This window comes from Tauraco erythrolophus, chromosome 4 (genome assembly GCF_009769465.1).
Source record: "Tauraco erythrolophus isolate bTauEry1 chromosome 4, bTauEry1.pri, whole genome shotgun sequence".
Classification (NCBI taxonomy): domain Eukaryota; kingdom Metazoa; phylum Chordata; class Aves; order Musophagiformes; family Musophagidae; genus Tauraco; species Tauraco erythrolophus.
In genome coordinates, this window is record NC_141468.1 from 85,213,230 (window position 1) to 86,086,578 (window position 873,349).

The 873,349-nt window shown below is 44.6% G+C and overlaps 9 protein-coding genes and 1 pseudogene across 14 annotated transcripts; 6 read left to right on the top strand and 4 right to left on the bottom strand.

The window, feature by feature from the left end:
• Positions 1–59,745: 59,745 nt before the first annotated feature.
• FBXL14 (F-box and leucine rich repeat protein 14) lies at positions 59,746–60,992 on the bottom strand. Its single transcript, XM_009987079.2, has one exon. It carries the CDS (start codon positions 60,990–60,992, stop codon positions 59,790–59,792), a length of 1,203 nt encoding a protein of 400 aa, XP_009985381.2. The 3' UTR covers positions 59,746–59,789.
• Positions 60,993–81,530: 20,538 nt separating this feature from the next.
• Positions 81,531–96,764, top strand: WNT5B (Wnt family member 5B). Of its 2 annotated transcripts, XM_086610623.1 has the most exons (6): positions 81,531–81,580; positions 81,635–81,690; positions 81,927–82,104; positions 82,786–83,033; positions 89,016–89,308; positions 96,306–96,764. In XM_086610623.1, exons 1-6 carry the CDS (start codon positions 81,531–81,533, stop codon positions 96,762–96,764), a joined length of 1,284 nt encoding a protein of 427 aa, XP_086466749.1. The 2 variants fall into 2 exon arrangements, with proteins under 2 accessions (XP_086466749.1, XP_086466748.1); XM_086610622.1 differs by lacking the exons at positions 81,531–81,580; positions 81,635–81,690 and having other exon boundaries at positions 82,010–82,104.
• An 8,948-nt stretch (positions 96,765–105,712) lies between these two features.
• Positions 105,713–151,591, top strand: ADIPOR2 (adiponectin receptor 2). 3 transcript variants are annotated; one of them, XM_086609656.1, is made up of 9 exons: positions 105,713–105,748; positions 128,910–129,145; positions 141,598–141,717; positions 142,672–142,749; positions 143,575–143,746; positions 144,486–144,672; positions 145,739–145,926; positions 147,149–147,342; positions 148,850–151,591. In XM_086609656.1, the coding sequence occupies exons 2-9, from the start codon at positions 128,978–128,980 to the stop codon at positions 148,979–148,981; spliced, it is 1,239 nt and encodes a 412-aa protein (XP_086465782.1). In that variant the 5' UTR covers positions 105,713–105,748; positions 128,910–128,977; the 3' UTR covers positions 148,982–151,591. The 3 variants fall into 3 exon arrangements, with proteins under 3 accessions (XP_086465782.1, XP_086465783.1, XP_086465785.1); XM_086609657.1 differs by lacking the exon at positions 142,672–142,749; XM_086609659.1 differs by lacking the exons at positions 105,713–105,748; positions 128,910–129,145; positions 142,672–142,749 and adding exons at positions 130,562–130,623; positions 131,441–131,524.
• Positions 151,592–161,335: 9,744 nt separating this feature from the next.
• On the bottom strand, positions 161,336–287,342 carry CACNA2D4 (calcium voltage-gated channel auxiliary subunit alpha2delta 4). Of its 2 annotated transcripts, XM_086610630.1 has the most exons (40): positions 287,236–287,342; positions 281,140–281,221; positions 274,457–274,573; positions 272,905–272,964; positions 269,625–269,787; positions 267,293–267,424; positions 266,223–266,283; positions 265,463–265,613; positions 263,962–264,036; positions 262,860–262,949; positions 257,499–257,612; positions 256,325–256,403; positions 254,620–254,753; positions 253,298–253,315; positions 251,958–252,035; positions 250,552–250,632; positions 248,095–248,169; positions 246,593–246,679; positions 243,032–243,103; positions 239,146–239,207; positions 238,394–238,461; positions 238,083–238,128; positions 236,533–236,630; positions 234,776–234,869; positions 233,578–233,673; positions 231,857–231,984; positions 228,642–228,722; positions 186,315–186,376; positions 185,134–185,148; positions 183,149–183,193; positions 182,159–182,221; positions 176,987–177,057; positions 176,081–176,156; positions 174,148–174,200; positions 173,157–173,212; positions 171,746–171,766; positions 166,298–166,415; positions 162,743–162,855; positions 162,040–162,122; positions 161,336–161,422 (listed from the first exon to the last, which is right to left on the bottom strand). In XM_086610630.1, the coding sequence occupies exons 1-40, from the start codon at positions 287,340–287,342 to the stop codon at positions 161,336–161,338; spliced, it is 3,312 nt and encodes a 1,103-aa protein (XP_086466756.1). The 2 variants fall into 2 exon arrangements, with proteins under 2 accessions (XP_086466756.1, XP_086466757.1); XM_086610631.1 differs by lacking the exons at positions 161,336–161,422; positions 162,040–162,122; positions 162,743–162,855; positions 171,746–171,766; positions 253,298–253,315 and having other exon boundaries at positions 166,294–166,415.
• Positions 170,236–171,321, top strand: LOC104372175 (uncharacterized; annotated as a pseudogene).
• On the top strand, positions 203,347–210,352 carry LRTM2 (leucine rich repeat transmembrane protein 2). The gene is made up of 3 exons (XM_009989790.2): positions 203,347–203,413; positions 207,099–207,689; positions 209,898–210,352. The coding sequence occupies exons 1-3, from the start codon at positions 203,347–203,349 to the stop codon at positions 210,350–210,352; spliced, it is 1,113 nt and encodes a 370-aa protein (XP_009988092.1).
• A 20,254-nt stretch (positions 287,343–307,596) lies between the features above and the next one.
• Positions 307,597–355,317, bottom strand: DCP1B (decapping mRNA 1B). Its single transcript, XM_086610634.1, has 9 exons — positions 355,165–355,317; positions 353,629–353,669; positions 350,753–350,880; positions 328,839–328,905; positions 326,520–326,655; positions 318,027–318,155; positions 316,444–317,283; positions 309,586–309,834; positions 307,597–307,688 (listed from the first exon to the last, which is right to left on the bottom strand). Exons 1-9 carry the CDS (start codon positions 355,315–355,317, stop codon positions 307,608–307,610), a joined length of 1,824 nt encoding a protein of 607 aa, XP_086466760.1. The 3' UTR covers positions 307,597–307,607.
• Positions 340,754–834,082, top strand: CACNA1C (calcium voltage-gated channel subunit alpha1 C). 2 transcript variants are annotated; one of them, XM_086610632.1, is made up of 50 exons: positions 340,754–340,883; positions 424,155–424,478; positions 428,485–428,588; positions 634,358–634,497; positions 644,390–644,529; positions 666,259–666,420; positions 668,164–668,360; positions 687,032–687,135; positions 693,974–694,146; positions 714,732–714,806; positions 716,930–717,020; positions 725,948–725,974; positions 728,076–728,236; positions 729,046–729,271; positions 735,988–736,195; positions 737,041–737,161; positions 739,117–739,231; positions 740,348–740,468; positions 740,594–740,663; positions 747,277–747,409; positions 749,160–749,289; positions 752,949–753,008; positions 756,591–756,697; positions 758,201–758,288; positions 759,411–759,518; positions 760,210–760,262; positions 760,369–760,515; positions 761,084–761,285; positions 761,735–761,893; positions 763,980–764,090; positions 781,940–782,023; positions 782,645–782,728; positions 802,991–803,023; positions 805,870–805,998; positions 809,919–809,984; positions 813,031–813,122; positions 813,941–814,106; positions 815,001–815,128; positions 816,770–816,866; positions 818,861–818,963; positions 821,039–821,140; positions 822,576–822,703; positions 823,939–824,088; positions 825,067–825,419; positions 826,377–826,403; positions 827,786–827,914; positions 828,383–828,492; positions 830,447–830,550; positions 833,195–833,518; positions 833,786–834,082. In XM_086610632.1, exons 1-50 carry the CDS (start codon positions 340,754–340,756, stop codon positions 834,080–834,082), a joined length of 6,693 nt encoding a protein of 2,230 aa, XP_086466758.1. The 2 variants fall into 2 exon arrangements, with proteins under 2 accessions (XP_086466758.1, XP_086466759.1); XM_086610633.1 differs by lacking the exons at positions 714,732–714,806; positions 752,949–753,008 and adding an exon at positions 753,145–753,204.
• Positions 834,083–850,921: 16,839 nt separating this feature from the next.
• On the top strand, positions 850,922–867,145 carry IL17RA (interleukin 17 receptor A). Its single transcript, XM_009977576.2, has 13 exons — positions 850,922–850,936; positions 851,991–852,015; positions 854,800–854,946; positions 856,747–856,871; positions 857,935–858,061; positions 860,133–860,180; positions 860,275–860,432; positions 861,948–862,025; positions 862,467–862,542; positions 862,627–862,641; positions 863,486–863,587; positions 864,602–864,643; positions 865,243–867,145. The coding sequence occupies exons 1-13, from the start codon at positions 850,922–850,924 to the stop codon at positions 866,757–866,759; spliced, it is 2,475 nt and encodes an 824-aa protein (XP_009975878.2). The 3' UTR covers positions 866,760–867,145.
• A 5,344-nt stretch (positions 867,146–872,489) lies between these two features.
• TMEM121B (transmembrane protein 121B) lies at positions 872,490–873,255 on the bottom strand (the record flags this gene model as incomplete). The annotated part of the gene is given in 4 exon segments (XM_086610776.1): positions 872,490–872,826; positions 872,828–872,906; positions 872,909–872,993; positions 872,995–873,255. Coding segments are annotated over 4 exon segments (762 nt in total), but the record flags the coding sequence as incomplete, so codon positions are not given.
• Positions 873,256–873,349: the final 94 nt, after the last annotated feature.

An 873,349-nucleotide genomic window follows, 5' to 3' on the forward strand; every position in this document is an offset into this window, starting at 1 on the left:
TCTTTTTCTTTTTTTTGTTTGGGTTTTTTTTTTTTTCCATAAAAGCTGAAAGCCTGAATTTCATAGTGCTAAAACCAAACCTGAGTGTGCTCTGATTATGGCTCACAACTGGCCAGCATCAGCCAGCGAGCTCAGGTCTTGCTGCCTGTCTCAATGTTTCTTATGTTCTTAAATAACAGAGAGAGGAAAAGAAAGTTTCCCTGTTTGTTCCTGTTAGCCACTTTATCTAGCAGCTGGGAAACAAGGTAGGCATGCTGGTACTTTCTGTTTGCTTAACTTGGATTTTTATTGTTCACTGATCTGACCCGGAGTGCTGAGTGAGGCATTTTTTTTCAGGTAACTGTTTTCATCTGTTGATTTCCTGGGGTTTTTAGCTGAGGTTTCTCATCATAGGGCTGTGTGTCCTAAATTCTTATTTTATAGAGAGCACTCTCCCTTCAAGCAGGTGTGGTCAACAGGTCAGCTCCCAGCTTTAACTTGTAATAGTTTATCCATTGTCAATTTTTCAGGCCACAGCTTTGTTTGTGAACACTAGCTGCCATCAGAATAGTCTCATTAGGCATTTTGTAAATGAGAAAATTGCACCATTTGGCTTAAAAGTATAATTTTAAAGCTAAGTTAGGTAAATCAGTAACATAGTTCTTACTATAATTATAATTTAATTTATTTTGGTTTAGCTTAGGCTGACAAGGAATGAGCTTGAGTTCAGAGCAATAACCCATTCTTGTAAAGAGAAGCATCTCTGCTGGAGTTGGCACCCAGCTGAGTAGACAGGTATAAAATCACAGCTTTAGTTAAACTGGTGCAATTCTTATATGTACATGAGAGGCCTTAGTCTTGTTCCTATCCATCTTTGACACTCGTTAAAGCCCCTGCTGACAGGTAATATGACCTGAAATAGCGGGTTGGTTTGTCATTGTGGTAGCAAGTCAGCATCCTATTTTATGAGTAGGACTTGGGTGTTCATTCTTGGACTGTGCATTAATGGGGAGACACGTTTTTTTCCTGGCTACCAGTGGTTATGTGTGTCTGGGGGCATCTGCAGGACAGAACCCTTTAACACATCCCCGTGTGCTCCTTAAAGGAGTTGTTCCCCTTTAGCTTTCTCATATTACTTAAGAGAACAAGGAGGGGGGAGGGGGGGAAGGAGACCAAATATCAGCACAGCGGTGGAAGAAATCTTGGTTTTCTAGTCACTAGCCAATTATGAATCCTCACAGTAAACCTCCCATTCAGAGCCTGCAGTTTATTTCTATATGACTTGGTACATTTTGAGCTTAATCACTAAACTGTTATGCTAAGGAAAATGTTCCAAGCCCCTTCAGGAAAACTGCACCTCTTATGTCTTTCAAATCCAAAGCACAGCTCCCCTGTAGATACTTCACATCTTATTTTTATCTGAAGAAGTGACCAATTGCTTCCAATAGAAAGGAGATCAGGAGAAGTCTGAGTAAGGGTACCTTGTCTTTTTTTCAAACGAGCACTGAAAATTGGGCATAACCGAAACCTTATATACCTGTAGACTCTGTTGAAATTTAACTGATTTAAACTAAATCACAGCCCAATTCATTCTACTGTAACGATTCAGCAGAAGGAACTGGATCCATAATCATGGTGTCCACTAGGAAAAAATATATAAGTGTCCAAAGAAGAGGGGATTCGCACCTTTTCCATGTTTGGAACTGCCAGTGCTTTTGCAAATCAGGAAACGTAGCTTTAGTTCTCTCTGTAGTAGCAGCCTGTATGTGAAACTTTTTTTGTCGTGGATGAGGACAGTAATGGGAACCTGAATGTGTGCAAGGGGGGAACACCGGAAGGCGTGTAGACAGTGACTGTACATACCACTGAGCTGTGCCTCATCCCAGAACCACCCCTTTGGCCCCATTATTTGAGTCAGCACGTTTCGATAGGAGCTGTTGTTTTGAAATCTTTCCTCTTGCTTTTTCTTCATCACCCCTAATTACTCACTCAAGGAATTTAATGCCGCCTGTAAAAGCATCAGAGCCATCAGCCTAACATCATCGCACCACTGCCACCACTCCTGACTGTCTCATTAACTTATATGGTCAAATCTCCAGCTGCCCCGGTTCCCTGCTGTAAAACAATCCCTCCTCTGTGAGAAGCTGTGGAATTTCCCTTATCGATGGTTCGAATGACTCCTGCTTGTAAACCTCTTACTGAGATGTTCCTTGATAGTGTTTCTGCTGCAGGCAGGGGCAGGGGGAGGAGATGGGGACAAGGCTGTTGTTTCAATTCCCAACCTTTACCGCCGTGCCCACGCGTTGCAGGGAAGCTCCAAGTTTCAGTTCTGGTTCTTCTGTGTCTTTAACTCACCCACCAGCCCGTGGCTGCGTTTCTAGAAAGTGCCTGAGCCAAAGGTGCATCACCGTCCTGACAGCGCGAGCAGGATCCGTGCATCGGCAGCCAGTTGAATCTCACTGTTTACACATCTCCTGGCCTCTTCCCTGAAAGGATTTGTCAAGCCTGGCTAGTTTTCACCCTGGCCATTTGGTCTTTTATCTCCCAGCCACACACCTGCTGTTCGTCCCATCTGGATTGTTGGGTCTTTGCAATTTTTCTTGTTAACTGCTGTTATCTTCTAGGTCTTCTAGGCTTCCCATCTTAAACGTTGATCTTAAACCTCGGTAACGTGCTTTCAGGGAGAGGGCAGATCTCATTTAGGAACAGACTTGATCCAACTTGGTCTCCGTTGAACTCTTTCAGGTAATCTCTCTGATCCTGTGTTGACAGAGATCTTGTCACGGTGAATAGCTTGAGGAACGATGCGATCCCAGAGGTGCTGCTGGCCATGACTTAATGCCAAACGTGGCCAGTGAAAGCTTTTTCTTTTCCCTTGCATGAAGTGCCGCACCGTCGGCCTTAGGGCAACAAAAGGGATTTTGTTATCGTAACTCATCACGAAATCGTGTTATGGGGCACATGGCAGAAGGGCCATAGGTGTGCACGTACTGCCATGCTCATCCAGTTGCCCAACCCACCACTGCTCATGTAAAATCTCATAGCCAGGTGTTGGCAGCCAGGCAGATGCAGAGGGTTTCCCAGCACAGCACTCCTGCAACGCAGCAGTTGTAGGAAATTCAGAGGCCCTTCCCAGGGAGCCAGGGGAAACTTGCTTTGTCTTCTCCTGTTGAATGAAGTGCCGTTTGCTACAGGAGCTGGGAAAGTTTTGATTGCTTTAATTATTTTTTTCTCTTTCAAGCTGTCGTTTGTAGAGAAACTGAGAGATGTAAGGACTTGAGGAGCTGTCTGTAGAAAATTAAATAGGTCATTTTAGCTGGCTTTGGGCTAAAAAATAGCTCAAGCCTGAAGCCCACATACAGTGTGAAAGCTGATACCCAAACCATGCTTGTCCATGACATCCATGAGTCCAAGTACGTATTTGCCTCTGAATCCAGCCTCATGTAAAACACTAAAAGGACTTTACCACACTACAATTACAGGGTGAGGACATGAGCACTGTTTGCAATTGGAAGAAGAATTGCCTGGGGTGCTCCCAAACGAAGCTCTAAGCTTCTAGTATCCTCTCTCATTTTGACTGCCTTTAACCAGCTTTCCCTCTAGAAAATGCCAAACCCTCTTCGGAGTATCCGATTTTTGCCAAGTCCAGGGGACAGAAGGTGAAGGTCCGCCATGATGCACGAAACTGCGCGTGCCATTTCTGGTGGGACAGCTGGAACATTCCTTCTCTAGCAAATTTTCTGGTACTTTGGGGCTCTCGATATTTTGCACAGGGGAGCATTAATGTCATAAATCTCATAGGCATGACCTTGTTTTTTTTGAACCAAAGGGGCACCTCTTTTCATTTGCCCTGTAATTCTCACCCGTTCTGCTGCTAACGCTCAATTTGTTGGGAGATTGCTACGACTGGTAGAAGGTTGACAGGGTTGAGCCTCCACTCCTGTGCTGATTGCCAGTCGTTGCCACCGAAGGGGTCTTTACAAAGGACGTAGAGTCACGCGCTGATACCCATTTTAAAGCAAAAAATTTCACTACGTTAAGTAACACGTGTTGTTCCTCAAATGACTCCGACGAAATGCGAAAGGGAAATAGTACAATCAAGGTGTCTTGATATCTAAAGGAAGCCTCTGATCAGCTCAACATCCACATGGAAAGAGGGAACGGGAGAGGATGCAGAAGGCTGCGGATAACTAACACTGCCCCAGCGGAGCCGGCGGGGTGGGAGGGTCGGGCACGAGGCACCGTCGCGCCTGGCAAGGCCAACTCTGCCAACCCCTCTTGTCAGCGTGGTGAGGAAAAGGAGTATCGGGGAGGGGTTTTAAACAAAAGAATGTTTTGAATTGTGGTGTTTTTTTCCACATAAATGGAAGGAAGCTTACGCAACAGCAAATCCTTCTGAACAAAATGGCTGTGTCCGCTATTTAAAAAAAAAAAAAAACTGTTTCAAAACTTTTTAGTGTCAAAAGCATAAACACAGAAATCCTGACTTTTTCCAGTGTGTGTGGTGAGTGCTGTAACCCTGTCATCAGTATCTCTCCTGACTTTTTCAGGGGTGTTTTTTCCTGTTTCGTTTTCTGCTTGTCGATATTGTCTGTGTGGTCCTAAGGCTGGGGCAGTTACCAACAATGTGTGTCTGTTGTCGGATTAAAAAAAAAAAAAAAAGATAGTAGTAGAACTGAAAAAAGATGTGTTTTAAAAAATATATAAAAATAAATTGCATCGAAAGGAATTCAAGTAAAGAAGCAACAAAGCCATGGCTCCTCCTCTTGGGATTGTACGGAAAAGGATTCGTGGGCTTATAATTGTAGTCAGTTGCCTTTCACAGGCTTTTGAGGTCCAAGGCAGCTTGGCCTCTTAGGAAATGTAACGAACCCCATATAAATTCCTGCTTTCCCAGGTTTATACTGTACACATGTGATACAGAAATGGGCAGAATAAAACAGGATTTTTGTAATCAATGTTTTCTGGTAACGATTATCAGCACCAGGTCTCTCTTAAGATGGGAACTGCTGATGTAAATGGGCCAAATGCTTTGGCCAAATTGTCCCTGTCTCCTCGTCAATGCCAGGGACACGTGGAAGTGCAGACCGACTGGTGCAGGTAGTCAGGTGTAGGTCCATTATCAAAGTCGGATTTCTTTGCGTCCGGTATCGGCCACGGAGCCGCAACGGGTCATGGTACAGGGAAGGAAAAGACTTGCACTGCTTAAAAGGAACAGTGTGAGGCTAAACCGGCACGTTAACGTGAACAAAAAAAAACCCCACACAAATCACTTGACCTACGAGGTTAGATAAAGAATTTCGTTAAATGAATGGGTTTTTTATATCAAACTAAACGTATGTTGCTTGTCCCTGTTTTGCGCTTCTAGTTTGGATCCTGAAAATCAAATCAATCAGTTTTTTCTTTTAAGTAGATTTTTCCACTTTAGGTTCTCAGTGCTTTGTTTGGGGTTTTTTGTTCAAAACGTAGTTTTTCCATTTGGAAAGTGGCAAAAAAACTGATCTATCAGTCACCTGTACTCTTAATCGTTATAATATGTGGTTATCTAAAAGCCAAATTTAAAGGCAAATTTTATGAGTAGACATCGTTCCTTTAGTCCACCCATCTTCCCAGCTCTCCGTGGTCGTGGCCAAGTCTCCATCCTCCCTTCCTGCCCAGGGATGGCTGCGTTTGGGCCTCGCTGCCACACTCATTACAGTCGGTCTGGGGAGACTTTAGTGGCAGATGCCTTCATCTTCAGATGCTGAAGGAGGATGAACCAAACGGGACCACGCAGAGGGCAATAATTTCCGTGCTAGCCCAACATGCTGCTCGAAGCCCACTAGAAAAGTATTTTGCTGTTTCCCTCCAGGTCGGGAATGAGGAGAGCCGCACGCCAGCTTCGCAAACCATTTGTGGGTTAAAAAAAAAAAAAAAAAAAAAATCTGTGGGATGCTCCATCCACCCCACAGACACAGATCCCTCATTCATTTTGGGAAAGATGTGTTGCACTTTAGCAGAGGGGGAGACGGGCTTTGGGGATGGGATCTAGCAAACTTGAATTCCTTTTTGAAATAGCAGCAGCGGGAGACATTGATGTGTCTGTGATGCAAGCGCGCACGCTGCCTTCAACTTGTATGTGTTTTATTGCTGGAGTCATGTTACTGACAGGATAATGAAATTGCAAAGAAAATGTGTTATATTCAACTTTGCCTTGATAATATAAACACTTTGTTCGTTTTTTTTTTTTTTTTTCTTCTTTTTTTATTCACAGACTAAGTTCATCAGGAAATTATAAAATTATTTAAAAATTCTGTGCCGTCTCTTCATTTCGGTGTGTCTTGCTCGGTGTCCTCTCTGGCGTCCCTGGGATCGGAGGGCAGGTAGGAGGGCTGAGCAGCTGGGTGGCCGTTGCCCGAGACCAGGTTTGAGGTCCCATTTGATGCCCACCCTCACCACTGAAACAACCCTACTGGGGGTCTCAGCTGCACCGTGTGCCTGGCAATGCTCATGGGCATAGCTGGGGCTGCCTGCAAGGTGAAGGTGAGGGACTGTTGAGCTGAGGACTGTCCCAGTTACCCCAGCACCTCACAGGTCAGGTAAATGGAGGTATAGCAACTGCATTTACAGCCAGCTGTTTCCTTTATGTTTCCTGTTCCTGTTTTCCAAGTAAATGTGACTGACGCTTTGCCGAGTGACTGAATGCCAGACGTGCATCCAGCGCTGAGTCAACGTCAGGATGGTGTCTTAGGGAGTTAAATGCTTGGAAGGCCTTGCTGTGCGAAGGCCAGCGAGACTGTCCTGCAGAGCGTGGTCCAGGGGAGACCCGGACGCGGGTCTTGTCCCCAGGGGAGCGGAGGAGTCACCGCTTCGTGGGATCGGACAAGCCGTGCCCCCTGCCACGCCGGAGGAAACGGGCTCTACCCAGCATCCAGCCTCCAGCTGCGTTTTGAGGACACGGGAAATTGCCTGAGTAAAGTCGCTATGAAAATCTAATTTTTCTGCCCATTTTAACTGTTCTAAAGAGAACAGCATTGCAACACTGGGTCCCGCTGGTAGAACGATGTCCGTGGTAAACACTCCACCAGATTCTCTGCAGCTATCCTGAAGCCCTGGCAGGGCAGACCTCCCCGAGTCGGGACACTTTCTAACCAATTTCTCTCGAAGCCTTCCCATTCCTTGTTCCTTTCTCCTTTTGTCTATCTGTGCAGCCGATTTTTCTCTAGGCTTTCTTGCTGGCCATGTCCCTTCTGCTTTCTGTAGGTGTATTGTTTCCAGGGACCGTTAAGATCCCAACTCCCTGTTTCTGGACGAGTGACTGCATGTGTGACAGGAACAGGCGTCCTGATCTCAGTGCCTGGACGTTCCCCTCCCTCTACTAATTGGGTTTCAGTCACTTGGGCTTCACTGAGGCACGTAAAGCAGTGTGTGGAAAAAGGATACGTGGGGATTAAGGGTCTCGGGAGCATTGAAAGGAAGAGACCATTGGCCTTTTGGTTCCCAGTCTGTTTTCTGTTCGCTTGAGCGTCTTTGGCTGAGAAGGGGATTCATGATTCCCATCAGGCCAGGGTGTGCCTGGCTTTTGCAGCGCGGTCCAGATCAGCTGAACGAAACCACATGCCGCATAAATTTAACCGATTACTGTACAACGGGGTATCCGGCGGTCCGAAAGTGGTACAAATGCCCTTCCTGAATAGCTTGTCCTTTCGAAAGAGGAGGAGAAGCGAAAGGCAAGGGTCGCAGCTGCCGTCGGCGGGAGAGCACATCTGCAGGGAGAGCACATCTGCAGGGAGAGCAGCACATCTGCAGGCAGAGCCGAGCTGAGCCGCCGCAGCCCACGCCAGCTCTGGCTGCTTGGTGTGTTGCACCGCCGTATCCCCGCGGGCTGACTCATATTTTGGATGGCCCAGAACAATCACACTGTTCGCGCTACAAAGCGAAGATGCCAAATCCCTTTTGCGCGTTATCAGGTTACGTTTTATGCGTTGTGGAGTAAAACACAATGAGGCATCTGAATAAAATTGTCCGTGTTGTCTGCTGTTACTGGGACACAGAACAGGCAAGGCAGCAGTGGAAACGGCGAGTGGTCAACCCTGGGATCAAACACAAATTTAAAACGTTGCCCAGAGAAGTTGTGGCTGCCCCATCCCTGGAAGTGTTCAAGGCCGGGTTGGATGAGGCTTTGGGCAACCTGGTGCAGTGGAGGATGTCCCTGACCATGGCAGAGGGGTTGGAACTGGATGATCTTTGAGGTCCCTTCCAACCCAAACCATTCCATGATTCTATGATATTGCAAAAATAGGTTCATAGAGGTGTGCACAGCCCCTGTGTTACCCAGGCTCCCGATTAAACACGGGCCTTCTGCAGTATTCTAGCCAGGATGACTTTGTAAAACCTGCTTTTCTAAACTACACCAGTCAAGGAAACTCTCCTGAAACCACAACAGCGATCCACTGGGAAGAGCAAAGTATTTAGGATCTCCTATTTCCAGCAGGATCTGCTGTGCTTGTGCTGCACAGGTTCCTTCTGCTTGTGTGGACTGATGCTATAGGGATGCATCTCCTGTACCAAACAGGATTACCCAAAACAGTAATTGCAAACTAATTACCTGCGCTAATGAAGTGATCTGCACATGACTAGTGACCTTCAGAGTGGGACTTCGAGATATCAAGTAGCCGCTCTTCTCACTGGGCTTCAGGATGTCTAGAAATCTGGGGAAAATGGCCAAAGTCCACTTTTTTTACTGTCTTCAGAAACCCTTGAACTCGAGTAAGGGCATAAGCCCTGCAAAACTAGATGTATTGAGCGGTGTATAATAAAATTAATTGCAAACCATTTTTTTGCTTATCAAGCAAAGTCACACACCTTGTGTTGGTAGACTATTTCTGAATACACTGATGACGCATTATAAAACATAAGGGCAAGGGCTGGGACCAGCTTGGGTGCAGCGGTGGGGTTACAGCAAGTGATTTTCTGGGAGTGGGCTTTAAATCCCGCTGGTTTGAAGTACGTGACCGATAGCTTTTCCCCAAAGGGTTACAATTGCAAACATTAAAACTGTTCTAGATGAATCGCTGAGAAATTAAATGTTCAGGCCCAGGTTCCGCAGCCCATTTGTGTGAAGGTGTCACTTATCTTCAGCAGGAACTCAGCTCCAGGAACGTGTACGGACGCGAACCTTGTGACAAGGCAAATTAAAAAAAAAAACATTTGGTTTCTTTATGTGTTGGGGAAAAGGATGGGTTGCTGCTGTAGCTCAAAAACCCCTCCTAGAAGGACTTGTTTTGTTCTGCTCGAGCAAACCCTTCATTTTCTGTAAGGGCGCACCATTTTGGGGAACCACAAGTCTTGGAATGTATATGAATGCTCTTAAACTCTCTTATATAACGCATAGAAACTGTTTTTAGCTTTGAACAGTATATCATCTTGTAGCCCAACGTATTGCAGTGCACGTGTGCACGTATCTGTGTCTGTGCCCATCTGTGTGATAATATATATACATACTGTGGATGCCCCATCCCTGGAAGTGTTCAGGGCCAGGTTGGATGAGGCTTTGAGCAACCTGGTGTAGTGGAGGGTGTCCCTGCCCATGGCAGGGGGGTTGGAACTGGATGATCTCTGAGGTCCCTTCCAACCCAAACCATTCTATGATTCTATGATTCTCTCTATATATACACACAACTGCACACTGAAAACCATGTTTTGAGAATACTGAGGTTGCAATGCCAAAGGTCTGGGAATTAGAAAATCTACATGACTTCATACCTATTAGGTCCATGATGCAATTTTCAGTGATGTATCGTGTAACTTTTTTTTTTTTTTTTTCTGGATCTTTCCTCCATTAAGCGTGCAGGATGGACTGATTTCTTCAAATCAGTAATTGGATAAACCCTAGCATTGCTGCCATCCGTGCTTCTTCCAAGACCACCAGTTCTGTGTGGCAAGCCTCTCATTACTTTGATTCTGGAAATTGTCCCTCACGTTAGTGACCACTGAGACATCAAGGGGGCTGCTCCTATAAAAAATTCCTTCCATGTTTTTTGAGAGGCACGAGCTCGTATCTGCACTAACGTGACTCTAAAATGAACCAAATCCTGACATTTGGGAAGACCCAAACTGCAAACTCGGCAGCCCGCAAGCGGCCGGAGCAGGGCGTTTGGTCTAGCACAGCACACATATACATCCTCCCCATCCAGAGCTACATTTGGGTTCACGTCTTCTATCTGGACATGTGTTCCTTTGTTTACGTCAAGGAGAAAAATCTCATTATTCCAGGGATATGTGCATAAAGCACCTGTTTGAGTACTTAGCTCAGTTTAGTTCTACAAGTGTAAAAATGCAATCTAGTACCCCTTCACTGTGCTCCCACGTTTGCCCAAGCCTTCAGATCGTTTCTGTGCTCGTCCCCCTCTGAAATCTTCACCTAGCAAAGATGACTCCTGTTTCAGGCACGCACCTGGACATGAACTGTGATCAGACACCGTACACAGCAAAGACTGCCTGAGGCTTCTTAGGGAGTCAAAGACTTAGAGGGCGATCTGGTTTGACATTAAAAGGTAATGATGTGCTTCCTCTGCTTTTCCTTATTGTCCACAAAATGCAGTGCCTTTCTCAGCCAGGTCGTTCCTGGCAGCAGCACAAGTCTCCCACAAAGTCCTGTATAAATAATTTGAGACTCTACCTGACAGCTTGAGTGGCTGACATATCACAGAAGGGGCACGAGTTGGCAGGCGCTTGTAGGCTGCAGTTGCTAAGAACTGCAAGACGTTGTGTCAGGTGAGGGTGGTGAGGCACTGGAACAGGTTGCCCAGAGAAGCTGTGGCTGCCCCATGCCTGGAAGTGTTCAAGGCCAGGTTGGATGGGGCTTTGAGCAACCTGGAGTAGTGGAGGATGTCCCTGCCCATGGCAGGGGGGTTGGAACTAGATGATCTTTGAGGTCCCTTCCAACCCAAACCATTCTATGATTCTATGATTCTGTGACTTGGTGGACCTGTGGAATACATGCACGTGGGATTTAAAGACTGACTGCAAAGTGCAGAAGGAGGTAAATTCGATTTCAGCATCTCATTTTTTGGTCCCCATGGGACTTGAATCAGCAGTTCATGCCATTCTTCTAAAAATTAATTAATTTAGTATTAATAGTTACAATGATTATTTTGGTGGTGGTAGTCATTAAAGTTTGACAAAGCAAAAGGTGCAACTTTTGAGGACATGTTGACCTCTTGCCACTTTTGCTGATATCCTTCACTGCTGTAAAGTAGCATATTCTGGCTTCGGGGATATTTTCCCAATCCAAGTGGTAACTGTAAGGTTGTTTTCAGAGGGAGCCAGGGCTCAGCAGCAGCCAGAGCTGGAGCAGCTGGGGAGCTCCATGGGCCCGTAACACCCACCAAAGCCAAGGAAGCTTTATGCATCGCTTACCACTGAGAAGATCAAACATACGAGTCCAATAAAACTGGCAGCTCAACAACCTGAGTGTCATCAGCTCTTGCTTGATGTTAAATGTTAAACCCTCTCAGAGCCACTTTCAGCCGAAACAGAAAACACCACGATTTTTACCAGAGACTGTAAAATCTGTCCTCGTTTCTCCTCCTAGGAGACGTGGCTGTGTGTTAGGTCACTGTGGGTGGGGATCAACGTAAAGTTCTGGCCAGAGCGAGCAGTTGCCTGCGCTGTGCAGAGCATACCCAGCCCAGGCTGGGCTCCTTAAAGGCTGACGTTCAGCAGAAGACAGGAGTTGGGTCACTTGGTTCTCCTCTGCAGTACCAGAAATGGGCATCTTCATTGCTGTTTTGTGACCTGCTCTGACACAGAGGGAACAAACCAGCAGTAATAAATGGCTTTTTGTGTATCATTTTGACTCTGCTGAGGAGTTTACGTGGGGTTCTAATCTCTTACGCATAAATCCAGCAGAACTGGGTTTATGTGCTTGCACAGGACATCCTCTTTTCTTGTATTTTTTTAACACTTTTTAGCAGAATGCAGCTGAAGCGATAAGAGAGATATTAACAGGTTTGTGTGGAGCTTGGCTCTGTTCCCAAGTTGTCCTCTTTTACTGTGCTTGGCGAGACTGGGAAATACGTTTTTACAAACTCTCAGGGTTCCAGAGGTGTAAAATGAACCAGGATAAGTGGGAATTCGTGCTGTTATCTTGATTACCTGCATAAGAGGAAGCCCTACAACCGGGGATTGTATGGAAAACGAAGAATCTCCACTGAGGATGATACATGACCCTGGCAAGGTCTTTGTGCTGCTCAGCTAGGAAGGAGCAGACAACGGTAGCTGGCAGCTACTGTTTCAGCTGACAACCTTGACTTAGGTTTGCGTTGGGCTAAGAGCACCCATGCTGCCAACCACTAAAGCTCAGCCAACTTACAGCCATTTTTTAAGCCGTGGTGACTCGATGGCTTGAGTCGTTCCTTCAGACGACAAACTAGCCAAATGCTTTGAGGCAGTAGCGCCCGATGTTGCAGGATTGTCAACTTTCTGTGCGTCTCAGCAAGCAGCACCCATTGTTTGGCTGTCTTTATGTTCTTTAAATTCAAAACTGTTAAACACGAAGGGTTTGCTGGTTACTCTCGCTGGCCTGCAAAGTTATCCGATGGGCGTGACAAATCCGGGAACCGCTACCCCAGAGCACATGGGGCTGATGGTCCTTCAAGAGGAGACGGTAGGAACTCAGTTGCTCAAACCACTCTGCCTTCTGCAAAGTCCTTGGTGACTATTTCTGCTACAGTGCTGTAAGGTCCCTATTTTTCCTGCCCCAATGACGTAAGAAATGTGAACCACTTTTGAGCACAGATAAAAGAAACTTTTTCCCCTTGTGCGTTGAGGGCAGCATTCGAAATCCTCCTTCACCACGATGGCATTGCACACCACTAATCGTGCTTCCTACCAGTGCCCAGTGCCCTCTGAAGGGTTCTCTCCTGTCAGTTTGGCAGCAACATAACTCCTTGAATCTAGAACAGATCCCTCGCTAGACCCAGAGCGGGATGGGTACCACAGCCTGGAGGAACCTTGAGGAAAGGCCAGAACTGGGATTTGTCAGCAAAATGTAACGCAAGTTTGTGGCTTCCGTCAAGAATCCACATCCACAGCCATCCCTGGGGTGGCAGGGAGGGGTTCATGTCTTCAAACACCCACTCTCCATTTGTGACCCACAGTTCCTCCTGGAACCGAGGAGGCATTTGGCCGCTCACCAAGCCCAGGAGCCTGGTGTGACAGGGAGAGGTGGTGGCTGCTGGCTTCGCATGGAGCTGTGGGAACGAGCACTTTGCCAAACGGCGGACGTTGGAGGTGTTGTGTGACATCAGTCCTTACCATCTCCCCACGGTGGCCCAAGTCAGGCACCATGACTTCAAGGTGACTGCGAAAGGCCGCTCCTCGCCCTTACGGTTGGAGGCTTTAATGTGATCCTCTTGTTAATGAAGTGATGACTCTTGCAAACAAGAGCGGTAACGCAATTATTTATGCTCATCTGTCAGAAGAGTAGATCAAAGCTATCTATAGAGCTGTAGACGAATATCACCACGGATGACCCAGAGGCTTCCTTTGTGTGAAGCGACAGACTGGAGCATGACTTCATTGGGAAACCAGTCTTAGATCCATACAGCAAAGTCACCCAGCCTAACGCTGACCCAGAGCTTTCCTCTGCGTTTGCTTCCAGCTGAGTAGCGACAGGGGTTAGAGACGATGACGCCAACTTTCCCTGTTTTTGTTTTTCCGGTAAGAGACCTTATTCAGCACAACGGTATCGCTTATGCTCATCGTTACGTGTCCGATCTTAAGATGATATCTTGGCAAGTTCAGACGCGACGGAGGCCTTTGGGTTGTGTCGCTGCGGGGTGTGTCGCAGCCTGGCGCTGCGCCGCGAGGGTGTTCCGGATCATTTGGGAACCTCTGCGGATGTGTGAGGAGTCAGTGGCGTAGCAATCGCTGCGTGCCCAACTTGGAGCCAAACCCAACCGGATCCCTGCCATCCAGGTGTCTCAAAGCACACCCTTACCGTAGTGCCGACACCATTGACTGCTCACATCTTCCCAACAAGGAAGAGCCAAGGAAATGTAAGAAAAGACAGAGAGCAAATCAACCAAATGCCAAAGACCAGCTCCCCTCTTGCCTTCAGTAGAGCTCTGTTGGCATGTATCAGCTGTGGTTCAAGCCTCTAAAAGGACTATTGATGCCGTGTGCTTGGGAGGGTTCCTGTGACTCACTGACAATGAATGATGTGGTCACCCCTAAAGCCCAATTTTCTGTACTCGTTAAGGATCAAGAGAGGCACATCAGGGCTCTCTGCACCACACAAAAGCTCGTCCGCACTCCATAGATCCCTGTGCACAACGTTATTCATGCTACTATAAAAGGGATTCTATACAAGCCGTATCCTGGAGGGTGTTGAACACGTTTACAATCTTTCGTGATGTTTTGCTCCTCAAAACGCAGCCCCTGAAGCCCTGTGATGGAAAGAGGGTCCCCATCTGCATTTACAAACAAAGAATTCCAGCTCCCATTGCTGGAGGGAAACGAAGAAAAACGTAGCTTCAATGAACGCTGAAGGCTCAGAAACAAGAATGAAATCCACCAAAAAAAAGCATCCTTGAGTAAAAAAGAAGATTTTTTGCATGTGAGCAAACACGTCTTGGGGCATGAATCATGGTGTCTTCAGTTTTTGTGTGTTTTTGTTGTTGTTGTTTGGGTTTTGGGGGGGAGTTTTTCTTTGGATTTTTTTTTTGCAGCTGTGTATAATTACAGTCCCAGGATGTGTTGAAGCATTTGGTGATTTGGCTTAACTTCAGATGCCAGAAGCGGTGTCAGCAGGTAGGTGCTCTGCGCGTCCTGGAAAATCAGTGTCTCGAGCTGTAAATTCAGAGTCAGGACTTACGGATGTCGACCACAGAAAATACAGAACACAAACACAATTACACTTAAATTACATAGGGGAACTCTATGGCTTTAGTTTTACCTTCGCAAGAGTACGTGACAGCGATTGGAACTAGAACTCATTGGTTTACACATCTTGAGTGTCTTGCATGTGTCGATACGTACCCACACGCGCTTTTTTTCGTGGACGAGCCCTTGAAACGTGCCAAGGGCCACTTGTGCCACGGGAGCACCAGCATCCGTGTGCATCCCTTTGTCTGGTGGCCAAGAACTGAGAACATCTTCAACACAACAAGCCTGTATATTACCCACACTATATGTATTTGTTTAGAAGCCACAGTGCCTAAGAATTGTATTTATGTTCCCTTCGGCTTGCGCCGGGAAGGTGAAACCGTTCAGCAAAGGCATTTGCCATCAAAGGACACTTCAGAGCCTACAAAACACAGCGGTTTTTGTCCAAAGGCTTTATTGTCATCGGGTCGGTTTGCAGAGTGAGCAGCGAAGCCAGGAGCTACTCAGCCCATCCTGAGCCTCGCTTATGCTCTTCGGTTCATCCCTGGGCTCTGTGGGACCCAGAAATCAAAGCAGGAAAGGCGCTGTGGTCTCACTGGCTGTAACTAGTGACCGTCCCCCGGCTCTGCGAGATCCGTCCAAGGGCAGCACCTGCCTTCAGGCAGCAGCACTGGCCACCACGCTCCCGGCAGACGGATGTCACATCCCTCCCCGCGCGCTGCCCTAAGCCTCCCTCTGCAGCCCTGCGGTCCTGGGTGCTCCATCCCACCCTCCCGTTCCGCATAGTGATGTTCCCGACCCCATCCAGGCTCTGCCCACTGTCCCCACTCCCTGGTGGCATGGTGGCAGGGTGGCACTGGTCGCACCCTCCTGGCTTGGCATCTCAGCACATTTCGTTCCCTTGCCTTGCCACCTGCCACGCCGTGGAGCGTGTGCCACCCGCCCCATCTGGCATCACCTGCGTGGCCCCGGGGCTACCTGAGCCGGGAGTGCCCAAGCCAGCAGTGACACACAGAGGCACCGGACAAGCCCAAGGAGCGGCTCCCCCAGCAGGTTTGGGGGATTCTGCCCCCCATGCCCACCCGCAGGGGCTGGGCAGGGGAGAAGGGACTTGACCCTGTTAGCCCATCCATGGGAAAGCTGGATGTAACGTGTGAATTGCGTTTTTTTCCACCTTTAGCTGAAGTTGCTCTGCAGCGTCAACCCCAGTGATGATAGGGAGAATAATCCCCTTCCACCTCGTCGGTGCCGGATCCAGCCAGAGCCCTGTCTGACTTCTGAAGAAAGAAAGTATGGAAGAACATCGAAGCAAGTGGAGAAGGAAATTAGAAAGGGAAAAGATCAGCAAGAAGGAGAGAGAGAGGAAAAAGGGAGAGGGAGAGGGAGAGGGAGAGGGAGAGGGAGAGGGAGAGGAGAGGGAAAGGGAGAGGAGAGGAGAGGAGAGGAGAGGAGAGGAGAGGAGAGGAGAGGAGAGGAGAGGAGAGGAGAGGAGAGGAGAGGAGAGGAGAGGAGAGGAGAGGAGAGGAGAGGAGAGGTAAAAGAAAAAAAGAAAATAAAAATAAAAATAAACATAAAAATAAAAATAAAAAAATAAATAAATAAAATAAAAATAAAAATATAAAAAAGAAAGAAAAAGAAAAATATAAAAGACAAAGAGAAAGAAGGAAAAAGAAATAAAGAAAAAGAAAGGAAAAAATAAAGAAAGAAAAGGAGAAAGAAAGGAAAGGAGAGAGATTAAATGGCAAATTTAGGGAGCACGCAGGGGAGTGATGTAAACCCTTAGCATCATCCAGGATTGCTCCGGTGCCACCCTGGGGAAGGGGCTCTGAGGGTGGTGAGGCGCACCCCCTCCCAGCCCAGCTGCCACCCTCTGAGCAGCCCAGCTGCATCCTGGGTGGCTCCTGTCCTTGTGCTCTGCCTGCAAGTGGGCAGGGGTGCGCTGGCAGCCCCTGGGCACCCCCCGGGCACCCCCCGGACACCCCTGCGCCCACGCACAGACACACCAGGGAGGCCCGTTGTGTGGATGCTATCACAGACTCTCTTTAATTCCACTGTGGAACTCGTTACCGCAGGAAGCAGCAGAGGCCAAGGATTAAGTAAGCCTTCAGAATGGGATCGGCCGTTCGACCAGACAATAAGAATATCCACAGTTGTCATAATTCACACCGATAAAAAATTTTGGAAAGGATGTACAACTCTTCACCTCGGGGTTTAAGTCAAGGAGAAGAGACCAAGAGACTTGGTCCAAGAGGAGAGGAGTCAGAGGGCAGAGTACCATGCCCCTGCGCCTCCCCAGGCAGCACAACCTTGGTCTTCATCGCTGTCAGGGAATGGGGCTGGGTGCCCTGGGCTGGCCCCGGGGGCATCTCCTGTCCCCCTTGCCCGGCAGTGCCGTGCACCCATGCAATGCCTATCTGCCCGTGGGAGGGAGGGATGGGGAAGCTTTCCCACCTCCATAGGACAAAACCTAACAGGGTTCTGGTCCATCCCCATGGAGGACCTGGGGCAGCTCCCGCCACACCAGCCTGCAGTCAGGGCCAATCCCACGTTCCTGCCAGAGCCGGCGGTGAGAGCTGGTGAGATGTCGGTGGCAGGCTGGTCCTGCGTGCTGAGGCTCCTCGCTGGGGCTGCTGAGGAGGGCAGTTACAGTTTAACTCGCTCAGCCCACGGAGCCGGCTGTCGGGAGCGTCTGTCTAATGATTAAAGCGCTAAACGAGGAGGTATGAACTCTGCCTGCTCTCCCCAGCCTCGCTACCGAGCTGCATGGAGCCAGGCAAGTCAGTCTCCATCCGACCTCCGGAGCAGCCCCCCAGCCAGCAGCACCATCCAGACGGGGTGGGGGGGGGGTGGATCCCACCCAGGAACCCAACTAGTGCCTCGCCAAGGTGAGGAAAGGCAAACACACATCATACAGTTGCTGCGTTGCCCTTTGTGCCCTGTGCCAGCCGAGGGGAAGAACGTGCTTGGAGATGTCCACCTCCAGAGGCGGCAGCTTCTGCCCACCCCACAGACCCCATGTCTGGCTCCTGCCTCTTCTCAGCGGGGTGTCCCTGAGTCTAGGACAGATTTTACTTGGTGATGTCAAGCCAGATGAATCCTGGTTTAATTGACCGTGGGTGAAATCGTGCTTCGATGGTTAATGTTATACTCAGGGCTGGGAAAACTACTGCAAGATCGTAGCAATTAGAGCTGGAAATGATTCAAGTCATCTAATTTATTTCCTCTCTCCCCCCTCACTGTCTCACCCGGGGACAGAGGCAGTGAGGTTCCCAACAATAAGTCTCCCTGTGCGTTGTTCGGTCCTGTCTCCCTGACTCAAGGAGCGGAGCATCCACGTGTCCCTGGGGAGACGATTCCACCGCTTGAAAGACGTCAACATTAGGAAATGTTTCAGAAGTTTAGCCTATATTTCCTTTTGTGGAGTGCCACAAATTCTCAGGTCATGAGCTTTACGCCTCAAGGAAACTGGCTGCTTCCCACGAGGGCGGCAGCTGGGAATAAGGTGATGGTTTTCTTCAGTGTTTGCAGGGGCAGGTAGAGAACATGGGGGTGGGTCAATGAAAGTTTTCACACCTGCAAGCCAGGTCAGATCAGGTAACTCATCTGGAACAAGTCCTTCTTTGGCAGGAGCTCAAGATTTTTTTTTTTCCATTTCCAGATTTTTATTCCATAAATTCCACCTTGACTCATAAAAATCTCACTGCTGGAAACTTGTCCAGTTCCTCACTACAAATTCACTCCCTTTGACTTGCACCTACTACTGCTACTAACCCCACCACAGGAGTGTGGGGCGAGTGGTAATCAAAGGACAAAAAAAAGTCCTCCTCAACGAAAGAAGTGGAGTGAGTATTCCTTGAAAGCTGTCGCTGAATAGGCATCATCTCATCCTCGGCTCTGCCCTGCATGCGGAGAGGACACGGGACCCTTCAACTAGGGGGAAGCTTATTGCACAGATGCAACGGGGATGGAGGAAACTTCCCAAGAGATCGGAGCTTATGACCGCCACAGAAATGCAAGACTGGGCCTCCATCTACTTTAGGAAAAGCTGGAGCCACATGGCTGACTTTCTAGTGGTAAGGTCTCCTACTTCTGAATATATTCTGCACGGTTGTGCCATTAACTGAGAGAGACTTATGTTCCTCATACGTTTCAAATTGCACTTCCCCACTGCCAAGTGAGCTGAGTATTTCCACGTCTTAAACAGTTTAGGGACTTCCCCACCCTCTTCCCGCTCACCAGCAGCAGAGGCCAGCCAGGTGAGAGACACGACATCCATTACTGTGGTAGAAAAGAAAGAGGAGCGGGAGCGTGACTGGAGCCATAGGAATGTTTCAGCAAGAGGCAGAGAAGTAAAATGGCTTGAGGTGTCCAAGGGGCTGCATGGGTTAAGCTAATTTTCACAACTGATCAGATGTAACATCTTCCCTGGGTGTGCTGTGACACTCTCTCCCACCAGTATTAGTCACATCCAAGACTCTGGTTGCGGAGTAAAGTCCAAAACCTGCCCAGTTCCAGTTGTGGACACTGCTCATTATTAAATCAGTGAGGCTTAATCATATCAGGACATCTTCTAAAGAACATCTGAATGACATGTTCGGCAGCTGAGACCAGACAGGAGAACCTCCTACTGGCAGCTGGTGCCCCCAGTAACTACTGAGGCTCACCCTGGCCAGGTACAAGTGCCCTTTCCTTATCTGTCCTCTGCAGATGGAGGAATAGCTTCAGTGGACAAAAACTATGGTATGATATTCATGGGTCACTGTTTTGGTGGAGGATAAAGCAAACTTGTGGGGGAAGCTAGAAGAAAAGAAGGCAACCAACTTTTATCCTTCCAGGAGAAAAACATTGAAGACATTTCAGCAGAGAGGACAAAGTGAGGCAAAGCAAAAGGTGGTCTCCTGTCCTCACACATCCACCCACCCAAGCACTGTGACCAACTCATTCTTTGGTTTTTGTCCTCAGTGCTGGCGGAAGTGCCAAGTCCTCCCTCCCTGTGAGACATCCCCCTGCCCCTGCCCAGATGGGCCACGCACCTCACTACTGCTGGCTGAGGACCTCTTGCCTCTTCTCCAGCCCTTCAAGTGGTCATCCCAGTGGTGGTGGGTCATCATCAAGTGGTCAGCCCAATCCCACCCAACTTTTGAGGTGCACACCCCAAGCTGTCTCTCCAGCCCTTCCTGCCACCCATCACCACCACGGGACTGACACACGCCTTTGTGCCTCCCAACGGCTCTTCTTGTCCCACCGAAGCAGGAGCGGAGACAGCTAGGAAGGATTAAAGCTGCAGCAAGTCCCATCTTCCTCCTGGACAACACTGAAGCCATTGTGGTCTTTTGATGAGCCAGGATCTTTTCTGAATAATCCACACAGCTCAGAGCTGGAGGTTTGAAGGAGCACGTGTAGCCAGTCCTGCCCGTCCATCTCTACTGTTGGTCCTACAGCGGCTCTGCCTTCCCCTTCTGCCAAGCCCCAGGAGGATTCCTGTGAGGACCGATGAGGATCTCACCCGTTGTGGCCAGCTGTCCCTTGTAACATCGAAAGTGGAAAAGCCTGTTAGTTGACAGACCAAGCAACTTGTTACCAAGCCTCAGGTCTATGACACTCCCCTTCACACCTCCGGCTCCCAGGAGGGGACCCTGCCATCTGCTAGGTCCCTAAAGGAGCACCCTGCCCCCGCCCTCCTCAGCCCCATTGTGCAAGTTAGAAGTTCAACAGACAAGCAGGGAACAGCAGCCCATACGGTAAAACAGCTTTACCTTGGAGCAAAAAAGCTGGCACCTAAAATTTCCTGCAGCCAAGCTGCAATTTCAAGACTGCCTTTGCCCTCTAATTAGTTGGTATTTGCTGTACCAACTATTATCTTTCTGGTTACATAGTGCTGGGGACAATGGCTCCTTATTTCCTACCACAAACACCAGGTTACTATTTACCTCCAGCTGTACTTCCTCTATCTCCTATTCTCATTAAAAGAAAAGCATCATTAATGACTACAGTGATGGGAAACGCTGGAAGAGTGGTTCATAAATTAAGACACTCAGAGCTTTTAATTATTTGTACCATGGAGCCTGTATTCAAACGTTTACCTGCTCCTCTAAAAACGTTTACGTGAGTGTTTCTACTCAGCCTGAACGGATGCTCAGAGCTGTTTGAATCCAGGCACCCGTGTATGGGTGCACACCTCAAGCTGCATTAAGTCCCAACTTGGTACAAATTTGAGTAATTCCAAGGGGCCAAATGCCTCCGTGATGTAACTCCCTTCTAATCCTCATCTGCGTGCGGCCGTGCATGCGTAGGAGCAGCATGGCGCTTCTCGCGCTGCGCCCGAGGCTCTGTAGATCCTGCTGCATGGAGATTTTGGATGCTGTGGGGCCTGGAGATGGGGATCCCGACACGAATAAGTGTAAATCCTGGCTTCCTTGGCTGCTGCAGAGCTGCCACCAAGCTCGGAGGCCAGGTATGTAAATCCTGCCTCCATGCACCGAGATGCTCAACGATCCCAAGGGTTCGGCACCGCTCTCGGTTACACCGACAGAAATTTGCAGTGATCCTGCTAATGCCTGTGCAGCTACTCCCCGCTTCTGCCAGGAAAAGTGAGAACAGGATATGGCTGTGAATCTGTGAAGTTTTATGGGAGGAGAGGCAGGGGGAGAGCCCCCGGTGTGATTCCTGGTGTTGCAGGCAAGGGATGGATGCGCCTGTCGGAGAGCCAGCCCTGGCAAGAGCTTCACGCGAGCTGTGTGCTCCCTCCTCTGCCAAACTTTGCCAGTTTTAACAACAGCCCCAAACCAGGCTTCGCCTCACTCGCACCTTCCCTCCAACCTGCCCCTGCCCGCGCTCAGATACAGATGCCAAAAATCCCCGCTTCGATGAAGCAGCTGGTGACCAGGTCAAAACTCCTCTTGTGGCCAGAGCCAGAAACCCCACTGCCCACGCCGCAGGGGCTCTGCCTTCCAGCACGCTGGCCCCCAGGCCAGTAGCCCCCAGAGCAGGGTGCCCGCGGGCACCCACAGCGAGAAACGCACGGCACGGTGCGTCCGCCGCGCAAGGCGGTGGCGAGCTGGGCACGTCCGGGTGCCGGGGCCCGGCGACCGGGGCGGGAGCGACCCACGAGTGACTGCGAGCCCCTGCGGGGGCTGCGCTGCCGGGCACCGAGCGGGGAGCGCGGCAGGGACCGGAGGGCTGCAGGGGCCGGAGGGAAGGAGCCCGCTCGGTCCCTGCGGCAACCCCGCTGCAGGGTCGCGGCGTGTGCCGCCCCCTGCCCCCGCTGCCCTCCCCACCCGCCGGCCCGGGCCCCCTCCGACGGCAGCGGGCCCGCACGTCGCGTCCCGGCGGGGGAGGCCGCCGCGCCCCCTCGAGCGAGCCCCATCCCGGCGGCGATGCCCGCGGCGGGGCGGGCGCAGGGGGCGGGAGCGGGGCGGGGGGAGGCGGGGCGGAGGCGGCCGGAGCCCCCGGGATCCGCCGGCACCTCCCGGGCCCGGCACTCACCGCCGCCGCCAACTTCGGCCGGGAGTCGCCCTCGGTGCCGCCGTTCCCGGAGCCCAGTGACCGCCGCGGCGACGGGGAGGGCAGCGCCAGCAGCCTCTCCCCCGCTCCCCTCTCGCTGCCGGCGGGGGGATCGGCTCGGCCCGGCGCGGCGACGGGGCCGCGGCCCCCGGGGCAGGTGCGTCCCCTCGCGGTCTCCGGCCGCCGCGACGCCGCGGAGAGGGACCCCGAGCTCCGTGCCCACCGCGGGTGCCCGCTCACCTGCCGCCGCCGCCCGGGGACGCGGCGCCCGGGAGATGCAGGTAGGAGGCGGCCCCGGCCCGCGGCGGCGGGGAGGGCGGCGGCGGCAGCGGGAGGAGGAGGAGGAGGAGGAGGAGGCCGGGGGGCGGGAGGCTTTTCGCCGTCCCGGGTGGCGCGGCTCCCCGGGCAGCCCCCGAAGGGGCGCGGGCAGCGCCGGGGGGTCGCTGCTTTCTCCCAGCCCAGGAGACACGGCCGCCTTTCGCCGCCGACCCCCGGCAGCGCGGCCCGGGGGCGCCCCCGGCCCGTCGCGGCCGCCGGTTGGGCAGGGCAGGGGCTGCGGGGGGCCGCGGGAACGGAGCGGTCCGGGCTGCGCGGAGCCCCCGCGGCGGGCGGCCCCGGGCCGGGAGAAGGAGCCGTCGGGGGCCGCGGCCGCTGCCGGGCAGCAGCCCCAGGGAGCATCCCCGCGAGGGGGTTATGAAGTATTGGAACAGGCTGCCCAGGGAGGTGGTGGAGTCCCCATCCCTGGAGGTGTTTAAAAACCGTGTAGATTTGGTGTTGAGGAACATGGTTTAGGGACCCCGACAGTGCCGAGTGAACGTTTGGACTCGATGATCTTGAGGGTCTCTTCCAACCAGATGATTCTATGATTCTATGACACGGGGCGAGCGGGGCATGGGGCCAGGGCCAGTTGTGGGGGTGGCCCCAGGGTGGCCTTGCTGGTGTTACTGCGGTAGAGAGACCTGCTCTGGCAGGAGAGGTGCTGTCCGGTCGTGAGGGGCCGTCATCTGGCACGGGAGACGTTGCTGGGGTGCGAGGGATGCTCCCCTGGCGGGGTGGATGTTGAGCCGGTAAAACAGCTTTTCCTCGGACATGACAGACGTGAGTTGAGCGAAACAGATGTTCGTGCAGTAAGATGGACGTTACTCTGAGCGGAGGGATGTGACTCTCGGGCGAGGGCTTTTCCCTGCGCATGAGAACAGCGGCTTTCCCGAGGGCACCCAAACCCCCTGCCCGTGCCGTCCTTCTCACCCACGTGCCGGCGGTGTGGCAGCGTGCGCCGTCACGGGCCGTGGCATGGAAGAAGCTGCATGTGCACGTGGAAACGCAGATGAGTAGCAGCGGTGTGCCCAGGCTCACGGTACCAGGGCGTGAGCATCCTACTTAGGCCCGTAACAAACACACTGTTTCATGAAACTTGTCTTTTTTCTGGGAATTATGGTGCAACGCTTCCCTTAGTGGCATGGATAGAATAACTTCCCCAAATGTATTTTTTAGTGCGGAGATGCACTTTGTCGCCCCACGTTTTCTGTATTTGCCCCTGTCTGACTCCCTATCCAACTTTTACCTGTCTCTTAATGCTTTCCTGCCTGCACTGCAATGTTTGATCATCGTCACCCTTCCTCTGCTGCCCGCACCCACCTACTCACCTGTCCATCTTTTGAGCAGGGAAGGTTTTTTTCGTGACAGAGCAATGCTGTTTCTCACACACACCCCAGCCTTTATGTTCCTTCTTCGTTTTCTTCGTAGCCAAAAACTTGGCTGCATGTTCATTGAGTTCCTTGTGTGCACCTGCACGTTGCCAGTAGAATCTGCTCTACCACGCTTCACCTGCCTGCGTGGACCTTCTTTTGCACTGATGCCTCCTCATTTGCCTATGCATCAAGTGCTCTTTCCCGTTGCCTTTTGCTTGGGCTTTTGTGTCTGTTCAGCCTCAGGCACACACATCTAATGGACACACAATGAATCCCCTTCCTTTACACTCATCTTCATCCATCTGTCCCTTTGGAGCCTGTGTGTGCATATCTCTAAGGTCTTCCCCACCTTCTCCTGCAGGTGGGAGATCTGCAGGGTGGCACCAACACTCAAGCGTAAGCGTGTTGCTTCCCGTCCTTCCCACGATTGCCACTGGGCATTGACATATGGCATTGAAATATGACATCACGTTCAGTAGAGCTGAAGCAACTACTTCTTCTGGTGGTGGCAGACGTAACCTGCGGATGCCTGTCTTCTGTCACACGTGCAGGTGCTGGCTTAAATACAGAACCGAGTTTGGGGCAGGCTCTTCTTCCCAAAGGAGAAAGAAGTGGGCTTCCTCAACGTCGACAGGAGAGAGAGAGTCCTCTTAAACCATGTCCAGTGCATGGAGACCTGGGTTTATCCAAGGTGAAGGCACTGCAGGAATTCAGGTGGAGTTTTTTTACCCCAAGCATCCAACCTATGGGATAAGTTACCACGCGTGGCAGCAAAACTAGCCCAAGTACTCGAGGTTTTTTCCCTCTTAGCCAAGCCTATGAAGGGAAAAGCATGAGGTTGAACTGCCAGTGTGGGGCAGGAGGCAGAGCTGGGGAGGCGAGCTGGCCCCCTTCCAGCCGTGGGTTTCCTCTGATCTGTAACTCGCTCCTGTTTCTGTGCCCAGGACCGTCTGCGAGAGATTCTTCCCTTGTGGAAAGGAGTCCTTCCTTAGCTCCTTCTGTGCCTTCAGTATTAGCTGTGTCCTTTCCCCTGTCTCTAGTGCACGTAGGACAAAAACATCCTTCCGCGTGTGACTAACCCCTGTTTAGGGAAGGCTGAAGCTGAAATCGTGGCTGCAAGCTCACAGCCCTGAGAAGGCTTCTCTCTTGGCCCCTGCCCTCCCAATCTGCCAGAAATCATGACAGCAGTTGAAAAAAAAAAAAAAAAAACAGAAGTTTTGAAAGAGCTGAGTCTAAAAAGTTGGGGGGGGGGTTCCTGATTCTTTTCAGGTAGTAAGGTATGTCCCAGCTGTATTTTCCAGACTTAATCTGTGAAAACCAGAAACAAGCCTTTTTAAAGCGAAATTCACTTTCTTGTATAGTGAAGTCTCCAAGAGCTTGGACTTTTAGGAAGAAATCAAATATTGTGAAATTAAGAAAAAGCTAATAAATCAGTGCGGTCACCTTTGATGCTGTTTGTTCCTTTCTCTCGCCCAGTAGTCCTCTCTGTTTCTGAACTGCTTCAGATCTGGAGTCTTTTGTCCTGAAGTCGTTGCATTTGGATTTCAAGGCGTGCAGGGAAACCAGTTCTTTTCTGAAAACTGCATGATTGCTTATTTAAATGAATATAAATTGTTTCTATTCATAAGATCTTTTTTTCCTAATGGCTGATCAAAGTTTGAGTGAAAACCATTTCATCATTTCCAAATTAATTGGACACACACACAATAAGCATTTCAGAGAGACTTTTAAACACAGTACTTTTAAAATCAAGATGCGGATAGCCAAGGCATGTTGTCATGTAAGACAGGGCAGTCCGGGATTTGCTTCCATTTTTTGCAGAGAAAGGGACCTTTGCTTGGAAAAAAGGCATCCAGACTTCATTAGAATGGAAGGCAGCGCAGAGAAGAGTCATGGGAATTTTTCCTGGGCTGGAAAAAATCCTTTTTGAAGGGGAGATTTAAGGAATGCGGAGCTAGGTAGTGCTTCAGAAAGAAAATTAAGAGGTGCCACGGTGTGGTACCTGAGCACTTTCGGTAGCTGGTACTCGTAGAGCTTTCTAATTCAAGAGGAAAACTTAAAGCGTGTGGCTGGGCGTTCCAGCTCTATACGTTCTTGCTAGAAGAGGCAACGTTTTTACCAGCAGGGTGATTAGCCAGCGCCACAAACGACTGAGGGCACCGTTAGCTTCTCCAGCTCGTAAAGCCTTCACGTGAAGACTGAATGTCTTTTTGGAAAAGACGCTTTACTGGAGCGCAAGTTCTTGGGCTCCCTGCAGACAGAACTGCCTGAGACCGTATGGATGGAGTTACCGACAAGACCAGACCCTGTGATCTGCTGCTCCCTTCCAAGCTTTGACCTTGGTAAAGCTCACTCAAGCCTTCTCCTGCGCTGCGTGAGGCACAGACACCGCGTCCCTGACGGCAGGTTGTCGCTTTCCAGCACAGTGGTTTCCACGAAGCAGGGATGCTCTTGCGTGCCTCGGAATTGCGTGGCCGCTCTCCGCGGAAGCGCTTTGCAAGGGGGGCTCATTGCAGACGGCAAGCTGTCCGTACGTGGGCATCCTCCGCCTGTCCTTGGCAGCCGTGAAACGGGCAGTGAGGTTCGACAGCAGCACCGGGAAAGGAGTGCTGCGTGTCCCCTCCAGTCCTGGGCACCTGGATGAGCTGAGCTGGAGTTGGGCTGAGACTTGGGCAAGACTTTAACTCCTTGTTCTTGCATTTGGTGTCAATGAGCAATGGCCAAGCCTCTTCTGCTCCTTTCTCTCCTAGCAAGGGAGCTCATCAGGGCTATGGCACTCAAAGGGCTACACCGATGTCATGCTGCCCCTGTTTCTGGTTGGGTTTTCCTTGGTACCTTTCCTGTGCTCCATGCGTATCCCGCTGGTGGGCTTCTCCTGGCAGCTTTCCCACTTCCTGGGGGCACTGCCTGGCAGGGAGGTGCTTGGAGCAAACGATGGGGAAAAAACCCCCATGCAGTTGGGTGCTCTCCCACCTGCTCACCCCCGACGGCCCTATTGTGGGGTGCCCCAGCCCGTGGCTACAGCCCCCCAGCAGTTTTTTTGGGGGAGTCCTCCCTAGAGCCTGGCAGTGGCAGACGGTGAGGGCTGTGTGAACCCCATCTCTTCCCCTTGGCATGTTTACCTGTCTAAATTTAACTCCCCAGCCGGCTTCATCCATCCTAAGCCGACCTGTTCTCTTGTGGCTGAGCTGTGGGTCTGGCTCCTGCTGCAGCGTTTCCTGACTGCCTTGGGCTGGTGGTTTGCCGCTTGCTCCCTCTCTCCGGCGGATGCTGGCTCTTTCGAGGTCCCAGGCAAGCCAGTTCTCCCCGCTGGTAGGTTTTATTTTTAAATCTGGTTGCGCAGCCCTCGGGACTAGAGGGTCCCTTGTTCTCTCATCCCTGGTTGCTCTGAGTATTTACTCCGCAGTGGGCTTCAGGAAGTCTCCCCCTGTCCCGCTGCAGCCCACAACCATTTTCCTTCTGGCTGTGGTTGCTCCCAAATGGAGACCGGGCACGCTGAGGAGCTCCCTGGCCATCTCTAAAGGGACGGTGCCTCTTTGGGACCCCAGCAGTGGGGTCGGTAGGTGCTTCCTTGTGGAAGCATCTTCCTCATTTCCCTTTCTTCAGAGCTGGGCTTCCCCAAGCTGGCTTTCTTCCCAGTTCGTTTGGGAACTGAGTGATGTGCCCCTCAGCTTCAGAGGAGCTGGAGGGAGGGAGAAGCAGAGAAGAGGGAGCGCTCCTGTTTCTGTTGGGCTGGACATAATTTGCTTTTCTTCAGAGTTTCAGAGTTTGGGACAGTAAATCTGGCCCAACCTGGCAGGCGTCTTCGTCTAAATAAAACGGTCGGGATCAAACCATTCGTGTCCTGCATAACCCTGCAAAAGACCCCGAATTGATCTCTGCTTTTCCAGGCATGCCTGCTTGTCGTGTAGTTCATGCTGTGGTCTACCACATGAGAGGGAAGGTTTGAATCCTGGCCTCCTCTGTCACTCTTTGAGCTAACCCGGTGGCCTTCTGTTTAATGCTCTCGTTTTCGGAGAAAAGGTAGCGAAGGCCAAGGTTTTCAGCAATGACTAGTGGTTTGGGGTATCCAACTTGAAATGTTGTCAAATGTCCCAATTTTTTTTTTTCTTCCCAAGGTTTGGCTATTTCTGATGCTTAGGCAGGCTTAAGTAGCCTGGACTTGATTACTCAAAACGACTAGTCCGTTTTGCAAATCTTCATCCCAGGATCTGGAGTGGAATTAGGCAAAAGAAAACGAGATCAAATGGTGCACAATGTAGGTTTCTAGCAGGAATACTTAAATGAAGTGAGTCTTCCTTGGGTGGGAATCAGTTCCCGGCCACAGAGCTCATGGCCCTGTTGCGTGCAGGGGTTTGAAAAGGAGTTCTTGGCTTAGTTTAATTTGTGGTTTTCAACAGCTCATGGGAAAGGCTTGAAGGGTTTGATAGTTTTTCTCTTAGGGAAAGGAAAGGAGAGCAATGTTGTATCTGTATAGATACAGATATGTATGTATGTGAAGTTTAAATCTTAGTTTATTTGAAGCATTTGGGGAAAATACATTTTCTGTAAACTCTCCTCTCTCAGTTGGAGGTGAAGGAGGCTGGAGTGGTTGGGTGGAGCATGTGTTTCGGCTTGGTTTTTTCATCATTAAGGGCAGAGGGTTAACAAAAGTCATACCAATGCTAGTATTTCAGTGGTTTCCCTAAATTTATCTTCCTTTTCCGGTGATTCTCTGTTCAGTTTCTTGGCTGGTTTGGTATCATTGTTCCACTGAGTCCTGAAGCATTGTAGCACCTCTATTATGGACAAGTTTGAGTTCTTAAGCAAATTAAATGAGAATCTTGCTTGCTTTGCTGTTAAGACATTTCTGAGCTCTGTCACACATCAAAGAATGGTGAGAGAAACATATGAGCCCAAATATGTCTTCATTATTAGAACATTTTTCAGAAAAAAGAATTCTCTGTCAGGTTCACTACTCTCTGAGGTGTTCGTAAGTACTCCAAAGTTGTCTCTAATCATAAAAAATTGGTACTATACAAAAGAAGGAAACCTCTAGAATTGCTGTATCTGTAAAAAGAGCAGGAAAAAAAGGAACTTTAGATTAGATACAGCAATTCTAGAGGTTTCCTTCTTATATGGCGTGCCCCACATTTGGTATAATTACTGTAAATATTGGTGCTGGCAGAATGTCAGTGCTTTGTTTGGTAAATATTCCGCCATTATCATTTCCGTGTCACGAATGGGAAGGTCTGAGTATCCCGCGGCTTTCACCACTGTCAATTATGCCCGGCTTTGCATCCATGAAAACCTGACTGGAGCTTTACAATCCCGTATCGAGATGATGCAGATGCTCATGGGGTAGCCCCAGTACTCCACATGCTGGAGTGGAGGCTTCTGGTTTTGGACCTAAACGTCAGCTCTTGCTCCAGCACGTGGCGTGGTGTGTCCAAACCAGGTTTCTCAGCGACGTCGGCAGCCTTGCGAGTGGCTGCAGCTGTTATTCCACCTGCGGAGATTTCGCAGCCTGCCATACAGGTAGAGTGGGGTGAGTGCTCCCAGGAATTACGACCAATTACCTGTCTCAATTTCTCTTTTGTTTTTGTAACTATTTCCCATTTCCACCTATTCTCAGCGAGCTGTTCGGGAGTTTTGCCAAAGCACAAAATGAACTTCTATTAATTTTTTATTAATGGCGAGAAAGTTTTCAGCTGGGTAAGCTTGGTAAGGGCAGCACTGGTGATGTTCAGTTTTTACTGTAGCTGCACAGGCTCTTTCAGCGTCTCCGCTGATTTCCAAGGAGCCTGCACAATCCTGAAAGACTTGAGAGCTGGTTGTCTTCTCCACAGCGTGCCGAGATGATCTAAGAGCGGGTCTGTATTTCTGCACAGCCACGGTTGCGCTCTAATGGCATAAAAACCCCATTGCACATAACAACTGAAGTTTTTGTCTGCGAGGCGTGTTAAAACTTCTGTATCTTCTGAGAAAACGGTGACATTTAGGTCAGACTCGTGTATCGGTGACAATTACACTGACCAACCTCTGTCTGAATTTGGCTGCTTGTGTTAGGTCATGTCTATGGCTTTTCAGCTTGCATAGCTGTGACACCTTTCCAAAGACCATGAATGAAGGCGGCAACAGCTCCTTCTGCGGGCACAGCTGCGGCCCCGCGGGCATCTTTGTCGGCACAACAGCGTTCACTGGGGTTTTGGGAGGTGTGTAGTTTTATTATATTTTCTTTCACTCCACGAGCTAACAAAGTTTTATGGGGTAAACTTGATAGTCTGCACCAGGCTCTACTTGTAGACGCAACGTAATGCTTCCAAGTCAAGCATAAAAGCCAGTTACAGGCAATAGGAAAAGTGGTTACGTTTAGACAGAGTTGGTTTGTGTTAGCTAAGCCTGACTTTGGCTTATGGACAAGGCTGAACTAGGAAATGTGTTTTGAATACGTTGGAGATAAGGCTCTGTCAGTTCGTTGCTGCTTTTGGTAAACCTGTGTGAGATCTGAGTCGGTGAACCTCGTGCTTCATGCGATTGATCCTGAGCTGAGCAGGTTGAAGGTGACCAGGTGCTGCTCACCATCACAGCGTGCCTCTGAGCCAGCACGGACCACTTGGCCTGTCACCTGTACCAATTCCTGCACCTCCCTGAGGCAACATGGAAGATGTTGCCTCTTATTTCTCACCCGGTCCAGTAACTCATTTTTCCTCCTGGTAAAATCTTCACAGAGCCCAAAATCTTTGTCCATGGCCAGAGAAGGATTATCTAGCAGACCAGTGTGCCAGAGGACATGTGTGTGATGGCCCGTAGGGTATGCTGGAGCTGGACCAGGGGTAGGGGAGGCTATGGCCCTGTGGAAATCGGGGCTCATTCGCACTCTTGGGACAGGCGTCAGAGGGTGCTGTGGCGTGGGCATGGCTTTCCAAACTCAGCCTGGGGTTGAAAGAGCTCAAAAAGCAACACTCGTTCCCAAGCTATGGATTGCCATCCAGAGGGTCTGTCAGTCCAGTGGGCGCTGGTCTGATGTTGAAAGCTGTGGAGTCGCTTGGACATGAACCATTCCCCACTTGGGTCTCAGGCAGATGCTGCTGCTCTGCTCAGTCATGGCTGTGACCCCACCTAAATAAATTTTATTTTTCCTTTCAGCCCCTCAGCCCAGGTATGCAGAAGCCTTTGGCTTTTAACCCCACCAGTGTTAAATCCATCACTTGCTCCTGTCACTCTTTCCTTGGTAGTGCCTCCTCTCAGTGTACCTTCAGCATCGTGCCGAGTGGATCCTCCAGACCACCTTGATGACTTGTCATCTGAGGTCCCACATCTGCGACTAGGCACCGCAGATTGACTTGCTGGGTGGTTTTTGTGCTCGTAGACTTGCACGTTCAGGGCTGTTGTCCCGTGTGTTCGAAGCAGCAGATGTTAGTGGCGTAGTTGCCTTTTCACTCAAAGTTTAGGACCCTGTGTTTGGGATGTGCTGCTTTCTCTCATTGTCCCCTCTTCCGCAGAAAACGCCGCTTGATCATTTCCGCGCAGGGCAGAGGTCGCTGCTAGTTGTTCATCTGCCTAAAGATGAATTTCTTCAGAAATTTCTTCAGAAATTTTGTGGATTCCTAGAGTTCAAGTTAGGCTTTTCTTTGTGTTTTTCTGCCATTAATTATTATTAAATTATTGTATTTAATATAAATTATTATTCATGTGAAATATAAATATTATGAAAACTATGCATTATTAAATAAGTAACAAATTATTAGAGGTAATCTGATGTTTCCAGAGTCCCATCTGCTGTTTACTTTCCAAGGTTTTCCAAAGCAGACCTTTCTGTAACCTTGTATGCTGATGAAGAGATGCTGCTTTGGAGGACGCGCTCCTCATCTGTGTGCACAGTGGGTTTCTGTTTGCCCAGTACTCATCTGACACTGTGAACCTTTTCCCCTAAATTAAAATCTGTAATCTCGTTCCTAAATGAGTCTGGATGCAGGTATGCCCAATTCCTGGACTTCTGTAAGGAATCTCCGGTGTGTCCCCGGGGTGGATATGCCCGTTGTGACATCCATGTGTTTGGAGCAAATGTCCATCGTCAAGCAGCAGAACAAACAAACTTGGAGCTGGTAAAATAAAAAAGCTTTCATAAGAAAACGTGGTTTGATCCAAATTGAAATTTTCAGAAGAAGAGCAATTTTTTCCATAGTGATATTTCAAAACCTACTGATTTCTGTTTCCAACTGACATTCAGACTTAACTGTCGTTTTAAGTTGAAACCTGAAACAAGAGTTTAAATTTCAGGTCAGTATCTCAAAACCTCTTGTTTTGGATCAGCATTTCATTTTGAATGTTTTGCTTCTATCAATAATATCTTGGGTTCCAACTCTCCTCCCGGATGTCCAAATCAAAAGCATTTGGAATTGTTCATGACATGAAATAGTATAATATTTTGACCTTTCATCCTTATTCAGGACGCAGGCAAACGTTGACATCCCAGCCCTTCTTGGGGAACAGAGATTCCATTCTCCGACCAGATCCACAAAAACAGAATTCCACTGGTTTTGCTGGCCGGCTACTTCAATACTTTACGTGTGATGACTTGTAATTGCTGCGGGTTGAATCTGGAGGGGCTGAGGGCAGTTAATCTTTCGCGCTCTGTGCTGCACCTTCAGATTAATATCCAGATTTCTTTCCCAAGATAAATTTTCCTTTCTAACCAGCGTCTGGTAGGGCACTGCACAGCTGCTTGGTACATACTCCGTGCACGGATGAGGACTCTGGTGGTCTCTCAGTCTAACTACGAGCTCTTAGAGGAGATCAGAATGTTTCAAAAGTTCTTGGTCGCCTATTGTTCGCGATCTCGCGGACTGCCGTATATCTTCCTGCTCAGAAGTTACTTTTTCCCCTTCCCACCATTGTGGGGAACTTTTTCCTGCTGGGCTCTGAAGCAGTTTTATGGCGTTCCCCAGAAGCGTGCTTTTGTGTAGCTGCCTCGAAGCCTAATCCAGAGAAAAGTCTCTGAAGCAAGAAATGTCTTATTTCTGTTTGGCTTTGAGGTGTTATCTCCCCTCTTCCAAAATGCGGTTGGCTCCATCGACATCCCTGAGCTGTTTTGTTTGGAGCGAAGGGAGCTCAGAAAATCAAGGGAGGCCACACACATCAACAACTGTGTGTGAAATCAATTAATCTAAACGAGCAGGAGACATATTCTTGAAGGAGCAGGAGACATATTCTTGATTCTCACAGAAACCTCCCTTGTGTACGGCATTGGCGGGACCGTTACAAACATTACATCACTGGAACAACGATGAGCTAGGTGAATATTTTAAACTTTTTGGCTAGTATTAGCCAATATTTAGAGGAAGAGAGGTGTTTGGTTGCATTTGAAGAGCCTTCCGCGCTCTTTGCGAATATTTTAACGCATGATTTTCATAATAGCAATGCTCACAGATACAGTGTTGGCCTGCTAAAGCCAACACTGTTGAAGGGACCTGAGTTTTGACATCTTAACTTCAAATATTTGCATCATAAATTTGATTCCAGGAATTGCACTTACCCAGTCAGGAATACGAAGCCGTGCATGTCATTCTTGTGTGTCCGGGTAGCAGATATCGTCAGCAGCACGTACACAAGCAGCCTACGGGACAGGAATTATTTGCAGGAGTGTTTATCAACCATTTCTTTTATCTCAAATTAGAGGAAAATCTTACATTGATTTCAATATTAAGAATTTCAATTTCAATTTATTGAAATTCTGGTAAGAAAAAGAGGTTTCCTCGAGCTGTATGTTATAAACTATTATTCATCTCTGTGGTTGCAGGACTGTGAAGCAGGACAGGGATGCATAGGGATTTCTAAACCCTCTCTTGGGTTGTGGTCAGGCATCGCAGCCATGTCCAACCTTCCCTGCCGGTGGAGGGTTGTCCACGTCTCAGCACATTGTGGTGCTGTGCTTTAGGGTACCCAAGGGACAGTGATTACCATCATGTATATCCCGGTTCCTCTCTGCACCTCTTTAAATAATAGTCTCCTCTCTTAGCTGGCTGGCCTGGGGCAGCAGTAACAAGGAGCAAGGAGCTGGGAGCAAGAAGCTGTGCTCAGCCTTTCTTGGTTGAGGGAAGGCCATGGAAAGGAGGCCTTGAGAGAGCGCTCTTGAAGGGAAAGGGGTGAAAGACTGGGAAATGTGGGAGACAGCTGCTCTGCTCAACCTCCTAAATTGTCTCAGGAGAGGATGAAGAGTGCGGCTCTGAGAAACCCAAAGTCTTTGTGCTTGCAGTGTTACTCAGACAATGAAGTCTTCTCACGGTCATGAAGCTTCCCTGGCCCTACCCTACCTCCTGTTTGGGGATGAGGAAAATAATGCGAGAAAATGCTTTATGTTTTGCACTGAGATCTCCCTAATCAACAGCACTCTGCCTAGTCCAGCTCTGAACTGAAAGTTTGTCCTATGAAGTGAAAGGTTCCCAAAGCCTTGAACCAAAACCAGCCGCGTTAGGGAAAGTTGCAGGAGAGGGCTCTTGGTAGGATACTCCTGGTCATGCGACCTCGATGTTAGGTTTTGCCTTGATTTCTTGTTTCATTTCTAGTCTGTAGAGGATTCTTTTCCTAATCTGAGAAGAAAGTCCTTTACAACTAAGACTTTGGTGTGTCATTTTTTCAGTTGAGGTCAGGAGACTTGTCCAGCATGGAAGCCAAGAAGATGCCCTGTGTTCCTGTGCTGCAGCTGGGAGCCCTTCTGGAGAAGGCTGCAGCTTTCTGGGTAGAAGAACATCACCACCACGTACAACCTGCTGGTGCCATAACCCAACAGGTTGGCAGATGCTTCTGAGCAGCCACTGCCTTTTATCATTCTGATCACCACCGTTTGTTTTATTTGCCATCTGATTTGATGGAGGCTGAGAAGGAGATCATTTCCTAGGGCCCTCGGGGCAAAACCTGGGTTTCATAGAGCTAAGCTCTTATTCTGACTTTCCCACAGCCCTGAGGTGAACCTTTGGGGCATCTGTCCTGGGAGGTGTCTGCTGAAACACCCCAAGTCGTTTGCAAGTTAGCTGGCTACCCACCACGGAAATTCATCTCCCTCAGGCACTTTTCTAGATCCCAGAAGCAACCAGCATGCACCCAAATATCACCGTTAAAGTGGCTTATGGTCCCCAAGTTTCACAGCTGTGAAAGGAGAGTCTCAGCATGGTCACACTTCCGTGATGCCTGTGAGGTGCTTACACCATTTTCTCCCACAACAAGACCTAAGGAGGAAGGATAGATGCCGTTCTCATCCCCTACGTTCCAGTCTGGTGCTGGGATGGAAATACAAAGACCGTCTGATGACACAAATAAATTAAACTGCTGATTTCCAGGACCTACTAGCAGCTCTCGAGCTTTTGCTTCCTGACCCGAAAATAGAATCATAGAATCATAGAATGGTTAGGGCTGGAAGAGACCTTCAAAGGTCATCTAGTCCAACCCCCCTGCAAGGAACAGGGATATCTCCAACTAGATCAGGTTGCTCAGGGCCTCGTCCAACCTGGCCTTGAACGTCTCCAGGGATGGAGCATCCACCACCTCTCTGGGTAACCTGTTCCCAGATAAATAAAACTCCTCTTGTGAAATTTCCTTGTTTTGGGGTTTTTTTTGGTTTGTTTGTTTTAAGCAAGTAAATGACAGCCACGCTACGGAACAGGAGAGGATGGTTTGCCCCCAGTTCGTTTTCCTGTATTCCTACCTGGGTTCTGCTCGGCCAGTTGTGCCCCGTGCTGCACTTTGGGAGGGGCGTACCAGGCTAAATATATCTGCAGAGCCTGTGAAATGCAGTATGGGGTGCTGCGTCATTTGGTGGAGTTTACTTGGAAACTAAGGTGGGAAGCCAGCTTTTATTTTCAGCCTCAGGTCAAATGCATTGGTCAGTCGTCTCCCCCAGAGTTTTAGTCTCAATCAGGAGCTTGTCCTTGAAAGACAGACATGAAAGCTGCTCTCTAAATAAAAAGCCACGCTAATTGCAGCAGCAAAATAATGTTGGAGCCACCGTATTTTTCTTGTTCAGCAGCTAGATTTACGATCCAAGACCCTCTTTGGATAGGACACCTTAAAAAAAGAAAAAAAAAAAACCCAACTTGTAGATCAAATATCCTGGCTTATTGAGTAGAGGAGTTGGTGTGATGCTGCGTGCTCTAAATATATCAGAAAGAACTCCAGCACTGGCAGCACGCCGGCAACTGGAGTCCTTGGGCTTTTGCTCATGTTGGGACAGAAATGTGTATACCTCCAAGAAATGCGTGAGGAACGGATGCAACTTGGTGACTAAAGAGGGTTTAGATTTTGCAATTCTTAGTTCTCCTTTCTGGCTCATCTTCCTCTGCTGTTTCTGCCAGTGCAGTGGGAGCGGTCCCACGGGAAGGAAAGGTATTCCCGCAGCATGGAGATGCCCGGGGCTGCTGAATATGTTTTTCCCTCTTTTTGCTTATGCCACTAGAAGTGAGAGGAATGCCAGTGTCATTCCTTACTGAAAAAAGGAGATGAGGAAACCCTTCGGTATAAGGTTTGATATTTATCTAGGAGGATGACAATGGTGCGAAGTCATTTCAGCCTTGTGCTTTGTAGCACCTCGCACATCGGGGCCTCTGAATGTCACCGCGGTGTGAGCCGCGCGCTGCAGACCGAAGCTGTACGGCTTTGCCGGCACAGAGCTCCCTGGCACATGGGGATCCTGGTCTCTACGGAGGGATCCTAGAGCTTTGGGATGTGTGCTTCGTGCCAATGGCAATAAAACCTCCCATTTTTCTCTAAGAGGGTTCAGTTGTGAGGAGTAGGGCTCGGCACTGGGATTTCTGGGGTTAACTCCGTGACTTCTGGTAAGTCTGAGTGCCTCCTTTCTTTCATGGATTTCACCTGGGCACTGACAGATGTGAGCAGCAGAGAGTGTGGAGGATGACCATTGCCATTTGAACCTGCCCAGGTATAGCTTATCCTCTGTGTCATACAAAAGCGTTGAGAGAGCAGGTGGAAATTACTTTTCTGTACCTTCTGTCCTGGGCTCTGCGTCTGCTCCTGCTTTTTTGACTGTCCAGCAGTTCCTAGGAAGGCGGTAGGTTAAGTGGACAATCCTAGCGGATATTGTTGTAGAAGTTTGATAGCTTTGTATCTCCTTGATTTTCCTTGGTGCTTTACATCCGCAAAGTGATCCGTTCCCTTCCTCTTCCAGCCTGTCGGTACCCCTGCCTGAGCCCGAGGAGCCGGGACAGCTGTAGCTGGAGTTACCTGCTTTCAGCAATGGGAAGGGTTTTTTTTCTGGCAGGGGCAGGCAGAATTCCCAAATAGTTCTCCCACAGCCACGTGCTCCAGCTGCTGTACCACACGCTGTGGTGCAGACTTAATATTCATGGCTTGTATTCAGCTGTTGTGTGGAAAGGCAAGGCCGGCCGCACAGTGTGCCGGAACAATTCCTCTGTTAGGTGAGGAGGTGCTGGGTGGAAGCGTGAGTCTCTCTCTAGTCCACCCTGGGTTATTAACTAAACCATAATAACGTGTAATTAACGATTCCAAAATAAGTGTTGCTCGTGCATGTAAAGTTTGTTCCCTTCCTTCTTTCCCCCTTAAGCCCTTCTCCCTGTGCCCGTTATCGCTATGGATCGCCTCCCGGCCGGGCTTTTCAGCCATCTGAAGTGATGGGCAGGTTGTAGCGTGAGCATCCGTCATCTCGCCACACATCTGGCTGCGGGAGGCGAAATCGGCCGAATTGGTCGCTGTGCCCGTACGGAGGGCAGGCTGGGGGAAGGCGTCACGTTCCAACGCTGCGTCATGAGGGTGGCATGTGGTTTTTGCCCATCAATAACACTGCTGGTGCTCAAGCTGGAGCTCCTGAGAGCGACTCTGGGAGTGCTGCAGGGATGTGGTCTGTGTTTTGGTACATTAATGTCCCCAGTTCCTGTGTCCTGGGACTCCAGGATAGGAAGCGACCTGCAAAGGGCAGCTGTTTTGGAGATACTGAGTTCCCCAAGTGTAGTTCCCAGTGCCCTCCGCAGAGGAGTGCGAGGGAGCGCCAGAGGATGTGGTGAGTGGGGAAGAACGTGCACCTCTCCACCCTGTCGCAAGCATGAACATAAAGCAGTGGCCAGATCCCGTCCGTCCCTGCTCTCCCTTCGCCTTTTGCACGGGCATCTCGTTCCGGTGACCCAGCTAGGTTATGGCACAGGTTTTTTCATCCACTGATGAGGATGAAAGGAGGGCACAGGTTTGATCATCCACTGCCCAGGACTGATGCTACGCTGGTGTCCCCAGCACAAAATCTCATGTAAGCGATGGGCAGTGGTGTGCGGGGAAGGAGAGGATGTGATAACGCAGAAGACTCACCCCACTGCTGTGAGCTTTTCCTCTGTTGGCATCTACCTCCTGCTCTGTATTTTCTCATCCTTGCTTATCTGAGGGCTCTCGTCTCATGAATACAACCTGCCTGTGGCTCATGTTCTGCGTAGGAAAGGTGCAAAGAACCCACCCCACCCCCATAGCTGCAGAAAACAAAGTAGGCGATAACTTTCAATAACTTTTTTTTTTATTTCTCAGTCATTACTGAGCTGATGTTCCAGCAAAAAAAAAAAAAAAATAGGATGTTGTGTCAGGGGAGAAACAATCTTTCTCGTGGGATCTAAAACTTGGTGCCTGACTCGCAAAGGTCTCCTGGCACCGATGCTGGTCCTGCCCAGGTTTTACTGTGCAGTACGTAATGTAGAACACGTGATAATTCCTTCTGTAGTTTCAGCAGAAACTTTTCATTTCCGAAAAAAGTGTGCCGTGTTCCTACGTCCTGTGAAGCCGCCGCTGCGTGCCGCTCCAGCAGCCCTACCTTAGCAGCTCGGCGGCTTCGCTGGGCGTTTCGGAGCCTTGGGATGGCAGGCGCTATTTAATTATCAGCGGTGTTATGTTCCCGGAGCTCGCGACATGAAAGCCAAACACCGGCAGCCTGTAATTAATCTGAGCTAATGTGCCACTGTTTACACTCCATCTCCCAAACCAGATGGATGTAAGAAGACACCCAGCCTTCATCTGGGATCCTCCCAGGTTATTTCTGAGCTATCTTTGGAGAACTGCAGTGAGCGTATCTGCCCACCCCGCGAGTCCCTCAGAAATGAGTACCTTTAACTTTTCGGAGGAATGAGTGGGAGACTTTGTTTCCTAGCAGGGAGCGGGGTTAATGCCTTTTCGCTTGCATTACCACAGCAGACGCTGGCTGGCGTGGTCCAGGACCACATAACTCCTTCGGTGGTCAGGAATTTTGCAGCGTGAAAAGACTCCGATGCAATCGGCCTCACTTCCTTCGTTGCGCCCCTCGCTTCGGATGAGTAGGAGGCTGCTGGCCGTGGGGATGTGCTGGATCCCTGTGGTGGAGACAAGAGCAGGTCTCCAGGACTCCAGTCTTAAAAGCAAAATATATCATACCTTAATTTCTGATCGCTCTGCTACAAATATTTGGCAGGAGAAGGTGGTGAAAATGCTTAGAGCTGTGGAGAGAATGAAAAGATTACGCATCCTTAGTTAGCCTGAAGTGTAGTAAAAAACGTGACAGAATTGCATAGATTTTGAGGTACAGAGAAGTAAACCAAGCATTCCTGTGTGTACTTTTACATAATACAAGGTTTTCAAATGAATTGAAATAAAACATCTGACATATAGATGAAACTTATTTTTCCCTTACAGCATGTAAATAATCGAGATCAAGAACATAGGAGAATGCAGAAAGAATTAGATGGATAAAAATCTTACGTACAGTTTATTAATTTTATTCTAGCTGGTTTAGAAGGTATCAGGTCTCCTGCTCCTGGACAGTCGTCCAGCTGCAGCTGGTTCAATGCTCTTCCTGGCCCCATAAACCTCTAATACCATCCTTTGGAACATCTGACAGCGGACAGTAGCTTAGAGGAGTCCTCGCCTGAGCCTTGCGTTCCCAAACATCTCTGCATTGAGTGATTATTATAAACCTGTTTGGGACTAGAGGTGACGACAACTTTCTAATCACCTGAAGGCTGAAAGGTAGAACATGAGGATGATGTTGTCATCCTCCCGGACTATAGATTCAAGATGACAACTATTCATCTTGTCAAACCACCAACTTGGTTGTCTCAGTTACCTCTTTGCTAGTCACCCACCCCAGTGTTGCGGTGGACAGGTGACCTCTGCCTGCGGGTCTGAGCCATGGTAGGAAACGTGACAGCATCAGAGCCTGTACAGTTCCCATCCTCTTGGGGAACGATGCGTTTTGGGTGCGGCATGGGCGTCTTTTTTTCAGCAGTATGTTTTTGTTCAGACTGAAGTGAGTTGTGAACAGCTTAGTCGTGTGTCAAAGGCTTTTGTTGGGTTTGAGTCTTCCTTGTTACGTCTTTGGGCTCTGATTGTTTTCGATGAACATTGATTTATCCTGCTGCTGACATACTGGTTGCAGAGCAGTCCCTCCTCCAGTGCACTGGGCATGTTGTCCATTGGGGCATCTCAGGGGTACCTGGGCCAGGCTTCCCATTTCCCCACCCCAGTGTTTTGCTGGTCTAGCAGAGGTAGCCTCCTAGCATTGCTGGTCTGGAGGAAAGAAAAATGTGTAATATCCAGCAGAGGGTGCTCATAAACAGATATCCCAAATATTCAGGTACTGCTGGTACCTCTGCACTCCAGTTCTCCAGCTGCTGAGCCCCAGTTTTTGGTGACTGTGGCTGTGTTAGTAGGCAGAGTGAGCCAGGAGGAGAGGGTCTGGAGGGTGAACCAGTTGGTGCTGAAGACTTGGTGTCCATGCAATAGCACTGGGCGGGGGGTGTTGTTCTTTTGGACTAGCTCTTGTCTGGTCCCGTGGATGTGGAGGAGGCATGTGAGGTGTCCTCCTCGAGCGCTGGTCTCCTGTGCTGTTTCATCCAGAGGGAGTCCAGTTTGCAAGCTCGAAGGCTGCTCTAAGTTGCAAACCACCACACGGGTGGTGGGATTGATGGGGGATTTGGTTCAGAAGTGAATCCATATTTGAACTACAACACTGATGTGCTCATGGCTGTCCCAGTGTTGGTAGTGGTCAGGTCTGCTGTTGAGTCCTCGTCACCCGTGTTGAGATGATCCTTTTTGCTACGCAGGTGAGCACAGATACTCCAGCCACTCTCAATTCAAGGCAGTTTCCAGCCTCTGAATTTTGAATCGAGTTTATGCCTGACCTGAGCTCAAACTCTCCAAATTCATCCCAGTCAATGCTTCCAAGTTTGATCAGATTGTTTTTTCTTGTCTGAGCCACAAGGTACAACGTGAAACTGTAACTTGGTCCCAGCTGTGCTCAGAAGGGTCACAAACCTTTCCGTGAACCTGGGCTGAGCTTGTGCCAAATCCCAGAACCAGGTGTGTTTTTCCTTGTGTTTTTAGGACTGTGGGTTGTAAATGTCACACGGCTCTGAACTGGAGTCCCCAGAACAAACATAGCATGTGATCAGAGCACTGGGATTAGGGAAGAAGAGGAAGAATTTTTCTTCAGATAATTATAGGCAGCTGAGTTGCCTGGGGGGGGAATATCCTGCTAATGCTCAGCACCTTTAGAGTACTTACTGCAGAGTAGGCATCACGGAACTCCTCTGCATCAAAGGGGGAAATACCTGTCCGGTCTGTAATCCAAGGCACTCTTGGATTAAAGAAAGATCATAGGTCGTGATTATATCAAGTGCAGAAGATTTCACTGCTGTCTTTACAAACGACTCTTATTTTACCTGACGCCTTTTCTACTGGAAGAATCCCCAAGTGTTTGATCGGTATACCTAATTAATAGTGCCATCTCACATAATTCATCTTTCCAGTGCCTATCTTACTTGGGGGATTTTCACCAGTAGCTCTCAATGCATTTTACAGAAGAGATTCTTCTCACGATCCCTCTTTTGCCCATGGGGAAGGTAGAAGAGACAAGCTGAGGTTATGTGGCCACCTGAAGGTGAGGTCAGCACTAAAATTCCAGGTTCTTTTAGTTTTGGGCTCTGCTGGAACTGCTCCTCCAACCACCAAAGCGCGTTTAGGGCTGGGTGAAACACAGCAGCTATTGAAACAATTTGGGACAGAAAGTGGAGGGAGGCAGAAATGTAATTACGCTCCTAGGGAGCCGTCACGTAGCCAAATGCCGACGTCTGTGCGAAGCGACGTGTCGTGTTTAATAACCACAAGTGTGGTCAGGCACCCGTTTATTTCCACCAAAAGACAACACGCCGAGCAGGTTGGGGCCCTCCAGCATGGTGCTGAAACCCTGGGTCAGTGTTGACTCAGAGGAAGGAACTCTGCTCCCTGAGTCACTGCGTCGCTTCCCGAGGGACCCTGCTTTTCCCGGGAGTATCGGCGAGACCCAGCACTGGCACCCTGCTGAGATTGGGTGAGATCATGACCTGAAGCAGTCTGGCTGCAGTTGAACATAGAGATACCTAAAAAAACCCAAAAAAACCCACATCTCGCTCTAAGGGCTAGAAGGTTTGTGTGTTATTGGAGTTTGGGTTTTCTAATGATTTTTGTCTCGAATTGCAGATTGCCCCACTCAAAAAAAAAAAAAAAAAGAAGAAAAAAAGCCTTCTTTAACTGACTTGGTAATAATAGTATGGTTTTAAAAGTACTTGTTTAGCCAGTGCTGACTATATGCTTACACAGCTACCTCTGGCTGGGGAAGATGGAAACCACAATGGCTAAGTATAGAGGCCTCTAAAATATCTTCATATATACAGAGCCTGAATACACAAACAGAACTGGTCTCTCTTCTGTCTACAGGAGCAATGTTTTTCCATAGGATTTCTATTGACAGAGGTGGGTTTTTTTTCCCCTGGAGTTATGCATATTTATTAAAAGAAAAATCCTCCAGAACTGCATCCGTGTGCTGAGCCCCATTCCACGACCACCTTCAACCTGATATAAGACATATTATCTCTTCCTGAAGAAAAGTAAGCACTTTTTTTTCATTCTATGGTGTAGCAGGCTCCTGCCTAGGGATTAGGGTTTTTTTTTTTTCCTTGGTTGGTTGGTTGGGTTTTTTCTTTGCTTTTTAAAGAGAGCGGGGAGCTATTGCCAGGATTTCAGCCTTGGCTCCTGAGAACAGCTAGCACATGAAGGAGAGATGCTTCCATTGTTGTAGCGTGGTAGGATCCATGGACTAAGTGACCAGAGCCACACTAGATGTTGGGCATACTGAGATGTATCCGCCTGCGTAAAGAGAGCGTGTCCGCACACAACGTCGAGTTTGCTGCTGGAACAAACTCCTGTTCGTGTTTGGGGCTTTGCAGCCTCTTTTCTGGAGTGCAAATCTCTTTTTCGGAGCCTGACCCCTGACTTCTCTGCGTGCCTCCCTTTAAGTCTTGGACTTAAACTGCCGTGGTTGCTTCTGGGCAGCTGTGGGCAAAGCAGTTTTTCTGTTCCTCTTCTGTGAGTGCGATACCTCAAATATGTTCCTGCTGATTCCCAGCTGCGGGCTGGTTTTCGTACTGACGCAACATATTCTTGGGCAAAGGACAGATTTCTCTGAGCTGGGGTTGGTGCTACTTGCTCTGCACGTAGCCATACGCAGTGCGAGACGTTGTTCTGGTGGGAGCTGGGAGGTGGTAGGAGTGGCACGCTGCGAGCGTGCCCGTGTTATGTGCTCCAGGGAGCAACACCTGGTTTGAGACATGTGCAGATGTTGCCTAGGTGGTCCTCAGGCACTTGGAGATTTTCCTATCGTTTCTACCGTGATTATCTGTCCTGGCTCGGGATTGTTTGCTGGCACACCAGCAACTCTGGAAACCCCCCAGCTTTCATAATAAGAACTTGTCCTTCCTTTTTGGATACAGCAGCTTCTTTAAATGGTTGTAACAATGTGCAGCTGAATATATAGACAGTTCTTTCAACATTGAGCCCCTGTCTGACACAATATGTCTGCAGTTACTGCACTCGAGCTGTGTTTTGAAACCCTTCTGTCTACAAAGCCCGTTCTTCAGGGAAATAACATGGAAGGGGGCAGAAATGAACATGTGCTAGAACCTCCTCTGGTGTTGGGAGGCTCTGACAGAGGAATAACAGGCACAGGAATATCAGTGATTATATTTGAGATTTCTCTGATGACTTCCATGCAGAGATTGTGAGGATTTTTTTTGAACTTCCAAATCCAAGCTTTTCTGTTCTCATAGGTACGTATTGCTCTCAGTTTATGCACAAAGCAGCTGAGATGTGGAGGGGTGGTAGCTTTCCACAATCATACAGTGAGCCTGGAACAGAATCCACTCCGGTATTTTTCCTAAGAGGTACAAGTCTCCAGAAGCTCCTGTGGCATCTGGGATGTCCGAGTGCCTAGACTTTCAAAATGCCCCTTGCAAGATATGGAATTGCAATTTCCTGGATGAGCCATGTTATTTCTGTAGTGTGTTGTAGCTCAGCACTTCAGTGATGAACCTGGAATTGTGTCTCGAAAATAGTAGTGATAGTGCAAGCACGAAACCAGCACCTACCTGTGCACCATACCTTCTCTGAGCACAGCCACAGTCAGCACGTCTGCTCTGCTCAGAGCTGGAAAGGGAATCTTTTTTTCGGTCTGATGATTGAGGGACATCCTATACCAGTGACAGAATTGACAAGAGCCCATGATGTTCAAAGGTCCTGTAATGCTCATGCCAGGACAGTTTTGGTGCAGTATCCGACTCGAACAGGAGTGGTTTCAGTCCTCAGGGCCTCTCAGTCCCTTCTTTTCACTTGAAGCTACACTGGAAAAATAAGATCCTTCTACTTTGTGCAGCTGCGTGTGGAATGCTGGTTATCTTCAGGCTGAGCTGAGCGCGTCCCTCGTGTCACCGTCGGTGGCTGCTGGGCAGGGGATGGAAATAGGGTCCTTGTTGACTCCTGTGGGGAACGCTGCTGTTGGATAAAGGAGTGGGAGAGAATACCTGTAAGGAGGTAAAAGAGTGGGTATCTGTAAAATAAAGTAGTGAGGGTGCTGGGACAAGGGAAAATACTGAGTTATTGACATGTCTTGCAAATCTTTAACAATTTACAAGTGGCAAGTTGTATCTTATAGATACTATATTATGGTACCTATAAGGTACCATCTTTATAGATAAAGATACTATGATCTTTATACTAAATATGATAACAATATTGTAAAATATAATCTTTATAACATCCAGGTAAGCAAATCACTTTATGTTGTTGGGATTCTGGAGTCAAGTCTTGCAGGCCACAAACATTTGGGAGGATCATAATGGTTTCCAGACCTCTTTATCATACACCTGGAAACCCACTTGTAAGACGCAGCATGATAGTTGAGCTCTTCAGAAGGCAAACTCTGCGCAGGGGTGGAGCTGAGGCACGGTGCATCCGCAGGGAGCTGAGGACTAAAGGAAGAGAGTTGTGGACCAGGCCAGAAGAGGTTGCCCTAAACAGAAAAGTCCTCAACAATTTTCTGTTGCCAGTTGTGGAGAGCATTAAACACACAGCTTAACCTGGAAGAAAAACTAGAAGACTTAAGATGAAGAGGGAGAAAAATCATTAAACTGGAAGTGGTTGGGTGAGGGGGGCTGCAGGCTGTGCCTTCAGGGAGAGTTTTAGGAATGGGTAAGATAACCCCTTGCCAGGAATGATCCAAGTATACTTGATCCTGCCTCTGTGCAGAATTTGGACAGTGATCTCTGGAAGTCCCCGGTGTTTCCGTGACGCCGTAAGCAGGGCTTTTCAAGGTTATGTGTGGACAGGAGGCTGTGTATAAATAGAAAGACTCGGGACTCCAGGAGAGGCTCTCCTGTGGCGTTACGCCTGGTGCCCAGTTTATTAGGGCGAGATGATGGAGCTGACTCTTCGCCTGACCTTACGTTTCTAGTGCCACTAGTGAATCGCGTCCTGTGCTGCTCGTTCCTGGTTGTCATGGTTTGATGTGGGGGGGGGGTGGGGGTTCTGGTGGCAGGAGAGGGACTTTGCTCCCTGTGACCTCCCTGGTTTTGGAACCGGGTCAGACCTGGTTCTGGCCACCAGATCGGACTGCCATCCCCCTCGGGGTTGAGCCAATCAGCGCCTCTGCGAATTGCCCTATTTAAGTCGGGACAAAGGAACTGGAAAAGGTGCTTTGCCGAGGATCGAGCAGAGAAGGGAGGAGGGCACTGCCCCCGCTCCCTGGCTCCCGGCCGGCGGCTGCCTGCGTCGGGCCGGCGCCGCCCACTGAGGATGGTGGCAGCGGAGCCGGCTGGGGAACTCGGGGAGCATCCCACTCCTGGGGTGCCCACTGGGCTGAGTTCACCCAGACAGGACTGAGATCTGAGAGAAACAGCCGCATCGACAGCAGGTCAGTGAGGATGGAGCGGGAGGAGGTGTGCCGGAGCCGAGTTTCCCCTGCGGCTGATGGTGAGATGGCAGGCGGCCCCCCTGCAACCAGGACGGCCTCGGTGGAGCAGAGACCCACTCGCAGCCCGTGGGGAGGAGATGCCTGAGCCTGAGGATGGTCGTGTTGGGATGCACGACAAGGCAGAGAGGCATCTGGAGCCTGCGTGACGACCCACGCCGGAGCGAGTGGCTACAACTCCCTAAGAATCCGAGACTGTGGTAAAGCCTGCACTGGGGCAATCCGATGGGGAAGGATTGCTTCCTGTGGGCTGGACTCACGCTGGAGAAGTTTGTGGATTTTTCCTCGTGGGTAGGGGATCCACTGGAGCAGGAGAAAAGGGTGTAAGGACTCCTCCTCCTTTAAGAGAGAAGCAGCAGTAACAGCACGGAATGAACTGACCTGCACTCCCCCAGTCCCTGCCCCCTGTGCTGCTGGGGGGAGGAGGTAGAGCCGGGAGGAAAAGGAAAGAGGGCAGGGGGGAGAACGCAGGTGTCGGTTTTAAGATCTGGCTTTGTTTCTTTTTATCCTCTCACGTAACCAGTTTTGTTTCCCTTTGTCCTTTTAAGTAACCATTAATAAATTGTTTTGCTTTTAAGAAAGCCAAGTCTGTTTTGCCCAGGACCATGGTTGGTGGGTGCTCCCTCTGTTCTTGTCTTGACCCTCAGTCCCTTTATTATATTTTTCTCCTCTCCACTTTACTGGAGAAGGAGAGACTGTGAGTTTTAGTTGCTGGTAAAACCACAACACTGGTGATTCTGGGTCCCTTATCTTTGGATAGTGAAGGTCTCAAGCTCTCTTGGAGAGCAGGCTCATCCATCTTCCAGAAGTAAGTTAGACGCATGCAGGGTATCTTAAAGCACATCAGCCTTAACAAGCGATTATGGGCAAGCTATGGCATTTGTCTTTTTATCATACTGTCTTAAAACTCTGCAAAAACAGTGCCCGTGTGGATGGAGAGAAGGAGGCAGAGAGGGGCAAAAGCCCTGATCCAAGAAGAGAAAAAACAAACCAAATGACATTTAGGCAGTATTCAAAATTGCAAAATCAAAATCCCCAGCTTAGGCACCCCCGAGCTCCTGGAGGCATCTAAATTCCACTGATGCTTCTTTTGCCTCTTTCTCCGTGTTTGTTTGTCTGGGTGTTTTTAATTATTTTTATTTTAACACCCCTCGGGCGCTGAGTGATGTACTTACGTGTCTGCCCGAAACTGCTTGAGTCTGATCATGATCCAGAAAGAAAACACCCCGGCCCCTCAGCCTCCCCGGGCATTTTCAGAGCACACTTAGCCCCCACGGACACGATAAGATCAAAAACCCAGTGGCAGCTGCCACTTTCCTTTTGAAGCATCTCGCAGAGCAGCCGAGTGGTTGGAAGGCCCTGGGATCAAAACCTCCTGATGCGTTTTTATCCAACAGCTGCTTTATGCAATATGCCAAGAGGTTTCGGAAGGAGATGAGCCCCTGGAGTAAACACTCATGGTCTATGGCCATTGCTTCCCTCCTGTACTGTTTCTTGGACCGAATCCGGAATAATCATCCGTGCCATAGCGCGGATTGCGTGGGAATAGTGAAGAGCGGCCCTTTTTCCTGGCCCTCGCCTGAGGGCTGATGGTTAGTGCCTTCTCCAGGATGAGTAGGTTTAAAGTGCCATGAAGAGAGGGAGGAATTAAAGCAGGTCTCCCGCTTCCTTAGGCTAGAGTTTAAAAGCAGGGAGCACCACTGCTTCCTCCGGGTATGGCTCGCTCACTTTGTACGCAAGCGGGAGCGCGGCGATTTGCTGGTACAGAAGCACGTAACTTTGGATGACGGTGAACATGGGCAGTTCCCGGTAGCTCTGAGCGAGGTACGTGGCTCCTCAGGCAGGAGAGCCAGCAGCATTTCTCTTCTGGCCACCCCATGCTGTGTGTGATGACAGTAAGCGGCTCCGTGCCCAGCAAGAAGTTGTTTGGAGCCTTGGAGGTGTCTGACTCCTCCTGGAGGCTGCGAAAGCACCGAGGACCCTAACCCTGGGATCCACCCCTGGAGCAAGGCCCTTCAGAACTGGGTGTTGCAGCGCGCACGTCTTTGGTGCCAAGTCTTTTTTGGAGCTTGGTGCAAGTAACTTGTGCAAGACCTCCTGCATAATGGCTTCGTAGAGCCAAAGTTCAGGCTGTCCGGTGCACTGCATCCCTGCCTGCTCCTTGGTTTTTCAGTTTGGTGAGGCTCACAGGACTGGAATCCGTTGCTTTTTCTCAAGCTGTTATTAAAAAAAAAAATAAAAACCACAACCCAAAGACAAACCAACTTCTACTGTTGCTTCTGCGGAAAAGCGTTTCTGTTTGTTGCACGGCGCTGGAGTGGGACTTGTGTAACGCGGAGGCTGGGATCCGTCCCGTGGGACAGAGAGGAGGCATGCCGAGCCCTGGTTTTGCTGGATCCAGCTGCAGTGGTTTAGGTTTCTGGCTGAGTCTGTCTGAAAGCGGCACAGAGCAAAACACAAAGAGAGGGAGGGTCGTAAGTACCCCCATTCTCTCCTGATAATCCCCTAAAAAATAATTGCAGGCCTAAACCTCTGGCCTCCAGCAAATTTTCCACTCGATTAGAGGCTTTTGTGAAGCCGGCGAAAGGGACACGCAGACTTGCACATTGTGCCGCTGCCCGAAACTTCCAGCTGGGATTTTTTCCATCAAAAGGGGATTTTCGTAAAACCATTATAAGGGGCTTAGTCACAGAAAAGCAGTTGAGCTGAGACAGGGGTAGATTAGCTTTAACATGCTTGTTTTTGGCACTAGAGGCAGGGTGGAAGTTACACCCAGCCGCTCACACGCAGCCTCCTCCCGGCTGGCTGATTCCCCGGCAGGTGCCTGCTGGAGATGATGTCCTACCCCATGTGCCCTCCCGATGTCCCTCCGGCACGCCGCGTCTGAAACGGGCAGAGGTGAGAGGAAGGGAGCGGGCAGCCGGGGCGCGAGTCCTCGTGCTGTGTGGTCTGGGTCTGGAAACCGAAAGTCGCCGTCGCTTGGTGGGTCTTTGGTGTGGTCTGGGCTAAATGGACAGGTGCCTCTCGGGGAAGGAGAACCATCAGGGGTGACAGTATTTGCTGCCCGCGCCTTTGATCTGCATGGGTGGTCCCTGAGCATCGCTGCAGGGAGGGTGCTGGTGAAGGTGCAGATAGAGCAGCTGGGCAAGCTGCAACCCCGAGCCGTACCTGGTGTCGCGACGGGATGTCGGCCTTCGGGGCTATCAAGGGGCAGTGTGTTCTTGGCAGCTCGTGTTTGTTTGGTGAGACTTGCTGTTGCCTGGAATAAAAGCAGCGATGGCTGAAGAGTCCAAACGGATCAGGATGGCTTGTTGGAGCCGTTCCTGCCTGCTGAGGGCTCTTCCCGTGCTTGTACACAGCTGCTGCTGGGGGCTCTGGGTGTGGGAAGGGTAGGAAGATGTCCTCTGCACTTAGTGTTTCTTTGTCCTGACCTTCTCTCTCAGGGGCTACGTTAGGCTGGAAAACTCATTTCGATTTTCGCCGCTCTGAATGGCAGAAGCCAACAGGACTGGAGATGGGAGAGGTGGACACCGGGCACTGTTTGGCAGCTCAACAGATTTGGGACATAACCTTAGTTGAGTTGCTTATAGAATCATGGAATGATAGAATGGTTTGGTTTGGAAGGGACCTCGAAGATCATCTAGTTCCAGCACCCCTGCCATGGGCAGGGACACCCTTCACTAGATCAGGGTGCTCAAAGCCTCATCCAACCTGGCCTTGAACACTTCCAGGGATGGGGCAGCCACAATTTCTCTGGGTGACCTGTTCCAGTGCCTCACCGCCCTCAGAGGGAAGAATTTCTTCTTCAGATCTAATCGAAATCTCCCCTTTTTCAGTTTAAAGCCATTGCCCCTTGTCCAATCATTATATACCCTTGTCAAAAGTCCCTTTCCAGCTTTCCTGTAAGCCCCTTCAGGTACTGGAAGAAGTACCTTCCACCTCTCTTTCCCCATTAGCGATGATAATTCCCTTTCTGATGTCTGCGCGTGTAACGAGCCATGCAGAAGCTACTTCTTAATTCTAGTAAATTATTGGGTATAGCTGCTTCTGAAACAGACACCATTGCTGGATCTGTAGTAGTGGTCTGAGAAGTGGGTAAAAAAATGCTATTAAAATTTAGGCAGCAAAAAGGAGATGCGTGTACAGTCCTAAATACCTTCACCGCTGCGGACGTACCCCGCGGAGTGACTTTTGTGCGCAGCAAAGCCCCCCGCATGACAAAACTAAACTACAATAATCCAAGCACAAATTTAAGCGCGATCCTGCTCCGTTACCGCCTTTAAAAAAAAAAAAAAAGAGATAAAAATAAGCAAAATAATTTTCTTAGTGTCAAGCTAGAGATGCTCCAGGTGCCCCCCCGCGCGAGGATTAATTAATTTTCAAGAACATGGTGATGTTTTAATTAATGTGTGCGGTGGGGAGCCTTGGCTCGGCATGAGTCAACCCATCAGCCCGACCCGGGGAAGCCGGGGCTCCGCTGGGGCCCGAACGGGCCCCAGCGGAGCCCCGGCTTCCCCGGGTCGGGGGCGGCGGGACCCGGTACCGGGCGGGCGGCGGCACTCGGCGGGCAATAGTGCCCCCTGGCGGAACGGAGCCGCACCTGCAGGCGGAGCCCGGCCCGGCAGCGGCGACGGGTCCCTGGAGACGCTGCGAGATGGGATGGGGAGGGAGGAGGGGAAGAAATGTGGGGCTGCCGGTTGCCGTGAGGCTCCCGGGTAGGGGATGGGGGCGTGGAGAACGACGAAGATGATGCGAGGAGCTGGAGAATGTCTCCGGTGGAGACAGGCTGGGGGAGAGAAGGCTCCAGGGAGACCTTCTGGCAGACTTCCACTACTTAAAGGGGCTACAGAAAAGCTGGAAAGGGACTTTTTACAAGGGTATATAGTGATAGGACAAGGGGCAATGGCTTTAAACTGAAAGAGGGGAGATTTCTATCAGATCTAAGGAAGAAATTCTTCACTCTGAGGGTGGTGAGGCAGTGGAACATGTTGCCCGGAGAAGCTGTGGCTGCCCCATCCCTGGAAGTGTTCAAGGCCAGGTTGGATGAGGCTTTGAGCAACCTGGTGGAGTGGAAGAAGTCCCTGCCCATGGCAGGGGGGTTGGAACTAGATGGTCTTTGAGGTCCCTTCCAACCCAAACCACTCTGTGATTCTGTATTGGGGATGGCGATGCTTCACCCAGCCAACGTGGAAACCCTACCAGTATCATTGGGAGCATTCATTTTTCTGTCTTACTATGTTGTCTTACCATGTTGTCCCCATCTGGTTTTACTGGCAGACGAGGGATCTCGTTGTCCCCATCACCTCTGGCCAACCCGCATAGGCATCAGTGGCACTTAGGGCAGCTGGGGCAAGCAGCCGGAGATTTACCGGAGCTGAGAAGTTGGCACTGCATCCTGGATGGCTCCACAAGCCCGGAGGAGCATAGGAAGCCAGCTTGCTTGTGGCACGAGCAGCCTTACAGGACTCCTCCTTGACATACGTCAAGAGGAGTTTGTAGCGCTGGAGGATGCACGTGCTTCGTGCTGATGCTGGGATACTGTGGCTGTCATGAAATGAGATAATGACAGGGTTTTATGGCTGCTGGGTGCTTGGCATGTTGGCTCACCGAACAAGGAGAGAGGCTGCTGGCCCCAGAGCCACCATTGGCGTGCCCGTGTGGTGCTGTCTGTATGCCTTTGATGTCAAGCTGCCAAGCCCCTTAAGTTGCCCAGGGGTTGTAAAGTTTGGATGCTTTCAGGGAGAAAGAAGGGAAGGAGGAGGATGAAAAGGATGAGGATGAACCTGAGATACAAATGGTTTTGGCTTTTTTTTTTCAAGCTAGGAGGGGAAATTGCTTCATCTTCAAATCATTAAACTGTGCCTGGAGACACAAGATTCAAAGGAAGGGAAATAACTGGGAGGAGTTGCCCATTTCTAGATCTGAGTTCGTTTCTGCAGCAGAACTGCACTTTGGTTTATGTCTCAGTAACCCTCTCATGTGGAAATACTTGCTCAGGGCATGTGGCCAGGCCCTGGTATTAAACTCTTGACACCCTTTCCAAAACACGCCCTAGATTTTAGGAAATCTTTTAGGAAAATCCCATTTCCGTTCCTGTTTCTGTCATAAGGACGGATCGGATCCGGATCTTTTGGAATCTCTGCGGTGCTGTTTCAGGCTGGACTGCTGTTGAGCTAATGCATTTGATAGATTTAATTAAAGAAAGGGGAGAAGCACTAGCGTCCTTGCCAAATGCGGCTGGAGCCGAAGTTCTGGCACAGGAGCCCGATGAACCCTCTCCAGCTCTTTCTTCCGTGCGGTTTGGGGCTGGGGAACCGAGCGGGCTGGCCTCGCAGGCTGGCTGTGGTGGGGAGAGTCATGCAGCCCAGCCAGCAGCTCTGGCCTGGGGCCTCGCTGATGTCCTCAGGGGTCCTCACATCCAGCCCGCACCACCCGGTCGAGTCTATCGATCATCTTTTTCTTGCACAAGAGGTACTGCTAAAGAGGTGCCAGCTAAAAGAGTGGGATTTAAGGTAGAGGAAGGAGGGAGAGAAAACAAAAAGAGGCTCCACTTTGTAGAAATACCCTCCGTATATACGTAGTGAGGCTGCCAGATCTGAGGGACACCTGCTCTTGAGCTGTTAATGGCAGCCTGTGCTAACTTAGAATCGTAGAATGGTTTGGGTTGGAAGGGATCTCAAAGATCATCCAGTTCCAACCCCCCTGCCATGGGCAGGGACACCCTCCTCTACACCAGGTTGCTCAAAGACTCATCCAACCTGGCCTTGAACACTTCCAGGGATGGGTGCCCTGGTTTTAGCTGGGACAGAGTTAGCTCTTCTTTCTAGCAGCCAGAAGAGCTCCGTGTTTTGGTTTCACTCAGAGGCTCGTTCTGAGAAGAATGTTGATAGCAAGTTGATGTTTGTAGTTGGCACTGAGGTCTCAAGGACTTTTCAGCTTGCCACGTTCTTGCCAGTGTGCAGGAGCACAACAGGATGGGGGGGAGCATGGCCGGCACAAGAGTCCACGACTCTCCTTACGATTTGTACTTGAACTTAGAATTGAGGCCAAACTGGCCAATTAGTATTCCATATCATGCAGCGTCATGCCCAGTATAAAAGTGAGGGTCAGATGGAAAGAAGGGCTTTTTTTGCCCTTCCAGGACTCTCACTTTTGGACTCTCAGAGTGCTTTCTCTCTCGCTCGCTCTCTGTTTTGGGCCTCCCATTCATCCGGGATTGCGGTATCGGGATTTGTCTGCTTCGGGATTGCAGCTTTGGGAAGAGATGGGCCTCGGTCAAGGGGTGGTGAGCAATGACACCGTACATCACTCGTTTGTATATATTTATCCTTGTACATATCCGTACATACATATATTGGTAGTGGTAGTAGTAAATTGTTCTTATCTCAACTCACAGGTCTCTTTTCTTGTTCTTCTTTCTCTCCCTCACCCCTGGGGGTGGGGGAGTGAGCGACTGTGTAGGGTTTGGTTGCCAGAGCGGCCTAACCCACGACAATGGGGCAGCCACAACTTCTCTGGGCAACCTGTTTCAGTGCCTCACCACCCTCAATGTAAAAAGCTTCTTCCTTAGATCCAATGTAAATCTCCCCTCTTTCAGTTTAAAGCCATTGCCCCTTGTCCTATCACTGCACGCCCTTGTAAAAAGTCCCTCTCCAGCTTTCCTGTAGGTACTGGAAGACTGCCATAAGATCACCCCGGAGCCTTCTCTTCTCCAGGCTGAACAGCCCCAACTCTCTCAGCCTGTCTCCATAGCAGAGGTGCTCCAGCCCTCGGATCATCTTCGTGGCCTCCTCTGGACCTGCTCCAGCAGCTCCATGTCCTTCTTGTGCTGGGGACCCCAGAGCTGAACACAAGCACTTGCCTTCTAGCTTTGGTTCCAAAAACTTTGGGCGTCTTCTCCACCCTGCTTTCATTTTAACTCTCCCCTAACCATCGAAGGGCAGGTTCAGCAGTAAGCTCCATACTATCCAACACGGAGATCACCTCTCATCCTAGCACAGACCCCAGGCGGTTTGCGTGACAGCTGCCCCGTGACCCCGTTATTTATTAACCGGGAAACAAAGGACCCCGGCATCACCATGACAAACTGATTCAGCTGAACCTGCAGCGTGGGGTGGGAAGGTATAAAATGTATAAATCTGTCACGCAGGGACCTCCCACATGCTAGTCCAAGGGCAGCAGGACCCAGGTGGAGCCTCCTTTTCCTCCCCATCTCCTGGGGAGAGGAGCCAGCCACGGGCTCTGGCCAGGGGAGCAGCTGCTGCAGCAGGGCAGAGACCCCCACACACACAGGGACTTGGCCACGGTTTGTGAGCGAGCGTCCCCCACCCCTGCCCCTTGGTCCCTGGCCACCTCCTCTCCTGCCCAGTCCCTTCATCCCCTCTTTGCATCGCTCCCGCTCTGCTCTGCTTGGGAAGCAAGCAAATTTGAAGCAAGCAAAAACGCCCAAGCATTTGACCCCAGAAATGCCACTGCCTCTCAAGCGTGGCCCCTCTGTTCCCCATGACCACCAGACCCTAAAGCAGGTCTCCGGTTCATCCTCCGTGCCCCAGCTTGGGTGGCTGCAGGCAGGGCACCGGCGCGGCTGGCTGGGCTGGGAGCGCTTTTTCTGGGCACAGTGGCAAAGGCTGGCACCAAAGCCACTGCTGGGGCACCGTGGGCTGGCTGACACAGACAGGAGACTTGCAGCTCACTTCCAAATAGTGGCGGGATTTTTTTTTTTTTATGGTTTTCTACCCCGGTTGCCAACTGAGTCATCTTCAGAAATTCAAGAGCGGCTGGAGAGTGAAAATCAAGTTTCCTTGTTACCCTGAGGAGTCATATGGTAGTTGGTCTATGGTTGCTGGCAATGGATTATTTATTTTAAGAAACTCTTCTCTTTGCTAGTAAACACATGCGTTCCTTCAGCCCTGGCCCTGCTGGACAGGGGGGCCTCCATCTGTGCCCGAGGAGGTGCCGTCATGCTTGGCCATGAGAGGAAGGCATGAGGAGCACTTGCTCCATCTACGGGAACGGCCAGGCTGTGTGGGCAATGCTTTTGGCTTGGTTTGTTGCAGTGGGGAGAGGAAGTTTGGGGTTTTGGTTTTTTTCAGGGAAAAAAAATCCTGTCCTAGTTCTGATTACAGAACTTATGAGTACGCACGTTATATTTAGACACGGATGCCTCGCTATTATCCATGTGAACATGGGGCTTAGCAAGAAGAGATGCCATTTTCACTCAGATCCAGCAGAAACAAACCTACCTTACCGGAGACGTATCATGTCCCATCTCTGGCTGGAACTGCTGCCTACCCCAGGAACGTTTACATTTACAGCAGCAATGGGAACCTGATCTGAAATTCCCGTTGTTTCTAACATTCATCCATCCATCCATCCTCTTTTTCAGTTAAGAACTTACTGTAAACTTTTTTTTTTCTTAACCCACACCTCCCTCCAAGGAAAGGAAGATGGATATAGCGTCAGGCTCAATTAGATCCAATTGTGGTGGCTTTCCCGAAAGCGAACAATGCAGCTTTTGTGATGGACTCCAAGCAGAAAGCTTGGAAGTCTTGGAAAGAGGGGAGGAAAAACCAACACACACCTCAAAGTCCAAACCTTGAGACAGTCCAGGTCCTTAGGATGCAGAGGAGACTGTTTCTTTTTTAAGAGGTCCAGAGTTGGGTGCTGGTTTCTTCTTTGAAATGTGGCACTGACATAAAAAGGGTGAGGTGGTTTGAGTCGGCAACAAAGAATTAAGCCCAGTCCAGCGTCAACCCAAAAAAATACCTGTGGAGAAAGAGGCTGAGCATCCCTGGCCGCGGAGGGGACCGCCTTTGGTGGGGCATCCATCCGCCCCACCTGGAGCAGCACCCCAGCGAGGGCCGCTGGAGCGGGGAACAAAGTGGGCTGCTCAGCGCTGGAAGTGCTTAAAATGCAAATGTACAGGAACTTCAGACCATCCCCCTCCCTCCTCTTCGGCGCGGAGGAAAGCAGCTTAAATACAGCCAGGCCTGGAGAGGAATGTTAAAAAGAGGGGAAGAATCGCCCTCCTCCTTTCCATAGGGACCCGGGCCCGGCCGGATTGAGTATGCATGACTGAGCAAGCAAGCAAGGACAGCTCCTCTTTTAACTTTCCTGAACAATGGCTCCGGCTTCTTCCACCATTTCACATTCCCCCTCCTTGGAGGCAGGAAGGGGGCAGCGGGGCGAGGGAGCCCCGCTGCTGGGCTGGGGGCAGATGAGCTTTGGGGTTGCCCCATAAACACTGCTTAAGCTCCAACAACCATAAAAAAAAACCCCAAAAACCCACATTGCGGGAGGCTATAAAGGGACCCCCTCAGGTTAAAAGTCCATATGTTGAGGAGAAAGATTATGGCATAGGACAAAAGACACCTTAGATTAGTCAAACTTTTTTTTTTTTTTCTTTACATTCGCACTTTACTTTCTTTTTGATCTTAGCCCGGGCGGTGGAAACCAACCAAGACGTTTTGGATTTTCCAGGTCCTTGCATGCCAACGAGGGCAGGGTTTTTGGTGGTTGTCACTGCTGGGAAGTGTTTTTATTTGATGGGTCTTCCACCCAGGGTGGGCCTCAACTTAAGTAAATCACAACAAAACTTCTGCCATCTACCTGGAGGTTTTTAAAAAAAAAAAATATAATAATTAGGAAATGCAGCCCTTCTGTCCCCCCTCCCAAACCTCTTCCTCTACCACCGAACGCTCGATTCACTTGCTAGCGAGCTTCAGCACTTTCCGTTTGTCCGTCCTCGGACTGAGCTGGCACCTCTCCCCGACGGGCAGCTCAACTCGGCTCTTCTCCCCACGGATGCTGCGAGCGCCCTGGCAGCCAAGGCTGCGGTCCTACCCGACCCCTTCCTTACAAACTCTTCACCACGGCGTTACTCAATATCCTGCACGGGAGGCACGGGGCTCCCTTCCTTCCTCCTCCTCCTCCTCCGTTGTCACTGGAACAAGAGCAGGCAGCCCCAAACCCCCCGGCAGGAGCCACGCGCGGTCCTTGCCAAACCCAACGCACAAACACAGATCGGTACCTGTCTTTAAAAAGCACAGACAACACAGATACGGCTTTTTTTTCTTTTTTTTTTTTTTTTTCAAAAACATACTTCATATTTCCTCTTTTATTATATAAATATGTTTAACCTTTTACTGTAAGAATATAAAATGTTTTAAGAGGATCTTTGTTATTTTTTTTTTTTTATACAAATTCACAAACAGTACAATTAATCCATAGGGGTCTCTGGGTTTGCGTTAACTCCGTGGTCTGGCCTGTTACTATGGAGGATTTGAGATTTTGAACAGATGAGCAAAAAAAGAGCCAAGATATTTTTCTTAAAAAAAAAAAACACAACAAACCCAACTTACTCTTCCTCTTTAAAATAATAATTAAAAAAAAAAAAAATATTTTAAGACCCAGCTCCGTTTTATTGACAGAACAGAGATAAGACAGATGAACTTCAGTCTCCTCCCCTTCACATTGCAGCCTCGGGGCTTGCAGGCCAGCTCTGCTCCTCTCCACCTACAAACAGGAAGCCTCCCATCGTGACCTTTTGTAGGTGATTTGGGAGGGGAAAGCATTTGCATATATCTATATAATATTATTTTTTTTCCATGAATTTGCATTTTACACGTTTCTGTTAATAGTAGCCCAATCCTCAGGGTGGATTCTCACATGTTACACGTTTGTGCTAGAAGAGTAAAAATGCAGAAGCACAGTTCGAGTCCCCAGTGAAGAGGGAGGGAGAGGCACAACCAGAATGTGAAGGTGGGACACGATAGGGTAAACTTAAAAAGCAAAACAAAAATGGAAAAAAAAAAAAGGGGGGGGGGGGGGCGGGGAGCGGGCAGAAAAAGAAGAACAAACCCGAGGGGTGTTATTCCAGTCTAGGCACAAAAATGTTTCAGTCTCAAAATCTCTTTCCTGTAAGAATTCCAGGGCTTTTGAGGAGGAGGGGGGGAAAAAAAAAAGTAAAGTAACAAATTAAAACGAGGTAGCCAGACATCATATATATATTTATATATATAGAATATATTCAGCAGAAAAAAAATGTACTTAAAAATCCACAAGAACAGCAACTTCAAATGTCTTTAAAAATAAAACCATGTAAGAAAATGAATACTGTAAAGAGGAGAATGAGTGAGGAAAACTGGGATCAGTTACAGGACGTAAGCAAGGGATAGATGGGAGAGTAAGAGGCTGTTTTTGTAGCAGTAATTTTTTTTATGCATTTCAAAATAAAAAACAGGTCACAGTATCTCAAATGAAGCAGAAATGAAGCTGGAGATTCTTCCTTAAGTCCCCTGGGTAGAGAGGAGCTAGCCACCCCTCCTACCCACTCAGCCCCGACTGAAAGAGGAATGGATATGTAGCTGGATATGTCTATCCCTGTTGCCAAGAAGAAGGAGGGGAGAAAAAGAGCGTGATGAAAGGGAAGACGAGTCTCGGTAACTCTCAGTGTCCCCCAGTACACGGGAAGGCTTAAGAGCCTGGGGTCTGTGTCCAGTCCCCCCCAGAGACAGGAGAAGGAAGAAATGGTATCTTCATCTCCAGTAGAGAGATGGGGAGAGAGAATGGAGTGCCTAGGCTTTTCCATTTCCCATAGTGCAGGATGACATGAAAACATACTGACAAAACGAGTGGCTGTAGCTAGCCCTAGTCTCAGTGCAGTGGAGAACTGGAATAGTGGGAGGTTGTATCCACCCACAGCAGAGAATAACATGGAACTGGAGATTGAAAACAGATTTCAAAAAAAAAAAAAAAAAAAAAAAATCCATGTACCTAGGGAGCAGTATTTCTGTCACAATTCCCAGTTGACAGGGGAGGGGCAAGCGCAGAGGTGGAATGGTTATTTCACCAAAAGCTGTGTCTGCCCAGCGCAGGGTGACTGAGCGGCCGGGTACCTAAGTGTAGACAGGAAGCCTTTTCTGCCGTTGTTATTGTTTGTTCCCATCTCCATTCCCACTCTCCGTTACATAAACCAAAAATAATCTATTCTGAATACATGGCAGAACAAGGGTCTGTCTTTATCCATCCTTAGTGCACAAGGGGATGGAATGAGGGAGTGGGGATAAAGAGGGGTGTCTCTAGCCCCAGTGCATAAGAGTGTGGGCTTCTACCTCTTCCGCAGGGAAGGATGCTGGGGGGGGTGGGGAAGGGGGAGCTCTGTCTCCCCAGCATAGAGCTGGAGGCATGACCTGGAAAAAGGACAGGTGCTTTCTCTCTCTCCTCCTGCTCCCCCTTCCTCCTCCTCCTCCTGCTGCAGAGCAAGGGCAAGTAGGCAGCACCTAGAAGGGTTATACTCTCTATCTCTACGGTCCTCCCTCCAGTGCCGGGGTGCATGGGTAGCATAGCTCTGTGCGTGCCCCTCTCTCTCTTTCTCTCCTCCGTCGCAGCAGTCAGTCAGTCAGTCCGTGAGTCCCTCCAGAGGAGACGGAGGTCTCGGGGCACCCCCCCTCCTCTCACCTGACCTTCTCGCTCTCAGTCATTTCCCAAAGTCCCAGGTTGAGCACCTTGAGGCAGGGCAGCTGGGTGATGCGCTCCAAGCCTCGCTTGGTGATGCGGGTGCAGCCGTAGAGATCGATGCCCGTCAGCTGGCTGAGGTGTTCGGCGATGAGCTCCAGGCCCTTGTCGGTGATACGGACGCACTGGCCGATGTTGAGGGTGCGGAGCCCGTGCATCTGCCGCACCATGCGGTTGATGCCCTCGTCGCTGATGTGGCAGGAGCAGAGGGAGAGGGAGCGCAGCCCGTCCAGGCCCTGTGCGATGTAGGCGAGGCTCTGGTCCCCCACCTTGTCGCAGAAGGAGACGTCGAGGCCGGACAGCCGCAGGCTGCCCATGGCCAGGTGCATGATGCCGGTGTCGCTGATGTTGTCGCAGGAGCGCAGGTTGAGGCTGCGCAGGCTGCTCATGTGCGACAGGTGCAGCAGCCCCGCGTCCGAGATGCCGCCGCAGAAGCTGAGGTTGAGCTGGCGCAGGCGGCCCAGCCCGCGGGCCAGGTGCTTGAGCGAGAGGTCACTGAGCTTCTGGCAGTCCTGCAGCGTGAGCTGCTCCAGGCCCAGGCAGCCCTCGGCCGCGCTGCGCGTCATGCCGGCCAGGTGCCCGATGCCCACGTCGGAGAGGTGCCGGCAGGAGCGCAGGTTGAGGCTCTTGAGGCGCTGCAGGCCCCAGGCGATGAGCAGGAGGCCGGTGTTGGTGATGTTGCTGCAGCCCCCCAGCTCCAGCACCTCCAGCCCCTTGAGGTACTGGGCGATGCGTCCCAAGCTGCTGTCCGTGATCTGCTTGCAGAGGCTCAGGTTGAGCGAGCGCAGGGAGCCGATCTCCGCCACGAAGGCGTGGCCCAGCCCGTTGTCGGTGAGGTTGTAGCAGCCGCTGAGGTTGAGGCTCTCGATGTCCGCCATGCCCTGGATCACGTAGCTCAGGCTGCGCCGCAGCGACAGGATCTGCACCCGCCGGATGCCCCGCGCCGCCAGGCTGGGGAAGAGCGAGGGGTTGGCGCGGCGCAGGTGCAGCTTGGCCTCCACGCCCCGCCACACCGAGCGGTGGTAGGCGGCGTCCCGCCAGGCCGTGCACACCTGCGCCGCGCGGCCCTTGTCCCGCACCTCCAGGTACCCGAAGATCATGGCCAGCAGCTCGGGGAACAGGCACGAGATGTGCGTTTCCATCGCACGCCCGCGCCCGGCCGCCCCCGCCGGCGCCGCGCTCCTCCTCGCCGCCGGGCCCGGCCCGCTTCCGCTCGGGGCCCGCCCGCCTTCCGCTCCGCGCCGCGCCGCGCTCCTCCTCGCCGCCGCCGCCGCCCTCACATCGCCGGCCCGGGCGGCGCGGCCCGGCCCGCGGGAGACGCTGCTGCGCGACCGCCGGCCCGGCCCGGCCCCGCGCCCCGCCGCCGCCGCCTCTACCGCCGCACCGGGCGGGCCGCGCCGCCGCTGCTGCCGCCGCGCTGCTGCGGCCGCGCCGCCCCGTGCCGCATCGTGCCGCCTCCCGGCGGGCGGGCGGGTGCGCCCCGGCGGCGGCAGCGGCCCCCGCGCTCCGTCCCCTGGTGCCGGCCGCCGAGCCCCGCCGCCTCCCTTTGTCTCCGCGCTGCCGCCGCTCACAGCCCGCGGCCCCGGGCCGCCCGCATCCTCCGGCGGCGGCGAGAAGGCAGCGAGGCCAGGGGATCGCGCCGGCCCGGCCCGGCCCGGCCCGCCACGCCGCCGGTACCGACTCCGCCGCTCCGGGCCCGGCCGCCGCCGGCCGCCTGCTCCGCTCCGCCGCGCGCCGCTCGCTGCTGGGCCCCGGCGCCGCGCTCCGGCCGGGCGGGAGGAGGAGGAGGAGGGAGGGAAGGAGGGAGGGAGGGAGGGAGGGAGGGAGGGAGGAGGGAGGAGGCGGTGCTGGGCCGGGCCCGGAGACGGCGGCGCCACTCGCCCGCTCCCCCCCGCGCCGCTTGCGCAATGGTACGATCCGGAACACTCCGAACCGTCGCCCTGGCAACAGCGCGGCCCATTCGCTGCGCGCCCGCCCGTTAACCCTTGCCGCGCCGGCGGCGCCCCGCTGCACACCCGCCCGCCCCCGCCGCTCCGCCGCCTCCCAGTGCGGAGGGACGGGGGCTCCTGCTGCTGCGCGGGGGAAGCGGGCCTCGACACCGCGGCTCGGCCGCCGGGCTCCGTGATGGCCTTGCGGACCGATATTTGGGAACTCTCTGGCTAAACATCCCCGCGGGAGCGTGGCTGTAAACGAGGAGAAACGGAGAAACTCCTGAAAACGGCTTTCGGCTAACGGTCTCCCTGAAAATAGTTGAAGTACTCACATAAACAGAGCGATTCCCAGTGATTTCCAGCAGTTTCAAGAAGGAATGCTTGAAATCCGCGTTTCCTACGTGTCTGTAGCCTCGCGTAATGGTAATTGTGCCCGTTTCAACCCCGGGGAGTGTTGCGGCAGCGTTAAAAAGGGGTTAAATTCTACCAGAGATCAGGTAAGGCTTTTCAGAACAGTTTCAAAAGAGCAGGGCTGCCCTTCTGTGCCAGAGGGCTGTAAAGGAAAAAAAAAATAAAGTTCACATCTGTTCAACGCAACGGGGTGCATTTTTAATACTGTTTGGATTACTGAAATACTACTAAAAAAGCCTGGTTACCGACACGTTCGCTGTACCCAGACTTTTACTAACTTGCAGGAATAGGCTCCAGTTTAATCATCATCTAAATTTATCTGCTACAGGAACGCCCATGGCTCCGTCTTCACGTACGGATTCCGTATTAGTGGACTCTGTTGAGCACTTAGAGGCTCGACATTTAGATTTCATCCTGCTTTTTCCCTTCCTCTTTGCTTTGAGTTGGAGTCGGGCTGAAGTACTCGGAGACCCCGATGCTGCAACGAGACCCCTGTGCCTACACCCATCGCTATCGACGTTGGGCTGTGGTTTGGCAACGCAGAAAATCCAGCAGCGCGGCTCCGATTAATGGCTCGAAAACGGGGTGGCCGCACGATGTGAAGTGCTGACCTGGTATTCGTTCACTCTGCCTGCTCGTCTTAATTCAAGAAGTTTTTGACAGGTTAACTTTCTACCAGCAGACTTGATGCCGGATCAGGTGTCACTGCACACAACTCCAGCCGGATCAGGTATCGTCTGCACCCCTGTGGCTGGCGGACGGCCAGCGCCAAATCGGTGTTGGCTCCGGATCATGCGCTCATTCGGCTCATTCAGCAGAAGCGTGATCGCACACCCCGGCCCGATCCCCATCAAATTTGTCCTCCTGGTTGATCCAGCAATGGGTAGATCTGGTTTTAACCATTGTGGAGCTGCAGTCCCACACGTAACGCTGCGCCGGGGTGTCACCCGGTATGGATTATCTTTGTCGCATCGTTATTTTGTGCTGTTGGGGGGGTGGTCAACCGTCGGGTTAATAAGAAAAAGATTAGGGGCAATAGATTTTGCTGAGCTGCCGCACTGGAAAGCCACTATGCTCAGACTGGTCGCAGGGTATCGCAACCGAAAAGAAGCATTTCCGTGGAGTGAAGTGAAAGGCACAGCATCTCATGGGCCTGCCTTGGCGAGGATTGCTCGGCCGAAGACAGGGGGATCACTGAGGAGGAGGAGGCTGAGTCCAGTTGACGTGTGAAAGAAACGCGGTACGAAGGTGGTGGTGGTGTGTCTTAGTGGTTGTGGCATTACTCATAACTGGCAAAGCTACAAGCGAGTTACACAAGTCACTCCGAAAGAGTGCTAATGAAGTCGTCGACCGTGTTAGCCCAAATCCGACTGCAGTCTTACCATGGAAATAACGTGGTATTTCCTTTCTCTGAGCCTCTCACCTTCAAACTGCATTTGAGGGGGAGCAGGGAGAGGCGTAAACGCTCACCTGAAATACTTTTTTCTTTGTGTCTGTAGCGCCTGTCATTTGTAACCAGTAAAAGTGATGCGTTTTCCGGAGACCCTGAAGTTCCCTTTCTCACACGTTAGATACTTCGAGCGTCCGTGCTTCCTTGTGAACAATTAATTTGTATTTACATGTTAAATGGAACAGCTCTGAAATTCAGACTCATAATCCTGACCTGCTATGGGGTTGTGTTTTTTTGGAGGGGGACACAGAGTATTTTTCTAGTAGATTTTTATTGCTTGCCTTATCTAAGTGACAGATGTTTGGAAACAGAGGTTTAGAAAGACAAAGTAAAAGTGCACGAAAAGAGCCAATTTATCACATCGTGGTTCAGTTGATTTCGTGTTTCCAGGAGTAAGGAAATATATGCCATGTTTTTCATGATCTCATACGGTATAAATAGGAGGTGGTAATCACCCTGTGATAAACTGCATTTTATTAAAAATCCCTGCCTGCCTCCTATGCACTCTGACAGCTGATCCGTCCCCCTGGAACCGTCTCCAGCATTCCAGCCCCTTGAGCAGCTCCCAACAGCCACTTTCTCTTTTTGAAAGCACTTACCAGATAAATGTTTCATTCTTTTTTTTTTTTTTCCCCCCAATTACACCGGTGTTCAGTGGAGGCCGGACAGTTTTGCTTGGCAGGGGTTCAGGAGGATCCACGTCACTCACTCATGGCTTCTGAAATTGCAAGTAATTTGTGTGATAAAGCTGCACCATCATCTGTCCTGTAGCTTTTATCACATGTTTGGGCATAACATCCACCAGGTCCTTCTGCAGCTCCCATCTCAGTCTGTCCCTATTTTTTTTTTTTTTTTGGCTTCTCAATTTGCAGGGTAACTTTTGGCTCAAATTAATCATTTAAGAGATAACAAATACAGAGTCCTTCCCTACCCTTCCTTCTCCCACTCTACTCCATGTGCTTTCTGCATTTTAACAGCTTCGGCCATGAAATGGAAAACTCGTGAGTTTACCCACAGAAATCTACTTGGCTTTTTCTTACCTATGGGCAGTGGCCACTGGGACTGCAGGATGGATATGACAAAAAACCACTTGAACAATAAAACCTGTGCTCCGCTAACCCTTCTCTCTGTTTCGATCCATTTAACCTTAAATTAATTCCTAAAGCAATATGTTTCCCCGCCTTGCCTAGCTAACCGTACTCCTTTCCCTGAGCTGGCTTCTTGAGGGGACTGTGTTCCTTCTTGCCTTCTCCTGTGCCCTGCGGTCGCTAATCCCTCCGATCGCCCTATCTGACCATGCGGTCCCACATCCTGGCTCTGGAGAGATGAGAGGCAGCTTCATCCAAGGGAGCAGAGAAGGCTGCAGGGAAGGGACATGCAGACAGCTCGGATTCACGTGCTCCACTGGCTACAGCTGTGATGGTCAAAGGGCTGTGAGGTGGGTAGGAGCCCAGTGGGGTCCTCATTCACTCAGACAGCTCTGGAGGTCTGGGCTTTCATTTCAAATGGTGGTGCTTTACTTCCCACCCTTCAAAAAAGCAAGGCATGGGTGTCCTCAGCCTCTGTCATCCATTGCAGAGGCTGCAGGCTGGTGCCATTTGGGTGTAGCCTGATACAATCCGTTAGCTAATTTCCTGTGACTGGCCGGTGGTGGGTTTTCAGTCCTTTTGTCCAGCCCTCCACCACATTACTTCTGAATTTAAAGCGTTTCGCCGCAGTCTGAGCTACAGTGGGGAAATTTCTCCTTTCCAAAAAATGCAACTGGCTTAACGAGTAGTTCAGCAGACGCTGGTTTGGAGCTGGTTCAAGTTCTAATGTCAGCCATGCTCCAGGGGGCTACAGTTGTCCTTCACAAATTGGCTTCCAGACCTTCTTCATCGTATTTGAAGCGTGTCCACAAAAATCAACTAAGCCTGATACAGCCCAGGAACTTAAACTAGGTTTAAATTTTGTTTAGTGGAACTTCCTAAGAGTCAGTTTAGGGAATGATTTTTGTGTATGGATGAGACCAAAATGGTCCTTTTACACTGTTGACCCTCTAAGCCGCCATCTTCTGATGCTGCTCAGCAAAACAAGGATGCTGGCTTGTCGTGGAGAGGACTCCTGACTACTACTGTAGAGCTTTTCTGCTCTTAGCAAGGTGTCAGAGAAGCTGCGCTGGGGTGTTCTAGAGGTTCCTTTCCTTTCTTGAACGTAAGGCAAAAATGATCCCCTGGAACCCTTCTGGGAATACAACCAGTAATGACATGATGAAGGTATGTATGCATTTAAGTGTAGGCAGAACAGATGTGCAATGTGCGTGTTTTAGAACCATAAGCATATATATATACCTCTGTGTATATGCATATATAAATTAAGATAGGGCTGTTAAGTGAATGGATTCTCTTTGGGATTCAAGCTGGTCATGATCTCTTTTTTGACCAGAGATTATAAAGAAAACGTAACTAATCAGTGGGTTATTTGGAAATTTTAACATTAGGGTCCTCTTGCATGCAGAGCTTTGTGGTGAAGCTTAGGTCTCTGTGAAGCTTTCCTTAAAAATAAAACACTGGGGGGTTTTCTGTACTTTGCAGGTATCATGGCTCTAATAGGTGCTACGTGAGGCCGTATTTTAGGATTACTGGGTTTCTTCTTGTCGTGGGTTAGGTCGCTCTGGCAACCAAGCCCTACACAGTCACCCTCCCCCACCCCCAGGGGTGAGGGAGAGAATCAAAGAAGAAAAAGAAAAGAGACCTGTGGGTTGAGATAAGAACAATTTACTACTACCGCTACCAATATATGTATGTACGGATATGTACAAGGATAAATATATACAAACGAGTGATGTACGGTGTCATTGCTCACCACCCCTTGACTGAGGCCCATTTCTTCCCAAAGCTGCAACAAATAAATCCCGATACCGCAATCCCAGATGAAGGGGAGGTCCGAAATAGAGAGCGAGCGAGAGAGAAAGCACTCTGAGAGTCCGAAAGTGAGAGTCCTGGAAGGGCAAAAAAAGCCCTTCTTTCCATCTGACCCTCACTTTTATACTGGGCATGACACTGCATGATATGGAATACTAATTGGCCAGTTTGGCCTCAATTCTAAGTTCAAGTACAAATCGTAAGGAGAGTCATGGACCCTTGTCCTGGCCATGCTCCCCCCCTATCCTGTTGTGCTCCTGCACACTGGCAAGAACATGGCAAGCTGAAAAGTCCTTGAGACCTCAGTGCCAACTACAAACATCAGCTTGCTATCAACATTCTTCTCAGAACGAGCCTCTGAGTAAAACCAAAACACGGAGCTCTTCTGGCTGCTAGAAAGAAGAGCTAACTCTGTCCCAGCTAAAACCAGGACACTCCTGCACAAAGTAATTCTGATCCGCCGTGTGTTTCCTGGTGTCAGGGATGGCTTATTCAAAATACAGCAGGCTGTGAATATGTGGTTAGGTGCTGGGTCAAAATTCAGAGCTGATGTCTCAGTGCAGACTCCAGCTCTAAATCTGAGCCTTTGGGATTTGGGTATTTTCTTCAGGTTCTGATTTTGCTTGTCAGTCAACAGCTGACAAGATGTTTCATACCAACTATGCTGGTATGAGAAGGAATGGTGAGAGAATGTAAAGGGTGGGAGGCCTGGATTATATTTCCAGTTTTGCCATTAAATTGGCCAGCGACTGTTGCTGCTGTAACAGATTGAACCGAGCATAAATGAAAGGATCACTCGAAGAACTAAAATAATATATTATGGTCCAGGCAACTGCGCTCGAATGCCATGTACCTGTCACGTATGTCTCGTCTGCTCTTGTGCGACCGGACTGTCTGCTGCTCAGAGCAAGTGTCCTGGGCCCTTGGCCGTGGGCGATGCTCTGCCTCTGCCATCCATGTCACACCCTTCCTGGCTTGTACAAAGCTCAGTGCTCAATGGTTAAAATCATCGAAGGGAAAGTGCTCTGGGAGGGCAGGGTGTAAAATCCCAAACCTCAGCGCTTGCAGTTCATTGGCACTGGGTGCTGTTTTAAGTGTTGGGCTTTGTCATTTCTTTATTAGCAGTAGCAAAGAAGATGGAGATGGCAGAAAACATCTGATGTAATCGTAATTATTGAAAGCAGTGGCACAAAACCAAAGAGACCTTTCAGGTAGTAATTGCTTTCATAAGCCATGCCTGGGGATTGAATTCGGAGACCTCCACAAGTCGATCTAAAAGGGGCAGCCCCTGCAGCCACAGCAGAAACCTGTGCATCCGACGTGCTGTGTGGTACCTGTTACAGCAGCGGGCTTGTGAAATCCCGCCCCTCTAACAGCTGCTTAGTCCAAAACCCAGCAGAGACGGCCGAACGCTGTGTGTGTGCAGCTCCAGTGACAGTCAGCACGTTCAGCCTGGGACAGAGGAGATGTCCTGGCCTTTGGCTGAGGTTGGAGGGAAGAGTGGGTGCAGCCTCCCCTCTGCTGAAGGTTTCCATGCAGTCAGGGCAGATGCAGCAGTACTGGCTAGCTTGCCAGTAAGGGTTATTTGGCTATCAGGAAAGCTTGTCGCTGGTCCTCTTTGTTGGAAGCTCCAAGGAAAAACAGGCATCCGTACCTGGGCTCGTCCTTCTCTGGTCAAGCCTTGCCAGGGATTCCAGGATCGAGGTTCAAGGATGGGTAATTCATGTGTTCTTGCAATATCAAGAGTTACAGGTAAACTCACAAGAAGGTAAGCTTGGCCCGGGGAAGGGTGCAGATGTAGCTGTATGGTTCTTAAAACACAGGATTTTTGTACCCATGGATTACTCCAGCATCACTTTGAACTACTAACTCCTCCCTCTCTGGACTGTGGCCACCAGCACATTTTCAGGTAGTAAATGGCAATCTGAAATTGGCAGTTCACTAGAATTGGACAAAGTTATGTCACCTGCCCAACGAGCATTGGCTCTGAAGTAAGTTCTTAGAGGAAAACCGAAAAATAGGGCAGTACTGTTTTGGAAACGTTGTAAAAATTGGAGTCCCAGACAGAGCCTGGCACAAACCACGGGTGCGAGTTACAAAATACAGATTTATACAGAAGGCAGCATAAAGACACAAAATGCAGGTTCATACTCAGTGGAGGATTTGCATCAGTTCTGGCCAAACAAAGGTTACTTTAACATCTTGTTCCTAAAAGTAATTGTGCAGAAACTGTGGGTGCTAAATTTCCCTGACTTTCTGAAAGTTTTCTGGGGCAACTCCAACGGACGCACAGAGAAGTGGTGGCAAAAGGAGGTGCCCTTCAGAAACTGCTTTCGTTATTGTTTCTGTTCTTGAGTATGTGCAGATGCTCTAAAACCCCATTCAAGCTGTAAATTCACCACTGTGTGTGACCTACCTGTGCGTGACAAAAATCTTGAAAATCCTCTCTGAAAACGCGGAGGTAAAAGGAAAGGCAGACGCAAACGGGGTGGGAAGAAAGTATAGAGTTCAGCGTGCTGGAGGTGGAAATATAAATGGGTCAAACAGGATCTGTGTTTTAAACTAGTTCTTTCAACTTTTTTCTACACCATTCCGAAAAAAAACCCCACAATAATCTTTTGCCTATGGTGTGATGTAAATTCATCTTCTATGTGACCAGACCTTGTCATGTACAATGAGAACACAACTTTCTTTAATACAGATGGTTCCAAATTTAAAAAATAAATGTGTGTGCACAGGAAAACGTAAGCTAGAAATACTGCATCTACTCCTTCCTCCCCCCCCAGCATACATGCTGACTAAATTATGTGGAAAAGCTGCTTTCTTTCCACTATTTCACCCCTGAGATCTACTATTTTCCTAGTCTTGTCGGTGGTGTTGTTCCACACTTTTTGCCAGCAATCTCAGTCTGTATTCTTTATGTTCCTTTTGGAACAGCGAATCCTTTCGTAAGAAGATCACTCCTTGATGCCCTGAAGCGGGAAACAGAAACAAAAATCTTCAGATGTATCAAAACCTGTGAAAATATTTATAGAATAGCGATGGTTGCCAGGATGTGGGAAACAACGGGTGACTAAATAATACTCCTTTGCATTTCCATAGCACCGCTCCTTTGGCAAAATGAGATGTCTGTGTAATCACGTAATACCTGCAGCTTCGTAGCGTTTTGGGTTGCTTTGCAGGATTTTGTTTGCCCCGTTGCATCTGTGATGAAACCGAGCCCCAAAAACATATCTTCTGCGTGGATGGGAAGTCAGTACCTGCGGCTTAACTTTCTTTGAAATCCTGGAGGTGTGGGCTCACGCTAGGTGCCCAGGGGTATAGGCATGCAATCAGTTTTTGGAAATCTAGGGCTGAATGACTTTCCAGCGTCACATGCTGGGTTTGTCGCAGGGCCAGGAATACAGCCCCGATCTCCTGGCTCCCTACCCCACTGCCTGGACGGCCAGGCCAGTCCGCAGCTCTGTTTCCAGGGATCCTAGAGAGCACTGGCATTTTAGCAAGTCAGCTGGCAACTTTGCTGTGTTTTGTTTAGAATGGTTCACATTCTTCCATCTAATTCCCACACTGAAAATTTCCAGCTTCCTATTTTCCCGGAGCTGTCCCAGCAAGACGTATTGAATATGCAGATGTGATGGCACACACTCACACACGTGCTTTTCCTGAAGCAACCCCTCAAAGTTTGTTCTGGATGTTTGTTTTACTCCAGTTCCTCTAATCCCCAAAGTGACATTAAACAGATTTTTTTGCTTCACCTTTGCATGAAACGCTCTCTCTCCTTTTATTTGTAAGGATACGCGGGTTTTAGTTACATTTTGTTATATCCCCTTGTGCGCGGAGGAGACAAGGTGTAAATGAAAACACATTATCATTGTTACACACCACGCACAAATGTCTTCTCAGACATCTCCCATACCTGCCTTCCCTACAACATATTTCTGTACGTGCACGTCACTGTATTTTCAAGCACATTCATGTCTTAAGTAACTGCTTTCACTCTGTGAGTGCTCAGAGGTCTTGGAAATACATCTTAAAGGCAACGGAAATTGAGACCGAGAGCAGGAATAGCACCTAGGAGGCTTGGTACCCTGTTTCCTAGTGATGGATCTCTCAGTACAAAACCAGCACTGGGCTTGACCGAAGAACAGCACGCTGACAGCACGAGTAAAGACAATGAAAAAGCTGGCTTCTGCTTCAGGTGAGGAAGTTATTTTGCTGGAGCAGCATAAATCCTTAATCGGATTTCGTCCTTCCCCTGCAATACAGAAGCTCGGGCAATTCCTTCCCTGCTCTGCTGCAGGAATGGGTGTGTATATCCTCATACACCAACTTTCTGTGGTCCACACCTGCAAGCAAGCGTGCAAGACACCACGCACGTAACCCTTCTGTGGAACGCAGCATGCTTCCCTCACCTGCAAGATGAGCAATCCTTACCTTCTCTACAAATACACTATTTTTTGCAGGACAAACATATTTCTCACTGGAAGAACTTTGTCCAAAAAAGCCAAGATTGCATTCCAGCTGTACAGCTGTTCCACCTACAGAAACTCTCTAGTCCTATCTAGTCAACATATTCAATAACATATTGCCAGAGAAAATAAATATGTTCAAGATAGCGGGGAGGGAAAAAATCTCCGGTACTGTAAATGTCCTTTTGGATGGTAGCATAAGATAGATCATGTTAATTTTCTCTGTTTGAGTGGCAGTTGGAAACTTAACCCACTGGATTTCTCCCACTGGATACAGGTTTTCCCTTTAGCTTCAAGGGAAGAATAAACACATTTCTTCCTTCAAAAAAAAAAGACTGTTCTCTTGTGTTTGGTGAGTTCTGCCTGAGGTATCACTGTGACCATGGAATTAATAATAACTATTTACATGTTTTCACTGAAGGATCTTTAAATGCTTTAGAGCCTGTAACGTGTCACAGCATCCACAGACAAGGTCCCGACCATGAGCCCGTGCTGTAGTCACCGGACACAGGGTCAGATCCCCACCTTGCCTCGCTCGGCAGAGCTCCAGACGAAGTCGCCGCGGCGAGGACTGGTGGTGCCAAATCGTCGGCTTCGTACGTGCTCCTCACTGGGAATGCCAGTGCGCTGCAATTTAAGTGCCACGCATTATATGGCTAAAGAGTACCATTAGCATAAAGGTGTGATGTCGCCTCGGTGTGACCGGGGATGGGAGGCAGGCTGTCCCCGCAGGGGACCTGACCTGGTGTCCACCCTCTGCTCAGGGTAAAGTTTGGCCACGGGAGAGGATTTTAGCTTCCATCTTCCAAGCTCTGGCTGCTTCTGAAGACCCTTAATAGGGAAGACCCCCTTCCCTCTGATAAATTGGTGCATAATCGTATCCGTACGTGGATTTTCACCAGGAATGAGAATCATCCAGTAGTTACTTGTTTCCTTCTGAGGCCTGTTGACAATCTCACGCCATCTGACGCTGTAGGTGTATGATCATTGAAAGATGACATCGACCCACATTGCATCAAAAGGAGCAGACCTGCCCTCCCTCAGCTCTTGAGAGCGAACCGGATTGAAAAACTGGTTGGCATGAGATGTCAAAATACCCGAGTGCCTCTCTGAAATCTGCAGGATCGTGACGACCTGAATCGGGTCCCCTTATGCAGCCCAGCTGCACTTGCTGCAGGAATGGTGACTTTTAAATTGGTATTTGAAGGGCTGAAAAACTTTGAGTACTACCAACGGGGCTCTCAGAACAGCTTAGAGCCAAATTCTCTGGTGTCTGTCGTAGTTTGTGGGCTTGTACACTACTTTCTGAGTAGATGAGGTTTTAGATAAGCACCAACACTTTCCATAGAATTTAACCCCTTGATGAAGTTTTGTGGTTGCGACATTTTGCATCTCAAAAGTGGGAAAGGAAAAGCACAGTTTTCCACAGGCACCTCTGAAATCCGATTCCTTGTTCTGAAGCCCTAGGTGTGGGCTGAGATCTTTGGAGGATAAAGTCCTCACCGGTGAAGCGCAGGATGTGGTCGGAAAACCTCACGATGGGTGGAAAGCCGGTCTGGTGACAACTTGCACTGGCTGTGTTGATGTAAAGCGAGTTTTGACTTTTGTTAGCCCTGCTGGGCGAGCAGAGCTGTGGGAGGAGAAGGTGGGTGCTGTTCTAGTGTCTGTACCACCGGCAAAAATGTCGCGTTACAATTCACGTTTAGCAGAGAAGCAGGAAAAAAAAGCATAGCTCTTTTCTGGAAAGCTTTTGGGTAGCTTTGGCAGCTAAAATATCTATATAATATGCCTTGAAAACTGAGTCAAATTCAAAGTCATTGGAAAGGAATAAATTTGAGTAAAGTGCGCTAGCGATTTTAGTTACTTTTCCAGTTCTTTTTTTCTTGCCGCTCAGGGAAGGATTTACAAAGCATCAAATACTAGTTGGCACACCGGAGACCTCATCTGTTCCAAAGCAAGTCACCTTACACAGAGGTGTCTTTCAAATTAATGCTTCGTTACTAATTTTTTAAGACTTAGATTTTGAAATTACTTTTTTTTCCTACCGTGTTCTTGCACTTAGGCCTTGGCCTGATAGCACAGGGGCTTTGGCAGCAATATGGGTTTAAGCAGATCCTGCCCAAGCAGCTGATGTTCACCTTCTGCGCCATTGTGCCCTCAGCCCGTGGCAGGGAGCTGTCGATCCATCAGGGAACGGATCCACAATCAAAAAAACCTCCCAGGAATACAACTTTTCTTGCAGTGCCGGCGTGGCTCCGTGCGAATTTAACTCGGGTGAAGGTGGTACCGCTCCGGTTCAGCCCCCTCCAGCCACGCGTTCCTGCCTCGCTCCGCCGCGCCACTGATTCCCACGTGAACCAGCCCGGGCTGTTAAATAAATAAATCCCAGTCTTTTCTCTTTGTAAGTGTAATTTTGAATCTTTTCAACTCCTTAAATCGTCTTTCTAACTATGTATGTTGTCAAGGGGCTGGCTGCCACCTTGAAGGAGCAGTGTCCTGCAGCACAGAGCTGTGATGAGCCCCCGGGGTGGGAGAGGGGGGGTCTTTACTACCCTGGTAATGCTGCCAGCAGAACCATATTGTCAGGCTCCAGCCTCGGTTTTGGCATCCTGAGCTTTAAGGGACAAGCTGGCACACGAACAAATGGATGTGAGCTGACCATGAATAAATTTAGAGGGGAAATGAGAGAAAGAGTCACAGCTTTTTGCATGGTGAGATGCCAGACAGAGTAGGGACCCCAAATAAACCATGGCTTTCAAGATACTCACTGTTTATATATGGGATCGCACGATGTGTCACTGAAAAGAGGCACAAGCCCTTGTTCCCAATACTAAACCTTATCTACTTAAAAAGAAATGAAAATGCAGTGATTTAACAGAACGGTCTAGTTAAATCAGTACAGATCTTAATTTTGAGGGCTTTGCTTTTGGTTTAAAGGGTGACTCACCTACACAACGCTGATATGCTGCTATAACTCTTCCAGATTAGCTTTGCACAAATGCACATTTTGCTGAATTTTTTTTTATCTGCAAACTCTTTGTTTAAGGAGGTGATAATGTTACAACAGCGTTTTGCAAACAAGATCTTAAATAGCATACTTTATTTTCTGCAGTTAGAACTGCACGTATGTGATTGGTGCTAGAATGAAGGTGAGATATAAAATTATCTTCTTTTTGGTACAGATGTATATGCAGCCTATTCCCAAGACGGTCTGAACAGGTTTAGCTTAAATCCGTTGCATCCAGAATTAACAGGAAATTCCTGCACTGAAATGTGACAGCGTAGAAGATAAGTTCTGAAATTGGTTAAATCAGTGTAATCTTCAGATATAGGGCTTTATTTATAGTGTTTCAGCCTTTTCTATATATGTATATTTTAATACTAAAATGTAATAAGCATGCTTGGAAAATGTTTTTTCTTTGGTTTGGAAACTCTTTGTGATGACTATGTGGGTGATACAGCTGATACACCGGGGTGTTATTCCCCAAATGTTGCGTTTCTTAGTTGTGCTTTGAACGCACCGTATTTGAGCAGGAGCAACGTTTAATTGATGGCAGGATTATTAGTGGTCGAAAGAATGGAAAAGGCAAGCAGATTTTAATTTTGAGCCTGATTCAGCAAAAATGAGTAGGCATATGCTTACTTTCAAGCACCTGGTTTAATGCTTTGCTGAATGGAGGTAAATCCGCACCACAGATTTACTGGTTTGACCCTGTTGCTCAGCCCTTCCTGCACCTCTCTTTCCCTTTCTGTAAGCTAAGGGAAAAATAGTGGCTGTTAGAGTCGTAGAGGTTTAATGTATGGTGTGTATGTGCTTGCTTTGCAATTCTAGAGTGGAGGAGGAGATGATCATTAATATTATTTTCATTAGATGGGACTTTATAAGAACATCTTCGAAGGCTCTAACAGGAAGGAGAGAAATTAAATTCAATTTGAATTTATTCCATGGCTTACTAGTTCTTTTGGAAACGTCTGTATCAAGCTTTGCTGGCAATGACTTAACTGAAAGGAGGCTATTGATCCGAGCCAGTCTGACACCGGTCCCTGTGACCTGCACCGAGGTGTCCAATGTCGAAGACAGAGCAGTAACCATCCATCTGCATGCTTCCCCTGGACATTCACTCCTGGAGAGCTAAGAACCACCACAGCAGCAGCTTAACTGTATTTTAAATATTTCACTGTCTTTGCCAGCCAATGTAATTATTACAGAGTCTGGAACAAACTAAAAGCAATATATACTCTGAGCAAAAATGAGGTCCGGGCTTGTGAGATGCAGAGACATATATCCCTTCGGTTTGGGATGACTCCAGTGGGATTAGGGGAGCTAGACACCTAGATGAAGGGTGCTCTGTGCTTTGCAAGATCAGAGTAAGGAAGAAAACAAAGTCATCCAGCTCTTCCCATCCCCTGGCCTGTTCTGAAATCTCTGCAGGGAAGTTGCTTTGACTTGGATCGCCTTTCGCTGCCTCCTTGCTCACGCTGTTGGAGAACTTTGACCTGTTGTCCTTCCTAATCTTCAAGGAGGGCTGACGTACGTGCTCGTAACCACCATAATCCGGGTCCAGAGTTCTCATGCAAATCCTGCAGCCAGCATCAGCTCTCTGGCAGGACGAGGGCTGCCCTCCTATCACTGCTTGAGGGGTCCGTGCCGTGGTCGCCTATGGCAGGTGACAAACCAGCTCCCAGAGTTGGCCCCGGGAGAACAAATAAAGGAGGGATGTGCTTTCTTCTTTTCACTTTCTTCTTTTCACCTTCTCCATGTCTTATTCCCCTCTAAGATGGTTGATCCTCCATGTCAGCTTAACACTTGGGGAAGGTGTTGGCTAGATGGCCTTAAGGGTTGGAATCTTTTATTCCTAGAAACTCGCGATGTTGGGGAGCAGCATCCTAACCCTGCCTGGGCTTGTGTTCCAACCTGACCTCCCGTGGCTTCTTTGAGGGGGTCTGGGGAACAATTTCAGAAGAAGAAACTTCCGAAGAAGAAATTAGTTAGTTAGTGCAAATTGAGGAGATGGAGGTGCCTGTTTGGCAGGTGAGCTGTGACACCGTGGGCACGTTAAATAAGCCACTGAACGGTCATCAGAGGATAGTTCTTGGTGCTTTTTTTAAATAAATGCATTTAGTGATTTGCTAGATTATGACTACACATAGTGGAGCTGGTCTAATTTCTTACAGGGCTTGCCCTGTAAATGAAGGATGCTAAGAAGGTTGCAGTTTGTGATTTACTGCAGCCTCAGAAACCCTGGTATTGTAGTAGTCGTGGGAAAAGTGCAAAATTTGGGCCAGACACGTCCTGGTTCAGGTCTCTGGCTCCTGACTGAGGTGGCCAACATGCAAATAGAGTTTCTGTGGAAAACGGAAATGGATGGCTTGGATCCGTCCCTGGAGATATCGGAAACATGGAAGGTTTCTGCGCTGTACCAGCCGTGTACCTGCAGGGATGGTTCTATGTTGCTTCCTTCTGGATTTCAAAAAATCAAAATTGGTTTTGTTTCAGCACCCACAGCTTTTGCAGGTGCTCCACAGGTTGTTGCTGAGTCTCTGGCACTTTTCTTTGGGTCATCTGCTCTCAGTGAACCAGGTTGGCTCAACACTGGGATTTAATCTGCTGTAAAAGTACAACTACCATCGGATCACCTCGAGAGGGAGGAGGATCATGTCCAGGTTTATCCTTGGAGTTTTCTCCTGTTTTTTTTTTAGCGAGTGAGATGGTCTTGCTCCAGGTGAGCTTGTCGCATGAAATATTGTGGCATAAATGACAACATTCATAAGGATTTACATATATTCTGTATCTTTCGCTAATGAGAAGCTGTTTTATTCATAGAATCACTATCGTTTGTACTTATTCTGGTTTTAAATGGTGAAAATATTTAGAATCTGGCCTCTTTTGTTGTCTAATACTTCTGCTTTTCTTGCAACCTTCCTCTATTGCTCTCCTTGGGGAGTCACTTCAGGGACAGCTGCCAAGACTGGCAGGTATATCTTGGCGTTTGCTGCACTACGTGCCCTGGTGACAGTGAGACTGGATGTCATTGGCCAGGGGAGTCATGGAAAAAGGAAAGAGCAAGGTAGTGGTGAAAGGAAATCTGGATCTGTCAGCAGGGGTGACAGGTGATAGGATGCAGAAAAAGGTAGCACATGAGCACATCAGGAGATAAAACCGAGTGTGCAAGTACCAAAAGAAACAAGCAGGACATCAGCAGGAATAATCTGCCCTTCCAGCAGAGACAGCGTGTAACAATTCAATGAGGCAAGGCAATGCCAAGACAAAAGAGGGGGACACGAATGGCTGATGCTGGGATACTTTGAGAAGGCTTTATTACAGCTTCTGTAACACCCCAGCTGGATCTGGACCTATGGAGGTGACTCCAGTTGCTGTTTAAGTAATAACCGCAATGCAAATAAAATAACACATTTGGGTCTGGGAAGGTTGAGACCAGAAGAGCAACATGGTGGTACGGTGCTGAGAGAGGGACAGGTCAGGTTTCCCTGCCCACGGCAGGGGGGTTGGAACTAGATGATCTTTGAGGACCCTTCCAACCCGAACCATTCCATGATTCTATGAAACAAGTTGGGGTTGTGGTGGGATAAAAGATGATTTAGGTTTCTGGGAGAGGGCTGCAATTTAGCTTCAAGGGATGACTTTTTTTTTTTTTTTTTTTTTTAAATCTACACTCCCTCTAAAACTGGTTCAGCTGAATGGGCAAGTATGTGACTTTAATGAGATTCCTGAAGTCTTAGTAAGAACTGTGGTTAATACCAAGCCTGGCTGCCAGGAGCAGATGTATAGCAGGACGTTACAGTACATCTCTTGGTGCCGTCGACCAGGGGGTCCATGGCACAGAACAGGAGGGCAGGGATTCCCTTTTGAGCAGCGTATGTAAACCCTCCTTCCCAGCAATGCATCTCTACTGGCACCGTAAGCAGAGGAGACTCTACTTCAGTGAATATTTTTCTTGTCTTGGGTAAGTGTCTTCTGTCAGAGTAGAACAATAAATGTTTCTGGATGCACTGGACATTGCAAGGCATTAAAAACAAGCGTTGAACCACAGTCAAGTTGCAAGAATAAACAGGAACTTGAAAGAGGCTCTTGATCAAGAATGTTTTCCAGTTCTCCCCAGTCCAGGAGAAACTGGACAAGATGTAGAAAAGAGGATTATTGAAGTTACGTGGAAAGAGACTAACATTTTCTTTCGGCACTCCTATAGCACTTGATAAAGATCTGTGTCACGCTTGGGGACATCTCAAAGTTTTGGAAAACAATAAGGGTAGGACAAGGAGTTTGCATGAGTAACTCCTTTTCTAATTTATCAGGGCTGTCTTCCAGCCAGGGTTCAACTTTCTTCACGGTCTGCCAAAGCTTTACAAATGATCTCATGGACACGACCTCCCCTTCTCTCTTGGAGTCGTGCAGCTCTCCTCCAGCAAACGCGGCGGGGACGGTATTGGAAAAGCGGCGATAGCTCTCCAGCTGCTCCACCGTGACTTTGGAAACTCGATGTGTAAATTTGTGCTTCAGGCACAGTTGTCATCTCTGAAAATCGAACAAAGGCAAACACAGGTACTAATTTTAGGCAGCCAGGCAACACAGTAGACAGTTGCCTAGGGCAGCAGACTGTTGAATGCAGCAGAATGCCAAGGCTTTATGAAGACACAGGCTTGCTGCCACCGCTCTTTCCTCTAAGAAGGGTGCAGCTGGACCTAAGAAGGCAGCGTTAGACCTTTAATCTGACGGTTGGGATTCATGTCCTGTTTTCAGGCGACAGCTCCCTGTTTGGCCCAGGTGATCCTCAGTGGTCTGGGTGAAAGCACCAGCACTCGGGGTGCAGCGTGGATTCACTGCCACCATTTGAGTGAGCCAGGCCCACTCGAAGGGGTGGGATAGGGCCTTTTCCAGCAGAAGCAAGAGCAACCCTCAGTTTTGGAGGCCTTTCTACTACCCCTTCCTGTAGCAGGAGCGATGTGAGTTGGTATGAGTGGGCTGCTGCAAGGGAGGGACGGTTTGGGATGAAAGTGGAAGTCGCTTGGGTGGTGGGGAGTGGACAGGGGTGATGGCCAGGAGGGGTGGTCTGCCTGGGGTGAGGTTGGGCTCTCCTGGATCTGAGACAAGAGCTAACCCCCACCCAGCCCTGCTTTGGCAAACAGCCTCGCCAAAGCTGTTTGAACCAGCCCTGCAGTTGGACCTAAAAAATAACCCAAGCTTTTTATTGACAAAATCAAAAGCTCACTTCCAAGATTTTGGTGGCCAGAAGGAACAGGTGCGAGGAAAAGGGATAGACAGTGTTCTTTGGACCACTGGCCTTCCACTTCGGTATGGAAATTGCTGGCTGAGGCTAAATCCCTCCACCACCACCTTACCTGCTACTACCACTTTATCTGGAGTCATAAGCACAGCCAGTGAAGAAATTATTTCCAGGACCTTAAAAAGGACTCAGTTCCATAATTCACATCTTAGCTCTTGCCAGCAACAGAGTTTAGGTTGAATTCAGAATTTCAAACCTTTCTTGCTGAAGTGTCTCCTTCAGTTGCTGCCGTTGACAGGATATCGGGTTGGCTGGAAAAGCAATCTTATCCCAGACAGCAATTTTTATGTCTCGTGTTTCTAAAGAAGATCATTGCCTTGCTTGTGCTTGGTGGTGGTCAGGTTGCTCCTAGCAGTATTCACAACACTTCACCATTGTTAATCATCAGCTGCTTTTGAATACTGATACTTAAAATGAGATCTTTAATTAATGCCGTGTGTTTACGGACCAAGTTTCACATGAGCATCTCCCAGGCTTTACCTCCTGGAAAGGTCTTCATTTCCACCACGCCTCAGTGCTGGATGGAGGTGGACCACCAGTGCAGCGCTGCGTGGTGGTACGTCCTTGTTGCCCCGTGGAGCGCTGCAGCTGCGCACGCGCGCTCGGAGAGGCTCACACGAACACGGACACTGACATCACCCGTATTTGTGGAAGTGCCTCATCAGCTGATGCCATCTCACATTCCTGGCTGGGAGAGGCACCGGGGCGGCTTGCCACAGTTTACTCCTTTCAGAAGCTGCGAGGAGACTTGGTGAGGGCAAAGCTTGGAGATACACCTTTGCCATCATGTCATCTATTTACTTGGCACATGCCTTGTGTGTGCCTGTGAGACAGCGAGGGCTTTTTTTTTCTCTTCCCTGCCTTAGTTCTTCTGGCTGTGGTGGGATGGAAAGGTGGGGCGCTCTCTTCTCTGCCAGCAAGAAGGTTTTCTGTATCTGGGGCTGCCTTGGAAATTCTTTAGGTGACATCACACCATGTCTGTGCAGACTCATTGTTTGTCATGGAAAAGCCATTCATCCATACACAACTTCCTTCCTCCCCAGACTCCTGGAGATAAACTTTCCATTCTGTCTATTCCCTATAGAAACAGACCCAAAACATGTATGCGTGGCTACACACACATACACCTCGCCATCCCTCCGTCACGCTCAGGGCTGTGGGAGGGGGAGAAGGGAGGATATAGAAGATGTGAATAAAGTCACCCTGTTTTCTTCAGACATGGATCCTGCTGTGCCCGAGCAGTAAAACTCCCCTCCCACCGAGGTTCTGTGTCACACAAGGCTTTTTTTGTCCTGAGGCTAATTCTGGCACTCGAAGCCTCACATCTGCCTGCCAGGTGAGATGGGCCACCAGCTGCAGGTACAGCACATCTGGACGGGGGAGGCAGCGAAGCGTGCTGCAAACAAACACAGCAAGCCCACCGTGGCGGCTGCGAGGAATTCCATAAAAAGTATACTTCAGTGGTGGGAGCTGCTGAGTCTCGGGCGCTGCTCGGGAAGCAGAGTGAGAGGTTGGGTACTTGTGGGCCTCGGACCATGTACGCCATGGCAGCAAACTGGGAGTTGCTGGACGGGGACCTGTGTGTCCAGCCTGCGTTTAGGAGCTGCCGCCGCAGGGGCAGGGAGATGCCCAGCACGGAGAGGAGGCTGTGCGGGAGACAGGGCGTGGGGGCATCTGTCCATGATGGAGAAGCGGGGACCGTGTGGCGCAGGGTCGGACGGGACAGTGGGAGGCCGTGTAGAGATGGAGGCCACAGCGGCGGTGTCGATGGTGGGATGTGGTGGCTGTTTCCTTGCGGCTTGAGGGAGGCAGGGTGCGAGGAGCGTTTGTTACAAGTAGCTGCCCCGGTCTGGGATGCCTGCGTTTGCTCTCTGCCTGCGTCTGGGAGCGGGGGGGGAAAAAGGGCTGAGGAGTCGCCAGATTGCCCCCACCTTTGAGGTTCCCGGTGAGTCAAGCAGGGAAGGGAGAGGGGTGTTAGGCCAAGAGGAGCCTTTGAAGCTTTCCTCCCGTCGCCCTCCCCTGCCCATAAAGCCATTAGGCGCTGGTGCCAGCCCTATCTGCGCTCGCCGCCGGCAGCGCAGCCCCGCCGAGCCTCGCAGCCCCCTCGCCCGGGGGAGCGGGGCTGGGGTCACGGCGCGGGGCCCTTCTGGAGACCGTACTGGGGAGGGGGCAGCTCGTTCCCGAGCCGGCCCTGCATTACAAAGGCAGCTTTGATGTGCCCCGCCGCCTCCCCGCACACCTGCGCCCGCCACGGCCCGCGGGGGCACCGGCGGACCACGGGCGGGAAGGGGGGGTGATGCATCAAGGGCTGCCAAAGCGGGGGCGGCCCCGACGCCCCTCCTGACGCCCCGAAGGGCGAGGCCAGCCCCACGCTGCCCCCCCCTCCCTTCTCCCGGGCGGGACGGGGAGGCTCCGTCGGTGGCGGCGGAGCCCCGGCAGGGCGGGCCCGTGCCCCGGGGCCGAGGGCGGGCAGGCGGGAGGCAGGACCGCCGCCGGAGCCCCCGGGAGGCGGCGGCCGGGGGAGGGTCCTGCGGGTTGGGAAGGGGCGGCAGCCGCAGCCGGGCTGTGCTCGCCGCGCCCCCCGCCGCCGCACGCAGGCCCCGCTCCAGGGCTTCTCTCCGGTGCTTCTCCGCAGGGCGCCCCGTCCCGGCGGCCGGCTCCGCGGGGGCGGCCCCAGCCCCGCCGCCGCCGCCGCCTGCAGCCCACCATGAGCGGGCCGAGGCTGGCCCTCGCCGCCGCGCTCCTCTGCAGCTGCACCTCGCCGGTGGCCGACGCCAACTCCTGGTGGTGAGTGAGGGCGCGGGGGAGCCGGCGGCGCCTTTGTCCGCCGCCGCGGGCCGGGGACCGGCCGGGGGCGGGCGGCGGAGCGGGAGCGGGGAGGCTGCGCCGCGGTCCCCGCAGGAACTTTCCTGCTTCCCGGACTTCTTTCGCAGCAGCTCGCTTCTTTCCACGTTTCCCCCACCACCACCTCCCGCCGTCCCTGCACAGTTTCTGGGGACGCGGGAAGCAGCCCCCTCTCCTCCGGGAGTTTCTGGACTCCTTTTGTACGGGCTCGCTGAATTTAGGATGTGGGGCAAGCGTAAGGAGAGGATGGGTAAGGTTTCCTACCCGCTGCCAAAAGCCCTGGCAGCAGCTGCGGAGCCCCCTTCCCCTAAAGAGCGGAAAACGGCCGGGCTTGAAGGCAGGCAGCGCTCGCTTTCGTCTTTCGCAGGGAAAGTGCTGAGCTTTCTCTCTGCCCCCTCCCCATCCCGGGTGTCCCCAGTGTTTAAACTCGGGTTACAAACGAGCCGAGTTTCTCCCGCTAGAGCCCTGGGAAAGCCCCGCATCTGGCAGAGCCGTAGGGGGAGGCAGCTGGCATGAGAAACGCGCCCGGGTTTTGGGAGCGGGGCTGGCGGGGAAAGGTGCCGGGCGTTTCGCGGAGGGGGCCTCTCCCTCCAAACTCCCTTTGGATTGTTTTTCTCCTCGTAGGTCTTTGGCCATGAACCCCATCCAGAGGCCTGAGATGTACATCATCGGCGCTCAGCCGGTGTGCAGCCAGCTGCCGGGGCTCTCCCCCGGGCAGCGCAAGCTCTGCCAGCTCTACCAGGAGCACATGGTGTTCATCGGGGAAGGGGCGCGAAGTGCCATCAAGGAGTGCCAGTACCAGTTTCGGCAGCGGCGGTGGAACTGCAGCACGGTGGACAACACCTCCGTCTTTGGGAGGGTCATGAAAATAGGTAGGAGCAGGGCAGGTGCTGGGCACAGGCCGGCTGTCCCTCTGCAGCTTTCTCCCTCTCTTCAAATACACTCGCAGGAGTGATGAGCCCCATTAGCACCGCTCCTAGAGCTGCCTTTAATGAGCTTTTCCATTCCCTGGTGTTGCCTGTGTCTAAGCAGGCAGCCGCACACCTGAGCCACAGCAGGAGTTAGCTGGGAAGCGGGGGGCATGACACCCGTTCTTTGGGGGGGGGGCATGGGAAGGTCAGGAAGAGGGGGGCTGCTTTTGTTTTGTGTGCTTTTTTAAAGGGAGGGAGGGAAGAAGCTGGAGCGGGGAATAATGGATGCACGTTATCATTCTCAGCATCTTGGAGTGCCCTCGGACAGGGAATGCAGCCCTGAGATGTGAGAAATATGGACTCCTCTGGCATGGGATTCCCCCTCCCACCACCACCACCTGCCCCCCTCCTTCTTCCACTTTCTGTGTAAACCTAAGAGATGTTTATAATTCCTGCCCTATTGGCAGGACATTGCTGCACTTGAATTGAGGTGTGACCGAGCTACATTGTCCCAGCTCCTTTTGAAATGCAATCATCTGATGGCAAGGAACTGAGAAATCCGGGCTTGGTTTGATGTGTCCGACAACCAGGACAATAAAGAAAAGGTGTTAAAACCCCCGCTTACACACACACACACTCTCTCTCCAACCCCAGGTTTTGTTCCCACCCACAAAGCTCATCACTTACACTGAAGAATCCAGAACCAGCACTATTTTTTGGTTGTAAGGTCAGGGAAAACACTTGGCAAGGGATGGAAAAAGACCTCCGCCTCCTGTACCCCCAGCATTGCTAACACCTTTTGGGCTTCACTCAAAAAAACACATAGGCAGCAGGACACCAAGAGATGCATCTTTAATACCCTCTGGGGCATCAGGGTGATAGGGCACTGCGGTGACCAAGTCCTGTGATCCCTTCCATTTGATCCTGAAATTCTTGTGTGTCATCCTGGAGGATTTTATGGACTTTTTTACATGTGTTACTTAACCTTTTAGAATCCCTATTTCAGCCCACCAAAGCCATTCTAATTCTTCCCTTCCTACCCAGCTCATACCCCAACAAATCCCCACTCCTCTGGGACGCTCCCTTGGGAAAGGCTGTTTCCTGACACTTACTTTCAGCCTGACACACATCCAAGGCATCTGCACATCATTGATCTCTCACTTTTTGATAGCAAGGGTGGTGGCCAGATGAGGCTGCATGCAATCCCAGACTGTTAAAATGTGTGCTTCGGGATATGAAAACTAAAATTTCATCCACCAAAGGGAAAGGACAGAAAATACACCTCCATCTCTCCCTTCTGGTGTCCTTCCCTCACGTGTGACTTATCCCAAAGAACGGGGTAAGTTTCAGATCCTCAAAGAGATCCTAGTGACTCCACAAGGACACAAGAAAATAGGAATTTCCTCTTCTGGAGCAAACCTCCTCCTCTTTTTCAGTACCTTTCTGCAGCCTCAGGTTGGTCCAATGGGTGTGTCCACACCTGGAGAAAAGAAGTAAGGGTGAAGGATGCAAAGCAGTTGGAGAGGATCAGAGGGTATACAGGAAGAAGGGACTAGAGTGGACAGTGGAAGAGGCAAGATTCCTCCTCTCTAAAATGAATATGATCCTGTTAGTTTAGATTGGGAGTAGATGGGGGTTTTGATGAGGAAAGAGGTGGTGTGGCTATATAATGGGTACGTCCAGTAGTCCTGCCACTCTCGTTTGGTTTGTGTTGGCATGCTTCTGTTTGTTAGGAGCACTGTTGTATCTCTGGTGGGAATCTGCTGATGGTGGTGTCTGTCTGTGGTTCCCTGCTGTTTAAAAACCTCTCCTAACAAAGAGTTTTGAACCCAGCTTCTTTAGACACTCTGGTCGGTTAGAGCATGTTCAGGTGTTCATGCTCCAGCACAAGACAGTGCAAAAGTAAGAAAAATGTCACCGAAAGTGGCCTGGGGTGTTACAAGGTTTGAGATGATTCATCGCTGTTGTCTTAGGTTGGTGATAAACTGCTAGGGGGGGGGATGTTACCTCTATTCTCTTAGCTCTACCTTCCACTTTTATTTTTTCTTACTTTGTAACGAGGCATTCATTGCTCATCACTTCAGCAAGCCTATTTTCCACGCTGGAGAAGACGACAAAGCTTTTCAGTCTCTCAGGTCGTGTCAACTGTAAAGTCATTCTTCCCCGGGTTTGTACTGCGTGCCTGTCTCCTGTTTTCAACTTCTGAGCCCCAGTTCTGGACCAGAGCCCTTTTTCTGTACGCTGTGCCAATAGCAGGAGAAAGGTCTGGAGACCAGAATATCTGCAAGAGCGCAGAGGCATGCCAGAGTGTTGTGGAGAAGGGAGGGGGGAAAAAAAGAGATAAGAAGGACCCAGAAGGTGTGTAGTGTGCCAACAGTCCTCGGCTGCTGACCCACTGATGGCAGGCATGGCATATATTACATGATTTCTTGAGCTGCTCTAGATTGTGAGAGGGGAGGAGGATCTGCCCTGGCCAAATCCAAAGCCTGGGTGATCCTCGGGAGAGCGTGCACTCAGAAACCTGGAAGATTGGTTTCCTTTACCCCTCGCAGAACTTGGCTCAGCTCGGAAACGGGAGACCTGGTTGATCTGTGTTTAATCATTACATCTCCATTTTGTGCATTTCATGGAGGTGAGGCAGTCTGATGATGCAAAGCTTTTGTAGTGGCATCCGTAGGACTGGAGTTGGCTGGGTTTTTGGTTTTTTGTTTGTTTTTTTTTTTCCTAGTGTTTGTGTTGTTGTGAGAATTGCTTTTACATTTTAAATGTGGTTTATTCAATAATGATATCTGGCAATGTACAAAATATCCTGCTGAAGTTTATTCTTGTTCTGTCGGTGCAGATTTTTAGACTGCACGTGTGTGTACGTATATCTCTATACATTACATACGGACACATTCCTTACTTCTGCATTTGTGAGGGAGAGGACAGAGCACCCGAAAAGGTCATGTTAGACTTTCCTTAGGGGAGGAGAGAATATATCTCCTTCAGTGGAATCCTAAATGCAAGGCTGGAGTTTCCAGGTTAGTCCAGTCATTTCTGGAGCCAAAGATCTTAATCTCTTCTGCCTTTTAAAATGCAGAAAGGAGAAAAAAAAAAGTCATAAAAAAGAGAACAAAGAAATATTTTTCCTCGTTTTTCTTCGAGATTGGCAAACTTTACGGAAATATTTTTTTAAAAAATCAATTGAAACTATATCTTTTTATCAAAGAAATTCAAGTGACACTTTTTTGTTATCATTGTGTCAAGCCTCCCCACTGGGGTCCGTTCTCCTGTTTCCTTCTCGAGCAGCTCCAGAAAAGCAAAACGTGGGGACCGACCCCTTGCCTGGGTATTACTCCCACTGGCATCCTTACCGCTGCCCCCCGAAAGCCGCCGCGGCCCCGGGCTGCCCATCCCGCCGCCGGTGGCGGGCGGCCGGCGGGCACAGGAGGGCAGCAGAGCTCCGCGGAGCATCCCACCGGCGGGCACAGCCTCCCGGGGACCGCAGCCCCCGGCTGCCCAGGCGGAGCAGCCCGGGGTGACAAACCCACCGCTCCGGAGAGGGCAGGAGGGGGGTTGGAGCCCGACCGTCTCGGTAACCCCACTTCGCGTTTGCACAAATTTGGAGAACGACATCCGTGTCCTTTGAGGTGACGGCACAGAGGTGCGGAACTGGAGTGATCTTTGAGATGATGAGCGAAAATCCAAATACTTTCCCAAGGCTGGAAGGCGTGGTAAGAGAGCAAACTAGGATGTATAAGCCCACAATTATCATCTACAAATTTGCTTTCTGTTAGCGCTGGGTTTCACCCACGCGTCTGATCCCGCCTCTCAATCCAAATCGCAGTCTTCCAAAACCACGAGCACCGTCGTTTGTTCTGCTTTGTGGGCAGCAAGAGGGGAAAAAAAAAACCCACCCCGTCACTTGCTTCAGCCTCTCCCACCACCATCCTCAGCAGCCTAAACGCCTCATGCAGATCCGGGGGCTGCATGTTGAGCCGTTGCGCTGCTACGCCTTAAACGTGAAGGCGGTTGGAACGTGGGCAGCGGAAGCGTAAATCCAGCCTGTGCTTTCAGCGACAGGGATCTCAACCAAGCTGTGAGGATGCTAAACACCTGGAGTCATGCGGGCTCAAGTGCACAGGCTGTAACCCCGGGAGGTCCTTTCCATGTAGGTAGTTTAATCTCTATAGGTGCAGGGAGTGCTCTACTCAACGGAGCGGTTGGCGTGTGGGCAGGGCTCTCGCTGTACGGGCACAGACTGGCAGGGGCAAAACTGCGCGTTGGATGGTTACCTTCAAACACCCATAACGTGCAGAGCAAACTAGATGAGTAAGAGCCTGATTTTGGTTACTGCAAAATGACCACAGCTCCCTTATGGCCCAGTCTCAGCTGAATTACCTTAAGTAGGAGTCACTCCTCTTGACCTCTTGGATCAGGGAGGTTTGGGGGCATAGTCCTCTCCTTGTGACCTGCTGGAAAGGCCCCCCTTCTGTATTATGTGTCCCGGAGCACTTTATCAGCCTTGTGCTGTACTCTGGAGCAGAAGCCCTTAGTGTACAACTCTCATTACAGGGGTGGGGGAATCACAAATTGTTCTGCAAGGAGGATGCCATTCACAGCCTTGCCTTTGTCTTGGGTCATTACCACTAAGCTGGTGATAAGCTGCTATTAATTACAGATTGTCAGCACATGCAAATTTGAACAAGAGCATATCAAAAGCATCAGCTCAGTCCTGCTGAGGCAGCTGGCACTGAGAGCCTGGTGGGTTGGTGACAAACTGTTCCTGGAGGATCTGCCCTCTCAAGTTATTCAAATTTGCTTGAGAGCATTCGAGGGTCGCCTCTTGCTGGGGTTGGGTGTAAGTAGATCTTCCACGATCAGGTTGCTTATTCCAAAGAAGCTTTTGGCTGTGGTTCTCTTTATCACCTGAAAGTTTGGTGATGCACACAATGACTCCGAAGGTGTCGGTTTCGCTATTTATTACTCCGAGTGGTGACAGTGCGGGTGTGGATTGCCTCCTTCTCATCATCCCCCTCTACTCCCCCCCTTCAGACCCACAGTGCTTGCTGGTGCAGCACACTTGGCCTCATGCAGTGTTCTGGCTGCCTTGGTGCCCTGGTCAAATTGGGGCTGAATTGCTGCCAGGAATACATAGCTGGAGACCAGATCCAGCTCCTCGACTTAGACTCGAAGCTGTATAGAGCGTACGCTCCAAGCAGGGCAGTCTCTAGTAAACCTGCTAATGGAAAGTCTTTTCATTTGCTATTGTCTACATGGGACATTTACTTGTTCCAGCACTGCAGTTCTGTAGGCGTTGGGAGAGCCTCTGCTGTGATGCTTTAAGGTAAAAAATGGGTTTCCTTGAGTTTGTCTCTAAACAATTCTCAGCTAACCACAATAAGATCCATGAACTCCTAAAGAGTGCTTGTCCCAATTAAATAAAAACCGTTCCAGAGTGATAACTGGCTCAACCAGAATGCTTCTTTTGCACAGACCCAACCTCGTTAGCCGTTCTCAGCGATTATTGGCAGACTCAGTGGCTGAGACAGCAGCTGTATTTTCAGCAAGTGAGTAACCCTCTTGCTGCTTGAGAGTTCCCTTCAGGTTAAAATGAGAGGATACAGAAGGGTCACTCTCAGGGGAAGGAGTCTGAGCACTCCCTGCCTGTCGTGTTGTGCAGCAAGGCCTGGAGTTTCCTGGCTCTGGTGACTGGAGCTGTTGAATGAAATGAAAACAAAACTGGGATGCGAAGATGTGTTATGACAGTTCCCCCTCTCCCAGAATGAGGTGGTGCCCTTGTGCTCGACCACCCCGTTCCTTTTTCCCTGTCAACTCTGTGCGCCTTCTCCAAGCACACCGTGTCCTCCTGTTTGCCCATTTGCTTGCTCCTTGCCACGTGTTGCGTTGGCGAAATGAGATCTGTCTCCTGTTGATTTGCTTCTCGTGTGTCTCTTGCAGGTAGCCGAGAAACCGCTTTCACCTACGCCGTGAGTGCTGCCGGGGTGGTGAACGCCATCAGCCGGGCTTGCCGTGAGGGAGAGCTCTCCAGCTGTGGCTGCAGCCGGACCGCCCGGCCCAAGGACTTGCCCCGAGACTGGCTGTGGGGCGGCTGCGGGGATAACGTGGAGTACGGATATCGTTTTGCCAAGGAGTTTGTGGATGCCAAGGAGAGGGAGAAGAACTACGTGAGAGGTTCGGAGGAGCAGGCTCGCATGCTGATGAACTTGCAGAACAACGAGGCTGGTCGCAGGGTAAGATGGATGCTGACCCTTTCTTCTTTCTCACAGGCAGATTCAGAAGGCTTGAGATAGCTAAATACCAAGTTTTCCCTTGAAACGGTGTACAGTCCCATTTTCTGCGTTTTTGTTACAATATTGACGATACTATAGTCCACTTTCAGTGGCAGGCTCCCATTGCCAGCTAGAGCCAGTGAGTTTTGGGGTCTGTTGAGACACTGTATGGCACACGTGCCAACATGTAAGCCTGTTCCAAATAAACTAGGTGCTGTCATGTTTGAAGGTTTACATCTCAGAAACTGGCTTCCCAGAGCTGCCAAAGTGACAGGCTGGTGGTGAAGAGGAGAATCTGTTGGCGTGTGGAGTTCTCTTCTACTGCCATCATTCAGATTTTTGGGAATAGAAGGCCAGAAGCAAACATTGAATCGGGCTACCTGGCTATGTCTGAAATTTATGTGTTGCACAGTTACCTTGGTATTGGGCAAAAGAAATAATTTGCATCTAGGTGACTGACATTTCCTGAGAAGACACACAGTTTTGATCTGGAGACCCCTAGGGATGGAGAATCCATCACTTCTCTTTGTAGTATGCTACCATCATTAATCACCCTGTTTCAACACTGTGCCTCATTATAATCTGAATTTATCTGGCATCAGCTTCCAATCAGTTCTTTTTCTGACTTTTACAGCTAGATCAAAAAGCCCCTTAGTAATCAGAATTTCCTCTGCATAGACTTATTTATCTGCTATAATTATTCAGCACTCTTCCTTGATAAACTAGTTTGAGCACTGAAGACTCTCTCACTTTCAGATGTTCTTATGAGCCATCAAATCATTTTCACGTCACTTTAGTGTGCCCTTTCCAGTTTTCCCGTATCCTTTAAGAAACAGGATACCAAAATGACATGCTGGGTTCTGGTATTGGTCTCACTGATGCTGTAAGTGTAGGTGAAGTTGACCCCTTTGTATGTGTTCAGTGTCTGTAGTTGTTTGCTTTTTACACAATTCCTCTGCCTGTGATTAATAGCCTGGAAGGTGTAGCGTCATTCATACCTGGTACTACTGTGTAATCCTGCCTCTTGCCAAATGCAGAACAGGAATACTCCTTGAACATTTGTGCCTTTTCCACAGGGTGTTTAAAATTTTTATCGTTCTTCCCTAGTAGGGAGCTTTTCTAAGGTTAGTTTTATTTCTAATGCATATTAAAAAAATCCTATTAAGTGTACTTAGCCTTGCTCTTTTTCACATTCTTAGCTAATATCCTTATTTTCCTTATCAATTTTCCGCCCTTTCTTACTTCTCATTGTCACTGAATTATCTTTCCCTTTCCCATATGTCTGTCTTTTCTGCATGTAATTTTCTTTGGCTTCATTTTGTCACCAAAGAAGACTTGCTCTGTATTTTGATTGTGAAATCAGTGTGTCAGGTTGAAGCATTGCAAATACTCCATGCTGCTTTTGCAAAATCAAATTGGGGTAAATCTGCAGTAGGTGGAAAACTGTGGACTTGAAAGCTCTAGATCTCAGTGGGGTTTGGTTTGGGGCTGAGGGTTTGGTGGGTTTTTTTTGCTTGGAAGGGCAGAGGGGTCTGCATTTGCTTAGAAATGGGGAGGCATTCCTCCACGGAGTAGAGGCCTGGAAGTGACGTTTTTCTCTGCGTTACTTGCTTTGAACATGTTACATGTCTGGAGTCATGAACTTGGATTACTACAAATAATGCCCTGTCTAAAATAGGGGGTGAATATGTTATGAGATTTTTTAACAGCCAGCCCTATTGCCTTGAGAGATCCAGAGACAGTCAGAAGGTACTTGCTCTGTAGCGTGGGTAAAACACTACCCCCATCTTGTTATTCTTGTTATAGGGGCAAGAATCCAACTGAGCTGTCATTTCAGATGATGATACAGTTTGAGATGGAAGAAAGCTTTGTCCTGCTTTAAGGATAGAGCTAAAACCAGTTCTGCCTTGCCTTTACTGCAGTGCAGAAAGCTGTTTAAATTGTCCTTGGAATGCTACAGTGCCTGTGCTTCTTTGGACTTCATAGCCAAGCTCTCAAGGTGATTTCTGTCTCCAGTTAACCCAGGACCTGCACAAAAGCTTTCCAAAAGGCCCAGCAAAAGACAACATTATTTCAAGCTTGGTTTTTGTAGACTCTGTAGAACAGATGGCCATAGAAAATAACCTTAGATTAAATGAACACGAGTCATTTTAGATTAAATTAAATGGAAGTATAAACTAGTGTGTAATTAAGCCTGTGGATTTCAAAGAACAAACTCTGATAAACTGAAAGAGCTGGTTCGTAAACTCAGCCGAGGAACTTGATGTGGAGGAGGTCTGGAACTTTTTCAAGTCAAAGATGCTAAAGCCATTACAATTCTGCATGCCAAGCAAGAGGAGAAAGCTTGTAGGAAGAATATCCAGACCTCACTGAATGAATAACTACCACAGAGAAATTGTTAGGAACAGACTGAGAGCCTACTAAGAATGGAAAAAAAAAGAACTGATAGCAAATAAATAACAAAAAGCTTTGTCGTAGAGGTCAAGAAGTGTAAAGATGAAGTGAGAACAGTAAAAAGTCGTGCTGAGTCAGACCTTGCAAAGGGTAGTAAAATAAACAATGAAAGTTTCTTAAACTTTGTGAATTGGAGGAGATTGGAGGAAAGGAGGCTGCTAGTCAATGGAGGTGGGGCTGAGTCTAAAGACAGAGGAATTTTTGTTCCCAAAGCAAAAGAGTGCTTTACCTGGGGCTTCGAGTCAGACTCGGGGACATGGCTTGTGGGGAGAGGCACTGTATGTCTGCTGCACAACGGAGATGTCTTTTTCTGTCCTCAACATCAGGAAAGGAGATGAATATGAAAGGACCTGGAGATGAGACCTGGGACAGCTCTGAGAGATGGCATTGCTAGGGGTTCCAGGGTTGTCTGGTCAGGATGGTATTTGGCCAGTGCAGCCTTTCCTCTTGGCTCTCAGACATATATTAGCATGGGATCAAAGGAGAAAGGCTGGAAATTGAAATTATTGCCACCAAGGTGGACACAAAACTTGGGTAGCATACAGCTCTGAAGTCACAGGGAGTGCCCACTTTCTTTCCTGGCACTCTGAAAGAGCTGGTGCCCGGCAGCACAGGCAGCGTGAACTCGTCAGCGTTTACAGGAGGACCTGGGGGAAAGGATATCTCAGAGGAAGAGGCAAAATGGGAGATAATTTGAGAATAATTTCTGAAAATTGATCACACAATCATTTGGAACATCACTAATTTCCCAAAAAGCAAAATAAATCTGATAGGTTTAATTTATCAGAACTTCTGTGAGACATTTAATGTACTTCCCACATGGGAAACACTTAGTTAAATTGGGAAAGATAAGGAAAAAATGCAGCAGCTATGAGGTGGACAAGAAACTGGTTCAAGGAATGATGTCAGGAAGTTGTGTTAAAGGACATATCTTGATCTTAATTAACAGAGTTCTTCAACGACTTGACTCAGGGTCAACACTTAGTAATTTTGTTTCTCAGCCTCAGCACAAGGATTAGGAATGGGCTGATGAAATATGCTGATGATGCAAAGGTGGCAGGTGTTAGGAATGCAGAGGAGAATCCAAATTTTGTACGGCAGCTAATGACATCCAGTGAAACAACATTAAGACCATCATTTGAGGTCTTGTGTGAAAAACATTTTTAGTCATTAGGAAGTGAGTAGAAAAGAATTGTTCACAGCAGTCAGCTGCAGATGGCTGCAGATGTAATGTGGCTCGGAAGGTGGTAAATATCCTATAATGTACGAGGGAAAGTCTTTTCATAAAACATGGGGGAATACCAGTGCCATTGTGTTAAGCTCTCGTGAGGCCCCAAAATATTGTATGTTCTCATATTCCCAAGCAAAATGACCTCCGACTAGAAAAGGCTTGTTATTTCTGACCCAAGGGATAGGAATCTTTTCATAAGAAAGCGGGGTAGAAGAGCTTGCCATGTTTAGCCTTGCAAAGTGAAAGCTGAGAGAGGATATGACTGGTGTCTCTGTTAGTGGGAGAAATAATAGGGAAGGAAAAGTACTTTTTAAGCAAAAGGCAATTTGGCACAATAGCAAATGGGCATAAAGTGCGTACGTTTAGGCTGGAAATTAGAAAAAGATATTTTATCATCGGAATAGTGATCAGAATAATGGTGGCTGAAAACCTAATTACTTTTAAAAGGGCACTCTATACATTTGAGGAAAATATTATTTGAAGTTGTGCCTGCAATAGCAAGAGATCATACTTAATAACTGAGGAGGTCCCCTCTAGTCCTGCATTCCTAAACTTCTGAGATTCTGGTTTTGGAAGGAGGAAGGCGCATGTGTAACTCCATACTCCCAAAAGTTGGTGCTGAAAGGAAGGAGTACTGGAGACAGGGCAGTGAGCACCCCTAAGTGACCACCCAGTGCCATCCCACGTACAGCCTCGCCCCACTTTCCCAGCCAGTGCTTCAGTTGATGTCTTCTGATTTCTACGCAGACTTTCGGCGTGTCCTCTCACTCGGTTTCCTGTGGCTGAGAAAGTTCTCCTTGAACCCTGAGGAGCTCTGGTGGCAGGAGAGAAGATTGTCCCTGCTTTCTGTGGTTCTCAGAAGGAGCTGAGAGGGACAGGAGGGGACCAGAGGTCTTTTATCTTTCAGGCAGTGCTGACCCCATCACCCTTGCACTCTACGTCGGAGTCCTTGTGGTGTGGCTCCTGGCTTTATTGCCCTTGTTTGTTTGTCTTGGGCCATTATCTCAATACGTCCTTTCCTTCCATCTGTCTTTTTCTTCCGGTTGGTCTCCATTACCCTCTCTTATTTCCCCCCATTCCTTATCTCTCGCCCTGTCTGATGGACTGTGGCAGCCAGTCCTTTGGTGCTGTTTACCCAGTCGGCATATGGCAGGCCTCAGTCATCAGTCACTCAAGCCAGTGCCAGAAGAGCCTGGAAGGGGGTCTGGCTAATTGACCACGTAGGAATTCCCCAATAATTCTCTTCCTGTTGCCATTCTTGCAAGAAAAGAATTGGAAGAGAACTTGGGCTTATGGGAAGGGGCTTTAAGCCTTTCCATCAGAGGCATTTTCAACCCGTTTAAGTGGCACGGCTATCGATCAGACCGTGCCCTCAGAACTGCATGTGGGGTCTGTTATTCTTTACCTTGACCTGAGCCCGGTCAGAGAGGAATTCTCCAATTTCCTCTGCTTTCTCCCCATCCGGGCAGCAAAGGGGGAGAGTGAGAGAGCCGTTTAGCGGCTGAAGCTCTGGTTACCTCCACGGGACATTGATAGTGGGAGCTGCAGGGGGCTGAGTGGTGTCATGCTCACCTGTGATAACTGGTAGCGTTCGTGTTCCCCAGAACAGCTACTACCCACATGGGCCAGATGTTTTGAGCATCAGTTGCTTAAAGCCAAGTCGGAGTGAACTCAGTCCCATGACATTAACTGAGAGGGATCGAGTTGCAGTGTTTTTCTAAAGGAACAAAGCCCAGGATTAGGAAGAATCATAATACTTTATAAAAACACATGCAAGGGCAAGGGAGGCATGAGTGGCCTGGGATTTGACAGAACCATAACCAAAAAGTGCTAACGCAAGCTTATAACGAGCAGGCTGGCAATGCAGTGAGGATATAGTAAGTGTCTGGGGCTCGGGAAATTCAGCTGTAGCTCTGCCTGGTTATAGTACAGCAGGAATCCTGAAGTAACGGTGTGGTTGGTCCTCTGCAGTTGTAGTTCGATCCAAGACAAGTGCTTAACTCCCAGCCTGTAGCCGTTACATTGCGCCGTGAGGGATTGCCTCCGTAAATTGAGCTCCGAGGAGCAGAACTAAAGCTTCTCTGTTTTAAGGACTCACTCCATTGACTTTCTTGGGAGCTGCCTCAGCCTCCATGTGATTTAACCATTAAGGCAAATTGAATCTTCACTAGCTGTCAAAAAACTAGACGTTAGTTAGACCGGGAGCAAGCAGTTGTTGTAGAACTCTGACCTCTCGCTGCTGGTCCAGAACGTGGTTGCAGGCAGAAGGTTTTTGCTTGCAGTGTGCTCAATTGCCTTAATCACCTACTCCTTGGCAAGGGAATGCGGAGAGCTGGGGAGCTTTCTTCTGTGTCGGTGAGTGAGGCGGAAAAGCAACCTCAGAGTTTGGCTGCTTTCTTCGTCAGAAAACCTGGCTGGAAGATATATTGCCGCCTCCTTCAGAACGTCCTAGTTTTTTCTCGCGTTCCTTGATCTCCTCCACCAGACACAGAGCTGGTGGTTATTTTGCAGCTGATGCCAAGCAGCTCTGCTTGGCACGTGGGATCTGGCAGGTGGGAGCCTGACGGGGAGAGCGTGAGGAGCAAGGGCTGGGGAGGGGTAAGCTGCTGTAGCACGGCGTAGCTCTGATGGCGTGGGGATGCCAGCTCTTCGCTTCGCAAACTCTTGTCACCGCCTGCGAGTGCTGGCGGGGTCTCACGGAACATGTGTTGGGTGTTCATCTTTCACACCACCACCCCTGCCTGCTCCTCTCTGGAAAGCGGTGCCACCCCTGACACTGCCACCCCTGAACGAGCTCCTCTCAGCCAGAGATGGAGGGAAAGGGTGTGGGTCCATGGATTTATTTCCAGAGGATGCAGATGGGGCTGTACGATGAGAGCGTCAGTTCCTGGTGTGGGTGGTAGGAAATGGGGGGAGTTCCCGGGTGTTCTCTTTTCGCAGCTCTGGAGGAAAAACATGCAATACCACAGCGGTCCGTGAGACTGGGGGAGTTTCCAGAGTCCGCGCGGATGGGACCCTTTCCCTTCTTCTTTCCCGCTCTTGACCCAGCTGTCAAGTCAGAAATCCACCAGGGGAAAAGAAGGTGGGGTGGGAAGTCATGTTTGGAGGTGATGTGACCAGAAACAGAAATATTTCGGGAACAGGAACGCAGCAGTCACAACAGGAGGAAGAGGAGGCTTTTGTCTCTCCCGTAGGGCAAAGCAGCAGAAACTGGGGGAATAATCAAAGCAGTTACGAAAACGTGAGGAATTGATTGCGTTTCTTTTCTCACAGGCCGTGTACAAGCTGGCGGACGTGGCCTGCAAGTGCCACGGCGTGTCGGGCTCCTGCAGCCTCAAGACGTGCTGGCTGCAGCTGGCCGACTTCCGCAAGGTGGGCGACCTGCTGAAGGAGAAGTACGACAGCGCCGCTGCCATGAGGATCAGCCGCAAGGGCAAGCTGGAGCTGGTCAACAACCGTTTCAACATGCCAACGCAAGAGGACCTGGTCTACGTCGACCCCAGCCCGGACTATTGCCTGCGCAACGAGACCACTGGCTCCCTGGGCACCCAGGGCCGACTGTGCAACAAGACCTCGGAGGGCATGGATGGGTGCGAGCTGATGTGCTGCGGACGGGGTTACGACCAGTTCAAGAGCGTCCAGGTGGAGCGTTGCCACTGCAAGTTCCATTGGTGCTGTTACGTCAAGTGTAAAAAGTGCACAGAGATCGTCGACCAGTACGTCTGTAAATGAAAAGAGCCACCAAAGCAACAAATCTATATTATATAAATCTATATAAATATATTTTATATTTGTATAAATAAACAGATGATGATAATAATTAAAGAAGCTTATTTAAGAGACATTTTCGTTTTGAAATTTCCCCCGTCAGGCCGGCTGGTTTACCATTCCTTCAGTTCTGCCGGGGAGTTGGTCTTTGGGCGCATCTCCCCTCGGATGTGTGAGTCAGGGTGGGCAGGCTGAGGAGGTGCTGACAAAGTGAACTCCCCCCTGCGCACAAGCACATATTATTTCGTGACAGAAGCCAAAGCCGGCGAAGGAGGAGAGTGGCTTCCCTCTGCTCTCTCACCAGTAAATCTCAGAATTTTGCATAGCTATTCCACATCTGACATTACAGCCAGATGTGAGTGTGTCCTGGTTATCTTGAGTTTCCAACCTTGCCACCCCACTAAACCCTTTGGAACCAATTCTTGGTCGCTCTGAAGGGCTTTGTCACTTTAGAGGCAAGGTTAGCCAAGGCTTCTCTACAAGAGTACGGCTTCAAATTCTGAGTGGTGTGAACCGTTCCTGGATGCTGCACTGACCACAATGTGGTGGAGGAAGGTTTACAACCTGCTGTGGTGAGGAAGGAAGGTGTGACCTGTGGCTGACCAGTGCACGGCCTGGGAGTGCCCATGAAGTCAGCACCTAGCTCTTCCGTACCACCTAGGCCAAGGGGAAGGCTGTCCAGCTCAGACTACGTGGCTACGTGCATGAGGGAGACTTTTTTTTCCCCCTTTCCTTTTAATCCCATGCTGAAACTTCATTTGTCAATGTGGAGGAGAAGCTGCCAGTGCCCAGGGATGTTTGCAGAGGCAACACACTTCATGTTCTGTCCGTAGAAAGAAGTGTTGCCAGCACACACGTGCCCGTGACGGCACGAGCACTCCTCACGCTGCTGCCAGTTTTCCTCTTTGAAGCGGGTACAGGTGGTCGCCTCTATTAAACCCTCCTCACCACCATCCCAGATGTATAGCTTGTCTTTAACATTAAACACCCCTCCAGAAGATTTCTTTCCCTCTGTTGCTTGGGTGTACGTGTGGTTTCGGTTTATTCTTTCGGTGGGGTGTCTTCTATTTTGCTGCTCTGTGTTTGAGAGTCCAGGGGCCGTGCCCTTCCCTGGCATAAGCTAACCACGTTTGCTCCCAGAACGTGGGTGGATGTTCACCGAGGGAAGTGTTTTCTGTGTTTTCCATTGGTAATAAAAGAGTATAATAAAATCGTACTAGGGCAGAAGGCATTACCAAAGTCTACTAATCGGTCTTACCATGTTGGAATTTCAGTAGAATCCGATTCATAAAGCGGGGAACAAATGCTCTTTCTAGCACAAGATGTTTCCTGTGCCTCTCAGCATCTGCAGAGTTCATTTCCAGTCAGAACAATCAAGAGAAGCCAGTCCCCAAAATACAAGAGTTTGCTAATATACATCTTTGTTACCAGCATTCCAAGAATGTTGTGTTTTCTTTTTCCTGTAAATTTTAAAATGCACAAAATATTCCAATAAGCAAAGAACCGGTCGCGAAGATTATTATTTTTATATTAAACCTCTGTTTCTTATAAAGCATTGCAGTTTTACAGATTCCACCATTTCAACCACCAGAGAAGAATTTATATGTACCTCTCATACTTCGAATATTTGAGGACTGCAGAAAAGCGCAAGGAAGAAAAATTATGTTTAATAATTAGGAGCTGTTGTTTTTTTAAACCGATGTGTCCAGTTTTTATTTTATTTTTTTTAATCCAACAGGCAATATATTTGCTGGCATCCCAGAATGCAGTTTCTTGGAATATAAACAGTGGCCTAGATTTATTTTATTATATAAAATCCAAAGCCAGTGGTATTGTAATTCAAAGTAACGGAAATAGTTTTCCATGCATGGAAAAAATGTGAGTGCAACGGCCTGATCCAACTCCCATTAAACCTCAGTGGGAGCTGGACTGAGCCCAAGATCGGATCAAATGTGTGAGCTATTCACTCCTGGGATACTGTATGTTTCTAGCACAGTAATAAAACTTATTCTACCTTGGATACATCTAAAAAAGACCTTTCCTCCCACCACTCTCACCTCATGTTCTCGTCCATCCTTATTGCATCAGTACTTAAAGGTGTCAGCTATCTGTATATGACACCCCCAGGCATTGTTAAGGTGTCTAATAATTCCAAATGATTTCATCTGGCCTTCCCGATAAAGACCACACATCTAAGGGAGTCGCAACTCTCCTTGCCGTTTGGCACCACAATTAATTTTGCGAGTGTAAACAACTTTGGGAGTGGAAAAGTTGGCATTGTTAGGGCCCAATTCATCTGAGCGTCCCTGGATATATCCTTCTTTTTCCACCTAAAATTTTGTCTGGATGGAAAAAAGATGATTTTTGGCCTTTTGTCCCAGTACTCTGGACCTCTGGCAGCCTGGTTGAAGCCAACAGTTCCTATTGGACTGGGACCATATAGTGATAGGAGAGAAGTGACCGCTGGATTTCTCCCCTCCCCACCCTGTTAGGGTTTTTTTATTTTTTTTTCACAAGACCTAGGTTTGAGTCTTCTTGACTTTCTGGGAGTTTTGTATCCAAAAAGTTGATCCTGCTAAACTCTAGCTTAAAACTTAATTTCTGTGGCGCCCACACATAAAAGAACCTCCTTAGGGTGGTGGAAGTATAAAATAAGAGCTCAGCCAGTTTGGTTTGATGCAAAGCCAAAGAAAGTCAAACAGAAAGCCGTGGCAGAGCTGCTGCTTTACCATGAAAGTTAAAAAGTCATGGATTTTAAGTCGTGCCTCCTTAGATGTGCAAAGTGGTGGAGGGATGTGGGGGTGGGGAGCTCAGCTTGATTCTGAACTCTGCCAATTATCTGCTTTGTAATCTTCAACAAGTTCCTTCATTTCTTGGCATTTTTAGCCTGCAGCCTCCTCCTGGATAAAACGAGGAGTGGAATACCTCCTTTTTCTGTAAGGCTTTTTGAGGAATATGTCTTGAAAAAAAGGTAATTGAAGGCCTACCCTGTACGCTCATTAACTCTGGGAGGCAGACAGCTGTACCCCCATTGTGTGGGGACACGCTCGATTCGGGACAAAGCAGCTCAGCAGCACCTCGGAGGCTCAGATCCTCAGAAGTGGTCGCTGAGGGGCTCAGCGGGAGCCTCCGAGGGTCCGTCGCAGCTCTGGCACGATGCTGGAGAGAAGACAAAAGAGAGGTGAACTCGGGGCTTGTTTGTTTATGGATGTTGAATATCTGGTAGCAAGAGCGAGGCTCAGGGAGGTTAGCCTGGTTTCCGAATCAAATACCTGCCTGCTTAAATTCTTTTTTGCAGTTCCATATGGATAAGATATTCACCCAATATGGAATTATATAGTGAGTGCTGGTAACCAGCTGCCACATTCCAACCCTGAAGTCACTGCACTTGAAGGCTGATAGAAATGACCACCCATAAGCCAGGTAAAACAAAAATATTTTGAAGTTAAAGGCACTATGCAAATATATGGTTATTGCAAGTCAGTGAACATCAGGTCCTAAACGGAGCAGAACAGGATGCAAATCTGTCATCATTTTCCAACTGGCTGGTAATACAGAAGTTATAACGTGAATGAATGAGGCCTCAGTATGTTCTGCGGCAAGGTAAGCCAAGCAATAGCTGATCCCAAAACAAATGGAAATGTTAATCTGACATTAATTGTGGCCGGAAGATAGTGGCAGTGTTGTGAGAAACATTTAAATGAACCTTTTAACACTGCTGGACTCTAGGCCATTTGCATTGTTTGGAGGCTCCTGTTCGTTGTCCCGAAAAAGTCTGTGGCTGCCCCGAGCTCAGTGTAACGGAGCGACTGCTGCCTCCTGAAATTCAGGAACCGGCCCAGTTGAACCCAGACACGCAGTGTGAGCATAACTTACACCTTCTGTACGGACCCAGGTTTTGTAGCCCTGACAAAGCACAAATGAAGCAGATCTTGTCCGGTCATATAAAATCAAACGTGCAAGGGTTTCTCTCCACCCACTTGACTGTGTCCGGGGAGAAGCCTAGTAGGTTTAAATTACACTGTGGGAGCAATTCCTAATCACCTGTGGCCACAGAAATATAGACCGTATTTTCATCAGCTGACACAGGCACAGAACATCCCAAGGAGACCTTGGAAAATACCTTCCAGCGACTAAAGGGCATTTCCCAAGTGTCTGTCATAAAGTTTTTCAGAATCTACTGTTTATAGTCATTCACTTTCATTTAGCTTTTGTTTAACTACATTTCACAGAATCACAGAATCCCCAGAATGTCAGGGATTGGAAGGGACCTCAAAGGATCATCTAGTCCAATCCCCCTGCCAGAGCAGGACCACCTACAGCAGATCACACAAGAACACGTCCAGGCGGGTTTGGAACATCTCCAGAGAAGGAGACTCCACAACCTCTCTGGGCAGCCTGTTCCAGTGTTCTGGTACCCTTACTGGGAAGAAGTTCTTCCTCATGTTTAAGCGGAACCTCCTATGTTCCAGCTTATATCCATTTCCCCTTGTCCTATCATTGGGTGCCACTGAGAAGAGCCTGGCTCCATCCTCATGGCAGTCACCCTTTCCATATTTATAATCATTAATGAGGTCCCCCCTCAGTCTCCTCTTCTCCAAGCTAAAGAGACCCAGCTCCCTCAGCCTTTCCTCAGAAGGGAGATGTTCCACTCCCTCCACCATCTTTGTGGCCCTGCACTGGACTCTCTCCAGCAGTTCCTTGTCCTTCTTGCACTGAGGGGCCCAGAACTGGACACAATATTCCAGATGTGGCCTCACCAGGGCAGAATTCTATTTCAGGTTAAATAGATTCTAGAAGATAATCTATGAAATCGAGTTCATTGAATGGCAGGCTCTGAAGGAACTGTCATACGACAGACAGCAGATATAAACATAATATTGGATCTCCTGCTCCTCAAAGGTAGACTCTGGCTACGTCTAATCTATGGGACCTAGAGATGGTGTCCCATCTCCTTGGTTCAGATGCATATCCTGGTTATGTCTACTCCCTACCAGGTCAGTGCAGGCACCAATATGCATGTGTCAAGGCTGGTGGATGCAGAGACCGTCGAGCAGGTAGCATGTCGCAGCTCCAGCTCCAGCTCCAGTGCAGATAGCTGGTGGCTTTAGGACTGGGCCACGTCATGAGCATACCAGCTCTGAAGTCTAAATATAACCAGCCTCAAAGATAAGCAAAACAGATTTCTGTGGCCAACAGGACACATACCAGAAAGGACAAAAAGAATCATGATCAGACGTTGTATATCCTCAAATAACAATAATAAAAGCCCCAGTATAATGCAATGATGACAGCATGCTCATTGTCGATGTTCTCCTGCAGGGCCTGAACCTGTCACTATACCCTTTTCTTTCTTAGTTCTGTTTAAATGACAGTTGAAATCTATTTTTTCACATTAGAATTCAAAAAGGCATGACCTACTCATAGCATTTCCTCAAAGAAAGAAAGAGGGAAAGGGGGAACAAACAGTAGGGTCGGGAGTTCTCCCTGTGAGCAGGGATAAAACGTAGCAGCCATAAAATGGAGTACTAAATATTGTCCCGTGACACTCAAGTTGGATGCCTGCCCTAAAAGGCACAGTTCCCGCTCCACGCTGCCTGCCCAAAGCAAGCTGTCTCTGATGGCCCCATGGTACCGGCAACAGCTCTGGCTGTTTGGAATGTGGCTGCTGCAGCGAGCACCAGCCTTCGGCAGCGTTATGGAGCGGTGAGGGTGAAGACTCTGATAAGGAAGGAAATACAAAGAGAATGAGCAGGCATTGCTTTCCTGGGAAGCAAGGAGATTATAATGCCTCCCCCAGGCCCTTACCCCCTTAGCAATGTCCCATGGTGCTGTCACGTGGCGGCAGCCATCCTGGGAAATTCAGGAGGGAACTGCTCAAGTATGTTTGCCTCGAGAGATGAAGCAGTTTAAAGGCTTGCAGCAATAAGGTATGTCCTGGGGACACGCACACACACGCGACCTTCAGGCTCTTCCTTAACCTAGGGCAGTTTTCTTCTGAATCATGAGCTGTCTCTTGGCTCTTCAGAGAGTGCCACGTAGCTGTGTCAGTCCTTGGTGTGGCTGCAAGAGCATGGTGGTCACGCGGGATGGGCAGGACGAGGCATTGCCATGCAAGGACACAGCACAATCCTGCCTTTCCGGGGAACAAAAGGAAAAAAAAGAGATGTGGAGTAGGGCCAGTGTCACTTTATGACTGCCACAGTCGCTGTGCTGGGGCTAATAGTAGCCCTGCCTCTTTCACAGCCCCAAGGAGCTGCTCGAGTGCTTAGCGATTACTTTTCTTGGGCTGAGGAAACATCTCGACCAGGTTTTTAGAGTGGCAGCCCTCTGCAATTCACTGGGATGAGTCTGGCCAGTCTCGGTTTCATTAACCGCAGGCAAATTCTCTCTTGCTTGGGAACAACAACAGAGTTAACTAATGACCTGCCAACTTTCGCAAAGCACAGGGCTATGTATTTAGGACAATTTTTGGGGACTGTTCAGCCTGGAGAAGAGAAGGCTCCGGGGTGATCTTATTGCAGCCTTCCAATACTTAAAGGGGCTACAGGAAAGCTGGAGAGGAGCTTTTTACAAGGGCGTGTAGTGATAGGACAAGGGGCAATGGATTTAAACTGAAAGAGGGGAGATTTAGATTAGATCTAAGGAAGAAATTCTTCACTCTGAGGGTGGTGAGGCACTGGAACAGGTTGCCCAGAGAAGCTGTGGCTGCCCCATCCCTGGAAGTGTTCAAGGCCAGGTTGGATGAGGCTTTGAGCAACCTGGTGTAGTGGAGGGTGTCCCTGCCCATGGCAGGGGGGTTGGAACTAGATGATCTTAGAGGTCCCTTCCAACCCGAACCATTCTGTGATTCTATGATTCTATGATTCTGTGATTCTATGACAAAACCATTCAGAGATGGAATTAAGGCCATGAACATTTTATATTAATGCTATGATTTCTAGGAATGATCTATAAACGCCCAGGAAGTACATAACTCAGTTTTTTAAAATGTGCCTTTCTGAATATATAGTTTTCTCCGTACAGCAGAGCACAGCTTTCCTTTTTCCTTTCCAGGCTCTCTAACCTGAATAAACCACGCTGATTCCTTTTATGTAATATTGAATGAAACAGCATTCCTATCTCCATTTCCCCTTTTAATTGGCTGGGTGCATACTGAGTTATGGTGCCAGGAAATGACAGATAAAAATGACACACAGTTTTTACATATCTATTTTTCGTCAACGAAGCTCAAAATATTTTAAAATCATTAGTGCCGTTTCACAAATGAGATACTGAAAGACGGAGCAGGAAATACTTGGTCTGACAGACACGGGGTGGAGCTGGAGCAGGCGCTGCAGCTGTTACTCTCCGTGCTGCTGCCCAGCAGCTGTCAAAGTACGTTTTGATTTACAAGAGAAACTGTGAGTACACGCACTCGTGCAACTGTGATGTTCAGGAACCACTTTGCTCCCTTTGCAATTAATAAAGACTTTAATGAACACGTGAGACAGGGCATATTTTAAAGGAGACAACTGGGAATTGTATTTTTATAAATGTGGGGCAGTATGTGTTTAACAGGGTATTAGGGATCGAAACATTTCAAATGCTAATTTATAGGGATGATTTTGCTTCCATTAACTGTCTTGTTGACAGTCAAGTGTTTGAGCTGGAATTTCTGGGTGTGGATACAAGCCTATTGGAGCATGGCCGAGCAAAGCACCGAAGTGCATAGAGCCACACAAACTGGATAGACGAGTCCTCCCAGATCAGCCAATTGTTCTTCCTGGCAACTCAAGGTTGTCCTCTAACGGGATGGTGTTTCCATAGGGTTTTGTCTAGTCTCGCTGTACAATATGCCAGTGCAGAGTTTCCACCATTTTCCTCAAGGACATGATTTCAGACGCCCAGATCTCCATGCCACACAGGTTTTTCTGCTGTTCTGCCTACACTTCCCACCAATTAATAGAAGAATTTCTTGTTCTCTTTGGTGTCGCCTCTTTATGCCTCTACATCAGACACAGGTCTTTGAGCCCTGTTACGAGAGCCAGGCTTCTCAGACGCCACCAGCGACATCAGGTAATGCCGTCTCTTGTTTTCCCATCTTTCTGCTGTCGCACCGGCTGTGGCCTCCCTGCCCCGGAGCACACAGGTCAGTCCCAAGCGTTAAACCCCGGTCCGGTGGGCCCTCCTACCCCCTCAGCAGGACCTGTGGCAGCTGCCGCGGCCCCCAGAGACGCTCCCCATCTCCCCACCCCTGTGAGTTTCAGTGCCTCTCTCAACCTGGACGGTGCCCCCCCCACTTCTGGCCCCCCTCGGGGCCTCTTTCCGTCACGCCCGCGGGAAGGGCTGCGCGGCTGCGGTTTCCTGTGGCACCGCTTGCTGCAGGAGGGTGACGCTCTGCCGCCTGCCCCCGGCCCACAGGAAGCGGTGTCGCTCTCCGCCACCCCCGGAGCCCCGCTGGAAGCGGGGCGGATGGGCCGACGGGCCGGGCCCTCCCTGAGGGGCCGCCGGGCCCACACCCCGCCGATCCCCCCGCCCGCCACTGCCGCAGCCGCCCCCCCCCCCCCAAAAGCCCGCGCAAACATCCTTCGCTCCCCGCAGCCACTCAGCGCCGGCCCCCGCCGGCGAGGTGGCCACACCCCTCCTTCCCCTCGCCCGCAGAGGCGGGCGCCCTCTGCGCCTGCGCAGCCCGGCGCGCCTCGCCCCCCCCCCCCCGACTACATTACCCAAGGTGCAGCCGGGCCCCCTTCCCACGCTGCCTTCCGGCGCGCCGTGCGCAGGCGCGGTGGGGCGGCCCCGCATTGGCGGCGGCGGCCTCGTGCGATGATGACGCTGTAGGGCGGGGAGGGGGCGACACGGCCGGGGAGGCGGCGGCGGCAGCGGGTGCCGCAGGAGGGGCGGCGGCGGCGGCGCGGGGCGGCGGGCAGCACCTCGCGGGCGCCGGTGCGGGCGCCGGCCGTTGCCAGGTGAGTGAGCCGCGGGCCCGCTCGTCCCGCTCCGCGCCGAAGGGGCCGCGCGGCCTGGCCGCCGTCCGCGGGGCTGGGGGTCCCGGCCTGGGGCCCACCCGCTTGGCGGGGCGGTGAGGAGCAGCCGCCGCGGCGCGGGGTGCGCGTCCTTCCCTCTCGGCGGCGGGGTGGGGGTCCGGGCCGCGGCTGCCCCCGGCGCGGGGGGTGCTGCCCTCAGCCGGGGCCGGGTGTTGCGGCGCGGCGGGGAGCGGGCCCCGCGGGCGGCAGCGAGCCGGGCTTGTGGTCAGGGCGTTCGCTTCGGGGCACTGAGGAGCACTCCGTGCTCGGCTGGAGGAGGCGTTGGGCCGGTGGAGCGCTCTTAAGTGGGTCAAGAGCGCTGTAAGTGGGTCTTGTTTGCGGCCGTCTGTGCACCTGTTGCTTGTCAGGACACGGAAACCTGCTGCTGCTGCCGAAATGTTTTTATGGAGGCGATAAAAATAATAACCCCTGCGCTTGCACAATCTGGGAGCCGAGCCTGCCTTGCCTGCGGAGCGCTCCGTGTGTCTGTATCGACAAACACTGGAGTTATCAACAGGAGGTAACGAAAATATTCGGCACTGGTGTAACCACAACTTGGGTGTTCCCCAGTGACAATTAAATGAACTTTTTAAAAAGTTTGGTGGGGTTTATTTTTTTTTTTTTTTCCGGAGAGGATCAGATATTTATCTGTTGTTTGCGTAGGATGAGCAACAAAGACGCTGAAGCATATGGTAATTCGCTAGTAGACAAAGAAGATGTAACAGCTGTTCTTGCTGAGCTTTTCACGCAGCGTTGGTTTCTTTTTCTCTGTTTTAGCCCTACAAGTCAGTTGATTTGGTGGTTTTAGTAGATGTGTGTGTTGGCATTGTTTAAGAAAACCATTAATATTAAATTATAACTTTTTTAGCGTACAGGCTTTGTCATTTTGAGTGTGCATGCACTTGTCACATGGCAGAAAAGCTTTTAGCTATTACTCCTTATTTAAAGATACATTTTGTTCTTAGTGCAGCATCGAAGTTCGTGAGGCAGTTGAATTGTCTTGTGTATCGCAACTGTGTTGTATATTTTTTAAAATGGAGCAGGTTTTGTAATATTGGCCAGGTCCTCTGGGCAAGCCCCTCTGGTTTTCAAGAGCTGAGTTCTTAATGTGTAATTTAAACTCTTGTTTTCACTCCCTTGCTGTAGTTGGTGTCGGGGAGTGTGAAATTCCTGGTTGTGTCCTGGCTGTGATCTTTGGGAAGTCGGTGAGAAGCTGTGTACCGCACAGTCCTCTCTGAGCACTGTTGTAAAAATCCTCAGCTTTCAGAGGCCTTTTCGTAGCATTTCAGTAGCTTTCTACAGAACCTTAATGAGATGACGTGAAATTTGGTGGTAGCTGCTGTAACAGAGGAAAATATGTTTATGATCGACAGGAGTAGGTGTTGTGCTGTGGAATTAGAGGTGCAGCACGGTCATAAACCAGCCTGTTTTATGACATAAAAATTGTGATGTAATGCTGTTAAACATAACACAGCCTGTTTCCCTTGTTACCTTCAGCTATGAGCTAATATTGTTTATACAAGAAAGGAAGGGATAGTGTTTTGGGTTTGTTTTTGCTTTCCATGTCAGGGTACTAGCCAGTTCTGGTTCTGAGGATTTTATGCTGTGGCTCTTAGGTTATAAGGATAACTGATGTGTAAACTTCAGCTGTGCTGTGACACTTGGGAAGGCTCAGAGTTTGTGGTCACAGGCAACCTGGAAGAAGTTCATTGTTGTGTTGGAAGTGTAAGATTAGTTGATAATGTATGGAAATTACTCCCTGTCTGAACTGACAACTAAATACGGTTAGATAAACCTGTGGATAAGGTCGTTAGCAGCTTCGTGTTGAAAACTATGGAGCATAGTTGCTAATGTGGAAAACGGAATCCGAATTAGTGATGGTGGAGTTAACCTGGACTGGGTGAGGATGCAGCTTTTTTCAAAATGATGCTTTCTGATTATAAACCAGAAACACTCTTGTCCTTCACACCAGATTTTTTTTTTTTCGTGTTGTTGGCATGCTTAAGCAAAACCTTTCATGGTGAAAACTCCTTCAATAGATTCCCATCTATTATATGTATGTTCTCAAACATAAATATAAGATGTGATAAGTATAGGAGCTTAAATTCTGTCTGGTGTTCGAGAGAGCCAGACACAAAGGGCTTCCCCTTCCCCCCCACCCCAGTCTTTACACCAACGAGTTGTATCAGTGCTGTTGAACTGATGGCTTTACTACTAGTTTGCTCAAGTGAACTGGTGAGCAGTGGTTTTGGCAATGTGAGTGAGATTCAGACTTGAAGCCTGACTCCTGGATGCAGGGTAAAAAGGCTGGAGTTTGAAAAGCCTGTGCTTGCTCTAGGCAAGAGTTTCTGTTGGTTTGTCAAGAAGGAAAATTAATGGGAATTGGCATGCCAGTGGTTTTGATGCTTGGATTTCTGCTGTTATGTCTTCAGTTGCATGTTCAAGGAGCTGCATCAGGCATTGCTGTACAAAAGATTCTTAATATTAAGTGCTAAAAATTTTGAGTTTTACAGGTTTCTGGTTGTGTAACCAAGTTGTCCAAGACACTGTGCAAAGAAACAAGGCTTGCTTTCATCAGTGGAGATGCTGTCTGTGCAGGAAGAAGATCTTGATAAGGAAACTTCAGGAGGTCGTTGGGTTGTTATGCCATCAGCAATTCAAATGCTTAAACAGAAGTAGTTCTGAAATGGAAATAGCAGTTTTGAGTATTTATGGTTTGAAAGTGTCTGTGTCTGAGTCACTCAGTGAATTTTCTGGCAGACAGTGGTGGTAGATTTGAAAAGACGTTACACAAGATAATGGTGGTGATTACAAAAAAGTACTTAGGACAGTGTTTGATGGGAAGACTGTTACTTTAAACTGTATCATTCTCTGATAAAACTTGCTTTAAATGCAAGACATTGTATTTAACGTGATGACCGGCGCCTCTGCTTTAGAAAGTGATGTGTTTGTCAAGACAAGTTCAATAAAGAAACTCATTTTCAATAGTTAAGAATATGGAGACAAACAAGGTCCTAGTTCTGCTTCTTCAGAAAACAGACCTCTGAAAACATTTTTAGTTTTCACTTGTTGATTTGGATATGCTCCTACTACCAAAACATTGCACTTTTGAAGTAGGATGCTGCAGATCAGTATATAAACTACTAGGAAGCAGGAGATGAGTTTTTCCCATGTAGTTCCTGTTGCAGCTCTTTGAAAAGAACGACCTCCTGCCTTCTGTGTGGCAGAAGGAGAGATTCAGACTTGTATCATCAGCTGAAGAGTTGGGAGGGGAGAAATTTAATGAAATACAAGGGCAAGTGTAGAGTCTTGCATCTGAGTAAGAACAACCCCATGTACCAGTACAAGTTGGGGACTGAACTGTTGGGAAACAGCACAGGGGAAAGGGACCTGGGGGTCCTGGTGGACAGCAGGATGACCATGAGCCAGCGATGTGCCCTTGTGGCCAAGGCGGCCAGTGGCATCCTGGGGTGTATTAGAAGGGGTGCGGTGAGTAGGTCGAGAGAGGTTCTGCTCCCCCTCTACTCTGCCCTGGTGAGGCCGCATCTGGAATATTGTGTCCAGTTCCGGGCCCCTCAGTGCAAGAAGGACGAGGAACTGCTTGAGAGAGTCCAGCGCAGGGCCACAAAGATGGTGGAGGGAGTGGAACATCTCCCTTCTGAGGAAAGGCTGAGGGAGCTGGGTCTCTTTAGCTTGGAGAAGAGGAGACTGAGGGGGGACCTCATTAATGATTATAAATATGGAAAGGGTGACTGCCATGAGGATGGAGCCAGGCTCTTCTCAGTGGCACCCAATGATAGGACAAGGGGAAATGGATATAAGCTGGAACATAGGAGGTTCCGCTTAAACATGAGGAAGAACTTCTTCCCGGTAAGGGTACCAGAACACTGGAACAGGCTGCCCGGAGAGGTTGTGGAGTCTCCTTCTCTGGAGATGTTCCAAACCTGCCTGGACGCATTCTTGTGTGATCTGCTGTAGGTGGTCCTGCTCTGGCAGGGGGATTGGACTAGATGATCCTTTGAGGTCCCTTCCAATCCCTGACATTCTGGGGATTCTGTAAGTGTGAAACTGAGCCGGAGTTTTAAGTTGCCCAGCGATTACATATGTTTTCTGGGAAGTTCGTCTCAATGGTTTGACATAAAAATAAAATCTTTATCTTAATCCAGTTTGAAGATGAACCTCAAGGTTTGCTTTCAGGACACCGTGCCAATCTTTTTGTACACAAGACGACTGCTCACCGCATTGTGATGTGGCAACTAGTGTGGTGATAAGCAAACAGCCTCTCTCAGGAAAGGAGGTGCCCCAGCTCACGCTGCTGCTTGATTTCAGAAGTACCAAAGAACTTGAAGCGAGGAGATGTTGGCAAAATTAAGGTGCTCAGAATTTTGAAGAGGAAATATTAGATGTTCAATACCAATTTGCCGCTTGACTTAACATGATTTTCTAATTGGAACTTCTTTGGAATTTTCACAGCCTCGTGAAAATACCTCAGTCCTTCACTGTTTTTTTTTTTTTTTGTTGTGACATCTGTTTGAGTTACGATATGGCCAGGGTAGGAAGAAAATTGTTGTCCAGGTTTTGTTTGGGATTTTTTGTTTGTAGCTTAATGGTCTCTTGAGCAGATGAAGTATGTTGTGGGGATGATGGATACAAAATAAAATCAGATGGCACTTGTATTAGTTGTTGCATGTAGCCATGATTATTCTTATATTCTGGAGCTACATATCTCTGCTGCTCTGTTAGTGGAGGATAGATGCTCTTTTTCTGACCGTGCAGGATTCATTGGCCTTCTGTGAACTGTACGTGTGTCAGTGAATGTTTTGGGACTTCTCAGGGCGACCTTGTAGTTACATTGCTTGCAGAAAGGTGTCTTCAAATGTACAGGTATGTAGAAGGTTTACAGGACATGTAATTGTCAGTGCAGAAAAATTAGCAGCGTGGTTCAGATGGATTTCAGTAGCTGTGAAAACGCAGTGGAGTCTGCTGGGATGTGCCAGCTGCTGCAGCTTTCTGTGAACAGGACTAATTAAGCCCTTGTGAGGACAGAAAATAGTCAGGCACTATTTGCAGGAGGAAAGTGTTGGAACAGGGAGACCTTTAGACAGCAGTAAGCAGGAGTGTAGACAATTTACTTGGAGAATGGGTTGAAAGTCGAGTCTGGATCCTTAAAACTGGTATCGCAGTGTTCTGCCAGCAGACCAAGTAAATTGTAAACTTCTATTGAGACCTGCTGCAAGAAAGACCATTTCCTTTTTTTGCCCTGTCTTCTTCCCTTCTTTCTGGCAGTATTTTATCTCAGTGGTTAGCATTCGTGTTTCTTCGTCTCCTGCTGAAAACTAAACTTACACTAGATATAGATGTCAAAATGTTAAAGAACTTGCCTGCATTTGAATAGGTCGAGTAAAAGTCTAGCTGTCTTTACCAACCTGAATTGTTGTTTTTCTAAATGTAACTATGACCACCTGCATATATTCAAAGGTAAGGTGTGGCTGGGCTGATTTATAAGTGCACCAAAGCCACTTTTCCTATTTAATTGTCCCATTTTCCTCCTTCTCAACCAAATTAAATGCTTTTTTCCCCAACCTGCTTGGTTCCATCTGCTTAGAGGATTGCAGAGACTGGTGTACCTTGTTTGAAGCCAAGGTCAATTGTGCTGCTCCGTTTAGGTCTAGAGGATGACGATTTATGTGCTACAGATTTTGTTAGGGCATCACTGGGTGTGTTAAGCAGTTCTCCTACAGCGTTTAGGTAAGGGTCTTTTTGTTGGTGGGAGCCTTTAATGGGCTTTTCTCAGTTTTAATGACAGCATTCTGGTGAGGTTCCTGGTTTAACTCCTTACTGATGGACAGGTTTATGGCTTGACTAGTATGATTTTCTAAAAATGTTGTCTTAAGTGTGTTTTAGTAAATTGGATGTTTATGGATATTTCAATAAACAGGCTGTTCTTGCATGGACCTTCTAGCTGTATGAAATGTTTTCTTCATGTAATTCCGCAGACTTTATTAAAGGCGCTTATTTGTGCTCTTTTGATTTCTTGTGCAAACTATTTGGTGGGTGATACTAGGTTTTGAGACGTTACCATGATAAGGACTTCAAGCCAACTATACATTGTTTGAGGGTTTTTTTTTATGCAGAACTTTTGCTGAAAATGGAATAATTGAATTGAGGCAGTAAAAGCTGCCTTCTGAGGGCAAGTACCACCTCTGTCATCTTAGATTAAATCTGAATGGTAAAATTCCTTTAGCTAATCTTTAACTCTTGCTAGTACTGGAAATACTTAAATGTGTGTCTGCAGTGGGAGCTGTTTTTAAAAGCCATGCACTGCAAGGAGAAGCATAGCTGAGACTGGCTGCCTCTCCATCCTGAGAGTATTGGCAAGCTTTTATCTGCAGATAAAGGGATTTTAGCATTTGCAACAAAAGTGGATGACTAGTAGGAGTTGAGATGAAGAGCCTCTGAGCATGCATTTCGGCTTCTCAGCTGACTGTTCAGGTATGTTTTTGTTTTGAAGAATACTGCACTGCATTTCCTAGTGGGCTGCTCCTGGGATTTAGTGTTTGCCATTCCCTGGTGTAGACTGAAGGATGTACTTTTTTCTGTTTTCCTTCCTAATGCTTGAATTTATGTCTCGGTCTCCGTGGCTGGTGGAATTTGTGGGTGTATATTAGACAAATACTAGTGCTGTAGAGATAAGCCAGTGGTGGTGGAATCTGCTACTTTCTGGCATTATGGAATGATACAACCGGTTCACTTGCAAAGAACAGTGTGCTTTGGAAATGGGGATTGGACTAGATGATCCTTTGAGGTCCCTTCCAATCCCTTACATTCTGTGATTCTGGGTTTCTGTGAAATGGTGTTACTTTAAGCCATTATTTGTGTGTCTGTGTATTCCCAAGAACAGCATTGCAAGGCTGCTAACAGCAATGTTCTGCTCTTCTCTTAATCTTTTAGGCAAATACTTTGTTGTTTTAATGGAACATGACTGCAGAAATAAGAGCCTATTCGTAATTCTTTATTAAAGTAGCTGCGTGACAAAGTGCCAGCTGTTGGCTTTCTGCCTGCTGTACCTTCAGTGGGGAACAAAATGGATTGTTTTCTGAGGTGGGTGTCCTGAGAGTTGAGAAAAGAATAACAAAGTCAACAAAAGCTGTACTTAGTGGTTTTCTGGCCTTTATATAGTCCAGGCTAAGAGGATGCTAAAAAAAGGCTTGTGTCCTGATGATTCTAATGTCCATGGTTAATTGCAACTGCTCTTTGACTTCCTGCTCTGACTTTTTAACGATTGGCAACCGTGTGAATTCTGCAGCGTTACAAAAATAGTTCAATAATGAATATATTATAAAAATCTTTCCTTTTTGTGAGCTTCACTAATGCAGTGAAGGAAGTTGCTAGGTAGCTTAGGCTTGATTTGTGAGATATTTCTTAAGGGGCAATTTTCAAATACATTTTTGATATAGAAGAGGAATATTAAATTGATCACCTGATAATTATGAATTATTAATTTCACTGCTATGAAGGATATAAAATTTTTGGTGGTGTTTTTTTTTTATCCTCCAGGAACACAGCGTGATTTACCAAAACCTCCTTTTTCTTTTTATTAGGATTTTTCATAGATTTTTCTGGCTTTCTTATGTCAACTAGGACTGTACAGAAGGCAGATCAGTAATAAAACATTAAAACTTTCTGGGTTACAAAACCCCAATTTTTGATTCAGTAGGAGGTGACCTGTTGCTAAAATAAGTGAGAAGATTTGTATTGGTTTTAGCTACTGTATCTGTAAAATTCGTCTAATTTGACCTTGATCCTGTACTCCGGAGTTTCAAGGTGGGATATTTCCTGCCTTCTGCCATGAAGGCAAACTTGGAATTTCAAGTTAAGCTGGTCCTTGATAGAGAGCGAGAGAGACACTTGCATAAATGTTTCTGTCCAAAACATCTAACCAGCGTGTGATGCTGTTCAAAATGCCAGTTATATCAACTGATTTGGAAGGACTCTGTATACCTTTCCCTTTTGGAAGGATCAGCGTAGGGAAAGGGACATGATACACAAGGCTGTCGGACACGATGCTGAAAAATCTCAAATTCTTAGGTGAGGTTGGGGTTTGTGTAACAGTACTGCTCTGTGTGACTGTAGGTAACTTAGGTCTGCTTGGGTTTTGAGCACCAGAGTCTTAAAACGCTACTGGAAAAGTGGTACAAGATGCTCTCAGAAGGACATCAGTTTTTCATTCTTTTATGTAAGCCCTTCTCAGCTGACTTTTTTCTGTATTAGTTAATTGGTTCAAATACCGCCTTGTTACACATCACAGTAAAGTCATTGTGAAAAACAAAGCGTGATTGCAGAACCCATGACTGTTTTCCTCTGAAAACTCATGTCTTGGCTCGTTTCAGTGGTTAATTGTTATGTAAGTGCCTGAGGGCTTATCTGCCTGCAAGGTTAACATGAATGTTTTGTGCAGTCTAAGGTCATCCTCGAAAAGGTACACTTCCACATTCCTGTTATTTTAGCAGTAAGTATGATGTGTTCCAGTACTTCTTGTAGTACCACCTGAAGTCTTAGCACCTTCTTGAGAGGCTTTATCCTACATAGAGATTAAAACTCCATTAAAACTTGGTGCTTCCTTCTTGGAGATCCTGTTCTAAGGTAACAGAATGTTTGCACACTTTCTCATTTCAAGCCAAAGGGACTCCAGAATTGGGTGGTAAGCTAAGTTATGTCTTTGTAATAAATGAAGAGTTTATAAACATATTATTTGTTACAGCATTCAAAGTCGCAGGTAACAGTGGTGGTATTTGGGGTTGACCAAAGCATAGTTGCATAATTCCTATTGTAGAGTGACTTTTAGTCATACTAATGATGAAGTAATTGAGAATTACTGGCACTTAAAATTAATTACCAGGCAGACATAAAAAGGAAAGGTGTAGAAGGTATGCATTACTGCTGCTTGCATTGGAGACTGCTTCTTCGGGGGATGTGACAGGTAATAGACCTGCATCAGCATATCCTGCTGATGGTGATCCAGGTGCTGAGCAAACACGCAGGATGTGTGTGCTAAAAGTGCTTCTCTTCAGTGATTGTCCAGCTGTCTTGATCTGTCTTTGAACTTTCGACTGGATTGTGCTGAAAATCTTGGAGCGGCTGGTAAGTGGTCTAGAGAATGGGCTGTGCTAGGAGGCAAGTCATCTGCTAATGAAAACCAGTTTGGCTTTCCTTTAGAAATTGGGAATAAGGGAGCCATACAGTTTGAAGGCTTTAAGTTGTTGGGTATAAGAGTCCGTATAGAAATACTGCCAGCACTTATTGAACACTATGTAATACATGTGATGTTTGAGCCAACTTTTCCGCCTTGTGTACTACTTGTAGTATGGATGAAGTAGGTGGTGTAACTTACAAACCTTCCCTCCTGTGCCAAAGTGCAACGGATGTCAGTTTGGAGCTGGCACGTGAGTGCTGTAGGCTTTACAGCTCCAGCGACACGAGATCTGAAGACAAACTCAGCCTTCGTTTAGTGAAATTCTTAGGCTCCGACAACATGCCATGCAGCGAAGCAGAGAAACTGGAAATGGATTGCAGGAAAAGTCTTCTGTATTCCTTGCTGTTTTCATGCTGTAATATTTATGTCGTAGAGGATCTTGCCCAAGCTCTGATTTCAAACTCCCATGTGGACCAAAAGCAACGTTGTATATGGCTTGACAAAAGTACTTTCTGACTAACTTTAAGTGAGCTGAGGCAGATTAACATGCAGATTAATGTATTTGACAGTAATAAATCAGTTTTAACAAGTACTGAGGCAGAGATTTGTTTGGCAGAGAGTTTAAATAAAATATGGTATCTGACGTTACAGTGAACATTTTATGGAGAATGATGTGGCTGAGATGGTTAAAAAATTTCCTGCTTTCCTTGGTTTTGTGCTGATGCATCTTTATACAATTTAGCTGTAACTATGTGGAGTTTTGTTTAAGGCAAAGTTGTTATCTTGGTGAGTGAGCCTACAAAAATCAAAGGATTCTAATTTAAATGGAATGTGTGCGTTTTGTCATCCACTGTAAATGTTTAATAGCCGCTATACAGCACGCATACTCTAAGGATTGTTTTTTTTCTTCCCCTGTCTGTTTAAATTTATTCTCTAGTTTTAAGCTAACTTGGAGAAACAGCCTTCATGTTGATTTCACATCCTTCTTGTAGGAATCTTGGACTGTAGCCTTCCCAAGCTTGAATACAAACATCAAGAACCAGTGGCAAGTTTGAGGTGAGAGAAATTGATCTGTGCTTCCTCCTAGGTAGCACATTTATTTGTCAGAGAGCAGTAACAAATCAGAGATTAGGAATACTGTATGTTTTGGGGAAACCTATTTTAGTGGTTAAGGTAACTGCTGTGTGTTATTCCACAGGGAAGACGCCAGAACTTTAGGGTTCATTGTTCTGCAAAGAAATCTGTTTCTGAAACAAAGTGACACTTAATGTGACAAGCTTGGCTTCCAAATTGTAGTTGATAGTTGAGGTGAGTGCTAGCTAAGCGTGTGAGAGTATAAACCAGCAGACAGAACTTGAACCCATCATTCTTTTCCCCTTCAGGAGTAAAACTGTAGCAGTGCATTAGGTATCTGGTAGCATAGGTTTTTTGGATGGGTTTTTTTCAGGTTTGTGGTGTTCATTTTGGTGGTGTTTTTTTTGTGGTTAGGTGTTCTGGTTTGGGGTTTGGTGGTATGTGGTGGTTGGGCTTGGTTTTGGTTTTGTTTATTTTTTCCTTAAACCTTTGCTCTTACTGTTCTGAGTTTGGCAATGGAAATCAATGACATCACATTGCTCTGTGACAGTTTAAACACTATTCGTGGAAGAAGGTAAAAATCATGGTCAATGGTTAACAGATTTTCATGGAATCCTGGAATGGTTCGGGTTGGAAGGGACCTCAAAGATCATCCAGTTCCAACCCCCCTGCCATGGGCAGGGAAACCCTCCACTACACCAGGTTGCCCAAAGCCCCATCCAACCTGGCCTTGAACACTTCCAGGGATGGGGCAGCCACAACTTCTCTGGGCAACCTGTTCCAGTGCCTCACCACCCTCTGAGTGTAAAATTTCTTCCTTCTATCTAATCAAAATCTCCCCTCTTTCAGTTTAAATCCATTGCCCCTTGTCCTATCACTCCACACTCTTGTAAAAAGTCCCTCTCCAGCCTTCCTGTAGGCCCCTTCTGTATGTAAGAATCAAAATTGGGGCACACTTGTTTTGATTTCTTTGAGTCTCTAGAAAAAGGTGAGTCACTCCATTGAAACTTGGAATTCCAGAACAGCTATAACATAAACCCGGCTGAGTGAAACTAGAAATCCCTCTGGCTCAGGACCCTACCTTCATTGTGAAGCTGCTGCTTAAGCTTCTGCCCCATGAGACTCTCTGACCACCGTCTTGTATGGATCCCCAGTAGGATGCCTGATATCCACTCAGTCTGCCTCCAAGCCATGCCACAGAAACACCTTTACATTCTGGTGCCGCACTGGCTCAGTTTTTTGCCTTTGTGTCCCACCTGTGCACAAAGTGACAAGACCTGCTGCCTGAAGTGGAGACACCAAGAAGCTTTGGGCTGGCTTGTGCTCAGCAGATTCTGTATTTCACTGGGGATGATCTGATGGGTGGTGCTACGGGTATGTTCGTGGTACAGTTCACTTGACATGTCAGTCTGCTGTGGGGTGAAATCCTGGCATGTGTATGCCAGATGTGCCAGGCTGCAGCACCTCTTACTGAGGCTTTGGCTGTGCTTTGTCCCTAGCCTTTCTATTTATACCCTTTGAGTCTGAAGCCCGGCCAAGTTGCAGGACCACCTACTGGTCCCAGCCAAGCTGGCTGCTCAGTGGATGAGGAAGAAACTTGGCAAATAAGATTCTGGCAGTTATAGGAGGTTTGTGTTCTCTTGTCCTCTTATATATATATATATACAAGTCGCTGGCTAGAGCATCTCAGAGTGGTGCCTGCTGACTTCTTAGATGCCTTTGGGGAGTTACTGGCATTGTTAGGATGCTTTTCCTGGTGTCCCTGAGAAATGTTCTATTTCAATCCTTATCCTTTCTTCTGTGGGTTTTTCATTTTCCATCTCGTAATCGTTTGACTTCTTCCCTCTTGTTTAGATTCATTAGGCCCCTCACTGTTCTTCCTCAGAGAGAGCTCTAAGGCTTCAGTATGGATGCCCATCCTCTAAGGATGAAAATAGCTTCTAAGCATGAGTATGCAAGCAGTATATGATAGGCATGCACTGGTGTTCAGGACCATCCTGTGTGTTTGTCCAGTTTCCCTGTGAACTTCATCCTGTAGCAAGGAGTTCCAAGGTTTAGTTGTTCTTGACTCAGCAAATGGGTTCTTTCTGTGCTTGAGGTTGCTGTCTCCTGGCTCTGTGACCTTACTTTGGCTGACAGGCAATGCTTGGTATTTTCACTTTTTCTTGGTATTTTGGGTGGTGGTGCTGTTGTAAACACGAAGATTGGGAAACCTTGTGCTGTGTTGAACTCTTACTGCAATTTTGAGTGATCGGCTCTGGTTTTAAATGAAACCACCTTTGCTATTGCAAAGCAAATCCTTTCCCAAATCACTTAGTAAACGTGCAAAATGTCATGTAAAACATCTGAATTGTTACTCATTAACTAGGACATGATAAAAATACGTATCAGATTTTTTGTTTCATAAATGCAAAGCTTGTGTCACTTCGTACTCTTGTTGCCTTAGCTTCAGCTACTTGTTTGTCTGCATAGGTCAAGGCTTGCCTGGTTATCTGGGCAGGTCAGTTGTCCTCCAAGATTTTACTTCAGTTCTAACATACTCAATTCACAACAGTGATTATTGGCTTTTATTAGGACTTACGACTCTGTCAGTGTCTATTTTTTTTCTGAACGCACACATGCCACTACTGTGCTGTTGATACTGGAAGAACCTTTTGTGCTTTTCAGGATAGTATACCTGTGGGTTTTAGAAGCAGAAGAGGCAGTGTTTATGCTCTGTTTACATCTCACCCCCTGTATAGAGTTTTTGGTGAGGTTTCTGAGTATGTCTTTGGCATACAGATGGGTGGTTGGCTCCTGTGTGTAGTGCTCACTCTCTACTGAGAAGCTTGGCCTGCAGTTTCTCAGGATTGATGATAGCTGTCTGTCTGCACCTATCAGATGAATCTGAAGAGCTGTGTTGCCTTTCAGTCAGAACCACAGACAAGGTAGTCTTTGCATCAACATCATACTAGATAGCTTTTCTTACAGAAAGAAAACAAACTTACACTAGAAGGAGATCCCTTATTTGCTACCTTCAGTGACAGTAGGTATTGTGTCAGCATAAGGTATTTTTTCTACTTTCCAGAATAGTTTATCTGAATAGTTCTATATATATTAACACCCCTTGCAGATGCTGTTGGGCTAGAGGAAGAGTACCTTCAGTGAGTATTTGAAAACTAGGACAAATAACTATTCAGTAGCTTGCTGACCCAGTTCTTGCTCTCTGCTCGTGTTCTCCTGTCTGGGCCCTTGTCCAGGAAATCAACCCGAATTCCTGTCCTTCCTACTCTTAAGAGCATGGATGCTTATCAACTTGGCTGTGCTTCCTTCCCGTTCTTAGGGCTTCTTAAAGAAATTGAGTATCTTCTATGATGTCTAGAACTTCTTTCCGCAAACAGAAAGCGCAGACTGCTTAGCTCACTGGTTTTTGTGTGTAGGTGCTGTCACGGGACTATGTATACCTGTAGGAAAGGCCCTTTGGTACAAAACAACATTGACCGGGTCACCCTGGCACGGAGAGTTCCCTCTGGGGAAAGAATGTATTACAAGTTCATATGGCCCATTTGCTTGCTTCTCCTGTGGTTGTTTCAGGCTTTGTTATTATATTGTAATTTTCCTGTAAGACTTGAAAGACTAACAATGCTCTTCAAAGTTGCAGAATGGGAGAAGGAATGGAGGACTCCATTGGGGTCGTTATGTTCTCGTTTATGATGGAAGAGGAAGCACGCCTTGTGCCTGCGTGTACATAAAAATAACGTGTATAAGTAAAGTCAAGAATTTATTGTTAGTATAATGGAAATCTTGACAGTCTGACTCAAGAATAATTAGTCTAGATTTCATTCTTAAATAAAAATGAAGAATATTGCTGTTAGGGTACTTAAAGGAAAATGTTGCCAAGCACAGCTAAAATTGTAACTCCCTTCCATTGCTCCTCTGGGTCTTTAAGTCAGTAGCTTTGGACTGTTGGTGATCCTGGGCTGCATCCAAAGCAGCGTGGGCAGCAGGTCGAGGGAGGTGATTCTGCTCCTCTACTCTGCTCTTGTGAGACCCCACCTGGAATACTGTGTTCAGCTCTGGATTCCCCAACACAAGAAGGACATGGAGCTGCTGGAGCGGGTCCAGAGGAGGCCACGAAGATGATCCGAGGGCTGGAACACCTCTGCTATGGAGACAGGCTGTGAGAATTGGGGCTGTTCAGCCTGGAGAAGAGAAGGCTCCGGGGTGATCTTATAGCAGCTTTCCAGTACTTAAAGGGGGCCTACAGGAAAGCTGGAGAGGGACTTTTTACAAGGGCCTGTAGTGATAGGACAAGGGGCAATGGATTTAAACCGAAAGAGGGGAGATTTAGATTGGATATAAGGAAACTAAAAGTTCAGTTGGGCTTATTTCTTAACTCTCAACAATGATTATTTTAAACCCCACGTTATTCTCTGGCTATTGCATTAGGGAAGTTAAGATACGTAATTAATAAGTAGCTTTACCTGGCCTTGTGTGGAACTTGAGCCGTTTGACTAAATCTGTTTCTGACTCACATACATTAGGTGCAGTCTAGTTACACTAGACCTGTCTCTCTTGCTTGAGTTTTGGTGATTAAGAAAGTATCTGAAAAAGATGCTGCACTGCTTTTTTGGTCTTAGACTGATACAATGCCGTTGTTGTGTATGTTGGTTATTCCTACAATGTTCTTGTAAAATTTTTGCTACTGAAAAAGGGCAGACTGTGAGAGTTGTCTGACTTGTGGCAAAACGACTTTATGATTTTTGAGGAGAGGAATATATGCTGTTTTCAACTGAAGAAATGCCATTGTTGGACATTAAGGAAAGGAATAAGTTACAGGCTGAGAGAAGTGGGATTATTTAGCCTGGAGAAAAGAAGGCTCTGGGGAGATCTTATTGCAGCCTTCCAGTACCTAAAAGGGGCCTACAAGGAAGGTGGAGAGGGACTTTTTACAAAGGTATATGGTGATAAGACAAGGGGAAATGGCTTTAAACTGAAAGAGAGGAGATTTCGATTAGATATAAGGAAGAAATTCTTTACAATGAAGGTGGTGAAGCACTGGAAGAGGTTGCCCAGAGAAGTCGTGGATGCCCCATCCCTGTAATTGTTCAAGACCAGGCTGGATGAGGCTTAGAGCAACGTGATCTAGTGGAAGGTGTCCTTGCCCATGGCAGGGGAAGTTGGAACTAGATGATCTTTAAGGTCCTCTCCAACCCAAACCATTCTTACGATTTTTTTTTACAAATATGAGAATGCAAACATATTTTGTAGACCACACCTGTCAGCCACAAAATAAAACACTGATGAGCAAGCTCACAACCTCGTGCATAAAGCTTATAAAGATTATCAGCAGAACGAGGGAGTAGGTGCTTCTAAAAACTGGGAAGAGCGTGATGGTCAGCTTTTTGCAACCAAGCTTCGGAGATCCTGGCCACTGTATTGAAATCGGTAATCTTGGTATGTTGTCTGGTTTGCTATGCCAGGTATGGTCAGCAGCTGGAAAACAGGTCATAATAAAGGCTGTGGTATGTATATGTATGACATTGAAAGACTTGGGCCAACAGATAACTGTCAGTCCTTAACAGCTTAGGAAAACACTGCCTGTAAAATACATAAAGAATTAAAATCTTCAGTATGTGGTCTTCCCCTTTCTGTCATATTGTCCATGCTGCTTTACTGACAGTGTTTCAAGCCAATCCAGTTTGCTAGTTTGATAGAAAAGGATCATCTCATTCTCCTCCTCCTCCTTGGCTTAACATCTTTCCAGGCTGCTACCTGGAATGGGTCGTGACAAGCATCAGAGTGCCTTTGGGGGGCAGCGAGAAGAGGGACTGGGCTGTTTGATGCCCACCCAGGGAAGCGTGGGGCTGCCTCCTCTTGCCATCACTGTGCAGATTTAGGGGCTGGCTGGTGCCATCTAAGTGAAGAGATGTCCATGCAGGCCAGTGAGAAGTAGTGAAGGCAACTGCCTTAAGTGCATTCCTGCTTGAAGTTTGCAGCCTCAAACATGCATATCCCTCTGGTTTTAAAAGCAAGGTTGTAGTGTTAGTTTTTGTACAGTTGCTCCAGGCATTGTAGCATTTTCTTGAGTTGTAAAAGATCTTGCTCAAGTTTCTAGAGAGATTGAAGCCCTCACTTTCTAGGAGGAGCGTGCTGTACCTGCCAGGGTGGAGGAATGTTTGCTCTCTGAATTGCTGTTGTTGAACTTGGTGCCATTTACATTCTTATGTGAAGATCCTCCATGTACAGGAGTTAAAGTAACTTCAGTGTAGTAGTCTAGCTCTGGATTTTAGTGCCTGCTCCAAAGACTTTGGTTTTTTTTTTTTTCATATTCACTCAACAGTTCTTCTGTGAATCAGATGTCCTCGAGGCAGCAGTTAAAAGAATGTATTCTAAATTATAAATAAATCCACTGAAGAGTAAAGTAATGTCTAATTTCAGTCTTTTGCTTTTAGACAGTCTGTGATCCAAAGCGTTACTAACAAAACCCAACTGCATCTTTTTATTGTTGGCAACCGTGAAGAAAGCTGGTGTGAGTTGGTAACATGCCATAGAACTAAAGTAACAAAAGGGTACAAAGGTGGAATGTTTCTCTCTTGGAGAAACCAAGCCATTTAATGGAAAATGAACCAAAAGCAAGTTTTCCAGGTCTGGGCTGTGGATTTTTGCAGAACACAACGTGAAAAGGACTTGAACTTCTGTTCCTTGTTTTGTACTGCTTCTGTGACAAATCTCTTGGTTTTGGTTTATTGAAGAATAAAACTAATTTGCAGCAGTTATCCAGTCTGTAGTGACCGGACATTGTGCACGAGGAGTGGGCCAACCTCTGACATAACGCTTAACCCAGTCACAAAACTGGGGGAGGTCCAATTTGCAGTACAAATTGGACAAATGTTGAAACAATGAAATAGGATCCTCTGAAATGGAAGCGTTTCCTTCATGTAGGCAGGCTGCTGGCTCCTTCCCTTTCTTTGGATCCAACTGCATCAGAATGTGCTTTATTGTTTGTCTCTGCAGCCTGCTGTGAAATAGCTTGGGCTGAAGTGTCCAGTGACAGTTTACAAGTTACAAAGACAGCTTTTTGGCCACTGACCCTCCACGGGGGTCTAATCTTTGTTTTGTAGATGTCTCTCTACCTAGGGGAATTCCATCTAAGAAGAGGTGCTGAATTGCTTCCTCATTGTAAAAATTCTTTGGAGGTCATCTTTAACAAGCTGCTTTGTACTTTTCCTTCAGGATACATTGAGAAAACAAGGTTTTTCTATGATTTTCCTCCTTCCTCCATTCATACATACCTTTGTTTGCTTTGGTTTTGACTGCAGTTTTGGCAAATATTTGGAATGTTGCTGTGGATGTTTAACTCCTTAATTGAAAAAGACAGCTCAATCATTGAAAGACTTCAAAAAACAAACAAAAAACTACACAAAACCCATGTTATTTCAAGTTATACTCTTGAATCTTTCAAAATTACTGTTTTCTTAACTTTTTAGGTGGCCTTCTAACTTAGAGGCAATCCTCAAATCTACTTGGAATGTATGGATTTCTTATGTCTTCTGCTTTGCTCTATGCATAATGAAAAAAGCAGCCAACCAGTGGATTTTCCATATGGTTATTAAGTGACCCAACATGGGTTAGGTAGGCCACACGTAGTGGTGACACTCAACAGCAGTTTTAACTCGTGTGACACAGCGCTTGCTGTCTGACGTCCTCTTCTCCTTACCCAAACTGTATACACCTACCTTGTTTTGGTGTTGGTGCTTGCCTCACTTCCCCAGTAAACGGACCACAGTGCCATGTGTAGGCAGAAAGTCTAAAATGACACCCTCCCCCCAAAAAAAAAAAAACCCAACCAACAACCAACCAACAAAACCAAACAAAAAAACCCAAACAAACAAAAAACCCACAGCAAAACAGCAACTGAAAAACAATCGAAGCACAAAACCCAGCACCTTGCTGACAGCTTGCTGTTGATGAACTCAATTGAGCACCAGTACTGGTGCTAGGGAGTGTAAGGGAACCAGCTGGGCAATAGGATGATGCCAGTGTCACCTGAGAATAATTTAAGCTTTTGTGTGGTATTACTAGACACTGTTGGTGTTACTATACCATTCAAGATGGACTACTTGTCACAGAATCTTCCTACCAGAAGACAGCAGTGGAAATATTATATATGGAGAAAGCTACACTTTTAGTGTACCTAAATTCAGTTAAAGTAGAAAGAATCATCTATTTTATAGGCAAAAATTCCCCTCCATCACCCTCTGTAAGCTGTGTTCTTATCATGAACAATCTACCCATGAGTTTTACTGGAAGTACATTGCCATTTGTACCTGAATGGCAATGCTGTTGTAGCTGTGATGATACATGGACACAGGGAAGGCAAAGTTTGTAGGTTGAGATAGTACCTCTTACAAGGCGTTTCAGGCACTCAAGCCCTTCATTAAACATTAATGAATGTTCTGAGAGACGAATCAGCCTGAAATTTTCATGACAACCTGTTGTTCTTTGGATAACTAAACTCTTGTTAGGGAGAATGAGCTGATTTTATGAAGATTCATCCAGCGTGTATATGTTGTTTATGCTAGTTTAGGGTTGCTTTGAAGAGAATTGGCAAGGAAAGAGCATACATTGCCCTGAACAGGAAAGTTTCTATCAGAAGGGCTGTCGATCAAGGAGAGGGGAATGGAAGGGGATGCCATTTTCCTTCTTCTTCCAAATACCAGCTGCAGACAGAATGAAATAGCTTTGAAGGGGATGGACGAGGCTTTGAGCAACCTCGTATAGCGGAGGGTGTCCCTGCCCATGGCAGGGGGTTTGGAACTGGATGATCTTTGAGGTCCCTTCCAACCTGAACCATTCTATGAATCTTGTGCTGCTTGTAGAAGGGACATACTGGGAGGAGCTGGATGCTGGAAAGCTTGCTTTGCTTAAGAGTAGTGGTGGGTAGTCTGACTATCTGGGACTGTGTTTTATCCTAAAAAGAGAGTTACATATCTCTTAAATTTAACTACAAACACTACCCTTAGCATGCTTTCTTTGCTTTGCTACTGTGTGGCATTGTTTAGCTTAGGTAGAAAACCAGTCCTTGAATTCTGGGAGGTTGGAAGGGCTGTGTCACTTATGGTGGGGAATATCCAGGAAGACCTTATGAAGAATAGTAGCATCATCCCATGGTGCTTAAGTTTGTGTAAATACTCTTTCCTTGTCATCTTAAGGAGTGAAACAGTGTCCTAAACGTGCTCTGTAATTGTGGATGTTGACTCCTCTGACGTTGCACAATTGCGGTGAACTGCTGAAGTAGTTTTGCCTTCTGATTCAGAGTTTGGAAAGACGACGAGTACCTGTCTACAGCCTGGAATTGCCAAGGACTCTCCTCGCTGTGGAGTTGACTTCTGAACCGGGGTGGAGGGAGCAGCTGGGAGCGATGACCACTTGGGCTGTAAGATTGTAGGTCGTGGTGGCAGCGGCGTATCAAGTCAATGAATGGAGTGCTAGATTTTATCTTCATAAGCTGTGTTTAGAACTATGATGGTATTAAACTCGTAAGTCCTTTCGAAAAGCTGGCAGCCTTTAGAAGTGTTCTTTATTAAAAAAAAAATAATAATCTGACAAATCAGACTTTGTAGATGCTTTTCTCAGCTGATTTTAAACACAGCAGCAACTCACTGATTGATCTAGATGCTGATATTAGGCTTATTATTATATATAATTAAGTAGATTTTAAGTCATACATGGCAACTTCCTCTTTAAATGGAAGCTTATTTTAATAAAAGCTTTTAGTTTGTTGCATGCTGCAAAAAAGTTCAAGGACTTATAAGACTTATAATCTGAGCAAAGCATAAAACAAACTTTTCCAAGACCTCAAGTGTTCTATAGCTTTCCATTTTCCAGTTTTAGTTTTCATGAACTGCCTAGTCTTAGAATGAGAGAACAAGTCTCTTCATTCACAATGTTTCAACCACTGTCTTCTGGCTAGGTGCTACTGACCATACTTAGACTTACTGTTTTCTTAGGAAGAGGTCATCCTCGTCATTCCAGCCTTTCACTGAACTGTGTAGTCACAGAAGATGTATAATAGAAATTAAAGACCATTTACACCTTTTCTGTTCATAATCTGCTTTCTTTCACTTGTGAACAAATAGTTCTGGCTGTTGGCACCTCCATGCTGCGTTCAGGCGCATGGTTTTGGCTTTTGTAGTACATTTTTAAAGGACTGAAAACCTGTAGCAATGCTTTTGGAATATTTTTCGGCTTGCCTACCTTTGCATGCTCAGTAAGGGCAAGCATATTTAGCACTAAAAGGATCCCTCATGAAGGACAACGTGGAAACATCTTAGTTCACTGAGCACTTCCACTGTAATTTCAAGAAACGATTTCTATTTATGCAGAGCTCTAAAGTTCAACTCTGCTGCTGAATGCAAATCCAACTCACTGGAGGTGAAAAGCATCTTTTATTTTTAACCTTGGCGATGGCGCGGCAGCGGGTGCTAGTTGAGTACAAATCTTCAAGGGCTGATTTAAGTAGTCTCTTGGCATTCTTATACCGTGTTGTATTAGAAGAACCTTTCGCAAGCATCTTGGCCAAGTGTGGTTAAGCCTGTTGTGTTGGTGGTTTCTGTGTCTCGGAGCGTTGCTCCCACAGTGTCATAGAGGTGATGTAAGGACATGCTCTTAGGCAATATAGCAGGGCAGGCGGCACACAATGGCAATTCTATTGCTTAAAGCTGGTAGAAGGAAAAACTAGTAAAACTTGCTGGTTAAATGTCTAATGCAAATTGAACGGTCTGTGAAACTAACTATGGCTGTTTGGAACTAACCTGTTGGAAATGTTGGGTGGAATATCAGGCGGGGGTGTGTGCGTGCGTGTTTGTAACCGTTGTTGACAAACAGCTGCTCTGCTTGCATTTTTTGGTTTTAGCTGCAATTTCAAATTGGTATATTTTACTGTACTGAAATTAGTCTCTTATAAGTTGCCTTTTAAATTAAGACACCCAACAAGTTTGATTTTAAAGTGTAGTTCTTGTTACATACTCTTTTCTTCCTACTCTTTTCTTCCTTCTCTAGATCGCCAAATGGCCATGTGATGATGTTCTTCGTGTTTCTCGCATAAAAATGGAATTGTGAATTGGTTGCTTGAAATACAACAAAACCAGTCAAGTTTTCAGTTGTTCTGGGGCTTTCTAAATATTTGTTCTTGATCTTAAAATCCACTTGCTCAACTTCTTCATTGGGCTTCCTGTGTAATGTCATTAAACCTTGGCTCAGTTCTCGTGGGGCGATAGTCCTGTGGCTCCTGTGTTTACCAAGTAAACAGCTGTGGCTGTTTTAGATATGACTTCTCAGATGGAGGTTACTGACCCTGCAGTGGAGCTACCAGGAAGGTGGGCAAACCATCTGCTCTGCTGTCATATTGCAAACTTACCTTCTTGGGTGATTAAAGCCGTGTGCCATACTGAGCTCGGGCAGCCGAGGTGTCGTTTAGTTCTGCAAAGTCTGTTACCTGCTCATTAGCAGCTCTCCCCTCTGGGGATTGCCAGCCAGCTGAGGGGATATAATATTACAAACTGCTGCAGCAAAATCAGCTATAGCACATTTGTCAGAGCTGAGAATTATCTTGTGGTGATCATATATAAGTGAGATTAGTCTCTAAACAGAAGGAGTACATTATTTACGGGCTTTTCGGAGGTGACGTTTTATTACAAGACTGCTGATGTCAATCCTCTATCTTACACTTTTAGTTTGCCCTCCTACATTATGACAAAATTCAGCATCTTTTATTGGGCACTAAAATTCCAATCTAATAATGCACCCTGGAAAGTTAAAACTTGTTAGATGGGTTACCTGAATGTTATGTGTTAGTCACATCTAAGTACTCAGATGCTACAGTAGTAGAATGACACCAAGTGATTAGTACGAAATGAATAGATTCTCCTTCAGAGTGATTCTGAAGCCTCAGCTGAGGGCTAATTCGTTCTGATGGCTTCTGGCACTGGGATTTCAAAGTGCTCTGGCTGTTGTGCCTCCCAAGGCAGTGTCAAACAGGTATCTCTCGAAGTGACCACCACACAGTGATGTACAAGATGGTGGTCATAAGGTAATTTTCTGCAAGTTTAATCAATCTTTAGCATCTTGAGTTAAATTTACCCTGAATCCTTTTTGCAGTGTTAGAAGTGTAAAATATAGTTACTTTTCTAAGTAGAAAGCATGGGTTATCGTTTCCTGCGAGAATTATCTGTTTCTGATTGCTGTGATGGAATGAATGGTGTTTAAATCTGTCTGGTCTAATTCCTTATACAAGTGAAAATACAGACCCATTGTTAGCAGTAATTGTGAATGTGTTAATTTTAAGCAAAGGAGATGTGATCACTGGGTCACTACTGCTCTCCTTGCAGTCTGTCTAAAGTTTCTTGTTGCTTGAGCTCTGCTTGCTTGCTACAACCCGAGCAGCTGTACAAAATGCTGATAATTATTATAGAGGGCTTGTGATAAGTAGTTTATTTGTAAATAGTTTTAATGGCCCAGTGTTTGCAACTTTTTAAAAATAAAAATAATACTTAATAAAAACATCGCCGTGCTTTTGTGTATTTACTCTTTTATGGAGCTCACTTTCTGTTGTCTTTCAAAGTTGTGTTTAACTTGTATTAGGATACAAAAGTATTAGTATGAGATTAGTACAAGATGAGAATTTATTGTCCAGCAGTGCAGAAATCTATATAATTGATCTTTCAGGAGTTTGGGCACATCTAAAAACTGTTGTCATAGCTGTTTGGTACCTTTTTAAGCATGCTTGCCTTCCAGTCAGCTCTCTCAGTCTTCTTGTTAACTTCAGTTTAGTTATACAAACTGTTTGTCTTCCAGAGCCAGCACATAATCAGCCAAACCGAACCAAGAGGAAGCAGAATATTTGAGAAGGCTCCCAGCATCTCATGAATGAACTAACGGAACTCGATAATGCTGGTTCTCCAGAGCCAGGTCTACGGCTCAGGAAAGGACACATGTCTGACACTACAACAACACAGGCAGCCTTTGAAGAGGACAGCTCTGAGCAGAGGCTTCTTTTAGTGAAGCCACCTCTGTCTTCTGACCAGGAAAATGTAAGTTACACGAGTATCTGTTGGATTTGCTAGGAAAAACATAAGTTTTGTCTTAAGTGCTTCAGTGTCTGAAATAAGTTCCAGAAGTGTGAACCGTCAGCCTGCAATCTCTTTATGCCTAGTAAGTAATTGTAACCAAACCAGGAAGATGCCAGAAATACTCAGTTGAATGTATGGGAACTTGGGTGACAGGACAAGGCACAAGTGTAAGTTTAGCAGATTTGGTTTGTATTCCCTCCTCAAAGAAATGTGAGTTGTACTGGTTGTGTATTTTTTTTCTTTGCTGAGACGCCGCTCATATCAAAAAACTTTTGTTCTGTAACTTCCAACAAATAAGTGAAAGGAGAAGTTGTACTGACTCTGGCTGAATGTGATGTGAACCTTGGCTGATTGCTATTGTTTTAGAGATTAGGACAGGAAAATGTGTTTGCAAGCGTTCTTGGTGGAAGAGTAGCTAGCCATACTGGATTAGACTAAACATCTACAGTGGGCAATATCCTATCTCAGTAGCCAGGAACAGACTCATAAGGAAGAGTACAAGGATGGCAAGCATGTTGTGTGACTTGCCTAGGACACTTTCCCAGCCTTTAGCAATTGGTAGCTCACAGATTTCCTGAGCCAGTGGCAGTGTTTTTGAATTTTTGGTGCATGAGCCTTGGTAAATTTTAGCAGCCACAACATCCTGCGGAAAAGCATTCCACAGCTCAATTAGGTGTTGTACACAAGTAATGTCTCTAAGCATTGGGCAAAACTACTTTCTGGTTAGAGGGTTTCGGAACTTTTAATTGATGTTTCTCCCAGGATATGTACAGATGGATATCAGCAGAGTTAAATTCAGCTTAGGCTCACTATTAAGTTTATCATGACTTAATGAGTTTACTGTGTCTGCTCAGTTACAGCAACTGTGTGGTTTTAGCCAGCAGCAAAAACGTGCTGATGCTACTCAACGTGGCCTTCAATGCAGAAGAGTTGGCTTGTTGCTGTAATTGCATTTGCCACAGATTCTGGGTGTGTGCATGGACCACTGTCGTGGTTCAGCTGACGTGAGAACCTGCGTTGGGCTATCTCAACTTGCTTAGTCTGAGCCCTCACTGAATTTGATTTCAAGTGTCCCTGTGAGGAGAAGTCAGAACAGATATTCATGGCTAATAAGGCAAGCCAATGCACTTGTACACTGCTAAAACTTCTATAGGACGTTCTCAGGATCATGATAACGGGAAGTATGGAGTCTTTTTGTTTGCTTTGTGACCTTCCACGTAATGCATATGTATAAGGTGCAAAGTGTTAGCCAATAGCTGAATTTGCTAAGGTTAGAAAAGCCAACTGAGTTGTACCAGCAGATATTTTTGAACATACATATGTTTATCTGATAGTGTTTGAGGTACTTTTTTTTTTTTGAAGGCTATTTTCATTCTTGTCTCTGACTTTCCTGGTTGAATAATACAAGTTACCTGTTGCCTGCAGGTGGAATAGCCAAAGTAAGCCCGTAACTGATTATGACTTCTAATTCTTTCTGTACACTTGCTTAACTAAATAGAAATTATTTGGATGAGTCGAAGTGTGTACCTTTAGAATTTTGGAAATAAAATGGTTGAAGTACTCTCATTCTCTTTTCTGCTTTTTCAGGTGTTCTTAACACGTGTTAGTCTTTTGGTTTGTTTTTTTGTTTGCTTCATGCTTATGACGAAAGTTTGTGTTTCTTTTGTTTTGGCTCACTGGAAATGTTTAGCTTTCTTGTATTTGGTGTCTTATCTCTTTCCCAGTCTCCTGAAATACTGCCACAGAAACTTGTTTTTGCTGTTTGGCCTTGCAGTTCTGTCTTGAACTGCATCACTTTCTCTGCCTTATATGGCCTCCTGCTTCTTTGACCGTTTTTCAGGCTAAACTTTTAATCCTGCCCTCTGTGATTTCTTGTTTTTAATACTGTGATATCTTAAATTTTTTTCTGCTTAAAAGGTTGAATAATTGATGCTTCTGATGGAACATCCCAAACCACTCAGCTGTCAAAAGTACCAATATTAACTTGCCAAATGGCCTTTATGTGACATACTGCAGAGTTCTAAATCATCTGGAAAAAAACATGATGCTATATATCTTCCTCTGTCTTGTGTAAGCCTCAGCACAGCTGTTACTCAAATGCCAGCCAGGATTCACTCTTTTTCTCTAGTGTACAGTCTGGCTATGTGCAACTGCCTCAGTAGAGATGACTTATTAGTTCAAAAGTGTGATTTTGCTCTGCTTTTGAAGAGGATCTTGTTTAGAGAAGAGTCACATGAGGTCGTTATTCTTCCACAGATGGCAATAGTACTCGGGCACCCAGGTGAAACACAGCATTATAAAAGGACTCGAGTGGTGCCTGCTACACTAGTATTCCAGCAGGTAATTGCAACGATGTTGAAGCTGATGGTAACAAAGAAGGAATTCCTATATTGGAGAAGGAAAGTGGACGAGGGCTATATAGTGCTTTGATGATATGGTCATTTAATATGCTTTTAAATGCTTCTACTTTTGACAAGCTGATTGTATTGACTTTCTTGAATGTTGTAGTATAGATGTATACTAATAGATATGATACTTCCCCAAAATTTACTGGGCCTAGGACTTAAGGTATCAGTGTAAAAAGATGTGTATTTTTATTCTGTGATAATATTGCACTGTTTACTTTTCCTATTGCCTTCTGTTACCCTGTTTATATAATTGCAGCTTCTTTATTTATGTAAAATCTGCCTGAAACTGTCCCATACAAGATTCCTTTCCCTCTCCTTACTTGTATATCTGCTTTCTGCTCCACTCATAGGAGGAAGCAGTCTGAGCTCTTAAGAGGTAGTAGTGGCTTTTGAATTATTTTAATTGTCTTTTCTAAGGAGGTGTGTGGAAGCATACCATTGTATTGTTCAGAATTATCTTCCATCTCTCCCACAGCTTGCATTGTATACTATCTATTTCTTTTTAGAAATCATCTGCATGGGAAAAAAAAAATGGAGATGATATCAAGAAATCAATTTTAGTCCTAAAAGTTTTTTCTGAAGTCGTTGTCCCTGGCATCAGTAACCTACCTGGTTAGTTGCGTAGCTGTGAGCTAAAAATTAAAGATCCTACTTTCTGTAAATTGTGGAATTCACAGAATACATGTAGCAAAGATATTTACCAGCTGTATTGAGCATGCTTATCCAAAATAATAATAAAACAGCTACATCCTTCTGCCAGTGCTGTTAATCTGCCAGTTGTATAATGATGACTTAGAAGATAGGATCCTATAAAATCAATGTAATTTACACCTGAACCCCATAACCTCATAGCTGTATTTTACCCCATAACTCTTGTGTCTCTCCTAGAGTGCATATATGTTCCTAGATGATCCTTTCTTACAAGTATCTGTTCCAAGGAATATATGCACATCTTGCTACCTTTGTTAAAACAGTGGTAGATGAGTGGTGTACTTTCTGTGGCTTTGAGAAATAGTGACTGTTTGTTGGGATGTTGAGGATTTGGTGGTCAGAAGAGCATCAGTCGAGCTGCATAGTTCTTCTTTCTTTCAGCAGTTTAAACTTTTTTTCATTTCTCTAGTCGACATGTGCTGTGTATGTGCTGATGAGGCATTTTTCATCAGGTGCATCCCTCCTGTAGCATGCTGGATTGCCTAGCCTTTGGGACGTATTTTTTTTCTCCTGTCCTAGTGTTTCAGTGCCTCAACTGCCTTTGTAATTCCAGCATTGACAGTTCCTCAGGAAATCTCTTTTACTGTGGCTTTGTTAAGCTGACACAATCAAATGCATTCGACTTCTTATAACCTGATGAATGGGCTCTTTATGCAGCCCTAAAAACCTGTGCTTGACTCTTTCCTTTTATGCTTTAACCTGCCAATGGCAGGAGACAAACAAAAGAACTATTTTCTTTGCCTTTCCTGCAATCATCAGGCTTTTGTGTTCCTGAATGATGATTCCTTTCATGCAGTTGAGCTTGATTCCTTTCCTTGAGCAGTTGGCACCGGAATGTGCCCATAAAGTGGAGGGAGACCTGTTGCTCTGAAGTTTTGGAGGTTTGATAACCTATAGTAAGGGTTTGGGGGGAGGTATGCATAGCTCTCAAGTCATCTGAATGGACAGAAGAAATTTGGGCAAATACTCATCTGCATTGCTTCTCAGGGAGCATGGGTTTTGACTTCAAGTGGAACTTACTTCACCTTTGGCAAATGTCGTGATACCTGCATGTAGCTACAGTGTCTTTCTAGACCATAAATACCAAAGTGACTCGAAGGAGGGAGGCAGAAGGATGTACAGATTTTTCAGGTACAAAAGGAAAAGTTTTAGGATAATTGGAAGGTGAGCAAATGGCTTGGGGCTTTTAATGTGAATCATGGAACTTACTCAAAGCCTTTTCTGTTACAGAAGTGTACGTGTATTATCTACAAAAATAGACTATAAGAATAGTTTCGGTATTTGCAGAATGGTGCGTGTAAATTCGTGGAATTGTCAACTTATCTTTCTGGTGCATGCCATCTGAGTGAAAAAGATTTAGGTGAAGTCTTGAAGGCCAAAGGTAGACTTTGAGTCTTAAGAATAGTCTTTCTGCAGCTGATATTCATAAATTCTCATCACCTTAAATGTTTTCTTTATAGATTTACTTGCAAGTTTCTTGCTCGGTTTGAAGCCATTTAACTTAATTTCCGATCTAGCATTTTACTATTGTTACTTGGAGTTATGGTTAAAAACTTGGCATCTGCTTCTGTATTTGCCCTCTTCCTGCATTGCATTACAGGTTTGGTTGGTAGAGGTGGTCAGGAGTGTGGATGGGAGAGACCTGGCACAAGAGAATTTGAGCTCCCACCAAAACATGTTTGCTTTTGTTTTAAAGCAGGTTATGTTCAAAAATTATTTTTCTGTGGAGTGCTTTATCACTTCTTCCTTTCCTTCATTTTTGCTCTTGGGAAAGAATATTATTTCTTTGAAAGCATGTGAATTGGCATTTTACTTCAGGTCAGAAGATCTTAACTTCAGAATTTCTTCTTCAGTTGCTCTTCTAAGCACTAGAAGTAATGCATATTTTATTCAGACTGCTAGTCACTGAAGTAAGTACTTGGATCTAGTATCTTTCCCTACAAATCTGCTTTTTTGTTGGTAACAGACTTTTAGAGCTCGAATGCCTGCAGAAAAGCCAGAAACTGGTGACCTAGTCAGCCACGAGTAGTGTGTTCTGCACAGAAGGCTGGTAAAATGTGGGAAGGGGCCGTGTCTGTGTCTGCCCTGTCTCCCAGAAAAATCTGATGTGAATGAACAGGAAAGTTGTAATAGGTTATGGCTTGTTGAGTTGCATCTGGGTTCAACTGTCTCCTTTTATTCTGGAGAGCCTTAGCTCTTTAGGGGCAGCGTTGGTACTCTGCTGAGTTTGCTGCCTGCCAGCTGGTTTTGCAACCATTGCTTGCTGGGCTGTGTTGAAACTAGGAGAGGGAGGCAGTGGTTTTGTGTATAATTCACTGGCACAACTGTTTCCCTGGACAAGGGTTACATTTAGGGGTTTTGCCTTTGTTCTGAAGATCGTTATCTGCTGGGCTTGGATGGCAGTGGGGGACATAACAGCCTTTCACAGTAATATAAGAGAAAATAGTGTTGTACTAGTGGGATAACTTGCATCTTCCTCCAACTGTGTTAGATAGCTTGACTCTGTTTTTATTTTAAGTTCAGCAGTACATGTTCAGTCTTTTTATTTGTTTAACAGATAATTTTTTTTTTTCAGTAAGCCCAGCATGTTTTCTTTTGCTGGTGTCAGGATTATCAATGACAGAGGAACAGAAAATGGCACATGAGAATCTTCTGTAGTAGAAGCAATTTCTCCAAGCTTTTCCCCAAAGCTTGCTTGTGAGCACATGGGGACATTGAGGTCTTTGGTCCTAGTTGAGTACTGGACGTTGACAGAAAATCGGTAGTTGCTACTGCTTAGAGATTCAACAAACCCTTTTCATCTGAAGATACTTAACGAGGGAGCTAATTCTAATAAGGGTGTATTAGAAAGGTTGCTGGAGCCAAAATGTGACTTTGTCCTAGGACTTTACTAAAGGAGTGTTAAATGTTAGTGCATGTTTTTAATGAGTGCCAGCAAGCAGTCACCCGTGACCAGTTGTATAAAACTGTTTCCAAGTGCTATATTAAATGGAGTGCAGCTTTCACAAGAAGGTGACCTACAAAGGGAAAATACTAAACTCCAGGAACCTTCAAGTACTTAATATTTTGACCAGTAGGCTGAAAGGGTCTTTGGCACAGCACTAACGAAAGACTTTTTTTGGTCCAGTGACAGCAAAACCAGCTTTGTGCACCCTGCTTAGAGGGTGACTGTAGTTAACCTTTGGGAAACTGTGGTGTGTCTGTGTTTACAAGCCTGTCAGATGAAGAGAGAATGTAAACTCTAAATGACAAAGCTGTTATTTTAAAATAACTTGGTATGTGCAGAAGTTAGGGGAAGTCAGGGAAAGTTTTAAGGTGCTGTGCTTTTTCCAGTTAATTGCTGGAAAAGAACGTAAGCTGACGAAATTCTGAAAAATGTGCGACAGGCTTTTAGGAGAAATGGCATGGCATGCCACCACCTATTGCTGCTTCCCCTTACGAAAGACTGGTTGATAAAAGGTCAGTTGACAGAATGACAGAGGAGTTGCTGGAAGAAGCAATCTGACTAGCTGAAAAGGATGTTACAGGACTGCGATTAGAAAAATAGCATTTTTATATTATAGCCTTGAATGTATTTTGGCCATTATACGGAATGCTCTTGGGTTACTGAATCTGGCACGCTGCCCCAAGAAACATTCAATGACTTGAGTGTCAAGTTAAACACTAATCATTCATCTGATGGGATCAAGATAAAGAAGAGCAAAAACTCCAAGTCATGTCTAGACTTTGTGACTTCAGTTTAATATGGGGGATAACAGTGGTATTGTAAATGCAGCAACATATGTTTTCCAACTTGCATTTTAAGAAGAGAGTTGTATAAATTACCAAGTCGTAAAGCATCCCATGACTCAGTGTTTATGAAGACATTTGCTTCCTCTGAACTATCCTGCCTCTGGTACAATGATGTATTTGTACCGAGGCAGAGTTCTGTCAGGATGCAGATCAAGAGGAGAGTCTGGGAGCATCTATCAGTAGCTGAAGGAAGCAGCAAGAACGTTAGAACAGATTCAGACTGCATCACACTTTGGGAATTCCTGTGATGGTAGCTTTAGGGCACCAGTGGCATCTTGGTGGTGAATTGGCATCACAAACAGGTGAGCTTTGAAACATGGGGCTTCAGTAACTCCAGAGCTTAATGCTACATAGGTATATGTATGGTTGGTTGGCAGCTGCTAGTGTTAACGGTTAATGTGTGCATTTCTGGTTCTGCATCAAAAACTGTACGTGCAACCAATGAAAACCGTCAAATTTCCACAAGTGCGGTCCTGAAAACTGCTGGAAGTTCTAAGAATACAGCAGCCTGTTGAAGGGATCATTGGTTTAACTTTCTTTAATCCATGCCTGGTTAAGTTCTTAGGCTCTTTTCTAACTGACAAACACCTCAACAAGGGGGACTGGAGATCATTTGGCATCTGACTGATGTGTGTCAAAAAGAAACTTGGCCTTGCATATGATCCACAGAAAGTATTCCGGAGTGGATCTCAGTAAAATGGGAGCCGTATTCCTTTTGTTCCTATTGCACTAACTTGAGCTCCCTAAATCCCTTGGTTATCTGAACCAACTTTATTATCTAATAGGAAGTTCGCCTAGTGGAAACATGAGTAATTTCTGCCGGATTGGTACTGGATCCCCCTTCTCGTGGTGGGGACTCCAGAGCTGAGTGCAGTATTCCAGGTGGGATCTCACGGGAGCAGAGCAGAGGGGCAGAATCCCCTCCCTCGACCTGCTGCCCACACTGCTTTGGATGCAGCCCAGGATACTGCAGCCCTCAAGAAACTACACTTTTATCACTTAAAGTCCGGAGAGCACAACTTTCTGAAAAGTGGGAAAAGAGCTTCTGTAATCTTTTCCTACCTTTATGACTTGACTTCTGACAGACTTTTCCCTAGTTAAGGGCATTAATAAACAATGTGTATGTTGACAGGTTTGAGAGAGCATAAAACCTGTTAATCTAGGTGAGAAGGATAAGCTGTTGCAGTAGACAAGTGAAGTATATTGCATTTACTAGAGGAGGTTTTCCCGCAGTTTTGTCTGTAACAGGGTCTTTGGCTGTGTGATCTGGCTTTTTTGGACTGTATTCACGCAACAAATTATCGTACTAAATGTAAACTTTTTGAAACTTTTGTGCCATTGCTAGAAAAGAGTGAGATTTTGATGTTAAAATAAACTTATTTAATGATGGGCACTGTGCAGTTGGGCTCTTAAGTTTCTTACTCTTCTTTGCTGTGGTGCTCTCAAGCCTTGGTTTTGGCATTAAACCTTTTCTATCCCTACCAAAGCCCACTCTGAAATTCTTGTTTAGAAGATGATCTGTCCCTGGAAGTGTGTTGCCTGGAACTCTGTACACAAAGTGGTATAATTAAGTCTATTTCTACCTCTTTCTTTTACGTTCTCGTGTATCACCATTATCACAAAAGAATTGGGAAAACTGCCCAAAATAAAGTGAATATGGGATAAACCAGTAAAACTGTCTTCTCCCAGCCATTGTCACTTGTTCTTTGGGTTTAGTTTCTTCTCTGGTACCATTATTCAACTCAGGATGCATTTATGCTCCTGTTGTGTAATTTCTGTCTCATTAGGTGTCTGTACTGTGTCTGTTGGTAGCTTTAACGCTCTCTGAATTTCCAAAGAGGGTAAGATTAACATTGGAAGGATGGTTTGGTGTTTCCATAGAATTAAGTAAGTGTCCTCTAGAGTGTAGGTATACAGAAGCCCTGGTTTCGGATTTGTGTGAAATGGTGATTCTGTGCATTGCTGCATACGTGCAGCAGAAGAATGACAGCTGATGATGAGGATTTTTATTTCAAGATACTCTAAAATGCTCTAAAGAGAGCAGAATCATTTAGAATTACAGAATTACATGTAGAATAATTTAGAATCATTTAGAATTACAACAGAATCAAATAATTATTTAGTCAAAATTCGAGGCTGCTTTTGCAAGAAATAGAGTAAATTAGATGACGTCAGAGAACACCTGAAACATTAGCCGAGTGAGAATCCTTTTGGCCAATGACTTAGAAAGCACAAAAGGAAAAATTATTCTGGAAGCACTTGGTTCAGGATACACATGTTGCATTAAAAGTGGGAGTATCAGAGTTTTGTTCTGAGCTCTCATTTCTTGCATGGTCTTAGGGAAGTGAGGTTGTTTACCCAATGTGTTCCTCATCTTAAAATATGATTCCGCGGGCAGAACTTAGAAATACTTGAAAACAGGTCCTAAAGCATATGCTTGCTGATTTGTTATGTTCTAGAGGTATTCTGGAATTTCTGATACTATCAGCCAAAGAAGAGAGAATATGGAAATCCTAAGATACAAAGGAAATTGTTGCAGTGGAAACTTTACAACAATAAGCCTTCTGAACAGAAAAGTGGTATTTTTTTCCCCTTCAGTCATTGTCTGAAGAATAGAAGGTCAATAGACTCCTTCAGATTTCCAAATGAAAACTAGCATTGGTGTTGCACTCCAGCTATAGATTTCCTGCTTCCAAGAAGTGCAGTTTACTCTTCTTTCTAATGGGACATTTCAGGAGGGAGTCGAGAGAGGACAGACGTTCCAGAACCGACCTCCTTTTGCCTCCTTAGCAAGAAAAGGACTAAGAAGCTGAGCTTTAGTGTTTTTTTTTTTCCCTTGAGTGCTAATTTTGCAGTTTAATGGCAGGAAGGAGATAGTAAAATCAATTCCACTTTCTGGCAGTAATCTGGACTGTATATATGATGTGAATTCTTTTTATCACTAGAAGAAGCTCGGTAATGACTTGTTTGTGGGCATGTTGCCAAAATGCAAAGATTTTGGACTATTTCATAAATAGCTTGTGCTCTTCAGGCTTTACAGTCTGTTGAAATTTAAACCTTCCCAGCATTCTAGAAACGGGGAGTATGTGGAAAGGGGGAAACGAGCATTTTTTGGCTTTGACTCACTGGGCAGACTGCAATGAATACAGGCTTTGATTCTGTAAGGGACCTTTTTTCCCTTCAGTCCACCCAGTTTTGTAAATTGAGGATTACTAATGTGGTCACCCCATTCCAGCTGGTCATTGTATGGTGCTGGGGGAGGGAATTCCAGGGTAGCTGAAGGGCACAGCAGTCCTGCTTGTATCAAGTACATTGGAAGTTAAACACCAGCCGTGCTTTTCTGTAAGACGTGTTCTTGGAAACGGAAGATTTTTGATTTGTAAGATTGTGCAGACTATCATAAACATCATATCCAGGCCCCCTTGGCAGGGGGTTTGGACTAGACGATCTTTAAAGGTCCCTTCCAACCCAAACCATTCTGTGTTTCTATGACTTCGAGTGAATTATTTATAATTTATAATATTGAAAACTGAGAATCCTAACCAGAGATCCATATGTAGAAAAAAAAACAGGAGGATTAACAGCATGGGCAATAATGCCTGTGAATGTTCTTGAGTCGGAATGACACCAAATTTGTTTTTATTAACGTGCTTTCTGGACTAACAGGACATGTGCCTGTTTTAGAAGAGTATTAATCCTATTTACATCTCCGTGTTGCCCGATGCCTTTCTCAATAGAATTAATGGGATAATCTAGGCAGTGAGAGCGTATTTAATACTGCATTATACTGCTGTAGGATCTGCCTAGAACTGATCAATATTTGTATCAACCATCTACTATAAAATATGAAATCATTGCCCAGACTTGCTCAGAGGGGGTGACTGGAATGATAAATGAAGATGAATAGACAGCACAAGGGACATGGATTATGTATGAAGATTCATTTAGTCATCAAGTTGTCCTAGTGTGGACAAATATGAGGTCATACTAAAACGCGGAGGATGTGTGCTGTGTATTCCATAGCAGAGATCTGCACTGCAGGTAAGCAAAATTGGGGCAAGAACTATGTGGTGGAGGACCTCTTCAAAAGGTGAAGCTTCGGTGGCTACTGCAAGCCTTGGCTACAAAAGCAAGTACTAGCATGTCATTTCTCTCAAAAACAAAAAAAATCCCAAAATATTGAAGAATCTAGATAGCTCACTGTAGGTTGGAAGAAGTCTCCTTTTATTTATTAAAAAATGAAAGTTTTAAGCAACTTGTTCAATTAACTTGTTGACATAAATAGTTACTAAGGCCTTATTCTAAGGAGAGAGCTGTCATGTGGGACAAATGCACAGCCAGATCTGATCTGATTCAAAGTTCAGGACATTAACCTGAATGTTACAGATAATAATTAACAGATAAAGTATGTGAGGTCATATACTAGATTCTCAGTCACTTTGGATGGCATTATTGGTAAGTAATCTTGATTTTTTTTTTTTTTTTTTTTTAAAGTTGTTAACCTTGATATGGAAATAGGAGGGAGAAGGAGCCTGGAGGGTACAAAAGGTTCCTTCTCTCTTTTTCTAACTTTCTCAAACTTGTTTACCTTGGAAGCTGAAGCCTTGAGTGCAGTCTCTGATGGGCCATGAGTGTTGTAGTAAGCAGACAGGAACGTGTCACTTCTGTGGCCCCTCTGCTTTTCTCCCAAATTGAAAGCTACGGTACATGGATGATGTGATGAGTCAACTACCAAGCCTCATTCCTATAAAGTTATTGGTGATGTGTACCAGCTGAATATCCAGGCTCAATGGGTGTTTTTTTTTTGGTTTTGTTTTCATAATTCTCTGGATACACCTTGGGGATATGGATGTTTCTCTTGATTTGAGTTTTGCTTAGAACTTTGATGTCTCTTACTGCTTTACTTTGACAACTTGCCTTTGTCTGACTGGCAAAAGCTTCATGCTAGTTTCTGAAATATCTTGAAAGTCAAACGAATGATTAAACGTCCATTACTGGATTATGAGCTGAACAGAAGTGTCAGTTAATCTTCACATTGAAACGAAAAATTGGGGTGGTGCCTTTATAACAATGTAAATGGATTCCTCTCCATGGCTTGCCTTTCATTATCCTAAAATGCCAGATATGTTACAGAGGCATTAAGGCAGGCATAGTGACACTGAAACATAAGGCAGGAAGTAATCCTTCCCTAGAGGTGGGTAGGCTGCAAGCCTCAGTCTCCATATCTGGGCTTTAATGAAGCGTAACTTACAGAAGAACACTGCTTTCTTCCAAACCTGGTGAAAACATGTGCAAAAGGGGTTGGATGGGTGGGTTGTTCTCAGATCTCCAAGAATGTAATAATTTTTTTTTTCTGGTTCTTTTGAATTCCTTCCTCAGTGCCACACAAGGAAAGGCTTCTTTATATGTCAAGACCTCAAATCATGGTTTTGTATGGAAAACATCATCACGTTTCTGTTCATCTTTCTACAAAGCATTTTCTATCTTTTTTTTTTCCCCTAGTGTTCTGAGGATTATAAACATAATGATGAGTCACCTCAAGAAGATGAAGGGTTTATGGGTATGTCACCTCTTCTACAAGCCCACCATGCTATGGAGAGAATGGAAGAATTTGTGTGTAAGGTAAGGGCATGTGGAAGCTGCTGAAGTAGTTTGCTTTTTTAGGAAGCTCCAGTGGGAAACAGACTGTCTGCAGCAACTGTGCTACTAATGTGAGGGAGAGCAGGTACACGCCGTCTCTGAACGGGCATCTCTTGTTCTGACACTGGAGCTTCTCAGGATCTCTGTTATAAATGCAAAAAAACTGTAAAGCGTGGAACAACAGGATTGCAAATGAGACTCTAAAGCTGATCACGCAACTGAGGAGTCTGTCTTGAGAAACACCTGAGAGTGCAAAGTGGAAGAAAAACCTTCTAGTTCAAGGCACTTTCATTTACAAGGTCTTTTTTTTCCAGGTTTCTTCAGACTTGCCAATATTTTGCTTTCCAGCCCCATTTGCATCCATTGTAGAATACTTGTCCCTTACTTGAAAAGCAAACAAGGCTGTATTAAAACTGTGTTTAAGTAAATCCATAGTAGATTTTGTAATTGCTGATGGCTCAATTTTTGCTACTCTTTAGAGCCATGGGGCTGTATCAGTCTCAGGCCCTCCTTTCTCGGTGAAAGGAGTGCTGCCCTTTTTACACTTGTTCCTGCTGGTTTTATGAACTGTTCTTTGATGTTTTTACAGAGGGGGCCCTAGTTACTTGGTGGTCTTCTGTGTGTGGATTGTCTTGTTGTTTGTTTGGGTTTGTTTTTTTTTTTAACTATGCATCTTTTCCCCTTTTTAGATGTTCTGTAGGGTGGATTGTGTAAAATGAATTCCCTCCTGCTATTCCTACCTCAATTCAAATTTTTCGTTCATGAAGTGAACCAGTTCTTTTCTTGTTTTTATGTATCTAAGAACCCAGTCTTTAACTGGCTTGGTTATTCTGATTAGTTTTGTTTTGCTTCTGTGAAGGAGTGTGAATAATTGATTAAAAAACTCTGGGCTCTTGTTGTTGAAACTGAAATAAGAATGTAGCTTTTTGAACTTAGTGTTTCAGGATTCTTCAGGCTCGCTCCTGTATTACTAGCCAGACGACAAATCCAAGGAACACTGCAGAAGCAACCCCGGTACATAAAGCAATTCCCTGATAACCCTCTGCTTGGCAGTGCTGTTTCTGAAGCCAAACTGAAGACTACATATATGTTATGTTACTGAAGCACCGCTGAGAACACTTCTGTGCACACTATTTTTGTTTGGAAGCAGCTGCAAGAATAGACGTGTGCACATATGCTCTCTCCCCTTAAAGAAGAAATCTGATGGAATTGAGAGTCATGGATCTGTTAACTGATGTGTCACTGTTTGTTTTGGGAGTGTGGGAGCATTTTTTTTAATTTATTTTTTTTCCAGCCTGGATAAGAGATTGGACACTTCTCACTGGACTCTTGCCACTTCATGCTTTCTGGCCCATATTAGTGCTGAGGGGTAGCTTTTTTGTTAGACTGCCCCAAATGCTAGCAGATAAATAGTCAGATTGGCTTGTGGTTGGAATAACAGGCTTTTACTTATTTATTTCTTGGACAGAACTACATGTGGGCTTCTTCAGTTATATGGAAAGGGTGATCTGTGAAAATAACAGAACGTGGAAATGAATTAAATGCTTTCCCTACCTTAGCAGTGAAAAAAGCCCAATAGCTTTCCTGTTCAATGAAATGCTGAAGAGTTTCTTTCTCTGGTGGTGCAGCTCAACTTCGTAATGGTAGTTAAGAATAGAGGACAGGGACTTAAGCATTGGATTTCAAGTGTAAAGCCTTTTCCCCAGAGGTGTCCCATCAACCCTTTTGTGTTTTCTGTACTCATAGACCAATGCTTTTACTAGTACGGGTTTTCTGACTTTTGCCATGTGTCAGTGGAACCCAATTCCCTGCATTTAACCAAAATCTTCCAACTTCTAGGTATGGGAGGGCCGATGGAGAGTCATTCCCCATGATGTTCTGCCTGACTGGCTGAAGGACAATGACTACCTGTTGCATGGACACAGACCACCCATGCCTTCCTTCCGGGCTTGTTTCAAGAGTATCTTCAGAATACATACAGAGACTGGTAACATCTGGACACATCTCCTAGGTATTTTCAGCTTACTCTAATGCTAATTGGCTTCATTGCATGGCAGGGGGGTTGGAACTAGGTGATCTTTGAAGTCCCTTCCAACCCAAACCATCCTATGGTTCTTTGAGAGCAAGATAGAAGGGGGTGTGAGGTGGTCAGCATTATCATTCCATTAGTAGTGACCTGTTAAACTAACAGGTTGGTATCTCTCTCCTGATTTCATCCCACCAGGGTTGGATACGACTTCCTTAATTATGGCATTCAGTACAAACTAATGAATTAAGAATTTCCTGACTGTTAATAAATTACTAGTAGATACTCTTTTTTCCCAAGCGTGTGGGTGTTAATTGAGGTCGCGTTTCTTGCCCCAGGAACACGCTTAAGTTGCAGCTTCTGTGAGTGGTTTTGAACTTGCAAAGAGCCTTTAAGGGAAGGAGTTTCTCTGAACTATGCCCTTCTCTCTTTACATTTTGCAACAGATTTTTTTTTATTTTTCTAGAATGTCCACCTAGTTGTCAGGCATCTTGCATGGACTCTGTATTTTTACTTGTTTTGCAAGTCTGTATCCCATCAGTCTGAGGCAGAAATGTGGTTGGAATGAGTAACTGAAGTAGGGCAGTACTTTATTCTGCATGCATGCTGCTGGTTGTCATGCAGCTCCCATATTTAGCACTCCTTTACATTAAAGTCATGCTTTTAGAAGGAAAAGCTTTCAGCAGGCATGAACTTGACACCTTTCTGCCTTACTGTCTTTCAGGATGCGTGTTCTTCCTTTGTCTGGGAATCTTCTACATGTTCCGGCCAAACATGTCCTTTGTAGCACCTGTGCAGGAGAAAGTGGTTGTTGGATTGTTCTTCTTGGGAGCCATACTCTGCCTCTCCTTCTCATGGCTCTTCCACACAGTTTATTGCCACTCAGAAGGTGTTTCCCGGCTCTTTTCCAAGTAAGTGCCTAGAGGAAAGGGCAGGCCAAATAGGAAACAAGTGGGAAAACAGGGTTGGGATTTATGCCTGGAGCCCCAGTGTAGGAGTTGTTCGTTGCATGACTGTGTGTACTTTGGGCTAAAGCTGAGCAGGGATTCAATGCAGCTTCTTCTAATTATTGTTTGTTTCAGCATGAGTTTTTGTGCTGTCATTTTAGTCTTAACTCCTTCATTTTGTGCTGTTTGGCAGGTGTGTGCATGCATCTTGCTGCAGTAAGTAATATACCTAGAGCTTAGTTGCACGACTTGGAATTTTTAATGCCACTGTCATTTTGACTATTCTGAGTAACTTTGAATCTTAAACTTATGTAAGGCAGCTCCACAATGTGTACCAAGATGTCTTGGTCTTTTGGTTTTACTACGTGTTCTTTTTTGGCTGGCTGTGAAATACCTGATGTTTCCTAAGATTACTCTACCTAGGATTCTGTAATCTGCAATCTAAAGTAACCTAGCAGTTAAAATCCCTTACTGAAAAATTAACTCCCATCTTTTGTAGGAGTATTTTCTCAGGGTGTGGTAAAAAGTGATGGCTGTAGGAATTCCTTTTCTTCACTGGTGTACAGAAAAACAGCATGGTTGAAAAATTGCGACATTATTCCCTAGTGGTCACTTGAACTGATGCGTAACTCACTCGAGCTTGTCAGATACTGAAGTGTTTGTGTTGGCTGTGCTCTCACAACATACTGTGTGCCCTTTTTTGTGCTCAAAGAACTCTCATGTTGGGGTTTTTTTCCTCATCTGAAGCTTAAAATCTGAGTTTCCTTCAAAAAGCTTAGGTCTGAAGGCTGCTGTATGTAGTGCTGATGACTGTCCAAAAACAGCCTTACTAGCTGTCTGTCAAAGTAATCTGTTACTGTAGGAGGGCATTGGTGGAGGAGTTGCCATCAGGAAATAAGTTGGAATAGTGAGAGTAACTTTGTTTTGCAGTGAGACGTAGACAGCTGGTCTCTAAAGAAGAGAGTGTTGGTATGAGGGCTTCCAAAGGTTTGTGTTTCTTATCAAATTGATTTTTTTTGTTTCCTTCCAGGCTGGATTATTCTGGCATTGCACTTCTCATAATGGGCAGCTTTGTACCGTGGCTGTACTACTCCTTCTATTGCAACCCTCAGCCTTGCTTCATCTACTTGATTGTGATTTGCATCCTGGGCATCGCAGCCATAATTGTCTCACAATGGGACATGTTTGCAACTCCTGAATACCGGGGTGTAAGGGCAGGTAAGGCCTGAAGTTAACTGTTTTGCTTCTTGACTGCTTTTCCTCCTTCCTACTTGCCACTTGGATAAACCATCTTGGGTAGGCCTAGAGAGCTTAATTTTATAGAGAGCTAATATTCTTGGATTGGGAGCTTGATGGGTTTTCTTTCAGCATTTATTGTAGCCATCTGGATGCACAGATAAGGGCTGCTGTGAGTCCTGGAAGTGCATTCCTGAAATGGACAGTAACACATGCAGTAGGAAAGGTAGTGCAAAGTATTTCTAGCTTTATCTAGCATCTTTGCTCTCTTGAAAAATGACTGCTTGGCGTGTGTATGTGTACTTCTACTGTTTGTTTTGGTTTTGTAACACTAGGCTCAGACACCGGCAAATCATTGAATGATTGAAGTAATCAGGATGATTTGCTTAGATAAAATACATATTTAAGACAAAGAGCCTAGTTTTTCCTCTTCACGTGATCAAAAGAACGAAAACAGATTTGGTTTCACGTTCCGAGGTAGAAAGAGAAAAGAAAGCTTTAGGGGGGGCAGCTATGGAATGTGCACACAGCTGGGTTGAATAGTAATATTTCTTGTTACTTAACCTGCACATGCTGTCTACAGTAAATCTAGATTTTTCTGGACAAGCTATGGGCATACCTTCAGAGAGTTCAGCCTTCCAAACTTAAAATCCGCGGATGGGACGTGATTATTCCCCCCACGCACACTTTTTTTTACAAGATTTCTGTACTTGCTGCTAAAAATCTACGTGAATAAACCATGTTCATGTATATGGCAGACCAGATGAGCCGCAGATGCTACTTTTCTGTTTCCTGGGCCTGCTTTTGCAGTATATGATAAATAATCTCTGTCTCTCCTTGTCTTGCTCTTGAGAGGTTATGGTAAAGTGAGACGTAGTTCGTGGAGTCTCAGTGCCCTCTTCAGTCCAGGATGTGTAACTGGTTTAATGGACGTTAACGCTGGCAGACACAATCAGTAAATGAAATATTTCCATATCTGCTGGAACATACAACTAAGTAGCTTCTGGTACATGGAGGAAGTCTGTGCATTCTTCAACTTCCTTTCCAGTAAAGCTCTTCTTGGCACCTCCAGCTTCAAGAGGGCACCTTTTTGCTGCTTTGGCAAATACTGAGTTTTTCCTTCCATAGCTTTTGTGTTTTCATTGTCTCCCTTTTCCGCCACTGTGTTCAAACCTGACTCTTCCACGTTTTCTTTACCTCCCAGGAGTATTTCTAGGTCTGGGTCTTAGTGGGGTTATTCCCACCCTGCACTTTGTCATCTCTGAGGGGCTCCTGAAAGCAGCCACAATGGGGCAGATAGGCTGGCTGGCACTCATGGCATGCCTGTACATCACTGGTGCTGCACTATATGCTGCCCGCATCCCGGAGAGATTCTTCCCTGGCAAGTGTGACATCTGGGTGAGTCTACAAAATGACTGGATTAGGAGACCAACGTGAAAGCTGGTTCCCTTTGAAGCTAGAGAATGTTGTATCGATGTTTTCTTATTGCAAGTATCAAACTGCTGCACCAGAAGCATAGGTCTTAAGGGGCCAAACAACCGTGGGCTCTCTGAGTTGGCCTGCCTGGTGCCTCTCTTGCTGAGTTGTCAAGAGCTGGCTGGTCTGAGATAACTGCTAACGTGCAAATTTACCCCAGCACGTGTACTAGATAGCTTTAATAGATGAATAAGCAACACTGGTGAACCTTTTTGTGTGTGGGGATGATCCTGCAAACACACATCTTACCTTGCTTCTGTGCAGAATAGCCCATGGTTATTTCTCTGATGCTCAGCGTCTTCTCTGAGAATCTTCACCATGTTCTGGCTCCTTATCTTGTGTAGCCAGTGAAAACACTGGGCAGAGATGGTAGACTTTGGAGGAATCTCTGGCCCAGAAGAAGGGAAAGTGGGGCGAGCAAGTGGATGGGTGGGGGAAACTTGGAGTGAGGGAAAGGATCATGAAAACTGTGAAGGAGAAGTACGTGGGGAAGATGTGAAGAATGAAATTGGGTGGAGCAAGAGTAGAGGTGAGAGGGAGGTGGACCTTTGGAAGGCCACTGTACTGGCAGTAGGGTAGTTTAAGGGCCCTAAAGAAGACTAGAAGAATGAGAAAGAGGCCTGGGTCATTTGAGTGGCTTTTGCACAGCACTAGCTTGCTAGGTTTTTTAAATGGCCAAAGCCTTGTTACGATAATGAGCTAGACTCCAAAAGCACTGGTCTACCACCAAGTCCTTTCCAAGCTTCCTGTGGAGCTTGCAAATACACATTTGTAAAAATTTTTCGAGAGCATTATCCGTGTTGGTACGGCTTCCCTCAAACAAGGGCACACTTTGTCGTGTAGCTCCCTCACGGTTTTCATTCTGCTGTTCTATAATCAACAGCATCCTGGGCATTCATTCAGAACATCTGGTTCTTTCTAGGTTCTAATATAATACCTTTTTTTTCCCCTGTTTGTTTCTCTGTGGCAGAGAAATAAAATAACATTCACAGTCCACTTGGTAAAACTTAGACCAGTGACCAGAGCAGAGTTCCCACCCGTGAGCTGTATGAGATGTATTTTTATCAATAAACCACAGTGCGTGTTGTAGGGGAACTCATTTAAAAATGGGCCTGCTTAAGCCTTTTGCCCAAAACTCTGAAATCACACAGATGTGCCATAGCATTTATGTAGCATATTTGTTGATTGACCAGCTCGTTAAGATGACTTTGAGGGAAAGGGATGTGTGTGTGTGGAGAATTTGATTATTTTGCTAATGACAGGAGAAGCGTGGCCTTCAATACACAACGTGAAGAACTTCACAGCTCGTGGTTCGAGGTGCTGCTGCGTGTTACCGTGTACTTCAGCTGAACGTGTGGCTTTTTTGGAGACAGGGTAGCACCAGAGCCCAAAGTACCCCGGCTGAACAGAAGTGTTTTCTTTCCCACAGTTCCACTCCCATCAGCTGTTTCACGTCTTTGTGGTGGCAGGTGCTTTTGTGCACTTCCATGGGGTTTCCAACCTCCAGGAGTTCCGTTTCACGGTCGGAGGAGGCTGCACAGAGGAAGATGGGATGCAGTAAAACCAGCCTTCAGCCCAAGACCGTAACCAAAACAGCACCGCGAGCGCGGTTGAAGCATACAGGCTAGCAAAATGAATACCTAAGGAGAATCCAAGTTTCAGCTGATGGAGCATGGAGCTTCGTGGGGATTCTGACTAACCAAGATAAATTCTATACCTCAAGCAATGGAATGAATCAATTTGAAGACCAGGAAATTCTGAAACCCTAATTTATTCTTGGGATCTACAGATTGAGCTACAGAGGACCCTTTCCAAATCGGCTTCTGTTCAATGCCATATTTATTTGTAGAATTTGGGGAGGGATAGCTTAGCAGTTTCCTTTTTTTTTAAAAGAAAAAAATCAACGTTAAATTTATATCCTCTTGGAGGGTTTGGGAGTTGATTTTAGATGCTCTTTTGGGAGAAAAACAAATTGTAAATAAGATTTCTAACTTTCTGTTTAAATAAAATTTATATAAATGTTTTAAACAATGGGTGGGGTGGGGAAAGGGTTTTTGTAAAGAATGCAACATGCAAGTACCACACACTGTTTCAATTTTGCACAAAATAAGTGATTGCAGGAGGACCAGGTAAAATTCCCAGGAGTGAAGCATGTTGGCCCTGCAGATTTTCCTGGTGGCCAGCATGCCCTGGGCAATGTGGGGTCCTGGCCAGCACTTGGAGTAGGTTCAGTACGTGTACACAAGGGTTGTGAAGGCTGGATTAGTCACGATGTCGTCCAGGTCACAGTGTTAGCAAGTTTATTTACTCGAGTAACTCAGAAGATCCATCTGTGCCCCGCCTAAGCGTGTGGAGCAGCTGCCTTCCAAGCTTGCGTGGCCTGTATGGTTTTGGGTAGAGGATCTTAGTTAGTTGTTTTGGTTCTCATCATATGAATTGGAGCACGATGGGATAACTGCACACGAAATGGCAAACAGTCCTGCTCCATCAGTGCCTGCCTATACCCAAAGGCCCCCGTTGAGTAGATGGTTTTGCGGCCCTGCTCGGTTTTGTCTGGACAAATGGCGGTGCACTTGTCGGAAGGTAGTTGAGCGTGTGAGGGGAAACAGAAGTAGAGTTAAGGTGGACTGGAAGGAGGAAGCTGTGCACTCCAGGACTTGGAATTAACAACCACTGCAGACCTCAAGCACGTTTCCTTCTTGTGTGTCAGGCTCCAGATGCCAAGGGAGTTTGCAGTTTTTTCTTTCTAAGAGGAAAAATCCGCAATCAGCCCAAGGCAGTTCCATTTTTTTTTTCCTTAGGTCTGCTTCCCATCTGTGCTTTAGCAATGGGACTGCTGGTATTTCTTAAACGTAAGAGTTCAGTTGGATTGCTGTGGAGCAGGCACACCTCCTCTATAAGGGGAGGCATATACCCTTCTCTTGGAGTAATTGATGTAGCTTGATCTTTGGAGCCCAGTCAGAAGCCAGACTGAGGGAGAATCTTTGGAGTTGTAAGATGAAACTTGAACGTTTTGTTTGTTATGGCACAGGTATTGCTTGGAGTGTTTAGTTGGAAATTCAGAGCAATTACCTCTCTTACAGATGAGTTAAACAGCTTGTAAAATGCTGTGTTTCACAAGGAAGGAAGGTAAAGGGTGTTCTTTTGTTGTGTGTTTTTGTTGTTTGGGGTTTTTGAGACTCCTGCAAGTTTGAATTTTCATCCTTCCAGAGAAAAATGTGGCTTGCAAAGATCTTCCCGTACCCTGGATATCACGGAGTGTGGTTTGGGGAGTTCCTTTGCTTAATGGAGTCAAGTAGAAGCAGAATGCCCTCCTAATGTTGACTGGATGTTAAGGCTTCACCCCTCGACTGGAGTCTTTGTAAAGCCTCTGAGAGCAAGGTCAGCTGCAGGAAGAGGTGCTGTAGCAGAGTCTGCGAGCTTAGAGGGACGTGTTCTCAGTAGGATCGCTGTGCTGGATGCCTGTAGGGCCAGAAGAAGTTCTATCACAGGTCTGTGGGGTACTAAAACCAAGTAAAGAGCAGTGTTAACTTGGATGTAAGGACTAATAGCACTGGCATCCCAGACAAAGAGGTAGAGTTGCCTGGCAGGAAGCATACTGGTGTTTGAGAAAAGCATGGTACATATCAGAATCCGAGTTGTCTGTGAGGCTCTTTGGGATACCTCTGTAACAGTACCAGCAGGAGTGGCGATCTCCGTCTTGGATCATCCCACGTTCACTCCTCGAAGGGTGATTGTAACCTGGTCCTACACAGCACAGAACTATTACAACGACACAGTACTCCACCTGCTATTCTTAACCCAGTCAGTCTCTCCGTTCCAGAAGTTTGTGTGTTCCAAGAAAAACAACCCAGCTGTGCACTTTTCTGTAGCTCTTGCTGAGAACTCTTCCCAGGTTGGCACCTGAATGCCTTACTCTCAGCAGTCAGAGGCTTGCTTGCTCTGTGTGCAGGTTATTGCCATAGAATAGTTAGGACCTACAGCTTCTTTCCTTCCCCATTAAATAGTGGCCTTGTTCAGTATATTTCTTTTTAAAAATTGCTTACTGTTGGAAGCAATGAAGCACATTCTGGGGTTTTGATGGCTGGGGACTCTGGTGATGGTTCCATATAAGATGGGATCTTATTACTTGCTGTATTCTTAACTTCTGCTAATAAAAGAACCAAATGGATCATTGTCTAGTTTGGGTCTTTCCGTGCCATGTGTGAAGCTTGAAAGAGTCGCTCTCGTTTTCCTCCTTTCCAGCACTTACAGGCAACGCTTTGTAGGTAGAAGACTTCTGCTGGTGCAGAAACCAAACTGGTGCCTAAAGGCTTGTTAACCTACGGTTGAACTGATGTTTGCTGCGTGCTTCCTCAAGCAAAAGCCAGCGAGTGGGAGAGTCTGTGCAACTGAAACATTAGTTCTGCTGTGTAGGATCCTCTTGATGTCTATAATTCACACCCGGTAAGTGCCTGGTCTTGCTGTAGGAATTCAGTTCTGCCTGATGCACTTAAACATCACAGCAGACGGGTGTCCGTGGGCTGTGCTGCCTCTTCGTTACAGTGCTAACCTCGAGGGAGATTTGTTTTTCCAAAGTCTAGACTTTTGCTTGATGCCTACTGGAGTCACTAGTTGAGGTACATGGCTGATAGTGGTGTGGGAGAAGGAGGTGGTGGTAGGTGTGTCCGGTGCCACCACTTCATGAAGCTGCCTGACATGAGAATTCCCCTGAATTCAGAATAATACCATTATTCTGAACTTGCAGAGAATGAAAAGCCTGGGACAACATGTGTCCTGTCCCACCACCTCTGCTTGTTTTTGACCTCTGCCGTATTTTAAAAGTAACAAACTTTGAGGATGAAGTGGGATCGGTGTTACTACTAAATTTCGTCTTTTGTTTTGGAAAACTTAGCTGAACCCATGCTGTAGAGCGAGGGCATAAAGCTGCAGGGTGGTCTTGGGGCTGGCTAGCCTTTGCCAGCTCTCTCCCTCCATCCTCCATCTGAACCTAGGCTAGCTATAATTTCAAAAGTTATCCATTTCACATGTTTAGAGATGATAATTTTCAGTGGCTCAGTTTTCCAGTTCCTGGTCTTGCAGATTTTGAAGCTCATGGCATGTGTACTACCCTCTTCTTCGCTCCAAGGTTCGCAAAGGGCTTTCTCTTCCCACTGCAGGTTGGGTGCTGGGGGGTAACGGGCGGACAAGGGAAAGGAAAAATAAGCCAAGGAGTCGACCTGCATGGAGTGTGGTGGAAGGAGCAGCAACTGGTATTTGTGGACGGTTTTGGAAAGCCAAAGGTGAAGCACTGCAGGATGGGAGCTCGGGAGGAGGAAAACAGGCAGGGGGGACTGAGGGTGTGAAGAACAAGAGCTGGAGGGGAAAGAGGGTGGGTGCTGGAGACCTTGGTGGTTGCAGGTGAGTTTTTAGGTGAGTTGAGATTGGGAAGAGACACTTAGGAGACCTGGGCCCAAATTCCTGGTGTAGAGGAAATGCCTCCTAGCCTGTACCCAAGTAAGGGATTGATTGTCTTCTCCTGGTATGCAGGGGTGGGCAGGAGGCAGGTTTGGCTGGGCAGCGAGTGGGGCTGCTGCTGCTGACCAGAGCAGCCCTGTGCCTGGAGTGGGGCCTTCTGCTCCTTCATGGCCATTCCTTGGTTGTCAGGAAACACCTGTGGGCTGCCTGGGCAAGATATGCCTAATCCTCCTCTTGTGTTGGCTCACACTGAGTCTGGGCATCGACAGCCGTGCTGTTTGTCAGTTACTTGACTCAAGATACATGTTTTGAGTGACTTGTAAGAGCCAGCTCCAGTAAATGACCTGGGACAGCTTGAGCTCTCAGGATGGATATTCCTTTTTTTTTTTTTCCTCAAATGCAAAGCAAATTCAGTGAAGTGCGTGAAGGATGTTGGCACCAGATTACGCACAAATTACACTGGAAAAAGCTGCCACGTTTGAATATGAATTGAGCTTATTCTGTTTTCAGAAAGCAGTGATACTTAAAAGTTGCCTGCACGGGCTAAAATTGTATGTCTTGCCTCTTCTGCATGTAGCGTGGCCATGCTCTGCCCTCTCCAAGAATCACGTTTCACTCTTTGCAACGAGTGAACGTATCCGGAGTGTGGATTAAAGTGCTGCGATCAAGGTGAATGTCTAAGGCCATTGCCTAACTTTTTTTAAGGAGCCAGAAATAAGTGTACAATCAGGATGGAGCAGCTGAGTTTGTTTTAGTTGAAGCTGGCAGAGGCTTCCCTGCAAAACTATGTTCTTTTTTCCCTTTCCTCCACCCTCCCTTACTGCCTCCTGTGTGGCATCAAGCGATTTGAGGCCAAACTGTCCTGCTGGTCAGTGCTTCTATATTTGTCTGGAGTGCCCAGCCTGAAGTCCTCTAGGCTGATTTCCAGGAGTGCTGAGCAATGATGTGCTTTGAATGAAGTTTCATGAAAAGACCAGCTTGCTGGAGAAGATGCCTGTTAATTTCTAGGTCTACATAGCTCTTCATGAAGAAGGAATACTGGCCTCGAGCCCACTGAGTGCATCATGCCTGATCATCTCCAGTTATTTTAACACTGAGCAACGTAGTAACAGTGCACATGGAAAACCCTCTGCCTGGCATTACTATGGCTGAGCCACTGCGAGAGGACAGTGGTGTGTCTGGTCCCGGCTCACCATCTTGTTCACCATCGGGAAGGTAGGCTCCTTGGGGAGGGATGGCAGGATGCGAGCTTGGCGCTTGCACGCACGTGGATGCTTTGCCGGCTCGGTCTTATTTCTGGCATTTCCAGGAGCTTCACCTCTGCCCTGCTCTCCTTAGTAAAATCCATGTTTGAACAACAGAGCTGTTGCTGTTTCTGGGCTGGGAGATGTTTGCACTGGAGATTCACGATGATCTCGCTTATTAGCGGCTTCATCTCTCTAGAGGTGCAGCTGGGCACAGAGGCTCTTCACAGTTGGCCTAAAAATCAAAGCGGTCTGGTTGCAAACGAAATGGGAAAATCACGTGCCTGGCTGGATTCCCAGAGCAACGCTGCGTTTCCCTGATGGAGACAAATGACACGCGAACCAGCTCCGGTCGCTAGATTTCATCGTCGTCCCTAACGGTGCCGAGCCCGCGCGAATGGTTTGAGGTCCCCTCCCCTTGCACCAGGAGCAGCTGGGGCCGTGGGGCAGCAGCTGCTGCTGGGAAGGAGAAACAACGGGCAGCCGGCCCTGCTGGGAAGCAGCAGCCGCTGCCACCACCTCCCTGCCTGCTCCTGGCCACGGCGGCCAGCCTGGGGCTTTGCCCTGGCTCCATCCCAGCTCCCCATGCCCCATCCCACTGCCTGCAGGGGCGGCTGGGCTGTCTTTGCCAAGGAGCCTCCTGACATTTTCAAAGCGATCCTGGAGCGGGCAGGAGCGGGGTGGCAGGAGGCTCCAGCCCCTGCTGCTGAAGAAAGCTGCTGCTGGCAGAAATTCAGATGAGCGAGGGCAGCTTGGGGCTGCGTGTGACGTACAGCGTGGGGGTACCCGCTCTCCCTGCTGCAGGGGCTTCCCCAGTGTCCCTGGGGGACAGGAGCAGCAACCCCCTCCAGCGAGGGTCCAGCTGGCGTTGGGGTGGCCCAGCACGCGGGACTCTGATGTTCTTTCCCCACTTGCTTTTGAAAAATTGCTTTGTGCAAAATGAAGTGCCGCAATTCGGCTGCCCTCAGCCCCTCTCCCCTGCGAGCAGAGGCCTGTGAGCGCGCAACGGGTCTGCCCAGAAAGTACCAGCAGACTTTCTTAGCAGAAAAAGCATCCTGGAAAATACTCTGAGTAGCTCAATACTGAGAGGTACACATAAACTCAAGCAAGATGGTGGTACTGGTCCTTCGCTGTGGTACAGAAGGGCACCCCACTTAACCCACCTGGGGCACGCGGCTCCTCACTGGGACCGCTGCCGTCCCCAGCCCGGGATGTACCAGCCTCTTGCCAAGTATAAGCAGGCTCAGGCCAGGCTGCTGAAAAGCTGCTGGTTTTGTGCCTGCTCCCAATTGCAAACAGCTGCTGTAAATCCAGGGCTGATTTCCCTACTGTTTTGTAGGATGAAGTCATCCTCAGCTGGCCATACTCAAAGGGGTAGTCATCTGCCTGCTCTGTCCCAAGGCATGAGTCAAGGGAGGGCACGTGTACATGATGCTGGGCGAGGTGTGTGTCCCTGCCCGCAGCTTGGGACACCCTCAGTGCCCACTGCAGCGTTCGGGGGGCACACACAAGGTTACCTCAGCCTGCAGTGGGCTGGTGACTTTTCTTCCACTGAGGCTTGCCTTAATTAGAACGAACCCTGGTGCCCACCGTTTGCGTGCTTACAGGGGTGGATGGGATCTTGCAGGAGCTACGGCTGTGATTTATAGTGCAGCATCAGGATGGCAGCGGGATGCTGCTCAGCTGGAAGCGAGAGATGGCTCCTCTCACAGCTGCTCTGCTGCTGGTGGCATCCTCTGGCCTCAGATCCCTGCTTTTGCTGACCTGTTTTTGTCTGCTGTGCCCAGCACACGGCTGAAGAAGGTGGGAGATGGAGCAGCTCCTCTTCCTGGGGGTTTTTCTCTCGCTGCAGGGCCGTGAGCCGCTCTCTGCTGGGCAAGCAGAGCAGGTGCTGGAATTTGCTTAACCCCATGCTGGAGACCAGGAAAGGGGTAGGTGTGCTTGAGGTCTGCTTTGCTGGTAAAAAAAACAAGCAAGCTGTTTGCCTTCCAAGGCTAAACCATACCTAGGTGCAGCTCATCCCACCATGGATCCGCAGCACCTTGGGAAGAAAAGGGATGTGTTTACCTCCTAGTAAGTGGCTAAGACAAACCTCCTGTACAGAAGTGGGAGTTTCTGTAGCAAAACTGGATGCTGCAGCATGCGTGTGCTGCCTCCCCTTGGGAGCACCGGCATGGGACTCCTGGTTGCTCCTGTGGCCAAGCACATCTGCCGAGGTTTCAAGGGCAGCTGTGTGGGGGACCCTGGGAAGCTCCCCTCTTCCTTGCTCCCCACAGCGAGCACAGGAGCATGTCTATGAATCACACTCCCTTCCTGGGCATCAAGGAGTCTCCCAGAGGGGTGCCTGGCACTGCCCAAATGGTGCTGCTGACGCTTCCTAGGGTCCCTGGGGTCTCCTCCATCCTCCTGTGCAGGACAGCCCTAACAAGCATTGAGAGCAAGCGTGGGGCCACAGTGAGAGCAGGTGGTGCAGCCCACGGAGGGGCACGAGGAGGTGTCTCCCCCCACGGCCCCCAGGACGGCCCCAGCTTAGGCGGTGGGGGGCTGTGGGGTCTTGTTCTTTTTTGGTTTATGAAATAACCCAGTTCTCACCCGTCCTGTTCCCTCCAGTCACAACCTGTGCGCAAACTGGTTGAGTCAATAAGGCGGGTGTAATTCCCAGCTTCCCGCTCCCAGTGCGGTCTCGTTACAGGACCGCATTTATTGTGGATTAATGCGCCCGGAATCAAACGTGGTCCCCGTGCACCAGCAGAGCCCCGGAGCCCCCAGCCCCGCGTGTGATGTCGGGCCGGGCCCGGGAGCCCCGGCGGTGTCGGGCGCTGCTCGGGAACGGACCGGGGGCACCCGCGGGGCGGGCCCGGCCCCGTGTGGCCGCGGGCGGCTCGGGCGAGGACGGGGGGCGCCGGGCTCCGGCCCTCCGGGCTTTATTGTGCCCCGGCGCCCCGAGCCCCGCGGCTCTGCCCGCTGCTCCGCGGAGCGCCGGCAGCGCGGCCGCACGGCACCGGCACGGACCGACCCACCCGCCTCCCCCCCGGCCCCGACACCCCCCCGGGGCCGCGGCCCCTTCGCCGCCGCCGCCAGGCGCGACCCCGGCTGTCCCGGCTCCCGCGGGCCGACACCCCCCCCGCGCCTCACCGGAGGCCGAACCGCGCCTCGAGCCCGCTCGGCCCCGCCCCGCGCAGGCGCGCCGGCCCCCGCCCCGCCGCCCGCCCTTCGCCTTCCGCTCCAGCCGCCGGTGGGTGCCGCTCCCGTGGCAGGAGCTGGGGCTGCGGGGGGCTCCGACCGTCGCTCCTCGCTCCCGGCCCGAGGCAGTTCCCGGCTCGGGCCCGTGCCGCGATCCGCGGCTCCGCCGGGATCGGTGTCACGGAAAAGGCACCGGCGGCTCCGCGCACACACCGAATAAAGGCTGGAATCCTCCGGCGGCGCTGGGGCTGCCTCGGCACCGTCTGCCCGGTCCCGCAGTGCCCGCACCGGAGTCCCGAGCCCCTCAGCACTCACCGGGGAACGGCCCGGAGAGGGGAACGGGCGTCTCTGTGCTCCCGAGGTGCCTCATTTGGCCGGGCCCGCCTGCCCCGGGAAGGACCGGGAGGGGCTCCAGGGCTGAGCCCCAACCCTCGGGGCTGGAGCTCTGCTGCCCGGCCCTGAAACAGCAACGGGGGCCGGTTCCAAGCCCCCAAACACTGGCCGGGGGCTCTTTTCCAAGCCCCGGCATTGGCCCGATGAGCCTCGTTTCAAGCCCCAAAAACCACAAGGCTGAGCCTGAGCCCCACCAGGCAGCACTTGGTCTCCGATTTCAAGCCCTAAAACTGCCCAAATGAACCTGGGGCCAAGCCCCACCAACACAGGGCTCAGCCTCTGCTTTTTCAAGCACTAAAACACAGGGCTCAGCTTCTGTTTCTGAGCCCTAAACCTGTCCAAATTAACCCAAAACCCACATGACTGACTGACTGTTTCTGAGCCTCAAAACGCAGCACTTAGTCTCTTTCACAGCCCTAGAACTGCCCAGGTGAGCCTGGTTTCACACTCCCAGAACACAGGACTTTCTCATTAACAGCCCTAAAACTGGCCAAAGAGGACAGGTTCCAAGCCCCAGCAATGCAGGACTTGGTCTCTCTTTCTGAGACCTCCCCCCAAAAACACAGGACTTGGGCTCCACTTCTGAGCCTGGAAAACCCTGTGACTGATTATGTTTCTGAGCCCCAAAACACAGGACTTTTGGTCCCTCTTTTCAAGACCTTAAACTGCCCAGGTGAGCCTGGTTTCACACTCACAAATGTAGGACTTAGTCTCCATTGCAGAAACCCAAAATTGGCCAGATGAGCCTGGTTTTGAGCCCCGAAATGCAGGACTTGGTCTCTGTGGGAAGGGACACAGCTCAGCCTCATCCCACTGTGCCTATTTCCGACCCCCAAACCCCAGGATTGCCCTCCCTTTTCCAGATCTCAAGTGAGCCAGTGTTTTGTCTCCCCTGAGCCAGTGTCCAAGTCTGGAAAACACGGGACTTAGTCTCAAGTTTGAAGCCCCATGAGCCTGGTTTCACGTCCTGAAGACACTCAACTCAATCTCTGTTTCTGAGCCCTCAAAATACAGGAATTAGTCTCCATTTTCAAGCTCCAAACCCACTCATTCAGTGTTTTTTCCCCAAGGCAAAGAAGTGCAGGACTTGGGTTTGATTTTCCAGCCCTGAAAATGCAGGAATTTTAGTCTCTGGTTTTGAGCCAATGAATGGGTGTGCAAGTCCCCAAGGTGCAGGACTTGTCTCCCTTTTTAAGCCCTGACAACACAGGCTTTGGGGGTGTGAGCCCACGTGCCTGGCTTTGACCACACCACTCAGTCCCTGAGCCCCCCTCCCAGCCAGCTGAACCTGGCCTGGAGCTGGGAAACCCCTTGGCTGTCTCTGCACCCCAAACCCCAGCAGCCACTTCCCCTCTGGAACCCCCCAAGCTGCTTCTCCATCTCACCAGCCCAACTCCTGCTGCGTGAAAACCCACAACTGGGCCGGGGTCTGAGCCCTGAACCAAGCCCCGGGGTCTGTTCCCAGTCCCCAGAACAGACCCTGAGCCGGGTGTCCCGTCTCTCACCACTGAGTCCGTGCTGCCGAGCCCCAGCACCGGCCCCAGGGACTCCTAATCCTTTCTGACTGGAGGTCACCCTTGGGAGCGGTGCCCCGGGAGGGCAGTCACCAAGGGCAGGCACATGGACCTGAGGGAGCTGTGCCAGCCAGTGGGGTACACCCTGAGCCAGTGGGTCCTCCGTCTGCAAGCAGCTCCAGCCTCCTTGGCCTTGATGGCAGCCCCTCTTCCCTCTGGGCTGCCTTCATCTTCCTCAGCTGCTTCTGGCTCTGATAAGGTCACTGCATTTGAAGCCTGGAAACCATCTCCACCTCCAGATTCACTTCCAGTACTGCAGTCATTCCTCCTTTTTGCCTCCAGCAAGGCAAAACCAGCCACAGCAGGAGCTGCGACATCCTGAAAGGTCCACACCAGGACCTGCTACTGTCCCCTTAGCGTGGAGTGACGCTGGTGGCAAGAGGGGCAGCGTCCGTACTGACCCTTGCACACCTGGGGTGCGTCTGTGGGTTCCTGCTCGTGCGGGGAAGGGGACAGCCCTGCTGTGCAGCTAGAGCCCTTTCCTGTAAAACTGCTCTTTGCAGGAGCTGCACGTGGCTCTATCCCTGACAGTGGTGGCTGCAGGACCGGGTGGCTCGATGGGCTCAGTGAGGAGCCCCGCAGCTCACGGGGAGACCCTGTTTCCATCTGTAGCCATTGGCTGTGGCACCCTTACTCCTGGCATGTCCTTGCCAGGGCCGGGACCCCCACCCTGCCTCCGAGCCGACAGAGAGCCATGGGCTGTGTGTTGCAGCCAGCTGGGTCAAGCACGTGCTGCGCAGCCAGAGGCTCTTCTTCCCGTAGCTCCAGTAAAAACAACAGTGCAGCGACCAGGAGCACTTCTCAGCATCTGCATGAGTTGCCAGCAAATCCCTACTGCCCAGGCCACCACAGCTGCATGTGCAGTCCCTCCACCTGCACCCTGTCCCTGTGGGTTCCACAGCGAGAGGAGTTCCTGGGATGTAGTGTAGGGCTGCGATTAGCACCGAACATGACATGATGAAGCTGAGGTATCTATTTAAAATATGCCATATATTTGTTTTTAATGAGATTATATGGAGCAGTTCACACAAAAAAAAAGGAAAAATGGGTGCTCCCCACCCGTTGTCCATAAAGCTCTGTGAGAAACGGCCCATGGCCACCAGCCAGCAACGCTGGGCTCAGGGCAGGGGACTGCTTGCCCCATGGCAACCAAGGGCAGCCTCAATGAGCGCAGCAGTGCTGCTCTGAGGGGCAAACTGCTGGTTTTTAACTGCTTCTGCAGTGAAGCTAGCAGGCAGCGGGGAACATACCCCCCCCTCTTTTGGTGGGTCATACATAACCCCTTCCCAGAGGTAAGTCCACATCGAGACAAGAATGTGGATGCTGTGCCAGCAGTGTTAGAAGGGGTCTCCTCAGCATAGCTGCAGCTAACTAGTGAAGCCATGCTACTTCCCATGCGTTAACATTAGTGCAGTTCAGCTTAGGTGCCATGTCCTGCCCCTGAGCACCACTGCCAAGACCAGGAGATGCTGCTTCCCTGCTGGGAACCACCTAAGGGCCCTGTTTTGGCAGGGCTGTGCCTGGGCTGCTCCAGTCCCAGGTGCTCAAAATCCTGGCAACTCAGACTGAGGGACAGGCAAACAGCATCCCCTGCCCCTCCTGCCCTCCTAAGGCCAGATCTGCCCCGCCTGGGCATCCCCTGCTGCCTCCTGGGGCAAACTACCCCAAAGTGGCTCCGTGGGAGGCAGGGTGATGGTGAAAAGCCAGCCATGCCAACGACCTTGGCCACCCTGGCTGCGAGCCGAGGGCCAGGAGGAGCAGCTCAGGAGGTGTTGTGCTGGGATCCGACCCTGCCTGTCCTCGCATGGGCTTTTTGCTGTGGGCTTTTGAGGAGCGAGCAGCTTCCACTATCAGCACCACGCTGGACCTTGCAGTGAAGGACATAAGACGCGCCGCGCCGCCTCGGTAACACTTCAGGCTCCCCGGGGAGGTGCAGTGGGTGTCCCAGAAAGTCCTGCACCCCGTCTCCTCTCCTCCTGCTGCTCCAGCCAGCAGGGGCCCTCTCCTTCCAGGGTCTCTGCTGCATAAGGCTCCTTGCAGGCAGTGTCACCGTTGCAGTCAGTGTCACCGCAGGAGCAGTGCCAGGGGCAGGAGGAGCAGCATTGGTGAGACGGAGACCTCGGCAGCGCCACCACAGTCTTGGGCGTTTTCCTGGGAGACAGGAGAGAAGGCATCAGGTTGCTTAGTGCCAGGGTGGCTGCCCCTCGCCTTTTTATGGGAGAGCAATGCCTGTGGCAGAGGGTCACGAGGAAGGGACGGGTTTGATGCCCATGGGCCATGGCAGCCGCCTGTAAGCTAGGAAGCCACCTGCCTCCCTGACTGTCGTCGTGCTCTGCCCCACACCCTGATGCCCATCCCTCAGCCTCGGAGGCTGCAACAGGATGGGCTCCCACCTGCACGTCCCTTCTGCAGCTCCTTCCAGAGTTGCCTGCCTGCTAGTGGGTCACTGTGCCTGCTCCTGGCCCCACGGGACAGGCAGCTGGGCTGCCTCGCACGCTGGGCAAAGGTGTCCGGACCAAACTCCTGCCAGGCTGGCAGGCTCAAGCCCTTCCCAGGTGTCATTAATATGAATGTCCTCCTGCTAGGAAGCCCCTTGGCTTCACGTGGCTGCGTCTGAGCCCAGCCAGCGGGACAGGCACACGATACACACAACATGGGGGTGCAAGAGGAGCCGTATGCGTGGGCACAGGCATGGCTGTGGTGGTGAAACCCAGCTGTGTGCTCTCCCTCCCTCCCTCCCTCCCTCCCTCCCACGCTGCCCAGGGTACCTCGGGGTGAAACGCGTGGCACGTGTCCGGCCGCCGCCTCAGCTTCTGGGACCGCATCCGTTCGCACTTCACTGAAGCGTTATGTGCCAGGCTGTTAAGGACACGGGCAGTGGCAGCTGGGGAAAAGGGGGATGAGTGCCACACAGCCCCGCAGGGCCCCGGTGCAAGTCATCGAGGTGTAACCGCACCGCCTGGGGGACGGAGCAGGGAGGACAAGGGAAGGGCAGGTCGCCCTGCATGGGCTGGAGGCACCTCCAAGCACTGGAAGGCAGTGAGGAATGACAGGTAGCTGAAAGTGGCCGAAATGCGTGGAGAGGGCTCGGCATCACAGTGACAAACTGCACCGTGTCACTGCCTTTAGGAGGAGCGAGGGATGGCTTACGGAAGCACCTGGGAGTGCTGCTGGGGAGCCCAGCTGTACCCACCCCACTGCTGACCCTTTCTTCTGGCCTGTCCCACCCTCGCCCTCCTACAATGTGTTCGACAGCCTGGCTGGTGGAAGCTGGCTTCCTCCTGGGGGGCTGCAGCGCAGAACCATTACCTCCTCTCCACTGCGCCGCAACCCCACCTGCTCCATCTCTCTCTCCCTGGTTGTCCCACAAGTCGGGCCGTGCCCTCTACTCCCACGGCAATTGCCCTGGGAGCACATTTTTCACCTTAGCAACCACAGAGCCGCGTGTCCCTACACCGCGTGGAAGGATATATTTGACCTCTTTTGCATCCAGCAAGACGGGTGGGAAGATGCTGCAGTCGCAGGCTGCGTCCGTGACGAGGAGCAGGAGGTTGCTGTTGGCGATCTGCTGAGCCACAAACATCCTGCAAAGAGAAGAGTGGGTGGGAGAAAGCAGCAGCACAGAGATCCAAAGAAAACAGAGATCATCGGAAATGAGACATCAGCAGGAAGTGGGAGAGATGCAGCGAGCAGCCGTACGCACGGGGAGGTGGCATCAGCGCACCTTTTTGGCCTCAGGAAGCTCCGAACTGGTTCAGATTTACAACTCCATGCTAGGCACAAAAGCCAAAATCAAACCCAAACCCCACCCAACCAAAAACAGCAACCAACAAACAAAACCCAACGCGAGCCCTCCACATGGGGCAGCATGTCAGAGCAGATGACACCTGGTTTCATCCGGAGGTGTGCCAGCGCCCATTCGACATATAGTTATGCTTATACAATGCAAGGATGTGGTCCTGCAAGGGGCAGAGTTTTGCTAAATTTTGTGTTACTGGAGTGAGAAATGGATAATCCCAGTAGCGTCACACGCTACGTTGGCATGATGGGACCGACCAACTGGTGCTTGGCCTTGCCTACTGCCATGAAAAACCTGCAGCTTCACTTTGCAGCCACAAGATTCCCCTCCCTGTTGGACAAGCAGACTACAGAAAGGTCCCGTGAGGAGCACAGGCACGTGCTGGGACGTGTCTAGGTCTAAGTGTTTGCCCGAGGACACGCACGTGAGGGCTCACGGCAGCGCCGCTGCCCAGTTGTGCAGGCAGCGGAGGGCTCGTGCGGGGCGTGGGCAGAGCAGGATGAGGGCAGGCACGTGTTTCGGCTGCCTGCAGGGTTTTGTGCATGAGTGTGCATGGGCACGTGCGTGGGCACGTGCGTGGGCAGCTCTGACGTGTCTCTGTGCTCACGAGGCTGCGTGTGCCTGTGACTGGGGGTTTGCACGCTGGCACGTGCCCGTCTGCATTCTGTCCCCCTGGGCAAGCACGGGGGTGGCAGGGGGTGCGTGTTCAAGCATATGCGTGCCCGTGTCACCGCAAGGCGCTGTACGTGTCTGGGCATCTCACCAACCTGCACCACCTCCTTGCCCAATGCCTTGCAGGCATCTCTTGGTCTCTGCAAGCCCAGCCGAAGCAAGGCTGAGCTGCCCATGCTGTCCTCCTCCACTGCCTGTTGGCATGCTCTGCTGCCTCCGGGCACCGGGCAGCCCTGGCAAGGAGCCCACAGGCTGGCCTGGGGCCGCTGGGCACAGGGGAAGGCCAGGGACGTTGTGCCTGCACTGGTGGCAGGGCTGCAACGCTGCAGCTGGTGTGTAGCTCTGTGCGCTCCTGGTCCTGCTAACCACCTCTCAGTGCAGGGAGAGGACTTCTGGATTAGAAACACAGGTTTGGGAGGACATGCCTACCACACCGACCAACCTGACCGCCCTGTGCCCCTGGTTTTTCACCACCTAGTCTCACTGGCTTCTAGCCTCCAGGGATTTCTGTAGTCACTTTTGGAGGTGTTCCATGTCACACACTGCAGCGGGTGACCATTAGTATTCCTGGCTGATGACTGCTTGGGAGCTTTGACAAGCAGATTTTTAACCACGCACAAATTCGGTAACCAGGGTAGAGGTGCCCCGTGCATCAATCCGCAAGCCAAATTTTGCCCAGCCTATCCTTGCTCCACTGGGAACCAACCTGGGCTGGCAAAATGTGATGGGGAAAGGCTGCACACCCCAGTGGGCCACTGTCTAACGCTCCACAGAGCCTTGGTCTCTCCCTAACGTGAAAGTTGCAAATGAGATGTGCCCAGGACCCAGAGGCTGCCATCCAGTCCTGCACCTGCAACTAAGAAGGAGCTGAGCGGGTCTCAGAGGCTGGTGCTGCTGGAGCTGGCAAGGTGCTGCCTCTTCCCCTTACACCATAAGCAGGATGGGCAACAGGGGACACGGGGTTTAGGCTCATCACCCTAAGATCATTCAACCCCCTCCCCATCTCAGGAGCTTGCTGTAACCACCACAGCATGACATATCTGTGGTGGAGGCCAGCTTCCCCAGGGAGCCTGGGCTCCATCAAGGCTGTGGCGGTGGCGGAGATCTCTGCAGCGGCAGCTTAAATGCACAAACGGGTCAGTTTGGGGCACTCAGCTCCTCTGGATCTGCCCAGAGCTTATTGCACCTCCACAATACCTTGTTGTCACCAAATCTGCAATCGTCTCTTCTAGAACAATGTTTGGCAAGGCCTGGTTTTCCTAAAGTCATGCTGACTAGCACAGGCTGTTTTCCTGACCTTTAAGTCTTTCCTGCAGTTGATCCAAGATTAAAGTCAGATTAGGTGGGATTGTGGGTTTGTTTTTTTTGTTTTGTTTTGTTTTAAGAGGTATTCCAGTCAGATCTGTTTGGATGCCTCATGTAAGGAAAAGCTGGACCAGTGGAAATTCATCCTTCTTGTCACCTTTCTGCATGTGGTTGCTGATGGCGCTATGCAGCTGCTGGAAACGGCCCCTCTTCACAATGACTTTTCTGTTATTTTCCACTGTTCATTCTCTCAAAAAGAAAATGGAAAATAAAAAAGTCGACCCATGTTTTCATTTCTTTCAGTTTAACACTTCTCTTTTTGTCCCCTCTCCTGCTTTTTTGTGTTTTTTTTTTCCCCATAGAAAAACAGAAAAGAGGGAAAATAGAAAAAAAAAAAAAAGGAAAGCTGAAAGCACTGCAAAAAGGAAAAATTTCTAAGGGGAAAACTCTTGCCAGAAACGTGAAAAAACAGAAAAAGTTCCTTTCTGAAATCTGTGGAATGGAAAGATATATATATATATAAAAAAACATGCTCTTGTACTCATTCTACAGCCACCTCTGCTTATTCACAGGTGATTTTAATTTTTCCTCTTTTATCGATAAGTGGCAACTTGCTCATTTCACCTCCTCGTTGTCCAGCCTGGCTGTGCAGCTCTGCTCTGATGTGGATGCGGTGTCGGTCACAGCAGCAGGCAACGTTTCTCAGGTTGCTGCTGTCGCTGACGGGCTCCATGACCAAGCTCATGCACCGTCACGCCGACAGGCTCCATGACCAGGCTCATGCGCCGTCACGCCGATGGGCTCCGTGACTGGGCTCATGCACCGTCACACCGACGGGCTCCATGACCAGGCTCATGTACCGTCACACCGACGGGCTCCATGACCAGGCTCACGCACCGTCACGCCGACGGGCTCCATGACCAGGCTCATGTACCGTCACGCCGACGGGCTCCATGACTGGGCTCATGTACCGTCACGCCGACGGGCTCCATGACCAGGCTCATGTACCGTCACGCCGACGGGCTCCGTGACCAGGCTCATGTACCGTCACGCCGACGGGCTCCATGACCAGGCTCATGTACTGTCACGCCGATGGGCTCCATGACCAGGCTCATGTACCGTCACACCGACGGGCTCCGTGACCGGGCTCACACACCGTCACGCCAACGGGCTTTGTGACCGGGACGTGCCGTCACAACCTGGGGATGGGCGTGCAAGCCCCCACATGAAGGAGAAGCCCCAACTCTTACTTTTGGCAGTCTCCGCACTCGATCAGCCCGTTGGTCTCCTTGATGGCGGGCTCGTACACGAAGACGGGGTACTCGGTGTCGCAGGGCTGCAAGGTGTCGTGCTTCTTGTGCTTGTGAGCTGCAACGGCAAAAGACACGGGGTGAGCAGCGAAGGGCAGGGGATCGCACAGGAGCCGTCTGTGCCCGGACGGGAGCGTTTCAGCCCCGCCGGGTAGGCTGGAGGAGCAGCCCTGCATCTTCTCCTCCTCGCCAGCCGCCGAGGAGCGCGGCAGCCAGCGCGGCTCCCACTAGGTGGTGCGGGAGAACCGCCCTGTGCGCAGCGGTAAGGAATTCTGCCCCCCCCTGCCTAACCCAGCCCTGGTTCTGGCCCTTTTTTAAATACTGGAAGATGTGACTGTGCTGGTCCTCAGTGTCCGCGCTGAGGGATCGGCCCCTGCAGGGACCCTGTGTGTCCGTGGTGGGGTTCTCCATCAGCTGCCGAGCCTTCCGGAGCGCTCCGACAGCTCAGAGCGAGCCCGCAGCCGGCGATTTGAGGGGCTGAATCAGTGTCATGTCAGCCTGCCAGCACCTAAAGGGGCTACAGGAAAGTTGGAGAGGGGCTTTTGACACGGGTATATGGTGATAGGACAAGGGGCAATGGCTTTAAACTGAAAGAGGGGAGATTTAGATTAGATCTAAGGAAGAAATTCTTCCCTCTGAGGGTGGTGAGGCACTGGAACAGGTTGCCCAGAGAAGTTGTGGCTGCCCCATCCCTGGAAGTGTTCAAGGCCAGGTGGGATAAGGCTTTGAGCAACCTGGTGTAGTGGAAGGTGTCTTTGCCCATGGCAGGGGGGCTGGAACTAGATGATCTTTGAGGTCCCTTCCAACCTGAACCATTGTTTGATTCTATGAAAAAGAAAACACCGCCAGCGAACAGATCTGACCTGAGACCACCGGGAACCAGATGGCAGCTCTCGAGGGCCAGCCGAGATGCAGCTTACACAAGGCACTGGCTCCCCGAGGGAGCCATCCACCGCAGAGGCAGGGAGCAGCTGCTCCATCACTCATCAGTCACACTCTGTGGGACTCCCAAACTAATTTGGGGATGAGGGGGAGCTGAACTGCCTTACTGAAACCTCCCTCGAGAAGCAAGGGGCATCCTTTCTAGGATATCAGCAAAGCCTGCCTTGCCTGAAACTACTGGCTTGGGCCCTTCTGGCAGTTATTTTCTGCAGTCAGGAGTAGCAAAGCCAGCTCCTGCCTCTGTAAGACACCAGGGAACGTCGCCGATGGAAATGCACGGCTTTGTTGCTAGGGGAAGAGATGGTTGCAGCTCAGCCAACAACAAGTGTGAGAAATGGTTCCTGCATCAGCTTTGGGTCTGAGCACAAAAGACTCGCTCTGCAGCCCTCCACCCACACGGCAGCTGCCAGCAGCCTTGCTGGGGGGACAGGCAGGGAACAGTCCTTCTGGTGTGGAGGACAACCAGCTTATCCCTTGCAGCAGCAGCACTGCAGAATTACGGAAAATTACAGCAATATGGGTTTTAATCAGTAAACGTATGGTAAGAAGGCACCAAGAGGGCATCCATGATCCTGACGAGTAATTTGCATCACTGTAAAACCCTCCCTGAGAGCTACGGTCTCCTCTCCCCGACACTGCCAGAGCACACAGGAAGAGGCAGGCACCACCCTGCAGAGCTTGCCGTCTAAACAATGTGGATTACACGCGAGAGAGAAAAGCTGGATGATTTTCTCTGATTTTTCCTCTCCACCACAGCAATCCAGCAACACAAGACATCCATTTAAGAGCCAGGAGCTGCAGCCCAACCTCCCCTCTAATGCCCTCCCCAGGTGAATATGATGGGTACTTAAACACCTCCCTGCAGTCCAGAGTCCTCCATGGTTGTGCCTTGTGCTTTTCTTCTGAACTCTCCAAAAACGTCACTCCTACTTAAACCCTCCCAGATGGTGGGACCCACCTTTTGGCATCATGGTTAGGTTCCTTTTGCACAGATCCAACAGCACGCAGGGTTTGATTTCAGTATGATGCCTTGTTCTGTTGTTACCCTGGATTCACACTAAATTAATCAACTAAACTCATGGTTTCAGGGTCTGGTACCAACTCTGGCGGCAGCCAGGAGTTGCCTGGCTGTGCTCTGTCACCGTTCGCCATCCCTCTGTGCAAACCCCACACTGCGGAAGCACGGAAAAGCCTCTCCCATTTTCACTAATGGAGAACACCTCCGATGGTACCTGTCATGGGGACGTTTGGGATGAGCAGTAGAAGACCCTTTTACTGAGGTGAATTTCAAAGGCTTAGACATTTCTGATGAAACACACAGAATATGCCCATTTATACTATAAGGAGAGAAGCTGCAAACACTTTCCAGCTCAGACCAGCTCCAGGGCTGGCAACTATTCTGGCCAGTGAAGTCCTTGATGGACTAAAGGAGTGTGAGGAATGGAGCGGGAGCCCTTTCCTTCAGCCTTAATTCACTGTGCTAGTGGCTGGGAAAACAGCTCCAAACTCCGAAACAGGTGGCCAGACTATTGCATTCTGGGCCAGGGATGGACCTTCTTAGGGATAAGAAGGTGGCAAGATCCCACATTGGTCCCTCAGCCACGAACCATCAAAGTCCCACTATGTTACTCCTGGATTCACAGCACTGAGCAACTGAGTCTGTCAACACAGCACAGCTGTTGGTGACGGACTGGACCGGTTCTTGCTCAGGAGGACATCCGTGATCACCACAAAGGTGACCTGATCAAGTTGCAGCACAACTGCTTGCAAGAATTTAGCATATTGCTCATGTCAGGAGAGGCAAAGGGTCCCTGACATAGCAGAGACTTCATCCAGGTCCTCATTTTTCCCCTGTCCCTGGTAAAGAATTACATCCTTCACCAGCTCCAGCTTCTTGCTGTGGTGTCATCAAAGTGGATGGAGTTAAAGCAGTATAAAAAACCAGCGGTGTGAAGTGCAGGGTGCAGGGAGGGGGTGAATGAGACCATTGGCTTGGAAAATACAGGATGGAAGGAGATCTGAAGGCCTCCCAGCCTCACCCAGTGTTGAATCAATGCTGTCATGCTGGACTTGGTGGGCTTGGAGAACTGGACCTCAAGGGGAAAGTCAACTATAGAGACTGCATGATCCACACCCAGGATAAACCTGGCCAGCACTGCTTGCTGGCCTGACCTGCACACAAGGGCAAGAGCTGAACCTCAGCTCTGGGCACAGGACTAGAGAGGCAACACTTGCGCAGTAATCCGGGGCCAAACTGTGCCGTGACGGTGCTCACATCTGGAGGTAAGCTGTGGGAAACGCACCAGGTTTAGTCCCTTGAGGGGCACTTTTGCCAGCGGTGGTATGGGCTAAGTCACTCACAGAAGCTGCATTTTAAGTCTTTCAGGACCATCTGCCATTTGACTTGCTCTGGGTTAACTTCATCACGTGCACCAAGCTGCATTTTAAAACTCTGCTAATTTGGCACGAGTCCCCTGCACAGACCATCTTAAATCGGTGTCTTGGCAGAGCCTAAATGAAAAGAAGCCACTTCAAAAACCTCCTAACTTCTGCACAGAGACAAGACCTATGACAGAGATTACGCTTAAGCCTACTGCCACTTAATTTGCTCGGAAGCAGTGCAGCTGCAGCAGTACTGGGAAGTTCAGAGGAGCCCAGTAGCATGTACATCATCAGCAAAACGCTTGGGCTGAGCTCCTGCACGCACACGCTGGGCATCCAAACGTTATCAGCGCTCTGAGAGCCTGGTGGTCGGGGATTAGTAAACAGTCAGAGGAGCTGATAACAAATTGCAAACTTTATAGCAAGGAGCGAGTTAATTCCAGGCTGTCGTTGCTACCATCTGCACTTCCAGAAAGACTTTGTCAGACATTTGGCAACCAGTGCTTCTGAGTAGCAAAGGCAGCCGCTGCACCTCTTTCCCACCAGCATAAATCATGGATAACTGCACTGAAGTCAGTGAATTTACTCTGGGACACGAAACAAAATCTGCCGCTTTTAGTTACGAATACAAACTACAGGATTTAATCAATTATCTTGTAAAATATCCTCTGTGTACATTACCATGCAATCAAAAAGAAACTTTTCAGAGCTACAGAATTCTAGAAATAGTCCTTTCTAGGCTGTACGCCTTGGCTGGAAGTATTTTTGGCTTAATTAAAGGCTTTCAAACCTGTGGTGATGTCCATAAAAGCAGAAGCCCTTACAAACACAGAGAGGAATGAGATGCTGAGAGCAGTGAAAAATCTGTGGAAGCAAACATGTCTTCTCACCATCTCGGAAAAGCAGATTTGCATGATGAGTGCAGTCTGAATACATCATGCCCATATTCCAACAGCAAGTCTCGCCTTCCCAGAAAGCAAGAGAACTTGGGAAGCAGAAATAGGCTCAGTGCTGCAGAGCCAGAGGTGCAGTCAGGCAAGGTTGAGCATTAGATCCCCGACCGTTAATTCCTCTGCACATATCCCTGAATAAACGTGTGCTCAATTTCTCTCTTACAAAATGTCTCCTCTTCATATTTTTCACACACACCAGCCTTGGCATGCAGTCAAGAAAACGTTAACATCTCTGGCAAAAATCTACAGCCCCTTCTTAACAATATGTGCAATCCATTTCCTCCAGCCCCAGTGGTATTATTCCACCCTGCTACTCCCCTCAGCTCCTTTTTTCATCCGTAGACACCCTGTCTTCCTCTTCCTCATACAGTGAGATTCCAACTGTCTCTATTTCTCTATCTCTGTCTCACACATACGTCTTGCTGGGCAGAGGGCAAATCGGCGAATACAGGCTAGATATGGAAGCAGGGAAATACAAACACAGCCACAGTCTGGACTCTGTCTTGGAGGGATTTCTAACTTGCCTGTAGGAGCGGATGCATGAGCTAAAGCATACACTTATCAGTTGAACTGCTCAAAAGTAGTTCTGCATTATCCTGCAGCTGGGCTGGGATTCATAGCAAGGAGCTAAGCCATGGGGTGTGGAAAAGAAGACTTAAGTTGCCTCTTAATAGCTGGAGTCTATGAGACCTGTATGGTTTTTCCTGCAATAAGGCACGGGTTGGTCTTTGGTTTTGGCATAACAACTGAAAAGAAGGGGGCAGCTGGGGACCAAAGTGAAGGACACGCCGTGGTACACAGGCTACAGGTCCATCTATGCCACAGTAATGAGCGAGGGTGTTGTCTGTGCCTTGAGTCCCTGAGGAGGCTGGTATGTCCCTTTTTTCCTTGACTTCTCAGGGACAAACCTTCAATCAGCAGCTCAGCCAGCTGAACAAGCAACAGCATCGCTCGCTCCTTTGCAGTGCAGGGAAACAGAGCCAGGCACTGCCTTGTCCCTGTCACACCTTTCTGCAAGATCTCCATTGTCCAAAAGGTGGAGAAGAGTATTTCCTAGCTGGGGATTTCTAGCTAAATCCTCCTCTTTTCGCTACAAAGTGGTTCTACTTACAGTGATGGAAGACAGCCTTGGCTGGAAAAGTCGCATGACACAGACGGACACACAGTGAGGATGGAGGCACGTGACAGTTTCACATGACGGCAGAGCAACGAAGAGATGAATTTGCACACAGCAGTCATGGAGGTGATGCAGGAGAGAGACAAAGAAAGCACAAAAGGAAACGGCGATGAGCAGGGCAGCAGCGAGAACCTCCTCCCTTTTTCCTCACAGCTCCTCAAGCTAAAAGACTAAATCAAACTGCAGCCATGTAGCATCCACAGCAGCTCCCTGCAAGAACACCAGGTCTGTCTGTCCTCCAGAAGGAGCAGTCCCTCCTGCACTGCCACGGAGTCTCCTGACTCTTCCTCACTGATTTCTGCATGGGGCCACTCCCGGCATCCTGATGCGTGTTAAGCAGCAGCCGGGGCTGCATAGAGGAGAGCTCCAACTTCTACCGCCATCTCCGGTGATCCTCTTTGGAGGAGGTGAGTGGGACCTAAACAGTGTCCAGACACTGGGCTGGTCCTCTGACTGGAAGGAAACTTTACTTTCTAAAAATGCCTATTTTCCCCATTACACCAGGAGAGTTTGGCACAGAAGACAGCCCCACAGCAGGGAAGGTATCACTGTCTCCACTAAAAGCACCATTATTGCTGAATAATTAGTGAGGATGTAATAAAGGATGGCTGAGCAGAGCACTCCTCACCTATCCCTTTGTGTTGCCTCAGGACCATTAACATCCCCCCTGCCTGCAGGGCCAGGGATGGGACCGCAGACTCCCCAGATGTTTTTAGCAGGCAGCACTGCTAAAAACAGGATTTCAACCCAGACACAGCCCTCTGCTGCACTCAGCTGCTATGCAATACCATGTGCCATCCCCTTCTCTCTTCCAGAGAGGGCTCAGTGGCCAAGTGAAGACCCTCAACATGATATTGAATCTTACAGGTTTCTGATTAGCTTCCTGGGACCCCTGCTAGGCTCCAGAGAGCCTGCTGCTCCAGCCCTGCTCTCTTGTGTCCCGTAGGCCACCCCGAGAAAAGACTGGAAGGGAGTCTTTCCAACCCAAGGGCTTTGCAGCTGATGGTCTCTCTCATCCCACTGCATGTAGGGTGGGGGTCCTTGGAAAGAAGAGTCTCTTCCTACCCCAGCAGTGACCCTGAGGAAAGCAAGCAGCATGCTCCGAGCCACACACACCTCACCCTGACTGCTCTGGTGCTGTGGCAGCATGAAATGGGGGTGGGAGTGGGGGGAGATGGGGTGGTGGTGGGACCTGGAAGCTGGATTCCAGTGTCCATGGAGGAAGAGGTGGTGGGGCAGACGGTGGGCTCCTTGCATAAGGCCAAGCTTCCCCATCCAGCTTCTTCTGCCACCAGCAGCTGTAACACTCACGTGCTATGGGGCGGCTGGACTCTTGTGTACTCACCATCTGCCAAGTTGTCTGAGTGCCAGAAGCTACTCATGTTAAACTCCAAAAGGAAGCTGTCAAAAGAGCAAGAACAGAAGATGGTTTTTCAGCAGCCTGGAAAGATGCAGGTGCCAGGGAGATGGCCCCATCACCCAGCGAGTATCAGTTCAAAAATGTTTACTATAAATTTGCTGGCAGTGGAAGTCTGAGATTTTTTTTTTAAATTTTTTTCCTCTCCACATGATAGAGTGTAGCTCTGTATCATGGGATCTGCACTGTGGAATATCTGAACGGGCTTTTTCCTGAAGTACATGCTGCGCAGGGGCCTCTCCAGCAAAGGGAGGAATGAGTACAGCAGCCCCTGAGGCTGGGAGGGGATTCAGTCATCATGAGACCCACCAGATGAAGAGGCATAGATGGTCATCAGGGAGCCTGTACTCTGGCTACTCACAGGTAGCTGCACGTCACATTGAATTATTTTGCACCAACACACTCATGCCCTTGGAGCTGGATTTTTTCCACACCTCCTCTTTTGCACACCCGGCAACCCGAGCAGCGGCACTTGCATCCTAATTTGAGCTTGAACTCCGATTTCCCCAGCAGTTTGAGGTGAGCCCGAATCCAGAGCCTCCCTTCTCTCCTCCCTTGCCTGTCGCTCAGACCTGAGCTCTCTGGCTTCCCTCCTTCAGCCTTCGCCCCCGCGAAGCCAAGGTGTGCATTTGCTCGGCACGGAGACAGGCGACAGGACTCGGCATCAAGGATCTGCACGGGGCCCCGGGAGACCCGAGTCCTATTTCTGTCTCCGCCACTTTGTACTGAATGACTTCAGGTAAATCCCAGACCCACTCCGGGCCTCTGCCTCTCAAAATGGGAATAGTAATAGCTTTCTGTCTCCCAGGAGCAAGGCGCTGAGCTGAATGTCAGGAGAAGGGCCATCCACTTGCAGCTTTCTCAGCTCTCACCCCTCTTGGTCTGAGCCTCCCAAATACCCCCAACTTTTGGTACTCACATGAGGAAATCACTTATCAGCCATTTCACTGCGGCTAGAAAGGCATAAATTGGCTGGAGAACAAAAGAAGAAATGAGAAATACCATAAGGACCTGGTCAGAGAGTTTATAATTGTTATGCAGGACCCCACGTTTCAGACCAATGCTCTCCACTGATCAGAGCTCTTGAAGACAGGCTGGAAATTCAAGGTCTGGGCACTACTGGAAAATGTTCAAAATACATCAAAAGCCAGCAGAGCTGCCTTGCTACTAATAATATCTTCTCAACCCCTCCCCGTCAGGGTCAGGGAGTTTATCACAAGTGTATGAAGGACTTTGAAGATGTAATTGCTTGATGATTTCTCTCCAGTATGACGACCTTGAGAGCTCAGAGCAGGAGAGAAACATGGCTAAATGGGACACCACCAGTTAGGATGCTTTTATATTCTGATAGCAAGTGGTGTTTCTGGGACAGGCTACAGCATTGCCCAGGATTTACTATTATCTGCCATTGATTGATTATGCTTAACCGTGCTTTCATCCAGCTTTTCCTCAAGATGGCATGACTTCTATCATCTTCCTGCTTTTCAGCTACAAATTGGAAATCCTGCATTGTCCCAGGGACAATTCATCTGCAGAGGATCCTGCTGCTTCTGTTCTTCATGGTGACCATGTCTAATTTTCATCTCTCCCTCTCATAATCATGCCCATATCCTCAAACTCAAAACAGATGCAGCAGTCACAGGGCACAAGATAATGTTCTGCTACTGCTGACTGACTTATCTTCAACCAAAACAAGTCAGCAGGCAGTAAAGTGTACAGATGGTTGGGAATTTGACTGATTTTTCCTTTGAACGATGCATATGAAAACCAGACTTTCCTTGATTTCTTCCTTCTCGAGGGTTTTGCTAAGAGGGGAAAAGGAGAGATGAAGGCCAGCTGCTCACCCTTTTATTCTCTTCCCAATTCACCTGGTTTTTGGCAGCTCGTATTTTGTAACATAAGAAATGTTACAATAATCAATACATTACAATAAATGTTACAGTAATCAAAATTCTCGAGGATATGATCAAGCAAATATTTTTCTCTGCAATGACAATATTTTATCTATCCAGCTTAAGTATAGCTCTTGCCAAAATGGATGTATTGTTAAAAATGTAACACATTATTAAAAAGTGATATGTCGTTGGAAATTCTTTCACTGGGAAAAAATGACAATGCCATTCTGTAGGATGTACTTCCAGCACATCACATTTTAAAGTATCAAAAAAACAATCATAACAGCAATAAACACATCCCTGTCTATAGGGTTGCTTCAACTAGTTTGATGTGGCCTGAGTGTTGAGTAATTACTTAGTGCTGCCTGCTCAAGGCCAGGGTAGGAAGGTAGAGTGGGATGAGACTATTAGCTTGTATCAGATTGAGACAGGTTGCATTTGGGTACTGGTAAAACTATTCGCTCTAATAGTTTGTTCCCTGGGCTATCAGCATTTCTCGGCAGCTTGAACCCCCATCTCTTACTCCAAGCCCACTCCCGCTTCCCTGAAAGGCTGACAGCTTTCTCCCAGATGCTGTGTTCACTGACAGTGCAACTCTCTTTTTTGAGCTGCTAAGTAAAACCATGCCCTGTGAAAGCATTTCTGTTCATTTCAGCTGCTAGCTGGTTCCTCAGCTTTTAGGAGAAGCCTGGCATAGTCTAATTCCTGTCCTCTCCCTGGTCCTTCTGATCTTCAGTGAGATCCTATAAGCCAATAGAGAGCCAAATTGGAAACCACCATCAGTGGCCATCACTGCCTCAGAAATCTGCCATAGATGAGTTTGGACGTTCCCATGGCTTGGAAGCCAACAGCTACTAAACTCTTTGGGGAATGGGCTACACCAAGGTGTTGGAAACATCCTAGGAGAAAGCGTCCGCAGCCCAGCGTGGAGAGGGCTGCGTGCCGACGGATACGTACGCTGAGCAGAGGCCGGGCACCGCTGTGGTGGTGGTAGGGTACTTTGCACATTGCTTGATAATCATACATGGTCACCCTGCAATCGAAACAAACCAAGCAAGCAGTCAAGGCAAGCCATGCAACTGTCTATGGGATACACACATCAGTTTTTCTTAAAAAATCATTCCTGTATGGAAGAACTAAAGCAGTGGCCTGTTTACACGTCTCTTTGCTGTTTGGCCAGTGCTGGATCTTGCAAAGCGAGAAATTCAGGCTCTGGATTAATGCAACTGGGTCACTACAGGAGGAAATATGTCCCTAATTTCACATGGTGAGTAAAGCAGGCTGTGAGGCAGGAGAATTATAATTGCAGCTTCCTCAGGTCCCACTAGTTCCTGTTTTCCAGCCACTGAAACTCTGAACTCTCTTTTGACACGGGCTGAGGAAGCGGAGTGAGACGAACAGAGGTATTTTTAGGAGAGAGAGAAATGTGCTCAGCCAGCTGCAACGCCACATCTGGGGGCTCTGAGACAACGGCTCATAGAAAGGCTCTCCAAGTGGCAGGAGGAACTGAAGCACTTAACTCCAAACTCCTAGAAGTGTTTCCCATAGCATCTTGCCCTGGAAAAGACAGAGAAGCGTCCGCTTGCTGGCCACACGGGGATCAGGAGCTCCTGTCTCTCTCGGTGCTTTGCAGTGGGTTGAAGAGCAGGTGATGAGGAGGAACAGGGTATGTGGTGACGACGGCTGAGGGATTGAGGGGAGGGAGCAGGAAGCTAAAGGAGCTCTTGTAGGAAAATCAGACAGCCATATGCACCAGCACGTATATTTTCCCCTGCTCAGCTGCGCTGCTTACAGGGTCCAATATGCTTTGACCCACACGCTGGCTGAAGAAAGAGAAGCACAGTGCAGAGATCGCCCACTTACCGCCTGAACATGCCCATGTTTAGCAGCTGGGTCATTACTGAGCCATCCACTGCACCAAAAAATTTTCCAGTCTGCAAGCACAAGAAAGGATAAAACCAGCGTAAACTGTCAACAGTAAAATTTCCAAATGTTTTAAGGCTCCGACTGATCCAGTCTGTCTGGAGGCCTACTACACATACTGAGTGTTTTGTAAGGAGGTAATGCCAAGCTTTGTCCTTTGGCTGGCTGGAAAGCTTGAGGGAGGACTTCCCCCATTGCCAGCTGGGCATCCTGCATGTTCCCACCACGCTTAGAAATGATTTAGCCCACGTAAGTCCCTGCAGCTTGTGAGAGAAAAAGGCAGACTCTCAACCTGCAGAGACCCAGACACGTTGATTCATTGGGAACCTGGGGTGTCCTGTGGGCTTTTCCTAATCCACGTTCCCTGGATTTGCACGCCCGAGTCTCTTCCGCTTGAGCCTCTCTGCTAGCCTGCGGCCACAGTGGCTTCCCAAACTTCTGCTCTCCTGCTGCCCTAGGCAAAATGACTCACCATGCATAAAAGCACCTGTACACATTTCTTTAGGTAGCAAACAACTCACTACCGTGCAAGTTCTGAGCAGGCAGTGACTCAACAACACAACACACCCCGACCCATCCCTGTAGCTTACACATTACGCACCGGCACAGCCTCCACCCTAGCAAAAGTTGCATTTGGCGGGCAACAATCCCCAAATCCTGCTTGCATGCCTGGACTAAAAGCAGAGCTTGTGGCCCTCTGGTCCCATTTACATTTTGGAGTCCATAACCTCAAATACGGTCCCAATCCCAAATCCAGGAATTGCTACTCTGAAGACTTCCTCAAACAAACAACAGCTCTGGCTTTCCTGATTACTAAACCGTGACAAATCTATTGCAAAAAAGCTTCAAATCTGCCAAGTCCGTTGCTTTGTTTGCAAGCAAGTAAATAAAATGCTTGTAAATAATAAAAAAGCAGATACGAGCTGTCCTCCATCTGTTTTCCTCGCCCATGGGTCTCGACACATTGCGGAAGCGTTCCCACAAACTGGGGAGACTTTTTACTTTCCCAGTGATAGGCTAACAGTCATTTAGCATGTAACAGCAGATGATGTGACTTCATTTATTTGAGTGGGGCATTTCCACTAAAACATCCCAAACCCTTAGGCAGATTTACCTAAGATCAGATGGTAATCATCTAACAGTAGTGTTGCACAGTTATGAGCCTCTTCCCAACGGGCTTTAGAAAGTGTTTCACGCTACAAATCGATACGTAACATCAACTCCCCTTCCAGCATTTGGGCTGTAATCGTCTCAGACAAAGTCAAATGTGTCTGAGCAAGCACTGACTTTTTTTCAACCTCCCTCGCTCTTTCAATCTGATTAGGGCGGTGAGGAAGCCAGCTGCTTCCATTTAATACCAGTCTGCAGCCCCAGCAGGAGCTGGAGAGGTGGGATTTAACGTGGCGCAAGCTGCAGCCGATGCAGCAAGGGCAAGAGGCCACTGCAGGATCGTAAATGGGGTCTGCTCTGTCCAGAGATGCTGATGCCTGGCTGAATTTCTCCTGGTAGGATGTTATTCCTATAGGTACAAGGATGCGTCCCGGAGCGCACATACGGCTCAAAAGGCGCATCGCTGCTCACAGACACGGACGTGTCCGTGCTTTGCTGGTTTGTTGAGCAATTTGCACTTTTTTGGTGCACACAAAAGCTGTAGACAGATGAGATCTGCCAAATGGGCCAGGCTTTGGGAGAGCGGGCAGCCTCCTCGCCGCCGGGCTCAAACAAAGCCAGCCCTTGCTTCTCCACAGCCCTGCCCAGCCGTGCTGGGATCCTGGCCTTTTAGTTGTCACCCTGCACCCTATCCCTGGAGTCCCACCTGGGCAGTGCTTGCAGACATACCCTGTTAAGATGTCTCAGGGAGAAGGCAGCATCTTAAAGAAAGAGGTTTAGGGAGCGAGGGGACAGCTGGATGTGGCAGGTGGAGGCAGCTCCAGACCTGTGATCCGCGGCTGTGCCTCCGGCTGGCAGCGAAAGTCGCCTGAAAACTCGGGGGCAGCTGTGGGGCCACGGCTGCAAATATGGACAGAAACATGGCACTGAGCAGCCCTTGCTGCAGCACAGCCTGGGTCTGACACTTACTTTTCCTTCCTCCCCTGCCCTAGATGCCTGGACCTCCTCCTCACCCACTCCCTCCTCCTGGCTCTGACTATTAACTCTTTGCTCCCTCCGTGATGAGTGTGGATAGGGGGGATTAGCCCGAATTAAGAGATTATCCATTTTTCACCAAGTAATCCTGCAGGGAGCTTCCAACTCGTCACTCATTAAAATCCTGAGTCTCTCCTTCTTCTGCGGTGGCTTCTGGCTGCCAGTAAGCTTCTTGCTGCCTTCAGGCAGAGGTTATTAGAGCTGATTCCCTCATCCCGACCCCCTGTCCCAAGGGCATAGCAGGGCACAGCCTGAGCCAGGCTGTCCTCACCCATTCCTGCATGAAGCCACTCTGGTTTCCAGGGTGGTCATCCAGGAAAGAGATGCCAGCAGGCAGGCCCAGGCAGGCAGCAGGCTGTAAGGACACAGGCACTTTGGCACCTCTCTGCTATTCTTAGCTTGCACTTTTCCCCCAGGAAGCAGGTGTTTTGGACATAAAAATTCCTCAGTTGCCTTCCTCGAGGAAGCTGGGATGTACATGGGGCCCTGCTCGTGCTGGAGCTGCCACTCCCACACGACTCAGCAGGGCAGAAGGCTCGCCTGTGCACCTTCACTCCTTCAGCATCCCATAAGCTCCTTCCCATCCCAGCCGTTGGGGCATCCCTGTCGCTGGGCTCAAACACTGACCCAGGCAGCTGAGCTACTCTTGCTGGTCCTGGTGTTCAGGTAGAAGGCAGGGAGGTAGGGCAGGGAACTAGCTGACTTCTCGAGAAAGGCAAAAATCCCCCCAAAATCCCACAAAAATCCAGGTACAGGGTGGTGGTTTTTTTCATTATGTTGAAGGATGCATTGAGGGAAGAGTGTGGGATGGGGCAGGGAAGGCCACATAGCAGCAAGTGATCCCACGCAGCAACGTTCAGGTAGCAAGGCTATGAAACCCAGGGTATTGATTTAATACTGCTGCTCTCTGGAGTTCCCTGCAGGGTTTAACAGTGTGGACACTCACGGTGCCACTGGGAAATAAAAGCAGTAACTGGAACAAGATAAAGAAATCAGAAGAAAAGTAGCGGTGAACTCTGCGAGGTCAGGGGAGGTAACAGCTGGAGGAGATGACAGCTCTGGTGCCTGCCAAAATGCCTGGTCTCGGAGGCATGTGAATAATGTTTATAATTTACCCAAATCCACTATAATGCCATGCTTCTGCTAGTCAGATCTTTCAGAGTCGAGCTTTTTGAAAAACCCGTTTTCCGTAAGATGCAGGAAAAATACAGAGATAGAACCCAAGAGGGCGGTGCTGAGGACGAACAGTAGACATGGCACCTAAAGGATGCAGTTGCCTTTATCTATGGACACATGCCACAGGAGACAGTTAAGCACCTCTCAAAATGCCGTGGGGGTTAGAAGAGCCAACAGTGACTCCGAGGACTGCCAGCCCATCTCGAACACACAGCAGGACCTGGCCTCCCACAGCAGGGAGCCAATACAACTTTACAGCATTTTCCTCCCTTATTTTTCAAGTTTTCTTTGCCTTTTTTTTTTTTTTTTTTTGGCACACCAGGTCATTGAAGGGGCACGTTTACTGGAATATTCAGTGTTCTGGGTAGGTGAGGAGAGTGACCTACCCAGAACACTGAATATTCCAGAGGTCGTTTACCCCTTGCGATATGCCCCTCTTGGTGTCTGTCTGCATCACCCCCTGGTGCCACCATGTTGCTGATTCATTTTGCTTTGTGAGTCTCAACAGTTCTCATCTCAGCCTCCTGGAACTTACTGTGTAGTGCCTGCAGAATTCCCAATCTCACCTTTTTCTTTTGCCAGCCTATTCCAACTATTCCAAATATGCTAATCAACACAAGTCCAGATGGGAAACCACATAGAGCTGATGTTTTCCATCTAAATATCCATCTGAAAATTCCTCTTCTTTCTTTTCTCTCCCAGCTACTTTGAGATCAATGCCACTACTTCATGCTTCACTCTTTAACCAGAACTTCTTTAACAGCCTCTTGCAAGGGACTCTGTTCAAGGCTTTTGGAAAAACCAAAATGCAGTAGGTCATCCATTCTCCCTTATCTCCTGCTTTACTCACACTTTCAAAGAACTATAGCTGGTAAGACAGGTTTGCTTCCTTTATAGAAGCTGTGCTGCTTGTCCCTATCACATCCCTTGGGTGTTCTGTTGTTTTATTTTTCATTTCCATTTCAACCTGTTTTTCACATCTTGAAGAAAGTAATTTCTGGGATTGCATCTACTGCCTTTTGGAAACACGCATACAGTATTTGTTAACCCCAGTACTATGGCAATTTTAATGAAACTGCACACTTCTGCCAGCAACAAAACCTCTTCATTTCCCGTTTCTTCTATAAGCCCACTCTTGCTACTGACTTATTGCTCTGCAGTTTATGAGACTGTTCCAATACGTTACTTTCTGACATCTAAATCTATGGTCTTTTATTATTTCAAAACAAATAGCTCTGTGGTGAATTCACTGGAGAGCAGAAAAGTGCAGCTAAAGCACGCAGTGGCTAGTAGCGTTGACTCTGTCCAGGCTGCATGGGATGTCACATCACAAACTGCACCCCTTCAGCTCCCTAGAAATGGTTGTGGAGGTGCTGGCAGCAAGAGGAAAGGAAGCATCTTTTGTTGCTTATACCTTCCCCTTCCCCTTCCCCTTCCCCTTCCCCTTCCCCTTCCCCTTCCCCTTCCCCTTCCCTTCATCAGGGCACACCTGCCTTCTGGGACTGTCTCAGATCATCTTTCAGCAGCACCTGTGCCAAGGGAAAGGAGTCTAATTTCCTCACTTCTGATAAAAAGATATTTTGACTAGTTCCTTCCTCACTGCAAACTCCTTCCTCACCTAGGAAGTGCTGTCACTCTGCCAGGAGGTATCCCCCTCACCCTCGTGGTATAATTTAATTATACCACGGCCACCCTTATTACACAATAGAACTTCACCCGGTTTGACCAGCTCTGGTGGGTTATTTAGAAAGAAGCCAAGCGCACTCACCTTCTTCTCTTATGCTCTCTTACCTCTGCAGGTGTTTTGGAAACGAGTATAAAGCCGTTATTGTCAATGAGGAAGCAATTCAGAATCTGCAGAGATGAAAGAGAAGCAACATTAAAGACAGCTTTTTCCATGGCTGTCTGGTACGTACTGCTGCGTGCAGGACAGAGCCGTGTGGGCTTGTGCTTATGGCAACAGCCTCAGCATTTCCATGCCTAGCCCCACGGCTCAGCTACCACGGGTTTGACACAACTGACTTTTTTCCCCCTCTGCCTCCAGTTTGAGGTGTTCAGTTTGTGAGCTGTCTCTTGCCAGGGCTGTGTGCAGGCTCTGAGTCACACTTAAGAAGACAAGACATCCTGCAGGAAGCGACGGGATATTTGGAGAGCGCTTCTCTTTAATACAATGGTATCTATTGCTTTCCATCTTCAGATTTCAGAGTTTTATAACCACTCGTGAAATAACCTTCTCATGTTTCAGCGCTGGTCTTATTTTTATTTTGCAGAGTGGGAAATGCAGGCACAGAGTTAAGACGAAAACCTTTAGGTCTCACAGGGAAAAACTAGGATGCAGAGGAAATCCTACATGAGCCTAGAAAGAAAATTCCCTGGTGATCCCACTCACCAGGGCAGAGGAGCTCCTGTCCCAGATATGCCTGAGACCAAGTTTGAAGCAGTGGAGTAAATGCAAAGAGGGGTGTCCAGCATGCATGCCATGCTGACAGCCACTCTCTTTGGCAGACCTGGATGCCAGGAAGACAGAATTAGAGGAGATGGTCTCTCCTCAGAGTCACTGGCTGGAATTCCCATTTCCCTGCCCGGCCTCAGCTGACATCTCACAGCTAAGGGGAAGACCTAAGCTGCAGGTTTGTCTCAACAGCATGAGGTCCTGCCCCAGCTGTGGAACCTCCCGGGAGGAGATGACAAGCAATACCTGATTTTTAGGGAGACAAAGACCTCCACAGAGCAGGTAGTCAATCACACCCACCACAGGTACCAGAAATCTGGGCAACTTACGTCATCCTGACAGCTTAGTGGACAGGCACCGTCCAAGGCACTGCACTGGAAAGGAAAAACAGGGAATCAACCATGGTATGATCTCATCTTATAGCCTCACCCCAGGGACTCCTAGTCTAAAGGTCTCCATACCAGCATCTCACAAAACTCTGCAATTTAGCTGGCCTTTCCAGCAAGATGAGCTCTATGGCATGCACCAGCATCACCCGCCGAGTTGGCCATTCAGTGTCTCTGCATACTCCCCACCTCTCTGAGCAACATCCCCTTTGCTCAGGGCTCTGATCCTGCTCCTGCCTCTCTGACATGCTCCCAGCAGTACCTACGCACTTGGAGCAGAGACTTCTTAATGCAGGGGGCAGCACCAAGCTCCCTGGCTGCGAACCCAAAGGTTACTGTGCGGCGGTGAGAAACCAGCATGCATTTCAGCATCTGCTGGTATCTGGACTAAACACATGGCATGGTATTTTAGATCAGGGCTTCTTCTCAGGCAGAGATTTTGTTGTTGTTGTTGTTGCTGTTGGTTTCTTTATTCTCCAGACAGCTAATGATAAAATAGGATATGAATAGTGCTCGTGTAGCCCAGGGCACCGTCCATTTGTTTCATTTAAGATTTCTGTATACCAGACTTGACATGTGTTTCACAACACTGAACCAGGTGGGGACACGAGGGGTTAAGTGGTGACTAACGAAGCCCTTCAGGTGCTTATTGATTTCATAATTGTTCTGAGTTTGCCACTGCTGCCTGTGTCTGTCTCTTTGTGTTTGTTAATGCTGTTTTCTTGAGCAGCGGAGGGAAGAAAGCTGACATGGTGTTGCCATTTCTGTACACAGGGTCCCCTTTCTGCCAGAGGTTTTCTGGGGTCAGGGAAGGACACTGACGTGTTGTGTAGCCTCTCTGCTCTCAGCCAGCTGCCCTTTATTTCTGCAAAAGCCTTATACATAAACTCCAGCCTCCTTTCTGGATGATTCTCAGTAACAAGAGGTGGATTTGCCATTCAAACCACAACAAGACCATTTCTTTCAGCTAGAATTTGTTTCTCTTCTCGAGTTTTGCAGAACGAAACCCGTAGTTTCAGGTTTCCATCCCTCTGCTCCACTTCAGGGAAGGCTCAGAGATGGCCGATTTTGTTTCAAGCCCTGTGGCTTTGCAATATCGTGTGCTCATGTTCCAACCCTGACCAGCTGCTTGAGGCTTTAGGGATGATGGTTTAAAAACATCCCTTTACCCACAATTGCAAGCATCATCTCACTCTTGCCTCACCACAAAACAGCATCGGGTCGTTTTGTCTCTCTGGATGTACACACAGAGGTGGCCCTGTCCTTCATCCCTGATGGGTTCCTTCCTTTGGTCAGCAGAGAAATATAGCCATGATGAACCACTATTATGGCCTTGAGGGATACAAATACAGAGCCCAGAGCTCAGAAATCAGAGCAGAAACCCAGGTGAACCAGAGTGGTTTCCCATAAGAAAGGCCTGTGTCTCACAGCATCTTCCTCAGCAGGGTGAGGACCGAGTCTCGTCACCGCTGCTCTTCCAGACCTGGGGAAGCCCCAGCAGTGCCTGGTGCCCGCTGGCCGTGCGGCAGTGGCACCGCGGTGGGGAGCCTGATCTGAGAACACCAGCAGCTTGCAGGGAGCCCCTGAGGAGAGGGCAGAGCTGAATCTGAGCTCCCCAGGTGCTCTGTGACCACATCTACTGCCTTATGGGCACCGCTCCCTCCGCAGAGACCAGCCTACCTCACAGCATCCTCCTGTTCTTGGTCAGGTCTCTGAAACACTACGACCCAGAGCACTTTCAGCTTTGTCAAAGACACTTAATTGCTGTGAAGACAAACACAGCCTCCGACAGGCTTGGACCATCTCCAGTGACTACAGACAAGGGGCAGTGCCTCTAAAACACTGGCACACAAACGACACAATTCCAAAGCCGAGCGGTGGCGAGGCATGCCGGGATGCCTCCCCGTCCCCAGCTTTTGTCTACTTACATCACTGTCATTGGGCTGGGAGACGGAAGGCACAGCGTGGACATCCAGAGCGGCACAGCACGTGGTGAAGTGGGGGAGAGAGAGAGAAAACAAAATCTTTTAGTCATTCCTCTGTCAACCGGCAGTCACATCCTGGGAAACCACAGGCAGGCTTTTTTCATACTGGCACCTACCAGGGCGGCGGCATGCTGGCGCGTGGCGCACAGGCCTCCTTTCAGCTTCTTTAATAAGCCTTCCCAGTTTCACTTAACGCCCTTACGGGCTGGTTTGTGTGAGAACTGCCTGCCTATGGCCCTCAGGAGGCTTTTTAAAATGAAGCTCTCTGCTGATGCCTCAGGATGTGCTCACATGCTTTGCAGAAGTCTTTAGCTCAGGTTAGGTTTATGCGATTTCCCACCTGCCAGGATGCTCCTGCCACAGTGGCCAGCTCCGAGCTTTTCTGTTCCCCACATGTGCTCGCTCCCAGTAAGCAGTCTCCCACCTTCCCATCTTCTCTGTCATCCCTGTCCGATGACAGTTGCCTCTCCTGACAGCAGAGAAATGCTTCTGCTGTGTGTTGGTTTGGTCCTGCCAGTCTGACCCTCCCGGTATGCTGCCCCAAGAGCAAAGTCTTGGGGGAGAGCCCCTGGGTGGTAAGGCAAGGGTGTTTCATTTTCCCTGCCTCTCAGACTGGGGAGCTGTTTTAATTATTCCACTTCCCTCAGTCCAGCAAGAGTGTCCAAAATGAGGACAACACTGAAAGCTTATCCCTGGAGCAAATAATTTTTATTTTGGCAAGCTAGTAGTGTTTTGTTATCATTATCAAGATGATATGAGAGGGCAGTAGATTTTTTTTTCCATGTGCCCAATATTGCAGATTTCCATGAGGTTTCTGAAAAGCTGAATGAGCACAAACATATTTCCCCAATTAAATGTGTCATAGGCAGCAGAGCTAATGCCAGGCCAGGATGCTGACACTGTCAACAAGGCATTTGTGGAACAGACTCACAGCTCACACGGCATTAGTGCCGTCAAAGGATTACTGGAATGTGTGACTCCAAACTAATCTACTTCATAAATCTTTCAATATGGATTTCACAAAAGCCCTCCTCAAAGTGCCATCGTATGTGATGTAACACAGCATCGACCCAGCTGATGAAGAGCATTAAACTGTCTCTCTGCATGACTGCTGATGCTCCTACCTGTTGCATGGCCATCCAAAACTTGCGTTGGAGCAACTCCAGCTTCATTTGCACCCCCACCGCTAAGGGAAACAAAAAGGAGGGAGGGTGAAAAGAGGAACGTGCAAGAGAGAGAAAGACGAACACAAGTTAGGAAAGGAGGAGTGCGATGGGACGGAAATCACGGTCGCAACGCGCTTCCAAGTGTGAACGATAAGCATCGGGGGATCAGCGCTGAGTCAGACTGCCAAGTGAGAGTCAGAGGTTTAGCACGGTAGAGGAAAAGGGGACACTGACCCTACTGAGGTAGTGGCACCTCCCTCCCACTAAACACAAACCAATTAACAACAACAACAACAAAAAAATCCCACAAAAAAAAAACCAGGAGAGTGAGCACGTGAGCTTTCACCTTTGTCTTTTGTAGATCTGCATGGCCAGAGTGGATGTTTCTGATCACCCCAGCCTCAACTCCTGCACCACAAAGCAGCAATCAGAAATAAAGTAGGCCAGTGTGAGGAAGGGATTAATTCGAAAACCCACCTGTCTCAGGGGGAGACCGCAGTGATTTAGATTGCTCCTAAGCCATGACAATAGCACAAAAACACAAATGCCACTTGATGGAAAAATGTTGATTAGAAGTAGCGCTTCATTTACCCGGTCCCAGTCTAGTGCACTAAGCAAAAATCTGTGTGTGTGCATGTGTGTTTCTTAATGAAATGCGTCCTAATTTATTGGCTTAATTTCTCTTCTATTCCCAGCATCATTTTCCCGAAGTAAGGCATAGCTCCATCGGAGGAGAAATGGTGCAGGGTCTCCCCGACAGAATAACCTGGCTGTCCCCAGGTGGGCTGCCTACAAGCACACGTAATAACCAGCGCAGTCGTGCGCAGCCCGGCACGGTGACGGGGAACAATGGGGCTGGGTGTCAACTGTTGAATCCAAGAGCTCTGTGGGAATCCCAGCCTCAAGCAGGACCTTGAAATAGAATATAAACTGCAAGTAAGGGAGAGAAAGGAGGGAGAGTTTGAGCCTTTTTTCACAACCACCAACGTCAGGCAGATGAAGTGTTGCTGTTTCTACAGATTTTCTCTGAATTAACAGGAGCTTCAAAGGGGAGAACAGATCCTTTAAATCTGAATCATGCCATGTGGGTGCTTTTATGTTAACAGTATGATCTGGTGCTCTAATTCAGATGGGTATGGATTAAAACCGGAGTATGCAATGGCATATTTTCTTGCAGCGTGTACAGAGACCCTGGCATCAGCTCTGCCTTTTGTACTAGTGTCCTTCTTGTCACGTTCCCACTGCTGGTACATCTCATAAAATCCCATCCACAGGCAGATTTCTCATCCAGCTCTCCCTGCTGTAGTCTGAATCTGACTGCCTGTACGTGGGGGGAAGGAATGATTTTGTAGAGCTGCCTTGCCCTAAGCCTCAAAGAGCACAAACCAGACAAGACAGAGAATGCAAACAAAGAAGGAAGGACAGGGCTGAGTCCAGCCTGGGTGAAGATTCACCAGCTTCAGCGGGGCTATCTCAGGCATGGTTTGGCTTGCTGACAAATGGACAGTCCGTGACAGAAGGCAAACGGTGCTGTTGCAGTTGAGTCCGATATGGCCCATGTATCTGATTTGGTATGTAGCTTTAAATAAATTCACCGTTACCCTTTAAAACCATCTCAAGAAAGAGTTAGTCCCCTTATCACAGCAGATCACATCAAAGAGACTGAGCATTACCCAGGACATATACAAGAGGAGTTGATACCTACATAACTAACCTTGCACTGCAGAGACTTACTCAGTGGCTCATATTTTTGCCAGCAGGAACATCTAGCCTCACATTGTTCTTCAAAGGGAGCTTAGCCTCTGGTTGTGAATCCTTGCCTCTTCCCAGGAGGCATGAGTGGCATGTGCCAGACTTGGACAGAGTTGCCTGCAACAGGAGGAAGGAGAGTGCCTGGAGGCTTGCACTGGTGGCTGGTGGCAGGGACAGAAAGCAGTCTCCCAGCTCTCTCCTTCCTCCTTCCACATGGCTTACAGCATAACGCATCTATTATGCCATCTGTCAGCAAGCCTTGTCCTTTGGATGCAATCTTCGCAGCCCGAACCTCTCCGTAGGGCTTGCACTTACTCATCGTCTCTGTGCTGGCCCTTTCTTTCCTTCCCAGTGGTCCAGCACACAATTCTAGCTATTCTCCATGGAGCTGTGGTGAGCACCACTGTCCTCCTCACATCACGGCACAGTCCGAAGAGGTCATTGGAAGCAAAGCTGGGGGCTATTCTGTCTTGTGGCCAGGTTTGTCTGTCTGAATAGCACCCAGCACAGGGAACCATACTAGAGGGACTGCTCCATGCTCCTGCCTGGCACCCTCTTCGCCAGGAGGGGTGGATTGGCAGCTCCTGGCAAGAACTGTGAGAAATTTCCACGCACCTAGGTGACCTGAGGAAGACATGGGAGCTGAGGAGAAACAGGCCACAGACACCCTCTCAGTGCTAGTAACAAATAGTTGCTATTTAGGCTGTTGGTGAGGACGGGTAGAAAAGAGGCAAGCAGTGATTAAGTCTGAGGTAAGGATGATGCTACAGCTCAGCTGAGAGGGAGGAAACCGGAATAAACCCCGCTCCGCTTCTTACAAAATAACTGATTGTTAGTGAGCCTTTTTGCTCCGGTAGCAGAGTGTATGTTGCAGGAGCGGGAAGATCCGAGGTGTATGAAACGATGAGTGGCCCTGGTGTGCAGCACAGCAACCACCACGGAGTCCTCGGAGAGACCACGGCTAATAGTTTCATTCCCACTAACGTGCAAACGACCTGTGCGACTGTAGCATCCCGGCAATGAAACAAAACACGAGGACAAGCAATGCTGCACACCTTGCATACTCAGACATGGCTTCACCGTGTTGACCAGCTACCCAGACCTGTGCATGACTCCCCACCAGCAGGCACCCTGCCTGCAATCCCAAGCGGCTCCAGCTGCATGGCTGCAGCTGGCTTTCTCCGGAGTCGCGTGCTGCCATTCACCGTGGAGACAAGAGCCTTCCTCTCCACCTGTTCATCTCTCTGTTGAGCATGTCTGCCTCATTAGCTCGTCCTCTGCTCGTCTCTCTTTCTGTCTGCCTTCCCTGGCTTGTCTCCTTGACTATCCATATGCTGTTCTCATAAGGAGCTTTCCCCAAGATTTAATTCTCGGGCCTGCCACATGACAAAAAGGCACAACAAAGAGTTGCAAGATTACATCCTGTAGAGTGCTTATCAAGATGTACCTTGCCCATCCAAACCTGTTTTCATGGCAGCCGGTCCAATGACTAAATAAAACCCAGGATTTGAGTGGAAGAAGGTGCAAGAGCAGCACAGCAGCTCTGCCTGTACTGTCCATTTGCATTCCCTGTTCCCTCTTTCTGAAATATTCCCATTTTCCCTCTCAAGCCAGCAGTGGAGCCGCCCCACTCAAAATTTTACTTGAATCCCCCTAAAAATTTTATCTAAAAAATAACTTCCAGGCAAATTAAAATGAACAAAAAAGCCCAAACCAAGGGCAGCCTGCTTGTGATACTGGACCTGACAGAAAAGGCAGTTCAAGTGGATCAGCAGAAGAGTGATCCTTGCAAACGTGAGCTTCTGAGGTCCTCAGCAAGCTGGAAGAAGGCGAGCAAGGGGTCTGGTTTTGTGGGGTCAGGCTGCCGGAGCCCACGGGAGAGCACGGAGGGAATCCTGACAGAGGCAGCAGGTCGGATGCAGGTGCTCACCGCACCCCTGTACCCGCGGGCTGTGCCAGGGAGGGCTGGGGATGCCTCTGTCACGGCATGGATGTAACCACAGCCGACACTTGCACTGGACACACGGGCTGAGCACACTCTCCGTGTCGCACATCAAACCCAGGGAAGCGAGCTGTGGGGGCAAATGCTCCTCTCTTTCACCTGTTACCCTCATCCCAGCTACTGCCTGCCAGCTCTCCTCAAGCTTTCCCCAAATCCCCAAGGGAGCAGACACCGGGCCGTGTTGCATCCGAGCAGGGAAGCGTTCCAGCAGCCTGTATGCTCAGCTGCCAGGGATGCCCGCTGTGGCCGGGCAGGATGCGGCCAGTCTGCCCCAGGCACCTCTCCCTTAAACCTCTATGTCAGATCCTCTGCCTGCCCCCCCCTCCGCCTCCAGAGCACCGGTGGGAAGAGGGTGCCTTGCTCCCACGCCCCCCCTGGATTCTTCCCTGCTGCTCCCCCTTCGCTGCAGCCATTCGCCTCACCCCTATACAAACCCCAGGGCTCATCCCTTCTCCTCCTCCTGGCTCCTTTCTCTCTGGGTTTATTGTCACCAGCCATAGCAGGCAGGGGAGGGATGGAGGGAGGGGAGGAGGCGTTCGGCTCGGAGCCTCCGCTTATAACCTGTGCCTGACCGCTCTGCCTCCCGAGGGGCTGTGGGGAGCTCATCCCCCCCGCCCCACCATCTCCTCACCGCTCCTTGAACCCCTTGGCACCCGGCACCTGGAGAGGGATGGCGGCGAGGCGGGAGAGGAGGGACTGACAGCCAACTGCGCCCTTTCCTCCAGGATGGGTTGAGAGGAACGATAAACCTCCCGAGCTCCTTCCTTCCTCCGGGGGTTTCGGAGCGGATCCCGCCTGCCTGGCGCGGGGACTCCGCGCTGCCGCTGCGCGCTCCCGTCCCTGCGCTGCTGCCACCGCACATGTACCCCCAGCTGTCGCTACCCTGCGCGCAGCCGCTCCCTCTCCCGCCTCTCTCCCTCTCTTTCCCTCTCCCCCTATTTATTATTTACGGAGGATTACAGTCCCTTTCCCACACTGCCATCTCTGCCCTCCGCGCGGGGCAAGCGGCTGGCTAGGAGGGGCTCCCGCCAACCAGGGTCCAGCCGGACACAGAGGGACTTTCTGCTGGATTTGCTTTGGGATTGTACCGGGTTCGCTGGAATTGCTGCTGTTCTCACAGGAGGCTCCATCCCAGCCTAAGAGAGGTAAGCAGAGACGCCTCTCTCTTGTATTTTCCCCCCCTCTCCTTTCTGGCTACACAAGATCAGCGGGGCAGCCCCCCCGGAATCAGCTTCCCTGGGGAGGAGAGTGGTGGTCGGGGTGGAGAAGTCTCGGTTGTGCGAGGTTGAGGGACAGCCTGGTAAGGCAGAACGACAGCCCTTCCGCAGAGGCTGCCGGTACTGGGTCCAGTCCAGTTTCAGGGCAGCTGGGAGCAACTTCTCCCAGAGTCTTTCACTGCAGCCCTGGCAGCTCAGGTGCTGTGGTCACCGGGCACCAGGTAGCCCCTGGAGAGCCCTGGCTTTCGTCCCCTCCTCAGGGCTAGGAGAAGGGCCAGCACATGAGGTGTCACTTCACCTGAGCCGCGGTGGCTTTGCTGGGGGATCATTTTGGTCTCAGCTGTCCTAGTAGGAACAACCAAAAATGGAGAAGTGAGGACCCGAATCGGACAGGTCCAGCAATGGATACACAGGCTGAGGGGTGCGTATACGTGTAAGCGTGTGTGTGTGTGTGTGCTTGTACCATTTCACACCCAGAGCTCACGGACGCGACCACAGGATGTGAAGGATGTCATATCACGAGTAGAGCCGAAAATAAGCCCCAAGTTGCTTCCAGCATCCTCGCAGGCTGAGCCTGCGATTTCTGAACTTTTGGGTGGAAGGCAGAGCACCGAGGTGGGGTTGAAACACAGCACGGAGAAACTTCACAGCTTTTTCCAGCCCAGCCTGGGAGAAACTGGGGAGAATAAGGTCCCGAACGAGCCAATGTGAAGCTGCCTATGGATAGGGGTATTTACGTGAGCGTTAGCGTGTGTGTATGTGTGTGCATACATACACGTGTGCATATATACACATGCACAGACACGTGCACACATACATCCCGCACCGGGCATTCTGCCCCCCTTCTCCCGCTGCCTGCCCAGCCTATTACTGCCTCTGCATCTCATGCTAATTAAGACAGACATGTAAAATCAGAGCTCTGCCTGTTTGGGGAGAGAGGATGTTCGGAGCTGTTGCTCCAAACAGGTCATGACCAAGCCAGGCCCGAGGCCCGTGATGCGAGCTGTCAGGTAGCCTCAATGTGCCACATCCAGGACATCCCCGATGCCCATGGTAGCAAGCAGGGTACAGCACTGCTCTGCTGCTGGTGTCTGATCTGCAGGATAGAGGGAGAAATTAAGACCTGATTCGGGAAAGGGCTGGAGCAGCTGCTATTGCCGGGTTTAAAGAAGGAAACCCTAAAAAGACAGGGAAACCCTTAAAAGCACACAGGGATGTGTCAAGAAGCAGGGGACATTTCTTGCAGTGAGGAGGAAGGGGTGTCTTTCCATAATCGCGGACCATTTTTCTTCTGAGCTTTGTCGCTCGGATCTGTTGAGGGGCAGGGGGTGGATCTTCCTCTAACTGCTGTGGGCAAACAACATTTGCAAGGGAATTATTCCAGATGAGCGAAAGGCTTGCGGGAGTTGTCTCCCTGTCAGACATCGGTGCAGCCTCTGTTAGTGCATCTTGCCCACTCCAAGGAATTATGCTAAATCCCGAGCAAAGGGGCTGTTTGCAAAGAGAAAGGGGGGAAGCTCTCTTCTTATGTAATTTTTATAGCAGATGATAGCTTTACCCTTGCCTCCAGCAAAGTGAATGCCACACGCTAGCAAGGTGCACTTCCGGCTCCGCTATCTTCACGAGCTACTCCAGCTTCCTGCCCTTTCTCTGGCTTTTCCAGCCCCGATGCAGAAAGGATTTTCTAGGCTCTTCAGCACCACAGAAGTCTGATGAAGGCAGACCTGCGTCTCAGTGCGACAGGGAGGGCCAGCAGCAGCACAGGGCCATGAGGATACCTGGACAAAAGCATCCAGGGAGCAGCGGAGGCTGGAACAGGATGGGGACAGGCTCGAGCCTGTGGGAGGGCATTTCTGGGCAGTTCTTCAGTGACTTCTTCACTTGCCTGTTGCTGATTCCAAAGAGAGACCAAGCATTTTCCTTCACTTGCCATGTTTGGTTACAAGCAGCTGCTTACGCTGCTTGACATCTGTCCCAGCCCTGGGTGGCTCAAACCGTAATTCAAATGACCATACTGGGATGTTCCTGCCAGCTGGGTAATGCTCCAGGGTGCTACACTATGACACACACTCCAGTTCTCAGTAGGAAGGAGCTGGACTTGAGAGTCCTGGACTCTTTCTGTCCCTGCTGCATGGAAATACCTTGTAATGCATACCTTATTCCTGCTGTGGCTTTACAAAAATTCTGGCTCACAAAATGCTTTGTGTGGCTGAGGGCATCCTAATAGCAAGAAGAAAATTTTTTTCTAGAAACCAGTTCAATTCCTCCAGGCTGGAGGGATGGAAGCAAAAGTTGCTTCACCTGCAAGGGGTGGAATTATGTGAGATACGGTTTCATTCACATCACAAAACCAAGCAGTTGAAAGACGGGAAATTTCGGGATTCGGGGCAGCGTGCCATCTGCACCGGGTTGCAGTCCTGACTGGTGGGATCACACGCTGTGTTTTCATAAGCTGCCTCATCGAGAGCACCGGCTACGCGGTGCTCAGAGAGTAAAGCAGGGGGCTGCTATTTTTTTTTTCGGTATTGCAAAGCGTGTGCCTGTTTTATTTGTTTACTGCCTGCCACCCAAGCCCTGCAGGCAATACATCACTATTCGTTGTCTTGCGGTGCTTCGAAGATGTTCGTGCTACAGTTGCCTTGTAGATGATGATAGAGAATTTAGGCAAGAGAGAGTGATTATTTTCCTTGCTTTTGAAGGGAAAAAAGGCTTCTCCTTTAGCCACCCAGGGAAGCAGCAGCAGGTGCAGGACCAGAGCTTGGAGCCTCTTGGCTCTCGGTGCCACTGAGTACTCGAGACCGTACCAGTTTGCCGGCTAAGCTGCCAGCATTTTGGAAAACAGCTGTGAGTGCTCAGCAGTTCTGCAAAATGGCCCCTAGGGTCTCGTGTTGGGCACCCGCAAAATTAGGAATGTACATACTGTGGCCAACTGCCAGAGGTTTAATATTTAATGCCGGCCGTATAAAAATAGTCTTATTTATTACAACATCCTCGTTGTTACTTGAGTATCATGTGTCCTTTGCACTGAGTATGGGACAGGGTTCTGTGAAAAAAAGAAATAGTCCTTGCTTGGATAAGCAAAGGCTGTGTTGTAATGCACACATGCAAGTGGCTGAATTAAGGTTGCATAGGTCTTAACTCACATTTCGGTGCTTGCCTTTGCAGGCCAAATGGCATATTTTATCGTAGGATAGTTGGTTTGTTTTTTTTTTTAAATGAAAATGACACTTCCTTGATTCTTTTTTTATGAATGGGAAAACAAGAGACTTTCTGTTATTTATACACTGCAACGCCTGACACTTATCACAGGAAGGACTGAGACTCGAATTTACAGCAGGGCCATACAAGTCTGAACTTCACGACTGACTGCAAGCAAAGGCTGTTACTTTGAAAACAGGCCCTGATATCATGCTCCTCCTCACTCCAAGGAGGCTGGGAAGCTTCCTTCCCCATGGACCATGCCCTCACACAAGGAATAAAAAAGTAGGACCATATCCTGAGTCTGGAGAGGAGCTGGTAGAGGCAACTTGACTTAGGACTCATGACTTGAGCTCTCTTTCCACTCCTGGAGTGGAGGCTCTCTGCTGCCCGTGATCCCCAAAGCAGGGCGTGCTGCTGCTGCGATTTTGCTGTGAGGTGCCTTGCGTGGGGGCAGAGGAGCTGAAGGTGGGCCATGCTCTCCACACTACTTGCCTTGAGTGATTTTGATAGGGTGCAAACACTGCCATGCCTGTATCTATCTCTTCTGTGGCTGCAAACCCTCCAGAAAACTCATCACATCAAATCTGAAGACATTCCCGGACCTCAGCAAGCTCTGCAGCATGAGGCTGCGATGTGTGAGCTAACTCAGATGCATCCAAGGATCCTGGCTGGAGGTCTGGGTTGTGAGAGCTGTCACCACATCTTGTTGAGCTATGGGCAATGTTCCCAGCTTTTAAAGAGTGTAAGCGTGTCCCAGAGGCCCTCAGCCACTGCTGGAGCTGCAGGCAGCAACATGGATCCTATGCAGTTTGTGTGGACTTTGTGGGGATGCCTCACTTGGATGCTCTGGGAAGGCGATGGGGAGCAATGGAGAAGAGGAAGAAGAGCTCCAGGCTCTCTCTAAGAGGCAGCACTGCTGGCCTCATGCCACAGTGGTAACCAAGTGAAACAGATCTATACGACTCACTAAGGCAGAAAAAGAAATCAGCAAAAGGTCTCCTTCAGAGTTCAGTTCAAATGCATCATGTGCAAGCAATGGGAGTCAGCCTTTCCTTGGGAGGTTTGCCAGGAGCTGTGTGTGTCCTGGGTCACTGATCCCCTCATGGGAAGAGCAGGGAGGATTTTTACTGTTGGCATCTTGTGCTCTGCCCCTCCATTGTGCACGCATGGACGATCCGTGCCCCTGTGGATGCGCCTGGGGCACAGGCTTGTGAAAAGAGACGGTAGTGAAGTTCTTCCCTCATCCCATCGTGTTTTCTACCTCCTCTCCCTCCTGTTCCAACTGCCAAAGTGGCAAGCCACTACCCTTGCAGCCGATGGTCTGATTCTGAGAGGCTGGCAGCCAGGGAAGAGAAGATGGGGTGCTGGGTGAAGAAGAGGTGGAGGAAGAGGTGGAGGAACTCTCTCACTTGGTTTAGGTGTCAGCAGTTCTCCATCATGTTGGCTTCTCCACCAGAAGCAAAAGTAACCAGAGTTAAGCGCTAGGAAGTCTTGGGGTCCTGGTGTATTCAGAATACAGACTATTAAAGAAAGGCAAAACCAGTTCCTGGTCTAACACAGACACGAATGATGGCAAACATGCAGGTGTGGGACATTTTGCATGCATGGGTTCACCCAGGCTTGCAGAAGCTCACCTGATTCTAGGAACGAGCAAGCACAAGAAGAAAGGCTTATGGCTTCCATAAGATGTAGCAGGGGTTTCTTGGCATTGATCTGGAAGCCCCTTTGCTTTGGAAGTCTGGCTGTACTGTTTGATAGACATCTGGCCTAGCACTCCAGGGACAGAACTGGGAACTGAGAGTTTATATTGATAAAAAAGCTTATATTTTCCTATCTTGCTGCTAAACTGACGCACCTCCATCTACTACTCTGTGCATATAAACGTATCTCTCATCTCAGGCAGGCTGAGACCTTCCCTGTAATGGATCTGCTGCATCCTCCGCCTCTAATAAGAGACCCAGGGAAGGTACTGGGTCATCTCAAAATTTCTGAGCCCTCAGAGAACACTTCACAAATGTGGGCCCATATATACCCTCCTTCTTGATCACCACCTGAACAAAACAAGAAAGAGATTACTTTGGGATCTAAGAAGTGCAGAAAATACCTGTGTGTGGGGTGGGGAGGGAGATGAGGTCCACAGAACCAGGATTCTCCCACCAAGCCGCCTTCTCTGCCCAGAGTCTCTCTCTGGGTTGTGCCACCCACTCACACCCCTGGGGTAGGCTTGGCAGGAAGGGGGGAGCAGCATGTTAAATGCTGGGAAGATGCAGGATGCTCTCGGGATGCAAAGGAGCATCTGGGAGCAGAAAGATGCCTCCCTCAGACCTGCAGGCTTTCTGTCAAAGGGCTGAGCGCAAGGATTAAGGGCCTGAGCTACTACTGACCATGGGATTAACCCCTGCAGGAAACTAAAGTTGTAGAGAAGGCTCTTCGCAGCTGAGAGAAGGGAAAAAAAAACTGGGATCTGGATTAGAATTGGCAGGGCTGGTGACAAGCCACCACCCACAGCCAACTGTTCCCGGCTGGATCAGAAAATGTTATCTCAGCCTTCATGCAGAACCCCCCTCCACATCTCGCTCGGTTACCAGTTTTTGCCAACAGTGCGAGAAGAACAAAAACATCACTCTGTGGCAAGAAAAAGCGGAGGAAACCGAGTAGCCAGCTCACGTGTCCCTCCTCTGAGCCCCCCTCCCACTCCCTCACCCGCTTCCCTTCTCAGCAGCCTCCGTTTTGCACGGAGGAAACATGCACGTGGTCTGTCGCGTTCAATAATACTCGGAGAAGATGCTGGCACACACATGGCTGGATTTCTTCCTGTCAACTGCCCCCTCAGCTCTCCTCCTGCTGCTGCTCTGGGCCTCCTCCATATGCCGCACTCTCGCTGTGCTGGGACTTTCCTGTCACTCCCGTGCTGGATATCCCGGTCTCCCCACCTGCTTCCACAGCATCCCAAGGAATCCCACTTCTCCGCAGTAATCTGGGTCTTTCCCATCAGTGCTACCTCCCTGGCTCCCCTTCGGATGCTCTGTGCTTTCCCAGAGGGATCAGTGGGGCCTGATGCCCTTGGTATTTCCAGCCTCTCCAACATCAGGAAACTTTGGGAAAGCCCCACCAAAGCTCCTTTATACTATATGACTTTGATAAGCTCTACTAAATCATCTCTGCAGGACAGGAGAGCATTTACAAGCCCAAGTGATCCAGTGCAAGCACTGCACTTGGCAGCTTCAAAAGTCCTGAGTGGGGAAGTGACGTGGGATGATGATATCAAGAGCTGGGCAGCTGAAATTCCAGCCAGTCAAACTCCACAGCCATTTTTACCTCTATCATAGTTTGCCCCTCCATGAAATGGAGACAAAGTTGAACCTTCTTGGAGGGGCTTGGGGAGGAAACATTTTTTAGCACCAATCACATTTGCATTTCAGAGGTGCCTACACATTGTCATTCCAAAGATCAGAAGCTTTTTGACCTCTTCACATCCCAGAGAACAGGGTGAGGGTTTTGTTCACGCCAAGTCAGGAATGTGGCAGAGTCCCTTACAATACCAAGAAGGTTTTGCACGCTTTCTTTTTTACAGCTTTCTGCACGAGGTGTTTTGCTTAGCTGTGATCGATCACCGCAAGTCAGATAGCACCATTTCTTCTGCAGTTGGGCTTCTAGTGTGAATTTAAAATGTGCTTTCCATTGATTGTGACAGCACAACACTAATGAATCCTGAACACACGTGTTAATAAATCAGCAAGTGCTGGAAATGAAGCCTCCAGCTATTTAGCTTAGAAGCTCACTGGGGCAGCAACACACACCGTATGTTTCTACAGGGCTGCTGAACTTGGCTGCCACCTCTGGGTGCTTTTGCAGTCCAAATAGACACAAATGAGGAGCTGCTGCCGAGACAATGTGACCTCTTGTGGTCAATAATTTGCTTGACTGACCTAGGGCTGTTGGAGGATCAAGAAGCAGCACCATCTCCATGCCATCTAAACGCACTTGTGGTACTGTCAGGAGCATGATTCCCCACTAGGACTCATCACCCAGGTTACTTCATGGACTTCCAGTTGCTGTAATCAGACCACATGGCTGATGTGTCTCTGCCCTCTGCGTGTCAACTCTTGCCCCGCAAGGGCTGATGAAAGAACAGACATAGAACAACGTCCTTTAGTCACTGGATGCTGGGGTACCACTGTCCCCTTCCATTATGGGGTGATGGTAATAAAACAGGAATCTTAAAAGCAACAAGGAAAAGGGAGGGGAAAAAAAGATAATCTCCTTAAAGCGTCCTCCATGCCCTCCCTCACCCTGCTGCTTTTCTGATAAAGGCTAAAGCAATTCAGCATTGGAAAGGGGAAAGAGACTTTGTCATTGCTCATCAAGGAGAGCGTAGGGGAGGGATGAATGTCTGTGTGTTCTTCCTGATAATTTATGGCTGGCATCTGTTGCAGTCTCTGTTACCTACCCTTTTGTAATATAGGTCACCCACATGCCCTGCCAGTGCTCGTAAGCCAGGCTGTTAACGGAGTCTGATCCCTGAGCCATGATCCAAGGGTTAGTGCAAAGGACTAGGAGAGATAATCAGAGACAGAGGTTGCTGGGCTCTGTTTCTGACTGCGACTCATCCTAGTGACACAGTCACCTGGCTCTCTAGCTTCAGTGTCCTCATCTGGAAAACGGGATAACTTTATTCACCTCCTTAAAGCAGAGGCACTACTGGCTACGACCTCAGCCTTACTTCTGGGGGTCATTAAATACAAAATAACACCACCACCTACAACCATGGTAGAAGCCATTTGTAGAGCAGATGGAAAGCTTTGGATAGAAGGTGTCACAGAATTGGGAAGTGTTACTAAAACAGTATGAGGATGCAGCAAACTGAAACCTTCCTCACCCTCACAGTGTGCTCCTTGGGACCTGACTTAAGAAAGCTAAGGCTTTAGAGTGATACTGCAAACACTACTGGTGTCTGGGCAGGGAGAAGGGAAGCACAAGACAGTGATAGTTTCTGCTGTAGCTTTTATGCCCTGCCAAGTGCAGCAGAGTCATTACAATCTCCTCAACATGCACAGCCCCCACCCCGCCAGCAGTAAAGTTCCCTGTTCAAACTAATTAAGGGAATCCTCATTAGAGAGTCCTCTAGAGTCTGACAGCAGGCCAAATGTCCAAGTGGCACTTCAACTCAGTGTATTTTTGGCCACTGGAGCCCATGGGCCAGAAATGGATGATTTCATTCTATTGCTTTGAGCTGAAACGAAAAAAGTTGTCTTTTACTGTCCTATATCAAACGGCAAGAAGAAAAGGCCATCACCAGCCCCATAGGCTACTCTGTTCATTTCTCCAGAAATTTCACTGGAGAAGAGATTCAGCTCCAAGCACGTGGAAGAAAGCTCTGGACACTGTGTCCCATGGGTCACAGGGCATTTGGCTGACATGTTGCCCCAGGGAGAAGGAACCATCTAGTAAGCCTGGGAGAAAGACTAACACCTGGTTTGGAACCCTTGGGTGACTTCAGAGCATTCAGAGCTCCAGCAATGCTGATCAGCCTTGAGACCCCAAACCCAGGCAATGCCATGCTAGTTCAGAACGGATGGCACGGTGCCTCTCCTCTTGGGCTGGGGCATATGGGGGATGCTCCAAGGTCTGGCAGAGTCCTCGCTGCTGGAAAAATCCCTGGCTGTCAGGCTGGAAGCAGCCAGACAGATCTGGCAGTGCTCTAGAGAGCCTTGAGGTGTGGGCAGGTGCTGGTTGCCCCAGGACTACGGGGTTCCCAGTGCTGCGTTGGCAGTGAGCACAGCTGGGCTGCTGCTCTGCAGAGCAGAAAGCATCTCTTGGGCCAAAGTAAAGGAGCTAATTAAGTCAGAATTCAAGACAAGTCAGAGGAAGCCTTTAAAAAATAAACTTTCAAAAATTCTCTCTGCCTCCCTGCTCCCTTTCCTGGCTGCAGAATATTAATCACTAAGAGTCTAGCGTGGTCATGGGCAATAGAGGCATGGGAGAAACTGGGTTTTTCTGGATCCTTGGAATTAAAATTTCTCCATAAACACACCACTTCAAGGTATAAATGCAGAAGCTCACTGGACCTTGCACTTCAGCAGTCAGGAAGCTCTACCTATTCCAAATCTACTGCTCTGCCACCTGAGCACGTCATGCTTTAGAAGTGGGCAGCTTTGTGCAAGACATGGATGTTGATAAACACGGGTCACAAAAGAGTCCCCAGTACATGTGCAAGCCCGACTTTGTGCACAGATGTGTAAACGTGAGCCAGACTGGTGCCTCTATCTGCAGATCTACATGCATATAGCTGCTTTTCAGTCTTAGAAACATGTGTATGAGTGCACAAAGTGCTGCCTGTGGGGTGGGGAGTGCTGTGTTTATGTGACATGCTTTTAAAATAATCTTGGGTTTATCAAGGCGCCTCCATCTTTGCGCGTGTTGCAGTGCAGGAGACAGCGCTAAAGCCTGAGCAGGTGTTAATCACTATGCACTGTAATAAATTCTAAACATAGGGAAAGGGCTTATTTATACACGGCTGCTCCTCCCACCTTGCACTCCGTGCTTGAGCCTTGCTGCTGCCTGAGAGGAAGAGGCATCCGGGAGGCACCAGAAAACAGTGCAAGAGCTGGACTTGCCCTGCCAGAGCAGAAGGAGTTGGGGTAGAAACCCCGACCCCGTCGCCATCCTCGTGCCCGGGTATGCCAGTCCTGCTCCCGGCCCCCACTGTCGCCTGGGGATGGTGTGGCTGAACCACCGAGAGCAGCAAGAGGAACAGGGGGGACACCAGCCCACGATCTGAGCAGGGGCCTGGGCTGAGGGGAGACCTCGGAGGGGAGCAGTGTCACGAAGCACCCGAGGAAGCTGTTTGTTGTTTTTTAAAAGCTTAGCCCCCCCTGATTGGAGTCAAGCCAGCTGATACAGATGGGGTGTTACAAAACAGAGCCAAAAGGCAAGAGCGCAAGGAACAGAGCTATCTATAACCCTGACAAAGTTAGACGGAGTGAAGGTGGGGAAGAGGGAAAGGCAGAGCGTGGCAGGCGGCCCCTGATGCTGAGAGCAAGGACGCGATCGTTCGGCGACGGGATTTGGGGCTGATCGACTCCCGCTACCCAGCAGGCAGATAAGGCTCTGTGGCTGTCAGCTTAACTCTGCCGTTTATTCCTGTGCTGTAGGGAGTTAAATAGAGCACACGGAAAGCCTGCTGCCGGGGAGTGAAAGTCACGGAGGGAGAGGGAAGGAAGAGACTCTAATTGGGCAGTGCCTGGGGAGTCGGGTGGAAGTGGCTGCAGGCAGAGCCCCTCCAGGTAAGTGCTTGTGGATTTCGTCCTCCTTGGCGATGCTGACAGCCGGGGACAGGAGCTTCAGGGGTGGCATTTAGGACGGAGGCATGGATATGGGGGAGGCTGAAGGTCTCCTTCTCAGCCAGGCTGAGCGCAAGCACCGAATGGGGACAGCTATTTGTTGCGGCTTCTCCTTCAGCGGGGACTGCAGGAAAGGGGCTCCAGCTCGGTTTGGGGGCTGCAGCGGGTGAAGGTCGGATCGGTTTCGGTGTCGTGAGAAGTATTCCTCTATTTGGTGCATTGGCATTTGGGTAAATGATCTAAATAGCCCTGAAAAACATACTAGTCCAGGCACTGAACCTGCTCATCTTTCTCATCGAGATGCTAATTTAAATGTTTCCTAGTGGTTTACATTCCCATATAAAATAAAAGAGTCACGGGAGCCTGGGGGAGGGGGAGCAGCTGGCACGTGTGCGGGGAGAGAGTCCCGGTGGGAGCGCAGCGCCCAGCTAAAATAATGGCTGTGGATGCTGTCAGAGCACCTCAGAGGGGATGGAGGATGGTTTATTTCTGTACCCCAGTTGAAACGCGTCCACCTAACTGCTGCTGCGACTGTGGGTGGCACGTCAGAGAGCAAGCAGGGGGACAGGAGGGTCCGTGGTGTTTCCCCTTTCCCTGCTTGCCTGTATCCAAAAGGGAAGTGGAAGGGAAGGAGAAACCTGTTGTCAGTCACTTATTGTCAGGCAAGAATTTACGGTCTCTGGATTTCTAACCAGACTGAGCATTTTTGCCGCCTTCTAATTAAGATGTAATTCCTCTCTTTTCAACACTGCCACTCAGTCTCCCCCGCCCCGGGTCCTCCCGTCTCCTCCGAGGCTCACTGGCTCTTCCGCTCCTGCAGTTGCTGCAGCGTGAAATCCCCACGCTGATGCTTTGCTCAGCCCCGCTCCAGCCACCATATCCATTGCACCTTAAAGCAGAAGGAAGCACTGGTGGGGAATATGGGGGTGGCGGGGGGGAGAGGGGAGGGAGAAGCAGCTTCGCAGCCGCTGGTGCCCAGACCTCGGTGAGCCCGAGCTGTGCGTCAGGGAGAGGATGCACAGGTGGTACCAGCCTGTGTGGCAGCGAGAGGGAATGAGCTGGAGTCTGCTCAGGGATTCATCAGGTTAACCTTGAGCATGAGGCTACTGTAGTGGGCTACTCAAGCACAGGCTTGTCTCTTCGGCACTTAGGTGAATCAGGACTTATTTCTGCACGGCCAGGTTCAAAGTGAGTTAAGGTTATGCCTTCGTCGTGCTGCGCCTCCTGAAACATCCTCCATCTCTCCTCCGAAATGGAGCTGATGCCTCAAAGGCAAAACTCTAGCTGGGAAGGGGAAAGGACAACATTGAGCCGATCCCCGCATCCTGTGCCCAGGGAACCAAATCCCACCCGCTCTGCTCTGCTCTCCCTCCTCTCCAGGACCTGGCAGGCAGGCTACAAGGTCATTCCTCCTCCCTTTGCGGCCCTGTGCCAGGCTGGCCGGTGGATGTGAAGACACGCTGGAGAAGACAACAATGCTGCCTACAGCTGCTGGCCACCGGTGGAGGAGCAGGTTCCTCATGAGGTGGCAAGAGGCTTGTCGTAAGTAATGCCTACTCAGGTACTAAGTACGATGATCCTGTTTGTCAAGGGAGTGGAATGAAAATAGGTCACATCAGGGTTAAGAATAGGGGAGAGGGACAGCTAAGAATGGAGATGTTTGAACTAATTCCTGATTCCTTTAGAGGCCAGGCTAGCTGGGAGGGAGAGCGAGACTCTAAAGCTGAAGATGGGCTTAAAGTGGGACAGCGAGTGATGATTGCTTCTGAACACCAGTGGGCCTGGCAGGTGAGAAACAGCGAGACAGATACCACTGCACAAAGATCTGCCCCGAACGCTTCTCAGACCGGCGTCCTGCAAGATGCAGACTCCTCTCTGTGGTAGGGGTTCATACGTAGGCTGCTGAGCAAGGCTCCCAGCTCTTCGTGGCAGAAGAAGTCATGACAGATTTTAGAAGGGAATGCAGGATGTGAATGCGGAATTCTCCCACTGGGCACTGCCACATGTAGTGAAAATCAAGGAGTAAATAAAGAAGATCTCTTCTAAATTAGATTGTAAAACTTCAGCCTGTGCATCTTCCCAGTGGACTGGAGCATCTGCTACAGTATCCCTGAGTGCCGAGCAGAGACTGCTAGGGCACTGTGGGGCTGCAGGGAACGTACCTGCACTTCAGAGAAGGGTCTGGGGACCACCGCGGAGGAAAGGGAGCACTTGGAGAGCATCCATCACTACTGCGTGCCTGGGCACCTGAGCAGGTCTGCAGTTTTCCTTGTTCCTGCCCTCAAATTTGGGCCTGACACTGTTAAGAAGCTGGGGGAATTATTTCCTTCTCCAGAAAACTGGCATCTTTGTAATCCATCCTCACAGGACTAGGCTCCTGTATGAATTATTTATAATGGATGTTACTGAGTCTTGACTTAATCTGATATACCTGGATCAGCTTTCTGCCACCTACTAGAGTCACCAAACACCCCACAAAGTAACTCCATCTTCCCCTAACACAAAAACACATACTACTTATCCTTCTGTGGGGCTGGAAGACAGCTTCAAGTTCTGCCTATTGCTGCATCCTAACAGTGCGATGAATTCTGTGGTCCAAGCTCACATCCTAGTGGATGCACTTCCTGCAGGGACTGAAAATGAAATCAGACCTTCTCCCCTCTATGATTTTAGTAAAATATTTCCAAGAGCACAAAGCAATATATGGGTAACAACAAGACATTTTTGGCACATCCTACAAGGCTGCAGAAACTTGGCATAAATCCAGTTCCTGAGCATAACCGCAGCCAGCTGCCCGAGACTTTGTTCCTACCAGCCACTGCCAGCATACGTACTGGTGGAACCCCACAGCCACCCAGTCGGGGCTGGTGGCAGGTAGGCATTTTGAGAGATAAGCCCTGAACAGAATGCCACCTGGATAGCATTACACACGGTCTGCTCCTGCCTTTCTTGGTGTACAAAGCAGCTAAGTGTCATCTCATCATCACAGCCATCAATCTATTATTGATACTGTCCTTTTGTTAAGCATCTAGGAAAAGACGTGGTCATTTGAGTGACTCATGGCTCTCTCCCTTCTCCACTCTAGCTCTCATTCTTTTAATTCTCTCCCTACAACAAGAGAGCGATGTATTCTGAATGGAATTAAATATCATCCAGCCAGCCAGCACCTGGACTGCTCCAGTCCATAGGCTATGATCGGCTTTCATGGCAATCTCTGCTCTTGATTCCGACTTTTGCACGACAAGAAAGCACAGAGGTCCTCAGGGTAAAGATCTCTTGTATCTCACCATAAGGGTCCATAATTATAATTAAAAGAGCATGCAGATTGGCACAGCTTGGGCTGGTGGTCTCAATCGTAGGACAGAAAAAAATTCTTGAAGGAATTGTGAAAGATGGATGAAATAAAAAAGAGTCGAGACGCTCTCTCTGAACGCTCATCCCTTGGTCCTTAACAAAGTCATATAGCTTAGGATCCAAACTGTGTAGTTCTCCTTAGGCTACCAATCCACAAATCTGCCAATTCTCACAAGGATCACAGGGAACACAAAAAGGCCCTATGCAGGATGACAGGGTTTGAGTATGAAGACAGCATCGCTGACAGAAGCCAAGTCGATGTAAAAAATGGGCTATGGGTCAGACAAACTCTAGAGAGAGCGGTGCGAGGAAGAGGGAGGAACAGCATGGCTGGCTGCAGAGCTGTTCCAGGCAGAGCTTCTCTAAAGCATGGGTCTCCACCGGCTCCCTCTCCTAGGGCAGTCCTTTCACAATTCCTTTTGGGTTAAGAAACAGAACACCTTCTTGTTGGCTCTTTGGAAGAAAGCAGGACAGAAGAATCTTGTTCCCAGTCCAGGAAAGAACGCGGAGACAATAAATGCATCCACTTTAGCCACCATTCACCCCTCAAAAGACTCCACCAAACCCAAGTGACTGCCTTCTCCGAAGAAAAGTGAGAAAGGAGGAGGATGGGGCATGATGTACAGACAAACCTGCTTCAATTTCAGTCAAATGCTCAAACTCATCACCTTAAAAAAGCGACGGAGCTGAATTTGCTTCCCACATTGAAGGAACTAATCTTAATTCCACAAAAGAAATTAAGATGAAGGATGCAAATGTTTTACATAGTCTGCTTAAACATAACTCCTACTCCTCTAATGACAGGAGGCATAAAGCTTGCCTTCCTGCTGCTGATTGTTCTTTGTCACAGAAAGGAGAGTTTTAAAAGCCACCGGCTCCTGGGGCGGGTTGGTAACTAGTGCCCTGATGCCACTTGCAGGATGTGCACCCATGTCTGGAATGGTGATCCACAGCAGCTCTAAAATATGCTGTTTTGTGGATTGTCTGACCTTACCTTTGAGACACTGCAGGAGAAAGGGGGTGATGTGCTAACCCTTTTTCAAACACCCCTTTCTTCAACTACTGACCTCCAATTTTTTTCCTCTTCTCCATTGCTATGGGAAATTTTGGTCAGAGGAGACACTTGTGGGGCTATTGCTGTGGGATACAGAAACTATTATGAGAAAAATGGCAAGTACCAGGTGCCCAGTGGTTTAGGGTTTCCTTGTTACTTTTTTTTAACAGCTTTCTGGGTCATCCCCCTTTGTAATGTAATCTAATTTATAAAAAAGTCTCTCGTCACAAGGCCCACACAACGCACCGCGGATACGGAAAGCAAACGATACCCTGATTTAGAGGCTAACTTAGACCTAAGACTGATCTAGCACAAAGATTAGGATTCAAACTGCAGGAGCACAACGGAGATGTAGATTGTTTCGTTTTCATTTTTCTCAAAAGCTTTTCATTAACATGCCTATTTCTGAAAAAAACAGAGCTTCTTAAATATATACCAGTCCCTCCTCTCTCAATCTTGACTGTTTAGAAAGAGCTGTCCTTTGTCAGAGGTGACACCTCCCACCACTCTCCGCTCCGTTCTCCCCTGCACTCTAGTATCTGGCAGCAAAGTCCTTTGGGATGCACTGTTCCAACTTCCTTGTGAAACTGGAAGGATGTTTGCTTGCTTGCTCATGAAAAAAGGCTAAGAGGAAGGTGATGCTGCCAGGGTGCGGGCCAGCAGCAGAGGAAGCTCCTTACACTGCAGGGCGTTGCGGCGGAGAGTCCCGCCGTGAGGGTGGCGTTGTAGCCGTGGCTGTGTTCCCGGCGGTGATGGGTGAGGATGGGAAAGCACTGCTCTAACACCTGCGCTCTCTCTCCCCTGCCTGTCGCCTACCAGTGCTCGGCTGTTGGCTGTCGCTGTGTGCTGCCGAGTCCTTCTTCGCTTGCCCTTCCTCCTGCAAGTGTAACAGTGGCAACCTGGAAGTGGACTGTAGCGGCTTGGGCCTCTCTTCCATCCCCTCAGACATTCCCACAAACACCAGGACCTTCCTCTTTCTCAACAACAAACTCAGTATCCTGCCGGGAGCAGTGTTTTCCAACCTCTCTGCCCTACAGAGGCTGGATCTATCCAACAACTTCTTGGACCAGCTCCCTCAGAACATCTTCAGTGACCTGGGGAACCTCACGGAGCTCCAGCTGAGGAACAACAGCATCCGGGCCTTGGACAAGGACCTGCTACAACACACGGCCCTGCTGCGCCAGCTGGATCTCTCCATCAACGGCCTGGCCCAGATACCCTCGGGCATCTTTGATGACCTACCTGCTCTCCGCTCCCTCTCTCTCCGGTCCAACCGCCTGCAGAGCCTGGACAGGGTGACCTTCGAACCGCTAACCAGCCTGCAGCAACTCCAAGTTGGGGATAACCCCTGGGAATGCGACTGCAACCTCCGAGACTTCAAGCACTGGATGGAGTGGTTCTCCTACAGAGGTAGGTGCTGGCGCAGCGGGAGCCGACCGCAGAAGTGCTGGTCTTCCAGGGAAAAAGCAGGCAAAGGCAGGCAGGGAAGAAACAGGTGCTGGCAGGTCAGGCTGACCTGAATGCCAGACCTTAGCCAAGGAGCATGAGGACCGTGCTACAATGCTAAGGGACAGTTTCACCTTCATATAGCAACACTGCCAGGCTGAGAAGTCCTCTGCAGCCCCAGATCTCCTCTTTCCTCGTTTTGTTTCTAATCTGAAAGATCACTTTTTTTTTTTTTGGAGAGGAAAGACCTTTCCTCAAATAACATCAAAATTTTAGAATTATGAGTTCCTTTCACCCTGTCTGCCTAAAGAGAAGAAATGTTCTTCATGCTTGAAGGTTCTCTTTCTCAAGCCAGGAGAACTAAAAGCCAGATTTGGCTGTAAAGTATCAGGTTTGATTTCAACAAAAGAGCCACAGGAGGCAGTGCCACTTAGCAAAATACTGCAACTCATATTGGCAAACCCAAACATTCCAATTAACAAGCCAGGCCCCAAGTCAGACTGGCTACAAAATCATCATTTCAAAACAAGCAGGTTTTGACAAGTTTGTATTTCCAGCTTTTCCCCGAAATACGGAAGGCTGGAAAGGTACGTATCGCTTAGCAGGAATGCCGACGGGATGACATGCTTTCAGGAGCTGCGACTGGAAGGAAAGATGGTACCTTTTACAGGAATGATGACTGGGGTGATCTTATAGCAGCCTTCCAGAACTTAAAGGGGGCCTACAGGAAAGCTGGGGAGGGGCTTTTGACAAGGGCGTGTAGTGACAGGACACAGGGCAATGGATTTAAACTGAAAGAGGGGAGATTTAGATTGGATATAAGGAAGAAATTTTTCACTCTGAGGGTGGTGAGGCTCTGGAACAGGTTGCCCGGAGAAGCTGTGGCTGCCCCATCCCTGGAAGTGTTCAAGGCCAGGTTGGATGAGGCTTTGGGCAACCTGGTGTAGTGGAGGGTGTCCCTGCCCATGGCAGGGGGGTTGGAACTGGATGATCTTTGAGGTCCCTTCCAATCCGAACCATTCTACGATTCTATGATTCTATGACTGAAGGCCTGACCTTCTGTCGCTGGAGCCGATGAGCAGGAAAGGGTCTCAAATCACGCGGATAGCAACAGTCGGCTGTCACATCCCTGCCGATCACAGCCATGCTGCAGAGATTACCTACGCCCCTGGCTACACTGCAGTCTGAAACACACATTTGTGTGAGCAGAATCAAACAAGCACAGGAGTGCCACTTTCCTCTTTTTTTCTTTTTTTTTCCCCCGGTTTGTTTTCTTTCTTGACTCTTATATCACAGAGTCGATGGAAAGCACATGGAGTTAATTTTGCTTTTTTCCTCCCTTCTAAGGAAATTGCCCAAACTCGCTCAAGCATTTGTTTCAACATCTGTCACTATTTTCACAGAGGGGGAATGGATTAGTTGTTAGAAGATGGGACCGTGCGTCTGTTGTTATTTTGAGAAGATACAGCCTGGTCCTACCTTTTTGCTTTAATTTTCTCCTTTTCTAAAATGGTTCTTCTACTGACACCTACATAACTCACTTAACAGTATGAGGCTGACTTAATAGACAGTTTCAGAGGGCTTTCAGGTCTCGGCCTGAAAGATGTCTATGCAGATATCATACACCATGAGCTCTACTGTCAAATCCAACCTAGGCAGAAGCATCCCAGCCAGCTGCCATAGCTGAAGCTGCTCCAGCTATGAAGGGGTAAGGCATGCAAAATGTCTCCAAGTTTGGCAAACCAATAATTTTAAAGGATATCATGTGTGCTCCTTCTGCCTGGTGCTTGGAGGGGCACTCTCTCCCTCTGCCTTTGACATGCACTGTTGATCTGGCAGGACGTGGGGGTTCTGCAGCACCTCCTGACTTCAGTGTCACTCTTGAACTCCAGAAACATCTTGCACTAGATCATGGCTGCTTTTTGGGGATGGCAGCTCTCTGAATACCCTCTCCACTCAGCAATGCATGAGGGACTGGATTTTATGGCCCCACTGTTATAATAAAGCAGTTCCTCACTTGATAACCATAACCCTGCCATGCCTGATTTGCAGGGCAAATCCTTAGCAGCCTTGCACAGAGTCGTAGGAACTTCCCCTACCTGAAGATCTAGCTCTGCTATCACTGTGTTGGGATGAAGCTGTGGTTCATTCCTATTATCTCTATTGGGACAGGTGGGAAAATCGACCAGCTGGCATGTACCCTGCCCAAGGAGCTGAAAGGGAAGGACATGCGAATGGTGCCCATGGAGATGTTTAACTACTGCTCCCAGCTGGATGATGAGAACAGCTCTACTGTGCTGGACAATACCGGCCCACCCTGCACTAAAGGAAGCCCAGCTCCTTCCAAATCTAAATTGGGCCCAGAAACAGAAGTGGAGCCCAGCGTGGGATGCCCTCAGAAACAGCGATATAGGCCTGTGAGCGTGCGCCGGGCTATTGGCACTGTGATCATCGCAGGGGTGGTCTGTGGCATCGTTTGCATCATGATGGTGGTGGCAGCTGCTTACGGTTGCATCTACGCCTCCCTTATGGCCAAGTACCACCGGGAGCTGAAGAAGAGGCAGCCACTCATGGGTGACACAGAAGGTGAACACGAAGAGCAAAAACAAATCTCTTCTGTGGCATGAAACTCTTCTAGGAAGGAAGGGACAGCAACGAACAAAGGTACCTGAGAGCAGTCAAGCATGGGATCCTCCCAAAATACATCTTCACAGACAGACAGACAGACTGTGCTATTGCTCCACTCACCCAAGTAGTGCAACATGCTTCTGGGGGGTCAGGGCACCTGGCTCAATTTCTGTTCCTCTGCCCCTGGCCCATTTTGTGCCCGTTCACCCTTGGGCCCTCCCAGACAAATAAAGTAGAGTCAGACCTTGAGTGCTTGCTGTGCCTCACGCCCTTGCACAGAGCTTCCCACGCGTGCCTGCTGCGGAGGCAGCTGGCACCTTCTGGGAACCTGTGTCACCCTCTCAGCTTCAGTCCTGAGTCGTCCCTTATCCTTTCAAGAGCTCTCTGCGAACAGAGAGAGCAGCTCTGTGAAAGTTTATGTGAGGAGCAGGACACCAGAAGTGCCCATGCCTCACTGTTAGGGTCGCTGCTGCAGCGCGACAGCAAGATGCTGCCCACCCTATAAGTCAGGGCTGCCGAGAGCACATCGGAAGGGAGGGAAGGTCCCAGGGGATGACAACAGTCGGGGGAGATTCCTCTTCTCACTTTTAAAGGTGGGAAGATACCTGTGTCGCTCTAACACGCTGCCTGGGAGCACGGTGTCCCTCTTTTTGCTCCTGGCTAAGTCCAAATCTGCGAGCTGACACACATGCACGTTATTCGCTACGGGCGCACGGATACGGAGCCGTCCTGTACACACACACACACGCTTACTGACTCGTTCTGGTCTCAGCTCACACACACAGAGCCAGCCCCAACTCCAGGTGTCCGGGCACCCCACCTGCGCGTGCAGAGCCACGCGTGCCCACGCTCATCCGCCCTCTGTGCGCAGCCATCAATGCATTCATCCTCTTTACCTTGCTCTCATCATAACAGCGCATAGCACCTTCTGGTTCAGACCAAATACACGCACCCTGCCACCGAGGAGCTAACAAAAACATCTCAGCCATTGCACAGAGCCAGTGGAAACGGGCAGGAGAGGACGGAGAGAGGCAAAGTTATTAAGGTTACAGCGTGAGTCTGTGGAAATGAGTACGCAGCATGTGAAAAATAAGGTGTGTTCTTGTTTTCTATTTTCTGTTTTCTACGGTAAACGGAGAGGGTAAGGATATGAAGCCTCCATTTGGAAATGTTTGATTGGCAGAGCAGAAGTGGGTCACCAGGAAAGACGAGGGGAGGAGGTAGATACCAGCCTTGGTAGCGTAAGCCGTGCTGAGGAGTGGTGTGAGCCTAGGAGAAGGTGGTGGGAGAAGAAGACGCTCAACCCAAGAGCTGGCGTGGCTGGCAGAGGGGCGAGCATGGTGTTTGGAGTAGGGTTATGCAGCTAGGGTGACTGAAGAGAGGGGGCACAATTCTGGAGGGTCTTGAGGTGAAGGCTGAAACCTGGACCACAGCGTGGCACAGGTGGGAGAGCCCAGGAAGGGTCTGGCACAGGAGGCAGCACAGCCTACGGTCCCCTCACCATCCCTGCTGTGTTCACTGCCATCCACAGCTGCACATGAGTGTGCGGACACGCACAACTGCGCACACTGCCACTGTCACATAGGGTGACTTCCCCCAACCAGATTTTAAAGCCCTCAGACTGCAGTGCCTCCTATTAGTCTTACCTCTTTTCAACCTGACAGTAAAAAAAAAAAAAAATTAAAAAAAAGTGAGAGGGGGAAAAAAAATAATGAAAGGAAGTCAACATAAGGACGCATTTTGTATCACTGGAAGTAGGATAAAATGCTGTCTCCAGGGAAGAGCGCACATTGCCATGGTAACCTGCTCTAACCCATCACAGTGGGTATTCCTGGGCGAGGAAGATGACACCGGAGGTCGTGCATCCGCAGTGCCTGTGGATGGTGTGATCCCTACCATCGGGAAACACGCTGGCAGCCAGCCCAGCTTTGCAGGGTGTTTCACTAGCAACCTGTGTTCAGAGCCCAGCACGCACCGCAGGTGGACCCTGCCAGGGCACCTCACCTCTTCCCCCTGCTCCAGCTGGATCCCGATGCCTTCGGATGTCTCACAGCCCTCTTGCTCGCTGCTGCTGGATCCCTGTGGAAGTGATGTATGCTGGCTCCTCACCCCCTTTTGATCCCAGATAGGTGGCTGTACTGACCCGTGGCACACAATGCCAAGTCTTTCATCAAAGCCTGGAATGGCAAAATCCCTCCTGGCCTATCCAGGGCCACCAGAAGCAAGGAGACAGGATGCTCTGGACTGTTCTGGCATGACTTCCCTTTGACGTAGGGATGCATAGGACAGAGGAGGATGTTCTTCAGGAAGCAGAAGACCAGGCTGCCCTGAAGAAGGACTGGGAGAAGCAGTCCACCCACCAGCGTGCGCACGCAGCGTACCCCCGCTCCTAGCACGCTGCTTTTAGGAAGAGGAGGAGGAGAGGGGCTGGCAAGATGTGAGGAGGAAGGACTCTTCCCCCATGCACTGTATAGCCGCTCCAACCATCCCATCTGCTGCAACCGTAGCCCGCTCTGAAGGGCAGAACTGGTGCACTGCAGACTCCGTATGCGTGTTACTGCTGCTCCACATTCCCAGCAAGCCAGGACTAGACTCTGCCTGCTGGATCCAAACCTCTCCCCAACCTCCCTCTCAGGGGAACTTCTCCCTTTACCATACTGGACTCCGCAATCATACTTGAAACGGGACTTGAGTCAGAGTGGTATATTTATAGATCTATATTTTACTTGCATCATCAAATAATGGTGAAACATTGCACAAAACAAATGGGATCGATATACGTGTGTGAGTGTGTGTGTGTGTGCGTGTGTGTGAGCAAGAGAGTAAGAGAGAGAGATTGTTTTTAAGAGGAGAGACTAGAGGTAAAATGAACGGGAGGGAGGCAGGGGACAACACAGGGGTTGCAGCGGGGGAAATCCTCCTTTCCCTCCACCTCCCCTGTGACGTCCTCCTGCCCTGACCAATTTTTCTTTGTTGCTAATAATATTTTCTATATCTTGTGTTGTGGGGCTGATGACGACCTTGCCCATCCTTTCCTTTCTGTTTTCATTTATAAGGCAGAAATTCTGGATTCATCTCAACCCTAGGCAAGGGACTGCTATGTTTAGAAACCCACCCAGGAAAGGAGAAGATGGGAAAGGGGAGAAAAGAGAGTTGCTGAGAAAGATGAAGGCTGGCTGCTATGGGAAGTCCCACTGGAAAGCAACTACTGTGCTTGAAAGGACAAGGACCTGTCCTCTTTCGTGCAGAGCAGAGCAACAGGGTTGACTGGGAAATGCCATCTTTATACCACTGCTTGCAAACAGGCTCGTGCTCTGTTCCCTGGCACACCTGGAACACGGGCTGCTGCACTGTCCACGAGCACCCCAGGGAACACGGTACCCAGCGTGCTCGGAAATGAAGCTCTTCCGTGGGATGCTGGATACAGAACGAGACTCAGTGCTCCTTGTGTGCCCAGGCAACGGGTTCCTCTGGTGTGTGGGGACAGGGGCTCCCGTTGTCCCCGCAGGCACAGCTAGGCATGGGGGGATCCCCCGTGGATCCATCTTTTCCTGCAGGCAGCTGTATGGATGCCACGTGCAGGTGCCTGCCCTTGGGAAACGGACTTCTGGGGCAGGCAGGTCCATCAGGTGCCAGGGCGATATAGGGGCCAGCAGGGCCACCAGAAACACTCCTTCTGCTCCCCCACTCCCCTTCCCCACACACCCACCTGGGGTACAGGCAGGCACATTTCTTGCAGGGAACAGATGGCACTTGTAATTTCTTTTTTCTTTTCGTTACTGTTTGAGGGAGAGCAACGAGATTTTCTAAAATGATTGAATGGAGGTTTCTTTGGCATGAGACAGAAAATTTTTAAAGGTATATTATATTTCTGGCTTGTTGTTACAGAAGAATAATAAAGAATGTATTTTCCTATGCGCCTTCTTGTTTCAATGAGGTACCTGATGGTAACCTTCCCTCTCTGCCCTACCCCCTGCAAAAGCAAACACTGCAGGGACACAGCCAGTCGAATGAAAAAGCCCCTCAACACCCACATATGCGTATGCTTGTCCGTACGTAGCGTTCCAACTTGGAATGAACACATGCATACACGCACACACACGTACACTGCATCGGTGTAAGCCCTAGGCACGCGGGTACCTGCCGTCGGCGTGAGGCTGTGGGACTAAACACACAGTCAAGGTGAGACCCTAGATCTAGAAACAACCCCCCCCACACACAGAGTGCTCCAGGGACACAGCGAGACAAGGGCGATTGTGTAACAAGGATAAGATAATGTGGCAATCAGCTCATTACATAAAAGTAGAAAGGGCCAAATTAATCCCTAGTGCAAGAACGCGGAAGCCAATGGAGTTATATTCAGGTCAAATTTGACTCCTAAAGCTTTTTTTATTTTTTTTTTAAAAAAAAATAAAATTAGAGCATAATGTTCAATAAAACTTACAGTAACAAATAGTGAGCTATGGGTTCCTACATCTCCAGATTCCTGACCCTCCTGAGCAAGGTTATTTTGAAATGAATGGAAATCGCTATCTAATCCTATTGCACCCCCAAGCACACAAGCTGTCACCCCTAAAGCTAAAAGAGTCTCTCCACCAGCTGTTCACTGGCTAGGTCTATCACACACAGCTAAGAAGTTTAAATTCCCCACTTCTCCACTTTCAGTGCTACGCATACATAATTCATCACATACTTTTCCTGTGAGAAAAAGCTCATCCGGATGCACGTGGAACCACGAAAGATGCTAAAGCTTGCAACAAGCAAACCCTTGTGCCACCGTACTCACACTGCTACTCTCAGCCACCTTGTTTTACTCAGTCTGGTCTTCAGAGAGAAACTGGGAGCAGAACCCAGATAATCTGGTAACAGCTGCCACATCTGTTCTGCTGGAAAGGTACGTGCCGTGAGAGAATCACCGTTACCGTTTAACAGCATGGTGTCTATGACACATAGTTTAATATAATTTTGCCAGGTAGGTAGAGGAGTGCACACACACACTATTAAGCAGTTCATATAATACCAGGAACGGAGGGCAGAAAAAATGCACAGCCAACACACTCTAGGCTATTTCAGTTCATGAATTATCTGGGAGCAGGCTGGGATTTTCTGCAATTCAATAATCTTTCCTTTGGTGAATGTATTTGCCCTGTACACATATAACTCCACATTTATAAAATATAAGCACGTAATTACGTATATGCATACATAATACATGTCAAATATGCAAAACAGAATTCAGAATTCCTCCTCACTAACTTCTTCATAGGCAGCTTGCTGTGCCAGCTCGAGCAGCGTTTGCTAGTACTGATTGGAAGCACAGGTCAGAGGGTCAGCTTCTATCCTCCGATTAGATAAGGGCAAGTCCTGGCATGGGATTTCTGAGGACCAAAAAGCCTTCCCTCCGAGAATACTGTGCAATGCAGACAAAAGAATAAGCATTCCCCGACGAGTATGGTTATAGAATGGAGTGCAAGCAAATAAAGATGTCCTGTGGCATTCTGGGGAGCTCCCCACATCAGCTGCAGCCCTGGAAATCTGGGGATAAGGCAGCATCCTCACAGCTTTTCTCCCTCTGGAAGGTGGGGGAGAAGCAACCAAACAGGGGCTAAACCTCTGTATTGTTTATATTGTAGCCTTTTGTCGCATTCTTTCCAACTTTTCCCAGGGTGGCCCTGTGCTGCAGGCGGGCAGAGGCCATGTACAGGGCACCTGGAGCCAAGGAGAAAGCAAAGCGGGATGCTAAGAATAACTCTGCCTTGCGTGGAGCTTCTGGGCCAGGACAACAACATGCCACTCTTTGCTCGGGGCTCCAAGTTGAGATTTGGCCCTTCACATTTGCTTTTTTTCTGTGTCCTCACTTGGGAATAAACTTGTTTGTTAGAACAGCTGCAGAAAACCAACTCGTAAAGGGCATCGAAGGAGTGACAAACGCAGGTATTTCATTTGAGGAAATATGCACAGACAATACACTGAGATATTCACCCAGCTCTGCATAAAGCTCAAGGGAAATATCCAGAGTAACAACAATGCTTTGCATTTCTATAGTGCTTGCCTTTGGCAGCTCTCTGGGAGCTTGCAAACATTAATGAATTCACAGAGGCAGAGATTCAGAGAGTATAAAGGCCAGAAGGGACTTTAGATCATCCAGTCTGACCTTCTGCTTATCGCACGCTACTTGGAAAGTGTGCGGAAAAGAACCACAAACATTATTTGAGGGTGGCAGAAAATGCCTTGCTGTGAAAGGCTTAAAGAGCTCAATCTGTTTACCTTATGAAACAGAAAATAGAGAAGTTATCCTGTAGAAAGTCCAACACTGAGTTTTTCCATGCAGCTGAGGCGAATTTTCCAGAAAGGCATCTACCTTTGATTGAAAAACATTCAAGATGTGGGAAAAAAATCTTTTCCCTTGGTACCTTACTTCAATAACTATTCATGCTCACTGTTAGCTTTCATCCTTAATATCTCATTTGAATCTGTTTGCTTTCACTTTCGTGTCACAGGTTTTTGTTATGTTTCTCTTGTCTAGATTAAAACAACAAACATTCCATAACCATCATCTCTCTCTGTGAAGGTACTTTAAACTCTAATCAAATAATCTCTCAGTCTTCTTTTTGGTAAGGCAAGCAGATCGAGCTCATTAAGTCTTTGCTGTAAAGCATTCCTCACCTCTGGAACAATACTGTAGCCTTTTGTCGCATTCTTTCCAATTTTTCCTCCTCCTTTCACAAGTATGCTCCTCATCCATCAAAATCTGTGCTCCGAATTGCTATACAATAGTAAACATCACCTTTGCCTACACCTCCTCACCAACCGTGTCTCACAACACACTGGCTAGGCTGTGTGAGCATTGTTCCTACTTTAAAAACGGAGGCATATGGAAACGGTAGGGCAAAACCCTGGCAAGTCATTTTGAGGAAGCCAGATTATGAGAAACTGGTTCTGATCCCACTCATAACCACATTTAGAGTCGTATAAATTAACTGGATTTCAAACAAGAGTCTCCAGATTTGTGCAATTCTTGGCAAGAGAAAAACTTAGCCCTTTGTTTAAACTGACGGTCCCCTTCTAGCAGCCTCCACTTCCTCATCCACTCATGGTCTCACACAGTTATCTCTCATACCTCTCCCACTGGACATAAACGCCTTTGATTCCCCCATTATCCTGTCTCTCTCCCCCTGATTTTCATCCTCTTGTGACTGATCATCCCCTTTTCAGCGACTGCCTCTGACCAGCAGCTTTTCAGATTCTCCTTTCTCTGCTCTCCTCAACTGTCGCTTCTCAGCTGCCACAAAACACACCAGCCCCCACATCCCCATCTGCTTTTTCAAGGTTTGTTATCATAAGCAGGGGCTTCTCCGCTCCCTCTTCTTTGCAAAACCCGAATCGATCAAGAGAACCCACCACGCTGTCAAAGGTTCAGGCAGGGGTTTAGGTCAGCCCTAACTTGTGGCCTTCCAGGTGCTGTCCTGGGGCTTTCAGCTGCGTTAACAAGCATGTTTTTATTCCGTCGTGGAGTGTGTGAATTATATGGTAAAAAGGCCCAGCCTCGTATCCAAAGGGGAAGGGGGAGTGCCCCGAGTGACTGCCCTGCAGCTTGCTGGTATTTGTACTGCGGCACGGTGAGACAGGGGACTTCAGCTGCTCCCTGGTGATGGAGAAGGGACTGCAGGCTAGCAGGGTCTCATCTCTTTCTATTCAAGGCACCACCAGAACTTACAGACTTTTCAAGCTCCAGCTTAAACCCGTTTGCTTTTATACCTCAGATCCCGGCTAAAGCTGCACTACCTTAATGGCTAAAAACCCCCTTCTAGTTTCCCACCCTAAATATTTTCATGACCTGTATTTACTACACTGGCCTGATATGAGCCATGTCCTTCCATTAAATGTTTCCCCCCAAGATGCATTTACTACAGCAATCCTCCCAGGCTCCTCTCACGGAGACAGGCTTCCCTTTCCCCTCATCATCTTTCTGTCCTGTCTGTACTTGTCCCAGTACATATTCCTCTGGCCAAAACTGCAACATGAACTAGAAGGAGAGGTCTCAGAGGGCTTTGGGCAGGAGCACTAACACATTTCCATCCCCACTGGGAACACCTCCCCAGTTATGTTCTAGGAAAACGTTTGCTTCATCTGCAACTGCATCACACCACCACTTGCCATCACCTTATCACTTAACACGGAAGTTCTCAGCATTTCTCCTCATCTTTCTCAGGATATGTTTGCCGACTCTGTCCTGAGGAGTTAAAATTTTTTTCCTTAAATTTGGTAGACAGACCCTAAGAACACGCACGTTTGGGAGCCAAAGGCTAGTGAAGAATAGGGTGGAGCACAGCGGGATGCGGCTGAGACATGACCAGAGCTGCAGGGAACCGCTGAGTCTACCCAGTTGCCTTTTGGCAAGGATCTCAGGACCGAACTTGGCAGATGAAGGTTCTCTGGATTTTATGTGGGCATCAGAGGGTAATACAGCCTGCGCCAAGGATCCTCACTGAGACTTGGCAAAACGGGCTCGACAGTTCCAAGAAGACAGGGCTGCCTCTAGTCCTGCTTGCTGTGCTCTCCCCCATATCTCACAGAGTTCACAGCTTACAGAAGATTTCTAATATTAGTTCTCAAGCATACGACCTTGTCTGTTGTACTACTGAAATTTATTCTGGTTCTGGTACTCCTGTCAAGGTCGAATAAGGCTTTCTCTACGATATCCTGGTCCTCCCCTGTAGTAGCGATGCCTTCTAGCGTTGAATCATCAGGACACTTGCTCACTACATATTGCTGTCTGTGTCAGGGTCCCAGGTTAAGGGCAGCAAAGACCACCCCCACGGCTGACCTCCCGGCCCCTTACAACTCTCTATCTTTCCTGATCTGTTCCAATTCAACCTATTGGTTCTTATGTGGCAAGCGCTTCAATAAAATACAGAGATGAAATCTTTGACATTTCTTTTCCTTCCAGGAAAACAACCATCTGAAAGGCAGCTATTTTGTTTTTGTTTGTCTGGTACAATATAGCATCAATAAACCCATATTGCCTGACTCCCTTTTTGCCCGAACTGCTTGATTATGCTTTCCTTCACCATCTCCTGTAAAGCGCTACAAACGTTACAGAGCTTACACGTACAAGTCTAAGTCTGACAAACTCGTTTCACTCCCTTCCCTAACTGCTGAATTTTCCCTTTTCCAGGTTGCACGGAGTCAGTCTCTGGGTAGAAGTGAAAAAAATCCTTGCTATAAGCCTGTGTTTCCACGCGCCAGCTCTCCCGGAGCCAGAGAACACCCAGGCCCAGCACTGCAAGTGCACTAAGCAGCTTGAGCTGCTTATTCCCGGCAGTCAGCCTGTTTCTTTACCCAAGGACGATATTGCTGGTCTTATCAATACAACTGGGGTGCAGAGTCCTCTTTGGTTTTGGCCCAAACTATAGTCTCCTTGATCTTGACCTCACTCTTCACTGCCCAGAAGTGGCCCCACTTCTCATTATCATCTTTTCCAAACAGTTGAAAAATCTTTTGCTGTTTGTTTTAATCTCCTTTACAAGGTCTAACTCAGCTTGATTCGTAAGCAATCCTCACTTTATCCCTATGTTTCCTGACCTTTAAGACATGGCTTTCTGCTGTCTGTTCTTTTTCCATTCGACGTAGGCTCACTGCAGAGCCAGCTTAAGCAGCCTAAGCAGTTGCCCGTGGCGGCAGACAGATGGAGGGCAACAGAATCTGGCATTGCCATTTATTGACTCCTCCCAGTAACGTGGGCTCCACAGCGTCCCTGGAAGCTGAACTTCTCCCTCCCCACACTCCAGACTTTGCCCTGCCACCTGTGAAAGCAGTGCTAAGAGCCAGCAGCAGACCACCCCTCCACATGTCCTGGGCGAGAAGCGTTGGCCACATCTTGTCTATCATCTCCTGCGCGCACACCACCCCTCCCCAGCCTTCTCGTTGCTTTGGGAAAGCCTGGTGCTTCCCAGGGCTTCCAAGCAAGGGCTCTCAGCCAAGGTCCCCCACAGGCAGAGGCAGAACGACTACCTTCCAACTCTCCTTTCCTCTCACACGCTCCGTGCTTCACCATCCCACAGTGGGCCCATACCCACTGCAAACCACCCTGCATCCAGCACCTCCGCACGAAGATTTGCTGATGGTCCTCGGACAGAGAGAGGACAGGGAGAGAAAAAGAGAATGGCTACTGGTACGTCTTCTGCATGGTACAGACAGTGAGAACACAGTGTCTGAGCATTAGGGAGGAATAAGGAATATTTCTGGGAATATTATTGCAACAAAGCTCTAAACAAACTGGTCTAATCTCATAGTTGACCCTGCTTTGAGCGGAAGGCTGTCTAGAGACCTCCTGAGGTCCCCTCCAACCAGAATTACCCTATGGTCCTATGAATGGACTTCTGTATCCCAGTGAGGGAAAGGAGGAGAAGCAAAAGGTCTTATGGGAGGAAAGGGTCGGTAGTAGGAGTCCCATTACACAGCTTTATGATGAGGAGATTTGTGCCTTAAGTGGATAGGTAGGGCAGGAGAAGAGGAACTCAGGAAGGAAATGAGCTGAGTTTGGTGGTAAAAGGAATGTATCTTAGGACTAGACTGGAGCTGTCTCCATGTCTGCTAAGTTTCTGTGGTTATTGTCCTGCAAAACTTGTCTGCCTGTGCCTTGGCTGAATTTAAGCCAAACCACCTCTCAAGATACTTCCTATAACCTCCTCCACCATAATATTTACCACCTACATCTACAGACTGCTTCTGTGATCCCTTTCAGAGCCTTCTCATATGACTTTTTGCTCCTCTGCTGAACTACAGGTCCTAACACAGCTCACGACATCAATTATACCTATGCTAAGGCTATGGTCCTTTCATGGATAACACTGCTTTCCTCCATATACTTTGGATGGATAGACATGGGCTGTCGTGGGGGGACGCACGTGAGTGAGGCAATGCACTGGCCTTGCGATCACACAAGATTTAGGTTTGCACCCTACTTGGTCAGACGTGTTAATGCCACTTGCTTGTCAGCCTGTGGATCTTCACAAAGCTCCGAACGGGAGGTCCTGGCCCATTTGTGACCCTCACAGTTTGTCAGTCCCCCTGAACACTCACTGCCTATCGACAGACTCTACACACCAGCTACATCACCATGTCCACGGGCATTACTCATGTACATACCGGTGTGCACATATAGGAAACACGTGTGAGCACGTAGCTCCACCGCAGACAGGAATAAGTGCAAATTGCTCCGTGAATACACGCATCTTTGCATAGCTACAAACCCAGACAGGTATCACAGCCGCGCAACACACCGCAGAGAAACTGTTTGTGTATGCAAATACACGCTCATATGCACAAATTCCTTCACACAACGTCCATCTACACATACTCTACATGCAACGTGCTCCCAAGGGCCCACGTGGCCCTGGGAAGAGATGCAGGTCCCTGCCGATGCTGGCGAGGTAGGAGTTAATGCAAGAGAGGCTGGGAAGGAAATTAAAAGCACAAAAAGTTGAAAGCCCAGCACATGATTCTTCTCCTATCACATCTGTGAATCCTGGAGCGCAAGAGTAATTGTCTGCAATGAGTCAGACCAAAAGGCACAAGGAAATGGTTGCTATGGCAACCCGCGCACTGCTCTAATTCGGCTCGGAATTAAAATGATATCGAATAATTTGCAAGCAAAGGGAACACGGCAAAGGCGCCGGGTGCCAATCTAAAAAATCCAGCTATATGCAAGCCTCTTCTGAGCCCGTGTCAAGGGCTCTTTTCCCTTCGAGCGTGACAGCCATGGCAATCAGAGGAGCTACAGAGGCGGCAGTGATGGATAACCTTAGGCTAGAAGATTTCTGCTACACCCAGGCAAAAACGGGCTCCTGAGCCGGAGCTCCAGCCTGGAACAGGCTCCAGGACTGGGGGATGTCCTGGAGAGATGCCTTGCCAGACCTCACAAGAGAAATCCCATTGCTCACAAGTTGTTAAGGTGTCCCATTGAGAAAATACCCTGAAACAGCTGGGCAGGGTCTGGGCACAGGCACCCACCCACAGTGGGAGAATTTGCTCTGTTCTGGGCAAAGTGCTGCCCGAATGGGCTGATTCACTTAACGTTTTTCCTTTTTTCCCAGTAAGCGGTGCAGCATGCAAACTCTGGCACTCAGCTGAGACTACCAGGAAACATTTATTCTACAGAATTGGCTATTGTCTTCGCTTTTCCCCCAACCAAGGGCTCATCCCCAAGGCGATGTCCACACACACAGGGAGGACGCACGATCCCCGTGCCGAAGATCTTACAGCCTACGCAGACAGCAGATACACCACGGAAGAAAAGGAAATTGCTGATGTCCAGCCAGGGTGTGCAGAATGCTATGGAAGATGTCTCACGTAGCTCTTTTTAGCATTCTTCTGAGGATAAAAGAAACATATTTGACCCCCTTGTCACCAGTTACTGTCTATGCATGGAGACATCTATATGGAGTTTTGCAGGCAGATGGTTGCTCTTTCTGCCTGCTCGTTGACCCGGCTGGAGGATAACCAGCTCTGAGCAGGGAACCATGTGGCCCCAGCACTGAGCCCAAACCTTGGCAAAAGACAGTGTTTGTAAGATCAGAGCCAGAGCGAAATAAGGCACTTTTGTCTGGCTCATAGAACAGCTTGTGTCTGCCCCAGAAACACCCCAAAAGCAGCCTTTATGCTTACAGGTGTCTCTCCCAAGGCTCGGTATGTAAAGCAGAACTGGTAGAACGGATGGCAGGCAGGCAGATGGATGGACAAAGGATGGAAGAGACACTGGTTTTGGCACACCATACCGACTGCCCGTAACACTTTTTGTGACTGAACTCCAAGGCACGGCCCCTTCAGATGTCACTCGTTTTATCAGATCAAATGGATGCCTGAAAAACTGCTTGGGGTTCGGGCATTGCCAGGAGAGAATGGCATCAGGCAGAAGCCAGACGTAGCAGATGATGGGCTGAAAACAAGTCAAATCTTCCTTCTTTCTACCTGTGCTACCACTGGATGCAGGGGAGACCGTGATTTCCATAAAGGCACTCGGCTGACGCCTCGAGAGCTCACAGAAGTCCCTGCACTGGGTCATTGTTGGCACGACCTCCAGGTTTAAAAGAGGGGCAGCATTTCTTCCGAATACCTCAGCACACAGTCAAGAGATCAGGTGCTCTCCGGTTTTGTAGGGGTAACATTATGCTGGTTTCCAAGCCAGTCCAGTGAAATAATTTTAATTCTCCAGCTTAGATGCAGCTATTCCCATGTAAAAGGTGCTTATGCTATCGTAGCTTATTTCCATGCATTTTAGCAGCTTCTACAGGTGAAATTTTGACTTGCTAGAGAGGAGGTTGAAATGTTTTATCCACCCAAGCAACAAAACTGTAGGAATACAGAATTGCGTGTAGATTAGTTTGAAAAGATGCCACAGCAACAGAAGTGCTGAAAAAGCCACCTGTACCTCCTCTCCCTGCTCGCTGGTAAGGAACAGCAGGCAGCCAAAATTGGGGACTAAGGAAGAGGATGGAGAGATGTCAAGCTGGCCAGTAATCGCTTTTCAAATGAAGAGCTTCCATCAGACTGATCGAGGTTGGATTTTAACCAGCGGCATAACAGCAAAATTACTTCCCATTATCAATTTTTCAGACTGATTGATTTCAAATACTTTTGAAAAAAAAAAAAATCTAAGGTTTTTTGAAAATCTGCTTCTGCTGTGAGTACAGAGCTCTTCTGAAAACACCAACCTTAATAACTCTGTGGCCCAAAGTTCTCTCTGTAAAATAGAGTCAACATTTCTCTTCTCTCACTCTTGTTTGATCTTGCCTAGGACTGTCCCCAGATACATCTGTATGTACTGCTGGTGTCATGGGTTAACAATTTCAGTGTGGTCCAGTCACTGCAGTAAGAACTTACAGTTACTTTCAATACAAACAGGCGAGAGGCATCACATAAAATAAACCTACATCTCTCAAGTGCCCACTTGGATTTTCTTTATTGGGCACCACGGAGCCTGTGCATGCCCTGTTGTTTGCGGGTATTGGCTGTTTCCTGTCCCTGAGACACAACCACCATGGCAAGGAACCCCCACCTGCCCTTGTTGGGACTGGCAGCCAGTACGTGGAACGGCGAGAAGGTCAGGCAATGAAAGAGACGTCACACACAGCCCAAAGTGACAGCTAAAATCCTGCGCAGATTCCAGCAGTTTCACTGGGGCTTTAAATCACTAAAAGCTTCTGTCAGCAACTACATGTGATTTCTGCCACGCACCCCGTGAGGACCAGAAAGCCCCAGGCTACTGACTCACGGGAGGGAGCAGATGACAGTGCTATCTGGGGCAGGACTTGGCTTGAGGAGACTGCCATCACAATTCCTTATTTTTCATTTCCAACAAAGTTAGTGTGCATGAAAGCTACTGGACTGACATCCCAGGAGAATAGCTGCCCTCTAATTAATTATAATTAATCATTCAGGCATTACTTAATGTTTGCATAGCGCTCTGAAGTGCCAAAGCACAATACAGCAGGTAGATATTATTAATCCAAAGAAAAAGGTATAGCCATGCCAGGGGTAGGTTTGCTTGTGTGGCTTCCCACCAAAGAGGCCACACTGACTCAGCTCGCACAAGCGGACACTGCTGGACCCTGCCTTGGCTCCACCATCTCCTCCAAGAGACCTGCAGGTACCTTGAACCCTTTGCACGTCCCCCTCGTGCCCCAGGTGCTTGAAGAAGGAGAAGGGATGGGTGAAAAGGGGAGATGGTAGGGCAGAGCAGAAGATGCTGCTTTCCCCTCTTGAATTTGGCCATCTCCCCACCTATCCTTGTGTGGAGCAGCATCTCTAACAATGACAGGAGCATCCTGGACTCCCCCCAGACCTGTTCTGGGATTCTCTACTGAGATAAGCCAGACCAAAATGGGAGGAAGGAGGCCCTCGTACTCCCCCACCATCCCTGCTCTCAGCCCTCCTGCCTCCCTGCTCTCTAATCCCAACTGATTGCTCTTGTTGTCACACTCTGACAACGTTCGTCCAGGCCTATGTCATCTTCCTGGACATTTGATTTTACCAGTTTGCCGTTCTCCGCCTTGGCTGGGGACTGCCAGAAGAAAAGGGGCTCAACGCTCCCCATCACTGGCATCCTTTCACCTGGGGGCACTGGGAGTGCTCCCTCCCCGCAGGCATGGCTGTAAATCCTAGAGCTTAATTCTTCACTGTATGCAGGGAAAACATTCTGGAGCGCTTACAAATCCCCCCCAAGCACCATTAAGTCAAACAAGTGACAGTAACAATCAGTGGCAGAATGACAGGCCAGTTCATACCACTTGCACTTTTATAGGGGCACTAAAAAGCCTCTGTTGTTCCCCTTTTACAGCACTGCATTTACCCAGAAACTACAAGCCTACCCAGATATTTGGCTTTCTGGGAACCAGTGCTGGGTACCAAACTGACTTCTGGTAGTATCCTAACTCTAAATGAACACAGTATCAAGCCCACTGAGGGCTGATGTCATCAGAATAACAAGAACAACAACAATCTGCATCCCATTCTGCTCTGCCTGCCTCTTGCTGTGTCTCCACTCCCTTCCCTTCCTTCCCCTCTCTCCCAGGACGGTATCGCAGCACTGCCCAGCATCATTTGTACTGCAGCCTCTCTTCTGGGATGAAGTCTCCTAGAATCAGGTCCAAGCCACTCAGGACAGTTATATTAGCGTGAGGGGAGATGGAGGAAGACCTACATCCTTACTCTCAATGCTGCTATCCTCAAGACTGAACAGCAGTGTAATAGGTAGTGTGTCCACAATTCTCTGCTTTCTTTTAACCACTACTACTACTACAGAAGAGTCAGATGACCTAGTCACTACTGGAAAAAAAAGCAGATGGTAATATAGATATAGCACCTTTTTGCTGACTGAAATCCTCAAAACATGTTGTAAACCTATGTCCAAGCCAGCAGATGAGATGTACATCAGCAAAGCCCTGCACTCCCACTGAAGTCAATGGGGGCTACAGCTGGGGGCCTGAAGGACTTTGGACCATTTGGGAGAAATTGTTTCCCTCAGTGCTGCCTTGCAGCACTTGGGATGAAATATAATAGGCAGTTTTCCTCAATGCGTAAGAAATGGAATGAAGAACACCCAGCTGAATGTACTATGTGTGGAAGTAAGCAGAAGACACCCGTGGACAGGTTACCTAGCGTGTCTTCTAGTGACAGGGACCATGGTACCTTTGAGGAACAAAAGCAACTAAGAATTAATTTCTGCATCTTGACTTCTGCGGTTGTGAGTGAGGAAACTGGTTTGTTCTGTATCATTTCCACAAACAACAGCAATTTTACCTTATCATTATTGTTTTAACAGGATTTCTTTCCCTGTCCTCTGCTGCTTTCTCCACTCTCCTCTTCCCTCTGCAGAGGATCCTGCTCCTTCACAGCATGTTCACACAGACAGTTGATTCAGCATTCAGCATAACTGAGGGGGTGGAAATCTCCGCAGGGGTTGTGAAAAGTGCTGCTGGCAGAAGAGAAGTGGCTCCATCAGGGGCAGATCCTCCTGCCACTTATTCTTGCTCCAGCTCTTCCACCCAGAAGTTTCCTTCCTTGTATTTATGCTGAATGCCAGATGAACCGTTTGGGTGCCTCTGCTCTAACTCACAGGTCAGGAAAAGGAAGGAAAAGACACATGAAAAACAATCTTTTTTTAAAAAAAAAAGTTTTTTTTTCTCCTTCTAAATTCATGCTTAGAAAAATGCTACAGTGCTGCACAGAGACCCTTGGTACAGTTTCAACACTATTTCGTTCTCTTCTCGGTATATTCACGACAGTGCCGGCTAGTATCGGTTTTGGGAGCAGTTTTTATGACCCAAGCACCTACTTAACATGAACTTTACTGAAACCATCCTTATTTCACAGGGGTCTCTGGGCAGACTTCACTTCATAATGATTTTCTGGCTTTGTTTGGGTTTGAAATGGTTGTATATTAGTGAAAAATACTATTTCATAATACCCCCCCGCCCTTAGCTTAAGTACTTTCCCAGTGTCCCAGCGATACTTAGAGAGTACCACTCTCGACTGGAACTTACTGAAAGCCTGGAAACTAAGGAACACTTCATCAGATGAAGTTAAACTGCCATAGTTTTAATGACCAGTAGATCAAAGACCATTCATTGTATCCTGGCCAGCACAGCCAAAAGCAATGGTTGGCACTCTGATCTGAATGAATCTGCAATATGGCCTTTCCTCTACTGGATATTCCTGTAACAATTGATATCATCTCACGCTGAGATAAACATGGCACAATTTTTCTTTGGAGAACCAGACATCTATTGTAATGCTACTCAGTACAGAAGCAAAGTGTAACCGACTCTACTGTAAAAATTAAAAGACGGATTTCCCACATAACTGGAAATTCAAAGTCATAGCTCAGAATCTGTTCTACTCAGTCTTTCCTTCTACCATACAGGACTCCATTAACACTAACCATTCTTTCACAGGCGGCTTTGGCATCACTGCATGTTTCTGGTGATAATCACCCTATTACCTGTTCTGGCATTCTCTTCCCTTAGTCAATGCTTCCAGTTCTAAAAAAAAAAGTCCACTGAGCCCCATCTCCACTGACACCAATACTCCTACACAGAGAATTTCAGTTGGATATGATGCCAACATTATTGATTAACGTTGCTCTGTTTCATAAAATGGCTGCTCTCTTTCACTTCTGAGTTCACTGTACTTCTGCAAAGGCCGAAGCAATTGCTGCAGAAAATGGTAAAGCTTCAAAATCTCTGGGGCTCTGCTGGAAATAATGTGGTCTACAAATTTTCCAAAAGTAGATGCAGAGTCTAGTGAAGGTCTGCCAGAAGGGGTTCAACACTCAGATACAAGGACAAGTGTGGCAATCTATACATCTGGGTTGGAAATCCAGCAACAAGCCCATTCCACCAGCAGAAGTTATTTTTCGGCTGAGATAACAACAGACATGCAGGAACATACCGTTCTTCCAAACCCAAAAGCGTCTCCTGCAAATGGCTCAAAACCTGCATGGACTTCCCAACCTACTCATGCTCCAGGGCAACAGTCTCAATTCACAAATTCGCCAGCATTGAAGATGGGAAGCTTCCATTCAAACAGCCAGTTTCCCTTTGAAAAGCACATCAGCCATTCAGTACCTGTTCTGATGTTCCCTGCTTAGCCTAGTTTTCAACTTCACAAGCTATTGTGCCTCCCGTCATTTCCCTTGAATGACAAGCCAACAGCTCTCAGCTCCCACTCTCAACACAAGATGCAACCATTCCATTCAAGATAAAAAGAGAAACCAGGACGTCCTACCTGCAGCAATACCCATCTTCCCATCCACAGACACTGCCACAGCCGTGCTCACGGTCACCACTTTCGGCAGGTCACTTCCCTCTGTTAGGACACAAATACAGCAGGCTTGGTCAGCGGGGGCGGCTTGCTCACACACTTTCACATCCAGCCCAGTGTGTACACGTGCCTCAGCCCTCAAACATCCAAGAGTTTGGAAGACTGCATCTTTCAAGACACATAAGCAACCTAAGGGGCTAATCAGTACATTTGTTTTTTTTTCCTAAATAATGTCCCATGATAAAAGTAGCATCCTCAGCATAAAACGTAAGGGACTGGCCTCCTCGATTTTGGGCATGTAGAGCTTCTCTTAGGTCAGAAGGCTGCCCTGCTTCATGCACCAGCTAAACTCAGTAGACAGAGGAGAAACAGGACAAGTATTTCTGACACCAACTCTTGCACAGCAAAGGCCAAGTTTATGTCTAGCTCTGTTAACCAAGCCAGGCCAGCACTGCAAACTGGAGACACAGACACACGCTTGGTACTTCCAGGGTGCATCCACTTTAGAAACAAAGTCTTCTGGGATAGATTCAGCTGCCTAAACTCTGTTTTGCCCCAGGGTCTCCTGCTTATCCTTTAGCTGCTGCTTTAAGCGTCTTGTAGGTCCTGTGCCACATCTGCCAGCCCCATGCAGATCTCTTGGCACCCACAGGGCATTTAAAATAGCATGGTTGGATAGGTTTAAGCAACTGAACCCCACCTCCCCTCTCTTTGTTAGTGCAGTTGTTTCAGCCTGCAGTTGCCCACATGACAGATTCCATTTCTGTATTTTTTTTTAAAGCCATTAGATTAGCTTCAGCTGGGGCACCTCTTTTCCAAATGCCAAGGGACAGTCTAAAGGTCAGTATGACCAATGTAGCCTGCAACTGATTCCCTCCTCACATGCTGTACAGAAATCTCTTGCTCCAACAGATGGGTCAGGGATTCTTTCCTTCCCACGAGCTCCAGCATTTGTTACTGCTTTCCATTTCTGCCTTCATCATTGTAGGTGGTAACCAGTGTGTCCAGAGCACGATCCAGTGTCTACCATAGCTTATCCTGGAGTCTCTCACTCATTGCTTTTTTTTTTGGACTGAAGCTAGATTAACTTGCTCAAGGGTATCAAGGATATAACTTGCTCTTCATAGGATGGGACAAAGAAGCAAAATACGTTTAGCATCTCTAGAAAAAAAAACCCCACTCAACACACAAGAGATCTGGGCTGCAAGAACAGTTCTACTTGTCTTGCAGAGCTTTTTCCCTGCTGTCATCTTCTCTCTGGGACTTTTGAACACTGGAAGGAGGTGCCCTGGATAAATTATTCTGATAATGACCTGCAGCCATTTCTGCTGGTTTCCTCCTCAATGGGGAGGCCTTTGGGCTCTTCCCTTTTATGTGATGAGAAGTGCATCTCCCATGAAATCCCCTTGTCACAGGGTGGGCATGTATTAAGTCACATGGAGAGCGTGAAAGGGGGACTTTGGCATCTACTCATCAAGAATTTCTTAAGAGACTAGGTAGCCCATTCTGGCCAAAAGGTGAGGCACTCCTGCTTCATTGGATGTCAAGGCAGGGCCTGAACTGTGCTCTGACAGTGAAGCACTGTGCCTCAGAAGCACTGAGTCTTATTTCCTGGCTCTTCACAGGCATTTTCTGTGATCTCACAGATCACAGTCTCTCTAAGCCCAGCTGCTCATGTCTAAAGAGATGCACAGTCTCCCCTACAGCTTAAGGTCTTCAGGGCCAGGCACTACTTCTTACAATGTGCCTGTAGGGTTTCCAGGTGAATGGGGTCTCGGACTTCACCGAAGCTTCTGACCGACAGCCATGTAACACAAAAAACAGTAGCAGTTGCTCGTCTTCTGTCTTTATCCATGCAAAACTACCCGCGACTTCTAAGAATGCCACATCAAGCCACAATGCCAACATTTAGCCAGCAGTGACTACTGGGGCCAGGATTAATGTCTGCCTCAGGAAACCCCACAGGGTGTCACTGACTGGTTGTCTAAACCCCACTCTATTCCAAAGAGGAAATGCCGTGGCATGCAGAGGAGTAAAATCTCCCTCCTGCCATGCCTCCCTCTCTCTCCATATTTGCCTTTTAAGTGAGATGTAAGGGTGCTGGGCAGAGAGAGGCTTTTGTGGAAGCTTTCACATATTTTGTCTTTCCAACCCTCTCCCTTTACATCCTGGTTCATCTCTCGCCTCCCAGTCTGGTTTTCCCCTCTTTGCTACTTGCTTTCCCACCCACCAGCCTCCCACCACTGCGCCACAAAAAGCTTTAACAGCTAAAGCGCTGAGCTCCGTGACAGAGGCGGACTGCTAGGGGCCAGGCAGGTGCACAGAGGGGATTTCTGCCTTCTGTGGAGGTGTCTCACATGAGTGTTTTGGTTTGATTGTTTCTTTCTAGGCTCTTCTGCTCTCTTCCAGCCTTTGAGGTGGTCCTGGCTGACCCTGCAAACTCACAGGAACCAATGCCCTAAGCAAGAGACACTAAAAAGCCACTCCTTGCTTTCCTCTCATGTTTGAGCCCCTTAGCTGGGCAAGACATGCCATAGTCCAGTAGTACGATTGGACAGGGGACCAATAAGACATCTTCACCAAGAGGAAGCTATGGAAACATCCTCCCTTTTCCTCCACCATCTTCCATAACAAACCCATTCTTTCCTGCCATGGGAAGTGGTGACGGAAAAAAACGACACTCTCTAAACTTAGATTTCCTGTCTGAATGCTTGCTGATCCTTCATCAGTCCTAGCTGTTACTGTCATCCAGTTCTTCTGATGATGTTCCCTCCCAAGCCTGGTCACACCTATGTGTCTACTTCCTTCTGTGGTACCTCTTCTTTCCCCTTCTCACAGTTCCCGTGCTCTCCATCTCCACAAGTACCTTGTGATCCCCCCACCCCTTGCCTCTCTAAATCCTTTGCTCTATCCAGCCCCCGTGTTTCCGTGTGTCCTTCACCTCCTCTGCAACCTCATGTTACGCAGCCCTGACCGCCTTCCCCACAGCTCGTAGCTTTGTCTTTCTGCTGTCCAGTATGTCAGCCACAACCCCTCTGCCTCTACACTGGTGCGAAGACAACGCCAAGAGGCCAGGTCTCAGCAATTCTCACTAGGCTAGAGGTGGGAATAAAGGGATCGGGATGAGAGCGGCATGGGATGCAAGACGTGAAACACTCTGGCGTTCAGGCTGGGGTTACCTGGATCATCTTCTGAGACAATGCTGTAGATGAAGCTCCCGGGGGGATGCTCGGCCGCCCGGCGGTACCACAGAGGGAAGTGGTCCATGGTGAAGATACTCTCCTTGTCCTTCCGTGTCAGGAATTTCCTGCCGGGAGAAAACCCAGGGCAGCCTTTTGTACACAGCGCGGAGGAGCACCAGCCCTCCTCGGGGGACCCCTGGGGCTGGGCACATCCCCTGCACCCCATCACCTGGGGCTTCCCCCCGGGGGCTGCGGGGCTACCGAAACGCGGGCGGGTGCGGGTCAGCGACCGACCGTCGGGGCGGACCCGGCGCTCGCTCCCACCGGCAGCCGGGCTGGGCCGGGCCCCGCTCGCCCGCCGCACCGGGGCCAGCGCCGCCGCCGGCCGCCCGCCAGGTGCCGCTGTTGCCCCGTCGCCGCCGCCGCCGGCCCCGAGGGCGGGCGAGGGGAAGCCGCGGGCCGGCAACCTCCTGCCGGTGGCTGCCGCGGCTTCCCGCCGCCTTTGGAGCCCCGTGCCTGGGGAGAGAGGGAGGGAGGGGAGATGTCCGCCTTCTCCCGCTGCCCCGCGGGGGGTTTTTGGCAGGTTACAGGGCAACCTCGTGAAAATCAGGTCGCCGGCTTCCCTGGAGGTCCCTGCGCCTTGCCTGACAATTAATCCCAAGCTCTTGTTTTGCTGTGTATTTTGATTTAATAATTACTCATTGCATTGATAGGGTTCCTTCCTTCCCGGGGATTGCAGAAGCGCCTCTGGTGGGATGTGGGGGGTCTGTCACCGGAGTGTGGTGACTGCAGCTGTTCAAAAGCGCTGACGGATGCTCCCGATGAGCAGTGTGGGATGGGGAATGGGAATCATCATACCAATCTCCTGTAGCACACGCTGGTTTCACATGTAACTCTGACTTGCCCAGACTGACTCAAAATCACCAAAAGTGTGGCTGACAGTGTCGGCCACAACCAAGCTCTCTGCCTTGAATATATGACTCGTGTTTGGAGAACTCAGAGACAGAAAAACAGCTGCCAAGAAGCTAAGGACCACCACCGACACCGTCCCCTTCTGCTCCATCTGCTGGTGTGCCTCTGCGACCTGTCCTTTCTTACAGCAGTGTGCACCAGCTCGCGTATCCAAAATGCAATAAAAATGCAAACTATACCCTGTCCGTGTCAAAACTTTCCACTGAATGCACACTTTTGCCTTGAGGGAGAGGACAAGAGAGTGAATCATATATGACAGATGTCAGTCACATCACTTAATGCCTCACTGGAAGGCACTGGGATACCACTGCGATGTGAGCACTGTAAGAGGCAGAACAAAATAAGCCTGGTAGAGGAATTGAGACAGAAAGAGCAAACCCAGACGAGCTGGAATGTCACCAGGGTATCGGAGTGTAGAACCTCTGCACTGCGAAATGGTCCTGGGGATAAAAAGTAACTGCGGGCATTTCCTCTGTTAGCTGACTGAAGTCAGGGAATGATTGAAGGTTTTCATTGAAATGAATGCACACTTTGGGACACTATTTTAAGAAAAACTCAAAAAGACCAGAAGATGACAAAGCACCCCTACTACCCCAACTCTGTAAATCGGCACCCATGCCACCCAGGTGTTGCTTCTTTCCTTTCCTTATCTACCTCCCCAAATACATTTCTAAGACTGGTGGTGATTTCATGCTGCCTCTTCCGAGCCACTGAGAGAAACCCCTTGGGGCAGTTTAGGGTCTTACCTGTTGGAAATTTTCTCAGAGCCCACATATAGGGTACTCCTCATGAGTCCAGCCCGCGTGCCCAGAAATGCCATCTCAACACCTGCCTCAGTCTCCCTGTGGAACAGAAACACACAAGCAGAAGCAAACAGTTCTCAGAAGAATAGCCATCTCCCTGCCCCAGAGTGAGGACCTTCCAAGCCAGAGGCCACACCTGGAGATGTGGTCCCGAGTTCATTTGCAATATAACCCATCCACGCCAGGAGTGACACTGGCTCCTACCTGCTAGTGGCCACAGGTTGTTAGTGGCTAACAATTGGCTTAGACTTGTACCTAGATTCACACCTTTGAAGTTGACTCATTCAGTTCTTTTGTAAGCAGACCATAAACTCCTCTCCCCCTACTAGCCCTGCTCCAGGCTGCCTGCCGTTGGCTCAAGCTCTTGTTAGTGGTGAGGATACTGGTAACTGAAACACGGGCAGTAGTCCCGTGGTCACGCATCTGTGTAAGGAGCATTTTGTCTGCTGAAAGTAGAGCTGTGTGACGTGATACTAAATACTACATGCGAAAGGTGACTCTCTGGAAATGATAAAGTAGAAAGTTGTTTACTGAAGCCAGCCTGTCCACCCCCTTCCTGAGGCTTAATCTGAAGACATCACCAGCAGAGACAAGATGGAACTCCCTTTTCTTTGCTGCTGGTAAGGAAGCAGATTCCTTGCCACCTGGGATGGAACTTCTGCTGCAGTCGTATAGGAAGTCAAGCCAAACCACACAGCTTCCATCCAAAGGGATAACTGATGCATGCAGAAATAACTCAGGGTAACTTGAAACTGAAATGGTCTCAGGTGCCCCGAGATACCAAATTCTACCAACTACAGAGACAAATGCAGTCCATCTGAGTTAGGGGCTGCAAAGAACTGGTGCTGAACACCCCTTGCAGTGACACATCTGGAGCACTGCTCTCCTCCACTGATATTCAGACAAACTCACCAAACTAAAGGCTCCCCTGAGAAGGACCTGCTGGAGTCCACTTCTGAGAGACACTTTCTGAGTTATTTCTAAAGCTATTGAGCTATTTCTATCAGCTTTTTGAGCTATTTCTGCAGTTTCTTATGTGCTGTGCAAGGATCGTGACTGTTTCAGGCACTGCATAAGGCCATAACATCTGGAGATGCATCTTCAATGGTGTTTTACTCATATTTATTTCTCATAGACTTACATGGACATATTGAGGGCTAGTGTGGTCCAGTAGGCCTCCATGGGTGCAGTGACCACTGCATCAAACAGCACTTCCTGGACCAACTCCTCATCACCTAAGAAGAAGAGAGAACAAGAATCAGGAAAGAGAGAAAGATATGTCCCTCTCCAAATGTCTGACCTCCACTTGCAGGGCTGAGAACAGGACCTGCTGTCCTGTACTGGTTTCCCCAGGTGCTCAAGTTTATTTAGGCTACCAGTCTAGTCCAGCCTAGACTGGGACTGAGAGGTGTTTAGGAAGGTTCAAATATGCCATGTGCTAAATTGCACACTCTTAAGATCTCGTTTATTTGAGCTGCTTCATTTCTGTGTTGCCCTGCCTGCATTCATTTCGTGCTATGAGAATGTTATGGCTATCATATTGCAGGTACACCCCTTCCAGTGCTGTTCCAGATGGAGCTGGATGAGGCTTTGAGCAACCCAATCTAGTGGAGGGTGTCCCTGCCCATGGCAGGGGGGTTGGAACTAGACAATCTTTAAGGTCCCTTCCAACCCAAACCATTCTATGATTCTGCCTCCACTTACTGGACTGAAGTCCCAGGTCTCCCTTAATATTTTCTCCCAGGTTCTCCCAACTTTCTTCTTCCTTTCTTTGTCACAGTTGTGAGAATCCATTTCTCCATCCTTGCTGTCATTCAGACCTCAAAAGCAGAGCTCACCAGCAGATCTTTCCCTCCCCAGGCCCCACATGTCCAGGATGCATCCAAATCCTATTTGTTTTTCCTCCATAGCACTTCCAAATCTGCATGTTTCTCACAGTCAGCTCTCCTGAAACTTTCCTCCTCCTCCCTGACCTCTTCAACTAATACATGTCCTCTTTTCAGCCTCCTCCAAACACAGTCAGGAGGGGTCTGCTCACACTGTGCAAGAGAGGAACAATTATTGAATTACATTTGGTTTTAGTTTTAAGAGATTCCCATCCTCATGCCAAAGGTCTGTGCCTCTCAGGTGCAGCATTACATGCAAAAGCTTGTGCTTGGCACAACTGAGGGGGCTGAAGCCATGGAGAGCGAAGTGGACTGAAGGACATCCTAAAGCTAAATTGCTGTAGGGAGTTCCCATGCACAGCTGCCCACCTCTACCCCCTGGACAGAGATCCCCCTCCACAGTGGTGCTTTATCAGCCGCTTGTGTAGCTACATGTGGGCTGGAGAAAAGGGCCTGGTGCAAGGGATGAGCAGCAGGGAGAGCAGGAGAGTAATTCTGTAACCATTTTTTCCCCCAGATCAGTTACCAATTGTGTTTGGAAAACAAAATTAATAATCTTTGTTCTGAAAGAACCCATCTGTCTAGATGGCACCATGCAGCCCTCAGAGGATGCTGGCTGGGACCCTGGGAGCAGAGTAGTCACAGCAGCTTTCCCGGCTCCTCCTGCCATCACCCCTCTATCCCAGCTGATCAGTCTGTCTTAAACATGGTGTGCAGCCCCCACCAAGCTCCGTTCAAGCCTTTCACCTTCCGTATTTCCTATGGTGAGACCTTCATTAAGGCCGAGTTATGTGACAGCTTTGAAATGGAAAAAAAAATCTGATGGAGACAAGGAAGCAGATCCTCAGCTCATTTCCACTTGTGAATTAAGCTGGGCGTGAGTTCCATCTTTCCCATGTGAGCGAGTGCCACAGGAGCTCAGTTTGACACCAGTCATTTTGTCACAGTCCCCTCTCCCCTCTGATGGGTACAGGACAACCCCAGCAGGGCCCTTTTGGTGCCTGGGACTCACATTCCAGGTCAGGTTCCTCTCCAGTGAGGAAACGGATCACAGCCTCCAGCTGGCTGAGCTTCCGGTGGTCCGGATCAATGTCAGTGATACAGTAAATCCTGGTGGGAGGAGAGCAGAAGCCCGCAAGGGCAAAGAGAAACCACAGTCAAGCAAATGCTCTTGAAAAATAATAACTGCAAGCCAAAATTCAGCGAGAAAGTTTGGGCTGCAAAGATTTTGCCGCTGCTGCAGGCCGTGCCCACTCGAAATCTAAGAAAGTGGCTGTAGGGCAAACCCTACCAGTAAACCCATCACCAATTAATCTGACTGCTGCGCTCAGTAGGGCTGGTCTTATGTTCTCCAGCATAAGCTCCCAATGCAACACAGCAGTCCCAAATCCTTCCAGCAGTGATCTGTATTACATGTTGTGTAAGATGTTTACCTTGTCTATATAAACAACAACAATGTGATGGGGAGACCCAAAAAGCAGAGGGTCATGTGCAATGTGAGTAGGAGCAGACTGGGAGCAGAAAAAGCAAGAGACAGAGAAATAAAATGTGAAATAAGGAATAATCTGGCAGTATGATACAGTGGCAACAAAAGCTGTCCCAAAGGGACACAGCTGCAGGAACCTCAGGACACAGTTTATGGAGAAGTGAGAAGATGTATTACAAGTGCTCTGCATTATAGGAGAAACCAGTCTTCTAATCCTGCTTCCAATTTTGACCGCTTCGTTGTCAGGGCAAGGGAGAGGAAGGGGTTATGAGAGAGAACTACAACTCATAAAGGGGCTGAAAGGAGTGATTTATGAGAGAAGTCTAAGAGAAATGAATATGTAAAGTGTGGTAAGCTGACACCCCAAGTTAGGAGTAGAAGGAGAAGTCACTGTGTCTCAGATGAGCTGCCTGAGAAAGCTGACAGCGTAATGAGAGGTGTGAAGGGCTGCGGGGCTTCTTGAATATAGTTATTTTGGCTTTGATACAAGCTGGGTTCATATGCCCGGGTGTAACTGACTGTTGGGTTCATGAAAATCCCAAACCTCACAGCAATAAATGGAAAGTGCCATGCTTCACCCTGGTTCATATCCAAACCAAGCAAAACCATAAATTATGCTTGCTATCGGAACAGGGGTCATAAATCACCTCCATGTTCACTACAAATTAGGTCTAGGCTCATTCAGAAGAATGAAGCTAGGATTTAAAAAAAAACATTTCAATCTCTCACTAAGCTTGCAACAAAATTTCCTGGCAGGTCTGACATACTGTAGGTTTTGTAGCGCAATTCTGAGCAACACAAGGAGGAACAAAATTAGTTTGAGCACAGAAAACTGAGGATAAATCCCAGGAGATGCTTCCTAGCAGATGGATGTGCCAGGCCTTGGTGGGATCTCCCAAAGGAAGAGGTGGAACTGAACGGCCTGGAGACAATCAGGTCTTCCCAGGTATAGCCCCTGAACAACACTTCTCTTTCTCTAGGCCACTGAGGGGGGTGAACTAAAGCCAAGCTGCTGGGAACTTTGCCAAAATCTCATGACAAAGTCCTGAGTCGTTGACAGGATTTCCTCCACTTACCATTCATTCGCTAAAGACAAGTCTGGCTGGAGCAGGTCGTGCAAACCTGAAACCAGATAATACATAGAGTCAAGGCCAGGTTGGATGAGGCTTTGGGCAACCTGGTGTAGTGGAGGGTGTCCCTGCCCATGGCAGGGGGGTTGGAACTAGATGATCTTTGAGGTCCCTTCCAACCCTAACCATTCCATGATTTTATGATTCATTTGGGCAGCAGACAGACAGATACAAGCTGTGAAGAAGACGTGAAGCAGTGCAGTTCAGAGTAGCTACCTTGTCCCTTGGGACAGTGTGGCTGTTTCAGATCAACCTACCTTCTTCCACTGAAGTGTTCCCCAGCAGAATGTACTCCCCATGTCCCCTGGACAGCACAACACCCAGGCTGCAGGCGGGAGGGAAAACAGGGCTTGTCAGCAAGGAGAGGTGTAATCCCTAAACATGACACTGCGTTCCCTGCAATTACAACCCTTAAAGACATTAACTCCCTCCACAGCCATTAAAGAAAAGAACATCATCAAAAGAGGATTAAGTGAGATCCAATTTCAGCACAAGAGGCTAAGGAACCTGTCTGTAGAGCTATGAGGCATTTTTGGTGACAATTTCTGTGGTCAACGTTGTAGGTTCAGGTCAACAACAACGTTTCTCAAATCTGTGCCAATTTCGAACTGTTTCAGCTCAGGAAAAACCACGAAAAAAACTTATTTCTTGATTTCTTATGTAATGTTTTTTTAATTTTCAGTTCATAAGAATGTTTTGTTTAGAGCGAGATACCAGAACATGAGATATATTCAGTGGAACTGAAAATGGAAGAAGCCTCATTTCTCTGAAATGAAACATGCTTCACCTAAGGTATAGCCTTTGGACTCTGAACTTCAGATAAATCTTACAGTTCCTTTTGAGTTGACCCCAAACAATATTTTAATTGCTATAGGAACAAAGAACTCAGTTATTCACACTGCTCCACTGAGGAGTCACAGCCAATTTGATGAAGAAAAGAGACCAATTTGCTGTCCCTGATGGGAGACTTCTGACACACCGTGTTGATGCCATGCGAGTCCTCGCTCACCTGAAGGGTGTGCCACTGATGTCCGTGAAGAAATAATCATTGGTGAGGAAGAGAACTCGTTTCTGGAATAAAAGCATGAGAAAGAAAGTGAGAGACCTTCCGACAGACCAAGGCATAGTGATGATGGGGACCTGGGGCAGGTGTCCCCAAAGCCAAGCAAAAGCAGTTGATCATTATCAACACTTCACACCCTGCTAGCGCTGGCTGGAGGTGGGGATGGATGTGCAGTATTCAGCACATTCAGCAACTTGTGACTTTCAAGGTCCAGCCAGCCACTCTGTTTTTCCACCTAGGGCTTCAGTTAAACCCTTCTTTGCTCTAAGGCTCCTGCACAGGCTGCAGGGAGGGGAGGGGGGACGCTGCCCACCCTCTCGCACCCTCCGAGCCAACGTGCTGGGGCCCTGCTGCTCTTTTGCTGTACAGAACAACCTTCATGGCTTTCCACATCATCATCATCATCCCAAGCAGGAGAAGGGGCTCGGTGGGGCAGGTCGGAAGGAGAGGTGGGGTTGGAGGAGAGGCAGGATGGCAAACCTACCCACTGCACGGGTGGGCAGCCAGTGCCAAGTTTCCCCACTCCTGTGGGAAATGCTGAGATTCCTGACATTTGCTTTCATGCCATGCTGGGACAAAACGTTAACATATGCCATTTTTTTAAAAAAAAGTCAGTAAAAGAAACTATTTACATTTTCAAATTAAACAAAAGCACTGATTCAAATCCAAGCCATTTTGATTCACATGAATATGTTTTTTTCAGACTGACTTTTCAACTGAAGACATTTCAGGTTATTGAAAGCTGTCTGAGAAGTTCAGCTGCTTGCCAGACTGGCCTTTTCCTGTAGGAAAGTGTTGATTTCAGTGGAACACCTTTCCAAAGGAGAAAAGTTTTTGGAAAATTTCTATCCAATCCTTATGCCAGTATGTGAACTCTAATGTGTTTAAAATCCGAGCCCCAGTCTGAAAACGAGGTGAGAGGATGTGTGTGGGAGACAGGGAGCGAACACAGAAAAGTCAGTGTTCCCCTGGGAAAATCGTGCCTGCTCTAACCTGCTGAAGCCATGCAGGAGTGGAAGTGGAACGAGGCACAAAGCGGGAGCCAGCGCCAGATCCATAGCGTGCCCCGAGTTTGTGCACACAGTCGATGGACTGATGGGGATGGAGGTTACTGGTAGGTGAGGAGGTGGCAGACGGCTCAACCCCTTCCCTCCCTTCTCTATTCGTGCATGGCAATCGTGTACTGCTGAGCAGCAATGTCTGAGCCTTTTGCTGAGCCAAGATGTTCCAAAAGTGCCATGACACCCCCCTAGCCACTTGGCACTGGTGCCTTGTGGGAGGGAAGGCAAACCTCTCGTTAGGCAAGGGGAGGGGATGGGTGGCCAGCCCTCCCCAAGGCAGCTGGACGTACCACCACTCATCCATGGGAAGAGAGGGAAGCAGAAGCACCCTGGAGCGGACTGGGAACACATGTAATTCCAGTTTTGGTGTTGTCACTCTGCTAGGCAGTCACTCCTGGCTAGTGCCATTATCAGTGGTCTGCCACACTTTCTACCCGTGTCCTCGCTCTTTTGCTTTCACAGTCACAACCCTTTTGTCCCCTAGCTGCAAGCAAAGGCAGTTTTGCCATCAGATCTCTCTACCAACCACCCCTTGTCTTTTGGTCCTTATTTTTCCATGTCTGTCTCCCTCCCCTCTCTATACGTTCCTGAGATCAACCTGGGGAATCACGTTTACGTGGCTGACGGAATAATTTCCATCCCCTTCACTCAGCCCATCTCTCTGCTGTCTCACTGCCTCGTTCTCTTTGTTTCAAGGCTTTGTCAGCACTTTCTTTGTTTCAACGCTGCTCTGCTTCATCAGCTAGCCAAGTACCAGTGGGAATTGCTAAGTTTCGCTTCTGGTCCCGGTTCCATGTGTATTCTGATAATAGTAAAACTGTCACATACTCAGCTTCAGTCTCCTATTATGCTTCCTGTGGCTTGCAGAGCTGCAGAATAAAACAGGTAATATCTCTTACCAAGGCTGCTTTTTGTGTTTTTTGTTTTTTTTTTCCCCCGGGTAGGAGAGCAGAGAGATGTCCTTAAAATCCTGAACTAAAAAGGTGTCTCTGGATGACTCAGAAGAAACGTTATTGAGGGTGCACAGAGATAGAGAAAGAGGTTAAACTAGCAAAATAAGCAATCTAGTCTTACAAAGAATAGATCTTGCTGGAAAACCCCGATTGCTTTTCTGACAGAATAACGCAGGTAATGGATGAAGGGAATAAAGGATATGCAATGCATCTCGGTTTATACAAAGCACTTGAAACAGCTTCTCAGGAAATTTTATTCTGAAGAATCAGTAAAAGTGAGCTTAAATAAGACGTGGAGTGAGAACAAGCTGCAGTACTGTAAACAAAAAGAAACAGTAAACGATAGGGCAGCGAGGGAAAAAGATCTAATAAGCGGAGCAGACAGACTCTGTTTTAGGAGCCCTTATGTACAGTGATCTGTAAGACAAAATAAAGCAACATTTCTCTGCATACTGAGAAAAAGTCCCAACAGCCCTAAAAATTAAAAAGGCTGGACAAAAAGGCGTGGGATTCACATGGAAAAACGGCAACTGGAAAAAATAGCTAAGAAACGTGGAAACCAAGGTGGCTGTTCTGGTGCAGCCATGGGAAGGAGAAAAAATTGAAGGGACAGCAGAAAGGAGATTTGAGGCTCCCTGTTCAGAAATATCCTATTGCAGAGAACAGATGCTCTTTGCAGAGCAACAGGGAAACCGTGCTCGAATAATTGAGTGGAGCCCTGCTACTTGTGTACCAGAAATGATACAAGAGACAAAGGGAACAAAAATAATTGCTGAAGTGCTTGGACTAAAAATGTGCAAGAATTTTGAACGTGGATGTTACAATACCCAAGAGAGGAAAGGCAAAGCCATTGGCAGGTACCTGACAGTTGCAAACACCGGGAATAGACAAAGAGAATTGAGTTACAGGATCTGGCAGTACAACCATTCAGAGGAAACGGAGGGATGTCTTCATTAGGAAATGGCATCAAGTCAGCAGTGGCTGTGAACAGTCATTTCATTGGAACTGGTGCTGGCTGTGGCTTAGTATGGGAGCTGTTCAACCAGCCTGGTCGCTGAAAAAAACGCTCTCTTATAAAAGATGGAAAGTTTTCCTGAAATATGGAAGACTTCTGGGCAGTGTAACTTGCAGGACTCTGGAATACCTCCTAACAGGAAATGATGAAGGCCAAAATCTTTAGGAGAGTTAAAGAAACCTGAATGAAAAAAATGCCAGTGCACTTAAATGTACAAGACAATTTTGCACTGATTCCACAGGAAGATGAATAATCCTACATTAGACCTGGTAGGGAATGTTCAAAAGTCTCCATTTCACTAGGACTTTTCTTAAAACATCTGTAAATATTTGCATAGAAATTTAATCCTGGACTTGGATAAAGAAAATCACATTCTGACAGAGTGAGGGACAAAGTTTTCATGAGTGTTTTTGGGTAGGGAAAGGGAGTTGCAAAATAGCCTCCAAACCTCTTTCTGTCTAGGTCAGCCCAGCATAGTCTTTCCCCATTCTAAACTCTTTAAGATTTCTGATTCATTTCACAGCCCTATAAACAATGAACAACATATTTTTTGGCTTTGCCTGGACAAAGCAGGGAGCTGTGAGGCGTTTCCAATACCTTTCCAAGATGTCAGTAGGTATGAAGAGCACTTCTAACGATGCTCTATGTTATGTATTTAGCACGTGTTTTATATATATGGTGAAAGAATGAAATCCTCACACTTAGAAATGCTGAGCATTAAAATCACATCCTTCGTGGCTCTTCAGCATCCATTTCCCATCCCCTCTCTCTCGTGTGACCTGAACAGAAGGATAATTTCTTACCCCTTTATCCACAGGGACCTTCACATCCATTGAGAGGTAGCCCGTTTCCCCATTGATCATGGCAGTTCTCAGCTGCAGAGGTGAACAAGATTAGTATTAGTGTCTCCAGGCAGAGCAGGATAGGAGTTAACAGAGCCACTTCTCATTAATGAACAAGGGCTGTCAGAAAAATGTAACTGGTTTTTTTCCCCCACAGCTCTTTCTTGCTTCTTTTAAACTGAGAACCTGTTCAGTCAGGCTGATAAGTGACACAGAATAACAATGACTTATGATGAAAGCTTGTTGATATGTCTGTTTAGTGAAAGGAAAGGGATCTGGAAGCTAGGGAATTGCCAGTCCAAGTTTCAGACTTCACTCTTTGGCAGCCAGAAAGTCATTAACACGGTGCTTTGAGAGCCTGGAAGAAGATACACCTGAGAAACTCCCTGATTCCAAAGATCTTGGACGTAAACTGATTTATAAATTATAGGCTGCACACAGCAACACTTCTGAGGTGCACCAAAGCAGCTGTTTAACACAGCAAAGCAAGACTGTATGTATGATAGCAGGGCAGGCAGCAAGGAGACCACTTCATTCTATCCAGGTTCCAAAGGCAAAATGTGATTTTCACAGTGACTCCCAGCCTCTTGCAAGAGCAAGCCAGGGAGTTTTTCCACAAGTGCAGAGGCTTTAACTTTACATCCAGCTGGCCAGAGTGTATCAGCCTGTTGCTTCAGCCTGGATAGAAAAAAAAAAAAAAAGTGGGAACTTCCTAATTCACACAAATTGCTTCCTTACTTCCAGAGACAGGCTTCCATCCAGGTGCTGGCCAGGCTCAACCCCGCTTGCTTTACAAGGCCACAGTTCTGTTTATTATGGCTGTTTGACGTGGGTTATTTACAGCCCTAGAATATTAAGCTTGTGTTTCCCAAGGCCCACATCTTGGAAATCAACACACTGACTGGTACTATTACCCCGTTTTGGTTAAGAGCATTTGACCTCCTCCCAGAGCCATGGCATACTCTCTGTGGTGGTCTGACAGCCTGCAGCGTTTTCCGCAGGTTCTGGGTTTAGTTCAGATATCGTTACTTCATCCGTATCTTCTTGAATGTCAGGCATCTCTCGTTGCCCCATAAGGCAGTAGAGAAGCAAAGCAGCACATATCCGAGGTCTCCTTGGATCTCCTCAGCTCCAGCTAGTCTGCACGCAGGCTGCTTTTCCTGTGCCCAGTGCCCAGGTGACAGTGGCTGAAGGTTGGTGCCATGATCCTGGATTGCTGCTTCTTCCTCCATAGCTTTTCCTACACTGAGAAGTCAATTATGGTCCTGGCGTCTGGGAGCCCCCATAATGCTCAGTCCTGTTTGGGCAGGACACATCTGGCAACAGCTGGCCTCCACTTCGGGAAACGCGTAGCAGAGTTTGGACAGAGGGGTGGCCTGGAGCACACTGAAGCACTCGTTCCCGACACCCCAACAGCAAGCTCTGCTGCCCCAGGGCAACGAGTCGGTGCCGTCCCCACCACGAGCAGCGAGTGCTGCTGAGCCCTTTTCCCTGTTTTTCCACTTGTTCCCAGCCAACACAGACTTCCAGTTTACCCGAGGGTCTCACAACACCCAGGTGGTTTTGCCACTCAGTTTCAACGTCCTTGCAGGCAAATATCTTCTTCAGTGGTTCTGCCAAGGCTGAAGAAAATATCTGGGTGACAGCTGCTGGGCAGGATCCCTCAACCCTTCCCTTTCCCCCTCACACTGAAAATATTCCTGTGTTGCCTTACAAGTAAGCCCAAACTTCCTCGCTGCCCAGCTGCAGAGTACTACTGTGCATCAATTGGTATTTTGCAGGCAGTGCCATCTTCCCTTCCCTAGATTTCTTTTTTAGCAGCTGGCTGTACTGCACATCATTAGCACTTGGGCATATTTTTCCAGTCGGAATTTGCTGCTTATCAGCATTGCTGAGATTATACTGCAACTCATGTTGAGTCTGTCATTGATCTAATACCATAGCTGCAAATCTGAGTGTTGAAATGTTGGCAGCTTTCTGCTGCAGTGGGTGTATCTTGAGAGCTCTAGACTTGCTGAAATCACACTGCAGATACTGTTCGTGTCACCGAATGTCTCTGTACCCTCAGTGACTGCAATCTTCCTCTCTTCTGGAAGATGCAGTACAGGAACACAAAGTGGCTTTGTTTTTCATGCCTATTTTGACATTTTTTTTTTCCACTGGATAGTTTTACTATGATTGCCTATGAACAGAAACTTTACATTTTGCATCATATTTGCATTCAGGTATCAATGTTATTTGGTCAGACAGGAACCTGCTATCCAAATAAATAAGACAGTAAAGCAAAGCTCTCTCATTTCCTGGATTTTTTTTTTTTTCAAATAGCAAACTAGGTAAAGAGGAGCCCCCCTAAAAGCGGTTCCAGTGAGAAAGAAAACTACAATGGGAGCAGAGCTCCTAGAAGACATCAGCAAACCCACACAAAGCCATGGGCAACTTGCATCTTGTTGGTTCTACTGCATTTAAAGCCTCTTATTTTTGTCTTGCTTTCCACATTTCACACCCAGTCCCATTGCGTTTCCTTTCTCAATTTGCCACTCTTCCGCTTGCCAAGTTCCTTTGGTGTGGCCCTTTGTACTTGGCCTGCACTAGTGACAGCAGCTACTTTGATCCTCTTGCTGGGCAGTTTGGTTGTCCTACCTGTTTAGGTGGATATCTATAGCATCAGATCCGTGTATCTCAGCAGTCTCCCCTGTAATCCAGAAGCATGTGCCCCACAGCTAATTCTTTCTTACTCCAAATCCAGTTTTTATCTCAGTAACTTCAGCATCTATTCTCTCCTAATTCGTCTGAGAAGAACATCTTTACCTTCTCGTTGTATCGGGCTTCCTGGTTGTGCAGCGTGGCAATGTACAGCCGTTAAGGTGCATGCTGTTTCTTGTTTATCACTTTATAATAATTTTGCTGGAAAGACAGTAGAAAAAGTGTTTTCTAATCTTTTCCCTCTGGTCAGCTATTGTTTTCGGTGCCTCCACACCTGTACAATAAGAAGGTTTCTGGAAACTCGTTTTTCTTGAGTGTTGAAGTCCTTTGTCCTCTGTGTCTATTATTAATAGTGACTGCAAGCTTGAGTCTCTTTTTGAATGCACTTTCTTCCTTGTTGCAGGTCTCACTAGTTGAGTGGCTTCAGCAATATCTCACATACTACATGTACTGGTAACATCATGGGACACCACCATGCTCCGAAGCTATCTCAGCTTTGTATTAAGGCAGCATTTGGGCCATGTACACGCAGACTGGCTCCCTGGAGCACCCTCCAAAGTGCTTCCTTCCTCCTGCCATCGCTTTCCCTCCCTGTTGCATTAGAAGGAAAACTCATATTGGGAAGGAAGACAAGCATTTTGTAGCGGAGCATCGTTCTTGTCCTCTTGTAGACTGCTAGCCTCTCTTAGTCAACGCCAGTCCGGCACAGAAAAAATCCAGGAGCTCCTGCTGCTCCTCCGCCCCTTCCATACAGGCACACAAAGTAATAAAAAGAAGGAGCTATTAAAAAAAAAGCTAAATTCACTTTCTGATACTCACTATTTCATCCTGGTCTTCCCATTCCACTTCGGAGAGATCTACGCTGTTGTAGTTTGGCTTAGGCTTCAGTTTCTTTCCTTCTTTATACTGGTGTTTATTAAAAAAAAAAAAAAAGAAAAATACTCAAATAAGTGACTAGATAAGAAATTATATCTAATTTGAAAAACAGGCATGTGTCATTTATTCTCTGACTGGGAAGGCAGCATTTGGGTGCGAGTGCCTTCTCGATCCCGTGCCATGTATTTCTTTACGCAGGCAGCGTGGGGCTAGGACAGTTCAAGTGGGAGAGGGTGTTCCAGGAGCAAGGGACAAGCAAGAACACAGGCAAACTTGCAGGTAAAGGCTACAGTCTCCTTTGTGAGAATATTCTTCTAAATAGATCAGCACAATACATTCGCCTCCAGGAAATCAGTTTTTTTTCTCCACAGCTAAGAGTGCAATACCATTAACACTATAAGATCAGCAGGAGATCTTTTCTGATGGGTATTAGGCTTTGGCTCCACTGACACAACAGAAGGCTTTTCAGCTAGGGCTAGCTGATGCAAGAGAGCTATTTCCCCATAATCTTCCAGGTGAAGGAAAAAGTGTGAAGCAGACTAAGAGAGACCAACTTCAGGTGGAGGATAAAGCAGTGCCCTTGCATAGCTTTGCCTTGGCTGATCCTGGAAACACGACGTGTCCTTTGTCTTCCCCTAGTGAGATGACTACTTATGCCTGTGGTCTCTCAGGGGAAAGCCACCTTTTTGAAGACAGCTGCTGTGAAGCCCCATGGTGATGCTGTCTCTTGGCAGTAACCACACTAACGCTTATAGCTGCGCGCTGGTGGATTTGTGCTGACGGGCACACGTGTGAAATGCGAAGTCGTTCCGTGCCTGGGTATCTGGGTAACGAGGCCAGCTGTGTGTTTACAGACAGATGTGTGGTCTGGAGCTCCAGGTAGCGAGGGAGAAACATTGTCCTTGTGCCCAGTCTCTCAAGACCCAGAAGGTCTTCACAGCCTACTGGTCTCTAAATCGTTTCTGAATTACCATGTTACTAAGATTTGTGATACCAGACCCTGCTAGCCTCAGATTCCCAAAATGTCCAATACTACAGCTGCTGGCTAGCTCTGACCGGGGTGCTACTCATGCTGAATCTTCTTGTAGGAGATACACCTGAGCGAGGGGAATTGTTTCTTCAGCCCAGCAGCAAAGCCTTGCATGGATGCAGATACACATGCACCCACAATATAGCAAGGGCATAAAAACACAGCCCTCACATGCACTCTTATGGAGACCAGACAAGGCAGGCTACCTTACATTTAATACACATGTGTGTATATATATATACATCTGTGCATATAGAACTGATTTCTCTGGCCCTCGTGCTCCTGGGTGCCTATATATCAGAGCCTGGTAGCCTTCACAGCTCAATAAAATATGAGAAATCAGGAGATGAGGAGTATCCCTGAAAGCCACTGTTTCCAAGTAAGCACAGATTCTCAAATTTACAGTTATACATACCAAAGGGCGAAGGTCTGGGTGTGAAAGGATGTAGCCGTTGTTGGTGTTCAGAAAGGCGTATCCATGGACACCCAGCTGGAGAAAGAGGCATTGGAATAATTAGGGCTTTAGGTAGAAACACTGCTGTGTAATGGGTGCCACTGACACCCTGGCATCACAAATATTCAGAAATATTTTCCTTTTGGAGGTATTGACCAGCAGAAACACTTATCTCCGGTTCTTTGGCCACTCTGTTGGAGCAGGTTGACTGTGCTTGGATGCACAAAAGGATGGGCAGGTAGCAGATTTGTGTACACACTCAGAAATAAGATGCCCTTCTACAGTCTGATTGTCCTCATGGACAACTACCACCCAGAGGCAGAATAATCTCTGCACAGCAGGCACGGCAGCGATGGGGAATGTCGTACACAGCGGTGGCAGGTCTGCATGCCCAGCGCTACCCACGCACAGCAGTGAACGAACAAGCGAGTGTGAATCTCACAGGTGGCTTCCCTGGAAACACGGTCGGACTTCAGAGGAGCTCTGCGTTATGTTTCAGTGTTGGCAAGACCAGACTTAGCCGAGGCCAATTGTACAAGCCTGTAGTCTTAAAATGTTTTTTAAGGAATAGCATAATCTAACAAGAGCAGACCTGATCTGCAAGAGATTTCCGAGAGAGCAATTACTCAGGTCAAGGCTGCATTTAATACACATTCCAGCTAAACTCTGAGTTTCTAAAAACCCACTGATAGCCTGCGCTTGCCAAAACAAGAGGTGTCTCAAGGAAAACAGGAATGGCTAAGGTTTCCATCCTCAAAAAAGTGTTGCAACTTTATATTCCTATAGAGACAATCCTGGAGGGATAACAATAGGGAAGTGGGGAGGTAGTCATTTACAATCATCTACGCCTTTTTGGAGGGAATGAATTTTCTATTTCACACATTCCAGATCAAAACTTTGGGCTCTCTATGTGAAACAGTTTTTTTTGCAAAGCACACTGAGCTCGGCTTAGTGTGGCAAGAATGAATCCAAGACATTGGATCAGGACTACAGCAAGCTTCCTTGTTGGTCTATGAAAGCTGAACTTTCCCAGCCCAGTAAACACGATCATAAACGTATGAGCTGCTCTCAAGGGCCGTAACTCTGGAACTGGTCCTTTGTAACCCGTATGCCAGGGGATTCAAGTGAAGGATTCTAGGTTTCCAAGCTGGTCTGGAGTTGGAATAGCTTCTAGGAAGTCATGTCCTGCCTCTAATGTAAAGAAATCCTTCACACAACTTTCCCCTCCTTCCCTAGAACTATTTGGAGGAAAGACCAGTGGCCCTCCTTGGCCCAGAAGAAAGACAATTGTGACGCATGGCCTTTGAGTGACATGGAGGGAGGAAGATGAAAAGGTATTAGTCTTACAGAGAAAACAAACACGTATAAAAATTGAAGCTCCTAGACAAGGTTCCCCCAGACCAAAACCAGCTACACCTCTTGCACGCTGAGTGCACGCACCCCGACATTCATAGTCCCTGGGTTGCCTGAAGGATCATTTCCTACAGCGGCATGTGAATGGTCTGCCCTGCATCCATGTCTGGAAGTGTCACACAAATTAGTAGCTTCTGACAGCACTTTCAGACCTGTGAGGCTTCAGCAATCAGATTTGGACAACTGCCTAACTGCTAGTAGTTGTCTGATAGTTATTTAAGAGAAACTGAGAACTTGAAATGATGGCTCAGAATTGCCTGATTTCATGGTGACGTGCGTGCTGTCTCCTGGTGTGCAGACTGATTGAAAAAAAAGGTCACTGCACAGAATTTACAGCAGAAACCAAACGAAACAGTGCATCTCTGGGGGAGTTTCTTATGGATTAACATTTTTTTAGATATATTTAACACAGAACTAATGAAAAGTTGTTGGACTAACAATTCTGGAGGTCAAATATACTCATACCTAGGTACAGCACAAGCGAGTGAGAGCTAACTTTCTGTACACTGTCCTGCCAAGAAATCTTCATGCTGATCTGGAGAAAGGAACCTCTAGGCATGACAGATAAGTTTGCCCTCCACAGTCCATTCAGCCCTCAGTTTTTCTACTAAGAATATTGACAGTTTATTTTTTGCCAGCTGGCATGGCAGCTTTTGTCCACTGGGAACTGGATATCAAATTTTTAACAGGCTGCCATAGGCTATCAGATCCCTATCATCTCTGAGGGATCTAGGTTGGTGACCACCAAGATGCAAAGGCTCCATGACCTGTTGCCTGTCCTCTGGATCATCCAGTCCTTATGTTTCTGAAGCAGCCTAAGAGCTTCTAGTAGTGAATGATTTCACAAGTGCTGTTATAGAAACCACACATCACCATATCCAAGATCTCTTGCTTTATGTTCATAGTGTTTCCTACAGACAGAGGAATGATTTTTCAGTCATGCCCATGGAAGAAGGACTAGTGACTTTGCTGTGCAAAACAACAAATTGGTTATCTCAAGCTTACCTTATACCGTGGAGCAAGTTTTAACAACTCCCTCAGTGGTACATCAGAGCCCACCACACCCAGGAGAATGCCATGAGATCGCTTAAAAACAAAGGAGAATCCATTTTCAGAAGGAAAACTTTGGTAGCTCTCTACCTGAATACACGTTATTGGCTTCCTGCTAGTCTCTCACATGTTCTCTCTAGGGTTGTATGAATATATCCATTCAAAACCAACCAACATACCTCAAAAAGTCTCAAGGATTTGCTCCAGTGTTTATGTAGAAGAGCATTTCTGCCCAATACTAGTCAGCATTTCTGATTATAATTCAGAAATAATATAAAATCATGACGAGTTTTGAGGGCAAAACCCTGCATTTAATATGTGTAAACAACGGTAAGGGCAAGGCAATCCTGCAGAACAGCATGGGTCGGTTGATAATTTGGGCCAACTAAAACAAATGTCAAATACAAAATCGTTAACATAGGAAAAAGGAATGCAGGAAATTCTCATGGAATGGGGAACTGGTTGTTTAATAAGCATCTGGGGAGTCTGATGGAAAAATGAGACACAGGCTCCCACTGCTGCGCTGTGCTAATACAGGTTAAGGCCGGCCTCAGGTGGAGAAGGCAGACAATTGTTTGTAGGACCTGGATGAAGAGTTTATCCCTTGTACAGCAATGGTAAGGTACTGTCCACCAATTTAAACAGGTGCTAAGAAACTAGAAATTGTATGGAAAAGAGTGTCGAAAGGGTTTCAAAACCCAGAGGAAATGCCCTTATCAAAGACATCTATATTGGTCAACCTTTTTATCTTGTCAAAAGATAGACAAGTTTGACTTTATTGCAGTGTAGAAGATGCTTCCTAGGAGAAGATACCGAAGGGTACAGGCTTTTTCATCTAGCAGAGAAAGCCATTATGACAGGAAGGTGAGGCCAAACAAATTGAAAGTGGAATTTAGACACCAGTTTTTAACAGAGAGTGAGAAATCACAATGGAGAGGTCAGGGCTGGATGCCTTTCTTCAATGACACTTTTGCCAAACACAGGTTATGAGGCTCATGAAGGACCGTCTATATGAAACATAAAGGTCTGCAATAAAGTGCACAGACTAGACAAGGTAATGATCTCTTCCAGGCTGAAACTTTATGGGTCTGTGAATTAGGCTAGGTTTGAAAATGGAAGGGATAAAACAGGGAGAAGTGTCATATTTAAGGGGTGTTTTGAAGAAACAGCATTCAGGGGAAATGACAGACTCTCATTTTGTCAGATAACTTATCAACTGCACATCCTGCCAGAGGTCTACCGCAGTCCCTAACGGCCAGCTCTTCTTTCAGAGACCTGTCAGCTTTAAAACCCTGCAAAGGTCCACTGCATCCTTTCACCTCTGCTGTCTGGAAGGAGAGCAAAGCCCACATCGCACTCACCGTCTCGTTCTTTTTGCTGAAGACTGGCATAGCCACCGTTGTCATGAGCAACAGACTTTGAGCCTGAGATGCAAAGAGCTGCCACAGAACAACGAGCTGCGCATTAGCAAATGCAATACTGCAGATAACCCGCGCAAAAGGCACTGGAATTCCCAAGAACCCCAGATGTCGATTATAATTAGCCACCTCCTTGCCTCCAACACCCCTCTGAAAATAGAGGGCAGCACTTTTCAATACTCTTTATCCAAGAGGATCGTGGGATGGATGCCTGCTCGTGTGGGGTGATGAGGCTGGGATGAAAGCCAGTGATATGTGTTGAAGCAGGAGAAATTAAGAGCTGTTTTAATGAAGAGACAGGAACCTGTAGAAGTGGTGGCACAATTTATACCCACCACGCATTGGGAGAGTAGACGTGAGCGCTTACGCAACAAGTGTAAAAACCAACAACACAAGGAGCACAGGTTAGAGAAAAGCAACACAAACACGAGCAGAAGCACAAATGAGACATCATCTATATGGCAAACACTCGAATACCACGAATGAGAAACACCACAAGCAAATATTTAAAAGGCACAGATACACACTGATCTTGCTTGTATATACTTGTTACTCAAGCATATAAGCTTAGGAAAAACAGAGACAAAATAATGATCCAAACGGATACAACGCGGTGAGCTATCTCTACTGGGAATGCAGGACATGCACGTGTAACAGGGTGACAGGTGCCCCCAGTACTGCAGAAGACAGATGCTCTAAAAACACACACAAAAGGGAGTAAAACAGGCAAGACACATGCAAAGGAGTCTCCCAGACAGGCCTAGCTATCAAAAGGACCTAATCACTTGATGCCGGTAGCATTCTCCTTCCATCTCTTATTTGGTCAAGTAAGTAGCAAGGCAAGAAATGACTTCCTGTCTCCATTACTGTACACTCTAGGAGCCATAAAGGAGCCAGTCAATAATCTGTGCAGTTTCTCGATGGAAATTTGAGCCTGGTATCTTGAGTCACTGCTCTGGCTGATTCTGTATGGAAACGTCCCATTCACAGCAGCACTCACACCAACACATACCAAGTAAACTTCTCCGGCACTTGCCGGACGTATCTAAAAAGAGATTTGGTGAACTACGCTACAGCACAACACAGACATCCCTACCTACTCTGAACCAACAGCACAGCACAGCTCTCCAGTACATCCGGCATTTCCTCTCCTTCCCAGTGTAAGAGGGTTCCTTCAGTGCTGCAGCCCCCACCCCCCTTCCAGATGTACGGGCCAGCTGTGGCTGTGAGCACTGGCACTGCAAGGGAAACAACACGCTCACGAAACACAGGGGTGCAGTTACCTCCTCAGACTGTGGCAGCTAGTGAGAGACACGGATGAAGAGATGAATGAGTACATGAATGGAGGAAGGAATCAAAGATGGGAGAGCTTGGAGCGGAGGAAGAGGATGGCAAGCCAAGCCAAGAGATAAGAAAAGAGATGGAGCCAAAAAAGCCCAGCAAACAAATCCCTGTGGCTGCCCTGGGAAACGTGACACCATACACCAGCGCTGGGGTGGCATATCTACTTTTAGAATAAACTTGTTGGGTAGCTAGTAGCATTTCTGAAGGTTTTATTTAGCACACTCCAGTACCACGTCCCCAGCTCTCACTTGGCACAGCTCCTGCAGTAGAAGACATCCCCATGTCACCTTCATAGAGCTATTGTGCCACGGCTGCAGCCTCAATGGTCAGCCATGGCACAAAGGTGAGGGACAGTCTCTTCCTATGAGAGCACAGCACCTGTGCACCACGATGGTGCAAGCCTGGCTGCCTTGATGGTATTTCTTGGGGTTTGTGTGGTCTTGACTGAACACAGCATCAAGCACCACCACGTGTGACCTGGACTTGCATGTTTCCTGCTACAAAGCTAAGCTCAGTACCTCTAGTTTTACTCCAGCTCAGAAAGTTCGTGGTTTTTCACCATGAACCTTAAATCTGAAAACTGTGGGTTCTCTCAGGGGTAGTGGCAGACACCCTAAAGCTGCTGCTGGTCAGACCTAGGCTCATAACTTCAGTTCCAAGGTGCGATTGTGTGTGTGGAAACATTCTCAATTTTTCTACAAGATTTTTCCCTTTGGATATTATAAACAGTCTTGAGACCTCAGGTTTGTTTCTGGAAGAGGGCAATCTGACTTCTGGTGGGCTCTAACTGCCACACACAGACACTTCTCAGGGGTGAAGAGTCCAGTGTAGGAAAAAAACTATCTCCCTGAAAGCACAGAGAGCCCCCACAGAACTGCAACTTTCTGCGATGTAGAAGGGGATGGAGGCGAAGACTGAGGAACACCATCTGTTTGGGGAAGTGCAAGGGAAGGCTCCTTCAGCGTCAATCTACTCCTTTGTCCTTCCTTTCTACATACACATCTCCACTCCAGGAGTGAGCAGAAAAGAAATGTCGTCTGTCTCAACAGAGCCAGAGACCCGTAATTTCTACCAATCAACCAACTCCTGGGTTTACATAAGCTTCAGGACTTTATTCGGTTCTGATACATGTAAGATATTTAGATGGGATGCTGGGACTAGTTGTATGCCTAACACATTAGCTTGGTGTCCAACACCTTTGCCAGTTTGGGCCATAGGCCCTACCGTTTGCTGACTAAAGGCTTGTGCTGTAGGTCCTTACCGCACTGTCCATGTAGGCTTCAGTCCAAATAATGTCATGGTCGTGGTTAATGACCATGGGACGGCTGAGCACGTGCAGGTACTCCATCACGTTCTCCTGGACATCTGCCAGTGTGGAGATCTGAGTGTAGTAGCCTTCATGGAGAAACAGAGATATGAGTCACTCTTCTAACACGTCTTCTGTATTTTTAAGTGAGTGTTTGTGCAAAGCTAGAAAATTGGATGTCTAAGACTGTATCTAAGCTACCTATTTCCAGAGCTTTCTCCCTGCAGACGGACCCATAACAATCTAACACTGCAACAAGGAGTACAGGGGAAGAAATAAGTTATCAGAAGGTCCTTGAAACTAGCTGCTTAACTGGTTAGAAATGCTAACACAGTGTAATCTCTCAAGGACTCTTGTCCTGCTTCTCACCACACGCAACTGGTTGGTTGTACTTGATATAGAATGGAGTATGTCAGACGAATGGAAAACTTTTGTTATCACTAGGAAAACACTGCCATGTGTGAAAGGGCTCATGGAGATCTGATAAGCTTTGTGATGTGGAAACAGATTTACTGTGCTTGAAGACAAGGACTACAAGACCTATACTGAAACAGGAGAACCAAAATCAGTGAATTTAAGTTCAAAGAGCATATTTTTGTTCCCTGGTTATTCAGGAGAATCCATTCTCACATTTTATGGTTAACCAACAGCACCATGAATCCCCTGTCAGTAACCACATGGCGGCTGAATATGCAACCTGAAATCCATTTTTTTTATCTAACAAAACCTGAAAATGTTACGTATGATTCGTAGTGCTAATAGACAAACGTTTGAGCCTTGAACATCCCCAGCTCACATTCTGCAGGCCAGCAACTCTTGTCTGTCCGTTATTTTCAGCAGCAAATGCACCCATGCATTTCATTTTCTGCTGGAGCCACTGCTCAGACAGTAGAAGAGTCGATATACCTTAGCTAGCCACCCACAACTTCAGACTTCCCTTCCTTTCCCTGTTTAAGGAGGATACTGGTGTAGCAAGCATTGCTGACTATCTCCAGGCACAGTGAAGCCAAGCCATGCCCCAACAGGGAAGACTTTTTTTTCCTTCCTCTCTTCCTTTACCCTTGCAGACTCTTAAAGGGCTAACTGCCCCCAAACACACGGAGGTGACTCACCTACTCTGAATGGATTTTTCCCATTCATGCCAGCTAGAAAGAATATTGGTTTTTGGGGTGGGATTAACAAGCTATTCTGGTACCTCAGTGAAACCACTGGCACACAAAGAATTTGGCCAGGATATAGGAGATAACCCACAGATCTTGTGAAAAATGCTGTAAAATCTTTAGAGAAGTGATGCTCGTTTTACATCTCAGCCAAAAGATGTCAGGCGTTCTGACAGAGGTTTAGACAGATTGTCAAAAGCCGGCAACTGGGACACAATAAGCATAGGGACTTAGGTGGACTACAGCCAGCATTAATCTCGGTCACAGCGTCCCTTGGCACCATGACAGGAAAATGTGGTGGCTCAGCACGGGGGACTTGTGTTAGTTGGACGCGGGCACGCTTCACGTGGACTAGCAGGCTCCGAGTTTTCCTTAGGTCATCTTCCGGCCAAGGGCTCAGGAGCCCCAGCTGTCATGGAGAAGGCTTAGAAGGGTCCAGAGCCCCATCATGGCTGCAGCCCACGTGTGAAATGTGTGACATTCCCATTCCTGTACGGTACCTTTGTTGTTGCAGGCGATCCATTTCACATTGGGAGCAAAAGTGACCTCCCGTCCAATGAGGTAAGTGAAAACCCGGACCTGGGAACAGGAACACAAAGACAGAAGAATTAGGCTGTAATGTGCTACCAAATCCAAATAACTGAGGTCTGGCGTCCTGCTATATGCTGGGGTGAACGCCCATCCGTGGTGCACAGCAATAGCTCTGCCTTCACATGGAGACAGGAGCCTCTTGCTCCATTTGTTTTGCATTTTGTGGCCTGGAACTTAATTTCCAATTACAAGAAGCCCAGAAAGCCAAGTAGCACCCGGGATCATCCGAATAACAAGGCAGAAGTGCAAATCCTGTTTGTTTTTATGATAGCAGCTCTGCCAGGCACTCAGCAACGGCATGCAGAGAGGTTTATAGCTCACCAGAATCCTTCACCCAGGGGAAGAGCTGGCTGCAAGAATCATTTAGAGAAAGCTTCACCATCTCTCGTGTTTGACCAACAACAAAAGAGTCAATCCTGAGTCAAAAGAGTCAATAAACTGCTTTTACAGCCCCATGCTCTGATCTCTCAGCAGCCTGCTTCTCTCCCTTTGTACATTGCTGCTAGCTGGGAAGAAGTAAACAAATAAATCAGGAGGGTTTAGGACAGGCCATGGTCCATCCCACTTTCACAGTGTGCTCTGCTAGTACGAGCCTCTAGTCACAGGTCTCAATGTAAATAGGACTGGAAGGCACCTAGACAGGTTGTCTGGGTCATTCCCCTGCCCTCCATAAGAACTGGTAATAGCCAAACCTTTCCCAAACAGTATCGATTGTAAACAGTCCTGGATGGGATTAAAAATCTTTGCAATTTATTTATTTATTAATTTTTAAATACTCATTTCAGTCTTTATCATCTCATCAGGAGAATATTTTTATTGCTCATACCTTTAGAAAACAAAGTGTATGAATAAAAAAAATCTTCACTGTCCTACAGATAACCCTTTGTGATCCTACCACCTCTAAAATACTGCAGCAGGCTCCTGCCTGGCAGCTTTATTTGGTGTTTACAGCTGGATGCACAGGGTCATTGGAGGATGTGAATGCTCCTCTCTGCCCGTTGTTCTGGCTCGTGCTCTTCTATTCCCACCATAGCAGGACAGCACCTTTCCTCACCCTTTCTATTTATCACTTCCCAGACAAACCTTCCGATCTGGCCAGTTGTATTTTTCAAACACAGCTTCATAATCCTCCACTGCTCCATCTGTGATCAGCATGATAGCTTGGTTACACAAGCCTCCTTGACCGGCATCTCTGAACTACAAACAGAGAGGAAGAGCACTCGTTATCTCAGCACAGGCCATTTTTGGAGTAATTGCAGTGTATTTATCCATGATGGGCCAGATCCTGACTCCATGCAAATCTCACACTGTGCTTAGAAAGAGCTCTGCTTAAATCAGGACTGTGTATAATGCATTCAATTTTTTTTATTATTTATACAGCCCTTCTTAGCACATTTGGACACAGGAGGCTTTACAGAAGTAAAATAATAAGAAGAAAAGTGCTGTGGAGGAAGGTTGCGATTCCCTTCTGCCTCACATCTTGCACAGTCACATTCGTTTATGCAAAATGACTATAGACAGACCATAAACACTGCAATTCTGATTTGACAGCAATAACTGTCACTTTTTATGGCAGAAAATGTGAGAGGAGGGGGAAATCAGACTCATTATTTCAGGGTAAATCCATCAATCTGCCAAAAAAAAATAGCAGAGAAGAGCAGGAACGCATGAAAAAGAAGGCTACTGCCGTCAGAGCTGGAATAGGTTATGAACGTGCCGGACACAAAGGCCGTACACTGTAATGACAGATGATCTGTTGTCTGTGCATGAGTGATGTTTAAGGTAGAGTGGAAGTATGCTGAAGTATCACTGAAGTACCTGTTGCTCTACTGCAGTAAGCATGGATTCAACAGCTTCTGAATGACCACACGTACGAACCCATCTCACCCCGTTTCTTGTATCACTGGCTGGAATCAGTACGGATGATCACGAGAGGGAAGGGTGGTGTAATAAGGTCATTTCTAGCTGTTCTCAGGGAAAACATCCATGTGAACTACTGAGTCAGGATGAGGGGCTAGGCATGCTCCTCCTCTTTCCTATCACCAGAGCAGCACGTTCAGAGGGGCGACGGACTCTACGTCTGCTGCTGCAGTCATGCCAACCCAGCAGTGGGGATCTCCCATGTCTTTCTTCATAGAGTCCTCAAGGTCTGATGTTTCCAGTGGTCCAAAAACTTCTACACTTTGTACCATGGAAAAAAACTCCATCAGTGCCAGCTACGGGGTAACTGGAGCTCCAAGAGCGGTCAGAGCACAAGTGCCCCTTGCTCAGAAAGGAAACTCCAAGGCAAAGGCTGAGGGTGCACAACAGGAACAAGCACAGGATGCTCTTCGGTGCAAAAGAACGGGGAAAAAGGGGTTGACAGCCGCGTAGGATTCTGCTGCAGACCATCAGGTAGGAAAAAGCTCAAGGGAGCTATTCTTAGGACAGAGATCAACTGTGTGCAGATTAGCAGGAAGAACGGCTAGTGTGAGCGTCCATTAGGAGGCACAGGGTGGCAATGATGCAGAGGATGCTGTCAGAAGGAGGTTCAGATCACAGATATGTCAACCTCGTAGTTACGAAAGCAGCTTATTCCAGACTATTGCAATCTATGTGTTTTGTTTAGATGACTATTAAATTAACACTTAATTAAGGTCAACCACCATTTCATCAAACTTCTTAAGACATCTCTTCATGTAGCTTACTTCAGACCTCATAATACTGAGATACTGAGAAATTAGATGCTGTATCAGAACCAGCAATCTCCTAATTACAGGACTAGATGATATTTTCAACAGGGAAAATGAGATCATCAGTGTCATAGAAACAGAGATTTAAAAGACAGATTTAGAAAACAAACGAACAAGAGGTAATCCCTGATTTTTAGGTCCTTTTGTGGCTGGCTGCAGCTGTAGCAAATGATCTGGCAGCATTCACTTCAAGCTCTGAGCATAATTCCCCACTCTGACTGAAGTCTCAGCAACGCGAAAGAAGGGGAGATGACGAACAAGGTGTCCACAGAACATACGTCTGAAGAGATGCAGGCTAGAGCTGCGGTTGATGAATGAGGCATGGAGCTACGTATTCTCCTGTATGACTTTGGTCACGTTGCCAGGAGTAACAGGCATGATCTAATTAATTCAGGGTCATAGTCTCTTGTACTCTCTTGTTTGCTCATTGCCATTTGCTTTGCAGTTATAGCCTGGCACAGAGTTGCTAGTGAAGCAATAGGAACATCAGCATAGCTCAGTGATGTTCAGGCCACACATCTGGCCAGATGACTGAGCAGCCCCTCTCCGTCTCCTCCTGCCCTGTTCTTATCCAGACCTGCCTCCGGAGTGGCCTCCAGAATTACTGAGAATTCAAACTTAGTGGAAAGCATCTCATGGGGAGAAAAGTAGCAGTAGAGAAGGAAATGAGAGATGGCAGTAAGCAAAATGGCCTAAACTGCTAAACAGGAAATACTGAGCTTTGCATATCCTGAAAAATATGCTGCAGAATCCAGGTCCATAAAATTGTGAGTGGAATCAAGAAAACATTCAGAGGAGAAGCAAGAAAGAGAGTAAAAGGAGTATGTTGCCAGATGATAAAAAAAAGAGGGAAATGGTCAGGCAGAGATGCTTTATAGCCTCCACACTTCATCAGCAAAAGGGCAATATTGTAACGGCTGGGTACATGCTGAAGCGATAAGAACCAAAGAAAAGAATGAATGAATTACAGGCAGGGTCACAAAGTGGTTGAATTAAAGAAAAAGCTAATTGAAAGCATTTCAATAATCTGTGCTCAGCAGGAAGGGCAAGAACTGCAGAAGGTGTTGCTAAACTACTTGTCTCATGGGCTGAGACCTGACTGGGACTATACAAGATTCCAAAGGACAAAGAGGGAATCAGCAGAAAACATGTCTTACAAGAAGGGAGGAAATTAGATGGGCAAATTGTCCTTAAACATTTAGCACGTAGCTAGAAAAACTAGTAACACAGTCCTCTTGTGAGTGTGCAAATGAAACTCTTCCCCACACAGGTGGGGCATAAGAGGCCACAAACTCCTTGGTTACTCTGGCAGATGGGTTCATTCTTTTTATGATACCAGTTCGCTCAAGTTACACAGAATTTTACATCTCACTGAAATCCGGTTTGTTACCAGTTTCACCCCTTTTTTTCACCTATAGCCATTTTGGAATGACCTACTCATAATTAACCTCAAAATTTATGTAATTCCTCATTTCAGCAGTGAGCCAAGGCACCAGTAGACCAGCTTGAGTCTGGTGTTAAGAGGAGCCATCGTTCCAAGGTGGCCTCAGAGAGCAGAACTTGGGGTTTCTTTTCCTCCACAGGGTCAGAAAAACATCAGCTTTCAAAATAGCTACTTATTCTGAGTGGATCCTGAGAAAGAAGGACCCATAAGAGCCACAGATTTTGTATTATCAACCCAAACCATTCTATGATTCCATGATAAAAGATTCATATATAATATATGAATACATATGACTCTCAGGATTAATGGGAGGTGTTTGCACACGTATATATGTACACACATCTATTTGGCATGTCTTGAAAGACATAAATATCTTTACAATCGATGCACGTTGGAAAGGATAGTCAGAAGCTCAAACACCAAACAGCAGGCTGAACACTGGCTGGAAAGGAATACCGCAGAGGCAGATCAGCTGGATAGGAATTAGCAACGTGACAGTGTCGGAAGCAACGTAGCTGCTGCCTTACGTCGCGTTAAGAGGACTAGGGTGTGTAAAACAAGGAAGGTAATTATTCTGCTCTGCTTAGCACTCGATAGCTCTCAGCTGCAGCACTTCCATACTGTTGGGAGGATGGAGTTTCAGGGAAGGCAGCCAGCCTGGGAGCAGCCGTGAGCAGAGCAGCAGCCAGAACAAAAAGGGGTATATAAATCCTCCAGGAAAAGGGCGAGAGGACAAGACGTGCCAAGCTTGTTGAAACAAAGAAGATGGCAGTGAGATAGACTAAAACTTGACAAACAAGAAAGGGGCTCGAAAGATAGTACTTGATGCCTGAGAATTTTGAAGCACTTTATAAATGTATGCTTAAGACCACGGCTTCCCCGAGACGCACATTTTATTGAAACCACTTGGTGTGTGGCTAAATTGAAATAGAACATTTAAGTGGTTTATTGAGCGTGGCAGAGAGAGGCAGGGGAGGCTCTGGCTAACTCTTCTCCTGAAGCTGTTTTCCAAATTGCGTCACGGATTACAATATGCCCTGTCTACCCCAGAACATAATGGAGGAAAACAAAGACGGTGAGAGATCGAGCTCTTCTTCACCCCCTCTCTGCTACTCATACCTCATTGAGCAGGTCTCTGCTGCGCTATTAATTCTATGAGCAATTGGACTGAGGAAAATTACCAGGGAAATTTTGCAGTCACTTTCATTACAGATATTATTACTGGTTGTCTATTGTAATCAGCAAAGCCTGTTTCATCAGTGTGATGTAGCAATTTTCATTTCCATTCTCTTGCGTATGCTCCTGAGAACAATAGCAGGACAGACTGCGAGGAGTGAGGCTACGATTGCAAGCTGAGAATGTGAATTTTGTCTGATGGGAAGGAGGTGGCTAATTCCACCAAAGTCACCCCCTGCATGACTGCAGCAGCACAGATTTGTTTCAGGGCACATGGATGGAAACCCTTTTCCTCCTCTATTACTGATATCGATCTAAGAAGCTCTCAGAGAACATTTCAGAGAGCTCTTAAAGCATACGAGCACTTGGCAGGTGGCACTGGTATCTTCAGGCCAACCCCACTGTAGACAATGCCAGGAGGAGGTGCGGGTGTTCAGCTGATTCTTGATGCTTTTTTTTTGGTAACATTCCTTAACAAACAGAGCGAAGTCGTATGTTTACCTCCAGGCTGCTGAAGTCCCAGTTGTTCGCAGAAGGCAATGAATCATTTCCGATTCTTATCGCAGGACGTGATCATGACTGATTAATGCTCCTGCACTTGTGATTTCTTCCCCAAGCACTGACATCAGTAAACTGACATTGGAATAAATCCGAAGCCTGAGAATAATCTTTCATGTCTTCATCATCATCTGCTTACCAAGGCTCACTAATAACATCACTTATGACCAGAATTGTTGCCCTCAGCTGATCAGTTGTATTTTATTGCCACCATCTACAACCAAGGTGCCCGGGTGATGCCCAGTTGTGGGGCTCGTTAAGGAAACACTGATGAGGCCACAGCCTTGCTGGCTCCTGATCCCTCCTGGGCAAGGTTCAGCAGCCCCAGGGTGTCACCCACAAACCGACACCTTCCCAAAGCCATGTGACCCCAGCATGCTGCTTGTCGCAAATTTGGGGCCCGTGAGATCAGCTCATACCAGCTCCCCCCTGCAGCACCCTGAGGGATGTGCTAGGTCATTAGATGTAGAGGGGAAAGAAGGGGTGGGCAGGGACGCTTGTGCCCGATGCAAGTATTGGCACCACCTCTCTTACCTCCCTCAGGATTTTGAAGGACTCCGTCAAAGCCTTGTTCACAGTCCCCACTCCTTTTGCCTGCAGTTCGTCCACCAGCTGCTTGAAGTGCTGGCAAGGAGAGAGGGGGGGAAAAAAGGCAGGAATGAGTTGCAGGCAGGGTGCTGCCTTTGACTGGAGGAGGAAAGGGTCACCTGGAAAAGTCTGTGCCACTGGGCTGCTGACCCTTCTCCACTGCTGGCAGGGCAGTGCCACGCCGTGACGGATGGAGGTGGGAAAGCCAAGCGGCCCCTCCATTGGCAGTGCCACCGTGTAACACCTTTGCCCACGCAGCCGCAGCAGGACTGCATTTCTCAGCCAGTGGGCTGTGAACCCTTGGCAGTCCATGAAACATCACACAAAGGACAAAACTATTAGAAATTGGACTTTCCTTTATCCAGCCCTTCAGGTAAAAAACATTCCCGTGCATGCAAGAGTAACAGGATTAGGAAAAAGGAAAAATTAGGATGCTTGTCTGCTACTTAAGAGCCATCGATCTGGTTGTAAATGAAACTCTCAGAGAGTGCTCTCTGCAAGACAGTGTCTAAAAGGCTTGGGGATCCTTTGGGAAACACTGCAGGAGACATCATCCTCTGGAGTCGTACTCTGTGACCCAGGGCTAAGCTGGGAAAGAAATTCGGAGAGAAATCTGGTTGTTGAAGACATGGAAGGATGTGCTACCTCTGTGGTATTAATATAGAGAGAAAAAGGAAGGGGAAAAAAAAAAACAGTAAGAAGAGATTAAAAATACAAGTCAGCCCAGAAGGTGGTGGAGCAGCTGGATTCAGGCTGACCACCTCGGGGCTGCTGAGGCCTCCTGGATCAGAGCAACAAAACCCCTCACCAGAGAAATCTCGCTGGCAGTCCACCCCGGTGAAGGATTGGGCCAGGCTGAGCACGCATTCACCAGGAAAAAGCTGATTTTTCTCCTTTCTGAGGGCGGAGGACGTGGGGTTTCAAAGCTGGAGAATCTTCACCCTCTGCATGCTGGCTTTGCACAGCAGTCTGGGCTAGGTCTTAACCCCGTGTACTTCTTACATGAAGAGATCTACCCAAATAACATTGATAGGAGCTTGGTACTCACCTCTCTGTTATCTCTATCTGCTTGGACCAGGATACCCTTAAAACAGGGTTCGATAAAATGAACATAATCATTGTACTGCAAGGAGAAAATGAAAAGAAAGGGGTTTTAATGGGAGAAATTTCACAAAAAGGGGTCCACGTCCTAGCTGGATATTCAGAAAACAATATGGATCATTATGTCATTTAATGCATATTTCCCTTAAGAATTGTTTGTAGTGATCGTGGCAAATTATAATTTTGATAGATCTCGTATTTGTTTAAATAATGTCTTAATTATGGTGTTTTGCTGAGTCCTATCTGGGCATATCTACACATACAAAGTTACTTTTTTTTGCGCTCACACTGTAGACATTTTCTCCACAATCTATTACTTCTGCCTCTGGCCTTGCTTCTAAAACTATTTCCACATATTTTTGACTTGTGCTGGGTTTACTGGAAGCCCATAAAACATGCCAGTGTAAACCTTTTCCTGCAAGGTTCAGAAGAGCATAATTCCTAAAAGCATGGCTAAGAGGCCCCTGATGCTCCGCTGATCAATAGGAGCTTAGGTCAGGCTGCAATGTGTTGAGCTAGGAGGAGGTTATGGGTGTGAGTACAGTAAAGAAATATGTATTATATGCTCTTTCTGGGATTGTTTTTGAAGAACAGATGATATTTCAAACTTTAATGATTTCCCTCCATTTTTCTGCAAAGACTGTTCACTCTTCCATATATCCAGCCATATAAAGACAGAGCTGTCACCATTGGAGTTTCTATCACCTTACACAATAAGAAGCTATCAACAAAAAGTAGACTTGATATCACAGCGACTGTGGCCTGGCAAACTTTTATAGAAAGGAACCTGGGGAAAGAGATGGTGCTTGTATTAACTCTGAAAATTAGGAAGTGAGCAACCATTTTACTTTAAGCTGGCAACAAATCCCCAAGTCTTGGCTTGGATCATGGAAAAGTTTTGCTTTCGGTGGTCAGTGATGCTGGTTCTCTGTGGGTAACCAGCCCATCCTCATCCTGGCCAGGACTTAAAGAGGGAGAGAGTAACACCAAGACAACCTGACCAAACTCCATGCAGGCCTGTGCAGGCTGACTCCGAACTGGATTGCAGCCTTGCAGGATGCTGGTGCACAAAAAGGCGTATGGTGGTAATTTTCTAGCCTGGAAACATTATCCTGAGGATTATACTGCTGCTGGAGCCAAACACAGTATCATGCTGTGCTATCCTAGGTGAATTTAGTAGCTCAGGTCTCTGTTAGCTCAGGTGTCTCTCTGCAGCACTTCGTTATCTCTTGCAGTGACATCCCTAAGTAAGCAAAAAGATACAGCTGACATCTTCCAGGGAGCCTGCTGACCACACGAAGCTAACTTCCCAAGGGTAATCAGTTTAAATCCCCTGTCAAATGCAGATACTGAGCATTGTAGTCACACCATTGTAATGCTAAGGGGACTGAAGGGTTGGTATAAGGCTTAAGAAAGACAACTCAGCACTGGAAAGGGGACAGGCTTACTGCAATGATGTTGACAAAGTCGTTCTCTCCCAGAGTATCTAGAATGGTGACGATGGTGTGTTTGGCGATGGTCATCCGCAGGCCCTTCATGCTCCCACTGACGTCCACAATGATGACAATGTCCTTGGGAGAGGTAGCTGCTTGGATGTACCTTTGTAAACAGGCGAATACAAGGAAGCAGGGTGAGCATATGGGGAGGAGGAACGTGGGGCGTGCTGCTGTCACACGTTGCGGCCAGCATCATAACACGCACCACGAGCACAGCTATCCAACAGGGTCAGACTGGGCATCCGATGGGTCCCTTCCTACCAACCTGCCTCTCCCGCCAGCCCCAGCATCTCTCTTCCCACATTGGCAAGTGCTGGGCCTGCTGCGGACATATGCCCAGATTCAGCTGAGAGTGACAATTGCCGAAGCCTCCCTTAGCCATGCTGAGTAGATGGAGCAAAGGCCCCCTGTTTCTGGAGTCTGAACAGCTCCATCCTTCCAACTGCAGAATTATAAGGAGGATGGGACAGAGGAAGGATGGACTGGTGGCAATTTCCATGTGGCACATGTTAGATGCCATATGGAAGGCTAGTGCTGGCAGGCAGTAGGGCTTCCTAACCGGCTGTTGCCTTCATTTATACCCCCCTCGTCTCTCGCAGGAGCAGAGTGTGGCCGTAACTGCTGATCAGCAGCTCACCAAAGTGTCACTGTGGAAAAGAGTGAGAGGGGCAGGCAGAAAGGTGCTTTGGCCAAGTCTCTCCAAAACTCTTACCAGCCACGATTCCTGCAGTCAAAGGAGATGACTCCGTTCTCATCTGGTAACCACTTTATTCCTGAAGGCAGGAGCAAAAGGAGCAATCAACACACACAGACAGGCAGGCGTCTGCTCCCCAGGCACCCGCCTTTCTGCTCTTCCCTGCTGAGACCCAGCTGCCCCGTGGGGACACGCATGTCTGGCCAGCCATAGAAGCGGCCGTTCTGCAGAAACACAAGCAGAGCTGCACGGTCTTCGGCAGTTCTCAGTAAACTGTTCATTAAATTTCTATTCCAAAACGTACCTAGGCACAGTCTGTTCAAATTTGGGGAGCAATTGCACTTACTTTGAACTTTCTGCCTCTTTAACATAGTTCTCAACAACATCTTTTTCTCCCCAGGGGTGGTTGACAGCACAAAAAAAGCAGTGGCAGTGACAGGGACGTGTCCCAGATTCCCTGCTAAAGGCACTATTCACAGTCATCTCTACTTTTCTGTTCCACAACACAGGACAGGTCACAGAACAAGGGCACGCAGCCATCTGACCAAGGGGCCACCAGGACTAGCTACGGCCGTGGAAGATCTCGATTGTTCCTCTGAGCATGGGGCCTCTTTCTTGCGCCGTGACCTCACGTGCAGCTCGCAACCGGCAGCTGGATAATGAGCTAGAGCATCCAGCTGCCTCTGCCATGTCTGGCCTCAGAGATGGAGAGAGGCTGTGGATGCCACTAAAATCCACGGGGGAGCACGAGGCAGGGAGCCCTCCCACCCATGGTGTTTTGGGAGCTTTTTGGAGGGCAGGCTGCCCGAGGCACACATCTGCAAGCAGACTCCTCTGGGATTGCAAGAGCAACATGCCTGGGGGGCTGGTCCATGTGGGATAAAGGGGTTTATATCTGCCATGAACACTACTCCTTCAGCCTAAGTGGCAGCAGCCAATGCACTGAGTGTTTTGCTCACTGCACCTTGCCCATCATGGGGCCATGCTGTCCTCAGCCTTCCCAGACTGGGCTCTTCCATGGCCTGGACCCCGTCCTGCAAGACTATTGCGCTGAGCTGAAAGAGTGGAGCTGATCTCTGCTCTTCTACCTGGGTAGAGCCTGAAGAATCCAGTGGAGCTACCAAAGTACTGCCAGGTCAGCGTGGGATCCCTTTCAAAGTTGTCCACGAAAATAGGGTTCAAGGCTTCTGACATGTAAACGCCATTCAGGATGTCAGGGTCTGTGGGGGAAATGATAGAGGGGAAAAAAGTGTGCAAAAGGGAGGAGGACACCCACCACCCACAATGGAGGAGGGGTGTGGGAACAAAGGCAACCCCAGGAGGAACAGAGCCTTGTCAAAAGCTTTGACATTGGGCAGAGAACTGGATGCGTCATTCAAGCAAATCCTGGAGGGCAGGTCACCGCTACAGGCGATCTCCGCTTAGTCATACACTATTATTCCCCTTTGTCTTTCCAGCTTTGCCTGCCCTTGGGCATTATGTCTGGTTGGGAGAGGGCTCCAAGAGACCCAGGAGAACCAGAATGGCACACCGCACAGGTAGGACTCAGTGGCTACCTACGAGGGGACATATGGCTGTTGTAAGGCAACTGCTTGTTGCACCACTAAGTAGAACAGCCTTTCTATAAAGAGTGTTTAAATTTATGCTGGATGTAATTAACTAAGACAGAGGATCTCTAGGATTTACATGCCATTTCTCTCTCTCTCTCCTCTTTTTCCCAACATTTTTTTCTTCTTTGCCTGCTCTTTCTTCCACAAAGCCTGAGCTGTCCTCCCTTGCCCCAATCTCATCAGAATGGATAGGAAGTTGCAGACTTGCAAGAACTCGTAAGAGACAGTGTATATTTGGTGCCTGTGTTGACTCACTGCCTCAGGAGACCAAACAGAGCAGCAGCAATAGAAACAGGGAATTACAAGAAACCGGTCATTGTAGGATTAACTGTATTAATGCTGAAAAGGATGGAGCTTTGACCTACCACTTCCTGTTTAGTCACTTTACTAAAGGCAGTTTTGGTCTAAATAGGGGAAAAATTGAACTGTGACTCCCCAGCGATGAGGCCAAAGCAACTCATGCGGGAAGGGAGCCAGAAGAGATGCGGAGAGCCAGGCTTGATGCTGTTTGCAAGAGAGGGAGCGAGGCACTGCCAGACACTGCTCCTGGGAGGAGCCCAGAGCATGGAAGCAGCCCACCTCTTCCTCCTCCGTGTTCTTCTCATCCTCCAGAGATCCAGAGCAACGGGAGGGTTTGTGTCAAGCTGTACAGACGAGAAATCAGCTAGCTGAGCTGTGTCTCTCTGCTCTCTCTGACACTGGCCGTTTGGCCACCTCTTTCTGTAGCTCTACTTTGTGTTCTCTCTACTTTGTGTAGCTCTGCTGTAGCTACCCACAGCCAGCTCTGCTGGTGGCTCCATTGTGAGCAAGCTTCTGGTGTCTGACGCTGTCAGACCAGATGGAATTAATTTAAAATCATGGGAGAAATAGAACTCCCTCTATTGTCCCTCGAAATAATGCAGCAGTTGTGAGCACAGTCACCAGTGCCGGCCCCATCTGGTCCTGAAGATTGTAAATGAGCTCTGTCTATGAGAGAATTGATGGTGGTTTTTTTCCTTGCCAAGAAGTATGCAAGGGGAAGAGCTGATGGAGAGGCAGGGAAAGAGCCAGTTCAGGCAACCTTGAACATTGGCCAAAAAGAGCAGTAAACTTCAGACAATCACAACTGGTGTCTCAGGCTGTGGATTTGACAGTATGCTGACCAGCCTGGAGATGGACCAGTTTCTGGTGTGTAGCTGGGGTGGTGTGAATGTGCAGGGGAAGAGGACACAGCCCGGGCACAGATGAGGCCATGTGAGCCTCGGTACCTCCCTGGGCTCCTGCAGTTGCCAAGGTGCCAAAGGCTTGCTGAGAACAGAAAATAGCCCAGAACAGTCACATCCCAGTATCAGTTGTGAATTACTCCCAGTCCCCTACACGTGTTCATTGGGAATTAAGAATGTCCCTGTGAGGTGTTAGTGCCTCATAACGCAAAGGTACTTAAGCTCTAAATTCTCATCTGAAATCAATGAAGTCCTTAACACCTAAAGACCTTGATAGATCTGACCCTTTGCACAGAGTAACAATTGCCAATAAATTCCCATCACAGTTTGTTTCACAGCATCTTTGGTCGGGTATATGAACCCTAGGACACTATGCTGTCTGTCCATCATTAGATGTTTTCCAAGAGTAGATGATACCTAAGCCCTGTCACAGTGACAGACTACAGCACAGGCATGACTGTGCCTTGGAACAGTACCTTTCCAGCCTTATTTTCTATCCTGTCAGTTGTTTTTTTTTTCTATTCCCATCCTTTCTTTTGTATTATTGCTGGTAGTTTCAACAGCAACCTACTAGTAGTGAGAAAGTAGAAGCCAGTAGAGGCCATTACCTTTGTTGTAGACATTGGTGGGGAGCTGAATATCACTGTATGTTGTGTTCACCAAGAGGTTATTGAAATGCTCATTTGGCTCCAAAATGAATTCATCTCCAAGCTCCACATAGTTGTCATTTTCATCCTTCTCGTTAATCAGGAGGGAGTTGTAGTAATCAAACTGTTGATGAAGACAATGGAAAGGAGAAAAGAAAGGAGAGAGAATATTACTAGCCTGAAAAAAAAACACTCTTTCAAGAAAGGGACATCTGGAGAATTCAGGCTTCGAATAGGATCAAGACAAGCAGAAAACGAGAGCCATTTATCATCTGAAAAGTGTCAAGCTGCCCAGATGATGGTTTCTGCTCAGTTTCTTATTGTCAGGTGCCCACATGACTGAAAGCATGGTCATAACTGGCAGCAGAAGAGCCACCTGAGAGCAAAGGGACACAGCAACAGACTCTTATGGTCTCTCAAAGGTATTTAAGTGACTAGACAGAGAGGTGGAGTGTCTCACTGGGTATGGCTCCCAGGTTTGCTACAGCGCATGCCAATGCTGACCTTGCTTGCCCCGTCTCTGCAGATGTCATTTACTAGAGTTAACTCCTGATGTACATCCAGCCAGGATTATCCCTTCACTCTGTCGCTCCAAGCAGCAGGCGCTCATCAAGAGCAAAGGATAGAGCAGAAGGTGCTCAAAGACAAGAGTTTTCCCCCTGTGAAGGCCACTGGGAGTTTAACACCTACAGTCACTTCAGTATCTTCAGGACAGTCTTCACCCTTGGATGACAGTCGTTTTTAAGATGTTTTTTGTTGACTTTATCTGAAGGCATAGGTTATTTAAGGATTTTTGTTCAACTCAGGGGTTGAAAATTGTGTGTGCAAATGCAGAGTCATGTACTTCAGCTCACCCACGACCCTTACCATGAATGCAGCTGACTCAACAAGCATGACTGTAATGTGATTCTTAAATAAAGAGGCAGGAGAGGCAAAACTGGAAACGAGCTTGATTTCAAGAAAGGTTTTCATTCCCACCCTTTCCCAGCATGGAGAGGTGTACTTGCAGGAGTAGCCTGTGATTTTGCTAAGTGCTTGTACTGTGGACAGCAGACTTCATCAGTTTTCATTCCGGTTCCCTTCAATAGCAATAATCCCATAGCTTGGCTACAACAGTTATTAACACAAAGCCAATTATCCAAATTGCTTGGACAGCACCAAACTTTCACCTAACGAGAAGTCCTGACAAGTGGGTGCCTGCAGGGTAAAGATGATGGGAGCTGTTGAGGAAGATGGTGAGAAACTCAGCTCATTGGGATTAAGGGTTTGCTGTGGGTCTATGTAACAGCATCCTCCTCACTGCTCATACTCAATGTCGTGGTTTTATAATAAAAGGAACTGAGGGTCAAGACAAGAACCGAGAGGGAGCACCCACCAACTATGGTCCCGGGCAAAATACGACTCAGGCTTTTTCTTAAAACAAAACAATTTATTAACAGTTACTTAACAAGAGACAAAAGGGAACGAAACCGGTTACTTGAGAGGAAAAAAGAGAAAACAAGGCCAGATCTTAAACACAACAACCTCCCCACCCCCCTTTCCTTTCGTTCCTGGCTCTACCCCCCCCAGCGGCGCAGGGGGACAGGGAATGGGGGAGTGCAGGTCAGTTCATCCATGCTGTTACTGCCGCTCCTTTCTTAAAGGAGGAGGAGTCCTTACACCATTTTTCCCTTGATTCAGTGGGTCCCCTACTCACGAGGAAAAAATCCCCACACTTTTCCAGCGTAAGTCCTGCCCGCAGGATTGAATCCTTCCCCATGGATTGCACCAGTTCGGGCTTTACCAGTATCGGCCTCTTAGGGAGCTGCTGTCCCTCACGTCGACGTGGGTCGTCCCACGGACTCCAGATGCCTCCACGACCTCGTCGTGCATCCCATGTGCCCATTATTAACAGTACCTCGTCGTGCATCCCCTGCTCCACGACCTCTCCTGGGCTCAGGCATCTCCTCCCCGACGTGGGCTTCTCCACGGGCCGCGAGTGGGTCTCTGCTCCGCCGAGCACACCCTGGCTGCAGGGGGCTGCCCGCCATCTTCACACCGATTGCAAGGGAAAACTTCAGCTCCAGCACCCCTCCTCCTGCTCCATCTTGACTGACCTGGTCGCTGTGGTTGTTTTCCCTTAGATCTTAATCGTCTCTGGGGGAGCTCGGCCCGGCGGGCACCCCGGGAGCGGGGCGCTTCCCGAGCCCCCCATGCGGCTCCCCCGGCGCCATCTTGAGCACGGGGCGCCGGCCCGGGCCCGAGCGGCCGCGAGCCGGGAGCGAGGGCAGCGCCCTCCGCCCCTCTCCTGCTCCTGAGCAAAAGACCGCCAAAACACCGCGCCTCCCGCCCCTTTGTTCCAACTTAAATAGGGCCATTCACAGAGGCGCCAATTTGGCTCAACCCCCCGGGGGGGAATGGGGCTCAGATCTGGTGGCACAGGGAGCAAATCCCCTCTCCTGCCACTAGAACACCCCCCCCACATCAAACTATCGCACTCCATCTTTAGCTCATTTTCCAGTCAAGTAACCCGCAAAGCACCAGCTAATTTGCACTTAGGTGTCACATAATGACAACTTCGGTGTGCAGTAAATGTAATGCCAATAACATCACGCGACCCAACGTCTTCCCAAATCCTTCCCCTCCCAGAGCCGAAGGGGCTAATCTCCTTGGTGTTACTAGGTTTGAGATCTGCCAAGGCAGTCTCTCACACTAGTTTCCAGACAAGTTGAGAGTCCTGAAGAGAAGGAACTGGGTTTGGCTGAGGGAGCCAGGACTGTTTAGTCTGGAGAAGAGGAGGCTCAGGGGGGACCTTATCGCTCTCTACAATTACCTGAAAGGAAGTTGTAGGGAGATGGGGGTCGGTCTCTTCTCCCACGTTATGAATGACAGGACGAGAGGGAATGGCCTCAAGTTACACCAGGGGAAATTTAGGTTAGATATCAGGAAGAATTTCTTTCCAGAGAGGGTTGTGAAGTATTGGAACAGGCTGCCCAGGGAGGTGGTGGAGTCCCCATCCCTGAAGGTGTTTAAAAACCGTGTGGATTTGGTGTTGAGGAACATGGTTTAGGGACCCTGACAGTGCAGGGTGAACGGTTGGACTCGATCTTGGAGGTCTCTTCCAAACAGACAATTCTATGATTCTGTGAAACTCCTAACCTGCCCAGGAGCCTGAGGTGGCTGAGTGGGGCTAGGCTTGCCTTTTGGCTAGTCTCTCTGAGGATGCGTGTCTTATTTTGTCACTTGACCAGGATAAACTTACCTCCAGTGAGGAGTTGTACTCATGGTTCAGATCTGCATCTTCTGCCGCTTCCACCAACCTCTAATGCAAGCACATGGAAAGAAAAATGAGAGGGTGTTGTGGAAAGCCCTCCAGAAGTGCTTCCAGCTGTATCGCCCATTCACATGGCTAGAGCAAAGACACACGACTGCCTCCTTCACCACAACACAGAGTCATGGGGCTATAAACTTCCCTCTTTCCCTCCTTTTCTGCTGACCTGTCATTCTGCGCTGCAACTTTACAGCTTGGAAGGTATATTCACAGCTATTTATTGCCAAGTATATTCACACCTACTTACTCCAGAGTCCCTACTAATCCCCTGAGAAATCTTCAGCATGTACAAACAGAAACAAGTCCATTTAGAGAAACAGCAGTCAGAGATTTAATTTCATTTTCCATGAACCCTTCCAAAAAGCCATGGGAAAGGCATTTCAGACCCAGCCTGATGTCAGTATCTCGTCAAAGGAAAAGGCCTTGTGGGAGCCTCTGTCTGGTATTGTTACCGAGACAAAGACCATGACTTGATTTTGTAAAGGTCTCGGCAACGCTGTGGCCATTTATAAGCTCTTACCATTTATGGAAGGCAATATAATCAACTGGTATTCTCCAGTATGATGCTTCAGGGCACTAATTCTCAATTGGTGCATACTGGGAAGGAATCCAGCTAAACATGTACATGTTTTCAGAGTTGCACAATCAGCGACAGTCTCAGCGAAACTACTTTTTGCTCCTTCGCAAAGGATAAAGCAATCCAAACATTGGAAAAGCCTGGCTATGAATGTAATGTTATGGGCCAAACCTCTGGGTCTAAATATGCCCACGTTTCACTTTGAGACTCAAATGATGTGTTTCTGGATGACTTTTCCACATTAGACGCCTTAAACAGTCAAAGCTCAGTGGCTACAGAAATATACTTTTCGTAGTGGGCAACATGAGGGAATATGATAGATCCTCAGATGCAAGAAGTAAGAGGGGCCATAACGATTACCTGCTCTGATCTCCAACACAGCAACAGCTAAAGACCTCTTGCCATCTCCTCCACACTTCCCCACAAACACTGCTGGAAATCCAAGCACTTTCCTTGCAGCTCATGTCCAGGGGCTGCAGGAATTTCCCTTGAGCCACACACACAGCTGAAACAACGTACCAGTCTTCAGTGGCCCAGAGGGCATTTTGCAAGGACAAGCTTCACTTGAGAGGTGTTTTCCTCTTTAAACAGCTACAGAATCAAACCTCTTTTATCCTAAAAGAACATTTGTTCCCTTGTATTTATTCCTAGACTTTGTTTTTATCTTATTTCCTACTTTAGGCTGAAGGAGAAGCCAGCATTCCCTTGTCTGAACGCCCACATCCTCCCACCAGTGTCTACTTAAAGCTCAGAGCGAGCCAGCTGCACCAGCAGGCATTTGGTTGGGCAAGGAAGTCCTCATGAAACCTCTGCGCCCACACACTCCTGGTACAGGCGGGCGGCCTGTGTCTACTGCTCTGGGGCTGACAGGAGAAGACTTCCTTCCCATAGCCCCCGTGGTCATACCTCAACAGCTTCGACCTTCCTGCGGAGCATGCTTTCCATCTGCTCTGAGAACTTCTTCACCAGCTCCAAGCCGTCCACCTCTTTGATCTTCAGAGTTGGCTCCACATCTTTATACTTCTACCCAAGGGAAAGCAGAAAATCCTGCTGAGCAGGAGGCTCATAAGGAGAGGGGTGAGTTATTGTTAGCTGGGTATTGTCTTTTGTGAAGAAAGATGTGTTGAAAAAATTGGTCTGATTCGCCACTTTCTCCCATCTTTGGCTTTCTTCTCTTTTGACCCCATAATTTGGGTGTGTGCAGATCAGTGGCCATAACACAACACATTTTGACCAAGTAAAAGCAACTGATGCAATGGTGAGCTTGTGGCTGTTGAAAGCAGCAATGCACCTGAAGCTATTGGTGCCTATATATAAGGAAGAGAAGCAGAAGGCCGACTTTGGAAAACCTAAAATACACATTGTGCTTACATCCATAATAGCACTGTATACCTCACATTCCTGAAATTTACATAAGGCAGAGGGGTAGGCAGGGGAACAGAGACATACGCTGTCATTCCATTGCCTCCTACGTCATACGTGCTCTGGTGCACTAGTGGGAGAGACATCATGTTAGTGCATGTCCTGTCCTCCCACTATGCCATAGTATCTCCAGGGTAACTTGTCAGGTCCACAGCAAGAAGGGTCTGCTTACTTAGGTGGGACATTGCCAAGGAAAGGTCAGTAAGACAGTTATGATGCTACTTACTGAGCACACACAAGCACACTTTGGGCCAAGAGAAGCACAGAGGCAATTCCCAGAATTACCAGCATGGCTGCTTAGTGCTGCTTCTACTGGGAGAGGTGCCATAATGAGGAGCACCTGGATCTGAAGGCTTTAGAGATAACCAGTTTCTTTAACCACATTTGTCATGGTTTAGGCCACTCCGGCAGCTAAACTCCACACAGCCATACTCTCACTCCTTCCCCAGTGAAGGGGAGAGGAGAAAAACGTAATAAAAGGACTGAGGGTCGAGACAAGAACAGAGGGAGCACCCACCGACCATGGTCCCGGGCAAAACAGACTCAGCTTGGGAATAAAGCGAAACAATTTATTAACAGTTACTTGAAAGGATAAAAAGAAAAAAAGCCAGATCTTAAAAATGACACCTCCCCTCCCCACCCCCCTTTCCTCTTCTTCCCGGCTCTACCTCCTCAGATCTCAGTCCTCTCTGGGTGAACTCAGCCCAGTGGGCACCCCGGGAGCAGGGCACTCCCCGAGTTGCCCCAGCGGCCCCGCCACGGCCATCCTCAGCGGGTGGCACCAGCCCCGGCCTGGGTAGCCCCCGGCCAGGAGCCGGGGAGCAGGGGCAGTGCCCTCCTCCCTTCTCTCCTCACTCCTGGGCAAAGGCACACCTTTCTGGTTCCTTTGTCCCAACTTAAACAGGGCAATTCGCAGAGGCACCGATTGGCTCAACCCCGAGGGGGATGGGAGTCTGATCTGGTGGCCAGAACCAGGTCTGACCCGGTTCCAAAACCAGGGAAGTCACAGGGAGCAAGTCCCCTCTCCTGCCGCCAGAACCCATTCACACCAACCCAGCACATTTCATATAATTTAGGCATTAAAAAGCTGAGAGCACTCCCAAATCTGCCCTTTCAGGACTGGATAAAATCGCCTTTATTTCTCCTTTTAAAAAAATTCCAAAGCTAAGAGATAGGCAGGAAGGAAGAGGGGAAAAAAACCCACACAAGAAGGCAACATGATTAACCTATTTCTGAAGAGACAAAGCTTTATCTGCCCAGTCATGTGGAAGCACAAAGGCAACCGATTGAATTTCCCTGGTCCCTCATCATCATTTCTCTCCGCAGTATGTACACATCTTCTCCATCTTTATGTTGTATTAGCACCAGAGCAGCAATCTCAGCTGGGGCTGGGCTTCTTGCGCCGATACAAAATGAGGCGGTGAAAAGGGTAGGGGGATGGCAAGGGCTTTAGCAACACTTTTGGGTTAGAAGAAAGTGATGGGGGAAGGACTTGGCACATCTTTAGTGTGAGTGAGCGGATCTCCTTTTGTTCAAGAAGCTCCTTGACTGCCCGGGAGGGTGGCTGAGGAACAGGCAGAGTAAGAAAAGCCTCAAGGATGGGGCAGGCTGAGGAGGTCAGACAGAAATAGCAGCAGCATCCAGGCTGCAGCAGGCATGGTGGGGAGGCCGCTCGCTCCGCCTGGCGTGATTAACAGCAAGGGTTTTACTGGATTAAAGCCACTGCGGCTGGGTAGCTGGGATGGGCGGGGGAAGAGGAGGAAGAGGTCGGGCTGAGCACGAAGGTTAGCGTAACCACGCTGCTGAAAGAGGGATGTGCAATGACAACCCCCTGACTGAGGTCCCTGGCTGCTGACATCCCAGCTGGTGCCCGTCCCATTTAGCTCCATGTCATGGTCTCGTCAGGAGGGAAGTGATCTCCACCATGCCAGGCTTTAATCAGAGCCTTCTCGGGGGGAGGAGGGTAATCTCTCCTGGGAAAGCTAGTGAAGGGGGGGGACCACACCAGCACGGACGGGCAAGCATGCGCTCTACAAAGTGATCTACCGTCGGTTGCCTCAGGTCACAACTTGAATTAAAGAACAGGACTCTCTATCTCTCAATTATTTTTAATGTGCTTTTGACACATTTTGGGTAAAAATAATCATGAGCAATCACAAGCAGTCTGCTAACACTATATGCACATCTCAGCCCTGGGAACTAGCCAGAGTTGGGAAGATAAAAAAACACACCACAAAAACTTTCTGCAAAGTTTCAGTTGGCTGCAAGGAATACACCAGGTTTGAGCCTAGATTCCCTTTGAGCTTTTTTCCTACAAATGATCTGGCAAACCATTTTGCATCTGTATTCCTGCCACTAAAATCTCCTGCTATTAATGAATGATTCATTGCAAGAGTTCTCAAAGGTGGGCAACAGCAGCACCTGTGATTTCAATACCGTTAGCAGGCACCATGACTGCAAGTACTCAGCAAATGTCAACACAGGTCCTTGGAGCTGACCAAGATTAACATTCACAGCCTGAGTTTAGGGTTCAGTTTATCAGATCATTATAATTTACAGAACAGGAATCAGCTACAGTCTTGGGAGAACTGGTTGAAAGGATGTGATGTTGAAAAGGGGCCAGAAAATTAACTCTGATCTAACAGAAAACCTTGTATTCATCTAGCACTTAGTATTCCCTTAAAACAGCAGGAGCAATTCATTAAGATTGTTCTTCTACAGTGATGGGGGTGGTGATTTAGAAGTGGAAGATCCAGGATTCATTATCCTAAGTTTTCTCTGTGAACATAAAGAGAAGACTTGAGGGGGACCTAATAGCTGCCTTCCAATACCTGAAGGGAACCTACAGGAACGCTGGGGAGGGACATTTTTACAAGAGTGTCCGCTGATAGGACAAGGGGAAATGGGTTTAAGTTGAAGGAGAACAGATTTAGATTAGATCTTAGGAAGAAATTCTTCAGTATGAGGGTGATAAAACTTTGGAATAAATTGCCCAGAGAAGTTGTGGATGCCCCCTCCCTGGAGGTGTTCAAGGCCAAGTTGGACAGAGCCTTGAGTAGCCTGGTCTAGTTGAGAGGCGTCCCTGCCCATGACAGGGAGGTTGGATTAGATGATCTCTAAAGTCCCTTCCAGCCTATGCCGTTCTATGATTCTATGATATGTCACCAAATATATTTTCTTGTTCCCACCTCCATGAAATTTAGCCCATTGAAGTACACGGTGTTGTGTTCCTTACTGCTAGTGAAACTATATTAAGAGTGTAAAAGACATTTCTTTTATCTTCACCCAGGAGAACATCTTGACTGAACTTTTTTCATTTGTCTGTTCTTTGTCCTGAAGTTATTTGTAATGCTTTCTAGTAATTGCACAGCTGGAGCCAAGCCCTGCTGTCCTTCCTCAGCCCCATCCACTGGGAAAGGCAATCAGCACCTCAGCTACAGAAGGAAGCAGGAGGTCATTCTCAGAAATGCTTATAATACATCATTAACACAAGAAAAGTTAGGGTTTGGGCCTGCTGAAGCTGATGGTCTTTCTATCACTGAAGCAAGTCCTGATAAGCCCAGAACCACCATGGCGTCCTCTTGGTGTGGCTGCAGTCAATGGCCTCGAGCCTTTGGTCACTGCCTGGCCAACTGCAGCAGCAGGACTGTGGCCAAACAGAGCTAACAAGCCCCAGGTTCAAGCTCTCTGTTCCTTAAGTGTGGGAGATGCTACTGCCCTCCTCCTCAGCCTTCTACTTTGCCTCTTCACTCCAGCTGTATTGCCCTCAGCTGTCCTAGACCCTGGCCAGCATTTTAACACAGATCTATCATTTCTGAGCCAGGCTGATATGCCAGACGAGTGCACAAGCTTATCTTAACCTCCGCTGCATAATGGTCAAGAAAATAGAATGAATGCTTCAGCCATCAGACCAAGGCCACTCTTCAGCTTTTGCTACCTCTGTGAGATTTAATTTGATGATATCTTGGCTGCTTGGGACAGAAAGTGACCTAGGGGCTTTCTCATAGCTCTCTGATCCAGGGTGAGAACCTGCCTTTGTGGATTTAAGAGATGTCTACTGGTTCACCAGGTCTCTGGGAACAATAAAGCCTGGTAAGAAATTGACTGGTTGGATTTGCAACATAATATTAGGGTTCTTCTGAGGGAAACAAACAAAAAAACCAAAGGAACCCAAACAAACTCGAAGCCACAAAAGGAAATTTATGCTAAATATTAAAGAGAAGGTTTACATGCAAGACATTCAGTAGCTAAAAAGTTACAGCTCTCAAAGCAACGGTAAGCTAGTTACTTCAAGCCTATTAGGCACAAGGGAGCCATGAAGTCAAATTTGGAAGGTGCTGTTCTCTCTCAGCTTGTATTTCCTCAAAGGCAAAACGCCCGAGAGAAGGATTGGAGAAGTGAGTGCTGGTCCCAGGAAAACGAAAGAGCTCAAGGAGTGGGACTTGAGGGGTGAAAGATTAACCTGAGCTGCTTAAGTAAAGTTAGGGCAGGGCATGCATTTGGGAGATGACTCTCTGCTGAAGGGTTAACAGAGCAAGGCTGGATCAAACTCATCCTCATCTGTATTCCCTGCTGGAAGCGGTGACGGTGACTCACTGAAGGACGTTTTTGCTCTGAGTCATGGGTGACACTGCATCCTGCTCAGGGCTGTCCAGAGACTGTGCAAAGCACAATTGGTCTGTGCTGCATCCAGACCCTAACACATGCAAGAGCAAACCAGACACTTTCCCCTCTCCAAGAACCAAACCATGTGGACGTGGACTGGGGCAGGCAAGCATGATGATTATAAGGCCATCAGACCACTAGGGCAATATAGCTCTGCCTCAACTCCCCTTGCTAGATTGGATTTTGTTACATTCAGGCTTCTTTTTCATCAGAAATTAGTTTTCTTTGCTTTCTGTGAATTATACCAAAAGCTGATTGAGTTGCGGATTTTTGTTCACCATCCGGTTGCTGTGACTGTTGTTTTTAGTGGTACTATAGTAGCATCTACAGGTTTTCTGTAACCCCTACCTCAAAGAGATCAAGATCCCAAGAGTCAAAACATGTTGTGTGGACTGAGGGAGGCGAAATGACCTGGTGCAACATCTCCAGAGGTCCAGCACAGCACAGCTATCTTGAAACCCACCTCTAATGCCACATCTGGTATCCTTGGCTTCCACTGTTAACTTACGTGACACCGGTATTTTCAAGCTAAGCCCTGTTCTGCTTAGTCCCACTGATTTTTGCACCTTCAGGAACGTGAACCCCCCTAATCTATTAGTAGAAGTAGCCACAGAAGCATCACAAGTTGGCTGTGATGAAGCAGTAAAGAGAAGATATAACAGCTGCAGTATTTCTTCACACAATCAGGTGACGCCCTTAGCATCTTCCAGAAAATGCTGGTATCTGCAGACCTTCTGTTGGACAGTAAACACCTGTACAGCATCAGGCACAGACACCTGACTATGAAATGACTCCAATCCATATCTCCTGCCCACTGGAGCTTTGGTGCCCACCAGAGATGCTGTAGCATGTCACTTTGCCTCTGGCACTACCATTTGGGGACCCTAGAGAAGAACAGGCAACACAGAAACGTCATCAAAACTGCTAAAAGCTAAACTTTTGCCTGGGCTGATATCACACCACAGCTGCCTCACAACTAGGGCATGAAGTACCTATACCAGTGCTGACAACTTTCTGTTGCGTGGTGGCACGTTCCTTCTAAGAGGAGCTGATGGTCAGTTTAGACCTTTGTGATGGTTGCTGAAGGCCTTTCTTGGCCAAGCCTAGCAAAGGCTGTACTGCAGGACAGTACAGATGGTGTGACAACGAGCAGGTGGAGAGGGACTGATGTGCACTTAGGAAGGGTTGAGTGAAGAGCATGAAACAATCAAAGGAAAAACATGAGGAGCACTGCTAAAAAGTATTTTTAAAAAATGGTGCAATTTAAGTGGCACTTGCCCGTAGCTAATGAAAGCAGGAAAGGCATTAGATGGATCCCTCTCTCCAGGTCATGGAGAACAGCCACAGGGCATCACTCTGTGCTTATGGATACGAACCCGCATGGTTTTGAAAGTCAGCTGGAGATCTGTGTGTTTTGCTTTCTTCCACCCCAGGGGGAAACACTGAGGGGTTACATGGGGAGATGATGCAAAGCCAAGGGAGCCCTTGGAGCTTTTGCCTACCTTCTGCAACAGGAGAGAGCCTGAATACTTAGTCACAATGGAGTACAGCTCCCCACCGAAGGCATCTGCCCAAGACTTCACCCTAAAAAGAAGGGAAAAAAGAAAATTAACATTAATAAATCAAAGACAGCAGAACTGCTTACTACTTCAGACAGGGAAAACTCCCATCATAAGTACGAATCCCGCCATCCCAGGTATTTCTCTAAGCCGCTGTAGTAACAGTGACAATGCCCATGCTTTCTTCCCAGATTGCTAGCTAGACAAGTAGTAAGGTGGGAGGCAAGAACTGCTCTTGTATATTCTGGCCAGGACTTGACTCAGCAAAGAGAAACACTGAGTTCTGCTGGTCTTGGTCGCTATGTTTTGACTCAGAGTGGAATTCATCTCACCTAACTTTAGAGGTGTGAAAGTTGTACATTTGGTCTTAGATATAGAATCATAGAATGATTAGGGTTGGAAGGGATCTCAAAGATCATCTAGTTCCAACCCCCCTGCCATGGGCAGGGACACCCTCCACTACACCAGGTTGCCCAAAGCCTCATCCAACCTGGCCTTGAACACTTCCAGGGATAGGGCATCTACAATTTCTCTGGGCGACCTGTTCCAGTGCCTCACCACCCTCTGAGTGAAAAATTCCTTCCTTAGATCTAATCTAAATCTCCCCTCTTTCAGTTTAAAGCCATTGCCCCTTGTCCTATCACTACATGCCCTTGGTAAAAGTCCCTCTCCAGCTTTCCTGTAGGCCCCCTTTAAGTACTGGAAAGCTGCTATAAGATCACCCCGGAGCCTTCTCTTCTCCAGTCTGAACAGCCCCAACTCTCTCAGCCTGTCTTCATAGCAGAGGTGTTCCAGCCCTCAGATCATCTTCATGGCCTCCTCTGGACTCTCTCCATGTCCTTCTTGTGTTGGGGACTCCAGAGCTGAATGCAGTATTCCAGGTGGGGTCTCACAAAAGCAGAGTAGAGGGGCAGAATCCCCTCCCTCAACCTGCTGGCCACACTGCTTTTGATATCATCTGGTTTCCTCTATTGTTAGTAAAGTGAAATAAATAGCTCTCTGTAGACACCTATTTGTCTTCACTGATTGCAGACAGAGCCTGGGGTGAAGGGCTAGACACCTAACGTCAAGACTGCTGAAGAGAAATAAGTGTCAGACCCAAAAGAAGTTGTCAGGATTCATCCCTTGGATTCAGTTCCTGGAACTGCACGGGTCAGAGACAAACGAGCCAGATGAACTCACTGCTCTCAGTGGAGATACTATAGCTTGATAATGCCAGAGTGGGTCATGCACCTCATCGTTGTAAAGCAGTACTTGCATTTGCACCATCCTGTAAATAACCGATGATAGCAATACCACATGGAGAACATAAGGATGTTGAAGAGCAGCCTGAACACCGAGCCAACCAAATCAAAATAGATGGCTCTTGTAATTGACAGAGCACTTCATCAGAAATCTGTTACATGAATCACATTAGGCAGTTCCACCTACATGCAGCTCCTTCAACAAGGATTCACTTAGGAGCAATTTATTTAATGGAATAAATAGCCTGCCCCACTTAACCAGAATACACTACTTTTTTATGGGGTGTAGAGTCTTACCTATGGCTTCCAGTAGATTTCTCCCAGTCCTGAGCAGCCTTTAACCTTAACGCCTTCCCAGAGCGTTGCACCACTTCTGTGGCAGAATAATACACCAACACAGAGATGAGCTTTGGAGTAAAGCCAGTGGAGCAACAGTGGAATAATAGCTCACTTTAGCCTAGGAAAACCTGTTCCAGCTCCCCTCTTGCAAAAAGAAGCAGATAGGCAGCTATAGGGGATAATTTAGAGCACACATAAGACTTCTGCTCTGAACTGCACCTCTCTCCACTGCCTATAAAAAGAGCGTCATGATACAGTGGGTGCCTTTTTCAATCACTTCTTAATTGGCAATGAGGTGTTAATTTCTAATCACTGAGTGTGTTCTAGCACCAGCTGTACTCAATAAGAGCAAGACTTTTTTTTTTTTTGACATTGTGCACTGCATCTTATTTTGACAGCCAGAGCTTTTATCTCTTCATTTCACTCTTAGAGAAAAAAGAATAAGGGTTTTTGCTAGGAGATTAGGATTTATTGCCCAGCCACCTCTCAGCTGCTCACCGCTCCCCTCGGTGCGCTGAGAGGAGAGGAATGTCACCCATGGCTGAGGGTGAGACAAGAACAGGCAGGTCCGAAACCGCCTTTCGGGCTCCTTTGTCCCTGACTTAAATTGGGCATTGGCAGAGGCGCTGATGGCTTGACCTGGGCTGGAGGGAGTGGGGATCCAACCTGGCCAGAGACCGATCCGAGCGGTTTTGGAGCCCAGGAAGTACAGGGAGTGAATCCCCTCTCCCACTACCGGAACCCCTTCACATAAATCCAGCACACAGAGTCATTCCAGCAAGCCTAGAATGAGAGGAAAGTAGAATCATGGATCCCATGGGGTGCTTTGCTGTTTGTTGTAGTGACTAACTCATTCCCTGAGGTATGAAGATCTCTGAATCGACATTTAACTCGACGCCCATCTGCAGCTGCTGGTTTTAAAACTTTTATGTATGACATGCTGTGCTGATATTAGCTAATATTCTCCAATCTCCTCACCTTTTAACGTAGAAAGAGAGAACCTAAACATGAAGTTGGGGATAGGAATGTTAGAAGGGAGGTTTATTTTTACCCCGTTTCCCCCTTGCCAGAAAAAAAGAGGTGCACAGGATCCTGGTCTTTCTGGTTTGTGTTGTGTTCGTGTTGTTTCTCCCAGCCCTCAGTGTTTTTCAGCCAAGCAGGGCAGAAGAGTTGGTGATATTAATTTCTGGTAGTGGACGTGGTTGGGCAGCTTCAGCAGAACGATGTTATTCCTGAGGCAGAAGGTCCGCAAGTGATGGGTTGGGAGAGAAGCCAGCCACAGACACAGTTTCCAAGAAGACTCAGCCCTGTAGAACTGCTCTTTTGTGAAGTCCTGAAGTCCACCACGACTTGGGATTCTCCGCTTTCACAAAAACGGGGAAAGGGAAGGTCGATTTCCAGCCTTTGGAATCCTCAATCCTCAAATCCAGTGATTTGAGGCTCTGGCAAAAGAAGCCAAAATGTTGGGGGAAGAAAAAAAAAAAAAAGAGGCCAAAACCTTGAAACTTCCAGTAACAGCAGAACTCCAGGAAAAAAATAGGTTGGAGTTTGTACAATTTTGCTATTTTTACTTGGGTGCCCTATGCGTTGGATGCTGAGCCTGGGAGGGTCCCCCAGCCCACCGAGGCTCCGGGGCCAATATTTCTGCTGGTCTTGGAGCAGAGGAGGAAAGAGAGAGGGCCAGAGACCGACAGCTTTGGAGGGCTGGTCAGAAAGTGAGGGGGCAAAGAGGAATGAGGGGGCACAAAGGTCCCAAAGGCCTGTGTGACAGGGCTGAACAGTGAGTAATTACAAATATATGGTGGCATTTCATGGGAGTGGAAGAGGAGGCAGCTGAAGAGGCAGAAATACCCTGGCATTTGCATATTTAAAAGACATTTACTTGTCAGGGAGGGGAGTGATCTTAGAGTACTGGGAAATTAAGGTCAGCTTGCTGAATTTAAATTGATTTCTTTGTATTTTTTCATAAACAAGTCAGAGAAAAGGTCAGTCTAAAATTCATCAGGTTGCAGAGAAATTTCACCTGAGGCTGCTGGCTCTGTGAACTGGGGAGCAGTTGTATAGAGGCTGTAGGGCCAACCTAAAGAGGCCACACCAGGCGGATCTACACCTCTCCCACCAGCATTTCCTGATGTTTCTGGTACCCCAAGAAGCAAAGACTGAGCAGCCAGCCCCAAATCTTCACCATCCCCACCACTGCGAGCGCTCCTGCCCATGCCACGGCCAGCCGACGAGCAGAGCAGTGGCCAGGAGGAAAGAGGTGGTTTCTGCGCTGAACCTGACCCCAGACCCATTCCAAGTCGTTGACTGAGCGGATTTTTTTACTTCAGCTCTCGCTGGAGTTAAAGCTGAGTGAGCTTTGCAAAGATGTGAGTAAGTTGGTGGCGACCCGAGTGTGGCACAGCAAAGCCAGGCACGACTTGGGGAGCAGCACGGGCACGACTTGGCCTCGCGTCACTTGACTGTGATGGAACCCAACTGGTGTTTAAAAGCTTCTGGTTTTGTGTCCCCAAAATGTCCCAGTGTAACCTATGGAGCCGGTCTGTTTTCTGCTGATGTACTCCCTTTGGTCCTCTGGCCTCTTCTGCTGAACTGTCATTCGAAAAGGGCAACTTTTGTGTTTTAGTTAAATTCATGAGTGGATTTGAAACGCTGGGGATTAATTCAGCTGCTGGTCTGGTTTCGGTACCAGGGGAGAAAAGCTCTTTTTCTATTGTTTGTTCCTCATTCTTGTACGTGAATAAGTTCCGAATTGCGCAAAGCGACGTAATGCTTTTCTCAGTAGTAAAGGGCTATCACATTATAACCAAATACATCAGAAAAGGATTTGGTCAGAGATTGCCTGCCTGTAATCCCTGCGCTTGTGTTCGGTGGCGAAAACAACAGAAAGGACGGGCTGGCTTCTTAATGCCACAGATTTCAAGGCCAAAAGGTATTTCCACCCAGTATCTACCCTGGGTACGGAAAGTCGATTTCTATTTTATCTGGTTTGAAATTACCAGAGGTTGGATTTTATTCTGTATAACCACTGCGTCCTTTTTGCGAAACCCAAATCGGGAGCACTTTGCTGAGGAAGGGTTTGATAGGGCAGCCAAGAATTAAGTTGGTGGCAAAGTTTCCGGTGACCTGCTCCCAGTTAAAGTCAATGCAATGTTTGGTAATCACGTGGGTCTTATTGACAATTTTTGAATAGAAAACATTTTCTCAATCTCAGGAAAGGGCTTGAGCTGACCTTGGTCGGTTTAGCATTGTCTCCTCTCCAGACCAACCCGCTGTGCTGCGCAGACGGACCCATCCCAGCTCCAGAGAAGCTGCCCCACAACAAATTTTACCAACCCCGGTGCTGACATTTTTAATCCTTAAAGGATTTAACTTGCCTAAATCAGCTTAACAAGGTGAGGTTTTTATAAACTGGTTTTGCTGAGGGCTGTTAGCCTCCTGACGGGCTGCCGGGGCAGGGAGCTTTCCAGCAGCGACCGTGCCGGAGGAGCTGCTCACGGACACCAACATGCACACGGCCGCGGGTGCCCTGCAAACCCACATCTGAAAAGGTGCATGGAGATTCCCTGCGTGTGCACTGGCACCCGGACCCAAACGCAGTGCGTGCACGAACCACGGCGGTTTATGCTTCGTATCGCAGCTCAGCATCGCGTTCCGATGCTCCGGAGCTCTGGGGAGGGCTGGCACAACTTTTGCAGTAAGGTGGAGCAGGAATAAGCAAGAAAAGGTGCCGTGGACTCTTTCCTCTATTTAGCCTCCCCCTGCTAACATCCCCTGACATCCGCTCGCGTGAGCAAACGTGGGCACGCGGAGGCTTTTTTCACCCTTCGGCGTACCAGACCGCTGCGCTGGGTCAGCGCCAGCCCTACGTGATGGAGAAAAGAGCTGCAAAACCTTTCCGCTTGCACAGTCTGGATCTCATGTGGATCTGGATCAACGGAGATCACCTCCCGAGGCCAGATCCTGACCAGCTCTGCGCCTCCCCAGGGTGTCCTCGGCAGGTTACAAACCAGCAGCATCTGCTGGGACCGCTCCGCCAAACCGGGGAGATGCTAACGGGAGGCCGCTGTCCATCTCCGTGGCTGAATCTCCGCGAGTCGCACCAGCGGTGCGGTTTTACAAACGTGTCTTTAAAATGGTTTTGCCTCCTGCTGCCCACTACGTTAAGTAGAGCATTAATAGACGTCAAAGTGCTTAACTAAAACAGCTGAGCATCATTGCCCTGCGTGGTGAACGGGGGAAATGAGGCGTTGCGTCCGTGCTAGACCTGGGAACCAAATTTGTGGCTCCCATGCCCGTGCCCTCTCCCAAAAGCCATCGCCACCCCCCTGCAGCGACCTGCCCTGCCGGAGAAGCCTGCACCCACAATGCCTGCCACCTCCGTGGAGGCACTCCCACCCACTCGCCCGTGCCCGCGGCGTTGCCCGCTCCACTCCGGAGAGAGGGAAACACTTACGTCTCCAGCGGGATCTTCGTCTGGGCCCTGGTAGAGGGCAGGAGGCAGAAGAGCCAGAGCATCATCCACGGGATGGCCCAGGGCCCCATCCTCCACGTGCCAACCATCAGCAAGGGGACCTGCCGGTGGGATGCGGGGGTTCCCCGCCCTTCCTGCTGCCCCAGGGGGGTTCCCACATGGCCCCCGCCATGCTGCCGGGCTGGGTGCCCTGCCGCTGCGGGGCTGAGTCCCAGGGTGACCCCGGCTGCCTCCGCCCTGGGGATGTCGCTCCTGCTGCCAGGCGCCGTCAGGGGTCTCAGGCACGGAGCAGGCAGCCAAAAACCCACCGGTACCCTGGTCGGCGGGCACTCGCGGGTGCGGTGCGTCTCTGCGCCCCGAGGAGCGGCCGCACCGGGAGGGAGCTCCACAACGGGAGCCGCTGCAGCGGCTACGTAATCCCCCACCAACCCCTTAATCCCCTCGCCAAGCAGCAGCAGCCGCAGATTTAGGGAAGTGGACTGGGATAAAATCACCCGGGATTACTCTGATTCCTGAAGACGGGTCTCAGCTTCTCCAGCCGGAGGTCAGGCCGTGCCTGCTTTAAAGGGGTCGCATCCGCACCCCCCGAAAAAAGCTCTGACCTTTGATCTCTGTCTGTCAGGGCTCCGTGTTGCACCGCAGGATGCTGGCAGGTCACCCTGCCTCCCAAATTCTCCCTGCTGGGGACCTGGGATTGGGATCAGGAGCGTGGAGTGTGTGGTGGGCTCTGGCAGGCACCGGAGGGTTTGAGCTGTGCTGCCGCTTGGCGCTGAGGTTTGCACAGGACCGATCAGGCTGGGCAGAGCCGACATCTCAGCAGCATCCAGCGCAGGTCCTGCCGAGGTGCTCGTCCTCTGAGCTGTGTCTGGGGACCTCACACAGGTGAGCGGAGAGGAGGGAAAATGGGCAGCAGGAAGCAAAACTGGCATGAAAAAAGATTCCTCTGCCAGTTAACTGATCACCTCCTAATGTGAGCAATCATTTAATAGCCGAATCCCTCCATTGGGGGAACATTCAGTTGAGATGGCCATCCCCTCGTCTGTGTCTGGAGATAGAATCAATCACAGAATGGTTTGAGTTGGAAGGGACCTCAAAGATCATCTAGTTCCAACCCCCCTGCCATGGGCAGGGACACCCTCCACTATACCAGGTTGCTCAAAGCCTCATCCAACCTGGCCTTGAACACTTCCAGGGATGAAGCAGCCACAGCTTCTCTGGGCAACCTGTGCCAGTGCCTCACCACCCTCTGAGGGAAAAATTTCTTCTTATATCCATGAATTGGAGGGTCCCATGGCTGGACTGGAATAGCAGCAAGCAGCAAACTGCACACTCGGATGAGGGGCACGCTGTAAAAGCCCATTGTCGTCACGAGAAGCACGAATTACAAATAACGATAGATACGGCAGTGGAGAGATTATAAACGGCTCGAGTGACCTGTCGAAGGGCTTGACTCTGTGGTGGATTAACTCGTTTATTGGAGTGTCTTCCGACCGTCTTCTGCACCTTGACACAGGGCTTATTTAGCACGGAATGCGAAGCCACGATGGGTCGTTAGGTTTCTCCTAAGGCTGTGGAGGGGAAAAGTGGCTGTTGAAACGCTGAAGTAAGACTGAGACACACGTTACAGACGTGCTGCCGAGCGCGGCGGTGGTGCTGCACGTTAGAGGGGATCATAGAAGCAGCAGAGGAAATGCAGAGAAAGGAATAAAACCGCGAAACATGGAATGAATCATAGAATCGTAGAATCATAGAATCATAGAATCATAGAATCATAGAATCATAGAATCATAGAATGGTTAGGGCTGGAAGGGACCTTCAAAAGTCATCTAGTCCAACCCCCCTGCAAGGAACAGGGATATCTCCAACTAGATCAGGTTGCTCAGGGCCTCGTCCAACCTGGCCTTGAACGTCTCCAGGGATGGAGCATCCACCACCTCTCTGGGCAACCTGTTCCAGTGTTCTACAACTCTCATGGTAAAAAATTTTTTCCTAATGTCCAACCTGAATCTACCTCCCTCTATTTTAAAACCATTACCCCTTGTCCTATCACAACAGGCCCTCCTGAACAGCCTCTCCCCATCTTTCTTGTAGGCCCCCTTGAGGTACTGGAAGACCGCTATAAGGTCGAAGGTTAAGTTGTATGGCAAAGAGGCTGAAAGCTCGGGATGAGTAATTAGGCAATGAGTGGAATAATTCATCTCAGGATAGGGTGGGTTTGTCATTTATTACAATCTTTACTCCAGACTGAGTAAAGAAGAGGTTGTGGGCCCGAAGGGCGGAAATTTCCAGATGATGTTCTTAAATCTGTGCAAAGGGTTACACGGGAAGCTTGAAATGGTTCTTTCTGACCTTAAAATCTATCAAAAATCAATTTCTACACACACAAACTCTCTAGAGACAGTGCCTTCAAGGTACCACAGGGCTTTACAGCAAATGCCGTTGTCAGCAGATGAAGGTGACGGTCAGAGCAGATCTAGATCTTGGTAATACATTTCTCAAACGGCCAAAATGTGCTATCTGGGGGTCTGGCCCTGGAAAGGGGTACGTACAGACCTGGATGGCCCCGGGGGGTATCTGGAAGTGAGGACAGAACACAGGAACATCCAGCAATGCTCGTTGTGGACAAGGGGGAACAGATGGAGCTGGTTGCCCTGACCCTGGCTCTGGTCTCATGCTGGTGGGACCAGGGACCACGGGGCCAGGCTTCTGTTGCCTCCTCCTTCCTCTGCAGCCCAAAAAGAGGAGAAGATTGCTCTTAGGGGGGCTAGAAAGTCTGGCCATCAAGGTCTCATTTCTCCCTGTTTACCAGGATTAAAAATGAGGGGTAGCATCCAGGGTGGCAGGCTTCCCTGTCTGGGTACTTCAGGGAAGGGATGATAAAAATTCTTGTTCCGAAAAAAATCTGAAATGAGATCTGAAGGCAGGAGAATCAATGTTTTCACATTTTCTCTCCACTTGGCAAGGAGTGCAAATGAGCAAATAATTATTGTGAGCAATTTTTGCAGGATCTTTTCACTAACCCTTCCAGTCACTGGGTACTGTTTGCAGCTGGGACCCAGTTTAATCCAGATGGGTTCCAGCAAGAGCCCTTGCCTGGCTGTGTTCGGAAAACCCCGAAACACTGATAGAAAAGGCAATGAGACACAGCAACACGCTGATCTGGGAGATCCAAATCCCTTTATTTGGATTTATCTCATTTACTGGCTATATCTCACTTAACCCCTTAATGATCTGAAGTTGCAAGGGAGCGGGATCTGAAGATGAAATGAAAATAGCGTGGAAAACTGAAAAACCCCAGGTGACTAGAGGGCCCATAATGGGATTAACGTGCATCCTGGATGCACGTTAATCCCATTACGGGCCCTCTAGTCACTTCTGCAGAGCTCAGCCACCGCGGTGTGCGAGCACAGTGGGAGCACCAGGAGGAAATAAAAGAAAGCAGGGTCTGACTGGAGAAAAAGGGAAGGAATCCTATGAGAATGCAAGCAAATACATAACAAGGAGTGAGAATTTAAGGCGGCGAGAGATATGGGGTGAGGGAGAACAGCAAATAAGAGCTGAATTTGCCGAACCATGAGGCAATTAAAACACGCCAGCGTGATTTTGTGTTGTATTCACAGGCAGGGGGAAAGATTTACCAGCTCTATTAATTTCTGGTCTGACTAGAACCTGAGTTCAGTTTGGATTATCTTGTTATGAGAAGATACTGGCAAATGTCACAACCAGGCAAAGAATAAATATAATCAAAACGCCGGTGTAGGCAGCATGTGAGGCGAGTTTATTAAAGACAGAGAAACCCTCATTTGTTTAATGCATTCATGTGGTGACCCTGACCTGGAAATGCCTGAGCAGACTAACGTGAAGCCTCATAGTGGGATAAATATGAGAATGAGGCAAAATGAAGAAAAGGGAACTCTACACTGAGCATCAGAAAAAGTGGGTTAGAAAGATGGGCTGGGCATGGCACAACCTCTTGAGGCAACCTCTCCCCATGCAGTCCTAGTCAATAAGGCACATTTTGTATCAGCCGAGCATCTCTCTGTTAGAAGAAGCCTGAAAAAAGAAAACGAGAGCGCGGAGTCCAAGAGTCTGAGAGTGAGACCCCCCAGAAGAGCAAAGACCCTTCTTTCTGGTCACCTCTCATCTATATACTGGGCATGATGCTGCATGATATGGAATGCTCCATTGAGCAGTTTGGCCCTCAAGCCTAAGTGTCAGTTCAAATCACAAGGGGAGTTGTGGACCCTCCATCCCGGCCATGCTCCCCGCTATCCTGTTGTGTTCCTGCACACTGGCAAGAACATAGAATCATAGAATCATAGAATGGTTAGGGTTGGAAGGGACCTCAAAGATCATCTAGTTCCAACCCCTCTGCCATGGGCAGGGAAATCCTCCACTACACCAGGTTGCCCAAAGCCTCATCCAACCTGGCCTTGAACATCTCCAGGGATGGGGCATCTACAACTTCTCTGGGCAACTTGTTCCAGTACCTCACCACCCTCAATGTAAAGAATTTCTTTCTTATATCTAACCTAAATCTGCCCTCTTTCAGTTAAAATCCATTGCCCCTTGTCCTATCACTACGCGCCCACATGGGAAGCTGGAAAGTCCTTGATGTCTCAGCACCAACCATCAACATCAGTGCGCTATCAGCATTCTTCTCATAGCAAATCCCAGACTAAATCCAAAACACGGAGCTCTTCTGGCTGCTAGAAAGAAGAACTAACTCTGTCCCAGCTGAAACCAGGGCAGCGAGACCTGAAAGATGTGCAGCGCTGGGTGGTGGTGCCGGGCAAGCTCAGCCTCTTTGAGTTCCTCTTTCTCACGGCAGCTGTTGTGGGAAAACGATACCTCCCTCCAGTTTTGGGCTAAATTAGCCGCTTTTAATACCATCTGGGTGCAGGGGCAATGCTTTCTGCAGTCTGAAGCTGTGTGTGGAAAGGCTGATTAGTGATGGTGGTCACAAGGAGACCCTGGTTTGACTCCAGAGAGGAGGAACGCAAAATCCTGTTCACCACGGCAGTGCAGCTGATACGTGGGGACCTGAGACCCCACGGACATCTCTGCAGAGAGGACAGGTTCACCCCTAGTGTACCACGGGGCAATACACAGGTACACCGACTGCCCTATGGGCAGTATTATACCCCGGACTTTCTTCGTTCCAGGTTGCCTCAGAGGCGGTGAATGATGGCTGAATGTCTGACCTACAGACCAGCATCAGACGTCAGCAGGAGGACTTGGACCAAATGTGTGCTTCTAGACCCCACATTCCACCTGAGTGCTCTGCAAATATCTGCCTGCAGATCCATCCATCTGCAAGCCCCACGCTCTCCCTGCTGTTTATAGAACAGCAGCCACACAGGTGTCATATTAATTAATGCCTTTGGCTGGTTCCTTTGCCTTTTTTCCTTTTTATTTTTTTTCCACAGCTCCGCTCTAGACTTGTATTTAAACTTGTTTAAATACTCTAAGATGAAACGAGCTTTTTATTTTTTTTCCTAGCAGGCAAAGACTGCTTGCAGCCCAGAAAGCCAGCCATGTCCTGGGCTGCATCCAAAGCAGTGTGGGGAGCAGAGTGAGGGAGGAGGTTCTGCCCCTCTGCTCTGCTCTCTGTGGGACCCCACCTGGAATACTGCATTCAGCTCTGGGGTCTCCAACATCAGAAGGACATGGAGCTGTTGGAGCAGGCCCAGAGGAGGCCACAGAGATAATGGGAGGGCTGGAGCACCTCTGCTATGGAGACAGGCTGAGAGAGTTGGGGCTGTTCAGCCTGGAGAAGAGAAGGGTCCGGGGTGATCTTATTGCAGCCTTCCAGTACCTGAAGGGGACCTACAGGAAAGCTGGAGAGGGGCTTTTTACAAGGGCATGTAGTGATAGGACAAAGGGAAATGGCTTTAAATGGAAAGAGGAGGGATTTCAATTAGATATAAGGAAGAAATTCTTCCCTCTGAGGGTGGTGCGACACTGGCACAGGTTGCCCAGAGAAGTTGTGGCTGCCCCATCCCTGGAAGTGTTCAAGGCCAGGTTGGATGAGGCTTTGAGCAACCTGGTGTAGTGGAGGGTGTCCCTGCCCGTGGCAGGGGGGTTGGAACTGGATGATCTTTGAGATCCCTTCCAACCCAACCCATTCTGTGATTCTATGATTTTAAACCCTCATCAGGCACAGTGTTCTGAGCAGCAGGAAATTTAGGGTACAGAGGGAGATACCAAGGGAGAGCGGAATGCACAGGAAACAAGGAGCACTGAAGCATCTTCCCACCATCTCTGAAGGCAAGGCAGGAAAAAAGAAAGAATAAAGGAAAAGTAGTGAAAGCAGATGCTTAGTTTGGGGAGAACTGGAAGCAGACTGCAGCTTCCCTGGGTGCTGTCACAAAGGCACCCAGAGTGAAAGTCAACTTTATCCTTATCTCTCTACTACCAAAGGGTTAAACTTAATCTTCCATTTCAAGCCCACATGCCCTGAAGGAACTTGATTAGGAGGAAGGGAAACTCCATTTTAAAAGAGATTAAAGCCTTTCCTGATAAAGTGGCTGCACTAGAACAGCTTTTTTGAGGGAGGAGGCTTTGCTTCATGGGGAGCCCCCGGAATTGCGGTGCAGCAAGTGACTAAATAAATGATGCCACTTACTCTGCTAATCCCCACAGCTGCAAAAACACTTGACTCAGTGCATGTCTAGCAACATCATTTACATTCCCCTCCCTTCCCCTGGTTTATTCGGACCACATTGTCCGTGGCTCAGGGTCAGACGGAGCCCACGGGGCGGTTGTATCTGTTCCCTGGCGGTGGGAGGGGGTCAGGGAGCCTTCGGAGCTGGGTTTCGGCGCTCTGCAGACCTCTCTGTAGTGATCCAGGTGTTAAACATCTGCCTGTCAGGAAAAATGGCATCAATACAAATGAGCTGCCTCTCCCCACTGTACTGTCTGTGGGCCACGGGCTCTGCGGCTGCGGGTTCGCACAATACGGACAGCAGTCGTGCCTGGTCCCTGGGGAAGATGCTGCACGCTACCGTAGCAGAAAGAAAGGGCAATGTCTAGGCAGAGAGCTTTTTAAAATCTGTTAAAAAAAATATTTCAAAGGTTTTCTGTTGTGGGTTTTGTGGTTTTGTTTTTTTTTTTCTGCTGATACTGGGTGTCCAGGCAAGAGCTATTGTAGAAAAGCATATCAGCATTGCTGGAACATTCAGAATTCAATTAAAAATCTTAAAAGTTTGATTTTTTTCTTTCTTCCCCTCTTCTTTTTGATTTCACAGAAGGGAGCAGCTTTGCCAAAATTCTAGGTCACCAATGCTAACACACATGCTTTTCTCCTTTGAAAACAGGACTGTTTTTTTCCCCGTAACAATCAGAGACGATCAGTTTCGATGTGATTAAAGATAAAAGCTGGGCTCTGGATTCGTTTTACCACACATTGATGTAGGTGTAGATAAAAACAGTCCATTCTTTCATGAATATTAATGAAAACATGTTTTGTGATTTTAGGCAACCATCAATTGTTATTAAAAATACCCTGACAGTTCTGAAGAAGAGAAAGGGGTGGGGGAAGGGTCCGCAAGGCTTTCCACAGCCAATTGGCACCGTTCTGCAGCATCCTGCCTTTTCCTCCACGATGACTCTGCGTGAAAGGTGTTTCCCTGACCTGTGGCTGCTCAACGGGCTGACGGAGAACGATCTTGAGCCCATCTGAGCGTGGCAGTGCCAGCGCCGTCTCCTTTCAACCCCTGTTACAATCCCAGTCACTTCCCGTCACCCTAAATTGGCTCCAGCTCCGTAATTAGCTCAGTCACCTGCCGACTCACTCTTCCCCTCCTTCGACATTTGACAGCGTCTCGCCCGGCGAGCTGCTTTCCAAGAGATTCCTCCCTCCACCCCAGGGGATTTCGTGCTGTGAGGCTGCCCCGGAAGGATGAAGATACAAATCGTGTTGTGCCCGGGAGGATCATTAAACGCCTCCTTTGATTTCCTTCAAGGAGCACAAATTAGCTGAGGAAGTAAAGCGGTGCATTTCTTGCCAGCAGTTCTTCTTGATGTTTTTTAACCCCCATCAGCACGGGGTGATGGAGCCAGGAGCCTCCTGTGGTGGGTGAGGTCTTTCCAGGTTGTGGCCACCTCCTCCTGACATGGGTGCTGGCTGAGGAGAACGTCAATCTGCCAGGAAAGAGTGGCTTACAAGGATTTAGCCTGGTCTGGGCATGTATGTTATGAGAATCATAGAATCATGGAATGGTTTGGGTTGGAAGGGACCTCAAGGATCATCCAGTTCCAACCCCCCTGCCATGGGCAGGGAAACCCTCCACTACACCAGGTTACTCAAAGCTCCATCCAACCTGGCCTTGAACACTTCCAGGGATGGGGCAGCCACAGCTTCTCTGGGCAACCTGTGCCAGTGCCTCACCACCCTCAGAGGGAAGAATTTCTTCCTTAGATCTATTCTAGCATTTGCCTTCAGTGACTCGTTTCCTTCCAGCACTGGGCTCTGCATGGGTAGGTGACACTCAGCAGCTGATAGATTCTTGTACAGCTTGTCAGTGCAGAGGAAACTTGAACATGACCTGCCTGATACAACAATTTAGAGTACGTACACCCCTCATGCTGAAAAGGCAGGTCCCTGTGCAGCACGGTGTGCTGATGCTACTGGGTCGCAGCCACCTCCGTGCAGCCACGGCTGCTCAGCTGAGAGCATTTTCGTCCCCATGTGCACGGGAAATGTCACCTTCATCTGGCCAGGGCTCTCCTGAGACACAACACGGGCAGCGCAGCAGGACCCGCGTGCCAGCAGAGGCTGCCAACCCCCCCTTCTAAGGAAGGGCTGAGGGAGCTGGGTCTCTTTAGCTTGGAGAAGAGGAGACTGAGGGGGGACCTCATTGATGTTTATAAATATGGAAAGGGTGACTGCCATGAGGATGGAGCCAGGCTCTTCTCAGTGGCACCCAATGATAGGACAGGGGAAATGGATACAAGCTGGAACATAGGAGGTTCTGCTTAAACATGAGGAAGAACTTCTTCCCAGTAAGGGTACCAGAACACTGGAACAGGCTGCCCAGAGAGGTTGTGGAGTCTCTGGAGATGTTCCAAACCTGCCTGGATGCGTTCTTGTGTGATCTGATCTAGGTGGTCCTGCTCCGGCAGGGGGATTGGACTAGATGATCCTTCGAGGTCCCTTCCAATCCCTGACATTCTGTGATTCTGTGATTCTGTGACCTGCCCCTTCAAACCAGTGTTTGCCAGTCCTCCTGAGTCAGCATTGCCGGACTGGTTTTGCCGACTCCATCCATCACCAACTCTCAGCTGTGGACTTCATTTCTTGCCGTGTAGTATTTTGGAAATGGACAAAGACATCGCCGTCCAACGGCTGCTGGAAGCCTTCAGAGCAGAAGTGCTGCAGCACCCATTTCCCCCCTGCCTGCCGTGACATTTTGGCCCCTACGCAGACACAGAGCAGGTCAGGTCCGGCTGTCAGAGCGTGAGACTGTACGTCAGGGTACAAGAAGAGCCCGGCAACGCTGCTTTTTTCCAGGGGATTTATAGGCCCGATGAGCACAGCAGGTCTAGGTTTGAAGTGCAGCTAGAAAAGGGAATCACTCCAAACTGAGAACGCCAATTAACTTCAGCATCGCTCGAACGAATTAAGCTGAGGTCAGAGCTGCAGCAAGCAACCGTCGCTAACGAGATTTCGGTGCCGCTCTGCCTGCTTCAGGCACATCAGATTTCCTGCGAAGGAATCCCTCGGGGCACAACTGTTTGGCTTCTGTCTGAACCTTCAGCAGCCTCTGGCTCAGGAAGATGTTGACTCCGACCCCGACGCTGCACGGAGCAGAAGGCAGGCAGTCGGAGTGCTTCTTCAGCAAACGGCAGATGATTTTAGACAGATGTCATTACTTGGAATTTGAATTTCCTTTTTTGCAATATATGCATGTGTTATTTATTTATCTTTAGCTCGGGTAATCCTAAATTCCACTTTTCTCTCAGGGACGGTGAATGCGGTTCTCAGCTCTATGTCAAGCGTGCTGCAGACTGCTCTGTCTGTGACCCAAGCAAATGGTTTGCCAAGCTGTCCCTCCTACTGACTGTCCCACGTGCTGCCCAGATGCCGACAACAGCAGGAGGAAGCAGAATAAGCGACGCTGCTAGAAACAGATTTTTTTTCAGAGATACACTTTGCACACTCTTACACGTTCCAGCAGTAAGAGAGAGATTATTTGCTGTCAGTCTGGCGAAGAGAAGGCTCTGGGGAGACCTTCTGGCAGCCTTACAGCACCTAAAGGGCCTACAAGAAAGCTGGAGAGGGGCTTCTTGCAAGGGCATGTAGTGACAGGACAAGGGGCAATGGCTTTAAACTGAAAGAGGGGAGATTTAGATCAGATCTAAGGAAGAAAATCTTCACTCTGAGGGCAGTGAGGCACTGGCACAGGTTGCCCAGTGAAGCTGTGGTTGCCCCATCCCTGGAAGTGTTCAAGGCCAGGTTGGATGAGGCTCTGAGCAACCTGGTGTAGTGGAGGGTGTCCCTGCCCATGGCAGGGGGTTGGAACTGGATGATCTTTGAGGTCCCTTCCAACCCAAACCATTCTATGATTCTCTGAGTTGACAAACTATGCTGTGGCTATAGCCACAGCCCTCGATTTCTTGTCAGCTTTGTCCCATCTTTAAAGTGCCATAAGCTCCCACTTGTATTCCAGAGGTTTTCCAGAGCTCTGCTGATATTTTTGTCCTGTGTGCTAATGTCTGACTTCACATCTACCAACAGCTGCCTTCTCCTTGCCTACCCAGGCAGAAACAGCAAATGCTTTCACATTCCTCCCAAAATGCTGGGGGGAGGCCAGCAGGCTTTCAAATACTGCATGCTGCTGGTCATACCTGCACTAAAAGACAAAAAAATGCCAACAATCTAACACATCTAGTATGGAATAAGATGGAAGCAGAGGAGGTTGATGTAACCAAAACTCCTCAGAATTGATTCCTTAGGATGGCTAGGAAAGCCAACAGGCTAGAATAGACGTGGAGCCCTTTTCCTACTTTTTGGCAGAGAGAGGACACCGATTAGCTGGATTTACTACGGTGCTGCACACGTTAACCAAGTAGAAAATTGTCATTAGCACTAGAACATTGCGAGCTGTGCGTGTGGCAGCGCGGGGCCAAGGAGGTGTAGGAATGGATGGAGATCACATCCTTGCGGGCACACAAGGAGCCCAGTCTCTGCAGAGGGGCTCTGTGTAGACGAGGTGAAAAGTGGCTGCGTTCAGGAGTCAGGAAGATGTTTTCACATCCCCAGTGGCTTTCGGCGTTGTTGAGCAGTGCTATGCCGGGTCGTGGCCTTTCTCTGGAGCATGAAGACTGGGGTGGCAAAGGACAGAGCAGAAACAGATCTCGACAGCTCAATAGTCCAATCTGTTCTGGCAAACTCGCGTTTTGGGGAAGTCGCTAACACACGGAAGGTTTTTCCCTTTTCCTCTCCCACTGAAAATGGCCTTTTTTTGTTAATTCCGGTCTTTTCTGGAATGCCAGTAGCCATTTCTCACCTCCAGGCAGACTATCAAAAAACCTTTAATACTCCCACTAAGCCGATGCAGTCATCTGGCAGAAGAAAAACATTTCTAAGGGGGAAGTGCAACAGCAGCTTTGTCAGCAGCACGTCGCGAATCACATCCCAGACTCCGAGCAAAGAGCCGAAGGAAGAGCAGACGCTAATGGGACCGGAGGGATAATGGGAAACTTGCACCGACTGGCCTCTTCAGCGTGGTCTCTGTTACGTAGCTGGAGAGAGAACATTTTAGAGCAACAGTAAATTGGTTTTTGATCCATACAGGCATTGCATAGGAAAATACATCATCTTTCTGTTCATCTTTCTGGCCTGGGAACACGGCATGCCAGGCTGTCCCATGCCAGCCTGCGGGATGCCGCAGAGGAAGGGAGAGGGGAAGGGATTCCCGCTGGGTCCCAGAGCACCTGCAAAGGGGAAAAAACCCGTAACATCAGAAATCCCGCATCGGTCAGGACTCATTTTTGGTCGCTAAGGCTGCTGCTGTTGCCCCTATCTGTTCCTTGATTTTTCCAGTTTTCCCCACCTACGCAACACGCTGATCTCTTACAAAGTGCCACATGTGGGAAACAGAGCAGCTTGGGCTGGGCTGAGGGGTATTTCTGTCTGCCACAAACAAAAATGAAGTGACGGAGAAAGGAGCGCAGCCCCAGCGAGGCACAACTGAGCATCAGTCTCTTCCTTTGCCTCTTGACTTCTTCTGCGACCTCCATAAATCTATTATGGAACCAACCTCCACGCGCATTTTAAATGGAGATGATGTTTCCTCCTCTCTCCTTTGCAAAGCAATTTGTATAAAAAGCACTTCGAGATACTTTGTGTCTGTCTATCTATCTATCTGTATCTAGCAATTTGCGTAAAAGAGCTTTTAGAGTAATGCTGAAGACACAGAAAATACGTGTAAGAAATAGAAATCCTCTAAAACCACGTAAGAGTTCTCATCCAAAGATGTTTAAGCCAGTTACGAAATCATCACTATTGTCATCCTTCCAAAACAAGAGCAGATCCCTTTGGGTTACATATTGAGCAGACTACTGGTACCCCTCTGTTCTGCACCCGGACCTGCCCACCTTCCTCACCCACCAGCTGTCTATTCAGACCTGCCCTCTCAGCACCAGCGCAGTTAAACCCGTCCTTACGGTGTGACAAGAAGAGCCCCCAACTTTCTCCTTCTCTCCCCTCCTTTTTATCTCTGAAATCTTCCCATTTCATGAGTTGGTTTCTTCAAGGTAGGCACAGCGGCGCTCGCAGGCTCTGGTTTGCTGCCTGCTGATGTCTCAGAAACGAGTGCTTGTGGTCTTCACCTTTGGTCATCCGGCTGCTTCGATGCACTTGACGCTGAAGAATGTCTGTCTGCTGGATTTAGCAGCCCCCCACCCCGTCAGGGATCAGCCTAGTGTTTCTTCTGAACTTTAATGTTCCCTCAATTTCTGCTTTTATACAAGGAAGTGAAAGTTTTCCTGAACAAAATCGTGTTTCATTTGTGCTTTTCCATCTCCCTGCTTCCTCTTTCCATTGCTGCACCTTCACTTCTGTCCCTACAAGTAAGCTGCAAATTCCCAGCTTTCACTTCTGTTCATAATTAATCACTATCCTTTATTTTCTTACTCTACATTGCCAGAGTGTCTTCATACCTCTCAGTTAAAGGAGTTAACTGGAGATGTTTCCACTCATTCCTTCTACCTTTCCCTTGACGAAGCTCATGTTATACAATCACTGCAGGGACTTTTCTCAAACATAACAAAGCTTTTACTTGTTATAGGAGTCATCATCTTCATCTTTGATGCTGTTGCCATTGTCCAGACATCCCTAAGTTGTGGCATACATTTTTGGTGGGACGTGATCCACTTGAAAGCAGTACGTGGTGACGGCTTGGGCTTGCATGGCAGACGTGGGCAAACATCTCCCTGCGAGCAGCTGCTTTGGAGGACTCAAGACAGTGGTAGGAAAAAGGACACAGGTTACCCGGAAGCACTTGGATTGGGCCTTCAGGTGGAGAAACAAAGGACGGGAAAGGCGTATCACAAGAGGTGAGACAGCAAGGACAAGCAGTCGATGCTGCCTGCAAACATCTCTCTCAAAGAGATGGGCATTATACTTCTCTTGCCAACCAGCCAGCATTAAGTGTAGGATCCCTGAGTTATGTTATGATGCTACAGCATGACGGACCCTCTAATTGAAACTCTCGGCCACAGCTCGCTGCGTCCATGGGGGAAGGATGGAGAGGCAGGACTTCCCCGATAAGAACTGGGGAGGTGAGCCTCAGGCATGAAAAAAACCCAACTTTCTTAGACGAATGCGAAATGCAGGCACTTTTGCTCAGTGGTAGGTCTGGGGCTACTGCTCTAAGTGGAAAGAAGGCAGCTGTTAATGAGCCAGCAAAAATGAAAGAAAAATGAAAGAAAACGGAGCTTTTGTTCCCAGCCCGAGCAGCCCTGTGCTGGGAGTGCTGCCAAGGCCTGCCTGCTCCTTTCCTCTCTCCCTCCAAATGTTTATTTACAGGCAAGTGCTGAAAAAACCCACACAGGTGGGTAGGTTTGTGAAGGGACATAACAATATCTATTCCAGCACGTTCCAGAAGTAGATTTTGGGTGTGGGGTGAAGAATTACAGTACCAGTGGCCGTGCCCGCAACTACGTGGTGTAACAGAGACGCGCGGCAGCGCGGTTCGGGCAACGCGGAGCAGCTCTGCATCCAGCACGCGGGCTCACGGAGCAGGCTGCCAGCACCCGGGCAAGGAAAGTGTTCATACTCCTGTACGAGCTAATGGTGGGATTAGCATCCTTCCATGTAGGCAGGAGCAGCTCTAGGACTTTGCCATCATTTCCCACAGCTCCCTCAGGGCTTGAAAGCAGGCTACAATGGAAATAGTTCAGTTCTATTCCTATCCTATTCCTATTCCTATTCCTATTCCTATTCCTATTCCTATTCCTATTCCTATTCCTATTCTATTTTCTATTCCTATTCTATTCCTATTCCTATTCCTATTCTATTCTATTCTATTCTATTCTATTCTATTCTATTCTATTCTATTCTATTCTTATTCTATTCCTATTCTATTCCTATTCCTATTCTATTCTATTCCTATTCTATCCCTATTCCTATTCTATTCCTATTCCTGTTCTATTCCTATTCCCATTCTATTCTATTCCTATTCCTGACAGCAAGATACAATCCTTTCTATTTCTTGACTTTTGTTTAGTAACCACACACCTGAGAATTTTTTTCCTTCTGCCTTTATGGACTGGTGGTGTTTGTGCAGACACATTGTTCTGAACTCAGAGCTTACTTTGCTTTTTGTGGAATTCGTGTCCAAATACAGTAGAAAGGGCTTTTAATTAATATATGCCCCAAATGGTTTACAAAAGATTTTTATTATATATGTGACTGAAGCTGCTACTTTCAAAGCATGTGGTGACTTCCTATTGTGTACACCAGATGTTTATCCTAAATTCATTCTTTGGAAGTTTTTACAATGTTGCTTACCTTCTAAAATGAAGAAGCATGAAAATTACTTGCAACTATTCCTTCCTGTAACAGCTGTCTTTTTTCTTTCCATAATAGCTGGAAAGGTGCTCATATACTGGACATACTTTCTCCAAAAGCTATTATTTAAAATGACCTAAAAAATATCTTTTTTTTCCCCTCACTCTTTTATCTTTCCAGTTCTTATTTACAGCTTGTTTCAGTAGTTTTCTCAGCTACACATACAAAAGCAATCTGGTCCCTGCATTTCACATTCACTTCCATGCTGGGCAGATTTATATCCGAACACTCTGTTCAGGTTTGATGGTAAAGTCTCCATTAAATTTAAAACAAAAAAAAAATAGGAAAGGGAAATTCACCCAAACGTTTGCTGTAGTGTGAGGAAAGGTAGGGGCTGGCTCTGATGTCAGTACTGGTTCAGTACAAGATGGTGGTGGTAGGGAAGGTGTTTGCAAAGACTCACCTTAGTCCAGCCAACCTAATCTCCCAGGCTAAATTATGCAAATTATGAAAAAAACCTATGAAATTAGGTTTGTACTGAGACTCGCCCTCAGGAGCACCCCGTCCTTCCACTGGCTCTGCAGAGAGCCTGGAGAGATGAGGCTCATGAACAGTAGTTACCATTTGTGGAGGTATCTGCAAACACTTCCATGGATTTCCACGCAGAGCTGAGGTAAGGGATAACAACAAAGTCACGTTTTGGTCTTTGTGGCATTTTCCGAGACCGGAGGCAAAGGCTTTTAGATCCCAGTTCCACCAAAGCTTCAGGGCAGATTAAGACCACATCCCACCCGCCTATCCCCACGGCTGCACACCCCTATCCGTGCACGGCCCCCGGTGCCAGGGTTGCTGCCCACTGAACTCCACTGGGTTAAAACCAACCTTGGCACGGAGGGAGTCTTAACCTGGACTAATTCTGTTGCAACACACTTTATCACCTAGCTGTCTTAAGATTAAAAAAAGGAGAAAAATAAAGGAGAAAGGAAGGAATGAAGGGATGAGCAGCTAGGAGTGGGTGGCTGGGACGGGCCGCCTCTTCAGCAGCAGAGCCAGCTTCAAGTGTTTATAAAGCTGCAGCCTTTGTTTCTTCAGAGTCTTGCAGAACCACATTTTCCTCCTCCTGTTTGTACATTCCAAGCTCCCTCCTCCCATACTCCCAACTCAGCTGCGCAGAGATTTATGTCCAGAAACCAGAACAATCTCGTTAGGGATACCCGTAGCAGTTTGGAAAAGGTGAGGACTTGTAAGAGTCTCTTAAAAGTCCTTAGGATTAGCGGTAAAGTTTACTGTAGGTAAACTAAGGATTAATTTTTTAGTGCATTATTTATCTCCAGGACTAGAATTTTACTTTTTTTCTAGGTTTCAGGAATCCCTCTGGGTAAAGCTTCCACTCCATAACATTTTCTACATTAGAGCCTCAAATGCTTACTGAAAAATGTCTTTTAATTTTGCCTTTTCCTCAGCAAAGTTTGCTAAAATCTTAAACTACAAGTTTAATACCCTAAAGGGACAAAGATTTCTAGAATACTTGTTGCCTTCATGACTGAAATTCAAAGCTCGACACGTTCTAAATAGGCTGCCAGAGGAGACGAAGCATCCTGCCTATTCAGCTGCATCCTGCTCCTGGAAAATTTTATTTTGCTGCGCAATTTTAATTATCCCCTTTGCAGCTACAACAAGGAGTAAACAGAGGAGCAACAGAGAGCTAGTGAATAAAAATCAAACTAAGGATTTGAATTGTCTGTGAGAAGGGCCTGAGGAAAGATTTGGAAAGATTTGGATGCCTTCACTGAATATTATGGATTTCCCTGATAAACACTGACAGAGACGATGCTTCACTATTTCCACTCCTTGTCTTCTCACTCCAGTTTAACAGGTGTGGAATCTTCTAAGGACAGTGGTTGAGTGGAAGTACACTGAAAACTAGTATCAATTCAATGTTGAGACTGGGATTAACACCTAAAGCACTGCTGCAACTTCTGGAATTCTTGCTAAGCCCCAATTTACAAAGTATTTATTCTACTGGAAGAAAAAAAAAAAACAACCCACAACCCAAACTCAGCAGTATATTAAGAAATACACAGACAATAAAAAAATACGACACGTGCATACTGTGGAAGCATCTAAAGCAGACTTAATGTCATCCTTACAGACCTTCTGATTGTCTCCTTGCTAGCTTTTTTTTCCTTTTTCAGATGAAAAAAAAAAAAAGAAAACACAGGCCCAAAGAAAGGCAATCCTACCTGCTGGGGCCTTTTCCTCTCCAAAGGCCTTGCTGGCTTAAGGGCTCCCTAGTTCTAACAGTGTCTCAAAAAAAAAACCCCCAACACCAAAATAGGGGAACCCGAGTGTTCAGAACCACTCTAGTTCAGAGGTGATCTATCAAACCCAAAATAAACTTTTTGGATGCACAGATCTGGATGTGTAAAGAGACAGTCCCAGCTGATAAAAAGGCTATTAAACAAAACACAACACCAAAAGGCAGAGATTAAATTTTCAGTATCATGTGAGGCTCCTCCAGCTTTTCCACGGTACTGGAAGACTCAGACTACTTTTCTGGAAAAAGCCTTTTTCTGAGACAGATACTTCAGTTTGCAGTAGATACACTCCGGTATGACTTCCAACTCAAGTCTCCAATTCCCAAATGCCTCTGAAGAAGCAGACCCTGCCATCTGAAATGGAAACCTAGACAAGAAGTTTGGCTTCATTTCTCAGCAGAACTTTTTCACTGTTTTTCCTCATGTCTTCATTGTCATAAAATTCAAAGTCTCTTTCTGTGCCTGTTCTTACCTCTGTTGTTCTTGGTGAACACGCAAGTCAGCTAAACCAGCACCTCCCTTATTCAGCAACTACCCTTCTTTTCTTCACAAAAGGCAGGTTATGCCTCCTGAACAATCCCAGAAATCCCTATATATAATATAGAGGGAGAAATCCAACTTGGTGTAGATGTAACCAGAAGAGACGGCAGTGAGAAAAAAAACCCAAATTAGCTCAGTCCTCGTCTGCTTTAAGATAAGCTTCAGCTGGTCGAGCACAGCGCCAATACTACTGCTGTCATGTGCATCAAGAGTTAACAGAAGACTTTTAAAAAATGTGCCTTTAATTTTTGTAAATGATATGTTACTCCGAAAAGCAATAAATAAGGATGTTTTTAAAATGTCTATTTGCCTTGCTTGTAAATAGAAATGTTTCCCCCACGACTAGAAAACCTATCACAAACACAGCTTGAGATGCTCCAGGATTATTTTTACCCACCAATTACAGCAGTTCTACATGTCAAATGAAGTCTTAACTATGTGTCCTCATCATCTTTAAATTGCCCTCTCAGATAACCCAGCATCACAGACACCAATTATGCATGTATTTAGTTTCATACAAGCTCTCTTGTGTAGATTCCAATTTCTTCCACACCAGTTCATTTGGAAACAATACCAATTAACTCAGCAGAATCCTATAAATTATAATGGCTACATAAATCGTTATGGCTACAAGATCAGAATTAGGACTTGCTATCTTTAAAGTCTGCCCTTCCCGGTATCTGCTCGACACGTTCTTTTCACTGAATCTGCAAGAATCCTAAGTAATTTGGTGATAAATTGGAACTAGGATACAACTTGCTTTCCACGAGCTACTTAGTGTAGGAAAAGTCCAGCAATTTTGTAGATACGAGTCTCTTGGGGTTATTCACTGTGTACAAAGTATAGAATCATAGAATCATAGAATGGCTAGGGCTGGAAGGGACCTTCAAAGGTCATCTAGTCCAACCCCCCTGCAAGGAACAGGGATATCTCCAACTAGATCAGGTTGCTCAGGGCCTCGTCCAATCTGGCCTTGAACGTCTCCAGGGATGGAGCATCCACCACCTCTCTGGGCAACCTGTTCCAGTGTTCTACAACTCTCATGGTAAAAAAGTTTTTCCTAATATCCAATCTGAAAGTAGCTCTTGACTTTTTAAAAATATTGATTTAGAGCCTTTCCCAAGGAACGTGATGAGCAAACCCCCCACCTTGTCCCCGCAAATCACACGCTTACACTAGAGAAAGGCCAGACACATGGGGGTGGGGGCACCTGTTTGAATCATTACAACTACAGTAATTGAAACCTGCACCCCAATTTACACTGAAGAACCTTCACAGACGAGGTTACTGAGTAATGCCTACACCAATGCCCATGGTGAAGAACAACGTATACTCGCTCATGGATTCCAGATGGAGTTCTCTGCACCCTCCAAAGAAATGCCTCCTCAGCAACAACTCTGGGCTCCTAAACTGTAGTAAACCGGCACTCCAGCAGCAGATGCTAATAAAAATATACATAAAAATTCATTCCGACATTTATTCTAATTGATTTAAAACCTCATGTGTCTTCTGCCAAGTGTAAAAACACTTGAAAGTCATGCAAATACAAGTGACCTAACAATTCTGAATACATAGTCCATGGCACAACAAAATGAAATCGGCACGTGGAAGGGATTATCCATTTTATTTTCTTTAGAAATGGCTCAATGAAATCACCGTGCTCCAGGAACGCACTAAAAAATATTTAATAGGACTTTCACACCAGGTAGCCTTTCCCTTAACAGAGTTGTACATTGCTTATAATAATGCAGATTGGGTCTGGAATATCAGAAACACGAATCCAGTGCTGCTCCAGAGCTACGCTGATAGCGAGTACATTCACAAACCAACCCTCCCTCCCGATTCTTCAAAACACCTGCAGAGTTCCAGTTCTACAGCTAGCTAAAAATAGTCTTGTTAAAATAGAAAAAGATTTTTCTACAAAAATTTGGGGGAAAGTCATGACGTTTCGTTTAAATTGCTTTGCAGGCAACTAAGTACGACGAGAGATCAGTCTTCCCAAGACCTTCCCTTCCAAGATCTCCCCCGGATTTTCAAGTTCCTAAAAATAGTCCCACATTGCCACCATGTGGTCGGAGATGGGCACGTTCAGTTGCTGATGACGTCTCCGAAAAATCCGTGACAAATACCCAGGCAACGATTAAACCACACTGCGGGTAAAAAAACGGAAACTCAATTCTGAGAACTGAGTCCTCAGGGGAGGAAAACCAATCCTAAGTATGGATCAACGTAAGAAAAATAATTTAAGATATTTTGTGATTAAGTCTTCAGTATCGTGACGCTCCCCTCCCTAAAGGCACGATCCGTTTCCGCTCACTGCTGTCTCCGTGGGGCACGTACTTGCCAACAAGCAAAATCTACGTGTACCCAAAACGCCTAAGACCATTCGTTTCTCTAAACGTAAACATCCTTGAAAAATTTGCAACCTTTTTCCTGGAGTTCAGGAAGCAATCGAAACCGAGTTTAACAACCATCTTTCACATGGACTTTTTCATTGCTGCCTTTCTCACGCTGAAGAGGTATGCTTCATAAATGATGTTTAAAAAGTTGTCATCATTCTGAAAAACAAAACAGGTAATTGTTAGAGTACCATAGGCATTCTCCATAAAGGGATTAGAAAGTTCTTCCATTTCATGGACCAGATACTCTTCAACCTCACTCTGCTTTAAAAAGTGAGAAACAGGAAGGCTATTTCCTTTACCAAAACCACGTATTATTCCCAAGCGTTGCGAGGAGCCGTAGAAGAACTGGATGTGAATCCAAACTTTACTGCAGTCATCGCGACTGTATCTCTACATGACGTAATGAGTACCCAGAAAGCATGTTTTCCAAACTCACAGTGGATTCAACTCGAGCCCACTGTCCTTGCATGATAACACAGTGACCCTGTAATTTCTGTAACCCTGTAATTTCTTCTCTTTGCCTTCATTTACCCAGGGACTTCCTTAAGTAGCTTCCTCCATTAGGCCAGTGAGAATTCCAAGCATGCCTGAAGGAACAGTGGGTTCATGCCTGAAGTTCTGTTCTTCATGCCTGAAGAAACAGGGTTTTGATCCTCTGTTAAATCCTACCTGGGCAAATCCCTCCTTCTTGTTTAGCTCTTTTTGACTTCACGCTCCTAACTGATGCTGCTCCTTCTGCTCTGATGCTTGTTTAACTTTTTCCTTCTGAAGATCATTTTGCAACCCACATTACGAAAGAAATGTCCTAAATAGCTCAGATAAACATATGAGGATAATTAAAATCAAGATACTATTTGAGGAAAATCAGGAGCATCCGAGATTGTAGTTTTGTATAACGGAAAATAACAGGTAGGAAACTGGCAGTAGATAGTTTCCAGTTAGTCCTAACTACCACCAGGAACTGCAGGGTCAAACGTACATTTTACAAATACAGTTCCAGAGGGTAAAATCCAATTTTCTTTGATTTTCTTTTTTAACTTTTTTTTTTTAAATTTTCTTTTTTAACTTCATGTGTTGTTTTACTACTAGCAGATACTCAATAAAGACAGGATAATGTGATATTTTTATTTTTTAATCCCAAACTAAAAATCCTGGGAAAAATGAGAAAAGCCTCTAATTTGTTGAATACGTTACTTTCCTTCTGAGTCTATAACTTAAACTGCATTTTAAGTAATTTTAGCATTCAAATAATGATTTTTATTTTTATTCCAAAGCCATACAGGCACATAGCTTTGGACTACAAATTGGACCCTGTGTCTCTATTCCTTGTGCTTTGTAGTCAGATCTTCAGTTACACAATTTCTCCTCAACTTCTACTCTTCAGATATTCATCACATGGCAAGTTAAGGGAAAAAAATATTCATAATCACACTCATATCATCTCAGAGCAGTAAACAATCTTCTCATACAGAATGTTGTTAATGCTTTGTCACACTCAAACCTGAAAAACTGCAGAAACAGGGATTTTGGCATTCGAACTAGAGAATTACATTGCATCAACTGAACTAGTATATTTTTAGGTTATCTAACCCATGTTTTGAAGTTGCTCACACTCATCCTGCAATTTTCATTTCCCGTCTGAATTCCTCTTACTGCTAACACGCATCTCTGAAGTACTTGGCAGCTGGGATAATCACCCATGATTTATCCTTAGCTACAAATATAACAGGTATCCCTTTGGCTCACAGGCTGACATAATGAAGCTTCCTGTCATCTGTGTTCTTTTCCATCAAATTTACTCTTTTTCCTGAACCCAAAATCAGGTGCATTAACCAAAATGCAGTTAAGCCAGCAGCGTGCAAGGAGAGGCTATCACATCCCCAGCCTATGCCACATCGCTCCGTTGGCATGCAGCCGTAAGTAGCACGACTTCCAACATAACTTTTAATTATTCATTTAGCCTCTGGACAGACAGATGCAACCAATTATAAGGTGTTTATATCAAAAAGGAATCAGGATTTCAAGCAAAGTAGGAGAATTCTTGGCGCGTTACCTGGATCAGGTGTAGAAGGGTTTCTTGCAGCTGCATCTTCGTCATTGAGCTGCTGTTGACCACCGCTGGCTCTGGGGTTTGCAGGGGCAGGAGAAGGCCAGCTGAACCAGCAGCAGGTTCTGGGTTTGCTGCTGCCAACCGCCCGCTTTCGTTTGCTTTTGGTGGAGCAGGTGTGGACTGAGTGAACACCATCGGGGACATCAACAAGGTAGGAGTCACAGTGGCAGGAATGCGTTGAGGTGAGATTACCTGTTCACACAAAAATAATCAATTAACCCTACCTACTTAATTCTGCGGGAATAAAGATGGTGAAAACTGCAGATCAACTGGCAACAGGTACAGAGGTTGCTGGAGATTGATACCGTTACGTGAAACTCCAGTTCAGGACCACCCATATGATTTATTCCCAGATTAAGAGGTCTTCCATTCAATTTGAGATTGCAGCAATGGATTCAAGTGTGATTAAGCCTATCTGATAGGCAAATGATCTGAGGACAAGAGCATTTTATGACAGAAATCAGACTGCTATTAAAGATCAACACTCTTAGAGAATGCAGCTGTAGAGTCTTCTACACAGGGACGGCACGTTGTTAAATTTAAACCTTGACAATATACTCACATGCAAATACCACTAATAAGACTAATCTTTGTGCCTAACACTAGAAAGTATTTTCCAATTATAACTTTCAAACTACTTTATAAAAAGATACATGTGTATTTTTTTTTCTTCTCATTTTACTTAAGGAGAGGGAAAAGAAAACAGAGATTAAGTCATTTATCTCAACAGCCACAGTAAGCTGGTGGCACTGTCAGAACCAGAACCAGAACCAGCTCCTAACCAACACTCAGTTGACAGCATCAAAAAGGTCCTCAAAAAGAGGACTCCTTCTCAAAAAGAAGATTTCCTTCTCAAAAAGAGAAGGAAATCCTCGATGCTGCAGTGGTTCTGCAGGTTCCCTCAGTATCATACCCGCGCCAACCTGCAAAGATGTGTCAAAGAGGTGTCAAAGAATTTTTACTTTCAAATTTTGAAATGCATCATGGAACTCTAAAACATCTGGGACTAGCGAATACTATCAGAGATAACATAAAACATAACTGGAAGTTTATTCACTCAGTTTGCAGGTATTAGAACTCTCTCCAGGTAACTCCAGTAACAAATCTTAATCCTAACCAGCCATCTCCTTGCTATTCAAGTAGCCAATCTTTTTTTCAAAGAACAGAACATACAAAGGAATTCATACCAAAGCTCCTCTCTTTTGGACTGGAGCATGACTTACTGCTCCTGTATGAAGGTGAAAGGCAACTGCATCACTGTCTCCTGGGTTACACTTCAATTTTGAAGAAAAATTGAAGTTAAGGAAATAAAACTGAGGTTTATCTCCTAGGTGTGCAAACAACGTAGTTTAATATTAAAGAACGTTCATATTTTTGTAGCTCGTCTTCCTCCTACTTATGATTGTTTTAGCCAAGACATTTCTAAACAATGTTGGTTAGACTACAAAACAAAGAGAAACCGAAAGAAACAAGGAGGACTGAGAGCTCATGCTGTTTTATGCAAAATTTAAGGAAGCAGAAAGACTAGGGATCAGGAAAGACTCATGGATATTAGAAAGCATGCAATATGCAACTAATGCAAAAATCTCCCAGTACCCCTTTCAGGTAAATATTGTTCCTGTTTCTCAAATAAAGAGTACTATTTAAAAACGAAACTCTTGACCTACAGCTTTTTTTTTTCTGCCCCATGGCATCTCATCATAGCAGAAATCATAAAGTCTGCGTTACAAGCTCCTGACTCATTGCAGGTTTGCTTCAAACCGTAAGGTCGTGCAGATGTCTCTGCACCTATGCTTGAAAAACAATGTGCATTTTAGAAAAAGAAAACCAATGTTAAGTCTGAAGTGACATCCCTCTGTGGAGCGAGACCTTCAGACTGTGCACAGATATTCTCCTGTAAGTGAGAAGATTGTTCTCCTGCCTGTGGAAGACTGACTATCTCCAGATCCTTAGCACAACGCTTCTGCTCATCCATGCAGCTGAAGTAGCTTCTCTTTAATGTCCCTCACGCAAAATTGGCACCAAATCAGATGATTCTCCCTAATGTGATTTAAAGAAGGTGCATCCAAACTGCTCTCCAAGGGCAGGAACCTCCAGCAAAGGGATGGTGGCGAGCAGCTGGAGGAGACAACTGCCCCGCTTAACAGCGCCGAATCTCCATCAGACTACGTCGAAGACCTGGATGACACATCCTTTGAAACCAAAAGACGTTTCCCTCCAGAGTTTGAGGCAAATAAACAACATCTGAGACCAACTGTGCTCTTAATAACATACAGTTACTGCTGTCAAACACGTGTAATGCTGTGGTTGAAAAGACATCGAAAAATTATTTGTTTTCCCCAGATAGAAATGGCTTTTTGGTAGGACGTGCCAAGCATATGGAAAGTATATGGAATAAGAATATTGCCATCTACTGGTGACACGGCTAATATCTACAGGTTACTACAAAACTTTACATTTTGTGTCAGAAGAACAGAAAATATACGTGTAATCTTTCCAGCGCACAGCATTTGTTTCTGTATGCAAACATTAAAATGTGTTTTTTGATAATAGTTCGTGTTCAAAGGTTCTGGCATTTAACAAACTTCTCATAAACAACATTTTTTTTTAAAAAATATAAAGGCAAATTTTCATTTTAGATTTAATTCAGACCACCTCCAGTCACCGGGACAACTGACATCCACTGGAAAATGGGACGTTGGTCTTGGCATTCCTATATTCCTATAGCACCACACTTTTGCTGAAAGCATGGAAAACGCTCCGTAGGGACATAACAGCCTTTGGGCCAATCTTTTAGCTCCGAGTAATTTCTCACAAGACATAACAGCCCTTCCAAAATGCTGTTGATCAACTTCTCCCCCACAGAACCTAACCTGAGTTGCTCGTTCATCCAGCTTCTACTGAATTATCTCCAGCTTTATCCGGGCAACACTTAAATCTCTGAGTCACTAATAACAGAGTAGGAGTTTACAGCCAGTTGTGCTGCAATGAAGAACAACGAAAAATGTGCCAAATAATCCCTGCAGCATACAGTATTCCTCTTCTGAAGCACGAGTGCTCACTAAGACATCCGTTTGACGCTCTGCATGGCTGCTGGCAGCTAGATGACACCATCGCTGGCAAATTCACGCAACACCATGAACTGAGGAACACACTGGATCTCCTGCAATGCCAACTGGCAGCTCCTGTTGTTTCCTACGTGTGCAGAACCCCACGTGGATCAAGTGCTCCTCTGGAACATCAGCACCCAGTGGGTGCTCTGGGCCTCTACCTGGTTTTAGTGGCAATACTTAAACCTGGGAATATTTAATCCAAGAACAGTTCAGGAACTTTAAAGACAGTTCCTATTAAAATAAAGCTGGCCGCAACGCTAACATTGCTTTGTCTTTCAAGTTCCATTCAGGAATTTTTAATTGATGTTTAACTATAGAGTCTTAAATTACTTTTCAAAACAAGTTTAATGCACCTGTGTACCTCCTGTGCATGTTTACAATCTTATGCTGAAACTGCAGCCAGGACAACTGAGAGGTAACGCTGTGACGCTCACATCCAAGATACCAGGTGCCACGCATATATTCAGAAGATGTAATACTACGTACAAAATACATCCTTGATGGAAAACGCTCCAAGAAATGAGAAAAATGGGCTGCAAGCTAAGTGGCCTTCCTCAGAAAAGATAAATTTGCATCAAGGTCATTGTAAGCACTTTCGAAACCATAGTTCTGATTAACAAAGGCTTAAGCTTGCACGTGTCTATAACCAGAATAACTCACACCTAACACTAAGCATGTTCAGAAGCTCACTGCAGATTAACGCTTTTTTTTTAATTGCATCTTGAGCACACGTTCCTCATGTCTGCATAAGGAATGCTTCACACAATAGGGCTGGCACCAGCCCAGACTGAATGCTTCTGGATATTATTCTTCAGCTTTTGCTTTTTTTTTCCCTTCTTTTTTTTTTTTTGGTAACTGGTCTCTTCCTTTCCATGTGGGAGATCACAGTTCTTACACCATATGGAGATGCAGCAGAAGCCAATTTAAACTTGGACTTGTAATGTGTCAGTTGTGGAACAGACTATTGCTTTCATTTTCTCAGCGCTGCTGATGGATCTGGTGTGTTCCTTTAATATGTTTTTTCCAACAACAGACACTGTCCAGACACCTTTCTATTCCTGTCGGGCTTTTTAGAATTTGCTTTTTCTGTACGCTGAATTGTAGTAAAAGAGGCAACACCAAAAGGTAAATAATTACAGAGAACAAACCTTTTGCTGCATTTGTTGTCAGAATCTGCTTTGATCAGTTCTGCATGAGCATGTGCAGATATATTTGTGTCAATCCAATTTCACTTGGATGTCTGTCTGCAGGCATGGCAGCACTTACAGCCTTTGGTCTACAGCAAGGATGATATGAAGATTAATGCTGGTTTTAAAAGTTGTTTCAAATTTTTATAGAATCACAGAATGGTCTGGGTTGGAAGGGACCTCAAAGACCATCTAGTTCCAACCCCCCTGCCATGGGCAGGGACATCTTCCACTACACCAGGTTGCTCAAAACATTTTTGTTTTCAAAAGTAGAACTATTTCATGTGGCTAATTCATGGCATTCTACAGGAATACGATCCTTCAATTTTAGCCTCCTCTCTTTTTTTGTGTTGTTTTGGTTTTTTGGTTGTTGGTTTTTTTTGGGTTTTGTTTTTGGTTTTTTTTTTCAATCTGCTGCATGTAAGAGAGCCTGTTCCTTCCAGATTGCAGAGCTTTAGGTGTCCTAAACAATAAGTGGTCTTACTTTCATCACTCTTTTTATTCTATGTGTTGTCCCATCAACGACACTCCAAGCATTGGAAGAACTGCCTCTAATACTGTTTCGACAGCAGCTGTGCCTGTGTCAGTCTGTAAGGACACTCCTGGGCAGCCTCAATGTCTCCATCTACTTGGTCTCACCATCATGCAAAGTGACTGAGAGTCTCCTCAGCTGCTTTTTTCTCTTTTTTTTTTTTTAAAGTGAATAATTGGCAGTGAATGAGACTTGTTCCAGTGAAGATTTTTCTCTTCTCTTAAGCTATTGTTCTAATTGCACTCAAGCAAAAAATTATTGAAATTGCATTATGTCAGACCTCAGTAATTCCTTTTCTATATAGCAACCAATGCTGGCATCATTTTCTTTTTCAAATATACACAAAGTCATTAGCCATATCAGCATCAATATGGATTTTTCATTTGAAAATATATCAGCATATTTGCAATTTTAAATTGATGCATACTGGCTTATAATATAGCCTGGCACTTGCCTCATTTCACTTTTACCTTCGAAGCAGAAACATCTTATGTCTCCATCCTACCAGTGCATTTACCAGTGAATCAGATAACTTCTTTCATTTATAGCAGGCAAGCTCTATTCCCAGTGAAAACAGAAGTAATTTTTTGTGACTCTGGATCATCTTTTTATTCCTTAGCACTCCACTGGAAAGTCAGATTACCATCTGTAAGCAACTGATCCTGAATAATTTCAATGACTAATCCCCCCAAAACTCTTTCACACAGATTTAAAGTCATGCTGCTTTAGTTAAAATAATAAAAATAATAATGGCTATTATCAAATTCATTTTCCTCCGACCTCTCTCATGGAATAAGAAACGTTGACCTGTCACAGCGTTAGTGGCAGATACGGCCCTTAGATGTTAAATGACTGTTTCAGCCTCTTCTTTGTAGAATAAGGAGGATTCCTGGAGCATGCTGAAGTGTTCCGTAGTCTTTCATTTAGCTTTTAAAGAAGTTGCAAAAGAAAAGCAGTTTTTGAACTTCGCACTGCAAAGGTGCTTTATCATTTGGATAAGTAACTCCTCGACTCAACACAAGAGAAGTCAGGCTCCGGTACAACACGAGTCTTGGGGACAGTCTGTCCACAATAAAGGAAGTTAAAAGGGGCTTGGATGCTCGCCCACCCCCAAACAGGACATTTAAAGACATCCAAGTGTAGAAGATCCTACAGAGAATGAAGTTGTTAACAAAGACAGCAGCTGTCCAGGATGGGACGTTCTGTAACTGCACATGATGGTTTTCTGAAGAACAGCAGAATGCACTCATGATAGAGACACAGCTTCTTGACTTCTCCTGCATTTTTTAAGACACCAATCCGACTTTTAGGGTCACAATCACCAGAATTAAGGGGTTTGGGTTTTCTGAAGGCATTCAGGTAAAATGCCTTTTTTTCAAAATAATACATAGCAAATAAAAAAATAGCTAATGAATAGCTAGAGGTTGCGGTCACGGTACAAGACAACTAATTCAGCAACATACAAACACTTCAAAAAACTGCTGTTAGAAAGTAAGAGACCTTTTAAACATCTTTAGCACTTTTTGCAACTGGCATGCAAAGGAATGCAATAGCACAGAGTAAGCTATGACAAATTTTGTAAGAAAAAATAATTTTTAAACCCAAAACATTACACTCAATAACCAGAAATTACACACAAGAGCCTGAGACGAAGTATGGCAACTGAAAACTAGGTGACTTTTCAAAGTGCCTCTGGAGAAACCCAAGACTGCAGTATTTTTGGTCATTATTGACATGCAAGAGATGCAGCCTTCAGGATTTACAATATCACAGCTTGGTAAATCATAACTTACTTCTTCTTGTTAAATTATCACCTGCAAAATGAACGACGTGCAACGTGTAGTAAGATACTAACAAGAATATACTGGCCAAAATAAAACAAAGACTAACCTTAACAAAACTCTGAGTTCAAAAGATTGCTAGATTTTTCTTTCTTTGTTTATTTAAAATGCTAAAGTTGCCCATTTACCTGAAAGAGAGAGCTCTGTTTTTCTGCACCCGGTGCCTTTTCTATCCAGGAATCCAGTGGTTTCAGTGTATTGGTATTCTGAGTAACAACAGGAAACTTAGCTGCCAAGGTCGGTCTGCTGGATACGTGCAGCTGTTGTTCTTGTTGCACTATCTGGAGCTTTTTCAGTAACTCTTGAGGTGAAATCACCCCAGAACTGGCAGCTTGATTGCCAGAGAGAGAAAGGGGCTGCCTAGGGAGTTTGGATTGTTCTTTACCGAGTGTCTGAGGCTCTAAAGTCTGGCTGTGTAGGGAACCGTTGAAATACACCAAGGGTGGTTGGCTCATATTGTTTACCGGTGCCGCTGGTGCTCCAACAGCAGCAGGAGTCCTGCTGAACACAGAAGCTGTCGAGTTCACAGATCCTGTTGCACTGGGGTCCATTTTAGTCACGGACCCTGGCTGCCCCTGTAATTTCTGTAACAAGCTCTGAGCGCCAGCAGCATCCTGAACTACATGAGATGTTGCAATGCCATGAGAAGTCACAGGTTGGTAGAGTCCCGCGAAAGTCTCACCCACAGGGTGGATATTGCCGTTTTCACAGAGTCGGTTCTCAGGAAACTCAGCCAGTGGGTGAAGGTCTGTCCCACGCACCATAAGCTTCTGAATGGCAGGGCAAAGCTGCTTCTCTGCAGAGGGTGAATGCCTGCTAGGTTCTTCGTAGGACAGCGAACGTACCACACCCTGCCTAACGGGAAGATTCTCTTGATGCTGCTTATTAAGCGGTTCTGAGACATCTGGCTTTTCTTGTTTTCCAAACAATGCTGTCAAAGACAAGTGCTGTGGCTCAGGATCCACGTTCTGTGAGGGGACAAAGGAAAAAAGTAAACGTAGTTTCCTCATGCATAAGTTACATTAAGTGGCGACAATATTTAGCCAGCAGTATTCAAGGAAAAGCCGAGAAAACTGCTATGTTCTTTTCTCCCACGAGAATTCTTAATAGTTTTGTCACATAGGAAGGGCAAGAAGACAGTTGTCAAGCTGCTAACGTGGGAGAAAACCAGTGAATCTGGGAGATAGCAGTGGCTTCACACTATATGCCATGAAACAGCATCTTCCCTTTCAGCCACCAGTATGATATTGGTAACAGCCAGAAATCTCCCCTTGTGTGAAGTGGGGCCACTTCTTGTGCATCTCCCTGTCACAGCTGAATTCAGTTTTTAGGATTTTGCAGTGTGATTCAGCTTGAAGATATAACACAAGACTTTTCTTTATTTAGATTAACTGAATTCACCTAAAGGAAAAAACACAAAAAATGTGGTCCAGCAATCGACTAGACCACTTTGCGATCAAAGCAGCATCTGAAAACGAAAATATTAGTGTTTCTTCATTGCATCAGAACAGTATGCCTGTAATTTACGTGCGTCCAAATCATATGGTGGAGGTTGGGGGCTTTTTGTCAAATAGATGAGTTTTTCATTGAAATAAATCCTTACTGTGGGTCCACCTCAAATTCTTGCACTGACCTTCTGACTCAAATAAATCTTCCTACATGGCTGCTCGATTACAGCAGCACTAGTCAGAAAGCACACAAAACATTTTACCTTGCTTTGCTGAGATATTCGTTGATGCTGATTTTCACTAGGCTTCACTGGAATTGGTTTGATGAGGTTGGGGTTGTTATAGATTGCAGAGGAACTGGTTATTTGTTTTGGCTCTGAGCAGGTCTTACACTGCAACAGAAAAGAGGTATTTTTAAGTAAGTGGGATAATACATTTTCCTGTAGTTCTTCACGATGGTAAAATCCAGACACAGACAAGTACTTAATAACCAAAAATACCAGCTGCAGCACTGATTATGAAATGCTATGCTAGTGAAAGAACTATAACTGCAACCTAATTTTCTAAAACCACAAAGCATATGTAAAAAACAAACACTTGATTCCAGTTTCCCTGAGTACGAGGCTTCCCTTTAATTTAAATCTCAGTTCTCTCTTTCCTTCTGCTTTTCCACCACCTAAAAAAAAAAAAGTTAAAAAACCCAAACACCTTAGAAACCAAACATGCTTTTCCTGCATCAGTCGGCAGCTAGAAGTAGTTTAGATATAGGAAGGATTAATGTGCCCATAAAAAACATTTAAAATGCTTTTTGTTAAAAACTGGAATTATAACTCAAAGTCTTTTACATAAATATTCCACACTGTGGGAACTTGAAGGATGCATATACTCGCACAGAAAAATTAATTAAAGATTTATTCAATTTGTAGAATCAGCATGTTTTCTTACTAAATATGACAGAACTAGTAACAATATTTATAAATGATGTGCAGAGACAGATGACTAAAAGTGATCAGGGACACAGAATGACTGACATACGAAGAGAGAAGGGCAAGACTTAATTCAGAAAAACTGCACAGAAAATGCTGCATGAAAGAGAAATAATAAATGGAATAGGAAAAGGTGAATAAGACAGTCTTATTTACATTGTACAAAACCCAAGAATACAGTCAATGAAACTAAAAAAGCATTGAGTATTCAAGGAATGCTATTGTCAATAGAAAAGAAAACAGTACATTGGAAATCATTCTCACTTGACACAACTGAAACCAAGAAACTGAAAAGATTTTTTAAAGAATTATCTAACAAAAAGTTCATTCTATCTAATAAGAATATTCATAGTTAATTACCTGAGTTTGATGGGCTCTAAATTTTATGCCACAGGACTAATGGTTGGAAAAGGAACAATCAGTTTTGGTTTCTCATTTTTTCCTCTAAAGAGCCCAGTCTTGTGCATTACTGAGGACAGAACTCCGGACTGGACAGACTACCATACGGACACACAGCAGTGCAATTATGAAAATGTCAGTGTCCTTTCCAGAACTTTCGGAGACAAATGCCTTAGGATGTAACCCCCACTCTCAAAGATACAAAACCGATAATTTAATCCACTTCTGACACCTATCGCAATGGTAAACAAGACACATTAGTTCCAGAGCCGTTCCATAAAACAGAACTTGAGTTCTCAATGGATTCGAGGGGCTCTAGGAAGTACCCAGTGCCACCTTTGCAACGTTTGTCTCAGGGACCTGAGATTCCTGAGTGATGAAGACTTGCCCTTGGTAGGAGGATCTGGTTAGGTAGCACGTACGCAAACCAGACATACGCAAGTCCGTGGGACCAGATGAGATGCACTCATGAGAGCTGAGAGAGCTGCCTCTCTCTTTGTGAAACCATTTTTTATTTTTGAAAGGTGATGGCAGCTGAGAGGTGCCCAAGGACTGGAAGAAAACAAGTATCAATACTACCTTCAGGAAGAGCAAGAGGGAGGATCTGGGGACTTTCAGGCCGGTTTGCCTCACCTTGATCCCTGGAAAGGTGATGAAACAAATGGCTTCCTGCTGAAAGCCATTTCTGAATATATTAAGGACAAAAAAATGATTTGGAGTAGCAAGCACGGATTTACAAAGGGGAGATCATGCTTGATCAACCTAATAGCCTTTTACAGTGAGACGACTGGCCCAGCAAATGATGGGAGAGCAGTGGATACTGTTTACTCTGACTTTTGCAAAGCTTCTGACTCTGTCTCCCATAACATCCTCAAAGACAAACTGATGAGATACAGACTAGGTAAGTGGACAGTGATGTGGATGGAAAACTGTCTGATCTGCTGGATTCAAAGTATCATTGGCAAGAAGTCCAACTGGAGGCCAGTCACTAGTGGTGTACACCAGGGTTTGACATTGGGGTCAATACCGTTAAACATCTTCGTTAATGACCTGAAGGATGGGACAGAGCAGGCTTGCAGACAATATAAAACAGGGATGTGTGGTTAATAGACCAGATGGCTGTGCTGCCATTCCGAGGGACCTTGACAGGCTGGAGAAATAGGCTGACAGGAACGTGAAGTTCAACAAAGGGAAACTGAGGAAGAATAACCCCATGCAGTACAGGTTGGTGCTGGCCAACTGAAAAGCAGCTTTGCAGAAATGAACCTGGGTGGACAAAAAGTTGAATACGAACTGGCAAAATGCCCTTCTGGCAAAGGTGGCCAACAGCATCCTGGGCTGCATTAGGCAGAGCATTGTCAGCTGATCAAGGGAGATCCACCTCTACTGAGCACTGGTGAGACCATTGGATAGATCCCTCTACTGCGCACTGCAGTGCTACGTCCAGTTCTGGGCTTCCCAGTACAAGAAAGACACAGACACATACGAGCTCATTGAAAGTTTATGAAGTTGATTTAGGCACCTCTCAAGCAAGGAGAAACTGTCTCCAGAAGAGAAGGCTCAGGATATAATATCAACGTGTATAAATACCTGATGGGAGGAAGTAAAGAAGGTCGAGACAGACTCTTCTCAGTGGTGCTCAGCGAAGACAAGAGGCAAAAGGGAAAAAGCGGAATATACAAAATCTTGTTTAAACTTAAGAAAGAAAACTTTTTCACTTTAAGAATGTTTGAATACTGGAATAGGTTGCCCAGAGAGATTGTGGAACCTCCACCCATGGAGATCCTGAAAATCTGACTTGGCCCAGAGAAACCCACTTTAACTGATACTGCTGTAAACAGGGAGACTGGAGTAAACTACCTCCAGAGATCCCTTCCAATCTCAATATTTTGTGAGTCTCTGCTGAAAAATCATCTTGAGGGTGTTTGGAGAGTCAAGGACTTCAGCAAGGAATTTCTGAAGACACAATCTTGCAAAGGAGAGGTGTAATTCCACTCCTGTATCTGGCTTTCTCCTATTGCACGACAATACTTGGTTCACACGCTGCTCTTAGAAATAACTTTGAAGCACGCTCAGCCAGCCACGCCGTAGGGTGGTTTGCTATTCAGTGTGAAGACAGAACAAGAACCTGTCTCTTCATTCCTGCTACACCCCTACGGCATAAAGTGAGGAACTTCCTCAAGCACCAGGTGGGAAAACACATGAAGAAAAAAGTACTGACTTTGCCAATAATGCAGAGCTCCCCAGCAAAACTGAATTTCACTTAAATAGAAAACCACGTAGCAAGTGTCTCACGGCAAATCTGAGCAGGCCACATTCAACACGTAAATGTATTTAAACTCTGCTACATTTTTTGCCCTCTCTGGGGAAAAAAAAATAATAATAAAAAAAAAAATTTACTAGAATGTGGTATCTCATTCACCCAGAGCCTTTCTACCCATCTCACAGCGCAGTGCAAGTTTGATGACTAAAGATGTCCCAAAATTGAAATAAAGAGCTAAGTCCAAAGACTATTCATGGTAAGAAAAGCAGTTTTCTTTTAAAGCTAGTCTACCCTTACCTCTCTTCTCTATGATTCAAAGCCTTATTAATGGAAGCACTTGACAGAAATGTACACTCAGCTGAAGTTTCAGTTTTGCTTTGCAATTCACATTTAAAATAGTTATGAACGGATTGCTGAGAAAAATCATAACAGAAAGATGCCATGAAAAAAAAAGTGCAGAAGACAAGCCTACACCACCAACATAACTACTAAAGCTTTTACACTAAGGAAGTTTCCTTTCCATTTATTAGCTCTGAGTTACATTTATCAAGGCACTGCTCAAACAAATTGGTTTTTTTGGTTCTTTCAAGCTTATATGTTGTTATCCCTGAATTCGAGTAACTTAATTTTGTTTGTTTATTTTCTACAAGCTTTATTTTATCATCATTTCCAGGCAGTTCATACGGACCCTCAACAATGTCCTAGTACCTTCTGTACCTTCAGCAACCTCATCAACTTTTTTGTTTGTTTGTTTTAAATACACTAGGAGGATAAATGACTGAATTATTCTCAAACCATTTTCCCCTCCTAGTTTCTGACTGGGGGCTTATGTTGTCTCGCATTCATTTAATGCCTATTAGGCATCTTACCTAGTTAATTATCAGATGAGAGGTAAGATTAAATAGCGTTTTTTTCCTCCCAAACTGTTCTCTTTCTACAGGATGCTGCCTTTTCTTCAATATTTCTCCCTCTTATTTCTATTCTTCAGCACAGCTTTTTGGGAAAAAAAAATGTATAAGCACGTATTTAAACTTTGTTTCTTTAACATGATGGATAACATACTCTTGCATATTTCACAATGAGTTCTGCAGAATTTAAATAAATCCATTTGGGCCTTGTTTCTCCAGGATATTTCAATAGGCTGACTTCTTCAGAAACCATGAGTACCTTAGATTCGACTGTTATACTCTGCATGATCACAGAACTAAGCATATAAAATGAGGTGAGATGCAGGAGAGTTTAACAGCTATTATTATATGAGTTATTATAATATTAATATATCATCACATATAATAATATATTATTATGACTTGTTATTATTATATAAAATATAACATATTTTATATAATAATATAATAACGTAATATTATTGCATTATATATTATTATATGCTACAATAATATTATTAATATATTATATTAATTTTTCAGACCAAATTCCTCAGCAAAATGAACAGCAGTATACACAAAGGCCTATAGGGAACGTCATTGACCTGACTTGGTGTCACTCCCATGATTTGACAACATGGCTAGTAGGCTGCTATCAAATACAGGGAAGCATGCCGAAGAGAAAGAAAAGCCTCTGATGATTTCAAAGGAATCTGTAACTACTGGAGCTCAGAACATAAGGTCATTTTGGCAGATGGGTAGCATGACCTTGCTGATGAGTAAATTAGGAGCACCAGCATGACATTTTAAGCAAGTGTCAGGTGGACAGGTAAAGAAGATACCAGATGCCATCACCATCAAACAACAACAAGCAGCATGAAAGAAATGTCACCATGCTCTTTAGTGACAGAACCAGAAGAGTACTCATCAGCTGCGACATCTGACGATTACTACATCTTGCTTCACGGATCTGTCCTTTAGTCATGGGTCTTGTTCAAAGCTACGCTCCTACAAAGGATGCACAAGAATTCAAAAGGTTCTAAGATCAAGTCAAAGAAATGCTGAGCAACACCGGAAAGAAAAAACAGACTTCTGTGGTGAATGTTAATCAAAAAGAACAAGTCCACCGCTTAGGATGTTTTAGGTAAGTTTGGTATAGTCAGAGCCATCTGAGGCAACCAGCCACTCTGCGTTGTGAGATTTCATAGCCTGCCTGTACAAGATGAAGATCAAGCCCAACAGAACATTGTCAAAGGAAACAAACAACAGAGAAGCATGGTACCTCAGTACTGCAGTTCTCCTGAAGCAAATATCATGTCACACCCCAATCTCACGCTCTGCAGCAAACAGCTGACAGAGACATGTGAGCTGCAAAGACCTGTAAAGTACAAGGAGGAGATGCTAGAAGATCTGGTACAAGACCAGCCAAGACCTGATGGAACTTAGAAGAGCTTTGTAGATAGATGGCTATGCTGAAAGTGATGGAAGTTTTGAAGCTGTCAGAGCTCAAGCACCCTGGAAACTGAGGATTTCTACTTCACTGATGTAAAGCAACCACAAGACAACATCCATGATCAGTCATAGCAAGGTGTACAAGGTGCTCTGCAGAAAAGAAGGGCTGAGAAGGACAAGAACTGTCTCGAAGACGACCAGTAGCAGGAAGGATTTACAGTCAGAGTCCTGCTTAGTCGTACAGAATCAATTCAGAAGAATAGTAGCACAGGCTCTGCATCATCCAGGCTGAGTATGGCACAGTGCCCTCAGGAAAGCCAGGCCTTTTGGATCCTACTTTCAAGTCTTTCACACAGCTAACAACTCAAAAGTTAAAGCACCTGAAAACTTAGAAACGGTATTCCTGTTTGGGCAGGGTGATACCATGCGAACACTTTGCTGAAAGACAGTGAAGAGGCAAAGAACAGAAATAGAAGCCCAGAGGCCATGCTTGCTCACTACCAGAAATGATATTCTTACCAAAAGGTTGTGTGCAATGAACTAACAAAGAAGGAAGCTTCAGTTACTTGGGGCACATCAACCAGACAACGGACGTCTGCCCAATCTGGCCTTTAATTGATCAAAGGCGGTGTGGCAAACGGGTAGATGCTGTAGAAGAACTGTGTGGCACAGAGCTAAAACCAGAGCTTGTCTTGTAGTGGTTAAAGAGAAAACATTTTGTTGTGCTTCGTTCCGTACCCTGGCAGCTCCTCAACGCTTCATCTCCCTAGCTATCGTTATGAGGCCTGCTAATACCACTTCTTCTTACCAGAGATCGAGAAAAGGCAAGTGTGCATTAAAAGTATATTTTTCAAAAAATACTTTAGTCGTTTAGCAACTTAAAGCTTCATTAACAAAAAAAGGAGGGGGAAGGCTATGTATTTTATTTTTCATGTAACCTCTAAATGTGTAACTTAATCTATACCCTTCAAAGTGAGTTACACTCTTAAAAAAAAAAAAATCATCCTAGGACTTAAAAATTGAGCAAAACTCCCTAGTGCTTTGAGAATTGATGTTCTTATTCTACAGATCCTAACGCTTTAAAACACTCTCTTCTCCAAAACCACACAGAATTAAGAAAGGAGAACAACTTATCTCATAACTGATTTCAGCACACCTGTTCTCTAAGGGAAAAGACGTACACTGGCAAGGATGTAGATTTCATAAAGCAGCCAAAAAAGCACGACTGTTGTGAAATACATTGACATTAAATACAAAAATGGTTGTCATTGCCTTTATTGATCACACTCTTCCTAATTTTATATAACAAGCAAAATGAGAAAAAAACCCCACGTATCCAGTTCATAAGAGGTCAGATACTCTTAGTACTCATGTTGCAGATGAAGAGGAACCGTGATGTTATTTCCTTAGCAAGTGCTTAAATGTAGAAAGATTAAAGATGAAGTAAGAAGCGAATTTGCAGAAGATCTTATCTGCAGGAAAGAAAATTCAAAAACCTATCATTTAAACAACAGATCTTACAGAATTTCCTCTCCTTTGTCTTGATTTTCTGTGTGCTCCTGTAGAAATGGAAGATAACTTCTTTAAAGATTTATTACCTCTTTCTCAGAGAATCTGAAGACAGCCTAATATTTTTCCCCTTTTCCATTTACAGTATTTTAAGGTTATTTAATGAAAATTGCTTAAACCTTGCATAATATCTCAAATCACACTCTTCTATGCCAAGACTAGATACTGATTCAGTGTTAAAACACAGAAAAGATACCAGGTTTTGAAGGTGTTTGTCCACTATAACACATTAAATCTCTATTACAGAAAAGATGAAGGACCTAAGCTTCGAAAGAAGCTATACCACAACAAAAAGGGCTACACTGCACCACAACTCAAATAGTTTGCTATTATCTTTCTGAGGATCTTATTAGTAGCCATACTTCAGAAAAATAACTTTTTATCTCTTTAAATCGCTTACATTTAAGCTATATAAATTTCTAGTCTCAGAGCACTTATGAGCTTTATTATTGCATGACAACACGTATGAAATACAGGAAACAGCAGATGGAACCTGCAGGCTCTGTAACAATTTGCAGCATATATAGGAACAGTTAAAATTATTAGACTTTTATTCCCCAAAGTGAAAGGTTTTTGATTGCTCAATAATACAGAACATTATTAGTCCATTAGTTACTTCTTTACTGAGGTGCCTCAGAAGACCAAAGCAGCACATAGGCTGAAATCACACCACATTTCAACCCTTTCATCTCCTTCCATTAATGTCTGAAAGTAGCTAACAACCACAATTAAAAGCAGTAACTTCACTGCAAAAAGTCTTCTCTGAAGGAAGTTATTTGTACAAACCACAGAAACTATTAGCAGGTTTGAATACTCCACCCAGAAAGAGGACACAACTGCCAGGTGCTACTCAAAGAGCAATAGCACAGGAACTCTAAGGGTCAAAACAAAAGCTAATTTATACTTGTTCTTATGCCCTGGCATTCAAGAAATAAGCAATCATACACATGATCTCCTTCCCAAAGTTTTTATTGACGGCATTCATTCCTTTCGAATCTTTAGCAAATTCTGACAAAACTTTTCGACCTGCCATTTCTACACAAAATGAGAGAGCATACTGTCTAAAACCAGTTTTGCTTTGAGTAACACTATTTAAAACCAAAACCAAACCTTTTACGCTCTGAAACGTAAAGTGTGAGCAAGTTGGCATCATAGCATTGCCAAAAGAAATGTCCTATTTTTACAGACAGCAAGTCTCACCTTGGTATACTCATCTTTGGCCTTGGTAAGCATCCGTAAGATATCCACTTCTTTGTTATTAGCAGAATTCAGGATCATCGGGGACACTCCTGGTCCCGTGCCCTGCTGTGCTTTGAATTGTTCCTGCTGAGTTAGGCTGAAAGTTGGAGGTGAGAATATACAAGACAAAAAACAGATAAAATATAAAAAGTTTAACCATGCCTACTTTACAATAATTAATCAAAACTAAAACATTTTCAGTTTTCCCCCACCTACATTAAAATATGTGTAAAAAAAACGCAACTCTATTAAAAGATCTATATTAAAACATGATTTGACCAGGCGTGAGATTCGTATTCTCCAATATTAAGAACGCTAGGCCATAGACTAAAATTTCCATAACTCAGTCACAATTTCCATACCCAGAAGGAGCAGGGAGTTTATAGTGTTATTCAATTCTGCTGGTGGTGGACGATGGCAAACACGCACAGAAATCAGTCATTAACTACTAGAAAATGACCAATTTCCTGCCCCAGCTGTTTTATTATTCTTGTAGAATGCTGAGAATTAAAACACACAGCCAACTGGCTGAGCGACAGGGTATTTTTTATCTATAGGCAACACTGCTATTATAAACCACTACACGTGGTTTACAATTGCACGAATCCTCTGAAAACTAGTTTTTATTGTAGTAAATTACCAGTTTGAGAGTACCTAATCACCACCAACTGAAAGCTGGGCTAGTTAACTAAAATTAGCTGTCAAAAACCTGGGTTTCCTAGGGTTCACTGCTTATTTCTGTAAATTCATCCCCATCAATTATTTCTTGGGTCACGACTGCCTCATTTTAGAGCTGTAGAATATACAGCCAAACCAACAAAAACCCCTAAACAAACTCCCACTATTGTCACAGTCTGTGTTTCACAATGTTTTGTCACTGCAAAATGAAAAGCAGCAGGTATTACTTTAAAAAGACATACAGCAGAAACATGACTACCTTCCCATCCAGTATTTTATAACAAATCCTAGCTGGAACATAGCGGTAGAAGAGTTAAAACGCTTGCTACGGATCGAGATGTGCGAGGATGAGCCTTGTTTGGACTCGTACTGCAGGGCACGTAAATGGGCTTTTGGGCACTTGGTAACTTTGGCAAGCAAAATTGCTGTCACTTCCTCAGCATGCTTCTGGCTACAGAAGCTGTTAGACTGGGACAGATGACCTGAAAAGGAGAGATTCACAGGTCTGACAGAGCTCTGTTAGTACTTAATGCTGTCAGCTTGACCCTATCCACCTCCTATGGCTTTTCCTGGGATGACAAAGACCTGGCTTTACGTCATCCCTCCTCCTGTGCCTTAAAAGAACTGTGACACGATGATATACCCAACCCTATATACCACAGGTGACCAGTATATCCAATCTCTGCCAATTCCTATTGGGCCCCTGTACCATATCCTCCACATTATACCTCTAAAAAATTTAGATTACGTGTATTGATAAAAATCTGTAAGACTTCAGCTCTTTCCTCCTCCAAACCAACATGAAAACCTGCAGAACACAGTCAGAAGAAAGGGATCATTGCAAACAAGCCCATCATTAGGGCAACCGGAGGGCAGAGCAGAAGAATGAGCCCTGCCCATTGCAGACATGTGAAGAAAGCAGTGAGAGTGAAAAAACTACCCGTGGTTTGTTAGATTAAAACACAGCTGAGAATATAGTTGTTTGAAATTTTAATCTCCAACTTGATTGCAAAATTAAAGATTGTCTAACAGGTATGAAATAATATTATGTGCATGAATGTAATGAATCAAAGCTAATTAAAGGCTTGCTTTATATTCCAAAAGCCAAGTGAATTTGGTACATATTCCTAAGAAATGAGGAAGCAGGAGTTCAGCCATGAGGTAGAAACAGGATAAAACCCAGAGAAATTGTATTATTAGAGTATGCCTTCATGATAGCCCGCACTTACACTGATACAGGGAAAAAAAAGGTAACAGCGACATTAAAAAAGAAAATCTCCCTGAACTGAAAAATATATTAAAACCCCAAAGAACACAATTCTTCAAAACAGATCTCTGAGTCATCGGGAAATAAAGCAGATGAACTGTTACACTCTGATATAGCTGGAAAGCTGAGCAGCAAATTATGAAAAAGCATTGCAACACAGTGACTTACTCCCCATTATACAAAGTGCAGGTGTGTGGAAATTTTACTTGCAACAACGTCTATAAAAACAGGTTTAAAGTGGAAAGGTATGACCATCCAAGTAATATATGTGCATGTATGTACAGAAATACATACATAAAAAAAAGCACAAAAAGTCTTGATTACCCATCACTTACTTTTTCATGAGCTCTGCAATTCTTTGGCATTCTTCCTTATCATAAAACCAAATCCCATATATGGACACTGTAAATGCACATCAAACACAAACTATGAGCATCTTCTCAAACAGCAGTTCTACCTGGTAGATATTTAAAAGCGACCTGTAAAGGAAGTTTTAAATTTATTTCCATCTAATGTTTTCCCCATCTATAAACATAAAAATGACACCTCAGATCTTCCAGAAGCAAAAAAGATCAAAGGCATATCTCTAAGGATGCATATTACAAGCTCTTGAATCTTCCATAAAGGCAGAGGTATTTGATCCTTTTCTTCAGAACACTAACCCAGAGGAGTTTTTTTTCTTTAAAACCTTTTCCTCTGCCAGTTTTTCCAGTTGTCGTATCATCTCCATTAGACTCCGGTGGCCAGTGTAGCGAGGTAGTTTCGCACGCATTTATAAGCAAACAAGATTTGTTCAGTTTTCCACAACGTTCAAGCCTACCTTACACATCATCACAGTTGTTAAGAGCAGTACTAACACACCTCTGCCTCCCTGCAGATTTCCTGTAATGGTGCCCGTTATTTTTACCAACAAAGCAGTAATTATCCGTAGTCAACCCCAGGATTAGAAAATCTATATCTAAGTCCAGACCTCCACTAACGTAAGTGCTTGCAGCTTTGCAACAACAGATTCAAATTTACTAGCAGTTGAAGATTCTCAAACGTACACACCACTAATGAAACGATCACGATGGACAATGGAACTGTAGTGAGTGCAGCTTCCACCATCGTAAACAGAGAGCTTTTTGCCCCACTGACAACCGTGTTATGTAGCTCTTGCCTGGGAACAAATCTACAACGCTGCCTCAAAGCAATCTGTCTACATTTGTCAGGGGAACTGTCCTATTTTTAACCTCAGGCACAAATTTGCTGTGAGAAGAGGAAGGGAGAAGCACTTCAAGGGTTAACACGGATCTTCCTCTCTCTATTACCACAACCTTGTGTGATATCCATGTTACCTTCCCAGGATATGGTAGCAAACAGGGGGCTGCTGTGTTTCTTCCCCCTCCTCCCTCCTACCACACTGTAGGCAAGAGTTTTCCCTTAATCATCTAAAATGGCAACTCTTAACACGTCTTCAAACACAGTTAAGGGTTAGATTTTATTTCAAAGGGGCATAAATGGGTTGAGTACCCACTTAAAAACCATTGCAACACTGACTCTGGTCATGTCACATTTCCTGGTGTCAGCAGAATCCAAAAGCAATCACTTCTTCAATTCCCCAGAAGCAAAATCGTGGCATACGAAGTGTAAGTTGGCTTTGTTAATGTTTGGAAAGAAAACGAACGCGCAGCTGTTTGTAAGACACAAGTGAAATATTTATCTCCGCTCCCCCTCAAATTTTCAGTCATGTGTTGCCTTTTATATAACTAAAAACGGTTCAAGTGTTTAATACAGCGTACTGGTGTAAAGCCTAAAAAACTCACAAACCAACAGCCACCCTGTAGACGTACAATAAATAACCTTTAAAAGATGTAAAGTCCTTTTTATGCTTAATTTTTGAAAAGTGTGATGAAGATTTCTATTATTCACCTAAAAAAAGGTAAGTATCATAATATCCACCAGCGGTTCCACAAAGGTGCAATGTAAGATTTGATCTCAACTGCACAAATAACCTCCTTTTTGTAACACAGATATTAAAAATAAACTATGCATTTAAAATAGACATTAATATTCTAACACATTCCAGTAAGCATCCAATAACAAACTGCAAACCTGTAGAAAAGCACGGGAACAATTCGCAAGGTTCCAAAATTTGTTGGGTTTGTGTTGTTTGCATAATAGGTTGCTCCCTATTATTCAAAACTACACATCCCTCTGACAACTCACATTTGAAAACTTGTTCTTGTCTGTAGCACAAGTAACACTATCTTCTTCAGTGCACCAATGTCACAAGCAGACTGAAATCCCTAGACAAGCCAAATTTGTTTTAATCCAGATTCTTCTCCATTAGACAACAATCTCCAATGCAGAAGAGCATTGATGAGACGTTGGCCATCTGCTCCATCCTCTCATTCTGTTTTTTTTAAATGTCTTCCACAGCTGGTGGCATCACCAATATGCAAGACAGGTTGAACAGCTTCACCTTTTGGCCAATTGATCAAATATGTCACAGGCTATTTATGAATAGTTGAGAAATTGGAAAGCTGACAGTCCCATGGAAATGCTGCAGTGCTTCTGGCCATTGATAGTTGAAAAACTGGAATTAACTGTAGAAGAAAGCTAGTTCACCTCAACTCAGTAAGCAACACAAACTGTCCGATTACCAGCATAAAAGGCCATTTTGGATTTTGCAGAACTAAAACTAACATTTTGAAATACAATTCAAAACAAATGCACACTCATTTCAGATCACAGAATAAGGACACTAAGTCTGTCCCACCAGCTCAAACCACCACCCCAATAATATATCACACCTTAACTGAAGCTTTAAGTCAGGATATTGCAAATCCAGAGACCTTTAGCAGAGATGTTAGCTGAGCTTCGAATCCACCCACCCATCCTTACTTTCTTACCTCAGTCAAATGGTACTTTCAACCCAGACTACAAAGCCCAGCTGAAAATAAACTAAGATCAAAACCTAACACCCTCTGAGCTTACAGCTCACCACCCATTTAAGGGTGACATTTTTCAGAAGTGGACAGCCCTCCTTTTCTTCCTTCTGCACTTCCTCCATCTGTCCAGAACAGATGAACACTTGAGAAAGTCACTGAGGAATAATCACAGAGCAGGTCCATTTGTTGTGGCACAACATACTCCAAGCTCTTTCACAACATATTCCCAGTTTTCATACATGGGAGAATGATGTACCAGTGAGAAGGCAGTAAGTTAGTGGAAATCTGAGATACCAGGCATCTGAAGTACACTAACCAATGTTTTCATATTGGGTGCTCATCACCTAGAGTAACCATGGTGTAAATTCCTACTACAGTAGTATATTCTGCTATAATCTACACTTAAAGAAACAAAAATGTAAATAATCGTAAGAAAAATGTGTATTACTGGCCATCTTCTTGATTAATGATGAACATGGCAAAAATATTTTTTTATGTGTATGACAACACGTGAAAACCCAGGGCCAGCAAAAGAATGATGATTACAAAGTGTAACTGAGAAGCTAGGAACCTGGCACACTCTCTCCTAACGAAAACTAAATACACATAAAATACAAATCTCACTGCAAGCTTTCTTCTAGCATGAAAACACTGCTTGTCTTACCAGGATTAAATCTAAACAAGTTTCTTTTATCCACCCTCTGTCTCTATCAGACTGTTTGACAAAAAGGAAATCCTGATCTAAGTATCATCTGTAGAGTGGTAATTTCACTAAAATGTTCCCATGTTAAAAATGAATCATCAAACAGCTGAGGCACAACTGAATCACTAAACAGCAGAGGCACAAAAGAAATTCTTCTACTGCAGCACAAAAGAGGAAATATTAAGTCACTTTTAGGCCCAGCTTCAGCTACAAAGTTTTCCAAAAAGAGTTTATTGTAAAAAAAAAACAGAAAAAGAAAAAATAAATCAAGTATCTCCTGCTAACCAAGTGAGCAAGTCACACGAAAAGAGCTACCAAAAGCCCAATAAGGAGAGTTAGTTTTATACTGACAAGACGGTACACATCTAGTCATCCACTTTCAACAGTTCCGAAGTAATTTACTAAAAGAAATGAGATTTAGTAACCCATTGATCACCTTAAAGGAAGGAAAAAGAAAAGGCACCACACTTACAATGTTGTTAACAAGATTACACAAAACTAGAAGGATATAATGCAGCTATCAAATCAACATGATACAATTAATATTGAATGAGAATAAGCTAAATAAGTTACTTAAATCATCTAATTGAAATTACTAAATACTAAGGGGCATCATTCATTAGAATTTTTAGAATTTGAAAAAGGTAGGTTACTCATAAATTAAAACTGAAAAAGTTTAACAAAATCTGTGAAGCTCATTTAATATAGCTCAGTGACTGAATTTCAAGAAGTATATTATTTAATTTTTAAATCACAACTTCAGAGCCAATTCTATACCTTCCGCCTTACAATTTTCTTTTTTGGCTACAGATTTCTCCTGTCCTCACAAACACTAGAGCACTCGATACTATTTATAAGCAGAAGCTGACAGCTGCTATCTACCAGAATTATAGATGACAATTTCTAACCTCTCAAAATCCAAAACATACATTTATTTACTATTACAATGAAGAATTTCTTATCAACTTCCATAACTCATGCTAAGTAGCCTATTAAAACAGAAGGCATTTTATCTAGGATTATTTATTTCGCTCTTCATTTCTCCAGCTTCGACTTCCAGCTATTAGATTTTTTTGTGTTCTGGATAGATGTTTCCATTATGAAAGTTTTGGGTTCAGCGTATCTGCAACACGTTGTTTTTAAGCTATTGCTGTACAGACTGCATACAGTATTTAAGCTTGGTAAAAGTAAATATCATGAGTACTGACTAGAGGCTCCTCTGTACCTAGAAACTGTTTTACACTTGCTGGTGTGAAAAATGAATAAATAAATCAAATGATTCTTCGACTTTCATGTTTTATCCTTGACATCATGCTTCTTAAGGTACTTTATTCCCTACATATGGCCTAGACGCTTGCTCCTGAATACGTAAAACCACACTTGGCAATATTAAAATGCAGCTTCTCTACGCAGAAGGAGGATGACAACACGCAGAAGAAGAAGTCGCTGGACTTCTTTATGTTGGTCATCTTTTCTCTTTGCTATCTGCCCTTCATGTAATATTTGACTATTCAGCAAACCAGCAATGCTTGCATTTCTTTTTCTAGCACTTTTTAGAATATTGCAGCCTCCATTGTGCAGCACCTCCTGAAAAAATAACCAAAGTTCGTTATATCTACAGGAATAACTTCTAGCCTATCAGTTCTTAAAACATGAACTAAGGCATGCCATGTTAATTTTGTGCTCCTCTACTCCAATGCAAATGGGATTCCTTTGTCCACGCGTAGGACGTCCCTTCCACTTTGCTCAGGCTCAAGTGGGGAAGAAGACTTGCCTGCTGAAGCTCTGCTCTGCAGCATACAGCAAGAGAGGACTGCAACAAAGGAAAGCAGATATAAAAAAAATCTGCAGCTCAGGCAGCTGCACACTATCTTGGAAAGCTGAATTCCATCTCTGACGCTGCCCCGGAGATATTATGCAATGATATGCAAGTTGTGAAATGTCATCTTAAGTGGCTGTCACTGATTGCGTACGTTGCTTTTCCCACTGTTTGATTTGAGGTCCTAGACCTGGGTGTAAGATCTGAGGGTGTGACCTGCGAAAACACCAGCTACTCATAATCACAGCGAAGTCTGTAAGAAGTGCCTTTGAACACACAAACGATAAATATGTTGGAAAAATTAGGCCTGAGTATTTGAAAGGCAGAAATCCTGCATTTAAGTGAACTCTGTAATTGTAACTGCTCTGCCTTAGGATCCCAATTTGTAAAATGGGAAGACTGGTACTTCTCATTTGAGCAAGGTGCAACAGTTCAGCTTATTCATGAGTTATCAGCTATTATACTGATTAGCAGCATGGAAAACAACAAGGAAAAAGCAATTACTGGTTCTGTCCCTAGTGCAGAACCTCAGTGGTATATAACAAAGCAAGAGGCCCACACACCAGTAACGAGGAAAAACCAGAATACTGAGTAGCTGCTCTTCACATGAACACCATTCAGACTATTTGATAGCTGAAGCAAAGTCCTTATTGCAAAAGAAGATGATCACATAATTTAAAATTCCATAAGCAAACAAGAGATTGCACAAGCAACCTTAATTTTGGTATTTTGCTAGTTTTACAGCCTTAAAGTTCTTCCAAACACAACATTTTGCTTACCTAGTTAGGTATTTAAAAACAAAACACTAGAAAAAAAATTAAATTTCATCCTATTGTACCATATTGATAGTGATGTGGCTCATCAACAGGACTGGAACTTTTAGGTCTCTTGCTTCTCTACACTGTGTAAAGCAGCACAATACAAACTATATATAAAACAAATGTATTTGTTTCTAAATAATGGAACTTCAGCTTAGGTATATCCTGTTATTTCTGGAAGTTCTTAGAGGGGAACCAAAATTTTTATGATGTCCCAGGCACAAAAACTTCAAGAAACCGAAGCAAGATAAGAGTTTTTTCAAACAAAAGCCTGTATTTTGATAAGAGCTTAACTTAAATTCCTAAAAAGCTGCTAAGAACAACGCACCTGTTAAACCATCAGACATTAGTTCTTTCATTTAAAGGTCGATAAAGCTCCTGATCCACTTACCCAGGGAACTTTTAATATAGACACAGAAAAGGATGACTTGATATTTCCATTATTTCAAACGTTTAAAGCATTATATATGAACAAGCAGGAAAAAAAGCCAGTTGTTAAATGGAGGAAAATTCTTCTCAGAGACATCTTAATGCAAACCAATGATCACACGCGGAGAGCGAAAAAGCTGGTTTTTAGCTCGACCAGTCAAATTCAAGTGTGGAGGGAACTGTTCAAATAACTTTCTTAAAAAAATCCCACCCAAAAATAACAAGAAAATATACAACAAAACCCCCCCACAATGCAAAAGCCTCTCAAAACCCCTTTCCCCAAAAGCAGATGATTTCAGAGTGGGCAATGATTGGCAACACTACTCAAGTCAAGAATAGGTTCCTTGCCACCGTCTGTTTAAGTATGTTTGGAAATATGCCTTAAAACTCAACACGAGAAACAATTTTTGGTTAATAGGATGGACCCTGAAATATGCTTGCTATTTTCTACCAGTCATGAAAGTTGGGTGGCCAATTTGCAGACTTCCAGATAGAGCCAGCAAATATTTCTGATTTTATGAGGCAAAAGGGACAACTCAGAGACGGTGGATTGTTTTTTAAATCACGTCAGGCAGATTTTTAATCAAAATTTATCAGAAATTCTGTATGAAGAAAACATCGACTCTGTAGCAGACATACAAGATTGGCTCACTAGACTGTCCCTTAAATAGCCTCAAATCTACAGTTTGTTAGTATTGTAGGAAACTTTAAAGCCCATTGATTAATTTATTTCCATAAAACTCAGCAGATATCATAGTCCATCAGCAGGTTCTTTACTTCTTGGAAAAGGGCCCAAAGGCAAATTGAATTTCCGAGATTTCCCTTAAAATTGCATTCTGTTGGTGCTACAAGAAATTTTTAGTCACGGCACAGGAACAGCATCTATGTCATGATCCATCTGGCTTAGTGTATTTAATTTTTTTCCCCCACCACTGGTTTTCCAGTCACATCCCCTGCCATTGCATCATCAGTTCCAAATAATTTTTAAATCAAGATGATGCGTGACACTGAAATTAAGGCAGGAAGTCTGTAGATGCCAGACGATCAATTTCCTAAATAACAAATTGTTCTTAATAAATCCTTTATTGTTCTTATTTGTGAGTTGTTCTTAAATAACAAGTGGTTCTCATTACTATTTCACAATAGACTTCTGAAATGTTGACACCAGACTGGAGCTCCACTGCCTTTTGTAATGGAAATGATTAAACAGTCTCACTCAAGGAGTGTAACTGCTAAATGAAAAGATATTAAGATAAACAAATGGTGAGTCAAAATACCGTTCCATTTTTGATATGGAAAAATGACAGACCCTGACTTTAGAAAGGTAAGTGAAGAAGTGTCCAGCAAGGCTAAAAACTAAATCCAAATATTCTAAGTGAACAACAGCATCCTTCCTGTGAAAAAAATTCCGTCAGAGAATGGCTCAGTGGAAAAGTAAAGTAACTCCTCAACACCTGAAACTACTACCTGTATTAGCTTACCAGTGCTCTACGCTCTCTGCTGATTTTCTACAGCAAACCATAAAATATGTCTTCGACGCACTGAAATGAAGCCAGGCCCCGACCTACACGAATCATCATGAACATGATAAAAAAAAATGCTTTTACACAAATCTAGGCTAAATATGTACCCATAACTTCTACTAGCAGAAAAACTTACAGTAACATAACACTATGATGAGTGGAAGAGGTTCAACTAAAACCCATGTTCTTTCCTCGATTCTGTGCGCATCACGTCGCACCTGGCGGCTAAAAGCCATGAGAACTCTCTCCAGTCAAGGAGAAAAGGACAACACTGCCTTTCCAACCTGGAGGCAAAAAAAAAGTTTATTTTTATTTTAAAGAATGGGAAGGAGAGCTGCCTTCACCTTCGCAATTCCCACCTTTTTTATTTCCATCCTGTCTCCCACTAAGTTAAGAAAAGCAGCAGCTTCTGTTACGTTTCTTGTGGGGTATGTAGAATTCTAGTCCCATGGGGATAAAGCCTGCTCCACTGTCTGTGACATACATGATCAGCAGAGGACTAACCAGGATTCAAACACCATGGTTTCCATTTATAACTTAGTCAAATTTAAGAATATGCTCCATCCCTGGAGACGTTCAAGGCCAGGTTGGACGAGGCCCTGAGCAACCTGATCTAGTTGGAGATATCCCTGTTCCTTGCAGGGGGGTTGGACTAGATGACCTTTGAAGGTCCCTTCCAGCCCTAACCATTCTATGATTCTATGATTCTATGATTCTAATATGTTCCCAATTATTTTTAAAGTGCACCCCTGAGGCACCTGCCAACAGTCAAAGTACATCTCTAATTCCAGAGCTATGGTCAAGTTCAAGATTAATTCTTTTCCAAACTCTGCTGATGCCTTTTTTTTTTCAGTAAAAGAGAAAAGGACAAAAAGAATGAAGAATATTTTAACCTCATATAGGTGTTCAGTAGCATGCCATTCTGTTTCTTCCTGAAACCTGAATTTTTACTATAATCAATCTGAGGAGCTGCCGCCACAAACGGTTTAACTCCCACAAAATTATGAACAACTTCAAAAAGGGCTTCGTGAGGAAAATAAGCAACCTTAACTATAGATGATGTTTCTAATTCTGACTGTTGTGATCTCATCTCTTATTTATTCACTGCATACCTTCAGACCCTAAGTAATGGAAATACATTTGCAGATCTGCCCTAAGTTCTTAACCTGCAACAACAAAAGTCCAAGTTGCTTGTATATATATACTTGTTAAAAGAACAAGTAATACCTAAGAAATGCCATAAGATTACCAGAATTAAAAAAAAAACCACTTTATTTTTCCATTTCTATACTCTGTACGTGCCATCGTTTTGGAAGCAGGCAATTCCTTCATTTTTCCTACGCCATCTCCATTTCTGAAATAGTTAGAAAAAGAATAAAAAAACCCACAGAGGTAAAGTCACCTACTCTTCCTGAAATTTCAGACATTTAGTTCATATTTACAGTATATCTTATGTATTTGCTTTTATTGATTTGCCACAGCCTGTGAACATGTTATACTCGACACATTAAAAATGTGCTTCTCCACTACTCTGTGTTCACAAGATAAATTTCATTAGATGGCTGCACCTTGGACCCTTTATCATTCACATTTTTACATGCTTGAAAACTGAAGGACCATTAAATTTACAGTCTTAATAAAAATGTTTAAAATCTATTTTATGACCTATTTTCTTCTTGTGAAAGTTGCAGTTTAGTAATTTCTTTCATAAAGATACAAATACCACCTCTTTCATCTACCTTATTGCTTTTTTCTTTGGATTGCTGTAATTATTTTTTAAAGTATTTGTATATCTCTTAAAAATTTATTTTAACTATTGAAGTTAGTCCTAAGATTATGATGAACATTAGGAGTTTACTGACTTTTCTACCTTTTTGCAAACAAGACATTCTGTGTGGGTCCATGTACAAAGGGAGAAACAGAATGTACTCCTGAGATCAAGTTTGTCACCAAGAAAATGCAATTTAAGCAGTAAGCATTTCCTTGTTTTAAACCTGTAACCCAAGAGAAAAAAAAAACCACATTTATCAAATTCATTTTATATTAGCAGCTACACATTTCACAACAGCAGCACTGGGAGGTACTTTGCAATTTTTAATCCCTGAATATAGATTAGAGATATATTTCAATTCAAAAACAAATTTGGAATTTTGCATTGGGTGATTTTCATTACAGCAATTCTATTATTTTTCACATAGAAAGTAAAAGAGCATATTTCATTTTGCTTCAGAAGTCACCAGCATTTTACTAGCTCATGCATAAACCTGTAGGAATAAACCACATCAGTAATAATCTGCTTCCTCAGTCTCTCCCCTTCTGCTACAAACTCACTCAGTGCAAATTTGAATCCCTATTTTGTTTTAGACTTGAAAGAGATGTACAAAATATTAATGTGAGAGAAATCAGAATAAAAACAGAAGAGCGATGACAACAAAAAAAAGGAGGAGCAAAGCACTGCAGGAAGGCATACATAAAAATCCAATGTTATTTCTCTCCTTTTGTGATTATTATGAAATCTCATGAATTTCTTCACCGAGATGCTCCACGTCCCTGCGCAGAGGATTTCACACTATGTTGTCAAGCAAATAACACTGAGATTTTACAGAAAGGCAGTTCGCCTGACAGAGACACGAGAACTGGTGGAGCTCATCAAACTGGAAGTCCATATCCTGTCTAAAACAACGACCAGTACCAGATGATGCACAGGAAGAATCTTTCTAGTCTCCTTGTTGTTGACTTCTGACCTGAAGCATGTGTCTTACATCACTTACATTTTTTTTTTTTTCCCCCTGGCTACAGGATCTCTGGTTGTTTTTATTCATATAAATAATATCTCTGCTATGCAAGAGGATTACTGAAACAGGCTCCAAAAGACCTAGGAGCATGTAAGTCCAAAATAATGAAGCTAGCAGGTAAAACCCACTTTTTTTTTTTTTTCAAGATTGATTTTAAGCGACACATTATGATGTGAAGACTTTTTATTTTATTTTATTTTATTTTATTTTATTCAATTTTATTAAAGCAAGCTCCGCATCGCAAAACCAACCACTGGGCTGCAGCTGCAACCATTAAAGCCCAGTAGGCAGCAAATAAGAAGCCCAATGCTGTTACCAGTTTGTATGCCAGTTAAGACAAAAAGGCAACACCGCCTGTGCAGCCTTAGTGGAATTCCACTGGAACAGTTGCACCGTGTTTCTGTATAGAACGCATTCCTTGTCCTTTAAAGGGTATGCTCTCTTATACTTGGGAAGGGTTTCTTTCTCTTTTCCTCCCAGAATTGAAAAGTACTGTTTACCACCGATTTAAGGCTTGTTTTGATGAAGAGAGAGCTGATGAGGCACTCGAGAGCTTGTATTAAATCAATACTAGGCAGAAGTGAGGAGCTTGTATATGCACGGTGCGCTACACTTGCTCAAAGATTCATCTTCCATGTTTTGAGAGAAGGTTACAAATATTTTTATATATACACACGCTTATAAAAGAGTGCGAGCGAGCACGCTCGCATTCCAAGAGAAGTTTTCTGGCTATGTCAGGAGCGAAGTCCACCCCCTACTAGACAAACCTATTTTTTTTCAAACACAAGAGGATATTATCAGAGAAGTCCGTGCTGATATACAGAAACCAGAGATCGTCATGGCTCGGTGAGGTGATGAGCTGACGGGTGGATGGCGCCCATTATCTTCACTTCTCAATCCAAGTTTTCCTGAAAAACCACAGGGGGAGGAGAAGGCTCCAACCGAGCATAAGGCACACAGGACAAGAAAAGGATTAGGATTGAAGAGCAAGAAAAGGGAGGAGAATGCAAGAGAGATTGCAGTGGTTTCAAAGAGCTGGAAAATAGTTTCTAGATTAAAAGACCAAGTTGTCAGTAACTTAAAGCAACATTCAAGGTTTTACCTTCTGTGCGAGGCTGTTACATAAAATAACTCTAAAGAACGAAACAACTGACTAAAAGGAATTTACCTTTACTGCCTATAGAAAATATACTCAGGTTCAGCTGTTTCAACGCTCCTTGGAATTTTAAAATGTTTCAAGCCTTTGTTCGGCAAGCGTATCACCCGCTACCCAGCCAACAGCCAGGGGAACCTGAGACGAAGTATAAGGGGAAGCTGGTGCACGAAACTCAGCTGAACTGCTTCTACATCAAACCTGGAGGTAAGGCATCACCCAGTTGTGTGCACGCAAACTGTACTGGTGTCTACCTGCTGGGATAAGTGTTCCCTTCCTACTTAAATACAAGAGTCTGTGTAACGTAGGAAACGACACTATGAACTTAGAGTAATATCTGGGGATAATGTATTGTGAAGTCCTGTATGTGTGATCACACTACCACAGGATGTAGATAATTCTGGTGGAATTAAGTAGATGGATGGCTTCTCTTGGTAATGTATTGTCTTTTGAGCATTGTCTAATGAACACTGTTTTCCCACTGCCACTTTGACAAGAGCGGAAAAAAAAAAAAAAAGGCATGTAATGATAAGGAAGAAGAAGAAAGAAAAAGGGTTTTTTTTGTAGACAAAGAGGCTAAGAAGTTTAAAGCTTACAAAAGCTTGAATTATTAAGTGCATATGTGTGCATGTGAAGGGACTAATCTAAAAGGGGGTTATGCAAGAGATTCCTAAGAAGGAACTAGCTCTGTAATATTTTCATTTGCAGAAGAAATACGTAGGGGTTCACGCAGGGATTTACACTGATCTGAAAACACCTACCGTTTTGTGCTATACAAGGAGGTGTGTATGAAGTAGAGGGGATACAGGTAGTCACATGAAAATAACCCCTCAAAAAAGAGAATTATCTGTTCCAACTTGAACTCTTGAGCTTAACTGCATCATGTGCCTATCTTATCTTGAAAAGATGTCCGGAATTCCCAGCGCTGGCAGCACACTCTCAGCAGTAAACGTCCAGACAAGTGAATATGTTGCTTTTATGCTGACATCCATAAATGGGAAACGACGACTGCGTCGTATTGTACTCCTTCCATTCTATACACTCATCCACAACTGCAGGCTTTTAATTCTGTTCCATATACTTTTCCTACCAATTTGTCTGCCCAGGCAGGGATACAGCTCCACCATACACGAAATAATTACCAGCCATCAAAAACGACATAGCTTTGTTATCTTAGCTCCTTCGCCTGTTTCTTCTCACATGACATACAGTTCCTCCGACTTTCAGATTGGACTTGATCATTCCACATAACTGAAAACCTATGTTAGGAATACTGCTTTTCTTTTCCTTACTTTTTTTTTTTTTTTTTTACCACCTCCATCACACAACAGAAGGACATCATTAGGGAAAAAAGATGACTGCAGTCATCACAGTAGCAAAACCTGCTACCATTACAAAGTCACTTCACGTACGCAAAGCACTCTGAGTTGTTTGCTTTGCTCAGGCAAAGACTTCCACAACTGGTACCAAATCCTTGGGGTAGGAAGGGTGAGGAAGAAACAACAAAAATATCCTTTTAGGAAAGTCTGAATAGAACTATCTGTGCTGAACGTGGTGAGGTGACAAGGGACGTGGTTTTACTCATCAAAACTCACATCTTGTACGTGCCAGTCGTGAGGGCCTTAAGATCAACTTCCACTGAAAAACAGATGTTGTACTTAGTTCAAAAGAAAACATGAATAACAAAGTGGCCCTGGAAAAAATGTTTAGTTACTAGAACAAGCAATTTTGCTTTAAAAACAACAAACTGAAAGGGGATATTACAGTTCCTCTTTTTTTTTTTTTAATAGAACCCTAAGAACCTAAATCACAGAGCTACATTTACTCTCCACAGTAAGCACAAAAATCCCAACATCCTAAAGCAGAATAAACCAACAGCTGCTAATCCTAGAATCACATTAATAACTTAGTTTGGCCAGCCTTCTGCTCAAAATAGGTCCAGTTTAGCAAGACACAGAGTTAGGACAAGAAGAAATTCTGATCAACTACCAGTTACCACAGAAAAGAATATTCTATTACACTTTTTAATTCAGTTTCTTTTTTACAGCAATTTGCATATATGCATACTTCTTTACCACAAGTTATCCTGTTCCTTTCACCACATTAAAAATGCAATCCTACCTCCATAGACTCGAGCAGAGTTCACATTTCAAATCCATTCAAATCCATCCTTCTGGAACAGGCGAGCCCCCTAAGCACTGCACAGCAAGACCATCATTCCCAATCTGAAAAATCACCTGCCTGGAGCCAGCACTGCTGCATGTCCATCCACACCTGACTGCAAAACAGTGTCCAGTTAGGCCATCAAGTTACAATACTACTTTTATTTCTTGACAGGCAAGCATTAAAGATTTTTAGGCATCCTTGAAAACTAAAATGAGAGACAGAAAGCACAAACCCTAATATATAAATGTATATATTTTATGTTTTTGTGTATAAAAATGTAGATCAGTTTCTTTGCCATTTCCAAGAAGTAGTTTATCATCTTTCTTGATATTCTGAAGTAATTTTTACCATCTTCTAAGCACATTAAAATCATTAGTAGATCGAAGTATAGAACACAAAGGGAGGAACTATATGGGAAATCAAGTAAGAAATCAGTAAAGCTTTTATAAACCAGTCTAAGAACAGATAATTTCTGAGTGTAACTACAAGTAAGCCACTAAACTGAGTGCTAGACAGCATCTCACAAAAAAAAAAATATCATCACTACACATCTGATAAGTAAGTTTCTTCCAGCTCCTATTTATTTGCTTCTCTCAAGAAAATTGGCACGTGACAAACCATAAAATCATTAAGTGGGACACAAACTGTAAAACAGGTTTCGAAAAAAAATGCATGCAATACGACAAAGCTCATTCTGTCTGGAAGTTGACCTTCAGTATGCATATTTCTCCTTTAAATTAAAAAAAATTAAAATACTATCTACGCTTCACAGTGTTGGAATGCCAACACTCCCAGCAAAACTGAGGTTTCACTTTAAGGTCAATAACACCCAGGGAAGACAATGGAGACCTCTGCTGCTGTCTCTGTCTTGCTGGATGCATGATGAATTTTTATAACATTGATCAAAGAGGAGAAGGTGGAACGGGAAGAAGGAGGAGCCATCTGTTTATTTCTCTGAGACGAAAACGTCTCCAAGGACAGAACCTCAGGTAAACCACAAGTATTCATCTCAACAAATGGCAGTAGTCAGTCCAGGCAGGCTTAAAAAAAAAAAAAAGATTTAGCCAAATCTGTTTAGCAAACAATAGGCTGAGAAGAACATAGCTCTAATGAGGGCAAGGCATTTCTACCAAAATTACTTTGAATTTCTATAGTTTAAGACTTCCCTTTCCAAATGCTTTTGTTCCAAACTGACAAACATTTTTCAAAGAGGTTTAATCTACAGAAATATTTTCTTCAACAAAGCACACAGGTTCTAGCAGGTCAGAATAATAATTTTGCAATCAAACTTAACCTAAAAAAAAATTGTTTTTAAGCATTCAGCTGTGACAAAAAGATTGCATTTTGCTTAGTGATGCAGCACCAGAAAGTCATGCAATATTTCTGAATCAGCAGACCACTGAATTTAAAGAAAAATAATACAAATCAAATGAAGTTTAAAAGATTTAAAGGTATTTGTTTCAAAATGCAAAAAGACCAACGAGCATTTGGGGAATAATCATCTGAATACACATTTCAATTGACCATGTTCATCCTGTTGGGTTTTTTTCATTATGGGACCAGATACTGTATGTTGGCAGGAAGGAGGCTGATAAATAAGGCTCTCCATTTTAAACTGATGTTTTTACCAAAACCAAAAACCAAACAGAAATCCTATTACATCATAAAAACAAAGCCTGGAATATCTATTTTGCCTGTCTCAATGGAAACAATTAAGCAAGTTGTTGTTTATTGGTCAATATGCAGGAGGCTGGATCTAAATATATACACAAGTAAATTTAAAGACCAAATACTGCTTTCACTCTCAAATAAAAACAAATTTCAGAACAGAGAAGATATTTAAAATACTGAGTTATACAATATATAATGTAGTATAGAGTAAGAAAATATTTCAGGGTAAAAAAGACACTGTAGTCCCCAAAGGAAGATTGTTTTTCATGATATATTCATTTTTACTTATCACTCAAATTCTATCACTGTTGTCTCCTGCTTTCCCTTCAGAAGTAAACTTTTAATAGTCTTCAAATTTAGATGTTCTTTACAAGAGAAATGCTACTGCAGGGCCAATGGGTGTTCAGAAATGCCTACAGAAGTGGGACACTCATTATCTGTTCAGCATTTTAACCAGGATATATTTACTTAGAAGGGCGAACTGAAATGAGCCACAATCAGCCTCCAAGAAGATGAGCTGTTCTACTTGAGAGGGCCCTCGGATGCTGTAACATAGAACTTCAGAATGAAAAATCACAGTTTGAGAAAAATATACACCATATCTTTTCCTAAAGACTTTACAATCACTTGCCTCCAAGCAGATATTTGGCAAAATCTTCATACGTAAACAATCATGACCCACAGGGAACAACCCCCTCAAAAAAAAATCAAAACTTAGGCTGCTTCTTTGGACAGCTGGCAAACTTCCCTCTCCCTCCTATCCCATCTCATTGACTGGACTTCTTTGCAGTGTGGGAATCTGGGAAAATAATACTAAATTTTCGGTGTTCTGATAGAAATATGGTGGCAAGTTAAACTGAACAACTGAAACAAGTATGAGGTTAGGTATGTGTCACGTGTCTAGACAGTTTTACCAAAACCAGGTATGTCTGGTCTGCTTTTGTACCACTTCCAGAACCTCTGCAACAGCTCAAATTCAGTAGAATATGCCACATCTGACTAGGAAGCTTCATTTTGTTTCAAGCCTAGGAGCTGGACATGATCAAAGGCCTTGCTACAACCGTGGCACAGAAAGGAAAAGTTGATTCTCTACCTGTCTGGACACAGAAGGGAGACAGATAGAAAATATTTGTTGATTTGTCACGCAGTTTCTTTCTCCACTTGCTATGGCAGAGAAGCACCCAATTAACCTGTATAAGATCATCATGATAATTAGCATACTGACTATTGTAAGGTAGGATCTGGTATTTTTTTCTGGCAGTTGAAACGCTTAAGGTGAAGCTAGCTCTAAGATATGCAACTTAAAATTCACCAAAATATCTGCCATGTAAACATGAAAAAGAGTATTCAGTGATGAAATGATAAATCAGTCAACTCAAGAAATAATTCACTGACCCAGCACGCACCCTAGTACAATATACAATATATAGTTGGCAATAGTGGCAAATAAATGAGTATACAGCTGATCAGCGCTAAAAAGAGGAGAAAATGAAGTTATTTTAACCAATAATTTACAGTTGTGCAATTCTTCTGAACTATCTCATACTAATCAGCATCAAGTCTTCAGCAAAAGGCTATAAACATTGGTTTTCTCAATAAACATCACCAAAGATTAAGGAAAAAAGTAGTTATTATGCAGTTAAGATACTCAAATAGAGAACCCAGGAAATTTTTAAAAACCCTTAAAATTGTTAGATGATCTAAACAAAACCAGAACGACTGTCTGCTCTCAGAGAGAAGCATCTAAAATCGCAGTCAACTACCTAAATTTAAAGGTCACACTGAAAATACCTATTTGATCCATAAACCTTCTCTGTCTTGGTGGACAAAGATTTCTGTTGGCATCGAAACTGTAATTTGAGCTTCCCTCCTGGCTTTGAAACCAAGAAGCCTAGCTCTAGCCTAACAGACTTCCCAAACTAAACTGTTCTGTGAAATAGTGGATCAGCACAAACGCTGGCACGGATCCCAAACCCAGCCTGAAAAATCCTGGGATTAGGCTGTAGGTGCCTGCGACAGTGTTTAGACAGTATTTCAACTTTAGATGGCCAAGATCATATGGAACAAGAGAAGAAATACAAAAACTAATCAAGTAAAAAGTAAGATAAAAATATTCTCTTTCTTATTTTAAGTATTCACAAAACTTCTATGAATTGGGTATAATTTTGGAAAGTGTTTTCTACTGTAATCACATATTGGATGCAAAGCAGTCTTTACAAAACTGTAAAATGTTTGTCATGTTTGACCATGACAAAATGTCAGTGGACTAGTCCAGTATACAAGTATCACTTTTTGCTGCCAAGAGCATTTATTTTAGACTGTGTGATACAACCAGCCATAGATAGTCAGCCGTGAGAGGAAGTTGGTTTCAACAAACATAGAGAATACTGGCACAAAACAAAACATGGACAGGACTTCTTTATTCCTCTAAATGCTTGCAGTTGCATTTTTCTGAAATTTACATTGTCATAAAAAACAAATATAAGTCCTGCTATATGGGAAAGCAACTATATCAATTAGGAAAACAGAGGAAATTCAGCTATTTTTTTTAGATCTACCAAGATACGAATGAAAAATAGAGTAAGAAGTAACCAAGTCCAACAAAAGGTTAGAAAAAGACCTTGTTTTCCAGATCCTGTTAAGTATTACTGCCAAACTAGCCACTGTTTTGCCAAGTAAACAGCAATTAATGAGTACTCCTCCTGGAAGCAGGAGATAAAAACAATATTGGAAGATTATGGCCTAAAGAATCTAGTTTCAGATGTAAACTCCATTTAATAAGGGAGAAGCCTGAAGCCTTCGTTTTGCAATTAAGACAAGTTGTATAATAAAGCAAAACACGAGGAAAATATTGGGACAGAAAATTCAAGACGGGTGTTCAGAACCGTGTTTGGATGAGACCCTAGTGAAAACAGACACTTAATGTTGAGGAGGTTCCTTTGTTTTACGTAGCAAAAGCTTTGAAATACACAGCAAGGAAGAAAGGGCTAGAGGTATCTGCATCTCCGTGGAGAAACCACCACATGAACAATCTGTAGGGACCTAAAGAAAACCTGGAAAAATCAAATGAGTTAGTAAATAACTTTTCTTATATGGGTCTGTAATGCCAGTTTGCTCTGGAACTATAGATTTTCCTGTGAAAATCTGAGAAAACGGAAGTTTTTCCTTTGAAGTACCAAGACCTTCGGTTTTCTTGAAGAACTGATGATTAAGCCTTTGTAAGAGTATTTTAGGAAGATAAATAACTAGAAGTAACATATTCCTATACCTGGAACACATCTGATACTAACGGAAATCCTACAACCAGTGGGTTTTTTTAGTAAAGCAAACAAAATTCTCAGAAAGCAAAATTCTCAAATGAAATAATAGATACAGATTTACCCATGGTTAGATCAAACAGCTAGCTGTGGTAAAAATCAGACCCACAGAGCCAGGCAGAAGATGACTTTATAAAACCAGGAGAACACTGGCTGGGGATATCGTTATTTCTTTTTTTACGGTGGCACTCAAGGGAATGATAGAGTAAAGAGTGCCACGAGGTGGAGAAGCTATCAGACCTTGTGGCTGGGACATCCTAAACTGGAAGAAAGGTTTTACTACCTTCACGTTGCTGTGGACAAATGGTCAGTGAAGGTGTTGTGGGTTAACCCAGCAGGCAGCTCAGCCCCACAGCCACTCGTTCTCTCCCTCTCCTCAGTGGGATGGGGGAGAGAAGGAGATGGGCAAAAGTAAGAAAACACGTGGGTTGAGAATAAAGACAGTTTAACTGGTAAAGCAAAGCAAAATAAGGAATTCATTCAGTACTTTCCATCAGCAGGCAGATATTTAACCACTTCCAGGAAAGCTGGCCTTCACCATGTGTAACGGTTATTTGGGAAGACAAATGCCTTCACTCCAAACAGTCTCCCTTCCTCCATCTTCCCCCAGCTTTTATTGCTGAGCACAAAGCTGTAGGGTCGGGGGTATCCCTTTAGTCAGTCGAGGTCAGCTGTTCCAGCTGCGTCCTCTCCCAAATCCTTGTGCTCCCCCAGCCTCCTCGCTGTCGGGGCAGTGTGAGAAACAGAGAAGGGCCTGATGCTGTGCAAAACCAGTTCAGCAAGAACCACCCTAAAAGAGCCATTGCCTAGACAGAGGAACCCAGAAGAGAAGCCTTCTGCATTTTGCTGGTGCACAATCAGCCAAAAGGCCCTGGGCATGTTACTTCAGCACAGGCCCACTGCTCAAAAGCATACACTAGCACTTACACTTGAGACCCTGCAAATCTAAAATTCTGACACCTCTTTAGTGAACAAACAGCTTAAACCCCCTCCAAATCCCCCATTTTTCTCCTAATAAAAACCCAAACGAATCAGTTGACATGTAGTACTCAGACTGTCTCACTTCATGTCAGCATAGAGTTATGACAACTTCTAATTCCTCTTTATACCAACTGTCTCAACAAAGATCAGATTTCAAAACGCAGCAATTAGTATATACAGATATAAACTTCTAATGGAATTCCAAAATGAGACAAAAAAAAGATTACATATACGCAGGAAAGACTCTTCAAAATCAGATGAGAAACAGGTTTCACGGCACTTAAACCCCTAATGTCTGATCTAGTCTAGGTTAGCTTGGAGATTCTGCATTGCTTTTCAGTTTCTTTGGGAATTTCAATTCTTTGTCAGCTCATCAAACACTCTCAAAAATGGAAGTTTCATTTAGGTTATTTAAAATGTTATTTATTGTTTCTACCACATAATGTGTGTGAACAACAGGATTCCCTCTTGATGCACTTTCCAAATCCAAATTAAGTTTATGAAGTAAAAAGGTCTAGCACATTATCAAACTGGGCTGCTTTGCACGCCGCGAATTTCCTCTGCTGTTACTTCATCCAGAGGGAACACTTCTGCGTCACAGTTTACATAAAATATTGTGGCAATCTGCTTTTATGCATCAAGCACAAAGTAGAGATCCTACTACAGCTCTGCTTCCTAGTGCAGACATAAACTGTACCAATAACTGCTCATTCTCATGGAATTGCACGTTGTAACAGTCTGTATGCATATCTGCGGGCAAAAGTACAGCTTTCCCCTGTCTTCCACTTATTTCTGAGCTTGCCTGACACTTGCTAATTCTTGTACAATCATGCAAGATAAACACAGAGCTCAGAGTAATAACTTGGTCTTTCATCAGGGTTTAAATTAGGCTCAGCATTACGTTGTCAAGAGTTACCCCTAATAGTTTAGAAGTAACCTGCCTTCCGACTCGCTGCAAGAACAGGATTTTGGAGCTGGAGCAGAAGACAGGGTTTGAATTGGCTGCATTTGTCTATTTTTTATGCAGAAAACCAAGACTACAAATAAATACTCCAACCCTCAGTAGATCTGCCACATGGCAAGACTTCCCAACACTTGCCAGGGTATATGCAGAACACACACAACATCTCCATGAGCCTCTATGCCCATCATAGAATCATCTGGTTGGAAGAGACCCTCAAGATCGTCGAGTCCAACCATTCACCCTGCACTGTCAGGGTCTCTAAACCATGTTCCTCAACACCAAATCCACACGGTTTTTAAACACCTCCAGGGATGGGGACTCCACCACCTCCCTGGGCAGCCTGTTCCAATACTTCACAACCCTCTCTGGAAAGAAATTTTTCCTGATATCTAACCTAAATTTCCCCTGGCGTAACTTGAGGCCATTCCCTCTCGTCCTGTCATTCACAACGTGGGAGAAGAGGCCGACCCCCATCTCCCTACAGCTTCCTTTCAGGTAATTGTAGAGAGTGATAAGGTCCCCCCTGAGCCTCCCCTTCTCCAGACTAAACAGTCCCAGCTCCCTCAGCCGCTCCTCATAGGACAAGTTCTCTAAACCCTTCACTAGTTTCGTTGCTCTTCTCTGAACCCACTCCAGCACCTCAACGTCCTTCTTGAAGTGAGGGGCCCAAAACTGGACACATCCCATGCCCACGAACATAAAAGCCTGCTGTTTGTCAGTGCAATGAAGAGGTTACTGTTAAGCACGTTCTAACACATTCTTTACAAGAGAGGCATTTTAGGAAGCACCCTTCTCGTTCAGCCTGTCAAAAAGCAAAATGTATTCCTTCAGTTGTAACTGTTAACCAGCTAGTTTCAGCCCTTGAAAGCTGCAGTCCACTCACTCAGATTGCCTTACCCAAGGACACACTGCCAAGAGGAGCTGAATTCTTCAGTATTTAACCCAACATATTAACCCAGTATTTAACCCATACTTACATCTGGCATTTCTGTACAGTAGAAAAGGGTCCTGGAGCTGGAAATCAAGGTCTTTAGTAATGGGTTCTGTTCGATTTTCCATGCTCAGTCTGTTCATAATTGTGAAGCCATGCCTTGGTGAAGCCGATCTGAAAATTATCAATTAGAAATCACATCAAGCCAAGGAAAAAAAAAGATTACTAGAATTTATTTGTTGTACTGTTCTCCAAAATTGTGTTGTGGTTGTTGTTTTTTTTATTATTTCTAAGAGGTACTACAAAAATCTGATTTGTTGCCAAGGAAATAACAATTGACTCTTGCAGTGTTTCATGTGATCCTTTTTATTATGCCAAAACCCTACGTTATGTATGAGAAATAACAAAAGCAACATCGGTCTCACATAGCTACAGAGAGTATGCCACATCTGTGATCCTACCAACAACGATTTAGCCACAGCATAATCATATCTGCATGCCCAGTTTTCACGTCAAGTTATAAGGCCTACAACTTCTGAACGGGCAAGACGTTACAAAACATCACTTTGTCCCAGATCATCACCATCAAGTTATCCAGCTACCACCATCCACGCTATAGTTTCTCCCTGGAGTAGAAAACGGCAACTAGAACGACTCAGGCATGGGTCAGAACCAGTATAACACTCAGGTTAACAACAGCAGATGGTAACAGTCATCCCACATGGGATTTTCCATACCATCTAAAGCACAAGAACAAAAGTGAGGGTGGTGAGGCACTGGAACAGGTTGCCCAGAGAAGCTGTGGCTGCCCCATCCCTGGAAGTGTTCAAGGCCACGTGGGATGAGGCTTTGGGCAACCTGGTGTAGTGGAGGGTGTCCCTGCCCATGGCAGGGGGGTTGGAACTGGATGATCTTTAAAGGTCCCTTCCAACCCAAACCATTCTATGATTTTATGACCCTAAATCATTATGCTCATTCATGGGGGTTACACTTCAAGTCAGCTAGAAAATTTTTATTGCCGTGAGCTGTTAAATCTATCATGATCCTGACAGGAGATACTACTTTCAAAGCAAGTGTGGCAATAAAGGCAAAGATGATGGCTAAACATTTTGGACAAGTGCCATCTCTGGTAACTGCTGTAAACATAATGTAACAGATGCTGGAAGTGCCAGGTTACATGTTGACAGTTTTGGAGTTTTAAAACCAACGTAGCAGAGAAATACTACTTCTGTTTTGCAGTACACAACTAGCCACCTCCACCTACTGCTAAGCACGACTGAAGAATCAGTTCTTTCCTCTGGTGGTGGTAATTATAATGGCATCTCATCTCCACGTACCTGAAAGCAGCTTAGAAGAATTACTGATGACCACTTCCATTGCTGGTACAAGAGCTCAAAAGATCAAAACCAGCATTCCCACTTCTTACAAAGCTCATAGTCTCTTGGGCCTCCCTGTCACTCCACACATACATCTCTCATCTTCTCAAAACACTATTTGGCTTTCTCAGTTCTCCTACCAGATCCTCATCAACATAAATGTTGCAGGAGAAACCTTCTTCTTTGGTGTCTCAACCCTGCAGCTACTGCAAGATTCGCTCACTGTATTATTTTCTGATTTTAACAATAGTCCCAGGGAAATGCTGGAAAAGCATTGGAAAGCCAAACTAGGGCAGGCTTCACAAAAGATCTAAGGTACATGCCAGAATAAATGATGTAACCAATGCTCTGAAAAGCCACAACCAAGGCTGTGGCTAAAAGAAAGCATTAAAAACATCCAAAATGTTGGATGAAATATGTATGAAAAATGAATAATCAGACACAAGTAGTATGGAAGTTCCCTCGTACATGTTGTGGTTTAGCCTGGCCAGCAACTAAATACCACACAGACCCTACCCAACCCCCAGGTAATGGGGAAGAGAATGAAAAGGAAAAAGGAAAGGAGACTTATGGGTTGAGATAAGAACAATTTAATCATAATAACATAAAAGTAATAATCATAATAATATAAGAATATATATATACAGATGAGTGATGCACAGTGTAACTGCTCACTACCTGGTGATAAGCACCTGTCCCATCCTGGCAAACGATCCCAAAACAGATTAAGTCCTGACACCACAATCCTGGATGAGTGAGAGGCCCAAAATGAGAACAAGAGAGAGAAGGAACTCCAAAAGCTGGAGAGAGCCCTCAGAACAGAGTTCCTGGAAGAGCAAGAGCACTTCTTTCTGGTCAACTTTTATCTATATACTGGGCATGACACGGCACTATATGGAATACTCCACTGGGCAGTTTGGCCCTCTATCGTAAATCTAAATTCAGATTAGAAGGGGAGTTGTGGACCCTCTGTCCCGGCTGTACTCCTCCCTATCCTGTTGTGCTCCTGCACACTGGCAGGAACACGGGAAGCTGGAAAGTCCTTGAGGTCTCAGCACCAACTATAAACATCAGTGCACCATCAACATTCTTCTCATAGCAAATCCCAGGCTAAACCCAAACCACAGAGCTCTTCTAGCTTCTAAAAACTAATTCTGTCCCAGTCAAAACCAGGACAGTGGGAAACACAATCCTTCATAAATTCTACCATTCCCTTACTTTAAGGAATACCATTATTTATTTCACTATTTGTTTTTTGTTCAGACAGCTTTTAAACTGCAAATGCTACATCTTATTTAAAACAACCCAACAGATTTCCATGGTTAACCCATATGGAGGTTTAAATCACATTTGGAGGTCTTATCCAAATATAAGGTGATGTCTTCTTCCCAGTGTTTTCTTCCCCACATCTGCCTCTGACAATTTCAGTTTCTTTTCACTATCGAGCAAGGAGGAGCATTTTACTTCGTTTAGCCACACTCCATCCCAGCTAGCTTTTCCACATCCACAGGTTTCACCTGCAGACATTAAAATGCTACACCCTCACCTTGTGTAAACAAACAGTGTTCCTTCCACGTCAGTCTTCTCCTAAAAAAAAAGGAAAAAGTAAAGAAAGCTGAAATGAGAGCAGCGTTTTGCCAGCCATCAGTAAGCACCCCCTTTTGCTCTGTTTCACCGACAGCATCAGTTACACCTCTCTCGCCTAAGCCATGAAAAAAACAACTAAAACCAACTTCATCAGCTGGTGACAAGAGACTGGAGCTAGCACAGGTCACCGTGCAGTGATGACAAGATCAAAGGCTAAAGGCTGACAAGATCAAAGGCTAAAGGCTGACACCATGAGACTAAACCCTGTGCTAACTGGTTAGCACTGGATTAACTCCCTGCCACACCTGAGGGCGACACACAGGCTGGATTCAGGGAGAGGATTTCCCAAGTGGTGCCTGCCCTCAGGGGCAATACTCGGGATGGGTGAGGAGGTTCCGCACAAAAGGCGGATCACGCTGGTTCCTCAAACACAGCCCCTAAGCTCTGCCTTCACAGCAAGCCAAGAACCACCTGCAAATAGCCAGAATGTTAAATTACCAAAACATTCTCCAAGTCAAAGTTTTTTTAATGTTAAATAGCCTTTTCAGTATTTGCGAATCCAATTTTTTCAGTATTTGCTGAGAGAGTTGGGGCTGTTCAGCCTGGAGAAGAGAAGGCTCCGGGGTGATCTTATAGCAGCCTTCCAGTACTTAAAGGGGCTACAGGAAAGCTGGAGAGGGACTTTTTACAAGGGTGTGTAGTGACAGGACAAAGGGCAATGGCTTTAAACTGAGAGAGGGCAGATTTAGATTGGATATAAGGAAGAAATTCTTCCCTCTGAGGGTGGTGAGGCACTGGCACAGGTTGCCCAGAGAAGCTGTGGCTGCCCCACCCCTGGAAGTGTTCAAGGCCAGGTTGGATGAGGCTTTGGGCAACCTGGTGTAGGGGAGGGTGTCCCTGCCCATGGCAGGGGGGTTGGAACTGGATGATCTTTGAGGTCCCTTCCAACCCAAACCATTCTGTGATTCTATGAGTACACTTTTTTAACACGCTCTAGTCCTCTTACAGTCACTCAGACAGCAGAGGGGCTCCTGAGGCCAACACGCTGGTTTAAACCCCGGCCCGCTACAGCCCCGTTGGCCTTTCCGAGGACTTCCCGCACCTCCCAGAGGGGCTGAGCATGGCGCAGCCCCTCACCCTGCCTGAGGCAGGTGGGAGCACCCCGGGACACCCAGCCGGGCCGAGGCAGCCCCTCAGCACTACCCTCACACCTCAGCCATGGGGCACCTGCCCCTTCCCCTTCACACCCGGGGAGGGGCGGGGCCTCCTCACCGCCCCGCCCCTTCCCGTGCAGGGGGCGGGGCCTCCCCACAGCCCCACCCCCTTCCCCTTTATATCCAGGGGAGGGGCGGGGCCTCCTCACCGCCCCGCCCCTCCCAACACAGGGGGCGGGGCCTCCTCAGCGCCCCGCCCTTTCCCGCCGCCCCGCCCCCATCCCGCGGAGGGCGGGGCCTTGCCTGGCCGCGGTCCCGCCCCTCGCGGCGGTCCCACGCACCCACTGGCCGGCGCGGTGCCCGAAGGTGTAGAGCGCCACCTGGCTGGCCACGTCCACGATGCCGCTGATGTAGGGGTCGTGCTGCCGCAGCGCCGCCAGGCTGATGTCCAGCCCCTTGCCCGGCGGGGCGGCCCCGGCCACCGCCGCCGCCATTTTGCCTCCTACAACAACACAGCCTTCCTAGTAGGCGCGACTAATCCAACGCCGAGAGGGAGGGCGGCGGTCTCCACCCCCGCCCGCCCAGGCGGAGCGAGAGAGGGCGGGAGAGGCGCGGGCCAGCCGCCGCAATCGAGCGCCGAGCGTCAGGATTGTTGCCGTTGGCGACGGGGCGAGCTGCGGGGCGGCCTGGCGGGGCCCGCCCCTGTTCCAGGGGAACGGGGGCCTCCTCCGGCAGCTTCAGGGAGGCTTTGCTTTCCAGAGTGGCAGCCGCGTGCCCAAGGAGCAGCGCGGTTCCCGCGTCTGCGAGCCTGAGAGAACCGGCCAAACTCGGCGTGAGCCCTCGCCGAGCCGAGCAGGGAGTCCTGTCCCCGCCGTGAGCCCAAGCGGGAGGAGGCGTGGTGTGTCCCGCCGTGTGCAGAGCCTCAGGAAAGCGGGAAGCCACGTGCCAAGATGGAGCCGAAGCCTTGCGTATGCCCGGGAGGATTCGGGCGCACCACTGTGCCTGCGGAGGGAACGTTGCACAGTTAGCATGTCTGCCTGTGAGCACGTGTGTCTGTGAGGACATGTGCGCATCCTGCGGGCTCACACGTGTGCGCCAGTGCGCAGCACATGCAGCACTCGAAGAGAAGTGGGTTCAGGTCGGTGAATGTGCACAGTGCATTTCCTAGCAGACACTCCTAGACCTCTGCATAGCACTTACCTTTTCCTAAGGGAAAAAGAACATGAATGTGAGCTAAGCCATCACACAACCCTCGTGCACAGATATATACACACATATATTGGAACAGGCTGCCCAGGGAGGTGGTGGAGTCCCCATCTCTGGAGGTGTTTAAAAACCGTGTGGATTTGGTGTTGAGCAACATGGTTTAGGGACCCTGACAGTGCAGGGTGAATGGTTGGACTCGATGATCTTGAAGGTTTCTTCCAACCAGACAGTTCTATGATATGACAAGCAGCTGCAACATAAACAAGCATCCTGTGATATGGAGATATACAAACAGCGAAAGAACAGATGGACAAAGTCGTGAATTTAGTTGCTGTATTTTCACACATATTTATGATTAATCTATTGATGTGAACAGTTTACAGCAAATACATGACCTTTATGTGGCATGCAGATATACTCAGTACGTACTTACATTTAAAAGATTTGCTTAACTGTCCAACCTGAACCCCCTGCGAGAGCAAATTCTTTTTACTTCATCACCTCAGACCGACATAGGAATTTTGAAAGGAGTGCTCACCTTTTTTATATGGAAGCAGAAGGGCAATGCATTTCCTTCCAGAGAATGGGATACCCTGGAAGAACTAAAGGCAAAGGTAATGGATACTATATTGTTGGTTTTCAATATCTCCAACACAGAATTTTTAAAAGGGCAGTAGCTGGGGATGAAGACTGCCATTTTGTTTTCTTCTCTCCTTTGCACTCTGGGCTGGATGGATTCTGTGTTAGAATGAACAGTAACATCTGCTCTGAGGGCAAATGGGCAAGCCCAGATGAAAAAGCTTCCGTAGTGTGAAGTGGGGATAGGAGAGAACTGAGAGACGGCAAGCTGGGAATTCAGAGTATTAAATGTAGGGACAGCAAGTCTCTTCAATGGAGTGAGGAATGGGTGCGCTCTCAGAAAGGACAAAAAGAGAGGATGTTCTTTGGGACTCAGGAGAGAATATGTGGGTTTTGTTGTAGCCCAGAGAGCCACTAAAAGTTGTGTTACTAAGAATAAGGACCTATGGTTTGTTCTACACGCATACAGTGGGAGAGGAAACGTCTATATGCACCCTTTTGTTGTAATCCATCTTATTTCCTCTTGTTCTAAAGCCACCTTCTTTCAGCTGGGGCTGAAATGAAACACGGTGTTAGAGTTTAGAAGTTTTAAAGTGTTTTTTGGTATACTCGTGGTGTGAAAATGGCTCTAAGCAGTTCCATTGCAAAGCTCCAGCTAATTTCCAGATCCTGAGCAGCAAGGAAGGTATATGGGCTCCTGGTGGACAAGGGAAACTGCTGGCCTTGGTCTGGAAATAACCAGAGTAGACTGGCAAAAAAAAGAAAAAGCAGTAAGGAGGAAAGCTAAGTTATATTGCTCAGATAGTAAACAGATGCACAGGCATTTCTTTTCGCTGAGTAGATAGTGCTCAATTCCCAGTTTCAAGGCACACCTATCCACATCCCTCCTCATGTGCTGGACTTTCTCATTACCATCTCATCTCCAACTCTTTGGCAATTCTCCTGCTTACAAAAAGTCCCGACTTGTCACCAAGGCATGGAAGTGTCAAACTCTTTAAGAGTCCTACTCCTGGATTTTCCCTTTCCAGATGCCTTTGCTTTCTCCAACAATTTACAAAAAAGGTGCTCTGCTTTTTTGCCTTTTTTTTTTTTTTTTTTTGGGTAGTGATGAGGAGAGGGAATTGCAAATTCCTGTAAGGAAGAACGTGTCACAGAAACTGTATTTCAAAAGCTATTCATTTGAGTTGAAAATAGTCACTCCTAACTGTTATCGGGTAGGAGAAATCAGTATACAGAGTTTAGAAGAGATATTGCAGCCCTGTTCCACCTGAAAAAAATGTTTGAAGCAGAAATAAGGTCTCTTCCAACTTCTACAGCCTGCCTTATTTCTGTTGTTGGCCTTTTTTTCAGGCCAGGCAGTAACCAACACTTGGAGCCTTGCGCGTCGTTACGTTACAGAGGCAGACTGACCATATCAAGTGCGTCTCCTGTGCCCTCCTCTTGACGGAGGAGGATGTAGAGTGTCCTGTTTCCTTGAGCCCCATGGAAGAAAACCCAGCTGTGAGGTTAAATATCTTGAAGTAGGCCTGTCAGAAATGTTGCCTGTCTGCTTTTGGTGCCCTGTTTGTGGAACTGCCTACCTCCTGGACTACTGCACCCCTTTATAACATAGCTGGGCGGACTGTTTCCTAGCCCTGTTGTGAGACAGTGAACCTGTCAAGCTTCTGATCAGGCTTTTTTAGATTTTCTGTTGCACTATGAGGTGGCTTCTGTTGGCTCCAGCTGTTTTGCTGTGTAAGTGGGATGTAATTGCTCTTTCCATTTAGGCTGAAGTAAAGGTACTTAATAAAGCCATTAGTTCTGCCCTGCCTTATGGGATCACTTGATAGTAGACTAAAAATTTTCCAATTTTCTTCTTGTTCAGAAGAGAAACACTGTGAATTCTCACTGCATCTGAAAAGCTAAGGATGTTTTAGCAAAAATGGCACAGTTTAAAAATGTTGATTCTTTAAACTGCAGTTACTTGCTTACAGTCAGTAATCCAGTAGTCCGTAATAACTATCAAATCGAGTTGGAACGATTTTGCTGTAATTTGTTTATGAAACAAAGTAATTTTCTAGCTTTCAAAATGTCATAATTTCATGAAGTATATAATTAGAATGTCACATTTTTTTGTCTGCCACCCACCTGGATACTATTCTGTTACGAAAACTGCACACCTATGCTTTTGACACAGTATGAAAGGGATTTTGTGTAGGTAATATCCAGACTGATTTCAGTCAAAATCCACCCAGCATGACGTTCTGAAGGTCTCCATTGATAATCAACGTTAAGATGGTTAGGCCAAGCCTTTTCAGAAGGAAAGTTCAAACAGATATTAAACCTTTGCTTCACCTTCAAGAATCTGTGGCACTGGTAGAGACTAAGCTGTGATTGCTACAGCAAATTATTGGCACTGAGGATGTGATTTTATGTGAATATATTTGGTGGCACTGCTGGGCATACGCAACCCCTGTCCCAGGTCCCAGCCCTTCAGTCCTGCCATTCTGGCACCTTGGTAACGTACTGGCACAGTGTGAACTGGTCAGACTAGGGGAATGAACTGATTGAAAAACAAGTGTTCATGCTGCTGCTGAGATCACTGTCTCAACTGACTGCTTTTCTACCTCTTCACGTTCAGTCCTTTCTCTGAGCAGCAGTTTTTTTAATAAACAGCAGGAATCACTTGAGAAAATGTAGTGTTGGGCACCTCATTCGCTTCACTTCCTCATCTCCAGCCCCTTTGGAGATATTTTTTGTTGTTATTGCACAGTTGTTGCCTTTTCCTTTTTATTCCTTCCCCAAGGCTGCCATAATTTTCTTCTCACAGTGTCTGGTGGCACCACTGCTGCTCCTGCCAGCAGAAAGGGTGCTGAGGCACTAGTAATAAGCACCTCTTACCCCATCCAGGGCCACTTGAATACCTTTGTGTGGTGCTTTCGAGCATGCTGGTGTCCTGAGGAACAGTGGGTTGCTCTTGCAGAGCCAGGATGATCCCACAAGGCTTGGTCACCCATGCTCCACGCATTTCTGGGGATGTGCTCACAGGTCCGCAGTATGGTACCTCTCACCACTTGGGAACCAGTGCCCCTGAGGTTTATGCTGGATGCTGGATGCATCCCTCCCCAGACACTGTTAAAATGTACCGTCTTTTCAGCCCAGATTTCATAGAATCACAGAATGGTTTAGGTTGGAAGGGACCTCAAAGATCATCCAGTTCCAACCCCCCTGCCATGGGCAGGGACACCCTCTCCTACACCAGGTTGCTCAAAGCCTCATCCAACCTGGCCTTGAACACTTCCAGGGTTGGGGCAGCCACAGCTTCTCTGGGCAACCTGTGCCAGTGCCTCACCACTCTCTGAGTGAAGAATTTCTTCCTTATACCTAATAGAAATCTCCCCTCTTTCAGTTTAAAGCCATTACCCCTTGTCCTGTCACTACATGCCCTTGTAAAAAGTCCCTCTCCAGCTTTCCGGTAGCCTCTCCAGGTACTGGAAGGTGCTAGAAGGTCTCCCCCGAGCCTTCTCTTCTCCAGGCTCAGCAGCCTCAACTCTCTCAGCCTGTCTCCAGAGCAGAGGTGCTCCAGCCCTCGGATCATCTTCGTGGCCCTCCTCTGGACTCGCTCCAACAGCTCCATGTCCTTCTTGTGTTGGGGACTCCAGAGCTAAACGCAGTATTCCAGGTGGGGTCTCATGAGAGCAGAGCAGAGGGGCAGAATCCCCTCCCTCGACCTGCTGGCCACGCTGCTTTGGATGCAGCCCAGGACACGGTTGGCTTTCTGGGCTGCCAGTGCACGTTGCTGGCTCATGTTGAGCTTCTCATCCACCAGCACTCCCAAATCCTTCTCCTCAGGGCTGCTCTTAATCCATTCTCCACCCAGCCCGTACTTGTGCTTGGGATTGCCCTGACCCACGTGCAGGACCTTGCACTTGGCCTTGTTGAACTTCATGAGGTTCTCACAGGCCCATCTCTCCAGCCTGTCAAGGTCCCTCTGGCTGGCATCCCTTTCCTCCAGCGTGTCCACAACACCACACAGTTGGTGTTGTCAGCAAACGTGCTGAGGATGCACTCGATCCCACTGTCCATGTCGCTGACAAAGATGTTAAACAGCACTGGTCCCAGTACTGATTTGTTACAGGCTCTCAGGAGCTCGCTTTAGGGTGCTTTCCTCATGCTCAGAAGTTGAAATGGTCGGTTGTACAGTTGGACCACTTCTTAACTCCAGTCCTAATGTTTAAAGCAATTTTAGTCTTTTTGTTAGTAATTTATTACTTGCTAAAGGTTCCTTAACAAGTAGAGGGTCAGACTGTCTTGTTTCATCTGGTGTAGCTATGAAAAAAATATCTCTGTGCTGGAACTCAATCTGGTTGCATTCGTTCCAGTCCGAACCAGCTCTCCCTCCTACCCCCAAATACACCCCAGTGCAATAAGTTATTAGCATGAACGTGTGTGTTTGGGTTTTTACCAAAAGACCGTTTCTTCCTTTGACTTACATCTTGCAAAGTGATTTTGGTAGTAAGGAACTCTGCACTTTTTCCTTTGCTGTACATTTATTTGCAAGATACTGAGCTTTACCTTTTTTATAGGCCCAGCTTCTGCCAGTGGCCTAGCTGGAGGAGAACTGGAGGGAAGTTCCCTGCTGTCGTTAGTTGAACTACACATTTTTCTTTCTAACTTCCTATGCAGGTATTCTTCTTCTGGAGTGAAGAATTCTTTTTAATTTAGCTTTAATCACTTTTCAGAGGGCATAATCTGAACTGAAAAAAGAATTAATACCAGGAAAAGACTTTCAGGAGGAGGAAGGGAGAGGCTGTAGCAATATAAATGCATTGAATTATAGTGTTATACAGAAAAAAAAAATCTTTCTTGTGTACATTTAATCAGTAAAAATTCTGATTTTTAACAGTGTTAGAATCTCAATGTTTTACCTAAGTATATGATTTCAGTGTCTGACCTTTCAGCAGAGCAGAAATGAGAAAACGTTAAACCTAAAGAATATTTTTGTCCGTGGAACATTTGTTTCCAGTTATTCTAGTTGATACAATGACAGGTATTACCTTTATCCATAAACTTTGCCTGACTCCTATAACTATACAATTGTGAGTACGATTCTGTCAGATCTCTTAATGAAATTCCAGGTTACATCCTCCAGCCTCTCCCTAATGCTGGTGATGTTCTAAAAAGACGTTGTTGATTTTCCTGCTGTAACAATGAAAAAATGTTGTCGAAACTTGTTGGCTTTTTTCATCTTCTTTGTTTACTTACTGTAACAAAAATCACTGACTTCCTTCAGTAACATTTCTCGTGAGGTTTAACTTTACAAATTCCTCTACTTTCACCTTCGTACTACTTTAAGACAGTTAAAAAAATTGACCCTGGATTTTAATGAGAGAAGGCAGCCATTTTGAGCTAGTATTGGAATTCTTCAGTCATTTTGTTACCACAACTATGTGTGCTCATAGTCAATAAAATACTGTTGATAGCCATTGCCTTATTGCTGTCTCAATGAAGTGCCATAAATTGTTTTGACCCATCAGCTTCACTCTTTACGCAGTTGACTGGCTAGACAAACCACCAGAATACTGGTGAGGATGGGGCATTCCCGTTATTTCCCGTAGGTTAATAAGATTTAATAGGAATTATATCGTACCTAAGATAATACCTTTCCAACCACATCTTCCTGGTAATGACCATTTAATTTGGCAGAATCAAATGCCTGCAGCTCTAAAAGAGCTCTTTTCCAACTAGTTCCAGAGAAGATGGCCTCATTTAATTAATTCCTAATCTGAAAAGTTCCTTTAGGTAATTCCATGAAGTCAGGACCTCATTTTTACACCTCACCTGGCATAGGAGCTCTTGCCATGTTAAGGAAATGGAAGGCTAATGGAAACGCAAGGCTGAGTGTGGTCAGGGGTGCTTAGGGAGCTGTGCCTGCGGTGCCAAAGTACCTTTTTATGAAAATGAGCTCTGTACAGTCAAATCAGCTTTTTTTTTTTTTTTTTTTTTTTGTGTGTGTTAATTGATGAAGTAAGGAGAAGCTCTGGCTGTTATACCTGTAGCTGTTAGAGTGTTGCTTTATGAACAGAATTTGCATTATTGCCTTCTCAGCTGACAGAAGTATCTTGTGGGGTTTTGTTAGGGTTTTGTTTGGTTTTAGTGAAGAATCTTGGGGTTTATTAAAGACTGATAAGGGATTTCATAGCTTTAGACATACCATAAGTGAATGAAGTTGTAACAATACTGAATTCTAGAGAGCTACGACAGATAAATGATGATAGAAGGAAGGATCTTTAAAGTTAAAATAACCAAGCAAGTAAAGTGGAGTTCCTGCTTCAAATACTCCTCCAATCTTTTTGTATTTTTCATAGCTACTGATGAAAATTGCTGTGGGGAAACTCTCATAACACTAATGGATAGTTCATATCTGCTCCTGCAGGTGGGAAGAGCTGGTGAAGGTTCTCACAAATGTATTTTCTGTAGGTAAAGTTAGGCTTAAAAGCTGTTGTACGTGTGTTTTAATGTGGGATCACCTGAGATAATACCATGGTCTTTCTGTTTTGGTGTAACATTTTGGGTGATCATTTTTATTTGTTATTGGCTTTATTTGGCTAGCAAATATCGATGAGATATTTGTTTTGAAGTAAACTTCCTTTCAAAGTGGAAATGGACTTTTTTCTTTCATTGTGCTGCAATAAGGATCCACAATTACCTCTATGCTTTAAATGCAATTACTTCCTTCTTCCTGAAACTTCAGAATGCTTCATTTTGATTTTATTTCTTTATTTTGATTATTGTTTGTGTTGCTTTACGGTTTGTGGGCGTGGGAGGAAAGGTCTGGGTAGAAAAGGAGCTGAGATTTGTGTAACTGCACCAGAAGATAAACCCTGATAACATTTGGAGTGTTGCCCTTGGAAACGATGAACGCAGTCTACCCCTGGTTTTTAGGAGGGATGGATTTGGGCAAAGGCACTTTCCAGCAGGCAGCCGATAGAAGGTTTAAGGACTTTGAATGAGATTTTGAAGTGGAAACTAAAGGAATTAGCACCACAAACCTCCAGTGGGTATCTGAGCCTGGGTTTATCACACTTGTGTGAATTTGTTTCCCCTGGTGAGTTCTGCGAGCTGTGAAGGCGTTTGGCAGCCCCTCTCCTACAAGCTGATTTTGTCATTTTCTGGTGATGCTGTGCTTCTGTCAGATTAAATTTATGGGCATATTACATTGCTTGGCAGAAACATGAACTACCTGGATTTTTCAAAGGAAAACTTCCATAGCGGTAGCAGGCCAAGGTTTCTTTCTTTCTTCCTCTTATTTTTCCTGCTGGTTTGCCCAAATCCGTTAATTTTATTATCATCTTAAATTAATCTTATAAATATTATCTTCAGCTGAACTTGCTTTGTGATCCACAGTGGAATTGCTGTGTCATTTAAGCAGTGGTAAACAACCTAACAAGACCATGTAAAACTAAAACAGGTTCAGGACATTCTTGTTAGGTGCTCCTCTTATTTACTCTTGACTTACTACTCGACTTTATTAAAGATTCTTTCTCAAACAGTCTCACTTGACTTCTGAGGGAGTCCAGTTATTAACAGATCAGATAATACAATGTATTTTGTGGTGCTCTCAGAATCAGAGAGTGGTGGTCTTTGGAAGGGACCTCTGGAGGTCGTGTTGTCCAACTCCCTCAAGCAGGACCACCTGAGCAGAGCACATTGCCCAGGGTCTCCAATACTCCAAAGAGGGAGATACTGCAGCCTCCCTGGGCAGCCTGTGCCAGTGCCTGGTCACCCTCACAGTGGAAAAAAAAAAAAAAAGTGTTTCCTGATGTTCAGTGGGAACCTCCTGTGTTTCAGTTTGTGTTTCAGTGGCTTTTGCCCCTTGTCCTGCCACTGCACACCACTGAAAAGACCCTAGCTCTGCTTTCCTTGCACCCTCCCTTCATGTGTTTGTATATATTGATAAGATCCTCCTGGGCCTTCTCTTCTGCAGGCTGTGCAGTCTCAGCTCTCTCAACCTTTCCTCATGGGAGAGATGCTTCAGACCCTTAATCATCCTTGTGGCCCTCTGCTGGACTCTTTCCCATATTTGAGCAGCGGAGGGAGCTGGGACCGTTTAGTCTGGAGAAGAGGAGGCTCAGGGGGGAACTTATTGCTCTCTACAATTACCTGAAAGGAAGTTATCCTGAAAGCAACTGGATGTCTGTGTAGACTGCTGTTGGAAATGTGGTTTGGCTTATAGACGGAGAAAAAGGCGTAGGGTACTATTTTTAACATTCTGTCTTGAATATCGCTGTTTGCAAAAATTATATAAACCAAGCTGTTTTATTGAAGCTTTTGGTAGTGTATGTATGTGTGTTTGTGTACAAAAAACCCACAGGCTCAAGGGGAGAGGAGCTCATTTTACTTGTCACTAAAAATTTCAAGCACAAAAATGATGTAAAGCTTTTCTGGAGTTTGATTTCTTCAGTATTTGGTTATCTGCATGAGCTCCATCGATGATGACTCCATTTTCATTCAGTATAAGTGGCTTGGCTTATGGGTTTTTCCTTCCAAATGGCAAATCCATCTTGCTATGGTAGGAGAGAATTATAACCATGCTAAGTTTGTAGTTTCATTGATTCTCAGGTGTCCTGTAGTACTCAGGAATATGATCTTTGTTATGGGAATGAGAACGCTGAACTTAAGCTCCTACAGCAACAGAAAAAAATGATCCCAAATTTGCCTTTTCCATAGGAGTGACTCTGAACAGATCATTATTTAAAGCAAAAGTGGTAGCAACAGGAATGGAGATTCCACAGAGTTTCTGGGCAACCTGTTCCAGTGTTTTACCACCTTCATAACGAAAATTATTTTCCTTACGTCAGACTGGAATTTCCTCCGGTGTGATTTGTCCTCTGCCTCTCATCCTTTCACCATGTACCTCTGACGGGAGGCTGGCAACAACTCTTTACCCTCCCCTTGAATACCTGAAAACAGCAGCAAAGTCCATCTTGGTCGTCTCTTCTTCAGGCTTGACAAGCTCCGTTCTCTCAGCCTGTCCTCATGTGCTTCAGTCTCCTAATTTTCTTAGAGGCTCTGGACTTCTACCGGTATGTCAATGCCTTGTACTGGGTAGCCCACAGCTAGACAGGGTACTCCAGTTGTGATCTTGCAGAATGACTTCCCTGTGACCTGCTGGCAACATTCTTGCTAATTAGACCCAGGAGGTGGTTGGCCTTCTTCACAGCCAGGACACGCTACTTGCTCACGTTCAGCTTACAGTCTACCAGGACACCTAGTCCTTTTCTGCAAAGCTGCTTCCCAGCCTCTACTGGTGCATGAGATTGTTCCATCCCAGCTGCAGGATTTTGCACTTGCCATTGTTGAACTTCATGTGGTTCCTGTCAGTCCGTTTCTCCAGCCTGCTGAAGTCCCTCTGGGCAGCAGCTCTGCCTTCCAGCGTATTGACTTCTCCCCCAGTTTGGTATCACACGCAAGCTAGCTGAGAGTGCTCAGCTCTGATAATTGTCACTGTTAATAAAGGTGATACATAGTCTTGGCCCCAATTTCAATACCTGAGGGACATAAGCCACTAGTAGTTGGCCACCAGTAGGACTTTACACTGCTGATCACGACCCTTTGAACATGCCAGTCCAGGGAAATTTTCGTCCTTATTTATCCAGTCCATATCACTACAATTTGGCTACAAAATGTTATGGGAGACTCTCAAAGGCCTTGCTAAAGACAAAGTAAGTGACACACGTTACTCTCCCCTTGTCCACAGAGCCAGTCATCTTCCCATAGAAGGTAGGCAGGTTGGGTTGGTCTGGCGTGGTTTGCCTTTGGTAAATCCAGTCTGGCTATTCCTTTGTCTTTCATGTGCTTTAATAGAGCTTCTGGGATGACTTACTCCATACTCTTCCTAGGAATTGAAGTTAAGTTGACTGCCCTACAGTTCTCTGAGTCCTTCTTCTTGGATATGGATGTGAAGTTTGTCTTTCCAGTCATCAGAAACCTCCCCTGATAGTCATGGCCTTTCAAAAATGAGAGAGTGACTTTGCAGTGACATTGGTCACCTCTCCCCACACCTTCAGGTACAGCTCATATCATTCCAAGGATCTGTGAGTGTCCAACTGGCTCCACTCTCACAAGCTGCCACCGGGCTCAGAGACCTGGAAGGCCTAAAGACAAACCTTACTAGAAAGAAAAAACCCAAACAAAAATATAAGGCAAACCAGACAGAGTACCTGAGCCTTATCCATGTCCTTTGTCACTAGTTTCCCTGCCAGACTGAGCTGTGGGTCCACGGCCTTCTCAGCCTTCCCTTTGCTGCTTACAGAAGCCCTTCTTCTTGCCTTTCATATCTCTCACTATTTCCATCTCCCTCTGAGCTTTGGCTTTCCTGACTCCATCCATGTCTGTGTAGTCCTCCTGGGTACCCTGTAGCTGCTTACACCCTCTACATCCTTCTTTTTCACATGTGAGCTCAGATGGGAGTTCCCAGTCCATCCACGCTAGCTTTCTGCCACGCTTGCTTAACTACTGCCAGTCAGAACGGGCTGTTCCTGGCACTGAAGAGGTGGTCCGTGAGGACCAACCGCCTGTCCTGGGCCACTTCGCCTTGCAGGGCAGTCTTCCCTTGGGTCCCGCACAGCACATTCCTAAACAAGCTGAAGTACATCCCAAATTCAAGAGTTGTGATTCCAATGTTTCCCTTGCTCACTTCTTTCAGAATGTTGAACTGCAGAATATCGTGTTTGCTGCAGCCTGGGCTGCCCTTGACCTTCACGTTGCCCAGCTCCTTGTCGTTTTTCGTGAGTAACAGGTTGAATGCTTCTCCTCGTCACCTTGTTGATAATGTGCATCAAGAAATTGTCATCAACATTTTAACGTGATTATTCATGAGAAGGATCTGATTTCATGAAATGTCTAGTTCAAAATTACAGACCAAAGAAGTTTGAATAAAGTTTCCAGAACTACTGGGTAATTATCCAGACAGAACTGTTTAAAGCTCTCCCACTGCTTATATTAATAGGAGCCACAATATTCCCATGCTGACTATGAGGGGAAAAATCAATATCAGCAAATGTACATTCGTATTGATTTATCTTCCCTTTTGGTTTTCTAATTTAGTAAAGGCTACGAATGCCACATTACATAAAGGTTCTCAGGAGAGCAAAACGGCAAATAAGATCAGGTGTCGCTGTTTGTTCTGTGGAAATGAACTGACTTTCCTGGGCACAGTCAACTGTTGAGCTGCCCAGTGCAGGAAGGTCGCACGTGCCTGTGAGCCACGTGTCAGAGGGCGTTATTCCAGGGAAGCGGACTACAAGGAGCCATCAAGATGACTTTTTGGAATGCAGGCCCAGCATACTGTTGGGATACGCGTGTTAGAGAGGGCAAGTCCAAGGAACCAAATACTAAGGATTTTTTTTCCCACATAATATTCCAAGAAACATTGTACGTGTATTTGAATGTCCTACTACACACGTCTGTTCAGAGCAGTTTGGAACTGTCTACGTTTAGCCTGCACCCGGGGCTGAAGGCTAGCCAGCTCTTCTGTTCCATGATGGTTCCTCCCCACCTGAGGAAGGAAATCAGGAAAAGGAAGGAGGACACGTGGCTTGAGATAAGAACTACTTAATAACTGAAATAAAATGAAAAGGAAAATGATAGTGATAATAATATATACAGACATGTGATGTACAGTGCAATTGCTCACTACCCTGCGACCGATATCCAAGCCGTTCCCAGCTAGCCATCCCAGAAAAGAGAGACATTAGGCCTCAGGAGCAGAACGACAGACAAGACCCCCCAGGGACAGTGACCATTGAGGAAGAGAGATCATCCCCAACAAACTTTCCAGTTTATCGTGGGCACGACTTTGCGTGGTGTGGAATACCCGTTTGCCAATTCAGGTGCCAATTCAACCCTGGCCACGCTCCCCCCAGGTTCTTGGACAGCTGAGTTGTTAGCAAAAACAACCTGAAAAGTCCTTGATTACTATGGATCCCTGCATACCATGGCTACAAACTAAACCAAAACGTCTTATCAACTTTTTTCTCACTGGATCAGGTGCTGCAGCCTTCATAAAAATGCAGCTTACTTCAGAAATGTAGCTTCTCTGAACAGAAGATTGATTCTATGATTCAAGAACAGCTGATAATTTGCAGCTGAAAACTCACATTTTCAGGATGATTGTAAAAGTTGATTTCTGTCTCCCAAGCCCCAGATTCCTAATTTTTTCAACTTTTAATGGATTTTGCCACCAAGGCATTCTACTAGAGATGTAAATGCACGAACAGTCTTTGTCCCGCTATAGTTGATGGAAAATTAATTGTCATCATTCACTTGCATTGGACCGTCAACAAGCTCTTGCTTAGGAAGAAGGATTACATCTTGATTCAGAATACCAAACGATAAAAAGACCATCTCCAAATGGCCATGACCTCATCGTTTCAAAACAACTGTGTTCAGACTGTTCTTTCATAGAATGATAGAATCACAGAACGGTTAGGGTTGGAAGGGACCTCAAAGATCATCCAGTTCCAACCCCCCTGCCACGGGCAGGGACACCCTCCGCTACACCAGGTTGCTCAAAGCCCTGTCCAACCTGGCCTTGAACGCCTCCAGGGATGGGGCAGCCACAACTTCTCTGGGCAACCTGTTCCAGTGCCTCACCACCCTCAGAGGGAAGAATTTCTTCCTTATATCTAATCTAAATCTCCCCTCCTTCAGTTTTAATCCATTGCCCCTTGTCCTATCACTACAGGCCCTTGTAAAAAGCCCCTCTCCAGCTTTCCTGTAGGCCCCCTTTAAGTACTGGAAGGCTGCTAGAAGATCACCCCAGAGCCTTCTCTTCTTCAGGCTGAGCAGCCCCAACTCTCTCAGCCTGTCTCCATAGCAGAGGTGCTCCAGCCCTCGGATCACCTTCATGACCCTTTCCCAGTTGTCCATCAGCAAAGGCTGTGACTCCTGCCGGGAGCTACAGTAATACCAGTTTGATTGCGTAGAAAGATGTGCCTTTTTCCTAGGGGCAGGGATTTTACTGTAAACATCACCTCTTTTCTCAGTCCTTTGGTTCCAAAGGTAGAGAAGATAACTCGATATCTCAGAAGTAAGGTATTCCAGTGGTCCTGTCAGAAAGCAGTACTTGAACATAACTTAAATATTGTAAGACCCAACTCCATGGAAACAGAACTACAAGGTTACTCAGCCAGGCTTAATTCTTGTTTCTTTCACATAGTCTTTTGGACACAATTTTCTTGTTATACATCTTCTGAAACACACACTTTCCCAAATTTAAATATACAGAATGTTATTACTTCACAGTTTATGAAAACATCTGAAACATTTCGCTTCATAGTCCCCATTTTGCTGTTTGAAAAGCAAGAGTGACCGATCAGAAACGTAGGTGATCGTGCTCTTGTGTCGGCCCTGGAGAGAAAACAGGGACTACGCCTGCAGAAGATGTGGAAGCTACTCCCTCTGAGCAGAAGAGTGCTAGAGATCCAGGTGTGGAGTTCTAGCCTAGCTTCTGAGGTCAGTGACTCTTGGTGTCTGGAACATTTCTGGCCCTATAGCTTGTTCTTGTTCCATACTGAACATATGGAAGCCACAATTCTTTTAATTTGAGAAGATTCAAGTAATGCACGTGACAGAAGGCCTTGAAATCTGGGCAGTTTTGCTTGTCAGATTGCAGCTCCTAGCTCTGAAGCATTTATTACCCATTTTCATTGGGAATTTCTGGCATACGAATTTTTGAATATTGTAAGCAAAAGCGCTCTTTATCCTTCTTTTAGAAATGACTGGTTTATTTTTTTTCCCAGAAACTTGCAGAATAAATTCAACCTGCAACCCGAGAAATTTAAATCCAAACAGCTAAAACTTTGCTATAAAAACTGAAAAGAATGTTGTGTAAAAGAGGGTTATTTTTCAATGAAAATCAAATTACAGGGTACCATTTAGTAACACCATAGTTCATGTGTACTAATATCCATTTTCAGTTCTTTCAGTACAAGATCTCAAATAACTTCACAAATATTATCTCAGTGAGATGCAGAAATACTATATTCTCCTTATTTTTAAGTAAAAAACAAGGGGGAAAAGGCTGCAATTGGTCAATATGAGTGAAAAGGCAAGATACGTTTGAAGTCACAGATGAAATAATTGACCAGGTCCTTCCTGCTAACCTTTGAAACTGCGGCTCTTCCTTCTGGAAGGATCTTTAGGAAAAACTTAGTAGTTCCATCTTTGTTTAGGGCGGCTGCGTTATTCACTGAAGCCAGTGTGACTCTTTGATTTCAGGAAGTTTTGAATTAGATCTCTTATTGTTGCTTGCACGGTCACAAAATCTTGCTTAGTGACAAGAATCTGTGTATTTCATTACCCCTCATGTTCCTTTGTAGGTAATGTCCTCCCTGGGTGCCTGGTCGGTGAATCAACAAGGATTTTAGATTTGTATTTCCGTTAATTTGGCCTAGTTAGTGCAAGCACTTGTCGACACAAAGTCTTACTTGGAAATAATTCTGGATAGCTCCTGGTAGAGAACTCTCTTGGTGCCCTTTCTTTTACGCCAGGGGAAATTTAGGTTAGATATCAGGAAGAATTTCTTTCCAGAGAGGGTTGTGAAGTATTGGAACAGGCTGCCCAGGGAGGTGGTGGAGTCCCCATCCCTGGAGGTGTTTAGAAACTGTGTGAATTTGGTGTTGAGCAACATGGTTTAGGGACCCTGACAGTGCAGGGTGAATGGTTGGACTCGATGATTTTGAGGGTCTCTTCCAACCAGACGATTCTATGATTCTATGATTCTTTAAATAAAGTCTGTTGACTGCAAATTAAATGGACACTATCAAGCAAAAATTGGTATGAGGAAAACTTTAGCCATAGGCCTGCATCTTTTAGAAATCATTTTAAAAAGTCAACGCTGATGCTGTTTGTTTGTCTTTTGCTTTTCATTCTTATTATAATGATCGATGTTGTTCTCCATTTGTGATCGCTTCCACATTTTATTTCTCATGCACCAACGGGTAGTTCTTCATCTCACATAGCTTGGTGAAGTTATTAACCTCTTTACAACCAAGGATTTGCCCAAATTAATGAAATACTTCTGAAAATACCTAACACATCATCTGTCTGGACAGTTTTCTGCTGGTGATAATGATATTTCCAGTATTTGGGAACTAGTTTGCCAGTAGAAATACTGTCAGTATTGCACGTAAATGATGCAGTTTCCCTCATTCAGATGTCAGTGAATTATTAGCATCTGCAGAGACGTTGTTTTTCCCAAATCATCCTCAGGCTTCTTCAGAGGTTTTTGGGATGTATGTTACTTTCCTGAAAATTTTGTTTCTGATCATTAGTTTTCTAATCCAAGGAAGGGAGCCCTGCTTGCATGTACCTTTCCCCCTGTCACTGTTTATCCAAATGGCTGGGTGACATTAGCAAAATATATGGGACAGAGAAGTCAAAATTCTGTCTCAGAGAGTGCGATGAAGGGATGGAGGGATGGGAAAAATGATACAAAGAAATTGCAATGCACACTGCATCCTGTCATGAGGAAATATGCCTGAAGGGTGAAAGTTTTTGCAGCCTTCTGTTCTCCTAGCTCTTTCATTACTTTCAAAAAATCCATAAAACTTTTACTGCAGACCAAATCTTTTCCGCCTGAGGTTAGCAGGAAGACTGCATGTCCTCATGTGAAACTTAGGCTGAGCCATAGAAAGCCACGTGCACGCTGTGCCCAGCTTTCATTCTTGCAACTGTCTCCCTCTTTCCCTGGGAAATGTGGAGACCAGAGTCGTTGGGGAGAGGAACACAGAGCATAGAGGAGAGAGAAAGGTCAGTTTGATTCATGGTGTGACAAGAGACAAAAAATCTTGGGGGTTATACCCGGGCAAAGATAAGACTAGAAGTTAGCAAGGAGATGTCAAGTGTTTCTTTGGATTTCTGCAAGTTTCAGTAATAAATCCCCCTGCACTGACAAATCTCCTCCTCCCACCCCCAGCTGGGAGCTCAGTTTTAGCTTCCACAGTGCCTCACAGATGGAGGGGAAAGACAGGAAGATGTCAGCACAAACATCCTTACTAACTGTGTGTGGTGGCTGGGAAGCAAAGGGTGGAGGACATGACAGTTTGGTCAAGTCGATATGGCTTGAAACCAATAGGAAGGAAGAAATTGTCTTTCTCTCTTTATGGAATTTAAATGTGATCTGAAGCCAGAAAGCTAAGTAGGGACAAGAATGAAAAACTACGAAGAAAGTGTGCAGGAGATGCTGTGCATTATGATACCTTAAATAGTGCCAAGTACTGAAGAAACAAAAAAATATGTTGCATGTTCTTTTTTGCTCTATTTTTTTTTTTTTTTTTTGAGGGAGAGAGGGAGGGACAGCTGGTACATCTTTTTTATTCAAATACAGTGTATTTTAAGATATACTCCGGCTTATCCTTTGGAACTTGAACAGTTTTCATGTGTTTAGTAAGCTACTGAATAAAAGAAAGTATCTGTAATAACGAAGGTCTTGAGGCTTTGGGCAACCTGGTGTAGTGGAGGGTGTCCCTGCCCATGGCAGGGGGGTTGGAACGGGATGATCTTTGAGGTCCCTTCCAACCCAAACCATTCCATGATTCTATGATTGTAGTTTTTCAGGTCCAGTTCTGCCAGATGTGCAGACCAAAACAGGCCAAATGCAGTCTTTGACTTTTGTCTGCAAAGAGCTGAACTTGGCTCTGGCACAGCTCTAGTTGTTAAAAGCTACAAACCAACTTTTTTTCCTTTCTTTTAACCCTGTACGAAGGAGAGGGCTGAGAGTGTTGCAAAATAATTGAGTCAGAGCCTGTGGCAATGAAAAGATGATGAGTTTCTTGTGTTGATGTGTGTGCTGATGTGAACCAACCTGTGATGTCTGTTTCGTGTTCCTAGGGATGCACTATTTTTATGTGGGACTTGCAAAAGCAGACACAGTTCACTGATGTTTATTAGTGACCTTGTCTTGTCCTCTGAATTATGGACAGTCTGCTTTGAACACGAGGAAATGCTACTAGCAGTCCTTATGTGGATGCTCGGGGGTTTTGTAGTTGTTTAACCTCTCCAAGGCCCTGCTGCAGTTCTAGATGTAAAAAAAGAGAAACTGAATTATGGGTGTTTAAAGCTGAAATATTTATAGAAGCAGTTTTTTATTTAAAAATAGCGTTTGTGCCTGAGAAGATCAGATGTACCACTTCAGTGTGAAAAACAAAACCTGATTTTAGTTGATATTATTAATAGAAAATGCATTAAATTTGATAATGTAATTTAGCTGAAAATATTTTCTTCCAGTCTAGGTTTTGGATTGTTTTTGTGTTACTAGATGTCATAAAATAAAAAAAAAACAAAAAACAAAAAACAAACCTCCATTTTTTATAGTTAGAGGTTACAAAGACAGATAGTTGAACTACTGTTTATTAAAGAAGAGACTATACCAAGTATCAGAATATGCACCATAGAAATTAGATCTTTTGAATAAAAACAGAGGGTAGTGATATTAGAAAAATAATTTTGCTTACTATGGGAAGATGGATTTCCCATCTGTCACCAACAAAGTGCTATCAATTAAGATGAAAATGTGTTCTGGAAATAGACTAAAATTAAAACTCGTATTATTTAGGATCGAAAGTTTCCTTAATTGCCTGTGAGGGAAGCTTATGGGGACTTTCAAAATCTATGCTTATTAAAAATGAAAAGCAACAATATATGGAATCCTGAAGTCGTTATTGATTTGAAGTCGCTGTTTAGGTTGATTAACATTTTACCTGGACAAATGTCCAGTTCTGCAGGACGTAGCCCAATTGGTTTTAAGGTGGTGGCAATTGTGCTCCAGTATCAAAAGCGTGTCTAAACTTGGGTCATTTGGAAATGCTTCCTGATTTGAGAAATTGTATATTGATGGGATTCCACGAGTAAAAAAGTGTTTCTCTTTTAAGGCTCGGGCGAAAAATGTACCATACTCTGGTGTTTTTCAGCTCGGTGAGAGACACTCTTCCACGTTCTTTGTGAAGTGCTGCATTGCAATAAGGAGGAAAGTAAACTGCTGTTGTGACTTTTGAAATTTGACTTTTTGACTTTTCAAATACTATCTTAGCACACTTGGGGGGAAGAGAGGTGCCCTCGGAGCAATGATCCAGAACTCCAAATCAAAAGTGTAAATCTGAATGGGTCTGGAAATGAGGTTTTGCTCCGCTTTCTTCAGTATTTGAAAATATTCCTTGTACTGTGGAAACTCTCTCAAGTAAAAAGTTGAAGAAAAGTTTGCCTAAAACTTTAGATACCAGCTATAGAAACCAAAGCCTGTCTGAACAAAGAAAAACTCCTTCTTCATGTTTCCTCAGAATGACAGATCTCCTTGGCTTGCACCCTTCTCCCCAAAAACATCAAGAAGCAGCACTCTAGCTTAGTCAAGAGAAGGCAGCACGCAACCAGAAATATTAACTGTATCACCTCGCACCATCTGGCTCCACCAGCTTGGACAGGGTTGGCCTGTATTCGTTAGTCATGGCTGACGGAAACAACAAATTAATCGGAAGTACAATTGTGATTTACCTTTTACTCCTTACTCTGGATTCCTCATGGTTTACCGTTCATTTTGCGTTTGGAAGACCTAATACTTCTAACTGTATTGCTTGTTCTATTAAGGAGAGAGTATTTATTGTATAATAGAGCACTGGGTACATAAAAAAAATATGGAAAGTGGGTGAAAGCTGGTGTAGAACGGAATTTTTCTTTTAAAAAACATTCAAAATTTTTTGTTTAACTGTAGAGCTGAAGGAATATACTCTTCTGTGAGGGTCCATTTAACGTTTACTCTCAGAGGTGTTTATGGACAGAGAGAGGAATGTTAGCGTGTAATAACAGTGCTAGGCAGCCACCTTCTCATCTTCTTATTTTCTGACACATAATTGACCAGATACATTTGTTTGTTTGTTTGTTTGTTTGTTTGTTTGTTTTGATCCTACCTCCATAAGTGTGGTTTTGCTACAACCAGAGTTTCCAAGATCCCTGTAATTTACTCTGGTTGAATCAGAGCATAAAGAACAAGATCTTATTTGCTGTCTTCATAGATGCTTTAAAGATTAATTAGCCCATCCTTTGCAATGCTTTAAAGAGTTAAAAATGCTTTGCAAGCATTATAATTTGATTCTTCACTCTAGACTAGTCCAGTTTTTAATTGCTCTGCTTGCCATATTACCGGGAATTGAACTCTTGCAAAATGAGCAAAAACCAGTCATAATTATTAATCGAATGAGACTTCAAGTAGAATTCAGGGTGACAGCAGATGTAGTAAAGCTCGTAAGCAGATTGCATTCTTCTCCTGGAATAAGTACCAAGCCAGCAAAACTATGTTTTGGGTTTCACTGTGCTGCCCAATATGCTACCTGTGTGTAACTGTAACATACATCTGATAGCTCGACCATCTGTGGTCATTAGAGATCTCACTGAAGCTTTTGGTAAAGTTTAGAGGACTAATTTCCTATCTTACAATTATATTCTGACCAAGTTCTTACAACAGCTAAATAATTTCACATGGCAGTTTTCAATTCCAGTCTCACAGTACAGTGTGGTATTAATTCAAAATGAAGCTTTAACTCAAATGTCAGTCCTGTCTTTGTGACTAGTAAAATTATTTTTAAACAATTTTTGTGTGCTCTGACATTTTTTGGATGCAAGGCACTCTGAATATGGTCAGTGACTGTATTTAATGCTGCTGCAGACTATGGGAGCTTCTTCTCAAGGACTGAGAAACTTGGAACACGGGGAGTCACAAGTATGTTCTTGACTAGTGCCAGAACATCAGCCCAAGCTGATTGCTCCTTTGTGTCACTCTTAGGGCGAGAGTGTGATTCATCACTTCTATTTTGCTGAACACTCAAGTGCAGATGCATCTTTATGGGTTAGATTCTACTTCCACTGAAGACTAAATGGCATCCTGGTCTCGTTTGTAATAATGTAAGTTGGGAGTAATTTGGTAAAACTGATGGACCTACATCAGTATAATTCTGGTACGAGATCTTGTCAGATTTAACAGCTTCACTGGAAATAGGTTTGGGCTTAGTAAATACATGTTCTTAGTTCCCCTGAAAAGCACGGAGATTTCCCATGCACTGGGGACCGTGGCTGGATTCTGGTCGTTATTCACCAGTAGAATATTTGTAAAATTAATTCACTGAACATGTTTAAGCCATGTGCTCCTCCTGTGTGAAAGTTCAGGCGTGATGTAGCTTTCCATGAATGAAGAGGCTTGATCATTTTGACAATAACACCATCTGCCATTATTTCAGAGCACCCTTGTTCCTCTGTCTTTGGAACTCTCTCGATGACTACATTGTTTTGATATGCTAGGCCAGTGAAGCTGCAAAAAATCTAGTTTAAAAATAGCAGTATGATTTTTAAATGATTTTTAAAAACAGTAGGAGCACACAAGAAAAAATTGTTTATATATGGTTATAAATCTATTTCTGTAGTTCTATTTCTGGTAGACTAAAGTTATTTGATACACTAGGGCAGCGCAAAAAGGAAAATTTACATAAGTACAGACATGGAGTCATTTCAGGCTGTGGTCAGGATGGTCTTACTGGCATGTCTTGGGGTCACTGGGCCAAGCAGGATTTGTTTTGTTGGGATTGTTTTTTTTTTTTTTCTTTTTTTTTTTTCCCCCTCTGCAGCATTCTTCTTCTATCAAGCTGTTTTATTTTAAGAACAGAATTTCTTTTCTGGTTTCTTCCTTCTTCAATTAATCGATGTCTTTCACTTCTAGACATCAGTCAGGCTGAAAACCAGCAGTACAGTAACGTACAGCTAAATGCAGATATTCAAAATACGAAGTCTGCCAGTCCATCCCCTGGGCACCAGTCTGCCTATTCGTGTTAGAACAAGAGTCACATGTCTTATTAAGTCAGGTACTCTCTGTGCACCTCGTGTGCTGTGGATTTGCTCTACTGTTTACTGGGTGTGCTCCACTGTTGTGCTTGTGCTGGGAAGAATTCTTTCCTCAGGCTACAGCGAAAACCAGCAGCCCCCGTTGTGCATGGGAGCACATAGACACTACAGACCTGAATGGAAGAGAAATGCCATTAGAGGGATGTCATAGTCCCATGTTCTTTAAATACTCATTTTCTACGTTCTCAAACTCTGCCAGCCTGGAACTCTCAGACCACACTATTCCTTTGGGACCAGCAGGCAGCACTGATCGATAGAAAGCTCAGAATGTCGATACCTCCATTTTCCTGTCTTCCTCCAAAGTTCAAGCTGTGTTTCTTCAGGAGATGGCAGCAGATGATACAGTAATTGTAAAAGTCAGAGACTCTTGTACGAGACTGAAGAGGGAAAAAAAAAAAATCATTATTTCTGTCCAACAGTTACTCAGTTAAATAACAGAATGATCAAGCCTTTTGCATTATGATGATGCAGATGGAACTGAGTAAGATTTTGAACCTTTTGTGTTGCTCTGACGCAAGAGAAGTACCCACCAGACTGAAGGAAGGTGGTGAAGTGCAGTTGAAAGTGAATGAATAGTTTTGGTTCACCTGGTTTTATTTCATAATTGCACTGTATCAACAGACATGTCGTACTGATGACAGTAAAAGAAACACTAGCGAAGTCTCGTAAACATTTTGGCGTTTTTATCCCTTTCAGTCTTAGAAACAGAACAGCTTATGTTGGAAGGCACCTCAGGAGGTCATCTCCTCCAACCTCCTGCTTGAAGCAGGGACCAGGTTGCTTAGGGTTTTGTCCAGTTGACTTTGAAAACCTCCAGGAGATGCCCTTCTGAGAAACTTGGTCCAGTGCCTGCCAGCTCTCAGGGCGAAAAAAGTTTTCTGTAAGTCAAGTTGGACCATCCCGTGTTTTAGTTTATGACCATTGTCACTTGTATCTGTTGTGAAGAGCCTGGCTCTGCCTTGCTCTGGAAGTCTGGAAGAAGAAAATAAGGAACTGGACAGAGAGACTTCTTCAGGGATTTATTTGTTAAGGAGCTAGGTCTGAAATATTCATCTTGCTGAATATTTCTGAAGTCAGAAGACTCAAACTGCTTCATAGAAACACACAAGATATAAAGGGCATCTCCTGAAAAGGCAACTGGAGAACCAAGTGGGATGTGCGACCGCTTCTGTTCTCTTTACAGCTTGTTCAACATCGGTTCAGACATGTATTCTTTTTTTCCCATTCTTTTTTTTTTTTTTCCCCCCACAGGATTACTTATGATAAGCATTATTGTATTTTATAAGCTTATTGGTTTAATGTCCAAAATTCTGGACCAGGACCAAGCCCCAACTTCTTTACAAAAATATAAGATGTGACTCCTGTTTTTTCCAATTTAAGAAAACGATGCAGAAAGGTGAGGAGAACAGGACAGGAAGGTGGGATAAAGGCAAGGAATGAGGTGATGCAATTGCATATGCTCCCTGTATGTGTAATTGGCATGAACTTTCCATTCTCTTTTGATTTCTTTTTTTCTTATTAAAAAACTACCAGTTTTTCTTCCGATAGTGTAAAAAGGGTAGTTAAATAAAGACTGAAAAATTCTGAAAAAGGGTGAGTTATCAACAGCAGCTCAAGCAGCTTTAGCTGGTGGTGTAACCCGTTCTGAAACCTACCTCTTTTGTTACTCTGCAGAGTAGTGCAGTCTTGATCAGCTGGTGAGAAGGCCACAAGTTTTCCCCTCTGGAAAACTCTGTTACTGGTTTAAGTTCCAGCAAAAGGTGGTCTTTCCCTACTTCTCACTTACTCTCACCCTAAATCAAAGAGGATATTAAAACTGATCTGGAAAGCTTACTTCTTGTGATGCATTCCTTTAAATAAAACTGTTTAAGTTTGTGTTTTGATTTTTTTTTTCTTTTCCCTTTTTTTTTGTGTGTGTATGTTAGGAGCTTAGCTTGGTCATTCTTGTCTCATGGAGTTCTTGAGAGGCAACTCTTAGAAACTAGCATATACATTGATGGCATTATAAAATAACTGAACTCTCAACTATTTAGGTTAAGGAAATATAAATATTTCCTGCAGAACATGTGGAACTAGTGAGTAAAGATTTGAGAGTTGTTTGCTTCATTTTGCTTGTCTGCGTGTTTAAGCACAGATGGGAAGAAATAAAAGGGGGGACATAAATAAACTGTTCTGATTGCATGCTGGAGGGGTAGCTTAAATAACAGCATAACATTTTTCTCAGCTGCTGAAACTACAGATTTTTTGAGGAACTGCAAACATAACAAACATCTCTTAAAATATGTTGATTCAAAACCCACCTTACTGTATTGTCCTCCAAATCAAATAACGCTCTCAACTTTGCTGCCTGCCACTTCACCTGTTTCATTGCTTCTGTTCCACCAAGGTTCCACTGCAGCTAAGGAAGCTTTGGAGAGCACATATTCAGGACAGCACTCATTACACATTGCTACAGATATTTGGAATATTCTGCAGCAGTTTTGGAGTTTACAGTGACAGCCACACAACCATTTTTCAATTAAAGTCATCTGAATAATGGTTGTGTTAAGCCCAAATCCGTGCAATTTGAGACGATTTAATTTATGCAGGATGCCTTTCCAGTATCTCTCCAGCAAGATAAACTTTGGAACACTTTGTTTGATACTCCCAGAACTTCTGTAACACTTTATTAAAGTCCCACTAAAAGCTTTTGGATGTCCTAGGAGATGGTTAGTCAAGGTGGAACCATAATGAAACGTCCAGTTTTAAAGTTGGTGATTTAACCAGTTCAGTCAGGGTTTGGGTAGCATTCACTCGTGGTGCTTTGCTGATAACTTTTATAGAAGTAGAGAGAGACATTTTGAGCTGTTGGGTGAAACTATTTTTGTTTTAAAGGGTTGTTTGGAAAGAAGGGCTTTAGATCACTTGAATGCAAGGTTTAGGTGGTACTGAGATAACCCTGACCTGACTGTAGTCTTTAATCATCCAATTCTGGAAAGCAGGGTTGAAATCAGACATTGCTACGTGTCAAAGTTGTTTTCACTTAGCACCCATTTGATTTTTGGCCACAAAATCATTACTCAGCTAAACACAAAGCCAGAAGAACACCACCAAGATTGCGTTATAACCACATATATTACTAAGCAAATTTAATCCTTCGGTGTATAAAGACCCGTTGTGCAAAATCAGATGCTTGAGGTTGGATGTAAGGCCAACATCATAGTGACTGACTCGACTAACGAGTTCATCTGCTCGTCTTCCTTGAGGCTGACACATCAGGCCATGTATTTTCAGATCATTTTATTTCATTAGTGATTATTGTAGATCCTCCAAAATCTGTCAGAATTCCAAATTTTTGGCCTCCTTGAGTTTGTCAATAATTTTCTATGTTGACAAAGCACATTTAGCAGCTCCAAGACTTTAAATGCCAGAAAAAAAGGAAGGAACTTGATCTTATAGCCCACCTCTACATTTCTTTTATGAGCTCAGTTTATGACTTTTATACTTGGAATTGGTTGTACTGGCTAAATATATTTTTCTGCATTGCCTTCTGATTTTAATTTTGTGTAGTTTTCATTGTTTAATAATTAGATCCACTGAGGTTTCCGAATGCCAACATCCTGTAATCCTTCTAGTCACTGTAAAGTCTTCCCCAACAGCTTGCAAAAAATTGCTCTTTGAAGAATTAATTCCTTCCAAAAAAGGTGCTTTTTTGTATTTGCCTAAATCTCAACTTATACACAATACTTAGTGACAAACAAGGCACAATCTACATATTCCTGAGTATTTTGTGGAACCATGTTGGAAGATTAGAATTGTAAGAACTTGTTCATTTTTGCTGTGCAAGCAGTGGCAAGTATCTAAGATACCCTCAACAGTTTGCATAATGATTTTTTTTGCCTAAGTGTAGGTTGATTGGATTAAAATTAGTTTTTCAGTGTAGATCTCCTTGTAGACATTATTAGGTCATGTCTTTTGTTTGACTGATGATTTTAGACTATTACTAACAGTAATTATTCTGCTTTTTTCTGTTGTTTTGGGTTTGGTTTTGGGTTTGGTTTGGTTTGTTTTTTTAATTAGCAGTAGCTAATGATGAACTGTTGAGTTTAAATCTCTTTGTATCAGTTCATATCCCAATCTAGATAGCCCCAATTATTTCTTATCTAAAACAGAAACAGCACAACACTTTTTGTTAAGTTCAAGTCTTTCTCTTAAGCTTTTGTGGCAGACTCAACAATTGACCATTTCCCTTTTTGAGGAACAGAGACTACTTCTGTTTTGAAATTTTGCACAGGTGTTAGACCTTCCTCAGTGCACTAATCAGCACTGTGGCCGGGTGTCCGTGACGGTGATGGCATAGGGAAAGCTGCCACGAGTTCTCTTCAAGCCTGATAAATATCCCTGCATTTATATTTTCCTTGGGATAAATATCTGTTATGTTGTTTCAGTGTGCTCAAGCACTTCTTTGCTGCAACAGTTTGAATTTGTGCATGAATCCATGCAATGCTACATAGTAATCAATAAACACTGATCACCTATTTCCAAGGATAAATGGCAAGCTCTTTAATTTCTGCAATTGGAATTAAAAAAAAAATCACTGCTTCTACCAGCCATTGAAACCACACATCTCAGCTGAAAGCTAAGATAGCTAGCAAAGTTTGAATAAAATCATATTTTCAGGTATCCAGGTTACTTTCTAGAAGCTTCTGCAGTCTAGAAAATCAAAACCTACTTAAAGGCTATCAATTTCATCTACTTATTTCTATGTCTCATGACAGTTTATTCTAATTACTAGTTACTTTCCTACCCAGTTGTCAATTATTTCATTCTTTCCTTTTTTCCCCTTAGATCTAATATTTTCTATTGTTTACCAATACTAGGCCTTAACATGCCTCAGTAGGCCATACAAATATCCTGACAAACCTTATCCTTTTCCTTCTAAATTTTGTAGAGCCTGTTGACATTTGAGTGTAAATGTAGAAGCTAATGACTGAGATTTCAAAGCCAAATCACCAATCCTATTAATTTCCTTGTGAAAAACACAGCTTAGTTTTCCAAGTTGACTTTGAAAATCAGTCTTCCCACCTGTATAAAATTTCAGAAGTTCCCATGCATGCAGCACTGTTCCAGATTTGAAGAAATGAAATCACCTAGAAATCCTGATCATCAACCGTCCTTTTCTCTTCCACCCCGGATTTCTTTGTTCTTGAGGAAGTCTCCTGTGTTCTAGCTAGTTGATAGTTTTGAAACATCTGCAGTTTCCTGACCACACTGCGAATAGCTTTAGGTAAGACTATCAATTGCTTTCATTCCAATTGAAATTAAGCAACCAAAAAAAAAAAAGTCAAATAAAGAAAACTTTTAGAAATCCACACTCATAGATGTGAACAGATTTTTTTTTTTCAGTAACAACTAGGAATTTCAAATGGAGAGGATGATACATTTTCAGATGATATATAGTTCAGAAGAATCAAAAATAACTTTGAGAACAATTCTAAACAAAGAAGTCCTGAAATATGAGAAAAATTTGCTGTCATCGATATTTAATTTAAAAAAACCCACATCGTAGTCATGCAACACCAGCAAATACCCAACGTTTCTGTTATACCGTGTATGAAACAGCAAGGCAGTGATGTCAGAAGTGACAGAAGTTAAGTATTGTGTTACTCATGTATGATGATTCTTTTATTGTACCCAGGACTCATCAGGCTATCGCCTTACTTTTGAACACTCTGAAGGAAACAGGCACTAGACAGAAACCAGAATCATCGACATGTTAGCCTTTGAGAAAAGGAAGATCAGTGTCTTCTTAGAAGAGCAACAAAACTAGTGAAGGATTTAGAGAACTTGTCCTACGAGGAGCGGCTGAGGGAGCTGGGACTGTTTAGTCTGGAGAAGAGGAGGCTCAGGGGGGACCTTATCGCTCTGTACAATTACCTGAAAGGAAGTTGTAGGGAGATGGGGGTCGGTCTCTTCTCCCACGTTGTGAATGACAGGACGAGAGGGAATGGCCTCAAGTTACGCCAGGGAAAATTTAGGTTAGATATCAGGAAGAATTTCTTTCCAGAGAGGGCTGTGAAGTATTGGAACAGGCTGCCCAGGGAGGTGGTGGAGTCCCCATCCCTGGAGGTGTTTAAAAACCGTGTAGATTTGGTGTTGAGCAACATGGTTTAGGACCCTGACAGTGCAGGGTGAATGGTTGGACTCGATGATCTTGAGGGTCTCTTCCAACCAGATGATTCTATGGTTCTATGATTCATGCAAAGATTGCACTGTGTTTAGATCCCATTTATTTAAATCAGTTGAGAAAAAAACAACATAGTTTTCAGTGCGAGAAAGTGCTGAATCTTATGGGAAGCCTTCTTTGCTTGTTGGCAGAGGTGCAAAACCTTAAATCTGTGGGAAAAAGATACCTTTCAGCAAAGTAATAAAGAGCTCTGGCACTGTTTCTCTGAGCTGGCCCTGGGAAGAATCACATTTGTGTTGTAAGCTTTAATACAGTTTCTGGGGATAAATACATTTCTTTTCCACTTTTAAATAATTGACTTCCTTATTTTATAGTAAAAGGCATTTCTGCCAAAATAGTGTGAACATAGAATCACAGAATGGTTTGGGTTGAAAGGGACCTCAAAGACCATCTAGTTCCAACCTCCAACCTCCCTGCCATGGGCAGGGACACCCTCCACTACACCAGGTTGCCCAAAGCCTCATCCAACCTGGCCTTGAACACTTCCAGGGATGGGGCAGCCACAGCTTCTCTGGGCAACCTGTTCCAGTGTCTCACCACCCTCAGAGGGAAGAATTTCTTCCTTAGATCTCATCTAAATCTGCCCTCTTTCAGTTTAAATCCATTGCCCCTTGTCCTATCACCACACACCCTTGTAAAAAGTCCCTCTCCAGCTTTCCTGTAGGCCCCCTTTAAGTACTGGAAGGCTGCAGTAAGATCACCCTGGAGCCTTCTCTTCTCCAGGCTGAACAGCCTCAACTCTCTCAGCCTGTCTCCAGAGCAGAGGTGTTCCAGCCCTCGGATCATCTTCGTGGCCCTCCTCTGGACTCACTCCAGCAGCTCCATGTCCTTGTTCTGGGGACTCCAGAGCTGAACACAGTATTCCAGGTGGGGTCTCACGAGAGCAGAGCAGAGGGGCAGAATCACCTCCCTCAGCCTGCTGGCCACACTGCTTTGGATGCAGCCCAGGACATGGTTGGCTTTCTGGGCTGCCAGTGCACGTTGCCGGCTCATGTTGAGCTTCTCATCCACCAGCACTCCCAAGTCCTTCTCTTCAGGGCTGCTCTCAATCCATTCTCTGCCCAGCCTGTACTTGTGCTTGGGATTGCCCTGACCCACGTGCAGGACCTTGCGCTTGGCCTTGTTGAACTTCATGAGGTTCTCACAGGCCCAACTCTCCAGCCTGTCCAGGTCTCTCTGGATGGCATCCCTTCCCTCCAGTGAGTCCACAACACCACACAGCTTGGTGTCATCTGCAAACTTGCTGAGGGTGCACTCGAACCCACTGTCCATGTCGCTGACATAATCTGCTGCAATTAGATGGCCAGATCGCTTATGGAGGAGGCCCAATGAAAACCCTGGCTCGTTTAAAGAGTACTGAGACTGCTGAAAAGAGCCTTTCAAATAATTTTGTAAGTTATAAAAACAGTTCAGTGCAGAATTACTGTATGCTCTTGTCTGTTTTCATCCAATTGCTTTGCAGCCCTATCTTTAAACACAGCTTGACAGTGACTTCTCCGTTTCATATCGAGGAGACGTTCTCCTGCACAACCTGTTGGGTGATTTCTGTTCGGAAATGGGTGTGGGTTCTGATGCTGGGTTTTGAAGAAGCTGTTGTGCCCAGTGTGCTCTATATATGGCTGGATAAGAGGGAAGTAGTACTACATTGTACACAGAACAAAACAAATTCCTGACATGCAGAATGGACTGCTGCATGTTCACATTATGCACCCTACAAATCATCTTTGGCACTTTCTAACTTTAAATAGCTGTTTCTCAGAAATCTCTGTCCTGGTGCTTTATATGGCCCTCGTTGCTATTGTTCTCAGAGCAATGGCAGAACAATTTTGCTCCTCCTAGCATTCCTGTGGAGTAGAAAACTAGCAGCTCCATGTTAGAGCTGACCTAAGGCTGAACGTACATTGGAGCATTTGTCCAATCTATAGTCATATGCTTAGAGGACATCTACAAGCACGGATTTAGCCTGCTGTGAGATAATGGCTTTGAACCAAAAGAGGGCAGATTCAGATTAGATTTAAGGAAGAAATTCTTCCCTCTGAGGGTGGTGAGGCACTGGAACAGGTTGCCCAGAGAAGCTGTGACTGCTCCATCCCTGGAAGTGTTCAAGGCCAGGTTGGATGAGGCTTTGGGCAACCTGGTGTAGTGGAGAGTGTCTCTGCCCATGGCAGGGGGGTTGGAACTGGATGATCTTTGAGGTCCCTTCCAACCCAAACCATTCCATGATTCTATGATTCTATACCCTTATGTCCAATCATTACACTGTCCATCTTACATCTACACCTGTTGGCTGCCATATCAGGCAGGGACTAAGAACTTTCTAGTTGTTTTTATATTGAGATAATAATTCTTTCATCAATCTTTTAAGATCTTTCTCTCACTTGTATACTTATCTTTGGGTTGCGTGTGTGGGGATTTAACTGGGAAGAAGGCAAAGTGTGCTCCCCCTTCAGAAGGCTCTTTTCAGAGCATTGGTCATTCAAAAATAGCAGAAAGACTTCTAATTCGCTTAGGCTGTGTGCTTTGCCTTTAGAGTCCTGGCCCAGAACGCTCAGGATTCAGAGGCCATGCAGGGAAGGGCTGTTGTCCTCTCTGAAGTCTCCAAACAGCAGCTCTGGAATTCCTAAAAAAATTCCTTCTGCATTATTTCTATGAAAAATGGAGAGAAAGTATAAAGAATGGAAATAAACACATTTTAGGCCAATTGAATTTTGCTAATTTCTGTGGAGGGTAATGCCTTGGGTTCTTTCCCGTGAGAATTGTTATTAAATGTGAATTTCAGTACTTGCATTATTAAGAAAAAATCTCACAAGCACCACAAGCACTTCAAATGCCACCTCTTCACCAAACCTGTTGTTGTGAGCAACATCTACTTAGTGTGCTTCACCAGAACAAATGCTTCAGGGGAAGGCACGATGCTCACTCTTGTGATGTCACTTGATTCTCCTTCATCAGAAGGATCTTTCCACCTTAATCCTACAATCAGTTTATTTCCACCTCTCTGTATAGAAAATTGTTTGCATCAGAACTGCTGAGTCAGGAAACCTCAAATTATACTATAGTTTTATTTATGCTGAAGAAATTAATGCCAGCTAATACTCTTGTTTCTTGCTCTATTTTTCTTCTGCATTAGATTTTTGGGAATTGGCCCAACTTGTGTCCCACTGTGGGAGCTTGGCGCAGAGAGAGGGCTGAAGAACAGAGAAAAAAAAATTGTAGGTGGCAGGGACAGCTTGTGTACGTGGCTGCATATGCATGTGAGCTGGCGTAAAGCGGGGCTGTGTGGATGTTAACTGTTTAACTAATGCTGTCTATAAATCCTTGTCTAGCTGAGAAGGTGGCCCAAGAAGGGCAAAAGGAATATTTACAGGTGCCCCACTGGTGTTAGAGTGATTACTTTCCCAGAAATTATGTCCATGTGAGGGTGAAGAGAAGGATTTGGGGGTGTTTATAGATGAGAAGCTCAACATGAGCCGGCAGTGCGCTCACGCGGCCCAGAAGGCCAACCACATCCTGGGATGTATCAAGAGAAGCGTGGTCAGCAGGTCAAGAGAGGTGATTCTCCCCCTCTACTCTGCTCTTGTGAGACCCCACCTCGAATACTGTGTCCCGTTCTGGTGTCCCCACCATAAGAGAGACACAGATTTGTTGGAGTGTGTTCAGAGGAGGGCCACAAAGATGATCCAGGGGCTGGAGCACCTCTGCTACGAGGACAGGTTGCGGGAGCTGGGATTGTTCAGCCTTGAAAAAAGAAGACTTTGGGGGGACCTAATAGCTGCCTTCCAATACCTGAAGGGAACTTACAGGAAGGCTGAGGAGGGACTTTTTACAAGAGTGTCCACTGATAGGACAAGGGGAAATGGGTTTAAGTTGAAGGAGAACAGATTTAGATTAGATCTTAGGAAGAAATTCTTCAGTACAAGGGTGGTAAGACTTTGGAATAAATTGCTCAGAGAAGTTGTGGATGCCCCCTCCCTGGAGGTGCTCAAGGCCAGGTTGGACGGAGCCTTGAGTAGCCTGGTCTAGTTGAGAGGCGTCCCTGCCCATGACAGGGAGGTTGGATTAGATGATCTCTGAGGTCCCTTCCAGCCTATGCCGTTCTATGATTCTACGATTCTATGAATAACACAACTCTTGGTTGACTCAAGGCTGGAGGAAATGGAGTTAGCACAATTCGAAATGGCAAGGATCTGTGGTCACGAGGAGAAAAATAAAATGTGTATTTACACAACAAATGTAGGTAGTGAAGGATTTGCTGCTCAGTCCTTCTCACAGTGGTGAAGGGAGGACAGGTCTTTTTAAGAAAAAGAAAATGAAAGCCATTCCACCTCCAGCTGTGATCTGGCTTGATCTGGGAAGTTAAACAGGATAAATGCATGTGACATCATTAGAGAAAAACTAGGCAACAGAGGACAGAGGATTTTAATTGCTCAGAGGAATTCTTCCTCCTGAGTCAGAAATCAAGCTGCATCTTTCCGTGCTGTCAATGGCAAGATGTTGTTGGGGAATTACCCTTTGAACAGCATCTAATGCAGAAGTTGTGATGGTCAGTGGTGGTTAGAAACCAGTATGACCTTTTTTTAGGACAAATAACTTTGGCTGCATCCAGGTTTCGGTAAGTGCTTTCCATCTATTCCAGCTTTTCTGCTAGTTCTGAGTGGATGTGGTGTTTTCTTGTTTCTTTGCCTGAATCTGGTAGGTGGTGGTGTTTTCTATTGTATTTCGAGTTCCACCCAGAAGACAGCTCATGTAAAGTGGTGGTGGGAAAGCCTCAAAAAGAGACAGATGTTTGATGCATCCCACTGAAACCCATTTGTAGGGAAGGCACTACGTTCGTTCGAAAGTAATTCCTTTAGAGGGATATTATGGAGTTCAAAAATACTCTTTTTCTAGTTGGCATGGAGAAGAACCACTGGAAAGGAAGGAACTGCTGTGTTTTACGTTCCACAAACAGTACTGCACGCATGAAATGGGTACTGTGTTATCATGGAATTGACAGCCAGGGGTCTGCACTTAGGACACGCTGTTCTGGAAGTTCCCCTCCACGTAGGTTGGAGCGGTTCAGTTTCTGGGGTTGTGGCAGTTCCTGCAGGGATTCCTGAGGGGAGTTTTTGAACTCTGCATCTCTTGTCTAACATGGCAGCTCGGGGAGTCCGGGTACGTTTAACACGTACCGCGTTCAGTTCGCATCTTGTTTTAAAGCCGTCATTCCTGCTCTCTGCGGAGGCTTCAACTCCAGAGGCCCACACGACGGGCGTAATTAAGGCAAGTGGCGGGATACCAGCGGAACACTTCGGCGTTTCCAGCAAGGATTTTGCAAATCCTCGCTTGATTAATCTGTTTAAACATCTGTGCATCCTCCTCTCTGTGCAACTTATCCCTGGCTCTCCCTTTCCCTTCCCTGCCTGCCTGGTTTTGCCCGCTCGCAGCGCGGCGGTGCCGCTCCGGCACACGGCACCGTCCTGCTCCGAAGGCGGCTGGCGGCCGCGGTCCGTGGTGGAAAACCGGGTCGGAGCGAGGACGGAGGCCGGAGCCCGGCGGCTGCCGCGCGGTGCGGGGCGAGGGCGGGTGGCGAGCGCGCCGCTGTGCCACCGAGCCGCCGGGCCACCGTGCCGCCGTGACACCGGGCCACCGAGCCGCCGGGCCACCGTGCTGCCGCGCCGCTGTGCCACCGTGCCACCTGGCCACCGTGCCGCCGTTCCACCGCGCCGCCGAGCCGCCGCCGCCCCCCGGGCCGGCCCGGCCCCGCCGCCGCTCCCCTCGCCGGTCCCCCCGCTTCTCCGGGCGGCTCCAGCTCCGGCTCCAGCTCCATCTCCAGCTCCGGCTCCAGCCCGCTCCTTGACGTCATGTCTGTAGCAGGGCTCCGGCAGGCGCAGTGAACGGCAGCGCGATCAACTCTCGGATCAACGCCGTGCGCGGGGGGCTGCGAGCAGCCGCCGCAGCTGGAACATCTGGAAGCGTTCAGTGTGCCTGTCTGTCGGCGAGAGGCAGGGAGCGGGGAGCGCGCCGAGGGCGGGGAGGGGGTTAGGGGCTGGGACTGGGCTCCCTTCCTCTGCAGAAACAGCTCCCTGCCAGCACAACGCGCTCGGAATGGCTTTGAAGAGGAGGAGCAGCAGCGCTTGAACATCTCTCTCTTTTTTCCTTTTTTTTTTTTTTTTTTTTTCGCCTTTTCTTACTCTTGTAGTCGGTGGATTTTAAAAAGACATTTAACCCTCAGAGGTTTGTCCTGGATGCTTTTGCTTTTTCCTTTTTTTTTTTTTTTTTAATCTTCCCTCTCTCTCTCTCGCGTTTCCCCCCTTCCTGTTCTTTTTTTTTTATGGTTTAACAGCCAGAGGTGCTGTGCTAAATTCTTGGAAGGGGCCCGGATGTACTGAGGATGCATTGCAATTTCACTAAAGGAGGCAGTAGTGGAAAGGATCAGTTTTTGGTGTTTGATGCAATAATGGGAATCAGGTAATAATAAAAGGGGAAAATCTGCAGCTCCATTCTTCCTTCGATTTTACCAAGCGGATTTTCGGAGGGATTAATCTGGACTCATTTTAAATGGTCAATGAAAACAAGAGGATGTACATTCCAGAAGAAAACCATCAAGGTAAGCCCGAGATTTACCTCCGAGGGTCTAGCACCCGTTCTCTCCCCTCGCCTTTGTCCGGCATCTCTCGGTTGGGTTCAGCCAGCGGCAGGCGGAGCGGCCGGGGCAGAGGACAGCCGCCGACACCGGTCTCCATTCGGCTGGAGAGACCCCCGCAGCCCCTCGGGGAACGGGCATTTCATAGGAAGCCCCGGGCAAGGAAAAGTTGCGTTAAGTCGCCGCCGTCGCCCTGCGAAGCGGCGGGGCGAGGCGCGGAGCCCGGCGAAGGGGCTGCGCGCTGCGGCCGGGGGCAAAGCGGAGCAGCCCGCTCGTCCGTGGCAGAGGAAGATTAACCAGCCGGGATTAGGGGATCTTTCCCAATTAATGTCGTCCTGGTGCCCCTAACCCCCATCTGGGTACGGCTTCCTAAAACGCCGGGCGAGGAGCCCTTCCCTTCTCTTACGCTATTCCTAATCTCTCAGACGAAATGGGAGGGGAAGAGGGAATTGTCTATTTACACACATGCACACCGCATACACCGAGAGAACGAGGGACGCCAGGCAGTGCCTGTAGGGAAATTAAAGTCGGGTTTTACTTGGGGCAGCGATTTCTCGCCGAGCTCCTCTCAGGATCGCCCGCATCATGGATACCAACCCTCGCTGCCCCTCGCCGTTAACAAACGGCCCCAGCTATTCCCTGTAGTAAAACTTTGTTTGTCCAAACTCCAGGAGTCTTCCTCCCTCCCCCGCCCAACCCCGATCTGCCGTTGGCGAAGTTATTTTTATCCTATTACCTGCATGTTGTCACCCCCTCCCTTCCCCACCCTTCCCTTCCCCACCAGCCCTGGCTGCACACACACGTCGGTGTTGCAGAGCAGACAGAGCCATTTCCTCCTCTCGGCGAGACAGGAGCAAGGCTCCACCACCAACGAGCTGTCTGTCTCCCCAGCAGAAGCCCCCAGCCACGGCCAACTTCGTCCTCACCCCCCCCACCCCTGCCTGGCCCTGCGGGGCAGCCTCTCCCTCCCGTGCCAACTCGCCCGCCCGCAAACGTGCACCCACCAGCTGCCCAGCGGACACCTGGTCTGGGTGCCAGGGTGCCCAGGTGGTGGTGGGGAGGCAATGGCCTGGCAAGGGACCCCACTCCCAGTGAGCTCCCCTGGTGCCCCGTACCGCTGAGCCCCTTGCAGGGCTGGCCAAGGGTGCAGCTGGGGAGGTGCGTTAGCACTGTGGCAGCCCTCAGTGGTGAGGGGGCAGTGGGTTTCAGAGATAACACCACCCTCCTTCTGATTAAATACAGATTGAAAAGGAAAAAAACCCAACAACTCATCACCCCTAGCCCCTCTATCAAAATGAGGTGGGAGGGGGAAGGAAGCAGCCCCTGATCCTTCGCAGGGGGAGCGAGTCCGCAGCACATGCATTCAGCAGGCGTAATTGGGCTGCTCTTCCTGGGCTGGAGCTGATAAAGTGGACGAAGAGCTCAGCTTCCATAGCAATATGCCAACACTATGGCAACCTAAATCCAGCTCCCTCCTTATCAACTGCAGTGATTATATAATTGGAGGAACAGTTTTGCATCTGTCTCTTGATGCGGGTTGTCATTACTCCCAGGTGAAAGAGCAACTCCTAAAGCAAACAGAAAATCAGCCAGGTGGAAGAAAGTTCTGTTCCCCGATAGTGCTCGGCCTGCCGTTTATTTACAATCTATTTTTATTTTGTGCAAACAGCACCTGAAAGGTTAAATTGATCAGCAGTCAAGAAAACCTGGTGGCAAGGAGATGGGAGCAAACCAATCACAATGCAGAATGGAGTAATTAAAGGAACCACAGATTCCCAGTTGTAAGGTAGAGACTAAAAAGATGAGTAGAAGGCAAAGCTAGGGCCGTGATCCCGGTTTGCTGCTCGCTTATAAGAGGGAAGATTGATTTGGATAACTCCTTACTCCTGCATCCTTCTCAGTTGCTGGCAGCAAGGTGGATGTTCCAGGTACGAGCGATGCCAGGCAAATTTCGGTGTCTGTTCTGGAAATGTGACTGACACGCCAAGGCCTCTGCAGCTGCTTTCTGCACATGCCTGTTCCCAGTTAGCCCCATACCAGCCCACCTGAGCAGCCTTACCCTCGGGAGCCTGGGCAGTGGGAGAGCTGGTGTAACCCAGCCTTACTTCCAGTAAATAAATCAAGCCTGCTGGAGGGCTGTGGGGAAGAGGAATTGTGTTTGGAAATGCTTTGTTGACTTCTTAGCTGCTAATTTGGGTAGGTCTGTAACATACTCGTTTTGTGCTTTTGAATGTGACTTTGTGCATGGAAAGTCTTTTGCCCTGAAGTAAGAATTTCCTCAGGTTTTATACCTTAAAATATAATTCTGCTGCGTTTTGATTGCAGTATCCTATTGCATAAAGAAAGGGGAGCTGATAGTATTATTTGTTGATGCTGAGATGCTTTTCAATGTTGATTTTTTTGCTGCACAAGGGAACGTGTTTTTATAATAATGAATTATTCATCGTTACCATACAGCATGTGTTTATCTAGAAAATTTTAAAAACCCACCCGATGAGCACCAGAAAAAGCTTTCAAAACTAACTACATCCCATTTAATGCACATGTGGGACTGGGCGGAATCCTAGACAGGCATCTTTAATGCGTTCCCTCATAATGTTTTGAAAACTCGCTCTCCTAATATAAAATGGAAAATCGGTTTGCAAACCCACGTTTCACAGCCCTCTCAAGGGAGGGACCAGCATGAGTCAACCTGGCCCCTGGCATGGCGAGTTGGCATCTCAAGCGTAGTTTCAGCATCGGGTTAAATTTCGCTGCTTGCGATTCTGGGGTTCGGCAGGGTCTTTCCTGGTCACCAGCCAGGAAATGAAACAAAACCAGCAGTTCTGCTGTGCTGTTCAGTCCTAGGGATTAGGTGGGGGGGGGGGGGTGGGAGGGTAGGGGGTCCCGGGGAGTGCCTCTCCCTGAAGGTGGCACTACAGGGCTGCGAAGCTCAGAGCCCTGGCAGAAGACACACTTCCAGGTCTGCTTCATCCAGCCCCTGCTTTTCAGGAGGAAAGGCCAGATGTAGCACTGATAGATAACGTATCTATCCCGGAATAAAATTCCTTAGGATTGAAGAGGTTCTGGTAGGTCATTTATTCCGTGTAGTAATGATCCTCTGAGTGAAAAGTCATTTCTGATGCCATGGCTGAGCTACCCTTCCTTCAATTTCAGATAATGCCTTTGGGCTTTGTCCTTATTGCAAAATTTGAACAGATTTCTACCTGCTTCTTGTAAAAAAAAGAACCCCCTCAGGTATTTGTCAACCATAATTAGGTCTTCTTGCAACCTCCTTTCCTATTCTGTTCTTGAAACCTTTCCCTGTAAGACACTCTTCTTCCTAGTCCTTGTATCTTTATTATCTGTTAAATTAGGAATGAATTATCGTTCCCTTGATTTCTCAGGAGCCTATTGACAGTGAGAGGGTCAAGTCACAAGCAGAGTCCCCACTGCGTTTTTCTGACCTGGAGTGAGGGTCAAGCCCAAAATATTCCTTGGCACTTTGCAGATGTAAATACAGAGATGATGGTGTGCACTTCTCAGCTGGTTTCAGCTGAGGGGTTGAAATCTGTCTCATGCTGTGCTACAAGGCAAAACCATTGGAGACATGGACTGGAATTTATTGGGTGTTTGCTTTAATTTTCTGCTCTATTTTCAAATGCCAGTTTTATTTCCTGTCATTTTGGGGGGCAAGGCTTTTATGTGTAGGAGAAACCGTGCTCTTTCCGTGGTGATAAAGTGATCAGAATAGCAAAGTGTGTCTTCATTTCTGAGTATTTGTTTTTGTCCCCTTGTTTTGCTGTAACGGTTTGTCAGAATAAGGATTAGTTGAATGAATACCACTAAGTGGTTTGAAACAGCTTATCTTTAGGATTTTTTTTTTGGAAAAAAAAACCAAATCACCATTTTAAAATGCAGAAGTAAAATTCCAACCCCCACTGATTTAACAATAAATGCTTGTATTTAGAAAGTATGATCTTCTCCCTCAAAGTACTTCGAACGTTCAGTGTTAGGTGTTTAATCCAACATCCTATGAAATAACAGGATAACATAAAAATATTTAATAGAATATTAAATAACAGTATTTAAATGTTTTGCATAATACAGTACACTGCCTTTACTCCTGAAGGTTGCCAGTAGAGTCTTCAGAGAAGTATTTAAGTACTTTCAACCATTTCCTGTCCTTAAAAGGAGTATTTAAGTATCCTGCTAAAGACAAGGAATCTAAAGTATATACTTTTAAAAGATTCTCTTTGAAATGATCTTCGGTCATAGAGACCGGTTTGGATTAGGCCACCACCAGTGTTCCCACTGACTGGTTCTTCCTGAAGTTTATGAGCTCCTGCCATCACGATCACCCACTTGCAAAGACCTGGCTGGTGCCTCTCTGCACCCAACACACCCTGCTTGGTCGCATCTCTGCTCTTCGGTTAAATACGTTTTTGGGGTGATGTCTGTTGGTCGCATCTCCACTCTTAAATACGTTTTTGGGGTTACATCTGTGTAATTCATTGAGCAGATGTGACACACCCTCGTCACATGGAATTAATTTGTTCTGCTGAGCTATTTATTTTGAATTATTTGTCCTTGTTGTTTTGGTTTGTTTCCTCAAAACACCTTTGTTTACCAAACACGCGGCACAGCTGCAATATTACCACGTGTGCTTAGTTTTGGCTCACTTTCTTTCAATTTTGTGAAAAATGAATCCTACTTAAAATAGGATTCATATGAATGGCAATCACTCAAGTTTAATTCTTGTGGGAGCATGCGTGTGTGCAAATTTTCATCACAGAATGGTTTGGGTTGGAAGGGACCTCAAAGATCATCCATTTCCAACCCTCCTGCCATGGGCAGGGACACCCTCCACTTCACCAGTTTGCCCAAAGCCTCATCCAACCTGGCTTTGAACACTTCCAGGGATGGAGCACCTACAGCTTATCTGGGCAACCTGTGCCAGCTTCTCACCACCCTCAGAGGGAAGAATTTCTTCCTTAGATCTAATCGAAATCTGCCCTCTTTCAGTTTAAAGCCATTGCCCCTTGTCCTGTCACTACACGCCCTTGGAAAAAGTCCTGAACTGTCTTGTTTAACCCTTTTTGGGAATTAATTCAAGGAACAGCCTCGCTGAAGCTCAGGAACAGCAAATAGGAGAGATCTTCTGAGCAAAGGTGTTCTCTCAATTTATTGTCTATCGACCAACATAACAGATGTGACTATGTGCAGTAAAAGTCTCTCTTAAATTATTGAAAACAACAAATCAGATCAACACTGAGGAAAGCTTTTACCACTGGCAGATATATGCTTTACAAAACATAATGTTATTAAAAACTTCAATTGCCTATCTTTTTTTTTAAGACTGTAGACAAACCCAGTGTATTTTTGAGTCAATCATTTATCCAAAACACTGATTTTTATTTAGATAGTGGCAATGAGGTGAAGTTGAAAGTTTATTAATTAAAATGTTTATTACTGGATTCCGACATCATTAATTTTAAGAAAAGAAGACCATATTAAGTATTCAGACATACTGAGTACCGCTGAATGCTTTACCTTTTGACAAGGTTTATCTGTTACTCAACATAAAATTGCCTTTTTTTTTTCTTGTAACTTTTCGAAATTGAAGTTTTAAAGAAAAAATTTTACCATTTTTAGATAATTCTTACTCTATTGGACTAAAAGATTCAATGTGCATTTATGCTGCTTGAGAATTTTATTTTCTCATCCTTCCTTCTTTTTCTTATGGGAGAGAAAGGCAGAGTGAGTGTTCTGTGCAGAGAACAGAGGCCGTGGTGATGGGCTTACAGTGCGTCTGCCAGATAGCAGGTGGAGTTTTAGGTGGTGGCGTAGTCCTGCTGAGAGCTCTGGAATACAGCGATGAAGCTGTGTGATCCCAAGGGCACCTGTTGCTATTGCGAGATTGTCCTGGAATAAATCAGTGCGTGGTCGATAGTGTATACAAATCTTTGTGCAAAAGAGGCCTTGAAACATTTTTGTTGGTTTCCATGGATGGGACATAATGATGAAAGAAATATAAACTTCCTTAAGAAGTTGAGAGGAATTTCGGGTAGCTCTCTTTCAACTGGAAGAACCACACATGCCCCTGTACTCTGTGTAGAGGTTTCAAAAACAGAAGGCCTTGCTGAATTTCTGCGAGAAACCTAAATATAACGTTAATAGATTGTATGGTTTGGCTTGTTGAAGTTGACAGTCTGTGGGGAGTGGGGGGGGAAAAAAGGGAGAAAAAAATATGTGTATCGTAGAAGATAAATTCATAGAATCCTAGAATGGTTTGGGTTGGAAGGGATCTCAAAGATCATGCAGTTTCAGTTCCCCTGCCATGGGCAGGGACACCCTCCACTACACCAGGTTGCCCAAAGCCTCATCCAGCCTGGCCTTGAACACTTCCAGGGATGGGGCGACCACAACTTCTCTGGGCAACCTGTTCCAGTGCCTCACCACCCTCTGAGTGAAAAATTTCTTCCTTAGATCTAATCTAAATCTGCCCTAAGATGACAGGAGATTTGATAGAATCACATTTTGTCTTTATTTTGTCATGCTGGCACTTGTCCAGATATCAAGGTGAATTATTTGGATCACACAATTATCCAGCTCTACAGCTGAGAGATTGTTGGTACGGTTCATCCTCAGGAGAAGCTTAGATTGAGGGAAACCCACTGATAATGGCTTTGAAACTGGTCTGCTCTGTGTGTCAACTTCCCAGGCATCTTTCCCAGAAAGGATAGCTCTGGGAGACACTACTTGCATTGTTAATGCGTTTCAGTGCAAAGAATTGCATTTCTAAGGAGTAGGGATTAAATAAAATCATGATGTAGGATGGAAGGGACCTACAGAATCCAGGTAGCTCAACACCCTGCTCAAAACAGGTCTCATTAGATGAGGTTGCCCAGCGCCATGTCCAGTCAAATCTTGGATGTCTCTGAGGACAGAGCTTCCACAAACTCACCGAGCAGCCTGTCGCAATGTTGAACCATCTTCACGGTGAAAACCAAACAAGTGAAAAAAAACTCAACGCGTTTTTCCTAGTATCTGTTCTGTGTATTTAAATCTGTATCTTTGAAGTTGGAGAGCTATTTCACGTGTGTCGGTCAATAACTGAAGTGCAACCACGTTTCTGTCGTTAATCAGACATAGTGGCCGTTTGTCAAAACTTCCAGATGGAGGACGTGAGGGACTCTCACCTCACACCAGTTTCAGAGTAGTTTGCTTGGCTTTTTGGAGTCCGCCCTGGTGGGACGGAGAGGAGAAAATATAACAAAAGGCTTGAGGGTCAAGATAAAAACAGGCAGGGATCACCCACCAGCCAGGGTCATGGGCAACAAAGGCTCGGCCTGGGGACAAATGAGTTTAATATGTTACGAGCCACATTTAGAGAGGACAATGAGAAAGATGTTCTTCCACCCTTCCCTTCTTCCTGACTCCACCTGCTCCCCACAGTGGCACTGGGGAATGGGGATTGTGGACAGTTTGTCACGTGCTGTTCCTGCCACTCCTTCCTCTTCAGGGGGAAGACTCTGCATGCTCTTTGCTTGCTCCAGCGCAGGGTCCCTTCCCACAGGAGACAGTTCTCCATGAACTTCTCCATCATGGAGTCCTTCCTGTGGAATCTAGTCCTTACCCATCAGGCTGTTCCAGCATGGTCTTTCGTACAGAGTCACAGCTTCTTAGGGCACAGCCACCGGCTCTGGTGTGGGGTCCTCCATGGAATGCAGATGCATCTCTGCTCCACCATGTCTCTCATGGGCTGCAGGGGGGCTGCCTGCTGTCTCATCACAGGCTACAGGGGAACCTCAGCTCTGGCACACCTCCTCCCGCTCCATCTTCATGGACCTTGGTGTCCGTGTAGTCGTTCCTGTCACATCTCAGTCCGTTCTCCTCTGTAGCCACGCCATGCCTGACTGGCCTGTAGAACCTTAATGGTCCCAGCAGGAATGAATTCCACCCAGCAGGTGCCCCACGAGCGGGGCACTTCAGAGCCCTCCAAGCTGTGCTACTGCAGCCATCTCCAGTTGAGTGGTGTCAGCCCAGCACAGACAGCTGCCAGCACAGGAGGCTGAGGAGCAGGTCTCCCACCTTCCTCTCTCTTCACTGCAGGTCCCACATAGTGCAGGTTTCTTTGGTTTTAATTATTTTTATTCACAGAGATGCTAATTGGCTTGGCTCTGGCCAGAGGTGGTTCCGACCAGGCCAGAGGCAGGTCTGACTTGGAGCTGGAGAAGCTTCTTGCATCTTCTTACAAGGGTTATCCCTGTGACCCTTCCCTCACTACCAAAACCCCACCACGTAAACCCAGCCCACTGGTAGCTGACAGGTGAGGTGAGACAACCCTGGAGTTGCTTATCTTAAGTGATGTGATGACTATAGGGCTTAGATCCAAACAGGATTAGGGTTCTAACTTTGATTTAGACTTCTTTTTCCCCTGCTCACCAAAGAAAATTAAGATAACTGTTAAGGCACGTCCTATGGGATGTTAGGAACTTATGTAGGAGTGCAAAGCCTATGTATTTGTTGGATCTTGGTAGAGGACTTCTGCAATTTTCCTTTTTTTCCTGTGTGTTTGTGGTTTTCTTTTTTTTCTGTCCCAGGTAAGAAATTCTAAATCTCAGTGACTGTCTCAGCAGGTAAAACTTTCAGAATTCACAAAAAGAAACCAGCAATTTGAGTGTCTTTTAACAGTTGGGAGGAGTTATCAGGGTGCCAGTCAAAGCCTTTTCGGGGGGGGGGGGGGGGGGGGGGGGGAGTGGGTTGGGGTGCAAAATGGTTATTTAACCTGGCACCCGTAAGGAAATAAGAAATCTGAGATTCATCAGTCTCCTGAGGTGGTCACCAACAAACAGCACTGATAAGAGGGAGGGAAAATTGCTTCTTTAAGAAAAGACAGAATATTAAAATAAAGCGATTCTTAAGGGTGACTGGAGATTTAATGGTTTTAAAACCAGACCCAGAAGTGAGACCAGAAACTCTGACTGATCCCACAGGAACTCTCTTTGCATCTTGTACATAAATCTTAAGAGTTAATTGTTTTAAGGAAAATGTTGTCTGAGATCCATCTAACCTTAAAGGATGCTTTATCATGTATTTAAAATATGCTTCTCTGAATGGAATTGTTATTTATCTTAAATTTTTCAGGTTTTCAGCCCATGATGTGGATGGTTGCCTTTGGGTATTTTGGAAAAAACAATTAAATATGACTGAACATGACATTATAATTACAAAGTAAATACACTTTAATTGAGTAATTAACTCAACATTTCTTCCTAAAGGCATTGTAGGAACGAATTCATGTTACTGACCAGATTTCAGATTCTTGATTCCAAAGGAGAAAAAAAGACTTCCGTTCTTCAGAATGGCTGGCTGGCTGTGAGACATAAGACTCCTTAGTTTTTAAAAATCCATCTGCATTTTGATACATCAGATGTCCCTCTAACACTTTTTGTAAGATGAAGTGATCTTCTAAACATGCCAAAAGAGTACCTGTGTCTCTCTGCTTGCGAGTCAGTCCAACTCTGTTAGCTACCAGCTATATCCTGCTTCATGTATTATTGACTAAAAATAATAATTCTGAAATTGGGACTTGTATGATGTAGCTTTTAGTAGTAGAGTTCATGAATTCTAGATCCAGAAACACTACAGTGGCCTGTGTGAGAAGCAATGGGATGCAGGAGAATTAATGAAATAAAATTGATATTTGTTGAAGATAGTGGAAAAATCAATTATTGCACTTAAATGCACTGTATAGTGTATTTATGCTGAACTTTGTGTTTAAAGCTGATTCAGATTGACAAATGTCAGACAGATGTCTGAAAGTTGAGTGATATACAGTGCCAAACGTTGCTATGTTTTCTGTCTTGTGGCTTTTATATAGTTCACAAAAGAATATTTTCCCCTAAATGTAAATATTAGAAATTTGAATTCAGTTAAGCATCAAGGGGTCTGATTTCCTTTGGAGGAATTTAACACGTTGACAGTAAAGTCAGCAAATTAAGTCAGAGAAGCCCAAGTGCTGTTAAGAAAACAGAGGAAATCCGTAGTATTCCTTACTTTCTTCAGTTGTAAACAAAGAGACTTCTGCGTAGGGAGGAAAGCTTCACCTGCATGCTGAAATTCCCATATGATCCTTAAATTGCCTATTATTGCTGATTTATAAATTATATAGATGCACGGAGTGTTTGCAGGTGCAATTTAAATTTGAATTGGTGTCTTTAGAGAAATAAAATGTATTTCTAGAGGGAAAATTGAAAGTGATCAGGCTTAATAGTGGTTTGAATGGAACTTTTGCATGACTGTATTCAGGAGCAACAGGTAGGAGTGGGTTATATGAAATTTTTAGATCACTTTCACCTTTGAAACTTTTAAGTGAAAAACCTGAGATTTACAGGCATCAGATTTAGTGCAGGCAGTGTTAAAATTGAATTCTTAAATCGGTGAATGAGTGATACAACTCTACTGTCTTTTGTCTTTAGCTTGGTTGCACAAATCCTGGGAGTGCGAGATGTTTGTTAGCAGGTGTTTGGGATGCTGTATGGAGCAGCACACGCTCTGCTGAGCTCTGAAACACATTTCTCTACAATTTTCCTCAAAGAGAGTTGTTTGTTATTTGTTGTATGTAATGGAGCTTATTGCTTACATCAGGAGTGGGGGAATCCCAAATTCCTGGCAAGTTCGTGAGGGACTATGTTGAAGGGTTAATTTCTTAAATTTTTGGATCTGCATCATGATTGACAGAGCTATAGTTTAATTTTGGATTTGAAAGCAAATGCTTTCAAATCCAAAATTAAGAGTAGATGATGGCTGGAACAAGGAGAGTATCTCTTCTCAATTTGACCATTATAGTGAAAGTCAGAAATAAAAGCAGAGTGTGAAAGATTGGAGATGAACATGGCTCGAAGGCTTTTACCTGCTTTAAGGCAAAGGGTGTCAAGAAAGGGCACAGGAGATGAAAACTTGTGTCCTGATTTGCAGGCAGTTATAAAAGCTGTTACACATGCCAGGAAGTCAGTCAAACAATAACTGGAGTATTTGCTCCTGGAAGTTCGTTAAAACGACAACATAAGTGTTTTAAAATAAAACAAAAAAAAAGTCAGACGCTAAACTTCAGAAATTTGGAGCATGAAGCTCTACAGGTGCTGGGCAGAATCTCCAGGAAAGTATCTTAGCTCATGGTCAAAGTCGAAGCGCTTTACAAAGATCACATCTTAAAATACGAGTAATTCAGCAAAACTTTGCAAAAAGTTTAATACTGGTAACGCAACTTTCGTTACTTCCTGTGAAACGTTGTGCTTTGACGTCTTCGTCAGTGCTTTCAATTTGCAGCGTGAGTTACACACCTTGGAGCATTTCTGTCGGTAGATATGTGTGACCAGAACAGACATCCCGCTGCTAATTTGGTATCGGAATTAGTTTTTGTTCAAATACGTATGGGCCACCAGTTTTCCATCTGTTTTTTCTAGCACTTCGCGTTCTTGCTGAGAACTAACCTTGCTGTTGTCTTCCTTTGCCTTGATTTTGCTCTCGTTTCGCTGGAACACTTTTTAACTTTTATTTTGGAGTATGCATCTTTGAGGTTTTGTCTGTTGTGCTTTAAGGGGGTTTCTCATGGAGAACGTTACTGTATGGAATGGGTCAGGATTAAAGGGAGGGCCAGGGATAGGTGACATAGTAGTGGGGGTCTGCTACAGGCCACCTGACCAGGAAGACTGAGTGGATGAGGCCCTCTACAGATAGACAGGAGCAGCCTCACGTTCACCAGCCCTGATCCTCATGGGGGACTTCAAGCACCCCGATATCTGTTGGAGGGACAACACAGCAGGGCGTAGGCAATCCAGGAGGTTCCTGGAATGCATGGATGATAACTTCCTTCTCCAGGTGGTAGAGGAACCAACGAGGAGCGGTGCTAAGCTGGACCTTGTTCTCCCCAACAAGGAGGGGCTGATGGGGAACGTGACGCTCACGGGCAGCCTTGGCTGTAGTGACCATGATATGGCGGAGTTAAAGATCCTTAAGGCAGCGAAGAGGCCACACATCAAGCTCACTACCTTGGATTTCAGGAGAGCAGCCTTCGGCCTCTTCAGAGATCTTCTTGATAGAGTACCATGGGATAAAGCCCTGGAGGGAAGAGGGTCCCAAGAAAGCTGGTTACTATTGAATGATCACCTCCTCCAAGCTCAGGAGCAGTACATCCCAACAAAGAAGTCAGACAGGAGCACCAGGAGGCCTGCATGGATGAACAAGGAGCTCCTGGACAAACTCAAACACGAAAAGGAAGCCCAAAGAGGGTGGAAGCAAGGACAAGTAGCCTGGGGGGAATACAGAGAAATTGTCCAAGCAGACAGGGATCAGGTTAGGGAAGCTAAAGCCCTGATAGAGTTAAATCTGGCCAGGGACATCAAGAACGGCAAGTAAAGGTTCTGTTGGTAGGTCAGTGATAAAAGGAGGACTAGGGAAATTGTGGGCCCTCTCCGGAAGGAAACAGGAGACCTGGCTACCCGGGATATGGAGAAGGCTGAGGTTCTCAATGACTTCTTTACCTCAGTCTTCACTGGCAAGAGCTCCAGCTGCACAGCCCAAGTCACAGGAGGCAAAGGCAGGGACTGGGGGAATGAAGAACCACCCACTGTAGGAGAAGATCAGGTTCGAGACCATCTAAAGAACCTGGAGGTGGACAAATCCATGGGACCTGGTGAGGTGCATCCGCGGGTTCTGAGGGAACTGGCGGATGAAGTTGCTAAACCATTATCCGTCATGTTTGAGAAGTCGTGGCAGCCTGGTGAAGTTCCCGTTGTCTGGAAAAGGGGAAACATAACCCCCATTTTGAAAAAGACAAAAAAGGAAGACCTGGGGAACTACAGTCCAGTCAGTCTCACCTCTGTGCCCGGCAAGGTTGATAAGGAAGGGCTGGTCGATTGGTGGATAAGGAATTGGCTGGTGGTTGCGCTCAGAGAGTTTCAGTCAATGACTTGACGTCCAAGCGGAGATCAGTGATGGGTGGTGTTCCTCAGGGGTCAGTACTGGGACCGGTGCTGTTTAACATCTTTGTTGGTGACATGGACAGTGGGATTGAGTGCACCCTCAGCAAGTCTGCTGTGACACCAAGCTGTGTTGTGGACACGCCAGAGGGAAGGGATGCCATCCAGAGAGACCTGGACAAGCTGGAGATGTGGGCCTGTGAGAACCTCATGAAGTTCAACAAGGCCAAGTGCAAGGTCTTGCATGTGGGTTGGGGCAATCCCAAGCACAAGTACAGGCTGGGTGGAGAATGGATTGAGAACAGCCCTGAGGAGAAGGACTTGGCGGTGTTGGTTGATGAGAAGCTCAACATGAGCTAGCAATGTGCACTGGCAGCCCAGAAAGCCAGCCATGTCCTGGGCTGCATCCCAAGCAGTGTGGGCAGCAGGTCGAGGGAGGGGATTCTGCCCCTCTGCTCTGCTCTTGCGAGACCCCACCTGGAATACTGCGTTCAGCTCTGGGACCTCCAATATAAGACAGACATGGAGCTGTTGGAGAGGGCTGTTGGAGGGTTATGAAGATGATCTAAGGGCTGGAGCACCTCTGAGAAAGCTGGTATTGTTCAGCCTGGAGAAGAGAAGGCTCCAGAGAGACCTTAAAGCAGCCTTCCAGTGCTTAAAGGGGGCCTACAAGAAAGCTGGAGAGGAACGTTTCACAAGGGCATGTAGTGACAGGACAAGGGGCAATGGCTTTAAACTGAAAGAGGGGAGATTTAGATTGATATAAAGAAATCTTTCACTCTGAGGGTGGTGAGGCACCGGCAGAAGGTTGCCCAGGGCTGCCCCGTCCCTGGAAATGTTCAAGGCCAGGCTGGATGAGGCTTTGAGCAACCTGGTGTAGTAGAGGGTGTCCCTGCCCACGGCAGGGGGGTTGGAACTGGATGATCTTTGAGGTCCCTTCCAACCCAACCCATTCTGTGATCCATGAATACAGAGCTAGGTTTGGCATTCACGCTGTAGGGCCGGAGGATTATGTGTGAGAAATATGGACGGGGAAATCCTATGTGGAGTCAATTTTACAAATATCAGGGGGCAGGAAATTTATCCTTATAGCATGTATCTGCGGTGTTTTGATGCTGCAAAAGGAACGTGATGTAAGCTCATCCAGATGGCTTAATATATTAGTGAATTTTACTCGTCTCCCTATGTCAGTGTTGAAACACGAGTTTAAAATACTATTTAAAGACAGAATTACTGTGGAAGATGGAAAACCCCACTCGTCATCTTAGGATTTAAACCTCTAGTTCATGTAGCTAGTTGTTTTAATAACAGCAGTAGAAAGTGTCCAAACCTGATTCTGCAGCTACAAAATCCAGAACAGAGAGATTTGACAGATTGTCAGGTGCTGTTTGGGAGATTAATGTAAAGACTTGAGTACGGACATCTAGAGGATCAGGCTGTACTTTAATTTATTCCTGTGTTGTAGGATGGAGACTTCCAGAAAGCCTGTCATTCCTCCGCAAAGGCTGTGTTTCTTTCCTTTTGGAAGACTGGCAAAGAAATGTTTTCTCTGAAGTTGTCTACCTATATATTTACATGGTCATTATCCCTGTAGTATGCGCATCTCCCAGTGTTAAAAACTCTGTTGCTCTTCCTAACATGCAAGGTCCATAGGCTTGGAAAATTAATTTTCTTTTTCTTTATTAACTATGTTGTGGATGCTTATGTGAAGATATTACTCTGGGAGGTGCAGGCAAAGAAATGAAAATGGCATTTAATTGTGCGAAGATGTGCGTTATGAAATGGTGGATGTCATCAAGCCTGTAACAGACACGGATGTGGCAATGCTGGGTTGCTCGATCCATCTGTCTGTGCACAGCAGGGAGGACAACCCCTGTCCTCGTCCTCTTGACTGCACAAGCAGGTTTGAATCTCACGGTATGGTTAGAACGACAGGTTGGGTTGTTGTACTGGTCCAGCTGTGGTGTTGGAGTGCAGGGCTCCCCATGGATAACCCCATGCAACTCTTGTCCCGTGATTTGTGTTATCCCCTTTCAGTTCTGTTGACTCTCCTTTTCTTTGCCTTTGTGCCTCTGCTCTCTGTCTGGTTTTCTCCAGAACAACCAACCCAGCCCTAGTTACTTTTTTCCCTCATTAGTCGTCAGCTTTTCCACATCCATACCCCAATTTGGTGTTTCTGGTACGGGTCCTCAGTAATCCTGGCCTTATTTGGCACTGCTGGCACAGTTTCTCGTGCACTGTTGGCCTTGCAGTAGTCCCCAACAGGACTCCAGTACTTCCCATCAACTACCTGTGGAATGAAGTAATCTCTGACTCAACTCCTTCAACCAGGTGTGAAATCTGTCCATTCCTCGCCTGTAACTCTTGTCAGCTGCTCACTCTGTTGTCACATCCAGTAATTTCTCATGCCATATCCAGTAGTTTTCCATGTCCTGTTCAATTACCCCGGCCAGGACTGAGGCATCTGTCTGCAGCCCTAATACCAAATGTTCTGAGTAGTCTTAACTTCAGCGAGTGGCTCCTGCATATTAATAACTAAAGAGGATTCTCTCCTAGGTACTTACAATCTTTCCCTGGTGATCAGCAGTTTCACAGTTAGGAGAGGTGGTGGTCATGGAAGGAGACCAATATATTGAGTAACTGGGAACGAATGATCAGGCAGGTTTAGTCAGAGACCTGCAGGTTTATGAGGAGCCAGCCTTCGAAGAGATCTTGGTACGAATTTTGAACCAGATCCTTATCATCAGGGTGTATGTCATTTCACTCTTGGACGTAAGTTGTAGAAATACTGTGTTTCTCTTAAACGTAGAGTCTTGCATCTGGGTAAGAACAACCCCATGCACCAGTACAAGTTGGGGACTGAACTGTTGGGGAACAGCACAGGAGGAAGGGACCTGAGGGTCCTGGTGGACAGCAGGATGACCATGAGCCAGCAATGCGCCCTTGTGGCCAAGAAGGCCACTGGCATCCTGGGGTGTGTTAGAAGGGGGGTGGTTAGTAGGTCGAGAGAGGTTCTCCTCCCCCTCTACTCTGCCCTGGTGAGGCCGCATCTGGAATATTGTGTCCAGTTCTGGGCCCCTCAGTTCAAGAAGGATGAGGAACTGCTGGAGAGAGTCCAGCGCAGAGCCATAAAGGTGATGAAGGGAGTGGAGCATCTCCCTTCTGAGGAAAGGCTGAGGGAGCTGTGTCTCCTTAGCTTGGAGAAGAGGAGACTGAGGGGGGATCTCATTAATGTTTATAAATATGGAAAGGGTGACTGTCATGAGGATGGAGCCAGGCTCTTCTCAGTGACATCCAACAACAGGACAAGGGGAAATGGATACAAGCTGGAACATAGGAGGTTCCGCTTAAACATGAGGAGGAACTTCTTCCCAGTAAGGGTACCAGAACACTGGAAGAGGCTGCCCAGAGAGGTTGTGGAGTCTCCTTCTCTGGAGATGTTCCAAACCTGTCTGGACGCGTTCTTGTGTGATCTGATGTAGGTGGCCCTGCTCTGGCAGGGGGATTGGACTAGATGATCCTTTGAGGTCCCTTCCAATCCCTGACATTCTGTGATTCTGGGATCCTGTGATTCTGTAGGTGTTGCCATGATCGAATGTGAACCTGCTAGAAGAGGATACTGCTGTCTGATCTCTCTCTGGGGACTGCACATGGTAGCATGTGGTGCACACACAGTGCACTTAGTGCTAATGGATAAGAGGAATTATGCCCCTTTTCCTCCCATCTCTGGGCATACTTACCAGTAGGCACCACGGAAGTTTGAATACCAATTTAGCTATACAGACATTTCGGGTTTTATCTGTCATCTTTCCAGGGCGTGTTTCATGAGGCATTTTTAATTTTTGTTTTCAAATAGTTGGAAAAAAATGATCTACACTCTGGAGCCATTAGAATGTCTGTGAGATTTCTGCAGTTGCACTGTGCCTACGCAGTTGGGTATATATATAGGCAGAAGTATAATTTGCTTAGTGGACCAGAATAAGTAAGTAGATGGGATTGGAAGGGATCTAGCTGTGTTATGGAAGATTTGGAAAGAAATAGAATAGTACGAAATAAGAAGGAAATGGTCTGTGTTTTCAGGTTGTCATTCTTCATCTAGTAAAACTAATCATTTGGCATAGATTTCATTTTGCCTCCCTGTGGGTGTTTAAATTGTCTAGTTGGAGCTAATAATCTAGAGTCCGTGTGTAGTCCGTGGAGAGGAAGGCAGCCATGGCCACAGAACGTTATAGGTAGAATCACAGAATGGTTTGGATTGGAAGGGACCTCCAAGATCATCCAGTTCCAACCCCCCTGCCATGGGCAGGGACACCCTGCACTACACCAGGTTGCCCAAAGCCTCATCCAACCTGGCCTTGAACATTTCCAGGGATGGAGCAGCCACAACTTCTCTGGGCAACCTGTGCCAGTGCCTCACCACCCTCAGAGTAAAGAATTTCTTCCTTAGCTCTAAGATATCTGCAATAAGTGGGATGGACTGCTTTTTTGGAGATATTAATTGTGCCTTGGCTGCATAGAGAAAGCTTTGATGACTAAGTTAGACTGAATGTCAGATTTTAGATTGCTAGAACTAGTGAAGAGAATTCCACCTTCTGCATGTGTGCTGATTTCTAATTTTGGCTGTCAACAACAGAAGTGTAGTGTAAGGAAAGGATTTATGTACCTATAGTAAGTTCTAATAAGTCACCTTACTTATACATTAAATATGTACTTCCTGCCTGAACACATGCCATTAAATAAAAACTTAAAGAAAGCCTGACAAGAAAAACAGCAACTCAGGCAAAATCCCTGTTGGAAATTGAGGGAAGCTGCATCTTGAGAAATATCCCTGTGTCCACCTCAGGTGAGAACAACTCATTTTTCCCCAGACTGTGTTTAGGAGTGGAGAATATTGGGAATGCAAAATAGGTGGTCTCAGGATGGAGATGGGGCTTTCTGGGTGGTGTCAGCACTGAACTGATCAGTTTGTTTCTCATAGCTAGCATGTGTGGTTAGCCAGGCTGGCTGGAAGGCACAAAATTTTCAAGGAAAGATTAGCAGTTAGGTCATAGTAATGGAGAGAGAGCTCTCCGTGCTGACTCTTTGGTTTGTGTGTTTTGTGCTTTTGGGTGAACAAATACAGCATGCCTGACTTTGAAAGTGCCAGAATCATTGCAAACTTATACAGTAACAGGGTCTCGAAGGGAAGATAAATTGAGGTGCAAAATCGATTTGGTCTTGTCAACTTGGCGACTTTGTCCAACTTTGGACACGTTAGCAAACAGGCTTCTGCCTGCCAGAGCCTGGCGTACCAGGCGAAGCGTGCTGAGTCTGTGATTTGAACTAGAGAGGGAAGGGAGGAGAGCCCTTGTCCCTCCAGGATGCAGCCAGAGGAGGACTAGAAAGGTACTTCATTCTGGTGCCATCAGGAGAAAAGGTTAACCCATCTTACAGGGCAAGTTTTTATCATCCTAAATAAAGGGTGGCATGCACGTTTTCTTTATATCTTTATGATACTATATTATCTCAAAGAACACTTCAAAATTTCTGCCTCTCACTGCCACAAGCAGGGACAGGAAGTCTTTATGCAACACAAGAAGGACATGGAGCTGCTGGAGCAGGTCCAGAGGAGGGCCACGAGGATGATCTGAGGGCTGGAGCACCTCTGCTATGGAGACAGGCTGAGAGAGTTGGGGCTGTTCAGCCTGGAGAAGAGAAGGCTCCGGCATGATCTTGTTGCAGCCCTCCAGTACCTAAAGGGGCTACAGGAAAGCTGAAGAGGGGCTTTTTACAAGGGCGTGTAGTGACAGGACAAGGGGCAATGGCTTTAAACTGAAAGAGGAGAGATTTAGATTAGATATGAGGAAGAAATTCTTCCCTCTGAGGGTGGTGAGGCACTGGAACAGGTTGCCCAGAGAAGCTGTGGCTTGCCCCATCCCTGGAAGTGTTCAAGGCTAGGTTGGATGAGGCTTTGGGCAACCTGGTGTAGTGGAGGGTGTCCCTGCCCATGGCAGGGGGGTTGGAACTGGATGATCTTTGAGGTCCCGTCCAACCCCAACTGTTCTGTGATTCTATGATGATTCTATCATACTATTACGTCTTCAGAACCTCTTTCCACAGAACTTATAGCCTTGACTCCATCATGCTGCCCTTTGCATAAGCTGTGTAGTGGCTGAACACCTGCCGTGCCCTGGAGGAAAGGCTGTGCTGCGGCAGCTACGGTATGTGCAGCAGCTACGAGAGCTTCTTGAAAAGCATCAGCAAGAAATTCTCCTCACAGACATTGTCATCTGCCATGGGGTAGAGCAGTTGAAAGTGATACTTACCCTTCTTGTGAAGCGCTGAAAAAAAGAATGGAACTTTTTGAACTCAAAATTGAAAATTGATTTTTGAAATTGGGAACTAAAGGGAATTTTTGATGAAAATATCTTTTTTTTTTTTTTAAATGTAGTTTAAACTTTCTCTAGAAATCACAAGCATACGCTATTTCTCTATGGGAAGCTCTTCCGTCATTTTGCAGAGGGTTAACCGCGATGCTTTCTGTCGTCGTTCCACCATTTGCTTTTGAATGCTCTTTTACTGTCTCTGCCTGCTAATGATACAGTGACTCAAAACTTGAGACAAGAGAATGTTTCAGGAAATGTGTAGTTTTAAGTGGGAGTAATTTACTTAAAATAACATAACTGGTTTTGTAATACTACTTTTCTGATGAAGCCATTGTGCTGCAAATAACTCCAAATAAGGACAACAATGGGGATCCCTAGTCTATGTGTGAAAATGTTGCGTTTATCCCACTATGAACCTCAATATGTTGCATTTGACAGAGAAATTTCCAACTGATGTATTTTAAATATCATCACAATAGCTTTGTGTTTCCTGCTGTCCTTGGGCAGTGTGTGGATAACAGATTTCTGAGGGCATCTGCCAAGCTGAAGAATCTCACCCAGCAGTTTCTGAATCCTTCTCTTAGTGCACAAACAGGGACGTTAGAAAAATCTCCAGCCTTGACGTGGAGGAATATTGCAGAAGTGACCCCTCACATTTCACGCTTAAGTTTTCCACTGGTTGGGCCTCCTCGTTGTCACCAATATGTACCTTATTGGACATCTGAGTTCACTCCACCGAGTCTGCCACGGCTGCGGGGGCCGCTGCCCTTCCCCGCGGGTCCGAGCAGTTTTGGAGCCTGGGAAGTTACAGGGGGTGAATCCCCTCTCCTGCTCCCAGAACCCTTCCCATAAACCCAGCTTTTGAGACCCAGCAGCTCAGTCAGGAAAAAGGAGCTCACCTGCGTGCACACTCTGCCTCCAAACAGGGATGGTTTTTGTGTGGTTTTGGTGTTGGGTTGTTTTTTTTTTTCCTAATGAGCAGCAGAAATGTAGCATCTGAACACTGGTCAAGAGATTCTATCAGAGTAAGTGGTTTTGTGGGAAATTTCTTGGCCTCTTTTGTGTTGCTGATCCTAAAAAGTGCAGGGTGCCCTGGGAAAGGAGCACAAAAACCTTTCGTGTGATGTGGAAATTGTCAGAAAGACGGAGCGGGAGCACCAGCTCAATGGCAGCACGTAAATATTGCCTGTTTATTGTAGAGCAAGTGCTCTACAAACCTGGTGTGCATCTGTTCTTGCTTCCTCTGCCCTGGTACGTGTAAATTCAGTGATGATCAATGAATCTGCTTTTATATAAGCAGGATTTTTTTTTTTTATTTTTGGAAAGAATCTATAAAAACTGTCTCAAACATTTGTCTGCATCTACTGCAGCAAAGGTCACCGAGAAGCTGGTTAACAATGTTTGTATGGACAACCAGAGACATAAGAACTACTTCAGGGTTACGTGTTACAGTGTTCAACCTAAGATGGAAGCCAGGTGCTTTTTTTTTCTCATACAGGTGCATACAAAGATTGTCTCTTGATAATTTTTCCCACCTTTTATTATCTTCTGATTTAATGCCTTCGTTTGGAAATGCTCTTAACCAGCAGAGCTGGTCGAGTGCTTGTTTTTGCATCTGGATATAGCACAGGCTTAATATTCAGACTTGGAACTTTCTCCAAGAGGACACCAGTAAATGAAAGATTATATTAGAGAAAAGTCTGCATGTCAGAGATGGAACATGCTACTTTAGATACCAAACAACTCAGCAAAATTATTTTCTTCTATGCAAAGTGACTATAAAAATACGACTCTCAATCTGTTAACGTTGCAACGCCTCTAGATCACAAACATCTAGTTTGAGTAATAGTATGGATTTTTTTTTTTTTCAAATTGCCTTTTAATATCATCCTGAATTTGAAACAAGACACTGTTTTCCTTTGTTGTATAGCATGGTTTATATTCATGTGGTTGGTAATTTTCTGTGGGTTTGTTTTCATGGAGCTTTGCAAGGGCTTCCTTTTTCTTGCTTTGCAGAGCATGTTGCATATGGAGCATCCTCTTGACATTCTGTGGATGAAAGGAAATAGGATAGGACTGAGGCAGCATATTTCTTTTCCTTCCCTTAGTTCAAATTTTGCCATTTTTTGCATGATCTCTTTTTAGCACCTTAACGGTGCCAAGTTACAAAGAAGCATCCTGATTTAATACTTTCATTTTGTCTAAAATTATTCCAAAATAAGATAAAATTAATGAGAAACCTGAACTTAGCTAGTTTCACTTGCTTAATTCTTAGGATTTGGTACGACTTTTTATAAAGTCTGTTTCAAAACTTTCCTCTTGATTTACTTTTTCTAAAGTGGCCTTCAAGTAGCATGGAAAAAAACCACAGTATAAAAATAGAAAAATGTGGGTTTTAGAACACTAAGGTTTATAGCTGAAATCAAAGCCAGTTTTGACACTTGAAACATCTTTTTATACCTTTTCCTTTGAAACTGCCTGCATTTCAAGAAAGGAGTGTATCTTTAATTTATTAGGATATTGCAGGCATAATCTAAAATTAGGTAAACGTGGTTTAAAATAAATTCTAAGTTTTGCCTTTCTGAAAAGCAACAAAGAGGTTCTAAGTGACTCTGTTTTGTGTGGGTGCTAATGATGTAATTTACAGATGTCTGGTTTTCCCAAAGTATAATGTAGTAGGTACCTCTCAAGTGATATGCCCAATATCTGAATGAACCTTTGATTTGGGTGCCTACTGTGACCCCAACTCAGAGGTAGTAGTGATGGTGCAAAGCAGGGTGCTGGATAGCTAAAGGAGAAGATGAAATTCGGCCACTTTGAAGGAGGGGGCTAAAAAGGAGGAGGGGTGTGGACCAGATGGCCTTCAGAGATGCCTTTAACCTGAGTTATTGTATGATAATGGGGACAGGACAAGAGGGAATGGCCTCAAGTTGTGCCAGGGGAAATTTAGGTTAGATATCAGGAAAAATTTATTTCCAGAGAGGGTTGTGAAGTATTGGAACAGGCTGCCCAGGGAGGTGGTGGAGTCCCCATCCCTGGAGGTGTTTAAAAACCGTGTGGATTTGGTGTTGAGCAACATGGTTTAGGGACCCTGACAGTGCAGGGTGAATGGTTGGACTCGATGATCTTGAGGGTCTCTTCCAACCAGATGATTCTATGATTAATGGCTTCCTAACGTGGATATCGCCACTGGGAGGGAGTACTTATGGCTTTTGTAGGAACGTTAGATATACACTTGCTAAGCCCTTTCCAACAAACTCTGGCTGCTTTCTGGAGTTGTGAGCTGAACACTGACCCCATAAACAGCAAGAGGAAGCAAAAAAACCTCAGCCTGTAAAAACTTGCATTGTGTGTTGTTTATCAGGGCTGATCTCCATCTAGATCTGGATGCTAACAGGTTTTTTGTTGTTGGTTTGCTTTGTTGGTTTGGGTGTGTATCTGTCTTTACTGAAATCCATATTGCCTGTAACTCAGATGCAGACCTATCTAGAGATCTCTTTGTGCTTTTTAGCCATCATCTACCTGATATAACTGAGAACAGGCTGCTATTTTTGGACTGAGAATACTATGAGTTGTGAAAGAGCTGTGATTGATTTTTCTAGGGTGAAGAATCATTGAAGTTGCAAGCTTTGAATTATTTAGATATCATACATTTATACATATTTTCAAAATTTTGTCACATGCTTTGGGCCAGAAGCAGCTGCAGAGTTGCTCTGTACGTTGTGCACAAACACATGTGCATGCATGTACTCTCCACACGTAAGTGGGAGTCATTTCATCTCATTTAATCCACTAATACTTGATGTGCAATTAAACTTGGGTTTTAGATTACTTCTGTACAATCTGAAGAGAGACTGGCACTTCCCGAAGCTGTTTTCATTTGTATTTCAAATATCTGTCTTAGGAATGGAAGAAATGATCCTCTGCACTGACTATAGAGGGAGGTTAAACAAGATCCTTTTTCTAAAATGGTTTGGGTCGGGTGAGGCAAATCACACGAACAGGTTTGTGTATTGGTTTCTATCCCACTCTGCATGCTCAGATGAAGGATATGGAAACCATTTAATACAGTAAAGATTATTTTGAACCTGTAAGAGCTTCATTTCTGTAAAGAAGTTTTGTTTAGATGACTCACTAGATGAAGAGTAATCATTCACGAATAAGAAAACGATGAGCAGTTAGGTCGACAAGTTTGTCAGAAGAATCCAAAGTCAAGGAAGTTTTACCAAAGATGTGCTTGATCCCAGTATCCTTAATGGTGGTAACATTAATTTAGATGAATAGTGCAAAGAGATACATTTAAGCAAGAAAACTTGGTGTCTCTCTTCGAGGATCTGTACGTGGAGTTTGTCCAAGAAGCACGTTGTTCTTCCAAGAAACTCACCATGATGTGCATAGACGTTACTGCAGAGATTTTGTACTCATAGGTACCCTAAAACACTTTAAAAAGATGTATTAATGCACTGTACCATGGGATGTGTGTCTGAAACTGCCTCAAATGAGGAATCTGAGTTTTAGTTTATATGCCATGTGGTGTTGGAAATGCCTTTGTGTTCTGTGGGAGATGGTGTTATCACAGCAGAACTATGGTTTTACATCCAAGCTCTTGCTAGCCATTCCTTCAAATACAAGGCGAACTGGGCTCTCCCAGGCTTTTCTGAGGTGAATACAAATACCAGTTTTAGTAAAAAAGGGTCTTCATGTCACCAGTCCTCCACTGCTGTTTTTGAGTTTTACGAATGTTTCGGTGAGCTGTGGTTGAAGGAAAGGAAAATGTTCCCTGGCTTGATTTCTGAGAGCTTGATCTAGGTGCCAGCAGAAACATGTCTCAAAAAACCAAAAAGGATTCTTTGTGGGTTTCTTTGCGTTTCCTTGTAGCGTGAAAACCACAAGGAAATGGAAATGCTTGAAAGGAAATCGGCCCCTTACTGCCCCTTCCACCCCTCAGACTAATAAAGTTGTCTCCTAATAGAATTTGTGGTCCAGCTGAGTTGTATTATGGATTACTCTGGGTCTCCTGGTATCTACATTAATTATCAAACTTTTCATATTAGACCTTTAACATTTCGTAGGCTCGTGCTTTTTTCCCCTCTTCCTCCCCTCTGGAAAAGAGACCTTACCTCCTAGTCTAGTTCTCTTGAATCCATAGTTAAAGAAAATCAGAAGTTAGATGGACTTTTGTGACTGCTGAGGATTTTCAGACTTGTAGCTTCCTAGATTCTTCCAAGCAAGATTTGACAAGATGCCACTCTGGTGAAGGAAGTAGAACAGACCATTGCTTTTTGTTTTGTTTCAGAATGGAAAGAGACAACTAGAGAAGTAAAAGAAGGAACACTTGAGTGAGGAAATCTTAGATGATAAGTTGTTATCACCTGCTAATTAGAAGGGGTGAGAGGAGGGGATTCTGTCATTTGTGTTAGTGTAGAACGAGCTGTAAAAAATCAAATGTGTCAGTAAAGAAGAATATAATTTGCTTTTACTAGAAATACAGGATCATGTCTTTTATTTAAAACTTAATTTTGGAGCATAAGTATTTAACTTGGAGGCATTCAATACTTGAAGTGAGTCGAGCTTGTGTACTTGCTCTCTTTGTTGAAAAGAAACTTTTTTTTTTTCACACTGCTAGAAGCTCGTTGCATCTTCTTATGTTAATGGCATGCAGCAGGAAAACCTCTGGGAGAAGCGAGGGGGATACAGGGAAACAAAGATCCAGTTGCAAAAGCAGTATGGTTCTTGAATAAGATTTTGTTTAGATTTTAAAAAATGTTTAGTCTCAACTACAGCAAATGAACTGTCTTAAGTCATATATCTTTTATGTGTGTGTTCTGAAGCCCCAAAACAATTTACAGGAAAAATTCTTTAACCCTCTTATCTGGGCTAACAACTACACACTGAATTTTAATGTGACATGATGTTTAAAAGTGCATATGTATATTATAAATTTTATTATAGAAAAAAACATAGTTCAGGTTGCAATCCAGCTTTCATTATCACTCCTATCTCTACTTACAAATTACCTCCAGAAAAATCTTCTTTTTGGAAACAACTCAAGTCACTTAATCAGAATTAATGTCTTGTCAACTATTTTTTAAAAAAGACGAAGAAGGAAAAAAATATCCAAATCATACTTTAAAGAAAGTGAGTTTTGTGCGTGTGCAGCTCTGCATTTGCCAGGAGAAATTTCCAGGGATGTCAGCTGAAAACTTACTAAAGATTTCTGGAGAAGACTGTTCTCATACAAATCTCTTTAAACTGAAAGAGGGCAGATTTAGGTTAGATATAAGAAAGAAATTTTTCACTCTGAGAGTGGTGAGGCAGTGGAACAGGTTGCCCAGACAAGCTGTGGCTGCCCCATCCCTGGAAGTGTTCAAGGCCAGGTTGGATGAGGCTTTGAGCAACCTGGTGTAGTGGAGGATGTCCCTGCCCATGGCAGGGGGGTTGGAACTGGATGATCTTTAAGGTCCCTTCCAACCCAAACCATTCTATGATTCTAAATAAGTGGGTTTATTTCAAGTCAAGATTTTAAACTTTGTGTATGGCTAATTGTTATTGTCCTGAGATACAGAAAGAATTTTTAGACGTTTAGAAAAATTTGTTTGCAGCATGAGGTTTCCAAACCAAAGAGAATTCCAGGTCAACGGGAGTGAGAGGCCTCACCCTGTGGCAGGGTTGGCTCAGAGAGGTCTCTTTGGGTAGATTAAATGATGGAAGAAATACATGAGCTTTCTGGGCAAAGACCTTCCTTCAAGTCAGACTTGCTTTAGACTAAGAAACTACTCACTATAAATCTTGCCTCATGTATGTCCTTACGGAGAATTTTTTTTTTTTTTTTTTTTTCTGGCCTGGTCTGAAAGACCTGGAGTGTGGGAGGCACTGCCACCGCTCCAGGAAGCCCATAGGTGTTTGTGATCGTTCGATGGGGGGGGGGGGGGCGGTTCTGGTGGCAGGGGAGGGGATTTGCTCCCTGTGCCACCAGATCTGAGTCCCATCCCCCCCGGGGGGTTGAGCCAAATCGGCGCCTCTGTGAATGGCCCTATTTAAGTTGGGACAAAGGGACGGGAAAAGGTCTTTTGGCCCAGGAGCTAGGAGAGGGGAGGAGGGCGCTGCCCTCGCTCCCTGGCCCCGGCCCGGGGGAGCCGCATGGGGGGCTCGGGAAGCGCCCCGCTCCCGGGGTGCCCGCCGGGCCGAGCTCCCCCAGAGAGGATTAAGATCTAAGAGAAAACAACCTCAACGACCAGGTCAGTCAAGATGGAGCAGGAGGAGGGGTGCTGGAGCTGAGGTTTCCCTTGCAATCGGTGTGAAGATGGCGGGCAGCCCCCTGCAGCCAGGGTGTGCTCGGCGGAGCAGAGACCCACTCGCGGCCCGTGGAGAAGCCCACGTCGGGGAGGAGATGCCTGAGCCCAGGAGAGGTTGTGGAGCAGGGGATGCACGACGAGGTACTGTTAATAATGGGCACATGGGATGCACGACGAGGTCGTGGAGGCATCTGGAGTCCGTGGGACGGCCCACGCCGACCATAAGAGGCCGAGACTGGTAAAGCCCGAACTGGTACAATCCATGGGGAAGGATTGCAATCCTGCGGGCAGGACTTAGGCTGGAAAAGTGTGGGGATTTTTTTCCTCGTGAGTAGGGGATCCACTGAATCAAGGGAAAAATGCTGTAAGGACTCCTTCTCCTTTGAGAAAGGAGCGGCATCATGGAGAAACTGACCTGCACTCCCCCATTCCCTGTCCCCCTGTGCTGCTGGCGGGGGTAGAGCCAGGAACGAAAGGAAAGGGGGGTGGGGAGGTTGTTGTGTTTAAGATCTGGCCTTGTTTTCTCTTTCTCCTCTCAAGTATCCGGTTACATTCCCTTTTGTTTCTTGTTAAGTAACTGTTAATAAATTGTTTTGTTTTAAGAAAAAAGCCTGAGTCATGTTTTGCCCGGGACCATGGTTGGTGGGTGCTCCCTCTCGGTTCTTGTCTCGACCCTCAGGTCCTTTTATTACAAAACCACGACAGTGTTCTTCGTTGCCGCTACGGTTAAAAGGGTTTTCCTAAGGTACACTCGGAATTTTTGTGACTGCAAAAGCCGTTGCTTCTGCTTATTCGTTGTGAGTGTGATGGTGGATACTCCCTTTCTGTTATTTGAAATAATACTCACACATCTATAAATATATCAAAAGCATATACATAAAATATATGTGTATATATATATATATAAACATATACGTATACACACACACTTAATGGCTGTTATTATGAAGATGATCCGAGGGCTGGAGCACCTCTGCTATGGAGACAGGCTGAGAGAGTTGGGGCTGTTCAGCCTGGAGAAGAGAAGGCTCTGGGGTGATCTTACAGCAGCCTTCCAGTACTTAAAGGGCCTACAGGAAAGCTGGAGAGGGGCTTTTTACAAGGATGTATAGTGATAGGACAAGGGGCAATGGATATAAACTGAAAGAGGGGAGATTTAGATTGGATATAAGGAAGAAATTCTTCCCTCTGAGGGTGGTGAGGCACTGGCACAGGTTGCCCAGAGAAGTTGTGGCTGCCCCATCCCTGGAAGTGTTCAAGGCCAGGTTGGATGGGACTTTGGGCAACCTGGTGTAGTGGAGGGTTTCCTTGTCCATGGCAGGGGGGTTGGAACTGGATGATCTTTGAGATCCCTTCCAACCCGAACCATTCTGTGATTCTGTTATACCCTCACATCCTCAGGAGCAGCAGTCCTAGTCCTGGCATTCCCATTTCTGTCACTTTGCCTCATAGCTTGTGTTTTCTAGGCCTTTGGTTGGTCTCCTTTGTTCTCTTCTGGGCAGTCTGAACGGAGCCACAGATTTCCTGAAGTATGGAACCTGGAACTGCCCACTGTATTCCAGCTGAAGCCCTGCAGATTTTGCCCTACTTACAGTGGTGCAGCATTTATCCCTGTTTATATACTACATTGCGATGATTGCATTTTGTGGGAAGAAGGCAGTGATGACAATATCAACCTCTGTCGGGGATCCAGTATAACCCCCAAGGCTTTTCTGAAAATAATTTGGGCGGATGATTCATTTTGCTTAAATGCGTTGCATTTCTCCCTGCTGAACTCCATTCTATTTTTAAGGCTTTTCCTCCAATTAATGAAGCTTATTTGGAATGTAAATCCTGTCCTTCAGTGTATTTGCTTTACCTCACAGCTTCATAGTTACCTGCTTGTTTCATAACCATTCACCATTTCATCATTCAGACCATCAAGGAAAATATTGAAGAGATTTGAATCCAGTGTAGGCACTTCAGTATCTCAATGCAACACATCCTCCAGTTCAGACTGTGTACCAATGATAACTGCCCTCAGGCATCCACTGGTTTCGTACTCATGTTATAGCAGTTTTTTCCCTGCTCATGTGTCCCTAGCATCTTTGGGAAATGGTCAACAAGACCTCACAGAACTATTAATAAAGTCAGGAGACATGGCACCTACTGCTTCCAGCTTGCCTGTGAATTCTGTTACCCAGTTCCCAAAGGAATTAGTTTTCTTTGACATCACGTGTTCGTGACAGATCCGTGTCTGTTCCTTGTCCTCCAAGTACTTGCTAGCGCTTGTTTTTTTTTTTTTTTTTACTTATTCCAGATGTTTTTTCTGGAGGCTGAAGTTCAACTGGATTTAGATTTCTCCCCTCTCCACTGTTTTAGCCGGGGATTCCATTCACCTTCTCAGTCCTCTGAGATCTCTGCTGTCTTCCATGAGTTCAAACCAGCAGCTAATAGCTTTGAGATGATTTCAGAAAGATCTTTAAATGTTCCAAAATATTCTAGGGTGTGATACCTAAGTAGCTGAAATTGTGGAGGTTATCTAAGTCCTTTCTAACTTGTTTCCCTTTTACAGTTGGAAATTATACCTGTTTTGGTTTGGGGATTAACTGTGCTAGTCATCTGCTCTTGATGGATTTTTCTTTAGTAAAAATTGGTGCAAAAAGGTCATGTAACACTTAAACCTTATCAACCTCATCTGTCAAATGATCTCCTTTTTCCATTGGTTAATGGATCCATGTTGTCCACGTTCTTCCTCTTATTAACAGATGATCCCATACACTGACTTTTTTTTGTATGTGTGTTATTCTTCAGGTTTCTTGGTAGGCTCCTCTCACTTCAGTCTTTTATAACTTTTTTGCTCTGTGCCTGAATTGGTCTTACACATGACCTTAGTAGCCAGTTTCCTACTTTCTGTTTGCTTTCTTTCAGTGTTCAGTTGAGATGTTACAATTTAACCAATTTTGTCTTTTGCTGTACCAATCTCTCCTCTGCTTTGAGGAAAAAATCGATTGTGCAGCACAGTTTCAAGGCTTGAATTTTTAGGATTCTGATATTTTTCAAGTGATGGAAAAAAAGAATGGCGACACTCCACATTGGCCTAGCTCTATTTTCATTTAAATAATTAATCTAAGCACAAATTCCTCTCAAATAAATACGTGGCTAAGTAGATGAAGTCAAGAAACTCAAAAGTTGCAATTCCATTGTGTCATTAACTTGCCCTGCTTCTCATATAGAGCGGTGACTGCTCAGGTGTTTTTTGTTTTGTGGGTTTTTTTAATGATGCTTTTGAGATAGTTGATAGGAGGCGTGATGGATGTTATTAGAATGCAAATAACACTTATGAAGGAATTAATGGTCATTACAGTAGCAATTTTGATGACTGTTTTGGTGATTTAGTTCTAAGCTTATAACATCAGGTATTTTGTGCAATATGGTTCTTTTCCTGTCGTATGGCAACCTGTTAGTTTTTAGGGTTAAACTTAACTCTGATTTTTGAGACCTGGAGTTCTGTTGTGTCTGCATTTGAAATAGTTCTGCAACTTTGCATTTTTGTAGAACTGAAAGCCTCTCCCAAAGACTTTATAGTCAAATGTGTTCGTTTATATGGACTTTTATGTTTAATTACTATTCGAATGCTTAAACTCATGATCCGTGGCACAGAACTACTGGAGAGAGAAGAGTTTTGTGCACCAGCTGGGCACTGTCAACAGTACAAATTCTTGCTGAAGGGTGGTGGGGATTAGCAGGGTGATGATGCTGTGGATCACGGTGCTTAGTGAGTTATTGCATTTGGGTGGGGGCTCAATTTCCATTTCCCACTTCCAGTCAACTTCCAGCTTGCTACAAGATAAACAAATACGATTAAAGTGATTTAGGTGTCACGAAACTAAATTCATAGTGGGGAAATCGAGTGAAGTGTTTTAACTGCTGCATTGCCAAAGGAAAATAGCAAATCCAGTTAACTCTGGCTCTCAGGTTACAGCAAAGTTTTGTGGTGGGGAAGAAATGAGTGCTATAGGTGAAATTTAGCACGGTGCCTCACAAGTTCCATACGAATTGTGTTGTGCTTGCTTCCTAGGAATTAAGTGTTTAGATTGCAAGGTAGAATTTCATTCTTCCTGAAAGTTTGGCTATGCTGTCTTTGAAAACACTTCTCTCAGTTCTTAAATGTACTTTCTGTGAAGCTGTGTGAGCTTCACTCTTTAGTTTGAGCTATTTCTCGAGACTGCCTGTAGTTAGTTATTTAGTACAGACAGAGCCCGCAGTCTCTGAGCTTCATAAAACAGGCAAATCTTTATCAGTGATCAATATTCGTGATATTTATTAATACAAATCTGTCAGTACTGACTCATCTTTTGAAATTAATTTGAGACAAAGCACTTTATTATGGGACTGGTGATCGTGGTAGGAGTAAAAGCAACAAAATCATCACAAGTTGTGTCTTTAACTTTGCTGGCACATCAAAGGCAAAATGCACAGACTCGAATCCTCATGTGAAACCTGACTAATAAGCAGTAATAACGGAGAAGCTTGACACGTTCCCAAATTGCAGAAAAGTCTTCATTAAGAGGGAGCAGCTGTTTATTTTTCAGGACCACATGGTCTAGTCAGCATGATAAGAACACGGTGGCGATGGATCAGCAAGTTGGCTTTTACTGGAAAACACGCGCATCTTTCTTATACACCCTAATGGGTCAGTATTAAAGAAAAGCTGGAGTTGGAGAATAATTAGAGTAATTTTCCATTTATTTTTTTTTTTCCAGCATGCCTCAGGCTAGGGAGGTCAAATAGACGCTAAAGAGAAAAACTGCATCTGGAACTAGTCTGAAAATAAATCTGTATCCCATGAGCAGTGCTGTGCACAATTTGCTTGGTCTTAGAAAACTAACTAGGTTTGTCTGCCAGTTGATTGCCTGCTTCATCGAGGAAATCTGCTTAGCCTGTGCAATTCTGAAAGCTTTTTTTTTTTCAGTTTCAAAATCTGAGGGATGTGAATTAACTATTTCCCGTTTCTTGTTTCTTTCAGCTTTCCCTTTCACGTATCAGAGCCATATTACTCACTCGCTTCCTTTGGCTGGTTTGCAGCTAGGGGGTTTTTCAGCAAGCACAGACAAGCTCTAGATTTTTCTGCTCTGCAGTGAAACTGTAACAGCCTGGAAATCTTATGGCAATGCTTGACATAAAATAACATCCGACTCTATCTTGTCCTTCCTTGCAATTCAGCGAGATGAATTTAAAAATCTTGCTTGCTGTCTAGGTAGAGGCACATCCTGTTGCACTCTGTGTGTCAATGGAATTGTGTTTAATCTATTTGCTTTAATTCAATTATAGTGCAGTCTTTGCTGTGATATCTTGGCGCCGCGCATCCAGCTATGAAATACGCATCTTGGGTAATTATTTCTGGGCAAGAACAGTTTGCCAGTTCCCTGGTTTTGAATGTCTTTCATCCTGTATTTTAAGGAAAACAGTGTGTCACATGGTCTTCTGCTTGCTTTGTCCAGTAGTCTGCAGGAGCACATCTGATCTATTTAGTAGCACCATGCTTCTACGTTAATCTAATGTGGGACATGGTCAGTAGTAGACTTGGAGCTTACTTCGAAATAAAAGGTGATCTAACTCCTTCACTGGGTTTCTACTATCTGCCTCTTGCATGTAAACTTTTGATGAAGCACAGTCTCTGCTGCTCAGGTGTAAGAGGAAACACAACCTCTTGAATGCACGGTGTTTTGAGACTGAACTCTGGTATCATAGCCTGTGAAAGGATAGGATTTGTAGATCGTTTGAGCTTCCTTTCACTTGTATCTCAACATATGGGCCACAGGCACACTTGCAAGTCCACAAAAAAAAAAAAAGTCTTGTATATTAGACACATCTAAACAAGACGTTCTTCCTGATTCAAGTTTGCTGTCGTGACTTTATGTAGATTTCATGTTGCACTTTGCTACTATGATTTATGTTTCCTTCTGTGAAGTGTCTATGGCAAAATTCAGTTCAGCTTGCACAAGTTCTCATGTATCTCAATTGAAGTGTACTCCAAAGAGTAAGGGAATCTGCTCTGAAGTTTCAAAATTCACTCATTTTTGAAGTGATTGAAGTTTTAATTGGAATTGCCAAAAAAGCCTCGTTGAAGAAGCACAGATGACTTAGCTGTCTTTACTGAAACAGTCGAACAATTGCAGTAGCTTGAAAGGGTAACTTTCGTTTTATGTACTGGTAAGACCTTCTAAATATCAGTCACGTGTCACCTGACATATATATTCTGTTATGATTGGACAGAAGCATGTAATCCCTCAGTTTTGGCTAAAAGATGTGCAAAAGTTGGGACTGTTAGGTCTTAGCATCCTTGTTAATACACACTTTTGAAGTGTTACTCCATTGATTTCAATAGTTTGTCTATCTTAAAATCAGCTTCTCATGATAAGGAATGAGTTCCAGTTTCTAAACATCTGTCAGTTGGCCGAAACTCTCTGCAGAGTATCCTATAGAGCACAAAAGCCATGAACCTTGCCCTTGTGTTCCAGTTTCTGCTTCACTGTACCTTCAGCTCAGGTTGTTCTTAGGCTTATACGTATGTACTGTTTGCAGGGAGAATTAAGCTCGTTGTTAAAACTTCATTTTACCTTGAGGTAATCTTGAAAATAAATATAAGGGCTTTTATGATAGAACTTGAGGATCTCATTTGAGTGCTTTGCTGCATGTGTTTGTATATGTACCTTTATACATATATCCATTTGGGTGGTATGCTACATAATGCTTAGTTATGTGCTAGAGAGCATAGTGCTGCGTGTCAGTGTGATGAAGTGGTGATAAACCCTCACCTTCTCAGCTTTCAAACAATCCAGCTTGCAAAATAGGTGAGTATAAAGGGAAAAGAAGAACAACTTCTTTTCTGTGAATCCCTGGAGAGGCACCTCTAACAGCTCAGTGTCCATTGAGTCTCGTTTGGAGACTTGCAAGACGAATGATTGCATAGCAGCATTACTTTAAAATGAAGAGTTTGAATTAGAGGAACAAGCTGGTACTAAGTGGATACCCTATGCTTAACCTTAGCTCTGGATTTTACTGGTACTTAAGACTTTTAAAACCACTATTTCTCTTTTCTGCTTTTTAAAAAAATGCCTTCACAAATGTCTGTCTGTTTTTTTTTTTTTTACCTTTCACAGGTTCCAACTATGGGAGTCCCCGTCCAGCTCATGCCAACATGAATGCCAATGCAGCTGCAGGGCTAGCCCCAGAGCATGTCCCTACTCCAGGAGCAGCTCTGTCCTGGCAAGCTGCGATCGATGCTGCCAGGCAAGCCAAACTGATGGGTAGTGCTGGCAATGCAACAATATCCACAGCTAGCTCCACACAGAGGAAACGGCAGCAGTACGGGAAACAGAAAAAACAGGGTACCACCACAGCTACACGTCCTCCCCGGGCACTACTGTGTCTAACACTGAAAAATCCCATCCGGAGGGCATGCATCAGCATCGTCGAATGGAAATATCCTTTTTGATGTTTGGAAAACAGCAAATTGTTGGTGCGCTATTCATAAGTGTGAGGAAATCAATAAGAAATCAATACATTAAGTTGAAAGGCGCCACTGGGAACGTAAAGTACACAAATAGTTTTTGATGTCTTAACTGAGATCGTTTATGCTAGGAAAAAAGAAGTTGAGGACTATATACTCGTGTGTAAGAAACCACTAGAAGTTCAAATGATAAAGGTTAGGGGTTGAATTCTGCTCTTTTAAAACACGTGGCCCCGGCTGAAATCGATGAGAGGTATAGAAGATATCTGAGGCCAGAATTAAACGGACTCTGTGGGATTGATAGGAGCTGCTGGCTTTCCCTTCTCTTTTTCCAGGCACTTAAAGAGGGGCCACCAGTTAAATGACTCTGGTACTTTGAATCATAAGCTTTTTCGTTAAATAAGTGACATCACGCTTTCTGCAGTATGGAGAAAAAAATGGGACGAAAGGAGGAGGAAAAAAAAAAAGCCAAACATACACGATAAGACTCTGAAACAGGGCTAAGGTCTGTTAATTCTGTTGGAATTCTACTTAAACTAACACGGCTCACTAATGTATGGTAAGAGATGCTGGTTACCTGGAAGCAGAGAAAAAGCTGATCAGCACAAGCTGAAATTTGAGAATTTGGTGTGAAACACAAACCTAAATAAAATATACCTCCCTTGCCTCTCCAGAGAGGAACCAAGACTAACCCTGAACAGTAATTGTCAGGAAATCACAAGCTAATGGGGTTCCTCAGTAAACACAAAAGAAAAAGCGTGTTGTTAGGGGTAGATAAGCACGTCAAGGGAAGGCAGTACAGAAATTGGCACTAGTTAATGTGATTAAAAAAAAAGGAATTATGACATTTAAGACAATGTGATGATATTGTTCCTTTGGGGGTCTGGCAGGATCTTAGAAAGACGCAAACAGAAAATCAGTATATTAGGTCTTGCTCACATGGACATATTTTTCAGATGAAAAACTTGTCAAAAATGCTTCTGTCGAGTCTTAGATGTCCTTAAACTACCTGCCTGCCTATTCCTTTCTTCTTCAGATGCTAATTTTTAATCCCTCTGATTAAGTTTGCTACTTTTTATCCCTTCTGGCATAGCTGTGATACTTTAAGCATAAGATGATGGATGACGACTAACGGGACAAAGCTGAGTATTGGTTTACTTGCCAGCACCCCAGTAACCACATGTCTTTAGAGAAAGAACACAGAGTGACATTTGATGAATGAATAAGATCAGAAATGAATGATGGGAATGATGTGTTCTAAAACAGGATACGGCACTGCTGAGATCAAGAGAGGACCAAACAATGCGATTAAAGCAATCCAAAGATGCTGATGCTTGCATTTTGGGGGTTTGTTTGGTTTTAGGTGAGTTCATGGAAGTATTTTTTTTTTTCCCCATCAGAACCTCTCATCGGACATCTAGTGTTTATAAATGTGAAACACTTCAATGACATAGAACAATATCAAAGGGTTGTGATAAGGTTTGATTTTATTTTGTGCTCTGACTTTTCCTAATTGCTAAAAACTACTGAGAAAAACTGAGCTGAATTTTTTTGGAACCACTGAAGTCTAAGCACAGCAGATATTAAACAAATATCAAAAGGTACTTCTGTGGTGTTCCGTACCCAGAAGGTGCAATTGTATATAAGAAAAAGTGAAATGAAGTCATTACCTTATTTTGCAATGATTTAGCTGTGTGTTTAATTTTCTGCCATGTGTGCAGTGTGTTTGTAGATTTGACACCATTTGATTTTTACAGCGCAAAAAGAGAACAGAAGTAAAAAAATTTTGCATGGACAGTGATAAGTTAATAGATAATAATCCTGTGAAAAAGAAAGAGTCTAGGAAAAGAGCAAGTAAGGAAAGGAAAGCCTATGGAAATTCAGGTCTTTATGCAGTAAACACTATATATACAGCCTGAGGTATCTGAGGAGTCCCGTTGAGTTCACATGTAATCTACCTATCCTCATCTGCTCTTCTTCCTTTTAATTTTCATATGTCTCCAGTTATTCATAGGTTATGGTAGTCTGGTGAATTTGGAACTCTTTGACTCTTCCAAATGTGTGATACTGAGTGTATCCGAGCGTACACAGTGGTCAGGTGCCTGGGATTTCTGTCTATCTTGCAGTTCACATCCCGATCTCCAGTTCTTTCCTGCTAAAACCTGCAGAGAACAGCAGTCTGCTGACCAAAATCATTCATGCTGTGTTGACATTTGGCAACGCTGCAAAGCCAGTCCCATGGTAGATAAATTCATGCTCAGATGCACTCAGTGGCACAGGTAATACGTGGCATTCTCCCTGTCCTCTCCTGCTCATCATTCCCCTGCAGACTACTGGGGAGTTATCCCAAAGCTAGCCGCCCGGATGTTCTTGCAGGCAAGTAAATGCAGACAGATTGTACGTTTGGTCTCCAGTCTGAGTTTGGAAACGCTTCACAGCAACCAGGGTGAAGGAGTCCACCGAAACAGGTGAAGTATCCTGGGCTGCATCCAAAGCAGTGTGGGCAGCAGGTTGAGGGAGGGGATTCTGCCCCTCTGCTCTCCTGAGACCCCACCTGGAATACTGTGTTCAGGACACCTTCTGATGTTGGGGACTCCAGAGCTGCTGGAGCAAGTTCAGAGGAGGCTGCAGAGATGATCCGAGGACTGGAGCACCTCTGCTCAGAGAGTTGGGGCTGTTCAGTCTGGAGAAGAGAAGGCTCCAGGGTGATCTTCTAGCAGCCTTCCAGTACTTAAAGGGGGCCTACAGGAAAGCTGGGGAGGGACTTTTTACAAGGGCCTGTAGTGACAGGACAAGGGGCAATGGATTTAAACCGAAAGAGGGGAGATTTAGATTAGATCTAAGGAAGAAATTCTTCCCTCTGAGGGTGGTGAGGCACTGGAACAGGTTGCCCAGAGAAGTTGTGGCTGCCCCATCCCTGGAAGTGTTCAAGGCCAGGTTGGATGGGGCTTTGAGCAACCTGGTGTAGTGGAGGGTTTCCTTGCCCATGGCAGGGAGGTTGGAACTGGATGATCTTTGAGATCCCTTCCAACCTGAACCATTCCATGATTCTAAGTACAGTGCCAGTAAATCAGTCAGTAGAAAAATGCCCTTTGATTCCAATGCACAGTCAGTGGGGCATCAAGGTTGCTCAGGATTTGTTTGTTGTACATCCCAGATATTTGTTGGGGGTTTTTTTTTTGACCCTTACAAAGTTGATGCCAGGCTGAAATGCCCCTGAATTGGTGCTGGTTTCTCTGTGACAAGGAACTCTCAGCTTCCTGGTGTCTCAGTACACTGTGTAGGCGCGTTTGTTTTCCCTATGCTGTCAAAAGAAATGCAAATAAAAAAGAAAGAAAAAGAAATACTTTCCTAAATATTTTTTAAGCACAACAAGTATATGTGACAGCATGCAGTATAAGCAAATCTTAGACAAATACACTTTTTTTTGCCTTAAACTTTGTGATTATTTAAACATCTTCTAACTGAATGTATACATGTATTTCTTGGGCCCTTGCATTTTGAGATATGAGAGAGGGACTGAGAAAAGGGGGGAAAAAAAAAAAAACAACGACCACAAAACCTTCACAAACTTACATTAAAATTATTCCAGGGTTTATAAATACAGATGGAAAAGACTGAGAGAAACTAATCATAAGAGGAAAGATGACAGTCCTTCTAGAACAGGCTTCTGCTATTAAAAATAGTCCAGCTACACTTGAAGAAAATGAGGGAAAATGCAATCTAAATAAATAAAAGAAGAAAAAACTTTTAAGAAATCCGTGTTTACTCTGGCACGCGACTGGCCTACACTGCTTTTGACATATTAGGAAGATTCTTGGCTGGAAGCTCCTAAAAGCACTTAAAAAGGCATGTGTTTCTTTTCAGAATATAAGGGGCTTGGAATGTTTTATTTAAACAGAATTCTTATAAATCTTTTTATTTTTTTTATTTGTGTGTGCACATTTTGGAACAATTTTCCTTAACTCCATTCCTCAGACCATTTGAAATAATTATTTTACTGACTATTTTTGCCAATTGTGTGGCCTTAGCTATCTATATCCCCTTTCCAGAAGACGATTCCAATGCCACCAATTCCAATCTGGTAAGTCCTTGATGGTGTTTAGTCTTACTATTTTGAAAATTCTTTTACGAAGTGACTAAGAGAGACTGTTGAAGCTAGGGAACATCTATCCACCAAAGATGAGAACATAATAAAGTAAAAATTGTTTTTGTGTGCTATACATCCTCTGCTTGTATATGATGTTTAGGTTAACAAATTTCTGCATGCCGCAAAAGTGCTTGGTAAGTTTTAAACTCCAGGTATTTTTGGAAGAAATCTTTTAAAAATGGATTATAGGCTGGTTTTTGGTGTGAAATTGAGACTGTCCTTCTCTCAGGGATACACAGGAGCACAGCTTGATGACTGATTTCTGGGGAGTACATCAACGCTTGCGTTTCACGGACATGTGTGTTTGGCTGAACAATGTTTGTGGGTTTGGGTTTTGGGTTTTTTGTTGTTGTTGCTGGTTTTGGTTTGTTCCTTCCCTCTTGTTGGGGGAATATGGCTTTTCCTCTGTCCCCACTGATGCTAATGTTGGTACAAAACACAAAACAGCTCTGGAATGCAATTCACCGCATTAGCAGAAAACATTTTTCTTCCTCTCAGATATATGTACAAACCTCCCACTTGTCTGCTTGGATCAGGATGAAAATTTGCTCCCAGCGTTTAAGAGTTGGGATGCTATTTCCCGATTAAAACTAAAATTTACTGAGACGTAAGAAATTTTAGAGCAACAGGCAAACAAAAGCCATACTTCCAAAGTAGGGATAATTGGGATGGCTGATGGACATTGTAATTAAAACGATCCATGCTGTTCTTGGAAGTCAGTAATTTGATTAAATATCTCTCGAAGTTGTATAAAATGAATTGCAAGCTTCAGGACTTTGCTGGAACAGTACCTCTGTGTGTTTGGTTTTTTAAAACCAAAACCAACCAACCAAAAAAAACCCCAACAACAACAACAAAAAACCCAAACCAACTCAGAAATCCCCATAAAATATTGTAGTGTCGTGCTTCTTCACTATAACTCCTTAAAGAAGTTTAAAAATAGGAACAGGGGGAGATAAGTGACTGTTAACTTTGAGCTATTCCCTATATTTGCAGAATGTTAGTTGGCCTTGTTTCTCTTTTGCTGCTCTTTGTTGGCTTGACTTAGTGTTTAACAATGATGAGTTGTGGTGTATGTCTTTAAAACAGTCCAGTATAGCACCTTTGAAAAATGTGTTTATATAGTTTAAATATAGTTTATTTTTAAAAAGCAGATTCAGTTGATCCTCTGCCTATAAAAGACGGTGTGTTGTTGATTGCATGTTCTGACTTGCAAGGTTGAAAGAAGAAAACAAAGCAGAGTTGAAGGTTAGAGGACTCTTAATTTGTCTCGAGTTTAATTGGGTGTGGATATTTGCCTTATTTCAGTGAGGAGGCTGCTGGCTAATAGGAGCTTGGGGGTATATTCATGATTGAATGAGATATATTGAAACTATTCTACTGTCAGAAAATACTGGCACCTTGTGAGTTGAGTTGCTATTCTGCATCTGTTTTCCGAGATATCTTTTGCATCATTTGGTCAGTCTATCAAAACACTCATGTTTTTTGTAAGTAAGATTTAAAAAACCCCAGCCAAGCAAGGATTATCATCTCAGGAAGGTTTAGAAACGTTGTAGCCTTGAGGATGAGGAGGCATCTTTAATTTATCTAAATAGCTGTTTCATGGAAGTAAGGAGAAAAAGTAAAATGGGGAGTCTGCTTGACTACACTTTGTTCTTTGGGTCTTGATGGAAAAAGTAATTAAAAATGCAAAATGGGATACTGAGTATCCCAGGAGGAGCATGCACCAGTGGAATTAAGACTCTTTTCTATGCTATAGATCAAACCCTGGAGCTCTGTCTGCTCAGTAGGCTTTGGTCCTGTGATCTCCTGTTAGTTCCTCTTTGTGGTTTTGGTTGTTGGGTTTTATGTTTTTTTGGTGGTGTGTGGTTTTGGTTTTTGTTTTTTTTTTTTTTTTTTCCCCCTAGGGTGATACACACATGTCTTGGCATGTATTTACTGCTGTTGGGAAACCAACTTTTTGAGTGTATGTCATATGCTGCATTCTGAAGCTTTTCAAAGAGCGGTGAAGAGTTTTATGTTGTGATCAGTGAGTAAAGTACTGAGCAATAGGGAGGGGAAGTGGAGGCAATTGGGTGAGAGAAGGGTGAAAAAATGTGTTAGTTGTGTTTTGGAATGCGATGAAAGGATAGATGAAACTCAGAGTTAAATGAAAGCTGTTCCAGATGGCAGGAACTGCACGAGAGTGGGACCTGACTCTCAAAGAGCCAAACTGTACGTGGAAGTGACTAGAAAGAAGCTGGAGTTAATAATATGTTCCTATAAAAGCTCATATACTCACTCAGTTTTCTTTTTCTTTTTTTTTTTATTCCCCTCACCTGTAAGCATGTATTTTGCAATCAGATTTATTTTGTAGCCACGAAGTCTAAAGCTCCAAAAGCTATAATCTGAAACAGGAAAGGAGCATGTGTCTGCAGTGTGTGCACGTAGGTTAGTAGCATGTCCAGATGTTCGTACGGTGCAGCGGCGTGAGCTTGACCAAATATATACAGAATCTTCCTAGCTGCCCGGAAGAAACTTTCACTTGGTTAAGAACTCTTGATTCGTTTCAAATAATGTTTGCTTTGGGAGCTGAGGTACAAATTCAATCAGTTGTTTTTTAATAAGTTAACAGAGTAGAGGGTGGTGGGAGAAGAAAAAGGAATTCTAATCGTATGAGTGGCTTCTTTCCTTCTCTCTGTAAAGTAGAAAAATGATGGCTAAATAATGTTTTGATAAATAATCGCTCTGTATGAATTTCACAGATGTGATCAGCTGTTGGTTGCATAGGGAAAACTGATTGCTGTATGCTTTCCACAGAAGCCTTGAAGAGACACATGCCCCATTTGCCTGTAAAAACCAGTAACCCATAGTCCTATCTGCATTTTAATAAACCCTGTCTGTAGGCACAAGACGTATTTGATGTGATGCCACAGTAATAAGTGTGAACATTGGAACTACGTGCAGGAGAGGGCTATAAATAATTCCTTCCCTCTCGTGTTCGTGAGGAGTTGTGATTAGCTGTTGTGTATTACAAGCTTAGGCCAAATACCACACGGATGTCCTGACGGGTTCTCTGCAATCTGACTTCCTACAATAATAATTCCTATAAATCCTCAAGCCGTTTCTCTCAAGTCTAGGGAGGGCAACTTGGACTGCGAAACACTTTCATTTTTCAAATGCACGTTTGTAGTAAAACCCAGATCTCATGTTTTTATGGTCACTGCAGTGTCTTTGTCACTGGCTTTAAGAAAAATGCCAGAACGATATGATGTAGTAATAATAAATGCTTGAAATTGGTTTCAGCAGTTTTTATGGTTTATTTCTGCAGTGTGTTCACCGGAAAACTGTTAAACTCAGGCAAATGGAGGGGAGTTGTACTGGGTGCAAAATTTTGTTGGTATTAATGAACTCTGCTGAGGCTTTGCTTAAATTTACGACTAAAGAAAGCTCATGCATGAGCCTGTGCAGAGAACAGATCCGTATTCTCTTGATGCCATCAGGAAAACTGGAGCTAGTTTGAGGGGAATTAAAGTTAGGTTGCACGAGAGGCTGTAACTGATATGGAGGCTTTCTGCTCGTTATCCCTGCAATTCTGCATTAGACCAGAGATAACGTACGTTTAGGAATAAAACTATGGACTGCCTAAGATAGGAAGCTGAGAGGAAAATGCTTCTGTCACTTTACTGGCAATTGCAAGTGGCACGAGCCTGGCCAATGTCACAGCATGGCGATAACGTAATGAGGTTAAGACCAAGGTTTAAAAGCACGTCCTGTGGAAGGCGACTCAGTCGGGTGTTTATGCGCTGGATAAAGAGCAGGAGAAGGTTCCTTGTGTTGTTTTGATAGCTCTGCTTTCCCTCCCTCGTCCTTGTTATAGGAAGGAAATCCTGTTGTACACTAGCTAAATGTAAAAAAAGATCTCGTGTTTATATGCGAGCTTATAATGCGATGTCACCTTCAGACTCATTTGTTAAACCTGAAATAGGACCCTGTGAAAGGAAAGATGGGCTCTCTGCTTGCTTGCCAGCGCTTGTGCCAGCTGGTGCTTGGGGGAGTGCCTGCCTACAGAAGGGGGGAATTGCCTTTTGGGAAGGTATGGCTGCTTTGTTGACTGGTGATTAAGGTAGTGTCCAGTTGGGCCCGTGATTCCTGTACAAAAAAAGAAGAAACGGGTTTTAATCTTTTTGCACTTCCAGCAGACTGACACAATAGGTGTGGATGTTGAGATATATGTGTGTATATATATATATAAAACATTTCTAGATACTGGCATAACAAACTTCAGCATTTTTTTATATCAGAGAATTCTGGAGTCAGCATATTGAGCAGTCTCCCAATTTTTCTTGTTCAGAGTCGGAAAGTGCTGGAGAGCAAAGAGGGGGCGAGGGGGTCAGGAAAAGAAAGGATGGCTTTTCTGGGTGAGGAAGAATACTGCACAAAAGCTTTTGGTTCTCTTGTGCCATTGCTATCGTCCTCCTGGGTGACAGTTCCCCACGCGTAAGTGAATATAGTAACGAGATATGGTGACATTAGGAGTGAGGTGTGAGGCGGGATAGACTGGATACCAAGCTAATAAGCTCTAATAGGTTTATTAGCTTGGGCCTCCTGCCAACACTGCTACAGCTGGGGGAAGTCACAGAATTTGAAAAGTGAGGAGTAAGTGACAGATGCTGGAAGAGAGGCGCTGAGGAGGCTGGAAGGAGACTGGGATCAGGATGAGAAGAAGAAGGAAGGGGATCGTTCCAAAAAATCCTCGAGGGCTTCCTCCAGAGAGATTGCAAATCACTGCCCTGTGTGATGCTAAGGAAGTTGAATATGAAGGAATTTAAGCTCAACATTTTCCCAAAGTTCTCAGAAGCCCTGACTCTGGCAGGGAGAGGGTGATACTTGGCATCTCCGGCAGTAGTGAAGCACAGGGTGGAAGAATAAGCTTTGGGTTTGGGAGAAAGACATTCAAGCTTGTCTGCTGGTTCTGGCAGTGGCAAACTGTGTGGCCTTGGGTAAATTGCTGTCTCAATTTTCCTGTCTGTAAAGTGAGTTCATTACCGCTTTCACAGTGAAGGCAATTAGTCAGTGCCTTACATCACAAAGACCATTCCAAGGAATGCTGTAGGAAAGACTGTTGAGAAAAGAATAAAATTGGCAGCAATCGATTCCAAACCAGTGGTCACTGGCTGAAGAAGAAGGGTAAAAAGTAGGACAGAGACCTCACTTCTTTGCACTGGTGGGGGCAGAATTCAGTTTCCAAAGAGAAGCACGTAGGACTGCATCACCACAATTTGCTCATGTGCATTCAGTTAATTCGAGGGAGTTCTTAACTTTTGATGCTTAAATTTGCAGCCTTTGTATCTTTCTTTTAACATGGTGTTGTTTCTTAGGCTTTGAGAAGACAGAACTGGTAGAGCAGAGATTAACACCTGTGTGTTACTAGCAGGACCAAAACTGATGAGTTCCCTGGGCAAACCTTGGCCACTTGAGTTGTCAGGGTAATCAGCAGTGGTAAAATGTGGTTCTCTGTGGGGACAGGTGAAGATAGGGTTGGGAAAGTTTAGCAGAGGGATTCAGAGGTGTTTGCCCACAACAGAGGAATGACAGGTTCTATTCCAGGCTCTGGAAGGACTCTTCTGTATCTTTGGAAAAGGTCTTTTTCTGGCTCTTTCTTCCAATAATGCCCTCTTCTGAACCTTCCCCCATCTGAGCTATATTTGTCTGAGCTATAGCTCTTCCTTAGTTCTGCCATTTGTTTTCTTGTTCTTCACTGGACTTGGAGTCCGTACTTCAAGTTTCTTTGCCTGTCTTCCATTTCATGAGCAGTTTTGTGTCCTGCGCAGGGCTTGCTGTTGAGTCATAGCCTTCTGCTTCTCTTTATACCAGTGGTCCCAGTGTCCTCACCTAGTCTGTGCTGGTTGTTGTTTGCCATTTATTGAGCTGCTCTGAGATCTCTCCTGTCTAAGTGTCTCCATTTTTTTGGTTGCTTTTTAAAATTCATTATCTTCGCTTTGCCAAATAATGTTTCTCCTTCCATTCCCACTTCCAAAAGTCCTTTCCCCCTTTCCTCCTAACTGCAGTCTCCCCTCCATAATGATTTCATATGTTACCTCTTTTCTCATTTGATCCCAGTGCTATCTTCACTCAGCTTCGCCTCCCTGACCACTTCTCTTGTTAATTCTAGTCTTAAATTCCTTTCTGCTCCTACACTTGGTCTCTGTAGCTAAGCAATCCCAGTGCTCCTTCCAGCTGCTTCTTTCTTATTTTCCAACTCCATTCTCAACACGTTGGTCTCTCAGTCTCGTTTCACCTTAGCCCTTTTGCCTTTGAGATGAGTAGTGTGGCTCCTGATGGTATCTGGGTGCCAACGATAGAAATATTGAGCAAGCAGCCCCAACTCACAGTTCAGTTGCTTTACTTCAGCTTGGTTCAGATCAACTGAGAACAGTTATTACACAGGTCCTTGAAAGCCTCTGTAGCCCTTGCTCAGCTCTGTGGATGTGGCACATGCATTCTGGCCTGCAGAAGCTGTAAGATGACTAATTAGTGTTTGTAATGACAGTTTGGGTGTTAAGTCTTAGCAAGTCTCTGGAGCATCCTCAGATGGAGGTTTTTAAAAGCCAATCTGGCCAAACTGGGGTGGGTAGGCAAGGCAAAAGGGGCAGCCTTGACACAAAGGTCATTCATTTGGCAGTTGATATGACCTTGTTGCAAATAATGTGATCACTAAAGAAAACAGTTGTTGAAACTTCTTTTTTTTTTTAACTGGGATAAATCCATGGATACTGTTAAATTGTTTTGTCTGAAATAGCACACAAATATTCAGCCTGAGACAGTAACCAAGCTGGAAAACTGTAGTATTAACTGGTAAAATCATAATTAAAAGGAGCTGAAAACGATATTTTAATAATGGAAAGTGTTGGGTAGCTTTAACACAAGTAGCGCTAGAGATTCATCTCCGTTAATGTCTCATATTAAAATGTAACACAGTGCTTCACTGAATCAGGGAGATACTGAAAAGTGGCATAATAGGCTTTCAGAATTACCTAATGAATTCTATATATAATGCTTTAATGATATCAAGTGCATTTACATTATGCAGTATATAATGTAGTAAAGAGAAGAGGGTTAAGAGATACAGACCAAGGGGAAAAAGTAGGTTCCAGATAGGATTTGAAAGTGAAACATGTGCCTTTGAGGCAAAATTCAGCTCTTCAGGAAGGGCTGTCCCGGTTCGGAGGAGCTGCGGAGGAAGGACTTTTGTACAAACAGCAGTGAGGTTGGTAAAAAAATAGATGTTTCTGTTCATTTGCAGTAGGACTGTGTCAGTTCTGGAAAAAACAGAATTGTTACACAAACGAGTCCGAGTCCATGGAAATAACAACTCGAAATATGTAGGTTGTGTGTTTCTTCCTAAGTGATTTTGAAATTTTAACTATATATTTTGGTTCTGATTGACAGCAGGGTTATTGGTTTAGTGCAAACATTAAGCTGTGTATCCCATTTCTTTACTCAGCATTGATTACCGTTTTCCCTTTCTTTATGCGTAAGCTTTCGAAATCTGTCTCATCAAATGCATTTTAGATTTTTTTTCCAGATAGTAACTATTAGATTTTAGTAATAGTAACTATTTAGATTTTTTTTCCAGATAGTAACTGTTGACGAGGGAAGGGCTGTGGATGTAGTTTTCCTGGACCTCAGTAAAGCCTTTGATACAGTTTCTCATAGTGTTCTGGTGGAGAAACTGGTAACTGCTGGCCTGGATAGGCACACCCTCCTTTGGGTTAAAAACTGGCTGGATGGCCGGGCCCAAAGAGTGGTGGTAAATGGGGCTAAATCCGGCTGGAGGCCGGTCACCAGTGGGGTTCCCCAGGGCTCAGTGCTGGGTCCAGTTCTGTTTAACATCTTTATCAATGACCTGGATGAGGGGATTGAATGTACCCTCAGTAAATTTGCGGACGACACCAAGCTGGGAGGCTGTGTCGATCTGCTCGAGGGTAGGGAGGCCCTTCAGAGGGATTTGAACAGACTGGATCGTTGGGCTGAGGCCAATGGCATGAGCTTTAATAAGGCCAAGTGCAGAGTCCTTCACTTGGGGTATAAAAACCCCAAGCATCGCTATAGGCTCGGGGAGGAGTGGCTGGAGAGCTGCCTGGCGGAAAAGGACCTGGGGGTGTTGGTTGACTACCGGCTTGATATGAGCCAGCAGTGTGCCCAGGTGGCCAAAAAGGCCAATGGGATACTGGCATGTATCAAGAACAGTGTGACCAGCAGGAGCAGGGAAGTGATCCTGCCCCTGTACTCGGCACTGGTGAGGCCGCACCTGGAATATTGTGTCCAGTTTTGGGCCCCTCGCTTTAAGAGAGATATTGAGCTCCTGGAGCGAGTCCAAAGAAGGGCAACTAAACTGGTCAAGGGGCTGGAAAATAAAACTTATGAGGAGCGGCTGAGGGAGTTGGGGCTGTTTAGCCTGGAGAAGAGGAGGCTGAGGGGAGACCTGATTACGGCCTATAAATACTTGAGAAAAGATGGTGGGGAGGTAGGGGAAGGGCTCTTTACATTAGTGATGGGAGATAGAACAAGAGGAAATGGGCATAAGCTTAGTCAGGGGAGATTCAGGTTGGATGTTAGGAAGTATTTCTTCTCTGAAAGGGTTGTCAGCCACTGGAATAAGCTGCCCAGGGAAGTGGTTGAGTCCCCATCCCTGGATGTGTTTAAGAATAGGGTGGATGAGCTACTTGAGGATATGGTTTAATGGGGATTAGGGATGGTTGGACTCGATGATCTCTAAGGTCTTTTCCAACCTAGAAATCTATGAATCTATGAATCTATGAATCTATTTTTGTTTATCAAACCTTAAGTTCACTGTAAGATGCCTTCTTGTTTTTAATATCTACTTTTTTTTTTTTTTCTTCTTTTGCTGTTTGGGAAAGGTAGGAAAAATGTGGAAGTAGGCCAAATAAGAGATTTGAAATACTGCTGTTTTCCTCGTAGTCTAAGTTCTGCCCCTGCAAAAGTAACACAGTCCTGTAAAAACAGTGGAAACTTCCAAAATGGCAAGTACTTTTTGTATTGCCTTTTTGGTACAAGTATCTGTATCCTTCTGTAAGTCTGTGGGATGTTAGACTTCATAAGTTCGTCAGAATCCTTTTAATGATGTCAGGAAAGGCACATCTCCATCTAGAAATACCATAAATGATTTTACGTATGATCTTTAGATTCCTTTATGTAGAGTTTGTATTATACCACATTTTTTGGGTTTTTAGTCAGGCAAGTTTCCCATTGACTTCGCTGGAGTTTACTTGACTAAGTCACCTAAATCCATCCATTAATTTAATGCATGCTATTGACAAACAATTGTTGGGACATTGGGCTTTGCTGACATCTACAAAAATCATTGACTCCAAAAGCAATACTCCTTGCTTTTGTGGAAACTAGAAAAAACCACAACAACTTTTCATAATTCCCTTAGAAATAAAAGAATGGATATGCTGCTTGCCAAGGGGCAGAATTGCCAGAAGGGAAGAATGTTTTGTATGTTCGTCAAAGTTTTAACTGGCTGTTCCCCTCCGGGACAATTCCTATTTTTCCCGTATTTTCTAACTCCTAAAGCACGAGGGTCCATGTGTCTCAGCAGCTCTTCGTTCCTTCTGGCTGAAGAGGCAGTCTCTACTTCAAAGCAAACTAAGGCCACCTTTGGATTTCACTTTTGAGAAATGTTGGACAATGCATAAATGAGTTTGTCTACAGCCTTATGGAACAAAATCTCTTTCCTTCTTGTACAATAACCACGAAGAGCCTACGCTTATCAATGATATTTCTCTATTAAGAACATGATGTTGGAAATTCCCCAGTTAGGGGAAGACTTCCAGTAAGCAGCAAGAAATATTAGAATCATAGAATGGTTTGGGTTGGAAGGGACCTCAAAGATCATCTACTTCCAACCACCCCCCTGCCGTGGGCAGGGACACCCTCCATGAGACCAGGTTGCTCAAAGCCCCATCCGACCTGGCTTTGAACACTTCCAGGGATGGGGCATCCACAACTACTCTGGGCAACCTGTTCCAGTGCTTCACCACCCTCACAGTGAAAATTTTTTTCCTTATATCTAATCCAAATCTGCCCTCTTTCAGTTTATATTCATTAACATCTCTTCAGTACGTTGCATTTTTGGCAGATGTTGGGAAGCTGGTGCAGCAGGTGATCTCCTTAAGGCAATCTTAGCAAGTTCTGTTCCACCTAAGCCTTAGGCGAGGGAGCTGGACCGTCTTGGGGCTGCAGTGTTGTTCTAACCTTTTGCTATAACTTTAAGCACCTGTGATGGTCTGTGGGACACTAAGGCAGGCGTATTTTGCTCGGTTGAGACACTTTAGTGATGTATACCTGTAAAGTTTTGCACATGCACGATGTACATCGATGTCTAGATGCTCATAGTGAGCTTATCCATTCAGACCTTCTGCTCTAAGCAGAGCACCTGGCCAAAGCAGCACACCCACTCTTTTCAAAACTGTTACCCTCCTGTGATGGCTCCTGGTGCAGTTTCTTTACAGTCTCTCTCACAGTGGTGTCAATACCGTTAGCCCCATGCACCAAGTGTGGCAATGGCAGGAGCAAGACGCTCATCTCCCGCTGGATAAGCTTTCCAGAGGTGCGTGGCTCCCCTTTCTTGATAAACTTGCACTGATGGAGAGTTTGGGGGTTTGGGATTCTTCCCCTTCCACTAGCTTGCTATTGTCTGTTGCTTGTAAAATTTATATTTAGGTAGTTTCTAATATAAACTGAAGCAATCATCTTTTGCATATGATTATCTTCCTCTGGTATGTCGAAATGTTTTTCCGGTTAGCAATAAATGTGCTTAATCTCCTGCTATTACCCTTTGAAGCATGGTGAATCCTTTCCATGTGGGCATTTTAAAATGTTTTAGTTCTATTGCATACCCTCAAATATAAAACATCACACAAAAGCAGAACTCGCTTGTTATTTTATGATTATGATTATTATTATTATTATTATTTTTATCCATTGAAAACCACTTACAGTGCTGTTATCCTTGTGTGGCCTTGCTGTTTGTTAGAGTTGCTTTAAAACAAGAATCCCTGTTTAAATGAGATGCTGTGCCGAGCATGTGGTCACAAAAGACTTTTAAAGATCTAGTTGCATAATTGTTTCACAATCTAAACTTGTATTTAAAAGCAAACAAACAGAAAGCTTCTCCTCATTATGGTCACCAAGATAATGTCTGAATCGGAACAAAAGGCACATCCATGCCCTTCAGGAGTAGCTGGCTGAGATAAAAGACTGGAAGATGAAACAACATGGAAGAGAATGAGCAGTCCCTATTCACCTCCTTTGGCTGCTGATGCTAAATCATAACAAAGACAAACAAAGACCTCAAACACACGTACAATTCGTGCCACTGTAGTGACAGATTTTGGGGCATTTAACGGTTAAGGACTGTTTTTCTTGTAGAACAAGGAAATCTGCTGCCTCTGCTCTTCCTCCCAAGGAAAGCCACTGCTATCCTTGCAATAAAAGGAAGGAAACAGAGGATTTCCAGCTTCCCACTCCTATGAAACGCCTCAGGTGCCTCCTGAGTCTGAGAAGCAAACTAAACATTTGCTTGTGCAAATACTGAATAATCATAGTAACGGAGTGGTAACTGTATTTTCATCTTGAGTTTTCCATGAAATCCACTGCAGTAAGACAAAGCAGGGAGAACAGTAGGTAAAAGTTGGCATCTGCATGTGGCTACCTGGGCTGGATGCGCAGCTGTGGTGTACTCCTGATGTTGCACTGGTTTCTACCAGCAAGAAGCTGATTAGTCTCCTTTAAGCCAAACAACTTATATCCTAATTTCTATCAGTCCTTAACCATGATTGAGTCTTCCCTTATTCAACCTGAACCAAGTTTTAGCTGTGAATCAAGTTGCTGACTTTTTTACAGCTCTTATCTTGTTTAACGTTTTCACTGCATCCTACTTCTCATTTGACAATTATATAATTTTTATCCGTCTCAGGGCTGTGATGCTTTCATCCTGACATAAATAAGTTCTTATTTATAGCAGTTTGAACCCCAGCAGTATCTTTGACTTACTCAAATTAAATGTTTAACGCATTTTACAATACACTTAAAAATTACATTCTAGTTTCAGCCTCTTTTTTTTTTTTTTACATTGGATGTAAATATTAATGTCCAAATCTGTTTTGTCTCCAATTTTCATTGTCCCCATGATGAAACCAGCACTGCTGGTACTTTGTTTTCCTTTTGAAGCATCAGGCTGTTGCAGGTAGGTGTTGGACAGTCCGTAGGGGGAAAGGAAGAAGCAAAGTTGAATGTTTTAGCCTTTTGGGGGCCATGAAATATGAGAGTGTGTTTGAGTCTTTCAGATGATCTTTCTCTACTGAAGTCTTATGGAGTGAAAGAGGAGGAAAAATATATATGCTGAAGTCAGAAGGTCTAATTTGGCTAAGTTTTGAGCAGGTACATAGCAGTCACCTTACAGGGGATATGTCTGTATGAGGGACAGCATTTCCAAAGTTTAAAGAGCAGGAGCTAATCTGGGGAAAATGTAATGCAGTATTTGAGAGGAGTAAGTGCTGATCCAACTATGGAAATATTTCTGACAAATATCTCTTGAAATACGTTCAGTGCTGGCTGACAGCTCCTTTTGGCAATGTTTACCTTTGCTTTCACATCTCAGTACTGCATTGCAAAAGGATACCACAGAGATATTGATCCCCCTTTCAGAGGAAGAGAGATCACAGCCGGTGTTCAAGCTGCTGCTCGTGTGCTTCTCTGCTCTATTCATCTTGGTTACTCAAGTCCTTTTCTATGGTAGGCAGGTAACGTTGTTGGGCTCTGGTATGAATCTAAAGGAGTGTGTTTAAAACAGTCAGAGATTTTGTAGCTCATTGTCCCCCTCCACCATCCAGACCTGAACCAACGTGGCTCCCAGCCTATGTGCCTGCTGCTGCCCTTCAATAAAACACAAAGAAAGCCTTCATTGGATTATAACTTATTACAACTTATAAATTTTTGCTTTTGTTAAGAAAATAATAATTTTCAGAGAAGGGTTTTTGAATCACTGGTCCTTCAGTATGTCTTAGCTTTTTTTTAAAAAGCCTCTGTCGAACTTTGAAGCAGCACTTAGGAAGAGCACGGTTCCACCTTTGCTAGGACCCACTTCTGACATCGTGTGAGGGACCAGCGTTGTGGATGGTTCTGGGTGATGCTCGTAGCAACTCACACCACGAGAGGCTGTGTCACTGTCAGAGGCAGGACTTGTCTCTGTCATTCCCTGTCTCTAACAAAAGTTCACGCTTGTGCTGACACAGGCGCCAGTCTGGAGGCTTCTCCCTTGTCTCTGCCTGCAGACACAGCAGCAGCTGTGTGTGTAGGAGGAGTGCCTCTTCCTCTTCCTCACACCTTCCCTCCTGTCTCACTGGGGGATGGGTAGCAGGTCCGTTTGACAGCCTGTGCACGAAAGGAGGCTGTTCCACTTTTGAAACGTGAAAGGTGAGGCCTTTCGCTGGCCTCTCGTGGGTGACTGTTCTAAGCTTTGGTTGGGAGAGTGTTGAAAATTGCCTCTGATCGATGCATCTGCATATATAGACAGAGCTGAACGCAGCTAAATACGGTGATAACCACGTTGCTCTGTGTGCCTCTGGCTATAGAAACTGGTGTGCCTTTACTGTTCCAGCCCAGAAGGCAAACCGGGCTCAGCAGAGCCTTTGACCTTTTGAAAGCATGAAAATCCATAGGGAGCTGAAAATGATTCCTTTTTCGTTGAACTGCTTAAAATAAAGTGGCCTGTGACCTCTTGAAAGTATGTCTGACCCTGTGGGACTAGGGAGAGACCAAATGAACGGCACCATAGCAGGACCCAGAGGTGAGCTCAAACTCAAATTTGGAGGCAAACTCCATAGATCAGACCGTGTTGTGAAGTGGGAGGTGGTGATTTCGAGCCTCTAGTCTTGCTTTCCACTGGTCATGTAAATTCATGCAGTAATTCCTCTATCGAGAAAAGGGAAGATATGTATAGCATATTCATCAGGACAACCTCAATTCTAATTTAAAGCTGCTTAAGAATCATGTAACCTGAAAAAAAGATACAGGATTTTTTAATTCCTCTATGCATTCTATATAAATTTACACTAAGAATGAAAATGTCTTTCCTAATTCCATGTAAATTCTGACAGATTATGCTTGAGTCATGGCTTAATTGTCCTTATTATAAAACCATAAGTTTTTCTGTGTTTTCACCATTTCCTGATGGTAGTTCTTGTGGCTTTTTTCTCCTGAATATACTCATCACCATCATCTGTGAAGGATGGACATTGAGGGTAGATAAATTTTTCCATAGTGCTGTCACTAGCACAGCATAGAAAGTTAACAACTCTTCTCTGATTTGGTTTTTCTCTTTGGGCAGCCTAGAATCTTATTAAGCATCTTATCCAAAAGCTTTGCTCTGATGCTTGTGTTTGGTTGACCTTGGATGTGATCTGGAAGCCACCCTAAAGAACTGTTGCTCTCCAGCATGTAATGGCAGTTTGATAAGTCTGGCCTACGTTCTTTGATCCCAGACATACTCCTTTGTTTTCAGCTGTGCTGAAACATGATGTTCAGTAGTTCCCAATTCTCTGATAAATACTCTGAAGCTTGCACTGCTTCAGCAAAACTGGAAGTGTTCAGCTTGATCTCAGTTGGTCAGTTGAGTCTCACTCAGACAACGTGTTGTGTTTCTTCTGCTGTTCGACTGCTCCTGTCGTGTCTCTGTGTCTTCTCTCCATCTTACCTCCTGGACCCCCACACTGTATGTAAGTAATTATGTGGTTCTGCTGTCAGTAAATACGTTTTAGTGGGACTAGAGAGCAAGCGAGACTGGCTGTGGGCTTTGAGACTGTGGTATTTACTTGCCACATTAAAACCTGTTATTTTAGATCCCGTGGTCTGAATTAGGAAAGCAAGAACCGAAAGCTTGTAAACAAATCCAGATCTGGCTTCCTAAGACATAGATGAGAACACATTCTCTCTCGTAGAATCACAGAATGGTTTGGGTTGGAAGGGACCTCCAAGATCATCCAGTTCCAACCCCCCTGCCATGGGCAGGGACACCCTCCACTACACCAGGTTGCCCAAAGCCCCATCCAACCTGGCCTTGAACACTTCCAGGGGTGGGGCATCTACAACTTCTCTTCTCTTCTTCATCACACGTAAGTGAGAAAAGCGGTGATGACTGCAAAGCAAACACAGAGGGGAAAATGGCTCATAGTAGTAGGTACAGAAAAAGAGCACCAAGTGAATTGGAAAAAGCCCTCACATTGTGCCTGGCCAACAAGGATTGTACCAAAATCTGTTCAGACATTTAATGTCAGAAAAAGAAATCATTCCTGCTTCAGATTGTTTGCCCTTTTCTTTGCAATAGTGAAATACTGTATACGGCCCTAAATGTTTTGGAATCTAATCTCATCATGTCCATCAAATGACCATGCTCGAGGTATTTATTGATGAGGCTGGATAAATCCTAGCGGAAGAGAACACCACTTGTCATGGAGTGAGTAAAATCCTGGGCATGATGCCAGACTCTCAGGGACAATTTTGCCTTGATGGCATATAGTGATTTATACTTGTCTTTGCTTCCATCCCTGAATGCTAGAACAGGGAGAAGGGAGGAAGGAGGAAAGCAAAAGCACTGTATTTTCACACGGATGTTATTTACTTGAAAATTAAAATCTTCTCATTACCTCACCATTTTCGGGGGGGGGGGGGGGGGGGGGGGGGGGGGGGGGGTGGGGCGAGGAAAGTAGACTCCTAATTTCATTTGAAAATATGTAGTCTGTGGTAAGCATGAATTGATTATGATGGTTGTGATGATTCTTTCTCACCTTAAATTAATTTTTTCATGCTGAAATACTCATAATCCTGTGACAACAGAAGGCAGTTTGTGCTAAATAACCTTAGACCGGACTGCTGCTGAATAGAGAGTTCTTGGTAGAATTTTTCTTCGTACTTGGTGATGTTTTGTTTCAGTGAGCAAAGTTCATTTTTCAGTTTGCGTTCAGTGGACCATAGAGAAGTCTATGCTCTTTAAAGATGGAAAATGACCAACACATAGAAGCCTTTTATGACTTTCAATAAAGCTTTTTGCTTTGCTAGCTTACTAAAATGGATTTTTGCACTTGGGAATTGACTGACTTGTGCAAGGATTAGTAGTTTCCACCTATTCCCTATAGCCTCCCAGGAAAATAGCATTCCTGGACAAAAGTTGAGTCAGGAGAGAGAAATGACTCATTCTTTGTACCCTTCCCCTCTGACATTACTTCATGAACAATCCAGAGGTTTAGTGTGAAGTATGACTGTTGTGTAAGAATGCAGAAAGTTTACATGAACTCTAGGGGAGAATGGAACAAGAATTTGGAAAAGAAGTCCATTGAGGGTTAATAAATAGAAAAACTGTATCTGGCTGAGGAAATCCCCTGAGGTGAAAATAATGGAAGGGTAGGAGAGTATTTGGGAGAGGTACATGCCTGTCCTGTCATTGTCTTCCTATGGCTTTTGATTATGGTCACTCTTGGAGACATGGTACTGAATTAGAGGAACGTGGTTTTTTTTTGCGGGGAGGGGGGATGGAGAAGTCTGAAAACCAGAATTTTGGGTTTCAAAATCCAGAAAGAGTCCAAGACATTTTGTTTTATGGCTTTGCTGACAATTTTCTGCTGGAGAGGAAGGAAAGAAAAGGAACCGAGGTATTTTGAACACCTGAGACTCACAATGCTGAAACTGTCTTTTAATATCAATAGTCTTTGCCTTTTAGTGAATTTGGTTTAACAGAACATAATTGCAAGTCAAGCTGAAGATTTGTGGCTTGTTGTTGTAGTTAAATCTGAGGAAAGAGGGAAGTTCAAGGTTGTCAGCTGAGAAGCTCATCCTGAGACAGTAATGAAGGAGCCAAGAAACTCGGCTAGACATCTGAACATGCACTTTTACCTCAAATTGCTAATGCTCTTGGTAACAAGCTTTGACTTCATACATATTGTGGACGTAGATCCAAATGAATTTCATAGAATCTTTAAGGTTGGAAAGGATGTCTAAGATCATCAAGTCCAACTGTCAACCTCATACCACCATGCCCACTAAACAATGTCCTGAAGTGCTACATCTACAGGTTTTCTGAACACTTCCAGGCATGGTGACTCCACCACTTCCCTGGGCAACTCGTTCCAATGTTTGATCACTCTTTCAGTAAATAATTTTTTCCTAATATCCATTCTAAACGTCCCCTGGCGCAGCTTGATGCTGTTTCCTCTTGTCCTATTGCTACCTGGGAGAAGAGACCAACATCCACCTCACTACAACCTTCTCTCGGATGATTGTAGAGTGCGATAAGGTCTCCCTTCAGCCTCCTTTTCTCCAGGCTGAACAGCTTTGCTGCCTTTCTCTGGGCACGCTCCAGCACCTCAATGTCCTTCTTGGAGTGAGGGGCCCAAAGCTGAAAACAGTATTCGAGGTGCAGCCTCACCAGTGCCGAGTACAGGGGGACAATCGCTTCCCCAGTCCTGCTGGCCACACTGTTTCTGATACAAGCCAGGATGCTGTTGGTCTTCTTGGCCACCTGGGCACACTGCCAGCTCGTGTTCAGCCGTCTGTCAGCCAGCACCCCCAGGCCTTTTTCTGCTGGGCAGCTTCCCAGCCACCGTCCCCCAAGCCTGTAGCGTTGTGACCAAAGGGCAGGACCCGGCACTCGGCCTTGTTGAACTTCTTACAGTTGGCCTTGGCCCATCGATCCAGCCTGTCCAGATCCCTCTGCAGAGCCCTCCTACCCTCAAATTTGAGAAATGGAATCTGAATGTGGCTGGTAAAACTAGTCACAGGGAATTTTCCTCTTTCACATCCCCTCACATGGGAAAACTCTTCTTTAATTCCTTCTTATCGGATTCTTCGGCTGGTCATCAAAGCTGTGGCTTGTAAACCCAAAGCACCAGTGATTCCTGCCATGAGTTGATACTGTCCAGATATGCCAACAGCAAAACTAAATTCTGTGTTTTGCTGCATCTTTCAGGTTGCTGTTATGGTTTGTCCAAAGCACTGAAGGTGAAAGTGGTCTTCCTGTTCTATAAAGAAGTCTTTGTTTTGAGAGTTCAGTAATTGTGAAAGAGTATTCAGCAAAAATACTTCATCTCAGGGTGGTACGGAGAGTCGGAAGAGTGGTATTAAGCTGAAATGGCAATCTCAGCTAGAAATTGAGGGAGGGACAGGGAGGCAGATAATCTCACAGCGTTGGTTTGTTGATTTGTGACACAGCCCTGTATTCAAAACACATTTTCAAACCTAACTCTGCTTTCACGCTGCGGTTAAGCAAGAGAAATTGGAAATACGTAGCGTCACAAAGAAGCTGACAACTCACCATCAGACTTGTGACACTTTTATTTTTCTATTCGTGATGTCCTTCAGTAGCTTTATTTCAAGGAGTTATCAGTGGAGAGTCACATACAAGGACTACAAAGGAGATGACAGGACCCAAGACATTTCAGCCTCTCTCCAAGGAAAACAGACCTAGCAGCACGGTCTAGATACTGTCCCTATTTTCATCAATTCCCTAGCAAGTTTGAGTCCAGATATAAGTGTCCCAGATATGAGAAAAATGGATCTCTCTAAGGCCTCAGAAACCTTACCCGGACAGAATCCTCTCTTCCCAACAGAGTTCCTGACTGGGGAACTTTCTTAGGAGACAGCTTACAGGAAGAGGCTTTGCTTACTCCTTGTGCACAGCGTCGACAAGTGCCAGCTCTGATCGCACAGGAGTATTCCACCTATTTTTAACAAGGTGGATGCTCCCTCTTAGTGTTTTCACTTTCTGTGTAGAGGGAGCAAAGCACCAGTTTGACAGTTCTCCAAGGTGGCTTAGCCAGTTTACCAGTTGTGCAGAATTGGTAACCCGTTCAAAACCAGGTGTGTAAGAACTTCGAGGCAACTGTGTTCACTTTGTATGAGCAATAAAAGGGAATTTCTCTGGGCTCAGGAACCAGCCTGGGATGAGCTCTGTGGCATCTAGGTCAGTCTCAAGTGTCTGAATTGAAGGTCTGGACGCTGACTCTTCATGTTGGAAAACATCCTGCTGGTTTAGCATTTGTTTTTGGCGTTTCTCAGATTCTCTAGGAAGAGAGTTCAGCAAAATTATTCTGAAAGCCAACAGAAAGAAGCTGATTTTTTAATTTTTTTTTTTTTAGCACACTAGTATGTCACCAGGATGCCACTGGAATCCAGACATCGATGCATTTCCAAATGAAGATCCCTTTCTCTATACTCATGCTTCAGTTAATTTTCGCTGTGAAATTTATCTTTTGTTGATAGGGTTTCTTTTATGGACCACTAGTGGTGGCTACTGATCTCCCGAGAATGTTAAAGTAATCTAGTGAAACTAGGAATTGCAGTTCCGAATTTCTAAAGGCTGGCAAAGCAAAGCTGCTGAGTTACATAATCCATGGTTGGATCTACTTGACTTTTAGTTGGCTGTTCTCTCTGTTTCAGCAGATGTGGAGGATGAACTTGGGAAGCTCAGACCCAAAACAGGACAGACACATAGGAACACGTCCCATAGGATCAAGAAATTTCTATAATGACTCTTCAGATCACCAGATCCTCTTCCTGTACTCACTCTAAATTCAATCCCTGTGTGAAAATGTTGATAAAGCTGCCTTTTTTTTTTTAATGGCCTAGAAATCTGACCAGAACCTTTATTATTATTTCGTTCCCATTTTAACAACTTTCCTAAACAAAAAACTGTCATGAAAAAATAATAATCCAGTCACAACTATTAAGGAAATGAGCAGTAGGTTAATTATTTTACCACATTTGCTTCACTTTCAGTATTTAAGTTAGGTACTTGGATTTAGGACAGACATTGGCCTCTGTTTGACACTTTGTTCTTCAAGGGAACAATTCTAACAATGTCAAGAGAAGGTCACAGAGCCCGTAGAAGTATCATTTGTGAGGTGTTTTAGTATTTTCCACTTGTGGATTATAAGTGTATGTATCATGGCATTGCCTTTGGCATTTTAATAATAGTTAATCTAGCGATTTGAAGAAAAGCAGTTCTATTAGAAAACTTTGAAAAGTTTCAAAAACTTTTTAAGTTTCAAAAACTTATACACTTTGAAAAGACTCTGATAGTACGTAGGACAAAGGAGTTATAAAACAGTTATAAAAATCCTTGAGTTGAAACTTTTGAGTAAAGGATTCAAACTGATAGTCCTAATTCAACCAGCACAAATAAATCCAGTAAAAATATGTATGGCCTAAATTATGTGAATAACACTACAGGCTCTGAGAAGCTCTGAGTATAAACACTGATGACCACTTTTCAGAAGATTAATTTAAATCTGCAGAAGAAAATGTTTTTATTTTTCCCTCCAGATTAAATTGTGTCATTAGCAGAAAAATAATCACTAGCAGAATGAATTATATATTTGTTTCTTGAAAGAACTTTACTGGAAAAATGAAGAAGCTGCATTTGCTAATATTTATCTGCTGTTTTTAAGCAATGTGGAACTGTATGAAATATGAGCAAGATCATATGTAAATACTGATTTTTGAGTTGTTGCTAGTTGTGGCTTAGTTTGTTGCTTTTAAGTGATATCAGTGCTCTCAGAGGTTCCATGTCCTTTCCATTCCTGTTATGGACAGTTATGGTACGGTTGGCAAGATATGAGTTCTGAACGTTTTTCCATGCTTGCTGTTTAGGACACGCGTGTGTTTGGGAGGGTGGAAGAAAGTCTCTGGCCATCACTGTCCAGGTGTGAGCAGTGTAGTAGCAGTTTGCTTCTTACAGGGTTTCAGAATTGGAAGAGTAGGTAGAATTTCAATAGGCTGGAGCTGATTCTGGAAGCATTTTGTGTATCCTTTAAAGCTCAACATCAGCTGGCAACGTGTGCTGGCAGCCCAGATAGCCAGCCGTGCCCTGGGCTGCATCCAAAGCAGCGTGGGCAGCAGGTGAAGGGAGGAGATTCTGCCCCTCTGCTCTGCTCTCATGAGACCCCACCTGGAATACTGCATTCAGCTCTGGAGTCCCCAACACAAGAAGGACATGGAGCTGCTGGAGCGGGTCCAGAGGAGGCCACGAAGATGATCCGAGGGCTGGAGCACCTCTGCTCTGGAGCCAGGCTGAGAGAGTTGAGGCTGTTCAGCCTGGAGAAGAGAAGGCTCCGGGTGATCTTATAGCAGCCTTCCAGTACTTAAAGGGGGCCTGCAAGAAAGCTGGAGAGGGACTTTTACAAGGGCATGTAGTGTTAGGACAAGGGGCAATGGCTTTAAACTGAAAGAGTGGAGATTTAGGTTAGATATAAAGAAGAAATTTTTCACTCAGAGGGTGGTGAGGCAGTGGAACAGGTCGCCCAGAGAAGTTGTAGATGCCCCATCCCTGGAAGTGTTCAAGGCCAGGTTGGATGAGGCTTTGAGCAACCTGGTATAGTGGAGGGTGTCCCTGCCCATGGCAGGGGGGTTGGAACTGGATGATCTTTGAGGTCCCTTCCAACCCAAACCATTCTATGATTCTATCATTCTATATCTTCAAAACAGGTTTAAGCAAAGCTGTCTTCTTGAGTTGGTTACCTTGAGTGAGTGCAGCCACGTGGTGAAGTAACGCTGGAGTAGCACATGGCATTTGCATTGGCACCACAGAGTCGTGCACAGCCTGATCTGCGCCATCAGACTGCCGTAAAATTATTTACGGAATCAGAGCTGCTAGGAGCCTTAGTGGTAGGCCAGACCCCATTGTGCTGGGCATTATAGAGAATAAAAGATGATCCCTGCCCCAAATCTTTCAGCGTAGTGCTTGGAAGAAGTGATCCTCTGTAGCTCAACAGGAGGAGGGGGTTTAGGACTACTTTATCACAACACTATATCTGTCAGGGTAATATTGATTATCTTTTTTTTTTTTTAAACTACATTTTCTTAAATGATTCAATTGGAAAATGATGTGTTTTGTTGGCTTTTGCATGTCTAGAAGTACAGTAAAGGACCGTTTCCTCTGAACAAAATATATGAGAATACAATAATGTCACTGGAATTTTTCTGGGCTTTATAAAATTAGTTCTGAATTATAAGTGTGTTTTCACCTGCATCTAATGAATGTAAGGCAAAACATACGGGGAAGAAATTTTTAGTAGAAAATATGGAACATTATTCTCATAATCTTATAACATTCTCAACGGAATTGCTTGTAGGCCATGTCAGATTCTCTTCGTTTTGTGAAGTAATGGAGCTAGTGTTATCTTCAGGCCGCTTTCAATATTACTTTGCTGCTTTTTTTTTGTTTTTGCCCCCTAGAAGACAAATCCTTGATAGTTGCAATATCTGATACTCCACAGTAAAAGTTTTGTGCCACCTTTGCTGCATGTCATATCTAAATTTAAGGCAGCTGGCTGAGACTCGACAGATGGTATGGCTTTCGTGCACTGTTAGGCTTGTTGCTCCTGAGGTTCCAGCTGGTGGAACGTGCAGGTGTTCCTTCTGTCTTACTGTAAATAAAACCAGTTAGGGCTTTGAAATTGCTGATACTACTTGTGGGACCCTCCTCTCCTGTGAGCTATCTAGAATGTTGAATATTCCAGTTATCAACCATTCTGAAAGGCTAGCACGATACACATGAGCTCTGGACTGAAGTGAGCTTTGTCAGAGATGGACATGCTTTCATTTTAGAACTTCCTTGAAATACTCTACATACTTACTCAGCTTGTGTATGGGTAGGACATCATGATGGGACTATGAAAAAAAAAAAGTAATTTACTTTCCAGAAGAGGACGAAGTAAATGTAAAACAAACTAAACCAGACCAAACAACAACAAAAAAACCATAAAGTGGAATTTTTGCCCAGGCTTTACTGACCCTTTCCCTTTGCCTGGAAAAAATGTCATGAGAGTCTACTATGTTACTTTGCTGGCAAGTGTTTAGAGCCTCTGTATCTAGCCCCATACTGGCTCATTGGGGATTAGTAGGGAAGAGCATTCCCACCATAGTTTCCTAGTCCACTTCCTACAAAATTTCTGCTTAGATTTTGTGTTCGGGTTCTCCTTGTGCCCAAATGTCCTTAAGTTTTGTGATTTAGTATTTGAGAATTGTCATGACTTGAACTGATTAGGCACCAAGAGTCATGGATATAGCCACAGTATTTTGAAAGTAATTTGTGAGTCGTTGGTTTGAGGCTGTGGCCGAAAGGTTATGTTTTTTAATTTACCAAAAGTTTCCAATCTTGTGGTGCTGGAATTAAAAATAAACCAGGCAAGTGGTCTAGGTGCAGAGAAGGAACAATAGGCATGAGGACAGTAGTCTCTCGTTGCCTTCAGATACTTTACAGCTGGATAACAATTCCAGATTGGATGAAGCAGAGTTTCTTATGAACTATGCATTATAACTGTTAAAAAGAGTGCCTGTTAAGGAAAACATGATTTGTAACCAGCAATTTGGAATAAAGTCATCAAGATAATCTGCATTCTTATTTTGGGGCCCTTGCAGTTCTGCTTTCTCTTCCCTTCCTCAACCTCTTACAGCAAATGGGGTATATACACTTTAAATTCTGCATCCCATTCCTGAAGTCTAAAACTTAAAGGGACATTCGTTACTAAAAATTAACATGGTATAAAATTTTGATGGAGAAGAGAAGGCTCCGGGGTGATCTTATTGCAGCCTTCCAGTACTTAAAGGGGGCCTACAAGAAAGCTGGAGAGGGACTTTTTACAAGGGCGTGTAGTGATAGGACAAGGGGCAATGGCTTTAAACTGAAAGAGGGGAGATTTAGATTGGATATAAGGAAGAAATTTTTCACTCTGAGGGTGGTGAGGCACTGGCACAGGTTGCCCAGAGAAGCTGTGGCTGCCCCATCCCTGGAAGTGTTCAAGGCCAGGTTGGATGAGGCTTTGGGCAACCTGGTGTAGCAGAGGATGTCCCTGCCCATGGCAGGGGGGTTGGAACCGGATGCTCTTTAAGGTCCCTTCCAACCCAAACCATTCTATGATTCTATGACCAGGGTAGAGAACGAGAGCTTTCTGCTAGATACAGTGATTCAAATAAAATAAAAAATGGAATAATTCATTGCAGTGAGTCACTGTCCTGAAGACTTTACGTACTGACACAGTAGTGGGTTAAGGCAGACTCTTCCGTCTTTTCTTCCTGCACAGCAAGTCATTTGGAAGAACTGTGCAGCTGGCAGAGAAGAGGTGTGAGCATGTCTATCTCCTTGACACACCTGGCACTCTTCCAGCTACATTAGGTAAAATTAACTGATTGAATAGGGGCAACTTCTGGTTGCTGCCAGGATAAGGAAGAACACCTTGAGCATGATTTACCTTCATTTTGTTTTCCATAGGCTTTATATTACGTAACTGTATTAAGAGTCAACGTATTTGCTAGCAACTCAAGTATTTTTGTTTTCTTCACATGTAATTGTGTTGTGTATAGAAATTTGTGAAATGCTTGTAAAGATGTTAAACTGTAGGATTTACTAGTAAAACCATGTGGTAGCTGGACTTCAATGCAATAATGTAATGACTGTCACAGTTTACTTATGCCACGTACTTTGACATAGGAGGTTTGCTGGTGGGAAATAATGAAGTTCCTTGCATCTCTGTACTTCCCACATGTTCAAAAATTTCTAATTTCATCCAAAGCTATGATAGAGATTTTGTGCTTTCCTATGAAATTTCAGAAACTGGATACTACCCAATGTAGGTTATCAGACTAGAGTCATTATTTGACTGGTTTGGATATTACGTGGGTTCTTAGGATAAGTTTATTATTCCCTCCTCTGACTTCCTAGGGATCAATGTAGTGGAGCTTTCATCCTATGGTTGTGCTTGAAATTCAGTAGCCTGAACATTGTTGTCTTTGATGTGGAATGTCAAAATTTGTGTTCTTGATAAACTCGTGGCTGTACATTGGTATTAAGACCAAAAAGGAAGAATATAGCTGTCTGGGTATGGTGCCATCTAAGAGGGGTTTTTGAAGTTCAGAGTGGGAACACGAGACTTTAAATATTGAACATGGAGCAGTGCTATAGTGAGCTTTAGGGTGCTTCATGAGAACATTGAAACTGCCACATTACGAAATATATTTGGCTTCTTGTTCACTGTTTCGACCAGGACATTTTGAGAGAGGACTGTACTGGTGTCTGCATAGAACAGTGGAAGAGGAAAAGCCATTACGATGTGCAAGGTTATCTGAGAAGGAAAATGTTTTCCTTGTACCAGTTGGTTTAGATTCTAAAAGACATTTTATTCCTCTGCATTCCTTTTAAAACCTCACCAAAGTTCTGAACTCCCTCATTTCTTGTGGCAATGAATTCCAGTATTGATAGAAAAGCTTTTATTTATTTAATCAGGCTTTTTGCTTCACCCATCAAATTTTCTAGCTGTATCATGAAAAATAGAAGCAAAACATGTCAAATAAACTTTGAAAAACACATTTTCTTAAAAAAAAAAAAATCCAGATTTCATCGACTTTTCTTTTTCATCCTGAAAGTTAAAGTAGGAGCTGTATGCTCAGCACTTTTGAAAATTAAACCACTGCTTCAGATGTCCAAGCATAGACACAGAATGGTACTTCAAGCAGTCGCTTCACAAATTCTTGGCTTTGGTTACAAATGTTGGTGGCTACAGGTAATAGCAGAAATATGTCACATTGTGCCAGAATCTAAATAATGAAAAGACCTGATGATAGTGGCTTAAAAATCTATGATGAAAGCATGAAGGAATTATTTTAATTAACCCGATATTAAATGACTGTATAATGCGTGAGGACATGTTTTACACAGATACTTTTTTACAACATAATAAATATTTGGCTTTGGAATACATAAAGGAAGAGGGAGGACGTAAAGCTCTCTTATTGGGACTGGTGGAGGCAAACAGGGCATCAGAGAAGTTGCCAAATGGTGGCAGTAATGTGCCATTCCCTTGGCCACCCTGATTTTCAGTTTGGAAGGTAAACTCACCTGCTTTGGGAGTCACGCCATGGCTTTTACACTGGATGAATCCAAGTTAGTGCCGTTTTCAACTGCCTCCAGGTTTGCCTGTGAAATCAAACTCTTCTTCCTCCCCACCTGGGCAGCAGCGAGCACAACGCACCCGTCCTCCTCTTGCTCCAGGTCATGAGGGTCCCAAGGGATGCTCCCACCTCTGTTATTCTCAACTGCCTCGTTACCATCTCCTTTTCCATGTGCTAATAATACTGCTGCTGCCAGCATCACTGGTTGAAGAGCTGGAGATCGTGGGGTGATAACTTTTTCTTATAATGATGGTAATTTTTACTGGGGTATAATGGCAGAAATTCATAGACCAACCATCTCTACAGAGATGGAATAACTCAGCTATTAAGTGAAGGAATTCTATTTTATTAGCAGAGGTGTTTTGATAGCAATTTACATGGTTTGGGTATTGTGAGGCTTGAGGGAAAATAATTAAAATGTGGTTGAAAGATAGAAAAATAAGAGAAATCTTAAACTAAAATAATCCTGGAGAAGGCCATTTAAATGCATTTTGTTACAAAAGTAAGTTGAATAACAAAATGGAGGCACTAAGCTTGACACAATAAATCAGAGAACTAATTCATTAGAGCCTAAAAAAACTTTTGAAAAATGGAACTTCTGTCCAAACACCATTAGTAGATTGGAGCACAAGTTATGACACAACCTGAAAATAGTATTTATGAAAAGGTAGGAAGATGAATACAAACAATAAAGTGCTCTGAAGATATGATGTAAGGTAACTGAATGTATAAACAGGGGCTTCTGCCCTAGTAGCAGAAGACCAAGAAAATTCTCTGTATTGCAGAAAATATTGAGGAAATTACTCATTTAAAAGCATTTTTTTTAAATAGAGAAATTTATTATGGCCTCAACTAAAGATAAAACTTCTGGAATAGAGTTCATGTATTTGCAGTTACGTCTGCTCCTGGCCTGGCTCAGGATTGTTAGGAGTTTTTTGGATTGGAGTGATGGTAGTTTGCTGATTTTTAGTTATCTTTTATTTAAGTACCTATAGTAATAATCAGAATATAAGGGGGAAAATGAAAGCACCCGAATCAAATCGTATTCACAGAAACATTTTGAACAGATGGACAACAACTGAGAAGTTTGGATTTATATTCCAAAAGCTGGGATGATTTAGGTTGTTATTTTATTTCCAGTCAATCTCTAGATCTAAAGCATGAAAAGAAATAGCAGATATGGGTGAGGAAGCGTCACGCATCCACAAAAACAACTGTGATCAAAGACTTGAACGTACCAAAAAAACCACCAAAACCCACCCCCGAACTGTTCAGACTCTGAATCTATTTAAGGACAGAATTGTTTAAAGACCTGAAGTCTGCTTTGAGCCCAGAGCCCATCTTTGAGTGGGAGGTTGGATCAGATGACCTCCTGAGGTCCCTTCCAACCTGAATTATTTTGTGATTCTTTGATTCCCTCAGCTCTGTTTTACAGTAGGCACAGAAAGGTGCCAGCTGAACTCAAAGGCATTGCAGCTCTCCTGGAAATGCCTCTTTGTCTGGTATAACTTGCCACGCAGAAGTGTCCCTCTCAGCGTCCATGCCGAGTGGCATGTCGGCAGTGGGCCCGATCCCCAGGGTGGGCAGGGTCCCAGGGTGGTTGGATGTGCAGCCAGGACCTACAAAGACGCAAATGCTCCCAGGAGTGAAGTGAGGATGGGGGGGTTAGAGTTTGGATTCCCGTCCTGCAGCAGCCGCTTTGCACGTGAACCACAGAGGAGTCCTGAATGCTATTTAATCTTTCTTTATTTGGGAATTAAGTACGATGAGTTGTGAGTTTGTAACTGTCGGTGTTCGCCTACATGGGGGTTGTAGTTGGCTTTGAAGAGTAAGCCAAGATAAAATGGGCAAAATCGTTCAAGCCAGCCCTTGTTTTTTAACGACACTCTCTGTTCATTAGGACAATATCTAAATCTGCTTGAAACTTGGCGTGTTGTAGTCCTCTCTGCATTGCTTGGTGCCTAGCAACCATCATCAGGGCCAGTATTTTCATCCACTTTCCCTTTTGAAGTGTTTTCCATTTTCTTCTGGCTAGGGTACGAAATAAAAACAGTCTGAGAGACACTTACCTCCGTACGTAATGGCAATAGCTGATTTTATCTACTTCAGGGCAAGCTTGCCGTGGTAGGAAGCCATCCAAATCATTCTTTATTATTCTAATATTATGATTTGGAATCCTTGAACTTAATCTCTCAGAAACCCTTCCCGTGCACGTGGTAGGAAGATGTAAGGATTTCTGTGCTTTATGTCACTTATTGAAAAAATCACAGGTCATCTTCAGGGAGGAAGAGAAATCAAAAAATAGTCCAAAAGTTCCGTTTTCCCAAGGTTGTTCTTCAAATGTGTTATCAAGAGAAACAGACTTGAACATTTTCTAAATAAGCAAACAGCTTGCAGATACAAACAGTTTTTCATCTCCATGCTGTTCAGACAATAATCCTATTTTCTCAATATTAATAACTGCAGGGACTTGAGGGGAAAAATCTACTCTTGCAGCAGATGTTAACCCAAAACTGCATAGCCTAGACCTTGTGTGCAGACTGCTTGCTTTCTTTGCCAGGTTTCAGCTGGAAGGTACGTTGTTCAAGCAGAGTCCTTTTTTTCCTCTCTCCTAGGAAGGAATTGTGTCTGCATCACTCAAACAGTATTGTGAGACTTGTGTATGTATTTGCAAGTGTAAAGGAAAAGAAAGAAATAAATATTTTTGTTGCTTTCTTTTAAATGAAGCAGCTTTAAAATTGACCATCTACGTTGCTGGCTTTGGCATTTAATTTCTTTACCATATAATGGCTCAGCTGGGGTGTGCTGGAGCTTGGAGTTCACGGAGGTCCTGCAGAGGCAGTTGGGGCCACGCTGCGGAACTCGCAGTTCGCTTGGACAATAGCAATGCTGGCTTTAATGAAAACACAATTAAAAGCAGGCAGGAGCCCCCGGGCTCCTACTAGAAGTTATTTCATTTCAGTTCATGGAAAGCTAGTGAGATGAGATCGTTTCTGCCCATACGAGACTCTTACGGTGATGAGCTGTTTGTGAAAATGAAATGGTTTACAATTAAAAATAAAAAGGCACCAGTCTTGGACCTAGATTCTCAGACTGTGTAAACTGGTGTAAGCCCACAGATTTCAATGGGACTAGGTTATAACTGTTTGAAAACAAGGCTGTCATGTCAAAACCAAACTGAACTGTGGTGAAGGTGGGGAACAACCTACCTATAAGCTCCTCTTCCCTGGGCCTTTCCTTATTTTACTGCTTTCCTGCTGTCTCCCCAGCTACGGAGCCTTTTTTCTTTGACAGTCATACCAAGGAACAAAATCTATTTGTGCAGTTAAAATACATTTCAGGAGACCGTCCTCAGAGACCGGTTGATGTAGCACAAACATAAACTAAGGGTGTGTTACGTATGAAGTATACTCTATGAGTGAGAAAAGATCTTCTGCAAACATTCTTTCAGATGATGACTGAATTTTGGGGTTTCCTTATCTGATTATCTCAGTTTCCTGAAACATTTTACTCCAAACTGGGGTATAGTGGGTTTTTTTTAAGCAAATCTAATGCTTACAGCTGTGAAATTAAATGTTGTGGATTAAAGTCTGGCTGTGTTATCCAATGAGCAATACATGTGCGTTCTCTCTTACTGAGCCAGTGGTTGTTCTGTCTCATATGCACAGATACTGTACTGCCAGGATGTATTTGTAATTCATTTCATGGAATCGTAGAATTGTCTGGTTGGAAGAGACCTTCAAGATCATCGAGTCCAACCATTCACCCTGCACTGTCGGGGTCCCTAAACCATGTTGCTCAACACCAATTTGGTACTTACTGCTGCTTAGTCACATCCCAGGTAAAATTTGAAAACATTAAGCTTATGCATATGGCAGTAAAAGATCATCTGGGACGTTTGTTGTGTTTATTTCTTTTGAGTACCAGTTCCATTTCAGAAGCACCTTCGAATATTAAAAAAAATAATATAGATTATAAATTATATAAGATAGGTAATGGCATTCCCTGATTTGCTTGCAAACTTTAGTTTTGGAATGGCCTACTATCCCGGTTTTGGCTGTAGGGGAGAAAAAAATTAATGGTAGAGGGATAGGAGATTATTCCTTTTGGCAGTTCCATAGTCTGTGTTCCTCGGTGCGTGAGAAGCAAGGAGATTAGGAACATGATTATCAGAATGTGCTGTTAAAATGGTGAGTGGAAGGAAGGTGGTTGAATTTGCCCGAGATGGCACCATATTTGTCATCGTATTTCTCCTATGTGCCAGCTTTTTACTTGGGACACCCAGATTCTTGTGGTAACCTGTTTAGACAGAGATAAAGGAACCAAGGCAGCAGGTGAGATTTTTTTTAATAGAAGCATCATTTTAAGACAGAGAACAACCAGAAATTGCATCCTCTAACTCAGATCCAGCCTGGAGAAACCTGAGTTTCCAACATACAGGTTGCATAAATGTCAGAGTGGAATTTTCCGATTAGTGCTTGTGTCACAAAAGGCACTTTTTATAGCTGTGTACACTACCAGTTCTTACAGGAGAAGCTTTTCAGGTTCAGAGTGGAATTTATAGTTAAGATGAGAATACACACAACCTGAAACAACCACTGAGAGCTCAGTGTCCGGGGCACTCACTCAATTCAGATTCAAATTCAAGTCTTCAAACAGCTCAGCAACTGAAGCGGTGGCTCCTCTACTCAGTAAACGCCCCAACTACCAGGTTACAGCATCATTCCCAGCTTTTTACCTGTCACAGGTATTCTTGGTGAATATAATTAAATATAGTGTGGAAAAAGTGAGGGGTACCGAATCCACATCCACAGTTAGGACAACCACTAGAGATGTGCAAAAGAGATTCAAGCCTGGTCTGCAATGAGTCAATCACCTCTACATAACAAGTTCTCTCCAACAGGAAACTTTGGGAGAGAAAAATTCTGTCATCTAGTTGCTAAGACATTCTTTTAAAAAAATTAAGATTCACTTCCTTAAATAAGCAGAGTAAAGATCTGTACTGGCACTTCCCAAACCCGAGCTGAATGCTGCAATCAGCTGCAGAGCCACTGGTTGTGCAGTGGGTAAGGGCTCTCTGTTTTTTCTTGTAGACTCCAGAAAATCCTCATCCGTAAGAAGAATTTGTTTCCCTTAATTTCCAACTCTTGTGTTAGGAAACCGAGGACCTATTTCACACTCAGATTCAGTTGTTTGGGTCTAGATGGAGCATTACGTGGTGCCCCAGTGTTGAAGATAATAGGTGGCTCCTCTCTGTTGTATCTGTGTGTTCTTCTGTTGCTGCTGTTTCATTAGGACCCTCCGGGGACAAAGGGTGTGCATCTATGTACCAAACTACTTGTAGCTGGCTTCTCTTTACACTTCCCCATTTAAATGGTCAGAAAGAACAGGGAAAGCCAGTACTAACAGCACCACCATTTTTGCATTATTAAACTGCCCTCGTTGTTTTGAAGTGCCTCGAGTGCATAGCAACAGGAAGAATTTTAGAAAAGGGCCTGTGTATATTTCACTGGGATGTTTCAATTACTTTAACCCTTATTTAATGAACTACACTAAACTAAGTGCTTAAAAGCCTTGTAAATAGTCACAAAGATTGTTAAGTAGCCTTTTTGAACCCAAAGCAGGCTAATGAGAAACATTGATTTAAAGGAACCGAGTAACTTTGGCTCAGATTAGTAATGAGACAAGAGAACATTTTACTGCTTCAATAACTTCTGTGAAATGAATTGGTGGCCCCAGTCCAGTTTCTAGTAAACGTTTCGCTGCTACAGTAATAGGCTCTCTATAAATCATCAGTAGTGCCCACATCAGAAAAGTCGCCACTAATATTTGACCATAATTGAACGTGTTCATGCAGGATTGTCCTCTGCCTTTCAAAGGAGTTTCTCTTTGCTAATGGGAAAAAGCATTGGCAAGGAATTCGAGGGGTTTTGGTGAGTGTTGCTGCAGATGTCCTTCGGGTAAAACCCCTTGATTTCTAATTCTGTAAAAGTTTTGGTTTTGTCCGAAGAAAAACTCAATGAAGATGAAGTGGAGGAATGTAAAGGAAGGCGTTGGACTATGTAGTCCTGACTTTCTCCTATTCTAATGACTGATTTAGATTGGAGATAAGGAAGAAATTTTTCACTCAGAGGGTGGTGAGGCACTGGCACAGGTTGCCCAGAGAAGTTGTGGCTGCCTCATCCCTGGAAGTGTTCAAGGCCAGGTTGGATGAGGCTTTGGGCAACCTGGTGTAGTGGAGGGTGTCCCTGCCCATGGCAGGGGGGTTGGAACTGGATGATCTTTGAGGTCCCTTCCAACCCGAACCATTCTATGATTTTATGATGTTTCAATTACTTTTATGCTGCTGCCTTGTCAGTAGTATGGACAATAGTATCAGTAGTAATTCTATTTCTGGGTGCTCACTGAAAATGTATTCTGCAGTTCTTTCCTTTGCTCTAACACTTGCTGGTGTTTTCTTTACCTTTAGTACAGTAAACCTGTTGTATACTCTGAGAGTTGTTCTGAGTTGGCTGCTATTTTATGTTTGCCTTGTGAGACTTACGGTCTTCCCTGCCATTCCCTCGCTTGCCCTAGGGAATCTCCACAATAGGTTCCCCTTAATGGGAGCTAGTAAGATATGCTTGGTCAAGCTGCCAGTTTGTCAGTGAAAAGACCTCTTCAGGGCCTTAAAAATCTGACATCTGTGTAACAGTGCGGGTCTGAGATCCACAGGACTGTGTTATTAGAGCACGTAGGACAGCCATTACAAATAGGTGAATCAGTCCGGCTAAAATTAGAACGGGCTGTGTTCTTCACCAAGTCCTTGAACTAAACCTAGATCAGAATGCTTTTGAAGTAACTCTCAAATCTCTCACAGATTTTTAATTGGAATCACTCATTCAGGACTCCGATCTTTCCATTTTGTTAAGCTCTTGAAGTTAATCCACTTTTGTTCATCTCCATGCTCTTCTTTGTTCTAGAGATGACCTTTTGTGTGAAATCTGCTTCATGGAAGGGTAGCTGTTTGAGCCAAACCAGACTTGGGAGGGACCAGAAACTTCCCCATGGAAAAATAAAGTCAAACAAACCCAATGCAACAAAGCAAGAAACATAAATTCCCACCTCTGCTCTTGAAAGACTTCCTTCTGCCTTAACAGACCAAAGAGGTTTGGTGAAAGTTTGGGTAACCAGCCGTTTGGTGTCCTTAACAGAACCTCAAGCCTCCAGTGGTTCGACTGTCACTGTTCAGGAGTTAAAAAGGCTTTCCTTGCTCGAGTGTACTGTGCACATCCAGCAGCCAGTCTCTTTTTCAGTGTGCTCTTAGCGTTAGCAGGCAGTTCTCTTAAAGGTCGGATGAAGCCAGAGAAGCGTATTCCTCAGTGATAACAAAATAAAGCCGGAGCTGACACTCCAACAGTGCCAAGGAAAACGCAGTCTCTTTCTGTGTGCATGCATGCACATGCACCTTGATCAGAAAGCCAGTCTGTGCATTCTTTCAGAACATCTTAACAGCTTCATAAAGAGTAGGGTCCACAGAGAAACAGAATATTGACTCTTGAAATGAGAAGTTAGTTTGGTTCTCTCAAAACTAATTAATAAACATCAGTAATCCACATGCAGCAGCTAGGGAGCTGTGGCAGGAAAGCTCATGCTGGTTGCATTTGTACCATCTTTTTGCTCATGGCAGATTAAAAGAATAAAGTCGTTGGCGATATCTGAAGATGAGTTCGTTAGGAAGGAGTCAGATGAAATCGTGGTACTTTTGGTTTCGGCTCATGCTACTTTATTTCCACGTGCTGTTCAAGATAATTAGTGAGTAAGCCTTCGGAGTGGTGTGATGGGTGATGCTAAGAAGGGTACTTTGATTAGGTTATTTCAGTATTTACTCTACAAACAGATTTAGTCTAATTGGGATAGTCAGGTAAAAATCAGAATGAGTAGGGAAAAAAAGAATGGCCCAAAGGCACTCCCTCCACAGCAAGTACTTAGAGATTGGATTTTGGAAAGCTGTTTTCTCAGCTTTCCAAAACAGGTTGCTATGCTATTCTATTCTATTCTATTCTATTCTATTCTATTCTATTCTATTCTATTCTATTCTATTCTATTGACTGATTTAGATTGGATATAAGGAAGAAATTTTTTACATTGAGGGTGGTGAGGCACTGGAACAGGTTGTCCAGAGAAGTTGTGGCTGCCCCATCCCTGGAAGTGTTCAAGGCCAGGTTGGATGAGGCTTTGGGCAACCTGGTGTAGTGGAGGGTGTCCCTGCCCGTGGCAGGGGGGTTGGAACTAGGTGATCTTTGAGGTGCCTTCCAACCCAAACCATTCTATGATTTACTGTAGAGTAAAGTTTCTTTACGTTCCCTGGAGCGATAGTTAATATTAACTGCATTATTATGATGATGATAGTGTGTTTCTCGAGGCCTGTTCTCTCTTCCCACCCCATCTAACATACTGGCAGATAATTCTTTTCAGAAATTAAAGCTGCTTCCTAACAAGGCTAATATTTGGAAACTGATGGAGTTTCTAGAACATTGAGGATAAAATATTTTATCTGTAGGAAAGTAACTGTCCCATCATTTTGATAGGTCATTTTCAAAGTCAAGAATAAACTCTTTTAGTACATGTAATGAGACCTTCAATACTAAAAAGAAAAGAAAGATTCTACCAAAGCTGAAGAGAACATTGTCATAAGTCCTATGGATGTATATAATTCCTACCTCTTGACGGAAATGTCTCATCTCACATACTTGCTTGTGACTTTCTCAGCTGGTTTTAAACTCATGATCTTCTGACTTCTGCACCTACATATCACCCTTTTGATTCATAACATAGAGACATCTGTTCTGCTCCCAATTCTGCTGCAGATGCAATTGGCTGAACGAGACAGAAGCTCCTCTATCAGGTGAAATTCTGTCAGGGTCCTTCCTCCTTCGGGACTCGAAGGTGTGTGAGATGATGGATGCTCACAGGAAAGGTTGGAAGGGTTTGAAATACGCGTGAGCCTGGATGATGACTGGCCGGGGGAGGTCGTCATGTGATGTAAGACGTGCTTTGAAAACAGGCTGCCCAACAGAACAGCAGGTGGAACTCCAAAGAATCATTGTAGTAGGATGAAAACTGCAACCTGTACTCATGAGAGGTGTAAGATGCTTCTGTTCTTACTCTGAAAAGATTGACCTTGAAAATAGACTCATAGAATAATTTAGGTTAGTAGGGACTTCTTAAGGTCATTTGGTCTAAGCCTCCACTCAAAGCAGAGCCAACGTGGAGGTTAGATTGAACTTCATAGTTTACATTGCTCAGTGCCGTGTCCAAGTGGGTTTTGATCATGTTCAGGGATGGAGATTCCACAGCCTGTCAGTTTGACCGCATTTGTGATGAAGTGTTTTTTCTACTGTCTTATCCTGCTATGATGGAGAATATATGTGTAGTTTGAAACTGTTTGCAATTTATTCTAATAATTCAAAACATTTCAGTACTAATTTCTTTTTACTCCATTCCTTTTTTTTTTTCCTTGCAAACTGTAGTTACAAAAGTAGAGGAAATACTTCCATTCTAAATAATTTTTAGGCACATAACATTAGGAGAGAAAACAAATGAGGTGTCTGAACTCTTTGGAACGAGATGGCTTTTTCTTTCACTTTTAGTCTTCAACATCTGTATGTTTCTTTGGGGCACCAAAATGGAGGGTATTATTTCTTACAGAAAAGTTTGGTTCTTTTTCACTGGCTTGAATTTTTTATGAACATATAAGGTCATGTGATCCTAAAATTGACTAAAAAGATGAACAAAATCTGAAACGCTTAGATTTAATGTTTCCGTGCTAATATATACCTGTGAAAATCATACTGTTCTCTGCAGCAGTAGAGCCTATATATAGAGAAAGTCATTATCTAAATACCTTTTCATTGCGTCAGGAATTAAATATCTGTACGTTTAACTCCCTTATGTAGGCAGTGAAGGTCTGGAATGCAGATTTTTCAATTTTTACTTCAGATTATTCCCATTTAATGATTTTTCACGCCAGAAGTTTTAGAGGAATATGTCATTTTCAGTTGCAATCACGTATAGGTGAGAAATGCGAGAAACGTTTCTCTTTTTATTGCATTTTGGATGGCTTCTAACAATGCTTCATGGCGTTTGCCGTTTTCTGTGGGGTAAATGTATTTACATATATATAGATATTTCTTCCATGTTTTTGCTCTCTTGAGTGAGACTCTCCTAAGCCAAACAGCCTTCCTTCCTATATCGGCATCTTTTGCACCTACCCCTTACTTTGACCTTAGTTCACCTGTACTGCTGCTTAATCCGACTCAGTTTTGCTAGGATGTGCCTGCTCAGTTTCTCTTTAGGGAACTAGGCATTCACTTCTTGTTAGATTTATTCCAGTTCGTAGTCACTATTGTTCCTGGATGGCATCCATGTCCAGAACACGCTGGACTCCTCCTTTCTGTAAACCTTCTGGGTCAAAATAGTTTTCCTTTTTTTCTCTCAAAATGGAACCGATGTGAGTTGCTTGTTGTTTGAATGATCCTGGAAGGGAGAATATTGTGATTCTAAGTGCCATTGCTTTAGCAAAGAAGATGAAACAAACAGTGTGAAATAGAGTATCCGACATGATGGCATTCTAGTCATGTGAGGAAAGCCATCTCATGTTAGAAACTGTCTCATAATCTTCAGCACAAATTCGTTCACAGCTTGCATATTCCCATATCTTCCATCATCTCAATCAGTTCCTTAAACCTCATCCAAGGCTGTTTAGATGTGCCCTGGAAATGCAGAGAACATGTATGTCTCATCTAGATCTGATGACATCACAAGCATAATTAGAATGTTTTGCCATATTTGTGGTTGCCAGTAGATCATCAATCGAAGGTTTAGCAGGAGTCTGTGGCCAGTAATTTTGGATGTGTGTAAGAGACCCAAGAAAGTCTTTTGGTGTTTTTGTCTTTTGTTAGTTCTTTTTTTTGGAGTAGACAATGGAGAATACATGCAGAGATCTCAAAAATCGGCTCTAGGAATCTAAATTTTATTTTCCTTTGGGGTCTGTCATTTAGTTGGAGAGCAGTCCTATTTCCACGGTAAAACACCCACAAGACAGGAAAGCACTTCCAAGATGGATGTATCAATTAATCCTTTCTTCCTGTCAGACTCAAACATAATTGATTGGTTCGTAGAGTTCTACTGGCCTTGGAGACCTGTTTCACCCTGGAAATTGCTCATTATATCCGGAGCTCTTTTTACGGAATGCGTTTTCCAAATCAGATGTTCTTTGTTGGAAATACCTCTTGAGGTATTTGTCTGTTAAAGATTTTGTACTTAAACACACTTGTGTTTAGTGACTAGCAGAGATCCTCTCTCCTTTGCACCCGATAGTACGTAACACTCCCCAGCTTGTGTGTAATGACCGGCACGAACCACGCGTGAGGCAGGAGTTAGTAAGTGGCTGCAGGACTGTGCCCAGGAGATCCGTGGCAGGTTTGGCAAGCCCACGTCATGCAGATGGGAACTGAAGGCACCCTGTTGCTACACTAAGGGGTAAAGCACTAAGCTTTTCTTTTCAGGATGATTATGGTAAGCAAATGTTTCTTGCTATAGGTACATACCAATATGGATATTGATATAGGTGCATGGAGCTAGCCAGGACCTTAGATTTCTACAACAAATTTTGATGAAACGATGAATTATTTGACTTTGTTCTCCAAATTAGCATGCAATCAGAGGAGGGGTTTTGTTTGTTTGTTTTTGTTTCCCATGATGGAAATTGCCTGAAAACTAACATGTTTTGTTAAATATTTTCTTCATCGTTATTCACTTTCAATAAAAAAATTAATAATGTCCTGAGGAAAGTTGCTGGTCACTAAAGTTATGAGGCAGTATCACTACCAAAGATCATCTGATGTATGAGAACAACTTGATGATTAGACTAAAGTAGTAAAGTTACTTGTGTCAACAGAATTCCAAGAGATTGGAAGAGGTATTAACCCTATTGTACGTGGTGCTCCACAGACAGTGATCTTTACTGTTAGATGGGGAAGGGCATAATAGGAGGAGCAAGAGAATAGAAATCGTTATCTGTCAAGTTGATTGCAGTAGTTTAATGGTTTATAACATTTCTGGGGAAACAGTTTCTCACACTATTAAGCCTCATTTTAGTTGTACATGATTTTATATAGAAAGAATAGACTTTTTTTTTTCATTCCTCACTAACACCCTACTTATTTTGAAGCAGAGAAGGTAATAAACAGGCATGAATAGAAGTGTCTTCTACATAGAACTGTGGGATTTGGACAGTAAATACTAGAGAGCCTTAGCTGTAAAATGGTGCCTACGTTAGCAACAGCACAACACTAGAGAATTTGTTGGGTCAGTCATTCAGTTATTGATTCATCAATACTGGCTTCTGTAAGAGAAAACCATGTATTGAATCATGGATGAGGCTTTCTGCAAAGATCCTGTAGGGCTTCTGCTGTGTGCTTCCCTTCATCTCTCTTGAATAGCTGGTATAACCCCAGACAAACTCAGGAACAAAATTTTTCCCTGATGTGTGTTTCATGTTACGCTGTTGTGCAAGGTCCTTGCTACAAGCTCCAGTCGTAGGGGAGTGGTGGAGGCTGAGCTGAGCAGAACATGAGCATCTTGGGGAAGTGAAGAAAGGAGCTCAGGTCAAAGAGTACTAAGGAATGTTCTGCTGTTATGTACAAGTAGTAACAAATTTACATCATGTGCACAGTCTGTCCTAGTTAAATTGATGTCCATGTTTCTCTGTAGAGCAGCAGAAAGACTAATAGTAGAACATCGTACACTCCACTCAAATATTGTGGACAGCACAACCACTTTGTTTTTATCTGGAGCCCCCAATATAAGAAGGACATGGACCAGTTGGAGAGGGTCCAGAGGAGGGCCACGAAGACGATAAGAGGGCTGGAGCACCTTTCCTACGAGGACAGGCTGAAAGAGTTGGGGCTGTTCAGCCTGGAGAAGAGGAGGCTCCGGGGTGACCTTATAGCGGTCTTCCAGTACCTCAAGGGGGCCTACAAGAAAGATGGGGAGAGGCTGTTCAGGAGGGCCAGTTGTGATAGGACAAGGGGTAATGGTTTTAAAATAGAGGGAGGTAGATTGAGATTGGATATTAGGAAAAAATTTTTTACCATGAGAGTTGTAGAACAGTGGAACAGGTTGCCCAGAGAGGTGGTGGATGCTTCATCCCTGGAGACGTTCAAGGCCAGGTTGGACGAGGCCCTGAGCAACCTGATCTAGTTGGAGATATCCCTGTTCCTTGCAGGGGGATTGGACTAGATGACCTTTGAAGGTCCCTTCCAGCCCTAACCATTCTATGATTCTATACCACAATAGAGTTCGAAGCCCGTTGCATCTGCAACTGTGACCTGAAGTAGGGTTTGCTGGTTTCTTAGGGGTTGGAGTAAATTGAATATTGGTCACTACTCAAGTGAGCTCATCTAATAGATGCTGTAGATCTATAGGTTTCCACAGAAACAGGTTGACTGTGTTCTCCAGTATCCCCTTCCTTGTGAGCAATGATAGAATCCCTGAGGTGCTAATATCTCAAAATCACTTTGCTATTTTATTAGGCTTTCCTGGTCCTCTCACTTTGTGAACAAATATGACCCGTGTTCAAGGAGCACCAAAGGAAATCTAAGCTTAGTAAACTGCTGATAAATGCTTGCTTTTTGGACTCTCTTTTTTTCACAAGGGTCTGCAAACCCCCTAAAAACAGTTGCATAACAACTGTGAATAGGGCTGGTCAGGATTTTTTTTTTTCAGCTAGATGTTTCCATCTGAAAATAAGAGTTGACTGAACGGAAAGCTTTTGCAGGAACCTAGCACTCTTGACGAAACTTAAACCAGAAGGGGTTCTGAAATCTTGGATGGGATTCCTGGCTGAAAGCACTTCCAGCATAGCCAGTGTTCTGGTGGATGAATCACTGATTTGGGACACAGGAAACATGGGTTCCAGTCCTCTGCTGTTTCCTACTGGGAATCTGGGACTGGACTTTGGCTGGAATGGCTCAACTACTGGAGAAGCGCAGCTCTGTTCTTTGCTGTGAGAAGGTGAAACTTGATTATCCTCATCCCACAAGAGACTCTTAAACACTGAGGACTCTATTTTTCTGTCCCAGTTACTACTTGTTCATACAAAATAGGATTATTACAACAGGACACACTAGACAGGAACAGCTGTGGCTAGGTCCTCAGCTGAGTTTAGACTATCTAGGATTAAAACCTGTATTGTCTTGTCCTAGTTCGTGTTTTCAACATGTCAGAGGCATTCTCTGCCCAGTACCTAGGTTGATCTTAGAGCATAGCACTCTGATTCATTTTAAATGAAAAAAATCTGAGGTATTTTGCATTTTTAAGGCAAACAATCTTCCAAATCTTAAAAATCATATGTGGCAGGAATGATATTTTATAAAATTTCTTTCATTCTTTATAGATGAAGTGTTGCTTCTTGAAGAAAGAACATTTTACTCTTGAGTCAGAAACTGCTCTGCCTATGGTCTATAGGGACCGTTAGCGGCCGATGGGCTATAGTATGCAAGATGTTTCAGTACTAGTCATTGTAGGCCTCGTATTGGTGCTGCAGCTGGCAGATCAATAAGGATGGAGAGCAGAACCAGCCAGAAAACTGTTACGTACCTGAAATAACAGAAATGAAAGCGTGTAATACTGTGACAAGTGCTGTGAAGAGAACACGTTTTATAAAATGAGGTATTTACCACCCAAAACAAATGTCCAATATAATGAAATTAGAAGGGTATTTTGAGCTGTTGCTGTTCCGCCCTTTCACATTTGGTGTATATACAACATAAATTTGAGAACGAGGTTGTGTTCTGAGGGCTGGAGCACCTCTGCTATGGAGACAGGCTGAGAGAGTTGGGGCTGTTCAGCCTGCAGAAGAGAAGGCTCCAGGGTGATCTTATAGCAGCCTTCCAGTACTTAAAGGGCCTACAGGAAAGCTGGAGAGGGACTTTTTACAAGGACATGTAGTGATAGGCCACAGGGCAATGGCTTTAAACTGAAAAAGGGGAGATTTCGATTGGATATAAGGAAGAAATTTTTCACTCAGAGGGTGGTGAGGCACTGGAACAGGTTGCTCAGAGAAGCTGTGGCTGCCCCATCCCTGGAAGTGTTCAAGGCCAGGTTGGATGAGGCTTTGGGCAACCTGGTGTAGTGGAGGGTTTCCCTGCCCATGGCAGCGGGGTTGGAACTGGATGATCTTTGAGGTCCCTTCCAATCCAAACCATTCTGTGATTCTATGACCGTTTTGCAAAGAAGGGTATGAAATATTACGACCTTCTTGTGTGGCTTCATTCAAACTCTGAGGTGAAATATATCCAATCAAAAGGAACAGTGCTGCATGTTCAATCTGTCGAAATAGAGGAGTCAGCTGTTTGAAAGAGGGAGCATTGTATTTATTTTTTGCACCTTGCAGAAAGTTTTCGTAGGAAACTAACATTCTTTGTTACGTATTTATTGATTTCATCCTTCGTTATGAATCGAAGCGTTTAAAGGTAACAATTAATAGAAACAAAATGCTTAATCACATTTAGGATGGAAAAATCCCATCAAAGAAGTTGCAGCAGCATTTATCATTTTAAAAGCTTCCCTCACCCCCCACCCCTTTACAAACTGCCTTAATAACTAGAATGAAATATCTTTCAGGCAAGTTTGTCCCGATATTTCTTGCATGTTCTTCCTTACTTTTGTTCTATAGAGAAGGTGAAATTCGCATCCTCTTAGAAGGACCAATTCAGGGCCACACCTTGTGTTTTCCAGTGTTGAACAAAAGCAAATAGATTTTTGGTAGAGGAGGGAAGGAGGAGAAAAGGGGGAGAGAGACTGAATAGGGAAACAGAAACTATAATCCCACTTGTGTGATCGACATATTGTATAACCCAATGCAAAACACCTTTCAATTTTTTGTAACTGTATGAAGCTTTAGCTGATTTGGTCAAGAAAAGAGTAATATAACAAGAAAAGTTGTACAGAATCTGAGATGAGTTTTGTGGTGAAAGAAAGAGTAACACCATGAATGACAGCTCTTTGAACTGTGCTTTTTGCATAGGTTCTTCAAGAAAAAAGCAGAAGTGATAGCACTTTCTGTCAGTCTTCTGCTAAGAAGTTTTGAGTTTGTTGACAAATTTTAATCAAAATAATATGTAGACAGCGATCTCAAAGGTGTTAAGTTCCTAAAACAATTGTCAAAAAGAGTGGCTGATTCAAGGAGAGCATGTGTGGCTCCAGACGAACTCATGGTATACCTTGCCCAAACCAGAAAGGTCAATGAGGTCTGGAGAAAATGAGGAATATTTCTGCTAGGAGATGGAGCAAAGGAACATTGAGAATAGTATGGAGAAATAATGTGAATATGAGGGGGGACAGAAGATCTTTTGCAGGTAGCTGGTATTGCAGGTATCTGGGGAAACATGGGAGATCTAGTGGAAGTACAATAAGAAACATGGGGTGAGTTGAGCTGCTTGTCACGGAAGTGGAGGAGGCAGAAGACATCCAGTGTAAATCTGTTGGAACCCTGATTTTGTTAGTTCTCCTGCCTCGGGAGCCGTTTGTGCCATTTCATTTGGGATGGGGGTGGGGGGTGTGCACTGTTCCTCCTTTACGTAGGGCTGAATAGAGCAGAGGTTTAGTGCTTGCGTCTCTGCAAAGGGTCCTCATCCCACAGACACATATGGATTGTACAAGTTTTATTTTAAGTATTGTTTATTTCTAGGCTCCATTATTGAGAAAGGAGATAACTTTAGGTGTAATTTGACTCTGTTTTGCTTGTCACATTCAAATTTTCTTTGAAGATTGTAAATTAGAGATTTGTGCTATGTCAGAGACCTTTAAAAAGAATCAGAAATACCCATATTCAAGAACCTCTTGTTCTTTGGATGCTGATCAACATCTGTTTTTTCCTTTGTGTCTCTTATTAGTTGAAGTAAAAGGATGTGTCATGCTACCTTTATTTTCCTTTTTTTTTCTTTTAAATGTTGAGACTGACTTGGAAGTCAGCGTTTAGTTTATATTGCTCACTTAAAATCATAACTAAAGCTGATTAAAGCTTTTCTTTTCTCCCCAAGAAGTAATATGTTTCAATTTTGATGAAATCTTAGATAGAATTTCGGTAAAGGGTTCAGATTAGTGTAAATTAGTGCATATACAAAGTGTGGGAGATATGTGATCAAGTCCTTCATCTGCTGATCAAAAAAAAAAACAAAAAAACAACCCAAAACTTCAAACACTTTCAGTATGTAAATTTGTTGTTTTCCTGCCAGCATTACCAGTATTCCTTATGGATAACATAGTTTGTTGTTTGAAGGTGATGAGCCTTTTTCAATGAGAGTCTAAAAAATAATTTTGAAATAACAAACAGAAATTACAGATCTCTGTGGGATCTTGTGATCTCGGCCTTTCAGACTGGTGTATTTGTTTTTCAAAATGCATTCATCCCTACGTCATAGCACCCTGAATTATTTTGAGAAAAAACGGTGGACCGTTGTGGGTGTTGTGAAGAAATTAGGTTGAAGCAGTAGGGTGGAGAGATAGGAATGAGGATGGCTGGAGGCTAGTAGGTCTCCTGGCCTCTCTTATGAAGGAATTCAGAGAAGGAAAATGGTGCAGAACTACTGCAACGGATCAACGGGCTGACTTCTAGCCTGGTTTTGAGAGTGTCCCAGGAGGTGGTGCTCACTCCTGAAGGACAAAGTTCTGCTCAGTTCTCCTGTATATCCGTGAGGCAAAGCCACCCTTCCAAGGGGTATCTAAAATGGTTGCCTTGAATCTAAAGATCCCTGCTGGAGCTCTCCGTATTCGCTATGCCCACTTTCTGCTTGCATAACTGACTCAGACCTCCAAACTTGAAAGACTCTTTAAATTGCAGTTCTTCTCAGAAACATGACTTTGTTCAAAAAGAAAAAAAGATGTGATAGGTTGTCATCTTCCTCTCTGTAAAACTTCAGATCAAATATATTTAGATTACAGATATTTTTGCTGTCAGCCTCGCAGACTTAGCAAAGAAAGACAAGCCTGATTCTTTCCTACCTGCGCATCATCGCCAGGAATATCCTGCAGCATAGTTTTGACTCTCAAATTTCTCTTTTGAGAAACTTGTACAGGCCCGTTGTTTTGGTGTAGTTCTACAAGTGTCGTAAACTTCCAGATCTGGCCCTTCAACAGAAACTTATAAAATTGATATATAAGTCAAAACCGAACCTATCTGACTTCGATAAACACGTTTCTTCCTCACTGGTAGAAAGAAGAAACGACTTTTAAAGCAGCACCTAAAGCAAACAGTTGTAACAAGGTTGTATAGCTCGTGTTCATCTTGGTAGGATCACTTTTATGGGTTGCTTTGTGGAGAAGAAACCATAAAGAGATCTGTGAAGCTTTCAAGTATATTTGAGTCAATTGCAAGATTTTAGTGGAAATCAGCTGCAATTCAATGATTCCAGGGACGATTTTACTCTAATATTTAGGCTTAATTAGAGTTTAACTGACAAAAAAGTTTCACACCAAAACGTATACACGTTCAGGTAAAAACCATTTTAGATGTGTGCTTTCAGGTCAGAAATTCTGCAATTTTTACCCAGGCAAGGGACAGGAGTAGCGTATCCTGTAACTTACTGTAGTTGTTACAACTGAGCAAAACCACAGAAGAGTCTAGTGAAGGAAAAGAATAAATACGTCCTCATGGGAAGGTATTCCAGAATACTTATTTTATTTTAAATGGATACTGTACTGCTATACTCCATATAACTTCTGCGTATAGGTAAATGGTGACATTTTAAAGAGATTTGGCCTTCTAATGACTAAGTACTCCTTTCTTCCTAAGAAAGAGTGTCAGAGATGGTCATGTTACTGAATTATTCAAAACAGAGAAGATTGATGCAGGAAGCAATTTCAACACATTTAGAAGAAAAATATTTCCTCAGATGACATAACACTTTTACAGTGTATTTAAGCTGGAGTTTTTCTCAAACTGAATAATGGCCCAGTAGAATTTGAGAGATGAGATGTGAGCATCCGCATTCTGGTGCTGCACAACAATGAGATCTAAGTTCTGTTTTGGTGACAGGTGTCATCAGCAGTTCTTCCTCCAGTGGGCAATCTCTAAATTTTGGATTAATAGAGAGACATCTGTTGTGTTTTGCATGTTTCCTAGTGTGGGACTTCAACGAGATGCTTCCTTCTACTCTTCTCATTTGTTATCTGAGCACAAAGCTTTTACGTCTCTTTTTTTCTATTTAGCGTTGAAATATTATGAAATTGAATATTATTGGAATGTTGTGGCAGCTTTTATTTCAAGTATTTCCTGGGGTAGCTGTTATTTTAACCATAAAATGTAATGTAGATATGAAAAAAAAAAAGTATAAAACACTTCTTGAGGCTTAGAAGAAGGATATATACAGAATTGTTTGAATTTAAATGATACTTTAATGCCAATATTCTGGAGGTAAATTAATAATAACTTTTTCTTGGGTGTATTCAATTTAACTAATGCTCCTCGGCCACAACTGTATTCCCCACAAGATTCATGTGAATGTGTGATAGTTGTTTGTGTCTAAAATTCCCATGGAAGAGAACACCTGGTATTACCAAAATTTGAGCAGAAAATAATTTTAGCTCTAATATACATCCAACATTTGTTGAATGAAGATTCAAAATATAGCAATCATTTTAGTGGTATCAAAACATTTTGCTTAGTTTAATTTCCACTTTTATATTGTACTATCTCACCAGGTATAATGTATATTATTTTTACTTACACAATTACAATTGTTAGTTTAGTATGAGAAGTAGATTAATTGCTATGTTCAACATCTGAAGTTGAAAGCTTTGACAATTTTCTGTCAAAAATTTAATTGATATCAACACGTCTGCAAAACATTGCCATTTTGATAAAATTATTTTTATGCAAAAGAGAGTGTTTCTGTCGTGGGGTTTTTGTTGGCTTTTTTGGTTTGGGTTTTTTTTGGGGGGCGGGTAGGTTTTTTTAAGCTTTAAAAGATACCAAAAGAAAGACTTAGAATAAGTAACAGAAATGCAGAAGAAATAAAATAAAATAAGAAAGGCATAATGAGACCACTTGGTGATGGCTGTTCCCTAAGACAGTGCTCAGGCCCGTCGTTTGGGTGTTGCTGAGGGATTTACTGTGAAAGTCTCATCGGGGAAGCACTTCCCCCTAAGTAGTTAAGCTCTGCAGAGGCAAATGAAATCTCATGCACGGCACAGAGAACAGAATGTCTTCATAAAGCCATGCCACTTCGTGCACCTCTTCAGGCGAGCCGCTACCTGATGCTTCCCGTAGATGCCAGAACTTGGGTCAGGCTAAGGAATCCCTAACTGTATTTTAGAAACAAAGCTAACGAGAATGATGGCCATGAAGATGATCTGAGGTCTGGGGCACCTCTGCTATGGAGACAGGCTGAGAGAGTTGGGGCTGTTCAGCCTGGAGAAAAGAAGACTCCGGGGTGATCTTATTGCAGCCTTCCAGTACTTAAAGGGGGCCTGCAAGAAAGCTGGAGAGGGACTTTTTACAAGGGTGTGTAGTGATAGGACAAGGGGCAATGGCTTTAAACTGAAAGAGGGGAAATTTAGATTGGATATCAGGAAGAAATTCTTCCCTCTGAGGGTGGTGAGGCACTGGAACAGGTTGCCCAGAGAAGTTGTGGCTGCCCCATCCCTGGAAGTGTTCAAGGCCAGGTGGGATGGGGCTTTGGGCAACCTGGTGTAGTGGAGGATTTCCCTGCCCATGGCAGGGGGGTTGGAACTAGATGGTCTTTGAAGTCCCTTCCAACCCAACCCGTTCTGTGATTCGAAGAAACTCAGAGAGTTCAAAACAAGTCTTTTGAATTTCAGAAAACGTATTCTGGAAATTGTCCCTGGATGGGTATTTGTGTTTCCCGAGGGGATGCAATGAGAGGGAAAAATCAAGGCAGATTTGTTCAGTATTTGGGTTTGTGGCTTCCTGAAAGGTTATCACCACATTTGCAATGGCTTTGTGGTTTTCTGGGAGCTGAAGCCCATCCGGACAAAAATCCAATTCTAGGCTGGAATCAGCAGAGTCGAGATACAGTCATATTAAGTGTTCTGTGTGTCTGGCTGTGTTTGTATAAATTAATCTTATCTGATACTCAGCAAGTCAAAATGTATAAAATTCAGCCATGCATGCCAGAACAAAGGGAAGAGGATAAGAATGATTCTTCTAACTAGAAGAGACGTTTTAATTTTAAGTCCTTTCTGAAAACAAACACTCACTAGTAAGAAATCCAACTCATTGTTTTAGCTTTCTTTGTATTGTTCTCGTTCTTTTCTGGAAATAGCTTTCCACTCAAATTTGGCCTTTTTTTTTTTTTTAGTGCCTTTGTAGGGTGTCTAAAAATATATTTTTAGAACATTCTTAGTAAATCCGCTGCTTTTTTATATCGCTGTTTCAAAGGCCCTGGTGCACAAGGATGTTATTCCAGTTTCTCAAATCCACCATGCCATTATTAAGTGTTTACTGTGTCATTTTCCACTTGCCATCGTTTTGTAATGTACACTGAAGAAGATATATTATTTTTTGAGACACAGGCAGGGAAAAAAAAAAAAAGGAAAAATGAGAGAATCATTTTCATCGTGGTGCAACTGATGCACTGTGTCTTTCTAAACACTGCATCATGTACAGTATAGAACTTAAGAGGAAAATATTGTCTGGGCTGGGTGCTTGAGGTAGAAGAGGACTGAATATTTTGATGAGATTTAACTGCTCCTGAAACATACAGATTTTGCAACAATAAGACGTTTTAAAAGTTCCTTTCTTGTTGCCAAGTTATTAATTTGATGCAACAATGTTCAAACACCACCAAATGTTTCATTTTAGCATCTTAAGCATTGAAAGTTTACATTATTTTAATCTGAAATTACTTTCCATTTCACAATTCCTTTTTGGTTTTTGTCCCTGCATTTTGTTTTCAGTTTACAAAAAAAAAAAAAGAAAAAAGTGTTTCCTAGTAGAAAGAATTAATATTTCTTCAGATTTTCCTTACTTGAAATGAAGAGAGTAAAATTCCTTTTTTAGTTAACCCAAAGGAATTGTTTATTTTGTATGTTGAAATGGACTCAAATTTGATATTTCATTCTTTGTCTAGCTTTTCCTGTGAAAGGAGTCAGCTGGACAAGCAATTTGGCCCAACCCTGCAGTCTTTCTGCCACGGACTTATCCCGTGAAACCTCCAAGGAATGCTTCTCGGGAATCCAGTAGCACAAACCCATGCAGATCTTGGAGTCAATAACTGTGAAGCACTACTGGTTAGGATCAGACTTGGGTTTGATAATTGAGGTTACAGGGACTCTTACAGCTTTCTCTCCTCTAAAATGCTTGTTCCCGGGAAGAAAGGTGCTGCAGATCTGTCTTTCTATGTAGCTCTGGGGGGAGTTGTCGTTGGTTTTTGTTGTGTGTCTGTGTAGTGACCAGGAAGAAGCAGAGAAGGCCACCTTTTGCTTTCCTAGTTGCAGCTTTTTTTAACTTCTGTGGAAGAATTTTTTGTTTCAACTCTGTGATGAGCCTTTTGCGACATTTGCTTTCATAAACCCTGTTGTGGTTAGACATGACATGTCTTGTATTCCCAAGCACAAGGACAGGCTGGGCGGAGAATGGATTGAGAGGAAAAGGACTTGGGAGTGCTGGTGGATGAGAAGCTCCCCATGAGCCAGCAACGTGCACTGGCAGCCCAGAAAGCCAACCGTGTCCTGGGCTGCATCCAAAGCAGCGTGGGCAGCAGGGCGAGGGAGGAGATTCTGCCCCTCTGCTCTGCTCTCGTGAGACCCCACCTGGAATACTGCATTCAGCTCTGGAGTCCCCAGCACAAGAAGGACATGGAGCTGCTGGAGTGAGTCCAGAGGAGGCCACGAAGATGATCCGAGGGCTGGAGCACCTCTGCTATGGAGACAGGCTGAGAGAGTTGGGGCTGTTCAGCCTGGAGAAGAGAAGGCTCGGGGTGATCTTATAGCAGCTTTCCAGTACCTAAAGAGGCTACAGGAAAGCTGGAGAGGGACTTTTTACAAGGGCATGTAGTGATAGGACACAGGGCAATGGCTTTAAACTGAAAGAGGGGAGATTTAGATTAGATCTAAGGAAGAAATTTTTTACATTGAGGGTGATGAGGCACTGGCACAGATTGTCCCTGGAAGTGTTCAAGGCCAGGCTGGATGGGTCTTTGAGCAGCCTGGTGTAGTGGAGGGTGTCCCTGCCCATGGCAGGGGGGTTGGAACTAGATGATCTTTGAGGTCCCTTCACACCCAAACCATTCTATGATTCTATGATCATGGCTTCTGAGAATGCCAAAACTCTTGATTTATTCAGTTGCACAATATTCTAAGTTGCATTTTCGCTCTTATAGGGTCCACATGCATAAGGAATGTTTAGGGATGGAAATGAAATCTGTTTTTTTCCTCATCCCTTAACTACAGGCCAGTTCCTGCACAGACGATGTGAACCAGCAGAGCTGCCACGCTTTCAGACTCTGCCGAGGTGGAGATTTAGAAGTTTTTTAGTCTTTTATCTGTCAGTTTCTTTGAATATTCAGAACATATCTCCTTTCTTGCTTTTTAGTTTCCTGTTTTCATTGGTTTGGAAAACCTTCCCACTGTCATGTTTTGGTTGTTTTTGTTGCTCAGAAAAATGTGCTAATTTTAAAAGGTGATCAAAGCCTGTGGAATATAAACACCCCGTAGCTGCCGAGATCTTGAGGGAGTTTGATTATTATTTTGCCTGTTACACATGAACATCTAGGGAAAAAAAAAAAAACAACAGACCCCGACGTCTTTATTTTTAGGCCTTGCTAATTCTCAGTCTTCTCTTAGTCGCGGGCTACCTGGCAACAGCCGATTGCCATGGCAACGCCACGCTGATGAGTGAGGCTCAGCCTGTCTCTTCTGGCTGGGTTCTGATGGATGAAGAGCTGCAGTGGCTTTCCGGCCGCTGAAGGGCACAAACCGACAGACCACTCGCTCACTTGAGGCTCTGCAGTGTCGTCGGGGCCCTCCCGTGTGCTGCGGAGGTGGAAGGAGAGGGAAGGAAGGGACTGGTTGCCTGGGGTTCAGGTTTTTGTTGGGAAATAGAGAACTATTCCTGTCGAGTTCATCTCCTCTTTTGAGTCACTATCCAGACTCTCGATGCACTCGTTATCTTTGTTCAGTTCACAACTGCTGTTGCGCTGGTGCCTGTTTGTGTTCCTTACTCTGCTTACTGAAAACACTCCTTCTTTTACTGTTCCTGAATTTTTCTCTCAGCTGGAGGCACCCAGCCCAGGATGCTAGAACATGTCCTGATTACGTTCAGATGGTTCATGCCTGGCATTGTGCCTTCTGCAAGACATTGATAGTAGTTTTGCCACTGATGGTAGAGTTTTACCCGGGACTTTAGTGCTGAGGTTGTAAAGCAGACCAGAATTTTGACCGTTCAATGTAATGAAGTTAAACTACTTCAACAGAAAAGAGCTATTTGTCCTATTGTAAATTAATGTAATACTTAATGCTAGTTCCGAGGTTAGATTTCTTATTGGTTTGCATTTATCCCACTGAATGCTCAAAACATAAAATTTATGGTTTTCTGGTTTCTAGGACCTTGGCACGAAAGTTTGCTAGAGAAAGTTGTTACACAAAGACCGCTCTCTCCCCTGGATGTTATGACATTGCTAGCTTTGGATTGCTCCAACTTCCATATCTTGGTTTTAACTCAGTGGAATATGTATGAGGCCTGACTGTTCTTCTTTGCAAGGTTGATGCAAATTAAGAGTGATTGACATCTTTGCATTAGAAAATCTTAGCATCATAGAATGGTTAGGGTTGGAAGCGACCTCAAAGATCATCCAGTTCCAACCCCCCTGCCATGGACAGGGACACCCTCCACTACACCAGGTTGCTCAAAGCCCCATCCAGCCTGGCCTTGAACACTTCCAGGGATGGGGCAGCCACAACTTCTCTGGGCAACATGTTCCACTGCCTCACCACCCTCTGAGTGAAAAATTTCTTCCTTAGATCTAATCTAAATCTCCCCTCTTTCAGTTTAAATCCATTGCCCCTTGTCCTGTCACTACATGCCCTTGTAAAAAGTCCCTCTCCAGCTTTCCTGTAGCCCCTCTTTAAGTACTGGAAGGGTGCAGTAAGATCACCCCAGAGCCTTCTCTTCTGCAGGCTGAACAGCCCCAACTCTCTCAGCCTGTCTCCATAGCAGAGGTGTTCCAGCCCTTGCATGATCTTCGTGACCTCCTCTGGACCCGCTCCAGCAGCTCCGTGTCCTTCTTGTGCTCGGGAGTCCAGAGCTGAACACAGTATTCCAGGTGGGGTCTCACGAGAGCAGAGTAGAGGGGCAGAATCACCTCCCTTGAGGTGAAAATCCAATAATTCCTTTTGGATTGATGTCTATATAACCAAATTGCTCAATAAACACTATGTCATGAAGCTCTTTGATGTTGTCACTGCCCTTTGGAATGTGTAAGGGAGCAATGAAGCGAGTTTCCTCAGAGCCAAGGGAGCCTGCGGGAGGTGTGCTGATGGCCAAACGAAGGTACGAAGTGGCACGAGCAGGGCCAAGCTCAAAGGCACATCTAGGACACTAGGCACCTTCTCAAAACATTTGTGAGGACAAATGTGTCCCTGGGCCTCCTTTCGGAACACCGTGGGAAGCTTTGCCTTGTGCTCAGGAAGTGAGTGATAGCGGTGTCTCTTGGGTCCTGCTGACATTCCACCAGCATATTCAAGTATTCAACATGTTACCTGGGAAAGAAGCGTACCATTGGATATGCTCCTCTTGACACGCTGATGTTTGCCTTGAAATTTCTCATCTTGAATCTGGATTGGTAGGTTTGGGATTATTTTTTTGTATTATTTGCATTTTCATGCCTTAGTTTTTCTAATGTTACTATTTGTTAGGTTCAGTGTTACCACTTGGAGGGTTTTGATAACGTAGAAATGAAATATTTTTTGTTTTTACCCAACAGTACCCAAATATATGCTATTAAACCCCAGATAGTGCTTCCTGTCATGTCGCTTTGAGAGCCTGCAGTTGCCCATAAAAGCACTGATTGATAAACTCATTTCCCTTATCTGTTAGTGGAACAGAATACTCTGTGACTGGTCTGGGATTTGAGTAACTGTCATCTCATACCTCTGTTAGCAGTAGGAAAATACCAAGTGCTAGTGCTGGGTTCTGTTCGTGAACTTGACTGAAGTTTCTGGGTGGGTGCAAACTAGAGGACTAATGAATTTGTAGAATGCATGTCTTGATTTAATAAATCTTGGAGCTATCTCTTTTTGATGTTTTGGGGGTAAGTTGAACGTGCACGTATACATGTTACAAGAAATGATGAGACCTAATATTTTTACCGTTTGCTTTGCTTTCTACACCATCCATAATTCATGGGCGAAATGCTGGATTATGTGACATTTGAAATATGTTGATGATTATATGCATCTTAGAAGCAGCTGCACTTACTAATTTGGATTGAAGTTTTAAAAAAAAAAAGATTTGCTACAAAGCTACAGACAAAATTCTGATTGATACTCGCTGATTGAGAGTATTATGGTTAGCATCAGTGGGAGTAAAAGCAGTTTCGTGGTCTTGGTGGGCTCTGCATTGTTGAACCCTGTGAATTAAACAATTTCCTGAATCAAGATAGGGACCTACTTCTGGAACATTACTTTTGAAATAAAACCAGTGAAAGCAGAGAGTTATTGTAAATTCCTTAGCTATGTGATATAGCAATCATTACAATCTCATTCCATCAGTAATTGATCTTTAGTCTGAGTCCAGATTTCACCAGTAGATTGTTGAGTTTCTCGTGTAAGGATTTGTGGAAGTCATAATAAATAAGAATTTTAAAAGAATTAGCACAAAATTAATTAGCACAAAAGTAATTTATATGTGGAAAACAACACACAAAAGAATTAAAAAGGTTCAATTAGATATTTATAAAGAGATTCCTTTCCTTTTTGATCCAAAAATTAAGTACAATTTGGAGCTACTGGGTGGCCTTTGCAATCCTTGGTAATAATTTTGCGGTTTGTTGATCCTATTCAGGCCACTGGAAGTGTTAAGGTTATCTTATGTTAAAGACATCTTTTACTCATGAGATACTTCCAAGAGTCTTATCATTTGAACGCTTAAAAGCTGAGGTTATGATTTTGTTGCCTTTACTTCAGTTTCAGGGCTTTGGAAGTCAGCTTGAGCCCTTAACACGAGGCTTGGAAACATCAGGAGTCTTTTTGGTATCTGTGGAAGTTGTCACTTGCTGCAAGCCTTACACAAACTTAGTAGTGGAAAAAATACGTCTGTTTTACTATTAAGAGTGAGGGAGCTATCTGAAAGAATCCATAAACAAAAAAAAAAGAAACAAAAGAGGAACCTCTAATCACTCAAATGCTTTTCCAGGATAAGACGTTGGCAGCGCTGGGCTCCGTTGGGTTCGTAGCGATAAGATAGAAAACGACTGACACCTCCAGAAGATAGGGAGGGAGGGAGAGATTGCTGGGAGCTTTGCAGGGAAACTTCTTCTAAAGTTGGGAATGTTCCTAGAGCCATCATTCGTTATTTTAGCACATACCAGTGTTGGGGAGAGCCTTCATGAATGTTCGTGTGTTGTTTTCCACAGATAAATTCCCTGCTGACGTAGTCAACACCATTCTCTCAGTAACACAATGTGTCCAACAAGCTGTTGGCAGGATGGAAGATGCTTTAGAATACATCCAAGCTACAACTCTTTGCAATCATAATGTCGTTGCAGGTGGCTGCTTGTAGTTCATCGTTCCTTTGGGAAGAAAAGCCTTACAAATTCACAGAAAAATACTGTTATTACAAATAGGACTGTGCTGTCAAGGGCAAGGACTGGTGTCCAGACAGACTTTTAGAAATGTATTCAGAATTGTAATGGTGGCTGAGCCATAGTTTGTTCACTCTTGGCACCTCAGTTCTTGAAACTGGGTGCTTGAAAAATAAGAAATGCTGCTCCTCTCTCAATTCTGTACCTTTCTGTTAGGAGTTTCTCCTGCCAGCTGTTTGAAGCTTCCTACCAGTTCTTTCTGAATTCTGCTTTGTCCTGCTCTGCCTCTCTCATCCTGAGCCTCTCGCCATCGCTGGGATATAAATACACCTTGCCAATGTACAGCACTTTGTGTGGAGCACTTAGGAGAGGAGAAGGGTATGGGAAAGCTTTGGGCAGAAACAGAATCATAGAATCATAGAATGGTTAGGGCTGGAAGGGACCTTCAAAGGTCATCTAGTCCAACCCCCCTGCAAGGAACAGGGATATCTCCAACTAGATCAGGTTGCTCAGGGCCTCGTCCAACCTGGCCTTGAACGTCTCCAGGGATGGAGCATCCACCACCTCTCTGGGCAACCTGTTCCAGTGTTCTACAACTCTCATGGTAAAAAATTTTTTCCTAATATCCAACCTGAATCTACCTCCCTCTATTTTAAAACCATTACCCCTTGTCCTATCACAACAGGCCCTCCTGAACAGCCTCTCCCCATCTTTCTCGTAGGCCCCCTTGAGGTACTGGAAGACCGCTATAAGGTCACCCCAGAGCCTCCTCTTCTCCAGGCTGAACAGCCCCAACTCTTTCCAGCAGTAGCTTTGAGGAGTGTAGCAATAGTTTTCTTTAATTTCCCATCAATTGCCTTTAAGCAACAAAGCAGAAAACAAGGATACACTGGGATTGATTTATTTTTTTTTATTCCTAATCCATTAAAGTCACTGGGTGTGTAGCTTGCCTAAAGAAAGAACCAGTGGGTCTTTATGATTCATAGTGCTAAAAAGAGGAATAAATACTGAAGTTCCTCAGGAGAAGGCATCTATGCAACTCTTCATTGTAGATTACAATTATGGAGGAGAGCCTGAATCCTTTTATTTTTAGCTGTGAAAGGTTGACAGCGTGTTACGTAACTTCAAAATATTGCCCTCGCGCTTTCCTTGAACATCTCACTGAAAATCCAGGAACAAAAGCATATGGAAAAAAAAAAAAAGTACTTTGCTATGTTGTGTCATCTGTGCTGGGTGCATCATCAGGCTGGACTGAATTTGCGATGCTGTTTACTGTTGCTATCGCAGACGCATTTTTGCAATCAAAAACTTCCCCTTTCCCAAGATGAAAAGATATTTTCTTCATGTTCATTACAGCGTATTAAGACATCAGTGCTCAGATCCTTTCCGTGCATTAGACGGAACATCGTCATTCTTTTCTTTCATCAGATGAAATAATCGGTTATCTGAAATTGCATTCCCTTCGGATAAACTGGGGAAGAAGATGGGCTCAAGCTTTGACAATCAAGGCTTACTTTAGATAATGCAGTTAACCACTTGAAACAGCAGAGTGAGACACCCGAGCCATCACCGTGCAGCAAACCAGCAGAAGACAGGGCGATGCTTTTCACTTCTTCTACCATGCTGCGTGCCTATTTTAGGACAAAACCTAAGGCAAAGGTCAGTCTACTTGTGATAACTTTCAAGTTGACTCTGCATTAACTGGTGACAGAGAGATGAGAAGCTCTTAAGAAGAAATAAGAACATGGTATTTTCATGAATTTTTAGATTTTGTATGGAGCTACAGGTCTGTGACACTCTACAGGAAAATAAAACAACAGGTCCTGGCACTGGGAAATTAAGACTACAGTGAAATGTTACATAATGAGGGATGGCAGTATTCATAGGGGGATTAGAATAAAATGTTTTTATGGAAATGAATTATCTTGAAATGTGTTTATTACAAGCAATTTGATGTCTAGCTAACGAGATATCAAAGCAAAACTGTACTTAACACCGTAAGATTGTAACTGGTGTCCCAGAATGAGGAGGATTGAGCTGAAGGTCATTGATGGAAAGATGCCTGAAAAATTTAGAGCCATCAGGTGTCTGAAGACGGAAAGATGAAAGACAGGATCTGGGAGAAAACTGCAAGTAACGGGGAGGGCATGACAGAAAAATAAAAAATATTCTGCTAATCACCAGTGAGTAAGACTCAGACTAACTATACGTTCCTGAAACTTTAGTTCTGGTTGCCATCCCAACCTGAGGAAATGGATCTGTGTCTTGGTGCATAGTCCAAGACTATTGAAAAAAGGGAAGTAAAGAGCGGGATACAGGGAAGGTCTGGATCCAAGCAATGGACTGAAGGAGCATTTAGGCTCTATGGAAATAAACAAATTAAGCAAAATGAGAGAATTTTGCATTGGTTTGGGGAAAAAGTTCGTTTTCTTTCAGGCAACTTGTAACAGGGCTTTTCTCTGTGTCTGGTGGAGGTAAACATTTCGTTGCAGACGTTCAGTTGAGCCTTCTGTGAGTCTTGTGACTAAATGAACTTGCTACCTTTCCTTGGGAAACAAAAGCACAGGGAATATTTTCCAAGAAAGTCTGAATTTTACCTATTATCCAAGAAGGGAAGTAAACTCTGTTCATAGAGTTTATGAACAGATCTCTTCAGAAGATTTTCTTTTCCTCCTTAAGAAATATTGCTTCCTCTTTCATAACCGTGGTGTTGAATGTCTTAGAAGAGACTTGAGGGTGATGTGTATTTTCCTTTTTTTTTTTTTTTTTTTACCCAAATGCATGAAGATCAAAGATTGAATTCGAGGCATTTCTGAATGACTTGCAGAGTATTTGAACTTGGAGAGAAAGAGAGTGGGATTATCAATTTGCAGAATTTTACATACCACGAAATTGCTAGTGTTTGTAATCTGTTTAGCACCTCTATATTGAAGTGAGAGATGGGGAAGGAAGTAATGATTGTATGTTGCATATAAAAATCTGAATTTAAGTGGACTTTGAAAGGCATTGGGAACTGGCTATCAGATGTAGTTTAGTCAAAATAAAGACATTGATCAGCTTTAGGGGGCTGTGGTTAAGATATGTGTTTTTTTTTTCAGATAGGAATGCTGAACTGGAACAAAATAAAAACATTATCATGGATGTGCTTTTTCCACATGCATTTTGAACTCAGGAATCTTTTAATCTTGATTTGTTTGGGGTTTTTTTTGTCCAATCAATCTGTCTAGAGATGCTCCTGAAGATCTTAAGAACAAAACCATGTGTTTTGTTTCTTTGATAAGCTTAATTTTCTGAGTTAATCATTTTAGCTATTTTTAAACCTATCTAAATACATTTGGCGTGTAAGATGACAGTGGGAATGCATGTTGTGAGCTGCCGAGAGGTGTATTTCTTAGCTAAGAATAATCAAAATCTACCAAATCCCTTTTATTGCATGATAACACAGATAATCTCTGAGGAACGTCCCCCTCCACATGCACAGGAAAATGCTACTTTCCTGGCTCAATCCCAGTTTCCTTAATTGGTTTTGACTTGGTCGTTATTTAGACAGACACTTCACTAACTTCACATTGGCTGAAGAAGGAACGAATAAAAATGTGGGAACTTGCTCCCGGAGGCTTCTTCATGGTAACTGAATACAATGGAAGTATGTTTTGGGATTAGGAGAGAATTCCATTAGAAGAGATGATGTGTTTTAGAAGTGAAGAAAGTACAGTTAGCTGTCACAAAGTCATTCTCAACAACATTTTGCATAATAATTAATAGTTTATGCTTCCATAGGTCATTTCAGTCAAGAATCATCAAGTGCTTTATGAAAAAGGTCACATAGTATTATCCATACCTTGCAGATAAGAAATGGAATTAAATAGTATTTGAAGGGCAGGTCGAAGTTCTCAAAAGAAGCAGGCATATCCGAGGTCACAAACAAACTTCCTTTTTAAGCTGAGCCAATCCTTAAGACACTTCTTTTTAGCGCACAAACTTTAGCAGATTGCAGTGAGATTCTTCTAAACTGACAACTGTTTGGGCTTTATGGCGGCTGTTCTTAATTATGCAAATTTGCAGTCATTGCCCAAATTGAGATTTAGGACTAGTTAGCAATTATATCTCTTGGAAGTGCTGCTGGGCAGTCATCAGTGCTTTCGGATGACTGAACAGATCCGCACTTGAGTGATTTCTTGACCGCTATGTATGAGCTACTTTTTCTTTTTTCTTTTTTTTTCCCCTTTCTTACTGTCTTGACAGCTGTTAGGTTTACTCAGGAGTTTTTCAATACATCTTTTATGAGATCGGTATCTTCATGGACAATTTAGCAAGGTCAAACATTTCAGTCACTAATTTCCACACAAGAAAAATTGCGTGAATTATATTTAACCTAAGGATGGCCGAAGCTGAATCTGTCAAGAAAAGTTAATTCCTTGCTGCACACTTCCACTGTCCTTGCAGGCAATTGCACAGCACTGCGTTTGAACAGACATTTTCAGATTCGAGTTTGTGGTTCGATTTTGAAGACAGGAGATCTAACTTCCCAAACCAGCAGAAATTAGGAGCCAAAATTTACATCCAGACTCCCTGTTATACCTTATTTAAACTCAATGGGAATGGAAGAGAGCAGATTAGCCTTCCCTTCCCAGGGATGGAATGAGGCTTTGGGCAACCTGGTGTAGTGGAGGGTGTCCCTGTCCCTGTCCCCTGGCAGGGGAGTTGGAACTAGATGATCTTTGAGGTCCCTTCCAACCCAAACCATTCTGTGATTCCCACCATTGGCATCCTTTGGCTCCACTCTCGGCTGAAAGCACGTTACATGTCTTTGTTTTGCCTTCTCTCAGTTCTCTTTCTGCTGGTAGTTACTTACTGTTACTGGTTTATTGCCCTCAGTTCTCTCACATTTGTCTTCCTTGTCCGTTTAACATCGTAATATCTTTGAGATAGGGACTGTCTCAGCTGATGTAGAAATATGATCTCTGTAGTGATGGGAATTGAACTTCCATAAGCACTCTCAGTAGGAAAAAGATAAAGCTTCAGGAAAAATAATAATTCCTGCATCTTAGGTGATATGGAAAAATATTATGTACACTAAAACGTCTACGAAACCTACTCAAGAAAGTACTTAAACATTTGCTTCAGTCTCTTTGTAGAGCTGCTGCACAGGCCTAAAGTTAATCATATTCTTAAGCACTCTTCTGTAGCCAGAGCCTGAATTATATTCTGTTGCTACGTGGTTCATTTTAAAAAAGAAAACCTGCATTAAAATGGAAGTTTTCATCACTATTATCCTTTGGCAAATTGCACAGAGAAGTCACTGGAGAAATAAAAGCCAAAAGGACGGGTAAAGTGGCAGAATTGACAAACGGTGACAAACACCAAGAGAGCCCCACTGAGACTAAATCTCATTAACATTGTTGTAGAACCGAGCTGGGTAATCTCTTTCCTGATTTCCATTTTGGATAGGGACGTAGTGGTCACATAGGTTAGTAGCAGAGAAGGATCCCAGCCTTGCAGTTTAAGCATTTTCTTTATTAACCTTTGAAGGTTTGTTTATGCCCTGTATTGTTCACTTGTACCCAGCAAAGTAACAATGAGGTAATCGCTTCTTAAAAACAATCAACTTCAAGCAAAAATCCCTCCACATGGCTGCGGAGTCGTTTGAAGTTGGGGAATAACTTTGTTCTGAAGCCAAACTGAACTGCGTGTGACCTGTGCATCAGCAATGGCTTTGGCTATTCCTTTGCTTTTAGTCTGTTAGTTTTGCTATCTTGAAAAATTAAATTATTTTATTGGCTATAGGCAGACTGTGGGATCCAGCATCTCGATATGACCATGGTTAGCTAATCTGGGTTATCTAATCCCATGGACGACTATTCACAATGATATGATAGTCATTTGTTAGGTGTTTTGCCATGTAAACAAGGCCCCAGTGGTCTGAAAAGTTAAAACAAGAGAGAGATTTTTCTATTTTAAAGATTTCCTTTTGCCATTGCCATTACCATGACAAAAGGAACGTAAAAGATCAATGACACATCTGAATATCATCCGGATATGCACTTTATCACATAGATTTCAGTTCTGTATGGGCAGGAATGTAAAACATCAAAGCTGTGTGAGGCATCCTCCCAGAGTTGGAAATACAAAGCACACTGTCTCGCGTTAGATAAGCGTTAACAGTCTGCGTTCAATTCCGAGGGCGACCTGATGGCACACAAGATTAGCTTATTCTTAGTGAGCTGATAGCATCTGGGATTAGGCATTCTTTTTCATTCATGGAAAGCTGAAAAAAAAACATTCATCATCAGAGAGGATGGCTTCTGTGGAGCTGTATTATTATATAAACCTACCAGAAATTAATTCACAAAGGATGCCTGCAGAATACTGCCACAGGAAATGAGGACCAAGGAGACCTTCTGCATGGTTCCGTCACGTTAAGGGTTTCAGGATTCAAAACAACACACCTATCTGCCTGTTTTCCTGGGTACAAACAGAGAATCTGCTGAACAGACCTTTAGGTTTTAATATGATCTCTCCAAGCTTTTATTTATCTGTTGCTCTTCAGTCTACAGGTAGTGTGTTGAATTTGCTGCTATGGTAACTTAGGATCTAAAGCCAGCAGAGATTTTTCTATTTTAAAGATTTCCTTTTGCCATTACCGTTCTCTCCATACTTTTACCAGAGTCATATTCTGGAATTACGTTAGCAAATAAGTAAAAATAAATCAAAATTGTGGGTTTTTTTTGCAAGTGAGATTTAACTAGATCAAGAAACAGCTGGACAAATTACTCCAGACTGAGGAAGCTGAGGTACAGAAATGCTTGCTGTATGTCTCCAGTGATGTGTTGTCATGACGTGATTGGAAAACAATTCAAGCAGGGTCCTTTCAAAGGTCTGCAAGGATAAGATGACACTAAGAATCGTATTTGCAGATCACAGGGATGTCTGCAGGACCTGTAAGATGCATGTACCAAATGGCAGTGTTTACAGGATTGATTTGGACCAACCTTTATTAACGTCGTAAGCTTGAGAACAACTGGTAGCATCTCCTCCTCGTTTAGTTCCCTTTCCTCGGAAAACAAATAAGCGTAGTTCAGAGATTCTTTTCGATATCAACTAAAAAAAAAAGAAAGAACTTGTATAGGAGATGGAATAAGGTCCTATTCTTTCTTCTAATTCATCCAAAAATAAAACCAGTTTTAAATATATATATATACACACACATATGTAATGATTCCCTGGAAGCTGATAAAAATGAGAGACGAAATAAAACAGAAGCAAAACCATACAAAATTGTACTAAAACACATTCCCTAAATAATTACATTTTAGGGAAGAGTTGATCAAGAAGAATAATCTTAACAATGTATTTATTACTTGATAATTTAAAAATAGATGCTGATAAATTTAAACTTGCAATTTCCAGTACTGTATGCTCACATTAGCATGAAATTGAATCAATCTTTTTCCTGCCTCTATTCTGTCTGTTTTCTCTACAGCTGGATTCTCTTAGGCAGGAATAATCCCTGTCTCATAAGGCTTTCCTCGCTGTTGTACAAGTCCTATCCCACTTCACAGTGAGGTAGAATTTTCTCTAATTCTGATCTGGTGCTGGAACATTTGCTGGAGGAAATAAGCCAATTTTATTTTGCTTTTCATTTTTTTAATCAACTTCCTAAGATAGAAGTTTCATATCGAGACAACTGCTCCCCAATCATGACAGCTTCATTTATCTTTCTGCGAATCTTTATGAATGTTATTTGATTTGGTCTTCAGAAGCAATTAGTAGAAATGGGCAGAATTTGGGCATCTCCTGTCCTGTGAGATGTTGCAGCATTTGAAATACTGACTCCTTCTGTAGATGGACAAGTCTTTCAAAGGAAAGAAATATGCTCCTTCTTGAGCAGTAGGCAAGGCACTCACTTTCCGTGTTAAGGTCTATGCTTGCTTGGAACAACGTTTTAAACCTCCCTCTCCCATTAGAATATAAGAAGTTATCTTCTACTTATCTGGATTTTGCTTACTGCCAAATTAAGCTTGGTTGAGCCAGTCTCCTTTCTCTGGGTGCAAGAATCCATCTTTGTTGATACAGGCACAGATGTTAGTTTGAAGTTTTGACTTCAATTTATCAACATCTTTCTGGAAAAAAAATAATAAATACTTTTTTTGGAATATCTTTAACCAGATTTCAGAGATACTATGGTTTAAATGCCTTCTCTCTGGTGGCTGGAGTCAGACTTTGGACGGGAATGTCTCCCAGAAGATATTGTTTTCCCTGTGTAACGGAGATCAAAACACCTGCCTGCCTCATGTGGAAATTGTGAGGGTGAACGGATTTATGTTCATGCCTTGGTAGGTGTTCTTCCTAAAGCTAAGAATGAGAGTCCTGACCTTGAAATTGGAGGTAGTACCGTTCACAGGCAAAATTTACTACAGAGCAAACGTGCCAACCCTCTATTTATCACTTACCCAGCTGTTCTGCTCAATTGCAGCTCCTTCAAAATTACACTCTAATTCATCAATAATTCAGCAGTGAAGCCTGATGAAGAAAACACTAGATGCCATTTTGAATAGCTCCGCTCTCAAATGATCAGCTATTCAGAAAAGAGGGTGGGAACACCGCTGAGATTCTCCGTCTCTGTTACCAAGGGAAATTCCGTTAACGTTCGAGGCAGCTACAACACAACAGGGCTCAGGAGATTGTTTCACAACAGACCTTTGGTAGGCACAGAACAGAACGACGGGAAGGGAGAGGGAAGCCCGCGGGGTAAATATATCGATGCCATCTTCTTGCAGCTCTGCAGGCTTATCTGGGAAGCTAAATCCCATGCAAGAAAAGCGGATCAATGCGCGGAGCAGCGCATGGCGCATGAGCGCGGGGGCTGGCAGCCAGCCCCGCTCTGCCAACGCTGCAGCTAGTCTGTGCGTGCCAACCAGATGTGCCCGTGGTGGCCCTTCGGATCGATGCCAGGCTTAACTCTTTCGGGATGGCTGGCACAGCACGCAGGGGTGTGTAAACCACACGCTGGGTGCTGGTTCTCCGCACGGGTCTCTCCGATCTACGGAGCACGTCTGCTCGCCGTGCAAAAGGCTGTAGAGGGGTGCTTGCAGCGATATGTTTAATTCCTCAGTTTTGCTATGGCAGGGAGATTTCAGTAGGGCTTATTGGTATCTTGGAAGCGTGTCCTCTCTCCTACTCCCTTTTTCCATGCGTGTTTTACCGTGTGACAAAACATTTCTAATTCTGTGCCTGGATACAGGCATGGCTACGCTATATGCGTGCATTAATGCTGTAGTAACACCTGATGGGTGAGGCAGTGCCCGTTAAATCGTGGCCACATCAAACGGACTAAATGATTGCAAATGATTTAACTTGTACAGTAATTCACCTGCCTTCCTTTTTGGTTGGCACCAAAGTTCTGAGAGGCTTTTAACCATAAGTATTCTTTTGAAAAACATAGAATCGTAGAATCATAGAATGGTTAGGGCTGGAAGGGACCTTCAAAGGCCATCTAGTCCAACCCCCCTGCAAGGAACAGGGATATCTCCAACTAGATCAGGTTGCTCAGGGCCTCATCCAACCTGGCCTTGAACGTCTCCAGGGATGGAGCATCCACCACCTCTCTGGGCAACCTGTTCCAGTGTTCTACAACTCTCATGGTAAAAAATTTTTTCCTAACATCCCAATGTATTGTAAGTTTTCCTCCCATGAAAACACATTCATGAGATTATGAGAGGGCTTTGGTCAAAAACACTGTATGTTTGTAGCTTCAGCCTTTTGCATGACAGAAGATGAAGAAACCTTCTCACGAAACGTGCAAAATATCCGAACCCTGGAACCCGTTCACAATTCCCCACGGCGCTGCAAAATCAGCCCCAAGGTGGAAGCTGCATCATCCGTGGCCCCCTGTCTTCCCAGGGGATTTGCTTTTTTTTCCCTTTCTTAAAGAGTACAGCTCTTAGAGTCTCTGGATGGGGTAACAGCTGCAATTCTTTTTCGAGTATCACCCTGTAGCTTTGAAATGAGCCGCTCCGTGCAGGTGCTATTCGGCTCTTCGTGGGAAAAGCCTTTGCTTCAGAGTCTCGGGAATGCTACCAGTGTTAACTGTGGTTATTTATACACAGTGAAGCCTAAGAACAGCAGCCCCATCCTGCCTAGACTATCGTTTTGATGCCAGAAGTAGTAGAATAGTGTTCTTATTTATAAAGCACTCTCCATTCTTTGTTTTATTCTGTTTGTTTAAACAGGGAATTGTTCATTTAAACATAAAAAATCAGTGGTACTAAATAAATAACATAGTATTAAAATGCAAACAGATTAAAAACAAAGGCAGCATCCTACCATCTCTCTCTCTCCTACACATTCACAGGCTCAGAAGGGAGGCTAGGAAAGACACAGCATTAATAAACATAAAGCCAGCAGCAATCATTAAATAAATATCATTAAAATAATCCCCCTAGATATTTAAAAAATGCTGAAGGCTTTTGTTTAATAAAAAATGGGTAGGAATATAAGATGAAATGGGTGCCGTAGAGTAGTGAATTCCACTGTCAAGAAATGAGCCACGATGAAGTACCAAGAGCCAGCGCTTCAGTGGCAGCAGTGGGATCTCTGACACGAGGCTGTCGTCACGTCAGTACGGAGGTTTCTATGCTGTATGGGGTCTTTCCAGTTGGGGTGTTAATGAGACCAACTTCAAGTCAAAACACCACTCTGAGCAGCCCATGGAACGCGCTCAGGGCAGACTAAATCTCCCGGCTCTTTGCTGAGCACAAGAGCAGCCGGGCTAATCCATTCTGACCAAGCTGCAAGCTTCGGAGCAGCTCTGCAAAGAGAGAATTACAGCATCTCCAGCCACGTGGTGCCCAAGGCACGTGTGGCTGATGTGAGGTTGCCATGGGATAAGTAAGGGCACAGCATAAGCAAACTATGCGACAGTAAAAACATTTTAAACTGTATTCACATCTCTTTCCAGAGAGAGTTAAAATTGACGTCAGGATTCAGCTCACTTGCTTTCAGCTTCTGTGAAACGTTGGAGGACTGCAGAAGAGGGAGCCAGGAAGGGAAATGGGAAACTGTCTAGTTCCAAACTGAAGTGCTGGCCTGATATGTTCAAATGACCCGCAGCTTTAAAGCAAAGAATATCTGTTTCTGCACATACTGAGGGTTGTGGAGTGGGAAGTATTTTCCAAATACACACAATGTGAAGACTCTTGGGAGTTATAAGGCTCAGAAGCAGCTTCTTATTTAATCTGAATAGCTGACAGATCTCTGAACAATGGTGTATATAATAGCAGCTTGTGCAAAAGCGGTGGAGCTGGCTTTAAAAGTGAATAGTTTGGCTAGCAATAGCTCTTTAATCACAGCAGCACAGAGTTCGACTCCAGCTAACTGCCCAAGTATTTTCTGAGCTTCTAAGGAAAGCTTTGCAGCTTGTTCAGTGTTCTGGGATTCCATAGCTGTGCTCGTAACAACATCCAAAACTATGGTCAGGCATAACTGCGTGAACATGGCTCCATGTGTATCTGCATCCACGGAAACTAGTGTGGAGATGTGTATTTCACCTGCTTCCAAAAATGTAGCTCGTAGATTTAGCACCACTTAAGAGTGGGATCTCTATATACACATCCGTTCTCTACAGCAAAACCAAAGGAGTTTATATTGTTCATTTCTCCTCCTGTGAAAGATAAATTGGAATATTTCGCAGTTATTGTGAGCTCATATGTAGTAGAAACTCAAAGCTCTTCCAAATGAATGTGTTAGTGGTATTCCTGGCATCATATAGGCATTATTTGATAACAAAGAGCAATTTTGCTTATAGATGATGTGAATCCAGATCATTCAATTATTATAGACCTTTTACAGCTAATTGACTTTAATTGTACCTACAAAATGGAAATGCACTGGAGGGCGTCTCTATTTCACTTGTAAGACCAATAGCCAATTTTCTATTCTATGTCTTTTGAGAATTCTTAATTGTCTTCCCTAATTAGACATTGGGAGTGTAAACAATTAGGTGAGATTATAAGAGGGGTTTTTTTAATACAAGGTGTGGTGTAAACATCTAGGAGTTACATTGCTGCAGCAGTGTTTCCTGTTTTCCCTTTGCATTGAATTTTATTTTTATAATTCCTGTTTCTTGTTCAGTTCTGCATCATTTCTTACAAAGTAAAATATTAAAAAAAGGAACAATTTCTAATACTTGCAAATCATGTGGTCCCCCCAGTTTTTAATGAATTAGCAAGATATCAAGACACTCCAAAGGGAGATCACAGTTACACAGAATAGTTAGTTATAGTTATATAGAATAGTTAGTGTTCCGTAGCATCTGGAGATATCACAACCCATAGTTTTCCTGCTTTTTAGCTTCCCACACAAAAATTCCACTAGCAAGATCACACTGCTATGCTTTGCAAAAAACCTCACTTACCTGAACTATTCTGCAAGTCGAGGAACACTTATTTTACCTTCCAGAGCAAAACTAGGTAAAAGCAGAACTATCCCAGGGTATTTTAATTGAAATGCAGATTTCACACTATCCGGTCTGTTCGGATGCATGCAGCATTTGAGCTTCGTAGCAGTTTGGCTTGAGTATTTATTTGGAATGACAGTGGCTCTCATTTCTATCTGAGATTCAGTATGCAACTGGTGGGAATCACCATATTGGATACAACTCCTTAGATGAACTGTCTACTGGAAGGCTTGGATACACGTTTTGTCTTCACATTCATTCACCTCTGCTGGTTTCAAGGGACTGGTAATCCATCAGTCCATTCCGTCTCTCCCAGTGAATAGATCATCCAAGCTTTGGAGCTGTAGAAAAGTTACCCAAGTAGAAGACCAGATAATATTTGGACAGCCACATGGTCTCACTTGGCTCTGAAGGACATACTCAGCTGTAGGAAGGAACAAATTAGTTCAAATGAGCCTTAAATTGGACTTGATGGGCCATAGAGTACCTTTGTCCCACGGTACTTCACGTTGTTGCTGTTGCTTTATACCATCTGCTGGAGCAAGTGTTTTTGTCAAACTTCTCCTTCTCCTATTCTCCTCTCCCACCCTGTGCACAGCAGCTGATTTCCAGAGCGGTCGTTAGGGCATGAACAGGGAAGACTTTGTGTCCCACGATGGACACAAAGGGCAATCACAGCACTAAGGAAAGCACCAGGTGACTGTGAAACAGTTTTCCGTATTGAGTTTCTCTCGAAAGATTAAGAGAAGTTTTGCTTGAATTAAGTGTGTATAACCAAAAAAAAAAAAAAAAAAGGCAGGCAGGTGAGATTATTCGTATTTCAGGTTTCTATTCTCAAGCAGCTGCTCAAATGAAAAGTCCTTGGGATTCTTAGACACAGATGAAAGAATACTTCCCCGTTGGCTAGCAGCACAATTATTACGACTGAAATCAAAAATAAAAAATAAAAATCCCCCAACTCAGCTTGAGGTAGGATGAAAAGTTTCTAGCAAGACAGTTTACATGTCAGTAAAAAGTGGTGGAAAAGACTTTTGGTATGGGGCATTTAACAGCCTCAGACTAGATGTTGCTGGCAAGGGCATTGCTGCCTCTGGTAGCTCATTCCTCCAGTAGTAGAGAGCAAGTAGGGGCACAGTAGGATGGTGTAAATCTGACACTAAAGAGAACGTTTTTAGGATGAAACTAGAGGGTTAAATATAGATAATGACAGGAAATTATAACAGGATAATTTTAGACCTGAGGGGAATAGATTGTGGAACAGAGAAATGGTAGGAACTCTATTGTTGACACATTTAAATATAGACTGGACAAAATGTTAATAAACGTACAAGAGGGAACAATTTGACATTTTGCTCAAGGAGATGGAAAGGATGCAGTAATGAGCCTTTTAAAAAGGACTGCCAGGTTCTCTAATAATCTTTATTGTAAATTTTATTTCACTTTAAGCATGTTTATATTTAATATAAACGCAACATTATTTGCTGTATTTATCAAAGGAAATTTTACTCTTTCTTTCCCCTCCCATTCAAACGTTACACTTTTGATTTCGACTCACTGTCCTTGGTTATCTTGTAGGGCGTAGGGGTCTCTGCTGACTTGCACCTAGTGAGGGCACAGACAGTGGTAATTTATCTTTTTGTACCTTCAAGGCTGTTTGGTTTTAGTAAATCACTCAACGAGTAGCTGCAGAGAAAGGAATGACATTCAAATACAGCCCTATGTGTCTGCAAACCCACTGAAACTGGGGAGGGAAGGAATGTTTGTATGGAAGCAGTCAGCAGGATCTGTTAGATATTGAACTTGGTATTTTCTGAGCCTCCTGTCAATATCCCACAGTCACGAATCACCAATACTAAACTGTTGAAAACAATCAGCACTATCAAAAAGTTCACTTTTAATTTGCAGGCAAGAGAGCGTGAGAGTGGTGGAGCTGCCATCTAAGGAAAAGATACATTCAAACAAATACATTATTAATATGATTGAGTTGTGCTAATTTACTTTATCCTTTTAAACTCAAGGAAATCTTCAGAAAATTGGGTCTGCTTTGGTGTAACATGTTGAAAGATAATTAACGGTCGTTGAGGTTGAAGTTGTAGGTCAAGTGTGAGAACTTAGTGTAAACCGAGGGAAAAGTCCCTTTCCAATGACATACAAAAATAATTTATATTTGGTACCGTTTTTCATCCTGGAGGAGGTCCAGGTATTCTGCAGCTTCCATACATGTGGTAAGGTCTTCACTTCTCACGAACAGGAATTCGTTGTTTACAAACTATTGGTCTACAAAATATCCTTGACGTTCTGTAGATGCAGAAGTCCGTCGTTGTCCAGGGAGTTTGTATGTTAGTAACAAACACGGTGCAGCAGGGGAGACATGGGATTGACCAGTCTTGAGGTGACAACATAGCTGAGCAAAAGTAAAAGTCTTTAATGTAAAAGTCTAGTAAGAAACTACTTCTCCTTACCATGTTTGCCTCAGCTTGCCTGTAAATTATAGATGATATTTGAGAACTTTATAGCAAATCGGAGGGAATTACCTTTCTGTGATATTGTTTGTTTTGAGATTCATCGTCACAGTGCTTAGGAGGAAGCTGTGTTCTCCTGTTCAGGTGGAATGTTCATTATCTCTACATTTTTTAAAGCGAAAATATATTTCATGCATCTTTTCTCTTTCTTCAAAGATTTTACTAGATTACAGGGTAGGAAACCTTGAAATTCTGATACCTATCAACAAGAGAAGACAAAGTTATTCTTCTCAGAGGTGTGATAGCATGATTTTAACCCAAGAGGCAAAATAAAGACACATAGTATGCCACTGAGCTTATTTTTGAAGAAACCAAACACTGACATATTTCAGTATTATATTTCCACTAATAGACAATCCCCTGGAAGCAGACTTGTGGCAACCTAATACTCTGTCTCTTATTTAATTTTTTCTTTACAGTGTTCCTTACCTTTCCTCTGGTCATACTTTTTCATGACAGAATATTAGATGAGATCCTGTGATTAAAAGCAATGATAGCGAGGAGTTTTTCCTTCTTTGAAACTGAGTTGCGCATTAAGACGCGAGTTGCTCATCCTAAATGGAAAGTAGTGAATAGTCAGTTTTTCTCACTTCTCAGGAAATGAGCATCCCATGTCTCAGTTCTGAAGTGGAAGGAACATTTCTTTTGTGTTCCAAGGGATTTGATCTGTAAACATTTAGTCCATGGTCTCTTAAACAGTCGAGGTCCCAGTTGATACCTGTTGGAGATAACGGCTCTTCCAGGTACGTTTTCACTTGAGGGGCTGAAGGAGGATCTGCCTCACCAATGTCATACCTACACGATGTGACTGATGCACCGAAAGGCACGTTACCACTGCAGCTATAAAGGTTTTTTAGTGGGTTTGTGGGGACCTCTGCCTTGGCAAGCGTGGAGGGAGAGGGCGTAGGGCAGGCAGTTCGACCTGCTCTTCAGCAAGTCTGATGGAACTGAAACTGAATCTGTGAGCACATGCTTCAGTGCTTTGAATTCTTTTCTAGGTTCACATAAAGAGAGGGAGAAGGGTTCGAGGATGCCTCTAAGCTCAGGAGCAGTCAAGTATGAAAGATGCAGGAGGGGAAAAACTGAGAGGTGAAGAGTACTTCTGCTCTGTGGAGGCAGTACGTAGGAAGAGGAAAACGCTTGGGATGGGTGAGTGTTGGTAGCTGTAGTTGAGGAAGGGCAGGAAACTGTGGGCATCCTGAATGCACAGGACACCGTGTCAAACAGGGCAAGACTGAATAAAAGCCTGTCCATTGCTAAACAGTGATTTCTGTAGCTGGGACAGAAGCAGGTTGAGAAAAGAGTAGACAAGATTTAACGTTTATTGCATTCTGTACTTTACATTAATTCCAAAAACGTGTGAAAGCAGCTGTGTAACAGCTAGTTCTTTGTGTCACCTCCTGTTCACCTGCCCTAGAAATGTTTTTGTTAAATGACCTAGATATATTAAAAATACCAATTAAAAGTAAAGGAGGGAGAACGTAACTGTAGATGTGAGTTCCTTAGCTGACAGGTGGCGAGGGCCAAACAAACCTACAGTGGATACTCAGTTTTGTTTTCCTTTTTGATAGCATAATTGCTGTTCGTACAATGTTGTTTGAAAGCACTTCTGCTGCTCTTGAGAACCTTGTGATGACAGGCTTTTTGTAGCCCAGTGGTTAGGCACAGCTTTGTTGCATTCACGTTTGCGTGCTGGTCGACGCTCAGCTGAAGGAGACAAGCTCAGTCCGTCGGAGCAAAACTACCATATCTCACTGTCATTTGCATTCTACATGCCGTGGTTCAATTTTCCATCATGAAATAATAATTCGTAGCTATGCAGAGTCTTTTATTAGGGATCTCAGAAAGCTTTATGAACATAGCACGAATGAACGGAGCCTTGCAACGTGCCTGTGGAGTACAACATTATCCCTGTTTTGTGCAGGATCAAAACAGGACACTAAGGCAGAGGCAGATTGAGGCTCTGAATTTTCACCCCCCAAATTGTGAAAGCACTGTCTCATAGCAAAGCCCTCAACAGTTGAACACATATATTTGCAAAAGGCTGATGTTTGTGCAGGTAACTGGAGTGCAGTTTCCAACTAAAACCTTTTTTCTTCAAGGTCGTGTAACAAGTTTAATCAGAGCCAGGAAGGTAACTGATGTCTGAAGTCTCCCTGCACTGCCTTTAAACATAGAGCTATTCATCTCCTTGAAAGGCTGAAATTAACAGGGAAGTTGATATATCCCAGTGAGGATTAATCCTACTCAGAGCTTCGTGTAGGCTTCTCTGATTTGTTTTTTTTGTGTTTGCTAAATGTTTTTTTCTCACGTTGTCTTTTCAGTTGTATTGTTCCCCATTGGGTTAAAAATAAATGTCAAACTATATGACTTAAAGAAAAATCGGTGTGTTTCAGAACTGCCTGCTTTCCCCAGGAAGTACTACCCAATTAATAAAGCAGAATGAGGGATTTTGCCCAGGGAGCCATCATGAAATGAGAAGCGTGTATAAATACATGCACAAAGAGACACATACAAACCCATTAAAAGAGCATTTCATTTGGACAGGATCTGCTTATCAGCGTGGAAATTTATGAGGCACTGTAAAGCATGGACAAAGGCAAATCATGAGGAAGATGCTATTTTGGAAGGCCGATGAAGTTTTCCTTGTATATTTTTTTCCTACTGCATCAGGAAGCGTCGCAGAGGCCGTGAAGCTGTTAATGGTTAAGTTCGTGCTGCAGAAGTTCTGAAGCAGTCCTTTTTCTACAAAACACTTAGGAAGATGCTGTAATTCATTTCTATATTACTGTTTCCATACTAGAAGTTTCTCTGTGCCATATAGCTTGAGTAGTGCTCTCTGACCACCTTCAAGAAGTTTTACCTTCCTCTGTGGAGATCTGCTCTAGTATCTGATTACACTTAATATTAAGATACTTCCTTATAGCTAGTGACATTTCTAGCTGAGATTCACAACTAGATTTTATGTGTTGACTTTGTACAAGTTGCCTGTGTTGTTTCTGTGTGATCTGTGCATGTTATGTGCAATGCACCTTCATCTTCAGATCACCCATCCTCGTCTTAATCTTCTCCACCTAAAGGCTGGTAAGTATTCTGAGTTATCACAGCCATGCCAGGTGGGAAAAAAGGCTTCTTAAAAACAAGGCTCACCGTTACAAATGCCAAACTGTTAAGAGGAATATCTCACTTTCTGAAATTTTAGGGATTACTGGTGGCAGAGGCAATAAAAATCATCTTTAAAGTGATTTGTGAATTATTAAATACATTTCTTTCAAACTGCTTTATTACTCATAGGAATTGTATCAATCAACAGTGAGAGCTAAATTACTAGATCAGTCAGAAAATATTGTTGCAGCTGAAGAATCAATGCTAATTGAATCATTAAGGCATTATTACATGAAACACAAATAGCTACAGATGATAACTCTTTGCTCTGCTTGATCTGTGGTCTACAAAGAAGAAATAATACCAACAATTGTAATGCTTGATTGTTCTCCTCCTAAGCATCATATTTCCTCAATACAGCATTTTTCTCTATCAGTGTCATTTTGCTTGTAAATCTCCTACTAGTGAATTTAAAAAAAAAAAAAAAAAAGAAAAGAAAAAGCTGACTTTAGATTAATGCAAACATGTTTTCTCTGTAGATGAAAGGTCAGACTTTCTTCACCTAGAATCCCTGTGATTTCAGTGAAGTTCAGAGCCAGGGGCGTTTTTTCCTTGAACTATTTTTGCACTTTTGAAGAGCCTTGTCAGAGCTACTCTTACTACATTGGTGGAAGCAAGGTTGGATCTGATGGAAACTTCTGGCAATCTGTAGCAAGACTGACACCGATGAAGGGAACTCAGTGCCTTGGGTCTCCTCTACCCAAGGTGTGTGGGTTGCCCTGCTTCACTCTTCCCTTACACCCAGAAAAGTTTGCTATTAATGCAGGAGGTGGAGGATGTGGATGCTGTCAGTATCCTTGAATTTATCCAGCTGTGGTCACGTAGGATGAACAGGGTGGTGTGGTATCTTCTGATCTCTGTCCAAGCCCTCTGACACATAACTAACTGCAGTCAGTTTGCTAGACTTGACTCTGTTGCTGTGAGATTCAATGGCTGTTTCTCTGTCTTCTAGCTGTTGTAACGTCATTGTATCGTGGCTAAAGTGTAGTGACAGCCCAACAGCCCATGAATTACATATGTATATGTGGGTGAGAGGGAAAGTGAGTATACGTGAGTGTTGGTGCGTACGTGCTGGTAGCAGTGGTGAGGATAGTACTTAGGTGGGGAGATGGAGGCTTGCTGGGTTAGATGGGAATCAGAGCATCTATACCAGAAAGAAAGTGTGCAGATATGTAGGTTAGGGTAGGTTTGAGATGGTGTTTTTGTTTTCATCTTCCTCCTCCCTCTTTTTTTCCATGAACAAAACAACTCTGGGTTTAACATATGTGCTTGCAGTCGTAGCAGGATTTTGATACACGAGGTATGCTTTTTCCCATCTTGTTCCAACAGCAGAACCTGCATCTTGTGCACCAAAGAAACCCGGGGTAATTCCAGCCTCTGGATTTCTCGTTCTTCTGGATCAGGAAAATCATTTTAGTGTATTGGATAATTTCTTTTGCAAATCGACTTGTTCTGCACTCATCAAAGGTTTGGAGTAGTGTAAGTGCATATGCATGTGTGTATATATAGTGACCAGCTAAAGAGCTGTATGGAGCTGGAAAAAATAAGTCAAGGAATCACAGAACCCGTGACATATTCTAAAGTTCATTGGCTGCATTAAGAAGATTGATGAGTAAAAGAATTTGGTGCCAGCAAAGGCTGGGAGTGCACCTTTTGAATCCGTGTTAATGTAATTTAACGGGTAGAACAACACAACTGCGTCACTTCTCTTTTCTTTTCTGTTTTTTTTCTTTCTTTTAAAGTAAACATTCTGTTTCGCATTTATGCTGATGGCTCTACCACAATTTTTCCAGGCAGTTTGCCTGCCAGTCCAGTTTATAAAGTGCTTTTTTCTTTCTCCCCCTTTCCACGTTCCACGTTTCTGCTCCTCATCCGTGCCCCAGGTGAGCGGTCACCAAGTTCTGTACTTGGTCGTTGACCCAGGCTGGTGTAATATGGCACAAGATGCAGTGGGGAGGCAGCAAAACATCATGCAATCATTTTAATTCAAGCCAAAATATATCTGAAGATTTTTTATCCTTTTTTTTTTTTGTCCCCTCCTCTTCCCCCACTCGAGTTCCTAGGCCTGTGTAATCCAAGACAATGCAGTGTGACAGGTTACATTCATATTTCACCCCACAAAGTTCTTATCTTACCCTCTGCTTGCAGAAGTTGGGTTTGTCTGGCAAGCAAATAAATCCATGTGAAGCCACCTGCATGGTAAAATAGAGCAGTTGTTTTAAAGTTCTCTCACAGTTACAGAATAATTTTAAAAGAGACATTTCTGGGCATATCAGATAGTTAAGAAATAATTCCCAGGGATGAAATTTAGCTGGAGTACGAGGACAACAGACATACTTGGTGAATATATGGAGCTTGTTAGGAGAGATAGAGATCTGACACAAAGCCTCCTGGTGCTGCTGGAAGGTGGTCTCTACTCACAACCCCAAAATGCTTCAAATGTAGCCAAGTTCTAGTACTAGTTCACTGGCAATTCTTGCAGCACTTTATTTTTTCCTTTGGATGGTCTCCGTTCATTAGTGACCTATTCCCACCTCCTTCACTGGTTAACACAGGGAAAACAACGTGACTGAATCGAAAGATTCACAGCAGCTCGAGGTATTTAACAGTGATTTACTGCCTCATCTGTCCTGTGCGTTTCTTTTCTGGCTTTCCAATAAGGACCTGGCAGCAGTTTCTTCAGACCTTTCAAGTTTATTTCATGGGATGTGTGGCTAATCCTACTGACATTATTGAGGTTTGTTCCATGTTTTTAGGAGGCACAGGATTTGAGCTATAAAGAGCAGAAAGAAATTTTAAAAGGAAAAGAAAGCATCCCAAGATCTCTTTCAGGTGAGTTACGGGTGAAAAGCTCTAATTTACAGCAAAGTGAGGCCAGTGGAAAGCTGCTCCTGAATACTGAAGAGTCTACAAATACCATAAACAACATCTGAAGAGAAAGACACAGAAATCAACAAAATGTTTTCCATCGTTGGTGACTGTGACAAATCTCAAATCCCAAGTTCCTTTTACAAGCATGATTCAAGACCTTCCTGGCCCTAAAGCTTATTAATTTCTCTTACTAAAATAAGTATATTTCCCAGTTGATTTTAAGAGGTTTTATTCCCTCCTGCAATGCTCCATGTTTGAATAGCAGGGCTCAGAAATGTAGTCCTTGTTTGCACATGGAAGAGGGAATAACAACTAAGAAGAGTGAGATGTGCTTACTAAGAACAATGAAACTGAGTCCTGTTTTGGAGCTGCACCTTCAGGACGTCATTCCATGCTCATGTTTCAAATGTGACACTTAGACCATCCTTGATACCATTCACATGAGAGCTGCTGGGAGGATTCAGTCCTCACACTCAGGTAAAGCTAGAGATGGTCTTGCCTCCCAGTGAAGTCTAACTTTGTGAACTTGAAACTCTTCCATTCTTGCTGCCTAGTTGCCTTCAAAAGATACGTCATGTGCAGATTCCTGCCTCTGGAGGTATACGCTCTACTGGAATTGGGTTTGACACGTGTGGATGATGGTTAGCAGAGGACATGCGAATCTAAGAAATGTTCAGAACAGAAAAAGGCCCCGTATTTCTCTATTTCTGTTTCTACCTTGCTTTCCTGACTTTTCATTCTGTCTCTTGGTTCTCCTCCAAAAATAAATCTAGACATTTCTTCAGTTTCTGAAATGCTTTGATTTTAAAGGCTTCTTTCAGCAAGTGAAGTTAGCTCCCTATAGTAAATCCTGAACAAACTCCCGAAGAAAACACGTGATTAAATTTTTCAGTGTTGGATTCTCAGAATCTCTTAGGCTGCAAACAGATCATCTAGGCTGTCCAAACTAAATCTGGCCTGAATCCAAACCTGGCTTCTGGGTAGTTTGAGAACAGTTGTTGGATTCTCCCACCATTTTTATTTGGGTGAGGAGCTTCTGGTCAGCTATTCCGAATGACCTTGCATGTTGTCCATCTCTGCAAAATTTCTCCTACTGTTAACAAAGTTGTTGACTGGGATCAGTGGCAGCAACAGACTTTCTGCTCAGTCTGGTGCCAGTTATCAGCTGTGCTGGGATGTGGTGAAGCCCAACTGAACATAATGAGTTCCGTTTGGAAAGTGCCCATTGGATCAGAGGTGTGCAACTTGTTGATGATGCTTTGAGAGAAATGTTTTGAGTGGATCATGAATGGAAAATAAATTTGCTGAACTGAGCCCGATGATTTGGTAATGAAATATTCGGATTGGTCTCACTATTATGGATAGGTAGTAGGAAGCATTGACTCTCCATTTGTTTCCCATGACTGCCCTGTTCTGTGTCCCATAAGCTGGGAATAATTCGTGCAGCTCTGTCCCTTCCCAGCTGCAGCTATATGGCAGCAGTGGAAGAGGACAATCCAGTTGCTATCTGTTCTGCACCCTACTTCCTTCCCAGGCTGTGGAAGTCAAAGGGAGAGCATCACCTACATCTTCCTTGGGGTGGCGGTGCCTCTGCCAAAATGCAGGCTCCCTTCTCCTCCAGAGACACCTGGAGCAGCTAAGGACAGAGAAAAAGAGGAGAACAGACTGATGACAGAAAATGTGAGATCTTGGAAGCAGTTCGGTTTGGTTTAGTCAGACCAATGGCTGAAAACGCAACCGGTCTGCAGGCCATATCCCGAGTGCCCCACCTTCTGCTGCTGCTGGCCCCTGTCTGCAGAGGTCTGCCCACATGCTCAAGTTAGTAGGGAACTCCTCCGCCCTCCACACTTTGAGCCCAGCCCTCTATGTGTGTTTGCCTTTATGGGTTCCCTCTCTCTGCTCCTGTTGCCTGCGTCCTTCTCCCAAGCTGGGTGATCCAGCCTACAGGAAAGCTGGAGAGGGACTTTTTACAAGGGCATGTACTGATAGGACAAGGGGCATTGGCTTTAAACTGAAAGAGGGCAGATTTAGATTAGAGATAAGGAAGAAATTCTTCACTCAGAGGGTGGTGAGGCACTGGAGCAGGTTGCCCAGAGAAGCTGTGGCTGCCCCATCCCTGGAAGTGTTCAAGGCCAGGTTGGATGAGGCTTTGGGCAACCTGGTGTAGTGGAGGGTGTCCCTGCCCATGGCAGGGGGGTTGGAACTGGATGATCTTTGAGGTCCTTTCCAACCCAAAGCATTCTATGATTCTATGATTCTATGATTCTATGATCCAGTGACATACTCTCTATGTCCCCAGATTTTGGTGGTAATCTTGGTAGAGAGTATAGCAGCACTCAGGCTGTTAGCTATGATTCGTAAGGGCTCACAGGCTCAGTGGCACACAGGGTGCTGCAATTATCTCCTTCCCCTCCGGTGGCTGCAGCTCAGACCCCTGGCTGGCTGGACGCTGGCTGGGGCAGTTCTCTGCCTGCTGGTGGCTTCCTCCTTTAAATACTGCTCTCAGCAGAAGAGCACTTTGGTGGTAGACAATCTGTCCCAAAGCATTTACTGTGAGCTTCCCAAATCAGTTCTTTTGATGCTCACTGTGAATTGATCAGCTGCTGCTTTTTTTACAGGATGGATAGGACAAGGGGTAATGGATATAAGCTGGAACATAGGAGGTTCCACTTAAACATGAGGAAGAACTTCTTCCCAGTAAGGGTACCAGATCACTGGAACAGACTGCCCAGAGAGGTTGTGGAGTCTCCTTCTCTGGAGATGTTCCAAACCCGCCTGGAAGCGTTCATGTGTGATCTGATCCAGGTGGTCCTGCTCCGACAGGGAGACTGGACTAGATGATCCTTTGAGGTCCCTTCCAATCCCTGACATTCTGTGATTCTGTGATGTTGGGACATTGAGATGCTTCGTTATGCAGAGCTGCGTTTGCTGTCTTTGTTGCTGAGTGAATATGCGGTTGGATGTTGGTCACAATCCTCAAACTCTCCAATAGTTTTTGCTTTGCTTGAAAATGGGTCCTGTGACAGTATTAATTAAAACTTACAGGTTTTAAAACTTAGGTACAGATTCTGCCTTCAGCTATCTGTGTACTTTTCACAAACAAGTAAGAGCTGTGTTTATTTTAGATCCATCTGTCTTCATCTTCTTTGATTTTCCAGAAAGGCAACTGTTATTGAAATTCAGTGCAAAAATACGGAAGAGAAAAATATAGAAACTTTCTTTAAAATTCAGCTCTGGGTAAGGCCCAGAGTTTTCCCCTTCTCAGATTTTCCCAGGGCATCCCTTACCGAGGCTTAGCTCCTACAATCCTGTCTCAGGAAAGCTTCAGATTTAAACATTAACACTCCTGAGCTATTTTGAAATATAAAAGCACCTAAAATGGCTCAGGCAGAGTCTCCATTTCAGGATAATCATCAACGCATTTTGCATTCCTCCTCACATTGTTTATGCTGAACATTCTCTTAATCCCACTCGCTGTGGTGCCATCTTCCTTGTGAGAAATAATAAATAAGTTCGTGGCGTTCTCTCCTCTGTCCCCCATCTTTAGTCCAAGGCCCGTGCAAGAGTGAGCAGACCTAGCCATGGTGCAGGAACGCCTGGAATCTCTCTGATCTGTTTCCAAGGAACATTTCCCCATGGCATGGCCCACGAGCAAGAAAACTTTCCTTTGTAACAAAGCCAAAGCCCTTCCTCCTCTCACGCTCCTCAATATGTTTGGTTTCTAGCTGCAAGCAAAGAGTTGGGTCCTTGGTTCCCTAGAAACTGAGAGGTGATGGATGTGCTAGTTGGCGTCCCGCATTGGAAATAGATCATCACGGAAAGGTGGTGACACAACTTGATGAAGGAGAGTTGGTTTCTTTTGCTGGCACAAATTCTGCTAGCCTTGTGCAGGCTTTCCTCTCTTCGGTGAGAGTTACCAGTGATGCTCGGGCTCCTTTGATCTCTGAACATTCAGGAAAGGGGAGTGTGAGGTGAGGAGTAACAGCAGATGATACTTCTCATCTGCTGCATTAAAATTGGAAAGTCGTGCCCAAAGAGGGGGAAAATATTCATCTGTACTTACAGAATATTCATCTGTACTTCTATGTGAGGTGAAGTATTTGAGATACTCAGATGATGGAAAGTTCAACTGATATAATTAGAAGAAAGTCTAGGTCCAGGCCTTGAGTAAAGTTTAAAGGTGTGGTGGAAATTAGGCTGCTTCTTCTTTCATCATCCCAGATGGGGAGCTACTGAGATCAGTGCTTTTTAAAACCACACCGCCTTTCTAAATACTTAAATAGAAGCTAAAAGCTAATTTTCAGAAACTTGGTTATTGAAACGTGTAGCACAGTGATACAAACATTTTTCTTAGTCCTCCTTTTAATAAAGATGGCACTGCTTTGCAGTTCTTCAGATTATCCATGATGTCCAGCAGTTTGACTTCAAACCAAACTTCCTCAAGTACTTTGCTGCCTTTAATACATAAAGCTGTATCCCATCCCTGTTGGCGAGCTGATCTGATTACTTCTGTTTTCAGGATGAGGAACAGCATGATTAAGATGGCTGGCCAAAGCAGCTGAGAAAGTCTGTGGTAATGCTTCAAACAAGAAGAAATCTTGGCTATCAATTTTTTTTTTTTTGAAGTCTTTGGTTGTCTTTGACTTTAAAGTGTTCTAAATGGTAGATTTTTTAAAAAATCTATTATTTGTTTTATTTGAAAAAACTATAAGTGAAATTATTTTACTCCTTACTCTCAAATTGAAATTTTAATTACATTTACAAGAATAAAAAAGAGGACAATTTTTGCATTTTCTCCTTTTCCGTGATAGCTACTGAACACTCTTTTTGACCAAGAAACAGAGAAAATGAAAGGAAGTAGAAAACTGAGGTTAGGAACTTGGTGGCAGAGATGGGTAACTCCTCATACTTGGGCAATGAAAAAAATCTAGGGGAAAATTTTAAAGCTTAGAAAATGAATTACTTTCTCTTAGTCAGTTTGCATTCTGATGATGATGAAAGAAAGTTTGAAATTTCTTCTGGTTTATTCTTATATTAAATTTTCTTTTCCTTACAGAGAAGTCAATTGATAAAAAATAGTGAACACGCATTTGAAGTCCCTCTATTTTTAATAATTACAACGATTTTTTTATAATTATAAAGAAATATATTTATCATTATAAATAATATGTTTTCAAAAAATGAGCACGCTGAACAAAATTAGATTTTCAACCAAAATAACAGATTCTTTTTTCATCAATTTTTTTTTTTTTTCAGCTGAAGTCTGAGGTCTCTGTCTAAATCAAGTTAGGAAATTTGATTTTGAAATTATAGCTTTTGTTTCAGAGAATCTAAATTTTCACTAAGCATTCCCTTTCTATCAGTATTTTGTACGATATTAAGTAGATATATTGTTGAGTCTTAGCTTTGGTGGATAAATATTCCTGCAATGAAAGAATGGTATGCAGAAAAATTCAGTTAAAAGCTTGAATTCAGCTGCACCAAAGGTGGTGTCACATTGATCGATTTATTTTTGTAATGGATCTTTGAAATCAAGGGGTTTTTAGGGGAATGAGGGGCTGGAATTCTGTGTAGGAAACTAGTCAAGAATCTTTACACTTTATGTACAAACATGTACCTATTACATGCGTGAGCCATAGCAGTGAGTTTTCCATATCTAAGCTCAAGAGAGGAAAGAGTAAATGAAATAAATTATTAGAATTTGGGGCAATATTAGCCCAAAACAATCTAGATTCAAACTTCTGAAAAATATACTTGCATTTGTGCAGAATTTGGTAAATCGTTTCAGTTTTAAGAAATGTGAAAAAAATTAAAGTGAAAACATTCAATTCTTTTTAAAGCAGATTGTATGTATTTTGATACAGAAAATGATAGGAAACATTTCACCTAACTTGAAATAAGTTTTCAGCTTTTAACTTTTCTGTGGGAAAAAATCAAGAAAAAAAAAAAAGTTGTTTCTCATCAACCAAAAAAAAAAAATGTTTCTAGCTTATTAGCCAAAAAAAACCCAGCAAACATTTAACATACCCATTAAGAACCAGTTAAAGACAGTCATTATAAGCAATCTTTTTGTTGAATAGCTAACACAGCTCCGTGGCCGTGTCTTATCCTCTTGTCATAAATTTTGTTTTAATTTTGTCCATCTTAATATACATCCGTATTGGAAAAGGTTTCTAGGGGCTTGCCTGGAGCTTCCAGACAGAAGAAGAGGGAAACCACGGATTCAGGTTCCATCTCTGGCTGCTGAGGACTATGTGCTCAAAGCTGGGTCTCTGATATGTGTGTGGCTGCTGTAATCACACGAATTACTGCAGGAAGGGGCTGTGTTTTGTTCTAATCTGGGACAAAAAAAAAAAAAAAGAAATATGAGAAGTTTCTATGAAGTGGAATTTAGGCTTTCCATCTCTCCTGGTTAGGAAATGGAAGCAAATATCTCATGATATTAGAAAATTTCTCATATGTTTAGACATGATGTAGAAATGATGTGGAGGGAGCGTGAGCAGTACCTTGTGTAAACAGCATGGACTCTGTAGCTAGTTTTGGTGCTCTGAACCATGAACAAAAAATTTTGTTCTGAAATCTGAAAATTTCTGAAGAAATTAAAAAAAAAAAATCTGAAAATGTCACAAAAATTTTTAGTTCAGCAAGAAAGTTCCACTGTTTCTCTTAGGAGAAAGGAAAATGTTTGGTCAGGAGACGGAAAAATAGGGACGGATATGAAATAACAGCCCTTTCGAGAGTCCAAAAATAAACATTTCTGTTCACTCTGCTCTCAAAAGGCGTGTGCTCACACAAACTAATGGACACTCCTCTGGGAGACTTGGCAAATGAGGACACTTTTGTGGCAAGCGTATATATTTTCGCCTAGCTTCTGCTTTGGCACCTGTCTGACCTGGCAATTTAAGCTCCTTTCTGAAAAATGGGATTTGTCTGCGAGCTATATTGGAAATTGGAATCTCAGTGGGAATCATAGAATGGTTTGGGTTGGAAGGGACCTCAAGGATCATCCAGTTCCAACCCCCCTGCCATGGGCAGGGACACCCTCCACTACACCAGGTTGCCCAAAGCCTCATCCAACCTGGCCTTGAACACTTCCAGGGATGGGGCAGCCACAGCTTCTCTGGGCAACCTGCTCCAGTGCCTCACCACCCTCTGAGTGAAGAATTTCTTCCTTATCTCTAATCTAAATCTGCCCTCTTTCAGTTTAAAGCCATTGCTCCTTGTCCTATCACTACACGCCTTGTAAAAAGCCCCTCCCCAGCTTTCCTGTAGGCCCCCTTTAAGCACTAGAAGACTGCAGTAAGATCACCCAGAGCCTTCTCTTCTCCTTGGAATTCCTCTTCTCCTTGGAATTTGAGATCCCAGCTGCTTGTAAACAGCCTTTGTCCTTCCATGTATGTCCTCCTAACCCCTGTAGAATTTAAGCTGTAGAGAAGCGTCCTAAGCAACGACTCGTGCCGTTTCATTGACTTCCCTTCTATCACCACAAGTAACGATAAAAACAGTGAAATGAAAGCTGTAACCAGCTGCTGCTTCGGCAGAACAGCCTGGAAGTACTTTACCTACAGTTAGTGTGCACCTGGTGCACTCTCAGATGAACACCCCAAGCAGGGACCAGAATAAAAAAATAAGTATCTGAAACCACCACAAATTATCTGTGACGTTTATAGGATCCTGGCTACACTGTACATGTGTTCCCCACATCTGGAATGTGTTGGCTGTTGGTCATATTGCTTTGAATCTCATCTTTTCTAGAGCTTTAAAAAAAAATAAAAATCTTCCTGCAGCTCTGAGAAAGATAAAGATGAGGGATAATTGTTTCTAGATGAACAGATAATGACTGAATTCAGTACCAAGGATCTGGGCCTCATATCTCCTTTATGTTTTAATTCTTGATTACTTTGTAAGAATTAGGAGCAATTTCTGAAGAACATCAGGAGGGTGTGCTTGGTTTACCACCCTGAATCAAGTTGTTGGTTCCTCAAGTCTAATACCTTTACCTGGGAGTGGCCATCATCTGAGGCATCAGAGGAACATTAAAAAACCTCTGACATTCAAGGGATGCAGTGATCTTTCTGGGGTGAGGAATGAGACTCCCACAAAAGTGCATTTTGGACGTTAATAACAGCTTGCTTTGTTCCGGATAGCGTTATCCATCTCCACTGCATATCCTTTGGCCTCCTCTTGTGATGAATTAATTTCTCAAGTTTAGTGTAGAAAGAGAGAAAATGCTTTTAAGTTTCTTTTAAGTTTACTAAATTTTAATTTTAAATTTTGTTAGGAGTTGTATGCTTCCTTCTAATTTTTCCCATGTCTGCAGTACATAATACCTGTCTTGTATCCTTTCCTTCAAAGTACAGTAAGTTGAACTATAGAGGTGGATCAGTTTGGATCAGAACTATGGACTGGGATTAGTAGGCTTTCTTCCTTGAAGACTTGCATACTTTGCTCCATGCTTCTGTTTTCAGTGCCCTTCCTGACTGCACTTTTGAACTGATTTGGCTGCCTTAAATTATGATTAATCTCTGTGTTTCAGTTTATAGTTCTAGTTTAGGTACCAAGCGCATTATTTAACGTCTAGAAACCTTTAAGCTCTTGTAGATGTTTAGTAGCACGAGGTGCAGACCGTACAACTTGGAATAAGAAAACCTCAGCTGGAACCAAAGCTTAGGATATCTTTTGCAGTTTGGTATTCTGCTGTTTCACGTCTCTTTCCTCCTTCTTGGAAGGTCATGTTACAGTGTCAAGTGCAAATTTCAGTCTGCTTTTGCTGTAGCAATGGTTTTCAAGCTGTTGTATTTTTGATATTGTCCTTTGCTTAGTGATTTGGTTGTGCCCTATGAACAGAATGACTCAGATGTGTTGAGTATGAACTTGATTATGGCAAAATTGTCAATCTGAGAAGTTTTTCACAAAATTTTTCTGAGCTTACAACGCTCAGAGCAGAGCTAGAGAAGTGCAAAGGCTCAAGCTTTACGCTAGGCTTCCACACAGGGAACTCACCTCATCGTCCCACTCAAAAGGGAACTTGCACTAGCACTTCCACTAGCCTCTTTAATGACATTGCTACATATGAGTTAATTTCAGAAGATTTTAAAACTGTCTAATTTCCTGTTGAAGCACGTGTGTCTATGGGAGGACGTGTTAAGTACTGTATCATCTGAATTACGTTTTCCCCATCCTGCAGAATCACTGTCAGTCTTTTGAGAGTGTGAAACTACCATTTGCATAAGCTTTTGTCCGTTCATAAAACCTGATAACAGGAGTCTTGACTAATGCTTTAATATACAAATTAAAATATTACGAATACAAATTAAAATTTAATATACAAATTAATATTCAAATTGTTGACCTGAGGCCAACTTGACCTCAGGTTAACAAAAAAAATTCCATGTTCAATTTCTTGCTGTAATTATTTCTAAAAAGAAAAATATTTAATATTTCTAAAGGCAAAAAGAACTTTTTGAACAAGACTATTTTTGGTAGATACTCTTTTTTTTTATACAGACATCTCTTTTAAAATATTTTGGCAGTTAGTAATTCCCGAGACCACAAATCACTTCCAAAACTCAGCCAAATAATTTAGCTCTTGCATACCACAGTGTCTTAGCCCATCAGGGTTCAATGCCCTTAGCAAATATTACAGCTTTGTTGGACCGAAAAAAATGAACAAGTTGGAAAAGCAACAGGGTTGAAAACTGCTGAATCCCAGACTGGGAAAATAAGATTCCCATTAACATATTCAGGCGACTACAACAGTTGGGTAGACTTTCAGGTCATAGAAATATCTCTTTGCCAGTCATAAATTGATGCGGGACATATATTTATGAAATTGTGTAAGCATCTCCTCAGATAGTACTTTTTCAGCTGAAAAGATGGGACAAAAAACCTCACCTGAGTTCACTCTGACAGACAAAATAAATAAACCATACCTTACAGTCAAGTGATGGGCCCGAGGTTTCTCGTGTGATATGAAGAAATCCATACAATTGTCATGGTGTCTGTTTTCACAGCTCTGTGGCTTTCTATGTTCCATATCCAATCCAGACTTATTCTCATTATTCAGTTATTTTTTTCCAGTGCTACTTGTTTATTTTTAATTATCTCATTACAGCCAAAGTGAAAGGTGGCTCTCTGTTACCTTTTTGACACAGAGAAGCAGTGCAGTTTTGAAACGAGTCCTCTGATTGTCCCCACTTGCCACCTCTTGGTACATTTCTCTTGTGTGGTTTTGGTTCATGTTAAATAGATTATTCTCAGAAGAACCACAGCCAAAACCTCTAATCTGGGTCAGTATCCAGAGGACTTAAAATCTTAAACGCAGCGTGGGGGCTGGACCAAGGATCTTTACACCACATACGTAGTGGGGATGTTTGGATCCAGGAAAACAGATTAAATTTAATCTGAAGTCACAGTGGAACTTGGTACAGTGGAGATGTAGGGGCCTGAGCAGCAACTGCTCTGAACTACTGGTTGTCTTCTGTTGTGTTAGAAAACTTCTTTGTGTAGGCGTCGTCAAAGAGAGCAGTTTTTGAAACAGTGGGTTTTCAGTTTTGTTGTCAAACTATCACCAGCCATTTTATTTCTAATTCTTCTTTCTACCTCAGCCTGGTGGGTTATTGTACTGTGTTCCAGAGCTGCACTTGATGGTTGAAAATAAGGTAAGCCACAGAAGATCAAAATGGGAAATCTTGTCACAGTACAATAGTCTTTCATGCTTCCAGCTCTGCAGGGAAAGAGCAGATATTAGCTGCCACTTCGAAACAAAATTAAATGACATACAAAACACTAACTTCCTAGTGGGAGTGCTCCTAGTGGTAACATGCAATTGCTGCTACTCCTGCTCTGGAAGGTCATTCGGGATTGAAACACAGATGCTCCCATCTTGTCCTTGGTGTGAGTACAGTTACAGCATGAAGAAAAGGAAGCCTGGTTTGATGGGAGCCTGCTGCGACCGAACACCTGCTAAAGGAAATTCAGGATAGTATGTTTTGGAGTGTTCTGCTCAGAACAGAAGATTAAAGGATAAGTGGCTTACACTGTTGCTTGAGCCTACAAAACTCAAGCAGAGTTTTTTTCTGTGGCAGTTTTGATATGTTGTTTGTTGCTAGACTGTGGCTTCCATTTGAGAGTTAAAGAAATGGATGGGAAAATGGATTTTGCCCTGTGCGAAGGAATGTATTTCAGTGCAAGAAGTGAGGGAAATGTAGAAACTGGTATTCCAGCTAACTTGGTCCGTGACTTCAGGTCACTTATATTTTCCCTAATTTTCAAACAGAAGTGACTGAGATTAGGTAATTGCACCATTGAAGCTTGGCTCACTAGATGAAATAAAAATTATGAAGAGTTGGAGACCTGCACACAGACAGAATATTTTTCTGGTGGGCAGCTTCCGTTGGGGGGAATCCACATACTGGGGAGAATTTGCTGCTTTCAGAGGAATCGGTGGTTTTCTGCTAAGGGAAGCCTTTTGAATCAACTGTTTGAGAATTATATTATAAAAATGCAGCAAGTTTCCTATGTAAGAGAGATGTGAAGAAATCCTAACTTCCTAAAGGACGTAGGGAACACTTCTAATCCAATTCTGCCACTTAAATTCATCAGGCTCTCTTCAGCCAGAGAGTAGATGCACCCCTAATTGCCCCGAATCACTGATGATTTACTACATAGGTAGGGGCAGCATGCACAAATGACCTGTAAATGACATTGCTAAAAAGCACTTTTTTGATGTGCAACATCAGCTTCCCCTTGCTAGGATACAACCCTGTGATTTCTGTTTCTGTCTGCCTAGTCCTGCTCCGCTGGGATCCACTAATAAATCCCTCGCTATTTTCCTCGCAGGGCCAAGGCAGATTCTTTCTGCGAAAAACCGTACATGGGCTCTCAAGATCTCATTCTTTGAGATCCAAGCATGCTTTTATCCTCCTCCCAAAGATCTCAGTATACCTTTCCTGTCTTCCGTTCCCTCACCAGGAATATAAACATAGATTTAATTCTTAAAAGGCACACAAACCCTCTTCTTTTCCCCTTTGTTACTGATCAACTCAATGCTAAGTACAGTTCGGCAAGACTAGACCTCAAGCTCCAAGCAAAATTCTTTTAGAAGCTACGGTTTTGTGCCTCTGTGGACAGCAATGCTCTGACAAAGTGGATCTGGAATGTTCTTTCCACCTGGAATTTTTGACCCATTTTATCCTTGCTGTCCGGAGGAGCCCTTGGCCGGTGTGCTGCAGGCTAGTGGGAAGTTGAATCTCCAGGGTAAGGATGGCACATAATGACATGCTCGTGCACTGTCGGAATACCGACCATTACAAAATGCTCCAGCCAGTGACTTGTTGAAGAGCAGGCAATGAGCAAAATGCCTTCGACATGCAGAAGAAATTTAGATGCCCTGAGGGAATGCTAATTTGGAGAATTGGTAATAAGGATTACTATATATAATGCAGCTTGAAAAGGAATCAACAAGACCCGACCTGCTGCCTGCATATGCACTTGGCCATGCGGACACGATTCAGAAAGGAAGACATTAACTGTCCATCTTGCCTTAATGCTACCTTCTCCTCTGACTTCGGCTCAAAGCCCAGGTGGATTCTTTTCTATCTCTAAACAACTTCTCTGTGACTTGCTGTGTCCGGACGGTTTCCACCTTGTACTTTTTTTTCTTCACCTGAAAACTTACTGAGTTAATAATTTGCAGCCGTTGCCCCAGATGCCACCTTCTCCTGTCTGGTAACACAGATAACCCCCTTCAGTCTGACTTCTTCCTTCTCTGTTCTGCAGTAACTGCGCTCGTTAAGGTCTAGAAAAGTTTCTTTGCAGACAAATCTCCTCTCCTCTTTGCCACCCTGAACTCTCCTTCCTGGATGTATCATTCATAAATAAGTTTGTCTCTATTTTCCTTTCCATTCTCTCCTTTGCATCTTCCAGTTACTGTGGAGTTTCTTCTGGCCCACTTAACCTCCAGTTTGGAAAAGGAAATTGCACTTTGGCATGTCAGCCTGGAAATACTGCTGACCTCTAATTTAATTTCAGCTGTCTGACATGCTCAGCCCTCTGCTCTTTTGCTTTGCAACATTTCTTCTGCCACATTTTATGGAGAAGAGTCAGAAGATGGGAGGATAATCTGTGAGTCACTTGTGCAATGATGACTTGCAGATTTCCTTCTTTCCTTCCTCGTTTATTCCATCCTGCCAACCTTTTATTTCGGTTTCTTCTTTAAAAAGGGGGGGGGGGGGGGAAATTCATTTGTAAAGTGCATTGAATGCCTCAGCTCTTACTGCAAAGTATTTTTAAAATATTATCAATACTTAGAGCAGAATTTCTCAACTTTCATCTGCAGAGTGTATCTAAAGGATTTATTTTTTTTGGTCAGAAAACATAATCTTATCACAGAGATTTTAGAGCCCTATTCATGACAGCTCAGACAAGGAGATTATACGTCCTTTGAATTCTGGTTCTTTTATTAGAAGCTAACAGGAACTTTTTGCTTGTGTGCTTGTGCCTTTTTTGGTTTTGTTCCCCCCCTTGTTGTTTAAACTATGTTAGACCATGGAGATACAGTAATCTGATGATTTAGGATACTGAAAAATATTAAATCGCTTATTTGGGACCCGGGATGTCTTATTGTGTCAGTGGGTGGTTGAGGGGGAAATATGATTTAGTGTTGCTCTGGACATTTTTGTACTGAAATGACTAAATATTCTGGAAGTTGAGTTTCTGACTGGGGTACATCGTTGCCGCGCTGTGTGTATTTATCAGTGACTGTCTAGGTAGGGGAGAGAAACTCACAAAAGAGAAATGAGAGAGAATATTATATAGTTTTATTTTAATGTATTTGCTGATAGCTTTCTTTTGAATATATCTTTTGATTTATTTTGATCTTCCCACGAATTAGTTATTGTCATGTGTTCTTTAAGTAGAATTTGTGTCACTGTTCAACAGTCATCATTTGACTCTGAGACTTAATGACATTTTCAGTTTTTCCTCTTTGATGTTTTTAGGGTAAATACATTTTTGCAATGGCTTGGGTTATTATGCAGTTGAAGCTGCTGTCAGGCACCTCATCCATGGCCTGCAACATCTCCTTACTTCAGGCCTCTGACCTTCACCCAGCTCTGTGACTGTCTTGCGTCCTGATTCAGCCTTCCTCATTTCTGCTCTTCCAGATATCTGCACTACCTCTACCATATGTGATCTGCCACAGATTTCTCTTTTCCTTTTAGAGTTTCTCACATAGTTTGCCTGGTGGATTTCACTTCTGACTTGTGTAATAGCTCTGCTATTTGAATCATAGAATCCCAGAATGGTTTGGGTTGGAAGGGACCTCAAGGATCATCCAGTTCCAACCCCCCTGCCACAGGCAGGGACACCCTCCACTACACCAGGTTGCTCAAAGCCCCATTCGACCTGGCCTTGAACACTTCTAGGGATGGGGCAGCCACAGCTTCTCTGGGCAACCTGTCCCAGTGCCTCACCACCCTCAGAATTTCTCCCTTCTCAGGAAGAGTCACAGAATCAGAACCACAGGCCTTACTTGAAAAGATGTCACTCCTGTCGAGTCCTGCCAAACCAGATAATAGTCCACAGCCCTGAAGAGCACGTCCCAAACCACGCTTTCCGAGCAGAGCAATTCCTGTCATCAAACTGGATTTGAGGCCATCTCTAGAACACTGAGTTTGTAAGATTAATAAATGGAGACTGAGATGATGGCATCCCAGTCTCTTTCCCTTTCAGATACACCACAGGCAAGGTCTCAGGGAAGCAAACTCTTTCGGTCTTGTGATGTTTAAGCAAAACAACAACTGCAAATCCTCTTTATCCTGAAAAATGCTTTAAAACATTGAGAGGAAGCTACAGTCTCCTTCGAGTTTCCTGGAATGGTGTAACAGTTTCATGCTACAAAGGTTCTGACTTTTCTTACGGAATGCAGGAGCAGATCTATGAACCCACAAATAATTGAAAACTGTAATTAAAACACAACAAAGCAAAAAAGAAAAGGTCAAGAAATTAATGTAGTTATTAAAATAAAGGGGATTATTTGCAGATAATAATAAAATAAGAATTTAATATGCAAATATCCTGGATTTAATAAGGTTAAAAAAATCAGAGAGATCTTAGAAATGTGGACTGCGAGTAAAAAATTGTTAGATGACTGATCTACTGACATTTTATCAATCTTCAAGAGCATGCTGGAGCTCATGGAGCATAAATCTGAACGGCTGCATAAGTCTTTAATATTTCTTTAAGAAAGCAAGCTGCAAGTAGTAAAGGAAGCATTCAACCTCCTGTTTTGATTTGTTTCTGAAATGTAATGTATTTTATGAAATTCCATCATACATATTGCAGTTGGAGTGAGTTACTTCTTTTATTTATTTTCTTGTACGGGCTAGGAGTATTGGTCACTATCATAAAACCGAAATGTGTAACTTCTAACTAAGGAAGCTTAGCATGTTTGTGTTGCTAGCAACATGTGTTTGCACGGAAAAAGTTGCTGAAAGCTGACCCCATACTGGGAAAACTGCTGATCTCCAAACAGAATTCTAAACAACTTAAACCAAACATTTTACTGCATGCATTTTTAAGGTCATCTGACATGTTCTGAGAGAGTATTTTGTTGCACACTGGCACTGTGAATGGGCTTGTGCCTCCAAAACGTCGTCGTGGTTGTGGTTTTTCCCAAGGAATCTTCTCATCCCTACACCATTCCACATTTGCCTCATTTAATATTTTCTCAAATGGAACACGTCAACTCCAGCCTTGCTTTTGGGGTTTCTTTGGTGATTTTTCATTGATGATTCAACAAAGACATCTTGTCAGCTGTCATTTACTTGGTGAAATTTGGTTTTAGTACAGCATCAAAAGGATTGCCTCAGTTAGAATTTCTCACTGTAATGAAGTTTTAACTAGATCATTATAAAATACACTTAAACATGTTGTGTGGATACATATGCACACACACGCTTTCAGAAGGAGTGAACTACACCTGATGTCTCTCCCTTGTGTCAGAACAACTAGTCTGATCTGCAGCTCTACAAGATTATTAGAAAAGATGTCCATCTGAAATATTCCGTGGTAAAAAACAGCAATAGCCAAATTGAGAATCGCTCTCCACTTCAGTCACTTGACTGCAGACAAATAAATGGAGCAAGCTGATTTGATAAAGGTGGGTGCCCCTCAAGAGGGAACCAAATTCCGGTGAGAGATCTCCTGTGGAGAGAATAGTAGAATGGTTTGGGTTGGAAGGGACCTCAAAGATCATCTAGTTCCAACCCCCCTGCCATGGGCAGGGACACCCTCCGCTACACCAGGTTGCTCAAAGCCTCATCCAATCTGGCTTTGAACACTGCCAGGGATGGGGCAGCCACAACTTCTCTGGGCAACCTGTTCCAGTGCCTCACCACCCTCAGAGGGAAGAATTTCTTCCTTAGATCCAATCTAAATCTCCCCTCTTTCAGTTTAAAGCCATTGCCCCTTGTCCTGTCACTACACACCCTTGTAAAAAGCCCCTCTCCAGCTTTCCTGTAGCCCCTTAAAGTACTGGAAGGCTGCTATAAGTTCACCCCGGAGCCTTCTTATCTCCAGGCTGAACAAAGAGAATCAAAACCCAAGTGTCAGCAAGCCAAGGGCAGTGACAAGCCTCTAGCTTAGAAACAAAACAAAGCACTGTTTGTTGTCTTCAGTAATATGATTATCCCAAAGTCCTGCTGATTTGCAACTCGTCATTATGTCTTTGGGAAAAACGAGCTTCAGTTCATCCACAGGGACAGTTCTGATTATCATAAAAGTCTCTTCTAGCCTCACAATACTGAGTGAAATCCTGGCTTTGAGTGAAGCTGGTGGCAGAACCACCGAGTTCAACACAGCCATGGCTTCTTCATCTGAATCCATTGTCTTTATATACATTAACTATTCTAAAACCAGCAACGATTCTTATGTCTCCAAGGTGGGAAGGCTCAACTTATCATCTTTAAATATTTGAATAGTTTCAGATTAAGGGTACTCTGTAGGTGTGAATTATTATTCTTAACACTTAAGTGCACACCTGAAAAACACGTCTCAGTTCCTTTCGTATTTACCTAAATGAGCGTGACAATAAAGTCTCCTTACAGCCATGGTGAGCCTTCGCTTATCACATCTTCTCATAGCGTTGTCCTGGAGAAACTGGCTGTTTATGGTTTGGATGGGCAGGCTCTTCTCTGGATGCCCAGGCCCAAAGATTTGCGGTGAATGGAGTTACATCCAGTTGGTGGCCAGTCACAAGTGGTGTTCTTCAGGGCTCCGTACTGGGGCCAGTTCTGTTTGATATCTTCATCAATGATCTGGACAAGGGGATCGAGTGCACCCTTCATAAGTTTGCAGATGATGCCAAGTTGGATGAGCGTGTTGATCTGTTTGAGGGTAGGAAGGCTCTCCAGAGAGATCTGGACAGGCTGGATCGATGGGCCAGTGCCAGTTGTACGAGGTTCAGCGAGACTAAGTGCTGGGTCCTACACTTGAGTCACAACCCCATGCAATGCTACAGGCTCGGGGAAGAGTTGCTGGAAAGCTGCCTGGTGGAAAAGGACCTGGAGGTGTTGATTGACAGCCAGCTGAAGATGAGCCGGTGGTGTGCCCAGGTGGCCAAGAAGACCAACAGCATCCTGGCTTGTATTAGAAACAGTGTGGCCAGCAGGACTGGGGAAGTGATTGTCCCCCTGTACTCGGCACTGGTGAGGCTGCACCTCAAATACTGTGTTCAGCTTTGGGCCCCTCACTACAAGAAGGACATTGAGGTGCTGGAGCATGTCCAGAGAAGGGCAGCAAAGCTGGTGAAGGGTCTGGAGCACAAGTGTTACAAGGAGCAGCTGAGGGAACTGGTTTGTTCAGCCTGGAGAAAAGGAGGCTGAGGGGACATGTCATCACTCTCTACAACTATCAGAAAGGAGGTTGTAGGGAGGTGGGTGTTGATCTATTCTCCCACGTAACAAGTGATAGGGCAAGAGGAAACGGCCTCGAGTTGTGCCAGGGGAGGTTTAGATTGGATATGAGGGAAAATTTCTTCACCGAAAGGGTTGTCAAGCGTTGGAACAGGCTGCCCAGGGAGGTGGTGGAGTCACCATCTCTGGAGGGATTTAAAAGACATGCAGATGTGGCACTCAGGGACTTGGTTTCGTGGTGGACTTGGCAGTGTTAGATTAATGGTTACACTCAATGATCTTAAAGGTCTTTTCCAACCTAAATGATTCTATGATTCCCTTTCCTTTCAGTATCCACTTGTTTTGATATTTTTGCACGCTGTGTTTTTTTGTAAAGAAACAATATTCTGTGGTGTGTTGTTAAGTACCTTGCCTTGGGAAGGTCTGAATCCAGGTAAGACCTCTGGATGTGATTGTACTATTAATAATAATTAGTCATACCATGTTTTACCAAATGTTTATTTGGCCCTGTACTAAGAACACTTAACACTCATGTTACGTCGTTGACACAATATTTCTATGAAGTAAGCTAAACAAATATTTTCAGTCCTGCAGCACAAATAGAGAAACTGAGTCTGAGAATTAAAAAGATGTGGCCGGTGAGAGGGAATGAGACTTGGTGATAGAGCCGCGTTCTCAAATCCTGTTCCTGCTTCCAGGCTTCTGCTGATTTCCCTGGGTAGCCTGGAGCAGGAGCTGCACCACCAGGGTTTTCCTTTCAAATGGGAAGCGCTCAGTTTATAAAATAATACTCTGCTGGCCTGACGGTCTGCATCTGGATATTAAGCTAATTAGGTTTGCCCGTCCAGCATCCAGGTTGCAGTGAGGCTGGAGCTTGGTCTGCGGCTTATCGCCTCTCTCGTTAGCACATTAAGACCAGCTTTAGATTTCTCACCCTTTAATTGTATTCGAAAAAAAGCTCTTTATATGAAGCCCCAAAATGGATTTGTTTTCCAGTGCTTCTCCTTCGTTGCATATTAACGTTTAATTAGAAAAACATCCCATTACCTCGGCACGAAAAGTGAGAATAGCTAAGGGACCTGCTAAATATAAAATTAGATGCACAGTCAACCTTTAATCTGGTCATAATGCTGTTACCTAAATATTATTATAACTCCTATCATAAACTACGATCTGATTGATTTTGAAATGTTTACAGCCAGAGTGTCTGGCACAGCTTGTTTTCGTGAGGACGCTGAAGTCAAAATGTCTGAACTGAAGAGGCGGCTGCTCCTAACGAGCTTTATTTGGGGTTTTGTTCAGTTCAAGTGCTTGGTCTGTCATGTCCTTCCTTCAGAATGGGAACCGAGCTGGAGTCCAAGTTGAACTTCAACCAAGAAAAACAATTCTCCCAGCATACTTTAATCACCCATAAATGTTCTCATGGCTCTGGGGACCATCTTCCAGCGGAATCTGTTTTTGAGGGAATAGTAGGCTTTTCCCCTGTGGTGCTGGAAATTGTGGGTGCATAACCAAAAGGCAGATGTAACAGAGATATATAGGAAAACATATTGTTCAGTTTTTGGTTCAGGGTGAGAGGCATGAAGCCAAAGGTCAGATGGAAGTTTTCACAATGGGATACATAACGATGGCACAGGAAAGGGCCTCCTGGCATGCCTGCCCTTCCGTGGCTTTAAGGAGAGCTTTGCTATTTATTACAACTAAAAAGGCTTTTGGTAACATGCCCTCTGCAAAATCTCTGGACTATTTTTTCCACTTAGTTTTTGTTGCTAAGTTCTGTTTCTATACACGACAGCTTTGTGTTTTGTTTTGTATTTTGATGTCTCAGCACCAATATTTCATCACGGACAGTTGTTTTGATACTCTCCTATTAATACAGCAGTGGACATCTCACACATCCCTCTATTTTAAATTTGGGCCTGCTGTTCAAAATCACGATTCGAGAACTCAGATTAAGGTTGCTGGGATGTTCTGTGATAAAACATACATCTGAAATTTTCTGACAGCATATAAAATATGTTTGATTCAGCTTAGAAAAGAGTAAAAACTGAGATATAGTTTAACTAAAATTTTGATTATGCTTTCAGTTCTGAAACTATACTATTCTGGTTTGAACTTAGAAGCTAAAATAGTTTGAAAATCACACAAGCGATTTGTTTTTGTAGTTTGGGAACAGGATATCTCTTGAGAGGATTAGGTTTTGCAGTAGTTTCGAGCACTTTGCAATTGAAAGAGGATTTCTTTGGTTTGTATTTCTATTTATTACAACACTTTCTGTAAACATCATTTTAACAAAAAACTTGTCGTTTGAAAAACTCAGATTTTCCTTCAGAAAAATTTTACCAGTGTTTTCTTTTTCTTGGAAGAAAAAGCAAAGTATTTAATTTTGAGCCTGGTCGATCTGAAACAAAGTTTGTTGAACTGAATAGGAACATCTTCCCTTTGAGTTTATTTGCTGTTAATTTCCTGAGCTGGTTTGATGCCTCACAAGAGAGGGAGTTGAGGTATCTGCTGCCTCCCTCCTCCTGTAGAGACCAGTTTTGGCCCACAGCACACTCACAGCCTGTTCTCTGGTTGTACACTGAGTGTCCATCATGAGAGATGTCATCCCTAGACCATGTGTGATGGACACGAAACACCAGAAACACATCTAAGAAGCAATATGAGAGGTTGCAAGAGTTCACATTAATACTAAAACTCCAAGAAGGAGTTTTCTTTTCAATAGGTGGTGTCAAACTGGAAGAGTTCAACAATACCAAACATTTTTTAACATCTTCCAAGTAACGTGAAACACTTGCTGGAAATATTTAATTATTAAAGCCTGATCCTTCAACATGTTTTATGTACTGAAGTGCCTGAGTGGTGGTTCTTGGTTGTCATTCCGAGTGACAAGTACGAAAAAATAAATGCAAGAGGAACCACATTTACTTAGATGAAACCTTGCAACCCAGACTAGAACACCTATTAGAAGACTATAAATATAATTCAAACTCCTTTGACCACCATGCCTTGGCGTGTAGGCTGCGATTTCTGAAGCACACAATTGCTGTTAGTGTATTGATTTTTGTGGGTAGTTCAATGACTATCTACTCTTGGGACTTTTCTCTTTCCTCGGATATTTGCCAACATTATTTTTATTGTATATTAATTGAGTTCTCTCATTTATTCAACTCTTCAGCTCTGTTGCTGGGACAGACCTAAAGCTTTTCCACTAGGCAACACAAAGAAAGCCGAACGGAACTGCCCATTCCCTGAGAATACATTTTCCTCTGCATTTGAAGAGTTGCTTTGAGTTTTGGCCCAAAGTGAAAACTGCTGAGCAGACAACCAGGAATGCATTCCAGGTTTGCTTAGGGGTGAACCCACTTGATATTCAAGGGGGAAAACCCTGAGCATGGCTTGCCAGGCATTTGCCTGCCGTGTGCTTTCACAGCTGTGAAAAGCTCGCTCGTTGTGACCCAAGGAACTCCATGTTTTCCATCTGTCATTGTCATGCCGTAGCACCACTGGTGTTAGTCATAGAAGATGTCCCATGGTCCTCTGTACAAAGGCCAAACCCACCTGCTGCAAGGACAGATGGGAATAGTAGGGAGCTTTATTTGGAGAGAGGGAAACAGGTTTAAGGAGAATACTGGACAACTTCCAGCTGATCCCAACCCCAGCCAGCTCTGGTAGAGCTATGCATGGCCTTCATGTTAAAAACACCAACGGATGTAAATAGGATGGTTCTCTTTCTAAAGCACACGAGTCAGCTCAAATGACTTTTGCATACTACAATATTCCTGAGTTGGTTATATATTTGTCCAGTTTCCCTTTCTTCCTTGGGTCTTGCGTATCTTTCACTATTGTTTTTAAATTTGTTGTGTCTGGGTTACCTGTCCTGATTCCTGCTAGTACAAAGTATATTTTGTACATTTGCTTTTTTCTGTTTTAGTGAAATGTAGACAGCAATTCCATACGTATAATTTTAATTTTCCATACGTATAATTTTAATTTTCCAGTTCTCTTGCATGGGCTGTTATTGAATGGTTTTCACCATCACGGTGACCTGATTCCACCCTCGGTGAACTAAACTTGTTCGCAAAACTAGAATTTGGGGACCAGGACTATATTCCTGTCCAAATAGGTTGTTTGGAAAACAAGAACTTCTTCTGCCTCCCTAAAGATTTAAGAAAAAGGGAACCGACTAAGGAAGTTCATGCACAGACAAGAAATCCTTTTCATGCTTTATATATGTTGTGTAAAGATCAGATTTAATTCAGGTATTCGGAATGAGAACATCATCCTTCAGGACAGTTTGGAACCAATGCCCTTTGTGACATTACAGCTTTCGAAATGTTCAAGTTGAGCAGAAACACCTGAGAGTGGACAGCAGTTTTTTCAGTCACTTTAACTGAGCAAAAGAAGTTATGAGCCCTCCTTCTGAGTGAGACAACGGAAATGTCTGCTAAAATAAACAAAGCACATAGCAAGGTGGAGATTTTCAAAGTTGTCGAAAGGATCTGGAGTCCCAGAACAGGTGGCTTTGAAAGCCCCATCTTAAAAATTGTCAAAAAAAAAAAAAAGAGAGGAAGGAAAAATAATTGTGTGAGGATATGAGTAGACCTGCTACTTCAGGGTTCAGGTTTGTATTTCTGGCTCCCTTAAGGATCTTTTCTCTGTTCAGATCAGTGCTGCAGCAGGATGGTTGATGTTGGAGGTGGAGTGGGATCCAGAGAGTCTCCTTCTGCCCCCTCCCGCTGTGGCACTTCTTTTGGCTCATCCTCTTTCCCCTCGCTGTGTTTCCAGGCTGAGACTTGAGCTGTTGCGTTGCAGGAGCTCCCTCACTGTTCTATTACTAATTTGTGTGCGGAGTCCTAATTACAATTTACCAAAATGTTTTTCCATTTTCTATCTATCATCTTCTAAGTCTACAAAAGAGTGGGTGAGAAGACTTGTCAGTAAGTCACAGCTCTTCCATTTTTCAAGCTGTATTTTTAGTTGACTGACTCAGATGGACTTTTGCTGTCAGAACATCAAAAAAGCCTTACCCAGCATGTGCGCCTCTTTCCATGATCAGTCGTTTGGAATTCAGGATTTGAGTTCATGAGGGGATGTATTTGTATCCTCAACTTAGTGATTAACTTCAACTTAGGTGTCATTTCAGTTTCCTGAAGGCTGGGGGTAGGTTTCCTGAAGCCACGACTATGCCATAGCTTGCTCCCATCAGTCGTTTCGGCAGTAAGCACCCGCAGGGTGCGTTGCTGCTGATAGGTGACCTCAACTTTAGCTCTTGTGATACTGCATGTCCTGAGGAGTCTGTGGTCCCTGCAATGACAGTGAAGCTTTTCATGGATCAGATGATTTATCTAAGGGGGTAAAACAACCTGAGTAGGCAGCAGGGCATGGAAGAGAGATCACTCGCTGCCCTCGTTTAAGTGCTTTCATCATTCCTCGATGACTAGCACTTCTTACAGTGCCGCTGGGTTTTCATTTGTAGCATTGACTGGAATTGTTTAATAATGCTCTCCACGTTATTGACAAACATCTGTACATCATTTTCTCTAATAATAAGTTTTTTCTTATCTTTCACTTGCCTGCTTGCACGTACCCACAGTCACCCGTGCATTCTTTCGCAGCAAACGCACCTGCACGAGCACACATATGATGCTTTTTGTGGAAGCTGGAACTGCTAGGAAATCTTCCTTATCTTTGTGTGCCAATCATTCTGCATAATGGTGTACCATCCTTTTCCAAGATATATTCTAAAGAGCTGCTTCAAGTCGAAAGCCCAGCTCTGAACACCCTAAAGCTGGAAAAACTCAAGTTTCTGCTCTGAAAATTTGCAGCTAACACAGAGGCTCAGGGTGAGGCATCGCTCTTTCCCAAAGAGTACGTCTGTCTCAATTGAAGTCACTTCCATTATGGTCAGAGTGCCTTAAATGTTTCATGCCGTAAACATCCCTACCAGGAAACAATTCATTCCTCATTGATCTTTTCTGGCAGCTTGCATCCTCCCTCCAGTGGAGTGGAGAAGTGCACCTTTGGGTCCGCCTGTCGTCCTGCTGGCTGTTTCACAACCAGTACTGACATTCCTAAAGCTTTACGGATCCTGCCCACCAAGGGGAGTTCAGGCCTGAGTGTTTCATGTCTCCTTAGCAGTTGTCATAAAGAGGAACAAGACACTGAGTGAGTGATTGCCGGGCCAGGCCTGACCCCGGCTGTCCCGGAGAAGGCGATAGGAACTGTGTAATATCACCGTACTGGCGTTGTGTCTTTGATCTAATCTTTTCACAACCTTTTACAGAAGCCAGAGAATTTCCCCTGTTCCTCTTGTTCTGTCTTTGGTACTAAAGTTGTGTTATATTTCGGCCCAATTCTATGTTCTCCCTCCTGTGTCTATTATGTCTTCTGCTCATACGTGTTACAAAATGCCTGTTACTAGAGTCTTTGTGCTCATCTTCATTTCACAAGGTTTCTGTAAGCACATCACTAGCTTTGCTGTCCAGTAAAATATGAAAGTGCAAGTCCACTTGCTACCCTCCACAGCACAGTATGGAAAGTAGCAAAAGGACTAGAAACCATGATGAAGAAACTTCTGTCCTCGTTTCTCTGGTTCATAGTCCCTGGGGTGACCTTCAGAGGAGCATGTTCCCTGCAAAACCTGCCTCTCTTCTAAATTGAAATGAACACAGGAGTTTGTGCTGATTTGGCCAACACAGGTTGCTCTCGTTAGAGCAAATTGCTTCTGAGATGGGGACTCCAGCTGCAGGTTGCCTCCAGGCAGGATCAGAGGGTTACCCAAGGTGTTCTCCATTCCTCGTTAGAAATGTGAAAGAGCTAGTCCTCCCTGGGGCATTGTGGGAGATAAGGGTGGGTTCTTTTTCCTTTTTACCTGGATACGAGCCTTTTTCCTCCTGAGACAGACCTTTACCAAGCAGTAGCTCCCAGCCATTCCTGGTCCCTCAGCAGGAGCACCCACGTGAGTACAGCTGTTTTTCTGGTCGTCTCTGAGCTAAGACATTTTCTGCAGCTTGCGTTCCTCCTGTTGCGATTGCTGATGCTTTGCCTGTTATCTGATATATGTATTTCTAGTGTATGTTTTATGGAAAGCTGGTATTTTTCCTCTGGTATGTTCCGTTTCCAAGTGTTCTTTTGCACGAGCTGCACAGTGAATGTTAACGGTGCAGCCGCTTGCGTATCCAACAAACAGGTGGGGGAGAGGACACCGTCCATGCTAACGAACACACTGCTTGATTTGCTGCTATCTAGTGGCTCTCACAGCCTTTATCGAGTTGGAATATTTGGTTGGAAGAACTGTGACAGCTAAAAGGTACTGCTAATAGGTACATCTGACCTGAAAACTATATTGTAAACTGTAGGGTAGTGTATGTAGTGTAGACAATTTTAATTAAACTCTGTTGAAATGCTATGTAGCTTGTTAAAAATGAGGTGTTGCCAAGTTGTTGACTTGCCAGTTGAACTAAAAGAGTTTCCATCTAACAAAGTGGACCCATTTGAAAAATACGGTTTGTTGAAACTCAGCACTTTTGGATAATTATGCCCTAAATGCATGTGCCCTGTGAAGTAATACCACAGTGGGTGGAGTTGTGCCTGGCAAACTGGAGCTTCCCAAGTTAATGAGGAGACTGTGAGACATGTACAGTGTGTGTGTTAGGAATGCTCGAGGGCAAAGAGTAAGGTGGGAGGTGAACAGTGGGCTGGATGGACAAGATCACTGTTAGGAGGATCTCTGCTAATTTTTAAAGTCTTTTCATTCTGTGGACTTTGTGGTTTCTCATGGATGTCAGGGGCTTTGTGCAGGCATGACTGGGCCACTTGAGATGGTGGCTACCTAATGTTGGATTTGTGTTTCTTGCGAAGTCATTTCTGTGAGTATGACTGTGCTACAGATTTAAGGTCATGGAGTGGATTTGTCTGTGGTAGATGCATGTTAATTGTGGTGTGAGAGTGCAGGTGTAGCCCATTACCAATTATTTTCAGTTGGGCAATTGGATTCTATGTGAAATAGTATTAAAGCTGATTTACGAAGAAGCCTAAGGAATTCAACAGCATCGTTTCTGAATTTAACTAAGCTATTAGTAACTGAAAACACACTCTTTGTTCTGCCTTGCTCTTCCAAGGTCAAGGTTATTCATAGGTTAACAGTGGTATCCAGAATTCTGACCATTTTGATATATTTTATCTTTACCACACAACTGAGGAAGAGGAATACTGTCTACTCTGGTAACCTCAAGAGAAAGGGGCTCTGGAAAACAGTTGTTACCAATAACAGGGAAGAAAAATAAAAGCAAAATGCCTATTGTACTATGATAACAACTTTGGCCATCAGTGTTTCATGTGAAAGATATTACCAGGTTTGCATGATCCTACTGATCATTTCACGGACAGCAAATGAGCAGAGATGCACGGGGAGGCTCTGGTGTAGTAGACAAATGTGTCTTTCATGTCCTTGATTTCTTTCTCCAGCAATACAAACACCAGCCTGTTTTCAGGGTTTTGGTCTGAAAATGCTGCTGGGACAGTTTCGGGCTGTCACGAACATCTGAAAGCCATCAGCCTGCTCAGCACAAGCTCACTAGAGTCATTGCAGCTGTGCAAAGACTGAACAAACTGGAACAAACTGGGAGCAGTATGTGTTCAAGGTATCTTGATGGGTCTTGGATCTATTCTCTTCCTACCTGTGTCAAGCAGGGGTGGGTTGTTTTTTTTCTATTTAAAAAAATTACTGCCACTATCTTTCAAATCCCATCTTCCGGAAGGGCCTTCTTTGTGAGATTTGGAATGTTAACTGCTCTAACTTCAGGACATGCATTCCTCTTTCCTAAATCACTCTTTTGGCTGGATACAATAAGCTTCACATACTGTCTTTTAGTGTCATTACGAATACTTTCTTCTCCTGAGTGCAGGTGGGGAGGGCTTCAGCAATGAGTGAAATAGTGACTTTTATTTTTTTCTTTAATTATTTTTATTTTTTTGTGTTCTCCCTGCTCCCTGGGATGTGTTGTGATACTAATGATTCAACAATACTCGGAAACTGTTGAATCTAAAGCAGTGCAGGAAGCCAAAGTGCTCTTAGAAGATGCAAGGAACCTCACTAATATGTCTTTTGCTAATTTGCCTCCAGAAAAAATGATGGTTTCCTTGCCACTTTTAGCAAAAATGTGATAGCAGAATGCTGCAGTGAGGATTTTTTATTACTTAAGATTTCATTGCTTTTAGAAATATGCCAAAGGACATTTGCTATTACATTATGAAATATTATCGTAAATAACTAACACTATAAAAGACATTTGGAAAATAAATGAACAAAGTACTTTGTGTGACACATTATGCTCGCTTTTGCTTTAGTGTTGTTCATTTACTTAGTACCTAAGAAAATTCAGGAATTTTCCACGTGTTTCATAATGAAAGATCTATGAAATGATAATTTAGTGTACAAATTTAGAGATCGAAGGGTATAGTTTAGTCACACAGATTGACCTCTGAAGTTGTACTTAGGTGTCAAACATGTTTGAGAAATTGCGAAAACAAGTGAAAATGTGAAGAATGTAGTTTTGTGTATGGCTAACAATAATTAGATGGAAAAACAAAAAAAACCCAAACTTTTTTGCATTTCTCCAAAATGGAAACGTTTTTATTCTGAAATATTGCATTATGTGTATTATAGGCTTGATTATTTTTAGATGATTTTTTAAAAATTTCATCATGAACCAAAATATTCTATTCTGAGCATAAGTATTTTGACATCACCGAATTTTTGTTTTTAAACTCTTCCAACTATCAAGGTGGTGTAGTTCTGGTTGGTTTGTTTGTTTTAATCTGATCATTCAGAGTGTTTTGCTGTAAAACTGGTTCTATGTTTAACTTCTGTCATCTCTAATTGTTTTACCCCTCTTTTCATGCAAATCACAGCTAGTTTTTTCACTTGTGGTATGCAGCTCACATGAAGATGTGTCTTAGACTTGGCCTCATACTTATATATTATTATAAATGAAATATATTTATTTATCTTCTTTTGTTTCTTGGAGGAAAGGCGAACAAAATGAGAAGACATCTAAAAATCAGTGAATTGGAGATGAGTTTTCCCTATTTCACACAGTCCTCAAGAAGCCAGTTCCTCTTTCAATAATATGTTACAATTGGAAGACTAGAAAAAATCTGGTGACTTGAAAGAGATAATTTAATATCATTGTAGCAGGCTAGAGATCAAATTTTGATCAGCATCAGATTCTGTTTCACTTGAAAGAATGATGGGCATATGAAATAGCAGCAGAAATTTGAAAGTAGAAAATAGCTGTTCACTGGAACACGTGTCTGCAGCCACACACAAGCTGGTGGCAGATGTTTTTTTTTCTGAAAACTTTGGAGAAATTTTTAAATGAAACAAACTCAATTGTTTCTAAGAAAAATAGCAATTCTAAGATATGAAATACAGTTGTAGTTTTGAAACCTGGTATTGACAGAGCATTGGGTTTGGTTCTGCTTGGTGGGTTTTCTTTTTATTTTTTCTTCCCTTTTTTTTTTTAAGAAATACTTATGTCAGCTCTTTAGATAACTGGAGAAATTGCTGGCACCATCTATTGGATGAGAAATCCTTCCTGAATCTGAATCGTTCCTGTTAATTTCTGGACAAAAAAGACATGTATTAGTTTGAAGCTGAAATACCTCTAGACAGACAGCTCTCAACAGACCATTTTGTTTAGTCTGTCTTTCAATAAATACAGTAATTAAATAATTAGCTGCCAGACTGAGGAATATTAGGGTTTCATTGCTGCAGTACGAGGGCTTTCTTATGCTGGGAGTGTACCTAAGGCTGCTGATGGTTTAGAAAACCCTCAGGCTGAGCACACTAATACATAGCTGTCACTTTGTGGGGACCTGAGGAAGTACTCAGAGCTCGATGCATCCATTATTTTTACCAAAAATTGCTTATTGTTAAACCATTTTATGCTAATCTTCTCATAAATAAAAGGCATTCAGGGGAAAAAAAACCAAAACCTCCTGCCTGAGCCGATTTCTTTGAAAAACCCTTATGCTGAGCTAAAGCTTTAGCTCTTCAGTAGCTATATTTAAAATAGAGCTATGCTTTTCACTTCTTTTTTAAATAGATTATTTATCCTTCCATATCCACGAACACAACTGACACGAAAAGGCATAAGGAAGAGTTATTTATTTCCACTCCTACTCTCTTGCTTCTTCCCTATTAACATTATCTCCTTGGTAACGCATCCCATGAATTGTGTCTATGATATGCCAGTTACTGCAGTTTGTTTGGTGTCTTGCTACTTAAATGTAGGTGAATTTTGCCTGTGAGGTCCCACCCTAAATGGTGAACTTCTGAAAATTTCTGGTAATTTTTTTTTTGACTCTCTTCTTTCCTTAGTATGTGTTTTCTTGGTTACTTTTCTGTTTGTTTTAGTCGATCCCAGGTGTAACATGACTCCTGCCTCTGAAATGAATGACACCTGAACTTAATTGAGCCAGGATTTCTGAAAAGATTTCTCTTTTAATCCCATTTTAATATTTACAAATGTTCAGGATGCGCCTTTGTAGTATATTAATTAATACCTCATCCAAATGTTTGCTTATGCATAAACTTAACAAAAAAAAGGCTCTGATATTTTTTCCTTTCTGCAGTACTTCTGTGAAAGAGCCTACTGACTTTTCTTTAAATACTTGATAATGTGTAATCAGAATCCATGTGCACCTGAAATGTTACCGCTTTTAATACCCATTACAGCTGATAAGGCTTTTTCTTTTGCAAGGGGGTGATCAGACATGTTTATATGTAATTTTTGGAAAACTGTGGAGGTCTGTTGTATTTCTGTAACATATATTCTGCATAGTGGTCCTCACAACTGATGAAAAACTAGTTAGTTGTTTGGAATGGGATAATATTAATCTCTGTATTTCTAAATTGGCTTTGATACAGGCTGCTTGAACTTGGTAGTTTGAGCACTAAAGAGAGAATCCCTTTAACTTCTTTGTCAGAATAAAATTAAATTGCATCCTGGGGATCTTTCATCTATTAAGTTATTAAATGGCTTCCCAAATGAATACAAGGACATAGAAATTACATCCAGGCCCTAAAAAAACCCGTCCATTTGGAACCAGCCCTCTTCTATGAAAAACTTCGGCTTCATTGATTCAGAATTTGCTTGTAATAAGAAACACTGCATTGGCTAGTCAAAAACTGACTTAGCTCTGCTAAATATCTCAGTGGCTGCCTTCCTTTTATAGTAACGAACACAGGCAGGGAAGGGAAGATGCTTTATTTCGGGTTCTGCCTCCTGTGGCAGACACCTCCTTGGTGTGCTCCAACTGGCCATGCAGAGTAGAGAGCTCCCCAGTGGCTTTGGATGCCTCTGCAACACAGACCCAGTGAGCTCACAAAACTGCTGGTACCTAGCAGCAGTGCTATCTTTAATATATGCTTTATAACAGAAAATGGAGCTAATAATGGAAGTAATATTTGTAAAATACATGGGTGTTAATATTCACAAGGTGAAACTCTGGCCAGTGCAGGCTTCAGAAAAGCAAAGTGTCAAAAACATGCAGAGATGACATGGAGCTGGAGATGGTGCAGAGGACAACGTCTGAAATTTAATGTGGGGATAATCCTGGTGAGATAACCAAGTATTGGCTGTGTTAGGGGAAAGAAAGCTTTGCAGGAATAACCTGCTAATAGGGCTTGTATGTCTCGGGTGCTAAAAGCAGCTTAACAACTTGTGGCTACCTGTGTGGCTGTGCCTCTGTGTGGTACGTACACAAACGCGTGTGTCCTGGGGACAGCCAAGGCATCACAAATAGGCAAACTCCTTTTTTTTGTCAGCAAGAAGGTTGGATTCTGTTGAGCTACTCTGTTTGTCTCACCTGATTTATTCATTGGCGATAAAACTGGCACTTGTCTGGATGTGAAGCATCCAAAAAATGGCCATAGCTTCTTGGCGAGTAGACGAAGAAATCACTCCGACTCCAATGATATAAAGTTGGGAGTAGTGTTGTCAGTCTTGGATGTCTGAGACGTTAGGTACTTGCCCATGCAGAAGTGAAGATGTTGTACTTCAAGTTTTGACAAATTAAAGGCTTAAGCATTTATTTTCTTTATCATTATCAGTACTCTATGCCAGGTGGCGATAAGATCCTTTATCCCAGTAACTTGCACGATGAACCCTGTGGATGCTTTTCACCACGTAATCCTTTTCTCTCTAGTGAAATAGGGTTTAGTAAATTTGCTTTTGAGTTAGAAACGCTTGCCCAAAATATGGGTGCTTCAGTATGGAAATATAATATTCAATGATGTTTATCCTTTGTGACCAGCATGGTGGTCTATGTGCTTGAGAAGCAGCGAAAGTGGAAAGAGCAGGATTGACAAAGAGAGGAAATAATTTTTAGGTCTTTTAATCGTTGTTCTGCCACGTAGGTTGATCTATCTTCTCTAAGCTATCAGAGGCCATGTATTGAAGTAAGCTAGTGACCCATGAATCTGCCCTTCTAAATACCTAGGGAGCCCGATATTTTTGCTGATGCCAGATTTTTTTTTGTTCTCAGAGGACTTTTGAGATGTATAAACTAGGCTTATGCCACTTGGCTACTCTGAATTTGGAGGAAAGAGCCCAAGTGGTTAATATTTCAAGTAGGGTGCCCCAAAATCTGTGCCAATGCTTCTCAGAAATGGCACAGTGATCTCGCAACTAGGAAAGGAATGGGAGTGGAAAGAGGCATGCGAGTTGCTAGGAGGAAAAAATGTTGATAACGTAATGTTGACAAGTTGAATTTTGATTGTATTTGCACATTTTCTGAACTTGCTCATTTCCTCTTGGTTGGCATGTCTAAATCCTTAATGTCAATTTCCTGTGATGATGAGGAAGGCGAGAAGGGGAAATTACCCGAGCTGTCAGCACGGAGAGCTGCGTGGCTGACATGGAGCATCTCCCAGCCGTGGTTAAAGGTGGTTTGCTTTATCAGCCCCACTGGCTGCGTTGCAAAAGCGATGCAGAAATCTTTCACGCCAGCTAAAACTGACAAATATCAAGCCTCTGACAGAAACAGACGCTGTTATTAGGTTTCACGTTCGTAGCAAGATTTTCTAATTATGATATCGCCTATTTCGAGAGCATCAAGGCTGCCCGTTCGGCAGCTCCGATTACAGGCTTTGCTCCCTTTGCCCTGCTGGGGCAGGAACAAACCCTGAGGAGCTGGGGTTGGACAAAGAAGGAGCACTGATGTGTAATGTGCTACTCCAGCAGGAGAGAAATCTGACCCCGCATCTCTGTAGGAGCACTTATCATGGTTTTTTTCCCCCCCTCCTAAGAATAAATTTCCCTCAAATTTCAGGAAACGCTTTTGGTACAAGGTACAGTTTTGGTTTTTATGAATAGTTGTGAGGGGGATTATGAATCTGACCTTCTGTCTTCATGCAAAAGACTTGCAGTGTACTGAGCTGTGATAGATTCAAAAGTCTCGCCAGGCTTCATCTGTTTTATGCTGGACTTAATTTCAAAGCTCAGCACAGCTATTCAGGTTGAGCTGTTGGGTATTATCGAGTCTGTAGGTTTGACCTATCATAATTTTGTCAGAATCCAATAAGAAATGTCCTATGAACATGGGTATCGTGACTCAGGCAAACAGGTTTAGATCTATACCTGAAGGATTTAGCCTGGAAGCACATCTAAATTTGGCAAGCTCAGCGTGTGTGCGTCTGCGCACACGCGTGTTATCCGTGTGGCTTTTGCGTATGTTTTTATATTACTCTGGAGGTGTTTGGATGAGTGAAAAAGATTTGCCAAGAAGCCAGAGAGGATAAGCTTACAGGGATGCCATGAGATTATAGTTTGCGAGAGTGGCAAGTGAAAGGGCTCATCCAGGTGTCAGGGAGGATTTAAAGAACATTAATAGGAGTGAAGAAATTGCTTCTGACAATCTGCAGCCCAGGCAGCAAGGACAAGGCATTTTACTGCCTTCCAGCTTCAGGAACTACTCTGAACGTAGTGCTTTTAGAGCCAGGAATTGAATCCAGGAGATACACTTACTGGTTTTCCTCAGGAGTCCCATCAACATGCGTGTACCTTCATGTTTCCCTGGCAGAAATAGCACTGACGTGATGCAAGAAAATACTTAACGAAGGGTGACAGTGGAGGTGTCGCAGAGCCTGCTTAAGGGAAAACCTGGGTCAAGTCCAAAGCTGCATTTTGAAAAAGTGTGTAAAAAATACGTTAGTGTAAACAAAAATATTTGTGATTTTCTTGTTTAGCTTTAAGCTGTTTCTAGCAATCTTAATTCCTGCTCTGCTCAATTCTGTTTGGAGGAATCCCGCTGTTACGTAGCCGTGGCTGAACAGAATGTATTGTCCAAGTTCTCCTCTGTAGCTGACTGAAATAATAGCTTTTTTGTAAATATTTTAAATGTAAGCGGAAAGTGCCCTTTGGCTTACAAATGGTCCTCAGAGTAACATCGGGACGTGTCAAATCAATGTTCAGAAGTTGCCATGAGTAGTTAAGGTACGTCATGAAGGTAGGCAAAGCAGAGCCGTGTAGGCCGAGGTGTTGCAAGGAGTGCAGGCAGGCAATCAGTCCTCTGAAACAGAGTAAGAAACTAAACAAGAACTCCATTTCCAAGTTTTTCACTAGGAATAGCAAAATAAAATATTCTACTGTTCACCTCACGGTGCATTGACTACAGCTGTGTCAGTGAGAACTTTATTGGCAACTTTAATACTAAATTAGTGTGTCTCTTCCCTCTGGACCTCCTGAGTTTTTGAAGACCTCATGGTGTGCAGAGACGTGTTTCTGGCCATTGATGGTACCTCAGAACTGTTCCCAAGGATAGGAGTGTCGTACATGTATATACACCAACTGCCTTCTAATTCAGGAAGGTAAATTCCCCTGCTTGATTTTTTTTTTTTTTTTTTTTTGGTACCTGGACCTCTTTTAGCAGAGAGCCTTGCAGTTCCCTGTGCCCAGACTCAGCACAACACAGCTTGTGTTGCTCCATTTCATGAATTTGCCACCTTTCTATTCCCACTGTTGATATGTTTCTAAAATGAAGGTCTTTATGAGGAAAAAGTAAGTATAGTGTAAAAGAGAGGCTTTTTTAATAAGGTATTCCTACACATTGAAATTTCCTAAGCTTTGTAAAGCCTCTTTCCCCTTAGGAAGGGCACTTTTTTTGAGAATTCTCGTGAAACGTTTGGGGACATCAGCCAGTTCCCTATGGACGTGTCCTGGAAATTGCTCTCTGCCAAGATCAAGTGCTTTGCATCAAAACCTTACGGAAGCCTTTGTTGCCTCTTCCTGTGTCTTTTAGTAGCTGAGTTGTGCTCCATACAGGGTTAAACCATGACCATGGCCTTTGCATTATCTCAGGTGTTTTTGGAGATGATGTTAATGAGGTTATTGACCTCCTTCCTGCAGATGTCTTAGACCAACTCCTTGTGTATGTACAATTAATTCCCTTTACTACAGTCATTTGACATCCCTGAGGTGATATATTTCAAGGAAGAAAGCAATGATTTCTGGGAATATGTTTGTAAGGTAATTTAAAATCTTTTGAAGTACAAGCTGCTATTTACTCTGCAGCAAGTGTTACTACTAACAGAAGGTATTAGAAAACATTCTTTCTTCTCTTTCAAAAAACACTGGGAATTCTTCTGTCTAGGCATTACATCACCCCGATTTTATTCAATATAATTATGGTTTTCTAGGGTAAATGCGAATCCCTCTTGTTAAGAGGTGGGTGTTTTTTCGCTTTTGGCTACGCTGCACATCAATTCTGTATGAACAATACTTATCTGAAGATATGCAAGACCTTCTGAGAATATCTCTAAATGCTTTTCTTGCCAGCATTGCTGGTGGGGCTAGAAAAAGAAACTGAGATGATGAGGACCATGGTCTTCTAATGCCTTTGTCAGTTTGAGAGTGGTCCACTCTGAGCTCTAGGTGAGGCTGCATCTCAAAGCTCTTAGGGGGTTGCAGTGATTTGCAGGCAGGAGGGACTTTTGCTGTTTCTTTAATGAACATATTGGCCCTGTCCTCTTCAGTCCGAACTCTCTTGTTGGTTTTCAAATATATTTCTGCATGTTCTTTGTGAAACTTTCTCTAGTTTGGGTCTACTGTCTAAGAAACTTACTCTTACTGTAATGTTTTGTTATTATAGGTAGTGATGGTAGGAGTGGGGAGGGAGCAAGAAGGTCAAGGAGCTTGGCTGGCCAGACTTTCTCAGGTTTTACTCTTCAGCGTGTGGAGTAAAAACCCATTTTTTTGTCCCTTACTGGTGAGGTATTACATGCAGGCCTATCACTGATGTTCAGAACTCTGGGAGTTGTATCAGCGTATGTTAGTCTGTTATATTTGTATTCACAGATGAAAGATTAAGATCCAGTGTTTACTCAGACCTCTAGAATTACATGGGCCACAAAACTTTGTGAAGTCATTTCCTCTATCAAGTCAAGCTCAAGAACATACTTTTTAGTGCTTGAGGTGTGATGCCAAGGCACAGAGAATCCATTACGCCTCAGTGGTTTGCTTCGTTATTGTACTTTTTTTTTGTTTTGTATTTCTTGGTTATCTGAGTTGTGGCACAGAGATTTGTGAAAAAATCAGAAAGGGTGTCCAGGCCAGTGGTTGAATCTTCTGTTGAAGTTTGTACCAATTAAAAGCAATAATTATTTCTTCCAGTTTGTGGTCACTGTTCAGATTTTCATCTAAATAAGACGCATCCATGCCTGTAAGAATATCTGTAATATGATTCCTTTTGTTCACTAATAACAACAACATAACTAGAAATAACAGCTCCAAACTACACTCAAAATTTTACATTAGGTTCTTTCTGTCATTTGGCTGGATTTTGACAGCTTCTTTATTTCTGATCTTGCTTCTCTTTCGGACGTTGATATGGTGACACCTATTTCCTTGTGCAAGAAACATTATTTTATACACAATGGCATCCTCTTAGTCTAGCTTGCTGCATCTGTATAGTCTATTAACTAGCTCAAGCAATATCTTAATGAGAGAATAAGTAGAAGATGTGTGCCTTTTCTTTGTCCAAGTGAAAAATGCCTCCTTAGGAGACTTACTTAACAACTACTTTGTAGTCTGGTTTGTGTTTGTTTTTTTTTAAAAAGTAAACTGAAATAATCCCATATTTACATATCAGGTACTGAGTGTAGGTTTCTACCCAAGATCCTGCTGAAATCCTTAGAAATATTGGTCTTTTCCAGACTGTTAGAAGGAGGCAAATAAAAGCTGCAGGAAGTAGGCAAAACATACCAAATCTTTAATGGATTAAAGAATAAAACTCCAAAGAAATATTGTCAATTTCCTCAGTGAAGTTTTTCAGACCTATTTTGAGTTGTTTGAACATGTTGACTCTTACATAAGATTCATTCAGAATATATAAACTATTTGGTAAACACTCCCAAATGTGAAAGAATCATGTTTTCACCCATTTTGTTTCCGTCTTTCACATTCTAAAACAGACCACAGCAGCGTTTCAGATACATTTCTGTAATAGTTGCCTGACGTTCTAGCACTGATTCATAACTGTACATCATAGAATGGTTCGGGTTGGAAGGGACCTTAAAGATCATGTAGTTCCAACCCCCTTGCCATGGGCAGGGACAACCTCCACTACACCAGGTTGCCCAAAGCCTCATCCAACCTGGCCTTGAACACTTCCAGGGATGGGGCAGCCACAGCTTCTCTGGGCAACCTGTTCCAGTGCCTCACCACCCTCAGAGTGAAAAATTTCTTTCTTATATTCAACCTAAATCTGCCCTCTTTCAGTTTAAATCCATTGCCCCTTGTCCTATCACTACACGCCCTTGTAAAAAGTCCCTCTCCAGCTTTCCTGTAGCCCCCTTTAGGTACTAAATATATTAATCATATATTAATAACGTTAGAGAAGTCAGGACTTGGGTGAAGAAAGAGATGCACAATTTGAGGGGGGGGGTGTATATAATTAAATAAGCTCTGTATCTTGATAAATGAGCGTGATGCTCTTTTTTTGTCGTGTCTGCTACGCTGCGAAGCTACGACTGTGCCAGTGAGTTTGGCAATACAGCTGCTTGATCACCAAGGTACTCTGGTGTATTTAACCATGGATATATGTATATTGGTTTTGGTAGCTGTGCTGGAGTTCAGGCTTGGCTACGCAGAGCAAAATTGACTTTTAGCCAGAGAGGCAGAGATTTCACTTGAACCCAGTCTTATGTTCCCAAGTTTCTCTGCTGGTAGAGGAAAAAAACTACAACCTAATTAAAGCCTGTTGAGGAGCTCTGGTCTCAGGTGGAAGACTGAGCTTTCCGGTGACAAGAGATAACCATCTTATCTCTCTATTGTTACAAGACGTTGAGGGTGCAGTAATGGTACTTGACTTTGCACAAGTGCAGCTCAGTCTCCTTATGTGAGCCAAATTATAGCTTCAGAAAAAGGAATTTTTCCCCCTGGCCACTGAAAATTACTGAGCACTTAGAAGGATATATTATGTTTTATTCTGTTTGCTACTTCTTGGCTCCTACCTACCAATTTTAGGTATAACTGCAGTAAGATTAGGCATACTGTTGAAGACCAAGAATCCAAGAGAACCAGGGTCTTCGATCTGAGGAGGTATGATGTTGGGGCCAATAGATTTCACTCTATACTTTAATGGCATTTTATATCTGAAATACTTCAGTGTAATTAAGATTAGCCTGTTCTATTTATGTTAAAGAAATATCTTTTGCTATATTTTATTATTCATACGTAGCACTCAAGTGAATAGAAAAATATTTTGACATATCTCCCTCCTGTATAACAAAAAAAAAAATCCTCAGCAACTATTTACTGATAACCCTGAAGAAGGGTGAAATAAATGCTCTGAAACCCATACCTTTAATTTGACCAGTATCTTCCCTAAACTCCACTGATCTGGAATGCTACATGAGTCGCTGCTATCTCCAGTAAAAGAAGGGAGAGGAGATCTCAGATTCTCTACTACTTGTCTCATGTGCTGCTTCCTCCAAGCAGAATAAAGAGCCAGTCTGACATAAGTGTTTCCAAGCGTACACAGAGTAAATAATAGGAAAGAGGAAGTGTTGGAGAGATTCAAAACAAAACCCAAAAGCTTTCCAGCCTTGCCAAGCTAAATAATTTTAAATAGTTTTCCTTTCAAGAAACAAAGACTGGCATTGCAAATGAGCAAGTGCCTCCTGAATATTAATCTCTGTTCCTATCCCTCTCTACCTAAGAGAGGAAAATTACTTCTGCTGCTGCTCCCTCTGCCCACCTGCTCTGGAAGTGGTTGCAACTCAATCCATAAATCCTATTCTTCGACACCTGTGTGCTTCCTGACCTGGTTCCGCAGGGTACTGTGGAGTAGGGAAGAACCCAAAACTTGATTCCTCTTTCCTAAGGGAAATTGCTTTACCTAAAAGCAAATGTCCGTGGCCAGGTTCACAACGTCTCCCAGATGTTGCCAGCAGTAGTCAGTGGGACTGTATCTACCCTCCACAGAAAAGAAGCGGAGCAAATCTTCCAGGGGGGGAAAAAAAAAAAGGTTGAAAATCTTAAGATGCAGGATAAAATAGCATCTCGTGAAAACAATGGAAAACAAATGTTGACAAAAAACAGAGCTTAGAGCTAATTAACTGACATCAGTTGGCTTCTGAAGGTCTGCACGAGCAAACGTAAGCCTCTGCGTGACTCACCACATGGATGGAACGAAGCAAGTTCCAACCCTGTTTTGCTGGTGCCTGGAGATAAACCGTTTCAAAGATGACAATTTTGGCAACAGCAATTTCAGAGTCGCACCCTGCATAAAAGAGGTGCTCCAGACAGCAGCCACCTTTCGGGGAAGATGCTGTGCCTGGAGCTGGTGTGTTCTTTTTGGAATTCAAAAAGACATTTCTTTTTATAGATTCAAGCTATTGAAGTGTTTCAGGTCAATTTGATGTTAATCTTTTTTCACCCGAATTGCTGTGATTCCTTACGAGTGTTCCAGTTCAGGTGGTCCGTGTCCCTGTTCTCTTGCTGGGCTAGGCCTTTCCTTGAGGGGCTCTCTGTTGTGACACCCTTTGTTTGACCGTTGCAGTGTTTTGAGACTCATATTTCATGCAAAACAAAATGCTTTTATTCAAAATATAGCTTTGAGTTTCAAATTGACATTAGTGTCTAAATGAAAAGTATTGGCGTTTCTGGTTGAAATTTTCTGGTACTTCGTGTTCTACAAAACATGCATGATGTTTTGGCTTTTTGACTGAGTTTTGGCATGCTTCAATAAAAAACAGTGCTGAAATATCAAATGACAGTACTGAACTTCCCATTTTTGGCTAGTTCTAGCCTTTGTTTACACTATTCCAGCCTCAGTGTACTCAATCTGCTCCGCAGCATTACAGAAACCCGTATTTCGTACCAATCAACTCCACCAAGACTTCAATGTCAGTAATAATTTGTATATACTCCTACCAATCCTACTGAAACAGAAGGAAACACGCATTGCCCAACTAGTAGTAAGCAGATAGTAGCAGATAGCAGGTGCTGATAGTAATGACGTGACAGGGATCTCAGTGTAATGTTCTATCAGTAGCGTGCCCATGGGAGTGACTTATGCCACATGTCATCTCTGATCAGAAAAGAACATTTCACAAACATATCTGTTCAAATAGCTCTGTCTACACCATCTCTCACAACTCTGAACCCAAACTGCTGTTGCTTTACCTTTTTTCTTTATGCTCCCCGCTGCTTCCGTAGGAATTGCGTTGCATTTTCTCCTAACCTCTCTGCCTGTCACTGTGTGGGTATCTATAAACCAAAAGATGAGCCATCCGTGCTGGAGTCATATGTTTTCCTGAATATATGTTCCTGAATATTTGCATGTTGTCCAATATTTTAGCCAAGGTCACCAATCTCTGCTTTAGTTGCCTCCACTTTTTTTTTTGAGAAGGGTTCTGCTCAGATGGTGCTATTTTTGTGACTAGTACATTTTCTACCTTCCTAATTAGACTTGTAGCAGCAAAATAACGCTCGGCTTCCAGGTCTCATGCAAAATACCCACAGGATACAGCTGCACATGCAGTAAAACATGAGAAATACACGTTGTGTTCTCAGTTTCTATTGCATCTCTTTATATACTGTCACTTTGACTGCAGCACGGTTGTGAGACTGAGATACACTCCTGTGGTCTTCAGGCCATTTTATGAGTTTAAAGTGTAGCTTTTCTTGAAAAACCAAACTGTCTTTTAATGCTGGTTGGCAATTCAGTTGACTTGGCTGTAATCTAATAAGAGACTAATTTAAAATAAACAACAAAAAATAGCCCCACCAAAACCCAAGGTAATACCTTCAAAAGGTTTTATTCCTGATTTTTCTAGGAAATTAGCCCTTACATAGAACAGTTGTCCGGTAAGTTAAGACACAAAAATCCAACTGTTCCACTGATCCACTTAGAGGGTTTTTTGGAATGATTACTGAAATCCCAATCTTCTACCAACCTCATGTAAACAACCAGCAGAGCTAAGCATGGATGTCTCTATAACCCATCGTAGAATCATCTGGTTGGAAGAGACCTTCAAGATCATTGAGTCCAACCATTCACCCTGCACTGTCAGGGTCCATAAACCATGATGTTCAACACCAAATCCACACGTTTTTTAAACACCCCAATGCTCCCATTCATACTTCCTTGGTCAACTTGTGTAGGGTAGGATTCAGCAGTCCATGCCTAAACTGAGATTCATCAACTTGAACGTAGATGTCTGAAATTGGTTGAATCTTAACCTAGAAGTGTTACTTAGTTTTATTTTTTGTTGTTGGTGGCAAGTATCTGGTTGACTAGCTTGGCTACAGACCTGCATTAAAGATGAATCCTCTCTCTTCTCTGCCAAAAAGCTGGGAATCTCATGATGCACTTCGTACAATCCTTAGGAGAAAATGGAAGAATGCTTTTTCCTGGAATATAATAGCTACGATCCCATATGCTAGCAGGTCTGATTGCTGGTTGAAAACACTTCCATTCAACGTATTAAATTTTAGTCAAAACAGACAGGGAGTGGCTGTTAGAGCAGAATAGGTTATCTGAGAGCTCCAACACCTCCCTGCCTGCTTGAGCCTGCTGTCTGCTGCTGCTGCCGTTGCTGCTGCAGCTCTAAGAGAGACTGAAAAAGAGAGGGCAGATGCCATTTGGGTAAAGGGCACCTCGTAGCATCAGCGAGCGTTCCTGTTGTCCCCGGCATTGGCAGAAGCGGCAGAGCTCCGCGATGTGGGAACGGATGTGTTTGGCAGTTGATTGTGACCCACACAGATGGGAATAGGCTTGGGAGGAGGGATGGATTAGATGCTGTAGGGAGGGATTGTGGATGGAGCAGAGGTGAATAGAGGGAAGGGAAGGGTCTTTAGATCTGCACTGGCGTGGCTGGAGGACCCTGCTGTGCACTGTAAATAGCAGTCACACAGTGGTCGTTGCCTGGCTTTCTTTTCCCAGTAAAAGAAACAGAATACATTTGGGGAAAAGAGGTGTCTGGATGATTGCAAATAGGTCAAGGATTAGCTTATCTCTCCATTAAGTGAAATACAGAAAATATTGACGGCTTCCTACAGATTGCTTCTGCTCATTTCTGCACCGTAGCAGGCTGGTGTTTGGGAGAGCAGGGCTGCTTCCATCCAAACCACCTTTGGCTAGTGACTCAGTTTGCAGCCGTATGGATTGCAACGACAATCAGACCACTTGATGAAATTATCCTCTTCAGTTGCCGTTAAAAGGAACGGATAAAAGCTTTCTTCCCCATTTAAGCATTGTTTCCCTTAAGCCGGTCACGGATTTCTGACTCGTTGAGCAGTTTGTACTTTAGTTTCTTAAAACACACTGTTCCTTTTTATAGTTCTGAGGGGTTTTGAGAAATGGTTAAGGGGTATTGTTCAGCTACAGGAGGATATGAAGCCATAAAAGGGTTTTGTGGGTGATGAAACAACAAAGAAGAAATTGAGAGCGTGTAGCCATGAACAGTGTTTTGACTACGTGCCAAGGCTAAAAAACAGCCAACATAGCAAAGAATGAAAGAAAAATTCTCAAGAAAATCAAATCTTTTCCTACACTCCCTATTTTGTGCCGCTGCTTTTATATATTTTTCTCTTGTTTCAAGACTGAGATTATAGTTCTGACTTGAACATTATTTTTCCTGCAACACCATTTTTATCTCTTTATAAGAACTCCCTTTTATAACAGAATGGAGATCTTCCTTAAGTACAGGAAGAATCGTTAACAAAACAAGACTATATGGACCCGGTCTTGAACAATAATTGTCTCTTGAAAGAAAATGACGACTCTGAGGTCTTGGACATTAGCAGCTTAATTTCACTCTGACTGAAGTAATTTGGATTTTGTTTTTCCACTGAATTCTGTGCAAGAGGAACCAGGCTCCAGGTGAATGACAGTCTGAGGATAGAAATAAGAGGGAACGTGGTTTTTTTTTTTTTGGTATGACTTCCTGGGAGTTTTCGTTGCTCATCTTAGTGTTGTGGGAGTTTTGCCAAAACTAAACTGCTGCCTAACATGATGTCACAGGTTTTTTAAAAGTGCATCATAGAAATAAATTCTTATGTCATTTAATGTCAATGTGACAGTATAAGCCTTTAATATACGTTGGCTTTGATGTTTTTTTTTTTCCAAGTGCAGGTTAGTTTTTCTAAAGGGCTTAAATAGTAGACAATAGACATTCTAGCAGCATAGCTTTGAAATTAATTTTTTGATGAAAAGTGATTATTATTTCTGGAGATTGGGTAAAACTTAAAGTTTTAGTGTGGGAAATAGATGATTTTCTTTTTCCCCCAAGTAGTTAGAAGATAAAGTATTTAAAGTTGACTTAGTGTTTAGGTTTTGAGTAGCTTTGTTATCCATGTAATTACTGTACCATGTCTAGGTAGTATCTCTAATATCACTGTCATGCTAATTACAAGCAGTAAAACTACTAATTCTATCAGTACCTTTTCTTTGCCTTCGGTAAGTGAGAGAAATGCACATTGTGCGTAGCTATAACCAAAAATTTGGGAACCAAAAGGAGTTTTGGATTAGCAAACTGGAAATGTATTCTTCCAGTTTAAAAATAACATTGTGAAAAGGTCTGTTTGCCCTTGTTCTCTGAAGTCAGTAAATACTGAAACTCGTAACCCTACCTGCTGATGTTAGTTGTAGGGCGTAAGGAAGCTGCTTGCATACTCTGTAAATGTAGCCAGCTGTCTGGGGTGCAAAAGAAGATGAATTTGAAAGCTCCACAAGAGCACCAAGCAATATTACCAAGGAGTTTGGGCTGTGAGTGAAGGTTGAATACCACTTACAGCTGAAACTGCAGTGAGGATTTCAAAAGGCACCCTCTAATCAACTGAGTGGGAACAGCAACCAGGCTGCCATGCACAGAAAATATCATCACCTCCTAAATGGCCAATGCTAAACATGTTCTCTGGAGGACTTCCATTTAGCAGCTGACCCAATACTGCTTTCTTCAGCTCCTAAGACCTTGTGATACAGCAGTGCCAGGTGGGATAGCTGCAGGCTGCCAGTGGTATGCTGAGATACTGGAGTTCCTGTAGCAGGGGAGGTGCATATCAGCTTTGGAATAACAATCCTTTGTGGTAGGATGATAGAGGAGGGTCCGTGCATGCATCAGAGAGGGGCAACAGGTAAGGAGCCCTCGGTCAGCAAATAGTGTGCACGTTCCCACTGAGTCTGTTCTGCTTGTAGCCTTCATAATTTGGGATTGTTGTTTTTGCAATTCATACTCACACATTCAAAAGTAATTTCTTTAATGCTCTAGAACATAATTATAGGCCTGACAGGCTCTGACAAGTTGGTAGCGACGTTTATTCTTGCAGCCGGCAGATGCTTAAATGATTTTTGTATTGGAAAATGCTGCCTGTGAAATGTTCTGCCTTAGTCTCTGTTACTAAACCCAGATTCATAATGAAGTCTAGCATCAAATATTTATGTAAAATCAGTTTAATCTGTAAATAGTTTTATATATAAAAGACAAAAACAGCTGAGAAAATTAGTCAGAGGGGTTTCAGAAGTTTGTGTTACAAAACAGTGATGTGTTTTCTTTTCTGGTCTCTTAAAATTGTTACCCAGCTGGTGCTTTACTGAGAGAGAAGTCCTCAATATCCATTGCTACATGAAAGATGCTCGTGTTCTGATGTATTAATAGCACTGTAACCTATCCCTCTTGGGGTCACTGTGTATTATTAAAATCCTCTCACAAGACCCATTTGGAAAAGCAGAAGGCTTTATATAATAACCATGAATCAGTCATAAATAAAACACTTTCCCACAGAGCTGTCCCAAAACCAGATTGGTTCTCATCAGGAGAAGCCAAAATTGTTTATGCTGACTTGTACCTGTATATTCCGCTCCACCCTCCTAGTTTAAGCTGTGCTATCTTTGAAAACAAAACCAAGCAAGCAAACCCTCCTTTGCCAGGAGCTGACTTGAAGTATTTGGAAAGCCACAAGGAAGAGACGAATGTCTTCAGCTATTTGAGCTCTTACTCAGAGGTTTAGACAGTGACTGAGTTTCTTTTAATGAGTTGAGTCATTATTTGGAAGCTTCGGTAGCTGGCGGTTCATCCGCAGCACGGTTGAGTCTGAAAGTGACTGCAGCCTGATCCTATGGAATTGCACATTCCCTAAATATTTTAATAACAGCACATCTCCTTGGGTCTGCTTTTTCTAGCTCACGCATCCGCTGATGAAGGGCACTACGGAGGCTCTGCTTATCCCTGCCGCAAGGGACACGTAAATCTCAACCACTGACTCTGCTTACAACTTTGTTTTTCATGAGGTTTCCAAAAGTAATCTCTTCCCAGCCACTCATCTGACATAGTTCCTCTAAACTGGTTTCCCTAGGATGAAAGGGCCAGTCTTTCCTCTGGAGCTACTGCAGCGGGATTCGCACAGATTACTTCATGGGTTTTATACTCTCATAGAATCATAGAATGATAGAATGGTTTGGGTTGGAAGGGACCTCAAAGATCATCCAGTTCCAACTCCCCTGCCATGGGCAGTGACACCCTCCACTACACCAGGTTGCTCAAAGCCTCATCCAATCTGGCCTTGAACACTTCCAGGGATGGGGCATCTACAACTTCTCTGAGCAACCTGTTCCAGTGCCTCACTGCCCTCAGAGGGAAGAATTTCTTCCTTAGATCTAATCTAAATCTGCCCTCTCATCTATGACTACATAATTTGGAGACTATCCATGGAAGTGTTTGTATAGCCTATGTGACTGTGAAATCCATGTATCAAAAATATTTAAAAATTAATGGTCTCGGTCAATTCCTTTCCAGTTTGGAGCAAGGAACTTCTTGTTTCAGTCAAAGGATTTTGTTGCTATTTGCTCACTTGTTTGTGCTTGTGGGTGGGTAGGAATTTGTCAAGGGAAAGCTCAACAGAAAAAAAAAAAAAGATCGAATTTGGTTCTGAAACTGAGATTGTGATCAGTTTTTTTTCTCTCAAGTGTAATCTTGCAAGATGGGCTTAGCTGCTCTGAAAACTGTGACATCATTAGTTGGTGTCTAACTGTGTCAGCGAAAAGTAGGTGGTGTAGAGAAGGCTTGGACAAGGGAAAAGGGTAATTCTACGGTGGCCAAGAATAACCCCAAGAAGATTTGTTTTTCTGAACAGGGACCTTCACCTCTGTGTCCAGCAAACTAGAGCGTTGCAGGGAAGTGCCTCTATGATGTGTACTTCGGACTGCATAAAGCTCCAAGATAAGCACGACAGCGTCTACAGATACTTAGGTGATGTTCTCCTCTCTGGTCCTGTTTCTTTCTAGACATGCACACAAGTGAGCTTGCTTGCTACCATGACTGTTCAGGTGGTGTCTTAAGGAATCAGATGAAATAAACCCCAGTTAGAAAATCTCAGGACAAATGTCTTTGAGAGGAGAGAAAAAAGCTGCTTCTTACCGATGTTACTCAGTCTTGTGTAGGCTGTTCAGCTGTAGGTAGATACCACATGCTGTTTTCATAGAGGCACTGCGAAAGCTGAGGGATGATGCTGTTTACATGTGATAAAAAGGAGCCTTGGAGCTGTGGGCTGGCTCGCAGACTGCCAGCACAAGTGTTGCTTATCTTACTGGCTCTCCCAGCAGCTTCACACAGACAGCGGGTAACATGGAGAAAAGATCTAATTCTCGAGGACTCCACCCATGAGGACTCTGGAAGTGAAAGAGCAATTTCCCAGACCTCTTCTGCTCAAGTGAAGCAAAACAACATTCTGTTGATGGTTTTTCATTTTCTCCAGTAAAGGTCATGGAGTAAGCATGGGAAGTGCTTTGATTTCTTTATTCAAGTCTTGGAAGGATTAAAGCCATCAGGCTCTCCTCTACTGATGAATGCATGAGAAGGAAGCCCAAAGTTTTCCTCCAGAGCAGTAATTGGTTTGATTTTTGGGTCCTCCATATAGTGCTTGTTATTCATACAGGTCTCGTAAAGCTTTTGGTGGAAAATAAATTTTGCCCCAGACTCAATTAATGGGATCAACGCTAGCGCTTTCCCGTATGCTGGAAGTTACCAGTAAAGAGGAAATAGTCCCTCGGATTGTATAGGAGAAGAAGGAGGAGGCTTTCTTTTTTTCAGAAATAAAAAATAGACACTTGAAAAGGGGAATTGCAGAATATGACTTCTTGCAGAGAGGAATAAAGTGTGTAACTGCCAGATTTACTCTAGGTTACATGCACGTTGTAGAAAGGGGTTTCTTCTTGTGCTTTATTGCTGTATCTATTGGATATCTTGCAGTTCTCATCTCTGTAGGCACTTGTGAATTAGCTCGTAAAGAACTTTTTTTTGTTTTCAGGCATCTGCCTTTAGTGTCTAAGAAATTCACCGACAAGAACAGGACCAGACAACTCAAAGAACTGCAGAATTATTGTCATGTTTGCTTATAAAACACAGTTTGGATTCCCACCATAACTTGCATTATGCAGACACTCTTGATTGTCATTTGCCATACCCTAACCTCCCATGATAATGTTTACTTACCATGCAACTCCTTATTTCCATTCAGAAGCTAAAAAACAGTGATGTGGATGTTTCACTGGATGTGAGCTGTATGAAAATCATTCTAGAGTCTGACAGCAATCATCCCAAAGTCTTGCTTGGAGCTATTGAAATGTTTCCACTTTTAATGGAGAGCTGCAGCTAAACCTCTCAATGTGATAAAAGGCATTAAGAATATAAAAAGGCTCCAGCAGGTATTTAAAGCGTTGGAAGGTCTGATTTTATAGCCTGTAATCACATATTTACAGTGCTTCATTAGTCTAAATTAAAGGTGTGGTAAGCAAAGCAACAGCCACTCTCTAGAAGTCAAGAGCAAGCAGCTATATTATTCAGAACAACCCAGAAAAGACCTATTTGTTCCACCTTCTGGGAAAAAATAAAGAATTGAGGAGAGAGGAAAGGAGGGCAGGGAGCAAGGAAGGGAAAAGGAGGAGGAGAATACATGTATCTTGCCAAAGCCGGTGTTAACATTCCATAATTGAATACAGCAGATGAGGAAATGTAGAAGTGAAGTCTTTGAGCTCCCTGAACAGCACAGATGATACACTGACTTGCATCTTTCACTTTATTACTGGTTATCCAAAACGAGACACGTAGTTAAGGCCAAATCACCTTAATATGGTTAATGTCTGTATTTCGTAGCAAAGGAATGTTTAATATTGAAAAATAAGATCATATCCTAGATTTTTGCATTTAATTTCTCAAAAGCAAATTAAAAAGCATTAAGTGCAGAAAATAATTTTAAAAGTTTTGCAATATTAGTCCTGGGAAGTTACAAAATGATTATTTTCATAACTCTGTAGCCTGTACACGCGTGCCTGCTGTAGATATGAGAATACAACCAACCCCGAGCTGTATGACTTAGCATCTCATTTGCTTTGCAGCTGGAGAAATACGTTAGGGATTAATGTACCTGGAAACCTGTTCGTGCTTTTTGTTGTTGATGGTGGCCACCTGGTCAGGAATAGATCCTTCACTGCCTTCTAGGCCGTGCTTGCTCCGTACTCTTAGAGGACATGGCTACGTTGTGGTGTAGGCTGGGAACTGCTCTGGTTCCCAGTGGAAGAAGCTCACAGCAGGAGTAAACTGTATCCCTGATGGCTGGGGACCCGAATGGCTGTTCTGGCATCCAGAAATTGTTGAGGCAAAGGCAAGATGATTGATTGACAGGAAAAGCAAGGAAACTGGTATTAGTAAACCAGCACAGGGGTAGATAACCCGTTGTCCTGTTGTGAAGAGTGTAAGTGCAATCTTGGGATGCGTGAACAGGAGAAGAAGCTGCAGAAGAAATGACGGAACCGTTCAATTTTACTGAGCATTGGGAAGACTTGAGATGAAACAGCCTAGTCCTAGGTAGCACATGCTGAGAAAGGTGCACAGCAACTGCAGAGAGTGCAGAGGAAGAATGATGAAAGCATGACTTGCAGCTTAGGAATGTTTAGTCTAGAGGTAGGAGTGCAGACTGGATATTAGGAAAGAAATTTTAACAATAAGGATGGAGTAGCTTTGAAATACATTGCCAAAGAAGGCTGTGGAGTCTCTTTCATTGGAAGTTTTCCAAAAGGCTAAACAAACATCTGTTAAAATGACGTAGGTATATTTGATTCTCCCTTGGAACATGGAGAAGGAGTAAATTATGCTTAAAGGGATGAAATAAACTTGCGATTTTCAAACTCTGGGTCATGCTACTCTTGAATTCAAAGGAGGCTTAAAGTGCTAGCAGTGGCTACATCTAATAGCATTTGACCTTGAAGTTTCTGGCCCCTCTTCACATAATTGTTGTGAGAAGATATATAACCTGAAAGGGAGTTGTGCTTTTCAGAAGATGAAAATCATTGTAATAAATGGCTTTTAAAGGTTCCTCCTGGCCTTTTGGCTCTGCGATCCCACAGAACTGCCACTAGAGCAATGCAAAGCAAAGTGGGCAAAGCAGATCAGAAATTCAGATTTCAGTTTAGGTTAATCTCTAGCACTCATTTTTAATGGATAAAAACGTATAACGGTCATTGCTGTCAAAATTTAGCTAAATGGCTATTGGTGTTTAAAGTTCTAGTATTTTTTTTATAGCTACCTGAAATGTTTCTGCAGGAAGACGTGCAAAAATACTGTATTTTTCTCCTTGTGTAATTTATAAAATGACCAGAAATATGAGCTCAGTCCTGTGGACGAAGAGTAATTATAAAATGTTCTACCTTTGGTGAAATACAGGATGTTTGGAAAGTCTACCATGAACAAATCTCCCTTTTAGTCTCAGTAATAGTGGCAGGCTGCTAATTCTGAAGCTTGGACACAAATGAGAACATCTGTAGAGTGCAGGAGTGAGCCACAAACCAGTCGGTTGGTGTAGTGGAACACTGCCCGAGTGAGCACCATTGCCCATACCTTAGGAAATGTCCGTGTGTTTACATCATTTAAAACGGGTTCACAGTGATGGCTCATCTGTTACTGGCTTTTGATGTCTGCAGAACAGCAGAAAAATGCTTTTGAGATTAGAAAAGCATAAAAAGCAAAAGGAAAACTAAGAAATCATACAGTGTAACAATTATCCCTGGAAGTGTTCAAGGCCAGGTTGGATGAGGCTTTGAGCAACCTGGTGTAGTGGAGGGTGTCCCTGCCCATGGCAGGAGGGTTGGAACTGGATGATCTTTGAGGTCCCTTCCAACCCAAACCATTCTATGATTCAGTGATAACAAATAAATCATACACTAAAACAAATAATTTAGATTGGAAGGTTCCTCTGTAGGTCATCTTGCCCCACCACGGGCTCAAAGCAGTGCTGACTTCAGAGTTCGGTCAGCTTTCTCAGAGGCTTCTTTCAGTTGGGGTTTGGTTATATCCAAGGATGGAGATCCCACAGCCTCTCTAGATGCCTGATACAGGTTTGATCATCCTCGTTAAAAAAAAAAAAAAGCCAACCAACCAAAAAACCCACAACAAACAAAGAAACAAAACAAAACCAACCAAAAAAAAAAAGTGTTAGAATTTTTCTTGCTCTAACTTGTGTCCATTGCCTCTTGTTCTTTTGTTGTGTAGCTTTGAGTAGAGTCTGGCTCCATGCTCTCCACTGTCCTGTTAGGTAGTTGCAGTGGAAGGCAGTAGCTAGATCCCCCCTCACTCCAGCTGAGCAAACCCAGTTGTCTCTGCCTCACCTGTGCCAACTCCTGAACAATCCCAGTAGGTCAGTATCTTGCCTGTATCTTTGGTGGGGAGCCTGATGGAGCCTCACAGGTGCTGAATAGAAAGAAATTACCACTTTCCTCTAATTTTTAACATCATTCTTCCAAATGTGACATCTAGATGGTTTTGGCATTAGCAAGGTGATTGATGCTTGCGGGTTCAACACCTGCCGTGCCTGGTTGTGTGTCCAGGTGATGAGTAGCAGAAGGCTTCTAGTGCTCTCATGTTTTCAAGGTAACTGCGCAGTGATCAGGGCTCCTTGTGAAGAGTTGCCTGGTTTTAGTACCAGACATCAATGTCTAGCTGTCTCATTTTACCACAGCGAAACAAAATTGTTGATGAGAATCTACATAAACTCTGGTCTCATGCTGAAGCATGTACAGGTCATGTTTTACGTACGGTGAATGGCTGCAGCTTCTGGTGTAGTCAGAGATTTGGAGTTTAAGAGGATGTGCTGACAAATGTCTTTAAAAACAACAATAAAAAACCCCAACAATGCAGGAGTTGTTCTCCCAATTTAAGTTTATAGAGCTGTTTCTGAATATAAGGCTCACTGTCCCTCAGTACCTGTCATCTGGCTGCTAATATCAGAAACTCTCTGTAGGTCTAAGCACAAGGTTCAGATTTGTGGGTTTTTTCAGCACTTGCTGTGTTTGGATCCACCATTATTATTTAAGCCCATACATTATATTTTCAAATGAGTTTTAAAATAATTTTTCTCCATTTTCCTCGTTCTTTCTTTTCTCAGTTTAAGAAGCCTCTTGATTTTTATTTTTTTTTCCTTCTCCTAAGCTTATCCCTCCTTTCCACACAAAAGAATTGCTGTGACCTGGTATCTTAGATGCGTTGCTTGAACATTGCTGTAGTCATAAGGCAAGTCATGATCTCTTTAATATGTATTGATACACAAAACATCACTGAGAAACCAGGAGAGGTTTTATACAGAGCTACTGATGAAATCTTCCTCTCTAGAGGAAAAAATACTCTCTCAAAAAAGCTGACATGGTAAAACTGGTTAATGAGTTCATTTTTGCTTTTTTATGTGTACCTTCCATACGGTGTTTTTGCTTGGCATCTGTGTAAGATATTTATATAAACTCAGACCCTAATAATGCCTATTTCAGATTTATCCTAGGCAGAGAAAGAAAAAGGTTTAGTCCTAGTTGAATGAAAATTTGAAAAAAACAAAACAAAAACCTCTCTGCTTTATTGCAGGATACTTACATCCATTCAGAAGGCAGGACAGTGTGTTTGGGTGGGTTTTTTTTTTAAATTATACATACTTTTATTCATTTTTTTGTCACTGTTCTATTGCATCAATAACGGAACCAGAATGAGCAAAGCATTCCTGTGCTGCGTGGCTAGACTTGCTTTTTGTGCTCACATGGGCACTTGCATACAGGCAAATCCAATAATTAATTGCAGCTGAGACTTGGCTCAAGATAATTATGGGTCAAAGTTTCTAATAGATGTGCTGAAAAGGGGTCGGAGCAGGTGTAGAAGCTATGCAGGGTTTGTCCCAGGTGGAAATGCTCGTCGAAGCATGACATGTTGCCGATGACCAGATCAGTGCTGCCTTAAATGCATGATTCATGGTATTTTCTCTGAAATGTAAAAAAGCTAATGAAGTGAGATGGCAAAAAAATGACTGTCACTTCAATGATATAGAACTATGGTCCCAACGAAGATGGCAGAAGCTGGTTTAACTGTCTTGGGACACAGGAAAATCAGCCATTGAATGTGGAAGTTCTGGTGTGTAGACTATAAACTGATTGCCTTTTATATCGAACCCAGTTATAGCTATCAAAACATGAATCCCTTTAACTGCATTTGATTCTTGTCAAGAAGAAGTTCATAGATAACATGTTCTTGTGAAGGACATGTTCATAGATAACATATTTGAGTCTTTATTAGTAAGAGTGTGCTTGGCATAATTATGTCTAGTTTGATTCTTTTGCAAAGAGATTGTCTGGAAAATCTTATCTGCACAACGGTCTGTCATCATCTGGATTTGTACTGTAATACAGAGATAAACACAGCAAAGACTTCATTCTTAAGTGATTTTTTTTTTGGAAGTAAGACCTCTTAAAGATTAAAATATATTCGAAAAAATATATTCTGGAGTATGTTTAGTAATAGTGCTGAATATCACTGCTGACCTCATAAATCCGTCCCTTGCTAGGATTGCCAGGAAGAAGGCCACTTGGCAATAGTGGTGACTGGTATATGGATAACGGTGTGGTAGGAACTGAAATGAGACCAAGAGTTTAACTTACTGCTTTGTAGTTGGACTTCTTCAGACAAACCCTTTGTAACAGATTAGATCTCCTCAATACATGATCCAGACGTAGATGATGATAGGAAGTAGCTCAAGTTTCTTCTTCCAAATACAGCGTAAGTCATGTTGGCAGAATGACAGTGCTTCTTTGCTGTTTCCAGCCATCAGTTCGTTTTCTGTGAATGACCAAGTAAGGGTTTTTCTCTGGATGTCTGCACCTGTTTCTTTTGTGTCATCCTATAGCTTCATTTGACCAATACCAAATTGATAAATTTGATACTACCTCGTAATTTCTACAAGTGCCTCCTTTTGGTTTTGTGGTTCTGAGTTTTCTCAGAAAACAAAAACTGGAGGGAGAGGAGGGGAAAAGAAATAATAATAGAAAAAGTAATAATAAAAAAGAAATATTTCAAGGTCATTTGGATACCAGGCCCCCTGGAAGCTGCAAAACCTGAGCATGCTCTCAAGAGTTAACAAGGACTGTGCCAGAATGAGCAAGCTTTAAGTCTTGTATTTAATTCTATGAGTCTGAGAAAATGGTGGGTTAATTCAGAAAGATTACAGTTTCAATTTAAACTCCATCTAAAGATGATGGAAAGATGATGTTCTAATCAACTATGAATACTCTCTACCAATGTGATGTTCTTGAATAGGGTAGACCAACGCTTTAAGAAAGAGCAGCTCGTTTTTGTTACTTGTGACATAAATACAATAAATTTTGCAGTTGCCCAAGGTTGTATGTCCAAATAGCTGTCTACTTACACCTCTCCAGAGCCAGTTGGATGCTGCTCTGAATAGGAGCACTTTCAGCCAGTTCGTCAATCTCTGATAATTTTTGACAGCCACTCGGAGTTTTCGGCACTTTTTTCCAAAGCATTGTTGCCTAGACTTGACAAGAGTTAAGAAAGCAGTCAAAGACTGGAGCATTTGAGTTGCAGAACTCTTTTTCTGACTTTGAATCGTCTTAATCCCTGCCAATCTTACTTCATTTTTTTCAGAATTCTATGGATTTTTTTTTTTCTACTTTTTCCTCAATATCTATTTTCCAGCCTGCTGGCTGTGCATGATCACATTCTTTCTCTCTAGCCTGGCCTCCTTTTAGAATGCTACTCCAGGGATCAGCAAAAAAGAGTTGCCAGATAGAGCATTATCTCTAATAACAGCCAAAAAATACTCCTCAAAATAACGTGGAATAACTGTTTTTTAAAAGAAGTCTGCCCAATTGAGGCAGTCGTGAGCACAAGTGTGAGTACTTAGATAGGATAAGAAAAAGTTTAAGTGTGTTTTGATATTTTTTTTTTCTACTCTACAGGTTTTTTGGTTGTGGTGTTTGAGTTGTTTTGGGTTTTTGGTTGTTTTTTTTGTGTTTGGTTTTAGGTTTGTTAAAAGATTATATCTTACAATGTAGAACCTGATTAAAGCACTGCTGCCTGTTGAATTTTGACAGTTTTTAAGATCTCTTTTTTTAAGCCTAAAATTTTGTTTCCCAAGACTGATTTGATTCTTTGAAAGTTACTTAAATTCTTATACTTGTTTTTTCTTTGAAGGTAGCAGTTCTCTAACCTCCCAACCATGAAGTTAAGCACTCAGATACTGTTTGATAATAGTTTTTAAGTAACCCACGTGGGCCATTTGACAAGATAGGAGCATGCAGCTAGTGTCAAGGGTATTGAGGTTGCTATGCAAGAAAAGATGCTGATGCAGGAGATGGAAAGTTTATGTTTTAGGAGTTTCTGCTGATCACATGCCCCAGTGCTGTATTTGAACAGAATTCTTTCCTCATATCAGTTCAGAAAACAATTGCAGTTTCTGTTCTGTGAAATTCTGTCATACAGGTGGGCCACTTTTATTTTGTTGTTAAAATGAATGTAATTGAAATACTAATTCAAACTCATCATGCTGACGGACAAGTCAACTATTGATCTCAGCATCGACAGCAGGTTCAGGATAAAAGGCAATATGAAGAGTCTTTGTGCTTTTTGTGATTAATTTTCCTGGGAATTTTGTGGGACTGCATTCCAGGTTACGATGTTTAATATGCTTTTATACCTCATATCACAATGACCAAGTAACTTTAAAAATGTTAGCAGCAAGATATGCAAATTATATAGACAGATGATCTTTTTGAGTATATCGTTCTGAAACCTATCCTGCTGATGAACTCAAGAACAGCAAACTTACCAGCACAAAACAGAAACAAAAAATGTTTCTAATGTGTTTAAGCATTGGAATGTGTATCCTGAGATAGCTGGAAAAAGCACAGAGGTTTGGATGGCAGGATAAGGTATTGCTCCATTGTAAGTTCTAGCATTCTTAAACTTAATCGGGTTGCTTCCAGGCATACAGGTCAAAGACAGGTGGTCGTTGTTTCTCGAGATGTCTCTTCTCCTGGTGTTCTGAAGGAATTGCAGAGGTGGTTTGACATCTGGTTTTCTAACACAGTTAATGAAACACGGGTGAAGCAGCGTGATGCCAACACTTTGGTTCATGTTTCACTGATTGCACATATTTGGAGGAAATGCGTTTATTTCTGCCTGCGTTCAATTCCAGGGTCTGCAGTTGCTATTTTTAGCAGCCACGCACTATTGTTAATCCGAGGTTTTTGACTATCCGATGAGTCAGAAGGTCTGACTGCCCAGAGGTACATGAGTCAGACAGGCAGGAATAGTCTGTTCTTCTTCAAGACACCAGGAGACATAGATTTAAAAAGGAGGTTTCATACTTAGTGAACAATACAAATGGAAACATAATGTATAAATAGAAATCCTTTTACCCTTCACATCGGATTCTTTTCCCAGGAAACTCTTGGCCCAGAATTCTTTCTTACTACACGATCTATTTGTATATGAAAAGGGATAGCTTGTCACCCTTCTTGCTCTTTTCATATCCCCTGTCTATTGGTTCATTAATGTATTTCTAGGACACGCAATCCTCTCACTGTGACATAGCTATTCCCACAGTAAAAGACGGAATAAGTAAGAAGCCCAGAGAAGGGGTGTGGGTCAGGGAGGGAGAATTTCATAATAATTTAAATTTTATCTTCTGAAATTTTCTCTGGGAAGGGCAAATTGTGTTAAAACAGCAAAGACACAGGGCTGTATGTGGTTCTGAAGCTTCCTTTTGCAACATAATTCAGTTTTTATTTTTAAATGCTACTACATGAACCTTTCTGACTGTGTCACAGTGAGGAAAACTGTTAATAGCCACAGGGCTACATGTAAGATGTAATCTAGGTATGTAACAGTAGCCTATAAAAGGATGAATGTTAGAAACTTATGTTTGGCCCCAACCTCTGCAGAGTCTCCCTGAGGAAGGCAGAAACATCCAATGAGCTATAAAATCCGTTGGATTCTGAGCTGGGAACCAAGTTTAGTAAGTAAATGCAAGATACAAATCCACACTGGAATGCTTAGTCGTGGAGTAACAGTTCTTTGGCAGTTCAGGAATGAAACCAGGATACCATTGTTCAAAGGTGATTGGTTTAAAAGCTATTTAAATCTCAAGAGAGTAAAAGGTGTGGCAGTATTCAGAGGAACAGACTTGGATCTTGGGTCTAATTAGACCAGATGGGAAGTCAAACAGCATTGGCTGGCTGCTCTTTGGTCAATTTTAGCGTAAAGCCATAGGATAAGATTGAAGTTACCTACTCTTTGGGTGAAGAAAGCATGTCCATCTCTAAGAATCCAGGCATTCTTTTTCAGAATGAGCTACTAAGTAGGGCAAAGAAAATACATTTTATAATATCTGTGTATTTTGAGATAAGTTCTGAAGACCTCCACAGGCTTTGAAGTGTAGTGAGAGCTTAGTGTGCTCAGTGTCCCCTTCAGATTTGGTTCAAGACAAAGAAGTTTCATGAAGTAATTTGGACCGCTAAGCCATGGAGCTATTTAGAGAAATAGTGGCCTGCAAATGAAGCAGAACTGAATTAAACATGTAGTAAAATAGTTGCAGTTATTTTTACAAAAATAAAAGCAACTGGCCTCTTATTTAGCCTTCAGTTTGATACCTGTAATAGTCATATCATCTGCTAACCTCTCCTAGGACTTGAAGTGGTGCATGGTTTCTTTTGAGCCAAATATCTTCCATGTGACTAGCAGATGAGAATAGAATAGAACGGTTCAATTCAAAGAGACCTACAATGATCATCCAGTCCAACTGCCTGACCACTTCCAAAAGTTAAAGCCCATTACTAGCAAGAAAATCTGTTTAAACTACCTGGATTCCTGGTGCTGTCACTGTCTTGTGTTTTCAAGAGCCACTTCCCTTTCTGCCCATGGTCACTCGGGTGTTTTTTCCAACAGCATGATTAGCTCTGCAATTGACAGTGCAGAAACATCTAAACTGAAAGGCTGCTTGAGTAAGGACATTGTCTTGTGAACAGTAGTAAGTCCATCAGCTTTTCATTGCTGGAGGCATCAAGATACATGACAAAATTGATCCAAGTTGAGTATTTTCCCACTTAACAATAGGGAACGTGCATCCAGAATTCTCTGGATATGTCTCATCTGAATTTCATTTGTCTTTTTCCTCTTAACAAAAGTTCTAGAAAGCATTGCCTTTGTCAAGAAGGCTAATCAGAGCCAGCATTTTCAAAGATATTGCTGAGTGTGCCATGTCGAACAGAAGAATCTGTACAAAAGTTAGCGGTGGATGTCTGTATTGTTTCCCCAAAAATGGAACTTCTGTGCAGTGTAATACATCCATGTTTTGGCACGTACTTGTTTCATGAAAAGTGCCTTGAAAGGTGGTAGTCATCTCTTTAAGCCAAGGGATGCCTCTTTCTGATGATTGATCAATACATGCTTATGCAGAGATGAATAAAAGGAAACTAACTTTGCATAATTGAATGGTCACTTCTTAAGTGAGTGGTCAACTAATCTATCATCTCACCACAAATGTGTCATCTGACTTCACATTCCATCCACGTTTTTATCAATTTCGTTGATAAAGTAAATACTAAAAGTTCTCCATGTTTTTTATACTGAGACCAGTTACGTCCTTGTTTTGCTTGGCACTTAATTATCTGGATAATTTCAAAATTATTGCATTCCTGTGACTTCCCTATTGGTGCTCTCCTGTTGATCTGTCATTCAGTCTCAAGCCAAAGCTATGTAAATCACACCAATGCCCATGTCAAAGCCAGGCTTAAGCAAAAACAGTATTTAAACTGGGAAAAGGGCAAGACATTATTTACAAGTTCTTTTGCAGAGCCAGTATTTCACGTTCATGAGCTCATATTCACCTCTAAACTGTACCGCTTCATAAACTCATTAAATAAAACTAATAACTCTTTTCATAGTGAAATTTTATTCATGAGAACACTTGAGGAAAAAAACCCCTAATTTTGGATCCAGAGCTAGGCCAAAAATAATAGATTAATTTACGTTGAGCATATGGTTATAATATTAATCCAGGTGATCTGAGAATAGAAACAACACAAGTTGGTTGACATTCAATGCCAGGATAGTTTTTAATTGAGTTATCTTGCAGATCAGCAAAAACAGTTAACCAGCAATCCATAGATTAGAAATACACTGAACACTTAAGGAAAGTGTAAATATTGGGATCTGTGTGAGGCACAATCCATAAGAACTGCTCCTTGTTGGATAAATCGTCTGTAACACGGATCTGGAGTTGCAGTGGTAGAGTTGCAAAAGGAGTCAGACCGGTATCGCTGTGTTTTTCAGTAAATGGGTGATCCCAAGCTATGTTGTATTACGTAGGGATAATATTAATTTTAAGTTCAAGAAGCCCCTTGCACCTCTTCGGAAGAGGTGTACGCACTGAACAAGGGCAGGGGAAGCAGCGAGAGTGAGTTCAGGACTGCCATATTTTTGGAGAGAACTGCGTGAGAACAGGAGGTTGGAGGGGCAAGGGTGCTGATTATATAGCCCTGGGCAAATTTTAATGCTAGCATGATATGACATAACAAAAAAATGTTAGAGTAACATCATCTAGAAGGCCAGAAGACCCTGTATGTTGTCATTGAACTGTTCAGAGTGAAAAGTTTATGGAAATGAGTCATCACTAGCCTGTGCTATACCCGGCTCAAGGCAACAACGTGGCCCCTTTGTTCTTATGGGGGAAAAGAAATCCCCGAAACAACAACAAAAAATTCCCACCTCCAAACAAACCAAAACCAGGGAAGGAGGATATACAAGAGAGATGAAAAAGAGAATGAACACGTTCAGACCAGGTCTGGAAAAAATTAAAAATAAGGTCATGGACTCCAACTCAAGAAAGGAAGGAGGACCCCTGGTTAGGGTGCTCTCCTCTTCCTTTGGGAGCCCATCAGTTGGGTGCTTTGGTCTGTCTGGTCTGATGCATGTGTGTGCTGCGGGCTCCTGAAGGAGCAGGCAGCCCGAATCCATTCTGCACCCCCAAGTTCCCTGGACAAAACTTCCAAAGGGAAGAAATTTGAATAGTGACAATAATAGGAGCCAATATATCTGTTCAAGAACAGACGACCTAATAGATTATTTTCAAATATTAGACGAGTAGAGGATTCCTTGCTGTTAAATATTATCACTTACATCACTTCTCTTCTGTCCATCAAGTGTTACTTTGTGACAATTTGTAGCTGAAGGATAATTGCTAAGTTTTATTCAAATTACATTACTAACCCTGCAACTCGCACTGTGCATAATCTTAACTATCTAAAATGATTCTGTGGGAGGGATGGTTTTCAATTTAAGCCAACGTTTTTAGCCTTTCTTTCCCCCTTCATTGTGCAACATTTAGCATCCAGTCCTAACAGACGTATTAATGATTTGAGATAATCAAAATTCTAGCTAAAAAAAAAAAATAAATCATACTTCTTGAATACACTGTGCTAGTATTCTTTAGAAATTATCTAATCTGATTTGGGAAAAGCATCTTCTGGAAGTTTCATTATCACTCGATTGATGTCATTTTAGTCTTTAACTACAAAAGCATCTATTTTCCATAGTTTTATCATGATGTGTAACTTCTTTACCATGCTGAAAGAGATGAAAGATTTTAGAATTTACGGTTATGACCATTAATACTATTTTCTTCTACTGGAGCTGCAGTCTCTTACACGAGCAAAAGAAATGGTTGCTAAATTTCTCTTGCTTTCTGCTTGCCAAAAAGTTACAGTCTCCAGCTGGAAGTTACTCCAGATTTTCACTAATATAGATAGAATTAGAAAGAATTGTGAATGTTTCAAGATGGAAGATGATCTTCAAAGTTTAAAGCTGAAATACAAGGTTCTGATTTTTATCTACAATGATGAAGATCAGAAACACCCTTAATAAAACTAGCAGAATTAACATTAGTGAAAAGTCAATGCAGATGAGATGAGAATCAGGTGGAATGGGAATGGTCCTTTCCTGTCAGATCCAAACTCTGGTTTACGCTTAATTTATGCCTGGATTTAGAAGCCAAGATGATCTTTCTCATGAATACACAGGCATTGGTTACCAGTGAAGGAAAGCAGGGGGTTTGTTGTCTGTTGTTTGACATCAGCTACCTTGACTACGAGTTGTTGTCAGTTTATTTCGTAAATTTGTCAAAATAGGGCGATTTATATTGTGACTGATAATATGTCTCAATCAATGCAATTGTTATTCAGTTGTTAATCGAGAGACAATAAGATGGAAGCTGCAGGCAATAAGGAGAGATGTGAAAGAAGCACATTCACATTCCAGCCCCCACAGAGAGGGACTAAACAGAATCAACAAATATGTAAGAAGTATGTCTGATGGAAAGGAGCAGGATGAAAGCCTTCAGCTCTCAAAACTGAATTGACTCTTGTTCCTCAGGTTGGCTCTACCACTGATGGTGTAAAAATCAGAGTGGGATTTTATCCTCTGTTTTCCTCCACTCCAAATAGACAAAGGTAAATCATAGCATCGTTTTAAAAATGGCATTTTGTTGTAAGCTTTCATAAATATCAGCATGAAACCTTGTCAAGAGCATTAAAATAATTTTATAGCAAAACCACTTAGGGTAATTTGATAAGGTGCTCTGACTCCAGAAGAGTAAAAGTCCTCTCTGCATTGATTCCTAGCAGAACTTGAATAAAAATTAAAAAAAAAAAAAAAAAAATAGCCTGGGGAAGATTTAATATGGGACATAGTTATCTACCATGCTTTATTTCAGAATCCACTGCAGTGGTCTGACAGCTTGCACACATTGTTCATAAATCCCGATAGCCACATGGTTTGTATTTGTAGAAGGATTTGTACCATATGGAGAAGATTTAAAAGTATGTGCTAAATGCATACTCTCATATGATATTTCATAAAAAAAAAGTAAAGCTTTTCCAGGTAGGGAAGGAGAAAAGCATTACCCAAAGGTCTCAGAATATCACTGCTTTTACTCCCGTCAGCAAGTGAGTGCAGCTTTGACAGAAGTCCTTAGTTTTTTTCAGATAAACTCCTGTTGAAGGCAAAAATTGGTAAGAATTCTTTAGATTCCATTGGGTTTTTCTTTTTCTTACTAATGAGAATAATTTTATCAAATGTCTAATTTTAATTCATATATTTTGGCTTCTGCTTTCATATCTGAAACTTGCAAGGAATTTATTGTATGCTTTTGAAACCAATCTGGTTTCCCAGAAGTTTCCAATTGTAGCAAGGATAAACACGATTAAAAGAGCTCCTAAAGAGATAAATGATCAGATTTTCAACAAATGAGCTAGATACCAATCTCTTAAAAGCAAGCACTTTTTAGTTATCCAAAAACTTGATTTAACGATGTCCATTTAAAATTGCATTACAACTGGGAAAGCCTAGTTGCTAGTTGTATAATTAATCCACTAGATCATGCTGCCACTTAACTCTGCTATTAAGAAATGTCCCCTCTCCGAAATGGGGCCTCCTGATGAGATAATGTATTAGGGAACAATGATGGGGTGTTATATAACGAAACCAAACTCTATAACCTATGGCTGTGCTGGTTAAACAGGAAAAAAAATTACTGTTGGAGCTATTCTTTCAAGAGGCACTACTCTGTGCTCAGTCCCTCCTTTAAAAGGCACTGCAAAACAGCTTTCCAGGATCCCTTTTCCAATGTCAAAAGCCTGCTGCAGCTGGTTGTGAAAGACTAGATGTAAGCAAGAATAGGCAACATGTAGATAAAATTCTGAATTGTCGGAGAAGAGAACAGAGTTTCGAAACTTATAGCTATCCAAAGATGCAGGTATGTGAATAATGAGGTTTTCTGCGGTGCCGAAGCCGGTGAGGGTCTGGGAGATGGATGCCCACCTTGGTTAGCGGTGCCTGGAAAGCTCGGTTGGCTCCATTAGCCCTTTCAAGTCTTCTCAATGGCTTTGAAAATTTGGCTAAGGGAGCTGAAAATCTGTTTTCTCTGTTCTAGAAACCTGACGCGTCCTGTATGCCCTGGGTGTTGGGGTAGTTCCAGTGATTCCCAACGGGCAGTTTATCTATCCTATTGGTTTATAGACACGTGCTCCAGACAGCACAGGCCATCACAATAGCCAAGAATTCCGCTTTCTTTTCTGTTTTTATGGTATCTGCTCAATGTGGTAAACTGTTTGGCGGGGTGTGTATGCTTCCATATGAACCAACATGCAGGCGTAAGAGAATCAGAGGTGCCATCAGTTCAGGAGCGCCCAGTTAGCCAGTGTGATGCGTGTATGTGCTTGCTTTCAATCCATCTGCACCTCAGCAGGTCACGGGGACTCTAAAACCTAGATCTTTCCAAGCTCTTCTTGCCTTGGCTCCCACATAATCTAGGGAGCAAAAGCAATCCTATTCCTCTGTTTGGCTTCTCCGGCTCTGAGGTTGCTACCTGGTATAAACTAGCCCTTTTCCATGGTTTTGGAAATCATGGATTTAATTCTGTCTTCCGTTCTTAGCATGGACTTCTGATTGTCGCTATCTCCTTAGAACTGAAGGAGACCATCTGATTATAATTTCTTTTTCCCCTTCTACTCGTTAATAAGGCTGGACACTGCGTGCGCCTGCTCAGGGCTATCCTTTTGTAAAAAGGACTTATATGGATTACACGAGTGCTTAATCACTAAAAATAAAAGTCACTAACTCTGAAAACTGGAAGATAAAACCGCTTTTTCTTGGCCTTTCCATGAGTTTGCAAGTCAGCAAAATTACTGTTGTAACTGCAGAGGGCCTGGTGGTAAGTCGAGGCTTCAAACCTCTCTTGCTGTTTCCTTGTGCTACATTTCTCTGATGCTGAGTGTGTATTTTCAATAAAATGTAACTGATCAAAGCAGGCAGAGGGGAAGAGACAAAGTAATCCAAAGCCAACCCTCCTTTATATCAGATTTTCTTGATTATTGGGTTCACAGTAAAGAGGACTAGAGAGAGAAAGAAACAGTTCAGTAGTGATTATTTTTAAAACGTTGTTTTATGGTGGGGTGGAGACTATAGAGGCAATAACTCTAAAATTCAAATGGAAAATAAAAAACCAAAACCACCAAACACAGAAAAAGGTATTTGATTTGTGAAGGTTGAATGTAATTATAAAAATTCTGATCAATTCTAGTCCTGAGATGGTAATTGTATTACCATAGATACAGAGGCCTGAAGCAAGAAGGTAACAAGAAGAATATATCTGTTCTTTTACCCTATTTTTTAAAATCAAACCATGTGGCTTAAACAGGTCTTTGGGTTGTTTATAATTAAATTTTCCTGAACAATGCAGGAGTTGGCCATTTCTCAACTGTCTAGGGCATCTGTTTCCACGTACTTCAAATACAATAAAGATTTTTTTGTTGTGTGGGTTGGTTTTTTTTGTTGTTTTTTTGGGTTTTTTTTTGCTTTTTGGATTTCCTGTACAACAAAAGTAGGAATGGATGTGAATTTATAATTGGATATGCCTTTTGGGTACAGACAGCTGGAGTAAAAGCTGCATGAACCAAATTTTGCCCTTAGTTATTCTTAGCTAATCTCATGGAGCTTAAATTCTACAAGTGTAGAGAAGAGACAAAACTATTCTCAATCATTCTATGTAGAGCAGCTGTGTCTTCTAAGGAAACACTGCTTTAGCAATCTGTAGTCAAAATAACCTGAATTTAGTGTTTTCTTGCAGCCATGCTCTGTCTCTGCTATTTGTCATCGAGTTGGTGTCAAAATATTTGATTTACTTTTTTTTGTGTTTTCATCCTTCTTCTGAAACTTGAATTTTTTGAACTTTTCAATAAAGTTGCTTTGGTAACATGGAAAACACCCACGAAGCTGGGATGCCAGACTGTTAACTCTTCAAGGAACTAAATCTCTTAAACTTTTGTTACACATAAACTCCCACTGGCTCGGTGGCACAGACGTGGGATTTTTTTCCTGCTGTTTTTCCTAAACTTCTCCTGGTGCTTGGAAACAAAGGCTGGTCATTCTTTTCTCAGTAAAGGCGATTAGTATCAAGATATTTATCTTCATTTTGCCCGTTCAGTAGAGCTAGATTTGTTGTCAGTTTTACAGTAACTTTCTATTTGAGCCCCTTGTGTTAAAGCAATGTGAGGAAAAGCTGCACCAATATATTTAAAGCGTTTCAGCAGTATTGCAGCTTTTTCTCTTTCTTCCTCTGTAAAAGGCTGTAGTGAGTATAATCCTTTTATTTATCATGTGATTCAGAAAAAATATATTCTGAATTAAGCAGCTCTGTGACCGTTTGAGAAAAATGTCCAACAGCAGCATGATGCTGCCACATGGTTTGGTTTTCGTTTGGTTTTCTACCTGTCAGAAATGGTACTATTTACCATGGTAAAGGTAAATCATGTCTTCAAAGTGACTTTTTAAGTTTTAAAGTACTCGGCTTTGTGGTTTTCTGGAAATTTTACTTTGTTTCATAATAGTGATAAACTGTGAGGATTTGGGATGTACTTGCAACTCTTGACTCTACGCAGCCTGACTTACCAGTAGAACTCTGAAGCAGACTGTGTTGCCTGTGCTTCAGATATTTTTTTTTTTGTCACTCTTCTGACTCTTCCATGTAAAATTCTGTCACTTTAGGGAGTTTCTAGACAAAGAATAATTTAAAACCTTTTGGATTTGGGGTTTTTTTTGGTTGGTTGGTTTGTATTGTTTTCAAAAAAGAAAAAAAATGAGGCCACTTCTCAAAGAGAGATTATTTTCAGATAAGCTCAGCAGCTCTTTTACAAGAAAGAAATGGAGTGTGCAGAGAAGATAGCAAATTAAATGAGCAAGTATATTTAGTACTGGGCTAGTGCAAGGAGTTAAATATTGCTTATGTAAACTTTTCGTGGCTCCACATGCAATTAGCTTCTCTTTCACTGTGAATTTATGGAGGGATAGTCTTTAGAAACACAGTAACGGAATCATTTCTTGTTTTCAGCAGAACTATTCTTTCCATTGTGTGGAACAAAACACAGATCATAGAAAATTTTTATATGAGAAACTTTCTTAGGAGAAGGTGATTGAGCCCGATATGATAGCTTTTTTCTCTCTGCTTCAATTCCCTATTCCTTTTATTCCCCTGTTAATATACATCATTGTACCAGCTCTGGTTTGAAATACCTCCTCATAATATAGAATTCCCCTAGCAACATGCACATTAATATCTCTGTCTGGGAGACTAATCTATCAGGGTTAGAGACTATATTTCATCACTTAAGTCTGTTTCTGAACTGATGGTTATCCCCTCATATTTTGCATAATATTCCAGTTAATTTCTCAGATCCATCAGCACTGCTACGGTTCTGATAAGCCTTGGAAAAATATGCCCATGTTATGTGTTTCTATGAAGCCTATTTTGCTTGAGTGCTGTTTCAAATGTAGTCCAGTGGGTGAAATTTAGTATGTGAATGGTGAAATATTATATCATATTATATAGATGGTTACTATTATATTCACTTTCATGTCTCTATGCACTGAGCTGTAGGCTGTAGAAGTCTTTCTGGCTATTTCTAGTTCTTATCATCAGACGTTGTAGTGCATTGCACACAGCAGTGATTCTTCCTCTGGATTCACTGCTATAAGATTGCTTACTTCACTATGCTTTTATTCCCAAGTTAAAATGAAAAAGAAAAAACAAAAACAAACAAAAAAACCACCCCAAACTAATGATTCTTTGCGATCATGTTTCCCATCTCTTTCCCAAATCAGTGACATCTCTTTGCCAGCACACACAAAAATATGCTGGTTTTTGTCTGGTTTCATATGTTAAAAATGGTACTTCAAAGTTTTTGAGAGATCAGGTTAGAATCTGATTAAGGTGACGTGTGTAGCTTAAAGGATTATAGGAGTTTCAAACAGTCCTGCCATGAAAGCAGTTTAGCATATATAAGCCAGTTTAGACGAAACAAGAGCTAACTGCAGTCCTCCCACAAAATTCAGCTGGAGCTCTTTTTGTAATTCAGAAATGTTCGGCCACTTTTTTGCCTTAATTTTTCATATTTTTCATATCTCTGCACTTTGTGCAGAAGCATCAGGAAACGGCAATAAAGGCTCTTCTGGAGACTCGAGGGATTATGATAAGTATCAGACATTCTGAATGCCCATCTGAACCTTCAAGGTATTTGCGGTTTGTCCATGACTAATTTCCGGCTGGCTCTGTAGGGAGCAGCTCAAGATGACAATTTTTCCATAGTAACATGCTTGGAGGTACTATTTTTTCCACCAAATAAACCTTTAAGAAAGTTTTCTCTCCCTTTTCGGGATGTCAAATTGCAAAGCATTCCTTCGATTTTTCTACCACGGGATTAAGGGAGAAGGGGGGGGAAAAAAAAAAAAACAAAACCAAACCAAAACACAACTTCTGTCATTTCTTTTCTTCATGTCTTTTCTTTTAGTTGATGCTGCTTTGCATCAAGCTGATGCTGCATTTGCTTGCTTAAAGTGATGGTAGGGATTGCTAATGCGTTACACAGGGTCTGCCCGTTGCCCTTTTGCTGTTGATACAGCTCTTACCATGCACTTAGTGTAGACAGGTAAAATGTCAGCGTAGCTGGAAAGAGCAGGAAAGTCGCTTAATTTGATGAAACACTCCAAGGGAAAGTCTACCCTCAGTCATACCTGGCCGAGGGATTTTGGGTGTACGTGGTGGCAGCCCAAACCTGGATGTGTTTTGCTGAAAAGCCGAATGGTGATAGTGTCCTGTCAGAGAAGACTGTAGTTATAGGCTTTGCTTGACATCACAAGGGAATGCACTTCCCTGTAATAAATTGGGAAATCACCTCTTTCTAAGGAGGCCGGAGTGTTTTGACAGTAGCACTTTTCCTGGTATTTTGAGGATTAGTTCAGGAGTGTAGAAACTTGCAAGTAGCATAAACATGGGGCTCCTGGTTGATCAAAAAATAGCTGGAGGAGTTTTGAGATTTGGTTTTGATAAGAACAAAAGTGCAGGTAACTCTTTTTGTTATGACAGTGTTCACCTATGCCGAAATGACAGCTCTCTAAAATGAAATTTTTATGTCTTCAAAGTAAGAAATATTTTCATCCGGCTGTTCCTGATCATCATTTAGTATCGTACTTAGTCCAGAGAGGAGGAAACAAAGATGTGATTCTTAATTATTTTTTTTAAATTGTTATTAATCTCCTTGCTGGTCATTTCTCTTGCATCTGGAAAGCTTTCACTTCTAGAATATTCATAGTACACAAAGAACTTGCAGGCAATTCCCCATGTAGCTACAGCAAGTCAGGATGCAGACTATTTTCAGAAGAGTATGTTTGACTTGATAATATGATAAAGAAGAATAGCTAGCTATTTTCAGGGGCAGGCATACTTCATCTATCTTCGTCTATTATTTAATTCTGCATCTCAAGAAATATAATCTATGGTGCAAAATAAGACTTGGTTTCTGTAGGTTCATTAGTGAAGCACAGATCTGTCCTCCCAGCCAATATTTCAATCTGTGCTTCAGCCTGGCATATGTTTCAATCTCTTATTAATCATTTGGTTTAAGACAAACTTAACTAGCATCCTAGACAGGTAAAAGGGAAGCCACCCAGAATGAGGATTTACTCTTTTTATAGTATTGAGGATGTAGTCGCATATAGCAGAGCATAACCACTAGAAGTTGTCCCTGGAGCAACAGTGTACAAATCCTTGAGATAAGATGACATTTCAGCATATTGAGACCTCATCATCAAACCCTACTTTTAGCCCACTTGTCTCCACAATGTGGAACCTCTTTGAAGAATCGGATGCCTATTCCACAATTTTACTTTCAGTGAAGTGTTTAGAAAACCCTTTCCAGATAAATCGTGCACCAAATAAAAGGCAGAACAGAACATCAGCTGGAGATGGGAGTGTGTTCTCACTTAGTTTGTTTTTTCTGCTGGCTTCTCCTTTATAAGTCGCCTCTGTAACATGCTGGGATTTCGCCTCTTTTGTTCTTGCTTCTCCTTGACTGGCTAGCTGGTTTGGCATCTTGTACTAATGAGTATTTTTAGTATCTCTTGAAAAAGTGAGATGGATTCCTGCTGCTGATCAGCCAGTGCTGTGTTCTCCAGTAGTTGCCATCAAAATATCTTCTCTCTGCTTCCTTGGTACTCTTTACTCGCTTATTTTTCCTCTTCAGTGTCTGTAATATTTATCTCCTAGCAGGTGTTCCCTCCTTTTTGGGGAAGGAGACCTATGAATTCTAGCTTGTGCTCTGGATGCCTTTTGCCCAGACTCTTGACTTGCTGTTTAAATACCTGTCAAAAATTTTACGGGTGTGTTTCCATGGTGATTGCAACATGTTTACTGTAGTATTTGCCTTGTATTTTTCCTCTGTAAGAGATCCCTTTCTCTCCTTGTATAGTTTTTCGTGTTACTGCAGGAACGTGCCTTATGTTAATACTGACAAAGTAACCTTTCCGTGTATTTAATGCAATGAGATTTTTTTTAATGCAGAATAATGAAAACGAAGAAAGGAATTGTCTTCTGAACAAAGACAGACTGTAGAGATGGGTTTTTTTAGACCTACCCAGTACATCTTCTCCTGATGCAATAGCTGCCTTATATAGAAACCTGAGTTTTCTCACTTTAAGCTCAGAGAAAATGTTCTTAGTTATTACAGGCTGTTTATTAGCAATTGGAATTTTCATATCAAAACTTCCAGAATTGGTATCCTTCTGCCTGGCCTCTATCATGACACTTGCTGGGAGCCTAGAGCGCACTATTTACTGCCGTGTTCCGGGGACATTTCTTGCTGAAGCTTTTTGTTAAGGCAAAAATAAACTTGAAGCAGAGGCAAGGAAGTAAAAGGCAAACCTCAAGGTGAGGCAAAGTTGGGTTCACCTTTCTCGTTACTTGCTGTGCTGCTGCACCTGCCCAGTTTTCAGTCCACAGCACAAATGACCAGGTATTGGTTTACAACTGGGTCAAACAAGGACAGTCTTTTACACCGTTTCAGTAGGAGATCTGTGCCACCTATGTCCCTGAAATGAACAATGCGTTCTTTACTTCCATTAGTCTTCTCACTTTTGAGGGCCAGATTTCCGACCTCCAAAAATACGTGAATTGGATTTGAACCAAATCTCTGAATTAGCAGGCTTTTCTGGGAAGTGCTCTAGGAAGCTGTTGGTGGGAGCTCTCTTCACCTCACCTTCTGGAGACAGCAAACAGTGCGTGTGGCACTGGCAGGTATTTCCCAGATGTTGCTCAGCCTTTTCAGCATTACCCTGGAGACTCTATTATTGTAGATCCATTACTTCTCCTGTGCCTGTCCACTTTCCCTATTTCCTAGTCATGTGGGAAAGATTAAGCCACGTTATATTGCTTGCTCCCTAACCTGGAGCAACAGCACCTACACGCTGCACATTTGTCATCGGAGGAGGGAGCAGCATCTTGGAAACTCCTGGTTCATCAGGGGTAGCCTCATGTGCAGAAAGCTCTGGATATCAATTTTCCCAGGAAGGAGCATGTGTTTGTGATGCATGTGCTTAAAACAGGGGAGGGGAGAAAAAAGAAAGACTTGAAATGCCTACTGATGGTATCTGGGAGTTCAGTCCACTGACATGGCAGGATACTGTAAAGAGAAGGAAGAATCTGCAGGGAAACAGAAGGACAGAGAAGTCCAAGGGCTGAAAGAGACTTTCCGTTCCCATTGCCCTGGTTATGCATGCGACTGATGCTTGCTGTATCATGTCCAGCTGCCATCACAGCTTTATGATATTTATCGTAAAAGTTTTTACTGAAACCTTATTTTTTCTTCTCTAGAAGCTTATTTCTTATCCATTCAAAACTTCCAGTGATGTCAGAGACTTGGACACGCAAAGTGTACAGCTTTGTGCCCTAAGGGAAGCTGAGTTAGGGCTGCTCAATCCTTTCCTCCTTCTAATTCAGTATAAATTGTAAAAATTGAATTTCTTATATGAAAAGATAAGGCTTCTGATTTTCAAAACCAATCGAATGGACCTCGGTAATATCCCTAAGGTTTTGTTTTCTTCTGTTTTGCTGAGAAAAAAAGATACCGACTGATATATCTTACGTTTTGACAGTGCCTTTCTTTAAACAGAAACTAATTTAACTGAACTCCCAGTTAATTGGTTTAAAAATATGAAAAAGCTCAACTAGGGTGTGCAGTCAGCTTTTCATAGCACATCCCGGAGTCAGTTACCATGGCACTGCGAAAGATTTTTGGTCTCCATGGCAACCTCAGGTCTGCTTGTCGCACCTCTTATCTTATGCAGCCTGAAAGCCCCAGCTCGTGGTATCTGGAGTTAATATGTCAAGGAGGAGGCAGATACCTTACCTGAGAGGTGTTGGGTTGGTAATTTTTCCCTCTCCTTTAAACTCAATCAATCTCTTAATTATTACTAATCAGGCTGATGGCAGGAGCTGGCAGGAATGGGCGAGTGGAAGTGGCCCTGCCTCTCCCTCTTTCCCTCCTGGCGAGCAGCCAGTAGAGCTGGAAAGCCATGGCCCTGCATCATTTTGAGATCCCTTTGGAGCTTGTTGCTCCGGGTAGCTCTTTGCTAACCCTGCAAGGAGATGGGCTGTGCCTTGGGTGCTTTTGCTCATCCCCGTCAGAGCTAAGCAGGATACACCTTTAGGTGCAGTCATCGGTGTTACAACTGGCCCTACGTAGCTGTGAAACCTGGGGCTGGAAGGAGAAGCTGCCTCCTTGCTCTTCTGGCCAAGGAATCCCTGGCAAAGCAGAGCACAGGAACATGTGGTTGCAGCTCTCCCCGCCGGAGTGGCCATGTCCCTCCGGTAGGTCGCCGTGTTTGGGGGTCTGATGTAGACTACCTCCGTTGGTTCGTTGGGCTCGTCTTGCAAAATCCTGCTGGTGGTGCCCAGGCCCCGTTGCTGGAAAGCATGGAAGAGTCCCTGGAGCTGCAAAAATGGAAGTGTAACTCTGGCAACCTGGTACTCAGAGCTTCTTTAAATGGGCTTTCAGACACTCGCTGCTTGTTTACCTTGAAAATGTAATGGCTGTGAAGAGTAGGCTGGTGAAGAAGGCTGGTACGGAGGCAGGAATGAAGGAAATATTTTCTAATCCCAGAACAGATTGAAAACTCTTTATGTTGCTCTTCTCAGGGCGTTTGTGTGGTGGCACGACAGAGTGGCACTCACAACCAGAAGATAGTTGTTTAGCAGCAGGTGGATGTGGTGTGAGGTGGAGCCTCTCTAGTTACGCTGTTGACTAAAATGGCCAATGTTTCACCTGTAGAAATAATGATTTCTGAATGTTTGGTCTATCAGGAACTTCCTCCTTGATTGTATAACGCAGGCAGTCGTAAAGCTCAGGTTTTTTACAGCAGAACACACTACAAACTGTAGAAGCAAATAAGTTTTGCTTTCAATGCTGAGTTGACTGTCTTCATATGAAACCGGCAGCCCTACGTAGCTGTGAAACCTGGGGCTGGAAGGTTTCTTAGCTGGAAAATCTTGGGTGCCTGGTGGAGAAACGAGCATAATACATTTAAACCCCCCTACATTTTTCATACATATTGCCTTGGATTCACACAGATGTCTGAGATGCATTTATTCTTCCTCTCCAAGTGAGTGATGAAAAAAACCTCAGGAGGCCCATAGATTTATGCGGTAGGTTTTTGTTAAACCTCATTTGGGCTATAGAGTTTTCTGCTCCCTTAATGTGGAAGGAAAAACTTTCCCCCCCAAATCAAATTTTTTTCCTCTATTTTGCTTCTAGTTCAAGACCAATGGAATGAAAATCAGGGCACATGGAATATTTTCGGGTCTCAAAGTAGATTTATGTTTCATATGGACACAGGCTTTAGCTGAGTCTTAGTTTATCATCTGTTCTTAACCTAATGATGAGGCCAAAGAGCAAAGTTTGGATCCAGTTTTGGAGGAGGAAAGTACGTGTTGCGATGAAGACTGTATTTGTGGTGGTGTTAAGCTTTCTGGCTAAACTTAGAAAGTCTGTTTTAAGATTCAGAAATGACATTTTTGTCTAAAGCATTGATACATAAATCCGTATGCTTTTAAATATATGGATTTCATTTAGAAATTTGACAGCCAGAATTGAAAACACTTAGCTCTGACAGAATATTACCCTGTTAAATATCAGGGAGAAAAGAGAGAAGAATTAGCAAAGATGAGAACCAGATGTAAGAGCATGTTTTAGATTGATCCCAGCGTTAGAGGAGAGCGCCTCCTTTCTCGCCTGTGCACTGGAGCCCAGCAGTTTTCCTGCAGCTTTCCCAGTAGGCAGCTGCCCTGACAGCATCCCGGTCCTGCTGCCTTGAGAAGGAGAGCTGTAAGGACAGAGCTCTGGTTTGCATTTCAAATGGTGCTTTGCTCGATATAATTTTGCTCAGCAAAATACACGCTTGTAAAAATCCAACAGCTTTTCCAACCGGTCCTAACGTTGGAAGCTTCCCTGTTTATTTTCCCATAGTGCTTGTATTCCAGAGGAACCTATGACTGCTGTAAGGGGCAATTACTCGCTCTGACTGCGGTGGTTTTTGGTGCTCAAAACGATGCTTAACAAGTGCGTAACGTCCCTGCACGGTGTTTTCAGGAATCGCTCCGTAGCGACGGAGGGAAGGAGCAAGGAAAGGCAGTGCTCTGCCTTCTGCCTGACTTGAGAGAAATGACAGTAATCACAGAGACAGTGATCTGGCCTCTTCTGCTCTGCCCACCTGCTGCTGCTGTTGCCATGCTCCGCGCTCCGCTGCCATCCTCCGCGACAGCGGCGCCTCCGGCTTGGCACTGCTGGGAATAATTAGGGGTGGCACAACCCTGCAGCTGCCACGGTGGTGAAGGGGGGGTGCAGGCAGAGAAGGGGGTAGAGAGCTGGGCTGCGGAGCCAACATAGCAGGAAATCAGCTGAGCTGTCATTCCTGTGCACCGCGAGAGTTTTGGCTCCAGTATTAGCCGAGGGTGCAGAAGGGAAGCTTTTCCACCTGGAAGTCTGACTGTGTAACAGGGGAGAGGATGGGGCATGGTGAGAAGTCCAGCTGTGGTCGAAAACATCAATTGCCATAATGTAGCTCAGAGGGCAGGCTTGGCATCTTTAGAGACAGTCGTGATCCTTTAAAGCTTCTCCTGCCCTTCACAGGGTAACTCTGGGCCTCCGTGGAATTATCCAGGGCATAAATCCTCCCACGGACAACAGACTGTTGGAAGGGGCAGGCGCTGTCTGACTTTCAACACAGAAAGGGCATGTCTTAAAACCCTTCAGCACATCCCAGCTGTAATACATCCCAGCTGTAATTACTGGGGGGAGGGAAGTCTTTAAGTGTGTATTTTTTTTATTTAATAACGGTTAATGGTGAATTTCAGAATACGTATCCTACTGCATGTGACTAATTGAGAAGGCTATGGGTAGTAAGCGAGTTGGGTAGAGAGTAACAAGCTGCAGGACATGGAGGTCTCCCTTAGCTCTGAGCTCACAGACTGAATGTTGGTGTGATGTTAGGGCTAAGCAGTGGCTTTTAACCATGCAGAGGTCAGGGGACGAGGCAGAACCTGTTTCTAGAGGCTTGAGATGTTCCCGTTAGTGGGATGTGTCAGCACTCATGCTGAGCTGCAGCATGTGAGGTGGTTGTTTGATCTGATCTAGCTCTTTCAGGCTGATCCTCTTGTAGTTCAGTATAAATAAGGGCAGTTCTAAGAAATATAAAAGATTTGGGCTTGTTCTGAGGACATGCTAACCTACAATGCTTTGTGTGTATATATGCATATATTTATATGTATTTTTATATATACACACATGCATATATAGTGTAAATGTGTACACTGCTGTGATAGTGTCTAAGCGTTTTGGGCTGATTGACTGAAACGTGTAACATAAGATTAATTTTCCAGCTTAGATAAGCTAGAATTGATCTTAAAATGTAAAATAAATAGAGATAGCTACTGCTTTTCTGTATCTTTATTGAAAGGGTGAACTTGTTACTGTTTGGAGACTTCTGACATGCAAGATGCTTAGAATCTCTCATGAGTGCAGTGCCTTTGATAGGCCTCTGTGGATGGTGTTTGAGTCCTTCCATAGTTTCCATTGCTCCATTTAGACTTTCTTTAATCAAGCCCTATGTGGGATCCACAAATGGGCACCCAGACCCAAAGCCTTCCAGTTCTTGAGTAAGACAGAAGGATAATGTTGCGTGCTAACTCATCTGATACGTATCAGTGTTTCAATGTAGTGACAAATATTGTTTGTATATTGGGAAGTAATCTCTAAAATAATATTCCTACCAGCTTGCACCTCTTTTCATCCAAGTCTGGTTTCCTAAATTTATGGCACATAAGAGCACACTATATACATTACTGAAGTCAAGTTGTATGTCTAGTGTCTTTCCTCTCTCTCCACAAGGCCTGTTACCAGGTCCCAAAAAGAAATTAGGTTGGTGTGATGTGATTTTTTTTTTTTTTCCACAACCAGTCACTGCTGGATGTTAGTAATTACCTTCCACAGAGTTACAGATGTTTCTTAACTTATTCCAGAAATTGAAGTTAAACCGACTGCTTCCAGTTCCCTTGCTTCTCCTTTTAAAAAATAAAAAACTAAAGGAAGGTAAATGTGACGTCTAATACCTTACCCTTGATGAGTCTGGATGAGTTCTCAAAATAACTGCTAAACCCTCTAGATTGCATCAGCCAAACCTTTAGGTTTAGAATGGGATGAAGCTCATTAGGTCTGAGCAATTTGAAAACAATTGAATTTAATAGTTGTTAATCTGTGGAGGTTTTTTCTATCCAAAGACTTAAATCTTGCTCTTTTGTGACTGGTATTAGATATGATAGCCATCTGATGAAAGCTTACGCTTACCTTTGGTGACGGTCAACACACAAAAACCATGAAACAGCTTGACCTTTTTGATGTCATACATCAATAACTTTCACTCTGTTTCATGGCAAACTACTCTTGAGCCTACCTTTATTGTTAATGTCTTTATTGAATGGCTTCTTGATGTTTCTTGCTGGTTACATCCAACTTTGTACCCTGGGTACTCTTAGTGAATAAGACTGTAATTTAATGTAATCTTGTTGGGCTTTTGTACTTTTGCTTGGTAATCTGCTTGGAAATCTTTGGTTTTCACTGCTGGTTTGCTTCCTTTTCACACTTCAGGTCAATGAAGAGCTCACAGTCTAGTCAAGGTTACTATGTGACTTGTCTTTTTCTCCCCAATGAAACAGCTAGCATGTAAGAGTAGAGAAACAAAGAACTCAAAATACTTTTAGCCTTTCCCTTTAATACCACCAGATGTTTTTCCTGTTCATGTTTTTGTTTGTACAAGTCCCCTCCAGTTGTCCCAGATTTGACACACAAGAGGGTATTCATTCATATCACCTACCTCCCTCAGGTGCCCAAGTTCAGAGCTTAGGCTCTGTAGGCTCTTGGAATAGTTGATGAAAGAGATGAGGGGTGCGTGTGCGTGTTGGCAGAATGCAATTCACAGGTCACTTCAACTCTTGCTTTGAGCTACCATCTAGCAGGGCCCCAATCTTTTCTAGGGGATGTAAAGGAAGACTGAATGCCTAATTTAAGCTCTTAAGTTTGGTCCTCAAAATCAGGTACTTTTCCATGTGATGCCTTTCTTCACTTTCCCTCTCAAACTCCGTTTTAGCCTCACACTGCATTGCAAGGTCTCTTTAAGACAGAAACGGAGGACCTGCAGGGAAGAAATGGGATCTGGGAAGTCACCACCCACTGTACAATTTTCTGCATTCTGACTAATAAATTATTGTGTCTTCAGTGTGCTCTGGCGTGCAGTGCAATTTGTCCATGGAGCAGTGATGATAGGTTGTCCTGAGCTAATAATCAAGACACCCTTTGTTTAGATTCTTCAGCCTTTTAGGGAAGTCTTTAAAAAGAGTTTTTATCTCTTTGTCATTTTTTATTCACGTTTTATCATAAATGGAGCAAGCTTTTAGCCTTTAGAGTTCCACTGTGATCATGTTAAGAGGCAATCTAAGAAAAGCACAATAATCAGCACCGTTTGCAGTGACAGATTGTCTTTGTGCAGTGCAAGAGAAGAGGGTTAACTGAATCTTGTGAAACCCTTAGAAAAGGAAAACTGTCTGTCCTGTTGTACGTCTGAGATCTTTGTGCCACCAGAAAGCAACAGTCTGGCTTCGCCCTGGACTTCTCTTAGCCTTTCAGCATCGGCACATGAGTTCACACTCTACGTTTGTACCCTGTAACTCATCATCTTCCTTCCACCTTGCAATCAGGGTTCCACTCGGAACAGCATTCCAGCTCTACAGCCTGGTACCCTGTCTCCCATTCTCCATCTTCTATAACACTTCCTCACCACACGAGCTGAAAGGCTTCTTTCAAATCAAAAATGAGATCACAGGGCAGCACAATCAACTTGCAGAAAAATGTTGAAGACAGTTAATGTAGCTCTTCAGCTTTAAGGTAGCTCTTCAGCTTTAAGCCTGCATTATCAGCTACTGAAATTTCATTATTTGCACCAAAACTATTAATGGGTAGTCTGTCATTCTTGAGGGACCAGGACAGTTTCCTCATGGCAGAGAGATGGAGCAGGAATTGTTCCATGGCTATCCGATGGCAAAACTAAAGGAGGTTGAAGGTTCTCTCTTCTTGAGTGCTAGTAATCCCTGAATGCTTTTCCATCCTCAGTAGGATCTGCAGCTCAGCCGTGTCGTTTTTCTTTGCAAAACGGAAGACTCCTTTATTGATGTTTTAATTCAAGATCTTGGCTTTGTTTAATGGTAAAGATGTTCAGGCTTCAAAATTCCCTTGTTCTTGCTTTGAGGATTTGCTTTGTCATGTTAGTCTGACTTCATGACTATGTGTTGAGATCATTTTTAAGTAACCAAATTAATATAAAGGCAATCCGACGTCTCACCTACCTAGTACTTTTAAAGAGATTGCAACTGATTTCAGTGAAAGTAGCCTTTCAGTTTATTGGGAGAGGCCAATTTAGCAGAAATATTTTCATTTTCCAGTATCTTAATCCTTTTTTTCCTATGTCAACAAAGCATAGCCAACCGAGACTGATGAGTCCAGCTTTGTGAGACATTACAGCACGTACTGTGCTACTAGCAACACCATGGAGCTACTCATTAATATGTCTATGAAAATGGTGTTCTTCAGAACAAGTGGATACATCAAAACTGAACCAGTTCATAGTCACAAGTTAGTTTCGATTAATTTTGCAAGACAAATATTTTTGGGGGAGCAGAAATTTTCCAAATTTGCAATACATCCATTTTGACCTTTTTTAGGTTTAAAAATAGTGCTTTTTCATTTCAGAATGACCTTTCCTTTAGAAAGATAAGCTAATTATCATTAAAAACTCTTCAAATCTAAAAAGTTTAGTATTAAATCTTTTAAGCAACTTGAACAGATTTTTTTTTTTTAAATCTTCCTAGTTCTTCTGGGACAGAAAATTACATTTCTGCACAGCCACAGATGTTGCCTGCCACTAACCAGCATGGAAGCTGGAAGCCTGCGTTGAAGCAGAATACTCGTTTTGGTGGAGGGTTCACAGGGAGAAGCCTGCAAAATTACATTATTGGGGAGGAAGAACTAGTCACTGCACAACAGATAACTACTGTAGACTTTTTATAGTTGTAGATCAACCACCTGTTTATCACAGTTAGCAACTTCTTTAGAAACAATCCTGACCCTTAAATCAGGAATTATGCTTGCCATGACTGTAGCACACAGTCAACAACTTTTTTATTTCTTTCCCCTACTTTCTCGTGATATTTCATGTGTTTTGTTGGTGCTTACCAGGCTGTGGACTGAGGTGGTGTACTATTATATTGTTGGTTTTTTTTTAATTCCTATGGGAGAGCCAGAAGAAGAGCTTGTAGTCTCCAGAGTAAATAAGTATCAGAAAGATGTGCAAATTTTTATTGCAGAAATAGCTTTTGTAAATCAACTCAGCTATTTTACAGCAAACACCACAGCTATTTGTTACTCTCTCCAAAATTATGTACTTCTCAAGTAACATCTGCCAGAGTGAAGACTGACTTTAGTTTTCCAAAGCACTATGTCTAGAAGATATAAAAATTCTTTAGTCCATCAAACCATGGTTATTCAGCCTTAGATTTTCTTACCAGGATATGAAACCCACATTTTGATTAAGGCCTCAGATAGCCCTTTTGACAGCTTCCTAATCTGACTGCTTGCCACACTGCCGTGTTTTGATCCTACCTCCTAGAGCCTCCTTGTTCGTGTGCTCCTACTTTTCCTGATACAGAGCTAGCTGCAAGTTGTGAGCTCTGCAATACTTACTAGGTAGGAGTTGCCTGTCTACTGGTCCTCCTTGTAATGTACAACTCATTTGCCTTCTCTTCAGGATCAGAACTGACCACTTCCCCTGTCCCCTGCCTTCAACCCAAGTATTTTATGCCTCGTGATTATTTACACCCTTTTCTGTAGATCCACTTCTGAGATACCTGCAAGTTCATAAGGGGCTTTTTGAGTGGCATATACCAACTGAAGCATAGACACTCTCATAGCATATATGGATTCTTCGTTGTGTTTGCCTGGTCTCTCTCTGCCCTAACTAGCCAGACTCCTCCTTTCTCAGTGGGTTTCTTGGCTCCATGAGACCTTAGAGCAATGAAGTCAGGTCCAGGCCTGCTTAGGAGTCTTTGTGAGTCTTTTTATGTTGCTTGAGTATCTCTCAGGCTCCATGACATTTAAGATAAAGGTCCAGTTTCTGACCTCTTTGTCTCCTTGTGTGTGTGTTCACCACTGTTTATGTCTCAGCATTCTGCACACAGTTTGGAGGAATCTTTTTTTCAGCCATCTCGCCAAGAGGGGCATCGAGGTTTATCCAGTGCCTGTTTTCCTTGGCCTGGGAGCTACACAACAGTATAAACGACTTGGTGTGCTGAAGCGTCCCATGGATAACAAATTGCAGAATTAATAAACTGTACATAGATAGATTCCTTAAAAGTCCACAAGGTCTTAAGCCTGAAGGAGCCAGGATTTCTAATTGCATAGATAAAGATCTAAATCTGTATTCTGAAGTCATCACCAGGATCCTGGAAGTAGGCTGAAGAGATAGGGGTGCTGAGGAGTGACAATAAAGGCCAGAACTGGCAAAAATAAAAGAAGAGTGGAGGAAGAAGAGAAAGCAACTGCTGTGAAATCCCCTTTCAACAGCATAGCTGGAAATCATGACTATAGATTCTAGCTTCTTGCTCCCTCATCCATGCCAGACAAGTTTGATTTATGGAGTTTAGTCTGTAATTTCTTACCAGCTGTAGTACGTTTGCGCTGATCTTATGAAATTAAGACAAAATCACCGCATCAATGGCAGACAGCAATAGGACACAGTAAGCTCCTAAGTTTTCTGTATTGCATTTTTTGCAATTGCGGTATGATATCGAGGGTCATACTGTCCCACCAGCTACTCTTCCTTTCCACAGTGTAGTGCCTTCCATGATAACCTTGACACACTGTCTCTGTTACATAAGAAAACTGAAATCACATACACTTTTTCCTATCTAATCCTTGCTAGTCGTTCCATTTAGTTCTCCACGCAATTTCGTACGAGAGGCTATGTACAGTGAGAATCTTTGTGATGGGGGCGAGGACAAAAGCAGATAAGGCTTTAAGCCTCCATAAAGTTAAGGGAACTATGGAAGTAGTTGGGGCACTAAATAGGTAAGTCAGAATAAGATGAAGCCCAAGGGGGAATATATTTAAAGCAGGAACATGGAATAATCCAGTAGCAGTAAACTTTATCTTATTGGGCAAGATGCTCATTCTGAAGTCATGTGGCAGAAGACTTAGGATAGCAGGTAGAGGAGGACCTGCTGCAGTTATCCTTAATATACAGTAGCGCGTCTGTCAGCAGTATTGTGACAGATTCCTGCATTACTGAGGGGACCATATGACTTAGCATGTCCAAAAATGATGTCATAGCTCTCTTATTTCCAAGAGATATAAGACTAATTTTAGTGGCAAGAGTCTGGTTCTGAAAAATTAAGTCCCAGGTTTGCAGTTGGTTGGCTTTTTCTTCTAGGATAAGCCATCTAACTTCCCTGAGCCTATGTTTAACCATCCATAAACAAGAATAATTCTTACCCATCTTCCAGGCTGCTGAAATGTTTAATTAGTGTTTCAAAACTGTTCTGGACTATGCAGATATGAGACACTAAAGTGCTGCTATTATTTCTTAACACTACACGCATTAACTTCCTTCTACTTTTTTGTAACTGTAAAAAAACCCTCTGCTGCAAGCTGCTGAAGCTGCATGGTGTTTCAGTCTGTCATCCTACACTCACCTTCCAGCCAGAAAAAAAACAACTGAGCCAGACATTGAAACGTTTACAGACACTTTTGGGTAATCGCTGCAGTTAATGGAAACTCCAGTTGCTTTAAGAGAAGTCTCAGTTTATGGCCGCGTTCGAATTTAATGTGCCATGAAACCGTTCTGACATGCACAGACCCTGAAGCTTTTGCTGCTCAAACCTTGCTCCATGAAGCTGAGAATCCTAATGAGAAACGAAGGCCTCAAGCTAAGGATCTCCTGACAGGCTGTTGCTGTAAACAGAGCAGAAAATGCACCCCAAGGTGAGAAATCCTCTCTAAAAGATTACTCTGCTGTGGAAGTGGAGGAATGCCAGAGCTTCCTTTAGTGACCAAATTGTTTGGAGACAGGTAGATGCTTTGGCAGCTGCTATTTGAAGAAGGAAAACCCTACAGCACCTTGGAATATTTCTGCAGCAGCGCTCTGTGGCTGCTACAAGAGCTCCAACGAAAAGCCCCTCTGCTCTCAGAGCTTCTTTCCTGACAGTTGATTTAATCCTCCCACCCACCAACTCTTTTCTCTGTCCTAAGGCCTAGGTAGACATCAGCACAAGGGTGGTTGGATGTACTGGTTAACAACCTTTTGCAGAAGTGAGCCAGGTCACGATTAACTGTGGCAGACTTCTGATATCGGGGAGATATCAGAAGGTCTGGACGTGAAGGTCTGGACTCCATTTCACCAGACACATCATGAGAGCCAACATGAACAGAAGGCAATATGGGCAGCAGCACAGCGGGGTCCTTCCTCTGCCTTCTAAGCAGGCAGGTGAATCCTGCCACCTGCATCAAATTCAGAGCAACCAAGTTGCACCCAGTCAGTCTATTTCTGGCATTTGGGTTATTTACGATGAGACTCAGTGTAGTGCAGCAAATCTAGCCTAAATTCTTGGGTTAAGTTCCTTCACAAAGCTGGCTCTGGTCTACAGCAGGCCATTGTTAGAGGGACAGCTGCCACCACCCACGTTTGTTGGTGTGGTTGTGAGATACCTGTCTCAGCAACACCCACTCTGTGTTTTCCAGAGGGATTCGTGTGAGATTTTCGGATAGATTAAGGATGAGAGGGTCAGATGTAAAAGACTACTTGATTGTAACCTCTGTTACTCTGCACGATAGAGTCTTGGAGCAGATCTACGTAGTAGTAGTAGTGCTGTGGAAGTGAAAATTCACCTATAGTTACAACTATGGGTGTTGTTTCTCAAGGCAGTAGCAAAACCATGGACTTGGTGCAGATCCAATTAGTGCCAATTTAATGAGGGTGCAGAACTGCTAACTTAGGCCAGGTGCTCGCTGCTTTACATCAGAAACACTGGGGATGATGCCATCTTTGCTAAATGAAGATGTTTAACAAACTGGAATGTGACTAAAAATAAACGTGATTACGCACACACATAACTATATAAATTAATGTGTGCTAAATACACAGAAAAGATCCGGAGAGAGAGAATTATTTCATGTTTGTGTTGATGTTGTTGCCAAAACTGAACGAAGACAGTAAATTCAACAATACTGTCTGATCATTGTTGTAATCAAATTGAGTGTAAATATTTTGGCAGAGACGCTGATTTCTGTCAACAATTATTAATCAAAAATATATTTGCTCTTTGACTGAAAAACAATTTTGATGGATGTCACCAAATTTAGCTACTTCGGGGCACATTTTCAGTGTTAGGTGTGTTTGCACATGATGCCAGCTGCAGAACTCCCAGTTCTCTTAAATGTGAATTATTTAACAGTTAATTGAATCTTCGTATCTATCCTATCTGGTTGCTCAGTGTGGAAATGGCCTTGTTCTGTAATCTCCTTTTCTTGCCATGGAGTGGTAAATTTGGGAGAAGAGTGGGCCATATGTAATTGTTTCTGTCTGGAAGAGGATGTGCAATCTATTCTGGTCACTTATTTTGGGGTTTATTTGTCTCATGTACTCATGTGTTGTTTATTTGGAATGCAGATGGTAGAAGTAACAGAAAAAACTGCTTGCTAACATTTTGGCTGGTAAAACTTAAAACTATTAATTGACACCTGCAGCCAGAGAGTCTTCCTTGTACCTTGACCCTTGATCTCTCACTTTGCCACACTGCCTGTTCCAAATCTTCTCGTCCACGCTCTGCATGGAGAATTTCCTTGACTGTTTTCAGTATGTAGATGATTTAATTCAGCTGACCTACAACGTATAATCTCCTCTTACATCCTCCTTCCCTGGGTGTCTCGGTTGCTTGGCAGAGCACAAGAGCTCATCAACGACATTTGAATTCTTCTTGTTGGGAATAGCTGGTTTATTGCAAACCAGAAAACTACATTCTCTCAAAATAAAAAGGTTGCAGATATTTTTGACAAATGCGTTCTCGAAAAAAGAACACATTGCAAAAATACACTCAAATCCATTTACTTTTGTAGGGTATTTCTAATCCATAAGGAAAGTTTATAGTTACACAGTCAGGATTACCAGAGGCTGTAGTGTTGTTAGTAACATCGTTGTTTTTCTGAGGAGAGAGAAACAAATTCAGTAAATCAGCTTATCTGTTAGTTGGGTGGAAGGTCAGTTTTAGAAATTGTTGTGGGTTTTTTTTTTTTTTTTCAGCCTTTGTCTCATAGAAGGAGAATGGGGTTTGAGAGGTGGTAGCTTTGAATACTTGAGTCGTGAGTCACCTTGTCATTGCACAACAGGGTGGGTTGGGTGGTTCGGGCATGTAGGTTGGCTATCAGAAATCATAGAATCACAGAATGGTTTGGTTTGGAAGGGACCTCAAAGATCATCTAGTTCCAACCCCCCTGCCATGGGCAGGGACACCCCCCACTACACCAGGTTGCTCAAAGCCTCATCCAGCCTGGCCTTCCAGGGATGGGGCAGCCACAACATCTCTGGGCAACCTGGTCCAGTGCCTCGCCACCCTCAGAGTGAAAAATTTCTTTTTTATATCCAATTTAAATTTGCCCTCTTGATCTTCTCTTGTCAGAACCAGGCTAGTAGCAGGACTTTCTTCTGGATTTAGCGACACTGAGTGACAACTTGCCACAAATTCTCTGTAATATGGAGGATCCTGTTTTGTTTGGTTACAAGATATGATGGAAGTTGTAGGAATTCCTTAGGAGGATCCTTGAGTTGATCTGCAACGCAGCTTTAGAGACTTGGCAGTGGCATGGTCTGTCGAGAAACCTTGAAGCAAATGACATGGCAACCAAAAGGGAATAAAAATTCCCTTTTTCTGTTTGGTAATGTGAGTTCCTTAACAGGTGCAGCAGAGCAGTACTATAATTGAAGCTTGGAAATTGCAGCAGCTTTTACAGGTAGAGCTGATTTTTTTTTTTTCCCCCCCAGTTTTTGTAATGTGCACGAGCACTAGCCTGTAGATGTGGAACAGGCGTTGTAAACAAGATAGCTGAATCACTTGGTAGGACATCTTCAGGAGAAAACAAACCAAACAGTTTGATTATCCACCACTTATCAAAGGAAAGGCAAGACTGTTGCTAATTTGGAATACTGTATGGAGAAATTACTGAGCTCTAGTAGCCCATCGGCTTTGTTAGCAACAAACACGGAGCAGATGCCGTGTTGTTTGTTATTGGTGACACCTTTAGAAAGCAGAGAATAGCGAGCAGATTTTCTCTGTACTAGTGGGATTCAAAATCAGTCTCTTACAGGGTTTGTGATAGCCAAGTGTGTATTTGACACATGTGAGAAGAAAAAGGAGTTTTCTTTATGTGCTGTCACCGCTACCTCATTGAGAAACGTGGCCCGGCGTTGGGTGGAGGCTGCGGTGTGAGTAGATACGGAGGAGAGCACGTGGGCCTGGGCTACGTGGAGGAAGTAGTTGAAGAACTGTAACTGCAGTTAAGAGTCTTCTGGTTTAAAGCTGTAACAGAAGGAAGTAGAAGAGGATGAACAGCTAGGGATGATAAGATGGTGGGCTGAAAAACGTCCAGGGGAAATAGAAAGGTTGCGGCATCCTTAATTATTTGTATGACAGACTGTAGGCTTCATTAGTAATTTTTCTTATTGTATTTCTCAGAGGGAGGTTATGATATGTCATTGTTTAAAAAAAAAAAACTACAAAACCAACCACCATTAAGTGGATTAATCATGCAATCAACAGTGTCCTGTACAGGTACGTGTTATACGTAGAGCTGGCCCACCTCTGCCAGCATTCTGTTTCTTTTTCAGAACTCGTGCCACTGTCTGTATGAGTCTTTTTTTCCAGAGCATCCTGAAAGGGGTGAGCAGTGAAAGTTTGAGTTGGATTCCTTTCTTGTTTGCTTTAAGCTTAGCCCATTCCCTGGGCCCTGAAACACAGGCTGGCTCTCTATGGCACGGGGTATCACGCAGCAGCGGCATCACTGCCAGCCCGAATTAAAAAAATACTTGGTTTGATGTTAGAGGAGCTTGAGCGTGGATGTCCTGGCTTGGATGGAAGGAAGGAAATTCAGCATGCTAAAGCAAGATACTTTACTGTGCAATGTGCAATTCAACCTGTGCTACAAATGGGCAAATAGGTTACTAAGAGAAGATTGGACTTGTCTTTGAATAAAAATGGTGATTAATCTGGTTTCCATAAGATTCCAAGCATGCCAGCTCCCTGTGTTTTAAGGAACTTTCAGCTGTCATCAGAAAGAAATCATGCATGTGTGCAGCTAGTTTAAAGTACCAAGATATTCAAGGCTTTATGGAGGTCAAGTACTTAGATTTGGATTTTCTCTAGCCCTTTTATTGCATTTGTGTATGGAGTAACTGACCTTGTTCTTGGAGAGTTTCTGTCTGTATCTATTTAATTGCTATTCTTGAGAAAGAAAGACTGAAAGAAAAATTTGGCAATGTCACAGACCTCCCTGATCACTGGAACCAAATCTCCTAGTGCTGCAGGCATACCATGGAATAATCCCATTTTACAGTAGTTATCTCTTGATGACTCGTATTTGAAAGGCTGTCCTAGAACCTCACTCCTTCTCCGGTTAGAAATTTTTTCTAATTAGAAAATCTTTTTGTAATTCCTGCCTGAAACATCGGCACGTGCTGTTTCTTGAGCCTTTTGGTTAAATAGGTCTTCTCCCTCCCTTGTATTTACCAGGATTTGTGTATAGACAGCAATTCCATCCCACCAGTATAATGCTATTACTGGCTAGCCTTGGGTGAGAAGATTGCACACCAAACTCACCCCAGCACTAGTCCAAATGCGTTCCCTCACAAGAGAAAATAATGTAGCCCCATAATTTGGAACTGTCTGTTAAAAATTGGAAGTGGTAAAACTTCCAGTGTTGATAAAGCCCATGTTTAGTTCATTCCTCTAATCAGAAGTGATGAGTCATTCTTGTGTGCAAACCCAGTCCTGGGCCTGTCAGCAGCTTCTAGGAGAGAAGAATTTCGGAAGAAATCTTGTCACTTCTGCGGTGCTGCTAGTCTTGGCGAATCCAAAAGCGGTTTGCGAAATGATGTTTAAAGTAGATAGGGAGATTACATGTCCATTTGGGAAGGGAAGCTCTCTCTGTGGTGGGATACTGTGGCTTCTTAGCAGGGAATTTTGTTACCACCATGAGAACAAATGAGCTGATGATCCAGTTTACTTAAAACTGCAGGGTGTAGACTGGGGTGTTTTGGAGGAGATGCTGGGACAGCCAGTTACCTGCTTCTGCTTTGAAGCTCACAAGGTTTCCTCTTCCTTTTTATCTTTGTTTTTGTATGTTAACTTTGCAGCTCCCTCAGTCATGTGTCACCCCTGGTGGAGCAGGAAAAGCCGTAGTGGTAGTGCTGGGTTTACTTTCCTTGCCTTTTGATTAATTTAGACTTTTTGATTAAGTGACAGCTTTCATCACTTTCAGCAGTCGCTCTCTGACAAGGCGATTTATAGATGCATTGGCTTTATATGATTAGGACAAGCACAGTAAATAACAAATGAGAGTGATTTATTTTGAAATTTTAACAGATCCTCCCCTAGAATTCAATATCCACGCTGTTTTCATGTAGAGAGATGTATTTTATTTGTTTGCTGAGCAATCTAATGCTCAGTGCACCTTTCAAGGATAACTGCTGCCGTGCAGCGATGAACACAAAAGATGTTCAACATCACTGTGAAATTTGATCTGTATTTGTGCAAAATCTGAGCTAACTTGATATAAAGAAGTAAAAGTTAGACTTTGAACAGCTCTTCAGGTGTTTCTGTTTTGCTCCAAATCAGCTTATAATTAAATGTCATGCTCTGGTTAACCAACAGCAGTTAATCTCCAGCTCCCAGTTTAGCTATCTCAAGCTCGTGGTTTATAGCCTCTCACTGGGCGCCTTAACCGAGCTGCGCAGAGACAGACATGTACTAGTGATGGACACAGCTGCTGGAATTGGTTAACAGTGTCTGGAAGCATTTCACTTATAAAAGAGTAATTTCAGCAAACTTGAAATGTTTGAAAGATGCATATTAACTTAAGAAAAAATAAACAACAGAAAGAACAGAGCAGAACATTCTAACGCTTTATTTCCAGATTTTTTTGGAGCAGAATATTTTGATTTTTTCATTTTGAAATGTTTAATTTGTTTTCAACAGTTATATTGATGTTATACGATATAAAACAAAAAAGACAAAATGGAAATGAAAGGTTTTAATTGCTCTGAAGAGAACTATTTGTTTTGGTTTCATGGGGGGAAGATTCAAGAGTTTTGGGGTTCCTTGCTCCTGTTGAAGATGTGGTTAAGTGTTGCGAACAAGGATGTGTCTGGGAGCTGCAGGTAACACCAGCACCAGCTGCAGTGTAGTTGTGTGCAGTCTCATGGGGATGAGCTGAAGGATAACTGGGATGAGCGAGCAAGTTTTTTTGAGTTACGTGACGCTACAATCGCTTACAAAATCATATTTGGATGTGGTACCTCCTCTGAAGAGGCCATAATATGAAGCACACAGGTCCCAAAGTGGCACTTTCTGATAGGTGTATTTTCAACCAGATGATGAGGAGAAGGAAGGACAAGAGAGTCACTTCAGTAGTAGATGCTGTAGGTGCACGTAATGGAGCACGATCGGTGAATTGTCATGTACTGGTGCCTGATAATGCACTAGTTGCAAGTCTTGATACTTTCTAGCTGCTCCAGCTCTCAAACTACCAGCTCAGGACAAAAAATAAGATTTAGAAGCTCATGAAGCTCTCAAGATTGAAGCCAAAACACGCTCACCGAGCTTACTATCCTCTCTGGGAATACACAGAGCAGATCCTGTCGCTGACTTTACTGAGCAACTCCCTCAAATGCGTGATTTCTTTCCTCTCTGATATTAATTTTGCTTTTCCAGAGGTGAATGCTAGAGCAGCGTGTAGTTCTCGTTTGGTAGTCCATTTTAAGAACAAATCTTGGGTCTTCTCATGCCTCATGAGAGACTCCTGGAGGGGTTTCATTTCTCTTCTCCCTTTTTGTTTTACATGTGTCATACTGATTGCCTTCGTTTTGAAAAAGGCTGTTTGGTCACTTAGTCTTCTATTGGTTGGTTTGTCTCAGGCCTTTAAGCCTGAGATAAACAAGCAGGTTTCCTTATTTAATTTGATAAATGGGTGTGAATTTGATTAGGGGCTTGAACAGAAAGAAAAGATTAACGGAAGACTACTACCATTCAAAAAACCTGAGCTTTTCAGAGTATTTTTAAAGATATGGTAATAGAACACTGAAGTATCAGGAAAAGACTGGCTAAGACATCACACCAAGATGGCTGTGCCTGTTTGCAGACGTCTACAAAGCTCACCCAAGCTGCCATGCATGGATCCAGAGTTCTGCAGTTCCAATGTATTTATGCTGATTGACGAATTAGATTAATTTCTTTGTGAAATTCCTTGAGATCCCTGCTAATGATAAATTCTTCTTAAAAGCAATTTTTTCCTCCTAGATTGAACCAGCTGATACAAGACTGTCTCTCAGACTGACTAACATCATGTTTCAAACCTTGTTGAGAATATCTTTAGACCTCTCCTGTTCCATCTTGTTAATAATCTGCCCTCGATTTGCAGCCACAGAACTGGGCAGCAGAATTCATCATCTTGTTACAGGGAAGTGCACGGTGCAGACAGGAGTTACTCAAACGGATACGTATAATTTCTGTTGATGGAGAAATAGTACTTTCTATGCACCGGGGTGGGAAGTCGTGATATGGAAGATTACGTTTCACTGTGGGATTTAACTCTGATTCATGGAAGGTGAAGGGAGAGACAGAAGTTTGCCAAGTTTAAAAAGTCTCCAGCTAGAATGGAGGTGGGATTGATGGATAAATAACCTAAACCACAAATGCCAGGATTCAATAATGCTGTTAAAGATGAAATACCATGGATATTAGTAGCTGGCTTTCCCAGAGGTTAAATTGAAGGGATAGTGTTGAAACTTGTCCCTTTTTTTGTGTCGTATGCAGACCTTTTAATCATAAACCATAAATTCCTGCCCAAAGCTCCCTGCCAGGCTTGGTAATTTATAGGGAAGACCTATGTAGAGGCTTCCCTATGGTACCCAGGGCAAGGAGGAGCCCACCTGCTGCCAGGAGCCTGCGATGCTCTGCAGTGTTCTCACAGCTTCTGACTCAACAGCTCAGCAAGATGCTCCTTCCTCCCTGCTGATGGGAGGCCGTTCCCAGGCTCGGAGCTCTGGCTGCGCGTCTCTGGGAATGCTTTTTCCTCTAGCACACATTCACGGAACAACTCCGTGTGCTCTAAGACACTTTGTGGATCTGATACGCTGACCCTGAGGTTAGCCACGATGGCCAAAAGCCAGGTGATCCCTCCAGTTTTTCCTGGTGGGCTGCAGCCCTTTCTAAGAGTTGGTGTAGCCCTCCTGCTTGGAAAAGTAAATCCCTGTAGGTTAAGCATCTGCTTATTCAAATTTTCAGGAAGCTGTGAGTCGAAGGATGCATTTTTGCCCTGGATTCTGCCTGTCTGTCTGTGCAGGGTTTTGCTTCTGTGCTGCTGCTGTACGTGCTGGTTAGAGGCACTCAGGCACTGGGACATCCATGCTTGAGCAGGAGAGGGTGGGTGTATTGACAGAAGGACTGGGAGGTACCATGCATGCTAAATCCCAAGGGGCTGGAATTACAGCAGAACTGCTGCAGGAGAGCAAGTGAGTTGAAATGGGTGGCCCTTCCCGAAGGGTGTGCTACGTACGGAGCAGGCGTCAGGGATTGCTTTTTAACTCTTCTCCCATTTCTCCTTCCAATGTACCTTTTGCTGTCATGAAGAGAGAATTTAGTTACAGTTGTAAACATGAAGTTTATAGTGGGCATAAACCGCAATCGAATTCCGGGGTTTAAAAATCTGTGTACTTGTGGAGTTCTAGATATGTCGTTAGTAGTTAATTCTTTTCCTTTTAGTATATAACTACCCCCTCAAATTTAGACAAGCCAGGACAAAAAGTAAGGACATATGTAAATGAGGACCTTTTGATCCAGGTTCATTTTTGCTTTTGGCACTGTCTTTTTAAAGTCAGCTTTGCAAAACCAAAACTGTGCAGAATGTCGGTGGAGGGACGCGGTGGCAGAGCAATGTATGGATGCGTTCAAGTGCACGTTTGCACCAGAAGGGGATGTAACTGTCTCTCCAGATATTGGTAGGTGTAAAACGAGTGACGATTTCTGCACGCAGGAATTGAGAGCATTTACAGGTAGTGGAAGAAGTGGATTTCCTGGAGGCTATTAGGAAATGGGATCTGGGATACCTCATTAAGACAGCATCATCTCTACGCTGAGTTTACATCTTCTGTCTCTACGAAAGCTTAGTAAGAATTGACTTCCTCCAAATTTCTGGAACTTTTTTCTTCTGCTTAGGGGGTTGGATTGAAAATATTTCTCTCTTGTCCTCTGTATTAAGTATCCTTGAGCATTGCAGCGTTAGCCACAGCAAGCGAGCTCGACATGTCCGCAGCTCCCGAGGAGAAGCAAGTCCTGGAGCAGGTGTGTGCAGGCAAGAACAGAGCAGAGGCAAAATTTACCTTGGCTGCTCCATGAGAGGGCTGATCCAGGAGCTGGAGCATGTTCTTACTTTTCCCTTTCAGCCCCTCCATTGCTAATTAATAATTCCGTGCATCTCATTTTCTTTACCGCTGACTAGTTTTAAAATACGCTGTCATTTAAGAGAAGAGCCTGCTTTCCTGGGGAGCTGCTTTCCAGCTCTGGCTCTGCTGCAGCCTTCCTAGGGCAGGTTGCGATTGAAATTCTCATGGGGGAAACTGAGGAAATTCGAGTTATGTTGCGAGTTTACCATTGCTGCCTTCTTCTGGCGCAATTTTTGTATCCGTCGTGTTTCTTGGATTTTTGCAAACTGACTTGGGCCCAGTACATGCCAGTAGCAATTTCTCCAAAGTCATTAGGGAACATTGGTTCTCAGTAACTAATACTCAGTCCCTGTTCTGCTGATGCTTTGTACCGTATTTTGATGAGGAACAGCATTGGGTAGTGTTTGCATATGAAATGAAAAGGATAAAAAGTTGTATTCTGTGGGTTCTGTACTGTCCCTACTCGTGATCAGATCTTCTGATTTATAAGTGGAGAAACGTGTGTGTGTTTCTGAGATAACATCCAGTGCTGAAAATGTGATCTGAGAGGCAAGCTGGGCTCTTCTTGGTTCAAGTAGGATGTATTGTTCTGAGACACAATCAGACCTTGATTAACAGTTTTATTGCTAGTGCTTAAGATACAGAGGAATGCGGTTTCTTTTCAGGATGCAAAAAAGGTCTTTTTCTGCTGTATTTTAATGAAAATATTCCATTCAGACTCATGTGATATTTTTTTTAGTAATTATTATTTTTACTGCATTTCACTTTTGGGCAGCTGTTTTTCCAAATACTTTGCTAGTCCAACTAGCCTGAGATATGGAGTGAGCCTCTCTGCAAACCACTGCTGTTACTGAAGCCCTGATCACCTGCAGCTTTGTTAATGTCAAATGAGATTTGCAAGTGCTTAGGGACCTTAGAATCAGGTCAGGGATATTTATTTTTTTTTTTATTTCTACTTGTTGTGATAGGTAAACTTGAACAAGCTTTCTCTGTTGTGGTCCTTAAGTGGGCAGATTTCTTACCGTGGCAAGAAGGGGTCTAACCACCAAAGCCTCAGGACCTGGGGCTCAGTTTTAGGACCTATCTGCAGGTTGTAGCCTTCTTCCCAATCTAAGGAGCTGTTTGCCTCCTCCTCTCACGTAGTGACAGCATATTCTGACAAGAGAAAATGCTTCTCAGTTGATGAGCCTGCTTATGTCTACAGCCATTGTGTGGCTTTTTTATATCGGTGCAAAAGGAGGTAATCTGTAATTTGGGTAGCCAGCTGCAGTCAATCACAGCTGAACTGTGGTTTTGAGAGTTACGTTGCATAAGCTGCTGTGAGATTTCATAGATTCTGCAGGCAACTGAGTGGAAAACATGTTTTTTGGTGGGTTTTGTTTTTTTCTTTTTTTTAGTACTTCTAGGTAAGTTTGGCTCTATGTGTTGGCATTCTCAAGCAAAGCACGGAGCAGTTTATCGCTCATTAGGAAATGAACAGGTGCCACTGAGGTTGATACACATATCCAGGAGAGCTCTGACATGGTTTACTACCAAAATAATGTTCAAAGCTGCTGTAAGTTGAGCTGGTGCAATACAATATATAGGGATAAACGTCACCCAAGAGAGCTGTGTAGGAAGACTGCCTTAGAATGAGGAAACTCCTTTTCATTCTTACTCTTCTTGGTGAGAAACACCAACCTATAGTCACATGTCATCTCTTGTAGGTCCTTTTTTTTCTTCTTGTCACAGCTATTTCAAACGAGTGAGCAGACCTAAGTGCAAACAGTACATGTGGGGGTCTAACCATAGCGTCTGTGGAACTGGATGTGCTATTTTAGCCCCAACAAAAGAGGTTCAAATGTGAGTAATTGTAGGTGAAAGTAAATCTTCATGTACTTTTCTTCATCATTCATATCTTCAACAAATAGGTTGGGCATTTCAGGTTGGTTTGTACCTTTATAAAGGTCAGCAGCTTTACAGAAAGCCAATAAGCCACATCTCACCACAACCGTGTTTCTTGACTTCCATGCAGTCAAAAATCTAAACTTCATGCCCACACGGATTTTTCAACTTTTGCATGCATATGTAATGATTTTAAAAGGCCTCCCACAGAGTGTTTGATATTTGTTTGGGTTTTGTTTATATTACTGGCAGTAGCTGACTAAAGATATATCAGTGTCTTCTGGGCAGGTTTGTCCTTTATGCACATATGTATTTGGGCATGCATAACAATATACTTTTGTATTATTTTATAACTCTTAGGCTATTTATGTCGCTGCATGTTCACACCCAGCCTTGGTATAAAAGCATTAAAATTATTTCCGCCAAACTTTGAATATAGGCTTTGAACCATACTCTTGATGGATGTTTTTAAGTGATTTTAAAATTGTGAATTTCTCTTCTTAGTAGTGAAAATAAAAAAAAAATCAACTTGTCTAATCCCAAGAAAATCCAGATTCAGTTACCAAACCAGGGGCTGTAAGTTCAGCTCCAATATGCTGCATACAGTTTGTCTCAGTAAGAGATTGTTTAGCAGATGGAAATGATTAGCAATAAAATGTATTGTAATAAGGGACTGTGCTAAGGTTACATAAGTTCAAAAATACGCAGTAAAAACACTGTCATTTGCCTCCTCATACAGCTGGCCCAATTAACATCACATGAGCAGCCATCCTCTCTGTTCTCTCTGCTTCTCTCCTTTTCTGCAGTCTCCTTCCACTTTTTCATTTCCTTTCTTGACCTATCAGCTCTTCCCACTTAATGTCTGCATGGCCCATCTTAGCGCCTGCTCTTCTATTTCCACGGGAAATACTGTATTCCTTCTCTGTGGTTCTCTGAAAAAGGATGTACAGGGATGCCTGGTGTGATTCACCCCAAAGTGCAGTCCATGAAGACTAAGGGGGCAGTGCTGCTGTACGGAGCTGGGAATACGTGTGTGCTGATGTGATGAAGGTTGTCCTTTGTATTCCCTCCAGGAATGCCCAGACAGCAAATGAGTGGGTGCAGAGGGAAGGCTCAGTTAATGATAAATCATACTTTTTCCTTCCAGCCCAAGATGTAGGAAAAGAACTTTCCTCTTGTAGCAGGTGTTGATGCTGGAGCTAAGGAGGATCTGCTTTGCCTGGCAGTGCTAGTGGCAGCTGTTCCCTTATCCTCTGTTCAGGATAGCTGCTGTGGACAAGAGTACACATGTACCACCCACAGCGTGTTGCATTACAGTAAGCCTGAAAAAGCCTGTTTGAATTGGATTGCATTAGTGAAGGGCAGAAAAGTCTGTGTGAAGCTGCTCAATGAAGTTTGTGGTTTACAGAAAGGATCAGTCCACTGAGGAGAGGGAAAGTGTAAGAAAATACATTGGATTGCCTTCCCCCAGCTTGCTTCATCAAGTCTGGTTTTCTGCCTACCTTCTATCGTGTTAACGATGTATAACAACTACTGCATGGAAGAAAAAGATAAGCTGGCTTTCTTGTTCAGGGAAGCGTGAGTAGGATATACACCAGAGCTTCCTTGGAATAATTGTACTTTGTTTTTGAAATGGCACCAGGTGGGGATATAGAGAAATAACTGTCCACCATCTTCTCCTGTGCATATATTGAGCATGACAAAGGATTACGTGAAACTAGAAAGTGATAGAGCAGGTTCAAAGCAGTCATAGAACTTGGCTTTTAACTTGTCCTCTGGAGGCTTGCCTTCAGCCTCGACTCTTAGCTCAGCAGCTGCTGTTGGCCACCACGAGGGCCAGGAGAAGGGGCTAGGCAGATCTGTCATTGAGCTGCAACCTGGTATGGTTGCTGTATTTTCATGGTTTCCTCTCTTTCCTAAGCTGCTCTTATTGCTTTCTAGTATTACTCCTGTTGTAAGCAATATGAACACATATTTAAAAGGTGATGGCTGCTCCTGGTTCGAACTGACATTTTGATGATACACCCAACCTCATGTGGCAGCTATGTCGCTTTTCTTGGTTTCAGTGACCCTGAACTTTCTGACCCACCTTTTGATGGGTTGCACACCTTCATACAGTAGTGGCTACCAGTTTCCATACAGTTCCAGCTGTTTTCTCTTGCAAGATTGTTAGAGAATAAGATGATTTGACTCTGCCACTCTTCCACATCGTTCTGGTTCCCTCCTTTTCTCATTGGGTGTCTGGCTCTACCTTGTGGTCTTTGACATTTAGTGCAATTCAGTTGCCTGAGCGTGGCCATGTTGTGCCATTTTAGGTACTCAGAGTATCCTGCCTGGCCTTGGGGAGAGCTTGGCTCTCCATTAGGTTCTGTGCTGCATCTGCCAGCCCAACACGTGTGCCTCAGAAAATTTAAGTTTTTTGAAACGTCTCTGTTCAGAAAACTGAAACCCATCTTTATAGATTTCATAGATTTCTAGGTTGGAAAAGACCTTAGAGATCATAGAGTCCAACCATCCCTAATCCCCATTAAACCATATCCTCAAGTAGCTCATCCACCCTATTCTTAAACACATCCAGGGATGGGGACTCAACCACCTCCCTGGGCAGCTTATTCCAGTGGCTGACAACCCTTTCAGAGAAGAAATACTTCCTAACATCCAACCTGAATCTCCCCTGACTAAGCTTATGCCCATTTCCTCTTGTTCTATCACCCATCACTAATGTAAAGAGCCCTTCCCCCACCTCCCCACCATCTTTTCTCAAGTATTTGTAGGCTGTAATCAGGTCTCCCCTCAGCCTCCTCTTCTCCAGGCTAAACAGCCCCAACTCCCTCAGCCGTTCCTCATAAGTTTTATTTTCCAGCCCCTTGACCAGTTTAGTTGCCCTTCTTTGGACCCGCTCCAGGAGCTCAATATCTCTCTTAAAGCGAGGGGCCCAAAACTGGACACAATATTCCAGGTGCGGCCTCACCAGTGCCGAGTACAGGGGCAGGATCACTTCCCTGCTCCTGCTGGTCACACTATTCTTGATACACGCCAGTATCCCATTGGCCTTTTTGGCCACCTGGGCACACTGCTGGCTCATATCAAGCCGGTAGTCAACCAACACCCCCAGGTCCTTCTCTGCCAGGCAGCTCTCCAGCCACTCCTCCCCGAGCCTATAGCGATGCTTGGGGTTTTAAAACACATGCGTTTTTCTTCAGCAGTTTTTAGTACATCTGCGTTGCCTGTATGCTTTGATTTCTGGGTTTTATCCCTTCCTTAATGTCTTTGTCCTTTTCTATGATTCTTCACAGCCCTTCCTTTTATTCTTTTCCCTCCTTTTCTATTTTTTTCCTTCATTCTCCTCCTTTTCTGACTTTCTCTTCGTGTCTCTTCCTGTCAGTGTCACCTTCTCTTCATGCCCTTCCCCAGCTTCGTTATGTGGTTGTCCTCCTCTTACCATCCATGTTGTCATTTTCCCATCAGAAGGGCTTTGGCAATATGGGAGGCACCTTCGTGTTGCGTGCTGGAAGTAGCATGTGGATTGTATAGCGAGCTCTGTATGCGTGTGCTTGACTAGAAACTGTTGGGAGACTGACACCTCCCAAGGAGCTAAATCACAGAACGAAAGAAAATCACTTCAGCTTTAACCGATGACTTTGGGCTTCTCACATGCCCACTAACTAAGCTGCAATTGGGATAATTCATTAATGAAATCATCTTCCAATAATAGCTGTTTGTATTGAATCAACTGCATCTCTGCTCCTCGTCCTTCCGTCTGCCTTTTGTTTAGGGTCTGACTCAACGGCTGGAGAGCCGGGGCTCTTCGGAGCGCCGAGCTGAGCACGGGGGCTCTCCGATGTGGTGGAGCAAACGTGGTGTCTCTTCAGCCCTGCCCCGAGGGAGGTCAGGGCAGCCTGGGCCTCCAGCAGACACGAGCCCAACGCTTTCTCTGAGGAGCAGCCACCCCTTCCTTGCTTGCCACCCTTCTCTGCTTCCTCCATCCCCCACAACCGCACTAGCAAAGCGATTTTGTACCCACCTCGCCAAGGAACGGGTTAAAATGTTGTTGAACTGCAAGAATGAGTTGTAATCCCTCCGCAGCCACCCAAGGGAAAGTCGTGGATCTCCTTATATGGGGATCTTCTTTTGAGAAGAAAGTGGTCACAAACGGCATAGTGCCTGGGTTCAGCCCACACGCGTGCACGGTGCTGTCACCCACCACGTTACGGCTCTGCGGGGCTTGGCACAGATCTTCTCCAAGGCAGGGGGGAGCAGAGGGGTCGGGCAGCTCAAATACTACAGCTCTGAGTAGTACAGTGCAGTTATAAAGAAACCTGGTGCACATGGTCATTATGCACATGGAGACGAGAAGGCTCCGGGGTGATCTTATAGCAGCTTTCCAGTACCTAAAGGGGGCCTACAGGAAAGCTGGGGAGGGACTTTTTACAAGGGCGTGTAGTGATAGGACAAGGGGCAATGGCTTTAAACTGAAAGAGGGGAGATTTAGATGAGATCTAAGGAAGAAATTTTTCACTCTGAGGGCGGTGAGGCACTGGAACAGGTTGCCCAGAGAAGTTGTGGCTGCCCCATCCCTGGAAGTGTTCAAGGCCAGCTTGGATGAGGCTTTGGGCAACCTGGTGTAGTGGAGGGTGTCCCTGCCCATGGCAGGGGGGTTGGAACTGGATGATCTTTAAGGTCCCTTCCAACCCGAACCATTCTATGATTCTATGATTACTTTTGCAGTTTTTTTCAAGACGGGTAGATGACTTCTCTTTTGGAATACAGCGATATTATAGATTTGCTGCTCCAGCACTACTGCCCCAAATTATTCTTATATTCTTCTCTGATTTTTTTTTTTCTCTTACTGCTTTCCGGGAACGGACACGCGTTTGTGTACAAGTACCGACACATACACTCAGCTCGTTTGCTCAAGGGTATCTGAACATGCAGGGGGCTTGGGATGATTATTTAAATTTCCTTATATGGGGATCTTTGTAAGTGTAGTTTTATGGTGATTCACGTTTTGGCCAAGGCTTGGCCTTGAGCCTTTTTCAACTTTTTCATTAAAAAGATTGTTGTATTTAACTGGTACAACTGTCAGATAAGAAGCGATACTTTGCGTTTTTCCCCTCCTGCCTGTGCAGTGCATCCAACCTGGCCGTGAACACTTCCAGGGATGGGGCATCCACAACTTCTCTGAGCAACCTGTTCCAGTGCCTCACTACCCTCAGAGGGAAGAATTTCCTCCTTATATCTAATCTAAATCTGCCCTCTTTCAAGGCCAGGTTGGATGGGGCTTTGGGCAACCTGGTGTAGTGGAGGGTGTCCCTGTCCATGGCAGAGGGGTTGGAACTGGATGATCTTTGAGGTCCCTTCCAACCCTAACCATTCTATGATTCTGTGCTGTGGAGGGGAAACTGAGGATGATCAGAAGATATGAAGGAATCAAAAAGGAGGCAGCAAGCTGTGTGGCACACCCATTGCTGGCCCTGGGCTCGAGTGTGTTAATGACTCCAACAGGTCAGATGCTTCTTGTTCTGTTTCATGCAATAGATGTAAACCACGCTGCTCCCTCTACCTCCTGTCCTTTCAGCTTCCCTGTAAAAAGTACTAAATTGAAGTAAAAGGCAGGTTTTGTGAAGATCAGAAAACCTTGAAGCTCAAGGCCAGAGCTTCTTTCCCTGGGAGACTTGGCTTCTCCAAGCAGAGAGAGCACTGTGAGGGTGGGCTCTGGGTGAACTGCAGCATGGTTTGACCAACAGCCAGGGCGACCACCCTTTCCCATGTAAGCTTAGCCTCCTGCCTGGCCAGGAGGCCTAGGGAGCCATGTCTAAGCCATCACAGGAAGCCTCAACTTGTAGAAACATGTTAGCCACGCTGTGAGCCAGCAATCGTATGGTCACCGTGCCAGGTATCCACCAAGGAGCACAGCGCCGCTTCACTGTTAGAGGTACAGCCACTAAGCTTTATTTCTTAGGTGAGATTACAGTTGGATCCTGTCTACCCTGGTCTCCCTTTCTTTAGGATTCTGCACTGATTTTCCATTGCCTGAAGCTGTTGTAACTTCAGTAGCATCCAGCAGTGGTAGTTGCACAGCGTCATCTTCACCCTGGAGTCTTAAACGCTGCAGGAGAGCTGTAGGTGACTACAAAGTGATCTGGTGGGATCCAGCTGCTGCCCTTCATTTCCATCAGCAAGCAGTGGCTTCTAGCTGATTCTTTCCGTTTGCATTGGTGATGCAATTGCTTCATCCCTTTAGAAGGACTTGAATTAATTTCTGAGGGATTGGGCTCTTCTCATCAGCCTGTGACCCCTGACAGTATTAATACTGCAAAGCCAGACTTGATTAATCATTAGGCTTTTAAAGAAGATTTCCAAGTCTAGCTGCCTGGATTACCTGCAGCCATTGCCAACACTGGCAGGAGAACCTTTGGCAGAATAGGACATGGTTGATGTTCAGCCGCACATGCAAGCCGTGGTATCCCTTCTTTGTAATACAGAGTAGGGTTTGGGAAGTGCTTTTTAGCTACGCTGAGTCTGTTTTCACTAACACAAAGCAGAAATGACCTCATTTAAGGTTAGAAAGGTCTCTGATCCTCCAACAGGTATAAAAATCATCCAAATAATTTCAATACCTGATTGAGAACCTACATCACAGATTGAAGCTTGGTCATGCGTAACAGGTACAGTTTTTTACTTTTGCCTCTTCGGTCTATAAAGGCCTTGTTCATTTGGAAGGTGCTGTTATTACTTTTAATATAAAAATGTTTTTACTTCAGTTGCATTAATACAGCTTAATGTGTCCGTTCCACCATGTGACTGGTTTGGAGCTGAAGACGTCTGTCATTTTCTGTGATTCCGAGCATGCTTCTTGGTACCTTTTGTACTTTAGGTAAATCTAAGCTATATTTCTTTTAGAGGGAACGGGCTTTTAGCCATGACACGAGCAGATCCATGTCCCATTGATTTAAGAAGGGAATCCAGAGTGCCCAGCTTCTCTAGATGCCCCCGGATCAATTCTTGGCTTGTTCTGGACTCTGAGGAAGTCGTTTAAGCTGCAGTTAGTTGAGTGTGTTTTTTGTCTCTGATTTCTTATGGCTTATATCCTTCAGATATGAAACAGATACATCCTCCGAGTTCTCTTTCTTCATTGTATCTTCGCCAAGGTTTGCATATTTAGCTTTTTCTTAATCTTTCCTTTTAAATCGGTTACACCGGGTTTAGATGCAGTGATGTCAAACACTATCCAATAAGCAATGTATAATACTTTGGTAATTTGTAGGACCTCTTTAGCAAGAGAAGACTAATTAACTTTCACCATCATCTTGAGCTAGAAAATCTCATTCTGATGTTTTGTTTCAAAGCAGATATTCAGGGAAGTCACAGTAAGAAAAAAAGTTACTTAATCATGCAACTTCTCTGGCTCTCAGTATGGAATATTTTCCCTACAGAGCACTTTCAATTATTTGTCTAAAATCCTCCTAAATGCCCAAAGCAATGGATCTTCTGAACGTTCTGTTGGAAGACTGCTTGATAACATACTGGACCTACTTGTAAAGACAAATTGATGTTTCAATGCAAGTTTGTCTTAATTTAATGTCGTTACTCATAAGTTTACTACTTCTTGCACAACCCCAAATTCCTCTCCTTTCTTGGTGTTTACAGCCTTCAAGTATTTGTCATTTCTTGTTATATTCTTTTTTTTCATTGTCTCTGAGCCAAGGTCTGTGTATTTCATTTTCTTAGTGTCTCCTTTTTAATCAGCCCCCGGACATTCTTGTTTCTCCTCTGCTTCTGCTTCAGCTGTTTTTTTGCTCCGGTTAATGAGACGTCTCAAAATGAATGAAATATCCCTGCGTGCTCTAGAAATATGGACTGAGTCTCCCTGTTCTCTGATGTTCTGGCCCCGAATGCAAAATTATCTTAATGCATGGGGCTGTGAGAAGGTCAAAAGATCCCCAAACCAATGTGGGAATTCTCAGATATCCTATTTATTACAGGATTTCTCCCATACACAAAATATCTTGTGTAATAAGGGACTCCGGCATTATTTTTCCTATGTTTCTGGGGAAGCCAGCTCTCGCAGCTTGCAAAGGCTGCTGGTGTACCTGTGCAAATAAATCGTGCATCCAGAGCACATCTGGTGTGTTGAATTCAGCGTGGAGGCTCGTGTGGACATAGTCAGACTTGCTGTCTGCACGCGTCTGTCTGGAGTTGAGGAAATGTTTGATGGTAATTGTGTCATGGGCCACCAAAATCCTTATGACAGCCCTACCATGTGCTCAGCTGTGCTGGGGTTGCTTTGCATGTCTTGAACCCTGAAGCTGTTTTTCAAGATGATTAGGGGGACAGTGACATTCCTGCAAGGTATGTGGAAGAGGACCTGGCAGTGACGTTCTCATGCTGTTGCAATCACCGGCCCCAGACCCGATCCTCGCAGTCGGTCTGTGACAGCAGCTGATGCCTCTGTGTACAGTTCATTTCAGTCTTATGTTTTCCAGTTGTGGTTCCAGCCTTTAAAGCTGCCTTTTTTCCTCTTTTTCTGATTTCTGATCTGACTAATGTTTTTAACCATTTTTTTTAGTTTATAACCATGTCATTTTTTTATTAATGGACGCTTTCTTTTTTCTGGAACAATGGTGATGATGTTAGTCAAATAGTGGACTAACAGATTTCTCTGTAATATTCCAGTAAGCTAAGTGTGCAAACTTGATGGAGTGCCAAAAACTGGATTTTGTTTACTGCCATTGAGTCTGGTTTTGCTTTGGATGATTTCATTCCCATTGAGATTGAAGTGAATTAATTCTGTGAGTAGTATTTCCTGAGATGCTCTGTTTGTAATTCAGATACATCATGTATAACTATATTCCCTACAGCCACTAATTTTGCAATTCTGTAAGAGACACTCAGGTTTCTTTCTGGCAGTCCTTACTCTTTAGAATCTAGTGCAACTGAAAAAGTTGTTGTATTATTCTGCAGATTAGAGCTGACTGACTATGCTCTGCAAACCCTAGATTTGTATTTCATGTGGTCTGCAAGGAATTGTCTGGTCACAAAGCTCAGTCTCTTCCCCTGGACACTAGATTTCGTTACAGGCAGTTGGAGTACATAAACACATTTCTTAATACTAGTCATGTATGTAAGCTGTTCTTCTATTTGCTACAGGACTGTGATCACCAATAAAAGGGAAAGTAATCTGTGTAATAGCAAGAGGAAAGGGTGTTCTGCCTTAATTAGTTAGCATTAAGCTGCTGGCCTCCCTGCAGAACAGAATACACGCTCTGGTAAGAAAGCTCCGCATCTCTTTGGCCTTTGAAGATGCTCACAGGGGGCTTCAGAGGACTTTTCCAGACCTTTTATACCCAGTGCTTTTGCTGGGAGTCGTCGTAGTTCCAGTCCTCTTACGCGTAGAGGAGCTTTTCTTTCTGTGTGTTGCCAGGCTTAAGTATTCATCTGGGGGGGAGCAGAGAGTAGAGAAAACGGTAACACAGACCACTCTACTGGCCTCCTGCTAGTTGGTCTGGAGATATCTCCCTCCCAGAGTCCTCCTCACTGCGTGTTGCCTGTTGTTCCCTGGTGAGATGCAGTCCTTACGATCGTTGTCTTCTCTCTTATTTTACGCTTCCTGTTTCGATCCGTTCCAGTTCGTTGCCATGCAGAACAAAACAGAGCAGTTGTCAGTGTAGCTATGCAGCTTGTACTTTATAGGTGTGCAAGTACGTTGCACACGCAAAGGGTTTCCCGAGTTATGTGTTTTCCTGCCCTGCTAGGCAACCTGTGTTGTTTGGCCACCTGTCTTTAGTCCCAAGACTTTATTCCCTTCTTGCTTCAGGCTCTGTGCATCTTTCCATACCTTTTCTTTCTACGTCTGTAGTTTTGCACCCCTGGTTTCCCTCAGAGGCCAGGTTGATCCTTTAGTGTCTCTGAGCTGGGGCTCCAGACATTCCTTCCTTCCATGCAGGAGCCCCCAGCTCATTTCTTCCCTTCGCATGCCCTCCGTTCCTCAGCATGGAGAGGATCTCTTATCTTCCCAAATACTTACCTGCCTCATGCCATCCTCCTCTTTCCCCTTGATCCTTTTTTATCACGGAAATGAGAGTGAAGCCTTGCAGAGAGTTGGTGTTATGATCCCTAGATGGGAGACAGGTAACAGGAAAAAATATTGACTGTGGTGGTTCTGTGTTTTTTCTGGTCTGGAGACAATTTCTGAGGCACTAAGATGAGGGCTCTTCTAAGCTGTAAGTATTCTTCGTTACTCATTTTTGGCTTAGACTCATTCTCCATTTTGTTTCCCCAAACCAATACATTTCTTCAAAAAATGCTTCCTGAAACTATGGACTCGCATTTCTCATGCCGTCAAAAGTTCCCTTACTAAAGCAGGGCAGCTTGAACATGAGATTTCTTGATCTGTTTTTCTACCTTTTCCAGAAATCAATACAAGAGAGCTTCAGACAAGCTTTGCTTTCTCATATCTTTCTACATGCTCTGCAATTTTTTGAATATGGTTTTTCAATTTGTCATTTCGACAAAACAGTTGCTCTTAGAATTCTCTGTTGCAGAACATGCTTTTTTTTCTTCCTCCCTCTGATATTCATACTTAGAGTAGATATTTTATTCCATTTCACCCAAGTGGGGCAAGGGTGTTTTTGCAAGGTCTGTCTCCTGCAACTGAATAAAGTAAGATTTGTCCTACTTTGTAATGCCCCATTTTGTTCATTAAACATCCTCACAAGAACAGTCAGTGAAACAGTCGATGTTAATGTTAGTTCTTTGAACCTCTGTTTAGGACAAATGCCAGTAAATTATTGACCTAGGAAATCTGTTGTAAAAATATATTAGATAAGCAAAAAAAATTATACCATAATGATAAATTCGGGGACATGGAGGAAACTATTTCTTAGCATATCTTCGTCTTCCATTAATACCAGTAATGCACAAATTCTTCCACGAGTGAAGGCAGATAAGATAGCCACATAAAGAACATCTTTATATGGCTCTGACCCAGTTAGCTGTCCTCAGCTGGGAACCAGAATGCCTTTGTCTTATTTTTTGCCGGCCTGTGTTTTTCTGAGTAAATTTTTCACCTGCTGGTATCTCTAATTTTATATTATTGCTCCTGTTACTGCACTCCTAAGAGATTTATCTAGCGCACGTTAGCATCTTCTCCTGTTGAACTTTTAACTCCTGCCATGTTCCCAGTGATGGAAGGAGCTGTGCTTCCCTGGGTTGTGTTTGGCTAGCAGCTGCCTCGTTTGCTTAAGCTCCATGATAGAAAGAAATTGTCCTCATCTGCTGTTTCTGCACTAGCAAGCCAGTTTCTCTAGTTATTTGTTTACGGAAGGATCAAGGCCAGGTTGGATGGGGTGTTGAGCAACCTGGTGTAGTGGAGGGTGTCCCTGCCCATGGCAGGGGGGTTGGAACTAGATGATCTTTGAGGTCCCTTCCAACCTGAACCATTCTATGATTTCCCCACTCTCCCCAACTTTTGCTGTTTAATGCACATATTTCCCTGAGCTGTGACTTGCAAGGAGTCAATAAAATAGGGAGATACTTGACAGCTCTTGGATCTGGCTGAAGCTGCAGAGAAGGTGGTTGTAATGATAGGTGTGTGATATTATGGGAAGGACAGAAAGAAGGGGGCTTTCTGTGACATGAGAGGTGGCAAAAAAGCAGCAGACCAATAAGATGTCAAAGCTATAGTTAAAAAAGACCTCGACTTTGCTTAGGCGCTGCCTCATAAGATCCTTGTGCCCTTGTATCATCTGGTTTCCCATCATGCCAGTCAGGATTTGGGAAGGAGGGGAAAACTCATGCTTTCCAAATATGCACCTAACTCTGGTCAAGCAGCTGCCTGGTCTCTACTTTCTAAAGGCTGATCTGAAACCTTGCAACATCAGACATGGTTGAGTTGTCTCAGATTAATTATGTAGGAGCAGGTCGTCCGCTGGCTTCAGATCAGGCGAGCAGGAGTTAAACAACTTGGCTTGTGAAACGTCCTAGATCTGTTTGAACAGTCCTGAGAAAATTCCCTCTGTTCCAAGACTGACTGCATTCCCCCAGCCACCTTGGGACAGCGAAAGGAGAACAGCGTGCCAGCGTGTTCTGCCAGCGCAGCTGCTGGGGTCTGGTATCTCTTGTCGTGAGGCCTGGCTTGGAGCTTTCCCAGGATTAAATTGCTGGCACTCGCTGCTTTAACAATGAGCCAGAGGAAAGTCCAGGTTGCCTCTGCTTTGCACTGCTGTGTTTGGAGCACCTGAGCTCCTTCCCTCCGGGCTGCATCTTTTTGGGCTAAAGTTAGAGACTCTGCATATTGCGTTTTGCTGTCCTTGCACTTGGTTATTTTGTCCTTCTTCCTGCTGACGTAGGTGAAGGTCGCCGATGAAGGTGCCATCCTCAATGTGGGTCACTTCGTGTCATCAGGAGCTGTGATGATGAGCCAAGTTATTAGAAATAATCTTTCTGCCTCTTTAGCTGCCTATCAAGAAAACGTTGGTGTGAGTGCATATGTGTCAGTGTAGAGAGAACGGACACATGTTTGTAGCCAAGCCACCTTGGAAAGCGAGCTCATCAGCCAGAACAGCCCCAGACAGTCAGTCCAGAGGCTCCAGATCCCCCAACATGTGTTTTTTGCCAATAAGTGCCACCAAACCACCTACTGAAGTTGGTGAGACACTTCATGTGGATGCCTACTTGCACAGAAGGCGTTTCAGAAAACGTGACCACAGAGCGGGAGACCAGCAGTTTCCAGCCTCCCTGGCAGTGCTTAGGTTAAGTGAGACCTCACATGTGGGACAGAGTCTCTTCTTTTAACCTTGGAAAAACCACAAGCAGTGTTTTAGCCAAAAACCAAGTAAACTTAACCCCAAGGCAAAACCCGTTTTCAGAGTTGTGTATAAGATCATAGAATCATAGAATGGTTAGGGCTGGAAGGGACCTTCAAAGGTCATCTAGTCCAACCCCCCTGCAAGGAACAGGGATATCTCCAACTAGATCAGGTTGCTCAGGGCCTCGTCCAACCTGGCCTTGAACGTCTCCAGGGATGGAGCATCCACCACCTCTCTGGGCAACCTGTTCCAGTGTTCTACAACTCTCATGGTAAAAAATTTTTTCCTAATATCCAACCTGAATCTACCTCCCTCTATTTTAAAACCATTACCCCTTGTCCTATCACAACAGGCCCTCCTGAACAGCCTCTCCCCATCTTTTCTGTAGGCCCCCTTGAGGTACTGGAAGACCGCTATAAGGTCACTCCGGAGCCTCCTCTTCTCCAGGCTGAACAGCCCCAACTCTTTCAGCCTGTCCTCATAGGAAAGGTGCTCCAGCCCTTTGCCCTAAGATGCCTTGGTCTGTCATGGGAAACTGTGCTCCTTTGCCAAATGCACCAAATTTGATGTTGCTGCAAGTACTCCCCCTTTAGTGTGCAAATGACACACAATGATCTTCTCTGGTTCATTTTTACCCCCTATCTGGAAGCCATAACAGCTTTAGATCCAGCTTCTGGCTTGCTTTGATGTCTGAGTGTCCAGAACGGTCCAGCTTGGAGAGGCTAAAGACAAACCAAGTAACCGAGTCCTGCTTTTTAATCTCCTTCCAATCCAGTAGTAGTCCTCAGATCACTGTGGTTAGTTATATGACTTTATCCAACCCCATAATTTTCAGATCCCAAATTATTTGATTTAATATAAATTTATGGCGGTCGGCTGCGTGGAAAAGACTTATTTTATGGGCTGAGTATCTTCTGTCCTTTTTCTGTACAACCTGTGAGGTGCGTGCACCTGAGACTCATTCAAATTTTGACGTGCTCCTATTGCCCAGCTCAGGGAATGCCATTTGTCTCCTTCTGGCCCAGGCTCCTGCAGTCTTTGAAGAGGAGGGATGCGTTTCAGAAGCAAAAGGTTAATGCACTTACCTATAAATTAATGTTTTCATCTGTATGTAAAAAAAGTGTACATTGTACCTAGCAGGCTTCATGTATTTTCCACTTAGGAATAACCCGAAATAACAAGTTCTTAACATGTGAAAGTACAGAGAAATACTTTCTAGCATAATCATCACTCCAGACTGCACAGCAAGCCTTGATCCAAAGGACTCTTGTTCTTTTGGGAATGAGAGAGGGGAAGTGCGCTGGGCAGAATCCCAGTCCTCAGGGCATTGCTTAACGCACATCTGTCTTTGCCTTCACTCCAGCTATTACCAAACAGTGAGGTCTAAGTGTGCTCTGCACTGTTTGGGTCTAAATGTATTTCCTGGCTGCTTCCAAACCCTATGCCTGGAGGTATGTGGCCTTTCCCTGGGAAGGAAACCCAGGCTCAGGGACTGAGAGCGAGCTCATGGCACGCTCTGATGTGGACACTGGGGGACCAGAAGACTGAAGCGTGCTGCGTAGCGCATCATGGTTTTGTTGTTCTAGCCCAGTGACGATCAAGCTGCCTCTGCTTGATCCAGTCTGCTCTTCTGTCCTGCCTTGATTGCAGCCCTGTGCTTGGATGGTGCTCAGCTTCCTCCAGCTGCAGCAGCAAATCCCCTCGTGTTTGGATCTTGCTTATCCTGTCACTGATTTCATCCTCGTGCCAGCTGACAAACCTCAAGCCGAGCTGCAGTCCTGCAGCCCTGTTACTTGGGCAGAACTGAGGTCTTCCCTTGGAATGACATTGCCTCTCCTCTCTGAGCAGCCTGGGGGCAGCTGGAACCTGTCAGGCTGATAGGATTAAGGGAGTGGAGCATCTCCCTTATGAGGAAAGGCTGAGGAAGCTGGATCTCTTTAGCTTGGAGAAGAGGAGACTGAGGGGGGACCTCATTGACATTTCTAAATATGGAAAGGGTGACTGCCATGAGGATGGAGCCAGGCTCTTCTCAGTGGCATCCAATGGTAGGACAAGGGGAAATGGATATAAGCTGGAAGACAGGAGGTTCTGCTTAAACGTGATAAGGAACTTCTTCCCAGTAAGGGTACCAGAACACTGGAACAGGCTGCCCAGAGAGGTTGTGGAGTCTCCTTCTCTGGAGATGTTCAAAACCCACCTGGATGCGTTCTTGTGTGATCTGATCTAGGTGATCCTGCTTCGGCAGGGGGATTGGACTAGATGATCCTTCGAGGTCCCTTCCAATCCCTGACATTCTGTGATTCTGTGACTTGGACTGGCCTAGTGGTCATTTCCCATTAGCAAGGGAATGGTAACTTCTAGGTAGACATCACAGGGCCACGTCTCTAATGCTACTGCTGTGTGTGATTGTGTAATTTGAATCAAGGTGACTTTATCTGAGCCTAATTCACTTTTCGATCTCATTTCTATTTTGCATACTCTGGGGATTCATCTGTCCTCCCTTTCCTGCCCCGGTTTAAAAAAAAAAATAAAAAATCTTTGATCCTATTTTGGTAGGCTTCTATTTGCTACTAAGCATTGAATAAAAAAGGGTTGATTTCTTAGTGCAGAAAAAAATGCTACACTTCTGAAGCATTTGGTTAGTGCTTTTTTTTCCCAAAAGACTTGAAAAGAGAACTCCTTGGGTTTGGGAACTCGTTTGGAGGAAGGAAATGGAGTGAAAACCAGCAGTGTTCAACAAATAAAATAATAACTCAAATATTAGGAAACACTCTAACTGTGAGGCTGCCTGGCTTGTGGAAGAGGCTTGGAAGAGGAATAGTAGAAACTCCATCTGCATAATAAAAGTAGACTGGACGTTGCAGGGGAGAATATGCTGTAGAGATCAGTCTTATTTCTTCGTCTGCAACTGTTAAAATTTTCCTGACTTTCCTTTCTATGCTCTTAGTGGCTTTGCTTCTGCCAAGATAACAAGTGTGTGTCTGTGTGGTGTTACCTGTCAAATGAAAAAAATTAGGTTGAGGTTCCTTCAAGGCTAGAGTTGAAAAACTGGGAAATATCTCTTTCTTTTGTCTGTTCATCTCTGAAGGCATTCCACCTCCCCTTGCTCCCTCTTTCTCCCTGACTTTTTGTCAACAATAGGAACAGAAATTGAAGTTTTATATATAGCGTTTGTGGGGCCTCTGTGCTCAGCAGCACATTCTCTTGCGGTTTTGAGGCTGGAAAACAATGGTTAACTGTGGAAATTTCTCTGTCCTTGGCTGCCAGTGTTAATATTTGTGAGAAATCAAACTTGAAAGAAACTTAGAGGTCTCAGATAGTAATGACTGTAACACCTGGGCTGAAACCTAAGGGACACTGTGGTTGTATTGATTAGGCAGAATGAGAAACTGTCCTAATGAAGCTGAAGCTTTTAAAATTTGTCATGAAACATAAGAGTCTTCCTGACACTTGATCACATACATATGTTGAGAGAGAAGTTTCTCCTGCTCCAAAGTGATTTTTTTTTTTCAAGCATACAAGTAGTGTTACTGACTTAAGATGCAGTGAGCCTGCAGACATGGGGGACTCTGCACAAGGCAAGTGTCACTGTTGGATTCTAAGGAATCTTAAATTTTTTTGGGGGGTTGTCCCGGCTGTGGAAAAAAAAAAAAAAATCCAGCTGTAGCAGTCTTGTGGCTCTGCAATTTGGCCAACCCTTCCCTGAACATACCTCCAAATTATTGGATGTACGCATGTGTAGTTGGAATACTTTAGCAGCTGTCACAGTGCTGTAAATCTTGATGATATATGGCCTCAAGATATGTGATAAAGTATTAACCTTTAATATTCATTAGTCACTTCAGATGTTCATACGACTGAGGGAAGACCAATTATTGATAATTAGATCATGAAAATGTAGATAAACCAAGTTTTAAAAGTGCTTAATAAAATCTTGCATGTATAGCCAAGACACTAATTAACCATGAGATGCTGGGATGGACTCTGCTCTCAATTTGTAACTCCGCTCCAAGTTAAAAATAAAATAAAATAAAATCATACTTATGAGAAAGCAGTGTAAGGACACGGAGGCTTGAGGCTCATACATCTCAGTTCACTGCACATATGTCATTAATAAACTGTGAAGCTGTGAATTGCAGTGATATGAATACCTGAGAGCAACTTTCTTCTCACGTGATACCAGGGCACTTGAAATACACTGGAATGCTTTGATAATAGCCTCAAGGTTGAGGCAGGATGGAGCTGATGGCAGGTTATATTTAGCCCAGGCTCTTGACACCAGGACTTGTTCCCCTGCTAGTGCAGCTGGACCCATCCCTAATGACCTTCAATTCACATTGCAAGGCGGATTTAATTTTTGGAGCCTTTGGAAGTAGAAATCAAGTATGGATGAAGTCTGGTGGGCTACGATGGACATTACTCACTCACATGCTTAGTCTAATCTGCACGTCTTTCTAAATCTCAGTTTTACCTTGAGTTTCACAGAAGCTGATTATTTTGTGACAGCTTGATCTTCTGCCATTAAGTTGCTCTCAGCTTGGGTCTGAAAAAGGGTAAAATTCTAGGCCCAGGTAGTTTTTGTAGTAAAGTTTGAACATGTGCAGTAAAGCCTCAAACTATAAATCAAAGAAAAAGAACTAGAAACACGCTACTGCTGTTCCTAATCAGCCCTTTTCAGGCAAATTCAGGATTTGCATGTTTACTTGCAGTTAGTTATAGTACATATTAGTTTGAAATAGATACAGAGTTTATGGAAAAAAAAAGTTTGAAAAGAGCCATGAGAAGTATACAAGAAAGTACAAAAGGGAGTGTGGGAGAGCTGACTTCTAATCTCCCCTAAAATTTGCTTGAAAAGGAACAAAATAGGGGACACGTTGCAGGGTGGTTTTGTTTGTGGTGGGTTTTTTTTATTAAAAAAAAATTATCATCCTCCTCTATCCGTTAATGAAAGTGGAAGCAGTGCTACTGGAAACTATAGGAGATATACTGGGTGCTACTGGAAACTATAGGAGCTATGCTGGTTTTCTCACCTTTGGGAATAGGAGTCAGCCTTTGGGAGGGAACTGAACTGTAGATAATCCTACAGGCACCTCTTCTTTGTAGACTCTCTCTCATAAAGTATGCTGGCAGCAACGTGTTGTGTCTCTTGCCCTGACTCAATGCACTAAATGTTTTGCTCCTTGTTTTGCATTAGCAAAGTCTAAATCCTTCTCGTGTCGCTGTTTTCTAAGTGCTTTCATGGTGTGAGCTGTTGGGTGTGGATGATGGAAAGGGCTTCACCTGTGACAGAAGCCTTGCTCTGACAAATGGAGGTCTTAAAATCATGTTCAATTAAGCTAGAGTGACTGAGTAATGTACATTTCTTAAATTGAGAGGTTGAGAAATGGAGTGAAATGACCAGAGTCTTCATACCATGGTGTTTCTGCATCGTTCATCTCATTCCATGCTGTCCCCTGTTGGAAAGGAAGGATGAGCACCACAAGTAGGACCTGATCCTGCGAAATAAATAGCAGTATTCAGAGGTGCATCGTGACTGGGCTCATGTGGTTTTCTTTAGTCCTGCTTCATAGTCTGTACATTAAAGAAAAAAAAAATCTCAACTGAGATTGCTGAGATCTGATGACTTCAGGTTCGTGGCCGAGCAGAATTGCAGCGGATGCTCTGCTGCTGCCCTGTCTCAGGAGGATGCTGAATTGTGGAGAGCTGAATGTTGGTGTCTGCCTCTGCTGTTCTTGCCCATTCCTTCCACTCAGTCCTGCTGCTGGTTTCTGGCAACCCATCTTGATTGTTACTGTCAAGAGAACCAAGCAAGAGCCTTCCTGCACATAGAGCTCCTCTTGGACTCACAAGATGGATGTTGGCTGTAGCCAGATCAGTTATACTAACAATAATCCACCAGAAGCCCAAAGCCTACAGTCATGGAAACTTACTTCCTCATTCAGTGTACTAAGATATAAGCAAATAATTATGTTTTTAATATTTGGTACTATCACCCAGAAAAATAAGACTCGTAAACTTCCCGACACTGAAATCAAATGCAACCCACTTAATTACTAGCAAGTAAACAATGATTCTTCCTCCTTAAAACACCCAAACATGTGCATGATTAGCTAATTAAACTACCATATAAATGATTATTCAATATAAAAGAGCGATCGAGAGGCGGGCAGAGGAGGAAAAGCGGTGAAATCATTACCCGCAGACACACTTCTTTCTCCAAGGAAGCTAGCAAATCGTTACAGGAGAGATGATGGGTGGAAAATAATAAGAACAGCAGCAATAATTAACTTGACACCAACAATGAACTTGATAATATCCGCAGTCTGAAGCCAACCAGTATGTTTGTTTTGCTGAGAGAAGACCGCATGTGCGACATTTACCTTGTTCTCAGCACTTTGGCAGGAGGTGTTGCAGATGGTGTTGGCAGAGCTGGGGACTGACAGGGCAGTTGTGGGTTGTGCCCTCTGACAGCCTCAGCTCGCTGCCTACAAGCTGGGTAAATCGCATAGCCTGGACTTTTCACTGTTGAATGCCCAGTTTCAAGCAACAAATTCCATGTTTGTGTGGAACTTTGGAGTGGGCCTGAAAAACTGCAGGAAACCAGCCTTGGGGTGCTGTTTTCTGCTGCAGGCAGGGTGGTTGTCCTAATTCAGAGCTGCTGTGGCCCATTTAAAACACGGCTGTGCCTGATGAGCCTTCACTCATCTGTAGCCTAGGATAGAAGAAAACCCCAGCTTCCTCCTCCCTGCTTATTATAACTGGGGAAATCCTTGAGGTTATGAAAGATCTTAAGATTTTGCTTAAAGTAGCCATTAGAGTGTGAACCGCAATTTGATGTATCTTCTGCAAATTGGTAAGAACTGGTTAAAAAAGTGGTTAAAAAAGCTGCCATCTCTCCCTGGTGACTAGGTGTCAGTGCTGAATTTTCAGTGATGCTGCTTCTAATACCCAGGCAAACCAGCAAACTTCTGATGGCATGTCATTTCATATCGACAGTTTTGGTCATTCAGGTGCTCTCAACATACCTAATAAACAAATGTTTTGTTGTAAGGAGCTCCATTGGCTTCAAAACATTATGTAGGTTTAGTTTATATTTCCACAGACAAACAAAAGATAAGTGACATTCCTTAATTCCTGCATCTTTACCAAAGATAAGCGATGTTCCTTAATTTCTGCGTCTTTTCAGTGTTTCCACAGCCCTTGAACATTGCCTTTCAGCTTCAAGACAGTAGTGTTCCTCTCCTCTTTCCCTGCAGGAACCAGGCTGAGAGGATTTCAGTGTCTTTTCTCCATCACCTATCCCATGTAGCAAATACCCTACACAGATGTTCTGGTTACTTCATGTATCTTTTCAGTTGCCTGAAGGTTAAGAAGCAACAACACTAAAAGGGCCACTTGTTAACGGGGCAAAGACAGCAAAAGTTGGAAATACTGTTCAACAGGATGAAAAATGCAGGTGTCCACTGGGTTATGGAGACAAATGCCCTCTAGTGATTGTATGAGATTAATTCTTTTCCAAGGTTGTAAACGAGTCTGCTTTATTCTTTTTCCTTTAGGAAATTGGCAAAGGACACATGGATCTATCTGTTGTCTTTCCTCCCTTAAATCTAATCAATTTTTGTGAGGCTCTTCTGTATTATGGTATTGGAGATGCTGCTGGTTTTATGATCACTTGTGAGATACTAAAGTGGTAACATTTCTGGGCAAACATTGCAGAGATGAGGTACGAGTTTCGTGCTCTTCAGCTTCTGTTTTCTGAGAGAACTGTCTGGAGTGTGTGGGCCTTGATAGCTTGAATTGGGCAATAAATTGAAGTGATATCTTAATCGCTGCGTGTTTTAGCTTTTGTGCCGTGTCACTGAGATGTTTGTGTTGTTGGAAGGGGAAATGTGCATTTTGTTTGGAGGCTGCTTAACAAGAAAACTGCTTGGTGACTAAAGAGGAAAAAAATAGGAAAAAAAAATGGAGGTGAAGCCAGACATGAGGGATGGAGAACTGGTCAGTCTTCCCCAGAGCACCCAGTAAGTGACTGCTTCTGGGCAGCCGGGAGGACAACTGGGTTGAAGACCAAGGGGACCAATTTGAGGCTTCTGCTGGAAATTAGGCATGAGAGGGAACTGAAAAGAATAAGATGCATATCTACCACAAACACAATAACTGTAAAATTTGGCTTACAAAGTACAAAACTCTGCTTGCTTGGAAAACACAGCCCTGTTCCTTTTCCCACTGACTGCGTTGAGAGCTACCGAATAGCTCAGGAAATGTTGGTAGGTGCTTTGGCGTGGACAGAGAAGCCGGAATTTGGACAGGTGGCTTTTAAAATAGTGGCTCTGATTCACTGTTGTGCCCGTTGCAGGACTAGTAATAGCATGGGGCAATGTGGCTGTGGGATTTTGGGTGGTTCTGTTTTCTGGGAATTGCTAGGGAGTTACTTTGTCCATAACGCAGGTTAGAAGTTTCGCAGGTCTTGCCCCCAAAGGTCCGAGCCAGCAGTTGGGAGTACTTTGCTGTCCATGTAGCCTCTGATCAAAACCCTTGATGAGCAGTAGCATGATTTCATCACAGCGTTTCCCTGCGAGTCAGGGAAAAAGCACTACAAATGAGCTGTGGGGCTGGGACGAGTGGTCCCTGCATGCTGTTAAAGAGCCAGAGCACCACTGAACCTCAGACCACTTGATTTTCCCCAAGCTGAGTCTGGCTTTGTACCTTATGCTTTCCTGGTGCTGTCTTGTTTGGACTTCTCGTGCTTCCTTGTTGGCTTCTGATGACTCTGAAGGAATATATTTTTCTTACAGGTTTCCATTAAACAAAACTAGTCTAGGGATTTCAAACATTGTTATCATAGGATGCTTGTAGTGTTTTACCAGTAGCTTGGGAACTCTGACAGTGTGTGACAGAAGTTAAAAAAACAAACAAACAACATTTAAATAGGGTGATAAAGTGGGATGAAAATGGGAGAAGTCACAGGAAGGAGGACAAGGGACAAAAGCCATCAAGTGTGAGGAAGAAAAACAGAAGTATTGAAGTATTGAGCAATTAATTTGTAAAACAGTTTGTAAATGAAGCTCTGCTTCTATGACTGCTCTTGCTGCAGTCCTCCATGTTGTCTTGTTGGCAAGGGTCTCTGGAGACAGTAAACCATCTCCCTAAAATAGACATCTGTCCTCTGTGTGTTGCAGAATGCCATCTTCCTCTTTCATGTGGAGATGCCTTGACTCAGTCCCTGTGGTAAACTGCCTTCAGGTCTTTCAAAACCATGTTCAGCTGTCAAGTGCTTCCAGAAGTTAGCCAAATAGCATTTTTTTTTGCTTTCACGTATTCCTTACCTTCCTTAAGTAGCCTGAGTTCAAAATCCTTGCTTATACTAAGTGCATCTTACTTCTGTTCTCTTCTTCCGTCTTGTCTATGTAGCTTTGTCATTCCTGGATAAGTGTCATGGCTAAGTAATCTTATTTAGATTTTTATTGTTTTTACCCATGAAAAGGGCAGTGATTCTTTAGAGCAGAACCCTCAGGCTGAATTGTGTTTTCATCGACGTTCATGCCCCACCGCTGAATACAGTGCTGCGATCGTCTGCTTCACCTTGAGCTAGATTGGCTTCCTTCTGCGGGCCCTTCCGAAAGCTGTCTGCTCTGCTGACTGCCAGCTAACTGCTGTAATAAGAGAGAGAAAGGACAAAAATAAATATTTTTTTTCATATAGAGTATCCATTTCCTTTCCTGATGCAATTGGAGGGCAGATGTCAACACTTTTCGTACCAGGCAGCAAAAGTCATGGTTTGGTGCACAGATAGCTGTCCTCTTATGCTGAAGGAGTTTCAGGGGCATTTGGGAGCTAAGTATTTTTGAGAAAAATTAGAGGTGTAAGAATGTTGGCTACTTTAGGGGAAAACTAGACAAGCACTATGAAAAGGAAGTTACTCTGAGCTTAAATTGGTGTAATCGAGATGAGAGCTATGTGCCCCAGCAGAAAAATCTGAATGCGAAGTCTTCCTTCCCTTGCCCTGGGAGTTTTTCTCATTGTGCTTTGGTTTAGCTTTTCTTCCTTCCTCTTCATTTGCCTTCATCGTTTTTGTTTTTCATTCTCTGGCCCTTCTAGCATTAACATCCCAAATTAATATATCACGCTGGAAACAGCATGCACAACTCTGTTACCTAATAAACAAGTGTACATGTTAAATATTAGAGCATGATTAAGCAACTCGGAACGCATCCTGTGTCCTGGATCCTGCATGACTCCTGTCATGGCAGTTAATAACCAATCAGCTATAATTGAGTAAAGCAGGAAAAAAAGGATTATAGCAAAAAGGAGGGGGCTTGGGTGTTGTGTTGTTTTGTTGGGTTTTTTTTTAAATAGTACCGGGATTCTTTTCCACTAATAAAAGAAAATAGATTTTTGTGTCATGTCCATTTAAAGGTCTGGGAATGCTCTGCATTCCTTGCAGGCAGATTGGGAGTATACAGAGGGATTAAGCAACTCTCCGCAGGAATGCAGGCGTGCTGGGCAGAGATACAGCTTTTAAATAAGGCAAAGCTACTTAAGAGCTCAGGGTACAAAGTACAGAAAGCCTCACCGGTCAAAAATGCAGAACACGGGAATTTCTCTAATCGAGGTAGGTTGTATTTATCTAGCAGAAGTTGGTGAAAACAGAGGCACTTCTAACTCATGAGGGAAATGCCGCTGGGATGTTCATATCCCATCTTATTAAATCGTTCTGAAAGGAAAGTTTCCTAAGGAGACCTGGGGTTTCAGGTTATGGAGCAGTACAGATGCAGTATGTTTTTAGGTCGTGCTTAGAGATGGAAAAACTCAGAGGCTAGATATAAGAGAAAAATGTATCCATTAAAATATATTGATGTTCAAAGGCTTATATGTGACAGTGTATTTTTTTTTTCCCTTCCTGACTGGGCTGAATGTCAAAAGCAGTGAAAATCAGAAATTGATAGTACCTGTTACTCTTGGGTTCCTTTTTCCTAAACACCAGCATATTCTTAAACAGTTAAGAATAACTGCTAAACCTGCAGTGTTCCTCTCAGAAATTACTGCCTGGTAAAAGCCAGCCCCATAAAGATGACTTCAAAAAGCTGTAAAGCTTCCTTTGGGAGAGCACAAAGTAGGAGCCCTGGTGAGGGAAGGGCATTGCGGGCACAGCTGAGGCTGGAACAGCACCATATCCCTCTTTCTGGGGCACCACCCGTCTTTCTGGTGCCCCTATCACTGTTCATTAGAGGTCCTGATTTCCCTCCTTGTGAAGGTCTTCCTTGCTGACGCCGCACCACCGCGGAGCACCAGCCTCAACAAAAGCTGGCCAGTATGGTTTTGTAAGGAGTGTGGCGAGTTTATGTTAGGGAAGAATGCTTAGTGTCAACAGAAAACCAGTATTACCTCTATTTTATTTATGACCCGCTCAGAGTTTGGTCTCAGATACCCATTTTTGTCAACCTACCCATGAATTCTTCCGATTGCTTTCAAGGAGGAGTGCCGTCGCCTTAGCAGTGGGCTACGCTGTGCCTATTCTACAAGAGAGACCTCGAGACGTACGCCTGGTTGTGCACTCAGTAGGGGCACCATCTTTGTGTATAATGGTTTTTTGTTCTGTGTTCTAAAGAGCAGAGGTCCACCCTGTGCCTTTGTCGCAGTCCCGGAGAGCGCATCCTTGTCACGCACTGGTTTAGTCTCATGGCATCACAATTTTGCAAGGGATGTTTTGGTTTCCCAGAGAAACCAAACTTCGACTGTTTTCGGCGGTTTTCAGTTGAGATGATTTGCTGGTTGGAGAGAATTTTGGTGCTTCTGGTCGCCGTCGGTGCTGCGGTTGTATTTGTGATGTCTTGGCATCGTTTTGATGTTACAATGCAAACGTCACTAAATAATATGTCTTGCTGTAGCATTGTATATCAGAATAGTTTGCAGAAGTGACCCAAAAATTATCCTTCTCAGATAACGAAGTTTCTTTAGCATCTCAAGAACTTGGCCTGGTGTGTACAGTGTGGAATAGCAAAGTATCCACCATCTCACTCTTGATTTTTGTCATAAGGTGGTAATCGGGGTAGGTCCAATTTCCAAACTTGCCCCTCAGTTTTGAGCAGCTTGTGTTTTGGAGACAGAGACCTAGGCACTTGCAGTTTCATCTGAACCTCTGAAAATCCTTGTGTACAAGGAGAAGAACAGTAGAATGCAAGACAAAGGAACAAAAAGACAAAAGGATAGAAAGGTGGCAGAGACTGAAGGCAGGAGGTGAAGTGGAAGCAACCGAGTGGGATGAAGAGGGGCAGAGACAGCAACATCTCAGTTTTCATCCACCAGGAAGATTTCTAAACTTGTAGACAAGTTCTTTTCGTGTTTGTCAGAGGTTCCTCTTCTCTAAATTGCTATTAGTTTGTAAACTGGTTAAGTCAGCCAAGCCAGTGTGCCAAGCTCCTATCCCTAGAGGCTTCATCGCTCCAATTAGTCAACAAACCACTTGGTGTCTCAAGAAAAAAAAAAAAAAAAAAAATCAGGCTGTCCTTGTCCTCAAATGGGTACTTAGAAACTGGAAGAACTCAGATCTTCAAATACCTTTATCCTATGTATTTCTCAGTTTTCCCAGTTGTGAAATGGAGGCAGTTTCTCTTTTGCCCATGTGGTATGATTTATGTTTTAATTCATTCGTTATTGTCTGTGAAGTCTGTTGCAACCCTTGGATGAAGGAGACTATTTATTCAAGCTGGTAGTATTGCTGCTTTGAAGACTTCTCTGATCTATGGAAATCAGTAGATTCAGTGGCCTAAGCCAAATTCTCAACAAATGCCGATTCTTTCTCTGCTTCTTGTAACAAGGGAACTCCAGCATTGCTCCGGAGACATAAGGAGTTCAGCAATCCACTAATCCCCAAATTTCTCTAAATCCAGGATTAATTAAAAATATGCTCAGCAAAGCTCATAGATTTCTGCCACAGGGGCTCTGTGGACCCAAGGCGACAGAGATCAAAAGACGACTAAACATTCACAAGGTCTTGCTCCCAAATGCCCTCCAGAGGCAGATCCACTGAGGAAGAGAAGCTTCCACCATAAGTATCACCAGCCTAGATGAGAATCAGTCAGAATGCTCATACTTGAGTCTTCTCAGAGAGGGGAAAACACCTCCACCGACCTCAGCCTCTGCAACACGATCTTAGAAAACCCTGAACCTACACCATAAGGACAGAAAAACTTCACTCCGTTCCAGTGCAATCCCAAATGCCATTTGCAAACCGATCGGCTCTGCGGAGTAGCCTGAATTCTGTTTCCCCCAAGAGAGCTATTGAGCTCTTTTCACATGGTGACATGTGGAGGCGTTCCTTGAAATCCCAAACGACAAACAGATTTCTTTCATAAATCTGCTGTAGCTGCATGGGTGCCAAAGGCGGTTTGAAAGGCTATTTGCTCATGAACACAGAAGGACCGTCCCCTGGTGTCTTTCTGGCCAAACCAAATAGACAGCTGCCTCCTCGATGAGACAAATCTGGCTGGATCTTGTGGCCATGGACATCGATTAGAGCCTCAGGAATACAAAAGCTAAAGCTAGAAGGTATCTTGGGAGGCCATTTAGCCTTTCTGCCCCACAGGAGGATTTAACCTCTAGTGATTAAAAGTCCATGACTTCCCAGACAATGTATTCTGGCACAGCCCTACCACCAATACCAGTGTCCTAAGGAAGGATTTCCTTATTGTCCATCCTAAACCTTCTGTGTACCAGGGTAAAACTGTCGCTTCCTGCTCTATCCAAAGTTCTTCACTGCCTCTCTGCAGCAGGCTAGAGCCTTGTCTTGTCTTCTCTGTGCTGAGCAGCCTCGCAACAGTCTTTCCTCTCATTTTCCTAAGGTTCAGAAGATCCTTGTTGCTCTCCCCTGGTCCCTCTTCTGTCCATCCATGTTTTCTTTCATTCACAGAATTCCAGCAGAACTTTCACTGCTGCTATGTACAGCAGGACTTTTTCTTGCATCTGGTGGTTTGTATGTTTGTTTACACATCCCAGCACAGTGTTTACTTTTTTGTTCTGCCCTATCCTGACACTGAGTCATGTTCAGTCTGTGATGGACTCAAACCCTGGAGCCTTTTCCGAAGATCTAAAGCACTAAGGTGATGAGGCAAACTCATCCCTGGCAATCTCACCCTTTCAGTCAGCTCTACGAGACCTGTGCCATAATTTAACCCTACGAGTTTCACATCTGGCAAGTTGTACAAGGGATTTCACTGTCATTTCCTTTTTCCTGTGTAGCAGCCCAACTGAACGTAGTATAGTAGTATATGTGTAGTATAAACGTAGTATAGTACAGTGAATCTAACACCATCAGTTCTTGGTAATTGAACTTTTCGTGAAGGGAATGACTGCAGAAAGGAAGCTAATTGAAGTTAAAGATTTTTCTCTTAATTTCTTTTATGACCTTTGCCAGAGGCCAGTGGATTCATAGTCCTTGTCTATTTTGTTTCATCTCCTTGTGAGAACAAATTGAGCTTCAAGTAAAGCAGAGTGGGACAGCATAGGAGAGTGAAACAGGACAGGCAGGTGACAGACGTGGCTGGAAGATTAGTTGTGGAAAGTAGCTTGTGGAGTCACCCTGGAGTCCTCATGACATGCTATCTTACTCATGTTTTTGTACATCTTTGTGAATCCTGATGGATACTATAAAGAGAGAGTGGTTATGAGAGAAAAAGATGACTTTAGAAAATTTCAGTTTAGACTGATTAACTAAAATGGGAAGATTTCAGCAAAACATAAAAGCATTTACAAAAATTCAATCACAAGGTCCTTTTCCATCCATAAAATATTCTATGAAAAAAAAAAATCCAGGTGTCTGTTCTTGCAGTCTGTCAGAGATTAGGAGAAACTGTGGACTGAGCAACACTTATTACCTGTGGAACTTGTTCTCTTTCCATCTGCGTGTTACTAGTGGTACCAAAGACAGTCAAAACAGAACGAAAGAGTAATATTGAATCTATTTTTCACCATTTCTAGGTTTGCTCATTTTTGCACCCTTTTTGGTGTAATAAATAATAATAGCAGCTTATTCCACTTAATTATAGTTTTTTAATCCGTTCCACCATTGAGCTCAAACATTAGCACAACACTGCCTTAGCACAGTTTGTAGACAATTAAAAGAAAACACTAAAGTCTCCCAAGCCTGTTGAATTTCGTTTAATGTTACTATGGGAGAATATTTCTGGTATCACTGGGCCCAGTGATGTCAGTGTACAATGATATCACTGTACTTAGTTTTTGTTCATGCAGACCTTCTAGAAGTTGGTGGAAACTATGTCCAAGTAAGGAATTAATTTGAAATCTTTTCCATGAGAGATTTTAAGTGTTTGCAAAATCTATATTTTACCCTGTTCATGTTTTTGGGTTTTTTTTTAAGTGAGTCTCAGCTTATTATGCAATGCATCTTCAAAGCTTTACCTACAATACCATACCATTTGTTTAAGGTATTACTTTTTGCAATATTAAATACGTAGTTTGATTTGATGTTTCTGAATTTAATGTGGTAGTTTTCAGTTAAATACAGTAATCATTGCATGTTTGACTGGGAGATAACAATATCATAGGAGAATAATTATCTTAAAACCACATCCAGGAGTTCATCCAGCTCCTGCCACTTCTGCGTTGGCAGCGATGAGCCCAGCTTTACTATATGTGACCTAAAAGGTACAGAAAGCAGAGTGGGGGAAGGGAGGGGTAAAAAGCCAGAAAATGTCATGGGATGACACTGCGCAGAGCCTGCGAGGCTACGAGGAGTATGTCCTGAGCACAAGAAAATACATCAGCCGACTTATTTCTGTGGTGTGAGCTGGGACTCGGCCAGAAGCAAGGCAAAAGTGACGGGTTTAGTGTAGTACAGATCAGTTGCAACAACTAGTCGGGGTGAAAAACTTGGAAGACGTCCAGTACAGCAGCCTATAACATTAATAGCCTTAAAAATAATTTTCGGGCAGATCGATATGAATCCTGTTTGCTTAAAGCCTGGGAGTGATTGAAGAGAGAAGGGAGCTTTGGGACCAGAGTAAGTGAAAACACCAAGTGTGTAACATCTTATTTTCATCAAGTGAACACAAAACCTTTGAAATCCAAGTCCATTTGGCAAAGCCCTTGCCAGCCCCGAGCGGTAGTCTGTCTGACGTAGAGGAAATCTGGCTGAGTTCTTGGAGATCATTTGACTGGGAGTGACCTCCCGAGTAACGGGCGTCATAAGGATTTGACCGTAACTGATGAAAGGGAATTCTAGTCGCGGGTGGCATTTGGATTATTTTTTTTCAGACAGGCCAACTGAAACCTAATTTTCCCTTTAGACAGAGATCCCGCAGCCTGCAATGCTTGCAGGAGATGAAGCCACCCCTGAAGCCAGGGAATGTAAGAGGAGTATGCCTTTCTGCAAACTAGCCAGAAGCTAATCAAGCTGAGTTTAATTAAAGAGCATTATAGGGTATTAATAACTTTCCCGACCTTCCACTGCCCAGAGTCTAATATTTTTCTAAGTTTTTGTTTGAAGTTTATCTACATGAAAATAAACATTGTCTTAAGGGTTTGTCACAGTCAGAGAACCCACTGGTACATGGGCTGGCTCTCCTCTTCTCTGGCGTGAAAATTAGCAGCTCACTATAGCTCTTTCCAGACTTTTCACTTGAAAAAGTGGCATGGGTGCGATGTTTGTTCCTTATTAATGCCTGAACGTCATTAGAAATCCTTCTTCCTCGTTTGTAATAAATCAAATGCAGTAGCATACGTTAACCCATTTCGGAGCCGTTTCTCTTCTTTCCATTCTCCCTCCTGCTGGTTTGCTGGTCAGACTGGTGGAAATCTGGGTGTGCTCTGGGAGATTCCAATATTTCGAAACTTGGTTTTGTTGAATATAAGAATGAAAAGCTGAAGTAGTCTGTACGTGATATTCCCCCTCTCTGCTGTCCCTAAAGTGAAGTTCTCGGAGCGTTTCAGTGCTGAAATAACAGAGCATTATGTTTAAACATTTTTATTGAACAAAAATGTTTTAACATTCCCGGATCCATGTGTTTGGCTTGCTCGAAGCAAATCCAAATATTTTGTTTTGACTTGACCTTGCTTTACTCTGCACCCACCCAAGCACTGCCGAGGGTGATCTAGTGTCCTGCAGGCTGAGGGTACACCAACTGGGTACCTAGCCCCAGCCGAACTGGGTGGGACAGCAAGATTGGTAGTTTACCCCTTTGAAACACATGCTTGTCTTACAAGAAATGAAAATACATGCCCTAGTCTGACTGGGGAGGCAAAAATCCAAATTCCATTTTCCAGCTTCTTGTCCCTGGGTCTGTTTCAACATCAGCAGCAACTACAGTGAGGGTCAGCAGAGCAGCTGCTGGGAGTCAACCAAGGGACAGAAGAACTGGTGAAGAATATCTGGAGTTTGGTTGTTGGTTTTTTTTTTTGTTAGCCTGAATTCGCAAAACCTGCTGAAAACTAAAGCACTTCTTTTGGCTCTCCTTGCCCAGAAGAAATCTTGCTGCTCTGCAGAGCTACAGCCTTGTGAGCTTTTATCTGTTTAAAACAAAAGTCCATTTCTATTCTCTGGGTACTGCCCAGGTCACAGTTATGTTTTTAATTACCAGTTAGGCTTCCTTCAAGGATATAAAATGAGTTTTATGTGCTCGTTGTCAAAGGTCCTTCTAGCTGCCTTGTTTCATGTGCCCTGTCCGTTCAAGCAGCAAACAAAACCAACAGGAACTTACTCAGGGGTAGTATACAAAACCTGAAAATCTTTGCCCCACAAAAGGAAAGACAGAGGCCGAGATGGAGAAGCTGCAAGGACTTTTCATTTTTCATTCCCTTCAGTTGTGTTTTTCCTGTCTGCCATGAGCAGTGTGAACAGAATGTTAAATATGCCCTTAATTTACTCATGGAAGGAAAAGGTCACACACACGTACGCACTCCATCTCTCTCTGTTTTTCTTTCTCTCATCCATGCGTGTGTATGATGTGTTTGTATGAACACGTACAGAGAGAACCCAACCTTAGAACATTGAACTGTGGGACCAACTTATTTGCTTGGAAATTTGAAGAGGCAGAGGTTATAAGTAGTCATAAATTCAATTTATTTATAAAGCATTCCCTGTCAGGCGTCACTGCACAAACAATTATTAAAAAATTGCAGTAGATTAAAAATATAAATTAGAGCATCATAAAGTGCACAAGACTGATCGGATTAAAATGCATTCGACAGAAATGTTTCGAAAGTGGGGTTTGATGAGCTCTTCTGGGTGGTCATCACAGAAAAGTCTGTGCTCAGCAGCCTATTGAAACAAAGATTCAGGGCCAGATTTCTGCAGGGAGTCTTTTGTGGCTCTGTAGTTCTCAGCTCAGCAGTTGAGAGTAATTCACAGAGGGTCGAAATTGTGCTGGATGTGGCTAGGGTTTCTTGAGGAGCCCATGTTTGCTGACATCTGATCTCACGCTAGCTGCCCAAATACTTCTTTCTTTGGCTGTTTTCATCTTTTCCCCGCTGACCCTGTCCTCTTCTAAAAACATGGCCTATGGCAAGGGCTTGCACGAGAGAGGCAGTGCCCAGTACCTGGTGGTGCCCCCTTCCAGTTGAGGTTCTCCTTGCAAGGAAATTTAGGGAAGGTTTCTAGTTCTTTAATGTTTTCTGAGAAGTTGTAAAGAAGATGAGCAACAAAACGCTCAATATTTAACACTAACATGGTTTTGGGCACAGAAAGGTTAGGTTATGTTAGAGGGGACTGGTTTTTAATATTAATAATAATAAAAAAATATTAATAAAATGGAACACCGAAATGTCCTATGGCTGCTAGACTTGTATAGCTCATTGCATACATGATCAAGTTCAAGCACCAGACCACAGTGAATAGTCAGTTTCTAACTTGAGTCATTTTGGGAGCTGGATGAGACATGATATGCCTTGTGATGATCTATTAGATGTAGCTGTCATACTAGAGCTGCTCTGATTTAAACGGATGCTTCTGGTACCCCATCCTTAATCAGCGGTTGGTAGACAGACAATTGACTGTGGTGTTTCAAATGGCTCTGTTAACCTTGGGAGAAGACACTGGTCTGCTTCCCTGCCTCTGAAACTGCACAAAGGAAACTAGTAAAAGCTTTCTTCTAGGGGTGAATTTAATTCTTAGGCATGGTAACAACAAAACACCTAGCCAGCTTTTAATTTCTATCTAGAGATCCTAAATGAGTATCTTGTACTCATAAACCTGATGCTGCCTTCCCTAATGTTGCTTCCTCCTAGAAGGGTAATCTCTTATTGGTCTGATTGGAATATAAAGTGACAGTTCATTTCAATTTAATCAGAGTAGTGGACCAAAACAAAAGAAACTGGGATACGACATTATTTGCCTCTTTAGGGCTGTTCAGGTTGTATGTATCCTGTATGGATGCCTTCAATTCTTGATCACGCCAAAGAAAAAGTGAGCCCATAAAGAGCATATTAGCTTGATTTAATTCATACATAGACAGCATCTGATTGTTCTATTTCAGGAAGAAATATTGAGCAACACCCCCCAAGAAATTTCTGTTACTGCTAGCCAAAGACCATAAAGAAAAGTCTTATATAGATTAGATGTTATCTAATCGGCACCAAATGGATGCATAATCCTTTATGTGAATCCAGAAAGGCACATGCTTGACCATCTCTATTGTGGAGAATGAGGTATCCCACTGGGAAGCATCGATGTGCAATGGAAAGGAAACAAAGTTTGCTAGATTGTTCTGAGGACTAGAGGTGCATTTAGAATGATAAAATATGCATAAAGAGACTCAGGAAAAAAATATAGGTTGAAAGGAACTTCCGTAGGTTGTCTAGTCCAAATTCCAACTGAAAGCAGGGCTGTCTTCAAAATTAAATCAAGTCTCTCAGAATCTTCTCTAGTAAACGATTTTGAAGTAATATTCCTCTCATATTGTGGTCCAAATGATGTTGGCATGTCAACCCTTTCCGAAAGGTAAGATTCCCAATAATTACATTCTGTATAGCCAAAGCCTGTTTTTTCCACCTAATGTTAGTAAAAAACGTAGGTGAAAGGCTGGTAAATCAGAAGAATAATGGCATTCATCGTCTGTATTTTGGTTTGAGCGAGTGAGGAGCATGCGGCTCACCAAAAGGGAAGGTGTGTTTGTACAAGGTATGTAGATGGGGGGTTGACCCCCTTGTATCTTGCCTTTGTGTTACAGTTGGACTCAAAATGTAATTCCACTGAACCTGTAAATAAATTCAAGTTGATTGTTGCCAAAGTGCTGTAAGAAAACTGAGGAGCTTAGACTAGATGCCCCAGGAAGGATGTGCATGAGGTATCTGTTGATTGGCCAAGCAACTCTTGAATATAAGGCATGTGTATCGAGTCTGTGATCGTTCAAATCTGCTCATGTTCTCCCTTCTGTTCATTTCAGTGGAAGTTCTTTAATTGGTTCGTGTAAAATCAGGCAGGTAAAATCAGATAGTGTTTTTTGCTCAATTTTTGGAAGTATGCTTTTTGGGGAACAGGTGTTTAGGACCAGCAGTAACAGCAAATGGAGTTATGTTCAGCAGTATGCTATCGTGTTATCGCTTTCTCTTGGTTAAATAAAGGGATATGGCCGTTTGTTTCTGCAATAGCAGTAATTTTAAGGACAAAGAAAGAAAAAAAGAAAAAAAATCTAAACATTTTCTCTCCTCTAAGTTTTATTCTCTCATGTGCTTGTGTACTATTTTCGTGCATACTTAGCTGAAAATATCTCCTGAGTAACTGAGTACATTCAGAAGTCACTCAATGTCAACAAACCTGTCTTAACATCTGCTTTATTGGATTGATCCTTTAAGTGCACACATGTGGCCCTTCCTTCCTGAAGGTCAAAGTTATGAATGTTAACAGTAGCCTTCAGGTCAGCATGTCCTCACAGTGAGGATATCCATATCTCGGATGTGATGATAACTCGTAATCCAAAAACATGGAAGCTCTTTTCATAAAGTCGCTGGGCCGTCTTTCCCAGCTCTCTGGTTTAAGTCCCCTTACTGCCCATCAGAAAATATAGTTTTCCCTACTAGGAAAAAGTCCGAGTGCTTTCACTCTGACTCGTATCTTTCATAGCCTATTTATGCAATTAATGCCGAAATATCTTATATGACAGAGGCCCTTAAAATATTGCTGTTTTCCTTGGACTACTGAGTATTTGCATCCCTGAAGAAATTTATTCTCTTATGTTTCAGGAAGCTCTAGGGAATAATAACGCAGACACTGACGTAGCTTGGTCTAAGGTCAAACAGGCAGCTTCAGAAAGGTTCTAGCTGTGCAGGGCTTGCTGGACATTACTTCAGACGTAGAAGATGTGGGTTTTGAAGCATGGTTTGTAACAAGCTGAGCAGAGCGCAAGCAGAGAGCGACAGCAAAGTGTGAGAAAACCTGCAGTGACTGAATTTTAGGTTGTTGAAATGGGAGTGCGTGAGATGTGAGGACCTGATCGTGATGGGAGCCTTGAGTAACTCTTGCAAAGAAAGTGTTATAACCTGGTAGTGCTGCCTGCTGGAGTTTGGAGAGTCAGGATTGAGATCCAGTGAATCATTGAGGACCATTTCTCAGAAATAGCACTGGTCTACTCAGTCCTATCTTGACAGGAGAAAAGCCTTACGGAACCCTACAGTAATTTGCTTGGATTTCCTGTTTTCAGACTTTTATGAACCCAGGATGTTGTTAGGTACAGTTCAAAAACTGTAAACAAACCCAAATCTATGACGTCTTTGGAAGGCACATGGGATTAGAGGGGTTTCGTACTTAATACAGTAATCCTCTTTTAGAAATGTATCGTAACAGTAAATTAATGTTTGTTTCTTTGATAAGAGTAAGGTGATGTACAGCTTGTTTCTTGGCAGTGTTAGTGCTGGCTAATTCATTAGCCAGTGTAGCTGATGCTCATGCCCTATATCTGTAAAAAGCAAAACAAACCTCAAAAAAAACAGTGGTAGAGCTAGCCCCAGAACATCTGTGTATGCTCATGACACTGGCCAGTTTTCTAAAACTTTTGTTCTTCCTCCTCTTCCACTCATATATTGTTGTGGGTTTTTTTTTCCCCCCCCTCTGGTTTTCAAAACATTTTATCACTATTGCTCAAGCAGGGAGCTCCTGCTTTGTAATTCTGCAACCTGCAATGTGCTTCATATGTCTGGGCCACGTCAGCATGGTTTCCATTTCTGAGACAAAAATGAAAAAACAGTTCCCTCTTTCTTATGGCCCTTCCTTTTGACACTGTGCTTTGGATTTGTGTTTCAAGGGGCAGCGCTGTTAGTGTCTCCTTTCCCTCTCGCGAAGGTAGCGGGCAGCTCCCTCCCTCCATGTCAACAGGGAGCTCTTTCAAAGAGAAATGCTAATTTTTGTCTTGGTTTGGTTGCTTTTAATATGGCACCAAGCAGTCTTCTCGGAGAGGTGGGGGTTATGGATATGTTGCAGTGCCATGTCCTTTGGGAGCTTGAACAGCTGAGGCTCAATCTGCCTCACCTGCGAGAGCAAAGCTTCAAATGAGCAGCCAGAAGTGTGGAATCCCATTTGGCAGAGGCAAATTAGTCATTTGGTAGCTGCTGAGGGCAACAGGTCCTCCTCTGGGTTCTAACCTGGGGCAGGGGGTGGTTGTCATGTCCGTGAGTTCCCCAGGCATGGTGGCATCAGAACTGGGGCTGCAAGCTGGGATCCTGGCAGCCCAGTTATGCTGCATGGTTCCTGAGTTATGCTGTGCTCATAAAGGCTCTTGAGTTTTATAGCACAAGGAGAAAAGGGAGCACAAATTAATTAGTAGGCTTTTCAAATTCTTCTTGAGTCTGAGCAGCAATAGCTTCTGAAATGGTCTTGGAGTAGCAGCGCTGTTTAATCTCAGCAGTATTTTTCCTTTAGTTTTAGATCCTGAAATCATTAATTTAAGTGCAGATGATCGTAAAATCTCTCTCCTCTGCTCAGCATTCTGTATCTTATGCTCATTTCAGAGGCTTGTATAGAATTTTATTTTTTATGGATGTTTCCACCTTAAGCAGAGCATTGTAAGGCAGTTTATTCAAACAGCTTGTAGTTGTGTATGTATATATGCATGTATTTATGTATAGGTATATGTATGTAATATTTTGGCATATTATTACATCAAGAACACGGATCGACAAACAGCGTTATTACGATAACAAAGCAGGAGTCTGTAGTCTCATAGGCTTCTTTGGAGGCAGAAAGGTATGAGGCTCCTAAACCCAACCAAATGGAACCTGTTAGTTGTTGAAATACTGGCTGCTCTGTGCAGTATTAAATAATTTAAAAAAAAAAAAAGTAGTTCCAGAATTTTCTCAAGTATTTGCTTTCTTGGACTTTTGATTGAATTAGTACAGGTTGTTTCAACAAAATTCCTGGAGTGGAAAAGCTCTGCTGGCTAGGCAGCCCTGCTCAGCCCAGCATGGCAGCCACAGGAGCAGCACAAAGCCAGAGACAGAGCCGGCAGCAGCATTTGTCCCGCGGCGCCCAGAGGTCAAGGACAGCGTTTTCTGCTAAATCACTGGGCATGGGGGCAGCTTCAGGCCTTTCTCTTCAATTGTTCTGCCAGTCTGTTACAAATTGGACCTGGAGTTATTAAATGAGAGGGTGGGCTCCTCAGCATCCCCTTGGTAGCAGTCTTGGCTGTGACAGCCAAGAGAGGGTCTTGGGGAAGTTTTTTTTTAGGGCCTGCAGTGTTTCTCCATGAGCCCGTGTCTCTGTTTACGGAGTGGGATGCCAGATACGTTGAGCGCACCAGGCAACTTCAAAGGCAGTCTGAATGAGAGAGTGGTCTCAGACCTACTGTGGCCCTTTTTGCCGGGAGGAAAGAGAACTTGCCCACAGCTGTGGAAAGTCCTTGGTTGAAACAGGGAGTGAAACCCATCAAGGGGCTGGATAGCAGCAAAAGAAATCTTTGTTTCCATCCAAAAAGATGTTCGTTCATCCCTAGTGAAGCCACGTCCATCCCAGGCACAACGTTCTCTACTCCCATCCTTGGTTCAGGGCAGGTTCCTCCCCTGCAGAGCCCAATTCCATCTCCCTCCAGCACATCCAAACAAAGCACAATTCCATCTCTCAGTTCAATCTCCCAATTCCATCTGTCTCCATCTCTGCACAGGCTTTGCCTTGTCCGTTCAGAGGCAGAGCATCGCCTCGCCGGCAGAGCTACTGCGGGCTATCTGCTTTGTGAAGACTTCCCATAACACAATCATTTTGTGATGTGTGTGTGTTGGTGGGGTTTTTTTAAGAGGTTTCATGACAGCTCATCTCACTTTACAAATGTGTGCATAGAGCTCCATCATTGGACTCTGTTTGATGTGCATCAGTTAGTACCCGTTCGGCTGTCAGCCGCAGTGGAAGGAGGAGGGCTGCCAGGTTAGTCCCTTCTAGGAGCGTGCAAGCCATTGCAGAACTCTTCTCCGTGGCCAAGCCCATGGCTGAACTCCTGGTTGTTAGCGCTTCTGTGCCAATTCCTGTGCTAAATAAAATAATGCAGTTACTATTTGCAGAGCTGGGAGCATAGTAGTCACTAGTATTGTATGCTGTTGTTCCCTTCTCTTGAGTTTAAGAGGAGGAAAATCCTTAGTGTGATGACCCGTCTTCAGCTGGGTTAATAATGGACAAATTCTGTGCTGTGGGCACGTTCGAAAGCTTCACGACTGGATCACATAGCTACAGAATTATACTTTTTCTTTTTTAGGTGTTCCCCATACTGGGGAATAATAGTGTATGTATTGTGAAAGCATTGTCTGAGGGGAAACCCACGATGTTTTAAAGCACAAACGTGTGCCTGCTACTCTCGGGTGGAATTTCCCAGTCACGTCAAGTGAGATGTTAATGTAAACGTGCGGATGAAACCCATTGCCTTCTTTGATCAACGGCTTGCTAGTGACTTGTTGTTAATTACCTGGAGCTGAATGGAAGAGGTTCAAAAGGGCGGCTGAGTCAAATGGCAGAAGGATTTTTCGTAATCCTGCACTTTTTGTATTGCTCTGTGGTATGGAAGTGTCACACACGCGTTCAGCTGGACAGAGGAACAGGGCGATTCCAGTTTGGAGCTGAAAAGTAATGACCTGCCTGATTGTCTTGCTGGGTACCCTATAAGACGTGACTAGGAATGCCCAGGCTGTTGTAATTTATATTTCTCTCAGATTTTTATTTCTCTGATGTGAACTTTTAATAACTGACTTTGCAGTTTGACCTTGCAGGGACCGAGTCTCCTTTTGATGTCATCTAGCATGCATGTACTTTTCCCACTCAGTTTGCCACGCAGCACTTTTGGAGTGATTACCTAACGCCGTAGTTTCCCTCCTACTTAGGTGGAAATCCCTACTCTTTCTGCAATTCTGCTATTCTTATTCGACACTGGGGCTAAAAACCCCGGAGATGAGATGCAACGAGGCTGGGTACCAACTCCAAAAGCCTGCTTGCTTGTCCTGAGTCAGGCTGTACTGTCCCTGGAAGTGACTTTGTTTGGATGTGCTTAATTGCAGCCTGCATTTCACAGGGATGTGTACGTTTCTGACGGAATGACTAAAAGCCTGTAGCATTAGTCAGCCTGATCCATAAATCATTTATCACCCATGTTCAGCCTACCCGTTCCCCAGCAACAGGAAAGGGAATCCCAAAGAAGGCACAGTTCGACACACGCAGCAGTATCAAGTGGACACCTCTCTTTATTTCTCCCCATCTCACTCCATAACATTGGATCCAGCAATGTTTCCTCTCCAGAGGTGAAAAAGGACTGGATGCAGTTCGTTCTGATGGCTGGCAATATTTGGAAACATATTCTGTAGAGAGCTGAGTGCCTGTTGATCATAGATTTCATAGATTTCGTAGATTTCTAGGTTGCAAAAGACCTTAGAGATCATCGAGTCCAACCGTCCCTAATCCCCATTAAACCATATCCCTAAGTAGATCATCCACCCTATTCTTAAACACATCCAGGGATGGGGACGGGGACATCATCTCCCCTTCTCTTTTGCACAGGCAAGGGCAGCAAATTTCAGAGCCCAACCGAAAATTCCTGCCATTGTCCTATCAGACTGGTAGCAAACTATGCAAGCATGAGGATAAAATCCCTCTGGCAAGCCCCAAGTGGCAAGGCAATGAGTTGGAGGTTGCATGGGTGGACAAGGACAGAAGACAACATTCTTATCCACGGTTTGTCACTCACACTAACCATTGTCTCTCTTGTTCTCTTCTCTTCTTCAGGAACGAGTGGAATATCTCTTTCTCATAATTTTTACAGTGGAAGCATTTTTAAAAGTAATAGCATATGGACTTCTCTTTCACCCCAACGCTTACCTCCGCAATGGCTGGAATTTACTAGATTTTATAATTGTGGTAGTAGGGTGAGTACTGATGTTTTGTCTTTGAACACACCACACGCTTGGGGAATCTGGCACCCTTTGGGAGCAGAGGGTGGGTGAATGCTTGGCACATCACGTATGGGTGACGTGAGAGGTGGTTGTCTGTCGTGTTCCCCCTACAACCACCATAGTGGTTGAGTGGAGGAGTTTTACCAAGTTTTACTGTGTCACCTAAAAATACAGTTGTCTCCCTGGTCTTCTGCAGGTATGACTTGATTCGTGCTAATTTCAGTGGATAGCAATGATTTACCTTGAGGTAAATATTAAGGATTGACAGTCTGTTGATGTATGTTTTCTGTATGGTATCCCTTGCTGCTTAGACTTTTTCAAGGCTTTTGATGGTTTACAAGACATGGAAATTAAACTGCTCTTTGGGAACAGGGATAAAAAGAGGAAGCAGTGCAAGGCTGTTGGACAAAGTCAAATGCCTGAATATGCTTAACTGGAAGAAAATTTCTTTGTTTCTAAACCTATATGAATATTAAAAAAATAACATCTAGGTGGAATCCTTTAATTAAGATTAGAATTGGATTATAAATAAATTCTGCCATCTTGTGAACTTTTACTGGTGTTTCTCATTCTCAACGATGGATGAAAAATTTAAATCCCAGGGTTTCATGCTTACTAACAAAAATCAGTTCTTCAGTTCAATTGCACTGTTCTGCTGGCGATTTCAACAATTTTGATTTTGACCCTTTTATGTTTTAACCTTTTTGAAGACTAATTTTACTATTGTATATCAAATTACCACTTTGAGCTGCAACCTTTCTAATCCCCTTATTGCTCTGTGTTTTTCAAGCTTGGCATTTAATTTATTCAAACAAAAGCAAAATAAAACACCTTCTGCTTTTGCTACCCTAAGGGTAAGAGATAAGCAAGGGGTTTGAATTGTGATTGTTGAAGGGATGAGGTGAAGAGTAAACCACCCCTGAAGACAAAGGGAACAAGTGTTTCTTCATCTGAGTAATTTGTCCCATCCTTCTACCACTCCATTGTTAGAGTTTCATCGCCCACAAAATCTTGCAGTCTTTTCACCTTTTTATGAAGGAAACCCAGCATCAGCTCCTAGTGAAAACATCAAAAGGGACACTCTCAGACATCAAAACACCCTCATCATTTCTGTCCCAAACCAAAGTCCATCTAACTTCTTGGCCATTTTTGTGGTGGCCCCAAAAGATTATGTCAGCAAACTGCTGTGTGCTACCCAATCCCTCCCACTTCCCATCATCATAGGGAAAAGTGGGTGGAAGGAGAATTCCCAGTGAGGGGGACGGAGGACAAGCTGGAACCTATTCTTAGTCCCAAGACCTCTCTGCCTCCACGTGTGTATAACACTTCTCCCTATGGCAGTGCATAATTTTCTTTCTCCTTTGTTCCTACTCACAGCCACAGGATCCTACAGCAAATTATTAACTGGAAAATCCCCAACCCCTCCCCTGGAATTGGTGTCCAATTCTGTCCCTGGTTCTGCCTTTGAATGCCCTCAGATATCTCACCTGCTTGGGAATTGCTGCTTAAGTAGAAGAAAGATTGGAGAACAAAAGTCCTGTGAATATGATTATTCCCTTTTCATTTTTATGAGAAAGAGACTTTTTTAAGAGAGGACACATTATCTCTTCTTCTTCCATTGGAATGCGAAAGAGCAGGGCTCCAGAAATCACAGGGCAGCATTATATCTAGTTTAAGTACAGTCCTTTTCAATTTTCCTACTAGAGCAGTTAATCAGCAAGATGATATTCAGACTGAAATTAATTCCCTTGCCAATGACAGAAGCTGCAGCTCTTCTGTCTGCTCTTGCCTCCAGCAGCTCTCAGTCACTAGATGAAGAAAAAAAATGTAACTGGGGAGGGATTACACAAGTATAATAAACATGGCCAAGACCCCAAGGTCTCTGTTAAACAGCAACAATCTCAAGTGACAGATTCCACTTCAAGGCCAGATGGGTTCCTCTGATGTTTATCTGCTCCAACTCACTGGTACAGTACCACAGCCAGGGCTGGTGTGCTGCTTTTTCTCTCCACAACCCCTCTGCAAAGTCTACGTGGCAATACCATCTGTTCCTGTTCTGCCCCGTCTTCTTTTCCTAGGGGCTGTCTGAAACCCCTCAATGACATTATGTTTAAACTTCGGCATGTTTGAATGTTTCCTCAGGGAGGAAGTCCCATGGCAAAGGTTTAAAATAAATTTTAAAGAGAGAGAGAGGAAGAAGAAAGCAAGTGCTGGTAACAACACTTCCTTGTGGTGCCTTTTTCTGCATATTGAGGGAGCTGTTGGAGAAAGCTGAGTAATTTGGACACAGCTGTAGCACTAGGCAGAGGGATTTATTTGGTCTGTGGGGCAAAGGATGGTGTTGGACTTGTACTGGAAGCATCAAGCCCTGAAATGGCTGTGGTAATTGCCATTTGTGCTTGTTTTGCCTTAGGAATCATCTTCATTTTTAATTATGGTTAATAGAAAAATAATGGGGAAAAACAGAAAAGTAATGGGGAAAAACAGAAAAGTAATGGGGAAAAACAGAAAAGTAATGGGGAAAAACAGAAAAGTAATGGGGAAAAACAGAAAAGTAATGGGAAAAACAGAAAAGTAATGGGGAAAAACAGAAAAGTATGGGGAAAAACAGAAAGTATGGGGAAAAACAGAAAAGTAATGGGGAAAAACAGAAAAGTAATGGGGAAAAACAGAAAAGTAATGGGGAAAAACAGAAAAGTAATGGGGAAAAACAGAAAAGTAATGGGAAAAACAGAAAAGTAATGGGGAAAAACAGAAAAGTAATGGGGAAAAACAGAAAAGTAATGGGGAAAAACAGAAAAGTAATGGGGAAAAACAGAAAAGTATGGGGAAAACAGAAAAGTAATGGGGAAAAAACAGAAAGTAATGGGGAAAAACAGAAAAAGTAAGGGGGGAAAACAGAAAAGTAATGGGGAAAAACAGAAAAGTAATGGGGAAAACAGAAAAGTAATGGGGAAAAACAGAAAAGTAATGGGGAAAAACAGAAAAGTAATGGGGAAAAACAGAAAGTAATGGGGAAAAACAGAAAAGTAATGGGGAAAAACAGAAAAGTAATGGGGAAAAAACAGAAAAGTAATGGGGAAAAACAGAAAAGTAATGGGGAAAAACAGAAAAGTAATGGGGAAAAACAGAAAAGTAATGGGGGAAAAACAGAAAAGTAATGGGGAAAAACAGAAAAGTAATGGGGAAAAACAGAAAAAGTAATGGGAAAAACAGAAAAGTAATGGGGAAAAACAGAAAAGTAATGGGGAAAAACAGAAAAGTAATGGGGAAAAACAGAAAAGTAATGGGGAAAAACAGAAAAGTAATGGGGAAAAACAGAAAAGTAATGGGGAAAAACAGAAAAGTATGGGGAAAAACAGAAAAGTAATGGGGAAAAACAGAAAAGTAATGGGGAAAAACAGAAAAGTAATGGGGAAAAACAGAAAAGTAATGGGGAAAAACAGAAAAGTAATGGGGAAAAACAGAAAAGTAATGGGGAAAACAGAAAAGTAATGGGGAAAAACAGAAAAGTAATGGGGAAAAAACAGAAAAGTAATGGGGAAAAACAGAAAAGTAATGGGGAAAAACAGAAAAGTAATGGGGAAAAACAGAAAAGTAATGGGGAAAAACAGAAAAGTAATGGGGAAAAACAGAAAAGTAATGGGGAAAAACAGAAAAGTAATGGGGAAAAACAGAAAAGTAATGGGGAAAAACAGAAAAGTAATGGGGAAAAACAGAAAAGTAATGGGGAAAAACAGAAAAGTAATGGGGAAAAACAGAAAAGTAATGGGGAAAAACAGAAAAGTAATGGGAAAACAGAAAAGTAATGGGGAAAAACAGAAAAGTAATGGGGAAAAACAGAAAAGTAATGGGGAAAAACAGAAAAGTAATGGGGAAAAACAGAAAAGTAATGGGGAAAAACAGAAAAGTAATGGGGAAAAACAGAAAAGTAATGGGGAAAAACAGAAAAGTAATGGGGAAAAACAGAAAAGTAATGGGGAAAAACAGAAAAGTAATGGGGAAAAACAGAAAAGTAATGGGGAAAAACAGAAAAGTAATGGGGAAAAACAGAAAAGTAATGGGGAAAAACAGAAAAGTAATGGGGAAAAACAGAAAAGTAATGGGGAAAAACAGAAAAGTAATGGGGAAAAACAGAAAAGTAATGGGGAAAAACAGAAAAGTAATGGGGAAAAACAGAAAAGTAATGGGGAAAAACAGAAAAGTAATGGGGAAAAACAGAAAAGTAATGGGGAAAAACAGAAAAGTAATGGGGAAAAACAGAAAAGTAATGGGGAAAAACAGAAAAGTAATGGGGAAAAACAGAAAAGTAATGGGGAAAAACAGAAAAGTAATGGGGAAAAACAGAAAAGTAATGGGGAAAAACAGAAAAGTAATGGGGAAAACAGAAAAGTAATGGGGAAAAACAGAAAGTAATGGGGAAAACAGAAAGTAATGGGGAAAAACAGAAAAGTAATGGGGAAAAACAGAAAAGTAATGGGAAAAACAGAAAAGTAATGGGGAAAAACAGAAAAGTAATGGGGAAAAACAGAAAAGTAATGGGAAAAACAGAAAAGTAATGGGGAAAAACAGAAAGGCTTAGTGGGAAGTACTTCAAGTACTGTTGGGAGTTAAAGGAGAAAAAAAAAGACAGGTTTTAAATCCTCTATTTGTCTCTAAGTCCACTTAGTATGCACTGTTTACCATTTATATCTTGAAGACATAAAGCACGACTGTCTTCATAACTTTATGTTAAAACATACTCGTCAATACAGTGAGAGGCAAACGGACGCGTGTAGGACCATGCATAAATTCTAGATGGATGTCACAATTCTAATAAAAAAATTTTTTACAACAAAGTGCCTCTGTCCTTTTCCCTGCCTTCTGAGGAGAAGTCCCCTGGCATCCAAAGGGGATTTTAGAGTCAGTGGTTCCAACAAGGCCACAGGAATATGCAGCAGCTACACAACTGCTACGTTTTCTGGAGAAAGAACGCACTTGAGACCTGCGGGCTTGTAACCTGTAAGCTTATCATTCTTGCAGTGTGGGACATCTGCTTGTTCATCAGCTGAGTCTTTTAAAGCTTGATTCTAGCTTATCTCTCACTAGCCTGTGACCCTGCTGTAGCAGCACCATTAAACCCTGCTTTGAAGAAGAATGCCTGTATGGGTCTTTTCATCAGAGGCTCTGTGAAGAACATTAGCTAAGAGTAGAGATCACACCCCGAAGCTGCCTAATGAGGCACAACCCACAAACACTAATGATCAGCCAAAGTGTTTCCTGCTTCCTTCAGTTCTACTGTTCTTCTTTCAGAAAACGTTACGGGTTGCCCAGAGAAGTTGTGGCTGCCCCATCCCTGGAAGTGGGAAACTACCGTCTTTCAAGGCCAGGTTGGATGGGGCTTTGGGCAACCTGGTGTAGTGGAGGGTGTCCCTGCCCATGGCAGGAGGGTTGGAACTAGATGATCTTTGAGGTCCATTCCAACCTAAACCATTCTATGATTCTATAACATTAAAGCTTTCAGATATCACAGTGATGTCCTTCAATATTAGACTGTTGGAGGAAATTTCTCTTGAGAGAAGACTCGCTTGACTATGTTGTGTTAGAAGAATATCTCTTTCCTGGCAGTGCTGTGGTTTGTCTGCCAAGCACGGTCATTCTCCAAGGGCCCGTAGCTTCTGCCAGAAAAAAAAAAAAAGTGTCGTAGTTTGAAAGGCAGTCTTACTTGGGAAGGTATTTGGGAAGGATGTGAAATACAGAGCAGACTGGAAAATGTGCTCACGGTATATGTCTTTTTGAAGACCCGTGGGGATTTTCCAAAGGACAGACTCAAACACTTTCACACTCGCAAATCACAGGTGGACTGTAAAATGCTGTGAAAAAGTCATGATAATTGACTATTTCTTTATACCTATAAGGATTCTTTCAGCTGAGTGTTTTTCTGCTGATTTTTTGGCCTTAGAAATACCGAGCCCTCTTTTTTCTCTTTATATTCTGGAGGCCCTTGACAAGTTCTTTTTTTATCCTGTAAAAATCAGTATGACCTCCCCACAGAGGAAGAGATGAAGAGCTGTAGAACAGGTTACGGCCCTATCATGCTGCTGTTGGGGTCATCTAGCAAAGTGAAAACCTTTTTGATATTAAAATGTTTTTGTCAAATGCGAAACAGAAATATAAGAAAGAAAAATAGAGAAGCCAGCTTCATACTTCACAAGGAAACGTTAAAAACAAAAAAAATAGCGTCCATACATGCGTGTGTGAGATAGGAGTTTATTTTCTGCTTTATAGTTCATGTCTGTCAAATGAATTTGGTTTAAGTGTAGTCATGTCACAAGTGAAATTCAGAAATCAAGATGCCAAGGGTTGTCAGCCACTGGAATAGGCTGCCCAGGGAGGTGGTTGAGTCCCCATCCGTGGATGTGTTTAAGAAAAGGGTGGATGAACTGCTTAGGGACATGGTTTAATGGGGGGTTAGGGATGGTTGAACTGGATGATCTCTAAGGTCTTTTTCCAACCTAGAAATTCTATGATTCTATGCCATTAATTGTGCTTCATCAGTGAAATGTACTGTATGCAAATGAAATTGGGGCATGAATTTAAGCTCGCAGAAAGTAGTTAGCTGGAAGGAAATAAGATTGATTTCTGTATTTTATTTTTTTGTTTAAATGGTGAGCTTTTCACTGGCCACAAGAGATTAGCCCTGTTCTGTTTCTGTACCTTCCAAGCTTTGATTTCTCTGTCAGCAGTGCTCTCTCACACCATGCTCGGAGAGTGCATTTCGGCTCACTCACCTACTGGGAAGAGAAGGCAAGAACCACACCTTGCTCCACCATACCTGCTGTAAGCCTTTCCTAGAGATTTTCATCAAAAAGCAGATTTTTCCCATGGAAACATAAAGACTTGTGCTTCATGTTTTCTATCAGTAGCTTAACATCCATCCATCTCTTAGGATTGGAAAACAATTAGCTGAAAAACTAGAAAGAACCTATGGAGCTCATAGAAACTACGAATTGTGTATGTGTTGTGGGTTTTTTTTCCTAGTAGAGGATGATGGAGTGGGCTGTCAGAAGCCTTACCTCCCTTCCATGTCTTATCATTGGTGCTGTTTCTGAAAAAGACATTTTTTATTTCCTCCCCTCTGGGTCATAACAAGTTACAGCCAAAAAAACATGTGATGGTTGTAGTGGGGTGGTAGGGACAGTGAAGTAGGATTGGCAAGGTGTACTACAGGTTTGAAGAGTGGAGTAGAGGTTCAGTGGGCCAGACTGGGCACAGTCTAGACCCCAGTACAAAAGGGAAAGAGAGTGAAATAAATGAGAGAAATAAAAAGTTGAATTGTAGCAGTAAAAAGCAGGATTAGTGCAGGGGGAGACACTAAGCATGGGGGCAATGCGTTAAAGCAGAATTAGCAGGAGTAATGCAATTCAGGTTTAAATGTAGCTTTTTAAATGAGGAGCAGCAGGAATTATTGCAAATTATTCCTGAAGTACAGCAGGCACATGACTGTGGGTACCTCAAGACATGTTTAGCACATCCATGCTGGAGCACACGAACAGGACAAGTGGCTTGCAGTGGAGCTGCAGTAGTCTGGCAAGACAAGTTCTAGCTCCAGTGGAGTGAGCTGTCCTACCAGTTGTGTTTCTGCTCCTCCTGAATTAATTTTTTCTTAGGAGGCAGAATCCTAGAGCAGCCCATGGTTTGCTCATTGCATGAATGGCAGAAGAAATGCCCTTGGTGCCAGGTGCCAAGAGCCGCGGTTTGGTAAAACATGGGCCAGTTACAACGAGGTCCAAGAGAATAGACCTTCAGTTTTGCACAATCGCTGACTCACGGTTCCTTGAGATTTCTTGTCTTCAGCATTGCAAGAGAGCTGAAAAACAGCATAAAAAAACTTTTTGCAGTGATTTTTTTTTTACCTCCAGTGGATCCCAGGAGACTGGGACTGTTGTATAGGTATGTCACTCATCATCTAGAGTGGGAATTCCGTTGACTAGGAAGATAGGAATGTTTGAATAAGAAGTAGAGCACATTTCTAAAGCTTAATCACTAGCTTACTGGAAATACATTAGGCCAAATTTGACCTACAGTGCTTCTATTATGAAGACCAGCAGAAAATTGCAACTGTATAATTTGTGTACGCAGCTCGAGAAATACATACGTTCCAATAATTCATGTTCTTTGCATCAGCCCTTGTTTATCTCTCTCTGTGATACCTGTAGTCAACGCAGTATTTCTCATAGGCTCTGGTTTTGTCTTCTCTGCATCCTGCTTCTCAGTCTGCAACACCTACAAACTCAGCATCCAACCTCCCCACACACAGCTTTTCCCACGCTTGTTACCTAGTTGTTAAATCCCTCTGTGGTGCTCGAAGTTGAAGCTTTGAATAGATCCAGTTAGGAGTTCCTCATCACAGCTGACAAGTTTTATAAGACTCTTTATATGAAATTTTTTTTTTTAAACTGCTTAAGAAACTAATTTTGCATTTGCACTCCCCCTGATCCACGGTTTTGTGTGGATTTAGTGCCACTCCAACTAGGCTGTTTCTAGCATCTCAGGAAGCTTCTTTGAAGTTACCTGTGGTACCTCCATGGCACGCTACGGGCCAAGGGGTCTCTGCCACTCACCGGCAAGAATTTTCTCCAGAGTGTCAAACATCCATTTAGACTGGAACAACTTTTAACCTCTACCAAATTTGACTGGGTTCAAGCTGGTGACTTCAAGGCTGAAAGTGATGTCATTAGCAAATTCATGAAGAATCTGTCCTCCCCCAAAGCTACTAATATTTTACCAGGAAAATGGAAGCTGCGTCCTGAAAGCTAATTTATTAAATCGGGTTCTTACTAACACATAGGGTGAGCTTTCAGCTCTTTCATAGAAGAACATTGACTTTTCTGCCTTGCTCTGCCTATTCAAATGCATTCTGAGTGAGACATCTTCTCCTCAAAGCAGCTACTCCTACTAGCCAAGGAAACATTAAGACTGGTATAATAAAACATTCTAATAAGATGACTCCTACAGTTTTGCACTTTCCCTGGCCAATGCATCAGGGGATTTACAAATGGATGTACAAGCACAGAATCTGAGTCTACTCCCTTACTTAAAAATCTGCACCTTGAAGGATCCCTGAGCTTTACACCAAGTTCTAACTGCAGTGACCTTGGTGAATCTTAATTCCTTGTAAAATGGGTGACAGATAATTAGTGATTGGATTAATGGTGATGATGATTATTTTTTTCCTCCTCAAGGTGGGTTGTTGGTTAATAAAGATAGCAAAATGTTGGCAGCAGAAAGGGCAAATCCCAAAATCTGTGTTTTCTTACCTTTCCACTCGACTCCCACTGAGTATGTCCAGATTGCCTGGTAAACACAGCCTGGAGGCTGCCTTTAAAATCTGACCCACGTGCTCTGCTCTCGGTGGCCCTTTAAAATTCGGCACAAGGCATTGCCAGAATGGCTGTTTGGAAGAACCCAGTGTGCCCTGGCACACAGGACAGGGAGCACACCTCCACCTGCTCCCAGGCAGGCTGGTCGCTGCGGTAGCCTAGAGCTGGCTGCAAGGAATCATCAGGGTTCCTCCTGGAACCATAGGTTCCTATGGTTCCAAGGAACGATAGGTTCCTCCAACCATAGGTTGAAGGAGGAGCACGTCGTGTTTACGTCTGCTCCAGAAACCGGTGTTTTGCAAACGGTATAGACATCACCATTAGGCTATTGCATATGGGAAGAGTCTGTCTCTCCTCCACCATATGTGAATGTTGACTGAGATGTGTGACAGTCTTCACAGGTCTGGGAGATACTTTGGGTGATACGATGATGATGATCTCTGTTTCTGTTTAGCCCAAGCCTTGCTGTCTGCCTACAGATTGTTTCCTCTTTCTTTTTGCAGGCTTTTTAGTGCAATTTTAGAACAAGCAACCAAAGCAGATGGGGGGAATTCAATAGGAGGAAAAGGTGCCGGATTCGATGTTAAAGCACTGCGGGCTTTCCGAGTATTACGTCCGTTACGGCTGGTGTCTGGAGTTCCTAGTAAGTAACATCATTGTTTTTCTTTTATATTTGTCTGTGGTGGGGCATGGGGAAGGAGTAATGCGTGTAACAATTTTGGAGATGGAGCATGATGCAGATTATTTCTGGTATGTGTGGGAGGCCTTTTTTTCAAATTAATGTATTCGTGATAAATGTGATGTTAGTCAAAGGATGACCAAACCAGAGCTGAAGGGGAATGGAAGATTCACGGTATGCCCATCTGATTGTGCAGCCTTTGTAAACAAGGAAAGTGGGAGATCCAAGACTTTCATGATTTCAAGCAAAAAATCCTTTAAATAATTGTGAAGTCACAGTGCATTGTTATTATAAACACTTGCCCTTGATGGAAGTGCTGTATAGGTCATTTGTGTTGATTTTGGAGGGAGAGGAGCTTTTTCATTAAAATTGAATTTTCTTCTTTGCGTGTGATGTTCTGATCAAGAGTGCTGGGAACAATTTAGAACCAACAGGACACAGGGCAATGACACAGTCATGTTCTTTGTTAGTCTCATTTGCTTAAATTATGTGTAATGCCTCTGAGAAAGTCCTCAAGCAACTTTTGAAAGCCTAACATCCATTGTCTTATTTACAATGAAGGTATGAGGAACTGGAAGTCTGGTAATTCCATTGTGGAGGTGCAATATGGACATTATGGTGTGGGAGGATTGTATCATTGAGAGTTTGTTACCGATGAGACCTGTTGGCCTTTTGGAGAGGGGGTTAGCTGAAAGCTGTCGGTGTTTTTCATGCTTATGGCAATGAGAGATGTAGTTAGCAGGAAGGGAGTTAATCTTCGGAATAGCTGTGGAGAGAGCTTTGTTTATTTTTATTTGGGGAGCTTGCTAGTTGGATATCTTAAAGTACTTCTAACCTTAGTCATTCAAAAACCTTGAGTCAAGTTACCATAAACTGTGAGAAGAGCTTAAAAATCATGATTTATTTGTTAGGGGGGAAAAAAAATAAGTGTTAAGGTTCTTTTTCTTTGGCTTGTTTTCTGACCCACGAGGTTCTATTAGAGCCATGTTTTCTCCACAACCATAAAGGGGAGAAACTTTTTTAAATGAAAGATGAGAATCTCTGTGAAGCACTGATCAAAACAAAAAATACTGAGGCAAGTGACAGCGCTACTGTTTGGTCTCAGAAAAAGCCACGCTTGGTAACCTGGCTGCGAGGCCTTGGCTCATGCCCAACTTGGGGTTGGTTTGGGCATCAGCGGGTGAGTAGGAAACAATGATAAGTAAATGCTGTCTATTGGACATCTAAGGACCTTCCTCTCTGACACAGAACTGACATCTGCTGTTCACACCACATCTGTTAGGGTTTGCTGCAGCGGTGGTTTCTTGCAGATGATCGTGTACCATGCAATACCTTCAGTCCCAGCAGAATGCAGCTCTGCTTCTGACCAAGTCTGCCTCATGAAGCATGTTCTGTCTGGGGTCTTCAGTCTGCGCCAGCACCCACCTAATTCCTGGCTGTAAAATAATGGTTTATTGTTCTTTCCTAGTCCTCTGATCTCAGGCTTTCGGTGCTTTCTACTTGTGTTCACCCATCTGTGAACTGGGGTGTTCTTGGGGAGATGCTGCTTACGCTGAGACATGTTCTGAGAGTTGTTCTGACGTAGGCTGAGCTTATCTGTGCTTGTAGTTCTTGCTGTTTTGGAGAACAACACGTGTTCACCAAGGCAAAGGGGTTTTGTTCAAGTCTCTCAACCAGTGTTCTTAAGAGGACTAGAGGAAGCCAAATCTGACAGTTCATATCCATATGCACATATGATGTTGATCCCAGTGTAGACTATCTAATAGTCCATTTGTGAGTTTTCTCATCAAGAAAAGTATTTCATTTGCACCAGAACAGAGCCAGAGAGCCTGGTGCATGCTAACAAATGTTTGGTCTAGACAATGAAATGACAGTCTGCTGTGAAGCAGGCAAACCATCAACTTGACCTGACAGACATCCTCTATTAGTCTTTATGATTCAGACTAGGGACATGCTTGTTGAACCAGGCTTCTCTGGGGCTGATGTGGCTTTTAGGAAGCCTACTGAGGTCTGTAGCTAATATAGCCTCGATCTTCACTGGGCATTTTTTAATTGTGCATACGCCTGTTGATTAGCCTAGATAGATGTTATCACATCCTTGTGTATTAAAGCATGACTTTTCTTATGAAGCCTTTTAGATAAGATTGCCTCAGCCAACCATAAATAGTACATTACAGGATTACATTATTACATAATAAGTTTGTATAGAGGTTTAGAAGTCATAGAGTCATAGAATGGTTTGGGTTGGAAGGGACCTAAAAGATCATCCAGTTCCAACACCCCTGCCATGGGCAGGGACACCCTCCACTACACCAGGTTGCTCAAAGCCTCATCCAGCCTGACCTTGAACACTTCCAGGGATGGGGCAGCCACAGCTTCTCTGGGCAACCTGTTCCAGTGCCTCACCACCCTCAATGTAAAATTTCTTCCTTAGATCTAATTCAAATCTCTCCTTTTTCAGTTTAAAGTCATTGCCCCTTGTCTTATCACTACACACCCTTGTCCAAAGTCCCTCTCCAGCTTTCCTGTAGCCCCTTCAGGTACTGGAAGGCTGCTATAAGATCACCCCAGAGCCTTCTCTTCTCCAGGCTGAATGGCCCCAACTCTCTCAGCCTGTCTCCATAGCAGAGGTGCTTCAGCCCTCAGATCATCTTTGTGGCCCTCCTCTGGACTTGCTCCAGCAGCTCCGTGTCTGTCTTGTGTTGAGGACTCCAGAGCTGAGTGCAGTACTGCAGATAGGGTCTCATCAGAGCAGAGGGGCAGAAACCCCTCCCTCAACCTGCTGCCCGCGCTGCTTTGGATGCAGCCCAGGACATGGTTGACTTTCTGGGCTGCCAGCGCACATTGCCAGCTCATGTTGAGCTTCTCATCCGCCAGCACTCCCAAGTCGTCCTCCTCAGGGCTGCTCTCAATCCGTTCTCCACCCAGCCTGTACTTGTGCTTGGGATTGCCCCAACCCACGTGCAGGACCTTGCGCTTTGCCTTGTTGAACTTTGAGATTCTCACAGGCCCACCTCTCCAGCCTGTCAAGGTCCCTTTGGATGCCATCCCTTCCCTCCAGCATGTCCACAACACCACACAGTTGGTGTCATCAGCAAACTTGCTGAGGGTGCACTCGATCCCACTGTCCATGTCGCCGACAAAGATGTTAAACAGCACTGGTCCCAGTACTGACCCCTGAGGAACACCACTTGTCGCTGGTCTCCACTTGGACATTGAGCTGTTGACCCCAACTCTTTGAGTGCGACCATCCAGCCAATTCTTTATCCACTGAGTGGTCCATCCATCAAAGCCATGTCTCTCCAGTTTAGAGACAAGGACGTCCCATTCAAGTTTCATCCGTGAGACACAAACACCGGTGGGTGCGTTACCAACATTGCACTTGCCATGTTTTGCCGTTCATAAAGAAATGCCTTTTGCTTCCTTCCCCTTCCAAAATGTAGTAGACTTTTCCACTGTGAGGAGACAGCAAGCACAGGTTTTCCCTAAAATTACAGGAATGTAACATGCACTACAATTTCTTCTCACTTAACAGACTCCAAGTGTATGGAAGCAGCATCACATTAGTAAGAGAGAATCCTGTGGGTCATTGGCAGCCACCTTCTGCATGGAAAGCCCAACATCTGCTGCTTGGCTTGAGGTCCAGATCCAACTGCCACTATTTGTTAAAAAAAAAAAAAAGTACAAAGCACAATGATTCTTATAAACCAAATTTATGAAGCATGTGGTGAATTTTTGCATGCAAATCTTAGTCATCAGGATTGGGGTTTGGAAGTGAGGAGATTGGCTTGCAGCATGGAATAATTTTTTTTCTCAGTCAAAAGGAGTTTGCGTGGATTTTTTTTCTCTCTGGCTTAATCCACAGGAAATAATCCAATTTAAGAGGGACATCTTTTGGTTTTAAGCCTGAGCATTTAAAGACCTGTTTCAGAATATAGTTTCCACTAAGTGTGATTAGAAGTAGGAGAAAAGCATATGAGTTGCCCTCTAGAGTAAATTGTTAGTGTCTGCATTTTGCAGATGGAGAAACTGATGCAAAAGTTCAAGGTTTAACACTTTTAGAAGTGGCTTCTACTTCTGTATTTCTTATTGGCTACTGGTGCTAGACACCTGGTTCATTGTGGGTTTCTGAAAGCTTCAGATAGATGGATAGAGGATGTTAGCCTCAGAGCTGAGAATCCAAGTCCCATCCATGCGTAGTTCCTGGGACTTGCCAGAAAACGTCTCAACGAAGACTTGAGGGACTGTCCAGCGCAGGAAGAGGTTCATCTGCAAGCAAAGTCGATTCACCAGCAGGCAGACAAGCAAAGGTGTCTTTGACAATCTGTTAGGATTGAACGGTCCCAGATCCCGAATTACTTTAGTACTTCCTAAAATCAAAAGGGTTTGAGGTCATTCATTCAACAAAGCCTGAAGACTACACCTGGATAACTGTTGTGGACACATAAATATTTCATAATCTTTAAGAGAACAGATGATACTTTTATTTTGTGTGGTTCTATGGACATTCACAAGACCACTTGATATAAGGAAGGAGATAGACGTTTTGCTTAAAAGATGAGACAAACGTTTTTTACCCATGTCATAAAAACAAATGTAGGATCACAGGAGCAGCTTTCAAAGACACTGACCTTAATGTCTTCAGGGTTCCCATTGCACATTCAAAAATTGGTATTGTTATTTACGCATTTCCAAGCAGTGTAAAAGGGGTTGATTTGATTTAAACAAAAACAAACAAAAGTAGTTTGAGTTCATCTCTTGAAAACTTTTTTTGGAGTGAGAAGTAGTTTTTGTTGTGACTGTGTGAGGTGCATGGCAGAGCAGTAGATTAGATACTTCCCACAGCTCTCATCCTAGTGCTGATAGCTGCTTTTTTAACAAAATAAAATTTAAAAGGGATAACTAAGCAAATGCTTTTTTTTTAAATTTCTAATTTTTTTTAAAGTCGTACTGCTTCTGCAGAAATGATCCACTCCCAGTCTGTTTAGCCTGGCATTAACTTGTAAATCAATGGTGAATATTTTCAAGAGTACATGGATAATTTAGGTTTCCTAGTGGTAAGTCACGTCCAAAAATTAGACAGAAGCACTTTGTCATTGATACGCAGGCCAGACTTCGCTATTCAACTCTTCTGTTACAGTTTCTGTAGTCCATACTTTAGTTCAATTGCTGAATTCACTTTACTGTGTGTGCCAAAGGAGTCTCCTTGTAAAAAAAACCTCCACATGTGTTAGAGCACCCATCTTAATGTGGTGTTGAGATCAATATGTAGGTGTGAAAAGGAAAACATAAGTAAACAAGTGCAAAATCGGCATGTATCCCAAACTTAATCGTGTTAGTGTCTTGGAAACCATTACCCAGTATCTCCTTTGGCAAGGGCAAAGCATCACAAAGCTTTCTAGGGATAGAACCAAGGTAGCCTCTTTGTGTTGAGTTTTCTGTTGATTACTCTTCTATCTCCGTTTTACATTATTAAATATTTTAAAACTTGTTTTAAACATTTTGTGCTTGAGGAGGGCAAAAAGAAGCATCCAATTCGGCGATAAAGCATGATCCAATTAAAAAAGAAAATCATTCCTGACTATTGGAAAGGGCAATCAATTATTCCTACGCATGCTAACTCATGCCCATTTAACTTGCCAAATTCCATTTCTATCACCTTTATTCATGCTGCTCAGTTATACCACCTCATACATTCTGTTCATCCTCTTTATGTTGTACTTTGTCATGTAACTACATAGCTGTCACTAGTTATTGCCTGATATTTGCCCAAGCTCACTTATAAGGTCTTCTAGATAACTTGAAAGCCATGCAGTTTCAGTAGATGTTGTGCTCCTTACTTGTATTTTCAATGGGATCCTCTGCTGACCACCCAGCTTTATGCGGGCAGAAGGCCATGATATCCTTACCAAAGCTAGAGAGAAAACTTGACTGTTCCATGAGAACAAAAACTTGCCATCTTTTTTCTTTCTTCTTTTTAAAAAAAGAGCCACAAAAAGCTAATCCTGTGATGTGTTCAGGCTTCACTGGAGTGTCCTAGCAGGAGAGAGTTACTCAAAGGCAATGTAGGCAGGTCTGTAGCACCCATACTTACCTGGTCTACTGGAGATGCAACAATTGCTTGGCTGAGAAACAGGGTATGAGCAAGAGAACCTGATCCACACCCTCCTCATGACAGTGCAATGTCTTTCTGTCAGTGAAACAACAGTGTGTAACTGGCTGAGTATGTTTTTTAATTAAAATGAAACAAGACCAGAATTTTTGTGCATTAATGCCTAGGGATGACTACCTTTATATATATTTAAATAAGTAACTAGAGCAACTAATTTTTCGGAATGGTACTGCTGTTGAAGTCCACGATTGCTCTGAGTTCATATGAAAATGGGGCACATTCAGACTAGGTGAATAAAAAATTTAGACATTTTTAGATTTCGGTCTGTCTCCTTAGAATTAGTCCTCTTTTGCCCTGAAATCTCTTCTCCATTAAAATTTACAATGCTTTCTCAGTCCCAGCAATGTTCTCTACCTCATATGCATTGCAGTATTTTCTCATTGCCACACTCTCTTTCCATTCGTATCCCAAAGTCTCCGGCATTAATCAGATTATTTCTCTGAACTTTGTAGTATGTAGGGAAGTATCCTGTCTTTACTTGCAGTGTCCTGATAGATCTGAGCCATTCAAGTGTGTAGATATGATGCCACGTTCACCACATACAGCGATGAAGATGAGAAGTATAAAATGCCCCCGAGGGCTCTATGAGAAGAGTAATGAATGAGGGAATTTTGCCCGTTTGAGAGACGCTGGATTGGCAAAGCCATCAGCCATCCAGCTGGATTTTTTTATTAATTTGCCATATTGTTGCAGGTGGGCCAAGCAAGGAAATCCCAGGGGTGATAGGATTGGACTTTTTTCTTTCTAGGTTTTGTCTGTGTGGGACACTGCCTGAATACATTGTACGTGCTAAATTATGGTCAGTTTTTTGAGAGAAGTAAGAGAGAAAGGCTTTCAAATGCTTACACGGTGTTTAGGCTGTAGTCCACATTATCCAGTGAAGATTGCTCTTAACTATAGGACTGGCGATACTTCTTTGTTTTTTCTCCTTTTTTAAGGAATGTGATTTAATCTAATGATTTCAAATCATAGGGGAATTCTGTCTGTATGATCGTGTAATTCAGAGATACCCCCTCACTGGAAGAAAAATCAGGGGACTTCTACAGCAAAATTTAGAGTAACTCCTAGAGTTTCAGCCAGTAGGGACATGCCAGGCTCACCGTGGCAATCCTCCTAACGTAAGACTAAGCAACTCCTCTATCTCATGTTTGATTCCAAGACTGAATTTGCTCTTGAATGATTTATAAGAAGTGAGGGTTTGATGCTTGTTGCCTATCAGAAGGCCTCTTAGTGCTGTGAGCTAGAAACTGGTACTGTATGAAAGACTTGTCTTCAGCTAGACCTGATTTGGAGGTAGAGACCCTGACCGGGGGGAACAGACGTAACATTTTCTCTCTTGTGTAATCTGTGTAAAGTTGAATTTGTCTAGAGGCCAAACTGAATTCAGGTGTGATGGAAGCATCCTCAAAGCCACTCTGTCCCGCGTGCGGAGAAGACTAGGGCAGTAAATAAGGATCAAGCACTGTGAAGAGAGCTCAGTTCCTGCTGCAGGCACGCTGCTCCTCAAACCATATGTTCTGCCTGTACTGCATAAAGAATAGAGCATGAAATGGTGATTTTGAACTTCCCTCAAATGCCCTCTCCCAGGAGAAATCCACTCTTGTCATTTGTAGCATCATGTCAACTTAGGTGTACCAAACCACTTCACCGGAGGGTGAGGATGGGACCTAGAGCAACTCTACACGTTGTTAGTTCTTTCTGTATCTCAGTGAGCAGTGGTGTCATTTGTCTTATTCCACCTCCAGCACCTGACTCTCTGGTCCATGGTTGCCCTCCTGCTTGGGCTTGCGATGCCCTTCCCAGCCGCTGAGACAGCCCAGCTCAATCTATTGCAATGATTCCATTTTGCAGCCATTGAAGTAAACAGACTCAATGCAGTTATTTGTCTTGCACTTGAGATTTATTTTTTTTTTTTTAGTGCACAATCGAAATTTTCAACTGCGTTTTCTCATTGTTTTCTGCACAGCCCAAGAAAATTAACACCGTTTTATATAATCGAGGAAATAATGTAGCTGGGGTAACAAACACAGAGAATTCAAGAAATCTCAAATGACATCTCTTTTGTGAACCATGCATTTTTGGAATATGGTAAAGAAATGCTCCATCCCTGGAGACGTTCAAGGCCAGGTTGGACGAGGCCCTAAGCAACCTGATCTAGTTGGAGATATCCCTGTTCCTTGCAGGGGGGTTGGACTAGATGACCTTTGAAGGTCCCTTCCAGCCCTAACCATTCTATGATTCTATGAAATGTCAGCTTTTGCTTGTTTCTATATGTTGAATAGCACATATTAAGTCTTAAGTTTTAAGCAAATACTAACTAGCAGTCAGGAAGACAATTTTTTTTTTTTTAAATATACGTGCTTCTGGCAAAGCATATTTGACAGTCATCTGTTTTGCACATGGTTTATGTTTATACACTGTTACTGGTGGAGCTAGGGGCTTAAATTTACCCTCCTGATGCATGTGAGGTTACGGTGTAAACAGCATACCAGTGGAGAATTCTGGCTTGCCTTCAATTTGAGGAGATAGGAGAAGTGGTCTGATCAAAGCTTCCAAAGTGTGAAAGGCTTGTGTGTAGGTACAAAAGAGTAGAATAAGCTGGAGGAGACAATATACTTGGCAGCTTACTACTGTCCAACCTATGTGCAAACAGAGGGAATTGGTGCAAATACATTTGGGCAAAATTTGACTTCCACATCTCAGTTCTGCCTTAAACTTTGTTGTTGCATTTAATAATGTCAGCTTTTGCCAAGTCTGGTTCCTTTCTTTTCTCTTGGGCTCTAAAGGCTGTAGGAAACGTGCTCTCAAGCAGATTTCTTACGTTCTCCTACATTCTTGAACAAGACTTCAAAACCATCTGTACCGTCTCTCCAGCACATACAGCACCGTGTGAGGACAAGTTGCACCACCTTTCTCATGTCCCTGCCTAGCTGTTTCTAATCTCAAGCGGCCAATTTGTTGCTTTCATTACAAATGGGAAGGGAGTGGAGGAAAAAAAGGAGAGAACAGACTGAACCAAATGTCCTCGTTAAGCTTATTTCTTCATAGTTAACTTTAAACTTGCAAACATGTGCCCTTAACTATGTTTTAAGTCCTTTATTTACTTAGGTCACTGTTACTCAGGGGAGTAATTTGATTCCAGTGTAGCAACTCCCATAGGCAGAGATCATTCCTGGGAGCAGGACGTACACAAACGGGACCTTGAGCGGTACAACCTGTAGAATGATGTCATTTATAGTGGAAGAGGTTAACTCGGTGCAGCAAAAAGAATATTACTCGCAGAGTCACAGAACTCTTGTTGCAATAAAGATTTCTCTCATATTTAAGGAACGCCAATGAAAACAGGGAAATATTTATTATTTGGTCTTGGCTATGGAGCTCTTTTAAAAATAGCACTAACTATGAATGTACCCAATAACTGTGTCAGCCTTTATCCTACCAATTACTGAGCGTGTCGGCATGATTATTCAACGTGTCTTCACCAAAAAATCCCAACACTGTAACGTGGGACCGCATCAGGGTGTAGGCAGTCCCTTCCAAATGAAGAAAATAAAGCCCACGCCGACATCAAAGAACAGACGTGGAGATAGTCAAAAAATCCTGGCTTGTCTTAGTAAGAGGTTTTTTCAGAAGTGCTCTGGGTGGATTAGACTTTCTTTCTAGCACCTTTTAGTCATTCTTCAAGTAATGCCCAGAGTTCTCATTCAGAATGGGCATAGAGCATGGCTCTGAAAGAGAGCCCATGCCATCAAGATGCTTGCCCTAAAGCATCTGAAAATCTGCGAATGCCATCTGTTGTCTCCTGAGAACAGTTTGCATTGTTGTTTAGATATGCTTTTGTCTGGACCGTAAAGGAGCAGAAGTATACATACAGATTGTAGCTAACTGGTATCAGCAGGAGTGTGTCGAGTTCCCAGTTGCTCACTTGTAATTGTTGTCTCCATGACGGGTGAGGGAAGCTATTGCTGTTCCAGATCAAAATAGTAAGGATATGATCTGCTCTGCTTTCTTCTTACATTCTCTCCCAGATGACATCTCTACTGCATCCGATGTCATCCCAACCTTTCATCAAATATAATTTCATGCTTTGATTCCTAATTGGCTAAGTTTTGCATTGCTTATTAACTTCAGACCTTCTAAGGAATGATTTGAAGTCCTTTGTTCTAAAGTGAATGTACATCTGTTAGTTTGTTACTGAACTGTTGGGACTTTTTAACACGCCTGAATCTTTCTCATCCTCTTGAAGAGGTGATTAACACACTGGGTATCGTTTGTCTTGGAAGTGGGACACGAGATTGTTCACAGAAGAGTGTTTTGCACAGGACACAGAGTGGCACATGAATGCTTTCTGACTCTGGCATCACTAGAATTAATTCTGTTTGTCCCAACCTTCCAAAAGCATTGTTGGATGCCTGTGGTCATTGTTATGATTTTCACAAAACGTTGTCGAAATATTAACAAAGCACAGAGCAGCGAACCAGTCAGTTCTCTCAACCAGTGAATACATTTTCACTCTCTTGTTTTGTCTCCAAATAAATTATTTTTCTAAGTGATGACCTAAATTTGTAATATTGCATCTTGGACAAGCGCTATAGGAGGAAAAAAAGACAAAGCACTGAAAAAAAGACAGTCCAACTGAGAGGAGGCAAATCTGAGGAAATTTATTTTAAAATTTCAGTGGCTTCATAAATCTATTGGAGACCTTCCCTCTTCTCTTCAATCTAGCTTTTCCAAAATCAGTTACTGTCTTCTGAACTACGTCGGCTTGACGTGACTCTGCTCGTTGAGAACACGGGACTATTGGCTGGTAGGAACAACTAACAAACTTCTCTATGCTCACTGATGTTCACTGATGGAACAAATAATTCGTTGTGATCGTGGGGAAGTATTTACCAAAGGCAAACTACAGCCCACCTAATCTGCCCAGTCTCTTAACGTTTTACCAAAGTTTTCATTCTGCCGGGGAAAAGGGAAGGAGATCAGACATCTTTCTTAGAATCTCATTTTTTCCCAGAAGCAAATCCAATTCTCATTTAACACATGTAACAATAACCTATCCCATATGTGTTTTGCCCTTTGTTGCAACTGTTTCTTCTGAGTTGTCTGGATAGCTGTGCCTCTTATTTTTTCAGTTTTAGATTATCTTCTCCGGGTTTGCCCTGCCACATCAATCACAATTCAGAAAACATCTGCTAGCCCTCTGCGAAGAATCTTTTTTTTTATTCCAACTTCAGTAATGCTAAAGCTGCTGAACATTTTACATCAGAAGCATTTTTGACAGAAAGTAGCTCATGGAATCAAAGAAATAGAAAAAAATATAAAAATTCTATTTTTGTCACTTTTTTCATAATGCTTACACAATTTTTTTCTTTAGGAGTGGAAAGATCTGTAGAAATTCACTTTCATCATCACATTACAAAACCTCCTCTCTAAATTTTCTTCAGGCATCTCATCTTTTCAATCAGACATGGTTCTTGCAGAGGACTCCCCTTTTTGAAGGCAGTAGTACACACCTGGTGTGACAACTGGGACGTAGCAAATGCTTCCATATATCTTGGAAGTATAATCTGTTGGTTTGTTTTCTTCATATTTATGTTACTAAACTAGAAGCCTAGCTGACATTTCTGCCTTGTTTTGCATTGGCCGTTGGGTTTAGTGATTCTTTCTGCAATAACTGCTGTACCTCGTTGTGCAATTGGCATTTTCTCATGAGTTTTTCTGCACGTTGGTTTTTAATGTGTATTGGAAGTTAATGAAAGATAAGGTTCCTTTTAATCAGGTTTGATATCTTGGTTAGAAATCACACTATGTCGGTGTGTCCATACACACATGCTTTACAAAGGCTGATTTTAAATCTAGTCGTTGTGGTGTTTAGCATAAACAGCATCCAATGAAAGAATTTAGGGTTGAGTCTCACCCTTGCTCTCATAATATAGGTGAAAATTTGAACTCAAGCTTTAGCTCATCTTTTGCTTTTCACGTTTGAGTGTTGAGATCATTGTTTCACTTAAAAAATTTACTTTGGAGGGGGTCAAAGTCCACTCAGATTTGTATTTGTAGATTTTTATATCTGTAAGGAGTTTAATTTAGCTGTTTAGTTTGCAGCAGGAGAACCTTATGATTCCCTCCTGACAACCTCTTTTAAATAAAAGGAAATGCAAAAGAAATAAGTGTTTAGTTCCAATGCATTCCAGCAATAAAATGACAGTCTGTACAAGAATCTTTTGAATTGTGCAAGTCATAAAGAAAGTTATAAAGAAAGTAAATATCAATAAAGAACCATTCTTTCATCTGATAAATACATCTTTGTGAAAACTGCAACCATTAATTTTTCTGTCCAAACATCCTGGAGTTACCTAGTGAGCTAAAGGAGGTTTTGCTGCTCATATCAGAAGGCAATTTTTTCCTCCAAAGCTATTTTATTTTCTGATGCCTGCAAGCAGAATTTTAAGTCTAATCAGATTTACAAAAATCAAAAGCAACAGTCTTACTAATGTGGGAAAGGAAAAAAAGCTGGAATTTTAGGTGTTCTGAGATGGGACTTAACCACTGAATAGGTGAGTCCCTAAATCCAACCTCTCTTCTTAAAGCTAAGAGGCAAAGTTGTTCAAATTTGTCTCACTCCGTCTTTTCAAGGATTTTGGCATTGTACCATAAATTTTCATTAACAGCATTTTTAGTAGTTTGAAAAGAGAAGACAAATCCCACGTGTGCATCAAACCAGTAACACAGCAGTGATCACACATCGTGTGATTTGCCTAAATTCTTTCATAATCTCATCAGGTAACTTTCTATTTTTAGGTTCTCAAAAGTATTCCTGAAAACCCTATATGACTACGATTTTGCAAACGTCATCCTATGTCTCTCCAGAGCTTAGTCCCAACTATGCCTACTAAAAACTATCCAAAGTTAAGAGGTGGTGTGAGTTTTCTTCTCCAGGGCCATATAGTCTGTGTTTTTCAGAAATGATGCTGCACTTTTATGTAGGTGGCCATCTAAAGAGAGAGTTTTAGGGTTTATCCAGTATTTGGTTGCACTTTTTCTATCATGAGAAGGCAAAACTTAGTGTAGCTCATGGTATGCCAGTTATGAAGTGTTTAACTTCCAAGATCTGTTTTTGTCGCCGATATATTTTTCTCCAAGTTCCACAAGATCGTGATATTATCATCCCTGGCTGCACTTTTACATTTGCAGGATCCCTGTTATCATTTGTTACCTTGCTAGCTTTTACCTTTTCTAAACCTGTTCACAAGTGATAAGTTAGAGCATCAGAAGGAGGAGCTCAGGCAACTAAAAGACTCTTTATTATTTATTTATATTTATCATTAAATTTGTTATTTGTAAGACAGAAAGGATTATTTAGCAATGAGCAAAAGGGGCTAATGTCCACTTACCTGGGGAGCTACGAGAATAAACAGTTACAAACAACGCTGCTCATTGACCCTGAGATTTTGGCAACTTTACCAAGGCATTTGTAGCTCCACGCTCACTAGTCCTCCAAACACTCGCTATTGAGACCCGAGTTCTCTGAGCCCACTTCTGTTACCGTGATGCTTTAGCAGTTGCAGATGTCCATAGTTCCTTGTTTCAAAAAATACATCCTTAGGACACAGTAGTGTGTAGTAATTCCTCGGAGCTGCATGCAGACAGCGTTTGGTGTTCCAAAACAAAAGCTCTTTCATCCTTATCTCAGTTCAGAGGTTACTTAACTATTGGTTTGGGTTTTTTTATGCTTGCTTGACCAGACTACCAGCATTACAGCATTTTGACACAATCCTATACAAGTTTTCTGACTGTGGCACAGTACTAAACCAAAATTTGCACCTATACTGGAGCTTGAAAGATTATTCTCTAACACAGCTGTGCTTGAGCAAGAAATCTAAAAAGTGGAAGTGTAACAGATCGTTTCACTGAGAACTGGTGCAGTCTTCTGGCCAGACTGTCTTTGGTTTTGCATAGCTGTGCAGGAAGAGGGCAAATTAAAGTTCTCCCTCTTTGTCATCCCTCACAGTGATTAAGTATAAACAAGACTTTTACAATGAGCCCAAGAATAGTTTTCTCGGAGTCCATGGTCCTCTCGTCAGCAGAAAATCAAAACAAGACAAAGGGCAATGGCTTTAAACTGAAAGAGGGGAGATTTAGATTAGATCTAAGGAAGAAATTCTTCCCTCTGAGGGTGCTGAGGCACTGGAACAGGTTGCCCAGAGAAGTTGTGGCTGCCCCATCCCTGGAAGTGTTCAAGGCCAGGTTGGATGAGGCTTTGAGCAACCTGGTGTAGTGGAGGGTGTCCCTGCCCCATGGCAGGGGGGTTGGAACTAGGTGATCTTTGAGGTCCCTTCTAACCCAAACCATTCTATGATTCTGTTTCCTGGGAAAGGGTGACAGCTGATCCTTGCTGGCCTAGGAACTTCCAGGGCTCTGGAATGCCCTTTAGCTGCTGTACTTTCAGCTCATCTAAAGAATCCGTGTCCGGCAGTGAATACTTGACCTTCTCCTCCCCCCTCTCAGCATAAGACTACTCTACAGTGCACTGTGAGGCTGTTTTGAACAAGGAGCAAAGTTAACTTACTGAAATTCATTTGTGGTTTTGATCAAAACGGTCTTTTTTCTGTAACGTGCAGTTTTCAATATGCAGTTAGCTGCTGCTTCTCTCTCCATGCTCCTTCTCTATACACAGGTAGCTTCATGGGAGGGGACACTACACCTTTTTTTTTTCTTCCATATTGAAAGTCTGTAGATCTTGTCTGGACCTCATCTTCAGCTGCTTTGAGCTAGGTTTAAATGGCTGGAGAACAAAGTTGAGCTTGTAGGAGCTTTCCAATGAGTTGGGACTGGAAAGATGAGCAAGATCCTTCTGATCAGCAAGCAACTTGACAAGAAAGTGAACACTTACATACTTTGAACAAAAAACTAATAAAAAATTATAAAGCAACCAAGGAGGGGAGAGGGATGCTTCTGTGAGTGGTAGCAGAGGTTTCTTCCAGAAGAGAGGCAAAGAGCCTAAATCAGTGCTTAGATTTATCCAACCGTCTTCCTCAGGCACCCAAAAGCTGGGGCTGTGTGGCCACCATGCTGAGGGCAAGCTGTATTGTCTGTCTGGCTAGGTTAGGTCGCCCTGACAAGCAGAGGGTTCTGAAGATGAGTTGCTTTCCAAGAGAAAAGGAACCAGGAGGAAGAGCTGAGTTTTGGTGTGGCTTTTGTTTTTGTTCTTCTATTCCTTTCTGACCTCAAAAGATAAGGCAAGGGCAGAGACTTAACAAATATAAAACTTGTGTTTGTGTACACATGCCCATGTATATGAATCTCTCTTTATATGTGTGTATTTCAGTTTGAAAAGTCAATGAAAACATGGTTTGAAAACAGAGGAATGAGAATGTTGGGAGCAGATGCTAAAACTTTCTATTTATTCCGACACATGGGTTTGAATTGTATGTTCATATATGTTTCAGTGGCATTACCTGCTCCAAAATAGGCACTGTTCAGCATGAAAAGTGTCTTTCCTAGTTTTTCTTTCTTTTTTTTCAGCTAATTTTCTGTCCTGAGTCATGTCTTTCCTTCTTATTCCAAGACCTTCTCTATTATTCTTGAAATAGAAATGACATCTGCAGCCCCAAGAGCGCTGCACTACACCCACAGAATTTGCTTTATCTAGCACTCTGCCACTAATATTTGGAGACTCCAGAAAGACAGTAAAAGACTACCTCCCCAAATTGTTACTGTACACCTGTCCTTAACTGAACTGTGTCATTAGAGTTCCCTTTGCAACACCGGTGAAGCAAGTCCTCAATGTTTTCCCTCACAAATCATTGCAGACGGACTTATCTTGGATATCTTGCTATGACCGTGGACCATTTTGTGATAAAAATGTCTGTTGTTTTCCACTCTTCCTTTAAAATTGGTATTAAAACCTTTCATATTTATGAATATTTAATATTTTTCCATTTTCTCAGCCAATGCCTACGTTTATGGAATGATGAACATGCACTTTGGGGAACGTTACTGGTTGTATTGCTTGTGCTATGGAAATAGAGATAACTGGAGAGGTAGTCTCTTAGTGTGTTATCAGAAATAGCTGTGATTGGTGGGCAGGCCTAGCTCGTGGCTGGGGATGGAGCATAAACTCCACCACTTAAAGAGTGGTTCCCAGAAGCGATCTGACTCAGGCACCGTGCTGAGTCACCAATCCTCCCCTGCTTCCTCCTTGCTTGCAGAAAGTAGTAGTTTTCTTCTGAACTATATTAGCAGAAAAATAATTACCTCCCACACCCTTGGCACTGGCTTAAGTACGAAAATCTGTGTGTGTGTGTATCAGGAGGCAGGGGAGGTATGGATGGAGTCGAAAGTCCTCTCTTTTTCCTTTTACTCCTGCTCATTCCCAGAAGGTCGTTTGTATGAGGTTGTGCCTGCTCGTGCTCCTGGTTCAGGCGAGCCCATGGTGTAGGCAAAATTATAGCCCTGCAAAACCAGTGAAGGAGCAGACTCAGGATACGCTTTCTCTGAAGATCTGGACCACTAATATGATTAGAACAGGAAACCACCCTGTCCAGCAAACCAAGTTTGATCCAAAATTGAAGGCATGTGAAAATGTGAGATGGAGCTGTGCTTGGAAAGGCCCAAATGTTTTTTTCTGAGACCGACCTACCATTAGTTTCCCTGGATATGTGCCACAACACAGCAATGCCAAGTACATTTTAGCAGCTGGGTCGAGTGCACGTGGGGGTTTTTTTGTGCCATCTTGCTGAGCATTGGTCAAAATCCAACAAAAGCTTGTAAGTACACGATGGGGTGTGTAGGTAATCCCATTGCTTTAGGTGCAGACACTTACATGCTTACAGATAAGCACGTTCTTCAATAATAGGCTGAATTGATGAGACAGCAACCAACCCCTTTCATGATTGTCTTCCTGAGAGAAGAATATAGCATCATGTAATAGCTCTAAAACACTTGCAGCATCCCTAACATCCCATAGCTTTGAGAATGGTATAAGCTCCTTTCCTTCTCTTCCTCATTCCCTCCATTCCCCAGTTGTCTCCTGAACCTTTGACTTGACACAGTCCTCTAGAGGCTGAAAAGGAGTTGACCTGGTATAAAAAGCATTGGTGTTCACATGTAATAAATATTTAAAACGCTTTATCAGTTTAAATAAATGCAAAATTCTGTGAGCCCAGGGAATGGCATTAATGGTGTTTTGCTTACTGAAACATTTATGGAGTCAGTGTCAGCCAATGGAGTGCAGCCAAGAGGTTTTCTTTTAAAGGTAAACTGCAGTGCTTTTAAAATAAATACTAGGAGCTGTTTAAGATCTTCAATTATTAACAGAAGAAAAGCGCAGGCTGAAAAACTGCAAACAATCCCTTTTGTAGCCCGTTCCCTAACCTCCGTACAGTAATCTTTGTCCAGCCTGGAGTGACCTCCTCCAGGCAGATGCTGTACCTTCACAGGTGTCCTGTAGAGTGTCCAGCACGTGGAGAGTGCTTCCATGAATGAATAAGTACATTTAGAATGCCAAATACTTGAAAACCATTTTTTTTTGTAGTTACGTGCCAGGCTATAAGGTCAGGACTCTGCATTTATGGTTGGCCACCGATGGCGTTGCCAGCCTCTGTAAAGCGGTGAAAAAGCACAGCTTTTTCTCTCTGTTGTGGGAAGGCAGTTATGGGCATCACCTACTTGAAATCCAGAGGCCAGCTTCTCGGTTCCATCAGGTCCCAGGCATTCTGATTTAATCAAGATTATAAGCTGCACAGCTCATTGCTAGGAGTGCGAGCCTTACCTCTGCGAGCGGGAAAAGGCTGCAGATGTGCCGTGGTGTATTAGAGAGAGCATCAGGTGGGTGGGACTGTGTTGCCCCCATGCTGTGAACACCCACGTTGGGCAATACGTGTGTGTCGCAGTGTGCAAAGATTAACAACATGCATGGGTTGGGACGGAGAAGTCCTTTTTTTATAACTCCGATTGTCTTTTCTTCCTCTGCACAGGGAAAGAGGATGTCAAAGTGTGTAGAAGTTCTCACCATTAGTTAGAAAAAGCTTAGTGTCTGCATGGAAGGAGATGATTTGCCTTGATTTACCCTGACCTGCACCTCTCTAGTTCCAGAACACAAATTTGATGTGTTTTGAAGCGTGTGGGTTTTTATTTTAAAAGTTTCTCTGTTTGGTTGACTCTCCCCTAGTCCTTTAATCCTACTTTATCTGTTCATAGAATGGTTAGGGCTGGAAGGGACCTTCAAAGGTCATCTAGTCCAACCCCCCTGCAAGGAACAGGGATATCTCCAACTAGATCAGGTTGCTCAGGGCCTCGTCCAATCTGGCCTTGAACGTCTCCAGGGATGGAGCATCCACCACCTCTCTGGGCAACCTGTTCCAGTAACAGGAGAACAGGAGTTCCTGTTCTCCCTGTTCTCCACCCCCTTGCTACTACACCAACTTCTCCAATTGTCCAGGCCTGGTTCCTCATGCCATTCCTTGCAAGAGCTGTTCATATTGCAAGTGGCTGCCTGAACGGGGAATAATAAAGTAACTTACTGGCAGCAGCTCTGTCGCAGCAATGTGGGGAGCACAGTAATATGCATATTTCCCTTTCCCTTCTACAAGTGCCATTCATTACCTCTAACAGGACATTTCGAAAGTTGCCGCATAGTTAGTGGTTTTAAACTTTTAGAAACTCTCTGAATACTTTAATGGTAATGTATGTAAGCTTGCTAATTAGTGGAATCATCTGGGTTTAAAAGCAGGCTGCCCTAACAGGGTGCTGCACAGCACACACGTCGATTCATGCTAACAGTATTCAGTAGCTCATCTCTTCTTCAAAGTTGGTTTATTATCCTCAAGAAGCTTTTCTCTAATTAAGCTAGCTGAAGCTCCTGTAAATCTTCTGGTGGTACATGTTCCCCTTGACTGTCCAAGCACCTTGTCATCTCATGTTTATGGTGCAAGCCTTTGATTTCACAAGAATTGCTTTGTTAACAGAGAACATTGGTTCACGCAGATATTATCTACTCCAGACATCTGCAGTACACTGAAGCACTTCCATGGCGTGGGTGATAATGAAGCTACATTTAAAATGAGAATGCTTTTTGTTCATCAGTGTGCCGGTCCTCATTACACTCTCAAGAGCACTGGGTATATCCTAGGATGAATATTAAATCAATTAATAATAATAATTAAGGGTAAATTACATAAGACCTGCTATTAGAGCTCTTGACCTTGTAATCTTGACTACATTTGGGATTAACAAGGCTCCTAAAATCATTAAAAATTATGAAGGCCTTTATTTGTCTTTGTGTAGATTTATTTGAAGCTACAAATATTTCAATCTGCAACGTTTGTGGGTTTTTTTTTCAGATTCGTAGCCATCTGTAGTCTTTTAACTTTCTTATATTGTTGAACGTTGTTTGAGAGAAGGTGGGATGTTGTTTTAATCTTCTGGTACATGTTACGTTCTCGACTGTGTAAAGTGTTTGGAGTGATATGGACTGCAATTCATTTTCTATATATATTTAGAATTAGTAGACTGAATGAGGTGAGCATCTAGGGGAAAAGGTTAACTGCCTCATGTAATCACGGCAATATTTTTTCACCAGAGACATTGCTTATCCCGAGTGAGTACCCAGAGGTAACTGACTGTGAAGAAATTCCCACTCTTGTATGGGATGAGTTTTGATCCTGTCAGTCTTGTACTCCATGTAAGGATCTCTCTGCGAAAGCCAGAATGTTTCATGATGAACATGACTCCCTTTGGATAGTAGTGTGAACCATTAGCAGATAACTGACCTGACTGCAGCCACTTGAAAAAAATGTTCTGATGAGAGGGATGCTAGTAGCCAGCATGGGATTATGAGCAGGCAGTGAATAATCTTGTTGGCTTGACAGCTGATGCCACCTTTGATTCCTTCTGCTGCGTTCCTTCCTGGCTGGGGACCACATGCAAGGTCTCAGCCTTAGCTGTGAGTTGACAAGTAGATTGCCTACAAGCAAAAGTGCTTGTCAAGAAGTGTCATCCTTATTAGAAAGTACTTAAATTAGGAAAAAAAAAAAAATTATTAAAATCTAAGATCTGAGATGGTAGATTTTAAAAGTTAATCGTTATCACAAACTGTCTTGGCAGATGTATAAAAGACATTTACAACTCATGAATCACATTTTCCCAAAACCACAGCTAATATCAACTTCTCTGAGGAGATGGCAGCATTTGCAGGAGCCACTAATGGCTTCTGGCTCTCAGTCGCTGCAAAATCATGAGCTTGTAATTGTTCTGATCAGGCTGTTTGTAGACTATAGATTTCTAGAGGTCTCTCAATATTTCCAGCATTAATAACTTGCCAGTGATAGTGGTTGCCATCACTGCCACCAGCGATAATGGCTTTAAGAGCTTTGGACATGCCAGTTGTTACCAAAGGCCTATGAGGCTGGCTTTGTTATTCTGGTTTTACAAAGGAGGAGAAGGAGATGGAGAGCGGCCCGTGAATCTGCAGCTTGAGTTAACTGCATCTGAAGGTACAACTGCTTAGTGCTTTAGCAAACTTGGCTGCAAAGTCACCTTAGAATCACAGAATGGTTTGGGTTGGAAGGGACCTCAAAGATCATCTAGTTCCAACCCCTCTGCCATGGGCAGGGACACCTTCCACTACACCAGGTTGCTCAAAGCCTCATCCAACCTGGCCTTGAACACTTCCAGGGATGAAGCATCCACAACTTCTCTAGGCAACCTGTTCCAGTGCCTCACCACCCTAGGCCAATCTAGAAATGTGCGTGGCTCGCTCACGATTAGGACTTATACCAGCCTCATGCCTTAACAGCTGTGTGATAGTATTTTTTCATACCCCTTCCTGGGCACCTGGACAACCTCTGGGATATAGCAATCTCTAAATCTTGGGGCAAAACCAGCACTGGTGGTTCTGACTCTCCTTCTGTTCAGACCGAAGTAAGGCAAGGTGGATCTGAAGAGCAGGGGGATCCTAAGAGAGCCGGTAGCTCTCAGCCAGTATGGGTATGGTGGTTCTTCAGCAGCTCAAGCTCTGCCTGAGACTAGCTTGGCCTCTGGAAGGACCCAAAATTGGAGTAGGGACACGACTTCAGTTTCCCATCCCTCCCCATGCTCTGGGGTACCCCAGCGTTTTCTCTCTTCTGTCTCTCACTGTCGTTCTTGTCCTGCCTCAGTTGTGGTTGGTCTTTGTTTTTCCCATGCTTTAACTCTCCTGAATGCTCTCTGGGAATCAGCTTAGGTATGGTTTTCAAGAACAGGCAAAATAGCTAATGTCTTCCCTTCTCGAGGTGGTGGTATTTCAGTGACAGGTAAGGTCATATACCCGTTTTACTGTAGTCTGTGATCCAGGCTGCGATGGCAAATTGGTGAAATGTTGGGGATCATCTGGAGGGAGGTGATCTGTAAATGTACCTCCTTACATAGTCAAGATAGTGAGTTCAGGTGAGGGGGAATGAAATAAAAATGACATATTATTGTGCAATGTATAGCCTCTCTAAATTTTCTCTTGCTAAAAAGTGCTTCTGTTCTCTCTGCAGGTCTCCAGGTGGTTTTAAATTCAATTATCAAGGCCATGGTCCCTTTGTTGCATATTGCCCTGCTGGTGCTGTTTGTCATTATCATCTATGCCATCATTGGACTGGAGTTATTCATGGGGAAGATGCATAAGACTTGCTACCATGTGCAAGGGGGCCTGATAGGTAAGGGGAACACGACATCGTAATGCAAAGATTTTCTGAGGGGGGCTTTGCCCTTATGTGATGGAGCATTTATGCTGGCACAGGAGACAGGTGGCTGTTGCTCACTGGTTGGGGGTTCCACAGTGGTGGTTCCTCTGTTCTGCTTCTTGGATATGAATCACCTTTGATGCAGACAGACTGTCTCTAATGATAAGGGCTTAGGTTACTCATCTTGGGCACGCAGTTCTTGTCTTCTAAGTAGTGATGATTTCACCACTAGCAGACTGAGCCCCAAATGAGATGGCATCATGGAAACGAACAACTCGTATTTTGTTATTCGTCTTGTACACAAAAACTGTACTTCATTTTAAACCAGTATCATTATAAAGAAATATCTAACTGAGGCCCAGGACCCTTTTTTTTTAATCACAGGCTGTTACTGTGGTTAGAAGTGCAGCTAATAAGAAAGCCAAATTATATTAACGGGCAGAAACTTTTTGCACCAAATCCATCAGGAAAGAACTTTCAAATTATTTACAGAAAGAAATATTCAAATTTCAAAAGAATTCAATTGTGTTGTCACTCACTCATCTAACCATCTGCTCTTTTTCATTTGATTTATTCAACTTGAACAGCAGCGATTCCCCATGTGGTGGTGGGTGTCAATGTCTAGGACCCAGTTCAGCTCTTAACCAAGAAAATACTGTACAGCAGGAAATTATTTCAGAAGTTCTATATTTTCTGCTTTTATAACATCGGCAGATTTCATTTTCTGGAAATGATGCTAGAACTATAACGAATTATCAGTCTGGTTTACGTCTTTAAAGTGTATATGTCTTTCTCCATACTGTCTGTAACTGTTATACGTTACAGCATCTGATTCTAATATTGCTATTTCTGGCATAATTTAATGATCAGGATATTATCAGAACTTTCAGAAAATTACAGTTTTTGCCATATAAAATAAGAAACAAACATAATTACCTGCTCCCACACGCAGACATACCTGCATCTGTTATAAATGTAGCAATAGGCGCTGAAATCTGTATGTTAAAAAAATCCTATTGCATGAATTTCTGTGCTTATAAAAGTGTCTTTTGTAGCATTTTGCATATACCAAAGCATCCAGGCAAGCTTGTTGTCTAGGTTCTCAGATGCTTGGAAGCACCTCTGCAGAATAAGGTGGATAATCAAGCAGTGTAGATCCCTATAGAACTTCTGAGTGCCACTGGGCTATTGATCAAATGCCACACAGCTTCTAAACTCCAAAAGAGCAGAGCTCCAGAGACTTTCTACTGTAATTTATCAGTGGCCTGGCAACATGTCAACCTATCTCCAGAGCACTGAAGCCTGTCTGCTTGCAGGGGTTCAGCCTCCTTCAACAGAATGCCAGTCAGTGCTCAGTTCCCTTCCAAGATTAACCCAGATGCCAGGCGACTGTGGTGTGAAAACACCGGTTGTAACACGCAGCCTAAAGAAATGTAGTAGACTTGATCTAATGTTTCCTCTCGTGTTCAAAGGCGTTTCAGTTTTGACTGTAGAATTTGACAGCTTGGCCGTTATTTTTGCAAAAAGAAAGTGAAGCACAACAAAGCATCCCTCTGCCCATTAAAGTTAATACAGTTCCTTGTGTATTCCTAGAGAAACCTGTCAGCTTCACTGCAAAATGGATTTATTAAAATCAGACCTCTTTCGCTCGCCTATCAGCGTGTCAAACAGCAATTAGTTCTCTTCATCTCCGTTTTCTCCCTCCTCTCCTTTAAGATACCCCTGCAGAAGACGATCCGTCTCCCTGCGCCCCCCAGTCTGCGCATGGGCGGCAGTGTCAGAACGGCACCGAGTGCAAGGCGGGCTGGGAGGGACCCAAGCACGGCATTACCAACTTTGACAATTTTGCTTTTGCCATGCTGACAGTGTTTCAGTGCATCACCATGGAGGGCTGGACGGATGTGCTGTACTGGGTACGTATCCGAAAATGATCAGCTGAAAGCCCCGCTCACCTGCTTCCGTTGAATCAAATGTAAATGTTGGCTTTCCGTTGGTATTTTAATGTTGAGAGATGGCACGGGGCTTATTGGAGATTTGCAACGCACCTTTGCTGAGCAGAATGTCATGTAAAAACCCTCTCTGCAGGAGTGAAATAACTCGTGTGTCTCCAGATTACTGATGTAGAAGTATTTGTGGCAGATAACTGTGTGCTCTACCCATGGCACTAATGTTACAAAGGGACTACACTGATCAGCTCTTAGTTTTTATAAGAAAAGCCTCACAAATCCCTTTTTGTGCCAGCACTACTTCTGATGACAACTTTTAGCATAATAGTATTGGAATAAATTCTCCTAACTCTGATGTTGATATTGATCATGGTAACGTGTTTAGCCGAAACATGATACTATCTTTAATTTAAATGCAGTCTCATGTTGTCTATTACACTAATTCTGGAAGTTTCAATAGCTGTAGTTTCTACCTTGTAATTCCTAAGGTGTTGGCAAATTCAGTGGCAATACACTTATACTGTAGGAGTTAAAATCAGATGGAGCCTTCATCTGTAAACCAGATATAAACATGTTTCTGGATTCAGCTCTTGCCAGCAACTTACGCAGCAATATGCTATGGTTCAGGAGTTTAATTCACACACAGCTCAGTCTTGTCTGTGTAAGGCTAACCCCCCGGACCATGACTAACTTTGAAGAATGGTATATTATGACACCTGGTTCTCCAAGATGGTCAGATTTCCAGTGCAAACAGAACTTGTGCTACAATGCACGATGGAATTTAACTCAAGAAGACCTAAAGCACACAAAAGGATCATCTGGACTGAAGCAGCTTGCAGTAGTAATCAACATCAACTTTCCTCTTAAGCATGAGCCTGAAGCTGTCTTCTACCCACCAGGAGTTAGAGTTTACAAGATTTCCCTTTGAAGATTTAGCTTATCTGCAAGAGATGCTCTCTGTGTGGAACGGCTAGTGGTTGTCTCTTTATCCTCATAAATTTAGATTAGAATTATGACTCTAGCTTTTTTCTAAGGCCTGAGATAATGAGCAGAGATCAAACCACAAGAGGAGTCTGAGTCTCAGAGCACAAAAATTGCCTTTACCTGAAAAGAGAGTATCGATTAATAAAATAATGAAGAACAACAGAGTTTAAGTCAGAAGAGGAACTGGGCAAAACTATCCCACTGCTCAACTATGGCTATATATGATATCCCTGTCTTTTTATCACATTTAGCTCACGTTCCTCCAGTCTGTGTGACTGAGGATTTCTAGGTAGTTGAGGGGAAACAGAAGAGAGTAAAAGACATCAGCAATAAACGTGAAAATAGCTTTGGCGGCGTGTACCATTCCGTATTGTGAAACCTATCCACAAGGTATCATCGTTCTCTCCAAAGGCACGTGTTACAGAAGACCCTGCCAATCCCCCCACTTTTGGGTCCATGTGTCATTTGCATGACTGGATGTGAATCATTCTGAACTCAGAATAACTCAGTTATTGGTTATCTAATAACAGGAGCCAAAAGCATATACTAACTGCTAAATGATTTGCTGCCATGACTGCTGCAGATGGTCTGATTTTTTTTTTTTATGGTGTCCCTGCAGCAAGCTGGATTTTAGCTGTTGGCTTTTGTTTGGTATTCAGCCAGCTTTTTTCACTGGTTTCCTGAGCTGTTCTTTTTCCTTTAGGGACAGTATGGTGAACAGAAACCTGAAATTAATACAGATTGGTCATTATTTTTAGTGGCACCCATATAGCTAGACTTACAGATTATGGTTTTGCTAGAATGCTTGCTTTGGAAACAAACAAAATATTTGTTATAGACAGTTCCCAGTTATTTCTAGGCAAGACTACAAAAGCTAGAGTTAGGACTGCAGACAAAATTCCAGTAACGGAGGAGGAGGGGAATTCAGTTAGTGAAGAAAAAAACCCACCTCACCTATGTTTAAAGACCATGACATACAAGGTCAAACACCTGAGCTGACAGACATACTCAGTTAAGCTGCCATAAACAATCCGAAGAGTAGTGTTGTCCCACGTCACCTTTTGCCTCTTTGGGCTGTAGGGACAAAGTGGATGGAAGTCTGCACTGATCAGTGTTCACCATAGGGTAGGGAAGGTATCTGAGATGTGATGGGTGTTTCCTTCTGCAGAGAGGTCTGGGCTAGTCTAGGGGCAAATGTTGATGGGGCAATTACTACAGGGCACACCTATGACAAGCACTGTGGCTTTAATATTTATGTGTAGAAACCATCTCTGAACAATCACACCCTAGTTTCAGATATGGATGTTTCAAACCAAATCTACTGTGGTTTATACAGTAAGCTTGACGGTCCACGCAAAGGGCATTCCAGCCTAAGGTAGCGAGATCAAAAGGAAGAGTACTACTGGATAGTAAAGAATAGAAAAGATGTGGCATTTCAATTTCTGGCAGTGAAGGAAGAATTTTGGGAAGTGGGGTAGAATATAAACATAATATTTTAAACTTTGTGTAAGCCACTGTTTCTGACTCATATATAACTCTACGTCCTGGCCTTTGCCTTTTCAGCTGAGGCAGAGTGGACTTCTTGTAGACAACTGGTGGAGGGCCACATCTCCACAACAGTGTGGAGATAGGAGGCTCACCTCTTTTCAAGCAGATGACACTTTGAAAGATCTCCTGGATCTACAGTGTGGGCATGGAAATTAACTAAATCTACACAGTTAATTAAATTAGAAATCTAGACTTAAAGAGCCCCTCCTTCCAACTACATCCTGAGATAGGGAGTTGTTTGTCCATTTTATGCTGAAAGGAAAGTACAGATTAAAGGTATAAAAAAAAGTGTTGACTGCAAATCAGAAAATTTTGCAGCTGAAAATTTTAGGTGATGATTTTCAGAAGTCATTCCTTAGACTTAATGATGTAAGCTAGTGGATTAATATTAAAAGTGCTGAGCATTCAAAGTTCAAGCAGACTGTTAGGTTCTTAGCTCCTCTGTGATTCAGGGTAGGTATCAAGGTTTGAATCCAGTCCTGCTGGGGCCAATGGCAAAATTCCAATTCGTTTCAAAAGGTCAAGATCTCACCTGCTATTTTGTAAAATCTTGATCGTGCTGTTGAGATTTTCCACATGCAGTCACGTGTACAACATGAGGACTTACAGATGCCTAATCAGGGCCTTGGTGTCTGTTGTGATAGTCTTCCAAGGACATAGGTGTGGATGTAGGGAGTTTTCTTTGCTTCCTCTTTAAACTTGAAAAGAAGAGCCTGGCTTAAAACTCAGCAGAACAACAGATAAAGCTCGGGGCTGGATTACTTGGCTGGAAATGTTTAGCCAATGGAGCAATTCCCTTGGTTTGAACTTTTCAGTACGTGCTTTCCAATTATACCTTCATATTTTCTGAAAAATAACTGTTGAAGGGTATCTAGATCTCCGCATTCCTCTCGGTGGGAATGGTAGGAGCTTAGCACATATCAGCATGTTGTCCTGAAAAATATACTAGTGATTTCATGAAACTTAAGTCTGTCTTGTGCCACACTTCACAAGGTTAAACCTGCATGTTTGGAAATCGGAAAGCTGTATGACCTTCCACTAACCATGGACTCCTAATCCACTTAGTAGCTCTTCAAATGTTACCTTCAGTTTCCTGCTTCCTCCATCCTGCTTCCTCTCCTGCCTCCTCCAGCTTTTCACCCCTGTAGTGACGCCTGTCTCCTTCCTCATGGAGGACTATTTCCCAGCCTGTGATCCACACCCTCACCAAAAGACTATCAGAGACAGGAAAGCAATAAACTTTTATTCCCTAGAAGGACTTGACATCCATAAGATCGATACACTTTCCAATCTCCTCTCTCACTCAGCAGATAAGACTTGAGTGTAGACTGGCTTCTTTTGAAATGTGAAAGAAAAATGTTAGGGAAGACAGTTTGACACTACTATAGCGGCAGGTGAGATAATTACTTACAAGGAAGGAAGTTATTTTGATGCAAAATAACTATATTGGACAGGATGAAAATCTGTGCAAAACAACCTTGTTGATTCTTTGCTGAAGAACTGATCTTTGTCCGAGTGTTTATAGGAGCACCTCTCCTATACTGCCTCGTTCTTACAAGGTTTACTTAGTCCCAGTCTAACTGCCAGGGGGCTTTGCCCCACGTGCAGTCCATTTGAGCAGACATAAGGCACCTCTTATGGCATGTCACATCACAATTTTTCCTAGACATTGTAGGAAGTTTCAGCTGCTTGTTCTCAAAACTCTCCTTAATGTAGCATCAGCCAGCGTTAGCAGCTCGCTCCCTCGTGCAGGCACCAAGGCCCGTTTCTGAAGACCCCTCATTCATGGAAACTTCCAGCAGCAGATGCCAATCCAAATGTTACAAATGGAGTCATTTGGTGTTTTGTAATCAGTCTCTGCTGCAGTCCATTATTTCTTATTGTCTGGTTGAATAAGGAGGAAAATTAATCCCTGTGCAGTTTGTAACATCTTGTTTAAGTATTTGTAGACATTTGTTGTATTTCCTTAATCTTTTCCTAATCTGAGCAGATTCATTTCTTTCACTCTTCTCTAATGGGGCTTCTTTTTAATTATTTTTAATCAGTTTGTTACTGTCCTTCAGGGGAAGCTTCACTTCTGAGTTAAATACACTTTGGACAGTGCCCTGTCTCTAGAAAGGCGTTTGTTTTTGTGTGAAATGTGCTTTCTGCAGCTGGACCCCCATGACACTGCATGCAAAACTGCCCACTGCAGCCTCAGTGCTACGTGCCTGGTCTCTCCACTTCCCTGCATCTAAGTGATCGTATATATAAATGAAAACAGAGTGCAGAGCAACTGCAAAACCATATGTGTTTGCGTTGGGCTGTTCACGCTACTGGGTGGTGGAGAACCCAGTCCTCAGATGTTGTGTGTACAGCTTGCCCATTACAGCTTGAATTCGAGGAGGGAGTAATTCTACTTGATCTGCTTGATGGTTATTAATAATGGGCAGCCTTGAGGCTGCCATCATTTTTGGAGTGTTGGCTTTGTCCCATGTCATTTGGATAACGCTTCAGAATACTTGGTTGAGTCTCTGCAAGTAATATGCAGTGCCTCCAGGGACAGTCTGCCTCAAGGCTCAAACTGTAAACTCAAGAGTGTGGTATTATTATAGATGGACTAAGGCCAGGTCTGGATGAGATCCAGGGCACCTAACCTGTCCCTGGAAGAGACACCTGAACTGGCACATAATAAGTTGACTCCCTCAAATTTAGCTGGACAATCTTTGTTAGGCTCGCTCAGCCCTTAGGCAAGAAAACATTTTAGTCGTCTAAAACAGTGTGGTAAAGCCACCACAAATGTAGTGAGAGCCACAGTGCAGTGAGAATGAACCAGTGGGAACGTTCAGAAGAAGCACCACATCCCCAAGGACGGCATAGAGTTAGCATATGTAGATGCAGTGGGTTAAACAGGCTGTCCTGGAAGATCCTTCCATCTCTGAATCTGTGACGTCACACTTCCAAGAGTCACTAAATGAGCTTGAAACTGGAGCTTACGGTCACCCTTACAATTCCCATCACGAAATCCAAATGGAACAAACTGGACAACAGATGTAATTTGGTTTGCTGACAGCATTGACATCCCTTGTGAGCTTTTGTCCTCCCCCCGCAGCCTGTTGCCGCCACTGAGGAAGATGATGTGAGGAATACAGAGATCTTGCCACAAAGTGGAAGACATTAAAGGCAGAGCTGCAACCCCCAATTTTCGCCAGCTGTGTTTTTCCTTCTAACCCTTTATTCTTGCAGCACTTAGGCTTGAATTAGTAAGTCTTTCCACACAAAAGAATGATCTGATTCTAAGAATATATCTGTCTACATGTTTCCATGGTGTTTATTCCCCATCCACCCCCACCCCTCCAAGAAAATGCTGGGCTTTTGTTGTTGTGGGGTTGAGGTTTTTTTTAATCATCTTTTTGGCAGGGTTTTGCATGGATGTGAAAAATTTGCAAAGAATAAGCACGCAAGTATGAGCAACCCATCTCTGTGATTGCAGAGGTTATTTCATCTCCATCTGCTGTAAAAGTGGTGGGTAAGGGGAGAGGGCCCATAGTTCAGAGCACTGAAGGGCCACAGCATTCATGCACTGAAAAAGCAGTGTCCACACTTTACCTGCATAAACACTGACCTAAATGTTTTCCTTTTTCTCATGAACAACTGCACGGGCAACTCTCATGGTTGCCTGTACTGCCACCTTGACAGTGAGTAGCAGCAGTGACTTGCTGGTTGCCACCTGCCACAAAAACCTGCTGCTGAACATTGGCTCAATGTAAAATAGGCCCCTATTGCGTGAAATGAAGTTTTCATGAGCCCTTCAGACCTCAACTTTGGACCTCTCAGTCCTCTTCGTCTGTATGAAAAGAAACTTTCCATTAAAAATAAGCTTTTTCGGGTTGGTTATGGGGAGGTGTTAATGGAGACCCTCTGCCCAGTGCTCCTGCGTGGGAAGGACCTCTTTAATTGCCCTGTCTTTCTGTTGCCCTTTCTCTGTTCTTTCTTCTTTTGTTCTTCCTTAGACTGTTTCCTAATTGCTGCTGTCTAATCACCACAGAGATTTTTCTTATCTTTAATCTTTTATCCCAGAGCTAAAAAACTAAGAGCTAAGCTACTAGGACACCCATATATGACTCAGGATTTTGAGCGCCTTTGTAGGTGCACTGCTCAGGCCCTACTACCAGTTTTTCAAGAACTGATGATAGTTGCCTTCTGAAACCATCATCTTGAGAGTTTTTAAGTTTGGACCCATATCCATTAGATAAATCCAACAACAACAGACTTTGGTTCATTATCGAGACCCTGGAAAAGAAAAAGACAGGAATATGCCTGAGATTAGAACACAAGTGGTGGCTCTAGAACTGACTAGTTATAAAACTCATGTTTGTTTTGCGTTTAATTTGTTTCAACATGTTGTTTTCAAGACAAAGGGAGACACAACTAAACCCTCACCAGTCTCACTGTGAATAAGACTTTCCTGCCTACAAAGAGAATTGGTCCACTAATATTGGCTTTATTCATCGATTTCAGTGGGATTTCTGCCTGAGCAGGACTTGAGGACTCGGAATGATGGGAGATCACACCATCATAAGTGTACAGTTTAGCTGCACTCATGGCCTCCTCTAGAACTTTCTCCTTCTAACTCCAGTCCTCTGAACTGCACCCAGATTGGAGACCTGAAAGCAATATTGGGCACATCTCCCTAAAGATACAAAGTGACTAGAAGTAGAAAATGAAGACTTTAGGAATCAATCAGAGGAATATTTACTACAGAACATCCATATTGTGGATTTTTAAAGCATATCTAGAAGAAATCAGTCCTGGACATCGTGCTGATCTTGCCTACGTAGTGCTGCTGATACGACTCACAGAAAAAGAGAAGGGACAGTCTTGTATATCCATAAAGCAGTTGCACCTTGTTCAGGTTCTTTGATAGTGGTTTCTCCAGTGAACCTCCAGTGCTTCTACAGTGTCTGGGAGTGGCCAGTGTTGCCTATCAGACAAAGGTTTATTAACTGTGTGCTGAGAGTTCTAGGTATTGTACATTTTACTTGAGAATTTTGGGTGTTGTTTCACAACTGAAAGCTGGATTCATCATCTAAAATGTAGACTGGATTCCTAGGAATGTCATAGATTGGGAACTGGCTACAAATTAATCAACAGTCATGCCTCCACTTATTAAAGAACGTAGTGATTATCTGCAGCTTACGGTACTGGTTTTCATTATTTTTAAGGACTTAATTGACTGTATAAATCAATGAACAGTATGTGCTCGTGTATTACTGTGCATGCAGCAATCAGGGCTGTTCAGATACACAGAATTTGCCATCAGTCTGCGCCGAGGTAAATAGAAGCAGTTGTAAAACAGCAATACAGTAAAACAGGCGGAAAATCCTTTCTGGATAATCAGCTATGCAAATGTAAATACGAAATAAAGAGAGACAGGAAGGGATAGGCCAGAATTCTAAGATGAAGTGAAACCTTTAGATTTGGAAACCCACCATCCTAGGGGATATTTTCATGCTTGAAATCAGCACTTTATTCTTTTAGAGTGAGTTTCCAAAGCCTTTAAAAGATGAAAAGGTTTTTAAATAACTGAGCAGCAGTAAGAGATGGAACTGCTGCAGTAGCTATAATGAAAGAACTATCAGCCCTGTGGCTAAATAGCCTTTGGGCTTTTGGATGACTTTTTCAAAAATCAACCTTTTCCTTTTAAAGGGTGGGGGAAAAAAAAAAAGCTGTACACACTTATGTGGGAACAAGGCAACTCACATAAAGCTCTGTGACTTTTGCCTCTGGAGGCCTGAATTCAAATCCTTATTAAGGCACACAAGTCCAAATAATTTTTGGAGGTCACTACAGGGTATCTCTGCAAATTCACCCAACGAGCTGACCTACTCTTGTAATTGGTCATGCGAAAGAATGGAGAGTCTTGATGGGTGTCATCTTCTGTATAGGGACCTGACTTTGGCAGAACACTGTGGAAGGATCAATGCCATGCATCTCCTCCAAGTAGACCTACTGTTCAGGAACTAAAAAGAGGAGCGTAATAAGAACGTAAAAGTAATGTCACTATTGATGTTAGTTGTTGAGTAGGGAAGAGGTAGAGAAAATGACCTGTCAGCCATCTATACCAACAAGCAGAAGGAATCAAGAGCAAGGGCTTGGCATACTAGAGTCCAGGCTGTCCTTGTGGAAAGTCCTGAAGGACCTGCTCAGTCTATGCCTGGTGTCTTTAAGAGCTCTGCCTGGGTCAGTGTGTGGCCTGTTCTTTCCCAGCTGTTCTGTATGACATAGTCAGCTTTGATGCAGACAGAGAGTGACCTGAACCACCATTTAAAAAACAAAAAAAAACAAAAAAAAACCAAACAAACAACAACAAACAACCAAAAAAAAACCACTTTTGAGGTTATGTACATCCTCAAAGTGTAACAGTCCCAGTACACTCGAGAATGTGAGTTGCTTTATCACTTGGCAATAAATGAATTTCAATATTTCACTTTTGGGTAACATGTTCTATGCTAAGCTGAATTGAAATACTTTTTTTTTTTTCTCTTTTATACATTAAACCTGGAGAAGGAGAGGGAGGCAGCAAAGCAGGAGGCTTATTGGAGCTCAGAATTTGTCTTTGATGTAAGAAATTCTCGCTGTATAACTAACATTTTTAGAGGGAGTTAAGAATCCCTATGTTGCCAAACGTGCTGCAGAGTTACGTAGCCCCCTCCAGTTTTCCCAGAAAAATAGAGAAGTCCCCCAAGAAAGCACAAAGAGTACAGGTGGGGTGGGAGGAGGTGTAAATGGTAGCTTCCTGATTATTTCTGTTTTCCTTCCCCTAGTATAGTTGTCTAGAAGAATTTCCCAGCGGTACTTGCACTAACAAAATTTAATATGCTGAGATTTTGTTGACAGGATCCACTTTTCAGATAGTTGATTTGCCGAGGTAATCCACGTCCCTTTGGAACATTACTAGTGCTAATAAATGTTGCAACTTGGTGAAAACAAAACCCAGCAACACTGCTGTTTTGAGTCGAGGGAGAGCCTAACTTTTTTTCTTCTATTTTGAAATGAAAAGTGTGAAGTCAAGTGCCAGTTGTCCAGTAAACTTGTGTGAAGGCCATTTAAAAATTGCAGATTTAATTAAGACAGTAGTAAATGCACCCAAGTCAATATTGCCCCCCTACCCCTCCAGCAAGCACAAATGACCGTGCTGTAGAAATACAGGATCAGTGAGCATTTTCAACAGAAATAGCTTGCAGTAGAAAAACAGTTCAGCTCAACTTTGTGTGCCACAGACATTTTGACCTGCTGATATTGGAATGCAAGTTTGAAGTCTCTTCCCGCTTTCAGACAGAGACCTTATATTTCCCTTAATAGCTCAGTCTGTTAAAGAACAGCTGACTGCAAAAAAAACCCACAATGTGCACCCAAACTGAAAACAGCTGAAATATGAGTATAGAACTTTAATAAAGAATGAAATATGTGGTGGACTCTAGTGGTTATATACTGGGGGCTAAAACACATAGTGCAAGGATTCAGTGTCAGCATACAGTATCAGTAACCTGGGGCTAGGTGGCTGAAATTTGGTTTTTTAATATGTCTCAGATTTTATACTGTCTGTCCCAGCTGAGAAAGCGTGCATATCCTTTAAAAGGTGGGGCTAGTATTTAATGAGTGGTGAAAATGTGACTCAGTGCTCTTATAAAGAAATAAGGTTGGCAAATTCTACTGGTAGCAATGTGCTTCCCACATTTATATGCAACAAAAAGCAAATCAAGTTTGCTTCACATCTTTTATGTGTTCTTCATGGAAGAGAGTTCACATGACAGCAAAATGGCGTGCCACTGGTGTTTGTATGATTTCAGAGAAGATTGAACAGCTATTTTATGAGTTTTCACTCTGCCATCAAGCAGCTGATGTGGTTCTAAGGCAATGCTTCTAGATCTCCACTCTAGCCTTGTTCTTGCACAGGTTGCAGCAGGTAGGGCTCTTCTGCAGGCCTCCTGCCTTTGCACAGTGTCCCCAAGAAATTCAAGCCAGACAAGGTGTATCTTTTGCCAGGAGCGTGTGCTTTCGTGGCTCTGAGCTTGAGCCCAGCACTGCTTTCAGTTGTCTTTTCTACAGTGCTGTGTGGGAAGCTTGGTCAGTTCTGGAGACTTCACCTTCTTGTCAGGGAGATCAGGCAGCATAGCAATGAACTGTAGCTATACCCAAAGCTTTCCTAAAACCAGGAGTTATGGTTCACTGGGATCAGAGCAGTTGTACTAGGGTGAGGACATCTACAGCAGGTTCAGCATAGTCTTTGTTAGCCAGGGGTGAGGAAGCAACCTCTGTAGATTCCATCTTCTCAGATCTGTCTGCCTCTTTCCCCTTCTCTCTTCTGGACTCATCTTCCGTTGCTGCAGTTTCTTTGATTCTTTCTCAAGGGTTCTCTGTTGTAAATTAACCTCTTTCTTGATGTTCCTGTTGTCCTCGTTGAGGCAGTCCTTTCTCAGTTAATGGCTCTGTTTAGCTCCTGCAGAGAGTTCCGTACAAATTGCCAACATTTCTAGCTCAGAGCAGAATTTTCATTTGCTGTTTCCATCGCTACACAGCATACAGAAGAATTGTAGAACCAAGGTACACATAGGAATCTTCTTATTCTCCCCACTGCCCCCATGTATGATGGGTCTTGCCTACATCATTTGCTTTAATCCTACAGTGACCGTGTAGCAGAATAACCTGTCTGGAGCGTTCTCTGCCCTAGTTCATGATCTCTGTGCACTTGTCTTCATCCAGCTCTGTGTTCCCTTTCTTATGAAGACACTCTGAGAAAAGGTTACAGATGTCTCTATGTACGTATAGAATGCACATACAGAATTTGTAAAGTTCCATAATTGAGGTAACACAGTAAGAGGAGCCTTAAAAATAAGTGCTTGGAGAGAACAACTGAGCTTAAAATTTGCCTTTTCCTTCCGTACTTGAAAATAAAAGAAATGCGATTGTCAAAACAAATAATTTTTAAGAGGAACAACTCATCAAGTGCTGCTCCTCCCTTTGAGTGTCATCAGTTCAGACTGAAGCTGGGTGGAAGTCTCCAGTCTCTCCTTTGCATCCGATAGTGCCAGCTACAAAATGCAGAGTATTTTGGAACAACTGTGGCTTGGAGTCCCTTTAATACTCTTTTAAGATGTTGACACTTAGAAAGAAATTCTACCCAGAATAAGAGCAAAGGCATCTGGAGTCCTTTTTTAAGCCATTCAGAAGCAATTTTATTCCATTGTTCCTAAGTCCATAAAAGTAATTCTTGTTTATTTTAGATTTTCTAGTTTTGCTTATTACGAGGTTTGGAGGTTTGTATTTTTTTTTTACCCCCATCTCTGTCCTTTTGCCTTGAGTCAGCTGAGACCTTAAATTCCCACTCCTTATCACCTGTCTTAAAGACTCAGGAAGTCTGAAAGAGTATTTCACGTTGAGAAGATAAATGATAAAATTTCTCATGATGCACTAGAACGTCTAGACAGAAATGTTGAAATCGTTTTGTCATTTTTTAGTCACTGTGTACATGAAACTTCTAATTTTCCAAGGGAATTTCAGCAAATGAGCTCCTTATCATGTATTTCTCCCAATCCTGCGCCCCATCCCATTCAAGCAAAGCACTTGGGCATATCAATTCGTTTCTACTGGTAATAATAATATCGACCGTTGACTTCAACGGAATTACTCACATGCCTTAAAATATGCACCTACGTGAGTACTGGATTAAAAACCAACCAAGCAAAGACAACTAATTAGGTTTTAAATATTGAAGGATCTGCAAGGTAGAATCTTCATCCTTAGGATAATAATGCAAGGAGTCTAAATTCAGCTTCAAGGATATATGATGAGTAATAGGAAATAGGATCCTTTTCTCGCTCCTTCTGTGAATTGTGAAGTCAGATGGATACAGTGCTGTGTACAGACTTACTTGAGGTGTATGTGGAGAGCAGCCAGGGATTTCTCAAGTAAAAATGTTCTTTGTTCATGTCTTTATTGACATGATATGCAGCATCCTCACACCATTCAGGCTCCAAACAAATCAGCAGCTTCACTACAAGTAGGATTTCAGTGACATAGTTTGCCCACCACAGGTTAGAAAAAGTGCTTATGGAGCCTAACGTACACAGAAAGTCGATTTTAGTACTGTCTCCTTTTTTACTGTACCTTTAGTTCTGTTCCTCCTCATTGAAATCTTTCTGGGCCTTCTTTTAAGCATTTATAGTTTTGTGAAAAAGTTAGAAATTGTGAATAACAATGAGTAATTTCCTTGCTAAAAGAAATGTTAAGAGCAGTGGGGCTTACAATAAGTTGTAATGTGCATAATTAATATATTTATCACAAGTAGTACATGGAAAAAAAGAAAGTATGACATAAGCAGTGTAGCCCTTAGAGGTCAGAGAAAAATACAATGTGCAGAATTTGTTACCAGAGCTAACTAACAATACTATATTTTTGCAAATTTAGAGGTTTGTTTATTTGTGTCACGGTCTCAAGAGTCACAGTCCAGTTACCTAAGAGTTGTTTAAGAGTGTGACCACTAAAGAGACAGTTGTCTGGTGTCCTGAGATCTCTAAGGAGAAGAAACGGAGAGAAAGGAGTCAAACTTTCACAAGTCCTCTCTCTGCTCTGAGTACTAGCAAGGGCTTTCAAGGCAAAGACTGCAAGTCCTGCAGAGCCAAGGTGTTCCGAAGCCCAAATGCAGTTGAGAAGTCAACTGGAAGAGAATGATTCATTGAACAAATTGTTTCTTTTTTGTTTTCAGAGCAGCCTCAAAAATCCTGCTATCACCAGTTAGAACTGTTAGTTGGCTGTTCTTAGGAACTGCAAGCAATACCCTTTTTTTTCATTTGTGATTAATATTTTGTTCCTCAGCTATTTCTGCAGACGTAATATATCTCGCATGAGGAAAGGCAGCAAACTGAATCTTTCAAAGTTTTGCTTCTTCACTGTACAAATTTATCTGGGCACTTCCTGGGAAATTCACTCTGCCTTAGTTACTTCTGAACAGCTACATTGCTTTAGGAGACCTTTTTTGTTGCCTGACTGTATGAATGCAAAGCATTTTAATCTGTGAAGTTTCATAAACAAAGCTTTAACTAGCGTGAAAGCAGCACAAAGATATAATGGAAGTCAAAGAAATAATAGAAGATTTAGGAGTACTTTCCTTTTGAGGCCACATAGCCGTTGCCTGGGATGTAGGATTTACTGACTGTCTATAATGTAGATTAATTTTATTTTTTTTTTTAGTGTTGTTAACCCAACCTTAGCTGCGAAGGGTGAAGTTCTGTCCTTCTAGTGTTGTTTAAGTAGAGTTTAAAGTTGTAGTTCCATGATTCTGTGTGTGAATGAAATGCATTCATCCGGATATTCACGGTAAGAGAAGGAAAGGAGGAGTGGGAAAGGAAAATTGATTATTTAATCCAGACCTCTTTACTTTGTAATTGATCAGTGATACAAATGTAAATCTCACATTAGTGTAGGCATGGCCTTTTATGTACCACCTGAGCCATGCCTACCAGTAGACTCCCACTGATCTTTGATCTAAGCTGAGGAAATCACTTCTACATGTTCCTAAAGTTATGAAGGTGCCCAAGTTCTCTTCCTGAAAAAAGGTGGTTTGCAAAATGAAGGCTTGAACAGGAAGATAAATTCAGCAACAATTAAGTGTTATATCTTCTTTCTGCTCTCTCCCGCTCCCAATATTCTCCAATTTTCCATCATTACAAGAAAGATTTGGTTTCCACTAGGGATCTTGCCGCTGGCCGTAACCATTACGTCTGGCTAGATCATTTCCTGAGGCAGTGAAGTCCACAGACAGGCTGCATAAAATAACATTTCTACACAAAATTTTCAAACGTACTGCCCTTTAATTTTATTGAGTGCTCGGCTCCTCTTGATTAATGTTACTCTGGGAAAGGTTATACACTTTGTTATAGAATACTTGAAGCACTTGACTTGTGTTTAAAAAAGGCTATCACAACATTCTATAGTCATTAGAAATCAATTAGCAATTGATTCAAGAAATGGAAGCCTGCCCCTGGTGTCGTAGCTAACTAACTTCCCATTAAGCTGGAGCTCTCCAGTACTGTGTGCGGAACAAGACAGGTTTCATTTTTACCTTCAGCTTGCTGCTTTCCAGCCCAGCGACAGCTGCCCGTCTATGATGAATTGAACTTTTCCTCTAACTTTCAGTTAATTTTCAAAAGACATTTGGCACAAAGTTATCAGAGTGTGGGTGTGAGAATTGTAAAGTCAGCGGAATTTAGTGAATTGTGTCTACTCCTCCCATTAAGTGACCGAAAGACCTCTGCTATGTGCTTGGTGAGCTGAATTATCTATTATCTATATCAGATTATCTGTCTGTTAATAGATAATATGCCTTTAACATGGTCTTTGAACAATGATGCCTGTGTAACAAATGAGATACCCACAAAACATGCCAGGCTATTATCCCCAGGGAAAAAAAAAAATTTCTCTAAACAAGTAAAGCATGTGTATTTCCTGTGGCTTTACCAATATGTCTTCGTCTAGTTCTGAAGAACCAGAAGACATAGACACAAAGGTCTATTTATAAAGGTAAATAGACTTTTATTCCTTGGCCCTTACTGAAACTGATGGTTGTATTTGTCGGTCAGCAGACTACAGAATTAAAAATCCTGGTGTTATTTCTAGGATATTATCTGTATCGTTGAGAGGAAGGCCTTCATCTGGACATTGAAATGCTAAAGTCGTGATGGCAATTAAGGATGCTTGGCGAAGGAAGAGCTCTTCCCTAGTGCACAAAATCCATCAGACCTCAAATATGCTGAAATACCCTCTTTTTGTCATGATGCTGGGTGGTTTCTTTGACAGTCCCTAGTGAGGCAAGGTAGTATCCCACTTTGCAGGTTGGAAAGTTCAAACCAAGTGAGCCAAAATAATGTCCCGATGGTGCCAGAGAGGATATGTAGCAAATCATGAGAAGGAATCCAAGATCCTTATTTCTGAGGTCTCTGAGAAATGATGCATTAATGTTCAGAAATGTACCAACTTTCTCACTGTTGAGAGTAGTGAGACGTGAGGGTTGAGATATGACCTGGGAAAGGTCAGGCAGTTTGACTCAGAAAGCAAAATTATTTCTGTAAATGACAATCTGCAGGTTCCCACCAATGCTGTCCTTCCAGCTGACCTAACAATTGTCCTACACATGCTTAAGTTGACATCAGGTTGCAATCACCTCGACTACTGTAGCTGGAATATTATAATTCACACCGACACTGGCTGATAGTCTTTGTTCAGAACTGTAAATTTAGAAGATGATCCACCTTTTCTGTTGAGATCCATATGGTTAATAGTAAACAGTTAGGAAGAAGTACACTCAGTGACCAGAGAGCTAACTGTCTGCCAGGAGTTGTACTGTCCATCTTAAAGAGGTATCCTGCAACTGAACCCTTTTCTCTTCACTGTAAACAGCAGTACAAAATATATTTTGCAGACCTCATTTTCTGCACTCAGCAGTGTGCAAACACCAACACTCCTGATCTTCTCGTGACCCTCTGAAGCTTCTCCACTTCAATAGCATAATTAGGAAAAATCAGCTCCACCACCTGAGTTACGCTTGCAGTGAAAGGCTCCAGCTGCAGTCAGCAGGACATGTGTATGCATACACCTATGATTAATAGCGACACGTTTACGGGATGATGATAAGTTTTCGGGAAGCAGTTTCAAACACAGGTGCAAGGTTTTGAGTGATAACTGTATTGGGAGCATTGGTCGGTTGAGGACGGTCCATCCTGGGTTTTTTTAACGTAATTTACCAAGTAGCTAATGTTACATCAACTCATAACATACATTCTTGTCGCCTGTGGCACAGTCCCACAATATATGGAATAATCTCTCCTTCTACTAAAGAAAATGAGATGTGAGAGCACCAAACACAGGGAGTCCAGCAAGAGAGAGACATTAAGTACTCAGCTGTCTGCCAAATACTGATGGTTTCTCTACACTTGAGAAGCCATCACTGCCCTCTGCCTTTCAGCTTCTCTGTTACGTATATGACTGGGCAATAAGAAGGAGATGAAAAGCTGACCTCCTAAACGTTCTGTCTGAGAAGTCCCAAATGCTCTGCTGTACCAGAACGCAGTTCTATTTTTCAGGACTAATTTGTGCTGATGGTAGCCGGTACAAGCATTACGTGATTGTGCTGGCATTGGGAATAGCCGGAGTACACCGTACTCCAGTATAGAAAGAGGATGTTAAGTCTCATTTCTTTACCTAATTCCAGCTTGAGTAGTTATATTTCTCCTGCCTGATTTCTCTAATGCGATTTCAGGTGAATATTTGCTTCCATCCTTATGTACTATGATATTTTGTTCTCTTTAAAGCACTGATGTGTTTCACACCAGACGTGTCTACTTTTTGGCCATGAGGGATGAAATGTGGCTTGCAAACATAAAGAATAATTAGTATTATTTATAAACTAACTGAACAGTTCTACAAAAGTATTACAAGGGAATCTGGTTAATATGCTTAGGGAATGCTAGAGGACTCTTGGATTCGTGAAGAGAGGTGTTCAGACACTCTCGTCTGGCCACCAAAGTTATTAATCCTGTGAGGAACGATCTGGTGAACTGGTTTCACAGAGACAGATTTTGAGCTTATTTTTTAATGAGTCCACTTCAGGTGCAGCTGAAGGAGCCCAGAGGTGGAGTTCTGGATCAGCCCATTGACTGTGGACTGTTGCCAGACAAGGCCGTTAGTGACTGTACTTTGAAAGAAAAATGGATAATGGACTTCCATCCACAAAGAACGGATTATATTAGTGTTACTCTCCTGCCTTGTCTTACTGAAGGTCCGAAATTCCTTTCCTGAGTTGTTATGAATCTTGAGTCAGATCGCCTCCCCTAAAGTGTGTCTCGGTGCCCATGTATGGAAGAATATTTCTTCTGTGATCACAACAAATGCTTAGATTGCAAAGGAGACAGCGTTTTCCTGGAAGGAGAGGACTGCAAACGGTAAAATTTTCAAAAGCGTGGAAAACAAAGGAACCTAAGCTGCTTTATGCTTTTAGGTACTTTCAAGTCTTCAATTTACGTTCATAAATCATTTTAGTGCTCCAGAAAATGTTAACCACCATCTGTTTCTTTAATGATGCTATGTCTGGCTCAGGAGATAAGTGTTTATAAAAAGTAAAGAAGAGACTCTGGTATTTTTGATACCATCATGAAAGTGAGATTCTGTTAAGGTATCCAGCAATTTTCCAAAATGTTGAACTTTGAAGGAGGCTTCAAGATAAAATAGTGTTTATGTACTAGATGCTTTTACAATATATATGATATCTTATTATGTGCTAGAGTTGCTCTACACATAGTACAGGTTCTGGTGCTAAAACAATAGTCTGCCTGCTTCATTTGTAGGTGCCTGTAGTGGTGTGAAAGCCAAACCTGTGCTCATATCGTTCAGTTTACGGTCCCAAATTCTCTGACTATTCAGTTGTGTAGGAATCACATGTTGAAGGAGAGATTCATCCTTCAAGGAGAGAAAGGAAGTTTGTGAGAAAGCTTTAGAAAACGCTTGACCAGGTCAGAACACGGTGGAACTTGAAAGAACCTTCCTCAAAGGCCTGTGTGGAGGTCTCCAGAGCCTTGCCAGGGAAAGATCAGTATTTGCCCACAGTTGCCACATGTTTCTCTCTGGATAGGTGTACCTGTGCCACACATAGGAAGTAAACGTGATCCAACAACACACTGTGGCAATGCTTGGCAGAAACTCACAATATTTTCGCTGGCAGCGAAGAGTCACACATATCTGCAGTGGTTAGAGGTTTAGAAGTCATCTGACGGACCCCTGTGGTGCTGTAAGTAAACTCCAGAAAGTGACAGTCCACAAGTTTGAGCATCCAAAGAAGTGTCAGTACGGCCCGTGGTTCTATCTCAACCTATATTAATCCCTGCCTGTAAGGAAACAGCTGGAGGGGAAAAACAATCAAGAGAGTGGTCACACCAGAAAGAACGTGCAGAAACACTTGCTATGATTTTGTGTCAACCAACCACAGGCTCTGTTTACAAACCTTTCCATCTGTTCCTTTGCCTAATCATTTCTGCTTTCCCTCTCTGTCTTCTAACTTTCCTTCGTCTTTCCAGATGCAGGACGCTATGGGCTATGAGTTACCATGGGTGTATTTTGTCAGTCTGGTCATCTTTGGATCCTTTTTCGTTCTAAATCTGGTTCTTGGTGTGTTGAGCGGGTAAGCCAACAGTTTTGGTGTCCTTTTTCCAATGCTACAGGGCAAGACTCCATAATAAGGGTTCTTCCCTGTCACCAGGATTCTTTCAGAAGGATTAAAAATCTGAATCCAAGGAAGCTTCACATCAGCTCTCAAATATTTTGTCAAAATGTTCAAATAACAATACAGGTAACAAAAGAGGTAGGATTCTCTGACAAAGAAATTCAACCTCAGGGCATTCAAAATCGCTCATGTCAACCTGTCATAAATTTCCAGAAAAATGGCTATTGGAAATCTTACTGCTGGTGACTTGGGATCTCTTTGGCTGGAGCCTTGCAGTGCTCAGAATCTGAGCTTGTCTCACTAATTATCATTCCACTCTTCCAGGTCAATGATGCCATAGGAAGGGACTGGCCCTGGATCTATTTTGTTACACTAATCATCATAGGGTCATTTTTTGTACTTAACTTGGTTCTCGGTGTACTTAGCGGGTAAGCAGTACCAGGAAAATATTTTATTATTGTTTATTTTTTAAAATTTGTATTTCTATTCCTACTCTCTGGTTGCCAAAACAATGGGCAGTGGCGGGTTGATCTCAGGAGCCTGAACAGAAGGCCTAGGCTATTGCTATGCCAAGAGCAAAACACGGCATTCCCGAAGGCATGGAAGGAGCCGTTCCTAAATCAAAGGAATTTTACAGACTTTGCCTGTAGCATGTTCCTCTACCTAAAACCTGTACTCTCTGGGAAGAGGACAGCACTACGGTCCCCTTTGGGCAAAGCATACCATTCACCGTCGAAGAAGGGGATTATATTAAAATCTCTGGAAGGGTCAGTGGGACTGAAGGAGGAACGAGAACGTGAGACAAATCCTTTCACATTTGTGGGACGAAATTCCTGCCAAATTATGTCTTCTCACATGAGAAATTTTCGCAGTGCTTAGTATCTCTAAACACAGCCTAATGGGACGCTATTTTCCCTGGAGAGTGTCTTGGGCACTTTTCTTCTTCGATACGCACATCTTCTCTGCTGTGCAGATTACAAGCCTAGCGTGATGCAGAGAGAAACAATCATTTCCCTCTGACCTTTTCTAAGGATGAACAGAGAAGCAGGAGAATTCCTTCTAGTGTTTAAGCGTCCCTAAGACATCTAGACATTTAGCTGTATTTCAGTTCTGCAGTATAGCCCTCTCTGCAAAGCATCATTTTAGCAGCTTTGATTAAAAACAATGTATATTGTCCCCAGTAGTTAAAAACTTTACTGCCCCTGGGGAGCCGGATAATTAGAGGAATCAAGCCAGCAAACATTCCTCGCAAGATTTTTTAAAAAGGATCTCCTAGAATTAATCTTCTAATTCCATATTTGGCCATGACTGGATGCCTACAGCCATTCTATGTGCATGGATAAATATGGTATGAGGACTTTTACGCATCCTCTTTTTCTTTGTTTCCACCATCCTGTCTCCTTTAATGAGCTCTAAATGAATTTGGTCAGAGCCTTTACCTGTTACCTGAGTGGACAGCCCTGAAGTTCCCTGTCTTTTAATCATAAGAGAGGGAAAATGATCTCTAAGAGGGAAAGAGGACTTGATACCTTACAGAAATTGTCCTCGCTACTTGGGCCAACAACGTAGGAAGGGGCAGTAGTAGGACCGGAGAAGAAGATCCACCATCGGCCACCCTGCACAGAGACAGGTAACAGCCGATCTACAGGAGGTGTAACTACTGTCTTCATTAGTCCATGGAAGGAGAAATGCAGCTAAGACAGCTGCTGCAAAAAGAAAGGTTTCCAAGCAGTAATGGCAGAGGGAAAAATTCCCCAGTAATGAAGTGTCAGGCAATAGTCTGTGTTTGCACATCTGGAGAGTGATGCTCTGGGTACAATTTTAAAACATAAGCTCCTTGTTTCTCCAGGTGGATACTCTGATCAGAAGGTAAGGGTGTCAGCAGTAGTGGAAGATGGTGACCAACTGACAGAGGGAAAGTGATCTTTTGTATCAGAGGTGCACCCAAGAACCATATAGGACAGTGGTTAAAATGACATAGAACGTGATGAACAGTGCCTGTGAGCCCAGCCCTGAGGAGTGCCTATTGTTGAACCAGTGCTGACTCAACTTACCTACACTTGGATTTGTGTCTGTACATAATTAAAAATTGAATTTCCTCTCTCTTTCATTTTTCAACTCAAGAAAGTGTTTTGGGGCCTTGATCTTCCACCTCCTGACATACTGCAGCTAGACCACCACAGTTAGTGGTAAGAGATGGAAACATTCTGTAGAGAGAACTGAAATCAAAGATGAAGTTCACCTTGTTTAAGCTGTGAGTCACTCTTTCTGGCTGTGTTCACAGTGTTATGACAGCTGCACTGTTTCTGCAAATTTTTTCCCAACTGTAGAAAAAGTAAAAAGAAACTTTAAGAGTATGCATCCATTAAAAAAAACACAGAAATTATGGGGCACATGTTCCAAATTTTCTTTGGGCAAAATAAGCAGTTCTTAAACAATTACCTTTCTACAGCAGTTCTAAATTCTGCTGAGTGGCAAAGTGTCTTCGCTTTGCAGATTCAGGTTTTTTTCAGACACTTGCTGTTGCTCTTAGTCTGATCTGTGTAGACGATCCACCTGTCTGTTCTATGTAGACACAAAGCAGCATTCCTGGGCATCTTTGTACATCTATTCTGGGCATCTCTGATTTCTTCCCATTTATTTCAGCATCTTTACCAAGCATGCCGTGTAGGTAGACTTCGTCAATGACAGATTAGCTTAGTTTTTTCAATCACTTCTGAATACGTAAGTGTAATTAATTGTACTCACAAAGACACTTTGATTGCACCTGCAGAATCAAATGCTGAGTTCTGCTCTGCTTAAAGAGCTCGTTTGTGGTTTGTTTTTCCTCAGGTATGTCATCCATTCATGGTCCTTCTGGTGAATTTACTAGTCACATGCTAAGCCTAAGTGGTATGACAGAGTATTCATGTGTAGAGTTATAAGCCTCTTCCTGTCTTGACTGAGCGCAATATAAAATTCGTGTATTCCAAAGACAACGTGCAGTCAGCAGATCTCAGTAGACCTCCTCCAGCCCAGGTAAAAAGATTCCACGCCATTCCTATGAGCAGTGAAGCCCCTGTTAGGGGTCTCTTGAGCTCAGAGATGTTCACGTCTGTGTTACCTGTTTCAGTCAATTAGCGAGGAAAAAAAAATGGCAATGTGGGTTCAACTTTGTCCTGCACACCTAAGCATATAAATTCACATTTCTTTTATGTTTTGCCCAGCAGTGACCCAAATCCCAGGACACGGGCCAAACAAGCAGTTGCCTAGGGCAAACGGAGGGCAGGAGAACAGCCATTTCTTCTGCTTTGAGAGGATCCTGGAAAACCCAGTTGGCTGCTTTTGATACTCTTACTGCCAAGGAAGAAGTCAGAGTGAATGAGAGGCTGGCTATGGTTCTAACTCCTCCTGGAGCAGTTTTTGTGGCATTTCAGGACTTTTTCCTAGTCCTCCGTCCCCTCTTCCAACCCTTCCCTTTCCGTGGTGTACTTGTCAGGGTGGATGAGGTTTGAAGATTTGTGCTGCACTTTCAGCAATAAGCAAGAGGTTTGGACTGCCAGAATTCTTCTGTATTGCTCATTTTCCATCACTATTTAAATGTGAGAAATGATATTGAGGTCAAATACAGACAAGAATTTCTTACATTCCTATATCATCAGGATGGGCAAGAGAAATTTTCTTCTGGAACTACACAAGATAGGGAGGTGGGTGTTTATACTTATGATCTTGACCCACTCTAAACTCACACAGAGAAAACATCTCTCCAGAATACTCTGCTTTTTGGTATTCCTGCTGGCAGACATCTTATAGTTTTCTGGGAGAAGCAAAGGAAAGCGAAGAAATCCAAATTCTGGTAAAAACAACCAGAATTCACTGACTCTTAAACTGATGTTCTTTTGTTTACTGAAAAAGAGACAGATTGCTTGGCAGTTCTGCAAGCTCTTGCCAACCTTATCCTGATGTGATACTGCAATCTTTTTTGAGGAGGCCACCTCCAGACTCAAGATGACACTTCCATCAGAAAGCCCGTTTGGTCCTTGGTCTCCCTGCTGAAACTGCAAACAATGACCATTTATTGCCAGCTGCGATGGTGGCAGAGGTAATGTGCACACCTGCCTGCAGCAGGAATTGGACTGAGGTCACCAGCTCGTTTCACATGGGATGGTAAATGACCATCGATAGTAACTCTTGATTGTGAACTACTTTTGCCTGACTACAGGCTGGCGTTCCACATGGGAAGTGGTTTGAATTGCATCAGCAATTTCCTGAGCCACCTGTTCTCAATGGTTTAATGTTAGTAAACATTAAGCATACAAATCAAGATAATTTAAAGAAGTTGTCTTTTTTGGAAAGTCATCTGAGATGCGGAATATCATCCATCACACACAAAGGAAAGAGACATGCAATTGCAGTTCATTCAAGCTAGGTGATCACAGTATTTCCAGTTGTGCCATTAAAAAGTTAGGTCACAAATTCACTCCTGTGCAGACAGCCAGTATAAAGACATCATGCTGAAATCTCACGTTGGTTTAGTCAGCTCTCCCCCCAGCCCGAGTCCCGTTTGAGCGAGACAATAAGTGGGGACTGAAAAGACACAAGTAGGCATGCAGCTTAGATGCATCAAACATAAATGATCCACTTCAGTGCATAGCAGGAATTTCACTTTCTGTAAACTGGGCCGTTTCATGATGTTTTCCACTTTGGTTTCTAAAACAGCCTCTTGCAAGTTATATCCATGCAAATATAAGTAGTTCTCACCTGGAGGTGAGGGCTCAATCCCTTTCAAAATTGGACCTATTTGTTCTAGATTCTAAAATACAAGTTTAGGAGGCAACTATTGAAATATTGGGATTTGATTTATCAAATGGGCTTAATAATACATAGCTTCCTTCAGTCTTTTTTTTTTTTTTTTGAGTAAATTCTTTAATTTGGATAAGGCACTATGTGAGACCCAGAGGAAAGATGTTATTGAAGCAGAACGTATAACCGCTATGGATTGAATTTTTCTTAAATTCTTTGTACAGCTTTTATTATTTTTGTTGAGGGGCTGGTTGGTTGGTTGGTTTACATTGTAAACAGCAAAATATCACTCCCAGCATGAGAAAATTTGATTTTTCATTCTTCCCATCCTTGCAATAGCTCTTCTGCCTTGTGGCTAAGTTTGGTTCCAGGGTCGGCTGTGATCTACCTTCAGGCCTGAGAAGCCAATGATTTTTTTCCTCATTTCCACCTTCATTATCACAGTCCCATGGGATGGGCTGAACCCTCAGCAGTGTGACGGGGGTGAAGATCACACGTGCATACTTTGTCACATACTTTGGCTTGAAACAAAGGCATCATTGTACTTTCATTCTGCTGCAGTGCTGGTTTCATGCACAGCTCGTAATGTTGAAAGCCTGATCCAAAGCCTGCAAAGTCAATAGAAATCTTTCAGTGGGTTTTGACTAGACAGGAGGAAAGTACTTCCACATCACTGTTAGAAACTCACCTCCATCTCAGTTGCTTGAGGATGCTTCACATGGCACTCATTAACACTTTGAGCAGGATTTCCGTGATCCTGATATTATTCCACCAAAGTCAGTGGTAGTTTTCTTATCTGTTTTTGCAAGAGCAAAATCAAGACAAATATTAGTTGGAGTTTGTTTTGGTTTTTTTTAAATCCACTCATTGCTGACCATCTTCAGCAAGGGTGTAGTGGATAATGCGTTGGAGAGAATGACTTTACCTCTCATTTCTAGACACAGTGGGCCGTATTATCGGCTGATGGTGCCTTATGTAGTGATCTGCTTCAGCAGATCTAAGACTGAATGCTGAAGTACTCTTGGTCCAGCATTTTTCACGATCGTTAAGTTCTCTTTTTAAAATACAAGCACTGAAACCTGGTTTAGAATCACAGGAGAGTCTCTAAATGGAGGTAGATCAGCCTTTCTAGAAGAAAAATAACGCAGCATAGGTGTCTCTGAAAGAGAAGTTGAAACAGCATTACAGCCAAAAAGAAGGCAAAGCAAGCACCCAGGTTCATAACTAAGCAACATGAAATTCTTCTTCCTGTGCCCTCTGTTTGAGGCCTATATTCTCAATAGTGGTCTTTCAGAAAACTATGAGATGTCTACCCTAGTTCACTTTCTGGCAGAATGGATTAGTTTTGTCTACCCATAGTCTATCATGTTGGTCTACCCAACTTGAGATTTGAAAAATATGTTTCGTGTCAGATAACAGCCCTGAAATCTGAAAGTCTGCAGTAAAACATTGAGGACTAGTTTTCAAATATGTTGTCCAGTACTGTAGGTGAAATTGTCCATAACTAAGTGTGTACAGAATTGTGAGTACCATTAATTACACTTACAATTAGCCCAATTTAGTTGTGATTACACATATAATCTTAAGGATAGATTGAAACCTGGCTGAAAATTAGAGCCACCATCTCACTCTCCAGATCAGATTATTGTCAAACAGTTGACCGTTGAACTAAATTAACCATTATTCATACAGATATTTCTGGATAACTTTTGGAGAATATCAAGTGGTAAAGAATATTAGAAAGTGTATGGTATTGCATATAAATGTTACTTATGCTTTTTATATGAATCATCAATGAAATGTTGAGAATGAAAGAATTAAAAATAAAAAGGTACTCGTCTTTTCCTAAGCACTGGTAAAAAATGTGGACACTCCAGCTGTTTTACATGTGTCTGTCTTGAAAGACTAGAGAAAGCTGGGTGTGCTCCACTTTAGTGGAAATCAATCTAACCCATTGTTTTTCAATCTCTTCCTTCCCTCCACCCATGTCCTGTCTCTCCCTCCCTCTTGCCAGGGAGTTTTCCAAAGAAAGAGAGAAGGCTAAAGCTCGGGGCGATTTCCAGAAGTTACGGGAAAAACAACAGCTAGAGGAGGACTTGAAGGGATACTTAGACTGGATAACTCAAGCAGAAGATATTGACCCAGAAAATGAAGATGAAGGCATGGATGAAGAGAAGCCTCGAAACAGTAAGCAATTTTCTTCTGTCTCTCTCTCTCTGTGCTTTTAGCAAGGGAGCCTGTGCCCACCTGCTGTAGTGCTGAGGTGGCTTATAAGGAAGAACAAGTTCTTCCTGAGACTCTCACTGTGCTTATACATGACTCTGATTCCTTTAGGAAACTGTGGGAGGGAGAAATACACGTACAATAATTGATATTGTTCTGCAGATCTTCAGTTTCTTGTCTGCGATACCGACGTAAGATCTTGATATTAAACAGAAAAAAGATCAATACTGACTGTTCGAAGTCCACTGCTGGGATAAGTTTTTAAATATACATCTGCCTCCTGTTAATTTTTTTAATTGCAGTTCAGTGTTGCAGGCTGTTGACACATGGTTAATTACTTTGAAAGCAAAGTTTTCCAGGAAAAGCAGGGATACAGTATGGGAGAAGGGCCAAATCAGCCCTGTTGTGCATTAAGTGGGCCATCTGTAACTCCATTGAAATCAATGGAATTGTGTTTAATTTTGCCAGGCTGGAATTAAGTTCTCAGACATTTCTTGTGAGGGAATTATCTCTTGCTCTTCTGTTCTGGAGTTGAGAAGATGTTTATGCAAAGTGAGAATTCACCAACTACCTCTTCTTATTAGAAATCCTGAAGAAGGAAGGGCTGGAAGAAAGCAGCAATTCCCTACATTTCATTACCTTCATTGAATCTTCTCCGTCCACCTCCTCTTTTGCCAATAAAGGCTATCTAACACTTCATAAACACCTAGCAGTTGTCATTGCAGGTTGTGCACTTGGGAAATGTCAGAGTTGGAACATTTAGAGTTACACAGTTAATGGACACTGGCTCTACTCTTAGCTTTCGTTACTGTAATGCACATTTTCCTACTCTGATTTTGGAAGAGAAGACATGAAACATTTTCCTAGAGATCACCCTTCCCACCAAACAAGCAAAATCCATGGGATGATCCAGTCAGAAACATATATTCTAGTAATAGGAAGATTGGACATAGGATAGTTGTGCCTACGGAGTAGAGTAAGATTTGTATCAGATGCTCGTGATCTTTTGGGGAGTAAGAACTACTCCCTGTGTACTGCTACAACATTTAAAGTTTTTTAGAAAAAAAAGTGTGGTCATTAATATCGGGTCATAACCGTGATACTTAGATATCTGGACTTGAAGGGGTCACCAGGGTGACTTGCTCAGACCCTTGCTCAGGTTGTTTTTATTTTCATGTTGGTGCTTCATAGGGCATATAGCTTATTCACAATTTAACTTCAGTAATCAAGTAGAAATTAATTTATTATCAATGGCAAAAATTTGCTGCTCAGTAGCGTATAATGCATGCAAGGTGATGTCTAGTGATCCAAATTAATTTCCTTGTAGACAAAATTCCCTATTTTTTTCTTTTAACAAAAAAACACTACCCCAGTGGGGTCTGGTTGGTATACTCATATGATGTCCAAATGGGGAGGTCAAGGACTGGGTTGCACACTACTCCACTGAAGTCACCAGGAGGCTTTCCCTTGACTTCAGTGGGAATTAGGTCACGTTTATTGCGTTTCCTCTTAGAGACGTGCTTGCTGAAGTGTAGCCATACTGGTAAGGATGAGAACTTGCCTTGGTTACTAGCAGATTTTAAGTTTTTCCTTTTTAATTAACACTAACACAATGCTGCGTTGATAAGAGAGTTGTGGAATGTATCAGATGTGGATTCGCTGCATGTGCTATGGAGTGGGGTCAATCCACAGTTGAGCTAAGAAGCTCCTTTTATGGGTGATGATGTTAAGAAATGAAAGATAACGTCTTTTCAGCTTGCTTTCAGTTCTTGCTGTTCAGTTTAATCAGGTGAGTTCTGTAAGACATGGTTTATGAAGTTAGTCATCTTACATCTGGCAAGTTCTCTAGAGTTTCTCACCGTAGGCTGTTAATGACAGAATTACGTACTAATCGCAAACTAATTCATTACCCGTTTCTTTTCCAAACTAACAATGTCTTCGATGTCATTGGATCCAAGTGGCAGGTCTAAGGGCAGTGGTTGCTGACTACTCCCCAGAATACAGCATCTTGCTCTGGGACGCTGTGGCTTTGGGTCCCTTGGTCAGTTTTTGTTATGTGCCAGACCAGGCTTGGGAACAGGTGGCTGCAGTGCTTAGTGCTGTACAGTAGAACTACCCTTCTGTTGAGAGACATCGTTTGGGGCGTGCAGGAAGGCTGTGGACGGATTTTGGCCATGTAGTGGGGACAATGGTCATGCTAACAAAAGTCTCTGCACAAGAGAATTGCAGGCCACTCCATGGAGTTTATTCCTGTTCTTCTGACATATGTGCCCCATCTAGAACAGGCTGTCGACAGCAGTATTATTCTTAGCACCTGTGGCCTGTACCTATGAATGCTAAATTAATCCTTCCTCTAATTTTGGTGTACTGCCCAGTGCTGTACCTTGGCCTTCTTCCTGCCACAGGCCTTTGTGGCTGATTGAATAAAGGGTCTCTGTGCTGCTGTCCTCTGGTGAGGAAGCAAAGAGCCTCTGGATACAGACAGTAAAGAGCAACACTCCCCCACCCCATCCTGAAGCCAATGAAAATACCTGGATGCGTGCCCCCACCCAGCAGAGTTGTGGAGCTGACGTTCTAGCCTTTTGGATTTCATAAATTGCCTTTTTTTTTTTTTTCAGTAGGCTGTTGTATTTACTTTTGCACGTTGCATGTTTACGCTCTGTTGTGTTTCTTGGTACTTCTGAATTTCAATCTTTATTCACATGACAAGTGAGGAGGTGTTTTCAAAGCCAAATAGCTTGCAGACATCCTCTCCTAAGCTGTCATACTCACTTCATTGACATGCTTATCTGTCATGTAGGTCACATGGGAAGAAACTCCCAGTATGCTTTACCTACCTATGTGATTCCACATCTTGCTTATCCTATTGCCTATGACCATACCTTCTGCAGAACCATCTCAACCTGCTCAGGAGCTGGAGATTAGTTTACTAAGCAGCTGTGACAAGGGTTGTCTGCTCTCCTGAAGCTGAGTCACATTGCAGCTGTGCTGCTCTTGGGGCTTGGTAGATACCTGCTAGAAAATGGGTTGAATGAACACCAGGTAACAAAATCAAACAGAGAAGTAGAGGCCCTTTCCTTAATAGCTTCAGCTGATGATAATGCCACAGAAAAGGTGCCATGAGTAAGTGACAGGATATTTTGTTTGGGGTTTTTTTTGTGTGTTATCTACTGTGTTGAATGTTTTGGCATTCATGCCAGCAGTCAATCACTGGTAAGGTTAAACTAAGGGAGAAAGATGGTATTAATTTTCTTCCAAAAACCATCTACAAAATAAGCTCCAACTGTAAGGGACAGATGGCACAGCAGTTCAGTAAATGCCCTCAGGAATCCCTTTGGCTTGATTGCCCCCAAGACATTTGAATCCCACCTACAAGCCGTGCTGATCTTGTGTTACTGCTGGTCCAATGTCTGCCTGGTCTTCTAGTGTTCAGCTCTTGCTGAAAGAGCTCAGCTGCCTCATACACAGTTTCAGTGTGCTTCTCTCTCAAGTGCTCTTCAAAGCTCACTGCCTTCTGTCTCTAGTACAACATCCTGAACTCCACAGAGATCGTTACTGCCTCTTTCCTGCACACTTTGTTCGGTGATGACTTAATTAATAATGTTAACTTTTAAAGGTATCAGCCCTGAGCCTTTCAGATAACAATTCACTGAAGTGCTCAGGGCAGTTCAGACCTCCCAAAGCTCAGCAAACTTCAGGGGTTGCCTTTGCATTGGTTATATTGCACTGATGCTCAGGAGCTGTGGGCTCATGCCTGAACTCTGACAGTGACTCACACCAGTACTTTAGAGAAGTCACATCAGTTTTTGTTTCCTCAGTTTCTCCTTTGAGGTTGCTTGGACATTTGGGGATTTTTTTAATGACGGATATCAGACAAGTTGAGAAGTTGAATTAAAATATACTTATTAAACTAGAGTCTCAGCTAATGTAAACTCTGAGGCTCAGCAGTTTTCACCATCTGGGCTCTGACCCAGGTAGTCTACCTAAACTTGAATCATCCCAAACACAGAGAACGTATGTTTTCAGTCTCTTCTCTGTCCTTGGCTGCAGAGCAGGTTTTGCTGTCATCTTACTCTGTAGAGATGGCTGTCGGCATGGGAACTGCCTCCTGTAGAACAGAGAGCACAAGGTGGAAGGGAAGAGAGATTCACTTGCATCCCCATTTGGATTGTCTGCCTGTGCCAGTCCTTGGGGCATCGTCAGTCATATTTTGTATATGCCACTGCTCTCCTGAAGCTGTCAAACCTTGCCTTAAGTCTCACTGGGTGTTTACAGACCTTTTGAAATGGTCAACAAGTCCAAGGGCTGTAACAGCGAGGACTTTAGTGGAGGAAAGGGTAAGAAAAGAAGATAAATGCAGCCAGAGTCAGACAATCTGTGCAGCCTTTAGCTGATGCTCTCCCTAGCAGAGGTCTTGGAGTTCTTCTGAGGCAGCTTGTTACCAGTTGACTCTCACACGCTTCGAGAGGCATTCACGGAGCACGCTGAATTCATTCTCTGTGTTTTGGGAAGGGCGTGTTGAAGGCAGTTTTCCCTTGTTGTTTGCAAACATGATTTTGCCATTACAGCAGATGTGAGATGGGAGATGTGAAAAGGCTTCTGGGGTCTGTTTGTGTTGATGGTTTTCTTCTGCGCTCTTTCTCTGGTGGGCCTTCCACACGGGAAGAAAACATTAATTTGACAGAGGAGAGAAACACATGTCATGGCAAAAAACAGCTACTGAATTCCAAAATTACATGATAGCAAAGAGAACCATCCCTCCTGTTGCCACAGTAACTGGGAATTTGCCCTTTTTTTTTTTTTTTTTCTCTTCCTGAGTGTGGTCTGGAGTGCATCTGTGTTGCTGTGGGCAGGAGCAGGAAACCTCAGTCCAACCCCAGTTCTCCTCCTATTGAAATTAATTGGCAAAACTCCCACTGACTGCACTGAGGTCAGGAAAAAGCTGTGAATGGGCAGGGAGTAGTAATTCGATGTTTCTGAATGCGCAGATTTTGCCCTCAAGTACTATCTGCTGCTGCCATCTGCAATGCAAATATGGCCACATTAATGTCAACAGAGTCCTAAGAGTAACAGAGCCCACTGCTTGGCCTGGGATCTCATAACAAAGGCATTCTGTGATTCCAGACAACTCATTCTTCTAGTTAAGTGATATCCAAGGTAGTACTGTCAATTCAAGAGCTGATTTGCAAGTAGCTTACCCTACAAAGAGTTTAAAGTCTAATCATACTTCAGGGCTCTATTGTAATGGGACTGATGACTGCAGATAATCAGATTTTCGTGTAAGACAGCAGACAAAGCAGTACAAATCAATGTGTTGCCTATCAAAAGCATATAGCAATGCTTCAGATGGTACACTAAATAATGAAAAGTATGGGAAGGGGTTTGACTATATGTGCATCAGTTAAAGTGGGAATAGAAAGTGCCCAATTGAAGACAAAAAGTACAGATTTACAGGCAAGTTCTAAAATATGTCAAAAAACTAAGCTGTCTAAAAAGAAATAGCCTCAAATCTTCACCTTCAGAGCAATTATTGTAGTGCTTTAGTGACCTTTGGAAATGTTTGTGAACATCTGAGTTCGCTGCCTCTAAGGAATAAGCTGCAACTTAACTTTCTGGTGGACCACAGAGTTTGTCTCACTCTACAACCAGTGTTACTTGTGAACAGCATCAGTCATGACTAAGCAGTAGAGTGTATTTAATCTTAGGTTTATCAGTCTTCCATAGGACAAAATGTTTTTGAGACAGGGAGGGAGTTTTCAGCTGCAAAAGTAAAAATTTTAGAGGAAATTGGGACCTCTTGGACCATTAGAACTTTTGGAAAATCTCTCTTTTAGGAAACGCTTTGTACTTCTGAACATCAAGATAGAAATGAGAACAGGAGAGCTGATGGCTCAAACAGGAAAAGAGAAGAATTTAACAACTCTAGAAATAGAAGCCTTGATAATGTCAACCCAAACAGGGTTTTGTTCCCAAGAGCTCCAATAGTAGTTTGAGTCTATGACATAACAGAGATAAAAGCATGACCACCTTTCTCTAAAAGTTCAGGCTTTTCAGGATTTATCTATCCAATTCCTGTTGACTTTGCAAAGTCAACTTCTATACCATAAGACGACTCCATCGATTTCAGTGATGTACCAAATACTTTCTGTTGACTTTAGTGAAAGCAGTCACTAAATCCTGTGCAACCCTTTGGAAAAGTTAGGGTTTTGAAGGTGTTGGTTAGAGAGAGTTTTGTGTGTGTATCTAGTCAGGATACCAAGGTAAAAGTACACCAACTTGTTCAAATTTCACATTTAGTAATTTCATATGTCAGCTTGCTCTGTGGCCTCTGAATCATGTGCTTAGTGTACTGACAAGGAAGGAGCTTATTACTTTCAGCCAGAAAAAAATAGCACGGTGCTGCAGGATAATGTCTAAGGCAGAAAGTCCGTAACAGGATTTTCAAAGACTTGGTTACAGGCTCAAATTTCAGGGTGGCCTAAAAAAACTATTGATTCATTTTCTATGATGAAATTTAATGAGGAAATGCACAGCTGGGGAATTAACGTGGAAAGTTCAGAGTGGAAAATGAGAGAGTATATTTACAAGGTGTCTATTTTAAATTCAGTCTTGAGCATTGCTACTGCCTTAAAACTCACGTCGTCTTACTCTACAAGCAAAAACACGGTGTACTGAGTTAATTTTTTTCTCCTGTTTAACAGAACGCACTTGAAACACACTTGAATGTGTCTGTTGAGAGCAATTCAGTTCACCCTGATTTATTCTAGTTTCATTTGCAGAATTTGTTCCAATATATTTCACATAGACATGGAAGGAGATGGGCAACCACCCCTTGACAGGCACGTACAGCTTGATATTTTAGAGGATTTTTGCCTATTGTCAAAAAGCAATTTAAAAAAAATACAGGATGCTCGCATGGGATTTAAGATGATCTAAGCAAAAGCTCTAAGAGGCACAGGCTGGAAAATGAAACCTTTATCAGTTTAGTTCCTCCAGTACCAGTTGGTGTTTTGAGAATGGTATCATACAACCCGGTTGCATTTTGCTGTCCATGCATAAATACAAGGAAATAAAAGCTTCTGTTGTAAAATGATTTATTATCTGCCCAAACCTCATCTAAGGAGGAGGAAAGCACAATGTCATCTACTTTTATCATTGTCCACTGATGTGGAGAATAGTCGTCTGGTAACTAAGAAAAGCTTAGCTGCTGTGCCAACAATTGTAGGTGTTTCACAAGGGGTTTAGTAGCTGTGATAGATTTATTCTCTTTCTCCTGGAGATAGAGGGACAAAAGAAGTGCTTTTTGGTGTTCACTGCACCACCAGTTTCTTCTAGGGGATAAAAAAACCCCAAACACGTACTTAGCTGCAGATGTTCCAAAACATGGTTCGCTTGGACAGGAGTGACAGCAGCTCCCAGCTGTGTGCTGTGCCCAATGCATGCTCCGTAGAAAACAGTCCCAGTGGCAGTTTTCTGCCTTGCCATCTTTTGAAGTAGCTCATACACTGCTTTTAATATAAATACTGCAATCTGAGGACATTTAAGAGGCCTTTGTAGACAATAATTCAGCTTTGGTTTTGTTGCGTGGTTGTTCTCTGCTTCATGGAGAAGCTCAGGTTGCGAAACGCTGCACGGGTTTGTGCTACAGATGTTAAAGCTTGAGTCTATAATTAGCATGCTGCCTAGAAAAAGCTTCTGGGACATTAGTTCTCACGTTGGGCTGAATCACTCCTGCAGTCCTCAGGCAAAAATCCTACTGAAGTTGTAGGGGATTTTTGCCTGGGTAAGGACTTGGGCCCCAATCCGTTTCATCGGAGGTCAGTAACAAAACACTTGAAAACGTTGCCCAATGTGAGGTCTGGATGCGCCGGAGGCTCCTCGGTGCCCAGGCATGGCTTCGGTATTGCGTAACTGTCATCCGCCAAAGGGAGAGCGTGAGATATTCGGGATCTGAAACCGCTTACGGGACCGAACAGTCCAGATAATGCTGTTTGCCCAGTGCATAATTCCACGGGCTAAAATGCAGTCATATCTGACGAGAATTTGACTTGCTGTCACTACAAGCGTTTTGCTTCCATACTTAAGGAAATGCGGAATCAGACCCGCATAAACTCTTATATCCTGTGTATCAGAAAAAAATGGGAAAGTATTTGCGAGGCTTCCTAGTGACTGTGGTAGCAGAGTAGCTGGGGCAATGATATTCACATTTTCATTGTGTAACTTTCTGTGCAGGTGGAGTAACAAAAGAAAGATCTTTTAGGGTGATTCTGCTTCCACTTTCGCCCCACATTCCACCAATGTCCACAAAACTATGATGCCAACATTTGACTTTTTCCTATTGGAATAAAACCAAAACTGAGAGTAGACTTCCCTCCTGACTGTCTTCACATGTTGCTTTCTTGTTTTATTGTGAGTGAAAAAGCAAGGAAACAGTAGGGCCTTATTCTTGATTGTTTTGTCTTCCTCCTCATTTCCAAGAGGAGAAAAGTGGAAATACTTAGAGAAGAAAAAATGATTTTTCTCAACAAAGCAAAATTATAAACTCTAGGGTTTGAGTTATGCTTCGAAATGTGTCATGTACAAAATTGGTTCTTTAAAGACATGTGCAGGTTAGTATTTGGAGAGGGGAGAAATGTTGTTGTTCTGTCTAATTTAAAGAAAAAGGCACAGAACAGCTAAACGATGTTCTCAGGGTCACCCACCCTCTCAGTCCCAATGCCAGAGTCTCTCACACCACTGCTCTGCCCTCTAGACCAGAATTTTGACCTTGGATTGTTTCGTATAAGGCATTTACAGGTTTGATCAGGGTGGTTTTGAACTGTTTCCCTTCTCTGGCAATTCGTCATAATCATCTTAATCACTTTAATAGATACAATTTTCTCGTTCCCCTGAATGTATGGATGGTTCACTCTGTGTAAGTTAACCAACAGGTTTGGTTTTCATTAGTAATATAATTTAACAGCCCAGCTTTTATCAAAAAGTAGCATTTAAGTTCATTGTTATGTAGATATCGCAAATTTGCAGTTTCTGGCTGAAAGGAAGCTTTGATCTTAAAACAAAAAGCAAGCAACCATTTGAAAACCTTCTTCCCCTTCCTTCTCTGCTGATAGTTCCTGCTGAGAGTAGGTAAATCCCATCTGACCAAACGAGATGAAGAAGCAGTTTAGCTCAAGCCCGCGTTCTATGTCAAAGCACAGTATGGAGAAAACAATTTGTTTCTTTTGTTTGAATGGAGAGCAAAAGAAGAAAAAGCTGCTGGTATTCAGGAAGCCTCAAGACAAAGCTATGGCCAATGTGATAATCTCTAATTCTGCAGTAATTTGTTCCAACATAGCATCAGAAGGCCTGATATTGTTTGGTGAAGCAGGAAAAGCATGTTTAGAAAGCAGAGCAGAGTAACTCTTCCGTTTGGAGAAGGTGAACTGAATTCAGGCACGTGTCTGACTCCAGCAGCCAGCTTCTTGAGTGAGTGCTGGTGAGGAGTGACAGCTCTGAGATAATTAACGGAGCCTGAAAGGGTCACTGCAATAAGCATCTACCAAATCTCTGTGCCACTGCTGCCACTGTTGCATGGAAGAGGGAGGGAAGTGTGGAGAGCAAACCCCAAAACTTTGCTAATTTCTGCTTGCAGGCTCAATTTTTCTTCTTACTCCCTTGCAGGCATCCAAAGCTATATAAATTAGATAAGCTCCCAGGCTGCTGTAGTTCTTGTCTGGGAAAAAACTCTTCCTATAAGATCCTCTGTGACTGAAAATGTTTTGTGGTGATCTACACACGCTCTTGCTCTCTTGCAACTGAGGATCTGGCTTGTGTTGTCCGACTTAATGTTTTTTTCCAGCTTCTTCCTTCCCTGACTCTCGTAACCTGGAGCACAAACAACATTACAGCAAGAACTGCTAGAGCAGTGATGTGTGACCCCCTACAGCACACAGAGGCTGACGTTAATGTTGATAGGCATTGAGTTTATCTACTATAAAAGCTGTTTCCCTAGCAAAGGCTGTTTGGTGAGACACCACCTCTGTTTTGCCTGCTGGAAGAGAGACTGATGTTGATGTAGGAATCCTCTAATATGCACTAATATGTTACAGAGAAATGTCTTTGAAGGTGAGGCTTTAGAGAGAATCCATTGTTTATATAGGTGGGGAAAGACACCTTTGTGCAAATAAATTCACGTCCATCTGCCCTGTTGGGAGTTACTTCTTGAAGTTGTCAAGCTCTATCCACTGACACTGTGATTCAACTTCTCAGCAAAGGATGTTCGAGGAAGCAGCCTGTGAGAAAACTGCCATTGCCATACCTTCTGATGGATTGAATGTGCTGTATTTCCCGTGGTTAGGGAGGCATAGAAGGCATCCAGTACGAGGATCTCCACAGAAAATTTTAGGAAGAGCTGCCCCAAACCCCCAAGCTGAGTATTTACACAGCAAGGCCATTCTTTTTAAATGCCTAGCGCTTTTAAAAACTGTGGAGTATTCAGCAGTTCCTGCTGAAGTCAGTGAGAATGACCCATAATCAGTGTTTGAAAATAATTTACCATTGCAGATGTAGCCTTAAGAGTCTCTTCATTGAGAAGAAAGCATTGGTGTGCAGGTCTGATAGTAGCTGAAACTCTGAGGATTTTTTCATGTGGTATAAAGAACTGCCAGGAGACGGGTTGTGGCGTTCAATAATGGTATCTCAGGGACATGGAGCATGTGTTTGGAGTTAGAAGCAACTGTTGAGGGTGAGAATTAGTTGCATTACAGTAATACCAGATGAAATCAAAGCCACGGTGTGCCTGGCACTGATATAAAGTATGTGTATATTCTTCCTTTTTACAGGAAACCAAAACTAGTATAGATGAGGTTCAACTGCCTTAACGTGCTCATCTAATCCCAATTTAGACATTTCATGGTACCCAAGACCATCATTGTGGACTGACAGACAAACTGTAGCAGCTGGGGTTTGTACTGTGTGTGGTATATCCCAGGTGGCATGTCGAAAATGCCATCCAGTGCCTCAGACGAGGCAACTGAGTCTGGTTAGTCCAAAGACAGGCAGGAAAAATTTAGTACAACTAAGACCTTTAATGCGGATCGTGTAAGCTGAACGTCTTAAAAGTGTTCTCAAAAGACAGACGAATGTGATAGGACCAACTGTAACAGAAGTTGTTCTGATATGAGGTTTTTTTTCCCCCTTCAGCATGTGTATTCACCATTGACGTATCTACCTATCTCTTTTTCTTCCCTTACGTATTTTATGTTATACCTTGAAGATTCGTGTGCAAGAAGATAAACACTGAGGCCCAGACCTTGTGCTTTTTAGCCTAGACCAAGACATGGGGTCCAAGTGAGATGCCCTTAAGAGGTCAGGCCAGGCTGGGGGAGGCAGGAGCATGTCAGCAGAACTCTCCCAGGGGGAAACCATCGCATCCTCCATGTTCCCTACCCCTGGCTGCGAGATGGCTCGAGTCGTCCATCGCTTTCTTAAATAGATTCACAAGCAAGCACACAAGAAAGCAAAGATGTTAGTATTTTCTTTTAAAAATGTTTCCAACTGGGGAACCAAACCGAAAATAGCCGTGGCACTGAGTCTCCCTGCTGATTACAGCAGCTCCTCAGTTATTTATTGTTTATTACAATCTCAGGATTGTAGAGAGAAATCAACAGATGAGGCAATTGGCCTTTCAGATCTTGTGGTGTTCATGGTGCTGCTCACACCCTCCTTTCCATTTACGAAGTCCACAAACCACGACACGTTGCATCCCACTTCTCCTTGTCCACTTGAGGAAGGACAGCTGTCAGACACGTGTCTCCAAGTGTATGATATAGAAGTCTTGTAGGGCACCCAAGGGCGGGTAGCATGAGGGTCACTGGAGATCGGGATGAGGATGTTACCAACCACCTCAAAATCCATGGGCTGAAGTAGCAGAAGGGTTCACATCAGAGCCAGGACGTGGTGGCAGAGCTGTGTGGGTCCCCACAGATGTGAAGATCAAAACATAAGCGTGTTATCTAGCTGTTGGAAGAGCCACGAGCAGCACGGCAGGGCTACGCCGGGTCACGACTGGCTCGCCGTAACGCGGCGCTGTGAGGGAAGCTTGCATAACACCTGCCCACTCCAAGCTCAGCTCAAGCTGTTGCCATCAGTCCCTCACTCTCCTGCATGCTACAAGTATTTGCAAACGAGGAATCTGTTATTTCAAGGCCACTGTAAAATGCCACTTCCTTTGGCTCGAGGTAATTGACCTATTCAGGAGGTGTAAAAGCTTTAATTACAGGTTTGACAAGCTGACTTTAAGGGCAAATCTCTTTAACTTCAATTCTTTGCTTTTCTCCTGGCTGCACAGTAACGCCCAGCCTGCCCAGCTAACGCGTCTCATGCTCCTGACTCATATGATATTGTGATAATAGTGTCTAGTATCTGACTAGTCATTCTGGTAGCAAAAGTGTCTGAAAGAACACCACAGGCAGGAGCAGCACGCAAAATCACAAGCATTTTATTTACTAGGCACGGACGGAATGGAACAGACTAGGGTTTCAAAACAGAATTTTAAGTGCGTTTCAGAATAGAAGCCGTGATTTCCATTTCAGATCATGAAGCTGAATAGAATCTGTTCAGTGTGATCCATGAATGCAGCTACAGGGGTCCAGCACTTTCACACAGCCCTGGCTCCGGAGTGACCTGGCTCTGATGAGCGTGTTGCTGTACCTGTCCACCAGTGCACTGAATTTCTTGGTAGTTTACCATCAGGAAGGCATCATCCAGAAGCCTTCTCACACATCCCACGGGAATACTGCTATTAGAAAATGTCTGCACTTGCTGAGAATTGGTCTCTGTCAGGCACTGCCTGTGCAGCGGGACTGCTTGGATGGTCTGGACCTTGCTGCTCTCTTTTCTTGATAATACTAATCCTCAAATATATTAAGCAAGTCACTCCTAAATTAAGCCTTCCCACTTGCTGGAAGCATACACTACTCTTCCAGCTTGCAGAGCGGTATTTCAGATGGAAACGTTCAGTCACTTGCTCTTTCTCACAGCCCCCTCACCTGTGGCCAGCCTCTGTCCAGTCGCCCTGTCCGTCCTTTGAAATAACACAGCCCAGTTTCTCCCTCACATTCACTTTTCCTTTTTATTTTGGTGGTGGTCTGCCAACAAGGGCCAGCCTCCAGGAGAACAGTTCCCTCCTTCTATACCAGACGTAGTCCTCAGAGAGACCTGCCTTCTCACTGGCACAATTCCTTATGCGAGATCCCTCTAAGAAAGATTCCCATTTTGAGCTACCAGGGCATGACTCCCCACGCACCGCACCATCCAAACAGTCCCTGCTGTCCCGACGTGTCCTGTTATGTGCTCTAGCTCACAAACTGTAGGCCACTCATTGAGTTTTCAGGCGTCACTCACCTCAAAATGGCTTGTGACAGGTAGGAATGTCATAAAACAGCTGGAGCTGCATCTCAGTCACTTTGAAGTTCAGCCATCTAGGTGGTGAGCAGCACTCCGTGGAGAGTTTCCGATGACCTAAGCAGATCGAGTTGGAACTAGCTTCTGTAATTTTTTTTTTTTTTTTGCTTCTCCTGGGCTCTGCAGGGAAGACAGATTCACAGGGCTGTGAACTGAAAGAACAAAGATGCCTTTGCTGAAATCGAGATCCTCGTCACAGTTACTGATTCACCACCCAGGTGTATGGATGGGCAGGTGCAGAAGTTCCCCCTTGCACAGGAATTTTGTTCTTGAAACTTATGTGCTGGTTATTTTCACTAATAACACTGCTAGTGAGCAAAACAGAATAGTGTCATGATTATGGCACATGTAATGGCGCTGCTGCTTGTCCAAACTTCCTCCACTAAAAATCATAAAGAATGAGAGTGAAATCTTGCAGAACCTTTCAGAATGTGCTGTTGTGATTTGTTCACCATCATAAAATACTGTTGAAAGAGTCATAGATCCTCAATTGTTTTGCTCTTCCTTTTTTCTTTCTTTCTTTCTTTTTTCTTTTATCTTTTTCTTTTTTTAAAATGAATTGCTTCAGAATTATGTGGGGAACCAGAAGAGTTGCTAAAAAGTAGTAGAACGACACCAGAATCTTACGCTATGAACTGTGTCCTGGCAAGTAAATGCTTTGAACTTCGGTGCATTAGTTGATGCTCCTAGCGAGGCAAACGATACAGGTCACTTATCAGACAAGAAAACCAGTTTAGGATGTCATAGGAGGATCCAGATTCGGGAGAGAGACATCTTTCAAGATCTGTTCGCGCAGCAGCTCTGTCACCCTATGACCCAGCCCATCTGTCCTTCTTCAGCCACAGGGATTAAGGGAATTACTTCCATTGCACTTGCAGGTGGATACTCTGCACTAAACGGACTCCTGTTGCAGACTCTGATGTTTGCTCCGCACTACAACCAGTTTATCCAGGGAGATTGCTCTCTTTGCCCTTTTCAGCAGAGAGTTAGATTCCTTTCTGTAAAGTCCACTTTTGGGCGAGTCCTGCATCCTGTGCTCACGAGACATTTGAGAAACCACAGATTATGCCAAGAATACCTTGGCCCTTCAGGCAGGGAAGTGCAAAGAGAATTTTAAGTTCATAGAACCATAGAATGGTTTGGGTTGGGAGGGACCTCAAAGATCATCTAGTTCCAACCCCCCTGCCATGGGCAGAGACACCCTCCACTACACCAGGTTGCTCAAAGCCTCATCCAACCTGGCCTTGAACGCTTCCAGGGATGGGGCAGCCACAACTTCTCTGGCCAACTGTTCCAGTGCCTCACCACCCTCAATGTAAAAAATTTCTTCCTTAGATCTAATCTAAATCTCCCTTCTTTCAGTTTAAAGCCATTGCCCCTTGTCCTATCACTACACACCCTTGTAAAAAGTCCCTCTCCAGCTTTCCTGTAGGCCCCCTTTAAGTACTGGAAGGCTGCAATAAGATCACCCTGGAGCCTTCTCTTCTCCAGGCTGAACAGCCCCAACTCTCTCAGCCTGTCTCCAGAGCAGAGGTGTTCCAGCCCTCGGATCATCTTCGTGGCCTCCTCTGGACTCGCTCCAGCAGCTCCATGTCCTTCTTGTGTTGGGGACTCCAGAGCTGAACGCAGTATTCCAGCTGGGGTCTCATGAGAGCAGAGCAGAGGGGCAGAATCTCCTCCCTCGCCCTGCTGCCCACGCTGCCTGGGATGCAGCCCAGGACACGCTTGGCTTTCTGGGCTGCCAGTGCACGGTGCCGGCTCGTGTTGAGCTTCTCATCCACCAGCACTCCCAAGTCCTTCTCCTCAGGGCTACTCTCAATCCATTCTCCGCCCAGCCTGTACTTGGGATTGCCCTGACCCACGTGCAGGACCTTGCACTTGGCCTTGTTGAACTACATGAGGTTCTCACAGACCCACCTCTCCAGCCTGTCTTCCTTTCAAACACAGAACAGGACATGTGTGAGACCAGCTCTTGGCAGAGCCAGGAGTGGTCCCCTGTGTAATGTGTGTTCCACACACCAGCTGAAATGAACAAGCATTTGTGGAACACTGCGTATTACTGCCGATGTCACTATAAAAAGAAGAAAAATGCAGCTGTTTAAAGTAGCTGCGGAGTTTGTAGTACTAAAATAAGTTCCTGGAAGATTAATTAGCAGCAAGGTAATGCATCCATAGGTATGCAGTAATCTGCACATGGTAATGACAGAGCTGTTAATCACACGCCTGCACAATTGATAGATATTGATCTCTCCTGTTCCTCATCGTGCACAGTGTAGCTTCCCTTAGCCCATGGCTAGATCCCCTCGACGTCCAAGGATGTGTATGTGCCTGTGGTGACACGCAGGAAGGGCGGAAGGACATGTAAAAGCAAGTCTTTTTATATAAAAGATATAAATTGTGATTTACATTGTAAAATACATGATTTATCTATGAATGAAACGTTTGGTGATCCAATACTCCATCTCAATATTGGCAATTTTCCTACTTTCTGCTGCTCCGTTCAGTAAACTGCGCTACATGCCTCAGTCTTCTCTGCTGCAGTCCCATGCCCAGCCTGCTTTTACTGTCACGACAGTTACTGCGTACTGGCCACGACATCTTTGCTGCTGGTTCACTGGCGTAAAGACCTTTTTACCAAAAGCCTTTTTTCTGCTTGACTGAAGTGGATACAACTGGCAATCACTTTATGGCTCTTTATTACTCTCCTAGATTCTGTGGCTGACCTTGAGTGAAAGTATGAATCAAGCTCGCTCTCCTTAACGAGTGCAGTCATTTCTACGTAACCCAAAATTAGGTCATGCAAAGTATATATATTACACGTACTTAATTTTTACATTTACTTAATAATTACACGTCATATTGTGTGTATAATAATGTGTATAATATTGTGTGTATAATAATGCTCTGCGAGCGTTGGCCTCGGAGCCCTTGGTACACATTTTCCAATTATTTTCACAGTTTTTCTAGGGTTTTTTTTTACTATACTAGATTCATTGGTGCGTTCTGTCCAGCTTTGGGGGGTATGTAACCATCAAGATCTTACTTTATCGTTCAAGTTTCCTTTCCTCTTCTCCTGTAGAAGCTTTCTCTTGCAGAACTCCTTTTCAAAACAGAAGAACCAAAAGAGTTGCCCAGTCATATCTAGTATATTTTCCTGCCAAAATCAGCAGGTCTGCAGAGAACTAATCATTTACCTCTGCGCAGTTTGCTTTCTGCATGCTGCTTGCATCTAAGACGTGCTCATTGATTGTTCCCAAGACACTGTATGCATGTAGCAGAATGAAAGCTGTATCTTATTTAAATTAATGAATAAGATGAATGAGTGCAGCATTTCCAAAACAGGCAATGAGAAGAGGAAAGCTAGGCAATATTCATGTATTAATTACAATGAGAGCTCTTCACTCATAAAATATGAGTCAATTGACATTCTGACAGCTGCCCATAGACTCATTCATGAAATGATGGGCATGAGAAGCACCATGGGAAGCAGGGTTTTTACTGGAGACAAAGTCCTTCACTCGATGCACATTCTGTTAAAGGAAGCAGTCTGGATATTGCAATTTATTCTTGTTGTGCTTGATAGAAAAAAGAAATCTTAAATCCCAGCTGGAGAATTCAGAGGACTCCTTTGCTCTTTAGATTTGCTTTATAGTTCTGCAGAGTCCCGCTCGAGAGACATTAGCATCAGTAATAACTGTAGTAGTTAACGCTTATTGTAATGTGTTTCATCTGCAGATCTCAGAGAGATTTGCAAGGTGAGTGCAGAATTATAATCCCTTTTAGAGAAACTGAGCAGATAAGTAGAAAGGCTTGGTCAGATGGCCAAGGTGACACAACAAGGTGAAATGGTGGTGGAGTGACGTCAGGTCCTTCTGACCTCAGATACCAACGTGGGCAAACGAGGTGATTTAGACTCGTATTTTCCCAAAGTAATTCAATGCCAGTAGAAGTTGGAGTGTTGGAGAAATTGGAGTCTAAGTGAGCATATTGGAAAACACAATCAAGTGTATTAATGCTTTTCTTAATCTGAAAACTCATTATGGGTCTTTTTCAGTATGAATGAACATACTGTTGGATAGTCACACTGTTTCAAGTCAAGTACCTGACTCAAGGGCATAAGGTAAATGCCCAGCCTGTCGATGCAGTTGAGGGAGACATCAGTATGGCATTCAGAAAATCTGAAACAGGAATCTGTCTGCCTCTCTAGCCTAATTCAAACAGCTGTATCAGAAACGTGAAGTTAGGCAATGTGAATAGCCTCTGACATATCCAGTTCTAAAACTAGTGCCCAGCTCTGCCAAGTCCTGTAGTAACAGGTCCCGTTAAAATCTGTTAAAAGTTTATGCTTTGCCTGCGTTTGCGGAACTGGGCAGCTTTTGCCCAGATCTCTGGGTCTTAAATTGTCACAGTATTAAAGTGAGATTCAGCAACAAGTGTAGCGACGTTATCGAATCCACGGAAATAAACCTGAATATTAGAATTATGTCCACTGTCAAGATGACAAACATATCATAAATGTAAGATGCAACAGTGGTAATGATATTTCTGAACTGGGAGCAAATATTAGTCTCCAAGCGTGTAAAGGAAAAATTATCTCAGGGCTACACAGAAGGGTATTTGCTTATGCTAGCTTTCTGTTTCGGTGGTTGATTGTCTTTAGGCAGCCTGCCATCTAATAATTCATTGCTTGTCCGTGGGGCATTTTGTTGGAGGAGAGACATATGTTAGTGCAAGAGTGGAGCTGGTATCAATGCTTGATGCTAGTGACATGGAAGAGAGGCTCTCAAAGGGTCTTGCACATCTGTCGGTCTTGCCAGTCACAGAGTGCAGGCTCTTTGTCCTTATATCTGACTGTTGGATCTCAGAGGCAGAGTTAACGTAACATGAAGAATTTCTCAGATTTATTTTTAAGCAGGATGCTACATAGCTTTTGTTGTTGCTTTAGTTGCTGCGGGAATGCTGTGTAAGTGATGTGAAATTGGAGTTCAGGTGGTCCAGGAGAAAAAAAAAAAAAATCTACGTTCAGAGATGAGCCACACTGTGGCAAGATGTAAGAAGTGCAAAGGCTTCAGGAGCGACTGTAGAGAATGAAAGCTACTGGTCCTTATGGTTTGCTCCCCATTGAAACCATGAGATACTAGCATGCCTTTAAAAAACTGTTTCACTGCCCTTTAAAAAAAATTACTATTCTATGCCACCCAGAGAATGTGTAACTAATGGGAGATTTTATCAACCAGAGGGAATTATGAATGTGATAATAAATCCAAAAAAACATTGCCAATGTAAGCAAAGCCACAGATGTCCCTGCCCATGGCAGGAGGGGTGGGCTGCTTGAAGGCCAGGAAGTGAGGAGGTAGGGGTCCCACAGAGAGACAGCGTGCCCTCTGTATCTGGCAGAACCAGCGGATGGAACCAGAACCGTGGTGCCCTGGAGATCTCTAATTTAGTTACAAGCAGTGGATTTCTTGGAGTTGACAGAGTTGACTCCTGTAAGAGTGCCTAAGTCACTAAATAAAACATGGCACAGGAGGTGAGGCACCAGGATTTCCACTGCTGAGTCATTCTGTGCCCAGGTGGGAGAACATCTACATTTGCCTCTTTCTTGCTTTTGTCTCCGCTCCCAAAATTACGAGGAGGAAGCAGCCAGTGAGATGGCATAGTCTGTATACCATCGTCCTAAACATAACTCTGGTCTGGACTAGAGCCCACCATTTAGAAAAAAACATCTCTTCCTGATTAAGACATTCCTGTGGTGGATTTACTACCAGCATTCTTGGTACATGGTTCCAGTAATTAATTACCCAGACTACAAAAAATGCCTGCCTTGTTTCTAGACTGGAGCTGGGGTGTGGGCACAAGGCCTGTGTCTCCGAGAACTGAGTCAGATAAGAAAGCCATCTGGGCAGTGTTTGGTTTACTTCCTCTCGCCTTCAACCCCAGTTTATACACACCTCTCCTGCAGCACCTTCTGTTTTCAGGATTTGTTAACTTACCTGAATGAACCTCACAGCATCTACGTGCATGATTAACCCCTGATGTTGAAGGTGATGTGAGGTGCCAGGTATAATAAAGCGATTGCCCCTCTGAGATCATGCCACGGCGGGGAACACAGTCCTAAACTCCTGTCTGTCCTGACCTTTGACTTCTAGGCCATCATTCCTTTTATACTTGATACCATCTTAATATTTTTTTATTGTCCTTAACATTTTCCATCGGTGCAGTGTAATGAATGCCTGTGAGCTAGTGCCAGCAAGCTAGCCTGAACCACAGGAGTCTTCAGCCCGTGTGCCACTGCACCCGCATCCCTCACTTTCACTTGGCTTTCTGCAGCAGTAAGATTTTTGAAGGACACACTAAGACTTCTCTGTAGATGCACATCTGATCTGTGTGGGCTGAGGACCTTTGTGCATAATAGGCAGAGGATAAACATTAAGTAATGCATGCAGCAGGAGGACATCAGCGGGCAAGTGCCAGATGTGAACTCAAATGGAAATCATGAGACATAGTCTTGGGGCACCTTAGTTTGGGTAAGGCAGTGTACATCTGAGCGCTCGATGAAGGTTGTCAATCTCTAGAGATGGAGAAAGACAGAGAAATGTGTTAACCCCAACAGCTTTCCTTTAGCAGCTCTGACAGTTCTGAAAGAGTTTCTGGATATTGGAGCAGTTTAGAAAGAAAGCCTAGGAACCTCATTGGAAAATTGACTAGACCGGATTCTGACTCTAAGGGCCAAGAGATAACCTGGGGACAAATTGTAATGGCCTTAGTCTTATCAATTTCAATAGGTCAGACAGTCAGACAAGATATCACTGGAAAAAGGATTTTACCCATAAACTGAAATTCAACAACTTCAAGTCAGATATATAAAAAAAGAGCAGAAAGCAAAGAAAAATTATCCTCCGATGATCTGTTATAATATTTCTTACTTCCATGTACCTTTGTTTTTAATTTTGTACTTGTAATTCACATGATGAAGTTTTCAGGCAGAAGTGGATGTCATGTGTAAGCTGAGTTCCTTGTTTTTTTCTTTTGCCTGTCACTGGCTGCATGTTCTCTATTGATGTCTTGTTCCTGGTACTTGACACTGACCATCTTGTCTGTGAAAGGAAGCACTCCAGCTGGCTTGCCTGATAAGAAGAAAGGAAAGTTTGCTTGGTTTAGTCACTCCACAGAAAGCCATGGTAATGTCCCACTGCACTCTGTGTCCACACCGCGTGTATCTGTGTGTGTGTGTCCATATATCTCTATACAGACTGACGTATAATATACATTTGGATACTTCTGCATGTGCGTGCCTTGCTTTTTCTATTGCTTGTGCAGTGTCCTCTTCATGCACTCCAGATAATAAGCGGCTCTGCAAATCAATCTCTTGCTAATGTCTTCAAAATCATCTTCCATTTGCAAATAAGCTCAAACATGTCTGAAAGTGCTTTACTTCATCTTCAAAGATGACTTGCGAAATATCAACGTTTTGTTTTGTTTTTTTTTCCTGAAGGGCCTAGTCTGGACTGAAAATTTTAATCATGAATGTTGTTTTTTTTTCTTACAGCTTCCTTGACTGTTTCATGTGCATCAAAATATGAATTTGGTTGATTCCTTAATTCATCTTTCGAAACAGACAAGATTATTAAAACATTTAGTCTTTGTAAAGGAACAGGCACCATTAGAGTACCATATTTCATAGTTAGGTCAAGAGTACTAGAGAGTCCATTATTTCATATGGTCCTAAGAGCACGGCACAAGAACTTTAAATTTCCCTAGACATATGTTGTAGGCATGTGAATTGTTGGGATGGGACGAAGGAAAGATAATTCATTTCAAGGGACGTTTCTACCATAATTCTTTCACAGAATGAACCCAGGAGCTCTTTGGAAGAACCTTCTGATATTTTTCTATCCTCTGAAAGAAGACCTGGTCCCCTGGCCTGTTAAACATCTACCCAATTGAAATGCAGAGCCTCCTTTTGCGCAAGGACCCAAAAATAGACGTGTTCTTAGTGTTGAGTAACATATTGCTATGGGTTGTTATAAGCTTCTCCAACAGCTCGTAGTGCATGCTCTCAAGTCTCATCTGAGATATATATCCAACTGCTAATACAGGTCATGTTCTGAAGTTCTACCAGGAATCTGAGAGATCTGTTTAACTCCTCCATCATTCAGTTTTAAGTATAATTTTTTTCATTTGTTTTGAGTATTTGAAAATGGAGGAGGAGGGAAGAGGACACATAGAATGATAGAAGGATTTGGGTTGGAAGGGACCTTAAAGATCATCTAGTTCCAACCCTGCTGCCGTGGGCAGGGACACCTTCCACTAGATCGGGTTGCTCAAAGCCTCTTCCAACCTGGCCTTGAACCTTGATCCTATCCATTGTCCTAACTTATGTTGAATGATTATATATTAAGGAGTTGTTAGAGCTCATATAGGAGCTGGGAGCAACTGGTGGAATGGAAATTGTGGTATTTATTTTTTTAATGATCTGTAGAAGCAAATAAAATATTCAGATTTGATAGCAGATAGAAAATGTGCTTCAATCCGGATGAGATAGGTTCACATCTAAGGCTGCTTTCATCTGATGTTTGCTCTGTGATACTTCTGTAAAAGCCTAGGAGATTATGTCCAGTTCTTAGTTGATGGCTGTCAACATAAAATCTCCACCGTAGTCCATATTTATTACCTCCTTTGTTGGTGATATCTGAATGGGTCGGAGAGCCTGACTTCCCCTCTTATCCCTGTAGGTCCAGTTTATAAGTGTAAGATTGAAACACGTTCATGGTTAGTATGTGACAGATGAGCCATTAGTAGTATTTATGTGGTACCTGCTACGAGGCTAACAGAAGCCATTTGAATACCTGTCAATCTGATACTTTTTATTTGCGCTCTACTCATCACATGAGAAATTGGGGAGGGCAATGAGATGGTTGGGCTGGTGCAAGTAAACGGGTGGTTTTTTTTAAGTGTTCCATTGAATTAAGCAAAAGCTTCTTTGTTGGCTTTGCCAGATTCTCTAATTTTCAATGGTTCTCATTCATAAAATTTCCAGGAACTGACTCTGAAAGAAAGAAAGCAGCTGCTTCTTCCCTTTTTTTTTTAGCATTTGAGTAACCTGTTTATGTTCCTGAAGTCTACCTGCCCAGCCTGACCTCTGCAGGGAGGCACTAGACTTGCTCAGCAAATTGCTTAATCCTCAGGAGCTGCAGCTGAGGATCTTTTCATTGAGCCAGTTCCTTCACTCATGTGGTTCGTTAACAGACGTGCCAGGTTCTAATGGCCAACCTTCTCTTTTTCTTCCCTTTGACTCTTACAGTGAGCATGCCCACCAGTGAGACCGAGTCCGTGAACACAGACAACGTCCCTGGAGCAGATATTGAAGGCGAAAACTGCGGTGCTAGGCTAGCGTGAGTACATATACACAGATATACGTATATAGAGGTTAGGCTGAACTCGGTGGGTTAAAACCAAGGCAAATGTCAGGCTTTTTAAGGGGAAGAAAACCCCACAATGGGTGAAAGGAGAAGATGCAGAAGAGCTATTGATCCCGGTTCTTATCTTAATTGCAATGTAAACTCACTCTGGCCATCAGAAAGCCTCTGGGTTTATAAGGCTGTAAATAAAGCACAGGATGCCCAGGATAAACAGATTTGGTTTTGCATAATAGTTAAAAGAAGAACTGATGGATAACAGCGTTCTTATTTTAAAATTCCTCTTTGGTGACAGATAGTCGAATCCAGTATGTGTAGACGAAGGAGTGGAAATGACTGGTCTATTTTAATTTCTCTAATGATTCTTGTACACTTGACAGTGTCTTGTGATAGAAATACACGGATGATAACACCCATCCTACAGCTGAACACAATACTGTAGTGACAAAGAAATGCATCAGTTAGGAGGGAGGAACGTCTCCTTGAAATTGCACCATTGTATTTGACGGAAATGCTCAAGAATGTGTGAGATAGCACCATATTATATAGTATAATTTTTAGCGTCACAGAGCAAGAGTAGGCAAAAGGGGTCCTTTCTTCTCTTTTGCATGACCTGAACAAGAATGGACTTTATGCTGGGGGGAATATGTTAGTCCCTTCAAATTTCCTTGAAACACAGGCTAAGCTTATCAGTTTTATAGCTTGTACTATGCTGGAGTATTTTGAGGCTCTGTCCTGTCCTTGGGCACACCTTGAGCTGCTCAGTGTTGGTCAAATGCTGATCCATTAAGTGCCTAAGAAATGCTCTGTTTTGTCAGACCTGTGGTCCAGCTGGCCCAGTGTTCAAGCCCTGACAGTGACAGGAGGGCAAGTGCGCAAGCCTGGCCATTTCCTACTTTCCAGTCCTTGAATTTGTGCTTATTGGATTAGAGATGTCAGAGGCCACACTTATGCTTTTTGCCTTTAGTGCCCGTTCATGGACGCATCGTCCATGGATTTCTCTGAACCCGCTGAGACTGTCTGTCCTCACAATCTCCTGTGGCAACAAGTTTCAGAAGTTCACTACCTGCTGTGTAAACAAGTACTTTCTTGTATCTGTTTTAAGCTGATCTACTACTGCTTTCAGTCAATGTCCTCTCCTTCTAATACTGTGAGATTTGGTGATCAACACTTCCACGTTCAGCTTATCTATCACCTTCATGACTTTGTAAACCTTGATTGTATCTCCCACATACACCCTTGGCCGTCTCTGCCTACAAACTGAAGAGGAGGAGATCTTATCTGCAATACAAGATGTGATATGTGGAATACGTTGTAAATTCAATCTGCTTTTCTGTCAGTGTCAGCCAGTGACTTACAAACCCCAGGAGACATTGTGATAGCTTTCCTTCACCTGGCTGCTGGTACCTACCTGAGTCCGAGTCTGGCATTTTAGTTTAGATTATGAACTCTTTTGTGAAGGAACCAGGCTAGATCTGTTCACGGCGCTGAGGCAGTTGTAGCCCTTCCTTTAGCACCCCACCAAATTGCTTGTGTTCTTGTCACATTACAGGAAGCAGCAGCTGGATATGTGACCGCTTCTTCCAGCTGGATCCAATTTGGAGACCCATCTCTGTTCTGCAGTTATGATTCCCAACACAGTGGGTGCCTTGGTGCTACCCAGTGCCAACAACAATGACAATTTTACTATAAAGCTGCATATATTTTTCATATTACAGCTTGAATTCATGAAGCGTCCTTAATCCCAAAGGATCCTAAAGCACTTTATGAACTGTAAATGCAGGGATTGTTTTTGCAGCATTAGAGTTCAGCCACCTTCAGGGTAAAATGTGGCAGGTGTTTAAAAGCAAAGGGCACAAGTGTATAAGGAGACGTATGACAGATAGCTTGTTTTGCACTGGAACTGCATGGGGAATTTTGGCAAGCAGAACATAATTATCTCCGCTGGAATGTGGCCAGGAGAGCTGAAGTTAAACCCAACTCTAAACGTAACGCCGTGACTTAGAATGGAGTTTACTTAAAATAGCCCACTGTGTCCACAGGAGAATGGCACTACTGTGATCTGGCACTGGGATCACGGTATTCCTGGCATTAGGAGAAGAGAAGGCTACCTCCAACACATTTTAGGGAAGAAGACATAGGAAAATGACAGGAAGATATATCTTCATGTCTTCTTCCCATGCTGTGGATGTTAAAACAGGGCCCTAAGTCTCACCAGAGCAGGACACTTAAGATTCAGGGAGATAAACAGTTTCCTTTCCACTTCATTTGAAAATGAGTGATGTATAGTAGGGGAATTGAAGTCTGTTATTGAGATGGGCTTTTTTTTTCACCCCTTACCCAAGGACAGTTAAGATCCTTGAGGCCTCACTCAGACTGCTTTTCATCTCTAAGAGATGAATAGGCTTCTTACAGCCATTCATTTTCCTGGTTGATCATTGTATTTTAAATTCTGGAGTGAGACACACATTCTGCCAACGCTTCCTGCTTTTGTAAAATGTTTGCTTCAAACTCCTAGAGCTGCAAATTCCTCATTTAAGGGCAAATTCAGATCTACCTTTGATTCTGAGGCTTGGGCTCCTTTCTCATTTGTTTTGTAACCGTATCACACAGCCAGAGAGAAAAGCTGACTTCCCTGGTTTCAAGAAGTGTTATGTCCTCCTCTCACTGAGCCTTCATTTAAACCCCCCATAGGCCAATATGCCTGCTAGAACATAGAAAATGTAAGCAAGGGTTTATTTGAATGAGTATTTTCCTTTATTGGAACCTGACTAAAAGCATCAGAATTTGGCCCAGTGTTCAAGAACAGAGATAATTCATGTGAGAAGTCAGCTGAGCTTTTCCTCATCTAGCTCTAGTGGCTTTCAGTACGCATTAATAATTATAGCCATGCCATCCTGCTTTACTCTAGTTGAAGATAAGGCCTGGTCTTTTGAGCAGTCATCTGCCCTCTGGATTTTTTTTTTTTTTTTACGACTGAAATGGCTAGAGAAGTTTTTTGTTCGATTGGTGAGTTTCTTCTGTGGCAGACGAGTCTTCGTTTTAACCAGCCTGCTAAAATCACCTACTGGCCATGAGTCTCCGTTGCCTTGCTCTAAACATTTTTTCCCAGAGGGCAGAGACTGCACTGGGCAAGCTGCAACCAGACATGACTGAAGCAACAGGGAGATCTCAAATCAAAGGTAATAGATTTATTTATTTAGTGGCATCAGGCTGCTAGAGCATTTAACCACCCCAGCGCCACCACCGTGGTTACAGGCTGACTTTGCTGTCGGAGTGCGCTCATGTTAAAAGGAAAAAAGTTCCCAGGAGACTGAAAGAAGAAGCATTTTTATTGAAGATAACTTAGAATTACTGGCTGTTCTTTCTGTTCTTATAAAAAGCTGTAGAGCTTTGAAAGGCTGGGTCTGTGAATGACAGAAAGATCTGCTTGAGAAGCCAGGCTCAAGTGTGTCTTTTGGAAAAGGAGATCTTCCTTGACAGCCTTTCTCAGCTCCACAGAGGCATGTGCTATGTGAGATCAGGAGAGTACCTCTCAGACACAATCTCCTACTGATGAATTGTCTCAAAGAAGCTTTTGTTTCTATAGTATCCATACTATAGAAACTGCCTTCATCAGCTGTGCTGTCTGGAGCAATGCCAGTCTTCAAACCAGCAGAAGGAGTTTCAGGAGGAACCTAACATCTAATCTCTGTTGCTTATTGTGTCAATCCAGTTTCTTAGAACTAAAACAAAAAAAAAAATCTTCATTCATATTCATTCCTGGTGTGATTCTGTTGCCAGCAGGAATGCTGTGGCAGGGAGTAATTCCCTTCCTCACATGGGAGTTAGCTTTATCAGGCATCTGAATTTGAAAAAGGTTTTGTAGGTTTCCACAGGACATTGAAAAGCATCCCACAACTTCCACAGTCTATCATCCGTGTCATGCCTTTGCCTTGTACTGCACTGACATCTGCCCTGCAGTAGAAACACAACAGCTTTTATCCTCAAGGACAACATTTGGGAGTGGAACTTATCTTACTTCTGATGTGTCACAGCTTTAAAAACCTGTTGCCTCTGGATACAAAGAAGTGTGTTTCCTCTGCAGCAAGCATCAGAGGGATAATCCCAGAACTAGGAGCAGTGAGTTTCTATTTACAGGATAGCCTTATACCCAGGACTTCCCAATAGCAAGTCATTTCCCTGAGCCTCTATGGATACCACTGTGCAGGACTCAGATTCCTGAGGACAGGCTATTGCTCATAATCAGTAGTAATCTGTTCTCTGCAGCATGTCAGCATATATAATCTTCCAATATAATCAGAATGTTCATTTTCTAATACAACCATACAGATCTGGAGTGCCACAATAGAGCTTGCTTTTATACATACGTATTACCTAAAAAAAAAAAAAAAAAAGACCTTTGTGGAAACTAATGTTCCATAGAGCCTCAATAGAAAATGAAGCACTTGAGCTCAAAGGGAAAGAGAGCTTAAAATTACCTGCTTTCCCTGAAACAATAAGCCACTTGGCATTTTCACCTTGGCCAGGATTTCCATACATTTGGAGGGCAGTTCAAATGGTTTTCCGTCAAAGAGGGTTAAAACAATAAAAGAGGATAAAACAAATTGAACAACCTACACTGGCTTTCCAACTGAAAACTGTGTGTCCTGAAAATATGATGAACAGTGGAAGCTTTCCCTGGCAGCTAAACCATCAATGATTTTCTCTTGGTGCTTTTCTGACTGGGAACGTAATTCCTAAGCAGTTCTTGCAATAATCAGAGTAGGAGCCAGCAGTAAAGGCAAAAAAGTCCGTTTGCTTGCAGGTTTGCTATAGTTGCTGCTAGTTTTCACCTAATGAGAAGAGAGCCTCCTGTGAGGACCAAAGCTCTCATCACATCAGGAGCAGTGGTAAGAAAAGTCTGGCAAAAGCTCTGAAACCACTGCCGACTTCAGAGGAAAACACACAGGATCGACCCTTATGTGTCAGCCTCAGCTGCTGCTCTCTGATTTATTATGAGCAAGGTGGTTTTGATAGTCACAGTCAGCTCCAGATGTGTGTCTAAAGGACAATAGCATTGTCTTTGTGGAGAAGGAGTTAACCTCCTGCTTCAGGTTCTGTGACGGGACTCGCCTCTGACTTGCCATAAAGAGAGCAAAATTATTCACTATATGCTGATGTGCTGGCCTGTTTTCCCAGCCTGTTGAATAGCAAACCAGTTCAGTTTTAAGCTAGACAATTCCAGTTTTCTTAATGATGTTCTATAGATTCTCACTGCTGCTGGCCAACAACCACCTCTCTTAAAACCAGCGTCGCTCTCATCAGGTTGGCATGCTCTCCAGTGCTTGTGCAAAAGGGGCAAGAGTTTAAAAAAAGAGAAGAGTCATCACTGTGTGGATTCTGCTGCAATTCAGTGATTGCCTCAGCAGGAGGATCTCAGTCCACATCAGAATGCAAGTTCTCCAGGGCCAGTCGTCTGTTCTGTTTAGCAGGAAGCTTTTAATTAATGGTCAAAAATGAGAAATGGTCATTGCATGTCCATGTACCCTCCCGAGTGTGAAATCACAGAGGCATAGCTGAGGGTAGAACTTAACCCTAACACTTTATTAGGTTGAGAGTTTACCAAGTACGCAGCATACATTCCTGAAAATGTCATGTCGCTATATGCTCTTGTCCAGTAATATGTGGAAAAAGGACCCTAGGGTAGGCATCTTCTCTTCAGGGATGTCAGCATCCTGACTAGAAGCAATGAAATGTCATCAGCAGGAAAAGAGAGAGGGGAAAAATGTTGTGCTGCTTGGCCAGTAACTGCATGAATGCACCGTATTGCACCAAAACAGAATGAATATCGCACCAGGACTGTGTTCTCACAGTTCTAAAATCTCTAAGATTCACACAGGAAAGTTCTTTGGATGTTCCCCAAAGTTGTGTGTAACCTGGAGGCATAGTAAGTAAAGTTCTGTGTTACTGCTTTTCTCAGAGCTTTTACTAGTATCCAAGGGCTTTTGTAAGTCCTCGTGAAGATAGTTGCCTGTAGGCAGGATCATATAGTGTAAAAGTCGTCGTGACCAGCATGCCAGATAATTTCATGGTGATGTTTAGTAATTTTTACAACCCTAAAACAACTGTAACGTGGCCTTTGTGTCATGCTTGGAGATCTACAAGATTTTTCCAGAATTATACAAAATCCTCCATCCCTGTTATACAAGAGAGTCATATCCTTCACAAGTGCATAGTTTCTCTTCTCTGGTGTCCACCATGAACAGGGAAAGGACGACTTTATCTCTCAGAATTTAAAAAATAGCTACTCAAATAGTAGAGGTCTGATTTCTGTGTTTGTCTTTCTAAAAGACATTCCTGAGTTCCATGGTTCCTATGATAAAAACACTCAGTAATGATCTGAAATGTGTTTTGTATAGGCTCCTATACCATGATTTGTAAAAGCAGTTTCTCAAGACATTCCAGAGCTGGACACGAATGGGGACACTCTCTTTCTTCCAATGGCATAAAGCTCCCAGGATACTGGGGATGCAAGGGATCCATGTGTGAACGCTTTGCAGAGAATCGGATCCACGCCGAACCCCTGGCAAGTGCCGCTTTGGAGTGTCACAAAGAGCCACGGCAAAGCCCCAGATCCAGAATATTTGACAGCCTCTAGTGATGCCGTAAAAATTTTTTTTCTATGACGTAGTTAACCGTGATTCTGAAAGACAAAAGGCTTTTGATCACAAGCGTCGTTTGAAAAGTGTGTTTCAGATTTGGGCATAATGCTTTCAGAATCAGTTATTGTACAGTTTGTGCTTCCAAAATTCCTTTTCACGCTTGGATTCTGCCTCTAAATATAAATCTCTTCCTCCTTCCTTGTCCTGTTCTATATATATAGCACACCCACATGTGATAAAGCCTTCTGCCATAGCGGTAAGGCAAGGGGGGGTGGGGGGAGGCTGTAGCTAACCTGTGGGAGCACTGAATGCACTTGGCTGCTTCTCATAATGCTCCAAAGATATAATTATCACATGCGTGATGAGTACTACACCTGCCACATCCCTTTTGGGGAAATAAATAAAAGATTCCTTAAATGCCACACAGTTCCCTTACTGGGAAACCATTAGCCAGAGAGGTCACCAGAGGACTTCGCACTCCCTGTCCTTCACTTTCCACCAGGCAGGTTCCCCATGACATCTCTCTTGTTCTCTTTTTTCCTCCCCCCACAACCTTTTCCTGTGAAAGTGGTCACCATCTCCTTTTCAGTGCCCAGCTTTCTCTTATGTTGGGATTTTTTTCTTCTTTCTCTTTCCCCTGTCTTTGTCTGAGCCTTCTTTCCTGTTGCCTGTAAATCTGATCCATTAATCTTGTAGGTGGGGCTCACCAGGCAGGAATTCTCAGCGAGAAGTTGGGATAGCATTAACATTACGGGCGTGCTCTGTAGATGCTTCACTCCTCGTCCTTGTTGAAGATTGCTTTGTCTCTGCAGCATAATTTAGCATTCTGTTCAGCCAGAGCTTTATTTCTTCTTTCTCAAAAGAGTTCTTGCGTGTGTCTAACTACACTGCTGCCTAGTATGTGGCCTCGACAAGCTGCCTGTGACACAGCAGGAATGATGGATTCAGTGCAAAGGCTTTTTTTTTGGCTTGGACCATCTGCTGGTGAAATGTTCCTATCACTAAAATCATTTCCACGTAAGGAAACTGACCCATCCCTGATTACTTGTCAGTGACTGATGTCCTCAGACAGGGACATGACCATTTTTAAGGCTGCTACAGAAAGAAGCGTTAGATGATTTGAGAATTACTTTGTCCCATGTCTTCTAACAGTGAGTCCATTTTTAAGCCAGTACAGTAGACCTTTGCTGACTGTTGTCGACAATGAATCACTTTCCTATCATAGAGAGAACCTTAAGAAATGCTTCAACCCAGCAGAAATCTCTTGTTCGTAGTCACTCCCCAGATTCTCATTTCTGCTGTTATTGGTAGTGGATTTTGCAGCTTCCAAACTCACCTCTGACTCATGTCATAGCATCCACACACCTTTCTTTCTCTCTGGGCACCGTTAGGTGTGTACCAAAAGACAGCCCAAGAGTTCAAAGGTCTTACAGGACATGCATCGAGCAGAGCAAGAGGTAGTGGTTAGACAGGTGAGGTCTATCTCCAGATTTGCCTGTGACTTCTCATAAAAGGCTAAAGAGATTATTTAGGTGAATAAATCCAAGTGCATGGAATTGGATATTTAAACACATATATAGTGGGAACATGGCCAAATTTTCAGGAATGCTTAATTTCCAAAACATTGTTGATAACAACAGAATCTATGATTGTTCAGACCCTTTTAAATTCAAACCAATTTACATACAGAACAAAGACAAATAAGTGTTGCTATCTCAGTTTGAAAACATCTACCATGCACTGTTTTTTCCCCCTCAACAGCTGGAAAAAAAGAAATCATTATTTTCCCTGTGGTTTCATAATGTGCTTATATATCCTGAAGCGACAGGTGATGTGTGAAAGCAACAAGTCAGTCTGTATAAAGTCATACATATTTTAATATAGAAAAAAAAACTAGTGACTAAAAGAAAAAAGAGTCATACTTGAAAAAATAAATTTGGTAGCAGATGTAGAGTATCCCTAGCATCGGGCCAGTCTTTTACCCAAGAGAAAAGCTAGTTCACCGATGTCTGTAGGTAGCAGAATCTCATCATGGCATGACTTCTGCTTTATGCCTTCCTCCAAAACATAAGATCTGTCTGTCAGGGAATTCTAGCCATGCCCAGTGCCTACACTGACTTACAGGGAATTCAAGAGGAAAACAGCATCCATTAAAAAATAAATTGAGCTTAACTTTGTTTCTTTCTGTTGCTATTTGCATAAAAGCCTGGGAGGTATGGGACAGCTTCAGAGACTTTAACGGCAATTCTTATCTTTCAGGCATCGGATCTCGAAATCAAAGTTTAGGTAAGTAAAACTGACTTTCGCTTTTCCTCCTTTCCACTGTTTTTAGTTCTTACCTTGCAAAGTGGTTTACACCTGCATCTGTGGGACAAAGTGGTGATTCTAGGAGATACTGCTAAACTTCTCAGAGTTTAGTCAGTCATCTACCAAAAATCAAGATGCTTTTTCTTAGCTTCGTGCTGAAAAAAGGCACAGGGACTACTGACAGTATTTCACTCACCTGTCTGATTGCAACCTACGTATTTCAAGCCATAAAATATAAAAGCAGAAGAAAAAAAAGTTCAACCACATAATTATACTACATCCATCAACATCAACCCTGTCAGCTCAAGGTTCTCTTTCCTACACTTTGTTGCACTACTCTGCTTTGCTTGATTGTGAATCTTTCAATTGATGAGGTTTGCATCTTATTTTTGAAATGCTCCCTTTCACCATGGGACATGTGGAGTTTTTCTGGTGGTATTTGTTTTCCTGTTGACTTAAAGCTTTTGAAAATGTGCAGCAGTCCCCAGGTGGTCATCTGTGGGTTTCCACTGGAAAGGCTGACTGAATTCATGGAACTTGGTTGTTGAGGTCTCAGTCCATTTCTACCTGTTCGGTAGGAGCCCAGCTGCCTCCATAACTCTGAATTCAAAGTGAACTTTATAAAAAACTAAATTAATTTTCAGAATAACTGGAACAAGTGAGAAACTCTGTCTTTCAGCTTATCTAAGTAATGAACAGTAATGTAAATTCAGGAATGCACGTATGCGCACATACTGCCTATATGCATCCCAGTGCAAAGAGTTGCATACATGATCACATTCCTACAGTCCATGGAATTATTTGTATACAGGTATAAGGAAAAAAAACACTTGCATCATCACGTTGTCATATGCATGTACATTTGTGCACAAGTGCACCCAAAAGTGTGTGGGATTGCTAATGATGTAGTGACGACGTGAATGCCTGAGTGTTGTGCCCATTTTGAAAGTTGGGAAGATCATTTCTTGTCCCAAACCCGCTGCAAAACACACAACCCTTATTAAATGTTTGCGCTAGCTAGAATAGGCGCCTTTATAAATGGCATAGCTCAAACAGCCTGGATTTGATTACCTGTTGAAATGTTGTTGCAAAATTCTTGGCCAGCGTGCAATGATCACGTTGCCTGCCTTCAGTTTCTCTAGATGCTGAGCCCTGACCTCAAGCATGGCCACAGTTCATCACTGAAAATAATACCTAAGAGAAGACTAGCCAAGAAAAGTTCTGTCTTCCTGGAGTGTTGTGTACGTGTGTGTCTCTAAAGAGACACACACATAGATGTATGGAATATCTATATAAAACGATTAGATTTATTATACAGTGGCAAGTGTTGCCTGGAAACTGGTTGCTATGCAAGTTAAATTCTGAAGAGTAGGAGGTGTGTAATTAGCTTTAAATATCTTCTGTGGTTAGTAATTACCCTCAGAAATCAGTGACACAAGGGGATGTGTTCATGGAAGGCAAACTTTAAAAGGTCTGTTCGTTAGCAAATGGCATCCTTAGTTCCAGGCATGAAGGTGCGATGCCGAGGGTCCCCTCAGTTTTGTTTTTCTGTTCAGAGTTAGCCCTAGTATTGGGCTTATTCCTGAACATTGCCCAATGTTGGAAATGTTCCATGGATTTTATTTGACCACACCTCTACAAGGACTTAATCCAAAGATTCATGGTATATAATATAGTGGATATCTTTTCATCAACTATCCTGAGGCTGGGCAAGGTCCATTGCAGGCCACACGCATTAAATACAAGAAGAATCATTATTTTTGTGGGAACCGGGCGAAAAAACCTCTTAGAGTAGCTGCGATGGATGTCTTAATCAAATTAAGACATTGCTTGAAGTAGTTTATTCACTCCTAAATGTTGCAAATTGGCTTAGGACTAACTTTATTCCTATAGCTAAAGGAAGGATGATCACAACTGTCGACTTGGATGAGAATTGGAGAACATTTCTCAGGGTGAACTTTAAAGTTATTCTGTACAACTCTTGAACAATAAATCAAGACCAGAATCTCTCTTGACAGAGATTTGCAATAGCCTAAGGACCCCTATCTGAAAAGAACTTTTCCTTTTCCCATTTTTCAAGTCGCTACTGGCGCCGATGGAATCGATTCTGCAGAAGAAAGTGCCGTGCCGCTGTCAAGTCCAATGTTTTCTACTGGTTGGTGATCTTCCTTGTATTTCTCAACACCCTTACCATTGCCTCTGAACACTACAACCAGCCAGACTGGCTCACGGAGGTGCAAGGTGAGGAGAGGCTGATGGTTCTGTTTATTATGGCCAGTGTCAAGAAAGGGGCCTGAGGGAGGAGCTCATGCATTAGACCACACAATGTAAAAGGAGAATATACAGCTGCAAGTAGTCCTCTGCCTGTGGAGGATCTTAAATAATGCCACAAAATATCTGCCTATAATGGCAGAAGTTTCAGGGAAAACATAAGTTCCTCATTTCCAGCCAAACCAGTGTTCTACTGGGTGTGGGTGAAATCAGGAGCTTATGCTAAATGTGTATTTGCAGCAACTCAGCTTCCAATTTATGGATAAAAACTGGGAGCAACAGGTTTTTCACGGTTTTCCCTGAAATGGCATTTATGATAAATTCTAGTTACCAGGGAGGTGAGGAAGGAAGAGTGATTTGTACAGTTCTTCTGTCTGCAGAACAGTTGAATCCTCAGTGGAGGTGAGAGCAGTTGAAAGGCTTAATTAAGCAACAGTAGGTAGCACAGCAGCTCTTCTATTCCCACTCTCATCTGCAGATGACAAGTGTGATGGGAGGTTGTGCACAGGAAGGCATGTCCCTGCCATGGAGCTTGTGTGGTTGTGTAATACGTCGCAGCTGTGTGTGCAATACATAAGAATCTCTGTAAGCATCTTTGTAAAACGTTTCTGTGAATGAGATGCCCAGGCTTTTGAAGTCCATTCTTTGACCCAAGCTGATATGAAGTTAACCTTTCAGACTGATCCCAGAGGGGGTTTCTTGTAGGCAAGGGCCCATGGTTAGCTGTGATGATCTTTTGCCTAAGTTTCCTTAATCTGTTTCTGTTTGTTTTTCATGAGACACTGCCAATAAGGTGCTGCTAGCTCTTTTCACGGCAGAGATGCTGCTGAAGATGTACAGCCTTGGTCTCCAGGCCTATTTTGTGTCTCTCTTCAATCGCTTTGACTGTTTCATTGTGTGTGGAGGAATCCTGGAAACGATTCTGGTTGAGACAAAGATCATGTCACCACTGGGCATTTCGGTGCTGAGATGTGTTCGACTCCTAAGAATATTTAAAATCACAAGGTACTTTTATGCTTCTTTGGAAATGAGGAAGGGCTACTGCTCAATGCACAACATATATAGGTACAAGTCACTCACATCCCTGTTTTTTTCACTTTTTCTACCACTAACTGGGTAGTGAGAGTGCTAGGTTGACATCACTCATCTTCTGAATTCTGGGGCAAGATGGGGAGGGCTGAACAGACTGGATATCCCTGATGTGAGTGGTAAGGGTTGGTGAGGAGTCCGGCATAGGGGGATGGAGACACTTGGTACCACGCAGATTGTTAAACTGAAGTCTGGAAGGATAATGTGAGCTGAGCTTGGGCTCTTATGATTCCCTGCAAAAGACGAAGCGAAAACAAAACTGCAGATAGCCTTGTGACCTTTCCTGTTGCTTTCTGGTGACAGAAGGGAGCCTGAAAGACTGCTTTGAGGCAAGACAGCATTTGACTGAGGAGCTCATGTCAGCTCTTAACAGTGGCCTGAGTGGGACATAGCATCAACACCAGCAGCTATAGGCGGAGGATGTTGCCAGCCCGTCTTCAGAGGAGTCCAGCACGAAGCACCAGCTTTACAAAGAAACCAGACTTTTCCAGTCTCCCCTCTTTCTCCTTTTCCTTCCTTCTCTCTGCATAACGGCACAGTGGTGTCAATTAAACAGTCGCTGCTTCCTGCAGTCAGGTACCTCCAAAACACCAGTTTGGTTTGGCAGGATTTTTTCAGCTTGAGGGGAGGTTGTAGGAGAGATCAGCTCCAAACTTACCCAGACAGGAGCAAATCCATCCAAGTGCTCACCCGAAGCAGCACAGGGCCTGCCTTTTCCCATGTGGGCACCAGTCAGCACCTTCTAAAAAGCTTGACTGAGGTGGTGAAAGAGTGCATTTTCTGCAAGCTTAGCTATGAAAATGTCCCCGGAATTGCTATGAACTCCCCCAAAGGAAATTTCTGACAAATTTGGGATAAAAAACACAGTGCATGAGAAAAACAAGACCAAAACTGGAAGACAGTCAAGACAGCAGAACTGTGAGGCAGAAAAAACAACACACTTGGACTTGTGCACCATACAAGATTTACCCTTAAAGCTTCTGAGCCTCAACTTTGGCAGAGTGGATAGTTTTCAGGGTAAGATGGCAGAGGCAGAAAATCAGTTTACAGTCTCAGAGACAGGGGCCAAAGCAAGCCTACAACTACTAAAAAAGAAAAAAAAAAAAAAGTGGTCTGTTTAGACTTGTGATCATAGAAGAGGGAAGAATGTTCCAGCGAACTAGAGTTTTCAGCAAGAAAGGCATCTTTGCCCTTTCAGAAATAGTGGGGATCTCTGGTGACTCTTTTTCCTGGATCTTTGGGTCTGAAAGCTCTCGTCACTGAGTCCCAGGTCTGGTTTCTGAGGAAACCAGTAGCTGTTTCAGGCATTGGGTAGTCAGATACACCCAGGGCAATATACCAATAGCTATAAAAGCATAAGCTTCAACATAGCATCCTGGAGAGGTCATTGTTTTTTCAAGACATTTCTCCACTCCTACACAAAATATATAATCTAGCTCAGAGAATTCTCTGAAAGAAAGGCAAATGCTGAAAGAACATCACTAATACTTTAGGAAGTTTGAGCTATTGGAGCACTCAAATATTTCTAAAGCTTCTGGCAGAGATGTAATGTTGGAACCAACCAGCAGTAGGACTAAGTTATATTTACCTTCATTCTGCAGCAGAACTAAAATACAGTTTTACATGGAAGCGAATGTTACCTGGAATAAGTCTCCTGCAATTTGTACAGGAGTCTATGTGTAAAGCACAGAGCTGAGGAATAACTCATAATGAATAATGTATTAATCGGATTTTGCCTTCTTTCCCGTTCCTAAAATATTGGCAAGTAGGTTGCGGTAGTGTCAGATTTATCTGTGGTTTTTAATTATTCATAATTTTCTTCATGATTTTTCCCCTCCGTGGGTGAAGTTCACCTTCATGTGGAAGGCCCTAGCACAAGCCTCTAAAGCAGTATTTTAGGCCCACTCATGTCTTACTGCAGGAGGGAATATTCTGACATTAAAGCAAAACTTTTGCCTCTGACCTTCTCCAGTAGAACACAAATTTTTCCATTGTTTACTCAGCTCTAAAAACAGTGATGCTTTACTGATGATATTATCAATACTGGTGGAATACACCACCTCAGTGCAATAATCATACAAAAAGACATAATCCTAGAAAGCTGGGAAGGGTAGGAGGGATGATAGTGTAGTGTTTTATGCCAAATATACATTCATGAGCAGTGACATGGGGACATACAGTGGAGATGGAAATAGTGATAATCAAGGACATTAAAAAAGCACAAAGCAGGAAAATTACTCTGGTGAGAGTATATCACTAGGTAGCCTAATTTTTATATATTTGTATGGATTTTTCCATGGTAAACACCAAGCACAAACAAATCCTGGGTGCGTCAAGATGATACGCTTCTAGGAAAAACACAAATACAGCTTCCTAATATCATAGCAACAGATAACGACACCATCAGATGAACAATACATCATTCTAGAAACCACGTTTAGAATTTCGAGAGCAAACATTTCTTCCAAAATTATACTCCTCAGAATCACTTAATCTTGTACATTAGACAAACAGACAATATCATCTGTTTGTTTTATTCTCCCTAATTTTTACAGGGCTGTGCAGAAAATCTCCCTTTGTCATGAGAAGACAACTTATTTTCTCTTTTATAAGTAGTCCTTTACTGCTTTATAAATCCTTACATTTAGTCCTTTATACTTAAAAAATAAATCAATTTATTTGCAACGGCATACTGAAATTTGGTATTTTATACCTAATCCTGCTGCTGGATATGTCAGTGTTAAGTGTAGGGAGGAGAGACAGGGCACCTTTTTTTTTTTTACCTGCTTTCAAAGTGGTTTAATATTGGATGAACAGTGTGGGAAGCTTTCCTACAGGGAGACTGCCAGCTGTTGCTACTGTTTTAAGCTCTGCATCTGTGATTGCCAATATCAGAAAGACACAGTGGAAGGCAACGGAGAGGAGAGGGAAGGGAATAAAAGAGCACGTTAAGTTCCAATCCAGTTCTGCCACTGATTTTTGTGTGAGGTGTTGAACAATCCGTGTAACTTGTCTACATGATTCCTTTGTTTTGAAACGGGTCACAATCACGCCCTGCTCACTGGGGTTATGTAGTGCCTCGTTCACTGGCATCCTCAAGGGTCTGAGATCCACAAGTGGGAGGTACTAAGCAGCACATTTGTTCCCCTATAAGTCTGAGCCAGCGGCACTGCTTTCTCTCGTACCTCCCAGTGTGTGCTGCCTGGTCCAAAACCTCTGGTTCCATCCAGTGGTGCCATGAGATTTATTGTAACTGCTTCTCCTTTGTAGGGTGTTAACCAGAGGACCAAGTAGGGAGAGACTTTTTCTCTGTCTGGGCTTCGTCCATTCCTGGCTTAAAAGCCTTGTGTTTCATTGAGTAACCCCAGGTCTCGCTTTGAGGGGGTATTCATGTTGTTTCTGCAACCACCTAATGTGGCAGATGGTAACCTCAGTTCAGACTTCTAGGACAGTAAGATAAGACAATTGTGATTGTCACATCCCAGTCAAGTCAAGCCTTCCTTATCCTCTCCTTTTTCCTTTTCTCCTTTTTTTTTTTCTCTCCTGATTGGTTTGTTTACTTTTCTAATGGTGCTCTATTTCTAGCTAGCACTCAGTGCACAGATAAAACAGCACTCATCTCATCACCAGGTCATCTCAGTTAATTGCTTTAAGTTTGATAGTTACAGAAGAAACTGGATCTCAGATATTGAGCCATTTCTAAGAAACGCAGAGCTGATAAAAGTCTGTGCAGTTGCGCTCTGAGATACACAGCATTTAAGCTTTAAGTGGTTCACTGAGACTATTCAGATCAGGAACAGCTCTACTGTGTGCCTCTTAAGGGCACTGCTGGAAAGACCTAGAAAATGTGTGTCCTGGCTGACATTGGAGGGCTTGGAGAGAGATTCTGGACCCCATCAGTATCTGGTTTGGGGATGCTAAAGTCGGTTGAGTTTCATCAGAAATTAACTTCTCCTTTTTCCGGTGTCACTTTCCCTTCCTCCCAAAGCGTGAAAGTATGTGAACTGTGAGCACAAATGCAAATACAGCGAGCTGTTACATTGCACGTTCAGTGTGAACGTTTAGAGCCCACAGCTTCTCCATGCCCTTACCTTTGCTCCATGGTTTTTCATTGCTCATCTCTTTAATTGCAGATAAACTTTAAAGCATTCTAGTTTTCTCTGAAGTGCCGAAGCTGGGCTGGAGGGAAAACATCACAGTTCTCTTTGAAGCTCAGCCCTTGGAGATGAGCCAGTTGCTGAACTTCGGAGGACATGGTGGTGGTCCATCTGCAGATCAGATTGCTAACTGTCATAAAGCGATTGGGCTCCTCAAAAATTCCTGTCTTACATGGGACAAGGAAAGTCTTCTTTTTACACTGACATTTTAAAAAATATTAATTTAACTGGGTTTTAAGAACCCTTGTCTCTAATGACTGCACTACCTTCAGAACAGATTTGTACATTGAAGAATCAGGCTTCCTCAGAGAAGCAAGAGCACTAGACATGTCTGCCGTCCTTCTCAAGTGGAACTTTTGTGTCCAAGGAAAATAAGTTTAGAAATTCAGAGTCCTCTAAGGAAGGAATTGTTTACTGTTCTGTGCTTTGTGAGAAGGGGGTAGAAGACTTTGGCTATGGTGGGTTCTCAAAGCACGGTGGTAGGCCACAAGAGATGATGGTAGAAGGAAGACTTAGAGATTACAGGCAAATGTTACTGTCTTGCTGGCCTCTAAAAGCTGTTGAAGCTTGCTAGTAATGCGTATTCTAAATGAGGTGATTGGAAGATGACAGTTAAGCTTCAGCCCAGTCTGAAAGGTCCATCAGGCTCAAAACTGTGTAAAAGAGAAACGGTCATGACCAACTAAGTGGTAGAGTAGGAGAGGTTGAGCAGAGACAAGACCAAAGTGGGAGTTTCTTCATGGGTGATTGTTGCTCACCAGCCTGGGCTGCAGCTCCAAGGATGCCAGTTGCATCTTCTGCAGCCAGGAGGAAATAGCCCACCTTTTGTAGGCAGGGTCTCAACCTTAGTTAATTACATTCAGTTTCAATACAAGCCAGCTAGGTAATAATAATTGGATGCCACAATTCCCCCTTTTTGTTTTACCAGTTTTTTGGTTTTAGAGGAAAGTGAAGGCTTTACAGTGAGCAGAGACCCAGTCTCTTCGTTCCAACTCCAGCGCACTTCCCTCCCGTGACCATCACGTCGGGGCTTGCAGCTTTACCTTCTTCACCAAAGGACTCTTGCTCCAGCTACTCTGGGTCCGGCAAGGGAGTCACAGTCCTCAGGGTCTCTCAGATGTATCACATCAGGGTCACCAGATGTTGCTCACCAGCCTGGGCTGCAGCTCCAAGGATGCCATTGCATCTTCCCCAGCCAGGAGGAAATGGCCCGCCTTTTGTAGGCAGGGTCTATACCTTAGTTAATTAGTTAATTACATTCAGTTTCAATTCAAGCCAGCTGGGTACTAATAATTACATGCCACAGGTGATGTGGTGGATTCTTTAGAAAAATGCACTCTTTTTCTGACAACTTCTGCAGCAAAGTGACGTGCTGCAGCAGAGCATGCTGCTGGCCTCTCTTTGAACCCTTAAGAGGGACCATAAGGGGAAGAAGATCCTTTCTGTGCATCATGCCTCAGTCCAATCCAGCCTGAATGTGCTGGGTCTTGGCCGTCCTCTCTCTTGAACTGTAGATGTTCTAAAAGCAGAAGTCTGAATTTTGTGACATTTTGTGTGAGGTCACAAGTAATTTGTCCTTCTCTCAGTAGCTGGTCTAAGTGGGCTTCACCTTAGTTGTATCCAAGAAGTTTGTATCAGTCCCAGAGGACAGAAGAAACATCTGTTGATTTTGGTCATTGTGTCAGCTGCTGTGTTGGTGTCCTGAGTATACTGGAAATACTTTATCCAGCTGCATTTGAATCTAGCTCTAAGCACTTCCAAAATGTTCTGCAGTAGTCTCTCTGAGGAAGTATAACGAGTTTGATATTCAACAAAGTGGTGGTGGCTCTTCAAAGAGCAAAGGGAACTCTAGGCTTCTTGGATGTGGATCTAGAGTCTTTTTTAGAGTCCATATAAAACAAGTATTGGTGGGCATGTAGGACCTTTAATATCCTGCTCATTCCTCTCGGTCCCAGAAAGCTTAGCAATCTTCATCTGTGAGTGAGCCCAAGCACATACTCACACATACCAGATTTTGGACAAGTTTGTGTTTGCATCCAAACTGTTTCCCCATCTGCTCGTGTTGGTTATCCCAGGCCATTCTCTGGAGTGAGGTGTTCTGGCTGCCGTAACATCTGTGAGTGTCGTCATGAGATGGGTTGGAATGTAACTCCCTGAAGCAGCAAGAACTAATCACCGTGCATTGATACAAGATCTGCAGAGCCTTAGATGGAGAGTGCTGCAATAATCTTCTGGGTGTGCATGCGGGGTGGAGGGTGGAGGGGATTGTGTGTATACATGGGTGGTAGTAAAATTACTCATTAGCTGCAGTAGGTCTTGTTGTCTGAGGGAAGCATATCAATGATTCGCTGCTTAACAGGGTATTTGGAAACGCCTGCTTCTACGCAGAAGGCAGCCTGAATCAATACCCTGTGCGGTCCATGAGCACCTGTCTCGGATTGAAGGAATTTTAACCGCCTCCATTTTCTCTCCCAGATACTGGAACTCCCTGAGTAACCTTGTGGCTTCACTCCTGAATTCAGTCCGCTCCATCGCCTCCCTGTTGCTGCTTCTCTTCCTCTTCATTATCATATTCTCACTCCTGGGGATGCAGCTCTTTGGGGGCAAGTTTAACTTTGATGAGATGCAGACCAGGAGGAGCACATTCGACAACTTCCCCCAGTCCCTCCTCACTGTGTTCCAGGTAAGGGTAAGGGTGGTCCCAGTGGAGCCAACACATTGTGTTTACATGGGGCGAAACGGAGAGCAGGTCCTGCACCCCTCCCCTGCAGCCTGGCAGTCCCTGAGACTGGACATCAGACTAACAGCTCCAGGAGGAAGGTGCCATGCTGTGCTGCCAGCACCAGGGTATCCCCTCCCAGAGTGAGGAACCAAAGCTAAAGCCCATGTGCATGGCAAGGTCACCAGGTCTTAGCAGGGTTGGACGAGAGAATGGCCATTGCCATGTCCCAGGGCAGCACCTTCATGCCAAAGCCCAACCCTGCAGCTATCCTTCCCCCTCCCACGGTACTGGGGAACAAATATCTGCTCACAGAACCAGAGAGGTGAGCTAATGGCCTTTAAGCTGACTGCAGTTTTGGGAGTGATCACCGAAGAGCATCAGGATCATCCTTTCACACACAGGGTGAAGGGAAGTGGTGGAGAGGGCTGTGCTGAGGGCTGTCTTCAGTGCTGTAGGTTGTGCAGCATGCCTGAAACAACAGGCACGTGGGAGGGAAACACCTGTGAGAGGTGGGGAGACTTGAATAGAGTTGTCTGGGAGAGTTGTTTGGCTTCAGCCATCATCTTCATGGGAATATCTCTTTTCTTTTTTTCTCTCTTTTTTTTTAACATTTACAGCACAGGCCCTCTTTGCCTTCTCCCTGTTTTGGTTTGGTTTGTTTTCTAGATGGACACAGCCAGAGTCTCCAACCATCCAGAGGGAGGGGGTGTTCTCTAGGATAGTGTATATCTTTGTGTTAATGGGGTTTTCAAATTCTCTGTGTGGTCTAACGCTGTATCCCTTATTGGTGGGAATGTGTCATTTAGATCCTGACTGGGGAGGACTGGAATTCGGTGATGTATGATGGGATCATGGCTTATGGCGGCCCCTCTTTTCCAGGAATGTTGGTCTGTATTTACTTCATCATCCTCTTCATCTGTGGAAACTGTATCCTTTGATACTACTCTTTTCTCCAAGTGGGGCTGAATTTAAAGCCACCCTTTACTACTTTGTTATGTAGTTTGTTTCTGTTATGTCAGAAAATAATGAATTTCATACCTTTTCCCTAGGTCTGAATTTTGGCTTTGTACTGCCAAAAGTTAAACAAGTTTGTTTAATTTTAGCTATCGCTAAGACTTCAGGCATATAAACAGTTTTAAGAGCCAGCTACATGCCAGTTCTGCATGGTAGCTTTTATTTAGTATCTTTACATGTTTAGTGTTTTTATTTTTCATTCTCCTTAATTCTCTCAGAGGTTTTTCTTTCCTGCCTTCTCCAGAAACTAATCTCTGTGTGTACCTACTGTGCTCACTACATATTTTTGCTTTAATTGCCTTTTCAGTAATGTATTCTGTGTGCTTTCATCCAAGCCTTATGTGGAATAAAAATATGTATAATCTACAATATGCTATATACAAATGCTGTAATGAGAATAACATATGTTTGACATAATTGATTTATGTGAGATCATATATTAATTCAGGTATAAACTAACAGGAAACATGTTCCATTTCAGTTACTGCAATCTGTGTGTTCTTCAAACAGAAAATCGTGTGCTCTGTTACCTTCCAGCCTGTGCTGGTGTTAAGTAACTTCGGTTCTCTCTGGCTTTGAGGTGAAGTGAGGGCACTGTACATATCCCAGGAGGTACAAAGCACGTTGCATGATTAGGCTGTGAGTGTCTTTTCACAGGAATTTGCATAGAACATAGAGCTATGGTTCTGTTCCATATCTCAGTTTGCTCCAAATTTGCTCATGCTTGGTTTCTGCTTCCCTAATAAATGGCCCTCCTGTGTCAGAGGTGACATTTCTTTTTATACTGATTCTTCTGTAAAGCCACCCTGTAGTCTCAGCCCAGCTCTTCTGGCCTTTCCTCATAATTCAGATCTCTCAAACCCTGTCATTTGACATTTCAGTTGACCTGCATGCGCTCTCTTCAAAGTGAGATGGTGCAATTCCACTTATCTGAAGGTTGAGGGACGCAGTCTGCCTGACAGCTTAAAAAAGCTACAATTTGGATCTCCTTGTGAGCTGCAGAGGAAAACGTGAGCCAGCTCTACATGCTGGCTGACTTTGAAGCCATTAGACCTTGGAGCACAGGGAGAGGGGTGGCTATATTTCCAGACTAAGCCTTGAACTGGGGTTTGCTTAAAAGTTATCACAGCGTAATAAGACCCACTCTCAAGAAGTTTGTAAAAGCAGCTGATGTTCAGATTTGCGACGCAAGATCTGAACACTGGCTGGCAAGACAAGAAAATTGTGATTCATTGTCCTTCAGCTACATGGGCTTGACTAGGAGATGGCAGAGTCATCAGCTCAACCTTTCAATGCCCAGACTGAATGAATTTCTTTTGGGTTGCCTTAGGAATGCTAATGAGAGTGCTACACTTGCTGTCCATAGAATCCACTCATGTCTCTGAGAATACCTACACTGAGGTCGTTCAACTCAAATACATAGGCCAAAACTGGAAAGCCCAGGTGCCTTATGGTATGAGGCTCTTGAATGTAAATGCTTTAATAAAAGTGACCTAAACTGTCAAAAATACGAAGCATTCAGTGCTCCCCTTACCTTCAGTGTGATTTGTTGCACAAAGCAAGAATCTTTTGGGAAATCAGGAAAAAAAAATATGAGTCTGGACTTAGATGTTTTATGTCAGTCATTCTGTTGTAAGATTTTGAGAACCCCACACAGTGTGTTAGCCATTTGGATGGAAGGTGTAAGTTTGTGCATGCTGGATATGTGCATCCGGAACATTCGTGTGAAATGGAAGTCTGGAAAATCCAAGAGATCTAAAAAATCCAAGAAAATCCAAGATTGCTAAAAAATTTCAATTAAGAAACCTTTGGTATAACGTTGTTCTGCAGTTTTCAAAGCCCGTTTTCTTTAAGTAGCACACAAACAGATATCCTGCTGAATGTATTCTTGGCCATTGCTGTGGACAACCTTGCTGATGCTGAGAGTTTAACGTCTGCACAGAAAGAGGAGGAAGAGGAAAAAGAAAGGAAAAAGCTGGCTAGGTAAATCCATCTGTGTACACCTACCTACACTCTGATGCATGCATTCCTGTGTGTTTAATTACCCTCGTTATGCACATATATATGTGCAAGTAGGTATGTGTGTATATGTGATAGATGCATACAACTTCTCTGGGGGTGTATACAGCTAATATATATGTGATTAATCTAATTAAATATGGAATTTTGTATATATAAATTTTTATGTAAAAAGAATTCAAACTAAAGGACAAGAAGGTGCCATGAGCTGGGAGTCCCCATAGTTGCAATGATTTGAGCAGAGAAAAGGAAGTCTTGGGTGACCGATGAGCTTTTAGGGCATCAGCAGAGAATGACTGTGAAATGGTGTTAATGTTACAATCCCATCGGAGTCTCCCTGTTACCTTCTGATTGCTTTGGACCAAGAAGCATATTTTCAGACCGTTGTTCCCATGATGCAAGATTCAGCAGCTTCCTTCTCTTTTGATACCACATGCTATTCTTCTCTTGCCAGCTCTTTTAGTGTTTCTCCAAACTCTTAGGAGGCACAAGCTGGATATAGAGCTCTGCCATTCCCAGCTGCCAACAGTGGGGAAGCCTCTCCTTACTGGTTATTTCTATTCACTATCTTCCAGGCTGCTTGGAGGGGATCTCTTGTGCAGATCTTTCTGCCTCATCCTGCATGCCAGTCAGTAGGTTTCCCTGGTTCTGGGAGTGCAGCGAGGGGCAAAATTTTGTAGGCAACCCAGTGAAAGTTCACAAGATATGGTTTCACAATGGTCCATGCCTTTGCCATCAGCTTAATGAAGAGCTCTCAACTGACAGACCTAGAATATGCGTGTGCACAAACACACAGGCACGTATTTCCCCCATATGTGCATGCACACCCCCCCACACACAAACACAAGCCATGGAGAAAGTTATAAAATAAAAGGATTCTATATGGAATTAGAGCAGAGTCTCTGCCTTTGCCTGCAGATGAGGACAAGGTGGAGCCGCTGGTTTATAAGCTGGGCTCAGAATGGAGGTGCCAGCCAGCTGATCGTTCTCAGGGTGTGTGCTGTACTACATGAAGTTCCTGAAAGGGAGACAGCTTTTCACCTTTGTAACTCTTTGCTTTTTATCTCATAAAATTGTTAGGACTGCTAGTCCCGAAAAGAAACAGGAGATAGAGAAAACAGCTGTGGAGGAGGAGACAAAGGAGGAGAAAATTGAGCTGAAATCAATCACTGCTGATGGAGAATCCCCACCTGCTACTAAGGTAAGGTCTGCTGCCAGCCAGCCCTCTCTGTGCAGATGGCATGGACAGCTTGGGTTTCTCAGGGAATAAAAACCCTCTGCCTTGTCTGATAAAGGCTTTGCCTCTTCTCCTTCCATTTCTGTCAGATCAACGTGGATGATTATCAGCCCAATGAAAACGAAGAGAAGAGCCCATATCCCACAACAGAAGCACCAGGTATAAATCTTCTTCGTTGTAGCCCTGATTCAACAAAGAGAAGCTCTAGCTGCTAATGCATATAAAGCCAAATTGTGGCAGCAGGTTTGCTGAACGTGTAATGCCTTCACGACGGGACAGGATGATGTGCTTGCCTGTGTTTGCCCAGATGTGGACTCGGTCATTTGCAGCCCTTATACTGATTAGTCGTATTTGATTTGATTTTCTGTAAAGGTCTATATTTCAAATTACAGAAATTTTCAGGGAACCAAATCAAATAACATGCAAATCTCTGTGTATGAAACACAAATGACTTTGTTTTCAGTCTATTTTTTCAGTGATCAGGGGAGACCCACAAGAGATACTCATGAAAAGCAAAGTGCTGAACACCTTTTTGCACTTTTTTTTAATCAAAAAAGACAGGTTGACTTATTAATATAATTCTAAAGGCATAATTTCTCAGCCTAGAATTGGAAAGAAACAAGCTAGAGCATTAGTTAGGCTAGTTTTCAAGTCAGTTGGACCAAATTCACTTCATCCTCAGATACTTAAAAGATTGATTGAAGAAATCTCAGGACTTTTTTTCTTCAAGAGATCTTGAAGGCTGATGGGGGGTGAGGTAGGAGCAGAAGAATTATAAGCTAGTTGGTTCAACTTCCATTCTTGGAAAAGTGCTGGAACAAATGATTAAACAAACTATATGACTGCAAGATAAGGAGATGACTAGCAGCCAACGTAGATTTGCCAAGAACAAATCATGTCAAACCACCCTTATTTTCTTCCAAAAGGGGCTGACAAGACTTGTAGACAGGAGCAAAGAAGTAGATGTCATTCTTTAGCTTTGTTAAGGCTTCTGACTGTCTCTTATTCTCATAAGTCAACTAGAAAAACATGGTCTAGATGATGGGGAGAGAAATTGGTCAGACGCTTTATGTGGGGAGTAGTGATGACCCAAGGGCCTGTCCCGAGTTCAGTTCAGTTCATTGTTAATGATCTGGATGATGGAAAAGGAAATATGCTTATTACATTTGCAGATGACAGAAAGCTAGGAAGGACAGGAAACATGCTGGAGGACAGCATTAGAATTCAAAGAGCTCTTGAGAAACTGGATAAATGGTCTAAATAAAATTGACAGCGCCAGGCTCTACACATAGACAGGTATAAACAACTCACAAATAAAGGACTTTAGGTGACAGCTAGTTAGGTAACAGTCCTTGAGGAAAAGAATCTGAATCTTGTGACCACAAGCTCAACAGATTCCAACTTTTTTGCTGTCTTTCAAAAGGCAAGCAAGTAGTGAGATTTATCAGCAGTGAAAACATGACCCTTTAGTCCACTTATGGGTTTCTTCTAACTGGCCATTGAAAGCTAACCAGAGCAAAGCAATTGTTTTATTCTGTTCACCATTGATAAGATCTCAGCTGGGATATTTTATCTCGTTTTGGGTGCTCTGCTTAGGAGAAGTGGGGTTGAATTGGAAGGAGTGTAGAAGAGAGCATGGTGAAAACAATACTAGTAGGAAGCAAGAGCTAAGATTGAAAGAATTGTGGTCATTTGAGCTACAAAAGGCAGGAGCAACATCTTCAAATGCATAAAAGGCTCTTACAGTTAGGAGGGGAATCATCCCCATTATGAAGAAGTAATGGATTTAAGATTCACACAAGCAGGTAATTTTCTAATTTCCAGTTCAGACTGGAAAAGATTATGAAGATGGTTGTGGAACCCCACCATCACTGAACACTGTTGAGAACAGGTCAGAAAAATATCTGCCAGGAAAGACTTAGATATAATAATTAGCTGATTCTGGCTTTGCAGAGGTATGAACCAGAGGGCCCTGTGTGATCCTTTCCTGCTCTGCCCTTCTGCATTTCCATGATTATGTAACAGGCTGTAATAGGTAATAAAACACATTCTCTTCTATTCCATGGTTCCTACCAAATGTCTGATAATGGGTTGATGTGACCAGGTGAAAAAAGACCCAATAGTTCGTTTTAAAGAGATGAACAAGGATTTTGGACAAGCAAAAATGCAAACTGTTCACTGCATTCGATTTTCAGTACAAAAAATCCCCGCATTCGCTGTACTTGTATCCATCCCTATTTATAGCCCATTTATCAGTAATAGAGTGTGATTCCAACACCTTGCAATACTGTTTTAACATTGCCTGGGGCAGATCACTTTGGCTTCAATCTTCCCAGCACCTCTGTAGGCACAGGCACTTACTGGACACCCATCCCCAGTTGCTAAGGGGTTTGGAGGAGTCTTCAGTCAGAAGCACAGATTAGAGCAGTTTGATGCAGTTCTGTTTCTCAGGTGGCTTGGTTTTGCAGACAATTACATTTTTTTCAAGTGAAGGTACAGCCACCTGTAATAGAACCGTGTTTCAGTTACCTTCTGCTGACAGAAATAGTCCAGCATGTGAACTATATGACAAAAAAGCTACAGCTACAATTTGTGTCATGGACATTTTATCTGCAACCATGTATAGGATTAGAGGGCAGAAAACAGAGTCAAAACTTTTAACACCTGCCTTGGGGTGCCAAGCCTGGCTTGGCATACTTTTGAACAGAACCTAACGTTTGAGTGGGTGATCAGGTTTTCATCTGTCTCCTAAAGTATTGGAAATGCAAAGGGACAGCATCTTGGGTTTTTGCCACTGTATAATGCTGTTTCTAAGCAGGCCTGTTCCCTGAATTTTTTATCAAGTCTTTGTGAAGAGTGAAGTTAATATTTCTCTTTTCCAACCCTTTGAAAATCTTAGCTTTTTGCTGAAAATGATCTCTAACAGCTCACGAAATTACCTGACCACTTCTTTCAGAGCTCATGGAAGTCAAGCGTAAGGCTCAGATACAGTAAAGTTTGTAAATCCCTTGTTAGATCAGATTTACCATAGTCAACTATTCCATTCTGCTCCAACACCAAGGTCCTCTCCAGAGCTGATGTGGCATGTCACATCTGCCTTGTGTAGTCGGTTCTGGGGAACAAGGCTCCAAGGCTTTCCCCAACATTAGCAAGCAAGAATTTCCCAATCCCTGCATGTACCCCCGTCCAGTTCCCCCATAGCCATCTGACCAGTTCAGAATCCTGCTGATTACTGCTCAGTCCAGCTGTGCTGCAGGAGATGCTGTGCAGCCATACATGGCCCATCCAGGAACATACCTTTTCTTGCCCACTTGCGTATGGATCCCTTTCAGCTGGGCTTTGAGTGAAGCATCCTATTGCTTCTTAGATGGAGTCAGCTGGTTCTACCTATTTTCTGTTCATTATTTAAGCTGTTAATGCCTGTGACCTTTCCATGGGTGTGTTCCATTCTATCCTCTGAAAACATCCTTCACCCTAACCCTGTGTTCAGAAACAATTTGAAATGGTCACTTCATTTGTTTTTTGCTTTATTCTTTCAACCTACTTTATTCAATCTCCTATCTGTTTCCACTGCCTCAACCAGTTTTCTCAGTAACCTCTTCTGACTCTGTTTGCTACACAGCGTTGCTCTTAGCCCCTAGAATAGTCTGTGTACTTGCAGCTCATCAGAGCACCTATCCCCTTTGTTGGAGGCAGAGACTAGTTCTTCCAGAGATTTGTGTACACTAGAAGGATTATGATGATGATATGTTTATTATAGGAAGACAGGGAGTTAGTCTTGCAGTCTAGTACAGAAACAGACAAAGAATTCAGAACGTCAGATGAAGGTAAAACCTTGGGATGATTCATGGGAGCTTGAAGCAAAGCAATGTCCTTGCACAAGAGTTCTGGTCTTTGTACAGTGGAAAAAAAAAAATCCTCATCATCAAATTTCTCACTGATGCTGCACTGTAGCCTATGTGTGCTTATGGCTCCACAACCAAAGGACATCACCACTTTAATGAAGCGTTATTCAAGATGACAGTCGCAGATTTGAATTTCCTTGAACTTTAGGAGAGCTCAAAACTAGATCTGAACTTTGCAGCTCTGAGTCTTGTTTCTTTATGATTTTGTGGCAAGCTTGACTAGAAGGATCACTTTTTAAACACAAATATACCTTGTGTAGAAAACAGTCAAAGAACGAGTGTTGGACTGCAGCTGATGTGCTGCCCAGCCCAGCTGTGAATACCATGTTGACCTTTGCTTCCATGAATGCTGGCAACTGTGCAACTTACTGTTACTATATGCAGATAGAATCATAGACTGGTTAGAGTTGGAAGGGACCTCAAAGATCATCTAGTTCCAACCCCCCTGCCATGGGCAGGGAAACCCTCCACTACACCAGGTTGCTCAAAGCCTCATCCAACCTGGCCTTGAACACTTCCAGGGTAGATAGCTTAGGTAGTGACCCAAGCTGAGACTGTAATCATGTTATTCTTTGTGTATTTGGGCCTCAGTGTTTCCTTTCTTCTGTGTCCTAGACCCTACTTTAAATGAAAAATGTTTAGAACTTTATTCTTTGTCTATGACTGAGGAACTGAACGTGTTTTCCAGTCTGAAGGTATGTGGTTGCCAGAATCATTAATATATTTCTTGCTGTGTGGCAGCCACAAGAAAAGAGGAAAGGAATGATGTTCTTTATGGTCTTCATGGGTCTGATCCTTTTAGTAAGAGTCCATTTTCCTGAGGTGTTATTCCATACCCACTTAAAAGTGGTTTTTTAAGCATTCCTCTGAGTAAAAGAAGAAGAATGATCTAATAGTGAAGGCACAGAACAGGGACTGGGAATACTAGTCTTTTTAAGTAAGATTCTCAAATATCTAACGTGATCATGGGCATTGGTGTTTTAGACTGCTAAAGAAGAAAAAGAATTTGTTTACCTTGCTCTTTGTCAGCCCACTTTGAAACCTGTAGTTAAAAGGTGCAAGTGCAAAGTACTGTAATATTATATAAGTATGAGCATTAACATTAACACCAATTTCACAAGTGCTATGCACAAAAGTACTTCTGAAAGAATGTTTCTTTAACTGATACAGCCTGTAGAAAGAGTATTATAAAGTATATTACAACATAAAATAGAGTTGTTAAAAAATAGACCAGCTTAAAAAGTACAAACTCGATGTACCAGCTCAAACATTTATGCAAAAATCTATCAAGTGAATTTGAGCTGAACTCTTGCTACTGGAAGTGTAAGGAAAGACTCCTATCTGCATATGATAATGGCATGCTTTGAAAAGGCCACTTTTCTCCTGTCTTCCACATCCGGATTAGGATCTGTGCTGATTCATCTGTTCTTTGTGATGTGTCCATTACCAGCTCAAGTACAGCACCTCACCCTAAAGGAACAGGCTCTTCCTGGAATTTATCTCCCTTTATGGACTCAAGATAAACCTTTTAACTATAGTTTCCTCCCTTGCATTGGCTGGAAGATGCATCAGTTGCGTTTAACCCGTCGGGCTCCTCTCTGAAAATATTTTTTCCTGTATTGCTGATTAAGTGAGAGTATTGGGGTCTTTAAAATAGCAAAATCCTATCGTGTCGTTTACAAAACAGCATCTGACTTCAGCAGGTGAAAGAAATCCTCCAAGGTGGAAGGTTCTCTTTCACGCACCACTTAGCCCCCATCTCTGCATTAATTTTTTTTTTTCTTGAGGGTGCTCACTGATCTGCACAATGCCTGGACATCTGCTCCACAGGCATCAGGTTCAAGAGTCTCAGCCTTGTTCCTGCCTTTTCTGTGTTGCCCCCACTGAATTACGAAAGGGGACAATTTTAAGCATTTCTGATTGATGTAAGTCAAAGTGCCCATGCTCCATGTTTGCCCTGGGGCATACATACGCTCATCCAGACACAATCCTGGATGTGGCAGTGGCTCCATGGAGAGCCTTACAAAGAGGAGAAAAACAGATCTTGATAAACTGGAGGAACAGTCCGAAGAACATAAGATGCAGCTTGATAAGGATGAGGTTGAAGTACCACTCTTGGGAATAGTCAGCAGCACAAACGCAGAGGGAGCAGTGACAGGCGAGGCAGCCGTTCTGAGGTGAATAATCTGTATTTTGTGCAAATCAGAAACTGATGGCAAATTAATGCCAGGGTGTAATGAAAAGAAGTGCCTGTGAAAGAAATTTGAATAGGAAGATGGAATTATAAACTCTCCTCTGCGCCAGTAAAACCTCAGCTGCAGGTTAATCCTGCAGATAATCTGGAGGAAAGTAGCAAGAACGATGAGAGACCTAGGGAACAAAGCACCTCAGGAAGGACTGTTGTTGTTTTTTTTTCTCTAGGAACCAGAAATCCTCACAGAAGCATAATAATAGTCCTCAAGTATGTCAAAGCCTTCTGCAAGAGGAAAGGAATTCTCTGTTTTCTGTGTCCATGGAAAATAAGAAAATAGATAATGGATTTAGACCATAGTGAGAAAGATTTGTCAGTCATTAGAAGAAGCTGTTTTTGTGGAAGAGACAGTGAAGCATCTGAGGAGACTGTTGTGAGGATATTGTGGGTTTACCATTGTCGATGGTTTCACAGAGAGACTGGATCAATGTCTGCCAGGGCAAGCACTGGGCAGTGAATGCTTCCTCGGAGGAAGGAAGTGAACAAGAAACCTCAAGCGTTCACCATCCTATTTCAATAATTCTTAGTTTTTAACTCTAGTTATGGCAGAGACTAATGCCCCAGCATTCCAGAACGGGTTGTGTTTTTCACTAAAAGACAAAAATGCTTCTTACAGCAGAGGAAGACGAGGAAGAACCCGAGATGCCTGTCGGCCCTCGACCTCGCCCGATGTCTGAGCTGCACCTCAAAGAAAAGGCTGTGCCCATGCCTGATGCCAGTGCTTTTTTCATCTTCAGTCCTAACAACAGGTATTTAAGAGACTGCTTAGCTGGAACAAGGAGGCGGAGAGCAGGTACCCCGTTCATGCTGGGCCCCAAAGGTTATATGGTGCAGAGCTTCCTTCCAGCAGTTCTTACCAGAGACCTCCTTTGACCAGTCTCTCCTTTAAAGACCCTGGTATGAAATCCTCGTGAAATCACAACTGTAGGGAGCCCTCTGATGATATTCAGTGGGAGTTCATGATGCCTACAAGGCTGATTGAAGACACAAATCTTGAAAGCTTTGGAAAGAAAGGACTTGGAGGCAAGTCAGTAATTGGAATTCCCCAACATATTCGGGTCTAAATTGCAAGCACGCCATCAAGCAATCAATAAAGCATGAGGTAGGAGCTTCCTGTCCCAATGGCTGCTCCAAATCCACTCCCAGTAAGGAGTTCATGTGTCTCTGCTCATTCCTACGCGTCAAGATCGATCATACAAGAAAAGGGAGGAGGATGAGAGTCCATAGCTCCAAGGGGAGACTGAGAAAAATAATTCTTCTCTCCCGTTCTTTCCTTGGGCTCCTGCAATGTGGGTTCACATTGCCCCACCTGTCTTTCCAACAGGGGTGTGTGAGACCAGTGCTGTGAGTGGATGACTGAGCTATGAAACAAGGGAATATACATTGCCAAGGGTGCAGAAATGAGCTCACTGCCCAGTGATTTGTGCAGTACCATGTATCTTAACATCTCCCTCGAGGACTTGGCCTCCAAACACAGCCCGAAGTAAGGCAGGGCTATAAAAGCACAGCTGAATTCAGAGCCAGTCTTTCCACAGCAGGGCTTGTGCCACCCCTCCTTGGGTATGTGCAACAGGGAGGGACTGAAGATGATTGAGACTCATGGACTCTAATGCCAGCTTTGCCACCCACCCACTGTTGCTGCCAAAGAAATAAATTAACCTCTGCAATCATCTGTAAAATTGCTATAATAGGGGCTTGGAGGCTTAACAGCCAAAAGTAGAGCTAAATAGATTAATGAAGTGCCTCTAGAATTATGCATTGGACTGTTTTGAGGTTTAACTCCTCATATCCTGATACCAAGGTATGGGAGGTGCTATAATGGTCTCCAGTAAGGAGGTTGGTGTTTGATGGGAGACTGCTACTTCTTTACTTACTATTTTCCCACAAAGAGCACCAAGCACTTTATATTACAGTGATGTTTAGCAGATGCCCTGCATGGCAGGATGTCCTCCCAGAAGCCTTTGTAAATGCTAGCCTGCCCTATATCCATTTGGCCACATCTGTGCCCTGTTAGAAAGGTAGATCCCCCATAGTCCCTGCTCAGTGACACTCCAGCCACAGCTCAGAAAGAGGTTGGCCACCCCAAAGCCTGTTTCTCCTCCGTTCTCCCAAACGAATGGGGGATGGTTCTGTGAGCGAAAGCAAGGGATATAATTGTGGGTTGGCAGGTTTCAGACCACATCTAAATCACAAAAAGGCTCTGTCAGGAGGGAGCGACTGTTCTCCATGCAAACCCATCAACCAAGCATGCGTCCTGCAGGCAGCCGATCGCTCCATGTGCATCGCTGCATGACGTGGAGAGCCAAGGCTGCCCAGCACCCAGCAGGGCCAAGCACAGCTTCCTGGGCCCGTCCTTCTCCCTGCTGCTGGGGCAGAGGGAAGTTGCTCTGCAGAACAATCCTCCAGGGCCAGTCCTGCTGGCAAAAGAGGAGGGGGGAATGGTTCCCAGGGCTTGCTGTTCTCTGAGAGATAAAGTTGTGCCTCTCCTCTCTCTTGCAGGTTTCGTGTCCACTGCCATCGAATCGTTAACGATAACATTTTCACCAACCTGATCCTATTTTTCATCTTGCTCAGCAGCATCTCCCTGGCAGCTGAGGACCCTGTCCGACACCTCTCCTTTAGGAACCAAGTATGCTTCCCATCCTCCTTCCCTTGCTGTGTATTAAAAGTGTGGTACAAGCAGATCATGAGTCGAAGCCAGGAAAGGCAGGAAAGACTGCATCAGAGGCTTTGGGAGTGACTCCCTTCCCTGATTTGAGCTTTTTGTAGGCTGTGTGTGAAATCATCAGGTTTTGCAGGGAACATGAGTCAGTGCAGAATTTGGCCTCTAGTTCGTTTCAGAAGTGTGTGTAGGGGAAGGAAGAACAGGAGGCTGAAGCAAAATTATTGTTCCCTGGAATGAAGGCATTAGAAAAGGGCTGCAGAAACATTGATTGGGATGCAAATAATTCTGATTTGGGGGATTTGCAGGTTCCCTTTGGAACATCTGCTCTCCTGCCACATGCCTTCTTTTGAATTAAAAAGCTCAGAACCTGCTTTTCAGTTCATTCACACTGGTGTAAATCTGCAGTAACATTCTTGAGTTTGATGCAGTCACTCTGGGGGAAATTGGTGTCGTCAGGGTTAGAATCGGGCTATTTGAACACAAGCTGCCAAGCTATCCTTAAATTTGAGGTAATCCTCAGAAAATATGCTGTGCTCTTCTCCTCACCAGCCTTGAGGGAAGGAGCGGAAGGCATTCGGCACGGAGGTACGTTCTTGCCTTCTTTCCTGACCATTCTTATTAGCCTTTTGAGACATTCAGTCCTCCCTTAACTTTGCAAGTGGTTGTTCCTGTTAATCTGGGGTCATTGCAGAAATCAGAGGAGTCAGCAGTCATATGTGAGACTTCTGATCTCTGGTGTCTGCACTGGCGTTTTCGTGCCTTTCTGCTGGAAGAGCTTGCTAGGCTTAAAGAGTGAGACACTTTTATTTTTCTTGTTTAATAATAAAACCTTAATTTAAGGTTCAGTGTTCTACCTCCTTCAAATACCCTGGCCTTAGCATGCATTTAAATGCATATGTGCATGCAGAGAAGATGTTAAAGGAGGTTTATTCCTGAGCTTATCTCAAAGCCGCTTTGCATTTTGTCCTGGAGGAGGGTACCAGATAGTAGAGTCAAACCTGTGCCACCAGTGACCCACTTGTGAACAGCTGAATGTGCCCACCGTGTAGGGATGGATGATGTCAACATGTGTTAGTGCTGCAGCGTGATGTCAGCTGGCATATGGGTTTCTGACATGCCACAGAAGCTGCCACAGACTCTGCAGCAGACTGATTTAAATGAGAAAAAAAAGTAGTCAAAGCTGGTTGTCCTGGATGAAAGCGCTGAAGGTTTGGGGTAAAGTTTTGTCTTCTGTATTTGAAGCCACTGATGTTGCATGAAAATCTGTGTTTAATTTTTGCAGGTACAGATGTTTAAAATGTATCATACAAGGGGACACTGACAAGATGTTTGGGTTGCAGATGTGGTTTTGCACATTGACAGTAGAACAGTCAATGTTGCCTTGCCATTGCACTTTGACAGTAGAACAGTAGGATTGTGTCCTGCCCTGTGCCCACACAGAGGTCTGGGCAGGAAAGCAAGCAAGCTGAAAGCAAACTGACTGCCTCTACCTTCCCTCTGGGACAACATAACCAGGCATTAACTTCTGCTCAAGGACACAGACTGCCCCAGAGCAGGAAGACAGGAATGGAGAGAACCTCCTTCAGCGAGGGCTAGTGAAGCGGTTTGGACACTGTTTCTATCCCAGGGTGGGCTAGTGGCTGCATCTTTCTTGTGTCACACAAGGCTCAGGCAGCAAGTTTTTGGAAGTGCCTCCCCAGTTTGATCAAACAGCCTTTAAAGCCCAAGGAAGTTCTAAGACTTTACGTGCTCACAGTGTTCTCCTGCTTGCACCTGAGCAAGGTGCTCGTTCGTTTTAATATATTCTAGAGTAAATTCATATTTAGATAATAATAAATTTCTCTGCTGGTAAGTGGTACTGCCTGCACAGGTGGAGCAGTGATCATTTTCATCAGGCATGGTTTCATCTCTAAGAGATGTCTTTACTAGCTGCGGCTTTGGGGCCAGATTCACCAGCTCTAGCTGCTTTGCAGTGCTCTGGTGATGTAAAGCAGCTGCAGGTACAGCTTAATCATCCACTTTAATCAAGTTTATGGCTGCTTTATGTTGGTGGAGTCATGCAAAGCAGCCTGAGAGTGCCCATGAATCTGGCCCATTGATTATAAAATTTTTCCATTAATATAATAACCCAATGTCAGGACCTACAAGGCAGCAATGCAAGGAGACATTTCCAGTTATAATGTGTGTAAATTAATATAGGATGCAATTGAGATCTGTCCATCCTTGAAAAGTCCCTTTTTTAATTCTCTAAGTTGCAAAATCTGATAGAGCCCAAGACAGCCTTGAAGGAGTGAGAACAACTTGGGGCCAAAAATTGAGCCGTGACCTGAAGGACTTTAAGTTACACAGGGGCAGTTAAGTGATACATTCCCCCACTTGACATTCAGTGTCTGCAAATTAGTCCAGATTTGGATCATGCTTAAACAGTGCAGTCTAAAATAACCCTGTAGCTTGCAGTACCCCACTGCCCATGGCATACCAAGCTGTAAGAATCTAGCCACCTATACATTTGAGTTAGGGTATGGGAATTGAGATACAAAAAACACCTGTGGGATGGGAGAGGACAGTTTACTGCTGTATGTACAGCAGTGGTTTAGCAGTAAACGTTGTTTAAATTTCACAAACAGTCCGTTTTCTACAGCTTCCATACATTGGCCTTCCAGTTTAGAACTTGATTAAGCTAAAACAACAGTAAACTGAGCATATGATACTATTGATTTTCACCATTTGTAGTGCAGATCACACTCAAAAGGCTTGGGATATTGGAAACAGAGAGCATTCAATTCTAGTCCCATTAGTCCATGAGAAATTTCCCATTTGCTTTTATGGGATGTCAACTGATCAGCAGGGAAAGACGTTTCCATCCTCGACGCTGTAACTTTGAAAATCACTTTACACTTCCAGACTTGCTGTTGCCTTCTGTGATACTCTAGAGCCACTTTTTGTGGTCTTCTATGCAGGCCACCAGTATCCCCATGGGATTGATGAGTGTTTCAGCTTGCCTGTTATCCAGGATGCCAACAGAAAGATGCAAGATCTAAGTTAGGCACCTTTAGCACATGACCAAATTATGGTTGCAATACAAAAGATGGAATTTTGTTCAATTGGCAGTTTTTGTTATTCGTCCTAACCCAGGGCAAGTCAGGATAGAGAAAAAAAATAGCTAGAACATGGATTTGCAGTTTGCTTTTCTTCCTGTGCGAGAGGCACAGAACAAGCTTAAACAGAATTTAATAAGAAGGGATCTCACTGAGAGCCCAGAGGTCCTTGTATTTCTCAGTTTGGAAGTCTATTTGGGAAAACCCATGAATCATCTGTTCTGTATCAAATTTAAAAGGAAAAAAAAAAAAAAGAAGAAAACTAAAAGAAAATCCTACAACGCAGCCAAAAAGCTGTAAAGCCCTCATGGGGTTGTAACTCAGAAAAGACTTCATGTGATGTGCTTCTTGTCCTGTGTGCCAGGACCTTCACCACATTCAACAGGACGTCGTTACAAAACCATTTCCTGTACAGCCCTCCTTGTTCCCTTGTTAAAAGGCATTTGATTTTGAACTGTGATTTCCCATTTGAGTGACCGGTCACTGATCTACCCTCCCCGCTCCTATTCCCTTTTGTTTTTGCAGATTCTCTTTTATTTTGATATAGTTTTTACTGTCATTTTCACCATTGAAATTGCTCTGAAGGTAAAGTGCCCATCTTCTCTCCTGTTACTTGTTCACCAGCTTACTAGTTTTCTGCCACTATCTGTTGCTAACACACACGCCTGTTTGTTCCTGGGTCACGCTCAGTACCACTAACCCAATTGTGCTTATTTTTCAGATCCTAGGCAATGCAGACTATGTCTTCACTAGTATCTTTACATTAGAAATTATTCTTAAGGTAACCAATCTGAGCAATACACTCGTTTTCTCCTTTCTTTCTTTCTTTCTTGCTCTCTATCGCTCTCTTTTTTTTTTTTTTTTTTATTCTGTTACTATCTCTACACAAAGAATTGTTTATCTTTTGATTTCGTTGTTTTGGTAGTTGCTTAAAAAGTCTTCTGTGAAATTTTGATGTTCAAACTTGTAATTCAGGGCCTGTATCAAAGCAGTGCTTTTTAGGGGAATCACAATGAAAGTATGATCCTGTTGGGAAGAGTAAGAGGGAACTAAGAAAAAGGCCATCACCCTGTAAATTTCTCTCTCTACCCTGGCCAGTCTTTCCAAAACAGGATTTGTTTGCTGTGCAAGGAACCCTGAGCACATACACCTCCTCTTACACATGCTGCAACCCAGAGAGAAGATCTCCTTTCTGCACAAGTCATGAGGCCGGGCCAGAGGGTGGCCAATGACTTCTGTAAGGTTAAAGAGTGCACAGTCAAGGAGGAGACAGGGAGCGCAGTGCAGAAGCTCAATTTTTGGGGCATGGAGAGGTAACTGAGAGTACAAATCACTGAAACACCAAGGACTGTAGCTGCACATGAAAATTGCTGCATCACCTGTTTGAAACGTGGCTTCCCGTTTCCCGGGAACGCGCTCTATGCCGAGGGAAATGTGCGGGAGAATGGTTTAGCGTGGAAGAAAATAAAAATAGGCTGCCTTGTTCTTAACTCTAATTTTCCCAAATTGATAGGCTAATAACTTAAATAACAGTAATTGAGCAAAGTTCTGGCTTTCTAAATGCTAGGTTCACTTGGCAGCTTGGTTTTTTTCTCAGCAAGCTGGTTCCGAGTGCTGGCAGGCAGTACCTTCGAGCTGCTCACATCTTACAGCTCAAGACCCTAATAACAGTATCCGTACTGGAGGCTGGCAAGCAGGGTGGCCTCTGCGTATTTTTGTAGAGAAACATCCTTTTTGATGTGACTTAAAATCACCAAAGCCATCATGTTCTCCAAAGAGGTGTCCGTATTACACTCGTGTGCAGCGTGCATCTGTGCTCGCACGATAAATCTGAGCGCGCACGCACCAAACGGCTGATCAAAAAGGCCTGCCAAAAAAAAGGAAAACATCTCAGCAGCAACGTTTAAAAATAAAACCGTAGTTCAAGGCACCTGTTTGAACTCATAATTACTAATTCTGCTGCCACTGAAGGAAATGGTAACACTCCTAATGACTTCAGTGGAAGCAGAACTTAAGCCAACCCATCAGCGTATTGCTGGCATGCTGCGTAGTACCTGAGCCTTCCCCATGTCCTGATAACTCCAGTGGATTTATGTCAACACTCCTGGATAGTATCTGGGTTCGAGTGGGAGAGGAGTGCAAGGACTACAAATGTTTAAGAAATTCTTCTGTTCTCCTGCTGCCAGTTCCTGCTTCCCAACTTGCTGGGTTTCTCAGGGCGTGTTTCTTTGCTGCCTTGCACTGAGCACGATGTTTTGCACAACAGCAGAGTTAGTGTCAACAGTAAGAAACAAAAGAATAAATGGCCACAGGATGTTCAAGGCTGCAGAAGAAAAGCCTCGTCTGCCCTTATGTGGCTGATGACACCAATGTTAGCAAGGTGACATTAATTGGCATCCTAGAATTCAATGCCCCAGATGGGAGGCTGACATAGATTATATACCTTTGAGAGTCTCTTCTGAGATAACAGAATCTCTCAACAGGCTTGAGACAACTAGAGTTTGCATAGAACTTAAACTCAGCAGAGCTTCCCCTCCTGATTTCAATGGTGTCTCCTTTCTTTCAAGATTGCCATACAAAATCCAACAAGTAAAGGGCATCTTTACCACCTTTGTTATGGCAAGAACCCCTCCCCCTTTCCCCAATTGAATGTGTCTCTAAGTATAAATTCTGAGCCAAGAAGAGAGTTTATACTTCCTCCCCTTCTAAGTTCTGTCTGACTGATTTATAGTCAGTTCCCTGATGTCATGGATGTTTGGTGAAAAAAATAATCTGATATACCATGTCCCCTTCTACCCTCCTCTGAGTAAGGTTGTCACAGGTAGGCATGGCTGGAAACCACCAGGAGGCTGTGCCATCCTGAGCTGTTAGCGGGAGCCAGAAAACTCCGTTTTGAATTTCTGGTTCACGCTTCTCAGCTGGGAGTATCGCTAGAGCTCATCACTGAGGAACAATCTTATGGTGTCTACTTCAAGTTACTTTAGACATCTAACTTAGGTGAGATCCAGAGGACCAAATTCAGAAGCCCGTTTTCCTAACCCAGGTAATGGAGGGAGATTAGCAGTTGTGGGGATGGGGTTTCTTCAAAGCAGCTACTTTAGATCACTCACGGAGTCTAAGGTAGGTGGTACCAATGCCCCAATGACCTCACCCTCTTTAACCGTGCCAGACTCATTTAGTCACATTCTGTAACTGAGCTCAGTCTAAAATTCAAGTTCTGAGCTCAGAATTGTTTAGGTCTGACATTGTGGCTGAGGCTCATTTCTGTTTACACTGTCACTTAATCCAATTCTGGAGCCGTGACATCCTGCCCAACACCAGCAGGTATTCAATACCCTTTTGTACCCAGAAGGGGCAGAGAGTCCCTTGTAAAGTATCTAAAATCTTTCCCTTCATCTATGGGTGATGTTCATAATGATTACCTCCACAAAGGAACAACTCTGTCTCAAGGAATTTTACCTTGGGCTTTGTGAGGAAAATCAAGGGGGAAAATGAAACTTCTTCTACAATAAAAATGGAAGAAGCTGGATAGGGGTAGAAAAAGAGATATAGGATTGAGCTGAACAGAAGAACCAAACTGAAGAGAGCAGGAATTCCTCCTGTCGTTTCAGCTTAGCTCTAAAACATCAAATCCCTGAAGGATTGCATTTCTTCTTCATGGAGGAAAGAGAGCTTAACTGTCCACTGCAGCTGGTCTAAGCATTGAAAAACATTACAAAAGAGCCCTTTTTATTTTATATTTTTATTCAATTTAGCTAAAGAGGCCTTTATGTCACACAAGCACCATACTCACAAGTGTCCTCTGCCGTTGAAGAAAAAAGGGAAAAGCGTATAATTGCAAAGAGTAGTTTTTGCAAGCAGTCGTTCTGCTGCTTTGCTGGTTCTAAATGTTACGTACTCCGTGCACTCAAAGTGCATATTTTCCTCACTGGACCTAGTATTGGCTTTCCCTAGTTAGGTCTTTCATAGTCACCTTACTGTCTTCTTCACTCTCTTTTCTTTCAATGGGGACTCAACTTCTCCTTTGGGGTCTGGGGGTAAATTGCCTGCTGTGGTAGAAGTACTGCCCCTCCCCAGTTATATACTCTGAGCAGAATCAGATGGGTTTGGTTTCTGAACAGATGCTAATGGCAAAGTGTGTTTGTGTCTTCATGTGCCTTCCTACAGATGACCGCGTACGGGGCTTTCCTCCATAAGGGCTCCTTCTGCAGAAACTATTTCAACATTTTAGACCTGCTGGTGGTCAGCGTTTCTCTCATCTCTTTTGGGATCCAGTGAGTGAGCTATTTTCAACTGGCTGGTTCTTTGGGATCATAGGGCTGGGTTGGGAGGTGATACCTCAGTCTCATTGTCTTATCTGGGTAAGGTTTTTCTCATGAGCCTGGAGGTATTTTTATCAGATGATTCAAGATCATTAAAATTCATCCTCAAGAGGGGAGGTAATAATTTGGAAATGCTACACTAGTGACCTGGAGAGGCGATCTTCCAGAAAGAGCAAATGAGAACAAGAAACTTGGTCCATTGGGAATCAGGACACTTAGTTTTGTTCCAAGATCTCTGATTCACTGTATTGGTTCAGGACAGTTAAGTGACTTACTGTTCCCTCTTAGAGCTCTCATAACCTCTTTGGAAAATGGGGTGATAATGTTTTGCTGCTGCCTAAGATGTTGTGGGTCTTGGTCGATGGAAGACCATCGAGCACTTGAAGAGCTGTGTGAGAATCTGTAGAGTACTGGTGACAGTGACAGTTGATCTTGCTTCCGTTGTGCCACTTTGTGTTGGTTGATCTCTTAATTTGCTTAATGAGTTTATAGATTTACTTGATTATGTGGAACTCTGTGAATCGGATGGGGAGTTTCCTAAGCAGTATTACATCTGAGAAGAAATAAGCTCCCAGTCGTTACCATTACAGGTTAGCAGCTCACATATGTCATGTTCCAGAGCTAAGTCAAGCCGAGGGATTTGTCAGGTCCGCTGGGTTTTCAGTCAAGGTCTTAAGAATGGCACAGTGCTTGTTTTGACCTGCTGTTTCTTTCTTACAGACCTAACTAGACCCTTAATACGTTAGCAAAAAAACTGTTCCCAAAATCAGTAGGAGGGCCTGATGTCACACAGCACGGAGAAGATTCTCAGCCAGGGTTTTGGTCTTGGAATACGCAGAGAGCTTTGTTGTAGTAGATAGCTGTGTTCAGTACTTAAAATTAAGTACGCAAGTTGTCCTAATCAATTCAGTGGGAGTTTCCACATCCTCCAATTTCTGTACACACTGAATTGATTTGCAGGATCAGAGGCCAAGCATACTGCAGGATCAAACTCCAGGTGGATGGTATACCTTTAAAGCTGGAGTCATCTGGAGTTTCCACTCGTCTATGAATATTTCAGTAGAGTGCTTCTTTGAGCCTTATCTGAAAATATCTTGTGATGACTACATCTTGGCACAATTTCTGTTAGACATCTACAGGGTATTTGGCAGCTTGCCCTGCTTAAAAAAGCATACCCTGCCCATGTTCCATTCTCTTTGTTAATACAGCAGGGATGGTGAAAGCCAGGAGGATGTATACTGAGCCTGCCCAGAGCAGGAGGCAAGACCTGTGAAGATAACATCAGAGAGTGGTTTCCTTACCCCTGAAGCACCATAGCAAAGAGTTGACTCTCTAACTATCCTAAGCAGTCTAAGGCAATGTAGGATTTCAAAGGAGAGTGGGTGAATTCCATCTGCCCTTGCAGCACACCCCCGTCTTGCTGTATCTCTCAAACCTTCCAATGTTTTCCTTCAGGTCCAGTGCCATCAACGTGGTGAAGATCCTGCGTGTTCTGCGAGTGCTTAGACCACTGAGGGCCATCAACAGAGCCAAAGGACTAAAGGTTAGAAGACTCCCAATGCATTCTGTAAACTATAAATTCAAGATATTTCAAGCTACAAGGACTTTTGCAATGGTTCAAGTAGTATTTCAGCAGAATCACAGGATGGTTGAGGTTGGAAGGAATGTCTGGAAGTTGTCTTGTCCAACAACTCTGCTCAAGCAGGGCCACCGAAAGCAGGTTGCCCAGGACCATGCCCAGATGGCTTTTGAATATCTCCAAGGAGGGAGACACCACAACCTCTCCAGGCAACCTGTTCCAATGCTCAGTCACCCTCACAGTAAAAAAGTGTTTCCCAGTGTTTCAGTTTGTGCCCATTGCCTCTTGTCCTGTCGATGGGCACCACTGAAAAGAGCTTGGATCTGTCTTCTTTGCATTCTCCCTTCGTATTTATATACATTAACAAGATTCCCTTGAGCCTTCTCTTTTCTAGACTAAACAGTCCCAGATCTCTCAGCCTTTCCTCACGGGAGGGATGCTCCAGTCCTTTAATCATCTTTGTGGTCCTTCACTGGACTCCCTTGACTTTCTTGTACTGAGGAGCCCAGAAGTGCACACAGTACTCCAGGTGCAGCCTCACTAGTGCTGAGTAGAGTGGAAGGATCACCTCCCTCAATCTGCTGGAAGTACTTTGCCTAATGCAGCCCAGGATACAATTCACCTTCTTTGCAGCGAAGGCTCATGTTCAACTCGGTGTCCACCAGGATCCTCAGGTCCTTTTCTGCCAAGCTGCTTTCCAGCCGAGTGGCCCCAGCATCACCACTAAGGTTAATTGTGGTAGTTTACGAGGGTTACAGATGGACTTACAAACCTGTTTTAACACAGCCTTGTTTTATTAGAGAAACTCCTCTGTGGGCTGGTGGGTGCCCAACTATTTAAGTTGGTGCTGCTGGAAGTTTCAGAGAGCTGAGCTCTGGTATTTTCCTATCCTTTTCTTTCTGCTCCTAAGAGTACAGTGAGGAACGTAACAAGTTGGTCTTCTCTCCCCTTTCCTGAGACACTACTTAATGGACAATAGTTAAATGAAAATCTTTTATTTGTATTTCTAGTCTTGGGCTTCTCCCTTAGCCAGAGCAGCTCAGAACAATCCTGCAAGTTACTTTTGTTCCTATCTTCCATTTGCAGCATGTGGTCCAGTGTGTGTTTGTCGCCATCCGAACCATTGGAAACATTGTGATTGTCACCACTTTGCTGCAGTTCATGTTTGCCTGCATTGGAGTTCAGTTGTTTAAGGTAAAACCATTGAGCCCATTCGTTCATCCATGGCACTGAGCTGTATTTTGGGGTGGAAAGAAAAATAGCATGAAGAAGCCTGAGGAAGGGGAGATGGAGTCTTCTGTGGGAAAGACAAAACATTTGGAGCATTGTCAGTGTTACCTGGGCTCCTGCTACCAGGAGTTCCCCAAGACTGGACCAGGCATATTCAGAACTCCTGCCCTTCATCCGTAATGGTAAAAAATCATCAGTAACTTTCTTCTTCCCTAAATAGCTCGTGGCATGACTTAGTGCCAGGGAAGTGAAGGGGGCTGTTCGAAAGGATTGATACTTGCAGACTGTCTACCTCTCATCTTGTAGAGGAAGGGGCATGCCAAATAATCGTAGGAGGTTATTCATTCACTTCTTTACGTCTGCTTTTATTTCTTTGCCCTTCACCGCCCTTCTGACAGCTAATGTTCTGCAGCACTCAGTGGTCTGCACCTCAGGACATACACATAAAAGTACCGTGCAAGCAAATGAAAGCTCTGGACTACCCAGATGCAGGCAACTCTCAATCCAGTTTGCACACATCTAGCCACAAAAGAGCATGTAAACACACTTATAGTTGGTTAATCAAGTAGTAAATGCGTTCTCCTTGCTACGTGATCTGTCCTAACCCTTGCACTGTCAGGAAAGGAAGCTTCATTCCTCTTTCTTCCTTTTCAAGGGCAAGCTGTACAGCTGCACCGATAGCTCCAAGCAGACAGCAGCAGAATGCAGGTGAGTCTGACCTTTCTCACTCAGCGTCCTTCACTGGCCACCCACTCCCAGGGCCTGGTCCTGGAGGTGCAGTTCTGCCATGTTCTTCTCTTCTCTCCATGCACAGAGGGTACTACATTACGTACAAAGACGGTGAGGTCAACCAGCCAATGATACAGCCCCGGAGCTGGGAGAACAGCAAGTTTGACTTTGACAACGTCTTGACTGCCATGATGGCCCTCTTCACTGTCTCAACCTTTGAGGGCTGGCCAGAGTGAGTGCTCCTTGGGCCAGTGCAACACTGGCAATGTCCTCATTCATTTCAAAAGAGTAAATTCAAACGTAGAGCTTAGTCTTTTGCACTCTAAGTGTTTAAATAAGTCTAAAGCATTAAACAGCTTTAGTTGCTTGTACAGTACAACAATCGTACAACAGTAGCAATAGTAGCAGCAGTCATTGTAGTGTTATGTGCTTTGTAAATTCCTCAGGGCCTGCAGGAATTGCTGTTCCTCTACTTGCAAACTTTTCTCACAAAACTCAGTTCGCAACACAGGCTCTCCTGTCTTCTGTTAACTGAAGGGCGTGCTTTTGGTTTAAGTTTTAATTGTTCAACTATGAAAACATTTCACCCCTGAACAGGTTCAAATGTGTAAAGTTAGTAAGAGCCAAATCTTCTCTTTTGCAAGAGTTTGTGCTCAGATCAGTGCAAGTCTGCGCAGCTGTGAGTGAAGTAACTTTGATACAAGTAGAAGAAAATCACAAAGTTAAACTTTATAGCATCACCTATAAGGCCTCAAGGCAGTTGCAGATTTTCTCTGCATTGGGCTCCTGTTTGCTTTCAGGTTGCTGTATAGGTCCATTGATTCCCACATGGAGGATGTGGGACCCATCTATAATCACAGGGTTGAGATCTCCATCTTCTTTATTATCTACATCATCATCATTGCTTTCTTCATGATGAACATCTTCGTTGGTTTCGTCATCGTCACATTTCAGGAACAAGGAGAACAAGAGTACAAGAACTGTGAGCTGGACAAAAACCAGGTAATTTACAACAACTTGTTGCCACTAAAGGTAGAAAATACATTGAGAATAAGCGTTTAAGAGAGAAATACATACAGAGAGGAACATGTGAAGATTGCCAACAAGATAAAACACTAAGGTGGCTTCACTGCCATCTTTCAGGAGTCAGATAAAAAAAAATCTTGCTGTAAAATTCACTCAAGGAACATTTACTTAAAAATATGTCCTATACCATTTGGTTTGCTGAGATTAGATGAGCATGACAGTGTTGTCTGGCCAAAGTAAATGCATATAGAACTCTTCAACAGGTAGAATATACACATTCAGGTTGCGACCTAAAAGAAATTCTACCAAGCATTTTCATTTCTGTAAAAAACTTGAAACATGTTGTGGTTTTATTATCTTTGGAGGTAGCTGACTAACCCTGTGTTTTGGTTTTGATTTTTAAATCTACCTTGCCTCTTTCACAGCGCCAGTGTGTAGAATATGCCCTGAAGGCCCGGCCTCTACGGAGATACATCCCTAAAAACCAGTACCAGTACAAAGTTTGGTATGTGGTCAACTCCACCTATTTTGAATACCTGATGTTCGTTCTGATCCTGCTGAACACCATCTGCCTGGCCATGCAAGTAAGTAAGCAAGCATGTGATGAATTATTAGACTTCGATGGGGAAAATGTAGAAATGGCCAAGGTGAAACCTACTTTCACCTTCAAACCACGTCCGTCTCTGCCCAGGGCCTCCCTCACCTTCTTTTCATTTTCAGTCAGGCTCAGACTCCACCTGCTAAGCCCATTTCTGCAATCCCAGTTTCCTTTGCCACTCAAGCCCCATTCTCTTCTACACTCTTTATATGCTTAAGAGCTAGTCTGCCTGTCACTCTCCTACCTAAAACCCATCCTTCCTCCTCACCCAGTCAGTCTCTGAACTCTTTTCTCTGGTCTGTGGCCCAGACAGTCCAGATCCCCACTCCTCAACCAGTCCTTCTCGTCTCCTCACTACAGAGATTCCCAGTTGCAGTTACCCCTGCACAGACCTCCCTTCCAGTCTCTCCCTGCCCTTCCCATTTGATTGCCTGCTACACTTTGTTCCCTTCTCTAGTTTATCCCTCACTGTGAGTCCAACTCCCCATGCACTCCTACACCAACTTCTCTTTTGGCCCTAAGCAGCTCACCACTACATTTTGCACTAGATCAATCCCAGTCTGCCCCACTCCCAGCCTCCCCTCAAAACTAGCCTCAGTTTCCTATCACTCATTAACAGTCTAAGTCTATATTCAGTCAATTTTCACCTTATTTTCTCTCACCGTCTCCAGTCTAATCTCACCAGATTCTTTGACCTCCCTAATTTTCCTTCATCTGGTCTAGCTCTTTCCCGTCTCCACTCAAAAGTCTTGCTGTCTTCCTCTGCTGTCTTGCCTGAGGTACCATCAGAACAACGTAGCACGAACACAAGGAAGTGCCCTGCTCTCAGCTGAATTATCTACTGCCCCGCTGTCATGAAGCAATAGAGGGGGACTATTTTGTTCGCTCTGGAGCTTTGAAGTGTGCTCAATTGCTCTGACAATGGTGCACACCCAGGGCAGGTAGAGCTAGAAGCCGTGAGATATTTGTGAGCTCACAGGCAGTACAGCATCTCTAGAGATTCTAGGAAGTCTATGTCCATCTCGAGAAAAGTACAGTTTTCAAAGGCTTATGCTGTGGCTAGATTTGGGTCAAAGAATGTAAGGGACAGCAAACACAAAAGCCACATTCCAGTAAAATTCCAAGTTTTTAAGCAGACTCCTGCAGGTACTAGAGTCTTTCAAGGAAAATGTTACGAGAAATTTTGAAAACCCCGTAACGACATATTTTTCCCTGGCCTGGCTTTCAGCTGCAGCTGAATTGTTTTGACTGAAACTGCTGTAAATAAGTCACCCTGTGCAAATGCAGAATATGAACATTCATCCCAGCTGGTTAACGTTTACCAAAGTTAAGCAACTACAGATGGGGTCTTATAATATGAACTGGAAGATGACCTTAGAATAAGGCAGTGCAATCAGTCTCGAGTGTAATGAGCTAGAAATAGGGATATGAAGAGTGAGGTGGCAACATTTGCAGAAGACACTATTTGAATTAATCAATAGAAGAGAGAGAGAGTAACTTCATAAGATCTTAATAAAGTTAAGTGAATGGGCAGCATGATTGCAAATTTAATTCAGAGTTGACAAATGCAAGATAATGCATATTGGAAAGACATGATTTGGGCTGCTCATGTACTTTATAGAATCCTGAATTAAGTGTAATTACTTGGGGAATGGCGTGGTATCATTATGAACAGCTCAGTGAAACCATATTCACTGTGCAGTAGCAATCAAACAAAAAAGTAATCCAAGTGTTATGGAAGGATAACAAACACGATTGGGAACTGCCTTGTACCGTTATGCAAATTTATAACGAGCCCTCAACTGGAATGAAGAATGTGATTTTGGTAACCCTCACTCAAAAAGATTGTTTTAAAAAAAATAGGAGATCCAGACCCAGATGACAAAAATGGCTAGAGGTACGGAAATGCTTATGTGTGAAGGGAGATGGGAATTCAAAATTGAAAAAAATAGAGCATTCTGAGATTTACTTTAGAGAACCTCAGCATGAAGGGAGGTCAGGAGGGGCCCTGTGGATTCCTAACCAGCTGTTATGTCCATTCCTCACACTGCTGCTGGGATGCTCTTTTTCAGCACTACGGGCAGAGCTGCATGTTCAAGGAAGCCATGAATATCCTCAACATGCTCTTCACTGGCCTCTTCACTGTTGAGATGGTCCTGAAATTAATCGCCTTCAAACCCAAGGTAGGTGCTCTAGGCGTAGAGTTTCCTGGCCTCTGTGTGTGTGTGCATGTGTGCGGGGCAGCTGTGAGGAGAAGGAGGAGGTAAAACTTTCTGATCTGTTACCCCACCAATAACTGAGCTGGACAGTTGCTCTCTGGATTGGAGTCTCACGTATATTTAATAACTTTTTCATGGGAGAGTAGACACTAAAAAAAAACAACACCTGCTAATAGAGAAGGTTCCTAGTTTTCTGTTTTTGTTGTTATAATAGTGACACTATCTTAAGGCTATAACGTGTTTTCCATTCTGAATGTTATTCTAATCCTCTCTCTGACTTTCCTTAAATAAATTAAAAATAGCATCCCATGATTAGTCTCCTGGCCCAAGCAAAGTTAATCAAGGATGACTCATTTTGAGCTATGAGCTTTGGAAAAAAAAGTCTCTTCTGTGAGGGCTACATCTTAATGATAGTTTGGATCACTTTAGTTTTGAATTGAAGACTTCATTGATAATATTCAATACCCCAGCAGGTCCTGTCTGAAAGTATTGTCCTGTCCATTGGGCCATGGCATTCTGCTAGTACAGCTGCACCATGGGGTGTGATTATAGTCTACAAGCTCTTCCAACTAAGTTGGCACAGCTGTTGCAAGGCAAGGACAAAGATTCTGACCTCACATAGTTTAAGATTACACAAGGCTTTCTTCTTTGGGATTTAAATTCAGTAGTGTGCCTTAAGGAGTGGAATCCAGATACAGAAGCACAGGTACCTCATGCCATTTCGTATCTTCGGTGATACCTTCATACAGGAGGTTGTATCTTGAAGGATACCTTGATACATTGGGATTGGCAAATACTGTCTGAAGCATCAGTTATGACATTGGTAAAGATGAGAACAGTCATGTCTGACAATCATGTTTGTCCTTCATGTTAAACACTTAGGGGATCATGAAGTTAAGAGCTCCTGCCGTCTCTAACCTAACATCTTCTTTGTCCTCAGCTCAGAAACTTTGCTCTCCAATTCTACTTAATTTGGTCATTTTCTTGTAAACTCTGTGTTGACTTTGCTCCCACCCAGCCCCTCTCTCCTTCTTCCACACTTTCTAGGACTTCTTCTAAGAAGAGTCACGATTTTAGTTTTTTTCCTGAGTCCAATATCACTATCCTTTCTTAGATGTAGTTCTCCTGAAAGTTAGGAGCATCTTGCACAGTCCTGTTGAACAACTTTTTTTCTGAGATCTCAAACACTGTCTGGAGAAATTTAGAAGTATCATCATCTGTTTCAGAAGGGATTGTAATTTTCAGGAGCAATCTACCTTTCACTTTTGAGATTCTGCCATGTCTATTAGCAAGCAAATCTTCTGACACTTTGTAAAAATAATACCTGCATATTGTATACCCAGAAGTGTATCTCATAGGCTTTGTAATGTTCTTCTGATTGAATGGTTCTACTTTACAGGAGTTTAACTTTGAGAAAGATGATGTTCTTAACAGAATTTGTTCTGAGCATAGAGGGAAAAAGCTCAGCCAGTTCACATACTGAGCTCTGTACATATACAAGCAAGGCTTTACCTGGCATGGTTGCCTCCAACAGTAAGGAACTGGACTTGATGATATTGGAAGTCCTTTCTATTTCCTGCGTCTTACTTTCCTGTGTTCAATCTCCTTTTCAAGTTTTGCTGCGCAGCAAAGTATAAACAAAATCGACTGAAGGTAAACATGTATCCTCTGGATAGCAAAACATTGGATCAGATTGCCTAAAGAGACTATGGAATCTCTGTAATTTGAGGTTTTAAGATTAGGTTAGGGGAACCTTTCATTAGAAACAGTTAGGAATGTATGATCTGCCTTGGGACAGGGGAATGGACAAGACCATCTCGTGTGGTCCCTCTCAGCCCAATTTTCCATGATTCTGTAATTTCCAAACTAAATCCCCAGCTACTACACTTCAATAAAAGTGAGAATATAAAAGTTTTCCTCATGACTAGAGTAGTGGAGCAGCAACAGAGTCTTCTCAGCTAAAGATCAGACAACAACCTCTACGTTAGGTCCTGCCAATCCCAAAAGAACAGCCAGGGAAAAGAATAAATCTGTTTCAAATACTAGTCTGGCCTGTATGCCAAAAATAGTACTAACTCTTAAACCGCTATTAGAATTAAATACCTTCAGGAAAATAAACACCTTTTTAGAAAATGGAACCACAGGATTTACAAGGAGGAAAAACAAGAATTAACTTGTGAAAACAACTAATACAGCAAAAAGACTTGCCTCCAGTGGTGTATTCACAGGGGATTATGTTGAGTACCAGTTCTGTGACTCAAGTTTGGAAACATCAAAATTCCTTGTGTAACTTGTCATTATCTGTTCAGCACAAGGGTTTGGCCTGCAGCCTCCATTCCCTGCTCCATACTGGCTCAACCTGTTCTCCAAAGAAGGAGACCCTCTCTCCCAGCTGACCATTTGGACTGTTGTGGACCAACAGTGAGAAGCACAGCCTGCTTCTCTTTAGGTTGCACATTGGGATTGAAGCTGAACTTGCCTAGAATCTCTTCTGATACGTGAGTGTCCCGGCGTGGAGGAGTTTGTTAGCTCAGCCCTCTGCTTGGCCAGACCTTGCGTCCTCCTGTCATGCCGTGCAAATCACACATTTGCAGATGGAGGTTGTCCCCAGAAACACCAGCTGGAAAAATCCAAAAGGATGTCATTGTCACCTGGGAGAGCATCACTACAGCACAGCCATCATCCACTCCTCTCTAAGCAAACAGGTCCCCCTGACAAAGAAACGAGATGCTAAGTGATATTGGTGTTTCCCAGATATGAATGGCAAGCTGAAATGCTCATGAGAGCTTCACTGAAGACAGGTTTGGCTGCTGTTTCCAGGGCAGTAAAACACAAATCGGCCTTTGTTTAAGCTGCTTTGCCTCATTTTCAGTTTGAGCCCAAACATCACTCTTTTCTATCCAAAGAGTACCCTAAATGAGGGAGCTGCAAGCTTTCTGACTGACAACAAGAAAGCAGTAAACTTGGGAAGCTGAAGGTGTTGTGTCCCCACCTTAGCAACAAACCCCAGGAGAACGTGGCAGAAGAGAACTGAGCACAGAACCAAAGCTGGCAAAAAAAAAAATCACTGTTTTCTCCAGTTTTGTGATGCTTAACCCGGCAGTGGGTGCTACAGCTGACCCTCTACTGCAGCAAGCAGTGCAGGAACTGACTTGTAAGTCTGAAACAGCCACCACAGAGCTCTCCATTGCACAGTCACTTCCTAAAGGCACCTTGGAACGGATGGTCTGCAGCAGAAACAGAGGATCACAGTTTTCTCCATCTGTGCAAGGTAGAACAAGCTGCTTGTTTATTCATACCTTTACCTGAGAGAATTGCTAAGGTAAGTGGGACAGATCTCTGAGGTACTCAGAGCTGCTATCGTCCTAGCTTCTTACAGAAGTCACCACAGGGATGTGCCCATGCAAAACAGCTTTGGAGGAAGCCTGGAGTTCCTAATAATCAAGAGTTCTGCTGCAGGCAGTGGTGTGGCAATCACTATTATATTAAGTAATATAATGCACTACAACACTACCTGTGTGCTGCTCACCAGCCTGGGCTGCAGCTCCAAGGATGCCATTGCATCTTCCACAGCCAGGAGGAAATGGCCCACCTTTTGTAGGCAGGGTCTAAACCTTAGTTAATTAGTTAATTGGATTCCATTTCAATCAAGCCAGCTGGGTAATAATAATTGGATGCCACAATTCCCCCTTTTTGTTTTACCAGTTGTTTGTTTTTAGAGGAAAGTGAAGGCTTTACAGTGAGCAGAAACCCAGTCCATTCATTCTGACTCCAGCACACTTCCCTCCCACAAATATCACATCAGGGCTTGCAGCTTTACCTTCTTTACCAAAGGACTCTCGCTCTGGCCCTGGCTCCAGCTCTTTTGGCTCTCACTCTGGCAAGGGAGTTGGGGTCCTCAGGGTCTCTCAGATGTATCACATCAGGGTCACCAGTCATTCCTCACCAGCCTAGGCTGCAGCTCCAAGGATGCCATTGCACCTCCCACAGCCAGGAGTAAATGGCCCACCTTTTGTAGGCAGGGTCTAACCCTTAGTTAATTAGTTAATTGGATTCAGTTTCAATCAAGCCAGCTGGGTAATAATAATTGGATGACATACCTGTGTCTTACGTGGGTTACAACAGAAAAGGTAGCAGTCTCTGACTGAATAGATTTTTTTACTGTTTCTAGTTTTTGTTTCTTCACTCCAATTCTGTGAGGACACGTCCTCCTTGTTTGCTGAGCTTTTACTGACAGTAAAGGTAAAAAAAGCAGGCGCAGCCAATTGCACAGACGTTACGTAGGATCATATATGTGCCTGACTGCAAAGAATCAACATGGATAATCCAGCCCTGCAACTAGTTCTTGTGGTAGGAGCAAGAATTTACTCATTGAAAGGCCAGCTGTAGGAGTGAGGAGCCAAGTCTGAGTCAGGGCTCATCTCCTAACACTTACAGAAAGTATGTGAGGGGGTTAGACAGACAAGGGCTTTCCTAACAAAACATGCTGTTACTGTTGAGATTGGTTGCCCTAGTCAGCAGGTCCCTTTGGTACCTGTCCTTTTCATTGACCATCTTCTGGGAACAGAGTTTTGGTTTGTTTAGTCTCCGGGGAGGCTACAGAGAAGAGGGCTGCTTTAGCTGGAGCAGCTGCTGGTGGAATAGATATCGCATGGCAGGCAGGGACAGGGCCAGCCTCGGACAGGCAGCCCCTGTGTTTCTGTGGGGCACGTTTTCCAGAGGAGACGATCAGTTCTCACAAGTGTTTTTGCAGGATGAATCTAAGCACCGTGTAAGACAGCTCATCCATGTCTGGTGCAGTCTTGGCAGGAGAGTGTGCTAACAATGAGCAAGAGAGATTTGGGATGATTAGGACTGCTGATAAAGAAAATATCCACTACATGCCCTGCACCTCCTTCCAGAGTATTAATGTGCTGCTCTGAAGCAAAACTCCCAAATGGACCTGAGGGTTTGTCTTGGCTGATGCTCATAAACTGATTCAAGACTGGTTACTTCAAAGAGACATACAGTCTAAAAGTACTGCTGTTGAGCCAAGGCCTTTTGCTGCTTTATTTTTCTAATTTTATAAATTCTCCAGCCAGTCAAGTGAGCTATTTTCCAGTTCCTGCATGGAGCAAACTGCTGTTTCTTCGTGCTTTTTCCAGAGAAAAATACTAAAGGGAATGAGACGTGCTGCATTCTCTGAGGTGCTCACAGCTACCAGTGTCCTAGCTTCTTAAAGAAGAAACCCCCACAACCACCAGTCCATGAAGGACCAGCTGCTCTGCAAAACCTGCCTAGAGTTTATCTTTTCAGCTCAAAGACAACAACTTAAAAGGCCTATTTATATGAAGCTGCACCATCTGTCAACGTATGTGCTAATAGGGGGATGGATATTCCTCCAGGAATTCCAGCTTCTTCCAGCTCCCTGGAATGGGATGTTTTACTGATGAACCACATCTACTTTTTCTTTCAGGAAACACTTCATCTATCCTCTTCTTAGCTAGGGCAGGACTAGTAATCCAAGAGCTATGAATTTTCTACCACTGTCTCTGTCATCTCAAAGTAGGCAGGACATGTCAGCGGAATGACTCTCAGACATAAAGTAAAGCACATGTTCATATATTTTGTCAAAGCCAGGTCTGCGTGTGGAAAGGGAATCTGGGGGATTTCCTCTGTGGAATTATGACTATCAGAGAGACTGCAGATCACAAGTCTATTCCGTTTACCAGACACTGTCAGCACCTTTCTTCCCTGGGTGTTTATGGATGTCACTTGTAAAGCAGCTGGTAACAAAGCCATCTGTCCTGCCTCAGATAGTTCAGTCCCTCGTTTATCACTGCTACTTCACTCTGAATTCTTGCCATTCTTTAATGTCGTTTTCACGTAGCAGAGTTCAGACGTCTGCACGCTGTTCCAAACAAGTTCCACATTCAGTGCAAGGCATAGAATCCCATGTGATCCCAGGAAGGGCTGTGACCCTCTGAGTACTGGAAGTCTTGAGTGTCACTCAGGGTTGTTTCTTAGTCTCCATTTACTGATGGATCTGCACGTCTTTGGTGTTTCTTTCTCCCCTGATGGATTTGCCCTTCTTTATTCCTCTTTAAGCTCCTCTCAGTCAGCATTTGTCATGCCTTCGATGCACTGGTATCTCTTCTCAAACCTGCAAAATGACTCATCTGTTTTTGTTCCCTTTTCACTATTCCATTTCTAGTACATTTATGCCTATAAACAGATCTTTGAGCAGTCTCTCCTAAAGTCACACTGGCTGCTTCATGATACTTGCATTCTTCTTTCTAACCATAACCGTCATCTGTCATTCCTTGATCAAGACAGAGGCTTCAGGATCTTCACAGACAAATGAGATTTATATCTCATCTACCCCCTTGCACTGCAGAAACAAGGTTGGTTAATTTTGGCACTCTAATGCTTTTGGTGCTTCTTCGTTCTGGTACCTTTAGAAATACCCATATAGCTTAGGATGCTGCCCTGGCATCATTCATCGCAGTGTTTTACTTCTCCAGCTCATACAGAGAAAGCAAAATAAAGACATTCTGCACTGGTACAAAAACGTTAGGAAGAGTGGTTACAATTGAGTGGTCTTTTGCCCAGCGATGAAAGACGCTTGAAGTCCATTCAACAGACATAAGAATCATATTTAGTTAAAAATCACATGGTGTGGGATGAAGTATGGTGGTATAAATTAGTAGCTTAGGTTGCATAAATGTACACGTGAGCCCACGGTGCGGGCAGCTGCCTTCCTTTTGTGGAGTTTGGCCACACAATTCTGGTTGTCAAATGGCTCTTCCTTTGCAGATTTTCTCTGATGGTTTTGGCAGGTTCTTAACTTAAGTAGTCATCTAATTGTTTCCTCTCCTCAGCTTCAGTATTACCCTTTGTGTTTTGGAGGGACAGTGTCTAGACATGGAGCAGTTGCTGACTGAGTCATCTACATCTGAGTGCAATAGGAAGGGCAGTCTCCAACCACCACCCTGCCTTTGGTTGGAACAAGGGTTTTAAAAGGCAAAAGCAAGGGTGAGGAAGCTAATATGTCTCAGGATCTGTGGATGAGGGAAAAAAATATACCTCGTTCAACAAAAAGGAAGAGTGAGCTCTGCTTGATATCGAGTAAGAAATAGTGAACATGGAGAGAACTAGGAATAGGCAGGTAAGAAAGTGTGTGAACTGAAGAAAGTGAGAACTAAATAAAGAGGAAGGACCATGTCTGGAGAGAAAAGAGAGAGAAACCAAACCTGAAGGGAAGGAAAAGCCATACACAGGAAATGGAAAGTGCAAACAGACAGAATATCCTTAAAGACAGAATGAAAAAAATATAAACCAAAGACCCTGAACGAGGAAAGTATTAATAAAATGGAGAAAGAAATGATTGGACAAAAAAAGATGCAAGGAAAAGTAAACATGGGAAGGGATTTTTAGAAAATTATAAACTGAATTAAAACCCATAGCTTTTAAGCTAATGAACATCTTTTTGTGTTTCTACATTTTGTTGAAGTTCCCTGGCAGACATCCCAGGTCTCCACGTTCGAACACATCAGCATCTCAGCCACAGAGCCTCCCTGTGACCATCTCATCAGAATAATTTGCAAAAAAAGTTGACTGCAATGTATTTCCCTACTTCTGTGGATTAATCTCAGCCCCATTGCAAAATGCATCAGCATGTTACCCCAGAAACACTTTCCTTTTTCACCCCAATTTTTTGGGGGGGTGAGGTCAGAATATATTCTATGTTCCTTTGGATCTTCTGCACAGCCAGTAGCCCAGCTGGAATTAATCTCAGCTGCTCCAACAAGCCCAGCAGCCATATGACCAGAAATCCCCAACATCTCTCTGGTGCAGGACCAAACACTGCACTGTATGTGTGCAGTCAGTCCGAGGCTCTTAAGGAACTGCTCAATCAAGCTCAAGGGTTTTGGAAATACACTAGAAAAGGGAAAAAATCCTAACCCCTCATTAACCACTCCTCTGCTTTCTCTCTACTGTGTTTACCTAGCTGCCAGGAGTTACATGCATTTTGCACAGCATGCATGTGATGTGGAGGCTTGACTATGTGGTCTTTCCTGTCCACAGGTCTGAGAGGGAGAATGAGCTTCTTCTCTAAGCCCTTTTTGCAAAAGTAAATACCAAAAGTACTGTATGTCAGAGCAGCATGTTTAGCTGACTTTGATGTGAAGAAATACTTGGGGTAGTTATTCAGGACATAGATGATCAGGTCATCCCAGTCCTTTATACCTATCAGTGGGTTGGAGCAGAGGGTCATCAGGTAGACTTGCTCCTGGATGCTGCTCGTTTGACAGAATTTCTGCCTGCTCATATGTCCAGGAGAAAGAAGGGAAAGCACTTCTGCAGCACAGTCTGTGCCACAACACTCTCGCAGCAGCTCAGCGTTGAGACTTTCTCTCAGAACATGGCAGGGCATTCCACCAGCCAAGGGCCAAAGCAGCTGCTTTTGCTGTTCCAGGCCTTAAATCAAAACTCCTTGGGAGTCTGTGCTGCCAACATATTACAAGGAAGTGACACGGAAAGAAAGAACTACATCCTGGTGGTTTAGAGTGCTGGCCCATCAAGTTAAACAGTAATACCTGATGTTACTGTAGAGCTTCAAACAACAAACCCTCCCGTTAGCACAGAAGAAGAAAATTAGCAACAGAACGTTAAGGATGAGGTTGATTTAGCAACAGTTTCCACAGATGAGAGTCAGCAAGCAAATAACTTCCCTTTGTGTCATGTGAAAGCACAGGGAAACCTCTTCGATAACTTCTAGATTTCACTGAGTTCCTCTTCAGTTTCTGAGCGTGCGTGGGAGAGGAAGTCTGGCCATCCCCAACACTTTGAAGGAGAAGAAAGTAGTGCCAGACTAAAGTTTTTCTATTGTGCATCTGCTTATGTTCTGAGATGGCATAGGTGTGACTCCACCTGAAGGAGTCATGCAGTGTGAACAGCATTTGGTAGGTGAACGTGACAGGAGAAACTAGATGGACGATGAGAAATGGAGTTTCGCAGTACATCCTAGCTCATACCTCTAGTGGAATCTGGGTCAGGAAGCACCAAAGTCTTCCTTCAGAAAACTGGTTGACATCCTGGATGAAGTACACTGGTCTCTTTCCCATTTCCCCTGTGGAAAACGTGTGTGGCGAAAGGGCATCCGCAGAGTTAATCCCTATTGGTTTCTTTGTTGGTGCCCCCAAAGAAGAGGCCAAGAATGAAATGAGTATACGTAACAACAATCTCTTTGTGCAAAAAAAAAAATGTCCTTTCATGTTGTGGTGGAGCAATTGGTGAGGGACAAAAAGGCTGTTTGATCTGCTGCTTCCCACGTTGTGTTCGTCGTTTAATCGCAGGATGTTCTCCTTCCTGGAGGACGAGGCCAGCAATTTTCTGCACACAAATAGATCCTCTAATTACTGCATAGAATGTGTGAAATTTCTAATACTAATCAGCCAGAGCTACGAAATCCACAAGCTTTCTGAAGGATCAGTGGAGAATTCAGTAGGCAGAAAAAAAAAACTGTTAAAGGAGCTGTATAAGAGCTTCCATGAGAAAGGACCTTTTCCTTCGAAGCAAACTTACCCAGGGAATTTGCATATTGCTGCAACGTTGTGACAGATTTATTTTCAGTCTCGCACTTGGGGGTTTTAATGTCATTATAAATGATCAAAAATAATGATATGACTGCACAATGCAACAGTGTGGGAAGTACTGTATTAGCTATTACACTTAATTATTTAATACGGAAAACTATTCACGCGGTGTTAAAAGCCCAGTGGGATGGTGAACTGGGATCTCATTCACAACAGCATCGACAGCATCAGCAGCAGCATGAGAAGGGAATGGTGCCAGGGAAAAGTGACTTGCTCTCACTCTCAGAAGAAAAATCCCGATCCTCTATCACTTCATGTGAGGTCGTCCTAAGGGGTCCAAAGTGCTCACAAATAGGAATCTTCTCCTCAAGTGAGAATGATGCTAGATAACAGACTGTGATACAGCCCCTCTTCAGAGCTGTTCATCAGGTTAGGAAATTACATCTCCACTGCCACATGGTCACCTGGCTGAGGTCTAAGAGAATTGATTTTTCTTCTCTATCGTGCCTCTGGCTTTTGTAGGACCTTGGAAAATTTAGGTTTCTGCATTTCTGCTTCCCCAAGTGTAAAGTGAGAGTAACCATCCCCTTTTGGAAAGTTATGACTGATGGATTATGTGAAAGGAAGCGTTATTTTATTAGCTACTAATACATGTAAGCCTTTACTGAAAACAGAGATAACTTACAAAAAAAAAGAAACTATTCAAAAACCTATTGCTCATGCCTACTGGCCTGTTTCTAGAAGATTATGCCTTTCTTCCAGTGAGTATTCACTATTCATGTGGCAACCACATCAGAGCAGTCCATAGCCTTTTCCCATGGTGCATACAGAGACAGGGAAGCTCTTCCAAGTCCAGCCCCATATTCAAAATGCTGCTTCACCCGTTACTTGCCACTGTCTCATCTTCTGACAACAGTAAGTGGCTCTTCACTCTGAAAATGTGTCGCTTCTGTTCTTACAGGTTGATTTTTACTTCTTTTGAATCATTCGTCCCTGGGCTGGGATGTCAGTCCAACTTTAGAAGACTTGGATCTTAAACAGCAAAGACCATCCTTTTGCTCTTTTCATAGGACTGTTTCATGTTGCTGGTTTGGTTTATTACCTTCAGGAGTTATTTGTTGGCTCTCATCAAGACCTGTTTTTTCTAGACCTTGCAAAGTCTTTGAGCACTTACAACTTCTTCCTAATGGAATTTGACAGCAAAATTCTCATAGAATGCATTTTGTGATAAACGATCTGTTCAGGCATAGCAAGCTATCACATTCACTTTTCGGTCTTTCCAGTAAGGCTGGTGTTGATTTTGCTTCTCTTTGCTGAGAACACGTCTGGTTTCTGACTGCGAGGCAGTAATTGTTAAATGATTGCAGTGAAATTACTGTTCATGAGGAAAAGGGGCCAACTCCTCACAGGGTGTCACTGTGACACAACATACCTGTAGGAAAGTCGTGAATGTTTAGTTTATTTTTCTAGGTGGACAGCAGAATTTGTAAGAGAGCTTTCTGCTTCTCTGCCTCGATTTTCCTGCATTTATATCAAGGAGGCTTTAGGCATTATTCACCCTCCCTTCAAAGGCAGCTAAGAGCAATCCAGGCCAAAAATTACATCAGGGTCAGCTAGTTGAATCATCCGGTTTCAGCAAGTCTCACAGTTATCATTTCCTCAGGCTTTCTCAGCATGTTGCCTTGAAGTACCATCTTTGCAACCTTTAAGAGATGCTTCCATAATAAATGTTTCCATATTGCCTTTGCCAAGCTTCCTTCCGAGTCTTTGGAGGACTTGGAACCGTGATGTTGCACTTCAAGCCTGTCACACAGCTGAGTGCTTGTATACTACTAGACACTTTACAGTAAATGAAATACAGAAAGATGTAAGATAACTGTGCCGCCATAGGTAGGTGGGTATAGAAGATCTCATGGGACCATCTCGAAAATATAATTCTGGTGGAATGAACTGGGTTGCAAGATCTGGAAATGAGAATTCCCAATTCGTAGGACAGCTATGATAAAGACTTTTCGAGGCAGGTGTCTCCAACATTGTCAGCTATCAGTAGGTGTGGAGAGTGTAAGAAAAAGTCTGTTGTAACACAAGAGATTACATAGTTCCAGCCTCCATAAAAGTTTAAGTTTTTCAGCTGATGTCTTGGGGACCTTGGTTCAGGCAGTGTTTTTTTTTTCTTTTTTTCCTATGATGGAGATATTTGTCCACTAGAAGCACAGGTGAGAACCGTAATTTGCTTTAGGACTTGCAGGCTCTCAAAAAATAAGCAGAAGGTTGTCACTTTTAACCAGTAACAAGCTACTCCAGATTTATACCAGTGACCTAGAAATAAATATTTGGAGTCTTTTTCCAGATCACAGAGCTATTCAAGTGCTCCAGCTCCTTTGTTTCTGCCAAGCAGTGTGAAGCATGTCCAGGCAGGCCCTCAGACCCCAAGGGACACCTGTCTGCTTTCACCAGCATCCTCATTGTGAGAGTGAGCATGAAACAGAATGAGAGAGGATAAAGGAAGCATCATAGTTATTAAGAACCTATATTGGTCAACAAGTTAGTCTTGTTTTCTTATGGAGTGAGCAGAGAGAGGCAGGAGGCTTCTTCAGACCTTTGGAGCATTCTGGGGAGCTGAAAAGCTCCTCCCTTCACTCCCTGTCTGTGGCAAGATTTGACGGAGTACAGGGGGACCTTGTGCAATTCCCTGCAGCAGTGACTCGATACAGCAACTGGGAGGTGAACCGCAGGGAGTCTGTGCCTCAGAATTAATCCTTCAATGGAGGAGAGCTGGTAGATAGCATGCAAATAGGTGCTGTTTTCCTGCAGCCTGTCAGGAGCTCCAAGCAGCTGCATCCTCCACTTTATTCCTTCTCCGTTAGGTTCTGCTCCTTTCCCTGATTGCTGTTATGGCTCAGTGGTACCTGAACATAACAGAATTGGCACGTGGCACAAGTCTCCGTCTGGTGTCAGGAGCTGTTGCAGCTCTGTAAGGTTGTTCAGGACACAGGCGAATCCCTCCAATCTGTCGTGAGAAGGTATGCCAAGAGTCACGATACTGTCTAAATGTCATTTGATTCAACGCTGTTTTCCAACGAAACTGTCCCTTTTGCAAAAATACTTTCAGGAAAAGCCTTTTTTAGTGAAGTCTGAGAACTGACTCTTGCAGCTCCAAACAGCCTGCAGCATTTTCAGAAACAAGTTCACATACCCAGCAACCATCAACCAAACTACTAGTTCATCTTATTGTGCCAATCCCCAGTAAAGTCTGCTTTGGTGCCCTTTACAATCAGCAGGAAGTTTTGACTAAGAAATCACACTGAATATCAGGGTATCAACCCCTTTCTCTCCTTCCTATATACCCTTTCCAGCTGATTTAAGAATGATGATTCTTTTTTCTTGATTTAACGTGTGGGTTTATTTCAGATAAGTGGCAGCAAAGTTCTCCTGTAGTTTGTTTTCCTTTTAGGCTGTGTAGTTATCCAGATGTCTTATTTTCTCCTCCTCGGTGCTTTGTTTCTGTATTCATACATAGATACACGCATGCACGTGTGTCTCCCTTTTTTCCTATGACATTGCAGCATCTTCTTCCACTGGGGACCATCTGACCTGCATTCAGGTCCCACCCATTGAATATCCTTGCCCCTTGCAGTGCTCTTCATCTTTAGAGGCTTTTCTCTCAGAGGAGTTCGTTATATTTTGCCAGCCACCTTCCAGGAGGCGGAAACGAAAACCTGGGAGTAAGCAGATAGATCATCATCAATTAACACACAAGTGATCCTGCAGGTCCCACAGGGCTGGATGCTCAAAACCCAGCCAGTACCATGACTCAACAGCACCCTTCCCCTGAGGGTTTCTGTGCCTCAGTGTATATGTGTAGCTCTCTGGCCACCAAATGTTCTTATCACGGGCCCCAGGTGACTCTGAGCTCAGACCTTCAGATAGACTCCAGTGGGCAATCTTTATAGAATCACAGAATGGTTTGGGTTGGGAGGGACCTCAGAGATCATCTAGTTCCAACCCCCCTGCCATGGGCAGGGAAACCCTCCACTACACCACTTTCCTGCTGTTAATGAGGTTCCTCTGCGTTTAGGATCTCATATTCACAAACAGTAAAAGAAATGGTCTCCAGAGATTTCAGTGGCTCCATGAGTACCAAAACAAAGCCTAGCTTCTTTGCTAGCTAATCTCAGCAGCTAGGAAACCTACAAACGATTGGCATAGTCATTGTGAACTACTCCAATGTCTGCTCCCCTCACACAAATGAGATTCCATTCCAGTCTGCTACTGCGTGTTTATGCTCAGCCTCTCATTAACTTATTGATCCTGTGATGGTGCACAACCTTTGCTACCTTTGGGGAAAGAAAAAAAAAAATGAGAGGGAAACGTGCTCTAATGGTGGGACTATTTCATGCTTCCTGAATATTCAATCCAATCCTCCTGGTCTCTTTCTGTCCTCCTTTCTCCCCAAAAGCTTCATGGATCTCCAAAGACATCCCACAGGAGAGGGTGACTACCATTCCCCAGTAAGGCCCTGAGGCTGCCATTATGTGACATGTAATTATACGGCTAAATCAGGGTCGAGTGTCTCCCTTTAAGGGTAAAATATGGTATTACACTCTAAATTCCTGTACTGCAAAAACAAACAGTGCCATCAATTCATTTCCAGTCAGACCTCCACCCCCTTGGGAAAAGTATACAGAACTTTCTGGTGGGAAAAATAGTTTGGAAATACAACCTCTTTATTAGAGTGAAAGCTCTTCCTGCATTCAGCTTGTCTTTCGTGAGCCACCCTGGTACACTCCAGTGAGGAATGTGGCTTGAAAAGGTACTTTGAGGTCACAAAAGGCAAGTCCCCAAGGGGTGTAATTCCCTCTCAATGTATACTCCTAACTCCTGACAAGATTCTGAGGTCTGATCCAAAGCTAAGTAGCCACATGGCCGTTTGTAGATAAATGTCTCCGAGAGAGTGGCTTTTTAAGGTAGAATTCCATTACCTTACACACAGATGAAGCGTCTATGTTCTCTCTTTTCTTTGAGCTCTCTTACTGTGAATAATATCTTCCTATTTTTCACCCTTCTGTTTGAAACACAGAGGGAGCAGGTGAGGAGGAAAGGATGGTTTTGAAATTCATGTGTTTCCTTAATTCAACACTGGCGTATTGGATGCGGGGTTGAGTAAAACTGCATTCATATCCGTGGTTCCTCTCTCTCACTCATCAAAGAGGTCCAGGAGGAAGAGAAGAGCTCTCTGAGTCCACCTTACAGCCACGCAACAACATGCCACGGTAATGCTCTTTCTGTGATCTCAGAGCAGACCAGCCCATGACTTTCAAGCAAGGAGCTGGCTGGTGAGACTCAGCAGAGCATTCCAGGAGAAAGAGCTCACAGTGTAGATCTGGAGCAACTCCAGAGAAGTTAGCAAAGTGAATCCCAATATGCTGTGATGTCCCAAAGGTCCAAAGCAGCTATTTGTGATAGCAAAGAAGAAGGGACCTTTTCTTTCCAGGCCTGAGTCTCTCCTGAGATGTGCCAACTGTGTCAGTGCACTGTCGTTACTTTGGCTGGGGTTGCATTGTGCAGCTGGGAGCAAAATTTAATTCACTGGCTTCAGTGGTCATCTGAGGACAGGATTTGATGCTGTTTGTCACCTGGGTTTTGTACCAACAGCAAATGCTGTTTTACCAGCAGCAGTGGCTATTGGGCTTCATGTCTGGAGTTGCTCAGTAAAAATAAATCGTGAAATTATGAATCTGGTTTCACCAAAAACATTCATGCAGTGTGATGCCAATCACAGGAAATGTAACCATCACCACGGATTTAAAAATAGATAGGCATCATTTTCAGGGGCAAAACCTGAACAACGTGTTTTGGATTTTCACCCTTGCAGCTGCCCAAAAACAAACTCTGGGTTTTTTTGGAGTTGTTTGGGTTCCTGCTGAAAACCTTAATAGTTCCTAAACTAAGCAATTTAGAAGGAAATGGAAGATAGCCATGCTCTTGAATGCATGTATTCATTTGACATGTGAGCAGTGCCACTGCCTTCAGCAGGACTGTGCACATGAACAGGGGCAGGAGGATTGGGTCCGTTGTCTTCTACTCCGTTCTCTTTGATCCTGCAAGCGTACTGTCTGCCAAGGTCGCATCAGGCTGCAAAGGCGCTTTTCGCCGCTCTGTATGATCTGTGTCTGTCCTTTATTTATTCAAAATGTGTTTGCCTCTACAATTTAATCTGCTACTCTCTCCCTCTCCTTCCTCTTGGTCAAGCCTAATTACAGTTTTATTCCAGGTCCATCTGGTTGCTAACGATGCTGGACATCACCACTGAATTCATTCTAATATTTGTTGTGTATTTTCTAGGCTGGACGCTGAATAATAATATTCTCTGAATTTGCTTTTGCTCCTGTTTCCTTCCTCCCTGTTGTAGCTAATTGCATAGTAATGCATAGCCATAGGATGATGCCTCCTTCCAGTGCAGATCTGCTAAGAGTTGCTCTTTCAGGCTGCAAAATAAAGGTGGTTTGGGGTTTTTTTTCTGGTTCTGAGGAGATTTCAAAGTCCACTCTACCAGCTAGTAGCTGGGCAGCGGCTTTCTCTGCTTCATCTTTTTTTTTTTTTTTTTTTTTTTTTTTTTCCATTTTTCCTGCCCCAAACATAACACAGTTTATATCTGTGAGTCTCAAAGCATCCCGGAGACAGCGTTTCAGCGATTAGAAAGACGCTTTTGCCAGTGCCTCCTCCATGCTGTCGTCAAACTCACAGTAATTTCAGGTTCCCAAGCCTGGCTTATGCAGTGCCAGTGCTGGGATTTTTAAAATTTATTTTTTTTTCTTTTCTCCTTTTTGCTTTTTGCAACACTGCCTGGGAACACAGACTCACACTTTACCCATGACCTGACTCTCTGGCTAAGAATAGCAGTCGCAGTGCAACTTGGGTTCAGTCTCACTGGAGACACACTGCAGCTGGGAAACAGGGAGGTCAGATTAGCCCGTGCTCACAAAACCAAACACATAAAAGGAGTACGGAGGATTTTGTATATTTGCCTCCTTTTAGGGACTGCAGAACAAAGGGAAGAGGTTGGCCCAGGTGTTGAATCAGCCAAGATAAGTTTTCTTTGCTCGTCACATTGACTTGCATAGGAAGTTTGCATACAGAAGCTCACCTCCTGGGCCGAACAAGACCTTTTCCAAAAGGGTCCTGTATCCTTATGGCCCATCCAGCCAAAAGTCATGCAGGATGGGGACAGCAAGCAGTGCTGGTTAGCACTTCCTGAGCCCTGCTTAGGACGATAAGATATTTGAGACGACCCCCGCAGTAATTCTGCACAGCATAGTGAAGGTGTGCGTTTAGCACGTGTTGGTGGATCTGCCACAGCTTGTCCTGGACAGCTGGTGTTGCAGTGATGCTGTGACACTGTTTTTAGCACGAGTGAGCAACAGGTCTCACTCTGAGTGCATGTTAAAGCCGAATTTGCTTCCATTCTTACCCTTCTTGGTGGGCTGCGCCAGCACATGCTACATTCACACCTTCCTTTTGTGGTTCCAGATGTGCTTTCAGAGTGACAAAAATACCAGTCCTGCTCTGTATTTTTAAGACAGGAGCTAAAGCTTTTCTAATAGGAACTGTTAGGCTAATGACTGTCTTGGCTAATGACAGCCACTCATTGTGGCTGGCTAAAGATAAAGGTGACACCCAGCAAGGTTTATATAGCACACGCACAGCTCGACTGTGCCCTTTGCTCCATCGTGATACGGCAGCCAGCTGTTCCCAGCGCAATTCCCGTTGCATCTGGAACACGGTCTGGTGGATTGATGTTCACACTGGCAGAAGGGGAGCCGTTTTTTGAAAGAACCCTATGACACCATTCCTGTACTCTTCCCCCAGCCAATTCTATGCCAAATGGGGAAGGGTGCTGTTGTTGCTAGTAATCGGAGATGTCTGGAGGAGCTGGTCCTGCAAGCCCTACTCCTGGGAGCAGCCATGCTCAAAGTGCTCTACGTGGCTTCCCTTCACCCCCCGTCCCAGTCAGAGGGGAGGGGTGGCTGCCCTGGGATCACATTAGCTGGAGAGGGGCTGCTGACAGAAGTCAGGGATCCCAGGACTGGGCTACAGATTGAGACGCAACAAGTAGACTTAAGAGGAAAACCCCTTGACGTGTCAGGGCAGTAATTCTAATGGTAATTTTGAACTGTTTTTGTCTGTCTAACATTCCTTTTTAATCCCCATCCTGCCTGCCCCTTCCTTATGTAGGGTTACTTTAGTGATCCTTGGAATGTTTTTGACTTCCTCATCGTAATTGGCAGCATTATAGACGTCATTCTCAGTGAAACTAATGTGAGTATTACTCTACCCTCCCCAGGATACCACCACCTCCTCCTCCTCTGCTGTTCCTTCTCTCTTTCTCTCTCTCTTTCTCTCTCTTTTTATTTTTTTCTGGGTTTTTTCCTTCTAGTCATGCTTTTATTGAACTTGCCGTCGTCCTTCTCCTTCTCCCAGGGAAAAAAAAAAAAAAGGAGGGGGGGAAATGCCTCCTTCTTTTTCACTTGTCATAGCTCGCCCCAAGGCTGTGACTGGTGAAAGCGCACAGAGTTTGGGGTGTGTGTGCTTTTTTCCCCTCCAAAAGGTAGACATGCTTGAGTGTAACTTTCTGACTAACCAGGCTTTTGTTGATACCCTCCATCATGTGAAACGTTACAGAGGTTTGAGCAACCAATACTGTAGAGTGGTAAGAGACTATTTAATATGCCCACGTAACCTCTTTCTTTTCTTATTTTTTCCTCTTCTCTCCCTCTTTCATGCTTTTTTTCGTTTGTTTTGGTTTTTTATTTTATTTTATTTTACTTTTTCCTTTTTTTCCCCTCTTTTCTCCCTTTCCCTCTCTCTCTCCCTCTCTCATTCTTTCTTTCTCTTCCTTTCTCTCTCTTTCTCTTTCCTTGGCTTCTCTGCCACATGCAGCACTATTTCTGTGATGCATGGAATACATTTGACGCCTTGATTGTTGTGGGTAGCATTGTTGATATAGCAATCACCGAGGTGAACGTAAGTAGCTGGCGTCTGTCCATGATCGTGCCTGCTCTAACATTCATTTGTCTTTCCCGGGTTCTTTTTTTTTTTTCCCTTCCCCTTCCTCCTTTCTTTTGAGGTTTTTCTCAGAGCTTTGCATTTAGTTTTGAAGCTCTCTCTCTCTCTCTTTTTTTTTTTTTTTTTCTTGCCCCCTTTTATTCTGTTTTAATTTTTGGAACGACTTAAAGGACTTTTTGACTGTTGCATTTTCTTCCCTTCATAATCCGCCTGGCATGAATTAAACTGTATAGCAGGAAAAGTGATGGGAAACGTGGAGTGTAAGTGAACAAGCTATTTGTGCCATGGGAAGCTGCTAGAATAGTCCCAGGCCAGCACTTTGGTCTACCCAGTGTTATGCTTTGCTTCCCATGGCAGTTCAATACTCTCCACCCCACAGATATCTAAAGGTCAGTTCTTTCGAGGTGGAACTGTGGGAACCAAACCAAGAATCCTCCCTGTGCCTCCTCACCCAGGCTTCCTCAGAAGAAATAAAGAACAAATCATCTCTGTTTAGAGGAACCTGCTCCTAATGTTTAGTTTTCTGATTTGAAAAAGGGTAGATAAAATTAAAAGAAAACAGAAAGCCCCCAAAAAAACTAAAGCACCAGAATTTCAATGCAGTTTTTTCGGTTTGGAACCCAGTTTTCTCCATCTCACAAATTCCACCAGCACAATTGACACTGATTGGCCCCACTGGTGCCCATCTCAACAGGCGGGTGAAGGATTGAATGAGCCACGGAGACTGAAATGAGCAGCTGGTGTTCAAGGAATAAATCACATCAGGCAAACTTTTTCCTCTGTCTTTTTTTGGAGGTGGATGGATACAGATTTACAGGATAAATAGACAAAGGACAGCCAGGAAGCTCACAGATTCCCAAAAGAAAGACTACAAAGGACCCAATGGGTTTATGAGCACAGACACAAATTTCACTGCAAAATCCAGCTTAGTAAGGCCAGGAAAACACAGAGATTGAAAGGAAGTTGCTGTAAATATGTTAACGAAGAGCAAATCAATCATGAATTCGCAAAATGATGTGGCTGTTGAGTAAACGCTCCAGCTTGGAATACTGTAGAGGCAGTTTATCACAAGCAAAAAAGTGGCAGCAAAGTTTTCACTCAGTGTTGTGTTTAGGGAAAAATGTAGGCAACATTTTGAAAAAAATCAAAATGTCTTACTTTGAACTTTCCGAACAAAATGTTTTCGTATCTTGGTTCTAGTTTAATTTCTGTTCAACTTCAATTTTTCAATTTTGAAACAAGGACATTTATCCAAGTTGTAATATTTTGATTTAGAATAAATGAAATGTTTTATTTCCTTGTCTTTCGAGAGAATGGAAAACAGTCTCTAACTGAAAATGAACTTTTTTTAACATCTCTTAAATGTCCTGATTTCTGTTCCAATTTACCCCAGAATGTTGTAAACAATTTTAGTTAGCCTTTTACTAGACAGAAATTAGGATTGGACTGACTTTGTAGAAGGAAGTTACAATGATCAGCAGGCTGAAGTTGTTAATTTTAAACAATGAAATTAAAGCCTCTTTTATGCCACGCTTATCACAAGAAAACTAAATGAGGAACCTGGCAATAGCCTTCAGATTGTGGAAAAGTTCAGTTCTCATCCATTGAGGCAGAACTGTACATGATAGTTGAGGAAATAAATACAGTTAATAGGAGATAAATTATGCTAAACTTCAGCAAGACTTTCCTGACTGGTGTATTTAAAGCCACAGAAAAGTCTACCATGCAGAAAGGAAGGAAATCCTTGTGTTTCGCTAAATAAACGGAGGTCTATCATAGCCAGAAACTCTGTGCTGGAGGGAAAACCCAATGGATCCTTTTGAAGAAATTCCCAGTAACTTCCTATAAATGAAAGAACTTTTGACATCATGGTTTCAGACACTTTGATATACATCTTATTAAACTTCAGTCGTCTGAGAGAAAGACAGCCAGGCTTCCTCTTAGAGTTAGCGGTGAGAAACGCACACCTCCCCGAGCCAACTGGTGCCTCCCTGTATGTGTCCATGACAGGGGAAATGAATTGCTCTTCGGAGGTGCCCATCCAGTGACTGGAGAGTGTCTGGGTCTGTTAGGTTTGTCTAGACACCCAGCTCTCAGAAGCTAAATTTAAGCAGGATAAATCACATTCATTATCAGCATGTTGTTGAGAAGGTCACGCCGCTGCTAATTGTGCTGCATTCAGGTCTTCAGTCTCCAGGGCTATCCATACTGGTGTGCTCAGTTGCCACTGGCAAGCCTCCCGCTCTTTTCCATTCCCCATCTGAATTCAAGTTCATGTCAGCCAAGGCCCAGAATCCAGTTTTTGGTTGCAGAAGTCTATGAAAAACGAGAGTGTGCCTCTGTCCAAACAACCGTCACCTGTCTTTGTTGAGGAGGCCGCAGGAGCAGCCCTGACTTTTTCAGGAAGGGTTATGAAGAACATTTCATGGTGGTCCCTCTGTTTCCTCTAAAGAATCCTTTCCTTCTATACAGTTTTGACAGATTTCTGCACACGTCTTTCTGTTACCTGGCATGTTTAAATCTTCTCTTTTTATCTAGGCAAGTCCTTTGCTACTAGTTTCTAATGTTTGTTACTAAAAACTTGCACAATCTTTCGATGCACTGATAAATGAGCAGCACCTATGGATGGAGTTTGTTCTGAAATGTTCTGAAATCCCTTTGCACTTGTAACCCTTATTGAATAAGAGAATGTTTTGTATGTTGGTTTGTCCTGTCGGATTCCCTTCCCGCTAGCAGCACTTGATACGTTACATCTGTAGCAGATGGGCTTTGGAAGTAGCAGCCCATCTTGGACGGACGGTTGTCACCTTCCCAAGCAGTGTGAGGCAGTTTTTCAGATACACTTCTCCCCTCCTACTCAGGAGCTTGTGGCTTTCTTGCTGTTTGTGGGTTTGAGCAAACCCTGCCTTGTGTTTCTGTACACTGTCTTGTCTTGTTCCAAGAGACCTGGAATCTGAAAAAGGAAGAAAAAAGAAACCCTAAAATGCCAATAAACTCCACTAATTGGAGATGTTTAGCCTGGTCAGGTGCAGGTAAGATGTTTCTGCCCGACTCCTTAGAAGCTGAGAACATTTGTGGTAGAGTCTTGGAAGGTGCTGCTCTGGGAGCTAAGGGACAGTTGTCATTGTGGTCAGTTAGGGAGGATGGAGACACCTAGCACAGGTTAGTTTGACATGCCACCATAGACATGAAAGCCTGAAATCTCTGTGGGGTCCACCAGATGTTTGCACTCAGGAGAAGCACACCCAGCAGGTGCTGAGCTGCCAGAGCCATGGTTGCGGTGGGAAGCCTGACTGACGGGCTCCACAGTGTGCGTGTAGGTGCACCCTTGCATCCATTTGTGCAGTTCCCCATGCTCTGTTTTTCTCTTTTGACAATTATTTTTGTTTCTTGAAAAGGAATTTCCCAGACCAAAACCTTCGTTAAGACGTATGTGAGTGTGCACGGGTGGGTCTTTGTGTGTGTCCTCCATTGGTTATAGTATACGTTCTTGAATGTGTCTGGATACCTGTGTATGGGCTTCAAATCCATGGGAGAGCGTACAGACACGAATCCATGTGTGGAGGAGACAGAGTGTGTATGCAAGCATACGTATTTCATACGTATTTGTGTTGTGAACGGCTGTCGATGGAGACACATGGGTTGGTGAACATGTTTTCTCAGCCAATCTGCCTATCTTACTGTGCAAGTTTGACCTGCTTGCAACTGGGGGTTTATATCTGAGTCTCCTGTATGCAGGCATGTTCATCTGCATGCCTGTGGGTGAGCGTGCACTCGCATGTCAAGCTCAGCATATTCTCGTTAGCATGGTTGTGCACTCAAAATTAGCAAGAAGGCATGTACTATACTCATGAGGTAGGCCCCCAGGTTGCCTTCAGCATCCCTGAGTCCTGTAGGAAGCCTCCACCAAAAACACCTCCATGGCATGGAGATATGTCAAGTGATAAGTCCAATTGCAGCACATAAGGCCCACTTGCTTACTGCAAACTGGGAACATAGAATCATAGAATCATAGAATGGTTAGGGTTGGAAGGGACCTCAAAGATCATCTAGTTCCAACCCCCCTGCCATGGGCAGGAACACCCTCCACTACACCAGGTTGCCCAAAGCCTCATCCAACCTGGTCTTGAACACTTCCAGGGATGAGGCATCTCTATAACATCTCTGGGCAACCTGTTCCAGGGCCTCACCACCCTTAGAGTGAAAATTTTTTTTCTTATATCCAATCTAAATCTCCCCTCTTTCAGTTTAAAGCCATTGCCCCTTGTCCTATCACTACACCCCCTTGTAAAAAGTCCCTCTCCAGCTTTCCTGTAGGCCCCCTTTAGGTACTGGAAGGCTGCAATAAGATCACCCCGGAGCCTTCTCTTCTCCAGGCTGAACAGCCCCAACTCTCTCAGCCTGTCTCCATAGCAGAGGTGCTCCAGCCCTTGGATCATCTTCATGGCCCTTCTGTGGACTCGCTCCCGCAGCTCCATGTCCTTCTTGTGCTGGGGGCTCCAGAACATCTCCCAGGTCCCCCAGCCAGCTCTGCAGGCACACGGAGACGCATCTCACACCACGGAATAAGTGCAAAGGGCACAGGGCAGTGTAAAATCTGGCGGGTCTGAAAACTTCAGAGTGGCACAGTTTCTGCTGAATTCACTTTTAAATCACCTTACTTTCAAGTTGCATTTTCAGAGCTTTGTTTCTCAGTCAGCGTTACACGGCTAACTTCCTAGCCATGGAATGAAGATTTTTTTCAAAATTTTCTGGAAATATTTAGTGATTCTATTTTGGGCCACTCTTAAGCCACTCATGAAGTAACTGAAGAGGGAGGGGAGGACTTTTTAATCTGCTATTAAAAAAAAGAATTTCTGAGGGAGAGACCACATCTCCCGTGGGTCAACTCTCTTTAAGTGCTAAGACCAAGCATGGCTTTTGGGGAATAAGATGAAAAAGACGATGTAATATATGGGGCCTGGGAGGCAGGTTCTGGGGATTGTATTCCTTGGACTTTGACTAGATCCCTATGCCTCAGTCTCCCCATCAGTAAATTGGAGATTGTTATTATTCCCTATGTTAAGAAAGCATTGTCATTAATAGAATCATGGAATGGTTAGGGTTGGAAATGTTTACAAAACACTTTAAGTTCCTTAGAAGAAAACACAAAGGTGGTAGAAATTATTACTATCTATTATAATAATAATAGGAAACAAAATGTTACAGGAGTTGAATAAAAGCCAGTAAACGTGGAATGTCTCATCCCAGAAGTAGCCCCAGGCACAGGCTTGCGTTTCCTTCCTTTCCACATCAGCAGACAGAGCCTGGAGCGGAGTGCTGTGAAGCTGACTGGCAGCCTGCCGTCCCCTCCTCCAGGCAAAGAAAGTTGCTCCTTAATTATTTGTCAGGCTCTATTAAAGGGGGAAATCAAGTTCCATTTGTGCTCTGTGCTACAGTGCCCAAAGTGGTGAAAGAGAAACAGCCAGACCCTAAGTCACTGGGAAAGCTGCTCGTGTAACGTCCTTCCTCTCAGTCGGACGGAAAAGCCAACACCTCTCTGGTCCGTAGGGTCCTTTTTCCTTCACCCTTTCCCCTGCCGGCGTCAGACCAAAGATTCACTGTGGTTGAGTCTTCGTTGGCCACCGAAGCGATGCTCACAGCAGTGCCCGCGGAGCTGGGTAAGCCCCTGTGGCCTGCCAAGAGGCTGGCCCATCCAGCTGCAGCGGGCAGTTCACGGCATGCAGATGTGCGAGAGTTACGGAAGCATGTTCAGGTGGGAGCCTCTGTGTCTCCAGAGCACCGGCGTAGGGACCCGTGCCGGTGGGGATGTCGTGTGTTTGATTCGTCTGTCTGTCTGCAAAGGATGTCGAGGAGGGAGGGTTTACACCCACCCATGAGCCTGTCACTGGGGATTTTGCTGGTGCTTCTGAGCGTGTCTGCGTGTGTGGGTACCTCTGTGTACGTCAGCCGTGTCTGGGAGCGCATGAGAATGACTGGGCAAAAACATCTGGACTGGTATCCATCCCACCGGTGTTCCTCAGTGACCACGCTTGCCTGTCTGAGTGTGCCTGTGAACACTGCAGGAGGCAGAGAGGAGGAGGAGGTACCCGTGGCAGGTACGCAGTGCAGTGCAGTAGAAGTGATGAGCGAGGGGGTTGTGCGTGGATACGAGATGAGAACTGTCAAAGATAGGGAACTGGTGACTTGTAATGGAATATTTCGCTGTGGAGTTGCCCTCCTATTGTAGCCACACATATTCTGCTAAGAGTAAGCACTGCGACTGGTTTGAGGGTTGATGGAAATGGTGTTTATTCGGAAGAGGTGTCAGGAGGAGAAAGAAAGGAAAGTACGATGTTGTATGTGATCTGATCCATGGTGGCATCTAGGAGACATAGGACCTGGGTGCTTCAGGAAGTAGCAGCCCTATGAAGAAGGTTAGAGAAACCCAAAGCTCATCTTGCTGTATTATTTCCCCTCGAAAATGGTCCAGCCTGTTGTGCCCAGGCCTGATGGGTAGTGGTTTGGTGTTTTGTCTATCAGATATTCAGGAGAGCTGAGTACTTGAAGCCTTGCAGTTCTGAAAAGGTTTCCAAATACTGGTAGGAAGTCAGCAGAGAGTTGCAGCTTGGGTGATTCCCGAGTACTGATGCAGTAGGGCCCGAGAAAAACCAAAGCATTCAGCTCCCAGGGACATTTGGAGACCTGTGCAGTGATTTCTCCTGTAGTCTTTATTTCTGAAACAAAGAAACTCAGGCTTAGACCAGGCGCATGAGGCCTTTTCTTATGGTCATCTTGCTTTTGGTGTCAAGAGGCTTCATATGATTTGTCATGGGCTCCTGCTCCCATTCTTTGGAATATCTGACAGCCTATACTCAAGTCTCCCTCTCACCTTCTCCTGCACTTCTCCCTTTCAACCCACCCCTTGCCTTTCTTCCTTTCTCCCTCGCTTTCCTCTCCCTCGTCTCCAGCCACACTAAACCTCACAAGTTCATTTTCACCTTCAATCAATGTGTCTGAAGGCAGAGAACCAGTGGCTTCGATCCTGCAGTCCTTATTCAGGCAGAGGTGCCCCAGGGCGTTTCACCTGCGCAAGGACTGGAGCGGTCGGCCCCTGCGACACAGTCCTATACACACCCCCCCCCACAATGGGAGCAAGGATCAGTGGAAGGACGACATACATCTAGCCTGCACCTCAGTTGGGACTGGCACTCATCTCTGTCGCTGCGTCTGTCTGTCTGTCTTTCTGTCTCTGCCTGTCTGGTTCTCTCTGCTTCCATGCCCTTTGCTGCTCAGATTTTGGCCAGCATAGAATCATAGAATGGTTTGGGTTGGAAGGGATCTTCAAGACCATCCAGTTCCAACCCCCCTGCCATGGGCAGGGACACCCTCCACTACACCAGGTTGCCCAAAGCCTCATCCAACCTGGCCTTGAACACTTCCAGGGATGGGGCAGCCACAACTCTGGGCAACCTGTTCCAGTGCCTCACCAGCTGCCACTGGACAGAAATCTTTGCAATTCCTAGAACTTGGGAGTTCGTTTACCCAAACCTTTCGGAAGAGGCAGAAAACATCTCCCTCCCTCTCTCCTCCTCTTTCTCTCTCTTTCTCAAACGCTGCCTGGGTAGCAGAGACCTCCAAATTATGTAGCAAAGGGCTGGAGAAGCACAGTGGCTTCTTTTGACATCTTGTGTTGTCATACCCTACTGCCGCCATCCTGGAAGTTGTATGTAGTCCTGAGCTATCCCTGTGTGCGTGTATATGTATGTATATATGACTTGTTTTCTCTTTGGAAAAACTACTGATGAAATTAATGGGCAGTGGGGGTTGGGGGGTGGATTTGGTTTGCTTTTTTGAATATTTGGTGCTGGTTTTATCACTAGAATAATCGAGGTAACGCACCGCTGTGGCCCCAGCTTCTGTGTGTAGAAAGCCACGTTGAAGCATGGTTGTGAGCTGTAGCAATGGCAAATGCCAGTACACAGCGATTTATTTTGCCTTTGGTGAACATCAGGAGAGCAGCCCTGAACTCTTTCCCAAATTAGGCTTAGATTGATTAATCAACTGGTCACCTCTTATGCTTAATCAAAATTTTAAAGCATGTTTTTCACCCTGTGTTGGTGAGAAAGTATGGTAAGACTGTGACCACAACCATGTTTGAACAGAGTTGTTTTGGGTTTATTTATGTATGTTTTTGTCACAAAGATGGGGCCTTTTTTTTTTTTCCTCTTTTGACTTAAAAATGTTGGTATTCTGAGTGCATTTCCAGAGTTCATAATGCGATTTGCCCATTCAAAGAGATGATTTTGGTAACGGCACAACTTTTTCTGTAAAGAAATCTACCGGAGATATGGGCAAACAGAAAAGAATGTACGTATTTTTTGCAGAAAAGGGGATAGTAAATGCAAAATGCAAATAACTCCTTCCTCAGTTTAGCTGAGTATTTGAGCTGTTACCAATGACTAGCAATATTAGCACCATAAGAAGAAAGCATGTAGTTTCCATGGGGAAAACCACTTTGAAAGACTCTCCCCACTACCCAGTTTTGAGGAAATACCTCAATATTGTGATTTCCACAAAAGTACTTGTTATACTTGGCTTCTGACATTATTCCAGGTGCATGGGATAATCAGAATGTATTTTAATGCAGGAGAGATCTAAGAGCAGCATAAAAATAAATTTGTTCTACTGGATAAATATAACTGCACTCATGCTAGTTAATTAAAATACGAGAAACAAAGAATCCAGGGGAATAAATCCCTGAAACCTAGTTGTAGAAGCATTAAAAAGAAAGTTAGATAGCCCTAGAGCTGCAAGACTTGATGCACAAACCTGTTTGGAGTCCTTCTGAGGGAAAATGTGTAGAGCTGTCTTCAAAAATGATGGGGCACAGCATTTCTCTGACTGCGCTGAGGAGCGGATCGTGCTTTTAATTACTGCAGGCTTTCACGGAGCCAAAACCTTTATGGGTTTTAAAGCTTTTAGAGTCCTGATTTCATATTTGACTAAATTATTGTTACAATAACAATCATAGCTAATAGTAGGGACAAAAAGTACCACAGGCCTTGTCCTGTGTTGGTTCAGTGGTAAAATAAGTGTGACATGTACATTTCAGTACAAAGAGCACTTTAAAAAGCCAAATCCAGATTTTCTGACCAGTATTTAATTTTTCTTGTCATTTTTCCATCACGTCACTTTAAAAAACATCACTACAATATTCTGGCATTAACATTTGTGATATAGTATATTTCATTTTCCTTTTAATTCCAATATGTTTTTCCACAAAGCTAGTTAAAATGCTCAAAAGAAAAAATAATAAAAAACATTAGAACTACCCCAAGCTGGTTATATTTTCCATTAGCTTGCTAGCCAGGATAAATCATTCCTTTTGCCGAGCAAAAGTTTCTTTTAACTTTCACTGAACTCTGACAGAGATTCTATCTTTATATGGATCTGCAGAAAAATCTGACACTGATTCCTTCAGTTGTCTCTTAATTTATTAATGTTAATTACTGGTAGCTCCCCAAGCACCCTAAGTTAGATGGTCAAGAAGGTGCTCAGTGAGTTCAAATCCAGCTAGTTCTGTCATCTAATGCAATTCCTTGAAGCAGTGAAAGATATTTTCTGGCATTTAATTCTTCATTTCATGAGACCTACTTTGCTGAGAGTGCCCAAGGAATTTTCCAGCATCACTGTTCTCCACGTGCAGATTGCAGGAATAAAGGGTGCATAGTCCTCTGTATTTCACTCAGTTTTGCTGTAAAAGCTTCTGTTCTTCATCCAAATTGCAAGAGCTTTTGACACTGGTCCTCCAAGACCTCACTGCACGCACCATCTCTTACTATTGTGCGTATTTAGTGATCTGCTAACTGGTTCCAGATTGCACCACCAGTTCCGGTGAAAGAAATGAAGGTGACAGAAAAAGGGAAAACACACCACAAGTATTTTACTTGTTTTCCTCTTTAACTTTGTTTTCTCCCCTATCTTCTTATCCCCAGTCACTTTCTCCAAATTTTGCTGAAATCTTGGGTAGCAGAGGCCGTATTTCCCACTCCCAGGAGCACTGGGAGTAGTTTTCAGCAAGGAGGTAATTAGTTCCCCCCTACCTACTGTATCAGTGATTTTTTTCCTGTCTTCAGCCAAGATACCATCAGCCCAGGGGAAAGGCTGTTCCCCCTTGTGAAGGTTTTTGTGCCAGGTGCTCAGCAGCAGTTCAGCATGGTGATGGGTACCATTTCGCAAACCCAAGTCATAGAAGGGTTTGGGTTGGAAGGGACCTTAAAGCACAGACTTACAGGAATTTTTGAGGTTCCCAATAAATAAAGACCTGATTGTGTTTTTTTTTGCTGGTAAGGAAGAGAATGTGGGCTCTCAACCAGATTTGCTATCAAAGGTAAATACATATAAACTAATTTACACTTTCTAATATAATCAATGTAGCACCCTCATTTATCTCCTGCTGCCTTCCCTCTACCCTCATATGTACCAGCCAGGCAAACATAAGGGGATTTTTTATTTCTCATTAGAAAACTGTTAAAATGACTGTGCTCTTACCTTCCCTCACTGGTCTGTTCTTCGTGGAGACTGTCTGGCATAACATGCCAACAAAATTACTTCTGCTTCATATATCTTCCTAGACATCTGCTAATTGGGACCCATTCCCAGCTGCATCCCGATGACCTAGCTGTAGAGACTGGATTGCTGCTTATGGTCAGTGGATCGGTGGCCAAAAATCTGGGTCTGGCTGTAATTGCCAGTAAAGTTTACTACATTGCAGAGTAATGGTACATCTCAGCTGGTCACATCCCAGCCATTCTCTCAAAATCAACTTTTAAGCTCGGAGATACCAGTTAGCAGTGGTGTCTGCTGAGCCTTGCCTGAGTGGGAGAAAAATCTGTTTCACCCAAAGCCAGATCAAGTGACATCTTTTCCCAAGTTGAACAGATATGAAGGCAAAGATGCCTCAGCAGTAAAGAAACACTTGTTAATAGAAAGGAACTAAAGCGAATTGATATTTAGAGCTAGGGACTTTGAGTCTCAGCTGTTTGCCCAGACTTGAACATAGTAAACCACACACAGTGAGCGTTACATATCATCTAAACTATCCCTGCTATTTATTTAACCAAATAATTAACCAAATCAATAATTATTTATTCTTGGAAAGAGGTGTGAAACATAAATCTGTTGCTCAGTAGCTTCGTAACAGCTAGCTGCCTTCTCCATATGACCACCTCTAACATGCTCTGATAATGCCTGTGATTGGCATTTCCAATCCCAGAGTGCCTCATAGGCTTTATTGTATCCCATATTAACATACAGAAAGCCAGTACGACTCTATAGGCTGTTTTCTTCTAGGAAACATTCTGCACCAACATTAAATAACTTTCTAATTTAAAAGACAATGAAAAGACACAGCCTGGGAATTAAATACTAACTGCTACACATCTCAAATGAAAACGGTCCATAACAAACTGTCTCTTTGGGCTGCTGGTATCTCTGGCTATCCTTCCTTGAGCAGAGATTCATTACCAAAATTAACAGGGGCTGCTATTCACCTGTATCTACTGTCTCTTGCAATCCACAGTCCTGTTGCCTTTAAACGAAGGTGGCTTGGGTTTTCTCCTGTTTTCCATGGCATGTGCAGTTTCTTTCAGCACCTTCATCAAAGCATAAGATGGCTCGTTCTTCTTCAGCCTGTCCCAGAGTCTTTGGGCTTGCCAAAAAGAAGGATCCTGGCAACACAGCATGCAGTCTTTGAGCTGGTTGACTGCCTGCCTTCCTCCCTGGAAAAACCTGCTCACCATCTGATCTCCATCTGGATCCATCGGTGCCTAGAAGAGTAACGTACTGAGGGGCGGGTATTTTGCTGCAGACCACAGGCCTGCTTCTGACCTTACCACCACCAGTTTAATTCCCCATCAGTTACACAGGAGTTGCAGAGATGCTACTGGAACTTCCTTCCAGATTCACGTGCTCCTGCCAACCGCATTCCAGTAAACTCTCCATACTGAGCTCCCAGCAAACCTCTTCACAGATGGAGCCCTACAAAGTGCGAAGGTCTCCAGCCTCCTTTCTGCCCTAGGCAGGTGAGGCTGCCCAGAGACACCCCAGTGACACCAATACGGAGGGCACCCAGTTTCAATCTGTTCTTCCTTCTCCTCTTCCCACACCGTGCAATCCTACAAGCTAATTAATGAGTAATTAACAAATAGCTGCAAAAGTGTTCAAGTGCTCAGTGCGCTGAAGACAAGCATAGCCATGACGGAAGAACAACATGCTTCTGGGAGTTTGCTTAATTCCTCAAATCATCAGCCCGCACAGAATATGAAGCCAGTGGATGACACTCAGCCTCTCAGTACTGATGAAGTATCGCAAGGTGCTGGAGACAAGGAAAGCTCCTGCCTACCTATGGCTCAGGAGATTCATCTTAGAGAAGAACTCTGCTGCAGCTATCATTTCCAAGACAGGCTGTGGGATAGTAGGAGGAAAGGAATGATCTACACCTTCCACAGCAGCATATCTTTAAAGTAACCAAGACCGGTACGGATGCTTCAAACAGTCACTTTCTTCTTTTTCATTTCAAGATCAAAGTCAGTGGCACACTCTTGGTGCACAAGAACCTTAGCAGGCCAAGCTCTCTCTACTTGCAGCCCTCCAGAGCCGCTGTGCTTTCACAACACTGCTGCAGATAAGAAGTCAAGATGATGGATTTATTTAGGGGTTTGGGACAGGAGAACCTGGATATGAAAAAAAACTGTCACTGAGTCAAAACTAGATCCAGGCTGTGCTCCTGTTGGAAAACCAGCCCCACAGACTTCCCTCCCTCCCTGGGTTTGGTGTTTAAAAGCCATGTTAACTTTGCTACAGGAAAGACGGTGAGGCACGTTGGACTACTCGGGAACAACAGCAAGGAAACCCTTGGCATGGATGCTAATAGAGCTGGAAACCCCGGAACTCTAAATTTTCACACTTTCTCTCTCCATCTTTCTCAGTGGTCTGGTCTGTTCCTGGGGTCATCCCCCTCCGTCTGCTCTGGGCTCGGACAGCTGATCACCTCCTTTGAGAGCCCTTGCCCTGTGGATCAAGAATTGGTCAAGTGAAAGGCAAATTGAATGAAAAAAGTCCACCCCATCACACTGTACATGGCTTCTGGTAGAGGTGTTCAAATAGGCAAAACCGCTCCTCAGCTGATACTCAAACTGGAAAATCCTTAAAATCACTCCACCTGTAAAACAAAAGGTCCTGCACAAGAAGTAGCCTTTCAACATTTATTTTCACAGCTCAGGTTATCTTCAGAGCCGCCCTATCCAGATGTTCTAGGGCTTTTTTTGGCTACCTGTCCTACAAAACAAAAATAATAAAACACAGGCAAGCTGCACCTGCTTCTCTGAGTCAGACCAGTGCTTGTAGCTGGAGATGAGCACTGCATCTCTGATAGTTTAATATCTACTTGTTCCTCAGGAGCCCCCCAGGCTTGATTACCATAAAACTTGAACCTATCATTTACCCAGAGCTAATGAGAAGGATTATTAAGGCATCTTGAAAATTAAGAATAATTTGCATAGAAATACTTTACCAATTGTTCTGCTTTTCTGAAAGTCATAGAAAAAAAAAGAGCTTTCAGTGGTGTAAAAAGTGACTCTCATTAACTGTCCAGTAATTGTCAATGTAGGGTAATCTGCATAACCAAATTAAAGCAATTGATTTGCCTTATATTTACCTTAAGCACTTGGAACTGTAAGATTGCTGTCTGACAATTTCACGGCTATATATGAAAATAATTAATAAGCTATTCAAATTGGTATGATTTGCATACTTGAAGCTAATTAGAAAAGAAAGCTCTAGAATTTCAAAATCTTAGAAGACATAGGAAATGAAGGGGAAAAAAATGACAGCTGCAGGACTCATTTACTTTAAAAGTTACCTTGACCTTACAAACTGTATTCAAAATAGGCTTTTGTTGCTAATATTTCCCCTGAGATCATGTAGAATCTATATGAAGTATAAATGCATATATATATTCCATTTCTGTGAGCTGGCACTTGCTGTCCGTTGACTCACATGAGTTAGCGCAGGCAGAAACGGAACAGCAAACTTCATTGCAGGTGTCGCGTTTTTCCTAATTCCCCTTACTGCACCAAATAAAAATTTAATTCCCTACTGCAGGAAATTTCAGTTTCTGTCACAGAGCTGGCTGAGAATTTGCATGTTACATTGCACTGGACCAGCTCAGGGCTTTTTCCAGAGAAATCAGCAAGGTGTTTACTATTTCCCCCAGTAAAGGCAGCATCACACACCTTGATTCCCTATTTTCCTGTAAGACGGTGCCATTTTCTATTAGGCATTAAAACCAAACCTCAACTTGTGAAAATCATGCAAAAAGCCTCTGATGCTTCACCCAAATTAGAACTATAGGAAGGCTTGATTTTTTTGTTTCACACAAGACCGTTGTAAATCTTTTTTTTTGTTTTAAACTAGAAGAAAAATTTTAAATTGCACAATTTTCAGTAAAAGATGATTCCAACAGAAATAATTAAGGAAAAGCAGAACATTTGCTTAAGTAAAGTGAAAACAGTTTGGTTTGGGATTGATTTTTTTTTAATAGTTATATAACATTTCTAATGGAAATGGAAACTCAAATTGAAATGTGCAAGGATAAAATGTGAGATTTCAATTTTACATTCCTGAAATGCTTTTTTCAAAATTGACATGTTTATACAGAACATTTCACTTTCAGCATCAGCATTGTTCTAATGGAAAATATTTTTGTAGAGAAAAAAATAATTCCGGCTAGTTTCATTCAAAATATTCCCAGAAATTCTCGATGAACTGCACACTTAATGGAAGAAAGCAGAGTTTGAGCAGCTTGTTTGGGCTGTAGCAACAAAATCAAATCACTGTTGCTCATCAGATATCCCTTAATGAACCTGTTTTTAATTCCCCTCAAAATCTTACCTATGTTTGTACAATGAGTTCATTTCCCCAGAATGTCTCTTTCCACCCTTCATTTTGTGTCCAAGAAGGTCACAGATGCAGTATGGCTAAAGCAGGCAGGACTCTCGGAGGACCTCTAGATACGAAGAACTTGAGCTAGAAAGACCGATAACCTAGAACTGCAAAAACACATTGCAAAACACAACAATGCAACCTGCTCAGGCAAACTCTGCAGCACGGATTCTCAGAGGCACCCTTCTTGAAATGAGCAGGAAAAAAGCAAGAAGTGAACATCTGTCACCCCCTTCCTCCTGGGATAATGCTCACAGACCAACAGATCAATTTCCAGCAGATACGGCATCTTCATGGGTAACTTTTCATTCTCCAAATGTCAACAGCAATCAAGGAAACAGCAGACATCCATCACCAACAACCAAATACTGCATGTGGTCTCCTAAGAGCTCCATCCACAAGCCATATTTTCCTCACTGGAGAAATGCCATTATAGATTGTTTGTCACAAAAGGCAACATAAGCCATCTAACCATTTGTTTTCCTGAGAAATATGAAGATATTCTGTCATATTGTAGTGCCAAAGTCTCGAATACAGACTTCCTCTCATCTCTTCAAACCTAGAACTAGCAGGCAAAATTAGAAAGCTGCCATTGTACCACTGCATTGACTGAGACTACTCTGACTAACAAAGCAACAATAACACTGTGCTACTTAAATATTTCCCAGATCGAGCCAGTCCAAAGTTCTCCACAACATTGGAGATGGATTCTGTCTTTTAAAAAGAGATTCCTTCCTATGAATGGAAGAAGTCTTATTAGAAAGCAAAAAAAACTATCAGAAAGGAAGTTTTACTCCTCAAACATCAGGAAAAATAAATCAGTTCGGACTTCCTAGCAAAGCCTGGATCCACTGAAGGAGCTGAACTCATCATTTTCAGTGTGTCCTGTGGTGTAAAAAAATGACTACCATCAACAGTGCTGGTAATAGGAATACCACCTGCCTGTACCATCATCTCGGTGGCAATCAGGCTTCTACAACTGCTGAAACATACTTACCCAGCAGTCAAGCAGCCTCCTTGGATACATCCATTAAATATATGCTGTACAAACCTAACGGACTTCCCCTTCAGGCACTTCCAGGTGCTGCCACGGATAGCCATTATAGTTGTCAGGAAACCAGCCAAAAACTCCAGGGAACTCCAGCATCTCAACATGGTCCTCCATCTCCAGCGTTCCACAGGGATGAGGTGGGATTGATATCTCCACTCAGGATTTTTCTGCTGAATCTTTCATTCAAATCTATTTATTAACACACCTTATCATTTTCTTCCAAATCTTTATCTATCTAGAAGATATTCTAAGCCGTGGATATTTCAGGGGGCTTTGATACTATCATGACAATACAAAGTCTTCAGTCTTTTTGCTCATATTTTTGCTCCTGTCTTTACAGCTCTGAAGAGCCAAGCCACCCCTTCTCAAAATTCCAGAGTGGATTACATTACAGCATAAACATCGTATAATATTGACAGTTACATATTGCCCTTGAAACATCAAAAACAGTTCTCCTGTGTGCAAATTTTATCCTCTCCTAGCTTCCACAGTGTTCATGCTAAAAATCAAGATTTAGAAACCTGTTGCTCACCAGCCTAGACCTCAGCTCCAAGGATGCCATTGCAACTTCCCCAGCCAGGAGGAAATGGCCCACCTTTTGTAGGCAGGGTCTCAACCTTAGTTAATTAGTTAATTATATTCAGTTTCAATTCAAGCCAGCTGGGTAATAATAATTGGATGCCACAGAAACCCATAAACACAACCTGTTAAAAACTGTTTCCTTGACTCGATGGCAAGATCAGACACCAGGTTTGATACGTGAGTCATTGTGGAGGTCCAGGAGACACTGATGTTCCCCGTACCCACCTGGAGGTGCTATGTTCTTTGCAAATAGCCACCAGTAAGCCTTACTCACACCTATGCAGGTGGAGCACGATGAGCAGGAACGCAGTACTATCAGTAACCTTATTTGGTGCTGTGGTCTCTGAGATTTTAAGTATCTCTCCATTGAAAAAAACTGTCTTCCTTCCCAAAGACTTCCTTACCTGGAATCCTGAATTCCTGATGGGCATGACTGTACCTTTCACTTTTGTGCCCGTAAGGGCTTTAAGGACGCACATAGGGTAGCAGCAGCTCATGCGATGTGTCTGTTTAAAAAGTTGGTGCTCTGGTACACACTGAACGTAGTTAAAAGGAGATATATGGGGTGACAATATTCTGAAGAGCCTTTCAGATGTGCTTCAGGGATCTCTCAGTCTTCATCCTCCTTGAATCTTTACTTTGGCTTCTAGAATGTGCTTTTCTGTTTCTTGAGCTTTTCTGCTCCTTAGCGTCTCTATTATCTTTATAAATATGATGGCACCAAGAAAAAAAAAGGGAAAAAAAAAAAAATGGCCAAAGCAGTTTCATCACACTCATCTCCCTTGATGCCTCAGGTATTTCTCTTCCCACCCTTAGCCTGCAGTTTCCCTTCTACATCACTCTTAAAATGCTCCTGGATTTGTTTGTGATTTGTACTGCAGGTGCCTTTTCCCTTATGATGGAAACTGTGCAGAGCATCATCTCTTGACTGATCTCACCGTTATTGTTGTTGCCCTTTCTCATTCTGTTATGTGGATGCTACCTGTGCCCCAAATGACAAGAGCAGGGTAGAACACTTGAAGTTCCTTTGCAGATTAGACCGCATGCAGGAGAAGAGATGGCTGCAATTAAAATAGGGTACAGCCAAGGCCACCTCCCGTTAAGTGGCGTAGCTTCTCCAACAGCTCTCCCAAAGACATTAAACAGATGAGAACTTGCTCTTGTACATTGTTCTGAGATCTGTAGAACTGAAATCTTGTCCACTTCAGATGGACATTAGACACTGGCTTTAATTCCAAGTATCAGTCACCCCACCTCCATCCATCCCTGTGAACTGATGTGACTGCTACGTTCTCAGGTGCCGGGTGCCTGTCCTTGTCCTAAAAAGGGCATGTCCACATCACTTGCAAGGTTGAAGATTCCAAGAAAATCTAGCAATAGTGCTCTCAGCTTTGTAGTTAGGAATGGCGACACCTGAAAGTCCCAGAAACAGATCCTCAGGTATCTGTGCTCAGGTCCATATGGTGACTTTTTGCCACAGGTGGAAAATGGTAGGATTTGGCTTCTCTCTAAAACCTTTGTGGACATCAAAAAACTTATTCAGCAACCCACAGCTGCAGGTTGATTCCCCCTCATATAATTGTGCACAAAATACCCTATGCACAAGCACATCAGGAACCTCAGCCTGCAGTGCCACAGTTTGTACAAATACCAGCATTAACGGAAACTTTCCCGTGCTGCTTTTGAGCCTTTACTGTAGGTAATTATATAATTTGCTACAGATTTGACCCCATCTTAAAACACAGGCCAGTTAGCTCAGGGAATAAGAGAGGAACAAGTCAGCCTCTACTTCGCTTTCTTAGCAGTGCCAAAGATACTCAGAATCTTTGGTTTCTAATATTTCAACGTGATGCCAACTCCTCCGAGTTGAGCATCCTATATCAAGTGTCTTATATAGTCATATCCTTTTATACAGATTTTTTCACTCTGTTACATTACTATTATCTGCACTTTCTGATGAAATGCTAACAATATCAAAATGACAATTAAGTTACAATATTCCGCAGTAATTTACAAGGCTTCTTCAGCCAGGCAGTCACAGATGCACCATCACTGTCAGCCACCAAGGATGGAGAATCCTGAAAGGTGCTGAAAATTTTTGGGCTTCCTTCAGATAGTTTGAAGGGGCTTTGTGCCTTCTACCAGGAATGCAGCAGCTAGCAGAATAAGGGTCCTTCTATTGTTAGAAAAGATGATTTGCCAAACTAGAGAGAGGAAGAGGGATGGGGCTTCCAGAAAAACTCTTTGCTGGAAAGGAGATGTTTGCCCAGCAACACAAAATCAAAATCTCTGCCTGGTCTGTAAGAAATGTCTCTATGAGCACCGCTCCTTTATTTGGTATTCAAGCCAACTTTTGCCTGTACGTGATCGGAAAAGAAAACACACGAGCAAACGTGTGGAACAGGAGGATAAAAGCAATGAAAGCTGACACTACCAAACCAATGAGTTAACCCAAAAGACTATTACATGGTTTTTAATTGTTCTCATTTGCCTATATCACCAAATAGGCTGTGCATCCAAACTATAGTTTTTATTTGGGTAATACCACGCCAGTTTGGTCACTGCGAGGAGCACGCTGCAGGAGTACTCCGTGGCACAAGAGGGGAATTCTGCCACTGGCAGAAGAAAGACATCAGTTTCAGCTTTGCTAATGTAGTCACAGGAAGTAATGACAGGCAGGTTTGGCATATGGGGCATATGGTAGAGATGAGGCCTGAAAGATTATGTTCCTATTGAACTGAAGGACTCCTGATAAAGCCGGGTTTATTTAATTTTCAATTCCGCGTCCTACACCTGAGGGTACTTGCAGCCTTGGGTGTTTCTAAGAATTGTTCTCAGCCCCAGAAGTTAACCAAAGAACATCAGACAGAATGTTTGCAGCAACTAGGCTCTTCCAGGCATGATCAGGGCTCAGCCCAGCCTCCAAGGACACATCTATTAGGCCCTCGGAGCTTTGCTGTGAGGTGGGTGAGGGTACAGCAAGCTAACCAGCTTTACCAACCCACTTTCCACAGCTGGCAGTGGGTGTTGTAGGGTTGCCAAGAGCTGATTAGACTGTCCCAACCCATTGTCTTAGTAACAACAATGTTATCACCCAGCACTTGGTGTAAGGGAGTGGGGATATGACACATAAATAGGAAGCGTTGCTTTAGCACTGGGATATTATGGGTTTCCAAATCAGACCGATGCACTAGAAGCTGGCTGGTCCCTGTGCAGACATGGCCTGGATCTGAGTTGGGAGCTAAATAAGCCCCTGTGCTGAACTCGACAGTAGTGATGCGAGAAACAGTTTAACAATACCTGTACTTCCACTGCCCGGATGCCAAGATGCCTAGCACTCAGGAGATACTGGGTGCAATTCACATGTGGTGGTAGTGGGTACAGCTTACATCCAATTCAATGGGAGTTGTACCTACTTCTGCCATGGCCAGCTAGGATCCTGGGCATCCTAGGGAATAAGCCCAGCCTCTTGTGCATTTCTTTCGAACTCCCTTTTGCCCTCTTCTGCCATTTTGTTGCTCCTGTGTTAGCCAAGACCTAGTTTACTAGGGCTCGTGATTGGAGACTTATTACAGCTTATTTCTGTCTGCCTTTCTTTAAAGCCAGCTGAACATACCCAATGCTCTTCCTCTATGGTAAGACCGAAAATACAGACCACCCTCCCAGCTTCTGTGACACTCTTTCTAACACACTCCTTTATTCTCTTCCTGTGATCACGAGTTCTCTCTCCAAGCCCAGCCTAGTTATTTCTGCATGAAGCTGCCATGTCGTGTATTGGTGTGAGTCTGGTGTTCACATGAGCTGTGAATATGCTGCACATGTGTATTTCTTGTGCATCCTGAGCTTTCCTTTGGTCAAGTTAACTGTCGTTCTGCCTTCTAATGAATCACCAAGAGAGAACTAGACCTGGTAAGATTTCTTGTTAGCAACAAACCGCGTCGCTATCAATGTGGCACTGAATGAGTTTGCAATGTGACTTCACGTCCAAACCTCCAGACTAGAAAGGATGGGGACTCTGAAGTTTTTCTTCACTGAGGCGATTCACTGTGACTTTTGAGTTCCTACTTTGTACAGGAAAGAGTAAGTGTGCAATGGTGCACACGAACTCTGCTGCCTTGGTGTACATGGCAGTTCTCGCACCACCCCAACAGAGTTGCAGTAACTCCATTCTCTTGATCACTGCTTTGCAGAACCTCCCTCCTCTAGCAAGGGTATGCCTTCAAAAAGCTGGATGAAAGCCAGGAGAAAGCAAGCAAGGCTACTGGAGCACCGGCTAATCTTAAAATGACCATAATCTCCTGAGGCATCACTGAGTGGTTTTGGCTAAGTGGTTTGATGACAGGAAGTTGCATATTTGCACCAGGGAGGAGTTTGTTCTACTTTATCCGCTGCTTAGACTTTGCCTACTCCAGGACCCTGGGAGGACAGGAGTCATTTTCTGTCTATGGCAGCTGCCTCCTCTCAGAAAGGAAAGGCGAAGGAATGCTAAAACCTCTGTCCAGACCCATGTCTCAACTTGCTGCCATCCCAAGGGCCAAGCTGACAAGAGCAGCAGCACGTGGAATAAGAAAACACCTTTTTATCACAACCACAAGGTACTGCTGTCCGCACAACTTTCAAATTTGGATCTCATCTCCCTTTCGGGTGGTATTGAAGTTTAGCTCCTTAGAAAAGTGGTAGGGAGACCACAGGATGTCTGTAGGACTGGGAAAGCTGTGTGACCTTGTAGTTAGCCCTCTGGGACTGTAGTGCTGAGTATTGAATGCCATGATATTTTATGTCTTGGAGGCCTCATTCCCTCCTTCCCCTTCGATTCACTGAAGCTCCCAGCCTGTTGTCCAAGTCAGAAAACAAGAATTATGTGAGACATGGGGAGCACTCAGGCGTTTTCTTGACGCAGACCGTTCCCCTAATCTTTTCACCTGGTTACCACGTGGACTTTGAGCGTCAGCCTTTGCTGCAGGCTGGAGGACGCTGCCCAAAACATCTACCAGTGATTCAGCACAGACAAACTGCAGCTGGGGTGGGATCCTGGGCTGCATGGCAGGAGCTGGGGCATGGCCCCAGCCGGGGAGCCGAGTGCCAATTTGCTCATCCTGGGTTGGAAATAGGAGCGTACACAGGTACGCATCCTCGTCTGGATGTTTAATCCCAGAAACATACCCCGGGCAGTTCCCGTGCTTTGGGTTTTATCAGGAGCAGACAGACAAGCAGCTGCTGTTTTCGCTGCCTGGTGTCAGGAAATCCAAAGGGTCTGTTCTCTCTTGGTTTACACAGTGGTGAGTAGTTAACGACGGGGGTGATCTGCACTGTTTCTTCCTCCTAGATGTTGCTCTTTTGGTGGTGTTCAGACTCAAAACTGCCGTTTTTGCAGCCTGGGGGGGGACAGAGAGGGAGTTTCTGTGCACTTCTTCGCTCCAGAGCAGGTCCAGTGGCAGGGTGACAGCGTCGTCTCCCCCTGTGCCAGGAGGTCACGTTCCCACGGTGCTGCTAGCGGAGGCCACCAGCTCCACAGGCTTCACACGGTATTTTAGGGGCTTAACAAACTGGGAAAGACGGCGTTTTCTGCGCCTCACCTCCCTTCGAGCTCCACCGAGGCCCGGGTGAGGCTCACGTGTGAAGGGCTGAGGAACATCAGAGCTGGTTACAGGCCGAGGGGAAAATGCTTAGGGACAAAGCAGATGCTGTGAGAAAAAAAAAAAAGTTTGGAAGAAAGACTATTTTAAAATACTGCACGCTTGAACAGTAGCAGTGAAGCCAAAATAAAATGTTTTTCAAAACAAAACAAAAAAAAGCCAAAAAAAAAGTCTGCGCAGACTGTGGGAAATACAAAAGGGTCATGAGAAATTGGAAAGTCCTAAATGCAGAGCAGCGGGAGCGAGCGACCACGGCCCAGCCCCAAGGAGCAGGGCCATGGCAGCGCAGGGACAATGGGGCTGCCAGCAGCACCAGTGCCACCGGCAGCGGGGCAGTGTGTGCCGTGCCCCCACAGCACGCTGCACCCCAGAGCAGACCTGGGACCTGCTGCTGTTGTTCTGTAGAGCAAGCAGGACGTGGCTGATGCCCAGCAGATTCGCCAGACCTGCTGGCTGAGGTGCTTGCTGGAGTAGAACATCCGAGACAGGTCATCTTTCTCCTCCAGTACAATGTCAAAGTAGAATTGCATCTTTCCAGTGCGAGGAGGAGATGTAATGGAGCAGTTTATAGCACAGCATATCCCTAATCCCCAAAAGTCCAGGCTACCCAAAGAGAGAGGCTGATGGCCTCTAGAGTCCCCATAGAGTAGCCTCCCCACCACGGCAGAGAGGGCAGGCTTGACCAGCTTGGCCCGTCCCTGGGGTGCTGGGGCAGTGCGAGCCCAGGGAGCAGTACCAGGACAAGGAACAGTGCAGTGAGCTCTCGGCGTAGCGTCGTCTGTGGCCCAGGGCCCCCGTTCCTCCCATGCTGTTGTAACTCCTGCCTCTGTGCCAATGGCTTCCAGAACGCAGAGGAAAACTCTCGCATCTCAATCACCTTCTTCCGACTCTTCCGCGTGATGCGTCTTGTGAAGCTCCTGAGCCGAGGGGAGGGCATCCGGACACTGCTTTGGACCTTCATCAAGTCCTTCCAGGTATTCCTTCACTTATCTCTAAGTAAGACCTAACGCTTTTTTTTTTTTTTTTTTTTGCCCTTGGTGGCCCTTCGGGGAGGGGTTTCACCCAAGTGCCCACCAGTGACATGTGGCACGAAGGAGAGTCAAGTAAAGGGGGCTCACGGGGGATGACTGCCTGGGCATGAATTTCTGCTTTAAAGCATGAGTAATTGCTTGAGACCTTCCTGCACAGCCTTGATAGTCCAGTTCAACTCAATTACTGCCTGTCTGGAACCTTCAATCTCTTTTTTTTTTTTTTCTATTTTAGATTTATTTTAAATCTGTTGCTTTAAGCAAAATATCCAGCTATGGGGAAGGCCTGGGTCTCAATTAATTTTCTTTTAAGACTTGTTTTGAGGATTTTCAGTGAGTAGTAGAGGTGTGTGGCCCCCATGCTTTCATCCCGGAAGAATTTCACCTTTTTGGCCCCACGCCTTTGGCCCTGGTAATGATGCCAAGTTATTAAATTGCTGCTGCTTCCGCCTTGGACGCAGGTTGCGTTTCAGTGGACCAGAGTAGATAGGGGAAGGTGAAGGAGACCAGACTGGATAAGAGTCATAGAATCATAGAATCATAGAAAGGTTAGGGTTGGAAGGGACCTCAAAGATCATCTAGTTCCAACCCCCCTGCCATGGGCAGGGAAATCCTCCACTACACCAGGTTGCCCAAAGCCTCATCCAACCTGGCCGTGAATCATCACCTCTGGGAGAAAACAAACACCAAGAGACAGCTGTTTGCTAGAAAAACTGCTTCCAAACCAGCCTCTAACCTAGCCATGTACAGAAAAATATAGTTAGAGATGAAGCATAGCATATTCCTGCATTTTACGAGTACTTGACCTGGATTTACTGGGCCAGCACAACCTGGATATTAGCTGGGACACGTCTGGAAGAAGTGTCAGGGACTGACAGTGCAGGAATACAAATAGTGTCTAAACAGAAGAAAAGACGCAGGGCGCACCACCAGACAAAAGCATGGAAGAGTACCTGGTGCAACACACCAGTCTTGAAAGAGCAACCACGTATCCCTCAGACTGAGGCTTTAAATGGTGGATAGCATTTGTGTTGACTCCAATGGGAAAGGAGCTGAGCCACACTTTAAAACTTAAGCCTCACCTGCTACAACACAAGCTGGGACCCGAGCCTGCAGTGCTGTGGATCACCAGACTTCTGTCTGCTGACTTCTCTGTCAGCAGAAATAGCACATGTGTACACCAGAGATCCATCTGGACCTTTTCCAGTGGAGCTCTCAGGTGGTCTCAGGAGCCAGACCACCAGGCTCATGCAAAGGATTCCCACTCTGTGCTCTCCTTGACTGCCAGAGGATCTACTATTGCACAGCGGTTTTCCGACACATCCGTACCACAAGCGACTTTTTCCATTGCTTACCAGGTTGCTAACTTCCAGGTTGTTACTTGAGTGGCTCCAGTGGGAACCATTTTGCCTGCACGCATAGGAATGAGATTCCCTTGGCACAGCTCAGCCATCCCTGATGCAGAGGACAGAGTCACACTTTCCAGTTCCTGCTTCTCCTCCCCTTGCCCCTGTGCCCCTCCAGCCTCTTTAGCAACAGCTCGCTCCTATCTGGAGCTCAGCTTGCCCCGGCTCTCGGCTGGAGAGGAGGAGATGGATGGGAAAGGGAGCGCCTGGTACTTCCTTCCAGTGACCTTCAGACCTCTTTGGTTGGAGAGTCACTTTTAGGCAGGGTTGTAGGGTGATGGGAGAAAGTAGCAAGGGAGGTATCTTCCACAGCGGGGCAGGGGGATGGGGAAGGCACTGCAAGCAAATGCCTTTTCCCTTGAAAGCCTTTAGCCATTTATAACATGGCATTCTCTGCTCGGAGCTCCTCCTCTTGCAACTACCAGGAGGCTCCTCCGGTAGCTAAGAATAGCCACTGCTCAGAGCTCTTAACTCAACCACTCCCGCTGTCAAAATCTAGGATCCCTGCAGACTTTGTCTGGCACGGGCTCTTCTCCGTGTCCCCACATGCTTCCAGGAATCATCTCTGCTCACACAGGGCCTCCTAATAAGCAAGGAACCCGCACTGGAGTCCAGAGCCCACCGTTAACTACCACGTGCCCCGCGCATGGCGCACGGCGCTTACGTACAAGTCGGGGCACCGGTCAGAGGAGCGTGTGGTGGGAAAGTGCTCCGCAGGGTTTCCGCCTGCAGAGACAGCGACAGAGGCCAGACTGGAGGGTGGGAGGAGTAGGAAGTGAGAGGGGTGCCAAGGGCAAGGCGAGGCCGTGGGAATCACAGGGACAAAGCGGTAAAGCCAGGGAAGGACGGAGACAGAGGAGGAGAGAGCCAGAGGAGTGGAATATGGGAGGTGGAGAGCTGAAGGAGCCATAGGGAATAAGGGGCAGAGATGAGTGGGAAGGTGCATCAATGGAGAGGAGTGGGCTAAGTGGAAGAACATGGAAAGAAAGTGGAGGGCTGGATGGCCAGGAGAGAAGACACTTTTCCCATCTCTTGTTTGAAAAAAAAAAAAAAGACCTGGTAAGGTTATGCACCTCAGGTCCTGTCTGGACACTATCCCAGGAGCTCTTCTTAGGTCTTGTGTATATCGATTCTCAACCAGATCATCGCAGGATGTCTGGAACCCAATTCTGAGCTAGTGTATCCCTACTGACACTGTGGAGCAACCATATAAATTTGTCTGATCCCATAAAACATAGAGGAATCTGCCTCTGAATCTCAAGATGATGATTACAGATATGTTTGAAGGTTTGGATTTTTGCCATTTTAATATTCAGATCTCTTTGAGATAAGATCTGCAGATCTTAGTCAAATCTCCATAGTGGCCAGGGAAAATTTTTCCTCAATTCTTCCTTCAGGATTTAGCTCTCTTGAATTTAGACATAAACTTAAAACATGTAAGTAATCTTAATGTTAAAAAAAAAAAAAAAAAGGTAGGCTTTTTATACTTTGTGAAATGGCGTGTTCAAAAGTCAGATCAGGGACTGTACTCTCATTTTCAGGATGAACGTTTCCACCCATTGTCTCTGAAGTAAGGCCTGGAAATCTCTGGTCTGAGCACTCTATGTTTCAGAAGCAACAGAGTAGAAAATTCCTCCTCAAAAGCCTGAGCCCATGAGGTCCCGAGCTGAGCCCTTGATCCCTGCCAGTGGCGGAGGGAACCCGCAGCACCCAACACTTTGCCCATCACACTGGCCTCTCCGAACCCACAGCACCCAACACTTTGGCCATCACACTGGCCTCTCCGAACCCACAGCACCCAACGCTTTGCCCATCCCACTGGCCTCTCCGAACCCACAGCACCCAACACTTTGCCCATCACACTGGCCTTTCTGAGCCCACAGCACCCAACACTTCGCTGGCCTCTCCCTGGCAAGGCAGCTCTGCGTACCAGGGCTCTGCATTTCCTCTTCAGCAGCTGACCACAGACACCCAGTGCATGGCACACCCCATCAGAGACACCTAACCCTGAAGAGGGAACGGAGCTGATGCTGCTGTAGGTCCTTAGGGTGGCACCAGCCATTGCAGCAGAAGCCTCGAATTGGCATCTCGGCAGCTGTTGCGTTTTTGTTTCACCAGACTGGCTCCAGAAAAAGTCACATTGCCATTAATGTCAGGATAATACCGGTTATGGGAGTTTTCTCGGCTGTAGGCACTGGGTTTGCCCTCCCTGCCCTCACTCCTCAAGGGCAGGAGGGAGTTGAAGGCAGCGGAGCTGCCCTGTGCCCGCAGCCCGCCTGGGCGGGGTGGTGGCCGGGTTGGGGGGGGGGGCGGGCAAGCAAACGTGGGCCTGCAGGGGCATCTAGTGGCCACCTACCCAAATTACAGACTCCCCCCATTCCACGAAGCCAGGAGCATGAACCAGGCTCGGTGGAGACACAGTGCTCTTTTTCCTTTTTTTTTTTTTTTTCCCATTTTTAGGCTCTCCCCTACGTGGCTCTTTTAATAGTGATGTTGTTCTTCATCTACGCCGTGATCGGGATGCAGGTAAGTGATGCTAAAGAGCTCGAGTGTGCCTATCTTGTCCTGTTAGTGTTGTGGGAACTGACTTATAAATTTGTAACTAGATCAATGTGTGGTTATAAGGGCTTACAAGATTGTTTTCATGCCATAAGGTAAGATGGCAGCTAACCTTGGAAAGGAAATGTTGTCTGCCTGCGTGCTTCCAACAGGAGCATAATGCACTCCAGGAAAAAAAAAGAAAAAAAAGAAAAGAAAAACAAACAAACAAAAAAAAACCCACCACAAACCAACACATTTAGTGGCAGAATGCATTATGCAAACAGTAAAAGGACCGTGCCTGCCCTCCACACTCTCAAAGGAATACCCAGCAGTGGTGGCAAAAGAGGTTTAGTGCCTCAGTCGTTGGTTCAAAATAGTTGTTGCAGTGGGCTTATGGGCATGCTGCACTGGAGAAACCCATTTTTTCTCTCGCATCACTTTCACACTGGTGTAACTTCCACCGAGTTGTAAAGAGCAGCTTTTGATTTACAGCCGTGAAGGTAAATATGGGATCAGACCCAATGTACTGACACTCTGCGTTTGTGCCAGTCCTTCAGGAAGCTGCATCAGTACAATGTCCTATTCAGTTTGCAAAATGAACTGGGAAGCGGCGTGAGCATCCGTCTGCGCAAGGAACTGATGTTGCACACAGACCATCGAAGAAAGCATATAGGCTTCTTGTGATATAGGCACAGCCCGTGGCAGCCTCAGCCTCGTTTGCCGTGCTGCTTTTCAAACGAAGCTTCACTTCCCACTTCGACGTTAACCAAAGATCTCAGACAAGTCAGCCATCTGGGACCAGCGACCGAAGCATAGAAAGGCATGGCATGATTGCTTCCAGAGGTCTCCAAACGTGACAGGCTTCTTGGTTTCACAATCCCAACAGAATCTGTAACAAAATTCATCTGGCCTCTGCGACCTTGTTTTAATTTGTTTCCTGTTATTATAATCACATCTTTTCACAGGCTCCACCTACCCTCCCCCAGTTTGAAAAGTAAAACTCATCTTTTCTTGAGTTACCGCAAGTTACCTTGATTGCCCTCAGCAATTGCAGCTGCCATGTTGTCTACGAGGTTCATGCTGTAAACTTGCCAGTTTTGCCTTTAATACCCAACCACTCCAATGGCCAAGATCTCACAGGATTACCCGTGATACACAGAAATTCACTTGAGAGTATTACACTAGTGTTATGTAGCTACACAAAGCATTAAAAGTGGCTTCCAAGTACTCAGGCAGATGTGGTCTACAATGATGGGGGCACTGCCAGGGCTAGATATTTTATTCTGTAATTCTATTCCCTTTTCCGTCAGCTAGTTCTAAGTTAGCTATTTAATCTTTGGCTTACATTTAAGCCTCTGTTTTAATCATCTCAGCAGCCTGCAGATCATACATCTGTCTTTCACATTGATCTAGATTACTAGGTTGCTTGCTGCCCTCCTGTCTTCCAATGAGAAAACCAACTTTTCTCTTCTTCCCTCTTTGCCAAGAGCCCGTAGACCTGTTATCATCACTTTTTGGCCAAATGGCGTCTCAGACATTTTGTGTGCTGCTCTCTTGAACCTGCTGACACATAGAGGGCCTAAATTGATGCTGACGGATGAAGTCACTCGTATAATGACCCAGGAGACACAGACTGGAGAGGCCTCGAGAGAAGAACCTCTACCTGCAGCTCCTCATAGGAGCCTAATGTAAAGCACCCGTAGTAGCTGCCCCCAGTTCCTCATGTGTGAGGGAAGCTGCAGGGGCGAAGGGAAAATCAGACTTCCAGCATGGGAAGATCCCTTGCCTACGCTTGCCTGAAATGAAAAACATGGGTTGCCTCAGCTCAAACTGCCTCTGAGCATTTTAACTGTCCTCCCCCTCCTCCTCAGTGCAGCTGGGGTTGTCACTGCCACCCGTGGCGTGGGGGCAGCTGGGGCTGGGAAGGCTCCCACGTCCCTGCGGAAGCCCTGCCACGTACAGACCCTCCCTCCCACCTGGCACAGCCTCCTCGCCACTGTCTCTGTGCATCTCTCCGTGTCATTGTTTCTCGTGGGGTGGTAATTATCGGTGACATTTGCTTGAAAAGAAGCTCCACGTTCTCGCAGAGCAGCTCTGTTCCTGCTGCTCGTTTTGGCTACGGGATGACAGCGCTCGGTCCTTGAGATCTTTGTCACGTTGCTATCGATGGGGAATAGATAGTCCTGACTGTCTATGCTGTGCAGAGACCCTTCTGCCCAACAAAGCTGGTTAAGCTCTCAGTCCCAGTGCCCAAAAGTACCAAAGCTACGTAAGACTTTTTGAAAGAAGCCTGAAACTCTTCTGCTCGGGGGACTTCCTATCGAGGGCAGGCCCTGGAAAGGTTTGCTGATGGTTGCAAGCTTTGTGCTGTGACTGGATGAACCACAGCGAGTTGGTGCAGCACCGGTTGGCTGGGCACGGAAGGAGGCCATAAGCCATCCTCATCTGGGCAAGTCTGGTCATCATCTTCCCCCTGCTGCATTCGTCGAGGGGGCCTGAAACACCTGCTGCTGACAAGCATGGCTACTAGAAGGGCAGGCATTTGGAGAATCTCCAGATCCAAGTCAACGTACTTTGCATTGTTTTGGGAAGAGCCAAGGCACCCCACAGGGTTGAAAGCTGAAGGCTTTGCAGCTGCTGGTCTTTTGCTATCATTTCCTCCTGGTCAAGACAGATAAGCAATGAAGGAAGGAGCCTCTTCTTCTGTGTTATCGATTGCTTTCAGCTGGACCCCGTCCCACACGCGTGCCTGATAAAATGAGGCCCCATATCACATATTCACAGTGTAGGAAATAAGGAAGGATGTCTTGTTTTAACAAAAGATGCCTCTTGTTACAAAATGAGTGCTTTTCTGGTGATAAAGCACAAGCAAGGGAAGCAACAGCAAATACGAGAGACCTGTGGAAATGATTTTTGAAGAGAAGAGCAGATTCTGTTAAATATCAGAGCGGGGTGAGGCCAAGAGCTACGGGTGACAAGAGTTTGGGGGATTTTGCAGGGCTAACCTGAAAAGACCTCTGCTTTCCGCCAGGTGTTTGGTAAAATTGCGCTGAACGATACCACCGAAATCAACCGCAACAACAACTTCCAGACCTTCCCCCAGGCAGTGCTGCTGCTTTTCAGGTGGGTGTCCAACAGCTCTGGCTTGTGTCAGTCCGGGAGCGCAATTCCTCTGCTCTTGGGCACGGCTTACCTCCTTCTACCACGTCAGGCTCACGAGGTGAGTAGGAGCACGTTGTCCTTTAGCGAGGGAGCCCAGGAGTTACATCAGGTGAACCGAGCGGTCCATAAAGCCGGGTACCCTGCCAGCTGACCCTGGCCAATGCACAGCGCTGGGGAGGGAGGCAAGTCCTCCTACTCAGAAGGAAGGTAGCCAGTTTTCGGTGCTTTCAAATGTTGATATGCATTGCAAAGTCCTCCCTTCGTTCAAATCAAGCCAGCATGACCTCCAGTTTATTTTGGCAGGGAAATATTTTAGCAGGGAAAGGGACATGAACTCCCACTCATGATTTGGCATGGCCATGCCCAGCTCAGCTTAGCACATCATCCTGCTCTAAGTGTGCCGGGGCCAGGGAGGGATGCTGAAGGGGTGGGGAGTTGGCACAAATTCAACAGTCTCTCCTCGTTTCCAAAGAGTTTTTTAATGCCATCCCTAACCATGTCACACACGTCTCGAGGACTGGCTGGTTGGAGCATGACAGCCCTGTACTCAGACTGGTAAATCCAGTCAGGAACAACACGCTGATGGCAACAAAGCCAAAAAGAGGAGCAGGGCATGGCAGTGTATGTCAAAGCCCAGCCATCAGCCTCACTCGCTCTTAATTGACCTCAGTGGCAAAATTCCCGTTAACATTCATGGGAGCAGGAAGAGGTTGTTAACGTGCCAGTCCCTCTCACATTGAAGGTCACCACCATCTTCCCTTGCTTTTTGCCGTGTCCAGGTGTGCCACTGGTGAGGCCTGGCAGGAAATCATGCTGGCGTGTCTCCCAGACAAGAAGTGTGACCCAGAGTCGGAGCCGGCCAACTCCACCGAAGCCGATCACTCCTGTGGCAGCAGCTTTGCCGTCTTCTATTTCATCAGCTTCTACATGCTCTGTGCCTTCCTGGTGAGTCTGCCCAGCAACCGAAACCTGCCCTCCGTCAAGCCGAGCCCCTGCCTCCCCAGGCATCAGCACTGCAGAGCAGAAGAATGATCTCAAAGAGGGGAAATCTCCCCATGGGGTATTTCCCAGCAGCGCCCTTTCCGTGACAACACCCCCTTAGTCACTGCCATTCCCACCTCCCTCCAGCTCTGGGGGATGCTCTGCTTCCAATCCCAATCCTTCGTGCACAGCCAAGGAGCACTCTTCCCCCCTCCCCCTCAATGAGAAAACCAAATTAGCGTGTTGTGGGCTGTGCTGAGGCTAGCAACGCCTCAGCCACACTTCCCACCTTCCCTCCTACCTTCCTTCTGGCTGCTGAGCAGGTTTTTCCTCCCCTGCCAGCAGCGATGACTGTGAGAATACACATATCCCACTTGCATCTGCTCCGTGCTGGCAATGCGGCATTGCTCAGAGCGACAGCACATGCTCTGCAGCTGGCATCAGCGCACAAAACTCTCCCAGCCAACAGCAGCAACATTTTAAAAGTTTTAGTCTTGGGCCAGAAGAAAGGACTTTTATCTCAGCCCCACTGCCTATAGAGCATAAAATCCCAGGTTCCCTCACCACTACTCCGTTCTGCTGGGTAAAGACCCAGCTAAAGAAAAAGCCAGCACACATGTCTAAGCATTCAGCAAACTTGGGCGTCATCCATTCAGTAAGGGAGAGCAAAACGTGACCAGCTGAGACTATTCCTCCTCTGGGATCTTCCCATTTAAACCAAGGGGCTGGCATGGGGGAACAGAGGACCCACCCCCAATGGCTTCCTAATGTTTTATGAGTCCACATCCAGACCTTAAACAGAGAACCCACTACTGTTACCTGCCTCATCCATCAAGTCATCTCTGTCCTTGTTTGCAGATCATCAATCTTTTTGTAGCTGTTATAATGGATAACTTTGATTACCTGACACGGGACTGGTCCATTTTAGGACCACACCACCTGGATGAGTTTAAAAGGATCTGGGCAGAGTATGACCCTGAAGCCAAGTAAGTAACCCAGCCTGGATATCAGAGCTCCTCGGGAGAACGGGCCCGTTATTTTCTGTTCTCTAGACCCAGTGCAGTAAGTGCCACGTTCCTCCTGCAGGAACACTTTTTTTCTGCAAAAATCCTAAAATACCTCCACAAGGTATTGCTGGTGAATCCGTAAGCCAGCAGTGCAAGGATGCACGCACAAAATCTCAGCATTTAGGCTGCACTCAGCCTTTAGGCTGGACATTGCTTCGCCTTCAGTCAGGGGGGGTATGAACTGTTTAGGGAGGGGCAGCAGGAGATGAGCAAAGGAGATTAGAGGGCTGGTTGATTGTCCCACGTGATTGAGATATTGAGCTGTGACTCTTCCAGTTGACTTTCTACTCGCCGTAGAGCCGCAGCGCTCAAATCTCCGTTTTGTCGTGGTGTCATGCAGGCCCATCGCAACCTGCACCTTCACATGGCTGCGTTACGTTGTCTGCAGGGCTGTTCTCATCAGCAGACTTGCAGGGATTTAAAGTTAGGCAAGAACAACTCACACGAGGGCTTAAGTGACATTCAGTGTTATATGCTCCGTTTGACACACGCTTAGGCTTACAGTGCATTCAGATCCCTGTGGCATTACAGTAGAGTTGACAATCGTACTGGCAAAGCCCCCTGCGTAATGCAAACGCTGTTTGCAGTGATCTTGGCGTAAACTAAAAGCAGATCTCTTTAGGAGACACAGTGTCAAGATTAATTTGGGCTCAGGTTCTGTAATATGTGAGGCCATGTCACATTATCGTCAGAGTGATATGGAAATTGAAACCTTTCTTCCCGGCCAGGGTGACTGTCCAGAGAGACTTTTAATATGGATAGGGGATAAGCACGGAATTCTAATGAATATACTTTTTGTTAACAAAACAGATGCTACTGTTTGTGCTTGTTTGACGGCAAGACCGCAGTGGCTGAAGCGATATAATAGATACAGCTCAGTCCAGGTGACATCCTCTTCCTTCCCACCTGTAAACAGGAAGCTCTTTTCTTCCTCTTCTCCATCCATGTCCCATGCTCGAAGCCCCATCTCTGGCTCTGGTACCTCTCCTCCCTCCACGACAGAATTTTTCTTTTGAGATGCCATTTACAGAACTTAAAAGAAACCTGACTGCTGCTGTGGAGGAAGTTCAGCGCTTTGTTTTGCACTGGCTCCAGCGACAGCCCAAAGCATAAACAAGTATCAAAAGGCAGTGGCTTGGGGCTATTTATATGGGAGGTAAAGCGCCAGGAAAAAAGAGACCCTTGGCACCTCTGTGCCTGCAACAGCCCTAAGACCAAGAGGTAGACAAGCAGCCGTAGATTTTGAGCAGGTCAGTGGTGGGGGGACAACCCCAAATTGTCCATTCCTGAGCTACAGCATTCAGAACACCGAAGTCAATTCTTGCAAGTATTGACTCAGGTGTGACTGACAGCTGGGTTTGCTGTCCTAGCAGGAATTATATGAGTGCTGGGCAACTCCTGAGGAATGCACGGAATGCAAGAGGCCCGAGAGAATACCTGCAGCTGTGCCCAGGCTGCAGGGAGCTCCGTGATGCTTCCAGCTGCATCCGCGCTCTGCAGGCGGACCAGCCGGTCTCCCCGTGCTCAGGATGCGACCCCTCACTGTGCTTTCTTCTCCAGGGGACGGATCAAACACTTGGACGTGGTGACACTGCTGCGGCGGATCCAGCCCCCCCTGGGCTTCGGGAAGCTCTGCCCTCACCGGGTGGCTTGCAAAGTAAGGCTCGCTGCAGGGTGGCTCGGGGGAGGCCGGGGACCACAGCACCTTTTCCAGCACCTCCCTCCCGCTTCGCTGCCCACCGAGCCCGGCTCGAAGCATCCCTTCCCCCGGGCGCTCTGCACCGCTTCCCGCTCCCTGGCACTTCTGGGCAGCAGTGACCCAGGCAAGGGCTGGGAGGGCGAGCAGCAGGAGAGGTGGCTGGTAGTCATGGGCATCAGCACAGCACCAGCCCGCTCTCCAACTGGGAGAGCATCTGTGGCTCCCAGATACCGAATCAACCATGCACATGTCCATGTGGTATTGAACGCGCATCCCAAGGCAGGTCAGGACAGACAGAAATAACAGGGCAAGGGAAAATATCTCTGCGATTCTTTGGACGAAGCAGCGCACCGAAAAGCTGGTGGTGTCTCTCATTCTTGCTTGAATAGCCGACAGGTATTACACAGCAAGGTGAGCGTGGTGTTAAAACAGAGGGAGGGCAAGGACAGATTTTCGGTGAAAATGACTCACTCGTTTCTTTGGTTGTGAGACCCTGGCTATGAAAAAGGACTCTCTCCCATGTTTATAACCTTTATGCTTCCCCCACTTGAAGTTCTTTGTTCACCTCCTCCTAAGTCTCAGCGTTTATATGTGACGCTTGCAGTTGGTTTTTATGTCAGTCTCAGAGCAAAATACAAAGCCTGGAGCCTGTACACAGAAATATATGACTTCTGTGGCCTACTGCCAAGCCCTTTCAGCCTGCTATCTAGCAATTCTTTGTTGTCTTGGTCCAGTTCCAACCCCCCCCTCGTCTATGATTGCAGTGGTAGTGATGGGGAACGACACCCTTTCCTCCAATCTGATACTGAACCAAGCCTATTGCATGAAAGTGGCACAAAATCAACCCCTGAAAGCATAAAAGTTCAAACCAAGTCCCTGGTGTCTCTTACCTCCTGAGACAGAAGTAAGGGTGTAAGATCCGGTGACTGCTACCTCTGGCACAGAGATATGTCTGTACCTAAAGGGGGCCTGCAGGAAACCTGGAGAGGGACTTTTTACAAGGGTGTGTAGTGATAGGACAAGGGGCAATGGATTTAAACTGAAAGAGGGCAGATTTAGGTTAGGTATAAGAAAGAAATTCTTTACATTGAGGGTGGGGAGGCACTGGCACAGGTTGCCCAGAGAAGTTGTGGCTGCCCCATCCCTGGAAGTGTTCAAGGCCGGGTTGGATGAGGCTTTGGTCAACCTGGTATAGTGGAGGGTTTCCCTGCCCATGGCAGGGGGGTTGGAACTAGATGATCTTTGAGGTCCCTTCCAACCCAAACCATTCTATGATTCTATGTCGTCGCGCGGTCTTGCTGAAGTTCATCCTGCAGCTGCAACAGTACTCAGCACCCACTCTCTGTCCTACATGGCTTTACAGAATTACTGGGGGACAGACACAGCCTTGTTTTAAAAGAGAGAGGGCAAATATTTGGATAAAGCAGACCAGCTTTCAGATTCGACTAATCCCCTTTCTTCAAGCCTGTCACCTAAAAGAAAGATTCTGGCTCTCTGTTTACATACATTTACACCAGGCACAGCTTCAGTGCAGGCAAGTTTGCAAGTGCCTCATGAAGTATGAAGAAATCAGTTTGCTCCTGATAAGAAAAAAAGGTGTCATTTAAAAGCCAAATGGTTTGGAGACTGGAAGAAATCTCTGTCCATTTAATACACTGTGGGCAAGTGCCCACTGGCCACTGAGGAAACCGAAGGTTAGACAGCGATAGCCACATTGAAGAAAGCAGAGTCTCTAGCAATGGGAGGGAGACCCCAGGGCAAACATGCCATGGTTGGGACCATCGGTGGATATGACAAGTACTTTCATAATTGTGTAACTAAATCCACAGGCCATGAACCCTCAAAAAAGAGGGATGGCAGGTCTGGAGGGCATGCTGAGGGCATAAGGAAGAGCACCCTTCAGTCCATGCATTAGCGGTATGATTGTTCTCTTTCTTCTCCTTACTCCACAGCGCCTTGTCTCCATGAACATGCCACTGAACAGTGATGGGACTGTCATGTTCAATGCCACTCTCTTTGCGTTGGTCAGAACAGCACTGAGGATCAAGACAGAAGGTAAGAAGTGTGCTGAGCTGGAATACAACCGTAAGGACATCTTGTGTACAGTGATCCCAGTTACTCATATGCAGCACATGGTACAAAAAGCAGTGTAAAGGTGTTTGGGGGGATAATATCTTCTAGGGAGAGAACAGTGTTTCCAGTTACCTAGAAAGCTGGTGCTTCCCATGCTGTCACCTCAGGTTATTGATCACGTTCTTTACAATGGTCTCAAAAGTTAAAAGTTTCAGATCATCTGCTCGAACAGCAATCAGGGGAAGGAAGAAGGGCAAAGAAGCCTTCCCTTGTGCAAACTGGCTGCAGAGCTGGGCCGCTTTCTGACTGCTGATGCCACTGCTCTTCCAATCTAAGGAAGGCAAAAGAGCTCGGACTCGAGGGTCTCATCTCATTAAAACTCCTCCTGTGCTTCCATTAGCATGAGTTAACATCACGTTGTAGTGACAGGGGTGGTGTAGGCCTAAAGACAGATGAGAAGCAAAGGGACTGTTAGTAGCTTTGCACAGACCAGCAGGTATAGTTGGGGAAAGCAGACGAGATTTCGGGCTCAGCTTGTCCCCATTGTTGCACTCTGTCACCTGCTGTAATGAAAGATACTGGTCCTAAGTCAAAACCTGCCGTCATGTATTAATGAGATGCTCCAAAGGAGTGTGTAGGTCTGTGATTCACAGAGAACCACCTCTGCCTCAGGAGTGGCTGCGTTACATTCCAGGCATGGGAAAGCAGAGATCAGAAGAACTCGAGCTTACTGTGCCAGGATTATACTGACAGCTGAGACCAAAAAAAAAAAAAAGTGGTAAAATTCAGAAATTATATGGAGGTCTTGGATGTTGTGCTAAACAGAATTTGACTCTAGCCGAAGAGGCTCTCCTGAGGAAAAAGCCAACTGCAACTCCTGTAGGACATCTTGTGTCTTAAGAAACAGAGACCCAGAAAGGACTCAATTTTGTCTGTCTTAGCCTCAAACTCTTGGAGACATTGCCAGTGAACTCCTGGGAAACCACCTAGAGCCTCAAGCTGCTTTCTTTCTTGCCTTAGCAGGATCTTGTAAGTGGTTAGGGCAGGAGTTTGGCACTAGCCCTCCTGAGTCAGATTTCTGCCACCCGTTTCATCCTCAGCAAGTTACTTAGTGTCCCTGTCTTCACTGCATCCTATCACGAGAGCTACCGGCATGCCAAGCCCCGTGCAGCACGTTCAGGAGCCTCACTGCTGAAGAGAAATAAGAAAAGCTGCAGGAACAGCACCTTTAGGAGGAGAAGACAGTGGTTTAGTACACATAGTGAGAAAAGAGAGCTTCAGTTATAAGGGGTTTGAGTGTGCATAAATGAAGAAATAAAGCAGAAGGTGAGTTGTTTGGCAGGAAATGGGTGCCTAGAAGTAAAGGATATAAACTGGTTTGACTCACTCTCAAGTGGTAGTGTGGCTTGATTCACGTGTCATTTAGCTCAGAGCCCCTTGGGGGAACATGTAATGTTCATCAAAGAATAAACATAAATACCCTGGGACAGTTCTCCGAGTGGCACATGCCTAGAGTGCCTTGGCAGAGCACTGGGCAGGCTCTCCAAGGCAGACTCTTGGCACCATGTGAAGAACCTGATATCTGCCTGGAGCCAGGGATTGCAACAGGTAATTCTTGGGAAGTGCTGCAAACAGGATCAGGTCTTCAGATTTCTAGATGCATCTTTATGACCAATTCTTTTTCTTCCCAAGCTGTAGTTTTCCATGAACTGACCTCTGTCCTCATCACATTCAACTTTCACTCAATTAAAATTTGAAGTGTTAGATGAGATTGTTGCTTTTCAGGATGAAGTAGCACCATGGTTCTGTTGTTTCTGACTGTTGCAGCCTATCAATAAGTAACACAGTCACCTTCCCACCCTGAGATGACTCTGCATATTTAGGAAGAAGACCTCTTGCTGTGAGGGGACTTTAGCAATGGTCAGAGCACCTCTCTGCCCAAAACTTTCCACTGCTGAAAAAGCTCTGATATTTTCCTAAGATTGCCATGCCAGACGTGAAATTGCTCCTCTGCAGGGTCTGCTTAATTCCTGTCTCTGATGTTTTTCACCCTGCAGGTAACCTGGAGCAAGCCAACGAAGAGCTGAGAGCAATAATTAAGAAAATCTGGAAGCGCACCAGTATGAAGCTGCTGGACCAGGTGGTGCCCCCTGCGGGTGGTGAGTGCAGGATTTTGTCCCAGTGTCCGAACCTGTCTTTTTCCCCACCTGACATGTCCTACTGCACCTTGAGATCCTCAGGCGGAATATGGGGGACAAGCTTTCTTCTACAAGCTGCTACCTATGTTTCATCGGGCTGAGATCTGTTTCTGCCTGTACTAACATGAGTAACATGTCCTTACTGCTGAGAAATCAGGGAAGGAAGAAAAGATGTACAAACAGGAGTCAGAAACCTTTATTCCTAGATCTTGCCCCAGTTTGATCAAATGCATTCGCTCCCCTGGACATTGCCCGGTGCCTCCTGGGGGCAGAGGAAGCAGGCAGAGCTAAGGAGCTCCAGGGAGGATGCTGTGGACTTTATCTGACTGCGTAAGAGAGATGGCCTTACGCTCAAGTTAAGGATGCAGCCCCACCTCGTAACCCCTTCCTATTTAGCAAAACTACCTTTACTATGGCGTAGAACTCTTTTTTTACTCACGTAACTGCTTTCTACTATGGCACCTGTCAAAGACTCACGTACCTGGGGACATTCCTCAGCCAGTCTGAACTGGTGTAACAGAGTGCTGTGGGTTTCTGTGCAGGTTCCTGGTAGGCTGTTATTGTCAGGCTTCTGAGCAACTCCTTTGCTAGGCTTCTTGGGACCCCACGTGCATGGGCATCCAGTGTGGCCTTCACTGGCCTTCCAGGTGGCTCCAGGGGCTACAGCACAAAACAGTGCTTGGTACTTAGTTAACAGTTGCAGCCAGATCCTGAACCTTGCTCAGCCTGCTCTGAAGTCAGTGGGCCATGTCTTACAACATTTCCCTTGGGTATGTTTTATGTGGATAAAAACTGAGTGTACATTTTGGCTCGTGAACAGTTTGTATTGAGTGAGAACAGAGCAATGACTGCATTTCTGGGGAGAGGTGATCGTTTTGGTTCGCTCGCACCCATTCTAGGCACAACCAGGCAGAATTTCAATGCAGAGAAGGTCTAGGTCTGAGATGGATGGTCAGTCAGGTGCTGTTGGTGAAGCCAGACTCTGAGTATGCATTACTCCTGGCTATCACGAGACAGAGCAGCATGTGTTGATCCAGACTGGGAGGCTGCTGCTATAGCAGGGTCCTGTGTGATAAACCAATACCAGAGGCTGCAAAGGTTAGAGGCACTTCACCACAAACAACGTGCATCCAGAGGTGCGTAGTTATTGGGGTGCTCTGCCAGCAGAGCCAGTCTATCCAATTGCTACAAGCACCTCTCCTCCTGACTACTTACAGCAAGTTCTGGCTGTGGAGCTATCCCTTCCTTCTACTCTGCATCCTGATGCCATAAAAAGCAGAGGCGTACTGCGGTACCTAGTGTTTCTGCTGTGAATTGCAAGGCTCACGTTAGCAAATATACTGTTTTAAATCAGTTGCTTATTTAATTTTTTTTTTTTTTTAATACCCCTTTGCAGATGACGAGGTGACTGTCGGGAAGTTCTACGCCACTTTCCTGATTCAGGAGTATTTCCGGAAGTTCAAGAAACGTAAAGAACAGGGGCTGGTGGGCAAGCCCTCCCAGCGGAACGCGCTCTCCTTGCAGGTGACAAGCGGGCACAGAACGGACAGGGGTGGTACAGTAGAGGCATTTGACCCCACTTCCCTCTCAACCATTCTGGAGGCTGCAATGGGCTATCCCCACTGGAAAGGAGCTTGTAGATCACTTAAATTACCACATCAATCCTTTTGGATAAACATGTATGTACCACAGGCCGCATCCCTTAGCTCTGGAGGTTGAAGGCACAAGGGCAATGTATCTACAGTTTATCAATCTGCTGATAATATTTGAAATTTGGGTTCCTTTTAGAGAACTGGTATGAAATGTCCAGCAGACGTTTGCTTATTCATTCTACCCTTTCTGAGGGGAGTCATAGAATCATGGAATGGTTAGGGTTGGAAGGGACCTCAAAGATCATCTGGTTCCAACCTCCCTGGTTGTCACCATATTTTTTTTTATATATATATATATTTTATGTATATATATTATATATCAAGTCACTATAACAGGGTCAAGGAGAGCGTGTTGCCAGAAGGCAAAATCAGTTAGAAAGCAAAAAGCACACCTGGATGCCAAGGCCATCCAACAGACAGGGCATCAGGCCCTAAGAGCTGGGATCTTGTTCGCCACTGTGCTACACGTTCACTGACTGGACTACCAGGCTGTGTAAAAGAAAGAGAAAGCCCCATTGACTGTCCAGCAGCACCATTTATGTCCCTCAAGTGAGGAAGAAGGGTGACTCTGGAGTTCCAGCAAGCTAAAAAGTGCTGTGACGCAGGCACAGATACAGACTGAGGTCTGGGCACACCCACAGCTTACCCCCCTGGATGGACTCCCTGCAACAGATTCCAGTCCGTTGGTTTGCGGACTGTCCAGATCCAGATGCCAGAAGTTTAGCTACGAAATCCATACTTAAGCTGCTGATTAAAAAGAAGAGACTTTCAGAGGCGCCGAGTGCATGGTTCAGCTGGAACCGTGGCTGCTCTGGGGCTTCTGGTTGTGGATCTGAGAAGCCAAAGTTGAAAGCACGCAGACTTGCTTAGTCAAGCCTGTGGATTTATGTCTGTGTCCTGTTGTGATGAAGCCAGGGGAGCAGCATTCCTGCGTTGAATTGCTAAGAGTTTTTCCCTCTCTGAGCTGGAGATGAAAGAACAGAATTTGTTGGTGTTTTTCTAGGAGCTGGGGATGCTATATGAAGTAAAAGGGCTTCACAGTGCTTAGGAAGAAATAGTACTGCTTTTATTTCTCATGTACCCACTCGGAGATATGAAGCTCTATAGTTTGCTGTTTTGCAGGCTGGTTTGCGCACGCTCCACGACATTGGGCCAGAGATCCGACGAGCAATTTCTGGAGACCTGACAGCTGAAGAAGAGCTAGATAAGGCCATGAAAGAGGCTGTTTCAGCTGCCTCTGAAGATGATATCTTCCGGGTAGGTGCTGAACAACTTTACAAGCTGAGGCTAGACCAGGAGCTGAGCTCAAAGAGTGCTACATTCTCTTTTATGCACTCTGTATTTCAGCTGGGCCCTCCTTCTTGTTTTCTAGACCCTAGAGTGGTGGACTCAGGGTGCCAGGTCCTGAGATCTTTGCACAGTTCTTTTCCCGTTTTCTCCTCAATGGAAGTTTCTGTCATAAAACCTAAACAAAATCCGAATGAGAATGGCCAAAGAGCCTGAAGAACAGATCAGTTCAGCCGTCCTACTGCCTGCAGAGCAGCAGCCAGGCACACTCTGGTGTTTTGTTCACTCCTCCTTTCAGTGACATAAGTGGCATCCTTCCAAAACCCAACAGAGCTCCTATGAAAGGAGGAAATTTTCTGAGCGAGTTACCTACACCTTCTCTTTCTTATTTCATCCCTATTTCTTGTAATTTTCTCCTCTGGTAATATTTCCTCTCCTTTGGCAGTTTCCTCCTTTCCTTACAGAAAGATGCTGTCACTTCCTTTCATTACTCATCATCTAAACAGTACATAACTGGCTCATTAAATCTTTCTTAATTTGTTCCTCCAGGTGATTAATAGTTTCTGGTGCTCTTCTCAAATTCCCTCTCGTGTCTAAATGTCGCTTTGTAACTGCACTGTGAAAACCAGAGAGCAGTTACCTGGTTCTCGCATCCCTACCCAGTCCGGCACTCCCAGGACTGGTGGGAGGTGTAGGGACACCTTTGCCTTACCTGTGCACCTGAAATATCTTAGAATATCTAATATCCTAGATATCTTAGAATATCTAATCTAATATCTTAGCTTTCACAGCCTGTGTGTCCGTGCACTGTCAGTGAGAGCACCAGTGCCATCCTGCACACTTTGATCTTCGCTTTTTTTTAACTCAACAACAGGTGAAGCAGGAAACACCAGGGCCCTTGCGCATCTTCTCACTCCCAACGGCAAAATAATTCTGTTTCTCTGACAGAGAGCCGGAGGCTTGTTCGGAAACCACGTCAGCTATTACCAAAGTGACGGCAGGAGCGCGTTCCCCCAGACGTTCACCACCCAGCGACCTTTGCACATCAACAAGTCTGGCAACAACCAAGGAGATACGGAGTCTCCATCTCATGAGAAGCTGGTGGACTCCACCTTCACTCCCAGCAGCTACTCATCTTCAGGCTCCAACGCCAACATCAACAATGCCAACAACACTGCCCTGTGCCGCTTCCCCAGCCCACCCAGCTACCCCAGCACTGTCAGCACAGTGGAAGGCCACGGGACCCCTTTGTCACCCACCATACGTGTCCAGGAAGCTCCTTGGAAACTACCTTCCAAAAGGTAAGATGCACGGAGCAGAGAGTGGGTCAAGGGACCGGGGAGAGGAGCATGCATGCAAAGAGCAGAGCACTGCTGCCTAGCTGAAGTCACCCACCGGCCACCACCCAGCCCACAGCCTGGATTGAGCCTTCTGGTTCTCCACTTGTGCCAAAGCCCACGGTGCGGCAGATACACACCAGTTGACCACTGCAAAGAAACAGCACTCTCGCTGACCAACACACTTGATTCCTTTGGGCTTTATCACGAAGAAACTTTCATAAGAACCAAAAAGAGCCTTATTTATCCCTCCTTCACCACAGGAAGACGTTTTCTCAACTGCTAACTGAGAGGCAAAGGGACTGCAATTCATCTCTTAAGCGCTCAATAGGGAGCTTTGTGGAAGTCAGGGGTTTTTCTTTCAGTGGGTCACACAGAATCGTAGAATCATAGAATCATGGAATGGTTTGGGTTGGAAGGAACCTCAAAGATCACCTAGTTCCAACCCCGCTGCCATGGGCAGAGGCATTCTGTGAGGAGGGAGGCTCTGTCTTCAGAAATGCAATACTGCGCAAAGTGAAGAAAACCCCCTTCTCTGGACAGCTTCAGGCTGCCTGCACACAGATGACTAATATGAAAGAAGTATGGCTTTTATCAGTGGGGAACTTTTTTCAGTAACAGCAGGAAGGAGCTGGACATTTTTATTCAGTGCAGAGAGCAGGCAATGCAAAAAGGTGGACAAATTCTGCCCCAGCAAAGGACGGAATAAGAGAATAAGATGGAGGAAATTCAGTGGGTGCAGAATTGTCCAAGTAAAGAGTCCAGTGTTTTTTCTGTTTTGTGCCTTCCTGAGGGAGGCCACGGGAGTTGCACAACATGTGTTACCATCTGTCCTCCCCCTTGCTGACCTGTGCTGATGTGACACTGCTAACATGGTGTTCTTTTCTCTCCTTGCTTCCTCGGGCACCTTCCTTGAATTAGGACGCATTACTACGAAACACTGGGACGGTATGTGTTCTCCCTCGTGCTCTCGTGCTCTCTGGGTGTAAGACCCATTGTTTGTCCAACTGAAAGTCCAAATCCCCATTAATGCCAAATACGAGCTCTTCATTTCGGTGTCAGTAGGGCTGGAAAAGAGGTAATGATCACCATGACATCTCCAGAAGATACCCCCAACTGAGGGCTTTTCTGCCCACAGGCAGGTAGTGATGCGTGGACTGTTTCTAGTTGGTTTCTAGATTTTGAGGCTTTTTAGAGTTTTTAGCTGGGCTCACATATCTAGGTACTCTCTGATGACAGCACAGTGAAGTACACCCTGGTGTGTTGATTCAAAAATTCTGTATGGTTTTGGCTAAACACAGGCTGTTGAACAGGGGGAGCTGCCAGGTACTGATTTCTCCCCTCTGCACCTTAGCAGTTTTACTTGCCTTCCATCTCAGCAGGAAGGTCACTCCAGCACTGTTCTACAGGCTCTTCTATGCCGGGCATATGCACATTTCTCCCAGTGCTTTTTGCTCAAATCAAATGATAAAATAATGTTTCCTATCCAGCCCCTAAAAGATGAAAAAACCTGCCACACTGCCCTCTTCTGCGAAAGCTAGTGACAGACTGACATTGGCTCTGGTACCTCCATGTCGGTATCTCAAAGATTCACTCGACCTTCAGATTTTACTTTACTCCTCAGAAAACACAAACTCAGAATGAAGGGGGATACGAGGGCCCAGGCGTGAAACAGAGGGACAAGGAGGAAGCAAGCAGGGAATTAAGAGCTGTCACGCTTAAGGGTTTGAACAAATCCTACTGAATTCAGTAGAAGCACTCTGCAGCTAGTGATGAGAAAATAGGGACCAAAGATGGAAAAGGCAGCAAGGAATGAGAGCATGAACAGGAAGCAGAGGAGAGAGATGGTGCAGAATAAGGGATTTGAGAGGCAGAGACCGTACAGCACAGAGCTGAGAGGGTTACTGTTGGTGTCTAAGAGGCTTCTCGGAAATTCGTAACCAAGGCTTGGGCAACAAGGGAAAACAAGGGGAAAAGCTGTATTTCCAAGAACCCATCTCAGATCTTACTTTGAGTTCAGTGAGGTATATCCTTGGAAATGTGGCCAGCGTGACGTGCATATTTATCGAGAACATGTAGTTACAAATGACTATAGTGCATTTACAGTACTGTTGGGCATCGATTTCAGAAAGTCTTCCTCTGAAAGAGGACACAGACGAAGGTTGTTGCTTTGTGTTCGTGAACTCCACAGCTCTGTTCAGTCTTTGATTTTTCTATGATAGCTCTTCAGCATTATAATAAACTGAGACAGATGGAGCCTGTCATTCTTGTCTTTGTAACAGGTTGTCTTTACCATTTACATTTCTTGACTTGTCTTTTTTGCTCATTAGTTCCAGTTCCAGAGACAGCCAGCTGGCAATTGTTTGCCAAGAGGAAGTGTCTCAGGATGAGACTTATGATGAAAATTTGAATGAAGACATTGAGTACTGTAGTGAACCAAGCCTGCTCTCTACTGAAATGTGAGCTTTGCAGCTTTAGTCAAGGTGTTTGGGTGGTTCTTTAATTAAGGGGGAGAGGGGGGACGAGGCGACGTTTTTCTACAAAAATTTCCATTTATGGGATAAGACTTTAGTCAGACAACTCAAATATCAGAAAATAATTCGGAAAAAATGCAGTTCAGCCCTGAGAAGTAACATTGAAAAGGCTTATCTTTCACCTAGGATTATCTTTCTCCTCTGAATGAGACATCTGGATCTGCAGGGCCTCCCTCCCACATTCACTTCTACCATCTGATGTTCCCAGATCTCATCTTTAGAGCGTCCTCTGTCTCATGGTCTCTCTTATTGCTCCTGGACCAGTTATGGCTCAAAGCTAGCTCGCTGTTGCATCCATTTGATAGCATGATCTTCCTGGCTTCCTTGCTAAAAGAGAGGTTATTCTGTCCAAAATCAGCTGCTTTTCTAGAATCCCTCTGTTCTCCTTTCCAGGCTTGCATACCAAGATGATGAAAACAGACAACTTACTCCACCAGAAAACAACAAAGGAGAGGACACCCGGCACTCTCCGAAGAAAGGCTTTCTGTGCTCCTCGGCACTAGGTAGGATCCCAGCGCGACGTGCGAGCTGCGCTCTCCTCTGCCTCCACCGAGTTCCCACATCTTGCTGGAGAAATCCCAGCGTGTGTGGGCACGGGTGTTCTGCTTGAGGCGTTTAGCTCGTGAGACCAGGAATCCCATGGCGTGCATGCTATCCTGATGGGACACGTGATTCCACTAACTTTACGCTCAGGCAGTAGATGGATCTGTGGCTGTTTGGATAGTCCGTGGGATCTGTTTGATTAAGCCTGCCTGTGAATTAGAGGAGCTTATTAGAGCGCCGAAGACTCTCCAAACAATCACCAAGGAGTCACTGAATGGGCTAGCCTTGAATTTATGGTGTTCTCTTCCATGTGTATTCAGCAAGGAGAAAGGAGAGGCTGTCTCTTTTGTCCGCTGCGAGGAAAACAGGGAATTTCAGACTAAGTTAATACAAAACAAATTTGCTTTCGGCTCTAATTGCACCTGGAGATTTTCAAGTGCTTGAGCGTGCAAAGTACGCCCAGGTGAAACTCATGAATCACGAGATTGTATGAAAGTACCAGGACAAATGTGAGAGCCTGGAAGAAAATGAGCTCTTCTAAGTAGAATATTTTTCAGCCTTTTTCCTGAGTACTGATGTGGAGAAGAAGGACATTTTGGGGAGAAACTAAAAAGAATCCTGCATATAAAATATGTTCTCACAAACTAAAAGTGACAGACTAAGTAGTGAAATGTTTAAAGTGAGGCTACTGAATCTTCGCTCAAATCCTTCGGGATGCTTGTACAATTGAGTATTTTAAAAGCATTTACTTATTTCAAAACTTAAAGTATTAGGCAGTGACAATTCCTATATCTATCTGTAAGGCCAAATTTGCAGTCGGTCTTGATACAATGCTTCATTAACTACATTCTAGTGAATATTTATACAGCGATGTCATATTCATTTTACTATTTTTTTTCTCTAGAAAGGGGAGATACTTTTTATCTGCCTTGTAGAATTCATTCTCTGGGTTATAACACATTTCCTCCAATCCCTGAGAGGGTCTTTTCTCAACAAATCAATATTACAGATACTTACTGTTTTCGGAATTCTAATTTTCTTTCCTTCTTTAAAAAAATGTCATCGGGATCAAGAAGTGCCCAAAATATTTTAGTGTGCCATGCAGCTGTACGTTTAATACTGGATTTATTTGCCATTCTTCAGAAGCAAAGCCTGAACGTACTTTGCAGTACATTTAAATTCCTGCATAGGGCGTACCTTTCTCATATTTATACAAGTAAAGTTTAATTTTATAGCAAGTAAACAAGAAAGTTTCAATAGTTCCCCCTAAAATCTTTTTTTTTTTGCCAAGAGAAAAAAAGCTTTTTTCTCTTGCCTTCTTCCAAATTTTGAAAATGCCTCATGTCTATAGAAGCAGCCTTCCATTCATCAGTGAATTAAACCATTGATGGATTCACTTCCACTTGACCTTGCTGTAGACACAGCCTCATAAACTGGGGTATGTCTGGCAGCTAAGAGACACAGGTCACGTGCAAGAAGAGGCTGATGTCACCCGAGCAGCTTGACGTCCCCTCCTGCATGCTGTGTCCAGCCAAGCACAGCACCAGAGCCTCAGCTGCCGTCACCAGTCCCCCCGAGGGCTTTACCTGACCAAGAGAGGTCTGAGAACACCTGCCCTGCTCAGAAGGGAAATCAGCTGCATGGTATCTACTGGGACAATGTTTTAAAAGGGAAAAATAAAAACCATCATCCAGAATTTTATCTTGCAGCTTGCTTGGAAGATAGTGCTGGTTGGTCCATGATTCTTGACTGCTTTTAGTCAATCCAAATGCTTTGCAAAGGGCAAGGTGTTGAGGGGAAGTGGGCAGAGCCTAAAATGTGGGTGGTTTTGGTGCATCTCCAACGGGACTGCACTAAAAGAAATAGAAATCAGGTATGAGTGGTGGACACAGTTGTGTGTGATTGCTGTTTCAGGTCGAAGAGCATCTTTCCACTTAGAGTGTCTGAAAAGACAGAAAAACCAGGGCGTAGACGTCTCGCAGAAGACAGTTCTGCCTTTGCACCTGGTACATCATCAGGTAAGTGTTACTAACCACAAAGGGCCCAGCAACGGAACCCAGACCATTGTATCTCACCCTAATTTTTAAAAACCATTTGGAGTAGTTTCTCACCCATATCGAAGGCCCAATTTTTAGAAATCGTATTTGCCTTCATGCTAATTCCTGCTTTCAGGATTTGTCTCATTTCCAGAAAAGTGCTACAGGAACGTGTCCTTTGGAGTCAGCAGAGTTATCATTTTCTGATGTCCATGAAAGAGTGAAATAAAAAGATAGCTAGAAGATAAAAATAACTACCCAAATTGCATGCTGCAGTGCAGTTACACTGGCTCTGATGCTAGTATGCATGTGAATAAAATGTGCAGGGTCTATTTTCATATTAATTAAAGGTAACCAGTAACTGTAATTAATCATTTTAAAACATAAACTGATTACTTGTAATTAATCAGCTTCTTAAGCCCTTTGTAACTGCATCCAGCAGCCTAGCAAATGTATGCTTAGGCACGTACCTAGATGATTAGCCAGCTGTCATAGTCCAAAGCAGATTTGTGTCTTTTAGTTTGATGATGCCACTTCTTGTCACCATAAAAGGAACAGGTGCAGATGGTAGTGCCAGCCTTGCGAGTGAGGCGTCCTGCTCTGTGCAGTGTCCCAGGGCAGGGCAGAATGGCCTTCCCACCTCCTTGGGCTGCCACGGGGCAGCAAATGCCACACGGCAGGCACGGGAAGAGTGAGAAGTCAGAGCAGAGGAGGGAGAGATGAGCGTGCTTGAGGTTCCCTGGCTTTTCTCGCCTCCGCTCCCAGCCAGTTATCCTTTAAGGATGGAGCTCCAGAAAGCACTGGTCTGCAGAGAGTTACAGCTGTGGCAGGGACAACCAGCAAATGTGTTGGGGCAGGGAGGAGTGGGCAGAAAACAGCTTCCCACGTTCCCCATAGCAGCAACAGCTCTCCTGAGGCTTCCTGCCCTCCCACGGCAGGCCAGGCAGAGGGGGGACGTGCCTCCCACTCTCTCAGCCCACCCAGCCAGCAGAATCACCTCCCTCCAACCTGTGCAAAGAGGATGGAGCTACTTCACCCTTCCTCATCCCACCATGCAGCTCCAGACTTAGAGCAGTGGGGCTCTACCCACCCATTGCAAAGATGTTAGCCTACAACAGTGCTTAAAACAAGAACATAAAGTGGAAAGGTTGCCTCTGCAATGGATTTGGCCGCTCACAAGCGCTCAAACGGGTGTTCTCGCGCAATACTCATACATCATGGTATGTAAATATATGCAGCTGAAGCTCAAAGGAATCCCCAAGAGCTTCTTTCAACCTCCTCAAAGTTTGGATGAAACACCTTGTATATGTTTCTGCCGACAAGCTGAAAAACTGCTTCAGTTGTCCTGCTTGACAGATCCAGGGCTCTTCTTGAAGCCCTGGCAGTTTAAGGAATGTGCTGAGGCCGTCACAGACTGCAGGGCAGGACTTACACAGATGAATTTTTAAGAGCTTCCTTCCTCACTGAAATCCGACAGGAGTCTGTCATCTGATTCCTGAGAAAATCTCAGTGAAGCTTGTAGGTGACTAATAATTGATTCTTTTGTTCATCTGTCACCGAAATCATCAGCGCAGCACGGCGATATGTTTCCAAGGATTTCAGTGGCAGATGGAGCGAGCTTCACTTCACTTTAGATACCTCAAAGTTAGCTGCCGAGTTTAAACCGGCCAGTCGAGTCTCACTGTGGTCAACAGAGGGGAAAAGTGTCTCCAAAGGGCAAGTGTGAGTCTTGTCTGAGTCCTGTCCTCCAGATAGCATTTTCGGGCAGGTATCCGAGAGGCAGGAGGCTTGCTGGTGTCTCTCTCCACAGTTAGCTTAGGCTAAACACGTAGCCTTCGGACAGCCGAAGCGGGATGAGGCTCACCCCAACTTGAACAAGAGGATTCTCTGCGACGCAATCCACACGATTTTGTATTTCCTACACATTTATTTATTTGCTGGTACTAGGCAGCAGCAAGCTCTGTGAGGTGAGCTTCTGACTCTGCCGGCGTTGCTCATGGAACAAGGCAGCCGTCACCACGAATAAGAAATTTGTGATAAAAGGAGGCTGGATGACTCAGACGTCATGTACGTGATCGCAGGAAGGACGGGATGGCTCCAAGTATCATGATCAGATGTGGATCCTCCCGCCAACAGCAGATGCCTTAAAATCCAGTGGTGCTTTCATAGTAATTGCCAACCGCAGACGCATCTAAAATTCACATCTGGTATCCCTTCAGGTTCCAGGGCAGATGCTTACAGAAAAGACACCGACTGACAGTAAAAGCTAGCGGTATGGGTGGTGGCAGTGGTGGGAAAAGGAATTTCTGTCTCGCCCTCCGGCGAAGAGGTGGTGTTCCTGGCAAGGCTGTGGGGAGCGGGGCTGCATCCCTGCTGTCGGAGCAGCGGCTCCGAGGCTGAAGAACTGCAGTCATGAGAGTTTTCGGTCCGGCGCTTGGCAGTAGCGCAGCATACACCATTTAAAGGAAAGCTTGCAAAACGAGTTTGCAGGAAACGTCCAAACCGTTCCAGCAGCTGGCAGCTGTTTTCACAAGCCTCAAGACCCTCCAGGCCTTTCTTGGGTAGTTTCTCCAGCACCTCCTCCTTCCAGCAGGCTCTCACTCGACTTGTTCCTCTCTGTCCGCAGGCGTTAGCGGTGGCCGGCCTGAGTCCTCTGCTCCAGCGAAGCCATTCCCCCACCATGTTCTCTCGGCTGTGTGCGACACCCCCCGCGACACCCTGCAGCCGTGGCTGGCCCCAACAGACCATCCCGACTCTGCGCCTCGAAGGGGCAGAGTCCAGCGAGAAGCTCAACAGCAGCTTCCCGTCGGTGCACTGCGGCTCTCGGTACACCGACGCCACCGGCGGCAGCAGCCCGAGGAGAGCCAGGCCGGTCTCCCTCACCGTCCCCAGCCAGACCGGAGGGAGCAGCAGGCAGTTTCACGGCAGCGCTGGCAGCCTGGTGGAAGCGGTAAGGCTGCAGAGTCACCAGGGACACGAGCAGTGTCGAGGCCAACTAGAAACGCGGCCCTGGGAAGAAGGGGGCAACGGATACGTTGCTGCCCGCGATGCCAAGAGTAGGAGAGGCCATCTCCAAGCAGGGGTTGGCAGCATGAATGGGAGAAGGATTGTTGGGGAAAATATATCGGTAAAGAGGGTTATGATGGGGTGCGATAGGGTTGCTGATGCAGAGTACTAACGTGTGTCTTTGTCTCTGGTTCCCCACCTGCTTTTGAAGGTCTTGATTTCGGAAGGACTCATGCAGTTTGCTCAAGATCCAAAGTTCATTGAGGTCACAACCCAGGAGCTCGCAGATGCCTGCGACATGACGATAGAAGAGATGGAAAATGCAGCAGACAACATTCTCAATGGTAACAGCAAGCAGAGCCCCAATGGCAACCTCTTGCCTTTTGTTAACTGCAGGGACCCAGGGCAGGACAGTGCAGGAGAGGAAGAGGAAGAGGTGCAGAACCCGGATTGTAGAAAAAGTCAGGAGGAGCTCAAGGACAGCAGGATTTATATCAGCAGCCTGTAGTTGCCAGGGCTGGAAGCGATGCTGGTTTTTTATTTGTTTCAATGTTCCTAATGGGTTTGTTTCAGAAGTGCCTCACTGTTCTCGTGACCTGGAGTAACCGGAACAGCGTTCTTCATTCATTTCTGTTGGGACGAGTCGCAGAGTTGGGTGGTGTAAGAAAGCTTTGCAGGAGCGGATATAATCCCAGCACGTGTCCATGAAGGAAGAGTGAGGAGGAGGAAGAGGAGGAGAGCCAGCTCCCCCTTTTTTTCAGTCCCTGCACAAGGAACGATGACCGCCTCCGGAGCGCCAAGGGGACCCTCGGCTTCCCGCGGACGGCCCTGGCCAAACGGACCCTGCGGCAAACGGGTGTCTGTCGACTTTGCTTGTAAAAAAATCATTTTGCACATATTCCGTATGAGCCTCACTGTCTCCATAAAGCCAAGGCCCTTGGATTGGGAAGGAGAGGAGGACTTCTCCTGCGGTGGATGCCCGTACTGCCGAGGGGAGGAGGACGCAGCAGCAGCAGAAGCCCCCGCCGGTGCTCGGCGCTGCACGACCCTGCCCGGGACTCCCCGGCCGCGGCCTCTGCCAGCCAATCCGAGCTCGGGCAGCCTCCTGCCGACCAATCGGAGCTCAGACAGGCAGCCGCGCCAGCCAATGGGAGCGTGGGGAGCCGGCTGTGGGGCGGTGCGCTCGTGTAGATCTCTCCGTGTTTCGCGGTTTTAATCCGTTCTTGGAAGCATGTCGCAGGCTTTATTTTGACTGTTTTGTTACGATTTCGTTGCGGGAGGGAGGAGGGAGTGTTTACAACGTTTGTAATCACCGACCTTTTTGTTCTGGTTGATTTTCACCTTCGCAAATGTTAAATGAGTTTGATCATGTTGTATTATTTAAACCGGGTTTGGTTTGGTTTTTGGTTTTGGTTTTTTTTTTCCTCCATTGCAATTTGGTAGAAGTATAACAATAGAAGAGTTTTACCAACCATTATGTACACGAAGAATTTGTAATTTTATTTGCTAGTCATTGGAACCTCCTTTTTTTGTTGTTGTTTTATAATTTAAAGATAGTAGGCGATGCACTTGATATAGTCTTGCACATTTGAGTGATTGATTTGGGTTCTTTTCAGTGCTAAGTGTATCTGTGAGTGTGGGAGCAAGAGGGAGCGAGTGGTGTGCGCGCGCGTGCGTGGAAGCGCACGCGGTTCTCCACGTCCTGGTTTGAGCTGCAGGAGATCTGTACCTGGGGCCATTCGAATGCAAAAACAAACCACTGTCTCTGCTTTTGGAAGGGGAATCAGTAACTCTTTGCATTTTCTGTTCCACAAGATATGCAAAAACAATGCAATAATATTAATTTTAAAAGACAATTGTTAAGTTGTGTTGGCATTAAAACTGTATAGAAAAAAAAATGCAGGGGTGGGGGGAAAAAAAAAAAAAAACCAGAAGGCGTTACGCTTCGATATATTCCGTGTGATGTTTTATTGCATTGATAATGTTTCTGTTGAAGAAACCGTTATACTTGAATTCAGGTCAGTTTCAGTATTTTTCAAATATTTTTTTAAAATGAATTGCAATTGTGCCAAGCAAAGATAATGAATTGAATTCAGTTTGTTTAAAAAAAAAAAGAAGAAAAAAAAAGAATCACTTCTTGTATATTTTGCTGCATGTCAAGTGAATCATTTCGTATTTGGAATGTGCCAAGCTTTACCTTTGAACTTTTAAGTGCTTTTCTACGTGTGGTTGGGGAAAGGGGTACTATTTTTTTTCCTTTTTTAATTTGTACAATGAACAAAGTGTACCTGGTGTAAGTAACTATTCTGCAATCCACTGACAGGTTTGAACGTTACTGGTTTTGCATATCTTGTGTTCATTTTCCTTCTTTCTCACTCCCTTTAAACATGCACGATGACTTTATTGGTAGAGAATCTTTCTTCCCGAGAGCGAGACATTTTCTTCAGGCTTTGTTCTCTTTCCTTTTGCTCAGTTTCTCTAAAGGTCTCGTCCCACTCGAGGGTGGCCAGACCCCCGAGCCCATTTGGCAGATCCATCCTGTTATTCAGCTGGCACCAGCAATTCAAGGAGCGGGGAGATAAAAAGCTGCTTCCAAATTTCTGTTATTAAGTAGGTGAACCTGGTCGATTAAAACAGGATTCTGGGATAAGCAAATGCAAGAGGTAGACCCGTTAGCAAAGGATACTTGTCTAACTCCGGTCTGGATTGAAAGCAGAGGGTAAGAGAGGGAGAGAGCTCTGGATCACTGCTTAGGAGAATTGCTGCAGACTGGTCAAGATGCAGATGTTAAGTGACTCTTTGGTGTTCCTATGCACGGTCTCCTCCCTCTTCCCAGACTTTAGTGAATGGGTCACATTCTAAGTCGCAAAACATCTGACAGCACAGCACGTCCCAGCCCTATTTCCCTACTAGTGAGTGTGAACCTCTCTAGACCGTCGTCGCACCAACACTTGGCCCTAACCCATGAAAGAGGCTGGAAAACCAGGCAGGTATTGTTAGATTTTATGCAACTGCTTTTTGTCTAGACTCCTGGTGTTAGTTCTCCCTTCTCAAGACGGTTCACAAACTTGCAGATCAGTGCTGAGCTAGGAGGTGTGATCTGACTCAGAGCTAAACTTCCATGCAAATCTTGAGCTTCTGCAGATGTCTGAGAACATCATTTATTGTGTATGTTGATTAAATTATTTTTGTAATGCCCTCGTTTTTCTTCTTTGTTCTCTGGGGCATAAAGCAGAAATAGCAAAGGGTATTTTTGACAGTGCGCTTTTTTCCGTGTCATTTTGAACCAGCCAGTAGCCGCTCAAGATACCTTAAAAAAACCAAATCCTTTTAAACTAGAGAAAATCTGAATCCGTTTATGTAACCATCTGGCATCAAAGTCCTAATTCGAGACTTCCCTGGAGAAAGTAACCCGTTGATGTCGGTCAGTCTTATCCTTTCCATCCCTTGTGCCTGTATCGAGACGGGCACACAAGTGTGCCTCCCTTTGAGAGTTTGCTGCTGCTGCTCGTGCTGAAGTGCTCCAAAGCTACTTGAAAGGAAATAACGCCGTGCCCGGCTGTGTCCGAAAATGAAATCAGTGTAAGAGCTCCCTATCTCATTTTCTTCCACTGAAAAGTCCATCTGACCCTCCCAGTGGGAGGCAGAGGTGTTCTCTGCTCTGAAAAAGCAAAGCACCACTAAATTAGTGGTGGCAATGGGTGTTTTGGATACTGGACAGCTCGTGCCATCCTTTAGGATTTCTCTAGATGGGAAGGAAAACAGTGGAAAGGATGATGCCCCACACATATTCCTGGTGACAGCAATGACTCTCTCGGGGCTCACAGCCTACGATGGCCCCGCTCTCTGCCACAAGACCCCTTAGGTCCTGTGGAGTGGAAAACACGTGGCTAGCAGAGGATGAGGATGACTTCTGTTGTTTGAGGGTCAGGTGTTAAATTTAGTAATTGCTGGTGCCGGCTGAGCAAATTTCTCTTTCTGGGGAGGGTGGCATATTTTTTTTCCCATTCGCGGTAATTCCGACGTGCACATTGTGACAGGCCTGAGCAAAGAGCTACTGCCTCCTTCGGGGGGGTGAGGTCTGGGGGTGGTGGGAAGGCGGGGGCAGGTTCAGCTCCTGGAGCATCCTTCTTTCCCTGTGTACGGGAGTGGACGGTGGGTACAAGCCCTGTGCTGCGGATGGAAGCTTTGAAGGAACGGATGGCTGAGGAGGGGCATGGAAGGAAAGGAAAGATGGGGGAAAACGATCTGCTGTTTGCCACTGAGCATCTCTGACTTGCAAGAGTCTGACACTGCAGACTGAAGACGTTTCTTATGAAACAACAAACCTCCTCCCTGTGTCACTCCTGCTCATTATTCCAGGCAGTACTGGGCCAGCCACACCGTGTGCGTTTCTTTTTTTGTTCCTTATTTCTGCGTGGCTGACGTGACGGGGAAGAAAGTGGAACTCATGATCCAGAGCTGGAGTTTTGTTATCCACAGACCTTTTCTGCATCATCTGCCTCTTCAGTTGGACACGGGAAGGATGATGGTGTAGATGCTGCTGCTACTGCAGGGGTCCCGCCTGGTTGATCACCCTGCCCACCCCACCCCACCCCAGCGCGGAGGGACAGCCAGAGAGGCACCATGTACAGAATCGCATCTATTTCTGCTTTGTTTTCCGACTCGGAACCCTGGCCCCGATGACTACGACAACGATGACGACAACAACAACAAAAAAAGGGCAAATGCATTTTTTTACATTTCTTGATAATTTCCAAAGCAATGTATCATTGCTTTCTTTAGACTGACGCCAATATAACAGTTGTATGGGTCTCAGCCAGGCTCCTGTGTCTTTTCTGCCTGATAGTTTCAGATTGCTGTATGAAATGTATGCACGTTTGCACACAGACACGATCGGACGGGGTGACGGCACCACGAGCCCGTGGGGTTGTTCACCTGTGTCACAGATGATGTTGGAGGCCTTGCTTCGTACGTGTAGGTGAGAAACCCCAACCCACTGGTCCAGTGAGCTGAAGCGAAGCAGCCCTACTGAGACAGAACTGAGTATCCTAAGATATATGCACGGTCCCGGTGTGGCAGGGGCAGGGTGGGGGAGAGGAAGGCTGAATGGGGAATTTGGAGCACAATAAAGTTGATCAAATAAGTAGAATCCAGTCGGGGGCTTCTGGTAGCAGTGAGGTTTTGTCAGTTCCCATAATGAAAACTCTAGCACAAATAAAGAAAATATTCCAGGCCATCAGAAGTCCCAGCCCCCATCTTGCTAACACGAGGCTGGAGGGCTCTAGAGGCCAAGGACGTTGTATTGATGCAAAGAATGTGGAAAACAGAACTGGGCCCAGAAAAATTTGATTATACCTTTCCTCCATTTATTTTCTTTTCCAAAGAAGTCTAAGAAATATAATTTTCAATAGCTGCACGGGGTTTCTTTTTTTCTTCTTTTGAATGTTGCTAAGTTTTTAAAGTTTTATTCTGGGTTAGCAAGCCCAGGGAGACGAAAGGTTTCCAATGGGACTGTGGTCCGTGGAGCTTTGCTCTCTGTTGCTGCTTTGTTTCTGGACAGCTGAAACCACTATGGCTTTGCCACTGCAGCGCCCGGAGGAGGGTGGGTGAGGGCAGCAGCACAGCTGAGAGATGCGTCCTGTACTGAAGACAGACTGGGCTCCAATTGCTTTCAGAGAAGTCAGTAGCATCACACTGGAATGGGAAAAAAAAAAAAAACAAAACAAAACAAAAAACCTCTTCTGATATAAACTTTAGTGTTCTAGTTAAATCCTCCATTCTTCCCCTGCCCCCCGATGGGGGACTTGACTTAACTGTTAGCACTTGAGCATAAAAAACAGGCCTTCTTTAGGGGCACAGGGCTTGACTCAGTTGCCTAAATGTGGGCATCTACTGCCACTTGAGATACCCTACAGCACTCTGCCCGGTCTGGAGCAGCTGGTCCAGAAAGTCACAACTCTTCCCCAGGGCTGGTGTCACAGCTACCAGCCCCACCTGGATGGCAGAGATCTCAAGTGGCAGGAGACAATTAGGCAACTTAATTAAGTCCCTTTCTAAAGGGCTAATTGAGAGGAGCAGCACCAATGACTGATATAATGAGGGAATCTTCATTAGCATTACCAAGGGCTTAGTTAGGCACGATCAGGAGCTCATCTCCACACTCCCAAGCTGTTGTTTTTCCACCCCAGGTCCAGCTCCAGCAGCCTGAAGTTCTGGGTGCTGTGCCCAGCCTTTAGGCCGGGGTCAGCAGCTGTGTCCCAGGCCTGGTGGAGCCGGGTCAAGCCCCTTTCCAAAGCACTTTCCTGTTCGAGACACCCACAAACCCAGACACCGTTCATTAGCCTCATCGTTTGGACTATGAAACATCCGTGGTTTTCTGTTGTGTTTTGCCCAGCCAGGCAAAATGCAAACCCTTTCCCCAAACAGGCTGTAATGCTTTTTAATATTTTAAGCATCCTAAGCCAGTCTGCTCCCATCTCGAGCACCTAGCAGACTGGCAGCCAATACTACCTAAACATCATCGACCTTAATGATCGCTCATAGAAGTGATTGGTTCGGGCTTATTGAGTCTTGACAGTTTGAATGTGGGATGATTTTTGGAGGAGGAGTGAGATTGTAAATATCTCTTTGACAAACATTGCTGCATCACACACACACACAAAAAAAGAGGGAGATACTTTTAAAACTGCCTTAAAAATCAATTGTGAATGATGAAATCTCCCTCCAAATGATTGCCGCGTGGTAGAGCAAGGGATAAGTCGCTTTGGGTGAATTCTGGCAAGGAGTGGTTGGAACCTAGTCCAGTTTCAGGAGTGAACGTGTAGTTTAGGAGCTGATCTGTGGCTCAGTCTGAACTCACATCGGCGGCAATGACTGAGCACTGCAGGATCAAAACTGTGGAAGGTCCGCGGGGTACCGTATCCGGCCTGCGTCGGCATGGTTTGGCTCTGGCCGATGACTTCCCAGTGACTTCAGGGAAGATGGGGTTGTCAGCACCTCTTCAGTGCAGGCCCTGGAGCACCATTTCCTGCTCTGATCATCAGCTATAAATGTTGATAAATATAAGTGTTTTGCCTTCATTTGAATTGCCCAGAGCTGTAAAATGACCTCTCTCAAGTATAAATCAGTCCAGATATAAACCTCCTCTCCCACTCCTCCCTACACTCCCTGCCCACCCTCCCTTGCCCCTCCACCCAAACCTTCCCCGTCTCAATTCTTTACCTCTTTCCACAATTTTATATCTAGTTTTCATGAACCCACAGAAACGCTTTTGTAAATAATGCTGTACAGTTTGTAACCGTCATGTAAGCCTGTCATCAGTGCCAGAGTCCGTCTTGCCCTCTCGCACGTTTTAAAATCAACAGAGGAAAAGTTAGAGCGAATGGCCCGCCAGTGAGCTATAGGGTCATCTCTGTGTGGGACAAATGTATATTCCTGTAAGATTGCATTTTTATCTAAGGAATGATGTTATTTTAAAATTGCTAATAAATTTCTAAACAATGTCCAGGTTTGTTCCATAGCGTAAATGTTACCAGAACTCCTTTGACATTGCTCCCTTCTCTCAGCAGCGGCTGAAAAACAAGACGGCTTCCCGCAGCCCCTTACTTCCCATCGGCAGTCCCGCTGCAACTCATGGACTCTCCTGGGCGTATCTAAGGGGCTGCAGAGCAGTCTTGGACAGTCACAGCCTGCCCCGTAAAAGAGCAACTTAGGAATTTTTCACCCAATCGCTCTCCGTGCTGTTGCCACCACAGAAACTCTGCCATGTCACGACGCCCAGCGTGCGACTCGTAACCACGCAGTTAACGTTTTCTCCGCAGGATTCTTTTTTTACCCAGCGCCCGCAGCCTAAATACAGTATATACAGATGCCACGAAGCTAATGGGACAGTAACAAGTAACATTCCCACGTGTTCACTCTTCGATTGAACAAATTTGTTCCACCCCGGTTATCGGGGAATTCCGCTGCAGTGCCAGCTGAGCACTGCATTTCCTGTCGCAGCGCTATAAATCATGGCGTGCTCAGTCCGAGTGTATCGCTATAAGATGGAGTGAAATAATGTCTAAAGAAAAAGGAATTGTTTTCTTCAACTATGTCTTTTTTTTTTTTTTCCCTGACTTGCACGCGAATGTCAGAACTGCAGGCTTTGCTGCTACTATTAATTAGTGGTGTGACAAAATGGTAAAAGCCCAGAAGGTGATTAAAACCTGCGGATGTCACCACCAGAAACCTCATTACCTCCCGGGTCAAACCGCCCCTCAGGCAGATGTTTGCCGCCAGATGTTGCTGGGCACCGAAGCCCAGCAAACGGCCCGGCTTTGCTGAAAAGCTGGAAACCCGAGCTGGCCGAGCACCCTGGGGCCGGGCTCCTGCTTTGTGTGAAAGCCAGGAGGCGAAAACTCCATCAAAAACCGGGTGGAAGCCGGCGGTGGGCGTGAAGAACGGCGTGAAACCCCGAGTGGAACCTGCGAGACAGCTGCAGCGAGGCATAAGGGATGCGTGAAAGGTTCGCACGGCCCCTGTGAATGGGATGCGTCTAGAATAGCCCCGCGACGGGAAAAATGCAGGATACACCTATAATGCTTTTTACTGGGTAGCTGCAGCCTGCTGCTGCTGCCGGTTGGCAATGCCCGCGGCGTTCTCCTGACGCCAGAGGCATGTGCCAGGGAGGATGAGCACGCAGACCTCAGGAATCCCTCCGCTCGCTCATGGAGGCGAAGGCGAATCCCGGATAAACCCAGGTTCGTCTCCTCGGCCCCGACCTCCGCCCGCAGAGCCGCCTCCAGCGGGGCCTCACCGCCCGTCGGGAATCGCTCGGGGCTCACCGCAGCCCGAAGCGGGGCGGGGAGGCGACCGAAGGGGCGGCCACCCGCACCGACCGCGGGCCCGCCCCGCCGCCCCGCCTCCCGCAGCACCGCCCCGCCGCCGCGGCCCCTCCTCAGGTGCGGGCCGGCGCCGCCCGACGCGCAGGTCGGAGGAGCCCGGAAGCCTCGACGGCGGTGGCGGGGCCATGGCGGGCGCGGGGCCGCGGCTGCCGCCGCCCCTGTCGCTTCTTCTCGTCGTCCTGCCCATCCCGCCCGCCGGCTCGGCGCTGCGGCTGCTGCTGGCCGCCGTGCCGCCCTTCATCTGCTCCCAGCCGGTAAGCGCGGCGGCGGGGGCGCCCGGAGCTCGGCGGGGCCGGGCAGGGCGCGGTGCCAGCGGCGTCCTCCGCAGCGGGACGGGACTGGACGGGGTCGGCGGCGAGAGTTTCCCGCTTCTTGCGGTGTCTCGTGCCGCCAACGGCCGCTAACCGCCCGTGTACCGGAGGCGGGGGGCGGCCGGTGGGGGAGGGTGCGATGCCACGCGCGGCCGTCCCCGCGTGGGAAAGGAACGAGGAGCCGGAGGCGGGAGAGCGACCAGGAAGTTGGGATAAGGGAAGGGCTTCGCCGCTGGAGGGGGGATCAGCGTGGTTTCGACTTCCCGGGAAAGGGGCTTACGGGGAGGGGCGGACCCGGGCCCGTTCCGTTCCCTCCCGAGAGGGGAGCACCCCGGAGCCGCCTCGCTCCCGGCCGTGGCCCCGCTTCCGCAGGCGGTCCCGGCGGGCAGAGGAGCGATTCCTTGCGGGGCAAAGCTGGCGGTGAGTGCCAGTCCGAAGCGGCGGCTGGAAGGCGGGGGAAGCGCCCGGGCGGGCGGCGGGGCACCGCCGACGGGTCCGTGTCCCCGTCCCCCCCCCCCGGCGCTCCCGCAGCTGGCGGTGGGTGCCCTCGGCCCGTCCGAGGTCGGTGACGGTTGCGGTCGTGCTGCTGACCTCATCCTTGCGTCACGCTGCGTTGCTCAGTGAAGACCCGGTGCTCGTTTTCGTGCGGTCCGGGGGTCGGTCGCGGTTGGTGCTGGGCTGCGCGGATCAACGCGCCCGTGCGCAGCGCGCAACTGCCGTAAGTGGCCGTTAAACCGCCGTTACGGGCACGGCGGGATTAGCCTGGCAATGCCACGGCTGCCGGGAAACGCCAGTCGCTGCCATCTGCGAGGGGCAGGGGCTGAAATCTGCGAAAACCGCCCGGACTCACTGAGCAGGATGTGAGTCTTCGCTAACAGCTGAGGTTGCCTAATGTCCGAAGTGTTTTAACCCGTTCCTTGCAGCTAAGGGTTTTGGTTTTTTTTTAGGAGGAAACAGGGAATCTCGGCCGAAGGAGTGGGTAAACGAACATTATTTGTGCTCGAAATTTTGAAAAGATGGGGTTTAGTTGCCTTTTCTCCCTGCGAAACCAGCCAGAGAGGGTGTAGGGTGAGAGGTGCAGATGTAGTGTCCGCATAAAAAGTGAACTAACCAACCTCAGCAAACTTTGGCAGCCCAAAATATGAACCCTTAGTTGGTCTCTCTCTGGGGATTTTGGGGTTTGTTTTTGTTGGTTTGGGCCTTTTGGTCCAAGATACATAGAAGGAGTGTGTAGAAGGGGGAAGAGATCTGGTTTTGCTTTTATTTCTGTTAACAATAGCAGTGTGTTCATAAACAGGATAACGGCAGTTATCTTCTAAGCTAGAAAGTTTCATATTGCATGATGCACCCTCAGCAGTCTAGCGAGGGCAGCTAGTCAGATGTAGCTATAGACATACGTGAAACAAAACGTCTCCTGTGGGATGAAAGCTTCTCTAATCTTTTCCTGTACACGTTTCCTCTCCTTTTGTCTATTCTGCCTCTTTTCCTAATGTTTTACCTGACCTCTGCTCTTCACTCCTATTTAAAGATACCCCAAGAGAACGTCCACTTCTGCAAATTTACTTTAGGCTGGGCATTGTGGAGTTACAAAACTCAAAATCTCCGTGAAGGGGAAAGAGGATGTTACAATATTCCTTAGGCAACTTACATAACCATGAGTATCCCAAACATTGTTAGTCACACAGAGCTTAAGAGTAATACATTACAGAGTTTTGGTGAGTCCTTGGATGCTTGAGCTTTCACTGACTTTGTCTCCTGGCTGTATACCTCTTTTTTTTTTTTTTTTTTTTTTTTTTTTAAGGGAATGTGAACCACAGTAACTCATTGAGGGGTGCATCACCAACTTTCCCTGAGGAAACGTGTTGTCCCGCGCTCTGGGTGTGCTCATAGATCAGTGAATGTGTAAACCTGCTACTCTGGCTTTGAGTAAGCCGTTTTCTGAAATGCAGACAGACTTCAGAAAAATGAGTTGGCTTAAGCCCCTGAGCAGCCTCTTTAGAAGCAATCATGAAGCCACTGACACATATAGGAAAAAGTACTATCAACTGAAGTTATGACAGTTGAAAACAATTTCCCCTTCTGTCGGTTGCACTGTTTTTGGAGGATGATTCAGTAACCCTTCCAACGAGTGACTGCGGTGTGGTTCAAAAAGGAAACTGTTGGTGAGACCCACTTCAGTTTTCTAAACTACCACACTCGTGCTGCTGTTGCTGAGCTTCAGAGTAGGTCAGGGCAAGCAGCAGTGGTTTTTGAGCAAAACTCTCATGTGGCAGAGGGAAAGTGTCGTGTAAGTATCGGTAGGCACCTGTAAATTGTGAAAGTAAAACTAATGTTTGTTAACAGCTCGACTTATTAACATGCCAATAAATGCACTTAATGGGCCTTAGTAACCACCACTCCATCACACCTGCTCAGCTGTAAGGCTGAATAGCACAGCTGCAAATCCAGTTCCTTCTGGTAACTGTTATCTGAATATGTTATCTGCAGGGAGGTGGGGTTCAGGGTTGGTTGGTTGGGGTTTTTTTTCCCGTGCACAGGGGAAAAACATCCCACAGCTTAAATATCCATCTGGTTGTTCACCATCAAGTGTTTAATCACCGAGTTCAGTCGTTGGGCCATAACTGTTTTGCAATGCCTCAGTGTCCCGGGGGAATGCAGTGTTTACAACCCTGCCATCTTTAAGGGGCTGGTGTACGTGGTTTGGTCTCAAATCTGTCTTGCCAGCTTGATGAGTATTTACTAGAAGTCTCTGGAGAAGAATTGATGTAACATCTCTCATGAAGACGAGCGATGGTGGTGCACATGAGGAAGACTTTTCCTGGTCATCCTTTACAAATGTGTTCGTTTTGCCTTTGCTATTGACCAACTTCTCATTCTCATCTGTGGCATCTTTTTGCTGTGTAGGATGTTACCATAAGCCATGGTCCCACTTAGTGCTGCTAAAATATTTCTGGACTTCTTGGCACAAAAAGTATTAGTGATCAGCACTACTGAACTTGAGCATAAAAAGGGTTAGTGATCAAAACTGCCAAAATAGGATCAAAAAAACTTTAAAACTTATTTTTATGAATAAACTGCAATGTTTGGGTTTGATTTTGCTGAGAATTTATATATGAGGGCAAGAGAAAAACTTAAACTATAGGAAAAAACGCTTAAAAAAAATCAAAACAATTTTGTGGGAAATGATTTCTTTAAGGCTGGTAGAAACAACCATCAGTTATTCCTCCAACATATTCATGTCCTATTGATCTCCTCTTCTTTTAACTAAGGCATCGGGAAAGTGCAGTAAACTTCACATTGGGCAAGCATCAGAAGATACGTAGAATGGCTCACAGGTGAGAGGCAGATTTTGGAAAGCTGGAGCCCTTCCCGTTCAGCAGCTGCTCTTTAAAGGAAAACTGGATACTTGCCCAGCTCACGGCACTTTCTTGCTAGTTACCACAGCATCCTGCTGGGAAATCTTGGTGTCCTATTAATTTGGTTGAATTGTTATGACATGGTGCTGTTAATCGTTTTCTTCTTTTATTCAGATTCCTATGATTCTCCACGGCATATGGTCCGTTCTTTTTTGATGTTGAAAGCAAGACAAATCTTGGGGAAAAGAGTGGAAGCAACAACGGCTTAGCTTTTTGTGAAAATATGGCAAATAAATGTGAAGAGCTGACTGTGCCTGTCCTCTTCTGCTGATTGTAGTTTCAGGCATCACCTCACAAGCGTCTTGTTCCCATATTTATGCCTCCTCCATGTGTAGATTTGCTTGTTGGGCTTGAAAGGCAATAGGAAGCTGGTGAGAAGAGAACATCTTGATTTAAGCCCCTTCTTCTATAATAACATGCAGAGGATGTTGCCTGACTGTGGGCTCCATCTTCAGCTTTTCTGCAGAGCTCTTCAGTTTTGTTCCTTCTACTCTGGTTTGTCTGTTGTCTGTGGACTGACATATGTCTCAATTCTGTCAACGCTTCTCGCATGCTCCTAGCTTTATGTGGGCGAGCAGAACCAATCATAGCTGAATTTTATTTCTATTGTGTCATCTAAATTTGTGCTTGCTTAAGTAGGGAAACTAGGTTAAATACTTTTGCTGACCACAGCTTTGTTAATGCCCTCTGAATGAGCCAGAGCATCAGATAAGGTTTTGGGTTGCTTGGACCTTTACCAGGGAAAACCAGCAAGTATTCCCCTAGTGCTGAGGAGGTGGGCAGTGCAAATTTGGAAATAGTTGACTTATTTTACTGCAAAACCGACTTGTCTTTTTCTTGCTTCCTGGATTTTTGGATGTCGTTCTCTGGAGTTACACTTTCTTGATTTAAAAGTGTGCCCTCAGCTGCAGCTCAGCCCAGTCCTGGCCAGTATCCAAAAAGGAGAGGAGGGTTTTCCTGGTGACTGCTTTCTAGGTCTCCTTTGGGGTTGCTGTATCTCTGCCTGCGTTGTGGCTTTATCTTCTTCTGTTATCTTTGCTTCCTTATGCCAATAGCAAGGGCTTCTTGGCTGGATAAATTGTTCTTCTGGGTGTTTTGAGCTGTTAGGTCATCCCCGTAGCACTTTGGGGACTGGGAAGGGAGTTGACCAGCCATTGAGTTGGTGCAGGCTGCTGTGTGATGGGAGAATCCTTCTCCTCCTCTTGTAGTAAGCCTACTAAATTCTTGACTAGCTAGTGGCAGCTTAAAACACTCCAACAGGGTCAACTACACACACACACCAAAAAAAAAAAAAAAGCTTCTGGCACAGCAGGTAAACAGACTAATGGAAAAAAAAAAACATATGTAGGTTGCCCCTTGAAAATCTCAAGTACGGTTGGGGAATGGTGACACACCAGGAAAACTTTTGTTGTTTGTCCCGGTAGAGACCCAGCATTGAAAGGTAAGAGCTGCCTTAATTGTCAAGTTTCAGTCCTGAATCCTCATCAGCTGGCTGATGGTTCGTGATTAAGCTCTTGGTTTTTTAATGAATGTCAGAAAGGGCACAGCCTCATCAGTGCTGGGAACGTAATTCCGAACACTTTACCTGGGACAACAGACCTGGAGGAAGAGAGAATCCATTTATCAGCTGTGCTGGTTCAGTACTAATATTGGTCATAAAACAAAAAAGGGGAAATGCAGGACTTCCTCATTTAACCATATCTTATCTGCTAATAAACAGGAACACCAGCACTCAAATGAAAGCAGATGTTGCTGCTCTTCAGGCAAATAATGCTTTATAATTTATATAAGGGCTTTATGATGCAATTTACAATAATTACTGATAACTGCAACAGCCAAGGACAAAAGGACTGAATATTAAGTGGCAGGTTTTAATAGAAGTCACGAAATTACAAACAAAAAACCATGGTTAGTAGCCAGTTATTTTGACTGCCCGTTGCGGCTTTACCCCAGCTGGCGGCTCAGCCCCACACTCCTCTCAGTGGGATGGGGAGAAAATTAGAAGGGCAAAAGCAAGGAAACTTGTGGATTGAGATTAAAGGTAGCTTAATAGGTAAAGCAAAAGTTGTGTACGCAAGCAAAGCAGATTAAGGAATTGATTTCCATCCTCAGGAAAGCAGGGCTTCATCATGTGCATGGGAAGACAAATGCCCTAACTCCAGCTGTGCCCCCTTCCTCCGGCTTTAATTGCCAAGCACAGCATCCTATGGTCTGGGGTATCCCCTTTGGTCAGATGGGGTCAGCTGTCCCAGCTGTGTCCCCTCCCAAATTCTTATACACCCCTGGCCTACCTGCTGGGGGGGAGCAGTGTGAGAAACACAAAAGGCCTTGATGCTGTGTAAGCAGCGTTCAGTAATAACTAAAATATCCCGGTGTTATTGACACTGTTTTGGTCACAAATGCAAAGCACAGCACCCTGCCAGCTGCTGTGAAGAAAATTATCTCCATCCCAGACTGCACCTGTTTGTGCAAGGAGCATTGTCAGGCTAAATAATTTACTGAAGAAAGTCTGATTAAGGATTTGAAGTGTTAGAAGTCATTTTTTTTCATAGCTGCTTTTCCATACCAGTAGTGACGACTTATATTTTTCTCTTTTTCAGTGATTTACTTTTGGTTTAATCAGCATTTTCTTGCTTGCTTTCTAGATTTTTTTTCCGTTACCAAAATATTTAGGTGGCAGAAGCTATGTGGAAGCGTTCCCCAGGTAGGAGAGGAAGGAATCCTGATTTGGGAGGTAAAAAGTTGTAACAGCATTTGTATTATTCTTGTAACGAGTTTTTTCTTTGGTCAGACAGGATCTAAATACTCCATAGAGAATTTGTCTGCGATAATTAAGTGCAGTATATTTGTGAATGTACAGTTCATTCTAAATTAGTATTTATATTCAAATTGATCAAGCTAATTCCTGTCGTTGTGACTGGTTTGAACTTTAGAGCACAACAAAATATAAAAAATACCTCTTGCCTTGTTACACATTGACATTAAGTTCATAGATTTATTTTGCTCTTGGGTCTGTTGGAGCTCATCTGCCCCACACAGGACACTGCTCCTTAGTTTTTGGGGCTGTTTGTCCCAAGACTGCCATTCAGCAAGACCCTGTTTTGGGTATTTCCAGAGTTTTTAGTACCACAAATGAGGCTGGGGATCCAACAGTGAGTTGAAAATGTCAAGAAGATCCAGAGCGAAGATAAGGGAGACAGCAGGTGCTTTCTGCAGGTGAGCTGGTAACATCTATGGGTCAGGGGAGAACAGCAAAGAATGGTTAAGTGTGTCACTGTTTATCCCCCTTCCTTCCTCATTTTTAAAAGAAACTTTGATTAACAGTGAAAAGTAATCAGCATATTTATTCTGGCTGTGGGATGTTGCTGTAGTCCTAACTTACTGCACCAAAGATTATTTCGTTTTCAAAAATATAACATTGCTGGCTGGCTGGTAGGAAGACAATTCTTCACCCAAGTTCGGTTCTCAGGCAAAGTGTTGTAGAGATTTGTGTATAGATGTTCAGGGTGGCCAATTAGGCAGATTTCTTCCTTTGAACTGGTTGAAATGTTTCCTAAATGATAATAAAGTTGTTCAATATTACGTAACTTGGGTGTTGCACTGAATCTTTTCCAATATACCTGGGTCTTGGGTACGTTTGTAGTACTGCTTATTGGAGCGTGGATGTGTTTCTTGTGAAGGGTGTCTGAAGACTGGATTTATACCTGGATTTGACTTGTGTAGCAAAAGCCTGGAAGAGATTTTCAGGCTTTATTTGGTTTTTATAATCATGAGGAGCTTCATGCCAAGTCTGCCTGCTTTCACTGAGGGTTTGTAGGAACACAGCTACGTTAGCTGAAATGTGAGCGTTACTGTCAGAAGTATTTTTTTCATAGTTGATAGAACTCTACTCATGTTTAAAATCAGCTCCTCAGTATAGCTTGTATGATACTCAATTTGACTAATTGCTTATACTTTGTATTTCCTTCAAATAATAGAAGGCTTATTAATTGATGTGATGTTTTGCTTTCACTAGGACTCCTTCAAAGGCAGAGTGTTACAAGCAGACAAAAGCCAGCAGTGAAAAAGCAGTGCCCACCTTCCTCCTCAGGCCTGGGGGTTTGTTTCCAGCCTCTTCCCTACAAGCAGGAGCAGAAGGACAGGAGATGTGGTCACAGCTGATCTCCCTTCCTCCCCTTGAGTGGGTTCCAGGCTGTAGCCAGGTGACCGTGTGGTCACACACGTGCTCGTGCCAGCACAGGGCAGGCTGCAGAGATGCTGTCTAATGCCAGCTCCGTGTTTGTGAAACTTCAGCTTTCCATGCCGCACTGAAGGGCATGTTGGCTACCGAAAAGGCACGGTTGGCTTTTTCAAGCACCCATGCCTGAAAATGTAATTACAACCCGGATAGCCAGGGCCATACTGCGTCCATAAGCCAAGCTCCAAATACACCTGAAGTTGCCCTTAACAAGTTGCAAAGAGGTTAAAACCCTGCTGCCTTGCCTCCTCCGCTGGAATGAATTATATTATAGAATCATAGAATGGTTTGGGTTGGAAGGGACCTCAAAGATCATTCAGTTCCAACCCCCCTGCCATGGGCAGGGACACCCTCCACTACACCAGGTTGCCCAAAGCCTCATGCAACCTGGCCTTGAACACTTCCAGGGATGGGGCAGCCACAGCTTCTCTGGGCAACCTGTCCCAGTGCCTCACCACCCTCAGTATGTTGCCGTATTGTGGCAAGAGCGTGACGATGACGTCCACCTTTGTATGTCAAGATGTAGGAAGTGAGTAGGAGGAAACCTAGCCTTCACCTTCATTTACTAAGTCAGTGAAAACTTCAGACTTTCTTGTCACTAGGATTTTGCATCACGTTAACCAAGGAAGCTCGCATGCCTTTTCCTGGTGACCATGGGGTCTTCCAGTGTAAACAAAACGTACCTAGGGGAAACAAGGCAGACCCCACATAACTTCTGGCTGCTTCTTCATGTTCAGGACATCCTTATCCTTCATGTGAAAGCATCTAATTCTGATTAATTTTTTTTCCTTCATGAGTTACCTCAAATATATTTCTAGAAAGTACAATCACCGCATCCTGCTTCCAAGCCTGGCACTTGCTAAATGTTGTCTTTTCCCTTCCCTGCTTCTTGTGAGGCACCAGGAAAAAGGCCAGCCGTAACTGATGCAGCCTTTCAGGGAATGCGGGACCGTTCATCGCTGCGTGCCACTAGTCACTTACCGAATTGTAAGTTTTTAGAGCATCGTTGCGCAGTGGATTTGGACCCAAATGTAAGACGAAGGGGATGCCCGGCAGTAGGCAGGATGTAACCCAGTACTTCAGTGGCAAGCCTGGCTGCGGTGAGCTCGCGCTCCCAGTCGGATGGGCTTAGACCTCGCAAGCATTACCAGCAAGATCCGCGCTGAGTACTGGTGACTTAAAGCAATGGTGTTAAAAAACTATATCCGTTTACTTCAAGCAGTCTTCCATGCCACACTGGTTTCTATTTTCACAGTCCTGGCTTTTGGAAAGTTTTTATCATCATCATCTTGAGTTTTTGTCTCCCCAGTTTCTTTCCATTATTGCAACTACTACTGTCACATATGTAGTTCAGGTGTGCACAGGTTTCAAGCTCTGTGTCCTGTGGTTTTTCTGATTAACAACTTTGTGCAATGTTTCTTGATGGTTAATTCTTCCAGTTCGTACGTGTTGCTCTTCACTGAGTTGTTTTCTTCCTGCCCCTCTGCTGCCACCAAGCAGAAGCAAATTACTGTCAATTCAGTTTCTATTCTGAGAGTAATATTCTTGTTTCTTTCCCCCCCAGGATTTAAAGTGCCTCGTAAGAAACAGTAAGTAATTTTTTTCTTCGTTGCAGTTTTCTCATCAGATCATGCTTTATTTTTTTGTTTAACTGGGTTCATGCAGCAAGTTCTTCCTGCTAGAATCAGACAGATGTTAAGCGAAGCACTGCTGTCACGCCTTGCTTTGGGAATTTTCAGTCTCATCTATAATCAGCTCCAGCTAAAAGAGGAATGGGAAGTTAAGTCTTTTTCTAGGCAGTGTTTGGGGGTGGGGGTATGGTGGGAGGAACACAACCCAACTTGTTTAGTTTCTATTTAAAGCTGGGATAGTCAATTTTTAAAGAAATGGGAATTTTAGGACACATTTGTCAGTAAATGTTCATTGCAAGCTATTATTTCTATGATGGTATTTGATGAAAAATTAATGTGTGAAACTGAATTAAGAAAGGGGCATAAAGGGGTGCAGCTGAGAGTGATTACTGTAAATTATTTGGACATCAAATCCAATAAATTAACTTCATTATCTTAAAAGTATTTTCTAATCTTGATGATTCTATGATGTGGAAAAGGAAAGTAGAGTTACTGTAAGTCCCACTGAACAAATATATTGGACGTATCAGGTGTAAGGGGTCAAGTCTTGGCACTCATCTGAAACACTGTAGTGTAATTATGGGTAATGTCCTTAAAAAAGGTGAATGTTCTGCATTTGTCCATTTGGTACACGGAGGTGTCGGGATGGCACTGCAGAATTCCGTGGCCTTTCTTTGCAGCCGATGTTCTAAGCAGGCTCATTTCTGCGTCAGTGCCCAACCCTGTCCTGTACTGGCACAAGTGTTTTCCTAGCCATGCTTGGCATGCCGGATCAGGGAGATGACTACGCTGAAAATAACCAGATTTTAAACTTTTTTGGCAGGAGAGGGATTGGGTGGGATCGGATTGGATCGTGTTTCCCGCTGGCAGCCAGCCATCAGAATACAGCTTGACAACGTGGCTAAGCCAAACTGCAGCTCCACCATTAAAACGCTGCCTTACTGGAATATTTGGTGTAAATTCTGCCTTCTTGTTTTTCTGCTCTAGGGGAAAGATTATTTTTATTTTTTTTAGTGCTTAGTACACACTTTTCTGAAAGGCATTTTAATCTTACCAGGTTTTCTATAGATTTTTTTTATAGAATGAGCATTTGAGGATTGCCTGATTACTTCCTAAGCCTAAAACCATGCTGTTGCAAGAAGGGACAGTGCCCACTTTCCTCTGTTCCCATCACTGAAAACGTACTTGGAGGGGGGGGACGACGACTGACTCTGTGCTGTCTGATGGTAAACTGCTGGGGGGGGGATGTGCTAATCCTGCAGGCTGAGCTGCTTTCTTGAGCTCTGCCTGATGGATTAGCCCACCAAGGGAACGAGGAAATCTTTGTTTGATGGGTCGTTTTTATGAACCAAATCATCACACAGCTCCTAGGATTGTTTGAACTCGTGCAAAAAGTGGGAAATGTAGCCAAGAGAACAGCCTCATTAGCAGCATGGATTTCTGTCAGCTGAAACTGATAGCAAAATGTGTTTTGCTTTGGAGAAATTCAACCTACAAGTTTGTTCTCTTGCTCTTTGTTCTCTCTTCAGTATTACAGTGGTTCAGTGTGGATGCAACGAGTAGCTAAAGAATATCATACCAGTCTCTCCAAAGCCTGTATAATTGTGGTTTTTTTCCTTTTTGTTGATATATTCACTGATCATACTAGCCTGTTCATATGATTAATAGATTGCATGACACAGCTCATGCTCAGTAGTTTTTCTGCTAGTTTTTCAGCAGTGCTGTTATAAAGAAATACCATTATAAATTCTCATTAAGTAAATATGACCTGCCCTACATGTGCTTGGAGGCATATTACAGTGTGTTAACAAGTGTTTTGTCTGAATGGGTCTAATATACAAAGTGACTGAGATTTTTTTTTTTATTGACAGTTCTGCCTTCTCCTCCCCTTAAGTCTGACAGTTATCATATGCTCTATCATCCGTTGTTTTATATTTACTTTTAGATTGTTGATATTTTTTAGAAAAATGCATAGCATTACGCCTACTCTCACCCCTACAGAACTATTTAAAACATCCAAACAGTAATGATTTCCCCCTTGCAACTTCTACTTGGTTTGTAAGCCTAGTTCTTCCTGTTTGTGCTTCACTGATATTCAGCAGAACTATTTTTAATATGCTCTGGTAAGTCAAATGTCTTAACAAAAGTCTAAGCAGATCATATCTGTCTAATGCCTGTCATACCTGATTTTGTTTTCTGATGGGATTACAAGACCAGTTTTCCATAACACTATATTGACCAGCATAAATTACATTTCTGTCCAGAGAGCTCATTAGTTCAGAAAAGGTGTAACAAGCAGTGTTGGAAACTAAATTCACATGTATATTCAAATCAGGAGTAAGGCAGTTTTTAAACAGAAAATTATTAACTATTGGAAACACCTCCCTGGCTGCCTGACTGACTTCTTGTTATTGGAAGGCTGGAAATTAGTACTAGTCTTCTAACATAGGTCTGTTTCAGCAGCAAGGTATGGACTTACTTGACCTGTTTAACCTGACTGCATCGATTGTGATAATTTCTAATGGATTTTAAGGAAAAGAGGAAGTGTAAGTTACTAGAATGACTGAGTTCAGAATATTACAGGCAATTTATGAAGTACTTGCACGCTGAAAACCGTCTTTCCAAACTGTCAAGCAGTCTGTCACCCAGTTTTGCTCTCTGGCCCAAAGGGCAGACCATAATTGCAATTAAGCAGAGATTCCTCAGCCCCACTTTAAATGGCAGCTTTGGTTTGCTCGACAGGTACCTGCATGGAGGCGAGCTGGCTGCAGGTTCCCATGTGGACTCCTTCTGCTCCAAGCAGTCTTCATGTCTCTTCTGATGTTTTCCGTCAGATGGATGGAAACCTGCTACCTGTGCTTCGAATAGAATGGAAAGTGGCCACTGATGGTGAGTGATGGTCATTTTTAATGTCAACGTGGAGCAGAGGAGTTAGGTGTGATCTGGTAGGGATGGGGAGGAGAATTAGGTCCTGAAGTCTTCTACTGATCTAGTCATTAAAACAGAGCTTTGAAATTTGAGGGTTTGGCTGCCTTGTTTTGTTGGGTTTGGAGTTGATTTTTGTTTTTTTCTTGGCGACTGAACGGGGGCTTTGCGTGTGCTGGGTATTCAGGAATTTAAAATGTTTCCACTAGTATGGGATAATGACATTTCAAATGGGAAAAGCAGATAAAAATGAAATCAAGTGACCCACACCTTAACTGTGATAGTGAGGGGAGAAAGGAGGCAAGCACTGCCTTTTCAAGGCATCGCCAACGACTGCAGTAGTCTCGTGCATCCTGGGCTGCATCAAGAGGAGCGTGGCCAGCAGGTCGAGGGAGGTGATTCTCCCCCTCTACTCTGCCCTCGTGAGACCTCACCTGGAGTATTGCGTCCAGTTCTGGAGTCCCCAACATAAGAAGGACATGGACCAGTTGGAGAGGGTCCAGAGGAGGCCACGAAGATGATAAGAGGGCTGGAGCACCTTTCCTATGAGGACAGGCTGAAAGAGTTGGGGCTGTTCAGCCTGAAGAGGAGGCGGCTCCGGGGTGACCTTATAGCGGTCTTCCAGTACCTCAAGGGGGCCTACAAGAAAGATGGGGAGAGGCTGTTCAGGAGGGCCAGTTGTGATAGGACAAGGGGTAATGGTTTTAAAATAGAGGGAGGTAGATTCAGATTGGATATTAGGAAAAAATTTTTTACCATGAGAGTTGTAGAACACTGGAACAGATTGCCCAGAGAGGTGGTGGATGCTCCATCCCTGGAGACGTTCAAGGCCAGGTTGGACGAGGCCCTGAGCAACCTGATCTAGTTGGAGATATCCCTGTTCCTTGCAGGGGGCTTGGACTAGATGACCTTTGAAGGTCCCTTCCAGCCCTAACCATTCTATGATTCTAATTACATCTGCCAACTGAACAAAGGAGAATGAATTTGAGACAGCAAAAATAGCTTATGCACGGGTAACCCACTGGAAGTTCCTCCCATTTCGGGTAATCTAGTCCTTGTAGCTTAGGTTTCCTATATGCAGATGCCTTGATAAAGGAATAATTGTCTCATTGTTGGAGCCGAAATGAGTACCAGTAAGTCATGTTTTCTCACTCTCCAAATAACTTTGATTATTTTTTGTTTGTTTGCATACACCGTTTCCCTTGCATACTCTTGTCCATGGTTTTGCACTGATTCAAGACAGAATTAAACACATTTGTTTCTTCCTTCCGCAGTGCCTGTGTCTGAGGGCTGTATAGAGTTATTATCTCAGTATAGCTATAGTAGTGTGTGACTGGAGTAACCAAGCCGTTTTGTGTAGCTATGCTTACTTCCTTGTTGGGATTATCTGTACCAAAATAAAAACTTACTGACTTTGGTGCCCAAACTGCGTGAAGCAGCCTTGAGAGGCACAGCTAAACATGATGCTAACCTATGGAACTGCCAGGGTGTCTGGAAGAACGAAGTTGCCTTCTGCTCTGCCCCTTCCTTTGCACAGACGAAGCTCTTGCCGTGCAGGACACGCTTTGAGCTGAAAATGCTGTTAGTCAGCCCTGCACGCTTGGCTTCTCGTGGCTAGTTATCTTTGTGTTGGGATGCCCAGTGCTTCAGAGGAGTAAGACCGTGCCACTAGGCACAGTGGTAATCTCTTGAGGGGGGGAATTTCAGCCTCTACACATGGCAGATGACAGGATGAGATGTTTCTCTCTGTCCCTGTGCCTGCAGCTAGCATCCAGTATCTCCGAGGGGCAGAGCTGGCTGTGATGCAAGTGAACAGCAATCAACAGATCTGTGCCCAGTTTGACTTTCAGAACAACTTGCCACTTCAGGTCCGTCCAGATGGAGGCCGGGTGAGTGCAAAGGGCTCCAAACTACTTTTTCTAGTCCATGGATTTGTTTCTGCTTTCACTGTCATGCAGCAAAGTTATGGATTAAAAAGTACAGGCTGTTAGAAGAGTCGATGAAACAATGGAGATACTGGGCTTGAGACCTGATGTTTCCAGTTTGTTTTACACTTGTGTGTAATTGTGTACAAGCTGCTTACTTATCTTGGTTTCTTTTTAATTCTTCCTATCCTTAGATTTTAAGAATTGTTGCTCTCCGTGCCTAGCACATGTCATCATTTTGGATATCGCTGAAAGCAAAGAATTGTAGGAGTTTTTGCGTTCTGCTTGACAGCCGTGACATACACAGCCTTCTTTTTAACTCGACCCTTCCTTTTATTTCCACTTCTTTCTTGTACTCTCACTAGGGAGGAAGGCACCAACCTTGAGGTTGGTTCTTCAGCTTACACTCAGTCTAGGAAGCTTGTCAAAAAAATGCTGAGCATCCACAGCTCTCTTTATGAACAACAGGAATCTGGAGGTCATTCCTTACCACGCAGAACTGGACCATAGTTGGCTTACCATCTGGAGCCAACGCCTCTCCCAGAATTTGCACAGCATTGCTGATGTGTGGAAACTGGTGTAGTTTTAAGAAAATTTGTATGGAATAGCCAGGTACAGAGCTATGTATGTGTAAGTGCAATTCTAAATGCTTAGCACTTGCACAGCACTGCAAGATTCATACTAGGCTGGAATTTCAGTCTCAAAACTGCGTATTTTAGCCTTATTTCCTTTTAGTTCACGATGTGATTAAGTGGAAACTCTACACAGTTGTTCAGTACGAGAGTGTTGTGTCAGTTCAGAGATCCCAAGAAATAACTGCACTTTTCTCATTCCAAACAGAAGAATTTGAGATGGGCCAAGGGACATTTAATACACCTGAGTTCCAGATTTTTCAGTCAAGCTTCAGAAAAAGGGTCGTGTGGGATGAGGGAACGCAGTAGAACAAAACCAAGTCAGCTGTTAATTTCAGTGACTTTATAGGATAACATTCTCGTTTTAAGTCCTTGTGAATGTGTTTTGTTTTCAGTGGAATTTCACTTTTGACCGCTTTGAAGTGGAACCTGGCCAGACTTACCAAGTGACTGTCTATCACCTGCCCAAACTGGGTGTAGGTGGAGACTACAATTGCAAGTCCACGTCTCTCACAATGCCTGGTAAGAGATGCTCTGGTTCACTTAGGCCTTGAGCTTAGGACCGTGATATTTTGGGAACCTGTAGTTGGGGTTTTTTTCCAGACCCATGAACTGCAAGCAAGTTTGGCAACAGGATGACAGTGTTATTAAAAAAAAGAAAAAAAAAAAAACCCAAAAGGAAAAAAAAACAACAAACTATTGCTGTTTAGAAAATCGGTGCTAGCCTTATCTACAGTACCCCTGTGATAATGTCGGAGACTCTGCTGCAGGAAACCTAGGGAAAAGAATTTCTTTAACACTTGTTTCTGGGATCCTGTGTCCAGCAGTTTGTCACATCTCTGCTTGGAATAAGGTGCATGTGGAGGGACTATTCTGTAGAGGCCAGACCCTTTGATTCTGGTTGACCGTAGTTCCTGCATGGAAGATACTGCTATAAAATTTTTTACATTGATTCTAGCAAGCTGAACAAAGCCTTGGACTTGGGCCTCTGATTTCTAAGAAATTGCGTTTGTATCTTGTCAAGAACTCTGCTACAGCTGTGGCTAACCAGAAATTAATAAAAAAACCTAGTGTAGGTGCCCCTCTAATGGGTTTTTCGAAGGCAAGTTACATCTCCTCGATTTTATTGCTGAAATGTTCATCAGTGGAGCAGGCACAAAGATGTAGCACTTTAGGACATGGTTTGGTGAGCATGGTGGTGATTGGGTTGGCAGTTGACTTGATGATCTTAGAGGTCCTTTCCAACCTTAATGATTCTATGATTCTGTATGAATGTGGCTGTAGAGGAATCTTTCATGCTTTTTGCAGACTATTGCTGCAGCTTTTAACTTTAAATCTTTCAAAGTTGCCCCTCTGCTTGTGGAAGCTGGAAGTTCAGGCCAGAATTTCCATATTGGGAGTAAAGTTTGGCTTCTGATATTAAATTTAGACAGGTGAAGTGTGATTTCAAAGGCACAGTTAGGCATTATTTACCAAGAACTTGATAGAGCTGAGTGCCTGACCCTTTCTTGTGTATATGAAAATTTTCCTGTAACTAAAAAGAACTTGTTTTGTTGTTTTCCCTGAAGATGCTGAGCATCTGCAGTGCCCTCTGGCTGCACTGACTGGTTTATAAATATTTGGCACTCAATGCAGCTTGAAAACTGGTTCAGAACTTTCCTCTTAACTTGCTTATAGTTGTCAGCATGACTTTGTAGTTACAAAAGGGCAAAGCATGTGGTGTGTCAGACAATGTGAGCTGGAAAAGGAGAGGAGGCACTTGGTTTTTGACCCTTTTATCTTTTCTTATACCTGGTCATACTGAGAATTTCCTGGCTTTTATCCTCTGCTGTTCTTGAGAAACCTAGTGTGTTGTGTCAAGCTCAGCAGTGACCCAGAGCTTTCCTGATTAGAGCTTACAGATGAATTACAGAGGCACTATGTACTTTCTAACTCAGAAAGTTGGAAATTTAAGATCTACAATGTTTTCTCTCAGCTGTTTAAGCAGGGAGTTCCTTTTCCTTTGTGTCTAAACCCTGGAGGAGAGACATAGTTTTGGCTGAGGCTTGTAAATCCCACATTGCTAAATGTCGAATTTGCAACTCTGGCTTTGACTCTGAAGAAAGTCCCAAAGAGCAGGGCCAATCTGCTAAATGGAGCAAGGAGAATTATAAATGTGGAAGGGTGTTTTGGGATCAAGAAAGATTCCAGCCTCCTAGTTTTCCTGGGGCAGAATGCTTTTGGAGGAATCTATCGCTGTGGCACTCTCAAAGTCCAGACATCAACATGAAGTTTTAATTCCACTATGACCCTCTATGCACAAGTCATACATTAGCAAGAGCTGTCAAATATTACTGTTATAATGGTATTGTATGTTTTCAGTCTTATTAATTATCTCTGTTCTGGGGGAGAAAAAAAACCACCATAAAATCAGTGGAGGGACTAGTTTGTACATTGGAAACCATTGTTCTGCTGCAGAATTTTGTTGCTGCTTTGGAACAAAGATCTCTACTCATCAAGGAGGGCTTAGTTCGGTGTCTGGCTGAGAAAATGGATGTTTTTTCTAAGTGGCAGTACAATGTTTCTGACTAGTCACCGATGGTCTTTCTTGCAGACTGCAAGGACTCTGTGATGAAAAGAACCATCCCATGTATAAAGACAGGTAAAAATTTTTGTTCCAAGTCACGTAGACATGGGTGCCCTGGTGAAATGTTTCTGACAGTTGAGAAACTGGGGAATATCTGCACTACTTCCAGGCAGTTTGTGGGAGCCCAGGATCCAGGGTAGAAGTCTAGATGATACAACCCTGCTTGTGAGCTTTAACCCGTGGATGGAGTCAACGCGATACCAAATTCACGTGGCCAGTTTCCTGAATGAGAAGAAGTGTAAAATGGTCACACATGATTTCACTGAGGTAATTACTTTTCCTGAATTGTACCCTCTAAATACTACTTATTTAGACAAACATTTCTGTAATGGTTGCTAAAAAGGAGTTAAAGCCATGATGTAGAAGGTGTAACAAATATACTCAAACTGCAATTTTCAAGGAATTATTTTCACAGGTTTTTAATTGCCTTTGGAAAGGGGAACTTTAGTTCAGGAATTTGCTGGATAACAGATCAAAAAGAGGTTTTATAATGCATGGAGCAGTCTCTAAATAACTGCATAGAAAACCAAAATTTGATATTTGACTGTCTGGGCTTTTATTACCTCTGTCAAGCCAATGCCTCGGGGATAAAACTAACTAAATCAACCAAAATTGAGGTGCAAAGTTTCAATAAATCATTGGAAAGGAGTTTATCAAATGTGATGGCAGCGGAGGGTGTTAATTAGATTTTTTTAGATCAAGAATGGGTGGTTTTGTAACAGATGTTTCAATTAAACTGAGAATTAATGCCCGTAGGTCTTACAGCCTGTGCTGTTGAGAAGCTCAAAGTAGATTCAGAGCGTCTTCTGACGTAAGAAATGTTCCCCTCCAGGCATCTGAGGGAGGAGAAATGCTGAATATTTGGGACCAGTCCCCACCCTTCCTTGAGGGAGGGCAGATATATTGGCATTCAGTTCGTTTAATCTTTCCATTCCTTCCACACTTAACCCCTTCATCCTGCCTATGCTGATATGTATTAAGTTACTACGGACTCAGCTGGTACAGCTGTGTGCATATTTCCCTGGCAGAGGGGAATATACCTCATTTTGGAGGTATATTATTACCTCATCTGCTAATCATCTTAATATATTTAGATTATCATGATATTGATTGTATACAGCAGGTAACAAGGACAACTTATTTGCGTGTTCTAGTGTCAGAAGCAGAGTGTCAACAGCTTTTATTAATTAAGCAAGGAAGATTGTTAATGTTTACGCATTAAATAACTGAAGACATGTACCTTGTTAAGAAACTAAGTTTTGGATAACATATTTGAAGTTATACAACGTACATCCTTAATTGTTTCCTGTGACCTGTGTAACCTTAGCCTGCTGTCTTAATTCATAGAACCATAGAATGGCTAGGGCTGGAAGGGACCTTCAAAGGTCATCTAGTCCAACCCCCCTGCAAGGAACAGGGATATCTCCAACTAGATCAGGTTGCTCAGGGCCTCGTCCAACCTGGCCTTGAACGTCTCCAGGGATGGAGCATCCACCACCTCTCTGGGCAACCTGTTCCAGTGTTCTACAACTCTCATGGTAAAAAATTTTTTCCTAATATCCAGTCTGAATTGTATTACCATGTCTGTCACACAGGACACCTGAAGTTGTGGTGGCCAGACCATTTATCCATTTCATTCTCTGTGGGCTGCTTGTTCAAAAAACCAAAAAGACGTTTTCACTTGTTTGGCCCACTCCATATTCACATGTCAAGTCCTTTTCTTTTTTCCTGCCGTCGTTCCATTTCCTTCCTTCCCTTCTAACCTGCATCTAATTTCTGCAGGATGGACTGCAACAGCAAGTTAATGTCACAGTCAAGTTGGAGAAGAACATAAGAGCTTGCTGCAACTACAAAATACAGGTAGGATCTCGCTGTTGTCCATGTGTCCTTCCTTCACCAACAAGGCAATGAGCAGATCAGGAATGTTACAGTATTTTTGACCAGTGTTTTTTTTTTCTGAGATTGACTAGTCCCTGATTACCTGTATCAGGGGAGTAATGATTATGGCTGAAAGAACAAATTTTTGGGGTTTTAATAGGTATTCTCTGTAGATAGTGGCTTTACCTTAGTGTAGTGTTGCCGAGTCGGAGACTGCAGAGTGGGAATGGCAGGTGCACAATTTCAGGAACTCGCTGCCTGCTTGATGTATAGTGTAAGAATTCTTGATTAATCTTGTTTTCTGAAAGGAAATTTTGGGTTCCTGTGCTAAACCACAGGAAACGCCAGGGCAGGAGGAAAGTAAAGTGGGGAACAAAATTACTTTGAAGAATAGCGCCTGTTTTCTGAATTTTTCAACTGCAGGTTCAGCCATTCTTTGCAAACTGTGGCACGGACTGTCCGAGACACTCTGCTTTCGTCCCGTGTTCACCAGCTCCAAGTGAGAACTGCTTTTCTGTAAATTAAATTCCCATTGTCTTACAGATGAGAGCTGAATTCCTAATGTAACTCTTGTCTTTTGCAGGTACAGACCCATCAGGTAAGAAGTTCTTCCAGTACCCTGAAACTTTTTTTTGCTGCTCTTTTCCTGGCATGTAGAATAACAAATGATCCTCCCTGGGAATGACCCGATGGGCAGGAACCACCCCCTTGTAACACAGAGTTCAGAACGAAATGTGTTAAGAGTTCCTTCTCTGTGATTTAATGAGGCAAGTATTTGTATGCAGTGTGAACCTTAAAGAGCAGTTTTTTTTAGAGATACTTCACTTGCATAAAACTCTTTGAGAAACAGTTTTGACAAGAAGAGTCTTAATATAAAATACTTTCTGTCACTTTGCTCAGCGTTAAAAAATTTGCATAATATAAAGCAGCTTTTGGAGAGAATAGCTTGCATATATTCGTTTTTAGGAATGTCAAGATAAATCATGTGCATAATGATGGGACATCTTTTTTTGGCTGCAACACCTGTAAGGAGCTAGTTTGTCCAAGGTTTAAAAAGAAAAAAAAACACCTGTAGGTTTTAAAAAATACATCACTCAAAATGGTGATTGATTTATTTATTTTTACGATGGATTACATGAACAGGCAGGACATAGGTGGCGTGCCTGTCAAAGCTGGACAAACATTGCTGTTTAGAGGAAGGTTATTGATCTGTGTTTCCCATCTGCTGCACATATGGTTCTTTGTGGAGCAAGTTCATGGTGTAGAGCGTCGTCATGAAAGCAGGAATTCGTTTGGAGAAGTGACTGTGGTATGTTGTAAGCAGGAAGTGCTGGACTACCCATGGTTTTTCTCCCTTGGCCCCTGCTGCTCAAGAAACTTCGGTTGTTTGGTGAAACCCTATTTGTGTAAAGCAATGTCTAAGCACTATTTTTGTGCTGCAGATGATATGATTATATGGCTCTACTGGTGTATCACTGGGATCTGTGTGTTGCTGGTGGGATCAGTCATAGCAGGTGTCGTTTGTATGACCAAAAAACGAGCAGGTAAGACTCATACCAGCTAGGAAGAAAAGATTCAATGCTAATAATTATCTTTTTCCTACTTCTGTACCTATTCCTCTTGCTGTTTTCTTCCTTGCTGTTCTGATGTCTTGCCACTGAGAGTAATGTATATGTAAACACCTTCTGGTTTACATCACAGGGACTTGTAACATCCTAATACCATCCACCTGGTTAAGTAAAGCCTTCCACAGGCTATGCTGTCTGATACTCCTTTTTCATAGCGCTTTGTTTCCTGCAGATTGCTACGAACACCTTTTTTCCCTTTATTTTTAAGAGTTTTGCAGGACAGAAGCTTCCTGTTTGTCCAGACTGTAGGCTTTTCTCTGTCCTCTAATGTCTCTACACAATTCATTTTTGTACTATTTTGAGCTCAAATAATGTTTTTTCGATTAAGATGAAAGAAGAACAACAAGACACAGAGGTTGACATTGAGTGGGTTGGAAATTTGGGTACTTAAGGACTAATACCTAGTCTTTCGTGCTGCAACCATGAGGCAGTTACAACAGGCAAACCACGCAACTCACTGGTTTATTTTTTTTACCTGAGAGGAGTAATTGGAAATATTATGGAAAATTTCTTACCATCAAACTTCTAGGTAAGATGTAGGTAGGGACATTTTAGTTGCCTCTTCAGAGAAGCCTCTTAAGAAAAAGCTGTTTTTAAAAAAGCCTCTTCTACTTAAGGAGAGGTAACAGAACAATTGGAGGTTCTGTACTTCTTGATGCTGGCCAGATCTGGGAAGATGGAGAAAATTGGTTTTGAGTGTATTCCTTCTCCTCTCAAAGGAAAAATGCAGTCAAGTACATAGCAAAATTGGCTGTAGAAGAGTCTTTATTCATTTAGTGTGTTTTTTATTAGGCATCTCCCTCCCTATGGTTTTATCCCTGCACAGTTAAAGATTATTTTTTAACTTAATTTTTGGCAGGTGTTGTCATTTTAAAAGTTTAATCTTATTTCGTGTTTTCAGACCTGACAGTGAGTTTCTCTCTCTTCTAGGACACCGACAAGGGAAATGCAACCACAATGATTTGCAAACTGGTAAGATGTCCCGCCTGTGTTTTATCAAGCACATGTAACACATTCTGGAAGTCTCACAGTTGTCCAGAAGGGGCTGTCATAAACTCTGCTACTCCATAGGTGCTTCTCAAAACCAAAAGGTAGCCTTAGGATCTTCTTGTTTTAGCTAAAAGAAATTTTGTCTATGGAATTTGGAATGCCATCTCCTTTGGCAGGTGAGAGAGAATTGCTTTGTAAAGTGGTGAAGCTTTTGGCCCAGCTGAGGCTGTACTGGCAAAAGAAGCTTTGCTGATCATGTTAGCCATAGCAGTAGGAGATTGTTTTGGGGTGGGTGCGCTCAGCTCTCCAGCAGAGAACGGAGCCAGTTTGCAAGCCTGTATTCCTTTTGAGGGGTGAAATTCCATAAACTGTCCAGGCATGATTATAAATCACAGCTCCACTGTCTGGACTTTGGTATTAAATTTCTACAATGAGATGTTGTCTGCGTATGTTGCCAAAATAGCTTCAAAACTGGTAGTTGCTAGAACCTTTTGTTAGTCGTCTTCTGTGTTGATTGCTGCTGGCTTGCGCCGTTAAAATTTGAGGAATGTGGCTGTGACAAATGTTGTTCTGTCTTTCAGGAGCACCATATACAGACCTTCCTCTGCCACCCCTGAAGCCCCGGAAGGTTTGGATTGTGTACTCTGCTGATCACCTGCTGTACGTGGATGTGGTGCTGAAGTTTGCAGAGTTTCTGATGACGGTCTGTGGCACTGCTGTAGCCTTAGATCTGCTAGAAGATCATCAGATCTCCGAGTTAGGACCATTACCCTGGCTCACTCGGCAGAAGAAGGAAATGGAAGACCTATCGTCCAAGATCATCATCTTATGTTCACGGGGCACCCAGGCCAAATGGCAGGCTATGCTTGGGAGTGAGCCTGTGTGTCTCAAGCAAGATCAGCAGAAGCCAGTGGGAGACCTGTTCACCCCAGCCTTGAATTTGATCCTGCCAGATTTCAAGAAGCCGGCCTGTTTTGGAATGTATATAGTCTGCTATTTTGAAGGGATAAGTAGTGAGAAAGATATACCTGATCTGTTCAACGTCACATCCAGGTACCAACTGATGGACAAGTTTGAGGATGTTTATTTTCGGATTCAGGATTTGGAGAAGTTTGAACCCGGGCGCATCCATCGAATCCGGGAGATCACAGCTGAAAATTACATCGATAGCCCTAGTGGGAGGAAGCTGAAAGAAGCAATACAAACGTTTAGGAACTGGCAGGTGGAGCACCCAGAGTGGTTTGAGAGTGAAACTGTCTGCTTGGATAATGATGAAGAGTTGCAGTCCCTAAGCAGAGAGAGCCAGGTGGATTCATTGCTTAGTGAACAGGGTGGAATTCTGAAACACCAGCTGCACCTACGGGAGCCTGGCCCGAACTGCTGTTATGTCATCAACCTCCACATGCATGAAGGTGAAGGCAGAGGCTGTAAACTGCAGCCTCAACTTAATCCGTGCGGGGATCCAACTTCTCAGACTATGGTCCTTCCTACGGATGAGGCTCCTCTAGTTCAGGTAGTGGAGCCAGTCTCTTCCATGGAAGGCAGAAATATACTTGGTCATCACGTGCTGAGTAATGAGGACTGTATAGAAGGAGTTCCTCTTCTGGAGACAAGCTTTCCAATGAGGAATAACATCATCCTTCACGATGACTCTGAAGTTGCAGCGATAGATGACCAGAGTCCTGCAAACGTCTCAGGTGAACTGAGGCACCATCTGAATGGACTCATGTACTCTCTTTATCAGCAGAGTGTCATTCCTTCAGAGCCATCTCTCTGCCAAGAGGAGGCTGACAAGCAACAACAGTTGGTCTTTGATGACCAATGCAAAGACCAAAGGCAGTCAGTGCAGTCAGACCAGGGCTACATCTCCAGATGTTCTCCTTTGCCTCCTGATGACCTTGTAGAGGAGGAGGAGGAAGAAGAAGAGGAGGAGGAGAATCAGGAAAAACAGGTCGTCTTCCATGAACTCTCTTCAGAGGTCTTGAACAGTCTAAAGAGCCTCCAACAGCAGCTCTTTTTCCAGGACATTCAACGGAGCTCTGAATGGGGGTATCCAGCTGAGGTGATGGACATTGACCAATCTTTGGAGGACTGTTAGGCTTTATCTGGGACCTGCTCCATTTGAAATACAGGGATGGAAGATGGTTCTCTGCACAGTGCTGAAACTGCGTTTCCAACACCATCCTCATCTTTGTATGATGAATGACTCACTGGTGGGATCTTCCCGCCTGCTGTTAGGAGGCAGGATTGCCCAGCAGACTGATAATGTTGCTTTTGATCCCTGTGGAGAGAAGCAACGGATAGTAGCCACCCCTGTGAAAGAACAGGCAGTAGTTCTGTTCCTTGGAGAAATGCACTGCATCGAGTCCTCACTAATGGATGTTGTGGTTCATCCACTTGTGCCTTCCAAACGCCCTCCAGCTGTACTGGCTCCATTGCACTGGATGAGTGTCATGGCCAGGGTTTGGAACATAGATTTAGATAACGTGGCAAAATTTGCATTGCTATTTTAAAACACATTTTAAATATTTTGTTGTAAATAGCGTATTAAAGATGTGTGCCTTAAACTTCAGCTGGGTTAGGGCTGTCTCTACACCTGGTCAATGTGTGTATCTGAAGATTTTATTTTTTTCTTTTGCCACTCGTGCTTTTGTTTGCAGCTGCGTTTCCATGGCCATTCAGAAATCAAGTGGAGTAACGGAGCAGTAAGTGGGATAAACTTTTAATTAGGAGTCTCCATAACTCTCCCTACTGGGAGGCATGTGCTTGAAAACCAGCAGTGGGAGCAAGGGGGAAAAGAAGGTAACAGACCAAAAAATGAGATTCAGACTTATTACACAATCGTAAGAAGAATCTGGGACTCGATACAGAATTACTGGATCGGGGGAGTCTGGCGTATTCTGTAATGCACTGCTGTTTGGTTTTGGGTGTCTTAGCAACAGGAAGACTTGAACTGAAGATGTAGATAGTGACACACAATTATGGAAATGAAAGATTATTTTGGAGGGGGAAGAAAGTTTCAGCAGATGCTGGTTTAGAGTGGATATTATAACTGGGTGAGGGGAGGCTGAGCTAAAATGAGTGTAAGATGTACTTATGTGGGTATAAACTCAAGCAGAGAGGGTTCAGGCTAACCACTGTGAAATACTTGATAGACTAAGGGGTTCATCTTCCAGGAACAGTGATGGTAACTGTATCAAATCAGTGTTTTTAAGATTGGGCTTGATGCACTAGAAAAAAAAATTGTTCCCTGCGAATGATTGTGTGTTGACCCATGTAGCACTGACTGCTGGGTAACAGCTTACGAGATGTAAATACATCCAGGCCTTTCTTCTTCGTCTTTCAAATAAGTTTGTCATCTTCCTATCCTTCTAAGTTTACTTGTCAAAAAAATCTTAAGAGAATTTACTTCAATTCTTTAAAAATTTGATACCTGAGAAGATAATCTGCTCTTTTTGACTTGCAACCAATGTTGTATCATGTATATTTTATAATTTTATTTGCTTGTGTCTTGTGTTTTGTTCCTTAAATTAAAAAACAAGAATACTTTTGGATATATTTACTTAGTTCCTCAATTCTGCCTAACTCCTTAACATTAGTATTTCTCATAGAAATCTGAGGCAAAACTGAGAACCAGAACTGAACTGGTTGACTGTCATGGTTCAGACCCCGCCTCCCCAGTGTAGGTCCAGCCTCGCTTCGGGCTCCTTTGTGTAGCCCCTCCCATAAACCCAGCACATTGACAAATGCAAAAACCTTCCTGCAAAGCACTGTGCTGCAGGATGCAGCTGGAGGCCCTCACCTGTGGGAAGTGCGTGCACCTTGAAAATAGGTGTTAAAAAAAGTTGAACGTTTGTAGATTCTGTGCAGGGCTGGCCAGTGTGGCAGGACTGTAGAGGAAACTTGCTTTGTCTGCAGCCAGGTGGCTAGAAAGGCTGACAAAGGGGCAGTCCCTGCCCCTGGATCTATATCCAGACTTGAGACTGGGTGCTGCCTTCGTTTCCCATCGGCACGGGACCAGTAACCCAACAGGAGCTAAGCGAGAGGCAGCTGCCATGTCAACACTTCCCCAGTGAGAACCCGTTCCTCAGATTATGTGAATAATTGTCATGTTGATGATCCAGCTTCTTAAAGTTTCTTTTATTTTACAGCAATTAACATGTAAATCTGGCATATTTTTTTCCCCCATGAGCCTTTTTCAAGTGGTATGAATTCCTATAAACCACTTAAATAGGAAGCTCAGAAGCATCATCTGGATTTTTCTTGCCATAGTCATTCCCTTCTCAAATAACTCCCTTGGTGTTACAGCTTTTAGAATTCACTTTCACTTACAAGAAGTTTGTTGGAGGGAAAAAATCCAGATGCTATTTTAGCAATCCAACATGAGGAAATCAAGTAACTTTAATGTGTCTGTTGGTCCCTGAATGTGAAATTGAATAGCCCAGCCAGACTCAAAGGAGGGATGAAAAGAAGAGCAAAATCAGTCACAAGTTTCTAATTTTATTTTAACAATCTTGCTTTTTAAAAATACAAGTTCTGATGAATGCTAGGGGGATGCCAAGTGTCTGTTGGCCACAGGCCTTATCTCTCACTTCAGTTTCCCCTCCTGGGAGTAGTCATCTCTCTTGTCGAGATAGCAAACAGAGCAATAAAATGCTAAATAGCCGAGATGTGTTACAAGGCCTGGAACAGAATCCCAAGGGACATAGGTCTTGGTATGGCACAGTTTCGTTTAGCAAAGTGTTCCTGACCTGGACCAGCAATCTGATGTTGGCAGAAGGTACGGTAGGTGTGCCAGGGTGAGGTATTGTTTGCACTTTGATGGTACCACTGGCTTCTGCAGGCAGGTCTGTTATGCAGCAGAAGGGTTTAAATGGAAGTGGGAGCTCAATTACCAAAGAGAAGGGAATTCAAAAGGTGGAGCAGGTTTATAAACAAGACACTGGAGAGCTTTAAACATTTCTCTGTGGAAGCAATTGAAGTGGCAGCAGAGCTGCCCTTCTCTTTGCAAGGGGGCTTCTGTACAACCAACCACTACAAGAGCTTTACGCTCTCCAAACAGCACATTTACTAACAACCTAGAAACCATGGCACTACAAAGAACCACTTTTTTTTTTTTCTACAAAGGAATTCTACACAACAGAAGCATCATTTTGCAGGGCCGTCTGTCCCAGGCAGCCTTTGACAAGGTTGAATTTGTCAACAAATTCAACAATTTGAATTTGACGAATTTGAACTGTGATTTCACTGTCAATGGTTTGAATATGCCATGGCTAGATAAATTTCAAATATGCCATTTTCTCAGTCATGTCTTAAATGGAAAAAGGCACTCATTGTTGAAACAGCAACTTTGTTATGTGCTATGAAGGGGTACTGAAGTAAGACTTGTTAAAAATTCTGCTGTGATTCTTCTAGTGTCTCAACTATGCTTATGCTTCAGTGTATTAGGGATGTACTTCTGTGCACTCTGATTCTGTTGCAAACTTGGCCATAGGAGCAGCAAAACATAGTTGGGGGTGAATAGCTTTTTTTCCTTCATCTTGATTTTGGCAAATTGTTTTTTTTTTTTCTTTTTTCTTCAGCTGTTTGACTGAAGTATGGAGTACTCCTAGGTACAGGTATCATCTCGTTCTCTCTTGAGTAATCCTGTAGTTCTTTCTGAGCTTTTACTATCTGTTTAATGCTGAAAAAGGAAGGTGCAAGGAAAGAAATACCTGTACAAGCGTAATATACCTGCAAGTACACCTCCTTTGGCCAGGAACTTAGCATCCCCTCGACACATCTCACATCACATAGGAAAAGTTCACAGTACCAAGTTTTACAATCACAGTCACTCACAGCACCAAGATTGTCCAGACAAAAAGAAGTTATTGAAGAGAAAGGCCACCGGCCAAAATTCACACAATTGCCCACCTAAGGGCTCAGGTTAAAAATAAAGCACTGGTGGGAAAGTTAAGCCTTGCCTTTGCCGACTCTCCGTTTGGGGTGGGGAGAGCAGCAAGTCACCCATCCCAGCTGCAGCTCTGAACAGGACAGTGCTATTGCCCAGTCTTTTCGAGGGGCTTTTCTAGCCCCTCAAAACTCATCAGCCACCTGACAGCTGGGGGAAAAAGAGTCCCACGGCACCCCCACCTCTGCCTGTGGGAGCTGGAAGTTACCAGACTGTAAACATTGCGTTGTAGGGGTCCACTGGAGCAGGCAGTTGATCCCACTCTGGAAAGGGAGGTGGCACAGAGGCTGAGTCCCACTGAAGACTGAGCCCCCGAGGAGAAAACGGATGATGCAGAAGCCTGGGCTGTGCCTGGGGTCCCGCTGTTGGCTCTGGGGAGCAGCTGGTTGTGCTTTATTTCCCCTCCCTGTCAGGACAGCTTGGAAAAAGCTGTCTCGGGACAGGAAACTGGTGTTTTCCCAATGAACCCAGCCTTGCCCAGATAACAAAATATAAGCCTGGGAGGGGCAAAGTCCTTCCTCCAAACGTGGCCTCCATCCATGCTCCTTCCATTTGGCTGGTGTCAGGAGCAGCTGTAGCCAGGCAGAAGAGCAGGCCTTAACCCCCACCGGCCATCCATGGAGCTTAAAACCAAAGATACCTGGTGTTTCTATGAGAAGTTACTAAAACAATTAACTTTCTCCCCACCTACCCTTAACCACATGCACGCAGAAGACAGGGTGCTGGTGCGTGGGCTTTCACCAAAGCTTGGGAACCCCTCTGCCTCCGGGGCTCCTGCAGCACTTCACTTTCTGTGCTGCAAAGCGAGGTTCACCGAGCATCCTCCGCTCTGCTGTCGGAGAGGGGGCAGTTTGCAGGCTTAGCCCTGACCCCGTTCTCTCAAACAGACACGGAGGGGGGCCAGAGGAAATCTTCCCGGCCTATGTAAAGGGAGACCCTATGCTCTGCGGAAAAGAAAACCAACACTGATCCCATAAACATGCATATTCACAGAGAATGAGAGCCCTGGCATGTGGGCGCTGCTGTCTGAAGCAAGCAGTAGGCTGCTGTAAACCCTGTTCTCACCAGAATAAATGTCTCGGTGGTAGTGGAGTGGGGGTCTAAGCCCCTGGATTGTGTCCATGCCGGATTCACCTGCTTCTTTAGCATGTGAAGTCAATGTAAGATGCAAAAGGATGAAGCACAGAGGTAGACGTTTTCGGCTTGGATAAAGTGGCTCCTAGGCTTGAAATGATCAGCTGGACGACGTGATCCTGGAGCTTCCCCAGCTGGTAGGCAAAGACCCTCTGCAGCTCTGCCGCTGGGAAACAGAGGCGGCAGCTTTGCAAGACGTAGGGAAAACCAGCACCTGCTTCCTTTGTCCTGCCCGCACCCCAAAGGCACGTCTCTGTCCGTCAGACCCCTCTTGCACCTCACTGTTGTGGTCAGTGGGAATTCTTCAAGGAGGGGACAGAATCCACTGGTCCCTGTTGTTTAGGGGAAAAAGGAAAAAACTAAACCTTCATGGTCACAAAGCAACACAATTTGTGTCCTGGAGGGGAGTGGGAGGGGAAGAGTGGGACCCTCCAAACAGTGCGGAGGGGCAGAAGCACTAGAAGAAGACTCGTCATGAAGGGCAGGCGCGTTTTCCGGGGACAAGCCTCCGCCGTAGGCTCCTGCAGGTAGTCGGGTTTGCGCTGAGCTTCCGCTGCTGGATTTGTCCGCGGGAAAGAGAGGAGGAGAGCAAGAGTCCGACGGGGGAGGCTGCGTCCCCTTCCCCTGCTCGGCCACGGCGGCGGGAACCTGAGCAGAAAACGCAGAGAGACTCTGCCGGGAACGGGACCCGGAGGCGGCGGGAGCCCCTCCGGGGGCGGCGGGTCGCGGGGAGTAGGGGGGTGCTCAGCCCTGGGCGGTGACCGCCAAGGCGTTCACGTACCCGTGGGGGCCCACGTCGGCGTCGGAGAGCCCGTGGGCCAGCGGGGCGGCGGTGGCGGGGGCGGCGGCGGCGGGGCCGTACTTGGCGGGCGGCGGGGCGGCGGCGGGACGGAGGAGGCAGCAGGTCTCCAGCGCCTCCAGGCCGCGGCAGGCGAGGAAGAAGAGGTTCTTCAGCATGAAGAGGGAGAGCGGCTGCTGGTAGCGCAGGAGCAGGAGGCAGCGGAGCGCCAGGAGCGGGGCGTCCAGCAGCCCCGCGGGCAGCAGGAGGTGGAGGGCGAGGCGGGCGGCGCCGGGGGGGGCGGGCGGCGCTGAGCTCGTAGAGCCACAGCACCGGCGAGGCCAGGCAGAGGAAGTAGACGGCGATGAGGAGGTAGCGCAGCGGGCGGGCAGGGGCGCCGGCCGCCCGGGTTGCAGCACCAGCTCCAGCAGGGAGAAGCTGTCGAGCAGGTCGAGGCAGGTGGCGAGGAAAGGCGGCGGGCGGCGCGGTGCTGCTGGCGGCGGCTGGCGGCGGCAGGAGCAGCTGCCCGGCGCCCTCGGTACCGATGGCCCGCAGCAGGCAGTACAGCAGCGGGGCGGAGAGCGCCAGGGTGATGCGGAAACCGGTGGTGCCCAGCGGCAGGCGCAGCTCGATCAGCTCCAGGATGGAGGTGCCCAGGATCAGGGCCGCCTTGGGCGTGAAGGCGATGGAGTAGATGAGCCAGGCGAGGTGCGCGTAGGCGAAGTCGCCGCCGCGGGGGGGGGGTCCCCGGCCCCCGCGGCCCCCGGCCCCCCGGCCGCCGGGGGGGCCGTGCAGCAGCAGCGGGTGCGGCGGCGGCGGTCCGGGG

Bases quoted from the DNA above. Each gene is read 5' to 3' on its own strand.
- FBXL14 (XM_009987079.2), bottom strand. From the start codon at position 60,992: ATGGAAACGCACATCTCGTGCCTGTTCCCCGAGCTGCTGGCCATGATC.
- IL17RA (XM_009977576.2), top strand. The intron at 858,062-860,132 runs GTAAGAGATGCT...TCTTTCTTGCAG, and splicing joins CACGTCTCTCACAATGCCTG to ACTGCAAGGACTCTGTGATG. The intron at 860,433-861,947 runs GTAATTACTTTT...TAATTTCTGCAG, and splicing joins TCACACATGATTTCACTGAG to GATGGACTGCAACAGCAAGT.
- ADIPOR2 (XM_086609656.1), top strand. From the start codon at position 128,978: ATGAATGAACTAACGGAACTCGATAATGCTGGTTCTCCAGAGCCAGGT. The intron at 142,750-143,574 runs GTACATAAAGCA...TCCAACTTCTAG, and splicing joins ACACTGCAGAAGCAACCCCG to GTATGGGAGGGCCGATGGAG. The intron at 147,343-148,849 runs GTGAGTCTACAA...TCTTTCCCACAG, and splicing joins CTGGCAAGTGTGACATCTGG to TTCCACTCCCATCAGCTGTT.
- CACNA1C (XM_086610632.1), top strand. From the start codon at position 340,754: ATGTTTCAAGCCTTTGTTCGGCAAGCGTATCACCCGCTACCCAGCCAA. The intron at 725,975-728,075 runs GTAAGTAAAACT...CCATTTTTCAAG, and splicing joins ATCTCGAAATCAAAGTTTAG to TCGCTACTGGCGCCGATGGA. The intron at 759,519-760,209 runs GTAAAACCATTG...TTCCTTTTCAAG, and splicing joins TTGGAGTTCAGTTGTTTAAG to GGCAAGCTGTACAGCTGCAC.
- WNT5B (XM_086610623.1), top strand. From the start codon at position 81,531: ATGTGCCCCGCCGCCTCCCCGCACACCTGCGCCCGCCACGGCCCGCGG. The intron at 82,105-82,785 runs GTGAGTGAGGGC...TTCTCCTCGTAG, and splicing joins GCCGACGCCAACTCCTGGTG to GTCTTTGGCCATGAACCCCA. The intron at 89,309-96,305 runs GTAAGATGGATG...CTTTTCTCACAG, and splicing joins ACAACGAGGCTGGTCGCAGG to GCCGTGTACAAGCTGGCGGA.
- DCP1B (XM_086610634.1), bottom strand. From the start codon at position 355,317: ATGGCGGCGGCGGTGGCCGGGGCCGCCCCGCCGGGCAAGGGGCTGGAC. The intron at 318,156-326,519 runs GTGAGACTTGCT...TTTCTGTTGCAG, and splicing joins CCAAAGATGAGTATACCAAG to TGTAAGACCTGCTCAGAGCC. The intron at 309,835-316,443 runs GTAAATGGGCAA...TTGTGTGAACAG, and splicing joins AACAGAGCTCTCTCTTTCAG to GTAATCTCACCTCAACGCAT.
- LRTM2 (XM_009989790.2), top strand. From the start codon at position 203,347: ATGCTGCCTACAGCTGCTGGCCACCGGTGGAGGAGCAGGTTCCTCATG. The intron at 203,414-207,098 runs GTAAGTAATGCC...GTCGCCTACCAG, and splicing joins GAGGTGGCAAGAGGCTTGTC to TGCTCGGCTGTTGGCTGTCG. The intron at 207,690-209,897 runs GTAGGTGCTGGC...CTATTGGGACAG, and splicing joins GGAGTGGTTCTCCTACAGAG to GTGGGAAAATCGACCAGCTG.
- CACNA2D4 (XM_086610630.1), bottom strand. From the start codon at position 287,342: ATGGTTGGCACGTGGAGGATGGGGCCCTGGGCCATCCCGTGGATGATG. The intron at 281,222-287,235 runs GTAAGTGTTTCC...CCTTCTTTTTAG, and splicing joins ACGAAGATCCCGCTGGAGAC to GGTGAAGTCTTGGGCAGATG. The intron at 246,680-248,094 runs GTATGTATAACT...AATAAACACCAG, and splicing joins ACCCAGACCTTCGCCCTTTG to TATAAAGAAGGAAAGAAACT.